This window comes from Saimiri boliviensis, chromosome 4 (assembly GCF_048565385.1).
Source record: "Saimiri boliviensis isolate mSaiBol1 chromosome 4, mSaiBol1.pri, whole genome shotgun sequence".
NCBI lineage: Eukaryota > Metazoa > Chordata > Mammalia > Primates > Cebidae > Saimiri > Saimiri boliviensis.
In genome coordinates, this window is record NC_133452.1 from 95947132 (window position 1) to 97100564 (window position 1153433).

At 39.1% G+C, this 1153433-nt stretch overlaps 7 protein-coding genes, 2 long non-coding RNA genes, 2 other non-coding genes and 2 pseudogenes across 33 annotated transcripts in view; 8 read left to right on the forward strand and 5 right to left on the reverse strand.

The window, feature by feature from the left end:
- Positions 1-8985: 8985 nt before the first annotated feature.
- On the reverse strand, positions 8986-33975 carry LOC141584149 (uncharacterized). The gene is made up of 3 exons (XR_012517090.1): positions 33894-33975; positions 33288-33376; positions 8986-9109 (listed from the first exon to the last, which is right to left on the reverse strand). It is a non-coding gene; the product is annotated as an uncharacterized LOC141584149 (long non-coding RNA).
- Positions 33976-68345: 34370 nt separating this feature from the next.
- LOC120363495 (small nucleolar RNA SNORD66) lies at positions 68346-68421 on the forward strand. Its single transcript, XR_005579039.1, has one exon. It is a non-coding gene; the product is annotated as a small nucleolar RNA SNORD66 (small nucleolar RNA).
- Positions 68422-156261: 87840 nt separating this feature from the next.
- LOC120363434 (U6 spliceosomal RNA) lies at positions 156262-156368 on the forward strand. Its single transcript, XR_005578987.1, has one exon. It is a non-coding gene; the product is annotated as a U6 spliceosomal RNA (small nuclear RNA).
- An 18127-nt stretch (positions 156369-174495) lies between these two features.
- On the forward strand, positions 174496-175084 carry LOC101033549 (protein lin-28 homolog A pseudogene; annotated as a pseudogene).
- A 4997-nt stretch (positions 175085-180081) lies between these two features.
- Positions 180082-733274, reverse strand: PKHD1 (PKHD1 ciliary IPT domain containing fibrocystin/polyductin). Of its 15 annotated transcripts, none has more exons than XM_074397885.1 (69): positions 733090-733274; positions 730865-731002; positions 729151-729228; positions 728356-728506; positions 725228-725336; positions 721540-721597; positions 718724-718802; positions 717383-717457; positions 716268-716332; positions 715692-715731; positions 714752-714822; positions 711252-711353; positions 710241-710336; positions 707289-707430; positions 704729-704843; positions 703133-703411; positions 701897-701986; positions 701707-701797; positions 700301-700443; positions 698776-698903; positions 697853-698028; positions 694728-694866; positions 693022-693149; positions 689845-690029; positions 688797-688919; positions 687156-687261; positions 686389-686664; positions 678869-678999; positions 676612-676747; positions 671783-671978; positions 671468-671535; positions 668245-669852; positions 665956-666099; positions 660543-660762; positions 654028-654178; positions 600105-600261; positions 579206-579418; positions 554648-554858; positions 554073-554230; positions 551563-551754; positions 543419-543544; positions 540999-541055; positions 540620-540750; positions 530488-530600; positions 529232-529337; positions 526446-526580; positions 520105-520240; positions 517488-517734; positions 505627-505804; positions 497755-497950; positions 486146-486211; positions 480665-480793; positions 434270-434407; positions 418866-418979; positions 415351-415438; positions 396414-396568; positions 394828-394980; positions 388430-389308; positions 387362-387530; positions 384993-385150; positions 292681-293698; positions 275847-275982; positions 274798-274885; positions 264357-264464; positions 258279-258437; positions 254671-254790; positions 234987-235224; positions 233367-233436; positions 180082-183911 (listed from the first exon to the last, which is right to left on the reverse strand). In XM_074397885.1, exons 2-69 carry the CDS (start codon positions 730914-730916, stop codon positions 183900-183902), a joined length of 12105 nt encoding a protein of 4034 aa, XP_074253986.1. In that variant the 5' UTR covers positions 730917-731002; positions 733090-733274; the 3' UTR covers positions 180082-183899. The 15 variants fall into 15 exon arrangements, 13 of the variants coding, with proteins under 13 accessions (XP_074253986.1, XP_074253983.1, XP_074253984.1 ...); XM_074397882.1 differs by lacking the exon at positions 180082-183911 and adding an exon at positions 215198-219184; XM_074397883.1 differs by lacking the exons at positions 180082-183911; positions 733090-733274 and adding exons at positions 215198-219184; positions 731105-731608.
- A 53219-nt stretch (positions 733275-786493) lies between these two features.
- LOC141584300 (uncharacterized) lies at positions 786494-798375 on the forward strand. The gene is made up of 2 exons (XR_012517274.1): positions 786494-787208; positions 795195-798375. It is a non-coding gene; the product is annotated as an uncharacterized LOC141584300 (long non-coding RNA).
- Positions 798376-837632: 39257 nt separating this feature from the next.
- Positions 837633-841764, forward strand: IL17A (interleukin 17A). Its single transcript, XM_003923111.2, has 3 exons — positions 837633-837716; positions 838848-839044; positions 840185-841764. Exons 1-3 carry the CDS (start codon positions 837690-837692, stop codon positions 840420-840422), a joined length of 462 nt encoding a protein of 153 aa, XP_003923160.1. The 5' UTR covers positions 837633-837689; the 3' UTR covers positions 840423-841764.
- Positions 841765-885328: 43564 nt separating this feature from the next.
- Positions 885329-892536, reverse strand: IL17F (interleukin 17F). The gene is made up of 3 exons (XM_003923112.3): positions 892504-892536; positions 887590-887810; positions 885329-885754 (listed from the first exon to the last, which is right to left on the reverse strand). The coding sequence occupies exons 1-3, from the start codon at positions 892534-892536 to the stop codon at positions 885517-885519; spliced, it is 492 nt and encodes a 163-aa protein (XP_003923161.1). The 3' UTR covers positions 885329-885516.
- Positions 892537-894590: 2054 nt separating this feature from the next.
- Positions 894591-895477, forward strand: LOC101035422 (mitochondrial carnitine/acylcarnitine carrier protein pseudogene; annotated as a pseudogene).
- A 14228-nt stretch (positions 895478-909705) lies between these two features.
- MCM3 (minichromosome maintenance complex component 3) lies at positions 909706-930783 on the reverse strand. 3 transcript variants are annotated; one of them, XM_003923113.4, is made up of 17 exons: positions 930584-930783; positions 929247-929359; positions 928620-928828; positions 928011-928141; positions 925011-925249; positions 924396-924504; positions 923173-923326; positions 922701-922832; positions 921904-922112; positions 919400-919574; positions 918892-919018; positions 917827-917977; positions 914987-915127; positions 913921-914024; positions 912982-913067; positions 912132-912201; positions 909706-910471 (listed from the first exon to the last, which is right to left on the reverse strand). In XM_003923113.4, exons 1-17 carry the CDS (start codon positions 930659-930661, stop codon positions 910273-910275), a joined length of 2427 nt encoding a protein of 808 aa, XP_003923162.1. In that variant the 5' UTR covers positions 930662-930783; the 3' UTR covers positions 909706-910272. The 3 variants fall into 3 exon arrangements, with proteins under 3 accessions (XP_003923162.1, XP_039323372.1, XP_003923163.1); XM_039467438.2 differs by having other exon boundaries at positions 930655-930753; XM_003923114.4 differs by lacking the exon at positions 929247-929359.
- A 74771-nt stretch (positions 930784-1005554) lies between these two features.
- Positions 1005555-1051123, forward strand: PAQR8 (progestin and adipoQ receptor family member 8). 4 transcript variants are annotated; one of them, XM_074397899.1, is made up of 4 exons: positions 1005555-1005702; positions 1006954-1007265; positions 1023360-1023479; positions 1046540-1051123. In XM_074397899.1, the coding sequence occupies exon 4, from the start codon at positions 1046592-1046594 to the stop codon at positions 1047654-1047656; it is 1065 nt and encodes a 354-aa protein (XP_074254000.1). In that variant the 5' UTR covers positions 1005555-1005702; positions 1006954-1007265; positions 1023360-1023479; positions 1046540-1046591; the 3' UTR covers positions 1047657-1051123. The 4 variants fall into 4 exon arrangements, with proteins under 4 accessions (XP_074254000.1, XP_074253999.1, XP_003923166.1 ...); XM_074397898.1 differs by lacking the exon at positions 1006954-1007265; XM_003923117.4 differs by lacking the exons at positions 1006954-1007265; positions 1023360-1023479.
- Positions 1051124-1067996: 16873 nt separating this feature from the next.
- Positions 1067997-1134027, forward strand: EFHC1 (EF-hand domain containing 1). Of its 3 annotated transcripts, XM_003923115.4 has the most exons (11): positions 1067997-1069853; positions 1075881-1076102; positions 1080696-1080983; positions 1090920-1091069; positions 1092326-1092518; positions 1102636-1102856; positions 1111009-1111149; positions 1119911-1120124; positions 1120515-1120662; positions 1132153-1132363; positions 1133790-1134027. In XM_003923115.4, exons 1-11 carry the CDS (start codon positions 1069791-1069793, stop codon positions 1133859-1133861), a joined length of 1923 nt encoding a protein of 640 aa, XP_003923164.1. In that variant the 5' UTR covers positions 1067997-1069790; the 3' UTR covers positions 1133862-1134027. The 3 variants fall into 3 exon arrangements, with proteins under 3 accessions (XP_003923164.1, XP_074253996.1, XP_074253997.1); XM_074397895.1 differs by lacking the exon at positions 1075881-1076102; XM_074397896.1 differs by lacking the exons at positions 1132153-1132363; positions 1133790-1134027 and adding an exon at positions 1122436-1124529.
- Positions 1134028-1142649: 8622 nt separating this feature from the next.
- Positions 1142650-1153433, reverse strand: part of TRAM2 (translocation associated membrane protein 2) — a 77083-nt gene continuing 66299 nt past the window's right edge. For both annotated transcript variants that reach the window (XM_003923118.4, XM_074397897.1), the window contains exons 5-11: positions 1152273-1152331; positions 1151014-1151098; positions 1150311-1150381; positions 1148781-1148885; positions 1148346-1148489; positions 1147316-1147479; positions 1142650-1146007 (exon numbers count right to left, since the gene is read on the reverse strand). In XM_003923118.4, the coding sequence (XP_003923167.1) occupies positions 1145934-1146007; positions 1147316-1147479; positions 1148346-1148489; positions 1148781-1148885; positions 1150311-1150381; positions 1151014-1151098; positions 1152273-1152331 (702 nt within the window). In that variant the 3' untranslated portion in view covers positions 1142650-1145933. The remainder of the gene's footprint in view (positions 1146008-1147315; positions 1147480-1148345; positions 1148490-1148780; positions 1148886-1150310; positions 1150382-1151013; positions 1151099-1152272; positions 1152332-1153433) is intronic.

A 1153433-nucleotide genomic window follows, 5' to 3' on the forward strand; every position in this document is an offset into this window, starting at 1 on the left:
GAGGTCCACACTCGCTTTGCCCAATGCAGGACTACATTTAGCAACTTGAGCAGGACTTGATGTCTCTACCCGTCATTTGAACTTCAGCTGACAATAGCAGTGGCATAGTACCCTGGCAGGGGGCATGGTACCCACAACCAGACTGCATCTAGAGTTTGAATCTTGGGTTCACCATTTCTTAACTGTGAGGGTCTATTATCTTGGGCAAATTATTTACTTGTTCCAGGTCTCATTTTCCTTATCTTGAATGGTTATGTAATAATAGCATCTAATTCAGAGATCGCTGGAAGGATTATGTGAGGAGACTTATAGAAAGGATGCAGAACAGTGTCAACCGTAAAGAAAGCTCTCATCAAATACTGTCTGTTGTGATTTATAAATAGCAAAGTGTTAAGGTAATCTAGACCTTAGCAAAAATAGAAAATTGCTGATGTGACCTCCAAGAATTCCAGCCTCATCCTTCTGTATATTTTTTAATTACCCAAATTCTCCCCATTTTTGAGTAAAAAAACTGATGATAATGACTGACTTTTATTTCGTGTTTATTATATGTCAAACTCTGTGTTAAATACTTTGCAAATATTATATTGTTTAATCATCCCAACAACTTTCTGAAATAGGTTCTTCTACTAACCCTGATTTTCAGATGAAGAGCCTGATGCTTATAGAAGCTGAGCAACTTGTGTCAGGTCCAAAAGCCAGCAAGTGACTCAGGTGGCATTTGGGGAAACCTCTTATCTGCTTAAATATGCATAAATTTAATACTAATCTTTTTTCTTTCGTATTTTAATGTCCTGAAATTGTGTGTTTCTTAATATGTATGCTGACTCCTTTCTGAAAGCAGAGATCCTAACAGTATGCCCCCTTGAGACTATTCAAATAGGTTGGTATGACTGCCTATTTAGAAATAAAATGAAAGTGGTAAACTTATAAATAAAAACATCCTCTCCACAATGATATGAGTTTAAAATAAAGTATAATGCATTGCCTCTCCCAACGGGCACATTTAGTGTAGAAAAAAGAAATCAGTCACATCCTCTCAAATGCCAATGAGGCTGGTGGAGATAGGTTGAGGCTCTGGGGGTCATTCAGTGTCTTCAAAATCAAAGCATTTCAGCCGTAACCACTTTTGTGTATTTTTAAGTCTGGTTCTATCTTGTGTCCTATCTAGTTTTTCAAGTAACACCTATTAGTATTAGTATTTTAATATAGATGGCTTTACTAACAGACTGTATTTTTTCATTCTTTTCCTAGACTATTATTTCACTTGCCTCTTTCTTATTCTACTTATTCAATTTTCTTGAAATCACACTGTGTGTTGCTTGGACTGAGGGAGCACTGGCTGTCAAAACTGCACTAATAATTTTAACTGACTTAAAATTATATAAGAACAGCACAGCTGCCAAGAAGTATGGGGCCTCCAAATAGGTGCAATAGCAGATAGGATGCGTGAAACAAAACAAGGTGTCTTAAGGTACTGAACCCCCAAATTCAGCAGGACGTTACTGAAGAAGAGATGGTCTCATCAGGAAGCCCATATGGGCCACACTGGAATGTAGTTATGCTTCTATTTTAGTACACCTAATAGTGGAACATTTAAGTTTCCAGAACAAATCATTGGGGTAGGACTGCCATGAGGTGCAATTATTCACTATGTAAAAATTGTCTCCATGGAATATATCCTAAGAATATTTAAAATTTGATTTAAAAGCTATATATAATTGTTTAAGACTATACCTTCACTATAGCATGAAATGCAGCTATACATGTCCATACCTCTTAAACAACTGCATATAGTTTTTAAATTAAATTTTAAATATTCTTAGGGTATATTCAATGGAAACATCTTTTATACAGTAAATCACTGCATCTCATGGCATTGTATAAAAGATGTCTCCCACCCCAATGATTTGTTCTGGAAACTTAAATTTTCCAGAACAAATTATTTTATCCAAAATACTGGTTCAGTTGCATATTAGGCCAATAAATAACGTATACCCAATCGAAAGCTACCATGTGCTTCCCAGCAGATAACTGATGTTATAGGAATGCAATACTTTGGAACTGAGGATTTAGTTCTGCCTTTGCAACTATTTCCCACTCTTAGCCAAAATGGAAAAGACCCATAGTCTCCTTCCAAAGACCTGCAGTACTTAGGGCATACCTCTATTAGGTCATACATTTTCTCCATCAGGATGGCAGCCGACAGCTATCATTTACTGTTATCTCCAACAGTAAGCACAGTATCTGCATACCTAATAAGTGCTAAACAAAAGTCTGATGAATGAAAGAGGAAAATGAGTGAATGGACAAATTTAGAAGTGGTAGCCTGTTGGGCTGGGGTTGAGGCAAGATAAAGTATTGGGAAGGTTGTGATAAATCAGACAAAGATATTATTTCAGCAGGATCTTTTTCATTGGACTCCTCCCCACCAGACCCCTTCTAGGGTCTTGAGTACTGAGCTCTTGAGTGGAAACTTGGTAGCAACTGGCTGCTGCTACATGACTTTGGAAAGCTCTGTTTCTGTAGTTTCCATTTTATTATTATTATTATTTTTAAAAAGTGGCTGAATCCAATCAGAAGCTGAGTTGCTTGCTAGTCTAAGCTAAGGCTTGGGGATTGGTCACACATGACAAAATGATAAAATGGGCTGGAGAGACACAGGCATGATGAATACAAGCATTAAGAAAAGTCTTACTGGAGATGGGTACAAGAGATTTTATCATACTTTTGGTATGTGTGAAATTTTCCATATAGAACATATAAAGAAGTTTTGTTTTGTTTTGTTTCTGAGCAGCAAGGCCCATGAATAGAAGTTAGGCTACAGCAGCAAAATATATTGAATTTGGGAATTAGGTCTGTGCTATAGCAGCACCAAGAAGTATGCCCCATGGAGGCACACTGGTATCTGGAGGTGCCACTGACATCTCTTCTATTGACTCTTGTGCCTTTGAATGCAGTCTTCATCGGTATTTGGAACCTTGGGCTTATTAGTGTAGATCCTGCTTTTCCTCACCAATACTTTTTTCACCTTCCATCCCCTGTAGCTTTGGCAACCATGGGCATTGACAGTAATAGAACCTTGGGGCAAGTTCAGGGCTCAAGTTGGGAGGCTTGGTTACTTCTCAGTTCGATGAGAATTTTTGCTGATTTCAGCAGGATCATTTTCATTAGGCCCTCCCCTCTAGGGCCCTTCTAGTGTCTTGAGAACTGAGCTTTTGATTAGAACCTTGATAACTGGATACTGCTATGTGACTTTAGAAAGCTGACCCAGCCTCTGTTGTCTCCATCTCATGCTTTTCAAAATAAAGTATCTGAATCCGATCAGATATTTCAAAGGCAGGCCTCTACTCATCAACATTTTACTATTCTTTGTTGCCAAGCACAGATTTGGTCTGAAAATTCTTCTCAATGTAGTATGACAACTGGTAATATCTGGCATCTCTTCCATTTTAGTCCGGACATATTACCTAACTTATTTTGGAGGGAGTTGTGCATTCATGTGCAGTGCCACACAAATAGCATACTAATTATTTCATCCAAAATACTGGCTCAATTGCATATTAAGCTAATAAATTTAATAACTTAGTTTCTGAGTTCTTTTTTTAATAAGCATGGACAAATTATTTCATCCAAAATACTGGCTCAATTGCATACTAGGCTAATAAATTTAATAATTTAGTTTCTGAGTTCTTTCTGAATAAGCATGTTAAAATACTAAATGCCCACATTCTAATTTCTTGTATATTTTAGGCTGACTTCTGGTCACAAATTCAGGTGACTGAAATTAGATTATCTTCTCCATATAACTTTAGATCATAGCTGATTATATTTTTGTTGACTACATTCAAAAATGAATTCATATAATGCAGTCTCTCATTATCTATTTATATATTTATTAAATTAATGTGGAGTCCTCTCATTGCATCCTCTCATTTCCTGGGTAAATAAAAAGCTGAATTAGATGAAGACCTTGCCCTCTGGGAGCTTTCAATCGAGTAGGGAAAATATGGAAAGACATATGAATACTTTAAAAATGAGGCAAGATATGATAAATAACAAAATTGAAACATATATGAAATGTTTGAGAGTTTAGGAAATAAGAAAATATTTCTCACTGGTAAAAGTATATATAAAATTTAAACATGAAAAATCTATTAGAAACTCTTTTTTCCAGCTGATATAAGAACTGGCTTCCACAAATGATGACTAATATCCTACCATTATCCAAAAACAGTGATTTGATAGTCTATACCAAACCTGGATATGTTCTACTGACTTCTCTGTTGTTGTTCATAAACTCAGAGGCAAAACTGTGTGAATGACCTATTTTGCAAGGTTACTTGCCACAGCTTGAATTTTATGGGAGCTGGCATTAGATTACAGAGTAAGCCATACAGCTGAGAAGCAGTTAAATGTGATACATCTGTCCTGGCCTCTAATAGACATGCACTGATGAAAGTGGTGGGCATTTGGAAGGGGAGTATCTGTGCTCTTTCTGAAAGTGAAAGGATTAATGAAAGATTTAGTCTATAGTCTATAGTGCAATTAAAACTTCTTCCACTGTAGTATTAAAAAAATTGACACTAGTTCTATTCTTTCAATGAAGAAATATACATGCAAAGAGCTGAAGTATATTTCTTAAGTAGCCACTTTCACTTCATAAATCTTAGACCAGAAAGCACAATTCCTGGTTTTCCAAGCTACCACAAAGTTGTAATTTCTACTATTAATTAGTTCTGTTTTTCTTTCCATTAACTTAAATTATCACAATCCCCCACCATCAACTGACCCCAAATTTTCAGACTGCAGAAAAACTTATCATACAATTGTTGATCAATTCACATTGTGAAATAACTGATAAGTTTTGCAAGGGTTGTAAGCATTGTACCAGAGCTAAGCCTGTTATTTTTTATTTGTGCTATCTTTCCTACCTGGAAAACTTTGATTATGGGGCATTTCAAAAGGGCTGCACATCAGGACAGTTAAAGAGGGTTAAATGACTATGCTTATCTGAATTGTTTAGGTGCAACTCTAAATGCACACTGTGTACAATGAACAAAATAAGGCTTAATTAGCTTTCTGAAAGACTGCTTTTATTTTCACTGTTTTTTAAAAAGTAGGGGGTGGAAAGCACCACATTAGCAATGTTTTGAAAAGTATTTTATTTATATATTTAATTTCTTGCAACATGGTATCAATATGCTCCCTTTAAAGTAAAAAAAAAAAAATTGCCAATAACTTAGTTTCATGTATTGAGATAGATATCACATCTAGTTTCTATATGCCTGTGAAATACACTCCCAAAACTCCACACAAAAGATATAATTTCATAAATGTAGATGCACCTAAGTAGATATAAAAAGGAGGGAAATTTACAATTATAAAAAAAAACATAGCCGGAAAGCCTCTTTTATCAGAGATAACATAGAATTCTATAGAATGCCCTGATGCCTACTTTCTGCACCTGCACCCAATAGACCGAGCAAGAAAATGCAAATGAACAGAAGGAGGTGTATTGAGTATGACAAAGAAGGAGTGTAGAAAATGCCTGATTTCATGCCTGCCTTCTAAATAACTCTGAAGTTTTAATTTATTTTCTTAACATATTGAACAATGGTGACATTTCTAACAAAGCACATATAACTGGGCCAGAGTAAAAATAAATTAGTGTGCATAAAAGGAAGAGGAGGCCAATGCATTCTTAGTCTCTTGACATTAACAACCACTGTCCAATTCCCTGTTCTTTCTCTCCTTTCCCTTGTTTCAACTTAATTTTATCCAGTTCAAGTACTTATGGAGTAAATGCTATGTTCCAAATACTAGACTTGGTACAAGAACTCTAGAAACAAATAAGATGATGCCCATGCTGCCAAAGAACTCAAAGCTGGAGGAAAAGAGCTGCACTTACCTCACTGTACCATAGTTTACAACAACAAAAAAAAGTGAATCCAAAAAGGATTGGGAAACAGACAGTAAAGATGACTGTTAGGGTAACAAGTGTTCAGGGATAAAAGGTACTCCGCTGGAAGAATACAGGAGGAAACAGCGTTCCAGAAAGGTGTCAAGTGGAGACAGAATCCAAGTTTCCAAAGGAAATGTAGTAGTCCAGTGAGATTATAATGTTGATTTTAAGGTAACAAATACCAAATTATAAGCAGGGAAAGATATGGGATGCAGAAAATAAATAGAAAAAAAATTTTTTAAAGGTATTCGGCAACCATAGGTAGAAGTGAATGCTGAATGAATTATATGTAAGGCTCACATAATTTTTAAAGGATATTTAGGAAATTTCTAAGGATAACCAACTGAAAATACAACTCAGGCATGGTCATCTATTCAATAATATGGACCGGTTATCACTATGTACCAATACTGTTTCTGGTCCTGGAAGAACGGAAGTGAGCAAGACAAATAAGACCCCTGCTCCAGTGGGGCTTATAGTCTGGTAAAGGGAGTTGACACTAAAACTAAAAAACAGATGACAAGGGAGTCTCAGATCATGAAGACATGATGACAAGTAAGTGACATAAGGCAGGTGATCACTGAAGGATGCTTAAGGAATGCCCTTTCTGAAGAGTTTTTTTTTTGTTTGTTTGTTTGTTTGTTTGTTTGTTTGTTTTTTGCACAGAAACTTTAATAAAGGGAAGACATTAGATGTTGGAAGATCTGGGATCAGAGTGTTCCTAAAGGAGACAGCATAATTGACAACACAATGAGCTTGGATTGTTGCAAGCAAAGCAAGAAAGGTAGCCTGACTAGAGCAAAGTAAGCAAGGGAAAGAGTGGGAGGACAAGAAGTCAAAGTTGGAATGGAGCAAACTATAAAGGGCTTTGCAGATCATGGTAAAAAATTTGAACTTTATTCTCAGTATAATGGAAACATTGGTTAGTTTTCATTGGAGGGGCAGTATGATCATATGTGAATACTCCCTTTGCTTTGTTCCAATATTTGTGGCCACATCATGTGCATAGAATCCACATCCATCATGAAGGATCTACAGACTATGTTTCATGTGTTCAAGGCAGAAACAATACCTCTGTGTGACTCTCCAAAGATGACTACTATCAATCCCTTTCCTTTCTATGTACACATGTTGCTCCTAATGTCAAGGGATAGAGCCCCATTTCCCTCTCTTGGAATCTATGATGGATTTAGTGACTTGCTTGACCAATATAGTGTGGCAGAAGTAATGGCCTGATTTTCAGATGCTAGGTCATAGGATTTCGTACACTTTTCACTGGATCTCTTTGGAAGTTCCTTTTTAGAATGCTCTCTCTAAAATTCCAGCTAGCTCACAATATAAAACCTAAGCTACATGGAGGAGTCACGTATAGGGCGCCTCAGTGGAAAGCTCCAGCTGAGCTCCCAGCTGACAGTCAGCATCAGCTGCCAGCTGTGGCTGGACTGGAGAAACATCAAGTCCAGTCAAGATTTGAGATGACTGTAGTCCCAGCCAACATTTGACTACAATTTTACAAGAGTTCCCAAGCAAGAACTTCTCAGGTGAGCCCATCAATTTATGAAATATGAGAGATGTTAAAAAAATAATTGTTTTAAGGGCTGGTTTACAATACAATAGTAGTTAGTAGTTGATCAAAATTGTCCCTTTCACTAAGAGTTCACAATCTATTCCAACCTTTCTCCAGACGCCAAATTTGGAACTCCAGGCATCATTGGTCCCTCACGCTCTGTTTTTGTTTGTTTTTTCTTCTTGGTTTTTCCTAAACTTCAGAGGTTTTCTTGTGAACTAGAACTAGAAGCAGGTTGTTTCTTCACATATTTTTGGCTTAAATTCAGGAATAAGTCAACCATCCAGTTCCAGATGTCCCAGAGCTGAGCTCAATGATCTCTCATAAAAGCCACGAGGAACACCTGATCCTGAATTCTCTTCCACAGAGCATTTGGCTAATGCCTCCTTGCCTCTTTCTTCTTGCCGTTTCAAGCATCTTCATTTAAGCATTTTATTGTTATTGTTAATCAAATGATGTTCATCTTTTTTGGCAGGCAGTTGGTGACTGCATTTTTAGGTCACCATGATTCTGCAAATGTATACATTTTATCCAGGTTAGTTAGATACTCATGACCATAAAACACAGGACAGTTCATTGATTAATTGATCATCACAGAGTGAGATCTCTTCTTTTTAAACATACCAAGACAACTGAGGTCTGATTATGTCATTTGCTATCACATATTAACTTGGCAATAGTTTATAATTATTATTTGTATATTACTTACTGCTTAAGTAACTGGTAACAAAAACTGTGTTCTTTAACCTTATTTTGAATCAACAAGTCAATGAGCTTATAGATAAGCATGGTTGTAAATGTAGCTCTTTCCACATCCATAAACATGGATAAAGGCAGGATTATGTAGAACAGAGAAAAATAAAACCCCTGACTTCACACATTAAGATCTTTTTTTTATTAAAAAAAAAAAAGGAATAAAACAGAGCAGATATCCTGTGGAACTTTCATGCCCTTCCATTCTTGGAGGTAAAAGGCGAAAGCCAATGTCAAACCATAGAAAATGTTTTGACTTGGAGCTGCACTGACTGAGTTTAAGTCAACAAGCAGCGCCAGTCGTCTGTTGGCTCAGCAACCCTTATGGAAATCAGTCCTAATAAATTATTTTCTATGGTCTTTCTAATCTTGCACAAAGTAATTCTTTATTGCCTTACTAGGTTTATTAAAAAAGGATTTTGATGGCTCTAAATAGCTATCAATTAACTTTCTATTTCCTGTTATAAAATGTGAACATTACAATAGTCTTGAGTCACCCATGAACCCAAGGGAAAAAAATCACTTTTGTTATATGACCTCCTTTACATGGGGCATAAATGTGGCCTTTATATATTGCTAATCATAACCACAATAGGACTAATCATGTTCTGATACCAAGTTAACTTGAGGAATTAGAAGAGTTCTGTCTAAGTCTTTAAGAATCTGGATGCAACCCAGAAGTTACCCAGAGGAAGTCTTCTTTGGAGAGCTTGGTTTTGGCAGAATTGAGTCTGAGGAAGGGGCCTTCTGTGACTGGTGGCACTCTGGTGTTGCTTCATATGTTGCTCTTAAGAAATATTGACGTTTCTGTTGAATTATTTTTCCTGATGAAAAACAGCTAAAATTAATGAATGTTGTGAATATAAATAATATCACACCATTAGTCACAAATATCTCAATAATAAAGAAGCATATTACCATTAACATTTCAAATGATCAGCAGAGCTGCTCAAGCTTCATTTTGTACAGGACAAATTTATCAGTTCGAGGTTGGTTCATATTATTGTGCCCTGTCAATTCATTTGGCTGCAAGATATACCAACGTATTTTGTTTTGAATAACTGCTAGTTTTTTCAAAGTGATCTATTTGGGAAGGAGGTGGCCAGAGGGAGAACTGAGGAAATAGAGTTAACCTAATTACAATATTGTGTTATTTTTTTTTTTTAGTAATTTGTACAGGATGTCTTGAAATGTCTTTTTGTAAAGAAAATGTAGGCTTTTTCTTTATCAGGCAAAGTAAATGAAAATGCTAATTGATTTCAAATAAAATTATTTAGGTTAATTCTAATTTTTTGCTGTTTGAAGGCAAAGTATTCCTATTCACATATAAATGGTGCAAGTCTGGGATCTATAAGACGATTTAGCCAGACCACCTACATTTTATGAAGAAAGCTGGGTGGTGGGGGCCCTCAAATGAAATGTAGGAACTAGTGTGTTCCCACAACATGCTGCTCTGCCTTGCTGTATGGGTGTCCCAGCCTGCCATTCCTTTCCTCTATTTGATGCCTTAGGGAAGAGCACCCTACCTTTCTGTTAGCATCTGCTCAGGGGTAACCTCCTTTATGAGACCTTCCCTAATATTAATAATTTGAGGTTTTTCTCCCACTTAGCCTCCAGAGTCTCTATAGCATCTCTAAAAGTGGGCTCATCTGATATTATTTGCATATCTTTTCCCTAATGCTATCCCCCTTCTTCTGACTAAAAAAATAAGAAAATATAAAAAAAAGTCTATGGCCTCCTTAGGGCAGAGATTGTATCTTATTCTTATTTCCCTCTTTATATCCCATGGATTTAGTACGGACAGGTACAGATACTTCACAATGAAAAGGCTCTTCCTAAATGGAAGCCATTTTGTAGAAGTTGCATCTTCTTTCAAACATGGTTACTATGCTGGGAAATACTGAAATTTCTTACCATTTAAACCAATAACTTGTATGATTCTCTTATCTGCCATGGTTAACCATGGTTCATAATGTTGAAAGGTTTAAATTCCCTATGGATGGTGAAATTGTTTGGCTGTGTCCCTACCCAAATGTCATCTTGAATTGTAGTTCTTATAACCCCACATGGCATAGGATGGGGATCCAGTTGGAGGTAATTAAATCATGCTGGCAGTTACCTCCATGCTGTTCTCGTGACAGTGAGTGAGTTTTCATGAGATCTGATGGTTTCATAAGGGGCTTTTCCCCTTTTGCACTTCTCCATGCTGCCACCATGTGAGGAAGGACATTTGCTTCTCCTTTCACCATGACTATAACTTTCCTGAGACCTCTAAAGTCATGCTGAACTGTGAGTCAATTAAACCTCTTTCCTTTATAAATTATTCAGTCTCAGGTATGTCTTTATGAGCAGTGTGAGAATGGAATAGTACAAAAGGGATGGGGCATAAATGTATCAGAATCATCCCTCCCTAAAGTTGAGGCGATAGAATATTTCTCAATAGATAAATAATACTTCTTAGTTTGTTGATTATTGATGTACATAAACAATGCATGCTTATTTAAAATAAGGGATGATATACATAAGTTGTTTTTTAATGTTAGTGTGAAGATTGGTTGAAATACTTATTTAAAATGCAGATTCTCATTCATCAGGGTTTAGTGGGGCTCAGGCATCTGCATGTTAAACAAGCATTCCATATAAGTCTGATACTGGTGACAGCCAACTGTACTTGAAGACACATTGTCTTCAAGTACTGGTCTTCACTACAAACACAGTGCAAGGGCAGTGGAAGCCACAGAAAAAAAGGGCTACTTGAATTATCCAACCAGAGTCCATTAAGACCACCTAGTTACGGTGTATTAGGGCTTCAGAGAGACTTTCAGTTTATACATTGAAGCAAGAAATTAGCAAAATGCAATAAAACGCAACAGTAACTTATTTTCGTTGTCTTCTAGTGCAGAGATGTGAGTTAGGAATGACTCGTTCTTTTGGTCTCAAAGCTATTTCTGGATTTCTTTGTGGCAAGGGACATTAGTTTCACCTCATGTGATGTGGTGCAGTGATGGGCCCAGTGATCAAAGTGCCAATGGTGCTTTGTGCTCGAGGCCTCTGACTATCATTCCTTCCGGTCAATGTTCCCAGATAGCACAGCCCAATGCAATTTCAGAACAATTTGGTCTTCTGAGCTTTTAGCGCATGCTTGACCTTGAAAGTGGCTGTTAGTTGTTCCAAGTAACTGACCAACTTCATTCCTAACCAAGCACATACTCTATGCTTTTGGGTCAGATAGACATGGATTTAAATTGCAGTTTTACCATTTACCATGTTTGAGTTTAGACAATATGCAGGGGTTCTTTAAGCCTTAGTCTTCTTGTCTCTAAAATAGAATAAACAAGAATATCTACCTCATAGGGTCACTATGAGGATTAAATGACACAATTTGTATCAAGCATTTCTTTGCAAGGTCACATGTCTTATAAGGCTGGGTCTAGGAAACAAGTGCAGTTCTTTTGATCTCAGAGCCTGAACTCACATGCCTTAGTCTCACAACACATGCTCAACTTGCTTAGATGGATAAATGTAGGCTGTCCTCATTGCTTTTCATGGTAAACAATTTTTTTATCCTGCTCCAATGGACTCTGCCTTCTGGCACCACCACATCATAGCAATGTCTCTCTAGGTAGTGAATGATGATAGTTGACTATGCTGACAGTTCATATGTCATCAACTTTTCTATTAATTTGCAGTGTTCAAACCATTTGAGTTTCTGTCTTTTTTGCCTAATGTGCTGAGTGGTTGGGTTGGCTGGATGGCTGTGCTCCACAAATTCATTTAGATACTCAGGCTGATGGGGCATTCTTTCATCACTTGAGGCTTTCACTTGAGGTGATCTTCATCTGGTGAGCCAAAAGAAAAACAGTATCCCATGAAATGTCAGGGTGAAGGTTCTGTGGACATGACACCATAGTGGCACACAGCACCTCCTCTCACATCCCATTGTTAGAACATATATAATGTGAACATGTAATTGTGAGGCCAGGTAGGGGAGAAGTATGTGGACTTTTCTGAACACCTGGAAACTCCTTGCAATATTTACAGGAAAAAGAATCAAAATTATTATTAGCTTTTAGTTTTTCTAATATCAGTTCTTAGTGTACATTTACAGCCCCTTTGGAACTACCTCTGTACTTTCCCACCATCTTTTTTATCAGACTGTTTATTCTATTTTAAATGATTCAAATCACTTTCTTTCACCTAAAACCCTTTCAAGGAAAAACCACTTCTTTCTCTGTTTTCTTTCATGCTTTCTCTCTAAAAGTGGGGGACAAAGGCGAACACCAAACTTTTTCTGCCTTAGGTCACTTAAGACCAAATTGCAGCAGGTTAGGGTAGGAAGAGGCCCTAATAATGCTTAGCTAAAAGTTTGTTGTAGTGGTGGTTGTTTTGCATGGAAGAAGGTAAGGCCCAGAGACATAAAGAAGTTGCCCAGGGCTGAACCATGACTAGAGAGCAAGTCCATTGGATTCCATTTGTAGTCTCTTCCTGACACCACATGTTGTCCCCTCTTGCTGTAGGGCCAACCCTATATGGGCAATTTTACTCATTAATAGTTTCCAGAATTTCTCTAATTAACCTAATATGTATATTAAAGCAATGAAATTTTGGGGTTAGTAAAAGATACTGCCAGTGAAATCTTCCTTGTATAAAGTGACTGATTAGAAGATTTTTTTTCCTATTTCTGCTTCACAATTCTACATGTTTTGAAAATCACTTTTTTTTTTCTGGTGATTTCTCAAATTTCAGTGAGAATGAATATATATATAATCTTAATTCTTGGCAATTGAGTTTAGTGATAATTGTTTTTGTGTATTAGTCATAATCACTTTTTAAGCAGCAAAGCCTATTACTGTTACAGAGTGAGTTTCAGATGCCCTGCAGATTTGAGTCATTTTGGGTAATGCAGCTGTGTGTGGTAAAAAGATTTTATAATGCCTATAAAATGTTGCCTCATGACATGTTCAGCAGTGAATCTGTGACACTGTATAGCAATTTCAGTACTTTTCATTAAATACCAGATACCATTTACATTGTGCAGTTTTTAAACAAGAGCCATCCTCTGAGATTAGGAGAATCCGCAAGTCGCAAGGCATTTTGGAGTCATAAATACATGGAAGGGTCTTACAGATATTTTTCTAGAAACAAACACAAAAACAACAAACAAAACCAAAAACAATTAACATGAGAGAATTGCATTTTGTCTACATAGTCCTCAGCTGCATTGACAAGTATTAGCACTTCTTTGTTCTTCTCTTGTCTGCCTACAAACGATCAGAAGATTTGACTTGCAACAAGTAGTTTGCCTGAATATATAGTTTCCCATGAAAACAGAACAAGAAGAGAATGGGCAAACCACAGTGAATGGTGTATTTTTTCCTTTCGGTGTTTGGAAACACCTATCTTGGTTTCAACTACCTTTGTTGTTATTGTAAGTTGTCAGATACAATTATTAAGTCAATTATTTATTCATTTAAATAATTTACAGATTTATTTAGTTACGATATGTGACAGGCAAATGGTTACAAGCCCATGATAGACAATGACTATAAAAAAATATAAGATCAATTTTACAAAATGTTTCTGTCCTCAGAAAAGATCACAGAGTTGTAGTTATAAATCAGAAGCTCTGGCTTCTAACCTAAAATCAAAGCCCAACTGATCATTTTTACTTAGATGTTCTAGCATTGATTTAAACTCAGTCCATTCAACTGAAAGTTCATTTCTTTTTGCTGAAACCATCTTATATCTTTGACTCAAAGAAAATTATTGTATTCTATAACAGCAAAGCACCATGGAAGTGTTTACTTTTTATTAGTTATTAAAACTAGCATGTTAATATTTAATACTAGCATGTTAATAATTATCTAAGACACACAGAAAATGAAATTTTGGGTTTTTTTTAAGTATTTTCCTCCATTTCTTTCTAGTTATTTATTTCAATAGGTTTTTGGAGGAACAGGTGGTTTTTTGGTATATGAATCAGTTTTTTAGTGCTGATTTCTGAGATTTAGGTGCACCCATCACCCAAGCAGTGTACACTGTACTCAACATGTAGTCTTTTATCACTAACCTCCACCCACCCTTTCCTCAGACTCCCCAAAGTCCATTGTGTTATTCTTATGCGTTTGCATCCTCATAGTTGAGCTCCCACTTATGAGGGAGGACAGGACATACAATGTTTGGTTTTTACATTCCTGAGTTACTCCACTTAGAATAACAGTCTCCAATTCCATCCATGTTGCTGCAAGTGCCATTATTTTGTTCCATTTTATGGCTGAATATTCCATAGTGTGTATAAACATTTTGTTTATCCACTCGTTGGTTGATGGGCATTTAGGCTGATTCCATATTTTTGCAATTACCAATTGTGCTGTTGTAAACATGCATGTACAAGTATCGTTTTCGTGTAATGATTTCGTTTCCTCTGTAGAGATACCCAGGAGTGGAATTGCTGGATCAAACGGTGGATCTACATTTAGTTCTTTAAGGAATCTCCACTCCGTTTTCCATAGTGGTTGTATTAGTTTACATTCCCACCAACAGTGTAGCAATGGCAAAAAATAATAGATGGTGGCTTGGATGTGGTGAAAAGAAATTAAGATTTTAGACTCAAATTTTCCAGTTCCCAAGTTTTGTCAAATAGCATGGCCTAAGCACATCCTTTTTGGTAGACTATGTTCACCTCTTGATGTCTGCTGCCTCGTGTCTCTCTCCTTTTCCAATTCACTCATTATTCTTTACTATGTAGTCTGTTTCTCAAGCTTTGCGATATCATCACAACTAAGTTGTAGACTCTTAGATTTCAGTTAATGTATCTTCGGCCTCTTCTCTTAGCTGTGACAATGACTAAGTTAGGAACTGAAAAATGAGTTCAAGTTCAGGCCCTGATTCTAACCAACTCTGTAACCCAGTGAAAGTGGAATGGCTTTTGAAACTCAGACTACTCTTTTGTAAAATAAGGAGAATAATTCAAAACTCAAGTTGTACTGAGAATTAAAAAGAAAAGAGTATATTCGAAAGTCATTTATGAATGTAGACCTCACACATATGTAAAGCTTAGTATTATGCTCCATGGTTTCTAGCTCAGCACAATAAACATTAGTAGATTGATTGGTTGATTTTTAAAGAAATCTCCAAAACATGCTAAGACCCTGGAAGTTTACAAGCAAATATTTGCTTTGATGTCAAAGGAAAAACCTTTGAAACTGGTCCTATTGCTCTCTGACCAATTTATTCTCTGAACAGAAAAAGCGGTGTACATGCATTCTTAATCCTGATGCAGATACCTCTGTGCATTTTATAGAGTTTTGCATTGCATGTCATACTTATAATACTGGGATTTTGTCTTGAAGCTAATTCGGTTTGAGGATGTTTTAGAAAGAGAATTAAACTTCATTACTTTTTTCATCAATTTAAAATTTACTGCAGATATGTGTAGTATGTGAACTATATATATGTTACCTGTGTCATGGAGTGATAAATTATAAATTATAGAAATGCACAGAAAATTTGAATGCATAAATTCTATCTTCCAGGAACATCCAGTCTGGTGAGGGAGTTATATATGATATCCTTGGAATCCAGAGACCTACTTATATTATTTGCTGTACTTCCATGTGTGTATCACTTTACCTCTCTTATTCTAAATTTTCTTAATTATTAAAGGTGATTACTTCATGGAAATATATTGAAAATTAAGTATGGTAGTATATATCTGCAAACAGTGAGGTAATAAATGCATAATTCTTTTCTTTCCTTAGTAATTTAAGTTAGGCCTTAACTACACAAGTAGGTGAATGTTCCAGTTTGGAGAAAGAGTGTGACCAACAGTCATAGAAACCATCCTGACCAAGAAAGTTTTATGCTCTGTTTATGAGGCCCCCCAGCAATATAATGTTTAGTATTTTATTGACTAAATAGCATGTGGTGGGAGCTTTGCAGGCATTATCTTAAGTCATTATAACAACTCCAACATGTAGATAGTATCCGCATTTTTTTTTTTTTTGGTATTATGAACAGTGCAAATTTTATTAAAAATTTATTATACTTTAAGTTCTGGAGCCCATGTGCATATTGTGCAGGATTGTTACATAGGTATACACGTGCCATGGCGGTGATTTGCTGCATCCATCACCCCATCATCTACATTGGGTATTTCTCCTAATGCTATCCCTCCCCTATGCCCCTATCCCCTGCTATTCCTTCCCTAGTCCCCACCCACCAGGCCCTGGTGTGTGAAGTTTCCTTCCTTGTATCCCTGTGTACTCATTGTTCAACACCCACTTATGAGTGAGAAAATGCAGTGTTTGGTTTTCTGTTCTTGTGTCCGTTTGCTGAGAATGATGGTTTCCAGCTTCATCCATGTACCTGCAAAGTACATGAACTTATCCTTTTTATGGCTGCATAGTATTCCATGGTGTATATGTGCCACATTTTCTTTATCCAGTCTATCACTGATGGGCATTTGGGTTGGTTCCAAGTTTTTGCTACTGTAAACAGTGTTGCAATAAACATACATGGGCATGTGTCTTTACAACAGAATGATTTACAGTCCTTTGGATATATAACCAGAAATGGGATTGGTGAGTCAAATGGCGTTTCTAGTTTTAGATCCTTGAGGAATTGCCACACTGTCTTCCACAATGGTTGAAATAATTTACACTCCCACCAACGGTGTAAAAGCATTCCTACTTCTTCATATCCTCCCCAGCATCTGTCTCTAATTTAATTATTGCCATTCCAACTGGTATGAGGTGGTATATCAATGTGGTTGTGATTTGCATTTCTCTAATGTCCAGTGATGATGAAAAGTTTTTCATGTTTGTTGGATGCATAAATGTCTTCTTTTGCAAAGTGTCTGTTCATATCCTTCGACCACTTTTTGATGGGGTTTTCTCTTGTAAATTTAAGTTCTCTGTAGATTCTGGGTATTAGCCCTTTGTCAGATGGGTAGACTGCAAAAACTTTTTCCCATTCTGTTGGTTACCAGTCCACTCTAAGGATAGTTTCTTTTACTGTGTAGAAGTTCTTAAGTTTAATTAGATCCCATTTGTCTACTTTGGCTTTTGTTGTAACTGCTTTTGGTGTTTTAATCATGAAGTACTTGCCCGTGACTATGTCCTGCATGATATTGTCTAGGCTTTCTTCTACAGTTTTAATGGTGTTCTGCCTTATGTTTAAATCTTTAATCCATCTAGAGTTAATTGTTTTAATTTTTTAAATATATGTTTTATTGCATTTTAGGGTTTGGGGTACATGTGAAAAACATGCAAGATTGTTGCATAGGTATATACATGGCAATGTGGTTTCCTGCCTTCCTCCCCATCACCTATATCTGGCATTTCTCCCCATGTTATCCCTCCCCAACTCCCCATCCCCTGCTGTCTCTCCCCTATATCCCCCCAAAAGACGCCAGTGTATGATGCCCCCCTCCCTATGTCCATGTGTTCTCATTGTTAAACACCTGCCTATGAGTGAGAACATGTGGTGTTTGATTTTCTGTTCTTGTGTCAGTTTGCTGAGAATGATGGTTTCCAGGTTCATCCATGTCCCTACAAAGGACAGGAACTCATCGTTTTTTATGGCTGCATAGTATTCCATGGTGTATATGTGCCACATTTTCTTTATCCAGTCTGTCATTGATGGGCATTTGGGTTGGTTCCAAGTCTTTGCTATTGTAAACAGTGCTGCAGTGAACATATGTGTGCATGTGTCCTTATAATAGAATGATTTATAATCTTTTGGATATATATGCAGTAACAGGATTGCTGGGTCAAATGGAATTTCTATTTCTAGGTCCTTGAGGAATCGCCACACTGTCTTTCACAATGGTTAAACTAATTGACATTCCCACCAACAGTGTAAAAGTGTTCCTATTTCTCCACCTCCTCTCCAGCATCTGTTGTTTCCAGATTTTTTTAATGATCACCATTCTAACTGCCATGAGATGGTACCTCAATGTAGTTTTGATTTGCATTTTTTAGTGACCAGTGATGATGAGCATTTTTTCATATGTTGGTTGGCCTCATATATGTCTTCTTTTGTAAAGTGTCTGTTCATATCCTTTACCCACTTTTGAATGGGCTTGTTTTTTCTTGTAAATCTGTTTTAGTTCTTTGTAGATTCTGGATATTAGCTCTTTGTCAGATGGGTATGTTGCAATTTTTTTTTTCCCATTCTGTTGGTTGCCGATTCACTCTAATGATTGTTTCTTTTGCTGGGCAGAAGCTCTGAAGTTTAATTAGGTCCCATTTGTCTATTTTGGCTTTTGTTGCCAATGCTTTTGGTGTTTTAGTCATGAAGTCCTCACCTATGCCTATGTCCTGAATGCTTTTGCATAGGTTTTCTTCTGGGGTTTTTATGGTGTTAGGTCTTATGTTTAAGTCTTTAATCCATCTGGCGTTAATTTTAGTGTATGATGTCGGGGAGGGGTCCAGTTTCTGCTTTCTGCACATGGCTAGCCAGTTTTCCCAACACCATTTATTAAACAGGGAATCCTTTCCACATTGCTTGTTTTTGTCAGGATTGTCAAAGATCAGATGGTTGTAGATGTGTGGCATTGCCTTTGAGGCCTCTGTTCTGTTCCATTGGTCTATATCTCTGTTTTGGTACCAGTACCATGCTGTGTTGATTACTGTAGCCCTGTAGTATAGTTTGAAGTCAGGTAGCATGATGCCTCCAGCTTTGATCCTTTTGCTTAGAATTGGCTGGGCTATGTGGGCTCTCTTTTGGTTCCATATGAAGTTTAAGGTGGTTTTATCCAGTTCTGTGAAGAAGGTCATTGGTAGCTTGATGGGGAGAGCATTGAATCTATAAATTACTTTGGGGAATTTGGCCATTTCCACGATATTGATTCTTCCTAACCATGAACATGGAATGTTTCTCCATCATCTGTTTGTGTCCTCTCTTGTTTATTTGAGCAGTGGTTTGTAGTTCTCCTTGAAGAGGTCCTTTACATCCTTTGCTAGTTGTATTCCTAGGTGTTTTATTCTCTTTGTAGCAATTGTGGATGGCAGTTCGTTCTTGATTTGGCTCTCTTTAAGTCTGTTATTGGTGCAAAGGAATGCTTGTGATTTTTGCACATAGATTTTGTATCCTGAGACTTTGCTGAAGTTGCTTATCAGTTTCAGGAGATTTGGGGCTGAGACGATGGTGTCTTCTAAATATACAATCATGTTGTCTGCATATAGAGACAATTTGACTTCCTCTTTTCCTAATTGAATACCCTTTATTTCCTTCTCTTGCCTGATTGCCCTGGCCAGAACTTTCAATACCATGTTGAATAGGAGTGGCGACAGAGGGATCCTTGTTTAGTGCCAGATTTCTAAGGGAATGCTTCCAGTTTTTGCCCATTCAGTATGATATTGGCTGTGGGCTTGTCATAAACAGCTTTTATTATTTTGAGATACGTTCCATCAATACCTAGTTTTTTGAGAGTTTTTAGCATAAAGTGCTGTTGAATTTTGTCAAAGGCCTTCTCTGCCTCTGTTAAGATAATCATGTGGTTTTTGTCTTTGGTTCTGTTTATGTGGTGAATTACGTTTATAGACTTGCGTATATTGAACCAGCCTTGCATCCCCAGGATGAAGCCTACTTGATCGTGATGGATAAGCTTTTTGATGTGCTGTTGCAATCGGTTTGCCAGTATTTTATGGAAGACTTTTGCATCTATGTTCATCATGGTTATTGGCCTGAAGTTTTCTTTTCTTGTTGAGTCTCTGCTGGGTTTTGGTATCAGGATGATGTTGTTCTCATAAAATGATTTGGGAAGGACTCCCACTTCGTGGATTGTTTGGAATAGTTTCAGAAGGAGTGGTACCAGCTCCTCTTTGTATGTCTGGTAGAATTTGGCTATGCACCCATCTGAACCTGGGCTTCTTTTTTTGGTTGGTAGGCTATTAACTGCTGCCTCAACTTCAGCCCTTGTTATTGGTCTATTCAGGGTTTCAACTTTTTCCTGATTTAGGCTTGGGAGGATGCAAGTGTCCAGGAATTTATCCATTTCTTCCAGGTTTACTTGTTTATGTGCATAGAGTTGTTTGCAGTAACCTCTGACGGTGGTTTGTATTTCTGTGGAATTGGTGGTGATATCCCCTTTATTGTTTTTTATTGTATCTATTTGATTCTTCTCTCTTTTCTTTTTTTTTAATCTGGCTAGTGGTCTGTCTATTTTGTTGATCTTTTGAAAAACCCAGCTCCTGGATTTATTGACTTTTTTGAAGGGTTTTTTATGTCTCTATCTCCTTCATTTCTGCTCTGATCTTAGTTATTTCTTGTCTTCTGCTAGGTTTTGAGTATTGTGGGTTTTTTGGTTTTTGGGTTTTTTTTTATCTTGCTCCTCCAGCTATTTCAATTTCAAAACCAATGAGAACGAAGATGTAACATGCCAGAATCTCTGGGACACATTTAAAGAAATGTATAGAGGCAAATATATAGCAATAAATGCCCATATGAGAAGTAAGGAATTATCTAAAATCGACACCCTATCATCAAAATTGAAATAGCTGGAGGAGCAAGATCAAAAAACAAAAACAAAAACACACAAACAAACAAAAAACAAACCCACAATACTCAAAACCTAGCAGAAGACAAGAAATAACTAAGATCAGAGCAGAAATGAAGGAGATAGAGACATAAAAAACCCTTCAAAAAAGTCAATAAATCCAGGAGCTGGGTTTTTCAAAAGATCAACAAAATAGACAGACCACTAGCCAGATTAATAAAAAAGAAAAGAGAGAAGAATCAAATAGATACAATAAAAAACAATAAAGGGGATATCACCACCAATTCCACAGAAATACAAACCACCGTCAGAGGTTACTGCAAACAACTCTATGCACATAAACAAGTAAACCTGGAAGAAATGGATAAATTCCTGGACACTTGCATCCTCCCAAGCCTAAATCAGGAAAAAGTTGAAACCCTGAATAGACCAATAACAAGGGCTGAAGTTGAGGCAGCAGTTAATAGCCTACCAACCAAAAAAAGAAGCCCAGGTTCAGATGGGTGCATAGCCAAATTCTACCAGACATACAAAGAGGAGCTGGTACCACTCCTTCTGAAACTATTCCAAACAATCCACGAAGTGGGAGTCCTTCCCAAATCATTTTATGAGAACAACATCATCCTGATACCAAAACCCAGCAGAGACTCAACAAGAAAAGAAAACTTCAGGCCAATAACCATGATGAACATAGATGCAAAAGTCTTCCATAAAATACTGGCAAACCGATTGCAACAGCACATCAAAAAGCTTATCCATCACGATCAAGTAGGCTTCATCCTGGGGATGCAAGGCTGGTTCAATATACGCAAGTCTATAAACGTAATTCACCACATAAACAGAACCAAAGACAAAAACCACATGATTATCTTAACAGAGGCAGAGAAGGCCTTTGACAAAATTCAACAGCACTTTATGCTAAAAACTCTCAAAAAACTAGGTATTGATGGAACGTATCTCAAAATAATAAAAGCTGTTTATGACAAGCCCACAGCCAATATCATACTGAATGGGCAAAAACTGGAAGCATTCCCTTAGAAATCTGGCACTAAACAAGGATCCCTCTGTCGCCACTCCTATTCAACATGGTATTGAAAGTTCTGGCCAGGGCAATCAGGCAAGAGAAGGAAATAAAGGGTATTCAATTAGGAAAAGAGGAAGTCAAATTGTCTCTATATGCAGACAACATGATTGTATATTTAGAAGACACCATCGTCTCAGCCCCAAATCTCCTGAAACTGATAAGCAACTTCAGCAAAGTCTCAGGATACAAAATCTATGTGCAAAAATCACAAGCATTCCTTTGCACCAATAACAGACTTAAAGAGAGCCAAATCAAGAACGAACTGCCATCCACAATTGCTACAAAGAGAATAAAACACCTAGGAATACAACTAGCAAAGGATGTAAAGGACCTCTTCAAGGAGAACTACAAACCACTGCTCAAATAAACAAGAGAGGACACAAACAGATGATGGAGAAACATTCCATGTTCATGGTTAGGAAGAATCAATATCGTGGAAATGGCCAAATTCCCCAAAGTAATTTATAGATTCAATGCTCTCCCCATCAAGCTACCAATGACCTTCTTCACAGAACTGGATAAAACCACCTTAAACTTCATATGGAACCAAAAGAGAGCCCACATAGCCCAGCCAATTCTAAGCAAAAGGATCAAAGCTGGAGGCATCATGCTACCTGACTTCAAACTATACTACAGGGCTACAGTAATCAACACAGCATGGTACTGGTACCAAAACAGAGATATAGACCAATGGAACAGAACAGAGGCCTCAAAGGCAATGCCACACATCTACAACCATCTGATCTTTGACAATCCTGACAAAAACAAGCAATGTGGAAAGGATTCCCTGTTTAATAAATGGTGTTGGGAAAACTGGCTAGCCATGTGCAGAAAGCAGAAACTGGACCCCTCCCTGACATCATACACTAAAATTAACGCCAGATGGATTAAAGACTTAAACATAAGACCTAACACCATAAAAACCCCAGAAGAAAACCTATGCAAAAGCATTCAGGACATAGGCATAGGTGAGGACTTCATGACTAAAACACCAAAAGCATTGGCAACAAAAGCCAAAATAGACAAATGGGACCTAATTAAACTTCAGAGCTTCTGCCCAGCAAAAGAAACAATCATTAGAGTGAATCGGCAACCAACAGAATGGGAAAAAAAAAATTGCAACATACCCATCTGACAAAGAGCTAATATCCAGAATCTACAAAGAACTAAAACAGATTTACAAGAAAAAACAAGCCCATTCAAAAGTGGGTAAAGGATATGAACAGACACTTTACAAAAGAAGACATATATGAGGCCAACCAACATATGAAAAAATGCTCATCATCACTGGTCACTAAAAAATGCAAATCAAAACTACATTGAGGTACCATCTCATGGCAGTTAGAATGGTGATCATTAAAAAAATCTGGAAACAACAGATGCTGGAGAGGAGGTGGAGAAATAGGAACACTTTTACACTGTTGGTGGGAATGTCAATTAGTTTAACCATTGTGAAAGACAGTGTGGCGATTCCTCAAGGACCTAGAAATAGAAATTCCATTTGACCCAGCAATCCTGTTACTGCATATATATCCAAAAGATTATAAATCATTCTATTATAAGGACACATGCACACATATGTTCACTGCAGCACTGTTTACAATAGCAAAGACTTGGAACCAACCCAAATGCCCATCAATGACAGACTGGATAAAGAAAATGTGGCACATATACACCATGGAATACTATGCAGCCATAAAAAACGATGAGTTCCTGTCCTTTGTAGGGACATGGATGAACCTGGAAACCATCATTCTCAGCAAACTGACACAAGAACAGAAAATTAAACACCACATGTTCTGACAGGCAGGTGTTGAACAATGAAAACATATGGACACAGGGAGGGGAGCATCACACACTGGGGTCTTTGGGGGGAAACTAGGGGAGGTTCCGCAGGGGGTGGGGTCCTGGGAAGGGATAACATGGGGAGAAATGCCAGATATAGGTGATAGGGAGGGAAGCAGCAAACCACATTGCCATGCATGTACCTATGCAACAGTCTTGCATGTTCTTCACATGTACCCCAAAACCTAAAGTGCAATAACATAGATTTTTTTTAAAAACCCAATGTAGGAATAAAAAACACTTATTATTATTATTTTGATTAAATAACGTGCCCAGAAGCAAAGTTCTGAGTTAAACCCAATTGCCCTACTACAGAACAGTGCACAGGTAGTTACCAGCTTCTAGCACTTGCATTTCTTCCTATCTGGACCTGATTCTGATATAGAGATCAGGATCTCAAGCTGAAGCTGTGAAGAAAAGTGAAGTAGGGGACAGGCCCTCCAGCAGATTCCACTGCAGGCTGACTTCTTCACCCTGTCTACCTTCTGTATCCCAGTGCATCTTACCCTAGACACTGGGCTCTGTCAGTATCATAAGCTCCCTCTCATAGAGGAGAGCAAAGTATTGGGGCCAGGGGCCAAGATTTCATTGCAAAGTCAGTTGGTCACCCTTTAAAATCATATTATTAGTGTTGAATTTGTAGAGATGAGAGAGAGAACAGTTAAAATTGTAGTGATACAGGAGTTAAGCAGAAATTACTTAGGCAGATAGTAAGGGCATGGGAGTCCGTGGTAAGGTTTTCATTTTAATGAAAAGCAGCCCCAAATCATTTTCTAACAAAGAGAAGCCTGTAAAGTCAAGCAAGCTAGAAGATTACATGGATGAATGCTGGCAAGAACTAAGAACTGGACGTTTTCAGGATGGCAGCTCTGTCTTCCCTTCTCTGCCAGCCATGTGCACAGTAAGAAGCAGACAAGATGGCACCAATCAACTGGCAAGCTTATTTGCATAAGAAGATTAGGGTACGGTGGCCCTTCCCCATGCTATGTAATCATCATACCTCATCAAACCAATCTGTGAGCCCTATGTAAATCAGACACCACCTCCTCAAATAAGGCTATAAAATTTGATACATTTGCTGCCAACTGGTCTTTTCTGCTTGGAGACCCCTTCTTCTAAAGTAGAAGCTGTTTCTCTTTCTCTTCTCTTCTACCTATTAAACTTCTGCTTCTAACCTTCTCATGTGTACCCATGTCCTAAATTTTCCGGGCGCATAACACCAAACCCCAGGGTATATAGTCCAGACAATGTAGTCACTTCAGCAGAATGACAGAACCTTATATCAGGCGTCCCTAAACTTTTTACACAGGGGGCCAGTTCACTGCCCCTCAGACCATTGGAGGGCTGCCACATACTGTGCTTCTCTCACTGACCACCAATGAAAGAGGTGCCCCTTCCTGAAGTGCAGCAGGGGGCCAGATAAATGGCCTCAGGGAGCCGCATGTGGCCCGTGGGCCGTAGTTCGGGATGCCTGCCTTATATAAAAGGGTTGATGAGATTAATATGGCAGATAGGAGGCAAGACTAGATTGCAGCTTCTACTCAGACAGGTAGAGTAGCATATGGAAACTCATACCTTGAACTTTTGCTCTAAGAACTACCACAGAAACGTGAAGAAAGCCAAAAGAATCCACAGATCCTTTGAAGGAACTAGATCACCACTGCAGGCTCCTTGAGATGTCAAAATTGGAATCTGCTTGGTTTCTCAATGGAGAAGCTCATGGCCTGGGGCAAATTCTCAGCCCTGGTCACCAGCTGCCTGAAAATATACTTGGTGCTGTTAGGGGGGTACAGTGCACATGAGACTGGCCTTTAGGACGGTGAACTACATGGGAGAGGGGTGTGGCCCATGACTTCAAGCTTTCTCCCCCTTTCTGGAGACCTGTATGATACAGCAGAGGCAGTCATAATACCTCTGGGAATATAACTCCATTGGACTGGGAACCACACTCCCATGCCCCATATCATCCACAGCAAGCCCTGCCCAAAAGGAGGCTGAGTTCAGACATGCCTATCCCTGCCCCTACCTGGTGATCTTTCTCTACCCGCACTGGTAGTCAAAGACAAAGATCATAATCTTTTGGGAACTCCATGGCCTGCCAACCACCTGAGATACCTAAATACTTAACCAGGTATTCCTAGAGTGAGTTTACATCCTTCCTATAAAATGACAGCTGATGCATTCTTGAGAACACCACCTTCTGGCCAGAGGCAAGCCAACACTAAACCAACACACTAAACAAAAACACAGCAAAGGACCCTCACAGAATCCATTTCACTTTACTGCTATCTCCATGGGAGCAGGTACTGGTATCCACAGATGCAAGACCTGAAGGTGAATCACATCATAGGACTCTTTGCAGACACTCCTCAGCCCAGAGCCTGGTAGCTCCACTGGGTGGCTAGATCCAGAAGAGAAAAAATAGTCACTGTAGTTCAGCTCTCAGGAAGCCCATTCTTAGGGGAAAGAGAAGAATACCGCATCACGGGAGCACCCTGTGAGACAAAAGAATCTGAACAGTAGCCCTTGAATATCACAGGACCTATATAACAATAACACAATGAGAGAAAAAAAAAGGTATTCAGGCAACAAATAGCATGATGAATAGAATAATACCTCACATCTCAACACTAATATTGAATGTAAATAGCCAGATCTTTCCTCGGACATAGTCTACCCAAATGAGAAGGAACCAGAAAAACAATTCTAGTAATACGCCAAAGCAAGGTTCTTTCGCAACCTCAAAAGATCATACCAGCTCACCAGCATGGATACCAACCAAGAAGAAATCTCTGAATTTCCAGAAAAATAATTCAGAAAGTCAATTATTACATCAAGGAGGCACCAGAGAAAGGTGAAGTTCAACTTAGAGAAATCAAAAACATAATACAGGATACAAAAGGAAAATTCTTCAATGAAATAACATACATAAAAAAACAATCACAGCTTCTGGAAATGAAGGACATACTTGGAGCATGCAAAATGCACTGGAAGTCTTAACAATAGAATCAAATAAGCAGAAGAAAGAACTTCAGACCTCAAAGAAGAGACTTTCAGATTAACCCAATCTGTCAAAGATAAAGAAAAAATAATTTTTTAATAAAATGAAAAAAGCCTCCAAGAAGTAAGTTAGGGACTGTTATGCATCCAAACCTACAAATAATTGGTGTTTCTGAGGAAGAAGAGAAATCTAAAACTCTGGAAAACATATCTGAGGGAATAATTGAGGAAAACTCCCCTGGCCTCGCTGAAAAGCTAGACATCCAAATACAAGAAGCTCAAATAATACCTGGGAAATTCATCACCAAACAGATCATCACCTAGGCACATAGTCATCAGGTCAGCTAAAGTCAAGATGAAGGAAAGAATCTTCAGAGTTGTGAGGTAAAAGAATCAGGTAACCTATAAAGGAAACATTATCAGATTAACAGCAGGATTTCCAGCAGAAATCCTACAAGCTAGAAGGAATTGGGATACTACTGTGGCCTACTTAAAGGAAACAATTATCAGCGAAAATTTTGTATCCAGTGAAGCTAAGCTTTGCAAACAAAGGAAAGATACAGTCTTTTCCAGACAAACAAATGCTGAGAGAATTTGCCACTACCAAGCCAGCACTACAAGATCTGCTAAAAGGAGCCCTAAATCCTGAAACAAATCCTAGAAATATACCAACAAAGAACCTCCTTAAAACATGAATATCACAGGACCTATGTAACAATAACACAATGAGGAAAAAAAGGTATTCAGGCAACAAATAGCATGATGAATAGAATAATACCTCACATCTCAACACGAATATTGAATGTAAATGGCCTAAATGCTCCACTTAAAAGACACAGAAAGGCAGAATGAATAAGATTTCACCAACCAAGTTTCTCCTGTCTTCAGGAGAATCACCTAACACATAAGGATTCATATAAACCTAACGTAAAGGAGTGCAAAAAGATATTCCATATCTTACATGGATGTCTTATAAGCAACCCTCCTAAATTAAACCAGGAAGATATAGAAACTCTGAGCAGACCAATAACAAGCAACAAGACTGGACTTTTTAAAAAATTGCCAAAAAAAAAAAAAAACCTCCAGAACCAGACAGATTCATAGCTGAATTCTATCAGACATTCAATGAATTGGCACTAATCTTATTGACACTATTTCAAAGATAGAAAAATAGGGAATCCTCCCTAAATTATTCGTTGAAGCCATTATCACTCTAATACCAAAAATAGGGAAAGACATAACAAAAAGAGGAAACTACAGACCAATCTCCCTGATGAACACAGATGCAAAAATCCTGAACAAAATACTAGGGAATTGAGTCCAACTACATATCAAAAAGATAATCCACCATAATCAAGTGGGTTTCATAACAAGGATGTGGGGATGGTTTATCTTATATAAGTCAATAAGTACAATATACTACATCAACAGAATCAAAATAAAAAATTATATGATCATCTCAATAGATGCAGAAAAAGCATTTGACAAAATCCAGCATCTCTTTATGATTAAAACCCTCAGCAAAATCAACACAGAAAGAACATACGTTAAGGTAGTAACAGCCATCTATGACATACACACAGTCAATGTTATACTTAACAGGGAAAAGTTGAAAGCATTTTTCCTGAGAACTAAAACAAGACAAGGAAGTCTGCTTTCACTACTTCTATTCAACATAGCACTGGGAGTTCCAGCCAGAGCAATCAGATAAAAGAAATAAAGGACATCCAAATCACTAAAGAGGGAATCAAACTGTCACTATTTGCTGATGCTATGATCATATACTTAGAGAAACCTAAAGATTCACTCAAAAAGCTCCTAGAGCTGATAAATTAATTCAGCAAGGTTTCAGAACACAAAATTAATGTACACAAATCAGTAGCTCTGCTATACTCCAACAGCGACCAAGCTGAGAATCAATTCCAGAATTCAACCACTTTCACAATAGCTGCAAAAAATAAAACAAAATAAAATACTTAGGAATACACCTAATCAAGGATGTGAAAATCCTCTACAAGGAAAACTGTAAAACACTGCTGAAAGAAATCATAGACAACACAAACAAATAGAAACATATCCCATGCATATGGATAGATAGAATCAATATTGTGAAAATGACGATGCCGACAAAAGCAATCTACAAATTCAGTGCAATTCTCATCAAAGTACCACTATCATTCTTCACAGACTAGAAAAAAACAATCCTAAAATTCATATGGACCAAAAAAGAGCCCACATATCCAAAGCAAGTTTAAGCAAAAAGAACAAATCTGGAGGCATCACATTACCCAACTTCAAACTAAATTATAAGGCCACAGTCACCAAAACAGCATGGTACTGGCATAACAAAAGGCAAATAGACCAATGGAAAAGCATAGAGAACCCAGAAATAAAGCCAAATACTTAGCAACCAACTGATCTTCAACAAAGCAAACAAAAACATAAAGTCAGGAAAGGACACCTTATTCAACAAAAGACACTGGAATAATTGGCAAGCCACATATAGGAGAATGAAACTGGATCCTTATCTCTCACCCTATTCAAAATTCGACTCAAGATGGTTCAAAGACTTAAATCTAAGACCTGAAACCATAAAGATTCTAGAAGATAAAATTGGAAAAACTTTATTAGACATTGACTTAGGCAAAGACTTTATGACCAAGAACCCAAAAGCAAATGCAACAAAACAAAGCAATACATGTGTCTTAATTAAACTAAAAAGCTTCTGCACAACAAAAAAACAATCAGGGGAGTAAACAGACAATGCACACGTGGGAGAAAATTTTCACAATCTATACGTCTGACAAAGGACTAATAGCCAGAATCCACAAGGACCTCAAACAAATCAGCAAGAAAAAAAAAAATTCTATCAAAAAGTGGGTAAATGACATGAATAGACAGTTCTCAAAACAAGATATAGAAATGGCCAAAAGCATATGGAAAAATGCTCAACATCAGTAATTACCAGGGAAATATAAATCAAAACTACAATGCAATGCCACCTCACTCCTGCAAGGATGGCCATCATCAAAAAATCAAAAAATAATACATGGTGGCATGGACATGGTGAAAAGGGAACACTTTCACACTGCTGATGGCAATGTAAACTACTACAACCAATATGAAATACAATGTGGAGATCCCTTAAAGAACTAAAAGTAGATCTACCGTTTTACCCAGAAATACCACTACTAGGTATCTAACCAGAGGAAAAGAAGTCACTATATAAAAAAGATACTTGCACACACATGTTTATAGCAGCACAATTTGCAATTGCAAAAATATGAAATCAGCCCAAATCCCTATCAATCAACTAGTGGATAAAGAAAATTATATATATATATATATATATATATATATATATATATATATATATATGGTATCTATCTATCTATATTCATGGCATCTATCTATCTATCTATCTATCTATCCTATCTATACCATGAAGAGATAGATACCATGAACTATTACTCAGTCATAAAAAAAATAAAATAATGGCATTTGCAGCAACCTGGATGGAAGTGGAAACTATTATTTTAAGTGAAGTAACTCAGGAATGAAAAAACTAAACATTGTATGTTCTCACTCATGTGTGGGAACTAAGCTGTGAGGACACAAGGACATAAGAATGATACACTGGACTTTTGGCACTGGGGGAAAACGGTGAGGGATAAAAGACTGCACATTGGGTAGAGTGTATACTGCTTGAGTGATAGGTACACAAAATCTCAGAAATCAGCAATAAGGAACTTACTCATGTAACCAAACACTACCTGGTCTCCAATGCAGGTCAACTAATTTTTTTTCCTCTTGAATCCAAGTCGATAAACTGTATTTCCTTATTGTAAATGTTGAGCACTCCTCATTATTGAGTAGTTCAAGTATCACCTATCTGGCTAGCATTAAAATCTAAACTGATGCATTTTTTTAAGTTCTGAGAGTTTGTAAAAAGAATTTACCAAAGTATTTACATTTTTTACAAGTAATTTTTATTTAATCTTTTAAAGAAGTAGGCCAGTCTGGTAATATAGTGATTTAGTTTTACAGATAATTAAAAGAGAAAACCCTCCTTCTGCCTAAATGATCTATAGAAACCAATAAACGTCACTTTGGGGCCTGGATAATTATCTCAACCCTTTTAACTCTGCTGTTCTGGGCTCATAGTAGATACTCAATGGAAACTTGTTGATTGATCTGCCTTTGACTATGAAGACTTGACCCAATAATTCTGAAGGCCAAATGCTCTGGGCACTCATGAAAAATATGTTTGTTTACTGTTGCTTATGTTAGAGTCATAAAACCCTGTAGAGAGTAAAAATTTCTATAGTCACTAGAAAAATAAAATAAGGTAACACAAAATAATGGGAAAATACATGACACTTTCTTTAGTAACAATTTATGTTGTCCTAGAAGTCAGTGAATCAAAGTTATCTCATATCTCACCCCAACCCAAAGGTAATATTATTCTCTGATGCACATGTGGGAGGAAATTTTCACAATCTGTACGTCTGACAAACGACTAATAGCCAGAATCCACAAGGACCTCAAACAAATCAGCAAGAAAAAAAAAAATTCTATCAAAAAGTGGGTAAATGACATGAAGAGACAGTTGTCAAAACAAGATATAGAAATGGCCAAAAGCATATGGAAAAATGCTCAACATCAGTAATTACCAGGTATATAATTCTCTGATTGGTAAATTTAAGTTTTAACAATTTTTTTTCTCAATTGAAAAAGAAAACAGTGAGTTTTTCGTATTTTGTCTGTGTGCTACACTAAGTAACATGGAAATTCATGATGATTCTTTATGCTTTGGTTTTTAAAGATGTAAAGAAAAGGTTTTATTTATCTTGAATTAAATTAAAGGATATGTGTAAGGATATGAACTCTCTGCAGAGGTCTAACGGTGCATGAAGTGATTTCCTTGGAGAATTCATTTGGACAGTGGACCTCAACTCACTCCTAAGATAGTAAAGATGGATATGAAGATGTATATTAAGTTTCTAAAAAAAATAATAGAAATAATTATATGTTATTCTTAGTGCAATATTAAGGCATCATTTACATACAATAAAGTGCACAGATTTTAAGTGCTCAACTTCGTGAGTATTGACATTTAATATACAGCATTTCCGTTAGCCTAGAAAGTTCTCTATGCTCCTTTCCAGTCTATTCTTAACCATTTGAAGGCACCTATATTTTAGTTTTTATTACCACGGGTTATTTTGCCTGTTCTTGAACTTCATATAAATCGAATTGTATAGCATTAATACCTTACTTTTGGCCAAAAGCACAAATCACTTCTAATTTTACTATTTTATTAGATTCTTTTTTAAATTTCTAACTTTCTTTTTAAGTTTAGGGGCACATGTGCAGTATCTGCAGCTTTGTTACACAGGTAAACATGTGCCATGGTAGTCTGCTGCACATATCATCCCATTACTCAGGTATTAAGCCCTGTTTCCATCAGCTATTCTTCCTGATCCTCCCCCTCCTCATCCCACCCACTGCCTTCTGATAGGGCCAAGTGTGTGTTGTTTCCCTCCATGTGTTCATGTCTTCTCATCATTTAGCTCCAACTTGGAAGTGAGAACATGTATTTTGTTTTTTGTTTCTGCATTAGTTTGCTAAGGATAATGGGCCTCCAGCTCCATCCATGTCCCTGCAAAGGGCCTGACCTCTCATTCTTTTTTATGACTGAATAGTATTCCATGGTTTATATGTTCCACATTTCCTTTATCCAGTCTATCACTGATGAGCATTTAGATTGACTCCATGTCTTTGCTATTGTGAATAGTGCTGCAGTGAACATAGGCACACATGTGTCTTTATAAATAGAAAGATTTATATTCCTTTGTGTATATACCCAGCACAAAAATCATCAACAAAATACTGGCAAACCAAATCAAGCAGCGCATCAAAAAAAAACTCATCCACCATGATCAAATAGGCTTCATCCCCAAGATGCAAGGCTGGTTCAACATAAGCAAATCAATAAATGTGATTTATCACATAAACAGAACTAAAGACTACATGATTATCTCAATAGATGCAGAAAGGCCTTTGATAAAATTCAACATCTCTTTATTTAAAAACTCAATAAACTAAATATTGAAGGAACATACCTCAAAATAATAAGAGCCATACATGACAAACCCACCCAATAGCATACTGAATGGTCAAAAGCTGGAAGCATTCCCCTTGAAAATCAGAACAAAACAAGGTTGCCCCCTCTCCCCACCCCTATTTAATATAGTATTGGAAATTCTGCCCAGAGCAATCAGGCAAAAGAAGAAAGAAATGGTATTCAAATAGGAAGAGAGGAAGTCAAACTATCTTCATTTGCAGATGACATGATCCTTTATCTAGAAAACCCCATCGTCTCAGCCTAAAAGCTTCTTAAGTTGATAAGAAACTTCAGCAAAGTCTCAGGATACAAAATCAATGTACAAAAATCAATAGCATTCCTATACATCACTAGATTCTTATGGCAACAGACTGTGTTAAAGGTACCAAGATACAAATTTTTACAGATGGAGCCACTGAAACTCACTGAGTTTTCATGACTTACTTAGAGTCACAGTAGAAGACTTCAGAGGCAGAAACAAACTTGGCTGTTCTGATTCCAGGTTCAGCACTCCTGTTGAATTCGACTGGATTCTGGAAAGATATTTGGACTCACTATCACAACAGAAGAGTGATAATAAATATAAATACCTGAACCTGAATCTCAACTTTGCTATTCTTTATGGATGTAATTTTTGGTAAGTTATTTTGTTCATTTCAGGCTCAATTACTTCCTCTATAGAAAGACAATAGTGATATTCTCATTCCTGCACCTGACATATTCTTACATATTCTTGTTTGTACTCTAAGTCTTTCATTTCTTCATGATTTCTGCTAAAGACTCTGTAAAGCCTCTAGTCCCAGCAGGCAGTTACAAAATAAATATTGGACTATTACAGACTTGGCTTAAGTCTGCTCATCATGTTTAATTTCCATTTTTCTTTCTCTACAAAATCAGGAGCTCCATGAAAATTGAGTCCATTTGCTCACTTCCATTTCTCAAGTGACTAGGAAAATATCTGGCCCAGAGGTGATGGTCACTATAAGTTCACTGAACCTGTAACAAGTAATGAGATACAAGAGCAGGCAAAGACACTTTGTCTCTACCTACCTATCTAAGTGGTTCTTGCCAGATGGAAGTTGTACATCTATGGCTCCTGTAAATATGATGGCACCCTCCTGGGAAAAATTTCTGGGTTCTAAGAAGAAGATATAAAAATGAGAGAATTTCATGGTCATGTTAAAAATGTTAAATCACACCAACCTACAAAATCATCAAATTTCTAGGTTGCATGAAATACAAATCAGTTTAGCAGCAGAGAGTCAACCTACCTGTTAGACTTGGATGTCTGTACGGCCAGTGGAAGGACCACTTTGCCTACTACTGCACTTCCTCAGGTGGCCTCCTACTAATTCCCGAGCTCTGCCTTTTGCCAGCTACCTATTGTTAACTGCAGTGCTGTGGAGGTATTAAGGGAAACAATAATGTCTGTTAATGCTGTCAACACCTTGGCAATATCTGCCTTTCTTCAATTACTTTTGTTTACAAATTACTTCTAATTTTGTTCTTTAAAGCTAGTTAAGAACAAATGCTGCTAGAATTGATGGGAAGCTAACTGCATGATTAAGTAATTACCTTTTTAAAGCTTGCCTTACACTAGGACTAATGATATGTCACCCAGTAGCAGAAACCCCAGATAATGAATGAGAAATGCTTATATGCACTTAGTTGCTTTTAAATCTCCCTTCACGCTAGAGCTGGTGCTATCTATACATTGGGTACTGGAGTGAAGAAAAGCAGTGACAGCTCAGCCTCCCCAGCCATTGTGTGGAACTCCAAACTCCCATCAAGGCCTCTTTTCTGCTCTGGCTGATGCTTTATTTTTTGTATGGTTGATTGTTCAGTTGGTCCACTGATGAAAATGCTACATCGTTTTGTTGAATAAAGAGCTGAATGAATTTAACTAGCAGGTGATTGTCCTTTCACTGCAGGGACCAGATTTAGAGTTGATCTTTTGAGTATAAAGAATAGAATTAGAGTCAGGGCTAAAGGGGTCCTGTCACCCCTCCTCCAGCTGTGGGCTCTTGTATATGTGTTAGAGGTGGAATTTGGAGGAGAAAGACACAAGGGATGGGAGAATAAGGAATGGAAGTCCTTCATACTGACACTAGAAGATTCTTAGATCATTCTTAGAGGTGCACGGCCTCTAAACAGTAAAGAGAGGCATCAACTCTTTCTTGGGGCTGCAATCCTGAAAGTGGAGTCAGAATTCATTATCCTCTATTCATTGTGAGGGTAATATTTCCTCAACTATAAAATTAATTTTCCAATAGCGCAGCAGTTTTTTTTTCTAGGTAAAGAAAGTGGAAACATAATTTTCTATGTGTGCATCTATATGTAATTACTATATTTAAATATATTTTATATATAATTGTATGTATAAATTTTAAATGCATATACATTTCCATATAATTTATATTTACATATTGTTGATCATCTATTTATATATAGGTATATGTAACAATACATGCATATGAAAAGCATACCACAATGCTCAATGAGTTTCTATATGTATAAATTATAATGCATGTATATTTATATTACACATTACACATAAACTAATCAATATATGCCATGTGTATATGCATACTATACCCACATAGACACATATTTATGTATTACATATCTATACACACATTCTCAAAAAATGTATAATATAGCAATAATTTTAGAAAATGCATAAGTTAATGAGTGTGCTCTAATGTGATGTTTTCATCTATTGGCTTATACAGAATGTGGAGAGTAAAACAATTCTGGGTTTAAGGATAGGGTCATATTGGCCAGTTGCCTATCTCTAGGAGATTTTCTTCCTATAAAATTTGGATAATAAATATCAATCATGTAAGGTTGCTGTGAGAAGTAAATGGGATTCTGTACAGAATTTATCCAATGATTCTGCACATAGTAGGTACTCAATACATAATTGTATTGCCTAAAAACTGTAATTTTACTCAAAATTTGACTAATGGAGACCTCTGAGAGAAGCAACAGACAATACAATTTTCTGTATTTGTGAAATTTATCCAATGGTTCTGCACGTAGTAGGTACTCAATAAATAACTTTCTTGCCTAAAAACTGTAACTTTACTTAAAAGTTGATTAATAGTGACCCCTGAAAGAAGCAACAGACAATACAATTTTCTCTACTTGTGAAATTCAAACTAGTTATCTCTTACTGCTGAATAATAATGGCTGTAATAAACTAAGATTTCCATTTAAATAAGTGGATGATTTTAGCTGACTCTGGAAATGTAAATGTACTCTAATTAACGAATGCCTTCATCGTTCTTCCTGTTTCTTCTTTTTAGACACATTATTTCCTGCCTAGGGGTGAATACATTTGGTGTACATACGTTCAGATATGAATATACAGATGCATATACATTTTCAATGTACCAGCTTTAATGGAGAAGAACAAAGGATATTCATTAATTGGAGCTACAAAAGTCTCTTCAAGGACTTCCATTTGCATCAGAATAAAGTCTATCTTTCTTAGTCTGGCATTCAAGGCCTTCTGAATCTGACTTCACCTATGTTTCACAAGACAGTTCATCTTCACTGAGCAACTAGCACTCTCTCTTTTGAATTTCCAGAGGACTCATTCTTTGTCTCAACAATTTGACATTTATGGCTCTATTTAAAAGTCTTTTGAAGCCTCACTTCCCAAAGAAAGTAGCTATTGAATTTAGCTGATAAACATTTTCTATTACTTAAAAACATATAATTTTTTGGCATATGATATTACAGGTTCAAGTTAAAAAAATTTAAATATAAAGCATACTGTGAAAAAAAATTGCCTCTAATCCTGTTGCAAAAAGACAAAATTTCTAACATCACAAAGAGATATTAGTTAAGTTCTTTTGAAGATTTTTTCATGTTTAAAAAAAATAGAACCATCTCAGATTATATATATACACATTCCATGTCAATTTTTGAAAATTTAGCATTCTGTTAGGCATATATATCATGCATATTAATATTTTATAGGTGTTTTCACAATTTTATGAACACTATTTGTAAACATGTTTAATAACATGTTAATAATGCGCTTATAAAAGTGTATTATAGTTAATTTATCACATCCATTTATTATTGGTAATTTATGTATTGTACTCTTATTCCTCTAACCAGTACTGATGAAAGAAATTGCTTTTATACTCAAATCTTCATTTTATGTCTAGTTCTACCCTCAGAATATACATTCTTTCAGTTGCATCATTATCTTCAAAAAATATAATTTTTAAACACGTATAACGAAATCATTTTCCAAAGCAATTCTATTCACTTCGCCAAACAATATTGAGTATCTCCCTCACTGCCTCTCAAAATATAGCATGACCTTACTTTTTAAAAACACTTTTGGCCCTTAACTCAGTATAAATTTTCATATCCATGTTTACTATAAATATAAAATATTTTCAAACTATAAACTTTCCATTCTGGAAAAGAAATCTGGGATCAACCTTAACTTAATTCTTTAAAGTTAGCTTTCTTTGCCCCTTGTCTGGTATTTGACTTTTTAAAGAATTGTTCAAAAAAATTCAGCTTTGATAAAATATATCCAGATACTGGTCTCTTTTACTTGTTGCTTGCTGCTTTTCATGAACGTGTTCAGTGTTCTGTATAGATTACACGTGTATTGTGCAGATTATAATTCAAGGGAGGTTAATCTATCTATGGATGTTTTAGAAAGTAACCTGAAGTTCTTTTGCTAGAGAGGCGGGTTGTTCTTCCTGCCTTTACCCATCCAATTCAGAATGCACATTTCAGGATGGTGGATATGAGTATTCACCACGTTTCACTCCTGGCCACTGCCTATTAGACGTCATTCCCTCTCAAAGGGATACCACAATGGAGGTCTTGATGGAATTGAAAGGAGAGAACTCAAGGAGGGAGCAGACACATCTGAGCACCTGAATCACTGGGGTCAAACCTAGATGAAATAATTGATGATACAGACCAATTTTTTGATATAATTTGGGAGTGGAGGCATTATAGAGGGGAGTGACTGTGAATTTGTTAAGTTTTTTTTTAATATATGTAACCATTTCTTACTAGTTCAGCTTAGTTGCTTTGTTGTATGGGTTTTGACATGAGTTGGTGACTAAGATTTCCCAATTCATCCACCCATGCTATACTACCATTGAGGTTGAGTCTTCCATCAAAATAACAAATTTTCAGCTAACAGACCTTAGTTTTTAGATCTGTTGAAACATTACATGTTTTTCTGTTCTCATGACTAGATGAACATGAATCAATTACATATTTCTAATTGCATGTCATGCTCTGGGTGTATTTTTAACAGAGATAACTTATATGTCTGGAGAATCACATGTCAATGACAGCTACAATTCTCAACCCTAGTCATTGGTCCTCACAACCAAGAAATGATATGACCATTCTTCCTAGGATAAATAGACTTTTTCATGATTTGCTTTTCTTTTTTTTAATTAAAAAAGTATAAACCAGAAATTATGACTTTTTGAGTTGTGATTTAATGGATGGGTAAAAAAATAATTTTTGAGCTATAATTTTTCTTTCTTTCAATTTGTAACACATTAATACCTAATTTTACTTTCATACCCTAGTAGCAATTACTACTAGGAAAGTTACTTAATATGGCAGTTACAGTGATATATTCTGAAGTTTCCTAACCCAACCATACCCTCTGTACATAAATTTTCTCTCCTATCCTGTTGAGCCACATAGAAAGATGTAAAGGTTAGTTTTCATATTCATAGCCTAATATGTTCATAGGTACTCAAGGGTAGGTATCTACATTGTGGAATTCCATGGGGCATCATCCAACAATGAAAACTCTTATTGATCCATCTATCATCTTTAATCATCTAGCAAGGTATTTACCATCTATCATGTCTGTCTCATCTACCTATCTGTATTTATAACTTTTCTCTGCATTATTTTTAGTCTGCATTTGAGATAATATTTCAAATGTAAATAACCCTAAGAACAGATATAGGTTGACAAAGTTAGGCTAAGAAAATGATATCTCTTGGATCCTCTTGGGGATACAGGTTTTGATGTGGGGATTCAATCTCAAATGGGACACAGGGGAGAAGGAGAGCAGAGGATCAGCTCACTTTGATTTTTGTCATAATCTCCATGCACCCTCTCTGACACATTCTCATGCCTGAGTTAGAATGCAAAAGAGTGTGGAAATTACTGCCTCAGCTAAAATGAAAATGAAGTACCTGCCTTTTCTACCATCTGTGGATCTGCATCACTGCCACATAAAAAGGGCAGCACATTTGTATTATTGAATAAATGGTTTTGGTGCACTTTTCCTCTCAACCCTATAAGCCTCAAAGGGCAGTTAGAGCTAGGGTCAAGCTAGTCTTAATACTTGTTTGTCTGGGGTTAACAATGAGCATTAACTTCTAGCTCAGAGAAGTGAAGAGGGAAGAGGGTAAGGAAGGGGGTGAAATATGTTCCTGAAACCAAGTGACTCGCAGGGTGAGCCAAGCTAATTCTTCTAACTTTGCTTAGATTCATGTGCCAACAAGGTTAAAAATATAGTAATGAGGTAATAAAATGGGAAAAGGCTTGAGCTCCTTGGGCAATAGAGGTTCATTATGTTATTATGATTAGAAAATTATGCCCATTAAAATATCAAATAAATAAAATATTTAAAGCTAAGAAGAAGAAAAAAAAGTTATGCCCGTTTTCCAGAGCTTTTATTTTTCCTTTTTAATCCTCTAATGTAGTGGTTCTCAACTATTGCTGCATATCATAAACACCTGCAGTGGCTTGTAAGGTATGTCAATGGTTGTGTCCCATCCCAGGCCAATTAGAACCTCCCAGGGCCATGTCATGAATGCTCAGTTGATTCTAATGCAAAGCCAGGGTTAAGAAGCATTGTTCTAATGGCACCGGGAGCCAGTTGTTGCGTGGCACAGATTAACCTGGGGTGGTGATGGCCAGGGATGGAGTAATTTTCCTACTATATAACTAACTCTACTAGCTGGCTCTGGATCTTGGTACAAAGGACATCTTTAAACTGAAGTCAAGTAAAGTTAAGGCCAGTCCCCTGTCATTTTTCTGTCCATTAAAAGTGACATATCTGCACCTGGTGTTTTAATCCCAAACATGTCACTGTTTTCACATCATCACTCCATTCCACGTTGCAGAGATCATCCGTGTCAGTTCCCATTCATCTGAAAGGGTCAGGCCCACACTGCAACCTGAGGCCCTGCTTGTGCTTCTGGCAAGGTCTGTCACGTAGAGACTGACACCAGGCCCAGCGCACATTGGCTTCAGTCAGCTGCCGCTTCAAATGTTAGGATTTCGACTTACCAACTATACCATCCGAGACTAGAAACGAAAGTCAATGGCAAAGGAAATTACTTGAGAGAATGAGAGACACTATTGGATTTTTGGCCAAGTCTCCCAGAGGTGATGTAAAAGTCTTAGTTCTGCCAAATCCCCTCTAAGGCATAAAGCACACAAACATAAGGGCTGATAGGGAATCTTTACGGCAGTCTGCAGACATGTTCAGAAAACTTGGCTGTTTATTCTTCCAGGTAGGCAGTAAAACTGGAAGTTAGGAATGAGTCCAAGGGTTGGAAGCAAAGTCACGGCTAGAGGCAGGCACGCTGGCATCCTGTGCTCCGGTTTTTTCCCCTTCATCAAGGGTAGAGGAGTGGAAAGTGAGGAAGAAAGTAAGCAATGGACCATGCATTGTTTTTCCTGATCATTTATATTTTCATAATGTCTATGGGTAGTGATATAGAGTGGAAATTAGGAATATAGTATTGATATGTACAGGTTAGAAGGGTATGATTTAATGCCTTGATTTAATCTCATCTTCTGTGAAATTACTTGGGGAATACTGGGTCTCACTTTAAGAAAGATGCCCAATGCTATCCTTTATAGCACACCACTCTAAGTCATCCATCCCAGAAGCTTAGAGAAGGGGGGCAGCACTGATTCACTGAATTGTCCCCTGCTGAATAACTCAAACATAAGATCATCCTTTTCATCAAACTCAACAGTTTAGCAAAATTCTATTATCAATGGAATGGGTATTGATACCTGCCAATGTTTACAGAAAGCAGAGAGCCACATTGGGAGAAACTATAACAGTTTATAATATCTAAGATATTACAGAATAAACATTTTCAATTGACTTTTTCACTTCAATATTGTCAAAGCTGAAGATTCAATAGACAACTCCCAGAAAGTCCATAAGAATGCCTAGTATATAGTAATGTTACTGAGACAGGATTTTGAGTTTATATGGATTATCTAGTCATCCATCTAATTTTTGTCAAAGTTACCAGAAAAGAAAAGCCATACATGCAATATATTAATATATCGAAATATATTTGGAATGGAAAGTTGAAAATTTTATTTTTTTTTACTTATTTTCATATGAGATAGCTTCTCTAAAATGACCGTGTAAGTCAATAAAAATTTGTGATCTGATATAAACACATTCTCTTCATTTATTTTTTTCAGAATAAAACATACCCTGCGTTTGATGATCTCTATAAGAATTTGTCCCCCATCACAAAGAGGTTAACCTAAATGAGGCCTGGATTCAAAGAACAGTTATACAACAAACTAATTATTTGCTAAAGAAGAAATTCAGTTTTCAAAGCCTGGATGGATGTGTTATTATTTAGTTTAATGACCACTTGCATTGAAATTCCCATTTTCCTAACCCTTACTTCTTTTTCAGTGAGACCACCCCTTGGGAGGGCACAGAGAATCTGCACATTCCCATGCACTGTGCACACAAAGATTGACTTAAATTACTACTCTTATTCTGACCTCCATTTCATTTTTCTTTAATAGAGTCATAATAATAATAATCTGGAAATTTAGAGTCTGAATATTTAAACCTTATGAACACCAATGCCCAACATATATGGAATATAAATGTCTAGAACAACAGGGTTTCTCAGCTTAGAGAGAGCAGACATCTGCTGGCAGTCCTTCATGTTCTCTTGGCAATTATAACCTCCTCAGCTGTCACACAATGTTCAGACCCAATTCAGCAAGTGTCTAAGCTGGGCATGGTGGCTCACACCTGTAATCCCAACACTTTGGAAGGGCAAGGCAGGCAAATCACCTGGGTTCAGGACATGGCAAAACCCTATCTCTACTAAAAATACAAAAATTAGCCAGGTTTGATGATGAGCACCTGTAATCCCAGCTACTCAGGAAGCTGAGGAACGACAATACCTTGAATCTCAGATATGGAGGTTGCAGTGAGCCAAGATCAAACTACTGCACTCCAGTCTATGTGACAGAGTGAGATCCTGTCTCAAATAATAATAAATGAAAATAAAAATAAGTGTCTAACCAAAGGCCAAGGAGATCCATAAGTAAATATTTGAGTCTTGTCCACTATGCATATATGCCAGCCTATCTAGGGGAGAAGAGGGAACTTGATTTAATTCAGAACACAGTTGGGTAGTAGATAAATTAGGAGAAAAACATTAACTCTTTTCCAGTGTCTGGCAAGTGGGGCTAGACCCAGTAGCAGAGCCAGAGAGTGGGGATGGGGAGGGACTGCTTCTGATCCTCTCATCTCCAGCTCCTTTGCTAGGAAATATGCCTGCTAAGGAGAAGACTGCATTGAAACAGTCTTATGATTTGATAGAGGCCTTAGAACTTCTACTATGGTTCTCCCTTCTGAAAGAGCTAGATACTATAAAAGGGTTATTGGTTTTCTTCTGACCAAAGACAACTTGAGCTTTGGAGACCTGGAGGCACATTAAAGAAGGCAAGAAATTCCCTCTTGTGACAGCCAGCAGAGACGGGAAGAAAGAACAAATTAGAGAAAAGAGCAATACTGGCAAGCCGATTATGGAGCAATAGAGTTCTAATTTGGGGCCACTCCATTGTGTGAGCAGGAAAAGTGAGTACTTAAGACTCAGGAATCCAAAGCAAGATGGCCTACACAAAGGCCTCCAATTGAACTGCAGAGCATTTAAAGTATACAATGTGATGTTTTGATACAGGTATACTTGATACAGGTATAATTGTTTAATCAAGACAATTGAACTTCAGAGAATATCTGAAACAGCTTTTCTTTCCCATTTCTCTCCCCTTTAATAGACTAGAGGTCTAGGACAAGTGGTGTTGGCAGAAGCGGCTGAGATTTTACTATGCAGTTAATGGATATGTTGATCAGTACACCTGTGGACAAACCTTCTCTTGGATTTTAGAGGGTGAGGTTTAGGGAACATTTTCTTAGGCTGTTGGTGTGGGAAACTTCTACAGGCTTAAAAAAAAACACTTGTTATGTTTAGCAGCTTATTTTTCCATGTCTCTAAATACATGTAAAAATCATTTGACTAAATAATATGCAAGAATTATATCTTCAGAGTAGACTCTCTAAACTATGATGTGTTGGTACCATGCCTTATTGGTCCCTGTGTTCTCAGTCATGGGCGTGACACCATGCACGTAAGAGTGTTCAACAAATGTTTGTTGAAAGAATGAGTAAATTAATAGAATGTATGCATCTACCATCTTAGAATGAATAAATAGAATGAATGCATCTACCATCTTGTATGTAAAATTAAGATCTCTAGAGTTAACAAATAAAAATGTATAATACTCAGCAAATGTGTATGATATTGTTCACTGCAGCACGGATTAAAGAGTCTATTTGATTAATTTCAAAATTACATACTTATGAATGGCTTTTTCAGTAATTTCAAAGAATTTGTCTTAAATACTTTATTGATAAGCTGTTCCTAATCACCAGCCAATGCTAATGAATGTAAATATATGCAGGCTGCATATGTTACCTGGAATTCACTGGTTCATTAGGAGTGTACAAATGATGTAAAACCAGGAATCCTTCAGTCACCTTTGTCAAGATTCAAAATCAAGTGCAATATGTTTTAAAACTTCTTCTACCCTTCAGGCCTATTGGTATAGAAATAAAAGCATTTAGTATCTATTTCCTGTTTCATTTTAATATTCTCAGTAGTAAAAGTTGCTTACAACACAGGCTGTCATCTAGGAGAAGCCTGTGCATATACTACATATTAGCAGATAAAAGATGACATTTTTATAGGAACCTAGAATGAGAGATGAAGCAGAGTTGCAGTTATTGGCTGTACCATCTTCTAAATGTTAATTTTGTGTATATGCTCAGTCATATATTCATTTGAGAAATGTAAAAAGAGACCAAATGGTATAAAGCTATGTGGTCTAATATGGTAGCCACTAACCACATGTGATTATTGAGTACCTAAAATGTAGTTAATCTGAATTAATATGTGCTGTAGGCATAAGGCATATGCTGGATTTTGAAACATTTGATTGAAAAGAAAAAAGTATTCACAATAGTACTTATATGCTAAAATGATAATATTTTTGTTTAATTATTAAAATTAAGTTTACATTTTTTACCTTTTAAAATTATTTTTAATTGGCTAATGAAAAATTGAATGCATTTAAAGTATACAATGTGATGTTTTGATACAGGTATACTTGATACAGGTATAATTGTTTAATCAAGACAATTAACATATCTATCACTTCACCTATTTATTTTTTATTATAAAAATATAAAATTGGTTGGTTTGATCCAAGATGGCCGATTAGGAGCAACTCAGGATTGCAGCTCCCAGTGAAAGCATGGAGGGTGACCGGAGGCCGCATTTCCAGATGGATTTTTATTGCCCACAGACCAGGAGATTCCCAGGCAGAGGAGCCCCACAGGTCGCCAGCACGGCTGGTTTGGCCAGCGTAGCTGTTTTTGCCAGCATGGCTGTTTTCTCCAGTGTGGCTGTTTTCACCAGCGTAGCTGTTTTGCCGGCACCCTGGCATAGGGGTTCGCCGCACAAAATACACGGGTCGGGGCACCATTTCAGCTGATGATTGGAGCTCTGGGAAGGCAGACTTGCCCATTCATCTGATTTAAAAGGGGACTGAAACAGGGAGCCAGACGAGGAGATTCCCGGGCAAAAAATGTGCCATGAATCTCAGCGCTGCTGTTTCAGCCATCACAGTGGGTTGCTGCACAGGAAATCACACAGATCCTGGCACCTTTTCAACAGGTGACTGGAACACCTGGGAGACAGTCGACTATTCAACTAAAAAAAAGGCTCTGAGACAGGGAGCCAGGTGATCAGGCTCGGTTGGTCCCACCCACACAAAAAAACAGCAATCGGAAACGCTTTGGATTGAGAGTTTCACAGCAAATACAGCTGAACCTGGGATGGTCCAGCTCTGTGGGGGAGGGGCGTCCACCATTACCGAGGCAGTCCACCACTATGGAGGTAGTTTGTCATTGCTGAGGCAGTCCGCCATTCCCAAGGCAGCCCATCATTACAGAGACAGTCCACCATTACAGAGTTGGGCTGCCATTGCCGAGACAGTTCTAACTACACCTGTATAAACAGGACTGCAGGGAAGTTTACACAGCAGCTGGGCAGAGCCCACAGCACTTCAGCAAAGCCTCTGCAGGCAGACAGTGATTAGGCTGCCTCCTTGCTGGGCAGGGCAGCCCTGAAAAAAGGCAGCAGCACAACAGAAATTCATAAACAAAGCCCTAACTCCCTGAGACAGAGCACCTTGGGGGTGGAAAAAGGGTGGTTTATGAGTTCTGCTGCAGCAGACTTAAACGTACCTGCCCAGCAGCTCTGAATGAACAACGGAGATCACAGCTGAGCAGTTGAGCTCCTATAAAGGAGAGACTGTCTCCTCAAGCAGCTCTCTGACCCCCAAATATCCAAAGAGTCACCTCATAAAGGAGAGCTCAGACTGACACTTGGCGGGTATCCATCTGGGACAAAGATAGCAGAAGAAACTGGCAGCTACGCTTACTGCTCTGCAGCTGCTGCAGGTGATTCCCAGGCAAGCAGGGCCTAGAGTGGATGTCAGCAGTCCTACAGCAGAGGGGCCAGACTGTTAGAAAACTAAGAAACAGAAAGAAATAACCTCATCATCAATAAACTGGATGTCCACTCAGAGACCCAATCTCAAAGTCAACAATACAAAGATGACAGATGGATAAATCCACAAAGATGGGAAGAAACCAGTACAAAAAGATGAAAACACCTGAAACTAGAACGGCTCTCCTCCTATGAGGGATCACACTCCTTACCAGCAAGGAACAAGGCTGGATGGAGAATGAGTCTAATGAATTGACAGAAAAAGGCTTCAGAAGGTGGGTAATAAGGAAACTGCTGTGAGCTACAAGAACATGTTCTAACCCAATGCAAAGAAACTTAAGAACCTTGAAAAAAAGATTTGATGAAATGCTAATAGGAATAAACAACTTAGAGAGGAATATAAGTGAACTCATGGAGCTGAAAAACACAACACAAGAACTTCGCGAAGCATACAGAAGTTTCAACAGCCAAATTCACCAAGCAGAAGAAAGAATATCAGAGGTGGAAGATCAATTCAGTGACATAAAATGCTAAGGGCAGACAGAGAGAAAAGTCAGGTTACCCACAAAGGGAAGAGGAAATCCTTCCCAAATCATTTTATGAGACCAACATGATCCTGATACCAAAACCCAGCAGAGACTCAACAAGAAAAGAAAACTTCAGGCCAATATCCATGATGAACATAGATGCAAAAATCTTCAATAAAATACTGGAAAACAGATTGCAACAGCACATCAAAAAGCTTATCCATCATGATCAAGTAGGCTTCATCCTGGGGATGCAAGGCTGGTTCAACATACACAAGTCTATAAACGTAATTCACCACATAAACAGAACAAAAGACAAAAACTACATGATTATCTCAATTGATGCAGAGAAGGCCTTTGACAAAATTCAATAGCACTTTATGCTAAAAACTCTCAATAAACTAGGTATTGGTGGTACATATCTCAAAATAATAAAAGCTGTTTATGACAAACCAATAGCCAATATCATACTGAATGGGCAAAAACTGGAAGCATTCCGTTTGCAATCTGGCACTAAACAAGGATGCCCTCTTTCATCACTCCTATTCGATATCACACTGGAAGTTCTAGCCAGAGCAATCAGGCAAGAAAAATAAAGGGTATTCAAATACAAAGGAGGAAGTCAAATTGTCTCTATTTGAAGACGACATGATTGTATATCTAGAAGACCACATCATCTCAGCCTCAAATCTCCTGAAACTGATAAGCAACTTCAGCAAAGTCTTGGGATACAAAATCAATTGTGCAAAAATCACAAGCATTCCTATACACCGATAACAGACTTAAAGAGAGCCGCATCAAAAACAAACTGCCATTCACAATTGCTACAAAGAGAATAAAATACCTAGGAATACAACTAACAAGGAATGTAAAGGACCTCTTCAAGGAGAAATACAAACCACTGCTCAATGAAATAAGAGAGGACACAAACAGATGGAGAAACATTCCATGTTCTTGGTTAGGAAGAATCAATATCGTGAAAATGGCCATACTGCCCAAAGTAATTTACAGATTCAAGGCTATCTCCATCAAGCTACCAATGATCTCCTTCTCAAAACTGGAACAAAAACAACTTAAACTTCATATGGAACCAAAAGAGAGCCCGCATAGCCATGTGAATTCTAAGCAAAAAGAACAAATCAAAACAGCATGGTACTGGTACCAAAACAGAGATATAGACCAATGGAACAGAACAGAGGTCTTGGAGGTAACACAACACATCTACAACCATCTGATGTTTGACAAACCTGACAAAAACAAGCAATGGGGAAAGGATTCCCTGTTTAATAAATGGTGTTGGGAAAACTGGCTAGCCATGTGCAGAAAGCAGAAACTGGACCCCTTCCTGACACCGTACACTAAAATTAACTTCAGATGGATTAAATACTTAAACATAAGACCTAACACCATAAAAACCCTAGAACAAAATCTAGGCAAAACCATTCAGAACATAGGTGTAGGCAAGGACTTCATGATCAAAACACTGAAAGCATTGGCAACAAAAGCCAAAATAGACAAATGGGACCTAATCAAACTCCACAGCTTCTGCACAGCAAAAGAAACAGTCATTAGAGTGAATCAGCAACCAACAGAATGGGAAAAAATTTTTGCAGTCTACCCATCTGACAAAGGGCTGATACCCAGAATCTACAAAGAACTAAAACAGATATACAAGAAAAAAACAAGCCCATTCAAAAGTGGGCAAGGAGATGAATGGACACTTTACAAAAGAAGACATACATGAGGCCAACAAACATATGAAAAAATGCTCATCATCACTGGTCTTTAGAGAAATGCAAATCAAAACTGCATTGAGATACCATCTTACGCCAGTTAGGATGGCAATCATTAAAAAATCTGGAGACAGATGCTGAAGAGGATGTGGAGAAATAGGAACACTTTTACACTGTTGGTGGGAGTGTAAATTAGTTCAACCATTGTGGAAGATAGTGTATTGATTCTTCAGGACCTAAAAATAGCAATTCCATTTGACCCAGCAATCCCATTACTGTAGTTATAGTCATTTTTAAATACTCGTTTATTAACTTTTATATTAGAGTTAAAAGTAATTTACACACTACCATTCCAGTATAAAGGATTCTGAATTTGACTATATATTTACCTTTGCTAGTGAATTTTATACTTTCATGTGTTTTCATGTTGTTATTTAGTATTATTTTGTTTCAACTTGGAAAATTTCCCTTAGCATTTCTTGTAGGGTGGGAAGGCAGGTCTCATGGTGATAAACTCCTTTAGCTTTTGTCTTGCAATGTCTTTATCTCTCCTTCATGTATGAAGGATAGTTTTTATGGGTATTATGCTCTTAGTTGGCAGCTTTTTTTCTTTCAGCACTTCGACTATTTTATCTCAATCCCTCCTGACTTGCTTATTATTAAAGAAATCCTTGAAGGCCTGATATAAGAGGTTACTCTATGTGTGATGAATCTTTTATCTCCTGATAATTTCAAGATTCTCTTTTTGTCTTTGACTTTTGACAAATTTATTATAATATGTCTTGAAGCATTCTTTTTTGGATTGATCTTTCTTGAGGTCATTTGAGCTTCATGAAACTAGATGCTCAAATCCTTCCCAAGATATGTTCAGTGCTCAACCAGCAATTCTTTAAATATGTTTTATGCCTCTTTCTCCCTCACTTCTCCTTCTGGGACTTTCATAATTTATATTTGTATGTATGATGGTGTTCCATGGGTTCCTTACTTTTTCTTTACCCCTTTTTAGTCTTACTTCTATTTGTTTCTTTATTTGGCTGATTTCAAATAACCCATCTTCAAGTTTGCTAATTCTTTTTCCTGCAGGATTGAGTCTGCTAGTAAAGCTCTTTACTGAGTTTGTCCATTCTATCATTCTATTACTCAGATCCAAAATTTCTATTTGGTTTCTATGTTTTTAATTTCTTTATTAAAATTCTAACACTTTCTTGCATTATTTTCCTAACTTTATTTATTTATTTATTTATTTTTTGCATCTCAGTGAGCTTCTTTAAGATTATCATTCTAAATTCTTTATCAGGCAATTCATAGATCTCTGTTTCCTTGGGGTCAGTTACTGGAGCTTCATTGGTTATTCGTGTTAGTGCTGTGCTGTGTTTGCTTGATTCTTTGTTATCTATGTAGTCTTATATTGATCTGTACAGTAGAAGGAACACATGTTTCTTCCAGTCTTTATAGATTGGTTCTGGCAAGTCTTCTTTTGTTATAATAGTTCCCTGGTTGATGGGATTGCCTCTGTGATCATGGTTGAGTGGGGTTGCAACCAGGTCACATGGCTACTTCTAGGTCCACAGTGGGGCCCAAGAAGTTGATGGACCTGTTATCTAGTGTTTCTTCTAGTGAGCATGAAACCTGTCTGTCCTGGGCAGACTGGATTGGTCCACTGAACTGGCACTAAACTAAGGAGATCCAAATAGTGAGTCTGTTATAAGGTATGTGGACAGACATGGCTTTCTCAAGTTCCCTTGGAAGGCACCTGCAGGAGCCTTCATTTGGGTTCACAAATAGAAAGGTACTGCTATAGTCTATGGCTTAGAGAGCTATTTCAAGGCTAACAGCCAAGGACCAGGTCTTCAGATCTTTCTCTGGGGTTATGGATGTGTGTGTGTTTTGTTGAGATCCTGAGTGGGCAGATCCATTATCAGTCTGCAGTTGAGAGGGGATATAATTGATTTATAGTGCCATTTTAAGATCCACATTTGGAGAGAGGTCATTAGGTCAGCCTACAGGGGCACTGACACACATGCTTCCCTCTGGTTACCAGGACAGGCAGAACTGCTCTTAGATTATAACTGAGAGGGGTTGGGGTCAAGATACATGGTTGTTTCTGTAATTTCTAAGGGACCAAGCTTGGCAAGCCTGTCCCGGGTACTCAGATGGGCTGTCCTAGAAGGTGCCTGACTGGGTAGAACTACTGCCTGATCATAGCCAAGATGGGCTGGAGCCAAGATTTAAGGCCCTTTAAGGAACCGATTTTGGCATGCCTGACCCAGGACTCAGAAGTATATATCTACTTCTGTTTCCCTGCATGAGTAGATCTGACCTTAAACCCCAGCTAAAGGGAACTAGAGCTGAGCTAGAGGGTAGTTTTGGGTGACAGCTGGGACTCATATCAGCAGAGCTGTGTTCTAAAGCACTAGTGTGTGTTACTCCTCCTGGGCCCCATGGTGGATGGTTTTGGTAGCAGAATCAAGGCCAAACAGAGCTAAAGAAAGTTCTTAGGGGACTGGAACTGTTTCCAGATTTGGAGCCAGAACTAGTGGTCAACAAGTCTACCACCTAGGTGAGGGTCTTGCTCTCTCTTAGCTGCTACTGCAGAAAATTCTACTCCTTGGAATCATTGGCCTGTATTCAAGTGTCTGTTGCTCATCTTTCATTTGAGCCAATAATGAACTAATTGTGAAAGAATATCCAGCTCTTTCTTGAGGAAGTCAAGAGAGGAAGCTGTAACAGAGGTACTAAAACCTTGATTTCACAGTTCTTATTTTTTTCTTCTAAGTCAATCTTCACAGAGTCTGGAGTCACATTAACCAGATAATCACACAATGTAAAAATGTGAATCCAAACTGTTAACTGTTGTGAAGGAAAAGTATAACAAGGCATCAGAACTGGTCTGAAGCTAAACTGCAAGGGATGAATGTGAGTAAACTAGGTACATGGGAATTGGGTTAGGGAAAAAGTGGGGAGAGATAAAAAAAATGCCCCAAATAAGGGAAATGACATTTTCACAGGCTTGAGTTGAGATGGAGCATGACAGCTCCAAATAATGAAAAGAAGGCCACTGTTACTGGAGAACAGAGAACAAAAGCAGAGGGACACCTGAAGGTGGCAGACCAGACTGCGAAGGATCTTCTAGGACCTGGCTATTTATATCATCATCTGCAGACTGCCAGCATTGGCATCAACAGGGAGCTTGTCATAAATGTAGAATCTTAGTCCCTAGCCTTACCACCAAGTTAGAATCTGCATTTTAGAAAGATCTTCAGCTGATTTGTATACATATTAAAATTTGAGAGACACTGATCTAAAGTTGATTAAAGATTTTAGTTTTAATACTTAGAGTAATAGAAAATCATTGCAGGGTTTTTGCAGGTTGATGAAATAATCATATATATATGTGTATATATATACATATATATACACATATATATGTGTATATATATATGTATATATATGTCTATATATATATATATACGTATATATATATGTATATATATATGTAAGATAGATGTAAGATTATCCTGGTGAAGCATGGAAGAACAGAGTAAAGTGGGTAGAGAGAGTAGAACTATAGAGATCAGGTAGGAAACTGTATAGTGAGGAAAGACACAAAAGTAGAATTAACAAGGGTAGGGTTATTCTACATAGAAAGAGTGGAATGGAGAGATATTTAGATGGTAAAATCTCTCAGTTTCCTTGGTGCTAAATTGATTTGATGGGTGAGAGAGTTGCCCAGGGTAAGTGTCAGACTTCCAGCTTTCACATTTTGATGAATGGGGATATTCTTTACCAAGTTAGAAAAGACTGGAGCAGGACCAGATATGAGGCTGTTTTGAAAACATAATGATTTCATCTTTGAATGCAATGAGTTTGATGTGCTTTTGAGACACCCAAATGGAAATGTGAAGAAGAAAGAGAGAAAGAGACAGAGTTATCTGGATACACACACACACACACACACACACACACACACACACACACACACGATCAGAGATGAGTTCTGAGTTGGCAATATAAATTTGACTTTTGGGAGTATGAAAGAAATTATTCAGGGAGAGTTAGCCTGGAATGCAAGTCTTCGTTCTGGCTCCACTGTGAACTGAGCAAATGAACTCCTAAATGTTTACTAATTAAAAAGAAGAAGAGGGATAATAAATGTTTTACATTGCTATAATCACAGAAAAATCAATGTATATGAAAATGCTATTAAAAATAGGAAGCATATTACATTGCACTGATATTGATACTTTATGCAGCTACAGAATGAAGACATATAAAATTAAATTACTTATTACAGAGTCTCTGTTTTCTCACTTGTTAAAAAGGGAGTTAGAGGAGATTAGCTCTAAGATCTCTTGCAGCTCAGTGTAGGTCTAAGTCTGAAATATTTTCTCAATTTTGCTTAAGTATAATGCTTTCCATCAACCTTGGTTCTGTGGTATATAGATTAGGTTTCTTGATCCTCTTCCAGAGATGTTCAGTATCACACATTTTCCCCTTCTCTAATTACAGTACACATTCATAAAATGAAATGACAATTCTGAATATGTTATTTAAAAGCAAATTATCAAACCTTTATTTAGTGTTTGCTGCATGCTAAGTACTGTGAAAGGCAAAAGAAAAGGAAAGCATAAAACTTAGAGAAATAAAGCATTAGTGTGTAAAATGATGCTAGCAGAATAAAATAACAAATATAGAAATACAGTGATGTCCTGCCGAAAAATAAAATTTATTGTCCTGGTACTGGGAATAGAGATTTTTTAACACAGTATAAATGCTAGTAGGAGGGAAGTCATAAAAAGGAGGCACCATGGTCAACTGGAATAGTTCATTAAACAAAAATAATATTTTAACATTATAATAAGATCTGAGGAGGGCATTCTTGGTGAAGAGAATGGTGTGTGTGCAAAGGCCCAGAAATGAGGATGTATAATACATGTCTGTAGGGTGTGAGAATAGAAATCTAACTAGGAAAGAAAATTCATGTAGGGAAACAGAAGTCAGGCTGAAAGTAAATATTACACAGAGAATAGAGTGAGGCATTAATATTTGGGCAAGCCAGTTTGAACTGAGATATAAGGTGTTTGGAAAACAACAACAACAAAACCGAAAGTCTATAAAATTCAAACAAAAAATGCAAAAAGTGTATCGTTTAAAATGTTTGATCCACGCTATTCTTTGTATTTACAGAATCTGCATTCACTTTTTCAATTGGATGAACATAGCAGATAATATTCTTCCTGTATATTAAATTAAGAATGTGAGGATATTTCTACACTCAGAATCCAGGTGACTATTTAAATGGGAGAACAATATATATAGGCTCCAGATGCCTTCCAATTGTTTGTGTTAACTCTTTCCCACAATCTCTAAGGAAACAGAGACATAATGGAATGTGAAGAGAGGTATTGGTCAATTCTATTATGGTTCTGTAGGTTGCTCTTGTAGAGAGAAAACCCGAGAAAACAAGACAAGGATTTCCTTTTAAAGGAGAAATCTCTTGATGTATAAGAGTATCCTGACCTCTGACACTGACCTCATATTGCTAACATACAATGTGCCATTTTCTTTTCATGATGCCAAGGAGTATAAGATAGCCTTTTTCCATTCAAATGAATACAAGTTGGCAGAAACCATTTCTGGTCAATGTTCTATTTCTTCATATCTACCCCACCATCCTCTATCAACACCCACCTCCACAGTTATACAAGCCTATGACTTTAAAGGAACCTATACTGAAGTTATCCGTTATTCACCTTTCCCAAAGCAAACTGTACTTGGAAAAGCAAAGTAACGCTTCTTCAAAAACAAAAGCAAAAATAATTGCATATGATTATATGAATATTTGTTTTCAATGATTCATAATGCTTGCAGCCTAGAAAATTCTGTTAGTGCTTAGACTAAAATTCTTCTAAGGAATTTTACTCCTGACTTTTTCTTCACAATTACATATAACGTTCTTTCCTCAGCATGTGAGTAAAGCTACTGTTTTAGTATCCATTTTACAATTCATACTGGCAATCCTAATGACCCATTCAATTAGACATATAGATATCAATAAACCAACTCTACAACATGGTTCAGGAAGCAAGAGAAAACACCAAAGAGCATCATTTTCCTGCAGAGATTTGCTATCTAGTTGGAGAGGCAAGACAGTGATTCCCAGACTGTTAATTGTCAGTATCGTGATGTCTACCTGATACCTACCTAGGCCAGAGAAAGGATTAAATTAAGCCACATAATCTGTAGAAGATGAATGGCAGGCTGGACTGGATGTGGAAGGCTTAATGGAAGAGCAATACCTTGAAGAGTACAGAGTAGAATCTGAAGAGACCAAGAAGGCAAAGATAATGATCAAGGTGAGAGTCAGGGAATGGCAATTTAGTGATGGCTAATAGACCAAGTAATGGTTTTACGGTATTAAGTTTCCTTTATCAGAGCTTTTCCACTCACCTAAAAGAAAATCTCTTCTCTGCTGTTTTGTTAAGGCTCACCAGACTGCTTCCTTTAAGATAAACTATCTTTCCAGTCATAGCAAGGTCCACCTAGGATGGCGATGAGAACACAATGCCTCTCTTCAGGGCAAGAACAGATAACCTAAAGAGACTGAAGTCAAAAGAGGAGGTTTTCACCTTGACTCTCCTTGATCTGCCTCCACACACTCACCACCAGCATATACCTCCTCCAGGGAACACCAATGAGTCCTAAAGTTTCCTGGACTTTACAGAGTCTTTTGCGTTTTACCAGGTGTTCGATCTCTAATTTATATGTAACTGTATCAATTTAAAAAAAGAGAAAACACAAATCAAAACCAAAATTATTAGTTCTTTTAAAAATCTTGTTGTTTGGCTTAATGCCAAAAAACACTTTTCTCCTGCTATGCTATTGCTTATTTTCCCTTTCTCTTTTTTATAATAAGTGCCTATTGTAAATTAAAAAGCACATGCAAGCATACACATGCGCATGCACACACACACACACACACACACACACACACACACACACAAACATACTGAAATTTGGATTCTGCCCTTTCTAATTACAAATCACCACCTGTGGTAAAATTATTGAAAAACAGATGAGCTTTTCATTCCAGCAATAGCCTTAAAACAAGCAGCAGTTCCAACTGCCAGTGTGATGTATAGACACCACAGAGGGCAGATGAGGGATTAATTAGGTCTGTCCTTGCACATTGCCAGGGGAGCACTTCTGTAGAGGTGATTGAAAACTAGAAAGAGTGGCATTAGTCTTCATTGTTGGTTAAAGGCAACAAAAATAAAGATGCAATTGAGTTGACAAAGCTTCAAGGTATGTGGCTGAGTCATTTGAAGGTGTCAAAACGATCAAACTATAATTAATTAGCTAAAGTGCTATATTTAATCCCTCAACTTTAATGAAGAATTCTGCATCCAAGAACAAATACCAAAAGAGGTACCATCGGTTTCTGATATTTGTTAGATTTGGAGGGAGGGGTAGTTGTTAGGGGAGAACTAAACTTTTTGTTTTTTTTCCTGAGCCATAATAATCAACACCCCCTGCTTTTAATCTTACTGTCATTTCCCTTTTTCTTACAGAACAGTGGTGCTGTTCTCTGAATTTCTATGAGGGGCGCAATTATAAGCATACAATTCTCCCTGTCAGTATGTGAAGTCTTTTTAAGGAGGCATGGAAGACTGACTCTGGGTTCTTTGGCTTTTGACTACTTACAGATTCCTTGTAGGTTTTCTACCAAGTATTGAGTCTATTGCAGAGCTGCAGGATTATACCTTGGGGCCATAAAATAATAAACAATTCATAATTATGATCAGGAAATCTTGATTAAATGCCTACTATGTGTAGAGTACTTCTCTATCTCTGAAAGCCTTTACACATGGGACCTACAATGATTTTATTGTATTTTTTTTCTGTTGTCTGTAAAGTTTTTGCCCACATTATTATTTTATAAATTGATTTTTTAAGCCTCAAGGGAGTAGTAAACAGGTGAGGATTGTTCTCTTCCTACGGGGCCTACCGCAGGCACTTAATAGTTCCTTGATGAGGCTCATGATTCAACTAGTTCTAAAAGTAGGCAGAACTGAAATGTATTAACATTTAGCACACACATTGGCTATAAATTAGCAAATTTCCTTTCTGCAGTTATATAGATTTTGTGTTTCTTTGCTATAATTTAGTATTGGTTCCCTTTTAAATATATAAAAGTGTTTTTTTTTCCCCATACATTGTTACCCATGGATACTTGGAGAAAGCACCACCCTGTTATTAAAAACAAACAAACAAACAACAAAAAAAAAAAACAACAGAATTGGAGACAAGGTAATCAGTATTCAAAAAGCTACTCTTTTTAGCTTTTCAATCTGCAAAATTATTAAAATATGTGAAAAATATGGGATCCCCTCAAGCGTCATATAACATAGACTTCATGTAAAAATAGTTTCGCCTCTCTTTTAAGGATTTATACTAAAATCTCTATTTTAGTAACCTTTTATATACAAACCACTATTGAAAAGAATTAAACCACATTGATAATTATGCCTGGGACAAGTATTAATATACCTCATATATACTAGTTATTTTAATTCAGTAGTTTAGCTATTTATTCTCTATAAAGATCTTTTTTTCTAGCATAAAGTAGTATAATCAGAAATAACTACTTATTTTCTCCCTCTTAACAAGTAAACTATGGAAGTTAAGCATTTTTTATCTGAAAGTTGAGTTTTCCCTTGGAGAAGAAATATTGTCCAAGAAATGTAGGATCTGCCTTCACTACCAAAGGAAGAAATATTTTAAATTAAGAATACTTCCAAAGAGAAATCGCTGGGAAGGGAAATAAAGAGCAATCTTCCCATTCATTCCACATTCTAGTCTTGCTCCAGTTCCCAAGATATTTTAAGCACGTGACCTGTCACAAAATTGACTATGTATTTGTTTCTTTAATACTTGCACTTGGACTGTTCATGTAATTTTATCTATCTTCAATATTAAGCTCCTTAGAGACTGGGAGGATGTACATTAAAAAATGTCAATTGGAAAGTGTCACAAAGCAAGCAAAAGTTATAACTAAGATGTGAATGTGATCAGTGTTTTGTGATCATTCCACACACTATGCATTTTCTTCAGTGCTTTCCTTTCCTCATGTGACAAAAATAAAAGCCCAGGGCCACTGTCGCCTCAAGCATTTAATGGTGACAATGGTGGTGAAAGCTCCTTAAATGCAGAGTATCATTATCACAAACTTTAACAAAGCTAACAGGCAATAGTGGATGAACCTTCACCCAACTTGCCTTTATTTCACATCTATGATCTGCCAAAATAATGTGCTAGACACAGAGCTGCTATTTAAACAAATAACCATTATATTTCCATTATTAATCATCTTACTTAATAAGTAAACAAGATATCTGTTGAAAGAAAGTTTTGGATTAAACATCTTGCCTTATTAAATCCCAAAATACAACTTTGTCTTGTAATTGTCAAAACTATTGTTAGAGGTGAAATGCAGTTCGTGAATTTTTGAGGTGTTTGCAATATATGTTTGCTGCTCTTTTATTTTTGAAGGAGATGAGTTTAGCTATGACGGTAACCTGTACATGGCTAAAAGTACTGAGGTTCTTTTCTCTGCAAAGGCAGAGCTCCAACCATCCTTAGGGGATGATTTTGTAGGCTCAACATGGCTGTCTTTCCTTCAGAAAAAAGGAGCTCATGCTATTCCTTATTAGTGAGCCACACAGTGGATATACTACCACTGGTGATGTTTGAAGTATGGGAGAGGTTGGAAAAATGGGTATTTCTAGATATTTTATAGGGAGCAAGGAAAGAGCATTGGAGAGGAACAGCTGACCAGTTAGTTGTAAATCAGAGAAATGCTTACATAAGGAGAGACTTACCCTGAGAACCAGCAGGTTGCTCTTTAGTTAATGTTAAAATAATGAATATTCTTATTTACTTGCAAGATGTAAGTTACTAGCAAGCAGGGAGGAGGGATGGAAGCCTAAAATGACCTTTCAACAAATGGGTAGAAAATATTTGAATCTAGTCCATCTTTCCCATCTTCATCCTAATTTCGCTCACTTTTCCCAGACTGTAAGCACAGGCAAAGTGGGGGAATCTAAAAGTGTATATTCCCATACATATTATTCCTTTGTCTCTTCTGAGTTCAGTTCTTAGGAAAATTTGTGAAAGTAAGGACAACTGTAAATGTACTATTTCAGTGCATATCACACAAGCCAAAAAAAGAAATGTCAGTAGTATATTTTCGTAGCTGATATGTAACAGCACACACCTCTGAGGGCTTGGGAAAACTGCCAAAGTATCCCACAAAGTTAACTGGCAATCAAGGCTCTTTAAAAGACAACAGTTACATTTATATCCTTATCTATGGTTCAGGACAGTGCCGGCATTTGAGAAGTGCCAAGTGTCAGGCAGCTCTTGAGGCCAGTTAAACCAGTTTCACACTCTTGCGCACATCAGGTGGCTAGGCCACTTGTCATCATTTTTTTTTTTTTTACCCCCTGAGTTATGGAGGCTGTTGTGCAATAATTTTCTTTGCATATTCATAGTACTTTTCTGTTATTATCTTGACATACTCACTCATAATACAGTTTAGGTGCCAATGAATCTTAGGAGAACACTGAATTTATTTATTGTCCCAGAGTACTGAAAGGTACACAGCCTTGGTTGTGAGGCAGACATCCACTACTTTTCTGATTTCCTTCTCAACAGCTATAGCTCTATTATGCTACATCTATGAAGTTACTAGTTCCCATTGCAGTGGTTCTCCTTTGTGGCTGGATTTCTGCTACGCCCATTGTTTTCCGGATTTTCTTTTTTTTTTTTTTTTTTTTTTTTTGTAACTGCTATATGATCCTTTTAAAAAAATCGGCAACTGGACAGTATGTCATTGTGTGTTCCATCTGGAAGACATCTAAGATCAATAGACACAAAAACTCAAAAACTGTCAAATAAAAACAACACCAATCCTCTAGTTCCTGTTTCCAAATCCCATGATACTGCTAACGGCCAATAGGTATATCTATAGCTCTACACAGGATTTGAAGAGACCAGGGAGGCAAACCAGGGCTGCAGGTAACTTGAAAATGGAGTAAAGAACACAAACTGCAGTCCCTTTATCCTCTGGGAAAATGACAATTATGTATCTTCCATGGCTGTTATTTTCCCAGATGATTTGGGGAGGGGATTGGAGCCTCTAGATCATCAGTTTTTAACTGGGGCAATTTTGCCATCCAAGGGGACATCTGTCAAAGTCCAGTGCCATTTTGGTTGTCACAATGGGAGTGTGATATTAGCATCTGGTGTGTAGAGACCATAGATGCTGCTAAACATCTCTTAATACACAGAACAGCTCCCCAAACAAATATCATTCATCCCTAAATCTCAGCAGTGCCAAGGTTAAGAAACTCTGCTCTAGAAATATAGGTATGAAAATAATTTGACTAGTCACGAAAAGTTTCATGTATCTTTCATGAGATTTTCTCTTTTATCCATGAATTGTGATAATGGATTGGTGAGCCAATTTAGGTTAGTAGTTAGCAGTTTAGGTTAATATAGTGGCAGAAAAGTTGAAAAGATAGAGCTAAACAAACTGATTCCAGAAATGAACTGAACATGAATTATAAAGCCATCTCGAATCACCCAAAGTTTCCCCCACATCCCCCAGTAATGTCTCATTGAAAAAGAAAAAAAAAATCCAGTTTTGGAAATACACGTAATCTCTTTCTTTGTTTTAACTAAAGGTCTGCCCAAGCATGTTCACATATTCAAAGTACTTTGTTTTGCAATGTCAGTTTGCAGACCTTGAAATTAAGCAGGATGTACATCCTCATTTTATTCAGAAGAAGTATGGTTGTGATAATAAATAGCTCACACTGATTAAATGAATCTGAAAAAAAAAAAAAAAAAAGGTAAGCCCACATTTCAGAATATCTTGAGTGAATAAGCAATAAACAATCTTATTACGATTCTTAGGTGACAGAGGTGAAAGGTAATTGCTTGAAAAATATCTACCATTTATTGTATGTTTACTATGTTCCAGGCACTGTACTAAGTCCTTTATTTATCTTCTTTATACTAACTTTGAGGTAGATATTATTTCCTCCTATTACGGGTGAGGAACTTGGAGTTCAGGAAGGGAACTCTCCTGCAGAAAGACACACAGCTGGGAGGAGCAGAGTCAAAACTTCCGATCTGGTCCTGATTACCCTCAAGCCTGTGTATACACAGGCTTGAGGGTATACACAGGCTTGAGAGTATACACAGGCATGGAAAGTAGCAATGCTTGTTCGATCAGGGGAGTAAAAAGCTATTTGGATACTAGAAATCAGAGCTCTTAGTCTGAGAATGACAGGTTCATGGAGACTTAGAGTTTGTTTTCTCCTAAACCCTTTATATTACTGTTGAGGAAATAAGGTCCAGAGACGAGGTATGAGGGGTATTATTCTCCACCCCCAGATCCTTTGTCTTTCTGTTTGTACCACTGATTATTGCACCATCTATTAGTGCCTGGAAGCATGTAAACAAGTCAATGCCAAGAAAGTGTTTCTCCCTGTCCACTACTGGAGCAGGAAAAAGCTGTCCGCTTCTTTTGCTGATATTCCTGATTTGCATTTCAGGGAAGTGGAGCCTTTCCTCTGGAATTCCCTTGCTCTCTGTTGAGACAAAGCCCTGGTTTATTTACCTTTAGGCCACAGTACAAAGCAGTCAGTTTAGTATTAGGAGCACACACTTTGCAGACTTAAAAAAAAAAATTCCTTCTTTTCAACTTGGCTGTTTAAAACTCACTAAATGTTAAATCATAATAGCAATGGGTTAGGATTAATTGTGATGTTTATTTTGGTACATTTGCCTCAGGATCTGATGTATGTTTTCGCAAATCTAACAAATAATTTTACCTAGAATACCAGACACTGTTCAGCCCCCATTAGCCACGGTTGGATTTGAACCAGTGACCTCAAGGTGAGAGGCCGCACATCACATTACTGATGCCCCAGGCCTCAGGGTTCACTTGCTGGCTGTTTCTTTAATGTAATTGCCAACAGCAAGATCAGCAGTGGGAATTCTCCCCATTATGTGGATCCTAAGGTCCTAGAAATTCAGCAGTTGAGAGCTCTTCTTTTTGCCTTAGAGTTTGGACCTATTAACTAACAACATTGCTGGAGAAACTGCAGAGGGATAAAAGATGGTGTGTTTTCAGCACTGTTCTCCTAGAGAAGAAGCAGGATATCAAGTTATAACCATCTGATTTCCTGTCAGCCTGGTTGATGGCTCAAGTCACCAATGCCCATGTTAAAGGAAATATTCGAGAGCATTAATGATTTGCTGGTACCAAGAGATGTGATGAACAGTTTAAAAATACTGCCCCTCAATGGGAGAAAATGTATTTCTATTAAGGGACCAGAATTGTGCTATGCTTGTTGGAATTTTTGCTTGTGCACAGGAATTTAGCTCGAGGTCTATGTCTGTCACTAAAATTGACAACTGCCTATGGCTCTGTACAATTGAAACGTAGATCTTAAATTTCACATCATTATCCAAATAAAATATATCTGCCAAGGGGGACTGGTATTACACAGTTAGAGAACTGTGATACCAGTTGTCTGATTAACATATTGAGAGGAATATAAGAATTTCTCAGCTACTTTCCAGAGGGAGGCTGGCTGGGGAGCTCCTGTTAAATGGACTAATTGATCAGGCTTCCTGTACTAAGTACAGAGATGCCCAGCAACGTGTCTGGTCTGTGGAGGCAGGGTTTTTCTGTCGTACATAATATGTCTGACATATTATGGTGCCAGTTAGTATGCTAGGTACAAAAGTACCAAGTACCGTTCAACATTTCTGTTGAATGATACTGGCACCATTCAACATTTCTTTAATTGTGGGGGGTGGGAGGGGCATGAGTCAACATTTCTTTAATTTCATCTTCTAAACTAGAAAGATGGGAAACCACTAGCCCTCGATTACCTGGTCCAGAGTGATCACTCTTGGGCCTCAGATTTACTCAGCAGGACTCAGAAAGAAAACACACACCTGAGCTTTCTCTTTTCAAAGCCTTAAAATAAGAGCTGATACTCAGATAACTCTGACTTTGGAGTATTTATTAAAATGTCAAAGTCACGTAATACTAAAAATTACACACTTGTTTCTATGAGGAAAAAAACGCATGTGAAATAAATTCTAGATGATCCCAAATTATTGTGTCTCTAATTTTATGTTTTTAAAAATGAGGGGGCAGTGGGTTACTCTAAAAGATACATTTGCAGTCATTAGTATATGGTAGGTCACTTGTTTTCTGGCTTAGGGCTCAATTCCAAACTCTGATGGGCAGGTTAATAACTAAAGGCCATATGTATGTAACTCAAAGATTTAGATCACATGGAGTTAGAGGATCACAGATACATTTGGATTTTCCAAGCTGAAAATAACCTTAGTAATCAATATTATACAGCTTTCTATTTTCCCAGATGAGAAAACTGGGAGCCAGGGGTTGACATGACTTGTCACCTAATGAGCTAATGACATTTATAATTGCTTTAAGATCTAAAACTAGCAAATATTTGTTGTAATTATTCCCATGGCATCACAAGGATTCATTCTGCCTTGGTGTAGCATTGAGGAGGGTTTCTAGAAGTATCATCTTGTGATAATTTTCATCAGCCTATAATCTCTTCATATACTTACAGGGATATTTGTGGTTTTCATTCAAAATCATCCAATGTCATTCTTTCAACTCTAGTTAAATTCATATCCCACTCCCATCCACCTACTTTCTTGATTTTTGTTTGTTTGTTTGTTTTTTGAGACAGAGTTCCACTTTTTGCCCAGGCTGAAGTGCAATGGAGCCATCTTGGTCACTGAAACCTCTGCCTCCCAGGTTTAAGTGCTTCTCCTGCTTAGCCTCCTAAGTAGCTGGGATTAGAGACACATACCACCATGCTCGACTAATTTTGGGTTTTCAGTAGAGATGGGATTTGGCCAGGCTGGTCTCAAACTCCTGACCTTGGCATCCCCAAGTGCTGGGATTACAGGTATGAGCCACCATGCCAGATGTACCTACTTTCTTATATCAATATAATATGGTTTGAATCTTGATCTTTTACACTGTAGGGTGTTCAGACGTGGCTTAAAAATGTGAGCTGCAAATTCCAATCTGGCTTTTTTAAGTCAGTGTGAGACCGGAGGTAACTCACTGCATTTCCCCCTCCCTCTCCTTCTGCTTCTTGACAAAGAGAGAAATTTCCCAGTTACTTCTCCAAGATGTTCTGAGCAGAGACGAACCAACACTCCTTCAATATTAACTATTAGAATTCTAAATTAAAAGATTTAAAAGAATGAAGAATGTTTTTAGTTCAGTTTATCCCTTCTGAGTCTCAATTCCCTATATGAAAAAAATGAAAATATCAAGACCATTATCTCAGATTAATTTTGAAGATTAAATGAGAAATGTAGAAAACAAAAGTACCTAATATACTAACTGGCACCTAGGAATACTTTAATTTGCTTTTTGCCTTAGCAATCACTTTTACTTTCTCTGGATTTATATGTAATTCTTTATCAATACTTCTACATGTGACTTTTTAAAATACTCTATCTTGTATTGCAGTGAAGGATTAGTCCTTTAAAATTCTAACCAGTTTGCACATTTTAGGGTGATCTAGAATTTATCTCATATGCCTTTGTTTCCTTATAGGAGCAAGCACAATGCCTTATTCCATGCATGTTCAATATAGTCTTACTTTACTTACTGATAAAGGAAAAGAGATTCAGGCTGCTAGTCCTTCTAGGTAGTAATGTTACAGATGAAGAATTAACTGAATGGTTCTACTTCAGATTATATAAACTACAACACTATGGAGATGTTCCTTTGTATTAGTAATAAAAACTGATGAGACATTTTCCTCTATGCTGTGCCCTGTTAACCATGGGTAGACAAGGTTGACAAAGTATGACCCACGGGTGTGTAGCCATCTGTTTTTTTTTAAATGAATAAAGTTTTATTGAAACACAGTTACATTCATTTATATTCTGTCTATGGTATCATTTGCACTACAATGGCAGAGTTGAGTAGTTCATATAGAGACCATAGGACCTGCAAAGCCTGTAAGGTTTACTATGTGGCCCTTTACTGAAAAACTTTGCTGACTCTGGTATAAACCCCTACCCTACCCTACCCTACCTTACATTGAGTTCCTTGCTGCCCAGAAGAAAAAAATATAACAAAACTAAAGTGAAGAAGTCCTGCTTTAGCTTTGTGTTCTCTTGTGGCCCATTCAAATGAGTTAAGATTAATGTTTATCAATTTGTCCTCTGAAAGTGGCTATAAAATAATATCAGTATATGCAGACATGTGTTACAATTTATTATCCAACAGTCTAGGTTGTTTTCCTTTTTGACAAAAAAAAACTAGCATAGCATAATTCCTTGTAATCCACAGTGTATCCTAATATATATTTCTATCTATGCCGCTTTACATCACCTAGTTTACAATTTTGTGATGCTGCCATGTCGATATGCATGTGGTGAAACCAGACAGAATTGAAAGTTCTAATTGCTTTCCTTGTCAGGATTTCACAAGACAGTCTTGGATTCCAGGAGCTATGTCCTGATTCCTGCTATTCATGGGACTATATGAAAGAAAATTGTTAAATTGGGCCAATAAAACAACTTTATACACAAGCACAGCCTTTGTTTACTCTGAAAGCTCACCAGAGTGTCATTTTTGCTTTTGCTATCACCTTGGGGATTGTGTATCTCCCTAGAGAAATGTTGGATGAGTAGGGGCTGTAAAGAGTTAAGAGAAAACAGAAAGTGAGAAATGAGAGAGAACTCCAGTCCCTGGGGCTTTCTATTTACTTTGCTTTTAAAAAAAACTTCCCCTGGTCTTTACTGAGATTCATCAGTACTTTTTGAAATTATAAAGTATTTTACCCTGTTCAGGACCCAAAGAATTTTATAGTACATACAACTTCCCTGTGGGTCTTAAATTTAGTCTGATCAGTATTCATCATTCCTGTGAAGAACAAACAAAAACATAGTCCCACTGGGAAGACAGAATCTCAAGCACGAATTAGACTCCTTTTGTTCTTTTACTCTTTCCGTTCCTTGAATCCATAACCCAGCTCTGTCAAAGTCAAATAACTAGCAAGTAATGTGAAACAATAAAGCATCAGCCATGTGAAACTTCCCTAGGAAAATAAAAGTAGTGGGATTCAGAACCATGTGAAATGATTTTCAGAGACTCTTGAAAGATATTTCTTAAAGGCATATCATTAGGATGGAGAAGAAAGGTAGAGCAAGAATGAACATAAAAACAAGCAAACAGATTAAGAATTTTAGTTATAGATTTACCAATTGAGTATGAATTTTGGCAACAGTGCCTTGCCACCATGTGCATTTTCTTTCAATAATGAGAGAGAGAGAGAGAGAGAGAGAAGATAAACAGAGAGAGAAAGAGAGAGAGAGAGAGTCCTTATTGACCAATATACAAAGACTTTTGCAACACAATACTTTGCCCTGCCAACAAATTAATTGAAAGATGGAAGGATGAGAGTCTAGAAAGTCTAATTCCCTTTTTGTAATTTTGTTTTATAAGTTATTTGCTTTCACCCAGAACTGGACACTCAGACAGATTGCATCTTCCTCTCAGCCTTCCCACTCCTTCACCACCCATCACTAGCTGGGTGGGGAATGAAGTTGAACAAGACTGAATTCAAGGATTTAGAGAATGAAACAATCCTACAGCTATATATATATATTAAGACCTCATTTTAGGCCATCATTTTTTATTCAAAATTCTTAGGTAACTATTTGATTTTCTAAGACATCTTGGGGGAAATTTCCTATCCTTCCTTAATTGACTAATTTATAATGCTAATGAGCTATATGGATTCACAAATTTAGTTTTCAGGTTTACATTCTTCCACTGCAGATGTATATGTCTCCTTCCTCTCCTAGCTGATGGGAAACCAGAGCCCCTGTGAAAAATATCTTTAGCATTTGCAAGGGAGAAGAAAGATAGATTTTGCTAGGATCTTCATATCCCTCACAGCGCAGACTAAACATTCTAAAGTGCACCAGAAACACAGAATGCTGTAGGTTGAAAGAAAACTTTGATACTATATAATTCAACTTATGAACTCAGTTTCTGTCATAGCTTTGTTCACACACTGTAGGAAGTAAGTTAACTTCTACTAACATCAAGTACCGTGGTGTGCTTGGCGTGATGGAAAGTGGAAATAGTTACGGATTCAGATGATCTGAGATCAAATCCTCATTCTGACACTTGCAGACTTGTAGGATTGTGGGCATCATTTGAATTTCCAAAACCTCAATTTCCTGATCTAAAAATGGTGATAACAATCCCTTTTGTCTCTACTGCATAAGGTTATCACTGAATAAGAAGAAATGAATGTAAGGGACTTTGTAAACTGTATGTGAAGTACTATATGAAATCAAGGAATTGTTCCACCCCATCTTATAAAATGGCCTGGCATATTGAACAAGGAAGTGTGAACAATGAGGCATGGCTAAAAGTATTGCCATGACTTTCATATAAGATACCATCTCTAAATGTAGGCAACTTTCTTCTTCAGACAGAAAATGGATTTTTTTGTGTGCTATTTACTTGGAGATGGGTATGTGTGTGTGTGTGTGTGTGTGTGTGTGTTGGGGGGGGTTATAAGAAGAAAGAAAATTAAGCTTCTTAAAGCCATTTCTAATAATTCCAAACTTGATATACCAAAAAAAATTTGTGTTTTATTTTGTATCCATCAGTGAAATTATTAGATTCTTCTCAATCTTATCTTAGTAGAATTTATCTCATGCCTGACTTATTTTAAATAAGTGTGGAATGTGTATTCTGCAATGGCTTTACAGTGTATAAAATGACAATATCTTCCACATAGATGAAGGGTTATAAATATAATCAGTCACCAAAAAACTCAAAACCAGCTAGAAAATGTTGCAACATAATTTGTGGTTTCATTTGTTCTGGAAATTTTAGAAATTTTTAGTGAATACAGATCACAAGAACAAAGAAAACAAATACCTCACGACACCTAAACTAACAGACACTTCAACTGCAACATCTTCCCCATAATATCTTGAGCCTGAGATCTCATATCTAATTACACTCTACTCTCCCAGTCTCCCACTTGTTTAATGACACAATTTACAAGTCTATAAATTTAGTAGAAAGAATGCCTATCTATATTGAATGTGAATACAGAGTATTCCTTTAGTGAGTTTCAGGTCAGGTGCTCACAAAATTAAAATTACATGGATTCTCTGTATAATCTCCAGTCAAGTAGCAGAATGACAGTAACCTGATTAGGATATTCAGGTTTGTCCCAGCTAAGACTGATTTTGAATCTGAACCCTGATACACTATAAGTAACATTAAGCCTCTGAAATTCAAAAAATTAGTTCAAATATTTTTAAGCATGTGGAAATTTACAAGAAACTCAGATGGCTTCAAGTAATATTTAGGTAAGGATTCTTCTTGCCCTTGAATTTCTTCATTGCATGACACTGGCTTTAAGATTTATAATCTATTATAGTAATATAATGTACAATGAGATCTAATCTCCAGCTACATCAAGCATACACAATAATAAGCATAGGAGCTAAATCAAGGAATGGTCAGTCACAGCTATTGTTCTGGAAAGAACACCTTAAAAGAATTCCATTGTGGCATAGTTTCAATCATGCACTGTCAGGTAGCAGCAAGTACAATAATAACCTTATTGTCATGTACTGAGCTCCCCCACATGCTTTTTTATAGTACTTCTCATTCAATAAGTTGCATTACTTTGGGAAGCAAGTATTTTTATTCCCATTTTAAGGACAAGGAAACAAAAAAATATTGGTGACATTAAATAACATGCTCAAGTTTATCTAGCTTGTGATTGCTAAATTGGGGTCAAAATAAGGAATAAGGGGATCAAATGTACAATGATACTTCAATGAGAATCAGTTTTCTTGAGAATAAAATTAAAATTGTTTCGCATCTTAATTTACATTCATTTCTTTTTTATTTCCCCCATTCATTCTCTTATTCACTTAACAGATGCCCTGGGTGCCAGCTGTGCCGTTCACTTGCACTTGACTGAAAACACTCAGAAGACAGAAAGGCACAGTTTTCTCTCCCAAGAACTTAGAGTTTGGTGGGGAATCGAGCATATGAGCTATTGGTAATAAACAGAGGAACACTGCTTATCCTCTGAAATCGTAAGTCAAATTCTTCCATATGCTAAGAAAATAATAAAAATGGGGATACTATTAGGGGATATAAAGAACATTTCTGCTTACTCTGTTCATGCTGTGGCTTGACCATTAAGAGCTTAAAGGATCATGGTCCTCTGATGACTTCCTGTTAGTGCCACCTCTCTGGGCCACTGAGAAACCGTGATGGAACTGAAGAAGGGAGAAAAAAAGACAAAAAAAAAAAAAAGAAAGAAAAATGGATTATGGACAGAGGCAAAATAACGATGAACAAGAACGGGAATTTCTTTATATTTCCTGGCAAGGGTGAGCTCTGAAACTGATGTCGTAGGCAGATCTTAAAGCCCAGCTCCCAGTGGGAGTAAATTATCTTCCCATGAAACTCATCCATATGATAACTCTGTATTATCAGATAGATCCATACTCTTAACCATACCAAAAATATTTTAGACTAATCAAAGATAGACATTATGGAGGAAGCAAGTCATTTTTCATGCTGTTGATATTGGACTCTCCAGTATTCCTTTATAAAAACACTTTGATAGTTGCCTTAGTGGTGGACTTTGATCTGCATAGCATCAAGACCTTCGTTTGCTGTCATTTCCTGTATGGATTGGAGGGATTATTTTTGAGAGGCTGGCATTTCCAAGGGTACCTTCATTCACTTTACGCTCTGTTAGAGTAGGACCACGCTGTTTTTTGTTATCACTCTATTATCAAAATTTGTCACAGTCCCAGACCAATGACAGACATAACATGTACGTTGGTTAATGAAGAAGTAATTTAATCAAATGCAATGATTCTTTCCCAATTTGTGCTATTAAAAACAACAAATTAATATTCTGTTCTATTTTTAATGGTAGAAATCCTTTTAGGCAGGTGAGAATCTGATAATGCTTATAGTTGAAAAAAATAAAAGTAAAATGTCATTAATGAATCAATTGGTTCTGAAGTCAGTTCTCCCTGAAATACTTCTATTGCTATATATCATATAAATATTTATTATAATCCCATATGAAATCAACTCCTTAAAATTTTCTCATTTCTTTGTAGGATTGGACCTAGACTTGTTTTGAGTATAACTGAAAGTGAAGTTTCACCTTGGTTTATGTCAAAATCATTATACCAGAAAATAGCTAAGAACATTGTCCTTTATAGACCCATGCCACTAGTATTATTATTATTTATTTTGATTAGAAAGGATTTGTTATTAGAAGTAATATTTTCTCTCATACCAATTACACGCAACCACTCACTTTTGAAAGACAAAGTAAGTTGCCGCCAGAATGACCCACAAGTTCCTATTTTCCTTTTTGTCTCGTGATCATGTTAAAAAAACATATTCAGCCTTGTATGGCTACTTTCACTATTTTCTAATGTTACTGTTCATATGTCCTTTCTCCAGTTTGGGCTGTATAGTCCCTTGAAGCCACCTTTTTTTTTTTTCTATCAACTTCAGTCATTCTTTCAGAAGACACTCACCACGTCAACCATAACAACAAACAAAAGAAACCCATACACCCAAAGCTTGCGCCTTACTCACCAAAACCTAATAGTTTACTTGTACTACCTGCCAACAGTCTTAAAAATAACACAACATACTCATCCCTGTGAGCACACAGCAGTATTTTCACTAAAGGATGAAATCCTGGAACATTTAATTATCTTGAAAGCAAATGGTAATTAAAACACTTTTCCTAACACTGGGAAGATGGGGTGGTGAAGGAAAGAAAGCTAGAGATCCGAATCCATTATGTGGCTGAGGCTTCTGTCTGGTCGATTTAAGCAGATTGGAGCCGAGGCAGTCGCACATAACCGCCTCAGGTAAGGGAGCACAGTGTTCCTGTGGGGTTATCAAACCGGCCAGGCCTTGAAGGCAGAGCAAAGCCCTTCCAGTGGGAAGTTCTTCCTAAGTGCTTGCATGGCATCCGTGGGATTATCCCACCCCACTCACACATCATCTGGCTTTAAACTTTAGGCCCTCTGGCAAAGAAGAGACGAAACATCTATTCGTCCCCTCCTCCCTCTTATCCCTCCGTTCTGCCTTTCCCATCCTGTTTCCTAGCAGCCGCTGGCTGAGGCCTGCCCTTCTCTGCCAAGCACCAGGCTGGATTAGCTGCAAGCCAATAGCTGGGGGTCAGGATTAAGAGGCCAGCGTGCACTTTAATACAAGCTGCCTATAATTAATGGCATTATTAATAGCTTGACTGAAAAATTCATTAAAAAATCCATTAAAAATAAATACCCTTTTACAAAAGGCATTGCCTTGGGTAAGAAAAACAGAAAAAAAGATAAAGGAAAATTGATTGGTGGCTTTCAGTTCACAGAAAGACAGACCATAGTTCAAACTGATTAAAATTGAACATTTTAGATTAAGCACCCTTGCCAAAGTATTCTCTGTAGTTACCCAATATGAAAATATTATGATATGTCACATATTTATATTTTTATGTATCAAAGGTTGGGATATCAGACATGCAGGTAGCTGCTTGAAATAACTTTCTTCAAGTGAATACTCTTGACCCTCAGTAATAGCAGAACGTCCCATGAAATGCTGGTTAACTGTCTGATTAACTCAGAGTTTCAAATGCAAAAGCTCTGTTGAGAGGTGGATTATTCCCCCAAAATTTGTGACTTTGTCCAACTGTTTATCTACTTTTTGCATATGTGCTAGCATTGGTCCTCTTTCTCCTCTTCTTTAATTTTTTTGCATTCATACCACAGTTGTCCGTCTCCGTATATCGGGCTCCGTAACTTGGAATCGATCTTATTGAGTTTTGCCTCAGCCCAGATAAACAATGTAGAAGGTGATTGGAATGTCTGTGGTTCGGATGTTTGTTCCAAGAAAAGTGGCGATAGAAGGGGAAAGTCCTGTTGGATACACAGACTCCCCTGCCCCACTTCCCGACTTGTCCTCTATAAACGTTTGTTTGTGTTGATACTAAATCTGATCTTTTGGGTCAACTTTGCTCTGGGTCTAATCTGCTCATTGGTGTGAGATGAACATTGTCTTCCAGAGGTACAGGCGACCATGCCCTCTGAAAAAAAGACCCCATTCATGAGAGTATTTGCTTGAAGAGAGCTTTTATTCACTTCACCTGTTATGTTGTGCCTATAGAGCACAAAGCCAAGTGGAGATTAGGCAATTATCTGGTTAATAGGATCAACATAGACAAGAAGTTCATTCAATAGGCATTTCTGACTGCACACCATGCACAGCACAGTCCTGGATGGGTGGAGAGGCACAGGGTGAGGAGAGAACATACTGCTGCTTAGTTCCTAACACAATAAAGGAAATGAGACATAAGCACAGTGAACAACTGACATGCAATTTACAAGCAAGGGAAGAATCATATGGGATTCTATCTACTAAAGTGGGGAATATAACAAGTTAAAAAATATAAGAGGTGATTAAGCTGGGGTATGTCTCTTGGAAAAGGCAAATGAATGTCTCTGTATGTTCAGAAATCTCCAGTTCATCCCTTTAAACCTAGTAATTTCAGACAGGGGATGCATGCTCTTTTAAAATGAATTAAATTTCCTTTGTTACCACTACACTTAGTTCTCAAAATTTATATTGAAGATGGGTACTTAATTCCTGGAAATACTGAGAAACTTTTTTTTAAATCTGGGATTCACCAGGGCACCACAGATATTCTGTTAACACTCTGGCATTGTTTCAGCTCCCACTTTTCCCTTCTTAACCACTGCCTGCTACTTGCAGAAAGTTATTAGTGCAGTGTGATAGATATTAACTGAGCAATGAGCTTTCCAGTAGAAAGATACTGATATAAAAATGCCTGTGCTCTGTGATTTTCACTTTTGTTTCTAATAAAATATGGCCCTAATTAGCAAAGTGTTGAGTAATTTCCCAAGTAGGGTGTGTTAGTCTGTTCAGTATTTTCCATTCTCTTTCATTCTCTTCCTATAATTTAGACTCATGGTAGATTTTCCCTAAAGTAAAACATTTGCAAGTTTGTGAGGTTCCAAAAATTAAAAATAGATGCTCTGGGGTGAGATCCTCTTGCCTACTACTCCTGGACATGCAATTCTCAACTTACAGCTTTTACTTCTATGTTAATGTGAAAACCTACACTATTGGTTAAAATTTTCTAAATTATGTCATTTGGCTGTTTTGTCAATGTATAACAAACACATTTAAATAATGTATTTCTGAAATGTTTACTGATGGAATCAAACAGTTGTTTGACACTTTAGATAGAACCTGCATGTAGACAATAGAAACAGGAAGGTGAGAGGGAAGAGGAGAAAGGCTCTGCAGGGCAGAGGCAGGATGTTGGATGAAAGCCACTTGAGATGATATCACTGTTCAGCCCTGTCACTTAGCACCTGGCAGGTCATCTATTAGGTAAATTAGGGGCAATAGAACACACTGATTTTGGAAAGGAAGATCTTGACAGTTAGGAAAACAAGATCAAGCAAAGGCTGTAAAGCTATTCATATTATTTTTTATTCAAATACTGTAATCCCACTTGTCTGAGTAGGCTAGGAAGTTTACCAAACTTCAAGCACTTGGTGACTGACTTCCATCAAAGAGGGATCAAATAATTACAGACATGGGATGGAAGGAATGTACCCAGGATGTGAAAAAGTAGCAAGCATTAGGAAATGAAAGAAGCAATTTTATTAATACAATCACCCACCTTTTTCATCACCACCAAGGTCAAACAAAACCTGGCATACATTATATAAACAGATCTCAGTTCAGATGCTGGATTATTCACTCATTCATTCAAGAAATAATTATCAAACACTTACTAAATGCTGATAAGTATCCCAAGAACTGAAGAAAAAACACATAACAAAGCAAAGAACTTTGTCCTCGTGGAGTTTATATTCTAATGAAGGATATGAATGGTAAAGCAGAAATACAAGTAAACATATATTATATGAGAAATAGGTGAGCATTGTGATGAATGTGTTAGGGAAATATGTTAGCAAGAATCAGAAGAGGACTTCTCACTGAGAAGATGACATTTCAGGAAGATCTGAAGCAAATGAGGGAATAAGCTATGTGGGCATCTGTAGGAAAGGCATTCAAGGTAGAGAGGACAGCAATATATTCCTTGAGGGTGTAGTGTAAGGTGGAGGATAATGATAATGCTTTTCCCAAAGTTAGACACACCAACTCATAAATACTGGTAAATAAATGCTCAACACTTTAAGCTGCTTCTGATGACAAAGTGGAAGCCAATGATGAGGGCATGTTGTACAACCAACCAAGTACTGAGAATCATTTTGACTCTTGTGCAAATAGGGTTTGGTATCATTCTGTATTAGTATATTTTCATGCTGCTAATAAAGACATACCGGAGACTGGGTAAGTTGTTTGTTTGTTTTTTTTTTTTTAAAAGAGGTTTAATGGACTCACATTTCCACATGGCTGAAGAGGTTTCACAATCATGGTAGAAGGTGAAAGGCACTTCTTACATGGCAGCAGGCAAGAGAGAATGAGAACCAAGTGAAAGAGGAAGTCCCTCTTTGATTATGATTACAAAATCATCAGTCTTGTGAGATTTATTCACTACCACCAGAACAGTAGGGGGGAAACTGCTCCATGACTCAATTATCTTCCACCAGGTCCCTCTCACAACACGTGGGAATTATGGGAGCTACAATTCAAGATGAGATGTGGGTGGGAACATGTCCAAATCATATCAGGTTCCAAAAAAAAAATGTTTTCTTATTTTAGCAAGATGAATGGAATGGGATTTGGGATTGCTAATTCTAAAACCTACTCAGTTTCACTAAAAGTAGTTGCCAAAAATATTTCATGCACATGATGCTAGTTTAAAATACAATTCTTTCTCAATGTCTTTTGGATAATTTTTACTATTACGACTTTTCCTTCAGAAAGAATCTATTCTCCTGGAATATAGTGCTAGATAGCAACTATTGTGCCCTATGTCAGCAATTCATTTATTTATATGATTATTCAACAAATATGCATTGAGAGTTTACTAGGTAACAGTCACTCTTCCTAAACCTGAATATGCAAAAGAATAACAATTCCTGGTCCTTGTCCTCAGAGAGTCACTAGAATTGAATTTAGGGCATAAGCAAGTAATTTGTCATGTGTGGTACAGGGTAGTAAGCTCTGCAACCCAGTTAAGCTCAGAGCACTATAGGAACACATAAATGCCCAGTTTTAGACAGGTAAGTTTATCAAGAGAATATTCCTAAACTGATTCTTAAAGGATGAAGAGGACCTAGACAGTTTAAGAAGTGGGGAACGGCATTTCTTGCAGAAGACAAAAACGGGTAAAAATTCAAAAAAGGGAGAGATTAATGAACAATGATTAAAAATGACTGGAAAGGAATTTATGGACGACAGGACTAGAGTTAGGCAGAGGACAGTGCAGAAAAGGCCTGGCTATGTTACCTTGAAGTGAAGATATTATTTATAGATTCACCAGTTCAGTGATATGGTTGGTTCTGCATCCTAGAATGATTACTCTGAGAGCAGTATCAAAAGTGGGAGTGCTGCTACAGAGTTGTGGGAACAGGTTAATGGCTCATTTAATTTAGGAAAGAAATTATATGGGTTTGAAGTAAGGTCCTATGAATGACAGTAGTAGTAAAAACAACAAATGAAGTAAAAATTATGATGATTACATGACTATAAGAGATGTTTAACAGATAGAATATTAGTCAGGGTGTTTTTGATAGAAAGGGAGGAGTCAAGGACAACCACAGATTCCTGGCCTAGCCAAACTGAAAAACTTCACCAAAGCAAAGAAGAATCAGGTTAGAGGGAAATGATAAAATTGATTTTGGCCAGCTTGACATTGAGGGATCTGTATGATGTCCTCATAAAAATGGTCCGTGGGTAGCATGTAGATATGTTGATCCAGCAAGCAAGATGTCAGTAAAGCTGACGTTTCTGAAGTCTCATTAAACCTTGATCATATCTCAGCTCATGGCTGACATACTATACATAAAATTGCTTGTTCGATGCCTACATTCCTAAAGTGGAAGCTTCCTGAGGGTGATGATATATTTCCACCTAGTGTTACTTTTGCCGGGATCCTCAGCCTGTTTTCCATCACCAACTAATGACAGGTAATAACTCTCCTACATAACATACATGAATAAAAGAACATAGGGAAATAAACGTTTTCTTCTAAGAGAAGTATACTGGAATGCAAATAATTGAGAATGCTTTCTTTTTGCAGGATTTAAAAAAAATTCTTCATGGCAAAATAGTTTTGGACATTCTTTGTAAAAATTTTTCTAAGCCCTGCTAGATGAGCATGTACTGTATTCACAGTGGTTAGAACGGTGCTTAACATAAAGGGACTGTTCAAACCGTTACTACTATTTTAAGAACATTGCAGTGTGTAGGAGACCATGGTTGATAAACACTGCCCCATGACCTCTCAAAGGCCTAGTGAGTAAAAATCTCCCATTTCTTCATAAAATGGATGAAAGATTGTTTGTTATAGGCAAGATATAGGATCTTATGTGGTTAGTGAGTCACTAAATCTGAATTTTATATTAAAATAAGGGAATCTAAAAATGACCTCACTAATTTGATATGGAATTATTGGAATCTAGAGTGGCTCTTTGCATTACATCACTCTGTTAGAATGCTCTGATTTTCAGATAGTAATTATATATTTTCCCATATTTATCATCCCTTTAAAGATTAGACTAGGCAGGGAAGTTATTGCCTACTTTGTACTATGTTAGGGGTCTTGGTTAAAACCTCTCAACCTAACTGCATTCTTGTATGTTAATTCATGGAATTCACAGTAACAGTTTTAATCTTGTTTCTTATGTTTAAATATTATATATGTAACTCATATTCACCATATATGGCTGTTATTATTTGTTCTTTAGCATGAGTTAATAGCTAATATTTAAGGAAGGCTTTTGGACATGGAATGGGAAAAAAGATGAGCAGGAGAGAGAAAGCATGTAGAAATAGAGAATCTGAGAGAAATTCCACTGAAAGAAGGAAAAGTGCAGAATGCAGGAGTGGAAAGACTGAACTCTGAAACCTGACATTCCTGCAGTAGAATAAAAGTGTATGATACTTTGGTAAACTGAAGTAATTAAACTGACTCTTCACACACTAGACAACCCTCAGCCTATGATTTTGGTCCTTCCATTTTAACTCTTTAAAATAGTTCAAGCAAATATCTCATCACTTCTCTAGGGGCTTCTGATGAAAATTTCAGAATGTCTCTCTGTACACAGAGTCCTGGGCCCTTTCAGTATCTCAGCTCAAGGAGTCCAGGCTGGGGAAAGGTAGGACAAGGCTTTACCTAAAGCTAGGAGTGGTTTTCCCTCTTGGATGAGTCAGCTGCAGAATAAAATTCCTAAGGGGTTGTTTACAACGAGTCAGTGGACAGGTTTTTCCTTTCACTAACTTCCATCACCTTAGGCCAGAGTTTCATATCAAGTCTGTCTATCAGCAGCACAATCTCATGCACATAGGTAATTCTGAGTGCCAAGCAGGCTTAGGGTAATCAAATCTGCACTGGGAATTCAAAGAACTAATATAAAAAAGGTAATTCCTGGCACTCTCAAAGGCCTTGGATTTAACACGGATATGATCCAACAGAGAAAAGGAAACAAATTTAACAATAAAGTGGCAGCATATGGTGAATACAAAATGAGCAAAGCAAATATTATGATGGTAAAGGGTGGTGAGTGGAGATGGTAGTTTTGGTTCCAGAACTGTTTTCTTTATGGGTGAATTTAATGTATATGCCATTCTGAGAGCTGGACAAATGTGGAATATCGCACAGGATAACACTTTTTTTTTCCTATCTAGGTCAAAATTTATTTCAAGAAACTCTCATATGCCTCCATCAATTTAGAATTTGTTCATTTAAAATTTTGCTTAAAATCAGCGGGCCAAAAACTAGGATGTAGAACTATCGGTATACGGAATTCTCTTGTAACAGAATGTGACAGGCAATCATGTCGAGGAGGGAGAACCTTGCCAGTGGACTTAAGAATTAATGAACCATATTTCTATTTGGAACTTGGAATACAGAAGGATTAATGACACTTTTGGTAGTCCTAGTAACCTGATTTTTCCAGCCATCGGGAAGGCATCTATATTAGATAGCTTTGTATACGAAAACGATGCATTTCATACATAAAGACAGTGAATTGTTTATTTTTGACTAATTGGGAGGATCAGGACATGTATCTACTGGGGAATCCCAGAAAGAAGATGAACAAAACACTGCCCAGTGACTTGGCGAGAGCTCTTAAGAAAGCAAGAACGAGCACCGTCTCAATTTAAACATGCTGAGACAAGAGGAGGCCAAGGATGTTGACTGTCAAGTGAAACCAAGCCAGAAAACTTCAGAAATATAAACGAAATAAACACTGCCTTGAAGAAACCTGATATGGATAAAAGCAAATGTGTTCTAATTATTTCAAAATGGTCATGAAGTTGCCTTTTAGAGAATGTAGAGGAATACCTTATCCTGAGGTAAAAGCTTTCCAGCTGCTGGTCATAAGAAGATGGTCTTAAGACACGGGATATCAAGAAAGGCTCCCAGAATGGACATTTTGTTGCACTTAGTTTAGGAAGCACATACTGCTCAGCTGTCCGCCTTCCTCTCTGTAACCAACTCCACTCTGCTCTGCACTTGCCAGACATTCACAGCAGTTTTGACTGCAGGTGCCCTGCTCTGTATGCAAAAGATATCCATGAGTATTAACTAAGTTTGCAAGAGGAATTAGGATCTGTAATAAATGCTTTAGAAAAGAGGCTTTTGGGAATAAAAATGTGTCTTCAGGCAAAATTCTCATAAACTAGACATCATCTTTGATTTACAGTTTATAGTATTTTCTTCACTCTATCCGATATCCTCAGCTTGAGGGCTCCTGCTCCATGCGGCATGATTGACTGCCCAAGATGGGAGAGTAATTCTGTGCACTGAAGTTAAGTCAATCGAATTAGAAAGTGATTAAAACAGAAAACAAGCAAAACTTTAGCATTTTTGTGGTCTTTTTATTTTTCTTTCTTTTTTTTGGCTTTTTTTTATAGTTAAAAATTGTTTATGTATTACTCCATTTACCATGCAGGAAACCATTTCAAAAATTTAACAGCTGTTTTTGAAAAGAGCATTCTCCAGAATCTCTTTTGATAATAGGCACAATATGAAGACCACAACCACAAGCAATTAGGGTACTTGGTACTATGGAATATCAGAGATTCGTTTACCTAGAGCTCTCAAACTTGGAAAGGAGACCCCTTCAACGCAGAGGGAGGATGAATCTTTCAGTTTTCCAAACTCTCCTTCGGATTTTAGGAGTAAACAAAGAAGGGGAGAAAATGCAACATAATTAAACAAACTTGATTTAGCATCAGTTTTGCTCAAGATCCTGTGGTAGGCACATTGGCACATCATTAAACCAGGTAATTTAATGGCATAGGGTATAAAAATAGCTTTATATAAATCTACAAGGGGGTTATAATAATTAACAAATACATAAAAGGATAAGAAAGAAATAAGTATTGTACATAAAATTTTACCTTTTGTGAGTCATGTTTATTTTCAGCATGTAAGACTATCAGAATGATTACCTGAAAGTTACTAGAATACTATTCTATAGAATTATATATATATATATATATATATATATATATATATATATATATATAGAGAGAGAGAGAGAGAGAGAGAGAGAGAAAGAGAGATGGAAAACATATTTAAAGCTATCACTTTGGCAAATAAGTACACAGGTATGCATGATTTGTAAGTTCCTTTTTGCTCATTTATTCAGAGACAAAGATGATTAAAAGCATCTCTGAACATATGTTACACTGAGAATTATAATACTAGTGCTATTAATCAATTTAAAAGCTAATATGCAGTTTATGAGTAGGTTTAGAAAGAATAATCTCCTTGTCCCTCTTTTTCATACCTCAAAAGTTACTTACAATTGGCTGGAAGCCACGGGAAAATACATGGTTATTGCCAAGATGTCCTTGTGTGTGTGTGTGTGTGTGTGTGTGTGTGTGTGTGTGTGTGTGTGTGTATGTTATAAGCAATACTAAAAAAAGGAGAAGGAAAGGTAGAAAATGTGCTGAAAACAGTAGTATTCTGAAAAAATTAAAGGTTCTTCAAAGAAATCAATAAATGGTAGGAGAAGATAACCAGGCAGTACTCTGGAACTCCGAGAAGTATAATCCAATAGCATGAATTAATGCAGATGGGCAGAACAAAATAGTTCCATAAGGAAATCACTTCCAGAAACACTAAAGGCTGAAAAATTTTTATGGTAGCTGTGCGCCAAGTTTGGAAAAGATAACTTAAAATATAATTTTTTTAAAAATCTTTAAAAAAAGACTTATGTGTCTTTAATATGTATATTGGTTCCAGATCATCAGCTCTGTTTCTGGATTTGAGTTTTGTCATCTGAAAAAATGTTCCTGAATTCTTGGGAAAATGTCTGCTCCCAGGAAATCTGGGCTTTCCATGAAGTAGATATACTAATATCATGACCAAAACTTAATCTCTATGTCTTCAGACCACAGTGAATGAGGCTAGTTTTAACTTACTTTTTTAAAAAATGCATTTAAAAAGATCCAATCTGAGACACTGAATATTCACATTCAGCAATTACTATTTGACAACTTCATATGTTTTTGCTTCTCTTAACAACATCTCTTGTCTCAATAGGTCATAAGTATTCTTTATTTTAATGAAAAGCTTGATGATAGTAAGAAAAAAACATATTTTGGAGCAAATCTGAGCAAATTAAATGTCATTCAATACAAAATTTAACACCACAAAACGTATAAAGCTAAAATTAATGAATGTAAGTAATAAAACCTGGTAGAGGAAAAAAGACAAAATATCTTTACTTTTCAGTTTTCATTTTTCACATTCTACAATAATGACCCAAATGAATGCTACTGAGATTTTTCCCATTGATTGATTTTGGCATGAGACTGTGCAGGGGCTATGCAAGAAATAAGAGATGTCAGACAGTTAAAGAAGATGAAGCCTGGTGAGGTGAGTGAGTTTCAGACTGGGCAGTTGGGCTTTAGTGTTTAGACTTAGAGAGTACATGAACTTTCGGGACAAATGCGCATATTCATCTATTAGCCTAAGGGAAATTTAGTCTCTTCACAATTCATTTTCAAATTACTTTCTAACTCTATTGTTCTTATGAGGGGGGTTAAAAAAAACAGCAAGAAATCCTTGCTAGATCATATGGATGCTTCACACTCCTCTGCCATTATCTACGTGGTCTTTCTATCAGCAGAAACTATGGGATTTATCCCTTTCTGCAGCACAAACTGAGACTGAAAAACATGACCATGTGCTCATGGAGATCGTTTTTTTCTGTTTCTTCCTGCAAGTTTTGTGATAGAACCAGAAGAGTAAAGATATAGCATAATGAGGGTTACAATTTATAATATAAAGAGGATATATAGAAATTTGAAACATCTGCAAGGTTTCTGCTTTTATATCTGGAGTTACATTTGGGTTAATCCTGATCCCTTTTTTTTAACTTTCATTTTAGGTTCAGGGGTACATGTACAAGTTTGTTATATAGGCAAACTGTGTGTGACAGGGGTTTGGTATACAGATTATTTGATCCCTTTTCAATTTCTTCTTTCTCCTCCCCACCAATGGTCCCTGAATAACCTCCATAATTTAGCAAATAAAAAATTCATACTTTGAAGATGATTTATCCCTTCTTCAACAACAAACACACATTCACACACACACACACACACACACACACACACAGAGAGAGAGAGAGAGAGAGAGAGAGAGAGAGAGAGAGACTCAATTTCAGGTCTTTTCAAGAATATTTGCAAAGTTACGTAACTTTCTTCTCTTAGAGTCCCAGTTGATCCCTAAATAAAGACGGACAGAGTCAAAGATACAATTCTAGTCTTTCCAAGTTGGCTTTTGGCCTACTGTGCAGCAGCTGACTCTGCGAACTCCCCATCAGTAAGGGAGGCGCTCTCCCTGTTTGTATTGTGTGGGTGTGTTAATCTACCACCCATGTCAAATTGCTTCAGCACTAAGTGTGTTTGAAAGGTTCAGCTTGTGAGGTGGCTGAGGATTTGGGGGAAGGGTAGAAAAAGCTTGGCTTTTCTTATCTCATTCAAATTGGTTTGTCCATCTCTGCTACCATGTGTCTTACAAAAATCAAGATGGGTGATCTCCTGGGGGACTTTTAGTACATTCCCCTCTGTCAGTTGAGGATTATATCCTACAATCTGTCCCTAGCGCTTTATACACACCCATTTAAAATAACTCCAGTAACAGGATCTTTAATTGACTCAGGGGATGGTGGGGGGTGTCCCAGTATGATTGTTGTTTTGGTTCAAAGGAGAAGAATGAAGTTGATTCTGTGCCTTGTGTCCAAGTAACAATATGTGAAAAGATTCATTTAGTTCTTAATCCTTATGGAGGATCTGAAAGGAGCTGATCGTTTAACAGCCACACAGTGTTCTGCTTTAGAGCTGTTTTTCTTATTTATGTCTTGGTTGTTAAAGCTTTAACTGTTCCCTTTTATTGTTCAGTAAAGGGGAAAAAAAGAAAGAAAGAAAAAGAAAGACAAATTGGTATTAGCAATTCACAAAGCAAAGACACCACACTTAAAAATGAAATCTACTAAGTCTTGCAGGAGGTAAAAGTTTGTTTTGGAATATTTCCTGAGTCGTTAGAGAACAGAGCCTCCAGCATGATAACTACTTTCTTGTGGAGAAATACGGAACAATATAACTAGGCAAAGGAAAGCATCTACTTTGAGTAAACTGATGCAAATGAAAAGCGCATCTGTACCACAACTGTGTCTGGTCCAGCCATACTGCCTTGCATAGACACAAATGAGTTTTGGTACAGGTATGAGATTGCATTGGTCTAGGTATTTATAGCAAAAATAGTGGACAGCTTGGCATTTCCATAATTAAACGTTAGAGGGGTGGGGAGACACAGATAAGGGTCTTCCCTCAATTTCCATTTTTCCACCACATCTTCAGCAGTGAATCAGAGAACGTTTAGTTACAAAATTGGAGTAGGAGGTACAGGGATTAGGCAGGCTAGTGACTATAAGAAACAAAATGATTGGATGAGTATGGTGGCTCATGCCTGTAATCCCAGCACTTTTGGAGGTTGAGGCAGGCAGATCACTTGAGGTCAGGAGTTTGAGACCAGCCTGGCCAACATGGTGAAACCCTGTCTCTACTCAAAAATACAAAAAAAAAAAAAAAAAAAAAAATAGCCAGACACAGTGGCGCCCACCTGTAGTCCCAGCTACTTGGGAGGCTGAGGCAGGAGACTCTCTTGAACTTGAGAGGTGGGGATTGCAGTGAGCTGAGGTGGGGCCACTCCACTCTAGCTTGGGTGACAAAGTGAGACTCTGTCTCAAAAAAAAAAAAAAAAAAAAAAAAAAAAAATGATGATTATGTCTCTACAAAGAATACTTGCATATCTCCATCTGTTCTTGCTAGGTCATGTTGTTGTTTATATCATTTGGTAGAGACAACAAGCTAAACAAAGCTCCCCAAATTTTCACAGATGGATAAATGTAGGGACTGAGTAAAAGCATGCTAATAGTTATGTTTCCTAATTTCCTTTGGAGTGGCGAGTGGCTTACCCACTCTTGTTAACGTGACCTCAAAGTTTAGTGCAATGTAAAACACATTGAGAAATCCAGTTTGGCTGGGATATAGATTTTTCTTGCCATATTGGATCATGATTCCAGATATGTGCATACGAATACATCCTGATGCAGAGCATTCCAGGAAGGTAAATATATGAATCAAAGCAAACAGAAGGGGCATATTTTGTTAAAATAACACAAGGTCTAATAAGAGAAGGGTCATAGTCCAAAGCATACACACACTTAAGCAACACCAGAATCACTAAAAGAAAAGAAATAACATCTAGTTTTGACTTAAATCTTGATCTGGAATTTTTCTCTTTTTTCTTCTTCTTTTTTTATGTTTTTGAAAGACGGAGGATTTGGATTCAGTATTGTAAGATGAAATTTCAAAGGAAATTGGCCATCTATGAAGAAAATATTTACATATGAATATGGCCCTTAAAACTAAATGAATGACTTGAAAATAAATCATCAGGTGAAGAAATTCTAGGTTATTATTGGAGTAATTTCTGGACAGGCAGTTTAGAAAGGAGTTCATGCTGAGCTGTAACTCACCATAGGAGTTTGTAGCTTTACTGTGTAACTAAATACCTATCCAAAAAGAAAAACAGATAACTACAAGCTCCTCATAGCCTTTAGTGAACAGCTAAATGGCCACTTCATTCTTTCCCACAGTAAGATTTTAAAATTTAACCAATACTACAAAAATCAACAGTGTATCTTTCTCTAGTAGTAAGGGCTATTATGACAGAGTATAATATAGAGAGAAAATAATTCAAATATGGTATCTTGCTTATCTCATGAGTCACCTCAGTTGGTGTTCCAGGGTCCAAGGCCAACCAGACAAGTATATAGTAGCAGGATAGCTTTTATTGTGGGGTGCCTAAAGGAGAGAGACTTTGTAGTAAAACATCTTCTTCAATGGATTGGGTACCTCATGCTTATGGCCCCTCTCTGGGATAATTCTTTAAGATGAAAATATTCCTGAGAATCATTGTTCTCCTTTTCCTAGCACAATATGAAAGAGTTTTTTTCATCTTTTTTTTCCAAGTCGGGCTGAAATAACTTGTTTTGTAGAGATTCATTCTAAAATTGGTAGAGGTCAAGAGACAAAGGAGAGGAATAGGGACAAGAAAAGTCTCTCAATATAGAGTACATAATTTCCTCCACTTCGCCATCTTTGCCTTAGAGTTCTGGCCAGGTCTTTCAGTTGTCGACAAGAATTTGGGTTTGGGTAGTGTCTTTTCAAAGGACTGTTCTGATATCTATTTTACCTAAAAATACTTTCTTATGTGTAACTCATTTTTCTTGAGCAATATATAAAAGGTTACTTTATGGCAACCTTTCAACTGTCCAGATCATTTTGACAAGTAGGCCAAAGACACCTTTTTTTTTTCCCTTTAGAAATGTCATAAACAAATACTTAAACATATATGCAAATGAGTTATTTGAAACGATATCCTTAAGCATTCATTTCTCTGTGCATGCTAATGGTGCTTCGCCCAAATATTCTCTATACACACTAACTGTGTGACACAATTTCCAGCAACTCTGAGTTTTATAGACATTTAGAACTGAATTTTTATATGATTCATTTAATTTTCTTCAAGCTAGAGTAAAATTGACTTAGGTTTAGTTTGATCTTACTCTCAAATCTTAAGTACCTAAGCATGTACCTTTCTAAAGCCATCACTAGTTTCTAAAAATGTCTTTCATGTTAACAAAATGAAAAATAGTTTTTTAATTTCCCTAAAACTAAAGCTGTATCTTAGATCTCCTTATAACTTTACATGCCCCCTTTTATCATGTATTGCACATGGTAGGTTTTAAATATACTAGTTGGTTTGTGGATTTAATATAAGTAGGTAGCATAATAATAATACTATTACAGTATTTAGGTAGAAAGTCTTCTTTGTGGCTGTGACTAAAGCAATCTCATTTTTCTTTGGGTTAGTCAATGCCTTCCAGTGAAACAGATGAAGAGAAGTAAGTCAAGCATTAGCAGGAAAATGAGTCATTAGTTTTCATTACCTTTTGAAGATACAAAGGGATGTATCAATGTAATTTACAACTAGTAGACAGAAACTTGCTAGCAAGGAAGCTTCAAGATGCCAAAGGAGTGAAACATTGAATATTCAACATAAGCAGCCACAGCCAAAATATTTTCCAGAGCTGTACAATTTGGCCCATATTCCCATTGACCATACCACCCATTTTAGGCCTTGACCCAACACTGCCCTGTTTTCTTTTGATTCTGTAGTTCTGACCTAGCTGTCACAGCAGAACCTTTTTCCGCTGCCAAACTAAGACACTCTGTGCTGGTAGATATGATGCTTCAACCAGTTTGGTCATTTAATTAAAGGCAGGAAGAAAATTGTCTGCTTTTTAAAAAAATCATAAAAACAGAACTCAACAAATGGGCAGTTCTTGTTGCCATAGTGTCAAAAGGATCAAAATGGGGATTGGAAAAGTTCTTAATGTTTATTTGTTCATTTTGTTAAGTTCTGAAAACAATAATTCCTTTTATCGTAGGGATGAACAGGACCACAGAAATCCTTGGGTCTCCTGGATGAACATTCTGAAGAGACAAAAGCTGCTGAGATAGTCACCTTCCCTCTTCCAGGTCTATCATTAGTACCAGTCATGGAAGTCAGCTCAGATTTTGGGTCAAAATTTGACTTTTAGTACAACATAATTGTTTCTTGCCGAGAATTTAATTTATTTTAGTCTTAATCAAGCTTCATATATAAACTTTAAGTCTTGCTTGAACAAATAAATCTTTAGATTCTTTGAAAACTGTCATAGATTGCATGATTGGAGTATGAGCTCTTCCTGAGAAAGAGAATTAAAAGCTTGCTTTCCCCCCCTCCATGTATATCAAAGCAGAAATCTAGATGTGGCTTCCTAGCAGTCAATACATATATTGTTGAGACTTGAACCCCCTATTCTATGAGTGTTAGTATTGAATAACAAAACAAAAACCACACAATAAATAAAAAACAAAAACCACACAATAAATAAAAAACAAAACAAAAAACTCAATAGTCATCATTTATATTTGAGTAATTATTACAGATAGAAAAACATGAGGAAAGTAGATTTTACTTTTCAAACATTTTAATACTTTTAATTAACCCTGCAACATATGTATTATTCCCATTTACAGATGCAAAATGTTAAAAAAATTTTTTAAGAATTCAAACTACTTATTTCTGACCCCAAAGTCTAGTTTTTGTTTTGTGTTTTTTGGTTTGTTACCATACAAACATGGTAGAAGAGATTGATCATGGCCTTACCTATCCATCCCAATCCCCCCTACCACCCAGCAGGGATGTGGCAATCAGATATTTATTTTCATATATTCATCTTGAACCATTATAGTAGACAATAAAGGCCCTCAGAGACATCCATTTTCTAATCCCTGGAACCTGTGAATATGTTAGATAATGTGGCTATGGTGAATTAGTTTGCTGACAGAATTAAGGTTGCTAATCAGCTGACTTTAAAAGATATATTAAATATTTGTTTGGATTACCTGATTGGGCTCAGTGTAATCATAAGGGTTTTTTTTTTTTTTTTTTTTTTTTTTTTTTTTTTTTTTTTTTTTAAGTAGAAGAGAGAGATATGACTATAGACAAATGTTCAGAGAGATGCAACCTGGCTGGCTGTGAAGACATAGGAAGTGGACAATGAGCCAAGAAGTGTGGGTAGCCTTTAGGAGCTGAAAAAGGCAAGGAAATGAATTTTCTACAAGAGCTCCAGAAAAGGAATGTACCTTGCCAACATCTTGATTTTAGCTCAATGGGCCCATTTTGGATTTCTGACCACCAGAACTGTAAGATAGTAAATTCGCACTTTTTAAGTCACTAAGTTTGTGGTAATCTTTTACAGCAGCCATGGAAAATTAATACCGCTAGTATAAACTGTGTACCCCCTTCTTCACCCATCTCCTCTGGCTTTGTACCTAACCCACAGCTTCATCTTCTAATCTGGCTTGCTACTAGCCTCAGACCCTGGGCCTTGAAGTTGGTAGACTATTGAAGGCCATCTCTTTTAAATCACACCAGTGAACAACACTGAGGACCCTCACCTGGTCACCCTAGGTCTAATGTTGGACAAATGAACACTCATTAACATGTAATGCTATGTCATTCTAAAGAATATATTGTGAGTCAAATGAAATAAAATTTAAACACTTTGAAAATACCATAGTCTTAAGACCGGAAAGGATTTCTTCTAGATTATCTGGTGTAATAGTGTCATTTCAAATTCTTATCTTTCAGATGGGGAAACCAAGAAATTGAGAATCAGAGACGTTAAATAAATTGACGAAGATTTCACCACTAGTTAGAGGCAAAGACAAATCTAGACTTTTTCCTGATTCCGAGTGCAAAGCACTTTTCCAACCTTCACTCAACCCGAGTTTGATCTTATAGAGGAAGTCTTAGAAGACCTCCTTGGACAATTGCTTGATTCCCCCAGAATTCTGGGGATAGGTCTAGTTCTTTAATCTTGAAATCCCAGCTCAGTACTTATTTTCCAAACCTGTCACTATTAACTTAATTTTCTTCCTTCTCTTTTCCTTGCTCCCCATAATATGTAAACTCTGATTGATATCTGACAAGGAAACACACTCAAAATGTATTTCTCAAGTGTTTACTCAATGGTGCCCCAGGCAATACTAATAATGAAGAGCTAAATAATCATATTTATTATTGTCTATGAATATTTACTTTGTGACAGAGTCCTAATCCTCTCCCAAATGGTTTGCAAAATCACTGAAATTCTTTACTGGGAGATTTTTGTTTTTTCAAATAATTCTTCTTTATCTAAGTCCCACAATTATCTTGCCTTATCTAGCTTCTCCCAAACCCCACTTCGTACTTTACTTACTGAATTTTTTTCTAGTTCCTTAACTTCTCTGTAGTACTTCATACCTTAATGCTTTTGTTCTTACTGATTATTCTCTCCTGAAATATATCCATCATTCTATTTATTTATACATTTATTATAGAAGCATTTTACAAACACTTGCATTAGGAATGAGGCTAGGTGCTGGTGTGGTCATGAACAAAGTACAAAATTCATGTACTCATAGCACATAGGACATAGACAAATAAAATGGCAATTACAAAAGCATATTAAATAAGTACAATAATTAGATAAGTACAGATACAGTGTTGAAAGAAACACCTAAGCTTGGCTTTGTGGAGGAAATCTGTATGAGGGTGAAATCATGGCTCGTACTGGCTGGGAATGGTGAGCACATGATATGTAATACACACTCAAGAAATGCTGGTAGAATTAATGAGAACGATCTGTGTGAAATGACTCCTGAAACAGTGACTATGTTCCCTTTACTTCCAGGTCACTTTGCATCATAAACATTTAATGTCTCTCTAGACAGAATTAATCAGTGAGTGGTAGAAATTATTAACACCTGGATACTTCAGTTTTATAAACTAAAAGCTTTTGAGTTATTTTACCCATTGAATTATCTTTATTGCCTGCTCAGACTGAGTAAATTCAAGGACCTGAAGGATGAATGAAAGTTTATTCTTTAGCTATAACAGGTTTGAATACTGGCTCTGCCATTTATAAACATTGACTTTAGGTTCATTAATTAAGCTCTCTAAACCCTAGCTGTTAAACGGGCATAATCATGATATGTTAAAAGAATTAAAAGTAGTAACATGCAAAGGAACTGAAACAGTGACTGCTGCACAGTAAACACTCAATAAATGTTAATTCCCTTTGCATCCTCCTCTAAATCTTTGATAATATATATTTAGCATAATATTTTAGAATATCTGAAAGTAAATAAAATTATGCACAAATAATTGAATTTCTACTCATATTTTTGCACATTAGTTACTACGAATCTACTAGGGTGAAAAGAATAAGAAATTGGAATTCTGTAAGTAAATGTCATTTCTGTTCCTTATATACATCCATATTTTTTCTCTACATGTAATGAATGGTTTGTATTGTGTTTCTGGGTTTTTAAAGTTACATCGATTTTTTTTTTTTTTTTTTTTTTAAACTGAGTCTCACTTTGTTGCCCAGGCTAGAGTGCAGTGGTGTGATCTCAGCTCACTGCAACCTCTGCCTCCTGGGTTCAAGCAATTCTTATGCTTCAACTTCACATCCCGAGTACATGGGACTACACTTTGCCCAGCTAATGTTTTGTATTTTTAGTAGAGATGAGTTTTCACTGTGTTAGCCAGGATTGTCTCAGTCTCCTGACCTCATGATTAGCCCACCTCGTTCTCCCAAAGGGCTGGTTTATTTTTAGATTCCTCCTTTGCTGATTATACAAAGTCAAGTGAAGTAAAAACCACTTTGAATTAGAATGTAGAAACATGCCACACTGTTGCTGGCATCAATAGAAAGTAATTATAACTTTTAAGCCTCATTTTGTTCTTATGAAAGACATGGATTAAGACATTTGCAAACAAATCTGTTTTTAAACATGTTTGTGTCATTTGGAAATTCAATTACTTGAAACTTGATGGTGTAGGAATATATCATAAAGACTTCTGGGTTATCTCCTTTTCTTCCTGAGCCTACAAGGAGTCTACACTTCCAGGTCTCTCTTGCATCCACATGTGGCCCCACATGATTGGGTTCTAGTTAATGGAATGTGAGTGCATGTGACATATGCCACTTCCTAAGCTGACCCATAAAATCATCCCACATAGGATTCTTCATATCCTTACACCTTCAAGCTAATTGGAAAGCATGTGCCCCCTGGTATGAGCTTGGAGAGATGGCAGAAAAACAGTATGGAAAGCTCCTGAGTCTCTGAATCCCTGCTTGGAGAGCTAACCAAACAAGAACATCTTTTTAGATTATTTGGATTGTCGAGTGAGAAATAACTTCTATTATGTTAAGCCACTGAGATTTGGAAGAGCTTCTTTTGCAGTATCTAGCATTATTCCTTTCCAATACATGACTTAAAAGATAAAGATTGAGACTTTACTTCCAGTCCTCTCTTTACTAGCAATTGGATTCATTTTAAATAATGGCTTCCCTTTCCAAGGTTTTAGATAGACTGTTTAAGGAGAAATGTTATTTCTTAGGTTTCCTTATATTCTCAACTCACAATATAGTACCTAGAAAATAATGATAGCTCAATAAAAATTTGATAAATAAAATAATTTCATTCAATAAGCCATTGTTTTTACTGAGAATAATCTGTCTGAAATGGTGTTTATATGAATAAACTTTCCAGTCAAACTTCCTGGTTTCAAATCCTGGCACAAACACATAATGACTGACTGTGGCCAAGTTAATTAACCTCTCCATGTCTTAGTTCTCTTATTTGTAAAATGCAGATAAAAAAATAAAAACCTACCTTGAAGTTATCTCCACTATTATTATGGGAGTTAAGGGGCCAATAGATTTCAAACCCTTAGAGCAGGGCATGTCATAGTAAAGATTTCAGGAATATCAACCTGTATTTAGTATTTCTATGTGACAGATGATGTTCTAGTACCATTATTTTACCAAAGGCTGAGCATATGTTCTTCATATAGCCCACACCTGTATTTTATGGTGATATTATATATTGTAATCCTATATGACAGTGTGCTTTACCAAGAATGATTTATGTTGGGTATCTGAAATCAGGGTTTAGATGTAAGAATATTTGGTGGAAAAATTACAAATAACAGAGTTTCAAACTTCTAAAAATGCATTTTTAAATGGTGAAAGCTAACAAGAAACTGCAAAAATATCTTTGCCTGAAATAATTGCCCTGGGATGGTGAGAAAGTCATGTTAATTCTCCAAAGCTAAGCTCAAATGTTACCTCTTCCCCAAAGCCTTAGCTGAGGGCTCCGTGAAGCATTAAGAGTTTCTTCTCAGTGCATTTTATATTGTTAACCTTTTTCTGCCTTGAATTGTGTGTGTGTGTGTGTGTGCATGTGTGTGTATACCTTTGTTTTCTACCACACTAAATATAAGCTTCTAAAGTCTAAGTCCATGTCATCATATTCATTTTTGCATCCCAAAAATGAAGAACAATGAAAAATGGAACAAACTGAACAATTCTACTGTCCTTTAATTTTTAGGTTTTCCTAAAGGAACATCAGAGAAGAATAGCACCCAGTATGTGGTTGAAGAGGCAAATATCTAAGAAAAATTTCTGTCTTTATTTTAAGAAAATCATTGAAGGTGATTTGATTTTAAAATAGAATATGAGAATATTTTCATAACCCTCTAAAGTTTGAAAAAAAAGGCAAACCCCAAAGAAAAAGCTGAACAGCCATTGCTTTAGGGACTCTGGGAGTAGCACTGGCTGGCTCAAAGCCCCAGGAAGCAACTTAAAGTCATCCCTTTCTAACTCTGCAGCACACTTCCACACTTTATATATACATGAGCCAACTCTCAACTGCCAGACCAATGCCAGGGATGCAGCCAAGAGATAATTGACCATTTGGGTCAGAATCACCAGCCTTGTTTCAGTGATAGAAACACCTGCCTGAGATAGGTGGTCCAATACCCTTTAGTAGATTCTCACCTACCTCACTCAGATGGGTAATATCAACACTGACCATGGTGCTGTGGAACAAAATCCCTGTCTGGAAGTCGAGAGGTCTGAGCTTTGTCCTTGACCTAGCAGAGGGTCTGGCACACGCCAGAGAGGCAAATGTCACTGACTGGCTCTGGACACGCTATCTAACTTTGCTGGGCTTCAGTTCTCTATAAAGAGAAGTGAGGGAGTTGGACCACATTCCTTTTCAGCTGGTTGACATCCGAGGGAGACAAAATGAAAGTGTATGCTCCTTCATAATATCCATATGAAAGACAAGAGGTAAAGTGCTATTGCATGCTAACTAGCCAGCCTCTCCAATACAAGCATGCACACACACACACATGCAATCTCCCCTAGACACCTACACATACACTTGCTCTGGCATTATTCATGTGAGGAAACTAAAAACAGTTTACTGAATTTTCCTCTGGTGGCCTAACTCCATACCACATTTCCCTAGGTGCTCAGTGATGCAGTAAGTGACCAGCTGACTTTGAATCGGTGACCCCTGAAGGTTGATACTATGATCAGGTTATCATGGCTGCAAACATCATCTCTTTTAGAAATCTTGATATAGCTGAGAGATTTCTAGGGCCTGTGAATGCATACTTGGTAAAGCAATACTTATAAGGAAAAAAAAATCCAAGCAATTAGAATATTTAGCTGTGCTTTTATAATTTATTGTATTGGCATTCGAGCCACGAACTCTTTTGATCACTCTTTTTTCTTGAGTTGAAAAATATCCAGAGAGGCCCTACATAGCTCTAGGATTTGTATCCAAGGTTTTCTTTTTTCCCCCCCACAAGCTGGCAAAACCTTAACACATATGTATCTGCCAGCTAGAAAAACTGGTGAGATCATAGGCTATTCTTATTGGTAATTTATTGAGTAGAGAAAGCTTATTAAAAAGCAAAGAAGAAAGGCTTCATCTCACACACATATGCATACATAAATGCAACTGCCTCCCTGTCCCGCTTTGCAGCCCAACTGTGCAGGCCCCTGGACACATTAGCATTATACAGGACAAATGGCCTATTTTCAATCAGCTGGAGTCAGCTGCCTCCCACGTGCCACTGCCTCTCCAGCTTCTCATTGTTTTTTGGGCCTCCAGCAGCAGGAGGTAGGGGACATGTGGAGCCACTCTCACCCTCTGGCCCTGAATCCAGTCCTTTTCATCACATCGTAGACAGATACTTTCCAATAACTTGAATGGGGATCCACAACCTCTCCTCTGATTGCCCATTAATTTGCTCGTTCAAACATTCCTCTGTCTTTTGGCTGGCCTGGCCAACTGCCCAAAAGGATAATACTTAGAGTGGGATGACTTCTTGTGAACAATTAAGTACAGTTCAGGAAGGCAAGGCTGTCTAATAGCATCTGAGCCTCAAATAGAGCTGAGTTCCCTAAATATAAACTCCCATCTGGCTCTGGAATATATGAACTGCCATAAAATATTAACTTTGGAAGGTGTGGTCATATAACCATTGAGAGGCTACCATGAGCAAAGCTCTGCTAGGTGCCTGGTGATGGATGATAAAGAGGAGGCATTTTATTGTTCATCCTTGTCTTTAAGGAGCTGCCCTTAAAGAGCAATCTCAGAGTCAGTCTTTGCCTTTAAGAAGCTGCCTTTCTAGTTGGGGAGATAAAACATAACCACATGAAGAGGAAGTAAATTGTGAATTTCAATGGAATGTAACAGTGTCAGAGAGAAGGTGAATTTCCAAGCTGGAAGCCTCATGAAAATCTTGAATAAGGAAGTGGGATTTGATTTGGGCCTTAAAAGATTGGCAAGATTTGCACAGAGAGATTGGAAAGAGGGATAATGATTTCAGTAGCAAGGCAGGAAAGTATGAAAGCAGAGCGTGTGGTGCACTGGACAGGAACTACCCTGGGGTGACTAGGGCAGAGGGTTGGTGCCACAAATGATTGGTGGAAAATCTGGGAAGCTGAGCAGAGGGGTATTCAAAAGACTTTTATTTTCTTCTAACTGCTGTTGAATAGAGTCATTTGCCAGCTATCTGCTATTTTTAAGATAAGATAGGAATACCTCTTTAGTGCCTCATGGTAATGTGGTGTGGGTGACTGAGCTGTTTGTAAAGCACTTAGAAACAGACAGCCCATTCAAAACAAAAAAGATATTGCCTTATTATTTCAAACCAAGCCTTCTCTGTTCAATGAAGCAACTTCTCACCTAAGTTGCTCCCTGGGTGTTCACCAGGCAGTTTAGGAAACAGTGTGAAAATCTCTGCTGGGCCCTGTGCTATCATTTAGCACACTCAAGCAGTGACTTCCGGATGGTCCCCTAACATCCTGCCAGGATCTCCTTCTCCAGTTCTCTGTGAGGTGTCCATTTGACTCCCAGGGAAGAGGCTACGTCAACAGTTATTGTGAAGCATACAAAACATGTGAGCTGCTGCACAGAGCACAGCTCAACCTTATTCAATTTCTTGGAGTCAAGAGTAAGTATGAATAGGGACACACTGCTGGAAATCAGGACATCTCTGCATGCGCTCCCTCTGGCACAGGGAATGCCTTCCGAAGTGGATGGAGTCCACGCACCACATGCTCGCTATCATGACCTCCAGAGCCAAATATGGATCTCAATTTGGACTCTTCCCTGTGCCACATCACCATTGTGAAGCCTTAGACCACCTAGTGAAGCCTATTTGGTGGTGAGAAAAGTAAAGCAGATGTACTGAGATAAATGTATATACATACAATATCCACCTTGCTAGCTTTTATCTTTTAAAAAGAAATATATCTTAATATGTGTTTTATGAGGCCACCTCTTCAGTATTACTGTCCCATTCTATTCCAAGAAGCACCACAGTTTTCATGGTTTTAATGGGAATAAAAGTTCCCTTGTTAGTGCACCTGGGGAACAATTTTCATTCTTATTTTAAGAACACAGGTGTCCTGTTTTAAAAAAGCTTTCCTGTAAGTCTATGTGTCAATGTATGTAAGAAGAGTAAAAGTCTCTCTTTCTAAACTCTCAGATCCAGGAAATGTAAGTTTACAGGGAGAGTTCTCTGTTGGAACAATGGAAAGAATAAATAGAGAGCTGCACAGAGCATTTCAAATGAAGGCATCAGGGAACTGTAAGATGATGATTCCAACTTCCCTGACCAGTGGTCCAAGTATGGCAGGCACAGAACCCTCTGGCCTTCCAAACAGAAAAACCACTTCATCTTCCCTGCCTCCTGGATTCCAGGAGGCCACAGGGCTCATGCCAGGAACCCTGAGAGATTCAGTGGCCTGATGATGAGGACCCTTAACCCAGCACTCACTGATTTTTAGATGAGTAAATCTTGGTTCAGATTGCTGAGGAGAAGGTGAAACATGAGGCTAGTGAAAATTATGTTATACAAACCTCAAAATGATACATTACCTTAACTGCCTCCCTTCTCACATCTGGATTAACAAAGAGAACTATACAGTCCCAGAAATTTATAGATAGATCAGTTATTTAGGGAACTTTACTGACCCACCTTCTTCTCCCATCCCTCTTTCCCACCAACCCGTAAGACTAGAGAGAGAAGTATTCTTTTGATTCTTTTTTCTTATTTTTTCAAACAGAAAGAAGGTCTCATTATTGATACTGCTGATATTTTAGAAGTGAGAATAACCACAAATATTGCATAAGATTAAGTGGTTAGATTTGTATTTATCACCAGCCTCAGTATCCACCATCAAATCCCTGTGCTTTTTCTCCACAATGTTTTGCCACACCTTTTCAGACTCTTCTAAAAAGATACAGCACCACCTGGCCTGAGGCTCAAGCTTCTGAAATTGGGCTGGAGTTCCATTGAAGGCATCTTTTCTGTGGTTATCTTATCTGGGTTTTTGAAGAAAAGCTTGTGGAGGTCATTACTGGTTGCTCAGAATTTCCAAATAGGCTTAACCTGTTCTGATGTATTTTGAAATATCATGACTTCTTCTTGGGTGGGCAGTGCTTTTGAAATGACAGTGCAACCCATCAAAGGGTCCTGATCAGAAATGGAAAAAAAAAAAGGCAGAAGAAAAACAATGAAGTACAGAAAAAAATGTCAGAGTGTATTACATGTAAAGAGGGCATCATCTTCTAAAATTTGTTTTAGTTACATGGACATGAAAAGACACGCACATGTGAGGACATATGTGCATACATACTGGGTCATTCTATAAAAATCTACTTAACACTGAAAGTCTTACTCACAAATTTTTGAAGACACTCCTGTAGTGTAAATAAAATGTTTCCAGCCCCAGCTCTGTGTGACATTCTCTTATTGGGCCTAAGAGTATGATTTTGTATTCTGCATTTATCCAACAAATGGTACCCCAGTGACTGAACCATTTAATCACATGTATTTTATCCACACTGACTCATGCCAAAATCAAGTATTCTCACTTCTACTCAGATTCCAAAAATGGAAACAAAACAATCTATATTGAATAAGTTGCCTTGATATCCCTCGTGATTAAAGTATTTTCATCAGGCTGGAACACTGCCTAAGCACCCGCTCTGGGCTAAGCATCTTCATACGTGCCAGGTCACTTCATTTCATTTCAGGGGTTGCAGCATGAGCCCACCAGCATAAGCTATATGCTGCCCAGACATGCTTGGAGAGGTAGCAGGGTAACCCACCAGACATTTACTTGCATAAGGGGCTGAGAAACGATCTGGGAAAGAACACAACTCCAGTAAAAAGGAAGTTTGTCTGAGAAAGCTTTAGTTATCTGAGTACAACCTTATTGTCTTTCAGCATTGCCTTTTGGCCAAAATGGTAGCTGAGTCACGTTTAAATCCTGTGATGCCATAGTGGTGTGGGAGAACGAAGCTAAAATAACAACTAAGAGTTAGTTTAACTATAATTCTGTGCAAAGTGGCAGTACCCCTGGAGTCCTTTAAGAAAAGTATGTCGTTGGTAGGATAAGAAGCCTTTTCCCCACTTCCCCTTGGGTACACATGTGGCTTTGACACCACTGTAGGTTCCTGTCCTTCTGTAGCAATGCCAAAGTAGGACTCTGTGGAGTCTAGCAGAAGACAACTCTGCCTAGTGGACAAGGCAGTGTATAAGCAGAGCCTAAATGACCCCTGGCTGGGAGTGATCACTGATTGAACATTCTAGTACATGTATAATACCCTGTTAAAATTCCCATGTTTCCTTTAAAACTAGGACTAATTTGGTGTTCTATATAGAATGATGAAAGAACTAGCCAGAGAAATATTGGCTACTTATAATTTTTATATAGATATTTGCCCTTGTCTGTTAGGCTGCTACAACAAAATAATGAATTCTGGGTGGGTTCTAAACAACAGAAATTTCTTTCCACAGTTCTGGAGGCTGGTAAGTTCAAGATCAAGGCTCAGGCAGATTCTGTATTTGGTGAGGGCTTGCTTTCTATACTAGTTCATAGTTAGCACCTTCTTACTGTGTTCTCACATGATGAAATAATTGATGGGTCTCTCTAGGACCTCTTTTAGAAGGGTATGATTCCATTCATGAGGCCTTTGTCTCCATGACCTAATCACCTTCTTCATAACATCACCTTGGGCATGAGGATTTCAACATACGAATTTTGAGGGAACACAAACATTCAGACCCTAGCACTTATTAAGTGTCAACAAAAATACCATAAATCAAATGTTTCCTTCAAATGTCCTTTGGAGAATTCAACCTGTGATACTTCAGCTATTTGTTTTTCTAAGTTATTAATAAGGACTATGTGGCATGTACAAGGAGATGCTCTACATAATTGGAAGCTAGATCAGACACACGGATCGGAGAATCAGGGTCACAAAGGAGAAAATGCTTCAGACTTCCTGGACATGCACTAAGGCAGATACAATGCTTCAGGCGAGTGCTGATAAGAAGTTACTAGGGAAAGAAATAGGAATTGAACATTTCCAGATTCATTAGTTCATAACTGATTCCAAAGTTGTGGAGAGGTATCAGAGCATTTGAAAATTAAAATAACCAAATAATAGTTTTCTAAACTTGCTGCAAGGTATTTCAGCAATGTAAGATATCAAAATGCATTATCTAGTTTGCTTGCTGGAGTGTTTTCTGTTTATCTACAAATGAGATTATATCTTAACATTAGATAATATTTTAGTCTTTTTTTTCTCGTTTTACTCTTGTGTAATTTCTTAATTTTAAGTGAGAACTACTTTAATCTCATTGGGGGAAATGATATTTTTTAATTTTTTAATATCTTTTTTGTATTTTATGGATTTTCACCCTGAAATTGTCAGTTTGGCAGTTTGAAAAAAATGGTACTTTAATATTAAGCTCATTCTCTGATGTTATGCTCTGGTTTTTGATACATCCTTCACATGTAGACCAGCAGCTATCAAATAGAGATGTGCATCAAACTAAGTATGATTCTCAAAATTGTCAGGTTAGACAATGGCATTCAGTAAACCTCAGAATGGCTGTTTAGGTTTCCACACACGATTAATACATCCATGAAAGTGGGTGGGTAAGCATTAGAAATGTCAAGTCCACCTCTGTTTCATACCATTTATTGAAGGGCCTACCATATACAAGGCCCTATGCTGACCATAATACAGGCAAAGCTGGGTCAGTGTAGTTGAGTTCTTGAGGCACATGTGATCAGCAGAGACTAAAGTATACCAACCACTTAAAATAAAAAGTAGAAGAGATGATGCAAAAAATTTATAAAGACTTGATGCGGTAGGAGGATTGGTGGTAGGGAGGTGTGAGTGTCTGTGTGTGTGTGTGTGTGTGTGTGTGTGTGTGTACAACTTATATCCTACTGAAGGAATGAAGGAAGAGCAAGGATAATGGGTAATTTAAAATAGGGCACAAGAGTAGATAAGAGTTAATAAGCAGAGATGTGAATACTTCTTTCTAAAGGTAGAGCATCAGCAGAGGCATGAGAGAACTATGTTTAGGGGGTTAAGCAGTGACCTGGGTAGATGGATTGGAGTGTGCAGGAGATGTTGGGGAACAGGATGCAGTCACAATAGTTTGGAATCATATTGGGAAAAGACCTGAACTAGCATAGAGATGCTACACTTGGGTTGATAGGCATGTCTTAGGTGATCATTTGATGGAAATTTTTAGGATGAACTGACGGGAAGTCAGGGACAGTGTAGTATTGGAGTGGTTCAGGGGATGGAGTCTAAACTAAAGCAGTGGCAGTGAAAATACAGAAGAGTTACGAAGTGGAGAAATGGAAGTAGAATCTTAAGTATACAAAAAAAGTAAAAGAGAAAACCAAAATTTTTAAATGACTTACTTCAAGGTAGACCAGAACATGGTGTTGCCACTACCAAAAACATGAGTGTTGGGGGAGAAACCAAGGTGAGGGGTTAACCAAGAGTGAGCCCAATTTTAAACACATAGTGTTGGAAGTTGGAAGTTTTGCCAAAACATTTAGTTGGAGATGTTCAATAGGTAATTGGAAAAGATTTAGATGCAATGGCAGGCCTAATACCACCCCCTATTCCCCCTTACGGGTCAGTTCTGAACTGGGACAGAAAAGATTTTAAGAGCTCCTGATCCAAACTCTGAGACTGAGCATCAAGTAATTATTACTCAAAGTCCATTGTTGCTGCTCTTGGGAACTTGGTTCTACTAATAGAGTCTTGGCAATATGCTAAATACTAAGCTACTAATTCTTAACATCTATTATGTTTTATTTTATTCTGTTTTTATCTAAGTTTCCTGTCTTGTGCCCATTTTTCTCTAGCAGGGAGGTCCCTCAAAATCCCTCCAGGTAGCTGGAATCCTTAAGACTTAGATTCCCAGAGATCAACTGTCATATGATTTCACAACTTGCTCTACCAAGCTGTCAAGACATCCTGGTTACTTCTTGTTAGATTTTTCCTCCCCTTAAGACACACACACATACATGCATAAATACACACCATCACCACCATAACCAAGATACACACAAGTTACTACTACTGATTTAGTATTTATTGATAGATGTTTAGACATGAAACCATGATATATGTTTTGGACTGAATTGCCTCTCAGCATCTGCAATAGTTTTCTTTAGACAAAATTGGCACAAACTGCATGCCCCAACTTCTTATTTGCTTCATCCATGTGATTGTGTCATTAGGTTTGTGATAATATTCTGCTTTAAGGTGTCAGAATTATACATGTAGATGTGAGAACAAACGCCATGGGAATGCAAATGTCCAAAGTAGTGGTACAGACAAAGAAAAGCCTAAGAGAAGATGTTGGGGAATGTCCATCTTTGGGAGGTGGGGAAAAGAAGAGAAACAAATGGAACAGGCTCACAGCATAGGTCAAAGAACAAGGATAGTGCAGAATCACAAAATGTTAAAGAATATTTCAACAGAAGAGGTTGTGACCAAAAGAATTAAATGCCTCAAAAAGCTCAAAGAAAAATAAAGAAAAAGGTGTTTTGGTGTTTTATGTTTTTGTTTTTGTTGAATTTCATCTCCCTTTTATGCATGAGGAAACTAGGACTTAAATAATTTTTGAAACTTGCTTAGGTTCATGTTGCCAGTTGTTTAAACATGAATTTAACTATAGTTTCTTGTATGTTTAAGTAACATTAAGAATAAAGCCAAGGTTAACCAGCAAAAATTGCAGAGGATGAAATAATTTTTAACAGATTCATAGTAAAGCAGAGAAAGTAATTAGGGAGTCTACCCAGGATTTAGAAACAGCACAGATCCAGAGACTGAGAAATCTAGTGGTGTAATTAGTTTAAATGGCTGAGCCTGGGCTGCAAAATAAAGAACAATGAGAAAAGGTGTGATGACAACATTAAGTGAATGTGTCCTGTGGTGGAAACTTTCCATGAGGGATGAAGAACAAGCTTAGCAGGAGAGAGGGAGTGGAAGAGATGTATTGCGAAAACAATTTCAGAGTCTAAGATCATAGAGGTGGAGCAGTTGGAGTGATGGTGTGTGACACGTATATATTCAGGCAGGCAACTGCTGAAACTGTAGAGATGAGGTTACTGAGTGGAAGGAACTGAAGTCTGGACAACCGAAGTGACATAATGGAAATCCTCAGGAGCCATTTAGAGATGTGAGTTAGCCATTATTCTCATATTAATTAGCTGGAAAGTCTCCTAATTTGCTTGAAGTGGCATTAGGGTAGTTTTTGGAAACAAATTGGATATATATTTCTCCTTTTTCTGATTAGATCATGTACCTATGACTGGATTGTGAGAAGGAGGAAAACTGATAGCATCCATATGTATATTGTTCTTTTCCATTAAATTCTGAGTGATTTATTACACCACATTAGCTCACTTGATTATTTCATATTTTCCAAAAATATATAGAGTATTTTAGGCACAGAGAAACTGCATCTCTCTTTGCTTCCGAACCTACCATTAGGGCAAAATTCTTAAAATTATATACTAACACAGAGAAAAAAAAATGTTGAGCACTTAGTCTACTAACTGCTGAGCTAATTACTTGACATGGTATGATAGACAGTGTCTAAAATGGTTTCCAATGATCTTACCTTCTAATATTAATGCCCATGTTTAATTCTTTCCCATTTGAGAGTGGGCTGGACCTAGTGACCTACTCTAACAAATACAAATGTGGCAAAAGTGTGGAATGGCATTTCTGATGTTGGGTTACAAAAGATTGTGACATCTGTCTTAGCTGCCCCCTCTCTGTCTTGATTCTCACTTGCTCACTCAGATGAACTGAGCTGCCATGTTGTACATAGCCCTATGGAAAAGCTCACATAGCAAGGAACTGAGGGTGGCTTCTGATCAGCAGCCAGTGAGTAATCAAGGCTCTTCTCAGTCCAACAAATCTCGTACAGCCATGTGAGTGAACTTAGAAGTAGATCCTTCTTCAGTTGAGCCTTAAAACAGCCCCTGCCCCAGCCCACACCTCAACTGCAGTGCTACAGGAGATTCTGAGTGAGAGGACATAGCTAAGACATACGTGGCTACCTGACCTACAAAAATTGTGATATAATAAATCTTGTTTTTAAGCCACTAATTTTGGAGGTGGGGGTAATTTGTTATACAGCAGGAGATGACTTATACACATGGAGTATTTTAGTTAATGTTCACAATAACCCTGTGAGGTAAATGTCATTATATCTACTTTAGTGAGGAAACAGAGTGTTAGACCTCAAATATTAACCAAAAAATGGGACTTTCCTCTCTAATACAGTACTGAGTAACATAATGAGGAATGGGTAGCATGGCTTATTAAAAAAAAATGAACATTTGTAGTAATTTTGTTCTGATTTTATGTTATTATGTGGCCAGTTATGACCCTAGTGCCCCAACAGGATTGAAGTAATTCATCTTAAGACAAACTCATACTGCCAAATTTTGTGGTCCTCAAAAGTCTTCATCTTCATTAAACCCATTTTGGGGCCTAAACTGCAATTTCTTTTAAAAGACCAGAGGGTACGGTAATCTTTCACTTCAAAAGGTGGTGGAAAATATGTCACCTGATCATCGAATGACCTCTGGTAGATGAATCTAATTGATTACAAATGAAGCTCACTGTAAAATGTTTTCTAGAGTCTTGTCCTACAGTGCAAATTTTTAACCTCAAAAACAACTAAAAATGTGGCTCTTTTTCTGTTAACTCTTGAGACTGTTCTCTATGGTCCAATTGCGGAAATACCCAGGAGAAAGTGATCTGAATTATCTGTGTGTGCAGTGAAGGTTAAATGTGCTAGAATCCACTTTTTTCTTCTAACCGCTGTACTAAAGTATTTTCCAAAAACTACTTACATAGAAAACTGTGGTTGTTATATTTACAGAAAGGATTTTTGTTTAATAAATATAAGAAAATAAACCTCAATTTGCTATGAACAGCAGCTCCTTGGATGCTGGTGTTTCATGACCATCACACTAAGGTTTCCTTTGTAAATGATAAATTTTGGTGCCAAACATGGAGGGCATATATGAATGCATGTGTGTGTATGTGAGGGTGTGGTGTATGAGTGTGGGGTGTGTATGTATGTGTATTTAAACTATGTGCCTGTGCTGACCATATTTACTATCTTTGTAATCTCCAGTCTTGACAAATCAGTTTCCCTATTACCCTCTTATTCTTTACAGTTCTTCCCTTATCACCCACAAAATTATTTAACAAGTTAATATTGTAAGGGATCTTAGATAAACTATTTTCTCTCAAATGCCATTTTACAAAAACTAAATGAGGCCCAGAAATAATAGACTAGGGTAGGGGATCAGAAATAATAATTGTCACTTATTGAGCCAGGCATTGTTCTGAGAGCTTAACTTGTATGAACTCATGTACCCTTCAAGAAAATATACACAAAAAATAAATGTGACTCACCACCTAAGCAGAACTAAGAACAAAAACCATATGATCATCTCAATAGATGCAAGAAAAGTATTCAAGAAGATTCAACATTCCTTTGTGATAGAAACCCTTAACAAATGGGGCAAAGAAGGGACATACCTCAAAATAATAAGAGCCATATATGACAGACCCACAGCCAACATCATACTGAATAGGGAAAAGTTGAAAGCATTTTCCCCAAGGATTGGAACAAGACAAAGATGTCCACATTATTAGTCCCATTCAACATGCTAGTGATACTAGTGGGAGTTCTAGCCATTAAAATCAGATGAGAGAAATAAATAAAAAGCATCCAAATTGGGGGAAAAAAAAGTCAAATTATCTGTTTGCTGATGACATGAATGTATACCCAGAAAAACCCAAAGACTCCTCCAGAGGACTCCTAGATTTCATAAGCAACTTCAGTAAAATATTAGGATACAAAAGTAACATAAAAATCAGTAGCATTTCTATATACCAGTAACATTCAAGCTGAGAACCAAACTGATAACTCATTCTCATTTACAATAGACACACACGCACGCACACACACACGCACGCACGCACACACACAATACCTAGGAATACATTTAACCAAGGATATGACAGATCTCTACAAGGAGAACTACAAAACAAAACACTGATGAAAGAAATCATAGACAACACAAACAAATGGAAAAACATCCATTTGTTAGTATCATTAAAATTACCATCTACAGATTGAACACAATTTCTATCAAATTACAAATGTCATTTTTTTACAGAATTGAAAAAAAATCCTAAAGTTTATACGAAACCATGAAAAAGCCCAAATAACCAAAGCATGTTTAAGCAAAAAGAACAAACTCAGAGGCATTGCATTGCCTCATTTCAAATTATATTACAAAGCTGTAGTAACTAAAACAGCATAGTACTGGTACAAAAATAGACACATAGATCAATGAAACAGAATAGAGAACTTGGAAATAAAGCCATATATCTACACCAACTGATATTTGATAAAGTCAACAACAAAAACAAATGGGGAAAGGACACCATATTCAATAAATGGTGCCTGAAAAATCGGCTAGTCAAATGCAGAAAAATAAAACTGGACTTCTGTCTTTCACTATATTCAGAAATTAATTCAAGATGAATTAAAGATCTAAACATAAGATGCAAAACTTTGAAAATCATAGAGGAAAACAGAATAAACCCTTCTGGACATTGGTCTAGGCAAACAATTTATAACGAAGACCCAAAAGCAAATGTAACAAAACCAAACAAACAAAAAGACAAATGTGATTTAATTAAACTAAAAATATTTTGCACAGAAAAAAAATAGCCAATAAAATTAATAAACATCCTATGGAATTGGAGGAAATATTTGCAGATTATTCATCTGACAAAGGATTAATATCCAGAATCTGTAAGGAACTCAACAAGAAAAAAAGAACCTCTTTAAAAACCGGGCAAAGGACTTGAACATACATTTCTCAAAAGAAGACCTACATTTAGACAAGAACATTATTTTAAAAATGCTGAACATCAGTAATCATCAGATAAATGCAAATTAAAACCACACCGAGATCTTCTCAGTCGTAATGGCTGTTACTAAGAAGCCAAAATAACAGATGTTGGCATGAATGTGGAGAACAGGGAACACTTATACACTGCTGGTGGGAATATAAACTAGTTTAACCCCTATGGAAAACAGTATGGAGAGACCTCAAATAACTAAAAATAGAATTCCCATTTGGCCCAGCAATCCCACTAATGAATATCAACTAAAACATCATTACATAGAAATACACCAGTACTTGTATGTTCATTGTGTTCATTGCAGCACTATAGATTTCTTTTCTGACAGCATCTTGTTCTGTCACCCAGGTTGGAGTGCAGAGGCACAATCTCGGCTCAGTGCAAGCTCCACCTCCAGGGCTCAGGTGATCCTCCCATTGCAGCCTCCTGAGTAGCTGGGACTACATGTGTGTCATCATGCCCAGCCAATTTTTGTATTTTTTGTAGAGATGGGGTTTCACCATGTTGCCCAAGTTGATCTTAAATTCTTGAGCACAAGCAATCCACCTGCCTTGGCCATCCAAAGTGTTGAGATTATAAGCCTAAACTACTGCAACCGGCCTGCAGCAACGTTCACAATAGAAAAGTCACAGAACCAACCTATGTGCCAGTCAACAGTTGATTGAAGAAATTGGGTATATACACACCATGGAATACTATGCAGTCATAAACAAGAATGGAATTTCGTCTTTTGTAGCAACATGGAAGGCCATTATCCTAAGCAAACTAACTCAGAAACGAAAATCAAGTATCATATGTTTTAACTTTTAAATGGGAGCTAAACAATTGGTATATATGGGCATAAAGTTGGGGATAATAGACTCTAGGAACTTCAAGAGCAGGGAGGGATGAAGAGGTATGAGGGATGGAAAATTACTCATGGAGTCTAATATTCAATATTCAGGTGGTGAGTACCCCAAAAACCCAATCCCCACCATTATGCAATATACCCGTTTAACAAGCACATGTACCCCTGGAATCTAAACTAAAAATAATAATTATGAAAAGAAAACTGAAGTTAGCCACAAGTTCATACATATACATTGTATTATATAAAAATGTAAACCCACTACTAGTTTGGTCTGAAGAAGAAAAAAAGACAATATTATCAGGAAGCACTATTAGTATCTTCATTAGTTTGCTCATGAAACTAATAATATTTCCTGGTTTTTTTCTCCAATAACATGGAATAAGCCTTCCATAAAGACAAGGAAACTACGGAACAAGTGTATTAAGTAGTTTGTAAAAAGTCACTCATGGTCTAAGGAATGAAGCCAGGATGTAAGATTAGCATCTGAATACATGATTTTTAATCTCGTGTATAACCTCTCCATTCAGAAACCATGCTCAAATGGTTTAGGTTTTTTGTCTTGTCTTGTTTTGCTTTTTGTTTTGCTTTTTGTTATTGTTTATTGTTTTTTGTTTGTTACTATATCGACTTCCTTATGTAAATTCAGACAGGTTTGCTCTCGGTAGTCCCAGATATTGATTGTGTTTGTGGAATCTTGAGGAGGATTCTGGAATGTTGGCCACCTACTTCTTCTCTAATCTAACGACTTCATTTGATAGGTTCACAACTGTATATTACAGATAAGAGCTTTTGTAGAATACCAACTAAAATCTTAATACTTAACTGTATTCCATGTAGTATAAACATAGCTTATGTGTTTTTGCCAAAGATGTATACATGTTTTACCTATGATATATAAAGCACAATCTGCACAAAAAAAAGTACCATAAATGCCTTTGTAGAGTAAGAAACACAATCATAAGCAGTTTAACACTCCATTTAAAATTTTCTTTTATCACTTTCTGAAAGTCTAAGAACAATAAACATCATTTGGAGAAAAAAATGATTATTCCATTATGATGAAAGGAAACATGATTCTAGTAACATATGATATATATGCACATATTATTAATTCCTTTACTTGTGTTCCCCAAACTAACCTTTCTTTACCTCTTCCAGAGTTATCCATATTTAGGCTAAGATGTCGTAAAGACAAATATTTGTTACAGATCTTATAATAGTTTATATATCAGTATCTCACTACACAACTTACTATGTCACAGAATTAAATATGAGACAATTAGATTTTTCCTGAAAGCTGTTTAAGGAGAGTGTGGAAAGAGAATGTATATTACCTGAAAGGTCAGAGGAACATCACTTTTATGTAAGAATCTATGCAAGGACACTATGATAACTCCTGTTAATCACATTACTATTACTACAATTGATCTTAATTCTCTGATCAGAGGTGTAAGATCAGAACTCACAGGTTGTGAGTTAATAATGTGTGAGTACAGGAAAGAGGTCATCCATTAAGTTAGGAGTTGACAAATGTTTTCTCTAATTGGCCAGATACTAAGTATTTTAATATTTGCAGGCCATCAGATCTCTGTTGCAACCACTCAGCTCTGCCACTATAGCACAAAAACAGTCATAGACAATATGTTAGCAATGGATGTGCTTGTGTTCCAATAAAACTTTGTTTGCAAAAATAGGTGGCAGGCCATCTTGGGCTAGTTTGCTGACCTTGAGTTAAGGTTCACTATTAATTTCCCTTTAACATGCATTTAGTAAGTTCATAAATTATGTAACACATGTATGGAATATAAGAAAAAATATAGTTGTAGACAACTACACCCCATTCAATAATTTAATAATTTGTGGGGAGGGTGTAGGCTGTGAAACTTTGGGAGAATAATTAGGCAAAAAGCAATTGTAAGATCATATGCAAAACTATCTTATTTATGCATTTCTTAGAGTATCAGAAGAACTTAGATCTAAAAAATGATTGGCAATCTGAAGAGAGTTAATCCTCCATTTGGCTGTTTATTAGATATTGTGGAATGCTTATGTGTCAGACACTTTAGAAAAGTGAGGGAAATATGAATAAAAACCTCATGGCATTGCAGAATACAGAGGTACCAATGCCAAAACATGATGTGATCAATTCTCAAGATATTATGTGTCCCTGCTTTCTTATAGCCTTACTCTTCCTATTTTCCAGATGAAGAGAATGAGGCTCGGAGATATTTCCAATGTTACCTACTTAAGGAATTTATTCCAAATTCTTCAAGTATAAGGCAGTGTTCTTACCCCATACTACTACTTTCCAGAATGATATTGCTACCTCAGCTCTGACCTGCTCCAATCTGTGCTATCATTTGGACCTGCAAAATGGGAATAATGATATTTGATCTCTTTCTACTTGCATTTTGAAATTGCAAGCTGTTTGTTCTGGAAATACTAAGTCCTTTACTATTCATGTTTTTTTTTTATTATTCTTGTTATTTTTTACTGTGAAATTATATCGTTGGGGACAATAAAACCTAAACTTTGTCTTTATGATCAAGCCTTCAGACCTATTTATTCACTTCTAATCCCACATAAAGAGATGAATATTTAATTGCCAGTATCCACAATGCTCCCTGACTTTGCTGAAAGAAAGAATAACTGGAATTCCCTAATGCATTTTTCTTCATATACGTTGGATTTAGACACTTTAATTTTTAAGCCTGTGGTTTAGGGAAAATTATCAGCACACTTTCAGTTTATACTTTATTCATTTTATGTCATTGAGTGATACTTTAGTGTTATAAGAGAAAAAGAAATAACTTGGAGTTAGGCACAAAAAAAGTGTTCCCTATAAGTAACAATCAGCTCATTCTGTAGGTTGTAAGACTAAATCTCTTCCCCACTTCCCCCTCCTCGAATCTGAGAAATGGCCAGTTTGTAAGCCACTTGGTGGCCCTCACAGCTACCACACTAGCTGAAAGACAATCCAGTTCATTTTACCTACTCACTGAAAAGGAAGCATTTGTTTTTTAGTTGGAGAGGTAGGAAAGGATGGCGGGTAGTTCTAAAAAGTCTTTCTCCCCTGACCTACAATCTACGCAGAGAAAGAGAAGCCCCCAGCCTACCATAAACAGTTAGGAAACCCAGGAGCTCTGATATCCAGCTATGAAACTCATTCCCACAAAGGTCTTGCCTTGAGCAAGACCTTACCTCTGCCGTTTAAGTCCCAAGGCCACTTCAATCCCAACAACCTCAAAGAAATAGAAAAAGATGAGAAGAGACGGTATCCATTGATTCACTATTATAGTTTTCTCTCATTGCCTCTTTTAGAAGTTTGGTGTTCTCTTTCTTAGACCAGGGCAGCTGGACACTCTTTTGGTCAGTAGTGTCATTCTAAGTGTAGGAGAGTTAATGAATATTGGGATGCCCTTTGAAGAGTGTGGATACAGAAAATACTTAGGTAATTCAAAGTGCAGCCCACATTGACTGCAAAGCCTTAAGCTGACCATAGTATCTTGTAGTATGGCACATGTAATAAAAATGTAAACAATGAAGGAAATTTATAAAAACTTATCCTCTTCTTTAATAATTAATCTAAATATTTAGAGTAATACTGAATGACAAGGAAACAAAAGCATTTAGGGTAGGTTTCACTTTTTGTTATTCTCAGCATATATCATTTCTTGTAATAAAGGGCAAAACTTAATGAAATCATATAATAATTGAATCTCAGTCTTTAAGAAGAAAGGGGAACTAGAGTAGAAAGAGATTTTGTTTTGTTTTGTTTTCTTGTTTCAGTTTCTGAAACTCCTGTAATTATGTGCAATTACCTATTATGTTGGAAATTGGTTCTCAAAGATGTAGAACCTACTTTGTGTTCCTTAAAAAAAAAAACTGTACAAAATATGCAATTTAAGAAGGAAACAGTTTGAGTGTGGAAAAAAATGAGGCTACAGCTGTAGGATTTTGTTATGCTTTTAGTACCAAATCACAAAACCCATTAAATTATTTATCCTACAGGCAGGCGTTGTACTGCAAACGTTGAATACAATTGCAGACTCTAGGAAAAGAAATGTGTGCATTTTAATTGCCTTTGATTTAAACAACCTCTATTTTCATTAGTCTAATTTTTTTTCTTCAAAAAAAAAAAATAAGAGTTTATTTTTAGTCTTAGGATGCAAATAACACTAATATTTTTTCTCTCCTTTAAAGAAGCAGGCTATTGAGGATCAAACCATACAGGAGCACATGTCCACATATACATGCAAGAAAGCTGCATACACATGCATAACACGTTCTTCCGTATATACAATCTGCAATATGCCCCCAAAGAATTCACAGTACACCTACCATATTCTTTGCTCCTCATACATGCATATAGATTGGTTTACTATATTTCACTTCCATCATTTTTCCCAGTACTATGTTACAAATGAAGATATCCTCCAGGAGTCCTGCTTACAAAGCAGACTATTGTTCTCAGGCAAAGAAGACATATACATTTATCAAGGGTTGGGTAGCATGGGAGTGAGGGGAAAGCTCTCTCATGTCATACTTTTGGGTTCATTTGAAAAATCTTGGCTTTGCCATCCTCTGTAATTAAAACTCTTCTGTCTTAAGATTTATTGGTGCAGTAGTGAACGCATTTTCAAAATGTTTCTTTACAGCAGCTATTGGAAATCTCTAACTCTGCCTCAGGCAGGATGCTGCGGCTGCTGTACTTTTTGGGGTCTATTCTCCCCATGATAAATGAGCTTAACTTCAAAGATAAGTTACAACAACTCTCAGAGGGGAAACCCTTATTACTGTTAATATACGTTGCTCTCTTATCATTGCATTTCAAATACTGTTGGATGGAAAAGAAACCATAAAATATTGCTTAAGTCTTGCTTTGTCAATAGAATTAGGGTATGCATATGTAGACTTTAATTGAAATATAGGATAATTATTGCTCCCATGCTATAGTTGCTTTTGCTGTGTGTGTAGCAAAACCAGTATATTGGATTATACACAATCCAGTGTTGCCTCCTATGCATGTAAGCAACACTCATAGTAATGGTAATAACAGTATTACTTACTATCTAATTCAATCAGTATCATGCAACTTGACAAAACTCAGATTTCTTAAAGTGAGATTTCACTCAAACGCTACATGATCTCTCAAAGAATGTATGTGATTTTAATGTGATTTTTACTATTTCAGATTTCATAGTAATTTTTTCTTTCCAGAGCCCTTCTTATCTCCAGAAATGTTGTGCTCTAACCATTTCCCTACAAGTATGCTTCCTGAAGTTGCATAAAAATGAGAATTTAAAAGAAAAATTGACCCATCATTCCACTGTGCTCCTGCTCGGAGATTGTTCTCCCGGCTGATGATGATTTTTTATTCTCCTGGCTGATGAATTTTTACTCCTCTTTCTGGTTTGTTAGCAGAGCAACATATAGATGGATACGTCTGTGCAGATTGAAGCTTGGCCCTTTATCCTTTGAAAGGGTTAAAGTAAAAAAGGGGCTTTTTGAAACTGGGGAGTCAGTAGGGTGGGGGTATAAGGAAAGGAAAAAGGAGAAAGAAAAGGTTAGTGTTTTCTGTCCATTAAAGGGAGTATTCTGTTCTGAAACCAAATTGGTCATGCATTCCAGAAGCGTTTCCTGGTAGAGCGGAGTCTGATCGGAGCACCTGCCTTGCTATTGTACTGGGTTCGAGCTGCTGTCCTCCAGCTCTTTCCTTTATATGAGGCAGAATCTGTCACTTATTACAGACAGATTGTTCATGGGCCCAGAATGGCTGTGCGCCACTGAAGAGATGAGGTAAAATACTGTGACCACGTGAATCACTGCCCAAGCCATCATGTACACACAGCATTATTTTTCTTCTCTAAGCACTTAAAAAAGAATGACTTGAAACCCTAATGACATCATGCTGAAGTCTACTAAACAAATTAAATCATCTGAACCCAGAGTACAGACAGGTTAATATTCCAAGCTGAAGAATAAGAAAGTATAAAGAAAGGGTAGGCGCTGGGTGCTCAGTGTTTCAGGAGCACAGAGGAAAAGAGGGTGTCAGTGGCCAGAATGCCGCAGGTGGAATCCATTAGCTCTGTAACACCGGAGGTAAATAATCGGACTTGTTCTCTGGATCCTGGAAGGAATTCCCGGTGTCCCAGCTGTGTTTTTTTGTACCCCACAGAGTACCTACCTGGATTTATGCCCTGGACAACCTTAGCACTGAGGAGGGACAACTTATCCAGAAATGATGTAATAGTTCTGCTACTGCATGCTTCAACTAGTTATTTTTTTAAAAGCATGCTGCTTAATAGGCACACACGTGGTGAACAATTTTTTTTTAAGATGCATACTTTAAGGGATTAGTCGGTTTCTCTTTCATCTAGTCATTTTGTTTTCTTCTTCGTTCAAGTAGTGAGTAATGAACAGAAGATTAAAAACAACCCAGTTTTTTTTTTTTTTTTTTGTATTGAATTCTTTTTAATGGGTGTACATCGAAGGGAACTTGCTGTGATAAAATCCAGTTGTGGAAGATACACATTGCCCTGTGGCTATCTGTTCAGTATAATGAAAGGTGGCCTTTGTAACCAAATCTTCCAACCCTAGGGTCACTCTCTTGGCCCTCTAGAACTATCCTGCTGAATATTAGACAGAAAGCCAGAGCTTAAATATGTTGGTCTTTGATATCTTTGCTGATATTTCTGGACAGCTGTTAATTTTAAGAAAAGTGATAGTAGAAATGTAGATGCTATAGAAAACATCTATTAGCTTAAATATTTATTAAAATTAAATTTTTAAAATATTTTTTGTTAAGAGATTAGGTTAGAAAGAGCACATGGCAAAGACTTACACAGAGCACCCCTACCCCCTTGTGGCACAATGGCACTTTTAAAATGGAAATTTCATCATCTTTTTAGAGTTGTTGAGACTTTTGGACTCAGAACCACCTAAATTAGACCCTTTGAAGCACTTGCCTGTTGAAGATCAAAACATAGAAAGGTAGGTAATTTCTCAGCTCTAGAGAGATGAAAAAAGGTAACGGATTTTTCTCTTGGAATATTTTAGTTTTTATTTTTATTGTAGATTGCAGCACATTAAAATATATGTGGCCTATTTAATCATCAAGCATCCTGGCTAAATATAAGGCCTCATTATTTATTTAGCTATTCTTAAATATTTATGTTATCCTAATCAAAATAAATAAAAACTTCATTTATAAAAAGTTATTACAACTAATGTGATGCTCTCAGTCACTCTAGGGAATAGCCTGTGGCTATTCTCATTTTGAATATAAGAACACTGGAGCTCAGAAATGTTAAAGGTCTTTCCTAAGATGGCCCCATGCTCAACAGAAGCATTCCAGGGGAACACAGAAAGCTGGTCAAGGGGGAAGCCAAGATCCAAATCTTGGTTTTCAAAAACTAAGGCTGGGACTCTGCTGTATACTACCCATGCCTTTATAGAATGAACTGCAGAGTTTTGCACATTAATCTCTCATACATGGTCCTCACACTGTCCTCATCTCCAATGTATTCATTCACTTCTCTGCCCAAACTCCTGTTCATCTTTGAAAACTCAGACAAGATATTATTTCCTCAATGAAGTCTTTTGTGATTCCCATAAGTACTCATTCATTTTTCCTTCTACATTTTCTCTGTTGTTTATTCATCTATTTTGGCAGTTACCATGTTGCACTGGCATAATCATTTAATTCATCTGTATCTCCCTCTAGACTAAGTTCTGTCAGGGAGAAATCTTATCTTATTCATGCCCATATCCTAACATTTAAATCAAATCTTATTCATGCCTATATCCTAACATTTACTATGGCAATGCCAGCTATTGGAGATGTTTGGGGATCCATATGTGTGTGCTGGAATTCCATGTGATAAGCTGAGTCACATTTACTAAGCCCCTTTTAAGTAATGCTAACATTTGGCAACTCTAAAAAGGCCTTTCTGTGGAAAAGCTTCAGGAAGGATTCTTAGACCCTTCCTGGTTCTCCTTGCTTTTAAATCTTCTCTGTAGCAGACACTTATTACCCAGGATGCCTCTGGCTTCTATTCATTTAATCACATATTAATTCATTCCTACATTCTTTCATTCATACATAAATTCATTTAACAAGTATTGATTACTTGTTCCGGGGTAGGCACAATGCTAGGTCCTAGAAATATAGATGTTAAAAGAAAGAGATAGCTCCTGATTTTAAAAAAACTCAAAGGAAGATGGGAAAGATGACAAGCAAATAAAGATGATGATTGGGGTAACCTGGGTCCTATGACTGTTCATAGTTTTCTATGAAAATTCTAGGAGACAGGATGTAGGTGGAAGTACAAGTCTACGAAGTTCCTAGGAGAGGGTCATAGCTAAGTGGTACTTTAACTCACGAGTAGGTATCAACTTGACAGAATAAGAGTGGAGCAAGGGTAGATGTGGGAATAGCTCTGTAATCAGAAAGATTAGAGTGTGAAAAGGGCCTAGAGATGCTGAGAGACTACAGCACATTCAAGGTATTGCAAGAAGTTCAATATGGCAGTTATGGGATTAAGGAGGAAGACAGTGAATGATGCTGGTGAAGGTAGTAGGAAACCCACCATAAAGTACATGATAAGTCATACAAAAATATTATCCTCAAAATATGAAAGTATTAAGGAGGAAAGTTCATTCTGATAGAAGTATGAAGAATTCCAGAAAGGGCTAGACTTGAAGAAGCTGTGGATATTATACCATCTTGGGTAACAATCCAGTCAATAATTGATCATGAATGAAATGAGAGCATGGGTGCCCTAAAACATATTTATAAGAATTTAATTCTATATAGGGGTCTGAGAGGAAGAGTCTGAAAAAAAAAAGCAGAATACAAGCAGAAGAAATAAATTTAGAAGGAGAAGAGAGAAAGTAGTAGTTAACTGACCACTCAAAATAAGCACACAGACCAAACTTTCAAGACATATGAAAAGTCAAGCACTAACAACAAAATTAAATTCAGATTAATTCATTTAATAGGGGATTCTAACAAAGACTACAAATATTTCTGTATAGTATTTTAAAGGGACAAAGTGTAACATACATTTAGAAATAAAATGAACCAGAAATAGATAGAAATGAAATTAAAACATATATAAAAGGGGAGCAGTTGGAAAATTTACAAATAAAAATATAGTCAATGAAATAAAACATAAAATTCAATAGATGAAAATATACTCTGGATCAGAATCATTGATGAAAGTTTAAATTTACTGAATTGTTAACTCAGAATCCATCATCAATGGATAAGGAGTTAAAATAAGAAAAGGTAGGTTAATGTTGACTGAGGAAAGACTGAATGGGTCTACCAGTGTCTAATAAGATTTCCCATAGAAGAAAATGCAGGGAATGGCAGAGAAAAATTCAGGGAATGGTAGAGAAGTAATAAATACCACAAAATTTTCCAAAATTAGAGAAAAGTTAAAAGTGTAGACCAAATCACCAAATAGAATAAATAACAATAAAGCTACATCTAGAAACTTCATAGTGAAAGCATAGTCCATCAAAAACAGGGAAGACACTCAAAAGCTATCAGGAGGAAAGATAAATTAATAGGAATAAAAATTAGATTAGCTGTACACTTCCTATAAGCAACAATAAATACCAAAGCCAAGGAAATAACACTGAGGGAAAATAATTACCAACCAAGTATTCTATATCCAGGTATATTGCCATGTAAGCTCAAGGACAAAATAAAACATTTAAAAACATACAGAACCAAAAGAGTTTACGCAAAATCTACTAAACCACCATTAGATGATGTTTTTAAGCAAGAATTCTGGAGGAAGCAAAGGGGTAATAACAATAAAAGCTAATAATTATTTACTTTCTGCTGGGCACATTTCTGAGTTACTACACCATTAGCTCATTTGTTCCCAACAACAACCCAATAAAATAGACACTACTATGAGGTTCATTTTACAATTAAGAAGATATGTCATGAAAAAGACATAGAACTTCCTCACAGCTAAGAACTGTCAGATCTGCAGACTGAACATCAGCAGACTGGCTCTAGTACATACATGTTTTATCACTATGCATCCTGCCCCAATAGAAGAAACAAAGGCGAACAGAGAAATTGATGAAATATATTGCTAAATGTAACTATTAGGTGTAAAAATAACTTTTTAAATTATTTATAAAAATGTTAATGAAAGTCCTCCAATAAAAATCATAGAAGTGAAGACTGAGAATGGTTCTTGCTACATAGGGCAGTAGTGAGATACAGAGAGAAAAAAAATTGACTTCAATATTTATATGCTGAGGGGTTGAGTCCTATGAGGGGGAATGGTAGAAGTGGAGGGGAGAATGTGGATAAACAAAGTTTCAGAGGGAGAAAAAGGACCCCAGACCCAAGGCCTGGGAAGCCTTCTTATTAATAGATAATACATCCACCCTCTGGTTTCTTACAATTTTTAGAATCTTAATCATCCACACGAGTAGGTAATTATAGACTGAACATCTTTTGCTTTTATTCCACACATATTATCATCTTCTTGCCCCTAAGTAAACTGAGCTCGAGGTGAAAAATTGCATTTTGTAGCTCCTTTATCCCCTTCAAGTGGCTATCACAGTTCAGAAAATTAAAAAAGTAAATCGTTATGATTGAATGATTGATCCATCGTGAGGTTGTAATCCATATGATAGGAATTATTAATACATTACCATCTATATGTTAGGTATCTCAAGTAAGGGAACAATATTTTTAAATTATTTATATTTTCATAGACTATATATTTTTCAAGAAGCTTAAATCATTTGATTGATCAATAGTAGAAACCTTGAAAACAATGGTATTGGGTTCATGTCACTATTCTTAACTCTTGGGGAGTAAAGTATCTACTTCCACTTATAAATGTCTCTATGAGCTATAAAAATATATAGTTGAAATTGCTTAAGAAGTAACGTGTCTCGTTCTTGGACATTCTTTCACCCCTGGAACAGCTTCCAGTAACTTGATAGGAACCTACATTTGGAGATCCCAGAAATGAGCCAACATAGAAAATCCTGCCTTTTAAAAAGAGGATAGGCATTTCTCTCAGTTGAATCTCTTACAAAATATTTTGAGAATTGTTCTAAGCTTCACTCTACATTCCACCAGCTATATAAGCTGTCTTCAAACTTTTAGTCAGTCCTACAATATAACCTTTGAGTTTGAGGTCAAGATAATCTTCACTGAATGATTTAGTCCAAATGCCAAGGTTCCTCTCTTCTTTACTAATTTTGGCAAGATTACCTCTGGAGGGTATCTAATCATAAGGTCTCTAAGATCTCTTTGGGACCTGCAGGGCATAGTAACCCCAAAGGGTTATTTTTCTTTTGCTTTTTGATTCCTCTCGGATGTCTTGCACCTGCTTGGGGTTACATAGTTTGCATGAGTCCTGCTGACCATCTCTGGCTCCATTGCCCTTGCCTAGAAAACCGCTTCCTTAACTTTCTCCAAACCTCTCTGTGGGATATCCAATCTAACACACCAGGGGAGCTCAGGCAGGGGTTAGCAGCTAAAAGGACCATTGATCTTCTTCAGAACTAAAAAGTTTCTATAAACCAGGCATCCCCAAACATTTTACACAGGGGGCCAGTTCACTGTCCCTCAGACCGTTGGAGGGCCGCCACATACTGTGCTCCTCTCACTGATCACCAATGAAAGAGGTGCCTCTTCCTGAAGTGTGTTGGGGGGCAGATAAATGACCTCAGGGGGCCGCATGCGGCCCACGGGCCAGGCCGTAGTTTGGGGACGCCTGCTATAAACAATCCATACACCCCCCAAGAATACCCTGAAGTTTCTCTTGGCACTTCTTGAAAAGTGCTATGGCTGGTGAAATGCCATGGCTGGTGAAGTGCCCCATGGGACCCACTAGCATTTCTGGATACCCACTGGTGAAGTGCCCCAAGGGACTCTCATACTCCAGAAAACAATCATCTTCATACCTCTAGAATGTCCACGGACTTTGCTAGCACCTTGTAAAAGTGCCCTGTGGGCTCCTCTGTTTTTTTATTCTTCCAGAATGGCACTGTGCTTAACAGACTACCCTGCCTTGCCCCTGTATTAATTTGTCAGGAGCTCAGCTGAGCTGAAGACAGCTGAGCAGCCAGGTGTTGGAGTAGCTGATTAAAACAAAAAGCCAGGCCGGGCGCGGTGGCTCAAGCCTGTAATCCCAGCACTTTGGGAGGCCGAGGTGGGTGGATCACAAGGTCAAGAGATCGAGACCATCCGGGTCAACATGGTGAAACCCTGTCTCTACTAAAAATACAAGAAATTAGCCTGGCATGGTGGCGCGTGCCTGTAATCCCAGCTACTCAGGAGGCTGAGGCAGGAGAATTGCCTGAACCCAGGAGGCAGAGGTTGCGGTGAGCCGAAATCGCACCATTGTACTCCAGCCTGGGTAACAAGAGTGAAACGCCGTCTCAAAAAAAAAAAAAAAAAAAAAAAAGCCAAAATGGAATTTAAAGGGAAACCTTTAATCACCTTCTGCAATAGTAAGAAAAAGAGGCTAAACAAGAGAAAATGTCAACTCTATTCTATTTTCTCCCCACAGAATGGTACCAGTCAAAGGTCAGGTGGATCAGCACAGACAAGGAAGTCGCAAACAAAAAGATCCTGTAGTTTTATGAATCTGGGTCAGGGTGGGTGGAAGGCAGAGATGACAAAAAGGAAGAGACTAAGACTGGGAAAGTTCTGAGCACTGCATTGACGTGGAGAAAAGCAGCTTCAAACCTGCCCCCCACAATCCCTACGGAGGTCTTGGCAGAGAGGCCTGAGAAAAGCCTTGGCCAAAAGCCCCGTTAGAGGGCTCTGAGTGAAGGCCCCTGAGCTAGGGGTGCAGCTATGCCTAAGAGCATGGCTAGTCAGGAGGACCGGAGTCCTTGACTGTAGCTGCCCTTGGAGGCTGCAGCTCACCAAGCCTGATGTGAAGATGGCAGCTTTCCCCATGAGGCCTGTCAGGTAAAGCCTTTATTATTACCAACAGTTGGGCCTGAAAATTGATGCAGAAGTTAGTGGTCAGGAGCCAGACTCCCCATCTAGCACACTCTCCTTTGGGGAACCCCTTTCCTCTCCATGTGAACCCGGTAAATCTACACTCACCATCATATTCCTCTCTCTCTGACCTCTATCCCAGCAACCGGCCAATGCTGAGCCAATTAGGCTGCCTTATTTTCCATTCTCATCCTTCATCCTGTCTGAAGGATAGAAACTGAGCCAAAATTTAGCAAATGGGAATGCTTGCTCAGGACGTTAAAAATTAGTATTGATGAGAATAGTAGTTAGCTCTTCTTTGTAATGTCATGAGGTCCTGGTATTGCCAGAGCCATTTGCCATCTTCCCTCCCAGTGCAGAGAGCCTACCTGAGAACAAAGCCCACAGGGTGAGAAGATAAGCCAACTGACAGAGGAGAGCTAAAGCTCTAGTTGAACAGCCCCTGAACTTTTCAGTTATACCAACCCATAATCTCCTTTTACTTTGTTTAGGGAGAGTGGGGTAAATGTCACTTAAAGCTAACTATCCTAACTAATACATTTTTATTCCAGTAGTTATTTCAACTATCAACATCGCCTTCACACTTCTACCCCAATCTCACATCCAGATACCACTACACAGGGAAGCCACCCGATTCATTACAAACACTAGATCTGTGTTCAGATATTCTAAGACTCACTGTAAATCTGCTTCCAACCAGTTCAGGCTAAGCCATCTATCTACTCATCATGTTAAACATCAGCTTCAAAACCTAGAGGAATGCAGGTTCAATTGCACTTTTTGAATGGGAAGATGTTTTGGATGGGGTGGTAGAAGCTTTTCCTGGTGTGCCTAAAATCACAGAGAAAGGAGACTAGGATCTGACATTTTATTTTTAGGAAACATCTGTCTATCGGTTATTTTATTTGATTTTCATAAAAGCCCTTTTAAATAACAGGTTTTAAAATGTGATTCAAAAAAGAATTATTGCATAAAATTAGGCATTTATAAGGTGAGTGTACAGACACCCAACAAATCAGTGGTAAGGTTGACTTGCATTTTATTTTATTAAGTCACAGGACTATGACATACTAGCACAGATTAAACCATGAAGATGTGAGCATTGTAGGAAATCATGAGCTTATAATCACTAGGTGGCTTTTGAATGAAAAGCCACTTGCAGATTCAAGTTTTCCACCTAATCAGTTGCTGGACTGTTCAGGTACAATAATTTTCTAAAAAAATCTAACATTTCTTACATAATTTTTATGCAAATGTTTAGATGATTTTTTTCTTTAGGGAAATGCTTTTAAATTAGCAATACCTTTATTAAATCTATAATGTATGGTTAACTATAGAGAAAATAAATATCACCCATGTGCTATTATTAAAGTTGATAGTCACTATCTGAGATTGTGGGGTGTATATTTTTCTCATGTAAGCAATAAAATGCCATTTTACTAACAAGGGGAGTCCCAGCAACATTCACAGGAATCCCCCAGGATATTGACTCAAGTTAAAGAGACCATTTTTTCAAGCGATAGTTGAAGACACCAAATAGTTTGATGGGCCCATCTCTTACTCTTACTTTCTGACCCAGCTGTTCAGTAAAAGCAGTTTCCATCTGGCACAAGACAATCTGAGACTTCTTCAGAAGGATGCTGTTATTCCCTGGAGCCACTTCCTCTAGGTCCTCTAAAGGAGAATCTCCCATGAAGCTCTGGGGTTATAACCATGCTAACTCCGTGTTGTGAACGTCTACAGAAAATCTTTTCTCACAAATGTAATTAAAGTGTTTAGAAACTGTACCTGAAATTTGTGATTGTAGAACTACTAACATTTCATGTACAGTTTGTGATCGTAGAACTACTATTTCATGTACAGTTAAGTACCATTTATTGAATATTTATCAAATTTATTTTGAGTCCTGAATGATTTTTTCCTAATAATTACTATTCTATGGAACTAGTGGAAAGTGGAAAAAAATCATGCTCAGATAAATGGAGTAATAGATGTCCTCTGTGAGCCACCTGCCCCAGTGCTTCAACCTACTTAATTCTCACAGCAACCCTATGAGGTTGATACTTTTATTAGGCAAATTTTACAAATAAAGAAACTGAGGCAGGTGAAGTTTTAATATTGTGCAGGGTCACACAGCTTGGTTGTGCTTGGCCATGCTTGGCTGCAGACCCAGGAAGTTCAACTCTATGGATCATATTCTTAATGACTATACCATATGGCCTCTACTTAATATTTCCTGACTGCTGATTGTGCATTGTATTCTCACGATCATGACCATATGTAATTGTTTGAATATAAATCACTTTACAGTTTTGGAAATTTGTACAGAGCTTCTGCAGAACCTGGTGGCCAGGCAATTGCTAACGTACAGTGTGACTTCAAATATCATTTGTCACCAGGGTCTCAGTATTCGGCTCCGTAAAATGGCCACCAAAAGAAGCAGTGCCTCACAGGGAGAATAATGACATAGTAAATTAGGTTAGCTGGCCTCATAAGCTTCTTTCTGGGAATACACCAGATGCTTGTGGAAGCTGAATGTTTCTTTCAGTCAATTAAAACAATTGGGGGCATTATGGCTTCTATGCCCTAAATGTTCAGCTTTGGGGCCAGAAGCCCCAACACCTGCCCATTTCAGGTAGCACTTAAAAGACTATACTGGCTTCCTGTGGTTTATGTAGTGAGATTCCAATTCCTCGACAAGTAAGCTCACTCATAATACATTTTTTTCCTCTTTTTTGGGTAACTTCTTAAAAGTTAAAATGGTCTAACAGAAAATCAAGTTCATGTTATGATCTACTGGTTTTACTCTGTCTTTAACTCATAGTTTTTAATACTGCAACACACTTTATACTTTATTCCTCCACTCGTTCATAAAATATGTGCTGAGAATATACCATGTGCATGGAACTGTGATAGTTAATGTGAAATACTAAAACCACTGGTTTGTAGGAATTTGTTAGAGAGAAAAAGCGTAATTTCTTCTTTTGTAGAAGTTATTAGACATCCAGTGTATATCTTATCTTTAAAGGGAGGGAAGAGTACTTAAAGTTGAAAAACTGCCACGAGTCAGACATGATGGTAGGTCATTTATATGCACCTGATCCTCACTTCAATCTTTTGAAATTCCTATTTTTCCATTTTTATGTATTATGTACGAGTAAAATGAAAGCTCAAGAAATTAAGATGGCAGTTCCAAGTTCACACAGCTTGGGAGGTGAGCAGGCTGGATCTAAAAGCCTATTTTGCTTTCACTAACATAGTTACCTCTTTAGTACAGTATATCTGAAGATAGATTGAAATAATTGCTGGGAAGAGCCAATGAGGAATTGATGGCCTTGAACCCTAATCCACAAAACCTGCAATTGTTAGAGAGAACCTGTAGGAAAATAGGTTGCAAAACGGCCCTGTTTAACTCTCTATATACAGAATGCATGTACTAAAATGGAGCATTATATCTGAATTACCTTCCCAGTCCAAATTCAAAAAATAGGTGTTGGGTTTGCATGAAGGATAGATGATCACATTAGAGAGGAATGGAAGCAATGAGATAAGCAAATTGTGATTAAATTTAGGAAAACAATTGGATGTTTAGACTTAGGAAGACTTGGGGGTTTATCCACAGAACATTATCGAAAATAGCACTCATTCCCTAGAACATTCCATCCAGGGACAAAAATGAAGCCATAGTTTTCTGTCTTTGGTTATCATATGCATTTGATACAGGGGAATGACAGCTCCAATGTTTCTGGAAGGTACATTGAGATACCTTACTCTTATTTTCAGAAGAGCTCTTTAAGGACTTTTAGTCTTTTCCACTGATTCCAAGGGATGCACTCCCCCTGAAGCCTCATCAAGCTACCTCCCCTCAACTCCCTGTGCACCTCCTCATAGCCAAGCTGCTTTCTGAGACTTTTTCTCAGATGGAGCCTCGAGAATAACTTGCAACTCACCTCAGCAATAGGAGAGTGAGTCTGGTCCTTGATTCCTGAAGCCACAGTTTCCAGGGGTTGAGAGACTTCTAAAAAAATGTATATAGCTGTGCCCAAGATTGTACCATGAACTTCTTTAGTTTGTCTTTGACAAACAATTACATGTGTTTTGGGGAAACCTAAGGATCCTGGTGAACACCAATATCAAAGCAGATTTCAGAGCCCGGAAAGTCAACAGTGACTAGGCATGTGGTGTTGTCTCTATAATGGTAGACATTAACTCCTTAAAGACAGGACCTGTGTCCTCTCTATCTTTGTCTGCCCATGACCTGCTCACAATATGTGCCCAATTAATGTTGAGCAGAAATGTACAAGAATGTTTCCCAGACACTTTCTCTGAAGTCTGCATAGCTTGTCAGTAATCAATATTGTACACCTCTACTTACAATAATATTCCTCTTGTTGACTTTCCAAAGACCCACTCTAATATGGGTAGCATTTGGAACTCAGAGAACTCAGGGAGCATTTCACTCATGGCACCATGAGGGGCTAATGCAATTCAGAATAAGAGAATAAGAGAAAGGGAACTGTGTACGTAGAGTCCACATCCCCAAAATTTATTCCAAGGCCAACCGAGTCAGGTGAATATAAAAGTGGAGAGGGGACATAATACATTACACATTATGGTTTTGTCAAACTCTTAGAGAAAAGACTGTCTAATGGAGAAGCCAACAATCAACAACTCTGGGGAAAGATTTGACTTATTAGACTCCTGGACAAAACACCTTCCATAAGATAACATTTCAGCTCTTCCTTTTCTGTAGACAATAATTGATTATAACAGAAAACTACAAGCCCTAACTTCTGGACATATGGCTTGACTCCCTGGAGCAGATCAGCAGCAATTTCCTATAGATGATATAAGGTGGCCACAAACAGTCCTACAAGTTGTGCCTGGGACAACTATGGAAGGTGCCATTTTATTCTAATGTTTGCTATTGTTTCCCTGAGATACTAGATTCTTTTCACAGCCCTGGGCAAGTAGGAATCCTCAATATTACAGGGGTTAAAATTCTAACTGAGATCTCTGTTTTTAAACTAGCCTGGTTAATATTTGGCAGGTGGCAGTGTTTGGATGCTGCATTCTGAGAGTGAGTTTCCAAGAGCACCCCAGGCACACTCTACAGAAGTATTTGTGCTAAATTCACAATCACTTTTTTCTTTAGAGTCCAGTGTAGTTTACATCTGTTTGCCCCATGAGTCCACTCATAAAGCAAGAACAGAATTAACAGATTGTGAGGATTCTTAAGGACTTTATATGTTTGTGAAAATGAAACTAATTCAGCCTAACTCCAGTATAACTGCTGCTGCACACCGCGCACAGCACCCTGCAACTCAGTGGGTTCTGCTAACTGTTGTTGACTGATTGATAAACAAGTTCCAGATTTCTAATTGGCCACAGCCTCCCTGGCTGCTTTGATGATATATCATTTTGGGTGGAAGATCCAGCCTGTATCACTCAGAAATAAGCAAAACTAAACAACTAAAACAATTGTTTTGCACAGAAAATAAAACATCTAATGCTTGAACCCCCACCAATACCTAAACCCTCTTCTTTCTGGGTAACCCTGGGTATGAAGCCCTTAGAAGATGCAACTGGACCTCACGAGGACATGTGAATAGTATGAACCCAGAAGAAGTACTCAGGAGACACCTGTGGAGTCAAGGGAGGACAAATTCAGTTCAGTACAAAGGTGAGCACTCCAGCTCAATAAACACATATCCAGCAATTTTGTGGCTGACTGTACAGTGAAAATGTGAAGACAAAAAGCACTCTTTCTGTCCAGAACCTCCAGTCCAATGGGGTAAAAGATCAATAATTATAGTACTATGTGAAAAGTGCTATTTGAGAGGTTACATAAAGGGAAATGCCTTCGAAAGTCACCAAATACCTGGAGGAGGATGGAATCAGGGAAGCTTTCCTGAGCTGAGATTTGAAGAATGAATAGAAAGGATTCTGTTGAAGATGGCTGGTGGGCCCAAGCAGAAGGGGATGCAGGGGTGAGCCCAGGGGAAGGCCAGAAGGGATGGCTCCAAACTAGCTAGCTTATATTAAGCACAACACCATGCAAGTTGCAAGGGCCTTCACTGAAGTATTTCATTTGAGTTTCTTGCAAACTGGTGAGGCTGTGAAGTGGACAGGATACTCCCTGGGTCAGCTGTAGCCACTTCCTCTTCTGAACAGATATGACCCTGGTTGACTCTCTCTGTCTTCACCTAGTCAGGCTCTCTATAGTATTTAGAGTAGCCTGTCACTACTCTTCTTGAAATTTTCTCCTCTCTTGGCCGCTGCAGCATCCCTCTCTCCAGGTTTCCCCTTCTTTTAGATTTTCCATCTTGTCTCCCTTGTGGGATAATCATGTTTTATACCTTTCTCAGGGTTGGAGCGTCCCCACAGATCTGTTCAGAACTTTTTCTTTATCTGCAACTTGTCCCTAGATGGTCTCATTCAGAGCTACATTTTTAATAGACTTTATTATTTTTACTATTTAAAAAAATATTTTTATTTATTTTATGGATTTTTTTCTAATATTATCTTCTGATTGATGAATTCTGTTTCCAGTTCTGTTTGTATATCCTGCTGTGGATTACACATATCTACTTAGACCTCAAGCCTCGTGTGCCAAAACAGAATTATCTATTGCCTTCCACTCTTCAATCCGTGACTCCCAAAGTCTCCCCCATTTCAATAAATAGCACTACCAGCCACTCAGTTGCTTACATTGAAAACTAGGAGCCATCCTCAATTTCTATCTTTCCCTCATATTCTACATCCAAGCCCAAAACAATTTCAATTGGCTTTCAAAGTAAATCCCCACTTTAATTATTTCTTACCCCTTCAACTTTTTTTTCCCTGAGATGGAGTCTTGCTGTTTCCCAGGCTGAAGTTTAGTAGCATGATCTCAGCTTACTGCAACCTCCACCTCCTTTTACCCCCTCAACTTCTAAAACCCTAGTTGAAGAACCATCATTTCTTATTTGAAACACTGCAATTTCTTCCTAACAGGTTTTCATTCTTGAACCTTTAAGTCTTTTCTCACGTTTTATTCATTTTTATGAAGCAAAGTCAAATAAAATTTTCCTTTCTTAAACTACTCAATGACTTCACATTGCAGTGAAAATAAAACCTGTTTCTTTTCACAGACTGCAAAGCCCTTGACATGCCATCCCCTTCTCTGCCTCATCCCATTCACCCTCCTTTCAATATTCTAATATTCCAGAGCCTCTGATATTTCTTCTGTTTTTCAGTCATAACAAGTCAGGGCCTCACATTCAACTACCCCTTCTGCTTAAAATGCCCTTCTTTAACACCTTGCAATGCTATCTCCTTCCTTCATCTTTCAGCTCATATGCTTCCCTCTCAGAGAGCCCTTCTCTGAAAGTCTGAGGTGCAGCGGTCAGAATCACACCCCACTCTCCTCTTTATGTATAACCCTTTTTAAACTTTCTTCATACATTTTATTGCTATCTGAAATTATCTTTTAGTTGTCTACTGATTATTGTCTCTTCCAAACTGACTGAAATGTAGAGACTTGCTTGGTTCACCTCTGGATCCCTAATGCCTAGAACAGAACATGACACATATCAAGGACCCAATAAATATTTGCAGGTGACCCTGTGAATGTCTGCACCAGCAGCAGTTAGCTGTGAGGGACTCCAAGTGAGAGCTCTGCCCAGCCAGGATTGTCATTAGATTGTGAAAGGCTAGACAGAGACAGAAGTAACAAGTCACAACACTGGTGGCCTGTGACAGTTGAGGTGAATGGCAATGGATTGCTGAAGAGACAGCAAAATAACCAGGTTGCCAAAATGCTGTAGAGCCTGGAATCTCATTTGATTTGCTGGGAAGCCTCACTCTGCAGCTTCTAAGATTGTTTTCCATTCTTTCTTACTTCCTCGTTAACCTAGTTAGCCTGAATATGCTTCTCTGTCCCTCCCACTTTACAAGAGTTTAGTTAACAGAAAGAATTATATATATATATTTATGTATATAAAAGAATTATATATATGATTATATATAATCATATATATTCATATATATATTCACTTCAGCTGAAAAGACCCTGGGACACAGAGGAACTAAGTAACTTACTCAAGATTACAAAGCTGATCATTGCTGAATCCAAGCTTAAACTTTTCCATTATTGTAATCACCTGATGGGTTTATCTTGCTGCTGCCCAGAAAAGCCAGTTTACTGAGACAGCATTATGGCAATAGAGAAAAATTTAATAAACATAGAACTGGCCACATGGGAGACCAGAGTTTTATTATTACTCAAATAAGCCTCCCCAGAATTTTAGAGGGTAGGATTTTTTAAGGATGGTTTGGCAGGTAGGGGACTAGTGAATGGGGGTTACTAATCAGTTAGATTGAAGAAGAAATTATAAGAAGTCGAAGCTGTCCTCTTGTACTGAGTCAGTTACTAGGTGAAGGTCACAAAACTGGATGAGCCAGTTTACTGATCTGAGTGGCACCAGCCGGTCCATCCAAATGCAGCATCTGAAAAATACCTTGAAAACCCATCTTAGGTTTTGTAATAGTAATGTTATTTACAGAAGCAACTGGGGAGGTTAGGAATCTGTGGCCTCTAGCTGTATGACTCCTGACCATAATTTCTAATCTTGTGGGTGAGTCATTAGTTTTACAAAGGAAATCTGGTCTCCAAGCAAGGAGGGGATTTGTTTTGGGGAAAGGGCTGTTATTATCTTTGTTTTGAAGTTAAACTATAAACCAAATTCCTCTGATAGTTAGCTTGGCCTATTCCCAAGAATGAGCAAAGGCAGGTTGGAGGTTAAAAGCAAGATGGAGTCAATTAGGTCAGATCTCTTTCACTGTTGTAATTTTTGTAAAGGCAGTTTCACTATGTTGGTCACCTAATTTTATCTTCACAGCTGACCGAGGAAGTAGGAAATAATTGGTCTATCTTGAAATAAAATCTCTATGCCTTAGATAATGCACCTAGAAACTGGAGCACTAGTTATAGGGAATGCTACCAAAGAGGTCCAAGCTTTAGAGTGATAAAAACTTGAATAAATTGGCCTCTTATATAAATTTAAATCCTGAAACTCCATGATGTAATATTAGGGGATAGTGAAAACACAGTGGGTTTTCTTCTTGTCCACAATGCTTGGGGACTCACATTAATTCAGAGATCTTGGTGTGGTAATTTCTCTTCAGGAACTTAGGATACCAAACATTCTCCATGTTAAACTTCTGCTGGTGTCTCAGGTCCAAAGGTTTCTTTGCCATTTAGATTTTCTTCTGTCACTCTCCTGGTCACTGAAGCTATGAATTTCTGGGCCATGATGCCATTAGTAACCAAGATAAATCACAGTGCCTGGGACATGCCTTCCTTACTGAGAATGAAATAGTTTGCTGGTAACGATATGGCAGCTACAGTACTGTTAGGCTCCCTCCTTGTGAAATAATTAGTGTTTTCATAGTGCAGTGACCTAGCACCAAGAGAAAGTGATTTGTCTTCACATATGCCACTACCAGCCTGGAGTTCAACCCACTACCTTAAAACTTAAAGAGCTGTTATACTCACTTTTCTCAGAAAGGATAAACCACGTATAACCCAATCTAGTGCTAACGTTCAAAGATGCCCCATAGTAGAATAAAATATCTCTTTCCTACCAAACTATATTCTTCACAAGTCAAAAGAGTTTTTCCCAAGTAGTTTCTTCAGTTAATCATTGAGAGTCACAGGCAAAATGTTTGGGAATCTCAATGCCCTATTTCAAAGTAACCCCCACTGACTGTGAAGGATCATGTACTAGGGGTACTTTTGCCTTCTGCTATCTGGGAGGATCAATGATCTATAGAGATTGGCATCCCATCAGATATGGCAAGGCATCTAGAGAGTTGCCCTTTGCAAATCTTTCAATATGTATACATATATTACTGCCATCTTTTCATGAAGATCACATGCTAACCTGCATAGGCCCCAGCAAGAGCCCATCATCAGGTAGAAGAAATTAGAGTGAAACACCTGGTTATTCTCTATTTCTCCTGAGATCTAAACAAGAACAAATGGGCTAACCTCACTGTAGCTGAATTTACAGATCAGTTTCCTCATTGAGGTGGGTTACCTCACAGAGCTTTTTAAGAACTTTTTAATCTAAGTTGGAATATTCACAAAATGCTTTTGAAGCCATAGCACCTAAACCTGAATGTAACTAGTCCAGTACCCCCACAAAAAACAGGCAATAGAACAATACAAACATAATTTTTAAATCTGTAACATGGGCCTTGGTGCACTAAAATTGCATTTCAGGATGCTGGTACTGTTAGATGCACTAGATTCTGTGTATTGGTAAACATATGTACTGGTCTAGCTGGAAAGTTTTTGGTGACATTTGGCCTGATGGGGCAATGAACGGGACTTTGAAATATCTGTCCTCCTGCGATTCTTTCTACACTGTACATTAGTTCATTGACATGTACTGATTTAGTGCCTCCAATACATCAGCCAAAAAAGGAGCCAAATGTGCCGTCCTCCCACCCCAACATGAACAGCAACACTAATATTCCTGCCCCCATCCCTCAGCATGTTAAAAAAAAAAAGTTTCCCAGATAAGCACAGAGTGTTGGAGACCTTGAATGCTGTGCAGTAGTCATTCAGTGAAAAACCAAATTAACACTAATTATATTCTGGCTCGCTGTGGTGCAGACAGTGTGACTTCACAAGGGGAAATGGCATTTGTGGCACTAGGTGGCATCGTTCTGACACATTTACAGACCATTAGCCAGCGCTAATATCATTTCAAAGGGTTGGTGTCAGGACGGGTAGGGCACCCTGGGAGCACTCCGCTCAGCCCTGTGTGAGCTGAGTGTAACTCCGGGTTCCCAAAGGAGGAGGCCTTGGGCAGGGGCTGGGTATCTACCACCTCCCTAAATGTAGGTCACTTGGAGCAGGTTGTGTCCTGAGGCATCTAAAAAACTTTGGGAAACTTTTGTTTTTTGAAGGGAAGAACAGTCTTATCAGGAAATGTCCTTGCCTCACACACTCACAGAAAGATCTAAGTTCTTTCTCAGGATCTGTGACTAGTGGTCTCATGGTCCAGACGTTTCTGAGGTAAAAGTGGGAGTCAGTTTCTATAATTGGGGTTTCAACATGAGGCTTTTGAACCACAGCAGCTTTCTAGCAGAGGGAAGTGGGCAAGATGACTTGGAACTAAAAGAGATGGTAGACTGGTGGGAAATTCGGGGAACAGTTGTGGAATTCAGAGCACTAAGGCAGGAGGGTTTCTCTAAAAGTTATCTAGTCTCTTGCCACTCTAAGTGTGAGCTATGCACAGGTAAAAGGGTCACAGTTGGGCAGGTGGTGGAGGTACTCTCAGGAATGCAACCTCTCAGGTCCACTCAAGCTTTTCTGAATCGGAATCTAGATTTTACTGCAATCCCCACATAATTCCTGGACACATTTACACCTGAAAAGAAAGGACTGGTCTAGTCTACACACCTGATTGCAAGAATGCTTTTCAAGAGAGGACAATTTCATTTTCCCCCCACTCTCCTCTTCTTCCTTTTTTTTCTTTTAAATAAATTTTTACTCTCTACTCTCAAAGTTTTTTGGATTCTGGACCAACCCTTCACCAGATTTTTTCTCACATTCCCTTTCACCTCCTTTTTTTCTCTGTATGTTACTCCCTCCTTCCATACCTCCAGCACCTACATTCTGCTCTTGTGGCCATCTGGGTCCTGCCAAAAGAAGGCCTATTCTGAAGTTAAAGCAGTTCAAGTGGGAAAAGCACTCAACTTTGAGCAAAAAATCCCCAAATCCATGCCTCAATTCCGCAGAGTTCTGAACACACGTCTTTTTATTTTCCTTAATAACACCCATTTTCCTGAATGCAGATATGAAATGTAATACTGTATATAAAATAACTTTATGAGCTATAAAACATTAAAGATATGTCTAAGACCTTGTTCCCCATGGAGCTGTTTCTGAACACATGCTATTCATAAAGGGGCAGTACTGTGTAAAGTTTAAGAGCATGAGCTCAGAGCAGATCGCCAGGGTTCAAATCCCACTTTGCCATTTTCTAGTGATCATGTTTGACTCAACTTCCCCATTTATAATAGGACCCACCTGTTAGATACCATGACAGTGCTGTCATAAAGAGTAAAAGTTTATGCATATGCCATACCCAAACATGCCTTGTTCTATAATTTCAGCTGTGATTACTTCTTGTCCATAAATGTCTGTAATATCCATAAATTTAAACTATGATTAATGACTACAAAGTACAGGTAACTTTACATCTGAGAACTGTATATACATAATCTCTAAGAAAAACACAGAGACATGGAATACATGAACAGGGAACACACTCAGGGGGCCTTTGAGGGTGAGGAGAAAACGGAAAGAGAGAGAGATCCAGAGATACTAATACAGAATTTATGTCAGGCTAAGCAACAAGAAGAGCTAGAAAGACAAAGTGGGTAGACTTCATATTATTCAAGAAATACAAGCATTTGTGAGAGGAGGGTTATCACTGCAAGACAATCACTATTTGTCACGGAAGACAACCAAAGCAGACTAAAATCCTAAGTCAGGTGCTTGATCTCCTGCCCCGATGTAATTGACATTATTGCACAAGAAGGCTATTTCTACACATTAGATGAATAACATTGCACCATGCCCTTAAATAAACCAGCTCACATTAATAAGAACATGATTTTTTACAACACAATAAAAGTTTTGAAGATGCCCCAAAATGCACATACCCTGGATCTCCAGAAAGATCTCTATATGCCTGCCTTTGATGTCATTATTCTATATATGGAAGTTTTTAGTTACCAAGACAGAGCGCTGACCTTAATCGTTCTTCTGCTGGCCACATAGAAGACCATGAGTATTCTGTGAAATGCAGCTGCTGCCCTTTCCTGAAGGCTTGGAAATCCCCATTCCAGTCATTCCTCCAGGCCCATCTCCCATTCTGCATTTGATTACAGCTTCTCACATCCCTTTTTAGCTGTGGTCCACTTTTGAAGGATCTTCTGTCTAGTCTTTTTTGGGGAAGTGTTTAATGTTTGCCTGGATAATGACTTCTTAGATAGCTAACTCTATCTCTGCAGCCTAATCCAGCTCTATGACTTCTGGTTTTTGGGATTTAAGTCACCTCTTCCAAGTTCCTTGTGCATTCGCCTGTACTCCTGCCATCAAATTAAAGACTGTGGTCTTGACAGATGGTCTCTTGTACAGTATCAGCTAGAATCCTGCTACTTCGAAAATGCCCCAAGATTAATAGAATAGGATCAATAGGAAAGTGAAAATGATGATGACAATCAAAACTAATCTTAAGGAGAATTATCAACCAAGTGAATTTTAAACTTTGTTCCTCTCTTTTGTACTACAGAAACTTTTCTCTTCCAAGTTTCCCTTGCTTTCTCCCAATGTTCTCATTCTGTTTTATGTGGAACACAACACACCACCATGCCACTCAACTCATCACTGGTCTGTCTCACCATCCAGAAATTTCACTGATATGTATCCATTTCTTAACCTAAGTATCTCTCAGAGGAGTCTCAGGAATTAAGTTATTATTTTAAAAATGAGGGACATTAGGTAAAAAAGATCCAAAACCTTAAAGTGCTTAAGATTTGACTGGATGAAACAAAATTTTTCAGTGTGAGGAAGTGCCTATTGGAACAAATTCCATCTAGTAGTGAGAGAATAAATGGGCTAGCTCCTCACTACTGGATCCTTAGGAGGCTGCGTTTTGTAATGAATGAGGCATAATGAGAGAAGATTTCAAGAATGCTCCATCCTGTACTGGTGAGGGGACGGAAGGCAGCAAACCACACTGCTATGTGTGTACCTATGCAACAATCTTGCATGTTCTTCACATGTACCCCAAAATCTAAAATGCAATAAAAAAAGAATGCTCCATCCTGTCTTTGTAATTCTAAGATGCTAATTGAACTAGCCAGATCATTTCCAAAGTTCTCTAAAATAATTACACATATGAAACTCCATAGACGGCTGTTGGAATCCAAAAGATTCTACAGTTCCATTGAGAATTCAGTTACCCACCTTGCCCACTGATAGCAGGGTGCTGGGTCATGTGATATTAAAAACACATGCTTTGATAAAGAGTAATTTAGTAACATTTGCAGATATTTTTCTGTTGTAAAAGTGATTTTTAAATAATCCCCAATATCTATTGATTACAAACACATTCACCTTCACATTTCTAGGTATCAATGTGTTTATTTCATTCAGGCTTGTGGCCTCACTGTCTCTCTGCCATTCACCTCTCTGTCTCTGTCTTTTGAATTATTTAATGTTTTTCCCAGTTAATCTAAATTAGAGCTGCTTTTGTTTTTAAGGGGGATGGGAGGAAACTAAAAATAGTCACTGAAGCCAGGATATATTACACCAACTGCTTTTGCCTCTGGTGGTTACTGGAGTTTCCTTTGTTGTCTTGTTTGATTGTTTCATTTATATGGCAGGTTAGACAGCAACAGACTTCTGTTATTGCCTTTTCTCAGTGGTGGATTTTTTAGGCTCAGATCCCCCTAAGGCAGCCACTCCCCATCCGCAGCTGGTGACAAGAGGTGCTGTTGCTCTCAGTACTTACACGTACTGGAGAAAGATCAACAGAGATGCTATTAAGTGGCATAGAGTGTCTCCATTTTTAACTGTTTAGGCCTTTGTTGAGAGAAACAGGAAGAAGAAAAAATGAAAGAGACTTAGAAAGGACGGGGGAGAGAACACTGAACAATTTGCATCTTCCAGATTCTTTATGTACTACTTTTGCAGATGTAAAACTGCATTTTTCTTTGTTTCTGCCTTTCCACCACCAGCTTCCACCCTCTCCTTTGAAAACGTTCTGCTTTTTCCTGTTTTTCAGGAGTCAGAAATAATCTCTTAAATCAAATGGTAATACAAGTATGTTAAAGTGGAGAAAACAATTTTTAGGGAACAGGGTTTTTACAATAGACTGAGTATGAGGATGGGTAATTCAGTACTTGGGGCTATTTTTTAAAGTTCTCCCAGGAAAGTTTAGGTCATTAGTTACTTTCTAACTTTCCATTACTCTTTCACTAATGTGACCACAGAGTGTCATCCTTGGCATAAAACTGGGAATGAGGAGATTTATGGAGGACAAGGTAGTGAAACTTTCTGAAATTAAACAGATTAGATGACTCTGGTAATACTTAAGGCGATAAATTAGCACTGCAACTTGAGAAGAGACCCTAAAGAATCTTGGTCATTAGGAGAGAATTTCTGCCCTCTTATCTTGTCTCCTTCAGGCATCTCAGCTGCCTTTTTATTTCCTTTTAGTTCACAGAGCAGAGAGCCAGGGGAAGGAGCCTCCAGGAATTCACTGTTAACTTTTTTTGGTCTGTTTATTTTTCATTAAGGGCATAAAATGCCAGGTAAGGAAATGTAAGGTTAAAGACATCACCTAATCTTCAGAGGAACTTAAGACCAAGACCACCTGAGCACTTTCTATGTGCATACACTGAGGCCTACACTACCATATGCCAAAAGAAAAATAAAGAATTTTTTTTTTTTTTTGAGACGGAGTTTCGCTCTTGTTACCCAGGCTGGAGTGCAATGGCGCGATCTCGGCTAACCGCAACCTCCGCCTCCTGGGTTCAGGCAATTCTCCTGCCTCAGCCTCCTGAGTAGCTGGGATTACAGGCACGTGCCACCATGCCCAGCTAATTTTTTGTATTTTTAGTAGAGACGGGGTTTCACCATGTTGACCAGGATGGTCTCGATCTCTCGACCTTGTGATCCACCCGCCTCGGCCTCCCAAAGTGCTGGGATTACAGGCATGAGCCACCGCGCCCGGCCTAAAGAATTTTAAGAATGCATTTTTTAAAAAGGAAGGTGACCCTGTAGCTAGGTACCTGAATTTAAAACCATAACTGAGAAGACCTACTAAAGGAGATTACAAGAGAAAAAACTGGAGACTTTCTCTCATAGTAATAATAATGCAAGACTCCAGGTGCCTAAGAGCCCTCGTTAATTGCTAAATGAAATCAAAGAGTCTGGGGTAGTAGAGATGGCCTCCTTGTGGTGATCTTATAATTGAGAATTGAAAAATGAGTAGGATTTAGATAAGTACTAAAGACAGAAGGCATTTTAAAATTTCCCCTCCTTTCATAACCACAAACTTAGAGTTAAACTTGGCTTCTTCATCTTTTAGAAAATGCCCAAAGTCATAGCTTTTTTCTCATTTGAATAAACCAGATGAACTTCAATAAATATACTGAACTTATCCTATGAGCAAAAATAGTGAATACATGATGATGCCATAACATGGAACATTAGCAGGAAAAAGAAAGGCCTTCGACATTCTGTGATTTCAGTCTCATTTCTAGATTAGTCTGTAATGGATGTTACAGTATTTTAAAACTGTAAAACACTTTCATGGAAACATATAATCATGAGAAAAATATAGCCATGAGTGATTTATAAAAGCCATTGCACTGTGTTTGCATGGTATAGAATAGGGCCTTTTTTTCCCATGAGGTATTTTGTTTGTAAATATGTGTTACATCTCTAGAAAAAGAATCCCAGGATTTTCCCTCCTGTGTTTTCTTCTTGCTTCTTCGTGGTCCATGATGTCAGCTGCTTTTGTCAGTACAATGAAACCAAACTGGTGATATGGAAACAGATTATTCTGCCATTTTTCTAGATTGCTAAGTTGCACATCACATCTGGGGCTGATCACCCCACACTTGTTTGGCCTGCCTGTGAGGTTTACAACAGTTTTTCTAGCTCTGTTATCATCAGTGATTTCAAATTCACCAATGTTATCTTGCTTCATCATCACAGAAACCAGATGATGACTTTGGAGCACGGTTTAATAAGAACCTGGCATTTGCCTCTCTTTTCAGCTTTATTGATGCTCTTGAGGGCATTAGCCAGGACATTCATGTGCACATTTGTGGTGTTGCAGAAAGGTGGCAGAAAGAGAAATACAGGGACATTTTAAAAATAAAATCTATTTTATTCTAAGACAAAATCGAATTCAAAATTATATAATGAAGTACTTTTTTTTTTTTTTTTTTTTTTTTTTTTGAGACAGAGTTTCACTCTTGTTACCCAGGCTGGAGTGCAATGGCGCGATCTCGGCTCACCGCAACCTCCGCCTCCTGGGTTCAGGCAATTCTCCTGCCTCAGCCTCCTGAGTAGCTGGGATTACAGGCACATGCCACCATGCCCAGCTGATTTTTTTTTTTTTTGTATTTTTAGTAGAGACGGGGTTTCACCATGTTGACCAGGATGGTCTCAATCTCTTGACCTTGTGATCCACCCGCTTCGGCCTCCCAAAGTGCTGGGATTACAGGTGTGAGCCACCGCACCCGGCCTTATAATGAAGTACTTCTAACATAATAATTATTTATTATATATAGAAGTAAATTTTTATTTTTTCCCATGTAACAAATATGTACAACTTAGATTACTATTTAATTATGTAAAAAAGCCTTATTTATGTGCAAATAAATTTTTTAATGTGTTGAATTTGAGAAGTATTATTTGTATTAAATATAGATTGAAAATTCACTGTTTTGCAGCATCAGAATCGTAAAAATACTATAATCACCTATTATATGGAATTCTTGCACTTTATCATTTTTTTAAACTTTTTGTTGTGCTTCAAAGGACAAGGTAAGAGAAACTTGGGGGCTATTTACATTGTATCTCCACAAATCATGCATTTAGGTTGGGTAGTCTCTATATGCAACAAATGAATAGCCAAATTGGCCATAACCATTGATGTATTTCCCATATTCATTTGGAAATATTTTTAAAACCCTGATCATATGAGTGCACCAAACAGGTTCTGAGGTGCCTTTGTGAAGAGCCAGCACAGTGTGAACTGTAGGAGAGATACCCTGGAGCCAGATACCTTAATTTAAATCCACTTTCCCTGCTTCCTTGCCTTCCTAATATGCAGCTTTCTAGTTGTGTGACCTTTCTGCACCTCAGCTTCCTCATCTGTAAAATGGGGATAACAACAGCACCCATCTCATGACATAATTAGGGGGATTGAATGAAATAGTATTTTTAAGCAATTAGAACAGCACCTAGCACATAATATCTTCTACAGCATTATTAAATAATCACTTATATTCTCCTTACTAATTCCAATTAAAATTAAAATATCAGTGTTTTTATATCCATTACTTGTATAAATTATGCACTGATTTCCAAGAGTAAAATGATCCTAAAATGTGTAATGATTATAATTGCGATGTTTTCATTTTTGTTTTTCTACTAGATGGCCAAACCCCAGTGACTGAATCACATGCATGATTATAGAATCTATCAGCCAGCATGCGAATTCTGTCCTTATTTACATATGTTCAAGTTCCTTCTACTTTAAGGGAAACTATTTAGATAATTATTTTGTAGGTAAAATTGAAACTGACATCATTACCACCTTATAAAACAGAATGTTTCTGGAACATCTTTACCAACTCCATAACAGAAAAGTGACCAAGAGCATCTCTAGGTTTGAAGGCAGTTCAAAGAATTTTGGAAAGCCTTATTTGATTTTGACTCAATGTAGGGAAACATTTTCCATTCCTTGTGAACTTATATACTCCGAGACTTCCCGGTACAGCTGTACAGACTAGATACTGCCTATCTCTAGGGCTCCTCAACCATTTTCTATATGAATGCTACCACTAAAATTGTGTAACTCAGCAGGCTGAACATACCAGTCCTCAAATGATCCCCTGGGCCATTAGAACCCACCTGTCTCTCTGTCACATGGCAATCCTCCTTCAAATACTTGGAGATAGCGATCATATCATTCCAAGGCTTCTCTTTCCCAAGTTAAACATCATAACTTTCATCAATCCCACTTCATATGGCATCTTTCCAAATCCTAAATTTGTTCATTCAACAAACACTTACTGGGTCCCTACGCTGTGTCAGGTGGTGACACCCAGATGAATGAAGCACAACCTCTGCCCTCAAAGTTTGTATAGTCCCTGCCCTAGCCTGGTGAGATCCCCCTTATTCGCCTAGGATGAAACAACGTGTTTGGTTGATGAAGTCTGAGTTGTATCTAGCTTTCTCGACTGCCACAGCATACTGCCAAGCTCGCTCAGTGCCAAAACTCACATAGCCTCTGCTTGGCCGCATCTTTCCTTGCCTAGGCTTTTGTAGTTTGGTTTGCAGAGCTTACAAATTTTCCTGCTGAATTTTATTTTCAACAATTTAGACTATCAAGCCCCAGCTATCGACAACTTTTACACATTTAACATGTTCACTTTTATTCGAAATGATATGGCATTTGAGTTATCAAATAAAAATATTGAGCAAGGCAGAGTCTAAGAGGGAGCCCTGCCATATTTACTCACATACAATCAGTGGTCCTCAAATTTGTCCACGAGGCTCTCACAAGGAGCTTTTTCAAATGTTTCCCCAAAGTCTCGCTCTTATGTCAATTACATTTCCCTCATTATTGGTCTAAGGATTCTCTCAAAGGAAAAACTGAAGATGGAAGGAATTGCTTGTTTTTGGTGACCCCTCTATTGGTTCTTAATGGTCGCTACTACATTCTCTAGGGATTGTTAAACCAGCCTCTCACTTTTTAAAAAAAAACTGATTATTTGAGGATGGAGGGAAGAATACTAGAATTAAGAGCCTTGGTAATATGCTTGGAACACCTTCCTTTATTCCTCTTAGAAATCAGCCTGGCAACACCAGATCTTCAGTTTTTCTGTCATCTCTCTTGCTTTCTCAAAATTTCTCCCAGATCAAGGATTACAGTTCAGCCATTTCAATTGCAAATCCCTTCTGCAGAACTAAAGGTCAGGGTAGAACTCTCCAAAGCTGACAAGAAACATCCCTTGCCTCAGACAAGATCATCCTAATTAATAATAATCACAATAATATTGTGCTCTGCATTTTATCCAGGGACACCTGAACAACAGAATGCTTTATGAACGTTATTTAATTAAGTCTTATGACAGTCCCGTGAGGGGAACTGGGAAACTGAGAGATTGGCTTAATCTCTGCATAGGTATGAAGACCTGTCAGGAGAAGCAGGGCAAATGTGCAGGAAGACACAGGCTGGGATGTTACGCGGAGAATGGGGATTGGTAGCAGATGTGCCTTTAAACCTTTCTAAGCAGCTACACACCTGGAGGAAATACCCACATCTGAATCCTTCTGAAGTGCTCCTGTGGAGTTCTATGTGTGTCACTCTAAAATAATAGCAATGTTCTGTGTAATTCAGCGATTTTAAATTCACTAAAGCAAACGCTTGTTAAACAATGTTTGCATTTTCTCTCTCTTTTGCTGTCCTCCCTCCCTCTCTGTGGCTGCCTCTTTGGGGCTCAAATTTTTCAGCCACAAGACTGACTGAAGTGCAGGCAAGTAAAGCAAATGACCATATTCATTGTTCATGACAAACCCAAACCATATTTCATCACATCCCTGTGGTGTGGAGCCTCAAAATCTGGCCTGAAGACAGCTATTTCAGGGTCATCAAGGGCCATGCCATCCTTGCCCCGGAGGTACATATGACACCAGGTACACTGCATGGACACAGGCTGGTGCCTGTTCTGCCCTAGAAAACTAGATTATTTACATGACTCCCCTAAACACGTAAAAGAAAAGCTGAACAAACAGTCCAACCTTTTTGTGAAATTTCCTTGAGAAGCAAAGTGTGCGTGATATTGGATAATGACAAAAAATAATACTTTGCATCTTATACTTGACTTATAAATATAACATATGGAGACTTTTTTTTCATCATGGGAACTTTTGACATAAAACTATTACCTCCCTGAGAAGTACTTAGTAAATTAAATTGTCTAACTTAGCACGCAACCACGAAATCAAGGTATGTTGAATTGAATTAAAAAATAAGTTCAATGAGATGCTCTTTCCCAACTGACTTTTCTTCTTCCCTGGCACTTCACCACCTCCTAGCACTCACACCTTTGAGAAGTTTCATAACATGGTTCCCTGGCTGTGGTTCACTTCTTCTGTATCCACACCTCACACTTACATCTCTGTGGACACAACGATGTAAAAGAGGAGAGCAGAGAAAGGAATAACTAGTTACTGAGATAAGCATCAGCCAATGATCATTTAGGTTACTACATAACCTGTGTCAGAAACGAGCCTGGAATGTCATCACCTGTACTTTGTGGGAAACTGCCGTAATTCTCATTTTCACATTTTCACCACAGAAGGAAGCCAGTACAGCAGGCATCACTGGGCTCAGTACATTTAAAACTGCTCACACCTATTTTTCTGTTATGAACTCCTCATATACATATTTGAACACGGAGAGGAAAAAATACATATATATTTAAATATATATTTTAAAACATATATATATACACACACACACACATATGTATGTATATATACACACTACATATATTCTCACCTAGCAACACAGATTGCTTCAGAGATGAGGAAATGAAAATCTATTTTTGGAGAAAAGAATGATCTTTCACACAGATTGTCCAGAAAATAACCCAGCCTGCCACCCATTCAGACCTCAAGGCATCCAAGTGCTGCTTTGTTCCAATGCTTACATCTATTCAAAGTTTATACTCCAAGATTAAACGAGCCTCCCTGAGCCAAAAGAAAAGGCTTCACTGGCATTGCTGCTGCTGCCATTCTCCCTGTGTCTGCCGTACACGAGAGAAAGAATGAACCTGGGCTTTTCAAAACGGGCTGCCCAATTATGTTTTTAAAAAGATGTTTTGCTGACATCTAGAGGCATTTGGGTAATAACACTTATTAATAATGATTCTTCCCACTTATAGGGCGTCTTGCGTCTCGTGATCCCTCAGCTCTTTACACACATTAATTAATTACGCATCACAGCACCCCTGTGAGGTAGAGTAGGTGAGCATTATTATGTGCAAAGGATTTATTGATTTTTCAAAGCAATATATAGCTGAGGCACAAAGGGGAAAACCATAGGAGCGTGAATTAAGGAAGAAAAAAAAAAAAAGACATACAATGAATGTAAAAGAAAACAAATAAAAGTAAAAATTACCCCACTGTGCTCTTTAGAAAGGAGTGATTACTTCACACGTTCTGAGGGCCTGAACATTAACTAATTTGGTTGTCAGCAACTTATGCAAAGGCACATAGGAAATTGGAGGGAGGGAGTCTTCGATAAAATTTCCAAGTATTCCTTTGCACTTCTGTTGACAGTGCTCCCAGCTCTTGATTTTCCTGCAGCCTGGGAAATCTCACTAGTCACTGAGGGGCATGACTTCAGGATGGCCCTTAAATTTACGATGGAGGCATATTACATGTTTATGGTAGGGGTGGGTGGGGTGTGTAATAAAGGAGGGGGAGAACCACAGCCAAGTTTCTATGCAAAAATATGTTCGGAGGCTGTGGAATTTAAAGTATGTCATGGGGTACAGGAATATAAATTGACTATCTTTTTGAATTCTTCTAGTCATGTTTTATGGTAGTGGCTCAGCTGCTCTTTTTTAAAGTAGTAACTATGCTAAGTTCTTATTTTAGGCATGATTCTTATTTATTTTCATGGAGCTAACACTTCTGGGGCTATTTATTTCTAAACTGAAAGGTAATATTCTACTTAAAAAGAAAAGTGTCATAAAATCACTAGCTTGCAGACACCAAGACATGATTAAAAACTCAAGAAATGCATTATATTCTTTCTATAAGTTATTGTAATGATGAGTTTTTATGAGGATAACGAAAAGTTGCCTTTCAAACAACTTATTTTGTTCAAAACTTTTATACTCATTGGGTTTGAAAAAATGTGACAAGAAAGTAAAGTGAATGTGGATGGGCATACATGGCTTCCAGATATTTGGAAGCAGCTTTTCTTCTAAAGTTGACACCCGAAAAATAAAATTGCAACTTTGCCCTCACCTTCCCATTCACTACTCCTCCTCCTCCACATTCTGGGGCCCATCAAAATATAAGTTTATCACCATAAACACTTACACTTTCATTGCATCTTAATTGAAAATTAAACACGAAACCAAGGCTCAAAATAGAGAAAGAAGCCATGCTGAGAAAAGAAGGGCCAATTATGACAGCCAACCCCTGGGGTGTTTTTCCAGGTAGGGTCGCTTCTCCTACTCTCTTAATGATGCTTTTCTTTATGTGTTTCACTTCCTACCACCATACTGACAGCAAGTCTGCCAATCTAGATTCATTTGTGTAAAAGCTATTCTTTTTTTACCCTCTATTTCATATATGTCTGTTCTATTAGTCATTCACTCATCAGAACAAAGTACTTGGATCAATTTTTTTTTCCCCAACTTGTAGCTTAGACCAGATATCCTGAAGACAGAGAAAATTTTGTTTGAGATAGAGTTGAGGTAAGTCATTTTGAATCGTGGGTCACTCTGGGGAGAGGCCGGGCCCCAGTGTTATATAATACTAGGCTTAAGGTCTTTGGGACTTGGAAGGAGGGCTACTGATTAGATGAAAAAAGATGTGTACTAGAAGCAATGGAGAAGGTACCAGATCCAACAATCAATTTCAAAATGTTGGCTGGATGTATCTCAGGGACTCTGAAGGAGAGAAGAAACTCCTTCCTCTTCCCCCTCCTTTTCCTCCTGCTCTCCCTTCTGCCCTTGGCTTGTCCATCATATCTTTGCCACAACTCAACTATGCTCTATATTGACAATTCAAGATCTCTCCCAGGAATCTGAACACTATCAATAATCTTGCTTCTTAGGGAAAATGTTTTAAAGTTCCAAATCATGATACAAAAAGACAATTTTGAAAACTTCCCACTTCAGAAATTGGAGACTGCTTCATCCTCAAACAAGTAGTGGTAAAAGAGCCAAGGAATCACATATCAATCCATACGGCAATAGGTTTCTTTTTGTTTCAGTATTTGGCTCAGTTCATGGGTATTGCAATTTAAACCTTCTATAAGAGAATTTACTTTCAGGTTTTCTGTGTACGGTACTCTCTTTTACTACAAGCAGAGATGGCACCACTTAACTAAGATGACAACAGCATATTCCAGGTGAATGTCAACAAATATGTTTTTCACTCTTTATAATTATGTGCCTCCTGGGTGAAGAGCAAGCTGGGAAGTTAAAACATTATCATGAACTAGAAGTGATGTTCTCATTTGCAAAGAAGCTGGTGGTAGGAAAGAACATGTGTGGGTTCTAAAAATTAAGGGATTTGCAGAAAGACTTTTAGGACTTTCAGCCTTGGAGGGTCATTTTCAGTTCTGTGTTATTTTATGAAAGTTTATTTTATAAAACATTTGGATTTAGTGGGATCTAAATAGAGGTTTAAAAGGACTTTTTGCTGCTTGGCTTCATCTGCAATTTGAGAATTATGTAGGGAAATAGGAGACACAGAGTGGAGATGTGCTGTTGATTACACATGTGCATCAGTGTTGAATGCAGACATCAGCAAAGTTTCTTCCTCATCACTGCTGCCTCTTGCTAAATTTGGGACCCTTATTTTGTTTTTGTGATCACAGCTACAACCAGTTGGTTTACTTACCTGGCCCTAAGTACTAGTCTCTGGTTCAAAAGATTAGGAGACCGTCTTAATGTAAGTGTCTCTCCACTACCCAAAACCCTTTAGTTACTTCATATCTCAACAGAGAAAAGCCGAAGTTCTCACCAGAGTCCTACCTGGTCTGTCCCCCTTACCCTCTGACCTCAGCTCCTGCACTCTCCATTATTCATTCCACTCGAAATTCCTTGTCATTGCTTAAGAACTTGAGAAGCACTCCTGCAATGCCTTTGTACTTGCTGTGTCTTCTCTCTTCTGATTCCCTAGATAGCTGCAGGGTTCTCTCCCTCCCTGACATCAGGTCCTGACCTAAGTGTCACCTTCTCAGGGAGGTCTTCCCTTGCCTTCATCTAACTGTTCAACATTCCTTTTCTTTCCCAATACCAGCATGCTTTCTGTCACCCAGCCCTGCTTTATTTTTCTTCTTGACGCTCTTACAAACCTAACAGTGTTTATATTTTATCCCTTTATCTTATCATTGGTATCCCCCAAAGTCAAATTAAAGTTTATAAGGTCAGGAACTGTTGTACTGTTCACTACTGTATCCCCAGGATCTAGAACAGCATTTGGCACTGAGTATGTGCTTAATAAAAGTGTGTTGAGTGAATCTTGGGGAAAGTCCTGGGAATCAAATGAACAAATTGTTCATAGAGATCTAATGTATTAATGAGGGAGCCTGGGCAGTAAATTTAAGCATAGGGAGAAATTAACTCTCTTTAAAGTGGCCAGTTGAACAAATTGAAATCACAGACCAAATTATGCCATCAAGCCTTTAATGAAATGGCCACCGGTTCATTTAAGGCTGCCCAGATGATTTCAAAAGCAATGTGGCAGAGCATGTCTATTTCAGAGTGATAAATGCATGTTCAACTGCTAATGTTTCTTTCAGAAATCTTGTGTAGCTTCAGTAAAGCTAATTTGTAAACCTTAACTACTGTAGCTAATTTAACTCGCTAATTTTAGACATTGTGTTGAATTAAAAATCTGCATTTATTGTGTATCATTTTGTGTACCACTAACATTAATATGCATTTTGTAATGTGGAACTATGAATGTTTTAAATACATATTTAGGCTTTTGGAAGCATTTGTGTTAACCAGATTTTTTTTTCTTTCATGCATTTTAGTCAATGTCTTGTCAGATCATACATCATTAGATAAAGTTTTACATGCTTAAGACCTGGATGTAGATACTAGACTAGACTGAAGGCCTAAAAGAATTCAGTAAATTCTTTCTTTCATTTCTCTCCCTTCATTGGAACTGCAAATATATATATATATATATATATATATATATATATATATATATATGTGTGTGTGTGTGTGTGTGTGCGCATATATGTGTATATATGTGCATATATATGTGTGTATATGTGTGTGTGTGTGCATATATGTGTATATATGTGCATATATATGTGTGTATATGTGTGTGTGTGTGTGTGTATATATATATATATATGGTTTGGGGAAGTGTACTGGTATAGTTGATTGACATCTACATGTGACCCTCAGACTAATGAGATGAGAGAACTGAAGGAGCTGTGTTACCAAATACAAATTTTTAAAAAGGTGTCATTGGCAAATGGACTCAAGCCCATATAATTTAGCTGTCTGTAGCATTTTTGAAGAGCTGGATATGTTTTATAATTCTTATTTCTAAGACCATTTAAATTTTTTTACTACCTAAAACCGTACCTATGCTGAGAATATGCTCTACATTTTTCACCTGTATTCCAAGTATATTCCAAGTTATTTCTTCCTTGCAAGGTTCTCTAATTTAGGACAGAAATTTATATTTCTCAGTGTTTTACATATATTTCTATGTATTTTGTAGATTTATTGGGATTATATAATATTGGGTTATATATTATACATATATATGCATATAATCCCAATAAATCTATATAATAAAGTATATATAATATGTAATATATATATAATGTAATATAGAGCATGTATATAAATTCCAATAAATCTACAAAAGCTACTTAAATTCATGTATATGTGTGTGTGTGTTTGCACACCTACTCCTAGCCTCTGCATAGAGATATAGATCTACTCACATCACAAGATTACTCTATCCCAAAAGCATAACTGTTATGTTTAAAGCTGTTTCTACAACTCTTAAACTACCTACTTCTTCATAGAAGGGCCATATCTTTTCACAATTTATTTCCCCCAACTGTGAGACTGCATGTATGCATTTGATGCTTACTAGTAATAAGGACTTGTGTTGTACCTTCCATAGCCACAGAAGACTTAGACCACGTTTTGGAAAAGAGTAGCTCTGTTAGTTGAAGGAAAGCATAGTTCTCTATTTTTAAAACACAGGAAGTACAAAGAGTAACATTCCCCCCTCCACTTCTCTTAAGCATACTTGACCTTTCCTTTCAGTTAATATCTATAAAGAATCTTTGAAGGACTTCTCCAGGTTTTAGTAAAAGTAATGGTGACATAAAAGGAGAAAATAATAATAATAAAAGATATGGTTCACAACAGACTTTGCTAGAAGACAGGAATAGTGCAAAGAGCATGAATTTTGCTCAGATGAGCACAGACTTAAGTCTATTGTTTACAAACTATGTCATCTTTGCACAGTTGACTTAAGACCACTTTTTGAACTCAGTTTTAGCATACCTATTTCATAGAAGAAACAAATAGAAAGTTCACAAAAGAAAAATATGTAAGTAAAGTGCTTAACACACAGTAGAAGCTTGATAAATGTCAACTTTCTCAAAACAACAACAAAAACAAAAATGTCACCCATACTTATAAAACTTAGCCATGTTCCCATGCTGTGTAGAATGCTTTATCTGTTATCTTATTTAACTGTTACCATAAACCGGTGATTTAAACACTATCTTCTTTTTGCAAGGGGGAAAACTAAGGCTCAGAAAGCTAACACCCTCTCCTAACCACTATGCTTTTCCCTGGGAAAGACCACAGTAACAGCATTTGCCAAGGACTCCGTTGAAGCGCCAACTTTGGGATTTAGTTTTCCTGATTTATTAATCCCAGGACAAACCTAAATCCTTAAATTCCCTTTCCACTTCAAAGGGCCATTATGTATTGAGTCATCTTTTTAGGTATTTCAAAATAACCACTTTTCCTAAGCTTTCAAAATTAAGTGAGGCACATTTTGTTTTGGAGAATCTGAATCATTGGTATTTGCCTTCATTTGTAAGTTCACTTTCCACAGCCAAGGACATTTTTTTTTTCTCCTGAATTTTGTCTTTCCTTTAACGTCAAAGAAATATGATCTTTGGCCTTATAGAAGTGACTCGGCTGGGCGCGGTGGCTCAAGCCTGTAATCCCAGCACTTTGGGAGGCCGAGGCGGGTGGATCACGAGGTCGAGAGATCGAGACCATCCTGGTCAACATGTTGAAACCCCGTCTCTACTAAAAATACAAAAAAAAAAAAAAAAAAAAAAAACTAGCTGGGCATGGTGGCGCGTGCCTGTAATCCCAGCTACTCAGGGGGCTGAGGCAGGAGAATTGCCTGAACCCAGGAGGCGGAGGTTGCAGTGAGCCGAGATCGTGCCATTGCACTCCAGCCTGGGTAACAAGAGCGAAACTCCGTCTCAAAAAAAAAAAAAAAAAAAAAGAAGTGACTCATTTAGGTACCTTCCTATGGTACCTAGGTAAGACTGTCTAGGAGACTCCCATGTCCTCTCAAGAATCATCCTCTGTCCTCCTGTCCAGATAAAATCCTGTCTCAATGTTTTGTAGCAATTCCGATATTCAAATATCCCCAATCATAATGTTGTAAATAGGACTAGAACAAATGACCAGTGCTGCTGGAAGAATTCATGTCTCTTTCTGATCAGGACTGAGCAGTGGGAATAAGACATTAACAGATCATGCAGACTGATGAATTGGAAGCCCTACATTTTTGTGAGGATAGAAACAACCCTACATGCCTCCAAGCTTGGCACAAAGTCAGGGTGGTAGCACTGAGGTTTACCAGTGGAAGACTGGAGAAATTGAAATAAATAGTGTTGTAAATGACTAAGGAACAGTGGTGAGCACGGAAAGAAGAGAGGGACAAATTGTAACTTAGTTACCTATGAAAGTCTTAGTTACCTATGAAGGCTTGTTTATACAAGGCATCACATGAGAATTAATATGTTTCTCTTGCAAACAAAAGGGAACTAGCAAGAATGGTTCTGATTTTTATAGCAGCTAACAAATGTTTAGTACCTTATAGTTGGCATAATATTTTTCAAATTAATTATCACATTAGCACCTTACAAATGCCCTGTGAGATAGCAGGAATCATGATAGCAGGAATCATCTCCACTTTACAGATGAGGAGACTGAAAGCTCAAAGTTAAGGGAATCCATGAGAAGTTTGGTGCTACTAGCAGCAAACATCACCTCCAACCATCAAACATTTTTAAGGTCAGATTCATGGTATCCGTTTTACTGAGGAGGAGGCAGAGAAGATAATTGAACTGACTGGAAACAAAGCTGATAAGAGGTAGATGTGGAATTTTAGCACTACTCTGTCTGGCTCCAAGGCCAATGAATCATGACCTTTTGCCTTCTTTAGGCCTTTCCTTTTTCCTTGCGGGTCTACTTAGCTTCTATGGCTCATATGCCAATCCCATCAGACCTCTGTAAGGCTCATACATGGAAACAGCTAATTTAAAGTACTTAGATGCACATCAAGTTGGGTTCCTATTAGGTTGGTGCAAAAGTAATTGTGAGGTTTTTTTCCCCTATACTTTAGTGGCAAAAACCGCAATTACTTTTGCAAAAATAAGGAAGTGCAGAGAACAATAAAGTGGAATCTGTCTGAAACACGTAATAAATGTCCATAAAATTCAAAGGCATGAAACAAAATGAAACACTTCTCTTATAAAACATGTCAGCAAGACCAAGAAGGCACATATGTCAGAAGAGCTGTGGACTCCTGGCCTCAGATGACCAATACACTGTTTTGTGCCTGTGATTTCCTCTTACTCTCATGCAAAATTCAAGGCTTTCATCAAATCTAACAACAACTGTTTATTGAGAGTCTACTGTATATAAGGTATGTGGAAATTAAGGTGTGACCATTAGGAAAACATACCATGTCTTTCAGCTTCCCTTATATCTCATCAGTGATCTCAAGTCACTTGAGACCATGTTTTGTTTCCCTTTTATAAGCGTTCTAAATTTTTAGTGAAGAGATTTAATAAAAATCCACACAAGCTTGTCAAGACACTTCTCCCATAAAATGGAATAGAGTGTTGATATTGTTCTATCTACCTACATATCTATGTATCTGCCTATATTATGTATTAGAAATATATTAAATATATATTAAATATGACATATATGTTTTATGTGTATAGATGCAAAATAGATTTAATATTGTATAGTAAATGTTTTAGCATATTTTATGTGTATAGACACAAAATATATGTTATGTATATATGTATATATTCACACATATACATATATATGTATGCATAATTAAAACTTACCAAAGATGGTAATGGCCCCACAAAAGTCATTGCTTAGTAGAGAGCCAAATATCCTTTTAAAGCCAAGAGGATTAACTTTATTGTACTAGAATAGGGAGAAGTACATACATATACAAGTAATTCTTCAGTATCTTTTTTTATCCCACTGTGTGCTCTGCCTCACACAACTATCCCTTTTCTTTCTCCTGATCTTCCTTTCCCATGTCTCCTCCCTCTCCTTTTTGCCTTTATTAGGGAGTCTTTGTCCTTTAGCCAGAAGCAAGCCTGCAGGCAATACCCCATGTTCTAATAAAGCAACCCTTTTGTCAATGGTGATAATGATTACCTCTTTTGCAGCTGCCCCTGGTGTTGCATTTTGTAACACAATTTGGCCTCTTTGGCTCTGGTTAGTCCTATTTAACGTACTGCAGGGGTTCCCTGTTTGATCTTTAATTGATATAATTGACTGGGAATAATCGGGAAAGCTTTATAGATGTTTATTGATAGCTAATTTTCCTGCATCCATTGTTTAATTCAATAAGAGCATAACCTAATTTATTGTCACTCCAGTAGAGATCCATTACCCTTTTGATAAATGCTTCTGGGGCCAACTTGTCAGTAACTGATTTCAAAGAGCTGTTAAGCCCACAGAGTCCATCATTAGTTAATGGCAGTTTAGAAAGCTAATGATGTTATAAATTACAATCAATAAGAACATGGAAATTACAGTTGTTGAGCAAGATAATACTATATTATTAAACTAATACTAAATTCTACCTTTGCTTACTATACATTTGGAGGGTTTCTAAATCTGTTTAATAACATCCATGATTAACCAAGAAACCCATGGATCAGGAGGGAAATTGTGGAAAGGAAGATGTGCATACATAAAAGAACATTTCAAAAGGATAGAGGAATTACACTACATTCTTTGATAATAGAAGGAATCCGGGTGACCAACACATCAGCACAAATATGTACAGAAATCTCCATCTTCTCCTGTCTTGAATCTGATCCTACTGAAGGAAGCTATCCCCAGATATTCCACAACTTAGGGGTATCATACTTTCTAAGTCTTTACTTCCCAAGAATATATAAAACCTAGATGCACAGGTTTTCTGTGGCTGTCAGTTTCTGCCCTTTCAATTCTTCTTATATCTATGATAGATAGATAGACAGATAGATACATACATACATACATACATAGAAACACAGATAGATGCCTATAAAATTTCTTATACCAACTGCTGGGCTAAGAAAGCAAAAAAGGACAAAATAAGGGCAGAGATTTTGGGTCCCAAAGATAACCAGGCGTCCCCAAACTATGGCCCACGGGCTGCATGCAGCCCCCTGAGGCCATTTATCCGCCCCCCCCCACCACACTTCAGGAAGGGGCACCTCTTTCATTGGTGGTCAGTGAGAGGAGCACAGTATGTGGCGGCCCTCCAACGGTCTGAGGCACAGTGAACTGGCCCCCTGTGTAAAAATTTGGGGATGCCTGGATAAGACCAATATTTGATATACGGGATTATATAAACTATTTCACAAACATTATTGCTCATGATTGGAAACATATTTCTGGTTTTACCCACTCTCCCTAAAAATGTAAGCTCTAAGGGCACCTATTTTTGTCTGTCTTTTCACTTAGAGTACCTTACACATAATAGATGCTCAGTAAATAGTTCTTGACCATCTCTGTTAAATGATTTATCCTGGAATAATACTGATTTAAAGCAACTTATACGTAGTCTCTGATTCTACAGAACTATTTAATTCAATTTTTCAACTATTTATTCAACGTTTACTGTACAATTGCTATACAGTCAGTGAGAATATCATAGTGAGAAAGCCTAAAAGAGTCGCTGTTCTAATGAAGAATACAGTCTAATTGGAAAGGCAAATATCAAGGAAATAATCAAGTAAATAAAATATAATGGCAAACTGTAAGGTAAGAACTATGAAGGAAAAGTACAAGGTTCTGTGAGTATATAGTATGATACGTGTCACAAGGATGACTCCGGAGATTAAACGAATCTGAATTTATCAAAAACCCTGAAAACCAGGATTTATTCATGTCTTTTAACACAGTATTTAGCTTAAGGTTTTAAACACATTAGCTTATTAATATATGTTTATTAAATGGAATTATTTTCAAACTGATCACCCATATATTTTTATTTGTTAATAAATGTCAGCTTGTTAGAATATTCTATTACCTACCTAGTAATTAGAGATAAACAGTACATACTCTCACTTTTTTCCAAAAAAAAAAAAAAAAGATGTACCCTTCTCATTTTATGACTTTGCAGAGTATAAAATTAAGTTCGAATCGAGGCATATGGAAGTTAGTTATTTCCTGTTCATGTTGATTTCCTTAACATGCCAATTTAATTAATGCTATGGAGGAGAAGAGGAAACTCTATTCAGTGATCATGTCTGAAGTGGGTGTAATGTATGCCTAACATTTCTATGCCTTTAATTTTCACTGAACCACGGCATCAAAGAAACTTTTTAAACACATTTTTGCTCTACAAAGCATGAACATAACTACTGTGCATATTTTGCATTTCCCTTAGAGCTTAAAGTTGGACCATATTTCACAGAACCTCTATTTGGGGTCAGAAGGAATACTGAGAGGGGCAGGAGGTTTCTCCTGAAAGATTTCTCTCTCCTTTGTCTCATGTTCTCTTCTCATCACCTCCACTCCCTCAGTGGTAGCACCAAAGTCATGTTCTATAGAAACCAATGATAATCTTGCAAAAATGGATCATGATGTTGGGTTGAGGATAAACAGCAGAACAAATAAGATCCTTAAAAAATAAATGTGCAGGCATGGGCCATTAACAATAAGCAAGGGAAGCACCATGCAAGTCCCACAGAGGGAGCAAATGTGAGGAGATTATGCATCAGTCTTCTGTGAGGCATGGGCTGCTCTTCCACTGTGTACTCTTTGCTACTTTGAAAACACAGCAGACAGGCTAGCACGTCGAAGGAGCTACTTGCAGACTGATTTCCTTGCTTTGACAGCTACTTGACATGGCAAAGTTTGGGTCCATTCTATTTTCAAATAGAAAATTTATACAGAAATGAAAAAAACCACCACACCCAGCAATGAATTAATAATAGCTGCCGACTAGCTGCAAGAACCATTATACTCATAATGCTTCCCAATGCTGTTCGCATTGCCTGCGAAAGAGAATTTGTCCTTAAGCTGCTTATTTTCAAACTACATGTGAAGACAACAAATTGTATGGCATGTTTATCCAATAAGGCATAGCAAGGAAACTAAAGAATCAGATGGGAGGGAGTGAAAAGAAATAGAAATTTAACAGCCAGCCAGCCCGAAATAAAACAGGCAAGATTAGGAGACACATGTACAATTCTCCACGGTCCCTAAAGTCTCTAGCGAAAAGGTAGAAATGAACTAATTTATTAGTAAAATCACATCAGGGGCAGTAATTTCATGTTAGTGAATTTACATGTAATAACATTAGGCTCCCAACCTCCATTTCACCAGTGTGGCCCTCTCCGATGATGAATGAGGCGCCTAAAGAAAGATGATAGTTTGATTGTTTTCACGGCAAACAGATCAGCATTTTAATTTCTTGCCTCTGTGTTTATTGCTTATTTGGCCCCTTGCTCGGCTTGTAAAAACTTGGCTAAATGGAAATGAATAAATGTAATTACTGCGGGTGACAGTGGTAATCTGTGTGGGTTTTTCATATTGGCTTTGCCAGCGTTAATCTAATCACTGGAGAATACATGTCACCGCACAAATGCACTGACAGAAAGCAGAGTTTTCAGTCAGTGCCAAATGTACACAGGCCGGGAAGCACAGACACAGACGGCTGCTTCTGCACCCACGGCTTGCCTCTCCTCTGCTGCAGGAGCAGAAGCCAGCGTATCCTGGAAGGTGAATGTGTGTATATGAGATGGTTCATAGTTTGCGGGAACCCAAAGAAGGCTCACAGATGACCCTGAATCCAATAGAAATAACAACCAATGGCCTGGACGCAGTGGCTTAGCCTGTAATCCCAGCACTTTGGGAGGCCTACGGCAGGTGGATCACCTGAGGTCAGGAGTTCAAGACCAGCCTGACCAACATGGAGAAACCCAATCTCTATTAAAAATACAAAAAAGTTAGCTGGGCCTGATGGTGGGTGCTTACGGTCTCAGCTACTCAGGAGGCTGAGACAGGAAAATCACCTGAACCTTGGAGGTGGAGGTGCAATGAGCCGAGGTCGCACCCCTGCCCTCCAGCCTGGGTGACAGAGCAAGACTCCTTCAGGAAAAAAAAAAAAAAAAGCGCAAAAGAAAGAAATGGCAACCAATGTTTTCCCCAGTGCAGGAATGAGTCCCAGGGCATAGGAAAGTAGAGACTGAAATTTTCCTTTTCTCCCCAGTAGTAAATGGCTGGGAGGGCTGGTTAATGAGTGGCTTCACCTTTCAGGGTTTTGTTTGCCATCTATAAGACAGGGATGGAACAAATCAGATTGTTTGATGTTTGCATTGCAGAAGTAGCAGCAGGGGGTGAACCAGGCAATCATTGCAGGGTAGGAAGGATGAAATGAGATAATGTATGTTAAAGTGTCTTGCAAACTACAAAGCAAAGCTAAATGAAGCAGAAGAGAGTCCTCCAAAATAGACTATTATATTTAAGATTTATTTTAACAAAGCAGCAGGGAAGCAAAGGATTATTCAGTAAATGGCAATTGAATAGCTGGTTACTATTTTGGAAAGAAAAATAAATCAAGACCTGTAACTTAGAATATTGGTCAAAAGGAATTCCAGATGGATGAAATGATTAAATATGACAATAAAATGTTAGAAAACCAGATGAGGAATTTGATATGCACTAGATTTGGGGGATTTGAGAGAGGGCTCCCTACACTGAAAAACAGTAAAAAAAAAAAAAAAAAAAAAAAAAAAAAAAGGAATATACAATTTTGATGACATTAAGTTAGAAACTTCTGCAATCAAAATAAGGTAGCCCAAATGGGAAAACAAATAATATTTTCAACAAATAAGGCAAGGGCAAATAACTATGTTAAATAAAATGTTCCCAAATACTTATTTTTAAAATGACACCATTAATAACTGATAGAAATAATACAGATGAATAATGAATAAGTGTCCAAAGAGAAATACTACTAGTAAATTAAGGAGGAAACATGTTCAAACTTGATAAGAATCAAAGAAAAGCAAATTTGAACAAATTAGCAAAAATAGATAATGCCTGATATTTTCAAAGCTGTGAACAGACTAGACATTTCTAAACTTCTAATTGCAGTTAAAGTCAGCGTAAACTTTTTGAAAACCAATAAACATAAAAGTTCTCTAGTTTTGACCTAGTAATTCTACTTCTAGAAATACAAGTTAAAGAATATTTTTAGAGAGTGAAAGGATTATATTTCTAAAAGTGTATGCAGTAGTGAAATATAAGAAATAAACTGCAAGGCTGGGAATGGTGGCTCATGCTTGTAATCCCAGCACTTTGGGAGGCCTGCTGTGTGGATCACCTGAGGTCAGGAGTTTGAGACCAGCCTGGCCAACATCGTGAAACTCTAACTCTACTACAAATACAAATATTAGCCTTGCCTGGTAGCATGTGCCTGCAATCCCAGCTACTTGGGATGCTGAGGCAGTAGAATTGCTTGAACCCGGGAGGCAGAGGTTGTTGTGAGCCGAGATCTTCCCACTGCACTCAAGCCTGGGTGACAAAGCAAGACTTTGTCAGAAAGGAAGAAAGAAAAGAAAAGAAACAAAGAGTCCGGGCGCGGTGGCTCAAGCCTGTAATCCCAGAACTTTGGGAGGCCGAGGCGGGTGGATCATGAGGTCAAGAGATCAAAACCATCCTGGTCAACATGGTGAAACCCCGTCTCTACTAAAAATACAAAAAATTAGCTGGGCATGGTGGCGTGTGCCTGTAATCCCAGCTACTCAGGAGGCTGAGGCAGGAGAATTGCCTGAACCCAGAAGGCAGAGATTGCGGTGAGCCAAGATCACGCCATTGCACTCCAGCCTGGGTGACAAGAACAAAACTCCGTCTCAAAAAAAAAAAAAAAAAAAAAAAAAAAAAAAAAAAAAAAAAAAAAGAGAGAGAGAGAGAGAGAGAGAGAAAAAGAAAGAGAGAAAGAAAACCTGCAGATATTGCTCAACATTTAAGTAATTAACCAAATACTCTTCCTACATACGTAAAACATTATAAAGACTAAAAATGTGGAAAGTATTTGGTAGGCTACTAAGCAAGAAAAAAATGTGGTTTCCTAGAAGCCTCCATTGACTTTTTAAATCTCACGTGCCAGTATTGGATCATATGTTTATCTCTAATGCAATCATTAGGAAGAATAATGAAATGACTATGATTGACTTTGAACAACCATTTTGGAGAATAAATAATGGGTGATACTGAAAAGCATAAAAGAATGAGGACCATCACATGATGTTCTTAGGGACAGAACAAGTACTCAACATGTAAGAGATGGATGTGGTATATAAGACAATAGAAATTATGTGTAATTAGAAAATTGGGGGATTAAAGGAATGACTGGTTGCTTCAGTAAGATGTAAAAAATCATTCTCTCCAATCTCTAAGGAAAAGAAACAGGGAGGGAGGGAGGGAAGGAAGGAAGGGAGGGAGGGAGGGAGGGAGGGAGGGAAGGGAAGGGGGGGAAAGGAAAGGAAGGAAAGGAAGGGAAGTAAGGGAAGATGGGAGGAAGGGAAAGGAAGGGAAAGGAAGGGAAGTAAGGGAAGATGGGAGGAAGGGAAAGGAAGGGAAAGGAAGGGAGAAGAAGAAAAAAAAACAGGAGATGAAGAAAGGAAGGAGTGAAAACAAGGAAAGAGAAAACATTACTTCCATGTATTATCAATCTTAGAAAAAGAAGCCATGGTATCCAACCCCCTCTACATAAAACAAAGACTGTCATCTTCATTTTTTTTAATTTACAGATGGTATCAGGAATAAAAGGCCTCAGATAATCTTCTAGGAAGATAGTTGAAAGGCTTAGAACTTTCCTGTGAAGCCTAAAAAGCAAGCAAGCAAGAAAGAAAAAGTGAAGCACTCTCCAAAAAATACAATACAAGGTCCAATCTGATCCAAAGTACAGTAGGTAGACCTCTACTCTTTTAAGGTGCAGTGTACGAGCTAAGCCATGATGAGAGACAGAAAAAACTGGGAAGGTGTAGCAGTCAACCAGAAGTCTCAACGAAGAGCACCTCTCCTCAAGAGAGCTGAACTTGAAAGAAAGAAAAGAAAGAAAAAAAAAGCTCAGGGAAGATCAGTTCAAACCAGCCAACCTTTCTAGAGATGGAGCATCAGAGATCTGGGTAGACATTGGAAAATGCCTCTTGTTGGCAATTTATTTGCAGATGATAATCCATTTTTATATTCCTCCATGAGCCCACATTTCTGGAGTGCTTTGTGATGAGGTTTAGATAGGAAAGCAACACATGTGTGGTAATCACTGGAAGGAAGAGTCTAGGTCTGTGAACAGGCATGCTTCTCTGCAGGCTCCACTGAGGCTGTGCGGCCATCTTTCCTAGGAGAGTTGATAGCTACTTTTCATTGATTATCTACACAGATTCTTTTCAGAGCAAGGAAATATATCAATTAAACCTTCCAGGAATCGGATTTCCTGGTTCTTTAAGTCAGTGATGTGAATTATCACCCTGTCTCGGCATCACAGAGATGGATTTCCTCCACTGATACCCAGGAAGCTGTGACCAGGGATCCCAGGGAGAGAATCAGTTCACCCACTGGCCACCCAACTTTACTGCCAGTGATGACAGGAAATAAAGGGGTTTGACTGCTACCAGTTTTGAATGTAAAAATTAAAGTACAAACTCAGTACTCTCACTTGACAAAAAAATAAAGATGGGGAGAAGTTTCTTTTATGTTTCAGGAAATTATTACATTTTGGTGAAATGCTTAGAGGTATAATATGAGCTGGATAATTTTCACAGCATTTGATGTAGCAAATGTTGTGGGGCTTTTCCATGACACGTATTCAGTATTAAGCCAACATTTATAAAATAAAAAATGAAACCAAGTTTTTCACCAGGAAAATTGGTTTCCGTTCAACAAGATGTCCTACGGCATCCTTATAATTTTTAGGTTTCAGTTCTCAGTAGTCCCTTTAACCATAAGGGATGACAGTTAAAATAAAGAATCCTTGGTGTCCCCTCATAGGAAGTGTACCAAAATATTAGGTGAGTATCTGGCCCCAAGTAAATTAATATTTAATGATAACCATTGGTTTGGTACTTCTTCTGCCCTTTTTTGATTATAAAAAACAGCAGTGCTCACTTCGACAGCACATAGTATACTAAAACTGGAACGATACAGAGATTACCATGGCCCCTGCACAAGAATGATAAGCAAATTTGTGAAGCGTTCCATATTTAAAACAAATAAACATTGCTGTCATATTTTAGGTGAACCCTCTTCCTAATATTGTATTTAGTATAAAATTGATTGTAACAAGTCTGAGAACACCATAAATTAATGCTATTGGTACTATATAAACTTAAGGCATTGTATGAACTAAATAGGTTAAGATACAATCCCTACCCTTTAATAGCATATAACTGAACAAGGGAACTAAAACATATGCACTTATAAAACATCATATATTTATATATGATTATGTTGATGCTTGTCAAAAGCTAGTCTTCTACCCATAATTCCTATCAAATACAGTTAGTAGCCTTGTTGAAATGCATGTGCCTAGGCCCCCTCTCAGATTGATTAAATAAAGCATTCAGGAGAATGGGGCCTAGGAAGTTGCATTTTGCAGCCACTCCAAAGCTTGGAAATTTTTGAAGGATATAAATCTACCAGAAAGTATTAAGGACTGGAAGTTCTCCAAGGAATTAGTGGCAGAAGGAGATCACAGTTCATTGAGGTAATCAGGAAAAGGGACTGATTATGAGAGATGTGAACTTGGTTTTGAATAGCAATCCATATTTTGGCAGTAGTAAGAACACAATATACATATTTAATAATCCATATTTTGGATTATTAAATCCATATTTAGTAATCCATATTTTAGCAGTGGTAAGAACACAAGATCAAAAAGTAACATTGAAAATATGTTGATGGAAAGAAAGCCAATGGTTTTGGCTAACATTGAGAAGTGCTTGCAGAAGAAACTAGAAAGATCATTTTAAAAGATTCTTGAATGCCTAATCGCCATCCCTAGAATCGCTCTAAGCTTCAAAACAATAGGTAGGTAAAGATTTAGTTATAAGTAATACAATTATACTAATAAAGTATGGATATAGATATATAGATATATAGATATATATATTGCACTTTAGGTTCTGGGATACATGTGCAGAACATGCAGGACTGTTGCATAGGTACATACATAGCAATGTGGTTTGCTGCCTCCATCCCCATCACCTATATCTGGCATTTCTCCCCATGTTATCCCTCCCCAACTCCCTACCCCTCACTGTCCTTCCTCTAGTCCCCCCGACAACAGACCCCAGTGTGTGATGCTCCCCTCCCTGTGTCCACATGTTCTCATTGTTCAACACCTGCCTATAAGTGAGAGCATGCAGTGTTTAATTTTCTGTTCTTGTGTCAGTTTGCTGAGAATGATGGTTTCCAGAAAGATTGCAAATGTTTCTGAGTTGGTGGGATACAGATAACCTTAACAGAGCACCCACTATACTAAAAATATCCATGTGTGTGTGTGTGTGTGTGTGTGTGTGTGTATGTATGTAATGTTGAAATCTCTCAAAATTACCTTTCCTAAGTACTGTGCCAGCCCCAAAGAAACCAGGAGTTTTGTAAGAATTACAAAAATTAATTTTCCTGCTCCCATAACTGCCATGGTGGCCAATAGATTCTCTGCTTTCTATTGCAATTCAAAGAAGTTGATGTGTGTTCTGAGTCCTCACTCAGATGCATTTATTCTCTTTCATGAGAGGGGAAAGGGAGCACCCAAAGTTCATTCTTTGTTTCTTCTTTTTTCAAACTGACAAGTAATTGTACATATTTATGGGAAACGTGATATTTTGATGCATTCATACACTGTGTGATGACCAAATCCGGATATTTAGAAAATCCATCACCTCAAACATTTATCGTTTCTTTGTGTCACGCAAATCTATTCTAATCCCGAAAGTTAAAACTCTCATCCCACTGGTTGCTGAGTAAGGGAAACAAGCTGAAAAGTTAACTGTTGGAAAATCTGGCACAGTGTATCTATTTTCTACTTGGTATTTGTATTAATAGGTGAGTTCCTACCACCGTCTTTTTCTGTGAAGGTGAAACCTGATGTGAACCGCATCTCCATTCCTTCCAGTGCCCTGCTGGTGGCAGCAGAAGAGCGAGTACAGGTAATTCACAATTAGGTGTCGGGCAGAGGAAGGCTGTCAGATCCGGGGGAAAAGCATACCATGCTGTTTAAAAGATCTGGTCCCTGATTGGGAATGCCTCACTGTTTCTTTGAAGACTTTCACCTCAAGGTGAAAGCCAAGATCTAAGTAATAAAAGAGGAAAGGAAAAAGAAGGAAACTGAAAGAACAGAACAGAATGCAGTATTTGAACTTGGAGAATGCTGTAAGTTCTAAATTAGTAGGACCATAATTAAAAATAGATTTTGCATAGGAAAGTTCTGGTAAGATCAAGGATCCAAGAGAAAAAATCTATGTGGGTATCTGGGGCTTAACTTACATGTATGAAAATGTTTTTATCCAACTTTTTTCTTGTATCAACATGAAGCATAAAAGCCCAGAAGAACTCAGAGGGACATGGTACAAAACAAGAGGCCCAAACTGAAGTTTAAAGAAAGTGGTAAAATGAGTAAAGAATGAAATATGGGTAGAAACTGAAGAGTACCAAAGAAGATGGAATTGCTAAGAATGAGAATGCAATAAAAAGGAGAAGGGTGGGGTGGGGGTAGTCAAGAAATTTTAGTTAATAACAAAACACACCTGAAGAAAATTTAAAACTCCACAAATAACAGATTCTGAGTTTTTCTCTGTCTCCTGTGATGATTATGCCATTTTTGCTGCACCGGAATGGGTGAACATCATCATAGCAAGATCTTTTTCTTCTGCAGCTCCCACTGCACATCCAGTTTCATTTCCTACTGATCTTTCTTCTGCTTCCTTTTAGGACTTGAGATATATTTTGCAAAACTTCTGAACACAATTCTCATCCACAGAACCAGAATTGCTGGGAGCAACTACTTTTCCAGGAAAAGTTCTGCATTGCTGTTATTTTTCAGACATATCAGCTCTAGAGAGTGTGCACCATTATACTTTTTATTGAAACACGTTGCCCACACATAGGAGGCATGTTCAGAATAACCCTGTGCCTAACCTTGACCTGTACTTCTTTCTGCTATTTTGTTCACCTGCATATTCAAAGTAAACTTGAGTCTGCCTTTTCACTTAAGAAATACTGCCTTTCACAACACAATAGGATAAAAACCGAACAAAAAACAACCAAAAACTTCTTGAGCTTGCTCCCAATTTCTCTATGTGATATAGTTAGATGAGAGATGCTGAGGTGATAGCGATTAATATATCCTGCTTCATTATTATATTGATACTGGATTATTATATAATGCACACATTATTATGCAAGTAAAGTAAAATTATTATTAAAACTAATTGCTTTTCAGTCTTACTGTAAGTCAGGCAGTATTCTAGGAGCTTTTCATTTATTAGCATATTTAGTCAAAATAAAACTAGGAGGTAGATGTGATAATTAGTCTTATTTTACAGAAGTGAAAACTGGCTTATAAAAAAAATTAAGTTTGCCCAAGATTACTCAGCTAGGAAGAGGTGGAGCAATAATCCTAACCCAAGTTTTACAGTCTCAAACCCTAGTAACTTTACTTAAAAAATAAGTGGGACATATATAGATTTATACAACCCAAACACGTAAGCAACACATACATAGAACTTTGATTTGTGTACAATGAGCATCCTTTGTTCAGCCAAGTAAAAAGGTTATAGAAAACAAACCCCACAGACATCAGAGATTTAATTTCAGTTTGGAAGCACCGAGTACAAATGGAGCGACAATAGGACAAAAACAGTCACAAAAAGTGTTAAGGACCACATTATTCTCAGCAGCTTTGGTCTGAATGGGTGCCCTGAGTGCTTGTCATGTAAGTAAACACTAGAAAGAAGAAAACACTCAAGAAATGTCATGAGTATGGGGGAAGGAAGTCCACTGATATACGGGGTGTGAGTTTACAGAGGACTCTCCTTCCTGAAATGCCAAGGAAAGCTTCATTGGAAAGGTTGGCTATGGGATTCCAGGATACCAGAGCTGAGATAAGGGTATCTTTTGAGACCTTCTGTTCATTAGAGCCAATCGCTTCTTGCCCACCCCTATGGCCCATCTATTGATTACTTCGTTTTCATGTATCAGAGGGTACCAAAATTGACCCTGAGAATAAACTCCAGTTGGTATTCTGTGTCTATTGGCAATTGTCTCAAGTCTTCCTCCCTAAGGTTCCAATTACAGAAGACAGTGTTAACTTTTCATAGGCTACAATTTAACATCTGCTCCTGCCAGGTTTATTTCATCTGGCCTGGGAGAAATAACGTAAGTAACACTTCCCCTCTCCCCTGCTCTGCCTGATGAAATGGGATATAAAACACAGAATGGTGGCAAGGAAGAAAACATATTGAAGTTCCTTTACCTTTGCTGGATTAAGCATTCAGAGATCAAACACAGTATTAATAGAACCTTAATTAGGTGATAGAGAAAAAAATATTGATGCACTTTTTCTTCCTTTGATGGGGTACAGAATATGTGTTATGTGTCATTATGTATCTATCATCAGTCTCATTGTTTACGACTGGATTACAAAGGCTGCATGAATAAGGCTTGAAACAAAAAATAAAAATAGTAACTAGAAATAATAGCTGCAACTAAATATGGTGTAAAAAAGCAATAACTATAGGATCTTTCACTAATCCTTGCTCCCATTTCTAATAAATTTAATGGGAAGTTGTAATATGTATCCTTTAGAAATACATAGTAGCAGCCCCATGGATGTGAGACAGAGGTGCATAGAAGGGACTCTTGCTGATTTTGCTGTCTAGACTAGGGCTTACATTGATTAGTTTTTATAAAAATAATGAAAGAAGACCTGGCCAGTAAAAACAGAATTAGCTAAAGGAAGGCTTGGTACCCAAATGCAAGTTAAATGCCTGCAACTCCAGGAAGAGAATGGATTATTGGTTATTTGATTTTTGTTGTTGTTGTTGCCTGTCCATAAGTAACAGAAAATAGTTGACCATATCCTGTGACTTCAAACTATCAAAGTTTTCCCCCAAAACAGTTTGTTTCTCAAACTGTACTTGTTGAGACAACAAAGAGATTCCTAGGCTGTTTCCCTTAGTTAGAGGGATGAAAAATAAAAGTGGAAGTGGTAAATTAAGACAGAACACCTGGCATTTTTAAGAAAAATTACTAATAGAATCTTTTTAAAAATTATCTCTTGAGGAAGTAAAATTTTAGGTTAAGGAAGAGCTTAACATTTTAAAGAAATACCATGTTCTTTCTTGATCTGGACTCATTCCCTATAATAAAATGCCAAACCAGAAAATTCACACTTCCTTGTGAAATTCAAGTACACGCCTCCTTAAGAAGAGGCTATAATTGTTATTAGATGAGACATGACAAATAAATTGTTAACTAGTTTATAATAAAACTATAAACATAACCCCAATGAGTCAATTAACTGTAGTTGTTTAAATATATCAATACTAGTTCCAATATGTAACTATATGTAAGACATTTATATGAGAATTGTGTTCCAAGTAGGGATATAATTTTCACAAAATGAAAAGAAACTCTTCTTTGCAGAGTTGCATTGGTGAAACATATTCTGGATAACATAAAAGTTAGAGTACCTATTATTTGAAGCATGTTTGGCCTAAGAAATACCACCTGTATAATAGGACAGAACATATTAACTCAACATTATTTTAAGGTAGATAATATATGAAATTATAAAACAGCAAGAGCTGATTATTTCCTGTATAATCAAGAGATTATACAATATCCATTGATTTTCCACATACACAAAATTTTAAATGTTACATCATAATTATATTTCCCTAGATCGGTAACAGTTGGAAAATTTAAATTGAATCACTTATAACAGTATTCTAAAAACAACATGTCTAGGAATAAGTCTATGAAATATATGTAAGACTTATATGGAGAATGTTATAAATTTTATCATAAAACATTTTTGAAATTTAAATTCATAATACTCTGTAAAGTCCCAATATCATAAGGTCAAATTTTCCCAAATCGATATGTAAATTTATTGCAATTTTAGTCAAAATTCCAGCATTCTTAAAACTGAGAATTGACTAGATGCTTCTAAAATTTAAAGGGAAGAGAAAAGCATTAAAAATAGCCAAATACTTCTGAAAAATAACAAAAGGAACAAATATGTAGCATGAGGGGTATATACCATACACTAAAAATGAGAGATAACAAGTTAGAAAGCTATGCATAAGCACATAACAAAGGAACCAAGAGATCAGAAGTTGGTCCAGAAAGCAGGTTGATGCATATATGGGATCTTGTCATATGATAAAGCTGCTACAGCACCTCAGTGGGTACAGGACAGACAACTTAACACAAGGTGTTAGGGGGAAAATCAATTATTCTCGTTGGAAAAAAAATAAAATTCCTTGAATTTTCACAAAAATCAATTTCGGGTGGATTAAAGACTAAAATGTGAAAGACAAGACTTAAAATATTTTCAACGTTACTTAAGAAATACTTTTAAGAACTGGATAGTAAAGGGGTTCCTAAACAAGCTACTCTGAAAAATTATCTGTACATTATTTTGTTTAAAATGAGGTCTGCTATTTAACAAAAAGTACCATCAAGAGACTGAAAATAAAATACCTGAAAGGTGCAGAGCAAAAGGATTAGTATGCAAACTGCATAAAAATTTCTTCCTATCAGTAAGAGAAAAAAAATGCATCATAGCCAGGAACAGGCATTTCACCAAAAAGAAAACACAATTGAACAATAAACATGTAAAAAGATATTCAACTTCATTAGTTACAAAGGAAGCATAAATTAAAATCAAAGTAAACTATATCTGAAATTAGAAAACAAAAACCTGTCAATGCCTTAAAAAGGATTCATTGTCAATGTAAAATGAGTGACTTGGTTGCGGTGTATTTTTTCAAACATGTAATTTCAATAAAGATGAATGCTTCTTCATAAAATGAAATATTAATGAAAATGAATAAAGTCAACTACATGTTTCTATATGGAAAAACCACAAAAATATAATTTCTGTGAGAAAAATTCAACTCACAGAAAAATGTAGACTGTATGTTTATATAAAGATTAAAAACAGGCAGAACTATACAATATATTATCAGAGAATACATACAATTGTAGTAAAAATATAACTTAAAGCCATGTAAAAGATTAACACAAGTCAGCATTGTCATTAACAGCAGAAAACAAGGAATCACAGGTGGTTGGAAGATGATGCAGTTGTGTTATTGCTTAAGCTGAGCTGTCGATGTATAAGTCCATGTTATTATTTCTCAAGTGATATATAAAAGTTATTGAGAAATTGTATATATTTTATACTTTTAAAAATTGTTCACATATAGTGAAATTTCAAATTGAGTCTAAGATACGTCTATTACTGGGGCTAAGGTAAATTAGTAGATTTCTGGTAAAATGATTTATAGGGAACACCAAGGACTTCCTTAGGAAATATGTAGTCTTGAAACAAAGGGGTCAGGCATGTCATCTTTATTACTGAGAAAATTTTTAAAATATAGAAGCTATGTCCTTAATTTTTCCTAGGGCTGGAGCTCCTGTTAGAGTAGGGTGTTAACAGCCAATAAATTTTAGGATATCCACATGTATCTCCTGTAGTCCTTATCTAAGAACCCTTTAAAGTAGGCATAATTTTCTCCATTTGGGAATGGGCTTATCATGAATTCCACAGGAAGATGGGCTCAGTGATGCAATTTATTCTATGGTGAACAGATCTGACTTCTAATCCAGGGCTTGAAGCAGAAGCCACATTCTTTCCCTTCCCCTGGAATTTCTGACCTTCTTGACTATTGACATTTAGGGTTGGATATTGCTGTGTGACCTTTCCTGTACATTGTAGGATGTTTAGCTGCCTTCCTGGCCTCTATCTACTAGATACCAGTAGCACATCGAACTCCCATCCCCAAGCTGTGACAGCCAAAATATCCCTAGGCACTGCCAGATATTCCCTGCATGGCAAAAATCCTTTTTAGGAACCACTAGCCTACACCTTAATAACAAATGGGACTATGATTTAAAATACCTATGTGTGTGCCCTTATGTATTCATATAAGAGTGAGATTCTGAAAGCAGCTTGTCTTATTTCGCTCTCAGACTCTAAAACCCATATCAAAATTACCTGTAGCAGGTGCTTATTAATGTTTAGAATCTAAGTAAAGGTGACCAGAAACATACCTGGGTAGAGACAGGTATGGTTATAGACATGAAAGAAAATAAATACAAGATTACATCATTTATAGGTGCTGAGGTAGAGAGACAGTCCTTCTGTTTGCTTTCTTTTAATTTTCATCTCAAAAAACTCAAGTCAAATAAATTTGATCAGTTGAAATAACTCCAGACAATATGAAGGCAAATCTAAGAAATAAAAGTGGTGACTGATACGTAAGTTTAATAATTCAATCATTTTCATACCAATCTGGAGGCTTTCTCATATATATGTATATATATGTAACTAAATATGGTATAAAAAAGCAATATATATATATATATAAGCACCCCATGATGTAAATATGGTGTCTCTGTGTGTGTGTATACACACACACACACACACACACACACACACAGCAGCACCCCATGAATTCGTTCAAGGTTTCTTAAAATGTGTTAAATTGCAAATTAGAAAATGTGCTTTCATTACGTTACGGAGGTATTTGGAAATTGAAAATTTATCTGTAAATCTGTAAATTTTAAAAATGAGTCTTTAATTTATTAAATACTATTAGTAGCTATTTAATACCTGAAACTATGCTAGGTAGAAATGTGATGAAGAAATTTTAAGATGAATTTCAATGCCACTTACGAAATACTAATCTATCATAAGTAGGAAAAATGGCATGATATGGCTGATTTCTTACAGGAAAAAAAGCTGCCTTCTTGGGAAATTACAATAGCACACATGTGTTTTGAAGTCTCGAGGAAAATACTGTTGAAGTCTAGAGGAAAATAGACTTTTGAAGTCTAGAGGAAAATAGATCATGAAATCTCTTCATGATCTCCTTACACTCTGTGCTTAATTAAGACTTCAGCGTTGTCAATAAAAACAGAGAAAATAGTATTAATACTCTTTCATCTATACCCCAGAACAATTTTCATCCCACCAAAAGGAGAAGAAAGCTGAGAAAGATGGAAAGCATAGTGACAATACTTTTATGTCAGTGACTTCTATTTATCTGACATATCTTCAATATGCGTTATTGGTATTTTCACTTTATTAGTGTATACACACATGGATACACACATATATACAGAGTTTTCTGCAGGAATCAGAAAGATAAGCTCAGTACCTTACTTGAGGTCTTAAAAAAATCATAATATTTACCTTTATTTCAAGCATAAAATTGAAATAATGTAGTCATCTGATTCATGAATTTATGACTGTGTAGATGAATGTGTTTGTTAAAGCAGAGGTGTTATCTGTTTAACAAATTGGTAGGTTTTTCTTAATATAACCCTATTATTGCAAGCCGAATACATTTCTTCCCCTTTAAAAATCTTAGCACTTGTAACATAAGATAGGTTCTCTATTTTTCCAATCTTCTGAAGGTTGAAGACCTAGTTTAATTGTCAAAACTTATTGTGGATTAATAAGTGCATATTAATTGAGGAAATAATCTTGAAAACTAAAATTTTATTAATGAAGTCGTGATGTAACTTAATTTATATTTTATTTTTCATGACATCAACAATATTTGAAGCTCTATGTGAAACATTATTTAGCTCATAGAAAATGCTTGGCAAGCAATAGAAGTTCTCAAATGCTCTGCAGTTGTTCATATGTCAGTGAATATAAAATGGAAAATATTGAAGGAAACAGAGAACATGCAAGAATTTTTTCCCCAGGATCCTGGGAAAGACAAAGCCAACTAGAAACAAAACCAGCAGGGTCCTTGGAGACTTTCAGACATCAATTTCCTTGTGTATAATCTGGAGACAATAATTCTCTTCAGCACAAGAAATGTTTGATAAAGCAGATATTAAATAACTATAAAATAATAGATTTTTAAACTGAAAAAAGAATCATTGAGTGATAAAGGAAGTCTTATTCTTCTGAATTATTTTAGCCTATGTCACTCATTTGATAGAAATTTGTGGAAAGTGGTTTTTTAGGAGTACAAGAGTTATCTCTCCCAATCAGGTTAAAAATTTCTGGAAGACTTTTTAGTAACCTCACATAGCCTTCTTCTGTATAATCCTCCTAGCACATACTATTTGTAATTTAGATGTCAGCCAGAGGGGTTTTGTTTTTGTTTTTGTTGTTGTTGTTTTTCCCCCTTTGAAATCAAGGTAAATTTGGCTCAAGCCTTATTCTTTTGCCTTACAGAAGTCAAAAACCTCATAAATGCTTCTGTGACATTAGGGATCTTAATTATTTGTGTTGGGTTGGTTTGTATGCATGCACGTGTGCTTGCTGTTCTGCGCCACTGACACTTAGTTCTTACAATAAAATTCGGCACTTGTCTTTCTGTGCCCTATCACACCATCCTCCAGGTTTATCTATGTTGTCATAAATGACAAGATTTCCTTTCAAATGCTGCCTAGTATCCCATTGTGTATATATGCCATGTCTTCTTTACCCATTCATTAATGGACACTTACACTGCTTTCATATCATGGCTATTGTGAATCACACCACACCAAACAAGAATGAAGATATTCCTTTGGATATATACCCAGTAGTGGGATTGCTGGATTATGTGGTAGCTCTATTTTTAGTTTTTAGAGGAATTTCCACACTGTTTTCCAAAATGCCTGTGCTAACTTACATGCCCACCAACGGTGTATGAGACTTCTTTTTTCTCCACCTCCTCTCCAACATTTATGTTTCATCTTTCATATATGCAAAATGTTTAAAAGTCATACCCTTAAAAGGCTACCAGAGACGGGGTGTGCTGGGGATGGTGGTGGCAGGGAGGGACAGACAAAAGGGAGATATTGGTCAGAGGATAGAAAGTTTCAGTTAGATAAGAATAATTTAGGGATCTATTGCACAGTATCCTGATCATAGTTAATAATAATGTATTCCATATCTCAAAATTACTAAAAGAGTAGATTTTAAATGTTCTCATCACAAAGAAAAAAATAAGTGGGTAAGGTGGATGTGTTAGCTTGATTTAATCTTTCTATAATATACACATATATCAAAGCATCACATCGTACTTCAGAAATATATACAATCATTAGTTGTCAATTCAGAATTAAAAAATAACTTATACAACATGCTCATAACCACAACAGGCTTTTGCAAGAGGTATGAGTATAGAGAGGAAATAGAGTAGGGGTCATATTATAACCAAAAATAACTATAAATTATCAAAACAATGATGATGACATCATTTTTCTTATAATGTCCTGTGGCCACCTCACTATTTGGGAATTATTACAGGCCTTGCATCCCCTGTCTTCCCAGCTTTTTTTAATTTGTTAATTTTTCTCTTCCTCCCAATCAAGGCCCTGATTGTCTGCTTACCCAACATGCATTTCCCATTTTCTCCTACTAACAGTCTCATTTCTATTAGATATTCTCCCTTCCTTAAGGAAAGCAGACAGCAAGCAGTGCAGAGGTTGCGAGTGTACAGTGAATCATATTGCCCTGGATTACCTAATCAAGCTAGAAGAAAAAAATGCATGAAGGAGGAATGCTCCTTCTCTTACTTGTCCAAAACAAGCCCCAGCAATCGCTGGCAGCTGGCTTGCCACCATGAACAAGCCACAGCTCCAAGTAGTAGGGTGAAAAGATGGAAAACACCTGGGTTTTTTTTCAGACAGAGTCTCTACCTTCACCAACACTGGCAGCCATACCACCTCTGCATTTCTGAGAACATAAGGTTTTGCTATTTAAACCTATTTGAATCAGGTTCTTGTTACTAAGAAGTAGATGTATCCTAATTAGCTATAGTTCTCTTTTAAAGGCACTTATTAATGTTCAGAATCTAAGTAAAGGTGACCAGAAACATACCTGGATAGAGACAGGTATGGTTATAGACATGAAATGAAATAAAATACAAGATTACATCATTTTTAGGTGCCGAGGTAGAGAGGTTTTTTTTTTTTTTATTTTTTTTTCCCTTGTATATTTTCTCAGGAACAAAATATACAAGGTTAGAGGAAAAAGAGTGAAAAGAAATGAACAAAGCCTCCAAGAAATATAGGATTCTGTGAAAAGCCCAAATCTACATTTGATCGGTGTACCTGAAAGTGATGGGGAGAATGAAACCAAGTTGGAAAATACACTTCAGGATATTATCCAGGAGAATTTTCCCAACCTAGCAAGGCAGGCCAGCATTCAAGTCCAGGAAATACAGAGAACACCACAAAGATACTCCTTGAGAAGAGCAACCCCAAGGCACGTAATCATCAGATTCACCAGGGTTGAAATGAAGGAAAAAATGCTAAGAGCAGCCAGAGAGAAAGGTCGGGTTGCCCACAAAGAGAAGCCCATCAGACTCACAGCGGATCTCTCGGCAGAAACCCTACAAGCCAGAAGAGAGTGGGGCCAATATACAACACCGTTAGACAAAAGAATTTTCAACCCACAATTTCATATCCAGCCAAACTAAGCTTTCTAAGTGAAGGAGAAATAAAATCCTTTATGGACAAGCAACTGCTGAGATATTTTGTTACCACCAGGCCTGCCTTACAAGAGCTCCTGAAGGAAGCACCAAACATGGAAAGAAACAACCATGTTTTGCAGCCACTGCAAAAATATACCAACTTGTAAAGACCATTGACACTATGAAGAAACTGCATCAACTAGTTGGCAAAATAACCAGCTAGCATCAGAATGGCAGGATCAAATTCACACATAACAATATTTCTCTTTTTTTAAGGTCATATCGAGCACGTTAGTGCCTTAGAGACTACTGGCCCTTCCTTGTTGTTTAGCCTGCTGTGAATTTCTCCAAGCTTGAAGTCCCACACTCTGCCCTAAGTGGGTTATCAAAATAGGTTTCTAAACAAAGATAATTTCCATTCTAAGAAAAATGCTAGCAAGAGCTGTTAAGAAAGTTACAATTTCCTCATTATATATTCATTAACTTTTCTTCTCAGCTCTGCAACAGTGCTGAGCCAGTTCTTAACTTCCTGTCCAGACGAAATTACCACCACCCACTGCCCACCACATTGTTCTGCTACAGGATAGAAAAGAAGAGGTGCTCTACTTACTCTAGCTGTGAAGGAGGAAGTCTCCGTAAAACGCTCCAGTCTCCCCTTCGCTGGTCTTGCCACCGTCAGTTGCAGAGAATGGATACCCAGTAACCCCGCTGAATGCAGCCAGAGGGAGTTATCTGCTGTATTAGAGACTGTGCCGTGCTGCCCGGATCTCCTTTCTAAATTGAAGGGCCTGTTGCCCACCTGTAGAAAATACTACTCACATTCCATATTCTGCTTTCTGCCCTTTCCAGGAATTGCCTTCTGCTGAAGAGAGCTGCCTGACTCAAAGTTATAGCCCTTCCAGGACGCAGCCTGGATCAATGATGGGCTAATGCAGAACAAAGGACCAGTCTTTCCTTATCTAAATTGGTCAACTCACCAGGGCCACCTGAGCTTCAGAGCTCCTATACATTTTCTGAGACTGAGTGATTATTCCTGTCTTATATCTTGATTTTTCTTCTGCGGCCCGTGTTGTCTTCCCTTCTTTCATAGGGTGTTTATCACACACCTGGGCACTTCCTAATAAACCTTCTGTATCTGAATCTTCATCAGAGTTCTTTTCTTTCTCTGAGCGGTGAAGCTGATGGTAACAGTTGGTACCAGATCTGAGAAAGCAGATGCTAACACGAGATTCTGAAGCTGCCTCACCTGTCAGCCAACAAGCATCAAGTGATTCATCACTGGTGGAAGGTGGAGCATGATTAACCTGGCAAAAGTTAGCAGGGCTGTTAAAGCTTTCACCTGTGGAGAATCGTGATGACATGATGGTAGAAGGAAAAGCGCTAGTGGATGTAATGCATCAGGTGTTTCAGAAATAGAGAGAAAATAGTAATTAGGAGCACAATTGACTTGAAAAGGTTTTACTGTGATATTTGATCCCTTAGAAAACAAATAATGAAAAGCTGAGAGTGATTAATCAGAAATCAAAAGCTAAATCTGAAAGCAAGAAGGCCCCCTTGGCAGCCTATAAAGAGATAACCATCTCTTACAGTTGAAAGATGAAATGAGCTTAGGACCAGACAAGGGTTTAATCCTAAGAGCAGCAGAACTCCAGAGAACCTGAGCATGTCTGCTATGCCAAGGTCAGACACTTGATTAGGAAGACGTGGAATACGGAGATAATTGATAGGGACATCTGGCATGATGTGCTTGAAAATTACAAATCTACAAATCCCCTAAACCAGAATTTCTCAACCTCTCCACTATTGGCATTTGAAGCCAGATAGTTCTTTGCTGTTGGGGGCTGTCCTGTGCAGGTGACCCATCTGTTCCATTTATGAAGATCAAAAATGCCTGCAGACATTGTCAAGTATGCCCTTGGGACCAAAACCACCCCAGTTGGGAATCTGTACTTTAAAAATCCTCTATATTAGTGTGATTGGCCTAATCCTCCCTGTTAGAAACCAGTATTCCACTCTTGCTTGAAGATAGCACAGGGAACTATATCTTTCAGAACAAAAAGGACCACATTTGTGAGGTAACCTCATGGCTCCTAAACCAATGATTAATTTTAAGTCGCATTCTAACCCAGCTGGAGCAATGTTGGGCCCGCTGAAGGAATTAAAGAAACATATAGCAAAGAAACTTTAGGACTTAGCCATTAACTTCAGCAGGACCTTGGAGAGTTCATATGAGACTGGACCCTAAGAACACTTGATTGAATCTGGCAGAACATGAAGTTGGGAAATGGGGAGTTTAACAAAACGAGAACATTCTCCCATGACATAGGATTCCACATTCTAGCAAGGACCCTGGGAAATAGTGCAATACATTCCTAGGATGGCTTGTAAAAGCTTGGGGAAGACTAAAGCTATGGTAAATACAAAGTGAAGCGTAAGTGCCATAATTTCCATGGCTGTGGTGGAAGAATGAATTAAAAGGCATAGAGAAGTAAGTGTACTAGAGTATATATACTATGTAAGGCCAAGTAACTCATTAGATGATTATTACCACACAGGAGGGGCTGGGAGATACTTCAATTACAAAATGTTAGAGAATTTGCTGATGAGAGGGGTACCAAGATCACTGTGAGGCTTATAGTAGGAGATGAGATATGTCATGTCAGAACTGGGCTCAGGATAATAATGGGGATGATTGGCCCATAAATGATAGAGGCTACATGGTAACACAGTTATCACAATCAGACTTAGACTGCCTTGACGTCATACAGCACATCACACTGGTCCACTCATTAATGACATCATGCTCGTTGGACTATCTGAGCAGGAATTACATGAAGCACTATACATGTACTCTTGAGAGCAGGAGGTAAAGCCTGAGGATTCAGAGACCCATCATATCAGCAAAATGTTTAGGGATGCAGTGGTCTTGAACACACTGAAACATCTTATCTAAAATGAAGCACAAATTTTTGTATTTCACACCTCCCACCATGAAAACTAAGTAGAATGCCTGGCAGGGTTTTGGAGGCAGCATGCTCCCTACCTGGGAAAACTTCTCAGCTTCTCAGCATAGATACTGGGGACTTAGTTTGAATGGGACACTCAACAAAAATGGCTGCTGCATGGATCACATGACTCAGCACCCTTATAATCTTGGAGACACATATGGTGGGAAAGATGCCACGTAAAGTTGATAGCAAGCCTTAATGGAATCACAATATAGATCTCTAGGGTTCTAAAACAAGGTAATGCAATCTACATGAGATAATCATACACCTATCAAAAATTAACTCCTGGTGTGCTGCTGGGTCCTGATTAAGGAGGAGCACATGACCACAAATACCAAGTGATCATGCATCCAGAATTGCCACTATGAGCTAGAGTCTGTCAGAACCAAAAAGTCATATAGTTGCTTAGGCCCAGTGACAATCTACATTAATGTGAATGGCACATCTAGAATCAAATATCAGTAGAACCAAAGGGCACAGGTGAACTACACAAAGAAACTGCCCAGACTCTCCTATTATCTATCACCATGACATCACACCTCTCCCCTCAGCTCCCTCCTGTGGCTGAATGGGGTGTGTTCCAATATGACAAGCTGATAGGAGAGAAAAAGCCAATACTGACTCATGGATGGTTTGGCTTGGTATATGGGTACCAAATGAAAATGGACAGCCACCACTGTCTTGGCTTTAATTGAAGGTGGTGGAGAGAAATCCTTCTGATGGATGGTGCACCTAGCCATCTACTTTGTGTGGACCCTGAGGAAGCACAAATCGTGTCTGCCTCCTTCATCTCTGTATCCTGAGTACCTAGAAGATAACAGGCAGAGAAGAGGTACTCCACAAACATTTGTTGAATGAATGAGTCAATTCAACAAATATTCTTTGTTTGTTTGTTTGTTTTTGTTTTTGTTTTTGTTTGAGATGGAGTATTGCTCTGTTGCCCAAGATGGAGTGCAGTGACATGATCTCAGTCTACTGCAAACTCCCACTCCTGAGTTCCAGCAAGTCTCTTGCTCAGCCTCCTAAGTAGCTGGAATTACAGGTGTATATCACCACGTCCAGCTAATTTTTGTATTTTTAGTATAGAAGGGGTTTCACCATGTTGGCCAGGCTGGTCTCAAACTCCTGACCTCATGTTATCCACCCACCTTGGCCTCTCCAAATGCTAGGATTCCAGGCTCAGCAAATATTCCTTAAGTGCATACTCTAACCAAGGCACATAATAAATATTTGATGGCTTACTAATTAAGTCTCTTGGTGATTTTGTACCTCGAATGACAGGTTGCCAAGACAGAAACTAGACAACGTGCAGAATCAGTTAAACAACAAAAAAGCACTGAGTAGATCTTTAGTCTTTTCCTGGAGAGACAGTTCATGAATGAATAAATAAAATCAGGGAAGAAGCACAATTAAGATAGCCAGAGACAGAAACGGGGAAAAGGAGTGACCTGACACTATTTTCCACTCACAGTTCCATACTGCTAAAAGTTAAAAACTGTTTTATTTATTTTGAGCTAGATGCACATATTGGCCTTATACTTATTTCAGGAAAAAAATATAATTTTTAGTCCTTATTCCAGTACAACCTCTTGTATGACCCAAGCATTTACAGATGTGTGCTGAAATCACTTGTGTTTAGTTCAATGAATATACAGAAAAGGCAAAGTCTGTGTAATGGTAAAATCCAATCAATTAGATTGGTTTATTTGTGGTCATTGTGTACAATAGTTCATACAAAGCCCACAGATTATAAAATGTATAAGTGTACACACATAGGTGCAGTCCTGGCCCTTACAAAACTTCTGTTTAAAATTTGACATGTAGAAATGAGACTATTATCTACCAATTGCACTCCTTACAAATTACCTAAATGAGTTAAAAATGTACGTTCACACGAAAACCTGTACACAAATGTTTATAGCAGCTTTATTCATGGTTGCACAAACTTCAAAGCAATCAAAATATACTTCAGGTAAGTGGTTGAATAAACTGTGGTACATCCAGGCAATAGAGTATTATTCAACTCTAAATAGAAAAGAGCTATCAGGACATGAAAAGAGAGGGAAAAAACTTAAATGCACACTACTAAGTGAAAGAGGCCAGTCTGTAAAGTCTACATACGATATAATTCCAACTATTTGGCATTCTGGAAAAGGCAAAACTATGGAGACAGTACAAAAAAGATCAGTATTTGTCAGAGTTTGTGAAGAGAGAGGGATAGATTGGTGGAACACAGAGGAATTTTAGAGCAATGAAAATACTCTGCATGATAATATAATGGTAGATTCATGTCATTATGAATTTGTCCAAAACTATAGAATGTACAATTCTAAGAGTGAACCTTAACATGAAAAATGTACTTTGAGTGTTTAGTATGTGTCACTGTAGGTTCATCTGTTGTAACAAATTAAAGCAATGGCAAAACTGCCAAGTACTTTTGCACCAACCTAATACCACTCTGGTGCAGGGAGCTGATAGTGGAGGAAGCTGTGCATGTGTGGGTGCAGGTAGCATATGGAAATCTATGTACTTTCTGCACAATTTTGTTATGAACGTAAAACTACTCTAAAAGAACATTTTAAAAATTATTGCTCTTTGCCTTCGGACTTCTCTGGGGCCAGCAGCCGCCCAACCAGGGGCCCGGGGCCACGGGCTCAGCCGACTACCATGGGCTCCGTGTCCAACCAACAGTTTGCAGGTGGCTGCGCCAAGGCGGCAGAAGAGGCGCCCGAGGAGCCTGCACGGTGCAGGCATCTGTAAGTGGTTCAACGTGCGCATGGGGTTCGGCTTCCTGTCCATGACCGCCCGCGCCGGGGTCGCGCTCGACCCCCCAGAGGACGTCTTTGTGCACCAGAGTAAGCTGCACATAGAGGGCTTCCGGAGCTTGAAGGAGGGTGAGGCTGTGGAGTTCACCTTTAAGAAGTCAGCCAAGGGTCTGGAATCCATCCGTGTCACTGGACCTGGTGGGGTGTTCTGTATTGGGAGTGAGAGGCGGCCAAAGGGGAAGAACATGCAGAAGCGCAGATCAAAAGGAGACAGGTGCTACAACTGTGGAGGTCTAGACCATCATGCCAAGGAATGCAAGCTGCCATCCCAGCCCAAGAAGTGCCACTTCTGCCAGAGCATCAGCCATATGGTAGCCTCATGTCCACTGAAGGCCCAGCAGGCCCCTAGCGCACAGGGAAAGCCAACATACTTTCGGGAGGAAGAAGAAGAAATCCACAGCCCTGCCCTGCTCCCGGAGGCCCAGAATTGAGCCCCAATGGGTGGGGGCTATTCTTTTGCTATCAGGAAGTTTCGAGGAGCAGGCAGAGTGGAGAAAGTGGGAATAGGGTGCATTGGGGCTAGTTGGCACTGCTATATATCTCAGGCTGGGGTTCACACCATCACCCTTTCTTCCCTCTAGGTTGGGGGAAAGGGTGAGTCAAAGAAACTCCACCCATGCTCTGTCCAAATGCAAGTGAGGGTTCTGGGGGCGACCAGGAGGAGGGAATCACCCTACAACCTGCACGCTTTATCTGAGGCTCCATCCCCAGAATTTCCAACTTTTGAAAGTGGCCTGGTTAGGGAAGTTGTTTTCCTTTTAAAGAAGGATTTATAATAATAATTCCCATGCCCGAGTGAAATGATTTAAGTATAAGACCAGATTCATGGAGCCAAGCCACTACATTCTGTGGAAGGGAATCTCTCAGGAATAAGGCAGTTTTTTTTCCCCCATATCTTATATCCTCATACCCACTTTTGGGATAGGGTGCTGGCAACTGTCCCAAGCAGTGGGTAGTGATGACGGCCAAAAGGGTGTTTGGGGGAATAGCTGCAGACCTGCTGCTCCTACACTCACTCCGCCCCATTCTGGGTCAATGTGATTTTATTTATTTGCTCCCTTGGATACTGCACCTTGGGTCCCACTTTCTCCAGGATGCCAACTGCACTAGCTGTGTGCGAATGACGTACCTTGTGCATTTTAACTTTTTTTTTCCTTAATATAAATATTCTGGTTTTGTATTTTTGTATATTTTAATCTAAGGCCCTCATTTCCTGCACTGTGTTCTCAGGTATATGAGCAATCTCAGGGATAAGTCAGCAGCAGCTCCAGGTCTGCATAGCAGGAATACTTTTTGTTGTTTTTGCCACCGTGGAGAGCAACTATTTGGAGTGCACAGCCTATTGAACTACCTCATTTTTGCCAATGAGAGCTGGCTTTTCTGCCATCGTGTCCTCTTGAAACTCCCTCTGCCTTGAAAATGTTTTATGGGAGACTAGGTTTTAACTGGGTTGCCCCATGACTTGATTGCCTCCTACTGGAAGATTAGAAATTACTCTAAACAGGAAATGGCGGTACAGAGGCTAGGAGAGGCTGGGCCAGGTGAAAGGCCCAGAGAGGAAGCCAAGATTAGGTGAGGGTTGTCTAATCCTAGAGCACAGGACGTGCTTTACATCCCAGATCCATTCTTCACCACATTAGATGAGGCCTACCATGCACAACAGGGTGTGTATGTTCATAAAACCGGAGTTGGTAAGGATAAGTTTTAAGACCAGTACCCCTGTACTGAATCCTGTGCTGTCAAGGGATGGCTACATGAAGAAAGGTCTAAAATCCTTCACCTGTCAGAATCCTTGGGTTCCAGGAAGACACACGAGCAGGGCTTTGTGGTGCCTGGGGCCCGTGTCCTGCCCTGCTGCAGTAGTGATTAGTAGTGTCACGGTAGCTAAAGGAGAAAAGGGGGTTTCGTTTACATGCTGTGAGATCACCGCAAACCTACCTCACTGTGTTGAAACGGGACAAATGCAATAGAACACATTGGGTGGTATGTGTCTGATCCTGGGTTCTTGTCTCCCCTAAATGCTGCCCCCCTCTAGTTATTGTATTTGTCTGGGCTTTGTAGGACTTCACTAATTTGGTGATTGCTAGGTGGCCTAGTTTGTGTAAATATAATGTATTGGTCTTTCTCCCTGTTCTTTGGGGTTTTGTTTACAAACTTCTTTTTGTATTGAGAGAAAAATAGCCAAAGCATCTTTGACAGAAGGTTCTGCACCAGGCAAAAAGATCTGAAACATTAGTTTGGGGGGCCCTCTTCTTAAAGTGGGGATCTTGAACCATCCTTTCTTTTGTATTCGTCTTTACCTATCAGATCAGATCTTCTGTCCCAAAAACGTGTCTTCCACCCTGCCCTCTTTTCTGTTCACCCCCAAAAGAAAACCTACACACCCACGCTTGTACACATTTAATGCTTAGAGTGTCTCCACAACTTCTAAACAATGTATGCAAAAATCCGAAAGAAGCTAGAAACCCTCCATTCCTTGTTCCAGCCTCCTGAATCAAGACCAATACATTTGTTTTGGTGAGCCACCATGTCCGGCCAACCATTTCTTGATGTATTCATGACAAACACTTAAGACGCTGCTGTAGGCCAGGTGTGGTGCCTCACGCCTGTCGTTCCAGTACTTTGGGCGACCGAGGTAGGTGGATCACGAGGTCAGGAGTTCAAGACCATCCTGGCCAACACAGTGAAACTCCATCTCTACTAAAATACAAAAAAATTAGCCGGGCATGATGGTGTGTGCCTGTAATCCCAGCTACTCAGGAGGCAGAGGCAGAGGAATCACTTGAAACTGGGAGGTAGAGGTTGCAGTAAGTTGAGATCACGCCACTGAACTTCAGCCTGGGTGACAGAGCAAGACTCCGTCTCAAAAAAAAAAAAAAAAAAAAAAAAAGACACTGCTGTATTTTAGATGGATCAAACCTACTTAATTTTTAATCCTAAAGTAGAGAGATGCAATTGGGGGCCTTCCATGTAGAAAGTGGGGTCAGGAGGCCAAGAAAGGGAATATGAATGTATATCCAAGTCACTCAGGAACTTTTATGCAGGTGCTAGAAACTTATGTCAAAGTGGCCACAAGATTGTTTAATAGGAGACGAATGAATGTAACTCCATGTTTACTGCTAGAAACCAAAGCTTTGTGTAAAATCTTGAATTTATGGGAGGGAGGGTAGGAAAGCCTGTACCTGTCTGTTCTTTTCCTGATCCCTTTCCCTCATTCCTAAACTGCAGGAGATTGAGCCCCTTTGGGCTTTGGTGACCCCATCACTGGGGTGTGTTTATTTGATGGTTGATTTTGCTGTACTGGGTATTTCCTTTCCAATTTTCTAATCATTTATTAACACATGCTGACTCTTCCCTTCCCTTCTCCTTTCCCTGGGAAAATACAATGAATAAATAAAGACTTATTGGTACAAAAATAAAAAAAATAAAAAAAATAAAAACTATTAAAAAATGTTTCACTGGTAGATCAATCTTTCTTTCTTATCCACTTATAGGACCATTTTCTTAATAAGACCTTTTCTTCCCCCAAATAGTATAAAGCAACTTTATCTAGAGTAAACAAGGGGGAAAAATTGATTTTCTATAGGGACACTCATGGTTTATGAGCACAATGGTAGCCAGGCTTGATAAGTAAGTGGAGCAGAAAACAAGAAAACAGAAAACTCTGTGGAAACGGGCAGACACTCTCCTATTCCCCCTCTCTTTAGATTACCCAATCCCGAGTCTATTTTTCTTTAACTAGTATCCACTCTACACTGGTGGTTGCTCATTCAATGTCTATTCTCAGTATACTCTCCTTTTCTTCATTACTAAGAGAACTTCACTTTTGTCCAGAGAGATATATTTAGCATAAAGTTTTAGTTGCCCAGATACCTCTGCGACTAGATATTGACACAGTGACATTGTCTAGGCTAATGAGATGTAAGCAGAAGCAGAAGTTGTGGGTGGCCATTTTAGAAAGCTGTTGATGGAGGTGTAGACTTTCTCCCTGTCTTTTCAGAATATAGGTACCATGTTGGGAGATGAGGTAACTATTTTGTAGCCTAGAGGTTGAGAACTACATGTCAGGAATAGAGGTACAGAAAATTAAAAGTGGCCTGGCTGTTTCATGAGCCCAGGACTATCTATCACTGCATTTCTTATCATATGGAAAAAATTTAAAAGGTATGCCACAGTAGCTGGGTTTCTGTTTCATGCAGTCAGTCTGTCCCGTTCTTAACTAATATGACATCCACTTGCCCTTTCTTTTCTTGCATATGAACACACTTTGTACTCCAATCACTAGAGAAAGACAGCTGCTCACGTATTTTCTGTTTATGTTACCTCAGTTTATGCTAACAGTAAAGATTAAACTAGAATTTCATAGACCCAAGATGAACTTTACTAGAGGAAGAATCTATTTAATCAGCTGATCTAATCAACTATGTGCAGGGTCAGGATAACTTACACAAATATGGCCGACAGGGCCCCATCATGGAAGGATTTTAGGGAAAACTGTTCATGATGAGTGAAGAACGAAGAAGGCAGCCCAAAGGTGTGATCCATTCTTACTGTATTAAAACACAACTAATTCAGCCACAGAATCTGACTTGCCCAGTCACTTTTACTATACATACAGAGATGTGACTCTGCCTGATGGTTTAAGTTCTTCTTAGCTGGAAACACTCCTTATTGAAAATAATTTTTTCAGAAAACAATTTGAGATCAAATATGTGCATAGAAGGGTTCTTGGTATGGCATCCAGTTTCCAGAATTTCTGTGTGCATGTGTTTTATTTATTTATTTACTTTTTTGCTTAAATAAATTTTATCTTTTATTTTAGATACAGGTGGTACATGTGCAGGTTTGTCACATGGGTGTATTGTGTGATTCTGAGGTTTGAAGAATGGATTCTGCCATCCAGGTAATGAGCATAGTACCCCATAGGTAGTTTTTCAACCTGCACTCCTCTCTTATACCGGTACTCTACAGTTTCTATTGTTCCCATATTTATGTTTATGTGTGATCAATGTTTAGCTCTCACTTATAAGTGATAATATATAGTATTTGGTTTTCTATTCCTGCATTAATTCACTGAGGATAATGACCTCCGTCTGCCTCCATGTTGCTGTAAAAAAACATGAGTTTATTTGTTACGGCTGTGCAGTATTCTATAATGTTTATGTACCACATTTTCTTTATCTAGTCCACTACTGATGAGCACCAACGTTGATTCCATGTCTTTGCTACTGTGAATAGTGCTGTGATGAACACAGCAGTGCATATGTCTTTTTAGTAGAATAATCTATTTTCCTATGGGTATATACCCAGTAATGGGATTGATTGGTTGAATGGTAGCTCTGTTTTAAGTTCTTTGAGAAATCTCTAGACTGCTTTCCACAGTGGCTGAATTAATTTGCATTCCCACTTACACTGTATTAACTTTCCCTTTTATTTTTCTTTTCTTTCTTCTTCTTTTTTTTTTTTTTTTTTGGAGTCTCACTCTATTGCCAGGCTGGAGTGCAGTGGTGCGATCTTGGCTCACTGCAACCTCTGCCTTTTGGGTTCAAGTGATTCTCTTGCCTCAGCCTCCTGAGTAGCTTGGATTACAGGTGTGCATCACCTTGCCCAGCTAATTTTTGTATTTTTAGTAGAGATTGGGCTTCATCATATTGGCCAGGATGGTCTCGATCTCTGGACCTCGTGATCTACCTGCCTTGGTCTCCCAAAGTGCTGGGATTAAATGTCTGAGCCACCACACCCGTCCCAAACTTTCTCTTTTCTTTGCAGCATCACTAACATCTGTTGTTTTTTGACTGTTCAATAGTAGCCATTCTGACTGGTGTGAGATGGTATCTCTTTGTAGTTTTCATTTGCATTTCTCTTATGATTGGTGATGATGAGCATTTTTCATATGTATGTTGGCCACTTGTATACCTTCTTTTGAGAAGTTTCTGTTCATGTCCTTTGCCCAATTTTTAATGAAGTTATTTGTTTTTTGCTTCTTGATTTGTTTAAGTTCCTTATAAATTCTGGATATGAGACATTTGCCAGGTGCATAGGTTGTGAATATTTTCTCCCATTTTGTCGGTTTTTTGTTCACTCTATTATATTTTCTTTTGCTGCACTGAAGCTTTTTCGTTTAATTAGGTACCACTTGTCAATTTTTTTGTTGCAATTGCTTTAATATATACATAAGTGGAAGCTGAATTCAATTAGGATACTGCCTATTCTGTATATTCTTCAGGTACTGCCTATTCTGTATATTCTTCAGGTACCTCACACAAGGATTTGAAAATACAGTGCTGGGAAACATAGTACCTGCACTTTGAGACTTACAATTGACCTAGGGGCAAGCTGTAAAGATAAGTAATTCATAATGCAAGTTTCCAATTTTTCTGTGGGCATATACCCAGTAATGGGATTAAAAATATGTAATTTATATCATAATTGTTATTAGATCAAAGAAAGAGAAGTTGGCCCTTTGTCATTAAAATATGATTGGAAAATGACAAAGTGAGTTATTCCTCAAGGTTAACCAAATGCTACAATTAGACAAAGAAAAAACAAAGGTATGTGTTGTCCATTCAACTGCAGAGTGAGTGTCTGAACACTTACAGATGTAGAAAGAAGTAACTCACTAAGATCTTTACAACACAGAGTGACATGATGTCTGGCACTCTGCAAGTATTTGATGTCACTAGAATATGTAAGCATACACCTGACAATCTAAACTTGCTGCCTGTCAATAAGTATGTTAAATGAAATAATGCTACATGTCAGTTTCTCTTCATAATATTGGAGTCTCTTGGATTCACTCTGGAAGATAGATTTTTATCATTGGTGTTCACAGAAACATAGTGGCAGTTAATCTATACCTTACTTTTTATAAATTTTAAAGACATTCATTTTTTATAGAACCCAAAGACAATGAGCCTGCTAGATTCATTTTAAATCAGAATTTTGATAGCAATACTATAACAATCATTGTTTAAAATTTAACAGCCCTCACAGTATTATATCCCCTTGGTACTCAGTCATAATTATTCACGCAATCAGTAAATATTTGTTGAGTGCTAGTAAACAAAAGACACAGTGCTGGGCACTAAGGATGCAGTAGTAAATACTATCCAAACAAGGGCTCCTGGCTTTATGGAATTAAAGGATTAACGGAGAAGACTAGCATTAATTAAATACTTATAAATGTGAAAATGTGTGAGAGAATGCAAACAGACGATGATAAAGGAACATAATGCTATTCATGAGACAGAAATGTTACTAAACATCTACATTCTTTCTCCATAATCTAAATTTAAAGTGCTGAGATATCAACCTTTGATACTATATCAGACCAGGATAAGACCAGAAAACGCTAAATTCTGAAATCAATTTCATTTTCTGTAATGGTTGGACCTTTGCCAACATCACACCAAAAATAAATAAATAAGCAAGGGGACCCATCTATATGCAGCTGTATTGAAAATTGTATTCCATATGTGACAACATATTATTAAAATAGCAAAATCATAGCTTCCATCTGCCTGTTGAGATGCACAGCATCATTCCTTTCCCTGTAATGTTAGACTTTATTGCATTTGTCAGCAGCATATTCCATTTTAATATTTGATAAATAGATATGGGAGGAATTGTTTCAAGCTACAATCCTGTACTATTTCAGCTCTTTACCTTCTTTCTGAAGCAAACTCTCTATCCTCAAACTAATATCTTCCTAAAAAGAAAAATCAATTTAAAATAAGTATGAAAATGTGTTTATTTTTCTACCCTCAGGATTAAAAAGCTGAGAAATGATTAACAATAATTTGTCTAGAAAGATAATGCAAGCGTTTTAGGGAGGTAGTGATTTTGCATCTTTAATTTTCATCAGTTCTAACATTTTATTATTAAAACTGCATGAACGCACACGCACACACACACACACACACACAGAGAGAGAGAGAGAGAGAGAGAGAGAGATAAAAGAAAACGAAAGAGGTGGTAATACCTCATATCTCTTAGGCAGTATTTTCTAGGTTTCAGATTTCTACATTGTCTGACCCCATTTCAGTCAATTTTCCATAGCCTGCCTGTCTCATATCCGCTGAGGGAACACACTAGTGCTGTGTTTATGCTAATTTTATGCTCTCTGAGTTGTGTCTGTTATTCAAAGCAGTTGAAGCAGTTATTGCCAGTAATCTTATTTCTGTGGGAGCCCCAGGGCAGACGAGGCCTCAAAATCAGGCCTGCAGACCGAGGCAAAGCCATCACAGCCTGCTGGTAAATGGCAGTTCTTTCCCTCCGAATCTGATATCAGTTACTTCGCAAACACAGTAATAAAATGAAACAAATCAGATTTTCAAGTAAATAAACCAGACTTCAGTAGGAAGCAACAATGGTCAGGGCAACAGGAGTTTAATAAGTGATACATGGGGGGAAATACATGGCCTGCTCCTCTACTCTCTTTATTTCAAAGCAAAGCCTCCCCAACCTCTCAGCTCTGAAAAAGGATGGTGTTTTAACCTAGCAGCAAAAAAAGAGGGGGAGACGTCAAGTAAAACAAGCAGCAAAGTAGATCTTAACTTTCTCTTTAAGATCAGGCAACAATACTGCCCAATTCTATTACTTGCCTTTGAAGAGCATCTAGGGATGTAATATAAAACAAAAGATTCACAAAGACAAATGGACTCATCCATTCTTCTTATGCCAATAAAAAAAAAAAAACAAAAAAAACAAAAAAAACAAAAAAAAACACCCATTTGGAAATCTCAAGAAAATTGATAACAAAGCTAACCAGTGTAGTTTCCTGATGTAGAGACATTTTTTCTACTACAACAGGGGTAACGGGGGGATTTTGATGCAGCAAAAGCAGGGACCGAGTTCTCTTTGCCAAATTGGAAAATCATAGACTCATAGGATCATCCATTTCTAGCAAGTGCCCCTTGTTTTCCAATGTCTTCTTAATTCCAATTATTCTAAGCTGCTCTGCACTCCATCCCCCTCCACTGTATCACTCATTTGTTGTAGCCAATTATCATGTCTGACCAAAGGTAAACATTAAAATGAGAAGTATCTAAAACCAAGTTAGCAGCATGACAGAGTTTTTCTAGAAATCAATGGCGAATATCTTTCATAAATGTGGATCCAGTACTATGTTGATAAATTTATATTTATTTTCTTTAATCTGTAGCGTCTTGGCCCGGTCCTGCTCAAGAGCAGGACTCATTCATTCAACAGAATGCTCGTCCATTCAGCATACCTTGACTATCTATTTCATGCCAGGCACTGTAAACAGAGCAGGAAATATAGACTCAGATTCCAGTGGGGACAGAATTACACAGTATTAGAATCCTATTTATTCATCCAGCTGCTATGCGTAAGGGATATAGAAGACACTGTAGAGACACAGAGACCCACTGATGGTTATAGACAGGCTTTATGAGAAGGTGACTTCTGAGTTGGATTTTGTAAAAAGAATAGAAATTTACAAGTCAGGAAAGCATTTACTAGGTAGAAGACTGAAAGGGTTCACTTGTAGGGTATTAAGAATGTCAGTATGAATGGGACAGGGCTTGAAGAAGTCATGAGGAAAACATCTAGGGACTCAGAGTCATGAAATAATTCATATGTTCCCACTACCGGTGTACTCAAGGGTTTTACACAGGGCATTACTGTGTTCTGAATTTGATTTTATAAAGATCATTTTTCCAAGCAGTGTGGAAGATAGAAAAAGGAGGCTTTTGCTTGAAACAGAGAGGCTAGTGGTGAGGAAAAGGGGAAGAATAAGACTCACAGTTGAATCCGAGGAAAGAGGCAAAAGAGATGAGATATTTACAGTGAAGATGTCTAGTTGAACACGGCACATAAATTTTTGAGCACAAAATTTTACCTCTGATTATTCCAGAAAGAACGAACAGTAAGAAGACAGTAAAGGAAGAGTATAATTAAGGCCCCACATAAACAAAAAGGACAGAAGAGGAGAATACAACAGATGAAACATATCAAGAAAATGTTTGAATAGAAAGCAGATGCATGTATGTAACTGAATTAGAAAAGAAAAGAAAGCTAAAATCTAACTTATCTAGGGAAACCACCTAATTCAGTATCTATTGCCGAACACCAGAAAGATCTAGGAGTTGGAGGCACCAGGATCTCTGAAAGGTAAAGTGTAATATTTAGTTGAAGATAAAGAGGATAGGTTGATAGTTCGTAAGGAAGTATTTAGAAACTTAGATCCATTTCCCAATTCAACAGAAGACAGAAAGTTTATTCCTCCACTGAGGTTAAATTACAAAACGTTTGGATTTAGGCATAAAAGTGGATAAAATTAAAAGCTGTATCCCAGATGCTGAGAATTTCTTAGTATTCTCTTCCTGTTCAGCTTTCAGAAGAATAGCAGATATGCTTACAAATCCCAGGCAAAGATCAGTAGTATTTTTTTTTTTTTTTAGAGAAACAGATCACACTCAAAAGAGAAAACTGACATACACTAATAAAGTAGGACCTCTAATGTAATAGTCAAATTCTAGACCATCCAACATACAGTGAGCCCCACAAAACCCACCCATGTACACAGGGCTTTCAATCACCTTTTTTATGCCTCATTCAAAATCTAAATACACAGCCAGAGATTGTCAGCATTGTAAAACAGATCTCCAATATATCAAAACAAACCAAAATAAACAAATGGATAGGAAAACAGAGAACTAAACAAAAACGTGTGTGCCTATGTTTGTGTGTGTGTGTGTGTGTGTGTGTGTGTGTGTGTGTATCTTAGTATCCTAGAAGAACTAAGAAGATACTGCTTTCATGAAACAAGGACTATAAGTAAGGGATACTATAAGTAAGGAACTTGTATTTCTATTTCTTTTTTTTTTTCTTTTTCTTTTTCTTTCTTTTTTTGAGATGGAGCCTTGCTCTTTCACCCAGGCTGGAGTGCTGTGGTGCAGTCTCAGCTTACTGCAACCTCCACCTCCTGAGTTCAAGCAATTCTCCCTGCTTCAGCCTCCTGAGTAGCTGGGATTACAGATGCCCACCACCATGCCTGGCTAATTTTTGTATTTTTAGTAGAGAAGGGGTTTCACTGTGTTGGCCAGGCTGATCTCAAACTCCTGACCTCAGGTGATCTTTCTGCCTCAGTCTCCCACAGTGCTGAGATTACAGGCATGAGCCACTGTGCCTGGCCAGTAAGAAACATTCTAAGACTATAAACGTGTTCTCGTAAATTAAAAATATAAAAAAGTAATACAAAAAATAGATAAGTTCAATGGTAGAATGAGGGAATTATTACAAAAAGCAAAGAAAGAAAACAAATACATGGGCTTAAAAAAAAGAGCCAATAAAATTAGATAATTTATATTGAATATTCAATAGCTAACAAATGGAAGTACCAGTAAGAGAGGACAGTGAAAACAGAGGGAAAGAAATCATGAAAGAAATAATTTAAGAAAAATTGTAAAACCTGAAATTCTAGAGTGTCCTGATTTAAAGAGCATGTTGTCTCCACCACAATAAATGGAGAAAAAATATGTGTGCTATCAACTTCAGAGAAACATTGATGAAGTGATTTTTAAAATCTTCTGAAAAGAAACAAGTTAGAATCAGAATAGCATCGATTTCTGAACTTTAACAATGAAAGGTAGAAGGCAAGATTTAAACAACTTTAAAATCCTGGGAAAACATGATTTCCAATACACTCTATTGTCACTAAAATTATACACTAAGTGTGGGTGCAGAATAAATATATTTTCCAATATGTGAGCTCTTAGAAAACTGACTTTCCCATACACTCTCAGATAGTGATGAGAGATATGCAAAACACAGGATTGAACCAAGAAAGTAGAAGAGGTGACATCCAAGAAACAGAGGTCAAACACAGGAAAGAAAAAAAGGTATCATTCCAAGATAATAGTCTAGACACATTCTGAGAACCATAGCTGTGCAGGTCTATAGAATAACTAATTAAAACTGGAAGAAGAAGACAGTGTTACAAAGTGTGATACCAAAATAATGTAAAAATAAAATATATCTCATTGTTTGACCATAGTAAAGGTATTTTATAGTTTTCCTGGAGAGTTTAGGGCTGGGTAGTGATCAAAAAATAAAAAACTAAGCAAATAAGAAAGACAATTGTTAACTTTCAGATAAGTAATTGTAAAACAACAAATATTTACTGCAAATTAAAATAATAAGGATGTCAGAGTGTTGGTATGAAGAAAGAAAATAATATAATAATACCTAATACCTAAGTTCCATTTGAGTGTGTCAAGCACTCTGTTACATACTTCATTCGAATTAGTTTATTTAATCCTCACAGTATTTCTATAAAATGAGCACTACTACTACTTTTACAGGTAAGACAATTAAGGTAAAATACCTTCTCTGAATCACAATGCTAGTGTGCAGAAAAGCTGGGATTTAGATCGGACAGTGTCCAGGGTAAAAGATTTTGCTCCTAACCACATAATCATAGTCCTTCCCATACCCTTTTTCTGCGTACTCATCTCTTCAGATGAGATCAAACCAAAGATTTCTAATATCTTCATATCCCACTTATTTGATAACTTGCTTGTTCTTAGGCTGCTCAGAGTCTCCTATTTCTATGCTCTCCACCTGTCACTTGGCTCTCCTGAATATTGAATTTGTGTCTGAATTGGACCCCAGTGGATTAAGCGCCTTAAACTGCTCTAATGAGCAGAGTTAGTACAGTTCATATTTCTCCTTATATCTGAAGAGGAAGGTAGACTGATCTATTAGATATTTGATTTCTTCATTTTCTATCATTCTCTTACAGTTACAGAATAGATATTTTTACTGCATAATTTAGTATATGTACAGTTACAGAATAGATATTTTTACTGCATAATTTAGCGTAAATATATGTCAGTTCATTTGGTTGTTTGCATTTTTCTCTATGAACAGCTTTATGACAATGGACAAGAAGATCATATGTAATTTTCCAGGTAAAACTTGAACAAAGATATAAAAATGTTTAGACTGGGTGTAGTTGCTTATGCCTATAATCCCAGCACTTTGGGAGGCTGAGGTGTGCATATTGCTTGAGCCCAGGAATACAAAAAGCCTAGGCAACAGAGCAAAACCCTGCATACACAAATATATACGTGTGTGATGTGTGTGTGTGTGTGTGTGTGTGTGTGTGTGTGTGTGTATGTGTGTGTGTGTATGCTCAGTTTTAGAAAATTTAGGGATCAGTCTAGGATGACTATCTGTCCTAATTTGCCCCAAACTGGTAAGTTTCCTGGGATGCAGTAATTCCAGTGTTAAAATTTGGGGAGTTCCAGTAAAACAAAATGATTGGTCACTTTTGCCCGAATCTTGACTTTAGTGTTTGAGGTTTGTGGCCACTGAGCTCTAAAGTGCTCTTTTTTTTTTTTTTTTTTTTTTTTTTTTTTTTTTTTTTGTAGATCTGTAAGGTTGAGGACCCACATCTTGATTGTCAAGAGTGTAATATACAGGGAAATTTGGAAGAAGCAGAGATGTGTAGAGGAAGGGATTTTGCTTTGAGATTTTTTAGATGGTGCTTGGAAAAACTAAAGTTTTGGAGAAAACTCCTCATGTACTAGAGAAGAAAACCCAGAGTCTAGCCTAGTCTAGTGTTAGAAAACAGAAAGTAGCCCTGGGTGTTGAGCTAACCAAAACCCTGGAGAATCCTTGAGAAGAAAGAGTATTTGCTGGTGTTGAGCTTGACTTGTGATCAATGCAAGATTTAATGAAGTTAATGAGACTGATGATAGAGGACTGCTCAAATCAAATTGCCTTTTCTAGTGAGGATATGGCATAGATCAACCAGATAAAACAAGAAATTCTGTAATGATGTTGCCATTAGAGATTCTTCAAAGATGAACAATTTGATTTTCAAAGTATTAAGAGGGTTGTTTGGAAAGCTTTACAAGACATTTTATACTTATTTTGTAAAAATTATTGTCCTTGTCACCATGAAACAACATTCAAATGTGAAGGATTTTGAATCATACTGCTAAATAATTTTTTCAAAACTTATGATCAAATATAAATCATTCATTCATTGTTTATTGTAGTTATATTTTGTGACCTATAAGATAGAATATTTTCATAAAATAATAACTCTATTGTTAATTTACTTCCAAATCAACTTTCCTTCTGTTCTTGTGTTTATTCAGCCAGACTGTAAGGATTCCATAACATGTTTTTTTTAAAAACTACATCTATATCCTTAAATGAGTAATATCCTTAATGATAATACTCATTTAAAATATCCTTAATGATATTACTCATTTAAACCTAATACGGTCTTAAAAATAGATATGGGTGAGGCTTGAAGACATATGGTGCTAAATACGCAAATTTAGCTCCCACCACCCAAGCAAAGCCAAATGATAAACATAGTTATTTACCAAATGCTCAATAAAGCTCACTACTGCCAAATATGTTACTTTCATTACCTTAGAGAGTGGTGGACCACAAAGTAGCAACAAAAAATAAAAAGAAAGAAAATATGAGTTATTTGTTTGAAGGTAGGTACTATTGAATTTGTTCTTATAAAGGAGTTTGTGTGTGAATGGTAAACTTTCAATAAAAGTTGTTACCCATTATTAAGTCCTCATTTTTGAAGCAGAAGTAACAGAACTCCAAAAATAAACACGGGCTTGTGTGCTAATGGTATAAAACATTTTAAAATAGATACTTTACAGATGCAGGCAAGATGGCCGCCTAAGAACAGCTCAGGACTTCAGCTCCCAGTGAAAGTGCAGAGGGTGAGTGGACGCCGCATTTCCAGACGAACTCTTATTGCCCACAGACCAGGAGATACCCAGGCAGAGGGGTCGCCAGCGTCGCGGTCCCAGCTGGGTACGGCTGTTTTGGCCTCTGTGGGGCTGATTCCGCCCGCACGGCTGCTGTGACCACGCCCTGTTGCTGCGGTTCTCCATACAAAAGCCACTGGTCTGGGAGGCCTCTTAGCTGGTGAGCAGAGCCCTGAGATGGCAGAGTTGCCCATTCATCTGAAATAGCGAGTCAGGCCAGGAGATTCCTAGGCAAAAAATCCGCCAGGAGCCGGCGCCGCAGTTCGAGCCGACTCCGTGAGTAGCAGCACAGGAGATCCCGGCGCCTTTTCAGCAGGCAAACAGAACGCGGGGTAACTCAAATTAAAAGAAAAGACTCTGAGTCAGGGAGCCAGGTGATCAGGCTCGGTTGGTCCCACCCCTCCACCCCCAACAACAACGAAAACAAAAACAGTAATTGGAAACCCTCTGGGTTGAGCCCTCCAAACCAAGCACAGCTGAACCCCGACAGTCCGGCTCCGTGGGGGAGGGGCTTCCGCCATTACTGAGACTCTCCACTGCTAACGGAGGCAGGCTGCCTTTGCCGAGGCAACCCGCCATTGCCGAGGCAACCTGCCACAACAGAGAGAGTCCGCCATAACAGAGGCGAGGCCACCGTTGCCGAGACAGTTCTAACTACGCCCACATAAAAAGACTACAGGGAAGAGCTCAGGGCAGCTGGGCGGAGCCCACAGCAGCTCAGCAAGGCCCCCCGCGGGCAGGCAGTCGCTAGGCGTGCTGCTAGCTGGGCGGGTCAGACCTGAAAGAAAAATCAAAAAAGGCAGTAGTGCAACGGAAACTCATAAAGCTCCAACTCCCTGGGACAGAGACAGACAACAGGTGGATAAACCCACAAAAATGGGAAGAAACCGGCGTAAAAAGGATGAAAACTCCCGAAACCAGAACACTTCTCCACCTAAAAGGGATCACAACTCCTCACCAGCAAGGGAACCAGATCGGATGGAGAAGGAGGGTGATGAAATGACAGAATCAGACTTCAGAAGGTGGGTAGTAAGAAAACTACAATGAGCTAAAAGAACATGTTCTAACCCAATGCAAAGAAAATCGGAACCTTGAAAAAAGATTGGACGAACTGCTGACGAGAATGGACAGCATAGAGAGGAGTATAAGTGAATTGATGGAGCTGAAAAACACAACACGAGAACTTCGTGAAGCATGCACAAGCTTCAACAGCCGAATTGAGCAAGCAGAAGAAAGGATATCAGAGGTCGAAGATCAACTCAATGAAATAAAAAGAGAAGGCAAGAACAGAGAAAAAAGCGCAAAAAGGAATGAACAAAATCTTCAAGAAATGTGGGACTATGTGAAAAGACCTAATCTACGTCTGATAGGTGTACCTGAATGTGATGAAGAGAATGAATCCAAGCTGGAAAAGACTCTTCAGGATATTATCCAGGAAAACTTCCCCAACCTAGCAAGGCAGACCAATATTCAAATCCAGGAAATACAGAGAACACCACAAAGATATTCTTCAAGAAGAGCAACCCCAAGGCACATAATCGTCAGATTCACCAGGGTTGAAATGAAAGAGAAAATGCTAAGGGCAGCCAGAGAGAAAGGTCGGGTTACCCACAAAGGGAAGCCCATTAGACTCACAGCAGATCTCTCAGCAGAAACCCTACAAGCCAGAAGAGATTGGGGGCCAATATTCAACATCCTTAAAGAAAACAACTTTCAACCCAGAATCTCCTATCCAGCCAAACTAAGCTTCGTAAGTGAAGGAAAAATAAAATCCTTTGTGAACAAGCAAGCACTCAGAGATTTCATCACCACCAAACCTGCTCTACAAGAACTCCTGAAAGAGGCTCTACACATATAAAGGAACAACCAGTACCAGCCATTCCAAAAATACACCAAATGGTAAAAGAGCATCAACACAATCAAGAAGCTGCATCAACTAACCAACAAAACAGCCAGGTAGCATCAAAATGACAGTATCAAATTCACACATAACAATACTATCCCTAAATGTCAATGGACTAAATGCCCCAATCAAAAGACACAGACTGGCAAATTGGATAAAAAGCCAAAACCCATCAGTGTGCTGCATCCAGGAAACCCATCTTACATGCAAGGATACACAAAGGCTCAAAATAAAGGGATGGAGGAAGATCTACCAAGCAAATGGAGAGCAAAAAAAGGCAGGAGTTGCAATTCTCATCTCTGATAAAATAGACTTTAAAGCAACAAAGATCAAAAGAGACAAAGAAGGACATGACATAATGGTAAAAGGATCACTGCAACAAGAAGAGCTAACGATCCTAAATATATACGCACCCAATACAGGAGTACCCAGATACATAAGGCAAGTTCTTAATGACTTACAAAGAGACTTAGACTCCCACACAATAATAGTGGGAGACTTTAACACCCCATAGTCAATACTAGACAGATCATCCAGACAGAAAATCAACAAGGATATCCAGGACCTAAATACAGACCTGGAACAAGCAAACCTAATAGACATTTACAGAACTCTCCACCCCAAATCCACAGAATATACATTCTTTTCACAACCACATCACACCTACTCTAAAATTGACCACATAATTGGCAATAAATCACTCCTCAGCAAATGCAAAAGAACAGAAATCATAACAAACAGTCTCTCAGACCACAGTGCAATCGAGTTAGAACTCAGAATGCAGAAACTAACTCAGAACCGCACAGCTTCATGGAAACTGAACAACTTGCTCTTGAATGTTGACTGGATAAACAATGAAATGAAGGCAGAAATAAAGATGTTCTTCGAAACCAATGAGAACGAAGACACAACATACCAGAATCTCTGGGACACATTTAAAGCAGTCTCTAGAGGAAAATATATAGCAATGAGTGCCCACATGAGAAGAAAGGAGAGATCTAAAATTGACACCCTATCATCAAAATTGAAAGAGCTAGAGGAGCAAGATCAAAAAAACTCAAAACCTAGCAGAAGACAAGAAATAACTAAGATCAGAGCAGAACTGAAGGAAATAGAGACACAAAAAACTCTTCAAAAAATCAATAAATCCAGGAGCTGGTTCTTTGAAAAGATCAACAAAATAGACAGACCACTAGCCAGATTAATAAAAAAGAAAAGAGAGAATAACCAAATTGATGCAATAAAAAACGATAAAGGGGATATCACCACAGATTCCACAGAAATCCAAACCATCATCAGAGATTATTACAAACAACTCTATGCACATAAACTAGTAAACTTGGAAGAAATGGATAAATTCCTGGACACCTGCATCCTCCCAAGCCTAAACCCGGAAGAAGCCGAAACCCTGAATAGACCAATAACATGGTCTGAAGTCGAGGCAGCAATAAAGAGCCTACCACCCAAAAAAAGCCCAGGTCCAGATGGGTTCACAGCTGAATTCTACCAGACATACAAAGAGGAGCTGATACCATTCCTTCTGAAACTATTCCAGACAATCCAAAAAGAGGGAATTCTTCCCAAATCAATTTACAAGACAAACATCATCCTGATACCAAAACCCGGTAGAGACACAACAAGAAAAGAAAATTTCAGACCAATATCCATGATGAACATAGATGCAAAAATCTTCAATAAAATACTGGCAAACCGATTGCAACAGCATATCAAAAAGCTCATCCACCATGATCAAGTAGGATTCATCCCGGGGATGCAAGGCTGGTTCAACATACGCAAGTCCATAAACGTAATTCACCACATAAACAGAACCAAAGACAAAAACCACATGATTATCTCAATTGATGCAGAGAAGGCTTTTGACAAAATTCAACAACTCTTTATGCTAAAAACCCTCAATAAACTAGGTATTGATGGAACGTATCTCAAAACAATAAAAGCTATTTATGACAAACCAACAGCCAATATCATACTGAATGGGCAAAAACTGGAAGCATTCCTTTGAAATCTGGCACTAGACAAGGATGCCCTCTCTCACCACTCCTATTCAATATAGTACTGGAAGTTCTAGCCAGAGCAATCAGTCAAGAAAAAGAAATAAAGGGTATCCAAATTGGAAAGGAGGAAATCAAATTGTCTATTTGCAGATGACATGATTGTATATCTGGAAGACCCCATCGTCTCAGCCCAAAATCTCCTGAAACTGATAAACAACTTCAGCAAAGTCTCAGGATACAAAATCAACGTGCAAAAATCACAAGCATTCCTATACACCAGTAATAGACTTCAAGAGAGCCAAATCAAGAACGAACTGCCATTCACAATTGCTACAAAGAGAATAAAGTACCTAGGAATACAACTAACAAGGAACGTAAAGGACCTCTTCAAGGAGAACTACCAGCCATTGCTCAACGAAATAAGAGAGGATACAAACAGATGGAGAAACATTCCATGTTCATGGTTAGGAAGAATCAACATCATGAAAATGGCCATACTGCCCAAAGTAATTTACAGATTCAACGCTATCCCCATCAAGCTACCAATGACCTTCTTCACAGAACTGGAAGAAAACACCTTAAACTTCATATGGAACCAAAAGAGAGCCCGCATAGCCAAGTCAATTCTAAGCAAAAAGAACAAAGCAGGAGGCATCACACTACCGGACTTCAAACTATACTACAAGGCTACAGTAATCAAAACAGCATGGTACTGGTACCAAAACAGAGATATAGACCAATGGAACAGAACAGAGGTTTCAGAGGAAATACAACATAACCAGAACCATCTGATCTTCGACAAACCTGACAAAAACAAGCAATGGGGAAAGGATTCCCTGTTTAATAAATGGTGTTGGGAAAACTGGCTAGCCATGTGCAGAAAGCAGAAACAGGACCCCTTCCTGACACCTTACACCAAAATTAACTCCAGATGGATTAAAGACTTAAACATCAGACCTAATACCATAAAAACCTTAGAAGAAAATCTAGGCAAAACCATTCAGGACATAGGTGTAGGCAAGGACTTCATGACAAAACGCCAAAAGCAATGGCAACAAAAGCCAAAATAGACAAATGGGACCTAATCAAACTCCACAGCTTCTGCACGGCAAAAGAAACAGTCAGTAGAGTGAATCGGCAACCAACAGAATGGGAAAAAATTTTTGTAGCCTACCCATCTGACAAGGGGCTGATATCCAGAATTTACAAAGAACTAAAGCAGATCTACAAGAAAAAAACAAACAAGCCTATTCAAAATTGGGCAAAGGATATGAACAGATACTTTACAAAAGAAGATGTACAGGAGGCCAACAAACATATGAAAAAATGCTCATCATCACTGGTCATCAGAGAAATGCAAATCAAAACCACATTGAGATACCATCTCACACCAATTAGAATGGCGATCATTAAAAAATCGGGAAACAACAGATGCTGGAGAGGATGTGGAGAAATAGGAACACTTTTACACTGTTGGTGGGAATATAAATTAATTCAACCATTGTGGAAGACAGTGTGGCGATTCCTCAAGGACCTAAAAATAGAAATCCCATTTGACCCAGCAATCCCATTACTGGGTATATATCCAAAGGATTATAAATCCTTCTACTACAAGGACACGTGCACACGAATGTTCATTGCAGCACTGTTTACAATAGCAAAGACCTGGAACCAACCCAAATGCCCAACGATGATAGACTGGATAGGGAAAATGTGGTACATATACACCATGGAATATTACGCAGCCATCAAAAACGATGAGTTCACGTCCTTTGTAGGGACATGGATGAACCTGGAAACCATCATTCTCAGCAAACTGACACAAGAGCAGAAAATCAAACACTGTATATTCTCACTCATAGGTGGGTGTTGAACAATGAGAACACATGGACACAGGGAAGGGAGCACTACACACTGGGGTCCATTGGGGGGAAATGGGGGAGGGACTGGGGGTGGGGAGGTGGGAAGAGATAGCATGGGGAGAAATGACAGATACAGGTGAGGGGACGGAAGGCAGCAAACCACACTGCCAAGTGTGTACCTATGCAACAATCTTGCATGTTCATCACATGTACCCCAAAACCTAAAATGCAATAAAAAAATAAAAATAAAATAAAATAAAATAGATACTTTATAAATTAAATGCTGCTTTTAAATGCAATTCACTTCATTGCATTTTAAATTTTATTTTTAAAATCATCATAGAGTAAAATCAATCTTTTTGAGCAATTCTATGACTTTTAAGGCATGTGTCTGTGTAACCACCCATCATAATCAGGATAAAAAATAGTTCCATCACCCCAAAAACCTCCCTCTTGCTCTACTTTTATTGTCATTTCTCCCTCAACCTTTAACCTCTGGCAAATATTGATCTGTTCTCTATCACTATTGCTCTGCCTTTCAAGAATGTTATGTATGAAATCATATAGTATGATAGCTTTTAAGACAGGCTCTCTTGTTAAGTGTTATGCCTTTGAGATGCTTCCACACTGCATGCATTAATAGTTGGTTCCTTTTTATTCCTGAGTAGCATTTTGTTCTTTTAATGTACCATAGTTGGTTTGTTCATCTGTTAAACAAAATTTAACTTTTTTTCCAATTTGGAGCAATTATGATTAGAGCTGCTATTAACATTCATGAACAGATTTTTTGTTAAACATAAGCTTTCATATTCTGGGAGTAAATACCCAAGAAAGAAATCACTGAATCATATGATAAATGTGCATTTAATTTAATAAGAAACTTCTGATGTTTGTCCATTCTCATACTGCTATAAGGAACTACCTTAGAATGGATAATGCATAAAGAAAAGAGGTTCTGCAGGCATAACACAAAGCTGACTGGAAGGCCTCAGGAAACTTTAAATCACTGTGGAAGATGAAAGGAAAGGAAGCATGTCTTGCCATAGCAGAGCAAGAGAAAGGGAGAGAGTGCAAGGGGAGAAGTTTCACACACTTTTAAACAGTCAGATCTCATGAGAACTCACTATTATGAGAATAGCATGGGGGAAGTCCATCCCCATGATCCAATCACCTCCCACCAGCCCCTCCTCTGACAAATGGGGATTACAATTTGAGATGAGATTTCGGTGGGGACACAAAACCAAACCATTCTATTTCACCCCCGGCCCCTTCCAAATCTCATGTCATTTTCACATTTTAAAGCCAATATTGCCTTCTCAACAGGCCCCCAAAGTCTTAACTCATTTCAACATTAACTCAAAGTCCAAGTCCAAAGTCTAAACATACCTTGAACACATTGTTGCTTATCAATTTCCTCCACCAGATACCTAAATCATCTCTCTCAAGTTAAAAGTTTCACCAATATCTAGGACAGGGGAAAAATTCCACCAGTCTCTCTGCTAATGCACAGCATTAGTTATCTTTACTTCAGTGCCCAATTAAGTTCCATGTCTCCTTCTGAGATTACTTCAGCCTGGACTTCATTGTCCATATTCACTATCAACATTTTGGTCAAAACCATCAGCAAGTCTCTAGGAAGTTCTGAACTATCCCATATCTTTCTTTCTTCTTCTGAGCCCTCCAAACTGTTCGGTCCTCTGCCCATTACCCAGTTCCAAAGTCATTTCCACATTATCTGGTATCTTTATAGCAATGCCACTCTCCTGGTACCAAATTTCTATATTAGTTTGTTTTCATACTGCAATGAGAACTACCTGAGACTGGGTAATTTACGAAGAAAGGAGGTTTAATTGACTCACCATTCCACAGGCTTAACAGGATGCATGACCGGGAAGCCTCAGAAAATTTACAATCATGGCAGAAAGCAAAGGCGAAGCAAGCACATCTTACCATAGCAGAGCAGGAGGGAGAGAGCAAGCAAGGGGGGAAGTGCCACACACTTTTAAACCCTCAGATGTCCTGACAACTCACTCACTATCATAAGAACAACATGAGGTAAATCTATCTCCCATAATTCAATCACCTCCCACCAGGCCTCTCCTCTGATATAAGGGGATTACAATTTGAGAAGAGATTTGGGTGAGGACACAGAGCCAAACCATGTCACTGTCAAACCATTTTCATAATGGAGGAACCTTTTTTTTAAAATTCCTCCAGTAATGTATGAGGTTTTCATTTCATCCGCATCTTTACTGGCACTTGGTATTATGCAAGCATTTAAAAAAAAAATCTGAACAAATGTATAGTGGTTTCTCATAGTGGTTTTAATTAGTATTTTTCTAATAATCAATGACGCTAAACACCCTTTCATGTGCTTTTTTACTACCCCTTTGTCCTTTTTATTGAAATTCAAACTCCTTGCCCATTTTAAAATTAGAGGGTTTTTGGTTTTTTACTTTATTTTTATGGAGTTTTGAAAGTTCCCTATTATATACTGTAAATCATTTGCCAGTTATATGTGACTTGAAAATATCTTTTCTCAAGCTGTAGTTTATCTTTTGAGTATCTTAATAGAGTCACAGAGCAAATTTGTAAATTTTTGATCAAGTCCAATTTATAAACATATTCTTTTATAAATTATACTTTTGATGTCGTAGCTAAGCAATATTTTCCTAATAGAGGTCATGAAGATTTTTTCAAGTTTTCAAGTTTTCTTCTAAAAGCATTATACACAGTTTTACATTTTACATATAGCTCTGTGCTCCATTTTGTATTATGTTTTTTATGTGGCATGCATTTCATATCAAGGTTTGCTTTATCTTAACTTGTAGATGCCTGATTATGTCAACATAATTTTTGAAAACCCTGTTTTTTAATTTATTTTTGTTGTATATATTTAAGGTATACAACACAATGTTTTGACATACATAAACATAGTGAAAGGATTACTACAGTCAAGCAAATCAGTATATCCATCTTATCACAAAGTCACCTTTTTGTGGGTGTGTGGTAAAAAGCACCAGAAATTTACTCTCTTGGCAAATTTCCAGTACAAAATACAATATTATTAACTATAGTTGCCACGCTGTACATTAGATCTCTAGATTTATGCATATTATATAACATATACCCTTTGACCAATATCTCCCACATGTCTCCCACTCCATTGGTAAATACATTTCTATTCCCTATTTCTATGTGTTCAGCTTTTATGAATTCCACATATAAATGAGATCATGCAGTGTTTTTCTTTTTATGTCTGTCTTGTCTCAGCATAATGTCTTCTAGGTTTATCTATGTTGTCACAAATGGTAGAATCTCCTCTTTTTTAGGGCTGAATAATATTCTATTGCATGTATATCACAGTTTCTTTATTCATCCATTGACAGACACATAGATTGTTTACATATGTTGGCTACTATGAATTATGCTTCAATGAATATGGGAATTCTGATATTCCTACGAGAAACTGGTTTCATTTCCTTTGGATATGTAAACAGAAAAAGGATTGCTAAATTATATGGTAGTTTTATTTTCATTTTTTCAAGAGACCGCCATACTATTTTCCATAATGATTTTATAAATTTACATTACCAAGAACAGTGTACAAAGGATTTATTATCTACACTCTAAAATTTATCTCATATCTCTTTGATAATAGTCATCCTCACAGGGGTGAGATGATATCTCATTGTGGTTTTATCCTGTATTTCCTTGATGATTACAAATGTTAAGTTTTTTCATTCATCTATTAAAAAACATTTAATTTTTTTTTTCAGTTTGGAGCAATTATGAGTAGAACTGCTATTGACATTCATGAACAGATTGGTCTGTTTATACCAGAATCATATTGTTTTGATTATTATTGCCATGTAATACAATTTGAAAGCAAGTAATGTGATGTCTCCAACTTTGCTTTACTTTCTCAAGATTACTTTGGCTATTTGGGGTCTTGTGTGGTTCCAAATAAATTTAAAAATTCTTTTCTATTTCTGTGAAAATGACATTGGAATTTTGATGGGGAAGGTGTTGAATCTATATGTCACTGAGTAGACTGAATATTTTTATAATAATTATTCTACTCCATAAATATGGCACATCTATTTGAGTCTTCTTCAATTTCTTTAATTAATGTTTTATAATTTTCAGCATACAGATTTTTTCACTCCCTTGGTTAAATTTATTATAAAGTATTTTATTCTTTTCATGCTAATGTAAATGGGATTGTTTTCTTGACTTCCTTTCTGGGTAAATTATAACTGATTTAAATAAACACAACTGATTTTTTTTTTTTTTTTTTTTTTTTGAGATGGAGTCTCATTCTGTCTCCAGGTTGGAGTACAGTGGCATGTTCTTGGCTCACTGCAACCTTCACCTACCAGGTTCAAATGATTCTCCTGCCTCAGCTTCCCGAGTATCTGTGATTACAGGTATGTGCCACTACATCTGGCTAATTTTTGTATTTTTAGTAGAGACAGGGTTTCATCATGTTAGCCAGACTGGTCTCGAACTCCTGATGGCAGGTAATCCACCTGCCTCGGCCTCCCAAAGTGCTGGGATTACAGGTGTGAGCCACCATGTCTGGCCTACAATTGATATTTTTAGGTTGATTTTTGAGTGCTGAAACTTTATTGAATGTATTCTTTAGTTGTAACACTTATTTTTTGGAGGATTTAGGGTTTTCTACATATGAGATTATGCCATCTGCAAACAGAGACAATTTATTTTCTTCCAATTTAGATGATTGTTATTTCTTTTTCTTATCTGTTTGATCTTGCTAGTACTTCTTTACTATGCTGAGTAGAAATGGTGAGAGTGGGCAGCCTTACCTTGTACCAAATCTTAGAGGAAATGCTTGTGGTCTTTCCCCATTGAGTATGTTAGCTGTGGGCTTTTCATTAAGTGGCCTTTATTGTGCTACATTTACTTCTAGACCTATTTGATTAAAGGTTTTATCACAATTGCATGTTGAAGTTTATCAAATGCTTTTTCTGCATATATTAAGACAATCATGTGGTTTCATTCTATTAACATGGTGTGCCACACTGATTGATTTGTGTAGGTTAAACCAATCTTGCATCCCAGCAATAAATCTCATGTTGTATAGCCTTTTTGATGTGCGATTGAATTCAGATTTTACATCTATGTTCATCAGAGATATTGACCTGTAGTTTGTTTTTGGGTTTTTTTTTTTTTTTTTTTTTTTTTTTTCACATGATATCTTTGTCTGGCTTTAGTATGAGAGTGATGTTGGTCTCATATAATAAGTTGCAAGTGGCCGGGCGCGGTGGCTCAAGCCTGTAATCCCAGCACTTTGGGAGGCCGAGGCGGGTGGATCACAAGGTCAAGAGATCGAGACCATCCTGGTCAACATGGTGAAACCCCGTCTCTACTAAAAATACAAAAAAGTAGCTGGGCATGGTGGCACATGCCTGTAATCCAAGCTACTCGGGAGGCTGAGGCAGGAGAATTGCCTGAACCCAGGAGGCGGAGGTTGCAGTGAGCCGAGATTACGCCATTGTACTCCAGCCTGGGTAACAAGAGCGAAACTCTGTCTCAAAAAAAAAAAAAAATAAAAAAAAAAAAAAAATAAGTTGCAAGTATTACCTCTACTTCATTTTTTTTGGAAGAGTTTAAGAACTATTGGTATTGATATTACTTATTATTTGAATGTTTGATAGAATTCAATCATAAAGCCATCTGGTCCTGAGCTTTTCTCTTTTATTTCATTTTTGTCTTTTTCTTTTTAGAGATGGAATCTAATTCTATTGCCCAGGTTGAAGGGCAGTGGCATGATCCTGGCTTACTGCAGCCTCAAACACCTGGGCTGAAAAGATCCTCTGGACTTTGCTTCTCCAATTGCTGGGATTACAGGTGTGAGCCACTGCACTTGGTTTTCTAGGAGGTTTCTTATTGCAACTTTAATCTACTTATTTATTATTAGTCTCTCTGAACTTTCTTTTGGATTCAGTCTTAGTAGATTGTACGTTTTTAGAAATTTATTTCCAGTGGAACAGAACAGAGGCCTCAGAGGAAATACAACATACCCACAACCATCTGATCTTCGACAAACCTGACAAAAACAAGCAATGGGGAAAGGATTCCCTGTTTAATAAATGGTGTTGGGAAAACTGGCTATCCATGTGCAGAAAGCAGAAACAGGACCCCTTCCTGACACCTTACACCAAAATTAACTCCAGATGGATTAAAGACTTAAACATCAGACCTAACACCATAAAAACCCTAGAAGAAAATGTGGGCAAAACCATTCAGGACATAGGCGTAGGCAAGGACTTCATGACCAAAATGCCAAAAGCAATGGCAACAAAAGCCATAATAGACAAATGGGACCTAATCAAACTCCACAGCTTCTGCACGGCAAAAGAAACAGTCAGTAGAGTGAATCGGCAACCAACAGAATGGGAAAAAATTTTTGCAGTCTACCCATCTGACAAGGGGCTGATATCCAGAATTTACAAAGAACTAAAACAGATCTACAAGAAAAAAACAAGCCCATTCAAAAATGGGCGAAGGATATGAACAGATACTTTACAAAAGAAGATGTACAGGAGGCCAACAAACATATGAAAAAATGCTCATCATCATTGGTCATTAGAGAAATGCAAATCAAAACCACATTGAGATACCATCTCACAACAGTTAGAATGGGGATCATTAAAAAATCGGGAAACAACAGATGCTGGAGAGGATATGGAGAAATAGTAACACTTTTACACTGTTGGTGGGAATGTAAATTAATTCAACCATTGTGGAAGACAGTGTGGCGATTCCTCAAGGACCTAAAAATAGAAATCCCATTTGACCCAGCAATCCCATTACTGGGTATATATCCAAAGGATTATAAATCATTCTACTATAAGGACACATGCACACGAATGTTCATTGCAGCACTGTTTACAATAGCAAAGACCTGGAACCAACCCAAATGCCCAACGATCATAGACTGGACAAGGAAAATGTGGTACATATACACCATGGAATATTATGCAGCCATCAAAAATGATGAGTTCACATCCTTTGTAGGGACATGGATGAACCTGGAAACCATCATTCTCAGCAAACTGACACAAGAGCAGAAAATCAAACACCGAATGTTCTCATTCATAGGCGGGTGTTGAACAATGAGAACACATGGACACAGGGAGGGGAGCACTACACACTGGGGTCCGTTGGGGGGAAATGGGGGAGGGACTGGGGGTGGGGAGGTGGGAAGAGACAGCATGGGAAGAAAGGACAGATACAGGCGAGGGGACGGAAGGCAGAAAACCACACTGCCATGTGTGTACCTATCCAACAATTTTGCATGTCCTTCACATGTACCCCAAAACCTAAAATGCAATAAAAGAAAGAAAAAAAGGAAAAAAAAGAAATTTATTCATTGTTTCTAGGTTATCCAATTTGTGGGCATATAAGATTTTAAATAGTCTGTTATCATCCTAAAAAAGATTGTCTCCTATTTCATTTCTGACTTTATTAGTGTCTTCTCTTTTTTATTTATTTGAGTCTTCTTCTTCCTTAAATCTAGGTAAGAGTTTGTCAGTTTGTGCATTTTTCAAGAAAAATTTTTAAATGTTTTCTAGAGTTTTAAAATTCTCTATTAGATATAGTTTTGCTCTATATCTTATTACTTTCTTCCTATGCTATTACTTTAGGCTTAGTTTCTTTTTATAGTTTCTTAAGGCATAAAGTTGATAACCTGAGATCTTTTTTAATGTAGACATTTATCATTATAAATTTCTTCTTAGTACTGTCTTTGCTGCACACTGTAAGTTTTAGTATGTTTTGTTTTCATTTCCATTTGTCTCAATATATTTTTAAATTTTTCCTTTGAGTTTCTTTGTGACACAGTGATTGTTCAAGAGTGTGTTATTTTGTTGCCATATTTTCATAATTTTTTTTCTTTTTTCTTTTAATTGTACTTTAGGTTCTGGGGAACATGTGCAGATCATGCAGGATTGTTGCATTATTTGTTTCTAATTCCATTATTTTGTGATAGGAAAAATTACTTGGTATAATTTGAATCTAAATTTGTTAATATTTGTTTTGTGACCTAATATGTGATTCTATATTCGAGAATGTTCTGCGTGCAGTTGAGAAAAATGTATAGTAGTTTGCTGTTGAAGAGAAAGTTCTATACATGCTTGTTAGGTCCATTTGATTCATAGCATTATTCAAGTCTACTGTTACTTTATTGATTTTCTGTCTAGATGTGCTATTCATTATTGAAAGTGGTATATTAAAATCCCATGCAATCACTGTATTTCTGCCAATGTCATCTTTTAGATATGTCAATATTTATTTTGTATACTTAGATGCTCTGATGTTAGGTACCTGGATATTTATAATAGTTACATCTTACTGTTGAATTGACCCTTTTATTAGTATGCAGTGATGATCTTTGTCTCTAGAGGCAGTTTTTGACTCAAGGTTCACTTTATCTGACATAAACATAGCCACTCTTGCTTTCTTTTGTTTGCCACTTCATGAAATATATTCTTTTATCCCTTCACTTTTAGCTTATGTGTCCTTGGCTCTAAAGTGTTTTTGTAAACAGCATGCAGTTGGATCTTGGTTTACTTATTTATCCATTCGGTATCTCTGCATCTTTTTATTGGAGAACTTAGTCCATTTACATTTTATGTAATTATTGATAGGGAAAGATTTACTATTGGCATTTTGTCAACTGCTTTTTGCTTATCTTGTGACTCCTTTATCCCTTGCTGTCTTCTTTTGCGTTTGTTTGTTTGTCTGTTTTCATAGGTTTTGATTCCTTTCTCTTTTTCTTTTGTGTAATAATTTATAAGTATTTTCTTTGTGTTTTCTTTTCCTTTTCTGTAATGTTGATAGGTATTTTCTTTATTTACTAAAGGGCATACATAACATTTCTTACAACAGTCTGTTTTACTGTTTTACACAACTGTATCTACATACAAGAACTCCATTTACCTCTTCCTCCCACATTATATGCTTTAGATGTCTCAATTTAAATTTATTGATGTTATGTATCCATTAACATAAACTATAGTTTAAAATTAATTTTGTCATTTCCATTTTACAGTAGAATTAAAAGGCATTCATCCACCACAATTATATTAATGCAGCATTTTTTGTCTATATATTTGACAAACAATTTTGTACTTTTTATTCTCTCTTTTTGCTCTTTAGCATCTTTTTGTTTTGCTTTGAAGAATTGTTACATTCCTTGTAAGGCAAGTCCAGTAGTGATAAACTCAATTTGTATTTGTCTGAGAAAGTCTTTATTTTCCCCTCATTTTTAAAGGACAATTTTGCCAAGTATAGTATTTTTGGTTTATAGTGTAATGTTTGCTTGCTTGTTTTTGCTTCAGCACTTTGAATATATAATCTCACTCCCTTCTGGTCTACAATATTTCTGCTGAAAAATCCACTGGTAGTCTTAGAAGAGTACCCTGATGTGCAACAAGTCATTTTTTATTGCTGCTTTCAAAACTCTCTTTTGTTTCTAACTTTTAACAATTTGATTATAATATGTCTTCATTTAAGTCTGTTTAGATTCATTTTATTTTATGTTCTTCGGGTTTCCTACATCTGGATTTTTCTCCCCATTTTGGAACGTTTTCCGCCATTATTTTTTGAGTACCTTCTTTTTCTTTCACTATTTTTTTTCCTTTTGGGGCTCCCATTATGTGTGTATTGGTCTGCTTGACGGTGTTCCATAAGTCACTTATCTTTACTTTTTTCATGTTTCTTTTTGCTCCTCTGATCAGATTATTTCCAATGACCTGTTTTTGAGTTTGCTGATTCTTTCATCTGCTTGATACAGTCTGTCGTTGAAGCCCTCCATCGAATTTTCAGTTCTGTTATTGTATTTTTCAACCCTATAATTCCTGTTTGACACCTTTTTATATTTTCTGTCTCCTTGTTAAAATTCTTACTTTGTATATGCATTGCTCTCCTGACCTTGATGAGCATTTCTATGATTACTGTTTTGAATTTTCTGTTAAGCAACACATGTTGATCAATTATGTTCAGTAGAAACAGTCTCTGGAGATTTATTTTGGTGTTTTGTTTGAAACATGTTTTTCTTTTTTCTTTCTTCTTTTTTTTTTTTTTTTCACTTTCCCTGACTCTGTGTGTTGGTTTCTGCACATTAAACAACTACATCTCTCTATCTTGACAGAATTACCTTATGTAAGACATAAGCATACCCAATCAGCCCAGCCAGAGATTTCAGGTCCCTCCCAAACCTTTATGTTTGTCCAAGCTGCAATCTGTGTTGTTACCAAGCCCCTAGAAGATTAGGCTCTGCCAAGTCCCATCAGTGCCCCAAGGCAGGTGATATAGAAGCTAGTCCCTCAGGAAGCAACTGGAGAAGTTAAGGTGCTACAAGTATGAGCAGGTTTTGTTTGTTTGTTTTTACCTCAGGGAAAAGCGGGGAACTGGTGTTTATCTCCCACTCACTCTGCCCTAACTCAGGTAAAAGATCGATGGCAAACACTTTTATTCATGTTCAAACCATACACTTTCAGCCCATTGGTTTGCACTTTGTTGCCAGGTATCTACTGAATGTCAGGTTCTTAACTCTCAGATACAAGGTTAGTTTGAGGCTTGATTCTACCTCTAGAGTGAACCAGGGAGAGGAGCTACAAGAAGTTCCTATGTGCCCATTCAGGCTTCCAAAGTACTACTAATTCCTTGCCCTTTCAGCTCCTAAATGTAGCCTAATTAAAACCTTGACTCATGGTCAGCAACTAGGAAAGTTAAGGTGTTAGTGGGCAATCAAATCTCTTCTAGTGAGAAACTGAGAACTCTATTTTTGCGTGCACCCTCTGCACTGAACTAGGGGAAATAGCCACTGATAGTGTATCTGTTCCCATTTAAAACCACTTTTGTTCTTTATGATCCTGAAGACTCACAAATGCTGAGCTCTGTTAACTCCTAAGTGATTTAAGAGCCAGTCTTTTGTATGAGAGCTGTAAAAGTTGGAGTGCTTCTTGTGTGAATAAACTGTCCAACAAGAGGCTAGAAATTAAATGTATTTTTATCATTGGAGCAAGCTATGGGGGAGGAGATGAAGGAAGTACCCAAACACCAAATACCTGTTCAGGCTCTTGGAGCTCTCACAATTATCTACTCCATGAACTCCCACACGCAAGCTACTTAAAAGTCCAATCCTTAAATAGCAACTGAAAATGTGTGCAGTCAAACCTCTTCCAAGGAGGAACTGGGGGCTGAAACTTATTGCCTGTTCATCTGTGCTGAGCCCTGGGAGAATGTAGACTGCCTATTTGGTCTTTTCAGTCCTGGGGTACTGAAAAATGCCAAGCCCCATTTACTCTCAGAGCTAGGTGGGAGCTTTGGAGTCCCCCAAGTGGGAGTTGTAAAAGTTGGGGTGCTATATGTGTGTCTCATACCCTTCATTCCTCAGGGAGAAGCTAAAAATGAAGGGTTCTCTACAGATTGTAAGACACTGTGACTGGGGTGGTATTTGTGGTAGAAGTGTGTCTCTGGGGGCGGGGTTGGTTTATGTTTGTTTTATTTTTTACTGTTTCAATGTGGATTTTTCTTAGTTGTAGTATGGAGTCTCTCTAGCATCTGAATTTCTCTCAGAGGGAATTATTCCATGTATAGCTGTTTAATTGTTGCATCTGTGGGAGGAGAAAAGTCAGGCTCCTTTTATTTTGCTGTCTTACTAACCTAAAAACTATTATTTTTAAGTTGATTTGCTTTTGTATGTTTTTAAGAACAAATAGCTATATTCTGTAGATTTATTTCTATACTCACTGATTTGTTCCATTGATTTATGTAGGCTTACTTTTTGCAATGCACACTGTCCTGACTACTGTAGTTTTATAGTACAGCAGTGTGATTTATTCAACTTTATTCATTTTTAATTGTTTCAATCATTCTGTTTATTTTTGCTCTTCCATAAAAATTTAAGAATCATGTTGTCTATACCAATGCAAAATCTTTACAGAATTTTGACTGATAATGTGATTAAATCTATATATTAATTTGTAGAGAACTGACACTTTATCATAATGAATGTTTCAAACCAAGAACATCTTACCTACCTCCATTTGTTTATGTCCTTTTTATTACTTTCATCTGCATTATGTAGTTTCTAGCACAAAGCTTTTGTACATGCAATGTTTAAATTATTCTTAAATATTTATTTTTGTGGAATCTATTATATATAACATTGTGTTTGTTAAATTTTGTTTTCGAACTGTACATTGCTGGTATATAGAAATAGAATTGATTTTTGTGTGCTAATCTTGTATTCTACAACCTCTAGGAATTTTGTAAAACTACCCTTGGTTTTACTACACAGGAAATCGTGTTCCTGTGTATAGAAACAATTTGTTCATTCCTTTGTTTCCAAGCTGTATGTAATTCTTTTTTCTTGCCTTACTATACCAGCTCAGATTCAAGTACTATTTTGAGTAGAAGTTTTAAGAATGGAGATGTTTGTCTTGTTCCTGCTATTAGTTGGTAAAATCATTGATTCTTTCATCAATAAGGATGATGTTTTGTAATGGTGTTTTGTTGATATTCTTTATCAAGTTGAGACAGTTTCTTTTTATTTCTGGTTTAATGCAAGCTTTATATAATAGTTGAATGTCATATATTACAAAATGATTTTTCCGCATCAGTTAATGTAATCATATAGTTTGTGTTACGCTGTTAATATGGTGAATATGTTGATCTGTCGTAGAATACTTAACTAGTGTTGCATTCCCAGAACAAACCAAACTTGGTTATAGTGTAGTTTTATGCATATTGTTACATTTTATTTCCTAATATATTCTTGAGGATTTCTACATCTATATGCATGAGGAACATTGCTTTCAAACTGTACATTGCTAGTGTATAGAAATATGCTGACCTGTACTTTTCTTATAATGTCCTTGTCTGGTTTTGGTATCAATGTAATGCTGGTCTCATAAGATGAGTTGGGAAGTGTTTCCTTCTCTTCTGTTTTCTAAAAGTTTTAGTCTAGGATGATTATTTCTTCTTTAAGTTTTTTATAGAATTACTGGTGATACATTTGGCCATGGAGATTTCTTATTCAGATTTTAAACAATAGATATAATCTGATTTTTATAGGACTATTTAGGTTATCTGTTTCATCTTGGGTAAGTTTTGGTAGTCTGTAAATTTGAAAGAATTAACCCATTAGTCTATGTTTTGGAGGAATTGATCTGTTGTTCCAGATGCTTTGAGCTGCTTGAAGTATTTTCTTACCATACTTTATAACTTTTTCTTTTCTATTTTCTTAAGATGGAAGTTTTGATTATAGGTTACTACACCTTGCCTAATGCAAGCATTTAACTCTGCAAATGTCCCTGTATGCACTGCTCTAGCTGTATCTCAAAAGTCTTTCACACAATTAAAATATGTGTGTCACCTCATTTATTGGTATCTGTTGATTCTGTTTCCTCACACAAGTTGTGATTGGTTCTTTGTAAGCAAATATTTTTTTTTGGTAAGCTAGACAGTTTGAAAATTACATAATGAGACTTTGAGTCTTATATAAACCTGATGGAGAACATTGGTATTTTTATTTTAGCAACAATTGACCTGGTTAGATTAGGTTAGGTACTTACTTTGGGCTATGTTCCCAATGTCAGTTCTGCTATCAAAGCTTTTGCAATGAAATTAGATCATTCTCATGTATGTGTTCAGTTCTCAAAGGCTTAGTTATGCTAATTAGGGCCAGATCTGGTATGAGCCCTGGAGTTCATGAACAACTGCTTTACAAGATTGCTGTTTAAACTCATATTTTCTATTTCCCAGTATTTTTTAGATCCCTGGCCCTTTTATTTTTGGTCCTCTGGCCAAATATTGAACACTTCTATGATTACACCATGTCTGGTACCAATCTGCAGGAGAGCACACAGTTAGAAGCCACACAGTGATTAACATTCATTGAATAATTGAATGATTATAATAATGTTGCAGGTTCTGTTAAATGAAGCCCTCTTGCCTCAATTTCTGCTGATATGAATATGATAGATGTAAGATCCTCAAGTGAATTTGAGACATTTAATCACATGCAAGACTTACAAATAAGATGTGTCATTGCCAGCTTTATGATCCTTAGGCTCCTCTACCAGGAATCTCTTGCAAAACTGCAATGAGGAAATTAAAAGAAAGAGATATAACTGAGTAGTTTTCCCTAGATAAAACCATTATCATTTCATGAAGCCAAATTTAGAAAGGGATGAGGCTGCTAACAAGAAAGGTGGCTTTTATGAAACCACTTAGGGAGTTTGAAATATATGCCATTCAGAGTAACATGGAAGATTGGTATCTGATTCATTTCTGGTAGAGCAAAGTGGTTTGTGTCAACATTAAGATTGACTTGCCTTGCAAAGTTTGACAAGGTAAGATATCTATTAGTATTTCCTGTATACCAGAGTTTGGCCACATAGAAGAGAGAGCTGGCTTGGAGCTTTTTAGTGCTCTCAAAAGTGAGTAGATTTTTAGCATGGAGAATCTGCATAGCATGGGTCTATGGAAAATAAGGCAATGAAGAGAGAATAGGGAGTGCATTGCCTACAAGATGGAAAACTTAGATGTTTCCCAAAGAAGACTTTGAGGATCTAAACAAAGTTCCATTGTAAAGAATTGTGATGGAGCTGAGATTTTACAGGCCAATACTTTAGTTTTTCACAGTTTTATGGGTGCAAGCAGAAGACATGAAACTCTTGGGTCAGAAACCAAAGAATGTATTAGTCATATCAGTAACAATATTCAGAGTATCAGCATGTTCATACACTAGTTCTCCAAGCCTCATTTCTCACAATACATGCAAAAAGGGTCAGATGACAGTGTATGAACAATGCATTGGTATATAGAAGAGGAATTATGAGTTCCAAGTAACCTAAATTTTTTTAACTAAACAATAAACATGCTTATTATTTTCTTTGACAAAAGACGCTATACATATCTTCCAAGGCTATTCACTATATAAGTAGCCTTGAAAAGATAGTCTGGAACAAAGGTAGTCAGTGCCTTTCTTCACAAGTTGCTCAGAAACAGAAAAGACCCATGAAGAATTGTCTCTAGGCACCACAAATAAAAGCTTTTAAATCTGGCCAAGAAGAGGGCTCAGGGAGAATAAAAGTCAACTTCCAATAATATCAGTTACTTGGCAAATAAGTGCTTTTCTATCTTTTTTTTAAAATGTCACTTTGGTCCCAGAAGCTCTTAAGAAGGAGACAGGATAAGCAGAGTAAGAAAGCAGAAGTCACACTGAGCATCATACATATATACACTTTTTGTCTATATTAGAATAAGTAAATAAATAAGAAAGCAGAAGCCAACTACATTCCCGTTCTCCAAGGCAAACTGTCCATCCACGAAAACTAGCTAGAAGTGGGGAAGAGTCTTATTTTTCAATAAAGTTTAAGTGTTGACTGGTATTACTTGAATGGAACACTTTCATTTTCTGAATCAAGGCTGTGCTTTTTGTGAACATAGAACTATCAAATATCTATAGAAGGACAGAAAAATAATGTAGTGAGACAAGTTTTTAATCTACTCACAAGAGGAAGTTATTCTCTAGCCCATAAAGTTTAAAAAGGTGGTGGTGAAAGACAAACTTGAATCACATTTTTATTTATATTCTGTTTCCTATTGTCTTATTTATTGTTTATAATGATACAATGATTCGTATCATTTATTAAATGTTACCATACTTCAGTCACATTCTTATTCCTTTATGTAAATTAACTAGTTTCACCTTATAACACTTCAATACAAATGGCAACTATAATGCCTATTCAATAGAAAGGAAAAATAATCCATAGAGAAGTTACGATCTAGTAATCTCACTACTGGTTATACACCCAAAGGAAATAAAATCAGTATGCCAAAAGGATATCTGCACTCCCATGGAGCTAGGTGGCTACAACCAGAGGATAAATAATAATGACAGCATTATTCACAATAGCCAAGATATGAAATCAACCTAAGTATCCATCAGTAGATGAATGGATAAAGAAAATGTGGTATATATACATGATTAAATACTGTTCAGCCTAAAAGAAAAAAAAGAAGAAAACTTTGTCATCTGTGAAAATGTAGACTAATTTGGAAGGCATTAAGTAAAATAAGCCAGGCACAGAAAGACAAATATCATATGATCTCATGTACATGTGGAGTATAAAAAAGTCAAACTCATAGAAAGAGAGAGTAAAATGGTAATCAACAGAGGGTTGGGGGTTTGGAAGAGTGGGGAGACGTTTGTCAGGGGACAAAAAATTTCAGTTATACAGGAATAATATGTATAAGTGATATATTGTACATTGTGGTACCTACAGTTGACAACGATATATTGTATAACTGAAAACTGCTAAGGGAGTAGATTTTGAGCATTCTCACCACCAAAAAGAGGTAAGTATGTGAGGTAATACATATGTTAATTAGCTTTAGTCATTCTACAATGCATGTATATATCAAAACATCATGCTATATACCATAAATATATACAGTTTTACTTGTCAATTAAAAATGCCTAAATAGAAGAAAGTGAAAAATGGCAAATAGGAGACATTGCATGTCCCACTCAGAAAGACAGAGCAGCATGCGGAGACTCACATCTCAAACTTTTACTCCAGAAAAAGTTACTTACAGGAACATACTAAGAAAGCTGAGAAAATCCATGGACACTTTGAAATAAGTGGATTGCTGCTGCAGAACCCTGGATACAGCCAAAAAACTGTGAGTCCCTTAAATGTGAAAGAGGAATCAATCTGCACCCAAACACACACCCTCACTGTGGAACCTGAAGGTCCAGATCACAGGAGGATTTGACCTTACCGGGAGCTGAGATAAATTTAGAGAGCTAAGCAAAATACAGGGATAGAAGAAGCAGTAAGAAGTACTTGTGGGCTCTCTTGGTCTCCATGGAAGCCATTTCTGACTTTGTCTCACATGAGTTCTTAGGAAGGGCTGCCAGAGGAACTGGGAAAAGACCACCAGGAAAAGGAAACTTCCAACTGATCTTTGTAACAATTTCCTCTGAACGTGAAGTTTCCTGGATAGAACCTGGGGGAGTGGGCCAATCAAATGTGCAGATGCAGTTCAGAAGCCAAGGCAGGCAGGGAGGCTCAAAACCTGAAATCCCTGCTTGGTTTCTCAGCTGGGAGACAGGTAGCCTGGGACAAGTTTTCAACCCTTTTTACCCACTGGCTGGAAATAAACTTGATGCTCTTGGTGGGGTGGGGAAAGCACAGTGGGAGTGAGACTGGCTTGGGGGCTGCATAGAAGTTGAGTGAGATCTGTAACTTCTGGATTTCCCCATTTCCCTGGTGACCTATATGACACAGCAGGTGCAACCATAATCCACTAGAAACATAATTTCATTGGCCTGAGAACCACACCCCCACCCCCAACAGCAGCTATAGCAAGCCTGGCCCAAGGAAAGTCTGAGTTCAGGCATACCTAACTCTGTCCCCACCTGATGGTCTTTCTCCACCTACTCTAGTAGTAGAAGACAAAGACATAATCTCGTGAGAACTCTAGGGCCCCACCCTCTGCCTGATCCTCCCTATACTACCACAGCTGACACATTCTTGAAAGTGCCACCTCCTGGCTGGAGGCCAACCAACAAAAAACTAGTGCAATAAACAAAAGTATAACCAAGGATCCCTACAGAGTCTACTTCACTCCCCTATCACCTCCACTGGAGCAGGTGCTGGTATCCATGGCTGAGAGACCTGAAGATGGTTCACATTACAGGACTCTGTGCAGACACTCCCCAGTACCAGCCTGGAGCCCAGTAGCTCCATGGGGTGGCTACATCCAGAAGAGTAATAATAATCACTGCAGTTCAGATCTCAGGAAGCAACATCCCTAGAGGAAGAGAGAAAGCACTGCATCAAGGGAGCACCCTGTGTGACAAAGGAATCTGAGCCACAGTTCTTGAGCCCTGATCTTTCCTCTTGCATAGTCTACCCAAATGAGAAGGAACCAGTAAAATAATTCTGGTAATATAACAAAACAAAGTTCTTTGATGACTCCAGAAGATCACATTAGTCCACCAGCAATGGATCCAAGTCAGGAAGAAATCTCTGAATTGCCAGAAAAAGAATTCAGAAGGTTTGTTATTAAGCTAATGAAAAAGACACCAGAGAAAGGTGAAGTCCAACTTAATAAGATAAAAAAAGATACAAGATATGAAGGGAAGAGTCTTCAGTGAAACAGCATAAATAAAAAATAACCACAGCTTCTAGAAATGAAAGACACACTTAGAGAAATGCAAAATACCCTGGTAAGTCTCAGCAATAGAATTTAACAAGTAGAAGAAAGAAGTTCAGATATGTTAAAAAAAAAAAAAGATTTTAAAATTAACACAATCCAACAAAGACAAAGAAAAATAATAATAAAAATGAACAAAATCTCCCAGAATTTTGTGATTATGTTACAACCAAACCTAAGAATAATGAGTGTTCTTGAGGAAGAAGAGAAATCTAAAAGTTTGAAAAACGTATTTCAGGGAATAATTAAGAAAAACTTCCCAGCCCTGCTAGAGATCTAAACATCCAAATACGAGAAGCTCAAAGAACACCTGGGAAATTTATGGCAAAAAGATCGTCAATTAGGCACAAAGTCATCAGGTTATCTAAAGTCAAGATGAAGGAATGAATCTTCAGAGCTGTTAGGCAAAAGTATCAGGTAACCTATAAAGGAAAACCTCTCAGATTAGCAGCAAATTTTTCAGCAGAAACACTACAAGCTAGAAGCAATTGCGGCCCTATCTTGAGTCCCCTTAAAAAAATATATCAAGAAATTTTTATCCAGTGAAACTAAACTTCATGAATGATGGAAACATGCAGTATTTTTCAGATAGACAAATGCTGAAAGAATTCACCACTACCAAGCCAGCACTACAAGAGAAAGAACTCTAAATCTTGAAACAAATCCTCAAAATACAGCAAAAGAAATAATTATCAGAATTAACAACCCACAGAGTGGAAAAAAATCTTGACAATCTATATATCCAACAAAGGAGTAATATCCAGAATCTACAAAGAGCTCAAACAAATCAGCAAGAAGAAACAAGTAATCCCATGAAAAAGTGGGCTAAGGGCACGAATAGACAATTCTCAAAGATATACAAATGACCAACAAACATATGAAAAAATGCTCAACATCACTAATTACCAGGGAAATGCAGAAGAAAATCACAGTGCAATACCACCTCACCCCTGCAAGAATGGTCATAAGGGAAAAAAATCAAACAATAATGGATGTTGACTTGGATGCGGTGAAAAGGAACATTTTGACACTGCTGGTGGGAATGTAAACTAGTACCACCACTATGGAAAGCAGTGTGGTTAAAGGACTAAAAGTAGAACTATCATTTGATCCAGCAATCCCACAACTGGATATCTACCCACAGGAAAATAAAAGTTATTATATTAAAAAGATACTTACACACACATATTTATAGCATCACAATTTGCAACTGCAAAAATATAGAATGAGCCCAAACGTCCATCAATCAACAAGTAGATAAAGAAATTGTGATGTACATACACCATGGACTACTACCCAGCCATAAAAAGAAATGAAATAATGGCATTTGCAGCAACCTGAATCAAACTGGATGCTATTATTCTAAGTGAAGTAACTCAGGAATGGAAAACCAAACATCAGACATTCTCACTTATAGGTTGGAGCTAAGGTATGAGGATGGAAGGTGTAAGAATGATTCAGTTGGCCGGGCACGGTGGCTCAAGCCTGTAATCCCAGCACTTTGGGAGGCCGAGGCGGGTGGATCACGAGGTCAAGAGATCGAGACCATCCTGGTCAACATGGTGAAACCCCATCTCTACTAAAAAAAAAAAAAAAAAAATACAAAAAAAATAGCTGGGCGTGGTGGCGCGTGCCTGTAATCCCAGCTACTTAGGAAGCTGAGGCAGGAGAATTGCCTGAACCCAGGAAGCAGAGGTTGCAGTGAGCTGAGATCGCGCCATTGCACTCCAGCCTGGGTAACGAGAGCAAAACTCCATCTCAAAAAAAAAAAAAAAAAAAGAATGATTCAGTGAATTTTGGGGACTTGGGAAAGGATGAAAAAGCAGGTGAGGAATCAAAAACTATATACTGGTTATAGTTTACACTGCTTGGGGCATGGGTACACAAAAATCTCAAAAATTACAACTAAAGAACGTATTAATGTAACCAAATACCACCTGTTCCACCAAAACCTATTGAAATACATAAATTCATTAATGTAAATAAATAAGTAAATAATGAAGAAACAAAAAGATTACACCAACTTACTCAGGGTTGAAAAGTAGGTAAGTGGTGAAGATTCAAACCCCAAAAGCTGACTCTAGAGCCTCCCATCTAAGCACAAAAGCTGACTTAACCCAACTACATTATGCTAAGCATATGTGTAAAGGGCAAATTTATGAAAATGAGGAGGGAGATCATTAGCTTTATGTCCAAAATCCATATAAAATTTGGGAGCAGTCTAGTGATTTTTGAAAGCCACCAATAGGCTGAGTGGGTAAGTAAAAAGGCTTGATCAGGAATTTTTAACTTGTCTCTTTGCCTCTTTGTGGAATTTAATAATTTAATCTATTTAGCGTTGACTCCTTCTCTCTAAACCAAGGACATTAAATGGGAAAAAAATACTTAAGTTCCCTGCAGTTGTATAAGTTGACTAGTCTTATGTATAACTCTATCAAGGCAAATCAAGGCAATGATAATCTCAAAACTTCAATGAAAGGAAAACAATATGCTTAGATAAAACAGAAAACCTATGCAGTTACATAAATGGACTGTACGTATGTACAGGTATTGATCGACTGACGACCTATGCAACTTATCACCATTCAACTTTATGACCACAATCGCTAGCCACAACTGCTCCGCGTCTGGCAGCGCAAACGTTGCCCAGCTGGGCGTATGACAGTGCAGACCAGCTTCTGGCAGCAATACCATCTCTGCGTGCACCATTTCAACGGTACATATAGCCTACTCAACTTATGACCAAATCATGTTATGACATTCCGCGGTCCTGACCATGATCGTAACTCGAGCACTAGCTGTATTATGTTGTAGAGTCGGTACAGTTCAAACAAGAGTAAAATATTTTTTAGTTGAGATGTGATCTTGCCCCAAATTGATACCATTTTGGAAATACACTTGGGTAAGAAAATTCATGAAATTTTCTTCCAGAAATAAAGTTTGAATCATGTGGGAGTTGAGCACACAAATCAAAAGGATGAAAGTGACAGTTTAAGAGGCCCGAGGTTCTACGGCTCCAGGTAGGCTACAAAAAAATCCATGGCCTGACTTTCTGCAGTAGAACAAAATGAATCAGCATTACGCCATCCAATTCAGAGGAGCTAGTCTTGAAAATAATTAGAGTTCTCTTTAACCAAAGCATTGTTATATTTGAAGGTTCATGACCTTAAAGCCGAAGATCTAAATTTATTCAAAACTTAGAGCTAGCTCTAATATGTCTTATGATACCAGGCAAATCACTTTACATTTCTGAGCTTCAATAGTCTCAAGAGCAAAAAAGGAATAACAATGCTGACAGTAATTATAGCTATAAAATACCTCACATCGTATACAGTAAAGGACTGATAATAGGAACTTTATCTGTTATGTGGGTTTGAGTTCACAGTGGATCAGTTTACGTATTGGGTTTACAAAGCTTTAAAACTCATTTTATGATGATTTCTCTTTACAGAATATAAAATGATGCTGTACTTTTAAATAATGTACTTTCTTAAGACTATTTATATAACACGCTAATAAGATAATGTAAATCATCTGACGCCCCACTGGAAAGGCAACAAAGTGAATGTTAAGTGACAGAGTCATCTTAATCTCCTTTATAAGAGGTACGACCTTTAGTTAACTCTATTACCTTGCTTATCTGAAAAACGGAAAACTACTTTTTACTATATTTTCCTCACTGGAAAATATTTTTATCACTACAAGCTATGATTGTTATTATTTTTACAGTTTCTAATACAATGCCTTTTAAAGAAAACTATACATGTCAATTTTTCTTTAACTTGTATATGTTATTTCAAGAAATAAGTTCCTCAGTGTTTATATAAACATTTTGAAGGAGTAACAAGAAAAAAAATTCATAGGGGCAATCTACATATCACCAACAGCTGCGACCTGTTGCATTCAATGCTGAGACTACAAGTAGGCTGCTTTAACCAAATGTTTAAGCATTTTAAAAGCTTCTTTTATCTTCTCATTTAAAAGAGGATTTGAGCAAAACGCCTACATGAGATAGAAATGTTTTTCTACCACATAGAAAAAATATTAACCTATCTTCAGTTAGCCTCAACACTTAGGAGCTATAGAACCTCTTACCTCTCAAAAAATGAATTTCCTTTCCTAGAGATAGAGATATCAAGAATTTAATACAATGTGGCTTTGTCTGCTCCATTATATATTGCTTTAAAGTAGGTATCATTGCAGTTTGTCTTCTTGATTGGAATAAATTGTTATAGTGTTTCATGAGAGAACAATCTCATTGTAACCAAACATAATTATTTTAAAATTCAGATTTGGGTTGATTATTTGTTTGATTTGAAAATCATAATTTAAAATAACAAGTTGTCCCAATTTACTTAGATTGTCTGGTTTGATATGAAACTTGCATTACACTTCTTCCAACAAATTATTTCCTGGGGTAATTTCTCTAACTAATGGGAAATTAAGTTCTATTTCATCTCCAGTTGTGATAGGTTGTGTCTTTCCCCCTTCTGTACCTCTTCAACTTACTTTACAGTATATGAGAGGTAAATAATCAAAGCTTCTTATAAAAAATCTTGCGCATTGTGAATGATTCTCCATTCTCTTTAATAAAGAAGTTTTCTTCATTCATACAATGTGAAAGAAGTAAAGTGGAGAGAGGTTAGAAAATGAGCTATAAAGAAAGAAAGGTATAAGACAGAAATAATTAGAACTTCCACAGATTACTCTTTAATAGATAAGGCAAACAACTTATGAAAACTATAAGAAATCTTTCTTTGTTTTAACTAAATTAATTGTAATTTCATTTTCTGATAGTCATTGGTGTGGGGGTACCTTAATTATTAAAAAGTTGATAATTTATATTGTTCCTTTCTGGGTCTCTGCAATTTTGCCAAGGATGTGGAATAAACGTGTTTTGTACCGTGACTTTTTCCTTTTTCTCCTTCTTTCCTTAAAATAAAGTTTATTGCCTTTCCTAAACAAAATAAAGCAGAAAAACATATATTATTGAATTTACTTTTTAAAAAAGAAATCCCAAATGTTGTGTGTTCAAATATTTCTCCCCTTTCTATTTCTCCCCTCACATAGAGACTTGGGAAGAATTTAGTGCTAAATAAATGCTGCCTCAAACCAGGCAAGATAAAACATAAATCATTGCATTAAAACCTCTAACAAGTCTATCTGCTTTTTGAAATGACTGGGAGATGAAAGCGAGGAGTCTCATTTAAGAAGGCCCAGCGGATCAGCTCTGCATTTATATAGCTGTTATCAAAAGCAATTCATTTGGAGATCAAATAGACTGACAGATAGGACAAGCAGGGGATCACCACTGCCTTCAGGCAGCCCAAAGCCAGGATGGCTTCCCAGCACCTCACTAATACTGGGTCTAGTCAATGCTCCTGTTTATTACCACTTCTATCCTCCGTCTGCTGCACACCAACACATACTTCTATCCCTTCCTAGCCAGGCAACTGTTGGGAAAGCAGTAATAAGAAGTGTTTACCCAGCTCGATCGGGTGGAAAAATTCCTTCATTATACTTCAATGAGCAGACCATGTTCATCCAAACTTAGGACAAGCAGGACAATGATGAATGGGATTAAAAGCAGGAAATAAGAGAAGCTTGCCAAGGGGCTTGGGTTCCATGACCTCATCAAGATTGGCATGTTCCCCAAGTCTTCTCCAGGTTGCAGATTGAGCTCAATGCCCTGCAGCTGATTTGTCCACTGTAGGGGAAGGCAAGAACACCAGTTTGAAGTGAATTTGCACGGGTGAGTATTCCTAGGGTTAGCACTGAGGATGTTTATTTATCAGTGAAAAGTCTGGAGTTTCTAGTCCTCATTTAAACATAATGTACTGGATTTTTTTTTTTCTAATCAAAAGGCAGCATATTAAAATGTTGAAATTCTGAATAATATAAAAACAAATAAAGAAGAAAATAAAAATTACAAATCAAATATGCCAGAGATAACTCCTGCTAATTAATACATATATATTAATGTAAATATTAACATAAATACAGACACAAATTTAGGTGAGATCACACTCTATGTGGATCCTATATGTTTTACTTAACATTAAAAAGTTTGTATGAAATTATTATTTGAAAGCAGAGCTTTTAGTGTATCAAAATATTTAGTTATATGGATGTAGCAAACTTAATTACTTCTCTTTTGTCAATAACGTTTTGCTGTTGTTGCTTTATCATATGAGTGCCTAAACTTGTTTGACACTTAAAACACCCGCCATTTGGCATATAATAGTCTGGAAAAATAAACTGGCTAATGCCAGCAAAAAAGTGAAACCCAGGATTATTTTCCTTCCACTGGATTTAAGGTAGCAATCAATCAACAATATTACTGAGAACTTACTCTCCTCTAATTGCCTAGGCAAATCATATGTATTTAGAAATTTTGTTTACAAATATGTTAAAAGCACAATTCTTGCCTTAAGTCTGAGTCAGGAAAACAATGCTTTCTTATATTCACTCATTCAACATTCACATCCACTCTGTTACTACATCACTACATTAGGAGTGAAGTAGAAAACCCAGTGATATGGGAGACATGGTCCTTGGTGTCAATATGTTTATAATCTAGTTGAGGAAACTGACATATTTTGTAAAGTGTCAGCAGCTACTCATCGCCTTGTATAATTGCAAAGACAGCATAGACCATCTCAGGCAAGGTTTTTCCTGCTCACCTGGGTGTGGGAGACCAGAGGTAGACCTGGTCCCAGGCTCAGAGCATATGTAGGACATTAATTATGGAAGGATAAGAGGGAAAATTGTACTTATACAGAAAAAGACAAATGGTCTTTCATATTTTTAAGACTTAAAACATACCACATTTGCCTTGAGAACCAACAGGCCAGGGCCTTTTACCTTTGTGTCTGTGGTTCTATCACTTAAATTCCTGTGCCTCTATCTCAGCAGGACTGAAAGGAGACTTTAGAGAAGAATAGACAGAAGAGATTCATTCTAGGACCTCTCCATTCTCACCACATCATGGACCAGGTATATGAGGTATATGATAGTAGTGGAGTATTATAATAGAGGACTCCACCCTTATTTCCTATATGGTCAGCTCCATTCATGGGTAGGGTTTGTCATTAATATAGATTTCCTTTCCAACCTTACTCATAGACATAAATGGCCAGGGAGGATATTATTTCCAGTAGGTTGAAAAATGGCCACTCCTAATATGTCCTAATCCAAACCCTTAGAACTTATGAATATCACTTTACATAGCCAAAACAACTAGCAGATGTGATTAACGGTTGTTAAATGAGGATATTATCCAAGATTATCCAAGTGGACCCTAAACATATTCACAGGGTCTTTATAAGAGAAAAAAAGATCAATAAAACAGTAGGAGACATGAATCGAGAAGTTGGAGTGAAGTAGATGTTGGAATGATGCCTTTGAGGATAGAGGAGGGAGCCACAGACCAACAAACACAGGCAGTCACTAGAAGCTGAAAAGGGCAAGGAGCCAGCCTTGACTCCACTTGTATGTTAGCCCAGTGAAACGGATTTTAGATTTCTGACCTCTAAAATTTTAAGATAGTAAGTTTGTATTGTTTTAAGCCATGAAGTTTATGGCAACAGCAGTAATAGGACACTAGTGCATTATTTGAGGACCTCTCCATTCTCACCACATCATGGACCAGGTATAACCTCTATCTTTAAATACAAATTCTTTTGAGTTATGGATTGAGAAATACGTTAAAATGAAAATACTCCTAAAAGGTGTCATATATTTAACATGACAACATTGGTATGGATTATTCCATAAAACTATCCAGAAATTCTAGAAGAAATAGGTGACTGAATAGGTAAGTTTAAAGGGAAGGACAGAGATAGAATAGGCACAGTGCTTGAGATATATCTGGAATGAGCTGGTCAGAGTTCCTGAGATTTGGACAGTAAGGTTAGAAGAATTAAGATAGGCCAGTGAGCTGAGATTGCGCCACTGCACTTCAGCCTAGTGACAGATCAAGACTCTGTCTCACAAAAAAAAAAAAAAAAAAAAAAAAAAAAAAAGCCAAAAGAAACCCAAATGCACATGTTAATAATTCTCTAATTTTGCCTTGAGATAGCCTTGCTTTTGTACTCTTTACACATAGAATTTTTACACATTCTCGAGCCAAGTACACTATTTTTAATTAGTACATAAAAATACTAAAAAGAAAGAATAATTATGTAAACAAATGCAGCCACTATGGAGAACACAAATAGAACTCCATATCATCCAGCAATCCCACCACTGGGAAAAGGAAAGGAAATCAGGAAGAGACATCTGCACCTCCATATTTATTGCAGCACTATTCACAATAGCACAAGTATGGAATCAGCCTAGGTGCCTTGTTACAGATGAATGGATAAACAAATGTGGCATATATATACTATGGAATACTATTCAGCCATTAAAAAAAGAGGAAAATCATGTCATTTGTGACAACGTAAGTGAAACTAGAGGACATTTTGTTAAGTGAAATCAACCAGGAACAGAAATCTGAGCACTGCAGGTTCTCACTCATATTTGGAAGCTATAAAAGTGTTGATCTCATAGAAGTAAAAAGTATAACAGAGAATACTAGAGTCTGGGAAGGGGGAAGAAAGATTTCGAGAAGGATTTGTCAAAGGATACAAAATTACAGCCAGATAGGAAGAATAAGTTCCAGTGTTCCGCACTGTAGGAGTACAGCTAGCAATAACATATAGTTTCAAATAGCCAGAAGGAGGATGGTGAATGTTCCCGATGGAAAGAAATGAGGAATCTCTGAGATCATGAAAATTGCTAATTAACCTGCTCTATTTACTATACATTGTATATATCCAAACCTCAGGATATACTCCATAAATACATATAATTATGATGTGTCAATTTTAAAAAAAAGAAAAGAAAAACAAAAACCATGAATGTATATTGAGCTCTAAATAATAAAATGTGTGCTGAAATGTTTAGAAGTGACCTGTACCAATGTCTGTAACTCACTGTAAAATGAATAAAACAATAAGCTGAGCTGATAAATGGATAGAGGGATGAGTGAATGGACAGACGTAAAATAAAGCTAATATAGAAAAATGTTAAAAAAGAAAAATATATCTAGTTAAACAATCAAGGATTATGAATTTCAAATATAAATTGTTCAAGTTAAAATGTCTACATTATAACCATATAAACTGTCTCCTTGTGCACAAGCATGACTTTATCTCTAAATTCTGGATATGACACTTTCTATCTCAGGGACAGACCTCTGCTAGTTGAGAAATATATAGCTCTTTTGGAAAGTAAATGCACTGTTTAATCTAACACTTGTTTTACATTTTTGGACCTTAATTGTAGAAATGCATCTAAACTGCGTTATGTCTTTTAACCAGAGACATTTTGTTTATGAAATAACAGTTCTATTCTCTCAGTACATCCCTAAGTTATCTGAAAAGCAAAACTCAGGTTCTTAGATACTACTTACAACCATATCATGAAGAATTATTGTTGTTGTTTTTAGAGACCTAGCAAATATATTTATGTGTATATTCTTACCTAATCACATGGGAATTACATTTGATATTTGCTAGCTTATTAAAAAAAAACAAAGAATAGGACAGTAGTTACAAAGAAAGTTTAATTTTTTTAGAAGTAGATTATGCAGGTATAGAAGTCTAATGCTAGAAGAGAAAGAAAAGAATGCTTATTTTCTTATGCCGTAAAATATAATTCTAAAACCAGCATTCAAAGCTCTTTAGAACTTAATCAAAAAAACTTAACCACAAGTCAAGAAAAGGAGAGAATAAGAATACATTTCTGAAATAACAATACTAATGTCTGAGTTCTGCCTCCCATCTTTTGAAAGTCTGAATTGTGTCTGCCAAGTTTGGCCAAATCAAGGAGATCCTTTTCAGGCATAGCTACAACTTCATTTAGCTCAAGACCATTTTACAAAAATATATCGTCTATTATATTAATAATTTATTAATATATAAGGAATTACTATTTTAGGTTGACTAATTCATCCTCGTTTACATGGAACTTTTTGGAGCTTTTCAGTTTAGCAAGGAAAGTCCCATGTCCTCAGAAAACCCTCAATTTCAGACAAATCAAGAAGCCCACATGCAAATGTATTCCTCCTGATAAAATGTCATTTAAAAAATGATTTTACCCACTTAAAGAGAAAATTTTTTAAAAAGATTAGATAAATCGTCTCCTTTTTAAACAGACAGTATTTATAGTTTTTATTTAAATGAAGTAGAATATAGAGTATATATTTTAAGTTATAGTGGTATTGTAAATGTCAATTTGATTTTTGGCTAAAATTTTAATTTATTTTCATTGCAATGTGAAATTAAAATGTACTTTTTTCTGTTTAAGTTAATCATATTGCTAAAGCTCCAAATAAAGGTTTGCTCTATGCACAGGCACCGCTTATCAAAACCCCAGACAAGCCAGCAATTGTGCATATATTCACACCCAGAATAAAGTATTTATATTTCTAATGCTATTTCAAGGCCGTGTATCAGATTTAAGATCTTTATTATCTCTGAGACAGGACAGCATGCAGATAAATGTCCTAATGGTCCAAGCTTTCAAAGAATGTTGCCATTTAGTCTATGGATATGCATCTCTGCACAGCGACCAGACAAGACTGCACATGACACAGCTAAATACAATTTCATCTTCCCATTCCCTTCTCTTTCCCCTTTGCCCCCAAATCCTTCTTATTCTCTCTGCTGCTCCCTCATTCAAATGTTCATTTTGAAGATATGCTTTTCACTCGGATTAAAACAGGGTTTGCATTTAAAATTTTCATTTACCAAACAGAAAAATATTTTACTAGAAGGGAATGGTATTAAGGAGAAATGATATTCCGTGTGCCCCGAGGCCTGGCATAGACAGGATTTGATTTGCTATGTTCGGCTGGAATCTGGATTGATACGCAGAGATGAGAGGGGGTGTTTAATAAAATTTACATTTCATTTTCTCTCTTGACACCAGTCTCCTGTCACTCATGGAACTGATGGGAATGCTGCAAATAACTTTTGTCAGAATCTAGTTGGGGAAACAGACAAGGAAATGAGAAGACAGAAAGGGGGAAAGAGAGACAACAGTCCAGCTTGTTTTTGTCTTGTGGCTTCAGTGATGGAAATAGACCCATTGAGTGTGGGGGACATGACAGTTGGTTACCTCCACACTGGAAGGACCAGGTGCACCACTGAGAAACCTGGGGAAGGCACCTAGGAGTGGGCATGATCCAGCTGTGTACAAGGGTAGTCATGCTTGGAGGGGAATCTATGGATCGAAGGAGGGGTTTAAACATATAGAGGACTGGAAGTGATTCATCTGAAAAAGAGATCAGAAGACATCCAAGCAAAGGCAAGAGGAGAGGATTAAACTCTCCTTTTTTTCCTTACTGTCTATAATTTTACACTTCACTCTAAACCAGAAATGTCTGTTTTCCACTTCTGTGTAACAAATTACCACAACTGTAGTGGCTTAAAACACCACCCATTTATTAGATCTCAGTCCTGTAGGTCAGAAGACTGGGCAGGCTCACCTGAATTTTGTTCTTAGGGTCTCACAAGGCTGTTACCTAGATGTTAGCTGGTCTGGGCTTTTATTGGGAGCCTCTGGGGAACAATCAGCTTCCATCATTATAAAGGTGGTTGGCATAATTCATTTCCTTATGAAGATAGGACTATAGCTCCCTTTTCCGCACTGGCTGTCTTCTGTGGGCCACTTAGTTCTGAGAGGCCGCTTGCTTTCCTGGCAAGTAGCCTACTCCATCTTCAAAGGAGCAAGAACACATGAAATCATTCCCAAGTTTGACATACCTCTGACTTCCTCTTCTGCAATCAGCCAGAAAAAAAAAAAAAAAAAAAAAAAACAAGAAACCTCTTTTCTTTTAAAATATTTGTGAGATGTGGTGAGGCCTACCGAAATAATTTTCCCACCTAAGGTCAACTAATTAGTAAGCCTAATTTCATCTGCAGAATCCCTTTGTTATTTAATTATGGGAGGAACATCCAGGTGGCTAAGATCATGGGACCACCTTAAAATTCTGCCTATGACATTGTCCCATGTGTGATCCATGAGTGCCAGCCCAGGGGAGGCAGAAGGGCATGTTGTTGTGGCCAACATAACTGGGGATTCTGAGAAGCCTGGAGATCCAGAAGGCTAGAAAGCAAGGCATTTAATGGGGTTCCCCTAATGGCGGAAATTGTGACTCAAAAAGGATGTATGATCACTATGAATTTCAGATAGAATGCCATTTGGGGCCTGTTTTTTGTTGAACCTTAGAAATAATGATCATTTGTCAAAGGGAACTAAGATATTATTAAGCAGGGGAGGGCCTATAGAATCAGAAGATATTTGAGTTACATATTTGTAAATGTCTTAATCCGTGTCTTTCATAAGAACAAAATGAGACTTAAAAGTTATAATTACTTTCTATTCATAAGAAAGATAGTTATAATTACTTTCTGTTGATGCCAACAACAGTGTGGCATGTTTCTACATTCTTATTCAAAGTGGTTTTTCCTTCACTTGATTTGGTATAATAAGCAAAGTAGGAATCTAAGAAAAACAACAGCCTTTTGGGAGGCTGAGGTAGAAGGATCACAAGGTCAGGATCAAGACCATTCTGGCCAACATGGTGAAACCCCGTCTCTATTAAAAATACAAAAATGAGCTCAGGGTGGTGGTATGTGCCTGTAATCCCAGCTACTCAGGAGGCTGGGGCAGAAGAATCACTTGAACCTGGGAGGCAGAGCTGAGATCGCACCACTGCACTCCAGCCTGGGCAACAAAGCAAGACTCCATCTCAGAAAAAAAAAAGAAAAAATTAGCTGGGCATGGTTGCACACGCCTGTATTCCCAGCTACTCAGGAGGCTGAGGCAAGAGAATTACTTGAACCTGGGAGGTGAAGGTTGCAGTGAGCAGAGATCACACCACTACATTCCAGCCTGGTGACAGAGCAAGACTCTGTCTCAAAAAAAAAAAAAAAAAAAGCACCTCTCCAAGGTCCAGGGTCCAGGGCTGTTTAGGCTTGGGCATATAATGGATGGTCTAAAGGAGTGGGCATGGTGTATGAGTGGGCACATCCTCTTGACTTCATGGATTCCCTGTCTGTGTGAGAAATGTAGCTAGGGGTAGAGTGAAGTCAAAGTGAAACCCTCTAGAGCACAGAATTTAGAACAAAACTTTCTATTCACTAGTTCCTAAGGTATAGTATCAGCTGGGGTGTCATATATGTCTGATGCAGGTTTCATTCCACATATCAAGAAAAAAGGGAATTTAGAGGCCATTTATTTACTCCATGATCTCCCAGTGTATAAATAGACTAGGGAAGCAGCATTTAACCATGCCTTAAAAATATCAACAGAGTAGGATGCTGAAATATTCATAAAACTTGCAATTCTTTCCAAGTAAGTAGATTTTTCCCCCTAATACCTCATCTCTTCAGTTACAGTGGGTATTCCTCCGTCTGACCCAATCTGAATTGAAACTATGCTTACCGTTTTTTAAATATAATTTCACAGGTTTAAAATGGTTATTAATTATTCATTCCACCTTTTATTTCCTGTACTCAACAGCAATTCATCACTGATGAATCCATGATCTGGGAATCAGTAACTCTTCTAGTCACACATATATTTCCTCCTACCTGAAAGGTCTTCTTCTCTATCTACTTATATCTTACCTATTCTTTTTAGTCTTATTTAAGTTTTCATTTCCTATGAATATTTCTTTTCTTATTACAAATATTATTTCCCTCTTTTTGCAATTATTATTGCCTGGTATACAAGAAGTCTGGGTAATAGAATTACCTGGAGAGAAATGCATCTGTAAAAAGAATTACTCAAGTGTTTAAAGTAACAGGAAAAGATAGTATGATTTTCTAATTATTCACAGAAACAACTCACAATGGTTTCTAACCCCTTTTCTAAAATGCTAAAGTTAGAAAAAACTAGAATAATGTTTTCAGAATTTTGCAAAGTAAAGGTTGTGATTAAAACCTTTTATAATCAGCTGTTATTTGTGCATGTATGAAGCATTTTTATGACAAAGGGGCTCAGAATAATATATCCCATGTAACTTCCTTGAAAAAAATTACTAGAAGATGTACTTCAAAATATTAAGATACAACTGTGATTAATGGGCCATAAATTGATAGGCCATGATAAAAAAAGATTTTCTAGTAACAGAATAAATTCAACATAAAGATACATCCAAACAGTTGTTATACATTTGGTTATAAAACAAAATACAAACATTAAAATCATTCCTAAAGAAGAAATATAAATTTTAAATGAATAACTTGAAATAGCTGTTAATATAATTTGTGATGGATATTACCATAATTTGTGATGGATATTACCAATCCCCACTATCCAGTAAAAAATTGGATAGGTGAGACTGCATTGAAGCAGGAGTGTAAAATTATATTAACTTTAATGCATTAAAAAAATAAAAAGATGCAATTTCTTTTTTTTTTTTTTTTTGAGATGGAGTTTTGCTCTTGTTACCCAGGCTGGAGTGCAATGGCGTGATCTCGGCTCACCGCAACCTCAGCCTCCTGGGCTCAGGCAATTCTCCTGCCTCAGCCTCCTGAGTAGCTGGGATCACAGGCATGCGCCACCATGCCCAGCTAGTTTTTGTATTTTTAGTAGAGACGGGGTTTCACCATGTTGACCAGGATGGTCTCGATCTCTCGACCTCGTGATCCACCCGCCTCAGCCTCCCAAAGTGCTGGGATTACAGGCTTGAGCCACCGCGCCCGGCTAAAAAGATGCAATTTCTTGTTTCCAAACCTTTAAAATATACACTATCAAGAATATAGGGGAAAAGATAGGCACTATTGATGATATAAGAAAATGTCTTAGTCATTTTGGGCCACTATAACAATATACCATAGACTGAGTAGCTTAAATAAAAAAACATTTATTTATCATAGCTCTGGAGGCTGGAAAGCCCAAGATCAAGGTGCCAGCAGATTTGGTTCCTGGTGAGGGCCCTCTTCCTTGTTCACAAACAGCCAACTTCTCACTGTATCCTCATATGGCAGAAAGAGAAAGAGAGAGAGAGAGATGGAGACAGATGACACATTGAGGTAGTTGGTAGAGTGAATGAAATCCAAGGAAGTAATAAAATCTGTGAACAGAAGTCTTTCAAACAAGTTTGCTGAAGTAGAGATTAAAAAATTGAAAAGAGATTTGAAGAAGCCTATTGAATCAAGGAAAGTCTTCTTGTTCTGTCTTCCTTTTTTATTTTTTTTAATAGTGGAAGGTTTTTAACCATATTGATGCTTACAAGAGTAAACCCGTAGATGGGGAGGGATTAATGATGCTGGAAAGAGAGGATAATTGAAGCTGTGACATCCTTGAGAAAAGAATAGAAATATGTGGGGGGGAGAAACTCTTGATATTTGGTATTATTAGACTTACAAGCTCAAACTTATAGCACTTCTAGAGTTCTCGAAACTATAGATAAGCATCTAGGATTATTTAGTCATGCAACAATTTTTTTTTTTTCAAGATGGAGTTTCGCTCTTGTTACCCAGACTGGAGTGCAATGGCGCGATCTCGGCTCACCGCAACCTCCCCCTCCTGGGTTCAGGCAATTCTCCTGCCTCAGTCTCCTGAGTAGCTGGGATTACAGGCACGCGCCACCATGCCCAGCTAATTTTTTGTATTTTTAGTAGAGACGGGGTTTCACCATGTTGACCAGGATGGTCTCGATCTCTTGACCTTGTGATCCACGTGCCTCAGCCTCCCAAAATGCTGGGATTACAGGCGTGAGCCACCGCGCCTGGCCCTCATGCAACAATTTTTTAAAATTTTGGAGAATCTTATCTCTCAGTCCACATTTATTATTTGCAAATTAAAGCCCAACACCTCTTGACTTCAGTTTCTATTACAGGAGTCTGAATCTCTGGAACCTTCCTAAAAAGTATGCAGTGATAGCTGCTACCAAGAGTCAGACCTTTGTTTTCTAGGTTACACATACATGTATTGCTTAATGACAGGGATACACTCTGAGAAATACATCATTAAGTGATTTCATCACTGTGCAAAAAATCATAGAGTGTACTTAGAAAAACCTAAATGGTGTAGCCTACTGTACACTGAGGCTATATGAAATAGCCTAGTGCTCCTAGTATAAAAAGCCATATAGCATGTTACTGAACTAAATACTATAGTCAATTGTAACACAATGGTATGTATTCATATAGCTACACATATCTAATCATAGAAAAGATACAGGAAAAATATGGTATAATCTTATGTGACCACCATTGCACATATGGTCGCTTGTTGATCAAAATGTTATGCAGCACTGAATATCAACATCACATGGTACAGGTTTAGAATAAGTTATCAAGAAGCTGGACTAGAAGAAATACACAAGGTGGCACAACGTGCGGAAGAGAGGCATCCTATTGGGTGGGCACGTCTCAGTGCTGTGGGTATCATGTTGACTTAGGGTAAGCATCTACTTCCACAGTGTCTCCTTCACAAGAGTATGATAAGGAGACTCTTTTATATCTGGATTTTAGGAGTGATATTGAGGCCATAACCATATATAATTTTTCCTTATAGGCCCTTCGCCCAAAATGGAACCCTTAGTGGTGTGCCTTGAATAATATCCCAGGGGCACTATAGTAGCAAAGCAGATCCAGCCACACTCTAACCACTGCCACCCATAGCAGCTTCTCTTCCTCACCTACAGACTTCCCTTACTTTTCCTTTTAGCCCTCCTTGGCCTGTTTCCTCTTTCCATTCATCTTCCACTCTCTACAATCTTTTTCTTCTCCTCTGCCTCTATTTTAGTTCTTCAAGGATGAACAGCATTTTCTATAAGCATTTCTACAAGACTGAGAGCATTTTCTGTAAGCATTTCCTATGGCTAAGATCTAAAGAGACCACCAACCTCTGGTCAATCATAACTGGGAGAAACTATTTTTAAATTTATTTTAATAGTAAATATATTTATAAAAGTATCGCAATACAAAAGTATATAAAATTTGAAGTGCAAATCAATCCATATTTTCTACTCCATTCCCCAGAGGTAACTATTACTTACAAAATTATTTTGGCTATCTTTTCATAATCATTCTATACATAAACAAACTATAGTAAAAGCATGCTGTACAGACTTTTTTGTGATTTGCTTTTTTACTGTATAACAGCATGACTTGAATAATTTTCTATGTGAGTCATTCTACTAAATGATATACCATTAATTTGAAGAAACGTTAAAGGGAAAAAATATAGTCCAAACAAATTTTGTAATTTGCTTTGGTCCATAATAATGTTATGGCAACTGACTGTTTTTTATTTATAAAATGGAGAGAAGAGTGGGTATTTCCTTCACCTTGTTATAGCTACTAATTTTGAAATAAAAGGTAAAGTGATAATAGATAAGATTACACTTGAGACTGATAAGAGATAATGTGCAGACAATTCTTTGAATCCCAATAAAATCTAGAAAGTCCTACAAATGCATTACATAAATTTTCTAAATTGTTGCAAGCAAAGAAATTCCTAAGTAAAAAGAATAAATACTAGAATAATATCTGTAAACATCCAAATCCCTGTATTCTGCCACTTAATCCACATTCAAATTTATAAAAATTTTATTTCTTTTAGAAATTACCATCTAGAAATGTGATTTCTCTCTCAAATATTATCTGTAATTAGTCACAGTGCCGCAGTATATGTTGAAATCAATGGTTCTATACTAAATAGTGTTTAATTTCTTCTGCTTATAGTTTTTTTCAAAATTGACATTGAATATATTATAACTTCTCAAAGCAAAATATGGAATAAATGCATCAAATTTAAATGACAGAATTAATTAAAATCCTTTACTGTTATTGACATGCACAATTTTATAGAACCTTGGTTGAATAATATTTGCATGTGATTTACATTTCCTCATACTCATTTTTGCATATAGTTTGCATGTATTACAATGTATAGTAGTTTCATATATTTGGAGTTAGATTGCTAGGTGGAAGGAAGTCATTCAACTAAATTGTTGAAAGAGGTGGGCCCTCAGGAAACTCAAGTCTTCTTGGTCCCTGGTGGTCTGATTGGGCACTAACAAGGGCAAATGCACCTTGATCTACTGAAGGGCAAATGCACCTTGATCAGATAAGCTGAGTCTCTCACTCTGGGAGAGACACGAAGTTCTGCTGGTCAGGTACTTTCCCCACACAGTCCCTGCCCCTCCACCCAAAAAAGTGCCCCTCCCCAAACAAAAAGCATGGAGAGATGGTCAAAACAACCACAGCTCCATGTATACTTCTTTCTTAATTTTGAGATCCATTAATATTTATAGATGTTTATTATTTGACAAAAATTGTATGTATTTATCATATACAACTTGATATAAAATAGGTATACATTGTGGAAAGGATCAATTGAACTAATTAACATATGCATCGCCTCGCAGACATGGCATTGTTTGTGATGAGAACACTTAAAATTACCTTCAAACACTTTTGAACTCTCTAGACCATTAGCTTAACCAATCTCTTGAGAGAAAGAAGTCCATCAATACAATGGGAGGCAAGAAGAGATTCTTTGAACTAACATAGGAATAAAGCACATCTCAATATTTATTTAGAAAAATGGTATAGATGGTCACTGTTAGGAAATATTTGCTGGGTTACCCATGTTAATAATCTGAATAAATTTAGGGTTGGCCTACAGCGGTGCTCAAATGGGCTCATCTCCAGACACGAATGAATGCAGAGCTGCTCTCTTTGCTTTCGGTGTTTCCACAGTTCTCTCATTTTCTTTAAGAGAAAGAGGACTAGCTTAACTATGGGTTGAGGAATTTTAGCTAGATGCCAAAACTCCATGTCACATGCTAGAGCCTGGCAAGTTGCTGGGGATATTTATGGCTGCTATTTAGGCCCAAAGAGTCAGTTCTGGCCTCAGGAATTGCAGGTTTTCTGGGATGGAATTAGTAAGTTAACTACGGTTACTCCTAAAGAGGAATAAGATAAAACTTGCCTCCCAGAAAGATTCATCATGTGACACATAGAGAATAAGAAGATAATAAGGATTGGGAGAAGGGTAAAGAAGGGGGCAGAAATAACAGAACTGGCAACTGACTCTCTGAGAAGGGCAAGATAGAATCAAGAATCATGGCTGACTTCTAGATTTCTGGTCTGAGTACAGTGATGTCATTCATTGAGTTAGAAAAAACACAAGGAGGAATAGGTTTTAGGGCTGTGTTAATTTCTTAGTAGCTATGGGATAACCTGCTGGAAATTCTCACTAGGCAGCTAAATGCATGGTATAGAGCTCAGGAAAAATATCTGGGAAAAAATTTAAAGGAGTGAAAGAATCCACAGAATTGAAAGAAAGAATGTACAGGTAAACTGAGGTAGAGCAAGGACTAACACTGCCACCATTTTATGATCCTCAAAAGGCTTCACTTCTGAAAGGTTTTTCCCATGAAGCTTACAGCTCTTTGAGGATCCAAGGCATGTACTAAAGCAGACATTGCAAAGGCAAATGACTTCACAGACTGAGAAGCTACAAAAAAGATATAGAACTGGTTATAACAGGGACTAATTAAACTTGGAAAGGCATGTTCTTCCTAAGTCATTCAAGCTATTTTTTTGTTTGTTTTTTATGTGGTTAATTCTGTTGGTGCTCAAGCAAAATAAGAGGACTTACTCAGCAGGCAGCCAGCTTGTACTTCCAGAGTAAACTTCTATAAACCAACTGTCCTGCAAATCTGTCTCCGAACACAGATAGCCTGGATTAAAATCTCCTGAGGAGCACTGACGTTAACATCTATTTATATTTTCTTGCAAATCCAACATAGTGACCACAGAGAAAACTACCTACCTCCTTTCAGGGACAGCCTTAAGATCTGAGATACTCACCAGACACCTGAAGAAGAGGTTAAAACGTTTCTGCCAATAGTAGGATGATATACACCTCCTTCTTGATGTCCTGCAGACAAAACAGCTTTCTGCCAGTACTTCCCACAGAACTAATTCCGGGGCATCGTTATTTAGAATAAAGCAACGAAAGAGTGTGTTTCCTTTCTCTGTTCCAACTCAACCACAGCACAACCCCTTAACCCTGCAGAGATTAGAAAATCCTGGTTTTCAGGATTATCAGGAAAAGCTGAGAGCAATCTCTTGGAAGCTCTCCTCATTCCTGCCATCTTTTCTTTACACACTTGAAGCATTAAGGCCTTCTAGATCCAGAGCCAAGGACACAGTCAGCCTGCTTAAAATATTCTTTGGTTTGAAAAGAAATAGGCCCTGTACAAACGTGTGAATCTGGTGAAACTGCCTTTAACACCGTTACCAAATGTATCAATACCAGGTGCACCCTTGTTCTGATCTCCATTTAACCTCCCAGCACAGCCTAAAGCAGTTGCACGTGACATAATCTCGCCTCTCCTTCCTTGCACAGCTTTATACATCATCTTCTCCAAAAAGCAGTTCTTTGATAAAAAAGTTAGCTGATCATCTACTTGCTACTTGGCTGTCTCTGATCTCCCAATGTAGTTCTTCTCCAGTTGTAAATGTGACCCAGCTACTAACGGAATCACTGAAAAATACAACAGTGGTCCATAGACAATTTCCTTTCCCAAATTTGGTATTTTTACATCTTTGTCCTTAAATAAACTCTCAGTGAAGGCCATAAGAATATCAATTTTCATGTGTAAATACTCATGAAGTGCAAATTTGATATGCTTGCACTACTGTAGGCTCCCAATAATGATTGAATTTAAACCACGAAATAAAATCCACTTGTAAAAAGCCAGGAAGTTGACTTGTGTTTGGAACGTAAGCACTGACAGATCAGGGAGCAGGGTGTTGAACTGTCCCTTCAAATGTTACTAGCAGATACAGAAATGCTTTTCTGTAACAAAGTGGAATTAACTGTTGCTGACCAGACCTTTTCATGATCCCTTCTGTAAGAGAAGCTCAAAGCATTGTGGGTAGTCAACCCGGAGACTGCTTAATAATAATCTCCACTGGTATAAGTCAGTATTATGTCATTATTAAGTTATTGAAATCAGGCTTAAGTTACAAACTGGTAACAAGTGCCATCATTTGCCTGGCATTGAACTAGGATTGTGATAGCTGCGAAAGATCTATCGGGCATTTTTCAGTCTATACGCATTTATATAACTGTTTTCCATTTTAAAGTCGAAAAAGGGATTCAGAGTCCACATTCTCTCTTCTTAATTGTTCCAGCAGGACAGTCCTCACTTCCCCTGCTTATTATCCAGAAATATTTGGAATATTCTGCCTTTCAGGCCAAATGCCCACACCGTTCCTGATCACAGCTGCTCCTGAATAGTTCCTGGGTGTACTGATTGAAGGCAGAATGCCTCAGTGGCCCCACAGGAGGCTTTCTTCTCTTGGGAAAGCCCCATGTTGCCACTTTTCTTACTCAGCAAACTCTGCTCTGGCAAATGCTGCCTCTCTTGTCTGAGGTCTGGGCATAGCAGCAGCAGCTGATCTTGCCCTGCTAGCTGGTACCTGAGCAACTGCTCTTGGACCTCCTTCCAGTTCCCAGTCTCTTGAAGGTACACCGGCTGAGCAGGAGCACCTGGAGCACAGGTGTGCGCATGGGATGTGATGCTGGTAGTAGCAGAAGCAGGCAAAGCAGCCCCTTTCTCTTGAACAATGTGGCGGCTAACTTTCCTTCTGGACACTCCGTTCATCAACTGGTGGGGGCACTGGTTCAGCCTGCCTAGCATGGCTTTCATTCTCATATCTGGGGAGAAAAGAAGTAGGGAATAAATGGATTTAGTTTTCAACCAGTTAATTACACAGTTAGCATTTCTGACAAGAAATTGTCAAATACAGTTTTAATTACATCAGCTCTTTGATTTCTAAATATCTTTTATTAGATAGTCCAAATATGTAATAAAAATTTGGTAACACTGTTTCCTCAAAAACCACTTTTATAATATTGACAATTGAATGAGGATTTTTCATTGTAAGCACTAGGCTTCGATGCAAATACCAGACCATGGTCAAGCCTTACCAGTGGGTCAATTCACACCTCTGTTAACAAATATGAACTATAAAAACCAGTCTTGGATCCAACTTTCAAGATGGCCGCCTAAGAACAGCTCAGGACTTCAGCTCCCAGTGAAAGTGCAGAGGGTGAGTGGACACCACATTTCCAGACGAACTCTTATTGCCCACAGACCAGGAGATACCCAGGCAGAGGGGTCGCCAGCGTTGCAGTCCCAGCCGGTGCGGCTGTTTTGGCCCCCGCGGGGCTGATTCCGCCCGCGCGGCTGCTGTGACCACTCCCTGTTGCTGCGGTTCTCCGTACAAAAGCCACTGGTCTGGGAGCCCTCTTAGCTGGCGAGCAGAGCCTTGAGACGGCAGAATAGCCCATTCATCTGAAACAGCGAGCCAGGCCAGGAGATTCCTAGGCAAAAAATCCGCCAGGAGCCGGCGCCGCGGTTCGAGCCGACTCCGTGAGTCGCAGCACGGGAGATCCCGGTGCCTTTTCAACAAGCGACCGGAACACGGGGTCGTTCAACTTAAAAGAAAAGACTCTGAGTCAGGGAGCCAGGTGATCAGGCTCGGTTGGTCCCACCCCTCCACCCCCAACAACAACGAAAACAAAAACAGTAATTGGAAACCCTCTGGGTTGAGCCATTCAAACCAAGCACAGCTGAACCGGGACGGTCCCGCTCCCTGGGGGAGGGGCTTCCGCCATTACTGAGACTCTCCACCGCTACGGAGGCAGGCCCCCGTTGCCGAGGCAACCCGCCATTGCCGAGGCAACCTGCCACAACAGAGAGAGTCCGCCATAACAGAGGCGGGGCCACCATTGCCCAGACAGTTCTAACTACGCCCATATAAAAAGGACTACAGGGAAGAGCTCAGGGCAGCTGGGCGGAGCCCACAGCAGCTCAGCAAAGCCCCTGCGGGCAGGCAGAGGCTAGGCTTGCTGCTAGCTGGGCGGGTCCGACCTGAAAAAAAAAAAAAATCAAAAAAGGCAGTAGTGCAACGGAAACTCATAAAGCTCCAACTCCCTGGGACAGAGACAGACAACAGGTGGATAAACCCACAAAAATGGGTAGAAACCAGCGTAAAAAGGATGAAAACTCCCGAAACCAGAACACCTCTCCTCCTAAAAGTGATCACAACTCCTCACCAGCAAGGGAACCAGACCGGATGGAGAAGGAGGGTGATGAAATGACAGAATCAGACTTCAGAAGATGGGTAGTAAGAAACTACAATGAGCTAAAAGAACATGTTCTAACCCATCGCAAAGAAAATAGGAACCTTGAAAAAAGATTGGACGAACTGCTGACGAGAATGGACAGCATAGAGAGGAGAATAAGTGAATTGATGGAGCTGAAAAACGCAACACGAGAACTTCGTGAAGCATGCACAAGCTTCAACAGCCGAACTGACCAAGCAAAAGAAAGGATATCAGAGGTCGAAGACCAACTCAATGAAATAAAAAGAGAAGGCAAGAACAGAGAAAAAAGCGCAAAAAGGAATGAACAAAATCTTCAAGAAATGTGGGACTATGTGAAAAGACCTAATCTACGTCTGATAGGTGTATCTGAATGTGATGAAGAGAATGAATCCAAGCTGGAAAATACTCTTCAGGATATTATCCAGGAAAACTTCCCCAACCTAGCAAGGCAGACCAATATTCAAATCCAGGAAATACAGAGAACACCACAGAGATATTCCTCAAGAAGAGCAACCCCAAGGCACATAATCGTCAGATTCACCAGGGTTGAAATGAAAGAGAAAATGCTAAGGGCAGCCAGAGAGAAAGGTCGGGTTACCCACAAAGGGAAGCCCATTAGACTCACAGCAGATCTCAGCAGAAACCCTACAAGCCAGAAGAGACTGGGGGCCAATATTCAACATCCTTAAAGAAAAGAACTTTCAACCCAGAATCTCCTATCCAGCCAAACTCAGCTTCATAAGTGAAGGAAAAATAAAATCCTTTGTGAACAAGCAAGCACTCAGAGATTTCATCACCACCAAACCTGCTCTACAAGAACTCCTGAAAGAGGCTCTACACACATAAAGGAAAAACCAGTACCAGCCACTCCAAAAACACACCAAATGGTAAAAAAGCAGCAACACAATCAAGAATCTGCATCAACTAACCAACAAAACAGCCAGGTAGCATCAAAATGACAGCATCAAATTCACACATAACAATACTATCCCTAAATGTCAATGGACTAAATGCCCCAATCAAAAGACACAGACTGGCAAATTGGATAAAAAGCCAAAACCCATCAGTGTGCTGCATCCAGGAAACCCATCTTACATGCAAGGATACACAAAGGCTCAAAATAAAGGGATGGAGGAAGATCTACCAAGCAAATGGAGAGCAAAAAAAGGCAGGAGTTGCAATTCTCATCTCTGATAAAATAGACTTTAAAGCAACAAAGATCAAAAGAGACAAAGAAGGACATTACATAATGGTAAAAGGATCACTGCAACAAGAAGAGCTAACGATCCTAAATATATATGCACCCAATACAGGAGCACCCAGATACATAAGGCAAGTTCTTAATGACTTACAAAGAGACTTAGACTCCCACACAATAATAGTGGGAGACTTTAACACCCCATTGTCAATATTAGACAGATCAACCAGACAGAAAATCAACAAGGATATCCAGGACCTGAACACAGACCTGGAACGAGCAAACCTAATAGACATTTACAGAACTCTCCACCCCAAATCCACAGAATATACATTCTTCTCAGCACCACATCACACCTACTCTAAAATTGACCACATAATTGGCAATAAATCACTCCTCAGCAAATGCAAAAGAACAGAAATCATAACAAACAGTCTCTCAGACCACAGTGCAATCGAGTTAGAACTCAGAATGCAGAAACTAACTCAGAACCGCACAGCGTCATGGAAACTGAACAACTTGCTCTTGAATGTTGACTGGATAAACAATGAAATGAAGGCAGAAATAAAGATGTTCTTCGAAACCAATGAGAACGAAGACACAACATACCAGAATCTCTGGGACACATTTTAAGCAGTCTCTAGAGGAAAATATATAGCAATGAGTGCCCACATGAGAAGAAAGGAGAGATCTAAAATTGACACCCTATCATCAAAATTGAAAGAGCTAGAGGAGCAAGATCAAAAAAACTCAAAACCTAGCAGAAGACAGGAAATAACTAAGATCAGAGCAGAACTGAAGGAAATAGAGACACAAAAAACTCTTCAAAAAATCAATAAATCCAGGAGCTGCTTCTTTGAAAAGATCAACAAAATAGACAGACCACTAGCCAGATTAATAAAAAAGAAAAGAGAGAATAACCAAATTGATGCAATAAAAAACGATAAAGGGGATATCACCACAGATTCCACAGAAATCCAAACCATCATCAGAGATTATTACAAACAACTCTATGCACATAAACTAGTAAACCTGGAAGAAATGGATAAATTCCTGGACACCTGCAACCTCCCAAGCCTAAACCTGGAAGAAGCCGAAACCCTGAATAGACCAATAACATGGTCTGAAGTCGAGGCAGCAATAAAGAGCCTACCACCCAAAAAAAGCCCAGGTCCAGATGGGTTCACAGCTGAATTCTACCAGACATACAAGGAGGAGCTGATACCATTCCTTCTGAAACTATTCCAGACAATCCAAAAAGAGGGAATCCTTCCCAAATCATTTTACGAGACAAACATCATCCTGATACCAAAACCCGGCAGAGACTCAACAAGAAAAGAAAATTTCAGGCCAATATCCATGATGAACATAGATGCAAAAATCTTCAATAAAATACTGGCAAACCGATTGCAACAGCATATCAAAAAGCTCATCCACCATGATCAAGTAGGATTCATCCCGGGGATGTAAGTCTGGTTCAACATACGCAAGTCCATAAACGTAATTCACCACATAAACAGAACCAAAGACAAAAACCACATGATTATCTCGATTGATGCAGAGAAGGCTTTTGACAAAATTCAACAACCCTTTATGCTAAAAACCCTCAATAAACTAGGTATTGACGGAACGTATCTCAAAACAATAAAAGCTATTTACGACAAACCAACAGCCAATATCATACTGAATGGGCAAAAACTGGAAGCATTCCCTTTGAAATCTGGCACTAGACAAGGATGCCCTCTCTCACCACTCATATTCAATATAGTACTGGAAGTTCTAGCCAGAGCAATCAGGCAAGAAAAAGAAATAAAGGGTATCCAAATTGGAAAGGAGGAAATCAAATTGTCTCTATTTGCAGATGACATGATTGTATATCTGGAAGACCCCATCATCTCAGCCCAAAATCTCCTGAAACTGATAAACAACTTCAGCAAAGTCTCAGGATACAAAATCAACGTGCAAAAATCACAAGCATTCCTATACACCAGTAATAGACTTCAAGAGAGCCAAATCAAGAACGAACTGCCATTCACAATTGCTACAAAGAGAATAAAGTACCTAGGAATACAACTAACAAGGAACGTAAAGGACCTCTTCAAGGAGAACTACAAGCCATTGCTCAACGAAATAAGAGAGGATACAAACAGATGGAGAAACATTCCATGTTCATGGTTAGGAAGAATCAACATCGTGAAAATGGCCATACTGCCCAAAGTAACTTACAGATTCAATGCTATTCCCATCAAGCTACCAATGACCTTCTTCACAGAACTGGAAGAAAACACCTTAAACTTCATATGGAACCAAAAGAGAGCCCGCATAGCCAAGTCAATTCTAAGCAAAAAGAACAAAGCAGGAGGCATCACACTACCGGACTTCAAACTATACTACAAGGCTACAGTAATCAAAACAGCATGGTACTGGTACCAAAACAGAGATATAGACCAATGGAACAGAACAGAGGCCTCACAGGAAATACAACATACCCACAATCATCTGATCTTCGACAAACCTGACAAAAACAAGCAATGGGGAAAGGACTCCCTGTTTAATAAATGGTGTTGGGAAAACTGGCTAGCCATGTGCAGAAAGCAGAAACAGGACCCCTTCCTGACACCTTACACCAAAATTAACTCCAGATGGATTAAAGACTTAAACATCAGACCTAATACCATAAAAACCTTAGAAGAAAATCTAGGCAAAACCATTCAGGACATAGGTGTAGGCAAGGACTTCATGACCAAAACGCCAAAAGCAATGGCAACAAAAGCCAAAATAGACAAATGGGACCTAATCAAACTCCACAGCTTCTGCACGGCAAAAGAAACAGTCAGTAGAGTGAATCGGCAACCAACAGAATGGGAAAAAATTTTTGCAGTCTACCCATCTGACAAGGGGCTGATATCCAGAATTTACAAAGAACTAAAGCAGATCTACAAGAAAAAAACAAACAAGCCTATTCAAAAATGGGCGAAGGATATGAACAGATACTTTACAAAAGAAGACATACGGGAGGTCAACAAACATATGAAAAAATGCTCATCATCACTGGTCATCAGAGAAATGCAAATCAAAACCACATTGAGATACCATCTCACACCAGTTAGAATGGCGATCATTAAAAAATCGGGAAACAACAGATGCTGGAGAGGATGTGGAGAAATAGGAACACTTTTACACTGTTGGTGGGAATGTAAATTAATTCAACCATTGTGGAAGACAGTGTGGCGATTCCTCAAGGACCTAAAAATAGAAATCCCATTTGACCCAGCAATCCCATTACTGGGTATATATCCAAAGGATTATAAATCATTCTACTACAAGGACACGTGCACACGAATGTTCATTGCAGCACTGTTTACAATAGCAAAGACCTGGAACCAACCCAAATGCCCAACGATGATAGACTGGATAGGGAAAATGTGGTACATATACACCATGGAATATTATGCAGCCATCAAAAACGATGAGTTCACGTCCTTTATAGGGACATGGATGAACCTGGAAACCATCATTCTCAGCAAACTGACACAAGAGCAGAAAATCAAACACCGTATATTCTCGCTCATAGGCGGGTGTTGAACAATGGACACAGGGAGGGGAGCACTACACACTGGGGTCTGTTGGGGGGAAATGGGGGAGGGGTGGGGGGTGGGGAGGTGGGAAGAGATAGCATGGGGAGAAATGACAGATACAGGTGAGGGGACGGAAGGCAGCAAAGCACACTGCCATGTGTGTACCTATGCAACAATCTTGCATGTTCATCACATGTACCCCAAAACCTAAAATGCAATAAAAAAAAAAAGGAAAAAAAAAAAAAAGCAAAAAAGTCTACTAATTGGAATTAATGCTTCTGATACAAATTTGTCTTCCTTGTCCATAGTACTTATGTCCAAACCTCATTTGTACATTTGTAGATTTACAAAATATTTAACTTACATGACATCATGGTTATCCATACAGCATTAATTCTGACCAAGAAAATGTTTCTTATGTGCATTTTATAAATTAGCAAATAAAATTTCAAATTAATCAGAAAAAAAAAAAACCAGTCTTATCTAATAGTTAGGCTTTTATGCCAAATTCATAATTTAAATACCTTTGGTTTTATAAAAACATGAATACAAATACATATAGAAATAGTATGAACATAAGCATCTATTTATATAAGTGTGTAAATGTATGTTTGCATAATAGTAGAAGGAGAGACGACACATGAGACTCAAGTCACAAAATTAGGGCTCAAGTTCCCCTTCTCCTGCTATCTGGCTTTATGACTTTCATCCTTTCAGCCTCTTTGGGCTTTAGTTGTATAATTTTAATTTATTCTCAGGTGCTACTTCACAATTTACTAAAATATATTTATTTTAGCAATGTTGTTTTAATTGTTTTCTTCTCTTGACATTTTATTTGTATTTTATTTTTCTATTAAACAGAACTAGACATCAGCTCAGAAGAGTACAATATAAGTAAACAGATAATCTAGGCACCATACAATACTGTGTAAAGATAAAGAATGCAATGGAAAGTTAAGAATGTTCAGTGGGATACATGCATGTGAGTACATGATACATGCAAAGGTCATTATTCATATGCCTACAGTGAGAAAAAGGTTGAACCTGCCTTAATCCTGGGGGGTGGGTAATACCGTCATCTACATTTCCTACATTTACTGTCCCAGCTTTTCTCATATCTCACCAGAAAATATATTAACCACACGTCTGTATGCAATGAAGATGCTAACTTATTAGGCTTTTTGTTATTTTTTTCCTGAGTTTATTGAGAGCTGTCTTGGTTTGTGACAGGAGATAGTAATCTGTCTGATTCATACTATAAAAGACAATATTGGGTTAAAGAATACCAATTTCCTACTTCAATTTAATCTGGAAAATGAGGTAAGGATGAGAGAAAGTAATAACACAACAGAAATATATATGTATATATAAAATGCTTTTGATTTAGAGCTGTAAAATAAGATAATCATGTTGTTCCTATTATTTCCATGACACATCTATTAATATTATGATATACTTGTGTTATTCATATCTTCTCTCTCCTTTCCACAGTCCATTTGTCTAGCATGTATCTTCTACAGCCATCAAACTATGGGATGATTCTCTTGCTTAGAGCTATAAGAACTTTCAGGTTACCCTAGTTTTCCTATGGGACCTGCAGCTCCTTCCAGAAATGTTTCTTGACAGCTCAAACTACATTGATTTATGCCTCCACACTTGTTGTCTAGAGTTTCTCATTTGACCTGCACAGCTGCTTCTATTATTGGTCACCTTTCCTTATGTGACCATTTCATCTTCCTCTTAGGAATCTGAGTTCCTTCAAGGAAGAAATTTTTTTGTGTCATCAGCCTTGCTCCCTCATTATGCCCAGCCTTTGGCCAAGCACTGAGCGTGGCATCATCTCCATAATTACTGCTCCCACCAGGTGGAAAAGACATAGTTGATCAGGATCAGCAAATAACCAAAGAACAAGAATAATAAATTGTCAGGTAGAAGCAAACTTTAAAAAGGAAAAAAAGGCTTTGAATTTTAATCCCTTGGTAAAACCAACAGCACTTCACATAAGAGGAATCAAACACTGCAAGTTGCCTATTTTCAATCCATTGAAGATACTGTTATCTTGTTTTTGAGAGACCTTCATTGGAAATCTTTTCCCCCTTGTTCTTTAAGTCCGCATCTATTCATGAAAGACTAACACAAGCATAGCTTTCCTCTGCAGACCCCCAAACATTTAAAACTCTCCCATGAATTATTTACATGGCAGCTCCAATCAGCAACATACCTGACAGACTCCCCAGCTGAAATGAAAGTTCACTGTGTAAAGGTGCCCAGGGAGGCTGGCCGCCTCCCACTGTGAGGTTATAGACAGAACTAAGTCAGCACACATTATGTGTCAGCGCCGACATCAGAAGGAATCAAATCCTTTGATCTCGGACCTCCACAGGAAGCTTAGATCTCAGACAAATTAGATAAAAAATGAATTTACAGCAGATACGTGTCCTAAGGCATTCGGCTGAATGTTTGGGTTTTAGGGAAGGAAGGATAGTGAGTATCAAAACATATGAATTGGCATGCCTCCCTTCCACCTCTGCCTTGTTGATGAGTCCCAATTAAAAAGAAAAGATGGGATTTTAAACTATTCCTCATGCCTCTTAGAATCCCACTGGTGGATTTGATAAAGTTTTAGGGAAAATGGGGTGCAATATGGAAAACATATATCTCTTCTCTACAGAAAGGAAGACTCGTTGATTCTGGGTTCTTCCAGATCCACCCATAGTCAGCTACAGCTTTTCCAGCTATCTTTAGCCTCTTTCAACTTCCATGACTTTCTTAAGCAGCACATACGCACTGTGCCTATGACTTCTAAAATTTGTGTGGGTACCAGTCACTGGCTTCTTTCGCAATGAGCTTATGAACAATGAATCTCCCCACTCTCTCTCTACCTACCTCCTACCCCTTATCTATATTTTTTAGCCTAGTTCTAGGTGCAACATTCAGTGTTGGATGATCTGGAATCAGTATAGAAAGCCCAATATAATTGCCTGGACCTTTGAACCTAAACAGGATCTGAAGCAGAGGGATGAACAACTGATCAACCAACAAGAATTTCTCATTTGTCAGTAAGAAGGAATAGTCCTGTCCACATATTAGGGAATGTATATGCCATAGTTAAATACTAATGTTTCTGTCTTGTGTAGAGAATTTGTTCCTTTAAGTAAAAAAAATTATTTCTTTTTAATAAGCAATACATGACAAATGAGGAGGCATAAAAAATAGAGAAAAATAAAAAGGAAAAATGCCTGTAGTCCCACATTATATCATAAGTAATCTGCATTTTATTGTTCTTCTGATACTCTAGAAATTGATGTGTTTTAGTAAACCTAATTTAACTCATTAATCCATATGGAACTTCGTTATATTTTATAAAATGCGAATCTAGGCTGATAAATGTTTTAAATAGTCAAGTTTACTAAACCTTTTATAAACTGTTTTCCTTTATATTTACTTTTATTTTCTTGTATTATATATTTCATTTCTGTATCTAACATCCATCCCTGTAACTATGTATGATAACTATATCTACCTAATCAGGGCTATTTCCAATAATGTGCCCATATATTCTTATAACAGAATCATATTAACTTAAGAATAGTGGCATAAATATTATTTCCCTGGTAGGGCTACCCATTTCCACAACCATAAAATCTATTTATTTAAAAAAATAGACAGGTTCACAGCCGAATTCTGCCAGATGTACAAAGAGGAGCTGGTACCATTTCTTTTGAAACTATTTCAAACAATACAAAAAGAGGGAATCCTCCTTAACTCACTTTATGAGACCAACATCATCCTGATACCAGACCTGGCAGAGACACAACTAAAAAAGAAAACTTCAGGCCAATATCCATGATGAACATTGATGAAAATGTCTTCAATAAAATACTGGCAAACTAAATGCAAGAGCACATCAAAAAGCTTATCCATCACACTTAAGTAGGTTTCAGACCAAGGATGCAAGGCTGGTTCAACATCTGCAAATCTGTAAACATAATCCATCACATAAACAGAACCAAGACAAAAACCGCATGATTATCTCAATAGATGCAGAGAAGGCCTTCAACAAAATTCAACATTGCTTTATGCTAAAAACTCTCAATGAACTAGGTTATCAATGGAATATATTTCAAAATAATAAAATCTATTTATGACAAATCCACAACCAATATCATACTGAATGGGCAAAAACTGGAAGCATTCTCTTTGAAAACTGGCACTAGACAAGGATGCCCTCTCTCACCACTCCTATTTAATATAGTATTGGAAGTTCTAGCCAGAGCAATCAGCCAAGAAAAAGAAATAAAGGATATTCAATTAGGAAAAGAGGAAGTCAAATTGTCTTTAATTGCAGATGACATAATCGCATATTTAGAAGACCCCATTGTCTCAGCCCGAAACCTTCTCAACCTGATAAGCAGCTTCAGCAGTCTCAGGATACAAAATCAATGTGCAGAAATTACAAGCATTCCTATACACTAACAGCAGACAGCCAAATCATGAGTGAACTCCCATTCACAACTGCTGCAAAGGGAATAAAATACCTAGGAATACAACTAACAAAGGAGGTAAAATATCTCTTCAAGGAGAACTACAAACCACTGCTCAAGGAAATAAGAGAGGACACAAACAGATGGAAAAAATGTTCCATGTTTCTTGGTTAGGAAGCATCAGTATCATGAAAATGGCCATACTGCCCAAAGTTATTTATAGATTCAAAGCTGCCCCATCAAGCTACCATTGACCTTTTTCACAGAACTGGAAAAAACCACCTTAAACTTCATATGGAACCAAAAGAGAGCCTGCATAGCCAAGACAATCCTAAGCAAAAAGAATAGAGCTGGAGGCATCATGCTACCTGACTTCAAACTATACTAGAAAACTATGGTAATCAAAACAGCATGGTACTGGTACCAAAACAGAGATATAGACCAATGGAACAGAACAGAGGCCTCAGAAGCAACATCACATATCTATAACCATCTGATCTTTGACAAACTGGACAAAAACAAGGAACACAAAAAGGATTCCCTATTTAATAAATGGTGTTGGGAAAACTGGCTAGCCATGTGCAGGAAGCTGAAACTGGACCCCTTTCTTATTCCTTATACAAAAATTAACTGCAGATGAATTAAAGATTTAAACATAAGAACTAACACCATAAAAACCCTAGAAGAAAACCTAGGCAACACCATTCAGGACATAGGCACAGGCAAGGACTTCATGACTAAAACACCAAAAGCGATGGCAACAAAAGCCAAACTAAACAAATGGGATCTAATTAAACTTAAGAGTTTCTGCACAGAAAAAAAAATCATTAGAGTGAGCTGGCAACCAACAGAATGGGGAAAAAAATTTGCAAACTACCAATCTGACAAAGGGCTAATATCCAGAATCTACAAAGAACTAAAGCAGATGTACAAGAAAAAAACAAACCCACTGAAAAGGGGGTGAAGCATATGAACAGACACTTTTCAAAAGAAGACATTTATGCACCCAACATATAAAACAATGCTTATAATCACTGGTCATTAGGGAAATGCAAATCAAAACCACATTCAGATACCATCTCACACCAGTTATTATGGCGATCATTAAAAAATCAGATCCTGGAGAGGATGTGGAGAAAAAGGAACGCTGTCGGTGGGATTATCAATTACTTCGACCATTATGGAAGACAGTGTGGCAATTCTTCAATGATCTATAAATAGAAATTCCATTTGACCCAGCAATCCCATTACTGGGGATATACTCAAAGGATTATAAATTGTTCTATTATAAAGATATGCACACGTATGTTCGTTATGGCACTGTATACAATAGCAAAGACCTAGAACGCACCCAAATGCCTATCAATGATAGACTGGACAAAGAAAATGTGGGACATATACACCATGGAATACTATACAGCCATAAAAAACAAGTTCGTGTCCTTTGTAGGGACATGGATGAATCTGGAAACCATCATTCTCAGCAAACTGACACAAGAACAGAAAACCAAACACTGCATGTTTTCACTCATAGGTGGATGATGGACAATTAGAACACATGGGCACAGGGAGGGGAACATCTCACACTGGAGTAGATTAGAAAGTGGGGGGTCCAGGGGAGGGGAGGGACAGTTGGGGGCAGGAGGGTTGGGGAGGGATAATACCAGGAGAAATTGCTGATGTAGTTGAAGTGGGGACAGAGACAGCAAACTACCACAGCATATGTGTACCTATGCAACAATCCTGCAGGATGAGCACACGTACCCCAGAGCTTAAAGTACAATTAAAAAAAAATTGACTTTGTATCATTAACCTATATTTTCTGATGAACTTTGGAATCCATCTTATGCCATTCAATATTGCAAAGAATGATTGGAATTGCATTAATCCCATTTACTTGAGAATAACTGAGGTACTTGGAATAATAGTCAATCAATTAGATTAGGAAACATTCCAATTAGGAAACATTATAATTCTCTATGTATTCAAGTCTTCTCTTTATGCTATTTAATAAAATATAGTTTATTTTTATACAGGTTCAACATAACACTGGTTAAAACTTTTTTCAAGGCAGTATATCTTTTGGTCTTGATTGTACATTTTTTTCAACTATTTACCATTGACCTATATATTTTTTGGACTGACATTATATTTGAGTAAGTTATTCAAAATATTTTTAAATCATGATAGTTAAAGGTTGCATCTTTTAAGTTATCCTTTAAAAAGTATATAATCTGCCAATAACTTCCAACACTGTCCTCTTAACTTGTTTTATTTTTATTTTTATTTTTTGAGATGGAGTATCACTCTGTCACCCAGGCTGGAGTGCAGTGGCATGATCTTGGCTCACTGCAACCTCCACCTTTTGGGTTCAAGCAATTCTCCAGCCTCAGCTTCCCAAGTAGCTGGGACTACAGGCACATGTCACTGGGGCCAGCTATTTTTTTTTTTCTTTTTTTTTACTTTAGGTTCTGGGGTACATGTGCAGGTCATGCAGAGTTGTTGCATAGGTGTATACATAACCAGGTGGTTTGCTGCCTCTATTCCCCCTTCATCTATATCTGGCATTTCTCCCCATGTTATCCCTCCCCACCCTCTCCACCACCCACTGTCCCTCCCCTAGCCACCCCAACTGCCCCCAGTATGTGATGCTTCTCTCCCTGAGTCCATGTGTTCTCATCCACCTATGAGTGAGAACATGCAGTGTTTGGTTTTCTGTTCTTGTGTCAGTTTGCTGAGAATGATGGTTTCTAGATTCATTCAAGTCCCTACAAAGGACACAAACTCATCATTTTTTATGGCTGCATAGTATTCCATGGTATATATGTGCCATATTTTCTTTGTCCAGTCTATCATTGATGGTCATTTGGGTGGGTTCCAGGTCTTTGCTATTGTACACAGGACCACAGTGAAATACGTGTGTATATGTCTTTATAATAGAATGATTTATAGTCCTTTTGGTATATACCCAGTAATGAGATTGCTAGATCAAATGGAATTTCTATTTCTAGATCCTTGAGGAATTGCCACACTGTCTTCCACAATGGTTGAACTAATTTATACTCCCACCAACTGTGTAAGAGTGTTCCTATTCTCCACATCCTCTCTAGCATCTGCTGTCTCCCAATTTTTTAATGATTGCCATTCTAACTGGCATGAAATGATACCTTAATGTGGTTTTGATTTGCATTTCTCTAATGACCAGTGATAACGAGCATTTTTTCATATGTTTGTAGGCCTCATATATGTCTTTTTTATATTTTTAGTAGAGACAGGGTTTCACCATGTTAGGCCAGGCTGGTCTTGAACTCCTGCCCTTAGGAGATCCATCCACTTTGGACTCCCAAAGTGCTGGGATTACAGGTGTGAGCCACTACACCTGGCCACTTTGTTTTATATACGCTGTGTTTCTTAGGATTCCAAAATATATGTTATAAAATTATGGTAAGAATGAGTTAAGTATTTTTTCCATATTTGAATATGAATTCCTCCAATATTCCATTATTAACTATGATATTAGATCTTGCTTAAAAACAGAATTGGAACTCTTCATCCTTTAAAAAGATTTTTTTTGAGAGGCTAGGGTTTTATTATGTTGTCCAGGTTGGAGTGCAGTAGATATTCGACAGGCACAATCATAGTTCACCGCAGCCTCAAACTCTTAGGCTCATAAAGTCCTTCTACCTTAGCCTCCTGAATAGTTGGAAGTACAGGTGTATACCAACATACAAGGCTCTCAGTGGGCATACTGTTATTCCTGATTAATTTTTAAAATTTTCCTGTGGGACAACTACTATATTTTATTCATGTCTTAAAGGAGAAAATGTTCATTTTTTTTTATTATATGACATGGACATGTTATTTATTCATAATTTTAATACATAGTTTTTCTTTCCTGAGCACTTAAGACAATTTCTAGTTCTCAGCTCCTTTGCTTCCAAATGAAGCTATCTCTGTCCTCCCCTCTCCTTGTCATCCTTATACATTTGTATTAATAGAAGGTAAAGTGACAGTCCTTTATATTTTACATTTACAAAATGCACCATATACAGTCGATGTATCTCTAAGGTGGTAGAGATAAGAAATCTTTGAAGTAGATGTTCATAGTCACATGTGCATAATAGCCAGTTTTTTTTTTACACATCACTTTTCCATTTCCAACATTTGATGCATGGATTCCATAAAGAAAAGTGGTTGTCAACAAAGATTAGTCCATAATTTGGATAAAGCAATACTCAGGTCATCAGCAGCTGTGGCTATCCTGCGAACACAAAGGTGGTGGCAAGAAAACTGGAAGAGGAAGCTAAAGTAACCAGCAGAAAGCATTATCTGGAAGCATGAAGTCATACTTTGAGAACTATTATGAACCCCCAAAAACGAGCATTCATCATCCTGTTGCACAGTTAGTGAACCTGGATAAAATTTCTATTAACACATTTCTTTTAGAAGAGGGGCAGGGGTGGGTCTTTTTTTTCCCAGCAATTGTAATAACTACTGGAATCCAAGGGTCTCTGGAAAATAAAATGGAAAGAAAGGGACTCATTTCATCAGGTCTTCATCATTCACTCAGTAATAGTTATCGGTGATATAATATCCTAAATCTCTGTGGTAACAGTGGTATTGGGATCATAAAAGATACAGAATTTATACCAAAGGATGTGGATAAGATGAACACAAATAATTATATTACATATAAAAGGTATTAAACAAGAAAGTGAGAAGTATTATAAAAGTTGAGAGAAGGGAACTACTCCTTCTAGATAGGAAATTTGAAAAAAAGAAAAAGTATATGATACAGACTGGAATCAGTAGGAGTGTATTAGTCCATTTTCACACTGCTGATAAAGACATACCCAAGCCTAGTTTAAAAAGAAAGAGGTTTAATTGGACTCACAGTTCCACGTGGCTGGGGAAGCCTCACAATCATGGTGGAAGGCAAGGAGGTGCAAGTCATATCTTACTTGGATGGCGGCAGGCAAAGAGAAAACGTGTGGGGAAACTCCCATTTTTAAAACTATAAGACTCATTCACTGTCACAAGAACGTTGCAGGAAAGACCAGCCCCAAAATTCAATCACCTCCCACTGGGCCCTTCCCATGACATATGGGAATTATGGGAGTTACAATTAAAGATGAGATTTGAGTGAGGCCACCGCCAAACTGTAGCAGCAAGACTTTGGTATGTGGATGCTTTAGAGAAGGACATTTTGATGTGAGGAAGCCTATGTTGTACATAGGAAATATTGTCTTGAAGGGAAAAGAGATAGGCATGAAGGAGTAGACACCTGTAAGGAGTGTATAAAGTAGAACTGAACTGAAGATATACCTGTGAAATGAAGTGTAGAGGAGGAGATAGAAAAAAACAGACACTGGAGAGAAAAAATCTATAAAACTTGACAAGCCAGAGGACAGGCTGGTAAAGGGAGAACTAGGAGTTAAAGATAACTCTGTCTTTTCTAGAAGATTCAGGGGCTACTAACCAATTTAGGGGAACAAGGACACAGGTGAGAAGGTGTGAAACAAAACTGAGTTCTGACAGAGCAAAGCAGGACTCTTTTCCTGGCATTTCTACAAACCTGAGTTTATATAAACTGGACAACTAAGCCCTTTGCAAATGGGATTTGAAACAGTGTGATATGATTTATGAATTCGAGAGCTAAATGTGTAACTTAGGACAATGGTATTCTTTATCTCCTTTAGCATTCTCTCCCATATTTAAATTGTTAAATACACACTGTTGTGACTGCCTTATACTTAATTGTGTATTGCCTGGGATTGGTCTCTAATTTTCCCCAAAATATTACTCTTGTATCCTAACCACATTGAAAATTCATAAAGGACAGAGGACTAGAGATCATCTCTTTATAACAATACAGAAGGAGCCTTATAAGATACTAAATAAACATCAGAAGATAAATCTATCCTTATTTAATATTTACTGGGAGATAAAGCCCTCAGCCTCCCAAAGTTCTGGGATTACAGGTGTGAGCCACTGCATTGGGCCCAGATTGATATTTCAATACATTTATACAATGTATAATGATCAAATCAGACTAGTGAGCATGTTCATCACCTAAAACATTTATCATTTATTTGTGTTATAAACATTCTGGAAAAAATGCAGCTCAATTACTGCTCAAAGCTTGAGCAGGTTTTAACAGGTGAAAAAAAATCATCCAACCAGAAGAGACTGCAAGTAAATGAGTGGAGATGTTAGACTAATCCTGAGATGGTGAGTTGGTTTGGTGAGGGTAAGCAAAGGCAAAAGGGTGAAACTCGATATAAGGTTAGAAATATTGGAGAGTCAAGGTTTAGAGGGCTTTGAATCTTAAATAACATTTTCTAAACCAATAATAAGTAACACATAAATAGCACACATGGTATGCTTGAAATAGTTCTGTGTTCTTTATTGACATTAATTCACCTACTCTGTATAGTAACCAAAAGAATGGCCCTAAAGCAGTATTAAGGCCATGTTACTGATGAGGACACTGAAAGACACAGAGAGAAGTTAGTTCCTCTTACTTGAGGCCACAAAGTCTATCAACAGGGAGTCATATTTAAATCCAGTCTGTTGGACTTCTGGGTTCCATGCTCTATCACACTATCCTGATTCTCCAACTGACAATGAGAATTCATTAAATCTTATGAGTAGTAGAGTGACATGAGCAGATATGGATTTTAAAAGAGGGCTTAGATGGCTCTGGATATCAAAAACCCTGGCAACAGTAAAATAGGATGAATGTATACTTTACTCTTCTTCTCCCACGACAAATTTCTAGCACCCCAACTATATCCATGCAATTTTTGATAAAAGCTATAATGTGGTAAATTTACAATCTGAATCTATAGTAGTCATGCTCAGTTTCAGCAGTTCAATAATGGTAGGTGCTATGGTAGTGCTTTGGGAAGGCAAAGTGCTGAAGAAAGTGACAGCCAGTCACTTTATCTGCAAATGTTAAAAGCCTGAAAACACAGAGATAAAAGGGAAACTTAAGTGCCATGGCAATAATAGAATAAAACAAAATTTATTTAAAGCTACCAATAATTAGGTGTTTCACAGCTGGTAATAATTTCCAAATAGAAGGAGGAGATGCCTCATGATTTGTCTTCAAAACGATACTCTTCAGATTTGTACAAAGCTTAGCAGATAAGGAAACACATCTGCTGTGATCCCCAGAGGAGGATTCAGATAACACATCCTTCTATTTTTAATTTGGATGTCCTAATAAAATGGCCTCTTTGATGCTCCCCTCTCATCAATCTAAACTTTTCCACAGGAGCCCTGTCCCTGTCTCATTCCTAATAATTTATTAATCAGCCACCACATAAAAAAAAGTTCCTTAATAAAACAGTCAGGCACTGTGGACTGCTTAGTGTAGTTAATTTAAGTGGGCCACTGAGAGTCACATAGATTGCCCTATGAGATTAAGGGAGAGATTAGCACCACTCCTGTCATTCACTGGAGACAGCAGCTGCGTATGAAGAGCTATTCAGATGGCAGCATTCAAACATCTGTCCTGAGTTTACATGCAATAATATGGACAAGAGGCTTCTAAAAACCAAAATTAGAATAATCTTAGATGGAATCTTGAAATAATCCCTGTCCCCTTCTCTCTTTCTCTATTTTGTTCAATACCATTCCCATGTACACCCGATGCCCTCTACCATTTTTTGGTGCAGGTCTAGGAGCCAAAATGTGGCTAATATGTTGGGAAAATTAAACAAACAAACAAACAAAACAAAACACATCTTTGTTTCTTTTATGGAAAAATATACAAACTGATAAACACACATGCTCATGCATGCACACACACACACGCACGCGCACATATAACACACACATGCAAGATCTCACTTAGCTACTTAGAGGCAGAATAACATTGGACTGCTATTATTTTTTGCTTAAACACACATTCAGAACCATTAAGATTGGTATGCCTTTTCAAGTAGAAAATGTGATAATTGACTCTTTAGAGTACACATTTTAAAATGTTTCAGACCCATGGAAATTATATGAATATTTTTCATGTATTGTACTCACATTTGGCAAAGCCATCTTGTACTCTGCCTAGTCTTCCTATTTGCAGCATCCTTTGTAGGACGAGAGCAAAGCATTCGTCCCAGGCAAATGCTTATCTTTTCTCTGTTTAGCACTAATTCTAACGGCAATTTAACAATATAACAAGTAATATCTTCTGGCATAACACATCATGTTGGCAAATCATACATTTTGCTAAAAGCGCAACTGAACAAAAGCACAGCTTAACAAAGCTGACTCATTTGTCAACGGTTCTGTACTCAATCTAATTTGCATAGTTGGCATTTGGCAACTGTACTCTTCTTTCCCAAATTCATAATGTTGCCAAATTGGCAGCTTTGCCATAGCTAAAGGAAAGATTATATGCCTATATTCTGGTTTCCCCTTTCCTCTGTGTAATGAACTCAAATGTTAAACCAATAATCTTCTACTAAATATATATATATATATATATATATATATATATATATATATATATAAATGTCAATTCAAATAATTGATGAACAGCTGAATGAATCAGCCAGACCTGTGTATTTTTCTGCTGCAGTATAATTTCCTAGAAGGTAAGTAACAAAGACTAAGAAGGGTCTATGAACTAAATTGCTTCAGAAACAGAACTGAAGGAGAAGGAGGCTTAGTCCAACCACAGTGGGTCTCTCCTGTGAGGATCATCTCCATCCTCTGAGCTTACCTTCTCCCACCACAGTGTCTTCTTTTTTGGTCCCTTGTGATTCTTGGCATTTGGATGAGATGTGGATATGATTATTTTGATTACTAGTCTGGGATTCGGGAATCTCTTCAGGTTTAATTTCTGTATTAACAGAAAAAAGAAGGAGTTTTTTTGTTCAGATAAAAAGAACATTTTTATTTGTAATTAGGACCATCAACATTTAGGTGTTTCCCTTGTATGTACCCTTGTCCCATAATTATCATATACGCAACAGAAAGCACATAACATACTCAGAGTTCAAGAAATGATGGCATCAAATCCTATATACTGACCGTCAACTTTATGGTATAAAACTGTCCTGTCTGATACAAATAGCAGCCACCTGTGGCTACTCATCACTTAAAATGTTACTAGTTCAAATTGAGATGTATTATAAGTATAATGTACACATTCAGTTTTGAGAAAAATGTAAACTACTATAATTTTTTATATTCATTGCATGTTGAAATAATATTCTTGATATATTATATTAAATGGCTACTAAAAATTAATATGTGTCTTGCATTTGTGGCTCATGTTGCACTTCTGTTGGACAGAGCTGATTAGTTAATGACAGAATATTACTAACACTTTTTTAACCTTTAATTTTGAAATTAGTATTGGTTCACAGGCAGTTGCCAAGAAATATACACGGAGGATTCAAGCACCTTCACCCAGCCTTCTCCATTGCTAACAACCTGTGTAACTACAGTATATCAATACCAGGGAATTGAGACTGGTTCAAGCCACAGAACTCAAGATGAGGGGAGCTTTTAATTGAAGATTGTATATCTTCAGTCTATCCCTGGTTGAAGAGATACTTCATCTTCTATCATTTATTTAATAAATATATTAATATAAAATATATTTACATTCCTTATGTCAGACACTGTTCAAGGCTCTGGGAATACTAGGATGAATATAAAGGATCTGATGCCTGCCCTCATAGAGCTTTTATTCTAGTTTGGATGGCAGAGGATAAACAAATACATTTGTAATATAAAGCAAAATAATGCTATACTGTGGCATGAAAAGGAGATAGTTAAGGAGGATGAAGTACACCTTTTTTTCTTTTTCAAATTTTATTTTAGGTTCGGGAGTACATGTATAGGTTTGTTACAGGTAAATTGCACATCACCGAGATTTAGTGTACAAATGATTTCATCACCCAAATAGTGAGCACGGTATCCAATAGGTACTTTTTCAACCCTTACTCCTGTCTCACCTTCCCCAGTCAAGTAGGCTCTAGTGTCTATTGTTTCTCTCCTTATGCCAGTGTGTACTCATTATTTAGCTCCCATTTATAAGAGAGAACATCTAGTATTTGGTTTTCTGTTCCTTCATTAATTCACTTAGGTTAGTGGCCTCCAACAGCATCCATGTTGCTGCAAAAGATGTGATTTCATTCTTTTCATGGCTGCATACTATTCCATGGTATATACATATCACATTTTCTTTATCCAGTCCACTGTTGATGGGTATCTAGGCTGATTCCATGTCTTTGCTATTAAGAATAGTGCTGCAATAAACATACAAATGCATGTGTCTTTTTGGTAGAACGATTTATATTCTTTTGGGTATATGTCCAGTAGTGGGATTGCTGAGTTGAAAACCTCTGTTTTAAGTTATTTGAGAAATCTCCAAACTGCTTTGAATAGTGGCTGAACTAATTTACATTCCCACCAACAATGTATCAGCATTCCCTTTTCTCCACAACCTCTCCAGTATCTGTTATTGTTTTGACTTTTTAACGATAGCCATTCTGGCTGGTATGACATGGTATCTTATTGTATACCAGACTTCAAACTATACTACAATGGTAGAGTAATCAAAACAGAATGATACTGGCAAAAAAAAAAAAAAAAAAAATAGACACATAGACCAATGGGACAGGTTAGAGAACTCAGAAATGAAGCTGCACACATATAACCATCTGATCTTCAACAAAGCCAACAATAACAAGTGATGAGGAAAGTATTTTTAATCAATAAATGGTGCTGAGATAGCTTGCCAGCCATATGCAGAAGAATGAAACTTGACCTTTCACTATGTGCAAAATTCAACTTCAAATAGATTAAAGACTTAAATGTAAGATCCAAAACTATAAAAACCCTGGAAGAGAACCTAAGAAATACCATTTTGGACATAGGCCTTGGCAAAGAGTTCATGATAAAATCTCCAAAAGCAAATGTAACAAAAATATAAATAGACAGGTGGGACTCGATTAATATAAAGAGCTTCTGCACAGCAAAATAAACTATCAACAGAGTAAACAAACAACCAACAGAATGAGAGAAAATATTCACAAACTATGCATCTAACAAAGCTCTAATATCCAGAATCTGTAAGAACTTAAATCAAATAACAAAAAAGCAATCTCGTTTAAAAAAATAAGCAAAGGACATGAACAGACACTTCTTAAAAGAAGGCATACATGTGGCCAAAAACATAGGAGAAAAAATGCTCATCATCACTAATCATTAGAAAAACGCAAGTAAAAACCACAGGGTATTTTTTTGGATAGGTGTGATCAGGAAGGATATACCCTGAGATAAAATCACAGTAAAACAGAACAAAAAACCAACAAGAAGAGATAAAAAAGCCAATTTCACTTATGAATATCTTTGATAAAGCAGTAAAGAGAATTAATTTTATTTAAAATGTGCATGTGATTTTCCTGAGAAAAAGCAATTTTGCAATGGAATTTTGAGCTAAACTAGCTGATTTTTTTCATGGAACACCACTTCAGCTTGAAAGAATGAGAAAGAATGATTGAGAAATTATGGTTATTCATACTTGTATATTTGGCAGATTTTATTTTTTCTTAAATGAAGTAAGCCTGTAAAAAAGAAACAACTTACAGTATTTGTTGCCAGTGATAAAATTCGTTTTCATGGGAAACTTCGAATTTTGGAAAACTTGTATCGACTACATGAGCTTCACATGTTTCCAATTCTTAAAGATTCATGTTATTAACAAATGTGATCTTTTTGAATAGTAGAATGAAATATGTCAACATTGAGAAGATCTTCACGACTCCATGAAACAATATTTTCCAATGGTCCAATCCTAACGCATGGGTTAAAGCTCCATTCAAAGTTCATAATAAGACTGGTGGATTTTCACATAACAAAGTACAAAAAGGACATTGAGATGGCCCTTTAAGTAACTACATCTTGTCAAATCTGGGTGCAATAGGAAAGAAGATTGTCCACAATTATCTGTAAAGGCTATTAAACCATCCATTCCTTTTCTATAATATATCTGAGTGAGGCTGGGTTTTCTTCACATACTTGAGCAGAAACAATACATTGCAATAGGTCAAATGCAGAAGCTGCCAAGAGATACAGAACCTGTTCCACAGTGAGTATTTAGCAAACATGAGTTTTTATTATTATTGCCATAACTACTTAAGATTAGGTAATCCTTGTCTTTAATGTAGTAATTGAACAATTAGGCTTTGTGCAATTTCATATTTTGGAGAAGCTCACAAAAATTTGTCTTCGGAGAAAGAAAATGAATCACTAGTATGCTATACATGATGGCTTTTTTTCAGAAACTTTTATTCCAAAATACAAAAATCTACATACTTCTGTTTTTGCTTCTCTTAAGCCAACAGCACACCAGACAGCTCAGAGCCAGCCACGAGACCACAGAGGACAGGGAAGCAGCCAGGATGATGGTTGACTTCTCTTTCCTAGTCACAGGTAAGATAGCAAATGGCTTGGATCGAGCTGTAAAATTGACTCCTATGGGGGGAAAAAGACGTTTCAATAGTATGTTAATAAGATGCTAATATAATTAAAATATGGAATAAAACATTTATAATAGTATCTGGCACATAGTAGGTGTTCAATATATACTCACTGAGTTTAATAAATATATTATAAATCCAAGATTTCTATTTCTAGAGAATCACAAGATTCCAACAATAACACATAATGGTTATTTCCAATTCTGTCAGTTATTGAATTCATTCAATTCTCTCTTTTAATTTTCAAACCTACCTTCTATAACAGTGTAAAATTTCAGCTTCTTTCACTCATATTTCACTAATTAACACAAAAAATATTCTCAGCTCCAGAATGTGTGAAATTACTTGCTCTGATGCATGTATCTACTCAAGATGTGCCATAAAACACATCAGTACAGCGGCATAGGGACAGTGCAGAACCATACTGTCTTAAAGAGTTGTGTTATCTGGAAAAGGAGTACTAGAACAATGGCAGATAGAACCACCAGCTCTGAATGATGGGGCAAGATGGCATCCTCCTGTTAAGAGAGTTCAACTCTCTAAAAATCCGTCTGAAACACCTCCCATTTTTTGTAAACAGAAAAATTTCTCATCCCATTATTATATACAAAATGAGGCATAAAATAATCTAAAAAAGAAAGTTATTTATCTGCATAAAAACCCATACACAAATGTTTATTGCAGCTCTATACATAGCGAAACCCAGAAACAACCCAAATGTCCTTCAGCAGGGGAATGGATAAACAAACTATGGTTTTTCTAGACAATGGAAAAGTACTCATCCAAAAAAGAAAGAAAGGAAAGAAAAAGGAAAAGAAGCAAACACACAGTTGATAACCTGTAACAACTAGGATGAACATAAAAGGCATTATGCTGAGTAAGAGAAGTCCATCTCTGAATGGTTCATACTTGCAGGATTCATTTATATAACATTCTAGAAAAGACAATACTACAAAGATAAGGAACTGATCAGTGGTTGCCAAAGGTGAATGGTGGAGAAAGGCTACATGTATGTGAGGACAGATATCTGGGGTGATGAAATAGTCTTTATCCTGATTGTGGGAATGGTTATATGAATCTATACATGTATTTGAATTAATAAAATCATATACAAAAATGTTAATTTTATAGTCCATTAATCTTAGAAATAAATTGTTAAAAATAAATTGTTTTAAAACTTGTCTTTAGTTTTGAGGTTGATGAATATATTCATTATCCTAATTATAAGGAGGCTTTCATGGGATTAGACATTCATCAAAATGTATCCAATGGTATGCTTTAAATATATTTATCATGTGGCAATCATATCTCAATACAAACAAGTTTATTTATTTATTTATTTATTTATTTATTTATTTATTTATTTTTTGAGACGGAGTTTCGCTCTTGTTACCCAGGCTGGAGTGCAATGGCGCGATCTCGGCTCACCGCAACCTCCGCCTCCTGGGTTCAAGCAATTCTCCTGCCTCAGCCTCCTGAGTAGCTGGGATTACAGGCACACGCCACCATGCCCCGCTAATTTTTTGTATTTTTAGTAGAGACAGGGTTTCACCATGTTGACCAGGATGGTCTCGATCTCTTGACCTCGTGATCCACCTGCCTCGGCCTCCCAAAGTGCTGAGACTACAGGCTTAAGCCACCGCGCCCAGCCCCAAACAAGTTTATTAAAAAAAAAAAAAAAAAACTTGCCTATGAAAAGTTACAGCAAGCATTTTTAAAGCAGCTCATGCAAAACAAACAAGCAAATTTCAAATTTCTGCTTTCATCCACATAACTCAGGCAAAAAGAGTTTTTATTTTATATACTCAAGAAACACCATGTTTTTCTTTGCTATGCTTCTACTGGGCTGAACTTGACAGTTTTACTAGAAGTCACTGTCAGATCTTCAATCTCTGTTTCTGGCTGACTTGGTCCCAAAGCTACTATAACAAAATCTCTTCTCTATACATCTTGAATCTGAGCCATATTTGGGTCATATGCTATCAACTAATTGCTTTTTATGGGCATCTGAATAAGCTCGATCAGGCCCAGAAATGGGGGAAAAGATTTTACTTGGGATTCAAATAAGTAAAAACCAAATTCTTCACACTTTTATCCATTTTTCAATGATTCCTCAGTAATTGTTTACTTGGTCAAGTTGATCCCATTCTTAAGATATTTACAAGCTAGTCAATGAAATAAGATACACGTAACAAACATTTGTTACACAAATCAGAACGTGACACATGCCAATTAAATCAATTGCTTTGAATGTTTATTTTCCATTGATATGATTAGGGAAAGCATCCTGGAGTAGGAAGCATCTGAGGGGCCTTTGGAGGCTGTGCAAGTAAATAAACAAAAACAGAGGAGAAAACAGCAATTGATACTTAGGAAACTTATGCAGAAAAATACTGTAACTTAATGCTAGAAGAATTTGAGAACAATTTTGATGGGCATTAAATATCAGGCAAAGGGCCCTAGAGAACATTCTGAAGGCATGAGGTATCACAGAAGAAAAGTTTTTTTGTTTTTTTTTTTTTGTTTGTTTGCTTTGTTTTGTTTTTTTTTTTTTGTTTTTTAATAGAGACAGGGTCTGGCTTTATCATCCAAACCTGAGTGTAGTGTGTGGCAATTATAGCTCACTGCAGACCTGAACACCTGGGCTCATATGATCCTCCTGCTTCAGCCTGCCAGGTGGTTGAGACTACAGGCATGTGCCACCATGCCTGGCTAATTTTTTGTTGATTTATTGTAGAAGTAGGGTATTGCTATGTTGCCCAAGCTAGCCTTAAACTCCTGATCTCAAGCTATCCTTCAGCCTCAGCCTCCCAAAGTACCAGAATTACAGGCATGAGCCACACTACCCAGCCTGGAAAGAAGATTCTAAACTGAGAAGTGACATGAGCCACATAAAATATAGTTGGTCCATTTCTGTGTAGAACACAAAAATGACAGAGAGCCTGTCAGGGAGACCAGGTGAAATTATGTAAATTCAAGGGCGGAAACCACTGGTTTTCAATTATTTTAGCAGCAGAACATTTTTAAAACTTCAATCTTAAAAATAATCTCAATAAATTCACTTACTGATAAAGAAATATTTGTAGCTACGATGCACCAGGCTTTTCTACACCATTGGGATATACTACCAAACTAAGCAGAAACCGTGTCCCTTTGAAACTTGTCTCAAGGGAGGGCCCAGCACACAGACAGTAGACAAACAAATAAGTATGTAGATACTATAAAGCCAGGGAGTGATAGGTGCATAAAGAAAACTAAAGTGAGGTCATAAGACAGAATGGTTGGAAGTGGGGGAAGGACTGGGGATGGTATAGACTAAGTGATCCAAAAGAGGCCTTTTTGAGGAGGAGATATTTGAGAAGAAATCCAGTTGAGCTGAGTGAGTCATGTGAATGTCTAGAGGAAGAATATTCCAGCCAAGGAATTGGCAACCACAGGTAGAGTTTCTCAGGCTAAGTGTATATGTGGTGGAGGTGGTGGGGGATTTTGGGAGTGATACCTGGTTACATTAATCTCTTCTCAGCCCAGCAGCCCCTGAGGGCCTGCTGAGAACCCCATGGCACCAAGAAATAGTAAGAAAATCCACAGCCTACACCATGATAATGATAGCGAATGTGGAAAGCCTGGCCACAAAATCAGTACTACAAACTTACAGAAGCCCTGATCTCTTGATAGTGTCTCAGGAAGTTCGGAAGTGATAAATGAGCTGGATTTCATAATATATCAGACTTAAGAGGATTCCATAAATGCTTGGTCAGATCTATTTTTTATATTTCTAAAATAGGAATAATAATTTGTTCTTCTCTCTAAGATATTGGAGAGATGAGGGAAAATAGTGAAAATGATTGCAAATTCTCTGTTTGATTCATGAATGAATGAAACAACAGACGAGGCACAGGGGCTCATGCCTATAATGCCAGTACTTCAGGAGGCCAAGAACGGAGGACTGCTTGAGCCTAGGAGTTTAATATCAGCCTGGGAATCATGGTAAGACCCCAAATCTACCAAAAAATCAAATAAAATAAATTAGCTAGGTGTGGTGGTACACATTTCTGTATTCCCAGCTATTTTGGAGGCTGAGGTAGGAGGACTGCTTGAGCCCAGGAGATTGAGACTACAGTGAGCCACTGCACTCCAGCCTGGGTGCTGGGTGACAGAGTGAGACCCGCTCTAAAAATAACAACAAAAAACACACACACGCACACACACACACATACATTTTCAAGACTTGATCTTGAAAATTATGAACAATTTAGTGGAAAACACTAAGGGAAAACTTTCAAGATGATTCTTCAGTTAATTCTTTTTATAAGCTGTAAGTAGAAACTATAAGAAAGCAGCAGTCTACCAAGTGTGAACACCAAGGCCAGCTCCAAATCACAGGAGTTACCAAGAAGTTTCTGTCTACAATACATTTCTCATTTGGTTTTACAACTTATTCCTTAAAATAAACTTGATAATGTATTTGGGTAGTCTTAATTAATTACTGAGGTAATTGAAGGACAAAGGTCTTTTAAATGTCAGACAAATCTAGAATAAAATATGCAGTCCTGCCTGTCTTACACTTTAAAACATATCCATTCAAAAACTCAAGCTTATGGCACAATCACTGGGAATTGGGAATCCCATGATCAAGGACACTACACATGTTTGTTCATGAACCTGTACTTACATTAGGACACTTTGACACACAAGGTGTGTGTAAATTGCTTACGTGGCTTTATTCTTTTTCTATTTCTTTCCTATTCTTCAGAGGATGATTGCTTAAATGCTTGTTAAGCATTTAAGCAATCATTCTCTGAAGTATAAATGGGACTCTCATGAAAATACATAAGCAGCTCTTGTCAACAGATTATTTATCTCACTAATGAGGAAACCAGGAAGAACATGAAACTGGTTTAAATAGCATTTAAGAGATAATGATCATATAGCCAGGGAACAATAATATTATCTGACCTCAGAAGATAGTCTTTTTGTTAAAATCCAAATCTTGGAACTAAAGAAAAAATGATTACGATTACAGATCTTATCAGTGTCATACTGGAACATTTTCTAAAGGCCCATTGAAGGTTTATTAAGTTCCCTTGAACATACATTTGTTTGGCTTACTATTTGTTATTTATTAGGGCCCAGACATGTTAATTTGTAGAAGATTGTCATGCTGAAAACAATGTTTATACAATTAAGGATGGAAATGATTTCTGTAGACAAGGTAATATCAAAGGTTACGCTTTTATTGCGCTGTATTCATTGTAAACTTATTTCAGCATTTCTTCCCTGACTACATGATCACTATTTCCCAAATGCTCTTTAAATTAGTTTTCTTATTTCTTCTAATTTCCTCATTAGTGAGTTAAATAACATGTTGACAAGTGACCATTATATATTTTCATGAGAGTCACATTTAATATATCAGAGGGTGGTTTTTTACATGCTTTGTCAAAAAGAACTGGATCATATAAGGAATTTACACACCCCTTAGTGCCAGGATGTTGATGGGCATTGGCCCCATTTGGCAGGGGGTTGATAAGGGAAGAATCCAAAGTTAAAACTTCATAATACTCCATATCTCATGACTCTCCTTCTTATAAATTAACATTCTCCTATTAACACCCAACCAAATGTCATGTAATTAGATAAAAGAAAAAAACAGGTAGAACATGGAAAGCCAACTTCAACATGGAGAAGAAAATGTACGTTTGGTTTCTTGCTGACCAGGAGTCTCCTGAAGTTTCTATTTCCACAGGTGCTCTTCTCAAGCTTAATGATACACTCAAGTTAATTTATTTTCTAAACTATGATAACCTCTTATTCATGATAGTAGCTATTCCCCTTAAAAGGGAGCAAGGATTATTTTCTCAAAAAGAAAAATAAAAACAAAAACAGAGAATAAAAACACACTGTGTAACATTACCTGGAGGAGAAGTGACAGTAAAAATAAAGTGCCAGTTTGACCCAGAGATCAAGACTGCCAAGTTGTAGAAGCTAACATAACCATCTTGAGTTTCTGCCTGGGTGCGCCCTACAAAGAAACACAAAACGAAAATTAGCTGTTCATTATCTATTCAAGAACAATGTCTTCATGTCTTCTGTGATTGTAGGCAATTGGACAATGAAGGACAATTTTTTTGAACTTAAAGAGGTTATTCATCAGGTTCTTCTTAGTCAAGACTTAGAACCAAATGATCCAATAAAGAATAATAACAGTTAACATAGATTCAAAGCACACTATGCCAGACACTGTTCTTTACACACATGATTGCCTAAAAATTACACAACAATCCTATAAAATACACTATTATCTATATTCTAGCACTTAGGAAATAGGCTCATGAAGACTAAATTATGTGGTACTGGGGTTACAGCCCAAATCTACCTGATTTCAAAGTTTGCATTTTTAACCACTACAATGCATTGACTATATTATTATTAAGTGTATACTATATAAAGAAAGAATTTCTATTATCTTTCTAGGTGGTCAGTTTCTATGATCTGTCTTTCTTCTGTTGAAGTTATCTATAGTTTATGTAGTATCAGAGTTAGGTCAAGAGATCAGGACCACAACAATCTATCAAATCATGACTGATAAAGCTACTCTGATTTAGCAACTTGAATTGCCTGGACCTTGGCTTCCCTGAGGAAAAAAAAAAAAGCCTGCATCTTCTAACAGTAGGTCATCCATTTATAAAGTTAAAAAGGCAGCTTAACTCAATATCACATTCACGATACCATTAATCATGTTTTGACTCCACCATCCCTAAATTATTTTCCTAATTAACAGCTGCTAGACTTTACTCTGGAAATGTCAATATGATTGACATGGTGGACAAAGGGTTATGAAAGTGGTCTGAAAGTTTATAAATTGGTTTAAGATCTCTAAGGCTGAAAGGTGTCATAAAGATAGAATATGCTTAGTGTTACATTTTTCAATTCAATTGCTTAATCCTTTTTGTGAAAACAGTCTCTCTTCATCAATTTTGCAGAGCTAACTAAAACTTCCTTTTTGAGAAACATCTTTTACTTCATCTCTTCTGAGTTCCAAAATAAATAAAATTCCCAGAAAAAATGAAAATAAATAAGCCAAGACTCAAATAAATGATAGGCGCCCAAGATAAATGCAGTTTATACTCTTTAAAACCTATATGCATCAAAATTATGGTCAATAAACTCTTGCAAACAATGAACTGCAGAGTACAGATGTTCAACATGAAATCATTTGCTGCAGTTTTTCCTTTGACAAACGTCCTTATTGTTCCCATCTTTGGAAGAATACAAAGCAGCATTTAATCGAAATGTGTCCGTAGAGCACAGTGAGTCGGCCTCATACAACAGCCGCCAAATTGCCAAATGGAAAGTGCTTTAGTTCTAAATGGGTTTGCTTTTGCGTTAAATACCAGCTTGCCTTAGAGATCTCTACAAAGATTCCCATATATATCTATGATATTCTCAGATTTGAAGCATATGTGCCCAAAAGCTGAGGCAGTTGCTGCCAAGTACAGTACATTACTCCAGGGTTCATCATATCTTCAGAATAGCTATGATGACATAGACAAATGCAATTGACAGGCTACCTGATCAAGCTGGTATAAACAATGTACTAGCTGGGAGACTTGGGATGGGATGGGGTGCTGGGCTTGAGCAACTTTAGAATTGATTACATAACTACCAGGGAATGATACCTGAATGAGTTTCTGCAGGGTAGAGTTTCTAAAATACCTTTGCAGCCCAAATTATCCCCACAACTATCCCACTCATTCCTACTTATGTATACTAGCAAAACTATTATATCATTAATGTTGAGATGTTGTCTTTAAAAGTATTAATCACTTTTTTGTACAACTATGATCCATAAATGTCAAAAGATATTGAATACTTATAAATAATTGTCATTGTGTATATAAATTCACTTTTTATGGTAATAGGTAGAAACTGCCTTTTCACTGAGGAAGGTCTACTAAAGAAAAAAGAATATGAAGTTAAATTGCAGAACAAAAGATTTAAGAGTAGATATATAGATATTGTTTTGTTGTTTTTATTTTGTTTTTCTCCAGGAAATACTTATAGTAAGTTAGATAATCCATCCCAAATGCTTTTGGTGCATTCTTTCTGAAGTTAAAAAGTAGTATTTCATGATGGCTTCAAGAGAAACTTTCAATTATATAAAATAGGGTATTTTGGTGACATGGGTATCCTAAAAACAGAAAACTACATGTGATTTCTTCCCTACTTCATGACTCTCTTTCTCTCTCTGTCTCTGTCTCTGTCTCTCTCTCTCTCTCTCTCTCTCTCTCTCTCTCTCACACACACACACACACACACACACACGTGTGTGTGTATATAAGACACCCTGAGCCTAGTCCTCACACATTCTCATTGGATCTCTTTTAAAATGCAATAGTGACAATACTGATCCAAGTGGGCAGGTTGGCTTGAGTGTGACTTGGTGTCAGTAGAATAAAAGAGTAAATGGCATCTCACCTCAAGGCCAGTTAGAATGGCAATCATTAAAAAGTCAGGAAATGACAGATGCAGGAGAGGATGTGGAGAAATAGGAACAATTTTACACTGTTGGTGGGAGTGTAAATTAGTTCAACCATTGTGGAAGACAGTGTGGTGATTCCTCAAGGACCTAGAACCAGAAATTCCATTTGCTCAAGCAACCCCATTACTGGGTATATATCCAAAGGATTACAAATCATTCTGCTATAAAGATACATGCACATGTATGTTTACTGCAACACTATTCATAATAGCAAAGACTTGGAACCAACCCAAATGCCTATCAATGATAGACTGGACAAAGAAAATGTGGCACATATACATCACGGAATACCGTGCAGCCATAAAAAAGAATGAGTTCCTGTCCTTTGCAGGAATATGGATGAAGCTGGAAACCATCATTTTTGGCAAACTAACACAGGAATAGAAAAACAAACACTGCATGTTCTCACTCATAAGTGGGAGTTGAACAATGAGAACATATGGGTACAGGGAGGGGAACATCACACCCTGGGGCCTGTCTGGAGATGGAGGGCAAGGGGAGGGATAACATTAGGAGAAATACCTAATGCAGATGATGGGTTGATGGATGCAGCAAACCACCACAGCACATGTATACCTATGTAACAAACCTGCACGTCTGCACATGTATCCCAGAGCTTAAAGTAAAATAAACAAATAATAAAAAGAGTAAACAGTTTCATGCCTCATTCACTTTGCATGGCCACAACATGATTCTAAGCTGGTTGGTCATAACATCCTTGAGGTTACCAAAAGAAAAATAATGAAAGATGAGGTGCAATAAGTGTCAGGAGTGGGACAAAGTAAAATATGAAGTTTCAGTATGGTATGATATGGGAGAAGGTATGGAGAATAGGTAAGGCAGGGAGCAAGAGTAATGTACTGGGTACGAATAATGCATAAAGTGCAGCAAGTAAGGTATGAACTATGGGTTAGAAATGAAGCATGGGTAAGAGTCTGGAGAATGTGTAAAGTGTAGTATACGAGTAAGGTACAGACTACGAGCAAGGTATGGAGTGTGGATAAGGCATGGGGTATATGTAAGTTATGGAATAGGGGTAAGGGATGGAATATGAGTAAGGTACTGGGCATGGGAATCTATGAAGTATGGCAAGGTCTGGGCCAGGCATGGTGACTCACGGCTATAATACCAACACTTTGGGATCCAAGGCAGGAAGATCACCTGAGGTCAGGAGTTCAAGACCAGCCTGGCCAACACGGTGAAACCCCGTTTCTACTAAAAATAGAAAAACTAGTCAGGCATGGTGGTGGACAGATGTAACTCCAGCTACTTGGGAGGCTAAGACAGGAGAATTGCTTGAACCTGGAGGCAGATGTTGCAGTAAGTCAATATCATATAACTGCACTCCAGCCTGAGCAACACAGCCACACTCCACCTCAAAACAAAGGAAGGTATGGACTATACATAGGGTCTGGAGTATAAGTAGGGTACCAGGTATGAATAATGTATGAAGGAGAGAATGTAAGGCATGAGTGTGGGTAACGTTTGGAGTATGGGTTAGGAATAGAATATGCATAAAGTGTGGAGTAGAAGATGGGGAGATGAGTTCCAGTAGTCATGTGAGAGTATCTGTTGTAGATATCACTAGAACATGAAAAAAGCTAAAAATTCAATATTTTATGCTGCTGTATTATTTTAAGATCAGAATGTTATTGATTGTTACATATCCTAAGCACTTTCTATACCAAAATGACAACACTAACAAAATGGCACTAAAAAATGAACAGAATGACAGCATCAAAACAGGCAGTTCAAAATGCAGTTCTGAATGTTTCACCTTCATGGTGGCCAACTTTGAATAAATTCACTTCATTTTCTTACTATTTTAATGACGTGCCTTGTGCCTGCAAATTTATAAAAGGACTATTCTGGGTTGTCCTCATTCCTTGGGATTTTAAGCCTGAGAAGTTTCAAACTGAACTGCCCACATAAAAAAAGTAATAATAATAACCAAGAGCAAAAATATGAGTTAGCAACACAGGTGTTACTATCAACAAAGTGAACAAAAGACAGATTGAATAAGTGGAAGGGAAAGTCTGGAGAGTCTATGAGGAGATTCTGACAAAATATGCACCATTACCTCAGTCTTTCAATTCGGTCGGATTGTATAAAAAGAATGTGAAGAGGGTATTGAGGAGAGCAAGATCTCAAAGTTTGGTAGAAAATTATTTTTGTGGACAGAGTGAAGACATTTAGAGTCTTGTTTTGTTTTTTGTTTTAATTTTTTTATTTTATTTTAAATTCTGGGATACACGTACAGAACGTGCAGGTTTGTGACATAGGCAAACGTGTGCCATGGTGGTTCACTGCACCTATCAACCCATCACCTAGGCATTAATCCCCACAAGCATTAGCTATTTATCTTGATGCTCTCCCTCCACCTACGTCTCTCTGCAATCCCTGACAGGCCCCAGTGTGTGTTGTTCCCTTCCCTGTGTCCATGTGTTATCACTGGAAAACATTTGGCATCATAATAAGTAAGTAGATGGGGTAAAAAAAAAAAATTACAAGTCAAAATAGCAAAAAGGCAAATTGAAAAGAGAGTGGGAAAATTTATTGTTCTAAGAAGAAAACAATAAGATGAAGCAAGCTTTTAAAAGTAGGATTTTGAAGCTATGAAGTTTTCTTTTTAAAATTTTTTTTATTGCATTTGGGTTTTGGGGTACATGTGAAGAACATGCAAGATTGTTGCACAGGTACACACATGGCAGTGTGATTTGCTGCCTTCCACCCCATCACGTATATCTGGCATTTCCCCCCATGCTATCTCTCCCCAACTCCCCACCCCCTGCTGTCCCTCCCCTATTTCCCCCCGACAGACCCCAGTGTGCAATGCTCCCCTCCCTGTGTCCATCATTCTCAGCAAATTAACACAAGAACAGAAAATCAAACACCACATGTTCTCACTCATAGGCAGGTGTTGAACAATGAGCTATGAAGTTTTGAATCATGAGATGTCAATTGCCTCCTTAAGAGAATTTTTAGAAGGGGATACTTTCATTTTCTGGAACGGATGAGGTTAGCTTTGACAGAAACAAAATGTATAAGCTAAATTAAATGGTGTCATTACAAAAAAAAAAAACTGAGATCTGAGATTAATTCATTAAAAACAACATCAAATGATTATTCATCAACTTGGAGAGCTTATTGCGACAATTTTATATGTTTCGTAAGGACAAATAGCAAAAAATGAAGGAACTATGTCACCAGAAAAGCTAGGTGATTTGCACCATGTGATAGGAATGGTTTTAGGCCAATAGTAAATGCAATTAGAAGATGAGGTACATCTATGATTGATTTATGCCTATCCATTTTAGCATTTTGTATATTGTATGGGAGCTACCTGAATGAGTTTAGACTCATAGCAAGAGTAGAGCAAGAAATAACTATAAAGTCATAGCCTATCTTGGAAGTCAGTGGTTTTGCAGGTAGGCTGATGTTTGAGCTGGCACATGAGTCATTTCCAAGTCTGAAAGAAACATTTTGGACAACACAAAACCAGCAGAAATACCTTAGCTGATTCATGAGGTGCACAGGAAATTGGATAAGCTGATTGATTGAATGATTGATTGATTGACTGATTGATTTAGAGATGGAGTCTGGCTCTGTTGCCAGGCTGGAGTGCAATAGCATGATCTCAACTCACTGCAACCTCCACTTCCCAGGTTCAAGCAATTATCCTGTCTCAGCCTCTAGAGTAGCTGGGACTACAGGTGCATGCTACCATGCCCAGCTAATTTTTTTATTTTTAGTATATATGGGGTTTCACCGTGTTGGTCAGGATGGTCCCAATCTCTTGACTTTGTAATGCATCCTCCTCAGCTTCCCAAAGTGCTGGAATTACAGGCATGAGCCAAAAACTGAATTTTAACTGAATTTTTAAAGAATGGTGAACAAATCCTAAAATTTGCATAGGAATGGGGATATTTGGCCAATAATCAAAAGATATATATATATATAATATATATATATATATATATAATATATATATATATAAAATATCAATTTAAAATTTTCAGTGATTTCTTGGTATGAAACTTCCATTCAATATGTGACTGGCAAATCTCAAAGGATGCATCATTATAATTACAATACTAGCTGCATAAAAAAGCCAGTGCTTGAAGTCACACTTCTAGAAAGAAAGACTTGCAAAAATTAACAGGATTTCCTACTTATTCCGCTATTATAAAATGCAAATATCATGGTAATAATAGATAATTGTGCTTAAAACAAATAACTGTTACTGTATCTCTTTTTAAATTTTTTTTAAAAATTTATTTATTATACTTTAAGTTCTGGGGTACATGTGCAGATCATGCAGCATTGTTACATAGGTATGCACATGCCTTGGTAGTGGTTTGCTGCATCCATTACCCCATTATCTGTGTTAGGTATTTCTCCTAATGCTATCCCTCTCCAATCCCTCCAAACCCTGTTATTACTCCCCTATCCCCCCTACTCCCCAGGCCCCAGTGTGTGATGTTCCCCTCCCTGTATTCATGTGTTCTCATTGTTCAACACCCACTTATGAGTGAGAACATGCGGTGTTTGGTTTACTGTTCTTGTGTCAGTTAGCTGAGAATGATGGTTTCCAGTACTATATATATCTCTCCTTTTATAGCATCATATTTTGAAAACATTATTTTCTTTTTTATTTTTTTCTTGAGACAGGGTCTTGCTCTGTCACACAGGCTGGAGTGCAGTGGTGCCATCTTGGCTCCCTGCAACTCCCGGGTTTAAGCAATTCTTGTGCCTCAGCTTCCCAAGTAGCTGGGATTACAGGCACATATCCACCATGCCTGGCTATTTTTTGCATTTTTAGTAGAGATGGAGTTTCACCACATTGGCCAGGCTGGCCTCAAACTCCTGACCTCAAGTGATCCACCTGCCTCAGCCTCCCACAGTGCTGGGATTACAGGCATAAGCCACCTCGCCCAGCCTGAAAACATTATTTTCAAATCACATTTGAGCTAATATTTATAAAGTCTTTCTCATCTAAAATAGCAACACAATATTTAGTACAGAGATTTGCTTGAGTCCTAGCTCTTGATCAGAATTATTTAAGAATTCTGAATTCAAGCAGTCAAGATACACTCATTGGCTCTATTCTTTTACTGAGACCCTGTAAGAATATTTGAATACTGCCTGGAATAGAAGTTGTGGAGAAGGAAGTGAATGCTTTCCTTTCTAAGAATATTTTCCACCTACCTTAAAAATCATATTTTTTATTATACTTTAAGTTATTGAGTACATGTGCAGAACATGCAGGTTTGTTACATGTGTATACATGTCTCATGGTGGTTTGCTGCATCCATCACTCCGTCATCTATATTAGGTATTTCCTCTAATGCTATCCCTCTCCTAGCCTCCCACTGCCTGACAGTGCCCAGTGTATGATGTTTCCCTCCCTGGGTCCATGTGTTCTCATTATTCAATTCCCACTTATGAGTGAGAAGATGCGGTGTTTGGTTTTCTGTTCTTGTGTCAGTTTGCTAAGAATGATGGTTTCCAGCTTCATCCATGGCCCTACAAAGGACATGATCTCATCATTTCTTGAGGCTGCATAGTATTCCATGGTATATATATGCCACAACTTCTTTATCCAGTCTATCATTGATGGGCATTTAGGTTGGTTCCAAGTCTTTGCTATTGTGAACAGTGCCAGAATAGACATACGTGTGCATGCATCTTTATAATAGAATGACTTATATTCCTTCGGGTATATACCAGTAATCAGATTGCTGGTTCAATGGTATTTCTAGTTCCAGATCCTTGAGGAATCACCAAACTGTCTTCCACAATGGTTCCATTTGAATTCTTGAGACACTTTTAAAATTTTCTCATTGAAACTAATGGCAAAGATTAAAGGAATTTAACAGATCTACTTTTTCAGACTGTTGTCATCTCTGGTTCCCTATTGAAACACAGGAGATGATTTTAGAATGTTCCACTGAATCCTCCTATTCTAGATTATGTCAGGTTGACATAAAATGAATTTCTCTTCACCTCAAGGTGAAGCCCAGAATTGAACTGTGATATTTTGAATGACTGGGACTCCCTCCAGTGAAAGGAAAATACACAACCTTACCCATGAGTAGAGGAAGAATTTCAGGTGCTATGATAAACATGAGACCCCTTGTGCAGAGAGGAAACCCTTATGCAAGAAGAGTTTGAGGCTATCAGGCAAGATCTGTGTGTTGGGAAATTGACTACACACAATAGGGAGAAGGCTCCTAGTAAGATGCATGATTAATAATGTATGGGGTATGTTGAGGGAGGCAGAGTAAGAGAAAAAAAAACTCTTGTGACACCTGGAACACAGACTATATTAACTGTAAAACAGAACCTCCCGCTCTTGCTGCCTTAAAACTGAAATCAAAAGGACCTGCGTCTTAATTGGGCCCGGCAGCCAGGTTGTATTTACTTTTTGTTTCTCATCATCAAAACTCTTGCTTTTTGCTCCCGATCCAGTCTTCCACACTTCAGTAAATAACACCAGTATCGACGCCATGTATCAAGATCAAAACCTAAAAGGCATCCTGAACGTATTGTTTTCTTTACTCCCAATAGATTCTGTTGATCCAACTTCTAAAAGACATTCTGAATCAATTCACTTGTGATCTCCATCATCTCTTGCCTGGTCTTTTGCAATCACTTTCCAACTGGCTCAGGAAGTTCACTCTTACCGTTGTCCAATTCATCCTCCACAGAGCAGAGTGGTCCTCTAAACATGCAAGTCAGACTTTGGAACTGGCCTGCTTAAACACCTCTAGTGGCTTTGCATGTCACTAAGAGTGCAGCCCAAACTTCCCCACCATGGTTTCCAAAGTCCTCTGTTATCTGTCTGGCTCCAGCACCTTTCTTACTTTACCTCTTCCCTTTATCTCCCTAAGTCATGAGGCTCCTTTGCCTTAATTCTGTTTTTCAAGCACATTCCCCTTAACATATTTTTCTGTGGATAACATACTGTACTATTTTACAACATAAAAACACAATGATTCAACTATTTAATAATAAAATATTTGTACCTCTTTGAGTAGTTTGTGTTTCAATGGTTTTTTGTGTGGGGGGGTTAGATAGCAATTTGGAACTCAGAAACTATTTTTACCATAAAAACCATGTTATACCTGCTTATCTCTAGACAGGCCCTAAAATGCACATTCTTGGGTCCTTCGGCAGAATGTGTAGCCAAACTATTTTGGGCCAAGTGAAAATCTGCATTTTAAATAGATTTTCATATAAACAAGCTTCAAGGAAAGTAAGTGGAGCTGGCAGAGGTGCTGGGGTAGAACAGGAAAGTAAAACAGGTAGACAAAGATGGAAAGGAGAAAAACTAACTCTGAGCAATTTATTCTTCATAACACCGAGAGCAAGTCTTTCCAGTTTCCCTAAAGGAATTACATTGTACCTGGTAAATTGCTCCCTGGCCAGTCCATGATACTGTACCAAACAAGGGTGTGTTATAGGAGCCCTGAGTGGACTGCAGAAAACCTAGGATTTGATATCCACCCAAAGATGCCATGCAATTTTCTTTGCACTACCTTAAGGATATGAATATGTTGAGAACATTGCTTTATTGGGAAAGGGAAGGGAGAGAAAAGGTGGTGACTTTAGGATTCGCTGACAGCCTAATCTTCCTTTTCACAGACACTGACACTGCAGACTAGGGATGAAAGCATTTCCTCTCAAATTACTGAAGAAATTCAGTAAAAGAAATATTACCAATTTCACTGTGAATTCCTAATGGGTGCAAACATTTTCTGTGCAGATAAAGTGGTAACAGATATCTGAAAGTCACAGATACTTTACCTACCTTTTAGCACTGAGTCTGATGCCCCTTCCAGGGAAGCTGAAATTGTCCATGGCTCTGAAGGGGGTCCCAGAGACTCCACTCTTCGATTCTAGAAATGGGAATAGGTGGAGGGAGGAAGAAAAAGTTGGATTCAGAAGATAATTTTGTGAAGTTAGAAAAGAAGATGTTTCAGATGTATGCTTTTATAAAGTACTTATTCAGTAGAAATAAAGAAAAGAAAGTAATAAAAAAAGTTGTCTTTCTCATGTTAAGAATATATCAGAATTAACTTACTGAAAGAAGAGTAAGGAAATTATTGCAAGACAAGTTGGGACAGCGCAGTGAGGAGATGAAAGGAAAGCTACATTTATAGAAAAGAATGGCGCTATGTGCTGAAGATTCATAAAAAGGAAAGGTAAAGGGAAGTAAACAAGAGCGAGCTGGGTGAGTGCCAGACTAGATCAAAGTTTACAGGTTTCAAGTGTGGACCTCAGTGCCACAGATTTCTCTCTGCAAACATGCCAGGGGATGCATTTGTAGGAGGAAGCCAATTCAACAATAATAGTTCCCTGTGAATTTTGTAAATATTGAAAAGACAAAATAGAATCAGGACACAAAGCCTGAAATTAGAATTAAGCACAGAAACTTGTTTTACTTAACCACATATAAGAGAGATTTAAAAAAACAACAACATAAAACCATAATGAATCTATAATGACATAAGTTCCTTCATTAGCACATGAAAAACTTCTTCAGATATAGATCTTCTTTGTAAAGGCTAGATTTCAGAGAAGATGTGAGAGACCTACTTTAAGAATTCGGTGGGGGAAGAAAAGTATCAGAATTTGATTTTTACCCTTGATCAAATGCTGGATGATCAGAGAAAATAGAAGGAAGGCAGACTGTGAAGGGGAAGGAAAATGATGAAAGTAGTGAGAAGCTCTAGGTGCAACAAATTGCACACAGCGGCACTCTGTCAATGTGTATCAGTGATGACAAACTCTAAAACCGACACTGGATGCTACTTACTACTCAGCTCTGAAGACCGATTGATACCTGTGAAAAATTACCTGCTTATCCAAAAATACCAGTTGTGGCTGCACTGGAAGCTCATTTCCCACTTCTCCATTTGAAGGCTGGACTAGGACGGAAAGTGCATAGGGTCGAATATATATCAAGTTCCCAGTCTTAAAACTGCTTGTATTTCTGGCAGATATAAAAACAAACAAAATGCATCCTTAGGATTATACATATCCCTGTGGTAGCTATTTTCCCAATTTTCCACAATCCATTATTACCAGTGAAAATATTTTTGTTTGCCTGTGTCTCTAGAAAATAATACCCTGTGTAGTGAACATGACTTTATAGCAAAGGTTAATTACTTATGTATTTGATATATTCTCTTCACTATAATGAAAATGGACTGGGGGTAGGGAAAATCACAAGTTATGAGCTTATATTTTTTTTCACCATTTATTAAAATCAGTCAAAAACTAAAAGCCTCAGTGAAAGAATTTATCAGACTAAAATTAGAGGACACGGACATGTTCAATAGTAAGCTGTTGAATAAGCTTTCCCAAATAATGCCCTGATTTGTGGGTGTGTTCCAACTCTATGATATAAATACTACCACCATGACTAATTCCAAGATGCCAAGATAACATCACTGAGCAGAGCTCAGAAGAGACGCCCAACAGCAAACTCTGGTACATCATTGTTTTACACAGAACAGCTCATTTAATCTTCACAACAAGCCATATTTATATTCTCTAAGTGTGCTTGTACTAAACAGATTCAATAACCATTAATAGCATTAATCAATTAATTTACCTTAGTGGCATGAAGCACCTGAGGCGAATAACACTTATAATTGATATTTACTGAGCACTTACTGTATACCAAGTACCATGATGAAGTGTTCATGTGTAAATTCATTGCATCTTTAAAATGACACTATGAGGTAGGTACTCTTATTTATATGTGAAAAAACTGAGGTCCAATAAGGCTTCAATAACTTGCCAAAGATACTACAAATAGTAAGTGTTGACCAAGATCTAGAGTGGTTTACCAATGAGCTATATTGCTTCTCACTTCCTTTGAACATATTAAGTGCTGACATGATGTAGCAACAAAATGGAACACATACAAAATAGTTACATAATTCATGACAGTGAAAAATGCATTTCACTCAGAGTTTTGGTATGTTGGATGACAGAGCCTCCTTCATTAAAATAAAATTATACACCTATTGTCCCATTAAGCCTATTGTGTATTACATATCATAGGCATGCAACAGATATTTGGCAACCCTAAATGGAGACACCTGGACATTGCATATCATATATAGGATCCTGACATAGAGCATCCCTTGGTGAGTTATCCTCAATAGCCTGGACCAGGTCTAATGAGGCTTTTATTTACTTATTTATTTTTAAAGTAGCCTACTTTGCTTTCTCCCATTTAATGTTTGTAAGTCAACTCTTCTATTTCCTAACTACTTCCCCTTTCCGACATGAGGAGGAAAGGATAAAGTATTTATTTAACGTGGAGGGTGCATGTCAGAAAAAAGTGAAGATTTGTTCTGAAAGAGGAAATAGTGGAAGAGCAAATACAATGGATTACAAAATATGAAGTTTCCATAGGAAGTGATTTTCTTCTCCCCTGAGAATCCTAGGAAATGTGGGCAGAATGCAAATATGTGGTCCTAAGGAGCCCTTTAGTCATCTACCAGCTAAGACCCTGGCTTTTTGACTGGAATCACTCCCTGGGAATTCAATGCACACTAGCCCAATCATCATTTCTTAATTTGCTTAGCCTGAGTGGCTACGGCTCCTTTCCTTTTTAAAGGGAACAGTTTAAACCAGATTTTAAAAATACAAGCTATTAATTCTATCCCTCTATGGGTTCCAGGTTATTAGAAAATTCTAACATTGTTATCAGATCCTATTTCTCCCCTAACCTATTCCTTAATTTCATTCTGATGGGGGCTAGGATGCAGGCAAGCAGTCTGGGTTAAAGAAACTGAAAGACCCCATCAAAGATTCTGACATAAGTACATTGACGTCTAGAGATGAAGGGAGGGAAACCAACTGCCTGAACACCCACTAAAAGACCCATTCCTGACACACTTTAAAGTTTATTGTGAGCAAACATCTCTTGTTAAATGTAAACAGCATCTCACTGGAGGTCACAGATTTGCTGCTGCAGCATATCCCAAGGTAATACCACTTTAAGCTCCACATAAACTCTTAAACAGTTTCTATCCTAAAACCTGACCGTAGGTGGTACAGTTTTTTACGATATGTTATAATAGTGCAATAAATCTGTTAGCTTAAAATCGAATCTCCGTGGCCTTTTAGAGAAATCATCATTAAATGCAGGGTCCTGTTAATGATGCCATCGAAGTGAAATTGTTTAATCTGCTAAGGGGGTGAAAGGTCACCAAATGAATTTTTTATAATACATCAACTTGACACGCAATAGGGAAAACTGTAATAGATAAAAGCAAAGGAAAAGGGCACTGTCTTCTTCTGATAGGTCAATAGCAGCCAAGAGAGTCACTCATCCACTTTCCTTTCACAATGGGGCTCCTTTTGCATTTAATATGGACACCCAATTAATACCTCAGCACCACAGACAACCTCATTTTAGGTGACTTATAGCAATTTCTCCCCCTTCCCTGAAATGAAAGTGATCACAATACATCATAGCATTGTGCGAATTAACGTTAATTGATTCAAGTTACCAAGCAATGATGGGCCACTTATATAATCTAGGCGTTATTGGGTGCTAGAAGGGATAGAGGGAAGATTAGATTCCAGTGTCCGTTGCTGTGACGACGGGAGTCACCTGACGCCTTGTTAGACAGTTGTAAGGTTCTATTGCTGGCCCCAGTGGGGTCGTCAGTAAACTGGAGTGATGTCCAAACATCATTACATGCTGCTCCAATATTAAAGCAAAGGGATTAGCAACTTATTGCAAGCAACCTGGATTTGTCATTGTGCTGTCGTTATCCAATTTCCAACTGCTAATGTGACTGTAGCCTGCAGGCAGAAGGACCTACAGCCAAACTTTAAAAAATGCGGAAGAAAAGTTCCCTCCATTCATCCCAGTTTTTACCATTATTTAACAGCTTCCACTACCCAGTTAGGTATGTGAAAGAATTTTTTTTTTTTTCTACAATGCTTAAATGCAGGCTAAAGGAGAAAAGTCAAGAAAGTACAGAAAATTTCCAGTTAAGAGATCTCTCCTATTCATGTCAACTCTTGCTTTTTGATCCCACCAGATTTGAAATGTTTACCCCGTAGAAGATGGAATTACTTCTATTTTCATGGAAAACTCAGAAAACAAATAAGTTTTATTAGTGAAAACTGGCTCTCAGCAAGACCTACTGTGGTGAGTGAGGTGAAGCTGGGGTGGAAATCAGAGATACTCTCTTCAACCTTCTTCTCAAAGCTGCTAGCTGAGTTCCTATAAAAAAAACCTCATGTTTTGATTGAATCTTTCAGGATGTCCTGAGTATTTTGTAACTCTCTTGTTTTAAATAAGCTACATAAGGTTGAATATACTATATGTGCTGCAAGGGGACTTGAATTGTAAAATGATTTTGGACAATTTTGTACCCTGAAAAAAAAGTAAATTCTTCAGTCAATTCTAAAGGATGAACAAATATATTAACAACTGTTATGTTAATATATTGGGAAAATACAAAAATAACGTCAATATATTTCTATATGTTTAAGAAATATGTTAACCCTTCTACTGTGTACAAACATTTTTCAAAGCACTGTAAAACATGCAAAGATGTAGAACACCATGACCTCTCCCACTCAAGAATAACCTTCTATAGATTTTGTAAGACAAGAATGACTTTTCTGGTTATCCTTCTGAGTTGATAGATACAATGTTACTTACCTTTCATGGTATGATGCTTCCTGTTAAACCTATCTAGGCTTTCTTAGCAAACAGTCAACCCTTAAGAGGGAAAAAATGTCTTATGATCTGACAGGTTTTCATTGTTGTTGTTGTTGTTTTATTTTGTTTTGAGACAGGGTCTCTGTCTGTTGCCCATGCTGGAGCGCAGTGACCCATCTCAGCTCACTGCAACCTCCACCTCCCGGGTTCAAGCAATTCTCCTGCCTCAGCCTCCCAAATAACTGGGACTACAGGCATGTGCCATCATGCCTAGCTAATTTTCGTATTTTTAGTAGAGATGGTGTTTCACCATGTTGGCCAGAATGGTCTCAAGCTCCTGATCTCATGATCCACCTGCCTCGGTCTCCCAAAATGCTGGGATTACAGGCATGAGCCACCACGCCCGGCCAATCTGACAGTTTTTTTCTGGCACTGTGGTCCAGCGGTTCCAAGCCCAGCACATTGTAAGCACACAGTACATGTTGCTATAGTAACATTTTGCCAAATCAGTACCCATTATGCATATATACCCTTAGGTCACTAATTGCTTCTGAAAAACTACTACTCACTTTGGCCTGACCAACTTCACATTCTGAATCACTCCTCAAGTAGTGTGCTTACTTCTATTCTATGATTGTTCTGATTAAACTCTTGTGATTCCGTGGAATTATTCATTTAAAAACGAGATTTCAGTAGCCCTAGGTGTAGGTTGCAGTGGATCAGAAGTATATAAAGACACAGAATAAACATGGTACCTCTTCCAACAATTCAGGGAAAAAACACCTCTTAAGAGTTGACTAGCTGCTAAGGAAGCCTAGATAGGTTTAACAGGACATAAGGACAATGAAAGATAAGTAAAGTCAATTATAAGCAAAAAATCAGGGGACAAAAATCTAAGTATTTTAATTGGTAAAAACAATATTTTATAATAAATCTAGCATGACTATTTTATCTAAGAGAAAGAAAACTGCATTTTTAAAGATCGTATACGAAATAATCAAAATTTCCTGTTGATCCTGGGGAACTGTAGCAGTCAGAAGTCTGGTTAGGAAAACAGAAATCACTCAAAGTCCTTCTAATGGAAGAGATTTAATATAAGATATCGGTTTCACAGGAGTTTTAGAATAATGGAAAAATAAAACAGGCTACATTTCACTGTATGTGATACAGTGAATGATAATTTCTTGTTATTTACAATGTGCTTAGGCACACTTGGGAATATAATTATCAGTTAAAACCTTGACCACCTAATACATAACAAAGATTAAAATTTTATACTCAAGTTAATGTTATGAAAAACTGGATTAATGGTTAAGCAGCTACATAATTAATGATTTATTTGTAATAGATACGGAATGAGATTTAGTATAACATCCCCTCATTAAATAGTTGAATAAATGTTTTTCATGTCCATCAATTTTCAAATCTCCAGATTGTTCTAGGGGCCACATGATATTTTGAACGTAATAGTTGTTTGGTTAACATTGGGAATAAAGAAGAATTGAAAGGTAAGCTTTCAAGGGTCTATTATATTTACCTATGAGTTCACCATGTGTACAAATAATAATTAATTTTAATGTAGTATAGTCTGATTTTGAAATTAAAACTTCTGGATGTGGGTATGTCAACAGGAGCAATAGATTATAATTAGCATCCTGTTCACAGAAAAAAATAAACTGAAGAACAAGAATTAAAGATTTAGTGGTCTGGCCCATTCAGTATAAGAAAAACAGCACCCAAGGTCATCACTGCAAAAACAGGATTGTGAAGTAAATGATAGATTTAATGATGACCATGAATCATCATAACAAATGTGAATTGTCCACATTATTTCCCATTGAATAAGCCTGGGTATTAAGAAATCTTTGCGAGCTACTCAGGAGGCTGAGGCTGGAGAATTGCCTGAACCCAGGAGGCGGAGGTTGCGGTGAGCCAAGATCGCGCCATTGCACTCCAGCCTGGGCAACAAGAGCGAAACTCCGTCTCAAAAAAAAAAAAGAAAAGAAAAAGAAAAAGAAATCTTTGTCTTTTTTTACATTTAAGAAAGCTGGGAATGCTGGGAAGATGGCTGCCTAAGAACAGCTCAGGACTTCAGCTCCCAGTGAAAGTGCAGAGGGTGAGTGGACACCGCATTTCCAGACAAACTCTTATTGCCCACAGACCAGGAGATACCCAGGCAGAGGGGTCGCCAGCATCGCAGTCCCAGCCAGTGCGGCTGTTTTGGCCCCTGTGGGGCTGATTCCGCCCACGCGGCTGCTGTGACCACGCCCTGTTTCTGCGGTTCTCCGTACAAAAGCCACTGGTCTGGGAGGCCTCTTAGCTGGCGAGCAGAGCCCTGAAACGGCAGAGTTGCCCATTCATCTGAAATAGCAAGTCAGGCCAGGAGATTCCTAGGCAAAAAATCGCCAGGAGCCGGCGCCACAGTTCGAGCCGACTCCGTGAGTCACAGCACGGGAGATCCCGGCGCCTTTTCAGCAGGCAACCCGAACGCGGGGTCCTTCAACTTAAAAGAAAAGACTCTGAGTCAGGGAGCCAGGTGATCAGGCTCGGTTGGTCCTACGCCTCCACCCCCAACAACAACGAAAACAAAAACAGTAATTGGAAACCGTCTGGGTTGAGCCCTCCAAACTAAGCACAGCTGAACCGGGACGGTCCCGCTCCCTGGGGGAGGGGCTTCCGCCATTACTGAGACTCTCCACCACTAACGGAGGCAGGCTGCCGTTGCCGAGGCAACCCGCCGTTGCCGAGGCAACCTGCCACAACAGAGAGAGTCCACCATAACAGAGGCGGGGCCACTGTTGCCGAGACAGTTCTAACTACGCTCATATAAAAAGGACTACAGGGAAGAGCTCAGGGCAGCTGGGCGGAGCCCACAGCAGCTCAGCAAAGCCCCCACGGGCAGGCAGTGGCTAGGCGTGCTGCTAGCTGGGCGGGTCAGACCTGAAAGAAAAATCAAAAAAGGCAGTAGTGCAACGGAAACTCATAAAGCTCCAACTCCCTGGGACAGAGACAGACAACACGTGGATAAACCCACAAAAATGGGAAGAAATCAGCGCAAAAAGGATGAAAACTCCCGAAACCAGAACACCTCTCCTCCTAAAAGGGATCACAACTCCTCACCAGCAAGGGAGCCAGACCGGATGGAGAAGGAGGGTGATGAAATGACAGAATCAGACTTCAGAAGGTAGGTAGTAAGAAACTACAATGAGCTAAAAGAACATGTTCTAACCCAACACAAAGAAAATCGGAACCTTGAAAAAAGATTGGACGAACTGCTGACGAGAATGGACAGCATAGAGAGGAGTATAAGTGAATTGATGGAGCTGAAAAACACAACACGAGAACTTCGTGAAGCATGCACAAGCTTCAACAGCCGAATTGACCAAGCAGAAGAAAGGATATCAGAGGTCGAAGATCAACTCAATGAAATAAAAAGAGAAGGCAAGAACAGAGAAAAAAGCGCAAAAAGGAATGAACAAAATCTTCAAGAAATGTGGGACTATGTGAAAAGACCTAATCTATGTCTGATAGGTGTACCTGAATGTGATGAAGAGAATGAATCCAAGCTGGAAAACACTCTTCAGGATATTATCCAGGAAAACTTCCCCAACCTAGCAAGGCAGACCAATATTCAAATCCAGGAAATACAGAGAACACCACAAAGATATTCCTCAAGAAGAGCAACCCCAAGGCACATAATCGTCAGATTCACCAGGGTTGAAATGAAAGAGAAAATGCTAAGGGCAGCCAGAGAGAAAGGTCGGGTTACCCACAAAGGGAAGCCCATTAGACTCACAGCAGATCTCTCAGCAGAAACCCTACAAGCCAGAAGAGATTGGGGGCCAATATTCAACATCCTTAAAGAAAACAACTTTCAACCCAGAATCTCCTATCCAGCCAAACTACGCTTCATAAGTGAAGGAAAAATAAAATCCTTTGTGAACAAGCAAGCACTCAGAGATTTCATCACCACCAAACCTGCTCTACAAGAACTCCTGAAAGAGGCTCTACACATATAAAGGAACAACCAGTACCAGCCACTCCAAAAACACACCAAATGGTAAAAGAGCATCAACACAATCAAGAAGCTGCATCAACTAACCAACAAAACAGCCAGGTAGCATCAAAATGACAGTATCAAATTCACACATAACAATACTATCCCTAAATGTCAATGGACTAAATGCCCCAATCAAAAGACACAGACTGGCAAATTGGATAAAAAGCCAAAACCCATCAGTGTGCTGTATCCAGGAAACCCATCTTACATGCAAGGATACACAAAGGCTCAAAATAAAGGGATGGAGGAAGATCTACCAAGCAAATGGAGAGCAAAAAAAGCAGGAGTTGCAATTCTCATCTCTGATAAAATAGACTATAAAGCAACAAAGATCAAAAGAGACAAAGAAGGACATTACATAATGGTAAAAGGATCACTGCAACAAGAAGAGCTAACGATCCTAAATATATACGCACCCAATACAGGAGCACCCAGATACATAAGGCAAGTTCTTAATGACTTACAAAGAGACTTAGACTCCCACACAATAATAGTGGGAGACTTTAACACCCCATAGTCAATATTAGACAGATCATCCAGACAGAAAATCAACAAGGATATCCAGGACCTGAATACAGACCTGGAACAAGCAAACCTAATAGACATTTACAGAACTCTCTACCCCAAATCCACAGAATATACATTCTTCTCACCACCACATCACACCTACTCTAAAATTGACCACATAATTGGCAATAAATCACTCCTCAGCAAGTGCAAAAGAACAGAAATCATAACAAACAGTCTCTTAGACCACAGTGCAATCGAGTTAGAACTCAGAATGCAGAAACTAACTCAGAACCGCACAGCTTCATGGAAACTGAACAACTTGCTCTTGAATGTTGACTGGATAAACAATGAAATGAAGGCAGAAATAAAGATGTTCTTCAAAACCAATGAGAACGAAGATACAACATACCAGAATCTCTGGGACATATTTAAAGCAGTCTCTAGAGGAAAATATATAGCAATGAGTGCCCACATGAGAAGAAAGGAGAGATCTAAAATTGACACCCTATCATCAAAATTGAAAGAGCTAAAGGAGCAAGATCAAAAAAACTCAAAACCTAGCAGAAGACAGGAAATAACTAAGATCAGAGCAGAACTGAAGGAAATAGAGACACAAAAAACTCTTCAAAAAATCAATAAATCCAGGAGCTGCTTCTTTGAAAAGATCTACAAAATACACAGACCACTAGCCAGATTAATAAAAAAGAAAAGAGAGAATAACCAAATTGATGCAATAAAAAACGATAAAGGGGATATCACCACAGATTCCACAGAAATCCAAACCATCATCAGAGATTATTACAAACAACTCTATGCACATAAACTAGTAAACCTGGAAGAAATGGATAAATTCCTGGACACCTGCATCCTCCCAAGCCTAAACCCGGAAGAAGCCGAAACCCTGAATAGACCAATAACATGGTCTGAAGTCGAGGCAGCAATAAAGAGCCTACCACCCAAAAAAAGCCCAGGTCCAGATGGGTTCACAGCTGAATTCTACCAGACATACAAAGAGGAGCTGATACCATTCCTTCTGAAACTATTCCAGACAATCCAAAAAGAGGGAATTCTTCCCAAATCATTTTACGAAACAAACATCATCCTGATACCAAAACCCGGCAGAGACTCAACAAGAAAAGAAAATTTCAGGCCAATATCCATGATGAACATAGATGCAAAAATCTTCAATAAAATACTGGCAAACCGATTGCAACAGCATATCAAAAAGCTCATCCACCATGATCAAGTAGGATTCATCCCAGGGATGCAAGGCTGGTTCAACATACGCAAGTCCATAAACGTAATTCACCACATAAACAGAACCAAAGACAAAAACCACATGATTATCTCAATTGATGCAGAGAAGGCTTTTGACAAAATTCAACAACTCTTTATGCTAAAAACCCTCAATAAACTAGGTATTGACGGAACATATCTCAAAACAATAAAAACTATTTACGACAAACCAACAGCCAATATCATACTGAATGGGCAAAAACTGGAAGCATTCCTTTGAAATCTGGCACTAGACAAGGGTGCCCTCTCTCACCACTCCTATTCAATATAGTACTGGAAGTTCTAGCCAGAGCAATCAGGCAAGAAAAAGAAATAAAGGGTATCCAAATTGGAAAGGAGGAAATCAAATTGTCTCTATTTGCAGATGACATGATTGTATATCTGGAAGACCCCATCATCTCAGCCCAAAATCTCCTGAAACTGATAAACAACTTCAGCAAAGTCTCAGGATACAAAATCAACGTGCGAAAATCACCAGCATTCCTATACACCAGTAATAGACTTCAAGAGAGCCAAATCAAGAACGAACTGCCATTCACAATTGCTACAAAGAGAATAAAGTACCTAGGAATACAACTAACAAGGAACGTAAAGGACCTCTTCAAGGAGAACTACAAGCCATTGCTCAACGAAATAAGAGAGGATACAAACAGATGGAGAAACATTCCATGTTCATGGTTAGGAAGAATCAACATCGTGAAAATGGCCATACTGCCCAAAGTAATTTACAGATTCAACGCTATTCCCATCAAGCTACCAATGACCTTCTTCACAGAACTGGAAAAAAACACCTTAAACTTCATATGGAACCAAAAGAGAGCCCGCATAGCCAAGTCAATTCTAAGCAAAAAGAACAAAGCAGGAGGCATCACACTATCAGACTTCAAACTATACTACAAGGCTACAGTAATCAAAACAGCATGGTACTGGTACCAAAACAGAGATATAGACCAATGGAACAGAACAGAGGTCTCAGAGGAAATACAACATACCCACAACCATCTGATCTTCGACAAACCTGACAAAAACAAGCAATGGAGAAAGGACTCCCTGTTTAATAAATGGTGTTGGGAAAACTGGCTAGCCATGTGCAGAAAGCAGAAACAGGACCCCTTCCTGACACCTTACACCAAAATTAACTCCAGATGGATTAAAGACTTAAACATCAGACCTATTACCATAAAAACCTTAGAAGAAAATCTAGGCAAAACCATTCAGGACATAGGTGTAGGCAAGGACTTCATGACCAAAACGCCAAAAGCAATGGTAACAAAAGCCAAAATAGACAAATGGGACCTAATCAAACTACACAGCTTCTGCACGGCAAAAGAAACAGTCAGTAGAGTGAATCGGCAACCAACAGAATGGGAAAAAATTTTTGCAGCCTACCCATCTGACAAGGGGCTGATATCCAGAATTTACAAAGAACTAAAGCAGATCTACAAGAAAAAAACAAACAAGCCTATTCAAAAATGGGCGAAGGATATGAACAGATACTTTACAAAAGAAGACATACGGGAGGCCAACAAACATATGAAAAAATGCTCATCATCACTGGTCATCAGAGAAATGCAAATCAAAACCACATTGAGATACCATCTCACACCAGTTAGAATGGCGATCATTAAAAAATCGGGAAACAACAGATGCTGGAGAGGATGTGGAGAAATAGGAACACTTTTACACTGTTGGTGGGAATGTAAATTAATTCAACCATTGTGGAAGACAGTGTGGCAATTCCTCAAGGACCTAAAAATAGAAATCCCATTTGACCCAGCAATCCCATTACTGGGTATATATCCAAAGGATTATAAATCATTCTACTACAAGGACACGTGCACATGAATGTTCATTGCAGCACTGTTTACAATAGCAAAGACCTGGAACCAACCCAAATGCCCAACGATGATAGACTGGATAGGGAAAATGTGGTACATATACACCATGGAATATTACGCAGCCATCAAAAATGATGAGTTCACGTCCTTTGTAGGGACATGGATGAACCTGGAAACCATCATTCTCAGCAAACTGACACAAGAGCAGAAAATCAAACACTGTATATTCTCACTCATAGGTGGGTGTTGAACAACGAGAACACATGGACACAGGGAGGGGAGCACTACACACTGGGGTCCATTGGGGGGAAATGGGGGAGGGGCGGGGGTGTGGGGAGGTGGGAAGAGATAGCATGGGGAGAAATGACAGATACAGGTGAGGGGACGGAAGGCAGCAAACCACACTGCCAAGTGTGTACCTATGCAACAATCTTGCATGTTCATCACATGTACCCCAAAACCTAAAATGCAATATAAAAAAAAAAGAAAGCTGAAGACTTTTTAAAATGCTTGTTATTAAAGAAACAATTTTTAACTGCATAGAAAGCTTGCTCATGTAGAACGTCTCACTTTCCCACAAAGCCACAAATATGAAATAAGATTACGATAAATTTTGCCATCCACCTAATTAAGCAAAGTAGTAAATTTGTACTGTAGTGAAAAGAAGAAATGATATAAAAACACTCCTTCATGACAAAGTTGTGGTTATGTCATGGGGAAGAAAAGAGACAAGCCAGCAATATAGGAATCTCCTCTAGGATGAACATTCTGCCAATCTTGAAAAGAACGTACTTCCTTGCTAATAGAAAGATTCTACTCTTTCATGCTCCAAATAGCTGTTTTCTAGAAAGCAGGTGCCCAGAATACATAAAAAGGAGAAGATGCAGAAGAGAAAATATTATAGGTGACTGAATGTTAATAGACTTGTATCACTTATTGGCTCTCCTAGTTTTCTTCTCTATTCCGAAGCAGCCTAATACAGTGCTCCTTATGCAGAATGGGGGAACTTTAAAAAGCCACTAACGTGATAAGTATGCACACATATGTATGTGCACACACACAGATACACACTCCCACAGTGTCATGCTCACCCTCATGGTAACTGTTTTCACAGCCCAAAGTTCAAGGCAGTGACTTAAACCAAGAGTTTTATGTGACATAGCATATTAGTTTCTATTGCTGTATAACAAATTACAACAGTCAGTGGCTTACAATAACACAAATGTGTTATCTCCAAGGAATGGGCCAGGAGTCCAGACAGGCTTGGATGAGTTTACTGCTTATGTATAGGATCTCTCAGGAAGAATTCACTTCCAAACAGGTTGTTGGAAGAATGCATTTCCTATGACTATAGAATTGAGGTCCCTGCAAAACCACAATGAGGTACCATCTCATACCGGTCAGAATGGCGATTATTAAAAAGTCAGGAAACAACAGATGCTGATGAGGCTACAGCAAAATAGGAACACTTTTACACTGTTGGTGGGAGTGTAAATTAGTTCAACCATTGTAGAAGAGAGTGTGTTGAACTAGAAATACCACTTGACCCAGCAATCCCATTACTGGGTATATGCCCAAAGGATTATAAATTATTCTATAAAGACACATGCACATGTATGTTTATTGCAGCACTGTTCACAATAGCAGAGACTTGGAACCAACCCAAATGCCCATCAATGATAGACTGGATAAAGAAATTGTGGCACATATGCACCATGGAATATTATGCAGTCATAAAAATGATGAGTTCATGTCCTTTGCAGAGACATGGATGAAGCTAGAAGCCATCATTCTCAGCAAACTGACACAGGAACAGAAAACCAAACACCACATGTTCTCACTCATAAGTGGGAGTTGAACAATGAGAACACATGGACACAGGGAGGGGAACATCACACACTAGGGCCTGTCAGAGGAGGGAGAGCATTAGGACAAATACCTAATGTGTGCAGAGCTTAAAATCTAATGACTGGTTGATAGGTGCAGCAAACCACCATACATGTATACCTGTGTAACAAACCTGCACATTCTGCACATGTATGCCAGAACTTAAAGTACATTTTTTAAAAACTTTAAAAACTAAAAGAACTGAGGTCCCTGTGGTCCCTATTTCCACACTGGCTGTCAGCTGAAATTCACTCTCTACTCACAGAATCTACCTGATTCCTTTTCATGTGATTCCTTCCATCTTAAAATCCCCTACACATCAAATCCTCACATTTGGAATCTCTCTTGCCTTCCTCTTCTGCCATAGCTGGAGAAAGCTCTTCCTTTTTTAGGGGCCCATGTCTTTGATTGGGCCCACCTTGATAATTCAGGATATTCTCCATCTCTTAAGATCAACTGTGCTACATAACAGTATAATAACAAGAGTGCTAAGTCATCATATTTATAGGTTTGGGGTATTAGAGAGGCATATTTTGGTAAGTCATTTTAGAAATTCTGCCAAACATAGACTGCTTTGGCATTTTAATATCCAAGCTTTTATAAGAGATACACAGATATTTAATTTTATATGGCAAAGAATATTATGTAGACTTTTTTTTGGGGGGGGAATGAATGAGGCAAGAGAGAGAGAGGGAGAAGAGAAAGGAGGAAAGGATATTCAAGGGAGCAAAGTCAAGCTTCTACTGAAAGGAAAACAAGCAATATAAATTGTGTCCTGCCAGGATCCAGATCAAAGAGAGTGAACAGAAATAAAATTCTGCTGGGGAACCTCTAGTTTTAAAAGGGCATATTGAACAATGTGTTTATCTTTGCTCCCTCTATAAATTCCACTGAAATTATCAAAAAAATAAAAATGAATAAAAATTGTTTAAATCAAGAATAAAGAAAACAAGCAAGGAGACAAGAAATGACAGCAGAAGTCAACAAAGTTTTGTAAGTTGGAAAACTTAGCTAAGCAGAGGAAGCTTGAATCCAGACGCCTCTAGAGGAGGTTAAAGACCAGAAGAAGAAACAAATTCACTGTGTATTTACTTTAAAAGTAGATAACTACTCCATTTCTTCCCACAAAACAGAGTTTGTAGCTTTTTTTTTTTTTTTCTTGGAGACAGGATCTGGCTCTGTTGCCCAGGCTGGAATGCAATGGCACGATCTCAGTGCATTGCAACCTCTGTCTCCCAGGCTCAAACAATCCTCCCAACTCAGCCTTCCAACAGTCATGTGCCATCACGTCCAGCTAATTTTGTATTTTTGTAGAGATGGGGTTTCACCATGTTTCCCAGGCCAGTCTCAAACTCCTGGGCTCAAGCTCTCCGCCCACACCCACCTCCACCTCCCAAAGTGCTGAGATTACAGGCATGAGTCATCACACCTGACCAAAAGTTGGTAGCTTTTGAAAATAGCTAGTACTTTCTTAGAAAAATGTGTCCAATATGGCCTGAATTTGCTGAAATGCACATAACCCCATTAAATTAACAAGAGCAAACCATGGGAGAATATCCTTGGTACTTTTCCAAGGGTTGCATTCTAGACTCATTTCTGCTGGCTCAAGTCAATTCATTGGCTTGTCAATAGCTCTCCAGTGAGTTCAATGGAAGACCCAGCTGACTGTGATCAAAGCTGAAAGAAAGAAGACTGGCCCTGGAACCTGTGTCAGGATGTGTGTGTGTCTCTCTCTTTCTGTGTGTGCGTGTGTGTGTGTGTGTGTCTGTGTATGTATATCATACTGTGCAACACTAGGAAACATGGGAAACGTCACTAAAACTCCTTGAATGCCATAGGATATGGCATTTCTCATTCTGGAGAGATTTGTTCAGCTATACTTAAGAAGCAGCACTTCCTTATCTTTGGGAGATTTGCTCTTTGTCTTTCCTATGTCTAGAAAATGTCTTTTAAAATACCAAAGAAAAAGAGAGAGATGGGGGATAGAACATATTCCAAAAGAAAATCAATGCTATATTACAAACATTCAGCTGTTTCTTATTAAATCAGAAATAGCTGAGTCAAAAGTAAAAACCATGATGGCTATGACAAATGGTGGGTGATAAATAAAAGTGATCTTTCCCCTGAAGCTGTTTCACTTCCTCATCATAGAATGGCATGCCCTGCATATACGTGTGCTTATACCTGTGCTGGATCCACTCTCTGCTGGTTTTCCTCTGATGTACCTCTATTACTTCTACTCATTGACTTTTCTGTTTCTAGTTAAAAGCATAATACATTCACTGACTCTTCTTTTATACAAAATAGGTCATTTTGGAATTATGACCTATTAAAAAGCTCAGTACTGTAAAATCTAAGTAAAATTAAGCAACAAACTGATTCTCTTGCTAGAGAAAAATTATGCCTATATGTATACTTATAATATACTTACAAGAACTCAGTAGGATCTAAATAAAATTGGGCTGAAAGAAAGATATCTAAATATAAGCTAAGATACATCAGCATTATTTATTTGAGCATCCTAATTCTCATACCGCCATACATAATATTATAATGATGTCACTAACATGGTGAAGGTTTCATAGTTGACAAAAATATCCAAAATTGATTAAGTTGTGAATAATAATAAGCTATGAGTACTTTTTAATTTTAGGTTAACAATTCCCAAAGGCCTTAAAATCAACCACATCCAGAAACATTTGCTTGCACTTTTAAAAAATCTTCTCTATATATCAATGTATAACAGGAAAGAAGAACATCTATCTCTATTATAAACACAAAAGCACTAACTAAACTTTCATTTGGATATGTCACTCTGTGTACAAAAAGACAGTCAATGTATTAGCTAAATATTTCTCCAAATGTGAAGACATGGTTTTCTTTTTAGTTTTGCTTTTCATTTAAATTCTAGCAAATTCCACATCCACTGGTGACAGTTGTATAGAATTAATCACTACCCATTAAATACTAATAGCTTATTAAGACTATCACAAATAAAATGACATAGCAGTAGCAACAGAATAACATATATTTCACCTTAGCAACCCTAGAACCTAGCCCATTGCTTAAATTCATTAAATAAATAAATAAATAAATGGACAAATGAACTAAAAACAAATTGCTTCAAAAAAATCTCTTCCTACATGCTTTTCACTTTAAGGAATAAAAATACAATGTTTTCTACAATCTTCAAAATAGAATAATCATGAAAAATATGAATTTAATACAGAATCTAAAAACTAAGAATTTAAGTGTTTAAATGACTCTGAATTTTTATTCTTATCTTAAAAAGCAGACGAGTTATATGATTCAGTGTAAGTAGATTGACATTTGCAACATATGTCAATATGGACCTAAGAAATCAGCCCTCATTTGGATGTGAATATAACTAGTACTTACCCATAGCCAATGACTCCCTTTGACTGAGTAACTAGTAAGGCCCCAATAGGCATGTTCAGAACATTCTCTAGTATTCCGGTCTGTTGAGCAGTGATGACTTGATGAGCCAAATTCTGTAATTTGTTACTTGATAAGGATGAAATCATTCCATTGCTCCTTACTGCTGGCAAATCACCAATTTCGATGACAATCACTTTTGAGATAGTTTCCACAGTTGTTGGTGATGAAACCCTGTATGAGTTCATTTCCATCATGAGAGGTCTACGTTGACTGACTCTTCTATAATGACTAGCACAAGTCACAGTAGGGCAATTGCGCTTTCTTTTTGCTCTACTGTCAGCAATGGCCTTTAAAGTCTCTTCTTGGCCAGGCATCTCATGAATAAATCTGATTTGGTTGTGGCCAATCTGTAAGAAATTACTTAGTCTTTCAAGCATTACTATTTCCCAGCCCTTTTCTAAGACTGAAACCATAACAATGAGGGCCAAGTGAATGGAAACACCTGAGCGTATTTCAATGGGCTCCTCTCCTTGTAGGACAACATACAAGAGGTTATCCATGATGCTGAAATAGTTGGCACCAGTAGATTCATTCAGCAATAAGGAAGTCGACTGAACCAGAGTGGGTGGAATAAAACTTTCCCCTAAGAAGACGTGAGGGCTCTGGAGTTCATGGTAAAATACAGCCAAGAGAAGCTTGGAGGTACTTTTGTTCCCCAATAGAAAAAACCGTAAAACTTGAGGAGTTTGATCCATGAAGCAGACCTTGGTGATTTGCTGGGTGGGTAAGATAGAATAGAAAGTAGACGCCGACCCAGAGGTAGAGCAGGGAAAATTGGCATTTACACTACTAAAGATGTCAACAAAACCACTAGTCACAGATACAACTGGGTATAACTTCTGGTTTGCCCAAGTGGCATTAGCACTATCAAGAACTAGGACCACTTGGTCAGTCTGTTTGCAGATAAATCCCTGCATCAGAAATCGGTATGTACATTTCTGTTCTTCTCTAAATGTACCTATAAAAGAAAAGAAACAAAACAAGCAGTTTATGAGTTACAATCTCTCAATGATGATTTGTAATCCATCACTTTCCCCATCATCTATAATCTGATAAAATATTTATTAAATATCTAATTGTGCCAGATACTGAGAGTATAAGAAAGTATAAGGAAGACTGGGACAAAATATAAAAAGATAAATACATTAAATAATAGTTCTTCAATATATTTAAAAATATGTTACATAATATGTTATTTAAAATTAATAATGGAGATAATAACCAAGAAAAGGAGTTGAAGAAGTAAAAGAATCAAGACAATGAAAATCATAATCATTAAGGGGCCCTGAGGAAAAAACAAGGGCCATATAACCCAAAATACTTCACCTCTGGTCACCAAATGCATAGGTATTTCTCTACACCAACAACGAATTCTCCAGTGGATACAAAATGGGTGTCATATAATTTAACCCAATTCTGATACTGAACAAGGTTAGTGTAGACTCCACGAGGGAAGGGTTCAGTCTTACAAAAGTACCCCCATTTCATATGCCAATTGCAAGTCCCAGGTTGTGGTCTGCGCTTCTGAACAACTGGCTATAAATCAGGGCTCTCATGACGCCCTCCTTGAATTCAATTAATTTGCTAGAGAGGCTCACAAAACTCAGGGAAACATTTACTTACGTTTTCTCGTTTATTATAAAGGATATTACAAAAGATGCAGATGAACAGACAGATGAAAGAGATGCATAGGACAAGGCATGAGGGAAGAGGCATGGAGCTTCCATGCCCTCTCTGCATGCTTCACCTTCCAGACACTTTCATGTATTCAGCCAACTGAAAGCTCTCTCCCAATCCTGTGCTTTTGAGCTTTCATGGAGGCTTCATTATGTAGGTATGATTGACTAAATTAATGGTTGTTGGTAACTGACTGAACCTTCAGACCCTCTCCCTTCCCCTAGGATGAGGGTGGTGAGGAGATGAGGCTTAACGTTCCAACCCTCTAGTCACATGGTTGGTTGCCCTGGCAACTAACCCCATCCTAAGGCTATCCAGTAGTTGGGCCATGTGCTCATTAGAAAAAAAGACATTCCTGGAGGCCGAGGTGGGTGGATCACGAGGTCAAGAGATCAAGACCATCCTGGTCAACATGGTGAAACCCCCGTCTCTACTAAAAATACAAAAAATTAGCTGGGCATGGTGGTGCGTGCCTGTAATCCCAGCTACTCAGGAGGCTGAGGCAGGAGAATTGCCTGAACCCAGGAGGTGGAGGTTGCGGTGAGCCGAGATCGCGCCATTGCACTCCAGCCTGGGTAACAAGAGCGAAACTCTGTCTCAAAAAAAAAAAAAAAAAAAAAAAAAAAAGAAGAAAAGACACTCCTATCACCCAGGAAATTCCAAGGGATTTAGGAACTGTGTATCAGATGTTTCTATGACTCAGGAAATTACAAACATCTTAGCAACCAGAGTCAAAGATCAAATCAGCAACCAGAATCAAAGATCAGATACTCGAACAGAAGAGTCTCATAGCACTACCGATTTTGGTAGCTCTGCCTCAGGAATCAGACAGATATCTATAGATATCTGTATCTATATCTATATCTGTATCTGTATCTATCTATCTAGATATATCTATCTATATATCTGGATATACCTATATATGTAGATATATAGATATACCTATGTAGGTAGATATATATCTACATGATGATTTGTAATCCATCATTCTCACCATCATCTATAATCTGATAAAATATTAATTAATGAACATCAAATTGTGTCAGATACTGACAGTGTAATTATATATATATATACATATATAATATATATATTATATATCTATATCTATGTAGATCTAGCTATAGATATAGAATATATAGATCCAGATCCAGATATATATATGGATATATAATCTCACAATATCATAACTCCATAATAGAAATAGGGTACAAGAGAAGGGTAGTAACATCTAAGTGAGTGGGAGAAGAGGTAGATGGAGGGAATGGGTGGAATAGAGAAATTGTGGAGGCAGATTAAAATTGAAGAGGTGTGTCTGACTAATCGTGAAAGAGTTTAGATGTCAAACTATATAATTTTATCATACTTTACTTTTCCCTAAACATAAAAAATAAAGAAATAAAAGAGGAGGAAACGAAGAAATTAGTAACTTGGGAAGTTGTTGATATTGAAGAGCCCAAGTTGAGGATGGTGAAGGTTAATATAAATATTTACAGGAACTGCATTATTCATTATTTTCACCATCCCTAATATTCCCTCTGTGAACCTGGAATAGTTCTTGTTTTGAAACCACAGGGATATTTTATCTTCCAACAAAGAATTTCTTTGATTTAAAATTTATATTCATAAAATTATTCTGTATTGTTTTCTAGATTTTTAAAATTTGCCTTAGTGCAAGTGCATCAAAGTAGCCTAAGAAGTGGAAAAAAATCAAATTATTTTAATGTAGGAAATACTAGATTTGAGGATAATCTAGCCTTTTCTATATCCTTCCATTCATTTAATATAATTATAAATCTATGCTAAACCTGTCCATGGTGTCACTAAATTTAACCACTAAAGTGTTGCTTCAGGAGTAGGGAACATGGTTCATTACTTCTTTTTTAACAATAACAGCAAAAACAGGGATGATTAAAAGTCACAAGGAATATTACAAAATATTTAAAACAATAATAATTATAATCCTACCATATTAATATTTTGGAATGAAGTTAAAACAGTACTTTTATGGGGGAATTTTTTTTTTTTTTTTTTGAGATGGAGTTTCACTCTTGCTACCCAGGCTGGAGTGCAATGGCGCGATCTCGGCTCACCACAACCTCCGCCTCCTGGTTCACGCAATTCTCCTGCCTCAGTCTCCTGAGTAGCTGGGATTACAGGCACGCACCACCATGCCCAGCTAATTTTTGTATTTTTAGTAGAGTCGAAGTTTCACCATGTTGACCAGGATGGTCTCGATCTCTTGACCTTGTGATCCACCCGCCTCGGCCTCCCAAAGTGCTGGGATTACAGGCGTGAGCCACCATGCCCAACCTTATGGGGGAATTTATAGTGTTAAATGCTTATATAAGCAAAGAATCGTCTAAGAGAAATGCCCTATGGTACTACCTTAAGACTTCAGAAAAAAGATATAATAGACAGCATGGTGACTGTAGTTAATAATACTGCATGGTAGAATTAAAATTTGCTAAGAAGGTAGATCTTAAATATTCTCAACACACACACACATACACACAAGCAGAAAGGTAACTAAGAGGTAAAGGATATGTTAATTAGCATTCACAATGTGTGTGTATATTGAAACATCACGTTGTATAATATATCCTAACCAGCCTCATGAAAGCTGGAAGAAAATAAAAGACCTGCATGACAAAAAAAAAAAAAAAAAAAAAAAAAAAAAAAAAAAAAAAAAAACAATTTAAGGAATTTAGGAAAAGAGCACAGAAAAGTCAAAGAAAGGAAATAATCAATACGATAGCAGAAATCAGTGAAGCAGAAAAGAAACAAACAACAACAAAACAAAATAAAACAACAAAGAAAGCGGTTCTCAGAAAACAGAAACAAAATTGACTAACCCTTTCCTAGACTACCCAACATAAAAAGAGAATATGAACCACCAATTTCAAGAGTGAAAGAATAATTACCATTACAGATCCTGCAGATAAAAAATAAGAAACTATTATAAATGAATTTTTGCCAACATATTCAACAACTTAGATGTAGACAAATTTCTTTAAAATTGACACAAGATAAAACAGAAATTTTGACCTGTTCTATGTCTCTTAATAAAATTAGATTCATTACATTGAATGCTAAATGATTAAAGAAAAAATGAATTATCAAATTTAAAGTAATAGTCACTTTAACATAGTGTTTCTTCCCTATGATTATATAATAGGATAACTCTAATGTTAATCAAGGGTTGTCTTCAGAAGCATGAATCCAGTGTGAAGGGAATTAATTTCATGGTCTTACTGGTCCTAGAAATTTTGTTTTGGGATCCTCACAGACCAATCTCTACTACAGTTATATCTTTTCCAAATAAGATAGTTAGGTAACATTTCCTCTTGGAAAATCCTTGAATCACAGTGGTTTTCCTTTTCCAAACTTGGCAGCTAACTACCCTTTCTACACATTTTTTTTAAGTCATGTTGATGTCACTGATTAATCACTCACATTCCATCCCATTTTATGAATCTCTGGCTTTGTTCTTCCTGCTTCTCATCTAGGAGATATAATGTCTTAAAGTGACCTCTACAGATGTACATTTCTGTTAGAATTATGAATAATTAAAATAAAACAATCATTTCCTTTATTGATGATTCTCAATCATTCTCTGCTACCATTTAACTGTATATAATTTGATTAATCACGTATTGTAGACATCAGTGTTCTTAAGGGTTATTTCTCCAGGCCAGGGACAGTGTCTCATCTCTAAATCACCACAAGGGTCAACATTCTACCTCAAACACAGTAGATGCTTTTAATATGTATTAGCTGATTAATACGTAATGTCCTTTTCAAAATTCCTATTCTTCAAATCACTTTATTTGTTCTTGCCAGGTGTCTAATTATAACTTTTACTCTATAGTACAAACACATTTTAAGCCAACTCAGCATAACAATAATAACTGAATATATCACAAAAAATTATTGTATTGTCCTCTAAATTTATTCCTAATACATGTTAGGTCAATATTATAATGCATCTATGTCATATGTATCCATAAGATTGAAATTATGGCTGACTATATTTCTATAAATTTTCTTCTGCTATTGTATCACATAGTTGATTTGTCCACAACAGATTCTGTTGTAATAAGGCATTTTTGGGATAATTCATTTATTCATTAAATAAATACATATGGAGAAACATGAGTTATTCTTGCACACCTTCATTCCTTAAGACAGGTACCTTCCAAGGCCAAAATAACAAAAACAGGCCATTTAGAATGCAATTCACATTTTTTAGAGTAATAACATACAGGAGCTATATTAGTAGGATGTATTCTTTCAAAGAGGTGCAATGATAAAGTTCATTTTAACTTATTTATTTATTTACTTTTACATATTCCACCCAGAAGCCAATCCATCATAAAGGCTGGTCACCGAAGACATTTCTGCCCTAAGGATCCAGGGTTCCCCATTCCACTATTCAGTCATGACACTGGATAAAATAGAGTATGACAAACTACCTAGGTAGAAGGCAAGAGCTTGAGAAGGAAAGAAATGGACAAAAAAGAGATGGGTTTGAATGGTGCAGGATTGCAACCTGAGAGGGCACAATCTCAGCTGAAAGTGTGTGACGCAGAGCACTTGCACATCCTGGCAAGTTTAGCTCAGGCCCATGAGGAAACTCAGGAATAAGATGACAGAAAATGAAGTCACCAATGTTCATAACCCATTGGAACTTTGTATAAATTTAATTACAAACCCTAGATTGTGGTAAGGAGTTGAATAAACATTTATTTGGATTCTTTGTGCATGCAGTAAGATTTTGTTACTATGGCTCCTCTCTCTTCAACAAAAGGAGCTAGTTGCCATATTGTTGTTATTAAACACTCTGCTAAAACTAGCGATCAAGGCCGGGCACGGTGGCTCAAGCCTGTAATCCCAGCACTTTGGGAGGCCAAGGCGGGTGGATCAGGAGGTCAAGAGATCGAGACTATCCTGGTCAACATGGTGAAACCCCGTCTCTACTAAAAATACAAAAAATTAGCTGGGCATGGTGGCGTGTGCCTGTAATCCCAGCTACTCAGGAGGCTGAGGCAGGAGAATTGCCTGAACCCAGGAGGCGGAGGTTGCGGTGAGCCGAGATCCCGCCATTGCACTCCAGCCTGGGTAACAAGAGTGAAACTCCTCCTCAAAAAAAAAAAAAAAAAAAACTAGCGATCAAATGCCAAGCTTCTCAACTATGTGTTAGTTATTTGCCTGTTTAAACTTAGCCAATTACCTTCTTGATTGCAAAGGAATTAGTGCAGTGCCAATTACATACATTGTTTTTATTCCTATTTTCTCCTATTTTTATGTTTTAAACCTTTATGTATGAATACCTTGCTATGAAAGGACCAAATGGATTTCAACTTCTCATATCTGGTTGGAGATTTATCCCTATTACCTTCACAAAGTTGATAATTAATATCTTCTTATTTAAATAAAAAGTTTCATCAAATATTAGTTATTATAAAATATTCTCACCATGTTTTCCTTTCTACACTCCCAAAAAATGAAAAATATACTCATTTTGATCCAAGATAAGAATAAAGACTACTTACTTTTTTGGTTCAGATCTTCTTGACAAAACATAAAACAAGTAAGATATCTTTTCTCCAGAATATAAACTTTTACAATTTTTTCTACCCTAGGAAAAGTACTGTACAAAAAATCTGTAATAAATAACAAATAAATTATATTTTAAAGCTATGCAGGCTTGTGATAAATATACTGTTTCTCTAGCCCACTGTTTCTCAGAAGTCAGAGCTGAGGTTTCTTTGATAGTAGCATGAGAATACTGATTGAGATGTGACTGCCCCAAACTCTTTATAGAGATGAAGCTATATACAAGTAGCTTTACCCACCAAAGGGAAAAACGATCTGTACAGCAAATACATTATTGTAGATAAGTAGAAAAATTTCCTTTTATAAAGAAAGTTAAAACAGACCCCCAAAACTCCCACAAATTAAATAATACCACCAAACATTAGTCATCTCTGATAGTACAAGTCTATTTAAGCAGTAATTTCTACCTTAGAATTTTGACAATAAGGATTATATAGAAATGGCATGCTTCACATGAGCTGAAAAGTAGTTTTTTTTTAAATAATTAATTTTTAATGTTATTGGAGTAAACTAGTCTGACACAATGAAATTGTGAGAAGCAGCTAATGCATAGATATTATAATTCAGAGTCTCTTAAAATGCACATTTCAAAAAGGTAGATTGTTAGGTTTAGATGAAAGCTTAGGTGCTATAGATAAAAGACAACACACAAAAACAGGGACTAATGTTAGAGGAAGTGGATGATTGACACAGTAAGCTCTCTGAGAGGCTAAGGAAGAACTGGGGTCCATAGCCCTTTAAAAAAAAAAAAAAGATGGGATTGGATAGGTTGAAAGACTTCATCTCTCGTGGAGCAAGAGGGAGGGCAGAGAGTTTAAGTGCAGGTGGAAGAAGGTGGGAGATTGAAGGCACTCTCTTTGCCGAGAGGTGTGAGGCAAGCATGGTCATCAACAGAAAGTCAAGTATGAGGGTGAGTGCTGGGGGCTGAGAAGAGAGGATCAGGGAAGTTGGGTCAGATGTTTGTGGATTGAGAAGATGGTATAAAACAGTCACTGTGAAAGAGGTACAGACCCAGTCTTTTTGTTATTTTAGCGCTTATACAATGTGAGGGAACCATTCTCTAAAAGTGGGTATAAAGTTATGAATTCAAAATTTGGAGTGAGAATGAATTATTTTAAATGAGAAAAAAAAATCACAACACAATTATGTTTATAAAACCTCATAAGTACCACAAACATGATAAAAATCTAGATAAAAGTAATATGTTTATTAATACTACCCAGCTCATGATACTCTGTATTTTTCCTGTATTTTATTATGACTGTTGTGTTGCTTCCTTATATGACAACAATGTTGTCATATTTTTTATAAAGAAAATAGACAGATAATTTGGTTTTTTCTATAGCTTGACTTGGATGATTGACATTTATTTTCCATAATTTCATTGATACTTTAGAAGAATTCCTTTTAGCTTCACAACTCATTATGGGTATGTATAAATGTTTAGAATTTTTGTCAAATGTGAGAAGTCTCTTAGAAAGGTTTTCTCATGTATGAGCGGTAATACTTGAATAAATGTTGACAGAGTAGCTTTTATTACACTGTTACCCCAAGCCTACCTCTCTGCTCCCTTTCACTTTCTCCTCATGATTGAGGATATATTCATAATGCAGTTCGACCTAGGGTCTAGCTCCTGTGTGTTGCAACACTGGGTAAGTTGACACAGAGGTCTAGTACTAATTTTACATAGACGTGATTAGGAACCACACAAATCACACCCTACTAAACCCAAACAAAATGCATGTCCAAATCAACATCCCCTTAGCTAGATTTCAAAAATGCTGTAGTTAGTCCACTGTCACCCAACCCCACACCACTTATGATAAAGGAATATTTAGAGTAGAAAGAATTATTCTAATTCTGGTTAAAATATCTTAGTTTTGAAAATTTTACAAAAACACAGGTCTATGCAAACACATAACTGAGATTCATTTTGGAGCCTTGGAAGGGGCCCGTGCAAGTGAAGACCCTTATACCTAATCTTTATCATCTTCACAGAAAGTTCAGTCTGCCTGTATTGTAGAGAATGTACAAATATGAGTACAAGCCTTGGCTATACCCAGTAAGATGGAATGGACGAATAGAATGTCTGAGTTTATTCAAGGTTGAGTTCATACCTGGCTATACCCAGTAAGATGGAATGGACGAATAGAATGTCTGAGTTTATTCAAGGCTGAGTTCATACCTGGCTATACCCAGTAAGATGGAATGGACGAATAGAATGTCTGAGTTTATTCAAGGCTGAGTTCATACCTGGCTATACCCAGTAAGATGGAATGGACAAATAGAATGTCTGAGTTTATTCAAGGCTGAGTTCATACCTGGCTATGCTCAGTAAGATGGAATGGACGAATAGAATGTCTGAGTTTATTCAAGGCTGAGTTCATACCTGGCTATGCCAAGGACAAAGAGTCACAGGTATCAAAGGTATACACAAAGAACTAATGTTAAGGAAGCATAGCTCAATATTTAACAGAGTCAGAGTCATTTCAGCTGCATAGGAAGGGAAATGAAGGGAAGGCACTCGTGTTAGAAATATGCACGTGGTGATGGGTTTAATGCCACTAGGAAAGGGCTCTTGAACAACTGAGTTAGAAAGACCTGAATTATTCCTTGAAAGTAGAGTACTTAAGTTCATGATTTTGAAAGTCGGTGGTCATGACAATTTCAATGTTATCACTGTGTCAGTGAGTAGTAACGTACAGTGGGGAAGAAAGCATACCTGATAGAAATACTAACAACAATATCTAGTATTTACTGAAGGCCTTCTATGTGTCTGGCATTCTTCTAGAGAAGAGTTGAGGAGTTGAAGATGAGATGAACAATGAGAGATAATATACAAACTAACAATGTCTAGACCAAATAGAAAAATAGAACTCTGACTCACAAGCAGCAGTAACCAGTTCTAGAAGACCAAATACTAACCCCTGAAACAACCATCCCCAAACAGGAAGTACTTCATTAATAACTGTCAGCTTTCCTGTTTTTCTTGATAATGCCCCAATTTTTGCCTCAGTTTCCAACTTAGAACCAATTAGAGAAAGCCAAATGTGTATCCATAACCAAGCACATAGGATGCCTCATTTCTAGTTTGCCTGTCTCCAGCTTCCCCCTTCCAACAGGGGATCAAAGCTTTAACCTGAAGCTTTCCCTTTTCTCCACTATAAAGTTTTTCTCCTTTTCTGCGTGCCTTTGCATTTCTACAAAATTGAAGTGATGGTGGCTGACTCTCTTGCTATAGCAAGTTCAGATAAATAGCAATTGCCTGTTCTTTGCATGGCATTTGTTTATTTTCACGGCAGTCAAGGTTTTGAATGAGTTATCCACCTTAACAAAATCACGAAAGAGGATAAAGAAGAGAAGAGTGATCCAGTTTTTTTGGCCTTCAGGGAGTGAAGAGCCATGCCGATTATGTCAATAAGATTCGTGAAGTAGGGACAGCAAGTAGTCAGCCAGATGGTGTTAGCTTCAGAGGAGTAGGGTTTTTATTAAGGGATATTATATAGTTCATGCGAACAGCATGGAAACATGAAAGACACCTCAAGCGTTGAGCGTGTGGCTTAAAGAGGCTTTAAAAGGAGTGGCATCTTTAGAAGACAGCTAGGTTCCAGTTGAGGTAAACAAGTGAAAAGAATGTTCTTTGAAGATGAGGAAGAGTTTGCTGACACCAACCTCAAACTTTCTCACAGCATCAGGAACAACTTTTGGAGGGACGAAGTAAAAGGTTGGGTGAGCTCATGAATGGATTGGGAAGGAGATGTGTATTCTTGAGATGGTAGATAGAGGGTGGCAGACTTGTGCATAGTGACTGAGGCAAGCCAGGATATTAAGAAAAACATATTGCATATTTATACTAACAGTGGTATAAAAATTAGGGACTATCAGAGGAGCCTGAAGGATTTCTCACCGTTTTTGTCAAAGGAAGGATCTGGGTTACTGCTTAAGCAGATCTTATGTGGCAGGATGGTGGTCACCTCATGGTCATTTCAACTAACACATAATGATTGCTTAGGAGAGCTGTAGGTACAGATATATCTGTTAAGAAACCCGCAGACTAAGGGGTGTTGTGCTTGGAAGGGGGACAGGCTAGGATAGGGATTAGAATGGCAAAGAAGAAGCTTTGACTTCACTACAAAGATGTCATCAAGATGTAAGGTTGGTGATGCTTCCTTCCTCTTTTCCTTCCTTCTTCCTTCTTTAATTCTTTTCTTCATTCTCTACTTCCCTTCCTTAAAACTTTCTAACAGCAAGTTTGATTATCCATAGTTCATAGATAAAAACTGTTGAGTCACAGCAATTTTAACTCAGTATGATTACTTAGTAATGATGAAGCAGAGGAAGAAGAAAAAAATTATACTTCTAAAATTCTAGCTGTCCCTTTGGCAAAATGAAATGTTGTCTAAAGAACTCCCCTTTGGCCTGTGTTTAGACTTACCATTCAGGGGTGATGATTTGTCCTGTGAGAGAGGGGCCATAATAACTAGAAGTTCTCTCTGCACAATTTATTGACAGGCACACATAGAAAGGTGTTTGACTATTTGTCAAATCACATATTCAGAAGGAGTCCATTTGCTGTGTTATGTTTTCATGTGGCCCTTTTAATATTCTATCATACTTTCCCAAGAGTATAAAGATATAGTCACATATTTAACAAAGCCAATAATAGCCTAAGGATTACCAACAAGTAACTTTAATTATCCACTTTTGTAACCAAACTTGAAATGCTGGTCTTCATAAATTATATATATATATATATATATATATATATATTTTTTTTTTTTTTCAGAGTTCACCAATGGCTAAGAGAGATGGGGTGGTTTGTCAGTATCTTACCATTCATTTTTCTATGGCATTTTTAATCAAGCCTCATATTTTAATTTCAGGGTGAGGCAAAAATAAAGCACATGTAAGCAGGGTTCCAGAGCCACTAAATGGGTGTAGGTCTTAATTATGGCTCTACTTAAGAGGGTGACAGACCTCAGGGCTCAGTCCCCAGCAGCTACTAGCAGGAGTCTGCAGTGACAGTCCAGCATCACTTCTACAGAGCGTTCCATTTTTTCTTCCTCTAGATTTATTTTCTTCCTGCTTCTCTCACTTGGGGGAGGTTTAGTTTTAAGTAATGATTATCTTTCTCCCTTGTTTTTGTCTTTTCTTTTCTCCCACTTCTCCAAATGGCCTATCTGACAGTCACAATTTTTGTGGTCTGCAATTCTGATCACTTTTAAATGAAACCCATGCTGGCTTTGGTAATCATAATGTCATTTACAATTTACCACTAAACACGTTTATTCAGTTAGTAGCACACTAGAGAAAGAGAACTCCATATGAACTCACCGTGAAAGGCCTAATCTGATTATTTCCTCATGAAAATCCAGGCAGGGGTGCTTGTAAGAGGGGCTGAGAGAAGAAGGAGAAAAAGCGAGCTCTGGCCACAGCTGACTTTCATAATCAATGTGAATAGATAAGTGACACAGCCTGTCAGGGGCAGCCACCCCAGGGCATTCCTCTCCAAAAGGCTAGGGTGGACAGGGCTTAATAAATGCTGAGTGACCAGTGAATATTAGCTTGGCATATGCTATTGCATTCACGATGGACAAGAACATGATAAAGTCCAGAAGCTCTTCTCTAAGTGGAAAAAATTAGATTAAGCAGGTTGTATTTGTGCATGCATGTGTGCATATGAGAACTTCCTTTGTGTAACTTCCTAAAATATCCCAGTCATTCAGCATCCTCTGTCCACCTTTCCCTAGACAGGAAGCTACAGACTTAGCAACCAAGGCAGTGAGTTGGTCTGTCTGGTGGCAGAGGAGGAGGAAGGAGGCAGTGTATATGTGTGCGAGTGTGCGTGTAAACCCAGGTTTGCTTCCAGGGTTCTAACAAATATTAACTTTGTGTCAATATTTGTCCTTCCTGTCGTGAAATGAGGATTTTCCACCTCATTTCACGTTTGAAAAGAAAATATGCCAAAGGGGTCGTCTTTGCTAGGGGAAAAAAAAATTAAAATTAAAAAAACAACTTCTCTTCTTTATTTGGAAAAATGGATCTGAAGGAAAGAAAAAAAATTTAAATAAATGTCCTGACTCAAAGGCACATACAATCCTTCCATCTTTCTGTTTTCAACAAAAAAGAAAAATTTATATGTTTAAAATTGGATGAAATACATCAACATTAATGATTTTTTTTTCCTGGAGGTTAACATCACCATTTCCCTCAATAATTTTTTTAGGCATTTTGTGATATATCTTACAATTCATGGTAGAGTAAAGTATATGAGATTTTGACAAAAACAAAATATATACTCATTCTCTTATTTTCAAGAAATGAAAAGAAATCATTTACAATTCTGTCAAACAACACTTATACCTCATTATTTCTAATTTAACAAATATAAATGGTCCCAGATCAAATAAAGTAAAGGCAGGTTGAATTTATCCCCATTTATATATGTTGTCACAGGCCCTCAGACTATGAGGAGTGAAACTCCAAAATCTTAAAGCTGTGCTCCTCAATACATAAAAGAAGTAACTGTGATCTTCAAAAGAATTATTAAAGAAAATATGTTTTGGTCATATTAAAAATAATAGAGAAAAACAGCCTGCTTTTCTAGAATGGGGAGGTGGAGTCTCACTCTGTTGCCAGGTTGGAATGCAGTGGCGCAATCTTGGCCCACTGCAACCTCTGATTCAAGCAATTCTCCCGCCTCAGCCTCCCAAGTAGCTGAGATTATGGGAGTGCGCCACCACAGCCAGCTAATTTTTGTATTTTTAGTAGAGATGGCATTTCCCCATATTGGCCAGGATGGTCTCGATCTTTTGACTTCGTGATCCACCTGACTCAGCCTCCCAAAGTGCTGGGATTACAGGCGTGAGCACCCCCACCTAGCTGAGAGTGATGTTCTTAAGCAGAATAGATTTAGTATAGGTGATAGGAAACACACCTTTGCTAATCTGGCATCTAGAATTAGAATTCTTTAAAGTCTATTGAGGGACCACAATATGGTAGCTCTAATTATTGTGAAAGAGATATATATGCTTGCACATATACACACTGACAGGTATTATTATAACTAAGTGCAACTATAAGTAATGAGAGAAACTTAAAGTTCATTAGATTGAAGAAGTATAACATTTATTCACTGCTTAGGTCCTGGAGCTTCAAAATTAATGCATTTTCAGATTGGCTTTCACAGTTTGTTAGACAGTGGGACATCAGACTATATAGTCACCTCTGGCACCATTTTCAATGCAGAGGACAGCACTGTTAACAGCTAGTTACTGGTGTAGTGAAGTGGCTTTCAACACTTGGGAGCCACAAAACACCAAAGGATGAAGAGAGCTCTAAAAAACTGAAGATACTGCCTAAGAACAGGAACTGCTGTATGAGGAATTATATGCATCTGAAGGTATAAAATGGACTGGTAGACTTCAGGAACTACAGATCATAGGACCTGTCACAATTTTATGAGCAATCTTGCCAAAGTTTTGTAGTTGTGTCTATTTTCCATGAGGACACACTTCCAAATTAACATGAGAAAAATGGAAAACGGCATAAAACCAGCTACTGCATGAAGCAAGAAATGTCTGTAAGACCTTCTGCTAAAGGCCCTTCTGTCTCTACAGTCAGTTCTTTCTTTTGGATATCTCAAAATATTTGTTCTCTTTTAGTAGAAGTGTTGCATTGATTTAAAAAAAGATCAAGAGATGAGAGTAAGCGATGATATGACAGTAAATATGAGACAGAAGGTCAGATCTATACCCAATAGACCCTTCTTCTGAATCAACTACTTTTCCTTTTTAATTGTTTTAAACAAAGAGAAAACCTTACTTTTATTAATAGAATCTGTTCAAACAATTCAAGAGACTATTTTATATTCTTTTACTATGGTAAAATGTCATCATCTATACACTACTTGAAAAAGTGGCTTAGAAAGTGTTTTTGTATTTTTGTTATTTTGTTGTAATATGATTTCACCTGCAAACATCAATGAATATGGTCTCAATTATGATTTTATTATTTGAATACTACATTGAAAACAGCCCAGGCAAATTCACGCTCAGGAAGTACAGCTTAGCCGGTGAGAGATCAGATTTTCAATTTGAAGAGTTTTGCATTGCATCCTGGCTCTGCCACTTCCTAGCTGCAAAACACAGACACATTACTTATGCTCTCTGACTCATTTTTTTCATTGTCAAAGGGATTGGAAATGGTACTCAGTTTATAAGCTGATCGAGAGGGTTAAATTAGATGATGTATGTACAGAGTGAGAGAAAAACACATGTTAACAAATACAGGCTGTTACATTCCTATAATTTTAAAAAGAGAATTTTCAAAGCTACCTTTCACTCTCACTTTGCCTTTTCTGGCTCTATCCTTATCTCAAACCAGTGTTTGTCTAGTATTCTGGAACAGCACCTGAAGTGTGCAAACATTCACAATAAACAGTGTTGAAAGAGACAGTAACAAGTGAAGAAAATGCTAGAAGGTGGAAATGAGAATCTATGTTTTTAAGAAAATATCAGCAAGAAAGAAATGCACATATATATGTATGTATGTATATATAGATATAGATATAGATATAGATATAGATATAGATAGATATATGTCTGTGTGTGTCTGTGCACATGTGTCTATGAGTAGGGCACCTATATTTTCCACCAATCAGGAAAAAACCCAGCCTGAAAATCTAAGATGAGTTTCCTGTTCATCTATTCTTAACTTTCTCTTCATTTCTTTTATAATATAATACTTGCCACCATCACCCTATACCTTCTCTCCACCTTCTTTTTTTTTTTTTTTTTTTTTGCTAGCAAACCTTGCCTGCCAGCTTTAAACAATGTGATGTTCATGGGTTAGTTTAAAGGCAGGAGCAGCCAACAGCATTCTTTGCAGATGTAATTCCTGGCACACTCTTTCCCCAGAATGATAAACTTATCACCTCTCCAGCCCTCAGTTTGAAACTGCAGCAGTAATTTCTGCTGGGTGCCAAAACTAAAATGAATGTGACTGTGCCATGCCCTGCTCTGAGCTGTGGCTATAATGAGATTTGAATGGGAAGCCCCGGACACAATAAATCTGCGCCATATGTGAACATTTCCTGTGTCAGTTCCTTTCTCATAACCAGTGGAGACTTTTTTTTCCCTCTCATGACCCCACACCATGACTCTGAAATCTTTCATGGCTGCTTATGGGCCTCAGGCTTTTTGCAGCAGTTGTATAAATAAATGAATTTGACAGCAAACATCATAACAGTTAGCAGTAATGTGTGTTCGCCACAAGTGCCTATACTACTCACTGGAGAAATGGCAGAGGAAACAGCTTGTTTTGTTACCTAAACAAAAGTAGTTTCGTTTGACAAGTGGTGAAAGAATTAGTCAAATAAACTTGAAATCCACTAGGACTTTTTTTTTTTTTTTTTGCCAACTCTCCCTGCCAGGGGAATGTTCCCAGTTCTTCAGTGCCAATGACTCACAGGAGGTAAATTTCTCCCTTTTATTCTGAGATAAAGATCTAGGCTGGGAATACAAAGGCTTTGACTGATATTTTATATTAATCTTTTCAAGGCTAGAGTGTCATGTATGGGAACTCAGGTACAGGAAAGAATTTCCATGGAAGCTTGTAGTAGAAATGCCAAGCAGGACATTTCGGGAGGAAAGGAAGAAAATTGGTAATAATGACCCAACTCACTGATTATCTGCTAAAAGCAAACAGAAGCTTCCAACTGCTTCTTTTCCTTTCACATTGCCTTTATTCAATGGTTAAACCAAAAAAAAAAAATCTCTACACAAGTTGCTGAAGCAAAGGAAGTTAGCATTTTCCCTGTCTCTGAAGTGTCTTAGTAAAATGAAGTTGCCTGTATTTGGTAACTTGTGGTCAGTTTAGATACACACACAGATACACACACACACACACACACACACACACACACACACACACACACAAACATAAACACAGACCCTCATAAATTTTTCTCAATTATATGGATTGGTTGTTTGTAATGCCTTCAATTTCTCCACCTTTCCTCTGGCATCTTAATGCCAATCTTGTTGTCTCTGCTGTGAAGGATATTATAGTACAGTGATTATTCTCAGGATTCTGGTGCAAACTGCCTAGGTTCAAATCCTAGCTTTCTTGTTTACCTGTGTAATTTTAAGCAAGTAATTTGGCCTCACTGTGTCTCAGTTTTCTCCTTTGCAAAGTAGGAAAAATAATGCTTTACTATAAAGCATTATATAAGGTGACTGTGCCAATTAAATGAATTTTAAAAGGCTCAGAACAGTATCTGAATAATATGTATTATTATTATTATTATTACCATTATTAGGCCAAACAGAGATATTTGGAAAATAGCAGTACTAGAAGTTTTTTCCATTATGGCTTGATATGGGCAGCTAATCCCAGAAATAAAATTTAAAACATTTTAGGAAAAATCATAATGGGAGCTTCATGTAAACAGTTATAATTAATTTCAAGGTACAGTACAACACCACTTGAAATAAAAATATCATCTTGACCTTGAAATTTTTTCTCATACAAAGGTTATTTTCACCCTTTTAAAGGTGGTGCACTTTATCATAAGTGGCCAAGTAGTCATTGCCTCTAGAATCTTCTCAAAGTTCACAGAAGTATCACTGACTAGGAAAGCAAAGGTCAAGAGATATCACAAACTAATGAATCTTAGTCCAGGTATATGTTCTATTTGGTTTTGCTTTTTAATTTAATTACTAAAATGGGTTCACTGAAGTATTTGCTTATGTAACAATATACAAGAAAGTGCCATAAAATTTCAGAAGGTATGAACAGTAATCAACATGAACAAAAATTTTCTATTATAGACAGTCTGCTACCTACACAATAGATTCCTAGTGTCTTTATTTTTATTAATAACAAATTTACTTGAAAATACATTTCTCCATATTTAAAATTCCAGACTATAGTGAAAGTCACAAATATAACAAATTAAACTATGTAAAGACACATAGACTGTTAACGTTTTTCTCTGAGACCAATGCCAATAAAACTTGAAAGGGTGTTAACTGAGGGTGAAAAACCATATGCCTTTGTAAGATAATGAAGAACCAGCAGGGAGACAGAAAAATACACAGTTAAAAATGGGTTGGTTGTGAATTGGGTGTTAGGGATGGACAGAAAACCAAATATATAAGTGGCATCCTTCTACTATAAAGCAAGTTTAAGTGCAACTCCATTTCTAGCAAAATCAATGGAAAACCCCATCTTGTCATTGCTCCCCGTGTATAGACTGCACTGCTACATCTAGGAAACCTCTCAGAAATCGATCTATGAGAAAACGACATTTTCCCCCAGGCAATTTCACTGCTGTAGAATGCCATCTCATAAAATGCCTCCCTTGCTACTTCCAGATCCTTTCCCAAAATTAGCATCTAGGACGTATTTCCCAACTTACCTTAGGATTTCCAACATGAAGACTTAATGCAATGAACAACTCCTGCTCTTCAGGCCAGATATTGTCACCAACCCTGAATAAACACAGGCCTGTGCAACGTCCTGTTTGGTTGACCAACAACTTCTATTGCCCCTTAACTAGCAAATAAATACTGTGACCTTGTAAAGTCTGTTTTTCTGAGTTAAAAGGAACACTGAAGGAGATAGAGGGACTTTAAAAGACCAGTAGCCTTAATCAAGCATTGTAGATCTGCGAAAATAACTACTCAGTTATTTCTTCATTGTTTTCCTTGTATGTGTGTGAATATAAGCCTAGCCTTGCACTTCCCCACTATCTTATTGTTGAATAAGATCATTAACTAGTCATTAACCATTTAGCAGAGGTAACAAGTAACCCTTTTGGGCCATACTATTTAATTGAAAGAGGTGATGAACTATAAGCCACAGGCCAAACCAGGCCCACTTGCTATTGTTATAATAAAGTTTTATTGGAATACAGTTATACACATTTGTTTATGTATTGCCTATGGCTACTTTGCACTACAACAGCAGAGTTGAGAAATTGTGACAGAAACTGTATGGCCTACAAAGTTAAAAATATTTGCCACCTGGCCCTTTACAGAACATGTCTGTCTGTCTCTGTTCCATAAGTTCTAAGTTTTTCTCTTGAGACAGTTACCAGAAAAGTATAAGATGCAAGCTGATCTTTCAGCTTGAGTTCCTGCCAACCAGAGATGGACAAGAAGTACAAACAAGGACGAAATAAACCTTTGTTGTTTTGAGCTATTAAGATGGATACAGCATCAGGAAAACTAAGTTAGGATGTCAGTACCCTGATGGCTGTAGCATCTATAATATTCTCATATGCATCTCTTCCTCAGAGGATATATACTATCTCCTGCTTCAGGGAAGGGGACAAAGAACATAAGAGAACTCTTCTTTTGTCCCCAGAAGACCTAGGATGAAAACAGAAACATAGCAATTTTCTCTACACAAGTTTTCTTTACATAATTTATTACAATATTCACCTTGTCCAATACCTGAGCATTAGTATTCTCTGCTAAAGTTCTTTGCAAAACTAGGCCTATGAATGTCTTCAAATTTGCCCTCTTTTTGACCCAGCAATCCCATTACTGGGTATATATCCAAAGGATTATAAATCATTCTACTATAAGGACACATGCACACGAATGTTCATTGCAGCACTGTTTACAATAGCAAAGACCTGGAACCAACCCAAATGTCCATCAATGATAGACTGGATAGGGAAAATGTGGTACATATACGCCATGGAATACTACGCAGCCATCAAAAACAATGAGTTTGCATCCTTGTAGGGACATGGATGAGCCTGAAAACCATCATTCTCAGCAAACTGACACAAGAGCAGAAAATCAAACACCGCATGTTCTCACTCATAGGCGGGTGTTGAACAATGAGAACACATGGACACAGGGCACAGGGAGGGGAGCACTACATGCTGGGGTCCATTGGGGGGAAATGGGGGAGGGACGGGGAGGTGGGGAGGTGGGAAGAGGTAGCATGGGGAGAAATGACAGATACAGGTGAGGGCAGCAAACCGCACTGCCATGTGTGTACCTATGCAACAATCTTGCATGTTCTTCACATGTACCCCAAACCTAAAATGCAATAAAAATAATAAAAATAAAAAAAGAATAAAAAAAATTTGCCCTCTTTTCCAGTGTGTTATAAGGATGAAATTTCCTTAATATGCTACACACAGAAGATTACTGAAGTAATTAGATAAAAATATTTTCAGAAGCTCATAATTGGGATGCTCTGTTCTCTGAGAATGAGTTCTTTTATTTGGGCTTTACTTTAACATGGATGAAAAATGCACACAGCTGGCTTTGCTTGATCATTTTGCTATGTCCAGGTCTTCTCCTTTGGAGGAAAAAGAAACAGGGCAAGTTAAGTGAATAGCTTGCCTCTGCTTCTGCTTTTTGGATGTGGAAAGTGATGGACGCCATAATGAGAGCATAATATTCCTTGTATCAGCCACAGAAGGGAAAGCTGAGGGAAGTCATACCAATAGAAGTTCTGTGATCTGAAGAACAGAGACACTAGATGGAAGTATCAATTCCAGTTGATTTTCTTCTTAATCCTGGTGACTTTAACAAAAGACAGGCTACTATGCACCTCCATTTCCTTATCATGCATACAAAGCACTATACCTGGATATTTATCTAATACAGAAAGAATACATTAAAGTTATTTGTACTAATATCTGGGAGACATGGCAGGGGAAAATATATTGAAAAAGGAGGCTTTTACCCAAATATCAGCTAACTGGGAGTAATAAATAGGATTCAGAAGAAAAAGTGAGTAAGAAACTTGGTGAGATTAACAAGGTACTATTTAGTCAGTTGAACAAATCAACTATTAAGATGTTTACAAACAAATTGCTAGAGTTCTTACAAGTAAGATCCTAGGCCAAAGGATTTCAGGTAAATTACTTCTAAGTCATCCTTTAAGTTCAATCACACCTCCTGAAAACTGGTATATCATAATTCAGCAAGGTGAGCAAATTTTAAGGACCATTCAGGACCAATTTTGAGTCAGAAAACGTAACTCAATTACTGAGATACATAATGGACACTAAACACTGGGAGACAGAAAGGCTTACTTATACCAAAGGCTTTATTCAAATTGTGAGGCAAAGTAGTAGCTAGAACTATAAGAACAAATACTGAAAAATGTTATTTACAGATGCTGATCAGACAACAAACACAATATATTGGCTCAGGATGCAAAAGTATACCTGATTAAGCAAAATTTTACCTATTTTCAACCAAATGTAAAGTTAAAGAATTATAAGCAGCTGTGTACTATAGTCTACATATAGAAATATTTCAAAACCATCTTTTCAATTTGAATGACATATGGTACAGGCCCTGGAAATCATATAACCCTAGGTTTTATCTCATCACATCAGATTTTGGTAAATTCCAGGGGCAGTGTGAGCAATGGGGAGTAAAAACAAGAAAGAATGTAATTTTCTAGCTCTTCCACTGTATAGCTGTGATATTTTTAATCAGTGATTTTATACTATTTATTGACCATTTGCCATTATCCTGATAATGCATTTGACTTCGAGATTATAATGGTTAAAAATAAAAAGAGAGACACAGTACTTGCCTTCATGGAGCTTACTCAGTCATGTTTTTAGAAACAAATTTTCCTTCTTTTTTAGAGACAATGAGCTTGTGAGCAACTTGAGTACAGATACCAGCCTTATTCACCTTTGTATACATCCTTCCTCTAGCATATGTTCAGACCAGTGCCTGATATACAAAGCAAGAGAGAAGAAATACCAACATTTCCTTAGTGTGCACCATGTTCTAGCTATTCTGAAAGTCTTTCAACCAACATGTCTCATGTCTTATTTTATTTAATTATCACAGCAAACTGAGAGGTGCGTTTTTATTGCTTCCATTTTCCAAATAAGAAAGCTAAACTTGAAGCTGGACTTGAAGGACTTCGAGATAACAGAGCTAAATGTTAGAAGCAGCCTGGTTCCCTGAGTCACCACCAGGAAGGCAGTTCACAGGAGAGCCACCCAACCTTCTTTAGGCTGAGATTTGAGTAAAACAAAGTTTTCTATTGCTAAACAGCTGAGATTTGGAGATTACTTGTTAATTGAAGTTAGTAACTCTGTCTCGTGCGATATCCATGTTTTATGTAAATGAAGAAAATTTTAAAAATGAGTAAGTACAGAGAGGCAATGAACAAAGAATGCTAAGGTCTCAGTTAGTTTAGAAGCAATAGGAAGATAAAAATCCAAGCAACCTGACATTGTGACCTACACTACAGCTACCATTTAAAGAGCTCCAAAGAGATATATAGGAAATTGTTGCCTTCATTCTATGTTCTTGGAAGTTCACTAAGAAATGATTATTGATAAGCTTTGCCCTGCTAAATATTCCCCCCTTGATGGCCAGCTTAAAACTGATTTTGAAGCTCTTAGAGATAGCTAAGAATTCACAACTTCACTAAGGTCTGAAAAGCAAGCACTTAAGCAGCACACTGCATGCCAACAAACCAAGTCAGAAGCTACAAGGAGTTGATTTGACCTTTGAAAAAACAGCTTGGCAAAAGGGCAAGAGCATATTTATAACTCCTTTGGGACAGTTCATGTGCTTTCCATTGGACTTGCTCCATGTCAAAGGCCAATTTCCATCCATTATGATTCACTAAGTTAGTTTTATGAATATTATGTTTAGAGAAATTCACACACTGGGTCAAAAGCAAAATTAGACTGTATCCTTCGTTGGCAAGTGTATCATTTCAGCAACTATAAAATTCTTTTTGCTTGAATTCAAGCCTGATTTTCCCTGAAATACAGGATTTTCCAGATAAAAGTAGCCACTGATCTTTCAAGAATAGTTTTCTGTGTTAATAGAAGCTGCCTCCTGGGAAAATATTACACCCGATCATGCATCTGGCCAATTCTTTAGGTCATTCAAACTGTTAGGAGTAAGAGTGGGAGAATTCCTTCCTGTCCTCTGAGACAATCATTTCATACCCTAAAGCTTCAACTTCATTATTCTTATCTTAGGGCATAATTACAATGTTATTATTGGTCAGAAAATTAACCATATTTTCCTCTCTTTTCCTCTTCAGCATGTGATTCCCTGACCTTCCTCAACAGAAAAGTCTATGGGCTGATTATACGCTAAGTGTAGAAGTATTTCCTCTTATTTGTTTTACATTTCCTACTATTAATTTCATTGAGAACATACTTGTTTGCATATCATAAAACAGGGTTAAAAAAGAAAAAAGAGAATTTTTTACTACTTCTATAAAATCTGAAGATTTTTGCTCTTGTAGCCCAGAGCTTCTGAGATTGGTCACTTTTGTTATCTCACCTTCCAGAGGTCCTAGTCTACATTTACATTGGCCTGTGGGTACATGGTTCAACTTATAACCTAAGACCCCCTGCCAGTTTCTCCCTTGTACTTCACTTTACTATTTCCCAAAGCAACTTCTTTGTTTTAGTTAAGGAGGATTGCTACCTTCCTGTGGCAGTGGTTGCCAAAGTACTGCTTCAGGAACCATTACCAGGCCACGTTAGGACTTGGTAGAAAAAGTGGTTTTATAAGTTAGCAGTCTGCTGGTGTGAGGGGTGGGATATATATGTTGGAGCCTTGGCAAAACTCACCGCCAGAAAAACACAGCTATACCACCTATGCAAACACTTTGCTCAACAGTACTGAGGCACAACTTACCTACTGTTTAACCTAGAACTCCATCCAAATTCCATTCCACTCATCCACATCTGATACTTTTTTTTTTTTTTTTTTTTGAGACAGAGTCTCACTCTGTCTCTAGGTGCCAGGCTGAAGTGCAGTGGCTCAATCTCGGCTCACTGAAACCTCCGCCTCCCAGATTCAAGCAATTCTCCTGCCTCAGCCTCCCGAGTAGCTGGGACTACAGGCACACGCCACCATGCCCAGCTAATTTTTGTATTTTTAGTAGAGACGAGGTTTCACCATGTTGGCCGGTATGCTCTCAATCTCTTGACCTTGTGATCCACCCGCCTCGGCCTCCCAAAATGCTGGGATCACAGGTTTGAGCCACCATGCCCGGCCCACATCTGATACTTTTTAAGCTTCTCTAAAGATTTTTCTAACACTCTTTCTGTGCTGATCACTGGCTGACAAAATTCATTCTATAATTTACTCTAAAATTGACAGTGTTGCCCTGGATGGATGGCATGCTTGGCAGACAGCATTTAAATCTTACATAGAGATTTAAGATAAGAAGCTTTTTGAACCACTGATTCATGTTCACCTTGAAAGAAGGATGATCATTCTTCTGCTTTTTATATTTAAATGATTAGAGTTGGTAATCTTTAAAACACACCAAAAGCTGGACTGCTTCCCAAAGAACCAGGGCACTTTACCGCTGACTTTGTCTTCTGCTAATTCCCCTCTTGGTCACTCTGCTCAGGGCACTCTGACTTCCTTGCTAATCCTCACACACTGCAGGCACTCTCCCGACACGGGGTCTCTGCCAAGGCAGATCTTTCCATTTTTCTCCCAGGTGTTCCTGGGGCTCAATCCCACACCTTCTTCTCTGTCTCCTTCTCAGAGAGGCCTACTTTGGTCAGCCTATGCTAACACACATTCTTATTGCCTTCTATGATGCTCTACATTTTTTCTTTTGTCTATGGCACTTATAACTGTATAATCTAGTAGAGAATTTACTTATTTATTATGTATATTACTTAGTCTCTTCTTTAGAAAATAAGCTCTATGACAGCAAAGGTATTTGTCTAGTTTTAACACTTTACAACTAGCCAGAAAAATACCAGGCACAAAGTAGACTCAGTAATATGTGTTAAATTGAATAAACTTAACATGTCCATTCTTTCTCCATGATTAACTCTAGTGTTTGCCTGCTTCACTCAGATTCAGATTGAACATTCAAGTTGAAACCATGATCTACTCACTGGTATGTCTGAAATCTACAAGGACAACTTTCTAAAAATATTTTGCAAGGACTGTATATTTCATGTCTTTCAAGTGCCAGATATAAAGTTAGATTTTCTCAGGTACTCCACTTTCTCTTGGTTTTCAGAAAAGTTGATGTTCTTGCCCTTCTAAAATCATGGCACCAAAAAATGAGGATGTAAGTTATCCCATTGTCAAAGATGAATGAGAAGAAAAGGGGAAAACAGGAACAGGGAAGAAATGGACAATACTATTTCCAGTGCCTTTCCTTCACAGAGAAGAATGAATTAAACATGAGACAAGAAGGTCATCATGTGGTTTTAGGTCATCAAGTTAGTTAGGTATATAAATTTAATCAGATTGCCTGAAGAAAGTACTCTATGAAGATAGAGCACATAGAAAGATTACAACAAAAATCAGATGATAAAAGACAAAAACTGTTGCATTTGTATGTCACATTTTAATATGTTAAGTACTAATAACACTTTCACCATTATGTGTTAATAATAGATCCTTTTATGTAACAGTTATATTGTATATATTATATATAAAGGTTGACAACATGAAAGACAATACCTGTATTTCTATTCTATAAATGGCTAAACCTAAGCTCATGGTGTTAAGTAACCATAGACACCCATCTATCCAGTGGCCAGCAGGGCCTGAAGCCATATGATTGCCACCATTCCACACACTTTGCCACCATGTCATCTGTAGTCATTTGCCCTTAACAACAACTTTAAAAGGCAGAAATGAGAGGTGGCATTTCCATTTGCCTGATTTTAAAAATTGAGTTTATACCATTTACTACTTGCCCAAAGACAAAGTGAATTAATTAAATATTGGTCTCTTGACATCTCTGTCCAATGTTCTTGTCATAACATAATGCTCTTGGTGTTGGTAATCAAACTAATGTTTCTCAAATAGAGGATGAATCTATGAGTTAATAAATCAATTCAAGTTTGACACTGCAATCTCCAAAGAGATCCTAAAACTATTTTGATATTTTCAGACCATGTGAATTAATACTCAGTATCAGATTGTATTCTACAAATAGTACTGCCTTGGGATCCATCCACTTGAATTAACCAAAAAATACCATTAATTAACTAGACTTAAGCAAGGCTTGGTGCTAGGCAATGTGACTTTTTTATGTCATATGTCACCTGGATTACATTTTCACTCTGATGTACATGTCATTTATGGCAGTAGGCTGCTAGTATTTGACACCATGAATTTATCTAATGAGGTGCACAGAAAGAAATCAGCTTATTAATTTGTAAACACAATCTAGAGCCATTTTATAATACAGTATTTCCCCCTTCACAGAATGAATCAGTACTTGACTGATTCAAGTATATGATGCCTTTGTTTATTAAACACAGCCCCATATTGGGGAGAAGAGGGCTTGGGTTATATTATCAGTTGTTCCAAAATTTGCTATTCTTAAGTTGTCTTCACTCTCAGGACTTCAAAATCACCATCAAGAACGTAGAAAGATCTCAACCTACCATCACAACTAAGACAACTAGAGACCCAAATAAATCTCAAAGCTAGCAGGAGACAAGAAATAACCAAGATCAGAGCTGAATTGAAAGAGATAGAAACATAAAAAAAAGCCAAAAAATCAACAAATCCAGGAGCTGTTCATTGAAACATAATAACTATATAGATAGACCACTAGCTAGATTAATAGGGAAGAAAAGAGAGAAGATGCAAATAAATACCATCAGAAACAACAAGGGGGATATCACCACAGACCCCAGGAATGTGCAATAATACTATATGTTATCAGCGAATATTATGAATACCTCTAGTATTTTCTAGTTTGTTTTCTAGTTTATGTATATAAACTACAAAATCTAGAAGATAAATTTCTGGACACATACACCCTCCCAAGGCTAAACCAGGAAGAAATTGAATCCCTGAACAGACCAGTAACTACCTCTGAAATTGAGTTAGTAATAAATAGCCTACCACCAAATAAAAAGCCCAGAACAGTCAAATTCACAGCTGAATTCTACCAGATGTACAAAGAAAAGCTAGTACTATTTCTACTGAAACAATTCCAAAAAATTGAGGAAAGACTCCCCACTAATGCATTCTATAAAGCCAGCATCAACCTGATACCAAAACCTGGCAGAGATACTACAAAAAAGAAAACTTCAGGCCAATATCCCTGATGAACATCAGTGCAAAAATCCTCATAAAATACTGGCAAACCAAATCCAGCAGCATATGAAAAAGCCTACCCATCACAATCAAGTAGGCTTCATCCTCAGGGTGCAAGGTTAGTTCAACATATGCAGATTAATAAACTTGATTCATCATATAAACAAAACTAAAGACAAAAACCACAGGATTATGTCAATCAATGCAGAAAAGGCTTTTTATAAAATTCAACATCCATTTATGTTAAAAATTCTCAATAAACTAAGTATTGAAGGAACATACCTCAAAATAATAAGAGCCATATATGACAAATCCATGGCCAACATTATACTGAATGGGCAAAAGCTGGAAACATTTCACTTGAAAACTGGCACAAGACAAGGATGCCCTCTCTCATCACTCTTATCCAAAATAATATTGGAAGTTCTGGCAAGGCCAGTTAGGCAAGAGAAAGAAATAGAGAGCATCCAAATGAAAAGAGAAGAAGGCAAACTATCCTGGTTTGCAGAGGATATGATCCTATGTCTTGAAAACCCCATTGTCTCAGCTCAAAAGCTTCTTAAGCTGATAAACAACTTCAGCAAAGTCTTGGGATACAAAATCAATATGCAAAGTTACTAGCATTTCTATCAACAACAGAGAAGCCAAGAGCCAAATCACAAATGAATTCTCATTCACAACTGCCACAAAAAGAATAAAATACCTAAGAATACAGCTAAATATGGAGGTGAAAGAATTTTTTCAAGAACTACAAACAACTTTTCAAGGAAATCAGAGATGGCACGAACAATAGAAAAACATTCCATGCTTATGGAAGAAAGAATCAGTAATGTTAAAATGGCCATACTGCCCAAAGCAATTTATAGATTCAATGCTATTCCTATTAAACTACCATTTAAATTCTTTACAGAACTAGGGAAAACTATTCTAAAATTTACATGGAACCAAAAAAGAGATTGAATAGCCAACACAATCCTAAGCAAAAAGAGTAAGGCTGGAGGCATCGTACTATCCAACTTCAAACTAAACTATGGGCCTATAGTAATCAAAACAGCATGGTACTGGTACAAGAACAATACATATAGACCAATGAAACAAAATAGAGAACACAGAAATAAGACCACATACCTGCAACTATTAATAAACCTGACAAAAACAAACAATGCAGAAGGGATTCCCTATTTAATAAATAGTTCTGGGATGACTGGCTAGCCATAGGCAAAAGATTTAAACTGGACCCCTTTTTTCACTGTATACGAAAATTAACTCAAGATGGACTAAAGACTTAAATATAAAACCCACAACTGTGAAAACCTAGGCAATACCACTCAGGACATAGGCACAGACAAAGATTTCATGACAAAGACACCAAAGGAATTGCAACAAAAGCAAAAATTAACCAATGGGATCTAATTAAAGAAAGAACTTCTGCACAGCAACAGAAAAATATCAACAGATTAAACAGTCAACCTACAGAATGGGAGGAAGTTTTTGCAAACTATACTTCTGACAAAGGTCTAATATCCAGCATCTGTAAGAAACTTAAACTTTTTTCTTATTGCAAGAAGAAAAAAAATCTCATTAAAATGTGAGCAAAGGACATAAACAGATACTTTTCAAGAAAAGACATACATGCAGTCCATAATCACATTAAAAAAAAAAAAGCTCACTATCACTGATCATTGGAGAAATGCAAATCAAAACCGAAATGAGATACCATCTAACGCCAGTCAAAATGACTATTAAAAAGTCAAAAAATAACAGAAGCTGGCAAGGTTGTGGAGAAAAAGAAATGCTTATATATTGTTGGTGGGAGTGTAAATTAATCCAGCCATTGTGGAGGGCAGTGTGGTGATTCCTCAAAGACCTAAAGACAGAAATACCATTCAATTCTGCAATCCCATTACTCAGTATATACCCAAAGGAATATAAATCATTCTATTATAAAGACACATGCATGCTTATATTCATTGTGGCACTATTCAGAGTAACAAAGACATAGAATCAACCTAAATGTCCAGTAATGATAGCTTGGATAAAGGAAATGTGGTACATGTACACCATGGAATACTATGCAGTCATAAACAAGAATGAGATCATGTCATTTGCAGAGACATGGGTGAAGCTGAAGGCCTTCATCCTTAGCAAATTAACATGGGAAAATAAAACCAAATACTGCATGTTCTTACTTATAAGTGGGAGCTAAATGAGGGGAACACATGGACACATAGAAGGGAACAACAGACACTGGCACCTTTTGGAGGGTGGAAGGTGGAAGGGGGAAGAGGATAAAGAAAAATAACTAATGGGTACTGGGCTTAATACCAGGGTGATAAAATAATCTGTATAACAAAATCCCATGACATAAGTTTACCTACGTAACACACCTGCACTTGTACTCCTGAGCATAAAATAAAAACTTTTAAAAAGTGGACTAAGATTAGGTAAATTATCATTGATATGCCTTTCAACATTCACCACCAAAAGTATTTTATCACTTAGAGATCACCAAGCTACTACCCAATCTAATGGCAAACCCTGGGTCTTTTCATTTCTTAAGAACCCTCCATCTCTAACATATTAAACAAGAAAACTTGTCTCTCCAACCAAAACTCTTTCTTTTCCACCTTCACTCTTGTCTTTGTTTGTTCAGCCCTTTCTGGCCTCCCTCCCATTTCATACCTAGCAGTGACTTCTTTCTTCATCATTCACTTAATACTCAAATCAGTATTCACACTCCTCACAATCTCTCATCCCTCATTCTTCTCCCATGTCCACATTGAAAATCCCCAGTTCTTGGCAAAGCTATATGTCCACTGCCATCACTTTTGCTCCTGAAAGGTTTAAGAATGCTATAGAAAAATCATGTAATTCACACACACCCACACACACACGTTGCTGAGTTCTGTGTAATTTGGTGCTATCACAAATGCTGTAGTTCCAATCTGAATTGAGCCTTCAGTACTAATCAACTCATCGTCCAATCATCTCTCGTTAACATTCTTAACTGTTCAACGTTTTAGCTCTTGCTGTTCTTCTACCTCTACCTCCATGACTTAGTCACTGAATTCTCAAACAAATCTGAGGACACTTTTACCAAAAACTTTTAAAAATATTCACTCTTGCCGGGCGCAGTGGCTCAAGCCTGTAATCCCAGCACTTTGGGAGGCCGAGGCGGGTGGATCACGAGGTCAAGAGATCGAGACCATCCTGGTCAACATGGTGAAACCCCGTCTCTACTAAAATTACAAAAAAAAAAAAAAAAAAAAAAAAAATAGCTGGGCATGGTGGTGCGTGCCTGTAATCCCAGCTACTCAGGAGGCTGAGGCAGGAGAATTGCCTGAACCCAGGAGGTGAAGGTTGTGGTGAACCAAGATCGCGCCATTGCACTCCAGCCTGGGTAACAAGAGTGAAACTCTGTCTCAAAAAAAAATAAAAAATAAAAAAATTCACTCTTCCTTACCTCCCTCCCATCTGGTTATTCTTCCCGTTTCCCAGGTGTAATTTCTACGCAAGTGACCTTGTCACAGTCCACTCCTCCCTGAATGTCACAAGTTAGCATCATCCATTTTTTTCCATTTCTTAGATGTTTAAAATTCTTCCCATCAACTGACACATGCATAAGTTTTCTATATAAACATCACCTATCTCTTTTTTCACTTACTGTCGAACCCTTTGGAAAGATAAGTTTTCTTATGATTTTGTTTTATATTAGTATTTACTGTTTAATTTTTCTCATTTTTGATAAATCTCAATCCACTGAAATCTAGATTTTGCCCCAATCACTCTGCCAACCCTATTCTCAGTAATGTTATTAGAGGCCTTTGTTTTCTGATTTAATCATTTATGAAGCAGAATTCTTCAGGATTCAGCTATTTGTCAACACAAATATGCTTTGTCATATGCTTTGCCAACACATATGCCCCCTGCACAAGCACACATGTATACACACACATAGAGAGAGGTAGAGAGAGAGAGAGAGATTCATGTACTAATAGGCCCCAAATCATCATCTGTCCTGATAACAGAACTGTATTCTCAACCACTTCTCTCTACAAAGGCATTTCACACATGGCTCAAACATAGCACTTTCTTATAGTCCCTCTATGCCTCAGTGTGAACCATGTACTTATTACGTACTACTTAACAATAATACTTGAGACCTAGAAAGTAAATGGCTTATGTATTCCTATTATATATGCACGTTTATACAAAAAAAAATCCTTTAAAACAACTTCTAACATTTACCTAGAACTGACCATGTGCCTGGGACCTTGTGAAGTGGTTTACAAAGTGTAGCATATCTAATCATCACGATAAACCTGAAAAGTCCACGTCATTTTTATCTCTATCAAGAAGTAGAGATAGATTAAAGAGAAGTTCAGAAATTTGCAGAATAAGTGATGGAGACAGGAAACCCATCCAGCCCCATCGGTTCAGCGGACAAGATTCCCTCCAGAAGACAATATGGGCAGCTTCACTAAAAACATGGGATGGTAGTGGTATAGCCATTACCTCCTTTGTTCATTGAAAACAATAACAACAACAATAATAATACCAGATGACATGTACTGAGTACTTACAATGAGACAACCGCTGTTTTAAGTGCTGTACAAGCATTAACTCTTTTAATTCCCACAATTACCCTACAGCACAGATCCTACTATTACTCCCATTTTACAGATGAGGGAAATGAGGCATATAGAGCTTTAGCATCTTTTCCATTTTTAAGTAGCTTGCAGAAAGTGAACCCAGGCAATCTGATTCCAAAGCCCCTGTCCTTGACCTCTACATTATATTCTTTTACTATATAAATGATAAGTTATGCTTCTTAAAGTAACCTTAAGGGCTGAGTCCTAGGGGCCCTATCCCCACCTCTCTCATCACCACCAACATGCCACCTGGCTTTATCTTAATTATTAATAGTCCTTCTGTTATGATGCTTTTTATTTTTTAATTTTCTTCCTCTTACCTCCTTTTGGCTTGTTAGTTTATAACAATGTCTGCAAATGTTTTCTTTCTCAGTCCTACATTCTGGTCTCATCCTGGATAATCTGGTTTTATTGATCTTTCTCACAAGTCACACTCCACCACACCAGCAAAAAATGAACCACTTACAACCACTTCCGCTCTTTCATATATATTTCTTTTTAAAATTAATTTTATTTATTTACTTAATTTATTTACTTATTTAGAGATAGAGTCTTGCTCTGTTGCCCAGGTTAGAGTGCAGTGGTATGATCTCAGCTCACTGCAACCTCTACCTCCCAAGTTCAAGTAATTCTCCTGCCTCAGCCTCCCAAGTAGCTCAGATTACAGGCACCCACCACCATACCTGGCTAAATGTCTTTTTTGTTTGTTTGTTTGTTTTTGTTTTTGTTTTTGTATTTTTTGTTGAGACAGGGTTTCACCATGTTGGCCAGGCTGGTTTTGAACTCCTGACCTCAAGTGATCCGCCCACCTCAGCCTCCCAAAGTGCTAGGATTATAGGCGTGAGCCACAGCACCCAGCCTTCCATATAGATTTCTAAGTCGAGAGTAACCACAAAATTTTACTGTTTAAATCGAGAGTTGGTATATTACAATTACGCTGGGACAGCATGTGTAAACTTAGATTATGCTGAGCAAACTAAGTACTACAGTCACATCACTCCTGACCCACAGAAGACAACACAGCTGCACTGCCACATTGTCATTGCAGAGATTTCCTTGCTAACAGCTTTCCCACTGGCAATGATATTATGGTTTCTTCCAATGGCACTGACTACAAAAAAAAAATGGAAATTCTGCTGGGATCTTTGAATAACAACAAGCACAAAGAAAACAATCCTGCCAAAATTTTAAAACAAAAAATGAAGAATAAAGGAATAAGATTTAAGGTTCTAAATCTATTATAACCAATGGCAAGTAGACAAAGCTGAATAAAAATGGACTTAAAAGTATTTAATAATATTTCTTTAAATCAGCAGGATTTAAAGAACAGAGACCTTACTTCTTAAAGTCTTTTCAATAAAATCCACAGTATAATCTCATTGAAAACACTCATCTTGTTAAATAAACATTATCTAATGAACAAAGGATTTTCTCAAAATCCTTTCATATCTTGTTATTCTCAAGTATAAATTAAAGCTTTTAACTTGTCTTTATAATGCAACCTCAATCTCAACCCTCTAACCCTTCTCCATAGCACTTAAGACTGTTATTTCTGAAACATAAATATCACTTTGCCAGAGAAGAAGAAGAAGAAAAATGAAGAGGAGTAGGAGGAGAAGAGGAAAAAGAGGAGGATGAAGGAGAGGAGTAAGAAGAAATCTTTAAGTTCATAATTTATTAAATTGGTAGTAATCAAGACAATTTTTATCTAACTAACATATTCTTAGGATTCATTTCTCTAGTTGTTCAGTTTGAAACAATGTTGTGTTTACCTGATTTCCAAAAACTGATACTCTTGACATTCTGAGAATGTTACTTTATAGGTTGCGAAAATGATGACTGATGGCTGCCTTATATCCTTGGTTTAAAATAATAACAATGTGGATATACGTGAATATCGCTGGAAAATATATTAACAATAAATTTCTAGTTTTGTAGAGGCTGAAAGGTAGACAAAATTCTTTATGTAACAGTGGATTCTAAATGGAATTTTTAATTCCTTCTCTTCCCTCCTTGACTCTCTTATGTCTGCTGCACCCTTGGATATGAAGAACAGAAGAAAAATGGCACAAGTCAAAAGTGCAATTTTGAGGTAGGAAATGTTTGCCTTTGATGGTCCTTTTGGTTCCTGAAAAATAACCGCTTCCATACCAGGGCTCCAAAATCTTTATTTCTTCAAAAGAAAGAATCTGCTATCTTTTTTGAATTGCAATAAAAACTTGTTCTAAGAAGCTAGTACTCAGTTTGCATTTACAAATATGAATGTTAAAAAAGTCTCTAGTTGTGGATTGAAAGGAACTAAAGGACCAAGTTTCAAGCAATGCTGTGGATTCTAGAAAAAGATCTTCTCATTGTTTGCAACCCCATAGCAGTTGAAAGGCTACTCTGAAGCCAGTTCTGCTTTAAAGATTTGGAAGTGATGGGCAGACACAAAGTCAGCAGAGAATGGCAGCTAATCTTTAATTGGTAAAAGTATCAATAATCTCTGGAAAGAAGAAAATGGGGCTGAAGCTTCTAGAGGGTTAGTTCTCAGAAGCAGCAGAGCAAGGTTCATGAGCATCATCATGAATACCACCCAACTAAGCAAAAATCTGTGCAAATGTCTAGAAAGTGGCTGTCATAAGTCCCCATGCAAGGACTGAGAAACTCAATCCCTTCTGTGCACTCTCCCCTGACTTATTATGTAATCATCTCCTGGTCCAGAACTCTTACCCTACTATCTTCTATCTCATTATAAAGAGTTTATTTTTCAGAATTCAGAAAGAGACAAAGCAAATGGATATCCTGCTCTAAAATCTATGAAGTTTAGTAAGATCAACAGCTAAGGAGGGAACAAGCAAGCCAGATCAGAGGTGAAACACAGGGGACTATCTCCCTGGAGAACTGTGTGTGGGAACAGAGCCCCAGCTGATGGGATGTGAGCTCCAGAAACTATGTGAGTCACTGATAGTGGGAGATGAAAACAATAATAATAATGACCAATCTTTGAAAATTAACTATAAGAGAGAAGAGAGGGAAATGATGTTTAGTCTCACAGGTTTAAAAAGATACTCTTAATGGGGCCAGGCATGGTGGCTCATGCCTGTAATCCTAGCAGTTTGGGAAGTTGAGGTAAGCAGATCGCTTGAGGTCAAGAGTTCAAAACCAGCCTGGCCAATATGGTGAAACCCCATCTCTACTAAAAATATAAAAATTACCCTGGCATGGCGGCACACATCTGTTGTTCCAGCTACTCAGGAGGCTGAGGTAGGAGAATCACTGAACCAGAGGTTGCAGTGAGGCAAGCACTCCAGCCTGGACAACAGATCAAGACTCCATCTCAAATGAATTAATAAATAAGAAAGGACATTAGTAATTTTCCTCTTAATAAGCTGCTTTGCACATGTGCCTAACCAAGCATGTTGTGAGGTAATTGTAGTGTATGTCATGAAATTTGTGTTAGACTAGCATTTATGTGCAATTACTTTGATTACAATAATTGTAATCAAATCTGATTTAAGAAGTCTCTTGGGAAAATCCCATCAACACATATTCTACACCTACTGTGTTCAGATCATTATGCTCAGTGCTGAAAACACATTCTCCTCACTTCAGAATGAGGGTTCTCAAACTCGGCACTTTTGAGATATTGAACTGGAAAATTGTTGTAGGAGGCTGTCCTGTATATCATAGGATATTTAGCAGCCTCCCTGGCCTTCATCCACTAAACACCGATAAGTACACCCCCATGTCCCCACTTGTGGCAAATGAAAACATCTCCAGACATTGCCAAATGTCCCTGAAGGGAAAAATCATCCTAGTTGAGAAGTCAGTGCTATAAAACGATGGTTAACATAACCTGTCCTTGAGTTTCTTACTGCTCATGTAGCATAACTGCCTTCTTACCATTTTAACCCCTCAGCCAGAACTCTGACTATAAACAACAACAGCAAACATTCTCATTGAGTACGATGCCCAAATTTCAACTCCCGGGCATTTGCAAAATGGTTTGTCTCCTATCTGGCATTTATTTTCTTTTAAAATCCTCATTAAGAAGTTGGAAACACTAACCACATTGCTGCTGGCACTAAAGCAATGCTTAACACATTCAACAAATACCTAGGAGATAGGAAGTAAGGAAAGCATCACATTATATTAACCAATTAAACTGCCCCTTTCTTAAGGAATCAAGTCATCTGTTAGAAAGTGATATAAAGTAACTGTGTTAAGAGTTATCAGTTATCAATTATATGGAAATAATTAGCTCAGAGACCAGTAAACAGCTCTGAACAGCCATATTACAAGTATGAAGAGGATGATTTGCTTTTCTTATAAAATGTTGAGGTTCTAGAGGTATAAAACCCCTTAGACTAGACAGGATAATTATGTTTCCATTCATACAGACTCATTGTAAAGTAGAAAATCCAATACTTGAGAATTATATCAAGTATATCATAGCATTCTTAATTATTTGGGATCTAACCAGAATCATTCAAATGGTAAAAGCAAAATTATATTTTAAAAGTACAAAAGAACTTAGTTATGTTTATCATCAGCATAGGTTTCTCATCTATACTCAAAAATGAGATTAACACTACATGAAACACTGGTCTAATGCTTTAGAAGAAAGAGTTAAATGTCCCTCAAAAGCATCAGATAATTACCTAAGCCAGAAGCAAGATGTTAGACTAGGCAGACTAATGATCTGATCTAGGATGGTAATTCCCATGGTTCCTAAGGAGCACAAGCATCAATCATTTAATAAATACGTGGTTTCCACTGGATTCCAGAGTGGGTGAAAAAAAATCTCAGCAGTAAGAAAATTGCCCAAATTTTCCTGTGTATCAATATGTATGTCCCTTAAAGCAAGTCTATGTCTAACATAACACATTTCTAATCTTTCTTTCATATGCTATTATATTAATTAATGCAAGAATCAGTGCCAAAGGGGGAAGTCCAAATAACTGGACAATAAAATGATGGGTTTTAACAAGATCTCACAACTGCATTTTGAATAATTACAGGCAAATATCCTTTTTGATCATAACTACTTTATTTCTTTTTTAAAAATTACACTGTAGCTGACTTTTCTACCTTTCCACCTCTCAGATAACTATATCATAGCTTTGAAAACTCATGGTCTCCAGTTACGGAGTGCCAGAGAAGATTCTATTTGGCTTTAAGTAAGTCTCATTAGGTTAAACAAGTATCCAAATCTGAGAGATTTTTAGTTTATTTTTTAAATTCTCATATGGAAACTTTATTACTTTGGTACAAAGTTCTATGAAGTTCAGCAAATGTATATAGATTGATATAACTACCACCATAATCAATATAAAAAACAATTCCTTCATATCTCAAAGTCCCTTGGGCAACCCCTTACAGTAATACCCTCACCACACCCAGATTTTTGCCCACCATGGATCTTTTTACTGCCACTATAGATTTTCCTTTTCCAAAAAGTTACATAGTTGCCATCATACAGGATGTAGCCTTTTCATACTGGCTTCTCTCATTCTGCATGTCTGAGAATCATCTAAGGTGTTGCATGTATCAATAGTTTGTCCATTTTTACTTCTCGACACTAGTCCATAGTTTACTTATGCACACTCTTGATGAAGGAAATCTGGGTTGTTTCCAGTTTTTGACTGTCACAAATAAAGCTAGTATGAACATTCATTCTTCTATAGATTTTTGTTGAATGTAAGTTTTTATTTCTCTAAGGTAAATAACCTGGACCAGGGCTACCAGTGTGTATATTAAGTATATGTATAAGTATATGGGGGAAGGGTATATTTATGTATGTAACAACAGTAATAATAAATTACCTGAGTAATTTTTCATTTTAAAGATGTGTATAGAGTATATTAGCTAAAGATATTTTAGGAGAACTTGGCCTTTTTTTGATCAATTCTAGGTACATCTCATAGGAAGCATAAATGGAAAACATTAACTGTGCTATAATTCTGATTTCATAGCAAACAATGAAATTACCAAGTGTTTCTGAAAAATTGGTACAATTAGAAACTAATTAAAATGTAATACAAATTTTAATAACTGAACAAGAAACTTTGACTCCAAGAACTGGAAAAAGCAAATCTAAAATGCAGACAGAGTAGGAATATCAAAATTCTTTTGATAAATGCAGATAGTATTTGAATGTCATCAATGGCTAACATTCAATTCCCCTCTCTGGCTGCACATCACAAGACTCAATCTCCTCCCCATCTTCTTTCTCTGAAAGCTCTCTCTCTTGTCCAGATTCACAGTTTTCCAACTCCTTATTAAGGCTCATACTAGGATTTTTATTTTCTAATTCCTCTGGATTGATGGGTCACTGCCTCGAGATCATACCTGCAGCTTCCAAGTAAAAGATAATAGCCCCTGAAGGAGTGAATCTCTCTCCAACTCAGACTACTAATTCACTTCACCCCAGCCCCTCATTTGGGTTATCCAGAAGCGGAATCTGAGATTAATATCTAACTTGTGATTCACCAAGGAAGGGAAAATAAGCTAAAACCATTCTATCTGTATGCACTTGACATTGCTTTCTTTGATAAAATGCAGCCCATTACCTGAAAGGCCTGTGAAATTTGCAGAGAATTAAAAAAAAAAAAAAAAACTCATGCTTATATAAAAGGCTGAGTTGTTTTTTAAGAGTTAGACAAGTAACTCAAAGAGTTCAACTGCTAACAAGATTCTTCAGAAATGAAGCCACCTGAACATAATCAGTTCACCCTAATTGATTGCATACAGTTTCATTACATAACTGATTGTTCTAAACCCCAGCTAATTAGTTTGTCAAACAAAGGTTAAATTCTTGACTGGTTTATTCAAACTAAATTTAGGCAGGATTTACAATAGAACTCGCCTTATCCAGGCAGCCAAAAATGCACTCTTTAACAACTAAAATTATTATGGACTTTCCTATAACCAAAAAAAGAAAAAGAGGAAAGTTTCATTAAGATACAAATCTTAATAACTAAAACATTAACTCTGGGTTGTATTGTATTTTTTTCTCATGTAATTTCCATTGCTACATAGTTTTCTAATTTTGAGACCTTTTAAGAAAAATTTTGATGGTGAGTATCACTGGTAATGCCGCATTTGAAATGATTAAACTAGAATTAACCAAAAAATTAGCCTACTTGGCCTGACATTGATTCCAAGGAATCTCAGGCTACTTGAGTCATCACTACTAGTCAATCATTCACAGATGTCATCAACTTCTAATGTTTGGTAAAGAGTTAAGTCTGCCTGAAGATTCTGAGATTTATTTCTGAGCATATTCCTCACAGTAGAGGAAGTCATTTAAAATAATCCTCATTATAAATACTCATGTTTACATTGAATTTTTAGTATTAAATTCTAGAACGATAAAGCAAAATCTTTTCCTAAAACTGGGCAGCTAGAGAAATCAATCAATCAACCAGTGTTCATTAAGCACCTGTTATTCATTCAGCCCTATGCAAAGTAAAACAAGATATAAAAGAAGGATTAGAAATAGATATGGGTGAGACACAGAATTCATGATTTCAATGTCCAAGCTAGTGTTAAATATTGCATTGAAAAATTTTTAGAAACTAATTAATTCTCCAACTTTATGTAAGTTTATATGAGTATTTTATAGTGCAGAAGTTAGCAAACTTTCTGTAAGAGACCAAAGAGTAAGAATTTTAGGCTTTGTGGCCAAGAAGCAAAATCAAGAATATTATATACATACTTATTTAAAGAGAAAATTAATTTCCACATTTTATTGATAAAATTCAAAAATTATATCAGATTAATCATATCACAAACAATAAAATTAGTTGAAGTAATTATCATGTTTTATTTTATAAGACCTCAATAGAGAAGTCATACAAAAAAGCTATTGGCACATACATATACATATATATACATATATACATATATATATATATACACACACACACATAAGTATATATGCCCCATGGAATACTACTTAGCCATAAAGAAATGAATTAATGGCATTCACAGCAACCTGGATGGAATTGGAGACTATTATTCTAAGTGAAGTAATTCAGGAATGGAAAACTAAACATAGTATGATCTCATTCATAAGTGGGAGCTAAGCTATGAGGATGCAAAGACATAAGAATGATACAGTGGACTTTGGAGATTCAGGGGAAAGGGTAGGAGGCCGGTGAAAGATAAAAGACTATAAATTGGGTTCAATGTATACTTCTCAGGTGATGAGTGCACCAAAATCTCACAAAACACCTCTACAGAACTTACTCATGTAACCAAATACCAACTGTTCCCCCAAAACCTATAGAAATAAGAAATTAAAAAATAAATTAATAAATGTACTGTTAAAAGAGAAAAAAAAAGAACAGAGAATTCAAATATATCAAATTTTCTCTGGGATTCAGAATTATCAGAAATCAATTTTATTTTCTTGCAGTTACCTTCAATTCAATAGGTGTCAAATTTTCCTATAATTGCTTCTAGATAACAAGAAAACAAAGGTAAATGGACCCCTGCCCTCAAAGCACTAAAATTTAAGAGGAAAAGACAAATAGACAAAGCACAATGATGGCATGTAATGTGTGCTGCAATAAATGTCTGTATACAGTGCTCCATAAACATTTATAGAAAGTGCTACATAAACACGGATGAAGAATTCATGAAAATATTGTTGAAGGCTTATCTAAAAGTATATATTCCTCCCCTTGTGATCGTAGTAATAAAAATGCTGGGCCTTCAGAGTGTTTAATTGATTGAGGATCCCTTTGTTACTTCTGAATGATGGTTCTGATCTATTTTCATTATATATTAATAGCTTTATAGTGGTGAGTGTTCCAGTAATTTGGTGAGTCAGAAGGGACTGTGAGGATACAGTCAAGAAGTGTTTTATTTCTAGGTTTTACAAAGTCTATCACATTGCATTTTCTTTTCTCCTGGCAATTATGATTCTAGTTATTTGAGGGCTCTAGTTAATGGAGAATTTCCCCCAAGCAGTTTCAAGAACTAAAATGAGGACTGAGAAAAGACAAACAAATTCCAGGTTATTCAATATAATTCCAAGCCAGAAGAAAAAGGGGAATAACTATAATTTTATTATTTTCTTTTAAACCAGTGTGCCATACAGTAGGCAATAAACTACCAAAGTCACATATTTATTATCTAAATTCAGAAAGAAACCAAAGTCTCAAGTCTCTTCTCTCCCAAGAAGGTCTGTCATGAACTATGACCTAAAATGTGGCAACATGCCTGATTGATGACATACTAAAGAATTTTGGAAACTTTTCTCTTCGAATATCAACTAAATGATGACTTTAGCATCTTCCTGTACTACACCAAAGGATGCAGATGATCCACCTTTTGTGTTTTAATTCCTGGAAAGCTCATCTGAAAATAAACATCAACACATATCAAGATGCTCTACTGTTCTGGAGGGAATGCAGATCATTCACATTTCTGCTCCAGTGATCCTCATTTGAAGAGTACCTAGTACATTTCCAAAAGTTTGGAATTGCATCCTTTGGTGTAGTACAGGGAGACACTGAAGTCATCATCTAGTTGATATTTAAAGAGGAAAGCTTCCAAAATTCTCTAGTATGTCATCAATCAGGCATGTTGCCACATTTTAGGTCATAGTTCATGACAGTTCATGGATCACACCAACCATGCCAGTACTGACAGGAGGCAGGAATGAGATGAGAAAAGCTATATCCTCTACCTTTCTTTATCCTTCCTCTGACAACTTCAGTCAATCAACACTGGTACAAAGGGAGTTTACTCTGCAATCTCTTCTAGCATGCAATCTATTTTCTAGATAGGTAAATAAAGCATCAACATGTGTCAAATCAAAGACTGAACCAGAATAAAATATTGCCCAAAGATACAGAGGTCTCAAGCAACAAGCAGGATTTATTATACCGTGAAGGAGAGTAGTACTTGACAAGGAGACCAGAGTCTGTGATGGAGGTTAGATTACAAAGCACATCAAATGTTGTACCAATGATCTGAGATTTTCTTCTATAAGATAAAGGGAAGCCAGTACAAGTTTTATGCAGACACTTACATAATCAGATTAACATTTTAGAAAGGAGCACATCTTTGTGTAGACTGTATAATTATAGAGATTTAGATTAGTAAAAGAAAGAACAATATTTACTGCTATAGATAGACAAAAACTCACACCAAAGCAGTAGCAAGAAAATTAAGATGAAAGGATGGATTTGGTAGCTATTAAGAAGAACTTTGCAAGTCTTTGTGACTCAGTGAAGGATGGAACTGAGGGAGGTGCAGTACTAATTTGGGAGACTGGGTGGAGGGTGCACTATTGAAAATAAGGCATTCTACAACAGGCAGAGCAGAGATGTTGGCTAGGTATAATAGTTGGATATTCAGATCTGGGAGTAACGGATGAGGGGTAAGACTAGGATAGAGATAGGAATTTGGGATCTTTGGCACAGACCTGCTAGTTGAGGGCCTTGGCTTTGATAAGATCAGGAGGAGAAAAATGAAGAGGAAGAGGAAGACAGTTAAAGACAAACTTTAGAGAATACTAACATTGGAGGTATATGTAGAAGAGGATTCAGAGGAGAATATGAAGAGGAGGCAATGTCTGGGATAGTAGTGGCTCCCAAATTCCTATTTTAAAAGGGCTGAGATCAGCAAAGAGGTCAGAAGAAGGCTTGAAGATTTGTTTGTATAGTACAGTATTTAATAAAATAATTAAGAAGACTTAATTGTCCATATGAAAGAATGAGGGCTGTGGTGGACATTATGTTCCCAGCCCAGCTCCACCTTTCAGTTACTCCAGTATTGAGAGGTGGAAGGACCAGGAGAATTGAAAAAAAAATTACCTTGAAAAAAAGTCAAAGGAGGGGGGGATTTTAAGAACCAGGGAGTGGACTTGGCATCAAATTCCCCAGAGATCATAAAGTAAGAACAAAATACAAGTCAATTTAGCAATGGCTAATGTTTGCCAATGCACTTTCAGTGAAGTGATGAGGGGAAAAGCCCCTAACAGTGAGGAGTGGTTGAGTAAGAGGTAAGGAAGAGTCGATGCAGGCTGACCTCTTTAAGAAATTTGACTATGCAGTGTTTGATTTTCTGCTCTTATGTCAGTTTGCTGAGAATGATGGTTTCCAGGTTCATCCATGTCCCTACAAAGGATATGGACTCATCATTTTTGACGGCTGTAATGAGAACACATGGACACAGGGAGGTGAACACTACACACTGGGGTCTGTTGGGGGGAAATGGGGGAGGGATGGAGGGTGGGGAGGTGGGGAGAGATAGCATGGGGAGAAATGTCAGATATAGGTGAAGGGGAGGAAGGCAGCAAATCACACTGCCATGTGTGTACCTATGCAACAATCTTGCATGTTTTTCACATGTACCGCAAAACATAAAATGCAATTAAAAAAAAAAAGAAATTTGACTGTGAAGAGATGAAGAAGGCTATGACAGTAGCTCTAGGGGGATGCTGGGTCAAAGAGCCTCAAAAATAGTTTGCACAAGTAGAGACCCTGTGTTAGAACTACTCCTCAGAAGTCCATGATACACCTGCAATGCCAGCAGCACAGATTGATCACTTCTCTTCCCTGGAAAATGTCTCTCCCATAGGGCCCTATTTCCATCTAAAAGTCCACTAAGAAAGATTCATTTAGTTGGACCTTAAAGGCTTTTTACAGCAGCATTTTTCTATTAAAGTGTAAATATCCAGTAACAACTAGAAATGAGGCTAGGATAGATGCTCAAAGTAGAAAGGGGAAGTGATAAAGCAAAAGCCAAAAAATAAAAATTTTTTAAAAATCTTTGCCCTGCTTCATGGTCATGGGTAGAGAAGGGCAATGGTGATTATTCACAGGTGCTGGTTAGCTGAAGTTATTCTTTATGCCTTACATATAGACAGGTATCATACACAGGGAATCAATTTTTAAGAATAAAAATTCAATTTAATAAACAATACTAATTTGGATCAAAATTAAGTCTATTAGGTGATACCGATAGCATTTACAGATGTTAAATACTCCAGGGTAAAACTTACGGAGATAATTTATAATTTTCCCTAAATTTATAATCATAGAATTAAAGGAAAGATTTAAGAAAATCAAAGTCTGATCATGACTACTAGGTGACTTTCCTCTCCTGAAATTGTTTTCACAATTGAAACAGCTCACTGATACCTTTGCCGGTTGTGTCTCCTACTGTCCCCGATCCAATTTCTCTTTCTTCTGATCATAGGTCCACAGGAACAGTGTTGCTGACTTATATATTGAATGCAGATCATTTACAATTTATGTATCTGCAATCCACACATGGCCCTTTATGCATGTAAGGAACTGGAAATGCTTTCAATCTGTCTAAGAGATACTGCAGCTCCAAGTAGGCCCTTCCTTTCTGCTTCAAATTAAACATCCTTTCCCAACCCTGTCAAGGACAACTTTATATATATCATGTCTAATTCTTCCACGGTAAAAAATGTTTAATGAAAAAGGGAGGTGAAAGAGGAAAAAGACGAAAAGAAGGAGCAGCAGAAGGAGAAGGAGCAAGTGGAAGAGGGGTCAGTAAATGCCAGAAAGCATTTTGTATCCATTCAATCACTGATACTCTACTTCTGTCCCTAAACTCTGTCCCAGTTCATCATCTATCCATTAACGCCTTTTCCCTATAGTCCCATCACAAGCCAAATTCTTGTAATGAAATGCCTAGAAAAGCATGAATCTTATTCTCTTCGGAAATATTTTGAATTTTGCTTTAATTCTTTGGAAAGCCAATGAAATACCATTAGCTTTTATATGTGATGTTGCCTTTCTCTAAAGTTGAGCTCAGACCCTGCCTCTGAGGATCTGAGATGTGGCAGTGTTGCTGTAAGTTGAACTCTCAAAATTATTGCAAAGGATTTGAGGATTCATATGCTAGCCAAGCACTGTGCAAACTGAAAAAAAGTTCATTTTAGCACATAGATTTCTACCCTTTTTCTTTCAAATTTGATTATCTGTGTGGTGATTACTTAAATATGTTCACTTAAAGGAATTGCTAAATATATAAGAATTGTATCATATCAACATGTGTATGTATAATAATCAATAAATAAGAAATTATTGCTACTATGACAATCTGATAAGTTTGTTGACATGAAGTATGCTGGGGAGTGATTTCTCAATTAAAAGTTTAAGAGTCGCGCAAGAAAGAATGTTGAACTAAAAACGGTATCTGAAAATAAATCAATCAGCATCTTCATTCATCCTTTCTGCTTTCTTTTGCCTCATTTGATGTTCCTATTCCTGTAAAAGGCCCTTTAGCCTAAAGGGTGACTTTTTGTAATTGTGAACAAGGAATCTCCAGTATGATGCATCCCATACCAGGTAAGGAGAGCACAGGCTGGCGTCGTTGGCAAACTTGATTTATTTCCCCTGTGCTCTGAAACCCACATCCTCCCAATTTCTCAAGTAATCCTGCTCCTGTACCTTTACTTTAAGTCTACTGACTTATCCTCATGAGCATTAAAACATGCCTAAGACCTATTGGATTTTAATAGATCCCTTCCCCATTTTCATATCCAACTCCAGCTACCACCCTGTCCTTCTTCTTTTTCCTCTAACCTTTCATACTTGCTAGACTTCTTGATAAAATGTTTTACTCTCACCATCTCTACAGACTCCCACTTACCCCAACCCACTCCTGCCTGACTTCTAGTCATGCCACTTCTCTGAAACTGCTTATATAAAGATTATCAATAAAGTCTGTATTATCAGACCCAATCATTTCTTCTCAAGACTTATTTTGTTTTCCCTAGTTGCAGCATTTGATACTGTATCATCCCACCCACTTTGGAATGCTTTATTTCTGTGAATTTGGTATCTCTAAAATTACCCTGTATTTCTCCTATACATCTGTTTACTCTTTCTCAATATGCTTTGTGAAATCCTCCTTGACTAGTCATTCCTTCAACATTAGGGTCTCTTATTCTGCACACACAATTTTTTTCTGTCTCTGAGCCTCAGTTCCATCTACAGAGTGATCCTCAAATATTTGACCTGTTGTTTAAACTACAGAACTGCATATTTACTTCCTTACAGGGCATCACCATTTGGATGACTAGCATATACCTCATTTTCAGTATGTCTAAAACTGAATTTTTCAAATCTGCTTCTCCTGCAGGGTTCTCCCAGAACATGACACTACCAACCACTCAGTTGTTTAAGGAGCAACCCAAAAAACATCTGTGCCTTCTCCTTTCTTTTCCTCATCTCTTGCACCTAATCAGTCAAGAAGACCAGCTTATTTCACTTCACCAATCTCATTGGAATCCATATATTTCTCATGCTATCATCTTCATTTAATGCTGCCTCATTATCTCCTGTGTCATTATGCTGTACTGAACTTGCTGCTGTCTCTCTTGCCCTGTTTAACCTGTTCTCTACAACGCGGTCAGAATCCTCTTTTAAATATGCAGGTCTGATCATACTATTTCCTGATTTAAAATCCTTTATGAATGTGTCACTTTCCTTAAAATCCTTACTCCTTAACATGGGCTATTTATATATTCTGGGAACTGAGATTTCATGTTCCAGTATTATCTTGGTTCATTCTCCAGCCAGGTTGGATTTCATGTACTTCTTCCTACGACTCTTTCTATGCTATGATAACTTGTCTTTCAAATCTCAACTTCTGTATCACTTTCTCCAAGAAGCTTTCCCTGATCTCCTAAATCAAATACTGACAAACTATAGCCCATAGGACTGATTTGTCCATGGCCTATTGTAAAACAGCCCTCAAGCTAAGAATGGTTTTAAACCATTAAACTTTAAACCATTTAAACTTTTAAAAAGGATAGCATTAGGAAAAATACCTAATGTAGATGACGGGGCAATGAATGCAGCAAACCACCACCATGGCATGTGTATACCTATGTAACAAACTTGCACGATCTGCTCACGTACCCCAGAAATTAAAGTATAATCCATAAATTTAAAAAAAAATGAGGAAAAGAGGAGGAGAAAGAAAAGAAAGAGCAAGAGAGAAGGAGAAATGAAGACCATGGGCCTTCTAGGCTAAAACAGTAGCCTTTAGAAACCGAATATTTACTATCTGACCCTTTACAGAAAAATTGGCTAACTCCTGCCTTAGATCATAAGCATGAGTCCTCCTGTCACATACTCCATTGATGTCCTGAACTTTCCAGGTTATCACATTTATGTTTTACAATAGTTTTTTCAATGTCTCATTTTCACCTAGACTATGAGCTCTTCAAAGTCAGGCACCATGTTCACCTTTATCACACTATATCCCAAGTATGTTGTACCTGGTAGAGTCTCAGTAAACATTTGTTGAATGAACCAAAATAAAAAATGAAAACAAATGACAGCTTCCATATTGATGTCCACAAATAGGCCATGGAAACAATTCTAGGGATGTATGACTAGTACAACCACACATCCCCATGTTTTTCAGGGCAGTGATGATTCACTCTGCTATCCCAGCAAAATTATGTACTGCCTTTCCTTTCCCTCTCAGAGTATCTCCCTTTGGAGGAAGTTAGGATACTTGAAAAAAGTTCTCACGTCCAACTGCCTGGGAAGAGAGACTTTCTAGAGACCACTGTTGCAGAAATGATAGTGACCTTCATATCAAAAGGCAGCACTATTTCTATAGGAAAAAGAATCATTATAACATATACTATTCAGAATCCAGAAAAATATTAGTAAAATATGTTTATGAAACATCACAATTGAAATAGACTTTTGTTCACTGACCTAAGGGTTTTCCTATGATTTTTAACACAGTCATTCTGTGAAACATGTTGCAAATAACCAACTTTTATAAATCAGTCCATCTTGAGTTTGGAACAGTCAATATAATCACATTTAATGAATAAATAAATAGTAAATTGTTTCTGCCATATATGATTTAGTCACTCTTTTTTCTTTTGACATGACTGGCAAAACAGATGTTCTAGCTAATTGATGTGCGGGAATGATTTAAAAAGAATTATTTGAAGATATAGAATTGAATAAGGTTAAGTTTGGGAATCTTCTGGCTCAACAGTCTTATTTTATATATATATAAATACGGATGACAAGAGAGGCAAATATTCCTGCAGTGCATAAGGCTCCTTTGAATCATCAATAGACCTGGTTGAACATATTTCCATAAATGTAAATAAAATTAAATATAATAAAATATAATATTTATATTCCATTCCATTTTTAATGACTTTGAAATCACTTTGGAACCTTCATGTCTCAGATTCACCTAACAGAAATCTATATTGTATTTATTTATACATGAATCTTACCTATCCAATGAAAGATATGAGTTCTACATCTTTTAATTTCCTTTTCACTTCTCTAAATAGTGTTTTACCACCACTGGTTTGAGACTCAGGACAAATTAATTAAAAAAAAAAAAAAAAAATATATATATATATATATATATATATATATATATAACTAATATTATTTGAGTACATATTAAATATACACTCAATATGCAATATAAAACTTTAGTACTTATTGAATATATACAATGTATTAAGCAATAATCTTAGGTAATGTTTTTACTCATCACAAAAATCAGACGAGGTAAGTACCATCTATTTTAAAAAATGAGCAAATAACTAGCCTAGAGATACACAGCTAGTATGTGCTACAGATGGGACCTCAACTGAGATCTTTCTGAGTTGACTATGAACAACAACCCTACATAACCATTTCATTAGGAGGCTGTATTAGACACCTCTTATGTGCTACTTCAAATCTTCTTGGTCTCAATTTTTACTTCAGGCACTGATAAGGCTCCCAGTTCCATGCAGAAGAAAGCTAACAAGGCCTTGCCTTCTGCCCCAGGGCCTCTCTGATGCTACTGCATGTGATGAACCACTTAGCATTCATAGATGTGCAACCAAGAAGTGCTGATGCTGGGGATAATTTAACCAATTGGAGACATGAACCTGTGCCTTCCCCTTTTTCCCATGGGCAGTGTTGGGATATATTTCATAAGGATCCTGGGAAAGCCTCACAAGATCAGCATTTCCTGTAGGCATCCTGAATTGCCTTCTCTCCTTTGTTTCACTACTACAGTCCCCCACTCCTGTTTCCTGGAACCATCTCCCAAATAAATAATTCATATGCAAGCCTTTGTCCCAGGCTCTGCTTTCAGTGGCATTCAGGATAAGAAGAGGCCATTTCCCTCACCAGCTGAAATCATCTTGTCTCTATCCCTGAGCTTTATGGAACTAATATGCAACAGCTAACATATTTTATCTGAAGAGGAAATCCCCTGTCTCCGATGGACCTGGCTTCTTCATTTCCTGTGAATAGCAGAGCTATCTGCATCTGTAGGGTCTCAGGACCATGTTGAGAATATTTGTCTACCTCTGCTGGAAGCCCTTCTGATTAGTCAGGCTCCTTGAGTTGGAAACATAAGGATTTATAATGAAAAAGAATCACACAGTAAAAACAGAAAGAATGAAAAGAAAACAAACCAATAAAGAACCTATCCTATCAAAACATTTGAGGTTCTGGTATTTGCTGGCTTTGGAGGGAGTTCAAAATAAATGAAAGAAATGTGTATTTTATTAAATGCTAATATTTAGAAGATGTGGGGAGAAAAAGGGAAGATAAATGCTTCCAATCATATTTGCAAATATGAGGCATCTCCTACCCCTTTCAACATGGTTAGGTATTTTCTTTGCATTTGAGCAACCTACAGGGTTTGTGAAGTAATGCCTGGAACAGCCAAAAAATTGTACTAGGAGTAGCAAAGTTGCATGTGCATATAACCAACAGAGATTGCACCACATTGTGCTCTCTGCCTAGATCACAATAAAATAATGAGCTTTCTCAAGTTATAGCTGCCCACCTGACTTGCTCTACCAAAAGAATCTATTGATTCTGATTCCATAGACTAGTCTATAATAAACTCTATCCTTCCCTTGCAACATCTGCTGTTGTTAACATGATCTCTGTTTGTCTTGAAGTATAAATAGCCCCCAAATTTCAAAAGTTCAGAATACACTGAACCGTAACAGCATAGCTTCTTCCTTTTCTTCTTGGTAAGAGCCTTATCCCTCTCTTGGGTTTTGGAATTCATTTTAAAAACAACAATGAAATAAAGTGGAGAGGAAGAAGATTTAGAGGGTCAGAAGTACTCAAGGAGGTCAGAAATTAAGACTTCCCTTTGTTTTTAGTATTTCTGCAATAGTACAGGTTGACCGTGAATTTAAACCATTTCTTACATACCCTTTTATCCACACTAAAGTGAGGGGTTTATCATCAAGATAAATCAAAAGAAGAAACTAATTTTATTATTTTTTATTCAGTACTCAAAGTGGTTTACAATGTTCAAATATACCAACTTTTTATTTAGCTTGAACAAAACAAGTCTTATTCATTGTAATTAATGCACTTTTTTTCAAAAAGAGGAAACACCTGATTCTTGTCTTCCATCCTCCAATGTAGGGTATTGATAAAAGGCAAAGCACTGATGTCTGACAGCCCTTCATTCCCAGGCTAGCCCTGTGATCAGTCGAACTGACTTCGTTTCTCTGAAACTCAATTTACTCCTGTAAAGCGTGGATGAAATCAGTAATATTTTCACAGTACTGTTAAAGTAGTAGATGCAATAATGAATGTGAAATGTTTATGTGTGTTTAATAAATATTAGATAATGATTTTCCAAAGGCATAATTGGATCTTCCAATGTGACTGACAAAGGTTTGTAGTCCAGTTTTCTAAACTAAATCAGATATAAACAAAAATAAGTTTCATACGTATCTCCAGTTGAGGGTTTAAACAGATAAAATAATTAGAACAATGTCTAGCACATTGTAAACACTTGATAAAAGTTATCTATTCATCACTATCATTATTTACATGTCATTAATAATGTATAATTATTCATACTATTGTAATCAATTTACTGAATTACCTGTGCTCAGCAGGTACAAGAAAGGAAATTTAGTCTTTCTAACTAATTCTTATTCTAACCAATTCATACTGTCAAATGATTTTTCTCAGATCCTAGATAAAACCCTAAGCAGATGACATAACTTTTCTGAATACTTTCAAATATGAGAAATTCCAGTCCAATCTTATGCAATCTCAAATCCTTTTGAAAATTTCTTCCTTCCCTCAGCCTGAGCCTGCCTCAGGCTGGAAAAATCTGTGATGGGGAAAAAAAAAAGTTTGGTTGGCTTTGGATCATTTTCCTTGACTCCTCCTCCTCCACACCCTACGAAAGCCTCTGGTTCTCCAGGGTTAAGCATGGGGCCTGGAGTTGAGAGAAGGAAGAGCAATATAAGACAGAAAAGATCTGCCTTTAGAAAGAATATTTATAATCTAGCTTTCATTTTTTTAGATTTATATCTAGATTTGATTTTTCCTGAGTTTTGCAGCTATCTGAAACTGATCCCTTTTGGAGTCAGGCCCCCCTGCAGGTTCTGCAATTTACACTCAATATCTGCAGTTGCTTGCCTGGCATGGACAATTCCTGTTCCTTCTGTCTGTTTAAGATTTCTTTAGTAGACTGTAGTGTCCAAGTCCTACCTTGTACTTGAGGGCACCTCACGCCTCTTGTATGGGTCTCTGTTAAAACGACCCATGATGCACTCCCCTAACAGACACATATCTGGTCTACACTTGGCCAGGTATCTCAGAGAGCTGAGAAAAGTGGAACCCTCTTTAGCACAAGTCACTTCAACTAGTCTTTCTCCTTCTTCAGGAACTGTGTCAGACAACAATTCCTGTCTATCTGTAAACTCCTCCTTAGTGGTGCTTTAAAGAAAAACTCATTGCTGTGAGACATGAAGGCAAGCACTTCACTCTGCCTCATCAGAGAAGAGATGAATAATTCATAACACATTTTTTAAAAAATTGGCCAGGGACAGAGGCTCACGCCTGTAGTCCCAGCACCTTGGGAGGCTGAGGCAGGTGGATCACAGGTCAGGAGTTCAAGAACAGCCTAGCCAACACAGTGAAATCCTGCTTCTATGAAAAATGCTAAAAATTGGGTGAGCATGCACACACCTATAGTCCCAGTTACTAGGGAGGCTGAGGCAGAAGAAATGCTTGAACCCAGTAGGCAGAGGTTGCAATGAGCTGAAATCATGCCATTGCACTCCAGCCTGGGTGACAGAGTAAGACCGTCTCGAAAAAATAATTATCTACAGGTGATTCTCATAATAGTCCTCTTCCATCTTCCAATAAATGCTCACCTTCCTCTTATATACCCTGGAAGTGCATGATGGGACAGATGAGCAGAAACCACACTAAGTTTTAACCACTTCCTTTGCAAGATCAGTATAGGTGGTCTTAATGTGCACTGTCCAACACAGTAGCCAGTTACCATATATGGTTATGTAAATTTAAATTTTAATTAATCAAAATATAATAAATTATTCAGATCCTCAATCTCACTAGTCCTATTTCACATGCTTAATGCCTACCTGTGGCTAGGAGGTTACCATATTGGATAGAACCAATATGGAACATTTCTATCACTGTAAAAAGCCGTGTAGGCAGAGCCAGAACTCTGGAACCTCACCTCAGAAGGTGAATGTTTTGTCATCTATTATTTTGTTCACAGATCTTCTCAGATCTTGGACCCTCTTCTGAAGTTATATTATAACAGGAAAAAAAAAATCACATTTCTCCAATCTGTTACAGAGTCAGTAAGTAAAGTTTTAGCATCTAAGTTCCGTCTAGGAATATGTCTGAACACATGAATACCGGACCATTTTTACAATGTTAAAATATGGAAATAATTAACTAGAATTCTTAAGATGGAGCATCAAGTCTAAAAAAAGTCCACTCTGGCAGAGTAAGCATCTCCATCCTTCCTAACCCCATGATGTAACACAGAAGAGCCTTTACCAAAGCTATTCTCCTTTATATTTATGGTCTTCCGTAGTTTAGGAATTGTCTCTTTTTTTCTAAAAGCAACTCTGAAAAGTAGGCCGAACAGTTATTATTATGCCCATTTTTCCAATGAGAAAATGGGCTCAGTGAGCATAAATCACTTGCCCAAGGTTACAGATCCAATAACTGGGAGAGTCAGGTAATCCCAACTCTCCTTCTACTTCATTATGCTTCTTCCTGAGAGGCAGAAAAAGTTCAGAACACAAATTCCCTCTAACATGCAGAGAACGCAGGAATTTAAAATTGAACCACTGTCAAAGGCTATGACAATTTTGATTTGTGACTTACGTATATTCTTCCAAATACCTAGTATGCCTAGAATTAAAATTAAAGGCTACTTTATTGGCAAAATGTTGAGAACAACCTGGTCTGATAAAGAACATGAAACACACACTAGAGCTTCTCCATGTCCCTTAACAAAATTGGGAGCAGGATTTTGGTCACTTTTAGCACATTTCTGTTTTCCCATTCCACATCTTCATGTCATTTACTCAACAACATTAACAGAGTCAATGCCCACTTGAAAGGACATGGGAAGAAATGTAGCACTTACTAGAAAGAGACATTTAAATACAGAGTAGGGTGATGAATGTCACAGACACCGATACTTATCTATACAGAGGAGCTCTTTGTTCATTTTTTGGTAACCAGATTCAATAAAGAAAAAAAAGAAGAAGTGCATAGGAATGAGAAACACCAAATTCAAGACAGTTATATCTAAGAAAGGGCAGGGAAGGAAATTCAACTGGAGTCCAGAAATCCAAAAGGGATTTGAATTGTCTTCACAAGTTTGGAAAATTTTACTTCTAGAAATGAACACTGGCTACATGGGTTTTCATTATACTATTAAAAGGTGGAATTCTTCAAAATCAATTTAAAAAAATTTTTTAAAGTTACTAAAGGCACATGTGCTAGAACAGATTATTTCTACAGGTCTTTTAAGGTCTCATTTGTTGAGAAAACAATCTTACTTGTAGTGTTGGAAGTATTTTTGTATAATAAGGCCAACAGAAGACCAAAAGCTAGAAAGTTCTCTGAATAAGGCTGGCTTTGCCTAGATGTGCTAATAAAAGAGAGATGTGAAATTAAAATAATTTTCATCTAGCTTAACCCAGCCCTTTATATGAGTCATTAGCACACTTTTGATCTAGGTGGAGGAGCTAATGGGAGATAAATCAATTAACTGAAAATATTTGAAAAGCGTCATCAACTTGAGCAAGCTTTCAAAATTGTGTAAGTACACAAAAGTAATACGATGGCTCAAGTTCACTGACAGGCTGAGGCACCAGGAAGGGGTGCCCATTCTCACTTCAGGGTCAGGAAAGGCTTCACAGAGCCCCTCCCTCAGTGGGTCTTAAGTGCTGATTGGAGTCCTGCATGTTGTACAGCTACTGCTTGGCCACCCCACGTCTTTGTTCCCCTTTCTTCTGGTTATGGATCCTGACCTCTGGCTACAAGAGTAGATCCACAACTGAGTTCTGGCCAATCATATTCCCTTATTCCACTGGACTCAGAGATTGGTCCTGAAGTGGGCATAACATCCAAAGAGAAGTTATCAGTATTTCCCCGGGCCTGATATATAGAACTCAGGAGAAAATAATTCTTTGTCTACTGAGATGACTAAACCGGGGTTACGGAGGCAGTACCATCCCCCTGCCACCAATCACGTGTAGGAAAAGTCCTTTGGTAGCAAAAGGAAATAAGGCAAAGAATCATAAGGACCAGAGGCAAGCAGAAAAGAGAAAGAGAGAAGACCAACAGCATTGAATCCTTGACACTAATTGCTGGTAGTCCAAGGCCATGGATCTTTCAGCTCTTTCTTCAACTGTGTTAGGGATTGCAGCATCCTTCCCAGAGGCATAAGCCAAATTTTTATGTGTTTCTTAAGGTTCTTAGAGTTTTGACTCTCTTCCTTGCCCTAATTAATGCAGTCACTAACTACATGACATTTCAGTCAACGATGGACTGCAGTGGCTCATGCCTGTAACCCAGCACTTTGGGATGCCAAGGTGGGTGGATCACACTTGAGGCCAGGAGCTCAAGACCAGCCTGGCCAACATAGTGAAACCCTGTCTCTACTAAAAATACAGAAATCAACTGGGCATGGTGGCATGCACCTGTTATCCCAACCACTCGGGAGGCTGAGGCAGGAGAATTTCTTGAACTCAGGAGGTGGAGGTTGCAGTGAGTCAAGATCATGCCACTGCACTGTAGTCTGGGGTAAAAGAGCAAATCTCTGTCTCAAAAAATAAATTAAAAAAAAAAAAACCAACAACTGACTGCATATATAATGGTGGTCCCAAAAGATTAAAATACTGTAATTTTGTAATACTATATTTACTGCGTTCTATGTTTAGATAAACAAATATCATTGTGTTACAGTTGCCTATAGCATTCAGTACAGTAACATGCAGGTTTGTAACCCAGGAGCAATAGCTATACCATGTAGCTCAGGTTTGGAGCGGGCTGCACCATCTAGGTTTGTCTAAGTACACTCTATGATGTTTACACAATGACAAAATAATCTAATGACACAGTCCTCAGAACATATCACCATTCTTAAGCAATGTATGACTGTATTTTGAGTAAGTGATCCCTCAACAGGCAGGGCAAAGAAGGAGACTGGGAAGAGAGTGGAAGGGACACAGGCCTGAAGGCATGAAATAGTGCTAGAGAAGAAGGTAGCCTGAGTTCAGAGAGATGAGTCTCTTAGGAAATAAAGCCAGTGATGTAGGCAAAGGCCAAGCTAAGAAGACTTTGTTTTGCCAATCACGGCTCACTGCAGCCTTGACCTCCTGGGCTCCAGCAATCCTCTCACCTCAGGCAGGCAAAATTTCTTATAGGTCAAAAAGGAAATCACTTAGTACAGTGTTTCTCACAATTGACTATTGAGGTTTTTTACTTGATAATTACTGGTTGAAAGGTGCTATACTGTGCATTGTAGGATGTTTTACAGCCTCCATGATCTCTACCCACTACATGCCAGTAGCACCCCTCCAGTTGTGACAAACAAACAAAATGTCTTCAAATATTGCCAAATGTCCCGTGACAACAAAATTAATCACTGACACCCTCTCCCCACATCGAGAAACACTGACTTGGAGAGGTTTTGTGAGACTCAAAATGTGATACTGTTTTTATAAGTTGCAAATTATCTTACAAAAATATTATCTCTTTATATAATATCTAATTTTCCAATCTATAATTGGACAAATTATATTATATATTGCACAATAAGTGGCATTGCTTTCTAGTAGCAAAAACTTTATTATACTCTTAGCAAAATTAATAAAGAAAGCAAGGTCTGACAGCTCTTCAAAAACAGCATCATTCACATTCTTTATTCCCATTTTTTTTAATCCCTAGCACCTAATACAGTTCCTGACATATACAGTGTGTCTTCATAAATCTTTTGTTAATGAAAAAGAAAGTCTTAAAAGAGATTTTACTATGCATATTTTAAGAATGCTTTAACTTTAATAGGTACCAATGAATTACACATAGTTTGCATTGGAACCATTAGGAAAACTTTCATATGTGTGTGCATGGAGGCAAGGTAAGGGGTGGTACATCCCAAAAGAGCAAGAATATCCTTAATCAATTCCATTATCCATTATGCTATTCTATCTTGTGTTAAATATTTTCAGATTTTCAGAAAATTAACAAAAGCTCCACCACTACCAGAGTAATTGACATCACCACCATTGATCACTGAGATAGAATGGCTAATTCACTCTCTTACCCACTGTTGCAAACTTTCCAGAGTTTTAAAAATGAAAAGTAGACTATGCACACCAGTATCCTCTGCAAAGAAAAAAGGAAAATCTCATTTTCTTCAAATGTCCCACAGGACTCCTCAGGAACCGGCTCCCATCACTTGTGCAGCCTCATCACAGGCTGCTCATTCGTGTGGCCACCATTGTTCAGTCCCTGAAGCCTGCTTTCCTCCAGTGCCCCGGCTCTTTCTTACTTGGGGTTTCCACACAAACTGCTCACTCGGCCTTGAGTGGAAGTGGAGGGCATTTCCCTCCATACTTTTTTATGGCCACCTCTTACTCAATTTTGGTTTCAGTTTAAATGTCACTTCCAAGAGCCACCTGCCTCAGCAACTCTCATTGCCCCCACCACCACTATTCTAAATTTTGATGCACTTATGGCACTCCTATTTTTTCTTCATTATATAGCATTTATCATATTTAGGATATTATTGATCTATACTTATACATTTGTGTATATGTATACATGTGTGTATGTCTGTGTGTGTGTGTGTGTGTATGTATATATATATACACACACACAATTTCTCTCTTTTTGTTGACTCTCCCTAATAAGAAATGAGGGCAGAGATTATATCATTTTGTACATGCAGCCTTTATTACAATACCTGGCATACAGTAAATGCCCAAAAATTCTGCTGAAGAAATGAGTTAATAAATGAGTAAATGTACATATTGACTTTATGAAGTAAAAGCTCTGGCAGCAAAGGCAGCAATTTTATGATAGAAAAGAAATGATAACATGGGTAAGGGAAGTATTTGAGGGTCAGCAAGGCTCTGGGGGAACCAATCTCTCAAATCACATTGTATCTGTACCTATTTCCTCTATCAGTCCACAAAAATGTCTCAGCTTCTTCTCTCAGTGGATGGTCCCACCCCATCTTTGTTGCAGATTGTTTCCTAACACATTTATGCCTAGCGTTCCATTACTGGAACGCTAGGCAAGTGGGAGTTATTTATATCCTACTGCTCAAGGTCATGGGCAAGGTCTTATTTTGCAATTTGAAAAATTACACCCTCCAGCATAAATGGGTTATCTTTACCATACCAATATTATTGGTAATAAACACATTTGTTTTCTTTCTTCTTTACCAATATTATTAATAACTCACGACTATTGGTATATTACTATTATTATTGGTATATTAATAATATATCAACATTATCATATGATTCATATACCAATATTATTAATATACCAGTAATAACAATATATCAATATAATTGGTAAAGAAGAGAGAAATAAAGTTTCTCTACCATATTCTTTCACCTATCACTTTATTCCAGATAATTATGTCTAGCTGCAATTTATCTTTGAAGTTCTAATTCCAGAGATTTTACCAGCTTAATATCTGAATGGCTCTTCTCCCATATAGTAGGCACCCCAATCTCACTAAAGGCAAAGCTTAGGCAACCATCCGCTTCTTTCCTACTCCCCCGTATCTGCTATTGGAACTTCCATTCCCAAAGACATCCTGACAATGGACAATGGAGTCACTGTTGATACCCTTTCCACAGTCTCCAAAGTCAGGAGTAAGCAAACTCTATTTCCTCTCTTTTGTATTTCTTTGATCTGTACCATCCTCTTCATTCTGGCCACCATCAATCTCCTTCCAGTCCTCAATCAATTTCTTCTCAATTTGAACAATTGAAACAGTGTCTTAACAAGTCCTTCCATTTGGTCCATGCTCCAATCCATTCTTCACCCTGCTTCCTGCTGCCTCATTCATCTTTCTAAAGTCCAGCTTCCTAGACTCCTCCGCTATTCTGAAATCTTCAAAGCCTGTTCAGTAGTTACTGAAGTAAATGGAAATACTTTAGTCAGACATTGAAGGCTCTCCAAAAATATGGCTCCACCCTCCTTTCCTTCTCAGCATGCTTTCCACACTGCATCCAAATGAAAATACCCCACAACTTGTAATATCTTTATTCATGCCTGCCCTCAGTAGGGGGGGTCCTTTTCTCCTTCTGCCAAAACCCCTCCAACTTAGAGCTCTTAGAGTACAGTTTATGCATTTCTGGGAGCTTTTATTACATTGCTTTATATTGTAGTTGGTTACTTGGATTATCTCTCTTATTGAATTGTTATCTCCTTGAGGTTCCAGTTTTCATATCACTTACGTCTAAATTCCCCCAGAAAGCTTATATACAGGAAAGGTTGGGCGTAAGAAAAAGCATGGGCCCTGAATTCAGATAGACTTGAACACAAAGCCTGGTACATATCACTTGATATAAAAAAGCAAAGTCCTAACTCTGTGAGCCTCAGTTTCATCATATTTAGGGTTGATTAACCAGAGGCTTATTTTCCAAGTTATTGTAAAGATCCATAAAGCACATGACACAATGCAGGCATGTGGGAGGCACCCAGTAAATGGGAGCTACTGGAATAGTAGCAACTATTCCCACATTGTAATAGAGAATCAATATATATTGGTTAAATTAAACTAAAATTAACATAATAAATCTTTCCTGCCCTCCAGGAGGATGTAATCTAATTGAGGAAAGCCACATGCTAATGTAATTAACCATTCTAAGTAAAATGTAACATGAATGAATGGAATCAGCTCTAAGTTCCAAGGTTATGTGAGAAGAAAGACTCACTTCCTCCCATGGTAGAGAAGGCATCCCCTGAAGAAAACACAGGACCTTTGCAAAGCCTCCTGCAACATAGAACTACCACAGGAACAGGTCTGCTGTGCACAATGCCATGTCCTAAACATCAGTATGAACATTATCTTATATGGAAAAGAGGACTTTGCAGACATAATTAAGTTAAGGATCTCATTTGTTTGCATTTATTGTTTTTAAATTAGGCAAGTTTAAATGACTCATTAAACATGTACTTACTTCACTAATTACTCATTTCTTCTCTAGCTATACTTTTTTATTGAAAGGTATCCTAAAACAGGGGAAAAAAAGATACTGGATGGAAAAAGGGAATAAAAGTCTGGTCAGAACCACATCTCGGCTTTTTCTCTAAGATCAAGTGTAAGAATCTGATGTGATGGGCTATATGATACTAAAGGAGTCTTTTGCTCTTGCGACCTCTGTGATATCAGCTCCAAAATAGGAAATAAAAGAAACGCCTAGGAAAGAGTGTTGTGATGAGCCCCATTTTCAACAAATTCCAAGTGCACACATATGGTCGGTCTAAATAGCTTTCTCCTTGTCACAAACAGAAAATCTTTGTTAGTGCTCAACCTCCTGCACTATTCATTTCCCAGCATGTGTGACCCTGTTTGGAGAGGAGAATGTGGGGAATCTGGCCTTTCTAATTACCTGGATAATGTCACATAGATCAATGTCAGAGTTTATACCATAAAACCATGGACGATTGAAGAACAATTCACAGTAAATAAAGTCATTTTAAGAAAGGTGGGAAAATAAATTGTTGATAATTTCAAAGTGTGATAACATACCTAACTCCAAAACTGGAAGTGAAAACAAGATTACAATAAAAATTGATGGTGAAACATTATTTTGGATCAGTGTCTGTGGGTGACCAAGAGGGATTTAATATATTTTCTTTCCTCTTTCTCCTCCATCCCTCTCAAAAGGTGAAAGAACATATCTTAAATCACCAGATCTGGGCTTTTCAGATGTAATTCCAGAAAGAGAGAGAGAGAGAGAGTGTGTGCGCGTGTGTGTGCGTGCGTGTGTGTTGGTGTGCATAGAATGGTGCCACAAAGTATGGTATGGTGTGCTTTGGCACACTGAGCACTTTTGAATTAAAAGAAATTGAAAGGCCTTAGAAACTGCCTCAGAACCAAGGACTTTCTAAGCTGTTCTTATTTCTACCCTCTCCCCAACAAGGGTAGAAAGGTATTCACTCTGGTATCTGACTGAAGAAAACTTCTTCCAAAAGAAATTCAATTGACTTAAGATCCCCTGTCTAGGAATCTCATCAACTAATCAGGACAGATGAACCACCAGAGAAGAGAAGAGACTAAGAATTGTCACATGCCCACAAAAATTTTTCAGCTGTTGTTCTGAGGGCAGCTGCAAAAGATTACCTGAGAGACTATATCTGCATAATAAGACAATCTATGTTCATGGAGTACTCTCACCTCTCACTTTCTCATAACTTGTCCAAAGACTATTGCTTGTCCTTAGGGAATTCAACGGGAATAATTTACAATTGTCTAGTCTTTGGGACTATTTACTCCCCCTGGAAATCATTTACTACTTCTCTAAAACTGCCTACAGCCCCTCATTTCACCCTCTCCTATAAAGAGGGTATTTAAACCACAGTCATCAGGTTTTTCTTTGAATTCGATATTTTGTATGGCTCCCACATTTACACATATTAATAAATTTGCATACCATTTGTTCTGATAATCTATTTATTGTTAGTTCATTTCAGCAGACCAGAGCCTTCAGAGGGTGAGAAAAAATTATCCGCACTCTACTATTAATATCTATCTATCTATCCATCTATCTAACGTATCTGTATCTTGAAATCTTGTAATCACTGTGTCTGTTAGTCTGAAGAATGACTCTGAGATGTCCATGTCCTAAACATCAGTATGAACGTTATCTTATATGGAAAAGAGGACTTTGCAGACATAATTAAGTTAAGGATCTTTAGTGAGGAGTGTATCATGGAATATCTAGTTGGGCTCTAAATGTAATCACAAGTGTCCTTATAAGAAGGAGGCCTAGAGATATTTGACTACAATAAAAGAGAAGGCAATTCAACTACAGAGACAGGAATTAAAGTGATGCAGTGGCCATGCTAACAGCAAAGGGTGAACTGGATAGCAAAAAATTTTAGTCATGCAGTGAAGGAAGTTAGGACAATTCCTAGCTGTGAGGTTGTAGAAAGAAAAGGGTCAAAGAGAGGCACTACTACAAATGCACCTTTCTGCCATGTGGCTTGGATCTTTTTGGATGGAGGCTTTAGTAATAAAAAAGTTAAAGTAGGTCCAGAAATGAGGAGAAGCTATTCAAAATGGGTCAGGCTGCCGGAAGACAGAGGGGGCTTTCTCTGATCCCTGTGTGTCCCTGCAGTGAGAAGGACCCTTGCCCCAGGCTAGCAAAGGTGCTTGGCTGTGTGACATGATTGGCATCCCCAGTGTGGGACCATGTACACCTATGTATCTGGAATAGGCATCTGGATCTTTTTTAAACAGGACTAAACAATAGCTCCTTGTTTTGAAAAACTTTTCTGTTGCTCTTGGTATTTTCACGTCCAAGGCAAACAGAGTCATGTGGATGCTCAGCAGTTGAAACCTTGCCCCTATTTTGGAAGAGACGTGTTTCAGCCTGTCCTTCAAAGGGATTCCTCACCATGCAATCTATTATGTTCATATTTTATTTGGAAAAATTGACAGAAAGAGAATAGGAAATGCAAAGAAGAAGAAAAGGAAACAGAAGTATGGGAGCAAGAAAGTCCAAGAAAGAAAGAAAGAGACCATCGGGTGCTTGTGCATGACTCTCTCTCATATGGAATTAATGGTGGTTTAATGGGGTATGAAAGGATGTTTTACTGGAAACAATGAAGAACAATTGTCTAGCTCACGTTTCATTTCACAGGTCATTATTGCATTAAGAAGTAAATCGACCAAGTCCGGTAAATAACAGTCTGTGTATTGCCGAGAGCTTCAAACCAACAATTTTAGCCATCACAAACTAATATCTCTGTCATTTTAACCCTTGCAGGGTTGTGCTAGGGGGCTAAACAATTACAGTCTTCACCCAGTTCTAGAAGGTGAGCATAATTCATTGCCCTTCTAGTCCCTTCTTTTGCAAAACCCAGGAGACCATATTTTAGCATCGTTATTTTGTTGATGAGCCAGCCTTAGCCAAATGCAGCTCTGGTGGCCTTGAAAAACAACCCCCATTTTAGTGAGTGCTGCAGGCGTTTTTAAACAGACTGCTTCCTCTGCAAAATTAATTGCTGCAAAATGCAGTGCTCCCTCATCTAAGCTTTTGCAAGCTCATGCTCAGCTATTTGGGTAGGCCATAGATGTGTCTGAGAGATCCAGGGAAAATGAACTGCTTTTCTTTGTTATAGAAGTTCACATCCATGTCACCAAGCATCATCAGGCACTGGACATACAGGAGTTTCTAATGCTTAAATTCTGGTTCCATTAACTCAGGGGCAATCGGTAGATGAGGCCAATGCTGTCTGTATTTTGAAGCAATAGTGTAGTAAATAAACACATCGAAGATAGTTTATAGTGAACGATCATACTTAAAATACATATGGTAAAATAAAGTCCATATTAAAATAAAATTGTCTTGCTTCAACTTGTGACAAAAATGAGACAAAAGCCAAGTGAAGATTTATAATTTTATATAATCATGTCAAAGACAAAGACAAACCTGGCCCCACAGGAACTGGCCTCAATTGTCTCTTCCCTGCCATCCTAATCAGACTTTTACATCTCTTGGTATACCCCGCATGAACTGACCTCTGCTCCTTCTAAGTCCTGATTAACTCTTCATACCCCTCCACCTTCCTGGGCCAGCCCCATAGGAACTGTCAACATTTCCTCATAATTTTTCAATGAAAAACTGATGTTTATCCTACAGACTGGAGATGGAATTCTCCACATTTCCGCAGTACCTCTAAAACGTGGTAAGTCAAGTCTAATTTCTTTCTTGAAAGAGAAAAAATCTTGGAGAGATGGCATCAGTATTCCAATTTCTGACTTTTATTACTTCAACTAACACTAAGGTCTTACAAATAACTGCAGTGTGCTGAATAATAGCCTCCCTAGGATGCTTATACCCTAATCCTGATTATGTGAACATGGCAAAGGGACTTTGAAGATATGATTAATTGTATAGATCTTCAAGTAGGAAGATTATCCTGGACAGTAAACCTCAGAAGGAGAGAAATTTCTCTGGCTAGAATTAGAGAGTTGTAGTAAAGAAGGCAGGAGAGATTTAAAGCATGAGAGGCACACAGTTAGCTATTGCTAGTTTTAAAGATGACAGGCACAAGTTGGAGAACGCAGGTAGCCCTAGAAGCTGAGCATGAAGCCTGCCCTACAGTGAGCAAGGACCCAGGGACCACAACTACCTGGCTTACCAGCTGAGCTTCAAACTGCATTTTAAACTTTTTTTCTTATTTTCATCTTCTCCCTCCCAGTCTCAAGATCTAATTTTGAGACAAACCGCCTATGTTACTGGTGGAAGTAAATTGGGGCAGGTCTGCAGCAACCTCAATTTTTGCCTCCTCAGATGAAAGAATTTGAGTGAGGGAAATAAGGCAGAAAAAGAGACAGAGGCAAGTCTCAGAGCAGATGTGGAAGTATATTTAAAAAGGCTTTAGAACAGAAGGGAAAGAAAGGAAAGTACGCTTAAAGATATCCAAGTGGGTGACCTGCGGTACAAGGTTGGTGTTTAACTGTGAACTGTGGTACTAGGACTTTATAGGGTGGCCCCTTTCTGGAGTCTTTAACCCCCTTCCCATGATTTTCCCCTTAGGGTGGGCTGCCCTCCTTACCCTTACGAGGTAAGGACACTCAGTGTGTTTAGGAAATTGTACGCGTGCCCATCTGAGGCTTTCTTCTGTTTTCTGCTGGTGTGCCCCTGGAAAGTCATACTCTGACATTTTGTCTCTTAATGCACATGCCCAGGAAGCTGCTTCTCCCTGGCGTCTACAGTCAATTAACACTTTAGTGCAACAGGTGTGCACCATCAGGAAATGGTCACTTCCAGCACCCACTGCCAATTTATCACTTTTAGAGAGGCAGTGTGATAATTGCCAAACCATTAACTCAACGTTCCTAGTGGGTAGGTGAGAGGCCTCTCCTGCCCCACTCTATGCCTGTCTCACAACCTGTAACACATCTACGTAACTTCTCAAATTAAAACACAGCCTCAGTATGTGCTGTGAACCTCAGCACCCTTTCCTTTTCTATACAATACACCCATGCCTTATGCACATGTATTCACCTAAATGCTTTGTTAAGCATGTACCATGCTCTCTTATTTGTTTATATATTTTCTTACATGTTTTAGGAGTCAGATCCTGATAGTAACAAGGCACCTCTGGAATTCTCTCTCCAACCAGAGATTGCTTAAAGATGGAACCCACTCCCAGATGAAGAGTGATCACAAAATTGACTGAGACTGATTTATAGCAGGGTCCACGACGGCAGCAGCCCCTTTGTCAAATGGGACAACAGTGTGAGAGGAGCCACTGGAGCAAGCCATGCCACCTGGCACCTCCCAGCCCCCATGTGTCTTCTGCATTCCAAATCCTTCCTTTAAAAACCTCTGTTCCCTCCATAAATTGAAGAGTGGAATTGCTTTCTACTCTTCCCCTGCTGGCATGGATAATAAGCAAATCTCGCTCCCTTTTATCACAACTTATTATTTTGACTTCTTTTCATAAGTAGTGAGCAGCAGGACCCTTATGCCAGTTACACAGCCTCAGTCCTCACGACTACATGGAACTAAATCTGGCCAAGAACCTGAGCAAGATTGAAGGTGGAATCATCTCCAGAAACTCCAGAAAGAAACACAATCCTGCGGTTACCTTAATTTGGGCTATGAGAGATCTGAAGAGAAACCAGCCAAGTTCACCAGACTTCTGACCTACAAAACTGTGAGATAATACTTACGTGTTGTTTTAAGCCACTACATTGTTCATAGTTTGTTATAACAGCAATAGAGACCTGTGCAAAAACCAGGATGTTATGCTCAAATATTCTTTTCCATTCCAACCAGAATCATGATCAATGATGGCAGTGGTGGCAATGGAATGGAACAGTCATCACTAACAGTTATTTAGTGCTTATCCTGTGCCAGGCCTGGGGCCAAGTTTTTTATATGCATTTTGTCTACAAAGTTGTAAAGCTCTAAGATTGCCTTTGTCTCTAACATGTTCAAATGAAAAGACAGAATATGGCCCACAGATATGGATAGGCTGGTTTCCACATGGGCAATGCCCAAGAAAAGTTGCATCCTACCAATATCACCCAAAAGGGAAGAGATTATTATTCATAGCCACATAAAAAAATTCTTCAACTCCTTTCCATCATGGCAATTCCTTTCAAGAACTTACATTCAGTTTTTATTACTATTTCTCCTGTGAGGAGGCTAAGCAAATTGAAATTGAATCATACTGGGAGTCCTTAATTCTGTGGTAGAAAGATTGGCTTCTAGGTCTAGGAAAATTTCTTTCCTTTGGTGTTTTTTCCTTGACATGCTTTACACAATAACCAACTCATTTTTCAGGATTCTCATTTTTCATATAAATGAGTTCTACTATCATTATTTTTACTATAAAAACTAAGTTATACATACAAATTTTTTCAATGGCAATCTTCTAGTTTTTCCCTCTGAGCAGTGGTACTGAAGATTGAGATAGCAGATGGATAAGAGTTATGAGATCTCTTCTTTTTCATTTTCTGTTTTACTATTTCATTTATTCATTCAACAAAAACCTCTAGGATAATTTCTTAAAAGTGAAGCTGCTAAGTCAGAAGTACAGGCCTTTAGGTGGTAGCCAGGTGACAAAAAGCTACGAAAGTGATATTTGAGAAACTCTTCTCCACATTTTCCCCAACACTGCAAATCATCACACTTTTTAGTAATTGCTCATATGACTGGGAAAATTAGTATGATAGTAGCAGTGGTCATTATTGCCTCAGTAGGAGTGGACATCTTTATTAGGTTTATCTTTTTTAATCCTTATGATAATCGTTTCAGTATATAATATTAGATTCTCCAAGTCCTAAATTTAAAAACTGAGGCTTAAATAAGATAAGCAACTTGCTTACAGTTATACATCCGGTTAGTGGACACAATCCAAGCAGTTGGACTCAGTGCAAGGACACTTAACCTGTGCTTTGATTATGAGGGAAAAGAATGGCTTTTTGTATGTTTATTGGCATTTGTTTCATTTCACTATAAATTGTCTCTTGGAATGCTTTGCATATTTTTTCAGTTGGTTTGTTCCTTTTTGTTCTTGAATATTAGAAAGTTGTTTTTACATTAAAGAAATTAGATCTTTGCTAGATGAGTTGCAAATTTATTTCTAGATTTTTGCTTTTAATATTCCTTAAGAACTTTTAATTCTTATATATTCAAAATTTTAAATCTTTCTATATGTTTGCTAGATTTTGATTCATGCAGAAAAGTTATCTCTGTAACTCTAAAGACCCTCAACAATGTTTTCCATTAATTCCATGGGGTTTTTCATCTTTAGTTCATTTACAATTTATTTTTGTAAGAAAAAAAGATAAAAATTTCTAAATTTTTTTCTCTTGATGAGGCAAATGCCTCAACATTGTTATATAAATAATTTCTATTTTCCTATGATTTAAAATACTATTTTCATTATGAACTAAATTGTCAAATGCATCTGAATCTATTTCTGACTTTAAAAAGTTTGTTCCATCAACATATTTATTTCTAGAATATTTTTAATGACTGCTTCCAATTGTCAGAAACTAACATTAGTTTTTACATCTTGTGAACTCGTAAACACATAAAGAAAAAAATGTAACTTAGATAAATGTATCTTTCAGACCCATAATATTGAGATGAGAACTTGCTTAGTACTTGTTTATGAGCTGGGTATCCATTGGCAAGGCAAAAGCATTTATTTATTGGAGGGACTGCTCAAGTATTCCCTTCCATTAAAATGTGTATATATGCATAAACATGAAAATATAAAATAATGAAACTGAAAACAGACAAACATTAATCCATTCATCTTATGCAATAAATAAGTTTAAGTTTGAGCTTCTACCTTCTAAATGTTTGAGAAGGTGCAAGGGAGGGAACAGGGTCTCTGTTGCCCAGGCTGGAGTGCAGTGGCACAATCATGGCTCACTGCAGCCTTGACCTCTTGGGCTCAGGTGATCCTCTCACCTTAGCCTCTTAAGTAGCTGGTACTACAGGTGTGGGCCACCACATCTGGCTAATATTTTTGTTAAATTTTTCAATACTGTTGTACTCAAAGGATTAAAGCAGCAATACAGGGTTACTCCATTATTAAAATTTGAAGACTAGGAACACAGCTTACTAGTCAATGAAGTCCTTGAAATAATATGGGGGAAAAAGAGACATAAACTAAAATAAAAAGAAAGCAAAAATAGAGAACCAGTTTATTATTATAGCAAAACGTCAAGTAATTTCATTTAGGTATAGGTATTCAGAAATAGTTCCTCTTGCGGAACATTGATATTGCTGCTTTTCAAACATACAACAAAAACGAGAAATGTGAACAGATTTCTCATAAAGGATTGTGAATTTGAGTAGTGAAATTCTCAGTCTCAGAAAACATTAATGCTTTGTTTGGAGGCCTGAGTATTTAAATAATACCTCCTGCAAATGGCAGGTAATCCAAGACTAGATAAGCTTTGTTTTTTAATTGACTAAATTATGTGCCCAGAATCAATTAGGTGCTCTCTAGAATGGTTTCTAATTCTGCAATTCATTTCTAATCCTAGAAACCCAAGCTACATCTGATGACCACTGACTTACAGAAATGTAATTTAACAGGGATAGAGTCTAGTACATAGATTTAAAAAATCAATTCTCTTTAATGTGTGTCCCTCAGAACAAAGGAAGAAAGATAACTGTGTGGTGAATTCAGCTTCATGTAGCTCTTTAGCCTTTGAAATGTGACTAGTGCAACTATGGAGCTAAGCTTTAAATTACGTATAATTTTAATTAAATATAATTTAAAATGTAAAACTGATAACAATTATTGAAAAGTGTTTAGGTATATTTTAAACAATATTTATATGTGTTTCTACTTTTTCAGTTGCAAAGTTTACAAAATATAAACACAGGTCAAATACTTTTGATAAAAACGTATTTTATAAATTGGTACATCATCAGCAAAAAACACAATAAATTTTAAACTCACAGTATAAAAAACAGAATGCAAAATAGCTCAACTTTTATATTGATTATATATTAAAATGAAGATTTTTTAAATATATTAAGCAAATTAAATGTGTTATTAAATTTCATCTGTTTCTTTTTACTGCTTTTAGCCTGGATACTAAAATATTACATTACACTTGTGCATTATATTTTTATAAAACAATACTGTTCTCAATGAGTAATGCTCAGTTCTTATTTCTAGATTTTGAAAAAATCAATGAAAACTAAATATACCAGTCCTTCATTATAATTTCAAAAATCTGTGGATCAAAAAATACTATCAACAGAGTGAAAAGGAAACCTGCAGTATGGGGGGAAATATTTGTAAAACATCTTTCTAATAAGGGATTAATATCCAGAACATATACAGAACTCCTAAAACTCAACAACAGCAACAACAACAAAAAATCAAATAGCCCAATTCAAAAATTAGTAAGAGACTTGAATAAACATTTCTTCAAAAAAGATATACAAATTAACAATGACCCAGTGAAAAGATGTTCAACACTACTAATTGTTAGGGAAATGCAAATCAAAATTGCAATGATATATCACCTCACACCATTAAAATGATTAATACCAAAAAAGAAAATTACAGATTATAAGTATTGGCAAGGATGTGGAAAAATTGGAACCACTGTGTACTGTTGGTGGGAATGTAAAATGGTACAGCTATTGTGGGAAACAATATGGTGATTCTGCAAAAAGTTAAAAATAGAAATATCATATGATCCTGCTGTTTCACTTCTGGATATATATCCAATAGAACTGAAAGTAGAATCTCTAAGAGAAATTTGTATACTGTATTCATAGCAGCATTATTTACAATAGCTAAAACATGAAAGCAATTCAGGTATCCATGGGTGGATGAATAGATAAGCAAAATGTGGTAAGTCCATATAATGGAATGAAATTCTGTAATAGGCTACAACATGGATGAAACTTGAGAACATTACACTAAAAGAAATAAGTCAATCTCAAAAGGTATTGTATAATTCTACTTACATGAGGTACTTAGAGTAGTCAAAGGCATAGAAACAGTGAGTGGAATGGTGGTGTTCAGGAACATGGAGTATGGAAAAATTGGAAGTTACTGTTTAATGGCATTAGACTTTCAGTTTATGGGACAAAAAGACTTCTGGAGAAGTAAGGTAGTGATTTTTGCAGAATAGTATGAATATATATAGTACCACTGAACTGTATACTTAAAAATAGTTAAGATGGCATTTTTTTTTTTTTTTGAGACGTAGTTTTGCTTTTTTTTTTGCCCAGGCTGGAGTTCAATGGCATGATGTTGGCTTACTTCCACCTCCCAGGTTCAAGCGATTCTCTTGCCTCAGCTTCTGGAGTAACTGGGATTACAGGTGTGCTATTTTTGTATTTTTAGTGGAGACAGGATTTCCCCATGTTAGTCAGGCTGGACTCGAACCCCCGACCTCAGGTGATCTGCCCACTTCAGCCTTCCAAAGTCCTGGGATTACAGGTGTGAGCCACTGTGCCCGGTTAAGATGGTAAATTTTATATTATGTGTATTTTACTACAATAAAAATATAAGCCAGTCTAAAAAGTGAAGAACTAAAAAAAAAGTCATATGTTGGTTGATAGGAGGAATGTAGAATTCCTATGCTTTGAAAAGACTTATTTGGCTTATTATAAAATGACTGTCTTACTGTCTTTCAATATGTAAAAGGCTGTAATACAAAAATACTTATATGTAACATGGAAAGACATACTCTGTCATACCAAAAGGCAAACTAGGTCACTGGGTAGAAGTCATAGAAGGAATAACCTAGCAATAACAGTTATTCAAAATATAATATAATATCGGCAGCCTTAAAAGAGTGTGAACTCCCACTTCCTGGGAAAATGAAAGTTAAAGGCCATGTAGGCATGTGAAGTAACACTGATTGACCTTCAAGGGACCATCCAAATCAAAGACACTAAAATCTTGTGATTTCTCTATAACTAACACATATTCCTGTAGACTAATAGGCAATATTCCACAAAACATGTTCTGAAGTACACTAATTCCAAGAGACTCTAATGTGTAGTATGAACAGGTACTCTCTATTCAAAAAGCCTGGGAAATACCAAGTAACACAAAATTAAACAATATTTTTAAAAATTTAATTGCAGATGGGAGGATCCAAGATAGCCAAATACAAACAGCTCTGGAGTGCAGTTCCCAGCAAAAACAACGCAGAGGGTGAGTGCCCACCGCATTTCCAAACAAATTTTCACTGCTCAGGACCAGGAAATTCCCAGGTTGAAAAGTGCCACGAGTTTTCAACATGGTGGTTTCAGCTGGTGCCAGGTTGGCACACAGAAACTCACACAAATCTGGGCAGCCATTTCAACTGGCACCTGGAACACCTGGGAGACAAAGCCGCCATTCAACTGAAAGGGAAAGGGCAGAGACAGGGAGCCAGGTGATCTGTATCAGCGGGTACCACCCCCACAAAACAAGCAATCTGAAACACTCTGGATTGAAAGTTTTGCAGCAAGTGTAGCTGGACCAAGGACGGTCCAACTCAGTGTGGGGAAGGGCAACCACCACTATTGAGGCAGTTCACATAGCAGATGGGCAGAGCCTGCGGCAGCTCAGCAACACATCTGCTGGCAGACTGTGATTAGACTACTCCATGTGGGGCAGGGCATGTATGAAAAAAGGCAGCAGCATGACAGGAACTTACAAATAAAGCCAACCTTCCTAGGACAGAGTACCTGGGAAAGAGGCGGTTATGTTATGCTGCAGTGTACTTAAAAGTACCTGCCCAGCATCTCTGCATGGAACAATGGAGCTTCCAGCACAGCACTTGAGCTCCAATAAGGGACCGACTGTCTCCTCAAGCAGCTCCCTGAAATCCATATACTCAAAGAGACACCTCATAGAGGAGAGCACAGGCCGACAAGGTACCCTTCTGGGACGAAGATAACAGAAGAAACTAGCAGCAACCCTTACTGTTCTGCAGCCTGCATGGGTGATCCCCAGGCAAGCAGCATCTGGAATGGACCTCCAGCAGTCCTGCAGCAGAGGGGCCTGACTGTTAGAAGGAAAACTAACAAACAGAAAGAAAGAACTTCATCATCAACAAAAAGAACGTCCACTCAGAGACCCCATCCAAAAGTCACCAACTACAAACACCACAGGTAGATAAAGCCACTGAAATGGGAAGAAGCCAATTCAAAAAGGATGAAAACACCTGAAACCAGAATGCCTCTCTTCCTCCAAGGGATCATAATCCTCACCAGCAAAGGAACAAGGCTGGACGGAGAATGAGTCTAATGAATTGACAGAAACAGGTTTCAGAAGGTGGGTAATAAAAAACTTCTGTGAACTAAAAGAACATGTTCTAACCCAATGCAAAGAAACTTAAGAACCTTGAAAAAAGATTTGATAAAATGCTAACAAGAATAAACAACTTAGAAGGAATATAAGTTAACTCATGGAGCTGAAAAACACAACACGAGAATTTTGCGAAGCATACAGAAGTTTCAATAGCCAAACTGTCCAAGCAGAAGAAAGAATATCAGAGGCTGAAGAGCAACTCAATGAAATAAAATGAGAAGGCAAGAATAGAGAAAAAGGGGTAAAAAGGAATGAACAAAGTCTCCAAGAAATATGGGACTATGTGAAAAGACCTAATCTACGTTTGATAGGTGTACCTGAATGTGACAGAGAGAATGAATCCAAGCTGGAAAACACTCTTCAGGATAATATCCAGGAGAACTTCCCCAAGCTAGCAAGCCAGGCCACCAATCAAGTCCAGGAAATACAGAGAATACCACAAAGATATTCCTGAATAAGAGCAACACCACGGTGCATAATTGTCAGATTCAACAGGTTGAAATGAAGGAAAAAATGCTAAGGGCAGCCAGAGAGAAAGGTCGGGTTACCCACAAAGGGAAGCCCATCAGACTCACCACAGCAGATCTCTCAGCAGAAACCCTACAAGCCAGAAGAAAGTGGGGGCCAATGGTCAACATCCTTAAAGAAAAGAACATTCAACCTAGAATTTCATATTCAGCCTATCTAAGCTTCAAAAGTGAAGGAGAAATAAAATCCTTTATGGACAAGCAATTGCTGAGAGATTTTGCCACCACAAGGCCTGCCTTACTAGAGCTCCTGAAATAGCACTAAACAAGGAACAGAACAACCAGTATTAGCCACTCTAAAAACGTACCAAATGTCAGTGGTTAAAAACCACTGACACAGTGAAAAAAAACAATGTGTCAACTAATGGGCAAAACATCCAGCTAGCTTCAAAATGGTAGGATCAAGTTCACACATAACAATATTAAACTTAAATGTAAATGGACTAAATGCCCCAATCAAAAGACACAGACTGGCAAATTGGATAAAAAGTCAAAACCCATCAGTGTGCTGTATTCAGGAAGCCCATCTCATGTGCAAGGACACAGATAGGCTCAAAATAAAGGGATAAAGGAAGATTTATCAAGCAAATGGAGAGCAAAAAGAAAGCAGGAGTTGCAATCCTAGTCTCTGATAAAATAGACTTTAAACCAGCAAATATCAAAAGAGACAAAGAAAGACCTTACATAATGGTAAAAGGATCAATGCATCAAGAAGAGCCAATGATCCTAAATATATACACACCCAATACAGGAGCACCCAGTTACATAAAGCAAGTTCTTAACAACCTAAAAAGAACTTAGACTTCCACACAACAATAGTGGCAGACTTTAACACTCCACTGTCAATATTAGACAGATCAACGAGACAGAAAATTAACAGGGATATCCAGGACTTGAACTCAGATCTGGACCAAGCGAACCTAATAGACATCTACAGAAATTTTCACTGCAAATCCACAGAATATATATTCTTCTCAGGACCACATTGCACCTACTCTAAAACTGACCACATAATCGGAAGTAAATCATTCCTGAGCAAATGAAAAAGAATGGAAATCACAACAAAGAGTCTCTCAGACCACAGCGCAATCAAATTAGAACTCAGAATTCAGAAACTAACTCAGAACCACACAGTTTCATGGAAACGGAACAACTGGCTCTTGACTGTTGACTGGGTAAATAATGAAATGAAGGCAGAAATGAAGTTGTTCTTTGAAACCAATGAGAATGAAGACACAATGTACCAGAATCTCTGGGACACATTTAAAGCAGTGTCTAGAGGGAAATTGATAGCAATAAATGCCCACATGAGAAGCAAGGAAAGATCTAAAATTGATACCCTATCATCAAAATTGAAAGACCTAGAGGAGCAAGTTCAAAAAAAAAAAAAAAACCCTCAAAAAAAAGCTAGCAGAAGACAAGAAATAACAAGATCAGAGCAGAACTGAAGAAGATAGAGATACAAAAAACACTTCAGAAAATCAATAAATCCAGGAGCTGGTTTTTTGAAAAGATCAACAAAATTAGACAGACCACTACCCAGATTAATAAAAAAGAAAAGGGAGAAGAATCAAATAGATGCAAAAAAAAAAATGATAAATGGGCTATCACCACTGATCCCACAGAAATACAAACTATCATCAGAGATTACTACAAAAAACTCTATGCACATAAACCAGTAAATCTGGAAGAAATTGATAAATTCCTCGAAACTTGCACCCTCCCAAGCCTAAACCTGGAAGAAATTGAAACCTTGAATAGACCAATAACAAGGGCTGAAGTACAGGCAGCAATTAACAGCCTACCAACCAAAAAGGTCCAGGTTCAGACATGTTCACAGCTGGATTCTACCACACATACAAAGAAGAGCTGGTACCATTCCTTCTGAAACTATTCCAAAACAAAAGGAGGGAATCTTTCCTAAATCATTTTATGAGACCACATCATCCTGATACCAAAACCTGGCAGAGACTCAACAAAAAGGAAAACATCAGGCCAATATCCATGAACATTGATGTAAAAATCTTCAATAAAATACTATCAAATTGATTGCAACAGCACATCAAGAAGCTTATCCATCACAATCAAGTAGGCTTCATTCCAGAAATGCAAGGCTGGTTCAACATATGCAAGTCTATAAATATAATTCACCACGTAAACAGAACCAAAGACAAAAACCACATGCTTATCTCAATAGATGCAGAGAAGGCCTTCAACAAAATTCAAAAGCACTTTATGATAAAAACTCTTAATAAACTAGGTAACAAAGGAACAATATCTCAAAACAATAAAAGCTATTTATGACAAACCTACACCCAATATCATACTGAATGGGCAAAAACTGGAAGCATTTTCTTTGAAATCTGGCACTAGACAAGGATGCCCTTTCTCACCACTCCTATTCAATATAGTATTGGAAGTTCTAGCCAAAGCAATCAGGCAAGAAAAATAAATAAATAAAGCGTATTCAATTAGGAAAAGAGAAAGTCAAATTATTTCTATTTGCAGATGACATGATAGTATATTTAGAAGACCCTATCATCTCAGCCCAAAATTTCCTGAAACTGATAAGCAACTTCAGCAAAGTCTCAGGATACAAAATCAATGCGCAAAAATCCCAAGACTAACACAGTCTTGTGGATATCCCTGTTAATAACAGACTAACACAGAGCCAAATCATGAGCGAAGTCCCATTCACAATTGCTACAAAGAGAATAAAATAAAATACAATTAACAAAGGATGTAAAGGACCTCTTCAAGGAGACCTACAAACCACTGCTCAAGGAAATAAGAGAGGACACAAACAGATGGAGAAACATTCCATGCTAATGGTTAGAAAGAATCAATATTGTGAAAATGGCCATACTGTCCAAAGTAATTTATAGATTCAATGCTATCCCCATCAAGCTACCTATGACCTTCTTAACAGAACTGGAAAAAACCACCTTAAACTTCACATAGAACCAAAAGAGAGCTCGTATAGCCAAGACAATCTAAAAAAAAAAAAAAAAAAAAAAAAAAAAGAACAAAGCCAGAGGCACCACCACCCTAATCAGTCAAACTATACTACAAGACTGATTTCAAACTATACTATAAGACTACAGTAATCAAAACAGCATGGTACTGGTACCAAAACAGAGATATAGTCCAATGGAACAGAATAGAGACCCTGGAGGCAAGGCTACACGTCTACAAACATCTGATCTTTGACAAATGTGACAAAAACAAGCAATGAGGAAATGATTCCCTGTTTCATAAATGGTGTTGGGAAAACTGGCTAGCCATGTGCAGAAAGCAGAAACTAGACCCCTTCCTGACACCTTACACTAAAATTAACTCCAGATGGATTAAATAGTTAAACATAAGACCTAACACCATAAAAACCCTAGAATAAAACCTAGGCAAAACCATTCAGGACATAGGCATAGGCAAGGACTTCATGACTAAAACACCAAAAACACTGGCAACAAAAGCCAAAATAGACAAATGGGACATAATTAAACTCCAGAGCTTCTGTACAGCAAAAGAAACAATCATTAGCATGAACCAGCAACCAACAGAATGGGAAAAAGTTTTTGCAATCTACCCATCTGACAAAGGGCTAATATTCAGAATTTACAAAGAACTAAAACAGATTTAAAAAGAAAAAAACAAATCCATCCAAAGGTGGGGGAAGGATATGAACAGACACTTTTCAAAAGAAGACTTATATGAGGTCAAAAAACATATGAAGAAAATGCTCATCCTCACTGATTATTAGAGAAATGCAAATTAAAACCACATTGAGATACCACCTCACACCAGTTAGAATGGCGATCATTAAAAAATCTGGAGACAATAGATGCTGGAGAGGATGTGGAGAAATAGGAACACTTTTACACTGTTGGTGGGAGTGTAAATTAGTTTAACCATTGTGGAAGACAGTGTGGCACTTCCTCAAGAACCTGGAAATAGAAATTCCATTTGACCCAGTAGTCCCATTACTGGGTATATACCCAAAGGATTATAAATCATTCTATTATAAAGACACATGCACATGTATGTTCATAGTGGCACCTTTTACAATAGCAAAGACCTGGAACCAACCCAAATGCCCATCAACGATAGACTGGACAAGGAAAATGTGGCACTTATACACCATGGAATACTATGCAGCCATAAAAAGTGATGAGTTCTTGTCCTTTGCCGGGACATGGATGAACTGTAAACCCTCATTCTCAGCTAACTAACACAAGAACAGAAAATCAAACACCACATGTTCTAACTCATAGGTGGGTGATGAACAATGAGAATGCAGGGACACAGGGAGAGGAGTATCACATACTGGGGTCTGTTGCAGGGGGCAAAGGAGGAACAGTGGGGGGTGGGGAGGTCAGGGAGGGATAACATGGGAGAAATGCCAGATGTAGGTGACAGGGGGATGGAGGCAGCAAACCATAATGCCATGTGTATACCTATGCAACAATCCTGCATGATCTGCACATGTACCCCAGAACCTAAAGAACAATTATTTTAAAATAGCAAAAAAAATAAAAATAAAAATAAAAATTAATTGCAGAACTTACAAGAATCTTCAGTATTTTAATACACATGGTGGTCTCCAAAATAGGAATAGTCAGAGTTTTGAAAATTTATTTGGCCATGTACCACATTTTTTACATTCTCCTGAAATTAGAAAATGGAGGAATATGCTTTGAAAATGCTAAAACAAATTATGCATTAATTAAATCTATAAAATACTTTGTGGAAGAGTTGACTGGCAAACTAAACTTAAATTATTGTCTTTCTTACTCACATTTGTTCCCTCATTCAGCACACATTAACAAAGCATATATTAGGTTCCAGAAATTATAGTAGAAATTCAAAGATATTTACCTTGAAGGCACTCACAGTCTGGTGAGAAGGCAAACTTGTAAAACTATAGCATTGGCCCATGAGAGAGGCTGTCATGGAGCTGAGCAATGGGTGAAGGAGGGTCACAAAGGTCCTCCATATTCCTGAATTCTGCCTCAGTGGATTTGACCAACTGCAGATCAAAAATATGTGGAGGGGGAAAAAAATCTCTACAAAGTTCCAAACAGAAGTTTCACTTGATTTTGATTTTGCCACATGCCAAGTACTATGTTGAATCCACACAAATGAAGTGATGTGCAGCAATCTTATTAGGGATTATAAGTAATCTACAGATGATTTAAAGTATATGGGAGCGTGTATATAGGTTAGATGCAAATACTACACATTTTTTATATAAGACTTGAGCATCTGTGAATTTTGGTATCTGTAGGGGTCCTGGAACCAATGCCAGATAGATATTTAGGGATAGCTGTCTATATATTATGTGTGAAGAAGAGGAACTAAATGAGTTTTTTTGTGTTATAACGTTGCCCTTCAAAATGTTAATGTAGTTGACAGTTACTTTTTAAGCTCTAACACAAATGTTTGCTACAAGTAAAGTAAAAATATGTGAATGATTCATCAAATACATCTCTGTATAGAGTCCTATCAGGTGATTGAGACCACACAATGATAATTTTCTAAAAGTGGTTATGAACTCTGATTTGGAGTCAGACAAATATAGATTTAAACCTTTGTTCTGCACATTTTAGCTGTGGGACTGAAAAATTAGATAACTTCTTCAAACCTCTATTTTCTCAAATGCTGAAGGGGGATAATGATCCCTTCATGTTAAGGTTGTTGTAAGGATAAATGAGAGCATTTATAAACTATTTAGCATAATGCCTGGCACATGGAATGCACTAGATAATAGTAATTATTATTATTGCTAGTTTGCTTGGATAATTGCTAGAATAATTGCACAATCTCAGTTTTCTTTGTTCTGTGTGGACAGAGCTTTCTATGTGAAGAAAGCTGATAGATCTAAAATAGTTAACAATGAAGAATATAAAGAAAGAAAGAAAACTTGGATAGAGGGTACTGGGTAGTACAACATAGTCTTAAAAACACAGTTCAGGGCTGGGCGTGGTGACTCATGCCTGTAATTGCAGCACTTTGAGAGGCCAAAGTAGAAGGAGCACTTGAGCCCAGGGTTCAAGACCAGCCTAGACAATATAGTGAGACCTCATCTCTACCAAAAAAAAATTTTTTTAACTAGCCAGGTGTGTTGACATGTGCCTATAGTCACAGTTACTTGGAAGACTGAAGTGGGAGGATCACTTGAGCCCAGGAGTTGGAGGTTGAGGTGAGCTATGATCGCACCGCTGCAATCTGGCCTGGGCAACAGTGAGACCTTGTTTCTAAAAATAAAATTAGAAAAAAAAAAAAAACCACTGTTCAGTCTGAACCTTCTGTAATTAGCTTTATGACTTAAGACAAGTTACCTAATGTCTCTACATCAGTTCCCACATCTATATAATGGAGGCAACAAGATGATCTCTTAGAGTAGATCCTGTTGATGGCATTAAATGAGGTAACTCACTGAAAAGTCACAGAACAGAGCCAGGAATAGGTGGACACTCAGCAAGTGTTAGATGCTGTCATTGTTAATGGAAGATTTGAGGAGCAAGACAATCACAATAATAAAATGTCTACATTGAGGAAAAGGGAAAGAAAACTGTACCCACAGATCACATGCCTGTTTACATCATCCTTTATAGAGCACACATGAAAATCATTCCAACTCACAGTATGGACTGTTTCAAAATGTAATCAAATACTGTTATGCCATTCATTGCCTGGAGACCAGGCAAGTCATGAGGGAGTGAGAAAATAAGGCAAAGGAAGGGTACTCTTTGGATCTTAACAATGTACCACTAGAAGCCTTATCCCCCCTCTGCTTGGGATTAAAATCCCTTGCAGCCACATATCCCAAAGAGTCTAATATTTTCTGAGACTCCACTGTGCCTTTATATTTTAATACCCTGACATCTGGAATCCTAAAAGTCTAATGTTTAACCATAAATATCTGCTGAGATTAAAGAGCTATATACCAAGTTTCAATCTTTGGGCCCATAATTGCTTGGGAAAAGAGAATGGTATTTTCCCCTCTAGCTAGAAGAAAAAGACCTCTGCAAGCACAGATATTGGCACACAAATTTTCTGACAACCATTTCCTCTCTCCATTCTGTCCTCTCATTTTCTCCCTCCCTCTCCAATCTCCCATTTTATAATACCATCTTGCTGTCATTCTCAGGACAAATGAGAAGAAAGAGAAGCCTAGGAAGCTTAAAGAAAAGACACATTTCAAGATCTAGAAACAAAAAGTTGAGAAACTGCTAGCCACTCTCTGTTAAGCAGCTGAGCAGACGTCACCACAATACCTGAGCTTTCCCCGTTATTCAGTTAGAAACCACTTCATCACTCGATGGGCTGACAGTCAAATGCCAGCTTTCTTTTCTTTTTTTTTTTTAATCAATCTAATCTTTAATTTTTGATTTGAGGCCAGTCACTTTTAAGGTCTCCATGGTGCTTTATAACTTTCTTTCTTGAGAAGTGTCCAAGAAGTAACACAATTTGAAAAATGTTCCCTGCTCCCTCATGGTAAATAATGGGAAACTCACCTGCCCTGAAGGAGTATGTGGTCAGAAATCCTGGTCAGAACACAGTACTTTGGTGGAAATGATGTCAAGGAAAGTGTGGGAAAAGCTTATCATGAATTTATATTTTTAATGTAACTATTCAATGTGGCATTTAAAAAATAAACTTGGTATTAAACCCATTTTTATCCACTGATGTATTATGAAAGTTACATTTTGAGGTCAGTCGCCTCACATTTAGAAAAACTGATTTATTTCAATAAAGGTTTAATATGTTCTTTTTATTCAAATACTTAATTAAGATTATAAATATTCCTGCATCTTTTTAGCTAATGTTCTATTCTCTTGTGGTAATATATTCAGTGTGTTTATAAGCAAGTATGTTTATATCTGTTGGTATTTGGCACAGAAAGCTAATTCTTGATTATTCATGAGAATTTGAAACTATCCACTTATTAAATTAAAAATATTATCTTAATGTCTTTTTTTATTTATCTCAATAGGAATATATAATTCTATAGTAGTGATTCTTTTTTTTAACGATTTCAAGCAATTTACTGTATTTCTTCAGGTTCAATATTGGACAGTAATATTTTACTATTAGAACTTTTATTTTTTTTTTAAATACCATAGTAGTGATTCTTAAACCTAGCACAGCAGAATCACTTAGAATGTGTGTGCGTGCATGTGTGCATGTGTGTGTGTGTGTGTGTGTGTGTGTGTGTGTTTAAGTCAAAGGTCTGGACTTTACTTGTACCCTTTGATTTAAAATCTCCCTACATGACAATGGATGTTTAGTGTCCTAGATGATCCAAATAATAAGCCAGTTTTAGGAGCTAGTGCCCTGACCACATCATGTAAAAATACTGGGAGGAGAATGAGGGGTTTTAGTTTTGTTCTAAAATTTTCAGTGTGTTGAAGATTAATACTTTTAAAAAATACAAATTATCAGACAAATTGGATATACAAACTATAAGCCCCACATTTTATTTATTAGACTCAACAGACATAAAATTATTCTGCCAAATTGCTATGTTTCTAAATGGTAAATTTCTGTGAATATCTCACTGTAGACAGGTAGCCAAAAGTTTGTGGGCCAACATGCATGGAGCAGCTACCTGCAAACCCCACCTGCTCCCCTTCCGCCTGGACAGCTTTACAGCTGTACTGCCCGCCTCCAGACAGGTAGTGTACTCCAACACAGCTAGCACAATCTTTTGAAGGAGTGAGGAAAATACTACCACCACCTTTCCTAAACGCTCCCACAATATATAGAAATAGAAAATAAAATGTGGTTACCACAGATAGGGACTGGGGTGTAAAAGGAAATGAGGAGATGTTGGTCAAAGGACACAGTGTTGCAGATATGTAAGGATATGCAAGGTGAATAAATCCGGAGATCTAATGTACAACGTGAAATTTCAATGCTTTGTTCTTCTAAATGATTTTGGATGTTCAGATCATCAGATGCCTCTATAATCAAAAGAAATCCTTTCCAGAATAAAATGTAAATGGTTCTCAGAAGACCACCTGTTTGGCATGACCTGTCTTGCTCTCTATTGTTCTACATTTTTTAAGTTGGTTGCTAACGCAAACTTACAGATAAGTATAAAACAAAATTAACAGCTCTCTTTTCCCCTGGCTACACACCCTGCATTACACAGATAGCAAAACCCATTGGCACAGTGTTCCTCAGAGCTGATCCACATGGATAGTTTTGTTCCTAATGCCAGAATACATGACAATATGCTGGGACCTGTGGATAGCTGTCTGGGTGAGTAGTTTTTGTATGAACTTACATGTGCAAAAAAAAAAAAAAAAAAAAATCTGTTATTTTCCAAATTAAAAATAAACCTCAAAGGCAATGGACTCCAAATGGCTTGAAGAGAGATCTTTAAAAAAAATATGGAAAGGATATAAGGATGTGTTAAACTCAATGACATTTCGAATAAATCTAAAATTTGGTTCCAGTGGTTTCCATTTTCACCTTAGCTGCATTGCTTTCTCTGGTTTTCTGAAGATGATCATAGATTCTTGTCTTGAAGAGCAAAAATACAAATTAGTCATTAATTATCCTAAGATTAAATCTGTGTTTTTTTTCATCTGCCAGATTGTGGACAGGAACTGGAAAGTAGGTAAGAGAAAATGGTTTAAAAGTGAAAAGAAATTTGCATTAGGGAAGGAGAGATTTACTCATCCTTTGGAAGTCAAAGAAAAACACTGCAATCCTGTCAGCACCCGGAAGGCACCATTTACTATGCGCTGTCTCTTTCATTGCAAGAGGACACAGATTGTATTTTTAGTGCAGTAAACAGATTCCACTGTGGGAATCCTTGCAGTTAGTACCTATAGCAACCTCATTTAAAATGTTATAAAGCTTTAAAACATCCGGAGTTTAGGCAGTCAGTCATATATACCTCTATACAGACATTCAGCCACTCACACACATACGTGCTAGTCCACACGCTGATAGTAAATTGTGTGTAATATTATAATACTCATGAAGTTTTACCATTGAATCATGTTTGACATCCATGGTAAAGAGCTGAGAAAAATCAAATACTCTAGCATTGCAACCAGCAGCAAGAACATATTTGTGCCTAAACAGCGTATTATACCACCTGGTAAGCAACCACCTAAAAGAACATTCTTATGATTTAAATATGGAGAATTTGACTGACATTTTAGAGTTTCTATTTGTAACAGATGCTTTTGATGCGATACCTATGTATTTTTGACACTTACCTACACACACTAAAGGATGCTACTGCAAAACCTATGACTTCCTTCTGAAAAAGCTTTTTTTTCTTTTTGATAACTTTAGTATTAACATTTTTCTCTCTCTCTTTTACTTTCTGAGAGTTTTTTGGTGGTCACAAAGAAGAGCACAGTTAGCCTGTGTTCAGAGAAAGCCAAAGGGCTGGAGGGTTAATGTGCCCAAAGCATCCCCCAAAGTCCTAACAGAAAAGAAACGTAAGCTCAAAGACAGAGGAGCCAGGATTTGAAGTATAAATACATGAGCTTTCCTGTGGCTTGGCTGGGATCATTTGGGGTGATGTTCCCATGGTCTCCTGCAGTTCACCATTAGATTTAAGCTTCAGTTTCCACAGTGGTAACCAGTTTGACAACACTTCCCTTACTGGCTTTATTTCTTTTCCTATTATACTTCTTCACTTCCCTACTGGTGTTTTATGGGATCACTCCCCATTAAACTACGTGGATTCTAAACCTTGTATCAGGGTCTACTTCCAGGACAACCCAAACTAAGACACCATCTTCAGTCTGTATTCCCTTTAAGATGTAATTTTCATCAAATACTCTGGAATACACACCCCTTGTGGATTCCTCAGAAATGGGGTCCTCACCAAAAGCACAAGTCCAGAAAAGTCTCACAATTAGAAAGATTAATTTTAACATATCAGAACGTTTTCCCCATAGCATAAACACCTGTAATGGTAGAATAATTCTTAAAACAATAGAGAACTTATGATAGAAAGCTATTTGAGTAGATCTAGGGGTAAATAGGTGGATAGACACTTATCTTTTTTCTTTCACTCCTTTCTTTTTACTGCTATCCACGTATTTTCTCAATATAAATGTGTCTCTCAACTTCATTCTTCTGTGCAAAAATGTATTTGCTGGTTCTAGTCAACAAATGCAATCAACATATCAAAATGAACATTTACTCAGCATTTCCACGCACTTGGCACTGACTTTAAAGCCAATACTGTAGTCCCCACAGCTTGTTACTCTATTGCAGAGATAAGCCTTCAACATATGGTAAAACATAAAATAAATATTAGAAAGTATAAATATTCAAGCATGAAATTTCATGGTAATTAAAAGAATTATAAGTAGAAACAGCTCCAAATGCCAAACATTGTACTGTAGCAGCAGTTCAGATGAAAGAAAAGTGAAAACAAGTAAAAAGATACCTAGAACCATCTGCATTTTAGGCTTTCATATTACAGATAAATTCTTAAACCAATGACCTGAAGGCCTCAGTTCATTCTGCATGCTTTTGGATGATGTGAAACAGCAAACTATTCTGGCTGGTTACCTATAATCCATTCATTTGATCAGTCAACCAAAATTTGTTTCCTCCCAAATACACATCAGTGAGCAAAATAAAAATTCCTGCCCTCGTAAAGTTTGTGTTCTAAAAGAACAAACAGTACCTTAACAAGTAAGCAATTACATTTATAATATAATGTTAGATAACAGGACTCTAATCAAAAGTAAAGCAAGCATGGTAGAGCTAGAGAATAATGATCTCATGATTATTTTAGATTGGGTGGTCAAGGATGGCTTCTCTGAGGTCACCTTATTTGAACAGAGAGAACTAGCTCCCAAAGAAGTGAGAATAAAATATTCCAGGAGAGGAAAAAACCAGTGCAAAGGCCCTGATATAGGGATATGATTAAAGGAAACATAAGAGGCCAGGATAAGTAAGTAAAAAGCATGTCACAAGAGAGAAGGTGGGAGGGCAGGCACAAACCAGGAGCTACAAGACTAATAGGCTTGTAGTCAGTACTTCATTCTGAGTGGGTGGAAAGCTACTGGAAAGCTAAAAATATCACTCTGGCCATCATGCAAAGAATAGACTAGAGAGGATGCCGGGAAGATGGCCGCCTAAGAACAGCTCAGGACTTCAGCTCCCAGTGAAAGCACAGAGGGTGAGTGGACGCTGCATTTCCAGACGAATTTTTATTGCCCACAGACCAGGAGATACCCAGGTAGAGGGGTCGCCAGCGCTGCAGTCCCGGCCCGTGCAGCTGTTTTGGCCCCCGTGGGGCTGATTTGGCCCGCGTGGCTGCTGTGACCATGCCCTGTCGCGGCCCATCTCTGTACAAAAGCCACTGGTCTGGGAGCTGTCTTAGCTGGCGATCGGAGCCCTGAGACAGCAGAGTTGCCCATTCATCTGAAATAGCGAGCCAGGCCAGGAGATTCCTAGGCAAAAAATCCGCCGGGAGCCGGCTCCGCTGTTTGAGCTGACTCAGTGAGTTGCAGCACGGGAGATCCCGGTGCCTTTTCAACAAGCGACTGGAACGCGGGGTCGTTCAACTTAAAAAATAAAAGAAAAGACTCTGAGTCAGGGAGCCAGGTGATCAGGCTCAGTTGGTCCCAGCCCCCCACCCCCAACAACAAAAACAAAAACAGTAATTGGAAACCCTGTGGGTTGAGCTCTTCAAACAAAGCACAGCTGAACCTGGGACGGTCCCTCTCAGTGGGGGAGGGGCGTCTGCCATTACTGAGACTCTCCACCGCTATGGAGGCAGGCCGCCGTCGCCGAGGCAACCCACCACAACAGAGAGAGTCCACCATAACAGAGGTGGGGCCACCGTTGCCGAGACAGTTCTAACTACACCCATATAAACAGGACTGCAGGGAAGAGCACAGGGCAGCTGGGCGGAGCCCACAGCAGCTCAGCTAAGCCTCTGCAGGCAGGCAGTGGCTAGGCGTGCTGCTATCTGGGCGGGTCAGACCTGAAAGAAAAATCAAAAAAGGCAGTAGTGCAACAGAAACTCATAAAGCCCCAACTCCTCGGGACAGAGCACCTGGGAACAAAAAGTGCTTTATGAGTTCAGCTGCAGCAGACCTAAATGCACCTGCCCAGCAGCTCTGAACGAACAATGAAGCTCACAGCTCAGGACTTAAGTCCCAATAAAAGATAGACTGTCTCCACAAGTAGCTCCCTGACCCCCATAGATCCAAATACTCGCCTTATAAAGGAGAGAATGGACTGACAGTAGGAGAGTATCCTTCTGGGAAAAGATAGCGGAAGAGGAAACTGGCAGCAACCCTTACTGTTCTGCAGCTGCTGCAGGTGATCCCCAGGCAAGCAGGGCCCTGAGAGGACCTCAACAGTCCTACAGCAGAGGGGCCAGACTGTTAGAATGAAAAAAAAAAAAAAAAAAAAAAGAAGTAGCTTCAGTATCCGCAAACTAGAAGCTCACTCAGAGACCCAATCTGAAAGACAGTAACTACAAAGACAACAGGTGGATAAATCCACAAAAATGGGAAGAAACCAGCACAAAAAGGATGAAAACTCCCGAAACCAGAACATCTCTCCTCCTAAAAGGGATCACAACTCCTCACCAGCAAGGAAACCAGACCAGATGGAGAAGGAGGGTGATGAAATGACAGAATCAGACTTCAGAAGGTGGGTAGTAAGAAACTACAGTGAGCTAAAAGAACATGTTCTAACCCAATGCAAAGAAACTAGGAACCTTGAAAAAAGACTGGACGAAATGCTAACGAGAATGGATAACAAAGAGAGGAATATAAGTGAATTGATGGAGCTGAAAAACACAACATGAGAACTTTGTGAAGCATGCACAAGCTTCAACAGCCGAATTGACCAAGCAGAAGAAAGGATATCAGAAGTAGAAGATCAACTCAATGAAATAAAAAGAGAAGGCAAGAACAGAGAAAAAAGCACAAAAAGGAATGAACAAAATCTTCAAGAAATGTGGGACTATGTGAAAAGACCTAATCTACGTTTGATAGGTGTACCTGAATGTGATGAAGAGAATGAATCCAAGCTTGAAAATACTCTTCAGGATATTATCCAGCAAAACTTCCCCAACCTAGAAGGCAGATCAATCTTCAAATACAGAAAATACAGAGATCACCACAAAGATATTCCTCAAGAAGAGCAATCCCAAGGCACATAATCGTCAGATTCACCAGGGTTGAAATGAAAGAGAAAATGCTAAGGGCAGCCAGAGAGAAAGGTCGGGTTACCCACAAAGGGAAGCCCATTACTCAGAGCAGATCTCTCAGCAGAAACCCTACAAGCCAGAAGAGATTGGGGGCCAATATTCAACATCCTTAAAGAAAAGAACTTTCAACCCAGAATCTCCTATCCAGCGAAACTAAGCTTCATAAGTGAAGGAAAAATAAAATCCTTTGTGAACAAGCAAGCACTCAGAGATTTCATCACCACCAAACCTGCTCTACAAGGACTCCTGAAAGAGGCTCTATGCACATAAAGAAACAACCAGTACCAGCCACACCAAATGGTAAAAGAGCATCAACACAATCAAGAAGCTGCATCAACTAACCAACAAAACAGCCAGGTAGCATCAAAATGACAGTATCAAATTCACACATAACAATACTATCCCTAAATGTCAATGGACTAAATGCCCCAATCAAAAGACACAGACTGGCAAATTGGATAAAAAGCCAAAACCCATCGGTGTGCTGTATCCAGGAAACCCATCTTACATGCAAGGATACACAAAGACTCAAAATAAAGAGGATGGAGGAAAATCTACCAAGCAAATGGAGAGCAAAAGAAAAAGCAGGAGTTGCAATTCTCATCTCTGATAAAATAGACTTTAAAGCAACAAAGATCAAAAGAGACAAAGAAGGACATTACATAATGGTAAAAGGATCACTGCAACAAGAAGAGCTAACGATCCTAAATTTATATGCACCCAATACAGGAGTACCCAGATACATAAGGCAAGTTCTTAATGACTTACAAAGAGACTTAGACTCCCACACAATAATAATGGGAGACTTTAACACCCCATTGCCAATATTAGACAGATCAACCAGACAGAAAATCAACAAGGATATCCAGGATCTGAACTCAGACCTGGAACAAGCAAACCTAATAGACATTTACAGAACTCTCCACCCCAAATCCACAGAATATACATTCTTCTCACCACCACATCACACCTACTCTAAAATTGACCACATAATTGGCAATAAATCACTCCTCAGCAAATGCAAAAGAATGGAAATCATAACAAACAGTCTCTCAGACCACAGTGCAATCGAGTTAGAACTCAGAATGCAGAAACTAACTCAGAACCGCACAGCTTCATGGAAACTGAACAACTTGCTCCTGAATGTTGACTGGATAAACAATGAAATGAAGGCAGAAATAAAGATGTTCTTCGAAAACAATGAGAACGAAGACACAACATACCAGAATCTCTGGGACACATTTAAAGCAGTCTCTAGAGGAAAATATATAGCAATGAGTGCCCACATGAGAAGAAGGAGAGATCTAAAATTGACACCCTATCATCAAAATTGAAAGAGCTAGAGGAGCAAGATCAAAAAAACTCAAAACCTTGCAAAAGACAGGAAATAACTAAGATCAGAGCAGAACTGAAGGAAATAGAGACACAAAAACTCTTCAAAAAATTAATAAATCCAGGAGCTGGTTTTTTGAAAAGATCAACAAAATAGAGAGACTGCTAGCCAGATTAACAAAAAAGAAAAGAGAGAAGAATCAAATAGATGCAATAAAAAATGATAAAGGGGGTATCACCACAGATTCCACAGAAATACAAACCATCATCAGAGATTATTACAAACAACTCTATGCACATAAACTAGTAAACCTGGAAGAAATGGATAAATTCCTGGACACCTGCATCCTCCCAAGCCTAAACCTGGAAGAAGCCGAAATCCTGAATAGACCAATAACAAGGTCTGAAGTCGTGGCAGCAATTAAGAGCCTACCACCCAAAAAAAGCCCAGGTCCAGATGGGTTCACAGCCGAATTCTACCAGACATACAAAGAGGAGCTGATACCATTCCTTCTGAAACTATTCCAGACAATCCAAAAAGAGGGAATCCTTCCCAAATCATTTTACGAGACAAACATCATCCTGATACCAAAACCCGGCAGAGACTCAACAAGAAAAGAAAATTTCAGGCCAATATCCATGATGAACATAGATGCAAAAATCTTCAATAAAATACTGGCAAACCGATTGCAACAGCATATCAAAAAGCTCATCCACCATGATCAAGTAGGATTCATCCCGGGGATGCAAGGCTGGTTCAACATACGCAAGTCCATAAACGTAATTCACCACATAAACAGAACCAAAGACAAAAACCACATGATTATCTCAATTGATGCAGAGAAGGCCTTTGACAAAATTCAACAGCCCTTTATGCTAAAAACCCTCAATAAACTAGGTATTGATGGAACGTATCTCAAAACAATAAAAGCTATTTACGACAAACCAACAGCCAATATCATACTGAATGGGCAAAACCTGGAAGCATTCCTTTGAAATCTGGCACTAGACAAGGATGTCCTCTCTCACCACTCCTATTCAATATAGTACTGGAAATTCTAGCCAGAGCAATCAGGCAAGAAAAGGAAATAAAGAGTATTCAAATTGGAAAGGAGGAAATCAAATTGTCTCTATTTGCAGATGACATGATTGTATATCTAAAAGACCCCATCATCTCAGCCCAAAATCTCCTGAAACTGATAAACAACTTCAGCAAAGTCTCAGGATACAAAATCAATGTGCAGAAATCACAAGCATTCCTATACACCAGTAACAGACTTAAAGAGAGCCAAATAAAGAATGAACTGCCATTCGCAATTGCTACAAAGAGAATAAAATACCTAGGAATACAACTAACAAGGAACGTAAAGGACCTCTTCAAGGAGAACTACAAGCCATTGCTCAACGAAATAAGAGAGGACACAAACAGATGGAGAAACATTCCATGTTCATGGTTAGGAAGAATCAACATCGTGAAAATGGCCATACTACCCAAAGTAATTTACAGATTCAACGCGATTCCCATCAAGCTACCCATGACCTTCTTCACAGAACTGGAAAAAAACACCTTAAACTTCATATGGAACCAAAAGAGAGCCCGCATAGCCAAGTCAATTCTAAGCAAAAAGAACAAAGCAGGAGGCATCACACTACCAGACTTCAAACTATACTACAAGGCTACAGTAATCAAAACAGCATGGTACTGGTACCAAAACAGAGATATAGACCAATGGAACAGAACAGAGGCCTCAGAGGAAATACAACATACCCACAACCATCTGATCTTCGACAAACCTGACAAAAACAAGCAGTGGGGAAAGGATTCCCTGTTTAATAAATGGTGTTGGGAAAACTGGCTAGCCATGTGCAGAAAGCAGAAACAGGATCCCTTCCTGACACCTTACACCAAAATTAACTCCAGATGGATTAAAGACTTAAACATCAGACCTAACACCATAAAAACCCTAGAAGAAAATCTAGGCAAAACCATTCAGGACATAGGCGTAGGCAAGGACTTCATGACCAAAACGCCAAAAGCAATGGCAACAAAAGCCAAAATAGACAAATGGGACCTAATCAAACTCCACAGCTTCTGCACGGCAAAAGAAACAGTCATTAGAGTGAATCGGCAACCAACAGAATGGGAAAAAATTTTTGCAGTCTACCCATCTGACAAGGGGCTGATATCCAGAATTTACAAAGAACTAAAACAGATCTACAAGAAAAAAACAAACAAGCCCATTCAAAAGTGGGAGAAGGATATGAACAGATGCTTTACAAAAGAAGACATACAGGAGGCCAACAAACATATGAAAAAGTGCTCATCATCACTGGTCATTAGAGAAATGCAAATCAAAACCACATTGAGATACCATCTCATGCCAGTTAGAATGGCGATCATTAAAAAATCTGGAAACAACAGATGCTGGAGAGGATATGGAGAAATAGGAACACTTTTACACTGTTGGTGGGAATGTAAATTAATTCAACCATTGTGGAAGACAGTGTGACGATTCCTCAAGGACCAAAAAATAGAAATCCCATTTGACCCAGCAATCCCATTACTGGGTATATATCCAAAGGATTATAAATCATTCTACTATAAGGACACGTGCACACGAATGTTCATTGCAGCACTGTTTACAATAGCAAAGACCTGGAACCAACCCAAATGCCCAACGATGATAGACTGGATAGGGAAAATGTGGTACATATACACCATGGAATATTACACAGCCATCAAAAACGATGAGTTCACGTCCTTTGTAGGGACATGGATGAACCTGGAAACCATCATTCTCAGCAAAGTGACACAAGACCAGAAAATCAAACACCACATATTCTCACTCATAGGCGGGTGTTGAACAATAACACATGGACACAGGGAGGGGAGCACTACACACTGGGGTCCATTGGGGGGAAATGGGGGAGGGACGGGAGGTGGGGAGGTGGGAAGAGATAGCATGGGGAGAAATGACAGATATAGGTGAGGGGACGGAAGGCAGCAAACCACACTGCCATGTGTGTACCTATGCAACAATCTTGCATGTTCTTCACATGTACCCCAAAACCTAAAATGCAATAAATAAAAAAAAAAAGAATAGACTAGAAAGAACAAAAGTAGAAGAAAGAAGACCAGAGGCTAGTGAGAGATGATGGAGACTAGTATTAGAGGGAATGATGAGACTGGTAGTAGTGGAGGAAATGAGAAGTTTGAGAATTTGGATTAGGAAACAGAAAAAATAAAGGATGACTCTCAGGTTTTTTACTTCAACAGTCTCATGAATGGTGGCGCCAATTACTGAGGTAGGGACAGCTAGACAAAAAGCAGGTAGATGGAGGCAGAGATCAAGAATCTTTTTGAGGCATATTGAGTCTGAGATGTCATTATCTTTCCAAGTCAAGTCAGTTGGCTATACTAAACCAATTTTCAGGGCCAAGTCTAGGCTGAGGACATAAATTGGAAGTCATCAGCATTTGATTGTATTTCAGTCTGGGTCCTGGGGAGCAAAATTAGAGAAAGAAGGAAAAGGTCTCAGGACATAGTCTTGTGATAGTCACATATTCATAACTTTAAAATGACAAGGGAGATGAAAAAAGAAATATTTTTTAAAAAATCAACTGATGAGATAGAGAGAAAACAGAGAAACTTCATTATGTTTGACTTCAGCAGATTGTGGCTGAACTCAAATGGGAGTTCCGAGTCACCTTTTTAGTGGACATAAAAATACAATGATCTCTCCAGGGGTCCAGCCATAAAAACTGATAGAAAAAGGGGCTTTGTTTGCATAAGCAAGAAGAGAAAGAAGTTTGGAGCTTAGCCCTGTTTGGACGATGTTGGAAAATGGAGAAAAAGAGAGACAAACCACATGACATTTACCCTACCATTGAGCGAGCACTTTCAGTCCTGACAGTAAAGAAAGGTAAGCTCAGAGACAAAGGAGCTGGTTCCATGGCAGACCACTGTGAAACACTGAGCATGATGGCTGCTTCGGGCCCAAGTGCCCGAGGTGGGAGAGCATTGTCCGTCCAGCTGTGCACAGAGCTGGGCATTGAGAATCTGCACCTTTGACATAGACGCAGGCAATCTCAGAAGGCACAGCAGTAAGGCTGTGAGATCACATAACGACTTAGCATTCCTGTAATACAGGTGAATTGGCAGCAGATTAGCACAGATGTCAACTCTGGAATTTAGGTATTCACAGTACATTTCATTCTCAATGAACATAGCAAAACCGACTACTTCACAAGCACCCTTGCCTCTACCACAGGCACTGCATTCAGATATAGCTTACCTGCATTGAAGAAGGATGCAGTCCATTCTGCCTCTGTTTTAGGAAATACAGAAACTGGTGGAGGCAGACCCAGGGCTCTCCCATCCAGATCCTTGAAGAGATACTTTCTCGGAGTTGCACAGTCTAATTCAGGGCACACTACTTTTCCTAAATCTTTCCTGTGAAGACAGTCAAAAAACAACTCTCTCATTTCATGATAAGCAGCAAGAAGAAAATATATATTGGTAGTGCTAATGTTGTATAAAATAAATTCAACAGATTTTTAATTATTGATAATGTGTTACATAGATATAAAATAAAACTCTTCATAAAATAATTTATTTCCCATTTATACGGTCAAGAAGAAAGACATTCTTACTAATCAAATATTTTGGATATCTTAATATGTAATCTTTATATAGATTGCTGATTTTTTAAGAAGCAAGATACAATAAAATGTTCCTAACTCTCATTACTGAACATATTATAATTATTTTTAGAAACCAGAGTTTTGTATATATTTATTTTTACAAAATAAATTACAAAATAATAAATTGATATGCATATAATTATGTGCATATCAATTATATTTATGCTATATACGAAGAAAAATTGATATTCTCATTCAACAAATATCTATTGACAACCTACAAATGACAGGTTAGGTAACATAATGTTGATAAAGACAGACATGGCACCTGCAATTTCAGAATTTAGAATCAAGTGGGCTACATAAACAATTAACAGATAATTATAACATTGAATTATAGAGAAGTTATTTTATTTCCCCTAATCTAATACTTTGAAATACTATTAGTAATAATATAATTATTGTATACCAAGAATTATCAGTACAAAGATTGAGTATTGTCAGTACAAAGATTAAGATGTTAACATCACATAGTACTATGATTTGAATGATGGTCCTTTCAAAATTCATCTTGAAACTTAATCCTTAATAGAACAATATTAAGAAGTGTAGCCTTTGGGAGGTGATAAAGTCATGAGGACTCAGCCCTCATGAATGAGATAACACCCTTGTAAAAGGACTTGAGAATGAAGACAGTGCTCTCTTACCCTTCCATTTCTTCTCCCATGTGAGAGCACAGCTCTCCTCTCTGGAGGATACACCAACAAGGCACCATCTTGGAAGCAGGGAGAAACCTTCACCAGACACCAATTATGCCAGTGTTTGATCTTAGAATTCCCAGCCTCCAGGACTATAAGAAATAAATTTATGGCAAGGTACAGTGGCTCATGCCTGTAATCCCAAAACTTTGGGATGCTGAGGCAGGAGGATCACTTGAGCCCAGGAGGTCAAGGCTGCAGTTAGCCATGATTGTGACGTTGCATTTCAGCCTGAGCAACAGAGTAAGACCCCATCTCAAAAAAATAAAATAAATAAATTTCTGTTCTTCAAAAATTATCCAGTCTGTGTTACCTTGTTATTCTAGCACAAAGACATGTAACTTTACAACTATTTCAGCCCAAGGGTAAGACATGGAAATAAGGAAAATTCAATAGTAAATTTTTAAAAATCATACAATAACACAAATTGCCTACCTAATCATGTTTAGCTACCTTTAATGATTCAGGAATAGGGATCAAAAAGAGACTGGTGTTAGGCCAAACACATGAATGCTCTAATTAGGGTGGTTTCTTTAGTTTTTTGTGTTTTTTTTCCTTTCAACTAAAGGATTTTGCCCAGTGTTGTAGGAAAGAAAAAGTAACTCATTATTCCTGCTTCTAACTTTCTACTCTCTTTCATGGCAAAAAAAAAAAAAAAAAAAAAAAAATACTATCTAGTTTTCACATATTTGAATAAAACTCTTAGATCATATGTCAGAAAACAATCTTTACACCCTGAATCCCAACATCTGCTAGACCTCATCATTCAGTTCAGAGATTCCTATCAGCAGACACAATCTTCTTCTATCTACTAGTCCCTGCTCAAAAGACTCTCAAGGCCTCCTGAAGACCACTAACACTTTACTCCAAGGAAGTGTGAAGAATTAGGGACCATTTATAGCCAGCGAGTTTGAAAACATCCCAAAGAATTCTCTCTAATTAAGACAAAACAGTAAAACTTACACTTTATTACTTCTGCCCCTTTCATTACCTAAAGAAAGTCACAAGACTGAGTCCATATTTAAAGGGGAGGGAAATAGCCTCTGCCTCTTTAGTGAAAGATATTTTAAAAATCACATATCACAAGGCATGAATACAGGACGGGTAAAGAACTGGAGTCATTAAGTTAATGTACCTTACAATTCTAAGACTCATTTCTTATTTCTTTGATGATTTTATTCCTTTTAAAAACATGTTTAGGGATTTGAATAACTGCTAAGTACTTCATAAATATGGCTTATTATAAATACTAAAAATTATACCTGGGTTGTGATGGAGAAAAGTAGAACTTGTTTTTATCTTTCATCTTTAGCATCCTGGTCCTCTCTGCTGTTATTGGGTGCATGATTCCAGTGTTTTCTGCATTTGGTAGAATGCAGACATCCAGGTCATCACTATAGCAACTCTTCACAAAACTAGAAAAGGTAACATCTGAAATTTTAAAAATATATATCATAACATTATATAATGTAAACCACCAGCCATAAACATTGAATACCCAACTAAACATTGTTATAATAATGTATATCCCAAGTTAGTTTAAGCTATCCAGGATAGTTTTAGGAGTTTACCTAAATCTTGATATAAAATATCTGTAGTTCTTCAATACATGGACATTGTATGCAACAGAGAAGAATATTTCAACACATTAAAGCCTTAAGAGCAAGAAGGCTTTTCATTTGAGGCTTAATCAAAATCCATTCATTTTACAGAAAGACAAACCAACTGTCCAATGGACTAAGTGACAGGGGAGAGATCACAATGGTACAAAAGATCTAACAGAAGATGAAGTCTGCAAGTTGTCTCATAACTTTTATTTTAACCCTAGCTGCTCAACCAACTACTAAGCAACTTTGGATGAGATACAACTTTTGTGTTTCAATTTCCTCACTTCTATAATAGGAAAAATAATACCTATCCAAGACAATTCTTATATAATCAAGTTAAATAATTGCTGTGTTGGCCAGGCGTGGCAGCTAATACCTGTAATCCCAACACTTTGGGAGGCTGAGATAGGAGAATCTCTAAGGCCACAAGTTTGAGACCAGCCTGATCAAGATAGTAAGATCCCATGTCATTACATTCAAATTTTAAATTTTTTATTTAAAAAAAATAGTTGATATGAAAGCTCTTCAATGTTTATACAGCAGTTACTTTTGTAAGAAATTATAAACTACCATTATGGCTATCAACACCCAGCAGGCTGTCAGTTGGACAGCAAGCACTAGACCACAATGTACCTTTTTGTTGATAAAATTTCAGAATGCTATTAAAAATTCTATGCATGGATGGATGAAATGGCACTGCCCAGATAAAATAAAACATCCTACCTTGAAGCTTCATGATTCCTGAAATTGAACGGTCATTCCTCACTTTGTGCCATGGCTCCTGAGGCCACTGATTTGGTTCTGAGGTGAACACAGGCCACAGAACACCAATTCGACCTCCCCTTGGATTGGAAGGAGCTCTATCTGATGATGTCAAGTTAGCGGAGTAAGGCTTCACTTTGTCCTGAAGGCAGTCAAAAGAAGAGCTGGTGGCAACAATGACTGAATTCTTAAGCACAATCTGCACATTTTTAATGGAGTTTTGTGGAGCAGAAAATACATACACTACTGCCAAAAGACCAATAGTATTGTCTACCAGAGTAATGTTCTCTATCTCTACATTGTTCTCTACATGTAACATGGCACCATAGTCAAAGTTCTTGAAAGCCAAGAAGCCAGAGATTCTGGTACAGTTGTCGAGTCCGCTTTCCTTATAGAGATGAAGGCCATGAAGACTTGAGTGGGCCACGTTGTCAGACCCAAGCACCTCACAAGAGGAGCATTTGTAGCCTCGGATGTGAAAGCCAAGTCTCTCTGATCCTGCCACAACGTTGCCATGGAGGTTGATGTCCTTTACCTGGTTCACTTTGATTCCTGCCACCCAAATGTTGGACCACGCTGGCTGTGTCATCAGAACCACAAGGTTATTAGTGAGAGAATAGGCCTGACCCTCTAAATCAATGCCATGGCCAGCTGTGCTAAACACAATATTGTCATTTAAACGTACTCCGTGACTAGCAGCTGCATGAATGCCCCCGCCACAGCTCTGGTGCAGAGTAGATGAGATGATCCAGGATCCTGTTGACACATTACTGAATTCAACAGATGAGTACAGTGATGACCCAAAGTTCTGAATTTCCACGTTAAGAAGTTGAAGGATACCTACAAACAAAATGCACGTCATCAGGTAGTTTCTTCTTCCCTGTAAAAAGCTGAAGAATGGCCCATTTCAGGACATTAAGATATGAAGATTCTTAATGAAAATGTAACTTTATTCTCAACACCAACGTTATATTTCACACCATAGATTCTCAACTAAAAATCTAGGAATCATTACAAGTAACACATTAATGCCTGAATTTCAAGTGCTGTCCGAAGAGTCTGTTGATAGGACGGAGAAAGATGAGAGGAGAAATAGGAAAGAGACAAACTTTGGAGAAGGTCATGGCTAAGTTTAAAGATTCTGTGCATTTGTCTCGGGGCCAAGTCAAAGAATTAGGTAAGAATAAAGAGATTCTGGATGTCTGGCCCTTCACCTCAACGTCAAACTCCTTCTCAGCATCTCACTGACAGCATGTAAAAAGGCCAGTCATCTCCACAAACACATTGCACAAATGAATATTAAGCATTTCTGAAGAAGAATAGGAGTACACAATTTCCTTCTGCCCAACTGATGTCCAGAAACATGATACTCAGTACATGCTTCTGATTAAGACATGGTAGAAGCAATAACATGCTTTTAAAATCACTTTAGGTCCTTAAGGAATCGCCACACTGTCTTCCACAATGGTTGAATTAATTTACATTCCCACCAACAGTGTAAAAGTGTTCCTATTTCTCCACATCCTCTCCAGCATCTGTTGTTTCCCGATTTTTTAATGATCACCATTCTAACTGGAGTGAGATGGTATCTCAAAGTGGTTTTGATTTGCATTTCTCTGATGACCAGTGATGATGAGCATTTTTTCATATGTTTGTTGGCCTCCTGTATGTCTTCTTTTGTAAAGTATCTGTTCATATCCTTCGCCCATTTTTGAATAGGCTTGTTTGTTTTTTTCTTGTCGATCTGCTTTAGTTCTTTGTAAATTCTGGATATCAGTCCCTTGTCAGATGGGTAGACAGTGTGGCGATTCCTCAAGGACCTAAAAATAGAAATCCCATTTGACCCAGCAATCCCATTACTGGGTATATATCCAAAGGATTATAAATCATTCTACTACAAGGACACGTGCACACGAATGTTCATTGCAGCACTTTTTACAATAGCAAAGACCTGGAACCAACCCAAATGCCCAACGATGATAGACTGGATAGGGAAAATGTGGTACATATACACCATGGAATATTATGCAGCCATCAAAAACGATGAGTTCACGTCCTTTGTAGGGACATGGATGAACCTGGAAACCATCATTCTCAGCAAACTGACACAAGAGCAGAAAATCAAACACCGTATATTCTCACTCATAGGCGGGTGTTGAACAATGAGATCACATGGACACAGGGAGGGGAGCACTACACATTGGGGTCCGTTGGGGGGAAATGGGGGAGGTGCGGGGGGGGTGTGGAGGTGGGAAGAGATAGCATGGGGAGAAATGACAGATACAGGTGAGGGGACAGAAGGCAGCAAACCACACTGCCATGTGTGTACCTATGCAACAATCTTGCATGTTCATCACATGTACCCCAAAACCTAAAATGCAATAAAAAAATAAACAAATAAAATAAAATAAAATCACTTTAAAGATCCTGTAAAATCTTTTCCATATTTTTGTCCTGGCTACATTTTATTCACTTTTGTTTCATTTTTATAAGATTTTCTATATCTTTATGTCAGGAGAAAATAGTGAATTATTTACTCTCATTTGTAATTTTATTTGTACTATATTAACTAGGTACTGTTAAAAAAAAAAACATAAAATACAGTCAGTAGGTTGATTTAAAAACACAATGAGTCAGCAATATATATTCTTGGTAAAATTAATAATAACATGATTATAGATGAATTAATATGAAATAATAATTAGGTGAATTAAAAACTTTAACTCTCATATAATACTCATTATTTGTAGTCACTGTTCTAATTCATATTTATTCATTTATTTATGCACACTCTTAATTTTCAAAAAAATTCTAGGAGGTAGGTACAATTATTATCCCCATTTTACACATAAAGAAACTGAGGCAGAGAAGAGTTAACTAACAAGCTAGGACTTAAACTTAAGCATTTGGATGAGAAGCTGCACTATTAATCTCATGCAGGCATCCTAGAAAGACAGGATGACTTGGTGGTATAAAAGCAGCAACTCTGTATTATGATTCAGATAACTGGGTTATAGTTATGAGCCAATAATTAGTTGTGTGTCCTTTGCTACGTAGGTCACAAATTTGGCTCCTTTTATTTCATTTTTTTAAGGTACTAATGAAAGTAAACTATAAAGTTATTGATCTCATTAAAAATGAAGGAAGCAATGCATTTGAAGTTTCAATTTCACTGTTCCAATAATAATATTTAAGGTTCAAAGATAGTACAGCCTAAGTTCCATTTCTCTGTTACATTTTCAGAGACAAGAAACTAGAACCCTTGCAAATCAGCTGCCATGAAGAAGCAAGTCCTTGTGAGGACAGGCTACTGGAAAGACCCTATACGTCTCCTTGTGGTCAGACAACAGGATTTCAACATATCTCAATGGATGTTATTGAGTAGGTATTGGTAAATGGTGTGGACATATCCACAGAACAATAAAACACCCAGAAAGCTATTTGTTGGGCAATATCCCTGACCAATAGCACATAGCTGAAAGGGCTGCCAAACCTGCTCCATAGAACTCTGGCACAATGAACACCAAATGCAAGCATAAGTCCATAAATAAATAGCTTATTTTTAGCATTTGAGGTGATTTTAGAATCTCTGTCAAGGCAACATGCCAGTATTATTGTTATGTCCAAGGTTTTTTATAAAGGATATTTCAAGGGAGATAGATAAAGAGATGCGTAGGTCACGGCATGAGGGAAGGGCATGCAGCTCCCATGCCCTCCCCAGGCCCACGACCTTAATCTAGGAAGCTCCACACGTTCAACTATCCAGAAGCTCTCAAGATGATTTTAATTATTGGGTTTTTTAATGTCTTATACTTGCATGGATTTGATTCATAGTTTTAAACTCTACAAGGTCTTTTTACTTGTGTGCACATTAACAATGACTGAAAATTAATCGACAGTAAAGACTTAAAATGTCTTCAGCAGTTAAATAAAGAATTAAGCAAAATTTTTTGAGACAAAGTCTCACTCTGTCACCAGGCTGGAGCACAGTGGCGCAATCTCAGCTCACTGCAACCTCCATCTCCAGTGTACAAGTGATCCTCCCACTTCAGCCTCCCAAGTAACTGGGACTACAGGTGTATGCCACCATGCTTGGTTAATTTTTATATTATTAGTAGAGACAGGGTTTCACCATGTTAGCCAAGCTGGTTTTGAACTCATAACCTCAAGTGATCTGCCCACTTCAGCCTCCCAAAGTACTGGGATTATAGGTGTGGTGGTCAGCTTGAATAAAGCAATTAGTTTGTTCAAAACTATTTTCCTATTTTTTCTTTAGAAAATCACTACTGAAAAAATATTCTAGCAAGTTAAGTACAACCTTGTTGGGTACCATTGAGGAAGAGAAGAGTGATAGAGCCCTCCAATATAAAAGTAGAACTCGTAAGTCTTGACCTGCTTTTCTGCTCTATAACAAATCAATACTCACATCTGGCATCCCTGACATATACCTGCATATCCCATCTTATGCATGCTCTGTATAAGCACTATATTACAGAAAAATACAAGGGTTTTTAATGCAGAATATAAACCTAAATTGAATTATGGAACAGAAATAAGAAAAAACTGGTAAAATTTGAAGAATGTCTTGAGTTTAGTTCATAGTAATGTATCAATGTTAATGGTATCACTTTCATTTTGACAAATATACTAATATTACATCTGCTATTAATGGAAGAAAATTGAGTGAAAGGTATACAGAATCTCTCTATACTATCTTTGCAGCTTTTCTATAAATCTAAAATTATTATAAAATTAAAAGTTTATTTAACAAGAGCCAGGTTTGACTCTACAACTTACTAGTTGAATGACTTTCCTTACTCTTCATTTATATTTTTCATTTGTATTTATTAAGCACCTGATATACAGCAGTTACCATACTAGGAAAACAGATGAAAGGCCCATTCCTAACCTCAAGGAGTTTATAAGCTAATGAAGGAGCTACATAAATAAATAGGCAAATGTATTATAGACTCTATTTCCTGTAAGAGGATATAAAATTCTCTCATGAGGATTTTAGGATTAAATACGATAAAATTTTCACTGTGTGAAAACCAGCACCATTTCTGGTCCATAAGAAGCACAAATAGAGTTTCTGTTTCCCTTCCCCAGGGGAACGATTTAAGGATCAGCCTTGTCAGAGATTTAGGATCAGGTCAGTCTTGCCACTGGTTATGCTCTGGTTTGGTGTGCAGCTGTTAGAACTGGCCTTCTGTCCTGTTCCTGTGGCCATGCTCCAGCTTGGCCTATAGTTTCAGTTAACTGGGGACTTATTTTGCTCTCTTCTTCCTGATTCCCCATCTTCGTCAACCTTAGAATGGTCTCTTCTTACAAAATCGAAACCCATCCTTTGTCTCCATCATCTGAAACAGGGTTCTCAACATCAACACTATTGACATTTCTGGCAGATACTCCTTTCCTGTGGGTGGCTGTCCTGCATGTGCCAGATGTTTGGCACTACCCATAGATGCCAGAGCTCCCTCAAGTTGTGACAAGTAAAAATGTCTCCACATATTCTCAAATGTCACCTGGGTAGGGAGCAGAAATCACCACTGACAAGAACCTGTGGAGCTAGAGCTTATGGAGACAGAGCTTGTTCTAACTAGAAATCTTAAATGTTTGATATAAGGTCCAAACACTGCCCTTTACAAAACTGGTGAAATAATTGTGTCAACAAAGAGTGTCCCATACTGAATAAATTTGCAAGTGGTTAGATCCTTTATTCTCAGCCTCCCCAGGCCTGTATATATTCATGTATACCATGATTTTCTAAGTTGGAGCTACAGTGACAGCCAAACTATTTGATCAGGAAAGAACTCTGGAATAATGTTTAAGGAACACAAGTTTAAGAAATGAGGTCCTAATCAAATGATTTTGAAGCTTTCCAAAAGGGCTAAAACTTGAAAGAAACAAGAAGGATTGAACTGATCCTTAAAGCAGTCTAAAATATGGAAATCATTTTTATTTAAATTTATGCTATTAATTTATAGCATGAACTAATGCCTGCCATCAGATATAGCATGCTACTGGGAAAGAGTAATAGAAATTCAGGAAAGAGATAAAATTGAAGTGGTCATTAAATCATCTATAATTTCAAAGCAGAGGAAATTTCACATCTGCTGAAGATGTTTTCTTTGAGGTAAAATGTGCATATGTGCTGATCGCTAGTATATTATTTTAACATCACACTGATAATTAAGCACAGATTAGGACTTAAAATTCATGGCTTCTCCAAGCACAAAGGAACTATCTCATTTGAACATTTTGTTTTATAAATGAAAATTCTCACAGTTGGGATTTCTGGGTGTCCCAGATGAACAGACTCCAACTGGTAATGCCTAGTTACTTAAAATTTTATTTACCTGAAAATTCTTCTCGGCTGGACTTCCTGAAGGACCCCACAAGTAGTCTCCCCCTACATGATACATCAGGCTGAATTTGTATATTTCGGGTCAACAGCCCAACTTCAGCAGCCAAATGAATGTGTCGGCCATCCTCCATGACATGGACACTTCCTGGGGCAATAGGAGTTGAGGGAAAAAAAAAAAAAAAAACTTTAAAAACCTATTTCAAAAATCACTAGCTGGGGACCCAGCAAACCTGAGAAATGAAAACATGCTTTCCCCTCGGAAGTTCTACCAACATTAAGGTCTGCTTTTCCTCGGGCTTTCTCCACAAAGGTCAGCTGAGAAATAAAATAACCCGTTCACTTTTCTCTCTTTGGGATCAGAGTGAGAGTGTTTGAGCAAGAATTCATTTCTGCTTAATAACTGTGGGTACTGGGACAGGTCACTGGTTCAGAGAAGTCAGGGCAGACTTGTCCAATTAGTGAGGTCCCCAACCTCCTTCCTTAAATAGGCCAGCATGAAGCTCCAGTGTTGCGTTGTACATTGTCCATGGACCTCTTTCATGAGAGTGAGGAATCCCAGATCAACTGAGGCAGTGACAGAGCAAAAGCAGCTATGTATAAGAGTAAAAGGAAAGTGAGAAGCAACACTAGGCAGCAGCAGTAGCAGCATCTTCTCATGGTGGATCTTCCACTCATCACCGCCTGAACAGCTTCTATAGCAGTGGGAACTAAGCATCTTGCTAGTTTGTTTTACTGTCTACCATTTGCATTTCACTGTCTCTCTTACTGAAATCATTGCTGAAGATTTCTTTTTTCTTTTTCACTTATTAAAAAAGAAATCATCCTGGGAACTACGATTTAGACATAGCTTTAGACATTCCTTGTGAAGGCGTGAATTTGCTTCTCACATATCGGAGACAAAAAGACATTCTCCATCCCCTTGATTTCCACAATTTATTACTAATTAGCTATATCTCCTGGGTTAGATTTATTAGACTGAATCAGGAAGATTATTGTGATTTATTATTTATGTGCAGTACATTTTAACTATGTATTGTGTGTAAAATTTTCTTTTAAAAAAGGTCTAAGCTTTTTTCTTTCATTTTTGCAGTAATAGTAATAGTAGTAGTTAGTACATAAATGTACCTCATGTCAGGAAGGACACATTTCTAAGTATGGAAAATGAAATCGTTATTTACAGTAACTATTATATTCTAAGGGATTGTAAGTCAATGTGCCAGGAAATAAACTGGAAACTCAGTGCCCATGAGTTTTATTCTGGTTTTAGTCAGAAAATTACCCAGTGATATTGAATAAGATTCTTAATCCTCTGCTCTTAGATTTGCCATTAAAAATAAAAAGCAAAATGTGAGTCCACATGTATGTGTGTATTTGTATAACATCCAAGCATTCTTTTAAAATAAAGCAGTAAAATTAATGAAGGAATAGAGATAAGGCCATCTAGCATGAGTTTAGGGCAGCTGGAAGGCATTATTTTTCCCCTCTGAATGGAAGTCAGATCCAAGGTCCTCGGCCAGGTTGCCAGACATGGTCTTCCTGGCTCATTCATTTCCCTTAACTAGCCATCCAAAGGCTTACCAATGTGTCGGTGCTTGAGCCGTTCATGGATCCTCACATAGTGGCCTTTGACTTCTTTCACAGTGAGGACCTCTGCTTCATGAGGCTCATAAGAAGATGAGCTAAGGACGATTTTGTCTTGGGGGCGCCAATCCACTGCATCCTCTAGTATGAGTCTGTAACAGCACAAAAATGGCATTGGATATACTAACAGTGCAGCACAAATCATATATTAACTCCAGAGTAAGAAAGGAGATCCACTGAGACCAACATATCCCACCAGAGAAACTGAAATAGAAATAAGCCATGACAGTGGAAAAAGGTTTTTGCAAACAGTTTAATGCTAATGGAGTCACTTTTCTGGCTTACAAGTGTGTATGTTCCAGAGACAGCAAAGATATTCCATGATCCCTGAAATACAAGGCAAAGGAATAAAAAACAATAAAAGTTCCAGAGGTTGGTATATGTGTCTACATGTGGTAGACATGTAGAACTACATGTAGACTACATTTTCTATAACAGGAACCTTTCTTCTGGATTAGGGAACAGAGTAAATAATAAAATAATAACAAAAGCATTCAGAAGAGATCTTTTCTCTAATTTTCTGAAGAAATATAATGCCATTTTTCGACAACTTTGGACATTTTGGACAACTTTTCTTCCTGCATTACAACTCCCACCTTCATGGTGAGACAGATATAAGTATGAATTGTAGAGGTATCACCCTGTACTTGTAGTTAGTTGCTGTGACCTTGAGAATTCACTTCACTCCTCGGCTTCCTAGCCTCATCTGAAAAGTGCTATAATTATACCTTCTCCCTTCTTATCACATTATGAAACAATGAGGGTTTTGTTCATTTTTGGTGTTCTTAAAAACACACATTTAATGCAGTTTCTGTTCAGTCTTTCACTGCCGCCTAGCTTTTCCTAGTGAATATGACTACTTTATTCTCTTCATAGTCATTACCAACTTCAACACCATAAATTTAATCACCTGCCTCATTAGCTAATGCTCAAAGTTTAGCAAGCTTTGATAAAGAGTCTCCTTTACCAGAAAATGTTCACTGAGACAACAGTATCACCGTGCAGGGTATTTGATCATGCAATCTCTATTGACTGAGCAAATCTTATGCACCAGACAGTATACTAGATGCTAGAGACATAAAGATAAATAAAACATATATCATTTGTATTGAAACTTAAATTAACTTAACTTAAATTTTGTCTAGCACATATATTTAAAGAGTCTACTGTATGGGTGAAAGATTAACAGATATTTAATATGTAGTATTAAGCCCCCCAAAAGAAATATAAATTAAATGTGATTATTTATAAGATAATGTATGAGTCTAATAAACCAAAGATTAGAATTAATCCAAATCTATGTACCTAAGGTTGGAGAGAGAGTCATAGAAAAGAAATCAGTTGATGCAAATTTAATGAAGGAATTTAGAGTCTTAACTCTGTTCCTGATTTGCTATGACTTCCTAGAAAACTCTCAGTTACAGACTATTTAAGCAACACTAGCTTTGAAAGGCAGATAAACTAAGTCCCAAATAGATTAAATAACAAAATGTAAGACTAGATAAATAAATGGAGCCAGAGATTGAATTAGGACGAAGGAAGACTACCGATTAAGTCCAGGTTTTTTTCCACTAAGTTATCTCACTTTGCCTGTCTCATTTTTAGTTCCTCAGATGTTAAATTGTATTAGAAAAAGAATACTGCATTTCACAATCTATGAAATAAGAAATCTATGATCCATACAATGGAATACTGTATAGTCATGTTTTAAGTAGCTTGTGGAAGAGCACTGAATTACAAGAAATTTTGCTCATGATGTATTGATTTCAGAAGAACCATCATCTCAGCCCAAAATCTCTGTAACTCATAAGCAACTTCAACAAACTCTCAGGATACAAAATCAATGTGCAGAAATCACAAACATTCCTATACACCAATAATAGACTTAAAGACAGCCAAATTGAGAACGAACTGTCATTCACAATTGCTACAAAGAGAATAAAATATCTAAGAATACAACTAACAAATGATGTAAAGGATCTCTTCAAGGAGAACTACAAATGACTGCTCAAGGAAATAAGAGGAGACACAAACAGATGGAAAAACATTCCATGCTCATAGTTAAGAATAACCAATATTGTTAAAATGACCATACTGACCAAAGTAATTTATAGATTCAATGCTATCCCCATAAAGCTACCTATGACCCTCCTCACAGAACTAGAAAAAACCACCATAAACTTCATATGGAACCCAAAGGGAGCCTGCATATCCAAGTCAATTCTAAGCAAAAAGAATAAAGCTGGAGGTATCACACTACCTGATTTCAAACTATACTACAAGGCTCCAGGAGTCAAAACAGCATGGTACTGGTACCAAAACAGAGATATAGACCAATGGAACACAACAGAGGCCTTGGGGCAATGCCACACATCTACAACCATCTGATCTTTGACAAACCTGACAAAAACAAGTAATGGGGAAAGGATTCCCTGTTTCATAAATAGTGTTGGGAAAACTGGCTAGCCATGTGCAGAAAGCAAATACTGGACCCCTTCCTGACACCTTATGCTAAAATTAACTCCAGATGGATTAAAGACTTAAACATAAGATCTAACACCATAAAAACCCTAGAAGAAAACCTAGGCAAAACCATTGAGGACATAGGCATGGGCAAGGACTTCATGACAGAAACACCAAAAGCATTGGCAACAAAAACCAAAATAGACAAATGGGACCTAATTAAACTCCAGAGCTTCTGTACAGCAAAAGAAACAATCATTAGAGTGAACCAGCAACCTACATAATGGTAAAAAATTTTTGCAATCTACCCATCAGACAAAGGGCTAACATCCAGAATCTATAAAGAATTAAAACAGATTTACAAGAAAAAAACAAACAAACCCATTCAAAAATGGGCAAAGTATGTGAATAGACACTTCTTAAAAGAAGACATATATGAGACCAACAAACATATGAAAAAATGCTCATCGCCACTGGTCATTAGAGAAATGCAAATCAAAACCACATTGAGATACCATCTCATGCCAGTTAGAATATCGATCATTTAAAAATCTGGAGACAACAGATGCTAGAGAGGATGTGGAGAAATGGGATCATTTTTACACTGTTGGTGGGAGTGTAAACTAGTTTCACCATTGTGGAAGACAGTGTGGCAATTCCTCAAGGACCTAGAAATAGAAATTTCATTTTACCCAAAAATCCCATTACTGGGTATACATCCAAAGGATTATAAATCATTCTATTATAAAGACACATACACACATATGTTCACTGTAGCACTGTTTACAATAGCAAAGACAGGGAACCAACGCAAATGCCCATTGATGATAGACGGGACAAGGAAAATGTGGCACATATACACCATGGAATACTATGCAGCCATAAAAAATGACAAGTTCATGTTCTTTGTGGGGACATGGATGAATCTGGAAGCTATCATTCTCAACAAACTGACAAAAGAACAGAAAATCAAACACCACATGTTCTCACTCATAGGTGGGTGTTGAACAATGAGAACTCATGGACACAGGGAGGGGAGCATGACACACTGGGGTCTGTATGGGGGGAATAGGGGTGGAACAGTTTGTGGAGAGGGAGGTTGGGGAGGGTTAACAAGGGAAGAAATGCCGGAATATAGGTGATGGGGGGGATGGAGACAGCAAACCACATTGCCATGTATGTACCTATGCAACAATCCTGCATGTTCTGCACCTGTACTTCAGAACCTAAAGTGCAACAACAACAACAACAACAACAACAAAAAAAAATATATATATATATATATATATATATATATAAATTTGATAAAATTTTTAAAAATGTACGCACAGAAAATGGGAAGGCTGCATGTTAAAATGTTACCCTATCTATGGATAGTGGTATTATTAGTGATTTTCACTTAAATCTAAATTTTGTAACTTATCAGGTAGTATACTGCAGTTAGGAAAAAAAGTCAATCTGCTGTATAATTGAAATTAATCCTTTACTTCATAGTCAGTATTACTCAGCAGTCTTCAACCTTTTTGGCACCAGGGACTAGTTTTGTGAAAGACATGGATTCAGGATGAAACTGTTACACCTCAGATCATCAGGCAATAGAGTCTCATAAGAAGCATGCAACCTAGATCCCTTGCATGCACAGTTCACAATAGGGTTTGCATTCCTATGAAAAAAAATCTAATGACCCCTGATCAGACAGGAGGTGGAGCTCAAGGCAGTAATGTTCCTTGCCCACTGCTCACATCCTGCTGTGCAGCCTGGTTCCTGATAGTCTATGGACCTGTATCGGTCCGTGGCTCTGGGGGTTGTGGACCCCTGACTTACATAGTTTTTATTATTTATATTGTTGAACAAAGCTCTTCAAATAACAGGTCACTATAATATTCTGAAAAGTTCCATGTGATTGTGAGATTAAAACTTATCCACAGGAGATTTTTTAGGGCAGTATTCTGTGTAATATTATGGAGTATATATACATATATATATATATGATTATACATTTGTCAAAATCCATAAAACTCTAACACTGAGTAAATCCTAATGCAAACTTTAAAAACCATAAAGCTTCATTTTCTAACTCCCTTATATAAGCCATCTGCTCCAGCCAGATGAATCAGTTCACTCTCCCCTACTCTGCTCTTCGGGTCTCTAATTCTTAAAAATGGACACATCACTATGCCTTCAAGAAATCCTTCCACTGAATATCAAAAATCTCCCCACTTTCTGTACCACCATCAATTTGACATAACAAATGCTATTTATTGCCTTGTGACTGATTTTGTACACTTGCCTTCTGTGACCATTCAACTTTTACATTGTTCATTGTTATTTAATAAAAATAAGACTATATAAGACCAGGTACAGTGGCTCTTGCCTTATAATTCCAGTACTTTGGGAGACCGAGGCAGGAAGATCATTTGACCCCAGGAGTTTGAGACCAGCCTAGACAACACAGAGTGATCACATCTCTATAAAAGTGGAAAAAAAAAAAAAAAAAAAAAAAGCCTAGTGTGATAAAAAGCCTAGTGTGATGGCACACACCTGTGGTCCCAGCTACTTGAGAAGCAGAGGTGGGAGGATGGTTTAAGCCCCAGAGTTTGAAGTTGGGAGTGAGCTATGATCATGCCACTGCACTCCAGCAGCCTGGGCAACAGAGTGACATCCTGGTTAAAAAAAAAAAAAAAAAAAAAAAAAAAACTCAGCTAACCAGCTACCTAAACCCCATAGCACCTAACAATGTTCTAGGAATTATTAAAATTATTAGTTCAAACTTTATATTCAAAACATGAATGAACTTAATCTGACCATTCTGTTATGTTCTGTTCATTAAAATGTATCTTTCGTCTATACTCCTGAAGCTTTGGGGTTTTATACATCATGAGAACCATACACAGCTGTCAAAGGAGAATTTCCCCTTCCACTCCTATGTTCATATAGCAACAGTACTTCAGAGGAAATCGGGGTCCCAGTATCAACAGCCTAGTGGTTCTGCTAGTCAAATGTCAATTTTCCTTAAATTCCAGCAACCACTATTCCTAGTTCCAGTCTTCAACCATTATGGTTACCCTTCAATCATATGAAGAAATCTTAGCTTAATGACTTGCTCAAAATCCCAGCTGTATTCTATGCCTCTGATTAGTATGACTCCTAAAGCTACAGGCAAAGGGGAGACTTGCTTGTTGTTCTAAGAAAAACATACGTCAGACAATAAATAAACAAAAAATTCAAAGACTGTTTTACAACATAATTGTACCTCAATGGAAACCATAGGAAATTATGAATAATCAATGTGAAAGTCTTTTTAAAGATAACTTTAAGAAAATATAAACAAAATATCAGTACAGTTTCTTAATTTTGGTATAACTTTTGAGCTATTTCAGAGAAAAATAATATTTACTAGTCAAAAATATACTTGTTACAGAGAATTAAAAATGCTTCAAAATTTGATTTTAAAGTTTTTACAGAAATATGTAAGACATTCACGTGTAAACACCTACAACTTAAATAAATTTGTTTACTTAACATTTGCGAGATCTTAATGATAATTACCACAGGCTTGGTGTACAGATCACAAAACATCCCCCCTCTCATCCACACCCCAGGAATAGGGATGGCCACAGACTTCTGAACTCTACTTTTAGTCTTTTTTATTTTGTAACTTCAGTTTAAAATTTTTCTGTTAGTGTCACTAAAATGTAATGAGGAGTCTCAGACTGTATTAGCCTATGCTTGATAGTGAAGAAATCAAATTCTATAATGATGCTGGTAAAGACGGTATGTGACAGCAACAATAGCTATAGTCAATATTAGTTATTTGTCTACCTGACTTCCCCTTTGCTTCATTCTAGGAAATCTCTTACACCTCATTTGAGAACTGCTTTCTTCATCCACTATACTAAAAGCTGTGAAAGCCACAGGTTAAAGTTCTACAAACCCTTCACCAAAGGTTGGGGACAGAAGCCAACCTGCATTCATTCATCAAAATCCTTCCCCTGGACTTTCAAATGAAACTGGAGAGAATTAGTCATTTCCTCATTGGTGGTGAAGCTAGGAAATGCCAAACATATCTGAGTTCACTTGCACCCTACAGAATGAGGAAAATTATTCTCCAGTAGAAAAACACGAGGTTGAAATAAAGAAGTACAGAAGTAGAGGAGGAGAGGGAGTGCTTGATACAGTCTCCCCAATGGCTTGAGAAGTGTTATTTTTACTTGTACTTTCCATTTGAAGAATCCTGATTGCCACAATAGCTACCATGTCTTGAGGCTTACACTGGTCCAGAAACTGGGCTAAGTATTTTATGTGCATTAATTCCCTCAATCCTTATAACTATTCTATTAGCTATGTATTGTTACTCACATATTAAAGAAAATAAAACAGAGGCTCACAGAGAGTAATTAACTCAAAGGTCCACATTCAGCTAACTACATAACTAGAATTACTCTGCCTGCCCTGAAAGTGCAAATTCCTTTTCATTGCAGAATATGTTTCCTACCTTCCAAACATATGCCTTTTCCCAGACTCAAAATAGTGGTCAGTCTGGGAATACGACCCAGTAGTTTATTGGACCAGAAAAAAATCATCATCTTTTAGAGGTTACATATGTGGTCCTGAACCCCCGCCAATGAAAGGACAAGACCACTAACTCTATATTCTAATACTTGAACTAACTTACTATAATAATAATAAAGTTTTGAGAAATGAGCAAAATAAATTATAATAGTATTTGAAATTAAATTCAAGATTATCTCATTTGTTAGATAATATGCCATTGAACCAAGAAGCTCAGTAAGTTCTAATTTCCAGAAAATACACATCAAGTCAATGTAGCAGGCCTTTACTGAAGCTCTTTGTTATGTTCTGCTGTGCACCAGACACTCATATACCAAATCAACAATAACAAAAATATATCCCTCCTCTATAGAAGCCACTTGGAGGAACAGGACACACGAATGTTAGATATCTTAGTGTTATGTTTTTCTTAAAATTATAAATTATAAAACCATATCTTATGTTCAGATGATGGGAAAATTTGTACAGTTGGGGAGACCTAAAGCCCTGTGACAGATGTAATGAAATCTTCAAGGATATGTAGAAAGTTACAGAGTCAAGCAGGGGATGCAAGAATGCTGCATCTGATACTCTTATTTCATTTATTAGGTATTTAAGGAGCTAGTGCAAAAGTTGTTATAGAAACCCATGTGTGAAGTGCTGAAATGAGAACATAGCAGAAGCAAAAGAAAAAAGAAATATTCCAAACAAAATATATACAAAGACTACATCATTAATTTACCATAGGAGATAAAGGAATAGATATAATCAATTCTCACATTCAACTTAAAGATTTACGGCCTGGAGAAAAAGATAAGGTAACAAATGACTTGATTTCTTCTTCAGTTCACAGTTTCTTCCTTGTAAATAACAGACTATGTTAATAAATCTCTTCGGACACCTCGCACCTGTCAAAATTACCAAATCAATGAACAATAACAAAGGTTAGTGAGGATGGAGAGAGGAGATAACCCTTGCATACTGTTGTTAGAAACTTAAATTAGTACAACCATTATAGAAAACAGTTTGGAGGTTCCTCAGAAATTAAAAATAGAATATGATCCAGCAATTTATCTTCTGGATATATATTCCAAGGATATGAAATCAGCATGTCTGAGATATTTACATTCTCATATTCACAGCAACATTATTCTCAATAGCCAAAATACAGAATCAACCTAGGTGCCCACTGACAAATGAATGGGAAAAGAAAATGCAGTATATGCATACACTCTGAAATACTCTTCAACCTTTAAAAAAAAAGAAAATCTGGTCATTTGCATAAACATAGATGAACCTGAAAGACAGTATGTTAAGTGAAATGATCCAGACCCAAGAAGACAAATACCACATAATCTCACTTGCATGCAGAATCTAAAAAAAAAAAATGGAACTCATAGAAGCAGAGAATAAAATGGAGGTGACCAGAGGCTGGTGATTTGGTTGGTAGTATGGGGAAGCAAAGTTTGAACAGATGTTGGTGAAAGAATACAAAATCTCAGTTACATAGAAGGAATAAGTTCAAAAGCTCTATTGTGCAACATAATGACTATAGTTATTAATATATTGTATTCTTTAAAAATGCTGAGTGTGTGGCCAGGCGCACTGGCTTATGCCTGTAACCCAGCACTTTGAGAGGCCAAAAGAAGAGGATCAGCTGAGGTCGGGAGTTCGAGACCAGCCTGACCAACATAAAGAAATCCCGTCTCTACTAAAAATACAAAATTAGCCAGGTGTAGTGGTGCATGCCTGTAATCCCAGATACTTGGGAGGCTGAGGCAGGAGAATCACTTGAACTCAGGAGGCAGAGGTTGCAGTGAGCTGAGATCGTGCCACTCACTGTACTCCTGCCTGGGCAACAAGAGTGAAACTCTGTCTCAAAAGAAAAAAAAATGCTGAGTGTGCATATGAAGTATCCTTACCACAAAAAAAATGATAACTATATGAAATAATACATATGATAATTACCTATATTCAGTCATTCCACAATGCAATACTAGTATCAAAACATTATGTTGTATACCATAAATACATAAAATTTTTACTCATCAATTAAATAAAACAAAATAAGTCAATCACTTGGGAAAGAAAGGATAACAGGACAAAGGGACAGGATGTCTTAAATTTTTTCTTGAAAATTTAATGAGGTAAGAAATAAGAAAAGAGTAAGAATTTTAGAAAAGTTTCCTCATAATCCAGCTCTTCTCCCTGTTTTCCCCTTCTCAGTAAATGGCACTGCTCCTCACCCAGTTGCTTAAGTCAAAACTTTTAGAGCGATCATTGACTCTTCTCTTTCTCTTTTCCTCAATATTTTTTCCATGTTACTTCTGTCTTCAACATATATTTAACCACATCTTTACTCCTCCACCACTACCATCCTAATCTAAGCCATCAACATGTGTTACCCAAAAAATGGCAATAGCCATTAACAGCTGTAAATAGTCTTAACAGTTGGTGTCTCTACTTCCACTTTTGTCTCTTCCCCATCACCACCACCAACAGTCAATTCTCTAGCCGTCATAAAACAGATTAAAGTATAAGACTCTGTCCTTGCCTTTTTAAAATCTTCCAATGTCTAGGATAAAATCTCACTTTATCATAAGACTGGTTGAAAAAGTAACCATTTAACTTCAAAGACCACATGGCTACCCTTCAAAGACTCACATTAAAAGATATATGTAACACTTGTAATGGGTAAAAACATTTTTTGTGCTTAAATCTAACTTGTCTTGATTTATTTACAACCTAAATAAAACCTCAACATTTCTGTTCGTCAGTCTTTACAAGTCACTCAAGCAAGCAACAACAATGAGTAATTTAGAGATAAACTGATAAAACACAGAAGAAAAAATAATAATTTTTCTTCAAAATATCTTGCTAAGCTTACTTGGGTTGATTTTGTAAGACGTAAGTTTATAAAGTTAACATGAAACCTTTCCTCAGTTTTCACACTACCATTGTTTATATATATATATATATAAACTATATATATATATACACATACTAATTCTGTTGGTGAAAATTCACAAAAGAACCTGACTAAAATACGCTTATATCACAATATATTAGAAAGATTTACTGAATTGACTTTTAAGATTGTAGAGCCATGTTTAAAACAACGGCCTGAATAAGGTCTGTAGTTCAGTTAATACCGTATCAATACCAACTTGCCAGGTTTGCTAATGTTCTGTAATTATGTAAGATGACGTCATCAGGTAACACTGAGTGAAGGGTATATGTAAATTCTACTATTTTTGCAACTTATTTTGAGTCTGAAGTTATTTTTAACATTTAAAAAAAGGTTTTAAAAAGAAGAATATCCATAAAATGAATATACTACATTAATTGCACATCATTCGTATAGTCATTAAATTACTCCTCCTCAGGACTAATATTAAGAAATTTTTTTTACAATATTGGTAATATGTAGAACACAAGCAATGGAATCACACACAGCAGGGTAAAAAAAAAAATCCAGGCTCAGAAACTTCTAGCTTTATGAACTTGGAACATCTACTTCTCCAGCCTGTTTTATATCCATAAAATGCAGATAATAATACCTAACTTATAGCACTGAAAGATTTAAATGAGATAATATATGTAAAATGCTTAGCAGAAGCCTGACGTATAACAAGCTTACATGATAAGAACCAAATAAATGGTAGCTAGTTAATGACTATGGATAGTTTTAATTAATAAAATTGAATTCCTTTCAAAATAGCCTGTAGCTCAGACTCTGAATTAGGTTTTTAACACATTCTTATAAGAAAAATCCATTTGTATGGCTCCTGCCAAATTCCAGCTGGCTGACCTTTTAATTATAATTAAAGTTTCTTATTGATCCTTGTTAGAAATGCTTACTTCACAAATCCTTTTGAGTATCAGAAAAGTTCTTTAAATTCTACATGACCAAATCTGAATTCATAATCTTTTCCCCAAACGTAGGCCTCTTCTAGTGAATGACACCACTATCCAGCTACACAAACCAGAAACCAAGAGGGCATTTTATACTCAGTGTGTCTTACAGATTTTATCTCCTGCCTCTAAATCTGTCCACTTCTCCATTGCTCCTGCAGCCCCTGACTACAAGTTACACTGTACCTTGCTGGAAGTCCCTGGATGTACTTCAGACCTCTCCTACTGTCTACATTCTGCCTATAATGTTTTTAGATGTACAAGCATAATAATAAGTGCTACATCCTATTCATACTACCCCCTTAAAAGTCTGCAACAGTTTCAAAATGCTGTTAGGGTAAAAACTAAAATTCTTGATATTGCCAAGATATGTGGCCCTGACACTTTACAACTCCTTGGAACCCTGTCATAGTCAATCCTACTCTTCACATCAACTATCATGGTATTCTTTCAGAACCTCATGTTCTCCATTCTCCCTCCCACCACAGAATCACCTCTCCACACTCTGCTTCTCAATCACCTGTGCTGACTCTTCTATCAATATCTAAAAGGTTAGAGAGGCCCCAATCTTAATCCCATGCTCCAAATATCTCTTCTACCTACGTCGTCTTCAATAATGACATCATTCACTTTCAAGATGACTGCTTCCAAGCCCTAAATTTTCTTCTTGATATCTATTCTTGGTAGATATGCATCTAATTTTCTTCTTGATATCTACTCTTGGTGTCTCCAACTTTGCATGCCCCTGCTGCCTTCCATCCTGGCAAACCTTTTCCCCTCTCAGTCTTCTCATCTCAGCACATGTTGCCACCATTCACCAGTGTGCTCCATCAAAACACCTGCAACACTTTCCTTGCCTCGACATGCAGTCATCAGCATGACCAGCTGTTCGTAGAGTCCCAGCTACATGATTTCTGGCCTCAACTGGCCTCCTAACTGATACCCCAGCTCTACTCCTATTTCCATAATCTATCATCTACACAGCCAGAGAATTTTGTTTAAAAAAAAAAAATCAGATTCTACCATTCTCCTGCATGTGAAATCACCCTTCACTGATTTCTTCTTTGACCTCTTATACCTGAACAAGCTCCTGTATGACTTGGCACTTGCCATATCAGACAATGCTGCCCTCTGCTCACTCTGCCCCAACTATAGTGACTTCCTTCCTGATTCCCCCAAACCCCATCCCAGGCCAGCTGGCTCCCTCTCATCCTTCAGGTCTCAGCTCAAATGTCTCCTCCCCAAATAGACTTCCCCTGTCTGTTCAGTCTAAAATTGTACCCTTCATATTTTCTGCCCCAGTGAGTTTTGATCATATCACCCTATTGACTTCCTTACCAGCATATTTTATAATCAGCAACCATGCCATTTATATTTCTGTGTTTGTTTGGGTATTGCCTTTCTCTCTACTAAGAACTGAGTTCCTAGAGGGCAGCAATCTCTTCTAATTTGCCATGTCTTCTATATGTCTAGTGCTTATAGTACAACCTGGCACATAGCAAATATTCCTCAGATATCTGAATGCTGTTTGCTCTGGGTAGAACACTGTTTCCACAGATATCCCATTTTGCTTAATTAATGTCCATTCTTCTTTCAGTTGCCACCTTCGAAACTGTGCTTCAGGGAAGCCTTCTCTAACTTCCCGAAATGCCTCAAGTTGACATATTCATGTTTTCAGAATCCTATATAATCCGCCCCTTCACAAAGTTTATCATACATGTAATATTACATTTACTATTTGATTAACATCTGAGTTTGTACTTAATATTAAATCTCCAGATCATAGCTCAATGTTTGACAATATAAACATTTGTGAAAATCATGTCAATTTTTTTTTTTTTTTTTTTTGAGGTGGAGTCTCACTCTTGTTACCCAGGCTGGAGTGCAGTGGAATGCTCTTGGCTCAATGCAATCTCTGTCTCCCAGGTTCAAGCAATTCTCCTGCCTCAGCCTCCCAAGAAGCTGGAATTACAGATGTCCACCACCATCTGGCTAATTTTTGTATTTTTAGTAGAGATGGGGTTTCACCATGTTGGCCAGACTGGTCTCAAACTTTTGACCTCAGGTGGTCCACCCACTTGGGCCTCCCAAAGTGCTGGGATTACAGGTGTGAGCCACCACACCTAGCCCAAATAAATGATTTTAAATAATTATGAACATAATACCTAATCTACAAAGAAATTCTGTACATAGAGAAAAGCACACCAAAGCATACCTATCAAGATATAAGACAGCTACCTATCATCTCACCAACAGGGATCTCTGCTGTGTTGTATGTCCTTCCAGACATTTCCCTATTACATATAATGCATACATATTTTTATTTAGTTATCTATAAAACTAGGCCTATATGCAATATTAATTCCTATGTGTATGTGAACCTCTGCTCTCTTTTGTCAACTTGGAATTCATTATTTTTCATCTTTGCCAATTTAACTTTTAAAAATGATATTCCATTACTGTTTTAATTAGTATTTACTTTAATTCTAGTAAAGAAAAACATTTTTTCCCATATGTTTAATAGCCAGATGTATGTCTTCTTTTATGGCTCACATATTCAAACCCTTTCAAATATGTTTCTAGTATATTCGTATTTTTATTTTTATTCTTGACATATAAATGTTCTTCACATATAAAAAATATTAGCCCTTCATCTCTACCATTGTATGTTGCAAACATTTTCTGGTTGATCATATGTCATTACATTTTGTAATTGACATGCAGAAATACTGACCTTGTTATATTGTCAAATTTATTATCTCTTGCTATGGATATTGTTTTGCTTGTTAAGATCATAGAAGTCTTCACTAGTTTAAATTACATGTTTACTTAAATTTTCTTCATATTTTGTTTTTTAATTTAGAGTAAAGCATAATATAATTATTTTAATATGTAATTAATATATTAATAATATAATCAACACCTATAATTTGGAGTAAAACATAAAGTAGGAATCTAATTTTATATTTTTCCAAAGCATTTAGCAATTATTCCAGCCTGTCTTCAACTAAATTCAAATGCTAATTTATTCAAATTCTAAAAATAATACATGATGTATTTATTTCTTGGTATTCTTTTTAGTTTTGGTGCCAACAACAGATTACTCATATTAAAGGCATACATTTTTTTAAAAAAACTACTAATGTTTGGCTACTTTCAAGAGTTTATTGTTCCAAAGAATTTAATGAGTCAGATTCTAATGGATATATTTGATTTGTGATTCAAGTTGTATTAGATTTGACATCTTTAAAATAGTGAACCATCAAATTTTTGTTATGTATTACCATTTATTCTAAACTCCCTTTGTGCCTCTGAATAGTGTTTTATACTTTTGTTTTTATAGGTTCTGCAATTTTTATAAAGTTTACTTCTAGATAGTTTCAGTTGAAATTTTAAACAAGATTTTACATTACAATTTCAAATTTTAATACTTGTATATTAAAAAGCTGTTGACTTGTGCATTTATTGAAGGCAGCTGATAGTTTTTCAGATAATTCTCTAGTCTTACAGGACAAAATATAAATTATATAAACCACATAAAAAGATAGTTTGGATTATTTTCAATAATTAGATCTAATGTATTTTTCTTGCCTGAATACATTGGCTAAAACTTTAATAATAATATTTAATGATTATTGTAATAAACAATATAATTATTTAATATCAGTTTTTTTCATAAAATACAAAGCTGCTTGAGAGGAATCTTTTAGTGTTTATTTTGTATTATTATTTAAAGCAGTGCTTCTCAACTAAAGATTATACCATCAAAATAAATAGCATTAATTTAAAAGAAGTATCCTTGTAGTCTTTATTTACTCTTTATTTCAGAATGTTTGCTGAATTTCATTAAATATATTTCCATTTTGTGCCAAATTGGTCACGTTCTTAACCTTTACATCCAGTATTAAGGTAAATTATATTAATGGATTACATCAAATTATCCTTGTTTACGTGAATGAATCATGTTCAAACATAGCTTGCTTGTTAAACCACAGATAAAAAGCAACAAACCACAAAATCATAGCATGTGATTTTGTGCTTCGTTGCTTTTTTATTTGTGATTTTTATATTCCACTTGGATGCTGTCTCCATTTTCTTTTTTTCAGTTATTTTTAGTAGCTATAAACAAGTGTAAAGATTATTTTATGCCTGTTCCCTTAAATTAACTGGGAACAGATTATATAACATAGGGATTATTTGATATTCAACCAATTGGAAGAACATGGTATAAATTTATGTGAGCCAAATGTATTTCTGGAAATAAATCTTTGATAAGTTAATAACTTTCACTATTCCTGGTTCTTTCTGTTTTATTCTTCTCTAGCCAATTATGATAATTATAAATTACCACTAAAAATTCCTTTTGATAAAGTATTTTTCTCAAAAATGCTAAAGTTACACTATAAAGATATACATTTTTTATGCTATAACTTTAACCTATTCTGCACTTATATTTGAATTGTCATTTCTCATTTTATATACTGGGGTTTCCTTGGTATGATTAAAGTTATTAGAGATTAAACCACTACTTCTTTCTGAAAATTTAATCTTACTAATTTTCTACTTTCTATCTCACCAATTTCTGCCTTTTTCTTGAATTGATTGAGTTCATTAGATTTATGTGTCCTTTTGTTTCTAATTTCTCATATTGACAGTTATTCTTTGTTTAGAATAACTGTCCACATGAAAACTGTCAATAAGAAAAATTTCTTTGCTTATTCAATCACAAAAGCATTTAATGTGATGGCATATTTTATAATATCTAATATGCTATACTCTCATTGTTATTTCCCAGCTATTCTGTAAAGTTTTGATGTTTTCTTGGATATAAAAGTTATTTAGAAAATAATTTATTATATCTTTTTTCTTATAAGAAATTATTGTTGGTTTATATGTTATTTTAATCTCCATGTTTATTACATTGTGATCACATCTTATTAAAATTTATTAAGGTTTTAATTATGAATATATACATTTTAGGGTCAAGGAGTAGTTTGATATATAAATTAGATGGCCTTTATTATATTATTTATGTTCTTCATATTATCTTTACCTTTTTAACCTAATTAAAAGATTTGGAGCTGAAAGAATAAATAAATGTCTTATATTCTGATTTTTGTTTCTGTCAATTTCACTTTGTATTTCCCAGAGATTTGCTTTATATCTCTACGTTTTATTACCTGTTGTAAAACTTTTCTGACTGTTAGGGTCTCGCTGAGATTGAAGTCTTTACTAATGTAAATTATAATTATTTAACCAATTTGAAACATTTATTTTGATTTTTACCTGTTGTGTTAATAATTTTGAGGTTCTTTTATTTTATTTTGTTTTAAATGTCAATGATTTATTCTTATCCAATATTTAACCTTAAATTTCTCCTAGTTGGTTTTAATTTTTTCTCTGGTAAAAAAAAAAAAAAAAAAAAAAAAAAAAAAAAAAAATGGGGCCAGGCACAGTGGCTCACGCCTGTAATCCCAACACTTTGGGAAGCCAAGGCAAGTGGATCACAAGGTCAAGAGATCGAGACCATCCTGGTCAACATGGTGAAACCCCATCTCTACTAAAAATACAAAAAAATAGCTGGGCATGGTGGCACGTGCCTGTAATCCCAGCTACTCAGGAGGCTGAGGCCAGGAGGCCGAGGTTGCGGTGAGCCAAGATCGCGTCATTGCACTCCAGCCTGGGCAACCAGAGTGAAACTCCATCTCAAAAAAAAGAAGAAAGTTGTAATTATATTTTGACTTTTAACCCAATTTTTCTCTATAGCATCATTTTTAACAAATATTTTATTTTTATAACTGGCAAATTTATTCTTACTTTCTTATTTCTGTTTTTAAAAATATACTTTTTGTTGCTTTTATTCTTTACCATTTCATTTTCTTCTTTTTTTTTTTTAATTTTACTGTTTATTTTATGGTTTCTTTCATTTTTTCCCCCTCTGGTGATTTGGAAAGTATATGCTATTAAAAATTCTAATAAAATAAATTAAGTCATATTTGTCCTCTATGGCTATAGCTTCAGGTTTTTATCTGAGATTTTGAATGGTGAAGATTCATTTATATCTCATATTTGCTAAGCTATTATACGCTGTTATTCAACCAAACATTAGTCTAGGTGTTACTGTGAAAGTATTTTGTGGATGTGGTTAACACAGTCAGTGGAGTTTAAAAAGATTAGGACACCCAATAATGTGAGTGGCCTCATCAATCCGTTGGAAGGCCTTAAAAGCAAAACTGAGGTTTCTTTGGGGAAGAACAAATTTTGCTTTAAGACTGCAAACCAGTTTCTTCATACTTTGCAACGTGCTGGCCTGCTTACAGATTTTAAACTCTCCCGCTCCCATAATTGTGTAAATCTCTTCCTTGAAATACATCTGTTTATATATACACATATGTATATTAATATTTACTATGTCTATTGTATAATTTATATACACATAACAGGTAGGATACACACATACACACAAATGTACATAACCAACTGATTTTGTATTTTTTGTATAAACAAAACCCTAATACATTAACTTTTCAAATGTTCTGCCATTTCTTTTACAAGAACAATTACTAGAATTTGTTTTGTTTTAGGTGGGGAGCAGTGGCTCATGCCTGTAATCATACCACTTTGGGAGGCCAAGGCAGATGGATCACCTGAGGTCAGGAATTCAAGACCAGACTGACCAACATGGTGAAACCCTATCTCTATTAAAAATACAAAAATTAGCCAGGTATGGTGGCATATGCCTGTAATCTCAGCTACTTGGGAGGCTGAGGCAGGAGAATTGCTAGAACCCACGAGGTGGAGGTTGCAGTGAGCCAAGACTGCACCATTGCACTCCAGCATAGGCAATAGAATAAGACTGTGTCCCCCCAAAAATTGTTTTGTTTTAATAACCATAGTTACACTATCATATTTAAATTATTTTAGTGCTTCATAGTTATTGATATTATTCTCAAATTTTATATCTGTTCTCAAATTTCAAATTTAGTTTAATTTTATTTGAACACTGAATTTTCTTCCATTTTTCACATGTACATCTTAGCAGTGTGTCCAATTCTTTGGTCACAATATTTTTTTTCCCTAAACCATTATAGATGTGGCATGACGATCTTCCCACATGTGATGGTGTGGAGGTGAATGCTAAGGCTAGAGAGCTTTATGTTCCTTGCCTTTACTTTTTTTCACTCTATTTTTCTTATACTATGAAGATGATGTAATGAAGCAATCACCATCCTTGACATTAATCTTTTCTAATAAAATGTATTTACTCCCATGTGTTCTATGTGTATTGCAGGTACAGTTTTCATTATTCTTTCTGTTGTAGTTATTTGGGTTCTTACTAAAAAGGACATATTACCCACAGATAGCTTTTAATTTTCTGATCTCTATTTCTAGCATTTTATCTTTTGTCATTTTTATTTCCTAGTCTTATCTTCTGTGTTCTGATAGGTCTCCATCAGTGTGTCTTCCCATTATCTATGCAGTTTGAGACAGCAGTGATTCGGTTCTTTACTGCCTCCAATGCGTTATTAAATTCCACAATATTCTTCATGGTTCATCTCCCTTCTATGTTAATTCTGTCTGTATCTTAACAAGCTACATTTTCGACTTAGACATTGTATTCTCACCTCATACCTCATCTCTTATCTCACAGAATTCATATTTTTTGAAATTTTATGGACAGCAATAAGTATATATTATCTAAAATTTTCTCCTGAAATAAACTGTGTTCCTCTACTACCCTTTGCATGTTTTGTTCTCCTTCTATTATGTTATAGAGATATTTTTAAAGTTCCCTATAAGTCCTTATTTTTCTATTTACTCATCCTTTAATTATAACGTTTAACCTAAAATTCAATTCATATTGTAACAAAATCTCAAGCAGAAGCAAACTAAACAACCAAAATAAATAAATAAATAAAAGCCCTAAGTTACTCTCATTTCTTACCTCTCATTTCCTGAGGCAATGTCAGCTCCAAGATGTGTCCAGGAGTTTTTAGGATAAGCACTGTAAAGCTGAACTTTCCCATAAACCCCTGAAAATAAAGGAAGTAACAGTTGGATAGAAAAATCCTTCAGAAAAATTAAAGACAGGTAAGTAAAACTCATTCTAGAGGTGGCTGTGCAAAACATGTGACATAGAATCTCTACATAAAGTTTCCATATTATCAAAAGCATTATTTAAATACTGTATTTTACAGTACTAAGATATAGCTCACATGGTTATGAAACGAATCTCAAATCCTGTAGAAAAAAGAATGCTACACCATGTCATAATAATCTAAAAGGTGGAAAACAGACCACTCTAATGACTAGTTAACGTTGAAGAGGTACTCCTTTCCAGTCTTACATGACTCCAAACCATTTGCAATTCTTTTGGAAGTTAACTGATTTTGATATTTTTTGTTGTTGTTGTTAAAGACTAGGTTCTCCAAGAAGCAAAGTTAACTTCATCTCCTTAGGATAGAGTTTTGGAGCTATTAGCTTTATGTTTAGTACCTGGACTTAATATATTGTCTTATAAATATCAAGGGAGAGATCACTAAGTCCTTTGTTTCAAAATGCAGTTTATTTCAGACTCTGCAAATTAAAGTCTTACCAGGAATGTGCTTGATACAGCCCAGTTTTATTTTTTCAAGTCTTTCCTCTTATACATTTTATTGCCATTTTCAACCATAGTAAGCATAATTCCTCATATTCTAGTGGTTTAAGAATGTTTTGACCATGAATCGCAGCAGTAAAAGAAAAAACATGTGATTACGTACTCTAAGCACATGTATATTTTATTTAGATAACTTAGATATTTATATTATTTTAGATAAAAAATATATATGTATATGAATATACTAATATATATTTGAATAAAAGTTTTAATATTTTATTCCTGCAATATGTATTTTCTGCATATCCCTGGACTGGTGCACCTAATTTTATTGCAAGTCACTAATCCAAAAAGTTTACAATTTTACAATTTTCATCGGAAAACATAGAAATAAAAGAAGCAGAAAACCACTAAGTTACAAATTATATGCCTTGGGTTTTCATCTGATATGCACCAAAAAATCCCAATTAATTAAAACTTAACCAACTGTTTAGATCAACATTCATATTTTTTCCATATATCAACTATGAAAATGTCAGAAGATAATAAAACTAAAATCAGGATAAATGTATATAAAAACAATCCCATTTTCAGAGCATGTCCTGAAACCAATCTTTCATAATAGCATTTATATATTTTATGACATAATCATTCAAAATAAAAATCCAACTTTTTTCACTATAGGCTAAGTAAACTAGGCTAAGAAGGATCCTGAAGTAATTTAAAGAGATTTCCAGCCAAAACGTTTATAACAAAAAGCAGTTCATGTCCTTAAATTTGAATTATACAGAAAATTCAATTGACCAGAAAAGCAGATTTTTTTGGTCATTTCCAATCATCAATGGTTTACTGTAAAATGACATCATTTCTTAGATGTTTCAAGAAGATCATAAATGATTTAATAGGATTAAAATTTGTCATCTACTTATGATACCATAAAAATTTAAGCATGCAGTGAGAGAATTATTTATTTCAATTTAGTATCAAAGAAAATTTCAGAGATACTAGTTTAACCATATGGCCAGGATCGGGGATCAGAGTAAGCATCTGTGGATAGTCCTAACAGAAAGTTTGTTCCAGTGTTACTGTTCTACAGAACAGAGTGGATACTACAGGCAAAAGTAGATCAAATGTTCTTATTATAATCCATCTAGTCTGTCAACTTAAAAAAATTAAAATATTCTTGAGCCTTTTCTTAATAGAAAGATAAAATAAATAACATGCATGGAACAAAACCCTTTGAAAACTATAAAGTGCCATCAAAGTATTATCTGACAATGGTTATATATTATGGAACTAAGTTAACAAACTTCATACTATCCTGACAATATTGTCTCCATTTTATTGAGTACTGAGATCCAGAGAGGGAGCCATTGACTGCTAATGAATATGACATTTATATCTCATAGCATTCAGAAACCTCAGAAAGGATGGTCCTTGCTCTTTTGTCACAACATAAGGTGGCTTATTTGAAAACCTCCAACATAGCAATGTATCTAAAGGAAAATCCAAGGAAATTAACAATAAATTTTCTTTAAGAATGTTCATTTTTTTTAGTTATTTTTTCTTACTTATATAATAGCTGAAATAAATTCACTACACTTTATTATTCTTTTAGATATTGCATTGCCATATAGCATAAATATAACATATTTAACATATTTATTATTCTTTTAGATATTGTATTATCACATAGCTTAAATATGACAATAACATGTTATTAAATATGATAATAACTTATTTAAGCTACGTGACAATACAATATCTAAAATAATAATATTGGGAGGCCAAGACGGGCAGATCACCTGAGGTCAGGAGATCCAGACCAGCCTGACCAACATCGTGAAACCCTGCCTCTACTAAAAATAGAAAAAAATATCCAGGCATGGTGGCACATGCCTGTAATCCAGCTACTTGAGAGACTGAGACAGGAGAATCACTTGTACCTGGAAGGTGGAGGTTGCAGTGAGCCGAGATTGTGCCATTGCACTCCAGCCTGGGGCAGTAAGAGCAAAACTTTGTCGAAAGAAAGCAAGAAAGGAAGGAGCGAGTGAGGGAGGAAGGGAGGAAAAGAGAAAGAAAAGGAAGGAAGGAAGGAAGGAAGGAAGGAAGGAAGGAAGGAAGGAAGGAAGGAAGGAAGGAAGGAAGGAAGGAAGGAAGGAAGGAAAGAAAGAGAAAGAGAAAGAACATAGTAAACTTATTTCAACTATTATATGAGAGAAAAAACTAAAAGAAAAATATGAACATTCTGAAAGAAAATGGCTTTATGCAAAGAATTATCCCTCTTTACTTAGAAAATTAGTAACGCCTGCATAGAAAAAGTGAGAAAACATTTAAAATCTGATGAACATTCTCTTATTCCTTAAAACTGAGTTTTTGGGGATATATATACATATGGTTATACAACACCAGTCCCAGTTTCTGTGCTTTTATATAAACCAATTTAAAATAAGATTTGGTATTGTGGCAATAGCAAATAAAGAAACTGTGAATGTTTCCTATCAATTTATAGATCTATTAGTTGTAAAATGTATCAATAATCACATAGTATTTATAGTTGATAATAGTGACTTAGTCTAAACTTTGGTGCCTGACTAATCTGGATATAAATCTAAGTTCTGATACTATAAAGCTGCGTGTTTTAATGCCTGTCATTTATCATCTCTGAGTCTTAGTTTTTATATTTCTAAAATAGACACTGCTCACAAGAGAGCTGGTAAGTGAAATCATATATATAAACTACCTAAAAGAGTGTTTGGAATTTAGCACACGTTCTGTGAATGGTATTTCTCTATCAGACACAAACACACAATACACACACATGCATTTTATTTTTAATAAAAACTATATTATACTCTTACCAATTGTTCCTGGTTCAACATGCATTCCATTCAAACGGTCACAGAAGACTCCCTCTGAGGCTCTAAGGAGAATCAGAAGCTTTTGTTCCTTTTCTAAGGGATTTTCTAAAGTACCTGTTTACAAAGAAAAGTGTATCATTCAAATCAATTTGATATTAAAAGGAAGAGAGGGAGAAATTGTGGTATAATTTCAAGAATGCAATGTAGATACTGTGAAGCAGACTATAGGGAGGAGTCAATGGTCATGTAGATGAAATAAGAGTAGAAAAAAAGGTTCAGTAAACTTCTTTGAAGGAGACTGATGTATTGTTTGGCAGATATTCACTCTTCTTTGTTAGGGCAGAGTAAATGTTCCTGATCTACTAATATTTATCCTGGTCACATGACTTGCTTTGGCCAATGACATTTGGGTGAAAGTGATAAGACTATTAGCGCTCAGTTGAAGCTTTAAGAGACTTGGTAAGTTGTTTTGTTTTTTTGCCATCTTTTTCAATGTTGTTCTCTATCATGAATGGAGAATTCCTTAAATAGTCTCTGGTATCTGAATGAAGAGACATAAAGAGCAAACCTGAATAGAACACACAAGCTGGAGCCAAGTCCAACCAAATCTAACATAAATATGTCTTGTTGTAAACCACTGAAATTTGGGGATTATTTGTTACACACCATTATAATAGCAAAACCTGCCTGATATACTGTCTATGGTTTGATAACCTTCAAATTCCTTTATATGCATTTTAGCATTTACTCCTCACAACAAACCTGAGAAGTCAGTATAATTATCACCCAAATTTTAAATATTTGCACATAAAGAGGCTTAGAGGTTAAGGGACTTGTCAAAATTGATCCAACTATTAAGTAACAGAGTCTATTTGAACAAATGTCTGTTTATGCTAAGGGTTTATTTAATAGATAACAGGTTTTTTTTTTTCTAAAACTAAATTCTTTTAACAGCATAAAGAGATAAGACTGTGATACTCAGCATTTGGAATTGTTTCTGACCTATTTTATTGATGTTAACAGTGGAGTTTGATATGAAAATTCATACTTCTATGGTATGAGAATTGTTCAGGGAATTTGTCAGAATAGTGTTAGTGAGTACGGATCTAAGGAAGGTTAGTTTCTTTGGAAAATATGCCTTAGAGTACAAAATGTTAAAGTTATTAAAGTCAGTTGTTTAGGAAGTAACTGGTAGGAAGGTAGTCCTCAAATTATACACCAAATCAGACACTTTCATAAAAACTACCAGCTATCAAATGTAACTCTTCAGCTTATAAATTCCCAAAAAGATAATCAAAAATGACATTGCTAAATACAAAGTGAAATAACTAGTAAACTTACAATTCCATGGTTTTCATTTTGGTTGCTGATCCTTCGAGCAACATAAAATCATTCCCCCAGCTGATGCTTCATATATACCTGGTTTGCCAAAAGGCACAAGGTAAGTCTGAAGCTTGCTGCATACCTATCTTTATATTTCAGCCTTCACAGCCGTTACTCTAGTACTCTGTTGGAAGCAAGATTCAGAGAGGTAAGTAAGCCTACCTACAGACATATAGTAGGTCAACTGGTGAGCAAGCCTATGTATTTCCAGTAAGAAGCAAAGGTGTGTTGCTGATCTTTGTAGGAAATGCCACTCCTCAGCTGAGAGTCTGATGCATCATCTTACTGAAAATAAAGATGTGCTAGAGCAGAAAGAAGGAAAGCAGAGGAGGATGAGAATGTTAAGTAAATGTGTATAGCATAGCTGTCATCTTGCAGTTATAAGTTTGTCCAGTAAGCCATTTTCCAACTGTGATTTCATTTATTTCACGGAGGGTAGTTTAGAGTCTTGGGGGAAAAAATGGCCTAGCACTAAACAGATACCAGAGAGAAAAAAGTAGGACAGTTTTTGCCCTAGAGAAATGTATGCAGAGTCCCACAAAAAGAGTTCAGCGTTCCTCTAAAATTAGAGATTAAATCAATTATGCAACCCAATACTGCAGCATATGCGGAGCTTTTGCAGAAAGTCTGGGCAAAATTAGTTAGCGTGCCGTGATCTTCTGGTATCTGAAATAGCCAGAGTTTGGCTTCGTTTTTGTAACTGAGGGGAAAAGAAAGAGCCTAGGGTCTTGCAGAAAGAAGGCAAAGGTGACATAACAGAAGGAAATACATGCTATTGTAACATTAAAATAAAGTGCTTCTTGAATGTGTAAAAGCTGATAAATGGAAAGCTTTAAAGGCTGAGATCCTCATTTTTTTCTCAAATCTAGCCATCAAAGAAAAGTGAGATGCTCTCTGCAGCATGGACTTTGCCCAAAATGAGGGTAGCTGCCTCTGAGACAGAAGATGCTCAGGATATGCAGTTCATCCTTGGTTTACCTCTGTAAAGCTTCTCTAAACTATAGCAAGAGGCATATCAAACCTGAACAAATCTGTGTATTCATAATGGGAGAGAAAATAATTGTCAGTGTGCTGCAAAGACATTCTGGATGTTTTCGCATGCACAATTTAATTCTCACAATTTTATAATGAATACAGTTGAGGTCATGATGAGGAAACTGAGGCAAAGAGAGGTTAAGTAGCTTGTCAGGAATCATGCAGCTGTTAAATGGTGAAGTTGGGCCTTAGACCTAGTAAGTACCATCCTAGGACATGTGGATATGGAGGAACAGAAAAGAAGTAAAGGGAAGCAGACATTTCTTAGTATGATGGTGGGCGGTGAAGGGAAAAAAACGTGCTCCAGATGCTAAAATCACCTGGAGAGATGGAAGAAAATGAGTTCTGGTATACAAAAGATAATCATTATAATTATTTGGGGAATTCGGTACAAATGGATTCCAGGAACTTCGAAAGATAAGAATAAGAAAAAATGGCATTTTATTATTTTATTAACTAAAGCTCTTTGATGGAATCAAGTATAAACCCAGTTTGCATTTAAGCCCACTATATCAACGCGACTCACTACACCTTGTACCAAGCCAACCCATAAGAAATTATTTACCATTCCCTCGAACAACTCACTCTCCACTGTGCTCATGAGATTTCCCAGCATTTATATGCTTTACCTTCATCTTACCTAACTCCAACCCATCCCTCAAAACTAGTCTCCACCATAATTTATTTCTAAAAGCCTTCTATGATTTTGAATTAAATGCCCCCTTTTATGTGTAAAATGTTCTGTACCTCTTGCTAAAGTAATTCTACTTCGAGCAACTTGTCCTAAAGACCTAGTAGAGGAGAAAGAGAAAGATTAATGCTCGAAGTTCTCCACTGCAGTGTTACTTATTTATAATTGCCAATATATAAAAACACCTTGAAATAGCAAACAATTGGAAATATTTTTGTCCATTTAAAATTCCTTCCTTTCTCCTCATTCTTTTTGACATTCTTAATAGCTGAAACATACAAGTCCCCAAGCAACCATACACTTCCTTGCCTCTGCCCTCCTCTGCTTTCATTCCCCTTTTTCTCATGGCCAACTTACATACTTTCAAACTCAGTTCAGATACCACCTCTTCTGGAAATGTCCTTTTCAACCAAGTCTAGGTTAACTGACCTTCTAAGAGCTATCACATAATACCATGTTTTACTGCAATACTTCTAAAACTATACCAGAAAGGCCATTTACCTGATTGCCTCCTTCTCTCAGTGAGCTGTGAGAAGAAACTTTGTACTACCAGCGGAGTTTATTTGAAGATATTTTATTCCAGAAATGTTTAACTTGGTTAAGTGTTTACCAACCCTCCTGGAGAAAACAATTGAAATAAATACCCCATAGTAATAAAAGACTCACTTCGCCAGTAAATTACAACTTTTAAGCATTTATGTACCTACCATTATAGCTTCAAAATATATAACGCAAAAATCAACAGAACTGCAAGGACAGATGGATATACCTATAATACTTGTAGTAAAGCCAACACAACTGTCCCTAAACAAAATTAGTAATGATACATCAGTTTTGAATAATGCAGTTTGCATATTTGACATAACAGGCATAGATGGAAAACTAGATCCACAAAGAATGTATATTCTTTTTAAAAATGCATAAGACATTTTTGAAAAATAATCAAATGATGATAATAAAGCAGTTTAACAAATTTTTTTAAATGTGAATTATATAGCATTTGTTTCTGGCCATAGTTCAAACAAAATTTGCAATTCATAATAAAAAAGTTTCAAAAGTAAGCTACATTAAAATAAAGATTTTTGCAATTATCAAAGAATACCAATAAGAAAGTAAAATGCAGCTGGGTGTGGTGGCTCACGCCTGTAATCCCAGCAATTTGGGAGGCCAAGGCAGGTGGATCATGAGGTCAAGAGATTGAGACCATCCTGGCCAACATGATGAAACTCTATCTCTACTAAAAATACAAAAATTAGCGGGGCGTGCTGGCCTGCACCTGTAGTCCAGGAGGCTGAGGCAAGAGAATCACTTGAACACAGGACAAGGACGTTGCAGTGAGCCAAGATCATGCCACTGCACTCCAGCCTGGTGATAGAGTGAGACACTGTCTCAAAAAATAAATAAATAAATAAAAGTAATGAAAGATAGAAAGTAGAAAAACAAGCCAGAGAATGGGAAAAGGCATTTGTACTGCACATAATCAGCAAAAGAACAAACAATACATTCCAAAATATATAAATGACTTTGATAAATCAACATAAAACAGATACATTTATCATTAAAAAGAGAACAGTTATTTCATAAGATACTCTCAAATAAATAATAAATATACCCTAATATGCTCAATATAATAAATTTTATTTATTATAAACAATAAATAAAAATTAAAACAAGAATGAGATCTCAATACATATCTAGTAGACTAGATTTATAATGTTTAATTAAGCATATATTTTTGTATAAAATATTTTATATGTGTGTCATTTTCCACAATTAATAAAAATACATTGTGACTATGTTCCAAGAATACCCTTCAATCAGTTTTGTTGATCAAAAGAGGGGAAACTGGCCAAAATTTTAGTCACATCTTCTAAATATATTATTTTCCAGGTGCTATTCACTGAATCCAAAGTAACAAATTGTATTTTGTTATAATTTGTATTTTTATCTGAGTTCATCTTAAAATACTATAAACATTATGGTTGCACATGAAAGATAAAGAAACTACAACAAAAAAAAAATTTGTACATTTTTTCATTGTCCTCAGAAGTGGGTTAAATGGTGATGACTTTGGAAGTTGAACTTCTACCCAGAGCATAAACTATTTTTCTCATGCCCTGAAATGGCCATTTTCTCCAGACCAGAGTCTCTAGGACTTTCTTACTGTCATACCCAACATGGTAAATAGCACTGAACCAAGTAAATTGTGGCACACTTTTTTTTCTGAATTAGCTTTTAATTTCCAGTGTACATTTGACCCACTTATTCCTAAAACACTTCTACCCAATATAATTGATCATCTGAAAATAAATGTAGAGTATAACGGGGCTTGCAGTCAGTAACATGAAAATTGGTTATAAAAATCAGTAGGCATTATCAAATGATAATGTCTAACTTCTCAGACAGGGATTTTATTCAGGCTGACAAATTTTAATTACCAATGAGACCTCTTAATTTTTCAATTCATGGAATATTAATATAAACATGAAAATATTTTATTCACTCACTACTTGCAAAATGTACAAAAATCCTTAAAACTTCCTCCATGAGGCTGAGCAAATTACTTCATTTCTTTAAGTTTCAGTTTCCTCAAAAATAAAACAGGCAAATAATAGCATCCATTTTTTGTGAGAGTTATATGATTTAGTCCATGTTAATAGTAAATGGCACAGTGCCTATATGTAATACATGTTTTTTAAAAATACTGGCTCTTAGCAGTATTAATAATAGTACTAAAAAAATAGTAGTAGTAACCATGGAGATATGACAAATTCAAAATTAACCTTTAAATTCAAAAACTTTTAAAAATAAGGCAAGCACTTTCTAACAAGTAATATCTAATTCTTAAAGTACTAGCTAGATACTAGATATTTAAAAGTAAAAATATTAACTTATCATTTATTTCAATGTCCAGCTCAAGGAACTTCAGAAAACACAAAGTTTATCTTAAATTGAAACATTCCTGTAAGTTTTCTAAGAAAACAAATCACTCATTCATCTATTCACTAGTTTTCTTAAAATTATTTTGGTTTTCATGCAAATTAAATATTTATAAATTTATTATATAATTATTTTAATAATTAAATAAACCCCTAAGAAATGTTTTATTACTATTACATGGATTCATGAGTTAAAAGTACAATTTAAGAAAGACTGATTTCAAAATTACTAAAATAGGAAAGATAATTACTGCAAATGCCTTTAGTAAAGGCTAACTGATGTCCTAACAGGACAAAAGAATCTTTGTTTGTATTAGTGTTTGGCTTAAAAAAAAAAATCGAAAATACACACACACACACACACACACACACACACACACACACACACCACACACAGATTTAAGGATAATGTGATGTGAGAGAACTAGTATCTATTAGAAAATAAACAGTTCTATTCTTAATATAATTTTGAAATAAGTACTATTTAACTGGCTGCCAGCCTTATTAGGGACTCTCCAAGCACAGAAATGAATTTTAGTGTTTCCTATACCTCTAAGGGGTAAAGTTTTACACTTTTGCTCCTATAGTTAAATAAGTAACATCTTTAAAAGTCAGATCCCTTTTACGTCACCTTTTTATTTTATCAAACAACTGTTAGTTTGATTACAGAACTGTCAGTCTAAATAAACTGAACAAACCATCTATTTTACAGCTATATATGTACACTTATATTTTACACATTGCATGTGTATTTGTGTCATTTTCTAATCATAGTTAAATTTGAAGGAGGACATACTTTTTCTAACTTAATATATTTTTTTAGATGAACATCACAGGCAAGATTCTCTCAGGCTGCTCAATGGGTCTCACTACTGGGTATTGTGGCTTTAAGCTGGAGGATATGTTTTAATCTACACTTTTCTCAGGTTTGTCTCCTTCTTATTACTTAATCATCCAATGAGCCTTACAGAACTGTCAGTTTAAAAGGCAATAAACTGTGTATGGATTTTTCTTCTTCTTTAGGATTGAGAAAGTCCCAATCATGGAAGCAATGAAAGAAACTTCCATATACCTAGTACTTCATTTCCTGACAATCAAAGGCATGCGCTAATGACGTCCTTAGGCTCCTGGCTACAAATGTGAGACAAGGCTGACAAATACCCCTTCACTAGCCCTGAAAAACAATATGTGACAAGTTTTAGGATAAAAGCCGGAGTGCCTAGTATAATTACTAACCAACTAGACAGTGCATCATGTGACGTGGTTGTGACATGCCAAAGGAACAATGAACTGCTATGTCCCCAGGGATACCAATGGTTGAGTATATTTTGTTGACTTAGGGATCAAGGAGTTTCTATTAAGCTCTAAATATACATCAGAATATTTGTTTCACAAATGTATTTGTACAATAAATTTTATAAAATTATATAAATTTACTATTTTATATAATTATATAAATTTATTATTTTACAGTATTTATGTATATGTATTATTTTAATAATAAATAATACACATGTATTATTATTGGTAATCCCTCTCTAAAGTCTTCCTAAAAAATATTAAAAGACTATTTCTCATTTGCAGTTTTATAAGTACAGAATTAAAACAGTTTTTATTGAGTTGAATGTTTGGGTCAATAATAAGTTAACAGCATTGATAACTAAAACAACAAAGAACATGTTTGTTAAAGCATGGGAACAATGTCTCATATAAGAGGAGACACTGATGAAAGGGATGGATTCGGACAGCTATTCATGGGCAAAACTTTTACATGTTTTAAAAAAAAATTAATCATACAACAAACAAATGTTTATTGAACAAGCTTTGAGTTGGGAACATTTTTAAGTCAGTTTTCCTATTCTAACTGATTGTTAAAATGAAAATACTTTGAATTTTTACAAGACATCAACTTCTTAAATTTGTTTTTATACTTCTTTTGTTCCTTTCACATAGAGAATAAAGTTATTGTGGTAATTTAAACATTAACACCATAATTTTTTTCTCACAGATGTAGACATTTAAATGTAAGGAGATAGAATGTTTTACAAGAAAAAGGCAGTGAGCTGAAAGACAAACCCATTCACTTATATATACATTATGAGTCATAACAGTATATTATCAGAATTCTACAATGCAGTAGGTACTAGGGCTATAAAATGTTCTGATGAAGTATATCATTTAAGAAAGTCATTAAAACATGCTATTCATGTCATTACTGAATGCAGTAATGGCAACATGAATGAGTAGAATGGACCAGAAGAAAAGGTACACTGAAATCTACCGCATGGAGACAGGAGAAGCTTCATATTAGGATGGTGCAAAAGCAACTGCAGTTTTTGCCATTAAATAGCAAAGGTAGTCCTTGGGCAAAGGCTTGAAATATGATATTTAAGATAGCTAAAATAGCCAGTTGTCCTGGTCCTGTTTTTTAATCAGCTCTGAGATCTTAGAGCAAATTAATAATCTCTCTGGATTTCAGTTTCCTTACCAATACAATGAAACAGATGATTCAAACAATCACAAAGATTTACCACACCACAATTACAAATCTACTATTGGGGAATTTTCCAGAAATTGTACAATGAGTTACTAAAGTGAAATCATAATTCATGTCTCTAGAATTTCCATATTTATGAAGCTAATTTCTGTCTTGTTAAAGCCATATTCAAGAGACTATCAATAAGCAGCAATTTTCAGCACAATTTGGATTCATTTTGTTCTTTAATGCTTTAGAAAGCAACACTGCATATCTTAAAATCCAGTCCATGAAACTCATGATGTTCATGATAAACTTACTATTATTCACTATTATCCAGCTACAGTGGCTGTCTTTCTGCCTCACAACCACCACACAAATCACATTTCTCCCTCTGGACCCTTGCACTAGCTCTCCCTCCGCCTGAAATGCTCTTGCTCAAGTCTTCGCAGGTCTAGCCTCTTCTTGTCTCTATAGACTGATGTCACACTGACTTGTTAGAAAGGTCTTTACTAGCTACCTAACACATGGTGGCCAACAACCAACCTGGACCTCTCATCGACTAATTTTCCTGTTTAGTTTCTTTCAGAGAATGTATTGCCATCTAAACTTATCTTCCTCATTTATTTTACTAGTTAGTTGTCTGTTTTCCCCAACAAAATAATGCAAGCAGGAATTGTTCACTACTGAATGTCTTGTTCACTGCTAAATATTCAACTGCCAAAAACAATGTCTGGTGCCGAGTTGGCATTCAATGAAAGAGGGAGGTGGGGAGGAGGCAAAGGAGGAAGGGACAAACCTACAAATGAAATTTTAGAAAATCACCACATCAGGGGAATTATTTTCTCCTCAGTATCTATTCAATTCATTTCATCATTCAAAAGGAAACCAATTATTCATAAAAGCAATCCTACCAAGGTTTGATGCCATGACTCAATCTGGACAACTATTCATTTTCAACCTGAAATTCAGTATGTTCAATGACATCTCAGGGTATACTAAAACCAAAAAAAATGAAGTTGTCAAAGAATAGATAAATGGTATTGAGCTTATTAAAAGTTATTGCTCCTGAAGCAGTAAGTGTTGCATTTTTGTTTGTTTTACATGAAAAGTAACAATTTGTGTCAAAACTACATTATCAGCCATTATAAAAGCAAAAGCTGGAATAAGATGGTCAATTTTCTTTCCTATTTTCTTTGCCATTTTCACTGTATCTCATATTACTGACCACTCCTCTTGTAAATTACCTCCTTTGTTTCAAGATATTACTTTTATGTCATTTCATTTTCTTTCTACCTATAGAACTGTTTCTTTTCCATTCCTGTTGCTGAACTCAGCTTCCTCTACCACCCTTCAAAAACTAGTGCTCCTCAAAATTTCAGCTTTGGTCATCTTTCCTTCTCTATCCATAAAATCTATTTGGTCAATTTTATTCACATCTTTAATTTAACATTTGAGCTGATGATCCTCAAATATGTACATTTGGCACAGATCTCTCTCATTGGTTTCTTTATTCATAAATCTACTTGCCCTCTAGATATTATCACTTACATCTTTCATTGAAATCTAAGCTTAAGACTTATGAGTCTATGTACTTAAGCCACTGTATAAAGTTTGCTGATACTCAACATTGTTCAAGCACTTTAATAAATATTAACTCATTTAATTTTTTTAAAACTCTATTAAATATGCACTCTTATTATTTCTACTTTTGAGATAAGTGTACTGAGACACAGCTAGTTCATGTAACTTGCCAAGGGCCACTCAACTAACGAGTGATGGAAAGGGAACTCATTCTTGGCACACCCATTGGCCCAGATCTCCCAACTGTAAACCTAGGACATACCCCAAACAACTCCTCCTCGCCTCAGGTCAAAAGGTTCACTAGGTTCTAGTGATTTTTACCTCCTCAGTACTTCTCTAATTCATTCTTTCCTCTTTAACTCCTGTACCTTAGTTCACTCCCTTACAATTTCTTTCCTGAAACATCTCAGTAGACTTCTCACTTTTCACTTTGTCCCTTTAAAGTTCATTCTCTACACTTCTAGCACTAATTTTTCTAAGACCACATTTAATCATGTCACTTCTTTGCTTAAAACCATCCAGTGACTACCCACTGCCTTCACAGGAAAATCCAAAAGCCTTAGCCTAGTATATCAGGCCAAGGTGCTTCATCTACTACCACCATTTTATGCAAAGCCTACAATCCAGACATACCCATTCCCTACAGTTTCCTGAAGATACAATGCTCATGAAATATGTACCTGTTCACATCTCTTCCTTTATCTTTAAGCTCCCTCTAGGTTGGAAGGCATGACCCTTCCAATCAAGTTTTCACTCATTAGTCACACTATTTTATTGAGACACCTCTTGAAAGTTTGGGTTCATGATTTCTGTTTCTATATACCCAGTATCCCCCATGGTACTTGGTACATGGTACACACTAAGTAAACACATTATAAATGAAAGAATGGACATACATGATGTGAAATGCTTTAAACTTATCTCAAGCGTTTTATCAAACTAATGAGACAAGCACTGAACAAGGAATGAAATTGAGTTTAACATTTGTGATGCAGTTGTGGCCCTCTAAGCAAAGCTGTGATCTTGAGCTGCCTTTCTAATTCTAGCATTCTGTGATTCAACTCTATTAAAAGTCCACTGATACCTTTGCCAGCACCAGTTGCCTTAAAATCAGGACCACCAGCGAGGCGCAGTGGCTCATGTCTGTAATTTCAGCACTTTGAGAGGCTGAGGCTGGCAGATTACAAGGTCAAGAGTTCACGGCCAGCCTGGCCAACATGTTGAAACACCATCTCTACTAAAAATACAAAAATTAGCCAGGCGTGGTGGCAGGTGCCTGAATCTCAGCTACTCAGAAGGCTGAGGCAGGAGAATCACCTGAAGCCAGAAGGCAGAGTTTGCAGTGAGGTGAGATCATACCACTGTACTCCAGCCTGGGAAACAAGAGCAAAACTCCATCTAAAAAAAAAAAAAAAAAAAAGCAGGACCACCAAAAAATATAATTCCATTATGTTGGGACTCAAATCAAATGGCATCAGATAGCAGAAATACTCTGGCAGGACTCTGTGCCAATGTCTACATCTATTAAGTTTGTTTACTAACTAGTCTTATTATCTGTTTCATGTTGGAATTTCTTTAGGGTGTGGTAAAGTTGGACAGATGGGTTGAAAGTCTTCCTTCAGGCATAATACACATAGGATTGGGCAGATGGGTTCCAATATGCAACCTTTAAGCCCAGAACACATGGATGAAACAGGGAGAAAAAGAATATACCACTATCCAGTGATGGGTAAAACATAGAATTGGGAATGGAGAAATTTTATAATGAGATTTGAAATGTACAAAGTAAAACTGGAAAGTGGCACAATGTCACTTCCCTTCAAAGCTACAAATTTTTCAGGCTGCAAGCTATGTATTATAGTAATGAGTGACCTTAGAAATCTAAACATAACTTACTAAAAAAGAGACCAATCTTAGCAATAGAAGATATCAACTGGAAATAAGTTTTGCAACAACAAGAGCAGGGCTCAGTTTTATTTAATATCTTTCAATTAATTGGATGAGGACTTTATAGAATGCTAAACAAATGGGCAAATGATAGTAATCTGCAAGGAAAAGACCAGACTTCAAGAGAATATCTCCAGTGTAGAAAGATGAACTGAAATAATTAAATGAAGAAATAGGTAAAAAGTAATGCCCTTAGATTCCCCTAAAACCCAAGGGAAAACAAAGTAAGCCCAACACAACTGTACAATGTAGAGATGTGTATTTGTGGCAGCACAAATAAAAAGAGCAGGAATTATAGCCGACAGTGTAGTTGGCAGGACTAACGGCATGACATGGCTGGAAAAAGAAGTCAGTTTAATATTTGGCTGTATTAACAGAAGAATCATATCTGTTCTGATAGCTGGAGGCTGACTGTGCTGGAGAACTTCTGTTTACACCTCCATTTCCAAACTCTGTGCTTTTCCACCCTACCCAGTGCCCCAGGATGTGGCTGACCTGTGTGTACTAAATCAATGAGTTCTCCTTTACTCTGACTTCCAGTCGGATGTGGCCGGATGGTAGCATAAGCAGAAGACAGTAGGGAAGCAAAAGAGTGAGGTAAGAGTGTTTATTCCTGTATTCTCTCCTTGCACTGGTTGAAGCCCAGCCATACAAAGAGCATGCCTCTGGGATGGTCTGACAACCATCTCTAGACATCCCTCTTCATCTCTGAGTTCCTGTAACATTCTTTTCTCAATCCTATATGGCAAGAGGTAGTAAGGATAACTGGTTTTACTAGCCCTAGGGTATGCCTCATCCTATTTGGATCTTTGTGAATCATTCCTTTATTTAAATCTTTTCAAACTGTCCAAGGCATATGACAAATATTTTCTGTGGTCACCCTGGCTGATAAACATTTATTGAATACCTACTATCTACCAAGCACTTCCTATGAGCTGTTATGGCTAACATACCTCTGGGGAAGGTTCTGTTGTCACCCTATATATGTTACAGATGAAGAAATGGAGGTGCCCGGGGGTTGACTTGCTTAAGGTCAAACAGCCAACAGGTGGCCAAGGTAGATTTGGCCCCTCCACCATCTGACTTAGAGCCCATTCTTTTAACTGCTACACTCCTCTCACTCTGTTCAGAATAGTCAGATCCCACCTGGGAATGGTTCTTTCTCCCTGGCTTTCAGAGGAATTAAACAAAACAAAGTTTTGTTTAGAGGCAATGCCAGCAAGAAGGAGGGAATCTCATAATTATGGGAAATGGGGTGTACAAATTTGTAAAATTTTTCTGAAAAGCAATTTGGCAGCATGTATTAAAAACCCTACAATGTTCTTATTCTTAGGCCCATTAATTTCATGTTTAAAAGCCCATCCTAAGGAAATGATGATATGAATAATGATTTAATTATTGAATGTTCATTGCAGAGTGAGTTACAAGGACAAAAATCTGAAATAACTTAGACACTTAAGTGCAGTAAAATGGCTACATTATTATACATGCATGTATATCTATATATTCCCATGTATTATATGATGTTGAAATTATTAAAGTTGGGCCTTTGAAATATAATGTGTTGGGGAAATTCTTACATTGTGTATATAGGATCAAAAAAAAAAAACAAAGTATACACCCTACATTTTGAAATATACGTGTGCATGTGTGTGTGTATGTGTAAGAAAAAAATGATTTTGAGATAAAACACCAAAATATTAATTGTGGTTATATTTGCACTTGGAAATATGAGTGATCACTTCATTTCCACCATATAATTCTATCTGTATTTCTGCATTTCCAGTTTTGTACCATATATTTAAAAAATACTCAAAACAGCAATAACTATGAACCATGGTTAAAATAATAGAAATTGTATGACCTAAAAAAGAAAAGATTCAAGAAGATGTGAATGAAGTGCGATAGAATTAAAGGGAGTATGGTACTTGTCCTGAATGGCTCAGGGGAAGAACCGGAACCTGCAGGAATGGGAGGAAGGCAGACTTTAGCTTAATAGAACAAAAATAATTCTAATAGGAGTTTAAACAGTGGGAACAGGTTACCTTGAAAGGTATTGATTTTTTTTTATCACTGGAGGTATTCAAGAAAAGGATTGACCATATTTTTTTTCAGAAATCTTACAGTGACGTAAGTTTTATGCAGGTAATTAGACCTAGAATTTTCTCCCAACAGAGATTCTAAAATTTTCATGTTACCTAACAATGATATCTAAATATTTCCTTACCACCAGAGATATATTTATTTGGAATATGATATGATTTTTTTTCTGGGAATTCTTTTTTAATCTTCTTCCTGGGGCCCAAGTAGAATGCCTTACTAAAATTCTAAAGTAGTTCCTTTGGAGACAGGGTACATGTCTTTTCAGCATTTATACTTATTGCTTACAACAGTTCTAAGTATACTGCCTACCTATAACATTTCAGGTATTTTTATTTAAGTAAGCCAAATATGGTTAATACACTAATCCAGATCATTCCATTCCGCTTGTCCTGGGGCCTCAACAAAATGCTCCACTCACAAGCAAAGGGAGCCTCATCTCCCAGCACCTACTGAGTCTCTGGTCCTTCCACTAGCTGCCCAGGGAGTCACCAAAATAACAGAAACAGAGGAGTTAATGGTGTGGAATGGACCAGGTGAGTTGCTTCTCTTCACTACCTGCCACATATTGTCCCAAGATATGGTGGTTCTTAAAAGGCTTCTTTCAAGATACCCCACGTAACCATGCAAACCAAGCATGCTTCTTTGAGAAGCTATGGATACCTTGTATTTGCTTTGCTTTCCCTGCTTTTCCTCCTTATTTTTCTTTTCCCTTCATTCTCACTTCTCTGAGATTATTTGTCCCAGTAAAGTACTAGCACAAAGCTTTGCCTTCAAGTCTGTTTTCCCAGGAAATTATGTTAAGGCAGTGATTGAAATTTTACTGTGAGTTAGTTGATCAGATGATATCAAATCCATCCCATGATATCTTCTGAAAGAGTGAGTTAAAGGCATATTGTCACACACACACACACACACACACACACACACACACACACACACACACAAAACTAAAGGAAGAATTGATCTGTAGCCCGGAGGAGGTAAAAAATGCCCTGGAATGAGCAGCAGCAGGTGGACTAGAAATGTAGCCTGATGACAGTGCACAGGCATGAGAGAATAACCAATACAAGCCACCTCTGGCCACGTGGAAAGCTTGCCAAAAACTAACTTTACTAGTATGTTCACTACTGCTTTAGCCCTCCCAGAACTCTTAAGCAACATACTGGATGATACCATCTGTTTCCCAGAGCCCCTTCTCACAGAGTGTAATTCCCAATGTGCTCACAATCCTTGTGCCTTTACTCACCAACTTTCAGCTCTCCACCTGCAATGACCATGCATGCCACACTCAGAACATTGCTTCTGTCCACAGGAAAGTCTAAGGTCCCCAGCACATACAGGCCTTTGAAGAACGGAAGATCTGTATCCACAAGGACAGTTCTGTCTGTGGAAGAAAAGGAAATTGCTCAGATACGTCACAAAAACATGAATTACGTGTTTTATTCTAGGGTTCTCCCAACGGTTTGGGAGCTATATACAGTGTTATCTAAACCAGGACATATATAGAAACTGGAAGAGCAAATAGTCTGCCAAAGGCTAGGCCTTACTGAACAGGAAAATAAGTTCCGATTAATAAATGCTGCCATTGCTTAACACACTATGTTCATGAACAAAATGCACGGCTTGTGCACCACACAGCTGCCCCAAGTCTACTGCAGTGGAAACACACAGATCAAGTGAGCTTCCTACCCTTTGTTCCTGTCTCTTCAATTTTGACTCTAGTTTCAGGGACGTACACAATAGTAGATATAACATTGGCCTCTGAAGGCAGACTATTTGGATGTAAATATTAATTCTGCTACTTACTAGCTGTCTAGGCAAATAACTTTCTCTCTCTGTGCCTCAGTTATCTGTGGAATGGGGATAATACTAAAAATACCTGTTTTGTTCATAGGATTTTTTGTGAGGGTTAAATAAGCTATTAGATTGAAAATGCTTATACAATACTGGTAACCTATCTTTGACCCCCTAAGTCCCATTTTGTAAGACAAAGTACACAGTGCATGTTTAATAAACACTGGATATTATCATTATTTTTACTATTGTCCATTAGCTTGCCATGCTTATAGAGCTTACTGCACAATCCAAAATCATTGTTTTGTTTCCCCTTCCATAAAAGCAGTCTTCATATAGCTTCAGAATAAATAATTATAGATTTTACCTGAAATTCACTTCAGAGAAATATATAAATACAACATTCTTATTTAAAACAGTACTTCATGTATGCCAAAGCATTGTGTTACTTTCTGAAATTTAGTAGTCATTCAACACTAATTAATGGTATCAAATAGATTTCTGCTTAACTCTCTAGTACCATAGTCACCAACGCACATAAAGATTTACAAGGAACTCTTTTGTTAATATAATCTCATTTCTCATTCTAGGAAACAATGCACCCTGCTCTTCTTAAGGACATACCCAAGCAAATTAACTTGTAATTAGTTGTCTTTCCTAGCCCTTCCCTGCTTCCTTCATTATACGAACAGCCATGTCCCCCTGTGGCAGAGACTATAGGGTTGTATACCAACCATTTCTCTCATTTTCCTGAGTTCACAGACTACAGTTTCCACCTCCTTTGCAGGTAGATGAAGCCATGTGAGTTGTAGCCAATAAAATGTGGGAAAATTTAAAGTATGACATCTCTAGGCCTGGTCCATAAATTCTGTGTGCCTTTTCCATCCCCTTTTCCCTCAGTTAGATGTAGAGCCGTGGTTCTGAAAGTATGGTCCTATCCCACCAGGATACAAAGCAAGCATTCGTTCTGCTAGGGAGCTATTCTCTCCTCACTGGCTCTACCACTTCCCCTAAGGAAACAACCTCTGTTTCATACTCCAGTGACACCCTGTACATACATCTATCAGAGTATTGAGACACCTTATTCAAATATATTCATACATTGTTGTGAGTGAGGGAGTAACTGTCACTGGGCTGGTTCTCAGTGTGATTATGACTTCCTCTCCCACTCTTCCTTAAGTGAAGAGATCATTCTTTTTCTGTTTAAGTCCCTGGTGCTTTTGCAATATTGAAGATAAAGACATTGAATAAATGTTTCCCAGAGTTGTTGAGTTTAATGCCCTACATAACTTAAATTCAAAAGCTCATTGGTGACAAAATGAATGACAAAATTAAGGATAAACAGACAAAAACAAATATATATCTTAATCTCATCTCTGGCACTTTTCAAAACACTCAAATAAAAGAGTAAAATACCTAGAGAATGTTCTAGATGGAGCATACATTTTATGGGTTTATGATTTTAAGAATTATTTGAAGCAACATCTTTAAAAACAAGAGGTTTTGTCTCTAATTTCTTTACTTATCTTTTATTTTAAATTCAAGGATATATGACAGGATGTGCAGGTTTGTTATTACAGTTAAACTTGTGCCAGGGTGGCCTGCTGCACAGATCGTCCCATCGTTTAGGTATTTGCCCAGCATCGATTAGCTATTCTTCCTGATCCTCTTCCTCCTCCCAGCCCCTGGCCTCCATCAGGTCCCAGGGTGTGTTTTTCCCTGCCTTGTGTCCATGTTCTCATTGTTTAGCTCCAACTTACAAGTAAGAACATGTGGCGCTTGGTTTTGTGTTCCTGCATCAGGTTGCTAAAGACAAAGGCCTCCAGCTCCATCCATGTCCCTGCAAAGGACATGATCTTATTCCTTTTTATGGCTGCATAGTATTCCATTATACCATATACCATATTTTCTTTATCCAGTCTATCATTGATGAGCATTTAGATTGATTCTTTGTCTTTGCTACTGTGAATAGCAGTCCAAGGAACATATGTGTGCATGTGTCTTTACAATAGAATGATTTCTATTGCTTTGGATATATGCCCAGTAATGGGATTGATGGGTTAAATGGTATTTCTGCCTCTAGGTCTTTGAAGAACTACCACACTGTCTTCCACAATGGTTGAACTAATTTACTGCCACCAACAGTGTGAAAATATTCCTTTTTCTCCACAACCTTACCAGCATCTGTTGTTTTTTAGACTTTTTAATAACAGCCATTCTGACTGGTATGGGATGATATCTCATTATGTTTTTGCATTTCTCTAATAATTAGTGATATTAAGCTTTTGTCATATGTCTGTTGGCTGCATGTGTGTCTTCTTTTGAGAGATATCTGTTCATGCTCTTTGCCCACTTTTTAAAGGGGTTGTTTTTTTCCTTGTAAATTTAAATTCCTTGTGGATACTGGACATTAAACCTTTGTCAGACACATAAATTGCAAAAATTTTCTCTCATTCTATAGGTTGTCTGATTACCCTGTTGATAGTTTCTTTTGCTGTGCAGCTCTTTAGTTTAATTATATCCCATTTGTCAATTTTTTGCTTTTGTTGCAATTGCCTTTGACATCCTTGTCATGGAAATCTTTGTCTGTACCTATGTCCTGAATGGTATTGCCAAGGTTTTCTTCCACGGTTTTTATAGTTGTGGGCTTTACATTTAAGTCTTTATTCCATCTTGAGTTGATTTCTGTATATGGTTTAAGGAAGAAGCCTAGTTTCAATTTTCTGAATATGACTAGCCAGTTCTCCCAGCATCATTTATTAAAGAGGAAATTCTTTTCCCACTGTTCGTTTTGTGAGATCTGTCAAAGATCAGATGATTATAGATGTGTGGGTGTATTTCTGTGTTGTCTTTCTGTTCCATTGGTCTGTGTCTGTTATTGTACCAGTACCATGTGTTTGGTTATACTGTTTGGCTACCGCAGCCCTGCAGTATAAAGTTGGGTCATGTGATACCTCCAGTTTTTCTCTTTTTGCTTAGGATTGTCTTGGCTATTTGGGCTTTTTATTGGTTTATATGAATCTTAAAATGGTTTTTACAAATTCTGTGAAGAATCTTAATGGTAGTTTAAGGGGAATAGCAATCAATCTATAAATTGCTTTAGATGATATGACTATTTTTATGATATTGATTCTTCCTATCCATTAGCATGGAATATTTTTCCATTTGTTTGTGTCATCTCTGATTTCTTTGAGCAGTGGTTTGTAGTTCTCCTTGAAGAGGTCTTTCACTTCCCTTATTAGCTATATTCATAGGTATTTTATTCTTCTTGTGGCAATTGTAAATGGGAGTTCATTTGTGATTTGGCTCTTGGCTTGTCTATTGTTAGTGTACAGAAATGCTAGTGATTTTTGCCATTGATTTTGTATCCTGAGACTTTTCTGAAGTTGCTTATCAGCTTAAGAAGCTTTCGTGCTGAGACAATAGGGTTTTCAACCTATAGAATCACGTCATCTGCAAACAAAGATAATTAGACTTCCTCTCCTCCTATTTAAATATGCTTTATTTCCGTCTCTTGCCTAATTGCCCTGGCCAGAACTTCCAATACTATGTTGAATATGAGTGGTGAGAGAGGGCATCCTTGTCTTGTGACAGTTTTCAAGGGGAGTGCTTCTGGCTTTTGCCATTCAGTAGGATATTGCCCATGAGTTTGTCATATATGGCTTTTATTATTTTGAGGTATATTCCTTCAATACATAGTTTTTGAGAGTTTTTAATTTTAATGTATGTTGAATTTATCAAAGATGTTTTCTGTATCTATTGAAATAATCATGTGGTTTTTGTCTTTCGCTCTGTTTATGTGATGAATCATATTTACCGATTTGCATATATTGAACCAATCTCACATACCAGGGATGAAGCCTACTTGATCATGCTGGATAAGCTTTTTGATGTGCTGCTGGATTCAGCTTAACAGTATTTTGTTAAGGATTTTTGCATCAGTGTTCATCAAGAATATTGGCCTGAATTTTACTGTTTGTCATTTCTGCCAGGTTTTGGTATAAGGATGATGCTGACCTCATAAAAATAAGATAGGGAGGAGCCTTTTTTAATTCTTTGGAATAGTTTCATAGGAATAGTACCAGCTCTTCCTTGTAACTCTGGTAGAATTCAGCTGTGAACCCATCTCGTCCTAGGCTTCCTTTGGTTGGTAGGCTATTCATTATTGCCTCATTTTTAGAACTCATTATTGGTCTCTTTAGGGATTCAATTTCTTCCTGGTTCATTCTTGGGAGGGTGTATGTGTCCAGGTATTTATCTGTTTATTCTAAATTTTTGACTTTGTATGCAAGAGGTATTTATAATATTCCCTGATGGTTGTGTTTCTCTGGGGTCAGTGGTGATATCTCAGTGGCACAATATCAGCTCACTGAAACCCTCCTGGATTCAGGTGATTCCCCTGTTGTTCAGGTAATTCCCCCTTGTTGTTTCTGATTGTGTTTATTTAAATCTTCTCTCTTTTCTACTTTATTAATCTAGCTATCAGTCTATTTAATTAGTTAAAAAAAATAAAAACTAGCTTCTAGATTTGATTTTTTGAAGGCCTTTCATGCCTCTATGTCCTTTGTCTTTTGCTAGCTTTGAGATTTGTTTGCTCTAGGTTCTCTAGTTTTTTAGTTGTAATGTTAGGTTGTTAATTTGAGATCTTTCTAGCTTTTAGATGTGGGCATTTAGTCCAATAAATTTCCTTCTTAATGCCGCTTTAGTTGTGTCCCAGATATTTTGGTATGCTGTATCTTTGTTTTCATTAGTTTCCATTTGATTTCAGTTTCATTTCTGTCTTAATTTCATTATTTACCCAAGAGTCATTAAGGAGAATGTCATTCATTTCCATGTTGTTGTGTGGTTTTGAATACATTGTGTGTGTGTGTGTGTGTGTGTGTGTGTGTGTGTGTGTGTGTGACAGAGTCTGCTGTCCAGGCTAGAGTGCAGTGGCACAATATCAGCTCACTGAAACTTCCACCTCCTGGATTCAGGTGATTCGCTGCCTCAGTCTCCCAAGTAGCTAGGATTACAGTTGTCCTCTACCACATCTTACTAATTTTTGCATTTTAGGAGAGATGGGGTTTCACCACGTTGGCCAGGCTGGTCCTGAACGCCTGACCTCAGGTGATGCACCCACCTTGGCCTCCCAAAGTGCTGGGATTACAGGTGTGAGCCACTGCACCTGGCCTTGAGTAGATTTCTTAATCTTGAGTTCTAATTTGATTATGCTGTGGTCTGAGAGACTGCTATAATTTCAGTTTTTTGCAATTGCTGGAGTGCTTTATTTCCAATTACGTGACCAATTTTAAAGTAAGTGCTATGTGGTGATGAGAAGAATGTATATTCCTTTGTATTGGGGTGGAGAGTTCTGTAGATATCTGTCATCCCCATTTAACCAGAGCTGATTTCTCATCCTGAATATCTTTGTTAATTTTCTGACTCAATTATCTGTCTAATATTGTCAGTGAGGTGTTAAAGTCTCACATTATTATTGTGTGGGAGTCTAAGTCTCTTTGGAGGTCTCTAAGAGCTTGCTTTATGAATATGGGTGCTACAGTATTCGATGTATACATATTTAGGATAGTTAGCTCTTCTGGTTGAATTGAACCCTTTACCATAATATAATGCCTTTCTTTGTCTTTTTTAAATTTTTGTTGGCTTAAAGTCTATTTGTCAGCAACTAAGATTGCAACCCTTCCTTTTTTTCTGTTTTGCTTGGTAATTTTTTCTTTATTCCTTTATTTTGAAACTATGTGTATCTTTGCATGTGAGTTAGGTCTCTTGAAGACAGCATACTGATGGGTCTTAGTTCTTTATCCAGCTTTAAAAGATTTGTGTCTTTTAATTGGGGCATTTAGCCTATTTATATTTAATGCTAGTATTGATATTACATGTATTTGATCCCATCATCATGATGCTAGCTAGTTATTTTGCAGACTTGTTTATATGGTTGCTCCATAGTGTCACTGGTCTGTGTATTTCAGTGTGTTTTTGTAGTCGCTGGTGACAGTTTTTCTTTTTTATAGTTAGTACATCTTTCAGAACTTGTAAGGCAGATCTGGTGATACCAAATTCCCTCAGCATTTGCCTATCTGGAAAGGATCTTATTTCTCTTTCACTTATGAAGCTTAGCATGGCCAGAAATGAAATTCTAGGTAGGGGGCCAGGTGCAGTGACCCATACCTATAATTCCAGCACTTTGGAAGGCCAAGGCAGGTGGATCACTTGGGGTTAGGAGTTCAAGACCAGCCATGGCTAAACCTTATCTCTGCTAAAAATACAAAAAGTAGCCAGGCATGGTGATGTATACCTGTAATCCCAGCTACTTCAGAGGCCTAGGCACTCAAGAGTTGCCTGAACCCAGGAGGCAGAGGTTGCAGTGAACCAAGTTCGAACCACTGCACTCCAGCCTGGGTGACAGAACAAGAATTCATCTCAAAACAAATAAATAAATAAGAAGAAAGAAAGAAAAAGAAATTCTGGGTTGGAATTTCTTTTCTTTAAGAATGTTGAATATTTGCCCCCAGTCTCTTCTGGCTTATACTGTTTCCATTGAGAGGTCTGCTGTTTGTCTGATGGGCTTCCCTTTGTATGTCACCTAGCCTTTCTCTCTGGCTTCCATTAACATTTTTTTCTTTCATTTTGGCCTTGGAGGATTTCATTATTATGTGTCTAGAGGATGATCTTCTCGTGGAGTATCTTACTGGGATTCTCTGCATTTCCTGAATTTGAATGTTGGCTTGTCTACCTAGGTTGGGGAAGTTTTCCTGGATGATATCCTAAAATATGTTTTCCAAATTGGTTTCATTCTCCTTGTCTCAAAACAATAGTTTTATACAAATTGGTTTTTATCTGTTCCAACCTGTAGCTCATTCAACCAATTTTTGGCTATTAAACCTGATTCTACAAAACAATAAAATTGCTGAAAACATAAAAATGCTTTCTCTCATCCACAGAGTCCTCACACATACACATAAAAGTATAATAGTAGGTGCTTTTAAATGTATTTCTCAGCTAAAATATGACAAGTGCATAAAGTTTAAATTATACCCCTTTTAAAAGAAATGTCTCCTTTTAATTGCCCTACTAACCCCAAATGTACCAACAAATTTCCCATGAATTGCAGACAGACTATTATAACCACTTGAGAACAGGAACATAGCTGCTGTTCTCACTTTTATTTTCTCAAGACCTAGAAGAATAATATTTAGCCATAATCGATGATCAATATCTCTCTCTCTCTCTCACACACACACACACATAAGCACATGTGTGCATACACATAAATTCCAATAGCTATCAGAGAAAAAGTATACGATGAAGAAAGAATAGAAACATTAAGTCTTATTTCTTTTGGTGCCACATTTTTTAGTTTCAAATTTCCTAGATTCATCTCTCCACTTTTTCTTTTTTCTTCCTTTCCTTTCCTATAATGTGACAAATCTTGATGGGTGATAGGAATTCAAAGATAACTTAGTTATGTTTCCAACCATCAGATGATGACAGGTATATATACAAATAAATAATGTGATATACTTGAAATGATGACATACTTTTTAATTATATGGAGGTCAATCCTGTTTTTATTCCCAGCTGCTTCAAACTGGAGTCTATCAATGTGTCTATTATAATAAAATTCTGCTAAAGCTGGGCGCGGTGGCTCATGCCTGTAATCCCAGCACTTTGGGAGGCTGAGGCAGGTGGATCATGAGGTCAAGAGATCGAGACCATCCTAGTCAACATAGTGAAACCCCGTCTCTACTAAAAATACAAAAAATTATCTGGGCGTGGTGGTGCATGCCTGTAATCCCAGCTACTCAGGAGGCTGAGGCAGGAGAATTGCCTGAACCCAGGAGGCGGAGGTCACGGTGAGCCAAGATCACGCCATTGCACTCCAGCCTGGGTAACAAGAGCAAAACTATGTCTCAAAAAAAAAAAAAACTGCTAAAATAAAATAAGTACATGCCATATAGAGATTTTTATAAAGGAATTCTCCTTGTATCACAATAATAAAGATTTCAGCTGCTTACATGGGCAAAAGAATTCACTCTAATATAGCCTCCAGAGCATATCAGCTGCAGGTCTAAATTGACCAATCCTCAGCTACAATGACACCTGAAGAGGATTTCTCTTTTTTCCAGGAGTGGAAAGTGGGCATCTATGTGCCACCTTCTCTAGAAGTAACATCATTCCCATAAAATGACTCAAAACATTTCACAGCAATAACTCAGAAATATTTATACAATTCACTTAATAATATAAGTGATGGACCACCTCTAATTTAAGTGTGGTCCAGTGCTTTCCACTTTGTCCTGCCTTGGCCACAGATATTCCACCCTATTCTGCCAGTGACCAATGTATGCTACTTGAGAGAATGAGTACTGGCATATGGAGGGAACCATCTGGAATTTCTGTTGCTCAATGGGTGGCTGATGGGGGAGCTGATCTGGAAAGAGGCTCCAAAAAGAATTAATGAGTTCCAGATGTAATTAAAGGCTGATTTACCCCCCAAAGGGGCTCAGGACTAGCCATGGGGTGGTGCCTCTTGGTTCCGAATTACACCCTCTAACCACTTGTTCATCGATCAAGCACTAAACACCACCATCTTTATCCTAGTCTGTTTTGCCAAGCAGTGTTTTAGCTTTTTGGTATTTTTCCCCCTGAAAGTGGTTTATTTTTACAACTAGAACACTAAATCTTTTAAAATAATATTTGGAAAGTTAACAATTAGGAGAAATTTGGTGAATTTTTCATGCACCAAATGCAACAACAACAAAAAAGACTCAAGTGTTTTATTAGAAATAAATTAAATAGCGTCAAGACCAGAAAACCTGAGCCAGACTGAAAGACAGATGTCTCTGAAAGAGAGCCGAGGCTTCTTTTCTATCAAGAGCAATTTGACTACTACAGTTACAAAGAATTCCATATAAGTTCAACACTAGGTTTAAAGTCACTTTTTTTCCCAGCAAAGTTAGGGAATCAAGGTCACTATTGTGTAGCATTCCAAGGGTCTGACACTTGTCTAAATCCTGTAGAAATGAGATCAAGGGTAAAGGGCACAGATCCTGGGAATAATGATGGGGTCACATGAACGAGCATAATTTAGGGCAGGCAGACCCACTGCTTGTATGGTATTCACTGTATCAGGCCCCATAACTTAGGTGGTGAAGACAGTTTCCACTACAAACCTGCTATTGTCAAGAAAGCAGCCTATACTGACTTTGGACACAGCTCAGACTTCTGAGGGAGAGCAATGGCATGGCAGGCAAAGTATGACATACAAGGACGATTTGTAGGCTTGTTATTTTCTTGTACCTTCCATAATTAATGAGGTTTTTTTCTACATTCAGCCTTGGCCTCAATGTTTTCTATTAAATATGTGAACCTAAGGGAAAGTAAATTTTAAAGCCATTTGAATCACTGTTAATGATCTAATATTCCTTTTTAAAAAGAGAATATTTTTAGCTCCAAAGTGACTACTTTAAATATACATTTTACACAGTGATTGGTGATGTTTTCTTTCTTTGGTGGTATTGTTTAACTTTGGGGGCATCTAACAAATTATCTAAACAGTCTATCATAATTTATAAAGATGAATGATAGATCCAAGAAAAGTATTCCTAAAATAGAATGAAAATTTTTATACATAAATGGTTCACAGGGATGTAAGATTAACATGATTGAAAATTAGTGTCAAGTAGACTAATTTACTGAGATGATGGTATTCAGTTCTCTAGAGTTTATTCTCTTGTAGAAAAAGCTGAACAAAGATGTGCTAGAAAATATGGATACCGTCTTTCTATAACTAAACTCTTTTCAAAGAGTTGCTAGCCTTATAGTCTGCCTTTTTCATCAAATCCACACAGGTGGTTTCTTTATTCTACTCTGCCTAACATTTTTTTTTCAAACTGGTCTTAAAAATAGGCAGAACAGGCAGTTTCAAAGTGCCAGAGGCACATGATTCAAGACTAAAACCCTGTTTCCTAACACCTTGAAGAAAAACCATCTGCTGGCTTGATTGTGTGTGTGTGTGTGTGTGTGTCTGTGTCTGTGTCAGAAAGAGAGAGAGAAACAAACAGAGAAAAAGAACAGAGAGAGGAGAAAGAGAGAGATAAAGGGATGAGACAGGAGGAGAGGAGAATAGCTCTTCTCACTCTCACCTCATAAGAAGAGTCTCATTTTAACTTTGGACAATAAATCCCCATCCCACTCCCCACAAACATTCTGTGTCTTTTTCAATCACATACAGACATGCATAATTCCCACAGTAGAATAAACATCTTAAATTATGATATTTTAATTGATCAATAAAATGTTTAACATGCAATGTTTATTTCTTCCTCTAGTCTATACCATCTGTTCTTCAAAATTATTTTGAATCTATTTAATAGGAAGGTTTTTAAGTAAAATTACCAACTATATCAGATCAGTCCTCTGCATCCCAAATTCTGAAAGGAAAATACCAGAAGGTGCTGCTGCTTTCATAAAAATAGAAAAGAATCTGTGCCATCTCTCATCTCAGGCTTTATTATCATTGTGTTAAATCTAGAGATGGTGCTATGCTGCTGTTCTCTTCATTAGACTTCAAAGAAATCAAAATGGTTGACGTGGCATTGCTATTTAAACCAAGGTCCAAAGTGGTCACCTTGCTCAGATGGCTCAAGTCAAAAACAACAACAATGAAAATCAAACAAACTAACAAAAAACCTAGACCTTGCAATCCCCAGAAGACCTAAAAAGGAAAAATATGCATTTTGATAAACTTCAGGGCCAATGTTAAGCTACAGTTTAGCTTTATCCACATAATTCTATTACCTCTATACATTGTTAATGAATTCCAACATGAGGTTTGGGGATAAAATCCTTCTCCAATCCTGTAGTGAATAATGCTTAATATGTGAAAAGGCATAAACTGGCAACTCTCAGGTGATCCAATTATTAAATTTTTACATGTTGCAGTTGGTGTTAAAGCCAAACTAAGCACCAAATGTATTTTCCTATGTGGGTTTCTGTTCTGATTTGTTTCCTTAAAAAGAATAATAAGATCAACTATTAATAAATAAATATATTTTATACTTTCACCCTGAATAGAAAAAATATGAATAACTATGAAATAAGTGATTCACTCTTAAATGGTGCTGTTTGGCAAAGGTCTAGCAAACAAACATTGTATCCAATAAGCTTATTTCTCCTCATCAGGTCTTTTTTGAAAATAAATCTTTTCTTTTTGTCTCTGCCTCACACTAGACAGGGTAATGTGTCCAAAAAACTATGAGATTCTTTGATTTTCCTCAGTGTTATTGACTCTTTTTTCTTAAGTTCTCAATTGTTTCTTCTGCAGGAAAAAAAAAACTCAAAAGATTATTAAAATCTTAAAAATAATATGTGTGTATCCTACTTGTTTTTAAATATAAATACATATACGATTTCATAAATGCATAATTGATGTTTGAGAGACTTTAAAATATAGTGCCTGATAAATATTTTGTAAAAATCTCTACTTTATACATTAATATGTTGCACCAAAATTTATATTTTCTGAGCAAACCAATTGATATGTGGTACTGTTATATTTTATAAAGTACAAAATAGGGAGCGATCCAAGATGGCTGATTAGGAGCAGCTCAGGATTGCAGCTCCCAGTGAAAGTGTGGAGGGTGAGTGGACACTGCATTTCCAGGTGGATTTTTATTGCCCACAGACCAGGAGATTCCCAGGCGGAGGAGCCCCACAGGTTGCCAGTGCAGCTGTTTTGGCCAGCATGGCTGTTTTGCCAGTGCCACGGTGTGGCGGTTCTCCGAACAAAATACACAGGTCCAGGCACCATTTTAGGTGATGATTGAAGCTCCTGGGAGACAGAGTTGCCTATTCAACTGATTAAAAAAGGGACTGAAACAGAGAGCCAGGCCAGGAGATTCCCGGGCAAAAAAGTGCCATGAATCTCAGTGCACTGTTTCAGCTGGCGCAGTGGGTCACTACATGGGAAATCACACAGATCCCGGCACCTTTTCAACAGGTGACTGGAACACACCTGGGAGAGAGTTGACCATTCAACTGAAAAAAAAAAAAAAAAAAAGCTCTGAGGCTGGGAGCCAGGTGATCAGGCTAGGCTGGTCCAACACCCACAAAAAAACAGCAATCAGAAATGTTCTGGATTGAGAGTTTCACACACAGCTAAACCCGGGATGGTCCAGCTCTGTGGGGGAGGGGCGTCCGCCATTACCAAGGCAGTCCACCACTACAGAGGTAGTTTGCCATTGCTGAGGCAGCCCACCATTACAGAGAGAGTCCACCATTATAGAGGTGGGCTGCCATTGCTGAGGCAGTTATAGCTACACCCATATAAACAGGACTGCAGGGAAGTTCACACAGCAGATGGGCAGAGCCCACAGCAGCTCAGCAAAGCCTCTGCAGGCAGACAGTGACTACGCTGCCTCCTCACTGGACAGGGCAGCCCTGAAAAAAGTCAGCAGCACAACAGAAACTCATAAATAAATCCCTAACTCCCCAGGACAGAGCACCTGCGGGGAAATAAAAAAAAAATAAAAAAAATAAAAAAGAGGATTTATTAGTTCTACTGCAGCAAACTTAAATGTACCTGCCCAGCAGCTCTGATTGAACAACGGAGCTCAGCACTTGAGCTCCTATAAAGGACAGACTGTCTCCTCAAGCAGCTCCCTGACCCCCATATATCCAAAGAGTCACCTCATAAAGGAGAGCTCAGACTGACATCGGGTGGTTATCCCTCTGGGACAAAGATAGCAGAAGAAGAAACTGGCAGCAACTCTTATTGTTCTGCAGCTGCTCCAGGTGATCCCCAGGCAAGCAGGGCCTGGAGTGGACCTCAGCAGTCCTACAGCAGAGGGGCCAGATTCTGAAAGGGAAAACTAAGAAACAGAAAGAAACAACTTCATCATCAACAAACTGGATGTCTACTCAGAGACCCGATCTGAAAGTCAACAACTACAAAGACAACAAGTGGATAAATACACAATGACGGGAAGGAACCAGCACAAAAAGGATGAAAACACCTGAAACCAGAATGCCTCTCCTCCTACAAGGGATTGCAACTCCTCACCAGCAAGGGAATAAGGCTGGATGGAGAATGAGTGTGATGAATTGACAGAATCAGGCTTCAGAAGGTGGGTAATAAGAAACTTCTCTGAGCTAAAAGAACATGTTCTAACCTAACGCAAAGAAACTAAGAACCTTGAAAAAAGATTTGACGAAATGCTAATGAGAATAAACAACTTAGAAAGGAATATAAGTGAATTAATGGAGCTGAAAAACACAACACAAGAACTTCACAAAGCATACACAAGTTTCAACAGCCAAACTGACTAAGCAGAAGAAAGGATATCAGAGGTGGAAGATCAACTCAATGAAATAAAATGAGAAGACAAGGTAAGAGAAAAAGGGGTAAAAAGGAATGAACAAAGTCTCCAAGAAATATGTGACTACGTGAAGAGATCTAATTTACGTTTGATAGGTGTACCTGAATGTGATGGAGAGAATGAACCCAAGCTGGAAAATACTCTTCAGGATATTATCCAGAAAAACTTAACCAACCTAGCAAGACAGGCCAATATTCAAGTCCAGGAAATACAAAGAACAACACAAAGATATTCCTCAAGGAGAGCAACCCCAAGGCACATAATCGTCAGATTCATCAAAGTTGAAATGAAGGAGAAAATGCTAAGGGCAACCAGAGGGAAAAGTCAGGTTACCCACAAAGGGAAGTCCCTCAGATTCACAGCAGATCTCTCAGCAGAAACCCTACAAGCCAGAAGAAAGTGGGGCCCAATATTCAACATCCTTAAGAAAAAGAACTTTCAATCCAGAATTTCATATCCAGCCAAACTAAGCTTCATAAGTGAAGGAAAAATAAAATCCTTTACAAACAAGCAAGTACTGAGAGATTTCATCACTACCAGGCCTGCTTTACAAGAGCTCCTGAAAGAGGCACTAAACATAGAAAGGAAAATCCAGTACCAGACACTCCAAAAACATACTAAATGGTAAACAGTATCAACACAATGAAAAAACTGCATCAACTAACAGGCAAAACAGCCAACTAGATTCTAAATGGCAGGATCAAATTCACACATAACAATATTAACCCTTGAGGAATCGCCACACTGTCTTCCACAATGGTTGAATTAATTTACATTCCCACCAACAGTGTAAAAGGGTTCCTATTTCTCCACATCCTCTCCAGCATCTGTTGCTTCCAGATTTTTTAATAATCGCCATTCTAACTGGTGTGAGATGGTACCTCGGGACGGGGGGGTGGGGAGGTGGGAAGAGATAGCATGGGGAGAAATGACAGATACAGGTGAGGGGACGGAAGACAGCAAACCACGCTGCCATGTGTGTACCTATGCAACAATCTTGCATGTTCGTCACATGTACCCCAAAACCTAAAAGGCAATAAAAAAAAGAAAAGAAAAAAAAAATATTAACCCTAAATGTAAATGGGCCAAATGCCCAAATCAAAAGACACAAACTGGCACATTGGATAAAAAGCCAAAACCCATTGGTGTGCTATATCCAGGAAACCGATCTCACATGCAAGGATACACAAAGGCTCATAATAAAGGGATGGAGAAGATTTACCAAGCAAATGGAGAGCAAAAAAAGCAGGAGTTGCAATTCTCATCTCTGATAAAATAGACTTTAAACCAACAAAGATCAAAAGAGACAAAGAAGGACATTACATAATGGTAAAAGGATCAATGCCACAAGAAGAGCTAATGATCCTAAATATATATGCACCCAATACAGGAGCACCCAGATACAGAGAGCAAGTTTTTGATGACTTACAAAGAGACTTAGACTCCCACACAATTATAGTGAGAGACTTTAACACACCACTGTCAATATTAGACAGATCAACGAGACAGAAAATTAACAAGGATATCCAGGACTTGAACTCAGACATGAACCAAGCAAACCTAATAGAAATTCACAGAACTCTCCACCCCAAATCTACAGAATATACACTCTTCTCTGCACCACATCACACCTACTCTAAAATTGACCACATAATCGGAAGTAAATCACTCCTCAGCAAATGAAAAAGAACGAAAATCATAACAAACAGTCTCTCAGACCACAGTACAATCAAGTTAGAATGCAGAATTCAGAAACTAACTCAGAATCACACAGCTTCATGGAAACTGAACAACTGGCTCTTGACTGTTGACTGGACAAACAATGAAATGAAGGCAGAAATAAAGATGTTCTTCAAAACCAACAAGAACAAAGACACAACATACCAGAATCTCTGGGACACATTTAAAGCAGTGTCTAGGGGAAAATATATAGCAATAAATGCCCACATGAGAAGCAAGGAAAGATCTAAAATCGACACCCTATCATCAAAACTGAAAGAGCTAGAGTAGTGAGATCAAAAAAACTCAAAACCTAGCAGAAGACAAGAAATAACTAAGAACAGAGCAGAATTGAAGGAGATAGAGACATAAAAACCCTTCAAAAAATTAATAAATCCAGGAGCTGGTTTTTTGAAAAGATCAACAAAATAGAGAGACTGCTAGCCAGATTAACAAAAAAGAAAAGAGAGAAGAATCAAATAGATGCAATAAAAAATGATAAAGGGGGTATCACCACAGATTCCACAGAAATACAAACCATCATCAGAGATTATTACAAACAACTCTATGCACATAAACTAGTAAACCTGGAATAAATGGATATGTTCCTGGACACTTGCATGCTCCCAAGCCTAAACCGGGAAGATGTTGAAATCCTGAATAGACCAATAACAAGGTCTGAAGTTGAGGCAGCAATTAAGAGCCTACCACCTAAAAAAAGCCCAGGTCCAGATGGGTTCACAGCCGAATTCTACCAGACATACAAAGAGGAGCTGGTACCATTCCTTCTGAAACTATTCCAAACAATTCAAAAAGAGGGAATCCTTCCCAAATCATTTTATGAGAACAGCATCATCCTGATACCAAAACCTGGCAGAAATTCAGCAAGAAAAGAAAACTTCAGGCCAATATTCATGATAAACATAGATGCAAAAATCTTCAATAAAATAATGGCAAACCAATTGCAACAGCACATCAAAAAGCTTATCCACCATGATCAAGTAGGCTTCATCCCAGGCATGCAAGGCTGGTTCAACATACACAAGTCTATAAACGTAATTCACCACATAAACAGAACAAAAGACAAAAACCACATGATTTTCCCAATTGATGCAGAGAAGGCCTTTGACAAAATTCAACAGCACTTTATGCTAAAAACCCTCAATAAACTAGGTATTGACGGAACGTATCTCAAAACAATAAAAGCTATTTACGACAAACCAACAGCCAATATCATACTGAATGGGCAAAAACTGGAAGCATTCCCTTTGAAATCTGGCACTAGACAAGGATGCCCTCTCTCACCACTCCTATTCAATATAGTATTGGACGTTCTAGCCGGAGCAATTAGGCAAGAAAAAGAAATAAAGGGTATTCAAATAGGAAGGAGGAAGTCAAATTGTCTCTATTTGCAGATGACATGATTGTATCTCCATTAAGACCCCATCGTGTCAGCCCAAAAGCTCCTGAAACTGATAAGCAACTTCAGCAAAGTCTCAGGATACAAAATCAATGTGCAAAAATCACAAGCGTTCCTATACACCAATAACAGACTTAAAGAGAGCCAAATCAAGAACAAACTGCCATTCACAATTGCTACAAAGAGAATAAAATACCTAGGAATAAAACTAACCAGGAACGTAAAGGACCTCTTCAAGGAGAACTACAAACCACTGCTCAGCAAAATAAGAGAGGTCACAAATAGATGGAGAAATATTCTTTGTTCATGGTTAGGAAGAATCAATATCATGAAAATGGCCATACAGCCCAAAGTAATTTACAGATTTAACACTATTCCCATCAACTACCAATGACCTTCTTCACAGAAATGGAAAAAAACACCTTAAACTTCATATGGAACCAAAAGAGAGCCCGCATAGCCAAGTCAATTCTAAGCAAAAAGAACAAAGCAGGAGGCATCACACTACTGGACTTCAAACTATACTATAAGGCTACAGTAATCAAAACAGCATGGTACTGGTACCAAAACAGAGATATAGGCCAATGGAACAGAACAGAGGCCTCGGAGGCAACACAAATATCTACAACCATTTGATCTTTGTCAAAACTGACAAAAACAAGCAATGGGGAAAGGATTCCCTGTTTAATAAATGGTGTTGGGAAAACTGGCTAGCCATGTGCAGAAAGCAGAAACTGGACCCCTTCCTGACACCTTACACTAAAATTAACTCCAGATAGATTAAAGACTTAAACATAAGACCTAACACCATAAAAACCCTAGAAGAAAATCTAGGCAAAACCATTCAGGACATAGGCGTATGCAAGGACTTCATGACCAAAATACCAAAAGCATTGGCAACAAAAGCCAAAATAGACAAATGGGACCTAATTAAACTCCACACCTTCTGCACAGCAAAAGAAACAGTCATTAGAATGAATTGGCAACCAACAGAATGGGAAAACCTTTTTGCAGTCTACATATCTGACAAAGGACTGATATCCAGAACCTACAAAGAACTAAAACAGATTTACAAGAAAAAAAAACAAGCCCATACAAAAGTGGACAAAGGATATGAACAGACACTTTACAAAAGAAGACATACATGAGGCCAACAAACATTTAAAAATGCTCATCATCACTGGTCATTAGAGAAATGCAAATCAAAACTACATTGAGATACCATCTCATGCCAATTAGAATGGTGATCATTAAAAATTCTGGAGACAACAGATGCTAGAGATGTGGAGAAATAGGAACACTTTTACACTGTTGGTGGGAGTGTAAATTAGTTCAACCATTGTGGAAGACAGTGTGGCGATTCCTCAAGGCCCTAGAAATAGAAATTTCATTTGACCCAGCAATCCCATTAGTGGGTGTATATCCAAAGGATTATAAATCATTCTACTATAAGGACACATGCACACGAATGTTCACTGCAGCACTGTTTACAACAGCAAAGACCTGAAACCAACCCAAATGCCCATTGATGATAGACTGGACAGGGAAATGTGGCACATATACACCATGGAATACTATGCAGCCATCAAAAATGATGAGTTCGTGTCCTTTGTAGGGACATGGACAAACCTGGAAACCATCACTCTCAGCAAACTGACACAAGAACAGAAAATCAAACACCACATGTTCTCACTCATAGGCGGGTACTGAACAATGAGAACACATGGGCACAGGGAGGGGAGCATCACACACTGGGATCTGTTGGGGGAAATAGGGGAGGGACAGTGGGGGGTGGGGTGTTGGAGAGAGATAGCATGGGGAGAAATGCCAGATATAGGTGATGGGGAGGAAGGAAGAAAATCACACTGCAATGTGTGTACCTATGCAACAATCTTGCATGTTCTTCACATGTACCCCAAAACCTAAAATGCAATAAATAATAAAATAAAATGAATAAAAAATAATAATAATAAAGTAGAAAATAACTTCTGTAGAGGTTTTCATTGTTCCTAATTTTTTTATATTTTCTATATTTTTTGGAAAGTCCAAAAAAAATAAGTCCCTTAGAAGCCTTCTTGTAAATTCCAGAAAATAACATATATTCAAAGCAAAGAGTTTTTGCTTGGGGTTTTCAAAATATGTTATGTTCCACTTCAATTCAAATACCGTCTTAGAAATCATGAAGGTTCCTAGAATGTTTATTCACAATTCTAAGTATTCTAACAATAATATTCGGATTCTACAGCCTCTGTCAAAAGTACCAATGGTCTAAAATATCTTTGCATGGTAAGCATACTGAAATCTTTGCCCTTAGAGTTAATTCCTCTTTTTAATCCAAGGTGACTAGAAGTCCCCAGGAGAAAACTGATATATAAAGAAAAGGTATTATCACTGACCAATAAATTTGTTCATTCATCCATTCATTCACTTAGTAAATACTATCAAGTGCTTTTTCAGACCCTGCAGAATATACCAAATAAACAGACATAAATAAAACAAGTTCCCACTCTACATAGAGAAGTATTTTTTTTTTTTTAATGATACAGAGTTTTGTTCTTGTCACCCAGGCCAAAGTGCAATGGTGTGACCTCAGCTCACTGCAATCTCTGCCTCCCAGGTTCAAGAGATTCTCCTGACTCAGCTTCCTGAGCCTCTGGGATTATAGGTGTATGCCACCATGCCTGGCTAATTTTTTATGTTATTAGTAGAGATGGGGTTTCACCATGTTGGCCAGGCTAGTCTCATACTCCTGACCTCAGGTAATCCACCCACCTTGGCCTCCCAAAGTGCTTGGATTTCAGGCATGAGCCACTGTGCTTGTCCAAGAAGTAAATTTTTTAATGAAATTGATGGAATGAGTTTTGGAAGAAGAAAGAAGTAGATCTGAAGTCCTTTTAGAATTTGCTTCTGATACCTACCAAAATGATCATGGCAAAGCCCAGGCAACATTCCAAAATAAAGAAGACTATGTCTGTTTCTTCTTTCTTTCTAGTGCCCATCTGTCTCTGAGAAACTACTGACCTCATTAGCTCATAACTACCAAATGAACAGAATCCCACGATGCCCACCCTCCAACAGTCCACACATATGAAGGGTCTAAGTAGTTCTATAGTTCCAGTAATTTCTCAGCTGTCTCAAGTCCCTTCAGGCTCTGCTCACTTGTACATGACTAAGTAGAGAAATAATACTTTATGGGGGTAATAAGAGAGATTAAGTGAAATGCCACATATAAAAGTATTACAGTGCCTGGCACATAAAAGGCATTCAATTATCAGCTATTGTCTTCATATGCCCAACAAGTAGCTTGGAGTGCTTGCTCTATACCTGTCACTTCACTGTTGTGAAGAGCAAAGAAACACAGTTTCTGGCCTCATGAAATCTAAAATTCTGTGGAGGAAATAAAACATTAATACACAATTGCAAAAATTACTGCATAGGCACAAACTCTACAAATTGGTAAGAAGGAAAACACATAATGCTATGAACGTAATAGCAAGGGATCAAGGATGAAACAGCTGAGACCTAAAGAGCGAGTAGCAGTTATCCAGGTGTAGAGTTGCTCCAGAGAAAGAAGGTAGGAGAGATGAAAAGTCAGAAGCAGGAAAGAGCTCTATACATCCAAAAGACTGAAAGATGAGAAACGCAAATCAAAATCACAATGATACGTCATCTCACACCAGTCAGAATAGGTATTATTAAAAAGTCAAAAAACAAATAGATGCTGCCGAGACTGCAAAGAATGCTTATACACTGTTGGTGGGAATGCAAATTAGTTCAGCCACTATGGAAAAAAGTTTGATGATTTCTCAAAGAACTAAAAACAAAACTACCATGAAAACCAGCAATCATATTACTGGGTATATATCCAAAAGAAAAGAAAGCATTCTACCAAAAAGACACATGCCCTTGTAGGTTTATCACAGCATTGTTCTCAATAGCAAACACAGGGAATCAACCTACCTACCCATAAATGGTAGATTGGATAAATAAATTGTGGTACATATACACCATGAAACACTATGCAGTCATAAAAAAGAACAAAATCATGTTCTTTGTAGCAACATGGGTGCTGCTGGAGGCCATTATCCTAAACAAATTAACACAGTAACAGAAAACTAAATATGACATGTTCTCACAGATAAGTGGGAGCTAAGCATTTGGTACACGTGGACAATGAAAACAACAGACACTGGAGGCTACTAGAGAGGGGAAGAAGGGATGAAGGCAAGGGCTGAAAAACTACCTATTGGGTGCTATGCTCATTACCTGGGTGCAGAGATTCATTCATATCCCAAACCTCAGCATCATGTAATATTTCCATGTAACAAACCTGCACATGTACCATCTAAATCTAAATGAAAGGTTGAAACTATATTTTTTTAAAAGACTGAAAAGCAGCAGGAATGCCCACACCACTGAATCTGGAGGAGAGGGGTAAGAGGTGGGGCTGGAAAAGTAGGCAAGAAAGCAGATCGGGAAGGACTTTGGAGGCTATGTAAAAACCATGAGATTTTCATCTTCAGAATGAAAGTAAGCCACTAAAGCGAAATTACACACAGCCAACTCATTTTTTTAAGGATGCTCTGGCTGCAGTAGGGGAGAATGGGAGTAGATGAGGGTAAGCATAGCAGGAGAAGAATAATTAAGAGGCATTCTAGTGGTTCACCCCAGAGGCCATGATGCATATATCAGGATGGTGAGAGAGGAGATTTTAAAACACACACAAGTAACATTCAAGAAGCAGAATAGCCAGAATTGGTTAAAGTGTCAAGAACAAGCCTGAACAACTGGGAGTAGAAGATGGTGCCATGTACTGGAATGGGAAAGCTGGAAGAAAAGCAAGTTGGCTACTGGTAATGGCAGACTTGGCAGGAAGAGGGCAGAAATAGAGTATTCTCTCTGAGATATTTTAGTTTAAGATACCTGTACATTATCCCAGTGCAAATTTCAAGTGAACAATTAGACATATAGGTCTGATCCTTGGGAAAAGAAAAAAAATGTTTTTATGAGTTCAAGGACCATCAATAGCTTCGTAACTAGAAAGTGTATGTTCTCCAAAAATCAAGAAGACAGAATGAGAAGAATCATTGTCTAAAAACAGATGAGGGAGTTTTTTTTTTAATTCAAGGGAATTTTAAATCATATGGCACATTCTTAAAATGTGTTTGCTGATAGGAGATGTCATATAGAGAGGGAAAGACTTCAGACAAGAAAGAGAAAGGAGACAAGTATGAATTGAGATATCTGAAAATGAAGAACAGCATAAGATGCAGAGAACACCAGATGGGATTAACTTTGGGACAAGGTAAAACACTTTGTTACAACCGGAGGAAAGGAAGAAAAGATAGGGTGCTGCAATTTATATATACTTTTCTCCTTAGAGAGGAACCTCAGGATACCTAAAATACCCTGCAAAAGACTGAACTTGGGACACACTTTCAGTTCACCTCTAAATCATATCACGTAAACATTAGACTCCATCTGCTAATAACCACTAGAGATTAGGGATGATCTCTACTATAAAACTCTGTGAGTAAAAATATATCTATCTACATGAGCATTTGGCTTAATATCTCCTTAAAAATTTTATTACCTTAATACCATCTGAACAGGATTATTTTAAAAGTAATTAATGAGAACTAATACATAAGAATGAGTGACTGCCGTATAAATAAAATAGTTAATGAAATTAATGTGCATCTAGACATCCATATATCAATCCAAGTCTGTATTTTACATATGAATTATTTGTAGCCATTCATTCATTCTCAAATAGAGATCGGTTCTATACTACAACATAGATGAAACAAGAACATTGTGCAGGATGAAAAAATTCACTACATTATTCCTTTTATATGAAATGTCTCAAGTAGGAAAATCTGTAGAGATGGAAACTAGATTAATGGTTGCCTGTGGCTGGGGAGGATTGCAGACTAGAAAGTTATAACCTAAAGGGTGTGGGGTTTGGGGGGTAATCAAATGTTCCAAAATTAATTGCAGTAATTGCACGCCTCTGTAAGAACCATGAATTGGACACTTTAAATGGATGGATTTTATGGTATGTGTATTATATCACAATAAATCTCTTAAAAATTAAAGTACATTTTGTACTGATATGAAATAATCATATCTTTCTGCACTAATATGGTATAAACATGTGGAATAATTATATATTTTAAAGCAAGGCACACATAGTGTACAGTTTGTAGTATTTATATAAAGGGAGTGAACAAAAACAAACATAAGGTGTCTTTTTTAATTTTTGCATATGCAGCATAGAATATCTTTGTAAAGATACCAGACGGAACCAGTAACATTGTCATTTTCAGAAAACAAAACTGGCTGGCTGGAAGACACGGGTGAAGGGAGAATTCTCAATGAGCAATCTTTTTCTCTTTGAATTTTGAACAAAGCAAATATACTACTTTAAAATATTTTTAAAAACTGAAATTAAAATTAGAAACTAGTCATAATTTTATTTGAAATAAAAATTTAAAAAGAAGCTCACACACACACACACACACACACACACATACACACTTGTGTGTGTGTCTTTTAGTCCTCTTCAGACATGCAATTTTTTTCTGCTGACAGCAATATAAGAAATACAAGAAAGAGAATAAGCTGTGCAGACTTCTTATTTGACCTGGTTTTGACTTTCTATTTCAATTGTCCCTTAATTTACATTTTGATATGTAATGTTTCCTTTTCATTTTATCTTTATATTTGCTATTTTTACATTTGGATATTTGTGAAATGCTTCACACTGTTGAATGTCCGTGGATATAGGAAAAATTTGACTCTGCCATTGGAATTAGAGTTCAGTATGATGTTTCAATTTGTTCTGACTTCAATTTTTGCTTGCTACATTAATATTAGGATAAAATCAAACTCCATTATCTGGCATAGACTACACTACTCTCTAGAAAGTCCTCCCTACTACCACTTTGCTGGTCCATAATCACTAAGGGCAACTTTCTGAAATATGGATTTATGGAAAAGCAAACAATTATAAACACAAAGAAAATCAGAAAACTATGAAAGAGATATACTGAATAATCAATTCAATATCCCAAGAACTAATACTGAAAGATAGGAAATAAAGCAAATGGAAAATTTAGCTTGAGCATATCCCCATACACACTTTAGAAGCACAGAATATTTCAGAAGCATACAAAAATAGTTTCTTATATTTCCTTTTGATTCCTTTATATTTAATACAGGACTCTTCAGTTCATCTGGCATGGCATGACTTGAAAACACAACAGGAATTTTAGCATATGGGTAGGCAACTATTCCAATATAATTTACTGAAATGTAGTCTTTTCCCACTGTTTTAAAATGCCATCTTAATTTTCAAGTAAATTCTCTTATATCCATGGGTCTGTTTCTGGACTCTATTTTGTCTCATTCAGTTTCCTCTCCTGCCTCTTCCTATGACAATATCATATCAGCTTTATCTAGAACAACCCTCCCAAATTCATCTGTTTTTCAAATCTTTGCCAGTTGTATATGTGATTTCCCTAAAAGTACTAGAATCAGCCTCTCAAATTCTAATTTTTTTTTTAATCTAAATGCAATTCTCACTACACTTGCTTGAATTTATAAATCCATGTGGGGGAGAATCTTGGCATCATTGTGACTTCCTGTACTTGTATGGCATTCCACCTATTTCGCAAGGTTTTTAGGGGGTTTTTCTTCATATGACGTATGAATTTCTTCTTTATATGTAGTTATTTTATCTTTTTCTATCAAAAGTGGAATCTTTTGTCTATCACATTTTCTAATTGGTGATTGCTATTATACAGGAATGCTAGTGTTTATTGCATGCTAGTGTTGTTGCCAGTCATTTTACTTAAATATTTTTTTCCTAGAAAAAGAAAACAATGTAGGCTTACCAGTAATTGTTTTTCTGCTTCTTTCAAGTGGCTGTGCCTTCTACCACATTTTTTTCATGTATTATTGCATTGTCTGGCACCTCCAGTAATAGAAATAAGAGTAGTCATTCACATTTTCTTCCTGACACTAATAGGAATGAAATTAACCTTTCACAGTGGATTATAATATTCCCTATGGCTTCTGGTAAATACTTTATATCCAGTTAAGAGAAATTTCCTCTATTTCTAGAATAATAAATTGTTACTGAGTATTAACAGATATAAACCTATAAATGCTTTTTAAAAAATTGATTTGGGGTCTTTGAAAAACACTCTACAAAATTCACTTGATACTACCATGTAAACACTTTTTCTTCTGATAGGAAGCAGATGATTTTAACATACTGTGATTATTAACCTTTGCCATTAACTAAAAGATACAAATTCTCTGTTCCACATTCAAGAGGAAGAAGCATATTTTCTACACCAAAAGAAAACAACAAAAAACATGAGATGCCTTCAAAAATCTTGTTTTAGACATCCCTTATATTTCAAATTTCTTTACTTTAGATGCTTCTATAAAATAATAGAGACATTTTACCCTCAGTATCCCAAGTTTTCTGAGACTTGTAATTGAAAACCTAAGAAACCCATTAATTTCTGTTTTGATTCATTGTCTCCTTCTTCAACCCACTAATACCATCTTTCTCTCTGCCCCACTGCCCTAGAAATAGTTTTCTCTGCTCACTCACACTTAACCCCCTAAAATATACAACACTTCCCCAATGCCCTGAAATGCTCTAGATTCTTGGACAGTCTGAGTATTTAAGAAGCTCTTACTCAGATAAAGAGACAGAGTAGTATAGGCAGAGGCTGGCACTGCACATGACAAGGGGAAAAAAGAGAATAAAACTTATGTAGTCATTCTTGGTTCTTTATAAACTGAATATTGTGCCTCTGTTATAAAAAGAAAGTGCAATCTTGGAGAAAAAGAGAGAGAGACTTCTAATTTTGTCTTACTGAATTATGTTAGTGTTTTTTTTTTCTTTGTTTGTTTTGTTTTGTTTCTGAGGTTCTAGAACTATCTTTGCATTCCTGGGATTAAATCCTATTTAACTGTAATTTGCGATTCTTTGGAAGTATAGGTATATTTGATTTGCTAAGACTTCTTCTCAATATCAATGAGATTAGCTTTTAATTTTCTTCTTTGTGATACCTTTATCTAATTTTTATAATCAATCCTATAGCTTTAAGAATGAATTAAGAAGATTTCTATCTTCCTCCAGGTTCTGAAAGAGTTTATAATATGATGATTATGTGTTCCTTGAAAGTATGTTCTGCATTTTAAAATAAGCACCCTGGGTGATCTCAGATGTAGGTAGGCTATGAATTCACTTTAAAATCAACTGACCTGCATGGGGAGAAATGCCAGATATAGGTGAAGGGGAGGAAGGCAGCAAATCATGCTTCCATGTGTGTACTTATGCAACAATTTTGCATGTTCTTCACATGTACTCCAAAACCTAAAATGCAATTTAAAAAAACTTGAAAAAAAAAATCAACTGACCAGAAAAAATTCTCCCACTTGTACAATAAGGCATTTTGTTGTTGTATTGTTTATAAAAGTGAAAAAATGGGTTGGGCTGGGGGGGATTTGTTGTATTTGGGGAAGTGTTGTATATTTTAGGGGGTTAAGTGTTCATCAGTAAGATGATAATTCAATAAATTATACCACATTCCTACTCTGGGAAACTATACAGTCATTTAAAAGGTTGAAGTAGATTTTTCATTACTAACAAGATAGTATCTTGAAGATATACTTAACTTTTTTGAAAGTCACATATGAATACTTAGAACATATGTTTTTCATTGCTGAATTAAGGAATATCTTAGTATGGCATATAAGAGATCTAGAGTCAAACTATTCAGCCCAAATATTGTTCCTCTAGCAATCAGTTTTATGATCTCTTATTTCTCAGCTTCCTGGGTACCTGATAAAGATACATGGTGCCTCACAAAGTGCTATGAGGATTCCAAAGTGAATTCATTCAAAATGCCAAGGAAAGAAATTGATATGCAGTAAAATACTCAATTCATTAATGTTTTCAAAGTTTATACATTATATAAAAAAATACACACATTAAAAAATGCAATCTCAACTGGGAACAGCAGTTTACAGGGGAGGGCTAAAAGAAAGGGCTAAATGGTTCTTGGATATTTGCTTTGTATATCTTTATATTGATTATTATGAACAGAAAAAAATTATGTATTATGTTTAAAACTTTTTAAAGAACAAAGTTACAGAAGGCTAATACTAATTGTAAAGATGTCAGATAGTGATATAGAATTAGATGTTTAAGACAAGCAAGGTAATCATTGAACCTTCATTCAGGTACAAGGCATTATGGAAGCCAGTATGGAGAGAGCAGCAGGAATGAGACACACCTAAACTGACATCCTGCTCAGCCACTTTCTAGCTGTGGGACCCAGGGAATATTACTTATCCTCTAATCTAGGGCTTTTCAAAAGTGTGGTCCATAGAAACTCTACTTCAGTACCACTTGCAGATTTGGTTCAAAATACAGATCACTAGTAATTTTAAAACATTTCCATTTATTTTTATCCATGCTAAAGTTTAAGAAACAAAATAAAGTTAAGAAACCAGAATAAAAGACAATAAAAATTCCAACTCTCTGAACTGAATGGATCCTCTTCTCCACCAAGGGGTTTCCAAAGAAACCTGAAAAACTAGCTCAGGCCACGATGGGAAGGAGTGGTCATTAGACATACCTCATTATACTTTCCTCCCTTCGGAATTTAGGTACAACTGATCAGCATTAACATTAAAACAAAGATGTTAGCACTGACAGACAGACTATTTTGGAGCAATAGGATACTGAATTCCAACCTGACTCTAGTACAGCATCACATGACAGATAGCAGGTCCTGAAAGTATCAAAGTATTTTACCCCAAAATATATTTGTTTGTCATTTTTTAAAATGGGTGTATAAAGCTGTCTCTTATGGGGGAAATTTGCATTCTGTAGAGAATCCTATTCCATTTCCAGATCTTTTTCAGATCCTGGAGAGATTAGCTGAGAGTCTAACACCTTTTATATGTCTGAATAGGAAATATTCGCCATCTATTGCCTCTACGGGTAGTCACCTGTAAGACTTCAACTTCATAATAAGAACCTTGGTCTCCACAACATCTTACTTTAACCCAGACACTCCTTCTATTAATTCCACATTTTTAGATAATAATTTAACTCTTTCAACCAAGTGCCAATGAGAAAATCTTTGAATCCACCTATGACCTGTAAGCCTCTTCCCTGCTTCAAGTTGTCCCACCTTTCCAGACCAAACCAATTATACCTCACATGCATTCATTGATGTCTTATGTCTCCCTAACACATAAAAACCAAGCTGTAACCCGACCACCTTGGGCATATGTTTTCAGGACCTCCTGGGTCTGTGTCACAGGACATGGTCCTAATGTTTGGCTCAAAATAAACCTCCAAATATTTTGCAGAGTTTGGCTTTTTGTCATCAAAACTGCTCTCAATCTTGATTTCTTAGTGTGTAAAACATGGTGCCAATGTCACACCATATTCACAAAGCTTTGGTGAGATAAATATTTAATATCATGCCTGGAACATTAAAAAACTGAACTCGTTATAATAGCAAGTATATTGTTGCTAGTACTACCACTGTTATCACCATACTCTATAATAGCTGTTCCTATTTTTAAATGAAGGATCTGATGTTTCATCAATATGCCATAGCCTTCTATAGCCTCATATTTATATACTTATTCCTTTTTCTGGTTCAAAAAAATGTGAATATCTCTTCTATTTCCTACATTATTTTTTACTCGTAATATTTTATAGATTTTAACTTCTGACCACTATTATTCTGATTTTAACTTCTAACCATTATTATTCAAGTAATCTGGGATCTTGAAAAGGTAAGTGCAGTACTTGGAACTGAAATTGTGGTATGGTCCTGATTAATGCACTGTGATTTGGGCTTGACTGTGATAGGAGATTGTAGAAATAGAATAGAAAAGGAAAAGATACTGGAATAGTAGAGCTTATGAGAATTGGGGTTAAAGTTTTCCTCTCTGGGTGAGGCTTGTACTAAGCCTGTGCTGGCAAAAACTATGTTATTAATAAAATATTCTATTTTCTAAGAACCAACCAGTCTTTCCCTTCTCTTTGTTACCTGAAAAACCTAGGCATAAAGCTACATAAGTCTTTGGTCCTGGTTCTCCATTTCCTTTGGGGGAAAAAAAGTCCACATTTCTCACACAGCTTTTATACCATACTTAATGTATAAAAGCTGTGATTTCCATGCAAACTGCTGCTTTCCCAGAAAAACATAAAAGCCCCCTTTAGCAGTTTAAAATCCTTTAACTATTTCCTTCCTGTTCCACTTGGACTAGGGGCCAGCTTGCCCTGCCTAAAACCTTCCCTTGGTGGCTTTCAAATGAAAAAGTTAATTTAAAAATTGTTAAAAACATTTTTAATTTATTCAGACTTGCAAGATATCATTAAGTGCCAGGTACATACACTAGAGCCAAGAAGAGTTACTCTACAATTCTCTCACAGTCACAGATTATTTCCTTACCATACTGGGATTTAGACCTAGCACTGCAAACAGCAAAACTTGGGCTTCCTCACAGTAGTCAATGTCATAGCTCTAAGCCTGCATCAATGTTTACTCATTTGCACTCTTTCTTTTATAGTTTCACCAAAAAAGAAAACCAACAAAAACAGGTGCATCCACACTATACAAATGAGAAAAGGTAACCTCTGAAACCATTTCACAGCAAACAGAAGATCCACAAGCTGCTCACTTGCTAAAACCACATGAGGTGTGTCAGGCACCTCGTGCTGAGCCACAGGAGGCCTGCCGGCTGGGAAGGCAGTAAATCCCCAGAGAGCTCTAAATTCCTGATTGGCAAGCCATGCCAGGCCCATCAGCTCCTCAGGTGCTGAGCCACAGGAGGCCCATCAACTGCTCAGGTGGAAGGTGCAGGAGGAGGGAGGGGTCAAGCTGTGTGGAGGAGCTTGAATGAAAGGCCACCAGCTCACCAGGGGAGACGGGAAATTAGAAGTGCCTCCTGGGAATACTAGAGTTCAGAGAACTCCATCAAGAAAAGGAATGAACCCACCCCCTCCTTACATAGCGCATCTTCTTACCCGCAGGGAAGCACATCTTACAGATAGTACATTTCTGGCCCAGGGATTCTAAATAAATAAATGCTGATAGAATGATTCCCAGACTGGGTTCTGCAGCAGACCACCAGGACTTCTAGAGAAAATCAGCAGCTCCTTGTCAGTTGCTAAGGTTCTTAGGGAATGGCCACCCTCCTTCCATCCCTTGTTTGCCAAGATTCTCAGTATGACAGTGACAGAGTGACATCTCCCCCTTTAGTTTCCAAAATCCCTGGAAATGCTTCAATAGGGACTGACTCCTTAGTGATTGCCTCTCACTCATTTATTTAGCGTTTGTCGAGTTCTGCTATGTGCCAAATCCTCTGGTTTGCATTAGAGATATAAACAGTCAAATAAGACATAACCTCTGTTCTCAAGGTGACATAGAAGTAAGTAATAATTACAGAATACGGGTATATGACAGAAATACATCCAAGGTGTTATAGGAACCCAAGGGAAGGAGAATTACATCAAACAAGGATTCAGGGACACTTTCTAGAAGAGGTAACACCAAGTTGAGTGTTAAAGAACAAAAAGAAATAAGCTGAAAGAGAGGTTTAGGGTGGGGAGGGAGAGAAAAAAATAAAGGAGAAGTGGAAAAAGTCACAGGTAGTAACAAGAGCAAGTAAAAAAAATCTGGAAAACAAAATAGTCGATTCCATCGGAGAACACTGAGGAGGTTAGTGTAACTGGACAACTAAGCACGCAGGAGAACAGCGGACAATGAGGCCAGATCACAAAGGACTCTGCAGCCCAAACAAATACGTTTGAAATTGACTCTGAAAGCTTCAGCAAGCCCCCCAAACATCATGCAACATCGATATCCAAGACCAAGGCCTCAGAAAATATCGAAGCCTGCTGATTTTGAAAGTTAGGTTTCTCAAGTTTCTAGAAAGGTTAACCTATTTCTGACAAAATAAGAAAAAAAATTACTTCAAATTCATAGTCTAGCCTTAGCTCTGGCTCCTGAAGCAAAATTTCTCACTTTGTATTTTGCCACTTGGTTTTTAAATCTTATATAAAGCCGTGTGTGTGTGTGTGTGTGTGTGTGTGTGTGTGTGTGTGTATGATAAAGTGTACTATACATAGCAACCATTTTACTAACATGTATCTTTAAAAGAGGATGCTTGCTATAGTAAATAAACACTAATATGATATTAAAACTCAAGTAAATGCCAAATATTCCTTTTCTGGAAGGGTAAAATTTTAGCCACATATTCCCAATATGGTTTACTTCCTCATAAACATATTGATAAACTGCTAATTACATATATGTGCTACAATACTAATGTAATAAATATTATCTACATAATAAAACATACAAAAAAGAAAATTTTCAAGGAATAGAATAAAAATAAGGAAAAATAAAGATTTGGATAGTTTCAATTTGCTCTTTACTGAGTCATCTTTCAACCCCATGTTGAAAGCCCCCATTTACTCAGACAGCTAAGACAGATCTACACCCCCACACGTCTGTGTTCTGTGCATTTGCATGTAGATGTCACTACACTTTCACTAAACCAAATCAACTAAAGGAAGAGGAACAGAGATAAGGAAAGTCATCAAGGACCCCAGCGAGGTAACACACCTGTGGTGGGCTGTGTAGCTGATAAGAGGCTGAGGCAGTAGAGCTAGATGGGAGATTGCACTTGTTAAATCAAGTTCCCTAAAGCTGCCTTCTTACATATTTTAAGTCTGGCTTAAAGGCTTCTCTGAACACACTGAATCGTAACCTAACTGATTATGTAAACAGACTGTAACCTACTCTTGTGCCAATCACCAAGTTTCAGCCAATCAAAGGCAGCCAACTGATCAAACCGTGTTCAAATAAGGTAAATGCTAAACTGTAACCAATCTGGCCATTTCTGTACCTCACTCGTGTTTTCTATATATCACTTTCTTTTTTTCTGTCCATAAATCTTCCACCACATGGCTGCACCAGAGTCTCTCTGAGCCTACTGTGGCTCAGGAGGCTGCCCGATTTGCAAATGGTTTTTTGCTCAATTAAACTCTGTTAAATTTAATTTGTCTAAGGTTTTTCTTTTAAAACACCCTTCTCTCAGCTCCCTGGGGCCAATGTGAGGGTGAAGGAAAATACAAATTATGAACCAAGCTCTTGATCCTCTTTGTAGTACATGAAAAGTAACCTGGGGTGAATGAATGCAGGGATAGAGGCAGGACGTTTTATCTGAGGAACAAGAGAGAGTCAGGGGGCTTCTAGGATAGCCTCGGTCTCAGAAGTTCTTTCCCATATTACCAGAATTCTGGGATCTTAGAGACAGAGTTTTGATTTTTGGTTTTGTTTGTTGTTTGTTTGTTTGTTTGAAGGGTTGATTTTCCCAGTTTTCTTTAGGAGGATTTAGAAGTCAGCAATTTGGGAACCATTCTATCTAAGGTATGTGCCTCTATTTCCCTGCTAGAAATGATCTTGCTAAATTTAAACCCTATTCACAAAATTTGTGCCATCATAGGATCATGCCCACTTCCCTTTTCCACGGATTTGGTAAGAAAAAGACGCCATTGTGGTGAGGATTGGAATTATCAATACCTCAACCTATGGGAGGAAACTCTGCTCCAGATATTCACCCCCCTACATTTCTCAAAAGGAAAGAGCTGCCATGCACTACTTCCTACCCTATGAAATACTGAGGGGAGAGGAAAGGGGACTGTTGTATCAATTTTAGAGTTTTGATTCAGGATTACAGTCATGTCCCCAGAGCAAGCACCCCAAGGCATTCAGTCTCACTATGCCAACAGCAATCATTCCTGTTGATCCATCACAGGTTCACCAATTATGCCATCAGTATGAATGAATGATAGCAGCTGGGATTTAATCGGCATTCCATTCAATCCACCATGCCTCTATCCATTCATTCACTTACTTGCTCACTCCTCTAACAAATATACAAAGAACTTCTAATCTTCTGGAACTTCCCTGGAGACAGGTAATACAAAGATGAAAAGGCCCCATTGGTGCCAATAATATGCTGGAAGACAGGAGAGAAGTACCTGCCATTTGCTCTGCTGACCACAGCCCAGCCAGCCTGGGCTCAGTGCAGAACATTCACCACCTCCATGCATGGGCTTTACAGACACTGTCTCTCAACACACTACTGCTGCCTGACAAATGCAGTCAGATGGGTTGTCATTAAGCCAGACAAAAAGCCAGCACAATCTAGGTAAGAGCAATGTTTTTTATCCAGACACTAAATTGCAATCAGGTGATGTTATCATGTAAATAAAGAGGCAAACAGATGGTTTCAAACGACATCCAGGGCTTACAGAGCATTGCTGATGTTACAAATGAAGAAAAGCGAGGACAAGCCATTAGACACAGAGCAGGCCCTGGAGTGCACAGCAGCCCAACAAACAGAATACTGGCCCAGATAATACAGCCAAAACAAAAGGCAGTCACTTACTGCTTGCAATGGTTTGTTAACCAAATACCACTAATTTCCAAATCTGGGGATACGCCTCTAGGAAACATATATTCATATTTTTTCCCCTAAAATATACTTTGCAATGGTGTCATCTGTGTATACCACCATGATCCTTAATAACACAGCTTTTGAAAGGCTCTATTTTAATTCCTCCCATATGTTTAAATAGGAAGAGTGTAATGAACTAGACAGACTCAAGAATCCAGAGGCCTAGATTTGATTCTACTGTCTCTGTGATCTCTGATCTCTTTCTTGGGCATGCCCTCTTGGGGTCATTTCCATCAACTGTAAAATGTGAAAAAACATAATATGGCAGAGGCCATTAGCTGCTTCCCGGTATTTATTCTATCCTTCCTTAGTAATAAGAACCCCAATGTTTAGCTGAATAGATTGTCACCTAGCCAAAAGACTACATTTCCCACCTTCCCCTCCAGGTAGAAGTCACCATTTGGCTAAGTTTACACCATTAAGATGTAAACAGAAGTGTCATGTGAGATGTGTAAGCAGAATCCTTTCTCCTTTCTGCTTCCTGGAATATGGCTGCATTGGCTGGTGCTCCAGCATATTGCTGGGCCACACAGTGACTTTGGAAATAGAAAAAACACTGAAGGACAAAAAAGTAGAAAGCATCCAAGTCTGTGACACCATGGAACAGATTTTTATGTAAGAGAGATATAAATTTACGTAACTATCAACTTTATACCATAATAATAATTTTAATAAAAATAATAATTTTCAGCTTATTATTCACAGAAGACTTAATCTTCCTAATACCTGGATACCTAAGCCCTTAATTTCTAATATCTGGATACCAAAACTCACAGAACGGTGTGAGTGCCAAATTAGGTGTGAGAACTCTTTGTACTCAAAGTGTTTCCCTGAAACCTCAACATGGTAAGCTGCTCTGTGAATAGAAGTGTTACATGATCAAACATGCTTGAGAACAGCTCGTACTATATCCCCTCTGAAAGTTATACAACCCATATTGTCATATAAAAGGCTTGAAAAGACCAGAAACAAGAAAACAATATTTATCTGTGCTTAGTCCAAAATTTTCCAAATTTGTTTGACTTTTTTTTTTCCACATGATGCTTATAAGGAGCTAGTTTCAGGGGAAACACTTTGAAAAATTCTGGGTAAATGTCTTATTAGAAATAGCTAATACCTAAATGGTTGCTTTTAGCTTTCAAATATGAATTATAATTGAATTTACTTCTATGCCAGTCCAGGTCCAGGACCCACAGTACGTGCTTTCATCACTCTCTGAATGTTTCCTATAGCATATTTGTTAGTTGTATTCATTTTAAACTACAGGCAATTACATTTCTCTCTCCCCCACTAGGCAGTAAGTTTCAGGTGGGTCTTGGAACTGCTTTGCTCATCATTTTATCTCCAACATGAGGCAAGGTGACACATAATAAGTTATGTACCCAGTAAACAGTTGCTCAATAAATGCATGATTTCTGAACTCTGTTTTCACATCACACATTATGCAGACAGCAGTATAGAGTGCTTTTACAAACCCCTCCTTGCTTTCACTCACCTGAGAAACACACTCATTGTCATGGTCCATTAGCGTTAGCATCACGGATCATAGTAATTTTCTAGGAGGGGCACACGTCCCCAGGATGTAAAGATCATGGGGTAGAGGTAATTGGCAAGCATGATGGAATATATCTAAATCAATTTTGGCTTTGAAGAGGGGTTTTCATCTATTTTAGCTCTCTTGGATAGCATTTGGACCATTAGTTCCTCCAGCGCTTATGTATATACTCTTAATGGGCTGAACAATAGAATGTCCCTTCTAATTAATCATTATTTAGTACACATAAGAAATCCTGAGTAACACTGACCTAAAAATAAAATAGGACATTTTTATCGTGCTTGCAGATAAAGGAAAGAAAATTTCAGAATTCTCAGCAAGACCCACTATTGGGCTCAACTGGTCTGGACATCAAGATAGATCACTTACATAGTTGGAAACTGAGACTGGCTGCTGGCTATAGCTTATCTCCATCTGGGGCTGCCAAGCAGTGCTACAAAAGTGGCCTTTCCATGTGATTTGGGTTCCCCTAGCCTAATGGCCGTATTCCAAAAGGCAATACCCCAATAGCAAATGCGACTTCTAGGCAAAAGGATCATCTAATGCAAGGGTTCTTGTGACCTAGCCTTCAAATCCCAGAATATTATTCTATTAATACAGACTATCAGTCCAGCTAGTCACAAAAGCCGACCCAGATTCAAGGGGAGAGCAGTGACCCCCATGTCTCCACATAAGGAGCAGAAAGCATTTACAGCAAGGAACAAAATTTATGGCAGCCCTTTTTAGAGAATTTCAGCAATAATGACATTGAAATTATGATACCTATTAGAACCCGTGCTAGGTACTGTTACTCAGTCTTCTAACAGAGAAGCATATTATATCACTTTTTATTTTAATATTTTGATAGCCATATCAATCTAACTGATTTCTTTCATCATTCTACTTTAGTTTATGTATCAAAAAATTATTCTGAGTATGAGTCTAGGCTTTACCAGAGTGCCAAAGGAATCTAGGACACACAAAATGTTAACAACCCTTGAGCTGCTTAACAGTGTGGTAACCCAAGTTTCAGTAATAAGCCAGCTATGCTATTCCTGCCTCTGCTGGCCTGCCTGGACCTATAAAAGACCTTGTACTTCGGCAAACTTCTTATCTCCAAACCTCTGCACATGAGGAGACTCCAAAAACTCCCTCAAGGGAGTATAATCAACTCAAGAAATAGCAACGGTACCTAAACCAATGATTGGGAAATCATGAATTATTTAATTTTACATTCCAAAAATATCTGCATGGAAAACAGACCATAAAGAGAAAAAGAAGTAATTCAATTAGAACAAGTGAAAAAAAAAAGCCCTGCTCTGCATTAAAAACTCCTGTGGGCAGCTGTTCCCTGCTTGGCTTGTACTTCCCAGTCCCAACCAGGGGGGTAAAATACATATGTAATCACTCAGGTGCCCTTTTTTGTAAGAAATGCCTGTATAAGACTCCTCAAAGAATATTAATCCCATGAGACAAAGTTCTTGGGGCAATAAAACTAGGTAAAAATATGTTTATGCATTTAAATCAGGGGAAATTTTCATTAACGCCCAGCAAACTTGTTACAGTGCAAATCACAGAATATGGGGTTGGTACAAATTTTAATGGTGATTTCTTAGTAGGGTGACCCACTCATTCTGGTTTGCCTCAGACTTTCCAGGTTTTATCATTAAAAGTCCTATGTCCCAGGAAACCCTCAGTCCTGGATAAACCAGAGCAGCGTGTCGTTCTCTTTATCAATTATTAGTTCCTGATATCAATGCCCCTAAATAAATATTAAAACCTATGGATGCCACTATCAGTATTCCTGCACTGAAAGGAATTAACCAATGAGCTCTGATAGAGTAATGTTGCCTGTTTTACATACTGTGGACTTCAATTCTTACCTCCAGAATTGAACTCATTCTAAGAGTTATACACAATCCCCTAAATTTTAAAATGAAATATATATTGTATTGCATTATGTTTTTTTAATACTCTAAGAAATGACAGTGATTTCTTTCTCTCTTTCTTTCTTTTTCTTTCTTTCTTCCTTTTTTTTTTTTTTTTTTTTTTTTTTTTTTTTTTTTTTTTTTTTGAGATGGAGTCTCTGTCATCCAGGCTGGAGTGCAGTGGTATGATCTCAACTCACTGCAACTTCCACCTCCTGGGTTCAAGAGATTCTCATACCTCAGCCTCCTGAGTAGCTGGGATTACAGGCACATGCCACCACGCCCAGCTAATTTTTGTATTTTCAGTAGAGAAAGGGTTTCACCATGTTTGCCAGGCTGGTCTCAAACTCCTGACATCAAGTGATCCACCTGCCTCGGCTTCCCAAAGTGCTGAGATTACAGGCGTGAGCCACCATGCCTAGCTGACAGAAATTTCTTAAATGACGTAACTTACTATTCTATTTTCCAAATCAAGCTGATTGAGCTATCCACATTAACCAGTTTGGTGGGACTGAACCTATTACCTGAGCCTATTAATTTAGAACATTTGGTAGTATTGTCACCAGAAAGTGACCAGGGACAACCTGGCTGCCACCTCAAAAGTCTGCTTACTGGGAGTAATTGCTTTTAATTTTAACAAAGATATGGGTATGCTTAAAGACATTGATCCAATCCAGATGTATGAAACTATAAAACAAGCAAGAGATGTTACATTAGATTTTGCACTGATTAGTGAGAGTCTGCACAGAAGATATAGTTCATCCTCAAGCAATTTCCAAATTAGCATCCTCCCTGTACTCCTTAATTTACTGTTAACCACCTCCATCATCTTGGTATTGCTCCTTTCTTGCTTGCCTTGCCTTCTGTTGTCCTGCTTCTGATTTCATGACTACTTCTCTGATATCTCTTCCTGCCGCTTAAACTAGCATTCCCCCTAAGATGCTGACTTCCACCTGCTCCTTATACCTCTCTGCAATAGTTCTCATGTGGGTCCTAACCCTCATTCACTCCTCAAGGCTTTCTTAGTCAATTCTGAGGATTACCAAATCGCAATCCAGATTCTCAGTTGGCCTTCCTTTCAGTCTTCTGGTCCACATTTCCTGTTACCATCTAGGCATCTTCATATGACCCTGAGCAGGTCTATGATGGAATTTATTATCCTCCCTGTTGAACCTACACCTTTACCTGAACCTTCTATTTCTATTGATGGCAGCCCTAGCCATTCACCTGTGTGCAAAAGTTTTGGTCATCTTCTCAGCCTCATTTTTCTTTATTTTTTTACAACTGATAAACTGCTAAGCCCTACCAATTCTGCTTTCCCATCAAGTTTATGATACATATTATATTTTTCCACAGCAGCCGGCATTGAATTTACTGCTACTGTATTGCTTGTAATTTGTATTGGACAAAGTACACTTAAAATCCTAGGGAAAGTGATGCATAGTTTATTTAAGAAATAGTTGTAAACTGCAGCTGAAAGTTTGTGCAGGTTACTTTAGAGAAAGAAGTTGCTCTAGCAGCAAAAAAAAAAAAAAAAAAAAAAAAAAAAAAAAAAAAAAAAATACACCTATTGCAACTGAAGGAAAGCTTCATAGGTGTTTTACAGGAATACCTGCTGGAATCCTCTCAGGCTACAACACAAGCTGCCCAATAAGGTCACACCTCTGGGAGACTGAGGTGGAGTATTTGAAGTCATAAAAGTAGTTATTCTCTAGGTGGGAGTAGGACCAAAATAAAACCCCAGTCTCTTTTATACTTCATGCTTGCCAATTACCTCCACCCCATGATCTTTACATCCCAGTGACGTGTGCCCCTCCTAGAAAATTACTATGATCCATGATGCTAATGCTAATGGACCATGACAATGAGTGTGCTTCTCAGGTGAGTGAAAGCAAGGAGGGGCTTGTAAAATCACTCTATTAGAGTAAAACTCAAATTAGTTCCAGCAAGTTAGCAAGCCATAAAGAGTGTCAGGGCCTATATGACTTTGGATCCCAAGAGACAATCTTAAGTGAATTCTAATTAGCCCAGAAACAAATGCCATGACTGAATCAAGCAGAGATGGACAAATTGAGATTAGAAAGAGTCCCAACCAATTTCAATATAAGTTTTATGTTTCTTTTGTCATAGGAAAGAAATATACTGTTAATCAAAATTTCATTTTCATACTGAAAAACATGTATAGGTAAAGAAAAAAATTTTTTTAATTCCAACTCCTAATTGTCCACCCTGGCAAAAGCACTGTGTCACAGGTCTTGGTCAGAAAGTTTAGGGGACTGTTGCTGTTCATTTGGGAGAATCCATTTGATTCACAGTCATTGCAACTACAAGGAACTCCCTAGCCTCCAAATGATTTGTCTCAAAATTCAATCCAATTTTAGGAACAAAATAAATAAAGCAATAGTATTTCCTCTAATTAATTTTAGGGGACAATTTAAAACACTGAGTTGAAGCATGGGGACTAAGATTTCACTCAGCTTTGGTATAAAACATCATGTAAGTTTAGTCAATGATATTAATGTATTTCATAGCATTTTATAAAACACTTGCATTATTGTGGCTTATTTTAATTGGATTACAAAGCCACTATATTTCTTACCAGCTCAACAATTGTGTTTATAATGTACATATATATTAATATTTATAAGTAATTCCACCTCAAAATAAAACAAATTCCTATGTAATCAGTTCATTAAGGAACTCCATATAGCAAAGCATCTTGTACTTAGACTGCTTTAAATTGTAAGTTTCTATAGTCTATTTTTAAATGATTTGATATATGGAAAGTTCATTTACATTCAGCATTTTAAAAATAAACTGCTTGGGGATGTTGGTGAGAACACCTGCTCTACGGAGTCTGAAATCCTGGTTTTTCCTTCTTGTGATGAGGACATGACTTTAACATCCTTCAAGTAAGGTTTAATAAGGTCTACGATTACCTCTAAAACAATGCCTAAAAGAAGGAGAAATCGTTTCTAAAAATATTTTCATCTTTGGCTTCAGATTTTTCTGTTTATTTTTACTTGAAAATTACGTTGATTAAAGTCTCTAGGTCAAAAGTAATATAAAGAACAGCTTATCCATTCACCTTCCAAACAAGGTCAAAGGAAAGTTCAACTGTTATCTCCCTGGATCTTTAATGTCTACCCTGAAAGAAAATGCTCAAAATATGTTTCCTCCATGTCTTCCCTCATCCCACCACATTCCTCTCTCCTAAGAAGAGGCTCTGGTCACACATGTAAATATTTGACCGCAAGTTTCAGCCCAACAACTATCGTCCATTCCCATTGCAAAGTGAGCGATTCCAAATCAGGGGCCCAATTATATTTTGAGAGTTGACAAATACCACTTTCAGGCAGAGAAGAAGTGGTGTAATTAACACTAAGCATTATAGGTAAAAATAAAATAAAGAAACTAAAACTCTTTGAACAGTTTGTCTCCTGGTGTTCTGTAATTTCTGATTCACGCAAGCCAACATAATCTAAATAAAGTCTACCCAGACAGGGAAGACAGCACAAATTTAGCAGGCTCTAAAGCACCTTTTGAATTAAGTCAGGTACATCTGCTTTTAATTACATACATGCATATAAACTTACACACATAAACACATGCATAGAGGTAGATTAAAGACAGCTGCAAATTCTTAGCTATCCTTCCCATTGAGAGGTAGAACCTAATTTTCCTCTCCTAAATCTAGGCTGACCTCAGGACCTTTCTTGACCAAGGAATTTATGGCTATGATATTCTGAGCTTGCCAGACCAGCTCAGAAGGCGTGTAGCTTCCACACAGTTCTCTCGGACCACTTACTTTTAGAACATGCTTTCTTACGTTACACTTTCTTGGAATCTAGCCATCATGCTGTGAGGAAGCCCAAGTACCCCCACAAATAAAACTGTGAGGCAAGAAACTGAGGTCTCTTAGTTAATTGCCCTGAGCTCCCAGCTAATAACCAGCATCAAGCCCCAGCCATATGAGTGAGCCATCTTAAAGGCATCTAAAAGCAGTCAAGTGAGGCTTTCAATGACCATAGTCCAGCCACTATCTAACTACAATGCATGGAAGAACCCAAATTAGAACACCTTGGCTTTGCCCTTCCCCACAAAATTGTAAGCAAAATAAAATGTGTTTTTTATGCTGTTAGGTTTCTGAGTGGTTTTCCAGATAACGATAGAGTTTCAGAACACTCACTCCACTTGTCACCATTCTGATGCCACACATCACAAAAAGGACTCCAGTAATTCAAGTCTAAATTTCTCCCCCTCCCACTTGCTAATCCAGAATAAGTGGGGTGGTGGTCTTTAGTGCTTTTCTGTTCCATCCAAATGGTACAAGACCAAATCAGAACTACACAAGCTACAGAAATATACCAATATTTGCTTGGTTTCTAATTGGTGTTGTAGACCTACATCTCTGCTATAATTCAGTATATAATACTGAATTACATATAATCTTGGATAAGAAAAAGGCAAATTAAGTCAATAGTTCTATAATAACATTTTATAGAAGTTCCTCCCCTCAAAAATTACTTTCTGATTTATGATTATCTTGTTTCGTATCACCAACCTATTATGATGTCTTGCAATTTAACAAGGCAGTGCATTAAATATTGCCATCTTTGAATATCACATGACTTTGATAAGCCTCTCTGCCATTTAAGGTACTGAATATTAAAAATCAGAACAAACAGGAGAACTATTATCAAATAAAAACAGTACTCTCCCATTGATGTGTTCAAATAAGGACAGTTCAAAGTAATATAGAAAACATAACAGTGAATTCTACCATGCACACATACACACACACACACACACACACACACACACACACACACTCAAGGCTACATGATATCACGTCTGTACCCTTCAAAACAGAGCCCTGAGTAAGCACTGAAGGCATCTTACACAAATCCACTCTAGTCAGTTTAGGACAAGCCAGAGAGCAGAAACTAGGGGGATCCTTTCACCATTTGACCGGCTATTCTCTATGAAGATTTGAGATTTTCCTAGTAAGGTAGAACTTGTTTCTACTATTTAAGAAATCGAGAATGCATTCAGGCCAATTATTCCAATATTTAGAGAGCAGAGACAGTCAGCTATACTTATTTGTTGAAGCAAAGTTATTATGAACTAAACTACAACAGCAAATTTTTAATGATTACCTCCGCTTACTCCATATAGTACCACAGAGAAGAATTTACAGCTCTTTCAAAATCCAACGTCCATAAAGACAGAACGCCTTGAAGGAAAATGGTACCATACTTAAGATAGTGATATCTTTTATTAGTACAGTAAAGTCCTATTTTTATGGAATAGGATGGGTCTGAGGTCATTCCATAAAATTGATTTCCCAGAAAATGGAAATAGGCAATTTACCCTAAGAATTTTATTGAAAAATTATGCTATTCTATTTGAATAATGATGGGAATGTTCTACATGTTACCTTTATTAATGAATTAAAATACACAAAACACCATAAAATTATATTAGAGGTTCAAAAGTATCACTTAAATCTTTTTTACCAGTCACTTTCATTTTGTAAAATCAGCAGTTCCATTAAAATCGTATTATGCAAAAATGGGTTTTTACTGTAATAATAGTTATTACCTATTTAGCTCCCAAGGATGTTGTGAAAATTAAATAATAAGCCATTGGAAAGCAAATACAAAGCGTTGCTAATACCAGAGGCCAAGAGGGGCAGCCAGATGGAAAAATGAAGGAAAAGAACACCTGATACATTACAAATTACAGCTTTCATCTGTAATTCCATTACCGCCAATACTCTATGCTGTGGTCATGTGCACTGATGTTATCTCATTTCATCTTTCTTAACATTATGATATATTAATTATAGCCCTAATGTTATAAATAAGGGTCAGAAAGGTTTACAGCTTGTCCAAAGTCACACTGTTGTAAATGTCAGAAGCCAAATGTGAACCCCAGGTTTATCCTAGTCAACAGCTCATCTTATATCCTGAAGGATCCCCAATATGCCCTTGTGTCTCATAATGGCCCCTCTAATTCTTATGCCATCTTTCAAAATTTGCTTCAAATGCCTCTCCTTCCATGAAGCCACCTCTACCCCAGAGACTATAAGTCTAAACACATTCAGTATTTATTATAGCTATTTGTTGTATTATTGTGCATTATGTGTTTATGAACCCAGCTAAATTCCTCACTGTTTGAGGTCACAGTTGTATTGTACTTGTGTTCCCAGATCATGAGCACCTGGGACTGTTCCTTGAACACAGTGAATGTTTGGTAAATATTTGCTAAACTGAACTGGAAAGGGGTGTTCGTTTGAATTACAACTACATTTGCTACCAGATGCAAAGCAAATGCTTTTACTAATGGTTCACTGCATTAGAATGGTTCTAATGCAATGGTTCATTAAATTGCATACTTCTTTGGAAAGTATCTCCAGTTTTTTCTAGCATGTGTGATAAGATTAAATACCTCAAGTAGCATATCTGACATACAGTAGATGCTCAACAAACAGTAGTTTAATTTCAAGTTAAGGGAACAATGTGGACAGTAAACAGAGAAGTGTAAATTCAGTATAATATGTAACCTAATTTGGATATATCAGAGCAGGTATGGACAGTAAGTTTTTTGAAAAAAGAAAGGTAAAATGAAGAGTTCGAACTCTTGATTTAAACTCTGATTTCCTGCCCAGTTTCTTTACTTGCTAGCTGGGTAAAACTCAAGCAAGTTACCCTCTTTGCATCCCAGATTTTTTATCTGTAAAAACAGAAATAATAACAGAATCTACTTATGAAGCAGTTGGGAGAATTATATGAAAAAAAATCCTTGTAAAATAGGTACTACAGTGCATGTCACACACCAAGCACTCAAGTTATATTTGCTACTATCATCATCATTACTATCATCATAAAAATCGTTTCATAATTCTTAGGAATCTGTTCAAAGGAGAAGACATTATTTTCTACAGACTGTAAAATCTTACAGTGGTAGGTCTCAACCCTGTCAAACCCAAAGATTTATTTCTGCTATTGAATTATGAATGGGAGCAATGAGTTCACGTACTTCATCGAAACAATGCTTACTGAATGTCTACTTTGTGTCAGAGTCAGGTGGACAAATTTACTTGATTTAAAGAAAGCTAGGAAGGAAAGAAACAAGGGGAGCCAGGAAAAGGTAAAGAGTTCAGAAACAGGCAAAACCACACGCAGAAAGCAAAGGTAGATTCAAGCCAGAGACCCATCCGAGGTCAAAATATCAGCAAAGACCTGTCAAAAATCGGAAGGGAATAGCAAGGCAGAACAGCTCCTGCATAAGACCTGAAACTCAATAGCACAATGGATTCGATTGCTGATCAATCACAGGTCATTTGTTGGAGACAGAAGACGGGTTATTAGAGAACAAGAGAGGGGCAAGGAGCTAAGGATTTTATTTTTTATATATTACACATCTGTTTTTCACTCACCTGTCTTTTCACGTGGAAGCTGGAAATAATGAACAAAATTTTAATCTTAACTTTTCAGATTCTCTCGGTAACACTGAAAGGCCAACTGAAAAGTCCTTTCTATATCCACTGTCTGTGCCCCACCTCCTTTCCCCCACCCAACATTGATTTGTGCTATTTAAGAGCAGTTTCACAGAGAAGTCAGGCCCATTCTGTAATCTTATGAGCTGACCACAGACAAAGGAATGAAGGATAGTGGAGAAACCCAGGGCTCCCGGCACCCAGGGCACACAGTGGACACAGTCAACTGCAGTGCCAAGCAAGACGGCCAAAATCACTCCTTGCTTGGCATAAAAACCCCAAAGGATACCAAAATCTTGGCAACCTCCAAAAGCATCTCTTGCTTCCTGCATGGGGTGGGGGAAACAGCTTGCTTAGTGGGAAAAACAATAGCCCAGGGCGAATCCGCTGGCTAGATTCATCAAAGAGATGGCTGAGACAGAACAGATTTTTCCTTTCCATATAGGAATGACTCACGAGCTTGTTTATTCAAAAAGTTACATCCTCCATTGAAGAGAGGTGGTTGATGGGAAAGCAGGATGATGATGATAATTGACGTTTGTACTGGTCAGCCCACTCACGCCTGTCCCTCGTGTCTCTGGGCACAGTCACACAAACACACCACCAATGATAATGTGGCCAGTGTATTTTGTTTCATTCTTCCTTCCTTCTGCCACACAAATAAAGCAAACAATATAGTGACCCTCTTTTATTTTACTCTTAAGTCATTTTAGAAAGGGAATGTGCTTTATTGGTTCAAATGAGGACTGGGAATAAGACTGCATGGGTTCAAATTTTAACTCTGTCAAATTGCAAACTGTGGGACCCTGAACAAGTGACTTAATTGCCCTGGGCCTCTGCTTCTCTATCTGTAAAAATGAGGATAATAATATTACTTATTTCATAAAGTTATTATAAGGATTAAATTAGTTAGTACATGGGGAACAGTTCCTGGCACATTGTTAGTTCTCAGTAAATGTTTGACATTATCATTATTATTACTTCACAGATGGTTAAATGTTCTTCCATTATGGATCTTCTCTCATTCACTATTATCTTAAGAGGTTCAAATTAAACCATAAATGTAATTAGGTCTTTGGGGGAAAATATAATTATCCTATGAAAAACATTTTCTTTTCAGGCTAGGGAGATATTCTGGAACTTTTGAAAACTCTCTTTTAAATAAGAAGAATTTTGTAAGTATGGCTGTGTGTTTCTGTATATCTAAGGAATCATCTTTTTAAAAATATATGTGTGTACTGGAAGATAGTTGTAGACAGAGAGATGAATGGATACACAGATGGAAATTTTTCTATTTTATTAATCTACTTCTTTGCAATTTTGGAAACTCATAGCAACAGAACTTGTCATTTTTCCTCAGTCCTGTATTTCGAAATTAACAAAGGCAAATGATCAGAAGGCATTAATAAATTTTTCTCTTTCGTACCCTCTGTGTCTTTCAAACTTAAGGATACTAGAACCTGTAAATCCATTCTCTGACATGTGAAGAAAATTAACCAGTTAGTGGATTTTTTACCTCCTTTCAGCATGGCAATTACTATTCCACTTTTAAAAAAGACATGCTAGATTAATTTTGGGGGATTTCACTGGTCCATGAAATTCCTCTCCTATATTAACCCCCCCACACCCACAAAAAAAGAGGAAGAATGAAATAACATAAGTGCCTACTTATTTCCATACTCTTTACTGTATTGTACAATAGAAATGAAACATAATCAGATCTGGCCGTAATCAGAGTTCAGCCTGTCAGTGATTCACCTCCTGGGTTGTTTTACTCACTGGGTAAAATGAGAACGTCATCCCCAGGGCCTGGAATGGTATTGTTGTGTCCTCCCCAGCCTTCTTCAACACCTTGCCATGTTTCAGGGAGGGACCATTTTAAAGCTGAGTCAGGTGCAGAAGTAGAAGCTAGAAAATAAAATAGCAAAAATAATTTTGAAAATCTAGTTTATTGTAATAACTTCCAAATTTTATTCTTATTTTAGGATGCTAGTGGTATTTTCACCCCCAAAGAAGCTGCCTTTTAATATTTCATAAGTTTCTATATAAATATTTGTCAGCTGAAAAGCAAGTAATTATTCAATCCTTAGATTACCCCCACTTCTGAAAAGAATCCCACTTCTGTTATTATATATTTGTGTTTTGCCTTATAACAAATATGACATGCTTACCATGAAATATTTATAAAATGCAACTAAAGGTAATAATTGCCTACAATCTCACTACCTTGCAATAACTACCTTATATGTCTGTTTCCTTCCAGAATTTCTCAGAATTTTTACACAATTGAGATTACATAAAATCCTATTATTTTTTACATCCAGTTTTAATTTTGCTTAGCTTAGCCTATTTTCCTATGCTTTTTATAATATTATTAAAATGCCTCATAAATATAATTTTAGTGGCTACATATCACAATATTAAAAGCCCCATAATTTACTTAATTCCTAATGTCTGACATTTAAGCTCTTTCTACTTTGTTTAATTGTAAATAATGTAGTGTTAACTGTCTCTATGAAATCTCTCAATAATACTGATTATCTTCTTCAAATACATTCCTCAATAGAATGACTGAATCAAAGGTTATGTTCTTCCCATAGCTATCCCTACATATTAAAGGCCGGGTAATAATCTCAAAACTCAGGGTGGAAACTTACACACAGATCATACATTCCAACCAGTTTTTATTGATTCTGCCTTTGATGATCAAATGGCATTTTCTTTTCAACCATCACATACTTGAAATGTAAATCTAATAATTTCCAGTGGGGACTGTCCAATATTACATCATGCACAACACCATGCTGAACTGTATCTACCTGTTCTTTCCTGGGATATGATTACTGGTACGGAGACAGAAGGGTAGAGATTGTCTCAAAAGGGTAGAATGAAAAGGCCTCCCTCCTCTTTTGAGGGTTGGGAGGGGATCACATCCATGACTTGCTAATTTCACAACATAAATAGTGAGCACCTTCTCTATTAGAACTGCCTTTTAAAAGTAGGGATACAAAAAGGAATAAAATGCCACCCTTGCCTCTAAGGAGCTGATAGCATTATATCAGTATTAGGAGGATAGAAACTCTACACGAGCACTGAGGGGGGTTCTTTTTATGGTGCCTGATCAAGAAAGAAAGTAAGGCATTGCTAAGAGAAGCTTCCTGAGGGAGGTAGTATCTCAGCTGCATTTTAAACGCTTAGAAGTTATTCCGGTAAAGGGGAGGTTGTGATGAGTGTATGGCAAGAGGGTTGCACTGCAGTCAGTAGGAGGAGCATGAGCCAATGCAAAAATATGGGAAGTCAAGTGGAAGAATGAAAAGAAATTTGGTGTTGCTGAACCATGTAGCTAGAAGAGAGGTATATGTCAAGGTTGGTAAAATAACCAGAGGCCAGAGTATGAAGATAACAAAGATGGAGGGGGCTAGAGGCTTCCAGCCCATTAAGATAGAAGTGGATGAATGCAGTTTGGGCCATAGGAAATTTGGGGTATCTTTCTGGTCTCCAGATGAAGCTATACAGCAAGCAGTGGATGAACATGAATTAGATGGATGGAAAGAGCTCTGTGCCCAAAGATGAATTTGGCATGATCGGCCTAGCAGCTGTATTTGAAACTCTGATGGTGGTTGTAATAGCTCCAGAGGATTTTAAGGTGAAAAGAGAAAGTGCCTGATGTCAGAAATATGAGGAACACTTCGTTATTTTTTTCTACCAGACCCAATTCCTCAGTAGTCATGGTTTAATTAGAGCCCCAGGATAACCTAAAAGTATATGATTATGGTCAAGCAGAAACCATAGGCAATTTAACTAATGCAAAATATACCACATACCTTGGGAATAAGGCAATGTCTTGGAATAAGGGTCACTCAGTAAGAGGCTTTATAAATATTTCATAAACTCCAATATTAAAATATCTTTCTAAGTTTTCTCCCAGTGTTGCCTCCTTCCCAATATTAGATCCAAAATACCCAGTTGAGGGTAGGGTATGGGTATTTGTCAGGGTGACCCCTAGCTTGCCCCACAAAGTCCAGATAAAATGTCTCTGGTGCCTCATTTCCAGTGATAATTCAAATAGGCAAAGACTGTTCTCTAAAACCTCATGCCAAGCTTTAGGAATCTTTAGTTACTTCAATATTATATCAGAGATTCTGTACTTTTGTCATATTTACTCTTGTTTATAAGAGGGCAAACACAGTCTTTAGTTGGACAAATTAGATCCTACGGTAGCTATTCTAATGAAGGAATGTTATTATGCCCAAATTTAATTATTCTATACCATTCTGCCTTAAGATAAGAACACTAAGGGATGAGAAAACATGTTGCAGTCTCCTATTAGAGTTATCAGATTTCTATACAATTAATAGCAGGATTCGATATGACTATTACGGACAATCAAATTTGTGGAGAGAAAAAGAAGCCTACAAGAGTTAAAGAAGCAGCAGTCAGAGATCTACTGGGAGAATCAGAAGAGAGGAATGTCTTGGAATCCTAAGTAACAGAGCATCACCAGAGGGTAGACGTGACCTTGTTCATAGCAGAGCTCTAGTAAGGGAGAGAATTAGAAGTGACTGTTAAACTTGGCAATCAGGGTATGGGTGATCCAGATGATAGTGGTCCTGGTTGAATGGTTGAGATGGAAACAATATTACAGTGGATTGAGGAATGCACTGAAGGTAAGGAAGGGAAGACTTTGGGTCAGATCATCCAAAAAGCTCATTGAGGAATGGACACTCTTAAGAGTTGACAACCACAGCCCTTGATCTGTCTTCTGAATCTTTAGATAAATTAGACTTGTTTCAAAACTGCAGCCCATGAATTTTGGTCTGGATCAACATTCCTGATGAGGCCTCTCCTTGAGAAGAGGTAAGCAGCTAAGATTTGAGGTGGCCTTGAGCTTATTATACGAGCCAAATGTTGCCCTCCACATCTTTGCTTTTCCTATGCCCAAGTTTTCATGGTTCTGCCTCAAGAGGAGACCAGGCTTTTGAGAAGTTTGCAGGAGAGCTGTCTGCTAAAGGAGGATTTTAGTATCCACAGATTTGTTTTGTTTTTAATTGGGAGGCACTGAACATAAGAAGCAATTAAGGAAAGAAAGGTTAACTGTAAGAGTTGTTCACTGATGGGGGAAGGTTTGGAAGATGCAGGAAGGGATTAGTTAACTCTAAACAAGAGAAGTGCTGCCTGGTTATTGGAAATCAAAGAAAAGAACAAAAACTTAGGTCTGTGGGAAAATTTAGGAAAAGAATACCTGCTGATCTGGATGTTCTTATATGACCATGGACAATATGTGCTCTTAGTATGAAGATGCATTATATACTCATAGGGATTAACACATAGATTAATGGTTAACTCATTCAAACATTGGATTGACCCATTCAAACAGTGGAATGAATGAATTAACACAGATAGACATGTTCATTCATTCATTCTTATTTTTGGCAAAAATGATATTGCAATAATTTTACTGTTTTATATAGAGCTACTCGTTAAAAAAAAACATATTTAAACTTTGGCATTAGCACATATACTACATACTGTGAGAATCAGGCAATGTCTTGGAAGTATGTTATTTAAATTTTCTTCCTAATAAATGATATTGTACTAATTCTGTAACTCTTTGTGTTTTGAAATAAGTTTTCTGTCCCAAACTATATGAGCTAGGAAAACTGGCTAGATTTTAATATAACTCATAAATTAATCTATGCCCAATAAGGCAATTTAAACACATTAGAGCCTACATTGTATAGCAGAAGGAACACTGGGCTGAACTGAGACACCTGAGTTCTCATCTAGGCTCATATGACTGACTATTGATGTGACTAAGTTTAATCTCTAGGCTTCATATCCCCATTTGTAAAAGGAGGCAACTGGATAAGATAGCCTGTAAGGTCCCCGCCTTTGTTAAAATCCACAACTCTATGAATTAAGGGCTTTCTATTTATCAGCAGTTGTAACCGACAGTTGTAATTGAAGCATCTCCAGTTAAATTGACCCCTTCTAAAAAGCTCTGAATGCTAGACACCACACCCTCCTTCCAAAGAATCCTTAGTACAGAAATCTTCATACTATGTGCTGAGTGACATACCACCCTGACTACAGATGGTTGAACCCAGAATGGCCATCCATAGGAGGTCCAGTATCCACAGAAGGGAGTCTGGCATGAGAGCTACCCCAACAGGTATGTCCTCTGCAGAATAGGGGCTGACCCAACCAATCAAATCTCTTCTTGGGGAATTTGAACACAGAAACTTTCAGAGAAGAGACAACTATACTTTTCCATGGTAACAGTTATTTTAAAAGAACTGTGTTAATTGATGACTTAGTCACTTGACTGACATCCCCAAGAGACCATAAGGCCCCAGAAAGTCAAAGTCCATTCCATCTTGCCCATCATGCTGTCCATTACATAAAAGCCACTCAATAAACAAGGCATTTTGAACGATCTAAAGGCAAAGAGAAATGGACAAGGAACATAAAAAACAAAGTGTGATGGCAGCTCAGAAAACATTCTGAAAACAATCTTGAATCACATTCTTCATAGTCCAATAAGAATGGAGTAGCAACCATCTGGATTATCGTTTAGAGTTTTAGTCCAGTCCTCTTACCTCATTTATCTATTAATTTAAATAGAAAAAAGAGGTCATTTTCTGTTTAGCATGGGCTCTGCTCTGACACAGCACAAAAGTGCCACTGAAAATCTAAAGAAATTTCTGCCTTTGAAAATATTTATTCCTCCTGCAAACGCATAAATTGACTCAGGATAAACAAAAACAAACAATGAAACACATCAGAAGGTGCTTAGGAGACATTTAGACTTTGAGAATTGGTTTTTTGAGTTAGAAAGATTTCACAGAACCATCTGACTTTTGAGGAGGGTTTGTTTACCCTGATCTCCTGAAACTACCGGGAACAATTAAAGTTTAGAGAAACCCTGAATTTTTCTTTCCATTTGGAGGTGGCCTAATCACCCATCTGCAGTTCTGGAGTCCTATGTGCACATATGGTCCATAATTTATGAAATGTGCTTATTTACATGTTTCAATTCTTACTTTCATTGTTTTGAAAAATAAATGCACCTTTATATCCTTTTTTGCCATGCAGATACATATTTTAGTTACAGGGCAATACAGTAGAGAATTATCAGACACAAAAGCTTTAGAACTGATATCTGCCTGTTTATTAACAGTGTGACAAGAAGGAATTTGTAGAATTACTAGAGGACATTCTGCTATACTAGACACTTCTGTTTGGTGGGTTAATACTCACCTGAAATAGTTGGGGGCATGCCTTCCTTCACCTGGAGAATTACTTGAACTTGGCCTTCACCTGAAACTAAACACCAAAAGCCACAACTTGCATGTGATACAAAGATCATCTTAAAGATAGTCACATGTGAGAAAAAAGGATTTAGGTTAAATTCTAGTTGCCTAAATTTTCAAAACAAAAAAATAAAATCCTTGTTAATCTAACAACTGATTTCCAACATTTGATTTTGATCATTTTCATTTGATTAAACTTAATTGCAATGAGGTCTCCAAGAGAATTGGCACATAAATAATTAGAAAAAAACAAAAACAGAAACAAAACCTTTAGCCATATGTGCTCTGGAGGCCAGTGGTATCCAGCAGGGCATACACCTCAAACCCTATTTTCTCTCCATCATTTTGTAGGCTCAGCTCTTAGAATTCACCAATAGAGTTCAGATCATCCATGAAATGTATTTGCTTTACCTTTATCCAAACAAATTGTCCTTTTAATGAAGCCTTTTCCCCACCCCCTATCCTCCTCCCATCTTCTAAGCCAACTGAGCACATTTAAAAGGCCTGGGGTTCATTAATTTTAAGTGTTCAATAAATTAGTGGAAATAATCAAAAGGCCTGATTCTTTCTGATAATGACAATTTGATGTCAGTATAAACCAGTAGATTAAGCTGGGAACATATGCTCCTTTGCCAAGAGAGGCTGCTATAATTAGTGAATGCATCTACAAGGTGCTCTCACGCCTGATTAATTAGTAATCAGGTACGCACACTCCATTTTTCGGTCACACCTTGTCTCTTATTGGTTAATTACCTTTCTGCCTTATCGTTTGTTGCATGAGCCACGCCTCCCACCACTGGAGGGCCCCGTGTTGCTCAAGGCTGCAGCCTCAAAGACTTGGTCAAACTTACACTCTCCACTTTTGTTCTCCTGGAACCCTAAACCCTTTCCTCCATCACAGATGACATAAACAGGATCATGCTTTCTAATTATAAAACATAAGCAGCCGGGCACTGTGGCTCATGCCTGTAATCCCAGCACTTTGAGAGGCTGAGGTGGATGGATCACTTGAGGTCAGGAGTTTGAGACCAGCCTGACCAACATGGTGAATCCCATCTTTACTAAAAATAAAAAATTAGTTGGGCATAGTGGTGCACACCTATAATCTCAGCTACTAGGGAAGGTTAGGCAGGAGAATTGCTTGAACCCTCTGGTGCGGAGGTTGCAGTGAGCCAAGACCATGCCGCTGCATTTCAGCCTGGGTGACAGAGCAAGCCTCCATCTCAAAAAAAACTAAAACAGGAAAAAAATAAAAATAAAACTAAAACTTCAGCATATTACAAAGAATATGATCCCCAAAGAGATTCATGATGAGACCTCTTCAATTCTTCTAATCTTATTTTGGTCATCTTCTCATTTTAAAGTTTTTCTAAGAATGTAAAGCACTAGTTTGTGTCTTTCTCCTTACACTGCCACATCTTGAGATTAAGGGCAATGACAGCATGCTCTTAAAATGTTCTACCTTTATCACCACTTCCAAGACTTTGCTTAAATTGTTCCTTCACTCTGTTGCTTATTTCACCCATCTTTCTAACTTAATACTAATAATAAAGCCACCAGTCAAGGTCTCTTTTTTTTTTTTTTTTTTTTGAGATGGAGTTTCACTCTTGTTACCCAGGCTGGAGTGCAATGGTGTGATCTCGGCTCACTGCAACCTCCGCCTTCTGGGTTCAGGCAATTTTCCTGCCTCAGTATCCTGAGTAGCTGGGATTACAGGCACACATCACCATGCCCAGCTAATCTTTTGTATTTTTAGTAGAGACGGGGTTTCACCATGTTGACCAGGATGGTCTCCATCTCTTGACCTTGCGATCCACCTGCCTCAGCCTCCCAAAGTGCTGGGATTACAGGTTTGAGCCACTGTGCCTGGCGGTCTCATATTTTTAAAATATGATCTAACCCATCCACTTCTGTTCACATCGATCTGTGCATCCTCTAAAGTTGAAAAGCACTTCTAAGTCCATCCTGTGATATTCATCCCAAACTTGTTCTCAATTTAATAAATATTTATTGAGCACAAACTGATAATTTAAGGTTACATCAATAGTTAGTTTTGTCTTCAAATTTTTGAGAGAAAGACTTTTCTCATGCACCTTATGCTATCAGATATGGCTAGAAATATAGATATTTTATTTTCATGGACCAATTTAGAAATCCTAGGTTTAATCTTGTATCTGTAGCTCTTTCCACTACACTGCACCAATGGCTACAGGGCTGAATGGTGACTGGTTTTCTTAAACCTCTACACATGCACAAATGGTCCCCATCTCCAGGATAACTCCCTGCCAAACCAGACAGAACTAAAAAGTATATTGAAAATCTATTGCTCACTTCATAAACGCTGAGTGTGTGAATGCCAGTCAGTGAAAAGAAGTAGTTTTATGAATGCCAGTCAGTGAAGAGAAGTAGTTTTGTGAATGCCAGTCAGTGAAGAGAAGTAGTTTCAGTATCAGAGTAGACAGAGAAAAGATAACAAAAGCAGGAAAAATTAGAAGTCTGATTTTCTATAACACTACCTCTACATGCCCCAAGTCCCTTTGGAGGCAGAGGAGTAAAGGTTAGAGGGCTATCTCTCCCCAGTTGTGGTTATGAGAGACAGCGGTGAATGGTGGGGAGAATGTAGGTGCTGAAGCCCAACAGCCTGGATCTGAATGCTGGCTTTTCTGGTCCCTACACATGGGCCACAGACAAGTTATTCGCCATTTTTAAACCTCACTCACTTCATCTAAAAGTGGGAATAATCATACTATCCATCTCATAGAGCTATGGAATAGAAAAAATAGACTAATTCATGGAACATGCTTAGCACAGTGCCTGGCACATCATGAACAATAAATGTTAACTATTATCCATACTGTCATGATGGCATGCTCATGACTCCAGGTGCCAGTCAACAAGGCTCAAGAAATATGCTTTTACTTTCTAATCTTTTCACAGCTGTACCTAATCATGATGAGCTGTAGCATTACAGAGTTGTAAGAAACCAAACCAGATCTGCTAAAGTTTGTTAAGTGTGTTGACTCTATAAAGAACTGTAAATGTGAAGTGTCATTTCCAATTTGAATAAATACAAAGAGAGATGAAAATCATTTGAGAATGAAGGTATTGACTTGGGAAGAGTTTAAAAGCCTTACACAAGCTGTGATATTGTACATATGTTTTCTCAGTGCTTATGATTTCTGATTTTGTATTTGTAACTTGAGAATGGTTAATCTTCCATGTTTATAAATGGAACCCCATTGTAGTTGATCCTTCCCAGATTGTAAGAAGATCTGATGCTGAAAAAGAAAAAAAAAAGTCTTCGGGCCAATTATTGCCAATTTTTTCTGACGAATGCTATATGATCAAAACTTGCTGTAAACACAGACATCTAGGATGAAGAGGAAACTGTGCTAAGAAAATGGCTCCTGGTAAGAGAGAAGAGAGTTACTGAAGTATATGTGATACTAGGGCCTACCAGGGTAATATGTTGTGTCTGACAAATTCTGTCCTCACTTAAGGCTCTGGGAAAGAGAAAAATTAATTAATTATCTCCCTAAGCAGGTCTAATTCTCTCTTAAAATTTTAGAGGGATAAATAAGCCACCATTTATTTAAAAATAAAAAGCACATGGAAACTTAGTAGGTTATAGATTCCTACCTTATTTTACTATTTCATTCATATTCTCATTCTCACTTTGTCATTTTAGTTTATGCACATTTTAGGACCTCTCACTTAGGCCACAATTATCTAGTGCATCAGCCACTGACTACGGAGCGAGAGAACATAAAATAGCAACTGTAATTGGTATCTGCAAACGTCATGCAATCCCACCCTGACTCAAGACTTCTCTTTCTGTCTCTGTCTGCCCTGGACCAAAGAGCTCCAGCTCTGTCTTCCTGAGGCAGCTGTTGGTTCTCTCTGCATTTTCGCCTAATTCATCCACATCCTCTCTGTTACCTCCTCTGTTTCCTTCACATCTTTTCCCCGTCCTGACTCACAAATCTGCATACTCCTGCTGTTTCTCCTGTCCTGCTCAGTGAACTTGACCTCATTCCCCAGAAGCTGACCTCTTTGGCTTAGCCACAGAGAAGGCTTGCTTGTCAGTTAGTCCATGGCAGCTAAAGCTTGATTTACAGGACCACACTCCTGTCTGATTTCAGCCTCAGAGACAGCAGTGGAAGGCAACCTGGCCCTCGTAAAACATGATCCTTTAAAGGCCTTCACAGAAATAGTATATGAAAATCCTGTTATTACCTCTGAGACTTCTATTATCCCAGTATCACTCATTTATGAAACAGTAAATTTTTTTAAGGACAAAAGAAAAAGTACTTGATCAAGACACCAACAGATATGTCTGCCTTAGCCAAAATCCTGAAAGTTAGCTCAATTAAACCTTCTTAATTAGCTCAGAGAACAATAACTGCTGTTATTCTGACTCAGAGCAATGTTTGTCATCCTTCTATGGAGGTATTTGTGATTTCCCAGACCCTGCCATGGACCTGCAGAGCCTGAACCTCTCAGGAAGGTCCAGGGAATGAGCATTTCAGTTGTTTCCTCACAAGGCAACCTTAAAAAACACAAATGTAAGGAACTAAACAAATTTTCTCATACTATACTCTCAAAATATTGTTTGTTCTCAGGAGCAGGTATTCTTAGCAAGTGAAGAGCAAGACCCAGCTGGAAAAGATCCTTATTTCACAATTCTTACTTTTCATCAATTATACCAAACCCTTTGAGACCACATCATATTCCCAAGACGTAAAATACGCAGTAGTTATTTCAGAGGCATAAAAAGTTGCATTTTAGTATCTATAAATTCTAATGTATTTTAGAAAAAACAACTTGTATTAAACCCATGACTTCATGGATATTACTAAGAAAGGCTAGATTTTAAAAGTTAGACAGTATAGAAATTGATTTAAGAAAAATATTAAATAATCAGGCAAAAGATATAAGGATATGACAAAATTATGAAAATGGCACTAAAATATCTAAAGTTCAGGATCACAGTATTAACTACGTATTGTTTTTTCTTATAAATTGAAGGAAGAAGAGTTGGTTTATAAGGTTAGGTATGTAAGCTCCGATTTAAAATAAGTAAAGATGGCATACTACAAAAAGCATTGAACCTACAGTCAGAAAAGCTGTTTGAATATTGGTTGCCACACCTATGACCTATGTGAATTAAGGCTAGCAACTCAGCATTGTTGAGAATTAACTTCCTAACCTGAGTGATTCCTAAAAGATATATTTGATTCTAAGTTTCCTTCCCTTTCCTTTCTCTTTCTCCCTTTCATTTCTCCTTTCTTTTCCTTTCCTTTCTCTCCTTCCTTCTTCTCCTCCTTTTCTCCTTCCCTCCCTCCCTCCCTTCCTTTTTCCTTTCCTTCCTTCCTTTTCTCCCTCTCTTCCTTCCTTTTCCTTTAGAGAAGTTGTTTCCAACCAAGAGGCAAAATCCCTTTACACATCTTCAGCCCCTGTTCTGTTATCTATATTTTTGCCGTAAAAGTTAGTACATTTCCTGAAGTCAATTCTCTACATTACTGGTAAAAATCCTTAGGGATCTTTGGGAATGCGTTTTCTATAAGAATGTAAATTAATTTATTAACTAGAATGCTATGGATTGCCTTAGAGGGCCTCAGCATGAGAATGGCTGCAGAGTTGCAAAAAGATTCTGATTCTGCTCTGCCTACAAAATCTTCCCCAAGAGATCAGGAGAGCCAGTTGACTCCTCTCTCCTCCTTAGATCCTAAAAGAATTCTTTCTCCAGGATTTGCAGGGAGTCTTCTAGACCAGCTGAAGAAGAGATGATTGATGCAAGCAGCCTGCTTGGCTCCAGGGCCCTGGTTGCACTGAGGAAAGGAAACCTGGACAGTGCTAGACAGGATCAGGAGCCTAGCCTCAAACCCAGGAAAGCAATCCTGATTTTTAGCATCTCCCATGTTAACAGCATCTTTTCTGACCCATCTGCATGATGAGACCTGAGTTCTTCTAGGCAACTTGGCACACACAATAAAGTCCATCTGCCTTTCCATGCACAGCCCTCTTGCCCTTTATTTGTGGTGAGGAGGACATTTGGACACAAGCGTTGGCCAGCCTGGCTAGACAAGTCCTTTTTTCAGATCAGAAGGTGGTGGTGCCGCAGGAGTCTCTGAGCTTCACAGGCAGACCTTCTCAGCTGCCGCCTCACACAATGTCCCAGCTCGGCTGCATCTCTGCCGCATGAGTGGGGGCTGTGTGAACTCGGGAGGGCAACTGTGAATGGCGTAGCATCTGATATGAATTTATCACCGGCTGCTGGTCGGGAGGGGGATCCAGCCAGGGGAAGGGGCTCTGAGTGTTTAATGCACCCTGCCACAACCCAACAGTTTGCCCTAAAGAGCCTTTTACCAATATAAAAGGACAGGGTCAAAAGTAAGTTGACCCCTGACAGAATGTACAATTATTAGAAGAAGGCTGTGTGCGAGCAGCTGCTGGAACCCCACTGACTCTGTATCGGGCTTCCAAGAGTCAGATTATGAATAATCAACTCAAGATTGTTTTCTCCACCCTTCTCAACCTCCCCTCCGCCTCCCCTCAATCTTTTCCTCCTGTTTTGGGCAAGTGCTATTCTATTTCTACAGGAAGAAGCATAGCCCTCCCTAGCAGCTGCAATAATTGTGTTCCTATTGTGATGAAGACCTCCTCCTGGCCACCCCCCTACAAGTGGCCATTGTGAGAGGAGAGTCAGTGATTATACGCTCCCTCTGATGCTTTGGGGGACCCAGCTGCCTAAGTGCTGACACAGGAGTGTGTGGAAGGCCAGGGAAGGGGCTGGTGGAGGTGGAGGCAAGAGGTGGGGGAAACCCACGTCTGTGAGATTGGACTCTGACATACCAGACCTTTTGCATAAGTCAAGCCAAGAACAAATGAGGCATTATCAGGCCCCAGTGTTGAGAGGTCTCATCTCCCTTTGAAGTGGAGCTGAGCATAGGGCTGAGCAGCTTTTCCTCCTTTGGACCAAGCAAGCATCCTTCTTTTGATATGCTACATGCTCATTATCTCTGCCCCATTTAATGATTTTTGATTGAAGGGTGGCGGCTGGGATGCCGAGAGGATCGTTAGAGAGGCTCCATACAGCCAAGCCCATAAGAAAGGCTTTCCTTGTGCCTGGGCCTAAATTTGGAATTTCTTAACAGTGTGCGCTTGTTCTTAGAGGCAGATAAGGGCTGAGCGTGAAATTCTTAATTAAGCAATAAATAGAGAGTGGGGTGTCAGCAGATGTAGCCAGTAGCCATGGCAACAGGAATCACATGGGCAAGAGAGCTGAGACTTGATGTAGGCCTCAGGCCTGGGCCTGACTGACAGCTGAAGAATCCTACAAAGCTTGTAAACCAGATTAATTAGCTGACTAATTATTTCATAGCGTTAATGTAACTAAAAAATAAAAATAGTTCACCATGAACTGAAACATCCTAGGAAAAAAAACAGCAGGGAAAGAGGCAGTGGGAAACTGGCTTTGTAAGGCAGAGACATGAGCAGTCAGTGCATCAAATCGCGTGAAGGGAAAAATGGGCTTGCTGGATTTTTCTCCCAACTTTGCAAATATAAAAGAACACTTGTTCTACAGTCATACCCATTCCCAAGCATGGCATAGAAGCTACGGTAGGGACACGCAATAATAGTTCATCATATTCATAATAGTTTATCACATCATATATTGCTCCTGCGGGGTCCTAACACAAACGAGAGTGCATATAAGTACTTTACTTGTGGTCTGTTTTGTAAGTAGCTCCTTGGGCAAAATTCTCAGTGGCTTTAGAAAGGCAACGTGAACTAATCTCCCTAACAGATATTTTTAAACGAGCGAGTTTATCTTATTCTGTGGCTACCAATTGCTTAAGTCGCATCAGATTTCAGTCATGGGAACAATGTATCATATATGTCGTATTATTGTGAATCTCAGTTGTCTCATAAAAATGTAACAAAATAGAGGGAGATCCTTTCAAAAAGGTTATAACACATACACTGAGTTTATGACACATGATATTGTTAATTTTCTATAAAGAAAGAAAAATTCTAGAGAAATAATCTATCAGGAAAATGTTTACAAAGTAACATAGCACACTAACCACCCTTGAATATGTTTGGGTGTTTTGCGCCACAGTTCCAAAAGACAAGTAAGTATTCTTAACCTTGCTGTGTAAATAAAGCCATTGAGGCATGGAGCAATTATAATGCCATGCCCCAGGTAAAATAACCAGCCAGCCACTGATTAAAACCCTAAGCCCCAAGCTCTGGCCATGAGCTTTCCAAAAAAACTGCACTCTGTGAAACTGTTTGCTGAACAAAGACAAAACTTGCCTTGGTAGAAAAGAAAAATGCAAGGGTCAAAATATATTGTATGTGTAGGATTTTTTTCTTTGTCACTGGGGATCCATGAGACGTGTTCTCCCACAACCCTGCCTAGCACTCCCACCATCCTTTCTGGTCAGTGATCCACAATTATTTAGTGGGCAGCACACTCTAGTGGAGAGATCCAGAGCCAGGAGCTAGAATGCCTGGGTTCAGGTTTTTTCCACTCTCAGCTGGGTCTAAGATGAGTCAGGTATCTTAAATCACGCATGCAACAGCAAAACAGAGGAAATGAAGATAATTGTGATTTTTCCAGAACTTCCTATCCTGGGGGATGTGGTAAAACAATACAAAAGATGGCCCACTTAGAAGTGGTCAACCAGTGAATGAAATTCAGCCAATTGTCAGTGAAGCAGCACTCTCAATGAAATGCAAGCCAAGAAAAGGAACCACACACACCCCAAAAAATCTACTATGGAATTCTGTGGCCCTGAAAGAGATCAAGCAGCTTCCCTACAATAAAATAAACTTCTGTATACACCACATTCCCATGTGTTTCATCCCAGGAATATGTCCACATACACTATGTGGTCTTAACTTTCGCTATCTGCATAGATTGTGTGTTTCATGTAAATTATCTACCTCATGGTTCTGTAAGGGAAAGTGGTCTGAAAAAGACAGTTAATTGAAAGTAACAATCTAATCAATATGTAAAACGCACGGCACAGAACTGCAACTCTACTCCTCGGACTTTTGCTTGGGTACCAGCAACAGCAACTACCATTATGGCACTGGGAAATGCAGTCAGGCACATGGAAAATGTGGAAGTCTAATCACCACCTTGCTATATAGATCTTATAAACTTTACACAGATAATACCCAAAATTACAGCTAAATTTGCACAACCCAGTATTAGCCATGTGGCACACTGCCATGGAGGAGCAGGGTGAGCCTCAGTTCCTCCTGAGTCCTCATACTGTCACCGTGACAGCCCAGAAATGAGAATAGAAGTGGATCACGCCAGTTATCTGCTCCGTACACTCAGAGGATAAAGGTGGCACCAATGACCATAAAAGCTCCTACTGGGAATCCCTTCAAGAAGCAAGAGTCTCCAAGTTTATCAAGCATTCAACAAATCTTCTGCAACTTCTTATTTCTTTTCCAACTCATATTTGAAGGAGGAGATACTAGGATACTCCAATACAAATAATTTTTTAAAAATAAATGTTATCTACCTAATAGAAATGTTTTACATTAAGACATTCATTTGCATCATACATATGCACAGATACAGATGTACATGTACATATAAGCACACATGTACATGCACACAGCTATTTACACAGATGTGAATTTACACCATATGTGTATATAATAGCATAACTTGCTATAAATTCAATTAATAATGCTATCAGAAGGGAAGAAAATCTATAGCTACATGATTTGATTTTTTTTCTTTGTATCATAAATGGGTTTTATTATGTTTCGCTTATTTGAGTATTCAAATTATCTTGCTGTTCACGAACAGAACCTGTGGACAAGACAGCCTCTTTGGAAGCAGGCTAAGTAATGGAAAGAGAGCAATTGAAATTAAAATTTTGTCCCAGAATACATATCAAGTGAATAGCCATAAAGTTAATGGCAACTATTTACTCTTATTTATGACTGTATTTGGCTGAAGTGGTAAAACAATCTCAGAAATCTCTGTCCATTTTAAGTTTTTATCATCTTAGGTTACATTTATGAATGGATCAAATCAGAAATAAAATTTGAATGGTACAATTCAGTGCAAATAAAATATACAACAATCCTTTTGACAAAGACATTAAAAAAAAAAAATACCAAGGGAGCACCGGACTCTCCTCTCTGATGCTATTAAAATGTAACCGTTCTGGAGCTCGCCTGTAGGTCAGACTCACTTGACTTATGGTTAGGCACATGTGAGAGAGGCAAGGAACGGACTCAGGACCATTGCTTCACCTTCTAAAGCCATGGCCACCTTGGATTTACAGCAGAGGCTAGAACCTGTTATGCTAATAAGATCCCCTGACTTTGACCAGGATCTACTAAGAGCAATTCATAACAAAAATGTTGTTCTTACGACCTGTTTCTCCTTTTTACACACAACTGTAGGAAATGGCCTCACAGTGAGCTGAGATTGGAACAAGTAGGTACCAGGGTGCTCAGAGTGACCAATGCTGACATGGTATAGAAAAGGAACATGAAATAAACTCCAGGAAATCAAATGAAGTGGATAGTACTGACTCTCACACTGGGATCCTGTGAAACATGCACAGTAAGAAGATAAGAAAAAACCTTTGACCTCTGGTTCTGCAGTCACAGTAGGGTTCCTGATTCCTTCAACCTCATGCTAATCTTGACGTAAACAGACATGGTCCACCCCTGGTGTTCATATCGGCCCTCCATGCTACTCATCTTCCTGACCTCGGATTTTCATCAAAGGTTTTTCTTCTTGCCTTCAACATAAACCTCAGTCTTAATTCAGCCTCTCTCTGCATTGACACCCTCTATCTTGCACTGTCTACTGTTCCTCATATCAATGGTCATAATCGGCGAAGCGTTTTTTTCTTTTTTTATTTATTTTTGAGATGAGGTCTCAGTCTGTTGCCCAGGCTGAACTGCAGTGGAATGCTCATGGATCACTGCAGGCTCAACCTCCTGGGCTCAAGCTATCCTCCCACCTCAGCTGCCTAAGTAACTGAGACATAAGCATGTGCCACCATGCCTAGCTTTTTTTTGTTTGTTTTTTGTAGAGAGAGGGTTTTGCTTTGCTGCCCTGGCTGGTCTCAAACTCCTGGACTAAAGCACAACATCCATCTTTACATGTGCAATTGTTTCACTACAAACCAATACGACATGCCCTAACATAAAGATATTATTAATAATAACTACCAATATCTACTAAGCATGTTTTGTGGGCTAGACTCTCTGCTCAAGACATTTGCATGTTATTCTTTATTAAATTTCCTATCCTTTGAGGTAGGCCCTATGGTCACACTTCTCTATACAGAAGGAGACTGAGACTTAGACTCTGTGTACGCCAGCTGGTGAGTGTTGGAGCTGGGATTTAAACCCAGGCAGTCGAACTTCAGAGCACACTCACTCAACTGTAACACACAGCTCAGATCCTCAATACTTCACAGTACAAATGTCTGGAATTCAAGGGTGATTGGCAACTTCTGACTATGTGTTCCCAAAACATTCATCCAATTGGATACTTACCCAGATAAGTGAGTTGCCTCAACTGGCTATTGAAAAACCAGTCACAGCCTTGGTTCTGAGCTGGCGATGGAAGAAATGGAAGAGACAGACCCACTCGACTCCCACATTTTAGGAGGATGTCAGGGTAGGGCGGCAAATCTGTGTGCACCAACCACAGGTAATTACCAGGAGCAAAGTTGTCAAAGGTTGCTGAGTACTGGAAGTGAAAGAAAAACACAATAGTGCTCATTTATTAAGGAACCCCCTCATTCTACCCACTCCACCACACCCCCGTCAAGACAACTACAGAGAACACAAATGAGGTAGTTTAGAAATCACGCAGTTCAGACCCAGCTTGTACTTTTCTTGTGGGAAATGGGCCTACTTAAATCTATGTCATAAAAAAATCATAACTAGAGCTGCAAAATCAGACTATGAAGACTGAAAGATGCCCTAAGATTCATCTTGCTTCACAGTCTCAATAACAGAGGAGAAAACCAAGGCCAAGACATGTAAACTGACTTGCCTCAAGTCAAACAGCTAGAAGAGACAAGTCCAGGTCTAGAATGCCTTTCCAGTTTTTCCCATGACTTGATGAGGCAGGCAGTGATAGGCCTGTCATCCATTTATCACAATAATAGCTAACAGTGTTTACTATGCAGTCAGGCACTACTCATTCCAGTCATTCAGTCCTTGAAAGACTCCCCACCCCAATTGTTAGTCTTACTGTCCCATTTTATAGTTGAAGTTCAGTAGCTTGCCCCATATCACAAAGCGGAAGAGTGCTGCATCTGGACATAAACCTAGGGTATCCACCTCCAGAGGCACATCCTACTATTTTCACTGCATGAAAATTCACCAGCATGCTCTCACAGGAATCTCAAGCAACGAAAGAGAAGTGTGCATGCTTTCTGAAAGCATGGTGGGAAGATCAAAAGCAATTCTATTCTGAATTCCTCATAACCATGGCACAGCTCTGTCGCCCTAAGATACACCCTCATGACTGTTAGGGGCAATACGTATGATGAGATAGGAAGAAATACATATGTTAAAAGCATGAAAAGAAGCTTAGAGAATTCCACTAGATTGCTGTTTAAAAATATGGAAAAATGTACCCAATTTCCATGTGGCCATTTCATTTTTTTAAATTTCTTCTAAAAAAAAAATAACAGGATGTGTGTGTAAAACGTGCGAGTTTGTTACATAGGTACATGTGTACCACGGTGGTTTGCTGCACCTATTGACCCAACCTCTAAGTTTCCTCCCCTCACTTCCTACCCCCCACCAGGCCCTGATGTGTGTTGTTCCCCTCTGTGTCCATGCGTTCTCAATGTTCAATTCTCTCTTACGAATGAGAACAGGAGGTTTTTGGTTTTCTGTTCCTGTGTTAGTTTTCTTAGGATAATGGCTTCCAGCTTTATCCATGTCTCTGCAAAGGACATGCTCTCATTCCTTTTTTTGACTGCATAGTATTCCATGATGTAGCTATACTACATTTTCTTTATCCCATCTATCATTGATGAGCATTTGGGTTGGTTCCATGTCTTTGCTATTATAAATAGTGCTGAAATAAACATACATGTGCATGTGTCTTTACAGTATAATGATTTATAATCCTTTGGGTATATAACCAGTAATAGGATTGCTAGGTCAAATGGTATTTCTGGTACTAGATCCTTGAGGAATTGCCACACTATCTTCCACAATGGTTGAATTAATTTACATTCCCACCAGCAGTGTAAAAGCATTCCTATTTCTCTACAGCCTCACCAACATCTATTGTTTCCTGACTTTTTAATAATTGCCATTCTGACTAGCATGAGATGGTATCTCGTTGTGGGTTTGGTTTGCATTTCTCTGATGATCAGTTATGTTGAATTTTTTTTCGTATGTTGGACATGTATATGTCTTCTTCTGAGAAGTGTCTGTTTATATCCTTTGCCCATTTTTTGATAGGATTGTCTTTTTCTTGTAAATATGTTTAAGTTCCTTGTAAATTCTGGATATTAGACTTTTTTCAGATGGATAGATAGCAAAATTTTTCTTCCATTCTGTAGATTGCTTATTCACTCTGATGACAGGTTTTTTTGCTAAGCAGAAGCTCGTTACTTTAATTTGATCTCATTTGTCAATTCTTTCGTTGCAATTGCTTTTGGCATTTTCATCATGAAATCTTTGCCCATGCTCATGTCCTGAATGGTATTGCCTAGGTTTTCTTCTAGAGTTTTTACGGTTTGGGATTTTACATGTAAGTCTTTAATCCATCTGGAGTTGATTTTTGTATAAGGTATAATAAAGGGGTCCAGTTTCAGTTTTATGCATATGGCTAGGCAGTTTTCCCAGGACCATTTACTGAATAAAAGATCCTTCCCCATTGCTTGTTTTTGTCAGGTTTGTCAAAGATCTGATGGTTGTAGATGAGTAGTGTTATTTCTGAAGTCTCTGTTCTGCTCCATTGGTCTATATGGCTGTTTTGGTACCAGTACCATGCTGTTTTGGTTACTGTAGCCTTCTAGTATAGTTTGAAGTCAGATAACGTGATGCCTCCAGCTTTGTTATTTTGTTAGGATTGTCCTGGTTATAAATTACTTTGGGCAGTATGGCCATTTTCACAATACTGATTCTTTCTATCCAAGAGCATGGAATATTTTTCCATTTGTTTATGTTCTCTCTTATTTCCTTGAGCAGTGGTTTGTAGTTCTCCTTGAAAAGGTCCTTCACATTGCTTTTTAGCTATATTTCTATGTATTTTATTCTCCTTGTAGTGATTATGAATAGCTCACTCATGACTTGGCTCTCTGCTTGCCTGTTGTTGTTGTAAAGGAATGCTTGTGGTTTTTGCACATTGATTTTGTATCCTAAGATTTTGCTGAAGTTGCTTATCAGTTCAAGAAGTTTTTCAGCTGAGATGATGGGGTTTTCTAAATATAAAATCATGTCATCTGCAAATAGAAACAACTTGAATTTCTCTCTTCTTATTTGAATATACTTTATTTCTTTCTCTTTCCTTACTATCTGGCCACAACTTCCAATACTATGTTGAATAGGAGTGGTGAGAGAGGGCATCCTTTTCTCATACTGGTTTTCAAAGGGAATGCTTCTAGCTTTTGCCCATTCAATATGATATTGGCTGTGGGTTTGTCATAAATAGCTCTTATTATTTTGAGAGCTGTTCCATCAATACCTAGTTTATTGAGAGTTTTTAACATGAAGGGATGTTGAATTTTATCAAAGGCCTTTTCTGAATCTATTGAGATAATCAAGTGGTTTTTGTCTTTGGTTCTGTTTATGTCATGAATTATGTTTATTGATTTATGTTAAACCAGCCTTGCATCCCAGGGATGCAGCCAACTTGATCATGGTGAAAAAGTCTTTTGATATGTTACTGGATTTGGTTTGCCAATATTTTATTGAGGATTTTCACATTGATGTTCATCAGGGATATTGGCCTGAAATTTTCTTTTTTTATTGTGTCTCTCCCACTTTTGGTAGCAGGATGATGCTGGCTTCATAAAATGAGTTAGAGAGAAGTCCCTCCTTTGCAATTGTTTGAAATTGTTTCAGAAGGAATGATACCAGCTTCTCTTTGTACTGCTGGTAGAATTCGGCTGTGAATTCATCTAGTCCTCAGCTTTTTGTGGTTGGTAAGCTATTAATTACTGCCTCAATTTCAGAGTTTGTTATTGGTCTATTCAGGGATTCAGTTTCTTCTTGGTTTGGTCTTAGTAAAGTGTTTGTGTCCAGGAATTTATGCATTTCTTCTAGATTTTCTAGTTTATTTGCACAGACCTGTTTACAGTATCCTCTGGTGGCAGTTTTTATTTCTGTGGGGTCAGGGGTGATATCCCTTTTATCCCTTTTTATTGTGTCTATTGTGTCTCTTCTTTATTAGTCTAGCTAGCAGTCTATCTATTATGTTAATTTAAAAAAAACAGCTCCTGGATTTATTGATTTTTTGGGAGGTTTTTCATGTCTCTGTCTCCTTCAGTTCTGCCCTGATCTAACTTATTTATTGTTTTCTGCTAGCTTTTGGATTAGTTTGCTCTCACATCTCTAGATCTTAATTGTGATGTTAGGGTATTGATTTGAGATCTTTCTAGCTTTCTGATATGGGCATTTAGTGCTATAAATTTCCCTCTTAACACTGCTTTAGCTGTGTCCCAGAGATTCCAATTCATTGTCTCTTTGTCCCCTTTGGTTTCAAAATAGTTCTTTATTTCTGTCTTAATTTCATTATTTGCCCAGGAGTCATTCAGGAGAAGGTTGTTTAATTTCCATGAAATTGTGTGGTTTTGAGTGAGTTTCTTAATCCTGAGTACTAATTTGATTGTACTGTGGTCTGAGAGACTGTTATGATTTAAGTTATTCTGCATTTGCTGAGGAATGTTTTACTTCCAATATGTGGTAGATTTTGGAATAAGTGCCACAGAAGAATGTACGTTCTGTTGATTTGGAGTAGAGAGTTCTGTAGATGTCTACTAGGTCCACTTGATCCAGTGCTGAGTTCCAGTCCTGAATATCTTTGTTAATTTTCTGTCTTGTTGATCTGTCTAATACTGACATTGGGGTGTTAAAGTCTTCCACTATTATTGTGCGGTAGTCTAAGTCTCTTCGTCTTAAGTCTAAGTCTAAGAACTTGCTTTATGACTTGGGTGCTCTTGTATTGGGTACATGTATATTTAGAATAGCTAGCTCTTCCTGTTGAATTGTTCCCTTCACCATTATGTAATGCCTTTCTTTGTCTTTTTTTAAATCTGTGTTGGTTTAAAGTCTGTTTTATCAAAGACTAGGATTGCAACCCCTACTTATTTTTTTCTTTCCATTTGCTTGGTAAGTTTTCCTCCATCACTTTATTTTGAGCCTGTGTGTGTCTTTGCACATAAGATGGGTCTCCTGAATAGAGCACACTGATGGGTTCTTGACTACTTATCCAATTTACCAGTCTGTATCTTTTAATTGGGGCATTTAGCCCATTTACATTTAAGGACAGTATTGTTATGTGAATTTGATCCTGTCATCATGATGCTATTTGCTTGTTTTCCACACTAGTTGATGCAGTTTCTTCATAGAATCATTGGTCTATATACTTTGGTGTGTTTTTGTAGTGGCTCATACCAGTTTTTTTTTCTTTCTATATTTAGTGCTTCTTTCAGGAGCTCTTTAGGGCAGGCCTGGTGGTAATGAAATCCCTCAACATTTGCTTATCTTCACTTATGAAGCTTAGTTTGGCTGGATATGAAATTCTGGGTTGAAAAGTCGTTTCTTTAAAAATGTCGAATATTGGCCCCCAATATCTACAGGCTTGTAGAGTTTCTGCTGAGAAGTCTGCTGTTAATCTGTTGGGCTTCCCTTTTTAAGTGAGCTGGCCTTTCTCTCTGGCTGCCTTTAACAGTGTTTTCTTCATCTTGACCTTGGAGAATCTGATGATTATGTGTCTTGGGGTTGAACTTATCATGGAGTCTCCTACTGGTGTTCTCTGTATTTCCTAAATTTGCATGTTGGCCTGTCTTGCTAGGTTGGTGAAGTTCTCCTAGATAACATCCTGAAGTTTGTTTTCCAGTTTTTTTCCATTCTCCCTGTCTCCTTCTGGTACTCCAATCAATCATAGGTTCAGTCTTTTTATGAAGTCCCATGATTCTTGGAGGCCTTGTTCATTCCTTTTCATTCTTTTTTTCTCTATTCTTATCTGCATGTCTTATTTCAGTGAGATGATCTTCAAACTCTGATATCCTTTCTTCCACTTGGTTAATTCAGCTGTCGATACTTGTATATGCTTCACAAAATTCTTGTGCTATGGTTTTTGGCTCCATCAGATTGTTTATGTTTCTCTCTAAACTGGATATTCTAGTTTGCAATTCCTCTAATCATTTTCAAGATTCTTAGCTTCTTTGGATTGGGTTAGAACATGCTCCTTTAGTTCATCATAGTTTTTTATTACCCATCTTCTGAAGCCTACTTCTGTCAATTCATCCATTTTATCCTCCACCCAGTTCTCTGCCCTTGATAGAGAGACACTGTGATCATTTGGAGAAGAGGCACTCTGGTCTTTCTGGTTTTCAGCATTTTTTCATTGATTCTTTCTCATCTTTCTGAGTTTGTCTAGTTTTGGCCTTTGAGGTTGCTGATCCTTGGATGGGGTTTTTGTGGGGGCCTTTTTGCTGTTGTTGATAATGATGCTGATGATGCTGTTGACACTTTCTGCTTGTTTGTTTTTCTTTCAGGTCCTTCTTCCATAGGGCTGCTGCCGTTTGCTGGGGATTCACTTCAGGCCATATTCATCTGATTTGCTCCTGTGCCTGGAGATGTCACTCAAGGAGGCTAAAGAATAGCAAAGATGGGTGCCTGTTACTTCTTCTGGGACCTCTGACCTCAAGGGGCACCAACCTGATGACAGTAGGATCACTCCTCTATAGAGTGTCTGACAACCCCTGTTGGAGGGTTCACCCAGTTTGCTGGCATATGGAGCAGGACCCATTTAACGAAGCACTTTGTCCCTGGGTTGAGAGGGTGTGTTTCACTGGGGGCAATTCACTTGTCTGAGCTTCCTGGATTCCTTGGAACTACCAGGAGTAGAGGCTAAGTCTGCAGGTCCACAGAGACTACCCCCTCCCACGAGGGACTCATGCCCAGGGAGATCTGAATTTTGTCCCTGAGGCTCTGGCTGGAGTTATCAGAGATCCTGTGGGGAAGCTCTGCCCACTGAGGAAGGACGGTTCAGAGTTAGGCCTGAAGAGGCACTCTGGCTGCAGACCGCCATGGCTGGTGTGCTGGGCTGTGGGGACAAGACTGGGACAAAGCTGTCCAGCCTCCCTGGCTCCGGCTGGGGAAAAGTACAGCCTAGAGCTATAGAAATGGGTGTCACCCTTCCCCCACCCAGGGAGCTTAGCATGTTAGACAGTCACAGGTCCCAGCGGTGGCTGCTGCCTCTCCTCCAAGGAGCTCAAACGGCTTAGACAGCAGGCAGCAGAAGCCGATTCTGGTCGCCCCTCCCCCTGGAAGTTTGGTAGGCTTAAGTAGATTCCAGCTGAGAGGCTGTAAGAGTCTGTGTGTTCTGGGCTTAGGACACCAGGTCCTGGTGATGTGGGTTCACAAGTAGGATCTTCCTATCCATGGGTTGCACAATTCCGTGGAAAAAGCAGTTTTCACGGCTGGGTAGTGTACTCACTTACTGCCTTCCATGGCTGGAGGACGGGGGTCCCCTTCCCACACTGCTCTTCCTTCTGTGGTTCACACCAGCCTTCTAGTCGATTTTGATGAGTGAACCTGGATACCTTGGTTGCCAATGAAGACTTCATACGCTTACTATGTTTTTATTTATTTATTTATTTCCAATGGGAGCCTTCGACTGTCTCTGCTTGTAGTAGGCCATGTTGCCACATGGCCATTTCTATCTTCACTGCTGTTGTCTCCCTTAACCCAATCCAGCCTGGGGACTCAGACTTCTATTTGCAAGCTAATCTTTGACCACAAGGTGGCAGTATGCAATGTAGAAATGCTTTGGTAAGGCATTTTCTCTGGCTACAAACACTTCTCTCTAGGGTAAATTGGCTATTAACCAGTAATTTTTTAAGAAATGCAATTCTATAAGATCTGTAGAGGTTGTTTCTCATTGTATTAACAAGTTCAAATTTTTAGGCGGAACCATTCTACATTCACAGTAACACAAAAATAGTTTCTAAAATTTTCAAGTTAAAACAGAAACCAAATCTTATATATAGCTTATATTCATCTGGCCAAAATGCTACTGCAGTTTTCTTTATCAGCGTTAGAATATTCCAAGACTTTCAATGACAAGATAAACTGCTCCCCTTTCAACCCATTTGTTTTCAATCTCAAAGAAAGAAAGATAAGAACCCATGAGAATGGGACATATCGACTAATGAATTGGGTTACCTGCAGAGATCTGTTGATCCACAGGTTCTCAAAATGCAATGAGTAGGTCTCTTGGTCCAAGAGCAGGGCCATCCAGCCATAAGGGTTAGACAATGTATCACGTACATAATTGACAGTGGTTGTTTTATTTCTGCTGTCAGTCATGGTTAAATCACAAGAAACCTCAGGAGCATTTGCTCTAGAGTGATTTTAAAAGGAAAAAAAAAATGAGTTGCAAGATTATTTGCTCATTCTGAATCCAATGCACTCCTCTTCTGTCAATAGCAATCATCTTTCTATTTTCTCCATATATGAATTAGGCCCTCTTTAGTTGTATGTCTACGAAGGTTTTAGCAATCACTGCCTGAGTAAAAACAACACAGTGGCCAGTTTCCACTGGATCATTTGCCTATCACAATGGCCTGGTGAACTGGAGGTGGTGACTGTCAAATCTTTTTTTTTTTTTTTTTGACACAGAGTTTTGCTTTTGTTGCCCATGCTGAAGTGCAATGGCACAATCTTGGCTCACTGCCACCTCTGCCACTAATAAATGTCACATTAATGAATTTGTGTGAGCCAGGACTATATACTATAATTTTAACAAAGAAATGTCTATAGCCAGAATTTTGCCTTGGACCAGATTTATCGCAGAAGAAAACATTATTGGTAACTGGATATTTACATAAGGAACAATTGACAGACACCTGGGCCCCTGAAGCATCTAGGTGCTGAGACTCTCAGCAGGCTAGCTCCAAATACCCCACAGGAGTGGCTTCAGCAACCTTCTCTAGAATAATGAGGTAACCTGCTCATCTTCTGCGGGCTTGTGTAATGCCTAGTGGTCACTCCTACTACAGTACCTATGTGGTCTTGGATTTGCTTTTTTGAAAACATAGACTATAAGATCCATAAGTTAGAGGTGTTTTCCCCTTTCTTATTGGTATCCTCTGCCCTGGCACAGGGCCCAGCACACAATGGCACCCAAATCATATTTGTTATATGAATGAAAAATGAATAGATGGGATCTTCCAAAAGCAGCCAGTGACATTTTCTAAAGTAAAGTGTTCTAGAAGAACCACATTTTACCAAATGAGGAAACTGAGGCAGTGTAGAGCAAAAGCAATATGTATCACGTAATAGAACTAGAAATCTGTGAATCCAGTCACCCAACGTATTCTATATAGCCATCCCAGAAAATGATTCTTAAGACTTCATTAAAACATAGATTTAGCCAATGATTAGACCCTAAAAGATAATCAAAGTGGACCTAAAGAAATAAAGCAAAAGCCAGGAAAAAAAAATCAATACACATTATGACTGTTCTTCCTCCTTTGGTTTAGTTTTCATGAAAATCTTTGACTGTGACATTTTGCTGCAGGCAGATAATTAAATTCTCAAAGTAAGGGAAATGAGACAAAAGAGGACATTGAGTTTTCACAGAGAGATGGGGCATGAGTATATCTAAAGCCAAATTATAAGCCAGTGGAATATTACAAAAAGGAACTTTTTTTTTTTAAGTGTTGCACGTCTGGACACTGGAACCAAATGGCTATCAACTGAAATCTAGATCAGAACCCAGTAGATGTATAAACCTGGGCAAATTTCAGACCCTTTTTAACATTTAGATTCCTTTCTTTTTAAAATGGAGGCAACAATAGAATAGATCTCATATAGGTACTATGAAATATAATGGTAATCTACACAAAGCACTCAACAAGGCCAACAATGTCTACTTAGATGTCTTTTAAGAAAGAACCTCAAATATGCTAGATTTACCATTCTGCACTACTTATTTGAATGTCTAGAGGTTTATTCAGGATATCTGGTCATTTAAAAACACCCGAAACCCTTCCATGGTACAGATCACTGAGCCTGACAATGTAGCACTTGACACGTATTTCTTGTAAGATTAAATGTATTTGTTTCATTCGTTAATTAATGAAATGAAAGGGATGAAAAATGCTCAGGGCATTTGGGAATGAAAGAACTACTCTTTTTTCCAGATTTCCCTATGCAGCATTAACAGAACTTTTACAGATCTCGGAGGAGGGGAAAATTTCTTCCTTTCTTTGGGTTTTAGATACTTAGGTTTGTTATCCACCCCTCCCTACCCAACCCCTTCAGGATTTATATGGGAACTAATGGACAATTCTCAACCTATATTCTTAGAATCAGAATGAACACAAAGATCATCTGTTCTAACTTCCAATCCAATGCAGGAATTCCCACTGAGACATTTTATCCCTCCCCTCTTTCAGTTACACGGTGTTCACGTCTTCAAATAGAAAACATTCTATTTCTGGAATTTAGTTTTAAATTATAAACTTTAGAAAAGCTTTAAAATGTTAAATTGCCCTTCTTAAAATTTCCAGCCATTTTCCCTCAGTCAACATGGCTCTCTCTTCCCTTGATGGAAACCATGAGTCCCATAGTCCCAGGATATTGTCCAGTAAAAATTTGGCCCAACTATTTAGCAAATGAAAATAAGCTTCAGGGACATAAACGTAAAACAAATATGATACGAAGAGGTAAGTTAGAACTTAAGAAATATCAAAATTGGCTACAGTAAGGACTGTGATCAGTAAATAAAATACATTAGAAATATCTAAATTTCCTGGAGTACAGAGAATGATTTTAAGAGTTTCAGGTTCCAAAAGTATATCCTTCCATCTTTTACTGAGATATACAGGCTTGGAAAAATGAATCACAAGACCTAAATCCACGAGAGATTAATCGATAAATCAGAATTTTTGGTTAATGATTTACAATAAAAATAAAAGTGCCTTTCATATAGTGAGAGTCAACCAAATATTTTCTGAATGAATAAACAAGTGTTTTATGCACTGGAACACTCCAACTGGTTATGTAGTAACATTTCTCCCCAACTTGGAAGTCTACCTAGAAAACCACATGAAGGTCAAGAGATTTCTTGCAAACTTATTTTCAAAAGAAATTAGCAGCTGGGGGATCCTGAGCTATTAGAGCTTGATACAATTAACCCCATATCAGTAGGATATTTGCCAAGAGGGCAAACACAGTTAGTGGCCAGAAAACTTCTCCTGGTCACATACAAGCAATATGCACTAATAATGGTCTCTGGTCTAGGAAAATGCTATGATTTCCTTGAAAATTCATGTTTCTTCTATCCTAGTCAAGTGCTCTCAATTAAATCACTTTTTAAAATAGTTTTATCTTTACTATAAACCAGAAGAAGAACTCCATCCAAATGCATCCATCTGTTCACATTTAATTCCTCCTGCCTCACCTATCTTCTCATGCACATCACTTTGATCATAAAAAAAGGAACCTCAATATGTGATGATACAAACAATTGGGTAGATATTTCCAGAAATACTGCTAATTCCAGCAATGTGATCCCAAGAATTTCCCTGGTCACCTTGACTAGACTTAATTGTTCCTGAAATTTCAATTAATACATTTATAGACCAATTTATAGGATGTTATTTTCCCTGACTCAGTTTCTATAGATTACAGTTTCAATTATTGAAGGGAGCATTTTTCAGATCACCTCTCTGGTTTCTGAAGGCCCAAACAAATATGGCCCCTCTTCAAATAGTGTCAAACTGCTAACTGGTAGCATTCATTTGGTTTTATTTGTCTTTGAAAACATTGTACCTTCCTTTTGTTGTTCCTTTCCTTCCAGTCAGAATCCAATTATCTGAAGCAAACTCCTTGGCCAACCAGAGATATACCATAACACAGTGTTGTTCTAAAGTACCCTTTTTTTTTTTTTTTTTTTTTTTGAGACAGAGTCTCACCCTATCGCCCAGGCTAGAGTGCAGTGGCACAATCTCGGCTCACTGCAACCTACACCTTCCTGATTCAAGTGATTTTTCTGCCTCAGCCTCCTAAGTAGATGGGATTACAGGAGCACACCACCATGCCTGGCTAATTTTTATATTTTTAGTAGACACAGGGTTTCACCATGTGAGCCAGGCTGGTCTCGAACTCCTGACCTCAGGTGATCCACCCACCTTGGCATCCCGAAGTGCTGAGATTACAGGCCTAAATTATCCTTTCTTATTTCTTTTTTATGCACTCTTTCAGAGCCTTGATTCTGTGGAGTTCACCTCACCCATCTCAACTAAGGTTTATTAGGGATGCAATTTCGCAGGCACTCATGTACAGCACCAGCTTTCCATAGTGTGATACAGGTAGAGAAGGAGGTTATCATATATACAACACTTTTATCACAGCTGGTAGTAGAAAGGCTCATATGGTAAGCATTCAGATATGCTATCCATTCTGAAAAGCAAATCAAAATGCAAAAGACCTGTCTTTCAACAGGCAAGATGCCTTGTACTGTCCATCACCAGGGGCCAAAAATTCAGTCAGATCATCTCCTGTCCTCCTAGACCAAATGCCAGAATTGACCATGGTGGGCTCTTCTGAAAAGCACCAAAAGAACATCAAGAGTCAAAAAACACCATGAAGAGAACTTACCAACCATAATTACTACAATTTTCACTTGCCCTAAATAGCCACCAATTTCCCCATGCCCTAAATAGCCACCAATCTCCCTCTCCTTACTGTTAATGAAGCAAAGGAGCACAAAAGTATTTCTAATTTGGAGGAGCCAAGGGAGTCTGCATGGGCCATTAGCAGCAGAGAGCTTCATTACTAGGGGAAGAAGTCTCTCCCTGAACTTCTCATGGCTTTATGTGCAAGAAATCAGGAGGCAACCAGTCTGTTTTAAATGTTAACCCTTAACTCTGCATCAGCAACAGCTCCTCCTGTCTATGATCAAAGAGACAAGAGCGCTGTAAGCCTTACATGTTGTTTTCCCTTTTCTGTGGGCTGCCGTAATATTTGCTTGTTTCATTTATTTTATTTTTTATTTTACTATTATTATTTGAGTTGGAGTTTCACTCTTATTGCCTAGGCTGGAGTGTAGTGGCATAATCAGCTCACTGCAACCTCCGCCTCCTGGGTTCAAGCAATTCTCCTGCCTCAGACTCCTGAGCAGCTGGGATTACAGGTGCTACCATGCCCAGCTAATTTTTTGTATTTTTAGTACAGATGGCGTTTAGTTCAGGCTGGTCTCAAACTCTGGACCTCAGGTGATCCATCCGTCTAGCCTCCCAAACTGCTGGGATTACAGGCATGAGCCACCATGCCCAGCCAAACCTGTTTTTAATTCAGGGAAATGTTCCATTAGAAATATAACACTATCACTTGGTAAAAACTTCCTGGTCAAAGTCCCAACTTACCATAATAGTTACTTAAACAGTTATGTAACTTAGTGCCCATGTACCGTGAAGAACCATTGAATCCCACAAGGGATTTGTTAGGCAATCAACAATACCAATGAGAGCATATATTAACTCCTGGGTTTTGTTTACCATTAGCTTACTTTTTCTGAGAGTGCATATCTTTGTGTATTAAAGACAAGCATTGCACTGAGCTCTAATTGCTCGTGATTTGAAACAACGGTGAAATAAATCCTTTATAATTATCCATCTCCTAAGCCAGACACACCACAATACCTAGCCTCAAATGGTGTTGCAAAAATCTTCTGAATATTCGTGCTTGCTGCTGTCATTCTCATCTTTTACTGCACAAAACGAAAGAAAAGTCAAAATTATAAGCACAGCCAACAGATTTCTGTGGCATGGTTTTGCATGCACATCCTTTAAAAATATACCATGCTCATAACAGTCCTTGTCACAGCACCACTATTCTATCTGCTGACCTGCCACCATTCCATAATATTTCATTATCATTGTATCATTATGTTTTTCCATTCATAGTCTTATGGATTCAGAAACACTTAAATATGTCTCCTCTAAGGAAGTATCTACGGTTTTTGCAACATGGTTATCTGCTGTTATATTAAGACAATATTTCTTGCCCATTCTATCTTACACCATGAAAAAAAGCAATAGATGCCCATTATCCTGCTTTGGGTGACCATATACCGTTGCATCTCTACTTTTGATTTGCTGAGTACAATTGGAATGGCTGCTTGAGAACATGAGAGCACTGTCACTGAAGCAATGCAACCAGAAGGTAGACAGGTAGACGACTGCTTGTCAGAGATATTAAAAAATATTTTATGTAGCAGGTAGGAAGTTAGACCAGGAAGCCTGGTCTCCCATTCATATATAGATATGCATACTGGTGCTGTGACGGGGATGACTGACACTGGCTGGCGGGAGCTGATCACTGACCCTTCTTCCCAACTTCATGTTCACTGCTATCAGGTTGGAAGCTTGAAATAAGGCATGTGAAAGTATTTTCACCATAGAATTAGGCAAATGTAATAAACCAGAGCTTTTTATTCTGGAGAGCTAGTTGTTAAACATTTACTGGCATACCACTGCACCCTTTTATTATTCATAAAACTTAATATCCATGTAATATTGTTGATGATATTCCTCAGTTTGGGGTCCATTATGATTTTTAGATCTTTTTCTATTTTAATTCTGTAACCTTTGCTGCCAAGAGAGGATAATACATCTTTGAATTTTCTCGTCTCATGGGGTTGTTTTTTAAGGACTGAAGAGATACCATTAGTGATGCCATGCCTATTTATCCGTAGGAAGGAAAGTTAGGCGATTATTAGAGGAAAAGCTAGGCCAAAATCTCCATTTGAACTCTTCTTTACTTTTGCATTCACAGAGGCAGGGGGTGCCTCATGCTTTGAACACTGACACATTAAGAGCGGTTACATAGGTAAAAACTGAACGCAAGCACTACAGGAGAGGATATTAAGCAAGATCTAAGAACCAAGGTGATCAACAAGAACATTAACCTTTTATTTTCCAGGAGAGGTGGGAAGGAAGAAACAGAACGTACTGGGGCACAATGAATTGAAGCCTATGCCCCGACTGACCCCCGATTCTACAACCACCTGGGAGGTTTTGCTGGGCTAGTACAATGTCATGTGATTATTATAAATTAGTCCCTATTTTTCAAGAATTGGATTAAGTTACTTACATTTGAAAAAACTTAATTCCCTTGTCAGGCATTTGTTTCTCATAAACAAAAAAAATCTGCATTAATCTATCCAATTACTAATATGCCTATACATTGTTTTGTAAATCACAAATGTAAAATATTCTTTAATGAGTACCTACTACATACATGCCAAGCAATGACCCTGAGAGATAAATACCATTATACCCATTTTAGTGATTAAAAAGACTGAAACAAAAAGAGGTAAAGTAACTCATCCAAAAAAATATACCTAGGAAGTAGAGGGGATATGACTGTACCCACAAAGGACTGTTAATTACTTCTCTATTCTTCAGTCTGAAAAATAATTTCAAACATGTACTATGTATCTGTCCTGGCTATTTTATGTGCATCCTATATAAACTCAGAAGGATCGGTCAGCAAACCTACAAAATCTTGCAAGCATTTCTAATTTCCCTCACACTCAATACAGTCACTAAATAGAAGACAGAATTAAGGTCTGGTTTGTTGATACCTCAATGAGTCTCTGACAAATGAAGAAGTTATAGATTGCTGTAAACAACGACAATAATTTCCCAGATAATAATTATGAGGGTTGAGCTCACATCCACTCCGTCACAGTTTTATGTCTCTATTCCACCAGGCCAAAAAACAATTACAAATAAAGGCAAACTGATGACTGAGTAGGGGTAGGGTGGGGTTGGATAGAGAAGGAATCAGCAATTAAAATAAATCTCCCAATCAAATGATTGCCCTAGAAAAGTAAAAGCCCAGAGAACATTATGAAAGAACATTCTTAAATGTTAGATATTCCTAGGAATTTTAGAAGACTGGGCACATCATTTTACTCCTGGTTCTTCTGAAGAAAAGCTGAATGCTGTGACTCCTCATGAACATGTCCTAGGAGAGATATGGACAATAATGACACTAAAGGAAGACTTGGGGGTAGCCCACTATTTTTTATTTATATTTATTTACCCAACAGTAATTGTGTTGAGTTGCTATGTGTTAAACATGGTTTGGGGCATCATAATACAAACAAAGAAAAATCCTATTTGCCCTTTTTGCCATCTATGAGGAGAGATGGACAATTTATAAAGCTTTGCAGGTGCTACGAGTACTGATTAGAGCAAGTATAAAAAGCTAGCACACAACAGAGATATCAAAACCTACACAGAATGCTCAGGGAAGCCTAGCAGAGAAAACAACCTCTATGCTGAGTTCATGGAAGCTGAATATTCTGAATTGAAAAGCACAAATAAGTTGAATGTAGCTAGGGGAGAGAATACAGGAAAAGTAGAATAAAGTGCTGAGAGATGATGCTGGAACCCAAAGCAGACAGCAGGTCATAGAAGCTCCAAGACACATTAAGAATGTGAGGCTTTCCTTGGAAAGCACTAAGAATTCTTTAAAAGTTTCAAACACGGAAATGGATGGCAAGATCAGATCTGCATTTACAAAGTTCAGAGATTTAAGTACCACAAAAGGGCAAGCTAAGAGGCTGCTGTGATTCTACAGGTGAAAAGTTATGACAGCCCAGACTGGAGAAGGCTTTGGGGAAGGAGAGAAGTAGAAAGACTAAAGAGGAATTTCTTAAGGAGAGAAAATTGAGCTGGGAGGTGATCAATGTGGGAAATAAGGCACAAAGATGAGTTAAGGATGACTCCATGTTTTAGGTTTAGATCCCAGCATTTGCATCTGTGGGATTCTGAGCATCCAGAAACAGGTCTATAGAAAATAATCATAAATCCCATTTTGGCAAGTAGAGTAGCCACACTAAAAAGGTTAAAATAATCAGGTTAAATTAATTTTAGTAATACATTCAGCCCAATCTTTCCAAACTATCATTTCAATATGATCAATATAAACAAATCATTTATATTTTTTGCATTCTTTTTTTATATGAAGTCTTAGATATATGGTGGGTAATTCACTCTTAGGACACATCACACTTTGGACTAGCGGGATCTAAAAATAGCACATAAAAACCTATTGATCATATCATACTTGTTTCATGTAATTATACCTACACACACACAAAAATGTTTACCTAAAGTTTGGGATATATAAATCCAAGAACTATGTGGGCCATTTTGTCATCATAAGACCCTGAAGAAAAACAGTAACTGGCATGTATTTCTGTTATGAGCTCCAGACTTACATTGGCAGAACTAACACCTTCTCTGTCTCACCAGGAACACTGAGGTTATAGAGGGAAGTTGGTAGAAACAGAAGCTGGGAAAGGAACGCTATCCAGAATACCTGTGGCTTCTACAGAAAGCATGTGTTTAGAGCTGATGAGAGAGAAAACAATATAAGTAGCACTCATGCAGATCAAGTATGCTGTCATTTTAACAAAACATAAACTAGACTCTGCCTTGTAGACAGTGGCAGTTTTTCTTCACCCAAATATTAAATTGTGTGGCCAACTTCAAATATTTAAGTACTTCTGTCAGCCCAGCTGTTGGCTTTGAGTCATAGGAACCAATAAAGCAGAAAGTGCCAGAAAGGTAAGCACCTTCAGATTTAAGGTAGTGAGGGACAGGAATAGAAAGCTGCCAATGTCAAACACAGAACTTAGAGTGAAAATGGACCCGACAGGGGGCCTACCAAGGAAAAACTCACATTCTAAGAGTGTGGTTATTAGTAAAGGGGAAAGAGGATGTCTTGTTTATGCAGCTATGTAAAGCCTCACTCCCTGCCCTCTCGGGACCTCTTGCTGAGGGAGGGAGGTAAGGGTTGAAAGTGAAGACAGCAGGGTGCTTATGCCATATTAGATCTCCATCAACATGCAACCCCAAAAGATCATGACTGTGAGAGCTTTGTAAATCAACTCTTAGGGTGCTTGCCCCAGGGTAAATAGCACAACAAATTAATCCCTTCTCCATGAAATGTAGCAAAGTTTGTATCTATGCTGAATTCAAATTGCTCATTAGCTCTGACATGTTCCTAATGAGGTTATAATGCTTTGGGACAAAGATCAAGCCACTGAGCACAAATAGCTAGGGATAGAATCATAGAAAGATAAAATTAGAAGGACCTGAGAGGAGTGCCTCTCAGACCTTAATATAAATCACCTGGGCACTGTAATTCAGGGCAACTGGGGCTCAGTCTGAGATTCTGCATTTCTAAGAAAATCCTGGTGCTGCTGCCACTGGTCCATGGACAACACTTTGAGCAGCAAGGCCCTAGAGATCATCTAATTCAGTTGCCTCTCCTAGAGGTGAGAACATCAGGGCCAAGAGACTTGTAACTAGAAGCAGGCTGAGATTTCCAGGTGGCTAATTAGGGTCAGTTGGGTACTTGTCCATAGACCTGTAAGTCAACCTGAACATTTTAAATAGAATCTAAGGATTAAAGTAACCAATCATCCTAGTTGATTGAGGAAGTTTTTGGAACATGGAATTTTCCTTTTTAAAACAAGAAAAAATCCAGGAAAACTAGGATAAGTTTTTCATCCTGCCAGACCCTTCTGAATCTACTTAAAATACAGCATCAGGATTATATTTCTCTCGACCTCATCAGTTCCTAAGTGGTGGGATCATGACCTGCTGCCAAGGCAAGAACCTTAATATGCCATCCCAAAGATCTCAGAGAGCAAATGCTCAAACAAGGCTGAGGCTTTACAGAGCCTTCTACTGACAAGTGCCTCTCCAAGAGACAGCCTACCAGTAGACCTCAAAGTAAAGCATAATAAAGGACTACAAAGATCATGCAGAAATAAATATTATAGAGGCATACAATGTACCTTTTAACTATACAAATCTGTTTTCCTCATGTGATAAAATGCATGTAAGAAATAAATCACTAATTTTTATAACTCTCGAAACACTCATTTAAAACATCTTCGGTAAAAACACTAAAATAATAAAAATCAGGCTGCATCCTTGAGAATAAAGAAAAAGTCATGCTCTACACAATCAAAATGATTAGAAATCAAAATATATTCCTACATATTATTATTTTACTCACTGGAATTGGGCTCATTATCATTAGGTGGAATAATGAACGCTATAGAAAGGAAAAATAAAAAATCTGCAGACTATTCAGTGCTAGCAGTGCATTGCTAAGGCTTCCAAACCAGAATGCCAAAGCACTATTCCATATGCATTCAAAACACAGAGTCAGTACAGTCCTAATCACGATGATTCTCACTCCCTGGAGTTTACCTGTTCAAATAAGAGGCCTATGTGGTCTGACTGCATTACATGACTTAATATTCATGGAGTTAGGACACTTAAAACAAAGGAAGAAAAGAAGTGTGGCTAAATATATACAATGCATTTGGAATAAGTAAAAGACAGAAACTTAGACACTCAGCAATCATTACCTGGAAATTAAAGAGGACAGAAGCAATCCTATTATGCATTATAAACAGCCCAGCTGCTGACTTAATGGTAGTTTAAGTAGCATAACCAAGAAGTCCTTGCTCCAATATTAATAGGAAATGTATTGTAGGAATCCAATAGTTCATGAAATTAACAAGGAAAATGAACTGAAGTGAAGCAACTTTGCAAGTAATAGGCGGTATCAGCAATTGCTTCCCCAGAGCATATTGAACACTTAAAAAGAGCTTGGGAAGAGTACATGTATATTAATGAGAATGGACATTATTAGAATTTTTAAATAATACTTTTAAGTATATTTCAAACTCTTTGTTGGTTGTAAGTCTCTTTAAGAAGTTATTAGCCCAAAATGTCAATAAGAGGTCACAGGCTATGAGATCTGGTCCAGGAATATTGCAAGTTAACTGCTATTTAAGTCCGCTTCAAACTACTATACACTTATGATTCGACAGCTGTCAAAATTATTCCCATTTCACTTCAGTAGAGCTAAATAATTCAAAAAATCTAGAAAACAATTTCCCTTCTATAAGCCTCAACAGCAGGAATAACAGATGCATGCTCATCAGCATGCTAAAAAGTTTAGTTAACTCCACTTACAAACCAATTGACATACGATGAAAAAGAACACCTCCTCCACAGGCACTGCCATGGACAACCCGACCAAAGCTTGCGTTGACCAAACAAGAAGCTGAAAGGGTTTCCATAGATGCAAGAATGTGACTCCTATTTTTCCCAGACAGAGACCCATCCAAGTCTTCCAAAATTGCTGCATGAGGAAATGGAAATGCCACTAAGTTTGAGGAGTTTGTAAACTTCAGCTGGCTGGTCTTCACAGTAAATCCACCTATAAATTGGAAGACAGAAAGATTATTACACAATGGCACAAATAGTAACTAAATTCACTGGAGTAACGGTCTCAGGATTTAAAGTGCACAGTTGTCCAGTTTTACAATTCACCTATTCATACAAGAAAAAAGGTGTTTTCTGTGGGTGTTTTACAGTGATGACTATATGCCAAGCTCTGGTATATGAGATACTAAAAGATATCAATGCAGCATTGGTCCTACCTTCATGTAGTATATAGTTCACATTGTAGGGCAGTGATTTTTCTACCAGGGTTGGTTTTACCTTCCAAGCGACATATGGAACTATTTTCAATCATTTTTGGCTCTCATAACTGGGGAGTTAGCAGTGCTACCGGTAGCTAGTAGGTAGAAACCAGAGATTCTGCTAAATATCCTACGATGCACAGAATAATCCACACAACAAAGAATTATCTGGCCCAAAATGCCAACTGTGCCAAAGGTAAGAAACCCTGGTCTGGTTGGAAATAGAAACAGAACACATTAATTTATTACTTACTAAGCACTAAAGATGCTATGGTTTAGTCTTCCAGTCTTTCTGCTTCCATTCCTCTATGGTGAGTCTAAACCCTCCAGTAACTCTTACTATGAGGTTCATACTTTAAACATTTACCTTCAACAGCAAAATTCAATCACTTAGGCAAATAGTTTTAGCAATACACTTTCTAAGTATTAGCTGTAGGGCCACGCTTCTTGGCAGTCTTTCCCCAATACTAACCCCATGTGATTCATTGGTACTGTCAGTCCAATTGCCTAGAAAGTAAGGCAGTGATCTAATTCACACACCCATGTCATTAAAAGAAGAAAACCGAGTACACATCTCCCAGTACATATTACCATACCATAATATATTGTGTGCATTATAAAATATACAAAAAAAGAAAATAAAATAAGATACAAATAGAGGCTCTAACGTTTTCATTCTGTGTCCCAATAGAGTACATACAGTGAATTAATTCATGCATGAAAGGCTACACAATTGCACCTCTTGCAACTTCTGTATTTCATTTAATACTACAAACCACCTGCAGCTCTACATTTCAGTCATTTTGGACTTCTATGTGATTCCCCAAGCACACTTGCTTTTTGGATACTATTTCTTTGTGCATACTGTTCCTTTAAATTCTTCTTTGCATATACCTTCTTGCAAACTTCTATTCAACTTCCCAAACCCTACTCAGTAATACCCACTATGAACTCTTGCCTGACCCCCTTCCTTGGCCCCTTCACTGATTTTGTTGAGTCCTCCAGTACTGTGTTCATCATGCTGTCTTACAATAATGGGCTTGGACATTTATTTTTGTGCCTAGATCACGAGTCCCTGGAGGACAGAAACTATGTGTTTTTCATGTTTGCACCCTCTAGGTCTTTAAGTACAGCCTGAAATAGACAGTTTTAAGCAACTGAAGAGAGGGGTTAGCCAATATTATTCCGTGAAGTGGAATTAGAGCTCATAGAAGTAGTGTGATTTTTTTCAATGTCTCATGAATTATATGAAATAGTAAAGATATTAAAGAATTAAGGAATTGTGATTACAAGCACTTGTTATGAGGCATTTTTATTTTCATTATTATTTCTACAATTCTGAACTCAGATGCCACCCAAATAAAAAAAAAAAAATCTTTCATTCTGCCTACATAGGAAAAAAAAGTGGAGACTTGCTGATTATTCATTTAATTAAAAAAAAACAAACAATTATCTAAATTGGTGATTCAAACCACAAGAGCATATTTACTTGAATTACTTGGTTTGGCTGTTTACAATGATTAAATCAACTAGATTACTCTCTACCTCTTCCACCTTGGCCCACGAATCCTCCAAGTTATTTCTTACCACCTCTGAGATGTGGTTAAAAAGTGAGCAAGAATTCATATGGTTCCCTTTGTGCATACATCAAGCAATGGACTGTTGAAACCCTTAGGTACCTAAACTTTGGCTCTTTCAGGAAAGGTCGTATGCATGTTAGTTTATACCCAGGTACCTACCCATCTAACTCCATTCATTCATTTAATCAATGAACTGCCTCCTAGGCACCTGGCTCTGTGCCAGGTACTAGTCATAAAACTCTGAGCAAGAAAGACTTTGCCTTTATGAAGGTCAGAGTCCAGCAGAGACATAGGAGCATAATGATAGAATGTGATAGGCACCACAATAGGAGGAGGACAGGATGCTGCAGAAGCTGCGTTGGGAGAACCTCCAGGATTTCTTTTAGGAGATTTAAGCAACAGTTTCTACTGATGCAATCTTACAACTGAAAGAAATAATGATTCACAAAGTATTTGCCACTGTTTATAATACTGACTTGAATATTGGCCTTATTTATCATCTGTTCTGTCTATTCAAATAATTACCTTGTCCTCGGGAACAGCCTGAACAGGTTCTAATGGCCACACAGTTGATGAGATCAAAATTAACAAAGATTGTGTTAGACACCATCAGTTCCCATCTTTTAGGAGTTTTAATCCCAGATGACATACACAGGCTTCCCTGTGATTTAAAAGAAAAAAATAAAGAAAGCAAAATAAGAAAACTGGACACAAAATACAATTAATAATGCATGAATAAAAACAAGGATTAAAAAAACAAGCTGTCAACTAACAAAATATTTGCTAATCACATAAATGACAAAAGTTCTATATCCAGAATATAGAAAGAATTCTTAAATTTCAACAGTAAGCAAACAGACAATTCAAAAATTAGGGGAAAAAAAACCTTCAAAAGATAATCCAGCAAATAAAATATGCAGATAACAAATAAGCACAGGAAAAAAAAATGTTCAACATCATTATTCACTAGAAAAACGCAAATTAAGATCACACGAAAATATACTATGCACCTATTATAATGGATAAATAAAAGTATAGTGATAATAGCAAGTGCTGATGAGGATGAGAAAGAATTAAAACTCTCCTATGTTTCTAGTGGAATGCAAAATGAGACCACCACTGTGGAAAAGTTTGGCAGTTTCTTAGAAAGTTAAATATGCCCTTATCATATGACCTAGAAATTCAACTCCTAGGTATTTACCTTAGAGAAATGAAAACTTACACTTACATAACAGTCTGATGCAAATGTTTATAGCATTTTCATTTATAATCACCAAATCTGGAAACAAGTCAAATGCACCTCAACAAATGAATGGATAGACAAACTGTGTTACATCGATCTAATGGAATACCATTCATCAGTCATAAGGAATGTAATATTGATACACGAACAAGTTAGATGAATCCCAATGGTATTCAGAAGTGAAAGAAGCCAGTCTCAAAAGGTTGCATACTTATGACTCCATTTATATGACTGTTGAAAAGGCAAAACTATTGTGATACAGAATAGATTAGTGATTCCCCAGTGGTTTAAAGTAAGAGGAAGCTGCAGCTACAAAGATGGAACTAGGAACTGGGACAGATGCAACTGTTCTATGACTTGATTGTGGTGGTGGTAGTTATACAAATGCATACATGTGTTAAAGCTCATAGAACTGTATATCAAAAAGCAGCTTTGCAGTATATTATTTTAAGAACTTGCAAGTCTCAAAAGACAAAAACAATAAATGTTTTTATAATTTTCCACAAAATCTCTTTGACAAACACTATCCAATCAAGCTGCTAGTGCCTCACTGTTCCATTGTTAAGAATAGTCTTACAATTGAGGATTATCAGAAATTTTTCAAGAGCTCTCAACATGAAAAACAGTGAAACAATAAACAAATAGCAGAAAAGAAACCCAGTAAACAAAAAGCTAGTCTAGAAATCAGAAGAAAACAAAAACTGTAGTTAATGGCCTTAGAGAAGTAAGTATATTATATCCATGAAACAGAGAAACCTAAAAAATGATTTTTAGAAAAAAATAGAGTAGAAAAATGAAATTCTATATCATAGAAAGTAGAACAAAGAGACAAAGAGATGAAAAATCAGTGAGAACATTAAGATGAGAAAAACATTCCAGGAGGCCCAATATTTAAATAATCATAGTTTTAGGGAAAAAAAGAAAATATAGGGGAAAGAATTATCAAAGAAATAATTGAAGAAAACTGTCCAGAAGGAAAGAATATAATTTTCCAGACTGAAAAGTCCCGCTCAATATCTAGCACACTGTTTAGAAAAAAGAGCCACAGCAAAGTGAATCATATTGAAATTGCAAACCACCAGGGACAAAGAGACATTCCTAACAGCTTTCAGAAAGAAAAAAATAGAAGGTTACACATAAAAAACCTGAAATCTGAGTATCCCCCACCTTTTTTTTTTTTTTTTTTTTTTTTTGAGACAAGAGTCTCATTCTGTTGCCCAGGTTGGAGTACAACAGTGTGATCTCAGCTCTTTGAACATTTGCTTCCTGGGTTCAAGTGATTCTCATACTTCAGCTTCCCAAGTAGCCAGGACTCCAGGCACATACCACCATGTCCAGCAAATTTAGAGAAAGCTCGTTTCACTATGTTGGCCAGGCTCGAACTCCTGACCTCAGGTGATCTGCATGCCTCGGCCTTCCAAAGAGCTCGGATTACAGGCATGAGCTACTGTGTCCGGCCCAGAATCTGAGTATCTTAAAACTATTCAAACTTAAGAGCAGAAGAAGCTAGAAGATGATGAAATAATTGCCTTCAACATTTCAAGGCAAAATGAACTTCAACCTGGTATCTTATAACCAACAGCCTACTAATAAATGGGTCTCCATACATAGTTCAGAACTTTTACCTTTCATCATTCCATTTTGTTGTTGTTGTTATTGTTGTTTTAGAAATTTACCTTTGGTTATGTTCAAACAAAATGAGGAATTAAACCAGAAAGGAGGAAGATGTATGAATCAGAAACAAGAGTTCCAATACTAGACTGACATGAAGGATATTGTTCAAGGGAGCTTCCAAGACGTAGCTTTGAAACCCTTCTTATACTTGCTGGTGCAAGCATAAACACTGGATTGTTGCTTGGCATTATCCACTAAAGCTACAGATGATTCAGCAGTTTTACAACTTGGCTTGTATTCAACAGAGATGCATGCACATGAAGACCAGAAGGCATATGGAATAATATTTATAGCATTATTATTTGTAAATAACCAAATTTACAAATGATGAAAACAATGCAACATCTATCAATAACTACATAGCTTTAAAAGAAAATTGAGGTGGAGTCACAAAATGGAATACTATCTAATGATTGGAAGAAGAAATAACTGTAACACAGAGAAACATGAATGAATCTCACAGATACAATGTTATACCAAAGAAGACAGGTACAATAGAGTTACATGCTTTAGGATTTCATTTACACAAACTTCAAAAACAGGAGAAATTAATATATATTGATAGAAGGCTGAATAATGCTGCCCCTTTATCTAGGGAGTATGGAGTAGGGTTGAATGGGGATCATAAGGGAGGGAAGCTTTAGAGGAGCTAATAATGTTCATTTCTTTATTATTAGTTTTTATTTTTTTAGAGACAGGATCTTGCTCTATTTCTTGTTCTCAATTGTATACATACACATCATTGGTTTGCTTTGTAAAAATCCACTGAGCTATTCCCCTGTGATTTGTGTAAGTTTCTCTATAAATGTTATATTTCCATGAAACATTTACCTTAAAAAGTAGGACAAATACTAGAGAAAGTTAACATAGAAGATGAGAGGGTAAGGAAAGAAGCTAAAGGAGTTTAATGTCTTTGCATTGCTTATGTAAAGTTTAACAGAGCTGATGTAATTTATACTTTGTTAAGACAAGAAGGCACATTAAAAATTTAAGGCCAAAAACTGAAATAATCATAACAGAATGGATAACTTTCAAATGAGTCAATGTAAAAAGATACTATGCAATGCAAGAAAAATAAAAATAGAAAAGAAGAAAAAAAAACAGAAACCAAAAATGGATTACAAACTCAAAGCGCACAATAAGATGGTAGAAATAAATGCAAATATATGGGAGACATCAGCATGTGGATGGTAATTGAAACCACTAGAGAAAATGAGATTTCTCCCAGGGAGAGCTAGTATATTGAGAAGAAAAGGGGCCCTACAACGGAATTTAGGGAAACAAAAAGATGAAGGGTCTAAATTGAAGAAGACAAATCCACAAGTGAAAATGGGAAATCACCCTAGAGAAATAGGAGGAAGAATAAAGCAACTCCATCAGCATCTGTCTGAATAAGACATTTTTTAAAGCAGCATCATCTGCTCAAATTAATTACAATAACGACAAAGACAGCCATCCTACAGATACTTTGATAAGTAGGGTGACCATAAATTAAATTAAAATCAGATATTTTTTAGTGTGAAAGGGTATATTAATTAGACAGAATGTTGGGCCAACAGGTATAAACAAATTACCCACCCAAACTAGGATATACCGTCATGCTATATAGCACATCTCTTTCTTGTATATTCAAGCCATGCTTACAGAAAATTATTCATCTCAATACAAAGTTAATATTGGCTGTGAAAGAACCAACACATATACAGTTATGTTTAAAGGAAAAAAAAATCCTTCTAATGTTAAAAGTTCTTCCAGAAAGTAATGTTTATGTTAGGATATGACTCACTGATAATTCTATGCTATTAATTACATGTGACTGGAAAGTCTAACAATGGACAGGCTGAATTCTTTTAAAGTCTTAATTCCTAAAGGAATGGCAGGCACAAAAGATAGAGGCTAAAATCAGAGTCCCATAACCACAGAGGTCAGGCACCCTCTTTTTCTTTTGCTTTTTTTTTTTTTTGAACTGACACCTGGCAATATAGTGGTTCCCAAATAAATCTGAAAAATACTGTGCTAAGTAAAGGTTAACAGATTTTTTGCTTGTTCACTTTAATGCTAGAATTTCTCAAAGCCTTTAGTATATTTTTTCAATGAATTTTATTTTGTATATTTGAGGCTTATAACATGATGGTTATACTGAAGCAAATTCTATCATCTCACATAGTTACTTTTTTGTGACAAGAGCAGTTAAAATCCACTTATTTAACAAAATTCCCTGACACAATACAATTTTATTATCTCTAATGCTTATGTTGTATGTTACATCTTTGGATTTGTTTGAGATTTTGGGAAATAGAGGGTACAGTAAACAGCACAGCCTAATTATAATTAACCAAAGAATCTTCTTTTTCTAGCCCTTCTATCCAAGGGCTAACCTTCCATGAAAAATACTTCAGGGAACATTGGTATAGACACTAATAAATGTCCATTGCCAAAGCCATTTTCCATGTGCAATTGAAGACTATTTGACTAGGAGAGGGAGGATATAAGCGTGGTCCTAGCTCCACAATGCTAGACATGAACCTTAAACTGTCATTCAACTTTCCAAGCCTCCATTTCCCCCTAAATTCAAGAATTTTAACCAGCTCATCTCTTAGGTAATAGTTGGCTCTTTAATTATGTGGTTTTATGATTTGGATAACTAACCAGCATCTAGAAAACCCCTAGAACAAAACTGTTTAACATTTTCCACCATGGGACTATTGTCTGCACTTACTTGTTAAGAGACTGAAAGGCCCTCAGCCGTTCTACATTCCTAATGAATCATACCCCAAGGGTGTGATTATTTTTGATTATCTCGTGATAGGCACCCTTTTGTCATAATTTATATCTTAATTTATGTCACTCTCCCATTAATTATGATGTCTATTTAACATCAATTAAGATACTGCAACATTAATTTATCATGACAGTTACTCAGTTTGATGGGAATTTTGTGTTTTACATCTACTCTAAGGTTATTTCTGGAAGTTAAGGACCTTTGATGTACTACAGCATCACAGAATCTAAATCTGGGTACCATCCTCTCTTGAAAACTACACTGTCTGCAAAGAAGATCATCTCTCAAGGTAGTAATCCTTTTAGAGGAAATAAACACTGCCAGGTATTTATCTCCTGAAAAAGATGGCCCAAAGGAGATTTTACTAAGAAAAATTGAGAATTAAACCCAGGAAAATGTAGCTCAACAAGAAAATGCCTTTAAAATCTTCATATTTTTATCTACAGCTATGAAATAATCTTCAATGGCAGCATAAAAACAAAAAATTATCATTTAAATTTCAATTGGACTAAGCACTCAGCAACAAACTGAAGAGAATATTCTTTCCTTGGTTCTCAAGAAATCTATGATTTTCATTACAATGTGATGCCTAGTATGAATGTAGCTCTAATAAACACAAGAACTCAGGGGATCCATTATAGATCTGAAGTCTAAGAGACCAATGACAGCCCTGAACCACCCCCCCACCCCCTCCCCCACCTCAGGAACTAGTGCTTACCACCTGGAAGTACTCTGCCCCATCTGCATTCTTGTATCCTGATAAGTCATCCAAAGCCCGATTTTTATCATGTAGAAATCAATACTTAGAAAAGTATTAGTGAATCACATACAAAATCTTAATATAACAAACTAGACAAATTTGTATTTCATGATTTGACCTCTTTCTATGTAAGTAATAATTCTAAATTGCAACCAAATAAAATTCTGTAAGCTACTCGTGACCTTTGTGAATTTATATGTACTTACAACATTAAAACCCGTGTATATTTGAGTTTTATTATCAATATCACTACTACTACAAATAAAAACTCTTTTAACTTTTACTAATTAAATACAAGATTCACTAAAGAATGCTATTAAAACTGCATATTCTGGATCATCAGGGGACCCAGCATATGTAATTTTTTTGTGATGGATAGCCTACAACAACGACACTAAGGCACTTACCTTGTGGGCAAAATGACCAAGTAATAAGCTGTCAGTAACTGAAGTATTTGCATCACTTTCCAAGATGTCAATTCCAAAATCTCTGCATGAATAAACTTGGAAGTTTTTCAGGTGAAGATTGCTACTTCTAAAAATCTATAAAATACAGCATGTTACAGCAAAGGTCTGAGGCTTGGTTTTTCTTGCAGACTTCCTGTAGCTTTTAAAAGTATTGATTAAGTATAAACAAGCATGCTATATTGTATTAAAGCACCTTTTGTCCATCAATGTCAATACAGACATCCTAAAGTTGCTGTGAGGTCAACACTAATGAGTCTCCTTTGGTAACACCCCTTTGTACTTTTCATTTCTCCTCATAATAACCAATACATTAAAAAGATCAATGTGAATGCTCCACACATCTAAAGTAAACTTGGACTGGCCAAATCACATGTTAACAGAGAAAAACATAGCATCCAAGAACTCTAGCGCTTAACATTTTCTTCAATGTATTATATATTAACTCATATTGTCAGAAGATTGCAAATATGATATAAGTAGCTTGGCATGACCACAGATTCACTGTTTGTAATTTCAACGTAAGTTATGTACATATACGTTTATGATAAGCCAAACAGGGTCGTGTCATAACAAAATGAGCTTGGTAGAGTTGGAAGCCTCCTACTTGCTACGGTTTATGCCGGTCCACCAAAAAGCATCTGCAGATGGGGCAGATGTAACAGTGTTAGGAGGTGTGTAGGTCATGAATGGATTAGTGCTAATTACAAAGGGACTTGAGGCTGTGAGTTCTTTCACTTGCTCCTTCTTTGCTATCTTTGCCCTTCTGCTATAGACTGATGCAGCAAAAAGGTCCTCACAAGACACTGGCCTCTCAGTCTTGGACTTCTCAGCCTCCAGAATCATGAGCTAATAAATTTCTGTTTATTATAATTTACCCAAATTTTATTATTCTGTTATAGCAGCACAAAATGGACTAAGACACCACTGGTCTGGGAGACAGAGTTGCTCTTACATTTACATCATTGACCAATTTTTTTGCTAATTTTATTTATTAGTAGTACATAATGACCCATTTTAAGTTAATTTTTGTAAGTAGTATGAGGTAGGATACTAATTCTTTTGTGTGTGACTATCTAGTTGTACAAGCACCATTTGTTGAAAAGACTATTATTTCCCACATTGAATTGTCTTGGCGTCCTTTGTCAAAAATTACTTGTTTATAGATGTGTGGGTTTTCTCTGGACTCTCACTTCTAGTCCACTGACATATATGTCTATCTTTGTGCCCATATACAAATTGATTACTTGATTACTTGATTACAAAAGTAATCAGTATATGGGCACAAAGATAGACATTTTGTATTTGTATATAGGCACAAAGATAGACATTACTTATACAATCTGTCTTGATTACTTTTGCTTTGTAGCAAGTTTTTAAATAGGGAAGGATAATTCCTCTTCATTTTTCTTTTTTGGTATAGTTAGAGGGAATTTTACTTTTTAAATTTTCTGCTCTTACATTGCTTAATTTTCCCCTTGTTCATCCCTATAAAAGTGTAATTCCAAGAGTATTTTTATTACTTGGACTTTTTGATTAAATTTGAATGTACAAAGTTCAAGCTGTAGTTCTGTATTTTTTTCTTCACAGGTTTAACATTTCAGATTGCAAAACTTCAAAAAAATGGCTTTAATAGCATCTTTTAATATTTTCATTTCACTAGATTATTTCCTCTAGAACAAGGCTATTCAAGAGCAGGGAGACAGAGTTTAAGCCCCTGCAGGCATAAACTGCATAAGAAGGCACTTAACAAATGTTTCTACTAGATTTGTTACCCTCTATAATATTTATAGTGCTCATGGGAAGTATTTTATAAAATTAAATGAGAACAAAACACTAAATACATTTTGGACTCCACCTGTTAGCTATCCTAATTATATGTTTGTGGGCTTTCTTCAGCCACAGTTATCTTTCTTTTGTTGGATATATGAAATAAATCTTTGACTTCCTTATTGTGGCATTATTATATGTACTCTATTTCCTGGAGACTCTACAAACATATTTCTTCATCTGTATTTCTTATGCTCCAGATTTGTAGACAAAAATAAAGTGTATGTAATTTTGACTGTATAGCATCAAACAGTGGCCCTGGATAACATTTACATGCTTCTGTTAACAGTGAGCATGCAAAGCTTCCTCATAAGAAAATCACTGAGATAATGAAAATTAAATGATAGAATATGAACCTTCTTTTCTCTTTAAAGAAAAAAGTAGAAAATTTAGCTTACTGACTAAAGTAAGAATGGTATCTTGAGCTAGAATGTTTGTGTTCCAATGGCGAAGAGTGCTTTTCTTTAAGACTAGGGCATGTATGATTCAGGATATCAGGACATCAAATGCAAACATCTGGAGTCTAGATTCTGCACTTGATTGTACTACTAAGCCTTAATTTATATCTCTAAGTAGAGATGGAAAGAATAGGTAACCTCTGTGATCTCTCCTGGTTATAAATCTCTATGACTCTGTTGTTCTCCACTACAGTTGCCAAAAATGCACAATGGAGAAAATGACCTAACTGCGGATTAGTGACTAGGAATTTGTTTAACAATTACTCTACAAGCACCTTTGATCCATTGGTTCTTTAAAACTGTGATAGCACAGCAAAGCTCCCCTCAAGGGCAAGTCATTCCCATGTCAGTAGATATGCATAATGAATAGCTGTGAGAAAACAAGTGACAGTTTTCATTTAAAAACAATTAACAATAACAACAACAACAACAAAAACTTACCTGGGCACCACCTGCACTTTCCCAAACTGTAAAGTTCTGGAACAGGGTGGTGCCAGTGACATTATTCCAAGGTGGCTGAAATTTAGGGTATACAAAGAGACCACACCTAAAAAGTGAAACAAAGAATGAAATTAAGCCAGTTTTTATGTTTCTAACTTCTTACTTTTTCTTGTTGGAAAATACAAAATAAAAGCAATGGGGGATAAAGGAGAGTGGAGGTAGATAGAAACTGTGACCCCCCCCCCCGACTGTTCTTGCCCATCCCTCAGCCCTTCCACTTTTACCCTCTGTGACCTGCTCCCAAATCCCAACAAAATGCAGATTACTCCGGAGCCAAACCCACCAGCCTCCAAAGGGCTCTGCATATTTGGAAGTTAAATTGCTCTCTCTATTGAATTCTCTCTGGCCACAAAAGGTACATTCTGTCCTTCTGCCTTTTCAAGTGACTCTCTTCTCTTTACCATCAAACTATTATGATCTAGAAAATAATGTTAACACAATTATATACAAAAGCCAAGACATGGAGGCAGCCAAGATGTCCATCGATAGGTTAATGGCTGGAGGAAATGTGGTGTATACTTTCAATGGAATATTATTCAGCCTTTAGAGAGAAGGAAACCCTGCCATTTGTGGCAAAGCAGATAAACCTGTAGGACACTGTGCTGGGTGAAGCCAGCCACAGAGGAGCAATAGTACATCATATCACTTAAATGAGAAATCTAAAATATTCAAACTTAAATAAGCAGAGAGTAGAATGATGGTTGGCAGAGGTGGGGAGGAGAAGAAAATAGGAAGTATTAGTCAAAGGGTACAAAGTTTTAGTTATGTAAAATAAGTAAGTTCTAGAGATCTACCGTACAGCAAAACGCCGAAGCACAGATTACAGCAAAATTAACAATACTGTATTCTATACTTTAAAAAGGGCTAAGAGGTCAGATTTTATGTCAAACATTCTCATAGTAATAATAATTCAAATAAAGAGGGCTGGAGGAAAGCTTTTAGAGGTGACAGATACGTTTGTGGCATAGAGGGCATGATAGTTTCAGGAGGTATACTTATCTCCAAACTCATCAGGTTGTATACATTAAACATGAACAGCTCTTTGTACATCAATTATACCCCAATAAAGCAGTTTCAGAAAATACTTACACAGGAGCATCACCAAATCTCAAACAAATGCCAAAAAAGCATTCCACAGAAAAATGCGAAATCCTAAGACTTACAGCCAAAATGTAGATGAATTTCTGCAAAGTTACCTGGTACAAGAATGTGCAATGTTCTGAGTGAAGGAAAGAAGTGGAGCTCGTGATGTCTGGCTGGTCACAAGATGGAAAAAGTAGCCATAGCCAGCAGCACACACTCTGTTCCCCTGCAGAAATTAAGGAGAGTTAAAAAAATAGATATCCCATGTGTGGTAAGTTTGCTGAAAAGAAAGACTTGTTTGTACTCATCCCACTTTTATATTCACTTTCTGTTAAAGTACATTAGTATTTTATTAAAAACTCATTTATTCTATTTTTACTTTCAGAAACAAAATTACTGATATGGTTTGGATCTGTTCCCTCTGCCTATATCTCATGTTGAATTGTAATACCCAGTACTGGAGGTAGGGCCTGGTGGGAGGTGATTGGATCATGGGGTTGGTTTTTCATGAATGGTTTAGCACCATCCGCCTTGGTACTGTTCTCACCACAGTGAGTGAATTCTCATGAGATCTGGTCACTTAAAAGTGTACAGCACCTTGTGGCCCCCACCCTGTCTCGCTTCTGTTCCTGCCATGAAATATGCTGCTCCTGCTTTGACTTCTGCCATGAACAAAGACTCCCTGAGACCTGAGGCCTCCCCGGAAGTTGATGTTCCATGTTTCCTGTGTGGCCTGAAGAACTGTGAGCCAATTAAACGGCTTTTCTTTATAAGTTACACAGCCTCAGGTATTTCTTTATAGCAATGCGAGAATAAAGTAATAAAAATATTATCATTCTTCTTCCTCCAGCCAGATCAACTAGATGCAATTTTCCCATCTTAATAACTGGCATCTCGTGTTCAAGCCTCCTTCTGAGATACCACAGTGAGAAGTTTACTTATGACATCTAAGATTCTACTCTTTGGTGGATTCAAGAGTACATGGCGGCTCTCCAAGGCAAAGGTGTACCTTGAAGTCAAACCTACACAATATGTCTCTCTGGTTCTTTGAACAAATCAGTGATGTGTCTACAGGCTGAAGGTCGCATGATTGGACCTTAGTTCCAAGACAAAGTGACTGAGTTCAAACAGAGCTCAAATCTCTTCAAAGTGCTGTGGTGCTGATTACACTATTAAGTTACCTTGATATTTCTTTATAAGTGTTACTATCTAAATAATGTATTTTATGTGTTCATATAAAATCTGTCTTCTGTCTATTGGACCATATGAGTTTGGGGATCTAATTCTGAACAAACTGAACAAAATGAGGTAATCTTTATAAATTCAATGGAGTAACTACAATATGTTTATCTATACGTAATATATTGTTAAGACAGAATAGAAAACCAACTTCCTAAAGGTACACAATTTTTTTTTTCTGGCCTACTCAATGTTCACATTTTTTTGTTTCCCACATGTTTGAACCAATAGGCTTACTACAAAAATTCAGATTTTCAGCTTTTCTGAGCCCAAATTCCTGTCAGGTAGCCACTGGCCAGCTGAAGATAAGAAGGGCCTGCCTTCTTGGTAATGGATCATTTTTCCACAGTCCTCACCGTTCTTGTTTCACTCATTTATGATGCTTTTCTAGTCTCTGCAGTATTTGAATTTGCAACCTCAACTACAGGCAACAATGTAAATGACATGTTGGCTATTCTATGTAAGTTTCTATTTCTCCTTTCCTGAATCACATCTGAGTTCTCTTGGTGTCACTCTCTCCTCTCTCTACCATCAGGGAGAAATAACTTTGAGAAAAATCAGAGGCCCCATCAGGCTACTACACCTCAGTGATGCTATTAGTGGGAGAAATGATCAATCGATCAAGTTGTGGGAATAGTTCTTATGTGTTCATGTCACCTCTCTCAGTCGAGTGGCTGTCCAGAGCCAAGATGCCCATGTCTTCCTAGAGAACAGAAGTTAAAGAACAGGCTGCTCAGGCATAAGGCATGTGCTACATGGATATAGTCTCTGAGGCTCCCACATGATTCATCCCATCACCTGGGGGTTTTTCATGGCCTGGCATGAAAAGACAAAGAATGCCTAGAGTGTCCTCCCTTAAAGTCACTTAATCCAGGGAACACAAACTACGGGTTTTGAGAGCTCATCCTAAACACTGGCAGCAGGGTCACAGAAAAGGGAATGGAGAGTCATCAGGACTTCTTTAAATAACAATACTTCAGTGAAGCCCTCTATGTGGGTCTCAGTGAGAACCACACTGTGAGCATCCCCTAGGAATAGTTTCTTAAACTTTAGTGCGCACCCTAGTAGAGTTGTCATATTTAGAAAATAAAAACACAGAATGTCCAGTGAAGTTCAAGTTTCATATAAAAATAAAATGTTTTAGTATAAGTATGTCCCAAACACTATCTAAAATTTAAATTTGACTGGATAAGCTGTATTTTATCTGGCAACCTTCACCTGGAGGTATATTAGACAAAAATTCTTAGATATTCTGCTTTAGTAGTAAGGTGATGAGGAAGGGATGTGGGACAGTATTCTCTACTTTTGGGCATCACAAGGTACTCAGATAGGTCTGCTGCAGATGATATTTTGAGCCCATTTTGAGAACTACTTCTCTAGAGGTGATTGAGAGAGTAATGCTAAGAGTTACTAAGGGTCCTAAGAGATATTCAAAGAGGAGAGACACGAGAAAAACTCAATTTCCTGGTGGTTTTTTTTTTTTTTTTTTTTTTGCCATGAGTTGCTTTAGAAACCCACTGCAAATGGAAGTGACTGCTGAAAACTGAAAGTAGATAGAGACCTAGAATATCAGAATACTGTCCCTCTTCCCTTCCTCATGACACTGCTACTAAATCAGAATACCTAAGAATCTTTGTCTAATATACCATTGCTAGATACTCGGCAAAAACATTTCCCAGCTCAGTGCAAGTTACATTTATGTTGAACTTTTTCTTTTCCTTAGAAGTACTTACTTTTTAAGTTATGATAGAGCAGAATAATAACAGTCATAGTGAAAAATCTATAGAGAAGGCACTACAGTCCAGGCACTGGATTCTAGAATCTCATTTATTTTTACAATAGTTTTATGAGTTTTGTATTATTATTACAATTTCATAGCAGAGAAACTGACACTCAGAGATGTTGAGTAACTTTCCCAAAGTCACAGAGCAAATAGTTGTCAGAGTCAGCTCCACCCAAGTCCAAGGCTGCAAAAGTTAGAGACTAGAGTAGAGAAATGAAGGTAGGAACCAAAGGCAGGATGCCCAATAAGAGGGTGCAAGTGAAGAAACGTAAACAAGGGAGTACAAAGCAGAGTCTTGTCACCAGGTCATGGGCAGAAGAGGCATTTGCTGTGGCCTCCCCAATAGTAGAGACAGTATATTGAACAACATCCTTTGCAGAAGACAATGTATCATGGACATTCAAGCAAGGGAAATTCCAGAGATAAATTAACTATCCAACTACACCAGCTCCTAAAGGTGTGCATCTATTGTCACCAAAATATAAAAAAAAAAAAGTGAATTAATCCTGAAGGCACCAGAAGTAGCATTTTATATTGCTATATATCAAAATATAAGACACTGGGGGTAGTGTTTGCTTTCTCCAAACCTGGAGAGCATTTTGTAGGTCAGATTTAATTAAGGAGTTGCTCTTTCCACACCCCAAATCCAGAGAACATAAAATCCTTCTCATTCTCACCACATGGAGAAGAAAGCATGCACAGCTTAGCGTGCACAGAAAGATACATGGGTAGGGGTGTGGGACATTTCCCAAGAGTAGTCAGGAAGAAGACATGACATTTTGAAGAGTACATTTAAGGAGGCAGGATTTCTGAAATTTCAGCATTATGGAGATCCAGTGTTATCAAGGCTCAGACATGTTGATGAGGACCGGCTTCTGACACAGGAATTTTGAGCAATGACAGATGAAAAGACTGAGATTATCTGCGATTATCATCTATTGTCAATGCAGACGGTAGGGATATGGACTGCATGCAGACAAGGGAATTTAATGAGGAAGTTCTGACCTATCCAAGGATAGGATCTTGCACTGGCCTTTCACACGGCTCAGGGAGTTTTACTACATTCTCAGTAAGGATGGATCGAGAGTGAGGACTCCATACCTTTTTGCTTATAGCTGTTCTCTGTTACTTTATCCTTAGACTGAGTAAACTCATTTCATCTCCTGGCTTCAGTCATTCTAAACTAATATTTCTATTGATCTTAATTTCCAAATGAAAGGACAACTTTAGATATTATTAAAGGTAACTCCCTGAATCTGGCTAATTCACTGGCAGTCATGTTATAGTGACACCCCCGACAGGAAGAGAACTTAAAGACCCTATTCCTTTCCTGAATGTACCACATGTCCACACGTTCCACAAGGAACACACACACACACACACACACACACACACATTCAGCCAAGCAAAGACAATATGGGGGAGAAAACTGAAACAGATTGCTCTTAACCCAATAATGCTCAAATCCCTGCCTTGTGTAAGAGAAAGAACGAATGCCTCAACCCCTGGAGGCCTTCAGTTTTGGGGGCAGTTTAAGTCAGTGTAAGTCAGAGTTCAACCTGACACTGGAAGCCTGACCAGCAGGCAGCAGCCAGGACCCGGTCAGGGAGGCCAGCACATGCTGACACAATCACCCCAGGCCGTTTACTTAGTTCTGGCTTCTATGCACTGTGGGTCCCAAAGGTTCTCTTACCCTGGGTATTTGTAAATAGACAGCCATTCCTTCCTCATTTTTCATTTAGTTACAGGATGTTTTGTTCCTTTGTGAACTAATTGGCCCACTCTCTCCTGCCTTCACTATTTTGGAGTCTAAGCAATTCTTCAATTTCCTAAAAGCACTTAGAATTCTAATGATGTGTCCTACCTACCACATGGTACTCATCAAAAGTGACTTTTGGATATCATTGAATATTAAGATGAATCACTATTGAAGAGGCTAACATGACTTCAAACAATGAGGGCCATTTCTAAGACTTCAATGGTCTTACAGTGGCCTAGTCTAGAGCGGTGGTTGTCAATCAGTGATGACTTTGTTCCCTAGGGAACATTTAACAATGTCTGGACACATTTTTTTATTGTAACAACTTGGAGGATGGAGAAGAGAGAAGAGGGCTACTGCTATTCAGTGCATAGACACCAGGGCTGCTGTTATACAGAGAATAGCCCTGACAACAAGGAATTACCCAGTCCAAAATGTCAATATCATCATCATTGAGAAACCTTGGTCTGTAAGTCTGCACTGGAGTCACATATTAGCAAAATGACCCACGCCCATTTTCCAATATCTCATCTCCAAATTTTGACGAAAAGACAAACCTAAATACAAAAACATAATTACATTTAGAATCCTTTGATAGTCTTTACTAGGAAACTATTCATATCATATAAACAATCGGATATGGCATAAGGCATTCCCAGAAGAAAACATTTATTAGCATTAAATCAGTTATCTCAATTTTTCTCTTCTGTTGGAAAACGGAGTATGTACTCATGCTTCTTGGCCTCAAGAAGAATCACTGTCTATTAGCTGGCAAATACAAGTGCCCAATATATCTCTTCAGCCCTTATAGATACACAGAGAAATACTACAGCTGTTGTTCTTAGTCATAATTACAAAACACAAACCTTCCCCAGTGAAGTGAAACTCCACCTTCCCTAGGTGTGTCTCTCTATACCCATGAGCCTTGGGAAAGATCAGAGGTATATAAGAACTGAGAGCCAGAGAAGGGGGCTTCTTAAACACCCAGCTTGTGTGCAAGTATACAGTGAGAAATGTGGACTGGAGGCTAAAAGTGATCATCTCACTTGTCCACACAGCTCTGTTTCATTACCAAGGAAATGGGATTTCATTACCAAGATCTTAAGAGGAAAGAAAAGGTTCTTACATTTCAAAATATATATTCTAAGGACTGCATCCTTATTCATCACCTTTACCAGCACAGATGCTCAAAAAGCATGTGTTTTTCATGAATAAATCGGTTTGTTGAATTATCTGCCCTAGTACCATTAGCATGTATGGCACATCTGAGTGATCACATATGAACATTTTCCAAGCACATTTAAAGGTGGGCAGGAGAATGCAACTTTGTTCCTCTGTTAGCTGATAAGGCTCACTTTTCTTACAAAAAAAGCACTTGAGCAGTCAGATCACATTGCTTCCTGGCCCTTCTTACTCTCAGTTCCAATTGTGTATGCTAAAAATGATTCATGAGAAAAAACCACATATTTATGCAGGCAGCTGGCAGCTTGCGGGGAAGGGTTTAAGGCAAGCAGGGAATTTTGTGTGGAAATCAATTCTTTGCAGAAGTCAATGTATTATGGACATTCAAGCAAGAGAAATTCCAGAGAGAAATTAACTGCCCAAGTAAGCCAGCTCCTTGAGGTGTACATCTATTGTCACTAGAAAAAAAAAAAAAAAAGTGAGTTAACCCTTCAGGCAGCTCTTAAATATGCATTACCTATTGAGTAAGGAAAGCTTGAGAACTGAGGTTGGGCCTTTAAACGCAGAATTCCTTACAAAATTGATTCACAAACCAGAACAAATTCTCCTTAAATTAAATGCATGTCTCCAAAGGGCTCTTCTTCAGAGTTTTTCCACGGACTATCCTAAACAGGGGTCTGGTCATAGGAAATTTCCAACACCCGCATAAACATGGGAGACTCTGAGCTCTGGAAGTGAACAGTCCCTAGTTGTCTGAGAGCAAAGACTTCCCAGCCAGAGGGAATGTAAACAAGTTCACATAGGTTATATCTTCTGGAAAGATGCGGCCTCTTGACAGATAATGAGCTCTTATCAAAGGAGTCCGACTCCAGTGCTGGAGTTCCTGGGGGAAGACAGCCTGGGCATGGAGTGCTCTAGGAAGCTACAGGTGATGCTTGAAAGAACCACCACCAACTTGCTTTTGGAAAGCATGGCAAAGGCCTATTTAAAAGCATACCGGGGAATGCTACAAGGCCCCTAAAGACTCAAGTGCATACCACTCATGAGTCCTCACTGGCAAGAAGGTACAAAGCTCAGGTTTGCTTCTCAGTGAACCTGCCCTGGACTCACCTCAGCTCTGCAGGCTGGGCAGGAAAACAAGCATATCACCTGTGGCTATAAAAACTAAAAAGGAATATCACACTTGAAATTTATTTGCACCATGCCGGGTTGAAGGTAAGCGAACTAAAAAGGTGACTGACTGCAAGCCCAGGTGAATTCCTTACATTGTGACTCAGAGTTTGGTCTCAGCTCTGTGATAGGGCAATTTGGGAATAATATAAAACCACAAACCATTGCACAGACTTAAGAATCATATTTCATGCCTACCTACCTGCCTGGTCAGAGATTTCAAGGTCAGACTCAGGTATGTGGGGAGAGAAAGTTTAGGCTTTCAGAGTTGGTTACCCAAACATGAAGATTAGACCATCTTCTTCAAGTCTAAATAAATGCATTTGTTTAATTAATACTCTCATATCAATGTCAATGTCCTGGCCTTAATTCAGGTCCATGACTATGGTTATGGTTATGTTATCATTGGAAGAAGCTAGATGAAGGGCACATAGGAACTGTCATTTATTGATGCATCTTCTCGTAAGTCTGAAATTATTTTAAAATTAAAAGTTAAAAATAACAAAGAAAAATCCTAATTAATCACAGTTTTCTCTCAGATCTCTTTATGTTTCACATATTGTACACATACATCCAAATACATGCACACACATACACACACACCTTCTTATTGTGAAAGCCTCCTTATTATCCCTTTGGAATAAAGGTATATTTCTAAAATATGTTCTTCAAAGTACTCTGTATATCATCCATACAGGACACAATAAACACTAATTTGGCCATGTCTGATGGCTTACACCTGTAATCCCAATACTTTGGGAAGCTAAAGTCGGGAGATCACTTTAGACCAAGAATTTGAGATCAGCTTAGGGAACACAGGTTTTTTTTCACATATGTCCAGTTGTCACCTGTATCTTTAAGTAATGGGACATCCCAGACAATAGAATACAAAAAAACACTGAATAACAGAAAGCCAATAGCACAACTGAAAAACTGGACTAGGCTTTGCAAGATTTAATGCTGACAGCCCAGTAGAATCTAAATGCTTCCACTGACTAAACTTATTTTTCAGCCATCGAAATGATTTTAGAACTTTGGAACTTATTCTTTACTTTACTATTTTCTTCCCCCATATCATTTGGTTATAGATTTATACCTACATTCATTCATTCATTCATTATATTAAATACATTTTTGAGCAACTATCATGTTTTAGACATTGTGCTAGTGTCTAAAATCTAATGAAAAGAGAATTTGAACTTTAAGGTCACCAAGGATGAATATGTCAGGAATATACCTAATGAATCTACTTTTCTGGTTTAACCTAAAACTCCCCATTCTCAAAACATACGCATTGTATTTCTTTCTAATTTTGTTCAGTGGACACCAAAGTAAGAAGGTAAATGAAGGGAAATGGAAAACATTGGAGGGAGAGCAAGTAGCTAGTTGTGGAGTCAGTTTTTCTATTGCTGACTGGGTATTGTTCTACAGGCCATTTTGCAAAGGCTCACGCAACCCACAGCTTTTCAGATTACCCTCTGGTTCTCTGCACCTGCAGCCAGCTCAGCCCTTCTTCCTGTCAGCCAGTGGCGAGCACACCTGTCCAGCAGACCACATACTACCCAGTGAGACAAGGACATTCCAGCTTCGCAAAGCAGGGTGAGCTGGGCGACCCTGATGGTTTACTTTCCTCTAGGCATTTGATGTAGTCAACAACACGCTGCCCAGAAAAGTACAGAAAAGCATGGTTTCTTAAGCCCAAAAGCTTGCAGGCATAGAAAGAGTACATAGGAATTCTTTTATTTATGTAGCTTCTTGTAAGTCTGAAATTATTTTAAAACTAAAAGTTTAAAAAAAAAAAAAAAAAAAAAAAAAACAAAGAAAAATCCTAATTAGATTAGGATTTTTGGCCGATAGTGGCCAACAAGTTAAATGCAGCTCCAGCTGTCCTAGGTCTGGGGTCTGGGTTCCTACAACACGTGCAGTTGTGCTTCCTTTGCTTCCTGGCATATTAGCCACTCCCATTAGGCACCTAAAATGGTGTGCAAGTGCTGCGCTTAGAAGAAACATCATTAAGAATCCAAGGAAGGTTGAAGAGATAACCACTACTTTTACTAGAGGTTATTCAGTTGAAGATAATTAAAAACAGATGACCAGTGAGAAAAAAGCTCATCCTCTGAGTTCCTCAGAAACTCGGCATAATTGTCATGACATAGTGGATGCTCAGAGGAGTTTCCTGGAAGAGTGAGGCCCTTAACTCCTTTCATAGACGATCCATGGGATAAAATAATTAGAAGAGGAGAAACGAAATGGCCTGCCACTACACTGAGGCACTTCTTCACTCACAGGTCAACAGCTAAACTGTCCCCAGAAAAACTAATTTCTTAAATCTTTAGACAGAAATTTACCAAGAGAAACCAATGTTAAGTTATACTAAATAATGGGATTTTAAAAATCAAGGTCATTGAAGTGTACTTCCTCCTCCTAAAATCTGACGTGACCTTATACACCTCAAGACTCAGTTTTGAACACTCTTAAAGGACAAAATATGGCCACATTAACATAGTAAATTAGTGACGGTTTAATAAGAAATGGGGATTAGAATCAAGAGAGACAAAAATCAGCACCCACAGTGGATAGTTCAGGGAGATATTTTAGTTTGCATTATCTAAATGACCAGGAAATGATCAATATCTACTTTGTTTGTTCCATTACATATTGCTTCAAAAAAGTGTTTCCAGGAATCCTGAGAGGAATACTCACATTTATCCTAAAGCACTTGTTTAATGCAAAATTATAAATTAATTTCTTGATACTAATGTGCAGCAAGTAAACGTTTCATACCACACCACCACTAATGCTACCACCTTAACGAACTTTTGGAGCAAGTTTGTTCAACCCGCAGCTCACAGGTCACATGCAGCCCAAGATGGCTTTGAATGTGGCCCAATACAAATTCATCAATTTTCTTATCACATTAGGAAAATTTTTTTGCAATTTTTTTTAGCTCATCAGCTATCATTAGTGTTATCATAAGTGCATTTTATGTGTGGTCTAAGACAACTCTTCTTCCAATGTGGCCCAGGGAAACCAAAAGACAGGACACCCCTGATTTAGAATGAACTTTATGCCCTCCTGGTTCTGGCCTTCCTGGTGGAGCTGAAGATCTTACCTCTATAACATTGGTGGGACTGCGGATATAGATGCCAGATGGTGTCAACATTTCAGGATTGGAGAGTCCCTCAGCACCAGAAACCCGGATGATTATGTTGTTTCTTATTATATTTCCATGTCCTGACCAGTCTAATGTTTAAACAAACCCAGGGGATTCACAAACATAATTAAAATTCACACAACTCAGCACTCTTGATTCTACTAATACACATCAGAGTTCACATAATGCATTTCATATATATGTATATATATTTATAAAATACTTAGAATGCTCAATAAACTTAAGAGACCTAACAGTTTGCCATCAGGCGTGTCTATAAAATATACAACAATTTTAAATACACTGTAATAGATTTAAAATTAGTTTATATATTTACCATCTTTCCTTCCACGAATTGCCTCCCAAGAGATATATCTCATCTCCATGCATGTCCCTGAGAACAAAAGACTCTGTTATTTGAGCATATTTTATGCCACTCTGGAAAACAAGAGATACTGCAACATTACTTTTTCTTTGGGTGTGTATTGTTTTGTTTTTATGTTTTTATCTGTAAACCAGGGAAAGAGATACAGATCTTATGAACTCTTCAGTTCTAGAGTATCAGGAATCAGAAATTCATTTTAAATAAAAAGAACAGAAAAACAGATTTGTTTTACTTCTTAAGAGGAGTCTAAGTGGGACTGTCTCCACTGTTAAGTTCCGCATATCCTGTGTCAACACCAACCCCATTCCTAGCTGTTAGAACTGGCCACCTGTTATCTGCATTCCCCCATCTTCCTTTGGAAGGTATGAAATGTCCTGGAGGAACAGGATGGATAATGCCTAGGACCTTCACACCCAAACCACTGAGGTTGGAATAGAAGAGAAAGCATAGTTCATACTACACAGAGAAATCAGTCACTTAAGTGCTGTCAATAAAGAGCAGCCCAAAGAACTCTTCATTACAAAGTCTTTAAGAGGCTTTCTTATGTCATTTCCTGGGTCTGGGATGGCACACTTGTTATGCATGAGACTGAGTGCTTTACCTACTGCACATTAATAAACAAAAATTTTAATTCCCTCACTTGTAATAGAATAGCTGTCAAAAGCTTATAATTCAAAACATTCAAGCACTAAAGGCTAAATTCCTCCTACAGAGTTTCTTCCTTGTGTAGTTAATATCTATTTCACATAATTGTTTTCTGCTAAGGTAATACTGTTAGGATATCTCTCTCAATTTCTCCTTGATGTTTCACCTCTTCCCTTGCATGGACAAACAGAAAAAAACAAAGTCAATCCTACATCTGTTAGCTGACTTCCCTATGGCTGTCCTTTTCTAAGCAAAAGATTTTTCTGCACCCGATCGCCTCAGTTGCCCTTAGCTTTTTGTCTTTTAGAGCTAGAGTGTGTTTTAAAGCAAATGTATCTGATTCATATTTTCTCACTAGACAGTTTCCATCTCACATACTTTTACAGAACTTTTATAGCTGTTATCTCAACAGATTGTTCTTAAATGAAACATTATTTTCCCACTGATGACATTATAGAATTAAATATCAAACAGTATTTAACAAATACAGTTACATTCCCACTTTCAATGAAAACCTCTGATTTACTTTTTTATTCTGATAAAACTAGAGACCTCTTGTTCCTTAATTAATTCATTTCTTTCAAATAATAGATCTACAATGCACTAGTTAATATGCTAAGTGTTCAGGAGACAACGTCCTCAAGAAATTCAGTGGTAAAAAGACATTAATCAGATGACCAGAAATGTGATATATCATTTTAAATCAAGAAGTAATGATTGGTGCTTAAAGAGCTTAAACAGGAACTTGTCTGGAAGAGGGGATCTTGCAGGAGGAGAGTAAGTGGCATGAACAGAGCCAGAGAGCTTGTGCAAAGACCCCAAGAAAGGAAAAAGTGTGCTCTTTGGAAGGAACTAAAATAAAATATTTTAGTGTCACTAGAGTACAGAGGAAGAGAAAAAGAACAAACTCTGTTGGTTTTTTACAGAGGTTAACAGAGACAAAAAATCACTGAAGGGAGCTCTTAAGTCTGGTTAAGAGTTTGAAATTCTATTTTTAAAGCAGTAAGAAACTCAAAAGAGAGAAGTAATATGATGCAATTTGAGATTTTTAAGAATAATTTTGAGTTCTGCAAGGGGAATGAACGTTAGGAAACAGAAGTAGATACAAGTGATGAGTTGAAGATTCTGAAATATGGGTTTCTTCAGCTAGCAATAGGAGCAGGAGCTTGAATTCTATTAAGAAGAGAATTCCAGATTTTTAAATCCTTGGCCCACATCCAAGTTTGACAATCTGTAAGAATATACAAAGACATATGTATGTGACTTAGAATTATTGTGAAAATTACTGGTAGTAAACTTTAAAACTTCCCATTTTATACTGATTAACCAAAGTTAACCTTCAAAAGATCAGTATCCATAGGTGAAGTTTAGTAAGCCAATCAGTGAGGACTAAATTTAAATTTAGAATATTTTACTATGGCCCATTTCTTTATTTTTTTTAACTTCTTTTGTTTTGTTTTTTGTTTGTTGGTTTTTTTTAAACTTATTTATTATACTTTAAGTTCTGGGGTACATGTGCAGATTGTGCAAGTTTGTTACATAGGTGTACACGTGCCATGATGGTGGTTTGCTACATTGAATGCCCCATTATCTCTATTAGGTATTTCTTTTCTAACAATCATAAGTCCAATATTTTTATAAATTGGGAATTAGAAATTTGAGAATTCATTGTGAAAAACTGTGTCCTGTTCAAGAATGCAGAAATTAAACAAACTTGTTTTACTTACCAACCAACAGTGCATGACCTAAAATATTGTAGAATACATTACTGTCCACCTTCAGGCCCAAGGTCCTACACATGCTGAGCCCTCTGCTGAAGGAGTTCCACACTGTGCAGCCCTGCACGAAAGACTCTGAATAGGAAAGAGTAAACTAAAAATTAGAAATGGCTCCTGAGATTCTGTTGACCATATTTAAGGCAAACTACACTATAGCTAAAGACATCCTCCCATATATAATGAAACTCAGGAGATAGGAAGTTAGAAGCAGCAATCAAATCAAGATAATGGGTAACTCAAGCCAATGTCCGTCACCAATAAAAAGGGTAAAATTCAACAATCAAGGGTTAGAAAAAAACAGACTGAGAAAGACAAAATATGTCTAAACAATAAAAGAACTTATAGCTGTCAAGATTTCCAACTGGCCACCATCTTTGGTATCAGTTCTCATCACAATACGGCTGATGAGAAGTTACGGATAATGTGAAGAGCAATGCTTATAGGCCAACCCTGATCTTTGAAAACTGAAGCTGTGAATTTATATTTATAATTTATCAGGCAATAATATTCTTGGCCCAAGATAGCCAGAGACTCTTATTCCTAACTGAAAGCAAGGCCAAAGGTTGGCCTGAGGATCATGACTCTCACATTTAAACTTGGTAGGTTTATAAAACTAAAAAAGAGGCTATCCTCTATTATGCTTTAAAAAAAATTGACAATTAGGAAAATCATTATACAGGCTCCATAGGTATATTCTATGGTCCCCAAATCTGGTTATGAGGCCTAGATGAGTAAATGAATATATAATTACTGAGTATCAACTATATGTTTCAGGAATTGTGCATTGCATTGTGCTGGAAATATGAAGATGAACAAAACTAAGTAAGCTCTGCATTTGTATATTTGCATTCTGATGGAGGAAATTGAAATTAAAATAGTAAAAATTCAACTTCTGCCAAGATGGCTGAATAGGAACAGCTCCAGTCTGCAGGTCCCAGTGAGAGTGCACCAGAAGACCACTCATCTCCACGTTTTCAACTGAGGTATCAGGTTCATCTCATTGGCACTAGTTAGACAGAGGAAATAGTTCACAAGCCAAAGCAGGATGGGGCACTGCCTCACCCAAGAGGCACAAAGGGCTGGAGAACTCACTCTCCCAGCCAAAGGAAGCCATTAGGGACTTTTCCAGCACTCCGGCTCAGATACTGTGCTTTTTGAATGGTCTATACAACTCACAGACCAGGAGACTCCCTCTAGTGCCTACAACGCCAAGCTAAATTCCACTGGCTTGAAACTCTCACAGCCAGCACAGCAGCCTGAGCTCTACCTGGGATGTTCAAGCTTGGTGGGAGGATGGGTGCCTGCCACTGCTGAGGCTCCATTAGGTGGTTTCAACATTGCCTGCATAAACAAAGCTCCTGGAAGTTTACACAGCAGCTGGGCAGAGCCCAGCACAGCAGCTCAGAGAGACCTCTGCAGGCAGACTGTCAAGTAGATTTCCTTCTTGCTGGGCAGGTCATCTCAGAAAAAAAAGACAGCAGCCTGTCAGGGACTTACAAAGTCCCCACCTTCCTGAAACAGAGCTCCTGGGAAAAGGGGTAGTTGTGGGTTCTGCTTCAGCACACTTTAACATCCCTGCCCAGCAGTCCTGAAGGAAGCAATGGATCCCCTGGCACAGTGCTTGAGCTCCATTAAGGGACAGGCTGCCTCCTCCAGTGGCTCCCTGACCCCTCGTGTATCCTAACTGGGAGACAGGTCATACAGGAGAGGTCTGGCTGACATCTGGCAGATACTGTTTTGGGACAAAGCTATCAAAGGAAGGAACAGGCAGCAATCTTTGCTGTTCTGCAGCCCCTGCAGGTTATTCTCAGGCAAGCATAGTCTGGAGTGGACCTCCAGCAAACTCCAGTAAACCTGCAGCAGAGGGGCCTGACTGTTAGAAGAAAAACTAACAAACAGAAAGAAACAACTTCAACATCAACAAAAAGGACATCCACTCCAAAACCCAACCCAAAACTCACCAACTTCAAAGAACAAAGGTAGATAAATCGACGAAGATGGGAAGAACCAGCACAAAAAGGCTAAAATTGCCAAAAGCCAAAATGCCTCTTCTCCAATGGATCACAAACCCTCACCAGAATGGGAACAAAACTCAATGGAGAATGACTGTGATGAATTGACACAAGCAGGCTTCACAAGGTGGGTAATAACAAATAACTCCTGCAAGCTAAAGGAGCATGTTCTAACCCATTCAAGGAAAGTAAGAACCTTGAAAATAGGTTAGATGAAATGCTAACAAGAATAATCAGAGTGGAGAAGAACATAAACGACATGATGGAGTTGAAAAACACAGCCTGAGAACTTCGTGATGCATTTACAAGTTTCAATAGCCAATTTGATCAAGCAGAAGAAAGGATATCAGAGACTGAAGATTAGCTCAATGAAATAAAATGAGAAGGCAAGAAAAAAAGAGTGAAAAGAAATGAACAAAGCCTCCGAGACATACAGGATTATGTGAAAAGACCCAATCTATGTTTGATCGGTGTGCCTGAAAGTGACGGGGAGAACAAAACCAAACTGGAGAACACTCTTCAGGATATTATCCAGGAGACCTTCCCCAACCTAGCAAGGCAGGCCAACATTCAAATACAGGAAATACAGAGAACAGCACAAAGGTATTCCTCAAGAAAAGCAACCCCGAGGCACATAATCATCTGATTCACCAGGGTTGAAATGAAGGAAAAAATGCTAAGGGCAGACAGAGAGAAAAGTCAGGTTACATACAAAGGGAAGCCCATCACACTCACAGCGATCTCCTGGCAGAAATCCTACAAACCAGAAGAGAGTGGGGGCCAATATTCAACATTCTAAAAATAATAATAATTTTCAACCCAGAATTTCATATCCAGCCAAACTAAGCTTCATAAGTGAAGGAGAAATAAAATCCTTTACAGACAAGCAACTGCTGAGAGATTTCATCATTACTAGGCCTGCCTTACAAGAGCTCCTGAAGGAAGCACTAAATATCTAAGGGAACAATCAGTACAAGCCACTTCAAAAACATATCAACCTGTAAAGACCATCAACACTATGATGAAACTGCATCAACTAAAAGAAAAAACAAACAGCTAGCATCAAAATGGCAGGATCAGATTCACTCATAACAACATTAACCTTAAATGTAAATGGGCTAAATGTCCCAATCAAAAGACACAGACTGGCAAATTGGATAAAAAGTCAACATCCATTGGTGTGCTGTATTCAGGAGACCCATCTCACATGCAAGGATACACATAGGCTCAAAATAAAGGGATGGAGGAAGATTTACTAAGCAGATGGGGAGCAAAAACAAGCAGGGGTTGCAATCCTAGTCTCAGATAAAAACAGACTTTAAACTAACAAAGATCAAAAGAGACAAAGAAGGCCATTTCATAATGGTAAAGGGGTTAATGCAACAAGAAGAGCTAACTATCCTAAATATATATGCATCCAATACAGGAGCACCCAGACACATAAAGCAAGTTCTTAATGACCTACAAAGAGACTTAGGCTCCTACACAATAATAGTGGGAGACTTTAACATCCCACTGTCAATACTAGGCAGATCAACCAGACAGAAAATTAACAAGGATATTTAGGACTTAAACTCAGATCTGGACCAAGTGGACCTAATAGGCATCTGCAGAACTCTCCACCCCAAAACCACAGAATATACATTCTTCTCAGCACTGTATCACACTTATTCTAAAATTGACTACATAATTGGAAGTAAAGCACTCCTCAGTAAATGCAAAAGAATGAAAACCATAACAAATAGTCTGTCAGACCACAGTGCAATAAAATTAGAACTCAGGATTAAGAAACTCACTCAAGACCACACAACTACATGGAAACTAAACACCTGCTCCTGAATGACAAATGGATAAATAATTAAATGAAGGCAGAAATAAAGATGCCCTTCAAAAGCAATGAGAATGAAGACACAACATACCAGAATCTCTGGGACACACTTAGAGCAGTGTCTAGAGGAAAATTTATAGCACTAAATGCCCACCAGAGAAGTGAGGAAAGATATAAAACTGACATCTTAACATCATGATTAAAAGAACTAGAGAAGCTCAAACAAACTCAAAAGCTAGCAAAAGGCAAGAAATAACTAAGATCAAAGAAGAACTGAAGGGGATAGAGACACAAAAAACCCTTCAAAAAAAATCAATAAATCCAGGAGATGGGTTTTTTGAAAAGATCAACAAAATAGATAGACTGCTAGCCAGACTAATAAAAAAGAAAAGAGAGAAGATTCAAATAGATGGAATAAAAAATGATAAAGGGGATATCATCACCAATCATTCAAAAATACAAACTACCATCAGAGATTACTACAAATGCAAATAAACTAGTAAATCTAGAAGAAATAGATAAATTCCTGGACACTTACACCCTCCCAATACTAAACCAGGAAGAAGTTGAATTACTGAATAGACCAATAACAAGGGCTGAAGTTGAGGCAACAATTGATAGCCTACCAATCAAAAAAAGTCCAGGACCAGACACGTTCACGGCCAAATTCTACCAGAGGTACAAAGAGGAGCTGGTACCATTCCTTCTGAAACTATTCCAAACAATACAAAAAGAGGGAATCCTCCCTAACTCATTTTATGAGACCAACATCATCCTGATACCAAAACCTGGCAGAGACACAACTAAAAAAGAAAATTTAATGCCAATATCCATAATAAACATTGAGGCAAAAATCTTGACAAACTGAATCCAACAGCTATCCATCACGATCAAGTTGGCTTCTTCCCAGGGATGCAAGGCTGGTTCAACATCCACAAATCTATAAATGTAATCCATCACATAAACAGAACCAAAGACAAAAACCACATGATTATCTAAATAGATGCAGAGAAAGCCTTCAACAAAATTCAACAGCCCTTTATGCTAAAAACTCTCAATAAACTAGTTATCAATGGATTGTATCTCAAAATAAAATACGACCTATTTATGAGAAATCCACAGCCAGTATCATACTGAATGGGCAAAAGTTGAAAGCATTCCCTTTGAATTCTGTCACCAGACAAGGATGCCCTCTCTCACCACTCCTATTCAGCAGAGTATTGGAAGTTCTGGCTAGGGCCATTAGGCAAGAGAAAGAAATAAAGGATATTTAAATAGGAAGAGAGGACATCAAATTGTCCCTGTTTGCAGATGACATGATTGTATATTTAGAAAACCCCATCATCACAGCCCCAAATCTCCTTAAACTGATAAGCAACTTCAGCAAAGTCTCAGGATACAAAATCAATGGCAAAAATTGCAAGCATTTCTATACACCAATAAGAGACAAACAGAGAGCCAAATCATGAGTGAACTCCCATTCACAATTGCTACAAAGAGATGAAAAATCTAGGTATACAATTAACAAGGGATATGAAGGACCTCTTCAAGGAGAACTACAAATCACTGCTCAAGGAAATAAGAAAAGACACAAATATATGGAAAAACATTCCACACTCATGGTTAGAAAGAATCAATATCATGAAAATGGCCATACTGCCCAAAGTAATTTATACATTCAATGCTATCCCCATCAAGCTACCAAGGACCTTCTCCACAGAATTGGAAAAAACCATCTTAAATGTCATGTGGAACCAAAAAAGAGCCTGCATAGCCAAGACAATACTAAGCAAAACAAAAACAAAAAACAAAGAAAAAAAAAACAATGCTGGAGGCATCATGCTACCTGACTTCAAACTATATTACAAGGCTACTGTACTCAAAACAGCATGGTACTGGTACCAAAACAGAGATATAGATCAATAGAACCGGACAGAGTCCCCAGAAAGAATGCCCCACAACTACAACCATCTGATCTTTGACAAACCTGACAAAAACAAGCAATAGGGAAAGGATTCTCTATTTAAATGGTGTTGGGAAAACTGACTAGTCATATGCAGAAAGCTGAAACTGGATCCCTTCCTTACACCTTATACAAAAATTAACTCTAGACAGATTAAAGATTTAAACATGAGGCCTAACATCATAAAAACCCTAGAACAAACCCTAGGCAATACCATTCATGACATAGGCATGGGCAAGAACTTCAAATTCCATTTGACCCCAAAAAAAGAAGGCATTGGGATCTTTGAATAGTACTTTTTAAAAAATATTAATTTAATGTAAAGTTCCTAGGATAGATGTGCAGGATGTGCAGGTTTGTTACATAGGTAAATGTTGCACAATACTTTTTAAAGTTTCACCAATCCCAGTATTCCACTCCTAAGGGCTACATAAAAAGCAGCTTCAACACTGAGTAATTTTAATTGGCCACATAGGACATGAGGGACTTCAGGGTGTTAAATGATAAAAGAGTCCTTGAAGAGCATTCCAAAAGTTTCTAGCCTCTGCATTTTAACAGGGCTTTATAGGCAATAATGTATTAATGCAGTAATCTTCCAACTTTTCTTTTTTAAGCACTGAACTCTTTTCCAAATAAAACCTAAAATATAAAATATCTATAAAATAGATCAATGTGCAGCTACTCAGATGGGAACACAGATGGGAGAGGAATATTAGGTAAAATTTGATCAAGGAAGGGCTTTATGTTCAATTGATAACTTATTTGTGACTGCTACCCTCTTTTTTACTGGACTGGCCCATGTCAAATATTCTGCAGTACTATAAACAACTGAGCAACAAACCAGAGAGAAGGGAATGAAGATACTTATCGATCCAAAGCACTAGGGGAGAGGCAATATGAGGAGTTATTCCCCAAAATGACTCAAATAAATAAAAGATTGGAAGTATTAGAATAAATAGACTTCCTTAGCATGCAGATAATTTGAAACAATAGAAAATGTTGCTTTTGGCTGGTCAGAATCCTGCCCTCAATGACCTCAAGGATTACTCTGCCATTACCTGTTAAAATCCTAGTGTCTCTCAAGGGTCACCTGAACCACAAAGGATGCCCTGATGTCCTTTGTCAGGCATCAACCTCTGAACCCCCAGGGCACTCCTCTTTAAAGAAGACAAAGCTTGAATGTGTGGGTGTTGAAAGTGCTGGTGAATAGGGAGGATCACTCAGAAATGGAGCAGCTGTCCTCATGACTTGGCATTTGCACCCTCATTCTGTGATTCTCTGCATATCAACTTTTAGTAATGAGTTTTTGCCCTGGATGTTCCTACATGCAACTTTGAATTTAGAACATTTATCAGTGCATCGGGTCATATTCTCTTTTTTTGATTCTGATTTTGATGTTTCCTATTCCCTTCTTGTATCTTCATTTCTGGCCAAGGTCTGCACATATATCTGCTCCTCATTCCCAGAAAAATCACCTGGGTTCCAGCCCATTCCTCCTCATTTCCCCAGGCAAAAGATTCCTCTGAGTTAGGACAACTTTACATAAAAGTGCCTGGACTTCCACAGTGTTGATAATTTAATGCCACTTCCCCTGTAGTTACAAAGCTAGTAAATGGTAGAGAGAGAATTCAAAACACGAATTGTGCTGCACTTAGCGTGATAGTTCTCAAAGTGTACTCCTTGGACTGCCTGTTCCAGAATCATAAGGTTTGTTTATTTAAAATACACTTTCCTGGCTGGACGCAGTGGCTCACGCCTGTAATCCCACCACTTTGGAAGGCCAAAGCGGTCAGATCACAAGGTCAGGAGTTTGAGAGCTCCTGGCCAACATGGTAAAACCCCATCTCTACTAAAAATACAAAAAAAAAAAAAAATGCCAGGCACAATGGTTCACATCTGTAATCCCAGCAAGTCAGGAAGCTGAGGAAAAAGCAGCGCTTTACTCTGAGAGGCAGAGGTTGCAGTGAGCCAAGATCATGCTACTGCACTTTAGCCCGGATGACAATGTGAGACTTCGTCTCAAAAAATAAAATAAAAGAAAGTACACATTCCTAAACCTAACTTAGACCAGAATTTGTTGAGGCAAGGTTTATAACTCTGAATTTTAATAAGCCCCACAAGTGATTTGTTTAGGCATACTTAAGTTTGGGAACCAGAGAACTAGAATATAACAATTATCCATCTCTAAATCCCTCAAATCCCACATATCATCTGTCATTGCTCCCTGCATGTAGTGCCTTAAACATGGAAGAAAGAAACAGGAGAAGGGCCTAGGACTAGACCCCCTTACCTCTCATGGCGCCCACCAGAATCAGTGAGCTTAGATGCTTACGGAAGGCTTGCCCCAAGACTCGAAATTGCACTCCCCTCAACTGGACCCCACTGGGCTCTTCTGGGAAGGACTGAACGATGACTCTGGCTCCCATATCCCTGGATCCCAGAGTCTTCTCGCTCATGGAGTACAAACAGTGCTGCAAATGACCTGAAACACAAAATAAAGTCCAGAGAACCTAAAGCATGTAGAAAATGCTTCTAGACAAATCTCCCAGTTTAACAGGTACTGTCTGCACCAAGGAAAAACCATTATTGTTTATTTCATTTAATAATCTTATTTCCCCTTTTCTTTGATTCTCCTCTGTAGATTATTAATTAAAAGATCCGATAACCAGGACATGATGTTGCCTTCACTCTATTTTCTCCAGAAACTCCCAAATCAATCACCTTAATTACTGTCACAGAGTCAGACTATAACCCACAGACCCAACCTAAATAGATGCTTATTTCAATCCAAAAGATTCTCTGGAGGAAATGTGCAATAAAATGACCTTCTTGTGGTTGATAATTGTAGGGAAGACATGTGAGCACTGAATGTAATCACAGCACTTTTTAATCTTAAGCTGTCCAATGAGGTTTCCCCATTACTGTGCTGTTTTATGATTTGCGGACTTAGCAATAACACTACTACAGAAATGTCAAGGGACTCCAGAGAAACAACTGAACAGCTCCTGCACCAACACCTACTTCTCCAGCTATGTCATTAGTGAGAACAGCAGCAACCTGAACCTAACACACACAACAACAAATGCTAATGAGGACAGTGACCACCTGAATTAACACACACAACTATGAATGCTAGGGAAGACAGCAAGCTACCTAGACCTAACACACACAACTCCTATTGCTACCAAAATGTTGTGACCTCAGGATCCACGGCACCTTCTGTTGATACCTGTCATTTGGTGGTGTAAACTGATCTGGAGAAGAAATCATCCCTCCAACTGAACAATAAAGATTATTTATGTTAATGATCCAAAGAGGCACCAATAATATAAAACACTGCATCATACCACAGTAAAATTCACAATCCAGTCATTTGCTAACACCCAGAGAAGAAGTGAATGAAGAGATATTTATATTTGTATGCCTTATCACAATTTGATTATTTGTGCCAGTGATCTGTAACATTTTTAAATGGCCAGACCTGGTATTATTAAACTCAGCCACCTTGTTTCACACTCCAGTCCCACACAGAAAAGGAATGGCTTATTTTGAGACTACTGTAGCTACATTTATAATTTGTAATTAAATCAAAGATGTTGTTCATTTGGAGCTAACATATATATAATGGCTTAAACCTAAAAGCATGGTCTCACTGGCAGCATGATCAAATGCAATGGTTGGCAAAATATGATCTCAGAATACCAAAAAAGTTTGAATAGAATTTAGATCCCAATTCTGCAGAATTGATAAAGTTGGCAGTTGATGGAAGTGAACCCACTGTTACCTAAACATTCTTTTCAGAATGACACATTTGTAAGTAGATGATTTGTAGGGAGGGAGGTGAGGGCAAAGTCCCTCTCTACTTCTAACAGCTCCCCACACCCAATCACAAAGTAACATTATACTCCCAAGCACCTATATTTAGACACAACTTAAATCTTTAACTCCAGCCTTGACCTTTCGTCCAGGCTCCACACATTACCAGACATCTCTACACAGTTGCTAGCCTGGCATCTCAGTTACGACATGTACAAAATTAAACTCACAATCGCCACTCTCCCACCCCAAAACTGCTCCTCTTCCCATCCCAGTAAATAGCCTCATCATCCATCCAGAGCTCATGCCTGGAAGTCATCCTTGACACCCACACCATCCTGGACCAAAGTTGACAAATGATGTCTTCACAACATATGAAAGCCTCATAATCTACAGCCTGGGAAACCAAAACATAACCTACTAAACTAACCATCCCTGAAATAGATGTTTAATAGGCACATCAGTGTGATTCAGTGCCTGCTATTCTACTAGAAGATAAATTGACTTTTTCCACCACTTACCTAAAGTGTGTGGTAGTTCACTCAGAAAACAAACCCTGAAAAGGAGATGGGGGAGTCCTACATATCTAATAGTAAGAATGCGCTGCCTGAGCCTGTAACTCTGGCATTATGGTTTTCCTGAGAATCTTAGAAGTGAACTGGAATTATAACATCAAATCGAGAAATGTAATTCAAGTCTTCAGATTTAGTTCTTTAATAGAAATATTTTCCCCAGATAAATAATGCATTATTTCTTTTGTCTTGTGTCTACCTTTTCCACAAGGTTGTTGGGTGGTGGGGCAGGGAGGAGGATGAAATGACAATTAATCAAGAGCATTCTGAAAACTACAGAAAATTATGGGCATCCAAAGGTTAAGGGCTTATTCTATTTTAAAAGAGGTCAAACATAGCAAGGCCATCTATCATCGGACAGTAAGAATATTCTTTTTTGCTCATTGAACTTTCCAACAAAATACTCTTCTACCTTCTGGAGCATTGGCCTCCTGGCATGCAACAAGCAGCTTCTCCCTCTCATTAGTGAGATTTCCTTGTATGGTAATACTCCTGCTGAGTAGAGCCACAGTGGCCTTTAAAATATGGTGCTCTCCAGCCACCCAATTCTCTGTAAAGTTGTGAGAATACCTGGGGAAAAAAGAGGATGATAGAATTGAGGACATCACTCCAAATGTTACTAGGAATAATAAACCACTAGAATAACCTAATTCTTCCTTTGGGGATCTATTCATATTTCTTTAGAAACTCAAATACCAAATAGTGAACTACAGACATAAGTGCACGAAAATTAGAAACTATGCTGATCATTTGTGTAAGGCAGAAGTTCTAGAGACTCACAGGCAAACTAATTTACAAAGTCTAAATCTTTAAAACATTTCAAGCTTTTAAATTTTCTTGTCAAAATGTCTAGCATTGTTTAATGCAGAAGAAATATATCATTGAAAGACCCCAATACAAATGTTTTTGGGGTCTTTCAAATAGACCTCAACACAGTTAAGATCTCATCCTCTTCCATGTCAACTTAGCCAAGCTGACACTCAGTACCTCAAAGGTGACTTAAGATAGAGGTCTGTATCCTGCACAGTTTCCACAGTGACAATCTCTTCCATCGGTCTGGCACCTTCAACACTGGTTCCACTGATGATGACAACTTCATCCCCAGGGTGCCAGTCCACAGCATCTTCTAAAGCCAACACCGTGTCTCGGGCATGAGCCGTTGCTCGAAGATGGGTGACAATTACTTTTGGTAGCAAACCTAAAGCAGCCAAGGAAAAGTTGTTCAGATAATTTAATCATTAATTTAAAAACCCTGTGATGTTATTTAGCCAAAGAATCCCATAAAATAAGACCTGCAAAAGCAAGCTGCAGGATAGTAAGTACCAATTTGTTTTATGTTAGTTTTATTTTGTTTGATACTAGTTTTTTTTTTACCTGTAACAAAAGGTCAATAAAAGTAATCCAGAATAGAGAATAGCAAGGTGTAAAAAGCACAAGAATTGTGGTCAGATTAAACTTACATTTGAATCACGGTCTTGTCATATTCTAACCCTGTTCCTTTGAGTAATAAACTTGATGAGTGGACTTCAGTTTCCTCAGTCAAAAACGGAAGTAGTAGGGTATTCTATTATAGGGTTTTAGAAAGATTCAAGGAAACAATATCTATGAAACATCTAGCTTGGATCTTACCACATAATAGACCCTAAGTGTATGTTAGTCCTTTCCCTTGCTTTTCTGTGTCACACTGTGTTTGAGGATAAAATTTTACCACCTGTTTTTTATTCCAAATAAAAACAAGTAGTTATTAGACTTCCTGATGGAGACCTCCATAACTAATTTCCAATATGAAGACTTCACAAATAACATAAAGGGGAAAATCAAAATTATCTCTTAATAGTTGTCATAAGTCTTGGTGTATTAAATGATCCCTTCAAACTCTAAAAGCTACATCTGTCGAACATAGGTCTACTAAGTGAAGTTGAAGGAGAACTTGTGATTCTGGGTATCTTTGTTTGTATTACACTCCAACATACCCACCTGACCATCCCTATACCAGCATACTAATATTTACTCATCAAAGACTCAAGAAGGTCATCTGTCTCTCAGTTTATTCTGGTCTTTTCCAGCAAGGGTCAAGACACAGATTTTTTTCAAGGCATGATCAGAATACTTCAGAAAACACATGGCTTACTCCCAACTCCTTCCTCTCTCCATAGTACATTTCCTTCCTCATTTGCAATAGATAATAATTTACCTTAGCCCACAGCAAGTTACTGTCCTCCCTTGTTGTACTGAAGTAAAGTAATAATACTTGAATCTCTAACTACAGAGGTGGCCGACAATAAATCATTTTCAAATTATTTTAAACTTTCCTCTTTATTTATGTGTCTCTCTGTATATAGGCACTTGTACCAATAATGTTGTTCTAGGCTTACAAAGGTCTCTGGGTTAATGTTGTAATTTCTGAAGTTTACTTGGGCAATAATTTTATCTTAAAAAAATGTACAGTTCAAAATTTCTAATTATAGGGCAGGTGAAAATTAAGACATAAATCATCCCAAAAGAAAATAATTTTAATTTTATTCCTTGTTTGTATATCTTAACCTTTGGAAGCAATAAAATTAAATAAAATTTATTTATATGTATATGCATATCTTTGTGAATTTTTATAACCCGTTCTTGAATGTCTACATAGAAAATTCTCTACCAAGCATAGAAAAATGTTTATTAAAGACAAAATGCTGTCCAACTCGGTGATCAATGTTCACAATTCTCAGTCAGCATGCAACAAACACCTGCTATGTGCCTATCAACATTGCAAGTTACAGATAGCAGAACCAAGAGTAGAGATGACAAAGATCTATCTCAACTAATTACTCCTATAAATAATGGTCAAGCCTGAATGGATGAAAAATCACAGAGAATCTTTGAAGTACATTTTTTTAACTATTAGCAAGCAGTTACAGCCTTTTAAATATAGAAAGGGCCTCTAGAAAACAGTACAACTATCATATGACTTAATTCTCTCTCACTGCAAAAATAACATCTTTATGTGCATCATTAAAACATCAAGCCTGGATGTTTAATGGGTGTTGACCTCATATTTCTAGCTACATAGCAGATATTGACATTTGGATGAGCTACTATCATCTTATAATTATCTGAGCTAGACCCTCTGCCAACAGTTTTATTCTTTTAAGCATTCCTCCTTACTTTCTTTTTAAAAAATAATTTTTTGCTAAGTTATTTTAATTACATCTCTTCTTTGTCCATTAACCTGCAGTATTTTCCTACAACAGTAACAAAGTCTCAAATTTCCTGCTCAACTTTAAAGACTCTACATAATGTGACACCACTTTATGGTCTCTGATTTCTTAATAAATTCTGTTACAGGAAGCCCAGTCTTTTTACCACTTCTCATTTAATAGGGTCATCCTGCCTCTAATCCTTCCTCAGTTTTGTCCTTTCCACCCATGTCCTTGCTTATTTCTCCTCATCCTTTTAAAGCACAATTCAAGCCCCATCTTTTCAGCGAATTTCAGAAAACAGCTGATCTTCACTTCCTCCTACAACCTTGTAATGATCAATGAGATCCTTCCTTCAGCAAAATCTGTATGTACCTCTGGAATTGAGATATGCCCAAGAATGTCTGGGTAGTTTTTGGGCCATTTATTTGAGCTGCTTTGTATGGGGGAAGAAATCTGCATAAAGAAACAGGTGGGAGAAAAGAAGATGACAGAGAAGATATGGGGTAAATCTCAGATATAGGCCCTCTCTCTTGACCACAAGGACCCATGAGTGAACCTGAGGGAAGGATTTGGAGGAACTCTCCAGATGGCTTTGTTACCTGATGCTGCTTCCCCTGAGATTCTCTCACCCACTCACTCTACTGCATTCTTTAGAGTTTAATCTTGATAGAAGCCTCCAAGACTTGCTGAGTAGGCAAACCCTGTACCATAATCTGTGATATCACCATGACTGTCTTTTTTCTCACACTTAACTGCAGTTTGGTGTCTATTTCTGTACTTAGAATTTGTCTCTCCCACTAAACACAACAGCAGAAACCATACCTATGTTTGTCCACCACCTCAGCATCAATGCCTTTTTCGTTGTCTAGCACATAATAAATGTTCCATAAATACATACTGAATGCATAAAATCACAAATGAGATGGAGAAACAAGCACCCTGATGTCTTGGTGTTCAGTTGATCAGGTGGGACTCTGAGCAGCATAGAGTTGCCACATTTCATCACAGGACACAGCACACTCCCACACCCTGGGGTTTTAAATGAAAGCCTGCACCCTCAAACCCATGTGTTCAGTACTCTCATGGCAGGTACCAGCAGTAGAGGCAGGGATAAGGGAGTCCCCACTACCTTTCTGAATGGAGAACAATGACCAAGAAGCGAAAGTAGGAGAAAAAGAACATGAAAGATGCCTCGTGGTAACTATGGCAGAGAGATTAACTCACAGGAAACACATTGTGAGTACACCTATAACAAGCAAGCAGAAATGCTAAAAAGGGGTAAAGATTTTGTGAGAGTTGGGGGTTGCAGACAGTAAAATTTTTATCACTATTGAAATATGCACAGGCTGAGCAGGCTCAGGGAAGCCTGGGGAGACTTCAATTATGCAACCAATAGTCAGTCCTAAATGTATCTCAGCATTAAATCATCCTGAAATTACTACAGTGCCTCCGTCTTCTCTCCCCACCTTACAGGTGGCACCATGACTGCTGCGCCACTACCTTATGTCTACTTTTTTTTTTTTTAATGTCTTCTTTCTATACAGTGCAATTCCTAACAGCACTGGACGTACAATTAACATTCAATTCATAGTGGTTTAAATTAGCTATTTTAAGTATTGTCTTCTGGGCAATCACTTATAAACCCCCATCAGATATATACTCAAGTGAGTATATAATATTCAATATGTAAAAAGCAGAAAAATATATAAACGTTTGTTGAGAACTTAGAATAACCCCAACCTGTGCTAACTCACTGTCAAGGAAGAACTGTTTGGTTTTATATTTTTGTTATTTAACAGATTCCACAGATAGGAAACTGATTCTTTAAGGATAAGATTACATAGTAATAGGTACCAGCACAAAGTTCTGAAACTAGTTCTTCTGAATCTAAGACCAGAGAACTAGACAAGTAAATGGAATTTGTAGCCCCTGGAAATAGCTGTAAATTAACTGTACCCAATTAGCTTTGATGTTCAAAAAATTATACTCATTACTTCATAAATGTTATTTAAATGTCATACAAGGTGGACCAACTGACTTCTCTGATGAGGAAGGCACTGCACACATTTTAAATCTGAGTCATTTCTGTTCATAGAACTATTGAAACCCAGGTTGGGTAGCTCCCTTCCTTTCTGTACCACAAATCAAAAAACACATAAAACTACAGTTTAAAAAGCTCAATAATTTATGAATATGCTTAAATGAAAAAGGACTACGCTTTTAACTTGTAATTTAATTTTATGTTTAATCACTTTGGGCTTTCGATGTTGACCTGTTAACCAACAAACTACTCATTTACTCCCACTAATGACTTCTACTCATAATTGTATTTCCTACAAATTATTGTTCAAGCATTTCAATGTCATTCATCCATAATTACACAGTCTCAGAGAACCATTCTTACTAAATGGGCATGGAGAAAAAGAAAATAATCTTTGTGGGTTAACACACTTTAAAATCGCTAATTGTCCTCTGTTTGTTTATTTTTTAGGACTTAAATCTTGATTCTAAGAATAACTGCCAGGGCCTTTCAAAATCATTTGGGGTGGGGGAGGGAGAAAGGGAGAGAAGAAAAGAGGAAAAGAGGGAGAGAGGGAGAGAGGGAGAGAGGGAGAGAGGGAGAGAGGGGGAGAGGGAGAGGGAGAGGGAGACAGAGAGAGTGGTGGGGGAAGGATAATTTATTAAAATAATGTTTGCATCAGAATGAAAATACAAAAAAAAAAAAACTCCTCCCAAAAATAGAAATATTGTCTTCAAATATATACAAATTATTTTCCCCTTATTTCAGGATGCAATGTCACCATTAACCATAGCAAAACATTGAATGCTTTCTTGTGTGTGAATGAATATTTGTCAAGCACTAGGAAGACAAACACAAAGAACAGAGTCTCTTTCCTCCCCAATCCATGACCAGTACAAGAAATAGAAAAAAAATCAGAAGTGCACCGTGCTAGGTGCAGAATGACACTCAGTGGTGTGCAGACATAGAGCACTTCACTCACACCAAGGGAGTGGTCCTTTCCAGGAATGCTTCCCAGAAGAGGTGATAACTGAGCTGGGTCTTAAGGACAAGCCAAAGTGGGCCAGATGGCAAAATGGACAGAGCACCCTAGGTAATGACAATGATGTATATGATGATGTGGGACATTCAAATAACCACTATATATATGGCACGACCAGAGTACGGGTGTACGGAAGGTATAGGCACCCAGTGATGACTGTACCTTCACTCTGAAGAGGTAAGCAGGATCCACCCAAAAGTGTCTCACAGGCCCTCCCAAAGCACTTAGAGTTTATCGTAAAAATTATATGGAAACCACCAAATGAATATTTTGGATGACATCTAAGAAATCATACTGTTGTTAAACTGTTTTAAGCCCATAGTACACATATCGAACTAATAGTACTGGGGAGAATGAGCCAAGTCCTAAGATAACCAAGAGCCAGCCAGTGGGGAAACAGAGAACCTCATGTGTTTTTCGAGGAATTAAATGAATATCAGACCTCTAAAGCACATAAAGGAATGAGGACTGGGCAAAATAATGCAGTACTTTGTTGACCTGTTTTAAAGACCTCAAACTGTATTTGAAGTAGTTATATGAACAAGTTTATATTTTTAAAGGTCATCCTGCTTGTTGTATGAGGAACAAATTTCAGAAAAGTGAAAGTAGAAAGTCTATGTAGAAGGCTATTACAATAATGCAGATGGTTAACACAGTAGTTCTGGCAAAAATTTTGGAGGTTTGGATCAGAGTTAGATAATGAATCTGGAGAGAAGGATACAAATTTGAGATATATTTTGGAATATCGAAAGGCTTGGGTTGTTGGTTCTAGAGGTAAGGAAGAAGATGTCAATAATGTCTCACATCCATAACTGAAGCAAGCTGGCAGATAAACAGGGACATTTGGGAAATAAAGAATGCACTCAATAAATATTTATTGAGGGCCTATTATGTGTTATGTATTATGTTTAGGTATGGAAATACAGTAGTGGGCAGAACAGTCAAAAACCCCTGCCCTCATGCAGTTCATGTTCTAGTAATATTCATTTTTAGACATGTTAAGCTTTAGATGGCCATTTTACAAATGTTACATTTTAGGTATTAAAGAAAATATCCAAGTGACAAGTTGGGTCTGGGGCTTAGAAGAGAGGTCTGAGGCCAGATACATAAAAAACTATTAATAGAGGTTAGCAGATAGAAACTCTTGGGATTACTTGAAAGAAAGTACAAATTTATAAATGAAAAGCACTTGAGACCAACCCCATGGGAATGCTGTCATATGAAGATTGACTATATAAGGAGAAATCTAAGAGAAGTAAAAACAAGAAAACCAAAAGATGAAGATACCCACTACTGAGGTCTGAATATGTCCCAAAAAAAATCTTCTGTTGAAAGTCAATTATCAGAGTGATAGTATTAAAAGGTGGGAACCTTAGGAGGTGATTAAGTCATAAGTTCATCCCTTATGCGTGGGACTAGCGCCCTTATAAAAGGGATGTGAGCCTTCTGCCCCTTCCACACTTCCACCATGTAAGTACATGGCCAGATAGCCTGCACCTTGATTTTGGACTTCTCAGCCTCCAGAACTGTCAGAAATAAATCTCTGCTGTTTATAAATTACCCAGTCTCATGTACTTTTTTATAATAGCACAAACAGACTAAGATGTATGCTTACCCATAAAGAGACAAAACAATGCAGTAAAGAAAAAGTCTTAATCCTGCATGCAACTGGGGTCTCATTTCTCTCCATTCCATGGCTCTTTTCTGCTATTATTAAGGTCTGGATGCCCCACTCAGTACCTGTTGTGCCCAAACCAAGTTTCCCCCTGTTCATTTCATCCCTCTGCCCGTAGAAGGTAGGATGTATGGTAGCAGAATATAAGCTTTAAAGAGAGAAAGATGGGAAAATTCTGCCTTTCCATTGTTCTTCATTTTCCCCTTCCTCCTATCAGCAACTGGCCCAGATTCTCTGCATATTTACTGTCTCTAAATGCAGCAGGAGGTGAGAAGTAACAAAAGGAATTAGAGAAAAATCATCAGCTGCTGATTCGTTTACCTTGCATCTGTACTGGCTCTTCCTGCTCCCAGAACATACACTGTGGCAGGCACCCACCTTTGGGCAACAGAAGCTACCCTTAGGCAAGACGGACTGAGAGTGCCCTATTACTAATACTCAATCAAAAGAAAGGAATTAAGATAGTGGAGCCCAAATGAAGAGAGAAATGCCCCTGACATCCCAGGTTAGAAATAGACTTACTTCCTTACATGATTTATCTTAAACTCAGTGGCCAAATGCTATATTCCCACTGGCATTAGATAGCAAGGAGATTTTCTGGAAATAGACTTTTAAGGACTTACCTGGATACTTAACCATGAGGGCTGAGAAAAAAGTATTTGGGAAGCAGATCCAAGATGGCCAAATGGGAACAGCTCTGGGGTACAGTTCCCAGTGGGAACAATGCAGAGGGTGAGTGATCGCCACATTTCCAAACAAGTTATTACTGCTCACAGACCATGAGATTCCCAGACTGAAAAGTGGCATGAGTTTCCAGCATGCCAGGGCAGTGGTCTCTGCACAAAAACTCACACAAATCTGAGTGGCCGTTTCAACTGATACCTGGAATGCCTAGGAGACAAAGGTACCTCTTCAACTGAAAAACAGGGGGCCGAAACAGCAAGCCAGGTAATCTGGCTTGGAGGGTCCCACCCTCACAAAGACCAGCAATCTGAAACACTCTGGAATGAGAGCTTCACAGCAGCACAGCTGGACCCAGGATGGTCCAGCTTTCTGGAGGGAAGGGCATTTGCCATTACCAAGGCAGTCAGCCATTACAGGGGCAGTCTGTCATTACTGAGGCAATCTGCCATTACTGAGGCAATCTGCCATTACTGAGGCAGTCCACCATTACAGAGGTAGTCTGCCATTACTGAGGCAGACTGCCATTACTGAAGCAGTTCTAACTATACCTCTATAAACAAAACCACAAGGAAGTTCACACAGCAGCTGGGCAGAGCCCACAGCAGCTCAGCAATGCCTCTGCTGGCAGACTATGACTATGCTACCTCCTAGCTGGGCAGGACTTCTCTGCAAAAGGCAGCAGCACATCAGGAACTTACAAATAAAGCCCCACCTTCTCTGGACAGAGCACCTGGAAGAAAAGGCAGTTATGAATTCCACTGCAGCAGAATAAAAGGTACCTGACCAGTAGCTCTGAATGAAACAATAGAGCTCACAGCTCAGCACTTGAGCCCCCATAAGGGTCAGACTGTCTCCTCAAGCAGCTCCCTGACCCCCATATATCTAAAGAGACACCCTATAAAGGAGAGCTCAGGCTGACATCTGGCCGGTATCCCTTCTGGGATGAAGATAACAGAAGAGGAAACTGGCAGCAACCCTTACTGTTCTACAGCTACAGCAAGTGAGTCCCAGGCAAGCAGGATCTGGAGTGGACCTGAACAGTCCCACAGCAGAGGGGCCTGACTGTTAGAAGGAAAACTAAAAAACTGAAAGAAATAACTTCATCGTCAACAAAAAGAACGTCCACTCAGAGACCCTATCTGAAAGTCACCACAAATACCACAGGTAGGTAAATCCACAAAGATGGGAAGAAACCAGTGCAAAAAGGATTAAAACACCCAAACCAGAATGTCTTTCCTCCTGCAAGGGATCACAACTCCTCACCAACAAGGGAAGAAGCTGGCTGGAGAATGAAGTGTGATGAATTGACAGAAAGAGGCTTCAGATGGTGGGTAATAAGAAACTTCTCTGAGCTAAAAGAACATGTTTTAACTCAATGCAAAGAAACTAAGAATCTTGAAAAAAGGTTTGACGAAATGCTAATGAGAATAAACAGCTTAGAGAAGAATATAAATGACCTGATAGAGCTGAAAAACACAACACTAGAACTTCGTGAAACATACATAAGTTTCAATAGCCCAATTGACCAAGCAGAAGAAAGGATATCAGAGATTGAAAATCAACTCAATGAAATAAAATGAGAAGGCAAGATTAGAGAAAAAAGAGTGAAAAAAAATGAACAAAGACTCCAAGATATATGGGATTATGTGAAAAGACCTAATCTACATTTGATAGGTGTAGCTAAATGTGATGGAAAGAATGAATCAAATCTGGAAAACACTCTTCAGGGTATTATCCAGGAGAACTTCCCCAACCTAGCAAGGTAGGCCAATATTCAAGTCCAGGAAATACAGAGAATACCAAAAACATACTCCTCAAGAAGAGCAACCCCAAGGCACATAATCATCAGATTCACCAGGGTTGAAATGAGGGAAAAATGCTAAGGGCAGCCAGGTTACCCACAAAGGGAAGCTCATCAGACTCAGAGTAGATCTCTTGGCAGAAACCCTACAAGCCAGAAGAGAGTGAGGACAAAAATATAACATCCTTAAAGAAAACAACTTTCAACCCAGAAATTCAAATCCAGCCAAACTGAGCTTCACATGCAAAAGAGAAATAATATCCTTTACGAATAAGGAATTGCTCAGAGATTTCATCACCACCCAGCCTGCCTTACAAGAGCTCCTGAAAAAAGTACTAAACATAGAAAGGAACAACCAGTACCAGCCACTCCAAAAACATACCAAACGGTAAACAGCATCAACACAACGAAGAAACTGCATCGACTAATGGGCAAAACAACCAGCTAGCATCAAAATGACAGGATTAAATTCACACATAACAATATTAACCTTAAATGTTAATGGGCTAAATGCCCCAGTCAAAAGATACAGACTGGCAAACTGGATAAAAAGTCAAAACCCATCAATGTTCTGTATCTAGGAATCCCATCTCACATGCAAGGATACACATAGGCTCAAAATAAACAGATAAAGATTTATCAAGCAAATGGAGAGCAAAAAAAAAAAAAAGCAGGAGTTGCAATCCTAGTCTCTGATAAAATAGACTTTAAAAAAAAGCAAAGATCAAAAGACACAAAGAAGGGCATTACATAATGGTAAAAGGATCAATGCAAAAAGAAGAGCTAACAATCCTAAATATATAAGCACCCAATCCGGGAGCACCCAGATACATAAAGCAAGTTCTTAATGACCTACAAAGAGACTTAGACTCCCACACAATAACAGTGGGAGCCTTTAACATTCCATTGTCAATATTAGACAGATCAACGAGATAGAAAATTAACAAGGGTATTCAAGACTTGAACTCAGATCTGGACCAGGCAAACCTAATAGATATCTACAGAACTCTCCACCCAAAAGAATACCCATTCTCTCAACACTACATTGCACTTACTCCAAAATTGACCACATAATTGGAAGTAAATCACTCCTCAGCAAATGCAAAAGAACAGAAATCATAACAAACAGTGTCTCAGACCACGGAGCAATCAAATTAGAACTCAGGATTAAGAAACTAACTCAGAACCACACAACTTCATGGAAACCGAACTACTGGTTCTTGAATGTTGACTGGATAAACAATGAAATGAAGGCAGAAATAAAGATATTCTTTGAAACCAACAAGAATGAAGATACAATGTACCAGAATCTCTGGTACACATTTAAAGCAGTGTCTAGAGGAAAATTTATAGTAATAAATGCCCACATGGGAAACAAGGAAAGATCTAAAATCGACACTCTATCTTCAAAATTGAAAGAGCTAGAGGAGCAAGATCAAAAAAACTCAAAAGCTAGCAGAAGACAAGAAATAACTAAGATCAGAGCAGAATTGAAGGACATAGAGACAAAAAAAAAAAACCTTTGGAAAAATCAATAAATACAAGAGCCGGTTTTTTGAAAACATCAACAAAATAGACAGCTAGCCAGATTAATAAAAAAGAAAAGAGAGAAGAATCATATAGATGCAATAAAATGCGATAAAGGGATATCACCACCAATTTCATAGAAATGCAAACTACTGTCAGAGATTACTACAAACAACTCTCTGCACATAAACTAGTAAACCTGGAATAAATGGATAAACTCCTGGACACTTGCAGCCTCCACAGCCTAAGCCAGGAAGAAGTCAAAACCCTGAATAGACCAATAACAAGAGCGGAAGTTGAGGCAGCAATTAATAGCCTACCAACCAAAAAAAAAACACAGGTCCAGATGGATTCACAGCTGAATTCTACCAGACATACAAAGAGGAGCTGGTACCACTCCTTCTGAAACTATTCCAAACAATCCAAAAAGAAGGAATCCTCCCAAATCATTTTGTGAGACAAACATCATCCTGATACCAAAACCTGGCAGAGACTCAACAAAAAAAGAAAACTTCAGGCCAACATCCATGATTAATGCAGATGCAAAAATCTTCAATAAAATACTGGCAAACCAATTGCAACAGCATATCAAAAAGCTTATCCATCACGATCAAGTAGGCTTCATCGCAGGAATGCAAGGTTGGTTCAACACATGCAAGTCTATAAACATAATCCACCACATTAACAGAACCAAAGACAAAACCACATGATTATCTTCATAGATGCAGAAAAGGCCTTTGACAAAATTCAACAGCCCTTTATGTTAAAACTCTCAAGAAACTAGGTATTGATGGAACATACCTCAAAATAATAAAAGCTATGTATGACAAACTCACAGCCAAAATCATATTCAATGGGCAAAAACTGGAAGCATTCCCACTGAAATCTGGCACTAGACAAGGATGCCCTCTCTCATCACTCCTATTCAACATAGTATTGGAAGTTCTAGCCAGAGCAATCAGGCAAGAAAAAGAAATAAAGGGTATTCAATTAGGATAGGAGGAAGTCAAATTATTTCTATTTGCAGAGGACATGATTGTATATTTAGAAGACCCCACCGTCTCAGCCCAAAGTATCCTTAAGCTGATAAGCAACTTCAGCAGTCTCAGAATACAAAATCAATGTGAAGAAATCACAATCATTCCTATACACCAATAACAGACTTAAAGAGAGCCAAATCATGAGCAAACTGCCTTTCACGCTTGCTACAAAGAGAATAAAATACCTAGGAATACAACTAACAAAGGATGTAAAGGACCTCTTCAAGGAGAACTACAAACCACTGCTCAAGGAAATAAGAGAGGACACAAACAAATGGAAAAACATTCCACTCTCATGGTTAGGAAGAATCAATATTGTGAAAATGGCCATACTGCCCAAAGTAATTTTTAGATTCAACATCAAGCTACCTATGACTCTCTTCACAGAACTGGAAAAACCAACTTAAACTTCATATGGAACCCAAAGGGAGATTGCATAGCCAAGACAATTCTAAGCAAAAAGAACAAAGCTGGAGGCATGATGCTACCTGACTTCAAAATATACTACAAGCCTACAGTAATCAGAACAGCATGGTACTGGTACCATGAGATATAGACCAAAACAGAGATATAGACCAATGGAACAGAACAGAGACCTCAGAGGCAATGCCACACATCTACAACCATCTGATCTTTGACAAAAACAAGCAATGGGGAAAGGATTCTCTATTTAATAAATCATGTTGGGAAAACTGGTAGCCATGTACAGAAAGCAGAAACTGGACACCTCCCTGACACCTTACCCTCAAATAAACTACAACCATCTAATCTTTGACAAAAACAAGCAATGGGGAAAGGATTCCCTATTTAGTAAATGGTGTTGGGAAAACTGGCTAGCCATGTGCAGAAAACAGAAACTGGACCCCTTCCTGACACCTTACACTAAAATTAAATCCAGATGGATTAAATACTTAAACATAAGACCTAATACCATAAAAACCCTAGAAGAAACCCTAGGCAAAACCATTCAGGACATAGGCATAGGCAAGGACTTCATGACTAAAATAACAAAAGCATTGGCAACAAAAGTCAAAATAGACAAACTGAATCTAATTAAACTTCAGAGCTTCTGTACAGCAAAACAAACAATCATTAGCATGAACCAGCAACCAAGAGAATGGCAAAAAATTTTTGCAATCTATCCATCTGACAAAGAGCTAATATCCAGAATCTACAAAGAACTAAAACAGATTTACAAGAAAAAAAAAAACAAACAAACCCATTCAAAAGTGGGCAAACGGACACTTTTCAAAAGAAGACATATATGAGGCCAACAAACATGAAAAAATGCTCATCATCACTCGTCATTAGAGAAATGCAAATCAAAACCACATTGAGCATCTCATGCCAGTTAGAATGGCGATCATTAAAAAATCTGGAGACAACAGATGCTGGAGAGGATCTGGAGAAACAGGAACACTTTTACACTGTTGCTGGTAGTGTAAATTAGTTCCACCATTGTGGAAGACAGTGTGGTGATTCCTCAAGGACCTAAAAATAGAAATGAGCATAATTTTTGTGCATACTTACAATTATCTCCTTAAGATAAATTCCCAAAAGTGGCATTGCTATATCAAGAAACATACCTAGTATATTGCTCCTGTAACTAAATTACCACAAAATACATCTTCTAAAACAATACAAATTTATTACCTTAACATTCTGAAGGGCAGAATTCTGAAATTCTGAAATTAGTTTCACTGGGATAAAGTCAAGGTGTTGACATGAATGCTTCCTCCTAGAGGCTCTGCAAGGAAAAAACATTTCCTTTCCTATTCCAGCATCTAACAGCTGCCTGTAGTCCTTGGTTTGTGGCCCCTTCCTCCATCTTCAAAACAAATCACTTCTATCTCTGCTACATCATCACATCACCTTCTTTTCTGACTGACTCTTCCCGTATCTCTCTTAAAAAGACCAATGTGATTACGTGGGGTCCACATGGATGATCCAGGATAAACTCCTCATTTCAAGATCTTTAATTTAATCATATCTACAAAATCCTTTTTGCCAAATTTTTAAGGTAATGTTTATGGGTTCCAAAGAGAAAGACATGGACATATGTGGTAGTCATTTTTCAGCCTATTGTTGAATAAATAGTGCTGAGAAAATTGGCTGTTCATTTGAAAAAAGATAGATAACATAAACTATATCAGAATAAATTCTAGATTGATTAAGAGTCTGCTAACATTTTCTATTAAAAAAAAAAAAAAAACAGGTAGAGAGTAAAGAGTTTTGCGTTTGCAGACCATGTCATTGCTATCATAATGACTGAACTTTGTCATTATAGTGCAAAGCAGTCATAGATAATACCTAAACAAATGTGTATGGCTGCGCCTCAATAAAATTTTGTGTATAAAAACAAGAAATGAACCAGACTTAGTCCATCACTCATAGTTTGCTGACTCTAGTTAAAGACAGACACAAATGTGAAAAAAAAGAAAAAGAAACAATAAAGGCACCAAAAACCCAGTAAGTAAATTTTTACATAGTCATTGCACAAAAAAGAATTGATAAACACAAAATCAAAGGCAGAAAGATAAAATTTCTGTAGATTTGTCATCACAAAGATCAGAAAACTCCATAGAAGTACTAAAAGTTAAATGAGATATGAAAGAAACTAGTTCTTTGTACCTCTATCAAGAATGTCACAAAGGGAGCCATAAGCAAGAAAGCCCCAACTGGAATCTCAAAATAAGCTAGAAAAGTTAAAATTGAGAAGACTGTTTCAGAAAGAGGTATATTCTGTCTTTGTGCCACAAGTAAATACCAGCTATGGGTACACAAAATAGAAGTGAGCCCATGTGCATATTTAGTCCATGAGGAAAATGGAATGAATTTTAGTTATATTCCCTTCCAGGCTCCAGTTTCATCATCTCTAAATGAAAGTAACAATCCCAGTCTTTCATACTTCACAAGGTGGTTTTGAAAGTTAAATGAGAGGAAAGAATGGGAAGCAGCTTTGAAAATTATAAAGTGCCAGGATCCAGGTAAAATCCAATTTTGACAAATACTGAATATAATACCCAATTCATTGATACTCTTTTTCCATGACCAGGCTGAAAGCAATACTATTAATAGTATTGCTTTGATGATGCATATGGAAGAATTCTCTTTGAAGGAAAAAATCACACGCTTCTGCCTATGTAGCTTTCCATTTACTTAACAAAGTTGAGTTTCTTGTGATACTCAAAAATGTAAAAAATGTAAAATCTAGACCATATTAACCATTTAGTAATCTAAAAAAGGTTATTACTGAAGCATGAGCGTGACACAGAGGGAAGTTTGAAAATCAGGACAGAAGGTATAAGCAGGAACCTAATTCAGATAGTACCTAATAGCCATGGTGGAAATTTCAGACTTTATGTTAGAAACAATGGAAAGCCACTGAAGAGTTTTGAGCAGCAGCATGATATAAACAGACTTGTGTTTTTAAAAGATTACCTTGGTTCCAAGGCAAAGAATGAATTGGAAAGAACAAAAGTGTCAACTAGAAGATAAGTTTAAAATCTTACACAATAATCCAGGCATAAGTTGAAGGTATCATAAACTAGGTGACAGTGATGGAGGTAGAGAGAAGTGTATGAGCTAACAAGTTATCCAAGAATTAAAATCAACAAGACTTGGTGATAGACATGATAAGAGAAATGATAAAGGAGGTTTCAAGAATGACAACCAGGTTTTTAGCTGAGAAATTAATGGAAAACAGTAAACAGTGTCCCATCCTTAGACTAATAACGGGGCAACTTCACCAAATTGAAAGTTTAGAAACATCATAACAACGATAATAACTGACATTTATTGAGTAGTTGATCAACATCTGTCATTGTGATAAGTACTTGACATGTTTCATTTAAACCATATAACAAATATGAGAAATGTCTTAAAATAATGTCCATTTGACAGATGTGGGAACCTAAACACTGAAGAGTTTCTTCAAGGGCCACTAGCTAGTTCATGGTAGAAATGGGATTTGGATCAAGCAGTCTACATCCAGAGCCAAGGATCCTCACACTTACCTAGAGGAAGATGAATGAGTGAGTACTCCATGACTGAGCAAAGTCAAGCTCATCTAGAGAAGATGCGGAATGCCAGCAAAGATCTTCATATCCTAGCAGGAAAATGGAAACTATAGAATTTTTTAAAGGAAGAGATGAACCTTGGAGCTAGCTACTTTCCCTTGAGAAGCTTTGTGTCAAGTTGAGAGGCTTCAAATCTTCGTGTGTCTAAAATGTGATACACAGTCAGTTATGAGGTTTCCTTTGGTGACTGTGATGGGTAATTTTGTGCATCAACTTGACTGGGCTACTGTCCTTGGATTATTGAATAGCTAGAACTCATTTCTAATTAGCAGTATACACTTACATGCAAACACCTAAAATTAAAAGATCTTAAAAACAGCATGTTCACTTAAATGTGTTTAAACAAGTTCCCTAAAGTGTGGTTTATACTATTAATTTAAGGAATCCTTTCTTAAAGATTGTTCCAACGTTACTCTTGTCCAGATCAATGAGATTTTAGGAGATACATTTCTACCACTGTGAATAGAATGGCTATACAGTGTTATTTTAGACTTTTTTGAAGTATTTATTCAACAGAAAGGAAAAAAAAAACTTATTTTTTGTTGGTAGTGTTTACATTTTAGAGGACACAGAGCCAAGGGTCGATTTTCATCTACTCAAAAGGGAGGCCCACTCATCAGTCACTGGCTGTCCTACCACACTAGGGTTTCAAGTACACTAGGACCATACTCGCTGGTGTTAACTCAACTATGTAATTATGATCCACCACAACAAGCCAGTTACCAGAACCCAAACACGTATTAAAGCTCGTTTAAATTTAAGATTAAAAAAAGCAATAAATACATTTTTAATTTTCCTCATCATCCTTTCTCCATTCCTCCCCTCTATCTAATCTTCCTTCCTTCCCAGTCCTAAACAAAAACCAAGAAAACAAAGCCACACCACAACCATAAAATGACAGTTGCTCTCCCCTTCAACCCCACATTCCTCTAGGGGACATTTTTTACATATATAACAGATTGTTGAGTGGGACTTCTGCTCCTCCAGAACCTACCAGGAGGACACATGGGACCAGGAAATGATAAGCATCCCACATTACAGGGAAGCCACAGATGGAAAAAACATCTCTTTGGGGATTATTAAAAGAAAGCCAATCTAACTCTGCCATTTTTGCCATCCCTGGAACAGAGTCCACCTCATCGTTTATGAATGACCAAAAACAAGGAGATTCAAAGGAATACTGAGAGATGGGGACGAGCCATCAGCCTGCGTGATCTGACCCTGGCCTTTCCTCTCCTTCCTATAGAACAGGACATGAAATACTTCTCTCTTGTTAAGCAAAGCAAGAGGGCTGCATAAGTATCAGTCATAGAGTAACCTGTAAGGAGAGACTGGCTTCTTTTTCCCAGATTGAATGTCTGCATATGCAGCCTATTTGCTCAGCTGCTCATGCCTTTCTAAGCAGGGAAAACAATTAGAGAAAGAGCAGAGCAGAGAAAGGGGTGATAAGTGGAACATCTTTCATGTGGATTTATAAGTTTTCTCTGGATAGCTGAATTCTAGAAAAGATAGCTTAGCTTGAACTAATTTCCTAGTACTCGACCTAAGACCAACTCCCAAGGTGGATGCTAAGGGGACTGCAAACCTGGGTGGGGCTTCCACATTAGGAAACTGTGGAGTAGAAAGGCCTCCTACTGGACTCCAGTGATTTCATGCAGGCAACTTAGGAGGGAGACTCAACAGTCAGCAATTATTATTCAGAGAGGGAGCAACAGATAACAGAGGATATAGGTGCACTGTTAAGTACTAAGTTTGGTAAACTTCTTCCCTTATCTCTTCCATCTGGCCCAACACTGAGAATATGAAATAAGAAGGATTAGAGGAAGAGTGAGGGAGCAGACCCTACCACCCCAAATGCCTCAAGTTGAAGCTTTAAGGGTGAAGAAGGGAACATTAAATGAATAGGAGACTGAGCTTTTAAACTAGATTAATTAGGGCTGATATCTTCAATATCTGAAAACAACTGGAAAGCCATTGGTACCCAATGTTTTGTTACAGGACAAGAAAAATCCAACAGAATATAGATGAAGGTAGTGACTAAAGTAAAATTAGTCTGAGTCAGACTTCTGTCTGGAAGGTTTGCATCTACCTAACATCCATAAAAATCCATCTCTTGCATTTGCACAACGCTGTGGCAAATTTACACACCACATCAGCTCAAGTTTCCCACGAAATCACATGTAGCGATAATAAGTGCTAGGAGAAAGCAGAGAAGCTCTTCAATATTGAGAAAATCCACAGTTCACAAGAAGGAAAAAAATATCCATAGCATATACTAGAAAATGAGATTTCCTAAGACCTTGGGATAAAGCTTTTAAAATTGGGAGCAACATTGAGATTTTTTAAATTTGGGGCTCAATCACAGCAAAAGTTTTCAATAATATATATTTTTTAACTTCTTCTATTTGATGGGATCCTTACTAGTAACTTTATGAGGATTTTTGTTTGCCTGATTTCACACACTTGTTTTATTCAGCCTAAATGCAACCTAAGTATTTATACATTAACTTCATATGTTGAATTTATACAACAGTATTGTACTATATTTGAATATTTCTGTTTATGAGTTTCAGTCACCTTAAGGTTTCAGACTGAAATAGACGTCAAAGCCAAAGGTTTTAGTTTAACTAGGTTAGAGGACACCTATGGTTTTATCTTCCCCGCATCTCTCCTTTCTGGATCTGGTTGCCATCATCTCTTTTGGTGAACAGCTTCTCAAAATATATATGCACAAAAACTTACAAACATACACATGCATGCACAGTCATATACATACACACACACCCCCCACACCGCCCTGGCCTCCCCGGTCAAGGCAAAGCTGCATCTCTTTACACGGTCTTGCATTCCTGGCCTTGACAGTTGGTAAAGGAGTGAAAAGGTGACCTGAGCTTGGACAGTCAGTGCACTTTTCCCAGGGCACCAAGTATAGTCCTTAGTCTGCTAGGTAGGACTTCGGGAGGCCTTCCCTGGTTATTTTTTCAAAAGAACACGGAGTTCCTTTCTTTGGTAGTAAAAAATTAAAGTCCACATGAAATCAGGAAATATCAATAACCATGTAGAAGAAGGCAATAAGGAGTAGGAGTAAGTGAAGTCAATACATGCAGAGACAGCTGGGTTAAGAGACGAAGGGGTAAGTCCTGCAGACATTCAGACCCCTGAAGGCAGTCATGTCTAAGGCCATTGTCTTTCTCTCCATCCTGCAATTTGATTACAAAAATTCAGAAATCCTTAGTTCTGTCTAAGTTTGTTTGCAGTGGGCTTCTGTCCCCTAAAACCAAACAATCTAACAATAGAAAAGCTACATATAAAAATGCCATGTCATAGCTCCAGTTTGTATCTATCCCAAGGGAATGAGAGACAGAAGAAAAGAGAGGAATCATGGTCTAAAAGAAATAAGTAAGGAGTGGGGCAAGAGTAGACAGCACTGGAGACTCTTAATCAGATGATGAAAGAGTAGAGATTTTAAAAATATATTGTTGGATAAGAGGAACTGTTATGACATGAAAACGGGCTCTAGAAAGTTTCATCCTACATCAAAGAACAGACTTTATGAAAATGTCCCAGAGCTAAATCAGTCATGGGGAAATAGGAATCATGCAGAGCGGCCCAGGACACCTCAAAAGGTTCCATATACCACAGTTAAAAGAATGACCTAGTAAAGTTTTTTAATCATAATTTTAACAGTGGAACTCTGTCTTCTAAGGCACTATTACTTTGAACACAAATATGTAACAGAGATAAAAGCAATAAATCAATTATTAGAGCAATTTAAATCTTTATCACTTGACCTCCAATATTCATTGTTTGTGAGACCCCTAAATCCCTCCAGGAAACATTTGGATTTTGTGGAGCACAATATGAAAACCACTGACCGGAAACACTGCCCAACACACGCCTGTTCCATGTACTTTATACCATGCCTAAAGACAGCCTGATACTCTAGCAACTACAAAAATAGTGCACATAACACAGTACTCATAAAAATCATGGAATTTACATGCAGACACTTGGTACTTTTAGAAGGAAAACAAACCATATATAAGCTTGCTTATTTAGACCACTGCTTTTTTCATTTATTCCTACCAAATGCTTATGTTCCTTGCAATTGCACTCACGCTTTCTTCAATCATGCCCCACATACTGGTTTTTCTCAGGAATTTCCATTTATATTTAATGCCTGTATCTTGCAATTTCTTGAAAAGGACAAAGACAGAAGTCCAGTCAAGGCCATGAGACTGTTTTTCTCCTAAGAAACTGTCAGCCAAATTTCTCAGGGAGGAACTGGAAATGAAGTGAGAGACATTGATAAATTTCCCTGCTGAACAATCAATAAAAGCTCCACCATCCTGCTCAGATTCCCACTGTGGAAGCAAGAGCCGTAATTACATTGTCAAAAATTTAAGTTGCCCAGGCTGACAGCAACCCCCTTGAAAAGTGACAAGTGATTGGCACTCCGTTTGGATGGTGAACCTGGATTGGCAGACAGAGTGATGAAGGCAAAAGGCAAGAGTGAAATTTCCTTATTGACTACAGCTACCCAAACCCCAGACTGCCACACTGAAGGAATCCTGAGACCCTTTAGTCATATTAACGCATCCAAGTGAGCAACTGACAGAGTTACTAAACCATCTGAACTCCACCAACAACTCAGAACCTGTCCCCATCTATTCCCAAACAAACAAACAGAAAAGACAGTGCTGAGTGTGGTTGTGTATGTGCAGGTGCATGTATATGTTAGTGTAGGAGGGTGTGGTATTTTTTTCTACATTCAAAGAAATACATGAAACGTGCTTTCAACTCCATCTTGCTTTGTGACAGCTGAACACCAAAGCCTGTTTGCTTAGTGATTTTAATCTAAGGTAAAAATCAACTGGAGCAGAAGGCTTTCAAAAGGCAATAATGAAGAATGAGATGGAGACAGAAGGTGGGAAAGCGACTAGACTGACATGCAGACCATTTGTGATTCCATAGGACCTGAGCTGGAGTTAAACTAGAATCCACTGGCCCACATGCTGCTGGATATTAGAAACCAAATGTCTGCCAAGGGCCTCGTTTGCAGGGCAGTGCCCTGCTTCTGACTGCACTGGAACCCATGCAAATAGTTTCTAAGAAGTCTTTATTGTAACCACACCCAGGAATAGTGGTTATCCACGGCTGGGAAGCAGCTGCACCAAGAGAGATTAAAATCTAAAGGTGTTGACTGGATGGTGGGAAGACAATAGAAGATGCCTGGGAATGTTGTTACCACATGATCTCCGAAGTTAAAACCTTTCTGTTATTTTGATGAAAAGAGATAGACAAGAAAATTAATAAGGAGAAAAATCTCTAGGTAGATTTTAAGACATACACCCCCACCACCATCATGCCCCACATTTTCTCACCCCTAAAAGAATTATGAACTAATCAGCACTGGGTACTCAGTGCTTTTGGAAAAATATATGTATAATTAAAAGAGCAATAGCTAACACTGTGTTTTGTGTGCCCAACACTCCGGAGCACTTCATAAGCAGTAAGTATATGAAGCGGGAACTGTGTTTTTCAGACTTTTAAAAGATCTGTTGAAGGTCATAGCTGATATGTGGCAGGACTGGGCCCGTTTCTGATTCCAATTCAATTAACCACTAGAACCAGCGGTTCTCCTAGTGTAGTCAATGGGCCACCTGAGTCACATCACATGTACATTCCCGGACCAAAAAATCTCCCCAAAAGGGTCTTCTGTGCACCAAAGTTGGTAAATAGTCTCACTACATTATCTTGGAAAGCTGAGTGAATGCTGGGTCATTAGGGACTTCCTGGGTGCAAAGCAGTAAATCAAGTTGCTCACTATTTTGCATACATGACAGTGAAAGAAAATTAGCTTTTTCCTAAAGCCCCAGTGTCACCAGACCTACCTCTGGCCCTAGCAAAAGGCCAGTGAAATTATGTAATGATTTTAGCCATGATATACCACCATGCTGGAGGGGAAATCTGTCTGAGACCTCAGGTGGTGAGGGAGAAGTGACAGGAGAGAATTGATGAGCTGCACGTGGGACTGTGATTCTCTGACAGATACATCAGGAAGGGAATTCCTCTCACCTAAATGGCTGAGCTCTTTTCTACATAATATTTCTTTCAAATGCATGAGATGTTGCAGCAGCACATCAGACAGGAAATGGCTTGATCTTTGCCTGTGTTCAATGGGCAAGCTCTGTGATCCAGGTGAGATCCTAGTCAGTTCTCTGTCTTAAACGCTTCGGGGAATGTTTAACCAGTTTTGAAAATGGCCTAATCTGGGAATACAGGGAAACGGGGAGAAAGAGAGAGGAGGGGGAAGGAGAATTAAAGAGAGGGAGGATGGAAATGGGGGAGAGAGAGAGAGAGAGGAGGGAGAATGAGAATAAAGGAGAGGGAGGGGGAAGTAAGAGGAAGGAGGAGATGAAAATGAGGAAAGCAAAAAAAAACAAGGTCCCATTCCCTATATCCAGTAACATCAGATGGCTGGAGTAGCAACATTTTTTCTTAACTTTCAGATTTTTCAAAACATATTAGAGGCATTTACTTTGCTTGAATTGACCCATATTGACTATAATCAATGGCATTAGGGATTTTCTTGCCATTTGCTTAATCACAAAGGCTTACAAGCACAGGATACATTTAAAATATAGGCACAAAAAGTACATTTATGAGCTCTTTCACTGATTCTTCACACTAGAGCATGAGAATTAGATGAGCTTGGAATGAAAGAGTCAGAATAAAAGAATTAGGAGAGTTTTTACTTTTCCTCATTTGAATTCCTATTTGCAGTAAAAGTTGTGCTATCTGCATCATATAGGACAGTAGCTCTCAAATCTGAGGATTCCTCCTAAGCCTCAGGGTCCTCTGGACCATCTATGGGCTGGCTGAACCACAAATATATACCAACTTGTTCCCTAGCTGCATTTTTTTGGTGTTAAAAAGCAGCATATTGGGTTGGTGGCTTCAGAGGCCACTGGGCTAGAGCAAACATTTGAAAACCATGGCTGACATGGAATAGATCCTGGGCTACAAAATCAGTGTAGGTGCTTGCTGATGAAGACAGGAGGAAAAAAGGTCTCTTCAAAGTTGATGACAGAATCAATAGAGTAAGCATTTTGAGTTTCTGTCCAACGAGTTATGGAGTATTTTTAACCTTACAAAATTTGACGCCCAGTGTGTAGCACACTGGATAGCCTGCAAGACTGTGGGCATGAGGGAAAGATCTTGCTTCCTCTCATAGTAAGCCAAAAGTGGCATGAGAGTGCTTTTTGATAGACAATGATTGGGGCCTGTGGTTGGTATGAGACAGAGTCTGGACAGAGAAAAATGGCAGACTCTTCGGCACAGCTCCATGCCCACATCTAGGCAATTATCCTATGATAAGTGGGTTATTTTGTGATGCCAATATAGAAATATCAATGTAGACATTATGTTTTCTGGAGATTGAGTCACTATCTGGAGCCCACATTTTTGATCTGCCTTTGGCTCATGCTATGCAACCAAAAGCATATAAACGCCCACTGAAATATGCTTACTCATTTTTTTATACTGACATTTTACAGTTGTTAATAAGGATTATCCTGGGACATTTAGTAATTTCCTGAATCTCGAGGGGAAAAAAATGTCCATTTTGCAAAGTGGAATTAAATGATCAGAAGGCAAATAAAGTTGGAGCGGAAACACACAGTAGCCTAATCTGTTTTCTCCTAGGAATCCTTAAACACCCCTCCTGTCTGTAAGAGGATTCTAAGCAGAACTATAATTAAACTCTGTTCATGGGATAGGGAGTGGGAGGAGACAGGAAGAGGTTCAGTAACTAAATGAGGTTGTCTGCATTTGATTTGGGATACCAGGCTACTGCATGTCGAGAGATATCAGTACATGCTAAGTAATTGTATCAGTCAGTTTTCACGAGGTTATGCTGCAATTACAAATGCAAATCTCAGTGGCTTATGACAGAGGCTTATTTCTCACTCACATACATGAGAGCAGTAGGTCAGCTGCAGCACTGCCCCCTGTTGTCTTCATTCAGGTTCTAAGCTGAAGGAACTGCCCCTATCTGGGACAGGCTATTCTCAAGTGGCAGGAAGATAACAAAATGGCTAAAGCATCATCACAGGTCTTAAAACCTTCCCCTGGCCATGTAGTCTATCATTTCTGCTCACATTCCCCTGACAACTCCAAGGCTAAGTCTGCTCTTGCAAAGGGGCTGGGAAGTGTGGTCCACCCACAAGAAGGCACTGAAAGTCACCTAACAGTGAGTGGAAGTTTACACAATCTTCTTACAGGAAAGGGAGCAAATAATTGAGAACTGTAGCATAATCTGCCACCAAAACCATAACGGTTATATTTGCTATTTAAGGAAACAGTACCATGCTGTAACTGGCCTGGTTGGCTCAGCAACTATTATCAAAGACTTTTAAATAATTTTATCAGTTTCCATTGCTAGACACAGCTCTACTTCATTTCCTCTGATCAATTGCCTCACTCACCATGCAGGGAAAGAGTTCCATTCCTCACAGCCAGGAACTTGACTCCATAGGGAAAGAAGGGAGTTGAGTGGGAACTCCCATAGAGTGTGATCTGAGCTCTGCCTTGGAACGGCTTGTCTTTGGATCCAATCCGGAGCTCTCCACCATCAGAAACAAGGATGGCATGCGCCCTGAGCTCGATGGGTCCTGGGGCCAGGAAAATCAGCTTGCCCCCTAATGGACAAAGAAAAAATTGTCAGTCCGTGGGAGAATAAGGCTCACTGTTTTGTCAGTTTCAATGCCTAAAGAAATCCCCTTTATTTAAATACTTCTGCTGGAATGTAGGCTTATTTTATCTTGCTCTCTCTCTTGCAGAAGCACAGTAGGAGAGTTTTTACTTGGGTAAAAACTGGGTAGACCAGACATCCAGGAGTGGAAGTACTATTATTCAGCCAACTTAGGTTAGCTATTACTATTCTCTGCTGCTTTATTTATTACATTTTCATGACAATAATCTAAATGTTGGGCAATTTATGAATGGTTAAATAATGTGTGACAAGACTACCAACTTTACCATTTAACAACACATAAAATTAAGTTTAAAAAAATGGGACATATACAAGAAATATGGAAAGAAGAAGATGTGCCAAAATTGTAAGAATTATAGTCAAAGGAAATGTAACTGGGGCTACCTCTGTGGCATTTGCAGCATTTTAGCTGACCAGCATCCATCATACTTTCTTTTGTTAACAGATGCTAATTTCCTTGAGATATTGCTCTGCCCATTGACTATTACTGAGTGGGACTGCCAAGCAAGACATCTTATCCTACCTTGGCCGGAATCACATACCCAGACATTAAGAGAAATATGGAACAAAGGAGAAGAGAAGTAGGAAATGTTTCGATCTCAGTTCCAGTGGTGGCATTCTAAAGAGCCTGAGAAGAATACCTGTTTCTGAGTCACCCACCTGCCAATCTCCCTACCTGCCCCACCACCCCCTACTCGCATCAAATGCTTTTATTCCTATGTATTTCTGTTCCGATTTTTCAGACTGTTTTCCATTGATTAGCAGGTTACCCAATGTCTTCCCAATAAATATCATTTTTTCTTAATATATCTTTTTTTTATTGCATTTTAGGTTTTGGGGTACATGTGATGAACATGCAAGAGTTCTCTTACTGGCAATCAGATAACCTTAACTGATACATATACCACTTTGCTCTGATATCCAAATTTTCAGTAACACAACAATATTAGTTAATAACAGAATTATTTTGTATTGTGATATTAAATAATTTAAAAATTAAAAAGACATTTTCATCTTTATAACATGTTTCTTCAAAAGGATTCAGAATATTTTTACATTTTACATAGAGTTTTCTCAATAATGTCCAAATAATTAAAGCATCCCATATGAATAAACATTTTAACTTCAATAAGCTATTAAGTCCATCTTCCTCCTGCGAGTGGTTTGCAAAAGCACCAGATTAGACTCTTCCATCCTGTAGCAAAGGAGTCAGAGTTGTGTCTTTATATCCAACACACCAGAGGTCCTCTTTCCTAAATCCAGCAATAGTTTCCCATCTCACTCAGAATAGAAGTCAGAGCCCTTATATTGGGCAACAAAAGGTCCCTCATGATTTACTACCCAACCTCCAGTACCTCCCTAATATCATTTTCTAAAACTCACCTGTTCATGCATATGCTCCACATATATTGGCCTGCCTGTTAGTTCTTAAACAGGCCTGAGGGCCCATGCATGAGCCCTTCCCTCTGGAATGTTCTGATGTTCCCATGAATAAGAATTATCAGAAATATCAGAAATATCTAGAATGTTATCGGAATTATCAGAATGTTCTGACAGTCCCATGGCTCGCTCTCCCTTGTTTCTATTCAAACGTTAACTTCTCACCAAGGCCTTCCTTCTCCAGTCTATATAAAATAGCACACCCTAGCCCCTTGCCTAAATGTCTTTTTCTTCATAATACTTGATATCAGGCATATTATATATTTACAGGTTTGTTTTCTGCCCTCTCTCCACCAGAATGCATGCCTCCTGAGGGGAATTATCAGTTTTGTTCACGTCTAAATTCTTGGTATCTAGAAAAGTGGCTGGTTGAAGTTGGCACTCAACACACAATTAACTGTTGAGTGAATGAGTAAATGGACTCATCTTTTCAGAGATTCTGATTTAAGCACCTCTATTTCCTATATATACAAACACACACACATACTCTTATTTTCTCAGAAACGATGTTGTTCTTACACTTAATCTGTAAGTCCACACAGTGTCTCAATGAGCAAAGTGGGGGCAAAGGATGTAGAGGGAGCAAGGTATCCAAAATAGCTCCAAAGCCAAATTCTATTACAGTAAGAAGAGTCTTGGTGAGAGGCAGTGGAGAGCAAAGACTCTTCATCTGCTAAATGTAGCCATAAATCCTGAGTGCCAAGTTATTGAGTTGAGGTTTTGTTGCTTTCCAGAAATTACAGCTGGAAACAGTTAAACATACACTGGAGAAACAAAAGGGAGAGAAGAAAAAGGCAAAAATGACTTTAGTCATTACCATGTAAACCAAAAATAAAATGTTAAGTCCCAGGTTAACTGAATCGACCCCTCCTCTTAGGCAAGGGCATTCCAAAGTTAAACTGTAAAACTAGTTCAGGCCATGATGGGAAGGGAGTGTCAGACACCCCTCATTATACCCTACTCCCTTTGGAATTCAGACACAACTAACCAGCATTAACATTAGAACAAAGACATTAAGACTGACAAAACAGACTTTGTAGCAATAAGACACCAAAGTCCAGTCTGACTCTAGTACAGCATCACATAACAGATAGCAGGCCCTGAATGGCCCTGTAAAGCTGTCTTCTGTTGGGAAAGTCTACATTGTGTAGAGAATTCCCTTCCCTTTCTGGATCTTTACCCTGATCCAGGAAAGTGCTAACTAGGAGTCTGGAACCTTTTTAAGTCTGCTAAGAAACATTTACAATCTATCCTCTCTGAAGCCTGCTACCTGGAGGGCTTCATCTGTATAATAAAAACCTTGAGCTCCACAACCACATATCTTAATCCAAACACTCTATTCTGTTGATTCCAGGTCTTTAGATAAGTTAATAAGTTAACTCCACCAACTGCCAATCAGAAAATCTTTGGATCCATCTATGACCTGGAAGCCTCTGCTCCTACTTGTCTCACCTTTCCAGGGCAAATCAATGTACCTCCTATTTGTATTGATTGGTGTCTTATGTCTCCCTAAAGCATATAAAACAAAGCTGTAGTCTTACCACCATGGGTACATGTACTTAGACCTCTTGAGACTGTGCCCCAGGCCAAGGCCACTTGAATTTGGTGCAGAATTAATCTCTTCAAATATTTTACAGAGTTTGAATCTTTTCATTGACAATTATTTATGTCCATCTTAGTGCAGAGATAGTGATCAATAAATGTTTGACTCAGTAGTCACATATGGAGTCCACTTCTTCCCTAATTTCTCTTCAGCTTTCCTCAGCTCTCTTCCTCAAACCTTCTTTTCTTCAGTTCTAAAGTCCAAGCCATATGCCATCAGTAACAGTCATGGTATGTATGCTTGGACCAGACTCCTTCAATGGCCCTTTTCTTTCAGCCACAATTCAGAACAACACATCCTGTCTGGGTATCCATTTCTCCACTGCAAAATGGGTATGGTAAGAATTTCACCCTCAGAAGATTAAGGTGGGATTATTGAAATACTTCTTAGAGATCCCTGGTCTACAGTCTGATACCTATTCAACCCTTAATGCAATGGTCTCTGTGGCTATAATCACACTTACCATCTTCACTTCCTCCATTATTGCTATGAAACCATCCTTGCAAAGATTCTGACAGTGAGAAAAAATCTAACATGGCTTATTCCATCTTGCTCCTGGCCTCACAGGCTGGCTGGCTTCGCTCATTCCTAGCTGTAGGCCAATCTAACCAAGGGAGGAATTTAGTTTATAGTCTAACCTTAAAGCAAGGATGATACTAGCCCTTTCCAAAATTAAACCATCTTTGTAAAACTAAAGAAAGGCCACAAAATTAGGAATATAGAGGGGCCAAAATTCTGCTAAGATGTTTAGCATATTTAAACGATAACCAGCCATTGTTCCAGAGATCACAAGATTTGCAACTTTTCCAATTACTCCTGTAGACAACATCACTATTGTAGAAACTAAGATTGATCTTTTGAGTTTTTTTAGACTTTTGTGTTTCTGATTACCAGCTGACTTCACTCAGATTCATGACTCAAGACTCAACCCGTCCTGCGGCCCTTACCTAAAGACAAGACTCAGCACACAAGGACTGTTTTCCATATCCCTAAGCTTTTATTCCCCAACCAAACAATATTCTCCATACCCTAGTCCCCTGCCCAACAAACTATCCTTGAAAACCCCTAATGGCTGAGCCTTCAGGGAGACTGATTTGGGTAATAATCCCATCCCCCAAGTGGTGTGGATGGCCTTGCATCAATTAAACACTTTCTTTACTGCTTGCAATGCTACAGTCTCGCTGAATTGATTTTGTCTGTGCAGCTGGCAGGAAGAACCCACCAGGTGATTAGATCTACAACCTGCTCAATTTCTACATGTGCCCTACCACCTAAGCACTGCTAGACTAACTGCATCTAACATCTTTCTGTTACTGCTCCTTTTGAAATATGTCATGTATAATATTTATTTATTATTTTTTTTTTTTTTGAAACAGAGTCTCACTTTGTCGCCAGGCTCTAGGCTGGAGTGCAGTGGCACAACCTCAGCTCACTGCAACCTCTGCCTCCTGGGTTCAAGCAATTCTCCTGCCTCAGCTTTCCAAGTAGCTGGGACTACAGGCGTGCGACCACCACGCCCAGCTAATTTTTGTATTTTTAGTAGAGACGGGGTTTCCCCATGTTGGCCAGGATGGTCTCGATCTCTTGACCTTGTGATCCACCCACCTCGGCCTCCCAAAGTGCTGGGATTACAGGCTTGAGCCACCGAACCCAGCAATATTTCATACTCTAAGGTAAAGCAGCAAGGTTAGTCCACAGGCTCAATGCCAGAGAATTACCACACTCTTACCAGACTTCCAAAGGATTCCCTACCCATTTTGACTTTAATTTTTCCTTTCATTGTCATTACATAGAAATTCAGGAATAATCACGAATCCTACTAAAAACAAGAAGGAAGAAACATGACCTGTCCTACAGGTCACATTTTATGTTAACTAAAATATTTTTCTCACAGCCACATGTCATTAATGTCCTACATAATTATATTCAACTGGTATAAAATGGATTTGCATGATGGGACTCCCATATTGTAAGCAGTCAGGAAATCTAAACTGACCTTGATGAGAAAGTGGTGAAGGCAGGGAACGAAATCAAGGGACCTGTCCTGAGTCTACTACTGACCTCTGAATAACCCTCAGTAAGTCCCATACAATTGCTGGGTCTCAGATTATTCAGGACCGAATTCTCTCCTATTCAGTGCCTATCAGTGGTCTGTGTATTCATCCACAAAGTAGAAGGTAGAATCATGGGTTTGCGGAGGTTCCTTCCAACTCTAGAAGACTTGATGTCTATATCTTTAAGAATGCAGTCAGATGTGCATGGGACACTAATGGAGGCATGAGGCTCATGTTTTCCTGACAGCGCCTGTGCTGTAGTAATCACTGAGTTTTAGTTGAGCAAGATATGAGATGCACGGTCAGGAATTCAAATATGACTACAGGGAAAACAAGAAAGCCACTGTTTATTCAGCACTTACCATGTGCCAAAATCTGTAGATATATTGTCTGGAATGACCTTCAAAACCAGTCTATGAGACAAAGATCACATTCTTTATTACACAGAGCAGAATGTGGCTAACAGGCCTTTATACCTATTCCAGCCCAGAATAGGCAGAACCAAGTTTTAGAACCCAGGACCACCCAACCAAAAGACTCAGATCCTATCCATTTCCACAATCTTCCTTGGTAGCTTTCAATTAATTAGGGCTGTTCTCAGAGTTACATTTAAGGAAAAACATGTGTGAACCTAAGAAAGTTTGCCTATGGCTTGTTTATACATGATTTATTTTAATTTTGTTAATGAAGATATACCTTGCCTTATTCCAAAAAGAATTTGAATCAGATTACAAGGATTAGTGGTAAAATATATAAACCTAGGCTTGGTCCCTTTTACTATGAAGAAAAATATTAAATACACTGCAATAAATTGGTAGAAATTTTGAAACATCATTTACTGACAGGAACTAATAACGATGCTAATGAAGGAAGAAAAACTCATACCAAAGAAAATGAATTATTTGTGTTGTCAGGAGTGTGATAAACAGGACTAATTAATTAATATGAACATCATTAACTCCTGCTAAAAAGCATGCCCACACCACTTTATTGGTGGCAAATATAAGAAAACCTAGGTACATTTAGAAGGAAGTTTGATGAGGAATTCAGCTATTTTTGTCTGAAATAATTAGATAAACAAATAAAAGCTTCTTTGTGTGAAAGAATATAAAGTTTATTCTTAACATATCTCTGTGCCAAGGCACCTAGATTTTCATCCTCATACTTTATTAGGTTAAAATAAATATACAATGGGCTGCTTTAAAGGATAGTTACTTGAGTATGGGAGGACTGTGGGAGGACTTTATTCTGTACTTTATAAAGCTTGACCCCATTTCTAAATGCTGAAATAAAGAGAAGGGCTGAAATCAGCCTTTGGCTGTGACCCTTAAATTGCTTGGTATGACTTTCATGAAAGCTGACTATGTCCCACAAGTAACCTTGGGTAATTTTATAAAAATCAATCAACCATCATTATTGTTACTTCCCTCTAAAATAAATAAATGAACACAACTTTTTACATGTAATCACCTCTTTCCATTAAACTTCTCTTTTGTTTCTTTTAAAGGGAAGTAAAAGAGACTTTTAGCAGCTAGCTAATATTTGCAAAGTACATCAAAACCTACTTTTGGCTAACCCAACAATTAGTCATCCTCTGTAATAACCACAAAATAATTTGTTGGTTTTTTTTTTAAGAAAACAAATACACAGCTCTATTTTCCCCCCTTACAGAAAAAAAAAAAGTATAAACATTTTACCATAGAGTACTAGTCTTCAAAAGAGTGGCTATACCCACCATCTTCAATTTTTTTTCACCACTGACTTTTGAACCCCTCCTGGTCAGGCCTTTACCTGACCACCCTGCAAAACTGTTCCTGTCAAGGCCACAGATGGCAACCACATTGGTGAATCGAAGGCTCAATCCTTACCCTTCCTGAGTGACCAGCCGTATTTGACACACTTAGTCACTCTGTCCCTAAAACTCCCTCTCTTCACTTGCCCAGCCTCTTCGTTTTTCTTTCATTTTCTCATTTCCATTTTAAAAATCCAATATTTCTATCCTTCTATCACATGTTCATTGTGTGCTATATTCTATACATTGTATTGAATCTCTAAAGAAAACCTCATAAAATGCAAAAATGCTAGTAACTCATAACTGAAGAATAAACTCTTCTATTTAGAACATCTGTCTTTCCTTTACCTGATATGTTTTTCATGTCTTCATTTTTTTTTTCTTTTGAGATGGAGTCTTGCTCTGTCACCAGGCTGGAGTGCAGTGAAACAATCTTGGCTCACTGCAACCTCTGCCTCCTGGGTTCAAGTGATTCTTCCACATCAGCTTCCCAAGTAGCTGGGACCACAGGCGCATGCCAAACGCCCAGCTAATTTTTTTGTGTTTTTAGTAAAGACGGGGTTTCACCATGTTGGCCAGGATGGTCTCGATTTCTTGACCTCATGATCCACCTGCCTCGGCCTCCCAAAGTGCTGGGATTACAGGCGTGAGCCACCGTGCCTGGCCTCATGTCTTCATTTTTAGCAAATCCTAAGAAAGCTCCCTATTGACTCAATGACAGTGAACACATGGGATTTTTCTAATTAAGTAAGTTGGGTATAAATCCACCTGGTTCTCCTCTTACTTCTTAGGCATCCCCTTCTCAGCCTCTTCTGTCTGATTCCTCCTGATCATCCCAATCCCTGACATTGGGTGAGTCCCAAGCCACAGCTCTCTAAACACTTTTCTTATCAGTCTCTGTAGACCACGCCAGCTGTCTCATCTTGCATTAGGATTTTAAACACCATTGCATGCTAATTGTCAATGACTCCCAAATTTATATCTCTAAGCCTGTGCCTTCAGCTCAAAATTCACATACCCAACTGCCTACTCAACATCTCTACTTCAATGTCTCATACTTTCTCAACTATGCATATCCATGAACTCCTTGTCTGGCCCCACAGATCTTCCCTCAGTCCTTCCCATTTCCGTGGATGGTAACTTCATCCTTGCAATTGCTAAGTCTGAAAACCATGGAGTTAAGCTTCATTGTCTCCCATTGCATAATCAATGCTTCAGGAAATTTTACGCATTCCACCTTCAAAACATCCCCTATAACCCAACCATTTACCACCTCCACATCTACTTCTGCTGTCGAAGTCACTCTCATCTTACCCAAGGATTATTGTAACAGCATCTAAACTCAGCTCCCTGTTTCTGCCCTTATCCTCTACCTCAGGGTCAATTCCCAAAACAACACTCAGCGTTGTCATTGCTTCTTTCATGTAAACCATATCACGTTACTACTCTGCCAAAATTCTTCATTAGATCCCATCACACTTACAGTCAAAGCCTATCAAACCCTACAGCAGGCGTCCCCAAACTACAGCCCACAGCCCACATGCAGCCCCCTGAGGCCATTAATCCGGCCCCCTGCCACACTTCAGGAAGGGCCACCTCTTTCATTGGTGGTCAGTGAGAGGAGCACAGTATGTGGCGGCCCTCCAACGGTCTGAGGGACAGTGAACTGGCCCCCTGTGTAAAAAGTTTGGGGATGCCTGCCCTACAGGGTTGGTTCTCTCTGGCCCGATCTGCCTCTGCTCTCCCCCTTGTTTCAATACTCCTGAAACACTGATGGTTTTGTTGCCTCGCATCACAACCTTTGTTCTCACTGTGTACAAATACTCCCAATCACCACCTCCAATGTGTATTCCCTATCGGCCTCTCCGACTGCCTTTTTCTCCATGGTACAAAACAAATGTAACAAAAAATATAATTTGCTCATTTTGTTTATTGACTGTTTTCCTTCTAGAAGTAAGCACCTTGAAAGCAAGATTTTGGCCTGTTTTGTTCACTGTTCACTGGAACAGTGCCTGGCACATGGAGAATGTGGTAAATGATCACTCAACACTTGTTGAAGATGAGGAGTTGAAATTATCAAAGCAAATGAGGTCTCCCAGGGAGGACATGAAGAGTAAGAACAGAAGAAAAATTAGGTGGGTAGGGGTAAGGAAACAACTATCAACCATCAACATTTAAAGGCTAGAATAAGGAAAGGAAGTAGCAAGATTCTTGAGAGTGGATCAAAGAATTAGGTGAATTTGAAGGATCAGAAGGTTGTAGAGACACAGGCTCACGGAAGAGCCTGAAGAACTGTGAAAGAGGTAGATGAGTGTGTCAAACCCTTAATGCCATTTTTAGGAGGATGCAGAGAAAAGGGTGCACAGCCAGCATGTGTTAGGTTAGGAAGTGAATGTCAGGTGATAACATAAACCCAGAGAGAGTGATTCTATTTTTAAATAGAGGAAACATGAGAGGTAAATAGAGGCAAGGCCAGGGAGGGATCTGAGAACCTCAACTCATTAGATCAATCTGTATCACCAAGCTAGATAATTCATTTACTCAAAGCTTAAACTACCTAAATTTTGAGATGTAAACTATCTTATTAACTTGCCTACATTGATTAACCTTCATTCACCATTTTTTCTTAAAAAATGTAGCAGCCTATCACTTCTTACCTCTCGATTGTTAAATAGTCAAATGGATAGTTGGGGAAGCCTATGGAATTCCCTTTCCCTGGAGAATTATAGATGATCATCCATTCAAGACGGACAGATCCTGCTCTGCCTGGGTAAGGAGAGCTGACTGAGTGATCGTGGCAGAGTTGGGGTATATCCCTGTACCTTACTGCACTCTGGTGCTCTGGGGGTGGGAGCCAGGAGAAGGTGAGGAAGAGGAGGAGAAAGGAGAATTTAGAGAAGGGATCCACAGCCCAAAGAAACCTGGATTGTGACAGGGATGCACACAGCTTCCTTTGTTGGCAAGATCCGGATTAGACTTGTGCCTGATCCACTGGAGCAGAGCCTGGGAAGCCTTCGAGGTGGGCTTGTCCCCGGCCAGAGAGGCGGAAAATCAATTTGGCTGGCAAACGAGAGCCCCCAAGAGCTTAGTCCACGCTCCATAATCCTGTCCACTAGCAGCTCAGGAAATAGATGCCTGAGCCCTCACATATTCATGGGGGATGTGAGGCATAAATCAGGCTTTAAGGATTGGGGGCAAAGGGAATGGACTCTCTGGCTGGCTACTAATTAATCAAGCACAGAACACCTAAACCTAGCAACCTGGGATGGAGCCACACACACACAGAAGCAGAAGCTGCTGCTGCTGCTGTTTCTTCCATTTTTCAAAATTTCAATTAAAATAGATATCAGAAGAAAATTTCCCCTTTAGCTGATACTGCTTATGCATCCCCCTGTTCTTCCTTTAATTAAAAAACATGCTTATTGCAATACTTGCCAGAATCACTTTAACGGTATTTTAATTGTAATGTCTCTGCCTGATTAAAAAAAGAAAATATGAACTAGAAAGTGTTTGCAAAAATGTTCACAGGATGCAGGAAAAGAATCAGATACCTCCCCCAGAATGGATGCCACATACTAATTCCTTAATTAGCCTGGTACTGCAGTCAAATGGGTAATATAGAGAAAAAAAAAAAATATATATATATATATATATATATATATATATATATGTGTGTATATATATATATATATATATATGAAATAAAATCACTGACTCAGAGCCACAAACAATAGCAGTTGGGAGAAACCATTTTCATCAGCGCAGATTTCTCTGGCAGGATAGAGACCCGTGCAGCCAACTAAAAATGCTATGCTCAAGCTAAGCCCATTCAATGTGGCCAGCCAAGTTTCCACTGTTCTTTGCAAAAGGTCTCACTGCCTTTTGGAAATGAGTAGCTGGACCAGGCTAATTGGCTTCTAGTACTGACAATTCTATAGGGTTCCCTTTATTATTTTAGGCTAGTAGTTCTCAAACTTGAACATGCATCAGAGTCACTTGGATGTCTTAAAACACAGACTAATGGACTTCATTCCTAGAGCAGACTTACTGTGCAGCCTCCAAATTTGTAGTTTGTATAAGTTTCCAGGTAATACCAATGCTGCTGATTGGGGGCCACATTTTGAGAATCACTACTATCAGCAAATTAAGCAATTGCTCTAGGTGTCCGTAGGCTGGTGATGTTGGATATCATCTAAAACAGGCTGAGAAAATACAAGCCTGGAATTATAGATTAATTCCCTTAGTCACTCAACCAACATTTACCATTAGTTTCTAGCCTCTCTGCTATGTACTGAAATAAAAATGTAAAATATAGTCTCCAGTTGCTGATGATCACAGTGAAGTCGAATTGCTCCTCCAGGTGAATGGAAAGGTGCTGTTTTTAGTGAATTGTCCCACTTTACAGATGACTATAAGAGAAGATAGTGGCTATGACTCAACTCTTTACTTTTTCTATAAAATATGAAACTCATTAAGGTAACCTCATAATTGAATTAACTCTGTGCTAATTACAAAGTGTAAACATATCTGTGGAAGTGAAACCATACAGAAATATTTAAAGGAACTCAAACACTGAGATATAATATATGCCTTTGTTATTATAGTTACTGTTATCAATTACTACCTAACTAAACCTTGATTTCCTTTCTATCTCCAGAAAACCATGACTTATTTTATCAACAAAGCTGCTGGCATTTAAGTGCTCAAGGCCTTCAGCTGTTCCATGGCTTTCTAAAAAGTCACTTAAAATCTCTGGAAGAAAGCTATTTCTAAGGAGAAACAGAAAAGACCAAAAAAAATCGTCTTTTCCCCAAAGTCTATACCAAGCATGTAAAAATCTCCCTAGCCACCAAGTTCATTCAGATAATCTTCCTCTTTCTCTTCATCAAAATTCAATTAGCACTGACCCGATCCCCTTTTTGACCAGCCTGCAATTTGATACACTTTTCTAAGCAATCTGTTTTTTCAAAAGGTTCCAAATATAATTATTCTCTGCATATTATACAAATGATTTGGCTATAGCATAATACTATTTGACATAAAAGCTAACAATACTTTTCTAATAGTATTTATTAATTTAAAAAATGAGAATACCATACTTCCTACCTTTACCTGACCCCAGCAATACTGTATAGAAACCATAATAATGAAATGCTCAGTCGTCAACATATTTTTATCTACACAAGAATCCCAAATACAAAAGAATTTCAGATTTCTAGCTCCACCTCCAGTCTGGATGAATAGGATATAGGGATCACTAAGGAACAAATGAGATAGAGAGGTAAAGACAGACCAAGTCCTGCATGACCCTATAAGCCATATTAAGTTCGGACTTGAACTTAACAGGCTAATTCAAAGCCAATGAAAGGTTTTAAGTAAGGAAGCTTGAAACATTTATCTTTCATTACTGAAAATATTATAGCTTCTATGGTAGGAAGGGAATGGTCCCTTTCAGTAGCATTTTTCATGTTACAATATCCAAGTTGTCAAGACATAAAACTGTAAATTGTTTAATATCTATCTATCTGTCTGTGTGCCCATCTATTGAAAGCATGTCCTTTCTCATAGCAAAGGCTTATCTTTCATTTAAGGCTAATCAAGTGTGTCTGGGACTGTTCTCTGGAGGTAAATAATGTAAGTCATTGTCTGACTGGAAAAATAAGGGGTCTCAGAGCCAAGTGTCCCCCACATTAAAAAGCCTTTGTCTCTGATCTCCTGATACACAAATAGTAAATGAAATTGGTTACTGTCTGGACTAATCCACTAACATTTGAGGGTACCAGGAAGGACTCTGATTACAGAGAAATTCACAACAAACATGAATCTGCCTCTTTGGGTCAGAAACTCATTGATTAGCTTATTCATTCAGCTATTATTTGAGTACCTGTTGCATACCTAGAGATAAAATGGTGCTGGCAATACAAAGGTGAGCAAAAACAGATCTGGCTCCTGCTTTCTTCAGCTTACAGCCTAGACCAGGTGTCCCCAAACTTTTTACACAGGGGGCCAGTTCACTGTCCCTCAGACCATTGGAGGGCCACCACATACTGTGCTCCTCTCACTGACCACCAATGAAAGAGATGCCCCTTCCTGAAGTGCGGCAGGGGGCTGGATAAATGGCCTCAGCAGGCTGCATGCGGCCCGCGGGCTATAGTTTGGGGATGCCTGGCCTAGACCTTTATAAGCCTTGAAAAAGGTAGGGGGAAGAGAACATACACTTTGATATTCTATTTGTAAAGAATTAACGTAAAAGTAATTCAAGCTTTTAACTAATTAAAAATTCTATCAGTAATCCACTTAGCCTTGAATATCAGCAAAGTCTTCCTCCCATAAAAAAGTAACATCTACTTGTCACCAAGAAAAGCCCAGCACATAAAGACACCCAAGAGTTAAGAGTGGACTTCAAAATGCTCGGGCTAGTTCTGAGGCTAACTTCTTCATCAGGCTTCCCTTCTGGATGATGGCACAGACCAGCCCTTTAGGGAGTACTATGCCCACCAAAAATGGGAAGAAAATGTACTAATTCCTATACTGCTCTTCCTCCACAGGGTTGCACACACAAACAACATTAACATCCAGTAGAGTTTTATACAAGACATCTTCTCCCTACACAGGGAAGGGAATCACCATTATTTCCATTTTGTGCATTGATTTGAGGATAAGAACCTTACCCAAAACCATAAAAGAGTCTGTGACTACCTCAAATTTGAAGTCAGGCTCCAGTTTGACCAAACTGCAATGAATCAACCTTGTTGTATTGTCTGCACAGAAGCATCCCATCTTCCAGCTTGAAGGGTAGCTATGTTTTTACTACAATGAGGGCAATTCAGTCCATCTTCTTTTACAGCCAACTTGCAGGTAAATTATTTTGAATTTACCAATTTGCAACAATGTTACCAGCCCACAAAACCCTCTCCTGTTGACCAAGATATTCTACAGTTAGAGAAAAAAAAATAATGTTGAATATCGTATTTTTATCAAAATTACTGCTTGCCTTCGGGTTTTTTTAATCCTAATTGGTATCTATGAAGTCTTGAAACTACAGGCACAGGATAAAATGCTAAGTGACTCACACAGGCTTGATGCACAAAGAGATCACAAGTAAAGTCTCAGGAAAGTTCTGTGTCATAGCATTTCTAGATCACTGCACTGGAAAGCATTATCTGAAGCATGCATCTACTGAATCTGAGGTTGCCTTAGTGCTAACTAGAAGCAACCAAGCATACAATCACTGGTGGGGGCGGGGGGGAAGGGCTGTGCTAGGTTCATCACTTAATACCTCACTCTGAAATCCTCAAAGGCTTGTCAAGGATGAAGAAACTCTACAGTGAACCTGACAGTGGGTCAGAAGAAGATGCTTCATCTCAATAAACCAAGAATATGCATTTCCACACCATAGAAACCCAGATATAACGGACTCAAAAAGATCTGAATGTCCTCAAAACTGTGGACTTAAAAACAGTTGAGAGAAAATGAAATCGTGTTCCGAGATACACCAGAAAAACATGTTTCTGTGAAGTCAACAAACAAGGAGAACGCAGGCAAGCAAATGGTTAGATTCTGCCACTTCCACTTCTGCATCCGCCCCTCGCAGTGGAAGGAAAAACACTTCAATATGCATTCTGAAGATAACAGAGGCAAAAGCAATCCAAGGTCTTTTTTATCCAGCTAATTCTTTCAGTAATCCAGTTTGCTTTGTGTAGAGAAGCAGCCACTATCTGTAAGTAAAATTGTAACTTAAGCCTGATATTCAGCCATATCTCCTGTTATCTCTGTCAGTCCAAAAGTAACAAAACTAACATTAATTGAGTTCTTACTCTGCACCAAGCTGTGTGCTAAAGGCTTTACAAATAACTGCATCATTTAATACTCAAAATGTCCATATGAGACAGGCAATACATTGTGATATTGCCATGCAACAACGATAAACGCTAGCTGTCACTGTTACTATTACTGTCATTATAATCAGGCATCACCTTGGTGAGGAAAAACCTGAGACTGGCAGAGGTCTGCAACTTGCCCAAGGTCACAGAGCTGGGAAGTAGTGAAGCCCAGATTCAGGCTCACTTCTCTGTGGCAAGAAACACTGCCAAGCGTTTAACTGCTTTGGTATATGCCAGTAGACCAAGAAATAGAAAATCACATTAAAGGAAACCAGTGCGCTATTAAGCAGCAGCAGAGACTGGAAACAAGTTTCTGCTCAGGCACTTTAAAGCACTGGCATTGTGAGTAGTAAGAAACTACACACTGTCTTCCATTTTTATGGTATATAGTTAAGGCAAACCACAGGATGTTCGTGTATGTGTGTATGTGAATAGATATGTATTATATATAATGAAATAACTACTACAGTCAAACAAATTAGCATATAAACCACTTCACATAGTTACCTTCTTTTGTGTTGTATGTGTGATAACAGTACCTAAACCTAACAGCTCAACACCAAGAAGAGAGTTCATTCTCCCCAATTGACCCTTTTATTAATCATTATCGTTACACCACTCACATCAAGCTGATTGATGACCAGATCAGAAAGAGATTCCTTGCTTCATTCAGGAAATAGGAATGTTTTTCCAACTACAGATCACAACCCAAGATCCTTGCCCGGGATGCAGAATGCTCTGACAAAAGGGTAACGTTCCTTCTTTGTGATTATGGCTCATCATAATTACTTGGAATAAAAATAATAAATTTTAATTCAGCAATGCCTATGGCCGTTGGGCATCTTAACATAAAAGAATGAAAATATAATTAACTAAATCAAGGCAATATGCCTATTTCCATCCCAGCTCATTAGTATTAATTGATTGGGTTAATTCTCTTTTGCATTTAATGGTACCCCTAAAAACAAATTTTTTTAAAAAGGGAAGGAGGGCAGAAAGGAGGGAAGAAACAGAGATAGTAAGGAGACAAAAGTTCTGGATCTTCTTCTAATTGAAGTGAAATAATAAATGCAGCTGAAGCTCTTGTCACTGTCACAAAAGAATCTGCTATTTTTTTAAGTTCAGGAGTCAGTACATATAGCTTCATAAATAATGACACAAAACTTTGGGGCCACTTCTCAAATCCCCCCCCCAAAATGTTATGATCCTCTCTTCTACTATACAAGTTTTATGTGTAAGAAAAAAAATGTCATTTCTATTTTATATGAAAATATAAGTAAGGCATAGAGAGTTCAAGACTCTTGAGGGTCCATGAAGTTCTGGTTTTCCTGTTGTGAGCCTAGGCCTCTACATATCAGGATGCTGGTTTCCATGAATGGAAAAATAATACAGAGGATGTAATACCTTCATAAAGTAGTTCCAAATGTAGCTCTTAGGTGATCTACTTTCACTGTTACTTAGCACTAATCCCTTCAAAACATATACACTTCATGTAGAATGTACTAGTTATAATAGAGAAATGGCTGAGAAAGTACTTCCACTATAATACTTCATATTTTTTGGTCAAAATCTTTTGAAGAAATTATTTTTTACCTTGAAGTTTCTCAGGCTTTATCTAAGCCTGCAAATGGTATTAGAAAAAGCAAAGAAAATTTCACTCAACTATTTTTATGACACTGTGAATATATATGAAAAAGATAGGCAGTAACAGATATTTGGAGAGTAAGTTGTTGATGATGATGATTATGATTATTCATATATTTGAAGACCTCTTTATTATCTTTCAAGTACTTTCACATATATTATAGACCAAAGGAAGACATTAAAAGAGGTATACAGCTATGTTACATGGACCAGATATTTGACAGTTGTAGTTTTCACCAGTGAAGATTTTTGTCAAATGCCTTTTAGAAAAGAAATATAACTTACCAACAGATTTTATATTCCTAATTTATCATAATATGCATACATATATACAGGTGTGTGTATGTACACATGGTATGTGTATACACATATATGTGAATATATAAGTGTATATGTATTTACACATACATACGTGTGTGTGTGTGTGTGTGATCAGTGAGAAGAACTAAGGACAGTGAAAGTAAATTAGCTGAGAAAAGTGGTATTTAAGAGAGCAAGAGCTTAAAATATATACTCCTTAAATTTCACCCAGGCCCGTTTACTTGTCTATTCTTTCTACAATCTAGACGTAATTTTTCAGCCTTCATCATGTTCAGGCACTGCTCTAGACTACAAAGAGACAACAGTAAATAGATTGATCAAATCCTTTGCCTTTTTTGAGCTTATTCGAATAGAGGAGACAGACTATAAATAAGCAAGTATATTTATAACATACCATATGATAATAAGTGCTATGAAGAAAAGTAAAGCAATATCAAAGGATGAAGAGTCCTGGGAGTAGCTGTAATTTTAGAAATGATGGCCAGCAAATCTTTCCAGAATAGTTGATTTTTCTCAAAGAGCAAATGAAATAGGTGAGCCAGCCATAGGAATCTGGAAGCGCATTCCAGACCACAGGCATTATGGGCAAAGGTCCAAAGGTCCTGAGGCAGGTATATTCATAGAAGAGCTAGAGCAGAGTGAGTGAGGAAGACAAGGTCAACAAAGGGAGCAGAGGTTAAATAATGGTAAGGACTTTGGATTTGATTCTCAGTGAGTTGAGATTCCACTGGAGATTTTTAGGAGAGAAGTAATAAAATCTGACTTAAATTTTTAAAGGAAATAGACTATAAACCAGGCGTCCTGAAACTATGGCCCGCGGGCCACATGCGGCCCCCTGAGGCCATTTATCCGGCCCCCCGCCGCACTTCAGGAAGGGGCACCTCTTTCATTGGTGGTCAGTGAGAGGAGCACAGTATGTGACGGCCCTCCAATGGTCTGAGGGACAGTGAACTGGCCCCCTGTGCAAAAAGTTTAGGGATGCCTGCTATAAACTGTTGGGGATTTAATTTAGCATATAGTATCAAAGCCAAATACCAATGGCTTAAACAAATGAAGCCTTGGTTTTCTATCACAAAAAGTAATTTCAGAGGTGGGCAATTGAATGCCTTATCATGGCAGCTCCAGAGTCATCAGAGTCCTGGGTTTCTCCTACTTTTCTGCCTTTCCATTCTAATTAACAAGTAGCATCATGGTCCAAAATGGTGGCTGAAAGTGTTGCTATCACATTTACACATCAGCAAACAGGAAAGCAGAAGAAGGAAGAGAAAATAGGGTATACTTCTTCCCGGATCATCTCTACTTTTGGAAATTTCTCAGATATTCTGCAGGGTACTTCTTCTGTCTCATGGCAAGCCCTTAGCAACACAGCTATGTCTAGCTACAAAGATATTCAGGAAATAGTGCATTTCAGCTGAGTACATTGTTGCCACCAACAAACCTTGCTACTAACAAAAACAAGGAATTGGAAACATAGAAACCAGATAAGAGGCAATTTAAGATGGTCTAGGCCAAAAACATCTGGTGGTTAAGACTAGGTTGGTACCAATTTAGTCTTGCTACATGGGACAAATCCTGAAGATCCAGCTGGCAGGGTTCACTGATGGGGTGGGCGTAGGAGGTGAAAGAAAGGAAGAAGTCTTGGATGCCTACATGGTTTTTGGTCCGAGCCACGAGACATATACAATTCCAATAAGGGAGGTGGAGAATTTCCTCAAACTTTGATTCTGTGTATATATTAATATCTATGTGCTCACAATATGTCTCCAACATAAATGATCTGCCCTTCACCTCCTCTCCACTTTCCAACTCTAATCTTATATTCTTGACACCCAGATTGCCCCAGTATACATTCTGCCTCACTGCCTGCATCACTTATTTTAGAACCAGAAGTTTTAGTCTTTTATATTTACTTTCTAATCATTTTTTCTTTGGTAATATTACACATTACTGCCATTTGGTATCATTCATTTTTTTCCCTGTATCTCACACAGGGATTCTAGGCCACTCAACAAGCATTCACAAATTTCCTGTTGAACAAAATTTGATCTGTGCCCTTGCCTTGTTCTCATTCTTTCTAGAAGTTATGACTCATATCTCTATGATAAAAATCTCAGAGTTTCACTCCAGGCAGCTCTGGTTTTTGCCAGCAACTCCTGTATCTTATTTGTGCAGAAACTGGAACGTACTACTTAGCCTTACTTCCTATCCACTCTTCCTCCCCAGGAGAAAGAGGAGATCCTTCAGGTGACTTTCTGTCCCTCTCCACAGGATGCCAGTTTGCCCTTACAAACCTAACTCACTTATTCTAAATAATATAAGAGTGAAATATTGCCTAAACCAGAAATACTAATAAAAACCACTATTGGAAGGTGACAGGTTGGGGCAAGTATTGGGATTGTTCAGATATTTAAATCTTTAAGAGTGGGAAGTCAAATGAATGCTATACTTATCCTGCCTTTCTCCTACCCTTTTCTCACCTTCTGATGCCTCTTCTCCATTTTCAGCCTCTGGTCCTGTCAACACTATTCCTGAATGAACATTTACCCAGAAGTAGCAGTACATCCAGAGACTTAGTAATCCAAGACTTTAGCTGGGAAACTTCTCCCAAATGGTAGTAGTGATATTGGACCAAGACCTTTGAATGCCTAAAGGGCAGCCCATCCTCCTGCAGAATTTGATTCATATGGGGAGAGCCCTGGCTAACGGCTTGCCAAGAGCATCTTTTCTCTGAAATAAGGCTTTAGATCTGTAATTTTCCTTTGTCATTGCTGGTCCTTAGGTAGTTAGTAACTGTCTCTAGTGGCATTGCCATAGCCAGTAGCTACACACACACACACACACACACACACACACACACACACACACACGGCAAGAGCCCAAACTGACAGAACATTTTATCCCTTAAAGGGCAGTAATTAACTGATTTGACTAAAAACTTCTCCTTGTTATACTAGAGAAAAAAAAAATAGCTTCCAGAATAGAGAATGACAAAACGCCTAAACCCTGATTGAGTCTAAAAAAGACAGGTATTAAAACTACATTAGTTTATCCCCTTTAAAATATTTTATTTTCCCCTCATGTAGCTATGTTCTTTAATGAGAATGTTTGTGTAAATGTTAAATATATTTATAGCAAAGAATAGTGTTTTAGTGCAGAGATTCACAGATATCCATAACTAATCATATCTCCCAAGTAATTTTCATTTGCCAATGAACAGAGGCACTTTGATAACTATTCCTTATTATCAGCCACTAAAGTAGGCCATGATTTTTATTCTCATTTAACAGATAAGGAAAGAAATGCACAAAGAGGTGAAATGACTGACTTCACCATTTAAAGATGTGGTAGTAGAGCTGAGATTCGAAATCTCAGCCTCTTCCAACTTCCTGAACCCTAGAGCTATATGGCCGGTTTTGCAATAAGAAAGCCTATTTGTATGACTTTCCATAGGACCAAGAAGTCAAAACCACAACAGGGTAAAAGCAGGAAGACATTGCTTTCTTGGCAGGGTATTTCAAAGGCAGCAACGTTAACCAATTTCAGGGCATTTTGCTATGTTGTGGGGGCTGTCCTGGATAAGCGTGACTAAAAAGTGCTGGAATAAAGAAGTATATTCTTTGAGAATACTGTTAACCTTCTTGTTTTTGAAAAATTAAAATAATCAAGCTGTGTGCTTATTATGAGAGTCCAAAGAAAGGCCTTTCACTTTGAACCCTCTGACCACTTCTTCCTTTACATCGTAAAATTTCAGTTTGGTCTGAGGGTAAATTGTCAACTAAGTTCTGGAACTTATCCAGAAAGTTTCCCTCCTCCCTCCCTCCTACAAGTGATATGATTACATAGAATAATGTCACCAATCTTTAAACTCCACAGACCTTTAACGTGCAGTAAGTTAAGGATGCTTGTGTTCGTGTCCAGCAGAAGCAACTGGCCGTTCTCCACTGTGACGTTGTCGCCATCTTGTGGCAGCCTTTCAGGAAACCAGCTGTGAGTCCTGGACCATCTCCGGCAAAACTGAAAAGGAGAGTTGCCCTGGAAAAGAGAGAGCTGGGTTGGTGGGTTGGTGGGTTGGGTGGTCTGTTGGTTCATTGGCTGGTTCGTTCGTTGTTTTAGGTGGGATAGTATAAATACTAAATCAAAATAGAAACTTCTCAAAGAAAGTAAAATTCATTTAAATATTTTAAATGTCTCCATGAAATTGGTTACCTCTCTCTTCTTCATACAACTGACCTAAACAGAAAAAAAATATGAGAGGCAAAATTATACTTGAAGTTCTTCTGTGCCCAGCCCCTGGAATTCTCCAATAACATGCTGGTAATGTTTTCTTACCTTTTTTTTTCCCTCCAGCACAGGCCCCATTCTACCTAACAGATGAGGTTGATTCCATTTATTTTTACAGACATGTATTGAATCTTGGACAAAAAGTCATAAATAGCCTGGAATAGGGAGAATTAAAATGTTCTGCTTGATGGGTGGCATTTTGCTTTATGTAATTGGTATCATTTTTCACTGGCTCTACTGCCAAGAGTCCCTGTTTTATAGGAACATTCCTCTTCCCAAGTGCTCAGATCTATCCTCCCACTCGGCCTTTTTTGATATTATTGTTGCCTTTCCCCCTGTGCCTGGTGCATCAGTGCTAAACAAAGCCCAGGCAGGCAGAGGCAGAATGCTGACTGACTTCAGATGACAAGTAAATAGCCTGGAACTTTTGAGTGAGGAGCAGGGAGCCGTACTGACAGAAGGAGCCAGAAAAGGAAGCACTCCCTCTCCACCCCAGCCTTCAGTCCCTCTCTCAGAACTTTTGGCTTTCCTATTACTTTATGGTCACTCTGATGTCATATGTTTTTTAAAATAGAGACATAAAAATTACAGAAAGCAGTATTCAGCTCATGTTAAGAGGCTGGGAACATTTCTAAATACCTTGTGAAATTGAGGAAGTATAATTATGATAAATATAATAAAATCAAAATAGAGAAGGCGATTTCTTCCAGGTAACACATATGACATGTATAAGCCTCTCTCCAGTCTTCTTCCCATTCAGATTCCAACCAAATGTGAAGCCCAAGTTCTTATAAAAATTAACTGCCTGGAAGGTCCTCTCGAGATGTGTTAGAGGCAGATGGGAGAAGATCATTAGAAGGGAAGGCATGTTTGTAATATCGACAACTACACGTACACAGAGAATAGTGCTCTACAGTATTTCTGAGACAGAAAATGGAAAATTGTGTTTCCAGAAGAGCCATTACACTTTTCAGAAGAGGATACAAACCCCAAGGTCAACAGTCCTGAGTTGCAAACCCAGCACAATCATTGAGAAGGCTTTGTGATTTTTTTCATTTTATACATCTGCAAAGAAATAAAAGTCTATGACTCATCGCGATTTAAGAGATGGAAAGAAATAAGGCATAGTGATAACAAGTTCCAGTATCACAGAAAACAGAATGGGTTACACAGGAGCCTCACTGTGACCTGCAGGAACCACGTTCCCCGTGGTGACTGTCTGTGGTCTACAGAAGTAGGAGAGAATTTTAACTCTCGATGTTTTCACTATAGGACTAGCTTTGGGTTGGTAAAATAATAAACAGTATTTCTTATAAAGCTACATATATTATACATTCTTATAACACTTTAATTTACTCCCATAGAATACAGATAGATGAAAAGGAAGCAAATCAAAGGAAACTGGAATGAAAGAAGGTGGGAAGAACCGGAGGTGGTAAAGTACACTGCAGAACAGGGTGAATCAGGTTATCTATATTGTCAGCTCGGAGTCCATGATGAAAGGGCATTTGAAAAATCTTGAATTTCCAGAAGGCCAGAAATGGAAAAGACTCTAGCAAAATCCTATCCCATCATCTTACAGATGCTATTTTAGGCAGTGTTCCTTAGAGCTTAATAAAATGCAGATTCCTCTAGTGCCATCATATGCCTATGAAATCAAAAGCTCAAGAAGTGGGACCCAGAGATCTACAATTTTAATGATCTTCTCAGATGATACTTCCACATCAACATTTAAGGATCAATTCAGGGCATGGGCAGGAGAGGAAGGAGATATATCTTTTAAAGGAACCAAAAAGTTTTCTCCAAACCAACAACCAAAGCTTAAAGTCTTTGGCCAGGGTCACCCAAAGACTGGCAGGCTAGAAAAGATGATGCATAGATGAACTATAAGAAATATGAAGAATTCAGCAGCATAACTCTGAGACATTAACCTGGTGGTCAGATCCATAACCCAGTCACAGAACTACAAAAGAAAACCAGGGCTCATGACACACACAGTAAAATGATCTGGAACAGCTAGACATTAGTTAGATACTACTAAGTGGGTCAAAGGAAGACTATTTCATGGCATTATCCATTCATTAATCTGAGAACATTTAAAAATTTTTAGGATTAACACAGATATCTGTTATCTAGCTCTCAGTAAACTTTAGAGACTTTCTTGCTCTGAAGCACCTGCTTATGCCATTTGCTGCCTTCCAGGTGCTATACTTGGCCTGGCCTGTCAACCTTCAAAAATTGCTATACTTGGTTCCAACCTAGTAGGTGGAAAGGTTGCTATATCTCCGAGGTCTTCTGAAATATTTACATTCCTTTTCACGTTCTCAAGCTCTATTTAAACATATACCAAATGATGAAGAGTGCTACTTTGTTATCTCCACTTTCCAGTGGAGAAAGCAAAGGCTCAAAGTGTTTAAATGATGTGTCAGAGTTCACAGTGATGGAGGCAAACTGAAGTCACAAAAAGGAGGCTCCCACCTGAAGTTTTTCCCTCACTGTGGCCTCTCCTGGGATGTTCTTTCCCAAAAGATCTGCACAACTCACTCCCTTACTTAATTGACGTCTCTGCTCAAGTATCACCTCCTTACCTGCATCATTATTTTTAAAAGGCACCCCCAATCATTCCTTCTCCCTTAATAATGCTTCGTTCTAGTATTAAGTCATACAATTCCTTACATATTTGGTTATCACTTATTAAAGTTACCCAAATGAAGCAGGGACTTGGTTTTGGTCACTGTTATATCCCCACCCCCTTAAAAGGTGTGTAGCCCATAGTAGTTGCTCAATAAATGTTTTTGAATAATTTATTAATCTTATACCTGCTGGTGCCATACATACTTTTACAGATGTCACACATAAACACACACACACCTCTTCCTAATACAATAGGTGAACATACAGGTGCTAAGACTAAAAATGCTATATACCCTAGGTCTTCTGAAACATTTACATTCCTATTTGTGTTCTCAAGCTGTATTTAAACATATACCAAATGATGAAGAGTGCTGCTTAACTGGAACCTGAGACTCAGATTCGAGCTATAAAATCTTCCACCAGTGTTTTCTTTCACCTTAAGTTTCTCTAGTCAAGGTGGCCAATTTCAAATAAATCCAGATGTTTAAGCATTCAGTTTCAAGAAACCTAAGCTTCTTTGTGCCCTGAATTCCCCTTAGCATAACAAAGATATCTTGAAATGTATAAATGCTTATTGATGTACTCATGCTTTTACACAAAATAATGACTAAATACTAAAAAAAAATCTAAAAATTAATGCAGCCTCCACTGCTTAACAGCTACCTGGGGAAGTGGAAGAGCAGTATATCTCTATGATTGCAAGTTGTCAGTGTAATCCATGATTACATGCATGTTGCCATAAGAATTTTAGCTCTCCTACATTTTCACAGTTAACAGAGCTAGTGGTATCATTCCGTCCCAGGGAAATGTTCCATGAAACAGTAAGGATGGCTCCCCTTCCAACATCTTCATCCTTCAATCCGTGTCACTTTGATCCAATCAAGAAAAAAATTCTGACAGCATTGATTAAAGATTTTGTCAGTATATTTGAGAATGTCTCTGTTGATACCAACATATTTTTGGTGAAGGCCATGTTCTGTGTCAACGACCCAGCTTACCTCCACCTAATACAAGCTCTTTCCTATATAGTTCCCAAGACGCTCAGTCTTTAGCTTTAGTGTTCTTCCTTGAGATAAACACATCACTCATTCTTATTCTGCACATGAAGAAAATCATTTCCTAATAGGGATATGGGGGCAGGCAAGGAAATATAGATATAAGAATTTCCCAGAATATGACCTCATCTTTGCATATAGCCCCATAAACCCAAAAAAAAAAGGCAAGAAAAAACTTTCCTGCCTCAGCTAGGAAGCTTATGCAATTTGTTTTCTTCTTACAGCATGTCAGCACTTCGCTGAACTTCAGGGAATGTGCAGTGTCTGCAAATCTTACATGTCACCTTAAATGTACTTGCGACACCACGAGAGTTATCTTGAAAGAAGTCATTGATCAGCAAGTTGGAACACCCAGCGAAGCAAAGACCTATTAGTGAGCAGTGAGCGTATGCATTGAGCTGGGGAGGCAGAGGAGGTGGGGTATGGGAATCTCTCTAATCACAGTGTCTTCTGGAGGACAAGGACAAGAAAGAACTGTTCTGACACCTCACCAGAATGTCTTCTTCCTCAGCATCCAAATCCTGGAAATAGGAAAAGACAAGTCCCTGTAACCATGTTCTCTACTCTGTATTCTTATTTTCTCCAAAGCATTCATCTCTACTTAATACAATGTATACTGGTTTATAATCAGTCAACCCCTCATAGACTATAAGCTTCACAAGGATGTCTTGATTTTCTGCTGTATCCCTAGTACCTACAACAATGCCTGGCATCTATTTGCTACCCCAAAACTATGTTTGAATGAATACAGGGTCAACTCTTATTTGGACTTATGATCATAATGTCATAATTTAAAATACTCTAATAACTGAAATAATATGATATGAAGCTATAGTTTAACTTTATCCTTTTCTTCTTTACATTGACATGTTTTAATTTTTACAAAACCAATTTTATTTACCGTTTGTGACATTTTTCACTACATTATACATAGAACATCCTCTTTCTTTCTAACATAAATATCATTTATATGTCCTTCTTTATTGGTGGGTGTTATATCTGCATTGCATGTTACTTCTCAACTAACTTACAATTTATTTTGGGAAAATTTACATTTTTTTCTTGTTTTTATTCCTTGCTTTTTCCTACCAAATAGCTAATTGATTATCTTCATACCATTTATTGAACATTTATTTTCCCAATTAATCCTCTTGGCTATTTTAATAGTTGAATTGCAATGTTGGATGATATTAAACCTACTGGCCAATCTGAAACCCTTTGTATATGAGCTAATATAAAGGCATTTCTCCCAAATAAATGTGACCTCATCCTTGTTCTTAAGGTACTTATATTGTCATTTAGAAAAAAATACAAGTAGCCAGATAATTGAAGTGTGATTGGTTTAAAAATTAAAGGCATAACCAAGATGCTACAGGAGTTCAGAGAACTGGATGGCTGACCATGGTGGAGATGGCCTTACAGGGAAATTCAAGTGCATTAAACATCGTTTTCTAGTTTTAATCTGGACACAAGAGATAATGTAACACAGGCTGAGATTATTTCAGCTGATTATAAAACAAAAGATACTCAGTGTAGAAAAGTCAACTATCTACAAATCCAGGATTATGAATAGAGCCCCTAACCTATAATCTAATAACTCTTTAGGGAACAAAAAGGAAATTGAATTAGTTTGGGATAATTTATTCTTACTGACCTCATGCAAGCTCTAACTGATCACTTTGTTTTCTTGGTGCTTATAAACCCCTCATGATTACAAGATAGCATGAGAAAGTCCTTCCACACTGCATTGTCTAGCACGTGGAATACTCAGAGAAATGTCAACAGTGATTTTTGTCAGAGATTCCTGCCGGGTTCAAATTGACCATTTCTCATCTTTAGAAAAACAGAAACTCATTGGCTTATACCTTGGTTCTATACACTCCCTATCTCTGCTATTTCTCAAAGATCGTTGACACCACCTCAGTGCTTCATATGTCTAAGTTCTTAGCACTCTTAAGCTTCAGAGGGTTATCAAAGTCTGCAGAGAGGACAAATGTACAGTCCTCCTTTATCCTTTCCTCTATTTGACTCTTCAAATCTCTAATAGCATCTCTTCTGAATTTTAAGTCTGAAGAACTTTCCACTTGTGGGAGAAAAAAAAATGATAATGATAGCTACTGATTATTGAATGTCTCTAATGTCCCAAGAACAATGCTATACATTTTACTTACAGTGTCACTAATCCTATGTGAAACCTGAATACCTGAGATGGGTCTCAGTTAATTTAAAGTTTATTTTGCCAAGGTTGAGGATGCATGTCTGTGACACAGCCTCAGCAGGTCCTGAGGACATGTGCCCAAGGTGGTTGGGACACAGCTTGGTTTTATACATTTTAGGAAGACATGAGACATCAATCAATATAGGTAAGATGTACCTTGGTTCCATCCAGGACAACTCGAAGCAGGGAATGAGTTTCCAGGTCACAGATAAATGAGAGACAAATGACTGCAATTTTTAAAGTTTCTGATTAGCTTTTTCAAAGGAGACAATCAGACATGCATCCATCTCTGTGAGCAGAGGGATAACTTCGACTAGAAGAGGAGGCAGGTTTGCCCTAAGCAGTTCCCAGCTTGACTTTTCCCATTAGCTTAGAGATTTGGGAGACCCCAAGATTTATTTTCCTTTCATATTTACAACTATAACATGTAGATATTGCTCTTTCCACTTAAAGTTTAATTAATAATAATAGCCAACACCTACTAAGTGTACTTAACAGGTATCATCTCAATCACAGGCTCTTTTCAGACTGCTCAACAGGAACTACACAGTAGATGGATCCCTACCTTCAACAAATGTTTATTGAGCACCCAGTACACACCTGGCACCAAAAAAATTCCTGACCTCATGGAGCTTATATTTTGGGGAAATAACAGGCAAATATGTAAAACTAATAGTGGGCTCTGAAGAAGAAAAGAAACAGGGTGAAATGGATCAGAAGTGCCAGGGTGGGAAGAGCTATTTGATATGGAGTGATCAGGGACTGCCCTGCTTGGATTGGACTGCAATTGGAGTGGAGAAGTAGAGTATGAGCCAGAGGCTACTGAGGGAGGACCTGGAAGAAGAAGTGTGCTTGGAGCACTGCAGGTGCAGCAAGAAGGACGGATAGGAGGCTGGCCCTGAAAGAAGGAACGCTATCCAGCCAGATAGCCTTTGTATTGATGCAACAAGAAACACTGCACAAAGATCTGGGAAGACACCAAGTTCTTCGTATGTCATAGAAAAAAGAATCAAGTAAAACACTCAGTATATATAACAAGGTAAAGAATCAAGTAAAATACTCAGTATATATAACTCAGTAAAACATGTAACAAGGTAAGCAAACTACAGTTCACAACCTACTATTCTGCTATTGGCATATAGCCCACCCACTTTTTTGATATCGGCACAAGACACATGACCATTGATTTACATATTGTTTATGGATGCTTTCAGTTTGTGATGGAGGCAACATGGCCCACAAAGCCTAAAATATTTACTATCTGGCTTTTTATAGAAAAAGCTTGGGGACCCCTGGTATATTCCATTTCATACTATCAGCATAGAACCTATAATATGTTCAGTATAGTACATCTATAGACCATCAGTATGAAAACATGTGCAAAATGGAACTTTCTGTAATTGAAAATGAGTAACTAGAATACCTGAGAGTTCATAGACTGCAAGCAAAAACATCTTAGTGAAGGATATACATTAAAGTACTGGAAGCTGATTCAATTCTTCCCATTGTTCAGTATACAATAACCCACATTCACATGCATGCACACGAATACACACACACACACACACACACACACACACACACACACACACAGCCAAATCAGAAGATTGACAGATACATGCTAGCCTTTTTCACAGAGCTGACACACTGCCATTTAACCAGCGAGCATGGAGCACGTGTTTGTGTTCCCACTCACTAGTAAGAGAAAAGGTTAACATTTTCAGTGATGGACTACAACATGTTATTTCCCCATGCAATGGACCCGTGACTGCCCCGTCTTCGAAAACACTTAATTTCAGTGATTGAATACACAGGAGTGTACTTTCCTTGCTATGAACATTTGACAGCTCCTCAGTTTCATGTACTAGGAAACCCTTTTTTTTTTCTTCCTTTGCTTTTTTCCCTCTCTTTATACTTGAAGGGAAGCAAAATGAATATGTGGTAGCAAAGGAAAAAAGAAAAAGCCCAGAGAATGGAAACCAGCTTATAAGCTTCAGTGTATTTTAAAATAAAAGTATTCACTGCCATCTGCTCTAATTACTTCTAATGTTTGGGCTACCATCTTCATACAATAGAAATAATGATCTCCTCAAGGGCAAAAAAAAAAAATTTTTAGGGAAACAAACAAAAGTTGATTATATTTAGCTCCCAGGCTAAAGAAGCATCAAGCTATTTTGCAGTAAACAATCAATTAGGAGAATGGGTAGGTCTCCGATTAACACTAACAAATTAGGTCCCCTTGGTGGTTTCCCACGTTTTCTTCCTTTCTTGCCTTTTTGGAAGAGCTGTGCAAATAACTCACAGAGGGCAAAGAGCTGATTAGGCATATTTCTTGGTCTAAGGTTATTCCACACAAATTCCTTACATTTGATCAGAACCAGATAAAGCCAAGTCTCCTCCCTGTCTTCTTGTTGACATTAGACATGTCCCAGCTTTAATACTGAATATAGGGTTGGGTATTCTACCAAGACTTCGGATTACCTCATGGGGTGAACTGCTTAGGGGCCACCCCAAACTTGAACTCCTCTAAAGAAGCTAGAGCCCACTTAGCCTCAGTAAAGTCTCCAGGAACAAAAATGATGCAGGCCAGTTCCATTTCTCAGACTTAAGGGAAATATATGGAGCCCAGGAAGACATGGAATAGATTTCTACAATCCCAGCAGGAGAAATGTCACTTTCACAAAGGCTGAGTCTAGTGACCTTCTCAAATCCTCAAATTCAAACATACTACTTGTATGAAGCAGAATTCTGAGATGTCCTAGGATTCTGACCCACTGGTGTACATACCCTATGTAGTCTTCTTCCCTTCAGCAGAAACAGAGCCTGTGAATGTGACAGGCTATCACTCCCATGATTAGGTTATATTATATGGTAATGATGATAGAATTATGCAGATATGATTAAAGCAAGAGATCGGCTGCCTTTGAGTTATTCAAAAGGGAGACTGCCTTTACCCAATTGGGTGAGTCCTTAAGAGAGAGATTCTCCCACTGGCCTTGAAGGAGTAACCTGCCATGAGGCTAGGACCAAAGAACAATCTTTAATTGTTGAAAGTGGTTGCAGCCAACAGCCAGCAAGAAAATGAAGACCTACATCCTATATTCACAAGGCAACGACTTTCACTAACAACCTGAATGAGCTTGGAGGAAGACCTTGAATTCCAGATGAGAACATAGCCAGGTTGACACTTGGATTTCAGACTTGAGAGACCTTGAGCCGAGAACCCAGCTACTCTGTGATCAGATTTAAAAAAAAAAAAAAATTAATAGATTTAGGGGGTACAAGTGCAATTTTTGCTACATGGATAGACTGCATAGGGGTAAAGTCTGGGTTTTCAGTGTGATCAACACCTGAAGAGTATACATTGTACCCGTTAAGTAATTTTTTTGTCCCTCACTTCCTTCCCACCCTCCCACCCTTTTAAGCCTCCAGTGTCTATTATTCCACTATATCCATGTGTACACATTATTAGCTCCTACTTATAAGTAAGAACATATGGAATTTGACTTTCTGAGTTACTTCACTTAAGAAAATGGTTCCATCCATGTTGCTGCAAAAGCCATTTCACTCTTTTTTATTGCTGAGTAGAATTCCAATGTATATGTAGAATTCCAATGTATATATGTGTGTGTGATTTTGTTTATCCAATCATTTGTCAATGGAAACTTAGGTTGATTCCATATCTTTGCTATTGTGAACAGTGTTGAGATAAACACATGAATGCAGGTATCTTTTTGATATAATAATTTCTTTTCCTTTGGGTAGATATGAGTAGTGTGATTATTAGATCAAACGGTACTTCTATGTTTATTTCTTTGAGAAAGTGCCATGCTGTTTTCCGTAAAGGTTGTACTAATTTACATTCCCACTAATAGTATATACATGCTCCCTCTTCTCAGCATCCTCACCAACATCTGTCATAGGTTGACTTTTTAATAAGAGCCATTATGACTGGTATAAGATGGTATCCCACTGTGGTTTTAACTTTCATTTCTCTGATCATTACTAATGTTGAGTATTTTTTTCACATGCTCATTTGCCATTTGTGTGCCTTCTTTTGAAAAATGTCTGTTCCTCTCCTTTGCCTGCTTTTTAATAGGGTTATTTTGGTGGTTTTTGTTTTTATTGAGTTGTTTGAGCTCCTTGCAGATACTACATATTAATCTTCTGTTGTATACATAGTTTGCAAATATTTTCTACTATTCTGCAGGTTGCCTGTTCATTCTGTTGATTACTTATTTTGCTGTGAAGAAGGTTTTTAGTTTTGCTGGGTCCCATTTGTCTACTTTTGGTTTTCTTGCATTTGCTTCTGAGGTCTTGGTCATAAATTCTTTGCCTAGGCCCATATCCAGAAAAGTTTTCCTAGCTTTTCTTCTAGGATTTTTATACTTTTGAATATTATATTTAAGCCTTCAATCCATCTTGAGATAATTTTTGTATAAGGTGAAAAATGGGGGTTCCATTTCATTCTTCTGCATGTGGCAGTGCAGTTTCCTCAGCACCACTTACTGGGTAGGGTGACCTTTCCCCTCTGTATGTTTTTGTCAGCTTTGTCAAAGATTAGTTGGTTGTAGGCATATAACTTTATTTCTGGGTTGTCTATTCTATTCCATTGACCTATGTGTCTATTTTAATACTAGTACCATGCTGTTTTGGTTACCATAGCCTTGTGGTATAATTTGAAGTCAGGTATTATGATACCTCCAGCTTTGTTCTTTTATTTTAGGATTGCTTTAGCTAGTTGGGCACTTTCTTGGTTCCCTATGAATTTTAGCATTCTTTTTCTAACTCTGTGAAAAAATGATGTTGGCATTTTGATAGAAATTCCATAGAATCTGTAAATTGTTTTCAATCCATGAGCATGAGAATTTTTCCATTTGCTTGTGTCATCCACAACTTCTTTCACCCATGTTTTGTCATTTTCCTTGTAGAGATCTTTCACCTCTTTCTTCTCCTCAGAAAATATATTCCTAAATATTTTATTTGGTTTTCAATATTCCCAGACTTCTGATCTATAGGATCACGGATAATAAATTGGCATTGTTTTAGGTCATGAAGATGGTGGTCATTTGTTATGCAGAAACAGAAAATTAACATCCCACCATAAGGACCTTCTTGAGATAATGATTTTCACAGAGAACATGTTTAGGTTTTTCCCTCTTTAGTAAAGTTACTGCTCAAAAGCATAAATGACAGCAAAATTAAGGTGGGGTGCCAGTGCTAGGCAGAAAGACAGGTCATTCTCTCACTGCAGAAACTCTCCTTACACAGGACATACAACAAGGAATTTTTCAATTTATGATGCCACAAAATGTAAAGTAAGACCTAATGTAGACCTTTCTTTTGCTCAGAAAGAACTACGACTACCAAAAACATACAGTAAATACCACAACGACTTCTATGTAGTCACTATTACTCTCTATCTAGGTTGAAGAAAGGAAAAGTCTTTCTGATCCTGAACACAACCAGGATATGCATCCCTATGGAGATAATAAAGTTTTTTTGTTGTTTGTTTGTTGTTCTTTGAGACAGGGTCTCACTCTACACCCAGGCTGGAGGGCAGTGGTGCAATATCAACTCACTGAAGCCTCGATCTCTGTGCTCAAGCAATCCTCCCACCCCACCCTTCTGAGTAGCTGGGACTATAGGCACACACCACCACACCCAGCTAATTTTTGTATATTTCTGTAGAGACAAGGTTTTGCCATGTTTCACAGGCTGGTCCCAAGTTCCTGAGCTCAAGCCATCCATCCAGCTCAGCCTCCCAAAGTGCTAGAATTACAGGTGTGAGCCAACCATACCCAGCCCAATATGAAGAATTTTTAAAGGCCCATATTCTGACTCTACTTCTGAGAATGATTTTGAATATAAATAGTATGAAAAACACCACTCTTCCACTAGCATTGCTTGGTGAGAGAAGGATTTTCTTATTTTCACTTTAAAAAAGAAAGAAAGATAAGGTAATGCATTTCAGGGAAAAACTAAGGTCAGAAACAAGAGAAACTCATTCTGTACCTAGTATCTTCACTAGCCTTCACTAAACAACTTTTTCCTCATCTTTAAGCTTCAGATTAGATATTAATGTACTTTTTAGAGAGGAAAAGAAATTCATTTGTTTATCCTCAAAGCAGCATCATGTGTTCTTAAGCTTTCATGCATGTATTACCTGGTATTTGATAATATGCAAGTTATTTGTGTTAATGCTAATACCACTAAATTATCAATTGTACCTAAAGAATGAGAAAACCCAGAAAGATGTTTCAGAAGTGAGGATGAAGTCTCAAAAACCTAAAATTCGAGAAACTTGCTTGTGCATTGTGATGCAGATGCTTTTCTTGTACAGGCAGATTTTGTTGAATAAAACCATCACCCTCATCTCTGTGAACATTCACTGGGTGCTCACTCTGAGCCAGGAACCGTGGTACCTAGCCTTGTCTCCATGAATACATAATTGAATTTCTAAGCTCTTAGAGCCCAGTTTCAAATGCATTGTTCCCTTTAGTCCAAACACATCCGCCACACATTGTCCCTTTTCTGCCAAACCCTGTTTGTTGGTTCCAAGTGCAATGAATCATTTACTGACTTGAGCAACATTAGAGGTAAACACCAAGGTTAAAATGTAGAGATAATTGAATAACACCAACTACCAGTAACAGCAGTCCAGGCAAAAGAGGAAATAGATCCAGAGATTTCAGAAAGGGCAATCTGATAGGAACTCTCCATGTCAGGATCAAAACCGCATGCCACTTTGACATGATAGAAAAAAAAAAATCTGCATTTTTTTTCAAAATTTATATGCCAGTTATTAATATGGGAAGAAGTAGTGAGCAAGCAGGTGGTAACATAAATACTCCAGTGATTAAAAATAAAACATACCAAAATCAACTATCAGGTTGTTAATACATCAAAACATTAATATAAAGCTGGTTTTTTTTTAATGCATCTAATTTATTGCTTTCACTGTTCATGAAGATTAATAAAATATATGTGTTTCTTTTGCCGTACACTCTTCTTTGTAGAAAACTCCAGAAAGCAAACATTGTCCAAAGCCCTTCCAAAAATTCATAAAGCTCAACATAACTTCCATATAGCAAAATGCACTTTAATCATTTACTTTACAGTCACCTGGAATTCATTGTATACAATTCACATAATGTATAAACTTGGGCATATAACATACACACATACGTTTATACAAAATTCCACTTTTTTTGCGTCCTCAAAGGCAGAAAACTCAGAATCTTTGGCGAATACTAAGCAATCCACAGGCATAATAATTTTCCAGGAAGGCCCTCATACTTTTGGCAATCCAAAAGCCGCAAAGACCCCCATGAAACAAGACTTAAAGCAGCAATAATCAACTACTTTGGGATTCAAGGCTGAATTAATTCAATAAACCATATTAAAGGTTTCTCAAGAGGCCACAACACCTTAGAGACAGATGTTTAAAATACCTTTTTCCAGAATTCTCCCAACTTCAACTTGCTGAGGATTATTCATGTGGCTCTGTTTTGCTTTAAAAAAAAAAAAAAAAAAAAAAAAAAAAAAAAGTAGAGATTTCTTCTTTCCACATTTTCTCAACTAGAAGGAACCTAACTCCCAAGAAGCATCTGTGTTAGTTCATGGTTAATAAAAGCTTAGCTATCTGTTCCAATATCTCATTTTATAAATGTGAAACTCAATGACTAATAAAAGACTATCCAATGAATTGAATAGGGGTAGGTTAGGACAAACACAAAATCAAAGGGATTTTTGATTTTTTAAATTTTTCTTGATAGAGCAATCACTATTCATCCCAGTATGGATGAATCACATCACAGACCCTATTAAGAGGGGGCAAGCATATAGCACAGCTTTCTGTTATTCTACCATTTCCTACTCATTAATAACCTTCTGATATCCCCCATCCAAAAGAAGTTTCCCTTACCTGGGTTGTACCTAAAGTTTATGTGTGTGTGTGTGTGTGTGTGTGTGTGTGTGTGTACACGTGCGCGCGTGCGTGTGCATTTGTTTTAGAAAATTGAGAAAGAAAAAAATAAATAAATACTTTTTAATCAATCACCATGAAACAGAAAGAATTAACTCACCTTCTTACTTCCTTTTCTTTCCCATTATATTCAGCCTGTCTGCAAGTCTTTAAGCGCCTCACGTGGGCAAACCAAAGCAAACCTAAACCATCCTTAGTTTAAAGAATTATTTTAAACCTTTTGAACAATTTGAGAATATTTAATGACAATGTAATAGGCATAGACTTGAAAGCTTGACCTAAGCAACCAAGGTGATAAGACATGGAAAGTATGTCTAGAGGATAGGAGGTCAACGTAGAAAATAAATGAAGCTTACCCTGGATGGAATTGGACACCATTAGTCTAAGTGAAGTAACTCAGGAATCGAAAACCAAGCATTGTATGTTCTCACTCACAAGTGGGAGCTAAGCTATGAGGTTGCAAAGGCATAAGAATGACACAATGAACTTTGGAGACTCAGGGGAAAGGGTAAAAGATGGATGAGAGATAAAAGACTACACATTGGATGCAGTGCACGCTATTTGGGTGATGGGTGCACCAAAATCTAGGAAATCATCACTAAAGAGTGTATATGTGTAACAAAACACCACCTGTTTCCCAAAAACCTATTGAAATAAAAAATAAAAGAAAGAAAAAGTCCAGGTACGGTGACTCACGCCTATAATCCCAGCACTTTGGGAGGCCAAGGCGGGCGGATCACAAGGTCAAGAGATCAAGACCATCCTGGTCAACATGGTGAAACCCCGTCTCTACTAAAAATACAAAAAATTAGCTGGGCATGGTGGTGTGTGCCTGTAATCCCAGCTACTCAGGAGGCTGAGGCAGGAAAATTGCCTGAACCCAGGAGGCAGAGGTTGCAGTGAGCCAAGATTGCGCTATTGCACTCCAGCGTGAGTAACAAGAGCGAAACTCTGTCTCAAAAAAAAAAAAAAAGAAAGAAAAGGAGATTAGAACACAGATACAGAAGAAAGATGATGTGAAGATACAAGAAGAGACAGTCATCTGTAAGCCAAGGATAGAGGTTCAGAAGAAACAGACCTTACCAACACCTTGATGTTAGATTTCCAGCCTCCAGAATTGTGAGACAATAGATTTCTCTTATTTAAACAACAGAAAACTAAATAAATAAAATTTTAAAATAAAACATAAAAAAATAAATGAAGCTTCATTACATTTTGCAGATTAAGCAAGAGAATTGAATTTTAGAGGTAGGACTTAATTTATAATTCATGTAAAAGATGTTTCTTTGTTTTTACATAGAATAAACATTCATGACATTGTATTTGACAATTATTTCTTGGATATGACACCAAAAATAGTACAATCAATCAATCAATTGGACTTCATCAAAATTAAAATCTTTTGTGTATCAAAGGAAATCATCAATAGAGGGAAAAGGCAACCCAGGGAGTTGGAGAAAATATTTGCTAATTATACATCTGATAAGAGATTAATATCCAGAATATACAAAGAACTTCTATAGCTCAACAACAACCATAACAACAAAACCTGATTTTTTAAATGGGCAAATGACCTGAATGGAAATTTTTTTGAAGAAGATATGCAATGGCCAATGAGCACATGAAGACGTTCAACATCACTAATTATGAGGAAAATGTACCTAGAAACCAGCAAAAAACGGGAAAAAAAAAATCCAAGTGCAGTCCCAGCTACACAGGAGGCTGGGGCAGAAGGATTGCTTGAATCCAGGAGTTCTGTGCTGTAGTACCACGTTATGCACTAAGCATGTCCAAACTAAGTTCAGCATCAATATGGTGACCTCTCCAGAGCAGGTGACCACTCCATTGCCTCAGGAGGAATGAACTGACCCAGGCCAGAAAAGGAGCAGGTCACAACTCCTATACTGATCACGAGAGTAGTTGGAGCATGCCTGTGAATAGCCACAGCACTCCAGCCAGGACAACACAGCAAAACCCTGTCTCTAATTAAAAAAAGAAAAAAAAAAAAACTGTTGGCAAGAAAATGTTGAGAAATTAGAAATTAGAACTTGTACATTGCTGGTAGAAATGTAAAATGGTGTAGTCATAGTGAAAAACAGTACGACAATTCCTCAAAAAATTACATAGATTACAATTCAGCAATTCCAGGTATATACCCAAAAGAAATGAAAGCAGGGTCTCAAAGAGATATGTACAAAGCCATGTTCATAGCAGCATTATTTACAATAGCCAAAAGGTAGAAGCAACTCATGTCCATTGACATAGGAGTGGACAAACGAAATGTCATATATACATACAGTGAAATTTTATTCCGCCTTAAAAAGGAAGGAAATTCTGACACGATACAACATGGATAAATCTTAAGGACAATGTTATACTAAAAGAAATAAACCAAACACAAAAGAACAGATATTGTATAATTCCACTTGTATAAAGTGCCTATTAGTCAAATTCATAGAAACAGAAAGTAGAGTGGTAGTCAACAGGTGCTGGGGAAGGTGCACACTGTTTGGGTGATGGGTGCACCAAAATCTAGGAAATCACCACTCCCAACAGGGAGTCACTGTTTCACAGATTACAGCATGGGAAGAGAAAACATCCTGGAGATGGATGTTCTTGATGGTTACACAATAATCTAAATGTACTGAATGCTGCTGAACTGTACACTTAAAAATAGTTAAAATGATAAAAATTTTATGTTGTGCATATTTTACAATTTAAAAAACTGAAAGGCCAGGTACGGTGGCTCATGCCTGCAATCCCAGCACTTTGGGAGGCCAAGGGAGGCAGATCATAAGATCAAGAGATCGAGACCACGTTGGCCAACATGGTGAAAGCCTGTCTCTACTAAAAATGCAAAAATTAGCTAGGCATGGTGCCATGCACCTGTAGTCCCAGCTACTTGAGAGGTTGAGGCAGGTGAATTGCTTGAACCCAGGAGGTTGTAGTGAGCTGAGATTGTGCCACTGCACTCCAGCCTGACAGAGTGAGACTTCATCTTAAAAAAAAAAAAAAAAAAAAAAAAAAAAAAAAAAAAAAAAACTGAAAAAAGATGTTTCTCCATATTTAATAAAATCACCAATATTCTTGGGTTCCATAATCCTACAGATCAAACCCTCACATTAAAAAATTAAACTTACTCAGTTTCTTCAGTGCGTCTCTGTAAGGCCTATTTGGAATTGGGGAAACAGAATTTAGAACATCTAACACCCTCCTTTTTCAGATGAGGCCACTGAAGCCCATAGAGCTAAAGTGACTTTCTCAAGGTCCTAACCCCAGGTAAAAGAATGAGAAAACAGAAAAGAAGGCAACCCTCAGCATCTACGCCTCCCTCGTTGCTCTGTGAAGTGTGGGTTTGTACACCCTGTTTCTGTGTGTGTGCATGTGTGTATTCACAAGCCCTGTTCACCTGTCCGTCCTGCTCCCCTACTCCCAACCTGAAAACTTACAGAAATCACCTTCAGTCTTCAGACACACTACTACTTTATGTCCCATGCCTTTATTCACAGAGCTTGCCTCCATTACCTTCATTTAGAGCAGGCTTTCACCCCTGTTCTACCAGACAAACTCATTCTTTCAAAGCCAGGTCATTCTTCCTTTGAGAAGCTTTTGGTAGTGTCCCCTCACCCCAAAGCAGAGCTACCCCCACCCTTCTTACTGCTTCCACAGGCTTTGCACAAACTGCTGTAGTCCTTTCCCCAAACTACCTGACGAAATTCAGTATGTTGTAGTATTTTCTATTTCCACTCTCACTCTACCTAAGCCAGATAAGTGAAGCTGCAAGAGAACATATGGGAGAGCTGAATGGAAAAGACACTAGTATTTGTTTCCCACCTGCGAAGTCTAAAGACAAGAGACTGGCTGGAGCTGCCCTTGCCAAGTGGCAGAGGGAAGAGGGGGCACTGGTTTGAGGACAAGCTGCATGTCACCTCTGGAGAGACAGGCAAATGTAGAGCCCACCAAAGGGGACAGGCTGATAGGCTTTAAAGAGATCTTTCCCAAGAAGCAGACTGGATTGGTGAGGGAGAAGCAAAGCTCTTCACCATCATCTCCCCTCCAAAAAAAAAAAATGGGCCAGCCATTTAGAGAGAGCTGCAGGCTTAGGACCCCAGCAGAAGGAACGCTGATGAAGCCACATAAAAGCCCATTAAGATGAGAACCTGTGCATTTCCCACCCAGATAGCACCTCAAATAGAAGCTACACCAAAGACACACATTGTGTCTCCTTTGGCCCTACTCATCTCTCCCCTTGGCCAACTCCTAGAGGAAGGATGGAAAGAGACGGAGAGAAGAGGGAGATACTTATTCCCCTCCCCACCCCACACTAAGGTTTCCAAGCCATAGGGGTGAAGAAGCCTTTACAAATTGGATAAATGATGGGGTTTCAAAATTATATTGGACTGAATTGGAGTTTAGAGATTATTAGAGCCCATCAAGATTAATGTGTTCAAAATAGGTCATGAGATAAAGACTTCAAAATCATCTTTGAAGACTATCCCAGCCAGGAGCATTTCAGTGTTGAGGGGATGTCAAAGCCAAGGAGCTGGGAGGGGCTGGACTAGAGGTAAGGAAAAGGAAACAGCCAATGTCACTCGGCTTTCAACAAACATGGGCTGTGAGGGAAGAACAGACTCAATTGCATGATAAAAAGGGGCCATAAAGTCAAAGAAGCATTAGGGGAAGTTAGGGGCTCTTTATTTAAGATTAAAAAGCCTATGTACTGAGAGAAATGCAGAAAAGAGATTGGGCCATTTTGAAATCAAGTGCTACCAAGGAGAAGAGGAGGCAGTCTAGAACACGAGTAGGGATCAGCCCCCTTCTCTGCTCCTCTCAAACACTGGCAGTCCCAGGCATCCATCGCTTCCTCCTCATCTGCACATTCTTCCTGGACATTGTCACCTCCTGTGGCTTCTGTTATCACCCACCTCATAACAACTTTCAAATCTGTATCTCAAACTTAACTGAAAGGTTTGAACCAAAGGAGAGAGAGTCTCAGCTCTCTCCTAAACTCTAAATGGACATCTCCATTTGTATGTTACGTGGGGCACTCAGCCATAACATACATATATATAATGAATGTATAATGACATTCATTATTTTCCTCTTCCCACAAACGTACTCACTTAGCCATCAATATCAAGTTTACAGAGTTACAAAACACTAAAACTATAATTGCCTGACTTGTCCTGTCCTTAATCTCTACCATCCAATAGGTAATCAAGTTGTGTCCATGACATCATAAATGCCTCTTCGTTCATTCTTTTCTTCTCTAGGTATGCAGCTATGTATGCAGCTACATAGAGAAGAAAAGACCATACAGAACATACAGAGTGTGTCTGAAGATGACAGGTGACTTCTGTACCTTCTCACGTAGGCCTTAGTTTAAGAGTTGCTCATCTCTCACCTGGGTCTTCTTGACTATAGGCTCCATGAAGACAGAGAGCACATCGATTATGCATCTAGGGTTTATCACAGGACTTGGTACATAGTAGGTTTTTAATAAGTACTTTTTATGTGAATGAATGAATGTTAAATGGATGACCATTGATTGCAACAGCCATTCTGATCTCTTTGCTTCCAATCTCCCACATCCTTTCATTCTCTTCTGCATCCTAATATTCTCTACCTAGGATAATTAACCTCACTCATTCATTCTCTCTCTGTCCTTCTCCTTCTCTCTCTCTTCCTCCTCTCCCCATGGCACACAATCACCCACACGTACAGTCACCCACCTGACCTGCCTCACACACACACACACACACACACACACACACACACACACACTTACACACTTAGAATACACAGATCATAGAGCTTAGAAAGGAACTGACTCCAGTGCCTAGAAACCGAAGTCCAAACTCAAATAAGCATCTAATTCTCTACCCTACAAGTGGTCTCCCAGCACCCTCCCTGGCTTCTCCCCATAATTCTGCTGGATCATGTGCCATCTTCAAGCTATACCAAAATCCATAGTGTCCCCTAACATATCATGACTTGTATGTACATGATTTTTCTCTCCTGAGCACTCCAGTTGTTTTCCAAGGCCTGGCTCTATTTTAAATCTTCCCAGAATGATTTTCTTGGACTCTGGAGAAGCTATCCTCCCTCAGGGCTGCCCTGCACTCAGTGCTCCTGCTTTTGTGCTCCATATTAACATCAATGTTTCACCTTGCTAGAGTGTGAGTTTTAAGGACAAGGACTATCTGGTAATCACATGTGTATTACGAGTCACTAGCACCTCACCTGGTACATAGTGGGTGCTTGCCAAATTAATTAGATCAAATGAATGAATGAGACCCATTTATTATCAGTATGTAATAAACAATCAGCAAACGGGGGGGAGGGGGGGTTCAGTGACACCAAAATGCTTTCTCTTGCCTGAAATTTTATAATTTATTTGTCCTCTGTTAAAACCATTTAGTGTTATTATAGAAAATATTCATCAAGGTATAACTCAAACAAACTCCTGGTACCATGTCTGCCAGCAGAATGCCTGTAGACCCACTTTAATAAATTGATAGCACTTATTTATAATTTGCAGCCCCCATTTGCATGCAAATAATGTGCTAGAGTCCATAAGATTGATTTTTCTCTTAAGTTAAATATTCTACCTACAATGTTGTTCATGTATCAATTAATAAAGTTTTACTATATTCAACCAATAAACATTTATTGAGCCAGGTACTGTGCTAGACCCTGAGGATAAAATGATAAATAACATAATTCCCTGCTCTGAGGAAGCTCACTGTTGAAAAGAAACCAACACACAAGCCAAGCATTACAATGAGACAGGCTTGTATCTTTTCTTAGAAGGGCAAAATCTAGATGTTTACAAGAGAAGGTAGAGAAGATGAAAGCTAGAAGGCAACTTGTAGGAATACTTATCAGACTATGATCTTACTTGGAGAAATATCTCATTACTTGGCTTTTAAAAGAAATCATGCAAACTTTGATACTCTGAACAGAACAGCCTACTCCATATGATCCCTATTATTAAACCCTTTCTCTGTGACCCAAATATCATTGAAATCTATTAACAGTAACTGAATACAGTCCACCTAAAGAAAGCAGATTCCTTTAAATAGCAAGATGGTAGAATGTTTATAATTAACAGCCTTCAGTAGCATAGCAATGTCAGTCAGCTTCTTAAGATGCCTAAACAAACTACTGGAGGGAAAAAAAAAGTTAAGTTCCTATATTTTGATCAAAAATGGGAAAAAGCTACAGCACTTAAAACCTATTGGGAACCCATGCCTGCCTCTAAAAAGGACTCACTATAAACCCTCAGAAGAAATCTCTGATACAAGATCCCCTGATAAACACTCAACCTGCATGCTTTTCCCACTACACTCTACCTCTACTCTGATTTGAGTCTTGCAAAAACCTCTGTGTAACCCAAGCTGAGATTCTTCATAGGCACTGTGGTACAGAGCCCTTTAGAGATGCTCCAAAATATCCACATCTTAACCACATCTGACGCCTTTGCACTGGCTCCCTGAGCCTCCCACAACAGATTCTGAAATCCCAGGCATTGCTTACACCGGGCCCAGGAAGCCTTTGCAAGATACAGGAAGGAAGCACAGTGAAGTATACTGTTAACAAAACCCAAAGTCAACAGCAAGGCCAAGTCGATGTCAAATCTCTAATTGGTAGCCCCATTATTAATTAATTTGTCAGAGAATTTAACACAGCAGGCCAATCCACACTTACAGGTGCACAAGTATGAGACCAAGTTAAACAAAATATTTTCAAAATTTAATTTTCTATGTACCTATAGAGAACTGCCCAGACTACAAAACATAAGGGAGCTTGCTTGTATTGATATTTTAATTTGAAACATCATTATTGTGTAAATGGAATCTCCTTTTACATTTGTATTCAGAGACCAGGCTGGAAAAGCATATGAGCATGTAATCATATCACAGTGTGTTTCTCTCTCAAAAGCCGAACCTTCTGCCTTAACACCTTCACAGACTCCTCCAGGCCTGCTTCAAACAGACAAAACACTCCTCCTAAAACTCAAAGAAACATCGCAACACCTTTGTAATAGGCCTATTTCCCAAGGGGGTGGGGGGCAGATAAAAGGACAAGGCAAATTAAGGGAAATGCGGAATATAAACTTGAAACCTACTGTCAATAAAACCCAAAACAAACTCGAAGCGGAGGAGAAGAAAGCAGGGGGAGGAAAAGCAATGTTAAATGGTCATCTTTCTTCTCATTTTATTTGAGGAAGTTAAGTTTGCACAGCTCCTTACAAGCTGTCTTTGGCTAAAATCACTATTAATGAGCTTTGACGTTTGAAATTTAACTGAGCACAAGCTAACAGCTTCCAGCACTGCACCACCCATGAAGGCAACTGGAAATATTTTGCTAAGGCCTAACAGCGTGTTTATTGAAAAGGCACAGCTTTCAAGAGAAAGTGTTTATAGCAATCACTTTACCTGCTATCCCTGTTCTGTGATGTCTGTTTGGTTTTAGGGTCTGTGGGGTCCTCTTTAACTCTTTCTAGTCACACTGTTCTAATTGTTTGCAAGTCTAGCAGGAAAATGTTAATCAAGTTCTTTGCTCTACAGCACCCTGGATTATAAGGACAGATTTGAAAACTCTGAGTTATGGCAAAGGGGCAGGCCACAAGGCAAAAGGAAACAAGCCCATAGAGAGACTTCAGCTCTAGCATTCGCTCATTACAAAGACAAGATAAAAACATATATTCTTTATTGGCAATGCCATTAAAATTATCCTTTCCCAAAAGAAAACACAGTGAATAGATCAATAAACCTGGGAAGACTGCACGGATTCTGCTTAGCTAAAATCTTGGTTCATTGAATGAAAGTGAATCCATTATTAACCAAGTAGTTTCCCCACGAGAAAGGCCTAGAAGGAAGCTATTCGCTTTACTCAACAAAGGCTTTAGGCATCCTGACTTGTTTAAGAAGTAAAATGAAAAAGAGGGATTGAGTTTGAAATAAAAGGATACTCACACATACCCTGCTCTTGCACAAAATTTACATGTTGTCAGTTTCTACCTCCATAATTTATTAAAACAAAGAGGGAGCATTATTCTGAATCTCATGACACAGTCCTATGAACAATGGTCTGTGTTCAGTGATCCTGTACAGATTCTTGACCTTGAACATGCCTGGATGTCAATATCAGTATGAAATTCAGAACTGCTCCCCTTTCCCTGAAGCCAGTGTTAATGCTGGAGAATGTAGGAGTATCCTTTGCCCGAGGCATCCCTGGACCAAGTAAAAGTAAAAGCAGAAATTATAACCTAATGTGGAATGCCTCAGGAATGAAGAGGAAATCTCAGTTACAAAGAAAAGGATGTTCAGAATCTGTGAACTAGAAATAACATATAATTTCAAGGTTTTTATTCACCAAATTAAGATTGGGATACCCCTACAATACAAAGGAGAAAATGCCCAAGGATGATGCTAAATCAATGAAGACAATTCAGTCATTACAACTAGACAGAAAATAAGGCGAAAGCAAGAAAGTTGGATTCTTTGCCAAAGATATTTTTGTAATTACATTTTTCCATAGAGAAAACAAAAATTATTAGATTATCATTTATGTCAGAATTACAAGTGACATCTTCATATGTTCCTTTTTTAACGAAAATGTATAAACTGGCAAACTATATTATTTTGCAACATGCATGATCTGTGAAAAAATTAGAAAAAAACTACATGCAAATTGAAGGCTATCTCTGAGTTTCATCTACTTTCACAAAAGATTTGGAAAGATAAATGTAGAAGATGTCTGCTGCAGTACTGTTTGTAGAAATCGATTTCCTGAAATACTGCAAAACAACAGATATTTGTTGAATCTTTATTTTGACCTATTTTGCATGAAAAATACAATAGTGAATAAACAATCATTTCTAGGCTTATGGATCATGGTTTAAGAAATACATAACCACCAAAAAATTAAGATGAATGAATGTATAAAAAGAAAGCAGGCCACGCGAGGTCGCTCATGCATGTAATCCTAGCACTTTGGGAGGCCGCGGCAGGGGGATCACTTGAGGTCAGGAGTTCAAAACCAGCCTGGCCAATGTGGCGAAACCCTGTCTCTACTAAAAATGTAAAAATTAGCCAGGCATGGTGGCAGGTGCCTGTAATCCCGGCTACCCTGGAGGCTGAGGCAGGAGAATCACTTGAACCCAGGAGGCAGAGGTTGCAGTAAACTGAGATCATGCCACTGCACTCCAGCCTGGGCAACAGAGATCATGCCACTGCACTCCAGTCTGAGTAACAGAGCAAGACTCCATCTCAAAAAATAAAATAAAATAAAATAAAGCATATGCTACCCTAAATGATCAAACACAGGAATACTGTCTAAACTAGAAGGGCTTCTTTTTTACTGACATATAATAATTATAAGTATTTATGGAATACATGTGATATTTTGATACTGTATTCTCACATGCTATATGAGTTATTTATTTCTAGAAGTTATACAATGGACAGTATTTTTTAAAATAATTTATGTAACTTTTGTGAATAAGAATATATTTATGATGGTTATTAATTCACAAATGGTAGAGGTCATATTAATAATTTATTTATAATCAGCATATTTCCAGGTGGCAAAGTGAGAATGTAAGGTGAAAATGAATGGGATTAATAGAAATAATTTTGCTGTGGGGATCTGTGTTATGATCGCAAGTTAAAAAAAAAAACAGAAATGTAGGTAATATATAGCATTTGTCTCTAATGTTATAGAAACACCATATCCAGTATTGTGGAGAGGTACATAGCTGATCTCTCACAATCTCAGTCATGAAGATAACTAATGAGAAATGAAGGGGAGAGGTGGGGAATAGATCACAGCATCCACACACCAAACCTCAAGTATTTCTTCAAGATGTATCATTCAAGGCTACACTCAGAATTGAATATATATGTTAAAATTTTGTTATCTTGTCAGTTAGTGAAGAAAACAGAAGGATCAATTAGAAGGAAGTAGGGGCTACTGACAGCATCCAGATGTGAGTCACAGTCTGACAGCAAAGGAAGGGACAAAATACATCAATAATGTCATGGGCCATTTAGTAATTTCAATAGCACCACCTGGGATACAGTTATTTTTTAAAAAGTGAGACAACTGAAGTTTGTGCTGATGATCCAGAAGCATCAAGAAAATATTTGATACTACCACCTACGTTCAGGTAAAAGGACAGAAAATTCTTTGCTATGTTTTAGAAGACAATATCAAAAGTAAACATGGCTTGGTATTTTGATGGAAATTTTTCAGTTGCCTAGAGAATTAATTCTGTGGTATTTCTCATTCCCTAAGGAAAACAGAAAAGTGAGATGTTAGGAAACTTTAAAACTGGCAAAACGACACCATCAGGAGTTTTATCCAGAAATGAAATTCAGAAATGCCCTTCACCCCACAAACAGTGTGGCAGCATCTACTAAACTCCAGGCACAGTTGTAGGTGCTCAGACTACCTCTGACATGTACATAGCCTAGGAGGAAACAAGTATAATAGCCAATGCTAGGTATAACAGTAAGTACACAAGATGTGAGGACATCAAGACAGAGCTCCAGCCAGCAAGGCTGAGAGAGCCTTCCAGGGTTGGAGGCATGGCACATGCAGGGCACAGTCTCAGAGGCCAGTTGTTTTCTCATTCACTCCAATACCCCCATTTTGTTAGCACATTAAATAAATTGATCTGGATTTGGTAAATATCAAAATGAAAACGAGAACAATAATTAAAATACTCAAAGATGAAGGTATGAGGCTGGGAAAAAATGATAATAATAATGATAAACACTGAGTGAGCATTTATTAGATGTCAGGCACTGCATAAAAACCTTCACGTCTATAACCTGTTTAAACTTCACAATGACCTTCCAAGAGTTTACCTTCTTAGCCCTATTTACAGATGAAAAAGCTGAGCCCTGCAGAGGCAAAGTAACATGCCCGAAAACAAAATGCTGGAAAGTAATAGAACCAAGGCTTTGACAATCTGTTTTCAGACTTTAGCAGCACATGCCCTTAAGCAACATTTAAAACTTGTCTCAATAATAACAAAAGGTTCATAAATCTAGACGAGAAAAATTCAGCCTCAGAAACAGAAAGGTTAAATCAGGCTGAATCTCCAGTCAAAAGGAGAGCCCAATCAGCTTTTTCCCTTCACAGGGAAAAAGTTCTTTTTTTAAGACCTTTTTTTTTTTTTTTTTTTTTTTTCCTGAAACTGAAACTGTGAACTTTCAGTATTCCTGATTATCCAGAAGACCCACAAGTCTCTAAGTCCTAGCAATTGTTTTATTTTACTAGTTGAATAAAATGGGCTCTGGAGGCAGCAACACAAATTCAAATCCTAACTCTACCGAATAGTCGCTATGTGACCTTTGGTATAGCCACCTAATTTCTCTGAAGCTCAATCTCTTATCTGTAAAATAGAGATTTTCTGAGAATTCTTAATGAGTTAAATAGTGTACCTGAAGACTAACCCAGTGCCTGACATATAGCAGGTGTTTGATAAGTATCACTGCTCACTTCTTGTCTTCCTCATCTTCTCCTTAAACTAAAACAAGGAAAAAATAAATTTCTTAAGATCTAGTCGTTGCATCACCATTTATGGAAAAAAAACAAGAGAAATGAAAACAAAATCAACTTTCTTTGGTGATGAAAACGCCTTATGTCTTCACTTTGAGTCTAGTCCTCACAGTATATACATATGTTAATAAGCTTTACACTTAAGATTTGCATGTTCTGTTATAGGTAATTTATGCCTCAATACATAAGACAAATTCTTGACAAAATAAATTTTTATTTTAAATTTAATATCTCAAACCATATTAATTAATTCCATTGGCAAATCAAGTTATCCAGCATATACTTGGTATTGCCAATTAGAAACTGTTAAAAGTATAAAAAATACGTACTACATATTTTTCATCTAGCCCTAATATTTCACTCCCCCACCTTGCTCTCACTTTAAACAATCCTAAGGAAATTTCCAAGAGCCATTGTTTTACTGCTGTGCTCTGCAACTAGCACATTCCAGTTTTCTATGCAAGCACTTGGCCACGTTACACCCAAGTACCACCACCATAAGCCACTGGAGTCCACGTTGACAAAAGAACTGAGAGTTGAATGGACTTTCATACCTACAGAGGGCTTCACACCTGTAGATCCATTTAAAACTCAAAAACCTTGCAGGAAAGTATGGCTAAGCACTACTGCCATCATTGAGGGGAATGATGGCTCTGAGAAATTAAGGACCCAGGACCTTGGTGTTACTAGGGACTGGGACCCGAGTCTTTCAGCATCGAGACTCAGTTTTTCCATGACTCTGATAACTTTGACAGAAGAAGGGCTGGCAAGACAAGTCCTCTAACTTGTGCCAACTAATGATGGCCCTGCACAGCACTAGCTAGAGAAAACCAACAACATATCATTCACTAGCTTTTTTTCACATTGTTAAAGTCTGTTTCTTTAGAAAAGGTTGAAATCTGCCTAAAAAATATTTCTCTGGCCTTCCCAGAGTTGCTTTTGGGAGTGATATTTTTATATCCCATATGATCCTTCTCAAAGATATGTATGTATTCATGCTACAAATCCACTCCTGTCTCCGGGGCCTTTGCCCTGGCACTGACATTTTACCTTCTACAAAAACTTAATGAGAGAAAGAAAAAAAAAAAAAAAACAACAGATTTTTCCAGGTTAAATAAAAAGAAAAAACTTATACTAATTAAAGCCATACTCCTTTAGACAAAAATTCTGTTTCAGTCCTTTCTTGCTTTTTCTGCTGCAAAACATTTTTCAAGTCTAAAAAGGAGCCAATTAAAGTTTCTATTATCATGAAATACAATTCTTTTGGTGCCGTGATACTGAGCAAAAGCAATTTTAGTACCGCCCTTTCAAAACTATGTATAGTTACATGTGAAAAAACTATGCATGCAGGCACACCTGCAGGGGCGTCTCTGTGCACATGGATACGTGTAGAAAGGAAGACCGGAGAGTCAGCATAGAATCGAACCTGCACATTCACCACAAATAAGTTAATAATGGCATATTACAAAGACATTTTCCCATTATCTAGAGAAATTTTGTTTTGCCTGTTTAAAATTATTTGTCACTCTTGAGTCATGAGTATCCTACAGAGAGGAGGGCTAATAAAGGCCTTTGATTTTACCACTTCTAGAGATTTAAACAAAAAGACTTAACAATCCCAATTAGACCATTAAAATACCTCAAGAGTAAAACAAAGAATATATAGCTATATCTGCTGAACTCTCAGTAATAACTCAAGGTTTATCTTAATTTTTTTTTTAAAACAGAGAAAATGAAGGGAGAGAGGGAAGGAAGAAACAAGGGAGAGGAAGAAGGGAGGAAGGGGGGAAGGAAGGGAAGAGAAAGGAAGGAAGGAGGGAAGGAGGGAAGAAGGGAAGGGAGGAAGAGAGGGAGGGAGGGAGGGAGGGAGGGAAACAGCAATTTCACTATTCCATCCATGCACCTAGCAGCTGCTTTTATTGTTATTTATTTATTTCCTCCCTTTTAAGCTAGATCCTTTTCTTCTCATTTAGTCTGACAGAGATTGTCCTCCTGGAGTGACCTTTTATTCTTCCCTTTTCCTTCACCCCTCCAGGCTATTGCCCTCATGCCAGTAACTAGATAACATACTCTATCAAAGATTTTTTTTAAAAAAATCATTGGGAAGGCACTAGGGCTGATAGTGGCATCAATCGTAGCCTGACACGGGCTGGGGTCAACCATTTATCTCTTCACATAGCCTGTGGTTACTGCAGTGGCCATCTTGACTTGCTACGTCTTAACAACCTTGTGCAGATGTTGCCTCTCCCAACACTGATAATATCTGCTCCCTGAGTCCTTTTGCTTTCCTTGTTTGGCATATTTCTTTGTTTTATTCCTGTGGTCATCTTTTCATACTAAATCAGGGCAGGAACGGATAAAGCCCCTCCCATGTTTCAGAGCCCTTCCATATTTCAGGGCCAGGGAAGTAACTATAGGCTATAAAAAGAATCCTGCTCTTTGTACCAATATTATCAAAATAAAATCAAAACACTTTTGTTTCTTAGTACATAGTCATATCCTTGAAGTTAAAGTGAACTCATGTAGCATTGCTCCTATTTCACTGGATATGAGAGCTTTGATCAGAAGTTTTTTTATGAACTCATTTATGTTCCATTCTATCCCATATTTTCCCCATTTCTCACTCTCTCCAGCCCCAACATACCATTCACTAGTGTTTTTTGTAACTTATTCAGCAGGCAGCATCAAGGTTAAGAGAAAGTTTAAAGTTAGGCAGACGACATTTCAAACTCACAGCTCCAACATTACTAGCCACAGTGCCTAGGGCAAGTCTCTTAACATTTTGAGGTATCCCTCTCCTTATCTGTAAAATGGAGCTAATGCTATCTATTCAGAGTGCTATGAAAATAAGGTAGAAAAAATATTTAAATACCATGTGTCTGCCACATATAAATGTTCAATGTATTTGAGTTACCACTTACTGTCTTAAAGTTAATGAAGAGTTAATTGCTCAGACAATGGAATTTAGTGCCAAGCATGGACAACCCCATATGCAAAGCTCACCTTCATTGCCACTTTTTCTACCACTACAACTTCACTTATTTGGATCTCCGAGAAATCTGTTTAAAAATGGAAGTACACTTGGGAAATTTTAGGCCTTATGAACTTAAACCTTAAAGTAAGAGTGGAATGGAAGATAGAACAAAAGAAAGAGAAAATAAAAGGGACTCAAAGGAAATTTTTCTTTATGTGTACTGTGCTCTAATTTTTAACATCAGCCCTATGCCTCATGCTTCTAGAAATTCACATAAATGTAAAATATAGTCACTCTTTTCACACTAAACTATGAGAGATCCCCATGTTAAAACTGACCTTCACCCTTAAAATCCCCATTAGCAGATTCCTCTATTCAAAGGATAATCTACATAACATAGTCTCCACTTAAAAGTTTAAAAAACGAAAGTAAGTAAGTTGATAGTCGTTGAAGGTAGATGATGGGTACCCGGGGCTTATTACGCTATTCTCTCCATTGTTACATATTTAAAATTATTTTGTAAGTTAAGTAAAAATAGGCCCCAATAAACATATTGCCTTATATAGGCTAATTGTGATGTACTTCCAGGTGTGCCAAAGCTCAGTATCGAATAGAGCCAATTTCCCCTGATGTTGAAAGGGATGGTTTCTTAAGATTTCACAAAGAAATCTTAAACTGTACCTTAATGATGGGCTTTATGGCTAAATATATAGTCATTGACATAGAAATAAATATATCACTCCAAGCATTGCCTATATATATATATATATATATATATATATAGCCTATATATATATATAGCCTATATATATATATAGCGCCTATATATATATATAGCCTATATATATATATATATATATATATATATATATATATATATATAAATTTTTTTTTTTTTTTTTTTTTTTTGAGACGGAGTTTTGCTCTTGTTACCCAGGCTGGAGTGCAATGGCGTGATCTCGGCTCACCACAACCTCTGCCTCCTGGGTTCAGGCAATTCTCCTGCCTCAGCCTCCTGAGTAGCTGGGATTATAGGCATGAGCCACCATGCCCAGCTAATTTTTGTATTTTTAGTAGCGACGGGGTTTCACCATGCTGACCAGGATGGTCTCGCTCTCTTGACCTCGTGATCCACCCACCTCAGCCTCCCAAAGTGCTGGGATTACAGGCATGAGCCACCGTGCCCGGCAAGCATTGCCAATATTAATCTTATGAACCTTCCAGATTTATTTATTCAACATACAGAGGGCATTCTTTTTCTCTTCTTTTATTTTTTTCTTTTTACCCTAACCCTAACTCTAAGAGAGCATGTTTTAAATTATTTTGTCATATTATTCTACTTCTACAACCAATGCCTGCAGACACTGAAATCAGGAGTTACAATCTCTAAACTCTCCAGCTTGAAGATGATGGGACAGGAGTGCCAAAGAGCATAGGCTCCAGAACCTTTTGTCTCAGTTTAACTCCCTGCTCTGCCACTTTCCAGCTGTGGGTCCTGAGACGAGCTGCTATGCATTTCTGAATGATTATCAACCTGTAAAATGGAGATGATAATACTCATCACTTTAAAGTTTCATTCTGAGGATTAAATGGGCAGTTCAAGTAAAGGGCTTCACAGAGTTCCTGACAAGAAGTAAGCATTCAATTAACATGGCCTCTTTCCATTATTAGTAGTAGAAGTATTTCTTTACAATAAAATACAGAATATGCTTCTCTAGATGGCATCACAGTGAGTACTGAATACCCTAATACTTTTTTTTTCCATTTTTCTCAATCTTCCCAAAACAGCAACTACATACTTGGTGGTTTCATTTTAATATTTGAAAATTATCAATTTATCCAAGTGAAGTTATGAATTCTCTGAGCAGAAGGGATGCAGCAAAGAAATCAAGAATCACTCCCGGATTCGGTGGTGCCTGGATTTGAAAGGGTGCAGTATGAGGTCGAGTTTAAATGCTGGCACGGCTCTCCCAATTTCCACACAATTTCCTTGTGGAAAAGCCACCAGTACAGGAAAATTTTAGAACAATTTCACCAAGAGAAAAGAACCCAGACCCCTGCTTTCTCAGTCTCCCCTCAGGCATGGCCACTGAAAGCTTCAGTGAGAGGCTAGAAGACTAACTGTGGCCCAAATTTCATGCCACATGGCAGAGCAAGGCTTTTTTCCAGGAGCAGCGCAGCGTTAACTTATCAGACACATTAATAAATTCTTATCTCAAATGTGCAGAAAATTCACACAAAGAGAGAGGCAAGCTTGTCCTTCTGCTGCCCCATTCCAGCTCTGGGTTAAGAAGGTGCAACCTTCAGTATTGCTGGTACAAGGGTCCTGGTTCAAACCTTCAGTCCCTGCCCCCATTAAAATGTAAAACCAGATTCAACCCATCACGGAGTGGCACCAGAGGATTGCAATTTCATCCAGCATGATTTTTATTAGCCTTGCAATTTCTTAATGGGTTCCCCTGAGGGCTGGCTGGTAGAATCTTGCACTACCAGTCCGGATTTGCTACAGGCAGCTTAATAAACATGGTATCTTCCCCATGACAATTGTCATAACATCTGACCAGGGTGCAGAAGGCAGAGCTAAAGGTTAACAAAACCACTGCTCAGGTGGCAGGGAGGTGAGTGGGGAGAATGTTGGAAATTGTAATCTGAAGGCAAAGGCTGCCTGCTGGGTTGGTGATTCTTCCAGCCTGGCCAGAGCTCCCAGGAGCCGAGCAGGCAGCTTGCCGCCTTCTATAATCAGCATCTTTTACACATCTCATCAGTGTCACTGCTCCTGACGTCTCATTATGCACCAGAGGTGGAAGTGGACAGGTACAGAACACTTGAACTTTTACTTTTCTTATTATTTCCATGGAGCACCATGAAGCTGGGAGTTAATTAAGTCCTATGGGACAGGCAATCAGTGTCTTTTTGCTAGGTTAAATTACATTATATACAGATGCAAAAAGGAGAAGAAAAAAAGTAATCCCTCAGCTCTTTCCTAGTTCATAGAGTAAGTTAGAAATATGAGGATGCCAAACTAGAAGCTGAAGCTGATCACTCCTTAGCATGCAAGATGTCTAATGAAGTCATGTGACAAATCCACCAGGGATCTCCTTCCTGAAAGGATCTCAAAGCACTTTTATAAACACTTTTAAAGAACTTTCTGCCTCAACTCTGACAGAAAGTTAATTGGGGGATGATAGTCAATCCTATAGTTTAGGGAGGAAAATTTACTCAGCCTGACTGGAGAAGAAAACTCCTTGGATGTATAAGATGTTAGACTGAAAAGATATCTTCAGAGGTAAGGCAGAATCAGAGAATATGAAAGTGAAAAGGGAGCTAAAAATGACCTAGCCCAAAATTTCCTGAAGTGTTCCACCGAAAACCAATAGGTGTTGCCTGGAAGAAAAAAAACATAAGATTCTTATGACCAAATACATTTAGGAACAGCTGGTTTCAACAGAGTAAAATTGCCTTCCTTTCTGCAGGACTCTCCAAGCTTTTAATGCATGACTGGACATAGAGTCAAATCTGCAGCATTTCCCAAACTTCCTTGACTACCAAACACTTTTTTTGCCCCTAATGAGACATTCTTCCTTACTAGTTGCCTACAGAACTCACATTGGAAAATGCCGATTTGGAAATCGTAATTTGGAAAATGCAATTTTCCAATTACAAATGGGGAAACAGAGGGGTTTCTGGTTTTGTTTTTTGGGTTGTTTGTTGTTGTTGTTGTTTGTTTGTTTTCTTGAGACAGTCTTACCCTGTCACTCAGGCTGAAGTGCAGTGCAATGGCGCAATCACAGCTCACTGCAGCCTCGACCTCCCAGGCTGAGGCAATCCTCCCACCTCAGATTTTCAAGTAGCTAGGAACACAGGCACACACTACCACGCCCAGCTAATTTTTTGCATTATTTTTAGAGATGAGATCTCCCTATGTTGCCCAGACTGGTCTCAAACTTGTGGGCACAAGTGATCTGTCTGCCTCAGTCTCCCAAAGTACTGGAATTACAGGCATGAGCCACCTCCCCCGGCCATGAGGTTTTCCCAGAAACTTGCCTCCAGGTACACAGGTAGGTAACACCCAAGCCTTGGAATTAGGATGTAGATCACCCACTCTCAGACCACTACACCATATTGCCTCTCTCTGTAATTTACCAGGAATCTAAAACATCCTATCAGAATCACGTATGCTCTCCGTTCACTCAGAAGGTCACTCTGTGTGTTTCCCTGTATTACCTTCAGAATACACATCCTTCATCCTTTCACCTGCAGCCTTAAGACACCTCATTTCCTTATGTTCTCACTTCCATTGGAAGCACTGCCCTTCATGTAATTGCATCTGAGCTCCAAGAGAACAGCAGCTACATGTTTTAGAACCCACCTCACTTGTCATCAGGCCACAGCTCAGCAAGACTAGAGTTCTGACCCTGATATGGGATCTGGGGAACATTTTATGAGATACAGTGGTGGCTACAACATTTATAAAGTCTCTAACAGCTTTATTTTCCTCCTAAATTCAATCTACACTCCTTAGTTTGGCACTTAAGATTGTGCATGATGTTTTCCAACCTTTGTTTCTAGTTACTGCCTTCCTGATTACTTTCTTTCAAACTTTACACTCCAGCCAAATAAAATCACATAAACTATGTTTTTCCGTCTCTGGGACTCTGTACGACTAGTCTCGTAGCTAGTATACCTTTGTTCCTTATCTTCCATTATCCACATACTGGCCATCCTTTTAGGCCCTGATAAAATCCCACACTCCCCAAGGAGTTTCCAGATAATTTTTCCACCCAGAAGATTTCTTTTCCTTCACTGATTTTCCATATCAAAATGCACATACCTTTATTATCACATAATTATATTTTGTTTATAGCATAGTTATTGGGCTTTTGTATCTCCCCTGTTGAATAGTACATTCTATAAGGTACCAGTTGTATTTTATTCATCTGCAGACTTAAAGCAACCTTTTCAAAGTCCAAAGGGATGGATTAAATATTCTAGATATTTAATGCATAAGTTTATCTAAGCCCTTCATAATTTCCTAGTTTCTAGTTATTTCTCAAAACGACCATCTGAAAATCCCTGGGAGGGACTCAGACAATGCCTGGAACCCTCTGAGTGATCTGTAAACAATGTTTCAGAAGGAATAAAGAATGGTGACTTTCTCTTCCTGCCACAGGAGTACCATACCCGCTCTGCTGGTCATATTGTTCCATTCATTCCACGTCGTAATAAAGTTATCAGGCAGTATCCTTCCAACGCGCATTAATCAGTACCAAGAAGACACAGAACAAAATATATTTGCTTTTGCTTGGCTGTCCATACTTTCCCCTCTGGGAAGGAAAAAAAAGTTAAATGGTAATGTTTTCAGGTGACTGTGAGCCCCGACAGTGGAGACCCTGTCTTTTTAATTCATGGAAGGGCCATGGTCAGTTGGCTCTGTCTACTCCCCTCTGTATAAACATGTATTCATTACATGGGGAAGCTGGGAAGTTTAATTAATGTTTGTATAGTATTTGGGAGGATCCATTATGAGAAGCAAACACTATAACAGGCCATTTATTTCCCTAGATTGCTCTTTTCTTTGTTATTAGAGGAGGGTTGTCTTGCACGGAACTGAATGATGAGCCATCCCCATTGGGAGCTGGTACATCATAAAAGCAGCTGCTGTCATTTTGAAACAGGAAGACGCACATCACCAAAGAAACACCTAACTGATTTTAAGGTCCTGCAGGCCACTGAAGATAGGTGTGTTTTATGCAGTCATTATGCGTTCTCATTTGGTTGTCTGTTAAAAGCAGACATTCCTACTGAATTCTAAGGAAGACTTATCAAACTCTGTTTCCTTTTCATTTCCCTGACTCTTTTACATAGAAAAGGTGACTTGTTTTCACCCTCTCGAAACCTCATGAAATAGCAAGGATTTAATTTAGCAAAAGGAGAAGTGAGGAGGATCAGAGAAAGCGACTTTAGTGTAACTATAAAGAGAAAAGCAAGGTCATTGTGGCCAAGTGTTTGCTGACTACCCAGTATCTATTCTCCAGCTTTCTACTTATCAACAGCGTCCAAGACTGACCTTGCAGGCATCACTTCTACCATATTCTTACCTAGGTGTTTGGGATGGGATTAGCTCTATTCTATAAGCATACAGTGATCATTAATTGGCCAAAACCAATCAACAAAGTCCATCACCCTGAGCAGAGGGAAGTTGGGTCAATTAACTCAAGTTGGATCAATGAGTCATGAAGACACATTTGTTGGGGGATTCTGGGGAAGAAAGTTCCTTCTTCTGAACTATGCCCATGAAAGACCCTTTCATTCTAATGTGATATGAATAGGAAAGCAAGTGGCCCTAGAAGCTACTGACAACCACCTTGTGGCCACAGAGAAAGCAGCTTGGGTTGAATCTAACACTCTGCAAGGCAGGCAGAGACATGGAAAGAGCCATCTCATTAGTGAGCCCTGAGCTGCTGGATCAAGCCATTCCTATGACTCCTTAGTTTTCCTGTGCTGTGAGCCAATATACCATCTTCATCATCAGTTCTGTGAGCCAATATAGTCTCTTTATCAAATGATTTGAGTCATTTTTCCTTGGGATTTAAGTCTTTGTAACAAAAATTTTAAGTAAATTTTAAAGAGAAAAAAATGAGAGAGCATATGGAAAATATCTATAAATAGATCATAGAGAGCTATGAAAATAGATGTAGAATATAGATAAATACTTTATTTGGGGAAAGTTTCTTGATGCATAACATTCCAGTGTGTTTCTTAGAAGGAAATAAACAGAGACTTAGCACAGGCAGAAATGCCAAGAATAATCACGTCTCTCCAGAAATTCCCATTGTTTGCAACAACATTGCAAAGAAGGTGATTAATTTCTCAGCACTAGAAAAATCCCACAGAGGATCTTCAAGGCATGAGGACCGCAGGTGAGAGTGGAAACACATCACCAATGACACAGGAGGAGAGTCGGAGTCCAGAGACGGGAAAGAGGCTGAATGATATCAAATGTCCAGCCACCTTTCTTCACTAAGTCCCATCAGTCCATAGTTTCTGCCTAATGGTTCCACTTCACAGTTAAACTTGTCATACTTCCCATCAAGAATGTTATGATTCCCTGTAGACTCACAGAAAAACCACTTAACGATACCATGTGGAATAGAGTGGGTCTGCCAAGGCTGCAGAGCCACTTGTTAAAAATGGTGTCATCAGTCACAACTAGATTGCATATAGCAATAAATAATCCCAAGTTTTCAGTACAGCAATACAACAAAAGCTTAGTTCTTGTCCACACAACGTCCACTGCAGATGTTGGCAAATCTCTTGGACAGAACAACCATCCTTCATATGTGGAGGACGTATGTTCAGCCCACACTCTAGGCTATTTAGTCAACATGGCAAAGGAAAAGAGGGTTAGAGATTCCAGCTCCAGAAATTCAGTGTTTCTACCCACATTCTACACAAGCCATAAGGCCCTATCTAACTTTAAAAGGCTGAGGAAGGGAAGTGTTTCCTCGAACTCAAAATAAGGAACTGGATATTGGAGACTGATGTTGCAGAGGGAGTAACTGTAGAGCTGCTATGAGTTCTCTTAGGTAAAGGAGAAAAGGAATCTAAAAAATCAATTAAGTATCTGTTAATTTAAGGAGGTTACTAGCACTTAACTGGAAGTAAGGAAACTCTTCAAAATATTCCTTCTGAGATATTCTGCATCTCCCATCAAAGGGAAAACCTGAGTAAACTAGTTTAGTGATTATCATATTCTGGAAAGGCCAGAGGATTCTTTGTAAAACATATACAATCAAGGTACACCTTTTCTGTTGTTTGTTTTATTATTTATTTTGTTGGTTTTGTTCCTGTTTTTAATGTATATACTCTTCAGGGCAGTTTATTCTCTCATTAAATGGCTACTTCTATGCACTTTTCTCCTTTCTCCCCTAGAAAAGACAATTTCCTTTCTTCTGATGCAGCCAAAATGATCCCTTGATGTATATTTTATGGACAATATCGTCTCATCTGCACATTTTCTGCTGATTTACATTTACATTGGCTCCATGGAGAGATACAACTAGAAAGGGGCCTTGTGGCATTGTTGGGGTATCAACAACCCTGTCACTAGCCTACCCTCAGCTAACTTCAGCCAAGGACAACCAAGGAACCAGAAGAGGTTTTGCCTAACCCTCTTACCAGCAAAGAAATTCAGGAAGACAGTAACTAAAATAAGCTCTTAGAGGAGTTGTACCTACACACCCTTTTTAGACCTGCCTGAGGTCTAAGGGTTAAGTCCCCACAAAGCTGGGCTGCACCAGTGGAAAAAGAACAGAAAGTGAAAGAAGGCAACCCCTGAAACTACCATTTTATAGAATCAATGCAAGTTAACGTCCACTCATACATACGGTAATACCATAAAGGTCATTTCTAACTCCAAGTAACAGCCTTTATCTAAACCCAGTTCAATATTCTTCATCCCACCCAATGTTCCTGCCTCTCCCCTCTGGTTCCCCTTCTCTTCTCCTCTAACTCCCTGAGACACAGGAGTTTCTTTTTTTCTGAGCTGACTTTCAATTTGATGAAGTCAGTTACCATAACACTTTTAATATGTGAATAACCCATTCATCTTTACCCAAATTTCTTCACCCTCCAGGCTCCAGCTGTTCCGCAGCTATCTGGTCAAGCTTCCCCACATTTCCCAATAAAGATGTGCATGTTAGGAGCAGTTATTGTGACTCTTTAAAGTAAGAGCAGACATCAGTGCAGTGGGGCTAAAAGCAAGGTCTTTGGAGGGGAAGATTTATGGCTGAATCAATGAGATTTAAAAAGAGGACAACCCTGAGCAGAAAAGCCAAGTTCTCCAAATTGACTGAATTGCCTTTGTTTCTCAAGGCTGAGATGATTATTTGTTTTTGCAAATAGAAATGCTATGTACATTAGACTCAAAACTGATAAAGACTTAGAGCTTTCAGCAAAATAAAAAATGTTTAATATGTCTAGTATATATCCAAACACTGATGAAAATCCTATTATTCCTTACTCAATACAAATACACAACACATACCACAACCACCACCATTACCACACCACATTATATACACCACTGAAACCCATTCAACTACAATCTGAGACCTTTCATACCTGGGAAGAGAACCTACTCAGAGTTGGGTGCCCTTAATTCTTCATCAGGCTTCAGGGAGATGGTGGTTTACTACTATTCCTTCTAGAAATGGACCTGTGGAAAACCAAGCTTTTTTCACACATGAAGAATTAAATATATGATAAAATAACTTATTCACATATCACAGTTTTCACATTCTGTTACTAAGGACTTCCATAAAAATCTTTCCATGCCACAGGTCAGGAAATAGAGACTTGAGATTATAAAACTGAGTTATCCAATGTCACCCAATGAGTCAGAAAGCAAAGTAATTTTAACACTTCTGGCTCTTCAATTACCAAGCCTTCCCTTCCCTGTAGAATCCAAAGAATCCCTATGTGAGGCCACTGCACCATCCATAGCAATTTCGTAGCAAGCAGGCCTCTCTGCAGGAGAGCTAAAGTTTCATATTTGAAAAGGCTCAAAAAAAAATGTAAACATTATAGTCCTACAGTCAAAACCAAAATAAGACCATGACATATGGTTTCACTGAGAAAATTCTACACAGTATTTATGTAGACATAAATAATTTCAATTTATAAAGTTGCACTTTAGAAAGAAAGAAAGAATCATGTCATGTCCCAATGGGACTACCCTCTGCATATCATTAATAGGGACAATTTCACAGGGCTAATAAAGTTCACTGTTTTCCACTGAGCACAGTAACTGTTATTTTAAAATAAAAGTTAAGAGTAGTTTGCCTGATATAATTCAAACTCCTGTATGGTGACGTAATAATTACTCAGTGATATTATAATAACTTTAAACACATTGTAAAGAAATAAAGGACTTTTGAGGGCCAAAATATGACAAAGGCTCATCAAAACCACAGCCTCATTTACTGGTAACATACCTTGATATGAGAGGAGCAGGCTAATATCATAAACACATTTGACACACAGAGTCCTTGAGAAACAAGAGAGGCACAATTAACTTGTTCAGATGAATGTAAGCTGCATTCAGGCTAACTTCCTGAATTCCCCCTTTTTCTTCCCAGTTGGATGTATTTTTATTTATTTATGTGTTTGCAGAGTGCAGAGCTTCAAACACACCAGGGGACTGTACCTGAGTCTTTTTTATAATATCATATTTAATGGGAAATTCAAAGTTGAATTATTTTAACACTGAATATAGAAACACATTCATATGATTCTAAACACTTTCGGCATAAACTATAACTGTGTCATTGCTGAATAGTTAAAGGTAACAGTTTATTTCATATTATTAGATATAGCAGACCTGCCATTCCATATCTATGAAATAAAAATGCACTGCAATATTTGCACCGATTTGTAATAATAAAAAAACATTAGTAGTAGTAACAACATGTTACCTAAAATCATTGGTAATAATGTCCTAGGGCAAGAAGATTGTACAAACTGAAGAGCTAGATTTTCTTTCAAATCTTTCGTCGTACTCTTGAGAGAAAGATAGGAGAAACAAAGTCACAATAGCGAAACAATTTCTCAAAACTGTTTTCAGAGCAATTGAGGGAAAAAGGAAAAAAAATTCCTTTTTAAAAAAAAAAAGAAAATAAACAGTGAGAAACAGAGGTATACAAAGTCTTAAGTTCAAATAATTGACAAAGCCTCTTTCACATAGCAGGTTCTGGTTATGACTTCATCACCATAAACAATGATATAAATTGTGACACCTTAACTTTGCATAACAATTTGCAGAGTACTCACAGATTATCTTTTGTAATCGTACAGGCTTGTTATGTATTTAACCAAAAATAATAATCCCCGGCACATTTCGAGAGCTTTCTATGAATGAGACACTGAGACAAGCGCTCTATATGCATCATTTAATTCTTACAACCCTACAAGGTAGGAATTAACAGACTCAGTGAAGTTAAGAAAATTTGCCCAAAGTTATATAACAAGTAAGTAGAAGGATCAGTCTCAAATCCAGTTTGATTTTAGAGTCCAAGCTCATAACTACTATATCATAATGCCTTTGTTGAACTTTGAGGTTTCTCCTACTACCGTGCATTTATAGGTACTGTTTTTCTCCCTCCAAAAGCTGGAACTCAGCTAGTACTGATCAACTGAAAGGTTAAGTGAGTTGTTAAACAGTTGTAGTCAGACAGGGACATAGCTATAATTAGCAGGGAGGTCCCAGGAGTCCCATTCACTGTGCATCCTATTCTGCCTAATTATCCGAAGAAGGCAAAGCCCTTTCAGATGTGAAACTGTCCCTCCAACTCCTTCCCCACAACTGCAGTAGGTAATTCTCATACATTTAGAGCCTCATTTCACAGAGAAAATACAGGCACAAGGGACTCAGTAAGTCTCCTCCAGGACAGCCAGGTCAGGGGTCAAAGGTAAAGTTTGTATTCCCCCTTTTCCTAATCTAATAACCACCTCAACCCTGCTTTCCCCAGCACCTCTCTCTGCAGGCACACAGCCCTGAAGATGCGCACTAAGTAGGCCTAAAAGGGTAAAAAAAGAAGGAAGGGAGATAAGGAGAAGGAGAAGGAGAAGAGGGAAGGGAAGGGGAGGGGAAACAAAAGGGAAAAATTTTTATTGGATTTCTGTAATAGGAGAAACAAAATTAATTCAGGAATAAAAAGAATTTTCAAATTAGCCTCTAAATAGCTATGCATATTATAAAGAGAATATAAAATTTGTCACATCACTCGAGTGCATGAATTTCCTAGAAGAATCTACTGGAACAAAAAGGTGGAGATGAAAATAAACAGTGTGGTTTGCCCTTTAGACAATAAGCCAGCACGGACATATATGCTTTCATTCGTTCGTTCATCAAAGAGGGATCCAACATGAAGCTCACACTCAGAGAGTGTAACGTCTATTTGAAAGATTAAATATTTCAGTAAAACATGTCATTTAGATGTAAAAAAGATAAATTTCTTAAAACAAGTATGATTAAGAACTATGGGACTTCCCAAAAGAAAAAAAAAAATTCTTCAACTTTAAGAAAAGGAAACTCTTCCTATGGGAGACATGCATTGAAGACCCTAAATGAATTTAAAAATATAAATATTTGGGGGAAAACATGGTGGTTACTTAATTAAACATTACGGTTGTCTGAGAGCTATTTTGTAGTCACTAGAAAAACAGATGAGATGAGAAACCTGTGGAGTCTTGATCTTGTCAAATCAAGTAACATAGTTAAAGACCACAGCTTCAATCAAAGTTATGTTCATGAATTAGAAGGCTCAATATTGTGAATTTGCGAAGTCTTCAATGGTCTACAGATGCAATGCAATCCCCATCAAAATCTCAGTGTGTGGAAACTGACATGCTGATTCTCAAGTTATATGGACATGGAAATGGTCACGAACAGCCAAGAATTTGTTGAACAAAGCTAAGAGGGCGTGTACTACTGAATATGAAGAGTTATTATAAAGCTATTTTAATGAAGACAATGTAGTATTGGCACAAAGACAAATAGACCAAAGGGGCAGATACAAACACACCTATGCATACATGGGCACTTGCTCTATGACAGAAGAACACTGTGGAGTGACGAGGTAAAGGGGAGGCTTTTCAATAAACTGTACTGAAGTAAAAAAAAAAAAAAAAGTACCTTTAACTAAGAAAATGATCTCTAGCACCAATGACAGTGAGTTGTGAACAGGAGAAGGTGCTGCTCAATCACAACATTTATCTGCATCTCCTCTTTCCCTTCCTACTTGTGATCTGTATCAGTTGCCTGCTTTTCCTTGCTAGTCATGTTCTCCTTAACCCCAAAAGATCTGGTTTTTCTCCCCACCAATATTGTGCTGTGGCCTCAAATGTCACTAAGGACCTCTTCATCACAATACATTTTGATAACTCTCAACACACATTTCTTCAAACTCTCCCTTCACCTGGGTTCCATGACACTACAGCAAGAATTTTCAAGCATACAGTTATCAGGAAAATCTTTCATATAAGATCTTGCCTAGAACCTCAACTGATTACCATAGCTTTATAGTAAGATTTGAAATCAGACAGTGTAAGTCCTCCAATCTTCTTTTCAAGGTAGTTTTAGTTTATTGCATTTCCATAATTTTTGAATCAGACTGGAAATTTCTACCAAAAAGTAACCATTGAGATGTTTTATTGAAATTGCATTGACTTATGTTAATATGGAAGAACTGACATCTTAACATCATTGAGAACTCCAATAATGGTTCTCTTTATGTTGCTTCTGATTTGGATTCATTCAGCTTCTTAGAAGAGTGAATTTGTAGTTTTCACCAAATTTAGAAAATCTTTGCCATTATTTATTTAGATATTTTTCTATCCCTTCTACCTCTCTTTTCCTTCTGCTACTCCAATGACACAAACATTACACTACTTGTTATTGACCCAGAGGTCACTATCTACCCATGTTTTCCCTTTTCTTTCTGTTCTTCAGTTTGGATAGCTTTGATTGCTTTGTCTACAAGTTCACTGATTTTATCTTCTGCAAGGTCCAATCGAATATTATCTAGTAAAATTTTCAGTAGAGATATTATTTCTTTCAATTCTATAATTTTTATTGATTTTTTAAAAAATCATTTTCTTTTTTTTTCCTGGGATTTTCTATAACTTCTCTTGTTGCAACTGTCTTTTCCTTTAAAACCTTTAATATGCTTCTAACAGTTGTTTTAAACTCCCTATCTACTAAGTTTCAACATCTCTATCATCCATAGGTCTGTTTCAATTGATTGCATATTTCACTTTTTTTCTCATGTTCTTGATTGTATGCTGGATTTTATGGAAGCCATGTTTTTAAAGGAGTAACTTTTGTTATCTTCCTTCCTTTAAAGGATGTTGGGCTTTGCTCTAGGTGGCTCACACCTGTAATCCCAGCAATTTGGGAGGCCTAGGCAAGTGGATCACCTGAGGTCAGGAGTTCAAGACCAGCCTGGCCTAGATGGTGAAAACCCATCTCTGCTTAAAAATAAAATAAAATAAAATAAAAAATACAAAAATTAGCTGGGCGTGGTGACAGGTGCCTTTAATCCCACCTACTCAAAAGACTGAGGCAGGAAAATTGCTTGAACTCAGGAGGAGAAGGTTGCGGTGAGCCAAGATCATACCACTGCACTCTAGCCTGGGTGACAGAGCAAGACTCCATCTCAAAAAAAAAAAAAAAAAAAAAAAAAAAAAAAAAAAAAAAATTACTGAAATGGCTGTTTAATTTTGTTAAGTCCTTTTTTCAGGAGCCATTCAGTGAATCTAGAGTAGCTTTCCTCCAGGGATAGAATATTTTATTCCTAAAGTGTGGCCTTTCTGAGGTCTCAACTCAATACTCTGGTATTGAGTGGGGTTTCTCCACTCTAACCAGTCAGCATTTGAAATCATCTAGTACTGTGCTGTTCCAAAGTACTCCCAGTATCTTAGAGGCTATATTCACTTCAAGCCTCCCAGTAGCTATAGTCTGCTAGACCTCACAGAAATGTGCACACTACATGATTGGTTAACTATTTGGCAAAAAACTCAAGGGACCCCAGCAGATTTCTCAAGTTCCTTCTCTGCACAGCTCTCTCCTCTCTGGTATCGTGCCCTGCAAATTCTACCAATATTAGCAGCCCTGACCTCTAACCTCTGATTGGAAACTGAGAGCACAGAGAAATAGAACCCAAGAAGAGTTTTCTGGGTTCCCCTGAACTCTAATCTCAGACAGAAAGCTACATTCCTTGTGTGTTTCCATTTGCTCAAAGATCACAGCCTTGTGCTGTCTGTTATCCAATGCCTGAAATATACTTTGACTAGTTTTTATATTTACATGGTGGTATATGACAAAAGGACAAGGCTGAAACTCATTGTTCTCTCATGGCCAGAACCAGAAGTCTTTCCATCTATATTTAATAGCACTGCAATAAAATCTAAGTAGGTAATCAGTGTAAGTGGGACTTCACAAGGCTTCCAAATGCCAATAGCTATGGACCTTTACTTTGCTTTCATCTCTCCAGAGAAGTATCATGCAGTCCTCTTTCTGGGAGTAGAATTTGGTTTGTCAGGATTCTGGAGCTGGGCAGAAGAAAGAATTTAGTGGGGAATGGATGGGCTGATTCTCTTTAAAGAGAAAGCAGATCTTTCATTTATCCTCCAGATTTCAGTTGCATTTCCCATCCCTACTTGCCGCTGTGCCTAATCATTAATGCCTCACTTAAATTTGCCCAGAAATTATGCATCTGCTTCCTGGACGGTGGTATAGAAATAGATGTCTGACTCGGCCAGCAAGGAATAGTATCCTGTGGATAGAGCTACTTTACATAGACATTAAACCATCACCTCGTTTTAGCATTCTTCCTCATGCTCATTTTCTGGTACCTAAAATTACCTAAATCTAAAGTTTTTCTAGAGTACTATGGGGCAAATTGTCTTCTTTTTATCTAAATTTCCCTTTTTAGGCAATTAATTTTGACCTTCCTTCACTCTGTTAAGTCATCTGCCATTTTCCCATTTACTTTTTATCTTCATACAATGAGGTTTGTGCTATAAATGTATTTTCATTTTATCCAAGAAGGAGCTTATGCCTCTATTTCTTGTTCTTTTATTATACTTACTTGAAACAGGAGGCTCCTGCTTCTGTCTGGTTAAGAATTTATTCTTAACAACTATATTAAGCTTCACAACGACATTATCAACAATTTTTATCTTATTCTTGCTGTTTTCCAAGTTCTTTATGCATCTCTTTCTTGAATCCCATATCATCTTTTTTCTTAGATCCATTTACAGTTCACCAAAGTGCACTATTTTTTGGAGAGTGCATAAAAGAGAGAAACTTCCTAAATATTGTATAGCTTATATATCTTTATTTAGTTATTATTTCAAACAGTATTTTACTGGGTATAGAATTCTAAGGTCAAAATCATTTCCCAGAGAACTTTGGTAGCATAATTTCAGACTTTCTTTTCCACTGATAAAACAGATTAGATGTTCAGAGAAACCTCTTCAGCTTACCACAACTGAAATTTCTAGGTAAGACATCTGGATTAGCAAAATCAAAGTAGAGGAATTTTTTTGGAGGCAGAAATGAAGAGAAGCTTCTTTCTGCTGCCTTTCTTCCTTTCTCTGAGTCTGCCATAAAGTTTCCAGACTTGTCTTGGATTAACATCGGCCCTAAAATCCACAATGGACTGAATCCATCTCCTGTCTCCAAATATTCCCTCTTTGTTTTATCAGCCACTCTTAACACTTCCTCCTGAGAGCCACAGATCCAAGCATTTACACAGGGACAGAGAAAAAGAAACGGAGAGAGAGATGGAAGGGAAATGACTATATCACAGTTCTCATTAATTTCCCTGATGTCTGTCCCCTCCTACCTGTGGAATTTCTCCCAGAGCTCCATTGAAAAGAGTAGCTGTACTCTTTCTAATTTCCTCTAAACTTGCTTTGGGTTGTGTTTATTCTGCTGTGGTTTCTCTATTTGTGCTTCAGAAATCCCTCAAAACCTCTGATTGTCTTGGGCACCCTGTTGTGTTTTCCAGGACTCTTTAGGATTTTCTTCTTTGTTTTCTAATACCTTGTCTCTTGAGTCACTGAATCACAGTGTGTGATATCTAATAGGTATAATCCACGTCTTTTGAAGGAAAAGAAAATGTCACATGTGCTAAACTAAAATGATAACCATGTAGTATTCATTCATATCACAAGTCCATTCATTCACTTAATAATTTTAGTTGAAACCTTTAAAAACTTTATTGTACTATGCTATGTACTAGGCCTAGTTCTAAGCCTTGGGAAAACAGCAGTGACAAAAGAAAGACCCTCTTTTCAAGGAGCTCACATTATAGTGTTCTACTATATTTTTTAAAATTATGAGTTGAAAAACAATATAAATAACATAAACATCTTTGTGTGCAAATGGGTATATATACATGTATGTATACATGTGTATTTCCTTTCAGATGTAATTTTCAGGAGAAAAGATTGAAGAAGTGACATATGGGACGACTTTTTAAACTTTCTGTATTTGTATTTCTGCATGTATTTCTCTGTGTTAGTATAGTTGGTTCAGACTCTTGGGACACACCAGGAAACAGAGCAGGAAAATCTTCTGTCTTCTTAGAGATCATATTTTAGCAAGAAGAGTCAGACACCAAACGATGAACATAATAAATTAGTATCTTAAGTAGTGTGTTAGCAGGTGATACGAACTCTGTAAGCATGATATATGGGGTCACAATGGGTTGCCGTTTTCAATAGGGTGGCAAGGGTAGACTTCATAAAGGAAGTAACATTTCAGTAAATGTTCAAGTGGGAGATTGTACTTGAAAAAGGAGGGGTAAAGAATTATAAGCAGAGGAAACAGCAAATGCAAAGGCTTCAGTGTGGGGGCATCCCTGCCATGTTGCAGGAACAAGCAAGAAGTCAATGCACCCCGAACAGAGCTGGCAAAGGTGAGAGAAGTGAGAGATGAAACCGAGAGGATGTTGGGGTGGGAGGTGAGGGGTGCAGGGAATGGCCCTTGAGGTCAGTATAAGGACTGGATGTTCTTATGACAGTCTGGGAGCCACTGAAAGGTTTTTGAGGAGAAGAGGGAAATAGTCTGACATACTTTGAAAGGATCATTGTGGCTCTATTAATAAGTAGAATAGACCAAACAGAAGCAGGGGTGGAAGCAGAGAGGAGGGCTGAGAGGCCTAGCAGGAAACAGTAAGAGATGATGCTGTTGATGATAGCAGAGCTAGAACTGCTGCAAGGTGGCCAAATGAAGGTAGAGTCAACAGAATTTCCTAATAGATTGGATGTGAGTTTTGGAAGATCAAGGATGCCTCCATGTCCTGGGCACTAAAAGGACAGCTGCCACCAACTCAGTTCAGGATTATGGGGAAGAAAGCAGTAGAGATCAGGAGTTCAATTTAGAACCTGCTAAACTTGAGGTATCATTTTGGTATCAAAGTGACAGTAGTAGTAGGCAGTGAGGTACAAGAACCTAACATTCAGAAGAGGTCGGGTGCAGTGGCTCAGGTCTATAATCCCAGGGCTTTGCTAGGCCAAGGTGGGAGGATTGCTTGAGGCTGGGAATTCAAGACCAACCTGAGGAACATAGTGAGACCCTTGCCTCCACACACACAAAAAATTAAAAATCAGCTGGGTGTCGTGGAACACATATGTGGTCCCAGCTACTGCAGAGGATGAGGCAGGGGAATTAATTATTGAGCCCAGGAGTTTGAGGCTGCAGTGAGCCATGATCATGCCATTGCACTCCAGCCTGGGTGACAAGAGCAAGACCCTGCCTGAAAAAAAATAAGTCAATAAAATAAAAAACAAAGTGCAGGAGAGAATTCTGGATCAGTGATTCCAACCTGGAAATCATGAGCACAGATATTTCGCACTGAAAATTTTGAAAAGGTTTTTGAAAAGCCGGCACACAATTTTTCTTACCTACCCCATTTAATCTCCCCTAAATTTGAATACTTTGTCCAACACAAGTTATCAAGTATTGACTATTGAGTGTGTCACCTCTCCATACCCTCTACCATCTCCCTGCCCCAGTTATCCCTTACCTGGATGAGATGCTTCTAGCTCTCATGGGTTTACTAATCAGGTCATCCATAGCTCACTGCCAGATTAAAGTGACTACAGCTCACCTTTGATCGAGCCCTGCTGCTTGGGGATTACTTCTCACCTGCTGAATCAAAGGACCAAATGCTTGCCTCTAGATCACAATGCAATCCCAGTCCACCTCCCCAAACCTACAGCTCACCATTCCTTCACACACACCACACTCCTTGCTATTCCTGTGGGTTCCCAGTGGCTTGTGCATGCTGGTTGCCCTGACAGAAACGCCTTTCCTCTGCATCCAGAACACCTAAACCCTGTCCCTCATAGCATAGCACAAATACCACTGACGTTAATAGAGCTTAGTTGGCTGCCCCATCTGAAGATGACCTCTCCCACCTCAGAGCCCCACTCTGTGAGAGGGGAAGAGCATGGGATACATGACACTTCCCAGAGTGAAGGCAGCAAGGCAGATGCCAGCCCCAAAAGAAATTCCAGGAATGAAGAGGTCCACAGGCTAAGAAGTTTGGGTAAATCTTCACACCACGGCACTCCTTAGAAACCCATTATTATGTATTTATGAATTGAAGGATCACAAAAGTACTTTGGTAGGAAAACATACATAACCTTTTTTTTATTTTTTTGTTTTTATTTTTTGGTTTAAACTTTTATTGCCAACCTTGAAAGGGAACATATTAACCGGTTATCTTGTGATAAGAGGACAACTTGCCATTTTTCTTAGAATCTAGTAGGCAGTCCGGTGGCCCAAAAGCAAGTGGGAGTAGCTTTTTGCTAACTTTACAATACCCCTTTCAATGGGAAGGAGCAATGGAAAGGAACATCTAGCTTATAAACACATCAAGACCTCAAAATAAGTTGTTGAACTACTTTCATAGCCTTTAAAAAAGTACTGATCGTATCTATCTTCCCACACTGCCTCACACCCTCCCGTCTAGGTCACTAGGAAAAAAATTATATATGAGACAGAGTTTTTCCTCTTGTTGCTCAGGCCGGAGTGTGATGGCGAAATATCAGCTCACTGCAACCTCCGCCTCCCGGGTTCAAGTGGTTCTCCTGCCTCAGCCTCCCAAGTTGCTGGGATTATAGGTGCCTGGCACCATGCCTGACTGATTTTTTTGTGTTTTTAGTAGAGAAGGGGTTTCATCACGTTGACCAGGCTGGTCCTGAACTCCTGACCTCAGGTGATCCACCTGCCTCAGCCTCCCAAAGTGCTGAAACTATAGGCATGAGCCACTGCGCCTGACCAAACGATATTCTTTTTAATTTTTCATTTCCTTAGGTTTTGGGGAAATAGATGATATTTGGTTACATGAGTAAGTTCTTTAGTGATGATTTGTGAGATTTGGGTGCACCCATCACTGGAGCAGTATACACTGAACCCAGTTTGTAGCCTTTTGTCCCTCACCCCCCTCTCACCCTTTCCCCTGAGTCCCCAGAGTCCATTATATCATTCTTATTTCTTTGCATCCTCATAGCTTAGCTCTCACTTATGAGTGAGAACATACAATGGTTGGTTTTCCATTTCTGAGTCACTTCTCTTAGAATAATAGTCTCCAGTTGCATTCAGATTGCTGCAAATGCCATCAATTTCTTTCTTTTTATGGCCGAGTAGTATTCCATTGTATGTATACATATATACCACAATTTCTTTATCCACTCATTTACTGATGGGCATTTGGGCTGGTTTCATGTTTTCACAATTGCAAATTGTACTGCTATAAACATGGATGTGCAAGTGTATCTTTTTCGTATAACTTCTTTTCCTCTGGATAGATACCCGATAATGGGACTGCTGGGTCAAATGGTGGTTCTACCCTTAGTTCTTTAAGGAATCTCCACACTGTTTTCCATAGTGGTTGTACTAGTTTGCATTCCCAGCAGCAGTGTACAAGTGTTTCTTTTTTCTAGTGTCCCAAGGTTCTCACACAAGGAATTCTTGAATTTTGAATTGGGTACCTGGATTGTAGTCCTGATTAAGCACCTGTTGGTGCTGGTCTTCCCCAGGCCCAGGCCCAGATAACTATGCATCATAATACTGGTGGCATGTTTTTCCCAGGCCAAGATAGGGAAATTGTAGATCCCAACATGGGTAGGGTAACCATGCATCACATATATACGACAAGTTGTTCTGTTCCCAAGCCCAGGTAGGGTAATCACATACCCCAACAAGGGTGACATACTATCCCAGCATAATTATTCATTGTCAGCCTTGCACTCAAAAGCATCCTAGTTTGGGTATAAATTATATAGTCACTTACATATAAGCACTCCACCTATAAACTTCATTATATCCAATTTCTAAATCAAACCAAACCACCCGAACAAGAGTAGAACCTAGAATTAGGCCGGGCTCAGTGGCTCATGCCTGTCATCCCAGCACTTTGGGAGGCCAAGGCAGGCAGATCAAGAGGTTAGGAGTTTGAGAGCAGCCTGGCCAACATGGTGAAATCCCGTCTTTACTAAAAATACAAAAATAATCCGGGTATGGCAGTGTGTGCCTGTAGTCCCAGCTACTTGGGAGGCTGAGGCAGGAGAATTGCTTTAAACCAGGAGGCAGGGGTTGCAGTGAGCCGAGATCACACCACTGCACTCCACCACTCCACTCTGGGCAACACGGTGAGACTCCATCTCAAAAAAAAAAAAAAAAAAAAAAAAAAAAAAAAAAAAAAAAAAAAAAAAAAAAAACCTAGCCATTACATAGAATTTTGTTTTTCTAGACTCCAGGCCACTTCGTGCCAGCCATAGTTGTTTCCTAATTTCCAACATATTGATCCAGTCCATGTGACAGGATGTGTGCCTGAGACTCTTGTTCTATTCTTTAGGGTCCCACTGGAGCTAAACTCAGTCATAAGTTCAGATGAGTTTGCCATAAATCCCTGCCATTGTTCCCCCATGTACTCTTGGCTACTTGATAGGGCCCTGCTAGATTGTTCAAAACTCTAACATCATCACCAACACTTGAGTGTAACACATCACATCTGAAACCTACAACGGTGGTACCTATCTTCCCTCTGTCCCCTCAGGCCTGGCATTCCCTACACACTGGCAGTAGCCTCACCATACATTCCTGGTTCCTGAAGATTAAATGATTTACTTCTCCCACAATGACTATAGCTACATGGGTTATGAGGCCAGATAACTACTTGTGTGACCTTTATCAATCACCTCTCATTATGAATCTCAGGTAAGTCATCTCTGAAATGAGCTGGCTGGTCAGGATAATGAGGCCTCACTTCCCAAATATCTCTTAAAGGTGGGGTCTCTTTTCGTATTATTTTTTTAATCTCCTTCGGAATATGATAAAGAACCTTGAACATGGTTGGAGCTCAAATGTATGTTACATAAGATTTTTGAATCAGGGAGGCATTTAAGCCTAAAAAAAAATTCAAAATTAGACTTTAAGATGATGGGAAATTAAATAAATCTAAAAAGTGAAATGATCCAGTCAAAGCAGCAAGCACTATAGAGAAATAAATTCACATCATTTTCTAGCACTATGACTAGTGAACTAGCATTGCCAATAATAGCTAACATTAGACATTTACCATGTGAGAGAGACAGCTCTCAGTGGCTCACACCGACCCTATGAAGTGGGAACTGTTATTGTCTCTAATTTATAGTGAGAAAACTGAAGTACAAAGGGGTCAAAGAACTTGCCTGAAGTCCCCCAGGAAGCAAGTGATGTATTAAGACCCCAGAAGTCTTTGGGAGGCCAAGGCGGGCGGATCATGAGGTCAAGAGATCAAGACCATCCTGGCCAACATGGTGAAACCCTGTCTCTACTAAAAATACAAAAAAATTGGCTGGGTGTGGTGGCATGCGCCTATAGTCCCAGCTACTCGGGAGGCTGAGGCAGGAGAATTGCTTGAACCCAGCAGGCAGAGGTTGCAGTGAGCCGAGATTGCACCACTGCACTCCAGCCTGGCGCCTGGCCCCTGGTGACAGAGCGAGACTCTGACTTAAAAAAAAAAGAAAAAAGAAAAAGAAAAAAAAGACCCCAGCAGTCTAGCTCCAAAGTGCATGCATTTAAACACTAGGTCAGCCTGCCTCTCCCTCTCTTTCACAAGCACTTGCTCACCTGAGCATCCTAACACCAGGTTATTATGCACCCAGCAGAAACTGAGGCCCGGAGAGGCTTAAAGGTCACTCAGTGTCCCATAGCAGTCTCAGCGCACTACAATACACTTTTGAAATATCATTGACAGCCGACTGCTGAGAAAAGGCACAGAATAAAGTGAAAGTGCCACTGGGGGACAGTGGCTCTGGAAAGAATAAAAACTGGCAGTAAATTGACAGGAAGAGGTGTTTGTGAGAGACACAATGAAGTGAGAAGTGACAAGCCTGGGCTATCACCTGAAGGGATGGTCAAGGCGAGGAAGAAGCCTGCAGAGGCCACAGCGCAGACAGTGAGGACCCGGAGGATGGGAAGGTAGGCACAGAACAGTTTAGGAAGGACAGAAAAAAAATGTTGTTTGCCATCACATACATTTTTAGCACCAATATAACATTACAGAAAAACGTAACATTTTGAAGCCAGGAAGTTGACTTTTGGATTGGGACGGTTTGACCGAAGCAGCATTCACAAGAGAATCTGGTATGGTGAGTGCCACATAATAGGCACTCAATAAATGTTTGTTCCAAATAAAAGTGACAAAAAGAGAAAAATCTGAGAATTGCTTTCATAAAGAGAAAGGCACCTAAGGGAGTAGATGCTCAATAAATATTATTTTTTTTTTATCTGTGTGCTGTGAGAAGCCTGGGGAGCTGTAAAAGATTATCTGATCCATTTCCAAAAAGCCCTGAGCCTCTGATTGCAGTTCTCACAAATTCCCAGGGAAGGCTGTCGAATTCCTCTCTGGGGACTTACAAACACACTTTCAGAAGAGCCACTTGGAGGGAGTGGTTTAGACCATTTCAAAATGGATGAATTGAGGCAGAGAGGCTAGACCGAATGACCCTGTGGTCTTCTTCATTTCTGATGTCTATGTAATCCCCTGAGAAGCTGAAGTTTCCACTCTGCTCCCCCAGGGAACAGAGATGAACCAAATGGGGGACCCACAGACATTACTGTCCCACCAACCTGAGGACGGCTGAGTGATCTGGAAGCCTTCCAGTAGGGTCTGGTTAAATCACAGGCCATTTATTTTGTGAAGAAATAAACCACAGAGAGCCCCTTTCAAACATGCACGCAGAAATCAGGACAAAATGCTGAGGAGATTATCTGCTCAGAATTTGCTTTAAAAGAGCCTGGGCAGCACTCATTTATTTTTGAGAAAATATATGATTAACCAGAGTTAACTATGAATTCAGATATTGTGCATTAGACCAGCTCCTCAAAGTTTGAGCACATTTAATATTATATATCGCTGCCATTTGGACTAAATTGTTTTTTTAATGTACACAATATTACAAATTTAATTTGAGCTGTTTGAATCAGTCTGTAAAAAAGATTTGATTATACCTGAGTGTTCTGGCCCCAGCGTTTCCGTATCTCAGTAATCTTGACGGTAATTGGCTGATTGGGCGTCTCACACTCCATCTCTGCCTCAGTTTCCATGGTAATGTTACAGGAGCTATTATAGATGAGAACTTCATCTCTTTCCACTTTAGGGCTGAAACGAGAGGGGAGGTTAAATGGGGTGTCATCAATCTTAATGAAATGCAATTATTTTTACTCTTATTAATCATTGCAAGCCATTAGCTTGTGGCAACCACAGGCCACCATTTGTCAAATTTTGCAAATTTCCGTAATTTTGTTTCCATTCTTTTATTGTTTATTTGTTTTTCCTTTTATCTGCACACCCTCCAATGAAAATGCACGTGGTAAATATCTTTTAGTGAGGCCTTTCTCTTTTCCGAATCTATTGAAAACATTAGCAAAAGCAACTCTGAGGGCAGCTTAACAAGCAATGCACAGACAATACTTCCAGTTCCAAAAAGGGAAACAAATGTTGGGGAGAGTTTTTGTTGTTGTTGTTTCTTTTCCCCTTCCCTCTTCCTGCTCTTACTCATACTTAGTGTTGGGGGAGTAATTGCCTGAATCCCCCTAGGGCAGATGGAGAAATTGGAAAACCCACGCAACGGCTAACTGGTCCCTAATTCCAACTGTGAAAAAATGAGCTCATTTAGGCTTTCAATTCCCTCTCCCCAGCTGATGGCAATGGGGCTCTGTTGCTAGCAGTGGAACATTAACTTAGTAAATTAATTAAACTTACTTAACAGCCCAGACTAAGGAGATTCGATATATGTGCCAGTTATACTACCAGCCACTCGCTTTAAAAGTCCTCTTGCTTTAAGGGGAGAAGCCAGACTGGATTTAAAATAAAAAACAGCAGTGTAGCATTACAGAAAGTCTAAAAATATGCCATCTAGAGAAGGTGAGGGCAGGGATAGGGAAGGGTGTCATCCCCAACAGGTGTGATATTTATTCAAGAATCATCCTGGCTATAGACATTTTTTTGCAACTCAAAAATTATCAGTAATAATACATGATGTTTTATATTTGTCAACAATTCCATATGTATGATCTCATTTCAGCCTATAAATTAGGAAGAGGTGTAAAAAATGTAACCCAAAGAGATCAAGAGAGTCTCAGAAAGTCAAACATAGAACTACTGCAGCTCTGAGGTCAAAACCAGATGCTCGCGTTTCCTAGAGCAGTGCTCTCAAGGTTTGAATGCTGATTGAACATCAGGCAGGAAGATGGCAGATCCCATGGGAAGACCAGGAAGGGTGAAGAGGAGGGCAAAAAGGTCGCCACTTGAGAAACTGTAAACCATGTCAAACCCTAGCATCTTTTTTCAAATCCATTTTAAAATGTTTTTCCCACAATTTGCTAGAAATAATGAGCAGGATAATTAGTACATCTCACCACTTAGTATTCTCTTCTTCATGCTAAAATATTCTCCACTCTGTGTCTACCTAAGACATGACTTCTAAACCCAGAGTCCTCTAGACCTACTAATGCAGACTGTCAATATGTTAACATCAGGCCACCCAGATTCGAAGGCAGATTGTTTAGGCTGACCACTGAGGCTCTGGTCCACCTTTATCTGAGCCTCTTTCTCGCGGCACCTAATACCATGTTCATTTTGAAGGCCACCGTGTTCGTAGTTAGATAGTGGTCAACTCAAAGTCTCAGAGATGCAGTTTTCTGAGGATTTCACCATGCTGTGTTTGTTTAGATGATTTTCTGAGAAGTACTGGCATGTAAATCTTAGGCTTGGAAGCAGATGAGCTGGATCTGAATCCCAGGGCAGATGGTTACCATCTATGTGACACTGAAGACATTCCTTCGCTAAGCTTTGGTTTCCACATTTATAAAATTGAGTTGCCAATAATTGAGTGCCTATTTTGTGGAGGTGTTGAAGAAATTGAGCAAGATGAAGCATATAAATCGATTAACATGGAACCTGGCACACAATAAGAATCCAATAAAGGCAGCTTGCATTATAGCTGTTGGAGGTAATAGTATGTACCATTATTATTAAAAATGTAAACGTGACAATTTACATTTATCATTGTTACATTTCTCCCACTGGTTTAGACCCATTGCTCAAATATGTTTTGAATCTGTAGACTGCAATCTAGCTATAAATCCATTAGCTGATCCATCGTCCACGGGGTAGACAAAGCCACAGGATGAATCCAGCCTTTGCTCCTGGAGCGTCAGTCATATTCCAGGATTCAGAAAGGAAAGGCAAAGTAATTTAACTTTTAAATAAAAATTTAATGTAATATTTAGATCAATATGGAAATGTGATGGAATCAAATGCAAAATTCACGTGGACTTTTAAAATACTTCACTTCAGAGCAACTTGAGGCTTGCATCAAGCCGCTTTGAGCTTTGCACCTAAAACCTTTTTTTGCTGCTGGGGGCGGAGAAGTTGTTGAAATCGTTTGTGAAGGCCTCCTTCTATATTTATAGCATAAGTCACTTCTAAAGCTATCAGAAAGGAAATTAAGTTGGTTTCCCACCCCATCACACTCTGTGTGAATCGGTTTCCAGATTGCTACTTTCAATTCTGAAGGCTCACAAACCATCTGATGAAAAGTTCATTCTAGAATTTTGTCAGGGATAACATCAAGATTAGTTGTCTACACTTCCAGAATTCCTCCTTTTTGGCTAGGTTCATAGAATATCTGCACATCACTTCTGTTATGTGACCCCTCTCATGGTTCATTGCCAGCAGTAGGTCTTCAGCCATAAGAGCAAGTTTTTTGTACCCAGTTTATGAATGATCTGAGACTACAGATTTGAACTCAAGGGAAGTAGTGACCAACTTCCTTTACAGCCTCTCTTGGCCTCAGGCTTCCACTCTCCTCATAAACCTTCTTATGCCCTTTCCTGACTCTTCACTGGCAAAGGTACAAGTAAAATGGGTTGAATCACTCTGCCCTCTGTTTGCCTGTTAGAAACACACTGTCTTTGCTAAGCATGTTATTCTTGCTCTGAAAAGAATTAAACCTTTTTCTGTTAGCTTGGACATTTTGTTTACCAGCTTCAGCTCACACTTCTTTCCATATTTGTAACTACCTTGCTAGAAATTTTTTTCATTAAAAAGCCACCACCCAAATAAGCTGAGATACTAGGATATCCAAAATAGATGAACATTTACAAAATTTCAAAGCTTCTAAATAGCTAGCTACCCTTCCATGGTTTCCTTCCACAATAATCCTATGAGTTAAGAAGCACAGATGGCCATATTTAAATATAAATGTAAGCATATATATCTGCAATATAGGGATCTATGTATATGCAATATAAGCATATAGAAAGAGATCAATATATGTATAGATACAGATACAGATATATATGCATACACACTGCACACACACAAATATTTTGGGGGATGGGGTTTTTTAAAAATTGGGTAAAATGGTGGCAAAGATTGTTCTAGAATCTAAGAATCCTGACTCCCAAACTATTGTTCTTTAGTTGATCTGATCAGATCCTAAAGTAAGCAAGTAATCTTGGCTGTGCTCCCTAGGATAGGGAGGGAAAACACTTTGCAGGCATTCTCTCTCCCTCACTTCCCCCGAAATTGCTTCCTGTGGCTCTGAAACCTCACGGAACTCATAAAGCTCAGCCAGGGCTCTCGCCAGGACTCTCACGCTGAGGCAGCCAGCACGGCATTGCACTAAGCACACTGCGTCAGAAGCCTTGCATTCCAGTCCCGACATTGCCATGGCTTGAGTGTGTGACTTTGGAAAGTTACTTAATCTTCACTTAGAAGAGAATCCAAACTCTACTTTGGCTTTCGATGCCTCACATATCTCTCCGTGCTCATCAGGGGCCACTTTTCCTTATTCTCACTCTACTCCCACCCTCCTGGTCGCTGAACAGTCATCAAACTCGACAGTTCTTTTGCATTTGCTGCTGCCACCGCCTGACCCTCCATAATGACACCTGCTTCTCTTAACATAAAAGACTTCTTCAGAGAAGCCTCCTCTGAGTACACTTTCTAAAGTAGCCCCCCTTTATTTTTCCATCACTTTAGAGCACTTAACACAACCCATTATCATCCTGTTTATTATCTGACTTTGTTCTCCACCCACAAGGGCAGGGACTTTCATGACATCCACCACTGAGCCACTAGCACTTTTCATAACACCTAGAACGGAGTAGGGACCTGATCAATACTGGATAGATGGATGGATCGTGGATGGATGGATAGATGGACAGATGGACGGATGGATAGATAGATAGATGAACATGCAGGGCATAATTTTTGCCACAGATACAATTCTCCCTTTTCCAAATAACATCCAACCCCATAGTCATTGTGGATGGCAGGGAGATACAGCATTGCGTTCCCTAGAAAAACACATACAAACTCAATGAAGAAAAAAATAGGATCAGTACTCTAGCCACCTAGAGACAGGCACCATTAACATTCTTGGACACATCTTTCCAGTCTTTTCTCTAGTAACCTATGTGTGTACAAACATACGTACCATGTACAACAGCAGAATCAAACTGATATGCTATTTTGAGACCTATGATTTTCACTTCTCCATATATTATAAACATTTCCCTGTCTGGTTAAATATTCTGCATCCTGATTTTTAAAGGTGACTTAGTATCATATCATTTAGATACATTCTTTATTACTAAAGCTTGTTTCATTTCAAATATTTTTCATATCTGAAACTTTAAAGATTATTTGTAAATCTTACACATTTCTACCTGCTTTCTTAAAATAAAATCCTAGAAGAGAAATAGCTGGGTTACAGAGTATAAAAAATTTAAGGTTACTCGTGAATTGGCAAATTGTCCTCTGAAGATTGCACTACCTCACCTTCCCGCTGGCAGCAAAGACCACTGCCAGTTCCCGACTCTCATCCTCACTAAGCTTCGTTTGTTTAAATCATAGGGCACTTATTTTAATTCTTACTCAGGAAAACATACCCACTTTTCCCTACTTCAATAGCCAGAGCATTCATCAGCACTACTGAAATGATATTCGTAGGTAAAAGTATAATCATTCATGGGGTTTGAGGCTCAGTTGCCTCAGCCGCCCCATAGAATGAAAAGGAAGAACATAGAAAAACTACAAAGGAAGAGTTCTGGGGATTCAGATGAAGTCTCTGAATTCAATGGAGGCAGGAACTACTGACATGTACTTCCTGGTGTCCAGCATCAGTAAGTTCTGAAATCCAGTCTCACCTGAGTACAATACCCAGTACTCCATTTCCTGTGTGACCTAAGCAGAGTTCTTCTGGCCCTTTTAGAAAGCAACCAGCCAAGGAGGTTCCTCTTCTACTGCAGCTAAACCTAAACTTCTGGTGCCATATTCACACTAAAACACAAACCGTCTCAGAATATCACAAAGTCAGACTGCCATGAAAAGATCTGGTTATCTCTTTCACAGTGGGGAAGTGGTCTTGTTTAGTTTCATATTTTAGTAAGAGGCCAGGCACAGTGGCTGATGCCTATAATCCCAGCACTTTGGGAGGCCAAGGTGAGCAGATTGCTTGAGCTCAGGAGTTTGAGGCCAGCTTGGCCAACATGGTAAAACCCTGTCTCTACTAAAAATACAAGAATTAACCAGGCGTGGTGGCACACACCTGCAATCCCAGCTACTTGGGAGGCTGAGACACGAGAGTAGCTTGAACCTAGGAGGCAGAGGTTGCAATGAGCTGAGATCGTGCCATTGCACTCCAGCCTTGGTGACAGAACAATACTCTGTCTCAAAAAAAAAAAAAAAAAAAAGAAGAAGAAGAAGAAAAGAGAAAAGAAGACGGGCCTTCATTAGATAATCAAAGGTAGCCACTCTATCTAGGTAAGCAATAAAGAAGGTTATAGGACAATGTTCAGCCATGAGACATCACCCTGCGTAGAAAAAGAACTCCTTGCTGAGATGAAAGCAATCCAGAATTACAAACATGGTCACACTTCTTTTTTATTTGTTTAGAAAAGGGGGGTTAACTTGGAAAGTTGTGGTATTTGTCAGGCTCATTTTTTAAGTTAAACAAAAAATCCTTATAAGCTTATGGCTTCTAAATCCTAGATCTACAGTAATTCTGCCTATGCAACCCTCCTTCTTTTGAATAAACATTGTACAATCTGCTGGATTTCTCTATGACTTTTTTTCATACTTGTGAATCTGTTTGGAAAGAAAAGAAAAAGAAAAGGGGGGAAAAGCCTTCTGTTTTTCATAATGTCTAATCTTTTTCCCCATTGGCATTCACCAGATGTTGCTTTGGATCGGAAGATAAATATTAAAATCTAAGCAAGAACAAAGCGAGCTGTTTACTAGGCAGATTTTTCAGATGTTCTCTTGAACAGTTGAAAAAGACAGGAGATGCTTTGATATGCAGGCTGGCTGGAATCCACAATGCAACCGGCCCTCCAAGAGAGTTGTCATCCCCCGCTCCCCGCCCCATCCACCCAGCCTCCACTCTCTGATGGCTCCATTGGTCCATTGACCAAGCATTTGTGGGGAAGGTCAGGGAGGGAAAAGGTAGAGTTACCTGATAAAAAGGCCCAAGAACGATGGAAACATTGGCTCTGCCCAATGATCTGGCACAAAGACGCACTGGGAACTTTCCTCACAAATGTAGAGGTAAGGCCACGATTCGAGCAGTTGTTCTGTCCCCACAGCAACTGTCAAATCACACTGCACATAGGTGTGTCTGGCGGCCTCACAGCTGTCCTCCTCATGCTTCACATCACACAGGAAAGTCAAGGACACTGCAGGAAACAGTCACCGTTAGGAAAGAACCACAGAAGAACTGAAGGACTCCAGTCAGTTTCACAAATGAAGTTCCTGTGTCCTCCCTTGAGCAATAGGAAAATGAAATTATCAGTTTACTTTTTAAAAAATGTGTTATGTGTAATGTACACAGAAAAACACAAGTATCATTTTGTAAAATATAAATCTTCATTAAAAAACTCATGTGAATCTCTTAGCCTCTGTAAGATCCGAAATACTTGTAATACTATTAAATCTGTGTGTTTCTCCCCATCTCTCCTTTTCCTCCTCATTCTCAGAAAGAACCACTTGGCATTTTTTAAATAGTTTTATCACACACGTTTGTATTCCTAAACAAGAGATTGAGTTTCACCTGTTTTTTTTGGACTTTATAAAATATGTTATGTGGTAAAGTATTCTTGGACCTGCTTTTTTCATTCCATAGTATATTTCCAAGATTTATCCATATTACTACATATAACTATTGTTAATACATTTTCACTGCTGTTCAATATTGTATTGCATGAAAGTACCAAGATATATTTATCTATTATCGATGAACTTTTTGATATTTCCCAGTTTTTGCTACTAAAAACATACAAAATTTTGTCTAGGGTGCATGTCTATAAAGAAAATTTCTTATTCAAAGAGTAGGTACACATTCAACTTTACAAGATAGTGCCATACTGTTTTCCAAAGTAGTTGTGCCATTTTATATTCCTACCAGCCATATTTATAAGTTCCCAGTATTCCATATAACACTTGAAATTATCAGTCTCTTAATTTTTGCCAATCAGGTGCATAAAATGGCATTTTTATTGTGGTCTTAATTTGCATTTCAATCATTACTTTTAGGTTGACCTTTTTTTTTTTTTTTTTTTTTTCTTGATACAGTTTCACTTTATTGCCCTGGCTGGAGTGCAGTGGCACAATCTCGCCTCACTGAAACTTCTGCCTTCCTGATTTAAGCAATTCTCCTGCCTCAGCCTCATCAGTACCTGGGACTACAGGTGCACACCACCACTCCTGGCTGATTTTTTGTGTTTTAGTAGAGACAGGGTTTACCATGTTGCCCAGGCTGATCTTGAATTCCCGAGCTCAGGCAATCAGCCTGCCTCAGGCTCCCAAAGAGCAAGGATTACAGGATTGAGCCACAATGCCTGGCCAAGTTTTATTTACTCATGTTTTCTCTTCTATGAAGTTCCTATTTCTGTGATTTGCCCATTTTTCTATTGGGCTATTTGTCTTATTGACTTGGATAAGTTTAGGGATTTCTTGATTTTCATGTAATTATAATAATTAACATGTTATAGAGATTGAAAGCAAGTATTGGAAGCATACTGACTCTCGGGCTGTTTTTTTTTTTCTGGGTCATGAGACATACAAAAAGCATCATGAGGCAGACTGGGAATGATCTTTAACTAGAAGATGAACAAAGAGCTACATGAGACGGTTTAGGAGCAGCTCTGTCTGAAAACCTTAATAAAGAGGGAAAAAGAAAAAAAAATCTCTGTAGCCTGCTTCCTCTGCAGCAAGCCTGCCCATGTCTGTATGCAATAAATGTTATCAAGGGCCATGAGCTTAGACCTGTGCTTCCCTACCTCATTACCATGCTGCAGCAAAGGCTGTGTGAGATAAGTATGGGGAAGAGGGTTTGTAGTTACGCAATCATACCCAAATAGTATTATTGTTGCTGTTACAGTCCAAAGCACTTGGCACCTAGGAGGTTGGCTACGAATGTGTTTTGAATGAATTAGAGCAATAAAAATGACTGACAGTAGGACTCTTGTATGAACAGACAAAACGTAAGAACTTTCCAGTTAGTAAGCCCTAAGGCAAATAAAAACAGGCTCCACACCTATAAAATGATGAATTCGTTAAAGGTGATTAAGTAGATGCAAACCAACAAGCTGGATTATGAAAATCACCCAGGGCTGGGGATCAAAATCCATGGGTTTTATTCAAAGTTCTGCCACTAAATAGCTGTGTGACCTTAATCACTTTAGCTTTCCATGCCTTATGGAAAAGCTAAAGTTTCCATGAATATGTCATGTGGTATAATCCAAGGTATAAATGCAAGAAAGAAAGCCAAAGATCAAAGATTTTGCTCATTTTAAACAAACACAAAGTATTAGTTTCACCTAACAGGATGTTTTGGCAACTCATTATAAGAAAAAGTAAATTTCTCCTATGGTTAGAAGTACAGTTTGTGGGGATGGTAACAATGGGTGACTCCCAAAATAGCAAAAGCACATTTGTAGAGCCCCCTGCTTTAAATTCCCCGGCCCACTCATGTAAAGAAAACCTATTAGTCCTGTGGCACAGGCACAAACAAAACAATAATTAGGAAAGTTTGAGTTCTGGGACATTATCTACAACCCAGAATGTGAAACGTCACTCTATCGTGCAAAGTCAAACTGAAGAAAAAACTCAAAGCACGGGTCAGAATTCAAAGTTACCTTGGTAAATGAGAGAAGTTAACAGATATAAACAAAAGAACAAATGAAAAGAGTAAGGGAGTAAACTACAAAAGAAAAAAGAAATCATATAAATATGAGGAAAGTCCAGCTGTGCACAGCCGTGGTAGAAACACGCGCGCGCACAAACACACACACACACACACGCGCACGCGCGCGCACACACACACCCCTTGGGATAACAGTAGGTAACAGAAAGCTTATTAACCAGCAAGACTGCAGTATAATTTTGCAAACAAATATGCGATCAGACAATACACAGGCATCTTATGATGCTATACAATTTGGCCAGAACTTGCTTATATAGAAGAGCTTCCTTGTTTGGGCCTTCAAATTAGGAAAGACTGTAGGATTTCAGAGAAGGCTGAGAAGTGGGACACTAAAATGTTTACTTGGAAAGTCTGATTCAGTAGGTCCGAAGAATTCACATGTCTAACAAGCTCCCAGGTGAGGGCCGTGCAGCTACTGTGCCGAGAAGCACACTTCCAGAACCACTGCCTTAAAGGAACTGAGATTACTCAGCTTTCCAAAGAACCACCCGCTGATTAAGGTTGAAAAAACTGGAGTAGGGAAGCATCCGTTAGGCAGAGGATGGATTTCTCTGAGAAGAGCAACTGTGAAACACTTGTAAGGGTTGCTGCTGGGAAATTCTCCTCTGAAAAATCCTTAAAAATACAACCGATTCTTAGCTAACTTGGTTGTATTCAATCCTGTCTGAAAATAGAGAAATTCCTAGTCGTTTGTAACAATGTCTAAAACATATTCCCTTTGGCAATTTGATGCCCATTATATATCTACTTCCTAGGGGGAAAAAGAATATACTATCATATACTAAAAATGCTTCATCCAGTTTCAGCGGGTTCAACAGAAACCCCAAATCTCCCTCCATCTTGTATCTTAAGTAAGAAACCTGTGGAGCTGGCTCTCACAAGTTCCTCTCAATCTTTAGACATTGTGATTAAAAGTCTTTTAAAAGACTTTTTTATGAAAGGAAAATTAGCCAAATTATGCATTTCTCTACAGTAAATGTGTGCCTTGCACAATCAATGAGTGTTTGGTGACACCTAGTGGCCATATAAATAGTTATAGTTTCCAACTCATTTTCCTCTTTAAAAAATAAGGAATGTTATTGTCTAAAAATTAATCACATCTTTCTAAATACAATACTTTATTATTCTTCCACTAGAAGTTATAAAACTTAAAATATCACAATTTACCTCACCCTAAAACCTCATTGATTTTTATCTTATGCTAGTTGAAATTGTTTTGAAATAATAACACAGGGCTTTTTAAAGTGTATTAATTTGAGCAGTGTATATGCGAAAGCTTTTTTTAACAAAATGTGGCAGTATTAGTTAAAAATTAGAGCCTAGAAATGTGCAGTCTTAGATTTCTGTTTCCACTGTTTCCCAATCTTCCATTTATTTCTCATCGATCATTCATTTTGCACACCCCCTGTCCAACACTGTTCCAAGCAGAGGAGGTAGAGCCGTGAATCAAACAAATGAAGACAATGTCTTGAACTTCAATCTTCTATTGTATCTTAAATTTCCCATTGTGGAATCTCTCTCTCTTCCATAGTGTTGTGCTTATACACCTGATGATAATAGGAAACTCACTTTCTAGTATTTTAAACAAAAATTTTTTCTCCTCTCCTTCTTCCTCCTCTTACCCTTTCTGCTTCCTCCCTCTCCTCCTCCTCTTTGTATAAGACAACACAGTACAAACTTCCATCACAAGAGCTTTATCCATCATAAAATTCTTGTCCAAGATCAGATGACGTGGCTTTATCACTTTGTAAATCTTTAGCCCACATTCAAGTTGCAGACAAATAAATTAGGAATAAAAACTTAAAACATGACATAGAAAGGAGGTGTGTAAATGTAAATGGTTAAGTGCACAGATACAAGATCTATGATTATGCAAATAAGATAATCACCTGGCTAGCTACATGTGAGCTATCTCAAATGCAGTAAGGTCCTGTGATAATAATAGTAATTTCTTCCCTTTGACTTTTTTTTTTTTCCCTGAAGCTCAGTGGGGTATTACCACGTGTTGTAAAACCCCAAGCTTTGTAACTTCGTCTCTCATCCCTTTCCCCACAAAGACATGGATTCTTATACCACAATTTATATAATGGCTACGCAGCTTAAAGTAGTAAGCAATTGTGGTGTTTTAATAAGAAGTAATTATGTTACTATTGCAGAAAGAGAAGACAATATGAGTGCTGGCTTTTTTGCCTATGATAAGAAATAGAAAACTTTACACACAAAGGTAATTTTCAAGTGATATCCGGCTTGACAACCTCCATCCCTTTACTGGTACCTCTAAAAGCAGATGTCTTCAGCAACCTCACCTCAGAACAAAGCCAAGAGCTTGTTTCCTCCATGACTCCTGTAGCTGTCATTGAAACTAATATTCTGAATTCAGAATTACTTCCTCCATCATCCTAAGACTGCAGCTAAGAACACAGGTGATAAGTTTTTCAATATTCATTCAACACTGATCTATTAATATGACAAAAGTTATTATGAATCATTGTAACAGGTGGCCCCAGATTCTATCATTTTAGTGGGGAGTAGAGAAATTATTTTCCTAGGAACACATAGAGAAATTAGTAGTCAGTACAGCATCAATCACAAAAATAGAATTAACCAAAGAATATCATTTTCATACATATGCTTTAAAAGGTATGTGTCTAACATCTTTACTCACCATCCAGGGGCGGAACCAAGCAGCTGAAGGCAGACACTGTAGCATTAGCCAGGACTCGGCAGGGAGCACCACACACAGCAGCTGAGACATTCCCTGGAGAAAATCCTGCTCCAAACACATGCACCAGCCTTCCACCCAGGCAGCCTTTAAAGACAAAGGTACAAGTTCATGATCATACTGGCAAATCTCCCTTCTTTACGTAACTCGAAATTCAAACCTTTGCTTCCTCACTACCCATCCTTCTTTTCACATCCTCAGAATCCACACAACTGGCTTCAGGTGCCTGCTGGCCTCAGTTTCCTCTCCACTTAGGCTCTGCCCTCGGTTCTGTCCAATCTCAATCGCATTCAATACCCTACTGTGTTAAAGAGGTGTTTTTCTAATGTAACAATTTTTATACAGAAAATTAATGCTTATTTGTAGTTTTTAAAGTTTTATTCAAAGAGCCATGAAGTGAAAGTAAATATTCCCCCAACCACCTGTCTCCCTCCCCAGAGGTATTCAGGTATGGAGTTTCTTGTAGCTTCTTCCAGAATTTTTAAGCATCTATGTTTCTGATTCAAAAGATTATTCTATCCATATTATTCTGGAACTTGCTTTTCTGCTTAAAAGTATAGCATAGATATGTTTTCAAACCTCTCTGGATCCAGTTTATTTCAAGAGCTACCTAGAATTCCGTTATAGGGTCTTGCTACAATTTATTTAACAATTTTTCTATTGATAGAAATTTCGATGATTTTTTCCCTTGTGCTATGGTTAATAGTGATGCAATAACTGTACATGTTTTGGAAGATTTGTATGAGTGAAACTGGTCCACGTTTCTAGTTCACTGGTGGGCACTGGTGGGCACTGTGTTTGAGAAGCCTCTGCTGGACCATCTCAATGCTCTCTTGGACATGGGGATCGCCCTCCCCGGCGTGGTCAACCTGCACTACGTCGCCCCTGAGATCTTTGTCTATGAGGGCTACGTGGTGATATTCAGCGAACTCTTCTACCAGAGCTGAGGCAGGACCACTGGGAGGACTGAGAGTGGGCCAGCTCGATGCTCGGGGGACCTTCTTATCTCAAGCCACTGGGGAAACTGAGGCAAAACCATGCTTAGTCATCACCAACAAGCGGAACTGCCCAGCTGGGCTGTTTCATCTTCCCTGAGTGCCTGGGTCTCCCTCCCTCACTTCTGCCCTATCCCTTCCTCCTCTTCTCCTCCCTCTTCCCTGACCTCCTTACTCCTTCTTCTGCCCCACCCCCAGGGGGAGCAAACTGCTCCTCCAGGATGTATAGACCTCCCCTCTTGCATTAAACAACTTCTCTTGAGCTGCAACTTCCAAAAAAAAAAAAAAGATACAGGAGATACAGAGTCTAGTGGTACTTAGCCACCTGACTAACTCAAGAATAATGCTTTTTGTTTAAGACGCGTTTCCTATTTCCCTGCTCTTCCATCATAAAAACTCATGGAATCTTAGGGAGTAGAAAGGGGAATTTGGGGATCATCGAGCCCAAACTCCTTTATCAAATAAGGAAGCTGAGTCTTAGGAAAGTCAAGTGTAAATAAGCTAAATTAGGGACAGACCAGAGCCAAATCCCAGTTCCCACGGCGTGCCACCAAACGGAGACCAAATTTGTTCTAGGAAATGACTTACTTAGTACTCCATCAGTCTAAGATTCTGTCTCTATAATTGTTTCTATACTTTATAAATCACAACCAAATTTGAGCTATCTCAAGTGCAATAAGGCTTTAAGTCAACAGAAGTTGAAACCTATTCTTCACTGGAAGAAATGGCTAGGCAAATTTTGGTATATCTAAGGGGAGAAAAAAATTCAACCCATTTAATTGTTCTATGCATTTGGCTTATTATTGGTGAAATATGAGTTTCACCTGTGAAATATTATAAAATGATTAAAAATTAATCACATTTAATAAATTTTAAACAATGCAAATTGGCAGATACGGTCTAAAACTAGGTGAAGGGATTTATGTTCTTAAATGATCAAATTATGAGCTTTACAAATGGTGTCATTTAATTTAAAACACCAATCCAGTTAATGCATCAAATTAAAATACAATCAAACATTTAGAGAATATGTGCAATTTCACTGATTCAAAAAATAGCTTCATAAACAGAGCATAACCAAGACAAGCCTCAGGAAGGAACTGGGATTGTAAGAAGCCTTAGGGCTTCTCTTTCCTTCCATCAGGCAGATTCATGTTAATTTTCTACTTCCCAGAAGTGAAAGGAGCTACCAATTGATTTACATAAGAAAGTGTACCGTCTAACTTGCTTGACTTACCAAAGTTCTTGGTCACAGCTGTGATAATAACTCTTGAGGTGAACACCTGGACAGATGAGGCCCACCCTCTGATGTAGTCATAGGCTCTGACGTGGTACTCCCCGGCCGGAAGGGAAGGGACCACACACTGGAGAACGCTGTGGTTGCCAGAGACACCCATGCAGGATGACATCCCTATAAAAATGTCAATGTTTGCAGCTCCTGAGATCTGGGCCACTGTAAAGGTTAAGATATCATCCCTCTGAGAAATAGAGAGCAGTTCTGGGGTAAAGGCATTGCTGTAACCAACGACTCCTATGTGATACAAAAGTCCATCCACCTCTATTCCCAGAGCAACAGAGCCATTCCCTGTGGGAACAATGCACTGGATGAGCTCAGCACTAATGTTCATCATCAGGCAGGCCTGCTGGTCAATGTAGACAGACGTGGTGTTCTGTCCTCTCAGGCCTGTGCCCTCTATGGTCAAGAGGCCTCCACCATGTATGCTGAAATTCTTAGGAAAATAATGAAACACTTGAGGTGTAATGTAGAAGTGTCTGGAAACATTACCAGTACAAGCATATCCATTTCTTGCATAAAAAACTGACAGGTAGTGGAGTCCTGGGGCCAAGTCTCTCATCTGGCATGCCACGTGGCTTGCATTTAAAAAAGTTACATTGCAAGGAAGTTGATCATCCACAAACACCATCAGCTCATCAGCTGTGGTGCCTAACCTCTGACCCCTCATCAGCACAGTAGTCAGTGACCCACTGGTGTTTGTGGTCAAGGCGTTCATAACAGGACTTGCCTCTTCCTGCATGAAGAAAGTGCAATTGCCCTGACACTCACTGGTTAGCCCATTGACCAGGACTGTGACATTCATGGTGAAGGAAGCTCCAAGTAAGGGGTCACCTGCCAGGCTAACCTGGCAGAGAATGGTACGGTCTTCCAAATGCAAAATCACACAAGTAAAAGGACCCGACAGATCAACCCGAACTGACCTCCTTCTAGAGTTAAAAAGCAACCCTCTCACAGTTAATATGGTCCCACCGCACACCGAGCCCTGCGATGGGACAATGGCCATTATCAGAGGCATCACTGCAAATGGCTGGGGCACTGCAGACCTATTAGCAAATCCCATCTGCTTGTGACGTATTTGGAGAGGATAGATGTCCGCCTCCAGACTGTGAAGAGGGATGGAGCATCCAGACAGGCTCGCGTTGCTCTGGAAGGACTCTGTATCAACATCGCAGTTCAGCCTACCCAGGAGGATGACTGAGTTGGAGAGGTTACTTCCTCCCACACGCAGACGCAGGCTGCTATTTGTGATTTCTGCTTGCAGGGCAGTGACGAGCGGTGTTGCCGCTGCTTCATACGTGAAGGTGAAACTGTTCCCCACCAAGCTTGGTGAAGGACCACGGGTGAAGGACCTGTTGCCAGCCCAGATCTCCACGGCAGCTGGGACAGTGGAAGTGCCTGCATGGGGCATCTGGGGGGCTGGCGGGGTTACACACCAGATGCTCGCCTCCATTAGGTTCACAATATCACAGGACCGATTGCCCACAAGTACCCAAACCAAAGCTGGGTCCCTGCTGAAGCCTATTCCTGAGATGCTGAGGATGGTCCCTCCTAAGGTATGAATATAGAAAACAAAACATTACAGCTGATATTCTGAATTAAGAACTCAAAGCACCCATGAAAGTCCCAGGGCAATTAAGCAGAAGGTAGGGCACGTGTTAGTGAAACCTCAGTTATTTTTTCTCATCCCCACCAATGTTTAATTTGTGATTATTTGGACAGGAGTCAGATGTGGCAAATTCACATAACAGTAAAATAATATAAATGGTTATATAGGAAGGACATCATTAACACAAACTTTTCCAGTACCTTTGTATATCCTAGAAGCCACCACTTCAATCAACTTACAAACTAATGAAAAATCAAGTTTCTTAGTCTTCTTATTATGTGTTATATTATTGGACATATTATCCCGTATGCCATATATTGACTATTTGTACATTATTCTGTATACATTCAACTTATATACTAATGAAAAGTCAAATTCATTGAAATTTTCTATCTTCTATGTTGTTCTATATAATATTCCAATATTTCATATATTATATATTCTAATATATTCTATTTATTATACCATATATTCTATATTCCATGTATATGAGAGATATATTAAAAATCATTGAATCATGCTGGAGACTTTGCTGCTACCTTCATAGAATCTGCCTTACTCTCCAGTAGAGAGGCCACCAAAGATCAAACCCCATCTTCAGGATAGGATTGGAGCAAGATGACCCACAGCATAACCAAACTGTGCAACGCAGCTTTTAAGAGGATTTTACTATACTCAAAAAGGATAATGTGCTATCTTAGCACATGATCACAGTGATCATTCACATGCCACTAGATTGCGTTCCATTTTTTCTGAAAATAGTTTTAGAGATTGCTCTATTTGTCTTGTTCTTCCATTTCCCATATCAGCATGTGTATTTCTGACTATTTCTGAGTCCTTCATCTGTATCCCTCTCAGAAAGTGAAGACCCACAGACTTATTCCTTCCCTCTTTGCACACACAGCATCTAAACGGTGAATGAAAGACATGCTGCCCTTGTTTTCCTCATATCTGCCCTAGAGTCCCACCCATCAGACACTTCATCCTCTTTTCATTAGAAAAACAGGCACATCTCAGCCAGGCACGGTGGCTTATGCCTGTAATCCTAGCACTTTGGGAGGCCGAGGGGAGCAGATCACGTAAGGTCAGGAGTTCGAAGCCAGCCTGGCCAACATGGTGAAACGCCATCTCTACTAAAAATACAAAAATTAGCCAGGCATGATGGCAGATACCTGTAATCCCAGTTACTTGGGAGACTGAAGTTGGAGAATCACTTTAACCTAGGAAGCAGACATTGCAGTGAGCCGAGTGGGCACCATTGCACTCCAGACTGGACGACAAGAGTGAAACTCGATCTCAAAAAAAAAGAAAGAAGAAAAAGAAAAAGCAGGCACATCTCTTTGTCATAAAAAATTCCATAATTTCCTGAGCAAAGGAATCATCAAGTTTTGACACCCTTTTAGAAACACCCCTCAGTTCCTGGAGCCTGAGGAAAGTCTCTCTCCTGTTTCCCCTCTCTCCAACATCACCAGCAAATTAATCCTGAAACAAAATCTGAATCCAGCTAATAGAATTTCTGGATACTTGATAACAGTCACATACATCAGAGCCACTCACCCAGGAGGGACCCACAGCAAGGCTCAATGCTGAAAACTTCTGTGATATACTGGATGTGGAGATCAACCCTATAGAAGATAGGGAGATGGTTAGGAAATAGCTGATGGAGATAAGAAAGAGTAAGCCAGAAGAGCCATATGTATTTTGGGGAGAAGGGAAAACTGTCTGTAAGGTCTCTAAGATTTGTTCAAATGTTACGATATTCATGCATTTAACCCTTAACTTCAGAGGAAAGACCTAACTCAAAACTAGAATTACCTAGCTGAGTGCTAGACCATCAAACAAAACTAAAATAAATGCAAGTGGCCACCTCACCCTTGTGAGCGAATGCTGACCCCATTGATAGAGACAGAAATCCCGTGGAGGCCAGCTGGCAGTGGTGGCAGTGCCACCTCCAGGCCCCAAGCTGCCTGCGTGTGAACCGGAGCCAAGGCATCCTGGATGTGGACTTCCACATCCAAATCTGTGCAGTTCACCAGCAATGCCACTCCGATGACCAGAGTTTCACCGCCTGTGTAGAGAAAAGTCCATTAGCCTCCAAGATGTGAGTTTGTGGGCTCAACCACCTATTCAATTCTAAAACTATCTTTTTGGATTAAATACACAGTCAGCCCCATACATAATACTGCAAGTTTTGATGCAAATCTAAATTTTTTGAGAAACTTCTGACAACTTTTTTTTAAGACAGGTCTCATTCTGTTGCCCAGGCTGGAGTGCTGTGGTGCAATCTTGGCTCACTGCAGCCTCAACCTCCTGGGCTCAAGCAATCCTCCCACCTCAGCCTCCCAAGTAGCTGGGATTACAGGCATGTGCCACTATACCCAGCTAATTTTTGTATTTTTTAGTAGAGACAGGGTTTTGTCATGTTGCCCAAGCTGATCTCAACCTCTTGGGCTCAAATAATCTGCCCACCTCAATCTCCTAAAGTGCTGGGATTACAGGGGTAAGCTACCTTGCCTGGCATAACAACTCTTTTGTCAGAGATACGGCCTATAACCTCAATGGTATAAAAACAAAAACTGGCAGGACAATCGTATTAAAGAGACATTAACTTATTTACACGCAAAGGCAAATCAAGTAGTTTGCAGAGTTACCGGTCTTCATAACCAGCAAATAGCACCACGTATTGGTTTCCTAACCTCCACTTTTCTACTGGTAGAGATCTGAAGCTATATCATGAGTGTGCACTGAACCATACAGTAATGCCACACATGAGTTTAGTGGTTCACAACTGACAGAGTACTCTCATGTATCTGGGTTATCCCACTTGGTCCACATACTATCCTGATGATTTATATGGGCCAATTAATATGAGTGGCATTTTGCATTTGAAGAAACTAAGTTCAGCAGCCACAGCCTCATAACTATTAATAATTTAATATTATTTATTTAATAAATAATAATTTAATTTAATTAATAATTAAAGTCAAGGCCTGAGCCCAGTCTTCTGGCTTACATTTCGATGCCTTTTTAGTTTAATTAGCAACTCTATTAAAATGTGCACACTATGAACACTTTAATGCAATTTCTTTTAACTCAAATATGTATTGAGTATCATGAGGAAGATGCTGCAAGGAGCACAAGATAAGTTAAACAAAGACCCTGCCCTCAAAGAAGCCACAATGATAGTAAAATAGGCGACACAATCGGTTCAGTAAATATATATACTATAAGAGTGGTAAAAATTAAGCACTGGGATTGCTCGAATCACATCAGCATATCAGGAAAGGTTGAATAGGTGAATTGGAGTTTGAAAGATACATCCAAAAAGAAAGTTTCGATTTATCTTTAGGTAAATTTATCTTTAGATAAATGATAAGCCCCCCTTAGAGAAAAGGGTTGGTAGGGGTTTGTTGTAGGGATAGGTCAAGTTGATGGTAGCTCTAGGGCCGAAGACCAAGAAAGCCAAGCCAGAGGGAAGTCTGCTTAACTCAGTGAACGGTAGTGACCGCAAAGAGTTCGAAGCAAAGAAAAGATATGACTGAAAGTATTCTTCCAGCCTATAAGATAAATTGAAAAGATGGGGAGGGAGAAATCCTGTCTGCCGACATTTTTAGTCTTAATGAAGTGGACCAAATCAAGTGTGTAACAGCATAAGAGAAACAAATGTCTTTACCTTTTCTTTGTCCCAGTGTGGCCACTGAGACATGGCTTGGGCTAGAGCATCTCTAGCTCCTTTAGCCTGCATCATTTGAGGACCCCTGCAGAGCCAGTGTCTATGGGATGCCACTGCCAGTTAGATGAGGAGGAGAAAGAGGTTGCTTGAAAGAGAAAAGTCACAAAAGAGCGAAGTGGTATGGTGCGAAGACTATGAATCTGCATTCAAATCCTTGATATTGCCATTTTACTACCTCTGTGAATTTGGGTGACTTACTTACAGCTCCCAAAGCCTTGGACTTTTCATCAATAACATGGTTAATAAAGCTCAGCCCATGTGGTTTGTTGTAAGGATTAGGTTAGATATCCTGGGAAAGTATCTGGCATGATACAGAACACAAAATGTCATCAATTAACTTCATTTTCTTCCTCACTCTGCATTCTCTTGGCTGCATGTCTTCCCAGTCTCTACTGGGAAGTCTGAAGCTTCAGTGCAGTGAGTACAAGGAATTTCAGTGCTGACCAAGGAAAAAGATACGACTGTGAAGTGGCAGTAGCAGAAAACAAGCATTATTTGGGTGATATTTTGACAGATTCACAGAGGAGGAGGAAGTCTCCCAGCATGAGACCTTCCAGGGGCAACAGTATAGGACCACCATCCAGAAAGGGAGGAAGGCACAGGAACTGGGAGAGGGTGGGAAGATGAGAGATGGGGGTTCTGTGTCCAGATGATGTCACTCAACAGCCTGGTGGGTAACCTCTGGGAGAGAGCTCCAATGGCATCCGTGGCTTAGGGTATTTTATAGCCCCAGGTTTTCTTACCTATGGCTGACTGATGCACGCAGTTTTACAGGGCATGCAAAGCAAGAGGATTTTAAATGGCTGAAAATATGCTTATTTTGGCTACATCAAAAACAACTGGATGGGTAAAAGTTTGAATTTAGTATTGGGGGACTTTTGAGCTAATAGATCCTATGATGCTATGCAGAAGTAAAACAACATAGGGCCAACAGGCAGGGCCCACCTTTAGCTCATTTACAAAGCATTTGATATCTGGAAGAATGAGGGTCTTCACTTCAACCAAGATTTATTGGATGCTTACTCTATGCCAGTTCCTGGGCTGAGTACTTTTACCTGCTTTTTCTCCTATTTTCATGATTACCTTGAAAGAATTGTTTTCAACTACGAAATGAAGAAACTGAAGATAAAGGAAGTGAAATATCTTGCCCAAGGAGTATGGTAAGTTAAACTAAATGTGGCCTAAGGCTATCTCTGTACCTTGAGTCTCTACACACGGAACTGAACTCAACTTTGAGATAAACCAAAAGCCTCGAACTAGCTGAGCCTCAGTGAATCACAGGCTATCAAATGATCAGACCATGCTCCAATAAGGCAAACAGAAAGCTGTAACCCATCAAGCTGTTTCTGGCCTCAGGCCTCACTTCCATTTTCTGTCTATAAATGCTGCCTGCCCATGTGGCATAGTGCAGCTCTCCGAATCTCTTCTGGTTCTAAGGGTTACCATTGTTCTTTGTTCAAATTCTGTTAAATTTAATTTCTTGAAAGTTATTCTTTATAACAAGTGGTTGAGCTTGGATTCATGCAGATCCCATTTTTCCTGACTGCAAAACCAACACTAATGGTCCTGTACGTCAAATTCATCGCCACCCCGATCCTTGGTCCTTCTTATGCTTTTATTTTCATTTCATCTCAGCCTCACCATCATCAGCAGCATCATCTCTTGGATGGAAATGTGTAACGCTCCAACTTAAAAGAGGCATCCCCATAAGGCTACTACACTTTGTGAATTTTGTAACATGTTCTTCTTTATTCTGCTTATAGGAAGACTTAAATGCCAGTATAAATTTTGAAAAGAATGCATTGCATTGTGTATATCACCAACATAACTTCTGGAGTTCTTGGTCCATTGTCAAGCTAATCCTAGATGTCTCTGAGGTACTGATACAACATATTTATTCTTTTCATTACAGGTAAGGAATTTTATTAAAAGCCAAAGTTACTGAAATCTGAATATAACATTGAGGTCTCCCCTCCCTTTCCTACCTCATTGGGAAGAATCTATACCACTGAGGAATTTTACACACTTCAGTTGCCTGAGGCAGCAAATTCTTCTTCTGCACTATCTGAGCTGAATAATATTGGAAGCTAAAGGACACTTCTCTTTATTTATGTACTCTTGAGCTATGGAAAATGAAAATAGTACCAGAAAAATTGAGTTCACGCTTTTTCTTTGGGAAATATGATGGTCTTTTTATAATAAACCCTTAGATATGGCTACCGCAAACCCTGTTATCTGGCATTCAGCTCACCAGAAAGGGAAATTACTTACTATTCTTCCAAATCTATATGGTATTACATAATAATAAATTATTATAATTCTAACCTGTAATATCCTCTGATTCATCAAAGAAAAATTATCTCATGTAGTTGGTGCTAACTAATCCACTCTTTATACATAGGATGTCTAAAGAAACAAGAATTCTTAGTTAATCAGAACATCCTATTCTCTAATCCTATTAAATAACTGCTACAATAGAACTTGTTGTCAAAAAACGGTGTTTTACAGTTAACTACAAGTAGATAAGTACTTGGTACATATAAACAGATGACCTGTGTTCAAACCTTAGACAAATTACTTATTCTCTCTATTTCTTAATTTTCTTATCTGTAAATTGAAACTAATAATCCTATAAATTAGTGGCAAGGATTAAGTCCATTATATGTTTATGCTATCATTATTCACACATACTAAATGCTTGAGAAACATATTTTGAATTGCAACTTGTGAATTCCCACATTCTTTTCATGATGGAAATGGTCCCATCTGTACAATGGTTCTATTTTACAGATGAAAAAGCAGTATCAGGAGATTAATTTGATGATGGCTACAATGAAAACAGCAATCTCCTAGTTTTGAGGAAAAAACTTCAATTCAAAATACAATAAATTTCACAGGACATTGATTGCCCTTTTTATAGGATCAATGCTCCAAGAAGAAAAATATCTAGCAGTATCACATATTTTACCTGCTATGTTGCTTGTGTTTCTGCTCAGAGTCACAATAACTGGATTTAAGGAAGAGACATATGTAAATGCTCCAGGAAGAACTGCAGAATAATCCCCTCTGATCACAGTCACATTCACAATGTGTCCATCTTTCCCCTGAAAAATCAATTTTAAAAATTAAACCTCAGTGTTATTTTAAAGTAGGACTGACTGAGGGAAGAGAAGTCCACACGGAATTAGTTTTAAAAGTTGATTTTAAGAAAGTTGTTTTTAAAGAGTATATTTGCTACTTCCAAGTCTCTCCCTTCCTCCCAATCCTGCATACCCTTCCCATGCTGTCCCCCATGCACAGAATGCTAAGTGCTTGGACTAGTAAGCAAGTGCAGTGTTCGATGCATAAAGACATGCTCTGAGGGGTAAATAATAATGATTTACAATTCACACACAAATTGTTTCTGCAAAAATATGGCAATTTCAAATAAATGTCTATACCTAGCTAAACTACTCATTAAATATAAGAGTACCTTTCAGGCATGTGACAACTCAGAAAATTTCCCTACAGCACACTCTTTCAAACGATGTTTCTTATGGTTATTATCTTACAAAATAATTAATTTAAAGTTACACACACACACACACACACACACATACACACACACACACGAAATCCAAGAAACAGTGACTCTACCCAATAATGCAATTAAAGTGAGCATTAGGATGAAATATGTAAAATAAATCTAGAAAACAACTAGGCTAGATTGAAACAGGAGAACAGAGATGGCTTCAAGGAAAATGAATAACTGATAATGATGGAACTTTTTTTAAAAAAGGTGGATTTTACTTATGAGAAAGACATGTTTAGAAAATAAAACATGAACTCTAGGGGGAAAAAAACAAAGAACTATAAAAGAAAAAAATATATTTCCTGGTTCTGTCAGCATCATTTAAATAGTTATAATAATGTAAACATGTTTGATTTAATATAAATATGGTATTATAACTATATTCAAAAGAATTAAAGTGGTTGATTTAGGAAAGGGGACTTGAAGAACGGAGAAGAGGGGCAGGAGGGCATAACTTACTATTTTCCTTTTAACCTATGCATCTATCACTTGGATCAAAAGTAAAATTTGCTTTTTATTAATGTTTATTTTCTCTGGTAAAAAAAAATTAAGCAGTACATATCTTACCCATTAAAATGGTAAATATATATTAAAATAATAAAGTGATAACCCAGTATTGGCCAACATGCCAAAAATCAGACACTTGCACAATGATGGTGGGAGTATAATTTGAAAGGGAATTTCAGACAACTGGATACTGCATATCAAAAGCTTTAGAATTTAGATTAATTTATCCTGAGAAAATAAATGTGACCCCAAAACATAGTTATTAGGATGATTAAAGTCCTGTTGTTTACAGTAAGAAATATTTAAAAATTATCTAAATGTCCAGTAATAGGGAATAGTTAAACAAATTAGAGTACAATCACATATTGGAATTGAATGTAGTTTACATATAAAAGCTAGCTTTTCATAATATTTAAGGAACCAGATGAGATTAAAACGTGGGACTAGTGATCAAAGAATATTTTGAAACTTATCTCCCAGGGGATCTTTATTGTGGGGTCATGAGTGTGCTAAGAATGTTGATACTGCTTAAGTCAACTCTCAATAGAAAGTTCAACAGCAGTTGTGAGTGTGACTCTTCCCCAGCAGCACCAGAGAAAGGCCCAGACTCAAATCCCTTGATAGGCCATGATATAGCACTAATTGAAAGAAAAGGAAGCACTCGAGAACTTGTTTTTAAGGGGAAAAGGAAGGAATGGAGAATAACTAGGAAGATATTTCTTAGGAATCACACATTCTAGAAGTTTCTAAGTTCTACAATTTATATCCATGCTAGAAAACAAAATTGCCAGTGAAAACTTTGTTGTTTGCTTAATAGAGAAGAGAGATATCAAGATATATAAGGCTTGCAAGGCAACACCCAGAATGTACACTAGATAAATTTATTTGTTATGTGTCACTAATACTCATAACCAGAACTGCCTGGTTGCCTTTTTTTTTAAATAAATTAATTGACGTTAATTACAAGCTCCATTAGTGTTTGTTTCCCACTTCATAGCAAAACAGACAATATAACTACTGCAAGCATACTATCATGACGAGAAGTTTACATCCGTTAATTTAGTTCTAAGAAGTGATTCACTGAAAATGTTATATTAATAGCAGTCACCCATCCAGAGAGAAAGAGATATCAAATGAATCCACTTACCCTGGGTGGAACTTTGCACTGAATTCTGCTTGAATTGCTTATAGTGACATTGATGGCACACGAGTAAGATCCAAATAATACCAGGCTAACGCCTTCCAAACTAGAGCCTCGGATGGTGGCCCAGAGCCCCCCTGTAACAAAAACAGCATATTCATATGGAATCACCAATCATACAAGCAGACAAAAATTAATTCTGCACAAGATGGATAAAGCGAAATTAAAATATAAAACTTCTCAGTCAAAACAAAGGCAATGCTCAAACTGCAGGACAAAACTAGAGTTAAATACATCAACTATCATATAGAAAGGGAGAAATAGTGACAGGAGAGCAGAGAGAGGTAGTCCTGCATCCTGGAGACCTTTAAGAGTAAAACAGGGACACGATCATGCCATGAGACAGAACAGGCAGGTAGTAGTCTCTGAAAACTCTTCCTGCCCTAGATTTTAAATATTATTCCTGCAATCCTATAAAACATACTCTTTTCCTAAGAAACCAAGTGTAACAAACCATCATAGAAGGAACGGTGGCTGAGAGTCAGGGTCAGGGCCCCAGATTGCTCAGCCACTTTAAGCAGGTCTTTGTACTATGATCCCTGAGCTGAAGGGTCAGCATTTTCCTCATCTTTAAATAATAGTGTTAGTTCTTCCAGCTTTATGATTTGACACTACACAATACTAGGTTCAGGTCACTATGAAAATACAGAAATGACTGGCATCACCACCCACTGCCACCAGAATTTCTCTACTGACCGCTAAAGAGCAACCACGGAAACCCCCATATCTTCCCTGCAGATGTCAGCAAGAATAGAATTGGCTCCAGTTCTGCTATCATGGCACACATTTTAATAGGGAGAAGCAGCCTTTGATCTAGCTGATGTATCATGATGATTCTGGTCTGCCATCTCCCCAGATGGTGACACAAGAGAGGCTGTGAGGCCACCAAATAGAGCCTTGCACCTCTTGAGGGTGGCGAGGGGTGCGGAAGCAACATTATCTTCAGGCATGTCAGGGACAGAAAGGGAAATCTACAAAACCTGATGAAAACCTTTGAGGACAGTATGACTCCGGTGGACTAATACCCTGAAGTTAAATGCATAACTAAGAGCAATAGACAATCATGATACAACAGATGCAATATCTGGAAACAAACTTCACAAAAAACTAACTTAAGAAGATAAAAAATAATTGAAAAATAATCTTTGAAATGCTATTGAAGAACTTAATGGATGGATTAAAACTTACATAAGAAAATGAAAACAAATGGATCAAAAGAGTGAACGCCATAAAAGTGACATATCTTTGTAAATTCAAGCATCAATGCAATTTCAATAAATGTATAAACAGAATTTGTAATCAGACAAGCTGATTCTTCAGTTTAATGAAAAATAAACAAGAATAGCCAGAAAACAAAATTTTAAAAATAAGTGTAAAGAGGTCTTCTGCCAGATATTAAAATATCTTATACAATACCTATGGTATCAACTATGTGGTAAAATATAGTTCAGAAAGAAATGCAGATCAATATGAGGCTATAGGATATGATGCAAGTGACATTTTGCCTAAGTGCAAAATAAATGGATTATTTATTCAGTAAATACAATGAGTAAATGTCACTGAAAAAACTAAATCTGAATTTCTACCTCCTATGCTTCACCGAAATAAATTTCCAATTTATCAAATACTTATACATAAAAAGAAGTTTTTTAACTAGAAGGAAACATGGCAGAATTTTTATTTTCACATAATTTCAGAGTTGCAAAGTCTATACTATTTACAAGTCCTAAAGCCATAAAAGGAAGATATATTTTATTACGTAAAATTAAAAAATATTTATGAATTGCCAAAATGTAAAACAGAGAAAAATGATAATAAAGAGCAAATAGCCAGGCGTGGTGGCTCATGCTTGTAATCCCAGCACTTTGGGAGGCCAAGGCAGGTGGATCACGAGGTCAAGAGATCAAGACCATCCTGGTCAACATGGTGAAAACCCGTCTCTACCAAAAATACAAAAAATCAGCTGGACATGGTGGTGCGTGCCTGTAATCCCAGCTATTCAGGAGACTGAGGCAGGAGAATTGCCTGAACCCAGGAGGCAGAGGTTGCGGTGAGCCGAGATTGCGCCACTGCACTCCAGCCTGGGTAACAAGAGTGAAACTCCATCTCAAAAAAAAAGAGCAAATATTCTTAATACATAAAATGCTCTTAAAAATCAGTAAGAACGAACAGTAACCCCATTGGGAAAAAAAGGACTAAGGAAATAAACAGACACTTCACTGAAAAATAAACTCAGTGCCCTTAAACACAAGAAAAAATATTCAATTTCTCAATAAAATCAATGCAAATTAAAACTACAATGAAATATTCTTTTTCTCCTACAAAATGAGTAAATATTGAAAAAGTTGGGAACACACCATGTTAGTAAAATGTGGTAAATAAACTCATATGCATTGCTGCATAGATAATAAATCATGCAATCTCTAAAGAGAATATTTTGATATTTATCAAAATGTTTAATGCATATAACCTCTTGGCCCAGCAATTCAACGTCTAAGAAATTATGCTACTAATAATATTTTCACACATGTACAAAATGGGACAACTACATACATACAAAATAATAAAGTTTGACCCTGTCTCCCACATCCCCACCAAAATTTATGTTATTACCCTAGCTCCCAATAACTCCAAATGTGACCTTATTCAGAAATGGGATCTTAGCAGATGCAATTAGTTAAATCAAGATGAGGTCATACTAAAAAAACAATAAGGCCCTAATCCAATATGACTGGTGTCTTTATAAAAAAGGAAGATATGGGCCAGGCGCTGTGGATCACACCTGTAATCTCAGCACTTTGGGAGGGTGAGGCAGGCAGATCACAAGGTCCGAAGTTCAAGACCAGCCTGGCCAGCATGGTGAAACCCCATCTCTACTAAAAATATAAAAAATTAGGCAGGCATGGTGGTGCCTGTCTGTAGTCCCAGCTACTTGGGAGGTTGAGGCAGGAGAATTGCTTGAACCTGTTGGTGAAGGTTGCAGTGAGCCAAGATTCTGCCACTGCACTCCAGCCTGGGTGAAAGTGAGACTCAGTCTCAAAAAAAAGGGGGAGGGGGTGGAAATTTAGACACAAACAAGACACAGAGAGAAGATTGTGTGAACATGAAGGCAGAGATTGGGGCAGTGTTCTATAAGCTAAGGAACACCAAAGATTGCCTGTAAGACACAAGAAGTTAACAGAGAGACATGGAACAGAGTCTTCCTCAAAGTTTGGTTCAGAAGGAACCAACCCTCCTGACACCTTAATCTCAGACTTCTGGCCCCCAGAACTGTGGGACAATAAATTTTTGTTGTTTAATCCAGCCAGTTTGTAATACCTGATTACAGCAGCACTAGCAAACTAACACAGACCCCTACCTCATACCATGTATAAAAATTAACTCAAAATGAATCAGGCACCCATATAAGAGCCAAAACTATAAAATACTCAGAAGAAAACATGGGCATAAATCTTTGTGACATTGGATTAGGCAATAGTTTCTTAGATATTAACACCAAAAGTACAAGCAATAACAACAAATATAAACAGAACTTCACCAAAATAAAAACGTGTGCTTCAAATAACACTATTTGAAAAAAGTGAAAAGGCAACTCACAAAAGGAAAGAAAGTATTTCCAAATTACTTATCTGATAAGTGATTAGGATCCAAAATACTTTAAGAACTCTTACACCTCATCAATAAAATGACAACCCAATTTACAAATTGGCAAGATTTGAATAAGCATTTCTACAAAGATGTATAAATTGCCAATAAGCACATGAAAAGATACTCAGCATCTCTAGTCATTAGTCATTAGAAAAATCAAAACCACAATGAAGTATCACCTCATGCCCATTAAGATGGCTACTATGAAAAATAATAGTAAGTGCTGATGAAGGTGTGGAAATATTGTGATATGTCCTGGCTCTGGGTCCTCACCTAAATCTCATATCAAATTGTAATTCCCAATGTTTTGGGGGAGGGTCCTGGTGGGAGGTGATTGGATCATGGGGGCAGATTTCCCTCTTGCTATTCTTGTGATAGTGAGTTCTCACAAAATCTGGTTGTTTAAAAATGCATAGCACATCTCCTTTGCTCTCTCTCTCCTGTCGCCATGTGAAGATGTCATCTTCCGCCATGATTGTTAGTTTCCTGAGGCCTCCGCAGCCATGCCTCCTGTACAACCGGCTGAACTGTGAGTCAATTACACCTCTTTTCTTTATAAACTTTCCAGTCTCAGGTAGTTCTTTATTGCAGTGAAAGAATGAACTAATACATTTTGGAACCTTCTTATATTGCTAGTAGGAATGTAAATTATGAAGCCATTTTGGAAACAGTTTGGCAATTCTTTAAGAACTTAAACATGGAATTTATGTTTGACTCAGCAATTCCATTTTTAGATATATACCCAAAAGAACTGAAAGCATATATTCACACAAATCCTTGTATACAAATATTCATAGCAGCCTATTTATAATAACCAAAAAGTGGAAACAATTCAAATGCACATGATGAGATGAATGGAAAACAAAACATGGTATATCCATACCATGTAATACTGTTTAGTCATAAAACTGAATAAAGTACTGATACATGTTACAACACACATGAACCTCAAAAATATCATGCTAAGTAGAGAAGCCAGATGCAAAAGGTCACATATTGCTTTATTTTGTTTATATTAAATGTCTAAAATAGGCAAATTCATTTAGACAGAAAATAGATCTGTGGTTCCCAGGGATTGGGAAGAGGGAGAAACAGTGAGTTACTACTAATGTATACAGGTTTCTCTCCAGAGTGATAAAAGTGTTGTCAAATCAGATGGTGGCAAGGTATACAACTTTGTGAATATATTGAAGACTGCTGAGTTTACACTTTAAAAATGAGTTTTATGATATGGGAATTACATCTCAATTTTTTAAGTTAAAAAAGAGATCCTATGGGTAAAGAAAATAAAATCTTTCTACTCACTTCTAAGATATACTACCCTAGGCCAAGCCAACATTCTCTCTCCCTTGGACGTCTGTCATACCCTCCTAACTGGTCTTGCTGGTTTCATCTTTGCCTCCCTACAGTAAGTTCTCACACAGCAGCCTAAGTCAGATCATGTCACTTCACTTGAAATCCTCAATGGCCACCATCTCACTCAGAATAAAAGCTGAGCAAGCTGAGGGCCATTCATATCCTCCAAGATCATATAATCTGCTCTGGGTCTTCTTCTACCACTCTCCCCTCACTCAATCTACACCAGCCATGGCAACCTCCATAGCATTTTTAGAACAAGCCAGGCTCACTGTGACTCAAGATACCTTGTCATTTGATGTTCTTTCTGACTTGAACTGTCTTCTCCAAGATTTTCCCAGAATTTATTCCTTCACTTCACCCATATCTCCCTTCTCTAAGGCTTCTCATGTCATTCCTTCAATGTCAATGACCATCCCATCACAACCATTCACTCCGTCTCTCTTCATCCCCTTCCCTTCTTGACGTTCGTCCTACACATTTACCAGCACCACCCCAAGAACAGAACCTTTGTTTTTATTTACTGTATCCCCAGCATTAATAATGCCTGGCATATCATATGAGCTAAATTGTCATTATGATTATTGTTGATGGTAACAATTAAAAGTTGAAGAGGTGATGATATCTTGCCACTCTCACTTGAAAGTTTAGACTATGGCCCCACAAGGGTCCATACCTTAAAAGAAGATAATGCTATCTCAGCACAGAAATGCATGAAGAAAGTTTGCAAAGCAAAGCCAAGATTTTCCTCAGAAAAATCCTCTCAAGGGTTTTGCTTCTGCAAATGGGTAGGTGGCGATTTATCACATTGTCCTCATTCATTACATATGCAAATATTCTGTAAATTTCCTGTTGGTAAGCTCCAACCTGGTTCTCTTTAAATCTCCTAGAGCATCGTTTCTCAAACTATACTTTTCACAGAGATCAACTGAAGACCTGTTAAAATGCAGATTGATTCAAAAGGTCTGAGGTGGAGCCTGAAACTCTGCATCTCTAAGAAGCTCTTGGGTTTTACAGACACTACTGGTCCAGGACCACACTTTAAGGACCAGGGTCTTCAGCACCTCACACATGGCTGTAGGGGATGACCCAATCAGTGTTCAGTGAGTACTGAATATCTCAGAGTGGTAGGGCAAAGGAAGAATTAATAGAAAAAGTTTAAATCCAGTAATAAGGAAAGCAGCAGCTGGAGCCTCTCTCTCTCCCTCTCCCTTTTCCCATAGTCTTAAAAGATAATTTGTACCTATTTGGCATATCCCTTCTCAGAGTTTTCTATCTTTTGCTAAAATAATGTACAGTCCTCCTAGAAATCCCTTTAACTAAACAGCATTTTCTAATAGGGTAACCAACTCATTCCAATTTTCCTAAGACCGAGTTTTAGTACTAAGATTTCTTCATCCCAGTTTTAAAACTGAGTCCTGTGTCCTGGGAATCCCCTCAGTCCCAAGCAAACTGTGAAAGTTAGCCACCCTACCTGTGCAAAGCATTTTATCTAGGGTAAACGGAAATGACTGAGTCACCTGTTTGCCTTAAAGTGTCTACAGCCTAGTGGAGGAAGCTAAAGAAGGCATGTGTGGCCCAAATGGCAAAGGTAACGTTGAAAGATCAAAGCCCCTTATAAATCTAGAGAAAACTACAATGTGCCCTGCACTCAAACCAATCATTCTGGGTTAATACAGAATATGATCTTTCACTCTGAGCTCATATATCATCTGACCTTCCTTAAATCATGGAGAAATAAGTGCAAGTTATGCTTGCTCTGTTTTATGTGCAGAAAAAAGGTGGGTGGGCCTCATAATTCACTCTTCTAGGCAAAATAGGGTCAGGAAAAAAGTCTGCTTTTTTGAAGAATGAGTTTGTGGCCAAACCACACTGCTCTTAAATATGTTCTAAGCTGCAATCCTCTGACCTCCAGAACAAACCATGACAAAAATCCAAAGCATTAAAGAAAAGGGTTTAATGCTCTAATGTTTATTCATTAGCATACATAAGCATCAGTATTCCTGAGATTCTTGCAATGGGTTTTTAACTGGCTGTGTCCCTCAGAAAGCAGAAAGTCATGAAGAAATATTTGGTTTTCCATAGAATTAATCAAGTCTATAAGGCTCTGTTGACAAGACTGACCACCCTTCTGTACTGCCCACTGCTCAAATGGCAATTGGTTTTGCATACTAGCCAAGTATCCAAGTGTGCATCAGTTCACAAACTTGTGAAATATCAACCCATGTACGAAAGTTATGTAGGAGCCAATTATGCCTGACATCACCAGCCAAACGATAATCCTTTCTGTGGCAAGTGAGTTCAGGTAAGGGCTCAAATGTCTGTTGCTTGTTTAAATTCTTATGTTAGAAAACAGAAGACTGTGAATCGTAGTGGATATGGAATTTATTACACAGTGGGACCAGATTCCTATCAGCAAGAACACTAGCTTCAGACGCACTATGAGACCCTCCCTAGATTACCAGTCTCTGCAGCTCTGGAAGGCTCCACGGCATCCAGTCTAGGTTCCACATTCAGGAAGAGGTCTTCTCCAGTGGCAATGATGGCAAGACCAGAGGGTCTCACCAACATCAAGATCCGATGCACTCCAACAGGTAGCAAGTCTGTCTGACAGACTACATTGGTCTGGTTTGAGAAAATAACTTTGCAATTTGTTTTATTCACTGTAACCTCCAAGAACTGGGAGTCACCAGAGAAACCAGTTCCGGTAATATAAACCATTAGGTTGATGTCACCATCTTAAAGGAGGAAAGAAATTTAAAAAATAAAACAATCTATCAGTGATAGTACTTCATTTAAGAGACCTCTCTCTATCATCAGACGTTCATTCTCTTCCCTCTTCCCCTCCCAAAATTCAAGGAGCTGAATGCTGACTTAAAAATTGGATATCTGTATTTATTATTGTAGTACACAGCTCCTAAATTTTCTCAAACTAGTGAGAAGACATCACGGCTCAATTTTTCAAAAGAACATAATATTTCAAAATAAAGGATAGAGACAATAAAATATTTTTAGTCATCAAAAGTCCACTTGTCCCCACTTCAAATCGTGACCATATCCCTAAGATGGACCAAAACACACACTTTCTGCTGCATCACTCAACCTCCACCTAATGAGCTAATGTATCTTCTGTCCCGCCCCACCCCCCATCACCAGCTACCTGGCCTCTAACAAAATCACTGCAAGTCTCAGGTTTATGCCCATCTCAGAGCCAAGTCATAAATCATACCAATGGAGTACCACACAGAATGGACCCAGGGAGTTGACCCTTGGAGGTACTGGAAAGAGCAGGAACCTGAGCAATAAGCTGGTACATCATTCACTCGCACAACCACCTGAAATGAGGCAAAATTTCTTTTCAACTTTATGTATTTCATATCTACCAGGGTATTCATGAAGTATTTGTGAAGATTTCCCAAGCTGAAATGTGTTAACAATTTGCTTATTCTTATTCCTTTTCTTCTATTTTGCCAGTAATTAATCTTAAATTACAATGAGGCTGGGTGCAGTGACTCATGCCTGAAATTCCAGCACTTTGGGAGGCCGAGGCGGGTGCATCACAAGGTCAAGAGATCGAGACCATCCTGGCCAACATGGTGAAATCCCATCTCTACTAAAAATACAAAAATTAGCTGGGTGTGGTAGTGTGTGCCTGTAGTCCCAGCTACTCGGGAGGCTGAGGCAGGAGAATTGCTTGATCCCAGGAGGTGGAGGTTGCAGTGAGCCAAGATTGTGCCACTGCACTCCAGCCTGGTGCCTGGCAACAGAGCAAGACTCTGTCTGAAAAAAAAAAAAAAATTGCAATGAATGGCTCAAAACACATGAAGATTTCTTAAAATGATGGTGGACATGCTGAAACCCATTTCTGTAATTACATGGGCTAAATATTGAGTAAATTTTCTCTCTGTCATATAGAAGTAAATTTCATAAACTTAAACTGAATAAGGAATTCTTACCACTCTGTATTTCCAACTAGGCACCCACTTTATGCGGCAAGCCCTTTATTTGCTAGTAAAGACAAACAAAGTTGGCAATGTTCCTTCCACCATCGCTACATGAATATATTACTAAAGACTTGAGCATATTTGTACACTTTATTTTGGGTCTCTTTTGTCATAGAATGGTAGATCCCTAAAAAGAGACTACGTATCTTTCCCTTTCACTGGAACCAATGTTAATCTAATAGAACTCAAAAACTACTTGGAAATGAGAAAAGTAAAAAACCTATGACTCTGCTGATTCTCCAATGAATAAAAATGCATTAATAGCACACAGTTTTATTTATGGCAGTATTTCCTTACTGAGGGAAGAGGTATTGGAATGGCATGTGCAATAAAGAACACTTCAATTTTATCTATACTGTTTCATTTTTTCCATAAACATTATAAATATACCAAATGTTGACAATGTCAATTTTCAGTTTGGGTACCCAGGTGTTGACAATATTATTAATTGGTTTTGTATTTTAAAACTTTCTCAAATTAAAAGCAGATGACATAACAGGAATATGGAAGATAGGAAAAAATAAAAGGACATTTTAAAGACAAAAGGAATGACTTAATGCATTTACTTTTCAATACCACCAGGTGAAAGCATAAATCATATTTAGCTATAGAGATTCTCAATTTTTTGCCATAACAATAGTATCAATAATTATAATAGAATATTGTGGTTACAAGGCCTTTGTATTTTTGGAGAACTGTACATATCTTGTAAGGGTAGAAAAAGGGCAGCCATAAGTACCCCTGTTTTACACATTGGCAAAATGACCCCTAAGTGCTAAATCAATTTGTCCATGCTACAAATCAGTGAAGAGCTGAGTTAGACTTGAAACTGGAGTTTACACTTAGGGAGACCCATCCACTCTCACCTGACTATGCTGGTTGGCAGTAGCCAACATGTCTCCAAATATGGGTCCAAGAAAAACTCCACCATCATATACCACACGAGTGGCTGCAGCAGGATTCACTCCAGTAAGGTTTTCATCAGAGACCTGAGATGGTTACATTTCTGGTAAATTCTGTCATGGAACAGAAATCTAATCTTGTCTAATCAGATAATAAAGGGTCTTTTCACATTATGTTTCAGATAATCAGACAGCTAGAAAGTGAAAATGGAGTGACAGAGAATTGAAACATAGAAACCTAACAGTAAATAATAGCTAAGGAAAGCCTCAGTAGATTCGAGAAATATTTATTTGCAAGTGGATTGCCGAAGAGGTACAATAAACCAATCTTCTCTCTAAGTCTTGAGATACTTTGCTTCTCCATGCTTTTCCATTTTACATGTTTGCAATCCAAAATATTAAAATAAAGTGGGAGGAAACAGTGCCATGAAATAAGAGCAAGGTCTCCCATTCTTCCTCCATCTCCTTTCTATAATTTCTTTTGAAAACCAGATAACACACAACTAGGAAAAATTTTCATCTTGGGCTTCATTTTATAATAACCAAATGCTAGATGATCATTAGATTATTTTTTAAAACCCTAAATATGCAAGAGCATCTGGTTTTGTCATTACACAAAGACAGCAAATTCTTTTCTAAACTTCCTTCTGCTATGCCATCTGCTTCCGCGATCATCTAAGTCAATCACATCTGCTTAAATTATCCAATAACAGATGTAGAATTATTGTATGGTGGACACTGACCAACAACTCCACTACCTACACTGAGTTAGGAAGGGAGATGTTGGGTTTAAATTGCTTTTTCAGGGATATGAGATACGAAATACGTGTTGAAAACTTCCAGAAAGAAAGATGATAGAATCCCTTTACTTGAATATTCCAACAAAATTAATAATTCATGACAGTTTCCATTTTATAATTCTGATTTTTTTTTGGAATTTCTCCAGGCCAGCAAATCTATACCATTAAAATGGATACTATACCTATACCATTAAAATGGATACTATACATACCCTGATAAAATTAGGCAAATCCCCAATCTGAGTGGACCAGGACAAGGTCCATACATGTTCGTAGCAAGTGTTTACATCCTCTTTCACAGTGAAGTCACTGGCATTGAGGTACCTGGATGTGAAGTCATCAGCATTATTTTGTAAGAGCTGTTGAAGGTGATGAGCAGAAATGTGTACAGGGACATCTGTGAGAGAAGGTTTTGATTCAGAAAACACAGCCACTAATTAATCCACCTTATAGTTTTATCATCAAGGATAACACAATAAATACCAGGATGCCTATCAAATTTTCAGGAGATCCCTCTGTTAAAATGGAGCTTCAGTAGAATCCCTAGCCCTAGTTAAACCATTTTTTCCCAAGGTAAAGACAAGTAAATGCCCACTCTTTGTATTAGTTTCATTCATACCATATCACATAGCAATCAGAGAGCACAGCCATGTCAGATAAAACCGTCTCAACTGTCAACTCTAAATGTAAACTCCACACACCCTTGTAATGCCTGAAAGTCTAATTAAATATTAGATTTTCCCTGGAAAAATTTAGCTGGCCCTGTGAACAGAGAAAAGTTGGCCACTTTTCACAGGGAGTGACTGCGGCGTACAGCAGCTGACACTCATAAAAACTTGGCCAGCCCAGCTGAGGAATGTTGGCATTTAACTTCAGTTTCTCTATTAGAATTTTCTTTAAGCTCAACCACCTGCTTCCCCACTCCATGTCCCCACAGAGGAGTAACAGCTCTCTGTGTTTGAACCCTGCTTGCTTTGTGCTCTACCCGAAGTTCCCACTTCATTAGCTGATCCCAGCAGCCCTGTGAGATGGGTCGTTGGGTACCCTAATGCCTACTTTAGGGATGAAGAAAATGAAACTCAACCCTATTCAGAAGCTTGCCAACACAGAAAGACAAGTTTACATGAAAACCCAGGTTGCCCTCTACCTACTCAAGAGCATTTCTCTTAAATTCCACACTGCCCCGAAGGGTTAATACAACAGCACCGAGTTTCCAAATTGTGAACAAAATTCTAATCCTTTTACAAAACATGTTTCTATATTTTATACAGAATTTCAGATCCATCATCATTCAAAAGGCCAGGCCAAGGCCGACTTCCTTGTTGTTTTGCAGGCGATGATCTGAGGAACACCAGTGATAGAAATCAGTAGCAGAAAGTCTCTACGGAGGAGCTGTCGTCCATGAGAAGTAAAATCAAATATAAATAGCACAGTAATGGGCCTCACAGAGGAAGGGCATGGATGTTTATGTCCCCATTTACCAGAGTCGACACCTAGGGATCTGCCACTTCTCCTAAGTCATCCTAAAGACTTTTGGACCATGTACCAATTTTTTTTTTTTTTTTTTTTTTGAGACAGAGTCTCACTTTGTCGCTCAGGCTGGAGTGCAATGGCATGATCTCCACTCATTGCAACCTCCACCTCCCAGGTTCAAGCAGTTCTCTGCCTCAGCCTCCCGAGTAGCTAGGATTACAGGTACCCGCCACCATGCCCAGCTAATTTTTTGTATTTATTTTCCAAATGGTTATTTCATCAGATGGAACATTAAATTTATCCAGTTTGCAATCCAAAATAGTTACTGGAAGTTTGTTGTTTTGTGTGTGTGTGTTTACTTTTATTGTACATTTGTTTTTCTAAACTGTTTGGCACAGTTTTCTGGAGGTGTTCATACTACCACAACACAAGTCAGGAGAGGGCGTTTTCTTTGTGCTGCCAGTTCTGATCATTTAAATTGGTTTGAGTTGTGACTTTTTTGTTTTTGAAGTCTGCATTATTTGTAACAATTGTACTTTTATTTTTCTATATCCTCTAATGCCAGTTTTCTTTTTCTTCTGCCTCCCTTCCACTTCTATATTCACAGTTGAACCATATTATTAGGAAAGGCACCTTGATGAAAAGATCAGGATAGGAGCTCTGACCATTCCTCAGTGTTTTGCCTACAGTAATTAAAAAAAAACAAACTGAAGAGCGTATTTTTAGTAGAGTCAGGGTTTCACCATCTTGACCAGGCTGGTCTTGAACTCCTGACCTTGTGATCCACCTGCCTCAGCCTCCCAAAGTGCTGAGATTACAGGTGTGAGCAATGGCACCCAGCCTCATGTTCCAACTTTTATACAGCCCCTCCCAAGTTCTACTGAGCCTTGCTTTTGATTCCCCATGTTTCTACCAAATAAGTGACATATCATTATCACTTCTCATCCTTGTTCTTTGTGCATTGTGTGTATTCTTGAAGATTTACAAACACTACTCTAATTGTACCTGAAAGTTCTACATTTGTTGGGACCACTAAAATCCTCCATAGTATATGATGTCACCATTAAGTTTAACTCTGAAGGACCATGGCTACCATGTGTCTTGACCTATAAAACTCTAGAGACAAGAGGACTAACCCAGGAATCAAATACCCAGGTTCACAACTGGACCCATCATCAGCTATTTGTATGACGCCTCAGTGTAGTTAGCTGAATGGTGAACCCCCTGAAAGATGGCATAATGACCTAATTCCCAGAAAATACGAAACTTAAAAGAAAATATGTTAACTTAAAAGAATAAACTGAATATGGCAAAAGATGTGGCTAAGGGTCTTAAGAGGAGAAATCTGTCCTAGATTATCCCAGGTGGACCCTAAATACTGTTATAATAGGTATCCTTTTAAGAGAGAGGCAGAGACATTTTGAGATAGAAGAGGAAGAAGCAACTTAATCACAGAGGCAGCAGTTGGAGTGATATGGCCACAACCAAGACATGCCAGCTGCCACCAGAAGCCAGAAGAGGCAGGAGCAAATCCTTCCACAGGAGTGTGGCCCTGCTGACAACTTGATTTTGTACTCCTGGCCCCCAGAACTGAAAGAGAATTGATTTTTGCTGTTTGAAGTCACCAAATTTGTGGTAACTCCTTACAATAGTCCCAGGAAGCTGACCCACTCAGCTGACCCACTCATATGTGTACATCTAGACATCTTCCACATCTCCAACATGCAGAGGTTGAGTAGTATTAATAGTAAGTCCCTTTCCAAATCTTTCATTTTAAGAATGTCACTTTCACACTCTGGAAAATAAACACAATACTTTTAATATTATCACCTGCCTGACCACCTTGCAGGATGTGCCCCCAGGAATGCCCTGAAATATGTGAGTGAGAAGTGTTGCACCCCCAATCGCCCCCTTACCAGAAATCACTGTATTAGGAAGCTGGATGCGAAAGTGTCCTCCTAGAGGTGGACTCGTCCGCTGTCGTCTCTGGGTCGTCACCAGGACCGGTCCTGATCCCTGTTCTGTTCCTTCAGTGAGCACAGAGCTGTTGCACATCAGAAACAAAGCATTAACGTCTGGGTTGGGGTGTGCACCTAGGAGGACCTCGTCTGAAGGGTGTCCTGTCTTGCTTAGGCTGGAGCCTTCCAGAAAGAGCTAAGGGACCTGAGGAAATTCAGAGAGGGAGTTTTCGGGACCACTCAACGTGAGAATTATTTCAGAGTAACTTAATTCACCTCTATCATTTCAGAGTAAAAAATGTTGGCATTTAGAGCCTGCCAATATGATGGGCTTCCTTTCTGCCACTGAAGATATCTCACCCCTTCATTTTCAATGGGTGGTTTTACTGCTTTTCCTGCCCAGAGAACCATGAAACAAACATTTAGTCAAAGAAAGTGAAGCACAGGTTCAAACTTTCTGCACCTGCTTTTAATACACCATTGCAGCATGCTGTAGATATAAGAACTCATTTTGGAACATAGTAGAAAAAGATGAGGGAAAGAAACCTATACCGTTATGTATCACTTGATGGTGATGATACATTTTAAGAAATGCATCTTTAGCCAATCTCATCATTGTGCAATCATCATAGAGCTTACTTACACAAACCTAGATGGTACAGCCTACCACACACCTAGGCTGTATGGTATAGCCTGTTGGTCCTAGGCTACAAGCCTGCACAGCCTGTAGCTGTACTGAATACTCTAGGCAATTGTAACACAATGGTACATATTCATGTATCAAAATATATCTAAACACAGAAAAGGTACAGTAAAAATATGGTAGTATAATCTTATAGGACCACCATCATGTATTTGGTCTATCATTGAAAGAAACATTGTTATATGGTGCATGACTGTATATCTCAATATATATGTATATACACATATGTACAGTGTGTGTGTGTGTGTGTGTGTATATATATATATATATATATATATCCCTACACACCTATACATATACATACATCAAAAGCAGAGCACTCAATTTTTCCATTCCATTGAGGTTTAGGTGAAAAATTAAAAGAACAAATGAGATTATACGTGTGCTCCAGAAGCTTAGAAGGAGCCTAATCTTTAGTTACTGCTTTGTAAACCGTGGCTAGAAATGGTTATTACAAAGCAATGCTTATGGGGCTCTAGTGCCATCTGGTGGTGAGTTCTTAGAAATAGCTATTTTTCTTTTCTAGATATTTTCTCTCAAAGGATTTCAACAAGATTAATACATGAGGAATGCAATGAGGGTAACAACAACAACAAAAATGAACAATGGTGATGTGAACCTCTGAATAACACAAAATGCCACTGTTTTTAAACTAACTGACTCTAAATTCGTTCTCCAAGTGTAGTCCCAGGCTAGCAGAAGCAGCATCAACAAGGAAATTATTAAAAATACAAATTCTCAGGTTTTTCCCAAAACCTACTGAATTTGAAACTCTGAGAGTAGGCCCAGTAATTTTAACAAGACTTCCAGGTGAATCTGGTGCTGCATTCTCAAGATTGAGAACGTCGCTTTAAGCAACAAAACAGGTAGCTTTTCCTGATAAAAAGTCTCCCCTGTGTCCCCCAAGGCCAACAAGCAATCCTAAGAAGGGACAGGTATATACACAAAAACCACTCCTTACCGTGCAGTGATGAGCGGGAGCTCTGTGCCACACCCCGCCAGCCAGGAGGTGACACTGTAGACCGGAGGGGATCCCGCCACAGAGACTGATTCCACCAGATTCCCCCCTGGGCGAGCCGTTCCAGAATCAGCTTGAGAAACTAGAGACCAGTGATCCAATTACTATGAATTGACTCAAGATGGGAGACTTGCTGTGTTGAAAATCCCAGTTGGAGATGTGAGAAACTCAGATCTCAGCACATACCTAAAGCATAGATTTTTACTTATCCTGCCTCCTCTCCATGTAAAGAACACATGGAGAGGAGGCAGGAGGATCTGCCATTCAGTTTAGTACAAAAAGGGAAGTGCAAGATCCTGATTCAAGGAGATGAAGATTGATTCCCTAGAAAAGTTCAATAAGCCCGCAGCCAGCACTCCCTATGTTCTTGGAGGCACTCCTACACAGTTAATCTATTGTAGTGTACCCTGCCACCCTTTCCTCCTTTCCTTCCCGCAGCGCCTGGCAACTCTAGAGATGTTCAGCTGATCCTCTTAGGAGCACTAAACTCAGAGGCACACGTGGGAGTACTTGGGTGTTTATCCATCCACAGTGTGGGGCCAGCACATGTGCAGAAAGAGTGCACGCTTTAAAAGAGACCACTGGTCAAATCCTGATCTTTTCACTTCTATTGGATACCCACTCAGCTAATCCACATACACTCCGGAAGACTCAGTTTTCTTATTTGTAAAGTGGGGATTATGACATGCTTGACTGATAGCAATCTGCAAGGCAAGGAGAGTTTAGTGAGACTTAAGATTTAAGGCCGGGTGCCATGGCTCACACCTGTAATCCCAGCACTTTGGGAGGCCAAGGTGGGCAGATCACGAGGTCAAGAGATCAAGCCCATCTGGACAAAATGGTGAAACCTGTCTCTACTAAAAATACAAAAATTACTGGGGTGTGGTGGTGTGCACCTGTAATCCCAGCTACTTGGGAGGCTGAGGCAGAGAATTACTTGGACCCAGGAGGCGGAGGTTGCAGTGAGCCGAGATTGCTCCACTGCATACCACCCTGAGGACAGAGTGAGACTCTGTCTCAAATAAAAAATCTTCTTCACATGCTTGATGCTTAGCACCTGCTAGGCATAGAGTAGGTGGTCAACAAATGATTATTTGCTCTGCTGGGTAGAGTCACTGAAGGTTCAGTTTGAGGGTCAGTGATCACTAGATTCTGATCTCCTCCACACCCCTGCTGTGTGACCTAGGGCAAAATATTCAACTCCTTTTAGCCTTGACGTCCTCATCCACAGGTAGAGATAATAGAACAAACTCATGGGCTTCTGAGAACTAAATCAGAAATAAACGGAAGCTACCACTATCCCGTGGTAGTGGGAGATAAAAAGAAGTTTCACAGAGGACATTAGGTGGGGGATATCATCACATATAAAATTGAGATCAGATAAGTGATATACAATTAACTATGAATATTGAGCCCAATTGTGTACTTTATGTTGCCATTAAGTAATCCTGAAAACAAAGCCATTGCCAGCAGGGTCAATGTGACAAAGTGGGAGGCAGACCATTTCACTCAAGCCATCCCCAGCTTCTCTCTCGTCTCCACCCTCTCCCTTCCTGCCCCCACCTCACCTCATCCCTGGATGATTCCAGATACACAGAGAATTTGGTGGCAAAGAGGTGGGGGCAGTGAGAAAAGGTTCTGAATCCTTGGCTTCAAGTGTTTGGAGAGGCAGAATGGCATTCAAGGGAGAAAAAAGAAAAACTGAACAGCACCTATTATCCAGTCCTGAGTTTTCCAACCAGCGGGCCCCAGTGTATGAAATATTGATTCTCTCAGCCTTCTGGAAATTGAGGCAACACTTGGGGTCACCAAAGACCCCCAGCCAGTTGTCTTGGGCACTAAAAAATTCAGGCAGTCACCCCAGCATGTCACATGAATAGTGTCGTTTTCTAAGCCTGCCAGAAAGTGAATGGGTTTGGAACAATAAGCAACGACCCAGATGTCCCCAAAACACTTAAACTACGGAAACAGAGGAGAGATGGGATTTTGATAGAATCGAAAACGATATAATTTCGAGGCTGATAAAGAGCCTCTTGCCACCCATCCCCAAGTTCCCCCGCCTTCAGTACTGCAATGTGTAGGCAAAACCGAAAAGTTGTACATTTTCTAAATCAAAATGTAAATGAAGGTATCATCCTTTTCTTCTTGGAAAAGGAAAGAAACTATAAAAAGTAGGCTAGCTGACCCCCAAAGCCACAAGGGATTTCACAGAGAAGGAAACATGAGCAAAAGTTGGAAGTCTGAAGCCACTGAGGGCAAACTGCACCATTCTGCATTGGCTGTGGGTGCACACCACACACGGCCACCTCAGCAGGGCCTGAGAGGAGAACTTCATCCGTGACTAGTGGGCAAGAGCCAGGTGAGATGACTGTGCCCAAGAGAGGTCAAGGGAGACTTCGGGAAGAAAGAGTCAGGCGTTATCTCTAAACAATGAGTGGCAAGAGTCTGGGGAGACAGAAAGGACAAGGCCTTCGCTCTCAAGAAGATGATGACCTTCCAACTCTCACTGCATCTATCTTGAAGGTTGTACATCAGACTCTTAGCCCATTGACAGGGACAGACACTGCTGTGTTCCTTCCAGCGGCTGGTATGACGTATTAACTCATGGAGAGGTGGAAAAATCCTGCTATCTAATGATAATAATGATAACAATAATTGCTTATATTTATTGGCCACCTCTATGGACAGGACCGGTAAGGAGTGCTTTATATTAAACTTTGGTTAATTGTCACAGTAATCTAATGAAGTAGGGTCCTTATCATACCTATTTTACAGATGAAGAAAACAAGTATCCCCAGCAAGAAAGGGAAAACTCTTGTAAGAGTACAGACATCAGAAGCAAGAGCAGATAGTGGGGAAAACAGGGAAGAAGAGGGACTAGCTAGAGAGACACAGAACCAAGTGCACACAAGCTCAGCCCCCACTCCCCGCACCCCGGTTTCTAGAGCCAAGGCAGGCAAAATGGAGGATCACCTGCTTCCTCCTCATTAAAAAACAGTAACCCCTAGCAGTAAAGTTTGAGGTAGGCATTTGACAGGCTTGTAGAGGAGAGAGAATTTGATGATTACCTGTTAAGTTTGTGTCTGCAATAATAATTTCATCCACATAGAACAGGCCTGTCTCCTGAGCCAGTGGGAGAAGGTCAATCTGATGAACCAGCACTGGGGAGTTTGCCGGAGCGGGCTGGAGATCCCCGGAGCAACGTACACACGTCTCCCAGAGGTCAGTGCAGCGGAACTGCCAGCTGAAAAACAGCATGGAGTAGAACTGGGCTCTCAGCAAGTGCCTGCAGTCATCTCCCATTTTCCCAAACCTGGGGCAGGGGCCTGAGGGTTATGCAGCCAGGAGAGAGACCCCACGAACCCCTGCACCCAAGCAGTCCTGCGTGCCATAGGTACAAACACTCCACCCAAGATGGGCTCAGCTCAGCCTTGGATATAACACCAGGAGTTACCTTTTAAGTCAATCATTCATCCGTGACACGCACTGTCAGCAGCATTTTCAAATTACAGTTTAATTATGTGTCGTAAGCAAATTATAATGTTAGGCTGTAACCACAGAGAAGATTGATACTTCTGGACATTACCAGATTCATTCATGAGAATTACGTGGGAAGCACTGAATCAAGGGATCAAGATGGCTAAATTTTATTCCAGAGTCACTAGCTGAATTAATTTCGATGAATCACAAATTTTGGGGGCCCGAAATTCCCTCTATCTGCCATGTCAAAGAATGTTCTCTAAGGTTTCCCCTAACTGTGCTATTTTACGATTCTATTCCTACGAGAAATGTCAGACTCCCCATAAGAAATAGTATATTCTTAACAATTAACTGCTCTGGAGTCTAACTTTTTGATCAAATAAAATATATTCAAATCCCCAAATTAGTATACAAGGCCCAAATATAAGGCCATTAGTGCCTCACTGTCCCCAAGAGAGTTAATCCTCCCAGCTGACCAAATTCCCACCATGGCTCCCCACCAATTAGCTACCTCTTGGGGCTGGTCCTCATCAGACTCCAGTCACAGGTGGTGTTCTTTACCATGTTTTGAAAGCCGATTGTGAAGGACACAGTCATCTTCAGGATCTTGTTTGTGTGGCCTTTGTATGCAAGACACAGCTATGGACACCAAATAAGTACTTCAGTTCTATTAGTTCAAAAAGCCATCATTCAAACGGTATGTAGTGAGGAGCCCACATCCCTAGAACCCTGCCATAGACTATGAGAGGGTCAGCCCAGTTCCTGCCCTCCGGAGCTTACCAGTGTAGCCAGAGAGAAATAAATTGTTACTTACCCAGCTAAATAAAGCTGGGGAAAATACAACAAATACTTTTTCTGGGGCCAAAAACATGTGATTAAACAGAGTTTTAAAATGCCTAGCACTGTGCTTGGCAGTGAAGATTTTAGAGTACCCGCTTAAGAAAACCCCTGTTCTAACCCAATTACCTGTGCAACCTCAAGCAAGTGACTCAACATCTCTCAGCATCAGTTCCTCAACTATAACTCCCCAGCATCCTTGGCTTCTAACTTAGTTAGGGACAAAGCTGTTGGCACAAAAAAACTTCAGAGCAGGAGTTTTCAACCTCAGCACTATCAGTATTAGGGGCTGGGTAATTATTTATCACAGGGGCTGTTCTGTGAATTACAGGATCTTCGTCAGCCCCCTGGACTCCACCCACCGATGCCAATAGCACTTCCCCAGCTGCAACAACCAAACTGTCTCCGTACATTGCCAACTCTTCCCTGGGGGGCAAAATCACCTCCATTGGGTGCCCCTGCAGAAGAGATGAGGCTGAAGAAGGGAGGACTCAAGCCTAAACCATTTGGCCCCAAATCCCATAGCAGCCCGACTAGGAAAGGACTGGAAACTACCGCCACGAGCTCTACCACTGCAGCAAAACTCACTCCGGTTCCCAAAGGGCAAGTGAGCTGCGCTTCTTTTACGAGGATGGTGGAGCTATCAAATCAAAGAATGTAAGAGGTGTTTGAGAAAGGCATTAGTCAATTCAATCCATCAATAATAACAACTACTAGAGTAAGAGTAATTAGCCTTCACTGGGTCCTAACTGTGCAGGCACTTTACTAGATTCTCTCATTTAATCTATACCAGTTCTGAGAGATAAACCACATGACTATCCATTTTACAGATGAGAAAATGAAGGCATACTGTACTTAAGACAGACATGGAAGGCACATTGGGTGTGGATTCAGGATTTAAAACCAGATAGTCCAAGACACAGTCTCTTGGAGATCAGAGAAAATATTGTAGCAAATAAAAACTTCCACAGGTCTCACAGCTAACACAAAGGCATTTCCCGGTAACAACACACAAGTAGGGGCCAGTGGTGTCTGTTTATACCTGAAAAAGCAGTCAAGAGACCTAGAACCTTAGCCTGAAACACCTTGGGTAGATCACAGCAATCACCCCTTTGTGCTTCTGTGTTTTCAGTCTCAAATCCAGAGAGCAATACCAATCCCTACCTACCTGACCCAGAAGCACAAGGACTACTATTCACCTGTGTATACTGATCCAGCCGATAGCCCTTCTGGGCAGCCGAGGGAGCTAGGACAAGGTGTCGAGGCTGACGGAGGCTGAACCTGCCACAGAAGGGCTCCGTCCCACTGGTGAGGTCCCCATCAGAGCTGGAAACTTCTGGGCCTGGATACGGTTCAGATAAAATAGAAAGACAGGCATAGATATTAAACAAGATAGAGCTTCCTGACATGTGTGCATGAGGATTTTAGAGTATCTCACTTAAGAAAACCCCTATTCTAACCCAATCACCCATGCAACCTCGAGCAAGTAACTCAACCTCTCTGAGCCTCAGTTCTTCATCCCAGACTCCCCAGTATCGTTGGTGTCTAACTCAGGGGCAAAGTTGTTGGCACAGGAAGACTTAAGAGCAGGAGTTTTCAACCTCAGCACTATCAGTATTTTAGGGGCTGTATAATTCTTTGTTGTAGGGGCTGTCCTGTTCACTATGATATGGGACCCTCAGCCCTGGGAGAGCTGGGCACAGCACGAGTGGTCAGAACCCCTGGTTTGAAGGCTCCAGCTGTAAGAAACTCATTCTGTGTTCCCCGAAGCCTTGAAAATCCTTTAGCATTTTCTCTGTGTACCAGGACTTGAAGAACTATTGAGAAGCAAAAAGACAAGTAATATCAAGATGTAGGAGATGTTCAAAAAAACTAGAATTTAGTTCAACTTAGTTTTAAGAACATACCCTCACATTTTAAGAACTCCTTAAGACTACTTTAAGTAGTAATTCCTTTAGTGTAATCTGAAGATTAAGATGGTTTTGGCTATGTTTGCATGTTTCTCACCTATGTCTTCGTCTTTGACCTTTTCCCACTGTGTGGCATGGTGAGTATGGGAGAGTGCTGCATTCTACCACACAGCTCAGAAGGAATGTCATTTTTTTTTTTTTTTTTTTTGAGACAGATTCTCATTCCGTCACCACACTGAAATGCAGTGGTGCGATCTCGGCTCACTGCAACCTCTACCTCTTGAGTTCAAGAAATTCTCCTGCCTTAGCCTCCTGAGCAGCTGGGACTACAGATGCATGCCACCTGGCTAATTTTTTGTGTTTTTAGTACAAATGGGGTTTCACCGTGTTAGCCAGGCTAGTCTTGAACTCCCGATCTCGTGATCTGCCCACCTTAGCCTCCCAAAGTGCTGGGATTACAGGCATGAGCCACCACACGCAGCCGTCTTTCCTTTCTATTAACACCCACATCACAAGCATCACCCTTCCACCACAGTGCCAGTCCCTTGGCCACTCAGTATCCAAATCCAGACTTCATATTTTTGTTTGACTCTGTTAGCATCTTGGAGAGGAAATGGGGATTGTTCTCATTTTATAGAAAGAAAGAAGACAATGACGACAAAGACAATCAGAATGTGTCAAACCAGAGACAGCACCTCGTTCAAATCCAAGTCGGAGAAGGATGTTAGCTGAAAGGGGTTCCAGTTTGCATTTGACTGCGAGTAACTCCTCAATGGTTGTTTGAATCTATTTCAAAGAAAAAATACCAGGAATTTATATCATGAGCATAAAGACCACCCCCAGTTCTCCCACCCCCATCCCTGATTTTTTGAAGAAGTCTCCCACCAGATGAGCTGTGGCATTTGCAGGGATTGGCTGACTAGAGACATTGTCCCAAGTAAGGAAGAAGTTTCCTCTGCCTGACACATTCAGCACCTAAAAGAGTCAAGAGAGACAAGACTAAATGATGGTGCTAATTAAGCCAGAGGGACAATCTAAGAACACAGGGTATACCTGCTCAGCTTGCTATTTCCTTGTTGTTATAATTTTAACTTTTCAATGCTCTACTATTCAGAAATCTCTGAAGAACACAGAATCATCACCTAATGAGAACTTTTGCTGGAATGATCTTATATTCTCTCAAATCCGGAGAGCAATAACAATCTCTACCCACCTGACCCAGAAGCACAAGGGCTGCTACTCACATGTGTACACTGATATTATTTTGTTGGAATAATCTTATAGGTGTCAATCTTCCCTATTTGCCTGTGCCCCTTGATTGAAAGTATGAGATGTAACAGTTGCCATTGAATGCTGCTCTTTCAGCCCCTCTCACCAGCTGCTTTCTCCCAAGGGTAGACCAGCAAGCAGAGGCGTCCCCATGGCATGCCCCCTCTCTTGGAGGCTTATCCAGTCTCTGCTTTGCTTCCAACACATTCCCTGTTGGGCACATTCTACTTTTGTTATGGAGTAAGTTCTATGCAGCTTTTGATTTCTTAAATCGCTTGTTACTTTCTACTTTGTCCTGTGGTTGTGCACATGTTTTACTATTAGACTGCAAGCTTTAGAGGGCAGAGTATGGGCTGACTTGTCTTTGTACACCAAAGAGTGAACAACAAAAACTATAATACATAAAAACTGTTCAACAAAAATATGGGACACAACTGAGAGACCTAAAGGACATGACCTTTTCAAAGTGAACTTCAAAAACAGCCGGTAGGGAAATAGGACCTGAATCAGTCAAAACATTATGGAATTTCATGTGTATATGTTCACATGCATGCATACACACATGTTGGGGGGTGTGTTTAGAGAAACTTGTCTCTATTCTGGGAAATAGTTTCTAAAAGAAGACTTACTTGGAACTTAAATTCCTAAAACCAACTCAGTGAGTAAGATAATCTCAGTAATAAGACTTTACATTTTTGTAGACACCTTCACAATGCTGTTAGATATCCCATTTCTTTGACAGCAAGGTTATAATGACACCTCAGGTCCCCAGGCTCCCAGTCAGTGCTCCTGCTAGGCAGGACTTTATTCCTTCCAGAGTTCAACTCCAAGGGACTGGGAAGAGACACAGACCTGTACTTCTGGAAACCTCTGGGCTCGGACTCGGATCTGGTGCTTCTCCCGGAGGTAAGTAGTGACCACATCAGGATTCAGCCATGTGTTGTGAATCTGGACACCAATCCTCATCCCCGTGCTTGGGGCTATCCCATGATGTTCTGCTTCTAGGTAGTACCTGGCTCCACCTAACAGCTCCAACTTGGGAGTCTTCTGCTGCCAGGTCCCTTCGTCCCTATTCTGTTCCCAGGAGTCAAACCAGTTAGTAGTGCCAACGCTGATGGAGGCCACTTTCATCTGTGCCCAAAAAAGCATATCATGATCAACACTATGACGCTTCCAGGCATCTCTTTCTCAAACACTAAGTGTCTGAACTTCTACAAACAAGAAGATTTTGAACTGATCTGCCTTTTAATGTATTAACCCAGTTACCTGGGCCCTGCGGTTGTTTATACTTCTCCAGCACATGTGCTCGCTCGCTCTCTCTCTCTCTCTCTCTCTCTCACTCTCGCTCTCTCTCTCTCTCTCTTTCAATTGAGAGTACTCAAATGAGACTAGATGGGCCATGTTTAGAGAAGGAACAGTCAACCTAAACTCTAGGATTACATGATGCTATAGAGAAAGTAGTATTAAGTCTTTGAGAGACCTGGAATGTTGATACATTAAAATCTATGACATTTCTCCAACCAACTAGCAAACCAATTTGAGAGAAACATATTAACAATTTGAGGAAAATATTGTGATTCTTTGTCAATGGCATAAGTGCATTTTGGCTGCTTGTTAAAGGCATCTTTTTTTATCCATCAATGTTCACGGGGAATTCCTACGTATAGCTGCCTACATCTCCACCCCAAATTAGTGGAAAAGGCACAAATTATGGAGTCAGGTAAATTTGGGGTTGAATCCTGAATGTGCCTTGTGCTATCCAGGTGGATTGGGCACACAATCTTTCTTTTTTTTTTTTTTTTTTTTTGAGACAAGCTCTCACTCTGTTGCCCAGACTGGAGTGCATTGGCAGCCACGACTCCCAACGCTCAAGCGATCCTCCTGCCTCAGCCCCTCGAGTAGTTGAGACTACAGGCGTGTGCCACCATGCCTGGCTAATTTTTATATTTTTAATAGAGACAGGGTTTTATCATGTTGTCCAGGCTGGTCTCAAACTCCTGGGCTCAAGTGATCCGCTTGCCTCAGCCTCCCAAAGCACTAGGATTAGAGGCATGAACCATCACCATTGGCCCACACAATCTTTCTAAGCCTCAATTTCCTCATATGGAAAAGATACATGTGTACATATGTATGTATATACACACAAACACACACATACATTATATATGCATGCATACACACACACACACACACACACACACACACACATAAATTTTGCAGAGATGCAGTGAAAACTAGAGACAAGGTCTATAAAAGATGTAGCATAATGTTTGGCTTACAGTAAATGCTCAATAAACATTCAACCAAGTTCTTTTTCAGCAATTAAAGTTCCTGGTCATCCAATGGCATGTTAAAACTATCTGTAAAACATGAGAGCCTTAACTTTGATTCTTTCTTTCTTCATAAGACTGGCAATGGAGAAAAGGAAAATGAGAAGACAGTGAGTACCTTAGTCCTTGGTTCCTCTGACCAGCTGAAATGCAAGGAAGCTTGGCTGTCTGCCTGAATCCAGAAAGTGTAATTATTTGTCTCTGGAGCCACAAAGAACCCACTGAGCCGTGCTCTGTAAAGCAGAAGAACATAGAGTCAAGCAAGGGTAACCAAGGCCCAAGTCACTGAACCAACAAATAACTGACCTTGTACTTTGTCTTCTTTTATGGTAATGAGAAAGAACAACCTGATTCTATGCCACATGATTGTCCATAATATTCTAGAAAGAGCTATAGCACCAGCCTAGTCTCAACAGCCCAATACATCTCTACACTGGCCACAAATCCCCTTGCTGTTGTGTCAGCTTTGGGAAAGTTGTCCACAGCACAGAGCTATACGGAGGCTTAGCTGATAAAACTGCCTAACACATCTATTGCAGGCCCTGGATCATGTACAAGCTCAATCTCTAGTAAATATTATTCTTATTATTAGAAACAAAGAAAGATTGCTTATCAGAATTCACTCTGAGCTAACCAGATACCTTGATGCCTTCAGAGAATATTTTTCTAATTAAAAATATTATGATCCACAGATAAGAGTTATTTTGTCAACAATTTCAAATTAAAACCGATAAAATGCAACTCTGAAGAAGATTACAGGCAATTTCATAAAAAAATTTTTAATATCAAATTTTTAATATTTAAATTCTAGCAACCTAATAATATAGGCAGATACAGTTAAGGAACTGATTAGACTGCCTAAATAAATACCAAGAATATTTTCTGATTACACTAATTTTTTAAATCTTCAGATGATCAGTATCAACACGTTTTTAAATTTTGCTTTAATGTATACACATTATCTTTATTTTTGATAGAATTTTTAAACCTAAAAATAGCTTCAAAAATAACAATTTATAAGTTCATCAATATAATTATATCAACTTACCAATATATAAATAAATATTCTAATTTTTTAATTTAAAATTTTTAGATTTTAAAGAGATTAATGAGAGAGGGAATGGAAAATTAGTTACCATCTGGCTTGTGGTTCCTCAAAATGGCAGTTAAAGGGACATACCCTACGAAACTACTATAGAAGTCAAAATGTTATTTTGCTTTTTGGGGTGGTCTGACTCACTCCTTAACACTCCCAAAGATACCAAATGTAGCCGAAAGATTTCCCTTTGAATATTATTAAATAGTCATTAAAAACTATGATAAAGATGAATTATTAGGTCCTACAAGAGACCACAAATTAACTCCCACATTTTTGTTTGTTTCTTTGCTTAAAGACAAGATCTCACTCTGTTGCCCAGGCTGGAGTACAGTGGTGTGCTCATGGCTCACTGCAGCCCCTAACTCCTGAGTTCAAAAGATTCTCCACTTCAGCCTCTCAAGTAGCTAGGACTACAGGTGCACACCACCATCCCTGGCTAATTTTTTATTTTTTTTAGAGACAGGGCCTGGTCTCAAACTCCTAGACTCAAGTGATCCTCTTACCTCAGCCTCCTAATTAGATGGGATTACAGAATTGAGCCATAGCATCCAGCTTTAACTACCTAAACTGGTGATTAAGTACCTAGCTAGCAAGGCTTCAAGAGACACTTTCTTGTTCACAGATTACCAACCCTACTTGGCTTATTCAATGCCTAAAAATCCCGAAGCTTTTTATTACACAATTGAGTTGAAATCTATTACATTGGTGCAAAAGTAACTGTGGTCTTTGCCATTACTTTTTTGTACCCATCTAATAAAACGGTAAAATATTTGGAGGAGGTCACAGACTGGCTGAAATTCACACTCAGAAGTCACAGCCATCCTCTCTGAGAGGGATTTCAAAGGGAAAAGAGATCCCTCATTCAGTAAAGGACCCATCCCTCAACTTACACACTGAGAACACACTAAGGAAACTGTGTTTCTGAGCAATTTTTAAAGTTTTAAATTTTTAAGCTTACTTTAGAATAAAGTAAGAAATTTTGGCGACATCCTGGAAAGGATTACAAAGACTAAAGGAATTACACACCATTAAACAAGAAAATCATAATCATGATGCCATCACTACTGCTGAAAACAATGTCTCACAGAACCCCTAAGAGCTTTCCCTCTATTCAAGGGCCATTGGGTTGATCTTCAGCACTGGAAGGTTGTTACTACAGTATGCTGCCTAGACTCTGCTCCCTCATATACCCAAAGAGCAAATTCTTGGATCTTTCTTTGGCATCAGCCAGATGTTACTTTTACCTCTTAACCATGTACCTAAAAAGCATGTTTTGCCCTGCTGTCTTTCAAGTCTCCTGGCGTGCTCAACTCTAGCTCAAAGTTCTAGCTGATAATCATCTCCAAAACAGATTGTAAACTTAGTTGTGGAAAATATAAATTTTACATGTTCATCAAAATTTGTCCCTGCACTAGCATGACCAACACTGATTGAGAATACTGTCAAACTCTGTTGTTGTTGAATTGGCTGGTGTTATAAATTCCCTGGAAATCTCAATACCTTCCATTTATGTCTCCTAGCCTCACCTAGTTTAGTAAAGATGCATTTGATGTGGACTCCCACTTTTGCTACAACATACCTGAAAGGTTGTCCTTCCTTTGACCAAAACCCAAACGGAGAACTGGCATTAGGGACAATTTGCCACCTGTATCCTGGGGTGGCTTCTGTCAGTTCCAACCCCTCAACAGCATCTCCAACTTCAAAAAGAAGCCCTCGATTGCCTGTAAGACATGTAGGTCTCATAAACATTACAGGGCACAACTTCCCAAGTTGGAGAACTACTCTATTTCAAATTACAAGGTGAAAGATGACCCAGATGCTACCTGTAAAAGTGAGTCAACCTAGAGCCAGATGGAGCAGTCATATGAAAGGTTCTGTAGATAATATTAAATACAAATGTTCTGGAAAGCAGTAACATTCCTTGGGATAGGAGTTTGCCTTTTTAGCAAGAGTACCTGGAGAAGGGAACCAAGCCCTGGATAAAATGTGAGTGAGCACACAGAAGCTGAGGCTGAGTAGAAGGAGGACAATGTGATTGTGTGCTTGTGACATGGCTTGGCTTTGTGCTTCTTAAAGCCAGAAGTGGACTTCAGTACCTTTTAAGGCCCAGGTCAGTGGGGAAATTCAATTCTCTAAAGTCCTTTTTCCCTATAACATTGGCAATCCTTAAGCTTCTCAAGTGCCATGGCCTCAATTTGGGGACCTGCGCACAGAGCCAAATATGAGGCATGCTGCTATTATGTGACATTTTAAATGATATTGTATTAATTTGTATTTTTATTAAGAAAACCCTGAGGCCAAAGGCACAGAGACCATCAATACTGAATACTAACTTAGGTTGAAGGTAAAAGCTCTGGAATCACAGCTAGACGAGTAGCTTTCAACAAATTCCTAGATGTCCTTGCATCTTCATTTTCTCATGCATCAAAATGGGACCAGTAATAAAATAGCAATAATATACTAGGACTAAGGGAAAATATATACACAGAGCTTGGAATACAGTAAATGCTCACTAAAGGTAATTATGGTAATTATTATTTTAAACTAATACTGTTGTTCCTCAATAACTCCCAAAAGGGAGAGGTGAATAAGGAACAAACAGAAAAATAAGAGCATATTTTGAATATATTACCTCAAACCATACCAAGTCCAGCTCAGCCATAGAGACCCCCACCCAGGTGGTGCTGAAGGCATTAAGAAGCAGACATCCAGATAGAACAGCAAAGTGGGTGTATCGGGGGCCAACAGCCTTCCCAGCTGAGAGCCTCAGGGGCTGATGGCATTCCGGGCTGAGAGCCTCGAGCAGATGCTGACACAGGTATTTATTCTCTCTGAACAGTGGATTATTATTAACAGCAGGTGTTCTGTGTTTTCTCATAGAACCAAGACAAACTAGGTACGCAGCTGGTGCCTGCTTACCACTGATCACGGACAAACCCGAAGCTTTCTCCACGAGGGAGCCACGGGGCCGGTCCCATATCCCGTGCTTATTGTTTTAACCAGTGTATGATATACATATACTGTTCTGCTGCTTGAGAATACCCCAAGCAGTTTTCTACTTGGGGCGGGGGGTGGGGGGCGGCTAGGTTTTTACTTGCCATCGTTCTTCTTAGCAAACAATATAATTTTATCATACACTCAATTTCTCAGCAACCATACACTCAGCATTTCTCAACAAAACCAGGATTTCTCAACCCCAGCACTACTGTTTCGGCTGTTAACTGTTGTGAGGGGGTGCCCTATGCATTACAGAATGTCTACCAGCCTTCCTGGCCCCGCCCACTAGATGTCAGTATCACCACCACCACCACCACCTCCTGTGTAACAGCCAAACAGGCTTCTACACATTGCCACCTGTCCTCTGAGGGGCAACGTTGCCCCTGGTTGAGAACAATTGGTTTACATAGTAATTTGCCCGGCTTCTGTAGAAGAAACTTCAAAAGGCCTTCATAAAGGACATTACTAACTGTCAAAACCAGCTGCATTCAGGAAATTATCCTACCAGTACCCAATCAGCTAAAGCAGGAAATACTCAAAAGGGAGCAACCTCTCTATTTCCTGACAGGAAACACAGATTATCCCGACTGCTTGTTTCAGTAGTTTTGTTTCCTTGGATGGGAGCTTTCCCTGAGTTAAAATTGCAGATCTGGGAGCTGGAGAATTCTCAAGCCAAAACTCTGCGTGCATTTTCACACCTGAATGGCCTTTCTTTAGAAAGGTTTCTTCCCCTGCTGGGCAACTTTCCTTGTAGGTGCTGTGCCTCTAGAGTTGACTCTCGCCGCCTGCAGTTTAACCATTAAGTCAGCCCCTTGGGCACAGATGTGCAGCCTGTGGTTCCCAGCTGGGTAACACACCAACCGCCCTTCATCCCTGACTACACTTGAGCCTTTAGTTCTAATGCTCAGCAGAAAAGTGCTCCAGTATTGTGCTCTTCATTTGCTGCTGTGGGGTAGGACACTTTAAGTAGAGGACAGCTGAAAGCTCCCTTGCTGCCTCCATTTCTGCCTACTTCAGGCATACGCTGGTGGCAACATCACAATACATCCCTGTTTTTCAAAGCAGCAGACAGATGCTGACAGGGGAGAAAAATGTATATTTTAACGCATCCCATTGTGCCCCACTCTCCTGCCTTGTCTAATGCTGTTGTTCTGAGCAGAGCAGACTCTAAGGCTCCTGCCTTCTTAGCCAGTGGGTGTGCAACAGACCCATCGAATGAAGAAGGGCAGTTTGTGGGGTTCCTCCAGTAGCTGTAACAGTATCTTGAGGGCAGTTATGCTTTCTGGATCATGGTCTCTTCTGGCTGCCACTGGCCATACATCCAGCTGGGGCTAGATGTACAATGTCACGAAAACCTGAATAAAGCTAAGAGCCTTCCTGAAAGGATAGCCTTGACTATGGTATTGTGGACCCAGGGCCCACTCAGCCAGTCAAATAGATGAGATCAGAATTCACTTTTATTTCTACTCACCAGTCCCTCATGATTAAAGCTATAACTAGAGAGTTCATTGAACAGCCCTGGTGGTTTCCTTACCTGGCTGAGGGGAGGTGAGCCTCGCATTTTTTCCTGGAGCCCGAGTGGTGCACTCAATCTTCCTAGAAGACACATGTCTAATATCACATGGAATACCTAAAGGGAATTAAAGAAATTTATTTATGTGTGTGTGTATATGTGTATAGGTATACACATACAGACATATGTATATATATGTGTATGTGTGTATATGTGTGTGTGCATGTGTGTGTGTGTGTATGTGTGTGTTTAGAGAGAGAGAGAGAGAAGCAGTGGGAAGATGTGATGGCAAGACCAGACTGAAGTAGACAAGCTCCTATTCTAAGGTAAAGGGCTGGATATAGATGGAATAGCAAAAGTTCTCACCCCAACTGAAGGAGAAAAGAGAGACTGCAGAGCATAGGGCAGCTTGGAGAATTCAGAAGGAAAGACACGCAATGGAATGCTCTTCACTGGGGACATACTGAGCCACTTGGTCGAGCGTGGGAGGTAAGTGTGGCATGACAGTGTGAGGACACTCTCCTGTATCCTTGGTGTCACCCAATACAGAAGCATCCCATCAACTACAGGACCTGGAAGAACAAAAGGCTCTGGACAGGTCCACAAAAGGGTTTGCCAAGGTTAGGGTGTGGGGCAACTCCAGAGTAATCTGCATAGCAAATGCCCACCCATTCCTGCTTGTCTATATCAAGATAGCTAACAAGGAAGAGTGAAGAGAGGGGCTGTTTTAGTAATAGTAAACCTTTGTCAAGAAGCAGCTGTATTTCTTTCTTTCTCTTCACTCACAAGCTAGGGGCACCTAAGGGAGCTGCGTCTGCATTGTGAGTGTGTCTACAGGACACCCTGTTCCTGCGACCCATGTACCTCAGGACTGAGATCCCACTGGTCTCAACCAAACACATGACTTATCAAACACGGTAAGTCAGAAGGAGCAAAGCTTGCTTCCTCCTGCACCCCTCATGCTATACAGACATATAATCTCCTAAAGCAGCTGAAACTATGAACTATTTTCAGCCATTTCATGATAGTTACCTGCAATGGTAACCTGGGCGGAACTGTCAAAAAAGTCTCCTGTAATTGTGATGTCTGTTCTTCCCCCAAGGCTCCCAGTTTCTGGAAACACAGATAATATTTCTGCAAGAGTTTGGAAAAAAAAAAAAAAGTTAGTTTCCAAATATAGACCAGAATATGACCCAGATAATCATATAATAATAGGAGACATTAATAATTTCTTACTTTAACTTTCTAAGTCCAGCAATAAGTTGAGTTTTTTCTAGTAATAACTTTTAAAATGCACATAGTAAGAAAAAGACTAGAAATACGTATCATCCAGGATCAATATTTGAAAAGAGAGGGAAATGTGGAGTCGTTCATGGTATCGGCTAAAGTCCCTAGGTATCATGATGTTTTCTCAGAAAATCTGTCTCCTGACCTCGAGGACAATATTGACAAGTCAGGGAACAGTAAATTACAACACAAGGAAGCAATAACTTTGGGTACGCCGGGAAAGGCTTCAGTTCACACATATTAATCGTGATTCACTCTAAGCAGAAGAACGAATTTCACTGTCTTTAGGACTCTCCCACTCTTCCCCCACACTGAATGCTCCTTCCCCACATACACCTCACACCTCATACCAGTTCTTTTATGCTACTCCTAATTGTTTGAAATTGCCTACAGTGGCTAGTGCGGTGGCTCATGCCTGTAATCCCAGAACTTTGAGAAGCCAAGGCGGGTGGATCACCTGAAGTCAGGAGTTCAAGACTAACCTGACCAATATGGTGAAACTTCATCTCTATTAAAAATACAAAAATTAGACAGGTGTCATGGTGTGCCCCTGTAATCCCAGCTACTCGGGAGGCTGAGACAGGAGAATTGCTTGAACCCAGGAGGCAGAGGTTGCACTGAGTAGAGATCATGCCACTGCACTCCAGCCTGGGTGACAGAGGGAGACCCTGTCAAAAAAAAAAAAAAAAAAAAAAAAAAAAAAAAAGAAGAAGAAAGAAAAGAAATTACCTACAGTAACATGACACATAGCTTTATCTCATCCTTTCCTCTCCTTTGATCAAACTTTGACATTTCTAAGATTGATTCCCTCCAGGGAAAAGAGGAGTTGTATTTTGTGTAAACTAAGGGTACAAAGGTTAATGATGAATGTTTACTACCTAAAAATAGACATTTTATGAGGATATTTTATAATGCTTTTTGCCCATGAGACAAAGCAGAGGAGAAATATGGGGGCAAAGATTGATCCCTTACCCTCAAATACCAAAATTCACCACTAACTATAATAACCCCCTGCTTTTAAACTACTATTTTATAATTCCCTTTTTTTTCAGCACCAGCACTAGAATTTTGTATCAGTTTTATGTAGAAATTAACACATTCTTTTGTTATGCATTTAAAATTACACAGATCAAAGACAAAACAATTTATAAAGTTCTTAAACTTTTAACATAGTTGTAGATAATAGATAATTTTTTTTGACATTCACAGAGCACCTATTATATGGTACTAGGGATATAAAGATGAATACAAAACAGTTCCTGTCCTTGAGAAGATCAGCATTGTAAGGCAGGTATGCAAAACTATCATTTAATACCTTAGGTTGGAGAAATTGGAGAGTATATGAAAGAATAGAGAAGTTTAGTAGTACAATGGGAGTATTGAGGTATTGAAGAAAATGTTTAGAGATGACACTAATCTGAGTCTTAAAGGATGAATTAGAAGTGGCCTAGCAAAGAGGAGAAGGAGAGGGCATTTAAAGCAAAAGATAGCCTGAGTGTGGAGAGAAGAAATTGCACAGTGCAGGTAAGTGTTGCTGGAATATGAGAGAGAGAGAGAGAGAGAGAGAGAGAGAGAGAGAGAGAGAGAGAGAAAGAAAGAACAAAGTTTGGCCTGTTTCCAGTGGGGGATAGCAAGCCATCAGAGGATGGTGAGCAGGAGGAAACCATGCATCAGACAGATGCTTGATGCAGAGAATGCGAGGGGAGGGGCTTGAGGAGGCAGAGGGCAAGTTGGAGCCTCTAGAAACCACTGCAGCATGCAACACAAGAGATGATGGGGTCCAGAAACAGGCAGTTGCTGTACAGATACATCATAAATAAGAGATAAAAACTGGCAGAAATTGGTGATGGAATGGATATGGAAAGGAGGAGGACAGAGAAATACTGGATGAATTACAAGATTCTTGCTCCTCTAACTCTTTAAGCCACTTTTGGAATAAGAAGGATAAGCACCACTTTGTCCATTTTAGAGATGTTTAATTGAGGCTCAGAAAGCTTAAAAGGCTTAACCATGCTCAACTAGTGATTGAATGTCAGCCCCTCATGAGCTCAGCCCAGGGCTCTTTGCAGTTGTCCACACCCCATCTTCGTACAGCCTCCTCTGCTATGAAGAAGTTCTGGCCTGTAAGTCCTGATCCCAAGAAGACATTGGCCCTGGAAATGTCAAAGAGCTGTGTCGTCAGAGACACCTGTCAGCCCATCAATCATTCCAGGGTTTGATAGCAATGGGCAGGCTCACAACAAACCTTGTAGTGGGGTGGCAAGAAGAGTGTACTTCCCACCACATATTCACTGTGGACATAAGATTTAGAATTAGAACTACACATTCTAGCACTAAGACCTCTGGCTTTGGACAAGATACTTTGTTTATTGGAGTCTGTTTCCTCATCTGTAAAATGGGGCTAATGTTACCCCATCTCATAGTTAAATGAAATAAATATTGAGACTGCATGTCAGACACTTAGCAAGGGTCTGACATTCTTCCTGCAGCAGCTATCACTATCGCCACCACCTTGAGTGCTGCTTCAAACTTAGCCCAAACAGACTAGTTATATTGTTTAAAGACAGGAGAAATAAGGGTCAAAATTCAGCTGTTACAGGAGAGTAAATGACATTTGCTCCATGACCTGCGAATTATCTTGCACTTCTGACAAAGGTAGATTTTCATTGCTTCTGGAATCTGAAACTCCCTCACAGACATTTCTTCAGTGGCTGTGTGACTGTATTCCATTCTAGAACCTAAGTATTCTTTAGTAGTCAGCTTTCTACTACCAAATCGAGTTCACAATTCCATGCAAGTTTCCAATTTTCACATTTTTTTTAGTATGAGGGTTTACTCATCAGATGGCAACAGAACAGCTTAACAAAAATATTATTCATAAATTGTTGAATGAATGCTCAGAGACGGATGTCCAAGTAATTGGAAAGATGTGCTGTAAGAGTTTTTAAGTGCCATCTTTTTTTCTTTTACTTTCAGAACATAGAATAAGGCAAGACTCTTGTTTCTTTTATTCAATTTAGATTCATAGACTTTATATATAAGCTTATTATCAAGTTTTTTTTAATAACTAAACTTGACATGGATATAAGCAATTTAATCTCAACCAAAACCAAGATGCCATCTATGACTGTAGGGAGAGCTTCAGAGGTTAATGGTCATCAGGAAATGGCCAAAAGATAGGGAAGGAGGGACCAACATTGAGTGAGGCACAAGGGAAGAGAGTACATGGTGAAGGGAAATCGTACCTGAGTGTGTCTGGTACAGGAAAAGGTCCTGTTTAGCACTGATCAGCCATGCCTTCTTGTGGACCATTGACCTTTGAAAAATACAAAGTTCCATTTTGAATGAAAATATCATCTGGGATTGCATTTTTTTGGTTGGCTGCCTGAAAGGAAGATTGGGAACTAACCTCTACTGATCCTTAGCACAGTTGAAATAGCAGCTCCCTTGGATGACTAGAGAACAATAGCAATGAGACAAAGTTGTTTTCTGATATGTAAAATTATCATATGGGAATAATGCCTGCTTCATAGGATGTCACAAACATTCAGTGAAATAAGTGTGAAAAGGCCTAGTCCTTAGTTGGCCTATAGTCAATACTCAATAAACATTAATTTTATTTTTTCCAAAATGAGAAAGAGATACAATCTCCACACTTTGGGCTGTAGAGCTATATATAATGTGTTGCTGTCATTATAATGCAATTATTATCATTAGACCCTGCACTTTTAACAAATACCTGTCAAATTATACATGGGCAAATGTAAAGTAAGGATTCAGAAATACGGAATCCTAATTTATCACTTCAAAGTGTGATGAAATGTGGACCCCTTCCATCTTGAAGAAGGCACTTGCTGGATGGTACAATGCATTTCATAAAACCATGCTCCTCAGAAGATACATGTGACAGTTTTCAATCTATAGTACTTTGAGATTAGTTAAGATTTAATTCCCAAAATTCTACACCACCACCATACTGAAACACATGTTGCCTACAGATGAGAGAAGAGGACACAATTTTATTCACTCAAGTAAAAAAAAGTCACGAAGGTACATGTGGTCTCATTACACTATTCTGTTTGTATATGTTTAAAATTTTTCATCATAAAAAGATAAAGTAAGCAAAATGAGAGAGATAATATAAAATGAAGACAAATTTGCCTATTTCTATTCTTAGTTACTTACTTGCCTCTGTTAAATACTGAGAAGCTAACATTCTGGGAGCCTGTAACACAGAAAAAACACATATTAACTCAGGAATCTGCATGAATCTTCTGGGCCAGCCCATTGCTTTCATAAGCCCAAAGACTCCAATATCATCAAATTTCTACCCAAACATGTAATTTCTTTAGTGGTTTCCCCAACCGCCAAAAGAAAAAAAAAAAAACACCCACCTCAGAGGCTTAGCATCATTAACAATTGGACTTCCAGCATTAAAGGGGCAAAAGTATTATTGCATAGCAGGGAAGAGCCCAGGCTTGGAGTTAGATGGAGCATAATTTAAATATTGATCTACTGGTAACTAACTTTAATTTTCTCACCTGCAAAACCAAAATAATCCCATCAACTTCACAGGTGTATGTGACCATTAAATTAGTGTCTATATGAGCTGTTTCATACAGTAGTGTTTTCCAGGGAGCTCTCAACAAATAGTAAGTGTTATTATTATCCTCATGAGACTCAATCTTACAATTGTTTTTGTGTTGGATAGAGAGAAAGAAATGGATAAGACTTTAAAATTATGTTACTTCTCTAACAGACCTATGTAATCGCCTTCCACATGGCACTGCAGAGTCCCAAGCCCGTGGTCCTCCTGAATAGGATAACTAAGGAAAAGACAAACTGAAGTAAGAATTAACAAACAACTCATTGCCACAAGATCTGACTCATTAACCAGGAAAGTCAAAAACAAAACACAAATTTGCCAAAGAAAATGGTAGGTACTGAAAGTATAATGAGTTCGTTAGGGCAAATGCTTACTGGTTAGTATTGCCCTATATATATATACTAGTTAGTAACGCCCTAAGCATTTGCCCTAGTACTAACTAATATTACCCTAAGCATTTGGTCCTTTCTTTTCAAATGTGTCATACGACAAGTATGGCAAAACACTTATTAAAAAAAAAAAATCTGTTATCAAGTATGAGCCCCAGAAAGGATAATCCTGAGCTAACAAAATGCAGACACAAGGAAGACTAACACAACTGTAGAATCTGGCTCTACTATACACCAGCATCGAAAACTGAAACGAGAGAGTGTCATTCTTGTAACAGCCTCTAAGGAAGGGCAACCCACCCTGTCCAGAGTGAAGCAAAAACCCAGCAAAATGTTGAATATTTGAACCAGAGTGTGCAGAAACTTATTTCTTAAATTTTTAGTTATTTTTACCTTTGACTAGTCATTGAAGCATAGTAATTAGAATCATGCACTCTGGAGCCTGGTTAGTGAGACAAGGTTCAAATCCCAGGTCTGCCACTTGCTCATTTTGGGACCTTGCACAAGTTACTTAACTTCTCTGTGTCTCAAATCCCTCATCGGTAACGTGAGACTAATAATTGTACATACTCCCAAGATGATTGGGTGACTTCAACGTAAAGCATTAGAGCAGAGTTTGGCCTATAGTAAGCCTCTAACAAGCATTAGCTATGTGTTTTCAAGGAAGGTTTTTGGCATCCACTTCAACATGCATTTTGAATCAATCCCTGTGTCTTTTTCAGCAGTCTAAAGATAAGGCAGTCAATAGCTATACGTGGTTTCTATTTTTTAAAAAAACAGATATGCGTTGAGTGGGGAGAGAAAGATAGAGAGAGTGTGTGTTGTATCCACATGGAAGAACTTACAAGCATATGCATTGGCAAGATAAATAAGACACTCACCAGTTTCCCGTCTGCCTGTTTACAAGAGAGCAAGGAGTAACCCATTTGTCTCCTTGAGCTTCCAAGATCACTGGGCTGTATTTAAAAAAGAAAAGAAAAGACAAGGGACAATTTTGCAATGCTCCCAATAAACATTCCTCACAAAACTCAGAGGAAACATGGTTATGAATTATTCTACACCATTGCAGGTGGCTGAAGGCTGTGCCTCAAGTGGATGTTAAGTAAAATTCTCAGCAGAGAGTAGGGGTGCACTCATGGCTAATGCTTTCACATTAAACAGAAAATATTTCCCCCTTCTCAGAAAACCTTCATCATCTCCACACTGGCTATATTGGTTCTATAATATGGCATTTATGCCTTTATTCCCTCTTTCACAGGCTGTATCCCAAACCAAGGCTGAAATGGGACCAATTAGCAAATATGGCACATTGCCAAGAATGTACTAGGAGTTTCTACCCCCCACAACAAGAGTAATTTTCTTGTAAGGTAAGTTGACTATTCCTTAATGCCAGATATGTAAATCTTGACAGTAATCAGATCATGTTCTCTTCAACTAGGGTAAAATCAGACAAATGGAGTAGAGTAGAAGAGGATGCCCCCAACCCATCCAGAGTGAAGGAAAAATTAGACACCATGTATAAAATCTATGCAGCTGAGCATATAGTAAGATTATTTTCCTTCTACTTTATAAATCTTCAGTATAATTGCTTCATTTGTTGAATGATCATGGTTGTTTAGAGCTTCCCACAAACTCAACAATTTCAGTAATTTCAACACTTTTTGTCTTGTTCTCCTCTCTCTCTAGTGTAGATGATTTAATAGTAACACTTTCCACCACATCTCCAGTGAAGAAAGTCATGTTGACATCCTAATCATTTCCAGAAAACATTAAGAGCTCTATGGCTTTTAGTACCTGTGTCCATGTTTTCTTCTGATCCCACTAATATAATTTCTAAATACACAAATGGATAACAACCAAATAAGAAAGTTATAATGCGCTTTTGGGTTTACACATTATTTTATAAAGAATCTATCTCAGCCTGAGAAACAAAGGAAGGAAGGGTGAGAATTCAAAAAGAAAATCCACAGATGCAATTACAGTTCATTTCACACTGAGCCCAGAATGACTAGTTGTCAGTAAATAAATGGACAAACTTAATTGACCAGTCGCAATTACATTAACAAAGTTTGCTGAAGCCAAGCTCACGAGGGACCGTAAACTGCAAAGAGGAAAACAGCAATTCTGTGCCAACAGCTTACAATTAATTGCTGTCAGGGAAGGTGGTCCCAGGAAGCCATGCAGCATGCATGTAGCTAAACACAAAACAAACACATGCTTACCTGTCAATGTACTCAGCATCAAAATCAAAAGTTTCCAATCTTCCAGTGATAATCCAGCCATATACATGTATTAGTTTTCCTGTTTGAATAAGAATTTTTTTTTAATTTAATGGACTTAGCTCAAACTCTCAATGTATAATGAAAACTGTGTTTCTTTTTGGTTATGTATAACCAGTATGGCAAAGCCAGTCACGACCCAGAAAATTAATACTTTTAATAAATTGTATAACAGTAAGATCAAGGGTATGATTTAGTGATCAATATTATACAATATAAAAGCTAAAATAAGCAATTATTTCAATCACAGGCATAATCATCTACACATGGAGCATAGAAGGAATAATGGGTCTTCTTCACAGTCCCAGAGGTGTGAACGTTTCAGAAAGGAAGGGCTCGTTTCCACATACTGCCCTGTTACATTCTCTTGGCTCTGTGGAGACCATCTGCCCAACATGAGATTTAAGAATAATGTGCCTTGGGGTGCCCCAGCCTTCATGAGACTTTCCTCTGGACACTTGCTAAAATGAACATGTGATATGAAGAGGCTCGTATCACACAATCAGATGGGTTCTCAGTGACCCCAAGTATGTGCCTTACAAATAATTACAATATTTAACCATGTGTACTTAATCTTCTACTATCACAGACAATGTTTAGAGATGAGAGAATGTTTGTTAGTGATATAAACCTCAAGGAATGGAAGAGAAAAGGGTACTGAGGGACTCATGAGGTCATGAAATCCAGAAGACTCTTTATGGACACCGAATGCCACCAAAGAATGTGACCAAAAAGATGTTCCCTTCATACTGCACTTGTGTATTATTAATAAGAAGTGACTTTCATCTACAGTCATTGGATGACTGCACTAAAATAATAGTAACATTTCAGAAGGTATTACAGCTATCATTTTATAGGTGCATGGGTGGAAAGATCTAATGACAGACAAAGGTCACAGAGTTTGCAGAAACCTGGAGTCTCAAGTTTCCTGTTACTGCTTAAAAAAAAAAAAAATGGAAGAATAATTATAATTTCAATAGGGCTAATTGATCAATTCCCTAGTCTTGGTGGGTATGACTTCTAGCTTTGACAGGCACAATTTTAAAAACTAGTGAAAGGTTGCAGAAGTTAGGAATTTCCATGGGTTTTTGTTTTGTTTCTAAACAAAGATGGCCAACAGAGGCTGACAAATGGCCACACCAGACCACAGTGCTGGGGGATTCCATGTCGTAGTGAAAGACTGCTAACAACGTATAGAAATCCAACTGCTCAGAAAGCATCGTCCCTCTTGTCCCTGCCACCTCCCCCATCTCCCTGGCTGCTACGCTGGGCAGGCTTCCCAAATAAAATGAGAGTAATTGTCTGGAAAGTGATTGAAAAGATGCAGTCGTGTGGATCCTGCCCAGGGGGACCACTCCAACCCAGCCAGCCACCAATCCAGAAGGTGGAAGAGACACAGAGCAGATCTCCAGCTCAGTGGGAGAAACAGGCTTGGCAAATCTGGGTGCCAGCTGACATTCCATTTCACACCTCTAATGGCTGGCTCCTTCCTCATCCCTCACTCTAACAAGATGTCTGCCATCTAAACAGGAGTTTCTAACACCAGAGCAGCAGGGACCCAAATGTCTTCAGGTGATGTTTACAGACCACATCCCTTTTTCATAAAATATCAGATACTGATTATTCAGACAAATGGAAAGGAACAGATCTGCATAAAACCCACAGGAGTAAGAGGATGCCAAATCCATCATTCTCCAGAATATAATTGAAATTCACTCACACATCATTTGTGTCTATACACACAAACACAGAAAATATACAAATGCTCTCCAGTAACTTAGATCTTCATTTTGACATGCTTGAGCAATTGAGCCAATCAAAACAACAAGATCCTTCTAAGCATTTAGACACGATTATAATAAAAATTTAGCAACTTTTTAGCACATTCGTGCCATTTTGGAAACCCTAACAAATGAAAAACCTTAAATAAAGGTAGGAATTTGCCAGGAATTAGACAGCAAATTATATATAATCCTAGCTGTGTTTACTACTTAGTTTTAAGCCAGATTTACCAATTCCTGAATCCACTTCTCAGTTGCAATCCCTTCTCCTTTTATGTAAATCCCCAGCTTTATATAATCTTCTTTTCTATCCTCCTGGCTTTTATATATCTGTGTGCTAACTTTATAAACAAAACCCCTAGATGAAGACTACAGTTAATGGCCTACCAAGTGGCACCCAGTGCTACTCAAAACATGACAAAATGGTGGATACATGGGCCACTCTGGATCTGGCTGTCTGGTTCAAATCTCAGCTGTGATATTTATTATCTCTATGACTTTAGGAAAATTTCTTAACCTTTTGCTACCTCATTTCTTCATCTGCAAAATGAGAATAAGAATAGCTCTTCTATTATCCAGTTTTTGTGAGGATCTAGAAGATATCTGAAGAGCTTGGACTGGAGCCTGGCACCCAGTAAGAATTTAATAAAGGTTTATCATTATGTGAATTATTATAAAGTAAAAAGCAGGATAATTCCTCTTTCCTCCAGTCTCTACCACCAACGCATTTGATTTTGCTGGCCTCTTTTTCTTTTCATGTTTGGATTCCTTTTGTTTTCAGTGAAGTAACAGAGCAAAAGTGCCCAGAGGTAAAACCGAAGCAAGTTTAAAAATGAACCGGAGGTTGACTCTTATTTTCAAAACAGCATCAAAGAAGAAGCTAACTTTTCCCACTCATAAAAACCACTCACCTGGGTTTGCAACAAGCTTTGGCCAAGAGATTCACAATTATTCCTATTTTAATAGAATATTTCCTACCTGGAACTCCACTTGAGGGATAAACTTGGTGAACGATCGGTGTCTGTGCCTTGGAAAACTGTTTAGAAAATATTACCACAAATGAGCACGTCATTAAAATATTCACAAACACAGGAGGCACAAGTGTTCCTCAGACAGCATCACTTGAAGGTAATAAATGGTTACCTTTCCTCATGTGAACCTCATATCTATCTAGTTCTTTTTATCCTCATAATATTTCTATGAAACAGAAATGACAGACATCATATCTCTACTATAGATGAGGTAGAGGTAATTTTATTAAGATCTCATAGCCCTCCATTTTGTACCATACCGTCCAAACCTTGACAAGCCTGTTTTCTACTTGCCCATCTTTTGTACCCAAGAACACATTTTACTAGAAAGAAAGGTAGACAGGTTTTTACGCAGAATGTCGGTCTTTTAATTCCATTATTGTAATTTGATGTTTTGGGGGGCCTTTAAGATTTTGATTTTTCTAGAAAGGAATACACTTAGTTAACTGGATGAAAACTTAAATCATTATCAGCCAGCACCTTGGTAGGTATCAGGAAGCTACAAAAAATGAGAATTTGGATAGGCACACAACTGAGGTGCTTACTAGGGATATGGAGGGTACCTGCTGTGAGAGAAATGACTCAAAAGATTCAAGGAATGGGGAGCAACATTGTGCTTCAAGAAGGAGGAAAGCAGCATCAATGGGAGCAGTGTGAGCCTGAAGAAGCCTGGAGGTGGCATTCCAAATCATGTTACGATGGCCCTGTCCCCAGAGCACACCCTCTGCTAACCATAAGCTCCTAAAGCAGGGGCAATGCCTGACTGAGTCACTGCTGTGTCTCTGTGCATAGACTGATATGTAGACAGCATTCGAATCTTGGCACATGAATAGGGTCGCCCAATCTGGGATGACTGATATACTGCCTGGAAGGACAGGTAAGAATGAGGCAATCCCAGGAACTCCATCTCACCTGTAGGCATCTGGGTTAGTCTAAGGTTAGTGCATTACTCCATCAGAAAATCACATCAGGGCCAGTGTGAAGAAATGGGAAAGCTTAAGGATGGAATGGCCAGACCAAGGCTTGACCTGTGAGCCAGTGACTCACCTAAGAACAGACCTAGTCTCCCCACCACCCCCCACCTCCTCTAGATGCCTAGACTAACACCATTCCACACAACCTACAGTGCTTCCCATTTGCAAAACAAATTACAGCAGCAAATTGTTTTGTTTGGTCTGCTTCCAGCACCCCAGGAGTCCACCTTCTCAGAGAGAGTATCACGAAAGAATAACTTGGTTGTTAATCAACAGCCCTAATCAGACATTGAGAATCAACAGACATTGCAACAAAGCTGATGGTGGCTTGCCAAGCATAGGTTTTAAGTATTGATCTATACGCTGTACAGTCTGCCATGAAGGCTAGCTTCCTCACTTTCTAAAGGAAAAAGTTAGAAAATAGTTCACAGAAAATATGTGCCGTCAGGGGGTCAAAATAACAATGCTGTGACTTCACAAATTGGGTGTTGGTTCTGATCTCACCAAAAGATAAAGATTAATACAGTTATGTACACACCTGCCAAACATTCAATCCCCACCCCAGCTTCCCAGCCAACCACTGCCCCTAGGCCTTTGTACCAACATTATTTCAACTGGACTATATCATAGGAGCCTAGTGAAGCAGAGTAGCGGTTATCAACCCATCTCACAGATGTTTAGAAGCTGAGGCAGCTGGAACAACCAAGTCCAAACCAAATAAGGAAGCACGCCTCTCTATTTCAACCTGAAATATAATAGCTACCGCTCAGTCTGTAATCCTGCGACCAGACTTCCATGGGAAATAGAGCGACTCCTTTATTACTCCCTCCCAGCTCCTGAGATTGTGGTGGGCCAGGCTTGGGGTTAAACCTCAAAAAGGGCTTCAATCGTGATTCTCTCTGAGCTGACACAACATAACATAGTACATTTCTAAGAGAAACAGGCCCCTGGTCACCCACCAGGCTACAGACATGACAAAGTGTAAAATTAATGAGCTTCCAAATCAAGCTTCTCGCATGCTGCTCCTCGGGCCCCAGTGAGGTCAGTAGAAGCAAGAGAGGGGAGAAGAAATGCTGCAGATTAGGATGAGAAAGCTGCAGCCACCAGCCGTGTGACCAACCTTCTGTGAGTTATTCAAACTTGTCAGTGCCCACAGCAGGCTCTTTGCAGTGGACTGGCAAGATGGGATTAATTTTTAATACTCATGGTTCCCTCTGTCCAGTCCCAAAACAAAGAGACACGTCGTGTTTTCTTTAGCTTGGAATGCCTCTCATTAACTGCGTCCCCTGGTGATTTTTCATCAACTCACCAACATAGTTGAACCACTGATGGACTTGTTTTCTTTCATGTGCAATTTTAGGAAGAATTTCTCCTCTTTCCCCCTCTTTCTCTAACCAATCTTTTAATAAGTAGGAAAACTACCATCTGAGGTGAAAAAGATCATGGTGATTAAGAAGCACGCTTGGCCTTCTCTTTTCTGTTATGTTCGCTGAGACAGGATAGAGGTGGTGGTGCGGCTCTTAGTAAGAAAGAATGATATAATGATTTTTCTTTCTGCTGCATATGTGCAAAAGCAAAATTCCAGAAAACAAGATTCTCTTCGATTAAGACACAAATTATTAAACCTGTAACAACAGCAAATTCCAAATTTTAAAAACAAATAGCCTATATGAAACGTGGATCGTAGGAGAGATTAATTTACAAGATGAAGCCTCATTCTGAAGGAGCATTAATTAGTGACTACATTGTATGTTTTGAAACAGCTCTTAAACAGAGGTACCCCATGTGAAGTGCAACCACATCCACAGGAGTACTGCCAAATCTCTGCCTTTTATAAACTATCTAGGACCTACTTTTTCAGAGATTGTTTTAATGTAAAACTAATCTGAAATGGACACTAGACTGAACCAAATATAAACAAACTCCTGGTATAGTTATCAAGACTGTAAAATAAGTCAGGCATGGCTTCCTAAACACTCTCTCTCTCTCTTTGTCTCTCTCTCTCTCTCTCTCTCTCTCTCTCTCTCTCTCTCTCTCTCTCCTTCCTTCCTTTTTGATCTCCCTAAGCATGAAGGAGAATTCTGGCAGCAAATATCCTTTCGGTTCAGTGTTGGAAAGACTAGCAGAAATATACCAGGAAGCAGGGGGAGAGGTAGAAATTGGATCTCTTTACCAAGGGATGTGGGTCCTTGAGTCTCTTCACCAAGCTAAGACTCAGCATGATCCAAGCTATAAAATGAAACACTGATCTGCAAAGGTAATCTTGGTGGCCCCTCTATGGGCTTCTGTTTAGGAGAGAATTTAGAGTGAGACGCAGGTTCAAATCTTGGTTCTGCCATTTACTACCTGACAACATGGGCCAATAATTTAATCTCCCTGAGGCTCAGGTTGTTCATTTGTAAAAACACAACAGTAAATAGCTACCTCATAAAATTGTAAGCATTGAATTAGACAATGTACATAAAGCATTTTGCTAGCGGCTGACACACAAGTGTTCAACATTCATCTTTCGTTAGTAGAATCTAAGAAACTGTCATTACCAGCCACCATTTTTTTAATCCAGTCAAGCAGACACTCTGGCTCATTTACAACTTGCCTTTCAACAACATGAGTACACCCTCAGACTATGTAAACATACCTTCCTCCAGCCTTAGAACTCACCTTGAAAATACAGCTGTCTCGTAGTCCTGGACTTGGGCTGCTTATCAACTGACCCCCGAAGTATGCTTCCAGACAGTACAGACCCTCGTGTGCTTCAGACTGCAGAGATCTGAGGACAGAAGTGGAAATCCTTATGAATCAAAAACCACGAATTCCCAAAGCTAGCAGCCCACTTGACCACTTCAAATTTCCTCCCTCCACTTGTAAAACAGAGCTAACCAAGGATTCCTATCAATCACCTTTCACCTCTTAGATCCTCTCGTAATTATTGAACATTAAGAACTGGGTCCTTAAGCAAAAGAAGTTATGATTTTTTCTGTTGAAACTCCCTGAATTGTTGTTAGTATGTCATGTTTCTCAGAATCATAGGTTCATAGGACTTTAAGAATTGAAAGAGACTTTGATAAATAATCTATTCCATTTCCATGTTTTAAAAAAATCTCAGAAAAACTAAGAGACTTATGTGTATGAACTTCAAAGGTTAAGGACAAAGTAGGCCTTGAATCCTAGGCTCTTTCTGATAATTGTCCAAATAGCCCATAAACACTTCATGTAGCCATCAAAACAGAGTCCTGAATCTTCTCTCATCTTTTTACAAATTTCATAATGGCTTCTTTGCCACCTGAGGTTGACATCCATGTTGATTTTTGTAAGAGGAGGAATATGACTAATAAGAAAGAAGCTATATTTAGAAAGTGCCTCCTCTCCAAGCCTTCCCAATAAAATCTTGAGTATGACCATAAATACTTACATCTGAATTGTCCACTATGTCAGCCATTAGCCCTATGTACTTCTCAAGCACTTGAAATATAGGTAGTCCCAATTAAGATATGCCATGATTATAACATCCACACTAAATTTTGAAGACTTAGTATGCAAAAAACATACAAAGTATCTCATTACTAATTTATATAGATTACATATTGAAATAATATTTTAGATATGTTGAGTTAAATAAAATGCATTATTAAAATTAGTTTCACTTATTTATTTTGATGACTTTTTTAAGTAGAAAATTTTAAATTACACTGGTGCTCACATTATATTTTGATTGTGAAGTGCTGCTTTTGATGCTGCAATGGCTGTTTTAAAGAAAAACAATTATGTGTTTTTATGATAACGATGAGTAAGACAGTATTTTGTTGATGATAAACTGTATATTGTTTCACGATTAAATGTTAATTGAATCTGATATTGTCTTCCAATCAATTAGTATATTTAATAGGGTAATATTTCTTTTCTTTAAAAAGATGACATAAAATCAATGGTGCATCCTAAAATCATTAGTATGTTGGGATAAAAGAAATAGGACATGTAAATCTCCAGAGCTTTGACTTATTTCATGGCAAATCTTTGCAGAAAGTCTATGCCCAAATGTACCATAAAACCTAAGGAAAAATATTTAACCTAATTTTAAAACCAATAGTAGTGCTATAAAAAAGTTCAACTCAAAGGACATTTATTGAACATCTTCTACTTATAAGGTATTGAGCAATGCATCACGAGGATTACAATGGTGAGATTAAATACATCCCCTGCCCTCAGAGCACTTAAATCAGTGAGGATGAATCTGACAAGTGAGTCACTGACATATAAGTGTCATGAGAAACTCAGGGCTGAGGCACAGGGTCATTAAGGCTACACATGCTGTACCACTGTGTAAATTACCAGAAAAAAAAAAATCTCTTCAGAGGTGATGAATTTCACAAAAAAGTGTGGGTGCACAAACATACACCCTGTGGATGAATTACTACAAGTTGTTCCTTCTCCTTTCAAAAAAAAAGAAAGGTAACACTTAGTTGGAAGTTCAGGGAAAAGGTGGCATTTATAGGATGGTTGGTGATTTCAAAAGCCAAAAATGGAAGACGGGGAGACTTCCCCAAAGAAAGAACAGAAAAGGAAAGGAAATAATGGTGGTGTTGTTTTTTTCTTTAACCAATTATCCATTTTTATGCACTTAGGCATGAGTAAATAAAAATGAACATGAACTAGTCTAAACTTCACAGGGCAACAAAAACTTGAGTAGAAAAATAGATTTCCTGAAATCCTATAAAAATATTTTCTAAATAGAGGTAATGTCAAATTCAGCAAACAGAGCCTAAAGCAAATTACCTTACTAACCTGTTTCAGTTTGGGGTTTATGTGCAATCATTGGAATTATGCCTATTCCAAAGATGAGTATTTGCAATGGCAAAACAGCACCATTTATTAAAATCTTTTTTTTTTTTTTTATGAGAGGGAGTTTCGCTCTTGTTACCCAGGCTGGAGTGCAATGGCGCGATCTCGGCTCACCGCAACCTCTGCCTCCTAGGTTCAGGCAATTCTCCTGCCTCAGCCTCCTGAGTAGCTGGGGTTACAGGCACGCGCCACCATGCCCAGCTAATTTTTTGTATTTTTGGTAGAGACGGGGTTTCACCATGTTGACCAGGATGGTCTCGATCTCTTGACCTCGTGATCCACCCGCCTCGGCCTCCCAAAGTGCTGGGATTACAGGCTTGAGCCACCGCGCCCGGCCTTTTTTTTTTTTTTTTTTTTTTTTTTTTTTTTTTTTTTTTTTTGAGACGGAATTTCGCTCTTGTTGCCCAGGCTGGAGTGCAATGGCGCGATCTTGGCTCACTGCAACCTCCGCCTCCCGGGTTCAGGCAATTCTCCTGCCTCAGCCTCATGAGTAGCTGGGATTACAGGCACGCGCCACCATGCCCAGCTACTTTTTTGTATTTTTAGTAGAGACGGGGTTTCACCATGTTGACCAGGATGGTCTCGATCTCTTGACCTCGCAATCCACCCGCCTCGGCCTCCCAAAGTGCTGGGATTACAGGCTTGAGCCACTGTGCCCGGCCTATTTATTAAAATCTTAATACCCATAGAACTCTTTGCAAAAAAAAACAAATGGAAACACAATCCAGCCTTTCCTTATGAATATCTCAAAGTTCTTCCCCATACCCTCCCTTAAGCTCTGGATCCCAGATAGGGACCTTTCAGAAAGTATATTCACATGAAACTTTTTTAAACAACTCTAGCTGGCAATTGAATCACAGCAAAAGCTGTTCTAATATTTCACTAAAAGCTACTGTAATAAGCAAGAAGCCCTCATCCCATCTGGTCTTCCTATTGCCCGACAGGTATACCTGGTCCGGCATGTCACCACAGGGAAATCCAAGAAAACAGGAAAGACGTCACAGGGGATACTTGGCAGTGCAGGCACCACCATGCTCACATTCACCAGGTATATCTCCAACTGAGAGCCATTGTTGGGGTAGAGAACACTCGACTCCAAACCTAATGCAAGGGGAAAAAAATCTCAGGCTGAATAGAATTGTCATCCACACAGGATAATGTAAAACTGTGCTAAGATTCTGGGGGCAATGTAAGACATTAAATTCGCCCAAGGATTAAATTAATACTCCTCATTTCCTCATAGCTGCTGTATAAAGGAGTTTTCTCATTTATGATTTTATGAGAGAGTTTTCTCTCTTCAGAGTCACCTAAATCCAGAAAAGAATTTTTCAGCCCTCAGATTTACTCTTTACCCTGCTGGGGATGGATATGGTGAGCAATGGTGTAGAAGCTCCCAAGAAGAGGACTGTCTTTAAGGATGATAACCAAGATTCTGGGAGACGCATTGCGGAGTGCTATGCTACACACTTCTATATAGTCTCATGTAGAAATCCCAGAGTCCCATCCCACAGCATGGAATGGGAAAGTAGACACAGATGTGTCATAGCATGCTGTGCTTTGCTTTGTGATATTAGCAAGCCAGTATCTAGAAAGACAGAAGTTGGTCAGTCTGTCCATCTGCCTTCAGGCCCACTTTTACACCTGTCCTCAAAAAGTGTCCTTACACTTTTACACCTAAAGAAGACTCACGTTCTTTCAGATTGTGGGTCATTAAGAAACATGCACTTAGTAAAACCCCAACTCACCATCAAAAATGACTGTGATCCATGTTCCCCCTGCAAGACTACCTTCTTCAGGTTCAATATGTAAAGTCAGGTGAGGTACTGTAAATAAGTGAGAAAAACACTGATTTTGAAGGTCAGATTCAAAACCACTAGCTTCCCCAATATTTTAAAGCAAAATTTAACCTGCATTAGAATCACCAGAAAGGCTTGATCAAGCACAGGTTGCTGTGCCACACCCCCCAGAGATTCTGGTTCAGTAGGTCTGGGGCAGGCCCAAGAATTTACATTTCTAACCAGGTACTGCTGGTATGGAGAACATATCATCAGAAGCCCCATTTTAAGAAAAATTTTGACGAATTTCTTTCATCTTAGACATTCAAAAACCCAGCATTCATCAGGACAATTCTGAATTTCTACTTCCTGTGGGAAGAGCCTCAGGGACATATTTGGGTACTAATCAAACCCACACTACCTCTCTCTGCTATCTTTCCCACTCTTTAATCAGGTGGCCATATTTCACTGTAAAGATCATCGCTTATTTCCAGCCCTGGAGGGAAAAAGAGACTTCCATTAGATTGGTGCAAAAGTAGTCACGGTTTTGCATTCTTTTTAATGGCAAAACCATGATTACTTTTGCACCAACCTAATAGCTGTTCCTATTTCAATTCTCCTGCTTAATATACTGTCCTCTAGTTTCCCCTCATGATCAGATCAGAATGACTTCCCAAATAAATACAAAATTCCCTAGATTTTTGCCTAGCCTGCTTAGAAAGGGAGTAAAGTATGGATCATTGCCGGAAATTCTTTTTTTTTTAAGGAATTTTTTTTTAATTTTAAAAAAAGAAGTATGGAATTTACATGCTAGGCTAGATTTGATTCTCCTGTATAGATCACCAGCTAAGCATGGGACTTAATCAATCCCTCCATCTTTGAAGATGTTCCTGGACATGCCTTGATGAAGGGAAAGCCAACTTAAGGAAGCCAGCAAATTATCATTCAGCTTCTCAGTGAAGTAACAGGCAAGGAAAGTGTTACTGATGGAATTCTTTGTAGTTTTCTTATTAGAAACTGTGTCTAGCCCAGGACTTCCATGTACAGTTACTCTCATGATGCATTTCACAGCAGAGGGTAGTGGGGAACCATGTCACATTAGAACAACCACTTATGGCAGCCCCAAAGAGACTAGACCATCCTCCAAAGATGATTAGATATTTCAATCTAAAGAAGCCCAAAAACACATGCCACAAAAACATACAGAGAATAACCAAATTCACAGAGAAAACTGAACAGATAATTTGAGATAAGACAAGTGTTCTAATCATTATGACAAGTTATTCTCTTTGGAATACCTAGGCAGTAAAATCTAAAAAGAATTACATCACATAGCCCAAAAGGAATTATAAAAGAAAGGTTATAAGTTATTATTAAAAGCTCTGTACTATAACAGCAATCTTTACTGGCCATTAAAAATTGAAGTATATAGGCGTAACATTTTAGTACATAATCTCAACTATTAAACAGAAAAAAAAAAATTGTTCAACAGATAATTTAAACCCAAAAGCAAATACTTGAACACCTCCTCTAAAAACAATATTAATTCATTTTTTGATTTGCAAGTTAAAAATGCATTTATTTATGGTGTGCAACCAAAATAATACTTTAAGTGTCAATAATAGTTCTCAAGGTAACCTATTGTGTTCTTATCTATAACTCCTTCAGAACACATTCTACTCACCTGCCAAAAGTAATACTTCAATACTCATCAGAGAGATCAGCCAGGCAGTCATCCTGTCCACTTCAATCAATACTCTTAAGATTGCTCAGACATTAAAAACGTTTTCAGGTTTGATTGGAGCAACATAGTTTTTGTGCTCTATAAAAAATAAAGTAAAAAAAAAAAAAACTCATTTTGTTTACATACTATTATTTTGCTCTACTGAAACCTGGGAAATTAAGGATCTGCCTTGGCCCTTACTGGTCCCTTCCTGGATTCCCTCAACTCTCTCCGTGGCCTCAGGAGATCCTGGCTTTCCTTCGTGATACTGCTTAGGAGCTCCTCCTCCACTGATTCTTTCCTTGGCCATTCCCGCTGAACTTCTAGCTTCCGTGCAGCAGAACCTAGACAAGATAATGTGGCACACATAACACCTCTTCTTCTAGATGGCACATTCCTTGGAGAGACCCAAGAACCAGTCTTCTATTTCCATAGCCTTCTTAGTGTGAAAGTGTGGCGGTCCCACACAGGGCTGAGTACATTGGAGTTGATGAATACATATTTAAACAGCCTAAATCTGGGTTTACCTAATCTGAGATGAACAGCTTTCACTCTCGTGGGATGGTAGAGTCCATAAAAGCCTGGTGAAAAACTCATGCCATGGCACCCTGAGGCCTGTTCTAGGGAGAATGCTAAGCTGCTCTCCAGCACCCCATGGGAGATGGCATAGACAAAATCCTCTTAAAAATAGTGTCTCTTTTCTGAAATTTGAAAATTACAGAATTAAATATCCACACATGCTTCTAATACACATTTAATATATATATTTAATTATATTTATGTTTTTTACATATAAGTATATAAATATATTTAATAATATATTTAAAGCATATATACATACTTACAAACACACACACACACTTTTGTGTGTGTGTGGCAGAGTCTTACTCTGTCATTCAGGCTGGAGTGCACTGGCATGATGTCAGTTCACTGCAACCTCCATCTCCCAGGTTCAAGTGATTCTCATGCCTCAGCCTCCAGAGTAGCTGGGATTACAGGTGTGCACCACCAGGCCTGGCTAATTTTTGTATTTTTTGTAAAGATTCGTTTTCACCATGTTAGCCAGGCTGGTCTTGAACTCCTTCTTCAAGTGATCTGCCAGCCTCAGCTTCCCAAAGTGCTAGGATTACAGGCCTGAGATACTGTGCCTGGCCATTTAATTTACGTTTTTAAGAAAATGCTGAGATTAGCAGAAGTAATTACATTTCAGAAAATATGAAAGCCACAATATACTCTCAGGGGAAAGAAAAAAATCTGCAAAAAATTTGCAATAAACTTACCTTACAGACATGTCCTGATTAAGATAGCTCAAAATATATAATCATTTCTATTTAATTCAACACTGCAAACATTTATTTTATGCCTACTACATGCTAAGCACTGTACTAAGACCTGGGAAAACAAACGAATAATCTGTGTGCCTGCTCCCCACGTCATTACCAGATAGGGTAAGTGCAGAGAACACTTAGATTTAAAAAAGGAATTCTAGTATTTTCAAGTGGATTCAGCAGTGTTCCTTTTTGTTGCAAAATATTCCCTGTACTTTTATGTCTATTTGAAGTAGAATTCAACTGATAAACATTCAATTTTCATAATACATCTACTGCATAGAAGAGTACCCAAGAGTATTTGCTACTTAGTCCAAAAGGATGAGAACTAATCTGCTTGTTACACAGACAAAATATACTCAGCACAAGAGAGTCTATTTTTTCATTCTGGCTTTGTGATTTTAGCATTTCTTCTTAGCGCCTACTCCCAAGCTTAGAACAACAGAAATAAACGTTCACATATCGGTTTTCTGAAAACCTTGCATTCAGAACTGCATCTTTTTTATGTCAATTTTAAAGATAGTTTTCTATTTGACAATCCACAAATTTTTCCTAAAAATAAACTCAGTGTCTCTTTATTTCTCTTCAGTACAAAATTTTCAACCACAGAGGAGAGGAGTGTGCATTTATTTTGTCACGTCCTTGTTCTCCCCTTCTCTCCTCTCTCTGCTGTCACTCCCTCTTCCTTTCTTCCTCCCTTCCCTCTCAGCTTCTCCTTTGAGACATTGAAAGACAAAGCCGTAAGGCACTACTATAGATCTCTATAGATCTCCCATTTCTTCCTTTCGTTCACCACGTTAACAAGAGATACAACACCTAGGAAATAGAGAGCAGAGACTTTTCTGGATCAAACAGTACCTTTTTTTCTGTTTCTGTCTCCTTGTGTCTCAAGGGAGAAATGATCTTTGCTTTTTAAGTGATCTTATTTCTCTTTGCCAAAAACCGATCGCCGTGTTATCTGGTTAGAGCTCAGCCTGCAGCCACCACGCAGGTAGCTCACTCATGTTGGGCTATAACTCACCTAACTCGTTTGTGTTCCGGCCAAACATGAACCAGAGTAAAAGTTCAGACCTGACCATGGGCAAATTTAATCATTAACACAAACTACTCGGGCTTTTTCCTCAGGGCTCATTAGAAATGACCAAAGAAAAAGTGTCTTACATTTTTCTCCACTTACTGCATGTACCCCAGATAAGAATTTTAAGTAAAAGTCCACTCAATTAGACAAACAGGCATTCAACATTGAAAGAATTTGCCCGTAATTTAGTGATTGAACAGAGGGTCCAAGAGAAAGGACCACTAGAGGGCTGAACCCCATTCATGAGCGCTCTCTCACTCTTCACCCCAAAGAGTAGCTCATAAATACCAGGTTATAGGCTATTGTTCATATACTCACTGTAGGGGTATGGGTCTAAAGAAGTAGAGAAGGGAAGTGACTTGGTCAAAGTCTTGCTGAGAAAGGACTGATGGATTCTTTTCATTTGTCTACTCCTCATCCTCCCTCTTGACCTTGCCTTTTTAATCAAGAGGAAGTCCTTGACTTCTACCCATCACCCTCCAGTCTTACCCAGACCATGGGCCTCCATCATGGGTTAAACCAGTGGGCCTAGGAAAGTCAACACCACCTTCTTACTTGGTCCATTTCTGACTTCTCTGTTCCTGTCCCACTGTCCATTCCAATTTACATCCCCCAAATGGTGATTATGTTCCTCTATGTCTGGTGATACCTGACCAGAAGATGTTCTCATTTTCTATCCTCACCCTTATTTTTAGAGAGAAGTCATTCTGGTAAAATTTGATAGCCCTGAGTCTCCACTTTCAAGGACCAGCAATAGACTTGGAGAAGTATCTGTAGCAAAACCAGATTAAAGCCATGGAAATACGGCCACAATTCTGATGACAGTAGTAAAACTACCCTCCAGAAACTGTGGAAGTTTACATCAACTCTGCTGTATATCACAGTTTGGCAACCTGTGACAAGCTGAAAAATGTTTGTAGCCTTGCAGCCAGTGGTACAGAGAGAGGGTGCCTGGCCAGATTGGGACAGGTAGGGGGTTAATTGCCCCGCCACACTGCTACCTGCCTGCCTGCTGAACCTCACTCTGTTTCCACTCTGGACCTCTCCCATGCAGGTCAACAAGCATCATTTGAACCACATTTGTGTGCCTGGCATGTGGGTAATGGGAAGGAGAAGGCAGACTGGTTTGGAGGTGATAGTCAAAGGAGATTTCAACATTGTTAGTAACTTTTATTTTTATAAAAAAGATTTTCATGAATCACTTAGATAATTCAGTCATATTTTTAAAGAACATGACACAATTTCTGCCTTCAAACTGCTTATCATCTGGCAGAACAGGCAGAAATATAATCAGATTATTTTACTATATTGTTGTAGAGTCTCCTAATAAGTTTCCTAAGACTTACATTTTATTTCTTGCTATTTCAGCAAAAGGTTTCCATAAATTAGACCCACATCTATTCTTGGCTAAATAGCCTGTAATAAATATTTATAAGCATCTTTAGCAGCCTAGCTATCAAGGCCTCGTCCTAAAATCACCCCAATTTTCTTATGAGGAGACAGCCACCTCTCTACTGTTGACTAAAAGAATCCTAATGACACCCAGGACTTTGGTTTCTGTGCTCTATGTTCTACGAATTTCGTGATGGGCAATTAAGCTATACTGTAAAAGAAATAAAGGACAGTGAGTCATTTCTTGCCTTGAGGTGTAAAGGGAAATATTGTAGGACCCTACAGGAAGTAGCTATACCACATGAAGCTTTGGAGAGCCTCCAGTATTCTTGTCATTGAGCTCCATGGTATATAAGCCCCTTACACTCCAAAGCCTTTTTCACATAGAAATTCTAAAGCCTTGAGCTCAAGTCTAAAAATGCTCCTCAGGAGGCAGCCTGAGTGCCATTCCTCTGCTATTCCAAGGAGGGTAGCCATGCCCACCACAGACATTGACAATACTCTACAAGCAGCTATTCCTATGAGTGCTAATGAAGTTCTCAGCACAAACATTGTTACTCAGGCCTATGATGCAAACTCAGGGAGGTCAAGAGAGAGGGTCAATCTCTGACCCCTTTCTCTTGGATTCTAACAGTGCTTTGAATTCCTGGAAAACTGTGGGAGCCCATGAGAATGCACCCTGCAGATCTCCAATTACAGGAAGCACAATTGATCAACGGCCTAGTTTCTTTGCTGCAAAATTCATCACCAAAGCCATGCTTCTACAGGCTGCTCCCAGCCAAGAACTGAGTGTGGCAGGGATAGTAAGACAGATCCATCCAGAAGAGACACAGGACTCCTCCAACGGTGACTTTGGCTTAAACCTTCCCTGATGACCTTGCTGAGCCATCCTTAGAGTATGTGGCAACCTAGGATGCTTCCACCTCTCTCTCTTTCACTGTGGTCAGTGAAAGATCACTGACAGCTGGCAGCTCACCCAGTGTTCTCCAGTTCCATCCCCATCTTCTCTCACAGACACTGCCTTAATAAAATCCTTGCACATTTCATGCTGTTTTAGCATCTGCTTCTCAGAGGACCCAGACTAACACAGGAACACTGTGGTAGGAGAACACTATTGATAGGGACTTGGGACTTTGCATTAGTGGCCCCAGGAACAGTGTCAATGGTTAAGATTCTTTAGAAGCGTTCACAGGCTATAGATATGGAACAAAGGATGCCAGAAGAGAAAAGCAAGAATCATCTAAGAAACTCTGAAATTAGCATGCTGGATACCTTTCATTTAACCCTCTAGACCTGCTCTCTACCCTTCTCCACCGTGCTTGTGTCCTTGGAGGATGACCCGTGCGGGCTGCACCCATGGGCTCCCTTGCCCATTGGCATCTGGTTGGTTTCACAAATGGAGGCTACAACCAGGAGCCCAGGGGAAGGGACAGAGAGACAAGATGTGAGAAGGGTTTTTTCCCTACTTCCACCCCTGTTAGACCTCAGTTTCTGACAGAGGGGCCTTTCCATATAGCACCCTCACTCTCATTCTCTCACTCTCTCTGCAGGTTCTAGTGCCTCTTCTGTCTTTGCTTCTTCAGGCCTAAGGGTGGTAACAGCTCCTACTGTTCCTAGCTTGCATACACTGCACCATCCCTTCTTGCTCTTCCTAAACCTTGGCCATACCTCTTAAAAATAATTTCCTTATTAATTTTTCAGTCTACCATGTCATCTCTCTAGGTCCTGGTGAGACCCTAACTAGAATAGATAAGCTCTAAGAGATAGCTAAGTTCACACAGGGGCCAAGGTAGAGTTCAAAGTCATGAAAATGTGGGTCCGACTATAAATACGCCCCCAAGTTTATGCATAGGCTGGCGATGGCAGGCGACATTGAAGTTATACACGTCATTCCCAAACAGGATGGTGTGGTTCTTAAGGAAAAAAAAATCTTTTTATCTTTTCATATCCCAAAACATTTTGCACTGTGCCTTATATAGAATAGGTACACAGTAACATGGATAGGAATGTCTTAGGAACCCATCTGAGGAAAAGGATTTGGGAGCAAATGAAGGCAACAAAAGTGAAATGTAGGCTTTAAGTGGAAACTAAGAATGGTCAATGCATTTTTGCTTTTTTTTTTCTTTCTCCTCATCAAATTTGTTTTGTTTTATTATGTTCTATTCAATGTATTGGCATTTCTAACAGAAGGCAGGTGGGTCATCCAGAGAGCACAACACTGGCATGGCCCTTTTATTTAGGTGAAAGCCTCAATAAGGAGGAGGGGCCCTGAAGCAGGCTTTCCTATTCTTCTGCAGGTTCATTCCATGTAGCTGTGGCCCAGCTACACCCTCATATTCTCTGTGGTGTCAGAATCTTCCCCAGGAAATTTCCCAGGAATTTCCCCCAGGATTGACCCAACTCCTCCTCCTTCCTTCTTCTCAAATTTTCTCTGTCTCCTTTCTTGATGGAGATACAAAACTCGGGCAATTACATTCTCTGTGGTTTAATATCATATTTCTGATTAAATTTAGAACCTAAGGTAATGAATACACAGACTTAAATTTGAAGGGAAAATACATCTGGTCCACCAGAAGGTCTAAGCTATGTGTAAAATATGTACTTTAGACAAGTTTTATTATTTAAATTTTTAAGACAAATTTTCTTACCCACTAAGTAAAATTACTCAAAACTAATTTATCATTATTGCCTCTGCTAAGTCCTTTTTACTCATTATCTTATTTTGAGAACAAGGAGTCCTCTTATCCAGAAGCCAAACAGTGGTGACCTGCATCCTAAAAAGTCCTGAAAACATGATGAAAAGTCCTGAAAACCAACAAGGCCATTGGGCAGCACAGTGCAAATAGCTTACAAAGCCCTTCGTGGGTAGCGCTGAAATACAGGTAGTTCCTTACTGGGACAAGTAGAGCCAACTGGCTACTCTAACATCCTGTGGTGTGGAGGCACCAGTGCGATACACTGCAACTGTCCAGAGGGCATAACTGAATTACAGCATAAATAGTTCATAGTGGTGACATAGAGTCATCAGAAAACTATGAAATTAAGGCTGGGCACAGTGGCTCACACCTGTAATCCCAGCACTTTGGGAGGCTAAGGCGGGTAGATTGCTTGAGCTCAGGCATTCAAGACCAGCCTAGCCAACATGGTGAAACCCCGTATCTACTAAAAATGCAAAAACATTAGCCAGCCATGGTGCTGTGCACATATAGTCTCAGATGGTTAATCACCCTGCCTCTAAGAAAGCAGAGAAACAAGTTTGATACACTTCAGACAGATCTTATTCCTGAGAAATTAAACATTTTCTGAAATACTTGGCACTCAAAGCTATAGACTTCAGTTGCTCACAAAATTCATTGAAGTGGAGTAACTCAATCTCTGCCATGTCAGATAAAATAGTTGTTGCAATATCCAATGTTTTCCAGACCACAGAAACATTTTCTTTGAATTCACTGCCACTGTGAGAAATGTGGGCAAAACAACATATGTCAGTTTCTGAATTGCAGCACAATTCCTTCTCCCAGGGTTTAGCAGAATTTAAAATAAATCATACCAGCAGGGAGCAGCAGCACGAAAGCAATTAATTTTTTTCTAGTTTGATACCATCTTACTATCTGAGGTCCAGAAGCCCAACTGAGATTTCTGAAGTGTATCTTACACTTAGTTTTAAAATTATGAGTAACATTGAAGTCATGCATTTCTGCAGCCCAGTGGAACGCTTGTTTTAGCAGCAAAATTTTATGATCTTGTCAAGTTTTGTATCTTAAAGAAAACTGTTTCAAAAAATGGAAGAAACATTTGCCCCTTCTCTGGCAAATGTTGCACAGCTGACAAAACAGCATCGAGTCCAATACCTGATATGAGGGACATATAAACAATGAAAGTAAGTGGACTCCAAAAATCTAGAGATACAACTGCCTTCACACCTAAATGATGAAAACAACAAGTAATGGATCAAAGCTACACATATAGTGTAGAAAACCATTCAGATAGACTATCTGTGAAGAAGGGGAGTGTAGTGGTTTTAATTAAACAGTCACAAATTCTTTGTCAACTATCTTATTGAATTTCAGATGGGATCTATATCTCCCTACTCCTGAACCTGTATGGACTTGAGACTCACTTAAAACCACAGAGACCAGGTGCAGGGGCTCACGCCTGTAAATCTTAACACTTTGGGAGGCTGAGACAGGTGGACTGCTTGAGCCAGGAGTTACTCAGACTGCAGACCAGCCTGGGCAACATAATGAAACTCCGTCTCTACCAAAAATACAATTAGCTGGGCATGGTGGTACACAACTGTAGTCCCAGCTACTAGAGAGGCTAAGGCAGGAAGATCCCATGAACCTGGAAGGTGGAGGTTGCAGTGAGCTAAGATTGCATCATTACACTCCAGCCTGGGCAACAGAGACCCTGCCTTTAAAAAAAAAAAAATAGAAAGCAAGAGCCCCACGTTTGGCTACTAAGACTGAAACCTGAGGGTGAAAAAGTGTCAGATACTCACCACCACTGCCAAATTGAATCAAGCCCCTCCTCAGACTTAATTAAGTATGGCTGAATAGGCTCTAGCAGTAGGGCAGCACCCGTATTGTTCACAGTCTGGCACATAATAGATACTCAGCAAACATCTGCTGAATGAATAAGTTAATGGATAGGACCAGTATACACTCAAGACAGACATTTAATACTCATCATTAGTAATTACTAGCCTTTACTGAGATCTCTGTTAACTGTTTTACTACTTCATTTATTCCTTACAACCACCCTATTAGGTAGTCTCTACCATTACCCTCATTTTACACAAAGGGAAAATGAGGCACAGAGAAGTTATGAAGTGTCTAAGTTTACCCAGCTAGTGAGGGGTAGATCTGTCTGACTTGCTCCAGTTGCCACCCATTTATGGAGAAGGTTGCATTAGGTATGTAAGCTGGATGCTCTTAAATATTCAAATCCTATCACCAGCCCTGACTTCTGATTCCATGCGACCAAACAGGCCTCTGATTACAGTCTGGCTCTCAGATGCAGGTGTAAAGGGAGAGGATCCTCATATCGCAAACTAATGAACATTGGAGAATAACATCGTAGACTCTTAGAATTTGATGAGGAAGTTACCTAAGCAACAGATCTCCATGTGCTGGTGAATCAACTTTCTGAAGTGGGCTTCATCACAGACTTGGGTCGTTTGAGAGTACGGCCACCTGCAAGGACTTGTGTGAGTGCCAGTCAGCCTTCCCAGGTGGTACACGCAGCCTCACCGTATGCTGTATAAGCCTTTTAATGTTGGCATATCATAATTGGTACACTACAGGTGCCAATAATGGATAGATGGATGGACAGATAAACAGAGGCTAAAGATACAAATCATGAGCAAGATTATAGCAACACATGCTATATTCATTATGTACGAGACATTATGCATGAGAAATTCACATCTTATAATAATACAGTTGGGTTTTTCTTGCAGCGGGGTGTTTGTTTTGCTTTCTCAGTTTGATATTTTTTACATAGTAACACATGTAATCCTTATCACAGCCCTGTGGGTTGTCATAGCATTTCACAGATGGAAAAATTGTGGCACCCAGAAAACATCAGACAACTCTTCTAAAGTCACAACTGCCTAGATCGAGTCAGCTGTGACTAACTAGTAGGTTGATATCTATGGATAAAATACAAAGTGTTTTTTTCTTAAGAGGTACAATTTGGCCAGGTGCAGTGGCTCATGCCTGTAATTCCAGCACTTTGGGAGGCCGAGGCAGGTGGATCATGAGGTCAAGAAATTGAGACCATCCTGGTCAACATGGTGAAACCCCGCCTCTACTAAAAATACAAAAAATTAGCTGGACATGGTGGCGCATGCCTGTAATCCCAGCTACTCAGGAGGCTGAGGCAGGAGAATTGCCTGAACCCAGGAGGCGGAGGTTGCGGTGAGCCGAGATCGCGCCATTGCACTCCAGCCTGGGTAAAAAGAGCGAAACTCCGTCTAAAAAAAAAAAAAAAAAAAAAAAAAAAAAAGACGTACAATTTGATCCAGTCCTCCTTTGGTGCCCTTAGTAACTCCCTCCAAACCCAAGACGGAGGCTCTATGCCCCCTTAGCTAAAGCTTCCCAGAATCTGTCCTCCTCAGTCTACCAAATCTGTTCTCTTTGTCTATCTGCCTCTGGTTGCAGACTCGTCCATGCAGAGCTGGTTTCCCTCAGCCCAGTTTTCCCTTTCTGGGTAATGCCTTTCATCTGCTCCCGTGGCCCTGGACACACACTCGCCCTTAGGCAGCATCTCACATTCCTTTCTGAACTTCACTCCCCCTGTCTCTCAGCCACCCCCACCCACTCCTGGCCAGGACTGCAGATAGCTGTGGTTATAATTAGCTGTGTGTGTTTTGTTATTTCCTGTAAAGACCAGTAGGATCACCTTAAGAAATAATTGATTGCTCCATATCTTTTTTATTTTGACATTGATGCACCAATCTGCATCCCCAAAATAAGCCAAACCAAATGAGTTCAGGGTGGATAGGGAGCAGAGCCTGGACAGATTCAGAAGTGGTGAGGCCGATGTTACAGCATAATCTCTGACCTTCTCAGATTTCAAAGGCAAACAAACAAATAAACTTTAATCGGGTAAGACAGTAACTCGATTCTTTTAAGTTAAAACAAGTGGAACATAAGAGACACCGGAGTCCACACTTGGTAGCATGGTTCAGATCTGAAATTAAAACCAGAGTTCCCACTCCCAGTATCTGAGTTTTTAGACAATCTTTCAGAAATAGACAATTTCTCCATATTAACCTGAAATGTAAACCTCTTCACAAAACCACCACTCTTCATTCATTAATTCATCAACAAAAACTCAGTGGGTGTCTGAGAATGGATGAACATGTTTCTCTGAGAAGCACAAGGAGAATGAGAGAGACACTGACAGGCAGGTGGGATGGGCCAACTTATGCAGGGTGTTTCTGACCATGCCGTGGAAGTCATTATTTTATCCTATTAGCTTTGAAAAGCTGTCAATGATTTTAGGCCATCAAATGATATAAACAGACACAAAAGGATAACTCTGGGGACTATATGGATTGCTAGAGGGGAAAACAAAGGCAAAAAATAGCAGGGCTTTAAGAATGGTCCAAGGAAAATGGACTGACATAATGATAATAATTTGATATATATGCATGAATATAATAATGATGATTGCCCCAATTCCAGCAGGAGCCAGAGGCATGGAAGAGAGCATGTTTCTAGAATTCTGAAAGGAATTTCTAGCACAGATCAAGAGAAGTCTCCCCATGGTATAATGCAGGCATCCCCAAACTTTTTACACAGGGGGCCAGTTCACTGTCCCTCAGACCGCCACATACTGTGCTCCTCTCACTTCCTGAAGTGCGGTGGGGGGCCGGATAAATGGCCTCAGGGGGCCACATGCAGCCCGCAGGCCATAGTTTGGGGATGACTGGTATAATGTAACAGAAAGAGATATTGAAGATGAGTGAGGTTTCTAGTTTGGGCAGCTGGATAAATGGCAGTGTGATGATTGGGATCATGAGACAGGGGCTGTTGATGCCCAGGTCAGATGCCCTTTACCAGGCTGATGTCCATACTCCCTGGCTGCTATGAGTGTGGGTTGCCTTGCAGCCAGACCCTACTCCCAAGAATTACTCTCAGCTCCGGGAGCCACCTTGTCCAGGAACGCTGGAAGATTACATCCTTCCCCCAGAGTAGCACAAAGGCATGGTCTGACTGCTGTGGAGGGCAAAAGGCCAGCCTCCTTGCCTCAAAGAGGAAGAACTCTCTGGTGCATTCACTCTCTGGAGCTCCCCAAGGGATCAGGCTCAGGCTAGACTTGAGCTAAACCGTATCTTTGCTTGGTTTCCTCCCCTGCTCAATCTCTTACAAATTATCTCCTGAAGCTATTTCCTTAATAAACACCTTGACCAAGAATGTCACAGGCTCTGACCTAGGGAACCTAGCCTAATAGAGTCAGCAAGATAACTAAGAAGGGAAGACAGTTTAGAGGCAAGATGATAATTTTAGTTTGAAATGCTTCCAGAGAAACTAGTATTTTAAAAAGGGTTAGGGACAGGAAACAGAATCTGGAATCAAGAGTCAGGCAAACATGGCCTCAAATCTACAACTAGTCTTGTAGTCTTGGACGAGTTACTTAACCATTAATGGGTCACAGGTGTGCTGAGGTCTTGCCATCTTCAGCACCACTGCTAGGTGGCACCTGGGGCAGTTGGAGACCAAGGTCAATTACCTGCTGTGAACATTTCTCAGTTAACCTCAGGGTGAAGTTTAAATCTGACTATCATTCATGTATGCCTGGAAGTGAAAAATTAGAAGCACTGATTAACCTCTCTGTAACCCCAGTTCCCCATCTGTGAAGTGGAAACTCTTATGCCCCAAATCCTGGGTGTGGTCACGAGGATGAGATGAGATAGCCTACCATAGTAGAGTCAAGGATAAGACAACAGTAAACCCCAATCAATGGAGTTATCATTAGTGCCACCTCACAGCGAGACATCCAAGAGGCATCACTGTGCAGGCAGTCTGAAGTGATGAGGGCTACTGGGCTTACATCCAAATGCTCATTTCCTTTTTTCTTCCTTCTTGTTAAAGGGAAGCAAAAAAGAGGCTTCTGAGTGTGACAGAGCTTTGATTATTCTCTCTGGGGCCTTCATGTATTCTTTACACTGAGTCAGAGGTGGGAGGATTGAGCAGAGGTTGAGGAAGAAGAATGAAACCAGGATTCCTCCCTAACACCATCCTGCACTTTCGATGTTCTTGTAAGTGAGCTGTGCCCTTCATCTTGGGGCTTTGATGGCACTAGGCATGCCTTATTTATAGACAGCAACTGGTACAGAACTTCAAAGGGGGCACATATCCAAGCCAGAGATATGGACGGAACACTCTGAAGTGCTACATTCTCAAATTTAGAATGGAAAAAAGGTCCACAACAACTTCTGAGACCCGGCTCTGAACCATGCCAAGAATGCCCAATTGGCCCCCAGTGTAGTCGATGGCCAAAGCTGTTTGTATCCATCCCCAAAGTCTAGCTTTCAGCCAAGGCAGGCAATCCAAGTGGGCTTTATTTGCCTTTCTGCTACCATCTGACAAACTGTCATGTTTACCAAATTAGCCCATGTCCATTAGAGATCATGACTCTCAGAAAAGGAACAATTAGTTTTCATTTTAAAATCTTTAGAAATAAATAGAAGCCACAGTAGAGACTAAATAATGGCTCTCCCAAATATGTACATCTCCTAATCCCTACAGTTTGTGAATAGATTACCTTACATGGTAAAAGGGGCCTTGCTGATGTGACGAAGTTGGGACGGGGAGATTTTCCTGGGTTATCCAGTGGGCCCCATGTAATCACAAGGTCCTCGGAAGAGGAGGGCAGGAGGATTTGAGTAAGTCATAGAAACTGTGATGATGGAAGCAAGAGGTTGATGTGAATGGGAAAGGGGCCATGAGAATGCAGGTGCCTCAAGAAGCTAAAAAAAAAAAAAAAAAAAAAGACAAGAAAACAGACTTGCACCTCAGAGTCTCGAGAAGAAACAAGTCCTGCCAACAGCCTGACCTTAGTCCAGTAAGCCTGATTTTGGACTTCCGTCCTCTAGAACTATAATGGAATAAATCAACTTCGTTCCAATCCACTAAGTTCATGGTACTTTGTTACAGCTACTACAGGCATCTACCACAGCCAAGAAAGATTATTATTTGAAGCCATTAGGACCGCATGTGTCCCTTTTAGAAGACATGGGTGCAATAATTCATAAAACATAGTGGGTTACTTAGCTCCTGCATTATCCTTGTAATATTTCACCCTCTCTCCCCTCCTACCCTCTCCAAATGACCAAAAATGTCCAAGAAGCAGGTTCTTCACTGAGGCTCAAGTAAAATGTCCCCCCAAAAAAGGCAAAAAAAATCTCTTTTTTAGTTTGGAGGAATATAAACTTGTATGTGCTGTGTAGATGAAACTGAAAGGACGCACACATCAAAATGGGGTTGGTTGATCATTCAGTAATATGATGAGTTTTTTTCTTCATTTTTATCTTTATTTTTTCACTTTAAAACAAATGTATATTGTCTATGTCATAAGGGATTTGAAATGACATCATATACAATAACAGCATTATCTTTTTGTGATTTAAAATATTTTATTTTGCAGACACTGCCACGGTCACTTCCCAAGTTTAGGAAAATTGCATAGAAAACTCAGGATCTCACTGGACCCACTAGGAGGCAATACTGAGCCCCTGAAGATGAACACAAAACCAGACTGCTGTAAGCAAACACTAATTAGGAAAAGATGATCACCCAAAATATATTCCCACCAATCAACTTCACAGAGAGCATTAGAGCAACTTCTTTCATTTGAGGTAGTCTTCAAAAGCATATTCTGTGCAACTCAGTAATCCATAAAAAAATAAGTCTGTGGTCAAATAAGTTTAGAAAATGATAGCCGGGTGCTGTGGCTCAAGCCTGTAATCCCAGCACTTTGGGAGGCTGAGGTGGGTGGATCACGAGGTCAAGAGATCGAGACCATCCTGGTCAACTTGGTGAAATCCCGTCTCTACTAAAAATACAAAAAATTAGCTGGGCATGGTGGTACGTGCCTATAATCCCAGTTACTCAGGAGGCTGAGGCAGGAGAATTCCCTGAACCCAGGAGGCGGAGGTTGCGGTGAGCTGAGATCGCGCCGTTGCACTCCAGCCTGGATAACAAGAGCGAAACTCCATCTCAAAAAAAAAAAGAAAATGATAAAAGTTATACTCTTCCCTAAAGATTTGCAGAGTATACTGACTTATTAAAGCCTCTGAGAAATCCTGCATAATTGAATCCTATTTAAGTTTGTTCAAGTATTTCCCAAATACTTACTTCATCACAGAGCCATTGTTTTACTTGGATCTGGTGTTTTTAATATTCTTTAAGAAATTCTGATTTATAGACTTGGATGCAAAAGCCCCAATATGTTTTCTGGGAGAAGCAACCTATTGTACAAACACCAAATGGGATTTCACAAATTGATTTTTCTGTAGACTGGTAGAGTTCAACCATTTCCAGGAGAACCAGCTACCTGGTCCATGCTGTTCATTCTTTTGAATGCCAGCACATCCTTTACTCATGAAAGAACTTATGAGATGAGCTAGGAGCAGAGAGATTTGATCTCTAAAGTTCTGGCATGTAGAACCAATGAAAGAGCTTAGAGACATCCTAGGAAGTAGGCAATGACATCATTGTTTCTCATGGGACTTTGAGCTGGGGGAACCCCAGATATTTAAGCCCTCTAAAGAAAGTGATAGTATAAAAGTGTGCAGACTCCAATGTTTCTCTTCAGATGGTCCTACTCAGCCATGTGGGGGAAGCTGAGGCATCCTAGCAAATAATCACCAGGTAACCCCTGAGAAGCATCACTCCCAGGAGATATTGGGACAACAGAATGAAGGGGGTTAGGTCTGGAAGAGGAACAGGGTGTAGCTGCATAGGTTAACACTAGCAGGGGCTGGGAGGGAAAAGGAATCTGAAGGGAGTTGCAAAGCAAAACAAAGTCAAAGGTGTTTAAATGCAGAAAAGTGACGTCCCACTGCTCCACGGTCTTGCTGATTTCATGGGCTGGGAAGCTTGACATTTGCATCAAAGGATATCAGACTTATCAATCTATTGATTATAAGTGTCAATATTATCATATCAATCACCTCATCTAACTCCCTCATTTTAATGATGAGGAAACTGTGGCCCAGAGACAGAAGATAGCTTTCCCAAGATTCCACCGCTGTCTGGGAGCAGAGGCAGATCCAGCACCCAGCCCAGTGGCTTGCCCATTGCACCTTAACTGCCTCAAATGGGCCACCTTCCCTATCAGAGGCACTGAATAAATGGAAACCCTAAGGCATATTGTGTGTGATTTTTCTTGTGGCCTTGGCATTGGTTCCTTTTACAAACCTGGCCTCAGTTTACACCATGCATTTAGAATAAGATGTTTTCTCCATTTGTCTATCTCAGGGGCCATGAGAGTTAATTCTAGTAATTTACATATAAAGACAGGGAGCAGAAGAATATGATGAATACCCTGCCAAACCTCAAAGGATGGGGTCCGGATAGGCTGCCCCCCTTTAATAAAGTACAAAGCTCAGAAATAGATCATTCTCTGAGTTCGACTCTCATTACACCAGAGTCTCCCCAAAAACACACTCATGCGGGTGAGATATGGATGAAATGAGTTCCAAGTGCTGATTTGCATAACTCAAGACATGTAATAGAGCACTTGAAGGGAATGGGAGGAAATGGAGAGGAGCCGTCCCACTTCGTTGTTTTGCCTTGATGGTAATGCACCACGGAGTGAGGGAGGAAGAGTCGTGGTGTGGGATATGTATACCATTCCCCAAGGTTTGTTTTTTATGTGCTGTGTTGTTTAGCACCAGCTGGCTGCTTCCTTGAATCCCAGTCCATTCCTTGGTCACCAAATGCACCATCACCATACTCCAAATCAAGGCCCCATCACTCTCCACACCCAGATATGAGATCTGAGAAAGTCACCTGATTTGGGTGGAGTGCTGTTACAAAGGGGCTGGGCCAGGCCCAGGAGCCACACCAAGCCTCTGACAGGAATTAAAGGTTACTGAACTAAATTAGAATCTAGACCAGATTTGCCTTCTGTCCTCCCACCTCCAGGAAGCCACCTTCTCCCTCTTCCTCTACCTCCTTGTCCTGTATTTGCTCTGGAAAAGTCTTCCAGCTGGAGTTGTTTTCCCAGGGTCTTTCAAAAGATCTACAGATATGCACCATTAGCTGAGAACACCTTCTAGTAAATGACCTCCTTTTGCTCTATCCCACTGTCAATGGGCCCCTCTTGGGCTCAGATTCTCCTCCACTCTGTACACATGGTGAAGGGAAAGCCACTCTGGAGAGGTAGAAAGAGCCTGGTTTGACAGCTGCAATCCCTCAATCTCTCTGTCTTTCAGATTCTTCCTTAGCCAGATGAAGGAGGCAATTGATCTGCTTCTTCTGAAGATTAGATGAGAGAACAATTATCAATACATTTTGTAGACATAAAGTGCCCTCAAATGCAAGAGATTAGTGTTATTTGAAAATTTTGCTAGGAGGATGTATTCCTGCATAACAGATGTAATTCAAAAAATAGAGATGAATGGTGCTGAGAATGAAGGTAATGAAATAAATGAAGGTAATGAATGACACTAACAATAAGTTTCAGAGCCAAATGAGGATAAGGAAGAACATAAATACAATAATATCATTACGTGCTCAATTAATTTAAATAAATTATTGAATTTAAATTAGATTTCATAACACTATACTTAAAATTGGATTGGAAACTAAATTGGAATGAAATAGAAAAGGTTAAAAGGAAAGGTAAGATTAAATGAAACATAATTTTTAGAAGTGTGGGTTGTTATGATGCTCATCATTCACCTCTATGCACAGTTGAAGAAAACACAGGAAGTTTCTGGTCCCCTCTTCCCACCACCCTCCCAGCCCAAGGCCTTGTGACTCATCACCCTGCTTTGGAACCTTCTGATGCCCTGCATGCACTTTACAGCCATCCTCAAGGCTTCTCAAGGGCAATACGAGATTCCTGAAATGTGATCCCCGGCTCACTGTCCTGGGGACAGTTGTTCACGGTGGAAAAAATCTCCCTGTGGTATTCAGCCCGGTTGGCAGTCTCTGCTGAGGAAGGGGGAAAATTTGCAAGGGATTTGGTGGCACATTGCTAGCTTGCCCCACCTGCTCCCTCTCCTCCTAAAGGGCGGCAGCTGCCTGTCCTCAGAGCCTGCCATCTCCTGCCCGAGAATTAAAAGATCTGACTGCACTCCCAGGTGCTTTGGAGTCAAAAGCTGCCTGGAGAAGCCGCATAGAAGACCCCAGCACAAGCAACATATTCATTCACACAGCTGCTCCTAAGAAACCTGAGCAGTATTAGAGTGAATCATGCCAAGTTACTGAACCCAACAAATTTGAATTTAAAAGAAAATTTAACAGGACAATCAATTAAACCAGTTTAAAAAGAGAAAAGAAAAACATAAAGAGGAAGAAAAGGGGCTCATACTTTTCACTTATACCCTTCCACACCTAACTTTTTATAGCAAATATGTAATAAATTGTTTAAAGTATTTTAAATAGAAAAAGGAAAAAATAAATGCATGATTTTCTATAACTGATTTAGGAGAAAACAAGAATACTAAGTATTCACAAAACTATATCAAAATCTTCTTTCCATTTAAGACACTTCCATTAGTCCTGCACTCCTTCATTCCTGAGCCATCTATCCCCTTGGTCCCTCATGATAATGAATAACAGGGGTCTGATCTCAGGCACACACAAAAGCCCCAAAGGGAGAAAAATGCTCCAATCTGCAGCAGGGCTTGGTGACTGTCACCATCCCTCACTCCTTCTTTATAGCCAGTTGGTAGATGCGTCAGTCTCTAGGGTAATGCAGAAGAAAGACCTGAAAACAGAACTGAGTCTAATGACAGGGTTGCAATTGTGTCCAGAGTAATCCTGATGGGAGGGTGACAGATAGGACTCAATGGAAGGAAGACGTTGACCTTTGAAGGCTCCAACTCGAGACTGAGTACTATAATATGACACTCAATATAGCAAATGAATCTTCCCAGGGAGAAATAGCTATATTAGAACTGTAAAAATATTCAGTGACTTTTGGTCTTACAGGTGCAATCTGGTCCCAGTTTTTGTTTATCATTCACTTCTATGGCTTCACCTACTATCTGTGTGCTGATGACTCAAATCTTCTGAGCTCCTGACCTGAATATCCAACTGCCAACACAGTATTTCCACTCAGCTATCTCTCAGACAGCCAAAACTCAGCAAGTCCAAAGACTTAGAGTCCTTGATCTTCTGCCTGAAATCTCTTCCTCCTCCAGCATTTTCTGTCTCCAGGAATAGAACAACTGTTCACATAGGTACTTGTATTAGAAACTTGAGGTTTGTTATAGACACAGCATAGCTTCCCACTTCTAATCAATCACCAGGTCTTACCAATTTAGCCTCTTAACTGTTTCAAATATACCCTCTTTTCCCATCCCTAGTGCTATGCCTCTAGTTAGGTTATTACTCTTTCTCCCCCAAGCTTCTGCAAGATCCCCCTAACTTGTCACTCAATGTCTACACTTATTCTACCAATCCAAGTTGCCAAAGCCATCTTTTTTCAATCGAAAACTAATTGGCACTTTTCAAAATTGATCAATGGCTTTCCAATAAAGTCTACAATTTGTAATGGAGCTACCTGCCATAATCTACCTTTTTTTTTTTTTTTTTTTTGAGAGACAGAATCTGGCTCTGTTACCCAGGCTAAAGTGTGGTGATGAGATCTTGGCTCACTGCAACCTTCACCTCCTGGACTCAAACCATCCTCAACCTCAACCTCCTGAGTAGCTGGAACCACAGGTGCATATCACCACATCCAGCTAATTTTTTGTATTTTTGACAGAGACAGGGTTTCATTATGTTGCCTAGGTTGGTCTCAAACTCCTGGACTTCAGTGGATCCACCCACCTTGGCCTCCAAAAAAGCTAGGATTACAGGTACAAGCTGCTGCACCTGGCCTGGAATCTGTCTAATTTTTCATTCAGTTCTCAGTAAACATTTACTGAGAACTACCATGTGTACGTAGGGCACAAGCACTGAAATTCTGCAGTGAATAGAACTGACAAAAAGTCCTGCCCTCAGGAAGCTTACAGTTTAGTGGGAGAGAGAGAGAGTAAGCAAGAATAGTAAGTAAAATAAATAACAGGTTAGACTGTACAAAGTGCCAAGGAGAAAAATTAAGAATAGAGGACATCTCAAAATGGGACTAGAATTTGTGAAAAGGAAGTCAAGAAAGCCATGAAAGAATGAAATAGCAAGCCCATAGATATCTGGGGTGAGTGAGTTACCAGCAAAAGGGCAAATGCAAAGACCCTGAGAAAGGAACTGGCTTGGCATGTTCAACATTTAGTGAGCAGGCCAGGATGACTAGAGTAAGAAAGAAAGAAAATGAGCTCTGAGTCCGTGGCTGGTGTAGTACAGGAAATGCTGCATAAAGGACCTTTTAGGTCATCAAAAGTACAAGGCCTTTACTCAGCACAAAATGGGAAGAAGAAAAGGGTCATGAGCAAGGGAGTGACTTATGATTACCCACTGTGCACTCTGGGGATTTGTCATAGGCACTAGGGATTGAGCATTAAATGAAACAGTCAAGGTCTGTGTTCCCACCCAGGTCGCATCCTACTGGGGGAAGACAGGCAATATGCAGTAAATAAAAAGTGAGCAAGATAATCTCAGATCTTGAGAAACATTATCAATAAAAAAGTAAAACCTGTAATGATGAGATGGGGTAACAAGGTTGCTCAGCATTTTTAGACATTCAGGGAAAAGCGTTCCAAGGCAGTGTTTGCTGAGACAGAAATGTGAAGAAGGAAATCGCCTTGTGAAGATCTGGGGGCAGAAGATTCCACACAAAGGAACAAGTGCAGAGGGAGTAAAATGGGCATGGGCAGGAGTATCTCAGGAATGGAAGGGAGGCCTGTGCGGCTGGAGAAGAATTTGTGGGTGGTGGCAGGAGCTGACATGAGAGAAGACAGTAGGGTCTATGCAGTTTACAAAGGAGATCATGGCAAAGCTTTTTTAATATTTTATTTTAAATAAAAGAGAACACTAGCCAGACACGGTGGCTCATGTCTGTAATCCCAGCACTTTGGGTGGCCAAAGTGGGAGAAATTATAACTAAAAAGCTTTAGGCCAGGAGTTTGAGACCAGCCTGGGCCAAAAATTGAGACCCTCATCTCTACAATAAAAAAAAAAATTAATTAGCCAGGCATAATGGTGACCTGTGGTCCCAGCTACATGGAAGGCTGAGGCAGGATGATCACTTGGGCCCAAGAGGTTGAGGCTGCAGTGAGCAATGTTCCTACCACTACACTCCAGCCTGGTTAACAGTGAAACTGTCTCAAAGAAAATGAAAAATAAAAGTAAATAATGCCTATTCCTGGACAAGATGGCCTAGTAGAAACAGCCGTGGTCTGCAGTTCCCAGTGAGATCAATGCAGAAGGCAAGTGATTTCTGCATTTCCACTGAGGTAACTGGTTCATCTCATTGGCACTGGTTAGGCAATGGATGCAGACCATGGAGGGCAAGCAGAAGCAGGCTAGGACGTTGTCTCACCAGGGAAGCATAAGGGGTCAGGAAACTCCCTCCTGTAGCCAAGGGAAGCCGTGAGAGACTGTGCCATGAGGAACAGTGCATTCCAGCCCAGATACTCTGCTTTTCCCATGGTCTTCACAACCCACAGACCAGGAGATTTCCTCCAGTACCTACAGCACTAGGGCCCTGGGTTTCAAGCACAAAACTGAGTGACCATTTAGGCAGACACCAAGCTAGCTGCAGGAGTTTTTTTTTCATCCCACAGTAGCACCTGAAATGCCAGCAAGACAGAACCATTCACTCCCCTGGAAAGGGGGCTGAAGCCAGGGAGCCAAGTGGTCTTGCTCAGCAGATCCCACTTCCATGGAGCCCAGCAAGCTAAAATCCACTGGCTTGAAATTCTTACTGCTAGCATGGCAATCTGAAGTCAACCTGAGATGCTGAAGCTTAGTTGGGGGAGGGTTGCCTGCCATTACCAGGGCTTCAGTAGGCAGTTTTCCCTTCACACGGTACACAAAGTTGCCAGGATGTTCAGACTAGGTGGAACCCACCACAGCGCCTCAAAGCCATGGTACCCAGATCACCTCTCTAGATTCCTCCTCTCTAAGTTGGGCATCTCATAAAGAAAGGCAGTAGCCCCAGTCAAGGGCTTATGAATAAAACTCCCATCTCCCTGTGACAGAGCACCTGGGCGAAGGGGTGGGTGTAGGTGCAGCATCAGCAGACTTAAACATTCCTGCCTGCCAGCTCTGAAGAGAGCAGTGGATCTCCCAGCACAGTACTCAAGCTCTGCTACAGGACAGACTGTCTCCTCAAGTGGGTCCCTGACCCCCATGCCTCCTGACTGGGAGGGGGTTGACAGATACCTCATACAGGAGAACTCCAGTAGGCATCTGGCTGGCGCCCTTCTGGGACAAAGCTTCCAGAGGAAGGAGCAAGCAGCAATCTTTGCTGTTTTGCAGCCTCTGCTGATGATACCCAGGCAAACAGGGTCTGGAGTGCCCAGCACACTCCAGAAGAGGGGCCTAATTGTTTGAAAACTGACAAACAGAAAGAAATAGCATCAACATCAACAGAAAGGACAACCATGCAAAAACTCTATCCAAAGGTCACCAACAGCAAAGACCAAAGGTAGATAAATCCACCAAAAAAAAAAAAAGAGGGAAAACCAGCACAAAAAAAGGACCGAAAACTCCAAAAACCAGAATATTTCTTCTCCTCCAAAGGATCACAACTCCCCATCAGCAAGGTAACAAAACTGGATGGAGAATGAGTTTGACCAATTGACAAAAGTAGGCTTCAGGTGGGTAATAACAAACTTCTCCAAACTAAAGGAGCATGTTCTAACCCAATGCAAGGAAGATAAGAACCTTGATAAAAGGTTAGAGGAATTGCTAACTGGAATAACTAATTTAGAGAAGAACATAAATGACCCAATGGAGCTGAAAAACACAGTACAATAACTTCATGAAGCATACACAAGTACCAATAGCTGAATTGATCAAGTGGAAAAAAGGAAATCGGAAATTGAAGATCAACTTAATGAAATAAAGCATGAAGACAAGATTCGAGGGAAAAAAAATGAAAAGGAATGAAGAAAGCCTTCAGGAAATATGGGACTATGTGAAAAGACCAAACCTACGTTTGACTGGTGTACCTAAAAGTGATGGGGAGAATGGAACCATGCTGGAAAATACACTTCAGAATATTATTCAGGAGAATTTCCCCAATCTAGCAAGGCAGGCCAACATTCAAATTCAGGAAATACAGAGAACACCACAAAGATACTCCTTGAGAACATTAATCCCAAGACACATAATTGTCAGATTCACCAAGGTTGAAATGAAGGAAAAATGTTAAGGGCAGCCAGAGAGAAAGATTGGGTTACACACAAATGAAAGCCCATCAGACTCACAGTGATCTCTCAGCAGAAACCCTACAAACCAGAAGAGAGGCGTGCCAATATTCAACATTTTTAAAGAAAAGAATTTTCAACCTAGAATTTTATATCCAGCCAAAATAAGTTTCATAAGTGAAGGAGAAATAAAATCCTTGACAGACAAGCAAATGCTAAGGGATTTTGTCACCACCAGGCCTTTCTTATAAGAAGGGAGCACTAAATATGGAAAGGAAAAACCAGTACCAGCCACTGTAAAAACAAACCAAAATATAAAGACCATCAATGCTATGAAGAAAGTGCATCAACTAATGGGCAAAAATAATCAGCTAGCATCATAATGGCAGAATCAAATTAACACATCAAAATACTAACCTTAAATGTAAATGGGCTAAATGACCCAACTAAATGGCACAGACTGGCAAATTGGATAGAGTCAATGCTCTTCAGTGTGCTGTATTCAGGAGACCCATCTCGCATGCAAAGACACACATGGGATCAAAATAAAGAAATGGAGAAATATTTACCAAGAAAATGGAAAGCAAATAAAAAGCAGGGGTTGCAATCCTAATCTCTGATAATACAAACTTTAAACCAACACAGATCAGAAAAGACAAAGAAGGGCATTACATAATGGTAAAGGGATCAATGCAAAAAGAAGACCTAACTATTCTAAATATATATATGCGCCCAATACAGGAGCACCCAGATTAATGCAGCACGTTCTTAGAGACCTACAAAGAGACTTAGACTTTCACACAATAATAGTGGGAGACTTTAACACCCCACTGTCAATATTAGACAGATCAACACGACAGAAAATTAACAAAGATATTCAGGACTTGAACTCAGCTCTGAACCAAGTGAACCTAATAGACATCTACAGAACTCTCCACCCCAAATCAACAGATATACATTCTTCTCAGTACCACATCACCCTTATTCTAAAATTGACCACATAATCGGAAGAAAAACTCTCCTCAGCAAATGTAAAAGAATGGAAATCATAACAAACAGTCTCTCAGAACACAGTGCAATCAAATGAGAACTCAGAATTAAGAAACTCACTCAAAACTGCACAGCTACATGGAAACTAAACAACCTGCTCCTAAATGACTACTGGGTAAATAATGAAATTAAGGCAGAAATAAATAAGTTCTTTAAAACTAATGAGAACAAAGACACAACATAACAGAATTTCTGGGACTCAGCTAAAGAAAAATTTATAGCACGAAATGCCCAAAGGAGAAAGTGGGAAATATCTAAAATTGACACCATAACACTACAATTAAAAGAACTAGAGAAGCAAGAGCAAACAAATTCAAAAGCTAGCAGAAGATAAGAACTAAGATCAGAGCAGAACAGGAGATAGAAACACAAAAAAAAACTTCAAAAAGTCAACAAATTCAGGAGCTGTTTTTTTGAAAAGAATAACAAGATACATAGACCTCTAGCCAGTCTAATAAAGAAGAGAGAAGAATCAAATAGACACAATAAAAATTGATAAAGGGGAGATCATCTCTGATTCCACAGAAATACAAACTACCATCAGAGAATACTATAAACACCTCTATGCAAATAAACTAGAAAATTAAAAAGAAATGGATATATTCCTGGACACATACACCCTCCCAAGACTAAACCAAGAAGAAGTCAAATCCCTGAATAGACCAATAACAAGTTCTGAAATTGAGCCTACCAACTAAAGGAAAAAAAAAATAAAAAAGCCCCAGACCAGATGATTCACAGCCAAATTCTACCAGAGGTACAAAGAGGAGCTGGTACCATTCCTTCTTAAATTATTCCCAACAATAGAAGAAGAGGGACTCCTCCCCTCTAACTCATTTTATGAGTCCAGCATCATCTTGATACCAAAACCTGGCAGAACAACATCCTGATACCAAAACACAACCAAAAAAAAGAAAATTTCAGGCCAATATCCCTGATGAACATCGATGTGAAAATTCTTAATAAAATACTGGAAAATCGTCAGCACATCAAAAAGCTTATCCACCATGATCAAGTTGGCCTCATCTCAGGTATACAAGGCTGGTTCAGCATATGCAAATCAATAAATGTAATCCATCACGTAAATACAATCAATGACAAAAACCACATGATTATCTTAATAGATGCAGAAAAGGCCTTCAATAAAATTCAACACCTCTTCATGCTAAAAACACTCAATAAACTAGTATCAATAGAACATATCTCAAAATAATAAGAGCTATTCATGACAAACCCACAGCCAATATCATACTGAATAGGCAAAAGCCAGAAACATTCCCTTTGAAAATCAGCACAAAACAAGAATGCCCTCTCTCACCACTCCTAGTCAACATAGTATTGAAAGTTCTGGCCAGGGCAATCAGGCAAGAGAATGAAATGAAGTGTATTCAGATAGGAAGAGAGGAAGTCAAATTATTTCTGTTTGCAGATGACATGATTATATATTCAGAAAACCCCATCCTCTCAGCCCCAAAACTCTTTAAGCTGATAAGCAAATTCAACAAAGTCTCAGATACAAAATCAATGTGCAAAAATCACAAACGTTCCTATACACCAATAATAAAAAAACAGAGAGCCAAATCATGACCAAACTCCCACTCGCAAATGCTACAAAGAGAATAAAATACCTAGGAATACAACTTACAAGGGATGTGAAAGACCTCTTCAAGAAGAGCTGCAAACAACTGCTCAAGGAAATAAGAAAGGAAACAAACAAAAGGAAAAATATTCCATGCTCATGGTTAGAAAGAATCAAGATCATGAAAATGGCCGTACTGCTCAAAGTAATTTATAGATTCAATGTTATTTCCATCTAGCTACCATTGACTTTCTTCACAGAATTAGAAAAAACTACTTTAAATTTCATATGGAATCAAAAAAGAGCCTGTATAGCCAAGACAGGCTATACAGGCTATATTGAAAATAAAATTCCATATGAAATTTTAAATTTTGAAAAAAAAAGAAGAAAGTTGGAGGCACCCAACTACCTGACTTCAAACTATACTGTAAGGCTACAGTAACCAAAATAGCAAGGTACTGGTACCAAAACAGATATATAGACCAAAAGAACAGAACAGAGGCCTAAGAAATAACGCCACACATTTAGAACCATCTGATCTTTGACAAACCTGACAAAAACAAGCAATGGGAAATGATTTTCTATTTAATAAATGGTGTTGGGAAAACTGGCTAACCATATGCAGAAATCTGAAACTGGACCCCTTCCTTAAACCTCATACAAAAATTAACTCAGGATGGATTAAAGATTTAAATATAAGACCTGAAACCATAAAAACCCTAAGAGAAAACCTAGGTAATACTATTCGGGACATAGGCATGGTTAAATGCTTCATGACTAAACCACCAGAAGCAATTGCAACAAAAGTCAAAATTGATAAGTGGGATCTAATTAAGCTAAAGAGCTTCTAAGAAACTATCATCAGAGTGAACAGGCAACCTACAGAATGGGAGAATATTTTTGCAATCTATCTGTCTGAAAAAGGGCTAATATCCAGAATCTACAAGGAACTTAAACAAATTTACAAGAAAAAAACAAGCAACCACATCAAAAAGTGGGCAAAGTCTATGTACAGACACTTTTCAAAAGAAGACATTTATGTGGCCAACAAACATATGAAAAAAAAAAAAAAGCTTAACATCAATGGTCATTAGAGAAATGCAAATCAAAACCACAATGAGATACCATCTCACTCCAGTTAGAATGGCAATCATTAAACAATCTGGAGACAACAGATGTTGGAGAGGTTATAGAGAAATAGGAACATTTTATACTGTTAGTGGGAGTATAAATTACTTCAACCATTGTGGAAGACAGTGTGGTGATTCCTCTGGGACCTAGAACCAGAAATACAATTTCATCCAGCAATCCCATTACTGAGTATATACCCAAAGGATTATAAATCGTTCTATTATAAAGACATGCACATGTATGTTTATTGCAGCACCATTCACAATAGCAAAGACTTAGAACAAACCCAAATGTCCATCAATGTTAGACTGGATAAAGAAAATGTGGCACATATACATCATGAAATACTATGCACCTATAAAAAAAGGATGCGTTCATGAAGCTGGAAACCATCTTTCTCAGCAAACTAACACAGAAACAGAAAACCAAACACCACATGTTCTCACTCATAGGTAGGATTTGAACAATGAGAACATATGGGCACAGGGAGGAGAACATCACATACCAGGGCCTGTCAGGGGGTGGGAGGAAAGGGAAGGATAGCATTAGGAGAAATACCTAATGTAGATGATGGGTTGATGAATGCAGCAAACCACAGTGGCAGACGTAAACCTATGTAACAAACCTGCACATTCTGCACATGTATCCCAGAACTTAAACCATAACAAAAAAATTAATAAAATAAGTAAATAAAATGGTACTCATTAGAAAACTTTATAATAAAAAATCCACTGGGTAGATCCAAGATGGCCAAATAGGAACATCTCTGGAGCACAGTTCCCAGTGAGAACACAAAGGGTGAGTGATCACCACATTTCCAAATGAGTTTTTACAGCACAGAGACCAGGAGATTCCAGGGTGGAAAAACGCCATGAGTTTCCAGCATGCCTGTTTCAGCTGGCGCAGCAGGTCTCCACAAAAAAACTCACACAAATCAGGGTGGCCAACTGGTGCCTGGAACACCTGTGGACAGAGCCACCCATTCAGCTAAAAAAAAAGTGGGCTGAAACACAAAGCCAGGTGATCTGGCTCAGTGGGTCCCACCCCCCACAAAGACCAGCAATCTGAAATGCTCTGGATTGAGAGTTTCACAGCAAGCACAGCTGGACTTGGGATGGTCCACCATTACTGAGGCAGTTCACCACTATCAAGTCAGTCCACCACTACCGAGGCAGTCTGCCATTACTAAGGCAATCTGCCATTACCAAGGCAATCCGCCATTACTGAGGCAGTCCACCACTACAGAGGCAGTCCGCCATTACTGAGGCAGACTGCCATTACCAAGGCAGTTATAACTATACCTCTATAAACAAAACTGCAAGGAAGTTCACACAGCAGCTGGGCAGAGCCCACGGTAGCTCAGCAATGCCTCTGCTGGCAGACTGTGACTAGGCTACGTCCTGGCTGGGCAGCACATCTCTGAAAAAAGGCAGCAGCACATCAGGAACTTATAAATAAAGCCCCACCTTCCCAAGACACAGCACCTGGGAAAAAAAAGGTGGTTATGAGTTCCGCTGCAACATACTTAAGCATACCTGCCTAGCAGCTCTGAACAGAACAATGGAGCTCACAGCTCAGCATTTCAGCTCCCATAAGGGACAGACAGTCTCCTCAAGCAGCTTCCCAACCCTCATATATCCAAAGACACACCTCATAAAGGAGAGCTTAGGCTGACATCTGGTGGGTATCCTTCTGGGACAAAGATAACAGAAGAAGAAACTGGCAGCAACTCTTACTGTTCTGCAGCACCACAGATGATCCCCAGGCAAGCAGAGTCTGGAGTGGAACTCAGCAGTCCTACAGCAGAGGGACCTGACTGTTAGAAGGAAAACTAAAAAACAGAAAGATATAACTTCATCAGCAACAAAAAGGACATCCACTCAGAGACCCATTCTAAAAGTCACCAAGTACAAAGACCACAGGTGGGATGGGAAGAAACCAGCACAAAAAGGATGAAAACACCCAAAGCCAGAATGCCTCTCCTCCTCCATAGGATCACAACTCCTCACCAGCAAGGGATCAAAGCTGGATGGAGAATGAGTCTGATTAACTGACAGAAACAGGCTTCAGAAAGTAGGTAATAACAAACTTCTCTGAGCTAAAAGAACATGTTTTAACCCAATGCAAAGAAACTAAGAACCTTGAAAAAAGGTCTGATGAAATGCTAACAAGAATAAACAGTTTAGAGAAGAATATAAATGAATTAATGGAGCTGAAAAATACAACACGAGAACTTCATGAAGCATATATAAGTTTCAATAGCTGAATCGATGAAGCAGAAGAAAGGATATCAGAGCTTAATGAAGATCAACTCAATCAAATAAAACAAGAAGATAAGATTAGAGAAAAAAGAGTAAAAGGAAATTAACAAAGCCTCCCAGAAATATGGGATTGTGTGAAGAGACCTAATCTATGTTTGATAGGTGTACCTGAATGAGACAAAGAAAATGAATCCAAGCTGGAAAACACTCTTCAGGAGATTATCCAGGAGAACTTCCCAAACCTAGCAAGGCAGGCAAATATTCAAGTCCAGGAAATACAGAGAACACCACAAAGATATTCTGCAAGAAGAGCAACCCCAAGGCACATAATCATCAGATTCACCAGGGTTGAAATGAAGAAAAAAAATGCTAAGGCCAGCCAGAGAGAAAGGTCGGGTTACCCACAAAGGGAAGCCCATCAGACTCACAGCGGATCTCTCAGCAGAAACCCTACAAGCCAGAAGAGAGTGGGGACCAATATTCAACATCCTTAAAGAAAAGAACTTTCAACCTAGAATTTCATATCCAGCCAAACTAAGCTTAATAAGCAAAAGAGAAATAAAATCCTTAAGAACAAGCAATTTGTAAGAGATTTCATCACCACCAGACCTGTCTTACAAGAACTCCTGAAAGAAGCACTAAACATAGAAAGGAACAACCAGTACCAGCCACTCCAAAAACATACCAAATGGTAAACAGCATCAACACAATGAAGAAACTGCATCAGCTAATGGGCAAAAATAAGCAGCTAGCACCATAATGGCACGATCAAATTCACACATAACAATATTAACCTTAAATGTAAATGGGCTAAATGCCCCAATCAAAAGATACAGACTGACAAATTGGACACAAAGTCAAAACCCATCAGTGCGCTATATTCAGGAAGCCCATCTCACATGCAAGGACACAAATAAGCTCAAAATAAAGGGATGGAGAAAGATCTATAAAGCAAAGAGAGAGAAAAAAAAAAAAAAAAAAAAAGCAGGAGTTGCAATCCTAGTCTCTGATAAAATAGACTTTAAATCAGGAAAGATCAAAAGAGACAAAGAAGGGCATTACATAATCATAAAAGGATCAATGCAACAAGAAGAGCTAATGGTCCTAAATATATACTCACCCAATACAGGAGCACCCAGATTCATAAAGCAAGTTCTTAATGACCTACCAGGAGACTTAGACTCCCACACAATAATAGTGGGAGACTTTAACACTCCACTGTCAATATTAGATAGATCAAGGAGACAGAAAATTTACAAGGATATCCAGGACTCAAACTCAGATCTGGACTAAGCAAACCTAATGGACATCTACAGAACTCACCACCCCAAATCCACAGAATATATATTCTTCTCAGCACCACATCACACCTACTCTAAAATCGACCACATAATTGGAAATAAATCATTCCTCAGCAAATGCAAAAGAACAGAAATCATAACAAACAGTCTCTCAGACCACAGTGCATTAAGTTAGAACTCAGGATTAAGAAATTAACTCAGAACCACACAACTTCATGGAAACTGAACAACTGGCTCTTGAATGTTGACTGGGTAAACAATGAAATGAAGGCAGAAATAAAGATGTTGTTTGGAAACAACGAGAACAAAGACACAACATAGCAGAATCTCTGGGACACATATAAAGCAGTGTCCAGAGGAAAATTTATAGCAATAAATGCCCACATGGGAAGCAAGGAAAGATCTAAAATTGACACCCTATCATCAAAATTGAAAGAGCTAGAGGAACAAGATCAAAAAACTCAAAAGCTAGGAGAAGACGAGAAGTAACTAAGATCAGAGCAGAACTGACATAGATAGAGACACACAGACAAAAATAAAACCTTCAAAAAATCAATAAATCCAGGAGCTAGTTTTTTAAAAGATCAACAAAATAGACCCTGGCCAGATTAATAAAAAAGAAAAGAGAGAAGAATGAAATAGATGAAATAAAAATGATAAAGGGGATATCACTACAGATTCCACAGAAATACAAACTACCATCAGAGATTACTACAAACAATTCTATGTACATAAACCAGTAAACCTGAAAGAAATGGATAAATTCCTGGACACTTGCACCCTCCCAAGCCTAAACCAAGAAGAAGTCGAAACACTGAACAGGCCAATAACAAGGGCTGAAGATGAGGCAGCAATTAATAACCTACCAACCAAAAAGAGCCCAGGTCCAGGAGGGTTCACAGCTAAATTCTACCAGATATACAAACAGGAGCTGGTACCACTCCTTCTGAAACTATTCCAAATAATCCAAAAAGAGGGAATCGTTCCCAAATCATTTTATGAGACCAACATCATCCAGATACCAAAATCTGGCAGAGATTCAACAAGAAAAGAAAACTTCAGGTCAATATCCATGATGAACACAGATGCAAAAATCTTCAATAAAATACTGGCAAACCAATCGCAACAGCACACCAAAAAGCTTATTCATCACAATCAAGAAGGCTTCATCCCGAGTATGCAAGGCTGGTTCAACATACACAAGTCTATAAACATAATTCACCACATAAACAGAACCAAAGATGAAAACCACATGATTATATCAACAGATGCAGTGAAGGCCTTCAACAAAATTCAACAGCCCTTTATGCTAATCATGCTCAATGAACTAGGTATCTACGGAACATATCTCAAAATAATAAAACCTATTTACAACAAACCCACAGTCAATATCATACTGAATGGGCAAAATCTGGCACTAGACAAGGATGCCCTCTCTCACCACCCCTATTCAAATAGTATTAGAAGTTCTAGCCAGAGCAATCAGGCAACAAAAAGAAATAAACAGTATTCAGTTAGGAAAGGAGGAAGTCAAATTGTCTCTATTTGCAGATGACATGATTGTATATTTAGAATACCCCATCGTCTCAGCCCAAAATCTCCTGAAACTGATAAGTAACTTCAGCAAATCTCAGAATACAAAATCAAATGCAGAAATCACAAGCATTCCTATACACCAATAATATACTTAAAGAGAGCCAAATCAAGAATGAACTGCCATTCACAATTGCTACAAAGAAAATAAAATACTCAGGAATGCAACTAACAAAGGATGTAAAGGACCTCTTCAAGGAGAACTACAAACCACTGCTCAAGGAAATAAGAGAGGACACAAATAAATGGAAAAACATTCCATGCTCATGGTTCGAAAGAATCAATAATGTGAAAATGGCCATACTGCCCAAAGTAATTTATATATTCAATGCTACCCCATCAAGCTCCCTATGACCCTCTTCACAGAACTGGAAAAAAAAAAAACACCTTAAACTTCATATGGAACCAAAAGAGAGCCTGCATAGCCAAGTCAATTCTAAGCAAAAACAGCAAAGCTGGAGGCATCACGCTACCTGACTTCAAACTACACTATAAGGCTACAGTAATCAAAACAGCATGATACTAGTACCAAAACAGAGATAGAGACCAATGGAACAGAACAGAGGCCTTGGAGGCAAAGACACACATCTACAGCCATCTGATCTTTGACAAACCTGACAAAAACAAGCAATGGGGAAAGGATTCCCTGTTTAATAAATGGTGTTGGGAAAACTGGCTAGCCATGTGCAGAAAGCAGAAACTGAACCCCTTCCTGACACCTTACACTAAAATTAACTCCAGATAGAGTAAAGGCTTAAACATAAGACCTAACACCATAAAAACCCTAGAAGAAAACCTAGACAAAACCATTCAGGACATAGGCATAGGCAAGGGCTTCATGACTAAAACACCAAAAGCATTGGCAACAAAAGCCAAAATAGACAAATGGGATCTAATTAAACTCCAGAGCTTCTGCACAGCAAAAGAAACAATCATTAGTGTGAACCAGCAACCAACACAATGGGAAAAAATTTTTGCAATCTACCCATCTGACAAAGGGCTAATATCCAGAATCTACAAAGAACTAAAACAGATTTACAAGAAGAAAACAAACCCATTCAAAAGTGGGTGAAGGATATGAACAGACACTTTTCAAAAGAAGACATACATGAGGCCAACGAACTTATGCAAAAATGCTCATCATCACTGGTCGTTAGAGAAATGCAAATCAAAACCACATTAAGATACCATCTCACACCAGTTGGAATGGTGATCATTAAAAAATCTGGAGGCAACAGATGCTGGAGAGGATGTGGAGAAATAGGAACACTTTAACTCTGTTGGTGGGAGTGTTAATTAGTTCAACCATTGTGGAAGACAGTGTGACGATTCCTCAAGGACCTAGAAACAAAAATTCCATTTGACCCTGCAATCCCATTACTGAATATATATCCAAAGGATTATAAATCATTCTATTATAAAGACACATGCATACGTATGTTCATTGCAGCACTATTTACGATAGCAAAGACCAGGAATCAATCCAAATGCCCATCGATGATAAACTTGGCAAGGAAAACGTGGCACATAGACGCCATGGAATACTATGCAGCCATAAAAAATGATGAGCTCCCATCCTTTGTAGGAACATGGACGAATCTGGAAACATCATTCTCAGCAAACTGACACAAGAACAGAAAATCAAACACCGCATGTTCTCACTCACAGGCGGGTGTTGAGCAATGAGAACACATGGACACAGGGAGGGGAGCATCACACACTGGGGTCTGTTGTGGGGGACTAGGGAGGAACAGCAGGGGGTAGGGAGTTGGGGAGAGATAACATGGGGAGAAATGCCAGATATAGGTCATGGGGGATGGAGGCAGCAAACCGCATTGCCATATATGTACCTATGGAACAATCCTGCATATTCTGCACATGTACCCCAGAACCTAAAGTGCAATAAAATATATTCTTTAAAAATCCAATTTGTCATAATCAAATTACTTACAATAAAACAGATTAATAAATAAATCAGATTATTTATAATAAAATAATCTGCTTTTTAAATACTATAGCTAATTCTGTACATTGATTACAGGGAAGTAAGAATGGTCATGGATCTGTCAAAAAATGCCAGTGTCATGGAATAAGGTGGTGACACATGGGAGGAAATAGATATTCAGGCTATTTTGGAGGACTTGATGAAAGACTGGGTATAGAGTGTGAAGAAAAAGAGCAATCAAAGATGCTACCACCGTGAATATGGGGCCTGAGCTACCGAGAGTTGTTTTCTGAGATATGGAAGAACATAAAGTAGAGGTGGGAATAAAATGGTATGATTTGGCCACATTAAGTTAGATGTACATCTTAGACTCCCAAATGGAAAAGTCAGGTGGGAAGCTGGATATAGAAGAGAAAGATTGAGGATAAATAAGTCTGGAGTCACCTGCATGTGGATACTATGTAAAGCTTTGGAGCTGTGTAGAATCACCTAGGGAGGGATTCTAACTAGAAAGGCACAAGAAGTCACCTGGGCACTCTAATATTTACAGACCAAGCAAAGAGAAAGAGCCAAGAAAAAGTAACTGAGAAGATACAGCAAGTGAGTTGAATGCTGCAGCTGAAATGCCAGTACAAGACCAGAAAAACAATAGTTGAGCCTGGCAATCTGAGAGTCATTGGTGACCTTGCAAGAGTAATTTCACTGCAGGGAAGAATAGAAGCCCATCTGTGAAGAGGTGCAAATTGACAGTTGAAAGCATGGATACAGAAATCATGGACAACTTTTTCAACAAGCTTTGCTACAGCAGGTTTTTGTGGTGCTGGTGGTTGTTTTTAGTGATGATCTTGAAGCATGCTTGTATTACAATGGAAAAGTTCCAGGAGAGAGAGGAAATGATTCTCAGTAAGGGGTGCAATCCTACTGCACTATTCAGACTTTGTCCTAATTAATTCCAGGTTCCCAAAGGTGCATTCCAGTTGACATTTCTAACCTTCCAGAACCATAGATTGTGCCTCCAACTGTGGCCAGTCATTGGGGAAAAGATTGTCCTTAGTCATCAGGAGGCTGGATGATAGGGCGTGAATGAATCAACTCAAATCCATTTGCACAGCTGGGAAAGAATTCCAAATGCAGGCCATAAAAAGAGTACATCAGCAATGACACCAAAGTTACATGCAGCTGATTATTGTTGACTAGCATACAGAACAAGCCTGCTTTTAAATTTAGGGGATCTTCTCAATACCCAGCAAGGATAGACAGCACCTCAGGACAGAGAATGCCTCTAAATCATTCCAATATTCACACAACCTAGTATAATAATGGGCACACAGAAGCTATGCAATAGAAGTTTGTTAGATGAATGATGGAGGAAGGAAGGAAGGAAGGAGGGAGGGAGGGAGGGAGGAAGAGAGGGAGGGAGGGAAGGATGGATTTTGTAAGATGTAAGGTTACTGTCAAGATGTATAAGTCTACAGATCTAAAGCATAACATTAAAAACCACAATTAATAAAATTGCATTAGGGACTTTTGCAACATAAATTAATTTTACAAAAAATGTAACTATGCAAGATGATAAATATGTTTATCATAATCTTACTATCTATATGTATTCCATAATATCATGTTGTAAATCTCAAATACACACAATAAAATTAATTTCAAAAAAAAGATTACTGCCCCCATCATGGTTCTAATGATTTTTTACTGAACACTGTTTACCAACACCAAGTAAACTAAAGCACTGGTTAAAATATGAATTTCTTAATAAGCCACTTCTCAATACATGTGCACACCATCCACACAATTTATGTATGTACCCTCTCTTGGAGACAGACAAAGAACCCCACTTGATAAGCAAAGTTTTTAACTTGCAATCAATCAGTAAGAGTAAAAAAAAAAGAAGCGTAGACAAATTCACAGGATCCCTTTCCCTCATCCATAAAAAGACATTTATATTTATGATGCCATAAAGATCAACATGACAAGAAACCCTGAAAGGCCCAGAGGAGGGCTGCCTTGTTATTTACTTTGTAAAGCAGAGGCTTTTTTCAGTGCTTCTTTGGGAATGAGAGTCAGCTTCATGGTAGAGCAACCCACCAGTACAATTAAGCTTGCCTGCCTCATCCTGACGAAGGGACTCTAAAGGAAAATATGGCCATGCATTTTTGTCTTCAAGAAAGAACCTGGATTCCTGCACTTATGAGCTCTGAGCTGGATGAAGAAACCAAAGAGAAATCTATACCAACAATAGCTGCTCCCATTTCACTTCCTCCCCTTTGACGGCCCCTGGGTCTGCCTCTACAAGCAATTTATGGTTTATGCAGCTGCTTTGACAACAGGTTTGGGACTTCTTTGGTTTCAGCCATCAGCTCAGCTCCATACAGCCCTCCTGTATCTGCCAGGGCTTAGGAGGTGTGCTACCAGCCACTCCCATCACAAAGCAGCAGATGTTCTGAGTAGGGGGAGGGGGAAGATTAATGTGTCTTTCCCCCTTACCAAACAGCATAGAGTGTCAACTCTGACCTTCTACAGATAAGGTCAGAAATTAGCTGGGAAGATGGACGTATACCACTCAGTAGCATGGCATAGTGTTCTCCACACATTTGTTTATTCAGTGATGCAGATATATGGGAGTGGAAGAGAGGACCAGCCAACTTCCTTGTCTTATAAAGTAAAGCAGTCATTGATGATCTTCAAAACTTCATCTTCAACCAAATTCCCTCCCACATGATAAATGATTCAAGCCATTTATCATGTGTCCTACTAGATATCATCACAACATGCTTAAACTGAACTCATAATCTACCCTCATAATATTTCTGCCAAATGGACATCTTCTTAAACTTGTTCCTCCCCTCCAACCCCCTACAAGAGCCAAGTCTATGAAGTCCTCTTCTTATCTCTCAAACACAGTTACCTCTCACTTCTCCACAGCTATTACCCTCCCTCTAGCACCCAGTATCTTTTGCCTGAATCACCATCGCTGTCTCCTAACTGGCCTCACTTTCTCAAATCTTGGAAATCTCTGCATCTAACAGTATGTGGCAACACATCCGAAGGTGACCCCACTGCACCATGCACTTGCATAACACCTCCCCTTGACTATGTGCATGACCTGTGACTTGTTTTAGCTTAAATAGAATATGGCAATGATGGTGGGCTGTCACTCCCTTGATTATGTTGCATTATGTAAGAATCCATCTTAGCCAAAAGAAGTGAGAGATTCTCCTTCTGACTTTGAAGAAGCAAACAGCTTTAACTGCCTATGGTGAGTACCATGTGGAATGGAGCTGTGAGCAGCCTGTAGGAAATGAAGGGGGCCAACAGCTGACAGCCAATAAGAAGCCAGGACTCCCAGCTATACAGCTCCAGGGAAATGAATTGTGAGGGGAAAAAAAAGAAAAAAAAAAAAAAAAACACTCACTGAGCTTGGAAGCAGATTCTTCCAATGTCAAGTTCCTGGATGAGAATGCAGACCAGGAGACACTTGACTGCAGCCCTGTGAGACTGCACAGAGAACCCAGTTACATTGTGTTTGATCAGTCAGGTAATAAAGTCTGAGATAATCATTATGAATTGTTTTAAGTCAGAAAGTTTGTGATAAATTGTTACTTAGCAATGACAACCAATAAAAGCACTAATACTTTATTCATGTTTAAACTCAATAAACAGTTTGATTATTTACTTCTTCATACCCCTACTCCCTTGACTACTGCTGTCTACCCCATTCTTTCTAAATCAGTGGTGTTCCTTCTGCAGTACACATCCCTTAAACCCTGGCATACCCTGGGCCAGGTCTTCATCCTCTTCCATGGGGTATGTCACAAGGGCCTCATAATAGGTCACACTACTTCAAGTCTTGCCACCCTAAAATTCACCCGCTGCATAACTGCAAGAGGGGCTATGCAAAACATAATCTGACCATTATTCAAACTATTCAGTATAGCATCATGTCAAAGATACCTAAGACACTTCACAACCTGGCCTTTGCCTATCTCCCCAATCTGAACTTCCATCACTTTACTAGGCCAGCTTTACTAGCTTTACTGAAATATAACTAGCATATAATAACCTATACTTATTTAAAATGTGTCATTTGATAAGTTTTGGCATATATATACATCCATGAAGCCATCACCACTATCAAGATAGTGAAAATATCTATCACTCCCAAAGGCTTACTCATGCCTTTTTGCAGTGTCTCCCTCCTGCCTTCCTCAACCCATCTTCCCAAGCAACCATCCATCTGCCCATCACTATAAATGTATTTGCATGCTCTAGTTTTAAAATAAATAATTTATCTAGTATTTCTTATTTCTGCCTGGATTCTTTCATTCTGCATAACTATTTTGATACACATTCATATTGATGCATGTCAGTTAATACTTAATTCATTTTATTACTGAGTAGTCTATCGTGTATCTATATCATAATTCATTTATCCATTCGCCTATTGATAGGTAATTGGTAGTTTCCAGCTTTTTTGGTTTTTACAAATAAATGCACTATGAATATTTGTGCATGCAAGTATTTGTATGGATATGTGCTTTCTTTTGTGGGGTAAACATCTAGAAGTAGAATGGTTGGATCATATAGTAATTTATGTTTAACTTTTTAAGAAACTACCAAACTGTTTTCCAAAGTAGTTGTACCAATACATTTCCACCAGCAGTATATGAGCATGCTAGTTCCTCCACATGCTCACACTTGGTATGATCACTTTTTTTTATTTTTGTCATTCTAGCAGTATCCCATTATGGTTTTATTTCTTATGTCCTTAATGACCAATAAGTTTAACATATTTTCATGTGCTTATTCACCATCTATATATTGTCCTTGGTAAAGTGTCTGTTAAAATCTTTCAGTCCCTTTTTTTATGGGAACAGACATGGTTTATTTTTTATTATTGAATTTTGAGAGTCCTTTATATAATCCGGATAGAAGTTCCCTATGAGACATAAATATCTACAACTATTTCTCCCGAGTATGTCTTTTATTTTACTCCCTCAACAAAAGATTTTAATTTTCATGAAGCCTAATTTATCTTTTGTGTGTGTGTGTGGATCAAGCCTAAGCTTGACCCATAAAAGGTATTAGACGTAAGAAATCTTTGTATAACTCTAGGCCACAGAGATTTCTTTCTATGTCTAATTTGAGACATTTTATAGTTTTAGGTATTGCATTTAGGTCTATCATTGATTTTGAGTTAGTTTTATTGATTAGACCATGAATCAAAGTTTTTATTTTAGCATATGCATATCCAATTGTTTCAGCACCACTTGTCAAAAGACTATTCTTTCTCTACTAAATTTCCTTGCCACCTTTGCTAAAAATTAGTTGTTCATATATGTATGGTTTTATTTCTGTACTCTCTATGCTGTTCCATTGTCTATGTTAATGCTAGTGCCAGGCTGTGTCAATTACTGTGGCTTTATAATAAGTCTTAAAGTTAGGTAGTAGTATTAGACTTTCAAATTTGTTCTATTTTAAAGTTGTTATGATTTAGTCCTTGTGAATTTTGGAATCAGCTTGTTGTTTTCTACTTGGAATACCCATTTGCAGAAATTTTGTTTGAAATCACATTAAATCTTTCGATCAACTCATATCTTACCATCACTGAGTCTTCCAACTCATGAACAATGTATATTTCTTCATTATTTCATCTCCTTTAGTTTTTCTAAGCAGTGTTTTATACATATACGTATTTATTTATTTATTTACTTATTTATTTTTGAGACAGAGTCACACTCTGTTGCCCAGGATAGAGTGCACTGGTGCAATTTCAGCTCACTACAACCTCTACCTCCTGGGTTCAAGTAATTCTCATGCCTCAGCCTCCCAAGTAGCTGGGACTACAAGCGTGCACCACCACACCAAACTAATTTTTGTATTTTTAGTAGAGACAGGGCCTTATTATATTGACCAGGCTAGTACTGAACTTCTGACCTGAGGTGTTCTGCCCATCTCAGCCTCCCAAAGTGCTGGGATTACAGGTGTGAGCCACCACACCAGGCCGTGTTTTATAATTTTCAGTGAAATATACCCACCTTGGTCTCCTAGAACTCTTAGCTTTGTGACCTTAACTCAGGAAGTCTACTCTACTTGGTTCCCCTCCCTGCACCATAACCTGGAAACTGTCTCAACACAGCAATCTGGGGATATCTTAGAGGTCATTCTCAAGGACCACTGTCCATACCCTGATGTCCAGTTTCTTTAAAACTGTGTTTTACATATTTTGTCTGAGTTTTTTTGTTATTCCAGGCAGGAAGCTAAGTCTGCCCATTACTCCTCTTAGCAGAAGCAATAGTCTCTATAAGCTGATTTTCTTTCTCCCCAGCATGCCGTTCTGCTTCCTTCTTCCATACTTTGCTCATGCTCTTTCTTCTTCATAGAGTGCCTTTTCCCCTTTTAACCTGAGTAATTCTTGCTTCTCTCTCAAAACAAAAATCAAATCAAACTTTAACTCCTCGAAGAACATCTCCCCCGTATCCCAAAGCTAAGTGATACTCCCCCTCCTCTTCATCCCCATATTATTCCATGAACGTATCTGCTGCTCTCATCTTCACCACTTTAATTTTCAAATTACCTGTTTATATAACCATCTTTCCACTTGATTAGAAGCCCTCAAAGAGAAGGGTCAAGGCTTATCTTTTTTCTAACTTTTTTTTTTTTTTTTTTTTTTGAGACAGAGTGAGAGACTCCATCACTCAGGCTGGAGTGCAGTTGCACAATGATGGCTCACTCTAGCCTCAACCTCCTGGGCTCACATGATCCTCCCATCTCAGCCTTCCAAGTAGCTGGGAATACAAGCACACACAACCATGCCCTGCTAATTTTTGTTTGTTTTGTTTTGGTAGAGACACAGTCTTGCCTGTTGCCCAGGCTGGTCTTGAACTCCCAAGCTCAAGCAATCCTCCTTGTCTCAGCCTCCCAAAGTACTGAGATTACAGGCGTGAGCCACCATGCCAAGCATTCTTTCTAAACTTAATGTCTTGTGAAGCCTTTGGCACACAGTAAATATTTGTTGACCGACATCTTTGAAACACAAATTATGAACAATCATAAGAGATGCCTTTCTTCCCTTGCAGACTATAAATGCCAGGAAGGCAGGGATGGTGTTTCCTGAAAACAGCAGTCGATTCCACTAGTTAAATTCCACTATTGCCCAGTGTAAGTTGAGTGAGCTGCTTCTAGAAGCCAAATTGCTGAGTTAAATAGTATTTTTAAACATAAATAACTAATGTCAAATTATTCTCCAGAAAGATATCAATAATGTGTGAGAGTTCTCATTTCTTCTCATCCTCGGCAACACTAAATATTATAATTGTTTTTTCAATGTTGCCAAACTAATGTGAGAAAATATTTCTTAAAATTACAATTTAGTACTTATTTGTGAGGTTGAGGAGCTTTTAAATGAATTGAATGTTTATTAGATACTTAGTTTTAAACTGTGGATTCCTATTTATAACTGTCCTGCTTATCCTCTGTTTGCTCCCAACCCCACCACATCCATTCTGTATTCTCCTATGCTTTGTTCTGTACAGTGGGGGCTGACTTGTAAAAACTGCACCACTCAGGCTCAGACCCAGGAAGTAAGTCTCCTCATCCAGAACCCTAGCTTCCTCCAAGCTCCAATAAGTAACTCCTTCCCCTGATGCCTGCAGACCTGGACATGGTAATGGCTTCCTGATTTTGCTAGTATTTTTGTTGCTTATTCTCTCAACCTGGCCACAACTCTAAAGACTGTTCCTTCATTAAAGTCTTCACTGAGATCCTTTGAGTAAGCCATTGTTTCCTGCTGGGAAAGACAGACAAGAGAGACAGACTTGGGAGAGGCATGAGGATAGAGCACTGGAACTGGACTGAAGTTCAGAGAACTGAGCCACATCTCTAAGTCACAATAAAGTTGAACCATGACCCAGAAGATACAATAACCTTTGCCTGTTTTGATATTGTAATTTCACTTTATATTTAATGATTCTTATGAGCTCTTTATATATTATAGATATGTTACTCTTTGCTAGTATATACAATGCAAATATTTTCTCCCAATTTGTAGTTTGTTTTTTGAGGTAGTCTGTATTTTCTACCATGCAAATACAAAGACTATTTTTCTCCTTGGTTCAGCTTAACAGTTTCAACAGTAAACCTGAAGGGGCGAGGGGTCAGGGAACATACTCTGACTTACTCTCAGATTTTATTAGAAACTTATTTACATATCATTCTTAATTATTTTCCTGGAGCCAAGTTAAGTCTTTCCTGGAGTTAATACAACCTGGATTACATCAGGCTAATTTAGCATCCAAGTGCTCCTAGCCTTCTATTTAGAGATTCCTGTGGAAGAATTCCCAGACTGCCATAGGTCTTATAGCTGTCTACGCTTCCTCTCTCTTCAGTTGTCCAATGGCATAAGTAGGAAAGATCTAACTTATCTAATATACTAAGCTGCAAGAAGACAGGGATCTTGTTTCTGTGTTACCACTGCATTCCCAGCTTCTAGCAACAGTGCCTAGCATGGAATAAGTGTGCAATACATGTTGAATGAATGAATGAATGACAGAGGAGAAGGAATAGCATTTTGTCACTACCTTCCTGCTCCTCAATTGTACCTCCCTGTGATATACCCATGACACAACCTCGCTGATGTTGGACCAGTTATTATCCCTTATGAAACAAAGTTTTGTTTGTTGCTTCTTCTATCCCAATAAATACCCATAAATAGCATCTAGGTTTCCTAAGAACCTTTATAAAGTCAACGCAGAGTGTGAGCACAGAGGAGAGCAGTCAGAGTTTACATGCAGATAATGGATTTGCCCTGTAGCAAAAATCCTGACAGACTATAAATTTGTGCTTTTGTTTCCTTTCCTTCATCTTAGAACTGTAAAGGTAGCTCCCATTTGGAGGAGATACATGTATGGATCAGGATAGCTATCCTAAGAATAGAAGGAATGCTATAATTAGGATAAAAGAGTAGAATCAACATTTTGTTCATTTTTTTGTGAGAAGGCTAAGATGAGGGATAAGAGAGACATACTTGGGGGAATTATGGAGACTGGGCACTGGAACTGTACTGGAGGTTGGATACCTGGGCCACATCCCTGAGTCATGAAAAAGATGAACTATGGCCCAGAAGATGCAAAAGCAGTGCATCAGGAAAGCAACACCCAGGTGTCCAGAAGCCGGGCCAGTCCTAGAAGGCTGTTTCTGATGTGAGTAGAGTCATTCATTTGCCAAACACTGTTGTAATTATTTAGGATACATCAGTGAACAAAATTTATATTTTAGGCATCATCCTTTCTCTGCACTGAAACCTTATCTTATCCAGATATTGCCCATATGGAAGCATGATCCAATAGGTAAAAGTTCTCTAATAGATATTCATTTGTCCACTAATGCCCTAGATACTTATAACCCCTGAGCCCAGAAATCACCTCAAGACCCCTAGCAGAGTGGAGAAGCAAGGATGCCTATGTAGGGCCTGCTAGGACACTCCCCACAGGAAAAAAAGGGATGTGGGTATCCCTGGGACATGTTCTTTCATTCTTATCCAACAAATCAAAATAAAATACAGTTTTTTCAATAGAGTCTTCCATCACCTCTTCTTCTCAGAGCAGAGGCTGAATGTCAAACATTTACTTAGTTCTTTCTCTTACTGCCCACATAAACCACATTTCATCAAAATTCCAAAACATTATTCCAGTGTGGTTAGGAGAGGTTAATGATTGATTGCCTGTCACAAGAGAGCTGGCAAGATGGTCCTTCTCAGAAGCTGCTTGAACTGAGTCCTCCACTGAATATTTAGCTGCTCTGTGGACCCACCTCATGGCCAAACCTGTAGCTGTTTTTGTTCAAAGAGTCCAAAACCCACACTGGCGTCTGAGATCCACTGACCTTCTTAGTGCTCCACTAAGAAGGGGTTTGCCCTAAAATTCTAGGGTCTTTCTCAGAACTTTACTTTTTCTGACATAAATACTAATATTTACCCTGAGAACCTGAACTGCCATCTTATTAGGCATTATTTGAGATAATACATCTAGTGTCTTCTGCCCAAAAGAAATCCAGGAGGGGGATTTCAGCATGAATGGCTTTTGTGCTTTGGGGAGGAATGTCCTACTGTTCAACAGGTTTTTGTTGTAAATATTAACTAGGTGACCTGCCAGTCTTGGGCTTGGAGGGCAGGGTGAGACTGGGGAAACAGGTGAGAGGGAACACCACTTTCTGCCCCAGGAAGGAGGCCAGGCACCAGGCAACCTGCATTCACCATTCTCCTGCTGCCATGTGAGGACCACCCTCCCATTTCTCCTTGAAACGATTTCCAGGAAGACTGGTGATGTGTCTTGATGTGTCCATCAGAGGGTTTAGACAGAAGATTCACTCTTGCTTTAGGTTAAAAAAAAAAAAAAGGAACAAAAAGGCTTGCTTCACCCAGAATTATTGGAAATGAATAGTTCCCAGCCATAGCCTTTTCTGAAAGAGGGAGGGTCCTGGGGATGGTAACTCAAGACACATCTAGTAGGGAGGAAGTAAGGGATTTCTCCAGTTGCTGCTCACCAAGAACTAAGGGTTTTTTATGTAACCCGAGACATATATTGGAATGTAGTGGCAGATGCGGTGTCATCATCAACCCAAATGTCACAGGAACTTACACTTATCTACATGTTCAGTGGAACTTCAGCTTCCTACGACCACCGCCCCCCACAACATGTTAAAATGTCTGACACTCCTCTAAGAAGTCTTTGTATGTCCACAAATAAGTGCATCAGCTACCAATGGCCTCTGCTAGATGCTACTGGCACTTCCCTGGGAATCGAAGATTGAAATATGGATGTCATACTACTTTCTGTGCAATATAATTAAACACTCCCTCTGACGCAATCATTCTACAAATTTAAATTTTATGCATTTTACATACACCAAATGTTAATATAATAAAACACATACATAAGGTGGGCGATGTGGCATGCACCTGTAGTCTCAGCTACTTGGGATCCCTTGAGCCCAGGAGTTGGAATCCAGCCTAAGCAACATAGCAAGACTCTCTCAAAAAAAAGAAAAAAAATATATACATAAAGAGCAAGAGAGCAATGTGGCCTATTAATTCTTGCATGATAAGTCTCCTAAATGGAATTAGTGATATGTAAACCTATTGCTCCATTATGAAAGGAACAACTATAATTCAAAATGGTGGAATTCAACCTAATACTCTGAATAAAGTTGATTTTTCATTGTAGTTGAAAAATGTACAAGGCTGTCTCTCCAGTTTACCTGTTTTTGTACCCTTAGGCATTTTCCACTGGAGTAAGCTCATTTCATCATTTTATATACAAGTACGTTTAAATCTATAGACTCCATGACTGTCAAATATCATAGACTCTGAGGATGACAAACACCTTCACACAGCTCCATGCCATAAGAATGTAAGTTTTTAACTTGAAAGAAGTCAGCCCAGAGTGCCAGAAAAACAGTTGCTTTTTTCCTCAGCAATTCTCTGCCCTCATCCCAACCCCAAGCAAACATTTTTCAGTTGATTAGCCTACAGGTCTGAAAGCTGGAGTAAAAAGAGACGTTCTAACAGGCACAAGGATGCAGACAGTTCTAGGGCAAACACTTCCCAGATCCTTGGCTCCCACATATACTCTCTGCTGAAATTCATTTCTCACTACTTCAACCAGGTTATCCATATCTATTTCTCCTGTCACAGCCCTACTTTTTCCACTGTATAGAAAGAAAAGTATACCTTTAATGCCTCCTGATTCTTCCTTGGTGTATTTTCCCAAGGTGTAAAAAAAAAACTCTGGGGTGCCAAATATGGGCAATATGAAATGTTGGGGTCTGCAAAACCTGCTTCAATCAAGGCAATGAAATTACAATAGAGCTGCCTGTCTTTGCTTTCTTTGATATATTTCTGTTACTACAAACTCTGGCATTAGAAATGGGAATTTGAGCCAATACTAGATGTTCTAAATTTAGATACATAGAAGAACAGGATAGCAGGAGTGATGACAATTTTAAATTAATGACTTTATCTCTTTCTATTATTAAGATAGGCATGGCTCCTGAGAGAAGTCACATAAGATTAGATGTAAACAATCATATGAAACTGTCTCGCAATATCTTTTATTTTCACACAAATCTATTTTCACAATAGATTTGAAAAATAAAGCTATTAAATTTTTGTTAATGAAAACTGAGGAGACTGGCAAAAATGTAAACAATTTTAATGCTTTCATGTCATTATCAAAGTTGACTTTGGAAAATCTATTACCAATTAGCAACGTTCATTGCAAAAAATGGAAAGTATTATATGAGTGTAGAAAAAGTTATAATTCTTCATGCACTGTTGATGGCTATAATGATGCTACATGCCAAGAGCATCACTCATTAATTCTGTGATTTATCAATTCATTCATCCAATAAATAATTCATTCATCCAACAATTAATTCATTCATTCATTCATTCATCCAAGAGTATCACTCATTAACTCAGTAATTCATTCATCCAACAAATATAAGTAACTACTAAATTCCAAGCACTATGCAGGGTAATCAGGATACATTAGTAACAAAATAGAGATTTCTGCCCTCATGGTGTTTATAATCTAGCAGGGAAAAGCATAGGGAAGTATTAGTTATCTATTATGGATATCAAATTGCCCAAAATTTAATGGCTCAAAAAAACATATATTTTTTTTGGTCCACAATTTCTGTGGGTCAGAAATCTTGGCACAATTTGATTAGATCCTCTGCTTCACAGTCTTTCACAAGATTGCAATCAAAGTGCCAGCCCAGGATTTGTGGTCTCATTTGAAAGCTCCACTATGGAAAGATCTGCTACTAAGTTCACTCAGTGATTGTTGACACTGAGTCAACAGTTCCTTGTGGGTTGTTGGACTGAGAGCCGGTGATTATCAGGCTTCTGATCAGACGGCCCCTCAGGTCCTTGAGACATGAGCTTCTCCCACATGGCAACTTGCTTCATCAAAGAGTGCAAGTTGGGAAGGTATAGAGAGAATCTGCTAGCAAAATAGAAGTCAAAGTCTCATGTAACCTAATCATGGAAGGGACATCCCTCAACTTTGCCATAATCTGTTAGGTAGAAATGGGTTACTTCAAGAGAAAGGATTACACAAGGCTTTGAATATCTGGAGGTGAACTGGGGCCATCTTAGAGGCTGCCTAACAGACGGTAAAGGGGAATTAGGAGTGTAAGCCAAGGAATGTGGGTAGCAATTTTTAACATCAATAGCACTCTCAGAGTAGGCCCATTAAAGAGACAACTGAAAATTCCAGCGTGGAAATATCTTTGGCCGGGAGAAGAAACATCAAGGAAGCCAGTCAATGTGGTGAGAGTGGGCAAAGGGGAAGAGTAACAGGGGATGAGGTCAGGGAGTGGGGTGGGGGATTATACAGGCCATTGTAAAGACAGTGTTTTCATTCTGGGTAAAAAGTGCATGCTGCAGGGTGTCCTGCAGAAAAGAGACATTGTTTTATTCTGGGTAAAAGGGCATGCTGCAGGGTGTCCTGCAGAAAAGAGACATTATTGGACTTAGGCTTTTAAATAATTACTTCAGCTGATTTGTTGAAAATAAACTGTGAGAGGGACAGGCAGAAGCAGGGCTCTGCCTTCTTATGAGTTGGGAGGCTACTTCGGTAATTCCAAGAGAAGAAGACAGTGCCTCAGGGTAAGGTAGATATGGTGGAGGTGGTGGGGAATGATCAGATTCTGGATGTATTTTGAAAGAGAGCCTACAGGATTTTGTGATGAATTGAGTTTGGAGTGAAGATGAAGACAGGAGTCAGGGATGACTGACCTGAACAACAGGAAGAATGAAGCTGCCATCAACAGAGACTGGGGAGGCTGAAGATGAAGTTATTTTAGAATTAAAGATTAGGAGTTCAGTTTTAGAGATGCTGAGTTTGAGATGTCTATTAGAAATGAAGGGGGAGATACTCAGTAGACAGGCAAACATGCCGTTCAGGAATTCAGGAAACAGCATTTCTGCCATTAAAGGGATTCTCTAATCAGATACCTTGGTACCTCATTGAAAAGACAGTTGGCAGATTGCAGCAAAAATTACAGTAGACAAAACATCTCCCTTACCTATTAATGAATCCAGGGATATTTTTAACCTCTCCCAATTAATAATCTATGTCCACTATTACAGCAAAGGAAATGTATTACTGTTAAAAAAAAAATTATAGCATGCAAAGATTTTTCTAGTCTTGCCCTGGAGAAATTATTTTCAAATTTTCCTACTTTCATTTGAGTTGATGTGGGCTTTCTTTGGAAAGAGTGAATAAGAACATCTATGATCTATGGAGCTCCTTCAATGAATGCCTAGGCATGGGAGAGGCTTCATTTTTCAGATCCATTCTCATCTGAATTAAATGCTATTTTATTCATGAACAAACTTGAGTTGCCAAAATATGCTGATTTTGCCCAGAATATTAGCTATTGCCTTTAAGATGGCAAAATGATACGAAGCTAAGAGTACTGAATTCCATGTTTTTGAGGAGATGTGTGAGGAAACTCATACCCATTCATTGTTTTCTTCAGAAATGAAATGGATGTCCCAAAAAGGCATCTAACATGTTTATTTGGATTGAAAAAATAAAGGCATATAAGTGACATTGAATAAATTTATTCTGGCTGATTGGTTTGACCAGTAAGAATCAGCTTTGCCAATCAGACATTCCCAAAAATTGAATAAACTAAGTCTGTGGCTCCAAGTTCAGATGAATATATAAAGAATATGACAATATTTTTAAAGTGATTTTCAAAAATGTCATATTGACAAAGGTATATTGAAGCTAACAAATTTAAATTTTACCAACACTTTGAACTTATTATAGTAAACAGGACATCTCCATGTAAAAGAGTAAATGGTACAATTAACCATCATTCAGCGAGTTGTGATAATGTCTTCTTGGCATTCTTCCCAGAAATTAAAAATATAAATAAGTCAGGGTCTGTGAGGGGTCTGGGATTTTTTGCCACTTGCAAGCTAATAAAGCAGTCTACGATTTCATGGACAAGATGTGGAAATCCTGGCTCAGAGACTACAACCTTTATTATTCTCAGCACAGCAAGAAGCATGAGCGTGATGTTTGTTCTTGTCAGTTTCCCATGTTCCCACCGCCTCCCTGACTCCTTGCTCGCCCTCTCCTGCTTGCGTGCAGACCTGCCTGCAGCCCGGACTGCCCAGGAGGTTCTGCGAGGCAGCCCCTTTCACCCTAACCCGGAGCCCAGGGTTTGTATCACACTGAGCTTGGGAGATTCACCACTTTTCTAGCAAGCAGAAGCAAATCTGGTGGTGTGTGTTGGTTTGTTTTTGGTCTGGTGAGAGACATAAACGCATCTCAGCATTGCTCCTTACTCTGAGAAATGTCTCTAGTAAAAAGCAATAAGAGCCTTGCATTCTTGGCATGCTCAACAAGAATGTGCAGGGACACTCAGGGCCCATAGCAGAATGCCTCTCCCAAGAAAATACTCTCATGAGTGGGTAACACATTTTTCTACAAGTTGCATAATTTCCATTTCTTAACCTTGAACAAAACTGAAGGAGAACCTCATGAAGTTATCAGTGATGGACCATTAGTAATAATCTTGAGGCTGGGCGCGGTGGCTCAAGCCTGTAATCCCAGCACTTTGGGAGGCCGAGGCGGGTGGATCACAAGGTCGAGAGATCAAGACCATCCTGGTCAACATGGTCAAACCCCGTCTCTACTAAAAATACAAAAAAATTAGCTGGGCATGGTGGCACGTGCCTGTAATCCCAGCTACTCAGGAGGCTGAGGCAAGAGAATTGCCTGAACCCAGGAGGCGGAGGTTGCGGTGAGCCGAGATCGCGCCATTGCACTCCAGTCTGGGTAACAAGAGCAAAACTCCGTCTCAAAAAATAATAATAATAATAATAATAATAATAATCTTGATAATAGAATACTACATGGTTTCCACAGAAAACCCAGATATAGTTAAAAGAATTTTGTGAAATTTCCATAATAAAATTCCTTCCATTCCCACCTTATTTATGTGAGAGCAAACCCTCTCAGTGCTCACATCTGCAAATGAAAAAAAAGAATAGAGTCAATGCCAAACCTTCACTCAAACAATTAGTAATCTCCGTTTTGGATATATGAACTCATGGAAAAGTTTAAAGCCCTATCAATTTTATAAGATATATTTCCAATAAATGTTAATTTTAATATTTAGTAACTATTATTTGTAACATATTTATGATATTTTGAGTAACTGTGTACTAGTAATAATGATAATAATATTCAGTCCACATGAAAAAATTTAATACTTAGCTCTACAGTTGCTATAAATTAAAACAATGTTATTGATTGATTGATTGAGACGGCGTCTCCCTCTGTCACCAGGCTGAAGTGCAGTGGTGTGAGCTGAGCTCACTGTAACCTCTGTCTCCTGGGTTCAAGTGATCCTCCCATCTCAGCCTCCTGAGTAGCTGGAACCACAAGTGTGCACTACCATGCCCAGCTAATTTTTGTATTTTTTCTGTAGAGATGGCATCTTGTCATGTTATCCAGGCTTACTTTTATTTTTAATTAGAAAGTTTCTGAAGTTTAATTTCAAATTTGTATATACATTTATCTGCTGAAGTCTACAATAGAGTGATTAATAGGATAAAATATGTCATGGGAAATAAAATGGGATAACACAGGTTCCAGAAGGAAAAGGAATACTGCAAATTTCCAACTGTTTAAAAGACCTTGCATTTATCTTTCTTTAATGAAGAAGAGTGAGGGTCAAATTGCTGTGGATTAGATTTCATTGGCTACACTTGAAAGAATGAAAGAACATTTGAACTGAAATGTCAATATTTACAACACACCAGAAATTAAGTCCTTTAAATACTTATAATTTTAAAATTCAGATATAAATTTTCAAATGTGTTAGGGGATGTGTCATTTTTTAAAATTATTTTAACTAGTATACAAACAAAACATGGGCTATATTTTTTAAAATAATAATTTAAAGGCAGAAAGCTGCAGTAGAATATGAGAGACAAGGAAAACCACCCCTCTTCTTGAAGTTTAGCATATTCTGGGGGCAAAGAGAAGTTTTGTAAGGGTTAAATGAAAAAAGTATATGAAAGCACCCAACTTGGAACCGTCTCAGACCAGGGATCTGATACAACATAATTTCCCTTATATTTCACTAAAATCCCTTTGTTGCATTGAAATCACATGTTCTACTCTTTTATACAGGGGGAAAAAATTACATGACTTTCATTAATATCTCTTCATAACCTAAAGAGAGTTAAATCACCTTTCCCGTTTCTCTTAAATTCTAAATAAACCATCAAATGTTAATTTTTTTTATAAGAAGAAGAAAGAAAGGAGAAGGGAAGGGAGACAGGAAGAAAGGGAGAGAGGAAAAGAGGGAGCTTTTAAACACTATAGCACTGCTTTCCAAAACCAAGCAACTGGGATAACTTTTGTGTTGATTTAAGCACACATTTAGCCAAATGAATTTTCCATTGTCCCCACCTGTTTCCCAAATAGTTTCAACTGTTTTGCCTTTGACCTGCTTTGGCCCAATCCCACATGAAGCCTGTGCTCTCGGAATATCCACTTCTGGACTTCTCCACCGCAAGGTTGCCCTTAGCAGCAGCTGGGAAAACCTCTTGGGGAACAGCTGGTGTCCAAGACCCCACAGCTCTGCCATCACCCAGAGTGTCAGTTTTCTGCAATCACAGGCTTTGGGGGACACATTTCAATAAAATAACACTTTATATTTGTGTAGCGTTCTGCTGCTGATGGATAACTTTCACAATCATTATCTCGTTTGCCCTCACTTGGTCATGAGGAAAACCTGGCAGACGCTATAACATCGTAACGTATCCCAAGACTGCCAATGGGGGAAAAAATTTTAACTCTCAAGACCCCATTTCCCTACTACACAATGAAAAGCCGAGATTGGATGTCCCCTTAAAATGTATAATTGTTGGCAAATGCCTCAAACTCCATCTACTGCTGAATCTAACTGCATGAAACCCAAACTGATCTCTGTGCCTTCATCACACTGCTTACTGCTTACCCATCCAAAGGACAACTAAAGCAACCAACACGAAAACCAAAGAAGCTGTTGCATTTAAATCTTCCAAACAAACCTAGTAAGAGAGGTAACTGGGCTATTATTACCTCTGGCTTTTAGAAAAGGACATTAAGGTGAGAATCAATGGCTTTTGGCAATTACACAGTAATTGCAAATCCTGCCTTCTAGTTCAAGAAAACTAAACCATCTTGCAAACAAAAAAGTTAACAAAAGTTAATTTCTTACACTATCTTCCTGGGTATCCAGCTCCACAACACTGACAGCTGTCAACCATTTGGTTAGAGGCAGGATAATCAAGTAGGGCACATGATACTTGAATTTATCTAGTTCGTGGAGCCATACATGTATCTACATCAAACTTGACATTTTGAGCACATTTTCAAATTGCTAATTCCTTAAAAGCAGAGATGGTGTCTAAATTGAAGCCTTCATCTCCAAGGGGCTCTGCCCTGTTTGTGCCCTGGAAATACTTGCTGATTTGTTTCTACTGTGTTGGGGTGGGTCTCTCCTTGACAACTGGGGGCCACATTTAGCCAAGCAGCTGCCCACTGGCATCTAAAGCCTGCAATATGTAGTTCTGGCAGCATCTGAAAGGATTTATTATTACCATCCCATGATTTCAGTATTATTACTGTCACCCTTATGAAAGTCAGTGGCTGAACCCACTACAAAGCATTAAAACTGTTTTTATAATGGAACAGTCTGTTTTGTGCATTCCCCCATTCCCACAGCTATGGGGTTTTTTCACCCAGTTTCTGATCACTATTGCAGGGCTCTAAGAGATGGCCTGCAGCCACAAATAAGACAGCCTAAGTACTCCCTTCACTACTATCACCCTGTCCCAGTGGTGGCCTTGGGGAAGAGAAGGCTCTTCAAGAGGCTCATGACCAAACAAGAGAAAATCATGATGCCTGTATGTAATACAAAGCACACTTACCTAGGAGTCAGGAGATGCTGGTTCTGTGACTAAGGGCAAGACTCGTTGCTAAACTGGGCTTTGGTTTCCTAATATACTAAGTAAGTAATTAAGTAAGATTGTCCTGAAGAATTCTTCTTGCTCAGGCCAGCTCTAATTTAACCTTTTTCCTGGCTTCTGGAGATTTCCATGGGAAGATCATTGCACTGGAAAAGATTTCAGGAAGAGACCCCACTCCTCACTTGCAGTCCCAAACATTGAATCATTTTTAAATCAACCTGATTTACATAAGAATTTAGAGAACACAAAAGTAGTTCTTTATCAGGAAGTCAAACTTTCTGACCTAAAATGTGCTGAAGTGAAAAAAGATTTAATAAGGAATCCTAAGGCTTGAATTTGATCCCATATTTTTCAATAGATGACCTCATCTGTTTCCATGTGGCCCTCAGCAAGTCCGCTCATTGCTGTGTCTCTCTAATTCTTCATCTTCCAAATTTGAATATCAATACCTTTGGCTTACTCACTCAAAATAATACATGAGACTCATAAGAATTTGTGACTTGAAACCTAAAGTATAATCCTATATATAGATAAATTATTAAATTAACATCAGTTCCCTCTTTTGACCTGAGAAAAATCTCAGAAGAACTAAAGGCTTGACACAATATTCAGAAGATGTTTAGCCTCCTATTAGTAATGTGACTGTGGGTTTGTATTTTGCATTCTGTTGTAGAGTTTTAGTCTTTTAGGGACCCTTTTGATCCAATCTGATTTTAACAACCATTCATTGGGAGGCCACTGTGTCCTCATATTGTACTGCAAACAAGAGAATAAATCAAAATAAGTATAAACTTGACCTCCAGAAGTTTACAGTGTTGTGAATTCTAGAACACCGTATATTCTCACTCATAGGCGGGTGTTGAACAATGAGAACACATGGACACAGGGAGGGGAGCACTACACACTGGGGTCCGTTGGGGGGAAATGGGGGAGGGATGGGGGTGGGGAGGTGGGAAGAGACAGCATGGGGAGAAATGACAGATACAGGTGAGGGGACGGAAGGCAGCAAACCACACTGCCATGTGTGTACCTATGCAACAATCTTGCATGTTCTTCACATGTACCCCAAAACCTAAAATGCAATTAAAAAAATAAAAAATAAAAATAAATAAATAATGGTTATAATAAAACAAACAAACAAAAAAAAGAAATTGTTAAAAAAAATTAAACAGGATAAAGACACGTTAAGGTGTATCTAGACCCATTACAAATGCACAATCCAGCCAAGGTGGAATCAAGCTTTCAGTAAGTGGAAAAAGTGATGTTTAGTAGACTTTAAGGCCAACTGTGTGAGGGAGACAGAACCGGTGATGGACTGTGAATGAGTGGGGCTAGCAGTTTCCTACATTTATAACAGCAGACCTTCAGTAACACACTCCAGAAAAAAATAATAATAAAAAGACGATATTCTGAGGATTGGAGAGAAATGTCTATTTCTCTGTGAATATTCAATAGCAACAAATTTCATACCATGATTATTCAGATAATAATTATCAAACCATCCAAATTCATATGCATTTACAGATACTATATCAAAACAGAATAGCACTACTCTTTTTAAATATAAGTGTGTAGTCTAAAGGAATTCCTTAAAAAATTGTCATCTCCTACATGAGTATACTTTCCCAGAATGGCTGGCTCTTTATGCTCGGGGCCTTCCCCAGGCTGACCCCTTCACAAAGGTTGGATCCAGCCACAGGTTAATCAGTATTTCTTGATCACACTCTGCTCATTCCTGCCTCTATGTCTTTGCTCAAGCTGTTCCCACATCTGAGAAAGCCCTTTCCTCCCTCTCTCTCTATATATAAACTCTCCCTATCATTCAGGACCTAGCAAAAATCCATCTCCTCCATGAAGCTTTTACGATCTGGCCCATCACTTACTAATCTCTGCTTCTGAATGCCAATAGTGCTCATTTTCCATTTTATTAGTCTGTAATTATTATATTTTATATATGTGTATGTGTATGTGTATGTGTATGTGTATGTGTATGTGTATGTGTGTGTATTTCCCCCACATTCAAGTCTTATCCCCAAAAGAGCCTATAAGTCTCTCAAGAGCAGGGAACATAAACACCTTATTTCTAGTGATTAATATGGTACACTGTGACTTGACAGGCAGTCACTAAATACATGATATCGAGCATCCAGTCAAGCCCCAAACTACCGATGTTTTCCATAACTCCACTACAACTGCCTCCCACTTGAAAAATGGCCCAAATAAGTTATTAACAAGCTTGAATAGTTGTATCTGAGGTTGTTTATACTCATACAACCTAAAAGAACCCCAATATCAAGAGAGAGATTCATTCATTTGAAAACATTAATATTCTTACTCTTTAAAACAACACATGCATCATTTCAGTATATTCCATCAACAGAGGCATTAATATAGATTTGCCTATCTGAAAAAGGATTTAGCAGAGATTGTTTCTCCTTGCAATGGGACAGCTGAAGAGGTGTAATTTAACAGCTTTCAGAGGCCCGTCACTGGGGTGATTGAGGTGGACAGAAGGCATGGACAGGACCAAGTCCCTTAAAAGACACAAACAGGTGGGAGAGTGTGCTGGGGGTGGGCAGAGGGCTGGAGAGTACAAAAGGAGGAGGCTCCCTTAGGAGAGCAGAAACGAGAGGAGGCAGGGAGTGAAACTGGCCGAGGAGGAGAGGAGAGGAGAAGAGAGGAGGAGAGGTTAGAGGAGAAGAGAGGAGAGGAGAGGAAAGGAGAGGAGAGGAGGGGAGGGGAAGGGAGGGGAGGGGAGAGGAGAGGAGAGGAGAGGAGAGGAGGGGAGGGGAGGGGAGGGGAAGGGAGAGGAGGGGAGAGGAGAGGAGAGGAGAGGAGAGGAGAGGAGGGGAGGGGAGGGGAGAGGAGAGGAGAGGAGAGGAGAGGAGGGGAGAGGAGCTAGGTCACATATGGACAGGATCCAAGTGGAGAAATGGGTGGACAGGGCACAAATGGGGGATGATAGCCTATTCAGTGAGGATGGGAAATGCACATAAAGGAGAGATGAAGATGATTTCTCTGTGCCTGACTAGAAGGATAGCAATTACAAAGATAAGAGTGAAAGGAGAGGGAGGAAAGGGGGAAGGGGAATAAGTAAGAAGATGAAATAAGCAATGAATGTCCAAGTATTGATATGAATGCTCAGAAAATCACCAGGCTGTTAGGCTGAGACAGAAGAAGAGCCACGGCCATACCCAAGAGGGGACCATCGGAAAGACAGAAGCAGGCAATTTAAGTAGCTAGCTACTGGGGTAAAATGAAAAAAATAGAAGATGGAAAAGGTGAGAAGCAAAAGAGGGAAAACCCAAAGGAGACACTGGCCCAGAAACCTTTTTAACTTTCTGCAAGAATCTTCAAGTCCCCAAACTAGGCCAAGATTCTGACTGACATTTCTGAGCTCACCAGCTGCCGTTTCCTTGAGAGAATTCTGACAGGAAGGCATAGAAATGCGAGCCAACACTGCCAGCTCTGGAAAATAAATAAATAAGTAAATAACTACCCACATCCCAAACACCTCAGTGGGGGCCGAAGCCTGCTGGGAAGGAAGCCCAGAGAGGAGGAGGGACCCGCCTGCAACTTTTCCTCAGGTATGTGCTGAGCTTTCCCGGCGCGCTGCTTTCTCCTCTAATCGTCCCCTGGCCATTCCTGCCTTGCCCATCTGTCTTTCTTTCTTTGTGAATTTTTGGGAAGCCCTGCGGGCGATCTGCTTCTGTCATCTGAAGCCAGCAAGGCAGCATCTATCGAAGCAGGTGAAGCTCCAAGTTCTGCATCTCAGACAGCGGGGGAGGACAGCTGGAGTCCAGATCCGACAGGCAGAGCCGGGCATGGGGAAATGAATATGAGAAAAGCCCCCCACCCCCAGGCTCAGTGCATGAGAATGACTTGTTGGCCAGTATTGAACAGTGGACTTGCTTCTGGGTGCTGGGGCTTGAAGCAGAGCAGAGGGGTAGGAGGGTGGGACTGGAAGACAGAGGGATAATGAAGGGCGGCTCCAGAGGGGAGAGATTTCAAAGTAATCCCCCAAAGGGGCTGGTCAGTTACCTAAAGAAGAGCTACCGGTGTTAGGAAAGATGGATAAAAACCTGACCGCATGTGACCTTGAACTTGTGTCTTGTCCTTTGAATGCCTTGGCAAAGCATTTCAAATATCGATTGAATTTTTTTCCGAAGCAATTCAAAGGAATTTATTTTTAATACGTAATTTATCTCAAATATTCAATTTCTGAATGGGGATGAGTTTTCGGATGACCCCATGGTGTCCCCACTAAGACAATTTAACTATTCCACTAAGAAATTAAGTCCCCGAGCAATGTATTTATTTGGAAAACTAGGACAAGAACCCCATGCTCCTGACTTGGTCCCTGGACCTTAAGCAATTTTAATCCTCACTCAATTTAATAGGTGCAGATAAAAAAAATTTTAAAAAGCTTTTTAAGTAAGAGCTTTGGGAGCTATAATTAAAATTTTCATCATTATTCTGTATTATTACATTGTATTATATTATCTTTATGATCTCACTGCAAATGTGATAAAAAGTTAAGTGAGTCAGTGGACTCTCTCTCTCTCTGCTGGGCTATCTTCTCAAGAAAAACACATATCTCATTTTATACTCATTCTTCACCAAACTCACAGAAGACTTACTGGTAAAATTTGGAAACCAATGAAATCACTGCTGGTGGCAAGCAACTGCTCAAGCCAAAAACACCAAGTGACTTCCAGCAGTGCTTCTGTCTCTTTGGAGCGCTGACTGCCTGTCTGCACCCTCATCAGGGAAAGCACCTACAACCATGCCCTTGGAAAGGGTTCAGACCTTCCTAACTTCTGTGTGGTTCCTATTCCTCTCCCTCATCTCTTTGCTTTTAGGAAGCTCAGAATATAAGGGCCAAGTTTTTGCCCTCAAACTGTGGAGTGTCAGAAACATTGACCTACGGCAGTGGTTCTCAGAGTGTGGGGCCCAGACCAGCAGCATCAGCATTACCTGGGAACATGCTAGAAATAAACATTCTCAGTTCCTACCCCCAGTTCCTGAATCAGAAACTCTGGGGATGAGACTCAGCAGGCTGTGTTTCAGCAAGTTGTCCACGTGATTCTGATGCACTAAATTAATTAGAAGGTTAAGAGTTTTTAAGGAGCTCTTCCTGGAATCCACAGTATTCAGATCTCCTTACATGCTGATCATCTACAGAGCTAGAGCTTGTAAAAGAGACCTTTCAACAACAACAAAAAACCAACTTCTTGGTTCCTCAGTCCCTCCATCTGTAAAATAGAACTATTTCTAATATACTTGTTACAATGCTTAGAACAGGACCTGCACACTGTAAGTGTTCTGTAAGGGTGGTGGTAGTGGTGGTAGCTTTATCTGTTTGACTCTTACCAGCCTCTGGCAGGTGGTTGAGAAATCAAACATGAAGCAGTCAGAGTGCTGGCCCTCTAGAAGAGAGATATATGCATGACAGGCACACGACGAATTAGATGCAAGATAAGATGTGATTCATGCCCAATCACAGACATAGGAACTAAGAAGAGGAAGACAATTGAGAGAAAACTTTGGGAAGAAAGTTGTTTTGGAACTAATCTTTAAATAAAGTACTTTTAACTAGTGAAATGGGCAAAGGAAAAGAATGTTCCTGGTGGAAACTGAGCCTAGGGAATATTGGAAAGGTAGAGATATTAGTGGTCAGCTGTAGCATTTCTGTCACTAAGATGTTGACTACTCATGTACAGAGGGATCACCCTGTTCTGGATCTAATCATTTATCACCACGTTTGCAGAAATTCATCCTTTAATCCAAACTAAGTAATTTTCTTTGGACTATTGTGAAGTGAATCCTCTCCAGGATTAATGATTTTATTACTATAGCATCCATATCCCTTTTTCTGGTTTGTTTTCAGATCAATGTTTTTCAAAGTCTTCTGGCCACTTGTAACAGACTAAAACGGCAAGGGTGGGGAGGATGGTGGTGTGCAAAATGCATGTTCCTGGGCCCCAACCCAGGTCACTTATCTCACTGTCTGTCAGATCAAGTCAGAAGAATCTACATAGAAACTTGGGATTCTAATGTTCCCTCATGCATGAAAGCAACTGTCCTAGAGCCGTTCTTTCCTAAATTTGCTGAGCATATAAGTCACCTAGGAGTAGATCCCCAGCAGATTCTGATCCCATGGCTCTGAAGTATAGTGCTCCCCCTACCAGGGAGCAGGGATTTTAATAAGTGCCTCAGAGACACCAAGAATCAGGCAAGGTTTAATACAGCATATTAGAACAAATGTGTGCTTTGGGTGAGAAAGTAGCATCAGGTCAAAGGTCTGCCATTTACTTGCTGAATGATTTTGGCAAGTTTCTTAGCCACTCTGTCTCCAAATTACTTAGCCTTCTTATGACAGTTATATCCTGTGTAATAAAATGCCTTTCACAAGATTGTTGTAAGCGTGAATCCTCTAAATAAGTGACTTAGTATAATGTTGGCTTCCCTCTCTTCCCCTTGCCCTACCCTCTTCTGAAGTTCCAGCTTCAATTCTCATAGATGAGAAGCAGGGCAAGGACAACTTTGATGGCAAAATGCCATTGATACCTCTTCTGGGGAGGGTGGCAGAATGCCAGCAGGAAGAGAAGGTGGGCTCTTGGAGTTGGCACTGCTCTTGGCTGTCCCTGGGAAGTTAAATGGGACTCACGCCTATGATCAAATCAACATTCAGATCTGGCCTGTTCTCTAAAAATAGCAAGACATTTTGGCTGAGCCCCAAGAAAAATAAGGTCTTTCCCCAACATACTACCCCATGCTTGTCTTAAAAAGAGGGACCGCTACTTTATTTCCGATCTCCTCAGCCAGATGACAGTAAGCCCCAAATAATTTGGCTTCTACTTGGTGAGCAGCAGAATCACTTCTGTTTCATGGACAGCCACCAAGAACACCAGGAATAGATACCGGTGCTTAATGTCATAAGACGTCAGACTTTGAAGTGGGTGCATCAGTGGAGGCCACGCCTTCTGCAGACAGTAGTAGGGTTCTAATTCTCATAAAATCATGCAATTCTCGTTACATTTTAGCCAACTAGTATCAGTTGTTTAAAACTTCCAAGCTTCACCAGGGGCAGAGAAGAAATAAGGAGAGCTGAGATGCCTGTATTAGAAATTCAGAGAGGCAGCTACAGGTGATTGTTCTGCACAGAATCCTGGTTTTCTATCCTCACCAGCAAAGGATAGACAAACTAAGGTCAGATCTGACATCAGCGGGAAAATGCCATGTGGCCAGTAAGGGGACAGTCTGAGCATCTCATCACATATATCCTTTCACAAAACTCCTATAAATAAGACTGGCATCCTGGACATTCAGAACTTATAAAGATTCTTGTCAGAAGTGATACTGATGAATACCTTTCCTTAACAAATCCTTTTAACACATATGAAAATATTTTTAAATATTTTTAAAAGCACACCAAAATTGTGAATGTTTCTGATAATATTTATGCTTTCTCAAGTATCTTTGAATAATCCCTTACATAAAAAACAATTGTCATGTTAATGAAACCCTTTAAAGTAAATCAAATATAAGGATTTCTATGTAGTATGTAGACTCCATTCATGTATTAATATTAATTAATATTAATTAATAATGTGATATTGATATGTTAATTATCAACATATTAATTAGTATTAATTGGCATATTAATTAACACATAATTATTAAGCTCATTATTATGTTGATTGTATATTAGTAATAGATAATGTTAGTAATAGAGGCTATTTGTTAGACTTCAAATACTATGCTTATGGCACATTACGTAAATCTAATTCCTCCCATTGAGGAAGCACTATTGGCTGCACTTTACAGATGAGGAAATTGAGACTGAAAGAGGTTAAGTAGCTCGCTCAAGTCACAGATGTCCAAGACATACTGTTTCTCCCTGAACCCCTCCATGGCCAATAACCTTGAAGACTGCAACACTGTGTTTGTCTATGACTCAGTCTTCCCTCAGTCTCAACCTGTCCTTAATTTTACCCAAATCCAACAGGCTTTTTAAGGACTATTAATAAGAAATGAGCATCCTCCTGTCTTTTTAATATGTGAGTCATTTATGTTCAAACACTGCCCTGCTCAGCAAAATAAACTGAAAAAGAACCATTATTGCTGTTTCTGCTTTTGAGGCTACTTTTTAACTGTTACTTACGTCTAGAACACTTTTAAATGGTGCTTGCTTCTCAGGACAAGACAAAGGACATGTTAGTAATTTAAGTTGTCTGATTAGGAGGCAGGGCTGGGGTGCGGAATAAATCTTGTTTTCAATAACATGTTGAATGACATTTTACATTGCCATTGGCCCATTCTCCTAAGAAACTCAAGATATTCGCATGTGTTATCTCATTAATCTTCAACCCTTTCTTTGGTGGGTAGATGGGGACACAACTGCTATTTACAGGTAAGTGGCACGGGATTTGGTATAGGAGTGAGAACAGAAAGCTGGTGATTTGGTCAATATCACCCAGCACACAAGTGGCCAAGTGACACAGCACATCTCCCAATTCTTTCCATTAATAGTGCCTACTAAAGTCAAAAGATTTGGGTAGATAGGAAACCAAATAAATAATCTGGAAAAATCCCACATCCATTTGCCATATAGATGCCCCTTTCTGTATGCAAAGCACAGAGAAACGTGTCTTTATGTTCTCCATCCTAGATTTTTTTTTCCTGCTATTTTGTCATGTCTGAAATAATGTTGGCTTGGTCGTAGTTTGTCTTTCAAGTCTACCTTTCTCTTGATTTTCCAACCTGTTTCATGACTTTTCTTCCTTGCATCTTAAGCTAGATGTCCAGGAAAATGGGAGGAAGGTTTAGACAAGGCTTTCATCACAGATATTCCCATTTCCAACTTTCTCTTGACTTTTAAAAATCTCTCTGCATTCTAAATTTATAAGAATTTAGTTGCCTGGACTCATGAATTGTCAAGAAATTGGTTATTAACATTTGTTTTTCTCCTGCAGATTTTGCAGTAAACTTTTAAGTAATATTTTTACCCTACGAGGTTAGACTTGGCAAAGCCAAGACAATTCACACCCAAATGTTGAGGACAGTCTGACAGGATAGTTTGTACTTTCTTGGCTATCTCAACTATTTTCCCTGAAAATCTTTTTCTTTTGTATTCTTACATGAGTTTATGAAGTTCAGTCTGGCTCATGGATAGCAAGTCTCTTAAAGCTGGCTCTTTCTAGTTCTTTGAACATAAAACTCAATGGTTCCTCTCATCAGTGCAAACCCTCACTCCTCAACTCACATGCCAAACACTTACGGAGGATCTCCATCTGACAGGTGTAACTAGATAAAATGGACATGTGCTCAGCTCTTAAATTCCCTGGTTCTGTGAAAAAAAAAAAAAGGAGAAATTTTAATTTCTCAGAGGCACAGCCACACCTCCCTTCCTCTTTTGACAAAGCTGCCTCCCTGCTATCAGCCCCTGATAAAACATGTTTTTGGTTGTCCACTGTTCCCAAACTTAGAGGAGGAAGGGTAGCACCAAACTCTCACTTCTATGAAGCCCATACTTGACACAGGGAGAAAACGGTGTTTTCAGAGCAGAAGCTTATATAGCCACTGGATGGGATTAAACAAACCATTGTATGATTCCCAACATCAGCCTGAAAGATTTTGACCGGCATGCCAGAGACATTTTCCTATTTTCCTAAGAAACAGTATGGTTTCTAAGCCACCTCCATCAGCAACACCCCAAACACAAAGTCACAAAAGGATAAAGGTACACCAAGTCAAAAATCCATGGAATTTTATTTCCTTCCTTCTCAACATTTTTTTTTCTAAGCCTCTCTCCATGGGTTAATCCAAAACTGTGTCTCCAATCTGATTAAGTTTTTTAAAAGAATTACCATTTACAAATATGTTAATTAATTCATTTCTACAATCCTCATTTTCCTCCTCTGTAAAATCAGATAAAATTGCTACATTTCATAGAGTAGGTAGGATTCAAGGAGCTCACATAGGCAAAGCACTGAAATGGTCCTGTTATAGAAAGCATACTTATAAAAAGTTACCTCTTATTTTTATTACTGGAATTAGATGTTTTTAACCACCACAGCCAGTGCTGTGAGCCTCAGACCTTTTTGGGGGGGCCAATTCTTCCCTTTGCCATCCTTTTCCCCATTTTCTGGCACAGAATAAGATACCATGAATTTCAAAACTCCATCTCCCTCCAGCCAGGGTGGCCGTCCAGACCCCAAGTGGCTCAACAGCTGCCAGTGTCCCTCACCCTTCTGTGGCTCAGGCCTCACAGACTGTGGGGCAGGTGATGGGCTAGGGAGAGCAGAAGCCTGACAAAAGGATCCTTCCCACAAAGAACAATTTGTGCTTGGAATGCTGCATGGGCAGCTGCCGCCATCAACAAGCACCCAAGACAGACAGACATATAGTAGGAAGTACAGGAGGGCCGGGTGTGTTTCTAAGCAGGAGTGGCTCTCTGCACGAATGCAGAAAATTTTTAATTTTCCCTTCACTGGATCCCAAACATTAAAAAAGAATCGCATCAAAATGCACAAAAGCAGCAGCAGTGAATTAACTAGTAATAACAAAGAATTGGATAGACTGTGGCTGCATGAGAATAAGCCAGGGATACTTGATGCCATTTACCTGTGAACAAACAGCAGGGGAAGATTTGGTCCCAAGCAGCACTGCCATTCCTTGCAGCAGATTTATTTCAGGATGATTTGGTGGGGTGGGGGAGGGCCAGGAAGTTAGGATGAGTTGAGATCCCAGTGACCCTTCCCACTAAGCGTTTCCTGCCCTGGCAAGGAGGAAAGATGCGACAAGTGGCCCACGTCTGAGATGCAGGCTGCTTCTAGATGACGATGCTTCCCGAGGCCACATGCTTCTTTATATCCCCATATGGATTACTTTGCTATGGAATGTAAGGAAGTGTGTGGTTTCGGCAAGTGCCTCCTCGCTAATCCCAGGGTACCACCTGGAGCACGGGCTTGGTGACCTTCTTCCTCATCAGGGCTTTGTGCCAGTAAATGGAAGCAAGAGCCTTTGAATCCCATCTGGGCTCCTCCTGAACACCCCTTTCTCACCTTCTTGAGGTGTCCTCACTCAGCCCAAAGTTTCAGACACACTGACTGCTGTCCCACAGTCCCCCGCTGTGACCAGCCTCCCAGATCTGGCTACTCAGGCCAGCCTGGTGGGGAAAGGCTTTTCCCCCAAAGGATTTTCACAGAATCAGCCCTCACCCTCCTAGCTCCTCCCTCTGGTCATACAGCTCCTGAAATGAGAGGTTTCCACAACCAAACTGAATCATCATTTCTTTCAAGCCATGTGTTTCATAGGCATTTCTCAGGGCTTTTGTTGTACAGAGGCAGGTGCTATGAGTGAGGTTCAGGAAACCACAGAAAATAACTCATCCTGGGTTACAGTCCCCTGACTCTGCTGTGCTGTCCTTTCCACTTTGCAGCACAACCCTGTCCCAAAGGACTCTGCAAGGCTATTTGAGGAAAAGCCTTGAGATTCTAAAGTAGCGATTCATTCAGCTAACGGGCTAATTCCTTTCTCCTCTCTTCCCTAAACCTCTATGTTCTCAGCTCTGACTCCAAAGGGCTTGAACCCACACCAAGAAAGTGCAGAACCTACAGAGGGAAGCCCTGAGCAGGAGGGGAGGCTGCAGTCACCCAAGGCTCATGCCATCACCCCACAAAGACTTTCAGAACAAGGGGGAAGATAAAGGGGCCTCCCTCCCTCACTTAAACCCCAGTTCCAGGATGGCTCCTGCATCCCACAGCTCTACCTCCTTGTTTTTAGGGTGAGTGCATGTGAGAGATTACATCTGGTACAACACTAAGTTTACATCATGAGTTCTTAACCAAAACCACAAAAAGAAACCCGAGAGGATTTGACCAAAGCGTGCAGAGATGCACAAGACAGGGCTGTCAAATAAAACTGAGCAGCAGCAGAACAAGGACACGGGAGAGGAGGAAAGGGAAGGAGGAAGGGAGGATGCACCATGTTTGCACAGAGATGGCAAAGGAGTGCAGAGCAGCTGGCGATGAGAGGCCCTCTGCCCTCAGAGGCAACAGCACCCAGAACACTGGGCCAGGGCTCCCTCTGCACCAACTGGGCTCAGCAACACCCATGACACAAGCCTCCCACCTCTTCCAGAAAGCAGAAAATTGTCTAACGGCCTTTAAGGGCATAAAACCTATATTTTGAGGGGTGTGGTGGAAGGAACTTGGAAGGACATGGTAAATTACCAGAGATGGGTCTGCTATAAAACTAAGCACCGAGGCTTCTCACTTTAGATGAGTGGTCCTTCAATTGGAGACAATGTCATTACTCAGGGGTATTTGGCAATGTCTAGAGACAGTCTCAATTGTCACAACTCAGGGGTTCCTGGCATCTAGGAGGTGGGGATTAGGGATGCTGCTGAACATCCTGCAATGTACAGAACAAACCCCGCCCCCCACCAAACACAGCAAAGAAATATCCAGCCCAAAATGTCAATATGCTGAGGTCGAGAAACCTGGCTTTTTTGATAGCGGTGCTTTGAATAAATGAAGTGGCTGACATCGACATATTATGGCACATTATATTTTCCAATGAAAATTACTGTCCTTTATTCTAAGAACTTTGGTCTTCATGTCTGTAAAACAGGCAGATCGCTCAAGGTTGTGCTTCTTTCTGATGACACTTTCCCTTTCCTAAATCATACCTGTTCTAATGATACACTTCCTTTTCCTACCCTGGAGATTGATTTCATGTCCTCTGCTCAGAAACTGGGGGTATGTTGTATTGGTGGCTGTGCTGCCGGGGGTGAAGCAGGACATGAGTAAAGTAGAGAAGAGAAAGATGGTGGGAGCAAGTGTGTAGAAATGAAGAAACTGCACAAAAAGAGGCTTGTTATTCTGGCTGGTGAGCTGGACACATGTGCTTTTCAGTCCTGATTTCAGACCATCGGGCTGCCCTCTGCCCCTACAGCTGCCTGCTCCCTTGCTCCCCAGGAAAAGCTGAAGAAGGAGCAGAGGTTAGCCAGAGGAAGAGCTGGCAGACAGCAGCTTCAAGACAGCTATGTCACTGGCAGGAGGAGGCAGAAGGTAAGATGCCAAGACTATAGGGCCAGGAGGACAACACACCAAGGAGGAGAGGACTCAAGCCAAGACAGAAGCTTCAATGTAACCCTGCACAGACCATTCTAGAACCAAGTCACGTTCTGTGGTGCCCTGCTTTCTCACCACCACCATCACTATGGGCTTTTACCTTGTTGCCATTTCTACAGTGCCTTATTGAGTGCTTCAATGTCTGGGATATATTGATTATTCCATACAGAGTTCCCAAGCTGGAGTCCATCTTGCAGAAGTCAGCTTGGCTGGTTAAACTCCTGTATTTCCTGACCAGCAGTTTCAACCACTTCAATGATGAAATGGAAACACTTGCAGCTGAGGAAGGGAAACATGTGAAGGACAAGGCTGGAGTTGAGAGTGAAACTCTTGGCCTCCAAAGCCATCAGGATTGTCTCTAGAACTTTCCCATGCCCCTGACACTGTCCATTGTACCCCCTGGGGACTCAGTGCACCTTTCCTTCATTGTCATTAAGCCTTGCAACAAGCGGGCAGAGTAGATACAATGTTCTCCTGCTGTACAGATGTAGAAACTAAGGTTAAAAGATGTTCTGTAACTTCTGAAAGCCAAAGAGCCAGAGAAGCACTGGTGGGGTTTGAACCCAGATAAGTGTGACTCCAAGGCCACATGCATTCCACTTCATGTTACTTGTCTTCATCAGGAAGAGAAAATGAAAGGGCCACAACACCTAGCCCCAAGGGAGAAGGACAATTTTCTAGCATCATTCAAACTAGCCTTTCTGTCTATCTCTTTTCCCACCAGCTCCCACACATTGTGAAGAAGGGCAAGCCGCCTTCTTAGTCAGCTCTTTCCCCCTGCTCACACCTCCCTAGAAACAGAGAGAAACCAATGGGTACTCCTGTTAGTTCAGTGGTTCTCAAACTTTAGCTGCGCCGGAATCACCCAAAGGGCAGGTTACGGCACTGATTTCTGCGCTCTACTTCCAGATGTTTCGGGCTGGTTAGTGATGCCATTCTTTTACAAGACCAACCTACAAATCCAGAATTGTCCTTTAAAATCTGTCGGAATCAAAGATTTCCCCACCTACTTTGACAAACAGTTTAGTCAATGCTACCCTCTTCTTAAACCAAACAACCTCAATGTCTGTGGCTGGGAGAATAAATAAATTATAGGATATTCACATAGTAGAAATCGTAAAGCAATGAAAATTAATAAACCGCTGCTACCATATCAATATGGATGAATTTCATTTTAAATGAAAATATCAAGTCACAGAGCAATACCTATGATAAGATGCCATTATACACTAAAATATGCATATATATTGTTTGGAAATACATGCACAAATGGTAAAATCTATGAAGACAATTATTAAAATTATAAGAAAAAATAAATTCAGTGTGATAGTTACCTCTGGGGGAAAACATAAAGAAACAAATTGGAAAAAGCATTCAGTACAAAGAAAGCAACAGTATAAAACAGTACCAAAAAAATAGTTCTTTTTAAAAGGTAGATTGTTGAGCCAGGCATGGTGGCTCACAGCTGAAATCACAGCACTTTGAAAGGCTGAGGTGGGCGGATCACCTGAAGTCAGGAATTTGAGACCATCCTGGCCAACAAAGAAAAACCCCATCTCTAATAAAAATACAAAAATAGCCAGGAGTAGTGGCAGGCACCTGTAATCCCAACTACTCCGGAGGCTGAAGCAGGAGAATCACTTGAAACAGGAGACAGAGGTTGCAGTAAGCCAGATCATTCATACCTCTGCACTCCAGCCTAGGCGACAGAGCTAGACTCTGTCTCAAAAAAAAAAAAAAAAAAAGTAGATCGTTGTTCATGGGTATTGGTTTTACCATTGTGTACCATCACTTACGTATTATAAATACTCTTTTATAACTATATTATATCTGAATTAAAAACAAAGTTTTTAAAATGTTAAAGAATATATGCCAAAATATTACATTTCTTTTGGGAAATGGGAAGAGGAAGAAGTATGGCATACTGTCATTTTCCATATTCTATAATTCTATGTCATATTTGTCTTTCATGATGTTCCTATTTGAAAAAATAATAAAGATTAAAGAAAAAAACAAATTGAAGCCATGCAACACAAAATACAAATTATGTATGATTTGTATGTATAAATCATATGAGATGTATGTACAAATCATGTGCGAAGACATTCTGGGCAAGGCAAGCTCCTGGCGTTTGATAGATGCTAATGCTGCTTCTTTCTGCATTACAGGCTTGGACAACTGATGCTTGAGACACACCAAGGTACCTACACACTAGAGGCTGCAGTCACCTCCGAAGAAAGATGCCCCTTGCTCTGGCTGGTCAAACGGAACCAAGTCCGTCTTCCTGAGAGGTTTGGTCCCCTTCAACCAGCTACAGCAGGGCTGGCAATGCCCAGTCCTCAGAAAAACAGAAGAGATTCACCTGTGGCTGAAATTACCTACTAAAACTTTCCTTGAGAAAACGATTTTGTTTTTTTCACCACACTCTCATGCCCCCAAGAAGGAAGAAAAGAGGAATCCTGGAGTCAAAAATGAGCAAGATTTTAATGCTCAACACACAGTGTTCTATGTCTTTGCACTCACAACTGCAGCCACTCACATACTTTTGACACACACAGAGTCAGGAAAGGGTTGGAGGACAGAGTTTGTGCCAACCCTAAGCCAGCCAGGGGATCAGCCTGAGATACAGAAGACAGGGCTCCTGCTTACCACGGGCTAACAGTCTAAGGAAAGAGATTAGACATGTAAATATGGCATGATCCAATTGAATGGCAAGTCAGAGCATGGCTGTTCCAAGGCATAATTCTTCTTACCTATCCCACCAAAGACACCTAGCACATTATGTATCATCAAGTCTCTATTGATCTATTCAGCCCAAGATACCTACTCACTAAGCAACGTGCATTTCTCAGTTCCCTGATCCATAGAATGGGGATAATAGTACCTGTCATACCAGACACAGTGGCTCATGCCTAAAATCCCAGCATCTGAGGAGGATGAGACAGGGGATCACTTCAGGCCAGGAGTTCCAGACCAGCCTGGTCAGCATCGCAAGATGCTGTTTCTATTGGAAAAAAAAAAATGTTTTCCAGTTAGCTGGGTATGGCGGTACACCCCTATAGTCCTAGCTACTTGGGAGGCTGAGGCCGCAAGATGACGAGCCCAGGAGATGGAGGCTGCAGTGAGCTAAGTTCTCATAATTGCAACCTTTTACTAAGGGAGAATTCTGACCTGTCCTTCCAATTTGCCTTTTAAGATTTGTACCTTCGATAGTGTGTGTCTGGAACTTAGAGAGTAATAAGTAAATATTTGGGTTTTAAATTCTATAGAGACATGTGTTCACATGCTGTATTCTGACACAAATGGGACAGCGTAAGTGCCTAGAGTCCCACGCAGTGACCTCAGAGGAGAACACAGAGCTTCCTTGCACACATCTGTACATTCAGGCAGACCTGGGTTTGAATGCTACCCCTCTCATTTATTAGCTGTGATATATCCTCTCTGCAGCTCAGTTTACATTGCACAAGTCTTAGTTTACTCAATTGTATAATGGGGACAATGATTCCAACCTCAGTGACCGTAAGATTTAAAACAGTCAGTGTTTATAAAGGGCCAAATATAAGCCCTCAAGAAATGGCAGCTGTTGCAAATGGCAAGAGCATAAAGACCATGCTGTGTCCACAGGCACTTGTATGTGGAAGGAGAGGGCCAAATTTAAAAAAAAAAAAAATAGGAGAACCCAAAAAATAAAGGCTCATTATAGGGTATTTTTATATTCCAACTATGAATTCTACTAGCATGTAGCATACATGCATTCATCCTATTACATATGACTAATATGTAATATGCTTTACTTTTTAAAAGTGCTTTACACATGAGACTGATATTACTATTCTAAATATCCTGTCTGTAAAGCCTTCCTTTGTGAGTGCTGTTGAGATCACATGTCATCCTGAGTAGTACAAGGAGGGTGAAGGCCATGGAGTGTGTATTCCAAAGGGCAGTACAGAATGGAGCTCAGCTATAGGTGCTGGGGACAAACTACCTGGGCTGAAGTCTCAGCTCCCCACTCTCCAGCTGTGCCACTTAGTCAAGTTGTTTGACCTCTCTGGACCGGGGTTTCCTCATCTGTAGCATAGGAATATTGATAACAATATCTACTCCATAGAGTTTTATGAAAATACATGTAAAGGCCTGAAACCATTATTGGGTACATAATACATTCTTAAGAGTCTTTATTTTTGACAACATACCTGAAATGTTCTTGAAATTAAATTGGTGCTCAATAAAAACCTGTTTACTAAAAGAACAGCTTCTTTATTTTAAGCACAAACTATCGGGTCATGTAATTTGGGGTTCGACTATATCTACTTATCTCTTTCCATGCAGCATACTGGTTCAAAGCAGTAGTAAGGTGTGGGGGAAGGGTGGTGACAAGCTTCTCTCTGCTTTCCAGGTGGTGGTGAGATGGAACTTCCCTGAGAACTAGGCGTACACCTCTGGGAGTAGACACAGGGTAATCCTGAAGCACAGTCACAGAGCTCTCACCTGGAAGTCACCTGGAAGAACAGAAAACAAACATGATATGCCCAAAAACTAGCTGTACTTAACAGGAGGGATCTTTTCTGTCTGGAAGGGCAGAGGTCATGTGGATAAAGATTAGATAAGCAATGCCAGGTATAGGTAATAGGAGTATAAAGAAAGGATCACTTTCACATTTGGGATTTCATGGCTAAAATGCCTGATAAAGCTGGACAAGACCATAAAAAGCTAAGACTAAATAATCTCTTTTTCTCTGTCATAAAGAAGCCATCCAGGCCAGGCATGAGGGTTTATGTCTATGAATTCCAGCACTTTGGGAGGCCAAGGCTGGCAGATCACTTGAGCTCAGGAGTTCAAGATCAGCCTGAGCAAAACCTCATCTCTACTAAAAATACCAAAAATTAGCCAGGCACGGGGATGGGGGTGCTGAGGTGGGAGGATCACTTGAGCCCGGGAGTTTGAGGCTGCAGTGAGCTGCGATGGCACCACTGCACTTCAGCCTGGGTGATAGAATAAGACCCTCTCTCAAAAACAAAAGAATAAAAAAAGGAAGGAAGAGGGAAGGAAGGGAAGGGGAGGGAAGAGGAGTGGAGGGGGAGGGACAGGATGGACAGAGAGGGAGGGGAGGGGAAGGGAGGGGACGGAGGGGGAGGGAGGGAGAGGGAGAGGAAAAGAGGGGAAGGGAAAGAGGGAAGGGATGGAGAGGGAGGGGAGGGAAAAGGAGGGGAGAGGTGGGGAGGGGACGGGAGGGGACGAGGGGAGAGGAGGAGAGGGGAGGGGAGGGGAGAAGCAAGCCAGCACACTTCTAGCAAGGGTTGGAGAACACGGGTGAACACTGCCATCCAAGTTTCTACCCACCCGCTTGCCCTCAAGGGTCTTTGCCCACCACATCTTTGAGGACCACAGGTTGGAAGGAGTTCTAGTCCTAGCCTGCCTCCAAAGTCAAAATACCATACTCGCCCCTCTTACTCACTCACTGAGAATTCAACTTCCATTCACATTTCGGTTTGATTTTCCTTAAACCAAGAGGGAAGCAAATGTATTCCTGCTCCCACTCACCACTATAAAAACAGACAGAACCTTTAAGAAAACATGTTTTCTGGTAAGTTTGAATGACCTTGATATCCATGTTCAAAGGTCCCACAAGCCCGAACTCTCCATTTCAGTAAGAAAGCAAGAGGAATCAGAGAATGGGGCCTGCTGCCCACGGGCTATGGTTGCTCATCCTGCCACAGCCCCTCTTCAGGGCAGAAATCTAGGTTAGGCCACCCAGTGGAGCATGCGGTTTTGCGACTGCTGCTGTGCCCCTTTATGTGTGTTCCTGAATCATCATCATTCCTGTGCCAGTAAGAGGTAGCCCATAATGTCATGCCAGTCAAACATGACGACTCTGGGTCACCTTCAAAATGGACCCCGCCCCCACATCTGGTGAGTGTTAGAAGGGAAAAGATGACAGCACACCCATGCTGAAGGAGCTCTTCCCCAAGAGGAGTTGACGGCAAATAGTGCAGGCACTATTTAACTGGCAGAAATCCAGACAAACAAGAAAACCCCATCCGTGCAGTCCATCAGAGTGTTTCTTTCTGATGGGAATTCCCAGGGCTGGCAAGGCTGTTAGCCAACAGGCAGCTCATATGTAGCTGGGCATGAATACACATCTGTACTCTTCAAAGCATCGTTTATCAATACATATGCATGGAGGAGGCTATTATCTTCTCTACCCACAATCTTCTCTTTCTCTGTTAACAGCTCAGTCTCCCTCCCTTGACTATTCTTAAAATTACCTCTCCCTCCTTCCATTCACGTTTCCACGAGAACCATTTACAACCACGCACCTTTCTCTAACTTAAGCCATCCTAGTGAGCCCTTTCATGGGAGTTTAGATTATTGGTCTGTAAATATTAAAGTTATATTTCCTTGGAAAGCTAAAATAGAAAGATGTGAAGCTTCAAAACTATCCCCAGTATTTCTCAATAGTGCTCAGCAAGAGAGAAGAATGAACCAATTACATAAAAAGAAACCAAAGACAGAACAGATACAGAGTCCCGGAAGTATTTCAATCCTGGACACGGTTGTTCCCAAGGCCCAGTTCCTATAGTCTGTATTCCTTTCTACCTAAGGCATTTAACACTGAAATGATATCATTTGCAAACAAAAGTGCCCTAACTCATATAGAATCAAATACATACCCTTTCATACTCTGGAGTTTACTCTAAAGACATATTGTTAACTCACAAAAGCAAACTAACATAACACATTTTTGTTTTTAAGAAGAATGCATGTATGTATATGTTGAGAAAAATATGGAAGAATCTAGACCAAAGGTCCAACAGTAAATATTGCTAGACAATGGATTTGGGGATGAAGGCCTCCATGAATCTTCTAAATTTTGCTCAACTAGCATGTATTACTTGTAACAAAAAGTAAACCACAGGGATTTTTTATTTTTATATATTTTTATTTTTCCCAAAGCTATACATGTACAAGGTTTAAATTTTTAAAGGTTATAATGTAAAATAGTAGTGCCCTGGCCCCACCCCCAATTTCCAACTCTCAGTGCTATCCAAATTTAAAACAATAAAAATATTTAAGGAGAGAACACAGGTCATTATTGGAGAAGAAGTTTAGCAGCCTGCTCCAAATCAGTTATCACCATCCTTGCTGTATGTCTGGCCATGCCTCAGCCTGATGGCTCTTTGAAAAACAAGGCTGTTTTACACTAACTCACCATTCACTGAGTCACCATTCAGTGCCCCCCTAAATCCCTACAGACAGGGAGAGCTGAGAGAAGGGTTGGTGGGGCCAACTTAGACACTATGTCATCCAAGACCCCATATGGACCCTGCTGACTACCCTCTATGCCAAGGAAACCCGATCAATGCACATCCTTGACAGAACCTTGCTTCTGAACATGCTCTTTTATGCCCCCCGTAAATCCCCCCTACTGCTATGTAAATCCATTTCCTCTTGAATTTTCCTCTGGGGAAACTAAGAATAGCTACATTTTCATCCACCCCAAAATAATTTTCAATTCTTTCTTCATAGAAGGCCAATAAGTGGGTCTCAAGTACTTAAGAGTTTTCAACTGAAATCTCAGGAATTCTTGTTCTCTTAATAGAAAGAAAAGTATTATAAATAGAAATTACACTTTTGAAACCACACTTCCAAGATACAGAAGCTGATGTACTAAATTTTCTGACATTCCACAGCTTGACTCATGGGACCACATCCAGGTATTAGGTTGGTGCAAAAGTAATTGCATTTTTGCGGTTACAATTACTTTTGCACCGACTTAATCGTTTCTTCACAAAAAAATTAAATTCTTCCATAGATAGAAACAGAACCAATATATATGCATATATAAGTACATATTCACATATATTTGTGTACACAGACACACACACACACACACACGTACGAAGAGAGAGAGAAACAGAAAAAGATTTATTGTAGGGAATTGGCTCATAACTTTGGAAGCTGACAAGTCTCAAAATCTGCAGGAAGCTGAAGACCCAGGAGATCCAATGATGTAATTCCAGCCCTAAGTTAGTCAAGCAGGAAAAATTCTCTCTTATCCAGGGGAAGGTCAACTTTTTGGTCTATTTGAGCCTTCAACTTACTGGATAAGGCCCACCCACATCATGGAGGGCAATCTGCTGTACTCAGTCCACCAATTTAAACACTCATCTCATCCCTCTCTGAAGCACCTATAATAACACTTGACCAAACATCTGTGCACTCCGTAGCCCAGTCACATTCACACATTAACCATTACCACAGGTTTTTCTTCCAGTTAGTCCAAAAGACAGAATAGTTTCTGTTTTCTCATAATTCCAAGAGGGGGGAAAAACAATCCATGTGAGAGAAAAACAAACTTCATGTATTTTTAATGTTGCTGCTTAAAATTTCTTTACTTCTCTCTTTGCTCATATTAACTCGAGCATCTAAAATTTTATGATGGTCATTTTAACACAGCTGTTTGACCCTGGTGATTTGGGCATTTAGACCCATTTCATGTCTTTCTAAAAACAAACCACTAACTTTTCAACTTTTCCTTATTACCAAGTTATGTAAATGGTCGCATTTACCTCTTTCTGAGCCTCAATGCACTGCAGATCCCACTCCATCCCCAAACTTCCTCCAATCCCAAATTTCTGCCTGCCTCTCTGGGGTTGGTTGGGGAGGAGGCATGCACTGAAGGTAGCATGGGCAGATTACATGAGCTTGCTTTTTATAAAAAGAGCTAAAGACTCCTGCCTCCTTTTTCAGTTCCAATTGAAATAGACCAGTAGCCACACCATAACGGCTTTTTAAAATATCCCTTCAGTCATCACACACAAAACCACAGGTACTCAGGAAGTGCCTGAAGGAACAGGTTTCAGTAATGTTTGACAGCCCTTGAGAGCTATCAAATTCTGACCAGTGGCATCCTCTAAGTAATGTGCACATTTCCTGCCTTTATGGGCTTTGTGGAGAAGGACTACTGGTCAGAGAGATTCCACCCAGTGGCCTAAGCTCACAGCAATGCCCTTGTAACTGCTTGACCCTGCTTGACTCAGCTGTTTCACATATGTGACAGCCTTCATGCCCCCCCACCCCCGTCTTTCCACATCCTCTTCCAGAAGCAGCAACTGTGGGCACCTTGGAGAACTGGAAAAATGCCACCCCAACAAAACAACCACCTGTTGACCCACTTTTCCTGAGCTTCAGCCTCCCTAACCAAGGGCACTCAATAAAATATGTTGGCCAGAGTGACCCACTCCTCTGCTTGACTCATCCAAACTGGAATGTCCCACAGAGCAAGGGGCATCCACCAGAATAAAGCACTTTCATTTATAATGAAGAAAACCTCTCTTCCCTGCCTGTGGCCGTGGACAACACTCACCCTGCCCATAGACAGACACACACACACGCATGTGTAGGGTAAAGAAATAAAGCCCAGAGAAGGAAAGAGATAGGGAGCCCTTTTAAAAATAAGCTTCTTGTATTACAGACATTCCTCTGGCTCCTGGCCTTTCCAAGTGGCAAATGGCACTTCCCGGTACTCTCTACTGAAGCTCATCAATGTGTTTTATTCATCACCACACATACGTGTGCAAGGAGTGGGTGTGCTAAGGCTTGAGGGTGTGTGAGGGGGTGCAAAAGAGTGGAGAAAGGAGGGTGGAGGAGAGTATAGCAGAAGAAGAAACAAACACTGCATTCCTGAATTGTGTATCTTCAAAAAAACTAGTTGCGTGTTGGCAAGTAGCATCTTTTTATTTAATCAACAGAATGCTTTTCGATGAAGAAGGAGGACTCCAAGAGTCTCAAGGGGAATTGATTTGAAGAATTATCATGCAGCAAACATTTAGAAAGCAAAAATCCAATGGAGAGTATAAACACTAAAAAAACTCTGTGTGTTACGTACTAGTTTCGGGTATCTCTCTTTGTTATCTTATTTTCCTCTTACACTTCTCTTTGTCCCACCCTGCCTTCGGCTCTATGGGTCTCCCTGGGAGGCCCCACCTTCATTGTGTACATCACAACAAGTCACAGTATCATCAGGCTGAGCTGAATCTCTGAGCATCACCCCCAGCAGGGAGCCTTGGTTCCCTCATTCCCAGGGACCCCACCTAGCCCAGTTCTTCAGTCATTTGCAAGAATGTCACTGAGTCCTTCCAGTCGGAGCTGCCAAGCTTCAAACGGCTAACACGGTGGAAGAACTGAGCCAGCAAACCTCCCCTCTGCGTCAGCTTTAGGTGGGGAGTAGGGGGAGGTAAATAAAACCAGACCAGGAAAAAACCAAGAGCATCCGGGAGTGAGAGCTGACATGACTATGAGTTGGGGCCTCTGTAGAGCACTGCATTTCCACGGCACTCACCCAGCATGTGTTGTCATCATTTACGCCACTCCTACTTCCCCCAAAGAACACAGACTGTAGACACTTGGTATTACAGTTTTGACTCTTCATCTGGGACTCCAAAAGCCCATGGTGTAGTCATTTATAATTCAACTGAAACAGAACTTTGTGCTCCCTCTGAGGCTGTTGTGTACAAGTAAGTCATTTAGGAAGTGAATGAACCCCAGCAGGCTACCCCGCATCTGCCTCTCCGCTTTAAGGGTCTCATTTCATTCACAATCTCATTTAATCCTGATAACAGCCTAGCAAATGGCTGTCTTTATCTCCATGTTGAAGATGATGAGCTGGCAAAATCAAATGCTGCAATCAGTTACTTGAGATTTAGATATTCTCACAGATTTTTAGAGCACTTAACAACAGAGAATCAGAGTATGGTCTGAAATAGGTACGTGAGAGAAGAACCTAGAAATTGGGAAGAAAAATGGTCACGCTGTGACCTAGCCATAGGCTTCCTGGCAGCCAAAGCAAGGAGGAAATACAAAAAAGTTCAACCAACTAAGTAGCTTAGCATTTCAGCCTTTATGTTATTGCTTACTGAATTATCTGCATTGGGTTGTTAGAGACATGCCGAAAGACACTTTTTCAAAGAGTCAGGCCCATCAGAGTTTAAGCTTCCGTCTCATAGGCCAGTTCCCTCACTGAAATCCGAGTGGCAAATCTCACCATCCACCTCATACTAACACATCAGTGCTACTAAAACATGTGCTGTCATCAGTGAAATTATTTACTTCAAAGGTTTATCAAAAAGGACGTCTTAGAGTTGTTTTTATTTTTTAAAAAATTACAAAATCGTGCCAAATGTACCCCCCAAAAAAATGCCTCAATGGATCGTTAAGAAAAGATGCAGGACAAGTCAGTAGTAGCCAGCACGCCAAATGATCATAAAAATTTCCAAGAACCATATTCTTATTAATACGTTTTTTAATAAATGTCTTTGTGATAAATACAATAATAAAACAAGAATATTAAATGAACATAAATGGTAATCTAAAACCAGCAAGAAGCCTCCACAGGTGAATGTGACCAAAATAAAGTTAATACTCACTTTAAAGATTGTCCAGAAAATAGAAAAAGGAAAAATGCTACCCAGTCCATTTTATGAGACTAGCATAATCTTCATTCTGAAATCATTTACAAACTATACAAACAAGAAAATTCTTCTCTCATTTTTAGTTTTTAATATGAATGTGATTGTCCTGGGTAGAATACTTGTTAATCAAATCTAAACAGTAATAATAATAATATATCATGATCAAGAAGACTTCCTCCCTCCAGAAATAATATAGTTCATTTTTTAAATCTGTTAATGTAATCTACCACACTAATAGATTAAAAGAGCAAAATCGTCTGATTATTTCAATAGGTGCAAAAAAATGTATCTGATAAATTTCACCAACAATTTATAACTTTTAAAACAACTCTTAACAAACTAAGTTAATATTTCAAGTTGGTAAAAGTTATACATCAAAAATTAGCCGCAAACAACACTTCAAAGAGAAACTTTGATGCATTTTCTTTAAGATCAGGAACAAAATAAAGACTCTCACAACACACACACACACACACACACACACACACACACACCTGTTTCAAACACAGAATTAGCAGTCTCAAACAACATTGGGTGAGGGAGAAAAGGAGAAGAGAGGTCTAAACACTGGAAGAGAACAAATGAAACTATCATTGTTTGTAGATGGTATGAATATCCCACAAATAAATACCAACAGAATCAACAGATTAACTATTCAAAAATTTAAAAATTAAAAAGAGTATTCAGCAGAGTGGACGGATACAAGATTGGACATTAAAAAGAAGCAATAACATTTCTTTAACATCAGCAATAACCAACTGCAAAATATGTTTTGAAAATCAGATACCATTTGGAGTTGTATCAAAACTATGCAGTATTTTAAATGAGAAGTTAACTTTGAAGAAAACTTTTAAACCCCATGAGGGACACAGAGAATGATCTGAATACATTGAGAGCCATTCTTTGCACTTGGACTGGATGGTTGGTATCATATAGTAGACAATAATTTCCATTAACCTGTACATTTAATGTAATCTAAAATGAAATTATATTTGAGTTACTTTTTTAACAGACCAATTACATTTAGTCAGAAATTAATAAAAGAATAATTGTCAACAGCTGGTTAAGTCAACCTATAAAACAAGATAGGTATCTTGCCCTACTAGATATTAAAATCTACCAGAAAATCATAGTTTAGTGCAGTATTAATACAAAAACAGAAGAAAAAACTAATGAAAAATATTAGAGAGCTTAGTGACAATTCCATATACATAGAAAAACTTAATATAAGACTTTTAATAGTCTCATAAGTCAATGCAAAAAAAAACCACAGTACAGGTATTGATCGACTTATGACCTATGAAACTTAAGACCATTTGACTTTACGACCACAACTGCTAGCCACGACTGCTCCACGTCTGGCAGTGCAAACGTTGCCCAGCTGGGCGTACGACAGTGCGGACCAGCTTCCAGCAGCACTACCATCTCCACATGCACCATTTCAACTGTTATTCCAGACTCGGTACAGCAATTTGTGTTTTGTGTCTTGGATATTTTTCAGCAAACCCCTCCCAAGATGTCTACCAAGAGGAAATTGTCTTTGTCTACGCCTCAGCCTACCAAGAAGGAACGAAAGGCCATCAATCTCAACAGGCATTAAGCAGTACAAAGGAGGAAAGAAAGTGAATGTGATCGCACGTGATACAAAGTTACCACACTAGACTGTGTCAACGATTTTGAAAGATAAAGAAAGAATTCGTGAAGCTGTGAAAGGTTCTGCACCCATGCGATCAGCAATTATAACAAAGCAACGAAGCAGGCCCATCCACGAAATGGAGAAATTGCTATATATTTGGATGGAAGATCAAATTCAAAAACGGACACCATTAAGTCTTTTTACTGTGCAGATGAAGGCGAGAAGTCTATTTCAGACTCTGAAGGAGTGTGCTGGAGAAGATTACAGTCAAGAATTTGTAGCAAGCACAGGCTGGTTCCAGAGATTCAAGAAAAGATTCCAAATGCATAGTGTTCAAGTGACTGGAGAAGCAGCGAGTGCGGATGAGGAAGGATCATTTAAGTTTGTTGATAGTCTGGATGAATTAATTACAGATGAGGGATATCTAGCAGAACAGATTTTCAATGTTGATGAACTTACATATGAAGAGCTAATCGAACTGGAAGAAGAAAGAGTGGTGGAAGAAGAAAGAAGAGAAGCAGAGAAAGAAGAGGAGGAGCCAGAAAAGAAGTTCACCACTCAGGGATTATCAGATGGTTTATCTTTACTGAATAAACTTCTTATAGATTTCGAAGCAATGGACCCAAACATCGAACGATTTGCAAGGATTGAATGGATGGCGCACGATGTGCTTCGTCCATATCGTGAAATTTATGAAAAAAAAAAAAGAAACATACAATTCAGACAAAGCTCACCATGTTTATGAAAAAACCAAGTCCAGTAACCCCAACTGCTGGCTCAGATGATGACATCAACAATCTGCAGCCAAGCACCAGCGGCCAATAAAATGTTTTGTACATGTTGATATATTTTGATATGTTTTGCAATTGGGAAAATGTTTCCTATGGTATTTTTTACACCTGTATTTTGTATTTTTGTATGCACCTGTATTTTGTAATTTTGTATGTTTTGCAAATATTAAACCAGTTGTACTGGTAACGCAGTGTTTTACTTAAACCTGACAAATGTAAAAATACAGTAAGAAACAAAATGGTGTAGAGATGATAAAAATGGCATAAAATGAACAAAGAAAATTATGATATATAACAATAATGAAAGAAAATTATGATAAAATATGACTTAAAGATTTTTATAACATCATTTCACAGTACTGTACATATAGCCTACTCAACTTACGACCAAATCATGTTACCACCAGACTGTAGGAACTGATCATGGTCGTAAGTCGAGCACTAGCTGTATTATGAAGAGGATGTAGAGAAAATTGGCTTATTTTATGGAAAGCAATGAAACCAGATTCCCATCTAACATCACATACAAAGGTAAACTCCAAGTGGAGAAAAGAGTCAAATGAAAAGTAAAGCTTTAAAGTTAATAGAAGAAAATGTGGAAGAACACCTTTAATGCCTAGTGGGAAGGCACCTCTTAAAATCTCCAACCATGAAACAAAAATATGATAAATTTGATTATATCAGAATTACAAATTTCTGTTCAATAAGGAACACCCATGCCAACACCAACAAGTAGAACATTGATGCAGAGATCTTTTCAAAGTATAAAACAGGTACTGCAAGTCTAAACAACTAATATTTATAATATACAAGTAAATCCTACCATTCAGCGATAAAATGAAGAAATCCAAAAAGCTAACAAGCCTAAAAAGAGATATTCAAAGTTAGCTGTAATCAGAGAAATACTGATGAAGACAACAGTGAGATACAACTTGACTAGTAGATTTGCATAACATCTAGAGCTGGCTGTAAGAACCATCGTGTACTTCTGGAGGGGAGAAAGACTGAAGAGTGCTCTGACACATCTCTGTAAAGTATATATGATCAGACTTTGTGACTCAGAATTTCCACTCCCATGTATATAGCTTAAATAAGTTCCTGTCAAGTCTGTAAGTGGCATGTATAAGGATATTTATTTGTGGTAGAAGCAGAGGGCTCATTGGCAGCAACCTGATATCCATCCCTGAAAAAGGGGCTGGCTGAAATGTACAGCATGTACACCATGGGGTCAGAAACAACGGTCAAGGTGTTCATGGAGCAATTTGGATGGCTCTTATAACAGTATCATTTGGGTAAGTTTAAAAAATACAGGTGCACAAAACAATATGAGTTTCGCAAAAAGGCTTACAAGCAAAAGCATACATATTGAGTTCATTTTAATACTTGCCTGGGATGAGGTGGCTGAAGATGAGAAGAAGATGTGGGAATGAGAGGAAAGAGGGAGAAGGAGAAGGGAGGAAAAAGACACCTTGAGTCAACCAATGTTAATGTTTAATAAATTGAGAATTAGTAGCTCAACCCTGTGATACAAAACAGGGTAAAATAATATATTCATGAAGAACTTGGAGTGTACTCTTAAAAATGAAATTTTCTTATAAGCAGTCTTTTGTCTATGAAGAAGCCTATTACCACCCCTGTGCCCTCCTTGGCATCCATGGCCCTCTATCCTTCAGTATCTAACTGCAGCAGCAGGCAAGAGGCAAGAGCAAAGTTAACATCCCTTAACATGCTGTTATGAAACCAAAATGAAAACAGGTCACCAAAGCTGAATAGTTACAATTAAATAAAAGTGGTATATTGATCATCAAGAATTAGCTTTTAGGAAATTGATTTTGGAAATCTAACACAGAGTCATCAAGAAACCTAGGTTCTGATTCTCTCTGCATGACTTACAAATAATACTTTGAAACAATATAATTTTCCTAGCCTCAATTTCTGTATCTATAAAATGGGGGAAAGCAGTAAATAAAAAATAATTCATTTTATAAGCAAATGAATATTCAGCAAGTTCAAAATCCAAAGAATGAAATTGAATAGTTTCCATATAGAATGTTTCCTCGCTTGAGGATAATAATAGTCCTTCACTAGTTACAGGACATCTACTATGCACTATGTACTGTGGTAGGAATGGGTACAAATTTCAACATTTGAGATAAAACTTACTACCCAGGACCAAAACTTTCAAAGACTATATGCCCAGTAATTATCAAAAACATGGATACAGGGAGGAGAGCACTACACACTGGGGTCTGCTGGAGGGAAACAGGGGAGGGACAGTGGGGGATGGGGAGTTGGGGGGCGATGACATGGGGAGAAATGCCAGATAAAGGTGAGGGGGAGGAAGGCAGCAAATCACACTGCCACATGTGTACCTATGCAACAATCTTGCATGTTCTTCACATGTACCCCCAAACCTAAAATGCAATTAAAAAAATAAAAATAAAAAGAATGGCATAAGTAATATAAAATGAAAATATATCTATAACTATTAATGCATTTTGATAGGCAAAAAATGGGAATATTAAGACTAATACTGAACCATTTTTTTTTGTTTCTTTACAGCTTTTATTGAATTAACCACCACTCCACCCTACCTCCCCAAAATAAAAGATTTAAAAGATCATAAAGCAAAAGTTTTGCCTCTCACTATGCATCCTATTTCAAATATAAAACAAATATCCTCTGATATGGTTTGGCTCTGTGTCCCCACACAAATCTCATCTCAAATTGTAATCCCCATGTACTGAGCGAAGGACCTGGTGAAAGGTGATTGGATCATGGGGGCCGTTTTGCCAATGCTCTTCTCATGATAGTGAGTTCTCATAAGATATGATTATTTAAAAGTGTGGCACTTCCCCCTTAGCGCTCTCGCGCTCGCGCGCTCTCTCTCTCTCTCTCTCTCTCTCTTTCTCCCTCTCTCTCTCTCTCTCTCTCTCTGCCACCATATAAGATGTGCCTTGCTTCCCCTTCACCCTCTGCCATCATTATGTTTCCTGAGGCCTCACCAGCCATGTGGAATTGTGAGCAAATTACACCTCTTTTCTTTCTATATTATCCAGTCTCAGATAGTTCTTTATAGCAGTGTGAAAAATGACTGATACAGAAAATTGGTACTGGGAGAAATGGGGCATTGCTATAAAGATACCTGAAAATATGGAAGCAACTTTGGAACTGGGTAATGGGCAGAGGTTGGAACAGTTTGGAGGGCTCAGAAGAAGGTAGGCAGATAAGGGAAAGTCTGGAACTTCCTAGAGACTTGTTGAATGGTTGTGAGCAAAATGCTGATAGTGATATTGACAATGAAGTTCAAGCTGAGGTGGTTTCAGATGGAGATGAGAAACTTACTGGAAACTGGAGTAAAGGTCACTCTTGCTAGGCTTTAGCAAAGAGACTGGTGGCATTTTGCCCCTGCTCTAGAGATCTGTGGAACTTTGAACTTAAGAGAGATGAGTTAGGATATCTGGTAGAAGAAATTTCTAAGCAACAATGCATTCAAAAGGTAACCTGGCTTTTTCTGAAAGCATATAGTCATGCGCATTCACAAAGAGATGATCCAAAATTGGAATTTATGTTTAGAAGGGAAGCAGAGTAAAAAAAGTTTGGAAAATTTGCAGCCTGATCATGCAGTAGAAAAGAAAAACCCATTTTCTGAGGAGAAATTTTAACTAACTGTAGACATTTGCATAAGTAATGAGGAGCTGAATGTTAGTAATCAAGATAATGGGGAAAATGTCTCCATGGCATTTCAGAGATCTTTATTGCAGCCCCTCCTATCACAGGCTCAGAGACCTAGAAGGAAAAAATGGTTTTTGTTGAGCCAGCCCCATGGCTCTGCTGCTCTGTGAAGCCTTGGGACATGGTGCCCTATGTCCCAACTGCTTCAGCTTCAGCCACAGCTAAAAGGAACCAAAGTAAACCTTGAGCAGTGGCTTCAGAGGGTGCAATCCCCAAGTCTTGGTGGCCTCCATGTGCTGTTGGGCCCACAGATACACAAAAGCCATGAGTTGGGGTTTGGGAACCTCCACCTAGATTTCAAAAGATGTATGAAAATGCCTGGATGTCCAGAAAGAAGTCTGCTGCAGGAGCAAAGCCCTCATGGAGAGCCTCTACAGGGCAATGAAGAGGGGAAATGTGGGATTGGACCTCCCACACAGAGTCCTCACTGGGGTGCTGCCTAGTGGAGTTGTGAGAAGGGTAACCATCCTCTACATGCCACAATGGTAGGTCCACTGACAGCTTGCACCATGCACCTGGAAAAGCCTCAGACACTCAACGCCAGACTGTGAAAGCAGCCATAGGAGCTGTTCCCTGCAAAGCCACAGGGTGAAGCTGCCTGAGGCTTGGATCAGTGTGACCTGGATGTGAGACATGAAGTCAAAAGAGATTATTTTGGAGCTTTAAGATATAATGACTGCCCTGATGGCTTTCAGACTTGCATGGGGCCTGCAGCCCCTTTGTTTTGGGAAATTTTTCCCATTTGAGATGGGAGCATTTACCCAATGTCTGTACCACCATTTTAAAATATCTTGGAAGTAACTAACTTGCTTTTGATTTTACAGGCTCATAGGTGGAAGGGACTTCCCTTGTCTGCAGTGAGACTTTGGACTTAGACTTTTGGGTTAATGCTGGAATGAGTTAAAATTTTGGGCAATCATTGGAAAGGCATGATTTATTCTGAAATGTGAGAAGGACATGAGATTTGGGAGGGGCTGTGGCAGAATGATATGGTTTGGTTCTGTGTCCTCACCCAAATCTGATCTCAAATTGTAATGCCCACATGTTTAGGGAGGGATCTGGAGGGAGGTGATTGGCTTATGGGAGCAGTTTCCCCTATGCTGTTCTCATGATAGTGAGTGAGTTCTCAAGAGATCCGATGGTTTAAAAGTGTGGCACTTCCCCTTTCAGTCTCTCTTTCTCTCCCACTGCCATATAAGTCATGCCTTATTTCCCCTTCACCCTTCTGCCATGACTATAGGTTTCCTGAGGTCTCCCCAGCCTTTGAGGAACTATGAGTCAATTAAACCTCTTTCTTTATTAATTACTCAGTCTCAAGTAATTCTTTATAGCAGTGTGAAAATGGACTAACACTTTCCTTTCAGGTGTTTTCCATGGACAAAGGTCTTTGCAATGTTTTAAGCAAATTATAAATGTATGTTATGAATATGCCATAGAAACAACTGTATTTCAAAATGTAAGGCTAGAGGCATTTAAATAACATGGAGTTTCTACTGCTTCTATCCTGAAGATCGGTAGAACACTGTATTAGTGACTCTCTCTACCTACCGTTGCTTAAGTATATTCTCTCCACCTCGTATTTCTTAGAGTCCTGCAAAGAGCTTGGCCCAATTATTTCTAGATTCTCTTTTAGTCGTTACAATGTTTGTAGAACCAAAACCTTAGTTAGAAGACAGTCATGCAAAAGAAGTAAAGGAGGTGGTGTTGATAGGATTCTCAACCCCACCAGCCAAACACCCACTACCTTCTTATCTCTCTGTCATGCATTTTGAACCTCTAGCTCATCATAAAGCCAAGCTTGAAGAACAATGATCCTGTCTAATCCCATGATTTTAAATAAGAGAAAATGGGACCCAGAGAAGGGAAATATGACCAAGGCCAGACTAATGTAAATCTCTTGAAACAATAAAGTATTATTATCTAGGTAGCATTAGAGCCAAAACTCAAAACCAAATCTCCCACTTCTAGTTTATTATCCTTGTTGGCTCTCTTAGCTTAGTTGTGCATTGTAAAGCAGTGGTTAAGAGCACAGACACAGGAATCAGATCTGGAGTTACAATTCTGACTCTACCATCTATCAGTGGTGTGATCTGTTCAAGTTACTCAACGCCTCAATGAGATAAAAAGAAGATAATAATGACATACACTTCATAGAAGTTTTATAAATACTGAATAAGATAATCCATGTGAAGCATTTAAAGATCCTGGTCTTTAGCACAGTTTCAATAAATATTGGTTATTGTTATTACCTGAAGAAAGATGATCTAAAGCATTAGTTTATAATAAATCCTAGCTCCATCAAGAAACTTAATTTCATCATATGAATCTTAATTTAATCATATGCTAGAGCCAAACAGAGTCTGAATTCCATTTTGCCAAATATCAAGAGAACATTACTGTTCAATGCAGAAGATTTCTGCTATTCCTTAAATTTGCCACCAGATGACAGCAGTTGATAATAGGAAAGACAGTTCAGGTATGACTTGACTAATGCTTCCTCCTTTGAAATAAAAACATCCTTTAAAACCTTTGTAAAGTCCTGTTAAAAAGTCAATTTCCTTTCCTCCCTATAACTCCATAGGGGAGAAAAAGTAATATTTTTTCTCACTCCCACAAAGGTCATGGATAACATCCCTATAACATTAACAGAAGAAATGTATATAACAAATTTAACAAAGTTTTACATGAGTCATCAGAAATGAAGACCCAAAGACCCAGGGAAAATTGTAGATGTTTTTGCTAAGTCTGATGAAAGAAGAGGATGGTTGTGGAGAAATATGATTGGAGTATGATATAATGGTAACAAACAGGGGGAGCTGAACAAGGCCTGTTTGTTCAGATTCTTTTATGTGTCTTTGCTGGACATTCATTCCCTGCAGATACAGGGCAAGACACCTGTCACATAAGGACCAACTAATAAACAGATCTTTAATTCTATCAAATAGCATTAAAGAACCAGTGTTCTTTCTCTGAAGTCCTCAGGTCTGAGAATGATCCAGGGATTGCATCACAATTGCATCACATAATTAGTGTTGTATGCATGTGGTGGCATATGTTGTCTTTGCTACTATCTTATGAATGATTTTTTAAGTTATTGTATGTTGAAATGATAGCATTCTCGATACATTTGGTTAAATAAGATATAGGTTAAAATTAATTTCACCTGTTTCTTTTTACTTTTAAAACAATTTGAGGCTGGGTCTGGTGGCTCAAGCCTGTAATCCCAGCACTTTGGGAGGCCGAGGCGGGTGGATCACAAGTTCAAGAGATCGAGACCATCCTGGTCAACAAGGTGAAACCCCGTCTCTACTAAAAATACAAAAAGTTAGCTGGGCATGTGGTGCATGCCTGTAATCCCAGCTACTCAGGAGGCTGAGACAGGAGAATTGCCTGAATCCAGGAGGCAGAGGTTGCGGTGAGCTGAGATCGCGCCATTGCACTCCAGCCTGGGTAACAAGAGCGAAACTCTGTCTCAAAAAAAAAAAATTTTTTTTTGAAATTATATATATATGTCTCTCATTATATCTCTATTGCACAGTGCTGGTCTAAAGGAACTCTGGAGGTCACATTTAGAATCCTTATCATGAGGAAAGAGCCTGAAACAGAGGATTTGGCCCCTCACATACTCTTCTTGGTGCCATACCTTTGTGCTTTGAATATGTGCTTTACTTATGCTAGAACAAGACACAAAAATTGGCTCAAGATTTCTTAGCTCAATGGTGAAATCCATGTGTAGCAGATAAAAGATAACTGGCTAGGGAGTAAGACAGCAGGAAGCTTATCCTGTCATAAACTAACCTTAGCTTTGACCAAGCTGTTTAATTTCCTCACACCTGCTTCCTTACTCAGAGTGGGCTAGATGCTTCCCTAAGATGCAGTGATATTTAAGTTTCATGATTAAACCAAGCTACCAGGGTCCATTCTCCTCCAGGTTCTAGAAAAGCCAGTCCATGCTCATTAGTTCAGCAAGATAATGTCAAGGCTTTGCCCTTTGTGACAGGGAGGAATAGGGTGGACAGACTGTGGGAGGACCAGCACAGGGCCTTCACTCCCTGGAAAAGACAAGTTCTGCACACTCATTCACCACCTACAGCCCATCCACGTGGTTGTTCACATACACCCCTCCCCACTCACATCCCATTAGCTGATCAAGCGCAGATCTGCACCTGGCCCCCAGTCAACACCCACTGAGAAGATGACACTAATCTCAAGAGCACTTATTCATCCACCCGGCAAATACTTAATGTGCATACACTGTTCACAAGACACAGGGTCAATGCTGGGGACAGAGTGGGAGCAAGACTGAACAATTGCCTACCTTTAGGGAGCCTAAATTCCAGCAGGGGAAGAGAAATTTAAGAAAGGGCTGGACAGATAATTATTTAATGTAGTACAAAGTAGCAAGAAGAAATACTGAGTGTGAAGAGAGCTTAAAATAGGGTCACCCATGCTGTCTGGGTAGTATTTCTGACATGCATGTTGGCAAGGCTTCAGAGAAAAGGGAACACTTAAACATTGTTGATGGGAATGTAAATTAGTTCAGCCACTGTGGAAAGCAGTTTGGAGATTTTTCGAATAACTTAAAACAGAACTACCATTCAACCCAGCAATCCCATTACTAGATATACACGCAAAGGAAAATAAATTGTTCTACCAGAAAGGTACACGTACTCCTATTTCATTCCAGCACTATGCACAATAGCAAACACATGGAATCAACCTATGTGCCCATCAACAGTGGATTGGATAAAGAAAATGTGGTATATATACACTATGGAATACTATACAGCCATAAAAAAGAACAAAATTATGTCATTTCCAGCAACATGGATGCAGCTGGAGGCCATCATTCTAAGTGAATTGACACAGGAATAAAAAATCAAATACTACATCCTCTCACTTATAAGTGGGAGCTAAACATTGAACACACGTGGTCATAAAGATGGAAACAGACACTGGAGACTAACAGAGGGAGGAGGAAGGGAGCAGGGCAAGGATTGAAAAACTATTGGGTCCTATGCTTAGTATTTGGATGAAAAAATCAATCACACCCCAAACCTCAGCATCACACAATACGGCCAGGTAATAAACCTGCACATGTACCCCTGAATTTAAAATAAAGGTTGAAATTATTAAGAACAAAAACAAAAACATTCTGTTTCCTTTCCCTGCAGGCAGAAAGAAGTTTTCACTCCCCTACATGGTCTTAATCAGTCTCTAGTCTCTAGTCTCAGAGACCCTTGGATGGGTCTCACCTCACCCAAATATGAAGTGAATCTCATTAAAGAAAAACGAACTGCATCGGTTCCCCTCAAACCCCACCTCACTTTATTCTCTCTGTGAAAGCATGTATTAGTTTATTTTCATGCTGCTGATAAAGACATACCCAAAACTGGGAACAAAAAGAGGTTTAATTGGACTTACAGTTCCATGTGGCTGTGGAAGCCTCAGGATCATGGTGCGATGTGAAAGGCATGTCTTACATGCTGGCAGCAAGAGAAAAATTAGAAAGAAGAAAAGCAGAAACCTCTGATAAACCCATCAGACCTCGTGGGACTTATTCACTATCATAAGACCAGGCCCCATGATTCACTTATGTCTCCCTTGGTCCCTCCTATAACACATGGGCATTCTGGGAGATACAATTCAAGCTGAGATTTGGGTAGGGACACAACCAAATCATATCATTCCATCCCTGGCCACTCCAAATCTCATGTCCTCACATTTCTAAACCAATCATGCTGTCCCGCAAAGTCTTAACTCACATCAGCATTAACCCAAAGGTCCACAGTCCAAAGTTTCATCTAAGACAAGGCAAGTCCCTTCTGCCTATGAGCCTGTAAGATCAAAAGCAAGCTAGTTACTTCCTAGATACAATGGGAGTTATAGGTATTGGGTAAATATAGACATCCCAAATGGGAGATATTGGTCAAAACAAAGGGGCTTACAGGGCCCAGGCAAGTCCGAAATCCAGTGAGGAAGTCAAATTTTAAAGCTCCAAAATTATCTCCTTTGACTCTAGGTCTCACATCCAGTTCAAACTGATGCAAAAAGTGGGTTCCCATGGTCTTGGGCAGCTCCACTCCTGTGGCTTTGCAAGGTACAGCCTCCCTCCTTGCTGTTTTCATTGGCTGGTATTGAGTATCTGTGGCTTTTCCAAGTGCAGGGTGCAAGCTGCCAGTGGATCTACTATTCTGGGGTCTGGAGAACATTGGCCCTCTTCTCACAGCTTCACTAGGTGGTGCCCCACTAGGGACTCTCTGTGGGGGCTCCAACCCCATATTTCCCTTCCACTCTGCCAAGCAGAGTTTCTCCATGAGGGCCCCACCCCTGCAGAAAACTTTTGTCTCAGCATCCAGGCGTTTTCATACATCTTCTGAAATCTAGGTAGAAGTTCCCAAACCTCAATTATTGACTTCTGTGCACCTGCAGGCTCAACACCATGTGGAAGCTGCCAAGGCTTGGGGCTTCCACCCTTTGAAGCAACAGCCCAAGTTGTACCTTGACCCCTTTCAGCTAGGCTAGAGCAGCTGGGACACAGGGCACCAAATGCCTAGGCTGCACACAGCATGGGGACCCTGGGCCTGGCCCATGAAACCATTTTTTCCTCCTTGGCCTCCAGGGCTGTGACATGAAAACTCTGCCATGAAGGTCTCTGACATGGCCTAGAGACATTTTCCCCATGGTCTTGGGGATTAACATTAGGCTTCTTCTACTTTTGCAAATTCCTGCAGCTGGCTTGAATTTCTCCTAAAAGAAGAAAAAAAAAATGGATTTTTCTTTTCGACTGCATCATCAGGCTGCAAATTTTCTGAACTTTTACACTTTGTTTTCCTTTTAAAACAAATTGCTTTTAACAGCTCCCAAGTCACCTCTTGAATGCATTGCTGCTTAGAAATTTCTTCCACCAGATAGCCTAAATCATCTCTCTCATGTTGAAAGTACAAATCTCTAGGGCAAGAGAAAAAGGCTGCCAGTCTTTCTGCTAAAATATAACAAGAGTCACCTTTACTGCTGTTCCCAACAAGTGTCTCATCTCCATCTGAGACCACCTCAGCCTGGATCTCATTGTTCACATCACTATCAGCATTTTTGTCAAAGCCATTCGACAAGTCTCTAGGAGGTTCCAAACTTTCCCACATTCTCCTGTCTTCTTCTGAGCCCTCCAAACTATTCCAACCTCTGCCTGTGACCCAGTTCCAAAGTCGCTTCCACAGTTTTGGGTATCTTTTCAGCAACACTCCATTCTACTGGTACCAATTTACTGTATTAGTTCTTTTTCATGTTGCTGATAAAGTCATACTCAAATCTAGGAACAAAAAGAGGTTTAATTGGACTTACAGTTCCACCTGGCTAGGGAGGCCTCAGAATCATGGTGGGAGGCAAAGGCACTTCTTACACAGCAGCAGCAAGAGAAAAATGAGGAGAAGCAAAAGCAGAAACCCCTGATAAACTCATCAGCTCTCATGAGAATTATTCACTATTACAATAGCACAGGAAAAAACGCCTCCCCCGCTGCCATGATTCAATTACTTTTCCCTAGGTGCCTCCCACAACAGGTAGGAATTCTGGGAGATACAATTCCAGTTGAGATTTGGGCAGGACACAGCCAGATCATATCACAACATCAAATCTAAGATCCACTTCATCAAGCAAGTCTCCACCAAACTCTTCACTTATCTGCAGCTACATGAGATTAAGAATGCTGAGTGTGGCTTTCCAAGGGGGTTCCAGAGTCTAGAAGATAATTTTTATTATGCAAGAATGTATTAAATCTAATGACCAGGAATGTGCCGTGTAAACCACAGCCTCTGGGACCTGTTGGCCTGGGGCTCATATACCTGAAAGGTATCCAAGGGCATCTGAGGCCTCCTAAAGTGTCATATGAAAGAAAGAGAATTATTTTTTCCTCAGTAATGCCAAGATGCTGGTATTCTGCAAACTCCTACATCAGAGACATCTGAAGAAAAAAGCTCACAATTATTTCCATTTTCAAAAGATCCTTAAAAATTTGAAAAATATTGTATTTCCTGACCATTTTTCCTTTCCATTTGTATTAATTCACATTTTTAAAATAGCTTATTTTTACAAAAGATAAAAAACTAAAAAATATTTATTATCCCAACAGCGAAGATTTCCTTTCAGTTACAGTTTCATTCCTTCTTATATTTCCAACATTTAGCTTTGATACATTTTTCAGGCTGTCTTTTTAATTGCCATGTTGTTTGAGATATAAAATCAAAGTCATTATATTCTTCTTATTCAATATATCTTTCTCATTACACGCTATTTTATTTATACTTCTAAGACCACATTTCTATGCCATCTGCTAACTTTTCATCAATTTTTTTAAATTTCTTCTATGGATTATATTGTCAGATTTTTAACTTCAGTCAGAAAATCTTTTTGTAGGGAAAATACAACACTTTTACATCTTTCATCTTGTCAATTTCCCATTACTAAGGTATGATCTCTTTTCATTTGCATAGTTTCTGTTAGTAAACTTGAAACTTTATTTTCTTAGAAAATAGGTCATTTTAAAGGCCAGGCACTGTGCCTCACACCTATAACCCTAATACTTTGGAAGGCTGAGCAGGCAGATCACTTGAAGACAGGAGTTTGAGACCAGCCTGGCCAACATGGTGAAACTCTGTCTGTACTAAAATATATATATACAAATAAACTAGGCAGGCTGGCAGCACACACTTGTAGTCCCAGCTCCTAGAGAGTCTGAGGCATAAGAATCATTTGAACCCAGAAGGCTAGGTTGCAGTGAGCTGAGATCAAGCCAGTGTACTCCAGCCTGGGCTACCAAACAAGACTCTGTCTCAAAAGAAAGAAAGAAAAGAAAAGAAAGACCAAAAGAAAGGAAGGAAGGAAATGAAAGAAAGAAAGAGAAAGAAGGAAAGAAAGAAAGAAAAGGAAAATAGGTCATAAAATAATCTTAACTATTTAGAATCCATCTATTTTACTAACATTCAATGATTATCAAGCTGCAACCAGCAGTTTAAATTATAATATTAACCTATTTTGTTAACTCAGCAACATTAGATCATTCTCCAAGATGATGTAAGCTATGGATCCTTCTTCCCTTAATAATCTTAATATTACCTCTTAATAAAGAAACCATATACAGTGAACTTCCTCCTCTTACACTTATTTGTACTCGATTTCCTGAAACCTAATAGACATTCTCCTCTTATACCTCATAGTTGTAATATGGGATCTAATTTACCAATGAATTCTACTTAGTTAAATTTGAATTCATTTATTTCTGAAGTGTCTCTTTATTAAAAAGCCCTACTTTTATTATATTTAGCATATGGGAATTTAAGATACATTGTTTTAACTACTTTGCTTTTAAATATATCTTTCTGCCCTTAAATGTGATCAATCTCAATTCTCAGTATCCAATATTTTTAAATGACTGCAGTGAATTGATCACATGCCTACCAATTAGCAATTAATTGACTAAAGATGAAGAACTATGGTTTAGGAAGTTTGTATAGTTTATTTTAAATAGCTTAGATTGTAGAAGATTCTTGTTTTCAACCCATGTATCTGACTCCAAATACCCTAAAAGAACTTAGAATATTGCTAGAAAAGATAAACACTCTCACAAAGAGAGAGAGGCAGAAATAAATGTTAAAATCCCCTTTTTTAAACAAGGGATACATGCAAAATGTGTCCTCAACTGGAGTGCATGGTGAGGGTTATTTGATGAAATCTTCCCAACCTCGTCCCTAATTAAGAGCACGGCTCAGGAGGAAAGAGTGAGAGATTCGTCAAAGGTCAGCAGAGATATAGCCCCATGGATTTGAATGTGATCACAGGACAGGTAGGCTATGGAGATTGGGTGTGGGAGTGCTGCAAGTGAAGGCCCCTTCTGGCAAACATCAGTCAGAGCTGCAGAAAGGGAGTTCTCCTCACTACCAGCTGTATCATCTTGCTTTCCATCTTTCAGGTAAGATCGACCCTATCACCCTCCCCCTATACTCTACCACTTTTCTTAGTTTCCTCTTCTTCAGAGTCACATCTTCAAAACATCTTTATCAAGCACTGAAAGGAAAACTTAAGATAAATAAACACGAAAGCAAAAAAGCTGAACATAGGCAATAACAGATATGAAACTTAGATAGCTAAATTCTAGTCACAAATTTCTTAACCAAGAACATGTTTTGATGACATACAGGTCCCTGTACCTCTTTTCATCTACAAGGATGCCCCTGCCCGACATTATTTTAGAGTGGCCTTGTTAAAAAAAAGAGGTTAGTCTTTTCGGGGATGCCCCACATTCCCTTCTCCCCAACAGTTGCATCCTATCCCCAAAATCAATGCCCTGAATCAGCCAAATCTGTGGTTTCCCTGTTCTCTGGCCTCTCTCAGTGGGAAAAAGTCCTTTTCCAATCTGGGCCTAAGACATCTTGGGAGTCTGACCCTCTGGGGGCTCTAGGATTGTCTTGTGTATGTTCTCCTGGCCTATGATAGTGCTTGGCTCAGCCTTTAGTGAGACTTGGCTTCTTCACCTTGAATTTCCCAAGCACGGCATCTAAGCAAAGACTCCATCACCACGGTGTAGCATGGGGTGGCAAGTTTCATGTTGGTCTGGCTCAGTCCCAACTTCCCACACTCTTTTGGCCAAATCCCTAATTAAAGCTGTTTGCCAAATGTGGTATGTCTTTTAATGAGAACTATGGATTCACCCCCTGAAAACAAATGCACAACCACATGAATCTTTGCATGTGATTTTAGGAGGTTCACAGGTCCTTGGAATCCCATTCATGGATTTTCTAGAGATCCATGAGGGAGTCGGGGTCTGAACTCATTAAGAACCCCTGTGTTGTAACTTCCCATCTTTCCCAGGTTCTGGTCTAAGGAAACCACACAGTACGTAGCTCATGTGTAAGCACAGATATCTCATAGCTGCCAATCCCATGTCATCAATCTATCCTCTCAACTCTGCTCTCCTACAGTGGGCTAATAACAAAAGTTGAAGCCTTTATCACCACAGTTTTCAAATCCTTTAGCCATACAACGGTCAAAAGGAGAGGGGCTGCCTACTCTCCGAGGAAATAATTTACAGAAGAAAAGATGTGGAGAAACAATGGGAGCACCTTGAAAGACAGAAAACTAGCTGAACAGAAGCAGAGCTGGAGTTATAAAGGACGAGGCTGGACAAGAAGGGCAGTATCACGTAGGGAGGCCTTGATGTAAAACTGAGAAGTCCAAACTATCCTATCATAATTTTACTTAGGAAAACCTTTGAGGAGAGCAATGGCTTAGAAAGATGGATGTGGTTTTGAGGAGCAAGATGGATAGCGAGGACGAGGGTCTAGAAACAGGAAAGTCCACAGCAGGATGTGGTAACTAAGGTAAAAGCATAAGGGAGTGGGGATCTGAACAAGGATAGAAAGCCCTTCTCCAACTACATGGCAGAACTACAGAGAATCAATAGGACTCAGTGGCAAATTGAAATTGGCGGCAAGACTCAGAAGGGGAAGAGGAAAAGGTAATGAAAAAGCTTTGGGCCTAGTTGATTTGGAAGATACTGCTTAAGGATAAAAGAAAAAATTAACTGGATTTACAACTGGAATTAGTTCAATTAGAAATGAAGATAAATTTCCACTGCAGTTGTAGCAACTCTTTCACTGAATGTGTTTAGATAAAGCATAAATGCTTAGCAAGTTTCTAACACTGAGGAGATTAATTGGATAAGCTTTCAGAACAATTTATATTTTTCATTCTATAAGTCCATGAGTCTAAAGCCATGTAGACATGCTGCCCAAAGCTACAGATGAAAAGTGAGAAATCAGCCTATCTGGATATTATGGAATATAACTAAGTTATATATGTCAACAAGTAGTGCAGGCATTCTAATGAGCTGGATTTTTCTTTCTTCAAGTGTCTTGTTATTTCACGGATCCACCCCATGTGAAGAATCTCCTACTTACAGTGCCAGCTTGGTCAGGTAGAACTTATTTTCTATATATTCCACAATGCATAAAATTTTTAGCTTTCATCAGAACTCATTATTGTAAATGATGCTTATAAATAATAATACAGGCTGGGCATATTATTATGTGGCTCATGCCTGTAATCCCATAACTTTGGGAGGCCAAGGTGGATGGATCACCTGAGGTCAGGAGTTCGAAGTCAGCCTGGCCAACATGGTGAAACCCCATCTCTACTAAAAGTACAAAAAATTTTCCAGGTATGGTGGGGGACCCCTATAATCCCAGCAACTCAGGAGGCTGAGGCAGGAGAATTACTTGAACCTGGGAGGCAGAGGTTGCAGTAAGCCAAGATTATGCTACTGCACTCCAGCCTGAGCAACAAGAGTGAAACTCCATCTCAAAAATTAATTAATTAATAATAATAATACACAATATTTATTATTCCCAAAGAGCATTATACACAGTATCTACTCTAATCCTTATAGTAAATTTATGATGTAAGTGCTATTATTATTATTGCCATTTTAAAGATGAGGGGCTTGAGGCGTAGAGAATATTAAGAACCAAGGTCATGTAGCTAGTAGTAACAGAGTAAATCCGGGTGTGTTTAATTCCAAAGCTTTCCTATTTGTTTGTGAACAGTTTGGGTGTGTCTAAGCCAGTAATCCTTGTAAAACTATATTCCTGCTGCTTTTTTAAAAAGTAATTCTTCTGTAAATGTTTATTAGATGGATAGATAGGATGGTCAAATGGATGGATAAATGGATGAATAGGGATGTTTGATGAATTGGGACAACCAATGGACAATATATATCTGCATGAACCAGCTCCGAAACAAAAACATTTGTAGAGCATTCCTGTTTGTGTACCAGGTACTCAGCTGAAGTGCCTGTTCTAGCAACAAGCATGAAGGCAGGAGATGAGCGTGTTTCTCACCTGTGTCAAGTGGTTTACCAACCACTTCCTTGATGGCTATTAACTCACCATCTCCAACAGATGTTATGTTTAGCCCAGATAGGGCCCTGCTCCTCATCTCTCACTTTCAGGTGTTAACCTCACTACATGTGGTTGCAATGCTTTATACAGAATATCTTACCAAAAAACATTTAAAAACCACATAGGTTCAGCAGGATTCACACAGACATATATAAAGCACGTAACTATTTCTAAAGGTGACAAACAAAATGTCTACATCCAACATTTTCAAACAGGGAAAGCATACTGAAAAGGTAATAGACATGCACCATACATCTATCATTTATGTTTTTGCACAATACTAAGAACTACAACTTAATAAATTTAAGTGGAGATGAACCAAAAAAATTATAGATATAGATATACACAAAAAAGTACATATATGGATTATTTAATACACATGTACATGCATCTTATATATAAGCTGTATCTGCATATGCACATAATTGAAATATAAGGCAATAAATAAAATCGAAGTAATAATAACACTCAGACCGATTAGAAATAATAGTGCTCAGAGCTGGAGGCATTCTTGCCAAGTCTCAATGGTATGAAGGAAAGAAACTATACCATCTACATACATTTTTCCTCTGTTGCAGAGAAAATTAACTTACAATGCACACCTTTTAGAATGTCTGCCCAGCACACACCCATCTTTTTTGAGAACAGGCCCCCAGCATCCCTGTGTATACTACACGATCCTGTCCAACCATTGCCAATTAGACATGTGACTCAAGTCAATCAGACTCTCCTGAAAATGTGGCTGGGAATTGAGAAATGCCTATCAAAGGGATCCTGAGAATCTGTAAACTTGGGAAAGCCAGAAGTATAAAGACACAGATGATAGGAATCTGCAAAGAGGGGAATGATACAGTTCAGGAAAGAAGGATTTTGAGAGATTAAGAAAGTAATTGCCTTGACACCTGTTAGTTTTTAGCTCTTGTTCCAGTGCTTTCCTGAATCCCTGCTTTAATTCCTGCCCTGTGTCTTTGGAGCATCTTTATACCTTTATAATTAATTTCTCATTTGTGCTTAAACTAGTTCTATTGCGTTTCTATTACAGGCAAAGAAGGGAACTATACAATCTTCAAGATTCTTTAGCAAAACATAGGCAAAAGTATAAAAACCCTTATATATCCCGTAGTATATATTTAAGCACCAATCTGACTAATATGTTTTTATTGCTGTATTAATTAATAGTAAATAATTTAGAATGAATTTAAAATGCATTAATAGGAGACAAAATAAATCATGGTACATACATACAATTAAATTCTAGCCAAAAAAAAAAATTTTTTTTTTTTTTTTTTTGAGACAGAGTCTTACTCTATTGCCCAGGCTGGAGTGCGGTGGTGTGATCTCTAGCCACACTTTTTTTTTTTTTTTTTTTTGTGAGGCGGAGGCTCTCTCTGACACCAGGCTGGAATGCAGTGGTGCAATCTCAGCTCACTACAATCTCCACCTCCCAGGTTCAAGCAATTCCCCTGCCTCAGCCTCCTGAGAAGCTGGGACTACAGGCGTGCACCACCATGGCCAGCTAATTTTTTGTCTTTTAATAGAGATGGGGTTTCACCATGTTGGCCGGGATGGTCTCCAACTCCTGACCTCCTGATCCACCTGCCTCAGCCTCCCAAAGTGCTGAGATTACAGGCGTGAGCCAACACGCCTGGCCTCTAGCCAAACATTTTTAAACATTTGGTGCTTGGCATCAGGTTCACGGAACAAGTTAATACTGGTCAAATATTTAAAATGCTGACTACTGCAAAGTTTTTCTTCAAAAACTAAATGCATAGCTAAATGTGTGATGACCATAATGTCCTAGTTACTCAGAACAAAATGAAAACCAATCTGTTCACAGCCATCATATAAGATTTCTCAGTGATTCTCATATGTAAATTCTGCTTCCTTCAACTCCCTTTTTAAGAAAAAGAAAAAAAGGAAAGAAGGAAGTTTAATGATCTTCTAATCCAGCCAGGAAATTAAGCGCAAATCCTATTACCTTGATCCTCAGTAAAAAGTAAAACATAGACATGTATGCACCTCTCTTTGCACCTCCCTTATTTTTTTTATGGAAACCTCTACTTCAGTGGGATTACAAAATAAATATATGTTGGGATTCTTGTGGTCTAGACACAGTAAATCAGCTAAGCTAGCACCAGACAGAGTGGGGTTGTCACTAAAGCAAAGATGATGACAAGAGTCAATGAAAGAGATAACACCACCAAATGGATAAACCAAAGACAATTTGATAATCTTTGAGAATTCAAAATATCAGAAAGTAAGATGCAAAATAATGTTTAAATGGTTTTCAGTGTCAGTGCTTTCAGTGTACCATAGTGGAAAAACCCATCGACTTGAAAGTCAGCAATATCTGTGACCAAACAGGGCCACACCTGCCTACTGGAAGACTTCAGGCCAGTCACTGAAAACTTGTCAAACCTTAGTCTTCTTGCCTGTATATTTGGACAGTAGTATCCCTAAGAAATTTTTGTAGAGATTAAATAGAATAAGAGAATGAATAATTTTTTTAAGTCTTGCTCTTTGATGTTTACAATAGTATTTATGTCATTGACCTTTGGTACCTACCATATGGCAAACTACTCTTTTTCATAGTCATTAGCTTTTGTCTTGTAAATATTTTTGTTGATATCTTTTTTTATGACTATTGCCTCTGTAATAACATTACTTGGAAGGTTTAACAAGCTTCATAGATCTGTCCATTTATCTTAAGTATTAAAATAAAAATTTGGGAGCAATCAAAATATTTAACAGTAGGCAACTGGTTAAGTGGCCTATTGCTCATCTCTCAGGATGTTAGGTAATCAATCTGTGTCAAACACACACAGACACATACACAGTTTTTTAAAAAGGGCAAAGTGTTTAGAATATATTGTAAGATGAGAAAAAAGCTTACAAAACAGCATGATAATATGGCCCAATTTTGTAAAACAAAATACATTTACTAGAACAATACACTTAAAATGATCCCAATTTTGTAAGATAACAGAAGGTGTACTCCGGAAGCTTATTTCTAACAACTAGGATTATGAATTAATTATGCTTGCTTTCTTTTGCATATATGTGTATGTGTGTAAATAGATAGCTAGATAGAAAAAGACAGATCTAAAATATACACAGAATAGCAGTTCTGGGTTAAATTTAATATAATCTATGGTAAACCTTGAAATGTCTTAATTGTTGGTACAGTAATATATAAATCAGGAAGACAACTTCATAATTTGTAGCAGGGACTATTCCTTTCCAGTAACCAGAATGCCTGTGTCTGCTATCCAGGGCCCTGGTTTCCAGGTTTCCTAACTGAGAAGCCTAATTCATTATAAATAAATAGTCTGGTAAACTCAAAATATGAATAATGAGGACTAGACTAACCCTGAATGTCAGTTTCTTAAAAACAGAGTTTTGTTTGTTTGCCCTGCTCTATGCTGAGTCCAGCACAGTACCTGGCACATAATAGGTGTTCAAGAAACATTTGTTTAATGTTTATTTCATCTAAGCCAGGTGGAAGCCTGAAGATATCTCCCTACTTCCTCACAGGGTAGATATTCAAATGAGCAGATAACTAGTGTCCCTCAGATACAAAGTCTCCTTTTCCTCAAAAAGTTTGCTCTGACAGATTCTCATACCCTGACATTCCTGTTAATATTAATATTGAATCAGTATTTATGAGTATATAAGCCAGATCACATGTATTATTTCATTTACTACCTATAAGGCATGTTCTCTTGTTATTTTCATGCTATTTCAATTTCTATAAATAGAAATTGAAATGTAGATGGTATAATTTTTTCAAGGACACACAGCTATTAAAGTGGAACTGGGACATGATCATGGGAATGTCTGAAGCAAAAAAAAAAAAAAATTGCCCTTAGCCAATATACTATATTGAACCATCTATAAGACTCAAAGATTTTATTTTAAAATGCGATGATAGGGAAAAAATCTACCTCCTTTTTAGCTTCTTCCTTTCTGAAAATGAGACTTATGTAATTGAGCATTTTTCCTTTTTTCTTTTGCTGCCAAGAAGCTCAGAGACAAATGTAAATATGCTGGCCCTTACGGACAATAACTTTGGGTTTTCTTTTCCTAGATCTTGACTTTTGTCTCTGTTTCCACACCCTCTGAGCCTGGTTTATATTCCTACTTCTACTTTACTTACCTGAATTTTTGCTGTAATTATCTCAAATTCTCTAGAGGATTTCAGAATAAAAGAATCATTCATTTGGGATAAGAAAATACGTCATTATGTATTGATTTTTCCATATTTCCAATTCACAAAGTTACCACCTCACCATAACATCCTCTATATTGCCTTTAAAAAAACCAATTAGCAATTCGTTCCAGGTTCATATACTGTATCTTCCTTTTAAATATATTTTGTGGTTGTCTCTAAATCATTTTAACTTCAAAATTGCTGAAAAGAAAATAAAGCTGATAACTTGATAGCCCAACCACAATATGTGGTTTGGTTTTCTTGTTCAATTTTAGACCCTACTTTTCAGAGACATCCGTTCAGACTTAAAACTTCAGTCACTTACTGACCTTAATTCTTAGAGTATTGGATGAAGTCAGCATTACCAAAGAAAAGGCCACCCGTAAAAACAAATTTGCATGTGCTTGCTAACATATAGGTGTATAATTCTACATGTATTGTTTGAAAAACAAAATGGAAAGTTTTCTGACCCACTTTAAATCAGTGTTTCAGTAAAAGACTAACGATAAACTCACCTAAGGAAGAGGCTTGGTTTCCATGAGGTTAGTAGTTATTACTCAAAGGAGAAATTGACATTTCACATTATATGCTTGATTGTGGATTTTAACGTAGGGACTGGGGAAACACTGTTGATGGTTTGCAGTTAAGATGATGTGATGTGACACATTTTCTTTCTTGCATAACTTGGTCTCTAACACAGCTTCCAGTCATTATCTCAGTGTTTTGAGACTAGCAAAGAGGATGTATTAAAGGCAAGCCCCATTTACCCAGGCGATAAAGGCATTACACGTTATTTGGAAGTAAGCAGACACAGAAGGCCTTTCTAACAAACACTTCACATGAATAATGGCTGTTCAATGTTCTTTTGACCATTCAGATTGGATTTGTTTTTCACAGATATTCAAAGTTTTGTAATCTGGTTCCATCAGATAAAAACAGCCCGGTGTGCACTAGATAGACGAAACACCAAAAACCAACAGTAGAAAAAAGAAACGTAGTCACTCAAAGGAGCTGCACACATGGTCCTCATCTGGGCAAAATACCTACCAAGAGTTAGAATGACCAGTGGTGAAGAAACAAGACCCAAATGTTGAAAAAGCGTTCTGCCTGCGATCTCTCAGCACTCACCAGCCCATTAACAATTACTCTATAAAAACATCCTCATTATTAATCATGCCTTTAATTCATGTCATATAAAAAGAAAATTCTCTCCAGCAGGGATTCCAGTACAGGATGAAGCCTGTACTCACCCACGAAGTGTTCTCTTCCATCACCTGCTGTTCAGGATGGCCCTCAGGAGCACAGCCGTGTGAATACAAACAGGGTTATACTGGAGAGGAACAATGATGCTATCAGGCTGGTACCAGGATTGATACTTCCTATTTAAGAAACCACATTAATTATATATGTATTAAGTTCTAGTTTTTGCAAGACAACACTAATAACCTCAGAGGTGAACCTCTAGTATGTAATAGTATTGATAGTACAGTATTGATAATATACTATTTTATAGTATATATTATATACTATGTAATAGTATTGATATACTATCAATACTACGTAATAGTATTGATATACTATCAATACTACGTAATAGTATTGATATACTATCAATACTACGTAATAGTATTGATATACTATCAATACTATGTAATAGTATTGATATACTATCAATACTATTCGGGGTAGATGATCTAGAGCTTGATAAACTAGGTCTAAATTTGAGTCTAAATTAAATTCTGACCTTATCAAGTCCCCAGGGTCTTCCAGATGGCTCTCTGTTGCAAATCTTCTCCTCTCTAAACATCATGTCTTCCTTTTATGTGTCTGTTTGACATTGCCCCTTGTGTGCTGGCCCATTTGCAAAGTATCAGCCCCTACATTTAAAATCCAAGAGAATTCTCTCCAGTGACTCATTACCCTCTCTATATTAAGCAAAGATCAAGAGAGGAGTCTTGCCTGGTGATATGCACAGCATTAAACAAAATGGCTCCAATCTTCCTGAACAGCTACTGTCTTTCATTAACTTTAAGCAGAAACAATGGCATGATGCCTCCTCCTATACTGAGACCATTGTTACTTTTTAATTAAATGACTAATAGAAATTTAAAATATAATAATCTCTCAATGATAACCTTACCACTTAAGCCAAAATTTAAATAAATTTATTTCATCTTTCCGCAAGCCTTAATTTTCCACCACATTGAGACAAAAGACTCAAAAATACTCTCTCCAGGATATAAAAGGAAATTTTTTTCTTTCCATCCCTTACATTATTCTCTGTTGCAGGTAGAAAGAAATACTGTTTAATGGCCTAATAGTTTCAAGGAGCCTTGAAAATCATTTCTCTAAATCAAGAAGGGCAGAAAGGTTTCACCACTATTATCCCTTCAAATGCATGTTTGGCTGCTGGGAATCTTTCCCTGTCTCCAATTGCATGCTTGCCCCCAGCCATCGAAGCTCTCAACTCACCACATGCAGTTCCCCATTGCTTGTGGTGATCTGTTTCAAGACCTCAGAGAAGCAAGATTGATAAACCTGGAAGATGATCACTAACAAAATAATCATCCCTAATTTACTATGCCCATTTGCTTTAGACTATATTCTTTCTCCAGAAAAATCACAGATGATCAAAAGATTAGCTGGTGCAAAAACTCATTTTATAAGACAGGAAACTAAGTCTCAAAGAGGGCATGGGTAGTTAGTGACAGATTCACAATGAAAACAAGGGTGTCCTTCATTCAGTGTTCTAGGCACTCCAATGCCCGGTCCAGCCCGCACTCTACCTCAAGAGTCTCAGATCAAAACCTGAGCCAGCTACCTCTGCAGACAAGTGCAGAGGAAGAGCCCTCCCCACTGTGCACACAGTCTTAAACTTCCAGCTTCTCTTCCAGAGGCCACAAGCTTCCAGCTCAAGCAGACATCTGGGAAATCAGCCATACTCAAGGCCGGACACACTCTGCTCCAACCGCCATGTCAAAATGATTATTTTTACACTTTTGTGAAAATCCATCTTGTTTTCCCATTCTTATTTTAAAGCAAGGGCTGGCATTTCAAAGCATAGCACATAGGCTGAATTACATAGGCACAGGAGGCAAGATGAAGGAAAATATCTAGAGTTAGCTTCTCCCCCTTCAACTTCAGTCAAAATAATTGACAGCAAGCACATTCGCCTCTCCTTCTTTTTCTCCAGAAAGCAACAACAAGGAATCCTCCACTTCAGGGTGATCCAGAATAGGCTATAGCTTCACCACACTACATTCAAAAGCATCAGAACGCAGAGCCAAGGCACTAGACAACTCAGTAGGGTTTTGGGAATGCAGATGGGTTCTAAGAATAATACAGAAAATTCTGAACTTCTCAAATAGCATTATTCATACTGTCAATTAATCAAAATGTTGAGCAGTTACTATTTACTAGACACTATACCAAGTGATACAAAGACCAGTAAGACTACTTGTCTTCAGATAGCTTGCAGTCTAGCAAGAAATGATCTACAATGAAAACAGGAAAGCCAATATGTAAATGAAACACATGCAATACACAAGAAATATGCATGAACAGCCCTGTATCAGAGAGTGACAAGCAACACAAACGTGGTCTGTGAAGACCCATGTTGTATAAAGCACCACATTAGGCACCACAGGAGTCACAAAGATGAAGAACACACTGGCCTTGAAGGCTGACAGTAAAATTTAAACATGGAAACAAACACGTCTTACCCATACCTTTTAAAGTTAAATAAAACACACTACAAAATGAAACAAAAGTTGCTAGAAAGGTATGTGGTGGATAAAACTATTTATTCCAACTGAGGTAATCAAGAGAAATCTCCAGACCTAGAAGATACATTTAAACAGGATTTAGAAGGACAAGTAGCATTTTGATAACCTGGGGATGGGGAAGGGCATTTCAGAGAAAATACCTTAAAAAGGGTGGGTAAGCTTTGAAAGAAGGCCTGGAGAAAAATCAGAACCCCATCAGCCCAGGTCCTAGGGCATGGTGGGAGGTAAGGCTAGAAAGGAAGTTATACAAACTCAAATAATTCAAATGCTAAGAGGCTTTTACACTTTATTCTGTATGCAAGCTAATGGCAGAAGTAAAGCCACAATGAGAGCCATGCTTTGAGAATCATTATTGCGAGAATGTCAAAGATGGTCTGAGGGAAGCAATTGGGAAAAGCAGGCAAGCTTGTCCAAGTTGGGTGAGAGTCTGAGTTAGAGGAAATCTGTAAAAAGATGATGTGAGAGACACTGCAGCTTCTGAGATTGCTGCCTGGTCATGTGTAGAGGAGGGGCAGGAGGGCTCACAGTGACTATTGTCTTGAAAAGCAGGTAGACAGTGATGCCAACATGAGGACCAAGGAAGTCACTTGAAGCTGTATCCTACTTCCTCTTCCATCTGTATCTGCTTCACCTATCAAGGATATCTACCATTACCACTGAAATTCAAGTGCTTATGGTCTCCCTCATTCATGAGTCAGGGTTTATCTGGCCATGAAACAGAAGCCCCTTGAGGCATTTGCAAAAGAGGGAGTTTGAGTCAGAGAACTGGTCACACTGGTAGTTGAGATTGCCATCAGCAAGAGGCTGTTATCATCCCAAGGCTGCAGGGACAAAGGGAGTGGAGTAGTCCTCCAGGAGACTGAGGAATGAAGCTCCTGGCTTCTTCCCACTTTCCACTTTTACTCACCTGTCCCCCAGTTCCCCTTTGGCTGAGCCCAACTGAAATCCAACTGACAGGGGAGTTTAGTAGTTAGTGACAGATTCACAATGAAAACAAGGGTGTCCTTCATTCAGTGTTCTAGGCACTCCAATGCCCGGTCCAGCCCGCACTCTACCTCAAGAGTCTCAGATCAAAACCTGAGCCAGGTTTTGAGTAAGTAGCCTCCAGGGCCAGCCTTCTGAGTTACAGGTAGAGCAGGGCAGGGAGGAATGGATCGCAGGACAAATGGGTCCAGGATCCAGCAAACTTATTTTACACTCCAGCCATTGAGTTGGAACTAGTGGCCAGCCTCCCTAAGTTAGCATGTAGAATATGGGATACCAGCTGAGTATCTGAGAGGCATCATTCACCTCAATGGGGATAGGGGCAGAGCAGGGTGACATCTAGCCAGCCACATCTACATCCACTGGCCCTTCCTTGTCCTAGTCCTCTGTATTCCTGAGAGGGAACTATTCTCAAGGACCTGAGTCCAAGTTCATCTTATTTAGAGTGGAGAGAAAAGAATAGCTAATTCCTTCTCTCTTTCCTTGTTATCCCCCCTCATGTCTCCTCTCCCTTCCAGTTCTCATCACTCTCTACTCACCACGGCCCTCCTTTTCTCTATCTTCATCACCTATGTCCAGCCTCTACCCCCATTTTCAATTCCCTCCTCACTTTGCCCCGCCACCTCCCCTCACTCTCTCCTCTCCATCTTATTCCTTTGGAAGAACTGCATGAGATGGAGCCTCAAAACACCAAGTTGCTTAGTAGCATGCAGGGTTAGAACATGCTTTTAACAGTAAATCTCGTGTCTCTTGAACCTAGTTATTTATTCCTTGAGCAGAGTAGATACTCAACAAGAGAGTTGTTGAACTCAATTAAATAGGATATATTGTGTCATTATTATTTATTCATTTTTTTTATTTATATGATGGGAACTTGAGTAGTTTCTGGGATTGTCTCTACAACACCTGGCCAAGGAATCTATGAGAAAAAGAAAGATCAAATGGAAAATCAAGGTGCATGACACCAGAAGATCTACATGTTATGTCAAACTTTTATTTCCCCATGAACCATTAAAATAGAGCATAGCTCTTCTGGCAGCTGTATATATGTTCACAAATACTTGATATAGACCCAGAGCATATCACCTTTGCTCAGCTTCTAACAAGTAAGAATGAAGAGAGGACATGGTCTTTAGGAACATGAGTTTCTACCCTTCAATTTTCCTTCAGAAGAGGTTCAATGACCTCATTTGGGGCGGAAATTTTAACCAAAATGGTGTCACCCCTGAACCCACTGCGACACGTCACATAAGTGACCACAGAAGGCAAAAAACCCTATAAAAAGAGAGGTGATAGTGCTACATTCTGTCCATCTCATAGCAGGCACAAACTCATCCATCCCCAGTTGATTGGAAGAAGCAACGATGACTCCTGGGAAGACCTCACTGGTGGTGAGTCCTGCACTAACGTGCAATGCTCTTGCTGATTTGGACCAGATAATATTTCCAGACCTTAGGCATGAAATGCTGGGTTCTGACTATGGAGATCCAGGAATACTGTATATGATGGATAGGAAATGAAAGCTTTGGTAGATATTTACGCCATTGTGCAGCACTTTCAAGAACTGATATACAGCAGTTTGAAAGATAAGATTAAAACTGAAAGATAGCTATATTGGGGCTAAACCACACAAGAAGTGTCACATGGTGCTGTGCAGTAAGAAAGAAAATTTATTGAAAGTCTGTTTCCCTGAGTACAAAGGATTTAGTATAATTCTCCCACGATATTTTTCTTTAATCCTTTTTCTTTAAAATGGGTCACTATCCTTAAGATTTTGAAAGCCGTAGCAGCGACTTTGGTTCCATTATCTCATACTGTATTCTCGATATATCGAAACTATGTATTCTAACTAGATATATGTATAACTGTGTTTTAGGATAAATAGGCTTATTTTTTTTTAATATTTAACTTCAAGTATCTTTTTTGAAATCTGATTTTATTATAGACTCGATACATGTTAAATTTAGACCAACTGGAAAATATACCTAAGAATCGAGTTTTTAGTTGGATGTCTGCCAGCAGTACCAACAGCATTTGTAGTATGACTATTGATACCACATAGATTTTCTATAGCTCTTTCTTTCAACGTGAATGTTTGACTGCACATTGAGTTTCAGAGAATGTGGGACTGAGAAAAATGGTGCAGGAGATCACTGCTACCTCAAAAATCAAAGTCATTATTCTTTCACAGACCTGACAATGATGCATGTGCTGATAGGCTGAGGACATGGCATGATTTGATATTTTTATTAAAATGATTGCCAGCCAATGGATAACATGTCTTTTCTAAGTCAAAAGAAGAATGTTGAAACTGGTTTTTTAAAAAATTTAAAAGCCAGGGTGTTCACATTATATTGGTCATCTACCTAGATTTTTCTTTAACTGATCTGAAAATGTAGTATAGATTGCCCTGGTATGTTCTCTATTATTAGCAATGTATCCTCATCACAATTAAATTTGTCAAAAAGAACCACATAGTAATCCAATCTCCAACTTCTCCCTCCTTTCCCATTCAATTCTAGTCACTGCTGCTGCTGCTGAGCCTGGAGGCCACAGTGAAGGCAGGAATAACAAGCCCGCAAAACCCAGGATGCCCAAATGCTGAGGACAAGAACTTCCCCCGGACTGTGATGGTCAACCTGAACATCCGTAACCGGAATACCAGTTCCAAAAGGACCTCAGATTACTACAACCGATCCTCCTCACCTTGGAATCTCCAGTACGTAAGCGTTCCAGATTAAAATGCTATATTCTTCATCTTTCTTATGCATCAGACTGCTGGTTAAATCTCCTTAAGGATGATTTTATTCATTTAGAATTACCAGTCAAACCTGGAAGGACCACTGTGCAGAGGAGTGATTCTCAAACTTTCTACATATTTCTTTAACGAAGCACAGGACGGCATCCAATAATCTCTATCCTGTTAGAGCTAATTGTCACTGACACCAATAACCAACCCAAATTAATTATTCTAATACTTGTGAGACCCCATCTATTGTTTATTTATTCAAAAAATAGACATTTATCAAAGGGGATTAATGTTTTTATTCTCTTAACCAGCACTACCATTGAAAAGATTTATTGCAAATAATTAATAATTAGGGTTTTTTTACTTTTCTCCTTGGCATATTTTTGTTTTTGAATCCCAGTGGAATAAGTGTCACTGGGGTATTTCTACCCCTTTGTGTGTTACATAGTCTTGATCTGCTTCCTAACACACCTATGCTTGCTGTGTCCTTAGTATATCCAGTATTTAGACCCCAACAAGGGTTAAATACAAAATGTATTTTGATCATTTGACTTTATACAAATAAGTCTCAGTTCTGTGGAGCCTACAGATTGGTCTGATGGTAGGATTTCTTCTCCTCTTCCCATTACTAAGAAGAATCAAAATAAATCAATTCAAAAGTCAAAGCAAATCATTCACTCAGCTAAAAGAGAGAGGGAAGAGAAAGTTATAAAGACACTTAACATCAAGTCAGATGAACAGCTATCTCATTCTAGATGATTCCTAGTCTACGCTTCCTTTGGTCTTCTTCTGCCTGTCAAATATGCCCTAAAAAATTATCATTTGTGTCAAACTTAAATTCTTTCTGTGGTCTCAGTCTATCTTCTTTTATCCATTCTTCAAATAAATTGGGGAAAATTGATCATTGTCTTCTTTTGTATAACAATTCATGTGCTTGAAAAAATCCAAAATTGTCTCCAAAGTTCTTCTTCAAACTAACATCACTTAAAGAATTTGCAATGTCTATAATTTGTCACCCTGTGGACTTGCCTCTCTTCATGTATTCCTGTTTTATTTCTTTCCCACTTTACCAGAAATTCACTTTCCTCCTGATTTTTCTCCCCTCTGCAGCCGCAATGAGGACCCTGAGAGATATCCCTCTGTGATCTGGGAGGCGAAGTGCCGCCACTTGGGCTGCGTCAATGCTGATGGGAACGTGGACTACCACATGAACTCCGTCCCCATCCAGCAGGAGATCCTGGTCCTGCGCAGGGAGCCTCGGCACTGCACCAATTCCTTCCGGCTGGAGAAGATGCTGGTGTCCGTGGGCTGCACCTGCGTCACCCCCATTGTCCGCCATGTGGCCTAAGAGCTTTGGTTCAAATCCCACACTCCCCAAAGCAGTTAGGCTTTCTGGAGAGCTGGCCCGCCCCTCAGGAACGCTCATCCTTCAAAGACACAGCCCCATTTCTGACTAAACTGATTAGAGTTCTTATAGCAGTTCATCCAATTGAAGCTTCAGAGGTAACGCTCGGCTAAGAGATGAGATCTGAATTATCTTTCCCTCTTTCCAAGAAGGAAGGTTTAGACTAAGTTCTGGTTTGCTTCTTGTATACTCTTCTAAAGGCTTTAAGTTATTTATATATTTAATATGCCCTGAGATAAATTTGGGATATAAGATTCCATTTTAATGAATTATCTACTTTATTTTTGTATGTCTTTTTAAAGAAACAATACTTCGGGCTTGAGAATTTTATTATTTAAAAGGTAAAACCTTTATTTATTTGAGCTATTTAAGGACCTATTTATGTTTAATTATTTAGAAAAAAAGGTGAAAAATGTGATTATCAGTTCTGTCTAGGGAAATGCTAGATAGAATTAAATAGTAGTGGAAAATTTCTGAGTCTTTACAATATACAGATATAGCATTTCCTCCTCTTTGTCTTTTAAAAGTTAAAACATGGCTGAAAATAAAGACTAAACCTACTTTCATATTTATTAATTTAAATTTTGAAACTTGAGGTTTTACAAGTGATACAGCAAATCTAACTCTCTGTTCTGTTACACCCTTATAATAAAATCCCTCTGTGATAATAAAGTTTGGCAAGAAAATGTTTCTTTATTCATTCTCATTAAATGTATTTTAGCAAACTCAGCTCTTCTCTATTGGGAAGAGTTACACAAATTCTCCTATAAGCAAAACAAAGGATTCCTTTGAGTAACAATGACCTGGAACCACCCAATTCCAAGTTCTCGATTTTACAGGCCTTTAAGACTGATGACCAAGGCTTTCATACTATTAGCCAATGCTGTTGACAGAAGCATTTTGAAATGAATTAATTAAATAAAATAATGACCCTGAGGAATGGCATGTCATTACCAAGATCATATGAGGAAAATGAAACTCTCCCCAAGAAGTTCTGGGAAAACACATTGTTTTCAGACTACAACATCCAGTCTGTCCCCTGCACTCAGGCTTCCTTTGGAGATTAAGGCCCCTCAGTGATCGACAGACAAATATTTTTCTCTTCCTGAAGCCACACTCCCAGGGCCCGGCTTCTGTCTGATCAAGGCACCCCACGACCCAAAAAGAAGCTGATGGGGCAGAATGAACTTTAAGTATGAGAAAAGTTCAGCCCAAGTAAAATAAAAACTCAATCACATTCAATTCCAGAGTAGTTTCAAGTTTCACGTCGTAACCATTTTCGCCCCCATCGCCCAGCGTGCTATCTTGCCCTACTTCTGAAGGCCTCTGGAAATTCTCAGGCCGCTCTGCAGCCTCCCTGCTTCTTGAAAGACCTTCCTCTTCACTCCATCCTCCTCCATCCAGCATGCCCCAGCCCACCCAGAGGCCTATGGCTTTTCTCCGCCTCTTTCTCGGTTCAAAATCCAGGGGTTAGCTTCTCCAGCCACCTCCTCTCAGTGTCATTTTGTGCTCACACCTTGATTCCTGTGACCATCTGTGTCACCACCTTCCTACAGGAAATCCCTAGGCAGCTTTCAGGAATAGTTCCTCGTGACCTTTACGCTTTCAAGCTTCTCCCTGAAAACCTGCTCCTTGTTTTCGAGCTTTCCCTCAATGGTAGTGATGAAAAGAAAAAAAACTATTTTTGTTTTTGCTGGGAGAGGGGGTTACAAAAATATATATATGTCTATTTCCCACTAGACATATATGTCCCACTAATATATAGACCTAATAATAAACCATTATTTCCTACTGTATTTGGGGTAGGGGGCACTGGGGTGGGAAGAGGCAGCTGCTTTCCATGTACCCCTCCCCTGATATGCTTTGCTTTTATTCTGTCTTCATTTACCCCAGTTAGCAATAGCATCTACCTAGTCATCCAAACTAGAAATCTACGTGGCTTCCCTGAATCTTTTTTCCTCTTCCTCTCCCTCATTCCTAACATCCACCCATCACCAAATACTGTATTCGCACTTCCAAAAGTTCTCCAATGAACCCCCTTCTCCCCACCAATACCATACTACCCAGGTTCAGGACTGCATCTATTTTCATTTCTCTCCCCCATGACTGCTACAACCTTCCACCTGTTCTTGCTGCCATTGTTCCCATCCCTCAATCCATCCTCCAACCCGTGCCTGTGACACGAATTCAAATATAACAAAAAGCGCTCCCCAGCAATCTGGCCCTGCTCCCTCTCCCACTCTCTCACAGGGTGCTTCCTCCCTGATATTTGAACCTCCCTTGTGGTGACCACCACGCTGTTCTTGGCCTCAATGCCCATCCCTTCTGCAGTCCTTCTGCTCTGAATGCCCTTGCCACTTTCTCCTTACTGTCCCTCCGGTCACACGCTGCCTTCCACACTCTCCCCCACCCCTATTGTTCCCCTCACACTTTAAAACTCTACTTAGGTCTCATCCCTAAGGAGACTCCTGGACCCATCAGTGCCTGTTATCCTAGATTAGTCCCTCTCTTTCTTATGGACTCCAAAAGCACTGTGCATATCCTTTATCACTGACTATATCAGCTTTACCTATTTAGCCAGTTTACAGTCCCTCAAGAGCAGAAACATCAGCACCTGACATGGCAGGTAACAGTCAATACACAGCTGAACCTTGAACCAATAGTCCACAGACACCTCCAAATCAACAGAGACACAACTAAACTCACTAGCTTTACTCCCAAACTGGCTCCTCCTTCTGCTTTTAGATCTACTGGAATGGCATCATCTACTCATCATCTACTGGAACAGCATCATCCCTCATTACCCTCATCCAATCAATGACCAACTCTTCATCAATGTCTCATGTGCCCCCCCCCTTCCTCGCTAACTCTGAGACTGCTATTGCAGTTGCGTTATATTATGATACTAACTGGCCTCTCTGCCTTGCTTCTTATATTTAATAATTCAGCATCTCTCAAATTGTAGGGGAGTCTAGTCAGAGTAAGTAATTAATAGCTTCTGCAACAGACAAAGTCCAAAAAAACAAAGGTTTGTTTCTTGTGCTTGTTACAATCCCAACAGGGATCATCACGGAGCTTTGCTCTACTTGGTCACTGAGAAACCCAGACTGACACAAAGGCTCTGACTTCTACAGCACCATCTAGCAACTCAATGTCTAAAACAGGAGCCACTAGGCATTTGTAGCTATTGCACATGTGGCATGTGGCTAGTACCAGCTGAGTTGTGTTATGTGTAAAATACATACTAGATTTCAAATAAGCTTTTTTAATGTAAAATATCTTTTATTAATTTTTATATTGATAAATGTTAAAATGTGTTCGGTTAAACATATCAAATTTATTACAAATTCATCTATTTCTTTTTACTTTTTTAAATGTCTTTACAATAAATACACAGTTAAAATGTGGCTAGCATTGTATTTCTGTTGGACATGTTGCCAATGAAAGAAAACAGAAGGCCAAAAAAGTATACATTGCCATGTTTAAGGGCAAATCTTATTGACCAGAACTCAGTCACACAGACCCAAATTAAACCCAGTGGAGACCGGAAAATAAAATATTTCTGTGTGTCCATGGAAAAGAAAACGAAATGGGATTTCATAAGTAATGCATAGCATTACTTCTGCCATCACACATATGATGAATGAAGGCTCATGCATGACATCTTCCCACAGCAATTCAAAAGAGCTGAGCTGTTACATGGCCACTTTGTAGCAGAAAAAGGTCCAGGGCACAAGTAACAGTAGCAGTACTGTAGAAATAATCTTAAATCTACAATAATTTTTTTAAAAGATCCTTTACAAACTTTGGCAGTTAACATACTACAAAGCAACTCACATGTGACATACCTCACAACTAACTGCTACACACCTATGTTTTGCAATTACACAGTGATTGTCACTCTTCCAGCTCTCCCCATGTTTCAAAAGGTCCCCTCTAAAATGTAAATCTCATCACACTAATCCCCTAATTACTCCTCAGTACCTCCGCCATACCTATAAGATAAAGGACCAATTCTCTTGCGTGACACAGAAGCTACTCTATGACCTGGCCCAGTCCACCTCTCACAGTATTCCAACCCACCATCCTCCCTCCCTGCCACCCAGTCAATGCCATGCCTAACTGATTCTCATAAGCTGGGACTTGGCTTATGCTTCCTGCTTACCTGGAATAGCCTTGGTCTTCCCATTTCTCATCAACATTAAGCTGATGAAAATATCAACACATTTTAAAAAATCAGATTAAGCAAAAAGACATCTCTGGAGATGGAATTTGAGAAACTATTCTTAACAAGTTTCCTAGTTGATTTTGATGCATCATCTCCAGCAGCCATCCATAGACCAGTCTCTGGGAAGCACTGATGGAGAAGCTGCTTGAGAGGCTCAGAATACAGATGAAGATCAACAAAGAAATAAATTAATGATAAATATAAATTGGGGCTGGGTGCGGTGGCTCACACCTGTAATCCCAGCATTTTGGGAAGCCAAGACAAGAGGATCACATGAGGCCAGGAGTTTGAGACCAGACTAATCAACATGGTAAAACATCACCTCTACTAAAAATATAGAAATTATTCACGTGTGGTAGCACACTTCTGTAATTCCAACTACTACAGAGGCTGAGGCACAGAATCTCTTGAACCTGGGAGGCAGATGTTGCAATGAGCTAAGATCACGCCACTGCACTGCAGCCTGGGTGACAGAGCAAGACCCTGTCTAAAAATATATATATTTTATATATAATATACATTACATGTTATATTATATATAATATATTAAATATTATACAATATATTTTATATAATGTACATTATATTATATATTTTATAAAATATATAATATACATTTTGTTATATATTTTATAAAATATATGATATACATTTTATGAAATATTCTATATATAACATTTTATATTATAGCATATATAGTTTGTATATTATATATTATTTTATACAATATTTTATATATTTCATAAAATACATATTATATATTACATATTACATATTATATACTATATAGCATATACTTTATATGATATACTATATTTTTATATAATATACTATGTATTTTATATATTTTTAAATATCTATTTCATATACTATATATTATGTTTTATATTACATATTATATATTATTTAAATTATATATATATAAATTGATCTTACATAACAAAGATATGGAGCAGAGATAAAATTATGTGAAAAACAGAAATTTCAAAAAAAGAAATCTGAATAAATTAAGGAGACAATAAGGAAAGTTACAATGGGAAAAAATGATTCCTGGGTTGGAAATTTATTTAAGTGCACCTGAAAATTAGGTTTAGACAAAATTAACTTTAAAAGGTTATACCCAAAATATATTCAACCATTTTTTTTAATTTTAAAAATAAAGAACATATAAGACTCATATCCAGAAGGAATATGTAATATATCTAATCAGGAACCAAAATTATATTGACATCAGATTTTTTACATAACACTGAGAGGTAATGAAGTAAAATTTTCAAAGCACTAAAGGGTGAGGAAGTACAGGTCAGGCAGCATCTATCTGCTCAGGCAAGTTTTCCTAGACAACCCAATGAATAATAAATTTGTAATATTTTACTGAGTTGTATACTTTGGAGTTGTGCATTTTTTCATACGTATGTAATAGCTTAAATTCTGCTTATGTTCAATGGCTGGTTTCAGGTGTCAACTTGACAGGATTAAGGGATATCCAAATAGCTGGTGAGATGGTTTGGCCCTGTGTCCTCACCCAAAGCTCGTCTCAAACTGTAATCCCCACGTGTGGAGGGAGGGACCTGGTAGGAGGTGAATGGATCACAGGGATGGTTTCCCCCATGCTGTTTTCATGATAGTGAGTGTGTTCTCAAGAAGTCTGAAGGTTTTGAAGTGTTTGGCAGTTTCCCTTTCACCCTCTTTCTCTCCTGCCCCCATGTAAGACATGGCCTGCTTCCCCTTAGCCTTCCACCATGATTGTAAGTTTCCTGAGGCTACCCAAGCCTTGCAGAACTGTGAGTCAATTCAGCTTCTTTCCTTATAAACCACCCAGTCTCACATAGTTCTTTATAGCAGCATGAGAACAGACTCATACAACTGGTGAAACATTACATCTGGGTATGTCTGTGAAGGTGTTTCTAGAAGGCAGTGGCACCTAAATCATGGAACTGAGTAAGAAAGATCCACCATTGTCCAATGTGGATAGGCACCATCCAATTGGCTGAGGATGCCAATAACATTAAAAAGCAAAAGAAAGGTAAATTTTCTCTCTTGCCTTCTCAATCTCTCTCTTTCTCTCTCCTCTCTCTCTCATACACACACTCTCTCTTTCTCCCTCCCTCTCTCCCTCTCTTCTGGACTGAGGACACTGGTCTTCTCCTGCCCTTGGACATAAGAATCCCATGTTCTCTGGTCTTCATTCAGACTCCAAGTCTTGTGCCAGTGAAACCCTAGGTCTTGGTCTCACACTGAGAGTTACACCATTGGCCCTCATGGTTCTCAGTCCTTGGAACTTGGACTGAGCCATGCTTCAGTCTTCTCTGAGTCTCCATCTCTCAGAGAGCTTATCATGGAACTTTGTAGCCTCCATAATTGTGTGAGCCAACTCTGACTGAGAGATGAATCAAAGCTGAGAATTTAAGATGAATCAGTCATGGGCCCTCTATGAGCACTGAATCTGGGTCTACATTGAAACATATCTACACAATGGTTATACATTTTTTACATGAATCTTAAAGTCAAATAAATCTTTGCTAAAAAGAATATCTAAATTATAGATTAAACAATATTATTAAGCCTATACAATAATATTATTTAATCTATAATTTAGATATTACCATCATCTAAGCCCATATTCTTGATAACAACTGTCGTCTAAGTCTATAATCCAAGATTCAGTAAAATAAGTCAAAAAAAATGAGGATGAAAGGAGTGACAGGGTAGAAAAATACAAAATGACTCTGCCTTAGTGAAGTAAATTCAAGTTATTGCTCCATTCTTGGATAAGTGGACAATTTAAAAGTGACCTAATGTGATAAATAGGCTAAAAATCTAAAGGTAACCACATATACATATAGGTTACGATACATAAACAACAAATTGTAATTCCCATAAATCTTAACACAGTATATTAAAAAAAAAAGTTCCAAAATGAAAAACTGAAAGAAAAAAAAACACAGAAAACATAAATAAGAGAAAATAGAAGTAAATAATTTTAATTCACCTCTTAAAGAACAGAGTCTCAAATTTAAGCACCTTTTTTTTTTTTTTTTTTTTTTTTGAGAGAGAGAGTCTCACTCTATCACCCAGGCTGGAGCAGAGTGGTGCAATCTCAGCTCACTGCAACCTCCACCTCCCAGGTTCAAGTGCTTCTTCTGCCTCAGCCTCCTAAGTAGCTGGAATTATAGGCACACACCACCATGCCCGGTAATTTTTGTATTTTTAGTAGAAACAGAGTTTCACCACGTTAGTTAGGCTGGTCTCAAACTCCTGACGTCATTATCCACCCACCTCAGCCTCCCAAAGTGCTGGGATTACAGGCATGAGGCACTCCGCCTGGCGTAAGCACTTAATTCTTAAAAATCAAAAAATACTGTAGGGTTAAGAAATGTCCCTATTTAGTCACATTCCTATTTAGAATTCCTATTCTTAACTCCACACTATTTTTAGATTTTCAAAAATTAAGAAATATCCCAATTTCTTAATTCCACACTATCCTTAAAACAACATAGAAAGTTTAAAAATAAAGGGATAGACAAAGAAATATACCAAGCAAATGCATATTAGCACAAATCAGGAATAACATCAATATCAGAAAACATAAATTTAGAATCATTAAATGGGAAAGAAATGTTACATCATATTGATAAGATTTAGATTAGTAATGAAAAATGCTGATAAAATTTATGCATAAAATAACTTTTAAATGTTTAATTCAAAACAAAATATAGCTAAAAAAATTTTTTAAATACAGAGACGCTATTATTAACATTGTGTGGAAGTCCTGCCTAACAATGAAACAAACATTGGAGAGAAAGACACAAAATTATTATTTGCAGAGAATATCATCATATACCTAGAGAAAACAAATGAGTAAGAGGAAAACCAAGAGAGAATGCTCAGAAATTGGCTAGCTACAGAACGAATATTTTTAAATCATTTCCCTGTATTGTGGTAATAACAAGTCTAAGGCTGGGGGCAGTAGCTCATGCCTGTAATCCCAGCACTTTGGCAGGCCAAGGCAGGTGGATCATCTGAGATCAAGAGTTCAAGACCAGCCTGGCCAACATGGTGAAACCCCATCTCTACCAAAAATACAAAAAAATTAGCCAGCCATGGTGGCAGGCACCTGTAATCCCAGCTACTCAGGAGGCGGAGGCAGGAGAATAACTTGAACCCGGGAGGCAGAGGTTGCGGTGAGCTGAGATCGCGCCATTGCACTCCAGCCTGGGCAGCAAGAGTGAAACTCTCTGTCAAAAAAAAAAGTCTAAAAACATAATGAAAAAATTATCATCCATTATGAAAAAACAAAAGCCTGAAAGATCTAGAAATAGCCTTATTAAAATATGAGAGAGATGTATAGAGAGAGAACTATGAAATAATGATGAATTACTATAAATAACTTGAATAAATGGTCAGAAATACAATGTTCATAGAGGGCAAGACTACATGCACAAAAAAGAAAACAATTATTTACTCTTTTTTAGAGACGAGGTCTTACTATGTTGCTGAGGCTGGAATAAAGTGGCTATTCACATCACAATCACAGCTCGTTACAACCTAGAACTTCCGGTGTCAAGCAATCCTCCTGAGTAGCTGGTACTACAGGCACACCCCACCATGCCAAGCTTCTAATTTGTTTGCTGTCTAATGCAATACCAGTCAAATTCTTATGGGTAAGGTTTTATGCAGTAATGTAGCAAATTTCTGCTCTTCTGAGAAGATTTAAATAATTGGAGCTCTGTCCTTAGGGAGTGAAACAGTTTAAAGCTGGCATTTTAAAAAAATAATGAGATGTGAGAATAGAAAACTCAATGAACAAATTAAATAACTCAGAATATACCATAAGTATATATGAAGAATCTAAAATACAGTAAAAATAAACTGTCATCACAAAACAGTAAAATGGGGAATTATTTAGTGACTAGGTTTGGATTTCTTTATCTGTTAACTATTTGGAAGAGAAATAAAATCAAAGTATAGCTTTCCCTTACATCATACATCCAAAAGAACTTCACCTAGATTACAGAGTTAAATAATTTAAAATAATAACCACAAATTATAAAAATTGAAAAAAATTACAAGAATTATAATTTTTATTTTCTTTATACTTCAGTGTATTTTCAAATTTTTTACAGTAAGTACATGTTACTTTTAAAACAAAACACAATAAGCATATCAAAATTCCTATTTACTGAAAATTTAAATACAATCGAATATCAAATATCTATATGAAAGATGAGTCCATAAACTTCACAGAAATAAGGAGATTTCCAAGTTAACAGTATGGATTAAACATTTAATTTTACTTCCCATAGAACTGCATTAAAACTACGATTTTAAAAATGATTTTTTAAAAATCAATCCAACAAATAGCAACACAATTTTACAAGTAGAAAGCAGAGCATAAATGATTACTGGCTTAGAGAGACCAATCCTAACCTGGCAGAGAGGAAGCTGAGAACCAGTCCACTTCGTGCCACCAGTATTCCAAAGGATAAGGCCCTAGCAACACCAGGTCCTGCGTAGCAGGAGCTAGGAATACACGGGGAAGAGGGAGATTTAGAGAGCCAGTGTGAAAGTTGTTTGAGCAACAACTTAATCCCCAACTTTTTTCCCAGCACCCCAATCCTAAGCAAATGCTCCTCCCAATCCTACCAGAAAATTTACAGTTTATCTCTAAATAAACAGAGAGTCTTTGGATTGGGGTCTATCAGCGTGGGTGAGGGTATAGGACCACCAAAAACAGAAGGATCAAGTGGTCATGTAGATTCTGCATGTCAAGGATGATCCCACCTTCAGGCCCCTTTACTCCTCAGTTTCCAGAACTCTAACAACAAGACCTTTTCTTTCTGGCAAAAGGGTGAAGAATCATCTCTGAAAGAAAAGCCTAAATATACTCAGAGGGAACTCCCCACAAATTGCCCACCCATATTACCCCATAGCGAAGATCAGAATTCCCAAATTTCCCCACATACACTGAGCTTCCAGTCAGCTTTTATTTTAATCTTAAGCAGGCCTCTGAGAAAATCGAACATGAAGATAAATACTAAAATAAAAAAAGCAGAAAACCACACTGCCATGTGTGTACCTATGCAACAATCTTGCATGTTCTTCACATGTACCCCAAAACCTAAAATGCAATAAAAATAATAATAATAAACAGAAAAGGGCATTAGGAGGCCAGGCACGGTGGCTCATGCCTCTAATTCCAGCACTTGGGGAGGTGGAGGCGGGTGGATCACCTGAGGTCAGGAGTTCAAGACCCCTCCCCCAACCTGTCTCCACTAAAAATACAAAAACTAGACAGGCATTGTGGTATGCACCTGTAGTCCCAGCTACTCGGGAGGCTGAGGCAGGAGAATTGCTTGAACCCAAGAGGCAGAGGTTGTAGTGAGCTGAGATTGTGTCATAGCACTCCAGCCTGGACAACAAAGAGAGACACCATCTCAAAAAAGAAAGGGAAGGGAAGGAAAGAGGAGGGAAGGGAGGGAAGAAGACAGAAGAAAAGGGGGCATTAGAAGGAAATAGAAAATATGCAAGAAAAAAAAACCTCAAAAATGTAATTAATATCCTCAGAGAAGATCCTTGAAATCAAAAAGGATGCACTTTAAAAAGGGAAATACCAAGGATTAAAAAAAAAAAGATTCTCTTGGAAATTAAAAGTATCATAACTGAAATGAAACAGTCAATAGAATCCTGGAAGAGAAAATGAGAAAATCTTCCAAAAAGTAGAGCAGAAAGATTAAAATATGGGAGAAAAGATCAGGAGTCCTATCCAGGAAGAACTGCCGTATATCATAATAGAAAGAAGGAACAGTGAGTATTGGAGGAGAGGAAATCAGGAACTAAACACATGAAAGAAAATCCCCAGAACTGAAGAATACAAGTTTCCAGAGAAGGACTCATCAACTGTCTAAATGAAACACACCAAGCCACATCTTAGTGGAACCTCAGAATACTGAAGGCAAACAGAAAATTTTACAGGCTTCTTGGGAGAAAAACAGATTAGGTACAAAGAGCCAGGAATCAGAATACCTTCAGATTTCTCAACAGTGACCCTAGAACAAAGAACACAGTGGGAAAATGTACTCAAAATTCCAAAGGAAAATTATTTCTGACATAAAACTCCAAACACGATGAAACTGTATTATGAAGGAAGAAAAAAGACATTTTCAAGTAAGCAAGATCGCAAATAATTTGCCTCACATGTGACCTTTCTCACTAAACTACTTGAGGATGTACTCCATCAAAACAAGATAGTAAACCAAGACATAGGAAGATATGGAGTACGGGAAACAGAGTCAACATAGGAAAGAAGCTAAGGAATTTCCCTCCAGGATGGCAAAGGAGATCTCAGGGAAATAACTCCTTTACCAGGAGTAGATAGTACCCAGTCTAGATCGGAGCCATGTGATTCAGAAGATAAACATGTTAAAGGATGTTTGAGAAACACCCCTTAAGCCATGGAATGGTTTTTTGAATCTGAGGACAGAATGGCCAGGTAAGTCTATCCAAGGTTCTTACTTGTCCTTAGCTTCCCTTGGTGATGAGCTGATGAATTTCCTCTTATCTTCTCCTTGCCCCGCTGCTTGGATTTGTTAAAGGCACTTATTTCCCATTCAACCACCAAAATGTCTGCGTGGGCCTACCTTTGAAAACTGGAGATTAGGTAAAGTAGGCTCAGAAACGGAAAATGCAAAACACTCTGCTCACTTTGACCGCATTTCTGGTGGAAATCAAGAACCCGCATTTTCAGTGAAGGTAGGCTAAAGAGCTGAAGGACAGACCCACAGAGAAGTTTCTCACTCACATAACAGTTCAAGTGAGGTATTCCTAGTCAGTGGGCATGTCTCCTCCATGTGGGAATTCCAGAACTCAGTCTCCTTTTCATCTCACAGATGTAGGGGAGCTGGAAAAAGAGGTCCCTGGAAGAGCAGATGTATCCCAAATACAACTTTATACTGGATTCTGGGGGCAGCTGGCCAGGTCTTCTTCACTGGCCCTGCCCCATAGCCCTCAGGGTTCCCCAAGTCTTCCTCATTATCTCCCCAGAAAGTGCTCTTGTAAAATCTCAGAAAGGCTGAAGCCAGACTATGACCAACATAAAGGAAGCTGCTTTTGCTCCTGGGAGCCTCCTCTAACAGTGGGAAGTTGCCCTCTCCTAACCAGCTGGGTTTGTGTTTGCCCATTTGGTTCTTCAAAACTAAGCAACATATCATTTAAGGATATAAACCTAAGTGTGATACAATTATAAAGGAAAGCAAGGATAAGGGGGACACAAAAGTCAGGGCAGTGGTTCCTCTGAGAGGAAAAAGAGGGAGAGAAAAGGGGCACCAGGGCTTCAAGGTTCTGGTAAGGTTTTACTTCCTAACCTGCGTGCTGTGGTGTCTGGTGTTTGGGCTTGCTGTTTTTCCAATTTTTTAAATTATCCTTGTATATTTCATTCATTGTTTTGCATATATGAAATACTTTAAAAGTTTTTTAAAGCTAGGGAAGAAACTACAGAGAAAAAGAACAATAGATTTAGCTACACAAAACTGTAAATCTTCCGTATGTTAAACATTAAACAGAAAGGCCAACAACAAATTGAAAAAATACGCATCACAAATGCTGCAAGTGATTAATATCTAGGCTACTAACTATGAACCTGAATATTAAACACAATCCCGTCTTACAGCCTTTGTTCTTTGTCCTTGCTGTTCCCTCTGCCCAGTACACCCTTCCACTGAGAGCCTGATGAACAACTTCTTCCCTTCATTTGTGCAAATGTCATTTTCTCAGGGAGCTACCTCTGGCTGGCCACCCTGGCACTCCCTTTCCAACTTCCCCAATTTGTTTTTCTCTGTAGCATTCATGTCCTTCTCATATCTATTTAATTTATTTATTCTGTTTTTGTCTATCTCTCTCCACTAGAATGAAAGCTCTGTGCAGGCAGGAATTTTTGTCTGCTTTGTTCAATGCTGTGGCCCTGGTGCCTAGAACAGTATCTGGCACATAGCAGGTGCTCAATGAATATTTGTTGAATGAATAAATGAATATGAAAAGTCCACGATAATTAATAAGACAAGCATTAAGAACACCTGCTAAAAGAACAAAAGATCCAAATAAACAGTTTATGTAACATAAGACATCAAAATGTCTTAGAAACACATGGAGAAATATTATCACTAATAAACAATCTTTTGTTTATCAAATTAGCAAAGTTTATTTTTTAACTATAGTAAACAGCGTTGGCAAGAATGTGCTAAACTGAGCAATTATTCACTGCTAATAAGTATAAATGAGTACAGCATTCTGAAAAATTTTATAACTTAATTCAAGAGCCCTAAATTAAAAGTGTTCATGTTTTTTGGCCCAGTAATTACATTTTTAGAAAATTATCATAACAAAATAATACATAAAGACAAAACTGTGAATAAAACTTTCATAGCATTTGAAATAAGGCATTGAAAAAAAAAAAACAGAAAACAAATATATACAATGCCAACAAGAGGAATGGACAATTTTTACTTTTTCTTTATAATTTCTTATTTTAAATGAGCATCAATTTCTTTCAAAATGGAGAGTATTGCTCATGATCCAAAAATTGGCAGCTTTAAAACTAGTTGCTGGCCTGGTGCAGCCAGTAACCCCAGCACTTTGGAAGGCCTAAGTGGGTGGATCACCTGAGGTCAAGAGTTTGAGATCATCCTGGCCAACATGGTAAAACCCTGTCTCTACTAAAAATCCAAAAAATTAGCTGGGCCTGGTGGCAGGCACCTGTAATCCCAACTACTGAGGAGGCTGAGTCAGGAGAATCGCTTGAACCTGGGAAGTGAAGGTTGTAGTGAGCCAAGATTGTGTCATTGCATTCTAGCCTGGGAAACAAGACCATAACTCCCTTTTTTTTTTTTTTTTTTTTTGAGATTGAGTCTCAAACTGCCACCCAGGCTGGAGCACAGTGGTGTGATCTTGGCTTACGGCAACCTCCTCCTTGGGGGTTCAATCAATTCTCCTGCCTCAGCCTCCCGAATAGCTGGGACTACAGGCATGCGCCACCACACTCAGCTAATATTTTTGTGTGTTTCCTACTAGAGACAGGGTTTCACCATGTTGGCCAGGATAGTATCAATCTTTTGACTTCATGACCCACCCACCTTGACCTCCCAAAGTGCTGGAATAATAGGTGTAAGCCACCACTCCCGGCCTATTTTCATTCTTAAATAAGTTATTTTCGTTTTCATTCCAATGAATGGAAAAAATCAGATTATTTGAAAATGGCTCTAAGATAGAATCAACATCTGAAACCTAAAACCTCAGTCCAAAAAACAAAGTGAAAACGAAAACAGGCCACCATGTGTATAGCCTATTGCATCCCCTGGTGGCAGCATACTCAAATAGAGAAACAGTAAAGTGAGAACCTGGTCAAGCTGGAAGAAAACTATAAAATCTGGCAAATACTTTAAACACAAAGCTTCATCTTCATAAAAAAAAATGATCTCATATACTCAAAGCAATGCTAAAATATATGCTTTCATCTTTTTTATGTTGTCAATATCAGCAACTTAGTATTAAAGACTTAGAGCCACATATACTGTGTTCTGTATCACTATAAAGTACCATTCATGTTGAAGAACTCAACAAGTCTACTTTGAGACATAAAATTTCCAAATGGATTATTGATTAAATGAGATCATGACTGTCCCATGTCCATCATTTCCTGAGCCTTGAGATGTTTCAAGTGACAAATAAATCCAACAGGATCAAAAGCAAGTTATGGTGGCAGGGCAGAGGTGGGGACACAGGAGGAAATTGGGTTCAGAAGCTTTCAAATATTAAAATGTTATGAATTGAAATGTCCAGATAGTAATAGTAATTTTCCACCTCTCAAATTGGGAAAGATTTTTTTGTTTTTTGAGACAGAGTCTCGCTCATAATCTCAGCTCACTGCAATCTCCGCCTCAAGTTCAAGCGATTCTCCTGCCTCAGCCTCCTGAGCAGCTGTGATTACAGGCACGTGCCACCAGGCCCAGCTAATTTTTGTATTTTTAGTAGAGATGGGGTTTACCACATTGGCCAGGCTGGTCTCGAACTCCCGACCTCAAGTGATCTGCCCACCTAGGCCTCCTAAGGTGCTGGGATTAGAGGCGTGAGCCACCCCACCTGGCCAAATTGGGAAGAATTTTAAAATATTATTACACCCATTCTAATCAAACTTTCACCCTGTGATTACCTCAAAACAGCTCCTACCATCATCATCAATGACTATCACGTTGTCAAATTCTATGGTTATTTCTCAGTCCTCACCTGATTCTTCTCTCAGCAACGTTTGAAACCCACGAGCTCACGTTCTTCCTTTCTCTTTTTTCCCCAGCTCTTATTCTATGACTGACATTTCTGCCAGCAAGTTTCCCTTGTGTTTAAAAGCACTATGAATGCAGCATAAAAGACAAATGGAAAGATGAAATACAGAAGTCCCACATGTATAAGTCCTTCGATATGCCAGGCATCTTCCTTAAGTTATCATGTTTAACCCTTATGGCCTCCCTCCCTGTGTCTTCAACATCAAGAAATGCACACCATGTTTTCACTTATTTGTGGAACCTAAAAGGCCAAACAATGGAACTCATGGATATAAAGAATAGGATGGTTGCCAGAGGCTTCGAAGGAAAGTAGGGTGGGATGGGGGGCAGTGGGGATGCTTAATGGGTACAAGAAAACCCAAAAAGAACAAACAAGACCTACTATTTATAGCACAACAGGATGGCAATTGACAATAATAACTCAATTGTACATTTTCAAATAACTAAAAGAGTATAATTCGAACTTTATAACACAAAGGATATATGCTTAAAGTGATGAATACCCCTCATTCTCCATGATGTGATTATTACACATTGCATGCCTCTATCAAAATATCTCACATACCCCAGAAATACATGCACCTATATGTATCCATGAAAGTTAGAAATAAATTTTTTTAAATTTTTTAAATAAATTTTGAAACCAAAAAATGAAAAAAAGCAGTGCATACCTTTCCTGGATTTCTGAGTTATGGACCTCACCAGCCTTCCTCTCGGCCTTTCTCGTCAGGTTGCATTATTAGAAGACCATGTCTGCAGACTTCTTCCAGGCTACCAGCAAGAGAGTCTGAGCTAATTTCCTGGAGGGAAAGCAAAGGCTCCACCTTGAAGAAATCGCGAGATCTAGGGAAATTCTTGCTTCCCGAATTTCCACAGCTGCTTTACCTCCAAGTAAAGTGCCTCAGACCCTCACCTGTTAACCCAGTGCACCTGGCTAGATTTCACGGTGGGAGGATGACCTTTTTCCCTAACTATCAATGTTTTGGGCTCTGAAAGATTCTCAAAGTGTCCACCAAGAAGCCCTGTCTTACAGACCCACTGCAGGCCTGCCCTGGATAAAATTATGAATGAGATGAAATCTGGCTTCTTTTGGCCCACTCAGTGATCCCTTTCCCCAGCATTTTGTCAACAGGTTGTCAACTGCAGTTCACCTTGCTAACTGTGGCCATATTTCCAAAGGAAAAATCCATGAAGACATGAGGGATCTGTGGAGGTCGAGTACAGTGGCTTATGCTTGTCATCCCAGCACTTTGGGAGGCCAAGGCAGGAGGATTGCTTGAGGCCAGGAGTTTGAGACCAGCCTGGGCAACATAGGGAGACCCCATTTCTACAAAAAATGAAAAATGAGCTGGATGTAATTGTGTACAACTTTAGTCCCAGCTACTCTGGAGACTGAGGCAGAAGTATAGCTTGAGCCCAGGAGTTTGAGGATACAGTGAGCTATGATCTCACACTGCACTCCAGCCTGGGTGACAGAGCCCCTGTCTCATAAAAAAATAAAAGGGGTCTGTGGGCCACACTGGGAGAGGAGAACTTAAGATGAAGATGTATAAACTTCAAAGTTTGAAAGTTTCAGGATAGATTTGATGATTTAGGGTACAATGGAAAGAATATTTAAAATCCAAACTGGTTTATACAATTGTGAGACAAATGGAGGCTCTTCCTTCATTCCAAAAGCATCCCCTTATTTACTTCTGCTCATCAAATCTAGCTTTCTATTCTCTCTGTATCTTTTCCTCAGCTTCCTTGCAGGAGGGTTTTTGATGATACTATGACATGAGTGGTGGACATTAAATGTGTCATTACTGCTCACATGTTTTCATTTCCAGAGTGACATGAAGGAATTACTAAGAAGTATTAGAATTACTAGAATTACTCCCATGGTGGGACATGCACCAGCAGCAGGTGAGTTAGAAAAGCAAAGAAACCTTTTCTAAATCACAAAAAAACTCGAGGCAGCAGAGCATATGGTGAGGACATAAACTCACTTTTGAGTTTTTCAGAGATGTTCAAAATCTGGTGTCAGCTTTAGTATTTTTGTGACTTTAGGCAAATTATATGATGTCTCTACACCTCTATTTTACATCATAAGAATGAAGATAGCAGCAGGAAAAAAGTAAGTTTATTTTGAGAATGAATTGAGATAACATGATAGTGCCAGTATGTACAAAATGCTCCATAAATGTGGCTTGTTATTGTGTTTATGGATTGTATTTGCTAAGTAACTGGCTATACTATGCACAAAGTGACCAGTGAGGAAGTGTGAGTTGCCACTACTGTAGTGGTGAATTAGGAACAGGAAGAAGGTGACCAAACTGAGCAAGAGCTGAGATACCGTCTGCTGCCTCATGTTTGAACTTGCTGCTGGGGTAGGTTTCCCCTTCTGCTGCAAAGGCCCCTCTACCCTACTGCGTGGATTTGCATCCCATTTGGAGGTCAGCCTGCACCATAGTGGCTGCCTTCTATTTGGCCCTAATCAAACACCAGTGCAAGGAATTGAAAAATTCCATGTAATAATGTCTTTTGCTGATCTGATGAGTTTTCACATTCCTTCAAGTATTCATTGGGTGCTTAATCTGCGCATGTTTTATATTAGCTGCTTATGGCAGTGAAAAAGAAACAAGGCCGTCTCTCTAGAGTAGATAATGCCTACCATTCCTTCCCCTCCTCTTCTTTCCCTTCCTTTCCTTCTCTCCTCCTCCTCCTTTTTTTCTTCCTTCTCATTCTGGCTTGCTCATTTGAGATAAAAGTCCATCAAAAAAGACAAAAGATACAGCTTTTCCAGAAGTAGGGGTGCATAAATAGATCTATTCTACAGCTTTCCAAAGCCTTGGGCACTCTTTTGAAGGCCCACGCACGTTCGAACCAATCATAAAAATGCACTCACGTCCAATGATAAGCAGTACTCATAAATGATTATTTGAATTGAATAAATTGCAGTTGACTAACATGATGTTTGATTCTGTAAAAGCATGTAGTTTAACTTCATTTTGGTAACTGTTGGCTTCCTTTGGCTTTTTTAATCTAATTAGTTTTTTTTTTTTTTCCACTTCTCAAACATGTTTTAGGATCTGAAAAGCTTATAAACCCTGAACACTGTGCCCTAGGGCTTTAAGGACAAAACAGTTCTGGCTAAAGTTGGGTTTAAATCCTAGCTCTATCTGTTATTTAACCCTGTGAGTTTGAATAAATTGCTTAAGCTCTCAGCCTCAATCACCCAATCAATCAGATGAACCCATTCAGACACACTTAGCAAGTGCCAAGCCTACTGCTTTTGAAACCACGTTTGCAAAAATTATAACTGGAGAAATTATGACAGTGAAAGAGATCGGACCTACCGAACTCTATCTTTAAGCTGTCCTTGTTCATTCCTGGGCATAGCCTTGACTAACCTTAGGAAGGAATTTAGTTTATAGTTTTACTCTGAAACAAAATTGATAATAGTCCTTTTCTGAAAAAGACCCCCTTGTTGCCTTGGGACCAGTCTTCCTTTCTAGGACTAACAAATTGGCTACCAAATTAGAAATTATGATTTAAGGGTCATGCAGCCTCTGGCTGCAAGAGTCTGAACCTCCCCAAACTGCTCCTGGGGATACCATCACTATTGTAAAACCTAAGATCAGTGCTTGAGATACTTTGCAGACCCTCACTGGATGAATCATCTGACACCATGCAGACCAGTAATCTGGTTCAAACAGTTCTGTGTTCCCACCGGGAACAGAGGACAGCAAGAAAACCTCACTTCAACTCCCTATGATTTCATCTCTAACCTGGCCAATCAGCACTCCCCACTTCCCAAGCCCCTACCTGCCAAATTATCTTTAAAAACTCAGATTCCCAGCATGCTCGGGGAGACTGATTTGAGTAATAATAAAACTCTGGTTTCCCACACAGCTGGCTCTACGTGAATTACTCTTTCTCCACTGCAATTCCCCTGTCTGGATAAATAGGCTCTGTCTAAGCAGTGGACAAGGGGAACCGTGGGGCAGTTGTACTTTCCATAGAGAAATAGCTCAATAAGTATTTCTTTTTATTTTCTTATTCAGAGTTTACAATGTAGAGTTCCCAGCCAAGTTACTCAGAGCTAAATAGATTGAGGTTGAAAGGGTGCATATGACAGCCCCTTTAAGTTCCAAGGCTTAATCACTAAGGAATTCAAGAGGACTGTGTAGAAGAAAAATTCTACAGGAATGACAGATTTTCTGAGAAATTTCTGTGCTTGTCTTTGTTCTTTTCTACTCTCACACTTCAAGCCTCAGGCTTTGCATTCTGCAACAGTAACAGCAAAACTCTTCCTCAAACATTAATGGAGAGCAGCCATCCTTGGGATCCAAGCCTCAGGCATCTTACTTTCTTGTGTCTTGGTAGGGAGTTCTATGAAGAAACAGGAAGTGATAAAAGAGGCTTACAGGTGGACTCAGGCAAAAGGAGTGAAACCAAATCCAGGTATCTAGGAACATCAGTGGTGATGGAGGGCACGCAAAACGGCAGAGAGCAGTTGGCTGGACCAGCTAAACAGCTTTCCTTGGTTGTTCGAAGCAAACCCAAATGACTAAATGCAGTTTACTTTTTTCTCAGATGTCGCAACTGTCATCCTCAGAGCCATGGATCAAATGCAAAATGGATCAATCACTTTTTTTTAAATTATGTTGAACACTAATGTTGAGTAGATCACCATAGTAGGGGCTCTGGATGAAGGATGTGGTTCCTGTCCTCAGAGAGACTGCAGAGGGGAAAGCAGGAGCAGGGATGTAAGATACATGCAAAGAAAGGATGTGGTTTCATAGCAGATATACACAGGCTAAATTAGTGAGACAAATTGTATCAAGAATGTTCAGAAGAAAGGCATTTCACTGTTGGATAGAATGGTCGGAAAGAGCTTCACCCAGAAAAGGGAATTTGAGCTGTGCCTGGGAAACATTTCAGAGTAGCTGAGAAGTCAGAAAAGGAACTGAAGGCTTAGGAAAAACAGAGAAAGAGAGAGTAGACAGGGACATGATGCGTGCTTTTTCTGCTCCTTTACGTGGGCACATTGAAAATCCAGTTTCAGAAGCTCAGAGCCTGTCACAAAAAGACCAAGTCAGAGTATTAAGCCCCATAAGAGATGCCTAGAAGCTTCAAGGGTGGTCGTTTATCCTCAAATGTCCCCATGTCCTCAGACACCAGCTCTCACCAGATGAGGGCAGAGCTGACGAGGCTGGTTCTCATTAAGCTCATTCTTGGTGATTGAGGGAAATTAATATATGCCTGTGGTTAAAAGCAAGCAGGCTTAAAAGCAGATCAAAGGTGACCTATACTTCACATGCCTCATGCCGGAACAGCAAGGCAGGTTACCCTCATGAGTTCCTGAAAGGAGTAACCAATGCACAGTGGCATGGTGGTTTGCACACACCCAGATGTGTGTCAAACATGGATAATGGTGATGATGATGGTGATGATGGTAATGAAGATTCAGTCATAAACATTTACTGAAGACACCTGTCTCTTTGGTCCTGTGTTAATTATTGGGAAGACAAAGGTAGGAAGGCTGACTCATTCACTTTTGCCTGCCCAGTGCTTTCCTGGAGGAATAGGGCCTTTGCTGACTTTCCTGGATAATTATGGAATCAACATCTTAGAAGACTTTGAATGGTCTTCCAGTCAATTTCTTTAACAAAAGATACAAGATAAGAGAAAGCGATACTATGCTTAGCAAGCCTACTTTTTAAGCACTTTAAATATAGAAATATTACAATGCAGTGTGATTCATTACCCCACCACACAAAATATCAAAATGTCCTTCTTAATATGCAACTGAAATATTTCTGTCTTAAATTTGGATCATGTAGGTTTATATAGAAAGAATTTACAACTATTAGTTTGGGGGATATGCAATGGGATATCAAAGAAACCACAATAACCTTAATTTTTAATGAAGAAAAAAATGAACACACATCATTCAGGAATAAAGTAGCATTGGCCATAATGGCATTATGCAAAGATATAATATTATGTTAAATTGCATTCAGTGAATTTCATATTGCAAAGTGACACTACCATTTTGGGGAAATCTGTGGCAATGTGAATTAGGTAACAACTACACAGACACTTTTGTAGGGAAGAATTCTGAAGCAAGAAACACAAGTAGGGATGAGGGGAGGGTAGCCCGCAAACAAATGGAAAAGTCATCTTTAGCTGACTAAAGTCACATCATCCAGAGTTAGAGGAGAGTAAACAGCTCCAGAAATGTGGTTAGATGTATAGCACTTCCAGACGTTCTCTTCTGGGTTGCTTTTATTTTCTGCATAAAATAAGAAGCAAGGCCAACTTCTGAATGTAAAGATGGTGGAGGTTTGAGGGGTATATTAATACTGGAGATTTGAGAAGTATATTAATCAAGTATATCTGGAAATAAGAGACAATAAATTGATAACTAGCATGAAGAGATAAGAGAAAATATAAAGTAGTCATGTAGGAGAGTAGGAGAGCAAATGGATGTTTGGGTGACATTACGGATCCAGTTGAGGTTAGTGGTCATACATTTAAAGTGAGACCAGTCAGCATGGTTGTATGTTTTTCTCCAGTTATATTCAGTAGTGCAGCTTTAAACACTGAGTAAGTGAAGACTGGAATTCAACTGGAGTTGGGATTTTGCCAGTTGACTATGACCACGTGAAAGCAGTAAAGGACTGGAAGCATATGCAAAAAGAGTGATGGAAAGAGGTAAAGGGCTGAAAACATGTCCAAAAAGAGTATTTGTGATGATCGGCCCTGGGATGTATGCCAGGTAAGAAGGGAAAGAAGAACTTGAGGATGAAGGACGTAAATTGATAAGACTTTAGCAGGGAAGACTTTAAAGATTGTAGGAGTTGAGATACTTGATTCATATCTAGTCACCATTAACTGTTTATTTTTCCACTCTATTTGCAGCTCATTGAGGATAAATTAGTTTCATCTTCTCTAATCAATGCGACTGACTCCAAACTAGGCTGGAGAATGATGAATTTTATAACTTGCAGAATAACCAGTGTGGGGTGTGGGGTAAGGTGGGAATAAGGAAAGATCAGTTAAGGTTAGTGAGGAAGCAGTCAGGAGGAAGTATCCACAATAGCACAAAACATCTAACTAGAGGCTGATATTCCCCCTTTAATACTACCCTGCATAAGCCGGGCGCGGTGGCTCAAGCCTGTAATCCCAGCACTTTGGGAGGCCAAGGTGGGTGGATCACGAGGTCAAGAGATCGAGACCATCCTGGTCAACATGGTGAAACCCCGTCTCTACTAAAAATACAAAAAATTAGCTGGGCATGGTGGCGCGTGCCTGTAATCCGAGCTACTCAGGAGGCTGAGGCAGGAGAACTGCCTGAACCCAGGAGGCGGAGGTTGCGGTGAGCCGAGATCGTGCCATTGCACTCCAGCCTGGGTAACAAGAGCGAAACTCTGTCTCCAAAAAAAAAAATACTACCCTGCATAGAATAGGTAGTTGCTGAACAAGTTTGAAGAATGAACTTGGATGCATGAATCCAATTGAAAAGATGCGATTTTCCTGAAGGAGAGAGTAACGAGTATGGTAGTGTCAGTGAAAATGGCTAGAAGAGATGGATTTGAGAAACATTAAGGATAAAATCAAACATAAGGACTTGACGGCATGATTGAGAAGAAGGAAGCACGAGTGGAAAGAGGCAAGGATGGCTCCTAGATTCTGACTTGGCTAATGGGGGTGGATGGCAATGTCTTTCAACAAGATAAGGAGTGGAAGAAAGAAGAATGATAGGTTTGGGGCCAATGAGAGTAGTGAATTCGCTTTGAGCATGTTGGGAGATATCTGTGGGACACCCAAATGGAGATGTCCAGTGGAAAAATGGAGAAATGAACCTGAAACTCAGCAGAGGTCTGAGGATCTTAGGGCAACAATGTCTCTTGGGCAAAAGCAGATGGGATCCAAAGCATGGCATGGACTTAAACCATGAGTTCCTTGGTGTCTCCTAAAGTGAAACTGGAGTGAAAGGATCTGACAGCTAAAGACTGAGCCCTGCACAACTCTTGTGTCTAAGGATCAAAAAGAAGAAAAGAGCCCATGGAAAAAAGAGCAACCAAAGATGTACACGAATAAAAAAATGGAGAGAAAAGCCAACAGAATAGAGAACTTCAAGAAGGAAGTGGTCATCTGAATGAAATGTCAAGAAATGTCAAATAAGTTGTGACCTGAAAAGCGTCTGTTAGCTATGGCGAAGCAAGGCATTGAGCCTCACAGGAAGAAGGTAGAAGCCTTCTCTGGAGTGGTAGAGAACAAAACCAGATTAGAATAGACTGAGGAGTTAATGGAAAAGCAGGAAGTAGAAAACACAAGAAAAGACTCTTTTTCAGGTAACTTGGCTAAAAAAAGGAAGAAGATCGAGTAATGACCATGGGAACCTATGAGTTATTCATAGTTATTTTTAACTTTGTTTTTTGAAAACTGAAAGTTCTTGAGCATGTTGATCAACTGGGAGGAAATGGTCAGAGGTTGGAGATACAGGAGAAAGTCCAAGGCAGTGAGAGTCTTTGGTCAAAGGCATATGGGATCAAGAGCACAGAAAGATGTCCACCTCTTAACCTGTTGGAAGGCACAAAGGATGGTTCAGATGGAGGTATGTTTATGTCTGCCTCACTTACTGAAAACACATCTGTACTTATGCCCTCCACTTTCTCATTAAATATTTCTATACATTCTGGTTTCTAACTCTACTCTTCTGCTGAAACTGAACTTCCCAAGTATCTAATAACCTCCCAATTTCAAATTCAGTGGCATCTTCCCAGTTCTTCTAAACCTTTGTGCAACATTTACCCAACTGAACACTCTCTTCCCTAAAACTCTGTCTTGCCTTAGTTTCTGTGATACTGTGACACTCTTTCTCACCTCCCTATTAATTTCTTCTGCCTCTGCATTGGTTTCATTTCTTTGTCTTGAACCCTAAATGTAGGTGAGTTCCCAAGATCTGTGGCTTCAGCTCTTATCTTTATAAACATAGCATTCAAATTTACTTCCAGTCTCTCTTATGTGGCTTCAGCTGTCCAGGACTTTGTGGTTCAGACTTCTGACCCAAGATACTTGTTAAAAAGGGAGTAGATCAATCAAAATCACTGGGCATGGTGAACAGCACCAGATCAGCAGTAGAATGGGAGTTATCAGTGATGACTGAACAAAGTTTCTAATATATGACTATGATCAAGAGACTGTGGCATGAATATGAAAGACAGTAAAACCCAGTGTCACCTGGAGTGGGTTCAGAACAAAGATGAATGCCAATCCACTAGGAGATAAGAAAACGGCAAACGGTGGGCTGAGCACTAAGGAAGGATAAAACTGGAACCAGATTACTCATGAGGGACACATGCCCAATACTCTATGTTCTGTGAAGAGAGGCTCATAGGTACAAGATCAAGACAAGGTGACAGAAAAAGACAGACAGAAAATCAACTTTTCTGATAAAGGCATCATTTGAGATGGATTTGCAAATAGGATTAGCCACTTGTACCTGCAAGCCCCAAGCAGTCACACCTAAATGAAAGGACAGATCTCTTTGGTGTCATGAATGTTTGAATTTCTATATTGTAACACTCAAAAGTACATTGAGATACCTTTATACACCCATTAGACTGACCAAAATTTAAAAACTGACAATACCAAGTTTTGGCAAGGATATGAAAGCAACTAGAAACATCATGCATTTCTGGCAGAAATGCAAAGTGATACAGTCTGTTAAACAAAGTTTGGACTAGGCTCATAGGCCCCAGCAGACCAGTCTGAACCGGAATGGAGTCACATGTGCTAAGTGCCACATTATTAAGCTGAACTTTAAATAGGCCAGTTTTCCTTAAAAAAAAAAAAAAAAAAAAAAAAAAAAAAAAAAAAAAAAATTCCAATCAGCCTGAGTCAGCAAAATAAGAAAGTCCCTCTGTTTTAACCCTAAAAGGAAAATAACTTTGAAGTGACCAATCCACATTTTGTTCTCTGTTTCTATTCTCTTTAGCCCCTTTCTATCTACAAAGCTAATCCCCTCTGCTCAGCTCATCATAGTACTCACTCTATTTTATAGAATGAAGTGTCCCTCAATCTAGAATCACAAATAAAAGCCAGTATAAATTTTTAAATTACATTTGTTGTAATTTTGCCTTTTGACAAGTCACTCTAGAAAATAACTTGGCAACTAAATGTACACTTAACAGAAGCCCCAGTGATCCTACTCTTAGGTATTTATCCAAGAGAAATTAAACGTAAGTTAACACAAGACCTGGAGGTAAACTGTTAGCCGTAACAACCAAAAATTGTAAACAATCTGCTGTGGTTTGAATATGTCCCCCAAATTTTATGTGTTGGAAGCATAATTTCCAAACTCATGTTTATTGGAGGCATCCAGTCCTCAAAGTCTTTAAGAGCTAGACTTTGAGAGGTAACTAACATTAGATAACATCGTCAGGATGGGGCCCCTATGATGGCACTGGTGGCTTTATAAGAAGAGGACAAGAGATGCGAGTTGACAAGCCTGCTCTTGGCCTCTCGTCGATTGTCCTCCTCCATGTTATGATACAGCAAGAAGGCCTTCGCCAGATGTGGCTCCTCAACCCAGGACCTCCTAGCCTCCAGAAATTTAAGAAATGTATTTTTCCTTATAAATTACCTAGTCTGTGATACTCTGTTACAGCAACAGAAAACAGACTAAGACAAGATAATTTATACCAAGAGTGGACTCATTGCTATAACAATGCCTGAAAATGTAGAATTTGCTTTAAAACTAGGTATTGGGCAAAGTCTGGAAGAATTTGGAGAAGCAAGCTAGAAAAAGCCTCAGTGGCCAAGAACAGAGAATTAAGGGCAATTCAGCAGGCATTCAAAGGACAAGAAGATGAGGGGAGGTCTAGAACTTCCTAGAGATCATTTAGCTCATCATGACCAGAATGCTGATAGAAATACAAACAGTAGCCAGGCGCAATGGCTCACGCCTGTAATCCTAGAACTTTGGGAGACCAACGTGGGTAGATCACCTGAGGTTGGGGGTTTGAGACCAGCCTGACTAACATGGAGAAACCCCATCTCTACTAAAAATACAAAATCAGCTGGACAAGGTGGTGCATGCCTATAGCACCAGGTACTCAGAAGGCTGAGGCAGGAGAATTGCTTGAACCCAGGAGGCAGAGATTGCAGTGAGCCAAAATCATGCCACTACACTCCAGCCTGGCCACAAGAGTGAAACTCCACCTCAAAAAAAAAGAAAAGAAAAAGTTTAAAAATACAAACAGTAAAGGCTCTTCTGATGATGTCTGAGATGAAAATGAGCAACAAGATATTGGAAACTAAAATAAATGTCATTCTTGTTATAAACTGGAAAAGAATTTGGATTGTGTCCACACGCAAGGGATTTTTGGAATACAGAACTTAAGAGCAATGAATCAGGATACCTAGTGGAAGAAACATCTAACCGGTAAAGCATTCAAGCTGCTACATGACTACTTTTACAGCTTACATTAAGCTACAAGAGAGGAAAATGATTTAAAGATGGAATTTATCATCAAAAGGGAAGCAAAGCAGAAAGGTTTGGAAAACTCTTATCCTGACCATATAAAGAGGAAAAAAAAAAAAAAAAGCAGTTCAGGACATGAAGGATATGGCCCAGAGATCATTTTCTAAGAAGATTAGTGCAGATAAAAAGAGTCACCAAGACAATGGAAGAAAGACCCTGAAGATATTTCAGAGATCTTAAAGGCTTCCCCTTCCATCACAAGCCCAGAGGCCCAGGAGGGCTGAATGATTTCAAGAGACAGGCCCAGGGCACCCTCTATGGGCTTACTGTCCAGAGCTCCCTTTGGTCTCTGCTCCAGGCATTACAGTGCAGGAATCCACAGCCTCCTTAGCCATGTCTCAAGCAAGCCCAAGTACAGCTCCTTCCATAGCCCTGAAGGGCACAAGTGATAAGCCTTAGTGGCATGAACATGGTGCTAATTTTACACACACCCAGAATGCAAGAGCTATGGAGGCATGGCAGCCTCTACCTAGATTCCAAAGGGTTTATACACAGCCTGAGGTCCCAGGCAGAAACCTGCCACAGGGACAAAGGTGCCATGAAGAGGCCCCTCTAGGATAATGCCTGCTGAAGCCATGGGAGTGGGACTGCCACTGAGACCCCAGAAATGTAAAACTACCAGTGTGCAACAGCAGTCTGGAAGAGCTGCAGGACCAAGACTCCAACCTGAAAGGGCTGAAGTGTGAGCTGAGCCCAACAAAGCTAAGGGAAGAGGATTTCTTGAGGCTTTCGGGGTTCACCCCCAAGCCTAGTGTGTCCAGGAGGCAACACTTGGAGTGTAAAATTATTCTACAGTCTTGATATTTAGTGTCTGCCCTTTTGGGATTTCAGACTTGCTTGGGGCCTATTACCCCCTTTTTTCCTGCCTATCTCTCCCTTTTGGAATGGAAATATTTACTCATGCCTGTCCCGCTATTATATTTTGGAAGTAGATAATGTGTTTGATTTCACAGGCTCACAGCTGGAAGGGGTTTGCCTTGACTCTGAGATGACTTTGGACTTTGGACTTTCGACTTGGTGCTGGAACAAGTTACAGAATTTGGGACTATAGGGATAAAGTGAATGTATTTTGCATGTGGGAAGAACATGAGTTTTGGGGACCAGGTGTGAAATGTACATTGTACCCTATAAATATGTATAATTATGTGTCGATTTTTTTAAACTGAAATATTATATGGCTATAAAAATATGCTTCTAATATGGTTTTCATTATAGGAGAAATGTTCGAATTAAAGCACCTAGTAAAAATTGTTTTGAAAAATGAAGAGGAGGAAGAGAAACTTGAGCTGGTACACGCACTCACCCTTCCCCATGGCATGCCCCCACCATGTTCTGCTGCGACAAGGCCCTCACCAGCTACAGCCTCTTAACCTTAGACTTCCCAGCCTCTAGAGCTGAAAGAAATAAATGTATTTTCTTTATAAATTACCCAGTCTATGATTTCCTGTGATGGCAAAAGAAAGCAGACTTAAGACAACCCAAATGCCCATTAACTAGTGTATGAATAAATCAATTTTAGTATATCTATACAATGGAGTATATTCAACAATGTAAAAGAACGAACCACTGGTACACAATGACATGAATGAATCTTAAAAGCATTATGCTAAAGTGAAAGAGCTAATTACTAGAGAATGCAACTTCAAACTACCTGCTGCCCAAATTTTAGCAAAAGCTCTATTGTAAAAAAAATCATATTTATATTTGAACCATACCTTCAGTCTGCCATTGCACCATATCAGTGATAAGCATACAATTTTGCCCAAGGACCTGTTCAAAAAAAGAAAAAGAAAAATATTCGTAGGCTACCTTTATTTTATAAATTGTATATTTTCTTTCTATCAGAAAATTCAATATCTGCAGCTCGCCTTAAGCATTCACTTAACATTTCTTTAGCTGAGGGTTTCAGATTATTTTCAAAGTTTCTTAAATGACACATGGAATACATAGTATAGTATCTGGTTTCAACGTTTTGCCCTTGAATAGATGTTGTTGGGTAAATATTCATATGTCTTCACTGTCCCACATAACTTAGACTTTATCTCTATGTCACATTTAGTTGCTTTCCCCAGCCCCTGCATCTCTTGCCTTAGTCCACCTTCTCTCTCAGCAAGCTGTGTGGTTAACCAAACTGTCTACAGCCTCCTGATCAACTGATGGCTCACCATAGTGATGCTTACCACAATAATCTCATAACCCTGTGCTCAGTTCTAGATAGAAAAAAGGAAAAAAAGGGTGCATATGCTTTCTTCATTGGAGCCAAGTAGAAATTCTCATCTTGAATCATAATATGGGGGAATTAAGCACAATCAGAGAGAAAAGCCACCCTTCTTGGTGACACTTCTTCTTCCTTCTAAGACGCTTTGTCTACCCTCAGCATCAGCCTCAAGATGAGGGTTAAAGAAAAATTAAATAGGACAAACTTTTCTCCACTTCTGGAAAAAGTGAAATATTCCACAGTCATTCATAACTTGATCTGTAATACTCCTGAATTCTTACTATAGTTGCAATTTTCTAAATGTCTTCAAACACTTCTGCATCAACAAGTCTAAATAAGTTCTAAACAGAATAAGAAAGAATAATCGGAAAAAGGAAAGAAGAAAAAAGGAAGGAGGAAAGGAGGGAGGGAAGTCCTATGTTTAAACAGCTGTTCCATATACATGACATTTCTAAGCGTTCATTTTGGATTACTCCTTAAATGCCTTGAAATGGGCTTTGAGCATTTTACATCTAAGAGAACTAAGGTAAGACAGGAGTCCACACATGTGCTAAGTACTCAGATGTGACTTAAATAATTGATTATCTTAATCACTCATGTTTATGTAAGCAGTACATATTAGAAAATAGGTCCCAGTGCTTTGGGAAGCTGAGGAAGGAAAATTGCTTGAGGCCAGGGGTTCAAGAATAACCTGGACAACATAGCAAGACCCCCTCCCCATATCTAAAAACCATTTGTTTAAAAAATTAACCAGGTATGGTGGCACACTTCTGTAACCCCAACTACTTGGGAGGAGGCTTAAGTGGCAGAATCACTTGAGCTCAGGAGTTTGAGGTTACAGTGAGCTATGTTGCACCACTGCACTCCATCCTGGGTGACCAAATGAGACCCTATCTCAAAAACACAGAAAGAAAAAGAAAATTAAGTTCATCCATCTGAAACATAAGCATGACTCAGCTACACTATTCTTTCCCTTTCTCATGTCTATTCAGATCAGTAGCAATTAAAGGACAAACTATGGAGACATGTATTGTGTCTCAGCTTACAGAGTGATTTTTAAGGGACAAATGCATGTGATTGATCATCGTTTTTATTGCATGTAAACATAACATGTCTAAACAATGTAAACATAAGATCGATTATAAGGCTGAGGTAAATCCTGTTAAGGATATGTGTATTAAACTCATCAATATCTCTCAGCACCTCACAAAAAGGCTATGATTCCTGGGTGTTCTGTCACTTGAATAAGTTTAGGAACATCTGCCCCAATTGTCCCTGTGTCTACTCTGCCATTTTTTTTTTTCATTCTCTTCCAGATCCCAACCCCACCCTTATTCTCTTTTACGATCCTTTCCTTGTTCCCAACCCTTCTTTCTGCCTCAGAGACACTCTTCCCCATGTCTGCTCTCTCACCCTCTGCCACCTCCTTGAAACTATGTGTGACTCCCTCTTCTCCTTGGTATCTTTCATCTTTTTTCCTTGGTGTTTTTTTATCTCCTTTGCTCCTTGGTGTCTTTTATCTCCTCTTCTCTGTGGGACCCTACTGCTATAAAAGAGATTTATCCATCTAAGATGGTGAGAAGTTAAACTTCCCAAAAACTCTTTAACCAGCACTGAGACGTGGATCACCACCAACAAGGTTTTAAGAAAAGTGATCCAATGAACAATGCTCCTGGTCTTTGTTTAGCAGCCTCTCCCACAACATCAAGCAGCATCCCACTTCAAGATATGAGGACCAAGGGTAGCCTGCCTGCCCTAATTCTTTTAGGCTATGCTGCTGTAAAAGGATGTGCATGCTAAGTCTTCTTGGGTCTCAGGAGACTCTGAGAGCTACATCCTCAGTGCTCACATTGCCATAGTCACCTCATTGTGTAGATGAAGACAGCTGGGTCCTTCACCAAAACCAAATAAAATACTTGTTTCCTTCAATGGCTGAGTCTCAGTGTTTTGTCGTAGAGCACCATTCCCAATCTTTATGGTAATTGCTACAGCCACGATTGCATCTCTCACAGCCTGATGTGATGACCAAGCAGTCAGAACCTGTCACCTCCACTTGCTCACCTCTCCTTGCCTCCTAAGCCCTTGTATTTGGCTTCCATGACAGTAAAGCAATTAAAATTGATCTCTGCAACATCATCTTCTAATTATTTTTTGGAAAACATCTCCACGCTTGGTTTCCCCAACATTTTACTCTTCTGGTTATTTACTTCGATCTTGGTCTCCTCTGAGATCCCCTTTTCCTCCCCCCAAGAAAATATCCCCCAAGGAGTTGTCTTCAAATCAGCTTTAGCAAAATGACACTTATTGGCCCAAGTGACTGGGAAGGAGAAGGGGCTATGGGACCTAAGGCCCAGGAACTAGAACTGAACTCTCCATCTACCAGGATGCTCGCTGTCTACATCCATCTCTCATCTCTGCTTGCCTCTGCCTCTGAGTGCTAGCCTCATCTCCTCCTCCTGCAAAGAAACTCTGCTTATATAATGGGGAATGTGCCCAGGTGCAGCTCAGCTGTGAACTCCCAACAAAAAGAAAGTGTTTTCTTCTCCCTTATTGACTGAGGATCTAGGTAGTTCCAGTGTCTTGATGCTGCCACAGGAACCAATGGCCTTGGTGCAGAGTTCTTCCCATAAAAATGATTTTTGTATGCTGACATATCTCTGAGAAAATCCTAGAAAAGCTAAATAGGTGACAAAATCGGTCACCTTGCAGGATGCCCATGAGACACTGGAAGCAGCCATAACTCTTGATGGATGGGAGGACTCAGCCCTTGCTACATAGTTTATCCTTCACACTCCCATGAGAATCTTATCCCAACCTTGCCAGGAACAGTCATTTTCCAAACCAGTATTGCCTGTACACCTGGAAACTTGCAGAAAAACCAGAGGAATGAGTGAGAGAATAAATAATAAAGGAATCATCACTTTAAAAGACTTTTTTGTAGATACTAGTGATTGTTTGGAGGGTTTCTTGCCCAAGAGAAGCCACAGGTAAAGTTGTAAAGTTGAGAAAGATGTTATTTGTCACCCTACCCTCTTCTTTCTGTCTTTTTCCTCATCCTACAGACATCCAATGCCTCCATGGTATCTTTCATCATCAAAACCAAGGACTATAATCCGATGTCTCTCTACCAAAAGAGAATTCCCTTTTATGGTGGAATAATCTCGGTTGGCAGTAAAGAAAGAGCACCTCACAAAACTAATTCACATTAAGGTGTGCATGACCAATATACCATCTTTCCCTGGTTTGTGGTTCTGAATCACAGATTACATTGACTCAATCACCAACTATCCCAAGGACTCCAGAACTTCTATTTCTGGACTTTACCTTCAGCTTCTTCCTATGAAACTGGGTCAATATATCCAATTACCCATAGGCACCATATTTAATGGTGCCTTCTCTACCTGGAAAATGCTTGTCCTTAAATAGTGTCATCTTGGTTTTGAGCCACAGCACCCACCCATTGGCCTCATCAGATCCAGAAAATTTTCCCAAACTCCTCCCTCTCCTTAGCCTCTGCTCATCCCCTACTCCAATCAGAGATGAATAGTTACCAAATCCTACTGATTCTTTCTCTAGCCACCAGCCCCACTGATGTTTCAGAACTTCATTATTTCTTGCTGAGTTTTAACAGTAACATTCAACCATAGCAGCTCCACACCATAGCAAACTGATCAAATCTGATCCAATCTCACCCTGTTACCAGAGAGAGCTCCCTAAAATGCAAAATTGATCATTTCATGCCCTTGCCTAAAACCTTGAAATAACTCTCCATTGGAGAAGGAAATCCAAATTTCTTTCTTTTTTTTTTTTTTTTTTTTTTTTTTTTTTGAGACGGAGTTTCGCTCTTGTTACCCAGGCCGGAGTGCAATGGCGCGATCTCGGCTCACCGCAACCTCCGCCTCCTGGGCTCAGGCAATTCTCCTGCCTCAGCCTCCTAAGTAGCTGGGATTACAGGCACGCGCCACCATGCCCAGCTAGCTTTTTTGTATTTTTAGTAGAGACGGGGTTTCACCTTGTTGACCAGGATGGTCTCGATCTCTCGACCTCGTGATCCACCCGCCTCGGCCTCCCAAAGTGCTGGGATTACAGGCTTGAGCCACCGCGCCCGGCGGAAATCCAAATTTCTTAAAGGCCTACGTTCCTTCACATTTTGGTCCCCGTTTATCTCTTTGGTCCATGTTTTCCTGCCTCCCTCACTGTACTTCATGCTCCTGCTTTGCCAACCATTCATATTTTCTGAGCATGGGATGCCATTCCATGCCACTGTGCTCATGCACATACTGTGCTTTCCAACCAAAAAGCCCTCTGCCTCCCAATCTTCCTAGTAAACTTCTATTCATGCTTTGTTTTATTTATTTATTTATTTATTCATTTATTTATTTATTTTTGAAACAGAGTCTCACTCTGTCTCCCAGGCTGGAGGGCAGTGGCATGATCTCAGCTCACTATAATCTCCACCTCCTGGGTTCAAGTGATTCTCATGCGTCAGCCTCCCAAGTAGCTGGGATTAAAGGTATCAGCCACCACACTCAGCTAATTTTTGTATCTTTAGTAGAGATGGGGTTTCATCATGTTGTCCAGGCAGGTCTCGAACTCCCAGCCTCAAGTGACCCACCTGCCTCAGCCTCCCAAAGTGCTAGGATTACAGGTGTAAGGTACCACGTCCAGCCCATTCATACTTTAGATGAAACACCAACGTCACCTTCTCTGGCAACCTGTGGAGGACCTACCCTCTATCGAAGAACAACTCAGTGTCACTTTATTTCATCTTGACTCTACTGCATATCTATTTATATTGTTAAACAGTTGTCACACTGTATTGGAACTGTTTTTTGTAGCCATGTAAAAAAAGAAATTTCTATTTAAAACCATAACCAACCTAATTGCTTTTGCCGTCAGGGAGGGGCATTATTTTTCCCACAGTAGAAATATTTGCAAAATACTTGGAAAGGCAATGTTTGATGCAAGGGGTAAAGTCTCCAGGACCTGTGTTAGCAGGCAAGAGAGAAACAAAAAGCTAAACAATACTGCAAATGGAAGGGGGACAAGGTGAGAGCTGAGGAGAGATGGAGTCAGGGGCAGAGTTACCAGGAAACAAGCAAGAAGCCCATGAAGAAGTGTTCGCCTCTGAGAATTCCTCAGTGCCAATGGTGGCTGAAGAATGTTTACGAACAGGAATACCTACTATTAAATGTGGAGTTAATTGCACCATAGTGCTGCTGAGTACCTCCCTCTGTCACTCTCCAACTCCGGTGACATCTACCACACACACAAATGCCCAGTATGCCTTTCCCACACGGCAAAGCATCTACATCAGCTCAGAGCAGTGCCATCTTGCAGGAGCTGGACCACGAATGCAGAAGATCAAGACTGCAGCACCTTAGAAAGCCAGTGCACTAAAGGAATGCTAAGATTCCCTAAGGTATCCCCACAGGTATAGAGGGAGGGCACACTGGGTGGTTTGAACCAATTATTGCCTAAATTTTAATAGACATGATGACATGATGACCCCAGCTGACAGGGGTTGAATTTGCTAACTTTTTTTCTGTCTCCCCTCTTGACCACAAGCATCACAACAGAAAGAATGGTGCCATATTGACCTTTGACTCCCCAGTGAGGGACGTGCTGCTTCATTCTTTTTTTTTTCTTTTTTTTTTTTTTTTTTTTTGAGACAGAGTCTTGCTCTGTCACTCAGGCTGGAGTGCAATGGCAAAGTCTTGGCTCACTGCAACCTCCTCCTCCCAAGTTCAAGCAATTCTCCTGCCTCAGCCTCCGAGTATCTGGGAATAGAAGTGCCCACCACCATGCCTGGCTAATTTTTGTATTTTTAGTAAAGACAGGGTTTCACCATGTTGGCCAGACTAGTCTCAAACTCCTGACCTCATGATCCGCCCTCCTCAGCCTCTCAAAGTGCTGGGATTACAGGCGTGAGCCACCGCACTTGACCAGTGCTGTATTCTTCAAAGGAGGTTTTCAAAGGATATCTAGAAAATGGAATCTACCTGACCAGGTTAATGTGTCAACCTTCTAGAAGTGCATATTCTTTCAAAAAGCCCTCAAAAGTGATGTTTTAAAGAGAGTATTTCAGCTGAGCACAAAAATGTATTTTAGAGAGAGTCTCCTCCCAGTGCCTCATAAATCATGTCACATAGAAAAATGGTCTGTTTTGCTGAGCTTGAGACACAGCCATAGCTGACATTCCTGGAGCCATACAAAGATGGGAACAAAGGGTGAGAGCCCCAGAAGCGGAGGAAGCGAATTTTCCTAAAGACATGAAACAGCACATCCACAAAGACAAACAATTACCCGCTCAATCCTACTGCCTTTTCATGTATCAAATTCAAGAAGTTTGGTGAAGACAATGGGTTTCAAATAATCTTTATCTTAAATATGATTGTCATGCAGTGTTAACTTTTATGTGTTTAACCTTGAGCCACTACGAGTAAAACAGGGGTCATTTTGGAGGCTAGAAATGTAGGTCAGACATCTCGTTTAAGTTCCACCAACACTGACTTCCTTCCCTTGGGGTTACTGTAAGAAGTTGCCTGTTTGGGTCAGATGGTGAGAAGCCAATTTTGGTCCCCATAATGCTCTTCGCTGTCTCCCACACAGGGCACAAAGCAGTCAAACCGAAACAGCATCCTTGCTGCCTCCTTTCAGAATTCACCACATGGGTGAGTCAGAGACACTTCCCAGCCAGATCTGCTGCTGCTATCAAAGATGTTGTTTACCTGGGCTGGCGACTGGAGAAAGCAAATTGTCTATAACAGATGAATTGAACTGGGGCCTACACACAATGAATCCGAATTATGCTTTGCAGAAGGAGACATTGACATAGAGATTGCAAGTGGGTAGATCATACCTAATAATTGCTAGAGTGAGTGGTCGTCCAGCCTGGAAACAGAATGCTTAGGCTAACCAAATCTCCAAATTGATGAAGAATTACCCATAGAAGAAAGATTTTTCAAAGAAGAAAACACTCAGATACACATAAGCACACTATTAGTTTTCTATCGCTACTTTAACAAATTACCACAAAGTTTGTGGCTTACAACAGCACATCTTTCTCTTACAGTTTCACTGGGCCAAAATCAAGGTGTCAGCCAGACTTTACTCCCTCTGGAGGCTCTAGCAGAGAATGAGGGTTTGCCTTTTCCAGCTTCCAAAGCTGCAGTCCTTGCATTCCTTGGCTTTTAGTCCGCTTCTCCGTCTTCAAAGCCAACTCCGCGGCACCGCTTCGGTTCTCAATTGCCTTATGTCTCTGTAGTCAAATCTCCCCCTGCCTCCCTCTCAGGCAGAGTCTAGTGATTACATTCGGAGCCCACCTGCATAATCTAGAATAATCTCCCCATCTCAAAATCCTTAATTTAATTACATCTGCAAAGTCTCTCTGGCCATATAAGGGAACATTCACAGGTTCCAAAGATTAGGACGTAAATATCTCTGGGACACATTATTCAGCCTAGCATACCATGCAGGAAAGATTGTCAAAGAAGAAAATCAGATACACATGGGGCTCTAACACAGCAGAACATAATATTGTCTTGATTATATAGAGAACAATATCTAAAGTTGCTGTCCTTATGAACATCAATGCATCACCACATTCTATTAGTAAAGCAATGCCTGCTAATACAGAGTTCTGATATATAACTGAAACCAGAGGCTCAGCTCTATTTTACTTCAGAATAAATTATGAAGTGTGGGTTTGTTTTTATTCAGTATCTTGGGGCAAATAGTAGAATTTGAAAATCTGCCTTTCCAAGAGGTAAGTGTTTTTCTGCCTTGCATAAAATGTGTCTTGAAGAACCCTATTTTTTTCTGAAAAAAAAAAAATGCATGTATGTGGGCCCTTTAATTATGCAAATGTAAAGTAGAGCCCCTTCAAAAGTTGTGGTTCCTGGGGACTAAATTGCTCTTTGTAAAAGGTGATGTAAAAGGTCATATATACTGTAGGCAGAGTTGCATTTCTTCAGACTATGCCGTTTATAGAAAAATGTCTTTCTAACTAATAAGAAATACTGGGCTGTTGTGCACTGTTGCTGGTTATCACAAAGGTGTGTATTTTCATGCTTTTCATTTTAGTTGTTGAGATAGCCAAAATTCCAGCAAAGATATAAAGGCACAACTATGAACTCCTGCTGGATGACAAAATGAAAAATAGAATTAGGTTAAATATAATTCAGCTTCCTTAGACACAAATATGAAACTAAGTGAACATTTAAAAAATGTAGACCAGGTGTGGTGGCTCATGCCTGTAATCCCAACAGTTTGGAAGGCCAAGCTAGGAAGAATGCTCGAGGCCAGGAGTTCAAGACCAGCCTGAGCCAAATAGCAAGATTCTTTCTCTACAAAAATAAAGAATCAACCAGTGTGGTGATGCACACCTGTAGTCCTATCCACTCAGGTTGAGACAGGAAGATCACTGGAGCCCAGGAGTTCAAGGCTGCTGTGGGCTGTGATTGGGCCACTGCATTCCAGCCTGGGCAATAGGGCAAGACCTTGTCTCTAAAACAAAAAGGAAGAAAAGAAAATGTAATAATATTGGGCTATTGCAGTCTAAAATAATTGTTCTTGGAACCTGATGTGATTACTAGTACCATATAATAAGTCATCCCAAAATTTTATTATGTAAAACCAAAGCCATTTTATTTTGATCACAAAAATTCAGGAAGAGTTTAGCTGGGCAATTCTCTTCAGATCTCATGAGCAGGCAAGCGTCATAGGCATGTAGCCTGTGTAGGAGTAGCATAGGGCCCTGCGCTTAAAAGGGCCCCATACCTGGTCAACATGGCAAAACCCCGCCTCTACTAAAAATACAAAAAAACTAGCTGGGCATGGTGGGGCATGCCTGTAATCCCAGCTACTTAGGAGGCTGAGGCAGGAGAATTGCCTGAGCCCAGGAGGCGGAGGTTGCAGTGAGCCGAGATCGTGCCATTGCACTCCAGCCTGGGTAACAAGAGCGAAACGCCGTTTCAAAAAAAAAAAAAAGGTGGGGGGCCCCATAGTTGTTTTAATGCTCTGTTTGACGGACTTAATTTTTTTAACAATAGGCCCCACATTTTAATTTTTGCACTGGAATCCACAGATTATGTAGCTGGTTCTACTCATGAGGTTGCATTCAGATATTGGCTGGAGCTTCATCAACTGAAATCTCAACTAGGCTGGAAGTCCAAGATGGCTTCTTCTCATGGCTGGCAGTGGGTGCTGGCCGTTGGCTGGGAGCTTCTGTGAGACTGCCAACCAGAGAGCCTGCCAGTGGCCTTTCCAGGAGAGAAAGGATAGTTGGACTTCTTGCATTGCAGTTGACTCCCCCAAAGTGAACATTTGAAGGGAATAAGGTGGAAGGTGCATGGACTTTTATGACCTAGCCTTGGGAAGCATGGAGCCTGGCAAAAGTTACCAGGCCTCTACCTGCAGGGGGCTGAGTGGAACAGGAATTGATGTCTAAAACCAGATAGTTGGTCAAGGTGGTGAACAATTTCAGGAAAAGTTTAGAAGAAATGAGGATGTTGCTTAAAGATTCCCCGAAAACCCTGAAGAAGAGGGCTTAGTAAAGAATTACACTTCCTATAGACAAGCAAAATGAGGGCCATTACAATTTGAGATATTGATAGAAGCTGGCAGACCCAAGGATCTATCGGTTAGCTTTCTAATGAGCTTTTCCAAAGTCTTAAAATTTCATAATTATGTGACTAAGAAAATATTGAAATTATCTTGCTCTCCACGACCATCCACAGAAAAAGTGATCCTCAGAAAATATGCCATGGTTCAGATCCTCTCACACAGGGAATTGATTTGTGGCAGATCTCCCACAAAAGGCAATGGAGCTTGCTGAGTGAAATGCAGAAGTCTACCACTATATCACTATTATAACCTTAAGAAAGATACTATCTCAATCTGTGCCTCAATTTTCTCATATGTACAATGGGCCTATTTAATATTTCCTACCTTCCAGAGTTATGATGATGATTAATTAAGTGCATGTATTTGAAGTTAGAAGTGTGTATTCTATTGTAACCAGTAAGCAAGTGTAAGCTTTCACCACAAGGCATTCTAGTACTAATGAGAATCATGGGAATCCCTTGGTATTAATCTACTGTACAGTAGGAGTAATTACATCATTGCTTCACTCAGCAAAATTCATTTTCATATGGCAAGAACTGCATTCATTCCAATTCTTAAACCCAAATGATAGTCCTTAATAGATCTCACAAAGCTCAGCAACATAGATCCGAACAAAAAGATCTGTTTTATTTTATATTTAATTCTATTTTTTCTGCATTTTCAAATATAGTAGCCAGAAGTTTGGCATCCCATATGCAGACACAAGCAACATCAAAAGGCAGAAGCAAACCTTGCTTTCTTAATGGATCCCACTTGGGGTTTGAGGCAACCGCAGAAGACAAACAGGCATTTCACAAGTGGTCTGTGGGAAGTCTGAGTGTTTTTTCCCTTAGATGTTGAGAAGCCCAGGAATGTGAGACCAGCAGATGCCTGGAACCCTGGGGAACTCTTATCCAATGGATTAGAATCTTAAGAATACTAAGCACTTTTCCATGAGCATGGTGTCCCTTACAAGTGGGACAGTCACTCTCAGATCCCACTCCGACATTCAGTCTACACAGCCCATCCGAGCTGTGCCTCCCAGAGCTGAATTCTGTCAAAGCCATGAGAATGTGGTTGTGGGAAATGGTTAGAGGGCCTCTGGTGTTGTCACCACTATAAACAAGGTCTGGTCTTCGCCTCAGGCCATACAAAAGGGCTGTGGTGTGTCACCTATAGATAGCACATAACGAAACCACAGAGGTAAGCCAGTGGAATCAGAAGGCTCTGAATATTTTCACAGCTGCAACCCCAGAACAACTCATAAACCCATGTTTGTCTAATGCATTGATTTTTTTGACTTTGAAATAAGAATTTAAAGGTGGGAACACTAATCCACAGGCTCTGCTTAACCACTAAGACTAAAACAGCTCGCTGGAACTGGGAACTGCCCTAAATGCTTTACACGTATTGTTTATTTTAATCCACTTTACAATCCTATGAGACCGACATTATCACCCCACTTTACAGCTGAGAAAACTAAGACTCAGAGAAATTAACTAATTTGTCCCAAGGTTGGCTATAGATATGAAAACACACACATACATACACAGAATTTTGATATGCAAGGCAACAATACATATATAAAGACATACACTCTTCTGTTTGTACTACATAGTTCATAATTTTAAAAAGTAAAACAGTTAAAATCATTATTTAACTTTTTAAAGTATAAATAATTATTCTTTTATTTTTGGAGCTAAAGTTCCAAAAATAAAATAACTAAATAAATTCTGGTTCATCAACTTGAAAGAATTATGCAGCTACTAAAAATCATTGTGAATGCTTTATGGAAACATTGAAAATACACAGAGTATAATGTTAAGTAAAAATTACCAAATACAAATTCCACGTATGTTACAGTCACATCCTTATAAAATGTATATCTGTGAGGTAAATGAGCAGAAGAGAAAGAAAAATATTAATGTGATCTGTTATCATGGTAGAATAATAGATAGATTTTATCTTTCTTAATAATACACTAAACAATACACCTACCATGCCAGGAACTATACCAAGTACCTTATAGATTTTTATTCTATCCCCTCAGTAACTTTAGAAAGTAGGCACTATTATCATCTCTATTTTACACTTGAGGAAAGGGAGTCACAGAGAGGCAAAGTAACATGTCCCAAATCATTAGCAACTAGTACACCTAGGAAGGTCCAGAACTGACATTTTAACCCGGCATCTGGCTCCAGCTTCCACACACTTAATCATTATGCTGTGCTCTCTGGTATTGCTATGATGTCTGTACCATTTAAGAGAGAACATTTTGCCGGCAAGAACATCTTGATGCTCAAATCATGATTATTTTTTATTAGTTTTTGAAATATGTTCTTCTTCACTACTGAACAAAATCAGTACCCACTAAACTGCCAGGGAGCCATGAATAGGTCACAATTTTTAAAGCACACACTTATCTAGCTGAACATGTATCACTCCTAAAACTTATTGAGCTAAAAATGATTTTATTCCAATTTATACCACTGGAGGGGATACAACAGATATTTGGGCCCAAGGGGAATTTTTTTAATGGATTGAATCTATAGCTTTCTTAACTTTTCATAGATAGAAAACTAATCTAAACATAGGATCTATATACTAATATACACCTGTACTGTGTATACTATATTAATATATGTATATAGAAATTAAAGCAAATTTGAAAACCATGAGCAACAATATAACTGTGGTATTTTTTTTTGTCTTATGAATGTCTTATCTGCCAGCAAACTGTGGTACATAAAAGTGGGTTCTGAGTTTCTTTGGGGCCAAGCAAAATGGGAAATGCAAGTTCTGTGCCTCTTGAAATAATGACTACCAGTTACCAAGCCTATCATTACCCAGTTACGGGATTAAATAATTTACATTTTTTTATGATTGCTTTACACAGAACTCTTTAAAATAGATATTATCTTGCATTTGACATATGAAGAAGCTGAATCTCAGAAGAACTAAATTGCCTAAATTCATACAAGCACAAAATGGTAGAACCAGGATTCAAAGCCAAGGGCTGTCTACATATTACATACATTTTTTTCTACCTCTTCTTTTATGGAAGGGAGTTGGGGAAGAAAAACCAACCTTCTATTTTCCTCACTGTAAATTACAAGTAAAATTTCTCTCACAGAGCTTTATACATATAGGTGACTTTTATCCAAATTTGGAGAAGTAAGGAACAAGAGAGGAAGAGAGAAACAGAGACAGAGAAAGAATATGTTGGGTTTTACTTCCCCACCTTAGCCAAATATTCACAAAAAAGAACCAGATGTCAAAAGAAAAGGCTCTATGCTTTCAAGTCTCCATGTGAAAAGAAAGGTTTCTCTCTCCACACATTATGATGCAATGTTGTGTTTGAATACCTAAACTGCTTAACTTCAGCCATTTCTCCTACAGGAAAAACAAAGGCTCTCCCAGAATGCTGACCACAGAACGGAAGAACAGAGCCTACTCATTCTGCCTTAGCAGTGGCTTCCAGTTGCCAAATAAAACAAATTACCCCTAAAGCAGTCATTTCTTTCCTTAACATATACTGAGAAATCTGGGAACAACTGAACACAGCGTGCCACCTTGTGAGCAGGAGAGGACATGCAGTTTCCTGAAGGACAGCAGGAGCCATAAAGGGAAGCTGTGACTCAGGGCCCCAGGATCCAGAGCACGACATACAGTGTATTTGGAGATGTGTAATGTGGAGGTAATTCTGCACTCTCTCCCAGGGCCACATAGAGAAATGAAGCCGGAGGCCACACAGAGAAATGACTGAAATGAGTCTCTATTGGACACACTACAGTGTCGTCGCAAAACCCATAACAAAAGTCATGAACTTGGAGTCAGTGAACCTGTTTCTACTACTAACTGCCAAGTGACCTTAAGCAAGTCACCTAATTCCTGTGGGCCACATTTGCAAATGAGAAAGGTTGACCAGGTGATCTATCAGGTTCATTCAGCTCTAAAAATGTGAATGTACTGTCAGAGTGAAGTTGTTTTCTCTCTGATCTTCTCACTGGCCTTCAGATTTCTGATCCCTTCTGCGCTCTATCACCAAAGTTACCTTGTGAAATATATCTATACCCCTGTCATTCCTGTAACAGAGCTTACAAAACCATCCACAAGTGGCCCATTTGCCCACTGTTCTTTGTCTACTACCATGTGAATTCATTCATTTATTAAAGGAATATTTGTTATGCATTCCCCACCTGTGTCCCCATGTCCACACTATCCTAAGCACATAGAACTACTTTATGTCCCCCAACACACCAGGGTTTTTTGTACCTCTTGCCTTTGCTCATGCTGTTACATTTGCTTGGAATGCCTTTCCCACATCTTCCTCCAAACCAATTCATATTCATCTCAGTGCAAAAGTCATCTTGTTTCTGAAACTTCCCAGGAATTTCCTGTATTTTCCTAACATTTCATATCTTGATTGTAGTATTTGGTACACTGCCTCGAAAGTACATGTGTACATGTGTAATGAAATATAAAATAATGTCTTTTTTTTTTTTTTTAGACGAAGTCTTACTCTGTCACCCAGGCTGGAGTGCAATGATGAGAGCATAGCTCACTGCAGCCTTCAACTCCTGGCTCAAGCGATCCTCCCATCTTAGTCTCCCAAGTAGCTATAGCTAGGACTACAGATGTGCACCACCATGCCTGGCTAATCTTGCGTGTGTGTGTGTGTGTGTGTGTGTGTGTGTTACAGATGGGGTCTCTCTGTGGTGACTAGACTGGTCTTGAACTCCTGGTCTCAAGCAATCCTCCCTCCCTGGCCTCTCAAAGTGTTGGGATTACAGGCATGAGCCACCACACTGGGCCAAGATAGTATCTTGATACACTCAGTGGTGCAATTATTTTCCCCCTGAAATTTCCTTTATACTTCCTCCACTACTCAAACAGAGAGTTGTTTATATGTACTACCCCCAGGGTACAGCTCTTACTGCCAAAATGAACAGAGAAAAGTTTTATCACACAGATTTGAGCATCAAAATGAACTTGTAAGATTCAGAGCACAATTGTGAAGCTGATAGCTATGAGAGGAAGGTATTTTACATTTTAGGAACCTGAACGTTTTAAACACAAAAGTCAGTATTTATATCCTAAGCACAAGATTCTGAAGCAAAGAGATAAAGAGCTTCCTCAGCCACTCCCATTCCACACCTACCAACAGACTAAAGAGTTCCAAGTGGGAGCCAGGCTGCTGCCAACTGTCCATCCTCAAGCCAAGTCCTACGTGGGAGTGAGAACTTACAACTGCTTTCTCTCTGGAACCTGGGAGGCAGCCACAATGCAGATGTGCTCTGAGCTAGCGGCATGGTGGAAGTAAAGGAGAAACTGTGGTGTGCAACAGAGGTATCAGAAGACCACTGAGTTTTCTCCAAGTGGTATGGAGATCAGAATCTGGAAGGTTGTGTGCCCCTAAGATGTGTAAGAGATGGATGAAAGACAACCAGTGACCCCTAAAGAGCCCAGAAGTCAGAGGAGGATGCAAAGTGGCCACCATGGCCCTCATGACCAGGGGCTGTTTGGATGGCCGCTCCCTACACATGGTCCTTCCATATGCATTTCTTACTTTTCTTTGTATCTCCAGTGGCTAGCACAGTGGCCAATAAGTATTTGGTTTGTAAAATAACGTAGCTGGGATGATGAAGCTGTACATTGTCACCAGGGAACCTCAGTTCTGTTTGCACCATTTTCCTTAACTCTCTATGTAACCAACCTCCAAGCACCATCAATAATAAAACAACTCTAAAACCGGTGCTCTGATGAGGAAATATGAAAAACAAATGATAGGCATGGAATTCCAAACTCTTTAGGGCTGCAAGGTCTGTGAGTACAAGCTGGGACTGGAAACAAACACCTGAAGTATTTTTCAATTATTAATACTTTATTATATTAGCACTGAATGTATTAATTTGTCTCCTAACATTTCGGTATCAAATATAAAATGCAGTACATGTACACATACATTGTGAATATTTTGTGTTTCCATCCATGCAGGTCTTATGAAGAGTCCTGTGCAGTAGAGGGAACTGGGGATCAATAGGGCTTGTTGCAGAGCACTGGGTAAGGAGCGGCATTGCTACAGCTTCTTCCATGGAGCTGATGTGCCTCTCTCAGTGCACATGGCGGATAAGGGGTTTGACGCAGGTGCAGCCAACGGTCACCAGCAGTTTCTCCAACTGGAAAGAAACAGAGCAGCCTTGGCGCCTCCTCCGGAGGACCAGGGTCTCTTGCTGGATGGGAACAGAATTCATGAAGATGTCTTCCTTTCCTTGGGCATTGACGCAGCCCAGGTGCTTACACTGGGCCTGTACAATTTCCAAGGGGTACCGGTTGGGGTCCCAGGTGACGCTGCAGGAGGAGCAAGCCAAAGCACAATGGTGAGGCACGGAAGAGGAAGACAGAGAGCAAATGAGAGCCCCACAGCACCGGGTGCTCACCTGCAGGGAGGCAGTTCTGCAGGGCTGTGGCACAGGCTCTGGAGCCACACAGCCTGGATGCATACACTGGCCACTGGTATTTGCTTACCTTCCTAAGCCTCAGTTTCCTCAACTATGAGATGGGGATTTTCATATACCATTTTCTCATGGGACTGTTGAGAATATTCGGTGATACAAGTACATATAAAATACCTCACTGTACAAATGTTAGGATTCAGTTAATGTTAGATCTTTTATTGGCATTATTATTATTACAAGGTTTTTTTGTTTTTGTTTTTGTTTTTTTAAGAGATGGAGTCTTGCTCTGTCACCCAGGCTGGAGTGCTGTGGTGTGATCTCAGCTCACTGCAACCTCCACCTCCTGGGTTCAAGCAATTCTCCTGCCTCAGCCTCCCAAGTAGCTGGGACTACAGGTGCATGCCACCATGCCTGGCTAATTTTTTGTATTTTAGTCAAGACAGCATTTCACTCTGTTGCCCAGGCTGGTCACAAACTCCTGAGCTCAGGCAATCCACTCGCCTCAACCTCCCAAAGTGCTGGGATTACAAACACGAGCCACCGCAGCTGGCCTATTACAATTATTCTTTATCTTCTGCCTGGAGATTGAACATCACTAGTCAGTCTTCCATCACTAGTCGGTCTACAGAGTCTGCTGTTTGAAAAGGAAAGCCACAGCCTCAGGGGCTGTGAATCTCAGTGCTTCTCTCCATTTCTCCTTTAATAGGCCCCTCTGCCTGGAGGCATAAAGACAGCAAAGTTTATCCTGCCAGTTTGTCATTGTACACCCTCCACTTGCAGCATGACAGAATTCCCACCAAGTTACTCAAGGGTGTGTGTCCACTGCCTGAACCCTGAAGGATGGGCAGTGAGCCAAGGCCATCGTGCCCAGCCGAGGAGCAGGCCACTGAGAACCCAAACATCTCAGAGAGTGTCTTGAGAACCTACCAAGGAAAACAGTCCCATTGCACATACACAGTAGGCAAAGAGCCAGAAAATTCCCTTAAGAGCAGCTTTCAGAGATGGGAGCCAGGCCGGATTTCTAGAGCTGTCCTGCCCTGGGGTGCCCCATATGTAAGTCTTAATAAACTGATCGCTTGCTAAGCTGGACTTGTCCGAGTCATTCTTTGGTCTCTCTACATCTTCCCAGTTTGAGGCAGGGGGCATTACAGTCCCAAGTTTTTCTCATAGCACACTCACATGAGACGCTATGTGACAACTCCAGAAGCACTTCAATTGTCCCTGGGGTGGGGGTGCTTGGTGCTCCAAGAACCTGTATCTTAAGGCAAAAATTACAAGACTGTGCCCTGAAGGTCCCCACCTAACATCCCATTTCCCAAACTGGCTTTTCTCCTCCACCCATTCCCACTCCTTAAAGGATAATGTCTAATCTGAGTGAATCTCCTTAAACCAACTTTTCTGTTTCCCATTTATCCTCACGCAGAGATTATTACGCAATCTGCTTTCCTCTTCTCCAACACTGGAAAATTGTGAATTCCATCCTAGAACTGCATGAAGCAGAAAAAGGCACAGAGCATATGAGAATGTGGAAGCAAAATATTAGGACCATCACCACAAAGATGAACATAGCCCAAGAAAAATGTGAGCTCCCAGGTAAAGTGAGATTTTCATTGTTAAGAGGATTTTCCCTTTTATTTTTTCTATGTATTCTAAATTTTCTACTTTATTATTAGAACAAGTTAACAGATTTTTCCAGAGAATATGAAGATCAGTCTCGTCTGCACTTACGTGTAATTCCAGGGGGAGGTGGAGCGGCGCTCGATGTTACGTGACAAGGGAACACGCTGGTTTGCATTGATGATGCCCATGTCAAGCTTCACACTACCTTCTGGCACAGATGGGCAACTCTCAGGCTCTTGGAAAAACGTTTGTCCTGCTTTGGCGACTCTCTGAGCTGCTGTCTCTCTCAGAAAGGCAAGCCCCAGTATCAACAGCAGCAAGTACTCCACCTGGAAAACAGAAGAAGCTGCAATCAGAGACTCACATCACCTGCTAGCAAGAGATGCATGCTCTGGCGGAACTCAGCATTCCTGGTCCTTTTATGGGATCAGGGCTTCTCTTCGCACCTCAGTTCCTCACCTGGAAATGGAAACACTCACACATAAAGGTATCAAGGTGCCAAACTGATAACAAAACTCATTAGCTTCGCTAGTTATTGAAACCCTCCATAGTCTAAGAGCTCCTAAAGAGTGAGACAGAAAGATGCCAGGGTCTGAGATTGGGTTAAAATCCTATCCTGGCTTCCTTGCTGAGCCTTTAAGTTTCTCTTCTTTCCAACTGGATAATAATGCTCACTTTATGAAACTATTAATGAGATTAAATAGAATGTTCTATATAAAACATGTATAAATCTGTATAACAAAAATTAAGGCTTAACAAATGATAACTCTTGTTTTTATTTCCAACTTTATATCCCATAAATCTCCCACAAAATCCTTTATCTGAGGCACCCTTCCACCCAGAATACACTGCTCCACCTCTGTCTGTCAAAATGCTACCCTTCCAGGAAGGCCCAGCTCAGATGTGATCTCCTCTAAGAACAGTCCCTAAAATGGTTCAGTCAGAAGTGTGTTTATTATCCTTAAATTATAAAGCTTTGATCATCTAGCACTCAAGTAGCATTTTTTAATTGTCTGGAAATGTAGTATTTGTGTTCATGTCAGATCTACACCCATTAGATTGTAAGTTCCTGCAGGGGAATGTGCATTTTACACATGTTCCATAAACACTTTTTGAATGAATGAAAGAGTGGGTGAGTGAATGAATGAACAAAATGATACAGTTAAATTGAACTATATAGTTAAGCTCACTGCATTAAGAAAAACATTATGCAAAACCAACGACAGCAAAGTTCCAATTATCCATGCTAATTGAAAGAAACTGGGGCACTAATGATGCACAACAACAGAGAATATGGAAACTATTTCTCTTTACCTCTGGAGCATTTTTTTTTTATACTTACATTGAAATACCAGTTTAACCGGTGTTATCGGAATGCATAAAGAAGGAAAGTGCACTGAAGACCTAATGAAAAGAAAAGTTAAAAATCTTGCCAGCTTCCCTTTGTCACAACCATGCTTTGCTCACCTACCATTGCCACTGACCCTTACTGGGGATGAGCAAGGCCCAGCACCAACTCTCAACATAATACAGAAGAAAAGCTGAAGCTACGTTGCTTTTATTCTCTAGGCTTCACGTTGTTCAGGCTCACACTTTCCCTGAGTTAAGGTAGGGAAGGTGATTAGACATATTGCTTTCAAAGGCCCTCCTTTTCATATTTTGCAGGTACTAGAGACAAAAAACAATAAGAGTAAACAAAAAGGTCATAGTGTCCATTTGCCATACTAAGGAAGCGTATACTAAAAAGAAGTTGAAAGCAGGGTTGACCCAGAGAAGTCAGAATGAGGGTGATTTGCCTTCAGATTAATCAGCAATCATCGACTTTCATCACCCTACAATCATTCATTCATTCACCAACTACTTCTTGACTCTCCAGTCTGGTAGCTCAGGCACGGGCGTCAGAATCAGAAGTCCAGGGTCTGTAACTCAACTATGGGACTCTTAGAAGATATGATTCTGTTTCCTCCAACAAAAAATGTAAAGATTAAATAAGATGATCCATATAAACCATGAAGAACACTGGCAGCACGTGGTAAGTATCCATACAGGTGACTGTTGCTAACTCTATATTGTTATACAGTCTACATAGTGGACTAGATAGATGTGGAATTTACACTCATATACCTTCTGTCTTGACAAAGTGTTATGGCCTTTTTTTTTTTTTTGAGACAGAGTCTTGCACTGTCACCCAGGCTGGAGTGCAGTGGTGCCATCTCAGCTTACTGCAACCTTCACCTCCCAGGTTCAAGCAATTCTCCTGCCTCAGCCTCCCGAGTATCTGGGACTACATGCATGCACCACCACACCAGCTAATTTTTTGTATTTTTAGTAGAGACAGGGTTTCACCATGTGGCCAGGCTGGTCTTGAACTCCTAACCTCAAGTGTTCTACCCACCTCAGCCTCCCAAAGTGCTGGGATTACAAGCATGAGCCACCGTGCCTGGCCCCTGCTATGATTTTTTTTAAAAAAAGATGCCAACTTACATTAGAGAGTCTTATATCACTCCCCAAGCCTATCAATCACATCTTTAGAGTTCTTAAGCAAATTCCCCCTTTGTGTTTTCTCTTTGCTTTTCTGTGTCAATTCACTGAATCACTATTAATTTTTATTATGAAAGCTTTTAAATACATACATTGGGGTTATATGATTTAGCAATAATTACCATGCTTTTAACAAATCATTATTACATTTGTTTATATATTCTTAGACTATTTTAGAAAACGCTTTTACATCTCTTTAAACACTGGATTCTCATGACTACCTGGTGAAGTAGACAGAGCTAGTATTACTTATCCCAATTAGCCAGGTGAAAGAGTTCTTTCCCAGAAGGAATAAATAATTTGAGTTCACCAGCCTATGAGTAACAGTGTGGGGACTCAGACCTAGGTGTCAGTAGTCAGTGCTATTGCCATTGAAGGTCATTTTTATTATTATCAACATTAATCTTAGCTTTGTCTCATTAGAAGAGCCAAACATTTTAAGCAAGGTGACAGTTGCACTAGACGTGAATAAGTGTTGTAGGTCACATAGCTCTTTATCAGGAAATCAGATACTGTCTGCAAATTACTCCAATTTGCTCCATGAAGCTTTTGATCTGAACTGTAGATTTTAGTGGTTATGTAATACAGAGCAGGGGCTCTGATAAGGCTGCTGCTGTTCTTAAGAATGATTTTAAACAGCACCTCTCAGAGAAATTCAGAGCATTGTACGGACTTGAATTCTTATATGCCACCTATAAAGCGGATGAACAGATAGCACTCTGAATCTGCAGAAGAGGGAACAGAGGCAAGGGAAAGCACCAGGTGAAGGTGGACTGTAATAGGACACCAACATTCTCAGCCTAGCTTTGCCCCTCACTCTCATGTGAGCCCACCTGAGCAACCTGAACACTCACCCCCTGTACTCAGCTGCAATGTGGGTTGTCCCAATGAGCACCAGAACCTGGCCAACCTCTAGGTCCATGAGAATTTGCCTCAGCTACTTACTGAGGATGTCCATCTGCCTGCACCTCTCAACTTCTAATCTCATTCTAATGCTCCTTGCACTGTTATGTTTCTTGCTCACAACCGAACAGATTTCTTCAAAGAAACTAGAAATGGAAATAGCTAAGGAGCACAAAGCTACTCAACAGAATTGTTTGGATGCAATGGCTTTAAATCCAGAAATCTTGCCTCTAAACCATTCAAAGAGAAGCACACTGTGCTTAGAGCCAGAAAGCTTAGATTGGTGTACCAGTTCTTGTGCTTATAGTATCCAGCAATGTTAAATAAATCACTTAACAATTAAGCTTTTGTTCATCTGTATAAAGTGGAAAGTATCCCCATCTACTTCAGTGGATTGATCAGAATTTCCAGGATAATAATAACAATACTACTATGAATAGTTAACATTTACTGAATGCTTTCCCTATCATTATCAGTGGTGTTTATAAGAATGGCCAAATTAAATAAAAACTAAGCATATACAAATCTGCCTGTACAGGGTATGGACTCGTTTATTCTCAATGGTATTAATTAATCCTCCCAATAAATGCCATGAGAAAGATGCCATTGTTATTCCCACTGTATAGTTGAGGAAACTGAGGCACAGAGAAGCTAACTAACTTACCCAAAATCCTACATTTAGCAAGCAGTGGAGCCAGGTCTGCCTGACACCAAAGCCTATGCCTCTAAATACAGCACTTTGCTGCATTGCATGTAATCTCTAAAATAACACATAAATATAAAATAAAATGTATCATTGCTGCATGCCATGAATGTTTTATGATATTCAAGCTCTTTTAAGTTGTATGGCTTGTAAAAAGAGAAAAAAAGGAAATTATCTAAGCCAATAATATGATGCAGGATTTCCTAACCCCTTTTTCATGTGCCTCTATAGTAAATTCTTCCCAGGCCTTGTCTGACTAATTCCAGGCAAGATTCCACCAGACCTGCAGGGGCTAGATTTTCATTGCATTAACATCTCTCTTTCCTCCAAGAAGAATGAGATGGCGCAAAATAAATAAGTAAATGGCAATCAGAGACATGGGGAATTTCCCTTCTTGAGGAGCTGTCCAAAGTCAACACTGGGTGATTTCACTTCTTTCATCCAGGGCACTCCTGCAGTCTCGGGGGAATCATTAAACCTCTTGAGGCCCCAGTTTCGTTGGTCTATGTATAAAAACCCCTACAGGGCTGGCTAAGCTTCCACCATGAGATAAGAATTTCAGGCCAACCTAACTCTACAATGGATGGCCACAAGCAGGAGAGAACATGCCAGTTGTCTGTGATGCCAAGGACTGCACATGCTAACACCACCTGAACAAAAGCCATCGGATGAAGAGCTGTGTTTTTTATCCCATTATAACTTTTCTAGTTATTTTTTCTTTTTCTCCATCAGACAGGAGTCAAAATTAAAAGTCATCCCTGTTTTTAAAGAAGTAATTCCAAAAAGACCCCAGTCAAGCCTAATTCCTGAGAAATCTGCTTTCCTGAAATCCTAGGCATGACTGTCCTTAAACCAGAATGATTGCTGTTACTTACCATGGTTGTGACATGCAGGGTCTTCACTGTCATCTTGCGCGGGTTGCTCGCTTTGCACAGGAAGCTCTTTCTGTGAATGTATCTTCCTGTGTTCTATCAACGAGAGTACCTGTTCGTTTTATAGCAATCACTGCCCCTGTTTCGACTGACCTGCTTACTGCCTTTAAGTTGTGGTTGACCCAGAGTTACTGACGAATGCATGGGGTTTTTTTCTTTTTTAATTCCATTTCCTGAAGGGGAACCAAAGGGGACCCTAAAGAAAGGGATGACAGGAAAAGAACTAAATTTTTATTGCCTCCTACCCTACTTCCACCCCCATTGCCCACAAATCAAAGCAAAATTTTTAAACTGATTTACTACAGAGATGAACCAAGTTGGAAATTGTCAAATCTTTTTTGTTCTCTCACAAATTGCCAACACCCTTGTCACGCACCATATGTTCTACTTTCTAGTCATGCAATATGTATCATGATTTAAACGGGAGAAATCTCATCCTTAGAGGAACCTTGGTACTAAACTAGAGGACTATCTTTAGCTCCATTTTATGAATGGGAAAACAAAATCAAAGAAATGAATGACACCAATGAAAGATTCAGAAATGATATCCTCTGGTAGTTTTGTTACTTCCCTGAATTAATTATTTTTAACCCCATGGTTAGACCCCTACTGGTGCTTAATAAATAATCACTATTAAATGTGTTGAAAGAACAAACTGTTTTCCTCTGCTCTCACACCACAACCAGTAACACAAAAGACTTCTGTGACCAAATATGTGGGGATTTCTCTTCAACAACCAGCAAGCAATCAATTCTGCATCCAACACCACCTGAGCATCTTCTAATACAATTCAATTTTGACACTGTCTCCAGGTAGGTAGAGGCAGATTCCATAGGCTAAGGGCTCAGTCCCACAAAACCACTCCCACTTTAAGCAGTAGTCACAAGTTCAAGCCTCTGGAACTTCTGACCAACTGGCCTCAAGTTGAGGTTCCCACAAACCCCTTGAGTTTGATTAGGCTTGATTCATTTGTTAGAACAGCTCACAAAACTCAGAGAAACACTCATTTATATTCACCAGCATATTGTAAAGGATATTTTAAAGGATACAAATCAACAGCCAGATCAATAGATACACAGGGCAAGGTTTGAAAGGGCCCCAAGCACAGAAGTATTCATTCCCATGGATCTGGGGTGCACCACCCTCCCAGCACAGGGATGAGTTCCTGTTTACCTTTCTTAGAGCCTCCACAAGTTCAGTGTTCCAAAGGCTCTTCATAGCTCATCCTCTTGGGCCTTTTACGGAGTCTTTACTGGGCAGACATGATAAACACAGGGAAAACAGTGCATAAATGTGATTGGATAAAAAGGGCATAACCTGATATTAATAGGTTGAATGAGAAAACCCAGCAAGGCCTGTCTGTTCAGATTCTTCTTGGCCTCCCTGAGCACCATTCCTTCCTTCTGAGTAGAGGGAGGACCCTTCCTGAATTGAGGGTCTCATGGCCTACAATTAGACAAGCTATATCAAATAATTTCTTTACGACCAGCTCCAAGACAAAAGGTGCGGGGCTGATGTTTGATGGGAGGATATTTTCAGTTTCTATGGCCTTGGAGAGAAAAACAAGCAGGTGAAAGGTGGGCAGGAGAAGTTCAGAGAGAGATTCTTTTCTCTGAGGCCTATTTCTTAGGCCTAAAGTGCCCCAACATTACAATAAAAGACTATCTTTTTCACCTTTATTGCTCTGAAGTTGTCTGAAGTTGCTTCAGGAACCAAAGACAAAAAAAAAAAAAAAATCCAAATCCCCTAATAAAAGATACGCTTATTATTTTTGTCACTTAGGATATAATGAGGGTTGTGGGAGTTATGAACCAGGAACCATGGACAAATATATATATATATAACATCACATTCATACAACACATAAATGCCCCTTACTTTGGCTATCTCTGAGAATTATTTTTTTTAACCAAAATGAATTAGCAAGTAGAAGCCTTTAAATGCAAGGTTGGCAGCCCTGGCACTGCAGCTGGGGCAGCAGAGCCAGGACAGCCCAGGAACTAACAAACTGAGGAACAGGCAGACTGACCATGGCCGATCCACCAAAGCCCATCAGCCCACTCAAGAACCTGCTGGCTGCAGCTTTGGTGCCATGTGCCTGGTGTTCATGGGGCACCCTCTGGACACTGCCAAGGTCCAACTGCAGACACAGCCACTGAGTTTGTCAGGACAGCCTCCCCTGGGATCTTTGACTGTCTTCTGATGACTCTTAGACGGGGCACCATGGAGCTGTATCAGGGAATGGCTGCCCCTATCATCTGGGTCACCTCCATATTTGCTGTATGCTTCTCTGGGTTTGGTTTGGGGAAGAAACTACAACAGAAATACCCAGAGGATATGCTCAGCTATCCCCTGCTATTTGCAGCTGGGATGTTATCTGGTACATTCACCACAGGCATCGTGATCCCTGGAGAACCCATCAAGTGGTTGTTACCGTTTCAGTCTTCTTCAGGGAAAACCAATTACACTGGTACCTTGAACTATGCAAAGAAGCTGTACCAGGATTTTGGGATCCAAGGCATCTACGAAGGGACTGTGCTTACCGTTATGTGAGATGTCTCAGCTAGTGGAATACATTTCATGACATATGAATGACTAAAAAATATCTTCACTCCGGAGGGAAAGAGAGTCAGTGAGCTCAGTGTGCCTTGAATCCTGGTGGCTGGGGCATAGCAGGAATCTTCAACTGGGCGGTGGCAGTCCCTCAAGATGTGCTCAAGTCTCCCTTCCAGACTGAACCTCCTGGGAAATATCCTAATGGTTAAGGAGATGTGCTGAGGGAGCTGATCTGAGGTGAAGGAAGCACATCCTTGTTGATGCAGTGATGACCTGAGCCTTCCCCACCAATGCAGCCTGTTTCCTTCATGGCCTTGATGTTGCCATGAAGTTTCTCAATTGGGCCACACCCAACTTGTGAGCCTGAAGGCTGCTCAAGACCTCTGGATACTGCAACTGTTGCTGAGAAGGAAGAGTAATGGGCAGAACTAAGCAGACTTGGAGAGTGAGGGGAGGGAGATGGTGGGATCAGAGCTCTCATGGACTTGGTGAGACTATTGTCTTAATGACATCCTCTACCTTGTATAACTTGGGTGTGTCATTTTGAAACTTGAATTCATTCTTGTCAGTGTAAGGGACCGTAAGAGGATTTGGGAATCTATTAGCTTCTAGACCAGATACTACCTGTGGCAAGAATGCTGCCTGCCTGTTAACATCTGGCCCTACCACACCCAAAGTGTTTCTGATTAAAGAGGTAATCTTAGCTTCTCACTGGAGGCACTTTGCGTGTTTTCAACCAGCTGACTAGGAGCTGAGATGTTCTTCAATCCCTACCCAGGAACACCCACTTGATTTCCAGGGTGCCACCTAATCCTGGGCTGCACAAGGGGAGGTGGACTTGAGGTCCATGTCTGTGTCCAAGTGGACTGGGCATATATGCCTAGGAAGAGATAACCTGTTAGCTGTTGGATTTTGCCTTTTTTTTTTTAACACATAAAAGTAATCAAAAGTAAAACTAGGGTAGAGTGCCTCATTTCCCAGAAGTAGGTGAAGAACTTTTCCTCCTATGCAGTGAGGACAGTCCCAGCCTGCTGGGATAAGTGAGAAAGCCCAGGGTGTAGGAAGGCTCTTTTTGCACACTCTCTTCTTATGAGAGCGCTGTATTTTAACAAGAAACAATAAACGTTTTTTCTAGTTTTTGAAGAAAAAAAAGAAACCTTTAAATGCTCTGATGTGTAATTTTAAATGACCTACAAAAAGTTAATTCATCTCAGTTCAGTTCAAATTGTCAAATACTTGTTAAACACATTCTACATGTCAGGCATTGTGCCCTAGAGATACACAGACATCCCCCCAAAAATAGTAACTTATTTTATGTCCATTAAGATCGGGTAAAATTACATAGAATCTTTTCACAAGGCAGGACACATTCTAGCAGGGCAAAGTTATTTTCCTCCAGCTCAGCACATTTGAACAACTCTTCACCATTTTCTTCATCTGAAGAAAGTAAAGAGCAAGTTGTTCTTAGGTTCCTTGGAAGGCCCTCCAAAACTGATGAAAAGTCTGTGATCACAGGCCTTCCATCCACCCTGCTCCCCTCCATGCCTGTGCAGTCCTCTGCACCTCCCTTGGGAACAGCCAGAAATGTAACTTCTACACAAAGACTTCCGCAAATTACCCTCTCAGGCATTGTTCCCTTCCTCAACCTCTTGTGCTGATACTTTATGTATCTTTCCCTCACAGACATGTTTTAGGAGAGATCCCTGGGATCTTTATATATTTGGGTAACTTTACCCGCCTCCCAATAATCTCTACCAGCCTCCTTCTCCAAATATACATTCTCAAAAAAAAAAAAAAAAAAAAAAAAAAAAAAAAAAAAAAAAAACAGTGTCTTCTATGCAAAGACAGACTCAGACTCAAGTCCCCTAGCCAACTCCTTCTAGACAGACTGAAGCCCCTAAGCCCATCTCACGGAGAATTTTCAAGGCCTCCCCGGGTGTGACCTTCCATGTGCACAGAGAAGCTAGCTCCATGAAATCAAGAGCCTTTGCTTGCATCACTCATGCTCCCAAAGCAACATGTGCAATAGGCCTTTAAGTGTGTACTAAATTGAGTGGATTGAGTCAATCATTTTCTTCAATGCCATACCTCAATGCCACACCTTTAGTGTCATACCTTTAGTGTCACACCTCAATGCATAGAATATGCCAGCTCTCCTGAAAGAAAGAATGAATAAATCAGTTGGAACTAAGAGTACCTAATTCAGTACAAGAGTATTTGCTGGATTGCAGGGGGTGCGGGGAACAAAATGGCTCTTCATGTAAGCAGGAGGCCACACTGACCTTTACTAAATTTAGTCACAGTTTTCCCCCTTGAGGTAAAAACAATCGTCTTATCAGGATGCCAAACTAGTAACTGGCTATCACTGAGTTCAGACTGAATTAACAGATCCAGATCCTTATCCCACCTAACATTCACTGAGCACTTCCTATAATGTAAATCATGTGCTAACACCAGGGATACAGTAATGAACATTTGATGGGCACCCACTGACTGTGGTGGAATCCTTCACTGACTGGCTCTGTACCACTCATGATCTAAGCTGACATCAGCTTTAAGAGTTGCAATAATGCATTGGAGCTAGTATTCAATACACTGACAGCTAGACCACTACAGTCAATTCCAAGAGCCCCACAAAAAAGAGATACTAGAAGACTCTGTTGCCTCAGCAATGAGCTATACACAGCCTCAAATGTGATACAATATTATAGTTCATCAAACATCCAAATCAGCAAGATGTTTTCATGACCTCATATGTGCTTGGAGCTATGATACGTTTTCTTGTGGCTACTATCACAGGTAATAGACTATACTATTACAGTCTCTACCTTAATGAGGTTAAAATAATTGTGGGAAAAAGTGAACACACACATATAAACCAATAAGATAATAACATGAGATTACTGGGAATAATGAAAATATAAAGATACACATTTAGTTTTACAAATCCAACTTTTAAAAGGTTTTATTCTCATTTTTAAAAGGTACATCTAGCCAAGCATGGTGGCTCATGCCTGTAATCTCAACACTTTGGGAGGCTGAAGCAGACAGATCATTTGAGGCCAGGAGTTCAAGACCAGCCTGGGCAACATGGCAAAAATCCTATCTCTATTTAAAAAAAAAAAAAATAGCTGGGTATAGTGGTGCACACCTGCTGTCCCAGCTACTTGGGAGGCTGGGGCCAGAGGATCACTTGAGCCCAGCTACTCGGGAGGTTGAGGATGCAGTTAGCAGAGATTGTGCCACTGCACTCCAGCCTGGGTTACAGAGTGAAACCCTCTCTCAGAAAGAAACAAAGTGCATTTAATCAAGATATGCTACTGCAACATGACAGTATATCTTTAGCTACAGAAATTCATGCCTTGAAGTGAAGAGCTACCATAACAAAAAGCCATGAAACAGTGGTCAGGTGACATGCAATAATGGCAATAAAATTGCAGGCTGGATAAATGATAATCCATGCTCTACAATGGCAACACATTTAGTTAACCCACTGCCTGCAATAATTTGAGAGGCAGCTCTTGTACCTAATAAACTTGAAGCTCTAGAGAAAGAGATTAGAAAACAGAATGTTAGTTGCGGGTGTTTGGATACTACTGTCTGCATTTGGCAAGGTAACACCTGAAAAAGATAAGCTCTGGAAAGAGTTGGCAGGTTGATAAACAAAAATGAAAGGAAATGAAGAGAGTACAGAAATTCAGAATCCTAATTAGCCAAGCATGGCGGTGGGCGCCTGTGATCCCAGCTACTGTGGAGACTGAAGCAGGAGAATCGCTTGAGCCTGAGCCTGGAAGCAAAGGTTGCAGTGAGCCAAGATCACAGCACTGCATTCCAGCCTGGGCAACAAGAGCAAGGCTCCATCTCAAAAAAAAAGGAAAGAAATTCAGAGTCCTGTAAAGGTGCAAAAAAAATTAAAAATTTAAAATAACTATTTCTATCCCTCAAGGGTAAAAGATAAGATCCAAAATGCCTTTGAAGGAGAAATGCAAAATAAAATCTTTCAGCCGAGCAAATTACTAAAGGGCAAGAATTAGAATGAAGCATCTGGAAACCTTTTTTAATTGGACTAAAAGACTCAATTAAAAGTATAAACCTATAGTTCTAGTAATCTGCCATCAAATCGAGAGAGAGTTATAGGAATGAAGAGATAAAGAAATAGAAATATTCTAGGAATTATGCCTTAAAAAGAATTGAGCAAAACTCCAACTCAAAAAAAAAAAAAAAAAAAAAAAAAAAAAAAAAAAAAAAGAATTGACTCAGATGAGAAGTTTATTAAGTTTTTGAGAGACCTCTAGAAATTAAAGAAACAAATCCTCAGCTCCTCAACCATCAGGGAGCAAGAACTAAAGCTCTAAAAAAGCTAATATTCACCAACACCATGTCAGATGTGGCCAAAGAGATTACAGGGAGAAAAAGAAATTTTTTAAACCTTCCAAGAAGTGGAGCCAGGGACCACAGAGTAAAAGGGAAGTAAGCCTCTCCCAGAAAGCAGAAAACTACAGACCCCACAAACTCTACATCATTCCTGGGTTTTTTCCCCTTTTAATGCAAAAGATTTTCAGTTTCAGAGTTTTTTGAACCTACTAATTCAATGTTTTCTATTTGTTTGAGTCAAATATTCAAAACCATTATGCATTGCCTAGAATCTCCACAAAAATCACAATTCATAGAAACTAACCCTTCTTTTTAAATGTAATGATTAGGTATGAGTGTGGTAGCTCACGCCTGTAATCCCAGACCTTTGGGAGGCCAATGTGGGTGGATAGCTTGACCTCAGGAGTTGGAGACCAGCCTGGATAACATGGTGAGACTTTGTCTCTACAGAAAAATACAAAATCAGCTGGCTGTGGTGGTGCGCCCCTGTAGTCCTAGCTACTCAGGAGGTTGAGAAGGTTGAGATGAGAGGATCACTTTAGATAGGAGGTGAAGGCTCCAGTGAGCTGTGATCGTGCCACTGCACTCCAGTCTGGGCAACAGAGCAAGACCCTATCTCAAAAAAAAAGTAATGATTATCTGTCAGATGAAAGAGCTGTGCTGGGGTCTTCATATACCAATATTTGTGTGAGTAGAAATTACTTGGGGCTTAGGTAAACAAAAGACAAAAAAACACAGAAGTCCTCCTTTCCCTTCTGTCTCTACGGTTGTCTCTCATTCATTCTCTCTCTCTTTCTCAAAGTATGCAATTTCTGATCTTCTGGTGAAAAACGAGCTGGGAACGAGGACAGTGAAAGAAGGGGATCAGAAGCAAAAGCTGAGAAAGAAAAGTAAAGAGAAAAAAAGACGTAGGAAAGGAGTTTTCCCAGAGTGCTGTGTGAGGATCCTGGGTGGAACACGGTTTAGGTCACTGGACAAAGTTCCAGATCGCATGAGGGACATCTCAATTCTGAATCTATCCTGTAGACCTGTGAAGGCTTTTGCATTCAAGTTTTATCCATTTGTTAGCAAAAACATCAGACACTCACTCTGTACCAGTCTCTGTGCTGAGAGGAAGAAAAATTAAAGTGCTACCAAAAAGAATTTTTTGCCATAACAGTTTTCTCATTCTAAGAGAGCTGCGAATTTTATGTCAGACCAGATGGCACTTCTGTCTTGAAAAGAACTTACCTTTTTGGAAGTGCAAAGACGGCCTATTCCAGGGTAAAGACAGAGAAATTGCTACACATAAAAAATAATGTCAGGCACGGTGGCTCATGCCTGTAATCCCAGCACTTTGGGAGGCTGAGGTGGGAGGATCATTTGAGGCCAGGAGTTCAAGACCAGCCTGGGCAACAGAGAGACCCCCGTCTCTGCAAAAAAAAAGTTTTTAAAAAATCCTGGGCATGGTGGCATGTGCCTATAGTCCCAGCTACTGAGGTGGGAGAATCTCTGGAGCCTAGGCAGTCAGGGCTTCAGTGAGCCATGATCCTGCCACTGCTCTCCAGCCTGGGCGAAAGAGCAAGACCTTGTCTTCAAAATAATTGTAATAATGGGAATATGAGTTAACCCTAGAGAAAAGAGAAATGAGGAGAGCTGCTAGCCAGAAACTGCTAGTAGCTGAGATGACCAGGGAACTGTCAGGAGCCTCATATTCAAATTGTTTCGGTGTCTATGTTGTGCTTTAATTGTTTAATTCTCTTCCATTATTTCCATGTCTAAGGCAAACCTCTTCACATACAAAACAGGTTTATGACGTCTACATGGAGCAAAGTTTTATAGGTATATATACACATGCGGGGGTACAACAGCCTCCAGAGGGTAGGCAGCACATATGGATAGAGCCAAGATTTGGAATGAGAAATTTGGCTCTTTGTTACTCCTCAATCCTGCAATCTAGGAGAATCTTACTGCTCAAAGTTTGGTTCTAGGAATAGCAGCATCTAGCTTATTAGTTCCTGGGAGCTTGTTAAAACTGGAGACTCTCCAGCTCCCATCCCAAACCTACTCAATAAGGCTGCATTTTTACAAGATGCCTAAACGATTCATATCACATGAAAGTCTGGGATGTACCTCGTTAGGGAACATTAGGGAAGGTGCCGAACGAACTTCCCATAAAATTGCAGCGAGGTCCACAGAACACATTACATTTTCTGAAACAGAAATTGAGACTCAAGTATCCTTGAAAGGCTATTGGGATTTTTTAAAATAAGTCTTAAATCTCAGAGCTTCGCTCCCTCATAGCTAAGAACTGTCCCTATTTTCCTACTTTGGAAGGTTCATTGGCAAGCGTGGGCATGCAGAGAACAGCAGGAAACTGAGGCTATTCTTTGCCAACATTTGGCAGCAGCCTCTGTGGGCGTGGCCCATCCTTGCAACTGCGGGCAGCTCCTCAGGGTTCCGTGCAGAGTTTCACTTAGTCAGCAACCAAGCTGACTTCCTGCGTTGAGGTGGATGGAATTAATCAACACGCTGCCAGAATGTGATGCCTGGGGAAAGCCCAGTTGAGCACCTGTCAAATGCTGTCACATTTTCCGGGCTTCCTCCCACCGAAATTTCTCCTCAGCTTGATGAACCTGGGATCAGCAACTTTTGCTCCTGTCCTTTCCCCCCAGTCTTCATACTGACAACCAACAGTTTTGGGTTGGTGGGTGGGGGCCTGCCCCCCCAACCTCATTTGTTAAAGCAAATTTCTTTCCCAAACCCTCCACATGCAGCGCACTCAATTTTCTGCTTTTGCTCCACAAAATAGTTTGAACTTCTGAGTCGTCACCCTCTCCAGGCTAGTATCTGGTTCCTGGAATGACCATTTCAGTCCTGCTCGTCCTGCTCACTTGGGTTCTACTCACCTCAACATCCACATCCTCCGGCCAAAACCGACTCGTCTTTCCTTCTTCCAAACTCTCATCATACTTTCATTTCACTTAGCAATTAACTAGAGACAATGAGAGACTTTTTAACTGTCTGCTTGAACGGCATTTCCATGTGCTTCGGCTTTTCACATTTTAAAGTGTTTATTCCTAATCTGCTCTCTGGATCTTAAACTTGTTGAAGGAGACAACTGTGACTTCTGCCTTCCCACGATTCTCACACTCCTAGCAAATCCTTCTACCCAAAGCTGTATTTATTCACTTAATTTGATGTCAATATTAGTTTATTTCTTCTTCCACCTAATTTCTTGCTACCTTCAATTTCTAATATATCAGTTACTAACAAAGTTGTCAACAAAATTATTAAAGTGGGAATGTTCTGGAGAAAACCTATACCACATTATTATTTTCAAAAATTTAGAAATTTTTCAAAAGGGAGAGAGAATGAACTGTCTCTAGAACACCATGGCTTGATGAACATCCGATAGTGACGTTCCAGAGTGGAGTTACGCACTGAGGGGTGTTTGGATTGGACCTCCAAGGTCCCTTCCAACTTTGTGACCCTATGGAAATTCAGCCAAAAAAAAAAAAAAAAAGATATTTCATTTAAAGATACAATTTCAGTCTTGGAAGTAGTGGTATCTGTGTGTGTGCATGTGCGTGCACATGCACACGTGTATATATGGAGTGGGGCAATATATCTTCTGCCCTCGTTTTTTTCCTCCTTCTGTGGAAAACAATTGTATGACTCCAAATGCTAAAAATTCCAAGTGTCATAACTATGTTTCCCCTGAAGATCCAGATTGAGAAGAGAGTAAGAGGGAGCAGAGGAAATACAGTGAATGAACTGAAACAACCATACTTCTAAGAAATGTGTTACTTTCACTCCGGCACAGATCTGACACAGAATGACGATTCTCAGGTTCCCCTAATTTCAGTTGAAATGCTGTAGAAGGTTCCCCTAATTTCAGTTGAAATGGGTTTCCTGTGAGGGACAGTTCTTCATCTTGGTAGAGGTTAAGGGCTTGAAGGATGTATGAAGGGCAAAGGAGAAAAAAAATGAAGAGAGAGAGGTACCTGAGAAGGCAAACTGGAACCTACCTGCTCTTCCCGTATCTGCCCTCTGGGCTCCAGAGCAGAGGGCAAGAGCTCCTAAGTTAGCAGGGCTCATTCCACTGCTCTCTCTTGTGCTTTTGACCCTGAGTGGGACTTGGGACCAGGTAGTATCAAAGGAAGGTGGATGAGAAAGGACACCAAGGAAAAAATAAAGATAAGGTTCTTGGTTATGCATAGCCCAGCCTTTGTTTAAGTAGAAGAGAAGGCTTCTTATAGATTGCACATTTATGTTGATCATGCAGATTAGCATTAAACAGCTCAGGAGAATACCACTACCAATTTTGTTATTCTGTGACATCTCTAATGCCTTATAGGCCATCCCTAGACCTGGCAAGCCATTAGTTTAGCCATCAAGTCAGGTAAGACATCTTATCTTTGATATCTGCAGCTATCATAGATTTCAGGAGCCACAGGTCTTTAAAAATAATCTGGTCCAACCTGCTCAGCTGATGATGGGGATTGAATGGCTTTCCCACAGATGGCCAGTGGTGGAGAAGCCTGGCCTGGACCCAGGCCTTCTGACTCCCTCTAGACTCTATCTACAAATAAAGGGATCACTCTCTCCAACTCTCTCGGGACCATTTTTCTCTGGTCTAACATGATCAACTCTTTAACAATGTGCTGACGAAGGAGGGAAATGATTATAGTACGAACAGCCCTGAGCTCCACCTCCTGTCATCATGGGGACATTAGATTCTCATAGGTGCTCGAACTCTATTGTGAACTGCATGTGCGATAGATCTAGGTTGTGTGCTCCTTATAAGAATCTAATGCCTGATGATCTGAAGTAAAACAGTTTCACCTGGAAACCATTCATTCTCCAGCCCCCCATGCACCCTTGGACTGGGAAAAACTGTCTTCCACAAAACCAGTCCCTGGTACCAAAAAAGCTGGGGGGTTGTCAGAGGACCACACTTACAAAGTAAGCAGCACCTTCTAAGTGATATCTGAGACTTGGGGTCAAGATGCCTGAGCAGTTCTGCCTGTAATCTGAAAATGAGAAATGAAATTAGTCTTTGGGCTTTTTATTCTGAACCCTTTTTAGCCTTTACATATTATCTTATACACATTTATCTTTGTATTAAGGTTTTGGGTTTTTTTTGTTTCTTTTGAGTTGGGAGTTTCACTCTTGTTACCCAGGCTGTAGTACAATGGCGCAATCTCAGCTCACTGCAACCTCCACCTCCTGGGTTCAGGTGATTCTCCTGCCTTAGCCTCCCCAGTAGCTGGGATTACAAGCATGTGTCACCACACCCAGCTAATTTTTTTTGTATTTAGTATTTTTATATTTTGCATTCATCGTGTTGGTCAGGCTGGTCTCAAACTCCTGACCTCAGGTGATCCACCCACCTTGGAATCCCAAAATGCTGGAATTACAGGCATGAGCTACCACATTCAGCCTATATTAAGATTAATGGAAACAAGATCAGGCCAGGCTGAAACAAGATCAGCCTCCCTGGGAGGCTGAGGTGGAAGGACTGCTTAAGCCCAGGAGTTTGAGGTTGGGGTGAACCATGTTTGCACCATTACACTCCAGCGTGGACGACAGAGCAACACTGTCTCTTAAAAAAAACGAAGGAAAAAATAATCACACACTTTTGTTTTTGGAGACTTTTCTCAGGTTTTATTATGGTTCCTATTCAGGACTTCATGCACTGAAATTACTAGAAAAGCAGCACACATAACGCAAGATTACAGGAGCTGACCTTTCTATTGCAAGGTTAAATAGTGGTACTTCAAGGTAAGAAGACTTAGCTTGCTACTGAAAGTACCTGCTGGGAGAACTATTATCAGAATGGTAAATCTCAGCAGAGGCTAATATCCCCCTCAAGCTGTGGGAAAATACTTAGAACTTAATAGTAAAAATATTCACAAAAAGACTGAAGAGAATGAGCTAGGATTACACGCTGGTTAATAATGGACCAGCCAGAATCCAAGACACATTACTAAGGCAGCAGACCTGTAAAAAAGTAAACCAGATTTATTTTTCAGGAATTTAAAATGGAGTTAAAATTAATTTTGTTCTGAAGTGTTTCTAGGATGGCCAGGCGTGGTGGCTCACGCCTGTAATCCCAACACTTTGGGAGGCCAAAGTGGGCGGATCACCTGAGGTCAGGAGCTCAAGACCAACTTGGCCAACATGGTGAAATCCCCATCCCTATTAAAAATACAAAAATTAGCCAAGCATGATGGCAGGCATCCGTAATCCCAGTTACTTGGGAGGCTGAAGCAGGAGATCATTTGAACCCAGGAGGCAGAGTTTGCAGTGAACCAAGATTGTGCCACTGCACTCCAGCCTGGGCAACAAAGCAAGACTGTATCAAAAAAAAAAAAAAAAAAAAAGTGTTTCTAGAAATTCAAAAAAATCTCTTAAAATAATTGGCAACATCCTGGGACACTACCCACAAAATAAGGAAGCATAGAAATCACTATCCCTAAAAGGCATATTTAAGATGGTGACAGAGAACCCATTCTGACCTGCCTCTTCAAGCAGTCAAATCCAGGTTTTATCAAGTGGTGCCAGTGCTAACACATCTTGTGGGTAGAACAGAACTGACACTGAATGTAAAGAAAACCACAGCCAGGCGCGGTGGCTCACGCACTTTGAGAGGCCGAGGCAGGAAGCTCACTTGAGCCCAGGAGTTCAAGACCAGCCTGGGCAACACAGAGAAACACTATCTCTACAAAAAAAAAATTAAAAATTAGCCAGGCAGAGTGATATGCACCTGTGGTCCCAGTCACTTAGGAGGTTCAAAAGGGAAGATCACTTGAGCCCAGAGGTCAAGGCTGCAGTGAGCCATGTTTGCACCTCTGCACTCCAGCCTGGGCTGCAGAGCAAGACTCTGTCTCAATTTCAAAAAGAAAGAAAAGAAAATCACATGCATTACCAGAAGGGACCTTAGAAATCACCTAGTTCAGCCACCCCCTTTTCCAGATACAGAAACCATGTACTTTCCTCTAAGTGGCTAGCCTCACTTAACTCTGGCACCTAGTGTCAGAAAAGGAACTCAGATGCACACGCCTTTGCTTCCCAGGGCAGGAATCATGTCACCCTCCCAACCTTTTGGCTCTCAGGTGAAATTTCCTACGCAACCAGAGTTTAACACTCCACCATCCCCACTTCCCTACACGTACAGCAGACGTAGTGTCACCTGGCTCTTGAGGAGTGGGGAAGGGAAAGAGCTTGCACAGAGCTGTTGTTAGAGCTGAGCACCTCAGGCAGCCAGCACACAGGTGACTCTCGCGCTTGCCATATTCCACTGTCCAAACCCTCTGGGCAGAGCTTGCCTCACATGCTCAGAATCATTGGGACAACTGGTATAGTTTGAAATCTCCTCAGCAGACATGAGAGAGGGAGGGCTGGCAGAGTCACGGGATTCTGTGAGCCTTTCTGCTCTTTATCTTCCTCGATGTCTTCCTACCTACCACCCTGCCCTGTTGTGAGGTAACACTGTCCTCAGGAGAAAACTGAAGAATGCATTGCCACAGCTAGCACTGAGGGTCCTCCCCAGGGGAAGTGCTTGCATCAGAGCCACACTGACTGGAACTGGGAACCATCAGGGAGTGGAAAGGCAGGGAAGGGATCAAAGTTCAGGAATACAGCCAGGGTGAAATAATTGTAAATGGTTTTGATGAAAGGATCATGTTTCATAAACATTTATCAAAATGTATCCCTTTGTTTTAAAAGGCTCTGGAACTTGCAGTAATAAAACCACCCCCATGAAGTAATAATATGCCAGGCAGAACCTGCCATCTGCTTTCCCAGTTATGTCTCACAAGCATCCTACAAGCCAGGAATCATCCCCATTTTACAGCTGAAATAAAGAGCAGTGCAAAACTTACCTGAAGTTATTTGGTAAACGGCAGAAAAGAGATTCAATCTCAGCAATCCTTACCAAACTGTCCTTTTTGAAAACCTTGAAATCCTTTCATTTTGCCACTTCATTTATCCAGGAGAGTTAAGGAATAAGGTACCATTTTTCAAGGTACCACTTACTTCTCTAAGCCCCTCCAAATTATTTTAACTACAGTATTTCTGATGACAAGTCTGTTAAATGTAAACCGACTTCCCTTTTGGAATGAGGCATATAGATAACTTAGTGATTTTTCTCTGGTGAATCTGGGTCACCACTGCAATCTCTGCAGGGTGGCAACAGCGATACCCTCGGGGGTAACTGGCCTCAAGACACGTCAGTCCACCTAAGCATCCTCTTTCAGGTCCCCACAGCCCACATCAGGTTCTGCATTGGACCACCTGTCAATGAGCAAGAACCTCTCCTGGCAAGGTTTGCCAGCTCTTCTGTTCTCGTAAGCTGGGAACTACACATGCAAGTTTCTTAAAACTCAGTGTAAAGGTTGAGTCATGCTATTTTAATACGGTATCTATTGTGGCTGCTATATACAGTCTTCTACCTTCTATTATTTTGGCTAGCTTAAGAGGGATGAAATGGTCAGGAAAGCAAACCTGTTATTACAGCTATTATCGAAATGGTAGGTGTACATATACTCCAACTGGGTGCCTCAGTTTCCTCAGGGCAAAGGATAGACTAAGAGTCCCATTTACAAAATGTTTGCCCTTCTAAAACAAATCAGTTGAGGAAACTCCCTAAAAACTCCTAGAGCTATTCCTCATAGCTGTATGGACGGCCTGACATCCTCATCGTCCTCCCTGGATTCCTATAGCTCTTACTATGTGTACCCTCACTTGGTATATAATCATAGATTTTTTTTGTTTGTTTTTTTTATAGAGACAGGGTCTCGCTATGTTGCCCAGGCTGGCCTTAAATTCCTGGACTCAAGCAATCAGCCTGCCTCGGCCTTCCAAAGTGCTGAGATTACAGGCATAAGCCACTGTGCCCAGCTGTATACTTTATATTTTTAAATTTTCACCAACATATTGACTTATCACCAGCCCACAGGCCTCAGAGCATACTTTTGCACCACAGGCCCAGAGCACACTTTTACACCCACTGCTGTACCTAACACAACTTCTGACTCATTGCCAATGCTCAGTGAATGGTGAATTCCTCCTTCTGGTACCACTGCACTCTCCTTTGAAACTGTGCTCTCTAGACCACTTCCAATAGGACTTGGATCTCACATCTATGAGGAAAAAAGAATCACAGATAAAACAGAATTCCCCAACAATTTTGCATTTCCTTTAAGAAAAAAATCCCTTTGTCATAATGAACCAAACAGTATCTCCTGCTTTGTGGTAAAGGATCACCCCTCAGCAAAAAGGGAGAAGAAAGTACCTCAGCAATCTTATAGCCAAGAACTGGCACAACTTCAGAGCCACATGTGCCACCAGAAAGCAGCTTCCAGTCCATGTGACCCAGGCCCCCCCCAAAAGCTACATAAGTCTCTTTTTAAGTAACTTCAAAAATTTTTTCAGAAACTACTCAAACCATACAATGGTAGGAAAGAAGTCCTGCCCTGCCCCATCACAAGCTTCTGTGCAAACAGGATAACCAACCCCAAAGAGTGGACACCCAGATAGTTTCAATTACATCCTGTAGGCTGTGCACAGTGGCTCACGCCTGTAATCTCACGCTTTAGGAGGCAGAGACAGGAGAATCACTTGAGTCCAGGAGTTTGAGGCCTGCCTGGGCAACAGAGACTTCATCTCTACTAGCTGGGCATGATGGTGCGTGCTTATGGTCCCAGCTACTCAGGAGGCTGAGGTCAGAGGATCCCTTGAGCCCAGGAGGTTGAGGCTGCCGTAGGCTATGATTGTACCACTGCACTGTAGCCTGGGCACAAAGCGAGACCCTGTCTCAAAACAAAAAACAAAAAACAAAAAACAAAAATAATGGATCCTGTAACAAGATCTCATTATAGGCAAGAACTCCCAGGATTCTGAGGTATCTGACATTATCAGGTATTTTATCTTTTGAAGGGTAAGTTTAGATTCAGGCAAAAAGTGCCAGGCAGAGGGGCGATTCTTCTCCTGGACTTTTACTCACTGGCCTCCCATGGCGGTTTGGTCTGCACTATCAATTTTGACTGATAAATGCTGGGCTGCTGAGGAAAAGTACCTCCAGAGAAGACAGAACCCCCAGAGTGATCACAGCAGGCTGCTGCCACCTTGTGGTAGTTTGCTGCAAATGTGGGAGCAGCAAACCCTGCTGGGTTGCTCTCAAGGAAAACAAAACTCAATGTATAAAAAACAGACTCTTGAGACCATGTGTACAAAATGGCTACGTTTATTCAACATCCTGGATATTCATCCAGATATGGGGTTTGTTTTGTGGTAAAATATTCACCTCAACTGGTGCTACTGCAAAGAAAACTTTCTTGACCTGCATGACTTGCCTCAGAGCCTCTCTCCACCAGTTAGAACCACCCGAGCCTAGTATAGACCAAAGTGCTCTGGAGGAAAGAAGAATATAACAGCCAACAGAAAAGCGTCGTGCCCCCAAAAGTACTCAGAAGTCAAGTTACTTACAGAAAATAACAGCTGGGTTTGTGTGGGACTGGAGAGCAGGGCGTATGAGCCAGAGCGTCTGCAATGAAGATGCCACAGTCCTAGCCCTTTCCCACTGTCTCCTCTTTGCTCACCCCATGGCAGCTTTCCCGACCCTTTCCCAAAGGGTCTACCGAGTCCTGACTCAGCTTCATCACCAACATTCCTCGCCTTCAGTTCAATACAACACTGTTAGTCAGGGGAGTAGAGGCAAAGACTTGGGTTGCGTAGAGGGTGGGAAACATGGAAGAATCCCTCTTGGCACAACCCAAGTTCAGCGACGAGGCCTCCTCAGATGAGGAAGACAATGCCCTCAGACACCATGACCTGATTATCATCCTGCATCTTGCTCAGAGCAGCCTGGATCTCGACGGAAGAGAAGGGCTCTTCGCTGTCCCGGTTGATGGATTCTATGAGGTGATTCATACCGACTGACTGGGCATGAGCTTCCCGGAACACATCCAAGAGAGCCACCTTGAATGCCTTCAACCTGCCCCAGACAGAAGAAAGGGGAAAGAGGAGTAAACAAACCCAAATGCTCTTAGGAAAGAGCTATGCTAGGAAAGTCCATAGTATTAATACAGAAGAGGTGTCCCCTCAATATTCTTTCTCACACACAATGTGCCTCTGATGGCAGTGCTACCCTTGAGGAGCCCCCTTTAAAACTAAACTCTCGTACTAGTGTGTGGGAAACTGGCATTCCGATTCACTGTAAAATAGTAACCTGGTCAGCATCAATGGGGAACCATTTAGCAGCACTTAACTAAAAGCCATAAAAGCATATATCCTTTGGCCCAAGGAGCCCATTTCTAGGAACTCACCTTATAGCTGTACTTGCATGAGTGCATACTGATAAATTTAATACTGTTTTACTGTAAACAGGGAACAACCCAAATGTCTATCATTAAAGAATTTCAGTAAATTTTTATACATCCATACCATGGAAATCCGGCAGTCATTAAAAAGAATGAGATCGAACAAGCCCAGTGGCTTATGCCTAAAATCCCAGCCCTTTGGGGGGGCCCAGGTAGGAGGATTGCTTGAGGCCAGGAGTCCAAGACCAGCCTGCACCACATGGCAAGACCCCCTCTCTACAAAAACCAAAAAATAAACACAACACTCCAGGCTGGGCAACAAAGTGAAACCCTGTCTCAAAAAAAAAAAAAAAAAAAAAAGTGAGATCTATATGAGCTAATTCAAGAAGCATCTTAAGATACAGTTCAATGGTTGTCTCTGGGGTATAGAGTTACAATTGATTTTAATTTTTTTTCTTTTTTTTTTTGAGACGGAGTTTTCGCTCTTGTTACCCAGGCTGGAGTGCAATAGCGCGATCTCGGCTCACCGCAACCTCCGCCTCCTGGGTTCAGGCAATTCTCCTGCCCCAGCCTCCTGAGAAGCTGGGATTATAAGCACGTGCCACCATGCCCAGCTAATTTTTTGTATTTTTAGTAGAGACGGGGTTTCACCATGTTGACCAGGATGGTCTCGATCTCTCGACCTCGTGATCCACCCGCCTCGGCCTCCCAAAGTGCTGGGATTACAGGCTTGAGCCACCGCACCCGGCCTGATTTTAATTTTTTTTTCTAAACACTTTTCAAATTTTCTTCAGTAAACACTTGTGTTATGTGTTTAAGATATAAAAAGAAAAAAGGGTAAAACTTGGCTATGGAGTTTCTTTGGTTTAAAATTTTTTAAACTTATTTTAAAATTTATAGACAAAAATGTTTTCTAAAACCCTGGTGGTAAAAATTCATTTCAAAAACAAATGGCCAAAATGTATCTATCCCACCAAGAAGAATCTGAGGCTACAATAAGACATAAGTTTTGTCCTTGCTGTAAAATGCTTCTTCCTGACCCCACAAGGACATAATTCAAATTCTCAGAGAGAGAGAATTTTTAATAAAGCAAATGGTAAAATTTAAACAACTGAGGGTTCTGGGAAAAGGACATCCAGAAATTCTTCATGCTTTTCTCGTAACTTTTCAGTTAAGTTTGAAATTAAGTAAGAATATAAAATGTTAAAAGCTGCAGGCCTCTAGTTTTGAGTTTTATCCATAACCAGCAGTTTCCCACTCTCTCCAAGGGAACAAAGTCCCTTCCTCAGAGATACACAGAATTCTTGAAGGGGCAGGAGTAACTTCTCTACTCACCTGGTTTCACTCAACTCCACTTTCTGGGATTCCTTGGTCTCCTGCGAGTCGGCCGTCTTTGGAGTGTGTACTTCAGAGCGTTGATGGTTGTAGAGTTGGGGAAGACAGCAAGGTGAAGCAGTTTTTACAAACACTAGAGAAAGCATCTCCACTCCCCATCCCTCACTGAGCCTGCTGAACACTCCTAGTTCCTAAGGTTCTTATGGGGCCAGGCAGAACAATTAGGATAAAGGGAAATCTTCACTGGATGATGAAGGAATTGAGTCAGGCAGGAGACCCTCAACGTATATATTATCTGTGATGCTTATACCAGGTGTCACAAAACAGCACAGTTCATCAAGAAGCTGTACACGGCCGGGCACGGTGGCTCAAGCCTGTAATCCCAGCACTTTGGGAGGCCGAGGCAGGTGGATCACAAGGTCAAGAGATCGAGACCATCCTGGTCAACATGGTGAAACCCCGTCTCTACTAAAAATACAAAAAATTAGCTGGGCATGGTGGCGCGTGCCTATAATCCCAGCTACTCAGGAGGCTGAGGCAGGAGAATTGCCTGAACTCAGGAGGTGGAGGTGGAGGTGAGCCGAGATCGCACCATTGCACTCCAGCCTGGGTAACAAGAGTGAAACTCCGTCTCAAAAAAAAAAAAAAAAAAAAAAAAGAAGCTGTACACAATAGAGCAAAGGTTTTCCAAAGTTTTTACTGTGGGTTTCCCCTGAAGCCCTTGGACACAGGATCCAAGCAGGGAGCCAAACAAATAAGAGTCCACAAGAAAATAAAGTGCACAGAGCAACTGGAAAAGTCCAGGAGGCACAGGAAGAACCTCTTTCATCAGTAAACGGTGCTCACTCACCTTGAGGCATCTCCTCCTCTGTATCACTGAAGTCATAGGGGTCATATGAATCCCCATCTTTGGCATCTGGCTGGCTAGTCTTCCTTCTAAAACACACACAGCAGATTAAGAGAGAGAAAGAGTTTGGAGACAGAATGGCGAGGGAGCCCCATCTTGTCCTCTAACCATGGAGAAAAGGACTCAGAACCACCTAAGTCAAAGTGAAGCACTAGGCTTAGACCTTTGCGAACTGCTGCGTGTTCTAAACAAGACCAAATCCCCAGACTAGTAGATAAACAGGCACTGCTTCCCAATGCTCTTTTTCCACATGACTCACCCTTATAAATGCAATCATAGCTATGGAGCTTTTTCCTTACAATTCTGAAGTATATATTCAAAACCCTCAGTGGTTGCGTTGCTGCTTCTACTGTTTAGCATTTCTTTAGCAGTAGAGGAGTCAAAAGCACAAGAGAAGCGCTTGCTCGCTCCCTCCTTTACCCCAGTTATCTTCATCCTCAAACCCTGTAGGTCTAGGCACGTCCTCCATGAACAACCTGGCATCAATAAGGAGTACTTCCTCCAGCCTCTATTCCTCTCCCCAGCCCCCACCGGAACTTTTTTTTTTTTTTTTTAAGATGGGGTCTCTGTCGACCAGGCTGGAGTGCAGTGGCATGATCCCAGTTTACTGTAACGTCTGCCTCCTAGGCTCAAGCGATCCTCCAACCCCAGCCTACTGAGCAGCAGGGACCACAGGTGTGCACCACCACGCCCAGCTAATTTTTGTATTTTTTGTAGGGACAGAGTTTTGCCATAATTCCCAGGCTGGTCTCAAACTCCTGGACTCAAGTGACCCACCTGCCTCGGCCTCCCAAAGTGCTCGGATTATTAGAGGCAGGAGCCACTGCGTCTGGCCACCAACTGGAACTTTTTAATCTCATTGGCTTTGCTCACTGGCTTTACCTCTTCCTCTTCTGCTCCCGGTCCTCTTGGCTTTTCTCCTCTTCATCTTCTGTCTCTGATTCGTCCTCACTTCGCTTCTTACGTTTCTTCTCTCTCTCCAGAACCTAGGACCAAGGCAAGTGTGGGTGAGCTAGAGGGGTCACTGACGCAGGGAGGCTGCATCGAGAACTCTCAGTCCCTTCTGCACCATCAGCAGGAATGACTTCCATGTTTCCAATGGTTCACCTAGCTCTTCTTGATCCTAAGTCCCAGGACCAGGGGCATAAGGAGAGACTGATAACCATCTTTTTTAAATGCTGGGAAGTATGTTAAATGCTGTTTATGTAGTAGGTACTCAATAAATGTTTACTGAATAAAGAATCGAATGTCTGGCCCATAATGGTTAAGTGGAAAACAATCCATTTCCTTATAAATCAGGTGTCTAATTGAAATCCAAGACAACCTTTAACCTAGCAAAAAGCGAGGAAGAGCCTATCAGACCCACAACTCAACCTCAAAAGGCTAAAATTCACCAGAGTAGGTCAGGAGTCAGCAACTAGAAAAGGGAATCTAGGCTTTGAGGTTTAATATCTAAAATGACAGAGACGCAATGTCACAAACAAAAACGGAAAAAGGATAAGAGGTAAGTTTGAGAGTTTAACTTTTAACATGAGTTTCTGAGGTGTCAATGGAACATTTGAAGAGACTACCAAGGGGAAATGTACAGAGGGATGAGGAAGACTACTGAGGTAGCTCCTTTGAAAACATCTACTTTTTTAAAATGCAAAGGAAGTAGGGGTAGACAGAGAAGTAGCTGACTGAAAGTACAGGACATCAACTAAACCAGAATCTCTAGGACCGCTGGAATCAGCATTTTAAAGCTTTCCTCTGATTCTCAGGTGCAGTCAGCGTTGAGAATCACTGAGTGCTCCAGAGGAAAGAGTGAGGCAGACTGAACATTGGAAGACAAATACTGCTTTCTGTTGACAATCCAAATGTAGCTGTTAGCCACAGAAGGCTGGGAAGCCCATGCAACTGTGATTTATTTTCAGAAAAGCCTCTCATACCGAGGCATCGGAATCCTTACCTTCTTGAAGTAAGCATACTGGACCAACTCCACAGCTTCCTCTGCATCCTGCAGGTCCACAGTCTTGCTCATGCGGGCCTTTGCATGGGCTGTGGCAAGTCGAATCAGAGTTTCTAGTGTTCGGGCTGTAACTGGAGATGTCTAGGGAAGAAAAGAGAAGATTGCGTATCCTGAATCCTTTAGGCACACCCATCAATCCTACTGCATAGAAAGGGAAATGACACTACCAGAAAAGTAGGAGGCCCAAGCAGAGAATTCAGAGCTCTGTTCTCTATAGATGCCATGTAAAATTCAGAAAGATGATAAAACATGATCAAGGAAATATACCCAAGAGTGCTGCAGGAAAGAGGAGCAAGTGAACAGGGAAGAAAATGAGGCATCTTACGACTGAAAAGATAAAAGGCTACAGCGTAGAAAGGAGAAGGGAGAAAAATAATCAGTTTCTGCAGGCCTGCAATGCAGCAGGAAGTTTGCCTTTATATACATTCTGTCATTTTACCCTCTTTATAACTTGAGGAAGTTTTATACATTAAGGAAATGGGACTCAAAGACCTTCAAGTCGATTTTCCAAAGTCACACTAAAGGAGGGATAAGGAAAGAAGTAATCTGAGGACAAATATGTAACAATTGAGTAAACTCAGTCCAGAGGAGGAAAATTCGGCCACATTTCTAACAAACGGTTTTCACAGGAACCGGTGAATACCAAACCAAGATGCTTTTACCTTTTAAAATGCTATTGTCTGAATGGCATCCTTGACCTAATCAGTCAGAATGAATTGGAAATGAATGAATCAGAAACCTCGGTGTTTACGACTAGACGTGTATAAGTTTCAGGTGATTCTGATGTGTCCAGTCCTCTCATGTGTGGATAAGGAAGCTGACCTGAGGGGGTGAAAGGATTTGTCTACAGTCCAAAAGCTAACTACAGAGGTGGGATCAGACACGAAACTACTTCCTTCCGGCACACCTCCCCAGTCTCCCATTATATGACCCACCACTGACATATCCTGGTCACTTCTTGTTTCAAGTTTCCTAAATTACCATGTATATCCACAATGACATTCAAAAATAAATGCATTCACATTTAAATTCATTCATCAAATCCTGGAAGTCATATACTCCATTACAAGTACTAATTCTTGAACCACCTAAAATGCTGCTGAAATCCTAGCCTACACTAGCAGACCTAGAGAATCCAAATTGAGAGCCTTACAGACCCTACACTAAGACCACAACTAAAATAGTATATGATGCTCAGTTCTAGGTTTAATGAGAGGGCCTGTGACACACCAGAAGTTCGCGTGTGGAAAGGAACAGTTAAAAAGAAAGTAACCTGTTTAATGAGGAAGATAGGTGACACACAACCTCTAAAAAACAAGACTAACACCCATAGGTAAAAATCGTGGGGTTTAAGCTTAATAAATATTCTAAAATTTCAAAACAATAATGTTCAGAGCATGCTATCACTGGGGATACCAAAAATCCCAGCCGGGTGCAATGGCTCACACCTGTATTCCCAGCACTTTGGAGGTCAAGGCAGGCGGATCACGAGGTCAGGAGATCAAGACCAGAGATCGAGACCAGCCTGGCCAACATGGTGAAACCCCATCTCTACTAAAAATACAAAATTAGCCGGAAATGGTGGTGCATGCCTGTAGTCCCAGCTACCCGGAAGGCTGAAGCAGACTAGCTGGAACCCAGAAGGTGGAAGTTGCAGTGACCCAAGATCATGCCACACTGCACTCCAGCCTAGTGGCAGGGTGAGAAAGTCCCAGCATTTGAGAAGATAGAGTGGGTGAGGTTGGAGTAGATAATCTGGGATCATGTCTAATCCAAGAGTCTACGTCTATGTCATGTAATAAGAGTTCTGGACTTGGATCTTTCTGCTGTAAAATTCTATGCGAACTACACAGCCCCTAAAAGATTTAGACAAGTTTGGGCCAGGCGCAGCGGCTCATGCCTGTAATCTCAGCACTTTGGGAGGCTGAGGCGGTGGATCACCTGGAGTCGGGAGTTCGAGACCAGCCTAACCAACATGGAGAAATCCCACCTCTACTAAAAACACAAAATTAGCCAGGCATGTTGGTGTATGCCTGTAATCCCAACTACTCGGGAGGCTGAGGCAAGAGAATTGCTTGAACCCAGGAGGTGGAGGTTGCGGTGAGTCAAGATCACGCCATTGCACTACAGCCAGAGCAACAAAGACTGAAACACTGTCTCAAAAAGAAAGATTTAGACAAATTCAAGGACAGCTATGTTAGGTTACTAGAAATTGCTTTGAATAATCATCATGGTTGCCTAACTGCTAGTAATTTTTCAAAGTCCAGTCCAAATATCATACTCTTGATATTCATACCCCTAAGGGAAGCTAAAAGAAAAATTAAGTTTCTTCATCTATACTCCAATAGCCTCTCACACTGATTCCTTTCTAAGTACCACACTGGGGTATATATTTATAAATATGTATGGATGTCTTTCTATCTACCTTTGTGCTTCTCCCTCCTGGAGCTGAGCTCTTTGAGAAGAGTGCTTATTAATTTTACATTGCTTGTAAGAAGAGAGACTAGGTCAATTCCCAGAAGTCACTATGTTTGCTGAATGAATCACAGCTTCTGGAGGCCAATGTCATTCGAACTCATGAGATACATGTTATCTCTGGGGTCCTTATTTCATTTTCCTCTGTAAAAGGAACTGATTAAAATTGTGTAACAGGAAGCCCTTCAGACCAGGAAAAAAAAAGTCACTAAGTTAAAATGCTTTCAAAGCTCCCAGATGGCAGGGACTCCTGCCCCAGCCTTATACCTAAGGGACCCCAGGCCCATGCTTCCCTGGGCACTCACCCTGGCGGTGTCCGAGCTCATGCTATCCTGGCTGCGCAGGCGTGAATACTCTTCTGCAATGTAGGCGGCTGACTCCTGTGTCAGGACAGGCTTGATGATTTTGGCCACATGGATGTACTTCCTCATGAATGCTGCACTCACCATCTTCTCCCTGGAGCCACACACAGTGAATTCCATCTCCCTGCCGCACCTTACCACCTGCCTGGATTAGTGGCTTTGCCTCTCAGAAAACCCAGGGTCAAAACAGACAAAGCCTAGAACCCATTATCATAACTGTCATTTATATCGAACACATGCAACACTCTTTCACATATTTTTATTTTATTATTTTAGGTATTACTTGTGAGTTAGGTAGTTTAGGTAGAAAGTCTAGGTATTATTTGCTCTATTTTGTCGGTGGGAAAACTACGGCTCAGAGAAGCTAAAGTGGACTCAAATAAAGTTTTCTGACTCCAAATTCTACTTCTTAAACCAGGCATCCCCAAACTTTTTACACAGGGGGCCAGTTCACTGTCACTCAGACCGCTGGAGGGCCACCACATACTGTGCTCCTCTCACTGACCACCAATGAAATAGGTGCCCCTTCCTGAAGCGCGGCAGGGGGGAGGGGGTGCGTAGTTTGGGGACGCCTGTCTTAAACCAACAGCTTTGAAGATTATGCTATGCTTCTTACTGCATCACAGCCAATAACAGAGGTGTAAGACCCCACATTTCATGCTTTGAGCGCCTGATCACATGTCTCCTTCACCCAAGTCTACCTAAAAAGTCTCAAATGGTTGCTGTCTACTAACCCTTCATCACAAATGGCTACATGACATGTGCCATCTTTCATGTATAAGAAGACATCACACATCCATCTTCAGAATCACCCAAACATTTACAAGGCAACTGCCCAGGACAAAGGATATATTGTGGACCCAGAAAAGAAAATTAGTCCACATGGTTATGACTCCAGGCATGGCTTTGATCTGGGCACATAATACCTTAGCTAAGCTTAGATATACACATGTTCTAATATAACACAAATTGCAGGTACCCTGGAGGAAGAGTTAAGAGAATGCTCACTTTTTCTTCTTGGTCCCATGCAGAAGGTTGTCATGCTTCTCATAAATCTGGGTGTCCTGCTGATCCTCCTGGCTAAAGTTGGGATCATCTGTGGCCAGGATATCCACAGCACTACCCAAGGGCATAGCTGGTATACCCCAGTTAGGAGAAAGGAGAGTAATAAAGAGTTTAAACCAGGGAAAATTGCTTCTTCCATAGCACAAGAAGGGAAGACACCAAGATTCATAAAGAAAAGATCCAAAAAGAATCAGACACATGGAACCCACAAATAAAGATGGTGGAACTGCCTGGCCCACAGAGATGCTCAAAGTTATTCCCAGGCCCAGAAAACAACAAAAGACCCACCTTAGAAAAACCTCCAGTAAGCAAGAAGGAGAGGTAGCTAAGCAGTTGAGGGCTCTTCAACATCAACCTCAACACTAAAACACCTACCACCACCTGGGCTGAGTCCAAGAAAACTACCATGTGTTTTGCCCCTTTCCATTAGTTACTGTTACTATGGCCTCACCATCGCCATCCTGCTCCCCAGGTGCTCTGTAACGGTGCATCCGAAGGACATGGTCTGATATCTCCCGATCCTGCTCAGGATCCATCTGATCCAGCATGATGAAGAGCAAGTCAAATCGAGACAGCAGTGAGTCCTGTAGTCCAATGTTCTCCATTGGAGTCTTATACTGGTCATACTGGGGAATGCGAGAACAACAGAAGTGAACATGACATCAACAGGAAGAAAGAATAAGGCTGCAGCGATTCTGGGAGTGGGAATGGAAGGCTTGACCTCAAAGAGCAAAACACAAAAAGCAGTGAAATTTTAAAGCCATTGAACAAGGTAAATTATCTCTTCTACCTGCAACCCTTCTTTAACTGAGCTCCCTAGGAAGCCCCACTTCCTATACCATGGTAACCTCTAACAGGCTGAGTGTAGGTCTCAAAACCAGGACCCTCCTTCCCAAGGCTTATTCTGCTCTTCTCATTCCCAAGGCAGGATTGACTCTGAAAGATGATCCCTTTCCCTAAAGACAGGGCAAGCTGGTTAGGCTAGAAGCACTTAGAACTTTTTGGAGTCCCTTACTCAGAAGATATGGGTAAAACCTCAACTAAAATGGCCAATGATCTAGAAATCATAACATCTTAGGAACTGGTCAGGCACAGCCACTCACAACTGTTATCCCAGCACTTTGGAAGGCTGAGGCAGGTAGATTCTTTGAGCCTAAGAGCTTGAGACCAGCCTGGGCAACATGGCAAAACCCTGTCCCTACAAAAATTAAAAAAAAAAAAAAAAAAAATTGCCAGGCATGGTAGTGCACATCTGTAGTCCCAGCTACTGGGGAGGCTGAGGTGGAAGGATCACCTAAGCCCAGGGAGGTCAAGGGTACAGTAAGCCAGGATCACTCCACTGTACTCCAGCTTGGATGACAGGGTAAGATCATCTTTAAAAAAAAAAAAAAAAAAAAAAGAATGAATCAAGGGAGTTTTTCTTTAGGATTCAAGGACCTCAATACTCTCCTTTTAATTCTGGGCCTACTGGACTGATGCCTACCCATCCACATACACTTCACAGCCTTTAGGTAATAATGACTTTGACCATGTTCACATTTCAGGTCCTGCCATTTTTCTTATACTGCCCAATCATTCTTCAGAATGACATAAACATACATTATCATTTATTTTATTTTATTTTATTTTATTTTATTTTATTTTCAAAGATGAGGTCTCACCATGTTGCCCAGGTTGGTCTCAAACTCCTGGGCTCAAGTGATCCCCCCACCTTGGCCCCTCAAAATGCTAGGATTACAAGCATGAGACACTGCACCCAGCCCTATCATTAATTTTAAAACTAATGGTTTTCAACCTTGTCTACACATACATAACCAACCTGCAGAGCTTCTCTAAACCATGGCTACCAAGAGCCTCAACTCAGAGATTTCAATTCAGAAACTCTGAATTGGGGACTACACATCTGTATATATAAAAAACACCTTGCAACAAGATGTTCCCATACACTCAGGGATTATAAACTGCCAGGACACAGCATGAGCTCTGGGCTCAAATCCTGGCTCTGCCATTTTCAGGTTTGTGGCTCCTAAGCAAGTTATATAATCTTTTGTACCTCTATTTTCTCATCTGTAAATAAAAGATAACTACACATTGTGAAGTAGTTACTGAGAGGATAAAAGGAGTTGGTAAATATAAAGCATTTATGAGCATTTACTAATGGATGTATTACTATGGTACAATCTTTAGAGGGTAATTTTGCAATCTCTACCAGAAGAAAAATGCATATAACTCTTCATCCAGTAATTTCATTGCTATTTACACTATAGATATATTCCCAAATCTACAACAAAACACACACAAAAGGATGGTCACTACAGCTTCATTCATAATAGGAAGAAAAAAAGGAAACCAGTAAATACCCATCAAATGGAGACTAGTTAAATAAATCCTATGATGGAATACTAGAAATCTATTTCTTTACAAGGAAAACTCAGCAAACCCCAAGCACAGACAAATATAAAAAGACTGTATCTAGGCACATCATGGTCTTTATAAAAATAAAGATAAAGAGATCATTCTTAACAAGGAACGAGTATACTTGTTGGTATATGCTTAAATTTTTATTTCCTGAAACATTTCAAAGCTGTTATCTCTTGGCAAAGTGAGAGGGGAGAGAAGTGAGTCTTTTCATTTTCATACTGTATCTCTGTTCTGTTTAGAAATTCTCCTGCCACATGCATGCAGTCTTTTTATTTAATGGACTGTTAAATACATTAAATGGACTGTTTAACTGTATTGTTAAGAAGTTACTTTAAAATAAGGAACTTTCCAGGGGATTCTGCTGTGCAGGATTGAATGAGGAACACTGCTCTAAACAAAGGATGGTAACAAGAAAATAACCTTACTTTAGTCTTTAGCCTACTATTCCCCTGGGTCATCTAGAATACACTTCTCAGCCCAGTTAGCAAAACCAGATGAAGGTGAGGACAGTGACTGGGGCCTGATTCTACTTACTCTGCCGTAGACAGGGTTGGCAGCTGCCAAAACACTGCAGCGGGCATTCAGCCGAGCATGGATGCCAGCCTTGGCGATGGTCACTCGACCCTGCTCCATCACTTCATGGATGGCTGTGCGATCCATGTCAGACATTTTGTCAAATTCATCAATGCAAACCACGCCTCGGTCAGCCAGGACCATGGCCCCCGCTTCCAGACGGCGCTCCCCTGGGAAGTGAGAAGGTAAACATATGTGTCACAGTCTAGGTTATAGGGGCCAGAAGCAAGGGATCTGAATCTCCTTCCTAGGAATCTCTCACTTTACACATAAGAATACAGCAAAGGTGTCTTGGCTCCAAGGAACTTAGAGGAAACCCTGGTGGGTCACCTTTTCAGCTAAAACCTAAATATTAGTATCTTTCTGTCCCACTTTGACCCCTAAGTAACTAAATTATCACAAATTTCCTTTACAGATTCTCTCATCGGCATCATCCTCAAGTAATATCCCAACTAGACCTCTGCTCTCTCTTCATTGGTCTCCAAATCCCTTCCTCTAGTTTATAAAATAGTAGAATCTTCATTTTTATTTCCTTTCTAATGTGCTAAGCTTTTCTGCTTTCAAATAAAAAACATTACTGTAAATAAATGAACACCGAAGACTTGAATAATTTACCCACCATTGCTGAATACTCAGTCCTCTACAATCATGCCCCAAATAACCTCTCGAATATATCTTCAGAACACAGGCCAGGGCACACAATGGATCTACGCTCAGTTTCTTTGCTGGGCCTTTGCCAAGGACCCTTACACCCTTACCTGTTTCCTGGTCTGTGGTGACAGCAGCCGTCAGACCCACTCCAGAGGAGCCCCGGCCAGTGGTGGGGATAGCCCGGGGTGCAGTGCAAAGCACGTACCGCAGAAGCTGAGACTTCGCAACCGATGGGTCTCCTGTAGGGTGAGGGCAGTGATGACTCTCTAGGAAACTGCCCAGCAACCCCAGCAAGTTCTGCCTTTCTAGCACAGCTCTCGACACAACAGTCATACAGTAACTGACTTTCAAAATTATTTCCTTCGCTTTTCCCTTTACCACTCACGGAAGAATATATTTTATATACTATAAGTCAGGAATTCCAGACACAATTAAAAAAAAAAAGATTCATTTTAGCCTTTTGTCCTTAGATAGGACTGAAACACTGCCAAGTACAGAATATGCAATCTTATCTATTACAGGTCCCTACAAAAGAACTCCAAAAGAACAAGAGCCTAAAGCAAATCCCCAACATCATACCTATTAGAAGAATATTGATGTCCCCACGGATGTGGCTCCCATTTTCTAGGTCTCGTTCCACCCCTCCCAAGAGCAAGCAGAGGATTGCTTTCTTGACATAGTCATGCCCATGGATACTAGGGGCCAGTGACCTGGCCAGCTGGTCAAAGATATCCTGCAGGAGAGATAACCAATGGCAAGTCTAGTGAAATTCAATGGGACTTTGTGGAGTTCCACTTTATATATTTTGGCCTATAGAAAATACTTGAAGAAGCCGGGCGCCGTGGCTCAAGCCTGTAATCCCAGCACTTTGGGAGGCCGAGGTGGGTGGATCACAAGGTTGAGAGATCAAGACCAACCTGGTCAACATGGTGAAACCCCGTCTCTACTAAAAATACAAAAAATTAGCTGGGCATGGTGGCGCGTGCCTATAATCCCAGCTACTCAGGAGGCTGAGGCAGGAGAATTGCCTGAACCCAGGAGGCGGAGGTTGCGGTGAGCCAAGATCGCGCCATTGCACTCCAGCCTGGGTACCAAGAGTGAAACTCCGTCTCAAAAAAAAAAAAAAAAAAAAAAGAAAGAAAATACTTGAAGAAATATATAAACATGTACATTGTTCCTAATTGCAAAAGCTTCTTCTCTAAGACAAATCACATTATCAGGCCATTATCAGAGTAGGCACAGAGGCAGCCTGGATTCTGAAACCTGTTTAGAGGTTTAATCTTCAACGGAAAAAAAGTAGCCCCAGGTTCAAAACATTTTAGGTTTAATAAGAATATGTACTATGCTTGAGCAGTAACCTTTATCATCACACATCCATATATGTAGTTCAATTCTAAATGTGGATATGCATCCTATCTTTAAAAAGAAAAACAAGTTGGAGAACTAAAACAAAGAAAAAACGCTTAATTTTAGTAATGCATCACTAATGTCTTCAGTAATAAATATACTTACTAGTACACTGATAAGTTAACTCCCATTCTAATATATGTATTAGGCTCATTTAGCAGCCCAACAGGTAGCAGGTATTAAAATTGTTTAATAACAAAGAATTATTAAAGAACAAACAGCAAAAACACCTTTTCACTTATTGATTGAGACAAAAATAAAAGAAGCTAACACCAAATACTTTAGAGAAAAAAACTTCAACCCTTCCTTCTGATCTAGTACAAAAACTGCTATGCAACAAAACACAACTCTTAGAAATTCATTCCCACCCTCAAATATCTAAAGAATGCCCAGACCTTGGATCGGGTTTTACTGAACTTCTTGATCTTGGCTATGTCCTCAGCAGAGAAAGAAGGCTGAGCATCCTTGCTCATCTGCTTCACATTACAGGCAATCAGGACAGTCCTGGGACAAAGAGAATAAAGAGAACGCCTGTTATATTTAATTCCTAACATCAGTAGCTAGTACCCTCAGCAAGAGTAAGCCTTTTTAGGCTACCAAACTAGACCAGCAGATCAGAGTTGGTGGAGGCGGGGTAACTGTTGTCAATTAAACAACTGGTTCTGTCTGTGACCCAAATATGCTGATCATGCCCCACCTCTGAAATTGACCCACAGAGCTTCAGACAGAACTGTGTATGGGGATGAAGTGTAATTACATGAGAAACTCCCAGGAAAGCCATGAGGCTATAATTGTTGTCACAAATAAGTCTCATTTTTGGCATATGACAATAAGTATCATTAGCTTTATCTGACAGAAAAGAGATACTGAAGGCATCCTGTCTCCCAGGCAGAGAGAGTACTCCACCTATCAGATACAACTCTCTGGAATACAGCAAACTGGAGAAAGGATATTACCAGAAATGGAAGCTGTCAACAGCATTCCATACACTTTAAGGCAGACCTTTTTACCTGAAGGTCCCAGAGGTGTAGCCTCCCTTCTTGCCAGGAAGGCAACGGTAGGTTCCCACCACCTGAACTCGGTCACCAGGCTTCACTTTATCCACCAAGTCATCATCCAGAATGACATCCACAGAGCGGGGGAGCTGGCCGGCTGGGGCCTTCTCTGGCATCTCCTGGATGGTGATGGTCTGGTGATCCTTGTAAACAGACAGGCCATATTCCGTCTCAAGGGGATTGTTCTCCTCATCCTAGAAAAAGACACACAGAGAGGTAGAGTGATCTCAGTCCTGTCTTAAAAATGCCACACTGATGTGTCATGGGAAATAAGATGACTTCACAAAATTTTATCATTCAGGAACAAAAAAAGCCAAGTACCTTCTCTAGCTTTTTCTGTTCCTGTTTTAGTAACAAATTATCGAATGGAAGGGGCAACCCCTAGTCTGAATGGACTAGGTTATATTAACATCTAAATTAAGATTCTTACTTCCCCTCTAAAGCTGAATATATGCTTATATTCTGAAGCAGTTTTTCCACTCCTAGGTAATACCCAACAGAAACAATCACCCAAAGTCATGCATTATAATGCTTGTAGCAGCATTATGCCTAATAGTCAAATATTTTAAAATATAAAAATGCCATCAATAGTATAATGGTTAAATAAGCACGGTATATTTGTATAAATGAATACTATACAGCAATAAAAATGTATGAAACGTGGATAAATCTCATAAACACAATGTTAAGCAAAAGAAGCCCAACACAAGAGTATTTAAATAAAACAGAAAAACAGGCAAAAGTAATCTATGCTGTTAAGACATCAGAATAGCGGTTACCCTTGTGTAACATGAGCTCTCAAGAGGGACTTCTGAGTGCTAATGTTTCATCTCCTCATTTGAATGCTGGTTACACAGATACTCAGCTTCTAAAACGTCATCAAACCATACTTATGTGAGCTTTCCTGTATGTTTATTAAAGTTTTACTTCCTTGACATTTGAATTTTCTAAACACACAGTTGTCACTTACTGAGTGCTTGCTATGTGCCAGGCACTGTGCTACTACTTCACAAAATTATCTCAGGTAACTATCACAACTTTATAAAGAAGGTATTTTTCACACATCATGGACAAGGAAACCAGGATACTAGAGAGATGAAATAAGTTCCCCCAGGTAACAGTTAAGTAGCAGAGTCTGGACTAGACACAAATGTTAACTGCAAAGCCCACGTTCTTAAGCACCAGCCTAAACAACCTCCAAAAGATCTGATCCAATATATTTCACTTTTTGAACAAAGAAGCTTGGCCAAAGTAATCAACAGAGGAGTACTCCCCAAGTACTTCCTGAAGAGGAAATTCTGGAAAAGTAGAGACCTTAGTGTCCAAAGAAAACAGAATGACTTAGAAAACACAACTGGCAGGCCAGGTGCAGTGGATCATGCCCGTAATCCCAGCACTTTGGGAGGCCAAGGGTGGGCGCACCTGAGGTCAGGAGTTCGAGACCAGCCTGGCCAACATAGCCAACATGGTGAAACCCCCATCTCTACTAAAAGTATAAAAATTAGCCAGCCAGGGTGGCAGGCACCTGCAATCCCAGCTACTCAGGAAGCTGAGGTGGAAGAATCGCTTGAACCCAGGAAGTGGAGGTTGCAATGAGCTAAGATCAGGCCACTGCACTCTAGCCTGAGCAACAAGAGCTAGACTCCATCTCAAAAAAAAAAAAAAAAAAAATACTAGAGACACAGGTCCTAGTCCTTAAGGCCATCACTAACTGGGACCATAAGCGAATCATTTAACTTCCATGATCTCAGCATTTCATCTGGAGGTAGACTCAATGATGCTAAAGTATGTTTCAAGTTATAATTCTAAGATACCCATTCTTGTTTTTGTTTATATGTTTCATTTCTCCACCACTTTGAAGACTGATGATGAGGACTGGTCTAATCTATATCCTTGTCCTCCACAGGGCTTGACAGTGCTTTGAATACAGTGTTCTCAACTAAAATTTGATGAGGGAAGGACAGGAACTCCCCTCTGATAAAATGATTTCACATATCAAGTAATCAGTATAAATTATCTTTCATCTCCTGAGGAAAGCCTTGCATTGTCCTCCATCCAAATCAATCTGAACACTAAGAATAAAGAAAGCATTTTCCTATGCCAGCCTTCTCCCAAACCCACAACAAAATATTTGTAAAGATTACCTAACAGTCTAGCATTATTTTTCTACTTTTTAAAAAGCAGATCATAAATTATATAACTTTGTTAAAACATCTATGTAGATGACTACTCCATAATTTTCTAAAGTGAACAAGTGTTTTCTTAAAAAATAAGAAGAGCTGTGGCTGGACATGATGGTTCATGTCTATAATCTTAATACTTTGGAAGATGCAAGCAGGAAGAATACTTGAGGCCAGGACTTCAAGCCTAGCCTGGGCAACATAGTGAGATCCCATATCTATAAAAAGTGAAAAAAAATTAGCGTGGTGCATGCCCACAATCCCAGGTACTCAGGAGGCTAAGGTGGGAGGATTCCTTGAGTCCAGGAGTTTGAGGCTGCAGTGACCTACAATCATACCACTGCACTCCAGCCTGAGAGACAGAGATCCTATCTCTAAAAAAAAAAATAAGAATTAGGAAGCCAGGTGTCGTAGCACATACCTGTAATCCCAACTACTCAGGAAGATCACTTGAGCCTAGGAGTTTGAGAATTTAGTGCAGCATGATTACACCTGTGAATAGCCACTGCACCCCAGCCTAGGCAACATAAGAGGACCTCATCTCTAAAAATAAACAAGTAAGAATTGTGAGATTTTCATATTACCTCATCTCTAAAAATAAACAAGTAAGAATTGTGAGATTTTCATATTAAACTGTGGCCTGCAATCAATCTTTCCTATGGATTAGTCCTTATTTTTCACCCTTTATAGAAAAAAGACTTCAGATATTACACATTTCCTCGCCTTTGGAATCTTTGACTCCAACCCCCAAGAAGGCTCAATGTATCCCCCCTACCTTGGTGGGATAGACAGAGCTGGAGGGAAAGGCCACCAGGGTGGTGAGATCAGAATAACGTCGCTCTATGGTCTTCTTAGTAGCAGGACAGTAGTGGACACTGCGGACAACTTTGGGACGAACTAAAGAACCTAGGAATGAAAAATGTGCATAAAGTCACCCAACTAGACAATGATTCAGGTGGGACCCAAACCTATGCAAACCTATGATGACTCCAAACACTGTGTTCTTTTGACCAGGTTAACCTATTTCAATATTACCTTTTATTCACTTTTTTATTTATACATAGACCACCACCATATCCATGTAAAATTTTAAGCACTACCAATCCCAACTAAAAGGTGGAGTTAGGGGTTGAAACGAGAGATTGCCACAAACCAAGACTCCTCCAGCATTCAGCAGAATTCATCGTTCTACTAACTCAAGTGATTACTCAAGATTCCCCTAATCATTGTGCACTGAGCCTCTCGAAGTTTTACCACATAATTCCAATGCTCCACTTCTTTGAAGTCACAAGCTACCCACATCTACCTTGCCCTTCCTGTTTTCCCCATCTCCTTAAGTCTATTCTACCTTCATTTCCTTAGTGGCCCCCTTTAATCCACTTACATTTAGTGACAATGCCCTCCACACAGACCACACAGCTGAGGAAGCAAGAAGTAAGAGTCCGCGGGGAGACGTGCTTGGAGCCAAAGCTGCCTTCCAATCCTATGTAGAACTCCTCATACTGCTTCGCATAGGTAGCATCGATGGAAGCCACAAAATCCTTTAAGGCCCGCTGGAAGGCAACCAGCTCCTCAAAGGCATTGTTCAGGAGCCTGTACATGGACAAGAGAAAGAACAATTAGGCAGACAGGGCAGAACTACCAAAAAAAAAGAGCGTTCTCAAAACAGCAAATATTCTTGGATCATTAAGAACAATGAGAAAATCCAGCTGCTGCTTTCTCCTGCCATCCTGTAAGACTCAGCAGAATACCAGAACTAAGGACCAATTTTAATTCAACTTATCAAATACACAAAAATTATATTCAGCTAAACATTGGAAGGAGGGCACTTGGGAGGAAAATGCCAACCACCTACTTTTTGGAAGAAAAAAAAACAGGTGCAGGTGAGCTATGAAGGCTTCTAGATCAATCCTGTTTCATACAAGTCCTCTCCTGGGAAGGCTGTTCCAATCTGGCCATGAGGGAAGGGAGCCATTCTCACTGAGGACCAGTATATCCCCTTGCCACTCACCGGTTAGCCCTCTTCTCGTTTTTCCTGCGCAGGTCATTCACATTGACAATCAGCCGGTATTGGTTGTCACTGATCAGCTCCCGAACTTTGCTCTGATAAATTCCCTGGTCTTCCTGCAAAACAGCCACCACATATCACAATAGCCACAAATTCAAAAACAAAATGTTTCTAACAGAAATAGTTCTCACAGCCAGATAACTACGTTAATCACTGCAGCAGAGCTGAATCCCAAGTATGTGCTCATCAGTTTCCCCTTCATTCACTATTTTCAGATTTGAAATACACCCTAAGAGGTGTAAGAATTATAATGACTTCCTCAAGGTCCATGCTGTTATTCTTATCCTCATGGACAACTTTTCTGCATGCTCTCATTTCTGTCTTTAGTGAAGAATTAAAATGAGCTCATGAAAAGTCTAAAAGGACAACAAATGCAAACTTTGTTAAAATATAAGTAAACGTAAAAGGTAACAATGTGAATAGATGGATATGTTAATTTGCTTCACCGTATATACACTGTCCATAGCATACACTGACATACATTTCACCATGTATATCAATATATACTACATATCAATGTATACTACATATTTTTATATGTAGTATACAAATTTAAGTGTATATAATTTGTACATTTTGTAATAATGTGACTCAATATTCACATTAAAATGGCTTTTCATTTAAGAATTATGTACAGAAGTAACATTTTTCCCAATCATTTCTCTAATAAGGCAAGGGTTCTCCTAAAATAAAGAATCTCAGCTATTTGGTTTTATCATCAACCCTTCAAGATGGTTTTTCAACATTCTATGGCTTTAAGTCTTGGGTTGCACATAAAACACTTTTATGTGCATACAAAACACTTACTTATCTGCATCTTAGTTGGTACTGAAAAACAGTGCTGCCGAATTAGAAAGTCTTTTCCTCCAGGTAAAAAGTCAGTCCCTAACATTTGAGCACTCTGCAACGCGGCTGATCACTATAGCCCTGGGGCATTCCCTAGCCCACAATCTCCCCAAATCAAGAGAGAACTGGGCGTGAAGTGCAAAAGGCAGAGGTGGGGTTTGCCATTCTGCTTGCACTTAATGGGAACCTGCCGCCTTTCGCGCGCCCGGAACACCGCTTGTACTCAGGACAAAGTTAAAGGATCGCTTCCTAAGAGTTCGCTTATGGAACACAAACTAGCGTCCAGCGCGAGAACTACAAGATTGGGGCGGGAGGCTCGGGCCGGCAGGCTCCGAGAAAGCAGACGGTCTGGAAGTCTGGCGGGTCTGGCCGGGCCGCGTCCGCGTCCGCAGGGACTCCGAGCGCTAGAGCCCGCGCGCCGGCGCCTCCCTCACCTCATCATCCAGGAAGTCCAGGTAATCTCTCTGGGCCTCCCGCAGCTCCACATCGTCCAACACTACGGTACCTGCCATGCCCGCCGCCGAAGAACTACCTTCGCCAAAGCAGCGCGGAGGCTCCCAGGATCACTCCAACGCCGCGCGAAACTTCCGAACTTTTCCCGCCACCAAAGATTACCTCAAGGAAGAGGCGGGGACCCTGGGAGCATATAAACATTATGATTGGCTGAATTCTCTGACGCCGGAATAGCAACTGTCCAATCAAAAGCTTATTCTTCTCCGGGTTTCCGCTGGGCGCCTCGCGGTGGCGGGAAACGTACCATCCGGGATTCTCGGTTCCTCCCCTCCCACCGCCTCCTCACTGACTGGCAAACTAACCAATAGGGCCGAGAGGAGGTTCACAGAGGCTGGTCATTGGGTAGCTGGAGGGAACAGCCTGGAGAAAAAGAAAGCTCTGCGTTCTAGGAGCGTTCGTCCTCTTTCCTGGCTATTTTGCAGGGTTTTTTCAAGCTGCAGAACTTTTGACCCAATGCAGTGACCAAATTCTGGCTAGCGGTGGGACTTTCCTTGAAAGTAGACTAAACGTCAGAGGAGGGTGGTTTATAACGCAGGGAAATGAAAACATTAAAAAAAAATCATTTTTAAGATAGATCCAAATCAGAACTACCCTCAAGTAGCATCCTAATGGAAAAGTGGATTTTGAAAATCTGTAGGATAGAATATAGAACTGTAGCATCTTAGGGAAAGATTATTTAGTTTACCTATTTGCTGTATGATGACCGTTGCCTGAAGAACCCCATAAAGACATCAGGCCGCGGAGGAGGATGAAGTGAACAAAAAATTCGGTCTTTTCCCCGCCCCTTAGAGACCGCAGCGTGTGTTACACAAATTCTAGAAACCGTTACTACTCCATCTTACTTAGTAACGGGTAAATTAAAGACTTTCTGGTCTTATAAAAAGATCACAGGATCCTTTTAAGTAACTCAGCTTACTGAATGATCAACACAAAGGGGGAAAATAGTGTTTCATGCCGCCTTTGATTAAAAATCAATGGTTAAATGGTTGTAATCATCAAAAGATCATTGCCTGTCCAAATTTGTATGTTTGTTTTTAGTCCGTCGTGGTTGGGTTTTTATTATTTTTTAGTTTTATTTTGAGGTATAATGTATAAACAGCAAAATGCACGAATCTTCAGCTCAATGAATTTTTACCTGTGTTTACACCCATGTAACCACTGCACACGGTAAAGAGCATGCCCATTGCCCCAGCATGTGTTTTTAATTTTACTGAACAAGAAGCTAAAATACCAGATTGCCCAACACCAGACAGTTGATAACTTGTTACCTGAAATTTCACCCAACTGATAATTAGCTTATGTTTGAAAGTCTTCAGGACTCACTATGTACTGATAAATATTCTAAGAATAATCTGCCTAAACAAAATATATATGCCATCTATCTGTGTGACTATATGTATTTCTAGTTATGCAGTTCGTAGTTATTACATGTTTTGTGTCATCCTAGTGGGCAGATAAATCTATCCTTAGCCAAAGCAAAAAGGCTGTCATTTGACTGCTTGCTTTTGTGTATGTTAATGGACAAAAAAAAAAAGAAAATAATCTAGAATAAAGATCCTGTTTGCAGTTATATAGCAAGAAGTAATTACTGATTTACTTAAGACTTTTTATCACTTGATCATGACTCTTTATGAATTTATAGGACACAGTACTGAGGTAAACTCTGCTCTGGAAACAATTTGAAATTAACACTAAGAGAACCGGGAAGCTTAGTTCAAACTAGAAAAGAAGTCAAGTCATTTGCAGTGGAAAGTCTGAAAGAGTGGAAATCTGAAAACCGTATCTTTCATTCTCCACTTTTTTTTCTGGGCTGGTTTCCTTATATACGGTATAAGATGAAGAAACTGAAGTAGAATATCTCTGATAATATGTCTTACTCTAACCTTCCATGAGCTAATGGCAAATTTGGAAACTATGTAATGACAATTCTATTTAATGAATTAATTATGCCATGGTCTTTGATAAAGACTTGATTTGTCCTAATGTCATCATCTTCAGCTGTGAAGGACACACCTCTATTTAATTGGTGTTTCTCCTTTCTTTCATTAGGGCATGAAATCTTTAAGCAGAGGAAATGTGTGTTTCCTTTGGATCCCCCATACCTACAAACTGCCCAAAACCAATCAGGTTGTTGCTACAGAGTGATTAGGGCATTTGTATATATCTCATACAGAGTCCAGCTGAGCTTACCCTGTGGCCCTCCTCTATCCTAATTCAAAATTAGAAAGCACATATAACTTAATAAATTAGTGTATCTACAGTTTCCCTACTTGGGTCACATTCCTGCTTTCCTCAGTTTCAATTTTCTTTCCACCCTAGACTTTTTTTTTTTTTTTTTTTTTTTTGGAGTCTTGCTCTGTCACCAGGCTGGAGTGCAGTGGAGGAGTCTCGGCTCACTGCAACCTCAGCCTCCTGGGTTCAAGCGATTCTTCTGCTTCAGCCTCCCGAGTAGCTGGGCCCACAGGCGCATGCCACCACGCCCGGCTAATTTTTGTATTTTTAGTAGAGATGGGGTTTCACCATATTGGCCCAGATGGTCTTGATCTCTTGACTTCGTGATCCGCCCACCTCGGCCTCCCCAAGTGCTGGGATTACAGGCGTGAGTCCACCTAACACTTTAATGGATTCAAGCCCATCTCTAAGGCTACCTAAACGCTATGGGGCTCCCTGGAGAGCAGAATATACAGGATGATAGTAGAAAACAACATTGCAAAGAGATTGCAAAATAGATGTAATACTTCCATTTTTCTGGGTCCACAGGGTCCAAAAAATACCCAAAGGCACAATACAAATCCATAATACATATTATTGACACGAAATTATATATACCTTTGTTCAAACCAATGAACATTATATGTTGCAAAACATTTCAAATAATACCCTGTGATTAATCTGTTTAGGCACCCAGGAAAGTGCCATAATTCATTAGTAGTCCTTTGACATTTACTCAGAAGCCACCAAAGCTTGGAGGTGAGAAAATCTATGCCTCCAGGTATCACAGCAGCTCAAGGAATCATCTGCAGGCACAGGCTTGCCCTAAACTAGCAGTTCCACAGTGCGAAGTCAGAATCTTCAGATGCTATAGCATAGAGTTTGAAGCACCAAGACAGGCAGATTTGGTTACTCTTTCTGGCTGCTCTGTATATTATCTGTGCAATATATACAGATATATCTTACTCTGTGTCTCAGTTTTTCAACTTTCAAAATAGGTTAGTAATATCTAGCTCAAATAAACGTTTAAGTATCCAGTGAAGTCATAACAGATGTAAAATACTGAAAAATGTGTCGGGTACGTAGTAAGCATTAAATAAATGTTAACTATTGATAGTGGTGGTGGTGGATGGTAGCTGGAGAGGAGTCAAGGGATAGGAGAAGGGGAGGAAGCCCTGTAGTGTATTCTGAAACAATTCAGACAACCAAATTCAAGCTCCCTTCCCACTTCTGCCAAAAAACTTACAACACAACCAATCCAGACACTTCCATGAGTGAGACCTTTTTCTGCTGGAAGTCCAATTGGCTAAAAAAATAACAGGCAAGTTATTGTTTGGCTCTGATTCTGCCAGTGTTGGAAGCCATCAGATGCATCTACTCCATGCTCAAGGAACATTATGGAATACTAAATGGACTTTTTTAGAAAACTCTTTTAAAAGAGTCTGATTGGCCAGGTGCGGTCAGGGGCTTACACCTGTAATCCCAGCACTTTGGGAGGCCAAGGCGGGTGGATCACTTGACGTCAGGAGTTTAAGACCAACCTGGCCAACGTGGAGAAACCCCGTCTCTACCAAAAACAAAAAAAATTAGCTGGTCATGGTGGCAGGCACCTGTAATCTCAGCTACTCAGAAGGCTGAGGTAGGAGAATCACTTGAATCCAGGAGACAGAGGTTGCATTGAGCCAAGGTCATGCCATCGCACTCCAGGCTGGGTGACAAGAGTGAGCTCCGTCTCAATAAATAAATAAATAAATAAATAAATAAATAAATAAATAAAGAGCCTGATCACTTTCTTGTCTCCCTTTTGCACTCATCTGTTGCTTCCTGGAGGCCTGGTTAGATATGCTAAAAAGAGCAGGAAAATCCAGAAGCCAGGCAGAGAAAATAATTGATCCTGATTTTCCCATTAAATATAACAACACAGTTGGCTTGCCAACAATTAGCAGTTTGTTGGTATTTGCCAAGGTTAATTTCAGTAATCCGATTTCTTAGTTCCCTGAGACGTCATCTTCATTTTTTTTTTTTTTTTTTTTTAAGAGATGGGTTCTCACTGTGCTGCTCAGAATGGTTTCAAACTCCTGGCCTCAAATGATCCTCCTACCTTGGTGTGAGCCAACATGCCCAGCCCCCATTCTTAATTGTACAAGTCTTTAGTGATGCTCCGAAGGGCTTTACTTTAGTGCTTAGAGCCACAGAGATTTGCAGAAGGAAATTACTAAAGACGAATTGAGTGAATATGAATACAGCATATGAAATGCTCTAATAATAATTCCGTTCTGTAAATTTGTCTAGATTTGTTGTAAGCATGCATTTTTAAAGACACAGTCCCTTAATGTAACAAAATGATGTATATTGGCATTGTAGGGGAATAAATAAATAAATGTTTTTTAAAATGATGAAGAGCTTTAGTCATACCAATCAATCAAATATTAGTTAAGCATCTGTATACCTAATTCTGTCCTGGAACAAAGACTTTTTTAGATTAGTGCTGCCCGTTAGAAATATAATGCAAGACACATATACAACTCGAATTTTACAGTAGCCACATTTTAAAAGATAAAAAAGGGCCAGGCACGGTGGCTTATGCCTGTAATCCCAGCATTTTGGGAGACCAAGGCAGGCAGATCACCTGAGATTGGGAGATCAAGACCAACCTAACCAACATGGAGACACTCCGTCTCTACTAAAAATACAAAATTAGCCAGGCGTGATGGTGCATGCCTGTAATCCCAGCTACTTGGGAGGCTGAGGCAGTAGAATCACTTGAACCCGGGAGGCAGAGGTTGCAGTGAGCCGAGAGAGATCATGCCACTGCACTCTAGCCTGGACGACAGAGCAAGACTCTGTCTCAAAAAAAAAAAAAAAAAAAAAAAAAAAGTAACCATTCATTGAGCATGTACTATGTGCCAGACACTTTGCTAAGCACTTTATAAACCATAAAATCTCATTTAATTTTTACCTCACCTTGTGAAGTGGTCAATTTTAATCCTCATTTTACAAGTGAGAAAACTAAAGTTTAAAAGATCTCAGAATTCTGTACTAGCAAGGGGCAGATATAGGATTTGAACCCAGATCTTCATTACTATATTGAATAGCATTTAAGAACAAATGAGAGCTGGGCACGGTGGCTACGCCTATAATCTCAACATTTTGAGGGGCCAAGGCAGGTGGATCACCTGAAGTCAGAAGTTTGAGACCAGACTGACCAACATGGCAAAACCTTATCTGTATAAAAAATTAGCCAGGTGTGGTGGCACGCGCCTGTAGTCCTAGCTACTCAGAAGCCTGAAGCAGGAGAATCACTTGAACCCGAGAGTCAGAAGTTGCAATGAGCCAAGATTGCGTCACTGCCTTCCAACGTGGGAGACAGAGTGAGACTCTATCTCAAAAAAAAAAAAAAAAAAAAAAAAAAAACAGCAGAAAAATAAATATGTTAAGGTTCAAATATAGAATCTGATTCTTTAGACTCAGTTGAACTTATTTCGATATTAAGTGGACAGGTATTGTATTTTAAAATATTTTAATTGAGTTAAAAATACATTCTATCGGCATAGTATAAAGCATCATATTTATTAAAAATAACATATAAATTTGCACTGGAGTGATGAGCAAAGGCTAGTGAGAGGAGGGAGTATTTGATTTGAGGATCAAAAAGTGAGCAATCTTGCCTTTAGAGAGATGTGGCATTTTAAGTAAAGGCAGATAGCTGGGTACATTGGGCCTGGCTCTAGAGGTCACTGCCAGCAGAATAAGCACACAGTGCCTGATTTAGTGGGAGAAAGGGAGCCATTGATGGCTTTTGAGCAAAGTAAAGGCTATCAAAGTTATGCTTTAGGAACATTAATCTGGCCAGAGCATGTGTAGAATTAATTATTTTAATAAAAGAAAAAAAAGAAAGAAATGAGGCCAGGAAAAGATGTTCAAAAAGGGATCTGCAAGGAAAGGGGGGCAAGACATTTCAGAAAGAAAACTGACAGATAGAAAAGCTATTTGGATAGAAGCAGGAATGAGGGAAAAGGAGGATGATATGGTTCGGCTGTGTCCCCACCCAAATCTCATCTTGAATTGTAGCTCTTATAATTCCCATGTGTGTGGGAGGGATTTGGTGGGACATAACTGAATTATGGGGGCAGTTTTCCTCATACTACTCTGGTGGTAGTGAATAAGTCTCACAAAATCTGATGGTTTTATAAGGGGTTTCAGCTTTTGCTTGGTTCTCATTTCTCACCTGTCTGCCATCATGTAAGATGTGTTTTTCACCTTCCACCATGATTGTGAAGCCTCCCAGCCACGTGGAACTGTGAGTCCATTAAACCTCTTTTTCTTTGTAAATTACCCAGTCTTGGGTATGTCTTCATCAGCAGTGTGAAAACAGGCTAATACAGAGGGATAAAAATTATATGTAGGTAGCATAAATTAGATATACTGCCTCAAGGACTTACAAAAAGCCTGCAAATGTTAAAGATCTTTACTTAGATCTTTAGTTAGAATGAACAGTTGTTTTATAGTTGACACAACGGAAAAAAAAATTTCAGGACAGTCAAGTCTCCCAACCTTGACATTTAGTTTCAAAACTTTGTCTCAGACAGTATAGAAGAGGAAGGAAAGTTTCTTTTGTTGAATTTTAAAACAAAGTACTATATACAAAGTATGTCTCAAGAAGGGAAAGTACATAAAGTATGCCCTAATCAAGTTTATTCTAAAAACCTAAGCAAAGGAAATAAATAAAATTATAAAAGCATCATGACTGCATCTGGTTTGAAAGAGGGCTGGAGAGTCAATGCTCCTTGAAATGAATATTTATTTTAATTGGTTCCGTGTTATTTGCCTATGAAACTACAGTTCCTATCCACAGCATTCACCCTGTGTGAAAGATTCACAGAAGCCAGGGCTTGGGACAACTGAATCTCAGAACATTTGACAATGCAGGAGCAAAACCTGAAAGATGCTTGTGAGGCACTGTGAGATACAAGCTGCAGAAATGGTTGTATTGATCAATTACTTGCCCTTTAGAGAAATATAATAAAATCACCTCTCCTATCCCTCACCCCAGGTCATACCCACAGTTCCCTTCCAGCAGCTTACTATGTTCTTCTGGGTCAACTTCAGGAATCTTTAGATAAACAGAAACACAGGCCTTTGTTACTGTTCCTCCAGCACTACTGTATTCTGTTGGTTTTAGAGAGTGTAGAAAAACTGCTGAAGCTCTAATTTTATATTTTATATGTTATAAGGATCAAAACAAAAATCTCCGAGCTTAGAGATCTAATGTTCACCTCTTTTTCCCAGCCTTTCACTGGATTATTTGATGAGCCTCCAAAAAATATCTCTGATCTGAAATGAAACTCAGATGGAAATTTTTCCTGGCCTCTGTCCATCTGGTCAGCCACCTGTTTCTCTCTATGCTACTACAGGAAGGGGATATGAGAAAACTGAAGGTGTTGGCTCAGGGCCTATAGAGTTCGGTGGAAGGTTTTGAAATATTCATTCTTTATTCACTGGCATGCTTCACTGTCACCTTCATTACTTGGAAATGCAAAGTACTCCAACAATATTTATTTAAAAAATAAATGAATGTCAAAGTACACACTAGAATTTCGAAGCTGGAAGTCACCCTACAGGCCATTTATTCTAAAGCTCCATTTCATAGTTTAGGTAACTGAGGTCCAGAAAAATCAGTTACACTCTAAAATTAACATATTCAAAGTGAAATGTTTTTTAAAAATAGGGAAATACTCAGGACAGAAGAAGAACCTGAAAGAAAAGTAGATTGGAGCAAATCATACTTTTAGAATTCAAAAATACATTATTGAAAGACAAAATTAATGGACTAGTTGACAGCAGAGCATACTTATTTGAAAAAAAAATGAACTAGGAGATGGATCTGAGGAAAGTGCTCATGAGATCGCAGAGTGGGGAAAATGGAGATATACTATGAAAAATGATGTAATGTTCTTTGCTTAGGATTTATATTTTATATCCCTATAAATGCAAAAAACAGTGGTAGGCAAATAAATTGGCAAACACAAAGGTAAACCTAAGAAAGTCTTGACTCTAAAAATTAATACTAATAATAATGACTAATTAGGCGGGGAGTTAAAAACTAAATGTAAATAATTAGGATTGTCTCGCAGTATTTTCTTCAATGATGTAAATATTCTGTATCTGCTCTGTTCAATCTGATAGCCATTAGCCACATGTAACTATTGCGCATTTGAAATGTGGCTACGCAACTAAGGAAATTAATTTTTAATTTTAATCTATCACTGATTAAGCTAAATTTAAATAGCCACATATGGCTAGTAACTATTGTATTAAACAGCACAGCTTTAGACAATAATAACATGGCAAGTGACTAGAGCCAATCCAAGTTGAAAATCTAAGGTCTTTGTGTTATTTGGGAGGAGAATGCAGATAATCATGGGATGAATGACACAAACCCACTTCGAGAAGAGGGACAAAAGAAGGGCAGGTCTTTGGTTAAATACAAATATTTTATTTTTTAAAAAATTGAAGCAAAATGTTAACATATACAAAATCTGGGTAGTGAGTATGAGTTTCAAACTATTTTCTGTTTTAAACTGATAATAGTTGCAAGCTATTATCTTTTATAAATTAAAATTAAAATTCAAAAGAAACACATTAGGCCAAACCACCCAAATACTTTCCTCTTTTATTTATGTTGGGTTATTTCTATCTGACTGGTTTACAATTTACTAGTTTAGGAATTAAACTTGATTTCTTGTTGATTAGGAAAGTTCTGTCCACAAAATAATAATCTAACATTATTATTAATGCCCTCCCCATAGCGGAGGACTAAGGAGCTGGACATCCCATTTCCATAGGGAAGTTCTGTTTCCTTAGAACAGGGGCGACATGGGCCGGACGCGGTGGCTCACGCCTATAATCCCAGCACTTTGGGACACCAAGGTGGGCGGATCACGAGGTCAAGAGATTGAGACCATCCTGGTCAACATGGTGAAACCCCGTCTCTACTAAAAATACAAAAATTAGCTGGATGTGGTGGTGCGCGCCTGTAGTCCCAGCTACTCAGGAGGCTGAGGCAAGAGAATTGCTTGAACCCAGGAGGCGGAGGTTGTGGTGAGCCGCGATTGTGCCATTGCACTTCAGCCTGGGTAAGAGCGAAACTCCATCTCAAAAAAATAACAAGAACGGGGCGACATGGTTTAGATGTTTGTCCCCTCCAAATCTCATATTGAAAAGTAATCCCCAGGCCAGTGCAGTGGCTCATGCCTGTAATCCCAGCACTTTGGGATGCCAAGGCAGGTGGATCACTTGAAGTCAGGAGTTCGAAACCACCTGGCCAACATGGTGAACCCCCGTCTCTACTAAAAATACAAAAATTAGCCAGGCGTGGTGGCAGGCACCTGTAATCCCAGCTACTCAGGAGGCTGAGGCAAGAGAATCACTTGAAAGCAGGAGGCAGAGGTTGCAGTGAGCTGAGCCAAGACTGCACCACTGTATGCCAGCCTGGACAACAGAGTGAGATGCCATCTCAAAAAAAAGTGTAATTCCCAGTGTTGGAGGTGGGGCCTGGTAGGAGGTGTTTGGATCAAGAGGGCAGATCCTTCACCAAATGTCTTAGCACCATACTTTTGGAGATAAGTGAGTTCTTGCTCTGATCTGGTTGTTTAAAGTGTGTGGCACCTCCTAGCTCTCCTGCTCCCACTCTCGCCATGGGATGTGCCTGCTCCTGCTTCACCTTCTGCCATGATTGCAAGCTTCCTGAGGCCCTCACCAGAAGCCAAGCAGACATTTGTGCCATGCTTGTACAACCTGCAGAACTATGAGCAAATTAAACCTCTTTTCTTTATAAATTACCCAGTGTCAGGTATTCCTTGATAGCAACTAAAAACTGGACTAATACGACCGGGTGTGGTGGCTCAAGCCTGTAATCCCAGCACTTTGGGAGGCCAAGGCGGGTGGATCACGAGGTGAGGAGATCGAGACCATCCTGGTCAACACGGTGAAACCCCGTCTCTACTAAAAATACAAAAAAAAAAAAAAATTAGCTGGGCATGGTGGCACGTGCCTGTAATCCCAGCTACTCAGGAGGCTGAGGCAGGAGAATTGCCTGAACCCAGGAGGCGGAGGTTGTGGTGAGCTGAGATCGCGTCATTGCACTCCAGCCTGGGTAACAAGAGTGAAACTCCGCCTCAAAAAAAAAAAAAAAAAAAAAAAAAAAAAAAAAAAAAAAAAAACTGGATTAATACATGGTAGGTTAGCAACACCTTCCCACACCCCCAGTGGATGCCTGAAATTGCAGATAGTACCAAACCCTGTGTATACCACATTTCTTGCTATACATATGATAAAGTTTAATTTATAGATTAGGCTCAGTAAGAGATTAACAGCAATAACCAATAAAAAAAAGTAGAAAATTATAATATACCAGCATTACCACTCTTACATTTTGGTCCAGTATTAAATTTAATAAGGGTTGTTATCAAGAAGTGTGGAGATCCTTGGTTCTTATCTTCCTGGAAGAAAGAATTCAGCCAAGAGACCAATTAGTGAAGCAAGCAAAGATGGTTTATTATGGAAGTAAAAGTACACTGCAGGAGAAGAGTGGGCTGACCTGGCTGGGCACAGGCCTGAGAGTTCTGCGATGCAGTTTTTATTATGCTGGACTTTTTAAGTTCTGGCCTCTGTCTCAATTCTCTGTCTTTGTCTTTGTCTTTGTCTAGTTTCCTGGCTTCCGTCTTAAGTCTCTGCCTTTGTTCCCACCTAGTTCCCTGCCCAGGCTTGTGGGACCCTCCCTTACTGTTGAGTAATGTGCATGCATGAGGCCCAGTGATCCGTGTGAATCCTACCTAATGGCAGTGTGTCTCATAACCACCACTCCAGGAAGGTCATATAGCGGCACCTGTGTATCTCTTAGGAATTCCCCTTTTGCCCTTTCCCCCCTCCTGTTAGCATGTAGCTAGCTACATTCTGATAGTTTAACCACAAAATGAATGATTATTGGGCATCTTAAAGGGTGTTTCAGGGTATTCCTTTCTGCATACTTCAGAAAATAACATTTCTCAGTGTCCCCTCCATGAGAGGACATTCCTTTTGGTATTTCCCCTCTTCTCTGCTCATATTTAGCATGCATGTCTCAGGCAGTCTCTAAGGCACTACATTTTCCAGCACTTCCTCCTCCAGGGGATCCTTTTCATGCTCACATCTAACTATCTGCCTGTTCTAACAGGGTTACTTGAACACAGCACTGTAATACCTCAACAGTTGATGTGATCGCTAAGACCCTGCTAAGTGACTAATGCAGGTAGATACACTGGGCAAAGGGATGATTCGCCTCCCAGGCAGAACACAGGGGAACAGCAAGAGATTTGATCATGCTGCTCAGAAAGAAGGACAATTTACTATGAATTACTTCTGGACTTTGCCATTGAATATTTTCAGGGCACAGTTGACTCAGCATCTGAAACCAGGAAAAGAAACACTGCAGATGAGGGAGGACGCATATATTTAACTCTGTTCTATTAATGGGATTTGTGAGTGCCCATAGGTGGCATTTTTTTATGGCAGTAGAGGAGGGGGAAAGAAGAGACAGAAGAGAAGGAAGAGGATAGGAAGGAGAGAAGGGGAAAGAAGGAGAAAGGGTTGTGATAGAGGGCTCCCAATTGCCTTTGCTCACACAGACACCACCAGCACCATATCCCTATAAAAGACAGTGGGATGGAACAACCCAGTCTTCTTGCTTTAACATTTTTCCTTGGGCGCTTCTTTCTTCATATTGCAATTGGTGTTTATACCTGTTTACTCCAGTGAACCATGTCTTGTTCTGCTTCTTAACCTGAGCGCTCAGCCCAGCGCCTGACATAGAGTAGGCCTTAATAAGGTCTGTCGAATTAACACTGAATGTAGACCTTCAGATCTTAATTGATTTCTTGGCCTCTTGTTTCCATTCATACAGCTTCCTTTTGTTCGGTGAGCAATCCAAGCCTTCCTGTTTTGCTTCACTGAATTCATGGTCCCTCTTTCAGGCCCCCCAAAATTGGAAAACTTTATGCTTTTTGGCTCTAAGCTGGGACACTTAAGCTAGTTTCTAGGTGGCCCACAGAGTGCTTTGTCAGGAAGACAAAGGAAACAGACTGGGGACAGTGTCTGGGAACAGGAACTTTCTGAGGCCCCAGAAGTAGCAGTGTCACCAATTCCTGAGCCTGACTTTTTTTCACTTTGTGAGAGGTTTGACAGGGAGCCCTGGTTGGGAGGATAGAGGAGAGGGATGTGGCAGTTCCTGACACCAAGTTTTCATATCCCTCCCACCTCTTTGTCCCAGGCTGAAGCAAAGCCAGCCCTGGTCTTTGTGGTAACAATCTCTCTCTCTCTCTCTCTCTCTTTCTCTCTCCCCCTCTCTCTATCTCTCTTTTTGAGACAGAGTTTTGCTCTGGTTGCCCAGGCTGGAGTGCAATGGTGCAAACTTGGCTCACTGCAACCTCTGCCTCCTGAGTTCAGGCGATTCTCCTCCCTCAGCCTCCCAAGTGTCTGGGATTACAGGCACGCACTATCACGCCTGGCTAATTTTGTATTTTTAAGTAGAGACAGGGTTTCACCATGTTGGTCAGGCTGGTCTCAAACTCCTGACCTCAGATGATCCACCTGCCTCGGCTTCCCAAAGTGCTGGGATTATAGGTGTGAGTCACCATGCCTAGCCACAATCATCTCTTTTCAAAAGAGATCAGATGTGCTTATAGCTGTGGGTGGGGTGGTGCTGTCTTAACAGAGAAAGTCTAGCCTGGCAAGGTATTTCTGTCAACTGTGCTGTGGAAACCAATCTGTTCTGTTAAGTTGTAGCTCAAGGGATTTTTCTACAAAGACATTGGTGTAACTAGTCTCCTGGAGGGCAGCTGACCCACCCTGGGTCCATTTTCTCATTGGCCAGCCAGCATGTAAGACCTGCTCACCCAGCAGCAGTGAATTGGCTGACAGTCATATTGAGGTGGAGGCAAGTAAGGAAGAAAGCTGAATGTCAGTGAGATATTTGCACAGTCTTTGTACACTGCAGTGAGGCAGAGACAATTGGGCAGAGTCACCTATGGCTTACTTAGAGGAAGCCTGCTGTTTGCTTCAAGAGCGGATAAAACCAACAGGTCCATACTTATCTCTCCCCATCAGCAGATTAGGGTGGCTGTGGCTGGCTGAGGAGGCAGTCATGAGACAGACTCATGAGACAGCCAGTCTCACTGGGCTCTGGACAGGACTGGGATGTCTGGATGGGTCCGCCTGGGTGAATGATAGACAATAGAACAGCTCTCTGGTTCCATCCCTTGCTGCCTTAGGCTCTAGCTTGAGGAAAGCAATGGCAGAGCACAGGGGCCTAAGACATTAGCAAGTTAAACTGTCTTGGGGTCTCCACAGCAGCATCTGTTGTTTCAGGACCATCCCTGATGAGCTCCAGCAGTCAAAGGAGTATGAAAACAATCACCTCAGCAAATTCTGCAGCAGTGGGGGCATCCTTAAGAGTCCTTTCTCAATAACATTGTCCCTCACCCATTGTAAGACCAGCCATTCTCTGAAATAAAGGTAGAAATAGGTGCAGGGTCTTTCAAGTTGAGCCTGGCTAAGTGAGGTCCACCCTGACCCTCCCATCGCCCACTAGGGTTGGAAAGAAAGAAGACAAATCCTCTAAACTTCCTGCCCCACAACCTCCTAATTGCCCCAATAGGAAGGCAATGCATTAGGAAGGAGTAGTGACCTGTGAACTTTCACATAGCACAAAGGACTTGCCCAAACTCTGTGCTGAGACACTTGGCCAGACTTCAGCCTGGCTTCTGCCTATACTAGGCTGCGTTCCTGTCTTAGTCTGTTTGTGCCGATATAACAAAATGTCTGAGACCAGGTAATTTATAAAGAACAGAAATTTATTTCCACATAGTTCTAGGGGCTGAGAAGTCCGAGATCAAGGCATTAGCAGGTTCAGTATCCCGTGAGGGCCTCTGTCTTTGCTTCCAGGATGGTGCCTAGAATGCTGTATCCTCTCATGGCAGAAGAGCGGAACAGCAAAAGGGGGTTAGTTACCTCCAGCCCTTTTATAAGGTCACTAATCCCATTTATGAGGGCTCCACCTTCATGACTTCATCACCCCTGAAGGCCCCACCTGTTAGTGCTATCACATTGGTGATGAAATTGTAACACATAAATTTGGGGAGACATTCAAACCATGGCAGTCCCTAAAGGTGGCCCCAGCCCCTGTGCTAAGTCTTTGCTCAAAAAAACACAATGCTGCTAAGCTGCAAAATGTAGTGTGTCCCAACCCCCATTGCCAAAGAGTTTTCTGTAATTTTCCACTCACCCCTTCCGTAATTTTCCATTTTTCCCAGACTTTCTTTGTCCTTTTCTCACTTCCCCATACCCCCTTTTAGTTACCTCTGTGTTCTACCTTTAAATGTCCCATTCACCATTGTCTTAGTTGGAGATGAGCTCAGTTGATACTAAAGTCTCTCTTCAATACTGCAGTGGTTCGAATAAAATCTTTTTCTTTAAAAAGAGGCTGGTGCTGCTTCTCTTTAACAAGACTCATCTGTAATTTCCACCAATGGCCTCAGTCCTCATGCTCCTAGGCCAGGAAATAGTGGGACCATCCCAGGAACCACAATGGGATCCATATGGGGTCTGCTGAGCACCAGCAGAGATCTGACACCTGCTCACTACCATGGCGGAGCCAACCATCAAGAGGCCCCTGAAGACAGTTGACCACAACACTCCCCTGCTGACCTAATCACCTCCCAAAAAGCCCCACCTCCTAATATCATCGCCTTGAGCCCCACCTCCTAATATCATCGCCATGAATTTTGAGGGGACACACACATTCAGATCATAGCACCTTAAACAACAACTTTGCCCCACCTCTCTGGCCCCTGGTAATTGCCATTCCACTTTCTATACATACATAGGAATTTGATAATTTTAGGTACCTCATATTATTGGAATCATACAGTATTTTTTCTTTTGCAATTGGCTTATTTCACTTAGCATAATGTCCTCAAGGTTCATCCATGTTATAACAAGTGACAGGATTTCCTTCGTAGTAGGAAAGCCACATAATATATTCCTCTGTATGTATACATCGCATCTTGTTTACCCATTCATCCATTAATGAACATTTGGGTTGTTTCCACCTCTTGGCTACTGTGAGTAATGCCACTGTGAACATAGGTGTGCCTGTATCTCTTGACATTCTGTTTTCAGTTCCTTTGAATATATACCCAGAAGTGGATTGCTGATCATACTATTTTTAATTTTTTTTTTTTTTTTTTTTTTTTGAGACGGAGTTTCGCTCTCGTTACCCAGGCTGGAGTGCAATGGCGCGGTCTCGGCTCACTGCAACCTCCGCCTCCTGGGCTCAGGCAATTCTCCTGCCTCAGCCTCCTAAGTAGCTGGGATTACAGGCATGTGCCACCACGCCCAGCTAGTTTTTTGTATTTTTAGTAGAGACGGGGTTTCACCGTGTTGACCAGGATGGTCTCGATCTCTTGACCTCGTGATCCACCCGCCTCGGCCTCCCAAAGTGCTGGGATTACAGGCTTGAGCCACCGCGCCCGGCCCTATTTTTAATTTTTTATGGAACCACTATACTGTTTTCCAAGGTGATGGACATTTTTATTACTAGGGAATATCCTGGACTTCATTTAATGCCTGGGCATAAAGTAGGCCTTCAAATGCTTTTTGAATACATAAATAATAACAGAAGAGACTGAGGGTAATAAAAGCACAGACTTAGGCCTCTCTGCTATGGCCTTTTTTAGCTAAGCCCAAGTCACAATCATTAAAAGCCCTTACCCAGAGGTCTATCTATTCCATGCTTCAAAGCTGAAACAGAATGAAACACAGGAGCCAAATGTGGTGGCTCATGCTTGTAATTCCAGCACTTCGGGAGGCTGAGATAAGGGGAACACTTGAGGCCAGGGGTTTGAGACTAGTACGGGCAACATAGCGAGCTGCCCTGTCTCTAAAACAAACAAATAAATAAATAAATAAATGTTTGATTAGCCAGGGGTAGTGGCACATGCCTGTGATCCAAGCTACTCAGGAGGCTGAGGAGGAAGAGTCACTTGAGCCCAGGAATTCAAGTTTATAGTGAGCTATGATCACACCATTGCACTCCAGCCTGGGCAACAGAGCAAGACCTTGTCTTTAAAAAAGAAAGAAAGAGGCCGGGCGCGGTGGCTCACGCCTGTAATCCCAGCACTTTGGGAGGCCGAGGCGGGTGGATCACGAGGTCGAGAGATCGAGACCATCCTGGTCAACACGGTGAAACCCCGTCTCTACTAAAAATACAAAAAACTAGCTGGGCGTGGTGGCGCGTGCCTGTAATCCCAGCTACTTAGGAGGCTGAGGCAGGAGAATTGCCTGAGCCCAGGAGGCGGAGGTTGCGGTGAGCCGAGATCGCGCCATTGCACTCCAGCCTGGGTAACAAGAGCGAAACTCCGTCTCAAAAAAAAAAAAAAAAGAAAGAAAAAGAAATACAATTCATTTAAGAATCTTTTAATTAAAATCCTACATTCCTTTTTCTTTTGTTCACTTTGTCATAAATCCATTCCCTTCATTAAATTTCCAAATTTATTCTAACAGAAAAAGTACTGCTGCCAGTTCCAATAGTTACTTTCCTGCCCTTTGGGGCAGGACACTTCAATATGTGATCATCGAAGCCCCAGCACACATCAGGAAGCCATCTTTGGTCCAGAACTTCTCTATCTGTACTGTCTTCCAGCATCTCCTCCAAGTCAAGCTGGTTTTCCAGGATACAGCACAGATGGCAACCACATCCTCAAAGAAGGCATGCTCAGCAATAGATCTGTCTACCCCAAGGAATTTGTCAACAAGCCACAGAGGCACCAGGGAGGCCAGCAATGCAACCCAATAGCTACTTTCGGAGACACAGATAGAGGCAATTTTATATGGATGGCTTCCCTTTGAAGAGGTGTGGCCAGCTTTTCAAATATGAAGTAAAATGTCTCCTAAGACATCAGGAAGGTGTTTGCCTCCAGCTGACGGGGATGTCTGCTCTCTCAGAGGTCCTGCTGAATACAGGACAATGTAGAGAGCTCTCTGGTCCTGTGGGCTCTATCTATGAGATCAGGCATCTGGCTCTATGAACAGAGAGGGTAACAAAAACAGATGAGCTGCTCTGGTTCTCCAATACAGCAGATGACTTGATTCAGTTTGACCTGCATGGTCTGGGCTGGGGAAGCCACCTGCTCAGCCTCTTCACCCTCAGCCACAAGCACAGCAGCAATGGCTCTCCTTTGCAGGACAGCTTGTGCAAGACATTGCAGCCCTCCCTGAGCTTGATGCTCGAAGCATGCTTTGAGGGTGGTGGGCGCCTTTGAACTGAGTTGAGTACAGTGATGTGTGAGTGTGTGTGCCCTTCCCAATGAAGGTCAGTGAAATTTCCCCCTAGGTAACTGTGGAAGCTCAGGGTTGAGTTAGTTGATGAATATCAAGCCTTTCATTATGAACTAGCTGTGGTTATGAATGAAATTATATCTCTGTAACCACATATCAGCATCTTCCATCCATGTTCTTACAGAATCAGTCAGCAATACAAGAGCCGAAACAAAACAGCTCAGAGAAAGTAAGACTAATTCTTAGTGTGGGTATCAGTTTGCATTCTTTTCCTCAGACAGACTTCCTCTCCTTAATGACCCCTTCTCAAGGACTTTTCATTTCTCCTGGCCTTTTGACTCTCTTCACAAAGCAAACAGATAGGCAAAATTCTACAGGAAGTCCCTCCCACACACTAAAAATCAAGGAGTGCCCTAAAAAAACAATTAGCAAAATTCTACAGGAAGTCCCTCCCACACACTAAATTCAAAGAGTGCCCTGAAAAAACAAACTGCTTCACCAGTTTGACTTGCCCTGATCATCTGGTTTCCCCCACAAGCAGGCACATGAAGATGGTTAGTGTTTTGTTTTAAGACAAAAAGGCAAGACCTCTTTCAATTTCAGGCTCCTGCCTTTTCATTAAAAATTTCACTCTATATCTCTTTGTTATGAGGAAGGACCTGCTTGACAGGAGTGAAAAAAAAATATTCTTCCTTAAAGTTTTAAAAAAAGAAAAACCACAAGGAAGAATAAACTTTAACAATAGCCTTGAATATTTTTTAGTATTTCTAGATCTCAGAGCTCTAGCATTGCCAAGTCACTTGGAATATCTAATCAGCTGCCTAATGCAAGAACTAAGAGGCTGCAAAGCATTCTCGACACACCACTGCAGTGCTCTCTCTTCCATTTTACAGTGCTTTCCTGCTGTTTCTTACTTAATGAAAATCTACTTTTCATAATATCATGATGTGATTTTTGAGCTGCTCTTCCGCCAACAGCTGGTGTCCATCCTAGGTGGGGCTAGGAGTCAGAAGATGCATGTATATTCTAGCTTCATAGGCTGTGTGACCTTAGGAAATTTACATTCCCTTCCTGTGTCTCAAGTGTTCTCCTTATAAAACAAGCATGTTAGACTCACCTAATCGTTAACTAAGGTCTTTAGTTGCTATAATGATCTTCAAGTTAATTCAAAAGACCAGATCTCACAGGATGCCTGCTAAGATGGCCATAACTTGTCATCTTAGAGATTGTTTCTAAGGTAGTAAAATAAGTACAATATGGTAAATATTATGAACTCAGCAACGCATTCCACAAATGTTTACTGAGCCCTTTTAATGTGCTGGAAATTATTATAGGCACAGGAGATAAAGTGAGACAACCATTATAGGTACTAAATAGGTTGGTTATCGGATCAGCAGCTTGGAGAAAGCATACACAGCACTACGTCATTTCTTTCTAGGTAGCTGTTTGTAACGGGAAAGTCTGTGCTTGTTATTGATGGCAAATTCTTGACTTGGGCAGGACCGCATACTCTGACACTTAGGACTTGAACAATGTCCATGAATCTTTTCAGGTAGTAATTAAACACATTTCTTAAAATTCTATCTGGGTGAGGCTGGGCATGGTGGCTCACGCCTGTAATCCAAGCACTTCAGAGGCCAAGGCAGGTGGATCACTCGGGAGTTCAAAACCAGCCTGACCAACATGGTGAAACCCCTGACCAACATGGTGAAACCCCATCTTTATTAAAAAAAAAAAAAATTCTATCTGAGTGGGAGTCACTGCTTCCACCTTGAGAAAAGTCTTTTTAAAAACTTTAAGGAATAATTTATCTTTTTTTTTTCACCTTCCTGTAGTCTCATTGTGATAGTATACTTCCTGTCTACCTGTCTGAAAAATTACTCTATTACTGGACTTTCTGGCATCTTCCACTTGAAAATGACAACTTAGCCAACCACCACCACTGATCAAGAGGAAATGAGAGTTTCTGTTCTCCTTTCTTTGCCTTATGATTCCCTCTGATGTAAGGCATCTTCATGATCAGACTTTAGTAATACTGCCTCCTCAGCAGACAAGTAACTCTGTGCCCCATGAATTCGTTTGTTCCCTCCTTGGTTATTCACTCAAGTTACCATCTTAGATGGCCGGCCTTTTCATAAAGCCACTAACGTCCCTCCAAGCAGTCCTAGACTGCTCTCACTGGACACCACCAGGAGAGGTGGAGGTGGAAGGGAGGCTCCGGCTGATTTCCTCTCCATCTCCTTGTCTGCTAGGAACAAGGCCTGCTGCTGCTTTCTATCTGTTAATTGGTTGGAGAAAAGAGGAAGAAAAATAAGGGATCTTGGTACCTGCCCTCCTCTCACACCGCCGCCCTCCCCCCGACCCGACCCGACCCGCACCCAACACCTTAAAAAAACAAGTACATGAAGACATGAAGACAGCTGGCGAGCTTGTGTTTCCCACTGAGGTCTGGAGCTTCTCTCACGGGGACCGGTCCCCAGGCTGCCTTTACGAATTGCTCTAATTATGAATGGAGATTCAACCACAGGTTTGCTCTCCACCCGCACTCCCCACCTTGCCCTGCTACCTTCCTCCCTGCGATTTCTAAACGAAAAAGGGTTTTCTTGGCAGGGCGCGGTGGCTCACACCTGTAATCCCAGCACTTTGGGAAGCCAAGGTGGGGGGGATCACCTGAGGGAGTTCGAGGCCAGCCTGTCCAACATGGAGAAACCCGTCTCTACTAAAAATACAAAAAATTAGCCGGACGTCGCGGCGGGCGTCTATAGTCCCAGCTACTCGGGAAGCTGAGGCAGGAGAATTGCTTGAACCCGGGAGGTGGAGGTTGTAGTGAGCCGAGACCGCGCTACTGCACTCCAGCCTGGCGGACAGAACAAGACTCAGTAACCGGAAGAAAAAAAAAAAAAAAGATGTGTTCTTAAAAACTGGAGAACCTCGGTATGTCTAGGCCTGCACTTCCATCTGTCCGCGCCCAGAGGAACCGAGGGCTGACCCCAAGTACCTCGCTTACCTGACTCCCGGTTCACCTGGGAGAAGCGTTTCGCGGAACCTGAACTTCAGGTTGGGGGACCAAGAGGTGGCCGTGCCGCTCCCCGCCCCCAACCAGACGAGGACGTTGTGAGCCGGGGGCCTGCCAGGTGTTCACCCCCATCCCATGCACAGCCTCCATCCCTGGCCGCCTGGCGCCCCACGGACGGACGGACAGAGGGACGGACAGCACTGCAGCCACAGAGCAGAACCGGGCGCGACGCACAGCAGCCACCGCGCGGGCCCCGGGCCTCCACTCGCCACCCTCCCTCTCCCCACCTCCTCACCTTGCTCCTTCTTCAGCTCCCTTCCCCTAGCTTCTTCCGAGCCTCCTTCACTTCCTCCTCTTCCCCGCTTGCTTCTCTCCCTGCCCCTCCCCTACTCCACTTTCTAGGATTTACGGCTTAGGGAAATTTCAAAAAAGGTTTCCAGGAACTCCCTTCTCCCCTTTTCCCAGATTGACCAATTGTTTCCTTCCTCCCATGTTCAGGCTCTTTTAATAACCTCAGGGATGGTCCCTTTCTCACTTCCCAGGACACCGGAAGGATGTCTCCGCATCATCTGTTGTTGAGGGGCCTGCAGTTCCAAGGACAAAAAGTTGACTTTAGAGTTAAAGAATAGTAAACTGCATTTATAGCTCTCGGGAACTTTTTAAAAAGAAGAAGAAGAAAACAGAATATTCAACTGCAAATGTCCCCCAGAGGAGGTAACACATGACTGCAGGTTATCATTTTTGGACCTTGGATACCTGGGCTACTGGCCTTGCTGCTATTAACACCTGAAATGAATGAGTTTAGCAAACTTATTTCAAACTGACTCTTAGCTGAAAGCATATCCTTGCAAAAAGGAATTGATCTTCCGGGATAGGTAAGGGGAAAGGAAGAAAGGAGAGAAAGAAAGAAAAAATTATCCAGTCTAAAAAACAAAAATAAAACAACAGCAGAACCCTTAAACCCACATGTTCCGGTTTTCCATTGCCTCTCCTTGTAGTAAGGATTTCCCTGAGTGATTACAAAACAAAATTCACAGATCTGATAGTCCTTGGTGTGGGCAGTTGGCTGCTATTTGACTGGTAGAGAAATAAATGCTTAAATCCAACCTGTAACAAAATTATTCTGGCTTTGTTAGCAGGCTTCTTGAGTTGTTGCTTCTACAACCAGCTGTGTGGCCTCCGGAGTCCCTTCCTTCTCTGTTAGGAAGGATGTGGACTGCAAGGCCATTGGCACCTGCGACACCGAACATCCAAGGGCAAGCTCATAGCTTTTGGACTGAATTCTGCCAGGGTACCGGTTTTTAAAATTGCTAGGCGTGACGTCTCATGCCTGTGATCCCAGCACTTTGGGAGACCAAAGCAGGCAGATCATGAGGTCAGGAGATCTAGACCATCCCAGCTAACATGGTGAAACCCCATCTGTACTAACAATACAAAAAAAATCAGCCGGGCGTGATGCGCCTGTAGTCTCAGCTGCTCAGGAGGCTGAAGCAGGAGAATTGCTTGAACCCGGGAGGTGGAGGTTGCAGTGGGCCAAGATTGCACCACTGCGCTCCAGACTGGGCAACAGAGTGAGACTCTGTCTCAAAATAAATAAATAAATAAATAAATAAATAAAGACAAAATAAAATTCATTTTGCTAACATTAAATTTTAGGAGATTGCTTATAAAAATCTGGATTTGCAGCCTTTTGAAAAAAATATGCTTTTTGTCAACACTGGGCCACATGTCAGCAAAAGATCATTATTAGACACATAGTCTAATAGACACAGTCCTTACCGTTCCAGATTCACATGTTGCTACCTGCCAGATCCCTTTAGGCCTTTGGGGGTGGGGGTTCTGCGCCTCCTCAGCTCTAACTCCTTGCTGGGGTGGGGAGGTGGGAATAATAAGTAAACAAATACATACAATTTTTAAAAAATGATAATATGTTCTATGGAAGAAATAAAGCAGCTGGGTGTGGTGGCTCATACCTGTAATCCCAGCACTTTGGGAGGCCAAGGTGGGCAGATCACCTGAGATCTGGAGCTCGAGGCCAGCCTGACTAACATGAAGAAGCCCTGTCTCTGCTAAAAAATACAAAAGCCCGGGCACTGTGGCTCATGCCTGTAATCCCAGCATTTTGGGAGGCCAAGGCAGGTGGATTACCTGAGGTCGGGAGTTCAAGACCAGCCTGACCAATATGGAGAAACCCTGAGTCTACTGAAAATACAAAATTAGCTTCCATGGTGGAGCATGCTGTAACCCCAGCTGCTCGGGAAGCTGAGGCAGGAGAATCGCTTGAACCAGGGAGTTGGAGGTTGCCATGAGGCAAGATTGCAGCCATTGCACACCAGCCTGGAAGACAAAAGAAAACTCCATCTCAAAAAAAAAAAAAAAAAAAAAAAAAGAAGGCTGAAAACTGAGACAGAGGCAGCACTCTAGGATAGGTAGGATAGGTGATCTGAGAAGGCTTCCCTGTGGAGGTGACTTTTTTTTTTTTTTAAGAGGATCTTGCTCTGTCACCCAGGCTGGAGTGTGGTGGTACAATAATAGCTTACTGCAGCCTTGAACTCCTGGTTTCAACCAATCCTCCCACCTGAACTTCCCAAGTAGCTAGGACTACAGGTGCATGCCATCGCACACAGCTAACTTTAGATTTTTTTTTTTAGAGATGGGGTCTTGCTCTGTTGCCCAGGCTGGTCTCACACTTCTGGCCTCAAGCAATCTCCTATCATCACCTCCCAAAGTGTTGGTCAGGTGTGAGCCACCATGCCCAGCCTGGAGGTAACCTTTACGCTGAGACCCAAAGAGTGAGATGGAGCTGGACTAAGCATATCTGGAGAAGAGTGCTCTATGCAGGAGGAAGAGAAAATGCCTTAACACTGATGCCTCTTTGAACCATTAGCCACAGGGATGAATATCTAAATGCCTTCTAAGAGTTAGGTGGTATACTGTTTTTACATATAAGTAGCATGGTCCCTGATGTTCAAGGCTATTTATAATGTGGCTATGCATCTTACCTAACTGACCAAATGACTATGTCTATAATTTAGCAGTCCTTTCCTTTAATAGAGCTGAGGCCCTCTCCCCTATATCCAACATTCCCTCCTGCCTCTGGGTTTTTTTTGTTTTTTTGTTTGTTTGTTTGTTTGTTTGTTTTGTTTTGTTTTTTTTCTCTTCTCTCACTTGAAATATTATTTCCCTCCTTTCTCCTTCAAGGTTTAAAGTTCCAGCTCCCTCATTAAGAAAGATTCCTCAGCTGGAGCTGTTTAGTACCTTGACTGCAATCATGGATAGGTAGCACCACATACGTGATAAAATTGTATACAACTTAATACATACATACACACACACACACACACACATGAATACAAGTAAAACTGGGGAAATTGGAATAACATCAATGAGTGTGACAATGACAATACCCTGATGGTACAATTATAATACAGTTCTATAGTTTTACAAAATATAACCACTGGGGACACTGAACTAAGTGTGCAGAATATCTCTCTGTTTTCTTTCTTTCCTTCTTTTATTCTTTCTTTCTTTCCTTCTTTCTTTCTTGTTTTTGTTTTTGTTTTTGCTTTTGTTTGTTTTTTTGTTTTCAGAATCTTGCTCTGTCACCAGGCTGCAGTGCAGTGGCACAATCTTGGTTCACTACAATCTCTGCCATTCTCCTGCCTCAGCCACCGGAGTAGCTGGGATTATAGGTGCACACCACCACACCCACCCAACTTTTGTATTTTTAGTAGAGGTGGGAGTTTCGCCATGTTGGCCAGGATGGTCTTGATCTCCTGACCTAGTGATCTGCCTCGTGATCAGCACTTGGCATTCCAAAGTGCTAGGATTATAGGCATGAGCCACTGTGCCTGGCCTCTATATTATTTCTTATAAGCGTGTGTAAATTTATTAACTATATCAAATATTTAAAATGAATAACCAAAAAATTATATTCCTCATGGAAACAGTCTTATTATTTTTTATTAATTTTTTGAAATAGATTTTTCAACTGGTTCATGAAAAGGAGCAAAATGCATTGTCTAAATAAAGCCATACTGATCTTTTATCTTATAAGAAATGGAAGTTAAGTTCATCTGGAATAATCTCTTCTCAGTGAAAACTTGCTGGTGCCTAGCAATGACTTCTCTTTTTTTATGTTTATAGGATGCCCTTCAAGAACTTTGCCCAGAACTGGCATCTATGGTTTGCAGAATCAACCTTCTTCCCCTTTTCACAAAATGGAACAGTGTGTACCCAGCCAGTCTTCTGGCGCCTCTCCCCGGCCCCACAGTCCCTGAAAAGCTGCCAACAGTATTCTCATATATAAATTCTACTGGTACCCCAGCCGGAATTTGTCCAAGCTTGGAGACATAAGCTCATTGAAAGCCAGGCATTCTCGTACAATGCTCCACTTATTTTGTGCTTCAACGTCTTCCTACTGATGTTTGTGTGAAGAACATTCAATTTTAGAAAAGTTGGAGCAGAGAAGCTGGTGTTTAGAGGTGGAAGCCAGTAAGTTCCAGATTCTTTCATTCTCCAGAGGTCTGATCTTGGGCTAGGTTATCCAGTTCTTTGAACTTCAGTTTACTTATTTGTAAGACGGGAATAATAATCGCTATTATTATTACTATTAGGTTTCAGGTTGTAGTAAAGATTGAGTAAGATAATATATGTAAGAATGCAGAGCACAGACGGATAGTAACAACAAAGCAGATGAGATTAACAGAACTGCTTCCTCATAGATATGGGGGTTTATGGGATTTCGGAGTTGGAAAGCACTAGAGAAGTCACCCAGTCCTACCTCCTACTCAGTGGGAGCGGTACGCATGAGCCAGCACATTTCAGCATTAACCAGCTTCTCTCTGTCACCCATCACTATCACATTCACCCCTCAGCAACACGCCTGTGCCTTCCATGGCCCATCAAAACCTTTATAAGGCCTTTTCTCTATAAACCCTCTATCTCATTAACCCTTACAACAACCCTGTGATATACTTTTAATGTTCATTTGACAGCTATGGAAACTGAGGCTCAGAGATATTAAGTAACTTACCTAAGGCTACACAGTTAATAAACAGGATTCAGCCCAGGTCTGTCTGTATCCAATGCCCCTACCTTTTCTGCAATATTACATTGCCTTTAAAAAAAAAAAAAAGTGTTTATTTTTCTCAAGCAGCTCATTCTTGGCTTTATCCATTGTGACAGCTGTCCTGAAAGTCCCTCTTTTAAGTGTCCCTATTTTAGGTCTATCCTTCTGCTATGCACTGAATAGTGTCCACTGAAAATTCATATACATATATTGAAGCGAACTTTAATGGTCAATGTGATGGTATATGGAGATGGGGCCTTTGGGAGGTACTTAGAATTAGATGAGGTCTAACAGCAGGACTGTCACACTGAAGTCAGTGCCCTCATAAGAAGAGGCACCAGACAGCGGGGTGCGGTGGCTTGCACCCATAATCCCAGCACTTTGGGAGGCTGAGGCAGGTGGATCTTGAGGTCAAGAGATTGAGACCATCCTGACCAACATGAAACCCTGTCTCTACTAAAAATACAAAAGTTAGCTGGCGCTAGTTCCAGCTATTCAGGAGGCTGAGGCAGGAGAATCGCTTGAACCCGGGAGGTGGAGGCAGTGAGCCAAGATCGCACCACTACACTCCAGCCTGGCGACAGAGCAAGACACCGTAAAAAAAAAAAAAAAAAAAAAAAAAAAAAAAAAAAAAAAAAAAAAAAAGAGGTGCCAGAGAGCTCGCTCCCCCATAGCCCAGCATACAGACAGGAGGTGATGTGAGTAAATGGCAATGGCAGCCTCCCATAAGCCAAGGGAAAAGTCCTCAGGATGAGACCTGCCTTGCCAGCACCTTGATCTTGTACTTTCCAGCCTACTGAACAGTAAAAAACAAATTTATGCTCCTTGTCATCCATAACTTTTGTTATGGCAGCCTGGGCAGACTAAGCCACCTTCATTGCATCTACATTCTCTTTTTCTCAACTTGGCATTTTTCAAATCTGAGCTGACTAATGAGTTTGCATTTCAGCCTGACAGGTCTCTCCAGCTCTCAATTTCCTGCCTTCCCCATTGTTCATTGTATCCTCAGTATTCGGTTTTTGACAGTTCTCTTATTCTCTGGAGACATTCTCCTGTTTAGTGTCTAAAGCCATGTAATCAGATCTGTGATTTTTCTCTGAATGGTTTGACATTTGCCTTTATAACATCTGACAGTATCCATTCTTGTGTATTCCAAACTTTTTAAAAAGATATAAATCTGCTCAGTTCTGGGGCACAGTGGAAAAAAAAAAAAGAGAGAGCGAGAGAGAGGAAGAAGGCATGGATACTTTTACCTAGGATTCTAGTCCTTTAAGTTGATCCCACTAGTTTCTGCTTGGAGAAACTTTGGGGTCCAAGTTATGCCCAGACTACAGTGTACTTTTACTTCCCCTGCTTCCTAGGAGCTGCGGTTGTTGGCCAGGCAAATCAACGGGTTAACAGATACAACAAGCAAGCTTTTCTGCTCTTACTGATACTAACTTTCCCTGAATTGCTCTAGTATTTGTTGTTTATTCCTTCCAGGTTAGCCCTTGAGTGCTAGGCCTTGTATCCATTAGGCAAAGTGCTCAGGACCTACAGTTCTTTTATTTTTTTATTGGCTCTTATTTGCAAATCTGGAATCAGGCAGAATCCCATTCTGCAAAATAGAATGAGTGTTCCTAGACCTGCAGTTTTTTCTAGGGTCCATAAAAATGCGTGAGATTTTCTGGGATGAGGGGAGAATGACATTAAAAAAAAAAAAAAAAAAAAGCTTACAAAATCAAAATTAATATACGTATCTTTAAATGTCCACAGATTTAACATGATAAAAATCAATTAACTTCAACTCAATTCTGCTCTGATTATGTGGTGATATACATGGTGTTTGATATAAAACATGGGTTCATTTTAATGTATTTTGTACTATGTGGGGGATATAGAGCCTCTGAGATTAGAAACACCCGGGACTTATCAGAATTTTAACACTGTGCTGTTTGATTGTGTATTACTGTATACTTTGTTCTAATTTTCTTTTCTTTTTTTTTTGAAATGAAATCTCGCTCTGTCACCCAGGCTGGAATGCAGTGGCGTCATCTTGACTCATTGCAACCTCTGCCTCCCGGGTTCTAGTGATTCTCCTGTCTCAGCCTCCCGAATAGCTGAGACTACAGGCACCCATTACCACACCTAGCTAATTTGTGTGTGTGTGTGTGTGTGTGTACATATATATATATATATTTTAGTAGAGACAGGGTTTCACCATGTTGGTTAGGCTGGTCTTGAACTCCTGACCTTATGATCTGCCCACCTCAGCCTCCCAAAGTTCTGGGATTACAGGCTTGAGCCACTGCACCCAGGTGTTGTAATTTCTTACATCATTCTTGATGACTTAGTAGGATGATGAATTAATAGGTAGTCAAATCCTTTAATATTGGTGTACCATGTGTTAAGTACTGTGTTCAGTACTTAGGGCGGGAGTGAGGGGTGATTCACAAAAGATAAAATGGGGGTCCTGATCCTAAGGAGTTCAAAGTCTAGTTGGTAAGAAGGGGCTTCATTTTTCTTCACTTTCCTTTGCTTCCCCTGGCTTCTTTCAGTTCCTCAAATTCACTGAGTTTCTTCCTTCCTACCCAAGGATCTTTGCAGATGCTGCTCTTCGGAATACTTTTCCTGCTACCATTTGCTCAACTTCCTAACTCCTATCCATTCTTAATTTTAAATGTCACTTAGAGACCTTCCCTGACAGCACCCTGCCTTCACCCACTAACCCATCTAATTTAGGTTCCATCTGTTATTCTTTCGTAAGTTGGGAATATTTTTAGTTTTACCTTTGTACCCCTTAGCATCTGGAATTACTTTATGCTTGCTTATTTACAGTTTATCCTGCCTCATTTAAGGATAGAATGAGGGTAGAGCAAAGGTTGGTTTTGTTCACTGCTGTCTATCAAGTGCTAATCACATCGTCTGGCAGACAGTAAGTGTTCATGAAGCATTTGTTTAATAAATAAGAAAGGAAGAGTACACACTTAGAGCAGTTAAATAGCAAGGTGAAAATGCTTAGAAAGAAAAGGAAATCAGAAGCAAGATATGGACATATAAGGGAGGGATTGGGAAAGTTTCAATGAAGAGGAAGGATGGCTGGGATCTGGACGATGGAAAGGAGGAGGCTGGGCATGCTGAGTTGTGGGCAGCAGCATGAGAAAGAGCCTGGATTGCTGGTCTGGGAACAGTTGAAACACTGGCCTGGCTGCCTGATTCACTCTCCCGGGTGGTAGAAGACCACATCAGCCAAGTAGGTTCAGGTCATATTGTGGAGGGCCTTGAAAGCTGCCCTAAGAGAAATGGGGAGCCAGTGACGATGGTGATGAGACATCATAAAAGCAGTGGGAGATGAACTGCAGAGTGGATGGTGAACTGGGCAAAGAACAGAGACAGTGTTCAGGGAAATCAACTAGCAGATTCTTGCAGTTACTCGTGGTTGAGTTAATTTGTCTGTTTGTTTGGGACACGGTCTCACTCTGTTGCACAGGATGGAGTGCAGCGGTGCGACCTCAGCTTATTGCAACATCCATCTCCCAAGTTCAAGCGATTCTCATGCCTCAGCCTACCTAGTAGCTGGGATTACAGACATGTACCACCACCAGGCCTGGCTAATTTTTGTGTTTTTAGTAGAGACAGTATTTCACCATGTTGGCCAGGCTGGTCTCAAACTCCTGGTCTCAAGAGATCTGCCCGTCTTGGCCTCCCAAAGTGCTGGGATTACAGGCATGAGCACCATGCCGGGCCCTATACTTGAGATTCTAAGGGCTCTTCGAGACCAGGGATCCTGTTTTTTTTTTCTTCTTTTATATCCATCGCTACACCATATTAAATTCTATGTACTCTACAGTTTGAACCGTAAGTGACATAGACGAGATAACAAAATCTGACATGAATTCACTAAATAATACTTAACTGGAAAAATGTGAAAACACAAACATAAATTTCCTTGAAACTTCAGAACAATCTGAACCATGGGTTTGTTTTATTTTTTATCGTCAAGTATTTGAGATAATTAAAGCATGAGCACATTTTTTCTTTCTAAATTAAAAAAGGAACAATTATTCAATCTTCATGATATACATGGATAATAGGGACACAGAGGGAGAAAATCAAGACTAAGTTGTGTGTTTATTGCCCAAGTATTGTGGCCATTTTTCTCTCGCTGCCTGATACAGCATCATCTGCCCACTAAGCACGAACCTTTAATTATGGAGGCTCTGACTGCCACTGAGTCGACCACTGGCCTCTGTGACTGAGTGTCTGCATGTATTTCCTCATCTTATCTAGTCCTTTTCAAGTTTCTCTTTGAAATACAAACCTGATCGAGGGAGAAAAATGCTTATTCCATGTAAAACATAAAGCTGATACTAAAACAACGTTGAATTAAAGGACAATGTGAAATATAAATGTCTGTGCATTTGTTAAAAATGATAATGTTGCCTGCATTTTTGCTGTGGAGGAAACCTATAATGGCAAAGACCCTCATGTCCGTGGTCCTGCCGTTTACTGCAGCTGGATGTGGACATGTGTCTAAGTCCTTTTTATGTCTATAGTAACGTGCTTAAATAAGAATATCTTATATCTCATCTCATCATACTTCCTAGAATCTTAAAACTTTTTGTTTTCAAAAATAACACCTTTCATTAAGAAAAATTTCAACATCCATAGTTTTCAAGGTATTGTAATATTTCTGTCACTGAGATATGTTACAGTTGTTTCAAAAAACACTTTCCAACACACTCGAGAACTTGTTTTTACTTATTTTAATACCTGTATATGACTTTGAAAGAAAATGGAATAATGAAGAAAAAAGCAAGTGGTCTAATTTCATTTTTAAATGTGAAATGATTTTCTTGACAATTATGTGCAAGAAAAATATTTAGACTACTCATTTACCATTTTAATGCCCAGTTAAAGTTTAATAATATGTAATTAATAGTTCCCACGTTTTACATGAGAAAACTGATACACAGAAAATATACGTCAATCAGGAGTCTCTGCAGTAAGCAACAGAAGCCAACTCCAGCTAACTTAAGCACAAAAAAGATTTATTTTAAAAGTATTGGGGACCGGGCACAATAGGTGACGCCTATAATCCCAGCACTTTGGGAGACCCAAGATGGGCGGATCACTCGAGGCCAGGAGTTTGAAATCAGCCTGGCCAACGTGGTGAAACCCTGTCTCTATTAAAAATACAAAAATTAGGCCAGGCACAGTGGCTCACATCTGCAATCCCAGCACTTTGGGAGGCAGAGGCGGGCAGATCACCTGAGGTCAGGAGCGCAAGACCAGTTTTACCAACATGTAGAAACCCTGTCTCTACTAAAAGTACAAAAAATTAGCCAGGTGTGGTAGTGCATGCCTGTAATCCCAGCTATTTGGGAGGCTGAGGCAGGAGAATTGCTTGAACCTGGGAGGTTGGGGTCGCAGTGAGCCGAGATCGCACCTTTGCACTCCAGCCTGAGCAACAAGAGTGAAACACCGTCTCCAAAAACAAAACAAAACAAAACAAAATTAGCTGGGTATGGCAGTGCGTGCCTGTAATCCCACTACTCGGAAGGCTAAGGCAGGAGAATCGCTGATACCCAGGAAATGAATATTACAGTAAGCCGAGATCATACCACCGCACTCAAGCCAGAATGGCAGAGTGAGACTCTATCTCAAATAAATAAAGTATTGGGAAAGTCATAGAATTTTCCAGGGTATGAACACCATGACTTAGAGACTATATTGCAAAACTGACATTCCTAAGGAAGTTTAAATGGAACTATCTAGGGAAGCTAAACATCCTGGTTGAGCAAAGGCACAATTTGGTGACTTTGGCATGCCTTTGAGGGCTAAATGCATACTTGATTATAAAATCGGGAAGGCTTAAATTAAGTTTACATGACAGATGATGACCAATATTTCTAATTTAATTCGAGTGCAAATACATCCACCATCTCATCAATCTTACAAAATTGAAACCACAGGAAATTTTAAGTAATGTCTATACCTTATCTGTTATATTACAAATACAGATTAACACGCCCAATGTTAAATAGCCACTTAATTTATTTGTGCATATTCAAGCCTCAAAAAGTTGCCCCCCTCAATCCTCTCCCAAACTCTCACAGTCATTGAAGCCACTATTAAGAATTTAAGGCTGGGCATGGTGGCTAATGCCTGTAATCCCAGCACTTTGGAAGGCTAAGGCAGGCAGATCAAAAGGTCAAGAAATTAAGACCATCCTGGCCAACATGGCGAAACCCCGTCTCTACTAAAATACAAAAATTAGCTGGGCACGGTGGCACGCACTTGTAGTCCCAGCTACTTTGGGAGGCTGAGGCAGGAGAATTGCTTGAACCCAGGAGGTGGAGGTAGAGGTTGCAGTGAGCCAAAATCATGCCACTGCACTCCAGCCTGGCGCCTGGTGACAGAGCAAGACTCTGTCTCAAAAAAAAAAAAAAAAAAAAGAATTTAAAAGGAGTTAAAATGGAGGGCAACAGCTCAGGCACAGGGCAAGAAGCCAGTCCTAGCATTCTTACTGAGAAGGTTGCAATACCAAATGGCTTGTTAATTCTTCCTCTGACGAGAGCATTAAGTACTTTTCTCTACAGATGCCTTAACTCTGGCTCATTTCAAGGTTAGAGAGACAGAGTGAGAAATAAAAGGTCTTTCAACACCCACACCTCAATTTTGGCTGGGATGAGCATCTCAGGACAATGTCCAAAAGGAATGTGGACATCACCTGGAAGTGTAGTCTGATAGCTATTTGCTGCTTGTGAAAGAGCAAATGCCCCATTGAGGTTCTTTTACTGCACAATCTCACTACTTTCAAGACAAGAAGAAAGAAGATTGATAATAATAAAAATTTCTAGCATTTATTGAGCATACACTATGTGCCTGGGGTTGTGCCAAGCATTTAGATGCTTTATATCCTTTCATCCCTGAGAGAAATTTCTATGTAGAAGGTACTTGTCTCCATTTTACAAAAGAGGAAACTGAAGCTCTGAAGGTTACGGAGCTTCTTCAAGGACAAACACATAAATAATGAGAGGTAGCCTGGGACTGAAATCCAGTTTGTAGGATGACCAAGCTGGTGGTCTGAGCCACCATGCCATGCCTCACATCTTTCCTGTAAGATCCTCTACCTTTCTTTCCTTCTTTTGCTAACCAGGACTGCAGACTTTCTGTACTCTCCACTCCTTTTCACATCTCTCCCTCTCACCTGCCAGTCCATGGCAAGACCTCAGGACTTTAATTATGAGTATGTTCTTACTAGATTGTCACAAAATCAGCCACAGAATAATGAAATTCTCAAGCTAAGCTTTTTTTTTTTTTTTTTTTGGAGATAGTCTCGCTCTGTTGCCCAGGCTGGAGTGCAGTGGCACGATCTCAGCTCACTGCACTCACTGCAACCTCCACCTCCTGGATTCAAGTGATTCTCATGCCTCAGCCTCCTGAGTAGCTAGGATTACAGGTGCGTGCCACCACACCCAGCTAATTTTTGTATTTTTAGGAGAGACGGGGTTTCACCATGTTGGCCAGGCTGGTCTTGAACTCCTGACCTCAGGTGATCTGCCCGCCTTGGCCTCCCAAAATACTGGGATTACAAGTGTGAGCCATTGCACCCGGCCTAAGCTAAGCATTCTCTTAGAGACCGCTGTGCAACCTTCTGCTCCACCTGCTCTGAGTTTGTAACTCATTAATGGGGTTAAGCCTTAGAAGTGCTGTCTGGTGTGGCATTACCTCTGGTTGCTCCAGACCTGAGCCATTCCCTTCAGCCAACTCCCTGGCCACCAGGGAGAAGACCAATACAGACTGGAAACTTCAACTACAAGACATATTTGGAACTTACTTCTTGGTTTATCTGACAGAAGGAGCCTGGCAGAGTCTGACTCAGCTTGGGTTTATGCTTCCCCTCTGGGCCCTCAGTCTCTGCATGTTCTGCTCCTATCCCTGGGCCTGGCAGAGGAAGCATCTTTCTTCTCAAGCCTCAGAGGTTCCCCTCCTGGGCTCAGGCCATCCTACACTAACTCTGCCCTTTCTAATAGTCTCCTTCTGGAGTGGGAGAGTCCAACACTCAAGGTTCCCTGAAAGGCCTACCCTCTCTGCTGACCTCCTTTCTCTGGATCCACCAGTCCTTAAGGCTGTATTCTCTTATCATTGATAATAGTTTTTTAGCTGATTCTCTTACAGTTGTCAGAGAGCAGTGATGTCACTTGCAGGTACTAAAATTTTTGCTTCTTTTCCAATTTTTAAGTCTCTACTTTTAAATTTTTGCTTAAATTGAATAAACACTAAAAATCTAAAACATAATTTACAACAAGAGAAGAAAGCCTTTAAAAAAAAAAAAATTTTTTTTTTGAGACGGAGCTTTTCTCTATCACCAGGCTGGAGTGCAGTGGCGTGATCTTGGCTCACAGCAATCTCTGCCTCCTGGGTTCAAGTGATTCTCCTGCCGTAGCCTTCCAAGTAGCTGGAATTACAGGCGTGCAACAACACACCCGGCTAATTGTTTGTATTTTAGTAGAAATGAGGTTTCACCATGTTGGCCAGGATGGTCTCAATCTCCTGACCTTGTGATCCGCCTGCCTTGGCCTCCCAAAATCCTAGGATTACCTGTGTGAGCCACCACGCCCAGCCAAGAAAGCCATTTTTATAGCAGTGGTTATCACATTGCTTTATAGTTATAATGATATATTGTAGTTATAATCTTTCACGTGGCTGTCTCCATTATTAAATTATGATCATCCTGGAGAGCAGGAACTGTTATTCACCTTCATGTCCCCAGCACTTAGCTTAGTAATCTTGACAAATTGTTTTTTGAAAAATCAAAGAAAAAACAATAATGCCACCATAAATAGGTTAAAATAACCATCATTTACACAGTGTCTGCTAAGGTCATCTGGTGTTAATGTTAATAAGCCCTATGTCTCAAATTTTTTGAGACCATGGAACAGAATATATTTTTTAGGTCAGAACACCTCCCCTCAGCCTAGTTCCCAGTTCCGCCAGCCAAGTATCTGCTTTAGATACCCAATAACTTTTCTCTGTCACCAAACACTGTCTGCCCAAGACAGTGAACTGTGCTGGGCAGCTCCAGTTCCCTGGACAACCTGGAGAGTTAAAGGCTCCAACTTTCAGGTAGAGAGAAGAAGTAATGTGGATTTTGCTGGGTACAGCTTGACACAGCATTTTGTAGGGCATAAAGGAAGACTGAAATCATTCTGACCAGGCTGTATGTTTTCTTTATGTCATTTCCAACCCTCTTTGCAAGAAAAAAAAAAAAAAAAAAAAAAAGGAATCAAAATAGGGTCTGGCCTACTTGAGGTCTCTCAAATCTGTAGTGACGTAAAACATTTTCAAAATAACACAGATGGGGCCAGGCGCAGTGGCTCATGACGGTAATCCCAAAACTTTGGGAGGCGAGGGCAGGTGGATCACCTGAGGTCAGGAGTTCGAGACCAGCCTAGCCAACATGGTGAAACCCTGTCTCCACTAAAAATACAAAGATCAGCCGGATGTGGTAGCAGGTGCCTGTAATCCCAGCTACTCAGGAGGTTGAGGTAGGAGAATCGCTTGAACCCGGGAAGTAGAGGTTGCAGCGAGCTACGACTGAGCCACTGCACTCCAGCCTGGGTGACAGAGTGAGACTCCATCTCAAAAAAAAAAAAAAAAAAAAAAAAAATACAGATGGTAACTGACATCAGCTACAACTTGAGGCTACTTCCACTGACTCCAAGTTGAGTGTGCTTTCCACTAGGAATTCTTTGTTCTGAGCAGATCTCAACGGCTGGCTTAAAATATTCAGTAAACCACGCCGTAAGCATAAGTGCTGTCATCTCAGCTTTGTTTTTCCATTTATAGAACAAATGCCGAGTAGATTTTGCATAATTCTTGAGGGCGTTTGGATTTTCAAAATAGCCTGGCTTCAACTATAAGTCACTGGTTGTATTATCTACTAATAAAAGAGTTAGCCTGTCCTTTGAAGTTTGAAGCCAGGCACTGACCTCTCTGTAGCTATTAAAGTCCTGGATGGCATCTTCTTCCAATAGAAGGCCGTTTTATCTACACTAAAAATGTATTGTTTAGTGTAGCCACCACCATCAATTATCTTAGCTAGATCTTCTGGATAACTTGCTGTAGCTTCTAAATATATTAGCACTGACTATTTTACCTGGCACTTTGAAGTTACGGTGATGGCTTTTTTTTTTCCCTTAAACGTCATGCATCAGCCTCTGCTAGCTTAAAATTTTTCTCCTGAATCTTCCTCACCTCTCTCAGTTTTCACAGAATTAAAAAGAGTTAGGGCCTTGCTCTGGATGAGGCTTTGGCTTAAAGAAATGTTGTAGTTGGTTTGATCTTCTATCCAGACCACTCAAATTTTCTCCATATCAGCAATAAGGCTATTATACTTTCTTATTATTCATGTGTTCACCTGAGTAGAATTTCTTATTTCCTTCAACAGCTTTTCCTTTGCATTCACAACTTGGTTGTTTAGTGCAAAAGGCCCAGCTTTCCGCCCACCTCAGCTCTGAATATGTCTTACTCACTAAACTTAATTTCTAGCTTTTGCTCTAAAGAGGGAGATGTGCAACTCTTCCTTTCACTTCAACACTCAGAGGCCATCGTAGGGTTATTAATTGGTCTAATTTCAGTATTGTGTCTCAGGGAATAGGAAGGCCTAACCAGAGGCAGAGAGATGTGGAGCAGCCAGTAAGCAGAGCAGTCAGAACATATACAACATTTACCAGTTAAATTCACCATCTTATATGAGCATAGTTCATGGCACCCCAAGGCGGTTGCAATAGTAACACCAGGCCGGGTGTGGTGACTCATGCCTGTAATCCCAGCACTTTGGGAGGCCGAGGCAGGTGGATCACCTGAGGTCAGGTGTTTGAGACCAGCCTGGCCAACATGGCAAAACCCCCTTTCTACTAAAAATACAAAAATTAGCCGGGCGCGGTGGCTCAAGCCTGTAATCCCAGCACTTTGGGAGGCCGAGGCGGGTGGATCACAAGGTCAAGAGATCGAGACCATCCTGGTCAACATGGTGAAACCCCGTCTCTACTAAAAATACTAAAAATTAGCTGGGCATGGTGGCATGTGCCTGTAATCCCAGCTACTGGCGAGGCTGAAGCAGGAGAATCACTTGAACCCAGGAGGTGGAGTTTGCAGTGAGCCAAGAGAGTACCACTGCACTCTAGCCTGGGCAACAAAAGTGAGACTTCATCTCAAAAAATAAAAATAAAAAAATGGTAACATCAAAGATCACCAATCCTAGATAACCACAAAAGATATAATGATAATAAAGAAGTTAGAAAAATCACAAGAATTACAATGTGACATGAAATGAACACATGCTATTGGAAAAATAGAGCTGATAGACTTGCTGGACACCGGGTTGCCACAAACACTCAATTTGTAAAAAACACAGTATCTGCTAAGTGCAATAAAGCTAAGTGCAATAAAATGAGATGTGCTTGTATTCATGATCTCCGTCTTCTACCCATGATAGAGTCCCCTCACCCTATGGCTTTCCTGGGTGGTATGATTCAGACCCTTATTCCTCAGGGGCCTGAGCTCCTGATCACCTTGCCCTCCTCAGCCTCTGGCTGCTGCAAGGGAGTACCAAGTAGATCACCTGGGGTTTGAAATATTCTACCCTGTCCCGATTTTATAGCAACAGGGCTACCTCCTCCAGAAGATTAAAACCAGTTACCCCTTCATGCCTACCGATTTCTTGGCAGGAAGGATCTAAAAAAACAACAGACAACACTTGAAACTGAATGGGGCTCTTACTGTGTACCCTGGTGGAACATCCTCTTCCAGGGAGCCAAAATCTCTAAACTCAGAGGGCACAGATTTGTAGGGACAGAGCACAAACATTCTCCAAGTGGGTACCTGGTGGTGTGGGTAAGCAGGGTCATTCCTGCTCCTACCCCTTGTTTTTTGAAACCATGTGTTCTGCCTGTTAGGGACACCACACCACGTTAGGTTTGTTGCTTTAGGATATACACTGTAAGGACCAGGCGCGGTGGCTCACGCCTGTAATCCCAGCACTTTGGGAGGCTGAGGTGGGTGGATCACTTGAGGTCAGGAGTTTGAGACCAGCCTGGCCAAACCGCGTCTCTACTGAAAATACAAAAATTAGCTGGGCATGGTGGCGGGTGCCTATAATCCCAGCTACAGGCGGGGCTGAGGCAGGAGAATCGCGTCAACCCGGAAGGTGGAGGTTGCAGTGAGCAGAGATCAGCCACTGCACTCCAGCCCGGGCAACAGCAGGAGCTCCGTCTCAAAAAAAAAAAAAAAAAAAAAAAAAAGAAAGAAAGGAAAAAGAAAAGGCGAATTGGGGCCCTTTGAAGATAAAAAGAGATGGCCAGTGCTCAGCCTGCGGCTGATCCAAGGCACTCTCCCTTTCCATGTGGGATGTGGTGGAAGCGGGAGGATTGCAGGGAGAGTAGCTGTTTATCCTTTGTTACTTGGGGTGGGGAGATGCAGTTTTTCCGTTTTGGTTTAGCCTCCGGAAGTTTGTGTTAATTGGCTGTAGGTGTCCTGCCCTCCACCCCAGGTGTTTTCCTTTTGATCCAGCTTTTGGAAGTCAGCATGAATTGGCTTTAGATTTCCTGCCCCCAAACTTTGGTGTTTTCTCTCTTAGGAAGTCAGTACAAACTGGCCTGAAGTTCCCTGTCTCCAGACCCTATTCTCCTGCCTCAATCTCTTACAGCTCTGCTGGTGCAGACTGACCAAGTGCGGCAGCTCCTATAGTCCTTTTCCTCCTTTAGCTGCTGAGAATTCAGTCTTGTTTTGGAACCTTGCCACTTTTTTGCTTCAGTGCTGAGCCTGATCTTCAACCTTGTCTGTCCTCTAGCTATAGGAGATGAGAGTCTCTCATTGTACCGACAAGGAAGTCCTCTGACTTTTCTGTTTCGCTGATTTAATTGCTGGTTAATCACCCTCAGACTTTCTTTGCCTTTCTCCAGAACATCTTTTGCCCTCAGCAACAGTCATCTCATCCTACTGTCCTTATAATTGCTAATTTCCTCCTGCTTCTCAAATACTGGTTCCATCGCCCCAGCCAGTGCATTCCCTTCCAAAGGTATGCCCTTCTAGAAAGTGTTAGCAATCAATCTGCTACTGTGTGCAAGGCTTTTTCATGCTCTACCAAACGCCTGTGATGAATCTGTCAACCAGAAAGTATCTGAGACAGGGCTCCAACAGTTCAGAAGTTTATTTTGCCACAGTTAAGGACATGCGGTCTGTGCCTTTCTCCAAAGATGGATTCGAGGTCTTCAGTATTTAAAGAGGGAAAGTGGGCTGGAGGGGAAAGAAGGAGGGTATGGTAATCTACATGTTGCTAGGGAAAAGGAGCAGGTAAGGGGATGGTCAATGATGTCTTCATGTGCTCAGTAAATCGGCACTTTATAAAAGGTGAACACAGAGTGGATGTATTTAACCTTTTATTTAAATATTTCCTATGGAGATATTTAGTCTTTTATTTGTAGTTATCTGCTTAGGAACAAAAGGAAAGGCAGTTTCTTCCATGACTGAGCTTTCAGCTGATTTTTTTTTTTCTTTTGGCAAAGTAAATTGGGGTCCCTAGATTTTCTTTTCCTTCTTTCCAGCCAGTTGGTGGATGACCAGCTTCAGCATCTGCTTTCTTGTACCACGTGGGTCTCTGGAACTGGGATGACCCATGACCCTGAAGAGTTGTCCCTAAGTTGGGGATGTTGACCAGTCATTGAATGGGGGCTGCTCTGGGAGGGGGAAGTAACATTGGATGAAGTTGCTATCTTCATAGGAGGATAACTGCAAGAAAAGGGGCTTAGCTGGGAGCTGGCAACCATCAGCTCTTCCAGCAGATTTGGTCTGGGTTGGGTAGATTGAAGAATGAGTGCTTCAGGCCTGAGAGGAGGGTCTGGATCTGGGCAGCACACCACAGTGCACAGTGTCCCCTATAAACAGTTTTTAAATTGTATTTTAATAGTAAGAGAAATAGAGCATTTTAAAACAATTGCTCAGGAGAAAATGGTAACACCTTTTGTGTTCCTTTGTCCAGAGATGTAATTGCTTGTCCTGGGGAAGTTTCCCCACTTGACAACCCAGGACTTCCCACAAAACAAATAAAAACCTGGGAGTGGCTTGGTTAATGAAATTACTGATAAGGGGTCAATTGGCTTCTTACCTCCCTGTAACCTACCCAACCCAGACAAAAATAGGTGAGTGTGGGTGTGGACTCCAGGCTGCCCCACAGCAGAACAGGCAGGTGTAACCCCAACAAATAAATCAAGTCCTGCGTGCCTCTGCTTTGAGGCCTGTTGCCGTGTGGAACCCACACAAATCAGAAACATGAATCTGCCTCCCAAGACCTTGAAAAATAATTTATGTCTTTATGAAACCTTGTGAAAAGGAAGTTTTATCACATTTAATAATAAAAAATTATACTTTGAAAAATCCTACTTGGACACTTCATTCCTGAGTTCCCTCCATCCAAGCTGCTGTTCTCTGAATCTCTCTTATCTACTGCTGGCAAAACCCTAAAAGCCCCTTTGTTCTACCTTCTGAATGCATTCCTTTTCTTCACAAGTATATATGCAACTAATACTTTTTGTGTAAAGGAAGTTTGTCTTTCTCTGCACTTTTCAATTCTCTCTCCCTTATAATAAACAGCACACGAAGGGCAGGCAAACACAGACTCCTTAATAGAGTAGGGCATGGGGGGAGGGTAAAATTTGAGCCTGTCACACTTGAATTGGTAAATATATTTTTAATGCTATATTTGACAGTGGCACACTTCACCAGGTGAGAACCTAATAATAAATTTAAATGTTTGAATTGCCCCTTCTTTGCAGCTGCTGCCTCCTTCTTATGATCTCCCACACCATTCCCAGTCTCCTCATTGTTTATTAAAGTGTTCCCATGGTGCTTTGTCTGCAATAGACCTGGCTGCTTTCCATTCTTCCTTTTTTTTTTTTTTTTTTTTTTCTTTTGAGACAGAGTTTCACTCTTGTTGCCTAGGCTGGAGTGCAATGGTGAGATCTCAGTTCACTGTAAGTTCTGTCTCCCGGGTTCAAGTGATTCTCCTGCCTCAGCCTCCCAAGCAGCTGAGATTACAGGCATGTGCCACCATGCCTGGCTAATTTTGTATTTTTAGTAGAGATGGGGTTTCTCCATGTTAGTCAGGCTGGTCTCGAACTCCCGACCTCAGATGATCCCCCTGCCTCGGCCTCCCAAAGTGCTGGCAGGCATGAGCCACTGTGCTTGGCTCCACTCTTCCTTTGAAAGAATGCTTGTCAACCTGCCCTACATACATAAAGTATATACATAAGCCTTTATGTATATACATAAACATAATTTTGCATATTATTTCAGTGAGTTCATGGACCCATGGATGAGCTCCAGTTAAAGACCACTTATTTAGTCTTCCTGCCTAACTAGCTCTCATTTCCTGAAATTCTGATGCCAAAATTTTATTTAAATTTTTGAGGCAGAGTCTCGCTCTGTCTCCCAGGCTGGAGTGCAATGCGAGATCTCAGCTCACGGCAACTTCCTCCTCCCAGGTTCAAGTGATCCTCCCACCTCAGCCTCTTAAGTAGCTGGGATTACAAGCATGCGCTATTACTCCTGGCTAATTTTTGTATTTTTAGTACAGACAATGTTTCACCATGTTGGCCAGGCTGGTCTCAAACTCCTGACCTCAGTGATCCACCCACCTCCCCTCTCAAAGCACTAGGATTACAGGCATGAGTGACTGCACCTGGCCTTTGATGCCAAAATTTTAGCTAACCTAATACACACTTAGATGTCTGCAATAGGATGCAAAATCATTTTGGGTCTTTATTGGCAAGTGAATAGTCTTTATAAATTGCATAAAGCATATATAGATTGTGTACTAGAGAAGTCAACATTTTTATTCATTCATTTGTTCATTTGTCAATTACTCATTCATTTTACAAATATTTGTTTAGGCACTACTATTTTGGAGTGATACATTTATGTAAAATCAACCTCCAACTTTTAAAATCAAACTAGTTAAGGGAAGAACCGATATGTAAATAGACAGTTAACAATAGTGTGCTGTGGCTGAGGGTGCTGAGGGAGCCTTGGACAGAGACAGGTGAGGGGAGGGTGGCGTGGAGAGGGCACCCAACTCAGCCTGGGAGTTGGGTGGGCTGAGACTGATTTCAGGCAGAGCTTCTAGGAGAAGGTGACCCATAAACTGTAACTTGGGGGTATTCTTAGAGTTTTCAGAAGGCAAGAGTGGGAGAAAGATAATCTCTCTAGAAGGAGTAGTACTTCCAAAGAGCCAGAGACAGAAGAAAGCATGGTGCATTGGAAAGCTTGTCATTGGTTTGCTTCGGCTGGAATGGAGTATGGATATGGAGACATGGCAGTTAGCTGAAGCAATGGCCAGTTCACGCAGGGTGTGAAATGCTAGTTGGAGGAACTTCCTCTGTATCTCAATGGGGTGTGGAACCTCTGAAAGCTATTTAGCAAGGCATGATGTAATCAGATTTGCATGCAGCATGACGAGGTGCAGTGGTAGTCACACCCATACGTGGGATTGTTTCTATATATATTACATTTAAAATTGGAAAATAATAAAGAATTAAAATTGTGAATGACTTGCTTTTTGTAAATTAAAATAGGTACCAGGCTGTGCCTTTAATAACAGCACTCTCAGCTATGTGCCTTTTTGTTTGTTTGTTTGTTTGTTTTGTTTTGAGATGGAGTTTCACTCTTGTTGCCCAGGCTGGAGTGCAATGACGTGATCTTGGCTCACTACAACCTCCACCTCCCAGATTCAAGCAGTTCTCCTGCCTCAGCCTCCTGAGTAGCTGGGATTACAGGCATGCGCCACCATGCCCAGCTAATTTTGTATTTTTAGTGGAGACGGGTTTCTTCATGTTAGTCAGGCTGGTCTTGGACTCCTGACCTCAGGTGATCTGCCTGCCTCTGCCTCCCAAAGTGCTGAGATTACAGGCATGAGCCACCGCGCCTGGCTCAGCTACCTGCTTTTAAATATTATTTTGAATGGAGTTAACAGCAGAGCTGAGGAAGTGGCACATATAATCCACATTCCAGCTTATCTTTGTCCTAGCTCTTAGAGAAGAATGGTATATAACCTCTAATACCAATGGAGATTAAAATATTGTAGTGCTTCTTTATAATTTTATATTTATTTCCAATTTCTCTTTATTTTTCCCAATAATTACATTTTTAGTTTAAAAAGGAGAAAAAAATATAAAGGAAGAAAACATTCATAGGACATCTATATCATTAAATGAATATTTTACTTACATGTTTATAACATGTTTTTATGAAAATAATACCCCTTCCCTGAATAGTCTGTGGTCTCTGCTTTACTTTCCAGCTAAATTTTAGAAAACTGCATCAGAATTTAAGTCAAGAGAGTGAGTAATGCATGTGAATGTTATCTGTTATTGATGTATGGCAACAGGAAAAAATAAAATCGAAATGACTGGGTAACTCAATGTCTATTTCAATCTCCTTTGAGTATGCCTTCCCATACTGCAAAATTGGAAAGCCAAATACTACATTTTTTTGATTCCTCCAGCTAGGGTTTCTAAGGATGTGATTTAGGTTGTAACCATTAGACACACTGATACAAGACTCCGATTTCAGAGTTGAATAAGTGGGGGATAGGGCAAGGTGGGTGGGGCAGGAAGCATCTATTCATTGGAGCACAGCAGCTCTAGATTGTGAGTTTGCTAGCTAAGCAGATACTCCCTAATTGCGGCAGAAGCAGCAACTCCCCTGGCAACTTAGTTCTGAGTGTGACTTTGTTCCTAGTAATTCAGTCTCAAATCCACTTCTGCAGCTCTCCCACCGATTCTGTAAGCCAATTAATACCTTGCAATAATCCTTTTAGCTTGAACTATCGAAGGCGGAACCTGCACCTGAACCATGACCAATGTGGTCAGAGAAACCTAAGCCTTTGAGAAAAAGCTGAGAAGGAGAAGCCACAAAAGTAGCAGCAAAACCAGGACAGGCTGCTACCCTGAAATCAAGGCAGAAGAAAGTTTCAATAAGCAATGAAACACTGCAGAGAGGCCAAGACAGCACAAATATGAAGTAAAAATGATTCAGCCAGGAGGTCACAGACGATGCGGAGGGGAGCCATTTCATGGAGTAGCAGGGGAGGAAGCCATATTGCAGGTGGTTTAGGAGAGCCTTCATTTCATTTGGATTCAATTTATGAAGAGTCGGGTGCTGTCTAGGTGATTTGAGAGGTACGGGAAGGTTTTTACATTGCCTATTACTATGCCTAGAAGCCCACATGGTGGCCCAATCAGGAGTAGGACTTTTTCTTCTGTCATCATCTATTAAAGGGGCTCTAGCCCCAATACTGCCAATGGGAGTTCTATGAAATAGTTCTCCAAACTCCATTTTAAAAGAGAAAAAGATCTTTAGAAAACAGGCATATGGCCAAGTGCAGCAGCTCACACCTGTAATCCCAGCACTCTGGTAGGCCAAGATGAGAGAATTGCTTGAGCCCAGGAGTTTAAGAGCAGCCTGGGCGACATAGCAAGACCTCATCTCTAAAACACACACACACACACACACACACACACACACACACACACACACAAATTAGCCAGGTATGGTGGTGTGTACCTGTAATCCCCACTACTCAGGAGGCTGAGATGGGAGGATGCCTTGAGCAAAAGATGTCGAGGCTCCAATGAGCTAGGATGGAGCCACTGCACCCCAGCGTGAGCAACAGAGTGATACCCTGTCAAAAAAAAAAAAGAAAGAAGAAAGAAAGAAAGAAGGGAGGAAGGAAGGAAAAAAGGGAGGGATGAATGAAGGAAGAAAGGGAAGGATGAATGAAGGAAGAAGGAAGGAAGGGAAAGCAAAGAGAGGAAAGAAGAAAGGAAAAAGAAAGAACGGAAGGAAGGAAAGAAGGAAGAGGAGGAAGGAAGGAAGGGGAGGGAAGGAAGGAAGGAAGAAAGAAAGGGGAGGGATGGGAGGAAGGGGAGGGAAGGGAGGAAAGGGAGGGAAGGGAGGAAACAGGAAGGGAGGGAGGGAGGGAGGAGAGGAAGAAAGAAAGAAAATAAAGAAAGAAAAGAAGGAAAGGAAAGGAGAAAGGGAAAGAAAAAGAAAAGAGGTATACTAACCCTGTCCTGCCTTCTGCACAGGCAGAATGGTGAAAGAGATAAGAGCACAGGATTTGGACTTGGTCAGACCCAGGCCTTAACCCTGATTTTACCCCTTGCCCCTAGTTAGCTGTGTGACCTTGGCCATGTTACATATACCTAGCTTTCTCCTCTGGAAACTAGGGATAAAAGTTTCAGCTTCACAGTGGTTACGAGGATTAGTTGAGGTATGTAAGGTTACTGGAAGTAGCAAGCTTTCAGAAGATGACGGTTCATTTCATAAGTGGTCCAAAATATCTTCTGGAAGATAATGCCCACTAGTGTTTTATTCACAGGGTTGCTGGCCAAATGAGAAAATGTAAAGAAAAGCAAAATGTAACAGGTCTATTATTAGGATGAAAACACACTGTGAGAAAGCTCACACCTTAAACCACAAATTTGCTGGTTTCCTTGACAACTAGATTGTGCTACAGAGCTGGTGGGGAAGGGAGGAAGAGGAGAAGCTGAACTTCAACTGCTGCAGGTTTTGCTGGGGCTGGCCCTTGTTAGAATACCAGACACGCTACCATAGAGAATCACTTGATTCATGCACACCTGTTGGATAAAAAGAAAAACCATGTGGCTGGTGGAGCTGAGGAAGTGGAAGGGGTAAAGGGAGCAGAAGATATATTGCTTGAAATTAGGCAAAAGTGTCATATATCAAAAACCTCACTCTGGCTGACTTCATCACCAGACTTTCCTCCCAGAGGCCTCTGCGGGGGTTTCTGCAGAAAACATAGAAACTTTTCTCTATGCAAAGTAAGAATCCAAAATAGCTTATTTAGAAATAAACCACCTGCTTGTACAAACAGGAAGATCTGAAATCCCTGGAGGTGAGCAAGTCAGTTCCTTGCTTCCCTGCCTATCCTAGCCTCCTCCTGGCCCCCCACTACCACAAAGAGGTGGAATTACACTCCGTTCTCCTAATTGTACATATTGATGGGATACAGAGTGCTATTTCAATATGTATACAGTGAGTAATGATCAAACCAGAGTAATTAGCATATCGCTTCAAACACCATTTCTTTGTGTTGTGAACATTCAAAATAATCTTGTAACTTTTTTTTATAGTTAACCACATTTGCCCTACAGTGCTGCTGCAAAGCACCAGAATTCTCACCCTCCTCCCCTTTCTCATCCACCCTTCCCAGCCTCTAACACTCACAATTCTACTCTCTACTTCCATGGGTTCAAAAAACTTATTTTATCTCCCACATGATGGAGATCATGCAGTATTTGTCTTTCTGTGCTTGGTGTATTTCACTTAATATAATGCCCTCCAGGATCATCTATGCCATGATGACAGGATTTCCTTCTTTTTAATTCCAGTCCCTTTTCTTTGTTCCTTCTCAAAGGAACACATCAATAAAGGTACCTACTGGTGGCCAAAGGGGGCCCCCTGATGCCACCGCCCCATTCCCTACTCCATTCTTTATCTCATCCATTTATTTTATTTTATCCTTATTCCTGTCAGAGACTAAACACAGACAGGGGAATGAGTTTTCACTGTGGATTACTTAATTTTTTCAGGTCACAGTGTTCTAATCAGCAATCATCCATCTTCCTGTTATCTCATTCTGTGAGGCCAGGAATTCAAAGCCTGCTGAATTTCAAGGTCAGGCTGTCTTCTGCAGCTGGAGGCATCCCCAGCAGGCTGAGGCTTCACTCTCTTGGTTGGTGTCAGGGACCCCTAGGGAGTGGACAGAATGACATGTGGACAGAGGCAGTGTGACCAGACTTGCAACCGATTCCACAGGTGGCACTGCTGGCTGAGTCAGTCTGCTAAAAAGGACATCTCTGGAACTGGTCAGAGAAGGTTTAATAAATCTCTTCTGATTGCTAACCTCTGAGACCTCACAGCCTATAATTTTCCAAGACAGACTTGCTATTTATTACACTCAACCTAATAATCACTGCCCAAGCCCAGATGTCCCGAGAACACAGGGTGTAAGCTTGCATTGAAAAAGGAAAATAAGGAGATGTTTGCCCAGCAAAGACTTTCTTTAGAGCAGATAACATGTGCACATTGTACTGCTTCCTCCATCTTCCCACAGCACCTACCAAAGTCCTGGTAAGCCACCAAATTAGGTTTTGTTAGGCTGTGGTAGCCTACCCTTTCTGTAGGCTATGGTCAAATTTTTCTAAAAGATAATTTGATTTCATCCAATTCAACACAGTGAGTTTATACATTGATTTTAGCATTTATTCTATGCTTGGCACTGTGCGGATAAGGCATGAATTAAAGTATCAGGTCAGCATACACTTGACAGAGTTGTAGAAATGAGAACTTTTACTTTTTTCTTTTTTTGAAATGACGTTTCACTCTTGTTGCCCAAGCTAGAGTGCAATGCCATGATCACAGCTCACTGCAACCTCCACTTCCCGGGTTCAAGCGATTCTCCTGCCTCAGCCTCCCAAGTAGCTGGGATTACAGGTGTGCGCCACCACACCTGGCTAATTTTTTTGTATTTTTAGTAAAAACATGGTTTTACCATGTTAGCCATGCTGGTCTTGAACTCCTGACCTCCGGTGATCCGCCTGCCTCGGCCTCCCAAAGTGCTGGAATTACAGGCATGAGCCACCACGCCTAGCTGAGAACCTTTACTTTTTTACAGTGAAGACTGAGGAAGCTGACAAGAATGCTTTTGGTTTTCCTCCTGTCTACCCCAGACTCTCCCAAGGCCATACTTTTTTTTCTCTCTCTCTTTGTTGCTTTGGGGGAAGGAAAATTGAAATTTTTTATCTAAAGCTTTTTCCTAGAATTTGAACCTCACAGGGATCATTGCTTCATCATCAACATTTTCTTTGATTTTCAACTTCTTTCCACCTGCTCTAGAAACATGTTCAAATCTAACCCACCCCTACTATTCTTTCTCTACCTTAATTTCTTCCTGGGATAGAGTTTTTCATCTTTTGCTCATGCAATTAATCATTTACTCATTAATTTAACAAATATTTAGAGATGAACACTATGAGCAAGGCCCTTTCCTAGGCTGGAGACAAAAATGAATAAAGCCTTCCTGTTCCTTTAACAAAGCAGTCCCCAACCTTTTCTGGCACCAGGAGCTCATTTTGTGGAAGAAAATTTTTCCAGGGGCTAGGGTGAAGGGAGGGCTTGGGGTTGATTCAAGCACATTGCATTTATTGTGCACTTTATTTCTATTATTATTACATTGTAATATATAATGAAATAATTATACAACTCGCCATACTGTAGAATCAGTGGGAGCCCTCAGCTTGTTTTGATGCAACTAGACAGTCCCATCTGGGGGTGATAGGAGACAGTGACAGATCATCAGGCATTAGATTCTTATAAGGAGAGGGCAACCTAGTTCCTTCGCATGCACAGTTTATAATGAGGTGGTGCTCCTATAAGAATATAATGCTGCTGCTGATCTAGCAGGAGGTGGAGCTCAGGCAGTAAGGCAAGAGATGGGGAGTGGCTGTAAATACATATGAAGCTTTGCTCACTCACCTGCCACTCACCTCCTGCTGTGCAGCCCAGCTCCTAACAGGTTTTTTTTTTTTTTTTTTTTTTTTTTTGAGACGGAGTTTCGCTCTTGTTACCCAGGCTGGAGTGCAATGGTACGATCTCGGCTCACCGCAACCTCCGCCTCCTAGGTTCAGGCAATTCTCCTGCCTCAGCCTCCTGAGTAGCTGGGACTACAGGCACGCGCCACCATGCCCAGCTAATTTTTTGTAATTTTTGTAGAGACGGGGTTTCACCATGTTGACCAGGATGGTCTCGATCTCTTGACCTCGTGATCCACCCGCCTCGGCCTCCCAAAGTGCTGGGATTACAGGCTTGAGCCACCGCGCCCGGCCCTAACAGGTTACAGACCAGTACCGGTCCATGGCCCAGGGGTTGGGGACCCCTGCTTTAAGGGGCCCACTTTGTGGTTGGGGAGACACATTTAAACAGGTGAATACTGATGTCCCCTTTCTATTTTCATGTTGTCAAGCTTCCGGGAAGCTTGGCCCTCAATGCTTTTGGCCCTTGCTGCTCTTCTAAATGGCCATTATGTAAGTCACCTGTGGTTTCCTGCTTGCCAAATGTTCCAACCCCATCCTGGTGGTCCCTCACCCCAGCCCTTTTGTTGAATTTGACTCCCTGCTGTACTCTTGTCACAACATGGGGTTTTTTGTTGTTGTTGTTATTGTTTGTTTGTTTGTTTTTTGAGACAGTTTCACTCTTGTTGCCCAGGCTGGAGTGCAATGGCACAATCTCGGCTCACTGCATCCTCTGCCTCCAAGTTCAAGTGATTCTCCTGCCTCAGCCTCCCGAGTGGCTGAGATTACAGGCATGCACCACCACACCCAGCTGATTTTGTATTTTTAGTAGAGATAGGATTTCTCCATGTTGGTCATCCCTACCTGCAAAAAGCTCATAGTTTCATAAGAGAAAAGTAAGTAGGTAATGACAATACAGTGCCATTGGAACTACAGAAAGGGGCTGTACCACATGCTATTAAAGCCTACAGAAGAGACAATCTAAGTAGGTGTCATGGAAGGCTTTCCAGAGTGTATGATCTACACGGAGACCCAAAAGACACATAGCCAGGCAATGATAAGGGGAGGGGTGAAGGATGTTTCATGCAGTGAGAAATAGTAAGCAAAAGCTTAGAGAAAATAGCACATGGCATTTTTGGAGACCTGTGAGGAGTGTAATAGTGTTCTAGGGAGAAGGTCCTTCAAGAATCTAGAGAGGTAAGCAAGAGCTAAACCATGAAAGACCTTGTAAGCTTAAGGAGTTTCAGTGGCAATTTGAAAGGCTTTGAGCAGGCACGTAGGAGGAAATGCTTGCTTACTGCTGCATACCACAGATGTGCCATCCACTCCCATAGCTATAAATGCCCTCGACTTCTATGTAGATTATGTTCCAATCTATATCTCAGCCTCTGTCCTGAGCTCCAGGTAGGCAACTCCATAATTTCCTATGAGAACTTCAGATAAATCTCCATCTTCCTCCCTTGTTCTGCTTCCTTGTCCTCTCTTGTTCTGCTTAAGTCCTCAAATTCAGTAATAGCATTGTCCCCCTTCCAGCCACTGACTGGCTTTGAGGACCTGAGTCATCTTTATTTCCTCCCTTCCCTACACCATACTCAATGGCTGCCAAGTCACAGCAATTATATATTCAGAATGTCTCTTTCATTTTTATGTGAACTGAAGCAGTTATATTTTTAATTTCCCAGAAAGCTTTTTCATATTCCTTCTTCTGGTAACTGAGCTGAGTATGTGACCCAGGCCAGGCTACTCATAGTGTATGTGGCAGATAGATGCTGGGGTGACCCCCACAGGATCCCTACGTCCTGACGTTCATGCCTTCGTCTGACCCTCTCTCCTTAAGTGTGGGTAGAAACTTTCATGTAGAAGACTATGGTAAAGGTGAGAGGATGTCACTTGCGTAATTACATTACATTACGTGAGATCCATCTTGCTAGGAGACTTGCTCCCGAGACTTTATTTGCTGTTCTGATGAAATAAGTAGCCATGTTGGGGAATGCCCACCTGACAAGGAACTGTGGGCAGCTAGCTTCTAAGAGGTGAAGGCAGCCTCCAGCCAGTGGCCAGCAGGCATCCACAGACCTCAGCCCTACAATCACAAAGAAATAAATTCTGTCAACAACCTCAGTGTGCTTAGAATAAGATCTTTTGCAACTGAGCCTCCAGGTAAAAAACCCAGCATTGGCCAAGCCCTTGATTTCAGCCTTGCAGAAAATCCAGGTTACCTGGGCCAGGAGCTGTATTCCTGACCTGTGGAAGCTGTGAGATAAGAAATGCATCTTGGGTTGAAAAATTACCTATTGGTTACAATGTGCATTATTTAGGTGACGGGAACACTAAAAGCCCAGACTTCTCCACTGTTCAACAGATGCGTAAAGGAAACCTGCACTTGTACCCCCGAAATATAAAAAAAACAAAGATAATAAAAAATAAAAAATAAATGCATCTTGTTTTAAGTCACTAAGTCAGTGATACATTATTTTACTTTATTATTACTATTTTTTGAGACAGAATTTTGCTCTTATTGCCTAGACTGGAGTGCAATGGTGCAATCTCGGCTCACCGCAACCTCCGCCTCCTGGGTTTAAGCGATTCTCCTGCCTCAGCCTCCCCAGTAGCTGGGATTACAGGCATGTGCCACCACGCCTGGCTAATTTTGTATTTTTAGTAGAGATGGGGTTTCTCCATGTTGGTCAGGCTGATCTCCAACTCCTGACCTCAGCTGATCCACCCACCTCAGCCTCCCAAAGTGCTGGGATTATAGGTGTGAGCCACCATGCCAGGCGTCAGTGATACATTTTTATGCAGCAATAGGAAACAAATACGATGTCCCATCCTCACTGCCTGGAAGATATGTTAGTTGCATACACACTGATCATTTTTCTCTGTGTTCTTTCTGTTAGGATACTAATTATGTTTCAGATATTGGGAACCCATGTGCTTTAAGGGCACCTCTCCAACTTTAGGGAGTATAGGGTTGATTGGTTCAAGCCAGTCATATTTTATCCAATTTGCCTCACCAATGACAGGCTATGCCAACATGTGTATATGATGCCATCCTAACTCACAACATTTAAGACGATGTTTCCTGAGACACATTCCTCACCCTTAATATGGATGCAAGTCAAGGACTTGCTTCTTCCTGCCCTGGACTTTGCTATTTAAAATGATTCTGGGATATACAGCAGCCATCTTGCCCCTGAAGGGAAAGTTAAGAGAACAGCAGAGAAGCCTACCAGGGACCCTGATGTTATTAAGTCACTGTTTTAACCTCAGAACCTCTTGTAAGTAAAATAGTATATCTTTATCATTATTTAAACCATTTTTAAATGGGTATCAGTAGCTCCCAGCCGAAGACACTCTACTGAAATCTTGTAAAAGATTCAGAACAAGGAATGGGCATGTCACCAAAGCAGGGCCTCTCAAAGTCATTACAGGGATTGATGTCCAGATTCTGGATAACATTCTTGAGGCTTACTAAGCTGGGGAAGGAAGTGAATCCCAGACTAATGGGTGCTGTCTTTACCACCACATTCACAGGGTCTCTGTGTAGAAATGAATGAAGCCAACCTCATGGAGAAAGGGAAAGACATGGCAGTAATAGGAATAAGTTGTCATACCATCACTGAAGATTTGGTGTCCTGTGGCTCATTTTGCTTGGTTCTTTTAAATAACCTCACATTCTTTCCAGCTATGTCAACTAATAAATATGGGGGTTTTTTTGTTTGTTTTGTTTTGTTTTGTTTGAGACAAGAGTCTCACTCTGTCACCCAGACTGGAGTAAAGTGGTGTGATCTCAGGTCTCAGCTCATTGCAACTTCTGCCTCCCAGGTTCAAGCAATTCTCTTGCCTCAGACTCCTGAGCAGCTGGGACTGCAAGCGTGCGCCACCACGCCCAGCTAATTTTTGTAATTTTGTGTTTTCACTATATTGGCCAGGCTGGTTTTGAATTCCTGACCTCATGATTCACCCACCTCTGCCTTCCAAAGTGCTGGTATTACAGGCATGAGCCACCGCACATGGACTTCTTCTGTCCTTAACTATAAGAATCAGGAGGCTGAGGTGGGTGGATCACCTGAAGTCAGGAGTTCAAGACCAGCCTGGCCATCATGGTGAAACCCCATCTTAAAAAAAAAAAAAAAAGAATCAGTTGTTTAGTGACATATTGAATATTGTAAGAAAAGTCTTTTTTTGTCTTTTACATATATGAACAGGAAATGAAGTAAGTAGCATTTTCAACATAAATCTAAATACTTATACATTCAAAGTTTCCCCCAAGAAGAGCTCATTTTTTAAAATTTAATTCAAGGGAAGCCAGTAGAAAATGTTCTGTCAAGTTACCTAAAATATAGGAGATCTTTAGATGCTCGAAATAGAATTAAGTGAGTAAAAAAGGAAGTTTGCAGTATTGTTGATATAACAAGTTTCAGTTGAAAGGAGTTGGCTTACTGCACATTCATATTCTCAGCACTCTTAGTCTCTGTTGTGAACACATTCCTCCAACTTTCAGTAACATCTTGTATCCTTTTCTCATAGGCCTTGCCAACCTCCAGCTACCATGTTGTGTTTTGTATATTTTTTAACTTTGTATTTTGAGATACCTGCAGACTCACAATTGTAAGAAATACAGAGAAATCTCCCATACCTTTCAGCAGTTTCCCTCAATGTGATATCTTGCATAACTATAGCACCATATTACAACCAGGAAGTTGATGTTGATACAATCCATTCATCTTGTTCAAATTTCACCAGTTTGACATGCACCTGTGTGTGTGTGTGTGTGTGTGTGTGTGTGTGCACGCACATTTAGTTCTATATAGTTTATCATAGCTGTAGAATTATATGACTACCACCACAGTCAGATATGGAAAAGTTTCCTCCTAGAGATTTCTCATGCTGCTGTTTTAAAACCACAGCCACATCCTGCTCTTCCTCTTCCCCTAACCTTTGGCACCTACTAATCCAGGAGTCCCCAGCCTCTGGACCAATACCAGGCTGCACAGCAGGAGGTGAGTGGCAAGTGAGCAAGCATCACTGCCTGAGCTCCGCCTTCTGACAATCAGCTGCTACATTAGATTCTCATAGGAGTGGAACACTATTGTGAACTGTGGATACTAGTGATATAGGTTGCATGCTTCTAATGAGACGCTAATGCCTGATGATCTGAGGTGGAACCGTTTCATCTTGAAACCATACCCCTATTCCCCATCCATGGAAAAATTGTCTCCCTGGTGCCAAAAAGTTGGGGACCACTGCACTAATCTGTTCTTCATCTGTAAAATTTTGCTATTTCAATAATATTGTTAATATGAACCATTCAGTAAATAATATTTTTTTTTTAGACAGAGTCTCACTGCGATGCCCAGGCTGGAGTGTAATGGCACAATATCCGCTCACTGCAACCTCTGCCTCCTGGGTTCAAGTGATTCTCCTGCTCAGCCTCCCAAGTAGCCGGGATTACAGGCATGAGTAGAGACAGAGTTTCACCATGTTGGCCAGGCTGGTTTTGAACTCCTGACTCTCGGGTAATCCACCTGCCTTGGCCTCCCAAAGTGTTGGGATTACAAGCGTGAGCCACCACACCCAGCCAGAAAGTAACCTTTTAAGGTTGCTCTTTTTTTTTCTTTTTTTGCTCAACATGATTCCCTAGAGATCCCTTCAAGTTGTTGCCTATATCGGTGATACATTCTTTTTTATTTTTGAGTTTTACAGGACATGTATGTAACACAGTTTGTTTAACTGTTTCTCAGTTGAAGGACATTTGGGTTGTTTTCACTTTGGTGCTATTATAAATAAAGCTATTATAAATTGATGTAGATAACAAAACTAAAAAATGCTGGTTCCAGACCACTAAATTGATTTTATGGTCAACAAATGGGCATGGTCCGCAATTTTTCTTTTCTTTTCTTTCTTTCTTTCTTTCTTTCTTTCTTTCTTTTTTTTTTTTTTTTTTTTTTTTTTTTGAGACAGTCTCACTCTGTCACTGAAGCTGGAGTGCAGTAGCACAATCTCAGCTCACTGCAACTTCCACCTCCCGGGTTCAAGCAATTCTCATGCCTCAGTCTCCCGAGTAGCTGGGATTACAGGTGCCTGCCACCATGCCCAGCTAATTTTTGTGTTTTTAGTAGAGATGGGCTATGGCTATGTTGGTCAAGCTCATCTTGAACTCCTGACCTCAGATGATCCGCCTTCCTCGGCCTTCCAAAGTGCTGGGATTACAGGCGTGAGTCGCCGCACCCGGCCTATGCCCTGCAATATTTAAAAAGTGTTTTCAGTTACTTGGCTGCACCAACCTTGTTCTCAAGCCACACGAGAGGTCTTGCTTTCCTCATACATGGCCCCTAGGCTCCCTCTTTCTGTACTCCTGTTCAGGCTGTGCTTTGTGCCAAAAATTCTCTCCCTGAAGCATCTTTGGCTATTGAAGTCTCACTTATCAATATAAGTTAGGAATACTTTTGCATACAAACCACAAAAAAAAAGTTGACTAAAATATTTGCTATTGTTTGGATATTTGTCCTGTCCAAATCTCATGTTGAATGTCATCCCCAATGTTGGAGGTAGTGCCTGGTGGAAGGTGTTTTGATTATGGAGGTGGATCCTTCATGGCTTGGTGTTCTCTTTGTGACAGTGAGTTTTTGTGAAATGTGGTTGTTTAAAGGTATGTGGTACCTTCCCCCCACCACTCTCTCTTGCTCTGCCCTGTGATCTGCCTGCTCCTGCTTTGCCTTCCCGCCATGATTTTGAGCTTCCTGAGGCCTCCCTAGAAGCCAAGCAGATGCTAGCACCATGCTTCCAGTAAAGCCTGCAAAACCATGAGCCAATTAAACCCCTTTTCTTTAAAAATTACCTAGTCTCAAGTATTTCTTTCTTTTCTTCTTTTTGAGACAAAGCCTCGCTCTGTTCCTCAGGCTGGAGTGCAGTGGTGCAATCTCAGCTCACTGCAACCTCCACCTTCTAGGTTCAAGCGATTCTCCTGCCTCAGCCTCCCGAGTAGATGGGATTACAGGTGTCTGCCAACACACCAGGTTATTTTTTAAATTATTTTTTTACTAGAGATGGGGTTTCCCAATGTTGGCCAGGCTGGTCTTGAGCTCCTGACCTCAGATGATCTGCCCACCTAGGTCTCCCAAAGTGCTGGGATTATAAGTGTGAGCCACCGTGCCTGGCCGTATTTCTTTATAGCAATGCAAGATCAACCTAATACAGGAATGAGAGAAAAGAAGAAAGGAAAGACAGAAGAAAAGAAGAAATAAGGAGGAAGGAAGGAAGGAGGGAGGGAGGGAAAAGAAGAGGTTTTTCTTTTGCCATAACAGGTATTGCCTAGAGCAAGGGTTGACGGCCTTTTTCTATAACCAGAGAGTAAACATTTTATACTTTGCAGGCTAAGTGGCAAAACCGAAGATATTGTTTAAGCACTTACATAACAAAATACAAATCCTCCCCACCCCATTTGCTTGAGGTGGGCATGCTTTGCATCCAGTTGCCTTCTGCTGGAGACACTCTTGGAAGAAAGAGCTTATCAGCCCAAGGAGAGGCCTGGCCAGGCAGGTGTGTAATAAATATTGCCAACCCTCCATGGTCAATTTCACTCTCCACCCTGGTAACATCCAGTGTCCTGTGCACTCCTTTCTACTCCTGGTGAGCCCAGCCACATCCATCTGGGCAGCTACCCAGAGGCAAGGCGTCTTGCAGAGTCACCAACTCCTGGAGTGAGATTCCAGCACTCAGAGCCCAACAGCTATCAACAGTGGAGTCCTCAGTGTGTTAGTGGCAACCAGCTGGGCCCTGGGCACTGCATTGCATACCTGCCTACTGGCCTGGGGGGCAAGTGCTGGGAGCAGAAGGGAAAGTAGGAGCAGAGGATGTCCTGGCTTAGTCTCTCGACTTTCAGTGCTACCCTGCTCAGGTATGCCCCTGAGGCGTATAAAGGGATTTGCCATGGGGGCTGTGGTTTGCCAGCCCTTGTTTACAGCAAGTAATTGCTGGTATGTTTGAGTAGCTTGAAGTTATCAGGACTGACATCTCTGTGATTCTCTTGGTCTCTCCCTAGCGGTCTCAAGAAAACTGCTTCAAATCCAATCTTTTTGTTGTTGTTGTTTTGAGACAGAGTCTCACTCTGTTGCCAGGCACCAGGTTGGAGTGCAGTGGCACAATCTTGGCTCACTGCAACCTCCGCCTCCTGGGTTCAAGCAACTCTCCTGCCTCAGCCTCCTGAGTAGCTGGGACTACAGGCGCAAGCCACCATGCCCAGCTAATTTTTGTATTTTTAGTAGAGACGGGGTTTCACCATGTTGGCCAGGATGATCTCGATCTCTTTACCTCGTGATCCACCCTCCTTGGCTTCCCAAAGTGCTGGGATTACAGGCTTGAGCCACAGCACCCGGCCTATTTTATTTTTTATTTATTTTACTTTAGGTGGATACTATACCTGGCATTTCTCTCCATATTATCCTTCCCCACCTTCCCTTCCCTCCTCCTCCCCCACTGTCTCTCCCCTACCTCCCCAACTGCCCCCAGTGTGTGATGCTCCTCTCCCTGAGTCCAGTTCTTGTGTCAGTTTGCTGAGAATGAAGTTTTCCAGATTCACCTAAGTCCCTACAGAGGACAAAAATTTATCATTTTTTATGGCTGCGTAGTATTCCATGGTGTATATGTACCACATTTTATTTGTCCAGTCTATCATCAATGGACATTTGAGTTGGTTTCAGGTCTTTGCTATTGTACACAGGGCTGCAATCTTAACATTTGCTTTCAATTCAGGACGGAGGAGAAAATAGAAAGGACCATAGACTGTCTGCTTTACTAACAGATGTTTTTCCAGAACCATGACTAGCAGATTTTCTTTAAGTCACACGGGCCAGAACTGGGTCCATGGCTTAATTCTCAGACAATGTCTCTTAAAATGGTGGTCTGTGTGCCATGGCAGCACTGGGTTTCTGTGGTCCTCACTGAACAGATAATGCAGAAAAAAATTGTATCTCTTTACTAATGATTTCTGTCAGTCCTGGAGAAAACACCAAATGGTCCAGTTTGTGTTACATTTCCATCCCTGTGGCGAAGGGGATAAGAAACAGTGCTTGGCCAGCCTGGGCCTATTCCCTCCCCAGAAGCCAAGGGATGTGATTGTCAGTGCTGCAGTATGAGGGAGGGTGTGTTTCTAAAGAAAAATGTGCCAGGCGAAAACAAATATGTACTCCAGAAGGGAGTCAATATGGTTTTGCCAAATTAAATTGAAGTATGATAATGAAGTAGTTATACGCAAGATTTTAATGGATTCTTTCTTTCTTTCTCTCTTTTTTTTTGCGGGGGGGGGGATGGAATTTTGCTCTTGTTGCCCAAGCTGGAGTGCAATGGTGCGATCTTGGCTTACTGCAACGTCTGCCTCCCAGGTTCAAGCAATTCTGCCTCAGCCTCCCGAGTAATGGGATTATAGGCATGCACCACCACACTTGGCTAATTTTTTGTATTTTTAGTAGAAAGGGGGTTTCACCATGTTGTAATATTGGGGTTCAGGGGTTCAGGGTGCCCTCAGCTCCCCTGAGAGGACATTTCTCCAGGTTATTGGTCTCCTGCCCTCTCAAGAATGAGAGAGGGGACCACGATGCAGTAAATGGCGGACTCAAAGGTGTTTGTAGAAAGTGATTTATTTAAAGAGAGAGAGAGAAACAGGAGGAGAGAGAAACAGCTAACTCTCACACTGAGGGGGAGAATCCAGGAAGATGGAATCCATGACAGGAAAGCAGCTTCCACACTGAGTGTTAGGGAATAAAGAGAGATGGAGTTTAGGAGGGGAAGACAGGCTTCCACGAGACAGGGTGGAAGGGGACTCCACAGGGGAAATCCGGGAGAGAGAAAACAGCTTCCACGAAGATAGTGTTCGTGGAAGGGGACCCAAACACGGAGTCCAAAGGTGTGTGGAAGAAGGGGACTTTTAACCTGGGAGGAACCCCCACTTTCTCTAAGACCCCAGGCTGATGAAAGGAGTTCCTTAGCACTTCCACTGGAGTGACTGACTTTTGGTTTCTTTCTGCGCCCGTGAAATTTAAACATAAATCATCAAATCTCCCGGATGGAGAGAAATGGAAGGGGGGCATGGCGCTAGGAAGTTCTTGCCCTTAAAACTATGCCCCCTTGTGGACCCTGGAAAGAGAACACCTTCCCTCAGTGTTAGCCAGGCTGGTCTTGAACTCCTGACCTCAGGTGATCCACCGCCTTCCCCTCCCAAAGTAATGAAATTACAGGCGTGAGCCACTGCACTTGGCCTTTAATGGATTCTTAAATACTGCTATCCTGGCAGCATTCTGGGCTGTATACAAAATAACTGATAGTATTTGCCTTTAAGAAGTATATAGCCTGGAATAAACAATGGTTATTTAGCTAGAAACAATTATTTTGGTGGCAAATGAATAATATATGGCCAGGCACAGTGGTTCATGCCTTTAATCCCAGCACTTTGTGATTCCAAGGCAGGTGGAATCCTTTAGCTTAGGAGTTCAAGACCAGCCTGGGCAATGTGGCAAACCTCGTCTCAACAAAAAAAAAAAAAAAAAAAAAAAAAAAAAAAAAAAAAAAAATTAGTTGGGCATGGTGGCAGGTGCCTGTAGTCCCAGTGTCCCAGGTGTTCAGGAGGCTGAGGTGGGGTAGCTTGAGCCTAGGAAGTCGAGGCTGCCATCAGCCGTGATCATGCTACTGCACTCCAGCCTGAGAGACATAGTAAGACCCTATCTCATAAAAGAAAAAGAAAATTAAATAGCATAGACAAAGCCATAAGATTCTGAATAAAAGGGACTCAGAAGTCAAAAGTGTATTTGCATAAACAAACAGAGAAGATTTAAATGATGTATCTATAGGTGCACTGAAAGTCGTGACTCAGGTTGGGTCAAAATACAGAATTCTTGCCTTTGAAGGATCAATTATACTTCCTGAAATCATTCAGTTTGGAGTTTTAGAATAGGCTCTTAGATGAGAAGTGCTCTATCCTGGCAGATGTAAGGAATGCCTACAGACTGTGATCATGTTTTACCTTGGCATGCCCAATGCATCTGGCTAGACATTGGGCATATACTGTGCCTGGCAAGACACATGCTATCTGCAGCCTATTTGGGGCTCAGCCATGAAAGAACCATTTCACAACCAGTGATATAGTACATCCTTGATGACTCAAGATGGTCTAGGTTTCTTCTTTTTCCTTTGCCAAGTTTAGACTAGGACAGAGGATGGGCTAAGTGGCAGTGGAAGCTATAAGGCAAAGAGGAGATAGTTGCTGGGTATGTCACAATAAGTTGGGGTTATTAGGTAGAGATGGTCAGAGGGCTTGGTAATAACAAAACAAAGAGCAGAAAATCCGCTTAATGTGTCCTATCCAGTTCAATGTTGTCTTTATTTAACAATTACCAAATTAAACCACTGTGCCATGGCATGTAGAAATTCCCACTTCTCAGCCACAGTAAAAATCTCCTAAAAATTCGACAAGATTTGATTCAAAGAAATCACACACACTCCTAAAATGCAGTTATACTCTCCTTACTAGTGACAATAATCAGGGTAAATAGTACAAACACCAATTCATATTTGCCATTAAATAATGCAAGAATCTTCCCTATTTGCATGATGCTGGGGGTAGAGACTAAGAAGAAGGGAGTACTGAAGGGAGAGGCCCCCAGAGTAAATACAAGAAGCAATCCCGTCTTCACTCGACACATCTGTGTGCTATCAGACCAGCTTCTTTAGCTTTCTGGATCTTAGTTTCCTCATCTGTCAAATGACAAAGTGACTTCTAACATCTCTTCTCACTCTATTTTTTAAAATCCTTATGCCTATATTAAAAGCATTCTGGATGCTTTTAACTCTTGGTTATTGGCAACAGAAACTCGAGCTAGCTAAAGATCAAAAGAGATGTTTATTAGAAACGCTGGTGTGCAAGGAATGGGACATCAGTAAATTTTCTTTGGCTCAAACAAGATCTAATTCTGTTCTTCCATCTCATTGTGCTGGGAGGAGCATGTAGGGTGGGGTGAGGGCAAGTGCAGGGGTCAAGGGTTGAGAAAGGATGATATTCAAAGTATTTAACAACTGCTATAACCATAAAGATTCATACCAGGGGAACATCGGTCTAGGTGAAAGTGTTTGGGACTTGGCGAAATGGTGAGGGAGAAAGAATAAAGCAAATAACTCTTCTTCTTTCTGATTCTTCGTCCCCAATAAACAAGAACATTGGTACCCCAATACATTTAGCTCAACACATAAAGATACACGGGTATGTTATGGAAGTCAAGAACAAAGATGCATCCAGCTTGCCAGAATGAATGAAAGCAGAGGCTTGACTGCCCCTAAGACTTTAGATTCATCCCTTGTGGCTGCTTTTCTCTTTAGGACTATTTCACTGTCTTCTCTCTGTCATCTGCTGACACAAGCTTCACCTGGTTTTCCAGTTGGCATGCTGCCAGCATATCCTGAGTTTACTTTTTGTTGTGGTTGTTGTTCAAAATATCACATAGCAAAGATGAACCTAATCCAAATTCCTCATGAAGGGAATCTAATTGGCAGAGCTTGGGTCAGGTACCCTAACTTGGACAATCTAACTGTGACAAGGCTGGGATCCTATTGATATTACTATGTGGTTGGTGACATAGGAGGGATTTTGATCATTTTAACAGTTGGTATGGCATGAACAGGACCTTTGATAATGGACACAAGCCATTAACAATCTACTGGTCCCAGAGCTGGACTAGAGCATCCTAGCTAAATATCAGCCTAGGATGAGGAGAAAAGAGGACCAATTTTCAGAAAATGGAGAATAATTGTTGTGAATTGAACAGTTAATCCAAGAGTCATCTATTACAGAGTCTAAGAAAGAAACAGTCAATCCTTTTAAGAAATGAAGTAATAATGTTCCTGGAAACCTTTTTGCAATTAGAAGGATTAAGTGCCATTTTGGTTTTTGTTTGATTATAGGTAAGAGTTCCATACAATAGTATGCTAAGTATTGCAAACAATAAAGGAAAAATACAGCATGCAATACCTCTTACCCTCTGCCCCCAGAAGTTTTCACTCTGATTTGAGAAGTCAGACACAGTGTTTTACAAAACTAGGCATTTAATTGCATAGCCTACACAGTGAGTGTCCTAGGAGTCAGAAAAGAGTTCCTGTAGCCAGACTAGTCAGGGACGCCTTCAGGGAGTAGCTGAGGACGTTTTCTATGGCTCCTTTCAGCATAAAGATTTTCCAAATTCTACGGATTAATAAAGAGACATTCCTCTATTTGGATTTTGAAAGATGTACTCTAAAGATTGGGAGAGGCTTCTAAGTCAGGGATGGGAATACAAAGACTTTTGCTAAAAGTTAAACACCAGACTTCGGAATATAGTATGGACGTATCCTGCAACATGGATGAACCTTGAAAACGTTATGCTAAGTGGAAAAAGACAGACACAAGAGCTACATATTGTATGATTGCATTTGTCTGAAATAGGCAGAATGGGCAAATCCACAGATACAGAAAGATAATTAGTGCTTGCCAGGAGCTAAGGGGAACAGGGAATGCGGAGTGACTGCTAATGGATGTGGGGTTTCCTTTAGGGATGACGAAAATGTTCTGGAATTAGATATTAATGACCATTGTAAAACCTAATTATACCAAAAACCACTTAATTAGACACTTAAAAAGTGGTGAATTTGGGCTGGTATGGTGGCTTATGTCTGTAATCCCAACACTTTAGGAGGCCACAGTGGGAGGATCTCTTGACATCAGGTGTTTGAGACCAGCCTGGTTAACGTAGCAAAATTTCATCTCTGTGAACAAATTAGCTAGGTGTAGTAGTGTGCACCTCTAGTTTTGCATACTCATGAGGCTGTGGTGGGACGATCCCTTGAGCTCTGAAGATCAAAGCTGCAGTGAGCTATGACTGTGCCACTGTACTCCAGCCTGGGTGACAGAGACTCTGTCTCTAAAAAGAATAAACAAAGGTGAATTTTATGTCATGTGAATCATCAGTCAATAGAAATACAAACAGTGACAAAACCAGAATAACTCACCAGCCGTCTGGTTAGAAATCACTTCTTTGTCATTTGTCTTCTTTGTTTTACTCTGTGTACCTGTACATGTGCTATGACTGTCCCCTGGCCACCTCCTCATCTAGCGTACCCGACTAAAACTCCCCCCAATCTTCAGCTGCAGCTGAATATTTTCCCTGGTGACCCCATAGATACTTCAAACCCAGCATGACAAAAATGAAACTGCAATTTTTAAATCAAATCTCTTTTTCCTCCTCTACTGCCTCCTTTAGTTGGTAATGTCCCTAACCACCAGTCACTAAGGCCTTCTCTGTGCAGGTCATTCTTTACGTCGTATATTCATATGTTTGTTTATACATTTAGCTAATCTTTTTAAAACACTTGTATCTGGCCGGGCACAGTGGCTCACGCCTTTGGGAGGCCAAGGCGGGCAGATCATGAGGTCAGGAGTTCAAAACCAGCCTGGCCAACATGGTGAAACCCCATCTGTACTAAGAATACAAAACTTAGCCGGGCATGGTGGTAGGCACCTGTAATCCTAGCTACTCAGGAGGCTGAGGCAGGAGAATCCCTTGAACCCAGGACAGAGAGGTTGCAGTGAGCCGAGACCACGCTACTGCACTCTAGCCTGGGCAACAGAGCGAGACTCCATCTCAAATTAAAAAAATAATAAATTAAAGACTTGTATTTATTCAGGCAGTGTGCTTTGTCCTGGGAGCATAGCTGTGAACAAGATTCATATGGTTTCCGCTGTCATGGAGAAGGCTTTAACAAAAAATTCCAAATTCCAGCATCGTTAGATGAAAAACTACAACATGGAAAATACAGGAATCTCTACGAATGCACAGCATGGGATCCAGCTTCCTACCTATAATTAGCCACCGAATGCTATTGACTTTGCCTTTATTTATAAATACCTCTTTGATCTGGTGTTTGCCCTTCAGTCACAGTAACCTTGCCTCCCTTCAAGCTCTTAGCAACTCGCACCTACAACTGCTTTCAAACCAGTGTCCTTGTCCCAGTTTCTCATGCCCGGAGGCTTGCTAAGTCTCAGATCCTTCTCCCACACTGCTGCCGGAAAGATTTTTCAAAAACAAAATATCTCCTTGTGTGAATTTCCTGCTTACAACTTTTTGTCTCCTATAACAAGCAACTCAGCACCTGAGGACTCTAACTTGCTCCCATCAGAGCAGAGGTCTACATCAATAGGGCTTGAGGACATGAAGGGGTTTACCCCTCTTCCCCAGCTCTGGTGGAAAATCACTGTGTAGTTGAAGTTCCTTCTCAGGATATGCAGACTCCTTCAAAATGTGATCCCTGCTTATTTCTCCAGTCTCATACCTTGTGATGGTTCATCCCATTTAGTAGGAGAGATTTTCTTTCTCTTTAACCTTCCCCAGGCCCCAATGGTTTGCACATCACCAAGCTGAGAATGCTCTCTAAGGCAGAGAAGTTGAAAGATTTTCTTTTAATATAATAAGTTGTTAGGTGGCTAAACTAGACCACATGAAAGGCCTGATGATCTTGTTCAAATATTTGACCCTAAGGCCAGTTGATGGGCTCTATCCTCCCCACCTACTTGATTTGAAACTCTTGACTCCTAACCCAGTCCAGCAGCAGCAGCGGTTGAAATTGCGTGACTTAAAATCTACCTAAGACTGAACACAAGATGCCAGGTGCAGTGGTTCATGCCTGTAATCCCAGCACTTTAAGAGGCTGAGGTGAGAGGATCACTTGAGGCCAGAAATTTCAGCCCAGACTGGGCAACATATGGTAACCCTATTTGTACGAAAAGTTAACCAGATGTGCTGGCATCTCCCTGTAATCCTAGCTACTTGGGAGGCTGAGGCGGGAGAACTGCTTAAGCCCGGAAGTTCAAGGCTGTAGTGAGCTATGATGGTGCCACTGCACCCCAGCCTGGACAAAAGAGAGAGACCCTATCTCTAAACAAAAAAAAAAAAAAGAAGAAGAAGGGGGGAAGGAAAAAGAAGAGGAAGGAGAAGAGAAGAAAGAGGAAGAAAGAAGGAGGAGGAGGAGGATGATACTGAGCAGAGCTGGGAGTGGAGAGAATGAAAAAGTTTAAATGGGCCAAAGAAATGGAGAAGGGGAAAGGAAGCAGAGAGAGCCCAGAGGAGAGATGACTCTCCTGCCCTTGTTTATGTAAGGTGCTGACCACATAGCCACCGTGAAAGTTGATACTAAATCTTGTTGCTAGTTAGAGGAACTGGTAGGTTGAGTGAACTAGGAAGAGGAGCTGCTTCTGAACATCTATTTCCCTGAGGATTTTATATGAGTCAGAATATGCCATGGGAACCCAAAGTAAAGGACTGTATTTACTTTCTTTTATATTCCACGTGTGTGACAAAGTGACTAGCAGTCTAACTATTGGGTCGTGGACTGTATGATATCTTTCTTCCTTGTTGAGGGGTATAAGCAGGGGTTGCACCCATGTTTGCTCCAGCAAGTGTCATGCTGCTGTGTGCCTCTGTGCTCCTGCACCTGCTGTTCCTAGCCCGAATGCTTTCCTCCCCTCTTGTCTGCTTACCAGTCTCAGCCTTCGTGACTCACCTGGAAGCTTTTGCTCACACTCCCAACACTAAAAAGCTTGGTAACCACAGAGAGCTAGGTGCCCCTCTTCTGTTTTTTCATAGCATCTAATGTAACTTTCTCGTAGCCCTTGTAACGCTGCATTGTAATCATTTGTTTAACTATGTCTTCTCCAGTAGATCAGAGAGTGAAGATTGCATCATGTTCATTTCTTTTCTTTTCTTTCTTTCTTTTTTTTTTTTTTTTTTTTTTTTTAATAAAGACAGGGTTTCACCATGTTGGTCAGGCTGGTCTTGAACTCCCAACCTCAGGTGATCCACCTGCCTTGGCCTCCAAAGGGCTTGGATTACAGGGGTGAGCCACCATGCCCGGCCATGTTCATTTCTTTGTCCTGAGAGCTTAGCAAAGTGCATGTAGCACCTGGATGGTTCTCAATATATATCTTCTCAATGGATGAAAGAATTAATAAGAGAACATTGTATATTGAGCAATAGCCATGTGTTCCCTTTGTCCCAGACTAAATTTTATTTAGTGTCTTCACGGCATTGTAATAAGGTGCTTCCTTTCTGACCTAAACAATTTGCTGACCCCCTTCTCAGAGATGTGGAGGGATAAGTGCTAATTGGATTTTTCTGAAGAGAAAGAGAGAGAGAGATTTAAAGCAGCCAGGCATCATTCTGCTGCAGTGTTTGCTGGACTCGATCTCAATAAAATTGGATCAGCTGGCACAATACTTTTCCAGTCCTGATTTAATAGAGGGGACAAGAGATGTCAAATGCACCATTAAAGAGACTCATAGGTGGAAGGCAGACTGCTCAGATCCAAGGGAGCCAGCCTAAGGATCCAGATGTGCCCATTAGTGGCTGTTAAAAAGGGGCTCATTGCCTATTACAGTGTCCCCTCCAAGAATCTCGGGTTCCTGCAAGTCTGAGAGTGCCAAGGCTGATCTCCCTGCCACACACAGTTGCTGTACCACAGATGATGAATTGACTCTGACAGTTTTGGTTGCCTTTAGCAGGTTACCTCTTTTAACATCTAATTTAAAAGAAAATAAATTTTCTATTTGTTGTTGTTATGAGCTCAGAAGCACAGGGTACTCACAAAGTACCCCATGCATCACCATCACAATTGCTATAATTAACTTTACTGTAGTTTTGTTCTATCTTTTTTTTTAGAAGGAGTCTCACTCTGTTGCCCAGGCTGGAGATTGCAATGGTGTGATCTTGGCTCACTGCAACCTCCACCTCCTGGGTTCAAGCAATTCTCTTGCCTCAGCCTCCTGAGTAGCTGGGATTACAGGCGTCTGCCACCACGCTTGACTGATTTTTGTATTTTTAGTAGAGATGGGGTTTCCTCATGTTGGTCAGGCTGGTCTCGAACTCCTGACCTCAGGTGATCCACCCTCCTGGCCTCCCAAAGTGCTGGGATTACAGGTGTGAGTCACTGCTCCCAGCCCTATTGTATGATAACCTACAACGAATTATAGCCCATTAGAATTATATGTATATATCTAGCAATGAGCGACAGCCATTTATTTATGTATTTGTTTTATAAAGAATATTTTGAAAATATTGAAAATTATTTTTTAAATGTTCTCCTGGAAATATCATTATAAATGTACAGCTTCTTTCTCTTTTCCTTGTTTTTTTCTTTTTTTGCAGTGCATGTACAGCACATCTTGTGGTTGTTTTTTTTTTAAAAAAAGGATCGCCAGGCGCGGTGGCTCACGCCTGTAATGCCAGCACTTGGGGAGGTCGAGGCAGGTGGATCGCGAGGTCAAGAGATCGAGACCATCCTGGTCAACATGGTGAAACCCTGTCTCTACTAAAAATACAAAAAATTAGATGGGCATGGTGGCGCATGCCTGTAATCCCAGCTACTCAAGAGGCTGAGGCAGGAGAATTACCTGAACCCAGAAGGCAGAGGTTGCAGTGAGCCGAGATTGCGCCATTGTACTCCAGCCTGGGTAACAAGAGCGAAACTCCGTCCCAAAAAAAAAAAAAAAGAAAGAAAAGAAAAGGATCATTTGGCTGGGCATGGTGGCTCACACCTACAGTCCTAGCACTATGGGAGGCTGAGGTGGGCGGATCACCTGAGGTCAGGAGTTCAAGACCAGCCTGGCTAACATGGTGAAACCCTGTCTCTACTAAAAATACAAAAGTTAGTAGGGGATGGTGGCGCACGCCTGTAATTCTAGCTACTTAGGAGGCTCAGGCAAGAGAATTGCTTGAACCCAAAAAGCAGAGACTGCAGTGAGCCAAGATCATGCTCCTGCACTCCAACCTGTGCAACAGAGTGAGACTTCATCTCAAAGAAAATAAATTGGATCACATTCACTATAACTTGCTCTGTTTTACTAAACCGTAGAACCACAGACTGCATATTTCTCTGTGCCATACAGTCTACGTGATTTTTGAAGACTGCGCAGTATTTCACATCATGCATAGACCCTAGTTAATTTACTCAGTCCTCAGTCATCAAACCTTATTGTAGGGAATACTCGTTTTATAAGCCTCCTGCTAGAATGTCCCCTTGACACTGCCAGGATTTGAAGGCTCTGGTCAAAATCTCCAGGCTGTCAGATGATTTTTGGAGGATCCCAGGAACGTTTAAGGAGAAAGACCCAAAAACCTGGTTTTCACACTCAGAGTAGCTTCCAGGGTCCTTCCTGGATGTCCTCAGGGGTAGAGGATTCCAGTCTGGTGGGAAGGATAATCAGAGAATTTTAATTTAATTGAGAGGGAGAATGAAGGAGAATTTTACTTTAGTTTGAACTATTCGGGATACTTCTTCAGTATGTCAAATTCTTGCAACTCAGTTTACTTCAGTTTAATTCAACTTGACAATTTAAAAAGTGGAGTGGTCTATTACTGTAGCACCACCTGCTGGGACCCAGAATTAACCCCTGCTCATTCTTTTCCCTTCTCTCTCCCTTCCCCTCAGATTGGAAGACATGCTTCTTGTCCTCCTTGTTTGCACCCCGGGGCATGTTTTCTACTTCTGGTACATTTGTGGGTCATTCTAGCCTTCTCTAAGGGTTCTGCAGTAAATGATGATGGACTCCTGGACTAAGTGGATTCTCAACATCCTAAGAATTTATATTATTTGGTTTATACATTTAACAAATATTTTTTGAGCACATAGTATTTGCTGTGTCATATGGGTAGGACAGTGATTATCACATATATAAACCTCTCTCCGTAGGAGCTTACAGTCTGGTGAAGGAGCCAAAGAAATAAAAAGAGATTTGCAAAATGAAAGTATCACAAGAGAGGTCAGCTCAAGATGCTATTTGTCATCAGACCAGAAGTCACCCTTGACTAAAACCGTGACGTTAAACCTGGCTCAATATCTAGTTCCTTGTGCCCAGGGGTACAAATATGGACTGGAAAGAACCCCAATTTATCTGCCCTGTCCTGAGGTCTGGGCTGGGATATAGCCCAGGTCTCATCTATTCTGAGGGGCCTTCCAGGTGGACACATGGACAGACCAGTTCTGGCCCCCTGACTTACTCCTCTGTAGTGAAAACAGACTCGCTAAACACAAGCTGAATTAAACTAGTCCATTGTTGCATTGACTTTTTTTTTTTTACTTTTTAGATCATTAAAACCCTGAAACCAAGCCAGAATCAAGCATCAATAATGTAACTGATACTCATTTTGTCCAAGATCACCATTTTCACCATCCCATCCTACTTAAAGAAAGAGAGAGCCGAGACAGGCTTCAACTAAAGAGCTATGGACAGGACACTCTGTCACTTCCTGTGATTTTGACCCCCAGCTGTCCAACAGAGGATGGTCTGTGCCTTTGCTCATTAGCCTAACTTAGATGATAGGTGAGAGACTGAAACGAGCTACACAGAGTTGTCCGCTTCCAGGCTGCTATCAGCATACCACCTGGGGTGTGGCAAAGCACAGAAGTTCAAGCCTCAGTTTTCCATCCTACGTGAATTCACATGGCTTTCCTTTTCTAGTCCTAAGCCTGAGAAATTTCCCTCCAAAATTCTTTTAGAACACAGTCCACACTGAATTGGAGTTGGGCAGAGTGAAAACGTTTACTTCTGGCTGGGGACAGTGGCTCACATCTGTAATACCAGCACTATGAGAGGCTGAGGTGGGTGGATCATTTGAGATCAGGAATTCAAGACCAGCCTGGCCAACGTGGTGAAAACCCATCTCCACTAAAAATATAAAAATTAGCTGGGCCTTGTGGCTCATGCCTGTAATCTCAGCTACTAGGGAGGCAGAGGCAGGAGAATTGCTTGAGCCTGAGAAGCAGAGGTTGCATTGAGCTGAGATCACACCACTACACACCAGCCTGCAAGACAGAGTGAGACCCTGTCTCAAAGAGAGGAAAGAGAGGGGAGGGGAGGGGAGGGGAGGGGAGAGGAGGGGAGAAATGTTTACTTCTTAAAACTTTTGGTTTCAGTCTGAAGTTTAATCTTTCTGATTTTCCCACTGCTCAGAGATTGCCCACCTCCTTCTCTCCCCCAGGATAAAATGACTGAGAATCAGGAGCAAAGTGGATGGAAGAAACAAAATTGTCAGACGCTTTAAAGAAGAGAAAAACAAAGTCCATTCACCCTGAGGCTTTTTAGTTCCAAATTTCTGGTAAAGAATAAGGAAAGGCCTTGTGCTTTGGTATCCATACTTCTATTTGCTGTTCAATTACCGTGATCCAATTATACACTGTATTTCCTAAATTTGGATTTTGTTAAGGAGCAGGTGTGAAAACGAACACTTATACACATCAAATATTGAAATTTAGGAATTCATATTATTTTATTAATACTATTTAGACAAAAAAATGAAATCCTTTTCAGCATATGGAACTGGAGGTCATTACGTGAAGTAAAATAAGCCAGACACAGAAAGACAAATACCATACAATCTCACTTACATGTAGGAACTTAAAAAGTTGATTTCATGAAGGTACAGAGTAGAATGATGGTTATCAGAGGCTGGGAATGGAAGGGAAAGTGAAGAGAGGTTGGTTAGTAAGTACAAACATACAGATAGGTAGAAGGAGTGAGTTCCAGTGTTCGATATTAAAGTAGGGTGACTATAATGATCAAGAATATTTTGTATATTTCAAAACAGCTGGAAGAGAGTAGTTGAAATGTTCTCAACACGAATAAATGATAACGGTGGCTCATGTCTGTAATTCCAGCATTGTAGGAGGCCACAGCAAGAGGATCACTTGAGCAACGCCCAGTTTGAGACCAGCCTGGGCAACATGGTGAAACTTGGTCTCTACAAAAAATACAAAAAATTAGTCAGGCATGGTGGTGCACACCTGTAGTCCCAGCTACTTAATAGGCTGAGGTGGGGGGATCACCTGAGCCTAGGAGGTCTCAGTTGCAGTGAGCTATGATCGTGCCACTGCACTCCAGTCTGGGAGACAGAGAGATACCCTGTCTCAAAAAAATAAAAATAATAAGTAAATAGAAATTTAAAAAATTAATTTAAACTTTTTTTTATTTTTTATTTTTTATTTTTTTGAGATGGAGTTTCGCTATTGTTACCCAGGCTGGAGTGCAATGGTGCGATCTCAGCTCACTACAGCACCCGTCTCCTGGGTTCAAGCAATTCTCCTGCCTTAGCCTCCCAAGTAGTTGGGACTACAGGCATGTGCCACCATGCCCAGCTAATTTTTTTTTTTTTTGTATTTTTAGTAAAGACAGGGTTTCACCATGTTGATCAGGATGGTCTTGACCTCTTGACCTTGCCACCCACCTCGGCCTCCCAGAGAGCTGGGATTATAGGCGTGAGGCACCGCACCCGGCCAAAAATGTTTTTAAAAAGATAGATGTTTGAGGTGATTGGTACCCTAAATACCCTGATTTGATCATTATTTATTGTATGCATATGTAAATATTTACATGTACCCCATAAATATGTATAATTATTAGTATCAATTAAAAATTTAAAAATACATAAATTAGATAAGACTTTAATAATAATATGAAAGCTTCCTGCTCAGTCCTTTTATCATTTATTCTTACAGTTTGACATCTGAAAGTCTTTAACAAGAAACTAGTTACATTAGCGAATGGGAGAACAGATATAAGGCTTCAAAACCTCACACGTGCCCAGGGCTTACTGAGGGCTCAGCAGCAATTTCTACATCTTCTTTCTTTTGTCTTTATGGGTTAATTTATTTGCTCCCTGAATTGTTATTTTTATGAAGAAACAAACAAACAAAAAATGACATAAGCTTTCCCGATGAAAATCAAATTTGCTTTAGTGAGCCCCTACAATTCCACCATTAAATGAGATAAAAGAGACAGACAGTACAAGAAAATCATGATTTTTAAAAAAAAAAATCTGACTCAACCAGAGTTCTTTAGCATCCTGTATGTGAAATTCATATCTTGGTTACTTTTCCCAGTTGGCCATTTGACAGGGTATCTAAATAGAAAAACTAAGTATGGATGGCTATCTGATCATGGAATGTCAGGAAATTATGGACTTGACTTTAGGATCAAAAAATACAGATACTCAAGTTTCCCCAAATTCTTCCTATGCAGTCCACTGGGATAGTATATCTTTTCTGTAAGTAGAAAGTATTGAAACAAAGATCCCATAAACAACCACTTAAATAAAGTCACGGTCTTTTCACCCATTTAATCAAGACTTCGTTATATGATATGTGGGTACAATTATTACTTCTGTGTCAGAGATAAGGATCCTAGCATAGAAAAGTTAAGTTACTGGCCAGGCATCCTGGATCCTGCCTATATCCCAGCACTTTGGAACCAACATGGCAAAACCTCATCACTACTAAAAATACAAAAAATTAGCCGGGCATGGTGTCATGTGCCTGTAATTCCAGATACTCAGGAGGCTGAGGCATGAGAATCGCCTGAACTCGAGAGGCCAAAGTTGCAGTGAGCCGAGATCGTGCCACGGCTCTCCAAGCCTAGGCAACAGAGCAAGACTGTCTCAAAAAAAAAAATAAAATAAAATAAAAAATAAAATAAAAAAAATAAAAAAGAAGGAAGAAAGAAAAGTTAAGTTATCTTACCTACTGAAGGCTCTCAGTCCCAAGGCAACACCTTTAACCACTATGCAAAGTGCCTCTCCTTTTCTCTGCCAAGATAGTAAAGAAATTAATGCACATGTACCCCAGAACCTAAAATGCAATAAAAATAAAAATAAAAATAAAAATAAAAGAAATTAATGGTCCTCGGTCTTTTAATAAGATGTAAAAGGAAAAAATAATAGAGCTTTTAAATAACTCTTCACGGTAAGAGTTTTCACAAATAGGTCTACTTTTAGCATAAACCATATATATCAGAATGTACCAGGCAAGTGGTTATAACTATTTCACACTTCCATTTCTCCATGTTACAGTAAGACTGCCAGTTTCTACCCCTTTCCTATTTTCACATAAATGTATGAAGTTGAGTAATATGATGTCAGCAAACATACTTTGAGCTTCTTGGAAACGTGGTACGATGTCAACACAAAATGGAAAGTTTATTAAAACAGTGTCAGTGTGGTATGTATCCAGTGTAAAATGGACTAAATTATTTCATTAGCGAAAGGGACAAAAAATAGTTCTTTAATCTTATCTATTTTTGTATCATTTTGTATATTGCCAGTGTCCGTGGCTTTCAAAGGCAATCTAAAATAGAAATAGGTCTGATAATGTGTTGATTGGATTAGCAGTTTAGCGTTCTCCCTATTGAGGAAATACTGCAATATCCAAGATCATGCCTGTTTCCAGGTTTTGGAAAAATCTCAGGTCAAAATTTTGTTGCCAGATGGGATTATTACATAGAGGAAAGCTGGCGTGAATTTCCATATACCAAAGGCCATCCTAACTGTCTTTTAAATCCAACAGGATTTTATTATAATTTAAAAATAGCCAGGTCACCCTAGGACTTTTTTCAGTGTTACCCAAATATCACTTTTACTGCCCAAACAGAAGTAGGCCATTATCTCACAGTAGAAAATAAAAGAAGCTAGCATGAGACCCAGGTAGTTTTAAATGGCATGAAGGATGAGAGTCACCATTCTTATCTAGTGGCTCTGGACAGCGTCACTTGCAAACAGTACTGCCTCATATACAGATAACAGTGCCTGACACCCATTCTCTTTATCCAAAAGGCAGAGGTGAACGAACACGTTCCCATGCACGTTCACCTCTGCCTTTTGGATAAAGGGCAAGAAGAAAGGAGCATTTACATTGAGAAAGAATTAGAAGACTTGTTAGTCTCCTTTTAAAACTTCTTTACATTCCACGCAGAGTAACTCTTAGGGAGAAAAACACTGCAAAAATAATCAGCAATGTATTGCAGAGGCTCATCAGCTCCTGCCTGACAGCTCACGTTGGTTGGATGGAGGCTGTGGATAGGCTTTTAGATTTGCTAACCTGTAATTTTGTTTCTAGAGTGGCCGAAAGTGGAAGGAGTTTTCACTCCCTCTCAGTAAGCCCTATTGCACAATTGTGACTTCTGCCCTGTTAATATTGACTGCCAGGTTTTTGAGGATAAGGGAGAGTTCCCTGACATCTTTGGGGTGAAGAAGAGATGGAGGGAGCAAAGCTGCCAAAGACCTCCTGTGACTTTGCAGTAGTATCCACTCATAAGTGCTGGACCATGATTTCCTGGGGAGAACAGTGGCCCTAAAGACAGGCCCCTGGGCTATTTCCTGGCTCTGACGCAGCTTCAAACCTGCCATGTAACTGCTCAGTCTAAATGTGTTCATTTACGGAACTGAAATAATCCTGCTAAGATAACCTACTTTCTTTGCTTCATGATGTTTGGCTAAGAATAAGTAACTGGGACTACAGGCATGTGTCACTATGCACATCTAATTTTTGTATTTTTTGCAGAGACAGAGTCTTGCTCTGTTACCCAGGCTGGTCTCGAACTGCTGGGTTTAAGCAATCTGCCCACTTTGGCTTCCCAAAGTGCTGGGATTACAAGTGTGAACCATCACACCTGTCTAAAATGTTTTGTACAAATGTGAGATGTTGTGTGACATGTCACTGAAACAGGGTGGTATAAGAGAAAAGTTTTGGGAACTAGCAGACCAGAATAGGCCTGTCCGAGAAAAGTGCAGTGGCGCCATCTCGGCTCACTGCAACCTCCGCCTCCCAGGTTCAAGCAATTCTCCTGCCTCAGCCTCCTAAGTAGTTGGGACTGCAGGCGCGTGCCACCACACCCAGCTAATTTTTGTATTTTTAGTAGAGACGAGCGTCTCACCATGTTGGCCAGGATGGTCTCCATCTCTTGACATCGTGATCCGCCCGCCTCTGACTCCCAAAGTGCTAGGAGGCATGAGCCACCGCGCCTGCTCCGAAGAAAGCTTTTTAAAAGCAAAGGCAACTTGATTTGTTAATTGATCATCCAACTTCGTAAAAGTATTTTTCTCATGGTAAAATAGAGAACATTGTGGGTGAGGAGCAGGTCGGGAGACGGAATTCTCCCCGCCGCCCCAATAGATTGTATGTGTGGGTCGCTATTGCTGGGACCCACTAGGGCTCTAGACTGAGACACGGGGTAGAAGTGGGTAGAAGTGGGATCCTCTGCAGGGCAGTGTCAGATGTGTCTGTGTGATGTAGTCATGGGAGAGGCACGAGTCTTGGGCGAGTGTATCTTAGGGGTGTGGAAGTGTCTGCAAGGGCCTCCGTGGTATGTCATCACATGATATGTCATGGGCATGACCCCGAACGTTCACCCGAGGGTGGTGAGAGAGAGAAGGCCAGGATCTGAATCAGTCTTGACAGAGCAGATGAAGTTTGTTATTGTTTTTTGCCCCTCCCGAGGGACTCTGGAAATGGCCCCCTGGGAGGTCAATTCTTGGAAAGAATACGAGGGCAGTTAAGACCTCTCTGTCTCAAGCTCTCCGGGCTTTTTGCAGCTACCAGGGACTGCGAGGGTCTGCGTCCTGGGTGGAAGGAAGCGGCGTCAGTCAACTTCCTCGCAGCGGCTGCAGCGGCGCGGGCAGCGGCGGAGCGCGCGGGTCTGCGCATCCCGCCCCCAGGTCGGGAAGGGGCGGAGTCGGGCGTCACCCGCCCCCGGCGGTCTCCTCCTCCCGGCCGCTCCCCCGAGCCTAGCCAGTCGCGGTCACAACCGCCCGTGGGAAGCTGGTGGCCGGGACCCCGAGGCGGGAGTGCGGGCTGGGCCGGGCTAGGCTGCGCGCGCGGGCTCGGCCGCCGCCCCTGCCGGTGAGTCCAGCCGCGGGAGGCGCGGAGCGGGTCGAGTTGGGTATCGGGACTGCGAGGTCCGGGAGCCCCGGGGCCCGAGCTCGGGAGGCGGGGATGTCTGCATCGCGGCGTTGGAGAGTCCTCGCACCCAATCCGGGAGGGGAGGTCCAGAGCCGCAGCGTTAGGAAACCCGAGGCCAGGGGCCGGAGTTTAGGGCCCCGATGTTGAGTCTCAGAATCCGAGCCCAGAAGGACGACGGGTCGGGGTGTTGGGGAGCCCTGGAGCTCTGAACGTCTGTAGTGGGGTGGCCAGGACTACGATGCTGGGGAGACTTGGAGCCCGAGCCCGGAGAACTGGCGGGGGTGTCGGGGCCGCAGTGTTGGGGAGCTGGAGCCCGGAGGGCTGGAGATTCACGACCGGGACGTGGGAGAGTCCAGCAGACGGAACGAGGGGCGCCCTGTCCGCATTTTCGGGGCGCCCTCCGCAGGGCGGAGAGGAACGGAACCCGGGAGGGGAGTGCGATGGAGAGGAAGCCGGGGGCGGGAGGGGCAGCCCGAGGTAGGAGAGCCTGGGAAAGAGTAGAGTGGGGCTAGGCAGGAGGTTTCGCCGGGGTAAGATGGAGGGGGCTTCTCCGAGCCGGCGGGCGCGAGGAGCGGGGTTGTGCTGAGAGCCGCGGGCGGCTGGTTAATGGGCAGATGCTGGGGCTTGGCGGGATGGGAACGCTGCGGCGGGGGGTCGGAGGTGGCTGGCGGGGCCAGAACGCTGGGAATGTCTGTCTCAGCTAAGGGAACGCAGCGCCCTCGGTGGAATAGGGTCGTAGACTACTCGAGAGGGAATCTAATCGAGAGAGCAAGACCAGGCATCCCCCGAGGAGGGCGGGTGGGGACCTCGCAGTCAGCGCGCTTGGGGAGTATTAGGAGCCTGGGGTTGGGAGGCTGCTGCACCTCGCCCACCCAGTGCGGGGACCTGGAGGCAGCCGGGCACCGCAGCTTCCTGTGCAGCTGTGGGTGCTCCAGGCACCGGCAGATTAGCGGAAGGGTCAGGGGCCTTGGCAGGCTCGTTATCTTGACCTAAGTTGCATCCCGTATTTCTGAGCTGGGTTAGAAATGATTTTGTACGGGGACCCGATGAGAAGAGCCTGGGCTAAAAAGAATAGTTATGGAGTAAGATTTCAAATGTGCAAGTAATACCTACCTGTGTGTGTGGCCTAGGGATAACCCATATAAATCAGGTATGTGTGACTTTTAGACCCACGTGTACTTCTTGTTCCAGTACTCCGTGAGAGGCTGCTTCTGCGTAAAAACGAGAAAAATCCACAACCTATACACACACCAAACAACGCCCACACAGGCACTGTCTTCCACAGTCGAGTAAACATGAGGGTATTGTGCAGTTTGGGACTGTGTCAGTGAAGACTCCTGTTACTGAACTTGATAGGAGTTGCCTGCCTGGAAGGTGGACTGCCCTTGACTTGCCCTGTTAAGATCATCCACAGCCTGTTCCCAACCCCGAGCTGCTGCACCCTTGACCAGGTCAACTGGAAGGGAGCCAGACTGCTTAGGACCTCAGCGGATGAATATCCAAGTGTGTATCTAAAAACAAAGGACCAAGTCATGGCTTTTGTTTTTGTTTTTTTATTTATGTTGTTTGTCCTTGGGTGCATGTCCTTCAATTATTAGTTAAATGTTGACTATCTTATATTAACTAATCTTGTATTGTTAATTATGTATGGTAATTAGTTCAGTTATTTGGTGTAACAGCCAATTCAGGAAGACCCAGAGTAGAGGAATCTCGTTAAGTATATCCATTGAAAGATACTTTTTTTTTTTTTTTACGGTTATGTGTAGGGGGTGGGGTGGATTTTCTTCTGGTGTATATAGGTCCCTCTTCTGACACACTGAGATTTGAGCGTCATTGCAAGAACAAGGATTATTTTGGCAACTAGCATTTGTTGGGTCTGTTTGTCAATTCATGAAAAGGAAATTCAAGTTAACAGGACAGAAAGTGATTTATTCATTTTACAAGAATTATTTCAGGACAAGCATTTTTCCATTAAGGGTGTATGTATGCCTTATGGAGTGGTCAGGACTTTGCACCAAAATCTGCATTATCATTCCTGCAGCAGTATACTTACTCACTTGGACGTAACACTTGCTGATGCTTCCAGTTCTTTATCCAAATGTTAAAATAAATATGCCATTATTTATACATTCAAATCAGTATTTCTCCCCTTCAAAAACCTAATCTTGGCAAGCTGTGTACTAATTCTAGTGATGCTGTCACTGCTGAGAATAATTTTGGAGCTCCTGCTTTGGAGTTGCCTTCAGAGTTTGCAACACATTTCCCGATTGCCTCAGTGATGGCAAACCTTCCTCAGCTGGGAAATAGCCAGGTACTGTGCAGGGCCAACTTGAGCTTCCGAGGTGGGGAATAGAGGTTGCCAATATGAAGTATGCCCATTAAAGTAATGAAAATTCTCCTGAAGGACCGGCAGTTTTAAAAGGGGCATTCAGTAATGGCATGGAGTATGTGTTCAGGATTGGAAGGAATTATGGTTGGTCCCTGAACAACACCGGGGTTAGGGTCTCCCATCACCTCCACAGTGGAAATTTTGAATACAATGTTTAACTCCCCCAAAACTTAACTGTATTTTGAACACAAAACCTTCATTTTGGTGTTTTATGCTCTGGTATGTTTCTGGTATATGTATAAAGTAATTGGTCCTGTCACTTTATTTTTGTAGCTTATGGCATATTGGGCTAGAAAAAGTAAGTCTTTCTTTCGTCCTTCCTGATACTTGTTACTAGGCAGTCTCCATCACTGAATTTTCACAGAAAGTAAAACAAAAATACAAAAGACTTGCTGTCTCACCAAAAAAAAAAAGGTACCCAGAAAGCCATTGGCCCCAGCTGTAGGTAATGCCTGGTGCTTGACTTTTGATGTGAAAGGATCTGTAGAAGTAAAGAAAAGAGAATGATTTCTGAACATTCATTTCAACTTTGAGATTTCATGGCACACAGTATAAAAAAATGAAGTGAACATATTTGTTTTTAAAATCCCCATTTTTTTTTTCAGGTTGTGTATCATAAAGGGTCACACAGCTACTGCTTGAATCTTGATCTAGCTGTGATTTGGGGCAAGTTGTTTCATCTCTTTTGGCCTCAAGTTTTCTTACCTTAAAATGCAGATATCAATGAGTATGTACCTCATGGGGCTGTGATAAAGATAAAATAACATTGATGCTTGTAGAACACTTGAGTTCGGTGCCCAGCACATCATGAATGCTCAATAGATGCTAGCTATTCTTGTTAGGAATACTTATTGATAGTTGTTAATTAAAATTCCTTGGAAGCCATGTGGAAATTTATCATTTCCCAGGTTATGATATTCCCTTTGGTTGGATTTTGCAACTAAATACAAATAGAACATTTTGGTTTTTGCCTTCCTGGTCTTTTAGGAGTTTTTAACGGGTAACCTTAAAAACAACTACAATTAGTTCCATTTTATTTATTTAGAAATGAGGAAACACAGACTCCAAATAAATGGGGTCAGTGCTCCCAGTTACTTTCTTTTGAATTCGTATTTCTTTTTTAAAAAATGAGCATTCCTGTTATGATTGTAATATTAGGTATAACAGTTTGGTGTGGTAATGCAAATCTGAAAGAAAAAAGTTTAAAAGCCTCTCCTTTAATTTTTTTTCCTTCATCCAGTGAAAATATTATTCTAACGAAACAGCTACAGTTCTCTTGGCATGTATTGAAAGAGATGTTTCTGGTAAACATTCCCTTCATTCCAAATTTGAGTTTTGCTCTGCTGCGTTTTTTAAACAATAGGGAAGAATAGCCTGGCACTGAAATCTCAGCTCTTCTGTAAATGTCAATGCTTTTTTTTTTTCAAGTTTATAAATGTTATTTACTATATATACATACATTTATTAGAAAGATGAGAAAGTTTCATCGTAATTTTAATCAGATGATTGGGGCTGCTATGTAATAGTTAATGTTTCATGAAATGTTGACCTTTTAGTGAGAATTCTCTGTTTTAAGCAAGCAAATGCTGGAGATGGAGAGGCTTGAGATACAGGCTTAGCCCTTCAGAAGTTCACATCATGTGCTCTCTTAGGATGATGCATGAACAAAAGTTTCTTCTCCTAATGGCCTGTGGAGCTAAGGATTAATATGGATTCCACTACATGGTCTTTTCCCTCAATTTCTCCAAGAAGGGTAAATAGGTGGATCTCTCAATAATGTTCATATTTTTGAGCAGATTAACTCTGTCAGAATTAGATCCCGATATGCACTCAGAGGCCATAAAAGGAGATAATAGCTATAAAAGTACTTAGTGAATTACAAAGTTATATATCCGTAAGATAGGGTGGTACTATTGCTATACCAAACTTTCCTGGAATGTTGTGTTTGGTCTTGCTCTGTCTTCTGAGTAGCGGTTTATGTACTTGTAAAGTACCAGGAAACAGTATACATTGTGGCTTAAACTGGAGCCTTGAATCTTTTTTTTTTTTTTGAGAAGGAGTCTTGCTCCGTCACCCAGGCTGGAGTGCAATGGTGTGATCTTGGCTCACTGCAACCTCCATCTCCCAGGTTCCAGTGATTCTCCTGCCTCAGCCTCCTGAGTAGCTGGGATTATAGGCGCATGCCACCATGCCCAGCTGATTTTTGTTGTTTTTAGTAGAGATGGGTTTTACCATGTTGGTCAGGCTGATCTCGAACTCCTGACCTCGTGATCTGCCCATCTCGGCCTCTGAAACTACTGGGATTACAGGCTTAAGCCACCGTGCCTGGCCTGGAGCCGTGATTCTTAATGGGGAAAAGTGGGTGGTGAATTTGCCCCTTTCCCCCAGAGGATGAACGTTTGTGATGTCTGGATTTGATTGTCATAACTGGAGGTGGGAGGGTTGTTACTGGCTTCTAGTGAATGGAGACCAGAGATGTTGCTATCCATCCTATAATGCACAGGACAGCCCTCACAACAAAGAATTATCTGGTTCAAAATATCCGGTAGTGCTCAGAAGCCCTTGGCTAGAGCGTGGGATCTGGAGTAAGGATAAACCTGCATTAGCACCCTGACACCACCAGTTCTCAACTGTGCCACGCTGGGTGTGTTACTTAATCTGAGTATCCATAGAATGCGTATCTGAAGAGATGTGAATTAAATGAGAGAGTGTATATGAAATGCTCAGCACACAGAAGGACCGCAATAAGTGTTAACTCTTAGTATCATGACTGGTTAGTAGATGTAGGTCAAAATCCAAAGACTGTGCTTCAAACAGACATAGCTTTTGTTTATTTACAGGAAGAATCCAGATTTCTTGTTTCCATTTGCGTGCCCAATGAAAGGATAGGGCAGGGGCACAGACTTAGGGCCTCCAGCATCCCTGGTACCTTCTGCATTCTGGCCTAGTTTCTGCCAGACAGCTAAGTGTAGTCTGCAGATCAACCAAGCAAACAGGACAGTCCCCCAGACTTGTGTGGAGGAAAGATGGGTTGAGGATGGAGGAGCTTTCTGTTCCATGTGAGCTACGCTTGGAAGGAAGAGATAGCCAGGCCAGGAAGCTCCTTCTGATTGAACTTATGTCCCAGGCCTCTGAAGGCTCTTCTCAGACCCCTGTCCAGACACGATCAGAGAATTTCCTCTGCTGTGTGAGGAGGTCTGGCCATTTCCGCCTCCTTTTGCTTTTCTTTCTTTCTTTCTTTTTTTTTTTTTTTTTTTTTTTTTTTGAGACTGAGTTTCGCTCTTGTTACCCAGGCTGGAGTGCAATGGCGCGATCTCGGCGCACCACAACCTTCATCTCCTGAGTTCAGGCAATTCTCCTGCCTCAGCCTCCTGAGTAGCTGGGATTATAGGCAAGTGCCACCATGCCCAGCTAATTTATTGTGTTTTTAGTAGAGATGGGGTTTCACCATTTTGACCAGGATGGTCTCGATCTCTTGACCTCATGATCCACCCGCCTCGGCCTCCCAAAGTGTTGGGATTACAGGCATGAGCCATGGTGCCTAGCCCCTTTTGCTTTTCTTTAACCAGGTTTGGTGGTTCACGAAGCCTGTAATCCCAGCACTTTGGAAAGCCCAGACAGGAAGACAGCTTGAGCCCTAAGAGTTCAAGACCAGCCAGGGCAATATGGCAAGACCCCATCTCTACAAAAAGTATAAAAATCAGTCAGTTGTAGTGACACGTGCCTGTAGTCCCAGCTACTTGAGAGGTCCCAGCTACATGTGCCTGTAGTCCCAGCTACTTGAGTCACACACACACACACACACACACACACACACACACACGAGCCACATGAATGAATAATCAACTCAGTAACAAGCAGATCTTGAGCAGCAGGGTGGAGTGGGGCAAATTCTGTGCATAGAGAATGTTTAGCAGACAAGGATGTAAATAAGTAACAGTGTTTTTTTAGCTGTGATCTAGAAACTATTGGTACTGTGGTTCTCAGTCCTGGCTATAGAATAGAATCACCTGGGGCTGTCTAAGAATATTGGTGCTCCAGCCCCACCCCAGACCATTGTTAGTAAGTCAAAGTGAGTAGCTCCTAGGTATCAGATTTTTTTAATTTTTGGATAATTCTGATGCCCATTGTGAGTTGAGGGTCAAGGACCACTGTCTTGTGAAATGAATGACTTGCATTAAAAAAATAAGAGAAGAAACGGTAATTAAAAATATCTTAGTAACAAGTATTGTTTTGTTAAAATTTGCTTAGTCATGGGTATATGCTGGCTTCTAATTGGTTGTGGTCAAAGTTTGAACAACATTGTTTTGGAACCTTAGAGGTGTTTAGTTATAGTACTAACAATTTACCTCATTCAATATTTCTGTGTGCACATCTGCTGGACAGTTTTCAAAGTGCTTTTATATATTTTCTCAAATATGACTTTCGCTACCATCCCATGAGGCATAAAGAGTGATATGGTTTAGCTCTGGGTCCCCTACCCAAATCTCACCTTGAATTGTAGTAATCCCCCCAGAGCAAGGGCTGGACCAGGTGGAAATAATTCAGTCATGGAGGCAATTTCCCACATGCTGTTCTCTCCAGATCTGATGGTTTTGTAAGGGGCTTCTCCTGAAAGAAAGGTTTTTCTTTCCTCAGTGTCTTGGAGTGGTATAGGCTTTCCAACCATCTAGGTGGCAAATAAACAGTTCATATTTTCCTGTGTGAAGAATATTCAATACAATATCAGAGCAGGATTTGTTGAAGGAGTGAATTAGTAATCATGATGAATGTTAATATACAACGGAGGTAATAGATGGCTTCAAAAATTTGAGACAAGTACACCTAGGGAAGACCCAAGGCTGGTTCACCTCTCTTTCCAGGGTGACCTGGTTCCTGACTTTAATCAACCCTATAAGAATTTGAGAAAGACCAGAGCTAGGGTTATTGATTTAAGAGCTTTTCGTTGATTTTGAAACACAGCTAACAGTAGAGGTGGTGACATTTATCCTTCTAGGGTCCAAGATTAAAAGGAGCAAAGAAGGAGAAAAATCTCTGTTATTAAAGAATAGAGAATTGGCTGCTTTTCAACAATATTGTGAAACTCTGTATTTGCCCTGTCCTTAACACCTGCTCTTTTGAGTCCAAGAGAATACCAAAAGGTTCAAAATAAATCCATCATCATGAAACTGGAGGTGAGCTACACTTACCCAACCCAGGAGAAGATGGAAATAAGATATACATACTCTGCTGAATAATGTCTGTGGATCATAATTTTGGGAGAAATGACTTTGTTGGTGAAAACTGTTTTCTTGTTTTCTTCTTAGATTCATAAAGAGAATTTGGTAAATCTGTATAAAATATGGAAGAAAAGAGCAGAGAGTATACAGTCAATGGTGGAGTATAATGGCTCTCAAATTAGAAAATTTATATTCTCCATGGTGAATTCATTCCAGAAATCCCATTCTAGCTTTTTGATTCCTGCACTTAAGCAAAATAAAGGCATTACTTATTCCCTTGAGTTTTCAGAGCCCTGAGCACTTTAGAAAGTGGAATTCGTTTCATGGACTAATACTGAATTGCCTGCAGTACTAAAATACTACCCAGGTAGGTTCAAGGATGTCATTGAAACTGGGTGGCATTTCAAGAAGGTAGAAGTGGATTCATCAAATCTTGGTTTGATGAAGAGATTCCAGTTGATTCATGAAGTGCTATAGGTGTTTCTTGGATTGCATGGTTTTTTTTTTCCTCTTTAAAACATACTGAATAATGACTTGTTTATGACTTTTTTTTCTTTTTATTACTATTATTTTTTTCTTTTTTTATTTAAAGATGGGGTTTCACCATGTTGGTCAGGCTGGTCTTGAACTCCTGACCTCAGGTGATCTGCCCACCTTGGCCTCCAAAGTGCTTGGATTATAGGCATGAGCCACCGCACCCAGCCCGTTTATGACTTTTATCTCCAGAACTATTGCCCCCTTCTGAGAAGCTGCTGGTCTGAGGGTCTTGTCTCATCTGGGATGTAAATATTTTAGGCTTTTGTAGCTCTGAAGAATCACTCTAACTCAGAGGGACACTTGGGAGGGAGAGGGAGAAAAAGGCAGTAGATGTTGTTGGGGCATAAATGAAATAAGGCTGGAGCAGCAGAGGTGGGGTTCAAATAGGAAATTTGTCAATTCATTTATAGGGATTTTTTTTTTGTCCACTTAATAAGTACCCAACACTGCTAGATTCCTTGAGAGATCTAAGAGAAGTGTAAAGCATGTCTTTGTGTGTTTAAGGAGCCTAATACATTTGGAGTGTCTGCTTTTTTTCCATGAAAGAGAACACTTTAGAGTGTTTATAAATTGTGTGTAGGACTCTGGCAGTAGGTGCAATACCACTCATTGTGAGACAGGGCAAAGTCAGTGGGAGCTCTTTGTACTTTGAGTGTAATTCAGGAGAAACAACCTGAGTGAGATCTTGAAAGAAGAATAGCATCTAGAGAGGGAGACATTTATGATGGAAAGCATAGCTTCTGCAATAGCACATAGGCAAAAATCAGAATAGCATATGTAAGGCCCTGAGGAAATCAGTTTATTCGTCTTCATTTTTCTTCGTGTCACTTGGTACCACTTCACATGTATGTGTGTGTGTTTACTCCCTATCTTCTGTGCTGGATTGCAGCGGTCAGCTACATAAGGAGTACAAAGAGTAGGACCTCAGATCTAGATTCCCTTTTGCAATTGGGTGTTTACAGAAAGGGAAAAAAATGAAATCAGTCATTAAAAAAATACTTTTCAAGGGTTTACTTTGTGCTTGGTTGGCACAGTTCTAGGTACAAGAGATACAGAGATGAGCAAGGTCCCTTCCTTCATACATCATATATTCTCTTGGGGAAGGCAGACAATAAACAAGTAAATCAGGAAATAAGTGTATGATTTTAGGTAGTGAAAAATGCTATGAAGAAAAATAAATCAGGATAAGGGGAAAGAGAGTGCCAGTTTTAGGTAAGGGTAAAGGTAAGATTTTACATTAGCTCTTAGCTTCCTTAGAGAAGCTAAAGGCCACTGAAGTCTTTGCTAATGGAGTTCCAGCTTTATTCTATGCCATCTTGTCCATTGACCCTCTCAGCAATACACACATACACAGACACACACACACACACACACAGTGGACATTCAGCAAGTATTTCATAATAGTAATAATAATAGTCTTGCTAGACTTGAATTGGAGCATTTTTTTTCTCCTTTTTACTTTCTATAAAATGTTTTTAAGTTTAAAACATACTGTCATTAGACCTTTACAGAAGAAGCATGAATTGCACACGAGAGGACACGTAGGTACTGATGCCAATAGCAGTGATCCATACGTCATCTCTGTGGAAGAGAAGATTGAACGCAGCTGCACCAAAATGTTGTCACATGAAAAAGGAAGAAAATATTAAACTGTTTATAAATATGTGGCTGTGATACAACTCATGGCCTAGAGAACCACTGGGTCTAAATATTAACCACATTCTAAAGGAAGTAATAATACATCCATGCATACGTAAAAGCATACAAAGACATAAAATAGCTACTATGTTTGGAGCAATCACTGTGTGCCAGGCATTGTGCAATGTACTTGTGTTATCTTTGGTCCCTGCACCAACCTTAGGAGGGAGATAGCCCAGTACAAATGGGAAACAGAGATGATGAAGTGGCATGCAAGGCTATTACAGTTAGTGTCACAGCAAGGATGGCAGATTCCTTGTTTGTGTGGGGGGCATGGAATAGAGTTTGAGAATGTTGGTTTAATCAAAGGATTCCTTGGAGTGTATATCTAACCTGGCATTACTTCAGGGTGGAGTTTCCTGTCTGTCCAGCTGAGCACCCTATCTAAGAAATTCTAGAAGGTGGGAATTTCTGGGGCTGACTCTGAATGGATGTAACTGGTTCCCTGAACCTATTGGAGGCATGTAATGCATAGAACATTTTTTTCACCATTTCATATGCCTGTACAACCACATACACATCCGTCAAGCAGCTGCATGAGCCATTAAAACTTGGAAGTGCTTAGTTTTTGGCTGGGGATGACAGCAGCTCAGTGTGGAGCCACCACCAGCTCACTAAAGCTGACTTGGAACTGTAACTTGTGATTATGTGTATCTGTAAAAGATCTAGGTAATGAATATCGGAAGGATGTGAGATTTAGTAAACTTCCACAGCATAGATAACTAATAATAATCAAATTATTATTACTGGTGGTGAAAAAGGTTGGGCAGTAATGGATGATCTAGAGTGACAGTGATGTTCTCCATGTGTTTAACTCCCTCATGTTGACCCAGAATCCACCCATGTTTCTAGAGAGGCAGGTTGGTCTCTTGGTGCCTCTGTGACCTGGGAACAATGCCCTCAAAACCTCTGATCTAAAGCAGATTACATTTAATGAGCACATGTTATGTGCTAAGAGTTTTACATGTATTTCTTTCTCTCTCTCTTAAGCTTTCTGTTACTAAAAATTTAAACAGGCAGAGATAGACAATATGGCATAATAAATCAATCCTCATGTGCCCATCAACCAACTTCAGTAGTAACTCATGGCCAACTCCATATATATATATATATATCTTACCTCTAGATTATTTTGAAGCAAATCCCAGACATCATATTATTTGTGAGCATTACAAAATGTGTTTCCAAAAGATAAGGGCCCTTTTATTATAATTCTTTTCACTTCACAATAACCCTGTTAGATACCACTGTATCCCTCTTTGATAGATGAAGGCTCTGAGACACAAGGAGTTTAAATTACTTGTCCCTGGTCACTCAAATTGTAACTGAGAGAGTCAGGATTCAAATCCAAGTTGCCTAACTCCAAAAGCCCATCTTGTTTACTACCAAGCTATATGGTTGTTACCAGACCCCACTGTTGTAGCTAATCCTTGCATTACAGAATTGGATCCTGGGATTAGCAAACTCCTGCAGACATGACTATTGATTTCTATGAATTCAACTATTTTCCCATCGCTGCAAATTGGGTTCATTTAGGTAAAAATGGACAGAATCGCTGTGAAAGGCCTGCCTGAAGGAAAGAAAGAACCAGCCTGAAATATTAATGGGTTCTATTAGGGCAGCAGAACTAATAAAACAGTCAAGTCCTCCTTGTGATAGTGTTTTAAATCTTGGAAAAATCCACAGTGAAAAGGACTTAACAGAAAATATGACTGTCATTGGGTATTGCTGCCAAGGGAACTAAAAGGTTTCTTATAAATGAATTCTCCTTTGGTTTTCTCTTGGCAGAAGGAATCAGCCATCCCACTGAGTCTTTTCAGTTTGTTTCTAGCACAGCTAATTGTGTTTATTTGTCCCCAGAATCACATGCCTCTCTCCTCTCCCTTGCCTTTTCTTAAGGTCTCTTGCCTGCTGTGTACTGCTTTTACTACCAGAAATGTTCTCCTCACCTGGGAGCCAGCTGGCTGCGAACACTGAGTAGACACTGGGAGGCTGATTCTGCCTCTCCAGAGATATGACCTGGCCTGTGTTGCCTTAGGGTAGAGGGAAAGATTGTATAAGCTGGCTAGAAAGGATCTGTTTTTTGTTTGTTTGTTTTTTGCCTCAGATATGTCCACTTGGTCCATGACAGCATTAAGAACAGAGCAGACAGCAAGTAAATAGTATTGATTAATTGATAAATATAGCTTTGCTAGTTGATATGGTTTGGATCCGTGTCCCTACCCAAATCTCACGTTCAGTTGTAATCCCCATTGTTGAAGGCGGGGCCTGGTGACTAGATCGTGGGGGCAGTTTCTCATGGTTTCACATCATCCCCATTGGAGCTGTCATCCTGATAGTTCTTATGAGATTTGGTTGTTTAAAAGTATGTGGCAGCACATCCCTGCTCCCTCTCTTCCTCCTGTTCTGGCCTTGTGAAGTACTCCCTCCCTCTTTTCCTTCTGCTATGATCATAAGCTTCCTGAGGCCTCCCCAGAAGCTGGGCAGATGCCAGCATCATGCTTCCTGTACAGCCTGCAGAACCATGGCCAATTAAACCTCTTTGCTTTGTAAATTACCCAGTGTCTAATATTTCTTTATAGCAGTGCGATAATGGACTAATACACTAGTGAAGTTCAAGAAATTGGTTCTCCATTTTTCCTATATCAAAACATCACATTGACTTTTCTGCATAATACTTTCCTTTGTCATTAGGATCGCTGCACTACCATTTACTCATTTCTTTTATTTTTCTTTTTGAGACAGGGTCTTGCTCTGTTGCCCAGACTGAGGTCCAGTGGTATGACCATAGCTCACTGTTGCCTTGAGCTTCTGGGCTCAAGTGATCCTCTTGCTTTAGCTTCTCATTACGTAGGATTACAGGCATGGACCACCATGTCCAGCTTATTTTTTAACTTTTTTGTAGGGTCTTGCTATGTTGCCCAGGCTGGTCTTGAACTGTTGGGGTTATAGCTGTGAGCCACGATGCCCAACTCCATTTGCTTGATTCCTAAACTTCTATTTCCTTTTCTTCCCCCTTGCCTGTCCTGTCCCATCACAGAAGCTGTGTAAATGCTGGAGAACATCTTAGCTCTTTATAAACTATCTTATCCACCGAGTTCTAGAAGATGTTAATTGTAAGGTTGCAGTTGAGGAAAAGCTGACAAATTCCATCTTTGGCCCTCTATGGAACTGGTTATTATTATTAGAGATGATGCAAGTTGGTGTCCTTTTCAGGGAAAATGTATTTACTTTAAAGATTTGTTATTGCAAATGTTTTGAAATAGTTTTTCATTATTGATATGATCACTACTTTTTTAAACAGTTCAGTGGGAAAAACAGTAGACCACAAGTCACTTAGCTGTCTATAGTAGCGTCAACTCAGGGGTGGCAAATATATGGCTCTGTGTCACTGCTCCATCCTGATCCTCACCTTCCTCAAGAGCTTGTGGCAGACATTGTGAATCCGTAACACCTTGCCGTCTAAGCTCCAGTCCAGGCTTGGAATGCTACTTGACACAGGACTCCAGGAAGTCATTACCAAGCAATAGAGGTTGGCATGATGAGTGAAATCTATTTGCCATTTCCTAAATAAGTGGTCTCTAAAGCCCTTCCCATACTAAAATTCAGTGAGCTTTTTAGCTTGTGGTCGTATTCAGTCCCTAACAGCTTGGGAGCACATCTCCTCATTCAATGACATTACCATCCATAGATGCCAAACCCTTTCTAGAAAACAGAAGAGAATGGAAATTTTTTTAAAATTAATTTTTTAAAAAGATGCAGGGTCTCAATCGTCACCTAGGTTGGAGTGCAATGGTGTGATCATAGCTCACTATAGCCTCCTCTCTGGGCTCAAGCGATCCTCCCTCCTCAGCCTCCCAAGTACTTGGGACTACAGGTGCATGACACCACTCCTGGATAATTTTTATTTATTTCTTCTTTTGTAGAGACAGGGTCTGTGTTGCCCAAGCTGGTCTTGAACTCCTAGGCTCAAGTGATCCTACTGCCTTGGCCTTCCAAAGCACTGGGATTACAGGTGTGAGCCACCATGCCTGGCTGGGATATTTTAAACACTAGTGGTTCATGGAAGATTTGGAGGTCGCAACTCTTCCTTTGCAACTTACAGTAGGCCATTCAGTCAGTGGTTTGTAGATTGGTTGGTTAGTCTGTAAGACTAAATCAAATCATTCTTAAGGAGGAAACAGAATGCTAATACAGTGCTGAAGGGGAAGAAAAAGGAATTGAAACCCAGAGGCTGTCCTGCAGGGGTTCCCACTCTGGTATAGCAGTTTTATTAAACTGAATCTAGATTATGTATAGTTTAATGAGATGGGAAAGCAAAAAACTTAGTACCTAGTAATAACTAACTCGCTATCAGCTAATAATTCTCTTTACTTTTGAAGAAATTTGGAGACTATTAAGATAGTGCCTATGAAGCATCAAGACTTCCTTGGTAAGGTTTTAAGTGTTTATGACCATATTATAGACAATGTATTGGATGGCAGTAATGGCTCAGGCCAGTCCTTAGTCACCAAAATCCTTATCAGCTGGTAGAATGTGCAGGCAGAAGCTGCGTGGGCTGCTCCAGGCCTGCCTGTCTCTAGCAGGCTTGACAGAGGATGCCAGGCTGCCTTCTGGGTGGTTAAGATCAGGCTGTGTATTGTATGCACTGGTGTGGTTTTCTCTTTTTATTTTTATTTTTTTTGAGACAGAATTTCACTCTTGTTGCCTAGGATGGAGTGCAATGGTGCCATCTTGGCTCACTGGAACCTCCGCCTCCTGGGTTCAAGTCATTCTGTCTCAGGCTGCTGAGTAGCTGGAATTACAGGTGCGCACCATCACACCCGGCTAAGTTTTTGTATTTTTAGTAGAGACGAGGTTTCTCCATGCTGGTCAGGCTGGTCTTGAACTCCTGACCTCAGGTGATCTGCCCGCCTCAGCCTCCCAATGTGCTGGGATTACAGTCGTGAGCCACCACACCCGGCCGGTTTTCTCTTGTTTTAATCAACAGTACATTCTTTTGCAAGGAAAAGTCAAACTGAGGCTCATTTTGGAATGCTCTGATTTCAGAGCAAGGACAGCAGAGGTACTTTTCCATTTCAAAAGTCTCAACTGAATATTGGGTATGGGGTGAGGAAAAGCAGGAAAGAAAAACCCATCTAGGTTAGACAAGATATTAGATTAGCTAAGTATTTTCTAAAAATTAGATAAGATTTAGAGTCCCCCCCCCATTAATTGTATACTTTTATCTAGTAATTCATATGTAAAAATTATACTTAAGCTGAAATCACTTCTGACTTACTATTGTTCTTTATTTTCTGTATGTTTTTGGATGCCGTATAAAAAGAAGCTCCCCAAATTATCATTTGCTTGTTATTTGGGGAATCTGAAAGTAATTGAATTCTCTGGTGGGATGAGTGGTGGGTGAGGCTGAAATAGTGAGTTGGGGAATGAATGTAACTTTTCAGTAGATAGTACAGTCCTTTGTCAAAGGCGGTGCTGGGGTGATGGAAACAAAACTGCAAGTGCTGACCTTGAAGTTCTGGTAACATTGAATGCTTGTCTATTCCTAGCCCATATGATCTATGGATGTGCCCAAATAGCTTCTTGCTGGTACTGTATTCTCTGTTTTCTAAAGGCGCCTTAGGGACTTTAAAATACACACTTTTGTTTTAAAATGCATCTTATTCGAATGTTAACTCTATGGTAAACTTACAAAATACTGGCTGCTAGACACTGAATAAGCTTAAAATGCAAAAGTGACACTTTCTCAACCTGTATTCATCTTACTGCTTGTAATTGCATTCAGTTTTTCAGCTTTAATTCATAAGGCTTAAGTTCTTGGCCTTTATTATTCTTTTCCGTTTATAGATGGCATTACTGTTACCAGAAGGATTGTGGTTTTTTTTTTTTAAAGTATGTGATTCATTTAATTTGATGGGAGTCAGGCTTGGGCTCTCTGCCTTCTAGCCCACTTTGCCTCCAAGATCAATGCAACCTCAAAGAAGGAAAGTTGTCAGTTTTTTTAATGGTGTATATGATGGATGTACCTTGTTGATATCAATAACTGTATCTACTACATTATAGCTTTGATTAATCATAGTCTTCAAGTAAACTGACTTGCTGACATGTTCTACTTTGGAGAAAAAAAAAAACACAGGAAAATCAAGTGGTATTAGAATTTTTGTTTAAAAGCAATTTCCCAGGGAGAACATCCTTGGGAATTAAGTTTAAGAGGCAACTAGGAAGTTTTGTTTAAGAGCAAAACTTAAAGGGGAAACTTTGTTTTGTTTAAGAGCAAAACTTAAAGGGAAACTTAACTTCCCTATAATCCTTTGTTAGGGGGAGTGCCTAACTCTGCCTTTAAGTTTTGCTCTTAAACAAGACTTCCTAGGCTTACTACAGACACAGTCCTATCTTCTTTACATTGGTATCTCCATTAGCCAAACTGCACATGGAAAGAGAGAAAGGACCTGGACAGAATTATGTTCACTTACATTTAGAAAAGTGAACTAATACATTGGGTAGAATGATTTCCAATAAACAAGGTTGAAACAGAAAGCATTTCCTGAATAGCATAAAAGTTTAGGGCACGGGCTCTGGAGCCAGACTACCTGGGCACAGATTCTGGCTCCACCACTTCCTGTCTGGATTTTGGGCAAGGGACTTCACTTGTTTCCTTATCTGTATAAGAGCTAAAAATAATAGATTCCATTTCATAGAGTTGAGAGCAATAAATGTTTTATTTATTTAAGTCACATGCAATGAACTTAGAACCACGTGTAGTATAGAGTAAGTGCTCAATATATGTGAGTCATTTTAGTAATTATCACTGGCAACTGGATAAAGAGCAGTAACAACGGGGAAGAAGGAATGCTGTATCTCTGGTTTCTGGCTTGAGCACCTGGGTGCAGCCATTTACTGAGATAGGAACTAGAGGCACAGGACAGAAGTAGGGTTAGTGGGAGAAGCTTGATTCTCTTTTGGTAGTGTTCATTTTAGGTATCTTTGCTACAGCTGAGCAGAGCTATCAAGTGGGCATCAAACATTCTCCCTTCCAGATGTTAACACAATTTTGTGGAATATTATTCAACCTTAAAAAGGAAGAAAATTGGCCAGGTGTGGTGGCTCACACCTATAATCCCAGCACTTTGGGAGATCAAGGTGGGAGGATCACCTGAGGTTAGGAGTTTGAGATCAGCCTGACCGATAATGGTGAAACCTTGTCTCTACTAAAAATACAAAAGTTAGACGGTCATGGTGGTGGGGACCTGTAATCCCAGCCGCTCATGAGGCTTAGGCAGGAGAATCACTTGCACCCGGGAGGTGGAGGTTGCAGGGTGCCGAGATGGCGCCACTGCACCCCAGCCTGGGTGACAGAGTGAGACTCTGTCACACAAAAAAAGACAAAATGGAAATTCCGGTGCATGCTATGACACGGATGACCCTTGGGGATAGTATGCTGAGTGAAATAAACCAGTCACAAAAGGAAAGTACTATATGATTTCACTTATATGAGGTACCTAGAGTAGTATTGTCTACTCTAAATTCATAGAGACAGAAAGTAGAATGGTGGTTGCCAAGGGATTGGGAAGAGGGAGCATAGGAAGTTGTTTAATGGGTACAGAATTTCAGTTTTGCAAAATGAAAAGAGTTCTGGAGACTGGTTGCATGACACTGTGAATTGATTTAACACTACTGAACTGTACACTTAAAATGGTAAGATGGTAAATTTTATGTTATATGTATTTTACTTGGATTTTTTTTTCTCTTAGGGTCTTGCTCTGTTGGCCAGGCTGGAGTGCAGTGGTGCGATCTCAGCTCACTGCAACCTTCTCACCTCCTGGATTCAAGCGATTCTTCTGCCTCATCCTCCCTAGTAGTGGGGATAACAGGTGCGCACCACTACCCTGGCTATTTTGTATTTTTAGCAGAGACAAGGTTTCACCATGTTGGCCAGGCGGGTCTTGAACTCCTGACCTCAAGAGATCCACCCACCTTGGCCTCCCAAAGTGCTGGGATTACAGGCATGTGCCACCCTGCCCAGCTGGATTTTTTAAAAAGTGTGAGTGAGAAAATAATGTATTAAGTCACAAGGTGATAAGTAGTACTGTGGAAAACAAATTAAAAATAGAGCAGAGTTGGGTGTTGTTGAGTGCCAGGGAGAGCACAGATGTGGTATTAAATGAATAGGGTGGTTGGGAAGCCTGCCTCCTTGAAGAGGTGAGATTTGAGCAAAGACTGGAAGGAGTTGTTTGTGTCTTGGCTGCTGTTATAATCTTTGCCTAAATCTGCCTGGGTCCACCTGTGGTATGGCAATGCTCAGTCAATAATCAAGTGGTATATATCTGTTAAAGTACATATTGGTGGGCAGCTGTGGACATGGACATTTCAACTCATTTGGAAAAACAATCCAGGTACTCAGGTAGTACTTCACAGATGATAATCAGATGTCATCTGAGACTTGAGGTTATGTTACAGTAAAGACAAATGGTTATTCTTATATGTGGCCTTTTCTAAAGTCAACCTGTAACCGAGAAACAAACACCAGGGGTGTGATTTCTTTAGTTACTCCAAAATGTACATGTTGTTGTTTGCCTTGAGAAGTTGGCGTGCCTTGGGAGCTGAGAAAACCTACATTTTCCAATATGAGTTTTAAACTCCTTCCTAAGACTAGGATTTTCCAGGCTTCAACTGACCTCCCTGTCAACTTAAAAAGGGTAGCCTAAAAACCCTTATTTCATGTATTCTTTATTTGATGGATCATATGGCATGGAATGGTGAGCTGCTTATAAAAATCCTGTGACCTGGACATGTTTTATTACAAATTTATGAGGCTGGTATAAACAGGTATCAACTTGCTATCATCTAAGCCAATCCTTTATACTCATGAACAAACTGAAATAATTTTGCATCCTTGGATACTTGAACCGATTTTTCTGTGTGTCATTTCTTAACTTCATTTTTCTATGTCTAATAAAAAGAAGTATACTGAGCATGAATCTCTACTTTGGGATCAGGAAGAAGTCTCCCCCTGCTTCCTCTTCCCACTGAACGTTTTGGGGAAATTAATATTTATGGATGGACAGGCACTTTTGCCTCTCCCCAATCCTGTCTTCTGGTCAATAATTTTGAAGCTACACACTAGCAACCATTCAGAACACACATGGCTGTCTGTAACTCTTGTCAGGTCAAATTTACAGAAAAATTGCTAAGATCACAGGGACTAGGTGGGGGAAGAAGAAACTGACTCCCTCTATAAGTCCTTTCTACACTAATGGCAACAAGCCCTGGTGAATTAAAAAATCACCGTTGAATCTATTTTTTTTTTTTAAGACAAAATCTCACTCTGTCACCTAGGCTGGAATGCAGCATCGCTGTCGTGGCTCACGGCAGTCTCAACCTCCCAGGAGCAAGCAGTACTCCCCCTTAGCTGAGACCACAGGTGCATGCCACCATGCTCAGCTAATTGTCTAAAAATTTTTTGTAAAAACAGGGTCTCCCTATGTTGCCCAGGCTGGTCTCAAACTCCTGGGTTCAAATGATTCTTCCATGTATTATGGCTTGCATTTCAGCCTCCCAAAGTGTTGGAATTATTAGTGTGAGCCACCGTGCCCAGGTATTTTGTATCTGTTTTAGAAAGAAGAGGATGAACAGATAGATACACTAATATATATTTATATACACACATATAAACACCTATACTATGTACATTTTAAGATGTAAAGTAAACATCACATGTTAACATGTGATAAATGTTTGTTACATCATCCTCTACACTCTTCTATACACTTGAAATATTTCATAATATAAAAATGAAAGAGAAAGTCACAGGGCATGTTTAGGAATAGCAAATGATATAGAACAGTGATTTTCAAACTTTAATGTGAGCCTTGGCAAGAAATATATTTATTTTAGAAATCAGGAATTTCATGGTAGTACTTATCCTTAATACATTGGATATATTCTGACATGTTCTATTCTGTTTACTCTTTTATTCTGCGTGATGTCAAGCAGTGGGTGATGGCTACAGATACAGGTAAAGGCTAGGTCCTGGAAGCCTTCTGACGGTCAGGCTCAGGAATGTAAGCTTTAGTTGGCAAAGAGGAAAGGCCCACAGGTGGCTTTGGGGCATGTTATGTGAGTTAAACTTTGGCTAAATCAAAAAAGATGGAACTGAGGCCAGAGATTGGAAGATCAAAATCAGTTAGGAGATTATCAGCATTTGTATAACTGGGACAGGATATGGGTCTGCAGGGGAAGTGAGAAAAAAAAGGGACAGGTTTTGGATATGCTGTGATTAAAAATAATACTGATAATAGGGATATGATGACTGGGGTTTCAGGGAAGGGGGAGGGAAGTGAGACAAATTTCACTCTTGATTTCAAGGCTTGATGCCTGGGAGATTGGTTACATCAATAACAATTATGTATATCAGGAGAAATTTGGTTTTAAACAGAATGTTTAAGGTGCCGATGGAGACATCTACACAAATGTAGTGAAGTCATGGTTGAGGTTAAAAGGAATGCATAATGGTTTCACAATGTATTATGGCTTTCTATAGCAGTACATAGTACCTGGTGAGGGAAAAAATGAAAGGTGTAATCAAGGTGGGGCCAGGGGGCCAGACCTAGCAAAGGTGTGATGGGTGGAGGGTGATGAGTGCTAGCTAGGACAGAGTGAAATGTCTAGCACTGGGTTGGGTTTGTGTTGGGATGGCAGTGAGTCCAAATGCAATGGGTGCACTAAGAGAAGAAGGGTTGGAGGACTGAAGGTTATGAGACACCCAGAAAGTATCTTTAGCAGGCATGATGAAATATTACAGGTAGAGATTAGGAGTGTTGTAATCAAGGAGGAGGAATTCCAAACCTGAAATCTTGGAGCTAAAATAATTCTAAGTTAGAAAAAAAATACTATTCTGAAATTCATATGGAAACAAAGTGCCTAAGTAGCAAAAGCAATCCTAAGCAAAAGGAACAAAGCCAGAGGCATCACATTACCCAGCTTCAAAATACTACAAGGCTATAGTAAACAAAAGGCTTCAGTAGCATGGTACTGGTACAAAAAAAAAAACAAACAAAAAAACCACAGACCAATGGAATAGAGAACCTAGAAATAAAGCTGCACACCTGCAACCAACTGATGCTCGATAAAATTGACAAAAATAAACAGTGGGGGAAAGGATACCCTATTTAATAAATGGTGCTGGGAAAACTGGCTAACCCTATGCAGAAGAAGGAAACTGGTCTCCTGCCTATCACCATTTACAAAAATTAACTCAAAATGGATTAAAGCCTTAAATGTATGATATGGTTTTCCTGTGTCCCCACCCAAAGCTCATCTTGAATTGTAGCTCCTATAATACTTATGTGTTGTGGGAGGGACCTGGTGGGAGATAATTGAATCATGGGGGGCTTTCTCTCATAGTATTCTCATGGTGGTGAGTAAGTCTCACCAGATCTGATGGTTTTATTAGGAAAAAAACCCTTTAATTTCTTTCTCAATCTCTCTCTGCCTGCTGCCATGTAAGGTATCCCTTTGCTGTCTGTCTTCTGCCATGATTGTGAGGCCTCCCTAGCCATGTGGAACTGTGAGTCAATTAAACTTCTTTATAAATTACTTAGTCTCAAGTCTGTCTTTGTCAGCAGCATGAAAATGAACTAATATAATGTAAGACCTCAAACTATAAACATCCTTCAAGAAAACCTAGGGCGTACCCTTCTGGACATTGGCCTTGGGGAAGAATTTATAACTAAGTCCTCAAAAGCAACTGCAACAAAAACAAAAATTGATAAGTGAGACCTAATTTAAACTAAAGAGCTTCTGCATAGCAAAAGAAAACTATTGGCCGAGCATCGTGGCTTATGCCTGGAATTCTAGCACTTTAGGAGCCAAGGTGGGTAGACTGCCTGAGTCCAGGAGTTTGAGACCAGCCTAGGCAACATGTTGAAACCCCCTCTCTACAAAAAAATACAAAAAATTAGCTGGGCATGTGGCGTGCACTGGTAGTCCCAGCTACTCGAGAGGCTGAAGTGGGAGGATCACCTGGGTCCGGAGAGGTTGAGGCTGCAGTGAGCCATAATCATAGCACTGCACTTCAGTCTAGGTAACAGAGTGAGACCCTGTGTCTAAGAAAACGAAAAAGAAACTTTCAACAGAGGAAACAGACAACCTACAGAATGGGAGAAAGTATTTATACATTATGCGAAGGTCTAATATCCAGCATCTATAAGGAACTTTAAATCGACAAGCGAAAAAAAAAAAAAAAAAGCTCTAAAAGTGGGCAAAGGAGGAAATGAGCAGACACTTCTCAAAAGAAGACATAGAAGTGGCCAACAACATAAGAAAAAATGCTCAACATCACTAATGATTAGAGAAATGCAAATCAAAACCACAATGAGATACCAGTCAGTATGGCTATTATTTAAAAGTCGAAAAGTAACAGGTGTTGGTGAGGCTTCGGACAAAAGGGAAAGCTTATACACTGTTGGTGGGAATGTAAATTAATTCAGCCACTGTAGAAAGCAGTTTGGAGATTTCTCAATCAAACACAACTACCGTTTGACCTGGCATCCCCATTACTGGGTATGTACTCAAAGGAAGACAAATTGTTCTACCAAAAAGACACAGGTACTCATATGTTCATCACAGCACTATTCACAATAGCAAAGATCAACCTAGGAATCAACCTTGGTGCTCATCAACAGTGAATTGGATAAAGAAAATGTGGTACTTATACACCATAGAATACTACACAGTTATAAAACAGATTTGCAGCAACATGGATACAGCTGGAGGCCATTATCTTAAGTGAATTAATGCAGAAACAGAAAAACACATACCACATGTTTTCTCTTGTAAGTAAGAGCTAAACACTGGGTATACACAGACATAGAGATGGGAAAAACAGACATGGGACTACAAGGGAGAAGGAGGGACCAGGGCAAGGTTGAAAAACTACCTGTTGGGTACTGTGCTCACTACCTGGATCATGGACTCAGTTGTATCCCAGACCTCAGTGTCATGCAATATAATCTTGTAACCTGCACATATACCTCCTGAATCGAAAATAAAAGGTGAAATTTTTTTGAAAAATGAAGTCATTCTGAGTGATAAATAATCACAACTTTCATAGATACTACAGGTTAGGCAGGTAGGTAATTGTAATATAATGGAGATGAAAGCTGTAGCTGTGTGATAGTTTACAATTACTGATCTGAACTGAATAGTCTGACTTTTCAAATGAAGCTCCTCTATGGAATAACTAATGATTTTTAACCAGATCTGCTACTGATGATGGATTCCTACTTCTAATTACAGAAAAGGCCACACTGGGACGTGGAGCAGGGTCTTCAGGGGTGCCCTTAGGAAAGAGTCCTGATGGGATGTCTTAGGAGAGGAGGCTCTGGATAGTGCTCCTGAGTCACTACAGTGAGCCAGGGTTCCTAGTCCATCAGCGGCTCAGAGATGGACAGGCACTGTCTTCTCATCTAATACTTCCTTTTCATTCACAGCTGATGGACGTTCTTCTACAAAGACACAGTCAGTAGGCTGGACTTTAGGGACACAGGGGTCAGAATTCTTGGAGTCTGCCCATACATTATTGCTGATTTGGTTTAGGGCTTTGAATAGGTCACTTAAATTCACGACCTCAGTTCTCACAATCAGGTAACACAAGCTAAAATCTTTGAAAAAATGTTTTGACCAACTTCCTTATGCAACCCAATTAATTTCACAATTTAATATAAAGGAAGACACTTGTACAACCAGTTATAGCATAATGCTAAGATGCTATAGACTGAAGTGTCTCCCCAAATTAATACATTGAAATACTACCCCCCAATGTAAGGATATTAGGAGGTGGGACCCTTAGAAGGTCATCACCTAGATCAAGGATCTCCCAATCCCCAGCACTCATCTGTGGCCTGTTAGGAACTGAGCAGCACAGCAGGAGGTGATCGACGGGTGAGCAAGCAAAGCTTCATCAGTATTTACCACTGCTCCGCTTTGAGGAGCTCATTTCCTTTGCCTGAGCTCCCCCTCCTGTCAGATCAGCAGCAGCATTAGATTTTCATAGGGGTACAAACCCTATTGTGAACTGCACATGCAAGGGATCTAGGTTGTGCTTTCCTTATGAGAATCTAAAGCCTGATGATCTGTTACTGTCTGCCATCACCCCAGATGGGACTGTCTAGTTGCAGTAAAACAAGCTGAGGGCTCCCACTGATTCTACATTATGGTGAGTTGTATAATTATTTTATTATATATTATAATGTAAAAATAATAGACATAGGCTGGATCCAGTGGCTCATGCCTGTAATCCCAGCACTTTGGGAGGCCAAGGTGGGCACTTGAGGTCAGAGTGTGAGACCAACCTGGCCAACATGGGGAAACCCCATCTCTACTAAAAATATAAAAATTATCTGGTCATGGGGGTGCATGCCTGTAATCCCAGCTACCTGGGAGGCTGAGGCATGAGAATGGCTTGAGCCTGGGAGGCAGAGGTTGCAGTGAGCCGAGGTGGCATCACTGCACTCTAGCCTGGGCAAAAGAGCAAGAGCATGTCTCAGAAGAAAAGAAAAAGAAAGAAAATGAACAGTAAATGTAATGGGCTTGAATCATCCTGAAACCATACCCCTCAACCCTCCCAGACACTGTACATGGAAAAATGATCTTCCATGAAACTGGTCCCTGGTCCCAAAAAGATTGGGGACTGCCGACCTAGATGAAGGGATTACCGCTCTTATAAAAGAAACTCAGAAGTCGCTTGCCTCTTACGCCATGTTGAGGACATAGCAAGAAGACAGTCATGTTTGAACCAGAAGCAGGCCTCACTGGACACCGAATCTGCTGGTGCCTTGATCTTGGATTTTTGCAGCCTCTAGAAACTGTGAAAAATAGATTTCTTTTGTGTATAAGCCACCTAGTCTATGATATTTCCTTACCACCCTGAATGGACAGAGACAGAGGGTTTAATAAGACATGATGAATTCTACTTCAGGCTGTTGCTAAACTTCACGGGTAGGGGTTATATCTGAGTCTGAATTTGAGAGACAAGTGGGTTTTGCCAGGCACAGTAGGCTACAATAACATTGACGATGTCAAATGTGTGGCTTGTTCAGGCAGTCAGGACAGTCTGTTCTTTTTCTATGCAACAAGAATAAAAAACGAGTTCTAACAGTGCTCCAATGTTATTTTACATCATGTTTCTCTGCCTGGCACCTCCTTTTCTTCAATCTTTGCTTAGGCATTCTTGGTCACAAAAGTGACAGTGGTAGAAGATGATAGACCAAAAACAAGCTGATGGTTAGAATTCAGCCAGCAATTTAAATATTGGTGTGGATATCTAGCAAGTGGATGAACTACACACATAAACAAGATCCCACTCAAATGGTGTTTTCTTTTGAAAACCCACATTTTCATTATCTTAGATCTCACTGGTTTTTACCTTTAGAAGCAGGGAAAGGATAGTCATTTCACTTTGTTTTTGAACAATGATCTATTGACACATTCTGGGGCATCTTTCCTCTGATTGTTTGCTGATAGAAATAAAGCATAGGTAAGCCCGTGTCCTGTCTCCAGAGGCTTGCAATTCAATAAACAGATGAGAGAAGGCTCTCTACACACACAGTAGTGAAGTAATGGGCAAGTCCGATGTTCTACTTACGAAAATGTGTGGAATAGGTAGGTAAGTGTTGGGGGCACAGGAGGAATCAAGGTGGCCTAGAAAAGGCTTTCTAGGGATTCGGAATTGAACTAAGGCCTTGGGGATATCTAAAGAGAAATGGAGAACAAAATGATTTGCTTGACTCTTTATAGCAAATAAAAATGCTAGGTCTTAGAACCACCAGGAGAGTGTACTGTTGTCACTAAAGAAGAGTTAATGTTTAATTGCTAGGGAACACAGCTTTCTTTATATGGCCTCCAAACCCAGTCTGGGGTTGTTATCAGATTTTTCTGCTATGGAAAGGACATTCCCAAGACTGATTTCCTGCCAGTGGAAATGAACAGCTCTCTTCATGTTCATCCAGGCTGGCCCAGGTCCCAGCTGGTTTGCAGATTAGTAATTTTATTAATATGGTATGCTAACTAGTGGAGCTCACAGAATAATCCAAGTATGCATGTATTCCTTTATAATGCTAAGGTGTTTCTTGCGGGCGGAGGGTCTTAATATTTTACCAACTTATGTTTTACTAATTTTTGCATATTTATGTCAGATATTCCTATTTGCAGAGTAGTACTAACTTTGGCTTTCCAATTACAAAAGTAGTAAATGTTCATTGTTAAGTACTATAATGAAAGTATTTCCAGAAGAAAAGTAAAACTCCCATAATCCCCTCATGGTAATAGCTGTATTGTTTTGACTATATGTACTTCCATACTTCATCTGTACCATGTTTGTGTGTTTACAGAAATAGAGCTGGGCGGGACACATACTTTAAATTTTAAATTTGTTTTTTCCTTCACATGTCTTTGACTTATTCAAGAAATATTTTTTGAGAATGTACAATGTGCTAGTCTGTCACTTTTCCTTTTTTTTTTTTTTTTTTTTGAGACGGAGTTTTACTCTTGTTACCCAGGCTGGAGTGCAATGGCGTGATCTCGGCTCACCGCAACCTCCACCTCCTGGGTTCAGGCAATTCTCCTGCCTCAGCCTCCTGAGTAGCTGGGATTACAGGCACGCACCACCATGCCCAGCTAATTTTTTGTATTTTTAGTAGAGACGGGGTTTCACCATGTTGACCAGGATGGTCTCGATCTCTTGACCTCGTGATCCACCTGCCTCGGCCTCCCAAAGTGCTGGGATTACAGGCTTGAGCCACCGCGCCTGGCCTAGTCTGTCACTTTTCTAAGTGCAATGGAGACTACAGTGAAAAACCAATGGAGCAAACATATCATGTGTGTCTTTATGTAACAATAAATGTAAATATGCTAGTTATTTTAATAAGTGCATAGTATTCTATTGTATAGATTTATCCTAATTTGCTCAATCAAATATTCCATTTTTCGATGTCGAGATTCTGTTAGGTTTTGTTAAATATAGGGGGGAAATATGCAATGACCATTGGTGAAGCTGAATCGATGTTCAAATGATCTCTGCTAATAATAGGGTTGCACTGGTAGCACCACTCTTTCAAATATGACTTTACAAATAGTGACATGCTCCTTGGAAGATGTGACTATAAAGATCAGTATGAGCCCAGAGATCTCTCACTTAATGAATGACTTTGGAGATCCTGAGGCATCTGAGACTGTTTCCAACTCCACCTCTGGTTCAAAGGCTGCTGTAAGCACAGTTCCAATCCTTATAAATGGACACCAAGTTGTCATTTTGACTGCTATTCCTTTGCAGCCATTTGTGGTGATGCAGTGATATGTGAAGTTGGGCTTCTGCGGATTCTGGAAGCATTTCTTCTGCCTTTGATAGGAATTGCTGCTCTTTTGTTCTGTGTCCAGCAACCAGCAGGTCAATTTCCTGCCATCTGTGTGAGTCCCACACACAGTGACATGAGGTGATGTCACAGGATCTGTTTGTTGGTGATTTCAGCCTGCTGCTTGACATTCAGTACAAAGCAAAACACAGCCCAGATGAATTACAGAATGTTACAGTATTAGAGCTTATGTAGATTATAACCCCATCTTATGGGCAAGGGCACCAAGGCCTAGAGAGGTTGAGTAATTTGCTTTAAAGTCACATAGTGGTAGAGCTAGAACTAAAAATTAGGACTTCTAATTTCTTGGCCAATGTTCTTTCCAGGGAATCAGCTATTCCAAGTTTGTGGTAAATTCACATAGCATCCTTGTAATAGGTTAGGAAATACTATTGCTTTTGGAGTGCTTCTATTTGGCAGCCAGATAAAATGTCTTTAGTACCAAACAGTGCCAGTTTCCCAAATATGGAGCTTTTATTTAATTCCCCACTTTAATTTGGGAGAGGCTTTTTAGGTAGCTTGCTGTATGCATAGCAGATTTAGTGATCTCATTGTCATAGTGCTTTCCACCATTAGGCTGATAAATGACTTCAGGTTTATGACTGGCATGTCTCACTGTACCAGTTCTGTAAAGCCAGCCACACAGCAAACCATGTGTCTTTAATATGAAAGAGGCCCATCTTATTTATGATCATATTTATCTGGGCTAATAGACCTATTTGCATTATTTGATAGATACCACTTAGATTTTGTGGAAGTCACATTTTATTCACTTAGGAAATATCGGAATCTGATTTACAAGTAAACTCAGTATCAGAGAACTGAGAAACTTTGCAGTACTGACTGTTTTTGTAAGGCCAGCTGCAAGTTATCTTTGTTAATGGAACAAAGCAGTATTGCAGCAGCATATTTGAAGTTGTATATCAGAAAAAATATTGGGGTTTAGTCATAGAGTGCATTTTTTTGAGGTATAGTGGTTAAGAACCCACACTTTAGAGTCCACTGCTTAGTTACCTCCTGAATCTAACACATACTGTATAGCCTTGGACAAGTTACATAATCTTTCTGACTCTGTTTACTTATCTGTGAAATGGAAATAATAATAGTACTGGTGCCAGGTAGTTGTTGGGAAGTTTAAATAAGGTAATATTTTCAAAGCACCCAAAACACTGTCTGGGATGTGATAAACATGTAAGTGTTTGATACTATTATTCTGACACTTTATCTCTCTCTCTCTCTCTCTGAAATAGGATCTTGCTCTGTTGTCCAGATTAGAGTCTAGTGGCATAACTATGGCTCACTGTAGCCTCAACCTCCTGGGCTTAAGCGATCCTCCCACTTTAGCATCTTGCATGGCTGGGACTACAGGTGTGCGCCACCATACCTGGCTGTTTTTTAAATGTGTTGTAGAGGTGGAGTCTCACTATGTTGCCAAGGCTGGTCTTGAACTCCTAGGCTCAAGCTATCCTCCCCTGTCAGCCTCCCACAGTGCCGGGATCACAGGTATGAGCCACTGTACCTGGTCAATTTGGACACTTTCATTCCATTCATTCATTCATTCATTCGATGATTCATTGGAATATCTACGTGCTAGGCACAATGCTAATGATAAAAATATTCTCACCCTTCAAAGGATCTTGTAGTTTAGTGGTCAGAGTGACATATAATGCAAACAATGTAGGCATAAAGCAAGGAAAGTCCTATAATGAAGGACTAGAAGTGCAGCGGCAGTATAGGTGAAGGAGCACCGGAGGGGAAGGCTTCACAAGGAACATTTGAGATGGGACATGAAGGATGACTAGGAGTTGGCCAGTGGACATCAGTGGTGTGGGCATTCCAGGCATGAACAGAAGCACAAAGTACTGAGAGGATGGCGGAATAACTGGAACATAAACTGGCAGGGTGGGTGATGCTCTAGGGACAGTTATAGAGACATACAGGTGCAGGAAGGCCTCCTCTATCCTACAGAGGTTCCTGTGAATAAGAACTCAAATTCAGACAGGGGCAATGCCACCTGGGAGCCCTCACTGAGAGGGAACCCAGCAGATGGAGGAGATGGCCAGGAGCGGTAAGTGCAGTGGGAATACCTGTTAGACACGCTATACCTGTTTCTCAGGTGATAGGAGAGGTGCCCAGGTATGGCTCTGCTTATCCATACAGTTCCTCTTTGAAAGTTAAATGGTCTCTTATGGGTACTTGACATATTTTTACTGTGATTTCAGAGGATAACAATCACCAAAAACATGTCATTTCACTGTTTTATTTAAAGTTACTGAAAAGGAAATGCATTTTAGGTAGTTTCTATTAGTCAGAACTAGGTAAACAAAACCAAACCTTAAGAATACAGATGATCCCCAACTTAGTTTGGTGTGAAAGTGATACACGTTCAGTAGAAAGCATACTTCAAATTTGGGGTATTGATCATTTCCAGGGCTAGTTATAGGCAGTGAAATACTCTAGCAATTCCAGGCAGCAGCAGTAAGCTGTAGCTTGCAGTCAGCCATGTGATCTCAAAACAACCAACACTCTATAGTGTCCTTTGTTGCCAGATGACTTTGCCACCTATGGGATAATGTATGTGTTCTGAGCATGTTTAAGGTAGGCTAGGCCGAGTGGTTAGGTTCAGTAGTTGAGGTGCATTAAATGCATTTTCAACTTATGACATTTTCAACTTAACAGTGGGTTTACTGGGTTATAACCCACCGTAAGTCAGGGAACATCTGTATTTAACTTAGTTTTGTGATTTAAAAAGAACACCTAAATGCACAATTTTTGGCTAAAATATCAAATAATTGCCATGAACTTGAGATTTTTACCCTGTTTTTCTCTATTAAGAAAAAAATTTGATTTTTTTTAATAATCTAGTATTGTGTTATTGGATAGTTGTTTTCTCTGATTTTTGTAAATGTTCACGTTCTCTGCAATCAACATCCTTTATACATACATGTTTAAGGACTTTTAAAAAATCAGTACTTTAGGGAGGGAAAAAAATCTTAGCGGTGGATTTACTGGGTCAAAGGCTATGTGCAATTTAAAAGTTTTTGTATATGTGTTGCTACATTGCCTTCCAAACTAATTGAACAGATCTAAATTCTCATCAGCAGTGTCTGAGATTGTCATGGGAAAACTTTTCAATGAAGCAAGGCCAATTGATCTATAGCACTTTTGATTGCTGAGAATGTCTAATAAAAGCAAAAGAACAAATGAAACAAAGTATTTCCCGATGGAGTGCTTCATAACCCAGACACACCCATTTCCTATTCCTTATGTTAGTCCTTACTTTCTTCCAATGTCTACTTTAATTTTTATGAGTGTGTAGTACATGAATATATTTATGGGGTACATGAAATATTTTAATACACATACAATGCATAACAATCACATCAGGGTAAATGGGGTATCCATCACACCAAGCATTTATCCTTTCTTTGTGTTACAAACATTCCAGTAATACTCCTTAGTTATTGAAAAATGTACAATAAATTTTTGTTGGCTGTAATCACCCTGTTGTGCTATCAAATACTAGATCTTATCATTATTATTATTTTTTTTTTTAGAAAGAGAAAAAGAATAATAAGGAAAAGAATAAAGAAGAGGAAGAAAGAGAAAGAGGAAGAGGGAGAGAGAATGAGGGTATTGCTTTGTTGCCCGGGCTAGAATGCAGTCTAAATATGGGTATGCCTGTAATTGTCCTTAATAATGGAGACATGAAAGAAAATGAGGGAAGAGAGTAACAAACAAGGAGCCAACCAACATTTCGTTTAAACTTCTAAGTTGATATGATGTGGTACTGATAAGAGTGTATATTTTGTGTAAAGTGGAGAGTTCTATAAATGTTAATTACGTTTACTTGTTCCAGATCTGAGTTCAAGTCCTGGATATCATTGTTAATTTTCTGTCTCATTGATCTGTCTAATATTAATGTTGAAGTCTCCCACTATTATTGTGTGGGAGTCTAAGTCTCTTTATAAGTCTTGTATGTCTGGGTATTCCTGTATTGGGTGCGTATATATTTAGGACCTTTAACTCTTCTTGTTGTTGCATTGATTCTTTTATCATTATATAATGTCCTTCTTTGCTTCTTTTGATCTTTGTTGCTTTAAATACTATTTTATCAGAGGCAAAAATTGTAACTTCTGCTTTTTATTTATTTATTTATTTTTGCTCTCTGGTTAGTTGGTAAGTCTCTCTCCATCCTTTGTTTTGAGTCTTTGTGTATCCTTGAATGTGAGATGGGTCTGGATGCAGCATACAGTTTTAGTTTTTTGTCCAAATTGGCTGTCTGTCTTTGAATTGGGGAATTTAGTCAATTTAAATTTAGAATTAATAATGATATATGTGAGTTTAATACTGCCATTTGCCCATTAGTTGATGTAAATTCTTCATTATATTGATATTCTTTACTTTTTGATATTTTTTAGAAAGGCTGATACTGTTTGTTCCTTTCTATGTGTAGTGGTTCTTTCAGAAGCTCTTGTAAAGCAGGCCTGGTGGTGATGAATTCTCTGAGTGCTTGCTTGTTCACAAAAAACTTTATTTTTCCTTCACTTATGAAGCTTAGTTTGGCTGGATGTGAAATTCTTGGTTGAAAGTTCTTTTCTTTAAGGATGTTGAATATTGGTCCCCACTCTCTTCTGGCTTGTAGGGTTTCTGCTGAGAGATCTGCTGTAAGTCTGATAGGCTTCCCTTTGTGGGTAACCTGACCTTTCTCTCTGGCTGCCCTTAGTATTTTCTCCTTCATTTCAACCCTGGTGAATCTGACGATTATGTGCCTTGGAGTTGCTCTTCTTGAGGAATATCTTTGTGGTGTTCTCTGTATTACCTGGAGTTGAATATTATCCTGCCTTACTAAGTTGGGAAAATTTTCCTGAATAATATCCTGAAGCATATTTTCCAGCTTAGATTCATTCTCTTCGTCACATTCAGGTACACCTATCAAGCGTAGATTAGGTCTTTTCACATAGTCCCATATTTCTTGGAGACTTTGTTCATTCCTTTTTATCCTTTTTTCTCTAATCTTGTCTTCTAGTTTTATTTCATTAAGTTGGTCTTCGACCTCTGATATCCTTTCTTCTGCTTGATCAATTTGGCTGTTAAAACTTGTGCATACCTCACGTAGTTCTCATATTGTGTTTTTCAGCTCCATCAATTCACTTATTTTCCTCTCTACATTTTGTATTCTTGTTGACATTTCGTCAAACCTTTTTTCAAAGTTCTTAGTTTCTTTAGATTGTGTTAGAACAAGTTCTTTTAATTCACAGAAGTTTCTTATTATCCACGTTTTGAAGCCTGCTTCTGTAATTGGAACACACTTGTTCTCCATCAAGCCTTGTTTCATTGCTGATGAGGAACTGGGATCCCCTGCTGAGGAAGAGGTGTTCTGATCTTGGGTATTCTCAGCCTTTTTTTGACTGTTTTCTTCCCTTCGTTGTCGATTTATCCATCTGTGGTCTTTATAATTACCGTCTTTGTAATTGGGTTTCTGAGTGGACATCCAACTTATTGATTCTCAGCGCCGAAATCTGAGCAACCCATTGCACCGACTAAATCAGCGGCGTTAAGATTGGTGGTGCTTTTCTGACTCTGCACCGAGAACCCACGCTCTGAGGCGCCGGCAAAAACCGCCTCGCCGGTCACTAGAGTCGCGCTGGCGACCTGTGGGGCTCCTCCGCTGGGAATCTCCTGGTACGTGAGCAACAAGAATTCATGTAAAGGTGTGGCGTCCTCTCGTTCTTTGCGTTTTCACTGGGAGCTACAATCCCGAGCTGCTAGTGATCAGCCATCTTGGATCTCTCTATTAAGAAAAAAATTTGAAAGGCGCTCCTAATACAAAGCTTTAAGATTAGATCCTGACTGGGCATGGTAGCTCACACCTGCAATCCCAGCACTTTGAGAGGCTGAGATGGGTGGGTCACCTGAGGTAAGGAGTTCGAGACCAGCCTGATGAATATGCTGAAACCCCGTCTCTACTAAAAATTCAAAAAATTAGCCAGGCATAGTGGCGTGTGCCTGTAGTCCCAGCTACTCAGGAGGCTGAGACAGGAGAATTGCTTGAACCTGGGAGGCGGAGATTGCAGTGAGCCAAGATCATACCATTGCACTCCAGCCTGGGTGACAGAGGGAGGCTCCATTTAGATCCCTACATAGCGCTTTCTGTGAAGGCATTGTTCAACATTTTATAACACTTTCTTATAAACGTTAAGTGAATTCACGGTACAGATACTCAGTAAATAGAACTTTAAATTCCAATTCCATTATAATCTGAATCTAATTAAAAATCCTTAAAGGAGTCAGGGGAGTTCAAATATCCAACTGCTGCAGGTGAGTCCAAATTAATGTCCCCCATGGGCACTTCAAACTCCACATCTTCAAACATATCTTTCAGCCCAGACTTGACCCACGGAGGCAGTATTATGATGATTCCCAGAAGTGTTTCAAAAGAATTGGTATTCCTTTTTGATTTTAAAACAAATTGCATTAAAATCAATTATAAGATAGAAAATAAGTGTGTATAGATGTATTTTTACTAAGTTACCTTCTTCAGTGGGCTCTTTATTTGAAATATTTCCAGGACTTTAATGTGCATGCTTTGCCTCCTCAAAGTACTATTCCATTACTGACCACTTTATTGTTACTTATTCTGTTTTCTTCCTAAAAAGTGGATAAACAGGAAGTCACCTCCTCCCACCCACCCTTTTTTATGAGGACAGTGACACTGAGTAATTGATTATCTTAGGCATAGCCACACACCTAACTGAGTAGAGCAAATACTAAGTCAGACTTCCTGACTCCCAATCCATTATTTCTTTTTTTCTTCACCTTTGCAGAAGAGAAAGAAATTGGTGCCATGAGCCTGGACCTAAAGAACTCTTCATTTAGTAAATAATTATAAGGTGTCTTCTATATGCCAGATATTACTTTCAATCTGGGGAGTTCTGTACCTAACAGCCCCTGCCTTTAAAGGAGCTTGTGGCCAATGGGAAAGTAGGTGGAGTAAACCAATGAACCCAGCTCCATGAATGAAGCAAACTGGGAGAGGCAAGGCCAGAGTATAATGAGAGCTGGAGAGAGCCATAAGCCAGTCTGGGAGTTAAGAAAGGCTTCCTGGTAGAACGTTGGAAATTAGCCAGAGTTGCTGGGCTAGAGGGTACTGAGTTTGCCTGCATGGGAGATAGAGTATGAAGAACTCCCATTATTAAGATCTGGGCCAACAAAGTGGACTTAGAGGTGTGGGCTCTGGGAGAGGACGCTAGAATAGGAAGGTCAACAGAGAAAGGATCTGTTTGCATAATTAGGGCTTAGAATTTGTATTGTAAACAAACAATGGTGAGCTATTGAAGAATTTTGAGGAAGGAATGATGATCAGACTTCCATTGTTTATTTTTTTTTTTATTTTTATTTTTTATAAAGACGGGGTTTCACCATGTTGGTCAGGCTGATCTTGAACTCCCGACCTCAGGTGATCTGCCTGCCTTGGCCTCCAAAGTGCTTGGATTACAGCCGTGAGCCACTGTGCCTGGCCCAGATTTCCATTTTTAAGCTGTTGCCCTGAAGTGATTTGGAGAATGAAGTGAGGGTTGGGGATGTGAGGCCAGGGAGCCTTGTTGATGAAGAAAGGTCAGTTGAGACTGCTATTGTCATTATTAACATAAGTTGTGGAGGCCTAAATTAAGGGAGAACAGTCGAAATGGAAAGGATACATGGATTCCAGAAATGTTGAGATAAAATCAGCAAACCTGGATGCTGATTAGATGTAGGGGAGGAGTCAAGTCTGGGTTGAAAGAGATATCTAAAGAGTTTGAAGTGCCCATGGGGGACATCGTTTTGGACACATCTAGAGTGGTTAAATATTTGAATTCAAACCTCAGGTAAGACCTGGCTGGAGGCAAATTTGGAAATCAGCGGATACAGGTGCTAGCTGAAGCTAAGGGTCTGGGAGAAGTACCTGTCTGAGAGGCACTGTGGATGATGAAAAGGTGGCAGATAACCACATTTGACAGGGATGGTGGGAGAAGAAAGCCAAGGTGGGGCCAGAAAGGGTAGTGCCATTGTCACTTAAGCAAAGAGAGGAGGGATTGGTTAGCATTGGGAATCCTTGCAGAGCTCAGAGAAGATAAGCACTGAAACAGGGTAATGGCTTCAGGGGAGAGAAATGACTCCCATTTCCTCTGTAACATCAAACCTAAACTTTCACTAAATTCATTGAACCTGTCTCACTTCCTCATTACTCCCCAAGTGCCCCTCTGCTCACAGACCCACCAGGAAGTCATATTATTCCTAGGCTCTTATTTTGCTTCTTTGCTAAAATGCCCCAGTTCTCACTTGTCTGAGCTCTATCCAGCCTTTTGGGGCTAACACAAGCCCATTTCCCCCAATGGCTGCCCCAGCATGCTCCAAGTGTGTTTTGCTCTATAGATCTATTTGTATTTCACTCTACCTTACACTTGATTGTGTGCCATCTGGTGGTGTTGGCTGTTGATTCATGAAGTTTGACTCTTCTAAGCTTCTTGAGGTAAAGGATCTTATTTTATTCTTCTGTGATCTTTGTAGCCTGGAATACTGTTGAGCAGATAATCTTTGCTCTGAAAAAGATTTCTGGTTGATTAAAATGAAAAGACTTGAGATTATCTAGTTCATAAAAATTCTTGAGGAAGATTTAAATTTCAGCCGTCCAGGAGTTGGAGTGAACCCTGTGCAAAGGAGACTGTTCTAAGGTAGAATCTTGGTCAGCTCATAGCCACATCGGGTTGGGTAGTAGGGCATGGGAACAGAGGCCAGAAGTAAGGGAGGGGCTCTTACGTGGTGCAGCCACCTGGGAAGTCTGGGAGGATTCAACATCATGATGACAATATGTGGTTTCCGCCAAAATTGACTTAGACTTTACAGCTGGTCCTTTGAATCGGGGAAGCATTGCCCATTCCTGCTTAGTGAAAGTGAGATCTAAGAGGGAGGGGGCAGAACCCACTTGACAGTGGCTTCAGAAGTTAATGATGATAAAGGAATTATAACTCATTACCATTTTTGTTGTGTTAGCTGCTCTCAGAGGGAGAATTTCATGGCAGGGGAAGAGGTGGTTGCTAAGGAAATGACAGAGGAAAAAGAAAAAAACAACCCAATCTCTTTCTGACCACAAGTTTAGAATTTTTCATGACCTTGCACTACCAAAGGGAAATTTAAGTCCTTTTTTGTTTGTTTGTTTTGGAGATGAAGTCTTGCTTTGTTGCCCAGTCTGAAGTGTAGTGGCACAATCTCTGTTCACTACAACTCTTCCTCCTGGGTTCAAGTGATTCTCCTGCCTCAGCCTCCCTAGTAGCTGGAATTACAGGCACTGGCCACCATGCCCAAATAATTTTTTGTATTTTTAGTAGAGATGGGGTTTCACCATGTTGATCAGGCTGGTCTCGAACTCCTGACCTCAAGCACTCTACCTGCCTCAGCCTCCCAAAGTGCTGGGATTACAAGCATGAGCCACTGCACCTGGCCGGGAAATTTAAGTACTTTTTACCCACAGATAGAGGACTCAGATCTTTGCAACACTCTCATTCCTGGGAGAGATAAGGTATCATATTCTGAGTTAGAGGCCATGGTGGTTGTAACCCTGGACTCACTGGTTCTTTTGTGGGTATTGGGTTACACACTTCAGGGGGTGGAGTTATTAAGGAGACCCTGAGATCTCTGTGTCTGCATTTAAAAGATCTCATTTGTAAGAGAAATTATGATTCTGCCTATTTCCCCGTGTGCACCTTTTCTTTTGAAGTTAAAGTTAAAATCCTTTTGGATTTGTACCTGTCTCCTTCTTAGTTCTATAAATCTCTTCCTATTTTCTATGAGAGTGAAGTAAAAATAATTTCCTAAAAAGAACTTGTTAACATGAAGTCATGAAGGAGGTTGGTGCTATGAGGACTGGAACTGTCAGAGCTCTCCAGTCATGGTCTTCTGCAGACCAAAAATAAGGCAGTATCATGTTCTGTCCTTTCTTCCTCAGAACAGACAGATGCCAGTTAGTTCCCAGGTCTGAATTGTGCTCTCTTCCAATCGCTAAACTACTAAAACCCAACATTTTAGTCGTTAGAAATTCAGTTGAGTTGTCAGTTTATAAGAACCTGCTATGTGATGGATACACTATTTTAAGGATACAAAGTTAAGTAGAAATTGTGTGGTTATATATTGTTGAACTCTGGATGCAGGAATCGTCTGATTGGTTTGGGTTCCCAAAGATGAGAGAAATAGCCTTGATTTTAGACAGCTTGCAGACGAGGCTAGTGGGAGCATCTTTGGGGATTCCTTCTATAGATTTATATCCCCATTGACTCGCTTTGATTTCTCCCAGACATAAAATCAGACTGGTAATTTCATCTGGTTTCCTCTCTATTTCACAAGAGGTAGTAGAAGACTACATCTAAAAAATAGAGCACTGTAATTCCCCGGAACGCCAACAAGCCCAGTACCCCCAGATTGCATGTTGTTAACAGCAACAGGACAGCTTCAGAAGTTATCCATGTCCCAGGCTCATTCCTGTAGTTTGTCCACCAACGTCAGTTGGAGAAACCTCCATCTAGAACTTAACTTTCAGGCACTTGGATCCCTCTGCTGGCTGATAGCAGAAGCACCACTTAGCTTTTTCTTTTCTTTTTGTTTTTAAATGAATTCAGGTATTCTAATTAGCATTTTTCTTTCTCTCTCCCACACCCCTTCTTTCTGTGTTTCTCTTTCTGGCTGACTCTGTTATCCGTGATACATTTCTCTGGTGTCTTTAATTCCTATGTTGAGCACGAGTGCATAGCCCATTCCTGGTAGAAGACTACTGTCTGATGGGTGCTGGCTAAATGAATGCCTCAATACAGGGTTATAGGGACTGTCATAGAAATAGGTTCAAGGTACGGAGGGGACATTAGGCCCTCTACTCATGAACGATTCCTGCATCTCATACCAGTGATGATCATAATAATGGCAAGTAGTTAATGCAGAGTTGGAACCAAGCACTTTGTTAAACAAACACTTTACAGGCATTACATAGTTCTTGCTCAGCCCTGTAAGACAATTATTCTGTCATTAACTCTATTCCACAGATGACAAAGCTCAGGCTGGATTCATGCAGCTTGTTGATGGTGGGGCTCAGGATGTGAGCTCAGGTCTCTCTGGCACCAATGTCAGAACTGCCACCTACAATGACCTCAGATGCTCCAAGCTTTCCAAGCCCCTATCTTGGCAGAAGTTCTTTGACCTTGCTCTCTGCCTAGAAGTCTCTCTCACCTTTATCTTCTCTCAGGAATTCTGATTCTTCCTTCACGATTCAGTTCAGGGTCACTTTGAGAGGGCTACCCCCATCTGCTCCCTGTTTTGGTTGTTTGCTGAGACCCCCGTGAACCAGTGCTTATCTCTAATGGAGCACTTATTGCACATTTTTGTGCTGATTCCCCTACATGTCTGTCTCCCCTGTAAACTCTGACCTCTTTGAAGGCAGGAAGTGCATCTTACCAGTCTTTGTATCCTTAATACCTAGTACCTAGCACAGAGCCCAGCTCATAGCAATAAAAACAATAGCAATACTTCACATTTACTAAGCACCTTTCTTGGGCTGGGCAGAGTGCTAAGCACTTCATTTTCTAGAGTCTCTCATTTAAACTATCACACAACCCATAAAACATATAGAATTATGAAGAAAACTGAGGCTGAGAGAATTCTATAACTTGCCCAAGGTCACCCTAGTAAGTGGCAAAACTGATCTTGACTCCAGGTCTCCCTAAACTTCTTTACATTTTCTTAATTTTCATGCTCTGCACTCTTCACCTGGTTAGGTATTTTTTCTCTTTCAATATTGATTAAGCCATATGAGTAGGAATTTCATCTTCTTCACTAAAATTAGTAAGCACCCTGAACAATACTTTCTGTATGTGCTCCAGCTGAGGGTCTTTGACGGAAGGGTTCCATTTAGATAAATCAGAGTGAACATTTCTGAAGAAAAAAGCTTGGGAAACATAACTATATAGGGTAACCAGAAATGGTCAAAATCTGTTTCTTTACCTAGCAACTTCACATGAAATTTTGCAGCAGTTTATGAAATGTTTTATAAAATAACTGCTGTGTTCATCTGTCACTGAGAAATACAAGTTAAGCATTTCTGAAGCCTGAAATTCACTGAGTAGTTTTAATTACCCAAGAGAGGCAAATCCAAAACTACTTGCATTCCAGAGCATAATTTAAAAACAACAACAACAAAACAGTCTTTGCAGTTAGATTTTATGTTAAATTTAAATCACATGTTAATTTTAACTGTTAGGATATCCTAGAATATGCATTGTTGTTTTTTTTTAACCAACCTAATTGATGAGTCAATTTGCCAGTCTTAAATGTGAGTTTTACTCAGTTGCTCACCTCATATTTTCAAAGTACCAGTGAGACTAGTGGATAGTTTAAGTGGATGCTAAAGAAATACAGTCTATCATTAGTTATATCAGTATTTATAATTCTTATATTTCAGTATTTATATTTCATGCCATTAAAGCCTGCTTAATTATTACATCTTAATAACATTGAGAAAACCCCATATGGTTTAAAAGTTATCTTACTTATAGATATAATTAAATCTTGATAATCATTAAGGCATCCATATCATTAAATTAGGGTAGTTAACATTTTCATTTTACACGATGTGGCTTTGCTTCACACTGACTGCAGTAAACATAGAATATTGGGACAAGCCAGGCACGGTGGCTTATGCCTGTAATTCCAGCACTTTTGGAGGCTGAGGCGGGTGGATCATTTGAGGTTAGGAGTTCGAGACCAGCCTGGCCAACATGGTGAAACGCCATCTCTACTAACAATACAAAAAGTTAGCTGGGTTTGGTGGTACATGCCTGTAATACCAGCTACTTGGGAGGCTGAGGCAGGACAATTGCTTGAACCCAGGAGACCGAAGGTGCAGTGAACCAAGATTGCGCCACTGCATTCCAGCTGGCCAACAAGTAAAACTGTTAAAAAAAAAAAAATCTTGAACCAAGATCCCTTATAGACAGTAAGGGATCTTGGTTCAACTCCATTATTCGACAGATGAAGAAAAGGAGGCTCAAAGAAACTGTTTGCAGCTCCCTGCTTCCCCTACTACACTAGAAAGCCATGTTCCATTAAAATAACCACAGATTGTAGCCGGCCTGGTGGCTCACGCCTGAAATCTCAACACTTGAGGGGGCTGAGGATGGGGGAGGAATGCTTGATCCCAGGTGTTTGGGTCCAGCTTGCTGTACATAGAGACATCCCCCTCTCTAGAACAAAAGCAACAACAAAAAATTATCCGGGCATGTTGGCGTGCACCTGTGGTCCTAGCTACTCTGGAGGATCACTTGAGCTCAGAATTAGAGGTTGCAGTGGGTTGTGATCGCGCCACTGCACTCTAGCCTGGGCGACAGAGTGAGACCCCATCTCAAAAGAAAAGAAAAAAATAGAAAATAGCCCTAGTTTTCCTTGTCCGCCTTAGCTTCATTCGTGTCTCACTGCAGCTTGGCCAATTTTCCTCTTTTCTGCAGGTTACATCCCCTGTCCTGAGTGCCCGGCTCGGAGCGCAGGTGAGCTGCGGCCATGACGACCGCCATCTTGGAGCGCCTGAGTACCCTGTCGGTCAGCGGACCGCAGCTGCGCCGCCTGCCCAAGATCCTGGAGGATGGGCTTCCCAAGATGCCTTGCACTGTCCCGGAAACGGATGTGCCCCAGCTCTTCCGGGAGCCTTACATCCGTACCGGCTACCGCCCCATAGGGCACGAGTGGCGCTACTACTTCTTCAGCCTTTTTCAGAAACACAACGAGGTGGTCAACGTCTGGACCCATTTACTGGCAGCCCTGGCCGTTCTCTTGCGATTCTGGGCCTTTGCCGAGGCTGAGGCCTTGCCATGGGCGTCTGCCCACTCCCTGCCACTGCTCCTCTTCATCCTGTCGTCAATCACTTACCTCACCTGCAGCCTTCTGGCGCACCTTCTGCAGTCCAAGTCGGAGCTCTCCCACTACACCTTCTACTTTGTGGACTATGTTGGCGTGAGCGTTTACCAATATGGCAGTGCTTTGGCTCATTTCTTCTATAGCTCTGACCAGGCCTGGTATGAGCGGTTCTGGCTTTTCTTCTTGCCAGCGGCTGCCTTCTGTGGCTGGTTATCCTGTGCTGGCTGTTGCTATGCCAAATATCGTTACCGGAGGCCTTACCCAGTCATGAGGAAGATCTGTCAAGTGGTGCCGGCAGGGCTGGCCTTCATCCTAGACATCAGCCCTGTGGCACACCGTGTGGCACTCTGCCACCTGGCTGGCTGCCAGGAGCAAGCAGCCTGGTATCACACCCTCCAGATCCTCTTCTTCCTGGTCAGTGCTTATTTTTTCTCCTGCCCGGTGCCTGAAAAGTACTTCCCGGGTTCCTGTGACATCGTGGGCCATGGGCATCAGATCTTCCATGCCTTTTTGTCTATCTGCACGCTCTCCCAGCTGGAGGCCATCCTCCTGGACTACCAGGGGCGGCAGGAGATCTTCCTGCAGCGCCACGGACCCCTGTCTGTCTACATGGCCTGCCTCTCCTTCTTTTTCTTGGCTGCCTGCAGTGCTGCCACCGCAGCCCTTCTGAGGCACAAAGTCAAGGCCAGACTGACCAAGAAAGATTCCTGAGGGTAGCACGTGGGGCAAGGTGTGGAGGCAACCCTTCATAATTTGGAGAAAACTTGATAAAATAGAAGTTGATTTTTAAAGGATTGGCTTTTAAATTAATACATATATCCAAGGATATGTTATAGCTGCAGTGTTTGAAAGCCAAAGGATTTCAGAGTTTTGTTGTTGTTAATAAGAGGACTATTCCTTTTCCTTTTGGATCATAGCCTTGCAAGGCACAGGAAGGGAAGGGATCTTGGCTAAGATTCATGAGACATCGAATTAAGGAGAATCATCTTCATGCCTGAAAATTTAGCAAAATTTTGATTGTGGCCTCCGGGGCAATTCTTAGAGCAGAAAGGATAAGGATAATAAAATTGGACTGGAAAGTAAGTAGGTGGCTGGTCCTCACCCTGTTGGAATGGATATCCTACTATGCTGGTCTTTGGTAATGGAATAAATTGACCCAACGACCAAATTTCATTTAGTTTTCAAATTGTCCAGGGTGGAAAAGTTTTCAAGATGACATAGTGAATTACTCAGTTCATCTGATTTCTGGTCCTTCCTTTCTCACCAGCTATAATACTAACCCTTTTCTCAGGATAACTGTCTACCTGGCAGTTTTCTTTGAAGTGTTACTCACTCCCATCCCTACCTTGCATGGTAATATAAAGGACTAGGAAGCAGTCATACTTCCAGGAAATGCTTGGATTTATGTGGACATTCAGGAAGCTTATTCTCATATAATATTAATGTAAACAGTACTAGAAATTACAGTGCCAATAGTCACCAGGAGGCCCAGCCAATAAGCTTAGATACTGTATGGTGGCATGGGACTCTTCTGTTTTATACTGGTGGACTACAGGATTACTTGAGAGTTATCAGGGCTGCCTTACAGCCTAAGATATCGGGATTGCACCAGGGAATCTTCTGCAGATTTGACCAGCATGTTTTAAAAGCTCTTGGTAGGATCAGTTGGTTCTAAGGGTCCCTCTAGGGACCTCATTATTTCAAGAGGAATCCAGGGTCCAGCCTCCTGCATAGATGGTGCCCCATGAAGAACCCACATAACTAACCCAGTTCAGGGTTCTCAGGCAGCAGTTCTGCCTCAGCTTAGAGTAGAACTCTTAAAATACTCAAGTACTGGGATAGGCAAGCATGTGTGCCTACTTGGATTGGTCCCTGAAGGTTTCTTTGGGTGAGAACGTGGTTTGTTTGGAGCATTGCTGCCCACAAGCTTCTATGGGATAGGTGGTGCTTGGGATTGATGTGTTCCGGCCATGCAGCCCTCCCTGAGGATTTACTCCTGCACTAATCCAGTGAAGGAGGCTGTGTCAAAAGAAGGGCTCAGAAGGCTTCTTTTCACAGGCAATGATTCCTATCAGTATAAGGTCCCTTATTTACTAAAAAGGGAGGTGATTTAACTCCAGTTTGATGAACTTCCTCTGAGTTTACTTTGTTGTCCTCAAATCTTTTGTTTTCTTCCTTTCTCTGAGATTCATGTGTTTGGTGCCTTATAAATGGAAATGTGTGAATACTTAATATATGCCCATGTAGAATTTTCTGTTTTGGGTTATTGGAATTAGAAAAAATATACATTGCTCTTCAACTAGTGAATGGAAGAAACTTCAGAAAGCTAGAATTGCTTATCAATCAAAAGACTTTCTCAACCTGTATTTTGGCCACACAGAAAAATGATATTCAGCTGAAGCTTTCCAATAATCTTTATAGCAAGAAAGCATGTGTCTTGTCAGCTACATTGTTTTCTTAGATTTCTCCTGTTAATCCTCAAATATCTGAACTTCTGTGCTACCCATGTGTCTTACACAAGTTTCTGGTGTCTAGGCCAAACTCATGACAAAATTAGCAAAACTGAACTGAGTTGAACTGAACAAGAGGATGGGGAAATTGTGCAAATATGTTGGAAGTAGATTTAAATAGGGACTAGAAAGTGTTTGAAGTTTTCATTATTATGGATTCAAAGACTATTATTTTGAAAGTTGGAAGAAGGGAGGGAAGAGAGCAGAAGGGAGGAAGGTATAAGTCAAGCTCTTGAATATAACGTGGTGAATATTGTGGGCAGAGATCTTTAAGTCAAATCCGGCTATTTTTAGAAAGAAGCAGAGGTAGAGTAGTGATCGCCAGATGTGTGCACAGACCAGTGCCAATCTGAACGTTAATGACCTGTGACATATGAGCACAGGAACAGGCATCAAGATATTGCCGTACAATTTTAATTTATAAAAGTATTGGTCCCTCAAGTGGTTGGAAATTATTTTTTTTTTAATCTCTTTCTGAGACACGGTCTTACTCTGTCACCCAGGCTGCAGTGCACTGGTGCGTTTATGGCTGACTGCAGCCTCGACCTCCGCAGCTCAAGCATTTCTCCCACCTGAGCCTCCTGAGCAGCTGGTACTACAGGAGCATGCCACCACACCTGGCTGATTTTTGCATTTTTTGTAGAGACAGGGTTTTGCCGTGTTGCTTAGGCTGGTCTTGAACTCCTGAGCTCAAGTGATCCGCCCACCTCATCCTCCCAAAGTGTTGGGAGTACAGGCATTAGCCATCACGCCCGGGCTAGAAAGTTTTTTAATAGGATATATTTGAGAGGCATTGAGATAGAAGACTCAATGACATGCCCTCAGAACACCAGAATCTTATTAGAAATAAACATAGGAAATGCGGATATTTTTAACTACTCAGACTTTTGAGGAATTACTCCTTTTAAAACATTTTTGTTTTAAGTTAGTGTATCAGTAAGACACACACCTACTTTAAAAGGAATAATTAACAATTTTATAAAGGAGATGGCTGTCTTATATCACTGTAGCCCCTCCAACAGTTCATATCTACTGGAAATCCTGCTAGTTAACTCTTTCTCTCTCTCTCTTTAGACTTTCAACCTATGAAAATGTAAATACCTTTGAAAAAAAAAACTAAACTATCAGTCATTTAAATCTTCTCATGAATGAAAGGCATTGTAGGGAGAGGAGATGGCAGGACACAGCAAATTAGGGACACATTTGCCTGCTTCTCTCTTGCCTAATTCTTCCTAACCTGTATTTACTGATGAGCTAATGATACTTGTAGGACTCTAGGGGGGGGGTTCATTTCCCATTTCAGCTGAAAGTACTTCATTCAGTGACAATATTCTCAAGAGTCTTCTACTGGAAGCTTGAAAGAAATAGGACTTTACATCCATAGAATGAAGGTATTTATTCCTTCCTCTGTTGCCCACTTGTTCACAAAAAGTACTTTTATGCTTGAAAACAGGTTCTTTGGTTACTGCACTGTAGTTTCAAATGGTTCCTCCAGATGGCATTCATGTCTTACTCAGAAAGGGCACAGCCATTGTCCCCAGGGTTTCTGCCTACTAATTCTATTGGTCTTGTGTTTGCTTGATTGCTTGGCAAAGAAAAAGTGGAGCTATTTTCTGTCTATATAAATCTACTTATGTGAATAACCATTAAAGTGATTTTGTATATGCATTGTTGTAGTGCCAGCAGTTTAAAGAAAACAGCTACCTTGTTTCTTTCACAAGGTTTTGACAAGGACTACCTTGGAGAGGCCCCCTCTAAAAGGTTTTATTTATAACATTGCCAGGAAAAGGAGGTCAGGACACTTTACATCCATCAAGAAGCAGGAAAGTATAAAAGCTTTAAAAAAAAAACATCTATACCCAGACCCTCATACACATATATAGACACACACATCCTAATACCTACTTGTGAGTAGAACAAATTGTTTCCCCACAAAAAGCTATGAAGTTGATTTCTCTGAAGATTTCAATATAATTAAATAAATACTCCTAGTTTCACAGATAATAGTGTAAAAGATTTCAAAATATTTATTGGCTACAATTTTTTAAATGTAAAAATTTTGAATTATACATTATGAATTCAACTATAGCAGGCATTACAATGTACATGTTGTGAAATGTGGCATCTATCAACCAACTAATTTTGTGCCTTCACAGATTGAAATAGCTGTGTAAGAGGTGATTCTCTAGGCTACTGCAGCTTCAGGCTGCGGTACTATCACAATCACTAAGAAAAGATTTCTATGGCTAGAGGCTCCACTGGTCCAATTATGTTTGTCACTCTTGCCCAAACTCTTTTTTTTTCACTAGCAGGGGCCCTAGGCAGTTTGAAGATGCTTCTGTTGTTACTAGTTTAACCACTCTCCAATTACTGATTTAGCAAGAACTTATTGATCACCTGTTGGTGACAGGCACCACGCTGGCTCTGGAGATGCCACAGTGAGGAACAACACACCCTGCGGGCAGAGAGTCTGCTGTCTGCTAAATGAACACCAGCATCTTTTCCTTAGGCCATGAAGGGTCCCTCTCCCCAGATAGTAGTTCCAATCACACCCTGAGGGACAGGAGGCTGGGACCTGGTTTGGGCCAGAACCTCTTAAGAAGGATCAAGCTCTCCCTCCCCTTTACCTCCAGAGGTTAGAAACATCTTCCCCTGTAGCAAGGCAGTCACCCTAAAGCTGCCTCTACTTACCGTTACTCCTACTTCTCCAACTCTTCTCACTGCCCTGGGGATCCTTGACACATCCAGATGCACGGAGAAGCCCTAAAATTTCCACAAGCAGTAGAGTCTTCCCAGGTACATAAAGTCCCATCCTTCAAGGAAGGGGACGTGTGGTTCCAACCTGAGTACAGGTTCCTGATGTGGTAAGTTAAAAACGGCATGCTGCACTCTGGCTACCTCCTTAAAAAATAACAACCATATCCTTTGTGAAATTATTATAGAAATAACAGAAGGAAATCATTGCATTAAAAAGATAATTCATTTCAATATTAACTTTGGGAGCATGACTATCTATGGTAAGGGCTTTTCTTACCTAACAGGATTCTCACTGGAAGAGGTTTTTCTCTATATTTTAAGATTCCAGGAGGCCCAGACCATAGGGAAGGCTACGTAATAATACCTCAAATTTTTTGTGCATTATGATTTCTAAAACATTTCCACATCTATATGAGCCTCTAAATAACTATATAAGGTAAGGCCAAACAGGTCTCCATTGAACTAGAAAATACTAGAAAGGTAGAGTGACTGGTTTGAAGCCACACAACTAGTTAATAATGTTTAAACTCATTTCTCCTTAAGATAAACTCAGGGTCCAGCTAATCAGAAACATCAGCACCAAATACTTGCAGACCTTTTCACAGCAAATGAAGCATTTTATGTATTATGTATACTGTAACATAATCTTTTAACCTTTGATCCTAATATCTCATACATAGCCAGGGTTGTATCATTTCTTTTTTGAGTTAAAGTGACTTCATTCCACCCACATCCTCGGATGCAGAATAAAGCATTCATTGCATCACAGAAGCTTCTCAGAACCCCAAAGGTTTGTTGTCCACAGGCCCTCGGTGCCTGGATTACAAAGTCAAGTCCTACTCTCCAGTTAGTTTCCTGAAAATATGTTTGGATCCTTGGATGAGAAAGTCCTCAATTTTGATAATCTTGCCAAATCCCAAATCCTCCCTTTTATCTTTTGATGGGATTGTCAGTTCTTTAAAAAATCAGCTTTCCCAGGGATTTTGACAAGAGCTATGAACTCAAACATGGGATTTTAAAAATGTTTTTCTGCCATATGAAAGAGTTTTGCAGACTTAGTAGAAAGCACGAAAAAGTCATTATTTCTTAAAGTAATATATGCTTATTAAGGAAACTAGAAAAGTAGAAAGAAAATATAATCCTTGGGCCCATCACTAAAATAAAATCCCTGTTAGGGAAAAATAAGGCTTATGTCAAAATATTGTCAGTGATAAAAGGTATAGCAGTGTCATGTAAAGATTCCTAAAAAAAAAAAAAAAAAGATATTGTAAACTAGACATTTTAAGCAGCCTAGTACTTTATTCTGTAAGTTACAAAATCAACAGTCTTCGGCTCAGTTTACAGGACTACCGAGACAGTGACATTACACTCCCTTCTGACATTACATTATGTAGGTAATTTGATGATGTGGCTGATGCTGGCTCATTAATCCAAGCCAATCATACATTATCTCTCTTGTTGAAAGAATTGTGTGAAATGTTTCTCCTGAATCAAGCTCTCAGAGAGGACTGTGCTAGAAATACCTTCACTGGAGGTAGGGACTAGCCTGCTGAACTGGTGAGTATGTGGATTCATTGACAGCCCTTCCACAGTGAGCACTACTAGGTACCAGGCTCTGTTCCAGGCACCTGGGATATAGGAATGAATGAAACACACAAATCCCTGCCCTTATGGAAAAACGATGAACCAAATCAATAAGTTTTATGTCAGAAGGTGATGGTGCCAAGGAGAAACAGCAAGGAGGAGAGACTGGAGGAGGGCCTAAGTGCACCATTTTAACAGGATCGGGGAAGAACACCAAGAAAGGTGATGGAGCTGGCTCTGTTTCTCCCCCAGGCAAAGGGAAGATGTGCAAGGACTGAGGTTAGGGCATTCCAGGAATGGCCAGAAGGCCAGTGTGAACAGAGAGGGAGAATACAGCAGAAGATGAGGACAGGTGGCAGAGGTCTTGCAAAGAGTTTTGCTTTTACTGTGACTTTGGGAATGGGGCATTGGGTGGGGGGAAGAATTCTGTCCAAGGAAATTCAGGGTAGCTATCTACTACATTACCTTGCCTTTAGAAAACAGAGCAAATTCTGTTTCCTGCAATATGCACAAAACCAGATTGGCATCAAGCTATTCCACGTGTAGGCCTGGCCCAGCAAACTCTGTGTTCCTCTGGGCACACTCTCATGCTTGCAGAATTCTTCCCAGTTTCCTCCCAGAGCATTTTTAAAGTGCCCAGCATGTTGACCTCTGCTTTGAATGTTTTCTCATTCTTTGGACACTAGTTTGTACTCCGGATAATCCTCTGGGCAGAAATGGAATGACATGTCTAAGGCAGAGCCTGTAAATTGGGGATAATAACAGTTTATATTATCTAGTGCTCACCACTTGCCAAGAACTGAGCTGAGTTGTTTTCCTAGATTCTTTCATTTAACCCTCATAGTAGCCCTGTGAGGTAGGTACTAATACTGCCTCCATTTTGCAAATGAGGAAACTGAGGCATAGATAAAGTAAATTTGCCCACAATTACCTGGCTCTTAAGTCATGGGATCTCACAGATGCTCAGGCCTTTAAATCCAGAGACTATATTCTTAGCCATCAAAATTAAGTAAGTGTAGAAGATTATTTCATCTAACTTCCCACATTGTCACTTGTGTGAACCAGAAAAAGTTTAAAGTAAAGAGGGAAGTATGATGTAGATTTCTGTCTCCCCACCCTTCATAAATGAAGTAAACCTAAGGATGCAGTTCTCATTTCATTCCTGGACACTTTAGCCAAGCAGAAGTCCATATACTATTTTTGTTGAATGACACCAAGGCTGAGATTCCTAAATGTATTTTGTGCTGGAATACAACATGGAGCAACTCACATTACAGTCTCAGAAGCCCCCTGTAACGACCTGAAGGATCTGAAGGACTGAAACTCACTTTAAGAACCACTGACCTCACATTATTTTCCCATGCTTCCCTAATGTGTATAAAATGACTCTAGTGAATACTTTCTCATCTTTAGGACCTTTTAATATATCTTACTCCTCATTAAAGTAAATTGGGGCATTATTCAGGCTAAACCAATTTTTTTCTTTTTTTGAGGCGGAGTCTCACCCTGTTGCCCAGGCTGGAGTGCAGTGGTGTGATCTCGGCTCACTGCAACCTCTGTTTCCTGGGATCAAGTGATTCTCCTGCCTCAGCCTCCGAAGTAGCTGGGACTACAGGCGTCTGCCACCAAGCCCGGCTAATTTTTGTGTTTTTAGTAGAGACGGGGTTTCACTACATTGGCCAAGCTGATCTCTAACTCCTGACCTCAGGTGATCCACCTGCCTCAGCCTTCCAAAGTGCTGGGATTACAGGCGTAAGCCACCGCATCCAGCCAGTAAACAATTTCTTCAAGACAACAATGGCAACATACAAAATATCTCCATCTAGTGTTTTTTCTAAACAGGAACAAGTTATCTTGGAATCTAATTTTACTCCAGGAAAAATACCATTGCACACAGTACCCAGCACAAAGTTTGTTTTTGGAAAGTGCTATTGGTAATATTCAGTCATTATTTCTATGATTTCACACTAAGCAATGTGCTGTGAGTTCTGCACAAACTCATCTACACTCTCTATGCGCTCCCAGGCATCTCTCACCAGAATAGGAGCTCTATGTCCTTGGGAGGGATTTTTCTCCACCCACCACAGAGTAAGATGTATTTCATCTTCCCATGGAAATGGGGGATTTCTTGCTTTCCTCCACATTCCTTCCGTAACACTCAGTCTGCACGATCACAGATTCTCCCAGGCATCAGGAAGAACCTTCCATTGCTACACACGCCAGCAGACGTACTGGCAGCACCGCCTTTTCTCACTGTGGTCCCCACGTGTTGTCAGACTACAGAAGAAACCCTACTGGTCCACATACTCACTTTTTCTACCTCTCGATTCCCATCTAATGTGTTTAACTGTGTCCCCTAGAAAGATATATTGAAGTCCTAAACCCTGCTACCTCAATTAGTGACCTTATTTGGAGACAGGGTAGTTGTACATATAAACAGTTAAGATGAGATCATACTGGACAATTTCTTAATTCAATATGACTGGTGGCCTTATAAGAAGAGAAGACAGAGGAAAGACAGTCATGTGAAGAGACACACACGGGAGAGCACGATATGTCAATAGAGGCAGAGATGGGAGTTATGTACCTGCAGGCTAAAGAGTGCCAAGGATTGCTGTTAACAACCAGAAGCTGTGGGGTGGGTTGCCTGGGTTAGGAAGAGGGGTGGGCAGAGACAGAATGGCCTTGTCAGCGTCCTAATTTCAGACTTCTAGCCTTCAGAACTGTGAGAGAAAAAAACTGTGTTGTTTAAAGCCACTCAACTTGTGGAACTTTACTATGGTGACCCTAGAAAATTTAATACAGCATCCCAGGGCCAACCTCAGTTTTTACCTCCCTATGAAATTGACGCAATTTTTCCTAGCCAGTGTCTCTTAGTCTCACAGCAAGCACAGGTAGAGGATGGAACACAAAGACTCCCTTTTCCCCCTACCTATACCCTATTATAGGGAGAAATGGGATTTGCAGGTCTCAGCAGAGATACTGCTGGGAAGGTTATCGCATGTATGAATACGATACAACCTCTGTGGTAGGGAGTTAAGTACAGAGAAAACGTTGTGAACAGCAAGTTTCAGTGTGGCTGTGTTTCCCATCTGAGTCTCTGCAAGCAGGTGCTCCTGGGTTGCACCTTGGCAACTTCCCACTTGGGTCTTTGCCTCGTCTCTCAGTACTCACAACCAACTCATCCACCTGCAAGCACCTTCTTCTTTGGGTGCAAAGGCTTTTTCACCGTCTGCCTCACATTCCAGTGGTGATAATAACAAAAAATACACGGTTAACCCAACAAATAGGGAAAAGGCCATGGCTCCGCGAAAAGCTCCAGCCCGTTAGCCTCTTCCGTGGCCCACCAGAAAGCCTTCTGCTCTTTTCAAAAACTCTACCTTGAAGATGTGTTATTAGATGCCCTCCTACCCTCTAAAAGGATCTGGGGTGTGTGTGTGTGTTTGATGTTTATACAGAACTGGAGGTGGGGGAGGTGAAAAGGAAAGAAAGACCTGAGTCACATAACCCAAACCCTTCTACATGTTGCATTCTCTAAAGCGTCCAGCGTATTTCCCCCAACTTTTATCCTTTCTTTTTACCTTAATCTGTCTTTAATCTTCCATAGTTTTTCCAATTCCCAGTCACTGCCCAAACTCTCCATTCACCATGCTCCCCCAGACAATGGTAATAACAGTCAGGGAGCACTTATTATGTGCCAGGCATTATGGTAAGTGCTAACATACATGAACTCATTTAATGCTCACAACAACCTTGTGAATTGGGAATGATCATTATGATTCCTGTTTATGGCTATAAAAAGGTTAAGAAATTTCTCAGGGTAACAGAGCTGGTAAGTGATAGGATATATACCTCTGTAGTCTAACTCTGCAGTCTATACTATTTTATTTTTTAATTATAAAAAACCTTGAACATATACAACAGAATTGTATCATGTAATCACACACACAATTAACAAATCATGAGCAATCTAGTTTTATCTATATCCATACTCACTGGCTTCTGTCCATATTATTTTGAAGCAAATCCCAGATATTACATAATTTTTTCTGTAATACTTTTCATGTATCTTCAAAAGATGAAGATTCTTTAAACAAGAATATCATTACCATGTCTAAAGAACTGAACAATTCTTTAACATCAAATATCCTATGTTTGAATTCCTAATAGTCTCATAAATGTCATAATTATTTTAAATATTTAGTTTAAATCAGGATCCCAATAGGATCCACACATTACAATTGGTTGACTTTTTACTTAAATCTCTTTTAATTTATAGGTTTCCCTTCTACCTCAGTCTTTTTACTCCTTTCCAATTCAGTTGTTGGCAAAACAGAGTCATTTGTCCTGGAGAGTTTCCTACAGTCCCCTACATCATTCTCCCTTTGGGGTACTATACTATAGACTTTTCATTGCATAGATTGTAGAGCAGGGAAAATTCAATGAGGTGATTTCTAGACTCACTGGAGCTTTCTTGAACTCTATGAAATTATAAGCAAATTTTGAACATGTGAATATGTACATTTTAGGGAACCAAAGTCTAGAGCTTTCACAAGATTTTAAAAATGATCCCATGATCCCCGAACAATTAATGATCATTAGCTCTGGTCCTGGCTTTTCATTTTAGAAATGAAAAACAGGAGACTTGGGTGGGTAAATTGTCTAAACTCACATAAATGTTCTTAATAATACAGGAATGTGGCTCTCAGGACCTAACCTGTTCCACTTTCGGTTTCATGCTGCATATGTGAAAGGGGAAAAACATCCCGGGGCCAATCTCAGCTTTTATCTCCCTATGAAATTGACACAATTTTTCCTAACCAGTGGCTTTGAGATGTCATTTGAGCTGCTCAATAGGAAGTGTCAAAGTTATTTCCCCATTGTTTCAAAGTTGTAATTTGCCTGAATTAATGAATTCACTTCTTGTCCACATTTGGAATCTAAAACTGTAGTCAATATTACTACCACAACATTCTCACTTCTCTTTCTCCATACTATTGAGAGCTTTATTATGCCAGAGATGTCTCACAAGCAGGATGCCAAGATGAGTAATCTGTCCTGAGCTAAATGAGAACTATCTTTCCTAGATGTGAGAGGATTGAGGTGGAGTGTAAGTAAGACTCAGTTGGGAACCGGTCATTAATGGATCGTTCCTTGATCTCTTTTGGTCTGGGGATTTCTGATTGGTAAAATGAGCTAACTGGATTGTGTCAATTACTTTTCAAGCATTTTGACTGTGACCACGATATACTCTCACTGTGAATGTGTATGTATTTGTATATCTTGAAAAAAACTTTCACTGAATTATTCTTACATACAAAATGGAATGCATCTGGATAATTTCTATTCTTTTTAAAAAAATAATTCTGGTTGTGGTCACAATCTATTAAGTTGATTTTAAGAACTGCTAAAGGAAATCTGCTGGCAGTTTGAAACAATACTTTCCCAGGTGACCTCTGAGTCATCATTTGTTCATTAACTTTAGTTGGTCAGTCATTTTACAACTATCTAATGAGTATCTATGTAGTGCTAGGCACCGTGATGAGAGTTAGGAAAATGGCAATGAAAAAATGAAGAACTTCTTATGATGCAATCCTGTGAGGTATGTTTGATCAACTTTGATAAGGAAAGAGAATTCCGGTGGAATCGGCTAAAGCCATTGAATAGGTTTGACTTAAGGGAAGAAACAGCAGCAGAAATACAGGATTTTCCAAACTCCAGGCAGAAGCCCACATCAACACTAAAACAGTCTAAACCCAAATTATGTAATTTTTTTTATCAAATGGAGATCTCCTGTGGATCCTAAATCCGTTCCAGCATCTGCCTGAAAATCACTGGATGTTTCTTTCTCTTATTTTGCAAAGATCAAAGTAGTTGACTGGGTCCTCTTTTTAAGTAAAATATTTCAGAGGCCATTCACAAGGAATGTTAGAGAGCACTCTGACTGAGGGCCATCTTACGCCATATTCACACGCTCATCACAACCCCAGTACCTGCAAAACCTGCAGGTATGTAATTAGTTGTTTTCTTTTCCAGAAATTTTGCTGTACCACTACTATCCAGCAGAGGGAAGCAGAACACCAAAATCACCGCAGAAGTAATCCAGGACACGCACACACAGCCCTTTGGTATTTTTTTGTCCTGTGAATGTAGGTACTTAAGAATAAGAATGTCACAGTTTTGAAAACAAATTCTGGGTAAAGCCAGCCCTGGGTAAAATGCTGAAAGAGGAGAGGTTTATTTTCGCTGACTGCTTAACCCGGCCTGTCCCATCGGGATTCCCTGGAAGGCATCACCCAGTCCACAAGGCCCTCTTTCAGGCTTGGCTCCTGGCAGTCTGACCTTTCCATTTGTTTCCATTCCCCAAGTTTTGGAACATCTGGTAAAATCATGTAACATTCTGTGGTCTTCTGAGTCAGGCTTTATGCGATGGCCTTTCAACCACGGCGTTTCCTACTTTAGCTGCCAGGAACAGTCCGTTTCCTACTCTCTTTTATCTAGTCCACAAAGTGGGAAATGGTGGGTACAAACTGAAATGCAGTACATGCTAAGTGGTCACGTTTGGGAGAAATGAGACACAAAGTCGTTTTTTTGTTGTTGTTGGTTTTTTTTTTTTTTTTTGAGACATGGTCTTGCTCTGCCACCCAGGCTGGAGTGAAGTGGCACAATCTCTACTCATTGCAACCTCTACCTCCCGGGTTCAAACGATTCTCCTGCCTCAGCCTCCTGAGTAGCTGGGACTACAGGCATATGCCACCATGCCCAGCTAATTTTTGTATTTTTAGTAGATACAGGATATTGCCAGGCTGGTCTCAAACTCCAGGCCTCAACAGATCTGCCTGCCTTGGCCTCCCAAAGTGCTGGGATCACAGGCATGAGCCACTGCACCCGACCAGGATACAAACTCTTAATCATAGCAGACCTTCTGAGGATCCAGGTACTTTTCTGAAGCCCTGCCTTTCCTCCTGCCCTCCTTCTTTACAGACCTGTCCCTGTGCCTTTTAACACTGATGCAGTACTGTCTGACTCCCCATCCTCAGAGATGAAAACATTTTTAGGAGGCCATAGACCAACAGAAGTTGCCTTCATGCATTTCTGGGGTCCAAAAGTAGTAAACACACCCCTTAGCCACTTGACTGGTGTGCTTTTCTGGGAGAGAAAGGCATGAGCAGAGGGCACTCCTCAAATAGAAACAGATGTGATAATGGACAATAGGTTTAGGCATGACTCAGCCTTTCCAGCTCCACAAGTTCCTTCCCTACCCAACCCATGAATATAGATCCAAGTGCAACTATGCACTTAGTCAAGAAGGGCTCTTCAAAGTGTGTCCTAATGCCATTAAATTTACTTTTATTAAGAGAGTGGGTAGGGAGGGATCATGGAACTTGCAAAAGTTTAAGGTTATCATGAAGAGTCAGCAAGAATTACAGTAACCAGTGATTCTGGATAATCAGCATCAATGAGGTAGAGGGAAGTGAGGGAGGTGCCTTATCTTTGAAAGGTTAAACTTGCCATCTTGACATATTCCTCCAGTGACTGGCATCCATCCTCAGTTGATGTGTAAGGTATAATACAATGGGCTGGTACTTTAAAAGTTTTCAGTAACTTCCACAATGCTAATCAATGTTTCAGGAATGGGGTTACATTTCTTTCCATTTAAAGCTAGCGTGGTGGCTCATATCTGTAGTCCCAGCATTTGGGAGGCTGGGATGGGTGGATCACCTGAGGTCAGGAGTTCAAGACTAGCATGACTAAAATGGTGAAACCCCATCTCAACTTTAAATGCAAAAATTAGTGGGCCATGGTGGCACACGCCTGGAATCACTCGGGAGGCTGAGGCAGGAGAATCACCTGAACCCGGGAGGCAGAGGTTCCAGTGAGCCAAGATAGCATCCACTCCAGCCTGACAATAAAAGCAAAACTTTGTCTCAAAAAAAAAAGACTAAAAAAAAAATAAGCAAGTTTTGTAAAAAGCACCAATGGCAAAAAAAAGTTAATTGTTTTTAAAAGCCATATTAAACTGCTGCATTAAGGTAATGTACTTACAGAGAATGAAAAGAGAAAAAAGGTTAAAAAAGGACAAGAGGATGATCCAAGATGGCCAAATAGGAACAGCTCTGGAGTGCAGTTCCCAGCGAGAACACAGAGGGTGAGTGATCACCACATTTCCAAATGAATTTTTACTGTCCACAGACCAGATTCCTGAGTGGAAAAGCACGACAAGTCTGCAGCACGGCTGTTTCAGCTGACACAGCAGGTCTCCACACAAAAACTCACACGAATCTGGGCACCGTTTCAACTGGTGACTGGAACGCCTGGGAGCCAGAGTTGCTCATTCAACTGAAAAAAAGAGGGCTGAAACAGGGAGCCAGGTGATCTGGCTTGGCGGGTCCCACCCCCACAAAGACGAGCAATCTGAAATGCTCTGGATTGAGAGTTTCACAGCAAGCACAGCTGGACCCTGGATGGTCCAGCTCTGTGGGGGGGAAGGGCATCTGCCATTACCAAGGGAGTCCACCACTACCGAGGCAGTCCTCCATTACTGAGGCAGTCTGCCATTACTGAGACAGACCACCATTACTGAGGCAGTTATAACTATACCTCTATAAACAAAACCATAAGGAAGTTCACACAGTAGCTGGGCAGAGCCAATAGCAGCTCAGCAATGCCTCTTCTAGCAGACAGTGACTAGGCTACCTCCTCACTGGGAAGGGCATCTCTGAAAAAAGGCAGCAGCATGTCAGGAACTTATAAATAAAGCCCCACCTTCCCAGAACAGAGCACCTGGGAAAAAAAGGCAGTGAGGAGTTCCACTGCAGCAGACTTAAACATACCTGCCCAGCAGCTCTGAACGGAACAACAAAGCTTGCAGGTCAGCACTTGAGCTCCTATAAGGGACAGACTGTCTCCTCAAGCAGCTCCCTGACCCCCATATATCCAAAGAAACACCTCATACAGGAGAGCTCAGGCTGACATCTGGCAGGTATCCTTCTGGGACAAAGATAACAGAAGAAGAAACTGGCCACAACCCTTACTGTTCTGCAGCCACTGCAGGTGATCCCCCAGCAAGCAGGGTCTGGAGTGGACCTCCAGCAGACCTACAGCAGAGGGCCCTGACAGTTAGAAGAAAAACTAAAAAACAGAAAGAAATAACTTCATCATCAAAAAAAAGGACGTCCACTCAGAGACCCCATCCAAGTCATCAACTACAAATACCACAGGCAGATAAAGCCACAAAGATGGGAAGAAACTAGGGCAAAAAAGATGAAGACACCCAAAACCAGAACATCTCTCCTCCTGCAAGGGATCACAACTCCTCACCAGCAAGGGAAGAAGGCTGGATGGAGAATTAGTCTGATGAATTGACAGCAACGGGCTTCAGAAAGTGGGTAATAACAAACGTCTCTGAGCTAAAAGAACATGTTCTAACCCAATGCAAAGAAACTAAGAACCTTGAATAAGGTTGATGAAATGCTAATTAGAAAAACAGCTTAGAGAGGAATATAAATAAATTGATGGAGCTAAAAAACAACACAAGAACTTCACAAAGCATACACAAGTTTCAACAGCCGAACTGACCAAGCAGAAGAAAGGATATCAGAGACTGAAGATCAACTCAATGAAATAAAATGAGAAGGCAAGACTAGAGAAAAAAGAGTAAAAAGAAATGAACAAAGCCTCCAAGAAATATGAGATTATGTGAAAGACCTAATCTATATTTGATAGGAGTACCTGAATGTGACAGAGAAAATCAAACCAAGCTGGAAAACACTCTTCAGGATATTATCCAGGAGAACTTCCCCAACCTAGCAAGGCAGGCCAATATTCAAGCCCAGAAAATACAGAGAACACCACAAAGATATTCCTCAAGAAGAGCAACCCCAAGGCATATAATCATCACATTCACCAGGGTTGAAATGAAGGAAAAATGCTAAGGGTAGCCAGAGAGAAAGGTCGGGTTACCCACAAAGGGAAGCCTCTCAGATCTGCCACAGCAGATCTCTTGGCAGAAACCCTACAAGCCTACAAGAGAGTAGGGGCCAATATTCAACATCCTTAAAGAAAAGAACTTTCAACCTAGAATTTCATATCCAGCCAACTAAGCTTCATAAGCAAAGGAGAAAGAAAATCCTTTACGAACAAGCAATTGCTGCAAGGTTTCATCACCACCAGGCCTGCCTTACAAGAGCTCCTGCAAGAAGCACTAAACATAGAAAGGAACAACCAGTACCAGCCACTCCAAAAACGTACCAAATAGTAAAGAACATTGAAACAATGAAGAAACTGCATTAACTAATGGGCAAAACAACCAGCTAGTATCAAAATGGCAGGATCAAATTCACACATAACAATATTAACCTTAAATGTAAATGGACTAAATGCCCCAATCAAAAGACACAGACTGGCAAATTGGATAAAAAGTCAAAACCCATCGGTGTGCTGTATCCAGGAAATCTGTCTCACATGCAAGGATACACATAGGCTCAAAATAAAGGGATGGAGGAAGATTTACCAAGCAAATGAAGAGAGAAAAAAAAGCAGGAGTTGCAATCCTAGTCTCTGATAAAACAGACTTTAAATCAACAAAGATCAAAAGAGACAAAGAAGGGCATTACATAATGGTAAAAGGATCAATGCAACAAAAAGAGCTAATGATCCTAAATATATATGCATCCAATACAGGAGCACCCAGATACATAAAGCAAGTTCTTAATGACCTACAAAGAGATGTAGACTCCCACACAATAATAGTGGGAGACGTTAACCCTCCACTGTCAGTATTAGATAGATCAATGAGACAGAAAATTAACAAGCATATCCAGGACTTGAACTCAGATCTAGACCAAGCAAACCTAATAGACATTTACAGAACTCTGCACCCCAAATCCAAAGAATATACATTCTTCTCAGCACCACATCAAACCTACTGTAAAACTGACCACATAATTGGAAGTAAATCACTCCTCAGCAAATGCAAAAGAATGGAAATCCTAACGAACAGTCTCTCAGACCACAGTGCAATCAAATTAGAACTCAGGATTAAGAAGCTAACTCAGAAGCACATAACTTCATGGAAACTGAACAACTGGCTCTTGAATGTTGACTAGATAAACAATGAAATGAAGGCAGAAATAAAGATGTTCTTTGAAACCAACAAGACCGAAGACACAACATACCAGAATCTATGGGACACATTTAAAGCAGTGTCTAGAGGGAAATTTACGGCAATAAATGCTCACATAAGAAGCAAGGAAAGATCTAAAATCGACACCCTATCATCAAAATTGAAAGAGCTAGAGGAGCAAGATCAAAAAAACTCAAAACCTAGCAGAAGTCAAGAAATAACTAAGATCAGAGCAGAACTGAAGGAGATAGAGACACAAAAAATCCTTCAAAAAAAAATCAATAAATCCAGGAGCTGTTTTTTTTTTTTCAAAGATCAACAAAATAGACAGATCACTAGCCAGATTAATAAAAAAGAAAAGGGAGAATAATCAATTAGATGCAATAAAAAATGAGAAAGAGAATATCACCACTGATTCCACAGAAATAAACACTACCATTAGAGATTGCTACAAACAACTCTATGCACATAAACCAGTAAATCTGGAAGAAATGGATAAATTCCTGGACACTTGCACCCTCCCAAGCCTAAACCAGGAAGAAGTTGAAACCTTCAATAGACCAATAACAAGGGCTGAAGTTGAGACAGCAATGAACAGTCTACCTACCAAAAAAGGCCTAGGTCCAGATGGGTTCACAGTCAAATTTTACCAGACATACCTTCCTTCTGAAACGACTCCAAACAATCCAAAAAGAGGGAATCCTTCCCAAATCACTTTATGAGACCAACATCGTCCTGATACCAAAACCCGGCAGAGATGCAATATCCATGATGAACACAGATGTATAAATCTTCAATAAAATACCAGCAAACCGATTGCAACAGCACATCAAAAAGCTTATCCATCACGATCAAGTAGGCTTCATCCCTGGGATGCAAGGCTGGTTCAACATACTCAAGTCTATAAATGTTATTCACCACATAAACAGAACCAGACAAAAACCACATGATTATCTCAATAGGTGCAGAGAAGGCCTTCCACAAAATTCAACAGCACTTTGTGCTAAAAACTCTCAATAAACTAGGTATCGACGGAACGTATCTCAAAATAATAAGATATTTACAACAAACCCACAGCCAATATCATACCGAATCAGCAAAAACTGGAAGCATTCCCTTAGAAATCTGGCACTAGACAAGGATGCCCTCTCTCACCACTACTATTCAATATAATATTGGAAGTTCTAGCCAGAGCAATTAGGTAAGAAAAAGAAATAAAAGGTATTCAATTAGGAAAGGAGGAAGTCAAATTGTCTCTAGTTGCAGATGACATGATTGTATATTTAGAAGACCCCATCGTCTCAGCCCAAAATCTCCTGAAACTTATAAGCAACTTCAGTAAAGTCTCAGGATACAAAATCAATGTGCAGAAATCACAAGCATTTCTATACACCAATGACAGACTTAAAGAGAGTCAAATCAAGAACAAAATGCCATTCACAATTGCTACAAAGAGAATAAAATACCTAGGAATATGATTAACAAAGGATGTAAAGGACCTCTTCAAGGAGAACTACAAACCACTCCTCAAGAAAATAAGAGAGAACACAAACAAATGGAAAAACATTCCATGCTCATGGTTAGGAATAATCAATATTACAAAAATGGCCATACTGCCCAAAGTAATTTACAGATTCAACGCTATCTCCATCAAGCTACCTATCACCCTCTTCACTGAACTGGAAAAAACACCTTAAACTTTATATGGAACCAAATGAGAGCCCGCATAGCCAAGTCAATTCTAAGCAAAAAGAACAAAGCTGCAGGCATCATGCTACCTGACTTGAAACTATACAAAAGGCTACAGTAATCAAAACAGCAGGGTACTGGTACCAAAACAAAGATATAGACCAATGGAACAGAAGAGAGGCCTCAGAGGCAATGCCACACATCTACAACCTGACAAAACAAGCAATGGGGAAAAGAGTCCTTGTTTGATCAATGGTGTTGGGAAAACCGGCTAGCCATGTCCAGAAAGCAGAAACTGAACCCTGTCTGACACCTTACACTAAAATTAACTCCAGATGGGTTAAAGACTTAAACCTAAGAACGAACACCATAAAAACCCTAGAAGAAAACCTAGGCAAAACCATTCAGGACATAGGCATAGGCAAAGACTTCATGACTAAAACACCAAAAGCAATGGCAACAAAAGCCAAAATAGACAAATAGGTTCTAATTAAACTTAAGAACTTCTGTACAGCAAAAGAAACAATCATTAGAGTGAACCAGCAACCAACAGAATGGGAAAACATTTTTGCAATCTACCCATCTTACAAAGGGCTAATATCCAGAACCTACAAAGCACTAAAACAGATTTACAAGAAAAAAATAAACCCATTCAAAAGTGGGCAAAGGATATAAACAGACACTTTTCAAAAGAAGACAAATATGAGGCCAAGAAACATGAAAAAATACTCATCATCACTGGTCATTAGAGAAATGCAAATCAAAACCACATTGAGATACCATCTCATACCAGTTAGAATGGTGATCATTAAAAAATCTGGAGAAAAACAGATGCTGGAGAGGATATGGAGAAACAGGAACACTTTTACACTCTTGGAGTGTAAATTAGTTAAACTATTGTGGAAGACAGTGTGGCGATTCCTCAAGGATCTAGAAATAGAAATACCATTTGACTCAGTAATCCCATTACTGGGTATATACCCAAAGGATTATAAATCATTCTATTATAAAGACACATGCACATGTATGTTCATTGCGGCACTGTTTACAATAGCAAAGAGCTGGAACCAACCTAAATGCTCATCAATGATAGACTGGACAAGGAAAATGTGGAACATATACACCAGGGAATACTATGCAGCCATAAAAAACAATGAGTTCATGTACTTTTTAGGGACATGGATGAACCTGGAAACCATCATTCTCAGCAAACTGACACAAGAACAGAAAATCAGACACCACATGTTCTCACTCATAGGCAGGTGTTGAACAATAACACATGGACACAGGGAGGGGAGCATCACACACTGAGGTCTGTTGTGGGAGGACTAGAGGAGGGACAGTGAGGGGGTAGGGAGTTAGGGAGGGATAACACGGGGAGAAATGCCAGATATAGGTGATGGGGATGGAGGCAGGAATCCACATTGCCATTTATGTACCTATGCAATAATCCTGCATGTTATTCACATGTACCCCAGAACCTAAAGTGCAATAAAGTTTATATATATATATATATGTATATATATAATAAAAATAAAAAAGGACAAGAATGGGAAACAGATGTATTAAGGGGAGAAGAAGAGTTAACAAAGAAACTCCCTGGGTAGGGTATGGTAAGCAGTCATCAATAACTGTCTCAGGTGCCACTTAATGCATTCATGTCCTGGGCCTCAGGAGCTTCATGCAAGTTAGTGTAACCCAACAGGGGTATTTACTCGGACAAGCAGCAATAAAAGTAAAGCTGCTGTCTGTAAAGCTGCTGTCTGTATTGGCAGTAAACTACCTGTGATGCTGAGATATGCCTTCTGTGTCCAGCTTATTACTCTATCATGTTCCTACACTGGTTTGTCACAAACACTTGTTACAAAAATCAGATTCCTGGCCTCCACGTCAGACCTAATGAATCCAAATGTCTGGGCATCTGGGTTTTGATTACCATTTTTTTAAGCTCCTCAGCAATGATGGATAGGTTTCTTCCCTCCGCCCCCCGCAAATATGTGTCAGGAATAGGATTTCATTTCTTTTGAGAAAACATAAGCAAGTTTTGTAAAAAGCATCAAAGGCAATACCTATGATACTGACAATATTTCACCTCACTTGTCTGCTTCTTTCCCATGAGTTAGTCTTTCTCTTTGAAGGAGCTGCGTTTCTCCTAGTGGTTCTGATCTTTACCTTGCAGCTACAGGTATAAACGAGGGACTGAGATGCCTACCCCTTCAACCTCCAGCTCCTCCGTCAAGAAATATCGAGTACCTATCAGAGTGCACCCTGTCCTGCGGCACATACTCAAGGCTCTGCCAACAAGAATAAAGAAGGTGTTTAACCGAAAGGATTGACGATAGAATAAAGAGAGCTGTCCGGGCGCGGTGACTCACGCCTGTAACCCCAACACTTTGGGAGGCGAGGCGGGAGGATCGCTTGAGTCCAGGAATTCGAGACCAGCTTGGGCAACAGTGGGACACCATCTCTACAGAAAAGAAAAATTTGAAAAGAGTTACAAGGGGGAAAAATATATAAGGTGGCAGTGGAAGGATGAAGGATGAGTTGATTGCATTAGTTCATCGACCATCCCTGAGCTAGAGAAACACAATCATGACAGAAACAAAACTGCCCACAAGAAGCATGGGTCTGGGTTAGTAGCACTACCAACCGGACTAACCATTTACACTTCGGTGTGAAAAGGGGCAGAGCGGGGAGAAAAGAAGCCCTGAGCTCACAGCGTTGGCGGGGCGCAGTCAGGTCCGCCAGGGCTATGTGAAAGGAGGGAAGGAACGTCCTTCTCTGCAGCTCATCTAAGGGCCTGCTCCGACCCCGGATGTCACAGCGAAAACTACCGCCTCACCACACTGGCCTTTACTCCACCTACCCAGCAGCTCCCACGTCTCATCCTCTGGCAGCGGGGAGAGGCGGGGCGAAGCGGAAGGGGAGGGGCCTGTACGGCATTGCCCACTAGCCGCGCCCCAAGGCCGCGACCTCCTTACCGCGAGAACGCGGAGTCCCGAGGACGGCGCACGCGCAAACCTGTGACGTCTGCGGCCCCTGGCCCCACCCTCCGCTTGTGGGAGTTCCGGATGTTTAGCGTTACCATGGAGCCTGGAGGTGCCCGCGAACGCTGCTTGTCGCCTGGGCAACCGGAGAGGACGAAGCAGGACCTAGGTGGCGGTGGTGGTACCGGCTGCAATGGTGTCCAATCCCGTTCATGGCCTGCCCTTGCTTCCGGGCACGTCCTTTAAGGACTTCACGGTGAGAAGTTATCTGCCGGCCTCCCAACCTGTCCTCACCTGCCAGCAGCCCAGGAGGGTTCCCGGCTCCCTGCGCCTCCATTTCCCTCCACTCAAGTCTGTCTGCTCTCCAAGCACGTCTTCTGCCCTGACGCCCTTCTTTCTTCTCGGCCGAACTTCTGCCGTTCATCCCTAGCCAGCCTCATTCTCCCTCTCCAATCCTTTGCCCTCCGCCTCATCATCCCTCTATAGTTTGGCAGTTCTCCATCTTGGCAGTCTGTTGGCGCCTTCTTTCTCATCCCGTTAGCCGCGTTCTTACTTAGGCTCTGCTCCTCCAAGCCCCTGCCTCTTGTCCCTTTAGATCACTATTTCTCCCACCCTAATCCCAAGCTATGTCTGCACCTAGCTCATTCTCTCGCACCATAACCTGTCTCCGCCTACCTCCATCCTTAAAACCTCCCCTGCCACTCTGCACCTTCATCCTCATTCCCACAGGCCCGACATTCCCGCCCCACCTGCTTCCTCTTTCTGTATCCTGCACCCGGTAGTGTCTCCGACTCCCAGCCCCATTTTCTGTTTTACATGTATATTGATTCCACTCTTCTTTCCAACAGGTCTTTCTCCTTTCTTCTTTATGTTGCATCCAACCCCATTCTTTTCTCCCCATCTTCTACCTTTTCGACAATTTGGTCCCGTCCTCTTCTCATTCTGTTCTTTCTCCATTGCGGTTTTTCTCCAAAACTTGTTCATATTCCTCCCAAACCATCTTTCCCTACTTTGTAAGACATATCCCTTTCCAATTCCCCTATAATTGATTAGTTGCTGTTTATTCTTCCCTGGCCCTATTCTTTTTACTCTTTTTTTTTTTTTTTTGAGAAAGAAAAAAAGAATAAAGAAGAGAAAGAGAAAGAGGAAGAGGGAGAGAGAATGGGGGTATTGCTTTATTGCCCGGGCTAGAATGCAGTCTAAATATAGGTATGCCTATAATTGTCCTTAATAATGGAGACATGAAAGAAAATGAGGGAAGAGAATAACAAACAAGGAGCCAACCAATATTTCGTTTAAACTTCTAAGCTGATATGATGTGGTACTGATAAGAGTGTATATTTTGTGTATTTCAAGTGGAGAGTTCTATAAATGTTAATTACATTTACTTGTTCCAGATCTGAGTTCAAGTCCTGGATATCGTTGTTAATTTTCTGTCTCATTGATCTGTCTAATTTTTAATGTTGAAGTCTCCCACTATTATTGTGTGGGAGTCTAAGTCTCTTTATTAGTCTTGTATGTCTGGGTATTCCTGTATTGAGTGCGTATATATTTAGGATCTTTAGCTCTTCTTGTTGTTGCATTGATCCTTTTATCATTATGTAATATCCTTCTTTGCTTCTTTTGATCTTTGTTGCTTTAACGACTATTTTATCAGAGGCAAAAATTGTTATTCCTGCTTTTTATTTATTTATTTTAGCTCTCTGTTTGGTTGGTAAATCTTTCTCCATCCCTTGTTTTGAGTCTTTGTGTATCCTTGAATGTGAGATGGGTCTGGATGCAGCATACTGATGGGTTTTAGTTTTTTATCCAAGTTGCCTGAGACGTCTTTGGATTGGGGGATTTAGTCAATTTAAATTTAGAATTAATAATAATATATGTGAGTTTAATACTGCCATTTAATATTAGCTGGCTATTTTGCCCATTAGTTGATGTAAATTCTTCATTATATTGATGCTCTTTACTTTTTGGTATTTTTTAGAAAGGCTGATACTGTTTGTTCCTTTCTATGTGTAGTGGTTCTTTCAGAAGCTCTTGTAAAGCAGGCCTGGGGGTGATGAAATCTCTGAGTGCTTGCTTGTTCACAAAAAACTTTATTTTTCCTTCACTTATGAAGCTTAGTTTGGCTGGATGAGAAATTCTTGGTTGAAAGTTCTTTTCTTTAAGGATGTTGAATATTGGTCCCCACTCCCTTCTGGCTTGTAGGGTTTCTGCTGAGAGATCTGCCGTAAGTCTGATAGGCTTCCCTTTGTGGGTAACCTGACCTTTCTCTCTGGCTGCCCTTAGTATTTTCTCCTTCATTTCAACCCTGGTAAATCTGACGATTATGTGCCTTGGAGTTGCTCTTCTTGAGGAATATCTTTGTGATGTTCTCTGTATTACCTGGAGTTGAATATTATCCTGCCTTACTAGGTTGGGAAAATTTTCCTGAATAATATCCTGAAGCGTATTTTCCAGCTTGGATTCATTCTCTTCGTCACATTCAGGTACACCTATCAAGCGTAGATTAGGTCTTTTCACATGGTCCCATATTTCTTGGAGACTTTGCTCGTTCCTTTTTATCCTTTTTTCTCTAATCTTGTCTTCTTGTTTTATTTCATTGAGTTGATCTTCGACCTCTGATATCCTTTCTTCTGCTTGATCAATTTGGCTGTTAAAACTTGTGCGTACTTCACTTAGTTCTCGTATTGTGTTTTTCAGTTCCGTCAATTCACTTATTTTCCTCTCTAAATTGTGTATTCTTGTTAACATTTCGTCAAACCTTTTTTCAAAGTTCTTAGTTTCTTCGGATTGTGTTAGAACAAGTTCTTTTAATTCACAGAAGTTTCTTATTATCCACATTTTGAAGCCTGCTTCTGTAATTGGAACACACTTGTTCTCCATCAAGCCTTGTTCTGTTGCTGATGAGGAACTGGGATCCCCTGCTGAGGGAGAGGCGTTCTGATCTTGGGTATTCTCAGCCTTTTTTGGCAGTTTTCTTCCCTTCGTTGTAGATTTGTCCATCTGTGGTCTTTATAATTACCGTCTTTGTAATTGGGTTTCTGAGTGGATGTCCAACTTACTGATTCTCAGCGCCGAAATCTGAGCAACCCACTGCCCCGACTAAATCAGTGGCATTAAGATTGATGGTGCTTTTCTGACTCTGCACCAAGAACCGACACTCCGAGGCACCAGCAAAACTGCCTCGCCGGTCACAAGAGTTGCGCTGGCGACCCGTGTGGGGCTCCTCTACTGGGAATCTCCTGGTGCGTGAGCAACAAGAATTCATGTGAAGGCGTGGCGTCCTCTGGTTCTTTGCGCTTTCACTGGGAGCTACAATCCTGAGCTGCTGGTGATCAGCCATCTTGGATCTCTCTCCTACTCTAACGTTTTTGTAAAAAGATACCTGTTTAGATTTTGTTCTGCTCCTTCCCCAACCTTGTGTTTTTATTTGCATTTCCTAGACAAAATTTTTTTAAAAGCAGCAGCAGCTTGGATTTTTTTTTTTAAACTCTTGACACAGCTTAGGTCTTAAAATCATTTAGTATTTGTTTTAATTCTAACAGGGCTACTGAAATACATGTGCTGAAAAATCAATAATGAGATTCAGTAGACTGATCATCACAGATGAGCTAACAGTAGATTATATTTATATAGTATAATAATTTAAATTCTTACCTTCCTCTCCAGCTTCAGAAAGTTAAAGAGAAAATATTTGTCAATTTATTTTCTTTGGGGGACTAAATTTAGAATGAAGTAGAAAGTTTGGTTAGAGAATTTGTATTCTGAGTCTTTGTAATCATCCCTGTGTTAGGACACAACATCATAGATTTTTAGTTTCAGTGGATTTTTCAGTTTTATGTAATTTAGAAAACGTTGTAGGTATTTGCCTTATAACGGATGAACATAAGCTTTTGGTGTTGGTGAGTGTAGACGGGGCTGAGTTGATTTGGGAGATTACAGAGGTGTGGATGGAAGTCCAAAGCTCTAAAAAATATTGCTGTATTACAAATAAGATGGACTGTGCATTGGACATATTTCATATTTTAAATACACTGGCCAAGCGTCAACCAATTTGCCCTATTTCAAATTTGAAAAGCATTGTCAGTATATCTTCAGCAGTGAAGGACTGGATATATATTAATATAATTCTAAAGACACGCAGATAAAAAATTTTAAAAAAAATTAAAGGGGAGTGTCTTTATAAAAGACACAGAGAAGGTGAACCATAATGGTCAAGAAGGGTAGAGAAGGCTGAGGCTGCCTTGCCTGGAGTGTCTGTGAGTTATGGCTGAATGATGGTAGAGACATTTGTCTAAAACAAAGAAATAAATTGAAGTCATTGGTGTTGCTTTGCCTTTAGTGGTGGAAAAAGAGCTTGAAGTTGCATAAGTTCCCCAATGAGGATGTTAACTCAGGGTGTTTTGCTCTATGTCATGTTTATTATATACCTGGAGCAGTCTCTGTCAACTGACTTGTGACTCTGAATACATGACCTTTAGAAACAAATGTCCACGGTTTGTAGTTTATGACTCTTTTAGCAAAATAAGTTTATTGTGTTGTACCTTGTATGTTAGTGCAGATCTTGAAAAATGGTACACTGGGCTCTAAAGCAGTTAGGATGTAGAAAGTTTTTTTCATAAAAATATATTTTATGATTAATCCTAAATTATATCTATGTAATTATATGTAACTGAATATTACATATATAAAATTTTGAAAGTATTCTCACAACAGAAAAAGGAAAACCATTAACATTAACCTCAATTTGCCTTTCTACTCTTTTTTATGTAATCTTTTTTTTCAGCTGCTAATAAGCATGTGTTCATTGTAAAAAATCAGCATAATTTAGAAATGTATAATACAGAGGACCAAACCAGTCTCTTCATGCACATATTTCCATGCTTATAATTGTAGTATACTCATAATTTTATATGTTGCTTTTTCATATAAATCATAAACATTTTCACCAGGTTGCCACGTGATCTTTAAAACCAGTATTTTAATGACTGTACAATAATCCATTGAGTGAGTTTTTGATCATTTGCTCATGTCTTCATGTGATTGTGTTTTAAATTCTCTTCAATATTTACCATTGTAATGAGCAGTTTCAGGCATATAGTTCTTTCTCATGATTTTGGATCATATTCTTAAAATAAATGATTAGGGGTAGAATTATTGAGTTCAAGAATTTAAATATATACCATCCAGTTGCTTTCCAAAGAGTTGTAAGAATGTATCAGTGTCATTGTGACAGGTAAAAATAAATTCATGGCTGGGCATGGTGGCTCACACCTATAATCCTAGCACTTTGGGAGGCTGAGGTGGGTGGATCACAAAGGTCAGGAGTTCAAGATCAGCCTGGCCAATATGGTGAAACCCTATCTCCACTAAAAATATTTTAAAAATTAGCCAGGCATGGTGGCAGGCACCTGTAGTCTCAGCTACTCTGGAGGCTGAGTTAGGAGACTCTCTTGAACCTGGGAGGCGGAGGTTTCAGTGAGCCAGGATTGTGCCACTTCACTCCAGTCTGGGCAACAGATTGAGACACCATCTCAAAAAAAAAATCCATTGCATGTAAAAATAAAATTCACAGAACCAGATCTTCTAGGTTCTACAGGTTTTATGGCCACAAGATACCAGATGAAAAAACATGAGAAGATTAGTGAAAAATTTAAGAGTATAGATTAAATATTCTTTTAATCTCTCATGCAAGGTGAGTTGGTAGTTAAATTGGGCATTACAGAGCAGGGCTTTAAATTTTACTTTAAGCTCAGGTGGCTACTTCCCTTGTTGTTCTTGTCCAAGTGTTTTAAAATACAGCACCCTTTAATGTAGGTAAGCTTTTTTCTTATTTTTGAGACCATCTCACTGTTGCCCAGGCTGGAGTACAGTGTTTCAGTCATAGCTTACTGCAGCTTGGGCCTCCCAGCCCCAAATGATCCTCCCGCCTCAGCCTCCCAAGTAGCTGGGAATATGATAGGCACAAGCCACCATACTCAGCTAATTTTTTTTTAGTTTTTATAGAGACAGGGTCTTGTTGCCCAGGCTGGTCTTGAACTCCTGGGCTGAAGTAATTCTCCTGCCTCAGCCTCCCAGAGTGCTGGGATTATAGGCATGAGCCACCATGCCCAGACTTAATGTTGGTAAGCTTCTTGATGTAAGTTTTGTGAAGCTTATAAGCAAATATTTAAGTTATATTTTTAAAAGTTAGGTTTTTTTCTTTTGTTTTGTTTTTACCTAACATATTGTCTATAACATATTTGTCTAATGTTATTAATGACACACTTCTTGTCTTCTTCAGAAAACAGCCTTTCATAGAAGCCAGACGCTGGGCTACAGGAACGGCTATGCAATTGTCCGACGTCCAACAGTTGGGATAGGCGGGGACCGGCTCCAGTTCAACCAGCTGTCCCAGGCTGAGCTGGATGAGTTGGCCAATAAGGCACCAGTCCTAACTTACGGCCAACCTAAACAAGCCCCACCTGCAGATTTTATTCCTGCCCATGTGGCTTTTGACAAAAAGGTATGATCTGAATTTTAGGTACCCCTTGAATTAGGATCTGAGAGCCAACTGCTTGCAGAAAAGTTAACAGTAAGCCACAGGATTTCCAAAGTGCTCTGAGGAGAAAATTGTTCAAATGCCTTAACCCTTAGTCACGGACAGCTGAACTCAGGCTAAAAAGAGGCTTTCTTTAGTCAGGAAGCTGATTACAGGGAGTAAAGTAATTCCCTGTAGACTTCGCTGGACTATTTTCCAAATACAGTTAAAGAAAATTTGGCTAAAATTCTGAATTCTTGAATTTATGTTGTTCTGTGTTTATTGGCAGTGTGTTTTCCACTTTTTAAAGGTACTGTATTCTGCAATGGTGACATATCTAATCTCTGTGAGGTGCAAAATACCATTGTGGAAACAATGACTCCATCTATTTTCAGTTTTCTGCAGGTGGTCTCCATAAGTTTTTGTTTTTCAGGGAACTTTTCACGTTGGATATTACATAACCAATGGGTGGTATAATATTTTTGGTTTTTTTCTCATTTACCTTTAAGCTTTTGCAATGCGAGTCGCCTCATTTCCATCTGTTGACATTACCACATCATTCTTGTTTTTCCTTGTCAATGAGCCTCCTCTTTGCACTGAAGAAATCCTAGCCATGACCATGTAGCAAGCAGAATCACTGGTGAGATTTTTAAGAAAATTACATGTTATTCCAACTCTCATCAATTCTAATTTCCAGATGAGTTTTATGTGTAACTGGTTCTGAGAACTACTGATCAGTTTTGATAGGTTAGCTTTCTTAATTTACTCTTAGTCTGTTTCTTTTCCTGTCTTAATTTTTATATATTATTTCTGTTAAATGTCTATAACATTTTCATCCAGCCAGCCAGCTTTTACTGAGTACCTGTTGTAAGCTAGAGACTGGGGAGGAACTATGCCATTTACATTAATAACTACTCAGTTTTTAAGCAATTTTAGTCTCTCAAGTAGAATCTCTATCATTTTCTCTTCCCTACGTAACTCATTTATAGGAACACATTCACATATACATTCATAGACTTAACCCAAATATCCACTAAACAGTGTGATTTATATAATTGGGTATATCTTTTCCTTTTGCTTGTTTCTCTTGTTTATTCATAGCTGTAACAGGCGCTGCAAAATCAGCAGAGAAAGGAGAGGGCTGAAAATACAAGAGAAGTGGAATAGGCATTTAATAATTTACCTAGATATGAATTTTGGTATGTCTAATTTTTACTGAAAAGAATAGCAAATAACTATTATAAAGTAGAAGTTGATAAAGTTATATGTGTCATAAGAAAGTATTAGTAAAATTCAGAGGAGAAATTGTGCCTCAGTAGGAAATAGGCTTCCTATTTTCTGTTTTTCTATGTTATTTTATACTGTTTGTTGTTACTTAATTTGTAGTTATTTAATATTATTCATAATTCATTTCTTTAATGATAGTGCACATAAAAATATTATTTTTATTTTCCAATTCATTTTACTTGGATCATCACAATTTCTAGATAAATGAGCTTTAGCATAGATAATGGGGTAGAGAGTAGCTAAATGCATGACCCTGAAACTAAGTTAGTTTATAATAAGGGAATTTTGGTTTCTCTGAGTTAAATGAAGTTTCAGATTTTTTTAGGAGTACCCAGAGGTCCACAGAATAGCCAACATACTTGTCTATAGTTTGGAAATTCTTAGGACTGTTCCTCATAGACAGAATATAACTTCATTTCTTACTTAGGTAATAAGGACCAGGACATCTGTTGCAAATGCCCTAATCTTTTCCCCTTGGTCCCATATAATTCTGGCATCACCCAGTATATTCTGTTTCCCAGACTGGCTTCCAAATTTTTATTTCTGATGTTATTCTTTCATCTTTTTCATCTTCACCTTTCATATTATTACGATTTCACTCTAGTGACGACTTCTCTAGCTAGAGTCATATTATCTTGTCCTCTTTCTATAATACCTTGTGACTCCTTTAAGTAAGAGAACTTTGTTCCTCACGTGACTGTCAAGTCACTTGTAACCTGACTTCTCCCTATCCACAAGCCCCAAAATACTTTTTCCTAAGTAGCCAGTGCTGTCACTTTTGCCAGATTTAGAGAGGTTTACTTTGCCCACTTTCATTATTTCAGCTATCACCTCGCTGTAGAAAATGTCACTATTTTCAACTCTGACATCATTGAGACTCCAGGCCTATATCCCCCTCCCCATGGAATATCTTCACCTGGATGAACTGCTAGCACCTCAAGTTCTGTATGTCTTTAATTTATCTCTATCCATCACCTTTTCCCATAGACCTGCTTTTCCTGTATGGTTCTACTTGGTAATCCAAGCTTGAAACCTGAGCTATCTTTGTCTTTCTCTTCTTTATTCTCCACATTTAATGAGTTGCCAAGTCAAATACCTCTCGCTTTAATTTCCTCTGCCACTGTCATAGTTCAAACAAGCCATATGACTACCTAACTGTTGTTTTAGTCTCATTCCTAGTCTTTATGCTTACAACAGGTCTGCTGCCTAGTTTATTCTCTAGATTTCAGCTCTGATTATGTCAGTTTTCTAGGAAAATGCCATCAGGCTCTCTTAACCAATACAGTAAAGATTACTACAATTCATCTAGCTGTTCTAACCCCCAACTTGAAAGTCATCTTTCATTCTTCTTTCCCCCTCACAATCCACATCTAATCTATTAGCAAACTCTGTTGTCTCACTTTGTCACCCAGGCTGGAGTGTGTTGGCATTAACTCAGCTCTCGAAACCTCCACTTACCAGATTCACGTGATTCTCCTACCGTAACCTCCCAAGTAGCTGGGATTACCATGCCTGGCTAATTTTTGTATTTTTAGTAGAGACAAGATTTCACCTCGTTGGGCAGGCTGATCTCAAACTCCTGACCTCAGGTGATCTGCCTGCCTCAGCCTCCCAGAGTGCTGGGATTACAGGCATGAGCCACTGCACTTGGCATGTTTTATGTTTTTTAAATGTGCAGGCTATGTATTGATACCATTTTGACTTCACATTGATGATGATGCTCCTCAGATGACCAATGGTTTGCTTGATGTAATATATGTTTCTGAGCACAATGAGGATATTTACACACCTTTTAGAGATTCTATAGTGGATTGATGATGAGGGTATGCACACACCCTTTAGAGATTCTATAGTGGATTGATGAAGTGAAAGTCATTCATATAAAGTCTATAATAATGAATGTAATTAATATACATTTACAAAGGACTACACTTCTAAAGAAGTGCAATTAGGCCTTCATTTTCAGTTTGAAACCCAAAATCACAATATTGTCCAATATTTTTTACTCTTCTCAGAAGTTCTGGGAGTGACTTTTGACATGGAGATGAAGCTAGTAAAGTTCTTTAAAATGTATTCTTGGCCAGGCGCGGTGGCTCACGCCTGTAATCCGAGCACTTTGAGAGACCAAGGTGGGCAGATCGCCTGAGGTCAGGAGTTCGAGACCAGCCTGACCAACATGGAGAAGCACCGTCTCTACTAAAAATGCAAAATTAGCTGGGCATGGTGGCACATGCCTGTAATTGCAGCTACTTGGGAGGCTGAGGCAGGAGAGTTGCTTGAACCCAGGAGGTTGCGGTGAGCTGAGGTGGTGCCATTGCACTCTAGCCTGGACAAGAGTGAAACTCCGTCTCAAAAAAAAAAAAAAAAAAAAAAAGATGTATTCTCACCAAGGAACATGTGAAATAAATAGTTGATACAGATTGTGAGTATTTAAACCAGACGTTAGCAAACTTTTTCTGCAAAGGGACAGATAGCATATATTTTGGCCATTGCAGTGGTTTTAGTCTGCTTAGTCTGCCACAACAAAATGCCACAGATTGAATGGTTTAAATAATAGAATTTATTTTCTCACAGTTCTGGAGGTTGGAGGTCCAAGATCAAGGTGCCAGCTGGTTTGAATTCTGGTGAGGGCTCTCTTCCTGGCTTGCATACAGCAGCCTTCTTCCTTTGTCTTTACATGGCCTTACCTTGGTGGTGTACATTTGGGAGTTAGGGGAGGGAAGTAACTCTTCTACTTCTCTTCTGAGGCCACCAGTTCTATGGGATTAGACTTAAGGTGGAATACCCCTATCTTTAAGGTCTTGTTTAACCTTAATTACCTCCTAAAGATCTTGTCTTCAATTATAGTCACATTGAGGGTTAGGGTTCAACATATGAATTTTGGGGATGAGGGAGACACAATCTATCACAACTATTTAACTGTTCTCGTAATGGGAGAGCAACTTTAAAAAATGTAAATTATTTGCATAATTATTTGTGGATTGAAAATTTAAATTTGTATAATATCCATGTGTTATGAAATTTTTAAAAAGTTTTTTAAACCATTTAAATATGTAAAACCCATTCTTAGCTTGAAGGTTCATTAAGAAAAAAAAAAAACAGGTGGCAGGTTAGATTTGTCCCATGGACTATACAGTATCTGTAATTTTAGACTATCAAGATTTAGAGGGTAGGAGTGATGAGTGTTAAAAGCTCCGTGTGTGGTTCTGTTTTCAGGAGCGTACTTGATATTTTTTAGATGACTATGACAAACTAATAGTATACCATTTCTCCTTTACTTGCGTGCTACAGGTGCTGAAATTTGATGCCTATTTCCAAGAAGATGTTCCTATGTCAACTGAGGAACATTATAGGATCCGTCAAGTGAACATATACTATTATCTAGAAGATGACAGTATGTCTGTCATAGAGCCTGTTGTAGAAAATTCTGGAATCCCTCAAGGCAAGTTAATAAAACGCCAGCGGCTAGCCAAGAATGACCGGGGAGACCATTATCATTGGAAAGACCTAAATCGAGGAATAAACATCACAATTTATGGCAAAACTTTCCGCATTGTTGACTGTGACCGATTCACACAGGTATAGCATATATTTTTGAAAGTTGTGGGGTCTGAGGCATCATCCTAATTTATCGAATAATACATTTCATTTATTAGAGTAAGGGGAGGACATTGGTAATCTCTCCCACGTGAATTATTATGGTTGGCTAGGTATTTGTGTGTATGTATGTGCTAATATGTGCCAACACTAGTAGTAACAGAATTTTTTCAGAATGAAATATAAAATACTCAAAATCAAACTCTCACATAGCTGAATCATTTGGTAAGAAACCGGGTTAAAATGGCAGTTCAAATAGAGGGTAGGGGAATAGCACCCCTGCTGGGATAGACGTATGGAAGAGGGATTAGACATTTTATCTTAAGTGTGAGTTTACGAAAATAACACTACTTCTGTTAGCAGATATGAGCCTAAAATTTTTTGTGTAGCTCATATATTTTTGGCAAATGATACTTGCTATATTCTAGGAAAGCTTACTATCTAAAGAATTTCTGAAATAAAACTTTTTAAATGAAAAAAAAAAAAAACTCTTAAAAATATAAAAAGTCCTCTACTTTCTTTATTTCATAAGTTTGGATTTTTTTTTTTTTTTTTTTGAAACAGAGTTTCGCTCTTGTTACCCAGGCTGGAGTGCAACGGCGTGATCTTGGCTCACCACAACCTCCGCCTCCTGGGTTCAGGCAATTCTGCTGCCTCAGCCTTCTGAGTACACAGGAGGGACTACAGGCACGTGCCACCATGCCCGGCTAATTTTTTGTATTTTTAGTAGAGACGGGGTTTCACCATGTTGACCAGGATGGTCTCGATCTCTTGATCTCGTGATCCACCCACCTTGGCCTCCCGAAGTGCTGGGATTACAGGCTTGAGCCACCGCGCCCGGCAAGTTTGGATTTTTTAATACAAAGGAAACTTTTCTTAAATACATAGAGGATATGATGGTCTTTCTTTAGTACAAATAGGAATTAGGAAGTCAATTCCAAATTTGTCTTAGTTAAAAAATGTTTCTAGCAGCAAAGAGATAGTTTCTGAAGTATTTTATGTCCTTTATTCCATGGTACCTAGTGCCATATGTGACTAATTTTTACCATACACTGAACTGTGAATCCATTTACTGTTTCCATTTAGTAGTTTATTTAACAAATATTTATGTGCATGCCTGCTTTGTGCCAGGCACTGTTCTAGGTGCCAGATGTAAAGATGTGCCCTTGTAGAGGTTACAATCTTGTTGGAGGAGACAAACAACAGCAAATAAATAGATTGATTATATGTCAGATTATGATAAGAGCCATGGAGGAAAGTAAAGCTAAGTAAAGGGAAGTTGAGGGGCTTTTTATACAGGCTGATCAGTGAGTGCCTCAGTGATAAGATGACCCATGGATAGAGGCCTGAAGGAAGTGAAGAAAAGAGCCATGGCATCAGTGCCATTTCAAAGTAATAGAGAAAAATAGCTTCGAAAGTAGAGGTGCTAGACCATCTTTGAGATATTCTCCCCTTCCAACATATTTTTATCTCTTTGCTTTTTAGGTGTCTGAGGTCTTATATATCATAGGCAGTTTCACAGTTGTACCAACAGTGAGAAATTATAAAATGTTATCTAAACATAAAGATATTAACAATTATTTTTACAGTTGTGTTTCTATTACAATTATTTATCATAGTGTTTTTATGGACAATTTGAACATTTGCAAGTTAATCACTGAGCAGTTGATCTATTTATAGTCACTTCTCATTATTCACAGTAATTAGGACTATAGTCACCACAAACACTGAATTAGTGAATACCAAACCTCTGCTCTTAGAGGAAATACAGGGCTAGATTCCCACCAATCTTTGGTCACATTTTTGTCAACTGATCAATACATAAGTTTGTTACATGTATGTTTCTGTTTAAAGACACCTTATTTAATTATATACTGTTGATTCATTAACATTAAACTTATACCCAGCAGCACTACAACTCATGTCTGAACAAAGCTTATCTAAGATATGCATTTTCTCCATCAGGTGCGTTACAGCCTTCTTGTGCTGATGAGGAACACTAAATAGCACTTCAGCACTAGACATTGGGACTCTTTAAACAGCAAAATCACCAACAAAAACACAAAAATGCAAAAAACATGGCACCTCCATGATCACATTTTCTTTTTCCAGTTTACCATTGATGGGCATTTAGGTTGATTCCATGTCTTTGCTATTTGTGAATACTGCTAATATGAACATGCTTGTGCATGTCTTTATGGCTGAATGATTTATATTCCTTTGGGTGTATACCCAATAATGAGATTCCTAGGTCAAATGGTAGTTCTGTTTTCAGGTTCTTTAGGAATCACCACATCGCTTTCTACAATGATTGAACTAATTCATACTGTCATTAACGGTGTGTAAACATTTCTTTTTCCTCCACAACCTTGAGAACATCTGTTATTTTTTGACTTTTTTTTTTTTTTTGAGATAGAATTTTGCTCTTCTTTCCCAGGCTAAAGTACAATTCCATGATCTCAGCTCACTGTAACCTCTGCCTCCCAGATTCAAGCGATTCTCCTGCCTCAGCCTCCCAAGTAGCTGGGATTACAGGCACCTGCCATCACGCCCGGATAATTGTTTTGTATTTTTAGTAGAGATGGGGTTTCACTCTGTTGGCCAGGCTGATCTAGAACTTCTGACCTCAGATGATCCCCCTGCCTTGGCCTCCCAAAAGTGCTGGGATTACAGGCATGAGTCACTGTGTTCAGCCTATTTTTTGACTTTTTAATAATAGTCATTCTGACTGGTGTAGGATAGTATCTTATTGTGGTTTTTATTTGCATTTCTGTAATGATGAGTGATGTTGAGCTTGTTTTTCATATGCTTATTGGCCATGTGTATGTCTTCTTTTGAGAAGTGTCTGTTCACGTACTTTGCCCACTTTTTTTTCTTTTTTTTTTTTTTTTTTGAGACGGAGTTTCGCTCTTGTTACCCAGGCTGGAGTGCAATGGCGCGATCTCGGCTCATCGCAACCTCCGCCTCCTGGGTTCAAGCAATTCTCCTGCCTCAGCCTCCTGAGTAGCTGGGACTACAGGCATGCGCCACCATGCCCAGCTAATTTTTTGTATGTTTAGTAGAGACGGGGTTTCACCACGTTGACCAGGATGGTCTCGATCTCTTGACCTCGTGATCCACCCGCCTCGGCCTCCCAAAGTGCTGGGATTACAGGCTTGAGCCACCGCGCCCGGCAACTTTGCCCACTTTTTAATGGAGTGGTTTGTTTTTTTCTTGTAAATTAAAGTTCCTTATAGATGCTGCATATTGGACCTTTGTCAGATGCAGAGTTTGCAAATTTTTTTTTCCATTTGTTAGATTGTCTTTTTACTCTGTTAATGCTTTCTTTCACTCTGAAAGAAGCTCTTACATTTAATTTGATACCGTTTGTTAATGTTTGCTTTTGTTGCAATTGCTTTTGGTGTCTTTGTCATGAAATCTTTGCTCACTCCTGTGTTTAGAGTGGTGTTGCCTTGGTTGTCTTCCAGGGTGTTTATGGTTTTGGGTTTTACATTTAAGTCTTTAATCTGTCTGGAGTTGATTTTTATATATGGTGTAAGAAAGGTGTCCAGTTTCAATCTTCTGTATATGGCTAGCAAGTTATCCCAGTACCATTTATTGAATAGGGAGTACTTTCCCTGTTGCTTGTTTTTGTCAGCATTGTTGAAGACCAGGTAATTATAGGTGTGCAGCCTTTCTTTTCTGTACTCTCTATTCTGTTCCATTTGTCTATGTGTCTGTTTTTGTACCAGTACCATACTGCTCTGGTTACTGTTGCCCTGTAGTATAGTTTAAGGGCAGGTAACACGATGCCTCCAGCCTTGTTCTTTTTGCTTAGAATTGCCTTGGCTATTCAGGCTCCTTTTGGGTACCATTGAATTTTAAAGTATTTTTTTTCTAATTCCATGAAGAGTGTCATTGGTAGTTTGATAGGAATAGCATTGAATCTGTACATTGCTTTGGGCAGTATGGCGATTTTAATGGTATGGATTCTTCTTATCCATAAGCTTATAATGTTTTTTCATTTGGTCATGTCATCTCTGATTTCCTTGAGCAGTGTTTTGTAATTCTCATTGTAGAGATCTCTCACCTCCCTGGCTAACTGTATTTCTAGTTATTTTATTCTTTTTGTGACAGTTGTAACTAGGATTGTGTTCCTGATTTTGCTCTCAGCTTGGCTATTGTTGGTGTATAGGAATGCTAGTGATTTTTGTATGTTGATTTTGTATCCTAAAATTTTGCTGAAGTTGTTTATCAGCTGAAGGAGTTTTTGGTCCAAGGGTATGGGGTTTTCTAGATAAAGAATCATATTGTCTCCAAACAGAGATAGCTTGACTTTCTCTCTTCCTATGTGGATGTCCTTCGTTTCTTTCTCTTGCCTGATTGCTCTGGCCAAGACTTTCCATACTATATTGGATAGAAGTTGTGAGAGAGGGCATCCTTGTCTTATGTTGGTTTTCAAGAGGAATGCTTCTAGTTGTTCCCTGTTCAATATCTTCCAGTTTTTCCCTGTTCAATGTTGGCTGTGGGCTTTTCGTAGATGGCTCTTTTTGTTTCGAGGTATGGTCCTTCAATACCTAATTTATTGAGAGTTTTTCTCATTACATTTAACATCTCATTACATTTCTCATTACATTTGATTCAAAGTCATCTTTCTTTTTTTTGAGACAGAGTCTCATTCCTTCACCTAGGCTGGAGTGCAATAGCTCAATCTCAGCTCACTGCAACCTCTGCCTCCTGGGTTCAAGCAATTCTGCTGCCTTAGACTCCTGAGTAGCTGGGATTACAGGCATGCACCACCACGCCCAGCTAATTTTAGTATTTTTAGTATAGAAAGGGTATCACTGTGTTAGCCAGGCTGTTCTCAATCTCCTGACCTCATGATCTGCCCAGGTCTTTTCTGTATCTATTGAGATAACTATATGGGTTTTGTCTCTAGCTTTGTTTATGTGATGAATTGCATTTATTGATTTGTGTTATGTTGAACCAACTTTGCATCCTGGGAATAAAGCCTACTTGATTGTGGTGGATTACCTTTTGGATGTGCTGCTGGATTGAGTTTGTAAGTATTTCACTGAGGATTTTTGCATTGATGTTCATCAAGGATATTGGCCTGAAGTTTTCTTTTTCTGTTGTGTCTGTGCCAGGTTTTGGTATCAGGATGATGCTGGCCTGATAGATTGAGTTAGGGGGGAATCCCTTCTCCTCAATTTTAAAAAATATTTTCTGTAAGAATAGTACCAGCTCTTCTTTGTATATCTGGTAGAATTTAACTGTGAATCCATCTGGGCCTGGATCTTTTTTGGTTCATAGGCTATTGACTACTGATTCAATCTTGTTATTGGTCTGTTCAGGGAATCAGTTTGTTTCTAGTTCAGTCTTGGGAGGTTGTTTGCATCCAGGACTTTATGCATATCTTCTAGGTTTTTAGTTTGTGTGCATACAAGTGTTCATAATATCCATCTGGAGTTAATTTTAGTGTAAGGTGTCAGGAAGGAATCCAGTTTCTGCTTTCTGCAAATAGCTAGCCAGTTTTCCCAACACCATTTATTAAACAGGGAATCCTTTCCCCATTGCTTGTTTTTGTCAGGTTTGTCAAAGATCGGATGGTTGTAGATATGTTGTGTTGCCTCCAAGGCCTCTGTTCTGTTCCATTGGTCTATATCTCTGTTTTGGTACCAGTACCATGCTGTTTTGATTACTGTAGCCTTGTAGTATAGTGCTTGGGGGCCGGATTAAAGACTTAAACATAAGACCTAACACCATAAAAACCCTAGAAGAAAATCTAGGCAAAACCATCCAGGACATAGGCGTAGGCAAGGACTTCCTGACCAAAACACCAAAAGCATTGGCAACAAAAGCCAAAATAGACAAATGGGACCTAATCAAACTCCACAGCTTCTGCACGGCAAAAGAAACAGTCATTAGAGTGAATCAGCAACCAACAGAATGGGAAAAAATTTTTGCAGTCTACCCATCTGACAAAGGGCTGATATCCAGAATTTACAAAGAACTAAAACAGATTTACAAGAAAAAAACAAACAAGCCCATTGAAAAGTGGGTGAAGGATATGAATAGACACTTTTACAAAAGAAGACACACATGAGGTGAGGCCAACAAGCATATGAAAAAATGCTCATCATCACTGGTCATTAGAGAAATACAAATCAAAACTACATTGAGATACTATCTCATGCCAGTTCGAATGGCAATCATTAAAAAATCTGGAGACAACAGATGCTGGAGAGGATGTGAAGAAAGAGGAACACTTTTACACTGTTGGTGGGAGTGTAAATTAGTTCAACCATTGTGGAAGACAGTGTGGCGATTCCTCAAGGACCTAGAAATAGAAATTCCATTTGACCCAGCAATCCCATTACTGGGTATATATCCAAAGGATTATCAATCGTTCTACTATAAGGACACATGCACACGAATGTTCATTGCAGCACTGTTTACAATAGCAAAGACCCGGAACCAACCCAAATGCCCAACGATGATAGACTGGACAGGGAAAATGTGGCACATATACACCATGGAATATGCAGCCATCAAAAACGATGAGTTAGTGTCCTTTGTAGGGACATGGATGAACCTGGAAACCATCATTCTCAGCAAACTGACACAAGAGCAGAAAATCAAACACTGCATGTTCTCACTCATAGGCGGGTGTTGAACAATGAGAACACATGGACACGGAGGGGAGCACTATACACTGGGGTCTGTTGGGGGGAAATAGGGGAAGGACAGTGAGGGGTGGGGAGTTGGGGAGAGATAGCATGGGGAGAAATGCCAGATATGGGTGAAGGGGAGGAAGGCAGCAAATCACACTGCCATGTGTGTACCTATGCAACTATCTTGCGTGTTCTTCAAATGTGTCCCAAAACCTAAAATACAATTTAAAAAAGGAAAAAAAAAGTGTTCATAATATTCTCTGATGGTTGTTTATATTTCTGTGGGGTCAGTGGTAACATCCCCTTTGTTGTTTCTCATTGTATTTATTTAGATCTTCTCTCTTCTTCATTAATCTAGTTAGTGACATATTTTTTTTTTAATAACAACCAACTCCTGGATTCGTTGATCTTTTGATGTTTTTTTGGTATCTTGATTTCCTTCAGTTCAGCTCTGATTTTGATTATTCCTGTCTTCCACTAGCTTTGAGATTAGTTTGCTCTTGCTTCTCTAGTTATTTCAGTTGTGATGTTAGGTTGTTGATTTGAGATCTAACTTTTTGACATGGTGTTCAGTGCTATAGATTTCCATCTTAATACTGCCTTAGCTGTGTCCCAGAGATTCTGGTATGTTGTATCTTTGTTCTCATTACTTTCAAAGAAGTTCCTGATTTCTGCCTTAATTTCATTATTTACCCAAAAGTCATTCAGGAACAGGTTGTCTAATTTCCATATAATTGCATGGTTTTGAGTGGTTTTTTAAGTTTTAACTTCCATTTTTATTATGCTCTCCTCTGAGAGAGCATTTGCTATGATTTTGGTTCTTTTGCATTTCCTGATAATTGTTTTCTGTTTGATTATGTGGTCAATTTTAGAATATGTGCCATGTGGTGATGAGAATAGTGTATATTCTGTTGTTTTTGGGTGGAAAGTTCTGTAAAGGTGTGTCAGATCCATTTGGTCCAATGTTGAGTTAGGTCCTGTTAATTTTCTGCCTCAGTTATCTGTTTAATATTGTCAAGGAAGTGTTGAAGTCTCCCACTGTTATTGTGTGGGAGTCTAAGTGTTGTTGTAGATCTCTAAGAACTTGCTTTATGAATTTGGGTATTCCTGTGTTAGGTGCATATGTATGTAGGATAGTTAGGTTTTTTTGTTGAGTTGGATTCATTACCATTACACAATGCCCGTCTTTGTCTTTTTTTGATCTTTGTTGTTTTAAAATCTGTTTTGTCTGAAATTAGGATTACAACCCCTGCTTTTTTCTGTTCTCCATCTGCTTAGTAGATTTTCCTCTATCCCTTTATTTTGAGCCTTTGGGTGAGATAGGCCTCTTGAAGACAGCATACCATTGGGTCTTCCTTTTTCATCCAGCTTGCTACTCTGTGCCTTTTTTTTTTTTTTTTTTTTTTTGAGGCAGAGTATGGCTCTGTTACTCAGGCTGGAGTGTGGTGGCTTGATCTCAGCTCACTGCACCCTCTGCCTTCCAGGTTCAAGTGATTTTCCTGCCTCAGCCTCCCAGGTAACTGGAATTACAGGTGTGTGCTACCACGCCTGGCTAATTTTTGTATTTTTAGCAGAGATGGGGTTTCACCATGTTGGCCAAGCTGGCCTCAAACTTCTCACCTCAAGTGATTCGCCCACCTCAGCCTCCCAAAGTGTTGGGATTACAGGTGTGAGCTACCATGCCTGGCCTCTGTGCCTTTTAAATGGGGCCTTTAGCCCATTTATATTTAAGGTTAGTATTGATATGTGTGGATTTGATCCTGCATTGTGTTGTTAGCTGGTTATTTTGCTGGCTTGTTTGTGTGGTTGCTTTATTGTATTACTAGTCTGCATACTTAAGTGTGTTTTGTTTCGGCTGGTAATGGTCTTTTCTTTCCATATTTGGTGCTTCTTTCAAGATCTCTTGTAAAGTGGATCTGGTGATGATGAAATCTCTCAGCATTTGCTTATCTGAAAAAGATCTTATTTCTCCTTTGCTGAGAAGCTTGGAGTTTGGCTAGAAATGAAATTCTTGGTTGAAGATTTTTCTTCTTTAAGAATGTTGAATATAGATCCCCAATCTCTTCTGGCTTGTAGAATTTCAGCCTGATGGGGTTCCCTTTGCATGTAACCTGCCCTTTCTCTGTAGCTGTTTTTAACATTCTTTCTTTCATTTTGACCTTGGAAAATCTAATGATTATGTGACTCAGGGATGATCTCCTTGGGTGGAATCTTGCAGGGATACTTTGTATTTCCTTAATTTGATTGTTGGTCTCTCTAGCGAGATTGAAGAGGTTTTAACAGATGATATCCTGAAATATGTTTTCCAAGTTGTTTGCCTTCTGACTGTCCCTTTCAGGAATGTCTGGTGAAATTTCAGCACTTAGTTTATCTTTCCTATTTTGCTTTGCTAAAACATTTTCTGATCTAATATAACCAGTGGGTATGATTTCTTTTTTATCTTTTTTCATGAGGGGAAGGGACTTAATCATATACAGTATTTGTTTTAAGTGAATTAGAAAATTGGGAATATGATTTCAGCCTAAGCTGGCCATTGTGCAGCTTGCCTCCATACCTAATAGGAATTCCATATTGTGGTTAGGTTCCAGATAGAAGTATGTAAGCAATACTAAGACTTAACTCTGTTCCAGGTACCTAAATAAATTTGATTGATTTAAATTCATATTTGAAAACAGTTTTTTTGCCATTGTGCCTCCCAACTAGCTTAGCAAATACTTAGCAATATAACAATATAAAATACTTCAGGTAACTCTCAATTATTATCTGCATTATGGAATTGGCTCAGTTCGAGACATAATACAGCTTACATGTGCTCAAGCAGCAAACTAATGTTTAACTTGAGCAATGGCATAGAAATCATTATTACACTTTTTTTTTTCTTTTTCCTTTTTCTTCTGAGGCAGGGTCTTGCTGTCACCCAGGCTGGAGTGCAGTGTCATAATCATGGCTCACTATAGCCTTGACCTCCTGAGCTCAAATGATTCTCTCTCTTCAGTCTTCTGAGTAGCCTGGACTGCAGGCACATGGCATCAAAGCAGTCTTAACTTTTAAAATTTTTTTGTAGAAACAGGGTCTCACTATGTTGCTCAGGCTGGTTGCAAATTCCTGCGTTCCAGCAGTTCTCCCACCTCAGCCTCCCAAAGTGCTGAGATTGTAGCCCTGAGCTATAGTGCCTGGCCCCTACACTTATTTTTATATCATCAGTTTGTAACTTACTCTAAGAAGCTCTAAGAAAGATGAGCATTATTAACTTTCAATTATTTAGGTATTTTTAGAAAGTCAAGGAATTGAATTAAATCCACCAGAGAAGATGGCTCTTGATCCTTACACTGAACTCCGGAAACAGCCTCTTCGTAAGTATGTCACCCCATCGGACTTTGATCAGCTCAAGCAATTTCTCACCTTTGACAAACAGGTAAAGGACCTAGGAACCATAGTAGGCTTATTTATTTCCAAATGTGACCCATATTTATTGGCAAATTGGGTAGCTGTATTGGTAACTATTTTGAAACAATACAGCTTTAATTGAACTGTTTGGACATAGTCATGCCTTTCTGCTTTCATTGAGGTTACAGGTACAGGAGTGCCTATGTTTCATATGGAGATCCAAAGAAGATTGTGGAGTTGTAGAGTTGTTTTGTGAATCCCACCAAACATTTAAATCTCAAAACAATTCCTGAGCTACATCTGCTACCTACCTTACATTTCCAATTGACAATTTCTTTCCCTAAAAATAAGCTAATTTCATAGAATCCTTTGGGAAACCATAAATCAATTATTGGGAAATTTCAAAGATGTGCATATATGTAGGTTATAATATTAAAATATTTAATTTCACAGAAACCCCACTATAGATACTTCCTTGTTAAATATTATATTAATATTGGAGTACAGAATGTTTTGTGCATTTCCCAACTCTGTTCAAACCTTCCTGATCCTCTCCCTTGTGATCTGATGTGTTTAAGCAGATTTAAATCCTCTCCCTTCTGTTCTAAAGAGAGAGAGAAAAGAAAGAGATCACCTTCATTGCTTCTTTGCTGTTCCTTTTAGACATTTAACTTCTTTTAGTTCAAAAAATGTAAACTAGCACTAGCATGGTCTTTTAAGGATTTTGTTTATATCATTCACATATCTGTTATTATTTTATATTTAAAGATTGTGTTTATTCCCATGATTTGAAGAAGTCTAGCCAAAAAAAAAAAAAAAAAAGATTGTGTTTATATTATTACTAGAAGATACATGTTGATGGGACAAAAAAAGTACTGGTTAATAAATAAAAAGTTGTTCTATACTAATTATATATAAACCATAGTCACATGTCCCTTTATTTATATATATAAGCCACAATGTAAAGAACTTCATTGCTCTTTAAATTTAGCTTCTCTTTCACTGACTAATATTTTGGATCAAAGCGAGCTTTTCTTTTTTGGCACAAACTTAGAATCCTATTATTTAATTCTTTCCAGCTGCTGACATATGGTACATAATTTCAGATGTTTTAGTATCTTTGATGAGTATTTCCTTTTTTTTTTTCAATTTACCCCATGTGAAATTACTTCATAGTCTTTCCAGCTAATCTTTTCATCATTGTCTGATACATAATTGCCGAAGTAGCTAAGTTGAACTTCCTACTTTTAGGATTCTTGAGTCACTACTTTGGATTTTTCAAAGGTCCTTCGATTTTATGCGATCTGGGATGATACAGACAGCATGTATGGTGAATGTCGGACCTACGTCATTCATTACTATCTTATGGATGATACGGTGGAAATTCGAGAGGTCCACGAACGGAACGATGGGAGAGATCCTTTCCCACTCCTAATGAACCGTCAGCGTATGCCCAAAGTTTTGGTGGAAAATGCAAGTATGTTTGATTCAGTTTATTCTCTGTTACTTGGGATATTTTTCGGTTCTTAAAGGAGTTACTTAATCAGTATACAAAATTCTCGTTAAACTTGGAAGCCTCTAGCTCTTTTTTCTTAGGTGATCAGAAAATGGCTTCCCCACAGCTTTCCTCCTTTACTTGCCCCTTGGTCCAGGCATGCCTCCAAGACAATCTGGTACCCAGTTCAAGGAAACAAAACCAAAACAGCAGTGGGAGGCTCATTTACAGTGTAGCAGAGCAAGGTTTCTGAACTGAAACAATTAAGTCCTAGATTTTTAATGCATTTTTCAAACAGGCTTATTTTCATTCAAAGATATGCATGAAAGCTTAGCCTTTCTTTATATGCTTTCCTGACTTTGCTTCTCACTTCAACTACTTCCTAAATGGGAAGTTTCTATGTAGTTTAACTTGAGATTGGAAAAGGCATGTCTGAGACTCATAGAGGTGAGGTCCATTTTGTCAAACCCAGCTCATTCTTTGCTGGTTTAAAATTATCCAGCATGGGCTGGGCGCAATGGCTCACTCCTGTAATCCCAGCACTTTTGGAGACTGAGGACTGCTTGAGCCAAATAGTTTGAGACAAGCCTGGGCAAAGTGATGAAACTCCATCTCTATAAAAAACAAAAAATTAGCCATGTTTGGTGATGCGCACCTGTAGTCCCATCTGAGCCTGGGAGGTCAAGGCTGTGGTGAGCTGTGACTGTGCTATTGTACTCCAGCCTGGGCAACAGAGTAAGACTCTATCTGAAGCAAAAGGAAAAAAGCTACCTACCATGTTTGTGAGTGGCTGTGTAACAAAATGGCAGCAGATACCTGCTGTTCACTATTTCCTGGGATGAGTAGGGTTGCTTTAGTTATTGTCTTAGTAGTTACCTACATTTCTCTTAGAAAAATGTCATCTTAGTTACATGTAATGACTGACATCTCTCATGTTTGGGTGACTGACAGAATTTTGTAAATGTGTTCATTGTTTTTTTTTTTCTTTTTACTATTTGAGATAAAAAATTTCAGGTATTGAACAAGAAGTTTGTCTAGATTAGAGGTTATAAATAAGTGCATAGTATGAGACTAAATTTAACCTGTCCACGTGTATTGCTTGGCTTGCACAGTGTTGTTGTTGTTGTTTTTAATGCAGTATTATTTGTGGACAAGGAGTTGGAGGTTTCCATCATTAAAAGAACAGATATGCAAAATGTGGTGAAGGTATATTTTGATTAATAGACAGTAGTTAGAAGCAGCAAACAAGATGTATACAGAAAGAAAGTGGATGGATCTTAAAAACATAGTGCTGTGTAGGAAAAAATACATAAAATTAATATATAATGCAATAACATGCAAAACATAGTACACATTCAATCACATAGCTACATTAGAATGATTGCATGTGAGGTGAATAGAATGAGGTTGGGGGGAAAAGATAAAAGGGAGTGAAAATTGTCATCATTTTAGAATTAGGAAAGTTTCTATTACTTTTTTTTAAAAAATGAAAATAACTGCTAATTCAGATTGTTTTCTCGAATAGAAACAACTGGTTCTGTGCTCTAGTTCAACATAGTTTGGCTACTACCTACTGTACATAGTCTTATAATTAGTTCTTTCTAGAATGTCTTAGAGGTCAGTGACAATGGGACTAATATACTAATTTTGGCCTTTCAGAATGCTTAAAGAAGCCTGAAATCCATGCAGTCTGGAGCTAACAAACATTAGATTTACAATGGATAAAAAAAATGAATAGGAATATGTTTAGGGTGGCATGAAAAGTCTCACTGAAACTAAATCCCTTTAAATGATAGGTTTCCGGTTTGTCTCTGCCTTATCAATGTGATCTACATTTAAAACTTTCAATATATAATTATCCTCTTCTAATTTCCCAATTTAAAAATTTGCATGGAGAGGCAGCCTGGTGACATATGTAGGTTTTTTTTTTTTTGTTTTTTTTTTTTAAATTAGGAAACAGGGTGGGTGCTGTGGCTCAGACCTGTAATCCCATCACTTTGGGAGGCCAAGGTGGGAGGCTCACCTGAGGTCAGGAGTTCGAGACCTGTCTGGTTAAGATGGTGAAACCCTGTCACTACCAAAAAACACAAAAATTAGCCAGGCATGGTGGCAGGTGTCTATAGTCCCAGCTACTTGGGAGGCTGAAGCAGGAGAGTCACTTGAACCCAGGAGGCAGAGGCTGCAGTGAGCGGAGATTGCACTACTTCACTCCAGCCTGGGCAACAGAGCAAGACTCTGTCTCAAAAAAAAAAAAAAAGTATTAGTTATGAGGTACAGAAAAGGCTATGTTCCCATCAGCTACATAATTCCTTTAACTGGAATGGTGGTGTTAAAATAATGGGTCTAATTGACTCTCAAAGGCATTTATCCAATGGGTGATTTTTATTTAATTCAATTAAACAAGAGGTACATGTCTGCTGTGGGAACCATTTCACATGCTAAATGCTATAGAGGAAAAAATGAAACCGTGACTCCCATTCTTAGAATCCTATCCTTTAGGCATTTCTAGTGTTATTAAGAAGACAAGTCATATAAAATACACAAAGCTGTTAAGTAATAACACAAGTATACACCAGATTATCTGGTTATGTAATTAGTTAAGTCATGCAGACAAAGGTCAGAAGGAGAGAGGTGTGGGCCTGAAAAACTAAACAAGTCTTTGTGTGAAGAGTTGAGATTGGACGCAGATTTAGAATGGCAGAGAACAAAGAGCACAGTAGAAGAACAAGAGCAAAGTTGGGAATTAGGAATAAGTATGGCGTGTTTGGGGTGTCCAGGAGATGATAGCTAGGGAGAAAGTTTGTGTTAGACAGTAATAGGAAATAAGCGAGTAACTTTCAAAAGTCCTCTCAACCAGGGCCCCCTTCTAAGTAGCTAAGATGAATCAAAATTATATATCTATAATGGATGGAGTTAAAACATCAAATTCTGGAAGTTATTTCTTTGTCAAGGGCAATTGCAGATTACCAATAGGTGGCAGGTAATGTCAAAATAGGACACTTTTTGGCTTACCAAAAGCCTTCTACTTAGCTCTTGAACCCAGGGAACCAGGTTCCAAAAGTCTAAATATGTTAGTTATCCTTCAGATTGGCTTTGATAGTTTGATCTTGCCCTTGCCTGTTAGATGAATCTTGAACACCCCTTAGACCTTCAGTGTTCCAGAAAGTTGAATGCTTTTCCTCACTGTCTGAGCATCTTTATTGGCTCATTCAGTCAGTCAAATAATATTAATTGAACATTCATATAGATGAAGGAAACACCACACTAAGCAATGGAAATCTGAAACTACTATAAGACCATATCTCAAAGACTTTATAATCTGATGAGATCAACATACAGATCAGTGAAATAGAACCAAATCATCCAGAAATAGACCCACACATATGAGGTCGTTTGATTTTTGACAAAGGTGAAAAAGCAATTTGGTGGAGAAATTATTGTCTTTTTAACAAAAGGTACTGGAACAATTCAACAGCCATGTGCAAAAATGAATAAATAAACTTTAACTCTTACCTCACCATACATAAAAGTTAATCCCAAATAATAGACCTGGGTGACAGAGTAAGACCCTGTCTCAGAGTTGGGTGGTGGGGAAGCAAATGCAATAAAAACAAAAGTTGTTGACAATTGGGACCTAATTAAACTAAAGAGTTTCTGCATAGCGAAATATACTATCAACAGACGAACAGCCTACAGAAAGGGAGAAAATATTTGAAACCATGCATTTGACAAATGACTAATATTCAGAATCTATAAGGAACTTAAATCAACAAGAAAAAAACAATGCCAAAAAGTAGGCAAAGGACATGAACAGCATTTCTCAAAAGAAACATACAAAGGGACAACAAACATTTAAAAAATGCCCAACATCTCTAATCATCAGGGGGATGCAATCAAAACCACAGTAAGACACCATCTCATACCACTTAGAATGGCTCTTACTAATAAGTCAAAACATAATAGATACTGGCAAGGTTGCGGAGAAAAGGGAATGCTTACACACTGTTAGTAGGAATGTAAACTAGTTCAGCCCCTGAGGAAAGCAATTTGGAGATTTCTCCAGAAACTAAAAATAGAACTACAGCAATCCCATTATTGGGTATATACCCAAAAGAAAATAAGTTGTTCTATCCAAAGTACACCTGCACTCATGTTTATTGCAGCACTATTCACAATAGCAAAGACATGGAATCAACCCAGTGCCCATCACTGGTGGATAAAGCAAATGTATTAATAGTACATATACATCATGGAATACTATATGGCCATGAAAAATAAAATCATGTTCTTTGCAGCAGTGTGGATGCAGATAGAATCTATTCTACTAAGTGAATTAACACAGAAACAGAATATTGGGTACACATGGACACAAAGATAGGAACAATAGACACTGGGGATTCTAAAAGGGGGAAGGAAGGGAGAGGGACAAGGATTGGAGAACTACCTAAGGTACTCTGTTCACTATTTGGGTGACAGGATCAATAGAAGCTCAAACTTTAGCATCATGTAATATACCTGTGTAACCAACCAGCACACGTACCCCCAAATCTAAAATTTATATATAAATAACAAAAGTTTCAAAAGACACGGGAAAGTGAAAGGAGAAGCTAAAGATTGGGGAAAATATTTGTAAAACATATTCGACAAGGTACTTGTCATAGGATATATAAAGTGGCTCTTAAAAATTAGTAAAACAGCCCAAATAAAAAAGGGTCAAGGATTACAATAGATACCTCACCAAAAAACACACATGGATGGCAAATTAGCACACAAAAAGATGTTTACTATAGTTAGTCATTAAAGGAATGCAAATGAAAACCAAATAAGATACTACTGTATACCCACTAGAATGTCCAGATTTTAAAAGACTGACCATACAAAGTATTGATAAGAATGTGAGGCAGCTGAAAATTTCACACACCGCTAATGGAAGGTAAACTGAAAAAACCACTTGGAAAAATAGTTTGACAGTTTGTTTTTTTAAATTGCACATATATCTACTATACAACCCAGCCATTCTTTTCTTAGGTATTTGCCAAGAGAAAGGAAAACATATGTTCACACAGAAACTTATGTGAATGTTTATGGCAGCTTTTTTTTGTAATAGCCAAAAGTTGGAAACAATGAAAATATCTATCAACAGTGAGTGAATAAACAATTATTGTATATCAGTACTTTGGAATACTACTAAAAATAAAATAATTATTGATGTAAGAAACAACATGAATGAATCTCAAAGTAACTATGCTGAGAGAAAGAATTCAGACAAGAATACATGCCATATACTTCCACTGGTGTAAAATCATTGAAAATACAATATAAATAAGCAAAACAGATCAGTGATTGCATGAAGATGGTGAGAAGGAGAGTTAGATTATAAAAGAGCATAAGGAGACTTTTGGATGTGATAGGTGTGTTTATTATTTTGATTCTAATGATGATTTTATGGGTAAATACATATTCAAGCAACATCAAATTGTATACTCCAAATGTATGCAGCTTATTCTAGTCAATTATACCTCAGTAAAGTTGTAAATATATAAATCCATATCTAGACACATCATAGTCAAATGTAAGAACACTAGATTCAAAAAAGACCATAAAAGCAGCTCCAGAGTAGGGGAGGGATAGCATTAGGAGAAATACCTAATGTAGATGATGAGGTGATGGATGCAGCAAACCACCATGACATGTGTATACCTATGTTGCAAGCCTGCATGTTCTGTACATGTACCCCAGAACTTAAAGTATAATAATAATAAAAAGAAAAAGGTAACCCATACAGGATGGCAAGTTAAAATGACAACTGACTTCTGTAGCAATAGTGATTACCAGAAGACAATGAAATAATGTCTTCAGAGTGCTGAGAAAAAATAGAATTTAATGCCTAGAGAAACTGTGTTTCAGGAAGGTGAAATACATTTCCAAGCAAACAAAACAGATTTTACTAACAACAGACCCTTACTGGGAAATTCTAGAGTATGCTTCAAGTGGAAAGAAAATGATTCCAGAAATCAGGTCTAAGATACAATAAGTCATGAATAAAGAAAATAGCAAAGTGTGGATAAATCTAAATAATCATTAGCTATACAAATTAAAAGAACAATATTGAATTTGTGAGAGCTAAAAATATCAAAGTAGAACCAAAACATATTATAATAACAGCATAGGAAAGGATGATAGGATTAAATATATAATAAGTTTGAAAAATGTTATTTTTTTAACTTTTATTTTAAGTTCAGGAGTACATGTGCAGGTTTGTTATATAGGTGAGCTTGTGTCATGGGGGTTTGTTGTACAGATTATTTTGTCTCCCAAGTATTAAGCCTAATGCCCACCAGTTATTTTTCCTGATCCTCTCCCTCCTCCCACCCTCATCCTCCAATAGGCCCCAGTGTGTACTGTTCCCTCCCATGTGTCCATGTGCTCCCATCATTTAACTTCTACATATAAGTGAGAACATGTGGTACTTGATTTTCTGTTCCTGTGTAAGTTTCCTAAGGATAATGTCCTTCAGCTCCATCCATGTTCCAGCACAGGACATGATCTCATTCTTTTTTATGGCTGTATGGCATTCCATGGTGTATATGTACAGCATTTTCTTTATCCAATCTGTCACTGATGGGCATTTAGGTTGATTCTGTATCTTCGCTATTGTGAGTAGTGCATGCTTGCATTTTTCTTTATGATAGAATGATTTTTTTTCCTTTGGAGATATACCCAGTAATGGAATTGCTGGGTCAAATGGGTAGTTCTATTTTTAGGTGTTTGAGGAATCACCACACTGCTTTCTGTCATGGTTGAACTCATTTATGCTCCCACCAACAATGTATTTAAAAACATACTTAAGATATAGGCACATAGAAAGGATAAAAAGATCAACAAATAAATAGCAAAAGAAACTCATGAGGTATAAAACAACTGATGAAGCTATATTAGTATAATACAAATAGACATTTGGGCAAAAAGCTTTGATTGAGATAGAGGATCATTACCTATTGCAAGAATATTGTATTTACTAGGAAAATACAATAATTCTAAACTTGAATAACGTGGATTCAAAATATAGGAAAAATTTATAACACTGTTATACAAAGAGACTGGAAAATACACCGTAGTAGTGGGAGTCATTAAAATATTTCTTTCAATAGTTGTTAGATCAAAAAAACAAACCAATAAACATGTATAAGACTTGAATAATATAATTATTCATTTGATAAGCATATATATATATATACTCACCCAGCACCTAGAAGATTATAATTCTTTTCAAACACAAATAGAACATCTGTAAAAATCAGTCCTAAGAAATTTTAAGGCTAGATGTCATATACCATATTTTCTGATTTCAACAAAATTAAGTTAGAAGTCAATTTTGGAAATATAACTTGAAAAAACCATATATTTGGAAATTGAAAAACATATTTTCAAATCACCCATGAGTAAAAAAAATATTGTTAGAAAATACATAGAACTGAATGGTAGCAAAAACTCTTAAAATTTTTAGCTTTATTAAAGACGTACTTGGAGAAAAACGTATAGCTTTAAATGCTTAAGACAAAAGAAAGATGACAAGTTACACATATTTCTTAAAAAGTTAGAAATCTAAATATTTTAAAATTAAAATATTAAGAAATTAAAAGGAAGGAAATCATAAAATAAGAGCCTGAAAATAATGAAATTGAAAACATAGATAACAGAGAAGATTTGTCAAAAGTCATTTTCTTGAAAGGACTAATGAAACGACAAACTATAGACAAGAATTATGAAGGGATAAACAAAAGAAAGCACATATGCACAGTATTAAAAATGAAGAGGCCAGGCACAGTGGCTCATACCTGTAATCCCAGCACTTTGGGAGGCCGAGGTGGGTGGATCACTTGAGGTTAGGAGTTCAAGACCAGCCTGGCTAACATGGTGAAACTCCATTTCTACTAAAAATGCAAAAATTAGCCCAACGTGGTGGTGCGTGGTTGTAGTCCCAGCTACTTGGGAGGCTGAGGCAGGAGAATTGCTTGAACCTGGAAGGCAGAGGTTGCAGTGAGCTGAGATCGTGCCACTGCACCCCAGGCTGGACAACAGAGTGAGACTCTCTGTCAAAAAAAAAAAAAGGAAAAGAAAAGAGGCATTCTTTAAAATGCCATAGTGATTAAACATAAAAGAATTATACACGGCTGGGCGCAGTGGCTCAAGCCTGTGATCCCAGCACTTTGGGAGGCCGAGACGGGTGGATCACGAGGTCAAGAGATCGAGACCATCCTGGTCAACATGGTGAAACCCCGTCTCTACTAAAAATACAAAAAACTAGCTGGGCATGGTGGCACGTGCCTGTAATCCCAGCTACTCAGGAGGCTGAGGCAGGAGAATTGCCTGAATCCAGGAGGCGGAGGTTGCAGTGAGCCGAGATCGCGCCATTGCACTCCAGCCTGGGTAACAAGAGCGAAACTCCGTCTCAAAAAAAAAAAAAAAAAGAAAAAGAAAAAGAAAAAAAAAAGAATATACAGCTTTCTGCCAATAAATTTTGAAACTTAGGTAAAATAAGCAAAGTTTTTAAAAAGTGTAACTTGTTTACGAAGAAATAGAAAAGATCTTCAACCATTAAAAAATAGATTTAGTTTCAACATTTCCCACAAAAAAGCCACCAGATCCATATAATTTTACAGAAGATTTTTGATAGACATTTATAGAACAGATAATTCTAAGCTTAACACAAACCCTTTTAGAGGGGAAAAGAGAACTTCTTAATTCTTTCATTTAAAAAGGGCAGTGAAATCAAAGTCACCATGAGAAAGAAAAGCTACAGTCATTCTCACTTAAGATATATGCAAAAATCCTAAATAAGATATGAGTAAACCAGATCCAGCATTATATGAAAAAATAATATGTTGAGCAAACAAGGGCAGTTGGCTGGACAGCACACACAAATATACCAGATCTCCTGGAATCTTGTATACCAAGAGAAGTTTACATAGTCACAAGCTATGTCCCCCATTGCCCATCACTTCCTGGGGAAGATCAAAGGGAGATGGTAGTGTTGGGAACAGACATAGGGGAAAGATCTCTTGGACTGTAGAGATTTTATTAATAAGATATGTTATTGGGGAAATAACATCTTATTTCCCCAATAACATCTTATTAATCAAAGCTATGATCAAGGGCTGGAGTTCAAACTTTTATGCCTATTATAGCAGAAACTTAGCATTATACCTGTTTTTCAGTCTTAGTAATTACCAGTTAGGAGAACATCAACCTACTTTTCATCCCCCTTTGTGATCAGGGTTCTGTGCAAAAGCTTTATTGCTACAGCTATAAGATATGGCACTCTACGAGAACTGATTGACTCTTAAGATTTCGTTGGATGCCAGGCTGCAGGTAATCAATCTTAAACAAGTGAATCCTTAGTTCTCATGAAACGGTAAGACAAGACTGGAATTATTCCACAAATGCAAGAGTTATTCTACATTTAGAAATTATTTATGCCCACATGAATGGATTACTGTCATTATCTCATTGACTGTCCCTGTCCCCTGCCTCCAGGACTAGTGTACACTGTCCTAATAGCAGTGATTACAACTGAAATGAAACCATTATTTGTATAATTTTTTAGTATCTGTCTCACCAAAAAGAATGTTTTCTCCATGAAGTCAGGAATTGTATCTATAGTGTTAATTATTGTAATCCAAGTATTCAGCAGTGCACCTAGTACATGATATAGATGGTTACTAATAATTTGTTGGATGAATGGATAAATGGGTGAGAAATTGAGCTAAATGACTTGGATCTTTCCTAGACCTAAGACTCTGTCCTTATAGAAGGCCATTTGCTCTTTCCTCCTGCAGTGATTTCTTCTAATCATTAATTTGCTAAAATTAATAATTTGTAGTGATAGTTTGAGCTGAATATGGGAGAGAGACATTACAAAAACTATATCATATATGTGTCCTATCAGCAAATGGAAATACACAGCCATGTGTTCTAGTGGGAATGTAGGAGAGACCGTGACTCTTGTCCAGAGCAAAAGACTGCACTCCCTTTGTGTCAAGGCTTTCTTCCCACACTCATTCCTTCTTCTTTTCTCTCTAACACCATCTTATATTAGAGAACTTCCCCCAGTGTGTGCTGGAAATCTCTGACCAAGAGGTGTTGGAATGGTTTACTGCTAAAGACTTCATTGTTGGGAAGTCACTCACTATCCTTGGGAGAACTTTCTTCATTTATGATTGCGATCCATTTACTCGACGGTATTACAAAGAGAAGTTTGGAATCGCTGATTTACCACGTATTGATGTGAGCAAGCAGGAACCACCTCCAGTAAAACAGGTAATCAGATGGGCTAGTGTGGCTAGAAAACTAATTTTTTGAGGTAGGAATTTAAGAAAAAGAAAAAAGACTTATATGCGAATACTTGATAAAAAATGGACAAAGTATATATGTAATACAGTAGCTCACAAAAGAAGAAATACAAATAGCAAAAAAATATGAAAAGACCCTCAATCTAACTGATAATGAAATAGAAAGAAAATAATGACATTTTTGGGTCTGTTCAATTTTAAAGGATTCACCATATCTAGTGTTTGCCCTATATGAAGAAATGGCATTTTTCTTTTTTCTTTTTTTTAATTGTATTTGGGCTCTGGGGTACATGTGCCCATCCTGCATCCTGCAGGATTGTTGCATAGGTACATACATGCCATGGTCGTTTGCTGTCTCCATCACCGTTGCCATTGCCTACATCAGGCATTTCTCCTGGTGTTATCCCTCCCCCTCCTCCCCACCCCCCCACCTAGCCTTGTGAGCGTTGTTCCCTTCCTGTGTACCCAAGTGTTCTCATTGTTCATCACCGCCTATGAGTGAAAACATGTGGTGTTTGGTTTTTTTGTTCTTGTGTCAATTTGCTGAGAATGATGGTTTCTAGGTTCATCCATGTCTCTACAAAGGACAATAACTCATCATTTTTTATGACTGCATAGTATTCCATGGTGTAGATGTGCCACATTTTCCTTGTCCAGTCTATCATTGATGGGCATTTGGGTTGGTTCCAGGTCTTTGCTATTGTAAACAGTGCCGTAGTGAACATATGTGTGCATGTGTCTTTATGATAGAATGATCTATACCCTTTGACTATATACCCAGTAAAGGGATTGCTGGGTCAAATGGAATTTCTATTTCTAGATCCTTGAGGAATCGCTACACTATCTTCCACAATGGTTGAACTAATTTACGCTCCCACCAACAGTGTAAAAGTGTTCCTTTTTCTCCATATCCTCTCCAGCATCTGTTGTCTCCAGATTTTTTAACAACCGCCATTCTAACTGGCGTGAAATGGCCTCTCAACATGGTTTTGATTTGCGTTTCTCTAATGACCAGTGATGATGAGCATTTTTCCTATGTTTGCTGTCCACATATTTGTCTTCTTTTGAAAAGTGTCTGTTCATATCCTTCACCCACTTTTGAATGGGTTTGTTTGTTTGTTTCCTGTAAATCTGCTTTCGTGCTTTATAGATTCTGGATATTAGCCCTTTGTCTGATGGGTAGATTGTGAAAATTTTTTCCCATTCTGTTGGTTGCCAGTTTACTCTAATGATTGTTTCTTTTGCTTTGCAGAAGTTCTTAAGTTTAATTAGGTCGCATTTGTCTATTTTGGCCTTTGTTGCCATTGCTTTTGGTGTTTTAGTCATGAAGTCCTGGCCTGTGCCTATGTCTTGAATGGTTTTGCCTAGGTTTTCTTCTAGGGTTTTTATGGTGTTCGTTCTTATGTTTAAATCTTTAATCCGTCTGGAGTTGATTTTTTTATAAGGTGTAAAGAAGGGGTCCAGTTTCAGCTTTCTGCATATGGCCAGCCAGTTTTCCCAACACCATTTATTAGACAGGGAATCCTTTCCCCATTGCTTTTGTCAGGTTTTTCAAAGATCAGATGCTTGTAGATGTGTGGCGTTGCTTCTGTTCTGTTCCATTGGTCTGTATCTCTGTTTTGGTACCAGTACCATGCTGTTGTGATTACTGTAGCCTTGTAGTATAGTTTGAAGTCCAGTAGTGTGATGCCTCTGGCTTTGTTCTTTTTGCTTAGAATTGAGTTGGCTACGTGGGCCCTCATTTGGTTCCATATAAAGTTTAAGGTGTTTTTTTTCCAGTTTGGTGAAGAGGGTTATAGGTAGCTTGATAGAGATAGCGTTGAGTCTATAAATTACTTTGGGCAGTATGGCCATTTTCACAGTATTGATTCTTTCTAACCATGAGCATGGAATGTTTTTCCATCTGTTTGTGTCCTCTCTTAAATTCCTTGAGCAGTGGTTTGTAGTTCTCCTTGAAAAGATCTTTTACCTCCTTTGTTAGTTGTATTCCTAGGTATTTTATTCTCTTTGTAGCAATTGTAAATGGGAGTTTGCTCATGATTTGGCGATCTGTTTGTTATTAGTGTATAGGAATGCTTGTGATTTTTGCACATTGATTTTGTATCCTGAGACTTTTGTTGAAGTTGCTTATCAGCTTAAGAAGGTTTTGGGCTGAGATGATGGGGTCTTCTAAATATACGATCATGTCGTCTGCAAACACGGACAATTTGACTTCTTTTCCTAATTGAATGCCCTTTATTTCTTTTTCTTGCCTAATTGCTCTGGCTAGAACTTCCAGTTCTATATTGAATAGGAGTGGTGAGAGAGGGCATTCTTGTCTAGTGCCACTTTTTAAAGGGAATGCTTCTAATTTTTGCCCATTCAGTATGATATTGGCTATGGGTTTGTTGTAAATAGCTTTTATTGTTTTGAGATACATTCTGTCGATACCTAGTTTATTGAGAGTTTTTAGCAGAAAGGGCTGTTGAATTTTGTGGAAGGCCTTCTCTGCATCTATTGAGATAATCATGTGGTTTTTGTCTTTGGTTCTGTTTATGTGGTGAATTACATTTATAGATTTGTGTGTGTTAAACCAGCCTTGCATTTCCGGTATGAAGCCTGCTTGATCCTGGTGGATAAGCTTTTTGATATGCTTTTGGATTTGGTTTGCTGGTATTTTATTGAAGATTTTTGCATCACTGTTCATCATGGATATTGCCCTGTAGTATTCTTTCTTAGTTATGACTCTGCCAGATTTTGGTATCAGGATGATGTTGGTCTCATAGAAAGAGTTAGGGAGTATTCCCTCTTTTTGGATTGTTTGGAATAGTTTCAGAAGGAGTGGTAGAATTCAGCTGTAAACCCGTCTGGACCTGGACTTTTTTTGGTTGGTAGGCTATTAATTGCTGCCTCAACTTCAGACCTTGTTATCGGTGTATTCAGGGTTTCAACTTCTTCTGTCTTCTGCTTGATCGATTCAGCTGTTGAAACTTGTGTATGCCTTGCAAAGTTCTTGTGCTGTGTTTTCAGCTCCATCAAGTTGTTTATGTTCTTTTCTAAGCTGATTATTCTGGTTAGCATTTCGTCTAACCTTTTTTCAAGATTCTTAGTTTCTTTGCATTGGGTTAGAACATGGTGTTTTAACTCAGAGAAGTTTGTTATTATCTACCTTCTTAAGCCTGTTTCTGCCAATTTGTCAGATTCAGTCTCTGTTTTTTTGTTGTTGTTGTTCCCTTGATGGTGAGGAGTTCTGATTCCTGGGAGGAGAAGAGGTGTTCTGTTCCTTGATGGTTTCATCCTTTTTGCACTGTTTTTTTCCCATCTTTGTGAATTTATCTCCCTTCAATGTTGAAGTTGGTGATTTCAGGTGTCGTCTCTGAGTGGACTTTTTTTCTGTTGAGGTTGGAGCTGTTATCTTTTTTGGCCTTTAGAGGGTGTTGCTGGGCCCTCTCGGGTTCAGTTAGGTTACTGGGTGGGTGGTCCTTCCCTGGAGTTTGTTTGCAGGTGGCATTGGCCGCACCTTCCCAATGGCGTCTCTCCCAGAGCTTGATCTTCCTGGTTGGGATCAGGCTGGTGTATTTGCTGCCAAGCTCTCTAGGGAGGGCTTCAGTTTGAGTTCTGCGGAGGTGGGGCCTGCCAGGCCCCATGGTCTGTTTCCCTGCTTTCAACTCTGCCTCCCTCTGTGGGATGGTCATCCTGTTGGCATTAGTCCAAACTCCTGCCCACATCCCTGCGGCAACTTGCCATGCTCAGTGGTAGCTGCTGCTCAAATTTGCATCGACTACCCATGGCGCCCCAACATCTGGCAGGGCTCTCTTGGACCGTGGGTTGCAGGAGGAATGAGGTAAGCACAGGACCCAAAACAGAGCACCGAGGGGGTTAAGTCCCCTGACCGTCTGAGCTGGCTGCATGTTTCCAGAAATGGGATTTTTTTACATACTGTTTATAGAAAAGCCAATCAGAGTAAACTTTCTGAAGGGCTGTTTGTTGTCATTTTTATTTTTTTCAAAATAAAATATTGCATATTTTCTGGCTGGGTGCAGTGATTCACATCTGTAATCCAAGCACTTTGGGAGGCCAGGCAGGTGGATCGTTTGAAGTCAGGAATTAAAAATATATATATATTTCTGTATCTATCTATATAGATATATTTGATATATATATGCTATATATATATGTGTGTGTGTATATATATATATATATATATATATATATATATATGGCATATCTTTTACCTAGAAAATATACTTTGGGAATTCTAAAAACATAGGTGGAAGAATGTGTATTGTAGCATTATTTATTTACAAGTGTGAGGAGATCTTGACAAAATAAATTACATCCATTCATGAAATGGATGTATGAAAAATACATCCATTCATACAATTAAGACTACTGTGTGTGTAAAATGTCACTGGGCCCTTCCTCCTTAAAAGAAAAGCATGAATAAAATGATGGAATGATGGAGTGCCTCCAGCCAGGCCTCTGCCTTCCCCTCCAGCAGCTGCTCCTCTTGCTTGCACTTGGTCTCCATTCATACTGAGTTACCTGTGCCAGTACAGCAACTTGCTTTACTTTTGCTTGTGCTCCTCCTCCTTGAACCACTTTTCTGATGTTCTTACATGCAACTCTTTTATCCTCTGGTACCCAGTGTAAGGCTTCTTCTCCAAGAAGTCTTTTCTAAAGCTCAGGGAGGGCTAAAAGCCTCTCATCTCTATTCCTGGGGTATTCTCTGCCTCCCTCCACTAGCACTTCTCTGTTATATTAAATCATCTGCTTGTGAATCTTTTGTACTAGATTGTAACTTCCCTGAGGCCAGGGACTATGTCCTATTCATCTTTTTCTCATAGTACTTAATACAGTGCCTAATAAATACGAGGTATCTATGTTTCTTAAACTGGACTGAAGAAAATTGGCTATGAAGGTGTTAAAGGAAGTGATGTCTTAGGCAAGACTTTTAGAAACAATGTTTTATAGAAACAATTTGTATTTTGATATGCTGTGAATTCTGAGAGGAAATACAATTTCTGGAAGGAAGTGTGCGTGATAATACCTCTTGCTGTCAGTTTTTTCTCTGATAGATTTCTTTATCAATGATGTGTTCATTGATTAAAAATGATGATAAACCCTCTCCTGGTATATATAGATTATGAAAAGAAAAGGAAAGAATCATTATAAACACTTCGCCTTTAAGTTTTTTGGCAGCATTTAACGCAGTGCACAGGGAAAAGTACTGTAAGAACAGATTTAGATTTTAATCAAGGAAACTATTTCCCCACTTCAGTTTACAGATAAAACCAGGAGGTAGAACAGGGAAAGATTGCAACATAGTGATGCCCTTTTCTTAGTGAAAGTAGTGAAAGGACTTTGGCTTTTTTTTTTTTTTTTTTTTTTTTTTTTAAGACAGGATCTTTCTCTGTGTCTTAGGCTGGAATGCAGCGATGCACACTCGACTCGCTGCAACCTCCGTCTCCCAGGTTCAAGCAATTCTTGTGCCTCAGCCTCCTCAGTAGCTAGGACTACAGGTTGTGCTTCCACACCCAGCCAATTTTTGTATTTTTAATAGAGATGGGGTTTCACCATGTTGGCCAGGCTAGTCTCAAATCCCCTACCTCAGGTGATCCACCTATCTTGGCCTCCCAAAGTGCTGGGATTACAGGCATGAGCCACTGCACCGGCCTGATCTATCTTTTGAGCCAATGAAAGCTTTTGAATCTTAGACTACCTCTGTTCCCCATCCTCATTACTATCATCTTTTTTTTTTTTCACCTAACCTACCTTGAAATAAAGAAGAGAGAGGGAAGGCCTGGATAAAGAGCAAAGGGAACTGAAGAACTACTGGTTGGTTATTTGCTCTATCCCAGCCCTTTTGTATAATAAAACTAATTCTACATAATAAAACATTTATACATATGGCACATTAATTATAGTGTTTGGTCAGTTTCTTTCCAGTACTTTCTCTATAATAAATAGCTCTATAATAAACAAATTCCACCTGTCCATGCAATTTGTTGGAGATGAATAGAATGCCAATTACCAATAGAATGCCAATTACCAATCAGCAAACACTTTTTAGTCATTACACCTCAGTCATTTTAACCATAAATAACATAAATGAAAACCAGGGATAGGAATTTGTAGCAGTCTATAGGGATAAAGCCAGAGCCAAGCCGATGAAGGGATAGAAGTAGATATGAAATGGATATATTCAATTCGAGTCATGGCATTTCTAAGTCAAGCTTCTCTGCTAGACCAGGAATAAGTAAACATAAATCCAATAGCCAGATGTGTTTTCTTTCAGGCTGGCTCCATCTGGAGGCACGCTGGTAGGGAAAAGTAATAAACCAAAAGTAGGAGAGGTAATCTGCTATGGAGACTGCCCCTGAAAGCAGTATCTAAAGGTTATGGTACTCTGGGGGTTTCATGTGTACTACTAGCTTGGTTGAAAATGTGGAGGCAGAAACTCTGGTAAGTGGATCATATGAGCAGGAGTATCTAGGAGTGATGATACACATAGTCAGATGCATGTTCATCTACTTTAGAACAGGAGTCACCCAGGCAGTAAGTAGCTTGAAGTATATAAGAGGCAAGGTGCCAGGATATCATACATATAGATTGATATTTAGGAAAGATCTTTGTTTCAGGCAGGGAAAGTGAGGTATGATTCAGGAAAAACAGGTAAAGTCTGTTAAAATCCAATAGGAATTTGAGAAGAAGGCCCAAAGTCTTTATAGCTGTCTTCTTGTTGTAAAATCCTTCAACCCTCAGTGCCTGCACTGCTAGCCCCCTCCAACCAGGATGCTGTCATTGTGTGTTGTTGGTACAAATGCACAGCAAGTTCAGAGACCACCACTTTGCAGTTTCTGCCTAGCCTCCAGAGAAAACTCAAACGCTTAGCATTTCGGCTGTCAGCTCAGGCTCTGTCCATAGTAACCTATAAATTCACTGAGGAGTGGTTTTGCAATTGAAGCAAATTAGGTCATTTTCTATCTGCTAAATCCACTAGTCATATTCTAGCCATGATGATCACATTAACTACAATCCCAGCAAGTGATTTTGAGGTCAGTGTTTCAAGTAGTATGCCGTGGACAAATTTAATAGTCCTTTGTTGTTGAAGACATACTCTGTTATGGATGATACTGGGGAATATATGGACTTCAAGTGCCTGAATATAATATAGTAAAAGGTTTTGTGGTGGTATATACAAGTGAAAATATATGCTACAAGCTAAATTTCCTGAGAAAGCATAGCAAAGAGGAGTCAGGAAAAAATAACCCTGCTGATGTTTGCCTAAAATTAGATGAGGAGGATAAAGACTTAGTCTTTGGCCTAAGGTTTTTAGAGAAAGAAATCTTAGCATCCTACAGTGATGCTTCAAGCTCTTCATGAAGTCAGGATGAAACATATAAGCTCAACCTATATTTTCACACAAACTCATTAAATAACCTTCATATTTGAAAAACGATTCCCGAAGTTGAGCTTCTTCACTAAGAAAGGGGGTCCTGTGTGGACAAGTGATCTGAGTTCTCAAAAAACCATAGTTGTCATCCTGTTCTGTGAGGCAGAAATCAAGAAATAAAAATATTAGAAATATGGAGGTAAGTAGGAGAAAAAGTAGCTTGAATCAAGTTCTTACCATCTTTCCCCCAATTCCATCACATATACACAAACACACACAGATACACACACACTCTCTTTCTTACTTTGGGTAAACTGAGGAAACAGTTTCCAGGTCTGCTAGGGTGAGTCTACATCCTAGAGCAAAGAGGTCATAGACAGACCTGTGCTAGGATGACTACAGGGGTCATCTGCACTGGGACTGGCGTGGAACTTGGTCCTGCTTTGGTAGTAAGGGATCAACAGACATCAGCAATAGTTTCTCTGTATCTCTGGGCGTTACTTTAGAGTATCATCAGTTACTTCTGTGATCAGTGAACATGATGCAAAATCCATAAAGAGAGAAGAGGATACATGATATTTTTCTAACTATATTTGTTTATGTAGAAAAATGTATTTGAGTGTTTCCTAGGTTTTGTTTTGTTTAGTTTTGTTTAGTTTTGTTTTTTGAAACTTAATAGTTACCTTTAATGTAATTTTAACACAAGGAGCATCTAGCTTACTTCTTGCTTCCTATATATCTCCAGGAGTTACCTCCTTATAATGGTTATGGACTAGTGGAAGATTCTGCTCAGAATTGCTTTGCTCTCATTCCAAAAGCTCCAAAAAAAGATATTATTAAAATGCTGGTGAATGATAACAAGGTGCTTCGTTATTTGGCTGCATTGGTAAGGCTAATTTTTATATACTAAAGATTCTCTTCTATCTCAGTACTGTGTACAATTGTTTATTTTGTCTGTAAGCTGTAGATTAACAGCTGTCAGAATTATGTGTTTACTCAACCCACCATTGTATCTAGTACCCAGTCTCCAGAGAGGTTGGATAGTATTAAGTATGGTGTCCCTAAACCAAGACCTAACTCAAGAATCTTTCTTAGATCATTAATCTCTCATTCCTACATCTCAAATGTTGATAAACCTTTTGCCTCTTTTATTATATAACTATGAAATTGCTTGATATTCATACCATATGTGTATCTGTGTGCCTTTTCAGTGTAGTGTGATTTCCTTGAGGTTAGAGACCATGTCTTAGTAAATTTTAGCATTTACCTGTGATATCTTGCTTGATCTCTTGAGAGGTTAAATGACTAATAGTTAAGAGCATGGAGTTGGAAATAGATATACACTCGAATCCTGCATATCCCATTAATTAGCTGAATTATATAAGATAAATTACTGATAGAAATTCAAAGTAGAATGTCTTTAAAATGGAAAAAATGTAATATAGGAACATAACCATTATATTAGAAACACGGGCATAAACAGCAGAAGTTGAAATAAGTTATTTCTGGGAATAGGAATAAGGAGCTAGGGGTAGGGGGTGTCAGGTGACTTTTCAAACTCTGTACATATATTTGAAAAGATAAAAACTAAGGTAAACACAACTGAATAATGTATTTTAGAAAACTATTCCACAAAGCTTAAATAGAAAGGGAGTTCTGGCTAAAAACAAAAATTTTTAAGAAAACAACAAAAGGGAGTTCTAGCAAACTGTCGGCCAACTAGAACACTCATGCCATAAGAATTCTGACCAATAACAGTTTTGTAGTACTCGATTCTTTCAGTTCCTGTTAAAATTCAAGTGGCTTGTTGAATTATGATGTGGTAACTATAACTTCTTAAGGGCAGGAATCACATCTCTCTAGACTTTATAGGTCTCAGTAACTGTTCGTTCAATAGGCAAAAGAATTTGTTTCTGCACACATTATCCATGAGTAAGACAATACAATATTTTACTCATTTTATGTTTCAGAGCTTAAGAAACAGAAAGGCTAATTGGCTTGTCCCAGGTCCCAGTGCTACTTAGACAGGGGTAGGACTAGAACTCAGCCTTCTGGCTTTCAACCCAGTATTCTTTTGATGAAGAACCAGTTTAATACTGAGGGTTAGAAAAGTGAAAGGAACTCATACGAGTCTGGAATCTGAAAAATTGTAAGCTTACCTTTGATACCCAAAAAACCTGGAAAAATTAATACAGATTTGATTACAAAAATAGCTATGAATAATGATAGATATTGCTAAATGAGGAGAAAGGATAAATTTCTACTGACTTTAGCCTTCTGTACTTAACAGATAACCTGGTCAAACATGATATATCACAAAAAGTCGAAGTGTTTACAGAGGACTTCTATTTCTAGCAATGATGGACCAAATAATTTAGGTCAGCCCTCTTGCTGGTGTGTGTGTGTGTGTGTGTGTGTGTGTGTGTGTGTGTGTGTGTGTGTTACCACTTGAAGGTGCTGAACAACTAGCAAGATGTGAAGAATCAGAGCAAGAACCAGGGGAACAATGAGAACCACAGAAGTGAACCTGACATTTGTGGCCATTTTTCCACTAGGTGTATTTGCTGATTCCAGAAGACCCACCGGTTAGGACAAACATTGGAATCTATTTAGGGTCTGTCAAAGGCAGAAGCTCCTGGTAAACCCTCAGTGCCTTCCTCTGTCTGTAGCTAATCTTTGAAGGGACTATTGTCTGGCTTTGAATTATCATAGTCCCTGATTGTCTCAGTTTTACAAATCAGAAATTAAGGTGATCCTAGATTCTAACCTGGATTCTAATAACCCCAGGTGGGTGACTGTCAGAAGCAAACAAATTCCCTGCACATGACATCATTTGAGGCTTCAATTTATTTCTGCAGTTTAAAAAATACAATGTATGGCACTCACTCACAAAAACAATATTAATAATACAATGTTCAGACACAAGATAACATGAAGGAAATGACCAGAAATAAGAGACAATAGAATATACCTATAGGGACTTCAGATACTGGCATTATGAAACTTAAATTTTAGTTGGGTGCAGTGGCTCACACTTGTAATCCCAGCACTTTGGGAGGCCAAGGCAGGCGGATCACTTGAGGTTAGGAGTTTGAGACCAGCCTGGCTGACATGCTGAAACCCCGTCTCTGCTAAAAAAATACAAAAATTATCCAGGCATGGTGGCACACGCCTGTAATCCCAGATACTCAGGAGGCTGATACATGAGAATCGCTTGAACTTGGGAGGCAGAGGTTTCAGTGAGCTAAGATTGTGCCTGTGCACTCCAGCCTGGGTGACAGAGCAAGACTCCATCTACAAATAAAATAAAATTTAAAATTTGAAAAAACCTGAAACTTAAAAAAAAAACCTAAACCTTTGTTTACCGTGTTTAAGGAAATAAAGAATAAGATTGAGAATTTCAGCAAAAAATGAGAAATAAACAAAAAAGTCTGTTTCAGTTTTCAAAAATCATCACATTAACAGAATAAAAGAGAAAAATTAGATTTTGAAAAGCATTTGCTAAAATCAATCTAATATGATTTTAAAACAAAACTCACATATACTTCTGAACCTAAAGTAAAAGTTTTGAAAAAGTAAAAAACAAAAACCAATAAAATCTTAATAAAAAGATAATGAAAGGGAGTTTCCTTAATTTGATAAAGGGTATACATGAAAAGTCTACTGCAAACAGCTTGCTTGGTGATGAAATGCTGAAAGGGTACTTTCTGAGATTAGGAACAAGGCAGGACTGCTATCAGCCCTTCTTGTCTGGAAGTCCTACCTAGAACAGGAAAACAGGAAGGAATAAACAAATATAAAGACTGAAGAGAAAAAAATAAAATTGTCCTTATCTAAAATGAACAATTGTATTTATAGAAAATAATCCACCTTCTACATTAGGGAAGTCAATATACAAATGGCAACAAATAAAACATAAAGTTAAAAAATACTGTTTATTGTAACATCAAAAATATTAAACTCCTAGGTATAACTCAAATTCCTTTGAATAATATTTTAGGTGTTACATAACTGTACTACATATCTGTAACACCTAAAATATTATTGAGAGAAAATTAAGATGACCTAAATAAATGAAGGGATATCCTATGTTCACTGGTTAGAAAATTCAGTATTATAAAAATATTTCCCCAAAATTGATCTATGGTTTAAAAGTAATTACAGTCAAAAATCTCAAAATGTTTTTATTTTTACAGAGCTTGACAAATTGATTATATAATATATGTGGAGGTGCAAAGCACCAGGAATAGCCAAGATACTTTTAGAGAAGAACAAGATCAGTGGATTTTCTCAACAAAATACCACGCTGTATTAAAAGTTGCAATAATTAAAACAACATGTTATTATTGGTTCAAGGATAGACAAACTAATGGAATAGAATAGACGACCAGAAAAAGACATGTGACAAATACAGCACTGCAGAGGGCCTGGGAGAGGAAGGTCTTTCTAATAAATGATATCAGAATAATTAGATATTCATGTAACAAAAAAGAATAAAAATTGACCTCCATCTCACACCAAAAGTGGAAATTAAGTCTAGGTAGATAGAAAATCTAAATGTGAAAGGCAAAACAATAGCACTTCTTAGCAATAAATAATCTTAACATTATAGTAGGAAAAGATTTATTTAGTGGGATACAAAAAACAGTCATGTTTTAAAAAGGGATACATGGCCAGGTGCCTTGGCTCATGCCTGTAATTCCAACACTTTGGGAGACCAAAGCAGGTGGATTGCCTGAGCTCAGGAGTTTGAGACCAGCATGACCAACATGGTGAAACCCTGTCTCTGCTAAAAATACAAAAACATTAGCTGGGCATGGTGTCCCACGCCTGCAGTCCCAGCAACTTGGGAGGCTAAGGAAGGAGAATCACTTGTGTCTGGGAGGCGGAGGTTGCAGTGAGCCAAGATCACGCCACTTCACTTCAGCCTGGGTGACAGAGCGAGGCTCTGTCTCCAAAATAAATAAATAAATAAATAAAAATAAATGGAAAAATTTGACTGCATTAAGGTAAAGAATTTCTGTTCTTCCAAAAAACACCATTAAGAGAATTTAAAAAGGCAAGCTTTGAGTGGGAGCAGATGTTTAATACAGAAATCAACCAAGATCTTATATTTAGAATATATAAAGAACACTCTGAAAACATTAAGAAAAATGAGCGAGAAACTTGAACAGGCATTTTACAAAAGAGGATATCCAAGAGGCAACTAAACATATAAGAAGGGCCAGGTGCAGTGACTCACACATGTTTTCCCAGCATTTTGGGAGGCTGAGGCAGGAAGATCGCTTGAAGCTAGCCGTTCAACACCAGCCTGGGAAACATAATGAGACTCTATTGTTACAAAGATAAAAATAAATAAATAAATTAGTTGGGCATGGTGGCATATGCCTATAATCCCAGCTGCTTAGGAAACTAAAGCAGAAGGATCACTCAAGCACAAGAGTTTGAAGCTACAGTGAACCATGATCCTGCCACTGCACTCCAGCCTAGGCAACAGAGACTCTGTCTTTAAAAATACGTACATATGAGAAGTTGCTCGGCTTTGTTAGTAATCAAAGAAATGCAGATTACAATCATAGTGAGTTGCCTCTACCCATCCATCAGAATCATTAATATGTTGGTGAGAATGTGGAACCATAGCAACTCTCATACTCTTTACTAAGTGAGTATACCCGCTTTGTGAAACAGTTTGGCATAATCATATAAACTAGATGTGCTAAGGGTGCAATATATGTGCACCAAAAGGTAAGAATGTTTATAGTAGGATAATTCATAATAGCAAAAACAGACCTAAATATCTACCTACAGGAGAATGGATAAATTATGGCATATTTGTGTCATAATTTGAATTTTGTTCAATGAAAATTAATGAACAACAGCTACTAAGAACAACATGGCTAAATTACATAAACCTAAGCTTCAGTGTGACAATTCAGACACAAAAGAATGCATACATATTATGTAATTTCATTTATATGAAGATTAAAAACCAGACAAAACAAAGCTTTATGGATGCCTGCTTTGTAGCAAAACTAAAGAAAGCCTTACAATTCAAGGCAATGGCCTGTTTGATGGGGGAAGGATAGAATATTGATTGGGAGGTTCTGTCAGCATTCTGTTTCTCAACCTGGATGGTGATTATATGGGTGTTCACTTTATTAAAATTATTTGGGCTGTACATTTTGGTATTTTTATTGTTGTTTTGTTTTTGCAGTTTTCTTTCTGTGTTACTGCTCACAGTAAAAAGATTTAAAAGAAACCCAACAGAACTATTAGTAAAAAATAGTGGATATCTTCATATGGTCAGGAAAAAGAAATGATATTCTGGTCCTGGTAATTTTCAGATGTTTTACCCTGACCTATTTGGTGAAATAGAAAATGTATTCATTAGACTCATCACAAAAGTTCTTGAGGAAAAAAGGGTGCTTGACAATATGGGGAAAAGGTTTATGAGTGAGGTGGGGACTTCAAAAGAAAATATATGGAAATTCAAAAAGAAGGGAGTATGCTAGAGAAATGATCAGAGACAAATGTAATTAAGTCCCATGGAGGTCAGACAAAGACACTGGATGTGTTCTGAGAAAATAAAGTATACTAAATCCTAGTAGGCAATTGGTGTCTAAGTAAAAATATTCTGGTAAACTCTCTGGGGCTGAGAGTGGAGTACTGGCTGAGAAATTCGGCAAAGCTTTGGAAGAGCATAAGAAAGATGATTTGAACTGTGATCTTCAAAGCAGCTGAATGTCTTCCAAGAGATATGCAAGACAGTACCATCTGTGGTGTTTGTTAAGAAAATATTACAGCCTCTGTTTATTTTATTTACTATGAGTGCATTAATTTTATAGCCTCTGATATTTTTATTTGTGCCTTTTAATGCACAAATTATATTTATATAGAACATATGTTTAATTATTAAATCATTCAACAAATATTAAAGGACTACTCTGGGCTAGATATGATTATAGATACCAAAGGTATAGTGGAGAACAATATTTGCTCTCATGGAGCTTACATTCTAGTTAACATTCTATAAATAAATATATTGTATAAGGATAGGTAGTAACATGTGCTGTAAAAAATAAAATGAGACAGAGAATGATGGGAAAGGGGCCCATTTATATCAGAATGATATTCTGGTCATGGTGATTTTCAGATGATTTCCCCTGACCTATTGGTAGAAGAATGGGAAAAGCCTCTCTGAGGAGGTCATAGTAGAGCAGAGACCCCGTGAATAGCTGAGGAAGCCAGGCAGGGAAATATCTGAGAGAGCTGCATGTAAGACCAAGACTGTATGTAGTGACTGGAGGGCAAAAGCGTGGAAATGACAGGTCGGGGGCCAGCCAGGGCTCTGTAACCAGTGGTGTAACAAGGACAGAGGAGTGGGCTGATGGGAGCAGTCCAGGAAACAAGAAAGTATAGATAACAAGCTGCAGAGAACTTAAAAACAAAACCAACTAAAAGTTGGTCTGTTTATTATTATTATTATTATTATTATTATTATTATTTGCCTGTAATTCTAAACAACATCAGTGATACTCATCCCCAAAGAGACAGCTCCTTCATACAGTATAATTTCAGCTAATACATGTAGAAGAAAAGTGGGAAGTAGAAAAATGGTCATTAGGCACATACTGCAGCAATCATGGTTGTAGATAAGATCCAGCAGTGGCTACTAAAATTAGTGGGAAAACCTTTGAGGAGAAATTTCCATAATCTCAACACATGTCCCCCAAGGTGTTTATTAATTGCAAAGGAAAATGTGGTAACTTTAAGGAAATAAATCCAGCAGAAACCTTGTTAACCAAGTGATCAAGGTCAGCGTAATCCATAATAAGGCAAATTGATATCATGAACTCCTTGGTATACACTAAAAACATGATATCTTTTCTGGAATACTTTTGCCAAAAATACAAAAATGAAATGTATGAGGAACATTCAACAAAATAATTGATCAGTAGTCTGCAAAAGTGTCAAAGTCATGAAAGACATGGGCAGGCTGAGGAATTACTTATTACCTATTGGAGGAGACCAAAGACAAATAATAACTAAATGCAATGTGGGATCATGGATGGGATCCTGAAATAAAAAATCGTGTGAGAAATAGGTGAAATATGAATAAGGACCGTAATTTATTTACTAATGTTGTACTGTTGTTATTTTCCTGGTTCTGATGATTGTGCTAATGGCTATATAAGACGTGCTAATGGCTATATAAGAATTCTCTGTAGAATTTATGCAGCTTTTCTATAAATGTAAGCCTCATTCCCAAAAAGAATATATATATTTTTTTAAGTTTTATAATACCCTTTCTGCCATGGTAAAACATTACCATCGTCTTCCCCTGTCCCCCAGTATTCCTGTGCTTAGAACTTTGTATTTTATTCTAAGTGTGATAGGAATTCTTTGAAGATTTGAGAGCAGAGGAGTGATGTGATTTGATTTTCATTAGCTATATTGTGGTTGTTTATTTAAAATTTATACTTTTATTACATGGTTATACAATCTGAAACATTTGGAGACTATTAGATGAATGAATGATATGAGAAAATTATTTTACTAAGAGAAAAATCTAATGACTTCTTTAATAGATGAGGAATTGTTACATAAACAATACCATGGTCTTAATGAAAACATGTGCTGCAGTTACAATATGAAAGGATTTTAGTCAGGAATAAGCAAATCTGTATTAAGGTTTGTTGGAGCTGGAATTTTTTCCATAGAGGTTGTGTGATCACTCTGCAATTTGATTTAGAAAAAGTCTTGTCTATATGGTAGTTTCTCAGAATCACTTTCAATTTTTTTGATTTATTACTCTGTCCCATCTTTTCAATTTTATTTTTTACAATATTTAAATAAATTGATTTGCTTAAAAACCAAAACCTTAGGCTGGGCGCGGTGGCTCAAGCCTGTAATCCCAGCACTTTGGGAGGCCCAGGCGGGTGGATCACGAGGTCAAGAGATCAAGACCATCCTGGTCAACATGGTGAAACTCCGTCTCTACTAAAAATACAAAAAATTAGCTGGGCATGGTGGCACGTGCCTGTAATCCCAGCTACTCAGGAGGCTGAGGCAGAAGAATTGCCTGAACCCAGGAGGCGGAGGTTGCGGTGAGCCAAGATTGCACCATAGCACTCCAGCCTGGGTAACAAGAGCCAAACTCCGTCTCAAAAAAAAAAAACAAAACCTTATATAATCATCTTAGTGTTCATGAAGTTGAACATAATGTCAGCCAACAGGTCTCAAACTAGCAGCCTGTGATCAGAATGTAGCCCACATATACGTTCTCATATACTGTTTGTTTGGGCATCATGGTGCTTTAGAAGAGTTGGAGTCAGTACTTTAAAAATCAGAGGTTTAAAATAGTAATTCACATTTTTATATTTAGAAAAACTGAAAGATCTAGCAACATTGGGCCTACAGTCTCACAAGGCAACAATTGGGTTGAGTTGGTGCAGCCTTCCTTGGGAAGCCTCCCATAGATGAGGCATGCTCTTCCCAGAGACACCAGAGTTCCCCATAGATGGCTTGTTTATATTGTAAGAATCCAGAGTGCTTCATTTATATCCTATACCTGGCCCCTATAGGCATTTAGGTTTGCACATCAGACCATAAACCTTCATAATAGCCTCTTTTCTTCACCTTTCTAGGAATCCCCCATCCCAGAAGACAAAGACCGCAGATTTGTCTTCTCTTACTTTCTAGCTACCGACATGATCAGTATCTTTGAGCCTCCTGTTCGCAACTCTGGTATCATTGGGGGCAAGTACCTTGGCAGGACTAAAGTTGTTAAACCATACTCTACAGTGGACAACCCCATCTACTATGGCCCCAGTGACTTCTTCATTGGTGCAGTGATTGAGGGTAGGTCTAAACACAGTCCAGAATTTCCTCCTGGCTCTCTGCATGAGTTCTTAGTTGGAATTTAATTCATTTAACCCTCATAAGAGGCAATTAGATTGTATTGCAAGTGAGATAAAGCTACTATCCTTGTATATATGGGCATAATGTGTTAATCTCCTTCCTAATCAATTAAACTCTAAATTGATTGCATTTGTTGGCTACAGATGTCAACAATAAGTTTTGTAAACACTGAGCAAATGACTGCATATTAATATGTCATTTGTAGAAAGTTAATTAGTTTCTGTCATAAATGCAGACCCATGAATTTATCATTGGAGGGTTAATACTGTTTTACTCCTGATTGCATGGGAGAACATCACCAAGCTAAGTGTGTTGCTACCTTCTCTCCAGTGTTTGGTCACCGGTTCATCATCCTTGACACAGACGAGTATGTTCTGAAATACATGGAGAGCAATGCTGCCCAGTATTCACCAGAAGCACTTGCATCAATTCAGAACCATGTCCAAAAGCGAGAAGCACCAGCTCCAGAATCGGAAAGGTATGTGTTTCACTGCTAGGGTTTGGCATACTCAAAATATTCAGGAAGTAATTCTTGAAAAAAACGAATGAGTAATCACATTCTAGATTTTCAGATTTCCCTCACCAGGTGGGAATTATTAGACATAAACAGAAGGTTCCCTGGGTCAATGTAATAACTAGTAACTTAGAATTTTTTCAACTTCATTTATTTAGCAAATACAGTTGACCCTTGAACAGTGTGGGAGTTAGGGGTACCAACCTTCCTGCGCAGCTGAAAATTCATGTGTAACTTTTGACACCCCAAAACTTAACTACTAATAGCCTGCTGTTGACTGGAAGCCTTACTGATAAACAGTTAACACATATTTTGTGTCATGTGTGTTACATCCTGTATTCTTATAATACAGTAAGCTAGAGAAATGAAGAAATCATAAGAAAGAGAAAATTATTTACTATTCATTAAGTGGAAGTGGATCATCTTAAAGGTCTTCATCCTCATCTTCCTGTTGAGTAGGCTGAGGAGAATGGGTTGATTTTGCTGTCTCAAGGGTGGCAGAGCAGAAGAAAATCCAGGTTTCAGTGGGCCTGTGAAATGCAAATTCTTGTTGTTCAAGAATCAACTGTAATTATTAAATGCTTATTATATGCCAGACACTATCATCAGGCCCTTGGATTTTTATCAGTAGACAAAATAGAAAAGAAATTGCTGCCCACATTGAGTTGACCTTCTAAGGAGATAGACAGTAACACAAGTAAATAAATTATACAGTGTATTAGCTGAATGAATGATGTAAAAAATGGAGCAAATTAAGAGTAGTAAGTGTTTCTGGAGAGTGGCAGTAGGTTGTGAAGGTAAGTCAGGGTAGGTGGTTGTACCTTGAGGTGACATGGAACAAAGACTTGAAGGGAGTTAGCTGGGTGTATTTCTGGAGGAAGTGCTTTTCAGGAAGCTTTTCTTCCTGAAAGGGCAAAGGCCCTAAATGCTAGCATGTCTTACTTAAAATACTCAAGGAAATGCTAGCATGTCTTACTTAAACTACTCAAGTACCTTGGCAAGAAGTAGGCCAGTGAGAGTGAAGTGGAGTGAGTGAGAGGAAGAGTAGGAGATGGAATTAGAAAATTAACAATGGGCCAGACTGTGTAGAACTTACCAGGTCTTTGGAAAGTTGCTAGCTTTTTTCTCTAAATGAAATGAGCCACTGGGGTCAGGAGCATCTGAGTAGAAGAGTGACATATATTTTAAAAGAACTATCCTGGCTGTTGTGTTGAAAACAGATTAGGAGAGAGACTTCTTGCAGTACTCCAGGCAAGAGATGACGATGTATTGGCACGGGATGATGGTGTCAGTGGAGGTGGGGAGAAGCGGTCTGATTTGGATGTATTTTGAAGGTAGCGCCAATTAGGACTTCAGACAGATATTCTAGGGGGTGTGTGGGGAAAAGAATAATTAAGGATGACTCCAAGATGTTTGGCTTGAGCAACTAGAAGGAAGAAACTGTGATCACCTGAGATGGGGAATGTGTGGGCTGTGGGTAGAGCAGTTGCCTTTTTTATTGGTTGGGGTGGGGATTTCAGTTCTGGATATATCCATATATTAGGTTTAAGACAGCGAAGTAGATAGCCAAGTAGAGAGCATACAATCTGTTGGATATGTATGTATCTGGAGTTTGAGTGAGAAGTCTGGGCTGGAGTGTAAATGTGGGCGTTGTTGGCATGTAGTGATATTTTAGGCTATGAGACTGGATGACCTCTCTCTCCCTCTTTCTCTTTCTCTCTCTCTCTCTTGCGACAGGATCTCGCTCTGTCACCAAGTCTGGCATTCAGTGCCAATTGTGGAATAATAGCTCACTGCAGCCTCAAACTCCTGGGCTCAAGAGATTCTCCCACTTCAGCTTCACAAGTAGCTGGGACTACAAGTGCACACCACCATACCCAGCTAATTTTTAAATTTTTTGTAGAGACAGGGGTCTGAGTTTGTTGCCAAGAACTCCTGGGCTCAGGTGATCCTCCCACCTTGGCCTCCCAAAGTGCTAGGATAATAGGCGTGAGACACTGCTCCTGGCCTGGATGAAATTTCTAAGGAATTAGTGTATATAAATTAAAGAATGACTCTAAGAACTAAGCTCTGGGGTCCTCAAACACTTAAGAGTTAGGGGGATTGAAAAGGAAAACCAATGATGCAGGAAGAAAACTAAGCGAATGTGGTGTCCTGGAAGCCAAATGAAGAAGTTACAGGTAATTCTTTGTTTACATGGTAGTAGTGTAGGACTGTAAAAAATAACTGTGTAAAACAATTTTAATAATCAAAAGGAAAATGTACAATTGTTCTGTGCCCTTTAAAAATTTTTTGTCACTATTGGGCACTGTGGCTCATGCCTATAATCCCAGCACTTTGGGAGGCCAAAGCAGACGGATCACAAGGTCAGGAGTTCAAGACCAGCCTGACCAACATGGTGGAACCCCATCTCTACTAAAAATACAAAAAAAAAATTAACTGGACCTAGTGGCACAAGCCTGTAATTCCAGCTACTCAGGAAACTGAGGCAGAAAAATCACTGGAACCTGGGAGGGTTGCAGTGAAACAAGATTGTGCCACTGCATTCCAGCCTAGGCAACAGAGTGAGACTCAGTCTCAAAAACAATTTTTTTTTCTCAAAACATTAAAAACTTTGATGGTTATAAATGTATAAGGAAATGGAAAAATAGTCAAACTAATTTTTACTTAGCACACTATAATTTAAAACATAGATAACAGAAATAACTAAAGTGTTTTATTTATGAAAAAACTCTATCGAAAGTTTGAGCAGCACTTGTCTACTTCTCATTGTACAACTTATACAGAATGAATATCTGTTCTGTGCCTTGGTGAATTATCATATTCCTGTTTAAGTTTGGATCAACTGCCAGTATTTTATGATTTTTACTTTCAATATTATAAAATATCTCTTAGATTTCCTTTAATGAGAGTGAAATATCTCTGAGAGTTATTTTAATGTGAAGCATTTTATAGGCATCTGGGATATCTTTATTCTTTTCATTACAACCGCTTTTCTCCTTTATGCTGATAGGTTTGCCTTCACCAGTTTCCACCGGCTGCATATCTAGAGTCTCTTGAAAGGCAGCCGTGTTGACATTCCCACCGTCAGCTTTCTCTTTTATAACTCCATTTATATTTTACTTACACTCACTTCTTGCATCTTTGGTGTACTTTGATCCTTATTGGCCAATTCTCTCTGTTGATTATCCATTTTTGTAAAATACAGTTTGTGTATCACTGAGAGATAAGGAGGCAACATAGCTACACACTTTACTGTCTCTGTGAACTGTGAAACAAATATACAGTGACCAATCACCAACAGACTTTGAAAGAAGTGATGTAATTGTCACTGATTGTGATATGCATCTGTTTAATTACGTTGTGATTAGTGGACAAAAGTCCTGACAGGTAAGTTTGTACTTTATGCAATTACTCATAGTTAATATCTGTGTTAACTGAAATTTGAACCATGTTGTTGGGGACCTGATTATTTTATTAAATGGTGGTAATTGAAATTCATATACAAGAACTGTGCAAACAGAGAACTGCCTTCATATCAAGGAAGACAGACTTGATGGAGGACAGGTGAGCTTCAGAATTATGGCTTACCCCAGGAGAGTTATTGGTTTTTCCCAAGAGAGAATTCCAGGGAGAGCTGGTGCTGTTAAGCAGCAACTTTTTTTAAGGGACAGTGTACAGCAGCAGCTGAGGTTCTCCTTCTTGCAGAGCAGGGATACCACATAGGCATTGTGCCCAGAGTTGTAGCTCAAAGGCAATTCTGCACTCATATTTATAACAACTTTTTATTTTTATTTATTTATTTATTTGTTTATTATACTTTAGGTTCTGGGGTACATGTGCAGATCCTGCGGGATTGTTGCATAGGTACACACATGGCAATGTGATTTGCTGCCTCCATCCCCTTGTCACCTACATCTGGCATTTCTCCCCATGTTTTCCCTCCCCCGCTTCCCCACACCCCCACTGTCCCTCCCTTGGCCCCCCCAACAGACCCCAGTGTGTAGTGCTCCCCTGCCTGTGTCCATGTGTTCTCACCATTCAACACCCACCTATGAGTGAGAACATGCGGTGTTTGATTTTCTGTTCTTGTGTCAGTTTGCTGAGAATGATGGTTTCCAGATTCATCCATGTCCCTACAAAGGACACGAACTCCTCGTTTTTTATGGCTGCATAGTATTCCATGGTGCATATGTGCCACATTTTCCTTTTCCAGTCTATCATCAGTGGGCATTTGGGTTGGTTCCAGGTCTTTGCTATTGTAAACAGTGCTGCTATGAACATATGTGTGCATGTGTCTTTATGATAGAATGATCTATAATCCTTTGGTTATGTACCCAGTAATGGGATTGCTGGGTCAAATGGAATTTCTATCTTTAGGTCCTTGAGGAAGCAAGAATGGAGAGAAAAATTCTGGACCAGAGTGGAGAATACTCTTTTGGGGAGGTTTGGTAGAAAGGACAACAGAGAAATGGGGTAGCAGCTTGCAGAGAAAGTGAAGTCAGGAGAAGGGTTTGTTTTATTTTATTTTTGTTTAATTTTAACATAGAAGAAATAGCATGTTTGTATTGTTAATGGGAATGATTTCACAGAGGGGAAAACATTGATTAGTGTGTGAGAGAGAGGGGTGAATATCTGGAGTTCATGAGAGGATGGGATTTAGTACAAGTGGAGGAATTGGCTTTAGATGGAAGCATCAACCATTTACCTAGGGCAGTATTTCTCAAATTTTTGGATCTCAGGATACCTTTATATTCTTAAAAGTTATTGAGGGCCCCAGAGGATTTTTATGTGTTTATGTCTATTGCTATTTAGTATATTAGAAATTGTATCTGAAAATTTTTCAAATATTATTTGAAAATAATTTCATGTTAACACAAATAACAGTTTTCTGAAAAAAACTATTTATAAACAATAAATACTCAGTAAGAAGAGTGATATTGCTTTACATTTTTGCAAACCTCTTAATGTCTGATTTTAGTAATAGAAGACAACTGGATTTTCATGTGATTTTGTGTTCTGCCTGCTGTGACAGCCTGTGTTGTGTGACCTTAGGAAAACTACATTGTGTACTTGTGGGAAAACAAGGAATAAAAAGACAAATAATTACTAAGTATTATTACAAGAATAGTTTTGACCTCAGAGACCCCCAAAGGGTCTTGGGAACCTCCACAGTTCCTGGGATTACTCTTTAAATCCTTGATCTAAGGCAACAGGCGAAAAGGCAGAAGATGTGGTTTCAGATGCTGGTAGGTGGGCAGATATTGGGAGGCCTTTGTGATTGTTTCATGAGAATAGTGCAGTAGAAAGAATCAGCATAGAGGGAGATGTTAGAGGTTTCAGGAAAAGTTATGAAATGCTCTATTTTATTTAATATATACATATTAATAAAATGCATATAAAATAAAATTTAAAACAGCATATTTTAGCTACTACTAAGAAAGAAACATTGCCAAATATAATCCATATTCATCATTACTTGAAAAGTACATGTTAATTCCAGAGATGTTAAAATGTAAAAAAGAAAAATTGTCTCATTTGATGGATATGTATTTAATTTAAAAAATTTCAACTGTTGGCCGGGCATGGTGGCTCACGCCTGTAATTGCAGCACTTTGGGAGGCCAAGGCAGGTGGATCACCTGAGGAGTTCTAGACTAGCCTGTCCAACATGACGAAACCCCATCTCTATTAAAAATACAAAAAAAAAAAAATTAGCTGGATATGGTGGCAGGCAGCTGTAATCCCAGCTACTTGGGAGGCTGAGGCAGGAGAATCCCTTGAACCCTGGAAGCAGAGGTTGCATGAGCCGAGATTGTGCCACTACATTCCAGCCTGGGCAATAAGAGCAAAACTCTGTCTCAAAAAAAAAAGTCTCAGGACTTAAAGAAATATGATAGCTGTCTAGGAAAGTGGGAGGCTGAATGGACTAGAGAAGCACAGTTTGGTGGTTGGACAGCATTAAAAGACTACTTCATATTTATAGTCATATATTTAATTCAAGTACTTCCCAAAAGTTTTTTTCTGTGATTGTCCCTTGTTTATGCACATACCAGCAGACACTGGAAAGCGTCTTGCTTCAGCATACCACTAATTAAATCATCTTTAAAATTTTGTTTAGATTTAGTAATTTAAGTTTTTTAAAATTTAGTAATGAGGAAAAGATACCACTGTGGCTCTTAGAATAAGATATCAGTAAAAATAAGGAAGGAGAAATTCAAATTTTAGGTTGCCATATGGATATGGTTTGTTGGCCCCACCAAGCCTCATGTTGAAATCTGATCACTAGTGTTGGAGATGAGCCTCGTGGAAGGTGTCCGGATCCTGAAGGCAGATCCATTATAAATGGTTTGGTGCCATTCTCATCAGAATGAGTTCTCACTTGTAGTTCCCGTGAGAACTGTTGTTGAAAAGAGCCTGGCATCGCCTACTCTCTCTCTCTTTTGCCTCTTATCATGTGATCTCTGCACATGTCTGCTCCCCTTCCCTTTCCACCATGAAGGGGAGCATCTTGACATCTTTACCAGAAGCAAATGTTGGTACCATGTTCCTTATACAGTCTGCAGAGCTCTGAGCCAAGTAAGCCACTTTTCTTTATAAATTACCAGCCTCACTTATTTCATAGCAATACAAATGGACTACGGCATGGATTAAGAGATCCATTGTTATTCTCATTTTGATCCTCACCCTCCCATTCTTCCCTTGTGATGGGCTAGAGAGATAAGTTGGGGAAATGCTTGAAGATGATATGAATCCACTGTCACACCTTCTGTGTGTCCTAGCCATTCTGCACTTAGCTCTTAACTCACCCATCTGATAAAGAATCCTGCTCTAAGGAAATACAGATACAAATATATTTAGCCACTCATTGCTAAGAGTCATAAAAGGGGATCATGAGTACTTGTCAGACCAGTACTTTTTATGTCTGTTTTTGTTGTTGTTGTTGTTGTTGTTTTTGTTTTTGTTTTTTTAAGACGGAGTCTTGCTCTGTTGCCAGGCGCCCGTCTGGAGTGCATATCTCGGCTTACTGCAACCTCTATCTCCTAGGTTCAAACAATTCTCCTGCCTCAGCCTCCCAAGTAGGTGGGACCACAGGTGTGCGCCACCACGTCCAGCTAATTTTTGTATTTTTTAGTAGAGACGGGGTTTCACCATGGTCTTGATCTCTTGACCTCGTGATCCACCCGCCTTGGCCTCCCAAACTGCTGGGATTACAGGCATGAGCCACTGTGCCCGGCCTACTTTTTATGTCAATTGTCAGTTACGAGATTATGAAATTTGGAGTTAGCCATTTGCTTTCTCTGGGCCAGAAAATTAGAATAATGCACAGGTAACTGAGTATTGACTTCATCTTCAAGTTGTTAAATTCTCTTTGGGTTTGGGGTCCTCACCGCAGTATTTTGAACTTAAGGACAGCAAATGCGCACGCTTACAAACCTACCCTCCACAGGAAATCTATGTGTGAATAGCATAGATAGCATAGATACATACACAACTTGTTCATATATATTATTCTTGTTCCATTAACATGCCCATTTGTGCACTTCAGCTTCAAGAGGACCCTACTCTCTTACTAAATGTTCTTTTTAATCCTTTTCTTTTTCACTTCCAGCCACTTTTCCTCTGAGAATTTTCCAAATATTCTCATTTCCTTTTCCATTTTATCCAAGGAAATGGAAGTCGTTGGTTTCAAATATGAGATCAAATGATCTGATGTGGGCTTCATCGGTTTTCTCACCTTTCATCTTAGAATGTTTCTCTACTATCACTCTTCTTCTCTTTATCTTTTGTCAGAAATAAGTAACTCCTCCTATTTCTTCAAATCTAATTCTTCTATTTTGTGTCTGTAATCACTTCCCTCCTGACTGCTCCAGAGTCTTTATGACTTTTAATGACTGCTTCATAAATTACTTTCTTGAAGGTCATTGATTGTTTCCAAGTATAATGGACTTTTCTCATTTAATCATTAATTCAACAGATATTTGAGCTTATATCATATACCAGACCTTATATTTAATGCTCAGGCAATTTTTTTTTTAAGTGAAGGGACAGGTAGTAAATAGTTTAGGCCTTGTGGGTCGTATCTTCCTTGGGGTAACTACTCAACTCTACCCTTACAGCATGAAAGCGGCTGTGACAATGCATAAATGAATAGGAGTGGTTGAATTCCAAGAAAATTTTATGTATGAAAAATAGGCAGCAGGTTGGCTTCGGCCTGGGTGTCATAGTTTGCTGACCCCCCAGTCTAGTGTTTAGTTTTTCTGATCTACATATAATATTGATTACTCTCTACCACCCCTCTTTTGAAACCCTCTCTTGAGTTCTGGAAACCCAAAGTTTCTGGTAGTCCTACCTCTCTGAAAGCCTATTCTGTGTGTCTTTTTCCTACTTCTGTCTGCTATGTCAGCATTTCTCAAGGCCCTGTTTTTGGTCCTCTTGCTTGCCTTCTCTAAACTTTCTGGACGTTGCATTATCTGAGTTGCCCTCCTGACCATTCTGCTGAATCTGTTTTCAACATGTCTTTGTCCATCTGAGCCACCAGCACCTCTCACTTTGTACAACTAAAAGTGAAGCCATTGTCATTTTCATCTTTCTAGTACACCTGCTCTTCCTTATTCCTTCTTTTTTCTTATCTGTCTTTTTTTTTTTGAGATGAAGTTTCGCTGTTGTTACCCAGGCTGGAGTATAGTGGCGCAATCTCGGCTCACCACAACCTCCGCCTCCTGGGTTCAGGCAATTCTCCTGCCTCAGCCTCCTGAGTACCTGGGACTACAGGCACACACCACCATGCCCAGCTAATTTTTTGTATTTTTAGTAGCGACGGGGTTTCACCATGTTGACCAGGATGGTCTCAATCTCTTGACCTCGTGATCCACCCGCCTGGGCCTCCCAAAGTGCTGGGATTACAGGCTTGAGCCACTGCGCCCGGCCTATCTGTCTTACTTTCTAAGTGGAGGACTGCCAGGATTCTCATGGCAAAATAGAATTCTAAGAGCAGACAGAAAACTGTGACATCCCACTTACCTGAGGAAGGTTAGCCACTCTGTAAAACACATTCAGTTTTATGGAAAGTTAAGGAAGGGCATTGGAGGGGTTGGCACAGAGTTTTCGCCCAGCACGTTGAGACCTCCAGCCACCTCTCAGTTGGCAGTCCCTGTTTAGCATAACCAGCTGGCCCCCATGTTTTCTTGTTTACCCATGTGAGCAAACCTTGCCCTGAGTCTTGCAGCTCTTTTACAGAATGCTCCCTGACTTGGGCTCTGGCAATAAAGGAGGGGCTGTAACTTTAACTAGCTCGGCCTTAAACAGTACCACCTGTTGCCATCTATCAGTGAATTTACTCCATCTTGCTCAAAGGCAGCAGATGCCATGGGTATTTTTCCTGCTGTATAAAGGGGAATGGGAATCTGGCTTCTTGGGGAAAAAGAGAGTTATTGTCTCTTTCCCCAGATGATTGGATGATCACATTTTAACTTTATATGCTCCATGGCTCTAGTTCTTAGAAACACATGGAAGATTGAGGTTTGACTGCTTCCTGCCACTAAAATAGCTCCCTGGTGGTCATTCATAATTTAGTATATATGATTCAAATTACATTCATCTGATAAACATATTCTGTTTCTATAATGAATAATGCCAGAGAGCACTTAGATATTGGGGATTATTACAGCAACTTTTATTGTTCTTGGCTTACTACAAAAATAACACATGCCCGGAGTTTGAAATTTTAGGGAATAAAAATCTAGGTAATACAAATAGAAATAAGCAAAAATTTTTGAAATTCTTGTAACTCAGAGATAACTACTTCTAATATTTTGTTTTTAAAGATGAATATAAAGTAGAAAATTCTGTAATAGTGTTTTGCTGGCTTTTTTCACTTGATAGTCTATCATGAACCCCTGTGAAAAGAAATATTTTAAGGCACATACATGAAGGGACCAAGGAAAAGCTTTGCTCCTACCCCATCTTTCATCTACCTGCTTCTCACCCTCCTCTCCCCATAGGTAACTACCTCTTTCATTGATTTTTTTGAATATCTTTTCAGAGTTTCTTTAAGTAATATAAGCAACTCTGAGTATATACTCGTATTCCCCCACAACTTTTACAACAAAACGTAACACTTTGTACTTGCTTTTATTTATTTATTTCTCACTAAAAATCTCTTTATACTCTTTCTACAGCATCGTCAGTGGCTGCATTATTATTCCATTGCTTTATTGTAGTGCAAATTATTTAACTAACATTCCCTATTTTTGGACATTGAGGCTATCTCAAAACAATCTTCTAGTTGTATCTTTGCATGCAACCCATGATTATTTGCTTAGGATAAATTATTTGAAATTATTTACTGGACTTTTGCTTCATCTTTCCAAATTTTTCCTGAAAGGTTATTCCATTTTATACTTTCCCCAGCAAGACTTGCCAGCAGGTAAAAGAGGAAAATAAGTTAAGAAGAGGCTATTTGCAACAGTGAACTTAAAAAATATTATACACAAGAAAAATAAATGCAGAAAAGCAATGGTAGATTGATAGTTCTCAAGTCGTAGAAGGAGAGGAATTCAGTAAGAAGTAACTGGGCATAACTGAGAGAATGTTGGAACTGAAGTGAGGTGTGAGTACTAGTCTTGCCTCTGACATGGAATTTCAGATCAGTCACTAGGGTGTTCAAGTGTGTTTTCTCACCTCTGAAAGAGGGAAAAATGCTTACTGAGTTTATTTGGCCCATTTTGTTCTAAAAGGATTTATAAAGATGAAACATGAGGGAATCTTTGAACTTTAAAATTTTTAATTTTATAACTGTACCTTCATGTTCAGAGGAAATAAAATTGAGCCTCTACCTATTGTGGTTGTGTTTTAAAGGCTTAGACCTCTGTCTTCCCAGTGTCGTGTGTTACTAATCTCTCTTAATTTCAGTCAATGCTAAGCCCAAACTTCTCACTTTACCTCACAGAGCAATCTCTTAGCTTCCATAAATAAACTTTTACAGAATTCAGTGTGAATTGAAGAGGGAATAATATTAAAACTATAAAAAGTGAATTTTTGGCTGCAGATATATATATCTATATCTATCTATCATATCACTCAGGCATTTAGTTTTAGATGAGGAAACATTAATCTGCAACAGCAGTTAAGACACAATGATGTGATTCCCACAGATACCAAATTTGGCATGGTGGTGGTATTAGATTTGCCTCCTTGTGGTGCAGTGATTAGCAGATGGCAGGAAAGGAGGCTGAGCAAGAAGGGAAGAAATTCAAAACCTGCCCCCAGTTAGGCCTTCCTGATGTGGAGGTCAGCTATCAGCCTGTGGGCAAGTGTTCAGATATTGGTCAGCTCAATCTCAACGCTGTGATTAGAAGCTTCCCTGATTTCATTAAGGAAGCACTTTGGTCACTAAAATGAGATTGGTTAAGAACAAATACCATGTGCAATCATTTCCTTCCTTTCTCTACAGCAAGCAAACTGAAAAGGATCCAGGCGTGCAGGAACTGGAAGCATTAATAGACACAATCCAGAAGCAACTGAAAGATCATTCGTGCAAAGAGAACATGCACGAGGCATTTCAAATTTACGACAAGGAAGCTTCAGGATATGTGGACAGAGAAATGTTCTTTAAAATCTGTGAATCACTTAACGTCCCAATAGATGACTCCTTGGTTAAGGAGGTCAGTATGAATCACTCTTCTGAGTTGATTGCAGAGGCTAAGCACTGATCATTCTTTCCTGAAGGCAATTGTATGTGTATTTCACTATAACTGAGACAGATATAGGATGTTCAAATCAGATCGCCTGTTCTCTCCTGATTAGGTATTGCCCATTGATTCTAGCATTGGCGTTCTTTTCTATTTGCTGTTAGGGTATCTCTTTAAGTGGGCCTGGTGCTGGACAACACAGAGTGGTTAGTAGACCAACATGTCAGGACTGAAGGAGGGCAACAGAGATGATCCAAGAGGGGCAGCTTCCAAGGGAAGACTCAAAGAAAAGTTGATTGAGCAGACTGTTGGAAGCCTTTGATACCCTTCATCTAGCTAATACCTGATACACTGGCCCATCAGTAGGGTTAGCATGGAAGAGGGCATGACCATGGCAGGAGGGCTGTGGCATCTGTCAGTAGTGGTAGCATGGCTAGCAGCAGATGGAGAAGGGGCATGGAAGTTTTCTTCCTTGAATTTTCATAAGTGAGTTGAAGGGGAGCTTTCATGCCTTTTCTTCACTGTAAACCCTCAAGCCAGGATTCTCTGGCTCAGAACAAAGTCTCCCTGAGAAATGCCAAGGACTGTGGCTCATCATCATTGAGACATTCTTATTAAGAATATTGAGGTTCTGTAGACCTTTTTAAAGATCTTTTAGCTGAAGAGGTGTTCAAAATTTAAGAGTCATTTAGGAAAGGGTTTGATTTAGGGCTAGTGACTAGGTTGGAGATGAGGATTTTTCATAGACAGAAACATGAGCAGGGAGTGAGTAGAGGAGGGCAGATAGAAGGATATTTGCTCATGTGGACCAAACACACATTTAGCTCCCCAAATTTTAGGTTGACAGCATGCCCAACTTTTGATTTTCAATTTATTCCTATTGTCTGATGTGGGAACTGATAAGGGAGAGAGGGATGGCATTCACTGGCAAGTGGAGCAGGGAAGTGGGGGTGAGACAGATTTTATATTTTCTTATAAAATCAGTCTGTTACCAGTCACAGTTGAGTTTCAAGGGACACAGGGTGGGCAGATTCTTCCATTAGGCTGTGGTAACAAGAGCCTGCTATTTAAAAAGTCTTACTCCTCATGAGCTAAGTGGATGAAGTCTTTTATTTGAATATAAAAACAACTAAAATTGCTTTTATAAATATGGATGTTAGTCCTGAAATCTTGGGAAGGTCATTTACTTCATCCAGCCTTGGTTTCATTAAGTATAAGATGGGGATAATGTCTGTCCTACCTACCGGGTTCACAGGATCATTTCAGGATCCACTATGGATATAAACATTCTGAACCAATTTACAAAGGCTGGGGATCATTATGTATAAGTGCACTCTGCAGTTAAGCTGACCGGAGCCCTGCAGATTTGTCTCACCTGTTCTCTTTGCTCTCTCTGCAGTTAATCAGGCTGTGCTCTCATGGAGAAGGCAAGATTAACTATTATAACTTTGTTCGTGCTTTTTCAAACTGACCTGCTGATGAGAAAATGCAAGACAATTTTTTGATGTTGGTACTGTGCTTTGAAATACACCTTATACTCTTCACAGAGGCATTTATAGAGTTCCTGGAATTTTATTTCTTGTTTGGTTCTTATTGCACTACTACTGAAGTCAAAATTAAATTGGATCTAAAAGGATCTAAGATTGGTGCCTTATTTAGGGTGATAAGGGTATAGCAATATCTAATTTTGTGTGTCGACTTGGCCACAGGAGGCCCAAATATTTCTTTTCTAAAAAAATATTTTTAATCTTTTTTTAGAAATGGGATCTCACTCTGTCATCCAGGCTGGAATGTGGTATCACTATCCTAACTCTATGAAGCTTCAGACTCCTAGGCTCAAGTGATCCTCCCACTTCAGCCTCCCCAGTAGCTGGGACAACAGGCTCAAGCCACCATGGCCAGCTGATTTTTAAAATTGTTTTGTAGGAACAAGGTCTGACTATATTGCCTAAGCTAGTCTCAAACTCATGAGCTTCAGGAATTCTCCCACCTCAGCCTCAAAAAGTGCTGGGATTATAAGCATGAACCACTGTGCCCAGCCTCAGATATTTCATTATTCTGGGGGTTTCTGTGAAGGTATTTTTGGATGAGGTAAACATTTGAATCAGAAGACTAAGTACAACAGATTGTCCTCCCTAATGTGAGTGGGCCTCCTCCTTTGATTCTGTTTCTCTGGATACCCCAGACTAATTCAGATGTAGAATGATCAAGAGCAGGAGGAATGTTAGAATCTCTAGAAGCATCATCTGGGATGTTGGAATCAGTATGTAGTATCACTGTTGCTGCTAGTCGATGGCCCCACCACTACCCATCTGCCCACCCTGATACTGTAGGGAAATATACCACCTGTTTTTCAAACTGTGGTTCTAGACCCATTAGACTTGCATTTTTTTAAAAAAAAATGGAATATAGTAGAAATTATCTGGTCTCCCTAGCAAGTTATGTATTTTTTCCTTTTTTCTTTTTGAGACCGAGTCTCGCTCTGTCACCCAGGCTGGAATGCAATGGTGTGATCTCAGCTCACTGAAACCTCTGCCTCCTGGGTTCAAGTGATTCTCCTGCCTCAGACTCCCAAGTAGCTGGGACTATAGGCACATGCCATCGTGCCCAGCTAATTTTTTTGTATTTTTGGTAGAAACGGGGTTTCACCATGTTGGTCAGGCTTGTCTCAAACTCCTGATCTCAAGTGTTCCACCCACCTCAGTCTGCCAAAGTGCTGGGATTACAGGTGTAAACCACTGTGCCTGTCCTATTTTTTCATGAAACTTCTGTTTCAAATGAGAGTGTATTTACTGGATCATGATGTAGAATGTATTTCTTGATGTGGGTTGTAGTAAAAAATAAAAAGATTTGACCAGGCACAGTTGCTCACACCTATAACCCCAGCACTTTGGGAGGCAGAGCCAGGTGTATCACTGAAGGTCAGGAGGTCGAGACCAGCCTGGCCAACATGGTGAAACCCCATCTCTACTAAAAATACAAAAATTAGCCAGTTATGGTGGTGTGTGCCTGTAATCCCAGCCACTCAGGAGGCTGAGATGCGAGAATCACTTGAACCTAGAGGCAGAGGTTACAGTGAGCCAAGATCACACCACTGCACCCCATCCAGCCTGGGTGACAGAGCGAGACTCCAAAAAAAGAAAAAAAAAATTAGAAAAATACTGCTTTCAGAGCCTGGCTTTGAGATAGGAGGGAAATACCAGCAGCAGTTACTGTTCTCTAGTGAGCTCTGACTGGCTTTTTAGAATCAGGGCTGCTCAGCCACTAAGTTCATCCTTAAACATGCCATCTCACATTTTCCCACGCCACCCAAAATGTGGTATGAATGAGGATAGAGTTACATAGAATTCAGAATGCTTTGCCCTCTCAGAACTTCTAGGGAACTTTCCTTGGTGTTTCCTTCTCTAATGAGCTAAGCCACTTCCAACCAGCTTATTGAAAGGGCTGTGAATGTATTATGTTGACTCCTTTTCTGTTCCAGCTTATTATCTTGGGAATAACCCATGCTTTGTTTTGTTTTACCCTCATGCACTCATAACTATTTAAAACAGTATCTCACTTTCAAGTACAGATGCTCCTCTACTCACAGTGGGGTTATGTCTCAATAAACTTGCGTAAGTAAAAAAAAAAAAAAAAAACACAACTTGAAAACGCATTTAATACCCCTGATAAGCCCGTTGTAAGGAGGAAAATAAGTTGAACCTTTGAAAGTTGGGGACTATCTGTATTTTAGAAGTTTTTTTAGTCTAAAAATCACTGAGCTCTATCCTGCCTGGCCCAGCTCAGTCCTTCCCCAGGCTTAGAAGTATATGTATACAGGGGTGTGTGTGCAGATGGGGGTGGTGATAGTGGGTTTCTTCTTCCACCCTTCTTTCTGTCTTCTGTTCCCTTTGTTCCTATTCAGCCATGCTGTTGTTTTTAGCCCTTGCAGGCTCTGGGAAAGGTTAAGGGATAGAAACCAGAGAAAAAGGACAGAGTCTTATTTCTGTGGCTAGGAATGTTATAATGTGGGGCCAGATCTCTAAGTGACATGTGCCCAAAGGCTGACTCCTTCTCCCAGAGTACCTTTTTTCTCTTTTTGAATTCTGGGGGTACATGTGTAGGTTTGTTATGTGGGTACATTGTACCTAGGTAGTGAGCATAGTGCCCAGTAGGTAGTTTTTCCGCACTTACTCCTCCTTCCCAACCCTCTCTGGTAGTCCCCATCATCTGTTGTTCCCATTGCTACATCTATGTGGATTCAGTGTTCAGCTCCCACTTATAAGTAAGCACATGCAATATTTGGTTTTCTGTTCCTGCATCAATTCACATTAGGATAATGGCGTCCAGCTGCATCCATGTTGCTGCAAAATACATGATTTCATTGTTTTTTATGGCTGCATAGTATTCCATGGTGTATATATGCTACATTTACAAAATCTAATCCACCATTGATGGGCACATAGGTTGATTCCATGTCCTTTGCTCAGAGCACCCTGTTTTGGGGAGTTCTTGGAACTCTTTCCAACTGGAAACTGCCCAGTGCACCACTCTTATATGCAGGCCACCTAGTCTGTAGCTGACCACCCCTGCTCTAATGGTATGTTTTCCAAGGCTCCTTCTGTTCTTCCTGGGGGGCCCTTTCAGGTTGACACATCTTCCAGGGTGTGCGCTCTCGCCGTGTTCTCACCCAGATGGCTCTCTTGGCTGTGTGGTTAGGCAGCTCCATACCTTTCCTTTAGATTGTTTCAAGGGAGAAACAGGCACCCCAAATCTTATGCTCTCCAAACTCCAGGGGACAGACACATGTCAAACCCTGAGTCTTTTAAAGTACCCCCTCACTTAGCTTGCAGACCCAAGGCATGCTGACAGCCCCTTTCAAGAAGCTTACACTTTCTGATATTTTCCTATCACTCTTGCCTCCTGTGGTAGAGGAGCTTCAGGCTGCTCCTCAGCAAATCATTCATGGATCTGCAGCAAATCTGCAACATATGGAAATACTTGCCAATTTTTGTCCTCAGCTTTGGGTCTCAGCCAAAATAGAGATTTAGGAAAGTCTCATTTAGCATCCTCTAGCCTGCTTTTGGTTGTTTTGTTTTTGTGGTTTTTAGAGATAGGGTCTTACTCTCGCCGGTCTGGAATGCAGTGGTGTGACTGTAGCTCACTGGAGCCTCAAACTCCTGGGCTCAAGCAATCCTCCTGCCTCAGCCTTCTGAGTAGCCAGGCCTCTAGGCCCTTAATAATTTAAAAAAAAACTTTTTGTAGAGGAGTCCTGCTATGTTGCCCAGGCTGGTCCTGATCTCTCGCTCTCAAGCGATCCTCCATCCTTGGCCTCTGAAAGAGCTGTGATTATAGGTATGAGCCACTCTGCCCAGCCATTGAAATCCCAGCACTCATCTACCCTCAGTTCTAACCACCCATCTCTTCTTTTAATGTCTTTTCCACTAGGTAAAATAAATAGATTATATTCTATTGAATATAATGAGGCCCAGTATTAAAATGTCAGCCCCACAGTTATCTGTTAGAAGTGTCTTAGAAGGCTGGGCACAGTGGCTCACACCTGTAATTCCAACACTTTGGGAGACTAAGGCAGGCGGATCACGAGGTCAGGAGTTTGAGACCAGCCTGGCCAATACGGTGAAACCCCATCTCTACTAAAGATACAAAAATTAGCTGAGCATGGTGGCACATGCCCGTAATCCTAGCTACTCAGGAGGCTGAGGCAGAAGAATTGCTTGAACCCGGGAGGTGGAAGTTGCAGTGAGCTAAAATCACACCACTGCATCCCGGCCTGGGCAACACAGTGAGACTCCCTCTCAAAAAAAAAAAAAAAAAAAAAAAAAAGTGTCTCAGAGGGAATTGTCTTCAATAAAGTTGGCACTATCCACATACACCCCTTAAGTTTGCTGTCCACGTCTTGCGTGGCATCTCCTTTCGTTTACTTAAGATTGAGAAGCTGAGATCTAACAGCACCATCGCAAGGTATGAAAGACCAAAGCCAGCAGGTCACTTCTGCGGTGTCCCCACACTCACTGCTCACCTGGTAAGTTTATACAAAGCAGCAAGTATAGGAACCACAAATGTCAGAGCAAATCACTTTCTTCTAAAATCCTGAATGGCAGTGCAGCCATTAGATGTCACTAATTACCTTGTGCCACAGTCACAGCTGGCAGGCATCTGGAGTGTTAGGCTCAGGTGATGGAAGAGAGCTGAGCATTAGCCTGTAGCAAGCAATATTGTAGGAAGCAGAAAGATCATCACTTCAGATTGGCCACCAGGGAATTGAAAGATTCTAACACACACACACACACACACACACAGAGAGAGAGAGAGAGAGAGAGAGAGAGAAAGAAAGAGAATTAAGATTAGCATTGGTAGCTGAAGCTATCAAGTCTAACTGAAGGCTTTGTCTAAGACTGCTTATAAGAAAATTGCTTTGTGGGTAAGCTTGGGCTGTGAGTTAGCCACCACTCAGAAACCTGGGTCTGTACCTTGTCTGCACTACCAGGGGGCCTTTAAGATACTATCGAATTAAGGTGTATCAAATCCGTATCTATAGGCTTTCAGGGTATTTGAGACGAATTGTCTCCAGAGAATCAAGGGTCACTGGGGTAAGTGACTCCTGAATATGCTGCTGGCACATAAGTTCATTTTAAAAAGCCAACTTGAGTGCTTTATATATACAATGAACTTAGCATTCAGTATCTCTAAATCTCTCACCACCATTCTCCACAAAACATGAAACCCTTTTGATACAGATGAGCAAAAAGACAGAAATGTTAACTGCTTGAGTTCACCCAGCTTCTCATGGCAGAGCAGGACCCAAGTCTGCAAGGAAGCTTGCCGTGCAGCAGAATCACTCACCTGCACCTCAAGCAAACATTTCTTCTTTAATTCTCACTTCCCATAGGTGTCCTCAGCTAACTGCCACCTGTAACTGTACTCATCTTTTGAAATCTCTCCAGAGATGGTTCTGGTAAACAGCAAGCAGCTACAGGAAGCAGCAGCCATGTAAGTGACACTAGTGATCCCTACTGCCTGCCATTATTACTAATACTTGGATATCTTTTGGTCAGCACCAACATACCTGTTGGCTTTTACACAAATGAAACCCCATTTCCTCCAAGCTAAATAACATCATAGTATAGTAGGCGTCAAGGACAATATGCTTGTTTCTGGAGCTTCCTACCCATAAACCCCATGTTAAGGAAACACCTTTTCCACATTTTACTATTATGGATTCAAATAAAAATTATGCTTATTACTATCCAGCACTTGATATAACACTTTCTCTCCATTCTTAATTCTAATTCCCTAATTCATATCACTCCAATGGACAAATACGGGTCAAGCTATATAAGAAATGACTAATATAGTGAAAAATATTAGACATGAGGGCTAAAACTCATACAAACTCATTTAAGCAAATACAAACATTCATGTAAAAGCATCACTATAAAAGCACGCCAAGGAAATTATGAGACAATTATTCTGATAATTCTCTGCCTTTTATTCTGTTATTTCAGAAAATATTTGATCATTTGTTTCAAAATGTACATTTAAAAAATCCATACAAAACTGTAATTTGTTTTAAAACCAGGCAGAAACAGTGGAAAAATGATTTTGAAAAAAAGTTCACCAAAAGTAAAAAGACACCCCTCCCCCCAACCATTTTAAATGAAAGCATAAATACGCCAGGTACAAATTTTCCTTGAGTTCCTTGCTGAAATTTGGTCCATATGAACAGGCTAGAGTAGAAAACAGATAGACAGTTTGTCCACATTTGCATTATCCGTTGCTCAGGGCAGCAGCAGCCTTAGTTCATACTTCAGATGCTTTTTTAAACAGAGGAACTGAAAAGTGAGGTTTACAGTCTCATCGCATGAACACTCAAATCTGCACCCAAGGAAAGGTGGTATTGTATTTACTGTCACAGCCAGAGCCTATCAGGTGAACAGGGCTACTCACCTGTGGCTGTTGCTTGGCAAAATATCCTTCCTCTCCCCATGAACAAGAAGCTCTGGAATGCTTTAGGCAGAGTGACGGTGATTTGATGGGCACCACAACAGATCTTATTCCTGAACAATGACTTGAGCCCCATCATGAGGATGTTTTTTTCCTCTTCAACAAATTTTTTTAATAATAGACTTCTAGGATGATGCTACATGTTCCACGAGAGTGCCACAAAAACCCACCCAGGATCACAAGAATGACAGCAACAAAAGGAAAGCGACTACTATTTCTTCTGTAAGGGATGATGACTACCCCTCCCACGGGTCCCATTTCTCCCCCAGTTGCAGGGCGTTTTAAGGGACAGAAAGGCTGTGGAAAGGTCCACTGGCTGGGAGAGTTATTGCACAACCCGGAAGAGCGAGAAAAAGGTGGGCAGGCAAGAGGGTTGCTGCGACTAACACAAGGTAACACTGAATTAAGAGCTCAAACAGTTCTGCAATAGACATGTCTGTTAGCACTGGAGACTGGGAAGTAAAAGTAAACACCTTTATCATATAAACTTTGGATTGAATGGGAAGCAAAACAGACCAAGAGGTTATGGTAAGCGTGCCTTTAAAAAAAAAAAATCTAGGGGTGGGGAAAATAACAGAAAAGCGGAGCGGTGGGGCTTGCTATGTGGGGCCAGAGGGGAGTTTTCAAGGTGGAAGCCGGAAGCTCTGGGCTTCCCTTAATAGGTATGCTTGTGGTTGGGCCACCTCACTGACTTCCACAGCCACCCAGCTGGGCCAGAAGAGAACTGACACAAGGGAGAAACCAAAACAAAACAGAGAACACACCACAGACCCTAATGCTGGGCAGCAAATTTGAAACAAATGAGGTGAAACTGTCACAATCTGTGTCCCTTTTATATTTAACTCTACTGAGGTATGGTGTCCTTGGCTGCTTGTGACAAACAGCCCTAGAGCCCTGGCAGCTAGAGGCTGGCCACAGAGTACAAGTGAAAACCACATAGCAAAGTAAGGCACTTATTTACACACACACACACACACACACACACACAATGCTTGGGACCAAAACTCTTCAGGGTTGCCGAGCACGGAAGGCTACCTGGAGGGTGCAAATCCCAGCCCTCTTCACGGCTCTGCTCATCCAGGGAACTCAGTAAGAGTGAGGCAGCTCTCACTGGGGGAACTGGTCTTCAGCCTTTGAGAGGTGAGGCTAACACTCATGGGAGAAGTGCGGTAGTGAGAAGTTGGTAAAGTCTTCCTCACTGGGACAACCTTGGGCTGGAGAGGGATCTTATTTAGGTTGTCCAGTTATCTGACAATGACTAATCCTCCAATAATCCCTAAAGTGTATTCCTGAGGAAAAGAGCCATTAGCTCGGAAGGCAGAAGGAGGAAGACCACTCCACTGTCTTGACTCACAAGCTTTCAGTGCTCCCTGTGTTAGAGGACAGAGGCTTTAGAACATCAAGAATTGGAAGTCTGTGCACTTGTGCCAGAGGCCCTTAGGCGAGATAATTAGTTACGTGCAGACCACCCTACCTCTCATATCAGGCCTAAGGAAACCCAAGCTGAGGCCTCCTCTAGGAACAAGGGGGTCGGCAACCCACTTCCGATTAAAGCATCCATGGAAGATTTTCATTGTGGAATCTTGGGATTCTTTCACCCACCCTCTTATTAGCTGCTTAGGAAAAAAAAGGTCAATGGGGTACTAGGGAAGGAGGTCCTAAAAGAGACCCCAGAAGCACACACCTACCCCAAGCTTCAGGAATTCTTAAGGTCCCAGGGCTTCCGGTCAAGAGAAGCATCTGTGAAAGTGGCCAGGGCAGAGGTGTCTACTGGAGTTTCCTTTTTTTTTGGAGACGGAGTTTCGCTCTTGTTACCCAGGCTGAAGTGCAATGGAGCGAACTCGGCTCACTGCAACCTCCGCCTCCTGAGTTCAGGCAATTCTCCTGCCTCAGCCTCCTGAGTAGCTGGGATTACAGGCACGTGCCATCATACCCAGCTAATTTTTTTGCATTTTTGGTAGAGATGGGGTTTCACCATGTTGACCAGGATGGTCTCGATCTCTTGACCTTGTGATCCACCTGCCTCAGCTTCCCAAAGTGCTGGGATTACAGGCTTGAGCCACCGCACCCGGCCTGGAGTTTCTTAAATGTTGGGAAATTATGCCTTGGGACATGGACAGACAAGTGTCTCAGCAACCATTTTGGTCTGGGTCCAGACACACAAACGATTAGAATTGACTCGAAAGGGAGGACAGCAGCTCCCCTCCTAGCTCAGCCTGCTCCCCTTTTGCCCAGAACCATCCCCTACCTTCAAAAGGAGCACATGCAATTTATTAATAGTGCATCTATCAGAGCCCAGATGGTAAAAATAACTCCCATCACTGCACCTCCAAGGAGGGGGAACCGGCAGCATGGATCCTTGGTGCACCAGCGCCACCTCCCTGCCCTCCCACTGCATCTGTTGGCTTCCCCACAAATGTAAGCTAGCCAGGGCTGTTGAGAGGCCACAATTGCTGAGGTAGGTTATGTCTTTTCTCCTGCTCTTAGTGCATGGTGCTGCGCTCTCAAGCTTGAATGTGTCTGGCAGAGCCTTCACAAATGGCTCAGCACTTTGGGTCAGGAGAGAATGCATAAAACTGAAGAAAAAAGCCAAAGTGGCCAAAATTAGAACAAGCTAGCCCAAAAAGCTCATAGGATGAAGTGGAATTATTTCAGCTCTGGCAACACAGTTTGTGTCAATCTGCCAAAGACTTGGCTCTGCTATGAAATACACACAGCAGGGAGGCTGGTGGGGAGGGGGTGACAAAGTACCCTACAACTACCCTCTAATCAGCCCCCCAGCAAACATCACTGAAGCCCAGGCTGGCAAGATGCCAGCCCCACTCATGGTCTCAGAGTTTTTTTGTTTTACATAAAATAAACCCTAAACACACCCTTGTCCACTGAGGAAGAGAGCCTAAGTTGACCCCGGCCACTGGGTTGGTGATACCACATCCAAGGCATGATACACTGGGAGCACTGGGAGCACGGGGAGCTTCCAAGAGACAGGGGACATGAAGTTGTGGCGTCTCTGGCACACAGGTGTCTGGGACACAGCAACGGAAACCTACATGCATGAGAATGAAGGCTGCTTGATGGCAAGACTTCAGGTGCTCTGCTCCCCACTACCTCACCAGCATCTGGCACAACGCAGGCACCTGGTACATCCAAGCACACCATACATATTTGTTGAAGGCACAACTCAACAGTTTAACCTGGGCTCGCCTGAAGGAGGCCTCCTGCATGTGAAGCCCTTCCAATGACACAGCCTGGAGAGCATGAAGGATGGGTGTTCTAGGCTAATGGGGGAAGAAGGTGGGTTTAGGAGGCTGCTGGCTGAACACTCCATTTGCAGTTCCCAGGCAAGGTGGGGACCTGAACTGAATTACAGCCTAGGTCACGGCTGTTTGACTGAAATGGTTAAGGGACCCCAGATCAGGTCTGCTGTGTTGATACCAAACCGCCCTTTTACCAATGGTTCTGCTGTGCAGCCCAGAGAATTGTCAGGAAAGGAGACGGAGAAATGGGGGAAATGCGTATTTTCAAACACGCAGTCTCACTTCCTAAGGGAAATCAAAAGCAACCATAAGTAGTTCTTCCCATTTCTGCAACCTTATCGTGGAGAGAGGTGAAGGTCTCCAATGATGGTAGGAAACAAATCCTTCAGTTACTGGGAGATTAAAATTTATCTGTGATGTAAATGACTTGGAGAAGAGGCGTTGCCTTGATGAAAAGACCCATTTCTCCTTTTCTGAATAAAATCCAAGGTTTGGTTTCTACTGTAAGGTCAGAAAGGATCAGTATACCAAATGACACTACTATTCCCGCACCTACCAAAAACTACAGCACTTTGTCTCAGGACAGAGTTCAGAGGTTCTTAATTAGGACCTTTTTGTTTTGTTTTGTTTTAGATGGAGTTTCACTCTTGTTACTCAGGCTGGAGTGCAATGGTGCGATCTCCGCTCACTGCAACATCCGCCTCTCAGGTTCAACTGATTCTCCTACCTCAGCCTCCTGAGTAGCTGGGATTACAGACGTCCACCACCATGCCCGGCTAATTTTGTGTACTTTTAGTAGACACAGGGTTTCATCATGTTGGTCAGGCTGGTCTTGAACTCCTGACCTCAGTGATCCACCTGCCTTAGCCTCCCAAAGTGCTGGGATTACAGGCATGAGCCACCATGCCTGGCCTTAATTGGGACCTTTTTAAAGCTGAACGCCCCTTCTAAAAGTCCTCACAAGGCACCATGGAGGCCTTGCCTGTAGGTAGAGGGGAGAGGAAAGAATCTGTGAGAGAAGGGGCCAGAAAGGTGCCTGTTACCTACCCAGAGAGTGATTCTCAGTCATTCAGTCTCATGTTGGTTTCATGCAGTCTAAAATGCTGTAGCTGTGCTCAAAAAACGACAATTCCAAAGAACACTCAACAAGGGCGGCCAGATGGACAGTGGTCCAAGTGAGCCTCCCTGGACATCAAGCGACCAGCATGGGGCTGAAGCCCTTGAGGCTTAGTGTTTCTGCAGCTAGAGATGAAATCAAGGTAGTAAGTTTGGCCCCTGACAGGGCTGGCTGGCTCTGCAGGTGAGGACCAGCATATCTCAGGCAGGTTTGTGAACTGCTGTTTGGTTTGGTTTTGAATGCTTGTGAATGGCTGAAAAAGCAACGGCGGCTGGGACTGCTGGAAAAAGGCCTAGGTCGACTCCTCTGTGGGTTCTGCCACCATTACCTTTCTGGAAGAGCCTGCCACGCAGTTTGCTCTGCTCTGGCTCTAAGCAGTGGGAAGACTCGTCCTCCTTCAGCACCTCCCCCACACAGCGACAGCAGGCTGGCTTCCAATCCGCAGTCAGCCACTGGTAAGCACTCGAGTCACGGGACCCAACTGAGTTCACACCATCCTTCTGGGTTGAGTTGTCACGTCCCAAAGCCAAATGCCTTGGCAAATACTACGAGCAGTGGCTGCTGTGCCTCAAGATGGTACGTGCAGGACTGGAATCAGCTCTCGTGTCAGTTAATCAGCACCAAGGAGACAATGATCCGAGAGGGCCGCTCTGGCTTCTTCTTGCCTATCCACATGCGGACCACCGAGGGCCTGCTACCCGCCCCGGGCTTCTGACCGGCAGGCCCTGCGGGACCGACAGACAGGACTGCAATCTTAGCTCCCCTCCCATTGTAAAAATCAGACAGAAAAATGGCAAGATAAGGGGAAATTAGGAAGCAAAAAGAAGCAGCAGCAGCCGTGAGGGGAGAGACAAAGGCAAGCAGAAAGATGACAGCCATGAGAACCCGGGCTTCTGGAAAAGCCAGCACAGGACAGGAGTGAGGACAGGAGGTGGCCTGAGGGGAGAAAGAGAAAGTTTTTTGGCTTTATTGAAAATGGTTTGTGGAAGAAGAGAAAGCCAAGAAGAAAGAAAGAGAACCCCCCCCCCCCCACCATTGAAAGACAGGTTTTGGCCGTTTGAGACGGAGCATCACAGGCAGGAAGGAGGAGGGAGGGAGGGGGCCTGGGCTCCTCACGCCCTGCTGGGCCCCCACCAAGAGGATTCCTGTTCTTAGCACTTTGGCCTTAGGGAGACTTGAGTTTCTTAGTCCGTGGGGAGGTTCCGTTCTCTGCCTTCACCACTCCATTTTCGTGGTAACCTGGGAAGTGGAGAGAGACAAGCATATGTGGTGTTTCTGCTGGAACTAAGGCAGGAGGGGGGAGGGTGGGGCCGGGCCAAGGAAGGGGCCCAGGCAGCCCTGCTGCAACATGTGGATGCACCAAAGGGGTGCCGGGCTGCAGCCGCACACAGCAGACGGAAGCCAGTAGACGGCTCCCTGGGGGGTCCTGTCCTCCCCAGGGCCCTGGACAAGTGGCCCTGTTTGAGAGGCTTGGTCTCTGATGATTGCCCTTTAGGAGGAGGGGCCTGGGATGACACACAGTAACTCGGCAACAGCAAGAGGCCAGCCAGCGCAAGCCTGACACTGGGGCTAGATACGTGCCGGAATCACTCAGATGCTGTCCCAGTCCCACTGTCCTCAGTTCCTCTCAGGCCCCTGCAAGGTGTCAGCCCATTTCCAGTTAAGGAAGAACTCCCAGGAGCATTGGCAACAGAGGGAGGGAAATGAGAGGCTGCAGGAACAAGGCCTCGGGAGGATGCCTGACACTGCTCTGGCAGAAAAACTGTGCTCTTTCTATTGTTCAAAATACCTCTATGCGCCTGCTCAAAGTCAGAGGTACTAGCTGCAGTCTTATGCTCCATGCCTCCCCCGCCAGCCAGGCCTGACTCTATGACACACCCAGCTGCACGCGTGTCTGGTTCAAACACATGAAACTTTGCCAAGCAGGTGGCCACCTGGAGAAAAGCAGGTGAGTCAGAAAGCAGTGCCTGGTGCAGACAGGCCCCCAGGCTGGGCAGAACGTGCAGGGCTGGCAGGGCCTGGAGACCTGCTGAAGATGGGTGATGACTGGAGTGCGTGCAGGGCCAAAGAAGTGGGTGTCCCACTTCTGCCCCCCACCTAGCACTGTGTCACTGTGAGTCACTGCTGAAGACAGGAGGAGCCAGCAAGCTGGGAGGCAGGGGCAGGCTGAGACATAGAGCAAAAGGGCAGGTGAGGACAGAGCCGCTGTCCGGCACTGAAAATGGGCGGCGGCAGTAGCAGCACTTGGCCGGGGTCCAGAAGCCACCCTGAGGACACGCTTCCTGCCAGAGTTCCCCACCCAGCCACTGCCCTGCCCCAGGGTGGCCAGGGCTCCCAGCCTAGTTAGGGCCAGCCCCACCCACAGTCTGTCCCTGGCCCATGGCCAGCCACGTGCTAGTCCGGGAGCTAGGAGCCCCAGCCCTGAGGAAGGAGAAGCTGGCAGGACTGGTCTGGGGAGTGCCCAAGAAGCCCATCGCCTTGGCTCCTCCTACCCATCCCAGACAGACTTCCCTGGCTCCACTCTCTGCCAAGGGCCCTGGCACTCACCAGATTCCCTCTTGATGAGCCTGGCTGGTAGTCTGGGTGTAGCTGGGACTCTCCGCTTTGTACTCTGCTCATTCCAGTATTCCCGCCAGTGCCGCAGCTGGGAGTGGATGAAGCGCCACATGAGCCAGGCCTGGGCGGCACACACCAGCAGCAGCACGCAGAGCCTGCAGCGGGGCAGAGGGGTGGGCTTAGGCCGGGGGGCTTGGGCTCACAGCCTTGGGGCTGGGTAGTGCGGGGGAGAACCGTGGCCGGGGGCCCTGCAGTTCCCATGGCTCATCACCTCCACCTTCGCCGCCGGCCCTCTCCAATACCGCCACTATCACCAGGAAGTGTGTGCTTCAGTCAGTCTCTGATCCAGCACACGTCACACGTGTCAGGGAGAAGGGAAGGAAGTGGTGATGGACGTACGGCCAGCTCTACAATCACGCTACTCACATGCTGAGGGAGGGCTCCGTGTGCCTCTTTTGCACCCATCACACAGAACAAGACTAATGTAAGCTCCACAAATATTGGTAGAATTCAAATGAATTTCTGGAAGAGTGGATTCTCATTTAGCATGTCACTTAAAAGGGGAGCAACCCTGGACAAATCCATCTCCTGGGCCTAGGGGCTCTGAGAAACAGTGGCTTCCTCACTGCCTTCTCACGGGTACTGAAGGCCACTGGCCAAGCCATTGAGCACATGGTTTTAGCACCCACACAGAAGAAGAGGAGAATGATATCAACTGAGAGACTGGGTGTGATGCCTCTATGTGCCACAAAGTGCCAGACAAGTGTAAGGGATTCCTATTTGGACTGCAATCTGAGCAAACCAGGGCCAGGGAGTGAAGATGGTTTGGATGGAAACAGAAGCTGCTATATCTTCTCCCCTCAGGCCTGATATCCAGAGATTTCCAGCTAAATAACAACATGTGGGAGACGGAAGGGTCTGCTGCCTCCAGACCTTCTGCAGAGGCTGTGCCAAGTTCAGGAGGCCCCTTGTGGTACTCAGGAAACCCTGCCTTATCACCTTGGACTTCTGCCCGACTCACCTGCAAAACAAAGTGTTGAAGTTCCCTTTCTCGGGGTCAAATGCCTGGTTTTCCATGCGAGCCAGTCCAAAGCCGATGGCCAGCACGGCAAGGGTGAGGATGAAGAGGCGGGTAACCCCAAAAACAGCAGCCCAGGCACTGAACCTGCTCACAGAAGCAGAAGAGGGATGTCAGTCTTTAGAGCCCTTGAAGGAACCTTCACTCTTTTCTCCAGAAGATACTCCAAATGGAAAGAGGATTCAAGGGTGGCTGAGGAAAGTGCTTGAGGGATGAGGTATCTAAAGTCAGATGTTCCAGGAAAAAAACAACACGAGGGCACCGCCTGCAGGTAAGCGGGCCGTGTGTACCCAGGGAGGGACCCTCCAACCATCCAGGCCTCAGAGGGAAGCCCTGTCCAGACCTCTGAGCAGACCAGCCTCCAGCAGCCCCACTTACAGTTTCTCATTGTTTTCATCTGCAAAGTAGAAGAGTCGAGCCATGTGGAAGAGGAACTCAGTTGAGTACTGCAGCAGCAGCAAGATCAGACCCAGGCGGCTCAGGCTGGGGGGAAAAAGACTAGCCTTACATTCCCTCCAAAATGCCGTGTGGAGCAGAGGCCGTCACATCTTGGCTCAGGCTGTCCTGTGCCTGGCTGGGCTGTGTTTTCTACTCACTCCCACTTTCCCTGGGTGGCTCTGCCCCATCCTTTAGGATCCAGTTCAGCTGTCACACCTTTAAGACGTTTTCCCTAATACCGGCCCCCTGGCCTTTCAGCTGTCCTGTCTCGGTCAGATGCCCTTACCTGTTCCCACAGCAACCCTGGCACAGCCCTTCACAGTGCTCAGCACCTTGCACTCATCCCCTAGGCTGGAACCAAGTACATAAAAGGTGCTCAGAACACATTTGCTGAGCTCTGAGTATAGAAATATAAAGTGTTCTTGTCTGACTTTCCATTGTCCAAGTCTTCACAGCTTCAAGGTACTCAGAGAAGCAGAAAGTGCTCCTTCTGTGTGGCCCTGTTTAGTACATTCTCCCTGCTCTTTGCTACTGCTACGGTGACAGTGCAGAGTGACTTCTTAGACTCATTATGCCTGTGACACATGAGCATCCAACACAAGGGCAGAGCTGGCATCACCATATAGCCTTCAGCCCTCAAAGACCCATCCAGGAACGGATGCTGCTACAGGCCTCCAGAGACAGGAGACAGGGTTTGAGAGCTCCCTCCCTGCCTGAATCTTACTAATCCAAGTCAGTCATTCGCACAGGATGCCTGCTGCAAGGACCTAGGAGACAAAGCGCCTTGGGATTTCCAGGCACCTTGGCAAAAAGTTCCACACAGTGAGCTGTCTGAGTGCCACTCTAAGTGCCAGCCTAGAGAAAGTGCCGGGTGTTCTCCTTTACTGCATGGATAAAGCTCAGCAAAAGTCCAAATTGTCAATGACATGGCTTAACAACATCGATATCATTCTTTTGATAAAAGAGGCTCTCGAGAACATTATAGCAATCCTTTTGCTACTAGAACAACCAAGGGACACCTAGTCTCCATCTCATTACAAATCAAAGGGAAGGGAATTCCAGGGTTACGCGCTCTAGCAGTGTTTGCGCTGGATGCTGTGAGGCAAGCGCCCAGCTTTGGGAGGCCTTCAAGCTGCAAAGCCATGGTTCTAAGGCCAACATCCATTGGAAGTCTTCCTGGCTTTCTCTGTTGAGGGTCTTATTCTGGGTTGCAGAGCAGATGATACATACCGTGTTAAGGGGCTCATCACGCTAAACTGCCCTTACCTATGTCTATGACTGTCTCTTCAGGCTAGAATGAATCACTGAACATAAAGAATCTTCCATGATCATCTTTGTATTGCCAAGTCTTAGCATGCTGCTAGGCACACAGAAGGTGTCAATAAATGCCTGATAATTATATGACTGTGTGGCTAGATGCATGGACATAAAAGGGCAAGGCAATCTGGCTGGCTCCATGGTCTCACTCACTTTAAGAGGTATGCTCCAGCTATGTGCACCAGGTACAGGCAAATATACTGGAGCTGGCGGGGAATTTCCTCCTGGAAACAAGAGAAGCATATCGTAAATTTGCTAATTCCCTAACTGAAGATTGAAAAACATGAGCAGGGGGAGTGTAAGGGGATGAGAGAGGGCCAGGCTCCTCTGGGCTACTTGAACACACACTCCCATGTCCCACAAGTCCCATGAGTCCCCACAGTCCCACTGCATCAGGCTGCTGAAATTCCAAGGGTGGTCAGGTCCATTCCCAATTTCAGCAGCCTTGGGTCTAGTGTCAGAAGGCAAGGTTTGGATTGAGAAAGAAGAGACAGGGGCTGGGGAAGAAGGCCTGGGAAATAATTCAGAGGGAAATTATAAAAAGCAAAAATCAAAACTATAGAAATGGCAAAGATCTCTCCTTTGACATCTAGAAGATCAGAGTTAGGTTTCCTCCAAAGCCGTATGTCTGGTGGAAGCGGCAGGCAAGAAACTGACACTGGTGGCCAACACCCATGGGGGCCTACACGGCGCCTCTCCAAGAGCTGACTCGGCATGCTGCTCAACCCCCAACATATTCCTATCACCACCCAACACTCCACGCTTCTGGAGGAAAGGAAGGGAGGCACCACTGGGAATAGCAGGAGAGGAGTGGTGAATGAATGGCCTCCAAGAAGGGGGAGAAGTGAGCACTCACCTTCCGTACCTTCTGGAAGTATAGCTCAGGAAGTGCGTGCAGCCAGTAGGCCAGCTGGCATAGGTAGAAAAACTTCACCTGGAAGCTGGAGACAAGGGGGCAAGTCACACAGGCAGGATAGAGAAAAGTATCCCTGCAGGCGCTGGCCAGGCATGGGAGGGAAAAGCATGGGCCGAGATTCTGCCTGTGAGGAGCTGGTCTAGGAGCAAGGCAGTGAGGCCGGTGACTGCTGCCCCCTGAGCCTGGGACCCTGGCTTCTCTGCTGGTCCGTGCCCTTGTTCTACATACAAGACCACTTAAAGGGACATGGAAAGTCCACAGAAAGAAACAAACATGATTAAAAGAGCGTAGAGAAGGAGGAATCCTTCAGCCTTGAAAAGGGAGCAGATTACAGAGCACTGTTGATGGAGATGAGGACCAACAAATACACTGAACAACGAATGGCTCTAAGCAGCAAGGGAAAGTTCTAAGTCAGCCCTATGTCCTTTGCTATTGTTGCTCTTAAAGGTCTCGGGAAAGGCAGCTGGGCGTGGTGGCTCATGCCTGTAATCCCAGCACTTTGGGAGACCAAGGCAGGTAGACCACCTGAAGTCAGGAGTTTGAGACCAGCCTGGCCAACATGGTGAAACCCCGTCTCTACGAAAAATACAAAATTTAGCTGGGCATGGTAGCACATGACTGTAGTCCCAGCTACTTGGGAGGCTGAGGCAGGAGAATCACTTGAACCCGGGAAGGGGAGGTTGCAGTGAGCTGAGATTGCACCACTTCACTCCAGTCTGGGCAACAAGAGCAAAACTCCGTCTCAAAAACAAACAAAAAAACAAAGATCTCAGGAAAGCCAAAGGGCAGCCTCCTGATGGAGACAGGCCCAGGTATTGCCCTCAGGGTAAACTGCTCTCTTGGCAGCATTTTAAGAGGCAGAGGACGCTGGCTCTGACGAAGCACCAGCCATGGCAGGCAGGAAGGAAAGACGCTCTGTGGATGTCAGGGGGCGTTATGGAGGGAGATGTTCCGCCTCTTCATCTGTCTCATGCAGTTGAGACTCCTCCGTGATGGGAGCCAGCACAAATGGCCTTGCATCTGGGATTCTCCGGTCAAGCATGCTGAGAAGCAGCGGCTTCCAAACAAGTCTATCATCCACAATAGGCTTAGGGCATGATCTGCTCAACGGGGCCTATGGTGTTCTTGCCACACTCTGGGACAGGAAGGCAGTGGGGCCTGCTCACTCCTCCCTGGGGCTGAGTCACGAGAATACTCACGGGAGGTGCACATGCGGGTAGTCCTCCCAAAGGCTTCTTGGGTTTGTTAAGTAGCCTTCCTGCAGTGGGTAAGAAGAGATACCATTTAGAGATGTGGACATGAGACCTGCTGGGGCCCTGGGACTGGTCCCAGGGTCGGGGATGCATCCAGCCCCCACCTGACAGAAACAGGAAGAAACATGAAATGTGAAAACAGAGCACTTCTCTGTGTGGGACCCCTGGTGCTTGCTTGGCTGGTTTCTTTATTGTGGAAGCTGGAGTAGGAAGGGCTGTGTTCCGAGGTCTAAAGACCTGCATCTGAAGATGAGTCTGACAAGCTAATTAGTCTAGCTCCTCTGAGCAAGCTAATTAGTCTCCCTATACTACAGCTGGCTCATCTGCAAAACGAAATAGAAATACCCACCCTCACAAAGTTATTGTTGGAAATGAATGGGACAGTTTATGTGCCAGGGTCTAGCCCTGTGCCTGGCATGCAGGCGCTCAGGAAATACCGCTATAATGAATAAGCAAATGAACTCCAGAATCACCGTCCACTGGAAACATGAAGAGTCTGCTTGGGCTTTTGACATCCTACTGAATAAACAGCATGGCAGGACCTTGCAGGTCTCACCACGCAGCTGACCTCTGGCATCCACCACACTGTCACTACTGCCAGTTGTTTCCATTACTCTTGCAAGCCCCTTACACTAGGGCCTTTTCTTGCCCATCTTTAGAATTCTAACATCTAGCCCAGCACCTTATATGGGGTGGAGGAGGTAACATGAAAACCATCCCATCACAAAACATCTAGAAACGCTAGATGAAATCTAATGAATATTCTTTTAAATGCAAAGCTGAGCTCACAATAAGAAAAGGAAACCCTCTGGGACCCAAAGGGAGAGAGAGGCTAAAAGATAGAGCAGTAAGGTGACACTGTAGCAGCCCAGAAGGCACTACTCACAGGGCCAGGGTTTTTATGCCCACATGAGAACAGAAGATGGTGCTTCAGGAGGTGGAACCTGAGACCCTTGTATAAGATCAGGCCCTCTGTAAGGCCACAACCTCAGAGAAAGGAAAGACTAGAAAGCGTTTGCTGACCAACACAGGGAAATGAAGATGTCTGCTCAGCCCATACTCAAGGTGAAAACAAAATCATTTATTTTAAAAATCTGCAACCTCAGA

What these genes read in the sequence shown, in the direction of transcription:
- PKHD1 (XM_074397882.1), bottom strand. Translation starts at nt 730,916, where the DNA reads ATGACTGCCTGGCTGATCTCTCTGATGAGTATTGAAGTATTACTTTTG. An exon ending in TCTGGTGGGCGCCATGAGAG is followed by an intron (nt 543,545 to 551,562) that starts GTAAGGGGGTCT and finishes TTTCCTATTCAG; the next exon opens with AGTCTTTCGTGCAGGGCTGC. An exon ending in CAGCCGAGAAGAATTTTCAG is followed by an intron (nt 389,309 to 394,827) that starts GTAAATAAAATT and finishes TTTTGTTTGTAG; the next exon opens with GTATCCTTCAACTTCTTAAC.
- IL17A (XM_003923111.2), top strand. Translation starts at nt 837,690, where the DNA reads ATGACTCCTGGGAAGACCTCACTGGTG. An exon ending in CTGGGAAGACCTCACTGGTG is followed by an intron (nt 837,717 to 838,847) that starts GTGAGTCCTGCA and finishes ATTCAATTCTAG; the next exon opens with TCACTGCTGCTGCTGCTGAG. An exon ending in TCCTCACCTTGGAATCTCCA is followed by an intron (nt 839,045 to 840,184) that starts GTACGTAAGCGT and finishes TCCCCTCTGCAG; the next exon opens with CCGCAATGAGGACCCTGAGA.
- IL17F (XM_003923112.3), bottom strand. Translation starts at nt 892,536, where the DNA reads ATGACAGTGAAGACCCTGCATGTCACAACCATG. An exon ending in CCCTGCATGTCACAACCATG is followed by an intron (nt 887,811 to 892,503) that starts GTAAGTAACAGC and finishes TCTGTTTTCCAG; the next exon opens with GTGGAGTACTTGCTGCTGTT. An exon ending in ACCTCCCCCTGGAATTACAC is followed by an intron (nt 885,755 to 887,589) that starts GTAAGTGCAGAC and finishes CTCCTCCTGCAG; the next exon opens with CGTCACCTGGGACCCCAACC.
- MCM3 (XM_003923113.4), bottom strand. Translation starts at nt 930,661, where the DNA reads ATGGCAGGTACCGTAGTGTTGGACGATGTGGAGCTGCGGGAGGCCCAG. An exon ending in CATCAATATTCTTCTAATAG is followed by an intron (nt 922,833 to 923,172) that starts GTATGATGTTGG and finishes CTCACCCTACAG; the next exon opens with GAGACCCATCGGTTGCGAAG. An exon ending in TGAGCTCGGACACCGCCAGG is followed by an intron (nt 915,128 to 917,826) that starts GTGAGTGCCCAG and finishes TTTCTTCCCTAG; the next exon opens with ACATCTCCAGTTACAGCCCG.
- PAQR8 (XM_074397899.1), top strand. Translation starts at nt 1,046,592, where the DNA reads ATGACGACCGCCATCTTGGAGCGCCTGAGTACCCTGTCGGTCAGCGGA.
- EFHC1 (XM_003923115.4), top strand. Translation starts at nt 1,069,791, where the DNA reads ATGGTGTCCAATCCCGTTCATGGCCTGCCCTTGCTTCCGGGCACGTCC. An exon ending in ACTGTGACCGATTCACACAG is followed by an intron (nt 1,080,984 to 1,090,919) that starts GTATAGCATATA and finishes TCAATTATTTAG; the next exon opens with GTATTTTTAGAAAGTCAAGG. An exon ending in TTCTCACCTTTGACAAACAG is followed by an intron (nt 1,091,070 to 1,092,325) that starts GTAAAGGACCTA and finishes GATTTTTCAAAG; the next exon opens with GTCCTTCGATTTTATGCGAT.